The sequence below is a fragment of the Oscarella lobularis genome, chromosome 4 (genome assembly GCF_947507565.1).
Source record: "Oscarella lobularis chromosome 4, ooOscLobu1.1, whole genome shotgun sequence".
Taxonomy (NCBI): Eukaryota; Metazoa; Porifera; class Homoscleromorpha; order Homosclerophorida; family Oscarellidae; genus Oscarella; species Oscarella lobularis.
Genome location: NC_089178.1, coordinates 515,493 through 1,493,697, shown reverse-complemented (window position 1 = coordinate 1,493,697; position 978,205 = coordinate 515,493). Strand labels below are relative to the sequence as shown.

Here is a 978,205-nt window from a genome sequence, read left to right as displayed (position 1 = left end):
TGCTACTGCGCAAGCACCTTACATCATTGGGCGTTGCTGTTCTAATATAGTCCCGTTCTAATATAGTGACTTCACACCGTCGACGCGACGACTTATCTGTGGAGAGGCGCTTCGGGTCAGCTTAAATGGAATGATCCTGCCAACTGGACAGGCGGAAAGTAAGTTTCCAAGAGTATCTCGTGGGTGGGTGGTGGGTGGTCCGGTTCGCGACCTCGATTCGCGTGCAAGCTATACGTATATAACACAGCCGATGTTAAGACCACCTATGAGACATACATTTAGATGACGAACAAATTGGGTAGCAGTTCATGTTTAAATTGCGCCTAGAGATGATGGCACTATACTAGTCTACCCTAATTTACGTACGAACGGTGTCAATACAGCAATGTCAGGGTGATCTAAAATGTTCGTGATCTAAAATGTAAGCTTCGTAGGCAGCTAATGAACGACGTTGGCGTCGTCCGAGCGATGTATATGCGTAAAAGGACGCGACACAGTTTCTGCCTTTCAAAATTCGCTTAAAAGAAGGTGATCTAAAATGTTTTCGATGCCCGGGGTTGCTGTAGTGAATGACGTCATACCGGACGTCGTGATGTCAAAATGACGTCACTGGCCTAATTTGTTCATGATCTAAAATGTATGCTCACACCATCTCATGTTAGGTCTAATATTCAGTCCCCAGTAGCCATAGAATCGTGCACTAAATGTAATTGTTTATAAAAGTTCATTGTTTGCGCTTTTTTCTCAGAATCCCAACATCAACGGATGAGGCTCAAATAGCGACGTCAGGAACGTATGACGTCAAGATTGATCAAGACACAGCAATTGCTTCCTTGACGATTGGCTCCGGCGCGGATTCGATTGGGCTTATCGTCGCCGCCGGCGTGACTTTCACCGTCACGTCGAACCTTGAAGCGCTCTGCCCCACAATCACAATTCTTGGAACTCTAAATGCAAGCAAGCTTTTTTGGTCCGGAAAATATCTCGACGGCAGTCTTAATTCAAACTTTGTTGCCAATTCGGCTAAAGGTCAAGTGATCGTCAACAAGCTTGCACTCGTCAAACGCGGTATCTACGATCAGAAACACATACGGAACGTGATTTGGACGAATCGTCAAAATTTCACCGTTGACCCGTCCATGGACAGTTCCGGTCGTTATATTTTCTGTCTCGCATGTCGAATTGTCAACGAGGCGTCGTCGACTATGACGTTTAATCAGGCTCAACTGGGGTTGAATGGCAATCAACCGGCGGCGGATGTAAACGGTTTTTCGGCTGGCATTGTCAATCGTGGTCTTCTTGTCTTCGAACTTCTTTCTTATATGTACGTCTACTGGGACGTCGGAAATTACGGGGGACAAATTAAAATTGTCGCAAAGTCGTTTCAGAGTTCATACTCCATTTACTGTTATGGTCAATGGGCGAATGACGGATCAATTCAACTATACGGCATCTCACCAATATTCCATTACTCCAATTCGGCGGAAAGATTGAATTCACAATGGCACCTGGGAAGTCTATTCCTATCCTTATCGTCCGTCTGCTTCGTCGAGTCCGCGTGGACAAAGTACGCTTGGCACTTGGAAGGAATACATTGCTGACCTCTATCAGAATGTCAGCTTAGGCTATTGGAACAGTGACTAATCTACTAATTTTCAAATAGAAAATCTAAATGACGCGACACTGACGTTTCACAACTTTACAACGTTCGGGCGGGTTGTAATGCAAGTGAGCAGTAGCCGCGGAGCAACGCTTCGCTTCAGCGGCGACATGAACCTGGGCGAGCACGGCGAACTGAGACTCAATCAGTACTCGAATGCCAACGATGGAAACGTTCTTTCAGTTGGCGGCGCAGCTCATTTTCGTGCCGACGTCGTTTCCGTGGGATCCGGCTGGACGCTCGATTTGGCGAATCACGGCAAAGTGGCAATCGCTCGGCGAATTACCGTCAAAGAAGGCGGATTCGTGAAAATCGGATCCGATATCGCCGCCGTCGCCACCGTTTGGCTCAACGGTTTTCTCGCCATAACGGCTACGGCCCGTTTCGAAGTGTTGAACCGAAACGTGACTATAGACGGAACGTTTATCGAGAACGGAATCGTCAACTTGACCCAAGCGACGCTGACGACGACGAAAGAGTGGCTATTTAGTCAGGGCTCGTTAATCGGCAGCAAATCGCAGCTCAACGTGCTCGCTGTCGGCAACGTGACGGGCAATTTCACGAAGACAATCGACGGCGTCGAATTGAACGTCGAAGCGGCAGCACCTCCCCAATTGTATCACGGAGTCATAGCTGAATACTTTCAATATCGAGTGGACACCGATTTGACGTCACGTATCAGTAGTCTCTATTATTTTACGGGCGAAGGAAGCTCGCAGTATTCGCTTCCACTGGAATTTGATAGTGGGTCATATACACCGAATGCTGTTCAATTTCTATCGTCGTTCGATCGCTTGTCGAAGTACTATGGCTCGTCGCCACTCGCTCTGCGATCAGATCTTGAGAATTTCGACACGAGCAGTCCCGACTCGTTTACGCACGGGTACGCCGCTCGTCTTTGGTCGTTTCTCGACGTCAACGAGACGGGGTCATACAAATTTTACTTTTCAACGGGCTACGGACTTCACGTTCAACTTTGGATCAACGGTAAGAAAGTCTTCACGTCTCGTCGCCATCGCTACTTTTTGAACGCCGATGAAACTGCCGGACCATTCAACATTCAAAAAGGCGTCTGTCGCCTACGAATCGACTTTATTCAGGAAAGTTCATCGTGGAGTTACGACAATGCACTACTCGTCAACTACTCCGGCCCGTCGTTCGCGTCAAAACCTCTCCCGCTCGACAAGCTCTTCAGAAGATACACGTTCTCAAATGGGACCACGGAATACGCCAATTCGAATTTCAATACTACTTTATTTGTACCGACTACAAGCGTTCTCTATATCGGCGGCGCAGGGCTGATATTTGCCAAGAACGGCGCCGATTTGAGCGTCGGCAAGACGGGCGTCGTGGACGTTCACGACGACATCACCTGGTTCTCGCACTCCGCTTTTGGTTTGACGTCGAAAGTGATCAATCGCGGTCGAGTCGTCAAGACGGGCGACGACGGCGTGGCGACGTTTTTTGCCCAGTACCTGTCTCGCGGCGGATCGCTAGTTTCGCTTCGCGGTCTCTTCGAATTCAAGGACGCGTCGAAAGACGGCGGCTTGGCCGTGTGGAACAATCCAGGTGGCGGCGCTTGGGACGATGCGAACAATTGGGTGCCAAAACGCGTGCCGCGGACGAACGACATCGTTCACGTGACGGCGGAAGGCACATACCAGGTCGTTATTCGCGGTCACAGCAACATCAGCATGCTGTTGTTGACTCTCGGCTCGACGACAAGTCAACCGGAGCTCATTGTTGGACATTTCGTCGAAGTGAATATTGCCAATAGGCTCGACATCAATTCGCCTAAGACGACCATATACGGTCAAGTGACGGCGAAGTACGTTACGTTTCGCGGCGAGACGATTGGTGGTAGTTCGATTGGTGGCGAGATTCGCGTTTTGAGTCAATTTGCTCTCGTCAAAGGCCTGTACAAATCAAAGTATCTTCGTCAAATTAACGTGACCGTTAGAGAGAGTTTTGACATTGACTCGAGTCTGGACAACAGAGATTCCCGTCTCTACTGCGATCGTTGCTACATTGTCAATGAAATGGGGTCTACGTTTTATAGCAATAGTATTCATCTATCTGTCACTGGCTATCCGCCGGCGATGTCGGATGGCTTTAGACAGGGTCTTATCAACTACGGCCTCTTTGTGCTGGAGCTGCATACGTGCTGTGCATACAGCTATTGGGACGTGAGAAACTACGGCCGGTTTGTTGTCGTCTCAATGAATCTCTACAGCAGCCAATCGATGTATTACTACGGATCATTTGCCAATTACAACACGACGCAGTTCTACCTCGCAAACGTCTATTTAGATTATCAATCTCAATCGCTCCTCTTTGCTGCACGTCGCAGCGTAGGGCAAGTATACGGTTATTTTGCGCGATATAATAACGCCCCGCGTCCTGCGGGAGAAGGGAAGGTTGGACAGTGGCGTCGCTATCTTGACGACGTCTATCAGAATGCCACGAATCCGCGCGATTCTGCCGTTCTGTGGCACGTAGGACAACGGGTCAACTTTCACGTGCAAAACGTGTTCGGATCGTCGTTTGAATCTCGTGCAAAACGTTTCTTTGGACGGTTCGAATCGTACGGCTACGTGTGGTTTCTAGCAAGCAGCAGTCGCTATGCGGAACTTTATTTTCCCGATGGTTTCATTATGGATCAACACGGGATATTTTTTCTAGAACAGTATAACTCGCCGTCAGAAGGAAATAGGGTAATGATAGGAGGAAACTTGGTTGTCGGTAGAGCTTACATAAAACAGGGCTGGAACGTTACAATTGGAAACCGAGGACGAGCCACGTTTCGTCAATACGTAACGATTTACGAGGATGCAATCTTTGGCTCGAGAAACGGCAGCGAATCGACATTTGACTTCTGCAATCAGCTTGTCGTGCGACCGAATGGAGTTGTGAACGTGGTCGATGCGACGACTATTTGTCACAGCAATTTTTCGCTTTCGGGATCGTTGAATATCGGCGGCGGAACGATAAGTGTTCACGGTCGTTGGACGTGTACGAAGGCAGCGTTATTGGAAAGAGCGGCAGCACGATTTGGCCGTACGGCGGCTTGAACGTAACTGGCGACTCCGATAAATCGTTTTCCGGAGTATCTGTTCGCATCGCGCCGCCGCCTGAGTTTTCGTCAATGAAAAACGGCGTCGTTGCGGATTATTTTCAGTATCGAGTCAGCACAGATCGAACGAACAGAATTAGCAACCTCTACTATTTCCGGGAGGAGGATCGGCCATTTATTCCCTGCCGTCAGAATTCGATCAAGCCAGGACACTTCCTAACGTAGAACGCTTTGAAGTGGACGTTTCTCGTTTTCCTCAATACTACGGCAGTTCACCGTTGTACTTGGGACCTCTGATAGACAATGTAGATACGAATAGTCCTCTGTCTTACACGTACAACTACGCCGCCCGACTTTAGACATTTTTGCAAATTGACACGACAGGAAATTACACGTTCTACTTCGTCACCGGTTATAGCTTGACATATCGTCTTTGGATTGACGACGTTTTACTAGTCAGAGGCAGTCGACGATACCAGCAATTATTGATGGAAGAAAAATTTGGACCGTACGCGCTGTCAAAGGGCTTTCATCGCCTCCGAATTGACTTCCTACAGGGTTCAAGCTCTTGGTCGACGTCGGGCAATACACTGCTAGTCTCGTACTCAGGGCCTGGTCTAACAAAACGTCTTATACCGAAGGAAAAACTATTCTATCACAACGGGACGTCGTGCGCAAAACCAGGATTTATGGGCCTCTCGCAAACTGGCTACTGCTGGTTGGCTGGCGAGGGTCTGATATTGGGTCAACAGTCGGTAACAGTCGACATTTGTTCAAAATGCGAATTTCACGTGCTCGACGACGTTATCTGGTACTCAGACGCTAAACTCGGCGGCGTGACGTCGTTCGTCAACGCCGGTCTGCTCGTTCGACGCGACCTACCAGGCACGGCGGCAATCTACGGCAAATACATCGGCAAACCCGGAAGCAGTCAGCGAACGGAGACGGGTTTCTTAGAATTTCGGGACGCAAGCGTTTCGGGTGGATTGGCGATATGGGCGAATCCGAACGGCGGCAGTTGGAACGACGCAGCCAACTGGAATCCGTCGCGGATTCCACGCTTGGACGATGTCGTTCACATCACGCTTCCCTGGTCGTATCAGGTGACGATACCCAACTACGTTGTCGTCAATGTGACGTCACTATCTGCCGGATCATCCAGAAGCGACGTCGAGTTGATCGTCGAATCGTCGGCCAAGTTATTTGTATCGGATAGGTTCGGTGTTCACTCGGCTAAATTGACAGTGAGAGGTTTCGTTCAGACGAATAGGATGACGTGGGCCGGGCAGTATATCGACGGCGCTTTGGTGCCGGTAACGAATCGGGGTCGTCTTGTCGCTTTGACGTCGTTCGTCATATCGAAGGGAAGTTTTTCTACAAAATATTTTCGGTACGTTGTCGTCGAGAATCGAGGCAACTTGACCTACGATGACACCTACGGCTCTTCGTCTTATCTGAACTGCGTCAATTGTACCGTGTACAACTACGGACTTTACTCGGCTTTACCGGTACATCATTCACTTAGCCAGGCGCCATCGCCTAGTCCTTTAGACGGCTTTCGATGTGGTTTGATCAACTACGGGATCTTTGTTATGGATCTCGGCATATCGGGGTTATGTTGCTGTAAGCGTCTTCGGCTATTCGAGCGGCTCAAGCCTTTTGGAAGTTCTCGGTGACGTTGTATTTGATAGTCACGGTAGTTAAATGCAATCAGTTCCTCGTCAGCCTGGAAAATGCTGTTCAGATCGTCCTCAATGCCGACTGTTAACGATGTTGTCATCGAAAATGGCTGGACAGTAGAAAGTTCAGCGGCCGTGTGGGAATCGACTGGAAGACTCGTCGTACAAGAGAACGGAACGTTCGTATCCTCGGGCGGAAACACGATTCGCATTGACGGCCAATTGTTAACGAAGGGCTTGTTCTCTTCGGCTTCTGGTCGACTCTTTGTCAAAGGGAAAACGTTTATCAGCAGCGATTTCAATATTGGAAACGGTTCGGCGACACTGCAATCGGGCATGGAATGGACAGATGGAATTATAAGTGGACACAACGGAACCATTATTCTCGAGCAGCAGTCAAAGATATCAAGCGACTACCTCAAAGTAATAGACAGCATTCAACTTCGCCTGCTGCAGACGCCAAAAGCTCCAAACTACACTGGCGTCGTGGCAGAGTACTTTGAGTACAGAGTTGCCACGGCAACGACTCCAAGACTAAATAGCTTCAACGACTTTTATCGCGCTGGGAAAACTCCTGCAAACGGCTACGCTCGAAGGAATTTGACGATTTGGCTACGATTCCCAACGCGATTGAAGTGCGTTCCACGTTGAGTCGTTTCCCGCGACGAAAGGGGAACGGTCCACTTAGATTCCAATTGAACGGCGTCGACGTCGACCAGACGTCGCCATACTCGTTCACTTACAATTACGGCATTCGCTATCTCGCCTTTTGGGACGTGCCATCTACGGGACGCTACCAGTTTTTCTTTTCGACTGGCTACGGTCGATATCGATTGTGGATTGACGGCAAGCAGGTGCGGACGGGTAACTCGTACTTGAGCTTCTTGTACGAACAGACTTTCGCGCACGATCTTGTGGCGGGAATTCGACGGCTTCGAATTGACTTGTTTGTCGTATCAAGTTCGTGGAAGTCGTGGGGAAGTATGCTATTGATGAAAGTGCAAGGACCGGGCTTTCCGAAACAGTACCTTCAAAATCTGACGTATGCCGCTGTCGTCAACGGATCGTCTTTGTCGTTCTCTAGTCAGTTCGTCGACAAACAAACCAATTCGGTGTGCGTCATGGATCAGGAGGGTCCGATCGTGGCGAGAAACGGTGCGGGGATGAACGTAACGAGCTCTGGCGTTCTTCTCATTCTATCGGATATACTGTGGTACTCGCACACGTCGCTCAGTCAAACTCCGCCGAAAATCGTCAACGCTGGCCTGATCAACAAAACGCACAACGACGGAATTGCGACGTTCTACGCCGACTACGTTGATGCCGGCGGTCGATTGGTGAAACACGCCGGCGACGTCGAATTTCGGAAGACGAGCGCTTTCGGCAGCATCGTCCTGTGGAGCAATACAAACGGCGGCAGTTGGCTTGATCCCAATAACTGGACGCCGCCTCGCGTGCCGACGGCGGTCGATATTGTTTTTATAACGGCCCGCGGCTCCTACGCAGTGATCGTTACAAGTGTCGCTCCTATTTCTGTCAGGTCCCTAATTGTTGGAGGATTGAAAAGCAACCCGACTCTTTTTGTCGAACATTTGACGTCGATTTCCGTCCATCATCGATTGGACGTGCGTAGCGACGATCTCGAACTTCAGGGTAGTATTACAGCTGATTATTTTACGTGGAGTGGTCGAAGAATAGTTGGCAGCGCCGCTTCGTTCTCCAAGGCACTAATCACGGCGCGACGATCTCTTTTCATATCGAGCGGTTCCCAATCGACAAAAGAGCTCACAAAAGTTGAGATCGAAAACATTGGAAATATGACGTTAGATGAAACGATGACGTCAAAAAGCATAATTTGCCACGGCTGTCGGCTGATTAATCGCCTCGGCGGCACAATGCGTATCTATGATGGTTTGTCTTGGTCAGGAAGTTCTAGTGACATCACGGTCGATGAGGACGGCTTCGCTTTCGGCTTGATCAACTTCGGCTTGTTCGTGCACGTGGTTCGTTCAAATGATGCGCATTTGCAATGGAATGTACGCAATGAAGGGACGATGATTTTCTTGAGTGGAAGCTATCCAAGCGTGAGGTCGGCACTTTTTCAAAGTTTTTCTCGAACAATGGAACTGTGGGTTTCTACGCTATTTCGCCATCATTCTCTTTTCCGACACTAGTCCGCGCTTCTGGCGCGTGGAAAGTGTACGGCGTTCCGGCACGCCAGAGCAATCTCCCTTCCGTGTCGTGGCAAGATGAGTACGCTTCAACATTTGACTACAAACGGTACATTTACGATTTGTATCAGAACAGCACTCGCGACGTGTACGACGGAAAGACTCTGTGGCGAGATAATTCTGTCTCCATCTCGTTTAGCGCAACATCAACAATGTCTCACAGAACATCTTCTCGCTACAAACGTATGGATACATCAGAATCAATTTACCAAGCAGCATTCAGAATGTTCGATTTTCAATCTCGAGCGAAATGGTTCTGTCAGATTCTACTTTATTCATTCTCCAGCCATCATTTTACTTTTGAGAAAGGTGCAAAGGTGAAGCTTGGTCGACTGACCTACGTCAGTCAAGGTTGGAGTATGCGATTTGAAGAAGCGACGAAAGTTGCCACTGTCGGCGACGTCATCGTCGAAGCGGGCGGTGGTATCGATTTAGCACGAGGTTCCGCTGCCGATGACGTAGTATCGATTGATGGACAACTGGTCGTTCGTCAATCGGCATCTTTACACGCAACGCGTTGTCGCGTCGTCGTCCGCGGCTCGCTCACTCTGGAAGGCCGACTAGCCATGGACGAAGCAACTGTGATAGTCGAAAGGAAGTTGTACTGGTCGCGCGGTACTATTCTCGAAGGTCGAATTTGGGCTCGCGGTGGCCTAGACGTTTCGAGTCAGTACTCGAAGACTTTGAACGGCGCGTCGTTTTATCTCGGCGCCGCTTCGCCTTCTTTAACGTCCGGCGTCATTGCTGAATACTTCCAGTATCGAGTAAAAACCGATCAAACTCCTCAAAGAATTAGTCTCGCTTATTTCTATCGAGGATGTTCAAGTTGCAGCAGCGATGCGCCGAAAGAATTTGACGATGTGGCAGTGCGATCGAGCTTGGCTCGAATCGAAAGCAGCTTGAGCAGGGAACCAATCTATTACGGCAGCGCTCCTTTGGCCTATTCAAGCAGTGTCGGATACGACGTGGACTCTTCATCGCCGGCATCTTTCACGTACAATTACGCCGTTCGATTTTCCGCCTTCTTATTCATCCCCATCAGCGACACGTACACGTTTTACCTTCTCGGAGGATACGGACAGAGTCGACTTTGGATTGATGACGTGAAGCGACAACAGGTGCATACACATCGTTTTTGTACGAGCGGACCGTAAAGATTCATCTATCAGAAGGATATCATCGGCTGCGCGTCGACAATATCCAAGGGTCATCTGGCTGGTCGTTTCAACGCAACCTGTTGATCGTCTCGATATCCGGACGTTGCTTGCCTAAGCAACCACTGTCGAATCAGTATTTGACGTATAAGCGAATCATTAACGGCAGTGACGTTTATGCGGCTCCGGCCTTTCGCTCGGGCAACGGCGACGTTTGCTCCGGCGGAGAATCGTTTAGCCAACTTAGAGATTACGATGTCGGGGTTAGTTACGGCGCCGTTCGAAGTCGCGGCTTATTTGAAACTGTCAACAATTCTTTGATATCGATTGAAAAGACTGGCGTTTTGGACGTTCAGTCCGGTGTCAGTTGGCCCCAAGATTCCACACTATATAGGCAACAGAACTCGCTTAAGGATATTAGGATTGGCGGGCAAGTCTCAAGGATCGGGGTCTGTCGACCTCAACACTCTCTACGACAGCCGACAAGGGTGTACACGAGCCGATTCTGGATCAATTGACTTTGGAGTGGCCGGAGGTAAGACTAAGTTACTTAAAGTAAACGTAATAATTAGAATTATTTGTGACTACAGATTTGCCTACGGTTGCTTCTCCTACTGTTTCATCTGTTCCAACGCCTGAAGTGCCGAGTCCGACGGATCTGGTGTGTGCTACGACGGCGTCGCCAAATACGACAGCGTCCCCGATTACTACTGCGCCTCCGACCACGACGAGACCCCAGACGACTACTGACTCTCCGATGACGACTGAGTCTCCGACAAGTTCGAGGCCTTCATTGACGCCGTTTGTTGTAACGTCCGCAGCGGCAGTGACTTCACAGACGCCAAGTTTCATTTCTACGAAGTCGCCACCTGAAACGTCTTCAATTCAACCTAATACGAAGCTGGTGCCGTCTACAGAAGCGTTCCATCAGACGGTTTCAACAGCGCATTCGTCTGTGAAGGCATCTTTCTCAGCAAAACCTACGACGGCTGCAGGACCTAGCAGTGGTTCAACAAGTGAAGCAGGGGAGTCATCTACTAATATTAACCTCTGGGACTGCAAAAATTCCCACGAAAGCTGTCTCGATGCAACAGTCTCCTTCAGTGACGACAAGCAAGAGAGTAGAAACAGTTGCATCTTACCCATCAACGGAGGCAACCGTTAGGATGACGTCGTCGTCGTCAGTAACAGCGACTGAACGAGTTATCGTGCCACTTGGGATTCCAAAAGGTTTTGCATTACCATTCAGTGTAATAGCACCCGCAATTTTTTTTCAGATTCAACAGATTGGTCGTCACAAGATGTCGTCGCATTTTTGGAGAGTAACGACGAGTTTTCGAATCTTGTTTTCATTTTGTCAGATATTCCAGGGAGTAAACTCGTGCAGTTTACAGAGGAGGAGCTCATTGCTTTATCACCTGAAAACGAGGCTGCTTTGGATAAACTCTTCGCGACCATTGGCTATCTAAAAAAGGACGCAGATGAAAATTCAGACGCAAAATCCGGTAGACCCAGTCTTGGCGTCATCGTTGGTGCCTCGGTCGGTGTCGCCGTGCTCTTTTTCGTCGCTGTTGCAATTTGTGTTTTGGTCTGCCGCCACTCCAGGAGCAGGGACGCCATGTAAGCTTTGTTCCACGCGGTGTTGCAGCTTGTACATGTATTAATATGGTATGCGTCTTTTTTTATATACTTTAGATCTAAACAAGAAGATGCATCGCAGCAACAGATTTCTAATCCGTCATATGGCTTAAAACCAGTAACGGAATCTTCACCCGTCTCTCCTGACGAAGATGCGATCAGCGAAGATGTCAGCAGCAACACTCATCTCTATGCAACTCTCGGAGAACACAGAAGAGGGGCAGCGACGGCGGCTGGTTTCACGTACGAAAGCCCGCGTCGAGCTAGCGACACTACCCAACCTCTCGTATGATGATGACCGAAAGAAAATGTTTTGTATTTCTGTTTTGCGCTGAATTTCTGATTGTTCTAGCTAGCCTTTTAATGAAATGGCGGGTACGTTTAGTCTGGGAACGCGCCGTCGGCCTCGCGACGAATGTAGCGAAACAAACTCGCGCTGGGTCAAATGTGCATAGCAAGATAATTAACAGTTTGAAGCGTTCGAAAACAAAAATCGACAATGAGAAGTATCGCAATTTTTGAGAGGAAGTTGGGTTATTAGCGCGCGCGAGTGCACCCCCCTGGCCCGACTCCCTTCCCGCAGATCGAGAGAGCTGTCACACGGAAAAGAGCGTCCGGGTGAAAAAGTGTCCGGGTCTGAAAAAAACGTCCGTTCTACATAGTACAAATGAGCGATCGATTTCAAGGGTGATTTGCCTTTTCCTAAGCCATTGTAGTGTTCGCTATGTGTGTAGGATTAGATGGGGTCACGTGGATAGGAGAAGTGAAGTCTAACGAACACCGTTAGACGCGGTTGATATTCGTAACGGGCGGGAATTGTGGCGCGCGATCCGGGTAGAGAGGGCATTGGGTCGCTAGCCTGCTTGCGAGATAGGTGCTTCTTTACTTTATGCTTCCGTCGATGAGAACTCGCAGTCAGTCGCGCGACGACCTCCCTCGGGCTCTCGGGATTATTCGCCAACCGGCGCTCGGCGCCGAGCCTTCCATCGCGATCGGCGGTGCCGCTGAGTGCACCGTCGGCCACTGGATCGTCGGTCGCTCCCTCAGTTTCGTCGCCGGCGCCGATCGCCCAAACAGCCCCGGCAAACCCGTCGTCTCAGGCGTCAGGGTCAGCGCTTCCACGGACATCGGATATTTGGATTCAGACGGCGGACGAACAGCGATTCCCGCTGCGCTCATTCGTTCAGTCGGCGGTCTCGGAAGTCGTACCGGATCGTGCAGGTAGGCATTTCTCTATCCCTTTTCGGGTAAAGGCGCTCCCAATCGCGGGGGAGGGCGTTCCGTGGCGATCGGACCTTGGTGTTGGCGGTCGGCCAAGGCGGGCTCATTTGGCGCGCAACACCTGCAGCGGGTATTGGCGAGAGGCGGGGCTTAGCCTGTTTTTCTTTGCAGCGGGTGGCGGCAGAGGGGCGCTGGGCAGTGTGGCGGCAGAGGCGCGCTGGGCAGTGTGCCGTCATCCAGCGTTCCTTCTGGTCTTGGGCGCGCGCAGGGAGCGGCGAGCGCGCGGTCGGCTCCCTTCCCGTCATTCTCCCTCGGAGGTTCGAACAGTGGCGCCCACACGAACGGTGAATGACGTGCAGGCGCCAAGAGTGGCAAGCGCTACGGCCAATCCGGCGACGGCGGGTCAACCTCCTCCGCCGGGAGTTTCGGGGCTGCCCGGCCTGAGTGCGGCGGCGCCCTTAGCGCAGCCGGCGTGGGTTGCGTCAGCGCCAGCGGCACTTCCGGAGTGGCTTCCGTCGTTTTTGGTCGGACGGACCGCCTCCAGCGAAGAAGGCTCGCGCCGCCCCGTTCTCATTGGGCGAGGCTTTAACGCCAGTGCCGGGAGAGGCTGGTCGATAAAATTCTCGATGGAAAGTTTGTCGACTTCTCCGAACTGCTCCCGGATGACGTCGAGCTGCGACGACGCGAGGCCGAGCGGGGTATCGCAGCGGGCTGATTCACTCCCCGCACACCGATGCGACGTTTGACGTTGTTGCTTTCCTGGGTTATGCCTTCGCCGAGTTCGCGGCGGTGACCTTGTCTTCCCAGCCGCAGCGCTCGACGGAGCTTATGGCGTACCTACGCCTGCTCGTTGACGAAGCTCAACGTCGCGGGGGTTCGGGCTGGCTATAATACGACCGGCTGTTCCGTGCACAAGCGGCAGCAAACTTGGTGAAGACGTGGTCGGCGTTGGACCTTGCCCTATTCCCCAATTCCTTCATGGCTGAGATACTTAGTACAGCTGTGCCGGCGAGGGCTTCGCCTTCGTGCGAATATTGCCTCAAGGCAGACCACGCTTCGGAGGACTGCGCGCTCGCGCCGGCGTCTGAAGTGGTTTACCGCAAGTTTAAGGAAAAAGGGGCAAAGCAGCGCAAGCAGCAGTATTGCAAGCTGTTCAATTTTGGGAAGGACGGCTGCCCGTACGGGGCCAGTTGCGTCTTCATGCATGTTTGCAGCAAGTGCGGCATGGAGGGGCACAAGGCAAGCGCGTGCAAGCCGTCGACGCCAACACAGGCGCCGTGGGCGGGCCCGCCCAACTGGTGCTTTTTTCTTTTGTTGCGTTCTCGCCCCCTTTGGGGCGTGGGGGGAACAAGCGGTTTGCGGGATTTTGTTTTCTTTGGTCGCTTGGGCGCATGGCGATTGCTTTGTTTTGCTTCGTTTGAGGGTGGCACACGCGCAAGGGCGTGGTTGTTATTTTAGTAAATTTAGGCTAATTACTGGATGTTCTGGCGTAGATGCTTGCAGCTTAGCCGGCGGGGCTCACGTTCTCCTGCCTCGCTTGCGGGAGCTCGAGATGGCTGGCGCAGCGCGAATGACGCGCTCGACGAAGTGGGCAGCTCCAGCGTCATCTCCGATCAGAGTGGAGGCGTGGCAAGCGGCGTTGGCGGTCTATCCGGATGGAGACTTTGCCAATCTGCTGGTGGAGGGCCTGGCAAACGGCTTCCGCATTGGCTATGACGATGGCTGCACCTCGCGTGCAAGGTCGAGGCGTAACATGCGCTCGGCAGCGGAACACCCGGATGTGGTTTGGCGCTATATCGCGGCCGAGGTGGCGGCGGGTACACTGCTCTGGTCCGTTCGAAATTAGGCGGGGGTCCATGTCAGTCCGTTCGGCGTCATTCCGAAGTCGGGCCCGCCGGGACGGTGGCAACTTATTGTGGACTTGTTGTCGCTGGTGGGTCTCCTGCATCACGCGGCAAAGGCCATCCCAGCGGGGCGGTCGTTCGTGCGGCGGCTCATCGATCTGTCGATGCGGCGCCCCGAGATGCACCACGTTCTGCGTCTTAGCGCAGAGGCAAGAGCGGACCTGTTGTGGCGGAGCCTGTTCCTCGAGCATTGGAACGGCAGAGGATTCTTTTCGTCCATCGCGGCCCAGCCGACGTTTCGGGTACAATCCGATGCTTTGGGGTCGTGGGGGTGCGCGGCGGTGTCCGGTTCGCGGTGGTTTAACGCGCCTTGGTCTACGGTGTGGCGCCCCGAGCGAATAGCCCTCAAGGAGCTGGTACCGGTGGTGGTGGCGGCGGCGGTCTGGGGAAGGGAGTGGTCGGCTCTGCCGTGCTATTGGAATCAGATAATTCCACGGTCGTGGCGGCAGTCAACTTGGGAACATCCCGTGATGCCACCCTGATGCCGCTGTTGCGCTCCCTGCAGTTTATAAAGGCAACGTTCTCTTTCACTCTGCGAGCTCGGCACTTGCCCGGAAAGCTAAATCACGTCGCGGACGCGCTGTCCCGGGGGCACGCGGTAACGGACATTAAGAGATTCTGTCAGCAGATAGCCGAGGAGAGCTTCCCTGTGCCTCAGCGCTATGGGAGCTGTTGGAACCGCGGCGGATCAACTGGCTACAGCAGGACTGGCGATCGCAGTTTGGGAATTTGCTGCGCTTGGCGTTGCAGACTCCACTCGCCGGGCGTACCAAACCGGGAGCATCACTATGCCCGTTTCTGCTGCCAGCGGGGACTGACGCCGTTGCCTGCGTCTGAATCTTTTCTTGCGGGTTTTGCGCGGCTTTAGCGCTAGAAGGCAAGGCATATAGCACAATTATATCTTACCTGGCTGGCGTGAGGCATTGGATGGTGACGTCTGGCATGGGTGATCCGTTTGCGGCCGCGCACCCTCAGCTGGATTTGGTGCTGCGGGGAATTAAGCGTCATCAGGGTCGACCGGCGCCCGATCGGCGCCTTCCGATTACTCCGGCAATCCTACGGCTGCTACGGAACGCTTAGGCCGCATCGGCAGACAGTTCGGTGGCAAAGATGCTCTGGGCAGCGTGCTGTTGTGGGGTTTTCGGCTTCTTGCGCCCGGGCGAATTTGTAGTGGACGGGCCGTTCAACCCGATGCGCCATTTGTCGGCGTTAACCGTCGTGGTGGATTCCTGGACGTCGCCATCCGTGGTGGGCTTACGCCTAAAGCAGTCGAAGACGGATCCTTTTCGTCAGGGCGTCGCGATCTATATGGGTCGCACGGATACGGATCTGTTTCCGGTGGGGGCGCTTCTGTCTCACTTGGCGTGCCGTGGCTAGAGGCTGGGGGCGCTCTTCTGTTCTGAGGATGGTCGCCCGCTTTCGCGGGCACGGCTTGTGGAGAGCGTTCTTCGGGCGCTGGAATCGCAAGGCGTGCAAGCGGCCAATTTTTGGGGCCACAGTTTTTGCTGCCACGCCTTTGGGCCTACGCCCCGAAACAACACAAGTGGCGCAGCAGCGGAAATGGCACAGAGGAGGGAACAACGTCCCCTAACCCGACAGACACGAGAGAAAAAAGGGGAGGGGGCACTGAACCCACAAAAAACCAATCATGCAACCATGCAACGCACGTCCGGTTGGGAGGATGATGCTACTCCCCGTTCTGGGCGCGCGCCGATCGAGAGCGCTTCGCCTCGGAGTTTTCCACGCAGTCGCGACTGCGGTGTTGAACTTTGTAGCGCAAACGTGGGCGGAAGGAGCAATCACGGAACGTGCAGCGTCCGGCGTCGTACAAACAGCAGATTGGCTTGTCGGCAGGCGCACGCTCACGCTGGCTGCGCGCCGTCGTTAGAACATTTGGTTTAGTAACGGGTGCCAGCGGGGCGAGCGCGCAGTCGGCGGCGACATGATCGCCGTCGAGCCAGTGCAAGGCGGCCCAGCGCAAAAAACGTCTGAGCGTAGAGTCCTGGCGAGACAACGCCCTAGTTTGCCGTGGCGTCGGCCGCGGAAGCTGCCGGAAGCGTGTGTCGTGGAGGCGCCAGCCATCGCCGCCGTTGCGAGCTGCTTCTTGTAGGATTAGGCGCAGGTACACCCAAAAATTGTGCCCGGCGGACCGGGCGCCAGAGCAGCAAACGGCGGCGTAAGCGCAGAAACAGCGAGCCCAGCTCATGATCGACGGGATCTGGCGCAGCACGCGCGAGGCGCTCCCGGCGGCTCGCGCTCAGCGAACATCGCCGCCTCGCGCCGGAGGAGTTCCTGGTTTGTCTGGGAGAAGCTCTGTCATGTCGACAAACTCTCAGGCGCGAATGTGGGCCACAAGGCGGTGAGGGATAGTAAATCCATCGCCGAGAGAGAAAGGGGAGTTCCATTGCAGCAACGCCAGCTGAGGGCGCGTTTGGGGCAACCGCTATGCCAGCAATCGCTGCTGCGGGCGGTAGAGCACCTAAGGCTACCGACGAGAAAGAAAGACGTTGGCTCAGCGCGGGGCGGCGGGTAACATCGTTTCGCCGCGGCGGATTCGGGGTTTGCACGGAAAAGAGCGGAGTTTTCGCGTCTCACCTGGAGCGGGTCCATCTGGCGGCGGCGGCGGAAGACCTTGTCCGATGAGAGCGGGAGGCACGGCGGGCTTCGGCGGAACAGCTGGCGCTGGCGCGATGTTAGACGGTGCTGGCGGAGCCGTTCCTTCGTTGCGCGCCTCGCGGGCGGTAAAACTCCCCTCGACTACCCGCGCGATCGATTTGCTCCAGGACGCCGAGCGCCACTGCCTGGGAAGGTTGAGCAAGCTTGAGCTTGAGCGCCTGCCTGCGCTTCGGGACCGTCTGTTGCGTTGTCCGTGGCGTCCATAGCGGAGTGAAATTGTCGGAGTGCAAAGAAAAAGGAAGAACCACGATAGGCGTAGGCGCCACCTTCTCACTGGCGCAGTAGTAGACGGACTGATTAGCCCAATGTCCACCCCTAGCCTTATCGATAATTGGCGCGTCGGTCCAATAGATATCAACACCATTTAACTGCGTTAAATTTCTATAATTGGTAGTCACATGTCGCTTTGCCATAGCGTGTCGCACGCGATGTGGTAGCAACGTTAGTGTTACGGTCGGATCAGAATCTCGTCACGTCGTTGGCAATTGCTTCCATCGGTAAGTAGAGTGTTGCGTGGCACTGTAGGCTCAAATTAGGACGAGATGCCGACTCGCGCAGACGAGGAACTCAGATAGAAATCGTCGCGCGACACGAAAGGGGTCCCCCAGTCGCTTTCGGCGAATACTGATTCCACCGTAACACTAACGTTGCTGCCACATCGCCTGCGACACGCTATGGCAACGCGACATGTGACTACTAATTATCCCTCCCGATAATTGGGACAGCGGAACACAGCGACATCAAAGGGATGTCACCAGACCGAGGTCCCGGCGTGGATATCAACACAAAACTCGCTTCGGAGAAAATTGCAAACTTTGTAGAGCCGGACGGATATGACGTTACAGAAATTCGATCGGGTGCGATTAGCTGGGATGGCGTCATGTACTTCGTACATACCTTTTGGGTATTTAAATTTCAGGGTCGTTCCGATGTGCGTTTACCGTTCTGATTTTTTCCGGAGCCTGGGAAAAGTGTAAGTGCACTACATAAGAGATATGTAAGGGCTTGCATCCATTTAGGTACTTCGGTTTGTTCGATCGTCCTTATCAATTCTATACGGGATGATGGCGTTGTGTCCGTTGCCGCAGCACTTGAAGCGACGCCAAGAAGCACAGCCGGATGATTCGTGACTTGCTGTGTGAATGAGGCGTGCAGTTTTTTTCTAGTAGACGGTAGGGAGGCGTGACTGTATCAATTTAGAGATCTACATTTACGACCGCCTTTTCTCGTGTGAGCTTGGCGAGTTTAGGCTGAGGCCCACAGCCGCCGCCTAAACACTCACCGAAGCGCCTCTTTACCGTAGTCAAAATACCGCACTTGTCATTCACCGAGTCAAGAAGTCGCGCATGCTGTACTGCTTAGTGTAGCCTCAACTGCTGCAGAAATGAATACGCCCGCCATCGCCCAGATAGAATTTTCGAGCAACGTGAAGTACCTAATCAAGCCCTTGACAGACACGCATATCTCTTTCTGCCTGATATCACGTGACATTTCCTTGACGCCAGGTTTGAAGCCGGAGAATCCCGGATACATGCACGCTCGTTTTGATCGCACGTGACAAACGAATTTTGCTCCCTCTCACTCGCACGTCAATGAGCCTAGAAGCCTTTCGATAGGTGAATAAGAGGCGCTTTGCATAGCTGCAGCGCCTTCGCTTATTCCTACTGTATGACCAGGGAAGCTGCTCTTACGTTACGAGGGGAAAAGTCACATTACGGTTATGGGCGTGTTTAGCACGTAGCTCAATGAACGTATAATAGTCTCGTATTCGCTGGCACTCGCAGGACCGGAGAGAAGAAGATTGCGTCGACAGTCACTGTACGACATTCGCATGGCACTCCCAAAGGTTTGCTCCCTCTGACGGATTTTTGATGCGGCTCCTGCAAGAACAGCACCCCTCCAATGATAGTATCATCTCAGACGTAGTGCGTGAGGCTATTATGAAGATATAGGCTTGCCTTAGAGAGAGAATAGAGCTCATTTTTGTCACGGTCTCACGTGACTACTCCTTCTTTGCAGGTACAGTATATGCCTTGCGCCGTTTATTCCACCATCAAAAACTTCTATTCGCATTTACATAGGGGTGGGAGAAGGCAAAAGTTCGCCTAACCTGTGGCGATCGAAAACGAGCTAGTAAATTTTACAGTTCCGTTGAGGTTTCACATTACACAAGGAACGTTTTCCCACCACAGGCAGCAAAAAGTTCAAAAATATTAATTGTCGATTTTCTTATGGCCACTAGCAATGCACGTATCCGACTTCAAACCTGGCGTTAGAGAAATGTCACGTGATAGCGCGAGTTGCCGGGAGGTTTAATAATTAGGTTAAACGCGGTAGATATTTACCGCAACAACAGAGTAAAATAGGCGCGTGCGGCGGGCTCCCGTCAGTCGCCGTCATTGCGCGCAACATGCGAAGAAGCCTTCAGTTTTTGCGCGAGTCAGTTTCTTTTCGTTTCTTCGTACGTCATGGCAGATCAAGGTCAACAGGACCAAGCTGAAGGAGAACAGCAACTCGATCAACGTCCACAGCCTCAGCCGCCCTCAACATCTTCCCGATCAGAAACAGCAAGCTCGTCCTCCGCCGCCGGACGGCCAAGCGCTTCAGCAGGCAATTCCGCAGGGGCCGCTGAACGCGGTTCCCTTCGACATGAGCGAACTCGCGGCCGCCGTCGTCCACCAAACTATCGACACAATGCGGCAGGTAGACTGGGCGGCGAGCGCGGTGGGGAACGATCGAGGTACGTCGGCGTGACCCAGCTTCGCTGTTTTCTCTGCTCCACGCGGCTGGCGATCAGGTCGTTTCGCTAACTTTGAAAGTTAACACCCCACGATAGTGTTAGGTCCCATAAGCGCACAGACAGTTTCAAGTGGCGGTGCGGCGTGCGTACCGTTGAGCGTTTGAGCGTTGCCACGCCAAAACAAATGCGCTAGTAGCATGGTCCTCTCCAGGCACTTTCCTCGATTCTCTGCCGGGTCCACCGCCGAGCCAACCTGGTCAGCAGTGGCAGCAGCAGCAGCAATAACAACGGCAGCGGCAGCAGCAGCCGCAGCAGCAGCGGCCGAATTAGCCGCAGCAACCGCAGCAACAGCAACTGCGGCAACAGGCGCAGCAGAATCCTCAACAGCAACGTCAGGGTCTGCTGCAGCAACCCCCGCAGCAGCAACTACAGCAGCAGCAGCGCCAGGACGGGACGCTGCCACCACCGCAGTAGCGGCTGGGGGAGTACCACCGCCGGGTCTCCTCCAAGGTCTTCGCATCGAGCAAGCGGCACCTCCGACGCAGCCGATAGAGCAGCCGGAGCCACTTGGGAGGAAACCTTGTGGCTTGAAGCGTTTATGCCGCTGGCTAAGAAGCCTCGCCGCGCAGCGCCACCGTTCTCGCTCGGGTTGTTACTGGAAGTGGTTCCGGGACGCGTGGTGGCAAAAATTGCAGCTCGCGAGTACGTAGACCTAGCGGAATTGCTGCCGGATAATGCGGAGCTGCTGCGGCTTGAGGGCAAGCGGGAGAGGTGGCTCGCCCCCGGCTCTGGGTTGAGGGCGCCTCTGCGGCGCATCGCCTCGGTGTTGCAATGGATCCAGGCGTTCGCGGCATTTCCATGGTCGACGTAGCCCAGCGCGCGAGCCGAGCGAGCGACATGTTGGGATACATCAGGCTGATCGTTCGCATGGCTGAAACGTCAAGGCCGGGCGGTTGGCTTAGCTATGATAAGTTCTTCCGCCAGAAGGCTGAGGCGGAACCGCATCTGTCGTGGACGAAGAAAGACACCAAAATTTTCACGTCCTTTGTCATCGCCCCGGAGGGGCTGGCATGCAGGAATTGCGGAGCAAGCGACCATAAAGTGGCGGACACACGGTTGTGGTGGGTGCGTTCGGGTTCGAGCAAAGACGCGTCAATCATTTCGCTCCTACGCACACTTCAGTTTTTGCGGGGCACTTCGGATTTGTCTGGAGAGCGCGGCATCTCGGGAAAGCTAAATTCCCTCGCCGACGGGCTGTCGTGAAATGTGCCGCTGACTGTACTAAAAAAGCCTCGTTTCCGCAGCTCAATCCCGAACCAACCCGGGGAGCTGTTAGAACTGCTGCAACCCCTGGGGTTGTGCTGAAGCGTGCCGCAGTGGAAGGAGCTCTTTCGCGCTACACTTCGCAAGGTGACGCCGATTCCACCCGACGGGCGTACGCCTCCGGTCGGCGTCGTTTCGGACGATTGTGGGAGCAGGTAGGATTGCAAGGCCTTCCGGCGTCAGAACGCGCGCTGTGCATGTACATATTGTGCAGCCCTAGCAAGAGAGGAATAACGCTATGCAACAATAGAATCCTACCTGGCAGCGGTGTGCAGCGCGCAGATCGCGACCGGCTCAGGCGATCCATTAGCGGCGTCTCTTCCAAAGCATAAACGGAATTAAACAAGAGCAAGGACGACCGGCGGCGGATCGCCGACTACACCGGTAATCCTGCGTCAGCTGCGTTTGATATGGGGCTAACCCCGCACCGTTGGGATTCGGCGATGCTAGCATTACCTATTCAAAATTGTTGGCAATGAGGAGCTTTGCCAAGTGTTTGAAATGACGCCGTTCCAAATCAACAATCACCAAACCAAACCAGGGGGATAAGTCGCGAACGCGCGCTACCACTCGCCAGACATCGCCGAAATACGCATTCCTAGGGGTTTTTTCCACTCATTTTGTACGCAGCATGTTTTTATTGTCAATAGAACGACCATGGAGTGATTTTCACATTTCTTAGACGTTGTTTCGACGATATTTGACTTCCGCTATTCGATCGACTCTCACTCCTCAAAATTCAGTCGAACCTATCAGTCTTTTTGCGGTAACTCACTCGTAACAGACGAAAGTGAGGCGGAAGTGCCTCACTCTTTGCGTCGCTTATTTATTCAGATATGACATCGACTCCTCCAAACGCACACGCGACCGCTGCACGGGTACTTCACCGACTCAGCCTTCCAAACTGAAATGCTCAAGCGGCAAAGACGTCGAGCCTTGATCTAGGAAGACACTGTTTGCAAGCGGTGGCAGTCATTGGTCGGAGGCGGAAGACATTCATCTCGTTTCCGTCATTTCGGTAATGAGCCCCTCCGTGTGGCTTCCTGTCTGGAAAGCTGTCGCAGAAGAGTACGGCAAGTTTTGTCCGGGAGAAAGTCGTTCAGGTGAAGAGAGCAATTACAACACTACATTACGTTGAATGCTGAAAATTCAAGGAGCCGTACAGGGACCACCTCATTTGCAATCATCTTGTCCCCTGGCCTTTTGAAGGGAACGTTGGTAAGACTCCTCTTTCGTTGTACCAAGGCATTTGAAAAGACATGATGATTCAGTCTGTTCAGCTTGAGGTGACACTGCTCTACTGGAATCATTGGACGAAGACTCAAGAGGATGGCTGAGATCGGTCGGACAGGGTTGAGCAATGCTTGAGGTACGTTGAAGGAGACCTTGGTCAGCAATCGACCATGACCACAGAATGGGAACAGAGTCATCATTGAACATAGGCGAATCAAATCGATAAGGATCACTTTCAGTAAACCATGAACATGCAAAATATACTAAATGATGGAAAGTAATGGTATGAAAATCGTATGTGCAGCGCGCCGACAAGTGACAAGTCAGGATACCGGAGAAGCGATGCGTCAGAAGAACGTAACCACGCAAGGCCTACTTGGTACTAACAGAGAAACTTACCGCCATAGCTGTTCCCAAATTTATCCTTATAAAGATGAAGAAAACGCGATTCTAAGATTTGGGTGTGGCACTAACGCGCGTTCGCGACTTACCCTGAAACCATAGATATAAAAATAGAGGGATTGGCAACTCCCTCCTTATCACGTGATTTACGTGGTCCTAGGGTAGTTACGTTCCCATTCACCATCATGTCCGCTCTTGTACGCGCTCTTGAAGCTACGCTGCAGTCCAACGTCACTTCTGCCGTATCCCATCGATACGAAAAGCTGAAGAAAGACGCCGGAACGCTTCTCCAAGACGAATTTCGTCATCGTCTTCTAAAATTTGGCGAAGAGCTCACCAAAAACGTCCAGGACTGCTTTCCTGTTCTCTCTTCCCGTCCTTGGAGACCTTCCGATCGCGAAAAGTGCCTTGAAGCTTTCATGGCACTTCGAATCGACGTGCTTCCTCAACTCTGGAAGTCGTTCCGCCTGTTGCACGCTCCACCGTACCATTTCCTCTTCAAAATCGAGCGTTGTGTCTAAATGCGCGCAAATAATTCAGATACGAAGAACGCACGTCTCTTCGAAAAGGTACCACTTTCAGTCGACTGATTTCCAGACGATTCGATAGTTGCAGCCTGAGCTGACGAACGAGGGCGATGTCTGCTGTATTTTTTCCGAGTGAAGCGATTTTTCTTCCTCAAAGGCATTCTAGGGACAAAATAAAAAGTAATTACGCCAAAAAACATTTAAGCAAAAGAAGTTTAGCGCCATAAGTCACGTGCCAGTTAGAGGTCACTAGAAAGGGTCAGCCTGAGAGTAAAGACAGGCAGAGAGAACAACTGCTTATGCCAGTTCCACGCAGAAATGACTCTTCTTTATGATAATCGACAGTGAAGAGAAGCCAAACGCACGGGCAATGAGCCAACCTATCCGCAGTTGAGTCACTACAAATGACGAAAAACGGCCGCTGTGTCTAAAGGAAAGGTTTAGCGGCCTCTACAGAACGCCTATTCCACGCCAGGACAACTGGCAAGCCTAATTATGAGCGTACGAGCATAGCGCGAACGAGCGTTACTTCCCCAACCTGTCCGCAGTTGGGCGAGGTGCAATTTGTCCATATCGGCGCCATACATAGCCGTACGAATTCCCGCAGTGTACTATGGAGCTTCTGACCTTTCGAATTATCACTTCGAATCGTAGGGAGAACTCCGGGAGACTCTTAGCTTGTGTTTCGGTAAGCAAGATTCGAGCGCATCCGGGAAAAAACGTAACTACCCTAGGGCCAGCTATTGATCACGCGTAAAGGGGGAGTTGCCAATCCCTCTATTTTTATATCTATGCTGAAACCAAACGTATTGTTGAGTAGCGCACGCTAGTTTGAATACTAAATCCTGCTTTTATAGTAACAAAAAACATTACAATCATTTTCGACCGTTTAAACTAGGCATTAAATAGCATTTATAAGCGATTTTTAAGCCCGTTTGTAGAAAAAAAGGTGTTGGAGGCCGGGTAGGATCCATCGGGCAGAAATGTGCATGACGGTTAGTCTCAAACGAAGGCACAGTGCGGAGTGAAACTACGGAGGACAGTAGAGCAAACTAATTTAGGGACTTTTTGTCTGTAAACTAAGTATAGATTCACTTAGAAGAATATATACGTTGCGTTCTTGCTAGGAGAGTTGGACACAAAATGGCGTCCATGTCCGGGGTTGTCACTGCTCTCTCTATATACGGCTCTGGACACATATATGCAGTGACGTCACTGCATATATATGAAAGTGAACCCACGTTGATATATATATGCAGTGACGTCACTGCATATATATGAGTGACCCACGTTGACACATATATACAGTGACGTCACAGCATATATAGTAAACCCACGTTGACATATATGCAGTGACGTCACTGCATTTATATAAAATGCACGCAATATATATACACTATATATATATATATACATGTATATTGCACGTTATGTAGAAAGGTACCGATCATTTATTTAATTATAGAAAGTCATAACTAAATCTTTCGTTCTCTGAAACAAAGCTATTCCGAGCATAAAATCGTCAGACAAGGGGTCTATTCTCTGCGTAAGTGTATCACTGTGTTGTTGACTTAAAATTATTTCAGAGGGTGGAATTTCGATTACACCATCATTTACAGCAACAGGAGCAACCAGTTCTTCGTCTTCCATTTCAGCTCCGAAATCAATTGCTGCATCATGTTCAATCATGTATTGCAGGCATGTAAGAAACAGCATTCTCGGAGTACGATGTCTTTCTGTTCTTATGGGGTGATTATTCCATTGATTTGCAAACGTAGTAAGTGCGCGATTAATACGAGGCAGGAAGACGTACTGTAAGCAAAACAAATCCAACTCGCTGTATCTGTCGATCATTCCTTCGGTCTCCATCATCAGAAAGATGTCTTTAAACATGTTAACAACGGTAACATTCACATCTCTCCATAGCCTCTCAATTCTCTGAATGTGGACAGAACGTCCTGTTAGCATACTTCCTCTTCCCGTTCCGCGAACAGCCAGCATGTAACGAGCAACGTCAATGTTTTCTAGTCAAGTTCTTGGTCACTCATTGGAGAATACGCTTCGTCTCCTGTCGGCATATCAAAAGCAATTCGCCGGTTAAAAATTGTTCGAACGGAAACTCCGATTAATCGAGCAATATCTGTCCATCAAAATCCAATCTCTCGTAGGAGCAGCTGATCTTCTTGAATAGCATAGCGCGGACGTCCCGGCATGTCGTCGTGTTCTTGCTCGACGGTAAACAACGAACCGCCAGTCTCATTTCTGCGAGCATCCAATGTGGACCGATTGGTTTCTATTTTTGGTGACACGCCCGAAAACCGAGAACATGCAAGGCGGTCTTTGGAAGCCTGCGACAACAACGTGAACGACGCCGCCAATCTTTTCATTGGCACTTCGGCATCAAAGGAGTCATCGCCCAACAGTGACGATGAAGACGTCATACTTCAATATCAATCGTCCAGTGCTGAAGGCAGTTCATCGTGTTCAAGGGCTTCTAGTGGAAATGCATTTACGAACTAATTCACCGGCGATATTTTTCCAGTCGACGGACACAAGTTCCTGAGTTTTGGAAGGATCGCTCGAAGCGACGAAACACATTTGCAAATCACAGAACTTCCCGTGAGAACCTGGACGCAGAAGTATAAGGAGAAAGTGCTAGAAAACATGCTGGACAGCAAAATCTCCGACCCGCGTATTACGTGAGCAAGAGCGCAACTGGAATTTTTACTCTATATGCTTTCTTATAGTGATTATACTGAGTATCATACCGATACATCTGTTCGTTTTGTCGTGAATCGCGATGACCAAGGCGGACATGGATGCTTGTGAGGAGGGGCTCCGCAAGAAGTTCAAACTGGAGTCATTAATGGCGACGAGCAATCTCGTAAGAATTTAATGTGATTAAGTAATTCAATTAATTTTTTTAGGTTTTGCTTAATAGCAATGGCTGTTTGAAGAAGTACGCCAGTGAGATTGAAATCCTGAAGGAGTACTTTGCCTTGCGTCTGAACCAATATGAAATGAGAAAAAAGTGGCTTGAAGGCCACCTGAAGGCGGAGGCCGAAAAACTGAGCAATCAAGTTCGATTCATCGTCGAGATTTGCGAAAAGACAATCACCGTTGGTACGGAAGATATAGCAGAAGTACCCGAGTATCAATGAAATTTTTTCTTAGAAAATAAGGAAAAGGAGACCATTGCTTTGCTGTGCACGAGGCTACGCCGGCGTCTGATCCAAAGCGTGGAAAGAGAAGCCGGCCTTGTCGTTCGACTCTGATATCGAGACGGAAGACAGAACCAATCACAGATTTGCATCCATGGAAAGGAGTTATAAAACTAGATAATGACTACTGTTTTGAAGTCGTCATGTGGTCCCCGAACACCTCGTACGTACCTTTCCGCCTGTCCCTGCTCGCTATCCGTACAGTAGAGATAGTTCTAGAAAAGACAGACCCCGTATTAGAGGGAATTTCCCTTACTACGTCACAATGAAAAGGTTACATTTCATTCACTCATGGAAAGGCGCGAACCTTCGTAAGTGTTATTTCTCTAAATTTTATTTGTGAAATTAACTTATTTTAGGAGAACACGACGCGGAAGTATGGGAAGACGCCGCCGAGGGGGAGGACCACCCCTCATGCACACGTGTGTCCTACCACGGATACTAGATCTAGGAGAGGGATAGGAAACGCAATACATTGTGACGCAATATGCGTGTCACGGCCACGCCTCCTCATCTATTTGTGACTTCGCTCAATTAACGTCCGATTTCTCCAAAACCGAAAGCTATTCAGCCGTTAAGGCAGCTTGAGAAGGTTGGGAAATGCCTAAGTAATGCTACCGATAGTGGTTTTAAGCAAGCGATGCTTTCCTAAAGAAGATTTCAGCCCGTTTCTTTTCAGCACGTAATCAACGTCACTTTGTGCATTTTTCACGACCGTTTTACAGGCTTTTAGAAACCCAACGTACATTCAAATCGTAGACTATAAACGTCGAAGTGCAACTGTCTTACCCAAGATCATCTGTGATTTCCAATAGCCAAAAAGGAGACGATTTTATGACCTGCTAAGAGTGGAGCGTGCTACAAAACCGTCTCGCTTTTGATGATAGGGAATCGCAGATAATCTTGGGTGAGACAGTTGCACTTTGACGTCTATAGTCTACAATTTGAATGTACTTTGGGGTTCTGAAAATCTGTAGAATGGTCATGACAAAAGCACAAAGTCACGTTGATCGCGTTCTGGAAAGAAACGGGCTGAAATCACCTTAAGGCAAGCATTGACTGCAAAAAACGACAATCGGAGGCATTACTACGGCATTTCGTAACCTTGCCAAGTTAATTCGAAGGCTAGAGAGCTTTCGGATTTGGAGAAATCGGGTATTATTTGAGCGAGGTCACAAACGGGTGCGGGGGCGTGCCCGTGACACGCATGTTGCGTCACAATGTACAGTACCTTGCGTGCGTTTCCTATCCCTCTCCTCCAGTATCCGTGGTCCTACGGTGGGATGACGGTATCCATCCCACCACCGTGGAAGGCACGCAGGACGGGGTGATGAACACGGTCGAAAGAGTTTTCGACCAAACTTTCTGGGCGAATCACCCGGTCCTGAGTGCCCAACATACCACCCCTACTACTACTACCATCAATACTACCAACAGGGCACACATTTCCGCCCGATAGTGGCGGAAACCCCTCCTCCTCCTCGTCCTCCTCTTCCTACTTCTCCTCCTACGCCTCCTCCGCGGAGACCTCCACCTTCGGCGGCGACGACGCCTGTGGCGACGACGGCGACGACGGCATTGACGTCTGCCTTTAGCGCATTTCGTTTGCGTGCATCGCCCGCATCGGAAGACGAAGAAAAAACTTCTAAATAATTAATTTGTCTGTTTGTTTGTTTTTTGTTTAATTGTTGAAATATATGATATATATACATATATATATATATGTAAAGTTTACATATGTGCGTTCATGTTAGCGTCACCCAGGCTGCACCACGAGGAGGTCTGAACGCTTTGCAGCCCAAAAAAATTTTTAGGGGCATCACATTATGCATGAGCCCCAAGGCCGTAGCCTAGATGCTGTTCAAAAAAAAGAAGCATCCCAAATTCTTACCACTACTCTTCAGACGTGCTTGCGAGAGACCTGGTGCAGTCAATTTTGTACTTGGATTGAGTGGCACGATCAGCTCGAAATGATTGTAGTAGTGAAGTATTTCAATCCTTTGAAAAGGCATTTTTTCTCTTTCTACAACATTTAGATGAAATCGTGGCTTGTATAATTGCATAATCCCAATTTCTACCAAACCATGTATAAACGCAGACATCAATTTGATACCGAGTTGCGGTAGCATATATTTCTGCCTGCGTCGACCAAGCACCTGGATTTCTAATTGCGCTTACGTGATCTTCGTACGTTTTACCGTCTGGAGAAAAGATCTCAAACGCATGTTTGAACTGCGACATGATGTCAGCAATTTGAGTCCGAAACTGCAGATGCAAGTCTTGTTTGCCAACTGCTGCTTTCGATAGACAGCGAAAATAACAGTTTCCGTCTCCAATTATTTTCTTCCTTCTTCGACCAAGTTTGCGAAGAAAGGGCATCGGAGACGTGGGATCCTGTACTGCGTTTCCATCTTTTCTCTGCACTTTTCGACCAGGTTTTCGAAGAGGAGGCAGAGGAGGAGACGCAGTGCGCTGTGCCGTAGTTGATGGCTTTAAACTACCGTTCGAAGAATTACTTTATTTATCACTACGTTTGTTCCCTTTGAATGTAATAGGGCTAATGTTTTCCTCCAAGTCAGAGGGGTCGGAGTTATCATCACTATCCAACAGCTCTGGCAGCTTCTGCTGCTCTTCTTCTAACTTGGTGAAAAAATCGTAAACTAAATCGGATTTAGTGTCGTTTAAAGAAAAGATAGACTCCGTGCGCTTGGCTAGTTTCGCCAAACGTCGATCTTCGATCAAACGACGTTTATAGATTTTTGACTTGTTCAAATGAGCTATACGTTGAAAGTCAAAGCTTTGAATTAGGCAGTTATCTAAATTTCGCACTCGAGACAACGCAACGTACGTAATTCCCGGTGCAAAATCTCGCTGCCCTAAATCGATTACGGCCTTGTCAAGAGTAAGCCCTTGTGACTTGTGAACGGTTATAGCCCACGCCAAGTGAAGCGGGAGCTGCCGCCGTTTGCAAGTAGTTGCGTTACTCTTTACATTTGAGCTTGGCCATGTTCGTTCAATGGGACTAATAGGAACGCATCGCTCTCCACCCCAAGTTGGGCCGTCGTATTTGTCCATTCAAATAACGACGGCCTCTGGCAGTGAGGGCGGCTTGCAGCCCGTCTTATACAGAATGGCCATTGACTAAACCTTTTTCGGTCCAGAGATTTTACGTCAGCATTACACGCGCGCCTTCGCAAAGATGAAGGCGCGAATGTAGACCGCCAGCAATTTCTTCGTTTGCCGTTGAAGCTTCGTGGCAATTATGATCTGCATTTATAACCGCCACACACAATTTGGCGAATGCTTTAGACAACTTACATTAAATTCTGCCACATCTTCTCGGCGTGAAAATAGCCGAACAGCGTCAGCAAACTGCTTTGCGACGCTGTTCGTTTGCTGGCCTTTTGCGTAACTGCGGGACATGACGTACTTGGCAAGTCCATAAGCACTTACGCAAACTTGCATATCAACGTTTGCTCTCCAATCTTGAAGTTGTAAAGGATTGTGAGTGTTGATTCGTGGGTCGTTTCGTTTTGTATCGACCGACGGCTCTATTAGGTTATACGGACATACTTCGAACTTTGTCTCCTTCTGCAGAGCTTTTGGAAAGTGAAAGCGGCATACTTTAGTGCCATCACCCAGATCTTTCAAGCAGGCTTTGCACTCTGTATGCCTTTGAACAGTGGCAATGAGCCTCTCGTAATCCGCTTCGTGATCATCCACATCGCGCCACCTCTGGTGGCATGGATGATCACTCGGATGCACCTTGGGCATTTGACCATCACCTGCATCGTCGAAAGAAGGATTAACTGTTGACATCAGCCAATCTGTAAATTTGACTATGTCTTCTCCTTCTGTCGCACAAATGCGTTCAACCGCTTTCCAGTTGGCTTTCTCGTTAAACTGCAAATTCATTTCAGGATACTCTTTTATACGTTTCATTGTCGTTTGGAAGTCGGGAGCATCTCGTGTCCAACCAAGACCGTGAAAATGAGCACTTCCTCGGTGTTGATACTCAATGCGAGCCCAGTAGTCCTCGAAACCAAGAACTGGTACCAAAAATGATTTCAAAAATTCAAACGCTCGTCGAGTGAAAAACCAATCTGCTAACATTGGATTTGCATTCAACGTTTCGTTTCGTTTTCGATAGCTACGATACAACTCCTCGGACGTGCTATCTTTATTGCAGTGCTGTGCAAGATCAAAGAGCTCGGGCCAGTGCGAATCAGCTGCACTAAGAGTAAAGAAGCAGCTGGGCTGACCGAGTTTTTCTTGCATAGCAAATAAATTTCGTCTTTGCATTAACCAATACTGCTTTGAGCCGTGCAAACTTTTTCCAAAGTGAAATACTTTGGATGCAAAATCGGGAGTTGCAGAAGTCTTCGACATCTCTTGCAACTCTTCGACAGTTAATTTTGCCTCTTCTGGATTTTGTTTAATAAACACACGCGAAGTTTCCAACGCTCGCCAACGCATCAAAGTGTTCAGTGCAAAGTATCTAAAGCGTGGATGCTAAGCAAATCGCCCGTCTTTGTAGCGCATCAAATGCTTTAGATAATCTGCAAGAGTCACCGATCGAACTCGTGGACTCCTGAAGTCACCTGCTCCAGTTGGAAAAAGCGTTGGAAATGCTTGCGTCCAGTAGCCTTCGGTGGTAAACTCACTTATAGGAGTACTACCACAGGTAGGCCATTTCATGAAAGCTGAGCTTTCATCTACTGTTTCATCGTCGGACGGTGACGATTTTTGTTCAGACGATTGTTTCTTAGCGCTATACCAAGGTTTATCACCTATTTTGTTAATGACTTTGCGTATTTTCTCCGTTTCTGTCAGTCCCAATGACGTCGACGGCAAAACAGAGTGGGAAAATTCGATATTATCATCGTTTTCTTCACCTGTTTTGCACGCGTCCGCTTCAGGTGCATTGGCACCAAAAGGAGAAATGTCATTAACTACATCAATTTCAATCGTTTGAAGTTCTTTAAGCTCTCCGTCTTCAGAAAGAGCATCTAGCGCTACGGAATCTATTTTAATGTTACTGTAGTACTTGTTGTTTCGCTTTAGAAGCACAAGTGCTGCATAAACTCGATCTCGTCGAACGCGAAATTCCATCACATTCCCGGAACTTCGCTTTCGACGTACAACTACTGTACCCAAGTTGCTCGCAGTTCGAGGCAGGCTGTTTACAACGGATTGCACGTCCTGTGGCAAATTTAGAACGTCACCGCTGTAGCCATACTGCCTTCCAGACGGCAACCTGAATACGTTCATCATAGGCGCTATTTGCGCTATGAGCATTTCCTCTACAGTAGATAAATCCTTCAGAAGCGGTGGAACGCTGCCAGGATATTATTGTCTGACGTAAGAAGGCCCGCTTGATCACTTCCGTGATCAATAGAGCACTGCCAGAACATCTCGGTGTTAGCCTTCATTCGCAATGTAGGCCAAGACTCATCGCAAGATGTGCATGTTTTAAATTCTAATTTTGACATTACCTTATGGAAAGAGTCGAGGCATTTTTGTCCAAACTCTTCAAATTCAGAAGGATCTTTTTGCTTCCAAAAAGGCACGTAATTTTCTGACGATTCGCTTTCGCTGGCAAACTTTCGCTTTTTCGTCGCGTTTCCTTTTGCTTCAACTTCAGAGACGCGCTTCTTTTGGCGATAATTTTTCATACGCGCTGCGTTTTTTTCAGTGCGAATCTGCCTTTCGTCTGCAGTCTCGTGTTGTCTCGCATCAGAATGACGTAAAGTGTCGGTAAGGAGACGATTCTGCTTTTCTTCTACGCTTTCACATTGCCTCACTTCGGAGTGACGCAACGCTTCATTATTCAGACGGCTTTCCCGTTCTACAACGCTTTCATTTTGCCTCACTTCCGAGTGACGCAACGTGTCATTACGTAGACGTCTTTCCCGTTCTACAACGCTTTCATTTTGCCTCACTTCCGAGTGACGCAACGTGTCATTACGTAGACGTCTTTTCCGTTCTACAACGCTTTCATTTTGCCTCACTTCCGAGTGACGCATCGTGTCATTATGTAGACGTCTTTCCCGCTCTACAACGCTTTCATTTTGCCTCACTTCCGAGTGACGCATCGTGTCATTACGTAGACGTCTCTGACGTTCATCAGCTGATTCATCTACTCTCGTGTTCGAATGACGAATGACGTCCTTGGCTAAGCGCTCCCAACGCACTTCTTCTGTTTCTGCCTCTCGACTAAAGGCCTTTTTCATTGCATCACTTCTGCGCCTCTTACTTCGCTCGAACGCACTTTCCATAGCTCTCTTTTCGTCATGCCACTGTGGATCATGCTTCTTGGCATTTTCGGCTTCCTTCTTAGAGCGCTTAGCACGACATCGGCGAACCCTTTCACGTTGGAGTCGCTTTTTCCTTGACGACGGCGATTCCACCAAAGAGGGACCTTTGTTACTTTTTATGGGGTCAACATAACCGCAAAATGTCTCCGAATCGAGACGGCTATCTTTCACTTCGCTACTGTTTAGATCGGAAGTCATAGGTGCATCAACCGAGTGAATCAGGCGCACCGGCGATGCTTCAACCGTTGTCCCGTCGCTGACAAACGGGCGCATCAGCTCTTTTTTAGTAAAAAAAGAACTTACGTGAGAATCGCTTGAAGAGAAGTCGCTCATTGTTTTCGCAATCGCAAATCCAAATGAATGGACGTCCTATTGTTACGTCATTTATCTTACGTCATTTCTGTTACGTCATCTTGTACAGGACGACGCTGTGTACTACACTGTACATGTACTTTGATCGGCCTAGCGATCTTCGGCTCACCGATCGATCTTTGATCGATCGGCCTAGCGATCGATCTTCGATCGATCGGCCTAGCGATCGATCTCACCCGATCGATCCTTCGATCGATCGGCTCACCGATCGAGCTTCGATCGATCGGCCTAGCGATCGATCTTCGATCCATCCGCGGCTTTCGATAAATGCGTTTCTTTCTTTACAATTCTGCTATACGGGGGTTCGCGATTTCGATACTGTGACGTCACCTTTTTCGGTAGCATTTCTTTTTTATACGGGAGGGTATGACATCACAATGAATGTGATGTCATAAAGGCACCTTTGAGTGTGATTGGCCTAAGAGCGATTGTGACGTGAGCGTTACCGACAGACAGACAGACAGACAGACAGACAGACAGACAGAGACAGACAGACAGACACACACTTTGAGATTTTAGCCGATCACGTTTGAGAGCCCCTCCCACCAGGGCGCGCGCGGGTGTTCGGGGAATTATAGCCACACCCTCGAGATCTGCCGTAAAAGACAAAACTGAGCCACAATACTGAGATGCCACATACAGAGCAACGCCACCACCATGACAAGACCTGTCAGATCGAAAAAGATCATAACCATTCACTGATAAACACGAGTCATTAATAGAATCATCAATTTTTGTTTCACATAAAGCAAGGGCATCCATTGAGCACGTGTGAAGTAAGAGACGCACCCAGTCAATTTTTGAAGATAAACCGTTTATATTCAGGCCTGCCAACAGGGAGTTCCGATTAGATTTTTTCAAATGAGAGAAACGATCGAAAAGACCACTGGTAATGCCAGATTGCGCATCAAATCCTGACAAAGAAGAGACAGAAACATTTAAAGATGGCATATCAGAAACATTAAAGAGTGAGTCGTCAAATTGAGGAAGAGCACATCGGGTACATAACCAGCAACACGATTCATTAACAGTCAGATAACTATAAATATTGCAGGAAATAGATTCACACTTTGCGTGAAACCAGCAATCACATAGATCACATTGAACTCCTTTCTGATTGGAACGAACCGAACAACCACAGATACCACAAGGATATTGTATAGGACCTTGATTAACTTCCACATCACCATATAAAAGTAGTAGCATCATAATGAATTGACGACACCGAACGCGATGAATGCATTTGAAAAACATCACTTGACGTTGAATTGAAAACGAGAATGAAATTTCCCAACCCGAAGAATTGACCACATTCGTAATCGGAAAAACGTTCCTGATGAAACACAACTGTAATTTGACGCATAAAATTGAGATAAAAAGGTGAGGTGGCGTGACAAAAATGCGATCGAAAATATAAACGAAAAATTGATTCAAAGGGAGAAGAAAAAGACTTATATACACTATTTACACCATTTACAGTCACAAATAACAGCGGCGAGATAGAAAGAAGCCTCAAGGAGAGGAGGAGAAATTCAAACTTCGTCAACTGCATCCGGGACAGAGGTGACCCGAAAAAGGCACGAATAAAGCGTTTTTCTTTCAAAAAATGCTTAGTAACCCTTGTTTCAAATTGATCTTCCGTTTTATAAATGCACTGAGCAACCGAAACGAGAGTTTTGATTGTCACGCTCTGACGTCACAATCAAAAGTATCTACTCATGTACGGTTTGTACGTAGGTATTGTATGTAGGCGTGTACGGGTAACAGGAATATGACCCCCGTACTGTACACGTGCATGTCTTCAAACACAGAGCAAATTATGAAATACAATACGTCAGAAAATTGCCTAATTAGAAGAACATGGCAATTATGTAGGTATGTACAGTATCTACGTAGAACTGAGCTGTAGGGGCTATAGGCAGTGATGACTACGTGAATATGTGGCAACATAAAAATTTATGACGTCACACTATGCATTAGCACTCGGGTACGGTAAGCGGTGGGAGGCTCTGCTTGATGGCAACACCGGGCCATCATTCTCTAGTTAATTCTTTCAGTTTGCGGAGAATAGACCCTTTTCGCAATGACTGCGCATGCGCCAGAAAGTGGGGATCAGTTGCCAAAAGCAGATTAGAAATGGCGTCTAATTCCACTTTAGAGATTCTACAAGAGCTTTTAGAACTTCCGCGGATAGTTATCCTCAAGCTTGACAAGTTTAGGTAAAGGTTTAGTATTGTAGCTGCTTCAATAGCGAACCGAAAGTGACCTCTCACAAGCGCAGCAAAAGATTTTTTGGCTTGCTATGGATCTTTTCGTGCGTACAAATAAGTACTCTAACCTTTCGAAGTGATTTCTCGCACGTACTTCTTCCGATTTTTTGTGCTCAAGCGGAAGAAATACGTGCAAGGAATCACTTTGAAAGGTTAGAGTATTTATTTCTATACACCCAAAGATCTATAGCTAGCCAAAAAATCCTTTGCTACGCCTGTGACAGCTCACTTCCGGTTCTGCTATTTCCTCGTCTAATTAGTCTATCGTGGAAGCTAAAATCCTAAAACTTGACTAAACTGGACAAGCTTGACAGTAGCTATCAGCAGAAGTGCTCAAAGCGCTTCTTGGAATTGCTAATGTGGAATTAGACGCCTCTTCAGATCGGCCTTTGGCACTGATCCCCACTTCATTCATCCCTCAAAAAACTCTGAATTTTGTCGGTTTTCTGCGCACGATGGATGTCAATCACCAAATGCATGGGGACCTCACACGCATTCTTCCAGCACTGTCTAGTCCAAATTTTCATTACCTCCTCGTCGCATGCATGTTTTTCAACGTACACCCGGTTGTCATAACTAAGTCTTTCTTCCAACAAAATCCGTTTCCCTGCGAGACAATCAATTAATTTGAAGCTAAAATCACGAATTATTCATACCAAGACCACAAAAAATTAGAAGAGGGCTGACTCTTGTCACTCAGCAAATACTGTCAACTGAATGGTGGCTTGACGTTTGTCCCAACCGGACGCCCTCCCCCTGACCCACATGAACGTTCGATCTCCTTTGTCTGCATAGGTCTCACCGTCAGCGAATGTAAACGGTAATGGTGTTTGGTCCATGTTGGCAATCTGATGTTCTGACCACTTTCCCAGCGGGCCAACCTGAGTACATTTGGAGGCTGCACTGCGAATTCTTTGATGAAAGAGCTGAACAGACAATCGCTTGTCATTAGGTTCCTTTGGCAGGTGTTCGTTGCTCGTCTGAGACTGATTCGAAATCTCCTTTTGAATGCTTGAAACCAGCAATCAGAAAAGGCAAATGATGAACCGGGGTGCAATTCCTCTAGGATCTGTTTAGATCTGTTTTTAACCACCTTTCACCTTGTAAAAAATATAAACAAGGAAAATGAACGAATGCTGATCACCTTCATCCCCTTCTTTCGCAAATCTTTAATTCCCGGTACAGTCTGCTTTCGATATCCGGGAATTTTGATCGCTTAGAGAACTTCACCCTCTTGCTCCCTTTACGGCTCTCGAGGAGGCTCTCCTTCATCGCGATCCATCGTTTCACCGTTACACCGTTTGTTCAGGGAAAAGCGTTTGCAGATTTGATACAGGTTTCTGCCATTAGAGCCTTCGAAGAACTGGACAACTTTCAACTTCGCTTCCCTCGTGTAGCTCTTTCTGCGAACCACACCAACTCGAAGTCTGTCCACCTTCCACCTCAGACATTTCATGTACCGTTACGAAACAATATGAGACTGCGCGTTAGACGACGGTCCAACATCTGACCTCCCGATAACGCCAAACGTACAGTCGACAGTGCATGAAAAGATTGGCAGCGCTTAACAAACATTGGAAAAAAACATCAGATGAGTGGGCGCTTATCAAATAATAGGTGCTTAGCAGAAAAGGGCGCTTAACAACCAGCGCCTACGGTAGCACTACACTAACTGGATGACGTCTCTTCAGAGCGAAATCCTTCCAGAGAAGCAGTCGTAAGTGACGTAGAGACTCCATCCACTGTCGATCTACAAGGATAGCCTAGTGTAGTCGATGGCCTGGATAGCCTAGTGTAGTCAAGCCTCGAAGGGCTTCGCTAACAGCGAGAGAAGCGCTGTAGGACAAGCGAACATTTGAAAGAAAATATACTATCTAGATAATGATGGCCTGGATAGCCATCATGAGGAGCCTCCCACCGCTGTTACCGTTTGAAAGAAAATATACTATCTAGATAATGATGGCCTGGATAGCCATCATGAGGAGCCTCCCACCGCTGTTACCGTTTTAAATAAATAAATAAAACACGTGCTTACACTTTTCATTATTACGTCACACAGATATCTATTTTCAGACAGCGCGAAACAATGTCGGCAGCTGAAAAAGGAACGGACGGCGCCGGCCGTAGCCGCGGTAGCGGCAAAGACGACAACGTCGACCGCGGTCGCGGCCCTGGCCGTGGCCAAGGTCGACGTGGTCGCAATCGCCGCGGAAGCGGTCGCGGTCGGCGTCGTCGCCCCGAGAAGTAAGACTTCGCGATCACTCGCGAAAGAATTAATTTAATATTTTATTTCTTCTTTAGTGACTTCGTTATGCGATCCAGCGGTTATGGTGGATCACTCGAAGTAGTGATCGCACAATGGCGGTTCCTCCGCCCGAGCGGCGGTGAAGAAATGCTGGCCGCCGCTCTCAACGTCATTTGGGGCGGTGGCCGGCGCAAGCAAATGGAGCCACCGAAGAAGGAAAATAAAGAGGAGGAGGAGGAAAAAAGAAGGAGGAGGAAGAGAAGAAGGAAGAGGAAAAGAAAGAGGAAGAGAAGAAGGGGAAGGAAGAGAAGAACGAAGAGAAGGAAGAGCAGGAGAAAAAGAATGATGAGGGGGAAAAGATGGAGTTGGAGGAGAAGAAAGAGGACAAGGAGGAAGAGAAGACGGAGGAAGAGGAGATGGACGAAGGGAAACTTTTAGATAGGGAGGACTAATTATCTATGTGTTTAGCAATTATATATTTACTGTTTTTGTGTTTTAATTTTATGTCCGTGCTAATCAATAAATATGATTTAAACGGCTCACTTGGTTAAGACTTCTTCTTTTCCCATAGATGGTAGCTTGTTATTCTTCCCCAGCATGATGTGTTACATTGATTAATTGATTGATTTTTTGACTGATTGATATATTGATTTTTTGATTGATTTTTGATTGATTTATTTACTGTAAAGAATATGTCTCATATTACTACGTATTTTATATATTTTCCTAACCTTGATTTGCAGTTTTAAAAAAGCTTTAGTCATTGACTTTGACAATTCTTTTTGCATTTCATTGGTCGCAAGGATTTGAATTTTTTGAGGCATAAAAAATGTTCCAAAATTATGTGTTATTATAGAAGACATTCCATTGGAATGCCTCCAAGAAGGCATTTCATTGGAATGCCTTCTCTTACGTGCCGACATAGCTATTGTTCTTTGGCTATCAGCAGGCTAGCTTCATTAGCTGCTAAGGAAGAGCACAACAGCTTTGGCTTGTCGCACGCTTTTGCACTTTTGCGTGGAGAAACCAAAGCCAACTCACTTTGATCGATGGGTACAATCAGATCAAAGTGGTTTCTATAATGTTGTATCTCTATTCTGTTCAAGGGCAGCGTAATTAGCGCCGGAACAGTTAGTTCAAACCTGGGTTTGTATGTATAATACCACGACCACTCTTTACCCATCCATGTAAAGACACTAATGTCAATTTGAAAAAGTGTTGCAGACTTTGCGTGAATTTCAGCTTGAGATGCCCAAGCTCCTTCTTGTCGTACTTTTGAAATGTAAGCTTCATAGTCCTCGTTGCAGCAGAAAATTTCGAAGACAGACTTGTATTCTGCCATAAAATTAACAATCTGTAACCGAAGTGCCAAATGGCGATCTTCGGTTCCAAATGCTGCTTTCGACACTGTTCGAAAGTAGCAGTTTCTGTCTCCTACTATCGATTCTCGCTTGCGCCCCATTTGAAGCAGAAACGGATTGGAAGACGGTGGAGTAGTGGTCCGGCGTTTCTTTGCAGCCGGTGGCAACGGCACACTTGTGCGGGCACGACTCGCACGTCGTTTTTTAGCAGGGGCCTTTTTAGCCGCTGTCTTAGTCACTTGGACGGTATCATTATCATCAATTATGTCTGTGGCATTGTCATTGTCAACGATCATTTTTTTGCTGTATGTATGATCGCTATGCTCCTCTTTGTCAATTACTAATTCTGATTCATTTTCCAGATGTTTAAAAAACTCTTTAATATCATCTGGAACAGTATCATCGTTGGTACTTGCGGCCAACGACTGAAATGTTTTTTCAGTGCGCCTAGCTAGACCGTCGAGGCGCTTGTCTTCGCTCAATCGCTGTTTATAGCTTTTTGATTTGCTCAAATTAGCAATTCGAGCGTAATCAAAGCTTTGAATTAGGCAATGATTAATATGCCGCACTCTGGAAAATCCCACGTACGTTATTCCAGGTGCAAATTCGCGCGTTCCTATGTCAATAACCGCACGATCTAGTGTGAGACCTTGCGATTTGTGCACGGTGACAGCCCATGCCAATTGAATGGGTAGCTGTCGCCGCTTGCATGAACTCTTTCTATTTCCCGTTGAACTGGGCCATGTGCGCTCGATGGGGCATATGGGAACGCAGCGTTCTCCGCCCCATGTTGGGCCATCGTATTTGTCCATTTGAACAACGACAGCTGTTGGAAGTGCTGGCGGTTTTGCACCGGGTTGGTACAAAATTGCCACTACGTATCCCATCGATCCGTTGACCAAGCCCATCTCGGTCCAGAGATTCGATGAGAGCATAACACGCGCGCCTTCGCAAAGACGAACGCGTGCGTAAAGTCCGCCAGCGTCTTCTTCATTGGCATTTTTGGCCTCGGTGCAATTGTGATCGGCGGTAATCACAGCCACCGGTTTGTTTGAATTCTTCAAGCAATTGAAGTTGAACTCAGCTACATTCTCTCTGCACGCAAATAGCCGAACAGCATCGCGGAAAGACGTCTTTACGTCTCCCAGCTGATCATGCCGTGCAAAGTTACGTGACATATACAGTTAGTGCCAGTCCTCGTACGACGGGCAACCGTCACGAAGCCTTTGCAGGGCGTCGCGAAACTTTATCTGTAGCTCGTCGTTATCGGACTGGCGAATGATTTTCGTCAGCTGAACGACAACGTGAAACGTCATATACAGCTGACGGCCTTGATTTGTCGCGGATCCTTCGGTTGCCGCGCTCCGGTACAAAGGAGAGTCACCAACCGGTGGCAACTGTCCCATGTCTCCGAAGAGATATTCCACCGAACGACTCGCAAGCTCCCTGCGGTGGCGCTTGACAGAGGCGCCGGTGGATGAGTGACAGCTGATGCCGTCCCACCATCGACATTTCGTCGATGATCAAATATCGTACGTCTTTGAACCTCTCTTGCAGGTCTCTAAGGGAAGGTCCTTGAACGTCGGAAAATGACGTCTTCTGCAAAGGAATGCGTAGAAGCGAGTGGAGCGTTTGTCCACCAATATTAAATGCTGCAACCCCAGTAGTCTCGCGCAGCCAGACCCTCCCCCCTCGTGTTGATATCCACGCCGGGAGAGGGTCTGGTGACATCCCTTTGATGTCGCTGTGTTCCGCTGCCCCAATTATCGAGGGGGATAATTGGTAGTCACATGTCGCGTTGCCATAGCGTGTCGCACGCGACGAGTAGCAACGTTAGTCTTACGGTAGAATCAGAATCTCGTCGGAATTGCTATCTCGCGATAGATATCTTCGCGCGACGCGAAAGGGGTCCCCAGTCGCTTTCGGCGCATATCGCCCGGCATCCGCGTCCTGTCCCCGCCTGGCTGCCGCGCGAATCTCGACCTACGTATATGCGGAACAAATTTTTTAACTTTTGGGGTCCCTTTTGTGTGTGTCATGTCTAATACCGTCATCATCCCCAAGTTGCATATGAAGTTTAAATAAATGAACAAATGAACAAATGAATGCGGAAATAATAGTGATTTCTGCAAAATTTGTGGATGAAGAAACATGTACGTTCGGGAGAACTATAGTACGCATGTGTAACACGCTGGCTTCACTAGGGCTTATTTATGTGACGTCATGTAGCTGCCATCTTCAGTTGTTCGGATGGCCACTCGATCCTCTCCTATCGCGATTGTGGCCTATTCGCGCTTCAAACATCATTTTTACCTGTTTACTAGAGAATGATGGCCCGGTGTTCACCGTGTTGCCATCATGCAGAGCCTCCCACCGCTTACCGTACGCGAGTGCATAACATAGTGTGACGTCATAGTTTTTATGCTGTCACATATTCACGTTGTCATTACAGCCGTTAGCTACTACACTAGTACAGCTCAGTCCTACCTACATACCGTAAATACAGTACTTGCATGATTGCTGTGTTTTCCTAATTAGGCGCTTTTCTGACGTACAGTACAGTGCGTGCCAGCATAAATGGCCACAAAACGCGCGCTAAGATCACTGTAGATCACTCGCTGCAAGACATACAGTGTCACTGTGTGTCAACGAAAATCACTCTAATGCCTATTTTAAACAGGGATGTCAGTTTGACTTTTGTGGGACGTACTCCCAAAGATTTAAATTTTTGCAAGTTTAGCGCGCGCTAATTTTGTAAAGGAAAGAACATTTTCAAATTCGCCGATAATTAATGACGGGTCGCTCGCTCTGCCGAATCCGGAAGAGTCTGCGGTGCGGGGGCGTGACCGCATCACGTGACGAGCCCGCCTGCGTCACGTAACGCCCCCTGCCTGGCGTTGCAGACAGCGCCGAGGCAGGGAGGTGGCCCGAAGGCAAAGCCACCGACCAGCCCTGAGATCACGCCATAGGCGGAACCTTCGAGGGAGGGGGGGGACGGGGAGAAAAGAAAAACGTGCCCGCCGCTGTAGCTTCGAACGGCGTCTGCAGCCGCGCATGCCTCGCTGCGCGACGTCATTAACGGCGGTTAACTAGCATTAACCTTCATTAATGACGGGTCGCTCGCTCTGCCGAATCCGGAAGAGTCTGCGATGCGGGGGCGTGACCGCATCACGTGACGAGCCCGCCTGCGTCACGTAACGCCCCCTGCCTGGCGTTGCAGACAGCGCCGAGGCAGGGAGGTGGCCCGAAGGCAAAGCCACCGACCCATCCATCCTGCCTGCCTAGGCGCGTCCCCTTCGCTATGTGTTCTGCCCACGACGCGCGTGCCTGCCTACGTGTCTTCGCGCATGCGCCTGTCGCCTTTATTAGCGAAATCTCGTCAATTAGCCGCTAGCGCCGCGTCGTTCCAGGTTCGCCTGCGCTCGCCAAGCGAATATACCGTTTGTACGAATTGCTTTTCCATCGTCCCAGTGCCCGGATCGCTTCTTCCCCCTTTCCACTTCTCGCCGCCGCCGTTGCCGCTCCGATGCGTAAGCTGTGGCCTGATACTCGATCGGCGGGCATCCCTCTCGCTGTCAGCGCGCTTCGTATCGCCTGCGCAAAATGACGAGGCGTCAGCGGGTCCCCCCTGGGGAACTGGAAGAGCGGGCCCTCGCCCGCACCCCGCCGCGCCATGTACTGTAACAGCGCCGCTACGGGACATCGCCCCGCATGTTCTCGCCCCAAGAACACGTACGCTCCCTCGCCGAATTGATCCGTTTTTGAGAATTTGATGTGTAGCCTCGCCCAGGTCGGATCCTGTCGATTGTCGACGGCCACGTCCGACGCGGTTAGATTCCGATGCGGGCGGAACTCGCCGGGTGTCGATACCAGAAACTCAGCCGTGCGCAAGCAGCCGAAGAAACCAACGCAAACCGCTGCCCAGAGCATCGCCGATTCATAGCTGCTACGGCTCTTCTTCCACTCCTCTCGCACGCACTCCAACATTTTTTCGTCGAACGGGAGGCGAGTATCACCTCCGCCGGCTCCCCGTTCCGCCTGCTCCCTTTGAATCCCACGCACGACAAGGGACAGCCGCGGCGGCCGTGGGGTGAGAGGGTCCCCCAGTCCCTCCTCCACGTGAAGGTTGCGTACCGCCGACAGGTAAGCTCGTATTGTCGCCGCAAGCAGACCCTCTTCAGCGAGAGCAGCTGCAAATAAGCATAGTGTATTTTCGTTAGTAGGCAATCCAGTGATCCCCGCGCGCTCGCAGAAGTCAAGATAACGGCGTTGTTCTGCGGAGTAAGCCTTCCTTGTGCCGCTCGCCAGCCCCTTGCTCAAATAGCGCCGACGAGCCTCCTCCAACTGTCCGACGTCCAGCGGGGGTCGGATTCCGCCAGCTCGTCGAGCGCCGACACGATTTCGCTGGGGAGCGCGATCTCGCTCCACTTGCCGACCTGTGAAGACAACCGGTGAGCTTCGCCCCGTGATAATGCGTCGGCGGCCCAATTCTTTTCCCCGGGTAGATGTACCGCATTGATCGCGCAGTTGCGATGCGCCAGGGCGAACTGCATGACCCTCACCTGCCGCATCAGCGCCGCGTCCCGCGACGTTCCTCTGTTACATGCAGCGACTACCGTGCTGTTGTCCGACTCGACTAACAGCGTGCCGCCCGCCCACCGATCGCCCCACAGGAGCAGCGCCGCGACGATCGGGAACATCTCCTTGGGCGCGATCGCCATCTCTCGCCACTTTGGTGACCAGCGTACGGCGAAGCCTCTCCAAGTGCCCTCCGTCACGTCTAGGGCTCCACAGCCCCATGATCCCGACGCGTCCGTTTGCAGCCTCGCGCGAGGAGAGCCAAAACCGAGAGACGCGATCAAACCGCGCCCATTCCACCGATCAGCATAGGCTGACCAAATCTTCTCTCGCCTCCCGGCTAAAACGGACCCGGTGGTGCAGCCGTTTGGGGATCCGCGACAGGTTGATGAGCCGGCGCACAAAGGCCCGTCCCGGCGTTATGACGGTCGCTGCATGATGTAGCACTCCAATCAGCGACAGCAGCTCGCGCTTTGTCCATGCCCTCGACCATCGTACTGAATCGATCGCCTCCGCCAGCTTGGCACGCAGTCTCCCGAGCTTAGCGGGTGGCAGGCGCAGCTCACCGCGGGCCGAATCGATCTCGATGCCCAAGAAGTCCAGGACTGTAGCGGGGCCTCCCACCTTGTGCATTGCCACCGGCATCCCCAGGTCGCGACATGCCTCTAGAGCAATCCGCAGGCTGTCGCCGCACTCGCTGGTATCCGCTCTCCCAACGAACAGAAAATCGTCCAGGTAGTGGATTCCCATTGCAACTCCCCGCTCCCGCATGATCCATTGCAGCGCGTCAGCGACCGCGGAGAAAATCTTTGGAGCCGAGCGTAGACCGAACGGGAGAGCCGCGTCAAGCCATACCTCCTCCCGCCATCGCACGGCCAGCAGCGGCCGATCGGCGGGGTGCACCGGCACCATACGATATGCCGACTTGAGATCCAGCTTCGCGAGGCGCGCGTTTCTCCCCGCCGCTAGCACCAACCGGGCTGCATCGTCCACTCTTGCATAATGCACGGACGAGAGCTCCGGGCTAATGCCGTCGTTCACGCTCAGGCCATCAGGCGCGGACAGATTGACAATCAGGCGCCATTTTCCGGGCTGATGCGGTTTTGGGATTACGCCGAATGGGCTCACGTGGCACCGCAGCCCCGCCGGCGGCGGCCCCACTAAGCGTCGAGCGTGCACCTCGCCCTCCAGGTATTCTTGAACAACCGCCGCGTTGGCTCGCGCCGAGCCCATATTCCTTTGCGCACTGCGTAAACCGGAGCCTCCCGCAAAGCCAATGCGGAATCCGCCTTCGAGGCCTGTACAAATGTATTCCGCAAACGATCGGTCGGGATGTGACGCGAGGCCGCGACGCCACTGCTCAACGCGGATTGGTGACGACGTCGCCCGTAGCTCGTGCGAAAGCTCAGTCTCCGCCGCATCGCTCCTAACGCACGCGTCAAGCGCCTTCAAGTCCGCCCGATAGCGGTAGCGACCGCGGAAGACGTTGCATTCAGGCGCTGTGATCCCTTCTGTCTCGCCTGTGAGGACAGAGCGCACGTCAACACAAACCCTTCACGGCAATCTTATCCCTTCCACAACTCACACGTACCCACATAACTACCCAACACATTTGTTCATGCAACTGTTGCCGCCGCGTCTACTCCTTGCCTTTTACGCTGCGCCGCACCGGTGAGCGCTCGCGCTGAGGAAGACGCTCACCCGCATCCGCGCGCGTGCACACCGACGCTTTGTGATCATCGCCGCATTGCAGGCAAACGTGGCGAAAACGACATGCCGCGCCGAACCGGCACCTGGCGCGGTTGTTCCAGTCGAGACAGACGCCGCTTATAGGCGCTCGTGCTCCTCTATCCGGCGTCCGCGCGCGGGCTGCTGCCAGTGGGCGGTTCAACCACGCCGATGCGTCGATACCGTCGGATCTTGCAGGCGAAGCGCGGTTGTAGTAAACCTCCCCGAGGATGTTTCCGTCCGCGCGCGACCATTGACTGCTTGGGTTCGCCGCCGCCAGCCGACGAAAACGCTCGTCGTAGCTGCGCCAACCTAAACCGCCGCGCGTCTCCGCGAGGCGCACCACGATGCGTTGATATGCCAGCAGCGGGAGCGCGTCCTCCGGAAATTTCGCGCATCGCACAATAGCGTACGCGGCGAAGCACCGTACCCACGCTGTAATGTTGGGTACTTCCTTCCGTGCGCGCCGCGAGCCTAGCACCAGGTCGCGGAACGGGGCAAACTCATCCTCCTGCCGGCATTCGATGTTCTCCGGGAGTAGCTCCCCCAGGTCGAAAAATTCTTTTGTCTGGATGCGCGCGACGAGCTTGCCCGGGATCGCCACTCCTTCGTCTAGGAGGTACGCCGATGGCGTCGCCGCCGATTTCGCCGCCGCTCCTTTTAGCGCTTCCGCCAAAAACGAAATAGCTCCCGATTTCTCTGCTCCGCTACGCTCTCCGCGCGCGCCGACGCCAGGCGCGCTCGATGCGCTGCCGATTGTACCACCCGCCGCCGCGCTACCGCTTCCGCCCGCCGCGCTCTGCGGCGTACTCGCCTGCACGCCGCTGCTCGCACCACCATCTGCCGCCACGACGACATGGGCAATCTGATCCGCCAGCGGTAAACCGTCAGCACCTGCCGCACCTTAATTAGCACCGTGACCCGCCATCGCGTCCCCCAACCGCCAGCTGGGCGCGCCCGCCCTTCACCGTAACCCGCTGGAGCGCTCGAAAAGAGCGCCGCTGCCTTCGGCTTTGCGCGACCGGGCCCCCATCGCCCCCCCTGTTGCGTTGTTTCTTTGCCCGCCTTTACCTGTATTCTGTCCGACGTCCGTTTCCGCCCGCTGTGCAAGCGTTCCGTCGCCGGTTGGCGCAGCCGGTTGCGTCGGGCCGATCGCCGCTTGCTGTGCCAAGGCCTGCGCCGCGCCGGTGGCAGCAGCAAGCGTTAGGAGCTGCGAGAATTCGGCGTTGCCCATCGTCCATGATGGTTGGGTCCGCTCTCCCTCTTGGGCCAGGGGCGGGGGGATCGTCGCCGATTGTTCGTTAGTCGTCATCGAAAAGAAAGAAGAGCGAAAACACCGACGTGCGTTGTTGAGAGATAGAGAAAAGAAAAACGTGCCCGCCGCTGTAGCTTCGAACGGCGTCTGCAGCCGCGCATGCCTCGCTGCGCGACGTCATTAACGGCGGTTAACTAGCATTAACCTTCATAAATTTCTAAACAATGCACGTGAGAAGCCATTTATAGAGTGAGTTTCTTTCTAACTTGATCCCTAACGGAAAAAATGCATTTCTATTTACGTCACGTGACATCCGTTTCTTTCCACCGAATTACTGTATTGAAAATCAAAGACAATGAAGTTTTAGAAAATGGTATAAAGTGACAGATGAGTTTTTGAAAGCCGTCATATGTTGTTTGAAACTGCAAAAAAACAAACTTTTCTGTGTTCTTAGCAAAACGTATAGAAACGTTGTCTGCGGTGAAATCAAAACCGTTTTCTTACAAAATAGACGTAAATAGAAATGCTAGACTTCATTGGAAATCCTTGATGTGACGATCAAACGTCAAAACTACGCCAAATGTAAACTACGCTCTGAATTCCTCGCGCGCTACTAAAAGTCCCGTTTGGCCATTTATGCTGGCACGCACTGTACTGTATTTGATAATGTGCTCTGTATTTGAGGAGTACCTATGCATGTGTACGGGTGTTACCCGTACACGCGTACATACCCACCCATATACTGTACATGTTACTGGATACTTTGATTGTGACATCAGAGCGTGACAATCAAAACTGTCGTTTCGGTTTCTCAGCGCATTTATAACACGGAAAATAGCACAGATCAATTGGAAATAAGGGTTTCTACGCATTTTTTCCGATTATGAAAGAAAAAACGCTTTATTCGCGCCGTTAATCGCCTTTTTCGGGTCACCGTTTTCGGCCCTATGTCACGCATGCGCTTTACAAAGTGAGGGTTTTCTTATGTGACGTCACAATACGGAGCGAACAGACACACAGACAGACATACAGACACTTCCGGTCCTAAGATGACGTTTGAGAGAGCCTCCCTCCGCCGTTATACGGGCTCCACCCGTACAACTCTGGTGGTCGGCTCCATTAACGGGAAAAAAACACGGCAAAACGAAAAGCAAAGGACCCAAAGCAAAAACGACTCGAACAAAGCCCTAAGGCACGCACTATACTACAAACGCTGTTCGGCGCTTTCGAAAACGACCGATTTCGCCTCTTCGAAACCGGCCATGCGTCGCGCATCCTGCAACGACTCTTGCTGCTGTTTCAGCCGTCTTCGTGCTTCCTCGAAGCCTCGAACGACGAGCTCTTGATATTCCCGCTCCTTTTCCAGTAGGATTGTCAGGTAAAGCTTCTGCCCAACCGCCGTGTCTGTGTCGCGCGGGATCGTCTCGCCTGAATCCACGTCCGTTACAGGAACGTGTACCGGACGCACTTCCGATAGCACGTCGCACCTAAACCGGCGTGAAAACGCCGCTTCTGCTTTCGCTCTGATTTCTGAAATGAACAGGCTTCCGAAATCTGTCTTCTCCTCCACCATTTCGAATGACCGTTCAGTGATTGAATGAGGGCTCGAAACAAAGACGCCCAATTTGTCGGCGTCCGTACCCGCCCATATGCAGGCGACCGTGGGAAGGTATCCACGCCAACCCACCACCCTAACACGAGCCAATCCATTTCCCCTTTTGACCTGCGTCTCGTCTGCGCGCGATCGTGAAGACACATTTGTCAACATTACGCGCCGCCATATATCCCACTACACACAGTAGATTCCCCAAATCAACGCCCACGCATACATTTAGAGCTTCCCACGCCGGCGTGTCGAACGGCGAACGTCTGGATTACTACGAACACGTATTCTGTCCCGTCTCTGACGCTAGAAAAATCAGCTGCATCGATACCTAATTGTCGGCCTGCTCACGACACCAAGCGATGTAAGACGAACGCGCCGCCTACCCCAGGGTACAACAATGGAATTCTCGACTTTTATTTTCTAAACACAACAGAAAACAGCAAGCGAACTAGGCTACTAAGGAAAAAACCCAATAACGCTTCTAACTGGTGCACGCGAAATTGACTGGTTCCGAGCTCGTCTTCCAGGCGACCAATCCGTTCGCGCAGACCAGCTACATTCAAGCGCAGCTGCTGCACCAGACGCGTATGTGCCAAGACGGCGTTGTCTTGGTACGAGCTGTCTACGACGACGTCCATTGTGATGTCGGTTCGGGGCGTGGTGTACTCCGCGACAATCTTCAACTCTGGTACTTGGACGCTGTCACGATCTGCTCAAAAAAGCCGTGCCCCGAGAATCACATCACATATTTTGTTAGCATACCGATTTGTTAGCGACAATTTGGGCACGAGATTGCACGTGTCTTCGACGCCTCTTTGAACTGCGCCCAGCAGCCGCGATGCATATCGTTTCGGCACTGAGCGCAAACGCGAACCCTGTTGCCGCCGTTGGTCGGAACATTTGCGAGGCAGATGCAGCACTGCGACATGACTTCGGGAAAATGGACAATACACAGTGACGTGTGTATACGCCCTCTAATTCACGTGCAAGACGACGGCCAATGAACAATGAACAAAAGAGCCCGTATAAACGTGTGGTCGTGTCTACAAATAGCGGACGAGGAAAGAGGTGCTCTGGGAGCCTCGGAGTGTCGATGGGTGAACAGACGACGACTCGGCTGTATTTGGTGAATAATGAAGACAAAGTGGTAGGAGCGAGGCCTCTCTAGCCGTCGTGTCGCTTGGGACAGTAGACTTCGAGCGCGTTGCGAGGAATCGAATCGCTGACGCGCTTGCATCTAGGTCATTTACAAGTGGCTGATCAGAATGTTGTCTGTTGGCGGCAATGAAGCAAAACGGCAATGCTACGTCCTTCTTTTTCAAATCAAGCTAATCCGTCCTCTAAGATCCGTGTTTAAAGGGAGCAGAAGGGAATTGTAGCAAGCGTTCCGGCAGAAATGCTAACGTCGACGCCCAAGACCCCAAAAAGGCACAAGGGGAAGCCGATGCAGCTGATAACAAGCCAAACCTCCTAGTGAGATGGGAAGGCTAATTTGGCTTTTCTGCTGAACTGTTGCGCTGATGCCAATAATTGACTGAAATGTATAAAATGTCACGGTCGTGTTGTGCTGCTGCTTCTGCCACGTTATGGGGCGCTGCCGACCGTAATAGATGTGTAATAGTCGGAACGCCACAATAACGAAGCAAAAGCATGACTGATTGTAAATTGCGCATGCATCGAAGCTTTTTCAAGAAAGGGAGCCGATTTTGAGTAAACTTGACACATTGTCGCTGCACAAACAAGTCCGAGCCGACGGGACAACCCAGTACTTGCATTCCGTCCGTAGTGAACGGAATAGGAAGTGACCAATCCGGAACGGGAATCATGCTGAGAGCCTCACATTTGTCCGGGCGAATGTGAAGTCCGATGGCTTTCATTTCTTGCTGTAAGCAATCATATGCCGCTAAAACATCCGTTTTGGGGCCAGCCACCATCGCATCATCTAGATAACTGACGACGAATCCATGTTCACATTTTTCCGCTGCTATCTTCAAACAGGGATGAAGGGCGAGGGAAAAAGGAAAGGTCCCAGTGGATCGCCTTGTTGGACTCCTTCTGAGGATTGAATACAATCCACACCATCAGGAGTTAAAAGACAGAGAAAAAATGAATTCAAATAGCAGCTTTCGACGAAGTGGTAGAGTGACGGAAAATGTTCAGCAACACCTTCCAAAAAAGCCTGACGGGAGATTGAGTTAAACGAATTTCTTGCGTCCGTCTTAAGAATAATCCAATCAGGATGCTGAGCAAGGGCAGCCTGGGTGACGCTAACATGAACGCACTCATGTAAACTTTAAATATATATATTTATATTGAGCCGACCACCGCAGTTGTACGGGTGAAGCCCGTATAAGCGCATGCGCGAAATGGGGCCCAAAACGGTGACCCGAAAAAGGCGATTTACACCGCGAATAAAGCGTTTTTTCTTTGATAAACAGAAAAAATGCTTAGAAACCCCTGTTTCAAATTGATCTGTGGTATTTTCCGTTTTATAAATGCGATGAGAAGGCAAAAACGACTGCTTTGATTGTCACGCTCTGACGTCACAATCAAAAACGTACATCCGCGTATATATATATGTACCTGTGACGAAAAGCGTTTAGAATATCAATGGACCGATCGCTCGAAGAGCGATAGTGATAGTGATAGTGATAGTGATATTAATTTATTTTACGACGGAACAACCCTCGACACGTATTGGTCGATCTACCGGGTGCCGTACATACTGTAGTTACCTTACATGATTACTGTATCTGTCTGCCATAAATGAAATCAGTAAAATTAAACACAAATAGATTTATTTCTCTTGGACAGCATAACAGTTAAATCGTAGACGAACTTTAAATGATTTGAGATCCAATGCAGACCACAAAAGGGGGCCGAGAGAATTCCAATAGGACTGAGCACGATAAAAAGATGTTGATCAAAGGGCATTTGTGGACGGACGAGTAAGATGAATACCAAATCGAGATAGACCGAGTATCATGACCGCCCGAAGATGTGCGACAAAAACGAGAAGAGATTTCAGATGAGGCTACAGCGATGAAATTCCACGAAACGCATGAACACCAAGGAAGAACTGATGGCGTAAATCATGCGGGTGTAGATGAAAGCGAGTAAATAGACTTGGCAAATCACCAGTCGGCTCGCGGAATCGGAGACGAGCAAGGAGTCGGAGGCATCGTTTGTCAATTTGCCGAAGTCGAGAGGAAATTGAATGTGAACCAGAATCCCAAACCACGGAACAGTAATCAACATCCGGCTGTATAATGAATGGAATGAACAAAAGCCGCACGAGCAGGCGCATTGAGATGAGAGCAAGCGCGATACATAGCACCCAGCTTCCGAGACACCCTCTTGACAATTGAATCTACTTGCGGACGCCAGTTCAAATTAGCATCAAAGATAACACCAAGATAGCGGGCCGAATTCGTCGGGCCCGCAACAGATCCATCCACAGAGATGGTAAAGGGAGAGAGATCAGTTGAGTCACGAAATTTCCGAAACAGCATCAATTGTGTCTTCTTTCCATTCAACTTCATCAAGCGATCGTGAGGATCGCTCGAATAGCGATCGTGACGATCGCTCTTTGAAAAGAGCGAGAAAAGAGTGGGATCGAATGAACCCCCAGCTCACTCGATCGCCTCCTTACTGTTACGTGTAGCTGCTTAGAAAGACTGCCAGCGGTATGCTTGTAACTACTGTATCACTGACAGCACCGCATTGTGACGTCACACAGCATCTCGCAAATGAATGAAAACGGCTTTTCTCCTCTCTCCTGTGAAGATACCAGCAAAACGATCGCTTCGCGAACTGCGAACGATCGCGTGGGCTTGATCCCGCTCCGCGTTTATGATGCGGTTGCGGTAGAATCCTCACAGGACGGTCGCGCCCACTTTGAGTGAGCACGATTTTTTCAGCTTACTATTCGTCAAATGATGAATGTCTGCCGCTTACGAATGAAAAGTGGCGCAACGACGAAGGCACCTCAGGAGAATACCCCTCTTCAAGACGAAGGCGAATTCGTCTCAATCAGTCTGACGCACAAAAAGAGAAAGAAAAACGCGATTCTCTCTTTAGAATGCGCCGAAAAAGGTCTCTCGAAAATTCGGAGAAGAACTTGGCTCGCAGAAGGAAGAACGTCGAAGGCCACCAGACAGACCCGTACTGAAAATGTCGTGAGTTCTCTATTCTCACGGTCAAAGCGGACGAACAAGACGCCACGTATATAGACGCCAGGGAGACGCCTCTATACCGTCTCCCGGAAAGAAATTGGTAAGATCGAGAAGCCAAAAAGTAAACAGAAAAGAGAAAAATGCATTCGGAATATATTTGTGCCGTTCAATCGATTTACCGCGAACATACGTAGCTAGTGTGCAGAGCTTGTGTAATTTATAAGTAATTGTACACGTTTACAGAGATTACTTATTAGTCACTTAGGCGTGTATATATAGGGCCCCCTTAGCGTAGCGCGATTGCGTCACGTGGTCTAGACACCATAAATGAATGCTTTTTCAACGTTTTCGTCGACGTTTCGACCGTTGCGGTGTAACACGCGGGGCTTCAGAAATGGCTTCGAGGATTATTTCGAAACCGTTTCAATCTGTTTCGGGACTTATCGAGCGGTAAGTTTAGCTCGAAACCGATTTTTTCGATAGCGGGTCGCGCGCGATATCGATGGAAATGACTTTTCTGATGCTTTACGAAGTGCGGGACCCGAGTTCAACGTTTATAGATTTTCCCACCGTCCGCAATGTTATCTGAGACGATTTCGAAGACTCGCGATCGCGATTACGCCATTCCGGAAAATTTTGGCGCGCGATCGTTTCTTAACGGGGCGAATCATGCTGAATTGTGACTTTTGTTTAGATCTGCCGCGGCGGAATCGGCTTCGTCGAGTCGACGCTATATATACGGCCAGCATATGGTAGCTAGGTGCTTCGAAGACATCAAGTTTGGAACAGGCGTTTATACCCTAAAACAGGCTGCCATGAAAACGGTTAAAAGCGGAAATGTAGCTCAATAACACCCAGATCTTCGCATAGTAGGAAGGATGGGTGTCACTAGTGGTGTTCGAAAGACAGCTAGATCACACGACCTCATCCTCTTTTAACGAACTGTGCTCACTCTTATAAAACGCAATTATTTAGCGAGCTTCAATTTTACACGAAGATTAGGGAGTTATTAGGCAACATTTCCGCAACTCTTCCGCAACATTTCCGCTTTTAACCGTTTTGATGCCGGTTTTTTATAGGATATAGGTAAACATCTATTTATATTTTAATGTGTTCGAAACTGGATACGGACTTCTATTCATGAGGTATTTTGGCGTTTTTCGTACATAAACCTCTGCGACACCTTCATATACGTTCACGTAAACGTGCGTTGACATAATGTGTTTTCTTTTTTGTAGTGGGGGAAGGAATTAAGAATAAAATCATTGGTGGAGGAACTACAGTTTAAAGTTTTTTATGGGAAAGAATTTTATCAGATACGTATTTCGAATTTTTAGCGTTTTGTATTCTTTTGGGGCTTTTAGTTTTAATTGAAGCAAAGGAGACGGAAGATGCAGGCAACTGTAATTCTGTATTGCATGGCTAAGGGCTCAACGTTGACGGAAGGAAGACTAGAACAGAACAGCAGGAAAAAGTGAATCATTGGAGGACGAACAATAAAGGACATGAACTACAAAGTTCATTTCATGGGAAGCAAAATTTATCAGATACGTACTTTCATTAAGTTTCTAGATATTTACATTCCTTTGGGCTTTTTAGTTTTATGAAGCAAGGGAGACGGAGGGAGCAGGACACTATTTGCTACAGGTGGAACCTTAACGGGAGGAAGACAGAAAGGGAAAAACGGAGGTATGATTGCAGTAAAATAACTCATGAGTGACAAGTGTCGTGTAGCCTCATGAGATAAATTAAATTGATATCTCATGAGAAGCCCAGCTCATGAGAAGAACTCATGAAATTCTCATGAAATTCTCATGAAGTTCTCATGAGTGTCTCATTTTTCACGTGACAGATTTTCATGAGAACACGTGAAAATCTCGCGAGAATCTCATGAGAACTCACGAAATTTTCCGTACGGGGAAAGAAGTGCAGAAACTCCAGAACACCGCCGAGAGCGTCTGTCGCGTAAAACTGCTCAAAATTCCGTCCAAAGAGATAGTGAAACACCTGAAGAACGCCAAGAGCGTCAGTCGCGTGACGCTATGGGCAAGTCTCTCCGAAGAAAAAACGAAACGCCAGAAGAACGCAAAGAGCGTCTGTCACGTGACGCTATGGGCAAGTCTCTCAGAAGAGATAATGAAATGCCAGAAGAACGCGAAGAGCGTCTGTCACTTGGCGCTGTGGTGAAGTCTCTCCGAAGAGATAGTGAAACGCCAGAACAAAAAAACGCCTTTTAGCTAATGCCAAGCGCAGCTCAGCTAAAAGGCGAGAAGAGACTGCTGATGAAAAGCAGTTTCGAAACGACATGTGTGCACAAAGAAACCGACGAAAGAGGCAGGAAGCTGCTCTCGGTGGCACATCAGGTGAAAGGGGCGAAGAAAGGGTCCCATTTTGGAGACAGTGGGCGACACAAGATGAATTTGCATCTGCACATTATCCTCGCCTAGACACATTTAACAAACGCATGGAAGGTCTATCCTTTCATACGTGCGTTTCGTGCGAGGAATCTTGGCCAACTTTTGACATAAGGTACAGCACACAAATGTGCAAGCAGTGCACAAGTGATCAAGATAACGGTTGGGTAGGCCTTCTTACATCCGACAACAACATGAATCCTGGGCGTGTTCCACCGCCTCTTAAGGATTTATCAGTTGTTGAAGAAATGCCCATAGCGCAAATTGCACCTATGATGCACATTTTCAGATTGCCGACCGGAAGGCAATTTGGATACCGCGGTTACGTGCTAAATTTGCCGCAAAATGTGCAATCGGTTTTGACCCGTCTGCCGAGAACAAAGAGTAATTTGGGAATGGTCGTTGTTCACCAGACGCGCACTTCCGGTAAGGTGAATGACCCGCGTAAGGCGACAACAAGTTCTCGAGGCACTCGTAAACTTGAAAAGAAACAACAAGTATTACGAGAACATAGAGATAGATTCCGAGGCATTAGAAGCTCTTCCTGAAGATGGAGAACTTGAAGATCTTCATGTGATTAGAAAGGGTAATGACGATGCCTCCTTCGAAGATATTTCTCCTGTTGGTGCTATTGCTGACGAGGCAAAAGAACAAAAAGAGACGAATGAAGTCCACTTTTCGCATTCTGTCGTGCTTTCCGCAGCATTAAACCTAACTGAAAGACAAAAGCTTGATAAATTTATCGACAGTCTTGGAAACAAGTCTGCCGATAAACAGGCTGAAGAAAAAGGAGATAGCTGCAAGGAAAATTGTGACCAGCAGGACCATATGAGCTGGCCCACTTACGGCAGCAATCCTATTAGTGAGTTTACGACAGAAGGCTACTTTACGCAAGCCTTTCCGGCGTTATTTCCAATGGGAGCAGGAGACTTCCGTAGTCCACGACTAAGGTCTGTTACGTTGGGCGAATACCTCAAACACATAATGCGGTACATAGACGGGCGTTTTGCTCGGCATCCGCGTTTCAGGTATTTTGCTCTGAATACCATGATGAGGTGGCGGGCGTTAGAAACAGCTCAGGGTTTTGTCAAACAAAATCCGAGCGATGCAGCCATCACCGTTGAAGAACTCCGAGAGATGACAAAAACGTCGAAAATTCCTCATTTTCCTAAAAAGTTGTCCACTTTGGCAAAAGTCTGCACGGTACAAAACAGTACTGGAACATGCAGAAGAAAAATCTTTTTGCAGTGATGGAAAAGCTCGTTTAGCCAAGCTGCTTTTTTATTTTGAGCGCAGCTGATTTGCATTGGCCCGAGTTTTTCAATTTGGCAGCGCATTATAGTCCGGATAAAACAGCAGAGGAATTGCATGCAGAGTATAGAGATCGAAACGAAACTAACAGCAATCCCATGCTAGCCGATTGGCTATTTACTAAACGAGCCACTGACTATTTGCAAAATATTATGGCAAACGTCTACTGCTTTACAGACTATTGGGCTCGCATAGAATACCAGCATCGTGGCAGTGCTCACATGCACGGCGTCGGTTGGATTCGGGATGCTCCTGATTGCGAAGAGATAACTCGTCGCATAAAGGATTACCCCGAGTTTCAACTTGGTAAAGACGATAAACCAAACGATGAGAGAATGAAAGAGATTCTAAGCGAAGAAGGTCAAGAAATTGTTGACTTTGCCGATTGTCTTGTGTCGACGATGAATCCTTCTTTCGACGAAGAAGGCAAAGGAGAAATGCCTCAAACAAAGACAGGCAATCATCCGTGCCATGAGAGCTGGGCAGACATTAGCGATCATGACGCGGATTACAAGCGTCTGATAGCCACTGTTGAGCGCCATACAGAGTGCAAGAAAACGACTTGCCTTAAAACAAATTTCATTGGAGAGTCTTTGTGTCGTTTTGGGTTTCCAAAACCGCTTAGAAAAGAAACGACACTGGAAATTTCCTTTCGGAAAGCCGGAACAACATACAGAGGCGGAGATAACACACAAGCGCAACGATCCTCGCGTAAACAGTCACAATCGCTTCCAGCTGGAAGGTTGGCGAGCGAATGTTGACATGCAAGTTATCGTCAGCCCATACGCTGTCGGTAAGTATATCGCAAAATACGCAACCAAAGAGGAGCCGCAATCAGCAACGCTGAAGGAAACGTTTAAGATGATTACAGAAACAGTGTCAACGGGGGATCCGGCTCGAAAGGCCGTTTCCAAGTTGCTAATGAAAACCGTTGGCGAGCGCGACTATTCAGCACAGAAAACTTGCCATATATATAATTATGGGCGAAAAGCTGGTGACATCTTCTCGCGAATTCAAAACGCTCTTTTTAGAGGATAAGCGTGAAGTCAATCCGGCTGCAGAGCCAGGGCGAACTGCAACGCTTCCAACAGTAATAGAAGAGTACATGAGACGTCCGGTAGAAGTGGAAGACGTTTGTCTTCTGGACTACGTCTCTGACTACTATATAAACGCAAATGGTAAAACAGTGCGCAGACACAAGTCTGTAGTCGTTTGTGTAGCACCGCGAATCCTTTGCAATAAGTCAAACAAGGAACAGTACGAAAAGTACTGTTACTATCAGTAGATGAAATTCAAACCTTTTCGTAAACTCGACGTTCTGACTATTTAAGAAGAGGAAGCAGAAAATGAGATTACCGATACAGACGGTGCAACCATTCCCCTGCCTTCCACAAAAGCTTTCAAAAAAGTTCATTCAAACGGCTAGCAAGAAGTTGGTCAATAGAATTGAACTGATGGTAGATATTGAATCAAGAGTCAATATTCAAATGCCTTTCGAAGAGACAGACGAAGATCAAAATAAGGCACAGAAAGACGAAGAGAAAGATCTTGGGAATAAAAAGATCCGAGATCAATATGACTGGATGAAATTGTGCCGTCCTCCCGATTCATCCGATGACTTTGACGAGGACGACACAAGAGATTCCGAGTTTAATCAGGGAGATCTCGCACACTACAACTGGTCGGAAAAACTTCAACAGTTTCCACCGTTGTCAGAGGCTCCAAAATTTGTAACGGAAGCGCGTAAAAAAAGCACTTCAACTAATAAGGACCTCGTTGCGGCTGCCGATTCGAGCCTTCCTCAAGGCAATCAGAAATTAGCGTACAACATTGGTCGCAGCCGCAACGAGTTGGCAAAAAGCGGCTTCGAATGCAAGCCGCTTCGAATGATCGTTTGCGGTTCCGCTGGAACCGGAAAGTCATATTTAATTAATTGCATAAAGGAAATGCTCGGAAGCGAATGCATACTTGCAGCACCTACTGGGGTTGCAGCATTTAATATTGGTGGACAAACGCTCCACTCGCTTCTACGCATTCCTTTGCAGAAGACGTCATTTTCGGACGTTGAAGGACCTTCCCTGAGAGAACTGCAAGAGAGGTTCGAAGACGTACTATATTTGATCATCGACGAAATGTCGATGGTGGGACGGCATCAGCTGTCACTCATCCACCGGCGCCTCTGTCAAGCGCCACCGCAGGGAGCTTGCGAGTCGTTCGGTGGAATATCTCTAATTTTCTTCGGAGACATGGGACAGTTGCCCCCGGTTGGTGACTCTCCTTTGTACCGGAGCGCGGCAACCGAAGGATCCGCGACAAATCAAGGCCGTCAGCTGTATATGACGTTTCACGTTGTCGTTCAGCTGACGAAAATCATTCGCCAGTGCGGTAACGACGAGCTACAGATAAAGTTTCGCAACTCCCTGCAAAGGCTTCGTGACGGTTGCCCGTCGTACGAGGACTGGAACCAACTGTATATGTCACGTAACTTTGCACGGCACGATCAGCTGGGAGACGTAAAGACGTCTTTCCGCGATGCTGTTCGGCTATTTGCGTGCAGAGAGAATGTAGCTGAGTTCAACTTCCATTTCTTGAAGAATTCAAACAAACCGATGGCTGTTATTAACGCCGATCACAACTGCACCGAGGCCAAAAATGCCAATGAAGAAGACGCTGGCGGACTTTACGCACGCGTTCGTCTTTGCGAAGGCGCGCGTGTTATGCTCTCATCGAATCTCTGGACCGAAATGGGCTTGGTCAACGGATTGAAGGGATACGTAGTGGCAATTTTGTACCAACCCGGTGCACAACAGCTGTCGTTGTTCAAATATTTGGACAAATACGACGGCCCAACATGGGGCGGAGAACGCTGCGTTCCCATATGCCCTATCGAGCGATGATACTGTTCCAGATGATATTAAAGAGTTTTTTAAACATCTGGAAAATGAAGAATCAGTAATTAAGAGGAGTATAGCGATCATACATACAGCAAAAATGATCGTTGACAATGACGATACCGTCAAAGTGACTAAGACAGCGGCTAAAAAAGCCCCTGCTAAAAAACGTAAAGGCAAACGTGCGAGTCGTGCCCGCACAAGTGTGCCGTTGCTAGCCTCGCAAGCCAGGTCCTTTGAGCAGTTCGCGAGAGTATTCGTTTGGCTTAGCGCGCGAGGTTTGGGGGCGCGGCGGCTCTCACTGCTCGAAGGGCCTGGGCTCACTCGTCTGCGTCATAGACAACGTGTCGACCCGAGTATCCACATGATCGCTTCGCTAATAGAAAAGATTACCGCCTTGGTAATTAGTTGACAAGGATTGGCTGCTGTCTTTCTCAGGATGTGACAATGTCAGTCTGTGCGTGCCTAACCCTAAGCCTCGCAGAGTTCAAATGAAAAGATTTACGTTATAGGTACCATATAGCTCTCTCAGGGCGTAAATCGCGGTCGAGGAGAACGGTAGGAGAAGTCATGGCGAACTTTGAGCTTAGCGAAGAGAGGGTGCGCCTACCGTTCTCCTCGTCCGCGATTTACGCCCTGAGAGAGCTAGCTATATGGTACCTATAAAATGTGCCACTACGTAAATCTTTTCATTTGGACTCTGTGAGGCTTAGGGTTAGGCACGCACAGACTGACATTGTCACATCCTGAGAAAGACAGCAGCCAATCCTTGTCAACTAATTACCAAGGCGGTAATCTTTTCTATTAGCGAAGCGATCACGTGGATACTCGGGTCGACACGTTGTCTATGAGGCAGACGAGTGAGCCCAGGCCCTTCGAGCAGTGAGAGCCGCCGCACCCCCAAACCTCGCGCGCTAAGTCCAACAAACACTCTCGCCAGATAGAGAAGGAGAGGGATGTGAAACTCCCCCTTATCACTTGACTTTTCCTGGTCAGAGGATTGAAGCCGTTTCGTATGGAGGATGTTCGCGCCGCTGTACAGGGCGTATTGAGCGAAAAAGTTCTTATCCGCAACTGCGTGAGATACGAAACAATGAAGCGATGCGCCGAATCATTTCTTTCCGCTTCTTTTACCGAAAACGCCGCCTCTCTAAGTAGCGAGATCGTGGCGGCGATCGAAAGCTGCTTTTCGCCTTCACTCGGCCGCCGTTCTATTTCGAATTGGGAAGAAAGCGCTCAGAAGGCCTTTTATCAGAAGCGAATTTTGATTCTCCCTGAATTATGGGCTTCCTTATTCCAGGTAACCTCCGTCGAGCCTACCGTTGATGATCGTCTTCTTATGGAATCTGCGAATCAGAGAATATTTGATTATACTGCGTTGAAGAGATTGTCAGGTTTTCTCGATGCTAGCAGTTCATCTCCACAACGGCAAATCAAGGCATCCTCTTTGAAAATGCCTTCAGATGCGCTGCCGGATACGTGACTCGCAAACCAATAAATAAATTTAGGCGTCAATCTTCTAAAGAAGCTGACACCTGGGTTTTTGCCTTGAATCGTTTGAAATCCCTGACGAAATCTCAGTTGGTGAAGATCATCAGTACACTTTTCACGAATATACTTCAGCGTGGCTGGAAAAAATTGACCGTGGAGGTCTATTTCATGTCTCAGATCAGGCATACAGATTTTTTGCTTGCCTCGAACTGGAGACGAGAAGTGCACGTTCCAGTCAGGTATTTGTAACCTCTTCGCCGAAAGAAAATCTTATCAGCAGCATTTGCGAGAACGATTTAGTGAAACGACACTGGGACATTATCTCGACTTTCATCGACGACGACGGAATATGCATCGCACTTTTGAAAGAAATCGTATCCCTCTGGCTCACGATAAGAGGTTTCTCTTTGTGTGCAGCTTTTCTTGAAGATTTCAAAAAAGCATCTGCTACAAAAGAAAGAAAACCAAGAGTTTGCGAAAATCAATTAGACAGGCGATGTCTGTTTAAAACAATAATAAATTGTGTCTTGATAATACCTATTAAACGTTCAGGAATATTCAGAAACATGCATTTTTATTGTGCAGTATTAACTTTCTACTTTCTTCTAGGACGCTTAGCAATAGGTGTGCAGTCAGGTACGTCAGGAAAAGCTCTCTACGCCTGCTGCTGTTTCCACGGAACGTTCGAGGAGCAATAGTGCTTTGCACTCTCACAGACCCAGACTGATCTAGCATTTCCTTAATGAAAGGGTTACTATTGCTGCCTCCTCTGGTTCTAATTGTTCCAAAGTAATTTTCGAGACTGTCTTGGCTAAATCTCTCGCTCAGAAGGAACTTGCCTTCACCTCCTTGCATACGAAAAAGGCCCCTTGCCATCTCATTGAATGACTTTACTAAGGAAAGAGCGTGTTACGGTAATAATGTTAAATATAGAAATGCTTACTGCTTATTCTCCAGCCGGTAAGTGTTTCACGGCTGAGACACATGGCTTCTTTTGCATTTTTGAAAGTGAAGATTGCGAGTCAATCCAATTCTCCCAACTCTGGAGATATCCTAAAAAATCCTTCTCCAGCCACTAGAAATTTGAACTCAACATGCAATAGAGTTTTACCAAAATACATGAAAGAAATTGCAGTTAGCGCGCGTATTTGTTCATTCATTCGCGACTATCGCCTTTTTCTTCATGGATTTGCAAACGTTCTTTGCTTTCTTCGCTTCGGAGCGCTTTCCAACAAGCAATCGACGAGACTCGGCAGGTGCGATGCGAATAGAGCGTCGAAGAAGACAGCGTCAAGCTTTCGTTCTATTCGCTGCATCACTAGCGAACATTCTTTCCCTCTTCTCGTCGCAATTAGGAAGGAGACGGGCATGGACGTTGCCGAGGTGCGTGTTTTTTTGGTCTAGCTCTCTTTCTGGCTAAATTTCAACCGCCCAGACCTTCTTTCTGGAACTACGTCTGCTGGGAGACATTCGACGAAGACGCGTGGAAACGGAATTTTAGGATGAGTCGGGAGACTTTTCTTTACGTCTGCAATCAGGTAAAATAAATTGATTTATACTAAACTGCATTGTATGCAGAAATTGAATTAGCTGAGGGGAGCAATTGGCCGGCAAAATACTCCGTTAGCGTCGAAAAAAGAGTTGGAGTGACGCTGTGGTTTTTAGCGACGACGGCCGAATACCGGACAATAGCTCAACTTTTTGGAATTGGTCGATCGACAGTATGCGTTATTGTCCAGGAAACATCGAAGGCGATTGTGTCGGTCCTTATGCGGCAGTACGTTACTTTTCCGAATGGAAGCAGACTGCGAGACGTTATGGAGGGGATTTTGGAACGATTCGGGGTCCCTCAGTGTGCGGGCGCAATCGACGGGAGTCACATTCCTGTGACACCCCCGGCACTGAATCACACGGACTACTACAATCGGAAGGGGTGGTACTCAATGATTCTACAGGCGGTGGTTGATCATAATTATCTTTTCCGGGATATTTGTACGGGCTGGCCTGGAAGTGCTCACGACGCAAGAGTTTTTGGAAATTCAAAGCTTTATCGATTGGCTGAAGCGGGAGTCATTCTGGGTAAATTAGACCCCCGTGATATTGAAGGCTGCAGAATCTCTCCATATTTAATTGGTGACTCCGCCTATCCACTGCTTTCGTGGTTAATGAAACCATTTGTGCACGGATCTGAAATGTCAGACTCTCAGAAAATATTTAGCTATCGGCTGTCAAGCGCACGAATCGTCGTTGAAAATGCCTTGGGAGGCTGAAGGCACGCTGGCGTCGACTTAGAAAAACTTATGGACGTCGCTATCTGCAACGCACCGTCAATCATCGCTGCCTGCTGCGTACTTCACAATATCTGTGAGATTCACGGCGAGGGACTGGACGAGGCATGGCAGAGCGAGCAGGACGAGTCAACGGCGTTTGTGCAGCCAGCAGGACAGCTCAACGGAGAGATAGGGCTGGAAGGTGCTGCTTCAATTCGCGCTGCCCTAGCAAGGTACTTTGTAAGTAATCATTAGGTTTAGATTATAATATAAATTATATGTATTTACTCACATACTGTATATACACATATGTATGTGTATATAACTAACATCTATACCACTAAACGCGCATCCGCCATCTTGCCAAATTGAACAGCGCCATCTTGGATGATGGTCGCAGCCATCTTGGTCTAATGGCACACCCCCTGCCCAGTTCTCCGAAACCCCGCGTCGTCGGTCTTCGTTTGAACGTCCCACGGCGATCTTTCGTCGCCGCGAAGCTGTCTAACCGTTCGCTTTCGCCCGAAAACTTTCGGAAGGCTCCGTTTTCGAGCTGTCGCCATTATCGATCAAGTTCGAAAGTCGTTCGAACGGCTTTCTCGACATCAGGGTCGCTTTATTGCGCGTACGTAAATACCCTTCCACTTTCGGCTGGCGTCGAGGCCCCCTTCAGGAACCCGCCATTCTACGTAAGCGCTCGCTTCGGCCATGTCTTATACGGGCTCCCGTAATCTGCGCACCTTCTTCTCCACTTTCTTCCCCAGTCGTTTATCCACGCACGTCGTTTCTCTTCATTCTACATGTCGTCTCCTACCAAATCTCCTCACAAGAAGCGTCCTCGGCCGAAGGACTTCGACAAGATTGCCGAAATCACCCGCGAGTGCAGCGGCTCACGAGCAAACGTTCACGGTGTCGTGTCTCAACTGTCTCCTGTGAAAACAGGGCCGCAGCGAAAGTACTTCTCGGGAAAGCTGAGCGACGGCAACTCCGCTATTCGTTTCATTTCCTTTGCACCGCGTACTCTCGACGTCGTTCCAGCTTACGAAGCGATTTCCGCCTTCAAAGGAAAATCAGTCGTCGTCGAAAATTGCGAAGTGAAGACCAATTCTTACGGCGGAGCGCCAGAGCTCATTCTCGGCAATTTTACATCGTTCGACGAGTCGTCGAAGGATTTCGGTGACATTTCCTTCGAAGATGAAGAAGAATCGTCTTCATCATCCGATCCTGCTAAAATTGTCACAGTGTCGCAACTGTCATCCGTTGAAGAGTACAGTCCCATCTCGATCAAGATCAGAGTACTCAGAGTCGACCCGTGCCGCACGACGTCAAGTGGCTCACTGGTGCAGACTGTGGCTGTGGCAGACGCCACCGGTACCACGACAGTCGATTTATGGGCGCAATTCATTGATCAACTCAAGCCGAACATTTGCTATATGCTAAAAGATTTTCGCGTGAAATCCTTTCAAGAGCAGTTCTGCCTCTTTTCGCCGAGGAAGCGCGCAACCATCGTCGCCGTTCCTGATGACATCGGGAACATCACGGAAGACGGCCATTCCGAATTGGAATGCAATGCCGACTCGACCATCGGTACCGTCAGCGAATTTCTGGCTGTGCGTAGGTGCCCTCAGTGCAAAAAGGGGAGCGTCAGCGTCTTGGCAGACCAACCCACAGTCGGCCAATGCAATTCTTGCAAGTCATTGAGCCGTATGGAACTGTGCTCCAGCGTCACGACCGCAACGTTCACGGTCCAGTCGTCTGGAAGTATGGTCGAGCTGTCTGGTCATGGCGACGTGTTGGCCGCCATTGCTCAATGTCCTCTGTCTGACGTCACGAAAGTTAAACTGGTGTTGGCAGAAAAGTTTGACGCCTACTCAAAGAATTCAATCATAAGAAGAATCGAAAGGAAGGGATCAACTTCCTCTGAAAAAGTGGAATAGCGCACGGAAAGCTGCGCTATCTGTCGTTCCAGCAGCTTGACTCCTCTGCCCGTTGGCAGTCTAATTACCACTTTATGCTATTTTGCATTTTTCTGTCCTCTTTTTCTGCCCTTTGGCATTTTTTGTTTGAATTTACGTGTTGGGCCTAATCTTTTCCTGCCAGTTGGCAGTCTAACTGAAATAAATGTCAGAACGACCGCGTAATGTAGCCTGTTTCGAAATAGCTGCGCTCACTCAAATCCGGGAACCTGTTATCCGGGACTGGTTTTCTCATGACATCTTTTCGAAATATGCGACGCAAGCGATCTCCCACTAAATCTCCGCATCACCAGCAAAAGAACTCGAAAGAAAGAACCTCACGTTCGACTCAGACGCGGCTATCCGACCAAACGGCGCAGAAAGCGCCGTTTCTCGGCGAAGCGTCTACAGCGTCGTCGGCTCTCTCTCTCCATCGAAGCAACAACTCAAAGCCTAAGACCATGCGTTTGCTTCATGAACCTGTGCAAATAAAGCCTTTTTTTAGAACCGAATCTGCTGATGAGCCGTTTGTTGCAACCGATCATGGCGGAGGTCATAACGCGACACCGCAATATCATCGCATCGATCATCTCTACGCCCGAAATGACAGCAATGAACAATCGAGAAGGTTCTTTGAACATTTTCGACTGTACGTCACCTACACTCATTCCAAAATTTTGAAGGGGTTTTTCCACAACAACCGAAGAAAATAAAATTTTGTTTGACGTCCAAACAGACGACGACGACAACGAGCAAGTCGTCTATTCTATTGCTGACGTTACGCACGACCACATTTACGTTGGAACGCTTCCCTTAGCTGACACGTCCCAGTACCTGCGAATTCTGAAACTTATGTTTTGTGTCCCTTATTTCCTTTGTTCTAGATCTGGACAAACTGTCGAAGCTGAGGAGCACCGTTCCTTTGTCATTGCATCACTGCAACAAAATTCCACATCAGAGCATGACCCGACAAATGACGTCAACGATGAATCTGTAAGGATTTTTCCAGTTCCTGACATGGTGGATGACGATGAACAAGCGCCGAATTGTTTTCCGCCCCAAGAAAATTCACCGCTCCACGACCATGCTGCGTACAGGTTAGGTTGGTTAGTGAAACAAATTTACACAATATTTTACATTTCATGATCTTCAGATATGAAACTGACCGTCCCCTGCCTAGCAACGTAGGATCAATGACAGTTCAGTGCGAATTCTGCAAAGCTCTCAAATGGCCGGGAGAAACAGAGGGACTTTGCTGCGAGAAAGGAAAAGTGAAGATTCCTCTCTTACCCAAACCACCCGAGCCTTTGGCGTCTCTACTCCTCGGACAGCATCAAGGTTCAGCGCATTTTCTCGGTAACATTCGGTGTTACAACTCGGCCTTTCAAATGACATCAATGGGATGTAAACAAGTATCGTTTCTTGGCCAGTGGAACCCCTGTTTCAGAATACAAGGCCAAGTGTATCACCTTATTGGATCTCTTGAACCTTCCCAAGACGGCCAAAACAAATTTGCTCAAATCTACTTTGTTGACGACCCATCTGACCAGGCCGGTCTGCGATGTGCGGCTATTCCAGGACTCACTCCGGCAACTGTTATCGATCTGCAAATGATGCTTCAGGCACAGAATTCCTACGTCCGAAGTTTTCACTTTGCTAGGGAGATGCTTTCCAGAAACAGCGAATCTTTGAAAGTCGTCATCGATGCAGATAAAAGACCAACCGGCGAACACGAACGACGATACAATGCTCCACAAACTAACGAAGTTGCTGTTTTGATGCTCGACGAAAAACACGGAAACCGAGACATCGTACTAAAGCACCGCGAAGGAGGACTTCAACGAATTGCAGAAACCCACAGAAGCTACGATCCACTTCAATATCCTCTCCTTTTTCCACGAGGAAAAGACGGCTGGAGTATTGAATTGCTCACAACTAAAGGAAAGAAATTGACGCCAATGAAATTCTATGCTTTTCTCATGATGTTTCGCCCAGATCCTGACTTTAACACGTTACTGCGCTGGGGAAAACTCATGCAGCAATTTATAGTCGACATGTACGTAAAAATTGAATCAGATCGCCTCAATTTTCTTCGGCACAATCAGAAGAAACTCCGCGCAGAGAATTACTCCGAGTTCTCAGACGCGCTCTCCCGACAAGATGCAGATCCCGCCAACATTGGCAAAAAAGTAATTTTGCCAAGCAGCTTTACTGGAGGACCACGGTACATGAATCAGAGAGTTCAAGACGCTATGGCTTACGTTCGAAAATTTGGCCGGCCTACGTACTTCATCACACAAACGTGCAATCCATCTTGGCCAGAGATCGTACAGCATCTTCTTCCTGGTCAAGCTGCGCACCAACGGCCCGACATCGTCGCTCGCGTCTTCCATTTGAAATTGACAGAAATGATGGACGACCTGACGAAAGAATGCATCTTCGGACCTGTTCGAGCCCACCTCCACTGCGTCGAATGGCAGAAACGGGGACTTCCTCACGCCCACATACTTCTTTGGCTTGAATCGAGTTGCCGAGTCTACGGTGACACCATTGACAAGGTCATTTCAGCTGAAATTCCGTCCAAGCAAGAAAATCCCGTCTTACACGATATTGTCATGAGGAACATGATCCACGGTCCTTGCGGGCGCCTCAACCCCCAGTGCGTATGCATGAAGGATAACTTTTGCTCGAAGAATTTTCCGAAAGACTTCATTTCCGAAACCATTTGCGCAGATGACGGATATCCACTGTATCGCAGACGTAAGCCGTGCGAAGGCGGACACACCGGAGTAAAAAAAGTTCGCGGCAAAAACGTTACCGTCGACAACCGGTTTGTTGTACCGTACTCTCCGTACCTGTGCGAAAAGTACGACTGCCACATTAATGTCGAAGTCTGCAACAGTATCAACGCAATCAAATACGTCATCAAGTACGTGAACAAAGGCAACGACATGGCAGCATTTGCTTTTCAAAGACACAACCCTTCAGACGAAATCGACATCTTTCAAGCGGCACGTTACGTCAGCTGCAGCGAAGCTTGCTGGAGGATTTTCGGATTTCACATTCATAAGCATTATCCGGCTGTCATCAATCTTCAGGTTCACCTTCCGAATGGTCAAAGGGTACTTTTCACACCAGAAAACGCTCAGGATAAAGCACAACATCCACCAAAAACTACTCTCACCGCTTTCTTCGCACTTTGTCAGCGATACCATTCTCCACAAACAAGGAACATCATTTCTGCAGACAGAAAATTCGTTAAAAATCTTCTCTACTCAAATGTTCCACAATACTTCACTTTCGTCGATAAAGGCAAAGTTTGGAAACCAAGGATAAGAGGAAGCGCGCCAGTTCTCAACGCCGACGGCGAAATGACCTCTTTCAAAAGCAGTTCTGCGATCGGCAGAGTCTACAATGTTCATCCAAGACAAGCGGAATGCTTTTTTCTCCGACTTCTACTTCATCACCAAACAGGTTGCTGTTCATTCGAAAACCTCCGCACAGTCGACGGCAATCTCTACCCCAGCTTTCGCGAAGCGTGTCGAGCTCTTGGACTGCTCGAAGATGACGCTCATTGGAGAACTGCAATGGAAGAAGCCTCCGCCCACGCCTCGCCTCATTCTCTGCGCGTCCTATTTTCCATTCTGCTCACTTCCTGTCAGTTGGCTGATCCACTTCATCTATGGGAAACGCACAAAAATTCAATGACCGAAGACCTTCTTCATCGCTATCGTCAAGCAACGCGCGAGTTTGACGCTCCTTTCACCCCGGCATTGTACAACGACGCTCTAATACGAATTGAAGACATTGTGCACGAAATATCCGGTGACAACCTTACTCATTTTGGCCTTCCTACTACAAACAGAACTCATTCTGATTCCGCCGCCTCCGATTACGCTAGAGAGACTGCTTACGACGTCGCAGTTCTTCAGCAATTTCTTGACGAAAATGAGGAAAACCTTACAGTTGATCAACGAATTATATACGACCGAATCATTCAACTGATTGACGAAAAACGCGGAGGATTCTTATTCATCGACGCACCAGGAGGAACAGGCAAAACCTACCTTGCGAAAATGGCTCTCAGTCGCATTCGAAGTCAACGACTTATAGCCCTCGCAACGGCCAGTAGTGGAATTGCTTCGCAACTACTCCCCAATGGACGAACATCACATTCCACATTTAAAATTCCTCTCGACCTTACCTCCTCCGACCAACCCATGTGCAACATCAAGAAAGGAACGCAAACGGCAAAATTAATCAAAGAATGCTCGGCAGTCTTCTGGGATGAATCAACAATGATGAACAGGGTTGCACTCGAAGCGGTCGATCGCACTTTCCGAGACATACGAGATTGTCAGAAAATTTTTGGCGGAGTTCTCTTTGTCCTTTCCGGAGACTTTCGCCAAACTCTTCCAGTCATCCGCGGAGGAACACGGGCAAACGAAATTCACTCTTACCTGAAATCGTCCCCACTATGGCATTACGTGGAAACCCATTCTTTGACAACGAACATGAGAGTTCACCTACACAACGATCTCAACGCAGCAGCTTTCTCCAATCTTCTCCTCACCGTTGGCGATGGAAGAATACCGTGTACAGTTGACACCCAAACAATCACTGTACCTGAAGAATTGTGTCATATCGTTTCTACAGACGACGAGCTCTTCGACAAAGTTTACGACAACCTGGAAGACAACCACGCCAACATTGACTGGCTGATGGAAAGAGCGATTCTGGCACCTCTCAACGAGACCGTCAACGCCATAAATAATATTCTACTCAATAGATTTCCAGGAAACGACGTCAAAACATATAATGCAATTGACAGCGTTCCAAACGAAGATGATGCTACTCAGTATCCTTTGGAATTCTTGAACTCTCTGCAGCCATCGGGAATGCCGCCCTATCAACTTCGTCTCAAAATCGGTTTGCCTGTCATGGTCCTTCGCAATCTTGCTCCAGGAATTGCAAACGGTACAAGACTCATCATAAGGAAGACTATGGAAAGATGTTTAGAAACCGTCATCTCCACCGGCTCACGAAAAGGGGAAATACTCTACCTTCCAATGATATCACTAACGCCATCGGACACCGGATTGCCTTTTACGTTTACTCGACGCCAGTTCCCAATCAAACCTGCAATGGCGATGACAATAAACAAGTCTCAAGGACAGACGTTAAAAGTCGCAGGTCTCGAGTTACAAGACCCATGCTTCAGCCACGGCCAGTTCTACGTTGCATGCAGCAGAGTATCAAGCAACAGCAATCTCTTTATACACGTAAACACACCGTCCACCAGAAACGTCGTCTACCACGAAGTTCTGTCCTAAACTGCCACCACCTATCTACATCACCCTTCTTAAAGTTTGTCTGTGTCTGTGTAGGTTTTGCCTCTCCCTGATTCGCATCTGTGTATCCTCTCTGCGATTCGCATCTGTGTGTTTGTCTGTGTTCGCATCTGTGTGTTTGTCTGTGTAGTTTCTGCCTGTCTGTATCCGCATCTGTGTGTTTGTTTGTATAGTTTCTGCACGTCTGTCTCCGCCTTCGTGTTCTGTCTGTGTACTTTCTCCCTTTCCGTCTTTGCATTTGTGTGTTTCTCTATGTAATGTCAGCCTGTCTGCCTTGCCATCTGTATGTAGTTTTTGCCTGTCTCTGATGCATCTGTGTGTTTGTCTCTGTACTGTACTGCTTGCCTCTCCACATATGTATATTTGTCTGTGTAGTCTCTGCCTGTCTGTGTCCGATGTATGTTTGTTAGCATAGTTTCTGCCTGTCTGTCTCCCCTTTCGTGTTTGTCTGCCTGTCTGTCCTTGCATTTGTCTGTCTGTCTGTCTGTCTGTCTGTCTGTCTAAAGTTTCTTCGCGTCTGTCTCCGCATATCTGTATTTGTCTGTGCAGTTTCTGCCTGTCTGTCTCCGCATCTGTATGTTTGTCTGTGTAGTTTCTGCCTGTCTGTATCCCAATTTGTCTGTTTGTTTGCGTACTTTCTGTCTGTGAGCCTACGCCTTCGTGATTTTTTGTGTAATTTCGGCCAGTCTGTCTTTGAATCTGTCTGTTTTGACCACTCAAAACGACCACCAGTTTGGGCAACGAAGCGTCTGGACCTCCACGTTGGTGTTGCCTGGGTAATGCTAACACAGACGCGAAAACATCACCTCAATACTCACGGGCTCCCGCCGAAGGCGGGTGACTTAGCTAGTGCTATATAATATTGTATAATATTATATTAATATAATATATAAATCTAATATCTCCCCTATCTATTTAGCTATCTATCTAGCTATCTATGAATATTTTACTGGTGGTGAGGAGAGTTTTGCGACTGCAGAAGCTGACTTTCCTTCTGCCTCTGCTGGCCTTCCATCATGATCTGCATCAATCTCAGTTGAAACTCTCTCTTCGCTCCTTCTCCTCTCTTCATACGCTCTCTCTTCGCGTGTCTTCTCTTTCTCGTACGCCCTTCTTTCTCTTTTTGCTCCTCCTCAGCTGTCATCATTCCCTCCCACATGTCCTTCATCGTCTCCCTGAATACTCCCGCCAGCCTATCTTCCCGATTCCTCTTCAGCCCCTTTCCCTTTTTTCTCCTACTGTTTTCCTTTTCCTTTCCTCTTGAACGATCTTCCTCCTCTTCTTCTTCTATTTCGATCTCTCGCAAACAAGCATCTTCCTCGACTTCTCTGATTTCCTCCTCGACCTCTTCCTCCTCTTCTTCCCCCGTACCCAAACTCTCTAATAGAATAGGTGGACAAGTCGCCGGCCGGTGCCCAAGAACCTTGTCCAGGTCTTCAAAAAACTTGCACGTCTTTTTCCCTCTTCCTGTTTCGCCGTTCTTATCCTTCACCTTTCGATAGTCCCCTTTTAGCTTCTTCATCTTTATCCTGCACTGGTCTGCCGTCTTCTCATACTCCCTTTCCCTCATCCTTCTCGCTATTCCTTCATGCACTTGCCGATTTCGCTTACAACCCTCTAACTGCCCCTGGACCTCCTCTTCTCCCCACACTCGAATTAAAAACTTGACTTCTTCGTCTACGAAAGACATTTCAATGACGATTAGTCCTAGCTTACCGGTGAAATGAGTGAGTTCCATCTTCATTGTGACGTAAGATGTTCCTTGAAATTAACAATGAACCAACCGTCGTGAACGTCGAGTTTCGAAGGACAGAAACGGTAGAATACTCTATTTTTTATAACCGTACCAACAACCGAACCGTATCTGGTACGGCAGCTCGAGGTGGTACGGTTTGGGTACGGTTTGGTTGAGTACAGTTCTCGTTCAGAAACAAAAATAACCGTACCGTATCGAAACGGTTCGGTACGGTACGGTTGTTTTGCCTCAGTGTGAACGCACTATAAGATGGTACTATTAATGGAGCGGTGCTGTTCTTGCAGGAGCCGCATAAAAATCCGTCAGAGGGAGCAAAACTTTGGGTGCTAAACACGCCCATAACTTGACTTTTTTCCTCGTAACATCGTAACAGCAGCTGCCCTGGTTGTGGGAATAAGCGAAGGCGCTGCAGCTATGCGAGTGTGGAAGTGCCGCTCTCTCTTTCGTGCCAAAGGCGTTCTCTTCTACGACAAGCACGCAAGTTATATTAGCAAAAGAGCTCTTTCAACCTTATCGCGACATCATCAAACAAAGGCTGTTTTCATACCATCCGGACTTATCCCAATTTTGCAACCTTGCAAGGAAATGATGCGCAGAAAGTGGGCAGAATGGCTTGCAGATGGCGAAGGTGAGTACACAAAAAGTGGCAATAGAAGATCAGCCTCTTACACCCAAGTTGCAGAATGAGTCAGTCAATGCTGGAAAGACCTTGACAAAGAGTTGATTAATGCGGTACCATTCCTTCAAGTGCAGGCAGCGGCGTTGAATTACACTCTCGTCTCCGAAAAATTCTTGGATTAGGCGGCACGTCTGACGCTGAAGAAAGTTCCGGTGATGAAGGGAGTGACACGACAACGGATGATGAAGGAACGGATGATGAAGAAAGAACGGATGACGAAGACAAAGAAACAGAGGAAGAGGATGACGAAGTTAGCAGTGCAGATGAAAGTGAAGAAAATTAACACTAGACTGGAAAAGACCGTCGACAAAAAATACTATATGATATGCAAAGCATTGTAAAAGCATACGATTTCTTCAAAAATAAAAAATTCACTTACAGGCACATGCGCATAAAAGTAGAGGAGAAAAACTGAAAGTCATTAAGGCCTTTTTCGCGTACAAGCGCATGTGCTTCTAAGCGAGGTAATACGGTATCTACACGTCCACGTATTAGACAATTACGTTAGATTTAAAAAATATGAACTTTTATGAAAGAGCTCTTGCACCGGAGCAAACAAAGAATTAGCCAGATTCTGCATTCCCTGCACCCACAGTTGAATTGGTGACTTGCCCACTCCACTGATTTTGTGATTAATCTAGCCCTTCCTCCATGTCCCCAGGTGACGATTACTTCGGGGACCATAAACAAAATGTAGAGAGGAGGTCTCGTTCGCTCATAGGGTTCAGGCAATGACAGCCTTCCATATGCTGAAATAATTCTTTGTAAAACTTAATAACGCCGGAGTACACATCTCTCCACAGCCGTTCGATTCTTTGGTTGTGAACACTACGACCGACAATCATTGTTCCAATTCCTCTTTGCGGATGACTCAGCATTGCCCAGGCAACGTCGTAATTTCCACCGCCCTGGTCACTACGGACACGAGCAGGCAGCCCAAACTCTCTGACGGCTTCATTAAATAGGCGCAGAACCGTCGCCGCCTTGTTATTCGTCGAGCAGTGCAGGTAAACCGGAACACTTGAGAAACCATCGATTCCTGCATGAACTATGAATCTCCACCTAAAGCAGCCGTATCCATTTTACTGTTGTGTGAACGCTTTCTAAGTTACATTACTTGATTAATTTATGATGCCCGTCTTTGTGCCACAATGCCTGTGGGCCGAGAACAGAATAAGCTCGACGAAGATGAGCAGCCCTAATCCACCGAAGGCACACGCCTTGCGGATCACAGCGTGCCATTGACTCGAGGATGTATCCTTTTGCGAAAAACAGACCTGACATCATCCTGTATCCTGCGTCAGGTTTCTCTCTTGTAATCGACGAAATTTTTTCGTTTAAATCGCTGTCCGACATAGTAGAGTATGAATCTCTAATGCTCAGGCGAAAGTGGCGTAAACGTCTTTCAATAGTGAAAACAGCACCCAAGCCGCATTAAAATCAAAATTAAAATCGCATTTAAAATCGAAATAAAATTGCACCAAAAAAATCAAAATCAAAATCGCACCAAAATTCAAAATAAAAACTGCGTAGAAAATCGAATAAAAACTCGAAATATATACAGAATAATGAAATTACATTTATCTATTTATGGCATGCAAAATTAAATATCACATGAAGAATTGAAAATGTATAGGACAAAACGCCAAATCGCATTTTTAGCGGAAATCACGCTACGACAGCGGAGCTGTCCTTTGTCCGCAAAAGCTTGATGATTTCGCTTCCACCTATTGAGTCAGCGTCGCCTGCGATCCGCTTCTCTCGCTCGTTGTAGCTGACAGGATCGGATGATGCTCACTTCTAATTGCTTGGGGACAGCTCTGTCTTTTCCAGATCCGTTCGGCCTTCTCTGCCAAGAGATCGCTTCGGCAAGGCTTGACCGCGTGTCCATCTCTATCTCCACTTGGAACTCAGGCCGGAGTCCCGAGGTATACCACAGTACGATCGCGGCGATAGAGTGTCCCTGCGGATCCACTTCTTGCGGTCGGAGAAGGCATTCCGGTACCTCAAACTGTGGGCGATGACGTCTTCGTGTCTCCCTTGCCCGATCCCGATCAGCGCTCGTGTGAAATGCTACATCGGGTTCTTTGGTCCGAACGTATTACGAACAAATCGAATGCGTCCCACTCCAAGTTTTCGTTGCCTAGCATAAGTGCTCGGTATTCCGCCTGCGCTCGGCCTCTTAGGTGCGCGATCGCTTGCTTGAGCTTTGCGCGATCACCCCAACGTTCCAACTTCGCGATGGCATTTATCTGCATTCACGCGCTCGGTGTTTTTTTCCGCAGCGCGCGCAGATGTGTTTGTAGGCGCACGGTGCTCGTTGCGCACGGCGGAGGACCGTCGAGCATCGTGGCGCGCCATAGAATGCTGGCGGCAACGGAATGACTAAGACTGCGATGTGAGGTGGTCGCCGTCTGAGTTGACGCAACACGCGCATATCTTGAGGTTTGCGCCGTAAAGGAACGTCGAACTGTGAATACCGGGATTGAGGACCACACTATGCTCGGGTCTGGGTGTCGTATTGGCGCCATCTCTCACTGCCGCAGCGCATAGTTTCGCGAACGATAAGAGGTAGATAGGCCATCAGCTCTACAGAACGTTCTGATCTGGTCTAAGGTGCAGCTCGACGGCTGCGAAGGATGCGACGGCTTGAACCCAGGCGACGATCGTGGGAACTTGTCGAAGTTGACCTCTCGCTCTCGCGGCGCAAGAGTTCCGCATTGTCGGCGTAACTTCGCGAAGTCAACAAACTGGCGCGCTTTGACTTTTGCGACGATTTGACCCACCACAGGTGGCAAGAAGGTGCCCATCTTGGCTGGTTTTGTGGGGTTTTCCCCATTACGGCCAGTGAGCCTGCTTGCGATTCTCGAACTGCCGGATGGACGTTTGTAGGCCTTGGTCGACGTTCCCCTTTTCGCCGGAGAAAGTCGACAGTCGCGGACGGCCGCTTGTGTTAAGTACATTGATGTATATTTGATCCGGAGTAGAAGGGTGTGTTCCGATCTATATCACAATTTCCTGTATTTACTTATACCATTAAGTTTACACGTGCAATTCTTGCTCTACCTAAAACAATGTATCAAATCTCAACTCCGAATTGCTGTAAGTGAGTCGGGAAAAGTGACATTGATCGTTATGATGTCGCTCTCATCATCTTTCTGATTGCGAAGAGAGAAGGGCAGAGCAGAGCTACTTCAAGCTTGCAGCACAACGCTATAGACGTGACTTGTACGCTGTAAACATACAGTTTGTACACTTAAATAGCAAGCAAAACGCACTGCTTTATCTTCTTCTTTTTCTCGCTTTTCCATGTCCTAGTATGCATTCTTGGCGGTTTAATTTACCAATTAGTTTATTTGCGTTTGTCTTCTTTTAGCAAAGCATCATACTCCGTATTCTGCTGCTCCCTAGCTAGTCTCACCACATTTGCATCAGCAAGTCACCTAGAAAGTCATCAGCTTCCTACTGCTCACTGCTCGATTACAGCAGAGACCAAGAGAGAGAGGGATGGGCAACTACGCGTCACGTGACCAATTCCGCTGAAGCAACGACTGTTGTACTTACAGATGGACGTCTTTCGCGCTGCATTAGACTCTTTGCTCAATGAAACTGTAACCACGGTGCAGTCCGAAAGATACACCAGGATGCGCGAAGCTGCGGCAGCCCTACAAATCACCGATAGGGCCGAAAACATTGTTTCGGCTATACGCGGGTGTTTTCCCTCAATCCTACCTACGAAAACTATTGGCTCATGGCGGGAAAAAGCGCAATCGGAGTTTCATCAGCTCCGTATAAGCCTCCTGCCGTCGCTTTGGCGGCAGTTTCTCGAGGAGCAGAACCCGGACGTCTGCGAAGTCACAGATCAGCTCCTATCGCAGAGCTTATGTCAGAAGATTTTTGACCACGAGATGATGAATAGATTGAGGCAGGTACAAGAACGAGCGGCTAAGAAGGATAGCGAGCGCCCCTCAATACGTTTGACATCAGAAGAGGAGAATGCTCTCAGATATACTGCTGGCTCTGTCCCTTTTTGCCTTTTGAAGAAATATGAAACTCGTGTATCTGAAGACGCTGTCTACAAATTTGTCCGCTGCCTACAGAGCATGGGAGTGCAAGATGAAGAGGCAGATGGTGATCACTCCTACACCTTCTCTGACTACACGTCTGTTTGGCTTCAAAGAAATGACCGTGGTCATTTATTTAAAATCTCCGATGAAACATATCGACTTTTCTGCTCATTTGAGCTTATAATACGGAGAGTACTGCCGCAGCAACTGAAATCGTCTACATCGACAAAGGAGAAAATTATATCATCTATCTCAGATGATCCAGAAGTCCAGGAACAGTGGTCGTCATTAGCTGAAGAGATTGGCTCTCAAGAGCAGATGTCGCTCTTGCTGCAGGACGTCGTTACTCTCTGGGTTACCATGAGAGGATTTTCGATGTGTTCGTCTTGGCTTGAGGAGTATAAAGCAGCCAAAGACAGAAAAACTGCAAAGTCGACGCGACTTCGGAAAAGCTTGAAATTAGGGAAGGCAGTGTAACACTTTTTTTATTTCATTAACTTCTTTCATCGTGTGTAGGCATTGTCTTGGAGCCTCAGTTAGTTTGACTAAATTACATATACAGTACGTAATGTCACGAGCTCAAACCGACTTTTGACTTGAGAGACGTGCACGCTTCGGAACTGGCGAGTTTGAAACTTCTTTAGGCTGCTTCCTTTTTTTTTGGCGATTGCAGTTTCCGCGAACAGGAACTTGAGTTTGCGAACCTTGCACTCTGACGGAAGCAGAGGTGTACAGTATCTCTTGTGCTGAAGGATTGGAATTGCGACCCCCTTTCATCCTAATCGTGCCAAAGTAATTTTCCAAAGTATCTTGGCTGAACCGTTCACTAAGAATGTAAATTTGTTCTTCTTTTGCAGTCGAAAATAAGAAACCGACGACTTCCACAAACGAAAGCACTATCAAATACAAATGACATTGCGTAAACTAAATGTATTCAGAATATGAATTTACCAGTTATCTTCCAGCCGATAAGCGTTTCCTGGCTAAGACAAAGTCTGGTTCTCTCAGCAGTGGTGAGCCCATGTTTTGAGTCTATCCACTTCTCCCATTCACTGAGGTATTCCAGGAAGCCGGTTTTAAGCCATTGAATTAAGGATACAATTACAACACTGCCGCAAAGACTTGTCATGCATATACCTGTAAACGTTGATCACTTGCATCTCTGTACCCTCTAAGGTCCGGCTTGACTGCACAAAGGGATCTTACGTTAAGGCAGTCAAATGCACGGTCAAACATTCGTATGAATCGCACTGTTTCTTCGGCACTCGCAATGTGAAATTCTTCAATACCATTGGCCACCGTTGTGCTCAGCACCTACGTGAAATATCTGCTGAACAAACACGATTTCTATGTAATGAGTATACCTGTGCCGCGAGGTCTACTCTCATACGTGAATACGAATCAAGATCAATGTGCTCTTTTTTTAGTTTCTTTGTCAGGTAAAGCCCAGCAGGTGTACGTACTTTTTTCTGCATTTCAAACGCCTCTTTGAGGTGTTTCCAGGAAATAAATTTATCATTAATCTATTATGAATAAAGAAAAAGTAAAATGCTTTTAGGAGTGAAATTGAGGTAGACCTACCGACATAGCTCGTCATTAGCTTTCCGGAAATGAGTGGCTCCAACAGTTCCTGGTGGTCTTCAGAAGATGTGGCACGTCGCAAATGAAGAAGAGTGGCCGTTTGTCTTCGCTGTATATATTTGGTGTCTTGTACGGTATCTCGGCGGATTTGGGCAAGTGCATACGAAAAAACTTCCGGTTTACAGCGGCGCCGTCGCACGTAACGGATAGGATCTTTAGACCAATTGACTCAATATGCCGTACAACTTCCCAGAATATACTGAACAGGTAAGGCGCGGTGATATCTTTGGTGAGAAAATGCGCGTACGAAAACGCAAGGACGGAGTGATTCCTCGAATCATGAATACCAATACGTGCGTTGCGACTGCTGCAGTAGATTGCAAGTTTTCAATGTCGTCTGCAAGCATTTTCAGTTGATTATCAACCTGGCCTAGATTGACGAATCCGACGACGTTGCATGTATTCTTGTTGTACACCAGGTCTTCTCTTACCCGCATCGAAAGGCAGAGCCACGAATTTCTGGACATCTGTTAGCTTATCGACCTGTGCCTCAGCAGCCAATGCGTCTTGCAAGTCTTTATGGCATCCCGCTGAGCAATTGTAGAAATGAATGTAGTCATTGAGAGTTCGCTCACTGGGCAGCACAAGAAAACCGGATGTGCGAAGTGAGCGATATGCCGATGAAGATTGCATCTTCAGGCTCATTTTTAATCGAATGATTATTGGGTGCCACCGCCTACCTGTTGGGCCTTTTGGCTCTTGTCACTGATCCCAGAACAGTCTCTGAAACGAACCTTCTGGAAAAGTTTCTTTCACTGCGTCAGCATGTTTCTCTAGCGTCTCTGCAACATCTTCGGCAAGGTCGTCTTGAATTTCTACGCTTGTGGTGTTCACCCAATTCTCTATCTTAGCTTTGAGCCGTCGGATTGTCTGCAACTGCATTTTCTGTTTTCGGGCCAATAGAGAAAATTTTAGGCTACGTTGTGGAGTCGAGAGAACTTTATTCTTTGTGAACTTGTGTGACATCCCAGAAGAGCGACGAATCCAACGAGAGTGATATATCCCAAGACTCTTTCTGAATTTAACACATTCCGAGCATCTCATATTTTCAGCCGACGTAATGAGATGGCAGTGTGACGATCGGAGTGTAGCTAAGTAGAAGCAATTCTTGTAAATTACTGGAATTGAGGCGTCGAGTTTGCTTTGGAAATAGCTATTCTTCCATCTCCTTGCCATACAAACAAATTTGTCGTCAGGGTTTCCTGGACATGTTGCGCTTTTATCAAGAAACTGGAGAAATGCCGGAAAGTTCAAAAAGGTCACTTTGGACGGATGAATTGGCGATTTCTGCAGAGCACTGCAATAATCTGTCGTAACAGGCCTTCCTTGAACGTAAAACTTGGCAAGGCCAGTCTTGTCAAGGAGAAGGGAATGTGACGCCCATGTGGCTGGTCCGGAGATGGAAGCGTCGCGTGTGACAGAATCTTTTGTTAGGAACAATTTTTCACCAACCACATTTTCATGCCAAGAAGAAAGTGATCTGAAAAAACACTCATATGCAAAATGAAAAAATTTTGTCAAAAAGGCCTAACAGTGCAGCTCTGTTGGAAATGCAAACTCTCTGTTTGTCTTGGCGTTTTCTTTCAAATTTACTCGATTTCAAACGAAACTTCCGAGGCATAGCTAGGCTTCACCCTATATCAGACTTTATCAGTGGTTTTCTTTGGCATACGCCAAAGCAATCAAAAGGGCCCTAGGTCTAAGGAACGTCGGAATTCTTATACTTTCCTAAAACCGTGAGTTCTACCCGCTCGGGCGCGGTTGTGGAGCAGGAGAGGGAGCATGGTGTGGGCGTGTTTGGGAAGCCTTATAAGCCATTAAACAGCAGATAGCAGCGGATCGGAGGAACGATGCTCCAAAAAGAAGCACAAAGCACTAAAATATGGAAGAGGGCACCCAGGGAGCTCGCTGGATCGCTGACCGACACTATCAGAAAAACACAGGAGGGAGCATAGGAGCACGTGAGATAAAATCGAAGGTACACCCATGTCAACGACATCCCTTACGAATACATCAGTGCGCCACTGACAGGCCAGTCTTTTCAGCTACGTTTGACAGGTACTTACTTTCAGCTGCTTGCCGTTAAGCGCGTTTATCTCCAACACATCCGGGAATGCAGTACAACAGTCCTTGCTTCAACTTACAGGGTTACGTGACGCGTAGTTGCCCATCCCTCTCTCTCTTGGTCTCTGATTACAGTGCGCGCACGCATATGTAGGCCCGCGCGTTAGTCAATCGTATTGCCTAGCAGCCTAGAGAAAAAGACACTTATTTGAGCCTACCCCAACGCCGCCGTATCTGGGCCTCCAGTGCGTTGCAGAAGGCCCCGTTTCCTTAGGAGCCTAGCAAGCAGCGGCTGATCCTTTATTGCGTTGGGACTCGCTTAATGCCGACCTATACAACATCACCGTCGCCGATCAGTCGCACTGTCACCTGTGTCTCGGCACTGATCACCGCACTAGCGACTGTGCTTTGGCGCAGTCGCGCGACGTCAAGACGCAGCTTGCGCTGCAAACCGTTGAGGCGAGACCGAAGCCGTCGTCTCGTGAGAAGGATCTTACTATTTGTCGCTCATTCAACACCTTCCGCACCCGGGGTGTCGGGTGCAGAACTGCCGTTTTCGGCACGTGTGTTCAGCTTGTCAGCATAAAGCGCTTGATTGCCCCAGCCGTAAGCCACAGGAAGGGCCGCCTCAGTCGCCGCGCCCCTCTTGAGTTGCAGCGTTCGTCGTTTGCTGCGGGACTGCTGTTATGTCTGTGTTGCATGGTGGTAGTGGTTCTTGCATTTAGCTTGTGTCGTGGCATGGTTTAGCGGGGCGCGCATTTGATGCTGCCGATATTAATAGATCTGCTGCTTGGTTCATTTTTTTTATTTTTTTTATTTTTTGTGGCTATAGCGCCCTCGTTCGATTTGGCCGTAGCGTGCAATCTTTCGGCCGCGGGGCATGCGCATTTACACTGCAGATCTCCTCGCGCTTGACGCCTACCGCGACGCCGCCTTCTTTCGTAGTGCCACGGCCTTCTCCGGTGTGCGTCGTCGAGTTGGCTCGGGCGCTTCAGCGATTTCCAGATCGGTTTTTCGACTACATCTTGTCTGGTTTTCGCGTTCGTTTTCGCGTCGGTTTTGACTACTCTTCGGCGAGATTATCGCAGGCGCGGCGCAATCTCTCTTCGGCGCGCGAGCACGCAGCGGTGGTGGACTCCTATATCGCTCTCGAGTCGTTACACCATCGTCGGTTGTGCGGGCCGATCCGTGGTCGGCCTTCTGCCTGGGAGTCCACGTCAGCCCGTTTGGCGTGATCCCAAAATCGGGCCCTCCTGGTCGTTGGCGACTGATTGTGGATTTGTCGTCCTCCCACGATGCCAGTAACAATACTTTGACTCATGATGCATATTTATAGGCAAAGCTAAGCGTGCCAAAAGTGTCATCCTTGCAAGAGTAGCAGAAGACGATCTCTTTCCCAAAGACTTGCCGAGAAAAAGAGAAAGGAAAAGCCGTTTTTAAAGTCTGCAATGACTTAAAAGACGAGCTAAACTGCTCAAACTTTACTGTTGCGTTCGTTATGTGCTTAACTCCTTCATTTTGCGTTCGAAGAAATATATGGAGTGGCCTCTAATGCGCGCTTTGCCACGTTGAACAGGTTGAACAGAGTAGGTTGAAGAGGTAGACGAAGTTGACCAGTTGACCAGGTTGACTAGGTTGACCCCGTTGACCACGTTGTTCACGTTGACCACGTTGACAAGGTTGAGGGGGTTGAGGGGGTTGACGGGTTGATGGGTTGATGGGTTGAGGGGGTTGAGAGGTTGAGAGGTTGAGAGGTTGAGAGGTTGAGGAGGTTGAGGGGTTGAGGGGTTGAGCGGTTGAGGGGTTGAGGGGGTGAGAGGTTGAGAGGTTGAGGAGGTTGAGGGGTTGAGGGGTTGAACGGTTGAGGGGTTGAGGGGGTGAGAGGTTGAGAGGTTGAGGAGGTTGAGGGGGTTGAGGGGTTGAACGGTTGAGGGGTTGAGGGGTTGAGGGGGTTGAGGGGTTGAGGGGTTGAGGGGGTTGAGAAAGTTGAACAGTTGAGGGGGTTGAGGGGGTTGAACGGTTGAGGGGTTGAATGGTTGAGGGGTTGAACGGTTGAGGGGTTGAGGGGGTTGAGAAGGCTGAACAGTTGAGGGGGTTGAGGGGGTTGAACGGTTGAGGGGTTGAATGGTTGAGGGGTTGAACGGTTGAGGGGATTGAGGGGGTTGAGGGGGTTGAACGGTTGAGGGGTTGACGGGTTGATGGGTTGAAGGGTTGAGGGGGTTGAGAAGGTTGAACAGTTGAGGGGGTTGAGGGGGTTGAACGGTTGAGGGGTTGAATGGTTGAGAGGTTGAGAGGTTGAGGGGATTGAGGGGGTTGAGGGGGTTGAACGGTTGAGGGGTTGAATGGTTGAGAGGTTGAGAGGTTGAGGGGATTGAGGGGGTTGAGGGGTTGAACGGTTGAGGGGTTGAGGGGTTGAGGGGGTTGAGAAGGTTGAACAGTTGAGGGGGTTGAGGGGGTTGAACGGTTGCACGGTTGAAAGGTTGGTGCATTTGTCAACCAAGTTCAACGGTTGACGGCAACTGACTATAGTTTAAGTTGACTAATATGATTTCGGTATAAGTCGCGCGTCTATCCCCGCTCATTATTTGTCACTTTAACGCTGTAGAACTGAACGCTACTATCTTGTGGAAGGTTTTCGGTAACTTCGCAGTTTATCGCTGCGACCTTATTTGTTAGCGAGCGCGTAGCCTATAAAGGCCGCTTACATCTTTAATTGCATTAAAGCGGCACGTCCTCTTCAACAGCGTTAGAACTTGCTTCTTTTAATGAGAGCTGAAACGGTAGTTAAATTAGTAATGTAGATGCCGTTAGAAGATATTCGGCTTAGTTTCGGGCTGTTTGGTGCATTTGTCAACAAAGTTCAACGGTTGACGGCAACTATCAACTTATGAACCTGTTAACCGTTCAACCGTTCAACCGTTCAACCTCTCAACCGTTCAACCCCCTCAACCCCCTCAGCCCCGTCAACCCCCTCAACCGTTCTAACCTCTAAACATCAACCCCCTCAACCCCCTCAACTCCCTCAACCCCCTCAACCGTTCAACCGTTCAACCGTTCAACCTCTCAACCGTTCAACCCCCTCAACCCCCAACCCCCTCAACCATTCAACCCCCCTCAACCGTTCAACTCATCAACCCCTCAACTGTTCAACCGTTCAACTCCTCAACCCCCCAACCCCGTGGTCAACGGAGTCAACGTGGTCAACGGGGTCAACCTGGTCAACCTCGTCAACGTGGTCAACGTGGTCAACGGGGTCAACGGGGTCAACGGGGTCAACCTGGTCAACGGGGTAAACCTTGTCAACAGGGTCAACGTGGTCAACGGGGTCAATCTGGTCAACGGGGTCAACGGGGTCAACGGGGTCAACGGGGTTAACGAGGTCAACCTTGTCCACGTGGTCAACGTGGTCAACGGGATCAATCTGGTCAACGGGGTCAATCTGGTCAACGGGGTCAACGGGGTCAACGGGGTCAACGGGGTCAACGGGGTCAACGGGGTCAACCTTGTCCACGTGGTCAACGTGGTCAACGGGGTCAATCTGGTCAACGGGGTCAACGGGGTCAACGGGGTCAACCTGGTCAACGGGGTCAACGTGAACAATGTGGTCAACGGGGTCAACGTGGTCAACGGGGTCAATCTGGTCAACGGGGTCAACGGGGTCAACGGGGTCAACCTGGTCAACGTGGTCAACGGGGTCAATCTGGTCAACGGGGTCAACGTGGTCAACCTGGTCAACGGGGTCAACGGGGTCAACGTGGTCAACGGGGTCAATGGGGTCAACGGGGTCAACCTGGTCAACGGGGTAAACCTGGTCAACGGGATCAACCTTGTCCACGTGGTATACGTGGTCAACGGGGTCAATCTGGTCAACGGGGTCAACGGGGTCAACGGGATCAACCTGGTCAACGTGGTCAACGGGGTCAACGTGGTCAACGGGGTCAACGGGGTCAACCTTGTCCACATGGTCAACGTGGTCAACGGAGTCAATCTGGTCAACGGGGTCAACGGGGTCAACGGGGTCAACCTGGTCAACGTGGTCAACGGGGTCAATCTGGTCAACGGGGTCAACGTGGTCAACCTGGTCAACGGGGTCAACGGGGTCAACGTGGTCAACGGGGTCAATGGGGTCAACGGGGTCAACCTGGTCAACGGGGTGAACCTGGTCAACGGGATCAACCTTGTCCACGTGGTCAACGTGGTCAACGGGGTCAATCTGGTCGACGGGGTCAACGGGGTCAACGGAGTCAATCTGGTCAACGGGGTCAACGTGGTCAACCTGGTCAACCTGGTCAACGGGGTCAACGTGGTCAACGGGGTCAACGGGGTCAACGGGGTCAACGGGGTCAACGGGGTCAACGGGGTCAACCTTGTCCACGTGGTCAACGTGGTCAACGGATTCAATCTTGTCAACGGGGTCAACGGGGTCAACGGGGTCAACCTGGTCAACGTGGTCAACGGGGTCAATCTGGTCAACGGGGTCAACGGGGTCAATCTCGTCAACGGAATCAACGGGGGCAACGGGTCAACGGGGGCAACGGGTCAACGGGGTCAACGGGGTCAACGTGGTCAACGGGGGTAACGGGGTCAACGGGGTCAACCTGGTCAACGGGGTAAACCTGGTCAACCTGGTCAACGGGGTCAACCGGGTCAACGTGGTCAACGGGGTCAACGGAGTCAACCTTGTCCACGTGGTCAACGTGGTCAACGGGGTCAATCTGGTCAACGGGGTCAACGGGGTCAACGGGGTCAACCTGGTCAACGTGGTCAACGGGGTCAATCTGGTCAACGGGGTCAACGTGGTCAACCTGGTCAACGGGGTCAACGGGGTCAACGTGGTCAACGAGGTCAATGGGGTCAACGGGGTCAACCTGGTCAACGGGGTAAACCTGGTCAACGGGATCAACCTTGTCCACGTGGTATACGTGGTCAACGGGGTCAATCTGGTCAACGGGGTCAACGGGGTCAACGGGATCAACCTGGTCAACGTGGTCAACGGGGTCAACGGGGTCAACGTGGTCAACGGGGTCAATGGGGTCAACGGGGTCAACCTGGTCAACGGGGTAAACCTGGTCAACGGGATCAACCTTGTCCACGTGGTCAACGTGGTCAACGGGGTCAATCTGGTCGACGGGGTCAACGGGGTCAACGGAGTCAATCTGGTCAACGGGGTCAACGTGGTCAACCTGGTCAACGTGGTCAACGGGGTCAACGTGGTTAACGGGGTCAACGGGGTCAACGGGGTCAACGGGGTCAACGGGGTCAACGGGGTCAACCTTGTCCACGTGGTCAACGTGGTCAACGGGGTCAATCTTGTCAACGGGGTCAACGGGGTCAACGGGGTCAACCTGGTCAACGGGGTCAACGGGGTCAACGGGGTCAACCTGGTCAACGGGGTAAACCTGGTCAACCTGGTCAACGGGGTCAACGGGGTCAACGTGGTCAACGGGGTCAACGGGGTCAACCTTGTCCACGTGGTCAACGTGGTCAACGGGGTCAATCTGGTCAACGGGGTCAACGGGGTCAACGGGGTCAACCTGGTCAACGTGGTCAACGGGGTCAATCTGGTCAACGGGGTCAACGTGGTCAACCTGGTCAACGGGGTCAACGGGGTCAACGTGGTCAACGGGGTCAATGGGGTCAACGGGGTCAACCTGGTCAACGGGGTAAACCTGGTCAACGGGATCAACCTTGTCCACGTGGTATACGTGGTCAACGGGGTCAATCTGGTCAACGGGGTCAACGGGGTCAACGGGATCAACGTGGTCAACGGGGTCAACGTGGTCAACGGGGTCAACGGGGTCAACCTTGTCCACATGGTCAACGGGGTCAATCTGGTCAACGGGGTCAACGTGGTCAACCTGGTCAACGGGGTCAACGGGGTCAACGTGGTCAACGGGGTCAATGGGGTCAACGGGGTCAACCTGGTCAACGGGGTAAACCTGGTCAACGGGATCAACCTTGTCCACGTGGTCAACGTGGTCAACGGGGTCAATCTGGTCGACGGGGTCAACGGGGTCAACGGAGTCAATCTGGTCAACGGGGTCAACCTGGTCAACCTGGTCAACCTGGTCAACGGGGTCAACGTGGTCAACGGGGTCAACGGTGTCAACGGGGTCAACGGGGTCAAAGGGGTCAACGGGGTCAACCTTGTCCACGTGGTCAACGTGGTCAACGGGGTCAATCTTGTCAACGGGGTCAACGGGGTCAACGGGGTCAACCTGGTCAACGTGGTCAACGGGGTCAATCTGGTCAACGGGGTCAACGGGGTCAATCTCGTCAACGGAATCAACGGGGGCAACGGGTCAACGGGGGCAACGGGTCAACGGGGTCAACGGGGTCAACGTGGTCAACGGGGGTAACGGGGTCAACGGGGTCAACCTGGTCAACGGGGTAAACCTGGTCAACCTGGTCAACGGGGTCAACCGGGTCAACGTGGTCAACGGGGTCAACGGGGTCAACCTTGTCCACGTGGTCAACGTGGTCAACGGGGTCAATCTGGTCAACGGGGTCAACGGGGTCAACGGGGTCAACCTGGTCAACGTGGTCAACGGGGTCAATCTGGTCAACGGGGTCAACGGGGTCAATCTCGTCAACGGAATCAACGGGGGCAACGGGTCAACGGGGGCAACGGGTCAACGGGGTCAACGGGGTCAACGTGGTCAACGGGGGTAACGGGGTCAACGGGGTCAACCTGGTCAACGGGGTAAACCTGGTCAACCTGGTCAACGGGGTCAACCGGGTCAACGTGGTCAACGGGGTCAACGGGGTCAACCTTGTCCACGTGGTCAACGTGGTCAACGGGGTCAATCTGGTCAACGGGGTCAACGGGGTCAACGGGGTCAACCTGGTCAACGTGGTCAACGGGGTCAATCTGGTCAACGGGGTCAACGTGGTCAACCTGGTCAACGGGGTCAACGGGGTCAACGTGGTCAACGAGGTCAATGGGGTCAACGGGGTCAACCTGGTCAACGGGGTAAACCTGGTCAACGGGATCAACCTTGTCCACGTGGTATACGTGGTCAACGGGGTCAATCTGGTCAACGGGGTCAACGGGGTCAACGGGATCAACCTGGTCAACGTGGTCAACGGGGTCAATGGGGTCAACGGGGTCAACCTGGTCAACGGGGTAAACCTGGTCAACGGGATCAACCTTGTCCACGTGGTCAACGTGGTCAACGGGGTCAATCTGGTCGACGGGGTCAACGGGGTCAACGGAGTCAATCTGGTCAACGGGGTCAACGTGGTCAACCTGGTCAACGTGGTCAACGGGGTCAACGTGGTTAACGGGGTCAACGGGGTCAACGGGGTCAACCTTGTCCACGTGGTCAACGTGGTCAACGGGGTCAATCTTGTCAACGGGGTCAACGGGGTCAACGGGGTCAACCTGGTCAACGTGGTCAACGGGGTCAATCTGGTCAACGGGGTCAACGGGGTCAATCTCGTCAACGGAATCAACGGGGGCAACGGGTCAACGGGGGCAACGGGTCAACGGGGTCAACGGGGTCAACGTGGTCAACGGGGGTAACGGGGTCAACGGGGTCAACCTGGTCAACGGGGTAAACCTGGTCAACCTGGTCAACGGGGTCAACCGGGTCAACGTGGTCAACGGGGTCAACGGGGTCAACCTTGTCCACGTGGTCAACGTGGTCAACGGGGTCAATCTGGTCAACGGGGTCAACGGGGTCAACGGGGTCAACCTGGTCAACGTGGTCAACGGGGTCAATCTGGTCAACGGGGTCAACGGGGTCAATCTCGTCAACGGAATCAACGGGGGCAACGGGTCAACGGGGGCAACGGGTCAACGGGGTCAACGGGGTCAACGTGGTCAACGGGGGTAACGGGGTCAACGGGGTCAACCTGGTCAACGGGGTAAACCTGGTCAACCTGGTCAACGGGGTCAACCGGGTCAACGTGGTCAACGGGGTCAACGGGGTCAACCTTGTCCACGTGGTCAACGTGGTCAACGGGGTCAATCTGGTCAACGGGGTCAACGGGGTCAACGGGGTCAACCTGGTCAACGTGGTCAACGGGGTCAATCTGGTCAACGGGGTCAACGTGGTCAACCTGGTCAACGGGGTCAACGGGGTCAACGTGGTCAACGAGGTCAATGGGGTCAACGGGGTCAACCTGGTCAACGGGGTAAACCTGGTCAACGGGATCAACCTTGTCCACGTGGTATACGTGGTCAACGGGGTCAATCTGGTCAACGGGGTCAACGGGGTCAACGGGATCAACCTGGTCAACGTGGTCAACGGGGTCAATGGGGTCAACGGGGTCAACCTGGTCAACGGGGTAAACCTGGTCAACGGGATCAACCTTGTCCACGTGGTCAACGTGGTCAACGGGGTCAATCTGGTCGACGGGGTCAACGGGGTCAACGGAGTCAATCTGGTCAACGGGGTCAACGTGGTCAACCTGGTCAACGTGGTCAACGGGGTCAACGTGGTTAACGGGGTCAACGGGGTCAACGGGGTCAACGGGGTCAACGGGGTCAACGGTGTCAACCTTGTCCACGTGGTCAACGTGGTCAACGGGGTCAATCTTGTCAACGGGGTCAACGGGGTCAACGGGGTCAACCTGGTCAACGGGGTCAACGGGGTCAACGGGGTCAACCTGGTCAACGGGGTAAACCTGGTCAACCTGGTCAACGGGGTCAACGGGGTCAACGTGGTCAACGGGGTCAACGGGGTCAACCTTGTCCACGTGGTCAACGTGGTCAACGGGGTCAATCTGGTCAACGGGGTCAACGGGGTCAACGGGGTCAACCTGGTCAACGTGGTCAACGGGGTCAATCTGGTCAACGGGGTCAACGTGGTCAACCTGGTCAACGGGGTCAACGGGGTCAACGTGGTCAACGGGGTCAATGGGGTCAACGGGGTCAACCTGGTCAACGGGGTAAACCTGGTCAACGGGATCAACCTTGTCCACGTGGTATACGTGGTCAACGGGGTCAATCTGGTCAACGGGGTCAACGAGGTCAACGGGATCAACCTGGTCAACGTGGTCAACGGGGTCAACGTGGTCAACGGGGTCAACGGGGTCAACCTTGTCCACATGGTCAACGTGGTCAACGGAGTCAATCTGGTCAACGGGGTCAACGGGGTCAACGGGGTCAACCTGGTCAACGTGGTCAACGGGGTCAATCTGGTCAACGGGGTCAACGTGGTCAACCTGGTCAACGGGGTCAACGGGGTCAACGTGGTCAACGGGGTCAATGGGGTCAACGGGGTCAACCTGGTCAACGGGGTAAACCTGGTCAACGGGATCAACCTTGTCCACGTGGTCAACGTGGTCAACGGGGTCAATCTGGTCGACGGGGTCAACGGGGTCAACGGAGTCAATCTGGTCAACGGGGTCAACGTGGTCAACCTGGTCAACCTGGTCAACGGGGTCAACGTGGTCAACGGGGTCAACGGTGTCAACGGGGTCAACCGGGTCAAAGGGGTCAACGGGGTCAACCTTGTCCACGTGGTCAACGTGGTCAACGGGGTCAATCTTGTCAACGGGGTCAACGGGGTCAACGGGGTCAACCTGGTCAACGTGGTCAACGGGGTCAATCTGGTCAACGGGGTCAACGGGGTCAATCTCGTCAACGGAATCAACGGGGGCAACGGGTCAACGGGGGCAACGGGTCAACGGGGTCAACGGGGTCAACGTGGTCAACGGGGGTAACGGGGTCAACGGGGTCAACCTGGTCAACGGGGTAAACCTGGTCAACCTGGTCAACGGGGTCAACCGGGTCAACGTGGTCAACGGGGTCAACGGGGTCAACCTTGTCCACGTGGTCAACGTGGTCAACGGGGTCAATCTGGTCAACGGGGTCAACGGGGTCAACGGGGTCAACCTGGTCAACGTGGTCAACGGGGTCAATCTGGTCAACGGGGTCAACGTGGTCAATCTGGTCAACGGGGTCAACGGGGTCAACGGGGTCAACGGGGTCAACGGGGTCAATCTGGTCAACGGGGTTAACGGGGTCAACGTGGTCAACGGGGTCAACCTGGTCAACCTGGTCAACGTGGTCAACGGGGTCAATCTGGTCAACGAGGTCAACGGGGTAAATCTGGTCAACGGGGTCAACGGGGTCAACGGGGTCAACGTGGTCAACCTTGTCCACGTGGTCAACGTGGTCAACGGGGTCAATCTGGTCAACGTGGTCAACGGGGTAAACCTTGTCAACGGGGTCAACGGGTGTCAACCTGGTCAACGGGGTCCACCTTGTTAACGGGGTCAACCTGGTCAACGGGGTCAACGGGGTCAACGGGGTCAACGGGGTCAACGTGGTCAACCTTGTCCACGTGGTCAACGTGGTCAACGGGGTCAATCTGGTGAACGTGGTCAACGGGGTCAACGGGGTCAACGTGGTCAACCTTGTCCACGTGGTCAACGTGGTCAACGGGGTCAATCTGGTCAACGTGGTCAACGGGGTAAACCTTGTCAACGGGGTCAACGGGTGTCAACCTGGTCAACGGGGTCCACCTGGTCAACGGGGTCAACGGGGTCAACGGGGTCAACCTGGTCAACGGAGTCAACGGGGTCAACGGGGTCAACCTGGTCAACGTGGTCAACGGGGTCATCGTGTTAACCTTGTCAACCCGATGCATTTAATGCCAACCCGGGGCACAAGGCTGCATTTAATCGCCCTTGTACTTTGCGATAAGTCGTATAAATGCTTTCTCGCCATGTGCAAGAGCCATCTTCTAGCGCGCGTTAGATGCTCTTCTCTGCAAATAAGCTTGCTCCCCTTTTGTTGGGAGCCCGTATGTCCGGGTAGGGTAAACCGCTTTTGAAGAAGAATACGAGAAAAACCGTTTACCCTACACGGCCCAAAGGGCCACGAAAGATTAAGAATACTCTCTAAAAAATCAATGATGTGTTGATACGTATACGCGAAAGAACACTAGACAAGTAAAATCTGTAAAATATTTCTCAACAAGTAACGCCAGCAAAGCACACATAAGATTTCCGTCTTATCCGTAGACTCCGCCCAATTCCTAAACAAATTGCCGAACCAATATAATTTCTTAGATTTCTGGCCAACCACCCTCTCTCTTGGTTTTCCCGTCTACTAAAAATTAGGCATCTTTAATTTAAAAAAAGGATTTTATTTGATTATAATAAATCAGAAGCACATACAGTAAAAAAGACCATGTAAAAGTCCCTCGTCGCACCGCTGAGTCTTCATCCAGCCACAACAAAAGAAACAAAGCCAATAACATCCAAAGAATAACCTAGGCACTTACCTAATCCTTTAGAGGTAACGTCCTTCAAGGTCCGTGTACTGAACGGCCATTTCTAAAGTTGCTTAGATCTACTTTCTTTCTCAAGCCCTACTGATCGTAACATCAATGTTTCATTCTTTAGTTTTTTACTAGCACTTCCGCTTTCGATGTCACGTGCGTTAGCAGAATCTTCTAATCGGCTTTCTCTCACGACAATGATATGATTGGCTGAGACCTTTTGTATCTAATTGGCCCGCGGCCTTTGTGACGTCGTCTCTTTCACGCTCGCTGCTTGCGTCAGTCTCTGGTTTTCACTGCGTTGTTTTCTCGTTCTTTCTTCGTGGTTTCGCAATGGATTCGGCGTCGGATCATTCGGCTTCGCTGCAAAACTCTGTCGAGACGCTTCGTGAAGACGTTTCGGCCGTCCAAAATATCGTGACTGAATTGTTGACTCGTTTTTCGTCGTCGACGGCTCCTCCGTGTAGCGGTGGCGCGGATCCACTCGGCGCGATGCCGTCGCTCGCGAATCTGGGGACGCTCGCCGAGTCGCTCGCATCCAATTCGCTCGCTCCTGCGACGCGGGAGCGCTGCAGCCGCCTGCGAAGAAGCGTGTGGCCGATCACTTTTTTCACGGCGTCGGCATTTCGCCCTTCCGGGGCGTCTCGTCCAGCGCATCGTAGACGGCGCATTCGTTGACATGGGGGAGCTATTGCCCAACAATTTGGAGCTCCTGCGTCGCGAATCGATCAACCCGTTTCCATCGAAGGATTCGAAAGTCAAGCTGCGTCAGATTTCATCGATATCGTCGTGGGTGCAGTGTTTCGCGACATACGTCGCAATTGTTTCGCAGTCGGCGCCCGAAAGGGTGTCGGGCATGCTAGCATACATGCGCCTTCTCGTGCGCGAGGCGTCTCGTCACGGCGGGATGGGCTGGCTCGCCTATGATTCGTTTTTTTGCCTAATCCTTCTATCGACGATGCAGGTGATGGTCAAATGCCCAAGGTGCATCCGAGTGATCATCCATGCCATCAGAGGTGGCGCGATGTGGATGATCGATCACAAAACGGATTACGAGGGGCTCATTGCCACCGTTCAAAGGCATACAGAGAGCAAAGCTTGCTTGAAAGATCTGGGCGATGGCACTAAAGTATGCTGCTTTCACTTTCCAAAAGCTTTGCAGAATGAGACGAAGTTGAAAGTATGTCTCTATAGTCTCTTAGAGCCTTCGGCTGATACAAAACGAAACGACCCACGAATCATTTACAACTTCATGGTTGGAGAGCTAACGTTGATATGCAAGTTTGCGTAAGTGCTTATGGACTTGCCAAAGTACGTCGTAAGGTACGCAACAAAGAGTGAGCCACAATGAAAAACGCTTGCACAAACATTCCAAATGATTGTGGACTGTCTTGACAAGCGCGATCCTTCTCGAAAAGCTGTGTCCAAGTTGCTAATGAAATCAATTGGTGAACTGGATTATTCGGAGCAGTAAATGTGTCATCTAATTATGGGTGACAAACTGGTCGACCACTGCTTCCCGCGAATTTAAGATGTTGCACTTGGAATACAAGCGAGAAATTGACCTAGGCGCGCGTTCGTCAAAAGAAAGTGCGACCGTTCCAACAGCTGTCGAAGAATACATGAAGCGAAGCGCAGAGGCACAAAATTTGTGCCTCATTGATTACGTTTCGGATTACAGTTAAAATTCAAAGGGACAGCTGAGGAAAAGGGGCAAATCGTCAGTCGTTCGCGTTGTCCTACGAATACCTCGCGATCCGAAGAATGCCGAAAAATACGAGCAATACTGCTACAACCAGCTGATGAAGTACAAGCCATTTCGTCAGCTAAGCGATGTGACAACGGCAGCCGACGGAGAGGTTCTGTCTGCTACCGACTCGTATAAGCGATTTCTGCTTACTGTCGGTAAAAGTTTGCTGAACAAAATTGAAATTCGAACGACATCGACGCAGTACTTACAATGCCTTTTGATGAAGCGTCGGAGGAAAGTGACGACAAGGGCACAAAAGAGCAAGAAAAAAGACGTTGATCAGGATGATTGGATTAAATTGTTTTCTCCTTCTTCTGCCATCAACGAAGATCTAAGCATGGAAGAGTTGAAGTTGAACGCTAATAGAAAAGACTATGCGGATTACAATTGGTCTGCAAGTTCTTCTCTGTTCCCGCCACTTTCAAAAGCACCAAAGTTCGTCTCTGACAGCCGAAAAGAAGACTCACTGGCTGAAAATACCCAGGATTCTGAAAAGGGCCTGCCGCCGCAAGAGCCGGCGCCGGGGAGCAACGACTTTCAACGGCTTAAAGGTGAGCAGAAGTTAGCGTACGACATCGTTCGTACTCACCACCGCTTTTCTCCTCGAAAAGCGGACGACTCATGCAGACCACTGAGAATGACAGTTTGCGGTTCAGCAGGAACCGGAAAGTCATTCCTTATTAAGTGTCTGTGTTATCTACTTGGCTCTCGATGTTTGCTTTCTGCTCCGTAGTAGCAGCCTTTAACATTGGGGGGCAAACGCTTTAATCTCTTTTGCGATTGCCATTGCAAAAGAGCAATTTTGATGATCTTAGCGGACCGTCTCTGCAGCAATTGCAGGAAAAATTCAATGGGGTTCGCTATCTCATCATTGACGAAATGTCAATTGTTGGACGGCAACAACTTTCACTTATTCACCGACGACTATGCCAGGCGTTTCACGCCCGAGCTCACATGTCGTTCGGTGGAGTCTCCGTAATACTATTTGGGGACATGGGTCAATTACCTCCGATTGGCGAATCGCATCTCTACAGCAGCACAGCTTGTAAAGGGGTCAATACCAATCGAGGCCGACAGTTGTATTTGACATTTGACGTCGTCATACAACTTCGACAGATCATGCGCCAGTCCGGAAACAGCGCTTCGCAAGTGAAGTTTCGCGAAGCGTTGCTTCAACTTTGGGAGGTAAACCATTAAACCCAATAAGAATGCTAGACACTAATACAACAAGGCCTAAACTGAGGGGTAAATATGATTTTCAAAGTAGAGCCATTAATTGATCATATCGAATTCTAGGGAAAGATGCCCTAACTCAGATGAATAAGAATATTATTAAGGCTGCTTTAATTGCAAATCATACTACACTTCCTTTAAAAATTGACTCCATCATTAGAGCTTTCCATCCCCCTAAAAATAAAATAGTAGTGAAACCGAAAAGGAAAAATCAAATCGTAGATCTGAAAAGCCGAATTGATGCTCTAAATCCGGTTCTCAATTGCAAATCGCTTCTCATCGGAGGCGATTTCAATATCGGGGCCCCCAAACTCAGCATCAACAAAACGCGAGAAGACATGCATTTCACAATCAGAACACTGTAAGAAACCCATTCGCGAAAGAGGAGGATATCTTTAAAGTGATTTTGAACGTAGCTCTAATATGCGATTCCACGACACAGGCGGCACGACGCAAAGCCTATAGTTGTAGAAGCAGTTTCTTTAGATAAGTATATACATTGAGTAGAGTCTCAAGCTAATGAGCTTACAGACTAGTTATACGTTGGGCCCCCCTAATGGGACCTGTGCAAGAAATTAGGTGTTTAACTCAGTGGTAGAGTGTTGTGTATACACCACAATGGTCGGAAGTTCGATCCTTTCAACACCTATAAAAGTTAGTATTAACGAGTAACGAATGGATGACTAGGTTGTTCCAAATGGACGTAAAAAACGAAATGTCGACTATAAGAAATTGTGAATGTCGAATATCCATACTTTTTCCAGTTGTTTTGCTTTGCAAATCTACGGTTTTGTAATTCCTGGTGCGGTCTCTTGAATATGATTGCTCAAATCGAAAGTCTGCCTGTCCGTATATCCCGACGTCAGAATCAAACTTTACTAATCACACTTCAGAAGCGCCTTCATAACATCACATTCATTTTGATGTCACGAATGTGATTTCATACGCTCTTGTATATAAAAGGTCTCTTTTTTGGAGAATATAAAATGTCTATTGTTTTTTAGTGCACTAACCCTAATTGTAGTTTCGAGCCGCTCGCAATGACGCACCCTGTTCCGGCGAATGGGCTTGCGTCATGAATAGGATAGGGAAGAATATAGGATAGGGAAAGGCAGTGGTGCACTTAGGCTGCTAAAAGAGATATAGATGATAGGAAGCATCCACCAAGCTTTAGGGGTCCTACACTTGAGGTAAACACGTGCCGCACTCTCGCTAACCGCCCCTATGTCATCAATGTCATTATCATTATCATCATCATCATCATCATCATCATCATCATCATCATCATCATCATCATCATCATCATCATCATCATTTCATGTCTTCTTCATAATTAATACATTATTATAAAATAGGGATGAGGGGGCCCCGCGTTGGGAAGCCCTTGGGATAAAGGGACCTAGCGTATACATCATTCCTGTGTACGGTCAAAAATTATCCTGGAACAATTTTTAAAACTGTCCTGGGACAAAAATTGTCCTGGGACAATTTTTAAAATTGTTTAGGGCCAAAAATTGTCCTATGACACTCCTTTGTGGTTCCAGAATCATCATTCCTCCCAGCCTCCGACAAAAGACGCTGGAGAGCCTTCACTCGGGTCACTTAGGGATCGTCAAATGCAGATCTCGTGCCCAAGAATCAGTCTGGTGGCCAGGCTTGTCCGACAAAATCAGCCGCATGGTTAATGATTTCGAAGTGTGGCTGAAGGAAAAGCCGAATCCGGTCGAGCCCATGATACCGTAGCAAAAAAAATCAAGCAAAAAAACAATTATTCGAATCTTGAAACACAATTTCAAACACAAACACAACGTAGTCTCAATTAAAAAATGTATTTAATTTTTGAAAAATTTTTTAATCTCCGAAATTGTTTTTTTGGGAGTGGCCTTTCATTGTATCTCAAAGTACTCTCATTGTAGAATTATAATAGCAAAAGGAGCCTCATAATACTCCATTGCTTGTAAACTTGTAAATAATATATCTAATAATACAGTTAATGTTAACCCTATTATTGCTTCTTTTCTTTTACCACTAATAGTACCCTGATGAGCTCAAGTTACAGTTGCCCCTGAACTTAATAAAACAGCTGTATTTAATGTCCTTGAAAAGTAGACTCTCTAATTACATCTCGCCATCATACGATCATTGTAAACCCTAATGTAGTTAACCCTAAAAGTACTACTCAAGCTTGATTATAATGAAAATACATTACAGCCCCAATAGTAGTAAATAAAGCTCCACAACCACCTATATAGGGCCATGGGTTTGGATCTACTAAGTGATAAGGATGATATTGATGTGACATTTATCGACTGTGAGATTTGAACTCACTTAACCAAAAAATAAAAAATTTTTAGTCGATTTTATTAAAACATCCAGCAGGAATTGAACCTACAACCATTTACTTAGAAGGTAAATGCTCTACCAATTGACCTATGGGTGTTTGGGGCGCCGATTTAATCCGTAGCCTATATGGTGTGTAATAAATTAATGTAATGCTACTGTATCCTAAATAAATTGTCGTTAACAAACAAAACACATAGGCCTGTATTACAGCTACAGCCATCTCTAAAAGTGTAATAAATATCATTATCAGCATAGGAAATACACTTAAAAGAGCAAGTCCATTAGTTAACATATCAAAAGTAAAGCACGATAATATTGCAAATAAAAGGTGTCCTGCTGATAAATTTGCTGCTAGTCGAACCCCTAATGAAATAGTTCGAGATAAATAACTAATTGTCTCAATTAGCACTAAAAAGGGAGCTAAAACTAATGGCGCACCTCCTGGCACAAATAAACTCATAAAGTTTGCTCTAAACTTAAATAACCCAATTATTGTAACTCCTATTAGTATTGACAATGATAAACCAAAAGTTACTATTATGTGTACTGTTGGTGTAAAGACATAAGGGAATAACCCAAAAGCATTCAATAATACAATAAAAATAAAGAGACATAGTACAAATGGGAAATATTTAGCCCCCTCTTTGCCTAAGTTATCTCTTACCATTGTACGGATAGCTGAGTGCAGTAATTCCATAATTAATTGTCATCTTGTTGGTATAATTTTTCCGCCTCCCTTCGGTCGCGCCCCTTTTCCCAAGGCAATTCAAAAAAATCAAATCGAAACGGTTTAGCGGGTAAATAAAAAATTCGATGTAGGAGGCTTACATAGCCGACTTGGATGCAAAGAGCGGCGCATCGCTAAAACTGACCGTTCTAAACGAATCGGGTCGAATTTGGACGATGGTGGCCGGTGGCGGAGCATCCGTTGTATACAGGTACAGTCAAACCTCTAAATAGTGGACACTCTCGGGCCAGGCGCCAGTGTCCATTATAGGGAGGTTGTCCACTCCAAGAGGTTTGCCTTTATTTTGATAAATCTCTAGCTACACAATAAATTCGTCTACGGTTGTCTGCTTCTGGAAACGTCTGCGGCAGGCAGCGACGCTATCAATGACAAAACCGACGTCTTGGGCTACTTCTAAACAATGTTTGGACTCCAAGTATAGCTTTACGTCCTCGAGCGTTTTCACGACTTCGGGAAAGCTGCTTATTCAGAGTGGGGCCTCAATTTCCGCTGTCACCTCAACGTCATGGTCTTCGTCATCCTCGCCTGGTTCGGTAGGTTCTTCTGTGGCAGACTCTGAAGCTAATCTGCTCATAAATTGGTCATCCCACTTCTCATCGTCGTATTCATGGCAGATTGGCAAACTGTCTTCGCTCTGCACGTACTCTTCCATGTAACAGGCACTTTCTAAATTTGTTTCCAGAATTAGCTCTTGCAACACCTGCGCCTGATCGATATCTTCGTACAAGTCGTCGTTATCTGGAATTTGCGAAACTTCCATATCGTTATCGAGAATTCCAGCATTGCGAAAACATTTTTGAATTGTTTCGGATTTGACTTCCTTCCACGCTTGTGCAACCCAACGGATAGCTGTTAGAACATTCACAGACTTGACAACTTCTGACGCAGATTCACTTTCTTCAATTCGTGCAAGAACGTACTGAAGTAGTCGCCGTTTGTAATGGATTTTGAAATTTTGAATGATGCCAAGATCCAGAGGCTGCAATTGGGCAGTTGTATTTGGAGGCAAAAAGGGAAGTTTAATGTTCGAGTATTCACCATCTTTTGGGTGGCATCCAGCATTATCCAGAACAAGTAGAATTGACCTCTTTTGAGAGACGAGACGTCTGTTCAGGGACGATAAAACGACATCAAAAATTTTTCTAGTCATCTAAGACTTGCTCTGATGAAAAGACTTCACAGGAAGGCTACTCTTCTCTACACGACTAAAACATCTTGGGTTTTCGTATTTCCATATAACAACTGGTTTCTCTTTCTCGCCTTCAGCGTTTGCAAAAAAGGCTATGGTCATTCGCTGCTTACTTTTCTTTCCACCGCTGCACTTTTCTCCTTTCCTGCCAAATCCTTTCTCTGGCAGAGCCTTCCAGAAGCAACCAGTCTCATCCATGTTCCATATGTTGCTCTTCTCGTACTCCTGAAGCAGTTCGGGTAGGCGCTCTTTCCAACTCTGAACGGTTTCGCTTCGGACATCCCCTGATTCGCCAGATATAGCAACCTGCTTTATATTGAATCGTTTTTTCCATTTTTCAAGCCATCTATTTGAACCTCTAAAATCATGCTGACCTAGACACATAGCTATTTGTTTTGCTTTTTCTGTCAGCATAGGGCCAGTTGGATAAATGTTCTTCGAACACGCCATAGTATACCACTCGTAGAGGTTATCATTTATGTCTCCGTATTTTGAGACACGCGCTTTCTTTTTTAGATGAAGTGCTGTGATTGGCAAGTTTTCTTCAAACTGGGCAATAATTTTTGCTTTATTTTTGAGAAGAACGCCAATCTGACTTTTGCCGCATTCGAACCTCTCTGCAAGCTGCCTCAAAGAAGCTGTACCGCCCTCCGATGCCTTGACTACAGCGTATTTCTTCTCAAGAGTCAAGAAAATTCTCTTCTTTCCTTTTTCAGTCGCCATGACAAGAATTCAAGTACGCATGCGCCTAACTCGACCGTAAACACGCGGAAGACGCCCTGCATCGATTAGGGTCAGCTAGCCGGGTCTAAAACACATACAAAGCGTTGAATGCGTTTTTAGAAGCTCCTAGAATGGTCAGTCAACCGGTTGCGCACCAAGAGTTGGATAGCATAGACATTTCTTCTTTCATCCGCGGATATCATGCTTACAAAGGCATATGGACACCAACAGTAGGAGAAACGTTACAGCTTCGGCAAGAGCCTCAAAATGAAAAGGACAGAAAAGCCGTGGCAATTATGAAAGAAGCAGTAGTTGGTGCCATACAACCTCGCTCCGACAATAAGTAGATTTCTACAACGAGAAGTAAACAAGGGAACAGCAAGAGTTACTGGAAACTACGTAAATCGAGGCGGTGGCTACGGCTTGGAAATTCCGTGCATCTATTGCCTGCATGGCCCAAAGCCGGTCATCAGTAAGATCAGGAATATTGTTCAGACTCTACGAGATCGAGGTCTTGCGTAGCATAGTTGAGCTATAGATGGCATTAGACAAGAATAAACATCGGCTTCAGAAAGATTAGTGTCCGCCGTGCAGAGGCTGAGTGTCCACTATCAGAGGTCGCAATGTACTGAAAAAGTATTAAAAGTCAACCGGGACTTTGGTCAGTGTCCACTGTTTAGAGGTGTCCACTATTTAGAATGTCCGCTATCAGAGGTTTGACTGTACCACTAGAAAATGATATTGTTACATGATATTATCTATTGAGCTTTATGTGTTCTTTCGTTTTTCTAGTGACACTATCTGCGATTTGGGCTTCAGTTCCGAATTGGCCAACTATGGCGAGTACTCCGGCGCGCCGAGCGAATCGCAGACGTTCGAATACGCGAAAACGATTCTGAGTCTGATGACGCGCGAGTCGCATCCCGACGGCAAGGTTCTCATCATCGGCGGCGGCATTCAATTTTACTAACGTCGCAGCGACGTTCAAGGCAACGACAACGACGTCACCTCGCTCGAATTTTCGAATTGATTTTTTTATTTTTGTTCGTCGCACATCACCAACCGACCCCAAGAAGTCATGAGCACGTAATGTCAAACTAAAGATTTTTAAAAAAATTGATAATTTATTACTGAGCTCTAGTCTTTTCGGTGCCATGCTAAAGCCCATACTTGACTCCATGTATTTTTGATTGTTTTATCCAGTGTTGTGTCGATTTTTGCTTTTATTTGCCTAATTTTCCTTTATTTTTAAGAGGGGTCCCTTCTGGGGGTTCTTTTTCCTTATTGGATGTAAGGATAAGGGTTTGCCTTGGGTTAGGCAGTGTGTTTGCGGATGATTTATTCATATAGGCGTTTATTTGCCTTATATTTTGGTATTATTTGATTGGGGGCCCCTTTTGGGGGATCCAGGTGTTTTTCTCTTACTGATTGTAAGGGTTAGAGTTTGTTTTGGGTTAGGTACAGGTAGGGAGAGTTTGTGCTCCTTTTTTGTACCGTTTGTTGTCTTTTTGGCTTGAGCTTTTAGCGGGGGCCCCTTTTGGGAACCTTTTTGTTTTTCAAAGTTTTCTTTGAGAGGTTCTGCTTGCGTTTGAGCGTTGTTCCTGGCCTTTTAGGGCCTGTTAAGGCAAAAAACAGGGGTTCAATTCTCCTTGGGAGTACAGTGGAAGGGTTATTTTATATACTTGCATTAGGTGTTATAATATCTGGGATAATGGTAATCTCAGCACTTAATCCAATGTACATTCAGTGTTTTGGTTAATAGTAGTATTTTTGGGCGCTTCAGCCCTATTTATTTTATTAGGTATTGACTTTATAGCATTAATATTTTTAATCGTTTATGTGGGAGCAAATTTCGATATTATTTTTGTTTGTAATTATGATGCTAAATCTTACTGACCTTGAGGGGGCGGGGATATGTCAAATTATATTCCAATTGGCTCTGGAATAGGAGTTCTTTTATTATTTGAAGTTTTAATTATGGGAAGAGAAGCCACTGCATATAATTATTGAGACATAGATCACGAATGCTTAAAAGGAGGAGTTGACGCATGAAATGCCTCTATAGAAATAATAAAATCCTCAAATATAGAAGTCTTAGGGCGAATTTATACACAGATTATTATTATTTATTTATCATAGCAAGCTTTATATTATTAGTAGCAATGATAGGAGCCATAGTTTTAACTCATGAGTTAGGAGCAGAGTTAAAAAGACAAGATCTTTTCACACAAACAAGTCGATCATTATGGCAATAATCGCACTAAACGCTATAGTGGTTTATAGCCACAATACCCTCTGATTAAGAAAACCAAATAAGCGCGGAATTTTATGGTATTTTCATAGCGTTGTGCCTTAGCATAGTCATATCTGTTGCTATCTCCGGCGCCTCTTATATTTAAACAACCGGATATTGAAAAAGTATCTATTTATGAATGCCTTTGACCCATTCGAATCATCTCGAATCCCATTTTCTGTAAGATTTTTCTTAATTGGTATTTTATTTTTAATTTTTGACCTCGATATATCATTCCTTTTTCCCTGAAGTGTTGTTTATAACCAAATTTCTTTATTTGGTTATTGAACTATGATAATATTTTTATTCATATTAACTTTAGGCTTAATATACGAGTGGATGAAGGGTAGGCTAGAATGAGAATAACCACTAAGGGTCTAATTAGCGGGCCCGCTAATAGTGTTCGTAGTTTAATTTTTGGGATGCAAATAGGGCCCTTCAGAGGAAGAATTGCCGGCGTTATTTGTTGCAGCGGAATATCCATTGATTGACTTCGACGAAGAATAAGCTTTGTTTCACTCAAAGGGTCAACAATTTGACGACTATCATCGTCGATAAAGAGCTTGGAAACAGATATAATTTATCGTTGACAGACGTGAAGATGTATTTTCCAATACCCTCTCATCTACGATGAACACATTCTTATCTGCGTCAACTTTGGACTTGTGTTTACCGATTGCCTTTGTGGCATAGAAGATCGGATATTCAGGCTTGGAGAGGAGGGCGTTGACCTTGACTGGAATAAAACTGTTCAATTGGGTGTCGGACAGGGACGATAACGTGCCTGCAACTCAATGAATGAATACTAGTATAATCTAAGGTAAACTATCACCTCCGTTTCCCAATTCGAAATTCAGATGGTCTAAAAAGTCGTTGTGTCTCCTTTACTGCATTCCCTTGATAAAGCTATTTGTTACGTGCCCGTTATGTTTATTTATCCTTGGTGGCCACCATAGATATAACAGTACTGTTATATCTATGCTGCAAAATATTGAACACTAGTTTTGGTGCCCGTGCTTCGCACGGGAAAATAGATACCGCAGTGTAGTGTGAGTTTTTTGTGGCCTCATATTATCTATAGTGGCGGCGCCCGCGATGAGCTCTATTGTGTGCTTTGTTCATTTTCCCGGGATTACTCGCATGTGTATGTGAGTAAAGATAAGCAGACGCAAGCTGTTCGCATTTAAGACCATAAGAATCAAAGATTGGGACCCCATCTTTCATTCGTATTGTTCTAAATATTAGAGATTTATTCTCAAGGTTCTTAATATTAGAGATTAAGACATCTACGACCCCAAGAATTAATCTCTAACATTTATGTAGGACCCTGACGACTGGCCATCACCTTTTCTCGGTCGCCGTCGGGTGCTCCCGGGATTATAGGGTACACAATCCCTGGTGCGTTTTTCTTTTTTACGACATCATACGTGGAGGTTTTGCCAGGCGCTCTGAATTGTGTGTCTTGAAAAGGAGGCCAGTTGACACACGCAACGGCCTCCTTTGCACCACAATAACGTGCAAAAGATCGGGTACCCATCTTTGATTATTAGGGTCCTAAATAACAGAGATCAGCTAGGTCCTCATCTTTGATTCTTAAAGTCCTAGTTTTGGTGCCCGTGCTTTGCACGGGAAAATGTATATACCGCATGCAGTGTAGTGTGAGTGTTGATGATCTCATACTATCTATGGTAGCGGCGCCCGCGATGAGCTCTATTGTGTGCTTAGTGCACTTTCCCGGACTTACTCGCATGTTCATGTAAGTAAAGATAAGCAGACGTATGCTGATTGTTTTTAGGGCCATAAGAATCGAAGATGATATAATGGGCCGAAACGGAGTGCTTGACTCCATATGCGAGGTTTTGGGGCCCACTTACAGAGTACGTCATACGCCGTGAGGTTTCTGGAGAATGGCCCATTCGTTACCCGATCTTTTTGCACGTTATTGCGGTGCAAATAAGGCGTAGCGTGTGTCAGAGCGCGTGGTGAGTATGACGTCATAATGAAGACAAACGCACCAGGGATTGTGTATAAGGGAGCACCCTACGGCGACAGAGAAAAAAGTGATGGCCAGTCGTCACCGCTCCGATTTTTAGAGATGTTTGCACCCCAAGAGAGTGTGGTAGAGAATGAGCCTTTTCGACCAAACCGAAAAGTTCTGACGTTATCCAAGATGGCCGCCGCTCTTAGTCATGGTGCCCGTGCTTCGCACTGGAAAATAAATACCGTAATGTAGTGTGAGTGTTGATTGTCTCATATTATCTATGCTGGCGGCGCCCGCGAGTAGCTCTATTGTGTGCTTAGTACACTTTCCCGGGCTTACTCGCATGTGTATGTGACTAAAGATTTGCAGTGATTCTTATCCCCAATATTTAGAACTCTAAGAATCAAAGATGGGGTCCTCGATCTCTAATTTTTAGGACCCTAAGAATCACAGATTGATGTATATTTATCTTGCGAACAAGTGTATGCATCACAGCGGTTTGTCGCACGTTGATCAAGGGCACCGATAGCGGACGTATTCCGAACGGTGCCAATCCGCAATAGACCATATTCTACAGACCCGCAATGCTGGGTCATACGTTCCGCATGGCCGCAAAGTTACACCGTTCAAGTAGATTAGAGGAGCGACTGACATCTAAGCATAAACGGTACTTTTACTGGTCCGAAACGGAGTGCTCGACTCCATATGCGAGGTTTATGGGCCCACTTATAGAGTACGTCACACGCCGTGAGTTTTCTGGAGAATGGCCCATTTGTTACCCGCTCTTGCGGTGCAAAATAAGGCGTAGTGTAACCTCCTTTTAGGGCACACAATTCAGAGTGCCGGTGCCGTATGACGTCATAATAAAGACAACCAAACGCACCAGGGATTGTGCACCCCATAAGGGAGCGCCTAACGTCGTCCGAGAAAAAAGAGATGGCCAGTCGTCACCGCGCGGATCGTTGGAGATGTTTGCACCGCAAGAGAGTGTGGTAGAAAGCATAGCGGATGAGCCTTTGCGATTATAACGAAAGGTTCTGACGTCATCCAAGATGGCCGCCGCTCTTAGTAGTATAGACTAGAAGAAGCGATGCGATTTCGTCGCGAAATCGGTCGTTTTCCCAGCGGAATACCTTCGAGAAGGCGAGAAATGATGCGATCGATGTTGAGAGAACCTTCGGCCATCGTTCTTCGGTGAATAAATGCGCGTAGAAGTCGACACGATAAGCCGTTGCTCCGATCCTGACGTCACCGCGGGGTGCGGGGAGCAGGGGCGACTTTCACTGCGCATGTGCGTTAATATTTAGGCGGGATCCAATGACAGAGATTAATCTCTGCCAATGATTACGCTGCTTTCGCGACTATGTCGACATGTTGAGAGAAACTCCCTGTGATAAGCTACAACCTTATCTGATAAGGTCGCGATCGCCTCTCAACGCTGCCCAGATAACATATCTTTTGATTGGAAAGGGGCTATTTTTTTTCTAAGGGGGTGCTATTTTCACAAAACGCGTCGAAAGAGTTCGCGATAATCTGAAAAGAGGCGAACGGGACCGCAAATTCGCTGCCGCGTACTCCTGACACAAACAATGTGTCTTAGTAGCGTTTCGCGGCGTGAGATAGCCGCGAAACGCAATTTCAGAAGGCGCGTAGAATGAAACACCTGCCTCTTCTCTGCTAACAATGACTAATGGGCCAATAGCGCTACTGTGTGTTGTGTATTCTATTAAGACCCGCCCACAGAAAATGGCTTCGGATAAGGTCAATTCGAACCGGATAAGCTTAAAATTTTGCAAATCAAAGCCTTACTAAATATTCTTTTATATGAGATCGACGCGTTTTTTTTCGAGAGGACGTCAATTGAGTACTACGCCTCTGAAGTTGAACAACGCGCTCATTTAAGGATAGCCGCTACATATGTTACTGCGTGTACTCATATGTACCACCGTCACAACGTGGCTTAGGATAGGGTCCTCCGTCAGGTTTTCACAAATCGAAGCTTTGAAAATACGCTTTGATTTGAGTTTTACCGTATTAGGGGATTTTTAGAGGGCGAGATTGCGTACGTTTCACCTGACATTTCAAGCCCACATTCATGTCATTACCGATTTGCACCTTATCTCAGAGCTAGGTTCTAGGGTGTACGTCAAAAATTACCGCATAGCAAGAATAGAAGGGATCTATTTTTACGTTTATGGGGTCTGGTATTTCAGCTGAGACCCGGAGCGCGCGCAATTTTTCGCCCTTCTTAGAGTCCTTTTTTTCCAAGACTGTATTATAGGCTGAAAGATTTCTGTGTTTCCTGTTAGTTTAATTTTGAAAAATTCTCGTTATGCAAACTGCTATCGCATTAGACAGGACTTCCTCCCTGGGTACCCTCAAACGTAGTCCGTCAGCAGAGGGGCAGAGAAAAGAGTACTAAAACATTTTTCTTTACAAAAATAGTGAAATGAAACGGCTAAGAGGGCAATTGCGCTCCTACGTGGAACGCGAGATAGCGGGATGTCACCCTAACTACGACGCATGCGTATTTGAAAGTCCGCCCTGCCGAGCAGGGCGGACAAACACTGCGCATGCGCAAGTTGCTAGGGACGATTGTATGGGTTTCTTCGTCGTTTTCCCGCTGATCGTCGAAGTTTCAGCGATTCAGACTGGAAAGTATGATGCGCTGAAGAATGACGCATTTTTTGAAGCAGCTTTGGCTTTGCTACAACAGCTCCCAGGCGTTGCCGGTTCTCCACTCAAAATTTGCCACCAAATAGTGAAACAAGTAAGCTTCTTTGTTTTTTAGTTATTGTCTAACGCATTGTAATCCTACCCGCAGAACTGAGTCCAGCGTTTGAAGGCAGTGATCGACTGTACGCCGAAGGAGAAGACGGAGAGAAGGAGGACTGGACACGTGACTGATTAGATAAGAGCGATATACAATTTTTTTATGTTAGCTTTTTGTAATGTTTCTAGACTCAATCCCAACGTTCAGTTGTCTAAATAATATGATCACAGGTAGGTAATAATCTGAAGACTAATTTCCTGGTCTGTTTTCCTTCTATTAATAGGCGTGATCATGGGTAAAAGTCTGGCCTCGATGCTTAGCGGAATGGAACCTTGGCTTAGCTCCTGCCATAGATATACCGTCGAGTTCAATCATCAAGTGATCGACGAATTCGTGAGACGAGTAATAATCGTCGTCGTCGAAGCCACTCTCGAAAGTATCTTCGTCTTCGTTTTCATTTGTGCCTGAAGGCTCTTCTCTTTCTTCTTCCATTTCTGAAGTAAGAAGTGTCGCGTTGAATTTTTGACTCAGATCTTTGATTGTTTTTAAGAGAAAAGGCTGGCAGTAAATGCAGGAATTGGAGTTTATGCTTAGATGGAAAGAATGTCCGCATGTTAGGACGATAGTTTCTCCTCCGACTTTATCACATCCTTGAAAATCGCAGATAAGATCCTCATCAGGCATCTTCTGGACTGAAAAGCCAAGTGGAAGCGCTCTCTGATCGAGAGTGCAGTTGAAAGTCGGCATATCAATTACCCGTCGTTTCGCTTTTCCGACACTCACCTTTGTCTGTCCTCTTGATTTTTCGGAAATACTTTTAAGTCGTTTAGTGAAATATTCGGCCGTCCGCGCTGCTAAGTAGCTTAAATTCTGACGGCTCTTTCCTTTGACGGTAGGTATTACAAAATTAGATGCAAAGGCGGAGTCAAATTTTTTTGCACTGATTACTTCGGCAAATTGTGTTACCTGCTCAGGCCATGACCATGAGGGGCATTGGGCCCTCAACAGGGAGTGAAAAACTTCCACCTTTTTTCGGTGAACACATTGAGATACGAAGAAAAGGTAGATTTCCATTCAGGTATTACAGTTTCGTAGTGAAGGCAGTCGCTTATGGTAGCAAGAATAGCTTTATTATAGTTGTGGCGCTGCTGTATTATGAACATTATGGCGAGACGAATCATTGCTGGTTGCCACAGATCGAACAAGCTGCCTCGGTGGATTGCCGAGTAAAAGAAGAAAATGAGAGGTGCTAGGTCGTCCAGAAAGAACCGGAGAGCTAAATATTCGTAATCTTTGCACAGATCAAACTTCGCCAAAACTCTCTCTCGAATGAGCTGCCAGCCTCCAATTACGGCTGAAAGCAAAGTGGACATTCTCTCATGGTGTGGTTTTTTGGGCAAAACTTTTTTTTCCCGAAAAGGTCTTTGAAAAGTTCTGTTGGAAAGAGCAGTAAATGTCAGTGTTGGTTGTAGCTCTAATTTATTTATAATCGTACTTTCAAAAATAGGATGGTACAGTGCAAAGATGTTTTCAAGAGCGTTGAGATATATATGAAAAGGCCCAAGAAGCGGAAGCAAGGAGTCAAGGACAGGATCTTCTACATACTGAAAGACACTCAGTTAGCTTCAGGTGCAATAAAAGAAGTAATTCAAAAAGTCTAGAATTATTACCTTTGCAATGATTTTCTTTTGAAAGTGAAACGTTGGATAATCCCCTAGTGAGGCGACGACATTTTCATTTAGGTATCTGCCGGCTGAAACTTATAATTTGGTAAATAAGCTATTTAATGTTTTACTGTTTTAGAGCTGGTTGAATACGGAGAGCGTTGTCCAAAACGGTTTTGTAATCTCGAAGAGATTTTAGGCTTTGATGCGTCTCACTTATCAGCCGAGAGCTTTTTAGCATGTCGAGGTCTCTCTGAGTCGGAGACGTGTAGCACCTTGCGGTATATAGGAGCACCATCACGTTAGTTTTACACTCACTTTTTTTGCGCACCTTAGATTAATGAGGGATGTTTGAATGTGATCGATGTTAAGACAACGAAAATCGGAAGGAAGGAAGTTCAGCCACGTTTGGTGACAGTAATGTTGTAAAAACTGGGAGAAATGATCCAAGACTCTTCCGATGTTGATAATTCCCTTGCTCTGCAGATCTGAAGGCCAGTAATGAGGCGAACTCGGCTTTGGAAGGCACGGTATAGTTTCATGGACATCGATGAGACAGGTTGCCATGTGGATAGCTTTCGACGTTTCAGCGGATGTCGGTCGCTGAATCGTGTGCACCACGTGGAAATCGTCCGCAATTAGCAAGACCAAATTATGTTGGCTTCTGGCCTTCTGGATGTACGAATTGACGTGCTTAGCGTTGTCTCCTGCGAGCTCCTCTCTTAACCGGCGAATAGTCTTTGGGTGGCCGCATATTCCCATGACACGCCCACACTCCAAGGCAGCCTCCGAGCATCCCGAGAGAGACAAATGCAGCCCGACGTCGCTTACAAAAGCAGTTATTTTCTATTTGGGTATTATGTATAACGCTAAGTTACTGTACAAATAAAATTTTGGAAGTCATACCTGGTTTCGTAGGTACGCTAGGCGATACAATTCTGAAACAATTCTGGAGTTCCGCAACGGATTCCTTTCGTCGTGCTCGAGAGAACTTGAGTAATTGCTCGTTAGACATTTTTCCATGATTTCATAGAGGCCAGGTGCGTGTTCTTCGCAAAACGCTCTCATGGCGGCGGGATCATATAGTTTATCTTTGTCAAGAACAACGTGATGAGTGTAAAGAGCGTCTTGAAATTTTCTCAGAAGCGCTGGAAATTCTGAACAGAATTGAAGTCTACGTCATAGCTAATTAGATAATTGCAAATCGGTCACCAGAATAAGATCGATGCTCGAGCTCTGCTATCCGACGTGACGCTGCCTGTAGTTGTTCGCGGGCGATTTTTAGTTCTTCTTTAACTGAGTCAAGCTCCGTATCTACGAGACTTGCGGTAGCAGCCGCTCTCGCCTAAACGGGATTAGTAGCAGTCAATCCTATATTATTAGTATAATATAGCTAATAGACTACCTGCAAAGTCGGTCGAATTTCAGCAACAACAGGGCGCTTAGGCGGTGGACGGTACAGCGGATGCTCGACAACTTCATTCCACTCGTCCATAATCGATCGATGATATCGGCACACGTGGGCGGCGACGCTATTCGATAGGTCATCGAGCACGCTAAATAGCCGGTCAGGACAAGGTCGAAGAGACTTTGCGCAGCTTTCTGAATCAAATATAAAAGCACAGCGTTGAAATTCGGCGCATCTCAATCGAGAGTGAGCAACGCAAAGCCGCACGCTATCGCGAAATCCTCTTTCTCTCGCGTCTCGACCCGTAAAAAGCGATGCATCTCCAAAGCAGCTAGGTTCGGCAGCTAGGCGAGTTTCCTTCTCGTGCGCGACGCTCAAATAGCACGGTAAGAGGTCGCTCATCGCCTCGGCTCGGTCAAATCGCGCAGGAAAAGGTAGATATAGCCACGAGAGACGATCGATCGCCACGAGACGATCGAATCAGCCGGATCGGACAGCGTGAACGCGAAAAACGCGCGAAAGTGTCTCTAAAACCGCGCGAAAGTGTCTCTAAATCGTTGCAATTTCTCTCAGTCGGTGTATAGGGGGGGCGGGAGGTCCAAAAGCTACATGTGAAATCAGCTGGGAATCTCGCCCATCTTCAAGTCCGATTTTCTCAAAACCCGTAGGGATATTTTTTTTTCCCGTCGAGATCAAAATTGATCAAAAATGCCTTCTCTTTGAAATGGTGCTAGTCCCTCGCTTGGCCCAGGCTTTTTTTTCTTGGCCCGCCCTTTTTAATGTAGCTAGGTCTAATTTGCATACAAAGTATATAGGAATTTTCGCACATGCACAGTGTTTGTCCGCTCTGCTGCCCTGCCGGGCCCAGGTGGGCACTAACAGAATGGCAGAATGGCACAGCAGGCCAGCAGGACAAACTTTCACTGAGCATGCTCGGCGCTAGTGAGGTAATAGTAGGCATTAGGCAATGACGTGAAGCGAACGAAGCTTTCGATGCGCATGCTCGCCGTCACAATCGGAATTAGCCAATCAGAATTAAAAGGCGTGTTCTTCGATATGTTTTCGGCTAAGGTAAGGTCCAGAGGCCTTGGTAGGATGTCGTTATCGCCTAATCGTGAAGAAAAAGCAACAACTTTCATTTGAGTACCCACGAATTTTTGATTCATGTTGTGGATTAGCAGATAATCGGCAAGAACGACGGAGAGCCGACCGAAGTAAGAAAGCAAGGCCTTCTAATTCTGCGAATAATAGCCGAAATCGTACGTAAGTTTCAGACGATGTTTACTATCCTCCACCCATCTGATTTGGCGCGATAATTGAGGAAAACAGGCCCTAAATTCCATTTTCGCGCGTTCGCGTTCTCCGCGCCTGACGCCACCAGTTCGCCGCCTTTGGCCGCGACTCTCGCGCATTTATGCTCAGCATCGAAGGACACTATACAGTACACGGATAACGGAAGAGCTCGCATGTACAGTAAGACCTAAATAGCTTGAAATACCATTATTGCGTTTTCTATTTCTGTGCCCAACTCTGACCGTGCGAGCTCTTCCGTTATTCGTGTACTGTAGTGTCTGTAAGGTAGCGAAGAAGAATGTTTCCCACCAGGTGTCTCGCGCGTCGCGGTGCCGCGAAACGACGAGCGCACGACGTGAAGCTCATCGACTGTCTGCTTTTGAGGCGAAACACGGCGCATCGTCCGCGCTTGGCTTGTGGTCTTCGCGTCGGCACGGCAGAGTGCGACACACTTCTCGAGCGTGAGATCTTTCTTTGATAGCAGCCGCTTTCGCACGGGTTCGCACACAATGCCGTGAACGATGCGATCGCGAAGTAGCGCATCTGCCATAATCGCAGCGGCGCACAATGGCCTTTAGATCCGTAAGATACTCCTCAAAATCTTCCGAAGCTCCCTGGCGACGATCCAAAAAGAGATATCGTTCATACGTATATAACGTTGGTTTCGCCAACGCATTTTGCCGCGAAGAGGGCCAGCACACGATCGATCGATTGCTTGGCGGCGTCCGACTCGAATGGTAAACCGTTGAACATTCGTACGCCGAACGGACCGATGACGCTCAGGAGCATGGCGACCCGATACTCGGACGATTGCTCCGACAGGCGCATAATAATCGAGTACGCGTCCCACGCTTGACGCCATATCTGCCAGGCGTCTGCGAGAGTATCGGGGCCACGCACTTTGAACGGAGCCGGCGGAGGGACGTTCGTTGGCTGAACAAAGACGTGCGGCGAAGTCACGGCGAGACCAAGAGACGGCGAGGCAGACGATGTCGACGACGGCAGGTGAGAGTCGTTGCTTGAGCGCAACGGTGTAGAAAGTAGAGATGAGCGAGACAGAGACGACGCGGGCGGTCGCGGAGTGAAAGCGAGCGGACGGGAGTCGCGCGAGTGATCCATCCTGTCACCATGTAAGGTAGCGAAGAAGAATGTTTATTGGCGCTACTATCAACTACCTAGTACTCCCCTGTGCGGTACGCCCGGCGAGTGGAGTCTGCCACGCCAAGCGCAGCAAATTCCCGAACTGCGATCGCCAGTCCTGCCGTATCCAGTTGATCCGCCGCGGCTCCAACAGCTCCCATAGCGTTGGCGGCACAGGGAAGCTCTCCTCGGCTATCTGCGGACAGAATCTCTTAATCTCCGATACCGAGTGCCCCGAGACAGCGCGTCCGCGACGCGATTGAGCTTTCCGGGCAAGTGCCGAGCGCGCAGAGAGAAAGAGAGCGCCGCCTTTATAAACTGCAGTGAGCGCAACAGCGGCATCAGGGTGGCGTCGCGGGATGTCCCCGAGTTGACTGCCGCCACGACCGTGGAATTATCTGATTCCAAAAGTACGACCGAGCCCGACCACTCACGTCCCCAGACCGCCGCCGCCGCCACCACCGGAAGACCAAGGCGCGTTAAACCACCGCGAGCCGGTCACCGCCGCACCCCCACGACCCCGAAGCATCGGATTGCACCCAAAACGTTGGCTCGGCCGCGATAGACGCAAAGAATTCGCTGCAGTTCATTGCAATGCTCGAGAAACAGGCTCCACCACAACAGGTCCGCTCTTGCTTCCGCGCTCAGACGCAGAACGTGGTGCATCTCGGGGCGCCGCATCGACAGATCGATGAGCCGCCGCACAAATGACCGCCCCGCTGGGATGGCTTTCGCCGCGTGATGCAGGAGACCCACCAGCGACAACAACTCTCTCTTAGTCGCCTTTTTGCGCGCTCGCCACTGCCGCACAAGCCCCTGCACCCGAAGGAGCTTGTCCCGCGGCAGGCGAAGCTCCTGCGCTCGCATGTCCAGCTCCAGGCCCGGGAAAGAGACACACGTCGCCGGGCCCTCCAGTTTGTACAGGGCCACGGGCACTCCCAACTCCTCGCACGTGCGGAGCGCAATCTCTCTGTTGGACCGACCCACCGCAGTGTTGGGGGTTCCAAAGAACAAAAAATCATTCAAATAGTGCACGCCCTCCTGCACGCCACGCTGGAGTAGTATCCACAGCAGTGCGTCGGCGACCGCCGAGAAAATGATCAGTGCTGACCGGAGCCCAAACGGAAGCGCCGTGTCCACAAACACGTTCCCCTGCCAAGCCACGCCTAGAAGGTGCCGGTCGGCCGGGTGTACCGGAACGATCCGATACGCGCTTTGAATATCGAGCTTAACAAGGGACACCTCCTTTCCCATCCGCCAACAGATGCGCACGCTTCATCCACGCTCACGTACGACACCAAGCACGCCTCGGGGAGATCCCGTCGTTGACGCTACCGCCTCGCGGAGACGATAAGTCTACAATAAGCCGCCGCCGTCCCGGCGGGCCCGAGTTCGGAATGACGCCGAACGGACTGACATGGACCCCCGCCTGATTTTGAAGGGGTCCTCTCAGAGTGCCCGTCGCCACTTCGTCTGCGATATAGCGCCGAACCACATCCGGGTGTTCCGCTGCCGAGCGCATATTACGCCTCGACCTCGAACGCGTGGTGCAGCCGTCGTCATAGCCAATGCGGAAGCCGTTTGCCAGGCCCTCCACCAGCAGATTGGCAAAGTCTCTATCCGGATAGACCGACAACGCTGCCTGCCACGCCTCCACTCTTATCGCTGGAGCTGCCCACTCCGTTGGGAGCGTCATCCGCGCCGCGCCAGCCGCCTCCAGTTCCCGCAAGCGAGGCAGGAGAACGTGAGCACCACCGGCTAGGCCGCACGCATCTACGCCAGAACATCCAGTAATTAGCCTTTAATTAGCAACCATGCCCCCGCGCGTATGCAACCCTCAAACGAAAGCAAAACAAAGCAATCGCCACGCGCCCCATGCCACCAGAAGAAAACAAACCACACCCACCCACAAACCGCTTGTTCACACCACGCCCCAAAGGAGACGAGAACGCACCGAACGAAAGAAAAAAAAAGAAACGCCACTTGGTCGGGCCCGCCTACTGCGCTCGTGCTGGCGCCGCGGACTTGCACGCGCTTGCCTTGTGCCCCTCCATGCCGCATTTGCTGCAACAATGCATGAAGACGCAACCGGCCCCGTAGGAGCAACCGTCTTTCCCAAAATTGAACAGCTTGCAATACTGTTGCTTGCGCTGCTTAGTCCCTTTCTCTTTTGACTTGCGGTAGACCACCTCAGACGTCGGCGCGAGCGCGCAGTCCTCCGTGGCGTGGTCTGCCTCGAGGCAATATTCGCACGAAGGCGGAGCCCTCGCCGGCCTGTACTTTTCAGCCAAGAAGGAATTGGAGAATAGGGAAAGGTCCAACTTCGACCACGCCTTCGCCGGGTTCGCTGCCGCTTGAGCACGGAACTGCCGGTCGTATTCTAACCAGCCCAAACCCCCCGTCGTTGAGCTTCGCCAACGAGCAGGCGCAGTAGCCTCGTACCCAGGCCCCTCCCACCAGAGAGAGGGCCTGGTATACACTGCTTGCGCATGCGCCAGTTTTTCACGCAAACGCGTGAAAACGAAACGAAAGGCGCTTGAGTCTATTTAGCAATTGCATTACACATTTCTAACGTTTTTGTTTCTATCGCGCTTTCTCCGATCTCGAAATTCGTCGTATTCGCGAAAATAGCTTCGATCTCTTGCCGGCGCTTTTTCTAGCTCAATACGAAACGAATTACCTAACTCTCGCTGCCAAACAATAGTGACACACATCCTAAACAAACCGCTCTTTCGAACGACAACAAATGTTTGCGTTTTCGACATAAACGATGCCGTTTCTCCAGGCAAGGCAACGCGCGTAGCGCGCTTTTGTTCTTGCGTTCACAAGGCGGAAAGCTTCTTCCGCTGTCCTGGAAAACTTTTTCTTGAGCGTTCATCAAATAGGACCGTGGAGGAAGCTTTCTGGGTAGAATATCCTTTCCTAGCCGCAGGCGACACAAAAGCGCGCTACGCGTGTTGCCTTGCCTGGAGAAAACGGCATCGTTTATGTCGAAAACGCAAACATTTGTTGTCGTTCGAAAGAGCGGTTTGTTTAGGATGTGTGTCACTATTGTTTGGCAGCGAGAGTTAGGTAATTCGTTTTGTGTTGAGCTAGAAAAAGCGCCGGCAAGAGATCGAAGCTATTTTCGAGAATACGACGAATTTCGAGATCGGAGAAAGCGCGATAGAAACAAGAACGTTAGAAATGTGTAATGCAATCGCTAAATAGACTCAAGCGCCTTTCGTTTCGTTTTCACGCGTTTGCGTGAAAAACTGGCGCATGCGCAAGCAGTGTATACCAAGCCCTCTCTCTGGTGGGAGGGGCCTGGGTACGAGGCTAGCAGGCGCAGGTACGCCATAAGCTCCGTCGAGCGCTGCGGCTGGGAAGACAAAGTCACCGCCGCGAACGCGGCGAATGCCTGCACCCAGGAAAGCAACGACGTCAAACGCCGCATCGGCGTGCGGGGAGTGAACCAGCCCGCTACGATACCCCGCTCGGCCTCGCGTCGTCGTAGCTCGACGTTATCTGGCAGCAGTTCGGAGAAGTCGACAAACTCTCCCTCGAGAATCTTGTCGACCAGCCTCCCCGGCACTGGCGTTAAAGCCTCGCCCAATGGGAACGGGGCGGCGCGAGCTTTCTTTGCTGGAGGCGGTCCGTCCGACCAAAACGACGGAAGCCACTCCAGAAACGCCACTGGCGCTGACGCAACCAACGCCGGCTGCGCTAATGGCGCCGCCACACTCGCGCCGGGCGGCCATGCCACTCCCGGGGGAGGAGGTTGACCCGCCGTCGCAGGACTGGCCGTAGCGCTGGCCACTCTTGGCGCCTGCACTTCATTCACCGTTCGAGTGGGCGCCACTGAACCGCCGAGGGAGAACGACGGAAGAGGCGCCGACCGCGCGCTCGCCGCTCCCTGCGCGCGCCCAAGACCAGAGAGAACGCTGGCTGGCGGCAGACTGCCCAGCGCGCCTCTGCCGCCGCCCGCTACAAAGAAAAACAGGCTAAGTCCCGCCTCCCGCCAATATCAGCTTTAGGAATTGCGCGCCAAATATTCCCGCCTTGGCCGAACGCCAACGCCAAAGTCCGCTCGCCACGGAACGCCCTCCTCCGCGATTGGGAGCGCCTTTACCCGGAAAGGGATTGAAGAGAGCCTACCTGCGCGATCCGGAACGACTTCCGATACGACTGACTGGACAAATGATCGTAGCGCGAGACGCTGTCCGTCCGCCGTCTGAATCTAAACGTCCGATGTCCGTGGAAGCGCCGACCCTGACGCCTGCGGCGACGGGTTTGCTGGGGCTGTTTGAGCGATCGGCGCCGCCAAAGAAGCGGAGGGGGCGGCCGACGATCCGGTGGCGGAAGGTGTACTCGGCGGCACCGCCGATCGCGATGGGAGGCTTGGCTCCGAGCGCCGGCTGGCGAATAGTCCCAGGGGCGACGAAAGGGGGTCGTCGCGCGACTGACTTCGAGTTCTCATAGACGGAAGCATAAAGTGAACGCCAAAGAAAAAGCACCTATCTCGCGTGCCAGCTAGTGCCCCAATGCCCTCTCTACCCGGATCGCGCGCCACCTTTCCCGCCCGTCACGAAGATCAACCGCGTCTAACGGTGTGCGTTAGACTTCACATGGCCGGCGTCACAGGCAGTTGAGAGTCCGGTGCCGGCCGACCTTGGACACGCTTGATGCCTAGCATGGCCTTGCCCAACGTTGGTAGAGATCCGGCAAAGGGGTCCCTTCCCCCGTTCGCTATCGCGAAATGTCTCACCGCTGCCACCTAGGTACGTTTTAATCGTTGAGTACTGCAAACCAGACTTGGCCACGTCGGCCACGAACAAGCAAAACAACTGTTCCGACACATGCGACGGCGTCACACCCGCCCTGGAGCAGAACCGTTCAAAGCGTCGCTGTCCACTCCGATAGACCCGAAGGGTGCTGGGTGCGACGCCGTTGGAAAGATAGAACGAAAGAGCCGCCTCCACTCCGGGTCAATCTAACTGAGGTGCGGTGACTCCAGCAGTTTCAAAGGGGTTGCGGGAGCGGATCCGGCGCCGGTTGCAGCTGCAAAGAAACGGATTCCATTAGTTCGCTGGGGCGATCTCGCGATATAGCGTCGGCAATTCCATTCTCGACCCCCGGAACGTGGCGCGCTCGCAGAGCGACGCTAAAATGAGCCAGAAGAAAATGCAGTGTGCGAAGCAGCGGCATTATTGATTCATCCCGGCTTGAGCCCAACTGCACCGCCGCCACCACCACCTGATTATCCGAGCGCAGCAAAACCCTTGCGCCCGACCACTTCTCTCCCTACAACGCTACCGCTGGCACCACCGGTAGGAGCTCTTTTTCCGCGATTGGGCGCGGCTGCCAGGCGGTCGACCAGTGGAGCGGACACCACCGGCGTTCCCATACCGCACCACATCCCCACAAATCCGACGCGTCTGTCCAGAACGTCTCCGTACACGCGTCTCCCAACGAGGCGAAGAAGCCGCGTCCGTTCCACGCTGGCAAAAACGTCGCCCACCACGCCAAATCCGCCCTCGCCGCTTGGTTGAGGCGGACCGTCGATCGAGTTGTGATTCCGCCGCGAGGCCACCAGGGCAATAAGCCGTCGTAAGAAAGCGCGTCCAGCCGGAACAACCGTCGCCGCGTGTTTCAAAAGCCCTATAAGCGACTCCAGCTCCCGGAACCACACACGACGACCGAGACAGCCACCGCGCTATCTCCCGCTGCGTCTTCCGAAGTTTGGTTGCCGGTAGTCGCAGCTCTTGCCTCTCGGTGTCAAGCTCAATGCCCAAAAAGGTCAGCTGATACCGGCACGGGTCCCTCGAGCTTCTCCGCCGCTACCGGAACACCCAGCTCCGCGAATACTTGCAGCGCTACCTCCTTGTTACGCAGCCCGTCGCTCGTTCCCGGTCGGCCGAAAAACAAGAAGTCGTCTAGGTAGTGGACGCCCGACGTGATGCCTCGTCGGTACGGTGTGTCCGCCAACGCGGAGAAAATCACCGGAGCCGACCGCAGTCCAAACGGTAGCACCGTGTCCACGTAAAATTCTCCGCGCCACTTCAGCCCCAGAAAAGCGCGGTCAGCGGGGTGCACTCCGACGATGCGGTACGCGCTCTTGATATCCAGCTTAACGAGCGAAGCGCCTCGTCCCAGCAGCGCGCAACGCCGAACCGCCTCTGCCGCCGACGTGTATTGCGTGGAGCATAGCTCTTTTGCAATTGCATCATTGACGCTTCGGCCTTCCGGAGATGACAAATCGACGATCAACCACCATTTCCCCGGTTGCGATTTAGGAATCACCCCAAAACGGCTAATCCATAACACGGGCGCGACCTCCTGAGGCAGAGGGTCGATCACCCGGCCAGCCGCCACCTCCTCCTGCAAGTACTCGTCTACAACTGAGGCGTGCAGCGCCGCCGATTGCAGGCTCTTCTTAAATCGCCGGCGGCTGCACACCCAATAGAGAACCTCGACCGCATTCCATCTAACAGATATTCCTCCAACTCGCCGTCCGGGTAAGTGCAAAGGGCTACTGTCCACGCCTCAATATTGAGCGGGGACACCGCCGAGCCTCCCCACACCTCGTGTAGCACCCTCGCCTCCTTTCTCGCTCGCCGCAGCGACTTGAGCTGACTGCGCCGCACATACTGACCCCGACCGATACCACAGTCGCCTGCAAGAGAGGGGGTACGCTTATGCTTTTTTTTAAATTCCCACCAAGTGGTGAGGATCGACCCAAAGGAAACGGACGAGAAACAACGAAAACGGGGAGGGGTGACCCTGCGTGCTCGAGCCCCGTAACGCCAGTTGCAACGTCTCTGCACTGCTCTGGTTTATTTCGTAAACCGTCGGCTACCCGACGCTCCAGCGCTGACAACTGTCCACGAAAAACGCTCCGGGCTTCGACCAACACGCCTTACCTACCAACCGCACAAAACCAACCATGCTTTTTTCATCGCAATCAAGCGTTCAACGGGACGTAGAGGTTCAACGCTATCGGCCCGCCACTCACTGGGTGCTCACCGCTCCGACGGGGGTTGCTATTGTTCCCGCCGCCGCCTTGCACTCTGTAGCTTTGTGAGCCTTTCCGCATTTGGCGCAAGTGTGGGTGTACCTACAACGCTGAAAGTGGCATCCGTTCTGCGAAAAATTGAACATGCGACAGATCCATTTTCCTGCGCCCACGTTCTCATCTGCAAACTCGATACACGTTGCGACGGTCCTCCGGAGTGCGCAGCTCGCACTGCGCCGTCGTGTAATCTCGAGACCTCGGCGTTAGCACACCGAATGCATCTGCGGGGCCACGTGGCGCCAGCTAAGACTGTCGCCGCGTGCAGGCCGGCACGCAGCTCTCCCCAGAAGAACGACGGGTCAGCTGCCGCTTGCTGGCGAAATTGCTGATTGTAAAGCTTCTATCCGTCACCCCCCGCACGCGAGGCCTCTCGCTCAATCAATTTCAAATACGCCACCAATTCCGTTGCGCGGTGAGGACGCGCATCCAGCCGCAAAGACCGCAAAGGCTTGCACCCTAGGCCGCCACTGATGAAATCTGCCGCAACTGGGCGCGCGATGCCGTCGACAAGCTAGCCACTTCGCGGTCGGCCTCGCGGCGAAGAAGCTCCGTGTTGCCCCCAGCAGCTCTGCAAAGTCAATGTACTCGCGGGAACCGATCTTTCCCACCGCTCTGTCCGGCACCGGAGGCAGTGCTGCCCCCATCATAAACAGATCGTGTGACTTCTTCGCTCGTTTAGCTGCCGGCGCGTTCCCCAGACCAATGGGCCGCCCCCCGAGACACCTACGTCGCACCTGGACCGCCGCCGCCATCGCCTGATTGGCCACCGCCTGTCAGCCCGCCCCGGAAGCCGCACTTCAAGCTCTCCCTGCGAGCACTGCCACGCCCGCCAGTGCTCCCGGCGGCGGCATAGCTCCCAATCCGCCTCCGCTTCCATTACTCATCACAGAACGCAAGGGTGCACGCTGCGTCCCTCCGCCGCCGCCTACGTATAGGGGAATTCCTACTATCCCATTACCGCCACACAGTGGGAACGGGCATACCACGGGCCCCGCTATCGGTGGGAACGGAAGTCGCGAAGGACCGCCTTGGAACTATAACTACGCCACGGGTGACCGTTATCGGTGAGAGCGGAATGCCGCTCTCGCCTTTCGACTCGAGAAGACAAGACCCGCGCCCAACCCCGCGTTGCAAGGCCCCAACAAACGAAGCGCGCCTCAATCCCGAGCCCCCTTCAGCGCTCACCATTTGAAAAAGCCGCCAGTTGTTCGCGAACCACGTCGGCGATGACGTCGCGTAGCGGGGCTTGCACCCTCACACTCGGCGCCGTTGTCCGTGCGCTGATCGTCGCCTGCTATGCGGCCGGGAGAGCCATGGCCGGTGTCCCCGACGTTGGCACGGTTGCCGTCGCCGTCGTTAAAGCAGGCAGCGGCGGCGGCGGCGGCGGCGGCGGCGGCGGTGCCGTGGCGGCGGCGGTGGCGGCGGCGGCGGTGGTGCCGCGGCGGCGGCCGCTTGGACGATTGGAAGCCTCCCAGTTGAGCTCACTCCGCGTCTCGCGACGAGTCAGCGTCGTCGTAGGAATTGTCGATGAAGCCGATTGCTGCGACATTCTCAAGCGCTCGCTGGGCTGCGAATGCGGTGTCGCCGCACACCCGCCACTGCTCCTTATTGGCTGGCCAGCTAACCCCGCCCCCCTAGCGCACATCATCACATACGTTTAATCGTGCGATTAAACTCCACTTAACGAATCGAAACGCGTCCTTGCGAGGTTGAAAGGTTTACGTGTACGCGTGTGTAGAGTCTCAGGTACGCGCCTACGTTGCGCGTACGTACGATCGATCAACCCGATACCTCCTGGTTTCGATCGAGATCGCTAGCCTCGCGTGGCCAGGCCCTTTTCCCTGTTGCGGCTTTCCCTCATAAGACTCTTTCTCACTTACGAGTACGCGTGATTCCAAACGAGAATTTCTGCACGGGTTAATTGCTCCCGGCTCCGGTTCTAGGGCGCCTCTGCGCATCTCTTCAGTGTCGCAAAGGGTCCAGGCGTTCGCGACATTTGCCATGTTCGAAGTGGCCTGTCATGGCAAAAAGCGTCCGGGTAAAATAGTGTCCGGCCGGACCATATTTCACAGAAAATAGTGTCCGGCCGGACACTATTTTACGTGAAATATGGTCCGAGTCCGTGTCCGAGCTGCCGGACATCTTTTCACGGACCAGGACCATATTTCACGTGAAATAGTGTCCGGCCGGACCATATTTCACGGGAAATATGGTCCGGCCGGACACTATTTTACCCGGACCATATTTTACGCGACAGGCCCAGCGCCCGAGCCGAGCAAGCGAGATGTTAGGATACATCAGGCTGATTGTACGCACGACCGAAAAATCACGGCCTGGCACCGGGTGTCCTAGCTACGATAAGTTCTTCCGCCAGAAGGCGGCAGCGGAACCTCACCTGGCATGGACGAGCAAAGACACCAACATTTTCACGTCGTTTGTCATCGCCCCGGAGCATCGCCCCGGAGGGGCTAGCGTGCACGAATTGCGGGGCAAGCGACCATTCATAAGGCGGCGGATTGCGCCTTACGCGCCAACGAGTCGAGCACGTCGGCGAAGACGGCGGGCAAGCGCAATCGCAAAGTTTGCCGACTCTTCCAGTTACACAGTGAGGCTGTCCCGCTTTGGAGAAAATTGCCTCTTCCGTCATGTGTGCGATAAGTGCGGAAAGGGGCATCGCGTGGCAGCCTGCAAGTCGCCCGGAACGCAGCAGTCAACCCCGCAGGGGCAGCGGACGCCGTCGCCTCGGCCAGTTGTAGGCGCACAGGACAGGAAAAGCGCGTCGCTCACATTGTTGGGTTGGCTGGGGTTGCCGCATGTCGCGAGTAGAGGCGCGGGTTGTCGTGGTATCAGTGCATTAAAAGTCGTTACGGCAGTGGATCTGTGCGGTCTCACGGCGGGATTGCATCGCTCGTGGCCGGCGTTGGAAGCAGCAAACACAGCAGCGACTCCGTGCTCGAGTCGGATGTCTGGGCGGCGTCGTCGTACGCGGGAGAGCAAGAAAAAAATTATGCGCCCTACTGATTACCGTTCTCTGTAATTAACTATCATTTAACGTATCGTGGTTCGCGCGGGCGCTTCGGCATTGAACGCCATTGCCCTTCGCGTGCCCTAGCAGTAGCATAAAACGTGATCCAAACCTTTTCAAATCAAAAGACACCCTCGAAAAAGCAACAACAAAGTAAGCGACGTATATGTAGCTACAGTTAGAGTTGGAGCCGTTGCACGCAATTTAGACTTACGCTCAATTCGTAGGCGAAGCCTTCCGACTTCAGTTGGGGGGGGGGGGGGGGGGGGGGGGGGTCAAGTGCATACTACAAAAGAGTTCGCCTACGTAGAGGACATGCGTCACGCACAGTTTGCTTCCAGGTATCACCTAATGGTCGTACTGAGAGGACTATCACCGTACACATTAGCATAGGAGGCTTTGAGAAATTTGACGTAGCTCTCCATATTTCGATTCGTATTCTGAGACTGCTCCAGTCTATCTTGGAGGTCGTATATCCTTGATTTTGACCTACGCTCCGTCTAAAAATATTTTCCGTGACAGAAAGAGAAAACAGTTCAACAGAAATAACCTCGTCCTTATCCCTTCTCAGTTGGCTATTTGACTGCGAAACTCGGCTCAATTGAGTTTCTAAATCCGTGATTCTAGCCTGAGAAGTTCGCTCCTGATTCACAAAACAATAGCTATTAGACGATATGCGGTACTACAGGCTTGTGCACCTTCGCTGCGTATCTCTCTTTCACTTCGTCCATTTGTCGTCGTGAGTCGCTCAACGAATTGTCCAACTGTCTTTTCAAACTCCCTATTTCATGGCTCAACTCCTCAATACGAGTCTAGAATCTTTCCTAACGATAAAATCGCCGAAGCAGCTCTTAAACTCGCCTGAGATTTCTGAAGAGATTCTTCTTTCCTCGACGCTAATGAAACGAGTTCTCTATTGTGCTGCTCAACATCGATCAGCTTCCTATATATAACCTACTGTATCGAAAGAAAAAGAAAGAGATTTGACGACCTTTCCGCTCCTTCGCCCTGTGAAGAGAGAGTCCTGTTCTCTTCCAATAGCGAATGCCATTTGTCCCTCCAGCTGTCCAATTGCTGGCTCTGGCTTTCAACCTGAAGAAGAGAAAAGCCTTCCCCCGCTTTTTTCCTATTCGGCCAACTCTGCTACCTTCGCTGTAAGTTCTCCAATTAGTTGCGTGTGATCAGCCATCTTTTTCTCGTAGGATGACAGCCTATCCTGCGCATCTTGCAGTCTCAATTCTGAGGCCTAACATACATACTTTCATCATAACAGCAAGCCGATAAACGTAAAAAATGACCTTCAGAAGCTCAGGTAACGGTTCCAGTTCACTAGCCCTTTGCTGCAACTGGAGCCGAACCTAAACAGTGTAATTGCACCAAGAAATTCTCCAGTTCTTTCCTTTTTCCTTACCCTCTCCTTATCCAACTCTCCTTGCTGTCTCACTCTCTGCACTTCCTGCACTTGGTCTTCCAACTCTCTCTTGCACCTCGCCAACTAGACACGGAAACGACGATCTCACATCTTTCTTAATCCTACCAGTGTTTTGTTTTACCTTATTCGCAGAGTCTTGTTGCAGCTCTGACAGCTGTTCTTCAAGAGACCGAACGAGTGCCTAAAAAATAAGCACGTCTATTATGTCTACGACACAAAGAACTCAATCTCAAATACTTTTTGACGTTGCGTTTCTTCAGATTGTGTAGCCAAAGAAGCCTGACAAGCAACATGCAACGTGCTACAAAAACGAATACTCTAAACTTACTTTTGAACTACTTTTAGTTGATTCAATCACATGTTCAAGTTCTTCAATCCGACTAACAAAGCACATCTAGATTTCTATAGACATCCTTTTGACGTGTTCTACGCGTACCTAGACAATCCAGCTATTTCTCCTTCTCCACGAGCTTTGGCCCGAGTCAATTTAATGTTCTGATCTCGAGCCTGATCCAGCAAGGCTCTCACTTCGGCCAGCTCGGCGTCCTGCCAACAGAGTTGTAACTTCTGACGAAACGCTGTAGTACTTGTACTTACTCTATGAGCTAATTGCGAAGACATCGACTCTATGGTCTCCGCTCCGCGAGTTGCCCTCTCCTTCTGATGCCTAGAGAAGAACAGCTGATAAAGAAGACGACGTTTGAAAATGATGTACAGTACTTTGTGGCTCGTTTCAGTGCTTCCTTATCTCTCTTCACATCATCGAGCATTTGTTCCAAGCCCGCATTTTCCGCCTTTTCCTGAGACAGCTGCTGCTCGAGGCTCTGAGAGTATATCCCTTATTGAATTTTCCTTGGGCGATTCCAATCAAATTAATGCACCTCAAGTCGCATCCGTAACGTTCGATTCTCTCCCTCACGAATACTGAGCTGTTCTTGAAGGCGGATTCGGGCGGATTCCAACGTCTGCGAAGTGTCCTTCATATCAGAACGTAAAAAGGATTCCCCCTCCCTCTCTCTTCTTCTTCATACTTTATCAGCTTCCAACTGAAATGCCATTTCGGAAATCTTTCTATCCTTGTCTCGTACTACGTCTTTCAGCCTCTGATGATAACAAGCCGTCAGGAATACCTATATAGTATTATATTCCAACTGTAATAATAAATTACCTGTGAAAGTTCATCTGCTTCTCCTATTCGACTCAACAAAGCCAATTTCTGCTCATTCAAACTTGCAGAAGAAATCTAAAAACAAGTGAAGACCCCCGTCTCGTTATAAACTCCTCCTCTCACCTCATGCTTATGATACTGCCTCAGCATTTTTCTCAGCGTTTTATTGGTCGTTTCAAAGTCTCGTATGCGCTCCCCTAACAAATCCTTCTGCCTTCGTATTTCCGAAGCGGTTGACGCCGGAATGAGTCGACTTCGCTCAAGTTTCTTAACGGAATCTCGAAGGGCTTGGGCTTGCTTTGCCGCTGCCTCTCCATCCACTTCCGCTTCAACCAATTTCTTAAGAAGAACTTCGCGTTGGCCGCTCATCCATCTCGGATTTGTCCTAAGCAGAAAAAAATGATCTAGGAGAAAGGTTCTATCAATTTTTGATTACCTCGTATTTTCGACGTCTTCTCTGAGTTTATCTATTGAATGTCTCAATTTTGAAGCTTCCATTTCCGTTGCATTCAATTCAGCTCTGTACTCCTATTCGTTATAATTAATTCATTACTATGTGAAATATTGCCAACTTGTCATGACTCTCACGTCTATTTCGTCTTCTTTCTCTGTCAATCTACGTTGGGATTCCCGTAGCTCATTCGTCTTCTTTTCCACTTCGTGAATCGATCTTTGTAGATCAACCTTTTATTGAAAAAAATTCAATAGAGGTAGCGTTAACGAGTGAAACAATCAATTTCACCTCGTTCTTCAGCTCTCCAACTTCGGTCATCAAAGTATCAATTTTCTTCTCGTAACCCTATAGAAACAAATGCACTTCATTCATTCAAAAATACAAAGGCTCACCCTAATGACGTCAGAACCGGTTTCCGACGACAAATCGCTCATTCTCAGCTCTGTTCCATCAGCAGCGGCAGCACTCTTATTGATTTCCAAACGATGAGATGGACCCTTTAAAAAAAATTCATAATGGAAATAATGGGTTTTTTTTTTTCTTTGCCAACCTGCCACATCATGGACCCGGACGCTTTCGCTCCTCTCGTTGATTTTCCTGGCGGAGGCACCCAGGGTCCGTCAACAGGACGACTCGAACGAGCCGAACGACCGAAACTGCTTCGCATGGAGCGACGGCTCGCGGTCCCGCTCCGATACGACTGCCGTAAAAATGTCTTTTTCGCATTCTTCTCGGCGTAAGGTCTTACGTCTGAAGGCTTCTTTTTCTTGAGATGAACGTGGACTGGCGTCCCTTGGCCAACGTGAACGTGTAGAGGCGATCGCGATCGTTCGTCACCCATGCGAGTTGTGATGTCTCTCCTCTGTAAACAAAGACCGAGAAATGCATACAAGCGACTCTTTTCTTGTCGGTAGTCGCTCCGACGTGCGTAAGGAAAAACGATGAAGAATCGATAACGAAGAATTCGCCATTTTTGGCAGGTTTAGGCTGATTTCGAAGGACGTTTCTCCACAAGAGGCCCCACTTGCGCAAAAAAATTCGATCGTTTACCTATTCAATGTCGAATCTTTCGTTCTGACTGCTGTCTCCCGCGCTGTGGCAACAACAGTCGCGTAGAAGAGCGTCGTCAAGTCAAACTCAGAGAATTGACTGCGATGACGCTGATTGGTCGACTTGTGCGACATCGACAATGCGCACGCTCGACAAGTCGCGATGGTAACGTCCTTTACAAGCGATTTATGATAACGCCACGATGCTTTATAGGGCGCAGGAGAATCGTCGGTCAGCGAAGAAGAGATCAGAGAACTCGGAAAGGACACTGTGTGTAAGTGAAAAGAGCAACCGAGTGAAATGTCGCCTATTTTTCGCTGTGTAGTTACACCAAAGGAAATCAGGAGCCTCGTTCGAAGATATCTGACGATAGATCCGTCGGGTAAACGTGGCATTCTCCTACAAGATGCGTTCGACATGTCCGAGTTCTGCCTACCCCGTCTTCTCCATGGATTCGTATCCCTTTATGCGTCCAAACCGCCAGAGAACGAAGAAACGTCGATCGAAGACCGTCGTCTGCACATAGACCAATATATCAGGCTCATGTCACTTCTGAGTCCGAGAACTCTTGAATCAGACAAACTTCAGAGTAAGATACATAGTAATAAGCAGATTTTAACTTACGTGTTGCCTATTTTTTATGCAGAGTTCTTTCTCGTGTGTGACGTAGACGGTGACGGAAAATTGTCTGAAAATGATCTCTATTCTACGTTTCGGATGATTTATGGTGAACAGAGTCGAGCAGTCACCGGCGAACAATTGAACGAAATTATACATGGACTACTGACAACAAAGGAGGGAACCAAACGAGATCACCTTCCAATCGAAGAATTCATTCAAGTACAGATAAGAGGTAGTACCTTAGTAGTGCTTATTACCAATCGGGAATTTAGCTCATCCCGGCGTCAGAAATAGCGGAAAAATTTACGGTGAACGTGTCTCTACAGTAGATCTAGAAGATAGACGCTATACACTAACAGCTACAGGATCATTGCTCTTTATTGATGAACTTCCCTCCTAAACTAAGTTTGAATTTAGTCTATGAGACAGGCGCCGATTCTTTGGCGGCTTCTCTCTTGGACTTCACCTTTTCAATAGACTAAAAGAAAAAAATCATCTACTGTAGTAGTCCCCTTCGATAAGCCAAAGCGTACACAGTACATACCTTTTTCATTAGGGGAACGAGTTCCTTTTTCTGTGCAAGGATCTTTAGCAGTTCCATAATCAGTGGAACGTAATTGTGCTTACGTCTGATATTTTCAATCTACAAAGACAAAGGAGTAGCGCGATGACGTGTAGTGACACGCAGATTTTCACCTGATATCTTTGTACTTTTTCCGCCTCCGCTTCCAGCTTCAGCTTGGCTCCTGAAATCTGCTCCTCGATGCGCTCAAGGCTCTTCCTCAATTCGGCACAACGAGGATCTTCTCCCTTGGCCATGACTTCTAACTGGAAAAAAATAAAATTTCCCTCATTAAATGATGACTTTATTTAATTATTTAAGTGATCACATCTTGAAGTATCTTTGCCTTATCTTCCTCCAGTTTTTGAGCTAGTTTTGCGTACAGCATGCGTTGATCAGACACAATAGCCATCAAATTGAAATGAATCTCATTCGCTTTGAAACTAATCCAACAGAAACAATCAATTCTTTCAATCGGTCAGCTAAGAAAACTTTTACCTTTCAATGCGTTTTTGGAGGACTTCCCTGCAAAGACTAAACCAACTGCGTTCACCAATGCTTCCGTGGTCGATAGGCCCTTCTTTCAGTCCATCTAATTCATAGAGACGGCCGTCAATGGGAAGATAGCTGACAAAATGAAAAGCGTCATCCTTGTCTTTAACTGATGGATCAAACTCAAACGTCTGCTGCCTGTATTATTAAAAAAAAAGACAACTCTAAGAGCACGTGGACCCATTCAAAATTGAGTCGCATTGCCTGGCAAAGCTGTTGTGCACTTCTCGAATTTCGGAAGAATTTGTTAGAGACAGGCCCTTCAGCTAGAGAAAAAAACGCCATATGGATGTAGACGGTAACTCCTATTATTATTAGTTTACAGATGGATCCATTGATGAAGTAAATTCTTTAAATCTCGTCAGATTCTGACCCAAATCGACGTCAGGATGATTGCAGTTGAGAAGAACGCTTAGAATCGCTTGGGTAGCACACGCATTCATAATAACCTACGCAATTAATATATAAAATCCGTTGATCGATTTTATGCAGCATGCCTGTTTTGCGAAGAAAAAGTCCGTTTTTCTTGAATCAGAGACGAGCGTTCCGGACACTTTTTCATCGGGTCTCCATTTGAATAGGAAGACGAGTCCGTGAACCGGTCTGCAAGCGAAATCTACAACTATTGCACAGTTGGAGTTGGTTCTACGTACTCCAATTTCTCGAATTCTCCTTCCTCCAGCGACCACATTTCCTCGACTTGCACTCCACTCACTCCTATCGAGCGATGTGCCAATTTTTCATTGCCTAGCGTAAGCTTTACTCACCGAATCCCCTGATGAGTTCCGAGAAAACGCCAGGATCGCTCTCGATCAAGCACCAATTGCCCGAAGACATCGCGAAGAAAATGTTATACGGGAAGTAGAAAAGTTCCCGGGGCAAAAGCACAAAACTGCGTTTTTCATCCCGTCCTCGTCTCGAAATGGAGTCTATGGACGTCGCAGGCAACGCAGGCAAACATCCGCTATCGGAGGCGCCACTATCAAACACTCGTCAGCAAAATCTCGACGATTCTCAATCGAACGACGCACATGATGAAGAAGCAAAAGAAAGAGAACTAACAGGAACAAAAGAGAGAGATGAATCGAGCATACAGATTCTTTCTTCACCTCAGTCAATGAACGATCAAGCGCCAGTGCCACCGAAACCAGCACCAGAACCTCCATCAGCTGATGCAACATCTCGATCCCTAAGCAACACCGCTACAGTATCAGCAATAGCACCAGCACCAGCACCAGCACCAGCACCAGCACCAGCACCAGCACCAGCACCAGCACCAGCACCAGCAGAAAAAAGACGCGCACCAACGCGAAAAAAAGGTGAAGGAGCCGGAAAGCGACGTGGCGGCTCACTCGAGGGAGGAACAGCCGGCGGCGGCGGCGGCAGCCAATCGTCGTCCTCGAAGCGAACTAGAGGCGACGTGTCGACGGTGTCGGCGCAAAAATTGCCGGCACACGGCTTTCCCCTCGAGCATCCGTTCAATAAGGACGGCTATCGATACGCGCTCGCCGAATTGGATCCCCACGTGGAAGACGATCTTGAGACGTACGTCGGCAAGGCGGTGCCGGCTCGACTCTATCGACGCGTCGTGCCGGAATCCGTGATGCTGTCGATGAACGATCGAGCGTCGCAGTTGAAGTTGTCCGATGATCGAATGAGCGTGAACGGCGAGAAGGGCTATTGCATGGCGAGAGCGACGCACGGCGTGCGACGAGGCGCTTGGTATTTCGAAGTCGTCATCAAGGAGATGGGTCCCGATGCCGCCTGTCGATTGGGATGGTCGCAGGCGTACGGAAATCTTCAGGCGCCGCTTGGCTACGATAAGTTTGGGTATTCGTGGCGGAGTAAGAGGGGAACGCGATTTCATCAGAGTTGCGGTCGGCATTATAGCGTGGGTTACGAGACGGGCGACGTACTCGGCTTCTTTATCTATCTTCCAAAACGGTCGGCGGACGAGCGTCCAATCTTGCCGCTCACTCACAAGGACGACGCACTGATCAAGTTCAAAAATTTTCTCTATTTCGAACGAAAGGATTGGGTCGAGAAGGCGGTGAAAGCGCTCAAACCGTTACCCGGTAGTCGCATCGAATGTTTCAAGAACGGCGTATCGCAGGGCGTTGCTTGGGAGGACATTTTCGACGGGACTTATTACCCGGCCGTTTCGCTCTACAAGAATGTCGCCGTGTCCGTCAATTTCGGCCCGTCGCTCATCTGTCCGCCAAGAGGCCTAAACGACTATCAGCTGATGAGCGACGTCGTTCTGAAAGCGTGCATTGAACAGACTATGGCCGATATGATGTACAATATGGAGTTCGAAGAGGAGGCAAGTCAGGGAGGGCCTCTGTATCAGCCGCCCGTGTCGCGTTCGAGAAAGCACGCGGCGAGGCAGCAAGTCGTTCCTGATACTTAATAATAGGATGATAATATTTGTTTGATTTTCTCTCGTCGTAGTTTAGTGCGGTTCCGTGCGAGGTTTCATAAAGTCCCATAGTCTGTCAAACGTAAAATAAATTTATGCTTCTAAATACATGTGCTCTCTGTTTACTTTGGTGTCTTGACGACTCTTGACTCGCCCTCGGCGTTGCAGTAATGACGAAGCTGGACGTCGGGAATTTGAACAGTTCCGTCCACGGCCACTAAAAAGGAAAATAACCGAGAAATGGATACGTGAGAGAAAAAACGAACCGTGCTTGTAGAAGCAACTCGTTCCGAAAGGGCAACTTCCATTTCCGAAGTTATAGTATCTGCACGGTTTAGCACTGCGAGGGGAGAAATTCATCTCTTTTGACGCAGAATGTGTAACCGAACCTAAGCGCTTGCTTATATTCGTCTATTAGTCGTTTCTTTTCCTCGTCTTCTACAATCCAAGTGATGCTCTGAGTAAATAAAACAGCTTCCCCTCAATTTCATCAGCAGCAGCAAAACTTACAGGAGTGACGAACCAGGAAGGAACACGACATATGGGGCAAGCTCTAAAAAATAGTCATATTTAATTAAATAATGATGTACCACCATCGCTATACCACTGACCTTATTATCTTATTATCGGCGTGAGACAAATTTCTCCATTTTCTTATGCAAGGAAGACAGAAAGGATGTTTGCAGTCCGCTAAATGCAAATGAATAAGTCTGTCAAACGTTATGCGCAGTACGTACATAAAATTCCGAAACGCCGGTCTACCGGATTTCGTTTATCCATTACTACGTCCAAACAAATGCTGCACTGTATTCCTTGGCTTCTAAATAAATCAATAAAGCCTGTTCAGATTGAAGCCGGTGCACAACATTGTATTTATTAGCTTGCCTTTTGTACGCAAACGTGTATTCAATGTCTTTTTCTATTTCCACTTGGCATTCTCTCTTATGTTCTGAAGAAGAAAATGACGACAATGAAGAAATCAATGGGATACCGTACAATACCTTCCTGCTGCTGCGGGTTGTAGGGGTGGAGACACTGTTTGCCACAAATATCACACACAAGACCGTGAAGATAAGGACAGCTAGAAAAATTCATACAAAGACTGACGTAGCACACGTTTCTCTCTGTTACGTTTCAAAAGGACACGAGCCCATTTCTGCAAACGGACAAAGCTTTCAAAGAAAGACAGAGCGCGTTTACGTTTTCTCCCCTGTTCGTAATCATAGGCTTTTACCAAAGAAGCGGCTTCTTCAGCACTTAATTCATCAATGACTTCGATTCCCGCTCTCGCTGCATCTGAATACGAAGGTGCTTCAGTGCCATAGTAATAGTCATCTATGTCAGCTTCAGTTGCATCCGCAGCCTTTTCTGTTGAATTAGATGAAGATTGAAGCCAAGACTACCACCACAAAAAAATAGGACTGCTATTCCTCTGGCGATGCTACGTAGGGTACCGGTACAAATTCAGGTGCATCTGCCCAATTTTCTGGAACTTTAAAAGAGCCGACAGGTTGCTGATTCGAAGGCTTAGACAGGCTAACCATTTGCGATAAATTAACCTAAAGCTCTCACTGCTAATCCACATTATATTAGCCCTCTATACAGTGATTTTAGCCGGTGCAAGTTTGACTGGTTCAGGCAAGACTCTCCTAAAGCAACCGATATCAGAAGATAAATAAAAGAAAATAATGAATGGAGAGTAGTACGCGTACTCGCTTTCAGTTTGACGCGTTCGTCCAGCCGACGGTCCCTTGACGTGATCGTAGCGACACTGCGAGCCGTAGACGCACGATCCTTGCAAATAGTATCTGCAGACCATTTCGGGCTTTTTCGACCAGTCGTGCGAAAATGGACAGGCGGCGCCTTCGCGGCATACTCCTGACATGAAGTACCTTGTTGCAGCGAGTAAAATCAAGAAAGTCGTTTGGCGTCTCTGTTCCACCTACTTGCATAGAACATTTCTTGGACGCTCTTGATGATGTGCAGCCATCTTGAAGACACTACATTCCCGGATAAGCTTAAGTCAAATGCGAACAGAGCTAGAGGCAGGTGATGTGACGAGTCTACTAATGCAAATCTATGTATAGATAGATAGATAGATAGATAGATAGGTGATATACTCATTCGGGATAGCGTCCTTTGTACACTCTAATTATGTTCTCTTTTTCCAAACGTTCCCTTAGCTGAGTTTCCACATTCGTATCGTGAGACGTGTGCGGATTTCCCGCACTTTTATTATAATAGTGACCAAATTCTCCGTGCGAGCCAAAGCCAAATCCATACACGGAAACCTGCAGAAAAGAAAAACGTACAGTACAAGTCACAGACCAAAGATGTTCAACTTTACTTCGTCGCAAAGATGCAAAGACGCAAACAAAATCATCACTCCGGTTGACGGATAAGACCGTGTACGACCATGAGTACCAATTTTCGTTTCATACATAAGATCAGGGTGTAGAATAACAACCTAGTTTCAATAAAAAAATTAGACTATTGTACTGTTAGCTAAAACTAAGAAGAAAGGATCTATTCTACATTTAGCTAAGCAAGCCTTCGCGTCTAAAAACATGCATGTTTTACCTGTGATGCATTGGCATCAACAGAAGCGGGCGGACGTCTCCGGTAAGTGCTATAGATGAACCAAAATTTATTCAGAAAATTAAGGCCAACTATTGAACTCACTCGTACGGAATCTTGTAGGTGACATTGCTGGTGAATGCACTCGTAAGCCACTGGAGATCAGGCACTTTGAAGGGAACTAGAAAGAGCCGACCTCCAGGTTGATACGCATGTGCACTCGCCGGATAAACGACATGAAAAGTCGTCTTCGATCCGACATCTTTTTCGTAGCCTTCGGTTGGACAACGATTCATGCGAAAAACGACGTCATTTGCATCGATCGAAGACCCATAGCCCGAACCGAGCATATTCTTGGAATTTCCAACGACAGCACAGCGCAAACATCCTCTCTTTCTCCATTCAGCAAAAACGTCTCGACCGGGTACAACACGAAAAAGGTCATCCAAAGCTTGTTCAAGGCTACCTCGATTACGACGAATAAGATTCTGCAAATATTCACAGATACAGTGGAGCTTTGGAGAGACCGCCTGCTAACTCTAGTATTGTTATGACTCTGTTGCATCTATTTAATCTCTGGTTGCATGCGCAACCAGGCGTGCACCCCACCCACCCCCTCGGGAGCTTTCCCTCAACTGGCTCACCATCCAGTAGTCTCTCACGATAGGACCCAGTTTTCTAGTGTCTTTGTTCCACAGGATCCTAGTCGTCTTGATGAAGAGTTCAGAAAGCGACGACGAGGCAGCAATTTTGGGCCCGACTGGATCGCACTTTGGTAGCGATGGTTGGATGAATTTTGACGTCGGGTGCGTTCGTGGGGGAGCAGGCCCTTTCGACAAGACAGTGGGGAACTTCAACGAAACGCCTACGCCGAGACAATCACCGTGAACTCAACGCGCTTCCCTAAACACTGACCATTATACAATGAATGATAAAAACAGACGAAGCAGAGTATGCCTGTGCTCACTGCTGCTACTTTGAGCAGAGAGCAGGCCTTTGCCATGGTGTTGTACAAGTGGCACAGGAAAGTCGCGCATGCGCTCGGACAGTACATGCCGATGGTTCTCTGACTCATATGCTCTGACTTGCCTCTTAATTAACTAGGTTCTTTGCAGCAAGAGCACAGGTGTGTTTTGCGCAAATAGTTATTTACTCCGCCTCCTGTTTGTGCTCTTTTATCTTTCCAGACAATCCTGTACTTACCGTAGGGTAAGGTAGTGTCCCTTGTAAACTCTAATAATGTTCTCCTTTTCCAGGCGTTCTCTTAGCTGAGTTTCCACATTCGCATCATGAGACGTGAGTGAAATGCCTGCACTTTCGTCATAATAGTGACCAAATTCCCCGCGTGGGCCAAAGCCAAATCCATACACGGAGACCTGCAGAAGGAAAAAACGTATAAGTCACAGACCAAAGATGTCCACTATTACTTCGTCGCAAAGGTGCAAAGACGCAAACAAAATCATCGCTCCAGTTGAAGGATAAGACTTTGTACGACCACGAAAACCAACTTTCGCTTCATACATAAGATCAGGGTGCAGAATAACAACCTAAATGTAAACAAAGAAAAGCTAAAACAAAATACTTTATTCTACATTAGATCCAGCCTTTCGCGTTTACTACTAAAAAACATGATGCACGTTTTACCTGTGATGCATTGGCATCAAGAGAAGCGGGCGGACGACTTCGATAACCGCTGTCACATGAGATAAAGCAAAAATTCATTTAGAAAAATTAAGACCCAACTAGTGAACTCACTCGTCCGAAATATTGTACGCGACATTAAATACACTTGTAAGCCACTGGAGGTCAGGCACTTTGAAGGGAACTAGAAAGAGCCGACCTCCAGGTTGATACGCATGTGCACTCTCCGGATAAACGACATGAAAAGTCGTCTTCGATCCGACGTCTTTTTCGTAGCCTCCAGTTGGACAACGATTCATGCGAAAAACGACGTCATTTGCATCGATCGAAGACCCATAGCCCGAACCGAGCATATTCTTAGAATTTCCAATGACAGCACAGCGCAAACATCCTCTCTTTCTCCATTCAGCAAAAACGTCTCGACCGGGTACAGCACGAAAAAGGTCATCCAAAGCCTGTTCAAGGCTACCTCGATTACGATGAAGAAGATTCTACGAATATTTACACATAAGTAAAAATTTGGATAACGACAGTAGCCGTTTACAGCAGCCACTTTAAAAGTTTTTGACGGCTTTACAAACCCTTCCTAATAAACTACTTACACGATTATGCCCCTCCCATCACACCCGAACGAAGCCGTAACTCGTGCATTTCCTGCCCTCAGGCGCTTACCATCCAGTAGTCTCTCACGTTAGGACTCAAGTTTCTAGTGCCTTCGTTCCACAGGACCTTGGTCGCCTTGTTGAAGAGTTCGGACAGAGACGGCGATGCAGCAATTTTGGGCCCGACTCGATCGCACTTCAGTGACGACGGTTCGATAAATTTAGACGTCGGATGCGGTCTTGAAGGAGCAGACTCTTTCCACGAGGTAGTAAGAAATCTCGACGAAACGCCTACGCGGAGACAACTGGAATCACCGCGAATTAGAGCACTTTCTCGAACTCTGACCATTATTAAATGAATGATAAAAAACCAGAAAGCCGATGATGCCTGCGCTCACTGCTGCTACTAGTGCCTTGAGCAGAGAACGAGCTTTCAGCATGTTTACTGAACAAGGAAATCACGCATGCTCAGATAAATGCACTCCTTAATAACTAAAATAATTTTCAAAAGCTGCGAACGAGCAAATAATAAATCGATTGCAGTCGCTAATAATTTTGGAGGTCGGGAGCGTGTCACAAACTCACAGTAGTCACCACAGACGCATTAGTACCCAAGACGCGTACACCTCCTGTTTGCACTCTGGATGACAGCTAGGTAGGATAGTGTCCCTTATAAACTCTAATAATGTTCTCCTTTTCCAGACGTTCTCTTAGCTGAGTTTCCACATCCCCGTCGTGAGCCGTTTGCGAATCCCCCGCACTCTTATCATAATAGTGGCCGAATTCTCCGTGTGGACCGAGACCATATCCATACACGTAAACCTGGGAGGAAAAAAGTCAAAATTCTCAATTAATTCAATAATTCCCACCTTTTACCTCGTCACAAAGATGTAAGGACGCAAACAGAATCATCACTCCCGTTGACGGATAAGACTTTGTACGACCGTGAACACCCATTTTCGTTTCATACAAAAGATCAGGATGCAGGATAACAACCTAGAGAGAAATAACAACAGAAGAAAGCTACAGGCTTAACCTGTTTTTACTTGCGATGCATTGGCATCGATAGACACCGGCGGACGTCTCCAATACCCGCTGTTACTGTAGTAGATAAAACCTAAACTATTCAGAAAACTAATGCAACTATTGAACTTACTTATCCGGAATTGTGTTATTTTTGCTAAGAGCCCTCGTAAGCCAGTGGAGGTCAGGCACTTTGAAAGGAAGTAGCATGAGCCGACCTCCAGGTCGATATCCAATCGCACTTTCCGGATAAATAATATGAAAAGTAGTCTTTGATCCAACGTCTTTTTCGTAGCCCTTCGTCGGGCAACGATTCATACGAAAAACGACGTCTTTCTCATCGATAGAAGATCCGTAGCCCGAACCAAGCATATTTTTGGAATTTCCGACGATAGCACAGCGCAAACATCCTCTCTTTTTCCATTCAGCAAAAACATCTTGACCGGCTACAACACGAAAAAGGTCGTCTAAGGCTCCGTCGAGATTCCCTTGATTATGACTGTTAAGTTTCTGAGAATAGACAAAGTCAAAGTCAAAAGGTTGTGCCGAAGTCAATATAAGAAAAGGTCTGCGCAAGTTGTCAATGACCCTCCCCCCCCCCCCCCCCCCCCCCCCCCGAGCTTACCATCCAGAAGCTTCTCACGCTAGGACTTAGGTTTCTTGTGTTTTCGTTCCACAGAACTCTTGTCGTCTTTTTTAAGAGCTCGGAAAGGGACGGCGATGCGGCAATTTTAGTGCCAACCGAATCACAGTTGATTTTTGATGACGACTGTCGGTGAGGTGAGCCATCGCTTTTCTCGTCGGGGACTGCTTTTTCGTCGGGCGACTGTTCTAAATCGTTGTCTAATCGTCTCGTTTCTGGCACTTTCACGACTGAGCTTTGGTCGATTATTTCAACTGCGCTGATTACTTGAGGCGTCGGGCGCGGTCTTGGAAGAGGAGGTCCTCTCGAAAAGAGAGTAGGAAATTTGGGGGAAAGAGAAACCCCTACACAGACATAATCGCGACGCGTTCTTAAACGCTGACAGGATCTTGCACCTGCAGTTAGATAGAAACCGACGATTCCCGCGATCACGCCTGCTACTTTGAGCAGAACGCGAACTTTCGTCGAACAAAAGCCGCGCATGCTCAGATGGTAGATGCTTCACTAATCGAACAACAGGGCGCGCCCAAGACCATAGATAATATCATAGATTAATCTATGAATAATATAGGCCCAACTGCGAGCTGATGTAATGTGCCTCATGACGCAATCACTCGAAGGGACAGAGGTTTAGTTCTAAATTTGTACGAAAAAGTCAAGTGCTTCAGGGTCTCCACCGTATCCGAGCCCTAAACAAAGGGCCGTCGCTCGGTTGGACCTCAGTCAAAGCCGCATATACTTAAGGCGCGTAATTTCCGCCAAAAAATTGGTATTTGGTTATTTAGTTCGGTTATTCGGTTCGGTTATTCGGTTCGGTTATTCGGTTCGGTTATTCGGTTCGGTTTTATAGTATCTATTCGGTTCGGATGCGGTTTGGTATTTGGTATTCGGTTTGGTATTTGGTATTTGGTATTTGGTTTGTTATTTGGTACTTGGTTTGGTATTTGGTTGGGTATTTGGTTTGGTTTTGGTATTTGGTATTTGGTTTGGTACTTGCCTCATACAGTACGTGTAGTACATGTAGTAATGTTTACTCCACAGTGACATCCATAGAGGGAACCCAGTAAATGAGCACATTAGGTTCGTCGGGCTACGAGCGAAGCAAGCAGCCCGCAAACCCAACTGTGAGCTGATAAATTGCCTCATGACACGATTATGAGGGGGCAGAGGTTAGAGAGGGGTAGCTTTGTGTCACCCTTACCAAGGATCTTAGAAGAGACATTCAAATAGTACGTTTTTATTAAGCACATACTGTAGGCTATAAAATTGGATATAAGGGTGTTCAGAGGTCACATGATGGCTTACAGCCATCATTATTTAGTCAATTAATTAAGTAGGATAGCGTCCCTTGTAAACTTTAATAATTTTCTCTTTCTCCAGGCGTTCTCGTAACTGAGTTTCCACATTCCCATCGTGAGAGGTGTGTGAAATACCTGCACTCTTTTCAAAATAGTGGCCAAATTCCCCATGTGGACCCAGACCAAAACCGTACATGTAAACCTAAGAAAAAAAACCCCGTGAAATTATAGATTAATTAAACGCGTACACTTTCACCTCGTCACAAAGATGCAAGGACGCAAACAAGATCATTGCTCCAGTTGATGGATAAGACCTGCCATGACCTTTAACACCAACCTTTGTTTCATAAATAAGATCAGGGTGCAGGACAACAGCCTATAATGAGAATAGAAAAGGTCCTTATAGAAACCTTGAAACGTGCGTTTGTATGATGCTTCTTACCTCTGACGCATTGGCATTGAGAGACGCTGGCGGTTGTCTCCAAAACCCACTTTACATAAGTAAACCAACTATATTAATTAAAACTTGACTTTAATTATTGAGCTTACCCATTTGGAACCACGTGGCCGGTAAGAGCACTCCTAAGCCACAGCAGGTCGCCCACTTTGAAAGGAACTAGCAAGAGCCGAGCTCCAGGTCGATATCCACTTGCACTCTCCGGATAAACGGCATGAAAAGTAGTCTTCGATCCAACGTCTTTCTCGTAGCCCTTTGTTGGACAAACATTCATGCGAAAAACGACGTCCTTTTCATCGATAGAAGACCCATAGCCTGAGCCGAGCATATTTTTGGAATTTCCAACAACAGCACAGCGCAAACATCCTTTCTTTCTCCATTTAGCAAAAACATCCCAACCGGGTGCAACGCGAAAAAGGTCATCCAAAGCTTGATCAATGTTACGTTGTTTACGAGGCTGAATACTCTAAGCATATACCCACAAAACTTATATATATACCCGGTATATACCGTATATATGCATGCCCTTTCACTTACCATCCAAAAGCCTTTGACACCAGGACTAAGGGTTCTTGTATCTTCATTCCACAAGACTCTAGTCGTCTTCTTGAAGAGCTCGGAAAGTGACGATGACGCCGCAATTTTGGGACCAACTGGATCGCACTTGGTAGATGACGGTTTTGGTATCGGTGAAGATGTCGATTTTGATTCAGGAGAATCATCAATTTTCTCGTCGTCGGAGGCTCCCTTTTCGTTCAATGCCGCTGGCTCGGGGACGACTGGTCGGTCATTGTCTTTTGGTTGCCGCTTTTCTGGCGATCGTTCTTTTTCTTTTCCCACCGGCTTTCGGTCAACTGTTTCGACTGATTCTTTTATCATTTGACGCGTTGGATTCGCTCTTCGGAGAGCAGGCCTTCTCGGCGAGATTGGAGGGGACTTCGGGGAAGGAGAGACGCCTAAGCAGAGAGACAACGTAACGCTTCCTTGAACATCGACAAAATAAGCACCTGCAGTTAGATAGAAACAAAGGAAAGTGATGATGCCTGCGCTCGCAAATGCTACCTTGAACAAAAAACGAACATTGTTCATGGCGAACTACCCGGATAAACACCAGGCGCGAGCCCTCCGCGAGCCCACTCGCGAGCCCAGACTCGCTCCCTGCTGCCCTGGTGTGAGGAAAGGTGTGAGGGGCTCTCAAACGTGATTGGCCAGAACTTAAGTTGTTTGTCGTGCTAAGAGCAAAGCTCCCATGCGAGCTGATAATGGGCCTCGTGGCACAATCAGTAGCTACCCTAACCTCCGCCCCTTTGGGTGATCGACGATCATAGCGTAGCTCCGTGTTATGCAGCGTGCATGACATGAGACGTAAAATTGAAGGGGAAAATAAATCATGCCAACTCACTTGGTTAGGCACTGTACATTATGCACATAGGTCTTACTAAAATGAGGGTAATAAGAATGAGATACTGTGCTGAGGGTGTTCGGGGATCACATAATGATATGATGGCTAATCACAAAAGGCTGTAATTTTTAGTCGTAGGTAGCTGCAAGAAAGCGACTACGAGAAGTATGGCGCTATATCAGGGTCAAAAATAGTGCACATGTATTCATGAATGATGAAAAGGTTTATTCATATTCGAATCCCGATCGAATCAAGAACGGAAGAATGCGAGCTAAATGCAACCATAACCGACGGTTACTTACTTTAGCTCCTGAAACGACGGACGCATATCTTCGACAGAAGGTCGTCGCGCAGGGAAAATTGATGAATGACGGCTATACGCGCGTACAGTCAGTGAGCGAGGTCCCACCGGGGAAGGTGAACTGATTTTTCTTTTCTCTTTCCGCGTAGTGTAGCCGTCCAAGTAGAATTCGCATGTCGTCGTCCCGAGTTCCTGGGCAAGACCCCGAAAAGCGGCCTGTAAAAAGTTTTATTGAATAAACCCGGAAGTACGAAAAAGACAAACAAACGTCCCTCAGATGGGGGAACCCTTCACCCAGGCCCCCATTCGGGGAGACAGCGACCCTCTGTCCCGGGGGGGGGGGGGGGCTCGATATACCAAGGCACAGGTGGACCGCTATTGTAACCCAACGTGTCTTGCCCAAGTGGGGTGGCAGTGCCACTGGAGTAGGGGATTGAATCGCTTGCGCCGCGTTTAACCTCTCTGGCTCGAGTTGGGCCGGTTTTATTTATTTAGTCACCTCGGGGCCCGGAGGTGAATGGCGACATCGAAAAGCTCTTGTCCATAGACCTAGGAAAGCAGAATTGAGGCCGACGGAGCACCTTTGTGACGACTGCCCATCATCCTTTGGAAACACTTCGGAAAAAAACTACGCGTCAAAGCAAAACCAGTGCTGCTATATATAGCCTTGAGATAGCTAGGTGTAGGGCAAAGGAAATTTGTTTTACCTGCCATGACAGTTCTTTACATCCTCATATCCTCTGCTAGCTGACGTTATCATTTAACAGAAGCCGAAGTGGTTATTGAATACGCAGCATATCGGTGTTCGTCAAACTAATAAGACAACATAAACGATGACGAATTAGCAGAGTCTCGTTCTACCTTTCAAGCGGCCCGCTAGATCTATACATAATAATCGAATTGAGGCCACGAGACGGTGAAATTGACAAAGAGACAAACTGAATTGCCTGCTGAGTCAGTCCATGTGCACAAAAGAAATGGAGTCAAAGGACAGAGGTACGCAAGGAAAGATCTTACTTATTTCTTGCTCCGAATTCAATCGCTAAGATGAAATTGTCTACATTGCTGGAGACTTGTGAGTACATTTGACATTTGACAACAGCAACTGCCAGTGGCACTGAGCCGGCGGCGGCGGCGGTAGCGGCACGAGGTCCCTGCCTAAGATCATTTTGCCACTAAAGATAAAATCTATATAAAGGCCTATTCTCTGCCTCCGACTTCCAGTTAAGACGTAATACAAACTATTCCGGACCCGACTAAACGACGTCAGGTGTGGTAGAATTCACAGAAGAGATGCGTTCATACATGCGGCGGTGAATAGTGCATAAATGACAGAGAGTGGTCTAGCTTATCCGCCGCGGGCCTAACCTTATCAGCACTTTGAATCCGTGCCTGCCGAAAGGTTCTCCTCCGCAATTAATCGATTGCCTCCCCGCAACGGCAATGATTGTCACGGTGGTCATCAAAACGTCCGCAAAACGCATCTAAAACGAAATGGAAGAAACAACTTAACGATGCTACGTGGTGGTCACTTTGTGTATTCTACTCTAATGCGGAGAGCCGTTTAGTGGCAAGGAAAATGAACCGCCGTGTAGATAACAAGATAAGAGGATAGAGGCAAAGTTTTCGTTATGTTTCACTTTCTACAAAGATGATCATTCAAATCTAATAACTGAAATCTCATTAGTAGTAGTAGTATAGTAGTACAGCGATCCTTGCAAAAGGAGCTGTCCATAAAACCGTACAAATCTGAAGGCGCGCGTCGCGCGTCACGTACCCTTCCCCAAACTATATCTCAATCTACAACCCCCTAGCGAGATCGACATACTTTTCTGCAAAATAAACTTTGTCTTTCTATGACACTGGCCGTCGGGAAAGTCATCTCCTCTCAAGAGTAAAGCCGCCTGGTCATCGTAAACGGCACGCCCGTGCACTGCGTCCAAAAGACACGACGACCACACGTTTCTATTTTACAGCCAGCCGACGCTCGTCGACAGGTGAACCATGATTTGACGCTACGTTGCGAGCGCAAGCCAACAATGTCCTGATCGTGAATGTTCGTGCCAACGCTCTTATTCTCGGCCATGATGACGAACTTACGATGATCGACGTGCACTTGTTGGAGTTGAGCGAGAATTTCCGTGTCCTCATTTCCTGATGACGTCATCAACGACGACGAATTTCCCTTTTCGAGACGACAACGTTTCGATTTCACGTTACTGCTATTGCAACCGATATATTCGCTTTCGTCGCTGAGAGATTCTAAGGCGATTGTGTCGCCGACGCGAATCGTATCGCCGTCGCGTTTGCCGTAAGCGCGAATGCGAAACGTTTCCGTGTTGCATCGTATCCAATCGTCGGCGTCGAATGCGTAGCCGGCGCACGTCGATCTCGATCGTCCGCACGTTTTTTCGCCGCACTTTTGGGGACAAGTGAGCCACGTGTGACCGAGACCACGCGGCGGCGACTGATCGAAGCGAAGAGCAATCGCGTCGCCGCTTTTCACAAACGATCCGCTCCATTTCCGTTTCGTGCGCTCTAGAAAACGCAACGATAATACGGGACAATCGAAAGCCGCTCCCCTGTACTGTACCCTGACACTGGTATAGCAGATTGGCTTGCTTGATGTCGCCCTCGCTCAGACCCAATCGCTGACCCATTCGCTTTTCTATCTTTTCTCGTTCGTGATGTAGCAACGATCCAGGGGCCGTCATCGTTTTTCCACCGTTCTTCGTCAACGTATGGGCGCCGTAGTGCATGATACTATCGTAGTCGTAGCTGACGTTCAACGAATTAATTTCCGATGCTTTTCTCTCGTAGAAATTGCCTTTCTTTCCCTCCCTAATGTTGTCCCAAATGATCTTCACGTATTCGTCGCGATCGGGACGCGTGTGCTCGTGCCAAAAGCCGATCGCGTGTCCAATTTCGTGCATAGCCGAACAGAAGAGATTCGTCTCGTTGTCGAAGTCGAGTTGGATGACTTGTTCGCCGCCCTTTCGACCCACCCACGATTGGCATCTGGAGGAAAAAAACGATTGGAATGAATCGCAACTCGATCGGACAACAATTGGGCATTCTTTTCCTTGCTATAGTTAGTCTAAATGCGGGTGGTCGCACCTCCACCTGAGTAGAGTAACTGTGCCAAGTACAGCCGTAGTGGGCTGCATGTCATCAAACCGCGCGCGGTCTCTCTCTCGTGCACGTGTAATGTTATTACTTACTGACCTCTAAGTCAATAAACGAATTAGTGGAGAATTTTCGAAAGTGGGAGACGTGCCGATACGTGCGCGCGGCAATTAAACAAACGAAGCCCGCCGAAACTTGAACTTACTCTTTGGTGTTTCGCGTCGCTGTGAAGAGAACGTAGTCGTCGCCGCGATACGTGGCGCAACGAACGACGTGAGGAACGAAGCGCAGACACGTGTTCTCCTCCCAGTGACGAATCGCCTCGTGCACTTTGCTCTTCATCGTTTCGTCTACACATACCATATATACCATTAGGAGGTTTCTCAATCGATCAATCGATCAAGAAAAGGATTCGCGAAGGGCTGGTCTCGCGTTTAGCGGCGACGGGAAATTGGATGGTAATACTATTAAACGTTAGGATCAATTCTTTTGTTCGCCTTATGTAGCTTCTATGCATCTCGCTCGCCTCGGTCATTCTTCGTGTACGTGTAAACATTCATGCGACCACCGCGCGAACAGATTGCCTTTGTTGACAGTGATCGCACGGCTAAACAGATACCTCTACCCTCTCTGAATTCCTACTACATCGCGAGTAGATAGAATCAACGCCGCCGGCGCTGGAAACAGCTGCGAGCCTCGTTTATATACGTACGGATATACTAGAAAGAGAGATCTCACCGTAGGAGCTGTCGAATTTGTAGGGGACGATCGCTTCGTCCCAAAGCCGATGGTATTCGTTCATGACGGCTCGTCGAGTTCGCGACGCCGCCGGCTTCGAATCGAATTCTTTTTCGAACTCTTCTTCCGGCAACAGCATGTCGTCGACGACGATTAGACGACGGTGATCGGCATGACGACGTACGAAGCGGCTGTTTTCGCGCGAACGTCGTTGGGCGAGAGACGATAGCGACGGTTTTTTGAGTGCAGTCGTCGAAGACAACAAGGAAGCTATGGAAACAGGGGTATTGTTACACGGATCAGAAGAAGAAGAAGAAACTGGTTTACTTGGCAGGTTTAGGGGCGCTCCGTGTGTCCAATGAAACGTCGTCGTGACGACGACGGAGAGGAGAAGAAGTGAAAGCATCATGATTGTCCGTTTGAGAAGCAAGTGTTGAAGTTGCGACGACGCCGGTGGCGATGAAGAGACTGTATGAAGTGGGCTGCTGCGATCCTCTTAAATAATAGACAAATGTAAATCAAATAAGCGGATTCCCCTGAACGGGATTCGAGGGCGTGACTAGCAATTGATTTCCCTAATGGGTTCGTTTGTGGTTAAATCCGTGAGAGTCTGTTTTGCAATTAATGGCCTGACGGCAAATAACCCCCCAAATTCGTCCTTCTCTACCTGTCGTCGGCGAAACGTTGACGAGAACGTCGCGAAGGATCGCTTTTCGCGTGATTTGCATTTCCGGAAGCTGCGTGACGGAAAAGGGGAACAGAAACATTGAGAGAAACAATTCGTTTACTGAGGAGGACGCGTTTCGGGCGTGCATCCACGCGTGCGTGGGAGTAAAATACGACAGATATGCATAGATAGCACTAAATGCTCGCTCGCTCAATCGATACGTTGCGAGGGCCCCCACCAATTGTTAGTACATCGAAAGCCCCAGCAAAGGCCCGCATGAATGTTGCATGCAGGCAAAGTTTGAAGAAGAATCGTAACCTAAACAATTGACCGATCAGCCGCGCGCCAACGGACGCCGACCGGACACACGCACGCACGCAAATGCACCGCGGATACGAAGATGTTTACCTCGAATGCGTAGACGAGTCGCGACCGAATTCGTATCCCGCTTTCTCACGTCGTAAGAATGAATGATGAATGAATGACGTTCAAAATAGGGTCCCCGTCTCAGCATGTGGCAGCTAATTTTGTTCTGGCGTATGGATTTCCTCGCGAATTAGCGAGTGCAGGTGGAACTAACGGGATAAACGCGTTGCACAACTTCCAAATTTTTTCCTCGGCCGCAAAGGCAAGCCGCGACGCGATTTCGTTGACTACACGACCGCAGTCAGTGACCGAAACATCAACAGTGGCTTCGGTGGCATGCACGGGGCGGCGGCGGCGGCGCCGGCACCGCTCGAGCGTTAACAAAAGAAGCAGCAGGTTACAACGAGTCCCGCCCCACCCACTCGCGGTCCCGCCCACCCGTCCCGCCCACCCGCCCCTTAGCTAAAGTGGTCATATCCAGATGCACGCATCTCTAACGACTTAATCTTTCTCTCTAAGAAAAGTCGTCATATCTGGCCCAGCAAGGTGACCTCTGACGTCGTACTCGGCAAGACGAATCCCCTTACGCATCCGGATCTCATTCGTGGTGGGGCGGCATGCTTATTATTCTGCAACCCTCCAAAAGCCCCCGCCCGCGGTCAGTTCGGAAACGAAACCCCCCCTCAATAAATAAGATATAGATCTGGAGTGATAGGAATTGCGCGAAGGGGGAAACAAACGGCTCCAAGGCAAATTTAGTAAGATCCCTGTTCTGATTGCGGCATTGACGTAGGTGGCGGCGGCGGCGGCGGCGGCGGCGGCGAGTGTAAAGAGGACAAAGGGGCTGGTGGAAGTTGCTGAGGATCGGGCAATTGCGGCATGACTAACGAGGAAGGGAAAACGCGTTGGTTAATGACGTCAAAGGGTACAGTAACATGTACACTCCTATCCTCTGTCCTACCTGGTTTGTATTGGGACGCTGTCATTCGCGTCATCGCGATGCCGACGCCTTCGATGAGCGCGAGAAGAATTGCACCTAGAAGAAGTCATTGAAAGCGTCTCCCTCCTCCCCTCCCCAACAATTTTCATTTCTTAAGTAAACGGTCAAAGAAGCCGGCTGCGGATGAAGACCCCCCGCGAAAGGAGAAGAACCCATTGGGATGGAGAGAAGAGAGACGAATCCGTACGGGTAACTGGGACCCTTCCCATTGCATTCTCGCATGATTCTCTTAGTCTTACCTACGGCGGCTGCCTGCAGAGAAGCCGTCAAGCCAGCTATAAAAGATAAGGGCATTCAATTATAGAAGTGAAACGAACAATACCGGACGAATATTTGTCAGAGAAAAGGGAAAGAGAGGCGAGCTACTAAACTCGTTTGACAACAAGAAGGAAATGAATCAATTGAATAGCGTAGAGCAAATACTTGAACCAATCTCTTCTACCTTTCTCCTCTCTCATTTATTAGATAAAGCGAAGCAGTAGACAGCTGTATTAGACCCCCTCTTTCCCTCTCTCGGCCTCCCTCCCCTCCCCCTTCAAACTGACCTCTTGCCGCGAGAACACCCCCTGTGATGGCGCCGCTTCCAATTGAATTCCACGGATCTTCTTTCTTTCGAATGCCAATCAGAACGCAGTCAAACGTCGAATAGAGCCCACCCCAGACGGCAAAATTGCCTTCGGAGAGAAAGAGAGAAGCACAACAGTGGTACACTGTATATAGGATTCATTCCAGTAAAGCCCTTCAAACCCCCTTCTCTTGGTACGAAAAACATGCAGCCAGCGCAGGCAGGGGCTTCGGAGAAATTGCGAAGGAGAAAGTCAAAACAGAAGCTGATGCATCTCACGCCTGGCCCCTGTCTGTTTGAGAAGTTAGACCCCACGTACCTCCAAGAACTGGTGCTCTCGTTTTCATCGCCGATAAAGCGCCCGCAAATTTGGCACCCTGTGCACACACGTGTAATCAAATATTGAGCTCTGCTTCTTCACGTGCGTACCGGCGGCGAGTTTCTGTAGCCTTTTGCTATGGAGAAAACGGCGCCGCCTATGCAGCCCATCGAGAATGCCGCACCGCAGTCGTCTAGTATTCGGTAGGGACTAGAAAAGGATTAGTGTAGACGGAGGAAGGCTAATGTCGTATCTATGGTCGTGCGCGTACCACGGTTCGCGTTGGTAAGTTTCGTCCATTTTGAATGACGTAATACTAATGTAGCGTGCGTGTCTCGACTCAAGGTCGCAACTTCGCAACACAGGTCGCAACTTTTCACTGGCTTTAGACGAATGGCTAATGACCCGAGTCTCTAAATAAAAATCTGGCCGAATTAAAATCATGTCTCTCGTCGAGGTCGGAGGGCCACGTGATTCTATTCCCCGTATATCTATCAAACCCCCAGGCTAATATTGTCGCAATTGAAAAAATGAACCGTTTCTCTAGACCGTCTGGGAAGCTAACGTCCCCCGATGAATGGGAAGAACCCGAGCTGAGGGTAAAAGAGCTCTTACCTGTGTCCATAGGCGTGTCTCAACTCGTCTCCCCAGGATCTCGATTATTCTCTACGTTGCAGCATCTGCTTCGAGTATTTTCACACTGCAATGATGCTCTCGTGCTCGCACAACTGTAAAACACGAGTCTAAGAAGCTGCGAGATCTGTAATTTCGCTTCCATTTGCAGTTTGCTCCGTCTGCATACGAAGACACATCGAATATAAAGGAAACAAGTCGCTCTGTCCACTCTGTGGCGAAGTAAGAAGCGATAGTCAAAGGGTATACATTTACGGCAAGATCTGCTTTTAGCCGGCTGAAACCGAAAAACTTTCCAATAACCGACTCCTAGATCAAATAGTCCGCCAATTTACAACTGCAAGGTTTCATAATAATAATAATTAGATACATAATGAATGAAGAGAGATACTGTATTTACCTTCTTTGGTTTCTAATGTCAGGCGGGTCTTGAAAGGGTTCAAGAGGAGTGATCCTAATGAGACAACAGAATTATTAAAAAATGATGACGTAGAAGAGAAGAAAGCGGAAGCGTTGCCTTCCAAGTCTTCAACTCAGTCTGATACAGGTAACTAGTTAGTTGCCACGTGATCCGTTTTCCTTGGCATCTATTTTCTTTGTCATTGAGTTTCTTGTCCGGCTTGTGGCGCTGCCGTGATTGGACGTAGCATTAACGCTCATTTGGATCGGTGTCTTGAGGAGAAAGTGGTCAAAGAGAGGACAAAGCATCAGTCAAAGAGGTTCTACTCACGCGCTGAGAGTCCACTATATCATTTATTCTTGAAGAAAAGCCAATTTTGCAATCAAACGCCTTCCCAAACTCGTCTATACGCCGGCGCTTCTATCTGATAGAGATCTCAATAAGAAATTAACTGAACTTGGACTTCCTACCGCGGGAAATCGACAAGTAAGTGTTCCTGTAAGAGAAAAGACGAGGTAATGAACCCCCCCCCCCCCCCCCCCCCCCCCTGTTTTACTACAGGCCAAGGTGAAAAGACATAGAGACTTCACGCTTATGTATAACGCGGAGCTAGATTGTGAAAATCCAAGATCAAGTCAAACCCGATTTCTTTTAATTAATGTAACACCCTTAATTAATTATTTTGTCAGTGCGCGAAGTGGCAAAAGAATACCTTAGAATAGAAAACGCCAAGTCAACGGCGTCTGAAGAAAAAGTTGATAGATGCGAAGAAGGGAGAGAGGAGTACCGTGAGAAGAATTCATTGGAAAACAAAGGAGGGGGAGTTTTAGTGGGCATCATTTTTCTTAGTGCAGAAACACCGGAAATCGTTTGACGGATTAGTGAAAGACGTGAAGAAACGAGGACGAAGACGACGAAAGGCGAGAAAAATTGACAGTGATACGGAAACTGAAGAAAACACAACTAATAATTCAAAAGAAGGCGAATCATCACCGTCTATCCTTAAGCCAGCATCACCAAAAATAAGTCAGGAAAACTCGTTCGATGGAACGGATCTTCTCAAGAGTATTCCACCCAGTTTAACGCAAATTATGTACGTATTTTAACACGTGACATCACCTTCTGACACTTTTTTCTTATAGGGAAGCTACAGAAATAGAAATCTTTGAAGACGATCACCTTACGAAGATTGACAGTGAAATTGAAATTGACGTCATTCCAGAAAGGTAATAAAAAAGAATATTACAGCATCCTTATTATTGATAAATACCTTGTTTAGTCCACAACCCAATGAGTCAGGGTCCTCAGAACTTCTGCTGCTGCAAGACAATGATGACGATTTTGATTCGCCACAGCCCAAGAAAATGAAGAGGAACCTGCTGAGAAAACGAAAGAGCCAACGAAAACCAACTCGATACTCTTAGATTTTAGATATACCCAAGGAATTCGCTTTTACGTTTAATTAATAAAGTCAACTTGTTACGTATAGATTATTTGGATTTATGCAAGTTCTCGCATAGCAACTGAGCGTCTTCCTCCAATTTTGTCACATACTCAGAGAAGAGATCTTCCAATGATAACTGCAGCAATCTCAGTAAGTGTTCCTTGTACTTGGGACAGACTCTTCAAAATAATTTCCATATAAAACCCTAGCCCTTTAGTAGGACTTACTTTGACATTAGTTCAGCTGAAAGCCCAAGAATTTCAGCGTCATGATACAGAGACTAGAGAAAAGGAGAAGAAATTTGTATCAGTTTCATGTGAAAGCGTCAAGCAGATGACCTCTTCAATTATATCTCTTCTTTTGGATAGACAATCTATTGCCTTCTGACAAGACATATCAAATTCAACTTTTTGATCTAGAGTGATGGTGGACTGCGGGTGAACGGGGTTAATAACTAAAGTGATAGAATCCCTGAAAAGTAATCAAGAAAAAGAAAAATTACGTGACGGCTCAACAGAAATTCCAGAAAGAATTCTTTTTGGAGCAGGAGGAGGAGAAAGAGGAGGAAGGTGACCAATTTTTTTTTCTTCGGATGACTCCTGCCAATTTTCTCCCAAGTCACGAGGTTCACTTTTTATTTTTATTTGCAAAGGAGCGCTGCTCTCAGCCAATTCCATTGGCACTGCGGCGGGAAGCTTGCCAAAATCATCATCGTCGTCGTCATCATCGCAGTCATCCGGGAGGTTGACGCGCTTTGCTCTCTTGCTACTTCTCGATGGAACGATCTTTGATTCATCAGCCTTGGGCCAATTGTGATACCGAGGCCGATAAGTCGATTTTTCTTTGTTCGATAACGATATGTCTAATAGATTGCTGCCCATGACTGACCTGTTTTGAAATCTGGAGGAGAAGAAAAATGAAAATTTTGAATGTATCCGGGGTATTTCATGTCACCTTTTCTTGCAGAAAATGGCGTCTTCTTTGTGTTTGAACTTTAAAGCGATTCGATTCGGTTCGTTTGTCACGTAAATGTCACACGGGCCTACTTCGACTTGAAAATAATCGCTTTTATGAGAAGAAAAAGCAACACAATAGAAGGACACCTCCCCAGAAAAGAAACGACGCTTTACCGAACGTCCCCGACGCAAATATCGTCGGGAAATCCAACAAAGGAAGCAACTCGAAGCTCGTTCATGTAAGAGTATCGCGAGAAAAAAAATCTATGTACCGGTAAGTGCCTGATCCCAATGCGCAATTGCGCATGTCTTGAGTGGGCGTAACTCGCGTGGTTTTCCTTTTTTCCCTTGCGTTCGTCGTACTCACTTCCCCAGGGAATCGTTATTGGAGCCGGAATCGCGACGAAAGCGGCTACTAGACACCGCCGTACGTTCGAATAGAAGTCGTCGAACTCGGGGAGGCGTCGGCGAAAAATCGAATCGCGTTTCGTCACGCGGCTTCTTCACGCAAAGGTTTCCCCATCGCCTAAGAAGGCGAAACTGCACACAGGAAGCGTCGCGCACTTGTCGATCGCTTCGTAGAAGAAACGGCGTCCCCGGAGTCCCCTATCAGGATTTGTTGTTTCTAGGAAAGAAAAAGATCTCATCAGAGCATCACCTCCAACAATGAGCACTCATCAATTGCCAGGCCTTCATCCTTATCTCCCCAAAATCGAAGTGATCGAGATATTCGCGAGAACTCGTTCTTTCGACGCGACGGATCGTTTTTTTCTCTCTTAGACGAACAATGTTATGAGTCGATATCTGAAGTCAGACGGTTGGTATCTCCTTCGACCGAGTTTTTCCAACGAGGGGCTCTTTTCTATTTGCGTGACGTAAGCTGCGAACCCGGAGATTGGACTGAGAGTTTTTCCCGCCCTTTCTCCCAGATACGGTGGCGCCGTGAAACACTTTCGAATACTTCAAGATGCCAACAATCAGCAATACTATGTATCAGCGAAGCGATTTCCCACAATTCGCGATCTGCTCATCTATTACGGTCAATCGCCATTGAAATCAAAGAACTGTCAGGTCTATCTTACTCACGCTATACCCGTTGATCGGGATTTGGAAAGGGAACACATGAGAGCGCAGGGTATCGCCGAACCCGTGCCACCTAAACAGTCCCGTACGAGAGAAAAAAATCAATATTAATTATTTCATTATTGATTTTTGTACTTTTTTTAAGATGTGGTGCACTCGAGGCCGCTTCCCGCCGTTCCGCCTCAGTCGCCATCGTCCGCCGTGACGAGTCGACCGCTTCCCCAAGTGCCAGAAAACGTAGAAAATCAATTATTGCGAAGGCAAACGTGGAGTCCGAGTAACCCTCGAAGGGGAGTAAAGGGAACGGGGACGGCGACGACGATTCCTAGAAAGAGCACGAAAGGAGGAAAGGGGCCAAAGGGGCCTCTTGCACCCGGTTGGTCCGAACACTTCAGCGACAAATACAAACGCCCGTATTACTACAATACGGACACAGGAGAAACAGTATGGAAAAGGCCCACAATTCCCGAAGGAAAAAATCCTCAAGAAGGCGACAGTAATTACGTCACGATGGTGGAGAATACAGCAAGAGCACCAGATGTACCAGCAAAAACTCCACAGCAAGGGAGAGGGGTTCCATTACCTCAGCCTTCTTTTCAACAGCAAGCATTGCCGCCCTTACCAGGACGCCCAACTGCGTCTACGCCAAGACAGCGACGTGCTCCGCCCATGCCGCCGCCACAGGAAACGACGTTGAATGAGAGAGCACCTCCGCCTCTACCGCCATCTAAGAGTTCGCCTCCACTGTCTCGAGGACCGCCACCTGTCCCTGGAAGAGGCAAAGATGACGCCCCGCCACCAATTCCCGGAAGGATATCGAGAAAAGATGTTCCGCCCCCGTTGCCGCCAACGCCAACACGAAGTGCAGCGACGGTCCCACCGCCGTCAATACCAGACCGGCGAGGACCGCCTCCGCCTCCGGTGCCAGGAAGAGGAGTTCGAGCTGCAGATGCTCCTCCACCCCCTATTCCCAGAAATACAGATTCCTCAGCTGCACCGCCGCCGGTGCCGGGACGCGGCGGCGGCGGCGGCGGCGATGAACCGCCGCCACCGCCCATTCCACGCGAGACAACAGCCCCACCACCGCCCTTACCTCCATCGTCAAAACCAAGCAGCAAACCTCCTCCTTTGCCTCCAATGAATTCCGTCGATGAATCGCCGCCGCCGCTTCCTGCTGCTGCACCAGCGCCGCCGCCGCCTCTTCCTATTCCATCTTCCGCTGCTGTTCCGCCTCCGCCGCCGCCACCACCTTCGCTCCCACCACCCGAACCATCAGATGTTCTCCTCTCATCGTCACCGTCATCAAGTCGTCGTAGCAGTGGCGGATCAACGACGCCCGTGTCGCCGGCGTCGTCTGTGTCAAGTTTGCTCAATGAAATCAAATCGTTTGGTGGAACGGGAGGAAAATTGAGAGCAATGTCCCTTCGAGAAGTGCCGTCGCAGACGTCCACTGCTGAACAAGCGCAAGAGGGCGACATCATTGCAGCGCTGAAGAACAAACTGATGAAAATAACGAACGCTGTACAGAATGAGTCTGATGAAGAATTCGAAGAAATGGAAGATGAAGACGATTGGGATTAGAGAGAAATGACGTCGATGGCCGCTCGGCTCGTTTGCTTGAATTAGCCTTTTGCTTTTTTCATAGTGAACTATTATAGAGTAAATAGTATTTGCAGCCGTTACTACTTACCTTTTTGCACAGCCTTTCTTACGTGTTTCCTTCCTTCACTTTTTAGACTTGAAATCATTTAAAAGCTGTCTCTCTCACTATTCACCTTAGCTGCTACAGTAGACTTTGGATTGATTCTATTACGTTTGGGTTGGAGACTTATAGAATCCAAAGTCTACAATATGTAACTATCTATTCTCATGGGTCTATGGCTCCAAGTTAATAGCAACGAAGTACATACAAACAGGCACTACAATGCAATTTCGTTACTTTTTGACCGTTTAGAGAACTTTATTAACTGCTAGCGTAATTCCATTGTGCTGTTTGATCAAAACGTTGCTAAAGAGAGACACGTGGAAAACTAATGATGACGTCATCATCATTATTAGGATATTATACCATCCTGGCGATTCGAGAACGACGACGGGTTCTACTCCGTATGGAGCGAGTTCTCGAGCTTTGTTCGCCAATGTGGCCACGTGACCGGCTCCTTCGGGTGTCGAGTTGCCTCGAACTGCGTTTTTCCACAATTACGGCCGTTCGCGTGCTTTAGCACATACATAAAAGCTTACCTCCCAAGCAGAGACCCTTCTGATCGACGCACATCACGCCAACGACTCCTGTTTGAGCCATTCTAGAGAAAACGAAAAGTGATTACTCCCTCATGGAGGCCCCACCTCTACGAACACTTACGATTCGTCCAACTGCTTGTCCAATGCACTCTCCATTCGTCAAATAACGGCAACAAGAAAACGCCACAAAAAGCACGAACAGAACGCAATCCGGGGGCTTGACTAGACGTAGCGCGCTCTAGAACAATCAATGGAGGAAGAACGTACGCGACTTTTTCAACTCGATCTCGAGCCTTCGGTGTACGTGGGCTTGGCCCTATTCACCGACGTCAAAAATGCGGCCGATCTCCGAAAGAAAGTCGCCGACGGAAATCTAACAGGCGCCCTTCTCGAACCGAAAATGATCGTCGAAACATTTCAAGTTCTCGTCGCGGCAAACAAAACCGTTCAAGCGCTCAATCGCAAGTGCATGAAAACGCGCGGCATCCACACGGAAATCATCTACAATCTCTCTCCAACGCGCAGCATAACGGACTCGTTGAAAAAGTTCGCTATAGGGGACGAAAGCACGAGCGTTCTGCTCGCCGTCGTCGACGAAGCGAGCGGAACGATGCTACGCGACGCCTGTCGGCACGTCGACGGCCATCTCGCACATCTCGACGATCTCGTCGATTTGGCCGATAGCGCGCGCATTCGAAGTGTCTACAAAATCGGCGACAATGAATTGCGAATCGGATCGCTTCTCGACGCCGTCGTCATGAGAATGGCCACGAAGGACAATCGTTGATATCAATCGAATCGGTTGCCATAGTTTTTTTGGGTCTCCCCTTGAGTTAGTAGACAGGCTTGTATTATTTTTTTGAGTTATATTCTCATGACGCATAGATTAGAATTTGAAGTGCTCCTCAAAACTGTACGCTTCGCTCTTTTTCGCACTCAATGACAGGGCTTCTGTGCTCTCTCCCAGCTTGTCAACCACTACACGTGTGGCGGTGAAACCCCCCTTACATGCATGCACGTGCTTGCTTACCTTTCTCAAACTTCCTTTTCGATCTTTTCTTCTCCTTTACTGACTACGAAAATAATTTTTTGCGTTTGCGTGTTTCCGTTGTGAGTCTCGATCTCTTACTTTCTTTATTATTTTGTTTGTTTGAGGGTTTAGTTTGCTGAGAGCGTCATCGCGTCTCCGGTCTCTCTTTGATAACGTCTGTTGTTTTGCCTTCGATTTCCTCGTCTCGCGTAATTGCGCTTTGACCGTCATCGCCTAAAGACGCATGGGGTTCGATTGCGTCATACAAAGTGCAGCGGAGGTCACAAAACCTCTTCCTCATCCATCAACTCGGGAACAATAGAATCTTCGTTCTCGAGATCATCGACCTTGTGAAAAATGCGACAAAAAGGCGACAGTCAGACTATAGTAGTCTATCTAATAAGAAACAAAGCGACCCCAAGTCTCCTGCCATGGCCTACTCTACGTCACACGGGTACAAGAGTACAAATACGAGCTCAAACCGCAAAGCAAATCGGAACAGGACTGCGCTGAGCTTTATTAGATCAGGACCCTCGTTATCGCGCGCTATCTTCAGTCAGATCAACGCTCCGCCTTTTTCCTCTAAGTCTCTGCAGGGAGCCCCCCCTCGCGGTTTGAAAACTTAGAAGTTTAGGCACTACCACACTCCTGCAACGCGTACAGTTTTAGTTTTTAACCTGTTTCAACAGGCGCCGACAAGATCAAAAAAGCGGACGAAGCCGGTGCATAAGTCCCTTCGGAAAAAAATTCCTAAGGAACCCCTCAAACGCAAATCCCGGCAGGAAGCAATCAAATTGTACCCCCCAGGAAAAAACAGAAGTGCTGTGTGAGAAGATCATCTCTTACCGTGGGCGTACTGTCCGCTTTTTCGGTACTCATTGCGTCAACTGGTTGACTCGCTTCCAAAACCATGCCCTCGCTAGTTCCGTCGACTTCGCCTAGAACGTTCTCCTTTTCTTCCGCTTCGAGAGATTTCTGAGCAATTGGGAGTGAATGCACGCGCGAGCGCCTACGCTCTCTCCTTACCCAATCAAACTCCTTGCTCCATTGCGTCACGACTTCAGCGGACAAATGAGTGGGCAACGAGCGTGCCTCAGGCGGATGCGTGTAGAATTTAATCTGGCCCCTATACGACACAAAACAGAGCAATAAATGAATCGTCGACGAGAGGGCATTCTCTATTGCCCCACGTGTTCCAATCCTTGAGCACGGCACGCGCCGCCGCGTCGACGTCAGGCACGCCACCTGATGATAAAAAGTCAAAGAGAGAAGAAACAACGAGAAATATCGTTTTATACGCGCCTTTCTTGAGTTTTCCCATTCGCCGCGCGAGATGACTCACAAAATCGTGCACGTCGACGAAAGTAGGAATTCCATACCGAGTCATCATCTACGTATGCAAGCGGAATCGGCATTACCGGTCGGTCGCCGGCTTCGCGTCTACCCCACTACCTGATCCTTAGGACATCGTCTAAGAATGGCTTCGACGGGTGCAATCGGATCCGGAACCGTCTCGATTTTGATGCAGTTGCGTAGAACGGCGGTCGCTTGGTCGAAACGCGATGCTAGAACGATTCCCGGACTATCGATTAGACGAACGTGTTTGTCCAGCTGGATCTCCTGCATGGTCCTTTTTTAAAAAAAGAGATCGCGCGGGGGGAAGAAGTCAAAATATCGCGCCGAGTGCGTACTTAGTCACTCCTGGTGTCGCTCCCACGCCGCATACCTTCGTTCTCTTCAAACTGTTTATGAGACTATTAGAAGAGCGCGAGTGCAGATAACCACCTGATGTTAGGCTATTCGAAATACCTACCTGCTCTTGCCCACATTGGGAAAACCTAGATCAAAATCACGCTCAATAAATAAACGATCGACGTTCCAATTAGACTTTTCATACCTACGACGCCAACTCGGATTGACGTCCGAATTCCCGCGCTTCGGCAATAATTAGCCAACAGTTTCATGAGGGTGTCCGCTCCGAGGCATTGTTTGCTGCTTAGAAGCGACGTGGGGGCCAATGATGTAGCTACTTTGCTTTGGGACTAGAAATAAAAAATGAGAAGACGATAGGACTTGTGGGTGCCACCGGTGGGGGTTGGCGCGTCTCCTATCTTTCTCTGACCAGGTGCTGTTTCTGCGTTTGCGTCGATGCTTTGAATGCCACGGTTGGAAATTCATTCCTCAGGTGCTTGAGCCACAGTTCCACATTCTTCGTGGGCACGAGATCTGCATCGAAAAACGTTGACAAATAAGTGCGAAACGATTGCCCATTGACGCAAATCGCCACGGGGCGAGGCGAGGAAGCGAGAGACGAACGAATAATCATTATCAAAAACGCACCTATTTTATTCAAAACCAAGACCAACCGCTTTTGGTTTCCGCAAGCAACAACGGCTTCTTCCACCTTCGAGGAAAAGACACAAAGAGTCATCATCATTATTTCGTCATCGTCGGCGACGGCCCGGGGCGGGCGGGCGGCGAAAAAAATAACGTTTGTCTGTTAGCTCTTACCTGGGGGCATCGACAGCCCATGGGATCTCGCGCATCCAGGACTTCCAAGACAACGTCGGCCGCATTGACCACCTGGAACGCAAACAAACGGACTTGCTTCCCCTTCAGCTATTCAAATATGCTAATGAAAGCGCTTGCATAGGGATGAAGTTGAGGGGGAGGACACCGGCTTGGCTAGCAACGCCCCGCGATACAAGTAAACAGAACGGGGACGCCCATCGTCTTGTGGGGACTGCATATTCGGGTGGGATTTTGTTATGTGCAACTGCGGGTTTATAAATAGAGTGACTGTTTGATAGAAACGTGCTACCTCCCTTCCCTCCCTCCCTCCCTCCCTCCCTCCCTCCCTCCCCCCGTACACCTTTCTCTTTATGTCTGACCTTTCTGAATTCTTTGTAATATGCCTTTTTCGAGGCGTCTTGAATACGCAATAGAGCAGAGGTCAAACGATGCTAATCGTCTCTGATTTTTTCATTCTAACCTGAATATGAGCCACCACCGGATGACACGCCTTCGTCTGCTTTCTACGTATACACGTATACATACACAGCTGTGTTGGATTTCCGGAAGCGGAGCGGAAGTAAAATTACCATTTTCTCAAACGTTTCATTGCGTCGACTCGCATCTTCTTGCACCCTTGCCAATGATTTGATTCCGATTCGCTTTTGTTTTCGTTTTGCGTTCGCCTCTTCAATCTGAAATAACGTATACTCACGTCAGAGTTACTACGCGTTAGTTTCGTGAGTCACATTTGAACGCCACGCCCGCAGGCCACCCCTACTGCAGTTTTTTAAATCAGCTACGCTGACTCACTCACTTTGCGTCGTTTTCGCTCTTCCGCCTCTTTAAGCAATTCCTCTTTGAAAGGAAATTGATTTGGGATACCAGGATCCTTTGTACGTCCTGGATAGGGTCCCCCCTTTTAGGTGAACTATTGCTAAAATAGGATGTGGGGAGCTGTACTTGGATGGGATCTCTTTTTTGCGGCCTTTTTCTCTTTCCGATGATGCTCTCGAATCTAGAGCGACGCTCGAATTTGCTCCGTGCACGCTAGAACTCACTTTTTTCTCGATTTTGTATTTCTTTCGACAAGGAATACGATGACTCTTCTTTTCTATGCAAGAAAAGTTGGGTTTCCGTACGCTCTAGGCTCGAAATCGACGTACTCGGACGAACCATGCTTGATCTTCGCGAGGTGCCCGTATAAGCCTATGACGTCAATGCAGATCACGTTCACCGACTAATTTGAACCAGAACGCCCTGGTTGTCCTTGGTCGGATGCGTGGGCCTTAGCAAAACAAAACTCTAACCTCCAATCTCGAAATATCTAGTGTGAGACGAAATTTTCTCGCGTTGAGGGCTGATGCAAGTTCGTGCGTCATTCCGCGTCAAAAGGGGCAGATCACTCCGTCTGCTGCTTGAATTTCCGGTAGAAAAGGGGCGGAACAAATGAAAGCATTCTGTGTCTGACCTCACGGATCGCAGAGTGCTTATCAAATCACTAGTAGAGGTCCGCACCCCCTGCTCTAATTAGACACAAACATGCGACCTAGGCGATGATTTCATTAGAGGGCGGAACCGCTGGCGTGGCTTCTTTCGCGGACTATAAAGCGGCAGCTCCACCGTTTGTTAGGTCATATCCCCATTCGCTCGAGTCTTGCGAGAGTGTTGATCGATTATGTCTTCGACATTCGACACTGCACCGAAATCCCGACAGCAACACATGGGAGCGTATCGTGTCATCAAAACGCTCGGATCAGGAACGTATGGAAAAGTGAAACTCGCCGAGAATACGACAACTGGACAACTGGTACGCGAGCCGTTTTTAGAACGCCTCTAGTGTAATACTAAGTAACGATGCTGCATGGTTTCCTCGATCGCGCGACGGCGCGGTCACCCGTAACCAGAGTACACGATGATGTTAGGCACGGAAACGTCATCGCTTGCGTACGTGTAGGAGGATATGCCCTTCGCGCGACCGGAATTAGTAGGACTAAGTGAGCAGCTTAGTCATATTTCTCCGTACTAGGTTGCGCTGAAAATTATCGAGAAGTCGAGCATCAAGAACGCTCGCGAGATGGTTCGCGTTCGTCGCGAAGTGACGATCCAGTACGCCCTCAAACACCCCCACATCACGCAGATTTATGACGGTAAGTGCAACAAATCGCGGAATAGAGGAACAACCCGTTTTTTTTGTCGATCGATTCCCCCCCTCATTCATCGCCCTATCTCTTCGTTCTCAAATTTTTGGAAGGCCCCATGGCCGCGGCGCGCGCGATAGAACCAAAGGGGGGGCTTCGATAGCCCCGCCCCTGGCGTGTGATCGCGCCGAGTTCCAACGCATAAAACAACACGAACCCGTTGTCTTCTCACGACGATTCAAAGAAAACCTAGTAACCCTAGTTCGAATGCCCATTTGTGTAAAGCAGCGCGCTTGTGAAGTGGGCCGTGCCGCTTCAGTATAAACAAATACGAACCGCACCGTCTAAGCAACATCATTAGCAAGTCTCATCGCTGTACTGTGGTCCCTTTATCCTAATCGCGACCCGATGCTGACAGTCGCGACGAGATCGTTTAATCGAACCGCCTCTTATTTCTAAATAGTGATGGAGGACAGCCAGAGAATCGTTCTCGTAATGGAATATGTCAGCGGGGGCGAGCTCTTCGATTACATAGCGACGAAGAAAGTTTTGACTGAGGCGGAAGCGCGTCACGTGTTCCGACAAGTCGTCTCAGCGGTGCACTACTGCCACAAGGTGGGGCCCCCTTTCACTTACGCGTTTGTTGACAATACGCCGTCCTTTTACCTCCTGCCGATCGCGCGTGGGCGCGCGCGTCCGCGTTTGATAGAAACCGTAGAAGCCCCGCGATCGACCCCCCCTTCCACTATTGACTGGCATCTCATTTTACTGTCTTATTACAGAATGGTGTCACGCATCGTGATTTGAAGTTGGAAAACATTCTGCTGGACGAAAATAGGAACGTCAAGGTAATTGACGTCTCGTTTGTCGCGCGCGCCCCTTCGCTTTCCATCGAAATAGCTCTACTAAGAACCCCGCGGCGCGACGACGCACGACAATCGAAATCTAAATCCCCTTTTCTCTTTTAGCTAATCGACTTCGGTCTGTCGAATATGTTCACTCCCGACGGTTGTCTGTCGACCTTCTGTGGCAGTCCGCTCTACGCTGCACCCGAAATGATTCGCGGCGTCAAATACGTCGGCCCCGAAGTCGATTGCTGGAGTCTCGGCGTTCTCCTCTACACGCTCGTCTGCGGCAGCATGCCGTTCGACGATCGCGATCCGAAGAACCTCGTTCGCTGCGTTTCGACGGGAACCTTCCACATTCCTCGCCGGATGCCAAGCGGTAAGCGATCTTGTTTGCGTTCAAGTCGCGTTGGCTTATCGAATTTCTGCGCGCGCAGATGTACGCCGATTGGTCAAGCAGATGCTTTGCCCGTCGCCCGCACATCGGGCCGACATCGATGCCGTCAACGAGCATCCGTGGGTCAATGACGGATATCGTCTTACCCCGAGCGACGAATCGAAAGAGAAGTTGGTCGCACTTACGCGCGCCAAGCAGACTCGCAGCTGCAGCCAATCACACGCCAAGGATTTCTCGCTCGAACTGCAGACGGAAGCGCCGCAGCAGTCGCACCGACGCGCAACCCATCACGTTCATCCCGCTCTTCGCAACGTCGCCGCGCGACGCGTCGGACGAGTCGAACTGCCTCCCGTCACCGTCACAGTAACGGCGGCGAGTCCCGTTCACAATCGCGTCGCCGAATTGCAGCAGCGCGAGAAAAGCGTCTCGACGAGCAGCAGCACGAGCAGCACGGGATCGTCGAGCTGCGCCTCGTGGAGCAACAGCAGCCTCTTTCAACGCGATCATCGCAAGTTGCAGGGAACGCTTAGTAACGATAGCGGATACATGGATCGCGTTTCGTTGAGCAGCGCTGACGATTGCCCAAGTCCGTCGCGTCGACCGCGCGGAACTGTTTCAGTCAAAACGCCGGCTCCCGTTGTCGAAGAGCCTGCCGTTGTCGCGACCACTGATTCGTCGTCCAAGTTGCGTAAAATGAGAAGAAAGTTGACTGATCGAGTCGTTTTGTCGACGAGGAAGCTTCTCGGACAGATAAATAAGGGAATTCGAGGAGGACACTCTAGTTCCGATTGTAGTGAGAAATAGATGTAAGTTTTCTCTGAGAAAAACAGATTATAGATTTCAGATTTATTTCGGTTGAGTTCATACCGGTATTTTTTGATTTGTAAGTACGTTATTGAATAAAAAAAGACGAAAACCACACAACCGGCATATTCTCAGATCTTTTTGCTTTCAAATTTTAGCCGTTCACCTCGTAACTTACGCAGTAAAGGTCGCGCGATATCTTCAAAAATTGGCTCAACGACGCCTTTTTGCATGACGTCACCTAAAATAACCAATAAGTGAAAGTCTCCTACTTTTTTGATATTTTTAATGCCTTCTAGAATCATTTCAGCGGCCATTGCGGTTGGCAAACCAACTAACTTGGCCATGGCGGTAAACTTGTCATTACCGTACTCAATGAGACTGATTCTTCTCTTTTCCTGCATCAGAAAAGCCGATAAGAAGCGAAAAAAGGCACGTTAGAGACGTTTATTCTCACCGTAGAACCATCCTTCCACTTGATCCCGACTAAAAGCAGGAGGAGACAAAGATCTCTTTCTCCCTTGACTACACGAAAATTAGAATAATCGTCGCGAGGCGAGGCGAGCCTAATTCTTACCAGAATCATATTTACTTGTCAGGAGACTGCAGAGAGCGTCTAAAGGCGACCCATTCAAGTGAACGGGTTCGTTGCTGAGTAGACCCAGCCTTAAAAAAGAAAAAAAGTCGCACGCGAAGAATACGAGTTCCAAACGTACTGTTCAAGTATTTCCAACTTCTCGTGATTCCTTTCAAACCTGTCAAATAGACGCGACTTCAATTCAGACGCAGAAACGTCAGTTTCAGCAACAAGAGCACGCATCAACTGCAACTAAAAAGGCACTTCAACGTATGAGCGACTCTATGCAATGTCTTCCTCAATACCCATGTCAATGATTTAGCGTCTGGCTGCAGAAGAGGATGCTTCTCCCCGCTAAGGAGCCCCGATTGAAAAAGGGTATCCAAAGCGGATCCAAAACCCTATTAGATAATCGAAAATTTGTCTTTTAATTAATAAGCAGCTGTTGCCTTGTATCGAAGCGTTCCTCGGAGAATCGTATGAGCTGTTTCTAAACCGTATTTCTCCACATAGATCGTCGAATCTCGATTCGGATAGCCTTCGAGGCTAAATCCGGGTACGATGTCCATGGGCTGAACACAACGCAAGAGCCAGCCGCCGGGTTGAACGTCAACAACCTAAAAGGGGAAAATAAAAGACGCGTGGCGGCCGTGGGGTTTTCCATGGATCTACTTGTCCATTGCGAATGTATTTGGCTGCATTTTTCATATTATGTAATACGGTTCGAGGGCTCCACGTGAATTTGTATCGGAGAGGATTGTCGCAGTATTCGGGCGCGGGAAGACCGCCACACCAAGACTCAAAGGACACAATCTGAGAAACCCTGATAGACTCGCCAAAAATAACGCGATTTTTTTAGAATACCTCTCCTCCATTTCGCTTCGCTTCGGAAACGCACTCAATTGCGAGAAGGTGATCGATTCCGGGATCTAATCCGACTTCATTTAGTATCGTAATTCCAGCGGATTTCGCCTCTTCGTTCAGTTTTTTCATCATTTCAGACGAATAGCTAGCTGTCACCATGTTCGTTTTATGTCTAATGCACATTTGAGCTACGTGAGGATGCAGGACATTAGGCAACAAACTAGACATAAAAATGACTCGACTTATTTTTTGTGTGTGAGAATTTACCTGATTACAACGTCATGCTGCTCAATTAATTTCTCCAGCTGCTCGTTGGCTTCTCTTCCGCTATCCACAGCGAGATAAATCGGACGAGCATTGGAATACTTAGAGGCGAGATCGGACGCTTCAGACAAAACAGCGGAGGCTAGAACAAGACCCTGATAAGCGAAAATTCTCCTTATAATTTAGAATCAAGCGAACGACAAAAGAGCGCGCATTCCACACTCAGGCCTCGACGAGGAGTACAATGGGCCCCAGACACACCCACAATTTAGCGACCCCACGACTGATACATATATGGACAATCAATAGTACTATGGTTTTCACCGTCCTTATACGAGGGAAGAGCGACTGCTCAGGGATCGATATAGTGAGAGTGGTCTGCTGACACCCCAAATACGACACGTATTACCCGAGCGTCTGACTTTTCAGGCGTCTCAATTTTTGGACCCCACCATTGTGGGGAAACTTAATAATTAAAAAAAGAGAGAAATCGGCTTTTCTTTACCTATTGTCAAATGGCGGTCTGGATCTCGTGCCAAATATTCAACAACTGGACCGCTAACGTGTCCAGAACCGAGAATCAAAACTTTTTGCTTAGGAGCCCCACCCGCCATTATTTCACTCTCGTTTCTATATGTATAAATAGTTAGACATCTTTAGCCCGGGCCACACACCCCTAAATTACGCTGTTTCGTTTTCTCGACGCAGATCAGCAATATACTCGTAGTTGGGGGCCAAGAAGCCATTATAGGCAATAACAGCCTAAAAGCAGCGGGACACTAGAACAACAAATCGCACAGCGGGAGGATAACCCACATCCTTGACAACACAAGACACAGGTGCATTTCGGAACTCACGCGACCCGCCCAATCTCAGCTGAAAAAAATAAAAAGCGGGATACTCAACTAATGAGAAACGTACGCCACCCACGTACGATTTCCTCGATGTAGGGAGAAAGCTGACTACCGAAGAAATCGGTCGCTTCGCGTGGTAGCTGCGCTGGCATATTGTCGATGGACGAAACGAGAACACCGTCAGCTGACATGCTGAGAGAATTCATGAGAGGGGGCCCCCACAAAACGAGAGACAAATACGTACTCTCCGCGGATGTTCTTATTTGTCGTCGCGTTGTAGACCACAAAGGGATCGTCAATTGTCGTGCATTCAGTCATGAATTCAATAGACCCCTGAGAACTAAATTAAAAAAAAGGAAATTGAGCCTTTCGTGGCGTATACCCCAATATCAGCTGATATGTCGCAGATAGCCAAGAGTCGATGAGGAAGCGTCGGCTCTCCGGGAGAGAATTTTCTATTGGGATCGGAGACCAATAAGCGTCGGGCATCGGCGTTCATGAGAAGACGCGGAGCGCGCACGTCCCAATACATCCCATTGATAAGAACGCTTGTGAACGGGGCAATCTTCGAAGAGAAAAAGGTTAGTCGGAGTCGAACGTCTGATCTCATCTCACTTTTCTCGCAAAATTCGACTCGTACATGTCGGGGTTTCTTTTCAAGTCTTCCTTGTCGTATTCGGCGCCGTCTTTGCGCACGAGATAGTCTCGTCGTCTCACAATGGCACCGTAGACTCTCCTCGTATCTATAATGCAATGACATGGAAAGGAGAATCGCGATATAGTGGTCTTTAGATCGACCTCCCGTCTTGACAACGTTCTCCAGTTCCGCTGGATCGACCATTTCAACAGGCAAGTGCTTAAACACTTCTTGAGCTCCCTAGAAGAAGAATCAATAGACGTAGACCAGACAGTGAAAAAAAATCTTGCCTGAGACACGTTGCCTCTTCCAGTGAACACAAACGTCATGGGACCGAGAATTTCAGGCAGTAAACCATACTCAATTTCCCTTGCCACGCTAGCTATAGCCGCTTTAGCAGCACTGCTATTGGGATAGTTATGAGCCGTGCCTATATGCTATGGAAAGAAAGCTCTGAGCCAGTACTAGGTGAGATACAAATACAAAAGGTACCATAAATGGTGTGTGATGGCCAAATGCAAGTAATCGAAGACCAATACCGTGTAGAATATTAATCATTCCTGTGTCGTCACCGTGAATTTATTATTAGAAAACAATTTTGTTCTCATACCAGTGGTGCCTGCATACTTTCCAAAAGCAACGACTCTTCGACCTTCAAGATTGACCATCTTTTCGTAGTCAACAAGCCGTATTCGCTATAGAAGAGAAGCACCCCCATGAAGCAGCCAGAGACGTAGAAAAAATATCAATACTTTTTGTAAAATTGCATCGAGGAGAGGCATGTTAGCCGGCTGGGCTTTGATAGTGTGCGAAAAGAAGGTGTACGTCTTGTCGGCGATGAGATGATCGATGGGAATCGATTTGATGCCAACGATAGCCGACGCTTCGCTTATATCGTCTTGAATGATCGCTCCCGCTTGCTTGTACTCTTGCGTTGTGTATGCACGACGCGTTGACGGCTGGACAATTACTCGAATGCCGCTGCGAACCATTTGCTGGACTTGAAGTGGAGAAAAGGGCGCCCGACGCTCCCACACCGAGCTTTCTTCGCGCGCTATTGCCAAAACGAAGTCGTACGAGTTGTACAAAGCGCTAGCCATGGTCCGATTCGAGACAAAAGGCCACTTTCTCAACATAACGCGTGCGGCGTGATTTTTGTGCAGTGACGTCACTTTATTCCGGGATCTAGCCTACATAGCTTGTCCCTGTTGTTCTCGCTTCTGCTAAGGTTAGTTCCGTAGAACGTAGTGTTAGCGTGTGAGTACATGTACTTATAGGTTCCTTTTTGAGAATGGCACGAAAATTACCACCGTGTGGTACGAAATTCGGCTTTCTCGTCGACGAATCGGTCTCATTTGCTCGCGATCCAATGCAGTACATTCAAAAGAAACAAACGGCTTCGGGCAGCACTCTCTTTCGCACGCGAATTCTCGGCAAATCGACCGTCTTCGTCACATCGAACGACGACGTTCGTCGTCTTCTTCAAGAACAGGCGTCGAACTACCATCGCTCGGCGCTCTCTCACATCGAAGACTTATTCGGCGTGCGTAGCATCATTTTCGCCGACAACGACGATTTCGCTCGCCTCCGTTCGATAATACAGTCGGTCGTCGAACCGAAGCGAATTAGCGCTCATAATGCGCTCATCGATTCGGTGATAGACGATCATTTGCGCGAGCTCAGTGTCGACGGGGGCGTGGCTCTCTATAAGACTTTCAAAGCGCTTGCGACCGATCTCTCGCTAGCGCTCTTTCTCGGCATGGATGGCGATGAATTGCGTCGTACGTCCGGTCAATTTACCGAACTCACGACCGAGCACTGGCGCGGAGTCGTCTCGCTTCCGGTTCAATTCAAATTGCCGTTTTACGGAAAATCGCGCTTTCGCGCCGCGATGGAAGCGCGCTCTAAACTCATGACTGAAATCTACGATCGAATGCGACGCGCCGACGAAACGACGTTGCTTCGCGCACTCGCCGACGGAGGCTTCGCCGACAAAGAAGAAGCGGCTATACACGTTCTCCTTTTCGTATCCGCGCTCGCTCCCAAAGCACTCGCCTCACTCCTGACGTCATTTTGCTTGGAATTAGCAAAAAACGACTCGTGCCGAGAACGCGCGCTAAACGACGACGGTTACCTAGACGACGTTCTTCTCGAAATCGAACGCCTGTGGCCGCCCTTTTTGGGCGGTCGAAAAATAGCAACGCGCGATTTTCGTCTCGGAGACTACGTCATTCCACAGGGGCATTCCATCATTTATACAACATTCACGGCGAATAGAGACACTTCCTTGTTTCCTGACCCGGAAAAATTCAATCCCGCTCGCTGGTCGACTTCGAACGCGGACCATCGCGAGATGGTGTGGACGTTTGGTGGTGGACAGCGTGGCTGCGTGGGCAAGGCACTGTCTAAGGCACTCGTCAAACGATGCTGTCTTTATTTAGTGAAAAATTACACGTGGTCGTTTTCCGATGGTCTGGACTTGAAAATAAAGTGGCTTCCTGTTACGAGACCGCGAGAGCATGTGATAGCGCGTTTTTCAAAAAGAAAATGAAACTTGGTTATAAGTCATAATTATTATTAGAGGGATTTGTGGAATGGAATGAGTTTGATTTCTCTTGAATTAGACGGGTTGAACAGGGCGATGCCACATTGGACTAAGATTGTTACATACCCTGGCCAATAGCCGGCGTCAGTCGCGTCGCGATAGGGATAATGGGGTCTGGTCACGTGAAGAAGAGACAACTCCTAGACACGGAAAAAAATTGTCACTATGTGTCCGTGCTTGGCGTCTTGCGTCATCATCACCTCGATTATCTTTGTAAGAGACTTAGTACAGCTTGGACTTTGTCCATAGAACGATTCTAAGGTGGCTGTTCCTTGACCCTTGGTCAAAAGACGAGTATACATTATATAGATAGATTATAAGAGGAGTCTTCACTTTTCTTTTCTTCTGCGTTTGAGGTGACGAAAAGTATTCCGTAGCCACTTCGTCCTAGAGCCAGATCACCATAATTCCCTGCCCACTTGACTATGCACTATGACCATTTGTTTAGAAAGACGCTCAAGCTGTTTCTTCAATTTTCTCTTGTCTGCGTTACCCCTTCCCAAACCAATTCATCTAAAACCTATTTTGCATTCCATTGTGACACCATTTACCGAGTCGAGACGGCAGACGACGGAGTGGCGCCAACAACACGAGCCTCGTCCAATTTTGCGTCGATCTGTCCTTTGATTTCCAAGAACTGACTCCGCCTCTCGTTCAATCTGACGTCCCGTTTTTAGAAAGATGAAACCGCTATTAGAGTCTCTTACTGAGCCAATCGGCGCTCGGCTCGACTCCTGCATTCTTCGAGAGCCTTTGAAGATGCCGCTAAATCGTCGTTAGTTCGTTTTAGGCCAGCCAACACATTGGGTTCAATCGTTTCCGGGGTGGTGAAAAAAACCAATGCTGTAACCAATGCTCTTTACGTGCCCCTTACGTCTAGCCGAGCCACTCTACCTTCGTGTGTCTGCTCCTTTAGGACTTCCGCTTCGGCTTTGGCGAGACTTTCGTGCCACACGCCCACTTTCCATGGCTAATGTACCCCGCGTAAAGGTTTAGGGGGTTCGAGACAACTCTCTTTGTACCGATAGAGTCGATTCGTCGATCGGATCGACTGTTTCGTAGGCTGCGCATTCGGTTTTGAGCTAGAAGTGCTCTTATTTGTTCGTGCAGCTTATGTAGTCGATCTTACGGCTTCTATCTCAGCCTTCAAGCTTTGCAGAGCATTCGTATCGACCATTGAGGAGAGAAATCAAAAAAGTTCCTCTTTGTGATCAAGACGCACGCGCATTACGACTTTCCTAAACATAATCCCTATTGTTAAGTACGGGCACTTTGGAACGCTAGCGTTTCCATGTAACAGCCAATCAGCGATGAGCAGTTAAGATAAAATATTGCGACACGCGCATTGAACGTTGAGGAACGGTTTGAATATGGCGGCCTCGCCGGTAAGTGGCCGCGATTGGAGCAGGAAAAATGAACTCGCCTGCATCCCGCACGTGGCAAACGACTCATTTCGGTTTCCGCTTTCTCGCCAGGTTCTAGAAATTCTGTCGAAAGATCGCAGCGCAAGTCCTTGCTTCCCGTCGTCCCATTCAAACTCGACGGTCTTCGGCAAGCGACGAAAATCGACGTCGCCACTGCTCAACATCACCGATCTCAATTGCCACGAGGCGATAGCCTACGAAAGCCTAACAGGTAACTTGTGTAGCACCTTCGCAGTGCAACCCAAATTTCGCGCGGCTCGCGACGACGAAATGCGCACTGATTCGCGATTCCCCGATCGTTCGCTCGCTCGCGCGTCTTTGGCCCGACAGCGCGTTCTCGCGCGAGTCGCCGATTGACGACGAAACGAAAAGTCAAAATGGCGATCGATTCATTGTCGTTTGAAGCTCGCGCCGCGCTGCATCGTCGAACAATCCTCCCTCCCCCACGTGATAAGCTAAATCCCTTCGAAAATACACTGCGCGTCTTCGTTCGCGCACGCGAATCGATCGTTCGCTGACAAAAACGAATCGAACGAAGGAACGCGGCGTCGAGCGTCACACGCGCGCGCGCGACAAAAATCTTTCCCCCCACGGCGGCCCCGAACGCAAAACGGGACGTCGATTGCATAACGAATCTATGAACCTTTGTTAGACGATTCGATCGAGCTTCGCGCGCCGCTCGTGAAGCGTCCACGAACGATCGCCTGTCCAACGCCCTCTCCCGCCGCCCGAACCGTCGATCCGGCAAGCGCGCACGTCATTCCTCCGACTTCGCCAGCGAAATCGAAACCAGCGCAGGCCGAATCACAGCGAAACGAAGATCCGCGAACCGATTGGCTCACCGAATTAGCCATAATCGCAACGGGCCCCCAAAGTCCTCTTCTTCGCGACGTCGATGACGAATTTACCGCCGCCGCCGCCGCGACCGTTGGCATCATTCATCCAGCGCTCGCTTGGAATTGCTTTCTTCCCGGCTCGAAACTTCGATCGAACGACGACGGGACGTTTCTCAACATCGAAGAAATTCGAACGCAGAAACGCGCGCAGGAGCGCGTCGGCATACGCGACGACGATCAGCTACAATTGACCGCCTATCGAGCGTCACACGACAACGCTAAAGTCCTCCTAGCTACATTTCATTCGGGAGACGAAGGAAACGAAATCGACGGCGATTGCATTACGGCGGCAATCGCTTGCGATCATCCGTTCATTGTCAAGGGAAAGGGATGGTGTTCTCTTGACCCTGAGACGACGGAACGACGTTATAAGCAAGCGTGTCGCATGCTTGAAGTCAATGACGTTTGTTTGCCTTGTACATTCGATAATATCTTCTTAGCTGAATCTGGGTAAGAACCATGGAAAAAAAGATACATGTATTTATTTATTTATTTATTTCCTCTTTAGTCTTTGTCTGTCCGAGTTAGATTCAGATGCCGTTTTGGTTTTGAGTAATATGGCTAGAGTGAGTTCAATATATATTATTCATTAATTATTATTATTTCTTCTCTTTTAGCAACGTAGTGTCAATGAAGCGAGTCCCTTGAGTTCTCCGGCGATGTCGGACAGCGCTTCAGGTCCTCCCAAGTCGACTGTTCCCCAAGGCAAGAAGAGACTGACGAAGAAGAATCCCGATCGTGTGAAACGTCCCATGAATGCGTTTATGCTCTTTGCTAAGCGTTATCGGACGGAAATAACGCAAGACAATCCCGGAAAAGATAATCGGTAGGAAATTTATTTACAAAAAGAAAATATCTTATTGTTTTTTTCTTAGGACTATTAGTGTTATTTTGGGGGATAAGTGGAAGGAAATGTCTTGGGAAGAAAGAGAGAAATTCGTTATAGAAGCCAAATATTTAGCCAAGGAACACAAGAGATTGAATCCGGATTGCTGGAAACGAAGAAAGGTAACAAGATTAATTAAAAAAATTTTAAATCTTCTATTGTTCTTTTCCTAAAGGATTCCAGTTCAAAGAATAAGAGCTCTTTAATGATTAAGTAAAGATGGAGAAGTTTTTACATTTTCTACCTTTCCTGGATAGAATTGTGGTGTTTGATTGAAGAAGACTTGAAGGGTACTGCGTAGACTGACTACTATAGTACTAGTGATAATCTCTCATATTTTCCCCTGTCTCTTTTCTGAACTTTGATGCATGTAATAGATATTCATTTTCCCCTCTTTGTCTACTTGTGTAGATACAATGTGATGATTATACTGCTGCAGATTTAGATTTGATTATTGATTAGGTTTCATTTCATTTGTCAATAAAAAGCATGTTGCTAATGACCCGGAGGTGTCTTGGTAATTACAATTCCGGTGAATGAATTCACACCAGACCTCCGTTTGGGAATCCACTCCTCGATGATATGCAGCAAAAGTTCTTGTGACTAGGGCGTTGCATGGATGTCGAAAACGTCTGTTCAGTGAGTATCTCTACATATTAGCTATTTGTTTTTGCGTTTAGTGATCGTTTCTGAGAGCATGTGTTGCGTCTGTGTGTGAATTGCCGCGTCAGTTCCAATACTAAACTTGGGATGAAGAGCGGGAATGAGCTAGGAGACGTTGCATATGTCAATTGATCCTTGATCAATGGTCACATTTGCAAGGAAAAGCCGATTAGCTTGCAATTGGATACATACTTCTGAACTAATTTGGGATTGCTTGAGAGGCTCGGGTAACGCGTGTGATGAACCATACGGATGTTGCATAGAAAACGGCTTTTCTTTCTCGCGCAGAACTTTGACTTCCCTGTCAGTAAGAGATAAAACAACTTTAAGGTGACTTCACTGGCTGTAGCAAAGGACGAGCAATAACCATGGAATAAGATTCTCCTCGCTTTTATAATGCCGTGGACTCTCTCCACGTCGGTTTCAGTTGCTGACGGAGAAGAGACCTTCCTGTGTATGCTGCTATAGCAGCGTCATTGGCCATAGGATCGTCTTCTCTTTTATATGCTAGTCTAAAGCAATGCAAGGAGGAGCGGGGAAATCAAATGGAAATGGATGGACTATCATGGCCATGTCAAAATGATCAAAGGCACCAGCCCGGATAAGTTTCTGCGCTGCAAGAAAGAATCGGTAATAAGTACTTTATTGAATTATAAATTACCAGCTCCGGCTATTAGATCATGGGTAAAGCGTAGAGAATGCCTATGCCTATGTTTTTTTAGATCCGTGACCATCCGTCTCCGCTTTTCCGCCAAACACAGCGTCGAGTTTGTAGCCGGATTCTCCGTCGAATTCGTGATTATTCAGGAACTCTGCTAGGAGTCCATGCGCAGAGTGTTCTTCGTACAAAAGCGCTGCTTACGTTGCAGAGATCGCGCCGTTTCGTCAATCGCTGCACATGCAGGCCCCAAGCTAAATGATCCGGGTGCGCACTAGCTGCGCGCTTTATCCACGCCTGACTGGAAATGACGCTTGTCCTTGGCTCTCTGTCTACTAATTTAATTTGGAATTCGAGATCTTTACGCAGGGCAATTTACGTGTAGAAGCCGATTAATTTGCCGACTCATCGCGCGCTACAGATAGGCGACATTATGAGTGACCTTTCGAACTACAATCTACTCAACTTGAAATTGCTTTTCGTGACCCTTGCCGTTCTCGCTCGCGGCAACCCGATGACATCGTCGCATCGTGACTCTGACGTTCACTTTGGTGAGCATTCTTTGCCGCTGCATCAAAAACTATATTACTAGTAGTTCCTTTTTGCTGGCAGTGGTGCTTCAGGATGAGCGGGAGCCATTTGTCGCTAAGGAGCAGTTGGCCCTTCTGCTGGGCGGGGCCGAAAGAGTCGTGTACACGTCGGCACTGAATAGTGTGTTTTACGCCGTCAATATTTCCGCGATTCCTAACCGTTTTACGTATAGATTGCGACATTGTGTGCAACGTTCCTGTAGTCCACTTGACTCACATTTGTTTGTCTACTTCGGATTTCCGCATTCCTACGGTAACAGTTCCCATGAACTCTACGACGAAGAACGCCGCCGGTCGCTGTGCGAGAGAAATTGGCCTTGGGCATTCGGCTGAAGGACAGATGAAAGTTGTAGCTCTCGCCGCAAGTCGCTTTCAGTGGAGTCGCATTCTTTTGCATACAGATGAAGAGCGAAGTACGTTCGTTTCGATCATTTACCGTAATACACTGTACGTATACCACTATTGATCGTTTTCTACTTTAGGTTTCGACTTGCTTCGCCTACTTGGACAAAGAACGGGATTTACTGTTTTCAGCTCTGCTTTGCTCAGTGACGAAGAAGCCATGGAGATTTTTGTTGATCTAGTCATGGTTCACTGTAATACGCGCACATGTTATCTTCGCTTCATTGCGGTGCAGAGTGAAATTTTCAACGGCATGCAATAACTACTGATTGCATTCTAGATGCTTAAATTGTGGCAGGAAAAAGAGCCTACGAAAAATATTGCGTGGCTGGTAACAGAAGACATTGCGTGGGAGGTAAATTAGCTATAGACTGCTGCAGTTAAATTGCCACTAGTAACTTTTGCATAGATTGAATCCAAGCCATCGTTTTGGAAAGACATAGCGGTAGTGTCTAATGCTGTCGACGTAGAATTGTTGGGGGTAGAAAGGGTTATACCGGAAAGAATGCGAATTCAATCACTTGAGAAGGCTATGAAATGCGAACTATTTGCTCACTGTCCATCAGCAAATAAACGAGCACAGGTCTCTTATCGCATCATCTGATCATCATCATCCTCATCATTTATTACTACAGGCAAACTTGATGTCTGTTTATGATGCTATTTTGCTTATAAAGTCTACTGCTGATAAACATTTTGAAGCGTTTGCTGATCGAAAGGTAAGCAAACATTAATATGTACCACTCAATAAAGACATTTAAGCGTTTCGTAAAGCTTGATTCGATTTTTGGAGCATCTGAGACAATTGTTTTTGAATCATCAGGAAAGGCTAGAGTTTATTCTTCTTATAACATATTGCGTCTTAGTGGATCAGGGAAGGTGCGTATTTTAGTATGCCGGCGCCACGAAAAAGGCTGCACACTTGTATGTAGATCGCTTACGTGAGCGGCAATGATCTGATGGTCTCGGAGCCTTTGTTTGAAGAGGATCTTAGTCGTTCACCTCAGAACAGACGACGAAGGGACGTAGTGTCATTTCCTACGAAGTGCCCTAGCATTGACCATCCATATCACTTCAATGTGACTTCAGTAGAAGTACAATCTATTGCGTGATTATGTTGCAACCTTAGTAGATTAATTAAGATATATTTTATATAGGAGCGTCCTTTTCTTTTCGTCAATGATACGGGCTCGTATGACGGACTGGTTGTTGATCTGATGAACGAGTTGCAGAAGCGCATGCATTTCACTTATACAATTATTCCAGCTCGTGAAAACAAGTATGGAAACATAATCGACAAAAATGGAAGTGTCACTGCTACAGGAATGATGGCACAGCTTCTTGAATGTGTAAGACTGACATATAGGAATTGTTGCATAACCTCTTTGTGACTCTTTCTAAAAGGAAGCTGATCTTGCCGTTGCAACTCTTTTTGTAACCAGTGAACGGGAAAAGTATATTTCATTTGCTGACACTTGCTGGATGGATGCTAGTTTGACTTTGTATGGCTATAAGAAAACAGTGGAAGAGAAGAACATTTTAGCATTTCTTCGTCCCTTTTCCTGGGAACTTTGGTTAACTCTCTTAGGAATGCTCTTTACGTATCCATTTGTTCTGTCGCTATTTCGTATAACAAATGTGGAACTGACTGATGGTGAGTAACAAACGTTGATACTTTTGTGTCTAGAGCTGTTTCTTTCAGGATTGTTCATAGCGTTTTGCAATCTGTATCTTGAAAGCGTGTGGCAGCTCTTTAGCACGATGACTCAACAAGGTATGGAAACGGATACTGACAGCAATGAAACTGTTGAAGTGCCTACCACTGGCAATAAGCACAAGATGAGAAACACGTTTTCATCACGTCTTCTTTTTGGCGGCTGGTTCTTTTTTACTATTATTGTTGTTGCTACGTACACGGCCAATTTAGCGACTTTTTTTGTAGCCGACACTATTCCAACAGGAATTCAAAGTGTTGACGAGCTTGCTGATCAAACAAATGTTCAATATGGCACAGTGATTGACTCCGCCGCTGAACGTTTTTTTCACACTTCAAGTATAGATAAATACCGCAAAATGGGTAACTTTATGAAAAAGACAAAAGACGTCATGGTTGCAAACGCTCATGAGGGATATGAACGAGTTCGCAACAATAGCGGTCGCTATGTTTTCATTTGGGACGACCTGTCACTTGGGTACGCTGTAAGCACAAGTCCACATTGCAACACTAGGCTTATTGGACGAGATTTTGACAAAAGAGGTTACGGAATTGGAATGCGCCAGGGACAGCCGTATAGAAGAAACTTCACGACGGCACTGCTCCAATTGAAAGATGACGGATCTGTTGAAAAGTTGCGCGATCAATGGATAACTAAAGCAGGAGCGTGTCAGCCTAATGAACAAGAAGGAGACAACGTGGGAAGACCGCAACCCTTAAAGCTGAAGGCTTTTGGGGGTGCGTTTGTCATTTTAGCCGCAGCAGTTGGCTTGGCTGTAATTTCGTGGGGTTGTTTTTGGTTATATCGTCGTTTGATGGATCGTAGACAGTAGTACCGATTTTCTTTCTCGTCACATGATATCATATCTGTGTGAGCCGGGTGTTTTGAACTTTCTGTCGTCACGGTGTATCTTCAATTGAAGGAGGTCATGCTAAGGATCACGACTTCTGTCAACTAGAAATGAGGTCTGACGCGAAGACGAGGCGTCTTTTGAAGCAGTGCACCTTCGCGTCTTTATTTTCTTGCCTGTCTCGAGGCGGCCTTCCTTTTTGAGTAAACTAATCGCCTATTCCCCCGCTCCTTTCTCGTCCAAGGTTCAATCTAGTCTACTGGGCCATGTCTGCGCAGGGAATCGGTACTCTATTGCCTAGCAACATGTTTATTACGGCGCATTCCGTGAGCTGGCGGCGTTCTCTCACTGACGAACTTTTCTCGCAGTACTTTGCTCACAAATTTTCAGAGGTCCCTTAGGAGTCCATGCGCCGAGTGTTCCTCGACTTCAAGCGCGAAATATCCATGATTCCTGCCTGACCCAGCCTGATCCCTGCCTGATCCGCCTGATCCAGCCAGCCTGATCCTGGACTGCAAGGAGTGCGCACTTTACCCCTGTCACGTGCGCAGTCCTGTAAAAATGGGACTACTAGCGCGTGAATCTGATCGAGGACGATAAAGTCACTGGCCAGCAAAAGAGACTCCAAAATGTAGAACAACCTCTAAAATTTATCTCGCTGGAATATTCTTTTCGAAGTGTGGGTCTACACCACGTACTGCAGCCGGATGACAACAAGAAAATTGCGATTAACCTTTGTTAGGAAGAGCCCACGCGGTCACTGACGCAGTTTGTTTGAAGTTGGTTGCTACAGACACCCTGTGTCGCTTGTATGCGTCACAAGTGCATGTGCTTGCAGCATGTGCTTGCAGCATGTGCTTGCAGCTCTTTTAGCGCGCCTTCTTCCGGATGTCTGGGTGAGAGAAAGTCTCTCTCACCCGAACATCCTGGCTTGCAAGGCTAAGCTTGCGAAGCTGGATTGAGGCGACATTCATGATGAGCCGCAACTTGAACTTCTTTCTATTCACATTGCTTTGTTTCTTTGTTGCCCCAGCAGTTTTCGTCCTTGAGAATTCAATAGTGCCGCAGCAGAGTGATTCTCATGTTGACTTTGGTGAGTTTTTTGCGTTCTCTGTGTGTACATCAAACCTTATGCATGACTGGCAGTGGTACTCCAAGACGAATTGAAGCCGTTCATTGCTAAGGACCAGCTCTCTCATCTACTGGGTGGGGCCGAAAAAGTCCTATACACATCAGCACTAAATAGTGCGTTTTGCATCATAAACGAAAACAGACGATTGCTAACCGCACTTGTACGTCACGATAGATTGCGACATTTTGTGCGACGTTCCTATCGTCCATTTGACTCCCTCTTGTTTGTCGACTCTTGATTTCCGCATTCCCACGGTAACACTTCCCCTCAACTCAACAAAGAACGGTCATTGTGCGAAAGAAATTGGACTCGGGCATTCATCAGAGGGGCAGATGAAGGTTGTGGCTCTCGTCGCAAGTCGTTTTCAATGGCATCGCATTCTTGTGCATACGGATGACGAGCGAGGTACATGTCGCCACGCCACCGTGCTTTATTTGCATACAATGGGGCCGGGCCGGGCCGGGCCAGTCCTTGTTGTAAACAGCCAATGTTGATTTCTGCTTTAGGTTTTAGGACGCTGGACCTACTTGGACAAAGAACGGGTTTTACTGTTCTCAGCTCTGCTTTGCTTACTGACGAAGAAGCTATTGACATTCCCGTTGATTCAGTTGTGGTTCACTGCTACACACGCACCTGTTACTTTCGCTTCATTGCGGTGCAGTTAGCAATTTGACTTGGCTAAACCCGTGCAATAGATATTGGTTGCGTTTTAGATGCTTAAATTGTGGCAGGAAAAAGGAACGCGAAATATGGGGTGGCTCGTGACTGAAGACATTGCGTGGGAGGTAAGGTATAGGTAGCTTGTCCACTACATGTTACTAATTATGTATAGATTGAATCAAAGCCAACGTTTTGGAAAGACATTTCAGTAGCTTTCAGTGCCGTTAATGTAGAGTTGTTTGGGATAGAAAGAGTTTTGCCCACAAGAGTGGGAATCAAACCACTTGAGAGGGCTATGGGAGTAGACGAAGGATGTGAACTATTTGCTCACTGTCCCTCAGCTAATAAACGAGCTCAGGTTGGTCTCTACTACTACCACCATCCTAACGAAACTTATTATTTATTAGGCAAACTTGATATCCGTTTATGACGCCATTCTGCTTCTCGAGTCCACCGTCAATAAACAGACGTTTGTTGATCAAAATGTAAGTAAAAATACCACTACTTTGTTAAGACTTATGAGCGCTTTTCTAAAGCTTGATTGGGGGCGCTTTGGAGCATCTGGATCAACTATTTTTGATTCTTCAGGAAAAGCTAGGATGTATTCTACCTACAATATATTGCGTCTTAGTGAAACAGGGAATGTGCGTAAGCATTATTATTATGTAAGAAACAGCTCATTTGTTGGCGATTTGTTTAACGTAGGTGGCTTACGTGAACGGAAATGAACTCCTGGTATCGAGGCATTTGTTTGAAGAGGATCTAAATCTTTCACCGCAGAGCAGGCGCCGAAGAGACATTATTCCATTGCCTGTAAAGTGTCCTGGCAACAACGCTGTCCCTCCCTATCACTTTAATGTGACTTCAGTAAAAGTAAAGAGTATGATGTTAGCAACTTGATATATAGAACTCTAGCTGTTTGATACAGGAGAAACCCTACTTTTTTGTCAATGATAGGGGCTCAGATGTCGGATTGGTTGTTGATCTGATGAACGAGTTGCAGAAATACATGCAATTCACATACACGCTTGTTCCAGCGCGTGATAACAAGTATGGAAACATAATTGAGAACAAAAACGGAACCGTTACTGCCACAGGAATGATGGCCCAACTTCTTGAATGCGTAAGATTGTCTTAGACAGTTACCACTCAAGTTCTTTGATCTTTGTTATAAAAGGAAGCCGATCTTGCCGTTGGACCTGTTACTGTAACCATCGAACGAGACAAGTATATTTCATTTGCTGGTACTTGTTGGATGGATTCCAGTGTGACTTTGTATGGCTATAAAAAAGCGCAGAGCTATGACGCATCCGCGCCGTTTCGTCCGTTTTCCTCGGAACTGTGGGGACTACTAACAGGGATTATCGTTTTATATCCTGCGGTTCTGGCGGCATGTCGTCTTCTCAATTGTGAGTAAAAATGAATATATTATTAATTAATTAATTAATCGCTTGATACAGATTCGACGTGCGTCAACTACGTTGTCCTATATTTTGAAAGCATCTGGCAACTCTATAGCACGCTGACTCAGCAAGGTATTGATACAACGGAGGATGAAACTATTGAACCGACTACCAACAATTCGAATAAGCGTCAGCCGCCGCACGCATGCTTTGGTAGGGTAAGAAGCACATGGTCCTCACGTATTCTTTTTGGCGGCTGGTTCTTCTTTTCTACTATTATTATAAGCGTGTATACGGCAAATTTGGCGACTTATTTTGTAGCCAAAATTGTTACTCCAGGAATTCAAAGTGTTGACGACCTCATTGATCAAACAGATGTTAAGTACGGAACAGTGGCAGACTCTTCAGTCGAGCGTTTTTTTCTCAATTCAGACATTGACCCGTACAAAAAAGTGGGCAATTATTTGCGCGGCAAAAAAAAATTCATAAATATGGTGGCAAGCGCCGAAGAGGGATATGAACTCGTTCGCAACAGTAGCGGTGACTATGTCTTTATTTGGGACGAGCTGTCACTTGAGTACGCCGTAAGCACAGATCCAGACTGCAAGACCAAGATTATTGGACGAGATTTTGATGAAGGTGGTTACGGAATTGGAATGCGTCAGGGGCAGCCATATAGAAGAAATTTGACCTTGGCATTGCTCAAATTAAAAGAGGAGAATATTATCGCCAACTTGATTGATCAATGGATACATCCAAACGTATGCTCGGATGACCTGGACGTGGGAGAATCGCCACGTGTAACGGTGGAGGCAGTCAGGACTGTATTTGGAATTCTAGGAGTAGCAGTTTTCTTAGCCATTCTAGTGGCGGCTGTTTTTGCGTGTTGTTGCAAGAACAATCCGGAGACAACATCACTGAACTGAATCATGTGCAGGAGTAAACCTAACAGTGAGCTAAAAATTTTCTGTTTGCTTTTCGAACAGTGTTGGTTTCATGTGATGTTTAGTTTGTAGTATGCGCACGTATATGACGCACCTGTATGGAATATGAAGCTGCGCGCACCAGGGAGCGCATTGTTTGATTAGTCTCACAAACAGTCATCCCCTATCCCTTGATGACAGCAATAGGACGCAATTTGACAGTCTTTTTGCTAATTCCAGCCTCATGACCTTAAAAAAACGCCCCACTACACATCCAATTTTACGTGACCAGACCGACTTACATGTATTGACGACATCAGTTACATTCTTGTACGACTGTGGAGCCTAAAAAGTGCGCACATGGCATAGAGAGAAAAGAACAACGTCCCCATCCCCATATGCATACCTCTTCCATAACCAACTTCGGCGAAGCGACTCTAATCGATATCCCCTTCTCTTTTAGTTTCGCGAGAACATCCTCATAACCCAAAGAGCGCCTTCAAAAAAGATCCTTTACGTATTAGCGGTGGCAACATGAGTGTCTCACCTCGATTTTGCCCTAGACAAGGCTCGTCCCTGAGAGGAGAGAGAATGATGCCTCAAGCTCTATTTCCTTTCCTCAGCCACTCACCGCTCCATGGCACGTCGTTCCAAACGTTTCATCCATGCCTTTATCCGTTCCTGTGAGCACGTAGCTGCACGTGCCCATCGTTCCACCAATCAGCACTGGCTGCCCAGTCAACTAAAAAAGAATTGATGGTGAACCACTTCGCCTTTGTTTTGTACCTGATAGTCGACTGGAATCAGAGGATGGTGCGGTGGAAAAGCTCTCGTGGATCCCTTTCGATGTACCAGCAAGGTTTTCTGCTTGCCTTCAAACATCTAGAGTTTCCTTATCTCTCACAGCAATACGGAGAAGTTTGCGCTCTCAAGAAACATACGTGCTGCTCGACTTTTGCTATATTGTGAGAAACGTCATAGATGACGTGCATGTCTAAATCGTCAGGAGTCGACTTGAATGCTTTGGCAAACGCCTTCAAAGAAAGGAAACGAATAATAGGGGTGTATCCTCTTAGTAAGCGAGTGTACTTGTCTCGTCAAAAACGTCATACTGGAACGATTCACCCAAGCATAATTGGCTGCGGCGGCCATTCCTTTTAGATAGTCTTGCCCCTCTTGGGATGAAATGCGAGCGCAAGCCAACTGAGGACAGTGAGGAGGAGGAGGAAAAAAATTAATTCTTTTAGGCCAATTATTAGAATTATTGGAATTCACCTGACGATCGTTAACGTGAATTTTGTCCCTCTTCATAGCCTTTTCCATTTGCACGAGAGCATCTGGAAGAATAAACGTAGATCATTCATTCATTCATTCATTCTTTCCTTCTTTTGTTTATCTAGAACCTGTTGCTACTTGATGGCCAAGGCCTCTCGATCCGCTATGAATCATAACACAAATCTGCGACACGAAAATAAACAAGATGATCTGACTCAAATAGAGTAAGTACCTGGCCTTTATGATCAATACCCATTTTGCTAGCCGAATGCTTATCATAGATCTCATCAACAACTTGAATCTCGGCATAGTGATTTCCAGCACCAAGAGTACCAAGCTAAGATATAGATTCAATAATAAATTAAGAGACACTGCATCTTATTAGTCGACCTGAGGAAGTCCGCGTTTCTTTGCTCTTGAGCTCACTTTGGACGGATCAGCCTGCAACATGCGTCCGTATTCTTCGCAGTGCTCTTTGTCTTCGGCCCACGCGTAGCCTTCTCGTAGAGACCAGTCCATTCCCATCTCCAACGCTTCTTCTAAATCTCTACACGTACAAGGATTCAAATGGAATTGTGGGCGTGTCGTCGTCGTCATGGTACTTTGCAACCATGGGAATGACGCCCTTGGATCCGACGCCAACGGGAATATGATCAAAGAGCGATTGGGTGAGTTGTTCTTTGACCGGTTCAACGTCCTTTTCGTCCAAATTCGTTCGCAGAAGTCTTACACCGCAATTGATATCAAAGCCGACGCCGCCAGGAGATACAACCGCATCGGGATCGTCCATATCAAAGGCAGCCATGTTGCCAATTGCAAAACCGTAACCCGCATGAATGTCAGGCAAACCAACAGATTTCTAAAAAATAAATAAATAAATAATAATTGAAAAATAATAATTAATTTTTATTAGATTATACGGAAACGATTCCCGGAAGTGCGGCGACGTTGGCAATTTGCTTGACGGCGGGCAAAAATCCTCCCACCCCTGCGGGAAAAGGAAGCGAACTTTATTTATTTAGGAAAGGCTCTTCCCAATTATACCGCGACAGGACGCGTGGTGTTTTAGTTCTTCGAGCATGAGTGCTTCCAAAGAATCGTTGACGAAAAATCGGCCTTCGACCTAAGGAAAAGGTCACGCGTGTGTGTGGAATATGACGTCACGTTGGCTTACTCTCATATTGGGCACGAATCCCTGTTTGATTCGAAAGCAGCAGGGCGCCACGCGTTCGATGTATTCGAGCTCCTCCTTGTAGCTGCGACTCATCACGACGAAAGGAAGAAAATTAGGTAATGGAGGATGTGTTGGTTCGTTCGGCGCATGCGTGTTGCTCCGACGACTCCGATTCTTCTTCCCTTTCGTCCGCGCACGGCATAATGCCGCTCTTTTCGAAGAAGAAATACGACGATAAGGTGACAAAGAAGTACGAATTGAAGGAAGTCCTCGGAAAGTGAGTCGCTAAAACGAGGGGAGAAAAGAACTCGTCTCGACGCCCCCAGCCTTTCGTTTTCGCATCGAGAGCGCGCTCGCACATATACCGATAGACAATCTCAGCAATCGATAGGCTGCACAAGAGCTCCCTCATCCCATTATCGATAAAACGGGACCCCTTTTCTCATTCGTCGTTGCGCGACGCTTTTCAACGTTCTTTTCCCTTTCGTCCCTATACCAATTGACGTTAGCGTTGGCGTTGACAACATCGACGGTCGTCGCGCACAGAAAAACGCGTCCGGGGTGTAGTTCCGGATGAATAAATGATGATGGGAGCCGTTTTCTTTCTTTTTTAGGGGTGCCTTTTCGGAAGTCGTCTTGGCGCGCGAAAAGGGCACCGATAATTATTTCGCCGTCAAGTGCATCGACAAGAAAGCGCTCAAAGGAAACGAAGGATCGCTTCAAAATGAAATAACCGTTTTGAAAAAGTAGAGAGAGAGTACAGAGGAGGGACCACGCCCCCTTTTCATAGAGACCATATAGAGCCAAGCATAAGAACATTGTTGAGCTCTACGAACTCTTCGACAACAAGAGTCACCTTTACTTAGTTATGGAACTGTGAGTCATTGCTGCGTGGGTGTGGTCACAAATATATATGTTTCTTTAGCGTCACCGGTGGCGAATTATTCGATCGTATCGTGAAAAAGGGAAGTTATACGGAAAAGGATGCGAGTTCGTTGATGAAACAAGTTCTTGAGGCCGTTCTCTATTTACACGATCTCGGTGTCGTCCATCGAGATCTCAAGGTGTTTCTCGATTCTCCCTCTCTTTCTTTCTCTCTACTTGGTCTCTCTGTTCTATAGCCTGAGAACCTTCTCTATTACAGGTTATTAATTTATTATTATGAAATAGCAAATGCATGTATGCCTCATTTCTTTTTTTAGTCCCGATGAAGATTCGAAAATTATGATCAGCGATTTTGGACTGTCGAAAGAAGCGGAAAAGGATACCATGGCAACAGCATGTGGCACACCAGGATACGTAGGTAAGAAAACAATAATAATAATAAATAATATGTGTTATATCCTGTGTTTTCACAGCTCCAGAGGTCTTGCGACAGCAACCATACGGAAAAGCGGTCGATTGCTGGTCTATTGGAGTCATCACATACATTCTGTACTATTAATTAGTTAATATATTATAGAGTCTTATTGTTATTGATTCTAGATTGTGTGGCTATCCGCCGTTCTATCACGAAAACGATGCCGATCTGTTTGCGCAGATTCTCAAAGGAGACTACGAGTTTGATACGCCTTACTGGTTGCTACTTTCACCCCTTCCCCGCCTATGGGGGGGAAGTCAACCTTTCACCCTCACCTCTATCTATTTTTAGGGATAACATATCCGAGTCGGCGAAAGATTTCATCACTCATTTGATGGAAATGGACGCGCGCAAACGATTCACCTGCAACGAAGCGTTGGCACATCCCTGGTACAGTGGTACTCTTGTACAACATTAATGTGGCGGGGGAGGACAGGAAATTAGATTGGAATTGATTTGCTTAGGATATCCGGGAATACTGCCAAGACGGAGGACATCCACGCTCAAGTGAGCGAACAGATGCAAAAGAATTTTATTCGATCCAGATGGAAGGTGCATATATAGCACATATATCACGTGACCCTAATTATCATTCTCCCCCTCCAGAGGGTTCATGATGCCGTTCGAGCGACGCTTCGAATTCAAAAGCTCGGTCTAACAAAATCAACTGAAAATCTTTCCGAACGCGAAAAGGAGGCGCCTCAGCCGCCCGTCGACGACCCGGATGCGCCAATCACAGTCTAAAAAAATCCTCGTCTCCTCCAATGTAGTAAGAAATTGTAGGAAAGAAGACGCTTCGAAAATCAATTAAAAAAATTCGTTTGTAGACTGTAGAGAGATGTATTGTTTTTTTGTGTTTATTGTACGTACGTATGATTGGATGGTAGAGAGCATCATAGGAAGATTCTCTCACAAAAAAAACGTTGACTAAGGGGTAAACTCTACTAGAGTTCTACGTGCTTGTGCTTTAGTTCTTCGATTCGCTGCACAAAGTCTTGCTTTTCGACGCAGCCTTTGCACATTTCGTCCCAATCGCTGAGAATCTTTTTCAAATCTTTCACACGCAACTTTTTCAAATCGACCGTTTTCAAGTCAATTTGTTTATCTATAATAAAAAGGTATCATTTTTTTTCTCCTCTCTGTTTTCTTTATTGTTATCGACCGTATCGAAGTTCGCAAATTTGCGAATCGAGTTTTTTCAATTTTTCGCAAACTCTCTCCGGTGGAATGCTCGACGAAAGCGGTTTCGTCACTTCGTTGACGATTCCCGTCGCCGCGTCTTCCGTAGCTCCGATATAGTAACACTAAACGATCACTATTTCCTTTGTTTGTCAACGCGAGTCGAGTTGACTACTCACGAAGCGATTTTCCTTTCGTTTTGCTTCCTCGCACGTCAGTCTGAGTTTTTTCTCCATATTAGGCAACTCTTTTTCTTCTGATGTTAGCCCGTCGACGAATTTCGTGAGGAATTTGATGCAGACTGCAATTGTAGCGAGTAAAGGACCGTTTGTTCCACGTGGAATACTTTCGCTCACCTTCACAGTCTCCTTCCTTCAGTTTCGCGTCGACTTGCGACGAGATCGTGCCGAGAAGGACGACGAGAACCAACAAGGGACAACGATACGCTCCAACCATAGTGAATGCAGTCTAAGTACACGTGTAAGTTAGACAAGGAACCGTGCGCTATGCTTATTGGCTGATCGTCTTATACGGGGGAGAGCGAGCCCAAAAATCCGGGTTCAAGTCCCAACAAACGCTTTTGAAGAGGATGGCGTCGGGATTTATAACGAGAAGCGAGTCGACGTCGCACGAGAACCGAATGGAAGTCGTCTCGCGAGGAAGGTAAACGGAGGGAGTCCCCACGATGGAAAAAATGAGCTCCAATGGTCGTTTTCTCAGCGTCGACTCGTTTCTCTCGACTGCTCACACGGCGAGCCGATCGTCATCGAAGGTTCCAGCATCGGTAAGTACGAGGAAAGACTTTCTAGCTCGCGTGACCGCGTCTTTGCAGCGTCAAAGCCAAACGTCATTGGAATATCTTCCTCCTGACGGTGCCCCGCCCCCCTCGACTCTCCTCAACTCGAGACCAGGAACAGGCCGGCAAACCAGCCCAGCCGACTCGGAATGGGATCGCATACTAAATTCTTTTGAATATCATCGTCAAAAGGTAATGATGGATACATAGTCTATAAATGTATATTATTATTGATTTTTCTTCTTCTTAGGAAGTTGGAGATGACGAAGAAGGACGCGTTTCTTCGTTTCGTCACAAACGCTACGGTGCTGACGCCTTTTGGGTCATGCAGGCTGAACGAGACGAGAGTAGCAATGACGACGACGACGACGATTCCGGTGAATATGTCGATGACTTGGAATCGGAAGAGGGATCTCACTCGTCGCCGGCACCGTCACAGCCATCACGTGACTGCCATCAGCAAGAAGCAATTTTGAAAAAAGCACTCGCTAGAATTCAGAGACTTGATCAATTATTGGCCGACAGAAGCAAGGTGAGAAAAATCAATCCTTCAGACATAGACATCATTATCCAATGTCTTGTGCTTAGAAAGAGAAGATTTTGAAGGAGCAGAGATTGGAACTAGAGAAGCAAATCAAACTATTGGATGAGCAACAGGCAAGTGAGCGAACCGAGAGACAAAAACGATACGGTAGATCCAAGAGAAAAGGCGCCAATAAGTCCACCAAAGTGACAGCTGAACCGAAGAGCGTCAACGAATCAGACGAAAAAGCTTTAGAAGTAGTCGAAACGAGTGGGATCCCTTCGAGGAGTATAAGCCCTCTTTTTGCTACGCAACCAAGTGACATGCGACGTTCAGAAGAACGTCAATCACGCGTTGAAACTTGTGACGACGATGAAGATGCGGCGGCGACAGCGAAAAGAAGGAATTTTATTAGACGAAATATTGAGCTTGCTAGCGACGCAGGCAACGTCATAGCGATGACGAGCGAGGAGAAAAAACGGTTGGAAGAACTGCTAGTTGACGTTGACGAGAAAACGGATGAAGAGGAAGACTCCGCTATGACGGCTTTACAGACTATAATCAGCGATGGATTCACTCCGTCTGTTGACGAAAGAAAGGCGTTGGATGATCTGAATGAGAGGCTGAACGCTCTCGTGCCTGAAGGGCATTGGAAGGAACGAACTGTGTCAATGATTAGTAGCAGACCTTCTAAAGAAGATGGAGACGACGGGATTGAAGAGTTCCTTTTACCAAAGCAACAGTCAGGTGCGTTTTTAATTAATTAATCAATTAAAGAAAGTCAAAAGAATGGTTGTTATAGAAACGGAAAGGCTGAAAGAAATAGACAAGACTCTCGAAGAGTTGAATTCCTGCTCAGAAACGGAAGTGAGTTTAAATGTCATAATAATAATAATAAAATCCGCTTATTGAATATTTTGTCTTAGATTCCTTCACTGGACTCAGATCAGTTGCAATCTCTCTTAGAAAAGTGCATCGAAGAACAGAAGACATTGGGTATTTATAAAGCACGTGACGCCGAGGAATTGGACGAGCAATGAGAAGAATTCCCCTCGCCCCTTCCACCCCATTGGTATACAAAAATATTATTTCATACGTATACTTACTAACGACAGCACAAACACACACAAAAAAGAATCTGCTACAGGGCATTCCAGGGTAAGGAGGGGAAAAGTCATAATTAATATCACTCAGTTGATCATACTAATAGCAGAATGACAAGAATGTGAGAACGAACGCGACGACGCCACGCAACGAGATGGAAGAAACGATCCACTCAGCAGGAGCAGCCGCCCTTGTCTGGCTTATTATCGCTGTTGAGTTGAATCTGATCGGGGAACTCGTTATATAGTTCCACTTCCGTCTCCTGCATCAGGGCGCTCTTCGCTACTTTTTGGAACGCCTGTTCGACGTTGATCGCTTCCTTGGCGCTGGTTTCAAAAAATGGCAAGTCGTTCTTTGTCTTGCACCATTGCTCGGCGCGACGTTGGGACACCTTTATACGGGGATGTTAGTCACGTGATCTTCTTCTCGCGATTTCTTACCGCTCTGTTTTCTAAGTCGACTTTGTTGCCGAGGAGAACGAAGGGGAAGTTTTCCGGATCTCTCGGACTGGCTTGGATGAGAAATTCGTCTCTCCAGCTGTCGAGATTCTTGAACGAGCTCACATTCGTCACGTCGAACACCAAAACGCAGCAATCGGCGCCGCGATAAAAAGCGACGCCCAAACTCTGAAAACGCTCCTGACCGGCCGTATCCCATATCTAGAATACAAAGACAGGAAGTGACTCGACGTATAATTCATTCTCATGACGATTTGCGACACTGTTTTACCTGCATTGTAACGAGTCGATCGTCGACCATTACTTCTTTTGTGAGAAAATCGGCTCCAATCGTTGCTTTGTATTGATTACTGAACTTTTTGTTCACGTATTGATTCATCAGCGACGTCTTGCCGACGCTAGAAAGAGAAAACGTTCCACTTTGAGTCCGATTGGGGGGCCCCTTTTTTCGGTGCGACCACGTGCGTGTGACGATTAGGTTTGAGCGCGATGCGACGGCGAAATTGTGATACAGTGCAACTCTGCTTACCCGCTATCGCCGAGGATGATGACTTTGAGTAGGACCTTCTTCCTGGACGCCATTGCTTGCGGAATTCTAGGCAAAACCACTTCGTTACTCGCATATATCGTTATAATTAGTCGTATTCGTTAGGCAACGAAAGCGATCGACCGTGCGTGGTCTCGAAAGAACTAGGAGCGTGGGCAAAACGTGCCGAAACGCCTTTTGCGACCGTATTTCGGGCCGTTGAGTGCATATGACCGCGCAATTTTGCCCCATTGTTGTCTTTAAAGACATTTTCTTACCTCGGGATAGGAGTGCGCTTCAAAGACTGTCGCTTCTCGTCAGTTTCGCTTGGGACGCCAAGCACGTGATTGTTGCGTAATGGCGGTAGGAGGAAGGGCGTGGAAGAGTCAAAGATAGAGCGCGCTAAAAGAACGTCATCTTCTTCACATCCGGGACGCCGTTCTCTTTTTTTATGGATTACAGTTTCCTTGCCCTCATTTTCAGCTGTTTCGTTTAACAACGTCTCTTTTACAACGCAATCCTTTTGAAGACTTTTTCATTAGCATACTGTTTTCTGATATTATCGTCCCGCACGTGGCAAATGACGCAAGGAAAGTGGCAGCCTACGCTGTGCCAGTGCGCATCGCATTCTCAACGTTCGACCCCGCAGCTACGTTCCTGTTCTGTTGCAGCGCAATGTTCAGCATCGTTCTCAGTGTGGTCGTCACTGCTATCGTCACTGTTGTCGTCATATTTCTCTCCTTTCTTTATATCCGGCTGTACAGTCACGGTACGAAGAAGGAGGTGGAGCAAGGAGGGGATGAAGGCGTGGACTCGGTTTCGACACACGAAACCTGCAACCGACAGCAATTTGAGAATGTCCTTCGTTCCATGAATCCATCAAGGATCCTACCTCTTGCTCAACTCTTGAACTTCTCGACAGAAACCGTTTTTGAAATTGAAAAAGCACGAAGGGAGCCCTCCGCATGCCTAGCATATTGCCTGGAGCAAGGACATGTTCCAGCTCTTGAGGTGGCAAAAGCAGCCTATTTACTTGATGAAAAACTGGCTGCCTTTGAAATGCTGCTTTTCTGTGGAAAAGTTCGCCGAAAGGATAGTAAGCCATTATCAGTCAACAGAGAAATACTTTTTGAATTAATGAAACCTTTTTATTGCAGGCGCCAATAATCTAAATCAAATCATGTTTTCTAGAATTTGGACTAATCTTCCATCCAATTTGGCCAACGTCAGTTATGGCATCTTGCAGAAAGTTGTTCAGCTTCCTTGTCCTTGTCACACTGGCTGGTCTTCTATATTACAAAAGCTGGGCAATATTAGCGATGATGCTGAAACAGCTGAAGAAATTTGTCAACGTCTATATTGCTGGAGCTGTTCTGATGGCAGCTTTCAGGAATTGCTAAAGGTTTTATGCGAAGTTGGTCATGCTACTGCTGCTCAAGAGCTTCTTAGTCACTGTAAGTCTAGCATGGCAATCTCAACAAAACTAAAAATGTAACAGCATTTTCATTTTTGGCAGTTTCACTTCAAGATGAGACACGATGCGTGGATCTGACACAAGATGGGGATCTGACACAAGATGAGCCTTTGACTTCGAAGACTTCTCCAACGTCACTGGCAAGGGGCTTGGCAAGGCAGTCTAGCCAATCAGGACCAGCAAACAGAACAACGCTTTTTGATGTTCCCGAGAACAAGGAAGTAGAACTTGTAGGAAGGAAAAAGGATTTAGAAGACGTTCTTGCAATACTTAAAAGAAGCGGAGTTGTTGCTATTGGTGGTATGGCGGGCATCGGAAAAACCTCACTGGCACTTAAGCTAGTTCATGAAATTAAGAACCAATATGACGTCGTCTGGTACATTACCTGTTCAAATGAAAACAATTTTCAACAATCTATTTGCAAGATCAGTCAAATTCGTCCATGGCTTGACCCGCTTGAGTCAGCTACTGGCCGGCCTGGCGAATATCACTTCATTGAGTCATTTGAGTGCGCTAGAAGTTGGGTCTACTCTTTTAGAAGGAAAAAGGAACGCATTCTTCTCGTCTTTGATGGACTCAATAAATCCAATGAGTCCAGCACTAAGAAATATACGGTTTATCGGTTTTTAGAAGACGCTCTTCCACCGGAAGTTCATTGCATATTTACAACACAGGCAACACTGAAAAAGGTGGGCTGCCTAGACGTCGATCTTCATTATCACAAACTATTTCCTCTGTCGGAAAAGAGTGTTGAAACTGCGCTTATCGATAGACATGTTTCCAATATAAACGATGAGGATGGCGAAGCAGCTAGAAACATAGCAAAGGCTATTGGGGGAATACCTTTGCTCCTTGACCTGGTGTCTGCGTTTGTGAATGAGAATAGCGTTACTTTGCATGACTACTACAAATGGAGTCAACCAAAAAAGGACCTTCTTTTGTTGGAGAAAGGAAAATTTGAAAGGCAGTGGGTATATGGGGAATGTATTAGGCGGGCTATTTCAGGAAAAGAAGAAAAGGAATTATTGATTGTCCTGGCTCATTCCGACGCACCAAATCCGGTCCCAATTCATCTTTTCACTCTTGGAATTGATGGGCTGGATGATAGTAGCGCTCTTGGAAGACGGCTGAAGCCAGCAGTGTCTCAAGCACGATGTTCTAGTAGAGGAAATCCTGAAAGTTACGACTTCGTTCCCATGGAGCTTCACGTACTTCTACGCAATCTAAAGAAATGTCACCTCATTGACTTTGACAATGCAGATCCTGCAACGGAGCGGAACAGTCGAATTGTGATGCATGCGGAAATTGCAAGACAAGTGAAGAACTTTTATTCAAGCTTAAAGTCAAATGAAAAGCAGATGCTATCAAAGTTGCTGCAGGCAGCTTTTAAAAAATTTAGAACCAACATGATGCCCGTCTACGAAGCGTTACTTCCTCACGCTGCTAAACTGATTGGGCCAAATCCGAAACAGAACAGATTCCTTGATCCACACTTTCTCATGCACGTTGGGCGAATGAACTCGATTTTGGGACATTTTATCGACGGGAAAAAGATCCTGCTGGCAGCTCTTGAACGTGCTAGAGAAGACGGCGAACTGCTCAGTTCAGCATTTCACGCCTCTACGCTGCAGTATTTGGGAGAAGTCGAAAGGAGACGCGGCGATCTCAATGAAGCCAAAAAACTTATTTCGAAGTCGGTGCGCCTTTGGGAATTGCGAGTTGAATATTCTGATGGTGAAGAAAAGCAAAAGGAAAATTTAGCTTTGGCACAGATTGCCTACGCAGAAGTATTTTTAGATGCTGGAGACTGCCAAAAGACGCTTAAATATCTTGAGGACAGCGAAGCACTGGAACGCTTTGAACTACGTGCTAATGATTCAACAGCCAGCTATGTACATGATAAGGGAAGCATATATGGCGCAGTTGGTCGAGCTCACCACAGTCTTCGCGAATACGGCAAAGCGATTGCATGCTTTGACAAGGGTGTCAGGGCTCTTGAAGAACATGAATACAGATACGAGCTTTTGCAGGCTCACGTACGCGTGAGCACAGCACGCAGTTCTTTGGGTAACGATAAGAAGGAGTTTGATAGAAATTTTGATTCCTGTTTGGAAGCGCTAAGAAAGGTTGAAAATAGGTATGGATCACAACATCGATTTACCGCTTGGATGAAGCGAGAAATGGCAAAACTTTATCTTGATAAAGCCTCTTTTAAGAGTCAGACAGACGCCGAAAAAATGCACTTTCTTCGTTGTGCTATTCAAGAGGCTCGCGCTTCCTTGGGTGTCCAGAAAACACTCTTGACCGCCAATCACCAGAAGATTGCTAAAGTTTGCAATGTAATTGCTGACATTTGTCTAAAATTAGCCGACATTGACGAGGCTTCAATTGGACAAGCGCGCGCGTGTGCAAAAATTGCCTTGAAACGGGCAATTGAAATTACAGAATGTTTGCAATCAGAATTCACCGTATCTCAGTTTTTGAATTCTCTGAAAGCCAAGGAAAATGACTTATTATCAGTTGACTTGTCGAAAGTCTCATTTGAAGCGGAGACGGCCCGGGAGTCACAGTCCTGGGCTACTCTTGGCAATGATCAGTTGAAGTCCGATTCAAAAGAGGTTAGCCTTCTGAAAAAACTAAAGGAGGAGCTAGAAACAGTAAATAAGTAATGAACTTTTTGTTTGCACACATTAATAGCTTTTTTGTTTGTACAGCTTTTTGTAGCGTCATCATAGATAGCTGTGCTTAGCTTTTATCTATACTCAAAAGAACTTAAGGCCCTAAGCGCGCGCTAAGAATCCGAATTGGACACGCCTACTCGCCGATCTTCGGCCGCCTTATTTGCCGCCGTTTCGCTTCCGATCGTCGCGCCGCCTCCGCGAACCTCTTCGTCGAACGTTCGAGCGTGTTTAGGTTTGGTTAGTGTCTCCGAGGGGCCCTCGCCGGGTTCGCCTGTGAGCGTGTGGTTCGCTTCGATGTCCCGTATATTCTTTTCTTACTCGCTATACTGGCCTTCGCCCAAAGTACATAAATATGTAGTCAGTCAGTCGCATTATTACATAACACGTGCATAACTTTAATTAGTATTAAAACACGTGTATAAACGTATTCGACGGGTACACGTGTTCGACGGGTACACGTGTTCGACGGGTACGTATTCGACGGGTAGACGTATTCGACGGGTAGACGTATTCGACGGGTAGACGTATTCGACGGATACACGTATTCGACGGGTACACGCACGTATTCGACGGGTACACGTATTCGAAGGGTCAACTTATTCCACGGGTACACGTATTCCACGGGTACACGTATTCGACGGATACACATATTCGACGGGTACACGTATTCTACGGTGCACGTATTCGACCGATACACATATTCGACGGGCAAACGTATTCGACGGGTACACGTAGCGGTGCTATCTGGGCACATCTCGGGTACCCAGGCCACGCCAGAAAACAGGTTCTCTCTGCTGATGTGGTGTGGGAATATTACAAAACAATCACAGAAATTTAAATATTATAATAATACACCCGTCGAAGACGGGTACACGGCTAAACGTGTTCGACGGGTACACGTATTCGACGGGTACACGTATTCGACGGGTACACGTATTCGACGGGTACACGTATTCGACGGGTACACGTATTCGACGGATACACGTATTCGAGGGGTACACGTATTCTACGGTGCACGTATTCGACCGATACACATATTCGACGGGCAAAGATATTCGACGGGTACACGCAGCGGTGCTATCTGGGCACATCTCGGGTACGGGTACCCAGGCCACGCCAGCAAACAGGTTCTCTCTGCTGATGTGGTGTGGGAATATTACTAAACAATCGCAGAAATTTAATGGAGCCGACCACCACAGTTGTACGGGTGGAGCCCGTATAACGACGGAGGGAGGCTCTTTCAAACGTGATCTTAGGGCCGGAAGTGTCTGTATGTATGTCTGTCTGTCTGTCTGTCTGTCTGTCTGTTCGTCACGCTCGGCATTGTGACGTCACATAAGAAAAACCCTCACTTTGTAAAGCGCATGCGTGACATAGGGCCGAAAACGGTGACCCGAAAAAGGCGATTTACGGCGCGAATAAAGCGTTTTTTCTTTCAGAAACGAAAAAAATGCTTAGAAACCCTTATTTCCAATTGATCTGTGCTATTTTCCGTGTTATAAATGCGCTGAGAAACCGAAACGACAGTTTTGATTGTCACGCTCTGACGTCACAATCAAAAGTATCCAGTCACATGTACAGTATATGGGTGGGTATGTACGCGTGTACGGGTAACAGGAAATATGACCCGTACACATGCATAGGTCCTCCTCAAATACAGAGCACATTATCAAATACAGTACAGTGCGTGCCAGCATAAATGGCCAAACGGGACTTTTAGTAGCGCGCGAGGAATTCAGAGCGTAGTTTACATTTGGCGTAGTTTTGACGTTTGATCGTCACATCAAGGATTTCCAATGAAGTCTAGCATTTCTATTTACGTCTATTTTGTAAGAAAACGGTTTTGATTTCACCGCAGACAACGTTTCTATACGTTTTGCTAAGAACACAGAAAAGTTCGTTTTTTTTCCAGTTTCAAACAACATATGACGGCTTTCATAAACTCATCTGTCACTTTATTCCATTTTCTAAAACTTTATTATCTTTGATTTTCAATACAGTAATTCGGTGGAAAGAAACGGATGTCACGTGACGTAAATAGAAATGCATTTTTTTCCGTTAGGGATCAAGTTAGAAAGAAACTCACTCTATAAATGGCTTCTCACGTGCATTGTTTAGAAATTTATTATCGGCGAATTTGAAAATGTTCTTTCCTTTACAAAATTAGCGCGCGCTAAACTTGCAAAAAATTTAAATCTTTGGGAGTACGTCCCACAAAAGTCAAACTGACATCCCTGTTTAAAATAGGCATTAGAGCGATTTTCGTTGACACACAGTGACACTGTATGTCTTGCAGCGAGTGATCTACAGTGATCTTAGCGCGCGTTTTGTGGCCATTTATGCTGGCACGCACTGTACTGTACGTCAGAAAAGCGCCTAATTAGGAAAACACAGCAATCATGCAAGTACTGTATTTACAGTATGTAGGTAGGACTGAGCTGTAGTAGCTAACGGCTGTAATGACAACGTGAATATGTGACAGCATAAAAACTATGACGTCACACTATGTTATGCACTCGCGTACGGTAAGCGGTGGGAGGCTCTGCATGATGGCAACACGGTGAACACCGGGCCATCATTCTCTAGTTATTATGTAATCACATTAATATTCCCGTCGAAGACGGGTACACGGCTAGTACTGTATGATTTCTCCTCAATGGCGCCATTCACGTGACGTAGTACGTGCGTTAAAAGCACATGACTCTTAGCCATGACGAGTTCGGACGCCAAATCGAGACGAAAAGCAGCCGATTGGGAGTTCGATCCTTTCGATGACGGTTCAAAAAGTGCATAGAATTAGTTTGGAAGGAACTCTGCAAAGGCATAGGGACATATCTCTCTAGGAATCGTCGTCAAAGTGCAGAAGCGCAATTACGGTCGATTTCTGCAAGGATACGCCTTGCAGCTGCGCGATTTCGAAGATGCTCTTGACGACACGTCGGCAAAGTCGTGGGATTGGGAAACGGACGCCGTTGATTTAGGCGTAAGTATCGAGAAAAAAAAACCGATTTTTTGTATATTCTCTCAGTATATTCCCCACGAGGACATCTCCCTTCTTGATTTGGTCAAAAGCGAAAATAAGGCAACTTCCTGCTTCCTGCTACAAAAAGTATTGTCAATTAATTAATTAATTAAAATTACAGATTTTGGATAAAGTATTGACGGTGTTCGCCGCTTTGTGCATTGAAATTGAAGATTTGAAAAAGGAGGTATTCTATTTATGACGTAATTAAATATATCCGGATCAATAACTCGTTTTCAGGCTGAAACAAAATTCTACACGCCTCTCCTATTATACGGAGAACGATGTAAAAATAATTAATTTAATTTTTAATTAATTAAATTTTTACAGCTGTCGACGCACCTTTGCAAGAGGGCGAAGCTCAACTTCAATTCGGACGAATTTTGCCTCTCCTTCAGGTCCAAAACAAAGATCACATTAATATGTCTTCTAAATAATTAATTGAATTTATAGGAATTGTCTAATTTCGTTGGGCGCGTGTGTTTGGTTGTAAAGAACGTCATTCACCAGTTAGCCGCTCTCTACTTGCCTCACCAAGAGCGCTACGGTCCTATTCAAGTCGTGATGGACTCAACAGGCGTTCACCTACAGGTTCAGCGACTCTAAAGAGCCCCTTACAAAGACTATCCTTTCAATTTAGACCGTTTTTGAGCACTTGGGAGACGCGCTGACTGTTCTTCTTACTTTGGATATGATCATTGGTCAGGCAAGGTTATTAAGAGAGCACTGGACGCAATACAAAAGGTATGACTTCGGATTTAGATGAGATAGACGCTTTATTTCGAATTTCTAGAATGCTGAAATCTGTTTTCGGCTCCGCGGAGAAATTTGGAACGACAGACGACAAGCTTCGTCCCTTTGAAAAGTTCCTAGCGAAATTGGAAGGCGAATTAATGGATGGAACGATACTTTTGGTACGAGATAATTTTCACATCATTTTTTCTTATACATGAGTGTTCTCTCTCTATTAAAGAATTGTTTGCGTCAGCCGTACGACGGCGATCAGGTAGTCGTTTCAGGCAGTCAGTTCCTCAACAATGAATTCACCGTCAATATTCGCTCATTCTTTGCTTATTTGGAACCGAGATTGGGTACAATAAATATCCAAATAATTATGTTGATAAATAATCTATTTTTAGCGGAAAACAATGACCTAGATCATCGGCACAGATTTGTGGGACTGTGCTGTTTGGCTGTGCTTCACTTTCAAATATTCCGCGTCCTCGATAAAAAGTTTCTCAAGGGACTATGGGACATTCACAAGAAAGTAGAGAGCGGCCTATAGATAATCAATAATCAATTATTGATATCGTGCCTAGTTGCCTGCCGTTCATCTCGTCGGAAACGTCGTCTGGTTTCCGAACCAATTTCTCTCCAACTACTTTCCCGACATGCTTAAAGTCTTAGACAAGAAACAGATGAAAGTGGACCAGAGCACAGTGAAACAGTGGCTCACAGCCCAAGGTCAAGCTCTCCCAAGGCAAGTAGCACCTAGCACGCGTATTCTTCCATATAAAAACGATCAATAGAGAAGCTCAAAATTACTATTTCATCGTTTCTTCGTGGATGATTCAAATGGATTCTCTTGGACCGGTGGATAACGTTCAAGACTTGTCCAAACGTACCATGCTTTTCATAACGGTAAGGATTGTGGAGAAATCACCCGTCGTTTTTTCTCACGCACCTCTACAGGGTCTTAAATACGCTCATTCCATTTGCCACTTGGTGAGAACCGTGCTCAATCTCCACACGGCACTAAACGCGCCTCTGACGAAAACCAAAGTCCTATCCATATGTCGTCTCGTGGAAATACTCAAAGTGAGTTCTCCAGACATCATCCTCGTCCTCTCATGTCTCTACAGATCATCGAAGCGACGTTTCATCGTTGTGCGATGCTTATTGCACAAACGATGACGCAAATAATTCAGCATCAAGCGTTAAAATGTCTAACGGCTGTCACCAACGCGAGAGTAAATTATTCGTCGATTTCCACGATAGTTTTTGACGTCATTTTCTAATCCAGAAACGCCTGGTAGCCGAGAAACGTTTACCAAACAAAAAACTGGTAAGTAGACAGTTATAGAGAGCGTAGAGACGTTACGCTAGCGTCTTCTTAGGACGTTTTAGCCGGTCTGAATCTTCTACAGTCGTGTCTCAACGGGCCAGGTACAAAATCTCGTCTTCTCGTCGCCGATCTCGCTCTCGGCGTAGCCCAAGGCGTGGTACGCAACCCTCACGGCGCTTTAGTTCCTTTTTCGAGACCCTAGTTTGATTTTGCAGGCGCGCATTTTTCGCGAAGACGAATCAGCGGCCTTGTTTGATGCCATGAAAAAGATAGAGGCGGTAGCGCAGCTTAGAGGCAGACTTCGTTGGGCGTGCGACTGCAGCTTTCTCTATTGGCATCGAGTAAATAACTCCTTAGACTCTTAACTCTCCTACTAGCGTATATTCTCTAGTATCTCATTGGGCCCTACTTTACTGAATTGTTCGAGAATCCGACCGAAGCGAATAGGATTCGCGTACGCTATTAGCGAAGGCATTGGGACGCTTTTTTTTTCATGTCTTTCTCGCAGTACATGTTTTCTGCGTTGAGGGACGCAGCAGCGCCGCCTTACGCCGCCGTTCACGAAGAATCGTCGGACGCCCTAGCTGAAGCGTTCGAAAACGAAGTCAAGGGAAAGCTTCAGGACGTAAGACAGCCCCCCTCCCCTTGAAAGAGAACATCAAGGAAGCACCTTTGGTTTTTCAGCACATTCTTTCGCCCTTGTGTAAGAACATTGAGGAGGATCTTCGCTTATCAACGCACGCTCATCTCAAACTCGACGACAGAAATCCTTTTCGAGTCATTCTCCTTCCCTTTTCTTATGAAAAAAATTAATTATTTTATATAGGTGGGATTGCGTGACCTGTCTCCCTTCCTCAGAGTCAAACCGATACGTTTTTTTCGCGGGCACATCGACATGAGAGGCAATTTAAAAAAAATTAAATATGCGTTGTTCCTGTGAAAAAACTTTTTTTAGCCGAAGTGACTCACTATCTCGATCGGACTTTCTATAATCTGACAACTGTTGCACTTCACGGATGGAAAACGTACGGAGAAATGCGCGATCTCGCCGCGCAGAAGTACGGACTTTCGATGCTTGAAGTTCATCTTCCAAGTCAAACACTCGAACAGGCAAGAAATGGATTATTCTTTTAATTAAAACGAGATTTTTACTTGTCGGCTTCCTAAAGGGATTAGACGTGCTTGAGATCATGAGGAATATTCACGTATTTGTCACTCGTTTTCTCTACAATTTGAATAATCAAGTAAAAGGGGCGCTTTTTGTTGATTTTTTTCTGTCTATTTGCTTTAGGTGTTTGTTGAAAGATCGTCGAATAATAAGCATTTGAATACGATCAATATACGTCATGTTGCCAATTCAATTCGAACTCACGGCACTGGAATAATGAATACAACCGTATGCGTTGTCTCCTTTTTGTTCTCATGAACTCACGTGGTCATTTTAGGTCAACTTTACGTATCAGTATCTCAAGAAGAGATTCTTTATCTTTTCGCAATTTCTCTTTGACGAGCACATCAAAGCCAAACTTATAAAGGCGCGCAACTCTTCCACGAGGAACGATCTCATTTATTTTTATATGTCTTCCTACAGGAAATTCGCTTCTTCAAAGATTCAAAAGATGAAATTGATCAGAAAGTAAGCTGAGTCCACTCAAAATAGACTATATAAATATATTGGAATGGCACCAGTATCCGTACGAAAGAGCAGAACGATTTAACAAAGGCATTCGAAAGCTTGGCGTCACACCAGAAGGCCTCAGCTATTTGGACCAATTCAGAATGCTGATCAGCGAAATAGGTTCAATATCATATGCATTAGAGACGGTCAAAACTTAGAGAGGAATTTCAGGAAATGCAATGGGCTACGTGCGCATGATTCGATCAGGAGGTCTTCATTGTTGTGCAGATGCAATCAGGTATTGGGTACATCTAAGCTGTAGTATTATTATTATTATTATTTTATTTCTTTTTTTTCTAAAAGATTTGTGCCTGATCTCGAGGATATTATTTCGTTCGAAGAGCTCGTCTCTCTCGAGGGAATGAGCGGCGAAGCGAAAGAGTCGGCCGGCCTCGTCGACGCAGCCGTTTCGAATTTAGCGAAGAATTTCACCGAAGGAACGGAATATTTCAAGGTAAACGTAACGCACGAAATAGATACCGGTATTTGAGATACGTCGGCTCTCGCTAGCTCCTCGTTGACGTTTTCTCTCCCGTGTTTCGCACCGACAAGCAGAAACACTTGAGATATTTCTACGTTATCGTTCCACCGCTGGTAATAGTCGCAGGGATTCTCACCTCACTCTTCCTCATAGTCGTACTAGACGGTAAATTTTGTCGAGTATCTAATGAATGCTAAGGAAAAGATGAGCAAGAAGAACAAGACGGGAGCTGCCTTTACAGACGATGGCTTTGCCATGGGTTCGTTTCGCCTATTATGTTCTGTTTGGAAATGATTTCTTTGCAGGGATAGCATACATTTTGAAACTTCTGGATCAGTATAGAGCTTTTGATTCTCTCCATTGGTTTCAATCCGTTACGGAGAAATACACACGGGAAGCGGTGCGTCGTTTCAAATATGGAAATAATATACACAGAATAATTTTTTGTTTAGGCGAAGACTAGTGAGTCGATGCGCAGGGGACGGCAGGATGAGAAACTGCAGCAAACCATCACTCTGACCGTCAAACGCTTGGAGCAACTTCGCAAGGTACGTGTACGGAAATTATTTTGACTTTTATTACAGCGATCTCTTCTGGTAGGAATTCGATCTTCTTTCCTACTCCCTTAGCAGTGCGAGAATATTCTTTCGGGCGGATAAGACTGCTGCTGAGGAAACGGAGGAAAAGGAGGCGAAGGGAGATAGTGGCGGCGGCGCCAGTGGAGGAGACGCCTCAGCTGAGGGATCGGCTGATGCTAGCTCTGGCCCTCCGCCTCCTCCACCGCCGCCTGCGGGAGGACCGCCGCCGCCACCACCGCCTCCGCCTCCTCCTCCGCCGCCGCCGCCGCCACCGCCACCCGGTTTCTAACTAGTCTAATGTTAGTTTTGTGTTGTACTGTCGCATACGGTACCCTTTTTTCTTTCCGTGTGTGAACATTTCTTTAAAAACGGGATCTAAACTTTCGTAATTTCTCAGTCAGTTTGTTCATCAGAAATGTAAGAAATCGTCATCAGAAACTTCAACTAGAACTCAAAAAGAGTTAGATCAAGGAGTCCTGTGTTTACTATTTATCTTAGCAAAGTGCGAATTCGAAGCAGTTGTGCTCGATGTGTAGATATTCTTTCTCGATTACAATAAGATGCTCATATCTTCATCGATAAATCGTCCGGGCCTGTTGGTCTAGGGGTATGATACTCGCTTAGGGTGCGAGTGGTCCCGGGTTCGAATCCCGGACAGGCCCTCTTTTTTTTCTTTGTTTTGTGATCGAAAAGGGCTAACTATTTCAGTTCTTTTATATAAGGCTTACAACAATGCATTTCTTTAATTCTTGAGTGTCAAAAATTCGATCTTTTTTTTCTTTGTTTTGTGATCGAAAAGGGGCTAGTCCAGTTCTTTTTTAACTCATAAGGCGTACAACAGCGCATTTCTTTAATTTTTGAGTGTCAAAAATTCAATCTGCCGCACACCCCGTATTAGACCACCCGTATCATTGCCAATGTGGGCTGCTAAAAGTACCCCTGCAGGATCCGCTGGATCAGCTGAACTGATCAATCTAGCAGCACTCAAGCGCTACGACGAGAAAGTGGAGGCGATCACAGCCACTGCCAGCCACGTTGCCTTGTACTTGTACGACTCGTCGTCTTCGTGGGCAAGCAGACGTCCAATTGCCTCTCTTTTTCTACGAATTCTCTTCTTTACAGAAATCCACAAACACCGAGGGTGCATTGTTCGTGTTCCGAAGGTAAACGAGCCCTCTAAGGGGGCCCTCCTCGTGGAACTCACTTTCGCGCAGGTCTGAGCCGCCTCGATGGGGATTTTTCATCTTGAATCGACAAAGCACGCAGAACGTGTCGGAATTGATAACGCCAGAACTGGATTTCCAAGCTCAAGAGCCCTTCGTCCTCTACAAGAAACCAAACAGTGAAAAAAATCGAAAGTGACGAAACGAGACCGCATTCCAATCATTTTTCTTTTTAGAATCGATCTACGGCATTTGGTTCTACAAGAAAAACGAGTTTCAAGACGTCGGTCGAAACTGCATTCTAAGGCAAATCAAATCGCAACATAAAAAAAATTCTGCAAATATCATTTTTTTAAACAGTCTGAGCAAGTCGTCGTCTTCAGCTCCGAAATCGGCTTCCCTCTCACAGAAGCCCCCACCATCGAAACCCAGAACTGATTCAGCATCTGTTGGCACTGGCAGTGCTCATTCTCTCACTGCCATCGATCCCGCAATAGCGTCAGTCTCCGTAGGGAAACCATCCCAAGAAAAACGTACGACTCCTTCATCGTCTACTGTGACGATGCAGCAAGCGGAGGAGACGCAGAAACGAGCAGAGTCAACAGACTTGCTGAAACAATTACTTGCGTCACCTAAATCGGAGCCGTCGCCGCCAGGAGCAGCGGCGACGGGATACACGTCTCTGCTGCAGGTGAAGGAAAACAAAGAACCGCTGCTCAGTCCTGATCGTCTGAGTCAATTGGCAGAGGAGGCATCGCAGCCGCAAGTAATGCTAAGACCCGAGGACTTTGAATGCGCTGTAGAGCAGCAGGAGCAACGCGAGGAAAGTGAACGTTTGGTTGAAGGCAAAGTGAGGAGATTAAAGCGAGAAGTTCATCCGCTAACAAGGCAACAAATGCAAGAGGCGTTGCTTCACCTGATAAAGGTAAGGGAGAGGTACGTATATGGAATAGATGTGCATGGCAAGTCTGTTCTCTTTTCAGAATGATGAAAATTTTGTTGATGTTTTACATGACGCGTATATAAAGAGCGTCAGTAAAAGTTAATTATTAGTCTGCTGCTGAGTCTTCTGTAAAGTGATTGGCTTGTTTTCTGTGTTTTACGTTTTAGTTCGTTTTTCATGTACGAAAGTCTTTGCCTTACCTCTTCTCTTTTTCTTGACTCTTTTCCTATCTCTTTCTCTTTTCCTTCGGCGCTCAATGCGCCACTAAATTGGTCAAGGAAAGTCGAATGATAGGCAAAGCCTATTCATTGAGAATGAGCTGTAGGTTACATAGCTCGCTCATTACTAGACTACATGGGACGCATGCTGGCGATGTTGGATGCAGACAAAGTATTGATTTTTTGACTTAGGTTTATTTTTGGGGACTGATTTGATAGCGCGCGTTTACTGTACCATGTCGAAAGCTGCGGATTTTATCACGAAATCGCTTCTGATTTGCGACAGGGCATTCGTCGGCGGAGCATGGGTTAGCTCGAGAAGCGGCGCAGTCTTTCCGGTGCGCAATCCGGCGACGGGAGCCACTCTCGCTTCGGTGCCAGACATGGACGAGCACGACGCACTTTCTGCAATTCAGCACGCCTACAGAGCAAGAACGTCTTGGTCAGAAACGCCGGCCAAAGTAGGACGTACTGTACGCAGAAAACGCGACTATGTGCGTAAAAGTCTTGTAGGCGAGGAGTGACCTGCTTCGAAAGTGGCACAATCTCGTCAAGTCGAATGGAGAGGATTTGGCTCGCATCATGACTGCAGAACAGGTAATTCTATACTACATTGACCCTCAAAAAGAAGACAGTTTCCGAACAGGGCAAGCCACTTACGGAGAGTCGCGGCGAAGTGGCGTACGGCGCCTCCTACATTGAATGGTTCGCAGAGGAAGCGAAGCGAACATACGGAGACGTCATTCCGACGATTTCGCCAAAGAAACGTCTGCTAGTCATCAAACAACCAGTCGGCGTATCCGCTCTTATAACACCTGTAGATATCTAGAATATAGACTACGTGTGTGTGTGGGTGACCTTTTTTGTTAGTGGAATTTTCCTATGGCTATGATAACTCGAAAAGCGGCGGCTGCTCTTGCAGCCGGTTGCACGACCGTAGTGAAACCCGCTGAAGATACGCCTCTGACCGCATTGGCGTTGGCAAAAGTGAGAGTGTCACTGATGTACACCTAGATTCCGTGCACCTTCAATTTTTTCTAGTTGGCTGAAGAAGCGGGTTTTCCGCCTGGGGTTTATAACACTGTCACCTGCTCGCGCAATCAGGTTTCGTCCGTTGGTCACATGCTGGCGATGCATGAGCACGTTGCCAAGGTTTCGTTTACGGGTTCGACTGCTGTGGGAAAGGCGAGACAAATGAATCAATAAATTAATAATAGAGTACTGTATTACTATAGCAGTCTCGTTTTTTCTAGACTCTCATGAAGTGGTCAGGAGATTCGATTAAGAAGCTCTCTCTTGAACTTGGTGGCCTTGCTCCGTTTATTGTTTTTGATAGCGCCGATATTGACGCAGCAGTCGACGGAGCAATGGCGTCAAAGTTCCGAAATTCTGGTCAGGTAAGAAGTAATTAAATATTGAATTTTTCGCTCTACTGACTCTTTCCAGACTTGCGTGTGTGCCAATCGTTTTTTTGTTCAAGAGAACGTCTACGACGCATTCTGCGCTAAATTTAAAAAGGCCGTTCTTGGACTAAAAGTTGGAAACGGCTTCGAAGAAGGAGTTCAACAAGGCCCACTCATAAATCAGCGAGCTGTAGAAAAAGTACGTCATAATTCTATCTCAAACAATCCCAAACATCTTTTTTGAATAACTTAGGTTAAGCAGCACATTGAGGACGCTCTATCCAAAGGCGCCAAACTCGAGTGTGGGGGCTCGTTGCACGACTTGGGTGGCACCTTTTTTCAGCCGACTTTGCTCACTGATTGCTCAAAGGAAACGCTGGCTGCACACGAGGAAACGTTTGGTCCTGTAGCGCCAATAATCAAGTAGTCACTGACAGGAAATTCAAGCTTAGAGAATTTAGTATATTTTTTAAGATTTAAGTCGGAAGCCGAGGTTGTAGCATTGGCTAATGATACTCCCTTTGGTCTTGCTGGTACGAGATGCCATCACTTTGATATATCTATATATTTTAAAAAAACACTTTATATTAGGTTATTTCTACTCGCGTGATGTAAGTCAAATTTGGAGGGTAGCTGAAACTCTCGAATGCGGTATGGTGGGAGTGAATGAGGGTCTCATCTCGACAGAGGTTGCACCATTTGGCGGAGTCAAACAGTCGGGTCTGGGACGAGAAGGATCGAAGTACGGCATTGACGAGTATCTTCAAACAAAGTACATTTGCATTGGAAATATTTGACATCTTTTTTACTTTTGTACATCCGAGCGGAAACAGGGGATGAAAGGGGCGGGTCTTTAGCGTACACTACTGCAAAACGAAAGGGAAATGACTTTCGTTGTACCGTCTGCGACACAGGTTTTCAATTCGTACTTATGGGACTATCTCATCGTCGATCTGAGATCGACGTCTGCATACGAGAAGGCTCATCTCGATCGCGCCGAACCTGCAGCCGCCGGCGAATGGGAGAAGCATGAGCAGCAAGACCTCGTCATAGCATACGATGAAGACGGTACCGTCTGTGTAAAACCTTCGGATGATAATAAAAAAATCTTAGAAAGGTCGATAAAGCAGTGAGTCGGGGAGGCATTCGTTAATTAAAATTATTGATTAGATTTCGAGAGCGGCCGAAGATTCGGTCGATTTGGCTTCTTGAAGGCGGTTACGATCGATTTTGCAAAGAATTTCCTTTTCTGTGCACTGATCATCCTGACTGTGACCCTCGGCTCTGTTATCCTCAAAAGATCACGGACCACATATTTCTGGGCTCGAAAATTTGTGCAGATGAAGAAAAGGTTCGTAGGTGCCTTTGGTATTTTATAATCATTGCCTTACGTAGATCATTCAAAATTTAAAACTAAGTCACATTTTGAATTGTACTACGGAATGCAGAGATCACTTTGAAGGTCATCGATGATGCAATGCCTAAAGATCAGACTAATGATTGATTTCCTTAGATTCTTCTGCTTTTTCTCTTCAATATAGCAGAATCTCTGTGGAGGACTCACTTCAAGAGGACTTGTCTGCACACTTTGAAACAGCTATAGATTTCCTAGAAAACGTCAAACGAGCGAATGGCCGAGTTCTTGTGCACTGCTCTAGAGTAAGTACAGTGTAGCCACCCCGGCGTATTTTATGGTGCTCTGTATAGGGTGTGAGTAGATCAGCAGCTTTTGTTATTGCGTATCTAATCAAAAGTGAGCAGTAAGTATCAGAAGTACAGATGTGGAAAAAATTCTAGCAAAATGTGTAGAATGAGTGCAAGTGAGGCCTTGAAATTTATCAAAGAAAGACGATCTATAGTGTCTCCCAACCAAGCGTTTATGCTTCAACTCGACCAATTTGCATCCTGTCAATAAGAAATTAGAGACATGTGACGCATGAAGCCCGTATTCGTTGCTAAGTCCTCCACGTAAATGGAAGCTCTTTCAAGCCAGTCTAGTGAGGTAGGGCAATCGTTTACGAGTACAGACGTTGGATTGACGGTCGCGTTAGTCGAAAGGGGCGTCGTCATTTCAGCTGACTCGTAAAACGCCCGAGTTTCGCGTCGACGACGTTCAGCGCGAAATGGCCAAGGAACGAGGACGCAAAAGCATTCTTCTCGTAAGAAAACTTATACGTTCGCGCCAAAAAGCGAACGATCACGACGTTTAGAGCTTGGAAAAGCGACGCACAGAGCGACTCGATAGACATAGGAGAATCGCAAGGAATTACGGTCACCCAGGTAACCCAACATACCATATAAGGTATGAAAATTAATTAATTAGAGCCTTTAGTTGGCTTAGAAGGTGTGAGTGAGGAAGAAGAGGTAAATAGCACAAACTACGTTGATCTTGTCGCAGTAGAAATTTTCCGTATCCACTAAGGCGTTGAAGCCAATGAGAGAGGCGTTTTTTGCTAAGCAAGTCATGTACGAGATGTCTCATCGTCATCAACGTCAAGCCAAGAAGCTCGTTCAAACCAAGAAACTATATAATCCCGAACAAGCAGGAGGAACATACAGAAAATACGAAGTTAGTAGTATACACCTAAAAAGTACATATACAGTATATATGCTCTATTGCTGTTTTCGTCTAGAAACCGGTCGTGAAAAAAGTAGAAAGCGCTAATAGTCTTGTACACTTGCCCCCAGAGAAAGCCGATTTTGCAACTCCTCCTCCAGATAACCCCGTAGTTATTCGAGTTGAAAGCGCTGACACCCCTTGGACTCTGCCCCCAGTTACGACGTCTTCGAAGCCGAGGGCCAGAGGATGGGAGCCACTTACTTTGACAGCTCTAACAGACTATGCCAGTCAAAGACAGGTATCAGGATCTGGGCCCATTTTAGCCCAAAAGCAAACAATGTGGAAGGTTCCTTAGGGAGCTCATCGATTTTATTTATTTATTTACTGCACGTGTCTAGCTAGAATTTAAAATTTTCAAGAGAAAGTTGACGTCGACTTTCGTAAAGCGTTTTTTCTAAAAAAAGCAAAGATCCAGGCAACGTTTGAAGTTGAACTTCATGTTGATACTCACGCTTCACGCAAAAACGCATTTTTTGAGATTTTGTCTAGATCGTGACCCAGTGGATGCTCGTTGAAATCACTCACTCCCAAAGCCTTGAAAGCTGACGAAATTCAATGAATTGGAATTCTTCAACGACTCGAGGTAGAAACTCACCTTGCGTATATTGACTTTTCGTAATGAAACCTTGACCGGTGACGTCCATGAGACCGAAGAGAGCGACGAGATTGTGCTCGTCGAAAAAAGCGCTCTCGCCGTACGTCTCCTCGTCTTCTCGTAGCTTTTTCAATTTTTCGAGAAAGTTCACAATGAATGCTTTGGGATCGTCTAATAATAAAAGGGATCGCGATGGCCATATGGTGCCGGTGAGAGAAACGGTTTTGCTTAGCAACGCCTTCTTTTTTATTTTTACCCGGTCTCTTATAAACGAGAGCAGTCGTGATGTTCGAAATCAGTTCGGCTATCTTGTTTTCGCTCAAGTAGCGCTCTATTTTCTCTTGTCTGCTTGTAGACATGTCGCGTTGCTAACGGACGACGATTAGAGTGCGCTAAGTCGGTTCAGACGGGGGAATGAGCGTTAGTTGCGACTGTGACGGCGTTTGTGGCGTTGGATGTTTATGCATTCTATCCAACGGTGCAGTGTGCGACGATCGAGGTTGCCTCGAAAGCTTCGATAGAGCCGTTTTATACGAATGCAATAGCCAGTGCACGTGCAGCAGAACGTGTCCCAACAGAACCGTCCAGAATGGATCAAATGCACCTTTACAGGTCTATCGGGCCGGAGCAAAAGGACTCGCTCTGAGAACATTGAGTAAATAAAATGGACACTGTAGGCCTACCTCGATCGTTTGCTCACACTTTTTCTCTTAGGTCATCTTCCTGCTGGAAAATTTATCTGCGAGTATTTCGGACAAGTGGTGAGAAAGAAAGAGGCTCTGATTCGAGAAGGCTTGCAAAACACGAATTGGATCTTCGTTCTTCGAGAACATATTTCGGCTCGCAACGAAGTCCTTTGCACTTACATTGACGCGTCGCAGAGTTTCACTCTCGCCAAGTACATGAATCATTCGTGCGACGCCAATTGCGCCGTTTTTCCAGTGCGAGTAGAAACGATAGTACCAAGACTGGCAATATTCGCTCTAAGAGACATCGACGCCGAGGAGGAGCTGACACTGGACTACAGCGGAGGAGGGGGAGGAGGAGGAGGCGGAGAAATTCAATCAGCAACATATCATCAAAGTCGAATCACGTGTTTATGTAAATCAGACAAATGCAAAGGGTATTTACCACATGATCCAAAGCTATTCTAATTCTACAGTCAGTACAAGTACTCGTGTCTCCTCTCCTCTTAGGCATTAATGTCAACATCCACTTCAACCGCTTCATTGGACTCTTGCTGAGCGATGACGTTTCCTTGAGCAACGCTCGTCACTTCCACTTGCTGATTCGCCGTCGGTATGACAACTTGCCCGCCATCCGACGTCAAAATATACATATCCTGAATATTGATAGAAGACGGATCAAGAGAGTGATGTTGAAGAAGAATCGTTCCATCAGCGGGAATCTGTTGCAAGGCAGACTGCTGAATAATGAGCTGTTGTTCCAAAGCCGGCGAACTAACAGCACCAATGCTACTAACAACAACTCCTTTAGAAGCGTCGGCCACCGCTTCCTCCGGACTCTTCTCCGAAAGCAAATCAAGCCGATCGTGATACTGATAACAGGAATGAATGACGGAACGAAGAGCATCGGTCCACGTCTGCTGTTCCTTCTGCTGTACGTCGCGTCCGTCGCTACGCACGTTCTGCCACGGAACGGTGTGCGGCCACCATTCCGGACGCAATTCTTCCTTTCCCCATCCGGGTTTCCCGCGCTGAAGCGACGCTTTGAGCATTCCCGGTATAAAAGCTCGTAATTGGGCTTGGGTCATTTTATCGAGCGGCACGTGCACGCCGTCGACGACGAGACGCGGAAGATCGAATTTGTCGACGGGGGGAGCCGGTTGAGTCGAAGCGTAAAGAGCAGCCGCTTGAAGTTCTTTTAAGATTTCGTCCTTTTCGCGTCGAATCACCGAATCGAGGGGCGAAGCGCCGAACACTTTGATTCCCATTGGGGTCTCGTTCGATCCTGTGCTGCTTTTGCCGCTCGTTAGAACGACGACCGCTTGCTGTCCGACGCGCGTTGCGAATTCGTTGATCGTCGCTTTGAGTTTGGCGAGAAGACGATTCGCTTGGCGTTTTCGAACGGTCGGATTCGCTTCGAATGACATCGATCGGCGTCGTTTGTAGGCGAGATAGTCGGCTGCTGATTGGGATGATGGAGTGGGAGGGGGCATGGCGACGAGACGCAACGACGAAGATGGCGTTGTTGTCGATACGGTTGTTCCCGATGGGGGGCCCCCACCTGCTAGGCTTCGTCCGCTTATGTCTGCGAGCGATGCCGGTGGCTGAGATGCTGATTGCTGCTGTTGCGGCTGCTGCGCTGGTTGATTAAAGGAATCGAGACCGCTTTCCGCCATCTTCGAAAAGGCAGTGGCTATTGTTACGACAGTCGTAACTGGACCTCTGAGGCTATTGTTACGACAGTCTAGCGCACTATAGAGTAGAGAGCTTATAAAGCGTTTTTTTCATGTACCTAACCCAACCCTAACCCTAAACCTTACTGGTATCTGTGGCGGCCCCGCTCCGGGCTTAACCGCCCCAATGAGCATAGGTCGCAGAGGGGGGCTTCGCCCCCCTGGAACCACCATGCTACGGGCGGTTAAGCCACAGTCGCGGGTGATCGTATATCGCCGGTTAGGTACAGAAAGAAAAAGAAAAAAAAGAAAAAAAAAAGAGAACGCTTCGTGATTCGAACCCCGACCCGTCACGTGCCCCGTGGTTTCTGCATTCGGTCCCCTCCCAGCACCCCCCCCCTGCCCGTTGAGCTATCGCGTCATCCCTGGAAACGCAGCGTTATCGCAGGACTTTATAATGCTAGACTGCAGCTATAGTGCGCTAGACTGGCGCTCAGAAACTGTCGTAACAATAGCCACTGCGCTTCGAAAAATCGTGCGCGCGCGCTAGACGCGTCGACAAGACAACCGTCGAAACGCCCGGAATGTTAACTAATTTGTATTTATTATTGTTTTCTGTTGTTTAGGATTGCATTGCCCTGTGTGCCATAGGCGATGCTCTCTCGGGTCTAGCAGCAGTCCAAAACGGATTCGCTTCAGCCGATTCTTCAGGCATCACAACTTGAGCCCACCTCTTTCGTTTACTCGACAAACGAATAGCATCAAGTACAGACTGTATGTACAAACCATCTTCAAACGTGGCGACAGATTGAACGAGAGACTAGAAGAGAAATCATCATCATCGTCATTATCTCGAAAGGCACATCATTCAAAGCATACCTGTTCCATACAATCAATCGTCAATCTGTCACTCGTACGATGAGAGAACGCGTCCTTCAACGCCTTCATACTCAATATCCATCCCTTAAGATACGGCAAAGCAATATCGCGACTAATTTCCGGATCATCGACATTGATTCCGCCGCAATCCCGTTCATCCTTGACAATGAGCCTCTCACGTCGTTCCTCATTCAATTGCCCGTACAACTCCGTATTTCGCACAACAAGTCGTCCCTTCGTTCCAACGACAAGCAATTCCATACAAAACCGACTATGCATGTGAGTATTGATTGTCACAGTGGCACACCCACCACCCGAACATCTCATTTGAAATGTGCAAAAATCGTCGCTGGTTATGGATCGATATCCGCCAATACTCGACGTCTCCTTCACAAACGTCTCCAAGAAACCGTTCACTTCCACGGCGCGCTGTCGCGTCACAAACGTCACGATATCGATCATCTGACAACCGCTCAAGCTCAGCGCCCCGCCCCCCATAGCTTCGTCACAAAGCCAATTGTATCCTTTCGAAGAAACGATGGGCGGATGATGGAGACGCACTTCGGTGACGAGAACGTCGCCGCAGTATCCTGTGCTGATCAAATCGCGCATTCGAAGGAAGGCGGGTAAAAAGCGCAAATTGCTGTCTAATGCCGATAGAAGCATGGGATAATAGCGCGCTGTTGTCACCATCTTTTCCACGTCAGATAGAGAGAGACTCGGCGGTTTTTCCACGATGACGTGCTTGCCTAGAACGTCGAACGATCGTTCGAAGAAGAATATTAGGTAAAATCGATTTCGCGTACCCGCTGAAAGTGCTTTGACTGATATTTCTGCGTGTAGGTAGGGTGGAGTGAGAATCATCACCAATTCGACGTCTGAGCGAATGAGAATGTCGCCCAGGGTAGACGTGTGAAATGGAACGTCGAATTCGTTTGCTAGAGTTCGCGCTTTCTCCAGCGTTATGCCCCACACGGCCGTCACTTCGAAGCCGATTTTTCGGCACAGGGGAATGCACTTGTGGCTTGCGAATCCCGTTCCAAACACTCCCAAACGCGGTAGACTCCTGCAAGAAACAGATCGAAGACGCTGAATGTCAGCAAACTCGTCGAACCTCGACATAGTTGGGCAAAGACGAGAAACAGCTACAAAATTATCCGGGACGCTTGCTCTTCTCCAGACCGTTGGCACATTGCGCATGCGTCTCTTCAAAAGTCTGCAAAGAACCGCAAAGAGCAAGTATGCAGCAAGATAGGCCGATATCGCTGCGCCTAGTCGATGCCCGACAATCGAAACCCTTGGTAGACTGGGTAAGACTTCCTTTGTGCTCGGAATCGGCTCACGAAATAGTGTTTTTAGGTCAATTCGTTCGGCGGCGAAGCGAAAACGCTTCGACAGCTCGCGTCGGGGCGCGAACTGATCCGAATCATCCAGTCGATGTAAGAAAGCATTAAAAAAAGGAGTCTATTTATCATAAGTGCTCAAGTGATTCCAGTCTGTCGACGACTTTTCCGCCAGAATCCGAAAACGTCGATTTCGTCTTCAAGTCACTTCAAAGTAAGGCGATCGACAATAGACGCGCGACGAACCGAGACGAATCGATCACTTTAGCACATCACGAAGGCGTCGACTTATCTTCCTTCCTGAATCTCGACGAAATCAAAAATCGAAACGACGAAGAAATCGCGAAAGTATAATAAAATATCACTTGATTTTAATTAATTAATTAATTAATTAATTATTCTTTAGCTGGTTCTTCTGCTGTTACTGTGGGCAACGGATAGCGAAAAAAACAAAGTTTTCGTGGATGATATGTTGAAAATGGACGAAGAGATCCAACACGGGCTCATGCAGCTGATTGTCGGCGGGAAAAGACAAATTCAAGATGGGTGTTTGGAAAGAGGAATTTTTCATCTACCCGACGTCAAAGTATATCAAGATGACATTGAACCAGGTACACTTACATTATAATCCTCATCTAATAAATTTTTATTTGCGGTATTGAAATTAGTTCAATTATTTACTGAATGTGTGACTCCTACTCCTGTTCGGAGAACTTTTGCTGCTACTCCTATGATGTCTCCTGCTCTGCACGGTTGGCTGGCGTCTCCTGCTTGCACTGGGGCATATCTTCGAGATGAAGTGAGTTTGAGTTGGTTTCAATAGCGAAAATTATTTTTTTTTCTTTTTGTTTTAGTCTCGCGTTAAGAAGCTCGAACGCGATGTAAAGCGTTTGAAACACGAAGTCGAAGTGAGGAACGAAGACATTGACGAGTTTAATAAACGATTAATGGAGAAAGAAGAAGAGTGCAGAGAAAAAAGTCAGTCATTCAAAAATGGCAAATACCTTTTTTCACTCTCTTTGTGAAGATCGCTTGTGCCGAGAACTCCAGAAGAAAGTCGACGAAATAAAACATCTCGAAGATCGATTGGAAGAACTAGAGCCATTAGAGCAGTCAACTAAATACATGGAAAAACATATTGAAAGGCAATTTCGTATTTAATTAATCTCGGCTAGAGCGAATATTAATTTTCATTCCACTAGGCTTCAGCTCGAGATTAGAAACATGGAAAAGTATAAGAATGAAGTGACTGAATACCGGGCGGAAGTTTCGGCACTGCAACGCGAAATAGCAAATAAAAAAGAAGAGGCATGAAAATGGATCAATATCCAAAAATAAAAATATTCATGATGTTTTTCTAGTATGATAACTACTGGCAAGGACAACTAGACGCTGTCAATCGCGAATTGTTGGACGCTCGATTGAAAAAGCAGAGAATGCAGGGTGAACTTAAGTCAACCAAAGAGCTGTTGGAACAGAAGATGAACGAGGCTGGGCAAGAGAAGGAAGCGTGGATTGCAGAAAGGCGACGACTCGTCGAAGACGTTCAGGCGAAAGAGGTTGAGCTGCATGGACTTCATCTTCAACTAGAAGCAAAACCTCAAGGTAATAAATACCGTAAGAAAAAATACACGTTCGTTTTAATTTTAAAATTCAGCGGGTGAGAGTTTGTCTCTCGTGATGTCGGACGTGTCAAAAATGATGAGATTGGAGGCAGAGAATGAGCAAATGCAGAAGGAATTGGAGGATCTGAAGGACGTCAAACAGCACTTTAGAAATGCTGACATCATAGCGTCAACACTCAAAGTGCGTACTTTCGGGTTTCAACCCGTTCCTCTTCAATGTTTCTTTAGGAGAAAGAGTCTGAGTATATTCGAGAAATTGGAGAATTGAATTACTCCTTGAAGACGGCCTCCCAAACCGTTGCGTCACTCGAACACGAAGTGGAACTGCTCAAGACGCAACGCCACGAAGCTCAAATTGCTTTGAAAAACGAAGAATACAACCATCGAATTACACTGGAGGCGGAGCAACTCAAAGGAAAAGAGGAGGCAGAAGCATTGCGAGAAAATCTTTCAAAGCTGGAAGAGAAGTGCGCAGAGTTGCGAGCTGAGTTGGCGTGCAACGAAGAAAGGTGGACGGCGGAACGAAGCGCTTTAGAAGTGACGAAGAGGTCGTTGGAAGAGAGCGTATCAACGCTAATGGTGAAGGAAGTTGAGATGAGGAGTGCAATTCAGCAGCAAGTTTGGGCGCTTGAGAGAGAAGAGGAGAACAGGAAGAGAATAGAGGAAGATTATTCGGCGAGAATAGAGAGAATTGAAGAGGAGAAGAAAGAATTGAAGAGCGAGATTGCCAGGTTAGTGGAAAGAGAGAATGAACTTTGATTTTTTTAATCCTCTTTGTTTAGTTTGAAAGGAAAGTACGACGAATGTTTGTCTCAGTTGAAGGCAGTTACGTCAGACAAGGAAGAAGCTTCTGCTCTCAATACTTCATTGGCAAATGAACGGGACGATCTTCAAGCGGCATTGGCACAAAAGGAAGAGAGTCTTGACGCTCTCGCCGAACAAACCGCTCTCTATAAACAGAATCTCGCCCAAAAGGAGTCGCTACTGGAATCAACGCAAGGCAACGTGCAGGAATTGACCGATGAACTGAACCACTTGATGAAAAAGATGAAGGAAGCAGACGAACAGATTCAGGAATTAAGAACGACGCTTGAAGAGGCAGGTCAGAGAGAGGCGGAAACTGAGAAGCAGACGAATCAGCTTTGCCACGAATTGGACAATATTGGCGCAGAATGTCGGGAGAAAGAAAGAACGCTGAAATTGGTTGCAAATACGCTTGGATGCGACGATATTGAGGCGAAATCGCTGCTGGGGAAGTTGTACGAGGATAAGGATCGATTGGACGACGTGCTGAAGTGCAGAAAGGCGGCTGACGAGAAGGTGCGAGAGTTGAGCGTCGAGGTCACTGGGTTCCAAGAACAGATAGAAGTGCTAGAGAAAGAATACGACGAATTGAAAGAGGAGAAGGAGAAACTGGCGAGCCAGTTTGAGGAAAAGGTCTCTAGTTTGGAAGCTGCTGTTTTGATGCGAGAAAATGAATTGGAGGCGGCGAAAACAGCTCGTGAAGCCCTGGAATCTCAATGGAACGACGAGAAATCTACGTGGAAAGCCGAAATGGACGAGCTGAGGTTGAATTTGGACGCTAAGAATGAAGAGATTGAGTCTCTCTTGGCCAATCAGAAAGAGAAAGAGACGATGATCAATCACTTGCACGAGAAACTCGACTCTTTGCAAATTGATCTTGCATTAAAGAAGGATGAGCTGAAAGCAAGCCAAGACGCTCACCAGGTCCATCTCTCAGATTGGACTGACGAGAAATCGTCACTGATTGACGAATGGGAGGCTAGAATTGAATCCCTCAAGTCAAGTCTTGATGCAAAAGAAGAAGAAGCTGAGTCTTTATCGCGCGACCTCAAGGCAAGCCAGGATGAATTGGAGGCGGCAAAAGCAGCTCATGAAGCCACAGCGTTGCAATGGAACGACGAGAAAGAAGAGCTGAAGTTGAATTTGGACGCTAAGAATGAAGAGATTGAGTCTCTCTTGGCCAGTCAGAAAGAGAAGGAGACGATGATCCACGAGAAACTCGACGCTTTGGAAATTGATCTTGCATCAAAGAAGGATGAACTGAAAGCAAGCCAAGACGCTCACCAGGTCTTTTTGTCAGAGTGGACTGACGAGAAATCATCGCTGATTGACGAATGGGAGGCTAGAATCGAATCACTCAAGTTGAATCTTGACGCAAAGAAAGAAGAAGCCGAGTCTCTATCTCGCGATCTCAAGACAAGCCAGGATGAATTGGAGACGGCCAAAGCAACTCACGAAGCCACAACATTGCAATGGAATGACGAGAAAGAAGAGCTGAAGTTGAACTTGGACGCTAAGAATGAAGAGATTGAGTCTCTCTTGGCCAGTCAGAAAGAGAAGGAGACGATGATTCACGAGAAATCATCGCTGATTGACGAATGGGAGGCTAGAATCGAATCACTCAAGTCGAATCTTGAGGCAAAGGAAGAAGAAGCCGAGTCTCTATCTCGCGATCTCAAGGCAAGCCAGGATGAATTAGAGACGGCCAAAGCAGCTCACGAAGCCGCAGCATTGCAATGGAACGACGAGAAAGAAGAGCTGAAGTTGAATTTGGACGCAAAGGATCGTGATCAGAAAGAGATGGAGACGCTGGTCAGCCAATTGGAATTAAAAGTCAGCGATTTGGAATCTAACCTTACGTCAAAAGACGATGAATTGAAAGCAAGTCAGACCGCGCGCGAGTCTCTCCTGTCAGAGTGGACCGACGAAAAATCGGCACTAGTCGGCGAATGGGAAACGAGAATTGAATCGCTCAAATCAAATCTTAATGAAAAAGAAGACGACTTCGAGGAAAAACTTCGACAATCAAAGGATGAAATTGCCGAGCTGAAGGCGAAATTGGAAGAGAATGACACGGAGAATTTGAAGGCAAGAAACGCTGAGCTTGCAAGTCGGTCAGAGAAACTGGCGGAAGTGGAAGAACTCGTCAAAAAGCAGGCCGATCACATTGCATCGTTCTCTGCTCGAAAAGCGTCGTATTGCGAGACGATCGATGCGCTGAAAAAGGCCGACGACGGGCACCAGGAGCGTTGCGAAAAGGCGGAAAAAGACGTCCAATCGATGCAGAAGGACTTGCAGAGTCTCAACAGACATCTAGAGAAGAGTTTGGAGTTGAATTCGCTACTCGAGGGTCGCGTCGCTGACGAAACGGAGAAGACGGTATTGCTGGAAAGAGAATTAGTCGAGTGTCGCGCCGCGGCGAACGAACGGCTCGAAGCCGCCGTGAGAAAGGAGCAGGAGCAGCACAGCAGAATTTCGATCGCTCTCGACGCCGAGAAATTCAAAGTGAAGAATCTCGAGGTCGAGTGCCGATCGCTTCAAGTTCAGCTCGACACCGCGTCGAGACAGCTGAGGCAATATAACAGGGACGGCGGCGTCGCGGAGACGACCGAAGCGTCGTTCGGAAGATTTTCACTCGCTCCGTCTTCTGATGAATTCAGAAGAGAAACGTTTACGTCTGGAAGAGCATCGTTGGCGGCGACGGTGACGGCAACGGCGGCGACGGGAGCTACTACTGACGACGACGTCGACAAAAATCTCGATAGGCGAATCCTGGAATTGCAGCGGAGAAACGCTCGTGCATTGCCGCATCTCCAGTCGTCGTATCCCATCGAGACGCAGACGTGCACTCAGCAAAACGTGTCTCAATTGACCGACGCTCAACAGCGGCCAAGTCGGACGGCAGGACTGAGGCAGCACACCGATCTCAATGCAACGAATCCACGCAGATCTACGTTTACGGTGGAGGACATGGCTCAACACGGTCCCGCCTCCTCGCAGGCTTCCGCCGCCGCCGGATCGACGTCGTTCAGCGTGCCGGTGAGCGACAAACGGATGGGCAAAATGCCGAAGCGACTGCAGGAAAGAATGGCGGCGAGTAAGGACAGGAAAAGGGAGGAGAGTGCCGCGAAAAGAAAGCCTCTTTCTTCTCTCGGAAATCCTACGAAATAGATTAGGCGATTTTTCCCCCTCTCTAAACGTTCGTTTGTTTATTGTCATTTCGTTGTTGGTAGATGGTTAGACAGTAGAAATTGACACAGTCGAACATTTTTTTGCACGCACTTAGTCGATAGTTTCTCTTTAGAAATATTTGTTTGCATATTTGGCGGGCTTTCTTCCGGGACTACGCAACGCATTCTTACTCCCGGACTCCCTTTGAAACTTCGCTGGTTGGGGCATCATTGCGAACTCCGCGAGCGCCATGGCACTTTCCATGAGCGAAGAGAACCTTTCCGAAGCGGCAGCGAAGCAAGTTGCTCGGAATTTCGGGGTCCGTTCGCAGCTCTACCCCTTCGTCGAATTTCACGACGTTCTTTTGCAATAGAAAGTAGAAGAACTGGAAAAAGTGGATCAATATCGACGTACAATCATAAGAAGAAACGTAGGAGACGACTTAGAATAGGAACACTCGATAAACCGCTTCTCATTCGACGAAAAAGGGCGGAATAGAAGCCCAGCTAAAGACATCAGTTCAAAGCCAGTTAGAAGACGTTAGAACAGGACTCGTAAAACTTGCCGGGTACAATCAACGAGACAAATAAATTTAAAAATTTTTCAGTGTGCGTTTTAATTAGTGCGACTCAAGAAATCCAGGAAGTTCGAGACAGGTGCAGACCACTCTTAATCTTCTTCCAAGGAAGTTTCTCTTTATTTCTCTGCCTGCGTAGCATGGCTGAAATTCATAGCCATAGCACTGTGGTCGACGATCTGAAGAACGACATCGGTATCATTCAGGACGTCAGTCGTCATCACAATCAATTGGAAGCGGCCTGCGACAATTTGAAACACATTGTTCGTGTCCCGGAAACCGTCGTCGAAACGGATGCTATGATAGATAACGGTCAAGTATTGGAGGCCCACAAGAGGTGAGAAAAAAGTGTAGAGACTATTAATTAATTAATCAATTAATTAATTAATTAATTTTAGGTTAATGGAACTCGAGACGACGAGAGATGATTTGCTTCTGCAACTTCATCGGACGACGTCGGAAAGAATCGACTCAAAACACGTGAGAATTATTTCTCTTTTTTATTTTTGTCTTGAATTATTGTTTCACGGAATAGCCAGTGAATCATTACTTTATTAATGTGATGGAGATATCCGTAAGAAAGAAGAGCCTATGTCTGTTTTTTTTTCTACGTGATTCTTTTAGGACAAGCTTGCTAATCACTTATGGTTTATATTGCAACGGGCTCTAAATGTCGTACAAAGCGATCCAACTCAGCTCGTGACAGCGCTGCGCGTTATCGAACGAGAGGAAAAGTAAAGCACGCAAAGAAAACGAAAAAGCTTCTTTTTCAATTGTTAAAAGGTCAGACAAAAAGGCTTTAGATAGAGAAAAACAGACGGGATTCCTGCCACCCGGACGACCGAAGCGATGGCGCAAAAAGTGTTTAGATACGCTGGAAAAAGCAACAGTCGAACGGTGATTAATATATACAGATAGATATATATGTACGATATGGCTTTTCTCTAGGTTTGAGAGTCAGCAACCGCAAACTGACGACACCATCTGGCTAGCTGTGTATTTAGAAAGAGTGAAACGAATTATTGTGGATGATTTGACCACTGTCAAGGTTTATATATATAATCTATATTATTTCTATTTAATCTTTTTCTTTTTAGAGGCTCTTCATTCCTTGTTTTCCACCGTCCTATGACATTTTTGATTTGTACGTCGATATGTACCACAGATGCCTTCAAAATTTGGTAAGCGGCAACTTCATTACTAAAAAAATCCTGAATTTTTTATTTGCTATATAAGCTTGAAGATGTTTCAAGTCAGCATAGAGAAGCGAACGAGATCATTCAGCTTCTTTCGTGGCTATCAACATACCCGTATCTGCTAATCAAATAAATTTATTTTTTACGATTTGTTTTCTCAGAGATTTCATGGCCAGTCAAGGCATCGACGTTGATGTAAAAGCCGAAACAGACCGATTCAAACCTCTCCTATCAAGTCACGTGATACAAGCACTCGAAAAAGAGTTGAGTCGCTTTTTTTCTCATTCCCTTTCCTCCCCCTTCACCGTCTTTCTCTCAGCTATACGGAAATGACTCGCAAGACGATGGCGGAGTACTCGGAGCGCATGATCGACGTGGAGCTTCAAGACTGGCAGCGAGACGTCAAACCGGATACAGACGTCGATCAGCATTATCACACGACCGTCGCCGTGCTTTTATTCCAAATGCTAGATCAGAACGTAAGAGGCACGCACGCACTGAGGGATTAATAATTTTTGCATTATTAATTAAAGTTGAGTGTTGCTGAGAGCGTTGGAGCGGAAGTGAAAAGAAAGGTGGGATAGGGTGCCTCCCCAAGCTAAGTCTCTTTTCCCTCTCATTGTGTGTGCACGCGTTCAGATAGTCGCTGTCTGTTTTGAAGTACTAGAATCATTTCAGACGACGTATAGGGGTGAGATAGGAGCAAATGGGAAGGGGAAGACGATTGTTTTCTATTCACACAATAGAGGAAGTTCTCTCTGTGAAAGCGTCCTATCTTCAAAGCGAGAGAAGAAAGCCGGAATTTTACTTCGAGTACATGGTACATATATATAAATAACTCTCGCTTTTTTTTCAATGTCCTTCTACGCGCTTCTGTGCGTAGATTGCTGTTGCGAATAACTGCTACTCGAGTACTCGATTTACCGAACAAATGAAGGCGCGCTTGCACCAAACGTTCCACGCTTTAATTCTCACTACTTTTGCCTTCGTTTAGTATCGCGTCGTCACTTCTGACTGCAGTGGGGACGAAGAAGCGAAGCTCGAGCGGCGTTTCAAAGACATCTCAGACGGCTTCACATCCATCGCTGAACTCACGTAAGAAGAACTCTTTTCCTCCCAATTGTCGCTGCGACTACCGGCTCATTTAGCTGTTCCGTTCTATTGGACGTCGTCTATATCGATCTAGAGAGTCATCTGTCTGAGCTATTCGGGAAAAAATGGTGAGCGGAAAGCCAGCAGACAGAGACGACGCTTCTATGCAGTGTTTTTTTTTTTCTTAGGCTTACTTCGAGCACTGTACTGGGCACCGTTGACGTAACAATGCAAGATTATGCTCAAGACTTCAAGCATCTCAAAACGGAGTATGTTAAGCCTGGGGTCTACCTTTGAGGAGTAGTTCTTGGTTTGTAGACTTTATCAGTTGATGATAAGCAAGGCTCAAAAGCGGCTGTTGGTTGAGTACATAAGAGCGATGTTGCAAAGGTGCGTTATAAGTCTCTCTCTCTCTCTCTTCGCCTTTGCTCTATATAGAAGTTCTTTCAGAAAAATGCGATTCAAATCGAAGGAAGAACGTAAACAGGCTGGAATTAAAATTAAGAAAGAAGCCCAACAAATCGCATCTATATTTCACCATCTTGATCCAAACTCTTCTCTTTCAGTCAGTCGGGCCTAAAACGACTTATTATTCGACTCGTAACACTATCTAAATCTAGGCTTGCTCTGTTCTTGAAATTTTGGCTGAAGTCATAGAAATTAAAGATACGAGTCTTCTGCCTTTGGAGTTGGAGGTACAAACATCACGCAAAGGCTTTTTCTACAGTATGTGCGTTGCCCTAGGGTCTGGCAAACAAGCATCCTGATATGCGACAAGAGCATGCCTTCTCTCTTTTGAGCCTTCGCGGTGATGTCAATAAATCTTCGGCGAAAGACGTCAGTAAAAAGTTTCAAAAAAATTATTTTGTTTAGGTTAGATTTTTTTGATGCAGATTATCGGTCAGACGAAATTGGCTAGCATCGAATCAGATGACGAAAAAGAATCATCCGCAAGCTTACACTTGGGCTATTTCAGTCAGGTTACAGTGCCATCAGGCTCGCTCTTTGGTTAAAAATAGTTGTGAATGTGTATTGACTCTGTACCTTAGAAAAATAGATAAAGCTGATGAGAACGAGGACAATTCACGATTGATTATTGATAATTCATTCGTAGGGAGCGCGCATGCCTCGTGTTGTGCACGTGCACTAACCAGTTAGCGTCTGTTCAGTCCAGTCCGCGTTCATTCCATTGTTCTCATCGACATGGCTGCCGTTTTTGCACTGATACTGACCGTCGCATCTGCTCACGTCTTCGTAGCGATGGCGGCGACGCCGTGCGACAGCCCGGCACAGTGGGAAGGCCACGCGTCGCGATACGACTACGACGCGAGCGAGCATATCATGCTTAACATGAGCTACGACGCGACGAACAAGCGTATGCACGTTCGCGAAGAGATCAACGCCGTACGTCCCGGCCGAGAGTAAATAATTACGCGATGACGTATTGATGATGACGCTTTCGATTACGTGTGAGCGCAGGTTCCACGAGATATGGGCAATCTACAGCAAGAACGTTGTTTATACATTGAATTTGGCCAGCATGACGTGCACGGTGATATTGGGACGCGAAGTTTGAATATACGAAGTCACGAGACGTTTTTCAGAAAACCACGCCCACGGCTCCTTTCCGGCTCATCGGAATACCCTCGAATGCGACGTTCGAAGGCGACTTTTTTATAGGGGCCGGTAGCAACAAACTCGAAGTGCAGGAATGGTCGGACAGAATTCTAGTTCCAACCCAACGTGAGCAAAAAAATTTCATGCACACACAAATTGTATTTATTTGTAGCCGAGACGTGGATTGGAACTTTCACCGTTCCGGACTGCATTCCCGTTAAGGAAGTCCTTCGAGGAAACGACGTCGATCATGCTGTTGTGACGTCATTCTATGACATCACTGCCGGTATCAGAAATGCAAGCATTTTTGACCCACCCCCACAATGCACAGGGGCTTAGGCAGTCGTTTACTGTTGTGCTGCGCTCTGCGCGACGTCATCGTTGTTTTTGTTGTTGCTTGTGAAGAGTTTTGTCTAAGAAAGAATGTTCTGCGCCAGCAGAAACTGTCACATGTGCTATTTTTAGCCCGTGCGCCGGCCACAGAAGCCGAGTCTGCGCATTAGGTGCGATTTTCGAAGGTGCCCCACCCAGCGTCGTTTTCGCTCAAATAGCCGACGAAGTAAGCCCGTACGCGTCATACGCAATCGATTCGCTGCGCGACACAGCGTCGAGAAAGCCGTCTAAGCCGTCGCCGAACTTTCGGGGACCCCTCTCGCGGAATTTGCGGAATTGGGCGTGCGATCGTCACTCTTTTCTCTCTCCAGACCGACGATGCGCGAATATAAACTTGTCGTTCTTGGATCGGGCGGCGTGGGAAAGTCAGCACTGGTAAGAAAACGCCGTTTTTCGTCGTCGCGAGTCTCGCGCACGTCTCGCCCTTTCGATTCCTTCTCCATATTCACGACCCTCTTTTTTTTTTTCTTTTCTAGACCGTCCAATTCGTTCAGGGAATTTTCGTCGAAAAATACGATCCGACAATCGAGGATTCCTATCGGAAGGTAACGCAGCCGCATCCGGGTTCGCGGTCGCCACATTGGATAATGCAATTAATTTATTCTTACAGCAAGTGGAAGTGGACGGCAATCAGTGCATGCTCGAAATCCTCGACACAGCTGGAACTGTACGTTGAATGAACACACACATATATATGTCACGTGATCGTTTTTTCTATAGGAACAATTTACTGCTATGCGGGATTTGTATATGAAGAATGGGCAGGGGTTTTTGCTTGTCTATTCGATCACATCCCAAGCGACGTTCAACGATTTGCAAGATCTTCATGAGCAGATATTGAGAGTGAAGGACAGTCCTGACGTAATAAAATCATATTTTTTTATTTTGGCAATAATGATAATGACGCGTTGGTGGGTGTGGTTCAGGTTCCCATGCTTTTGGTGGGAAATAAATGCGATTTGGAAGACGAACGCGTGGTCGGCAAAGACCAGGCACAGAATCTCGCCAGAACGTGGTCTTGCGGTTTCCTCGAAACGTCTGCAAAACAGAAAATTAACGTGAACGAGGTGAGTACCCAATACGCAATTATCCATTATTTATTTTGAATTTTTCTATTCAGATATTCTATGATCTTGTCCGACTCATCAATCGTAAGAGTCCAGAGAAGCCCAAGAAAAAGAAAAAGGGCGGAGGTTGTGCTATTTTGTGAGATCTCGTGCTGTCTGTCGTCCCTTTGGTGTCACGTCATTTTTGAGTTTTTCCGTGTTTTGCATATCTTTTTGGTGTGAGAAAACCTTGTTGACTGTCTCTACTTTAATACTTGAAGACCGGTAGCGTACTGGTGCAGACACAAAATTATGCAATGAGTATTATAATACAATCATCTAAAAAAAACGCGGTTCCCTTCATTTGCATGCTCTTTCTAGTACATCCAGTGTCTGCTTGATGTCTTGACTAATAGGATAAGATTATTATTATTATTATTATTATTATTAATATTAATACATTTGCTGCGCCAGTTTTTCAATAGGTTCCATTTTTGAAGCAATTCCTTCGCACTTTGCAATCAACGCATACATTGCCTAAACAATAAAGAGTAACAAAGTGATAGGGAGGGTGTACCTCTTCACTTTCATGCCGTGATCGACTGCCTGTCCCACTTCGTTTACTGATTGCTGATAGGCATCGATGCATTGGACGGCGACCGCAGACATCTGTTCAGGGAAAATGATCAATATAAATAGATAAGTTATTAAATTAATTCTCTTTTTAGATTACGTAATGAAGTGAATTTGTGAGATTTCCCAACATCAAATCCAAGCCGTCTGCAACTCTCTTCGCTTGCTGTTCCAAATCGGATAAAGCATTTCGATCCAATAGCGGAATTCCTGTCGCACGTGACCATGGTAAAAATGCGACTTGCCGCGGTTGAAGTGACCTTGCGAAGGAGGCGAAGCCTCTCCGATTTCGTCGTCTTCATTTTCGGCTGGAGGATTCTCGTCCAGATCGTCGTCGACGCGCTCGACGACGAGATCGTCGCTCATTGTCCGGGCGTTTCAAAGCCCCGTACCTTGCAACGCCAAGCCTGTAAACATTCGCACAGCCCTTTCTACATTTCAAATGCGAATTCAAGCGACGTGGTTTGTAAATGTGACCGATCGCGAGGAGCAAAAGACGCCGTAAGTTTGGAAGGGAGGCGAACCGCCCCATCGTCCGAGCGCCACGACTCTTTCCAGGATCTACAGCGTCGTATTCAACTGCGAAGGCACTCAAGTATACGTAGCAGCAGGCAATCGAGTCGTAGTAAGTAAAGTAGCCCAAGAAAGAGTGCAGCGTACGTTTACGGCACTTTCTCTTAGGTTTACGACGCAGGCGACGGTTCGCTCATTCAGACACTCAAAGGCCACAAGGACACCGTCTACTGTCTCGCCTGCTCGAAAGACGGTCGGTATACGTGCAAAAGACTCGAAAATCAATCGAATATCGCTTCTTCGTGCAGGAGAACGCTTCGCTTCGGGTGGAGCCGACAAATCAGTCATCATATGGACGAGTCAATTGGATGGCATATTGAAATATAGGTTAGAGTCGAATACGCATTGATAATTGATTACGAGTCGATTTTTTAGTCACAATGACTCCGTTCAGTCTCTCGCTTACAATCCCACGTCACAACTATTGGCTAGTTGCACGAATAATGATTTTGGTGTGTGACAGATAATGCGCGCTACATTGGCGTCATGCTTTTATCCTTAGGACTTTGGTCTCCGGAGCAAAAATCGGTTGTGAAACACAAAGTCTCTTCTCGAATCACGTGTTGTAGGTCCGTTGTCTCTTGTTTCAATTTTTTGGGGGCAAATTCTAGTTTTTTCATTTTTAGCTGGACAAACGATGGCCAATATTTGGCTTTAGGAATGTACAGCGGAACAATTAGCATTCGAAACAAAGTTGCCAGCCTAGTTGTGGACACCTTGTTTCTAATCTAAATTCACGGTTTCTCAGAACGGTGACGAAAAAGTTAAAATAGAACGACCCGCTGGCTGTCCCGTATGGTCCTTGAGCTGGTCTCCTCAAAAGTTCGAAAACAACAAGAGAAGAAAAAAAGCGCCTTTGTTCCAATTTCACTATTTAGAGAGGATTCGACGGAAATCTTAGCTGTCGCCGATTGGGGCCAAAAACTCTCCTTCTATCAACTCAACGGACGACAGGTAAAAAAGAGAAAAAGAAGGAATTTTCGATATAATCCTTCTTTTAGATAGGAAAAGACAAGAATCTCGGCTTTGATCCCTGTTGCTTATCCTACTTTCCGGGCGGAGACTATTTTCTCTTATCCGGTTCAGACAACCAGGTATAAGAGACACCCTTATTTTATTGAATCAATAAAGGTTATGTTATCTTAGATATCATTGTATAGCAAAGAAGGGGTTCGTCTCTGTTTGGTTGCCGAGTTGGATTCGTGGATTTGGACTTGTCATTCGTGGACGCCCAAACTCCATGGCAACGTCTTCCAATACTTCGTCGTGCGTCACACGACCCTAAACGACATTTATAGAAAAGTAATTTTTTTGAGGTTGCTGGTTGCCAAGACGGGAAACTCATGTGTTATCAATTAGCCGCAAACACGGTACACGGACTCTATAAGGATAGGTTAGCTTTCTTCCTATGATTTAGTGAGGGATTCAAGTATTAGGGGGAACCCTTAGATATGCCTATCGTGACAATATGACGGACGTTGTCGTTCAGCATCTCATCTCTTCAGATAAAAGCAATAGTTTTTTTTTAAAATCTATTTTGGTTATAATTCCACGGTTTTTTTTTCTATAGCGAAAATTCGGTGTCGGGAAATGATAAAGAAAATTGCCGTTTGCAAAGACCGATTGGCCGTATGTATATATGTATTTTTTTAATTTTTAATTGTTATTTACTAAGGTTCAACTTCCGGACAAGATAGTCATCTACGAGCTCATTGATCCAGACAGCGAAGAAAATATTCAATATCGCGTAAAGGCAAGTCTTTAATAAACAAATAAATAAATAAATAAAATAAATAATTATAGGATAAGATTCATCAAAAAATCGACTGCAATCTCCTCGTCGTCTGCAACAATCACATAGTCCTATGTCAGGTGACCTGATCTAATTAAAAATAGAAAAAACGTCGTTCTTCGTCTTAGAAGACTTTCTCTTTGTACACAGGAAAAACAGCTGCAGTGCTTATCATTCACAGGCGTCAAAGAAAGAGAATGGGATCTCGACTCCGTCATTCGCTACATCAAAGTCATTGGGGGTCCCCCGGGACGCGAAGGCTTACTTGTTGGCCTGCGAGACGGCCAGGTTCATTTATTCGTACTTCGCCTTCAAAAAATCCATATTCATAAAATCGCGTTCGCGCCCTAGATCCTTAATCTCTTCATAGACAATCCGTTTCCTATTGTTCTTCTGAAGCAACAGTCGTCGATTCGCTGTCTCGATCTCAGTGCGAGTCGTACGAAGCTTGCCGTCGTCGACGAGCACAATTCGTGCGTTGTTTTTGACGTCAACACGAAGGAAATTCTATTCCAAGAGCCCAATGCCAATAGCGTGGCGTGGAACACGCTCAATGAAGTAAAGCGGCTTTATTTATTTATTTATTTATTTTTGTTTATTTTCTTTTTTATTAATTAAAGAATATGCTTTGTTTTTCTGGAGAAGGATGCTTGAATATTAAAGCGAGCGATTTTCCCGTTCATCGACAGAAAATGCAGGTATAGCAATTCGTTATTTTAATTATCAATTTTGAAATTTTTTTTCATCAGGGTTTCGTAGTCGGTTTCAGTGGCTCGAAAATTTTTTGCCTTCAAAGCGTTTCGATGACGTCAGTTGACGTTCCTCAGGTCAGTTCATGACATCATCGCTACGAATAGAATCCGTCTAAATTTTAATAGTCCGCATCTATGTATCGATATTTGGAGAAAAGGATGTTTCTGTAAGAGTCGCGTTTTCCTACGAGCTCCTGGTCTTATTCTCCTCCCAAGGGACGCTTTTGACGTAGCGTGCTTGGGCGTGACGGAAGGGGATTGGAGGGCGCTTGCTATGGAAGCGCTTGAGGTAGCCGCTTTCAAATTATACTGCGTTTTCAAACTCGTCCTTTTTCTCTAGCATTTGGATCTTAAAACGGCTAGAAAGGTTTCGCGCGAATTTCTTTGTTTTTTTTTGTATTATCGCGACACTTCGTTTTCTAGGCGTTTATTCGCATTCGAGACATTCGCTATTTGGAGCTGATTCAGAGCATAGAAGTGCGTAGAATCCGTGCCTAGTTGATCACCCTAGCAGAGCCGTCCGCGTTTTTTAATTGATTAATTTAGGAGAGAAAAAAGCGAGGAGAAGGAAACGACGATTTGTATCTCGCTGACGTCTATGCCTATGAGGTAATTATCCAAAACAGGGCTCGCAAGACTGGGTCATAGATCGCTTCGTAGGGAAAACATCAGGACGCAGCTAGACTCTACAAAAAGGCCGGTTTTGCGGCAAAGGTAATCGGCATTTGGCGACGCGACTTTGTTCACATTTTTTTGACTAGGCTATGGATTTGTTTTCCGATTTGCGACAATTTGAATATGCTAAGGTATCTGTGTGGGGGCCTTTATTCTGTCACGTCATCATCTCTTCCCCCGGAAGGAATTTATGACGGGTTCCGATCAAACGGAAGTGAAGCAACTCATCAAGAAACAAGCGGAATGGTGCAACACAACAAACGATCCAAAAGCGGCAAGGTAGAGAGAAAAGAAATCGTCTTTTTTTTCTGAAATTTTCACATTCTCGTTCCAGTGACATGTTTATGACGGCGGGAGATTACAAGAGTGCCATCGAGATTATAGGAGGAAACGGCTGGATGGAAAAGCGAGTCTCTTGTATCCACGCGAAAACACTCAATTAATTAATAGTTTATCTTAATTAAAAGATTGATGGAAGTGGCTCGAAGTCTCAGTAGGGCCCAGTCGGAAGAATTGAATCTTTGTGCGCATTATTTCAAGCAAAACGGCCACGTAAGTGTACCTTTTTTAGTCAATATACTGCGTATAAATGCAAATGTATATATAGCATTCGTATGCTGCGGATATCTACACGAGACTCAACGATAACAAGGCTTTGGTTGAGTTGCACGTCGATTCGCATCATTGGGACGAGGCGTTTGGATTGGCTGAAGATCACCCGGAATTCACGGTCAGCCAGTCGTCGTTGTTTTAGTATTTATTGCTCTATTTTTTTTTCTTAGGATTCCGTTTATATGCCTTATGCCACTTGGCTCGCTGAAAACGATCGATTTGACGAAGCGCAAAAAGGTATGTCTAGACGTTAGCGTTATCGTTTTGTTTTGAATGCACTTGTCGTCTTCCGTGCAGCGTTTCATCGTGCCGGAAGAAGCGACGAAGCGGGAAAAGTTCTCGAGCAATTGCTGGAGAACGCGCTCAACGAAAACAGGTACTTTATACCACGCTAGTTCGTATTCTTTTTGAGCCAATAGCGACGTTTGTAGATTCACCGATGCTAGTTACTACTATTGGCTTCTCGCTAAGCAGAGTCTAGACGACACTAGTAAAGAGAAACATCGAAAAACGACGGCACAGATTAATTTTTTTAAATTAAGTCTCCGACGAAAAAACGTCTGAAGAAAGCAGAATTGCGAAATTCGACGAGTACTACGTCAAAGCCGAGATGTACTACATGTACCAAGCGATTCAAAAATACACGGTTAGTAAGAGTCTCGTTGTCAATCGCGGCGTCTCTGCCACTTTTGAATAGGACGAACCGTTCACTTCGCACATGCCCGAAGTGTTGTTTCACACTGCTCGCTATCTACTCAATTTGCTCTCCAAATCGTGCCCGCCTGGCATATCTAGAGTGTAAGGGAAAGGGAAGCGCGATTAGAAGAGTCTAGATCAAGTATTCTAGAAAAACGCTGTACACGCTGGCGAAACAGAGCCAGCATCTGGGTGCTTACAAACTGGCTAGACACGCGTATGATCGACTCCAAGTAAAGGCTATTCTACGCAGGAAATATCGTAGTGACGTAGGGCGCATATTTAGAGCTTGCAGGTTCCTTTCGCTTTTCAAGAAACCGTTGATCTCGGCTCCATAACGATTCGATCAAAACCTTTTCACGACAAAGAGGTAAGAAGTATAAAAATTTCTCCGTCGCTCGTCCGCCAAATCCTAATAATATATATATAAGGAATTGCTGCCAGTCTGTTATCGTTGTTCCACAACGAATCCTCTCTTGAACAGTTTAGGAAATAGATGCATCAATTGCCAGCAGCCCTTTGTTTATTCCTTTTATTCTTTCGGTACGCTTAGCGTGTTTATTTTTTTCTAATTCTCGCGCTACTTTTTTTCTATTTCAGAAGTGCTTCCGTTAGTCCACTTTGTCCTCGAAGACGGAATAAGGTGTGTATGCGAGGGGGAAAACGACTCAATAAATTAGCGCTGTTTTCTTTCTTTAGCGACGCAGAAGCGGTCGAATTCATCTGCAAAGAGACAGACGCGTCGACGACAGAGCGAGACCAGTGGAAAGAATCGGCATCTGGCAGTACGCACGCACGCAATTCGGCACGCTTCTAAAAAAAAGCCATTTTCTCTTTCCCCAGACGTCCAGTCCCTTCGTCTAACAGACGAACCGGAACGAGAAAATCTCTTCACAGCTCAACTATTGAATTTCGAAGTAAGAGCCAGACCAAAACACGAGAATTGAATTATTATTTGTTTTTCGTGTGCAGCACGGGAGCACGGAATATAGACCGGTTGTCGCAAATCGCGCCATGCTTCTATCGATGCACGAAAACGAGGTCGTCGTCCAAAAATGGCCTCCGCCCAAATGCTGGACGTTCTATAAGAACATCATGTCGGACGTGACAGTCGCGTTGGACACGAATTCGCAAAAAGTGCGTAAAATCAACATTTTTTTATTCGAACACTATTTTTTTCTTTCTATAGTTATTTCTAGCCGAAGATTACGATCTGCTCGTCCTTCAAAGCAAATTGCCCTTTACACATAGCAGTACACAATTAGGTTGAGATTGAGAAACGAACGCTGCAACATTATTTAGCCACGTGACGTCAGTGCGTGCCGTTTTCTTGAATTTCGTACTGACTTTTCCACTGATCAACGTCACCTCCATATTCCTATTAATACATGAGGATTATTTTAATTGTCCCCCCCCGTTACCTGAGCAACGAAATTAAGTATTGTGTCCGGTTTGAATTCTAAATCAGCCCTGGCTCCCCATGTGAAGAAAAGTGAAACGTCGCCGCTATCAGGATGTTTTTCCTTGTAACAGTTCAAGTAGCTATAAATAAAATTATTAAAAATTTTTAAGTTTGAAATGAACGTACAGCTGTTTGACGAAAGTAGATTCGATTAGTTTCTCTGGTTTGGCGCCAAACACTGGGTGACGTTGTCTTGACAACCAAGAAATTCGGTATTGGATTTGAATTCGCGAAGTTAACTCACGATTTTTCGACTCCCAGTCGTCGAAGAACGTACCACAATTGATCTTAGAAGATATGACAAAAAAGAAATAATTATCTATAAGTAAATTTTATCTGTATCTACCTTCTGTGATTTTTTTATTTTTCGTATAGATGAGAGTGAGTACGACGAAGAGGAGAGCTCGATGACAACTGTCTTCTAGAGGACTACACAGAGAAAAATGGTTCAATTATAATAATTAATTAAATTTAATAAATTAATGTATGGGGAACCAATTTTACGTTGGAATTATCTCCTTTCTTTGATCGGGATCCAAATTGTTGATGAGGACAAAAAACTTGCTACTTCGAGTTGACAATTCCTCGACACGAATTCCAAACATCTGATGAAATTTTAATTATTAAAGTATTGAATTTATTTTTTTGGGGGAGGGGGGAAACCTTTTTTAATTTTCGCTTAGCTGGCTTCAAAATGTCTCCCAATTGAACTCGAGAATCGCCGAGAGTTGCCGTGATCAAATCTACGCGGCGAAACAATCTAGGTAATTAAATTCATTAATTAATTAATCTAACCCGTTCTTCTAATTGGCATTTTGCGGTCGCCGATCATTAGAAAGTATCGAATCATTTCTGAAATCTGTGCACCCGCCGTGAAATGAAAGAGCAATTTTTTAATTCGCATTGTTTTTTTGCCTTTCGACTTCTTTCGAGGTCATCGTCGCCTGGCTGACGCTTTTTCGCTCGGCCCGAGTGTGTAACATCGTCCTCCAAATGTCTATTACAAAGAAACTGTTTACGCAGTCACCGTACTCTCAATATCGTTGCCTTCTTCGCGAAGACATCGGCGAAGCGAGCGCTTTCTTGTCCGGGAGCTTCGAATTATGCGCTTGCGTGTTCGGTTCTCGCGCCATGGCGAAGCGCTTGTTGCAAGGCGTGCTGCCAAGACCATCAAAAAAGCATCGAGCGGCAGCGGCGGCGGCGCTGGAAGCCGATTTCGTGAAAGGATCGATCGTCCGACTCAAACTGAAGGCGTTCGTGTAAGCGATCGCTTCATTCGACGTCTATTTCTCGACGTTCTACGTTCTATAGCACTTACGACGACTGCGAGTTTCGTCCCGGTCCGAAGCTGAACGTCGTGATCGGTCCTAATGGTAAAAAACGCGGAAAATAGAAAAAATTGATAATGCGCATGCGTAATTGAAGGAACGGGAAAGTCGTCGTTCGTGTGCGCAGCTTGCCTCGCATTGGGCGGTGCGACGAATTTACTGGGAAGAGCGAAGCAAGTAAAAACTTCCTAATTTAATTAATTTTCCTCGTTTCAAATTATAACGTCAGGTGGGGGATTACGTCAAACACGGCTACAGGGAAGGGCTCATCGAAATCGAATTGTAAAGATATAAAATTATGATATGATTCAAAAAGTTGATATTTATTTTGCAAAGGTTTCATTGCGATAGAAACGTAGTGATACAAAGAAAACTGACACGAGACAGCAATTCGTCACGTTGGACGATCAACGGACGAGAAGCAACAGCAAAAGAAGTACATAGACTAAATAATTAATAAATCAATAAGGATTAAATATACACCTCAGGTTAGCAACCAAGTCAGTTCTATGAATATTCAGCTATCGAATCTGTGTCAATTTTTACCTCAAGTATAGAAGGAAGATTTTATTGGAATTTTTCATCTTTTTTTTTTGATTTATTAGGACAAAGTCGTTGAATTTGCTAAAATGAATCCCTTTGAACTTTTTCGCGCGACCGTGAAAGCGGTTCGTTTTTCGTATCCGTGACGACCAAAAATTATTTACTTATTCTTTTAGTTGAATTTTGAGATTGGACACGAGGAATTGATTCAACGTCAGAAACAACTTCACAATATGGAAGAGGGAGGCAAAGAAATGAAAGCGAAACAAGAACAATTGACACAACAGCAGGAATTACATCGAGGCGACGTGGAAAGATTCAAGGAGAGAAGACGACAAATCATCAATCTCGAAAAACTCAAAATGAAACGCGCCTACGTGGTAATTAATTAATAGAATAAAATATAATAAATAAATAATATATTCTGTGTCACGTGGTCTAGTATTACAATAGTCTTCGTGATGTGCACACGGCTGCAAAGGAACGTCTCTCCGTTGCTATGAGGCAATTGAAACAAGCCAAAGATAGATCCGGGCCAATTCAACGAAAAATCACTGAAGCAAATGAGAATATTGATGCACACAAAATGTCTACTAGAGATTTGGTAATCATCTGTGTAGCTATATGAGGATATGTATCATGTAGCAATCCTTGTATAGTCTCACAAAGTCACAAAGGGTAGACAGGACGTATCCGGGAAATTGAGCACTTTAGAATCTCTAGAACATGAAGTAATAAAATTAAGTAATAAATTTAATTTAATAATGTTGAATTCAGCTCGAAGAGCCCAAACAAACTTATGAGGATGCTCGTATCAAAGAGAAGAAGCGTATGGGAGAGTGAGTTCATATCATATAACGTCTTTATTATCTATTTATTTTTATGTGTCAGTATCCGACACCTTGAGAGGGAAATACGGGCTCTCAAAGACAAACTAGAAGCTCTTCCGCCTTCCGAAGACGTCAGCGTAAGAAAAAAAACTAAAATCCCGGATATTGTATTACAATAATTTTTTAGTCACAAGCTGATGAACTTGCGCGTAAAATTTCAAAGTGCAGCCGGGATATTAACAGAGTGTCAACCGATAGGACCCGTATACGTCAGGAAAGCGATGATCTGAAAGCTCAATTAAGAGGTAAGAAACCTGCATGACGTCATCATTTATATTAATTCCTATTTGTTTATTTATAAGGGTATTCTGAGGAATTGAGACGGCTTGAAGACTTGAAACAGCGTCGCGATCAAATCCTTCAAAGAATGTCCCCGGATGCTTACAAAGCTGTTCAATGGCTTCGTGCCAATCAGGGAATGTTTAGAGAGCCCGTATTAGAGCCAATTGTCTTGCTGGTATAAATAGAATATTATTTATTTATTTATTATTAATTATTTTTTAGATTGATATGAAAGACAAGTCGATGGCCAAATATTTGGAGGCGATGGTGGGCCGTAACGATTTTGCCGCTTTTGTCTGTCAAAACAGCGATGATCTTCGAACATTAATGCAAGAGGTATCGCATTAATTAATTAATTATGACGTCAAATGATGACGTCACTGTATTCTAGACGAAAGTGAAACGGAATTTAAGAGTCAACATTGTGCAGCCGCCAAATAAGGAATTGTCCTCTTTCAAGCCACGCTATTCCATTGACGATCTCAAGTGAGTTATAAATAAATATTTATTTATTTATTTATTTATTTATCCCTCTCTCTCTCTCTCTCTCTAGACGGGGATTTGGATTTCAGCGATTTGTGAAGGACACGTTTGATGCCCCGGATCCAATTCTGCGTTTTCTCTGCGAGAATAATCGAATTCATGACGTTCCAATTGGAGACGAGACGACGCAGAGAAACTTATCCCAGGCCATCAATAATTCCGGCGTTTCTCTCTTTTTCACGCCGACGTCGCGAGTTCAAGTCAAAACGTCGCGATACGGCGGCGGAAATTCGTCGAGCGTCAGCGGAATCACGTGAGTAGAAGAGTGGAAAAAGAGTTTTCTTTTATATCCGAACTCTGAAGCGATAAACACATTCTTAATACTCACATTGACGCGCAGAAGCAATCCGAATTGCAGAGAAATATGAGAGTACACCTCTATATAGAAATAGTTATTCATTATTATTATTATTATTATTTATCTCGTTTCCAAGACGATCCAAGACAGGTTGAGGGATTTAGTCGAAAGAGACGGAAGGTTTCAGGAACAGGAGAGGGAGTTGCGTAGAGAGGAAAATAAACTGAAAGAAGAACGGGTTATTTTTAATTAATAAATAATTTATAAAAATTAAATAAATAAGTTTATCTAGAGACTCTTGCTTGAGAGAAGAAACGCCGCCAGTAAAATCGAAAAAGATATCAACTCGAGAAAATTAAAGTCGGAGAAAAATTTTTAAAAAACATTTTTTTCTGAATGCCTGTATAGTGTAGAGAGATACGAGGCAAAGAAAATCGATCTTGCGCAGGAAGAGGAAAAAATGGAGAGAAATATAAAAAAAGTGAGTATTTTTTCATCAAAAAATCAATAATCAATGAATGATTTCAGGTGCACCGAAGTCGCGTTTCGGCTTTGAGACATCTTCACGCGTTGACGCAGGGTTTACAAACGGCGGTGGAGAGCAAAATCGCCGAAGGCTTACATCAAATCGAAGCAGTCGCGGCTCTAGAAAAACTCAAAGAAGAATACCAGGACACCGGCCAACTATTGGAATCCTTGCAGGTAATTAATTAATTAGGAATACAATACTGTTTTTCTTCCCGGCTTCTCAGGAAGAGGCCACTGAAGCGAAATTGAACGTGGAACGAACGAAATCGGAAGCAAAAGCAGCTCTCGCCGCTGCGAGGAAATTGTGCGGTAGCCAGGACATAAGCGATGATTTACAACAGGTATACATACATGGATATGTACATACATATCCACGCATGACGTCACACTCCTCTTGATACAGTCGTTTCAACTTCTTCCTGACTCGCTTCCCGAAATTGATTCGATGATCGCCCAGGCGTCGGCCTCTGTTGATTGTATGCAACAGTGTAGCGGTATGGATCAAGGGGTAGGGGCGAAGAGCGTTTTAGAGAGGAAGGGGGGTCAGAGCGCTCTCTGGTCTACGTAGATAGTCGCTGAGTTCGAAAAACGCGAGGAAGAGATTGAATTGCTAGAAATTCGGGTAAATAAATAAATAAATATATTTATTTATTTGTTTTTAGGAATCCTTGTTTAGGTTTTGCAGCTGAACGAGACGTTGGTTGAGGAAAAACGGAACATTGAAGTTCAGAAGGCAAGGTAAGCGATTGTTTGTTTTTTTTGGGGAAGTCTGTTTACTCGCGTGGCGTCTTTTATTATTAATTAGTTGGCTTGGGCCCCTCAAAGAGAAAACCGCCCAAATTGGACAGCGATTTAGTCAGTTTTTCGAGAAAATGGGCTGCGCTGGGGAAGTCCTATTGGAAGAAAACGAAGTAGAGTCTCTTTCCTTCTTTCTAAAATCAAACACACGTCGTTTTGGTGTTAGGATTTCGCAAAATATAGCATGCAGTTGAAGGTGAAGTTCAGAAAGACGGAAGAACTTCAACTTCTCACAGCCCAGCATCAAAGCGGAGGAGAACGCAGCGTTTCGACGATGCTCTATCTCATGGCACTCCAAGGAGACTCCGTTTGCCCTTTTCGCGTCGTTGACGAAATCAATCAAGTATAATCATTATTTATTAATTAATTAATTAATTAATTAATATGGCCTATAGGGCATGGATCCCACGAACGAACGTCGCGTTTTTGACTTAGTTGTTGACACTGTCAGTTCGGCGGGAACGTCTCAGTATTTCTTGATTACTCCCAAGGTAATTAATTAATTAATTAATTAATTAATTTAATTAATAGAAATATTTAGCTTTTACCTGATCTTCGTTTTACCGATGATACGACGGTTTTGTGCGTTTATAATGGCCCGTTTATGCTGCCACATACGAAGTGGAATGCTGATGCCGTTGTTGAGCAGGCAAAAAAAATGGTTTCGGAATAGAAACGATACTAAGCTTTTAGTCTAATCATAGATGTCTAATAAGGACCCCCAGAGATCTGTAGTTCTGAGCACGTGTTCTGAGTGTAGTTCTGTTTGTCTTGCGTTCACTAAAGTGCGTTATAACTTATTAGGGATCACGTGCTTTTACAGACGAGTGGGATCGACGTTGCGACGCCTGGGCGAACAACGGCTTAGAGCGTCGCCTTTGAGCCCGAGAATGGACGAAGAAGTAACCGTCGAACCGATTTCCGTCTGCAGTTCATTTTTCGATAGCAGGGCCAAGACGGGGGCCCCCTCGAAGCTGTGCCTAGGCGCACGCATTCTATTTGCGCAGTATTCGTGCGAGGCAAGGGGGCAAGCTCGAAAGCAACGACGACTCTGCAGGCGATCGCTACAGGTAGGAAAATTCGTGCGATCTTCTTCGATTACAACACCCACCATCTCTCCACAGCGCACAGCGTTCTATTACCTCAGCTCTGATCATAGATGCAGGTGCAGTCATTTCTGTTTCTTGTCGCCTTTTTGTTTGAAAGGGAAGCCTGCTTCAAGATGACGGGGAAAGGCTGTAGGAGTTTTTTTTATAGCTTTAGCTTTATTTTATAGTTGAGTAGGCGCATTATTAATACAGTACACTCGCGCGCGGGGCTTTGTAACGCACGGAAAGGTGCGTTCAAAGTCCCAAATGCTCCGCAGACACAACGCGCATCGACGTAGTAGGGTGGCCAGGTTAGGTTAGGGTAGGGTAGGTTAGGATAGCTAGGGCAGAAAATAAGACGGTAAAAACCTTTTATTTTCAATAAAAATCTGAAAAAAATTGCACATAGTCTCCCCTCGCGTTCGGGCAGTTTTTGTGCGCTGGGGGTCTTGCCCAGGACCCCGGAGGAGCAGTTTTTTGTGACGGGGTCATGCTCAGGACCCCGGAGCAGTTTATACCGTCATGCCCAGGACGCTTTTCCTAAAAAAAACAAAATGAAAACTGAAAAAGAGAAGAAATCTAGAATACCTTTGTCCACTTGCCGTTTCTCCTTCACATGTATATATATGCCTACTACACTACCATGCATAAAAATCAATAGCAATGGGCAGTTTACCAGCTAAGCCTTACGAGAGTTTCCTGCCTGATGTCCGGCCCAGGGCGCGTATCCCTACCAACAGGACTCTCGAGCCTAACAAGACAGTTTAGACGTTATTGCCTCATATCCAGGAGGCATACAAGCAGTTTAGGAGATTGCGCGTCTTATCACTAAGCACGGGTTTCCAAAACTCTTTCATCCCCCTCAATTTCATTCATCACCTCAAAACCAACGTCCTTACTGTTCACGTGATGCATCTAGCCTACGGCCGATGCAATAACTTGACTGACAATTGCATTGCTACTTCTCACAGCCAATCTCATTTTCACACCCTCGTCGGCATCGACAACCAACGACGCCCGGACGAGAACGTCATGACCGCCACGATAGACCCCAGCCAATAGAAGCGTGTGAGATAACTTGTTCTCAGGCACTCGATCGGATCTCTCACAAGGCTGCATACCCATAAACTGACTAATCTGCTTCACAGCATCTAAAAAAAACCCCAAACCCCTCGCCTATATATATTATTAATCATTTTATTGATTTTTCGTACCGGAGAGAGTTTTCATCGACGGTAGAGCGAACGTGTCATTCAATTCGTGCTCGTCGCCCAATTCGCCCCACGACGACGAAAAATTGGATTTCACGACGCGTTGCACGTGATCTGCGACCACGATATCAGCATCCTCCAGCTAGAAGAGAGAAGAAAATCCATAGATAAATAAATAATTAATTAATTAATTTTACTTACCACGTACTCGTCGTCGTATCCTTCATCCGCATCCGGTTCCCCAGTATTCGGATCGCAGTCCTTCACTTTGAACTTCAACGTACAAGTGAAAGTTCCAGCCACTAGAAGAAAAAAATATATAGATAATCTTTATTATTCTTTGTTCGCTTCTACCTTGAGTTGGATCGTCTTCCTGCAATTTAACGCACGTGTACGTTGTCCCCGGTTGATTGTACTTCAAGACGGAACAGCGGACTATTGATTCAATATCAAAACCATCCGACGTTTCCATCTGAACCCACACGTCTTCAAGCAGCTGATCATTCAACGTATTAGTGCAATCAAACTAAGAAAAAAAAGACTAATTAATAATTCGATAGTATAAATTCGTGAGATCCAAACCTGAAATACCACGTGATCAGCAAACGTGTGCTTGACACACTGCACAACGTATTCGGTCTCCGATTCAGTCAACTCAACGGGCTTCGGCGACGATTTAAACAGAGGACCCAAGTGCCCAAACTCAACAACGGACCCCAGTTGCTCTATAGAACAGCAGCGGCGGCGGCGGCGACCCCTCTATAAGACTTCCCTCATAAATAATTAATTTCTTACCCGCATAAACGTCTTGTCTCGAAGCAGCCACAGGTGTCGGTTTTCCGGCTGACCCACCGGCACCGGCGCCGGCTCCCGCTTCCATTCCACCCCGCGCCGAATCCCCGGGTAGAAGAGTCGTCGCCAGGGGAACCGTTTTCAAATCAAACGGAACATCCGACGCCGGTTCTTGGACGTATTGGTGAAGAGCTCTTTCCAATCCGACGACAGATACATTCAGTGCTAATTAAATTAGAAATATTAATTAATTGATCGATCAATTAAAATTTGCATTCGTACAATTTAATATGAATTGCGACGTCAGAGCCTTTTCTTTCTGCTCCAAAACGGTTTTATAAAAAGTCGCTCTGTCTCTCACTTCGTCGTCTTCATCGACGAGACACCTATTATAGGAAAAACAATTAATAATTAATTAATTATTTTAATTTTTTCTGTGGTGCCTTGATAGCAGAACGATAATGCTAGATGTCAGCTTTTCAGAAGCGGCACCAAATCGCGCGAGAGCACTCACAGCAGCTAAAAAATACAATGTTCCAAAATCGCGTCACTTTTAGCCAATATTATAACGTCACGTGTTTACCGGCTCGCACAGGCGGCTTCTCTAGAATAACTCTGTTGTAAATGAACCGGATGTATTTGGAGGGTTGAGGTGTTCTTGGGCCTTCTCTTGCAAGCAAATGAAGAATTTTCTTAGCCAAGACCGTGTGCTCGCAGTCCTCAATAAATTCGCACAGATGAGCCAAACCTGATAGCAAAAAATAAAACATTATTAATTAATTTAATTAATTAGTTACCTGCTTCTTTGGCGTCAGCGTGTTCCTCAATTATTGTAATCAGCGTGTCAGCAATTGCTTTTTTATAGTCATATCCTCCCTGAGAATAATAATAATAATAAATCATTATAATTAATTATTAGTGTTTCTCACTTCATCTCGCAACATTGTCGCCAAGTAGCTCATCATGACGTTGTGTTTCCTTGGATACTTCAAGCACAAAGACCTGCGCGAGAGAATACAGATTAAATATTTTGATTTAATTATTTTTCTTCTACTTTATTGCTTCCACCACGACAATTTTGAATTCGTCCGATATTTCGGACATAAACGACGAGATCTGCTTCATCAGACGATCAACGCTTCCTTCACTCCCAGTCTATAAAGAAAATCAAATAATAAATAAATAAATAAATAGATAGATAATAATAAGTTGCCTTGAGGAGAGTTGTGATTGCCAATGTAGCAATGCTTCGATTCACGTCACTTATCAGACCTTCCAAATCCAAATTGCACGTGGTGACAGACAAGGGATGGGTCATGGCAACCTAAGAAGAAATGAAGGTGATAGAGTTAACTATCCTGTCTCTTCTCCTCATCACTTTATTCAATGTTCGAACAGCTGCAAATCGCAAAGTCGGCTTGGGAGAGCTCAAGAACAACTGCAACACTGATACAACACAGTAAATCAATTTCTTATTCTGATTATTATTATTAAAAACAATACCTGATATTGCAGGAGCGAGATCTCTGGCACTGATGTTTTTCAAATTGACCAATGCGCGTGCTGCTTCATAAATAACCATCTAAAATTAGATTCTTTGTTTTATTTTTTCTCTTACAGATGCACTGTTTTTTTTACCTCACTCTTGTGTCGCAAGCAATTCTCCAAAAAATCGTAAAGATTGCTATCAGTACTAAAATAAATAAATAAATAAATAAATAAATAAATAAATAAATAATGTATGGCCATAATCTTTTACCCCTGCTCCTCTTCTTCCAACACTTTGGCGGCAATCCTGATCTAAATTATTTGAATATCTATAGTGAGTCTATTATAGACACGTGATCCATCCCATACTTACAAGCATGCAATAGGCGTAAGGTGATCTCATAGCTGATCTGGAATATTTATCCACCAATTTGGATATGGCGAGACGATCTCTCTTTTTGATGTGATACAATAGTCCCAATGCGTGGTACTGAACCATGACGTTGTCACTCGACAACGCTTGTTGGGCTTCGTTCACCCAACGCTTCACAACGTCAAAACCGGTTTTGGTCAGATGCTAGTACAACATATATATATTTAATTAATTAATTTTAATTTTAATTAATTACCAATGCGGAAGTCAAAGCAGCGCTTGCCACACTGGAATTCTTATCCACAATTGCCTGCTTGAAATATCTCTCCAAACTCTGAAGCATAGAACTCTAATTAAAAATTAAACAACAGTTATTTATTTATTTATTTATTTAATCTCTCTGTTACATCCGTGATTGTGCACAGAGCCCTGATAGCACTTCCTCTATAGAGATCTTCCTTTCCTGTCATGTCCTTTGTAAGACTGCTCGTCACGATGATGACGTCATCGGCCAGCGTTGCCATTTCCTTGATTGTCAAATAGCACATTCGTCTCAGTGTTACATCGTGGGATTGAAACAATTTCGTCATGGCAAAGAACGCCTGCGTCGCTTCAGCTGCGCTAATATTCTCGCCCTGAGCGAGAAAAAGAAATAATGACGTCAAAAATCGTGAATTCGATATATCTGTATTTAAATACCTGATTGATTACGTAGAGAATTTTTGTCAATGTGAGACAGCATTTTCGAGCGTTTATTGGCGTTTCGTTGAACGTACGAGCCTTTCGAGTCGCCCATAGCGATTTCTTACGTTCGCGCGCGCTTCTTTTCTTACCTCTTGAAGAGCCGTCGTTTTATCGAGACGACGAAAGGGATTTTGGGACCCTAGTCACTTGCATTTCGCGACTCGACGAAAGGAATACATTCGCTCGGTCTTACCGTCGCCCTCGTCTTTTTTGTCGCGTCGAGAACCGAGCATTTTCGGTCGAGAGACGAGATGCCACGTCGGAATGTCTAGTGCGCATGCGGGATGTAAAAACAGGATTATTGACGAGTTTTTGGTACTTGGAGTTGACTTCTGAATACGTCGGGGTTTTTATAGACTATTCCCCAATGCCCAACTGCTAAACGTTTCGCTTTCCTTGACTTTCGCTCGTCTGATGCGTGCGCTAACACTTCCAAACATGACGAAGCTCGTGCAGTGGCTACTCGCTGGAGGTCTCCTCTTAGGCCTTTGGGTGATCGTGATTGCAGACTGCACTCCGCTACAAGTTGGTCCTCGACTAAAGGAGGCTTTTCTACCCGTAAGGGAGAGGGGGAGGGGCTTCCTCATAAAACAAACGTCCCATTTCTTTCTGGCTTAGTTTCCACTCTATGTCCTCGTCACGTTTGGAGTAAGCACTTGGATTAGCATACCAACGTGCCTAAAGTGAAGTTTTTCTCAGTGCTTTTCATTGTCCTATATTGGATTCAAACTGATTACCTTCAACGATTGCACAGAAGCGTCAGAATCCCTAAAACAAGTAGACAATCAGACAAATTGACAAGTTAGTACCTTAAACAATTTTTTCTTAGGAAATCAAAGAGGCCAGAAAGGACCTCGCCAAGAAAGGAATCAAATTTTGAACATTTCTTGAAAATAATTATCACGTGCTCTTGCCTTCCTAATCGCTTTCGTACAACGCATAATAAAAAAATGGTATTTTACGTTTCACTTGCAAGGCGAGTTTTCCAAGCGGAACCATCTATGACGTCATCATAGTAATCTATTATGGTCAGCTGTGGCATGAGGCTTGCAATCTGATACAGAATGGGATCTTGAACCTGAAGTCAATTTTTATGAACGAGAGAGAAAACGTGTCACTTTTTCCCCTCTTACACTGTGGCATTGTCTGCAGTCAAGCAGTTTTAACTTTGGAAGTTGATTAGGAATATTGGAGAAGGGTATTCCAATGATCCTGTTTAGCCCGCACGCATTAAATTGCTCTAAATGTCTAAGACGATAAAAATAGCACACACACATTTCTAATGCAATTCTTAGTACCTTAGATTTTGAACAATAGAAGCGACTCCAGCGTCAGTAATTTCCCAACACCAAGCCAAATCAAGAAGCCTCAAATTCAAAAAACTAGACACAACCAATGTATCAATAAATACATAAATAAATAAATAAATAAATAAAACCCGTTTACCATGTAGCCATTATTGCCACAACTTGATCGTCGACTGCAGTACATTCAGTCAAATGAAGACACGTCATTTGCATTCCAGGACCATTTTCCCATGGCCAAAACAAAGAAGTAAACCCATACGAACTAAATCCGAATCCCTTCTTCAATCTCAGTGATTTCAAACACCGCAAACTGCTCAGACTCAACAGTCCCGCGTCGCTCATCTCCTCGCAAAACGAAATACTTAAATTCTCGAGTTTTCGGCAGTGCGACACGCACTCCAAACAGTCGTCTTCCATCTCGGCTCCGTCAAGATGCAGAAATACCAAAGGACGTTCTTTCAAGACGGAACAGAGTTGAACTGAAGTCCAAGGAATGCCGTCAACGTTCAAATAAGTCAGTTTAGGTTGATTCTTAATCAGATCGATGAGATCGTCTTCACCGATTTCGGTGCAATGAGATAAATTAAGCGATTTCAATACAAGCGATTTTAATAGGAGAAGCGTTCTATTTGTCACGTGAGCACATCCTTCCAAGTTCACGTGTTCTAAGTGGGGACAATTTTTCGTTATGATTTGCACGCAGCGGGGCGTGAGATCGTCCACGAAGCCGGCTTGAAGTCGATTTAGTGACGTCAGAAATGGAAAAATTGGCTCCAAGTCCTTTGCCGATAATTTGCTCGGTGACGTCAAATCGAGATGTCGAACGTTTTGGAGTTTGTGCGATATGGAGAGCAATTTTCGCGGACGAAAAATCGCGTTTTCTGGAACGACGAAACGCCGCCAAAGCCAACCGTCCTGCGCGAGCTCGTTCCACGTTCTGCAGACGAACGAGACGCGTAAACTGAGATCGACGACGGAGATATAGTCGAGAATGTGAAGAGAAAGTTCTACTGGCAATTCGGAGAGAAGATCGAAGCGCTGCCGTGGCGATTCCGTATCCCAAGCCTTGAGAACTTCATTTGGCGCAAGACGATCAGCTTCGCGAGTTTCAATGAGCCACGAGAGCGTCTCAATTGACTCCGCTGCTTCGTGCATCGATGACGTCGTACCCACGTGACAGCCTTGTTAGAATACGTACAGTGTGTACACCTACACACGACAAGGTAAGGTTAGAACGCACAGAGAAGGTGAGCAACATCGAGCGCGTTAATCAGATGTACATGCACGTCAATACAATGACCATTTTCGCATAGAATCGGGACCATTCTGCAGCCAATCATCCTGCCACACGCACATCTCGTCAAAAGTGGAAAGTGCAGCAGCGACGGCTGCGCCAGCAAATGCAGAGTGCTGACGATCAGGATGAGCGTGCACCTTACAAAGAACTCAAAAATCTAGCAGCCTATGCATATATTTCTGTACCTGCACAAGAACGGACGGCGGTACAAGAGCGCTGATTTCTCTTTCAAGACGCTCAGCAAAGCCTATGATCTCAATACCTCAAAACAAAGCCAAATTACACACAAACTAGCGCCAAACCCGGTATAGTCGTAGTTCCGCCACTCAAAAAGATATTCCTAAAAAAAAGAGGAGACGTGTGAGGAGAGAAAAAACGTTTGGTGGCAGTTTCGAACCTGTAGAGATCTTTTCTCGTATCAATGCTGCACGCTTGCACCGCTTTGTGTACAAGCTCGTGAACGCCGGGATTATCTTTGTGCAGCATAGTACGAGGATTAAAAAGGCCTTCGGCGCAGTCAAAACGCTCTGTAATCAGGGGAATCACTCTATCGCAGAATAGATTATAAAAAAAAGCCCTGGATTATTGCCGTGTACTTGGCATCGTCGGGAAGAGAGAACTTCTTTACGTCAACCGTTTCAGTGTATCGTTGTGGATGCGCTTTGACGGCGCTGACTGTGTGATCGTAATTCAACGCGACAAATGCAGCCTATCCGTACGTGCAAACTATTTAGGAACGCAAAAAAGGAGTAGGCTGTCTCGTATAACCTTTTCCTTGAGATATCGAGCAATGTACAATTCGATTTCGGAGAAGTATCTACAGGGCTCGCGTGTTCGCGTAATAAAAAAAAGACAAATTAAGAAACGATCTCACCGGTGTCCCGTCTCTGTGAGAAGACGCATCAGAGATTCGGTCAAAGCACTCCCTCCGTAGGGAAGACGAGAGACGCCAGCTTCCACGACGAAACCTATAACAGAATAGAAAATAAAACCGTACGTCGGCGAAAGTCAAAAAATCGCGAGCCTTGGTCCACTGGAACGATGTCGATGCGCTCTCCTACGTCAACGACAACCCCCGTCGTTTCGTGATAGGAGTACATGGATAAAATGGGCTGTTCCTGTAAGTAGACGGCCTGAGCGCCGAGCTGTTCCAACAGAACGTTCATCACGACTTCCTAGAAGCCAAGTTGTGACGACGGCGATTGGGCGACGAACTACTTACGCTACCTTGTCTTTCTGAGTCATGAACTGAGAAACGGCCACGATGACCTGCGCAAGATCAACTCAAGGACCCGTGCGAGAACGCTGACGCGAGAACGTACCTTAAATTGGCGCGGATCCGCCTGCAAGTACTCAAAAACGTGATTGAAAATAAAAATCAAGTCTTGAGCGTCCGCACTGGCTGCCTATATATATAAAAGAGATCAAGCAAAGTGTTCACGTCTTTCTATGTATCTTAGTCGACCTTATTGACGCCGGCAGAAGGCTTGAAAGGATAATAGACTTTGCACAAGTCCCGAACGTCGGGACGCAACGCTTCGATTCCCAGTTTTCGCGTCGCACTTCGCGACATAAATTTAATTCGAAATCTCACTAAGAAATCGAGCTCACCTCTGTCGTTTATCAACTGCAATGACGCTGGGGAAAAACATTTGGGGATAGGCTAAACAAAAGGCGTCATTTTGGCAGTGATGAGGTGACGATAACTTGCCATTTTCGTACGCAATTCCTGCTCGAATGGACGAAGATCCTAGATCTATGATCACGGCTCTTAACTGCACAAAATAAAAAAAATCAAATAATAAATCAATGGGTATCTTTAGTCATCATTACGTTGAGAAAATGACGTTCGTCTGACGTCATTATGATACTTTCTTGTTCAAGAGCCGCAGCCCAGTCCAAAGCCTCTCCTTTCGACTGAGTTCGAAGCATCATGAACTTTCCCCTCTAAAGCAAGCAATTAATGATTACGTCACATTGCGGACAACGCGTCGCCCCACCTTGTCCAAAACTTGTATCTGCCTGTCGCCCGTTCTCTGTATCTAATTGAAGCCGTTTCGTCATAACAATAGAAAGGAAATTTGAGAAATTCTAACTCGGCTGCCAGCTAATTTAATAAATCCCAAAGCCCTTTCACTCTTCTTGTCCTAAAAAAGGAAATCAAATCTCGATTATTTGCTATTTTAAAAATTACGTCAAAATAAAACAAATTTCCGTCCGTGGCTTTAAAATATCTCTTCTTCCATCCATGCAGAAAAGACGGCTAGACACACAAAAATAAATAAGAAATCCAAAACCAGAGGCTGTTTGCCCTATCGCACCTTTTTCTGATTCAAAGGAAGTTTATCCAGGTAAGCCTCAATGCGAACGCCCATATTCGTCTTATTCATAGAAACGTACTTCAACGGCTAATAAAAAAAATTGTAACGGAGAATAGAGGCGGAAGAACTAAGTATCCATCACCTTGGTGACAGCCTCCGGAGCAATACGAATGTCATCATATAAATCAATCAAAAGCGGAGTCTAAAGAAAGAAAATAATAAATAATATTCTGACGTCAAATCCTAAATCTCATATACATATACATACTGGATCCCACGCTTTGACAGACACATAGTCAGATCGTTTTTCGTCCAGTTTCCCAAGCTCTCGACGATCATCTCCGCTCGGCCGAACGCGCGGCAAAGTCCCAAAAATAGCCAAACTGCCGCGATCGCGCACGTGCAAGCCACTGACGCCGTAATCCGAGTCGATTCCCTTATGCTCGGTCGTTAAACGCAACCAGTGATGCGTGACGCCGTCGCCTTGACCGGCGGCGGCACGCGCGTTGACCATGGACGCGGACGCGGAACGAATCACCGTCCGATCGTCGCGTGGAATGGAAAGATCAGGAGATCCGGGACCGTCGATGGCAGTTCCCAGCGATGACGTTGACGCTGACGGAATAGGCGACTTTGTTGGCGGCGAAGACAAGGGCTCGATGATAGTCGCTGCTTCTGGGCTCTTTGGCGACGTAAGCGTTGCCATGTCGAGTTCAGCTTGAAGTTGATCCGCTTGCGCTGTGTTCAAAAGAAGCGACATGTCGCCGCCGCCGCCGCCGTTGCTTATTTCACCCTAAAGCCAGATAAGTTGAACTGGCGTTTCTTCAAATGCACGTGCACTAACTAACTAACCTCTTGAGTATTGATGTCTTCAGGATTGAGTTGATACTTCCAAAGATTGGCATTCGATATCAGAATCTTCCTAAAAGAAGAGCCACGTAGTAGAGAAAGGGAAACAACAGCGGGACGACATCTTGCCTGTGCTCTGCATTGATGATACCCAGCTGTATCAAGTCATCGTCATCGAGATGAGCACACACCCAAATTTCATCATACCCATACTCAATGAATCTCGGAATGTACCTAAAGAGATCATACGACTCTAGTTACTCAAACCCACATCCGTTTCCCTTACTGTGGCATTTCCAAAGCAGTGAGCCACGCTTCGACGGAAGTCGGAGGCGCAGCCGCCTTTTCTTCCAGAAACGTCGTTCTCGTACTGAGTTGTTCCCCAGGAGACGGCTCTTGGCCGCCTTTCTTCGGAAGCAAGCCAAAGGCGAGTCGATTATCCGGACCCAATCCGGCGACGCCGCCCTCAAATCGATCTTCGCGTTCCGACAAGGGACGAAGATTGTCCAACATGGTCAGTTCTAATTCGATGTCTCCGTGCGCGGTCCATTGATAGGGATCGTTCTCTCTTGCGGAAACGTCGACTTCATTTTCATCGGAGAGATCCTAGAAGAAAGAAAGAAAGTCGATCCTCGCGTCGTTTTCGTTCCGAGATTCCTGAGCCGCACTCACCTCGTCCTCAATCTTCTCCGGATCATCCACGAGCATTTCGTCTAAGGACGACATTGATTGTGCGGGCGACTTTGAGACTTGGGGGATTCGTTTTCTTACCGATTTCCGACGAATTAATAAAAATTGCGTCCGGAATGGGAAACTCGGACGTCAAGAACAAATGCAATGCGTCTTCGTATTGATGCATGGGATCCGAACAAATCCTATTAGAAAAAAGAAGTCAGAGAGAAGACGGGCTTTCTATTTGACGTACAAGCGTAGGCAGTGCTGCAAAGCGTCCTGCAGTTCATCCAACTTATCCAAAGATCCAAGTATTGGAGGAACGTAGACGCCAGGCGATTTGAGCTTCTTTCGCAGCCACACAAATTCCTGAAGACGACGCCGAACCACGGATTCGCCCCACGGAAAACAAGGCAAACAAGACTGAGAAAAAAATGAAAAAACGATTAAAAAATTCCTATTGCACGCCTACTTTAAAATCGATTTTGTAATCGATGTAATCAGGATGGACTTGAGGATCGGAAACGATAATTCTCAGCAGAGTAATAGAGACGGGAACTAGATAAAATTTCAAAAACCTATCCTCGTTTTTATCTTTTTTATTCACCCACCTGGCTTTGCCGGCTTGTTGCTTATAATAACCAACTGTGACCAATCAACTTCCGGCGCGTCAACGTCATCCGTCTCGTCGTCGATTTTCGGAAACGTCGGTTCAACGGTTTTGTCGTCGACAGCCGGCACTTTGAGCTCTACGTCGATTTCGCTGATCACGGAAAGCGGCGCGCTTTCCTCCGGCAAATTGATCTCGATCACTTCCGGCTGAACGATGTCCAACAGCTCCAAGGGCTCGGGACTCGGCGATCGAACGTCCGGCCACGCCTCCGACGGCGACACGGGGCGCACGAAAACCGGTTCCTCAACGCGATCATGTTCAGGGTACTCCGGTTCGATGGGTCGGGGCGGCGGCTCCTCTTCCTCCTCCTCCTCTTTTACGAAATCATCTCCCCAATCAGGGGCACTATGAGTGACGAGAACCAATTCCGGTTGCGGTTCGATTGCAATTTCAAGCTCCTTTCCTTTGTTTTCGTCGTCGTCGTCATTCTCTTCGTCGATGTCCCAGTCTGCGCAGGTGTTCTGAATGCGCACGGGCGGACGAACTGGCTCGTGTATCATCTGAGGAATGTCCCTCGCAATGCGTATTCTCACCGCGTAATCGTCTCGCGGACGATCCGGCATCGGCGGCGGAACCTCTTCGTCGGAATCGACGAACGCCGGACTCGGCGGACGATCCGGTTCCGCCTCCGTCGTCTCTTCTTCCTGCTCGACATCTCTCGTTTCGACTAACGGAATTCCGTCGGCGTCCGCCTGTCGCTCGCCTTCGATTAATATCTTCGCTTTTTGTCTCTCGTTGGCGGCGGCGGCGGCGGCGGCGCTGCTGGGTCCAGTGCTTGCGCTTCTCGGTCGCCCGCCGCTGACTCGAACTCGAACTTCGCCAAAGGACGCGTCGAAGACGAGAGGCGACGTCGCAGTGCGAGGACGCGTTTTCTCCTCATCGTCGCCACTGGGATCGACATAGCAATGCGGCTGTATAGTGACAGACGTCACAACGTCGCCGCTCTCGTCCTCCGAACTTTCATTTACTGTCGTCGGCGTCGGCGTCACCGGTGGCGGTTCGGGACGAGCGACGTTCGTCGCGGGCGCCGGAATGTGAACGATTGATTCTTGAATGGGAAGCGGCGTCAGCGTCGTGCCGCCGGGATTGGCGGCGCGATTACGACTCGGTAAAGTCGACGCTCGTTTTCTCACCGGCCCCAAACGAGATCCCGGAGCGGCGGCGGCGCTTGGACTCGAACCTCTTTGTACATTCGCTTTGAGTGGATGCAAAAAAAGCGGCACTTCGGCGACGGAAACGTGCGACGGCGGCGGCGGCATCGCCGTCGTGGGAGCGTCTCGCGACGAAGGCAAGCGATGCGACGGCAGTGGAGCGGCGGCGGCGGTGACCGCCGGTGTGGCGTGCGATTCCGTTTGAATATAAGTGAACGTCTGTGGAATCGATCTCGCATAAACAGGCTGACTTCGACGAGGTTTGATAAAGACGGTCAAGTCGACGCTTCCGAGCGACATCCCGTGCGCTATCACCGTGCGTCGAACGGGCGGCGTCGGCGGCGCTGTCCGCCCCGAGGCGACCGGCTCTTTCTTCCGCATCAGTTCCGTCGTTGAAGGACGCGGTATTTGAACGGCTTGGACGATGGGTTTGCGTTGCATTGCGGGAGACACGGCCGGCGCTTTGGGACGTTTTGGACGCGGCGCGACCGGCGGGGGCTTTTCTTTGCGCACGCCCGGACGATAGCCTTGATAGTAGCGATCGAGACCCTAGGGGAGGAGGAGGAAAGCGTGGGTGTTCCTAAAAACAGATGTTTCCCACTGCATACCAATTTCTGGCCGGCAGACGCCGCTTCTCCTTGACTCCCATTTTCGTCATCCTGAGCCAAGTATTAGCCGAGTTCAATACAGAAAAAAAATAATTTCTTACTTGACCAATGTCGTCTCCTTCAATATCGATTCTCTAAAGATATGATATATACAATAAGGATTTCTTTCTTTCTTTCTTTCTTTCTTTTTCTTTCTTTCCTAATTAAAATCTCGAACCTTTTTAGCGCAGCGAAGACGACGACTCTTCAACGTAGCCAATCGTCCCTGACTGGAAACCAGCTGTTTTGTGCTCGCCATAAATTTATTCACAGACGTATCCCTAAAAGAAAAAAAATTCAAAAACCAAAAAACTACTACAAAAAAAATTGCCGACTTTTTCGCCAACGCAGGTTGAGACCTTCAAAGAGAAAAAATTTATACTGACGTCATCATCCCGGCATCCATTTACTTGTAAAGCTTGATGAGACTCTGTAAGCCGGCTTGGATGCGTTGTTCGACGTCGATTTGCTTCTCGAAAACGTCGACGGCCGCTTGAAGTTCCTGTGGTGCGATCGCGGCCCCGGGGGAGTCGAGGCGCCCCGAGGACAAAAAACGCGGTAGTCAATACAAAAAACGCTCCCTTTTCTTTCCCCGTACGTACCGGCAGGTTGAATCGAAGCAGCGCGTCTTCGAATTCGGCGTCGGTGCATTGCGTTATGGAGAATTCTTCGACGCTCATCTTTTCCGTTTTTTCCTTTCTTCGAAAACGTGCGCTAGGCCTATTGAGTAGAGAGAAGCGTTTGTTGCGAAGCCCCGTTCGGCGGAGAATCGCAACGATCGCTGGGTTCCTAATTCCGCGACGACGTTTGCTTTGACGCGCTAATTGGACGTAGGCACGTCCTCGAGCGGATCCGGGGCCCCCCTCGTCGCAAGCGGTCTGCACTGCTTACTTTCTATTCTTTTTCTTCGTGCCGATCGACGGACAGAAACGCTTTGCTCTAAGCGGATACGTTATGCGCAAGCGCGGACTAAAGAATTCCAATTGTACGGGAACCTTAGAAGCCGAATAAACCGCAAAATCGCGTCTTTCGCTTTCGTTTCTTCTACGGAAATTAAAAAATTATTTATTTGCGAAAAACATTTTTTGCGACCGCGTACACATCTCTGCAATACAGTACCGACTTTACGCTGCACATGCGCGTACTTTGACCACGCCCACAAAAAATGGCTGGCCTACCGAGGCGAATAATCAAGGTCGGAATTGACTCGAGAAACAAATTCAACGCAATTGGACGTTTTAATAGGAAACCCAGCGACTGTTCGCCGAACCCGTTCCGGGCATCAGCGCCGTCCCAGACGAGAAAAACGCTCGATATTTTCATGTGGTCGTCGACGGGCCGCGCGAGGTAAGAATCGAACTCGCCTAGCGCGAGAAACGAAACGAAGAAAACGCTCTCTCGACGTCTAGTCGCCTTTCGAAGGAGGCACGTTCAAACTCGAGCTATTCTTGCCCGAAGAATATCCCATGTCGGCGCCCAAAGTCCGCTTCATGACAAAAATCTATCATCCCAATATCGATAAGCTAGGAAGAATATGTCTAGATATTCTAAAGGGTAAAGAGTGCCTGAGAGGGGGGGCGGGGCACTCTGTACCTCATATTCTCTTTTATATAGATAAGTGGAGTCCGGCTTTGCAAATTCGAACCGTTCTTCTCTCCATTCAAGCTCTTCTCAGTGCGCCAAATCCCGACGATCCTCTAGCGAATGACGTCGCTGAGCAGTGGAAAACGAACGAAGCGAAAGCCATTGAAACGGGTATGACGTCATCTAAAGACATTTCCTTAATTATTGTCGTATTTTTTAGCTCGAACCTGGACTCGTCTCTATGCAAGAAAATAGCGGTCATTTCTCTCTCTTTTTCCCCTTTCTGTGATTGTGCGTGCATGTGAACGACGAGAGTGGCAACCTTCTCTTACTGTGTGCTCTGTAATCATAAGTAGATACACTATCAATTAGGTGTAATCAAAAAATTTATTTCCTTGTCATGATACAATGTTTTGGCTGATCTCCACAATATTATGCGTCTTACTTTGACATGTTTCGCGTGCACATTCTCTTAAATTCCGTCCAAGCATTATATAATCGAGAGTTGGACGAATTTTTGTCCTCTGGGATCCTTTCATTTTCAGTTGGCTTACTCAAAGAAAAATATTGCGACAGTCCGAAAGAGTCGGTAGCAGTCGTCTCGATCCTGCCACTTAATTCGTCCTCCATTCTCTGAGTCAATACGTGTACTTCTTCACTTTGCTGCTTCCTATAATTGAGCATGAGAGATATTTCCCCAATATGCTGCACCCACATGACCTCTTCTGCAGTCGCGCCTCTTTTAACATTCGCGACTTCTCTCGACGCGCCTCTCTGTCTTTTTCAGACAAAAGCAGATGATCCAATCCCTGCAAAAGCAGAGCAAATGGAAAGCTAGAAAAATGCTGCCCATAAACTTTTAGTACAAAATCAATAATCAACGTCTCAAACCTAACAAGACTTCCCAACGCAATTCCACCGAGAAACGGTTTCAATCCAAAACGAATACGAAACAGACCCCCACTGATTGCTATATATATATATATAAATAGAGGTAGATAGAGGTCAGCTACACTACAAATATACCTCCAGCTGCTGTCATATTCAAAGCGTCGTCCCTGTCTCTATACACAGCAAACGCAATGTTCATAGCACTAAATCCCAAATTACGCCCTCATTTTATTCGATTCAATACGACCTATACCTATAAAGACCTGCAAAGGCACCCAGTCGCCATCCCCATCGAGCTCCGACTCTCGCAAAGCCCATCATAGCGGCCGAGTGGAGTTCTCTCTGTTCTTCCGCTTCGAAACGATTCTCCTTCTCGTTTTGACGCTCAACGCTTACCTGCGCTTGCATTTGATTTGGATATAGAGTCGATTTGTTTAGTTGGACGTGCTTGTCCGCCGCGTATCGTGCTCCCATGAGTCCTCCGAATAAAAATCCGACGCACGAGCCGCTAAATGTGACGACGGGCCAAAATTGCAGTTCCGCTGCTGCTTCTTCGCCTCGCCTGAGTGTGGGAAATACGGCGACAGCTCGAGAAAAGCGCCGGTGTACCTACCGTCGGTCAAATAGGTCTCGTAGCCTATCCCATCCCGACTCCATGTTTATATTCTTACGACAGGCCGTAAATGGCCAAAACACACAAAAAATCAATAAAAAAAAGGCGTCACCACTCCGCAACAGCCTTTTTGCGGAAGAACTCTCCGGTTGGGCTACCAGGCGGCAGCAGAGCGCAATAAACCGGAGTCTCTGCACCTAGAAAACAATGCAAAAGAGTGTACAGTAAGATAGAAAACCAGTGCACCCTCATCTGGTGAAAGAGGACCAGAATGACTGGACATGTCAGTTTTCACCCAACCAGGGCAGCACTGTCAAATAAATAAATAAATAAATAAATAAATAATTTTTTAATGAACCTCTAGCAAACTCACAGAATTGACTAGAATGTCCTCTTTTCCGCAAGTGGCCATTTGCCTTGCATGCACTTTAGTCAAAGCAGTAATGGAAAGTTTGGACATACCATAACCTGAATTAATTAGACACGCCTTTTAATTAAAGGGTTTTATTGCCTTTTTTCTCTCTTGCCTTTAAATGGCACAGGCCACCCTTCTTCCCCATATCTATTATCCTTGACGTCTCTAAAAATTAATTTAAAAATGATCGACTTAGGCTTGGAATCATTTTACTGGACAAATTTGTTCATGAGCCCAGTGAGCTCATCTTCTGTCAAGCTATCAGATGCAAACTTTTTCTGAAGATGTGGCTGAAGAATGCTCAGCTTCCCAACAAAAGATCCAAGATTGACAACTCTGCAAAACCAAATCCCGCATGCAGAGTGCTATAGCATGGACAAAAACTACTAACCTTCCGTGAGGATTTATGATAGGAAGAAGAGCCTTGCAAACGTTCAAAGTTCCAAAGTAATTTACTCTGATCGTCACTTCCGCCTGCTCGCTCTCAGGTGCCGTTGATTTGCTCTAGACCATAGATACCTCGATGTCCCCATTCTAAAAACGCGATGATTTACCTTGTATGCTATTCCCGCGTTATTGACCAAAACGTCCAGTCCACCGTACGTCTTCTCCAAGAACAATTTGAGCTGACTAACGCTTGCAACGTCATCGAGATCGAGTTGATGAAAACGAGGACGAAGGCCTTCGCTCTCTAGCTCCTTGCAGGCTGCCTTTCCCCTGTCAGCATCTCGAGCTATAGAAGAGATCGTCTCTAACGAGAGTAGGCAAGTGGAAGAGCGAAGACCTGTTAGGATGACGTCACCATCGAAGTCCTTGCAAAGTCGTCTGACTATAGCGAAACCAATTCCTTTATTGGCACCGGTCACCTGCAAATGTAAAAAGCTCGCTAAGTTGAGAAACGTCGACGTATAGGCCTACCACAGCTACGCGAGCCATCTCGAAAAAATGTTTTTCTTCGTCTTACGTTAGCGCGCTAGCTCCGACATCAAACAACAAAAAATTCGCGCATGCTTTTCACATTTCTAATTTCCTTGATTAATCGTTTTTTGCTAATCCCCAATGCAAGCACCGTGCTTTTCGCAAAACTCGATAAAATCTTCCCAATAGGAATCCTAAATTAAAAGTATCAGAATATAGTGCTTTGCTCAATCTGCGATGTACGCTCATACGTACCTTGGACAACAATTGACGATTACCAATGACAATTAGAAGAGCTTCAGCTCGTGTTATAGCAACGTTGAATTTTTTCGGATTGCCAGCAAATCCCAGGCAAGAATGCTCATTGGGCGACAAAAAGGAAGACGTTGAACAAACCTGAAAATTGCTGTACATTCATAGCTCTGACAAAAAGAATCAGCATACAGTCGACAAGATTATTGCTTTACGTTCCTGTCCTTGAAATTCTTCGACAGGGCCAACCTAGAAAATCGAATTACACATGCCACAGTCTGAGCGTTTCCGCCACTTTTATATCCGAAATTCCAAACGGCTCCAAAAGAGATTCAATTTTTTCAATCTAGCACAACAGAAATCAGAATTAGGCTGTTAATTAAAATACTAGTCACTTAGGGTTTACCTGTTTACGATAGGGCGTAATAATTCCGATGTCTTTGCTTCGGAGGTTTAGCTGAGGGCCGTCCGAGCCATTACCAGTCAACTGCAAAGCATAATTGAGTGCCTGAATAGAACTCACAATAAGCTGCCGGATGAAGTTCAAGTATCTGCGGTTCTCTCACTTGACCCGCCTCTGCGGGATTAAACCAAGATGGGTCAGCCCCTTCGCGAAGATCCTCTCCCTGAAAGAATACATGCACTAATAGGCAATCGTGCCTTTAGTAGCTCACTTTGATTCCATGGAAAATGATCGGAAAGTTTGGTTGACACGGAAGAGCCTGCCAATTACAGAGAGATCCAATTCTGCCAATAGCACAGAAAAATTGTATAATAACTCTCTTTTCTTCGAGGACTCGAAACTAACTTTGAGATAGGAGCACAAGGTCGAAGCTCTGCGTCATAAAACAGTTTCGATGGCACTTCCAGAATACTTTGATGAGAACGATAATTGTCAATCAACTTTGTCACCTAGCAAAACCCATTCGTCAATCTTCTGTTGCACGTACACTACTGCGTATACCAGGCAAGGATTATATCCTCCAACAGAAGAAAATTCCTCGTTGCGAAGATACGCCGGATGTTTTGTCAGACGTTCCAACAAGGAGAGTTGAAGTCCGTGCTCATTGGCTATTTTCGACATTAAAACAGGTCCGAGTTGATATGGATCACCAGCCAAAACAAACTAGAAAAGAAGAAGGTGGCTACGTCTCTATCTCGTAAAAAAAACAGAAATATACTTGACCGCCATGACCAGCCCAACACAGAGCAGGTATCAAACATTCAGGCTCAGTTGCCTGGCTAGCCTATTATTCCAGAGATATTTAGTTTCTTAATTAAATACTTGTATCTTTCCGAGCTTGGTTGCACCTCATCTACAAAGACGTGAGTAAAGTGATCCTGCTTTAGACCAAAAGAGTAAAAGAGTCCCGAGGCGACGCACGTTGTGACGACGATTCGACAATAGGCAATTGTTTCCACGTCATCAGCAGAGTAACAGAAAGGCAACGAGGATTCAGAAGACTGAAAAATACAATAATTTCTTTGGTTAATTAATTAATTAATTAATTAATTAACCAAAAAGGCAACAAAAACTACCTCAGATAACCTTGCTACATCGCCTGGAAAAAAACACCGAGTGGCGCGTAAACGAAGGGCCTACGTATAGGAAAGCGCCATTCGTACTCATCAAGCGGCAGGAATTAAGCAGTTACCAACAAATCTGCAGCACTGTTTGAAGGAGCTGTTACGAGTATACGGCTAAACGGAATCCGGTAAAAAATCTGAAATTATAAGTCGCAGAAACTAAACTACACAGGAAACATAACACAGTACCTGAAGTATTGCTTCGACAAGCGTAACGGTTTTTCCTGTTCCCGGTGGCCCAAGTACAACGTAGGGAGCCGGTCGACCTCGAGCGGTCACTATTCTCTGAACAGCGTCTTTTTGTCTCGTGTTGAGAAAGTTATTGAGAAAATCTGGTGGACGAAGTCCAGCACTTAGATCGACAAAAAGACTCACGGGAGCAATCGGCGGCTTAGGATCAACAGCAGTGGGAAACAGAACTACAACAGCCAGCAAGAATTCGATGACGGAGAAAAGATTTTTGCAATTAAGGTCCTACATTGTGTTCCGAGTTGTCTCATTTTTTCAACAGCTTGATGACATCTGCGAAGTATCATCCTATTTTTTCGTTTAAGACTCGAGTTAAAATCGGTGGGTGCTAAATGATTGATTGCTTGCCTGCTAAAGCAAAATTCCATGTAATACTTCTCGTTGAGAAATTGTTCGTGAAACAGGTTGGAGAATTTCAGTAAAACGCTCTCGCCTTGTATCTAGAAAAAGCGTCCAAAGTGAAACTGTAAAACTTTGCAGACAAACCTTGTAAATAAATCCTTTATAATGAAGTGCTGTCTTATCGGCTCCTTGAAGAGGAAGAGACGTGGTATAAGATACAAAAAGGAACAAAACGTATACCGGAAGGAGAAGCACGAACTTTGTCGCCAACAAGAAGCGAGGGACGTCGTTTAGTTAAGCCGGGAACAACCAATTTAAGGTATTCATTTACTTGTTGCATTTCTGCCTGTAGTCTTGAATTGATTGGATTCTGCTATAACTAGTCTATGTCTTACGTCAGGTATTGCGTATTGTTTTATTGCCCTTTCCATTTCCAGTTCTTCAGCATAAAGTAACGCGGAAAATCGTTGAGAGTAACTGTTAAGCGATAGGGGCTAAAAGAAAACTTCAGTTAAAAGTTGAGCAAATTGCATCATACAGTACCTCAGCCAAAACAGGTGTTATAGCGAAGATATCCTTTCTTTTTGTGAGACAATCTCTCACGCTATCAGGCACATCGTACTGCATTAGGCTTTGCACTTCACCGCTAAAAGGCAAAAAACAAAAAGAATCACTGGCAGCTATAATTCCGTTCTGATGTCAGTGTACAATTGTGGTCTTTTCTCTGGTACAGCAAGCGTTTCGTCTTTGTTTGTACTGCCGCGGCCGCGACCCAATCCTAGGCGTTTTAGTGGCGGATACGCTTTTGGTGCAACAAGCGTTCCGTGTTCGTTTGTAGTACGGTAACCGCGTCCGCGGCCCAATCCTAGGCGTTTCAGTGGCCAATACGGTTCTGGTGCAACAAGCGTTCCGCCTTCGTTCGTACTGCGGCGACCGCGACCCAATCCTAGGCGTTTTAGTGGCGGATACGCTTTTGGTGCAACAAGCGTTCCGTGTTCGTTTATACTGCGGTAACCGCGTCCGCGGCCCAATCCTAGGCGTTTCAGTGGCCAATACGGTTCTGGTGCAACAAGCGTTCCGCCTTCGTTCGTACTGCGGCGACCGCGTCCGCGACCCAATCCCAGGCGTTTCAGTGGCCGATATGGTTCAATAGGAGAAGCGGCTGCTTGATGATCAACCACGTGAATTTCCAAAAACAAGTCAATTTTACCAATATCAAAATGCAGCGAAACTCTATGGCAAAAGGACCCTAGATGGCTACGAGAAATAAATTAACGATCGTCAAGATAGGAGAAAGCCATTACCAGCCAAAGAGAGAACACCGAAGAACAAATGCAGATTGTGAAGGTAATTTACAGGGAAGGTCAACAGGAGACGAAAGATCAGCTGAATCCCCGTCTGAACTAGCACAGGTGTGCAGAGTCACGAGAAGTTCTGGTGGCTCGGTGCAATTAATCAAGTTCACCGCCTCGTTATTCCTACAACAGAGAAGCTGAATCGCAACGCTGCTTTCTCCACGTACAGCTCTTACCATAGCAGAACGAGAGCGAGTTTAGGTTTCCCGGCGAAAATCTCGCCGACATAATTTACCTGATTACCATGAATATTATTGGCAAAGAGGGGTTTACGCTCACCACTGAACGACAACGTAAATAGCTCTCTCTCTCTCTCTCAAAACAAACTTTCCAACTTACTTCTTCTCCACTGCAACATTCCACTTGAACTCGTGTCTTGAACTTTTTTCCGGCATCGATGACTTCACGGTCGCCGTCATGGCGTGAGTGGCGTCAATTTGTATAGCAGTATCCCCCGCAGTAGGAGCAGTTGAACCTCCAGTCTCTATTCTCCCTCGCACGTGAACTGGGTTTCTAGATGATCCAGACAACATCATTGCTTTTGGTGTGGCAGAGGCTGCCACATCTCTTTTTTTTTCGCCGGCCTCCACTTCTGAAGAGGCGATCTGAGTGGCCTTGGTAAAATCCTTCAAACGCGTCCCCAAACTGTGAACATTAGTATTCCCAGAAGTAGCAGAAGCAGCTGAATCTTCGGTCTCCAGCCCCTCTCGTACGTTGAATGGCTGTTTGGATGAGCCAGAAAGCATACCCGTTTTTGGTGTAAATGCCGCTTCCGCCGTCTCTCCTTTTTTTTCGTCGCCGTTTTCTCCTGAAGAGACAATTTTAGTGACTTTAGGCATTGTCTCGAAACGTGTCGTCATATCGTTAGCAGCAGTTTGTACAGTAGTATTCCCAGCAGTGACGGGAGCAGTTAAAGTTCCCAGCCCCCCTCGCACGTTGAATGGCTCTCTGGACGATCCAGACAACACGCCCGTTTTAGATACAGCTGTCACCACCGCGGTGACATCTTTTTTTTCGTCGCCGTCCGCTCTTGAAAAGACAATTCCTGAAAGCCCGATTTGAGTAGTTTTAGGCGGCAACGTCATGGTCTCGTCCTTAAAACGTGTTACAAGACCATAAGCATGGATATCAGTTTGTCCAGCAGTGGCGAACGAAGTTGAACTTCCAGTCTCCAGCTTCCCTCGCGCGTCGACAGACGTCCTCCATGAGAACGCACCAGCTTTTTGTGTAGCAGTGGCATCGCCTTCTTTCTTGCCGCCGCCCGCTCCTGAAGAGGCAATTTGAGCGGCTTTGGGCGGTGTCACGGTCACGCTGTCCAAACATGACGCCAAGCCGTAAACATCGGCATTAGTTCTTACAGTCTCAGCAGTGGGGAAAGCAGCTGAACCTCCAGTCTCTATTCCCTCGCGTACGCTCGCTGGCATCTTTAGTGATCCAAGCAACGCGCCCGTTTCTAGTGTAGCAGCAGCTGCCGCGCCTCTTTTTTCTTCGCCACTGCCAGCTCCTGAAAAGACGACTCGGGTGGTCACGTCCTCCACACGCGTCGCTAAATAAACAGTGGCATCCGTTTGCAGAGCAGTATCCCCAGTGGTGGCGGAAGAAGGTGAACCTCCTCCAGTCTCCATTTGCTGCCACCCGCTCCCAAAGAAGCTACTCGAGTGGCTTTGGGCGACGTCCTCCAAACGTGACGCCAAACCGTGAACATCGGCATTGGCATCAGTTCCCACAGCAGTATTCCCAGCAGTGGAGGAAGCAGTTAAGACTCCTGTCCCAAGTTTCCGTCGTACGTTAACTGGTATCCTTAATGATCCAGGCAACGCGCTCGCTTTTGGAGTGGCCTTCGCCGCATCCCCTTTTTCTTTGCCGCCATCCGCTACCGAAGAGGCGACTTGAGTGACTTTGAGCGACGTCACGTTCTCCAAACGTGACGTCAAACCGTGAACATCGGCATCAGCTCCCAGAGCAGCATTTCCAGTAGTGAAAGCACCTGTCTTCAGCTGTCTTCGCACGTCGGTTGGCTTCATGAATGATCTAGACAACACTCCCGCTTTAGGTGCAGGTGTCGGCGCCGCAGCTTTTACGCCGCCGCAGTCGCCGCCATTGCCGTCGCTGCCGCCATTGCTGCCGCCGTCGCCGCCATTGCCGCCGCCGCCGCCGCTTGCTGCGACTTGGGTAGACGCCGGTCTTCCTCGCGCGTCTGACTTTCCTGCGTGAATTGGCCTCCTTGATCCAAAAGCAGCTTTCGGTTTATGAAAACGAGCATCAGTTTTATTCTTAGCAGTAGGGGAAGCAGCTGTCTCCAGCTGTCTTCGCAGGTCGGTTGGCTTCATGAATGATTCAGACAACACCCCCGCTTTCAGTCCCGGCGTCGGCGCCGCAGCGTCTCTTTCTTTCACGCCGCCGATCACTCCTCGAGCAGCATTGGACGCCGATCTTCCTCGCACGTCCGGCTTTCCCGCGTGAATTGGCGTTCTTGATCCCAAACCAGCTTTTGGTTTATGTGACGCTAAGCCGTGAACATCGGCATCAGTTTCCATAGCAGTATTCTTAGCAGTAGGGGAAGCAGCTGCACCTCCTGTCTCAAGCCCCCTTTGCACATCTGCTGACTTCCAAGATAATCTAGACGCTTTTGGTATAGCAGCCGCCACGTCGTTCTTTTCTTTTGCGTCCGCTGCTAAAGCGGTTTGACGGGCTTTCTCTTTTAACAGCGTCCAATCGAACGTATAGTCGTACGTGTGATTGAGAGTGCGAAATAAAATGCGGAACAGTTGGCGAAGGTACATATAATCGGGAGCCTCCTCAAATCGGAGGGCTCTGCAATAGTTTATGTACATGGCAAACTCGGCAGGAAGTCCCTGCGTATAAGAGGATCTTCATATGCAACATGCTAAACTGCCGGTCATTGGTGTACGGCTAACCTTGCATAGGACTTCGACTGGAGTCGACATCTTCTTCTCGCTGATCTTTGCGTACTTTTGACGCTTTGTTACTGCCTGGATGACAAGAGCCGGAGTGAAGAGGAAATATGTGAAGTATCTGTTGTCTTGCCTGGAGTCCCTGCCACGGTAGATTAGAGCAAATGAAATACACAAGGTTATAGCCCAAACTTTCCATATCATCGCGGCGCCTTAAAATAAAAACCGACATTATTTAATTTTCCTGATTTCTTCTTACGATATCTCAATTCCAAGGTGAGTGTTAATGCTGGCATATCGAGCTGTGCCAGTGAGGTTCTTGTCTTCTCTGTAGGGTATATGCACACGCGTTCGACTATCGCGATATTTTTTGGCAAGACCAAAGTCAATAACGTACACCTAACATAACAACAATCAAGAAAAGTTCTATAGAACATATTCAAGTACTTTATTGCTGTTTCTGCCTATTCCCATTAGGAAATTGTCCGGCTTAACATCTCTGAGTACAAAATTTTTCCCGTGAATATATTCAACTCGGAGGATCATCTAAAAATTTCTTCAGATAGTAAATGATCCACAGTAGCTCCCCTGCTACCGAGAGGTCCAGGCTATTCACCGAGAAACTCCTATAATTACCAATCTAAGGCCACGCCCGATCCCCTCATTTTGTTTAAAAGCTAATGCATTGCTCCCTCTCAAAACATCGTCGATCACCCATAAAAAGCCTCCTGCATCTTTATGCCTGAATCTCTACACTACTAAACAACCTCTTAGTTCTTGGAAGACCCCCGGCCGGTCGCGGGCCCCAACGCAATGACGTAACCGCGTACCTGATCGGCAAGCATGAGCACGGTCTTCATGGTAAAACGACGCGAACAAAACTTAAAAAGATCCTCGAGAGAGGGTCCGAGCAGGTTCATGACGAGAATATTGAAATCTTTATCTTGTCCGTACCACCTGCATAAAAAATAAACACGACGACAAAATCTCGATCGGTCAACAAGTTAGCATGCTCTTCGACCTCATCGACGCTATTCCCGGCCCGCCCTGAAGAATCTTGTATATTTTCGACTCGAAGAGAAGCTGCGGGTGACGCGCGCGCTTCGATTCCATTTTAACGGCGAGTTCCTGTTCGAATGACATTACAGACCATTCGAGCGTTATTTAATTCGATCACTTCTCCGCTGCTTGTGTTGACGGCGAGATAGATGTCGCCGAAGCTGCCAGCTCCTATTTTGCGAACAAGTCGGTATTTTCCCCCCACTTGGTATTCGGCCTTTCCCGAAGCCATCGATCGGTTCGTTTCGTCACAAATGGAAGCCTTTCCGGAGGGCACGTGGGCTCGCGTGGTGTCAGTAGCTCATGTGAGACTTACTAAACCAAATCTAAGAAATGGCACTTCAGTTTTCATTGAATCTTCCGCACGATGCATGTAGTTCTTTGAACGCTGTTTCCAGTTGATTGTAAGGCCTCCTTTTTCTTTCTTTTTTCGTCCATCGTCATTATCCGTGTCACGTATTGCCTCTCAGAGACTAGGCGTCTTTAGCAAACTTAGGTAATTTAGTGCTGCCTATCGGTATTACTTTGTAAAAATTCTCCTCATCTTCTTCTTTTCTGATGCTGCAAACAGCATTGTTAACATACTGAGCCTACAACATTGATCGAGCCTTCGGATCATAGTGCATGAGGCCCCTTTGAATTGTACAAGAATTAGAAACTTACTCCAAAAGATGACTGAGTGCGCTCATACATTAAATTTTGTTTCTGATCTGATCTTTTCTGCTTTTAGGTCGGTTAGTGGCGATGGTCTGTTCTAACTAAAAAGACGAAAGCGTAAGCGAGTACCTGATGCTCTCAACAAGCTGTCTCTATTTGTTGATGAATACCAGGACGTCGATGTTGAAATGCCGGAAATAAAAACAGACTTTCACTTTTTTCCTGGCTATTGCTGCCATCCAAAAGCATGATCCCAGCAGGACAAAAAAGGAAAAAAGGAGACTATGAAAAACCTTATTTTTAACGCACCTGCAACTGGGAGCACTGAATTACGCATTGCTTGGCTTCCGCTTAAACCGAGGAGCGGAAAAGAAGATCAATTCCTCCAAAGCGTAGAAGAGCTTCACTATGTGTAGTTAAAAACTTACGTGTATTCGTTAGTTAGACATCTTATTTGTTTGTCTATGAAGCACTGTGTTTTCTGCGGGCTACCATCATGATGAGAACAAACAATGTCTTATCAACAAAAAGCTGCTTTAATTATAACAACGCTAAGCATAGGCAGATCAGCCATTAAAACGTCCAAGCGATATTACCTTAAACGAATGACATGTTGATTGCTAATGCCCAATGCAAGCACCGTGCTTTTCGCAAAACTCAATAAAACCTTCCCAATAGGAATCCTAAATTATTCGTATTAGAGAGCTTTAATGCCATAAACTCATTCTTCCAGTCAAACCTTGGACAACAATTGACGATTACCAATGACAATTAGAAGAGCTTCAGCTCGTGTGATAGCAACGTTGAATCTTTTCGGATTGCCAACAAATCCCAGGCAAAAATGCTCATTGGACGACAAAAAGGAAGACGTTGAACGAACCTGAATTTACAGTACAACATATCATAAATAGCTGCTCCAACATAAAGAAAAGGCATACAGTCGACAGAATTATTGCTCTTCGTTCCTGTCCTTGAAATTCCTCTACAGAGCCAACCTAGAAAATTGAATTACACATGCCACAGCCTAAGTGTTTAAATGACTTTTATATCCGAAATTCCAAACCGCTCCAAAAGAGACCTAATTTTTTCAACCTATAGCACACCAACAGAACTCAAAAAAAGCTGATATTGTTGCAAGTCAGTGTGACAAAACCTGTTTACGATATGGCGTAATAATTCCAATGTCTTGACACTGGAGACTCAGCTGAGGACCGTCCGAGCCATTACCGGTCAACTGCAAAGCGTATTTGAGTGCCTAAATAGAACGCACATATACAGTGGGGTCAGAAAGTTTTCGGCACCATCCAAATTTACTCAGATCATGCATGTGCGATCTGATGAGTTTCTTTACTCGGAAAGTATATGTAAATATACGTATAGTTCGTATCAGCAAAACCCCCAGGACCACGTATCTGATATAATAGGGACAACTTTGTTTATACTAGTAGTTAGTAAAATCGCTTTTAAAACACCTGACTGCAGTTAGTGTAAAAAAGCCTGTCCTTTTTACTAGTTGAAACAAAGGCGTACCGGGCACCAAGGGTTTCTAAACGTGTTTTTCGGCACTAAACAGTGTTTGGGGGCTAGTAGTGTACAGATTGTATCGTCAAGGTATAAACTATGTTAATCTTAAATGTGCCGAAAACTTTCTGACCCCACTGTATGAACTGATAAAGTCCGAGTGCCTGATCCTCTCGATACCTGAACCGCTTCAGCAGGATTGAACCAAGACGGGTTGGTCCCCTCACGAAGATCCTCTCCCTAAAGAATAGATTTTTACCATATAGGCAATCTTTAGTAGCTTACCTTGATTCCGTGAAAAATGATCGGAAAGTTGGGCTGACACGGAAGAGCCGGCCAATTACAGAGAGATCCAATTCTGCCAACAACAACACAAGTAAAATATATATAACTCTCCTAATTAAGGAACTAACCTTGAGATAGGAGCACAGGGTCGGAGCTCTGCGTCATAAAACAGTCTCGACGGCACTTCTAGAATACTACGATGAGAACGATAATTGTCAATTAACTTTGTCACCTAGCAAAACCATCAGTCAATCTGTCTGCTGTACATACACAACTGCGAATACCAAGCAAGGATTAAATCCCCCTACTGAAGCAAACTCGTCGTTGCGACGATACGCCGGGCGTTTGGTCAGACGTTCCAACAAGGAAAGTTGAAGTCCGTGCACGTCAGCTATTTTCGACATTAGAACAGGGCCAAGTTGATATGGATCGCCAGCCAAGACACACTAGAAGAAAAGAAGAAGGTGACTGGATCTATTCTAAAAAGTGACGTACAGTACCTGACCGTGTTGACCAGCACAATACAGAGCAGGTATCAAACATTCCGGTTCAGTTGACTGACCAGCCTATATTCTTACAGAAATACTTAAAAATCTTTTTCTCTTGTGGCTTTGCACCTCATCTACAAAAACGTGAGTAAAGTGATCCTGCTGCAGACCGAAAGAGTAAAAGATTCCCGACGAGACGCACGTTGTGACGACAATTCGATAATAGGCAAATGTTTCAAGTTCGTCAGCAGTATGACAAAAAGGCAGCAGAGCTTCAGGAGACTGTGAGAAATAATAATTCTACAATTAACAGAGAGAGAGAGAGAGAGAGAGGAGAGAGACAGAGCTCTACCTCGGATAACCTCTGATAGGCGTTCAATCTTGCTAAATCGCCCTGAGAAAAACATTGGGTGGCACATAAACGAAGTGCCTATACGTATACATGTAGTAATTATGCATGGGTACACAGGCATCAAGCGCAGTACCAACAAATCCGCCGCGCTATTCGAAGGAGCTGTTACGAGTATACGGCTAAACGGGATCCGATAAAAAACCTGAAATCCTTTACGTTATAGAAACTAAACTACGTATGTAGTACAGAGTACCTGAAGTATTGCTTCGACAAGCGTAACGGTTTTTCCGGTTCCCGGCGGCCCAAATACGACGTAGGGAGCCGGTCGACCTCGAGCGGCCACTATTCTCTGAACCGCTTCCTTTTGTCGCGTATTGAGACAATTATTGAGAAAATCTGGCGGACGAAGTCCGGCGCTTAGATCAACGAAAAGACGCACGGAAGCAACGGGCGGCTTCGGATCAACAGCGGTGGGAAAAAGAACTATAGTACAGTAGCCGAAAAAACTGCCTATTCGTAGCTAAACTATTACATTCGCTTCCGAGTTGCCTGATGAATTCGACGGCTTGATGGCATCTGCGAAGTGGCGTCCTTTTATCGTTTCGTTAATTAATTAATTAAAAATTGTTGGGGCGTCATGGTGTGCTTGCCTGCCAAAGCAAAAGTCTACGTGATAGTTGTCGTTGCGAAATCGCTTGTGAAACGAGTTGGAGAATTTCAGTAAAACGCTCTCTCCTTGAATCTAGAGAGAGAGAGAGAGAAAAAGTGTATAAAGCGCGAATAGGGCTCCACAGAAAAACCTCGTGAATAAATCCCTCATAGTGAGGCACTGTCTCGTCGGCTCCTTGTGAAGAGGGGAAAGAGAGTTATAGGATGCAAAAAGAGAAACGAAATGTATACCTGGGAGAGAAGCGTAAACTTTGTCGCCAACAAGAAGCGAGGGACGTCTTTCAGTCAAGCCGGGAACAACCAATTTGAGGTAATCGCCTACTTGTCGCATTTCCGCCTGTAGTCGCATATATTCGATGCTTTTTTCAAGTAGTCTATGTGTCTTACGTCAGGTATTGCATATTGTTTTATTGTCCTTTCCATTTCCAGTTCTTCAGCGTAGAGCAATGCGGAAAATCGTTGAGAATAACTTCTAAGCGATAGGGGCTAAAAGAGAAGTCTCATTTATAGGAAAAAAATTGACCGCCAATCTAATAAGTACCTGAGCCAAAACGGGTAAAATAGTAAAGATATCCTTCCTACTAGCAAAGCCCTCTCTTACGCTATCAGGCACGTCGTACAGCATAAGCTTCCGCGGCAAACGAACTTCAACGCTAAAAATACAATACAGAGTCATTTGTCATCCGTTCTATTGGCTGCGTACAATTGTGGTCTTTGCCCTGGTACAACGAGCGTTCGTTCTTCGTTCACTCTCCCACCGCGAACGCCGCGACCCAATCCTAAGCGTTTCTGTGGCCGATACGGCTCGACGGGGGCGACGACCGCTTCCAGTGGATCGACCACTTGGACGTTAATAAACAAGTCAATGTCAAAGCCATCGAAACGCAGCGAAACTTTACTCCAAAAACAACCGAGACCGCTATGCGAGAAAGACAAAAAAAGTGAAATGGATTCTTAGAAAAGATTGTTACCATCCGAAGACAGAACATTGAAGAATGCACGAAGATCCTGGAGACAATTCGTAGGGAAGATCGACGGGAGGCAAAACATTCTCTGCGTGCACAGTCACGAGAACTTTTCCGTCAAGCACACTGCAATCAATTAGGTTAACTGGCTCGCTATTGCCGTTCCTACAAGAGCGCGAGGTCCGGGCCCGTTTTTTCCACCTCCCACGTGGTGGATAGAGAGATCTTACTTGAGCGGAATGGACGTAACTTTGACTTGCCCAGCAAAAATCTCTCCTACATCATTTACCTGATTGACATCGATACCATGATTAAAAGATGATTGAACCGCCTCGCCACTGTAAGAAATACTAAATTAATTAATGTCCAAATGAACGACTTCATTTATTACTCCTCCGTTGCAACACTACTCGTAGCTACAAGTGGTTCCACTCTCAAGGCACGCCACTTTGATTTCTTGTGCCCGGACTCCACGGCTCTCACCCTGACCGATTCCCCGTTCGCCGGCACAAACCCGTCGACGCACGCACTCTTATGAAAATAGACGTCGCGCCCAACATATCCGCGCTCCTTGGCGCCGCGCGGCGCGCCAAAATACCGAACCCGCCCACACAAACTGCGCACGCGCAACGGTTCAACCCGATAGGCGAACCACGTGATCTCACTAGCGGGATTCGCCTTGACGTCGACTTTGACCCAATCGGCGACAGCCGGGACGTAGCCGGCGACGAGCGCGTCGAATTCAAATAAAATTCGATCGCCGTTTACGTAACCGTAAACGTCGGTGATAGAGGAGATTTTTCCGATGAGCGATTGAGGAGCGTCGTCGATTTCCGGCTCCGCTTCCGGGTCGGGCCATTGACGTTGAACGAGACGCACGCGAACGGCGCGCCAGCCGTCGAAACGGCGTCGTCGCGTCGCCACGACGTCGACGAGGTCGCCGACGTCTGGAAATTCGTCGCCGACGAGCGATTCGACGAAGAATGCGATCGTGTGGTCGATCATTCCGTGATTTTCTGCAATGCTCGTGATTGTGCCGCGATGTTCTCGTCGTTCGACTGCGCTCGAGTTTTCTACGACGTCGACGGACGATTCTTGAGGCGGTTGGGGCGATCCTCGAAGATAATTGAGAATGCGGTCGAAAACGGCCAACATGGCTGCCGGTATCCGGGATTTGGAACACGCGTGTGTGTTTTCCTTTAGATATATTCATAAAAAACTAGAATGTAAAAACTTGCTCAAGCGACGCAAGCAAACTGTGCCTAGCTAGTAGCGCTTCGTCCTGCCCGCTTTCCATTGGACTCAAAAACGCAACGTTTCCAAGCAGTTTCACTAGTTTTCCGTGCAGATTTTTCAGTAGTTCGTAGCATGATCCGACAGTCGCTTCTTCTGCAGAATCAGCCGATTCGAATATATGTAGAAAATAGCGAAATATGTCACAAGCTTCTACATTGTGTCTTGAAAAATAAAAATAAAAATCACTTGTTGTCAGTTGAAACAATAAATCCTCATTACCCGAGTTGCGGCTCAACAACAAATTTTCCCAGAACCTCAAAAATGCAATGCAGTGATTGAGTATCCCACATTGATTCTCTTCAGGACAAGACAATATTTGTTTTAGCTCATTATATATCCCGTTCGTTCACTTACTTGACACACGACAGTGCCGTTAGCAGATTGAGTGCAGCAGCCACTTCCAGATCCTTCACATCGTCACGCAGAATTTCCCTAAGCGTCGCGCTATTCAGTCCTCCCATGCACTTGTAAAGAATCGAGTCCAACGCCTACACAAAAGGATCCTCTTTGTCTAAACGATTCGATGTGACGAAACTAACGTTCTTTCTTTTCTCTAAAGCAGCTTTGAAGGCAGGCGTTTCTGCTCGTATTTCATCAGCTAGGTTTCTCTAAAACGAAGTGTTGTGCAAACGTGCTGTCGAATTCATGTACAAACTGGCTCTTACGTCGGAAAGCATACAAGGAACAAAGTCTTTGCTAGCCACCCAGCTCTTTCTCGTCTAAAAGCAAAAGACTATAATGATAAAGAAAATCAAAAGAAGTATTACCTTTTTCCTGGCCCAATTTTCTTCATCATCTTTTGCTACCGTATCCTCGGTTTCTTTCCGGGCGACATCGAGAGGAGAGCTCGGAGACTCCTTAGTGACAACAGAGGGTGTCTTCTGCTCCTCTGCGACTACAAGGACGTCCACATTCTGGCCTTCTCCTGGGATCTCTTTCGAGCTCTCTTCTGGTTCACCCTGAGATACTTCGGAGGAAGGAATCTTTACTGACTGATCTGCTTCTTTTTCCGTTGGGATATCGTTAGTTTTCTCGCTTCCTTCTTGCTCTCCAGCTTTGCTCTGAAACACTACTCCTGGTGGCTTATTTTCACTCTCCCCCTTCATTTCATTCTCTTCATTAGAATTTCTACAAGTGGAAGTCTTTTCTGATTCACAGTGCGACTCCGACTCCGACTTATTTTCAGCAGGAAGTTCATCTGTAGGAGCAGATACCGTATCTTCGGTCTCCTTCGTCTGTACGCTTTCCTCCTGCAAAGCTACTGCAGTCACTTTATCGCGTGTTTCTGATTCTACTACAGTCGAAAGTTCTGTCATTGGAATCGCACTGTTTCCCTTAATATCGCTATTTCTAGCAGCATTCAAATTCTTTCTTCGTCTCCCTGAAGACCTCATCTTCTCCCGGCTACCAGTGGTTGTCCTCGTTGAACCCAAGACACTAGACAGACACAACGCGCGATACATCAATCATAATTCGTCTACGTAAAAAAATTCTTCTTACGTCAAAGATCTCAGTTTACTTAGCTTCGCCAACGACTTCCTGACTTCTTCGCTTTCGCACTCGTTCACGACTCTCTCAACAGCATGCAATGCCCTATGACTCAAACAATTCTCCAGCGACAAAGACCCGACGTTGCGAGGCCACAAATTGAGCGACAACGCCTCAGCAATCGCTGCCAGAGTCTGACAGGCGGCCGTCGCGAAATGCACGCTATCGCTTCCCTCCAAACTACGCAGTATAATCTCAACATAGCTAAGATGCAGCGGAGGCTAAAAAAAAAGAAAAAAACATCGTTTCTAAAGAAACCGCAAATGTTTGACGCATACTTTCGCGTGATCGGGAAGAATCGTGTTAGACATGAGCGACAAAATGCGACAAACTTTCGTTTTCACGTCCGCGTCATCCGCCGTCAATAGCAGACCGGAAGCATAACCGTGAAATTTTTCAGAGAGGAGCACATATCGAACATGCAACGAGCCGACGGCCAAAGACTCGATGAGCTCGAGCCAAAGGACAAGCTAAAAACACAGAGAATCTCCATAACTAACCCCTTGCTTTTAATTAATTAGAATACCGACGAAAAATCTTGATCAAGACCGACGAATTTGCATAGCATACGAACGACGGGTTCGTCTTCGGGCGAGGGATTTATCTCCGTCGGCGCAACGGTCGCTCGATCATGATATTCTTCATAGAGTTCGATAAATTTTTCTAGTATTGCGTCGACTTCGTCTCGGTGAATTAACTATATTGCAATGAGGAGGAAAGATCGAGTCTAAATTCTTTGCGCGTTTACGTTGATGGCGTCGAATAAATATCTTCTCAGTGTCGCCGTGTTTTCGCTCGATACGTGAAATCGCGTCTGTTTCACCATGTACTCGATGGCTTGTTCTACGTTTTTGTTTGGAGAATCGTCGACGCATATCACCCACTGTGACGTCATGCTTTCTTCTCGTTTCCATGATGTTTTTTCGAGAGAAGGAAGTAGCATGGCTATATCACCTCAAAAAGAGAGAGAGAGAGAGAGAGAGAGAAAGAACTACAACGTCAAAAGATGAAATCAAATCAAAATTCTTACTTTTGCTAATTGAAACCGGAAGTGGCTTATCATTCACTAATATCTAGAAAAGGCTTATATTTGTAAAAGAAGCCCAGACTTCGTTGTGACTTTACTTTTGAACTGAGGACTTCCGTTATCAATGGAATTTGGGGCAATTGCCTCTTTCTAAATAACACCCAAGCATTCTTATGACTAAGCTATGAGTAGTGAGCACGTGCATTCTCACCGAAGGCGTTCAACATGAAAAACAACGGGCCCCACATGAAAACTATCTCCTACGTACAATGGAAGAGTCCCATTGACGTCACTAAGTCCGTCTTATATGACGTCAGTCACCTTCGCGTAAAGAAAGACTTCCTCCTTTCACTGTGACTCCTTTGGTTTCCACTGTCACTACTTCGTCTTTCATTGGGATTAGAACGACTTTTCCTTCGTCCGAAGCGTAGAATTCACAGATTTGCACTCGGAAGTGCTCGGCGTTCATGGAAACCTCGATTTTGCTCGAATTTTCCGTTGCGCTTCGCATTCCTTTGCAAGATGCGAGCTTTTTCTCAACGTCAAAACTCGTGACTGCCACTCACCAATAGTCCATCGACCGCACGCTCGGAATACTTCATTCGTATCGCTTCGACGAAGACCGATCTGCTGTTGCATACTCAAAAGCGCGTGCGCTAGCAAAGTCGAAAGAAGATGGATCCTCTTAGGGAGCCGGAGGAGGAACCAGCCTCGAAGAATACGACGGAAGTCGAAATGAATCAAATCGTGACGTCGGAATACGTTGGCGAAACGGGCGCACGATTCTACGGCGTCTTGCTCAAATGGATGGATATTTGCTCGTGCGTGTCAGGTTCGTCTCCGCGCGGGCGCGCGCCGTTTGATGACGTTGTGCGTTCTATGGTTCCACAGCTGAACGACACGCGAAAATGGCCTGCGTCACCGTTGCCATGGACAACATGAAATTCGAATCAAATCGAGTGAAGTAAGCCTCTTGTGTTTTTTTTTCCAACCGCATCTCATTCAGTTGTGTAGAGAGGGTAATGTCGTCCAGCTTAGAGCAAAAGTCAACCGAGCCTTTGGTACTAGTATGGAGCTGGGAATTCAAGTTTCTGTTGAAAACATGAAGACAGGAAGTGTCGCACCCTTGTGCAAAGTATACCTTAGCTGAACAAACTGCTCCTGTGAATCGATTCTTCTTCTTTTGGCTACCAGGCTTATTTCACTTTCGTCGCCAGACCTATTGACGGTGGAAAGGTACAATTGGACCCTATTCCCGTCAACACGGAAGAAGAGAGAATCGAACACTTACTAGCAAACGAACGGCGACGAATTCGGTAAGGAACGCTTTTCTCGCGCACCGCTAAAAGTCTATGACGGTTTTTTTTCAGACGAGCTTTGTCTCATGAAATAAAGGAGGTGTCGGTTGGCATCAGCAAGCGAATGTCAGCGAAACATTTCAGTCTCGCCGCACAAAAGTCTAAAAAAGACGGCATACCTGTCGCAAGAACGAAAGCAGAGAGCGTAGAACTGGTTCTACCTCAGCACGCAAATCACCATAAAACGGCATTTGGAGGCCAAGTAGATGAGATATCATAAGGAGAAATCGCAATGAATCCCTCTTCGTAGATCATGGAGTGGATGGTAACACTGGCCATGATATCAGCTAGGTATATCCTTCAATAGAGGCGTCTATTCTTGACGTTTCTTTCTAGTCGCGTTTGCCAACGGACTCCCGTTCCTACGGCCGTTGATTCGGTCGTTTTTCGTGCGCCCGCCTACGTGGGCGATCGCGTCTTTTTGAAATCGTCCGTGAATGCCGTTTTTACGACCAGGTTTGGCTACGACGACGATTCTTCGTTTTCGAATAATTTTTCGGCGTTTCAGTTTTGAGGTTGGCGTTCGAGTCGATGCCAGAAGCATTTCAGGCGACTATCGTCACATCAACAGCGCCTTTTTCACCTTCGAAGCAATTGACGATAACGGGGAAGCGATACCGCCGGAGAAACTTTGGCCGCAGTCTAAGGCATAGAAAAGAAGAATTAGTAGTGGTTTTCTAAGCTTTTTTAGGAGGAAAAACTAAGGAATGATAACGCACAAGCCCGGTATTGGTCTCGCCTTGCCAGGTACTACTGTACAAGCTCCTAACTCTTATCTATGTGATATCTGACAAATTTAAGAAAATCGATTAATTCAAAGGGCGAATTGCTGACGTGGTCAAACGATCAAGCTGTACTAAAACTAATCAATTAATTAATTAAATCCGCACACGCGTCTTATTTAGCTTGACTTGACTTTGGAAAACATTAAACGTTTGACTGGTCTCATCACAATACCAGACGACTCGTGGAAGACAGTATCTGATGACGGGAACGTAAGTGAAACGTATACTAAATTATATTATAAACTACGACGTCACAAGGTTCAATGCAAGAGATGTGAACAATCGTCTGACGTTGTGGTATGCGTATCACTTAGCGTCAAATTGCCCGTGGACGCGGTCTTTGACTGCATCACCAATTTCAAAGAAAGACCCAAATGGGACATTCTTTGCCGGTAATCGTGTGATCTGTTGACGAGCTTACCTTGTTGCCTTAGAAAAGTCGAAGTCGTTCACGTGGAATCGGCTGACGACTGTATTATTCGATTGGTGTTACAGCCGTCCGAAGAGGGAGGCCAGCCAAAGGAATTCCTCATGCTTGCAACAAAGAGAAAGGCAACTAGTAGCAGGTACATACAGTGCACGCGGAGACTCGCTTATTAATTAATTATATGATATCTAGCGACTATCATGCCCTTGCCTTTACCTCAATCAACTTCAAAGACTTTCCTCCGTCGAAAGAGTGCATAAGAGCGGAAGTAGGTCCTTCGTGGTTCCGCCGCCGCCGCCGCCGCCACCGCGAATTTTCGTGTTTTAGAGTATCTCATCTGGCTATACCGTTTACCCTGACAAAAAATTGGGCGACGGAGTGTGCTCCATCCGGTATTTTCACAAGCTCAGCAGCTCGTCTCTTCCGTACATCAGCGGCGATTTGATCGGACTGACGACACTGCTTCAATTAAATGCAGCCAAGCTCAAAAAATACATAATCAGTCAAGCACAATAAACAATACCTTTCAATTAAATTTTTCACCTTGGGCACACGATTTTGGCTTTTTTTGCACCTAAATTTCACAAGTTTTTTGTTTTATTGACGATAATGCGACAATAAAAATTCATTTCGATGCAAGCAATCACCCAATGTGTTTAATCATTGCGGCAAGGGCAAAAGAAAAGCCGCTACCTGCAACGAGACCCAAGCCCAAGAAAAGCGCCATCATTGTACCGGCTGTCTCCTTTTCGTGGTCAGAAACGAAGCTAAAAGACCCGCTGAGAAAGTGCGTAGGCCTGTGATTGGGACAACGTACCTAGGGCCATACATCATGGCTAGAGTGCTGAGATAGCCGTTCGATATGGCCATCAATAACATAAAAACAATAGGGAATACGTCACTGTTGAAGACGACTGGAGAGTCTCGCGGCTGGACATTGCAGAAGACGTACAGAGGAAGAAATGCGAGACGAAGAAATGAAGGAAGCCATAGCCACTTGGATGAAATCTAAAGCAGAGGAAGGGAAGGACGAGATAAAATAAAAATAAAGATAGAGTTGATTTGCTTACAAATGGAATCCACGCAGCTATTGTTCTTCCAGTGAAATCGCACGCGTTGAAGAGAAGGAAACAGGTCACAGGAGTGAAATAGGCGTCTGAGAAAGACGACTGAGAAAAAAACCGAAAATAGTCAGTCATTCCTCTAACCTGTCCATGGACTAGCGTCAGGATGAGCAGCAACTGACTTTATATTCGAAGTGATCGCTGGAAATATAGACAACGTCACGAAGAAGATGATAAACACGTTCAAAGCAGGTTTCCATATCTGTTTCATCACAATATTACTATGTATTAAATATACATGATATTTACCCTTTTGAATATGAACCAGAAGTTGGGTCTGATCACTTTTCTGTCTTCTTCTTCTTCGTCGTCTGCGCGCTGGACAACTGCATCCATAGAAGCTAGTTTGGTTATTAAGGGGATGAGTGTATGCCCGTCCCCTACCACTCTTGCCTTTTTGTCGATGAAGAAAGAATTGAGAGAACTTCTGCATAGTAGAATTCACCTCTTAGACTATTTCTTCCCGGGGAAGAAGCAATTAATTCCTTACAATATAATGCAGAAGAAAAAACGTTGCAATAGCGGCAAGAAGGACAAAAATGCCACAGCTGAAATACGCAATGCCACTCTCCTCAGGACCACTTCCACCTAAACACCAATATATAAATAAAAAAACGGAATTCCCCTCAGAAACAAAGTTACCCAAAATAGAAAATATACTTGCCAACGAGGCAAATATCCCAGCCAGACCCTAGTAGAGTGATTTCATCTCTCTTTCTCAATTAGAATAAGAAATTCCATACCTGTCCTGCCATGACAGCACTGGTATATTTATGATCCTGAAACATCCCAGCAAGACCAAAGACGCCGCTTTGATACACAGCTCCGCCAACTAATATTTTCAATAATCGAGAGAGAGAGAGAAAAACAATAATATACCTGCCGTGAAGAGAACTATAACCATGGTAACTCCAAAGAAGCCGTTTTGCCCTACAATATAAAAAAGACTTTTATAAGGAAATGAAGAAAAGTTTCTTTCGTACATGAAAAAGAGTCTAGAGGAACGAGTGCCACCGTGACGACAAATCCACTAAGTACTATCAGAATCGAAGTGGTGAATCGTTGTCTCAAAGAAAAACTGTGACAAAAGATTATTATTAATCTAAGCCTTCGACAAACGAGCGTTGCTTCTTTTACTGGTGCTTCAAGAAGACGTTCAAAGCGAGAAACGACAGATTGGGAATCATGAATCCCACTGAGAAATAATTTTCGAAAGAATATTGAAATTGTCCCGAAGCGTTCGTTCCGGTCTCGTTCTTCAATTTGTAATCGAAGTACTGTGGCGAGAAAAAGTTCGTCAAAAAAATTTTTCATTTTATATCAACTGTGCATGAACAACGTGTTCACCGTATGCGCCGTGATAAACATGTTCCACGGCAATAGAGTGCCGATTCCCTGTACGTACATGATCCAGTAGACTAGATTGAACCTGCGATGAGAAGAAAGGCGAAGAGAATAGGAATTTTTTAGGGAGGAGCAAGTCCTTGTCGACTCGCCTGTCTCGAGGCGGCTTTCCGTTTCCGAGGAGTGAACTAATAGCTTCGTCTTCGTCGTCCGATTCCATTTCCAACGGTTCCAGAGTTGTATAAAAGAGCTACACTACACTATCACAAGACAAGACTCGTGATTGACGGTGATTCGCCGCATAGCGCACTTCATAATGACGTAGGCTGGCCTTCAAATAAATCGAGGATGGAATAGCTTACAGACGGTCACTAACCTATTTCAGAAACATGAACGCGGATTTTGGGGCACATCTGGCGGAGACGACTCTCCTGTCGCCTCAAAATGACTCGGACAATCTTCTCCTTCTCCACGCCGAACTCGATCGCCTTCGAAACGAACTCGAAGAGGCAACCGACGAGCGAATGAAAGCGGCCCAGTGTGGTCTCGCCTTACTACAAGACAAAGAGCGACTCGAAGAAGAGCACGAGCGCCTCGAGAGTCTCTACGAAACGGCGAGAGAAGATCTACACACAAAACAAGAGGTAGAGCATATATACATATAGACACGTAGTCAGTAGGATACGCGGAGCGAAATCTTCTCGTATGTAGACTCTCGCTGAAATGCAACGGGAATTGGATCGGCGCGTACGCGACACAGACGAAATCCGTACGCGTCTTCTGAAGGAGAGCGAGAGTCGCGAGACGGCGTTGAACGGTCGCATCGGCGAATTGCAGAGCCAATTGAAAGCAGTCAAAAAAGCGGATCGAATCGACGCGGATCGTTTCGCCGATGCCGAAACCATGGCAACCGAATTAGAACGAGTCAAATCGAACGAACGTCGTCTCGCCACCGAATTGCGACAAGTGCGCGGCAACGAGACTCGTCTCGCGCAACTCAATCGCGAACTCGATGCCGACGCCAATGTCCTGAGCGAAAAACTATCGCGATTTCGCGCACTCGAAGCCGAATGCGAGAGCCTGCGCGACTTGAACGCCTCCCTCCAGACGGAAGCGGAAACGCTGGAAGAGCAAGTTCAATCGACGGCCATCGAACGGCAATTGGTCGAGCAACGTGCCGCCCAGATGTTCGACACTCTAACGGAAGAGCGTAAAGCGAGACGAGAAATCGAAGAGCAATTGGTCGCCGCCGTCACAGCAAGGGAATCGTTACCAGTCGCCTCCTCCGTTCACGACGACGACAATCCTCAATTGGGACGAGATGAAACGGATGCTGCAATAAGTGCGAGTTGCCTATCGGATGAATTGCTTCATTCCGTCGACGTCGATCCGTCGCGTGTGATGCGATTGGAGGACGAAGTGCAGTCGCTTCGAGAGGAACGAAGTCGGCTCGTCGACGAGCTAGAATCGACGCGACGACGTCGATGCGTCGACGCGACGCCGGAGATCGTTTCGAAGCAGCTCAAGACGGAGAGAGAATTAGCCGAAGTGCGACACGCTCTCGCAAAACTCGAGGCGAGTTCAACAGAAGAGATCGAACACCTAAAAACGAAAGTAGGAGCCTACGAAGGGAAGGACGAGCAGCATCGAACCACGATTTCGAATCTCGAAGCGCAGCTCGCGTCGCTCGGCGTACGACTAAAAGGACTTGACGGCGGCGTTCACGACGTCGAACGCGTCGCCGCCAATCGAATGGCGTCGCTCGAACGCGATCTGAACGAAGCTCGCGCGCTCGTCGGCGAACAGGCGACTCGCTTGGACGAACTGGCGACCGAATGCAAGCGCGAGACGACGGCGCGGAACGACGTCGAGGCGAATCTCGAGCGGGCGAGACACGACGTCGACGTCGTTTGCGGCGAACTGAAGAAACTTTATCGATACGTTTGTCTTATGAACGGCGATGTCGCCGACGACGACGATGACGACGACGACGATGAAACGACGACGGAATTGGAGTCGTCGTCTCTGAGCGTCGGTACGATGTGTCTGCAAACGATTGCTCGCGTCAAACAGCGAGGCGTTGCGCTCAAGCGTGCCGTCGAACGGACCGTCGAATTGTCGCTCGAACGATCGCGTCGTTCGTTGAAACGTTCGTCGTCGTCGTTTTCTACGTCTGCCGCCGCTTCTGCTGTCGCCGAGGCGGCTCACAAGGAGGATCTCGTTGAGGACGATGATAAAGTGGAGGCGCTGCAAGAGAAAGTGGGTCGTCTTCAGCGTCAGCTCTGCGTCAAAGAGGAGGAAGTCGTGACGATGAAAGTTCTGATGAAGGCGTTGAGGACGTCCGCTGAAACGGCCGTGGAGAATGCTCGAAGTCGATTTGAAAGCGATAGAAAAATTCTTGAGGAGATTATCGAGCAGCTTCGCTTGGAATTGAAGGACGCTCGGAAACGCGAAAGCGAATACGGTCACATGAGATCGGTTTTTGCGAATCGCTGCGACGAATATGTGTCTCAGTTGACCGAATTGCAGCTGCGACTCGAAGAATCGGAGAATGAGCGGCGCACACTCGAAAGCATGCTCTCGGCGACGATCAAGCAGAAGATTTCTCTTCGTCAGCGCCTGGAAGATTTTGAAATCGAAAAAGAACGCATGTACAATATACCGAGACAATTACCTTCGTCTACGATATAGATAGATATAGATTCATTTTTTCTATTATTTTCGGCGCAGACTCTCTGGCGCTCTATTGTGAGATAATAATAAAGACATAAGAATTCGATTAGCAAGTGGAGGAGGAACAGGAGGAGGAGTTTCAAAAGGTCTCGTGCTTGCAGCTAATCGCACTTCGGGGTGTCGAGTCGAGGCGTCGAAATGTCGCGTGAAGGTTACTCCGTTTTGCGGGCTTCCCGGGCGGGACCGTGCGGCCGAAACGAACCGGCGCCCAAAGCGGCGACGAGCGTTCGCGCCGGCGGTTACACGGACACGGGACGAAAGCTCGAAAACCAAGACACGTTCAAGATTCAGCAGATGAAGTCGACAGGCGATCTCTACGTGAGCGTTCTCGACGGACACGGCGCCAACGGAAAGGCAGTCGCCCACCAAGCTCGCGATCTTCTCTACGAAAAGATCGAACGCGCGAAAGACTTTGCTAGCGATCGAAAAACGTCGATGAAACAAGCGTGCACACGCACGCACGCCGCGATTGTCAACGGATCGATCGACGCGTCGCTGAGCGGAACGACTGCGACGTACGCGGTCATCAATCGAGCGGTCGGCGAGCTCGTCATCGGTTGCGTCGGCGATACGCGAGCGATTATCGGACGCAAGGACGCTAGCGGAAAGATGGGCGTCGCTGCGCTGACGCGCGATCACAACTGCGATGATCCGCGCGAAGCGCAGCGCGTTCGTCGTGCAGGCGGCAAAGTCGAGCCCTATCGCAGTGGGTACGTACACCTCTCTTCCTCTCTTCCTGTGGGGGGCGCGGCGCCGACGGGGCGTCGCCTATCGCCAGTATCGATCGATCGGCGGCCACGCATTGGTGGTCCGCGCGTGTCGTCGGGCCACCGAGGGAAAAAAGTATCAGTATCGTAGAGTAATCGATTCTCTTTCTTACGTGCACAGGGAACAGTTGATTGGACCGAATAGAATATGGAATCCTGGACCAGTGCAAGTAAGAATTACGTCACCTTGTTCTTATCCCATGCTCATCTCCTTTTGACGTAGCGCTTGCCGGGACTCTGCGTTTCGCGATCGATTGGCGACACGTTCGCTCACTCGCTCGGATGCAGTGCCGAGCCCGAAATTCAAGACATCGTTCTAACGAGCAGAGACAAGGTAAGAGGGAGGGGTCCAAAACGAATGCAAATCGTGTTTACAGTGGTGGGCGTTGCCAATTTTCTCTCTTCTACCCCTTTCCAGTTTCTCATCCTCGCGTCAGACGGTGTGTGGGATGGAATAACGAATAGGGAAGCGGTCGATATCGTCGAGCAGCAACGCGATCCGACGCGCGCAGCGAAAGCGCTCGTCAAAGCGGGTCTGGCCGGAATGGATCGCAATCACTTGGAAGATAACGCTACGGCAGTCGTCGTCTATTTCAACTAACGAAAACGCATATTTTTTTCTTTCTTCTTTTGTACAAATTTTACTCCTGCCAAATGGGTAGAAGACGTGGCCTGTGTGCATTTGCATTCTATTTTTTTATAGACATATTCTACCTTTTTTACTCTTTTCGTTTATTCGTTGTCTGCGGAATGTTCGTGAAGGAGAACGTATTCGCGAGAACTGAAGCCAAATTTTAACATATCCTAAAAGAGAGAAAAAGTGATTTTACCGCGCAGGGTATCATCAGGGAAATAGACATTTGCCTTTTCAAATAGTTCAACAAAACGAGACGGATCAATTCGATTGTTATTCACATACGTTCCATTGGTTGACTCCAAATCGATGACATAAGGTCTAGATGCGTGTCATCAAACAAGACGACTGGCGAGGATCACTTACTTGACTTTTTTGACCATCGAACCGTCGGGTTTCTCGTGGTCAACAAGCCGATATTGAAGTACGGCATGCTGCTTCGAAATCGACGGATGATGCATGGGAATATCACAGATCTAGAATCAATAAGACTTCATCATTCCTGTTCTGGATGACACACTAGTGTCTTACATCTTTGTCGCGACCGATGAGGTAAGCACTTTGCCTGTGAATGTACAGTGTACCTAAGGCAGATAGATATCCTACTAGGGTAGGCAACGAACGTTATGATGTGATCCACTTACTCAGCGATTCGTCCCCTTTGAAGGGATAAAATCGCCATCGCTTCTTCGGAACTTTCGCTTCAGGCGGCTCGCTATACTTTATTACGACACCCTTATAATAAAGAAAAAATCAATAAATAATTTTGATTTTAATTTTAGTACTTACCCGATACGTATTCGTGTCTTGAGCTAGCTTACCGGAGAGACCAAAATCGGGTTTGTCTTTGTTTTCTTCGGCGTCGTCGACCTTTTCTTCTTCTACGTCTTTACCAAACCTTTCACTGGCGATAAATGTCGTTACTGTAAATGTGATCGATCGAACTATGAGACCTACTTTTCGCTTCGTTCGAGTCCGTCGCGGTCCCGACGACGACGACGCTCGTTCCTGTCTCGCTCGCGCGATCTCGACCTACGACGTCGCGTTGGAGATCGACTTCGGCTTCTTCGTCTTTCGTCTCGATGCCGTCGTCCGTCGTCGTGATCGTCAGAACGCCGCACTGCCGCGTCTCTTTCGTAGCCTTTGCGAAGACTCGGAGACGAGCTTCGACGCGATCGTCGTTCGCGACTAGCCATGTGCGCGCGCACTCTGCGGGCTGCGGCTGCGCAGAATGCCGCAGAACGTACATACCGTAGCACATATATGCAGATAGACTCAGATCAAGGACTCAGATGGAGAGCCCCAAGAAACGCGTCAAGGAGAACCCGAAGATCGTAGGGCTGATCTTGGCGCGAGGAGGATCGAAAGGCATCCCTCTGAAGAACATCAAACTCCTGAACGGTCGTCCTCTTCTCTATTGGACTCTCCACTCGCTTCGAGATTCGGAAGGTAAGGAGAGAAAGCGATTCGACGAGCTCGCTCGCTCGCTCGCTCGATCGATCGCGTCTTTTCTTCAGTCGCCGACGAGATTTGGGTATCGACGGACCACGACGAAATCGAACGTATCGCAAAAGAGGGTGGGGCACGCGTTCATCGTCGCAGTCCCGAAGTCTCGACGGACACGACGACGTCGATTGCCGCCGTGCAAGAATTCGTTCAAATTCAAAAACCCAAATGCGACGTCGTTCTACTCGCGCAGGCAACGTCGCCCTGCATCACGCCCGATCACTATCGAAAACTCGTCGAAAAATACGTCGAGTGCGAATTCGATAGCATTTTCACGGTGACGCGACGTCACGACTTTCGATGGAAAGAAGTCGACGAGACGTCGTCGTCCGAAGCGTTGAATTTCAATCCGAAAAATCGTCCGAGACGACAGGATTGGCGGGGCGAATTATGCGAAGACGGCGCCATCTACGCGACGACGCCGGATCTGCTCATGACGGGCATCTTCCAAGGCGGAAAACGCGTCGGATATTACGAAATGCCGTCGAACATGTTCGTTGATATCGACGTGCCCGATGATTGGTCGATTGCCGAGAGCAAAGTGCGCAAGTACGGCTACGATCCGACGCGCGGCGATTTGCGGCAGGGAACGCGTCCCGTCATCCGACTTCTCGTCGTCAACGCTGACGGCACGCTGACCAACGGTCAGACGTATGTCAGCGACGACGGCAAGGAAATGCGATCGTATCACAGTCGAGATGCGGCTGGGATTCAGAAAATCGAACGGATGGGCGTCGTCGTGAAAATCGTTTCGACGACGTTGTGCGACGCTCACAAGCATCGAGCCGATGCCATGAACGCGTCTATTGCAATGGGCTGCATAGACAAACTTTCCCAAGTCGACAGCTGGCGACAGGAAATGAAATTAGAATGGAATCAGGTACACGAATACCCGCGACACACACGATTATGATTTTTTTTCTTTAGGTGGCTTTCATCGGTGATGATTTGCTCGATAAGGAATGCATTTTGAAGGTGGGCATCGGAGGCGCTCCTCATGATGCCGAACTCGACGTGCGTCTCGCTTCGAGATACGTTGCTCCGATGGGCGGCGGTCAGGGCGCCGTTGGAAGTTTCTGCAGCTATCTCATGCAAAATTGTCGAATGCCGGGAGGCGGGCACTAGAGGGAAACAACTTCCTTCAGTACCGTGGTAAATACATTTTTTATATTTGAAAAGATTGCCCGGCTGTTCCGCTCTGTTCGTTGTGCTTTGTCGTTTCGGGAATGAAAAAGAACGCGATAGGACTGATCCTCGCTCGTGGCGGTTCGAAAGGAATTCCTCTGAAGAACATCAAGCTTTTGCACGGTCGTCCTCTTCTTCACTGGACGCTGCGAGCCATGATCGATTCCAAAGGTAAGCATTAGAGAAACGACGAGAAAAACTTATCGACGAAAGGTACTAGTCGCTAAAGAGGTCTGGGTGTCGACTGATCACGAGGAAATCGCTCGCATCGCTCGTCAGGGGGGTGCTAAGGTGCACTGGAGAGCTGCTGACGTCTCGCGCGATAGCACGCCTTCGATTGCCAGCGTTCTCGAATTTGTCGACGTTCAAAAGCCAGATTGTGACGTTCTTGTTCGCGCTCAGGCCACAGCTCCTTGCATTCGACCCGAACATTACCGCGAAATGATGGTCAAGTACGTCCGCGGTTCGTACGATAGCATGTTCACAGTGACGCGTCGTCGACATTGCGCGCGTTGGAAAGAAGTCGACTATCCCTCGGCGACGGCGCCACTAGAAGTAGAGGGCGCAGATCTTTACGAAACAGGCGCCGTCTATGTAACGTCGATGCGCGCGTTGTTCGAGACGAAAACGTCGCAGGGCGGCGACAAAGTCGGCTATTATGAAATGCCGGAACATCTTTCGGTCGATATCGATGATCCGGACGACTGGTTGATCGCCGAGGAAAAAGTTCGACAATACGGATACGATCCGTCGCGACGACAAACTGGCATCAAATTGCTCGTTTGCAGCGTCGAAGGAACGCTGACCGACGGAAAGGTTCTGGTTGCTAACGACGGAACGACGAAGTGTACCTACGACGAAGACAGCATACGACGCGTCGAAGGAATGGAAGTCGACGTCCGCTTCATCGCCTCGAACGACGACAACGCGAACGTCATCAAATCAGAAATTGCACTCGACAAATTGGCTCGGCTCGACGAGTGGAGAAGGGCGTCGGATTTCGCGTGGGAGCAGGTAGATATAAACATATAAACTCCTCCATAAAGACAACTTGAATGGTAGGTTGCTTACATCGGAAGCGATTTGCTGGATCTTGAATGTATTGAACGAGCCGGAATTGGAGCGGCACCAAACGATGCCGAACTCGCCGTGAAACTCGCCGCCGACTACGTCGCGCCGACTGGTGGAGGTCACGGCGCCGTCTCCGCTTTCTGCAATTATTTGATAGAAACGCATCGCTTGTCCACGGGAGAAGGGAAAGAAAAGCGATGATACTATTCTACATTGTACAGGACCTTTAGCACGAGTAAATTAATTAATTAACTATAGGACTTTGATTTGATCTCCATCTGCTTCCTTAGCCTCTTCACGTATGCCATGGTATCCGACTTCATCTTCGCCAGAGCAGTCTCATATAACGCCTTGACGTTTGCGACGAAAGCGTCGTCTTTCGACGACTCTGTCTGGCAATGAACGGACGCCGAACGATGGAACGTCCTCGTCTTCGATTCCTTCTCATATTTTCGCTTCACCGCTTCCAAGGCCGCTTCGTGAGCGAGTTCCACGCTTCGTCGTCTCGCCAATTCGTCCGATTTGCGTTCGTCGTGGCGCCGACGCAAATCGGAGAGCGCCTTCTGTAATTCGTCGACTCGCGCTTCCCATTGCTCGCTCGTCCGATACGCTTCCTCCTCTTTGGCTAATTTCGTTCGCTTCAATTCGTCTTCGAGTCGTCGAACGTGCGATTGAAGAAACGCGACGTCCTTTTGACGACGCGCCTCCAGTTCGCTTCTCTGTTCATTCTCAATCGTTCGTAGTGCTACTCTCGACTGGTTTACCTTCGCTTCGTCGCTTCGTCGTTCGCGCTCCGCGTCGCACTTCCACTGGGATCGCGCAATTTGCACGGCGTTCTTCACCGCCTCCTTAATTTCCTTGTCCTTTTCCCGCAGCCAATCCGCCTTCAGCAGAGCCAATTGCATCTTATGCTCCTCACTCAAAACGCGACGTTGCTCCTCCACAGACCTTTCCTTCTCATCTTCAAGCTGCATGCCAGGAAAATCAAATGAACGCGCGCTCTATAGACAACTGTTCTCCCCTACCTCATCCATTTCTCTTCGAAGTTGAGCTTCTCTACTTTCTGCATTCACTTCTCGACTCCTCAACTCAGATCTAGAAACATGAGCGTAGTTGACTCTATGTATATTTTAATAACTGTACCTCAAATCGTTCATCTGTTTCGAGTGTTCCTGCTTTAGAGTCTCTTTAAGACGCTCGTAGGAAGCCGTGTGAAGCTGAAGGCATCCTTGACGACATCTAAATAATCATAATTAGATTCTTTTGAAATTATAGCTATAAACGTCTACTTTTCCAAGCTCTCTTTTTTCTCTTCTTCGTGCCGAGCAGTTTGCTAGAAAAGCGAGAAAATAAAATTAATTTTATTTTTGAACGTATCTTTCTTCCCGGCACCTTCCGTAATTCAATTTCAAGTTCTTCTACGCGCTTTTCTAGTTCTTTTCGTACTTCTATCGAGTTATTTGCTTCGAGAGTCGCGATTTCGGCGCGATTGGCGCGCGTTTCGCCTTCGCATCGGCGCCGCCGTTCGTCTTCTATGACCCGTTTCAGCTGCTCCACGTGATTGGTTAAACTCGAGACTTCTTGCTCTTTCGCTTCAAGCTGCCCAACAACGTTTTCAAAACTAAAATTCAACTGAACAAAATCAGTCTCCGTTCTGCGCGAGAAAGAAAGAAAGAAAGAAAGAAAGAAAGAGACATAAAAAAGAAAATGAAAAATATATAGACAACGTACGTGGAACAAGTCTTATATCCATTCGTCCCTCTAAGCTGAGCAATGGTGCTATTTAAACGTTCTTCGCTCTCTTGCCTCTCCGTTTGAATCCTCTTGTCCATTTCAGAAATTTGAAGCTGGTTCCCAAAATAAAGACATCAACTTTTATTATAATTTATTTATTTTATTTACGCGTAGAGAGTCGTTCTCGGATTGTTTCTCTTGACAAGCCGTTCCCAGTCGTTGCAATTGAACTTTCAATTCAGCCACCTGATGAGACCCTCCTAAGTTCAAATCCGGGGGGGGGGGGGGGGGGGGGGGGTTATGTTGATTAGAACGATCTGTCTCTCCAACTCACCGGACTCCAGAAGCTGCTGATTCCGCGATTGACTCTCTTCCAAATTACGAGTCAATTTATTGACCAATTCGGCTCGATCCAATTTCGCCATTTCGCCTTCGCGTAGAGCCTTGGCCAATTGCTCACGCACATGATCCAATTCAGTATCCTATCAAAATCAAATACCCTTAATTAATTTATTAATTAATTAATTCTGACCTTTGCAGTCAAGCCTTGATTAGCAACGTCCAATTCCTGACGAATTGCCAATAGTTCTTCATGATGTCTTTGCGTCAAAGCAGCCAATGAACGCTCATGGTCTTGCCTTGCTCTCGTCAGCGTTTCGGACCGATTGACCTGATGAAGCTGTTGCTTCACGCTATCCAAAGCCGTACGAGAGGCGACCAAGTCGGACATGGCTTTATCTCTCGCATCGATAAGACTTTGAATTTCGACGTTAAGATTCTCAATTTGCGCTTCAAAGTGACGATTCCGATTTTTCTCGTTTTCCAAAAGACGAATAATTTGATCGAATCTTAAAATTCAAAATTTTGAGACTTGCGAGAGAAAAAAAAGCGATTTTCTTCTCACTCTTTCGTTTTGCGTTCGATTTCCATTCGAGCGGCGGCGAGATGATGATTCAAAATTCGCTTCGCTTTTTCGCCGTCCGCTTTTTCGCGTTCGAGTTCGTCGCCGAGCTGCCGTATCTGTCGATTCTGCGCCGCGTAGAGTATTTCGAGTTGATCGTACTGAAGACGACGACTCTCGTCTTCCGATACGAGTCCTCGTCGATTCTCGTCGTTTTCCTCGTCGTTTTCTTCGCTTTCCTCGTCGACGAAGTCGTCGGGCGCTTCGGGAAGAGCCTTCGAGACGAGATCGTCGATCTATTTCGACGTTTAGAAAGGGAATGAGGCTGTCAATGAGACGGGACTTGCTTCTTGAATGCGCTCTCGCTCTTCTTCTTCCAGTTCGACGTCCGCGTCGTCGAGATAGTCCTAAATGACAAGTTGGAGAGGAGAGCGGCTCGTTCGCACGAGACGTACGTCGTCGAAGTAAGAGTTCTCCATGTTTGGCGCGGCGCAAGAAACTTTTGAGCGGCCTTCGCGCATGCTCAAGGACAGCGCGGGCCCGGTGCACGTGATCTTGTTCTATATTTTACCCGAACAACAAATTTATATGGGGTCACGCGTCATTACCAAAGTTGAATGTCACGAATTTCGCTGACTACCTCCGACGCTTTTTGTAGAGCCTGTGTAATGCCTCTTGTATAGTCTGTCTCTCTATATACTAGGCACATGCATACCTTCACCATATCAGCTGCCTCTTGACGTTTTATTGCAATCTGTTGGGATTCTTCGAGGAGATCTTCAAATTCCGACTCCTATATGTACATAATTAATGACCCCAACCGGATACTAAATGCAGACCTTGTATAGTGCACTGACAAGTGCACTTTGTAGCCTTTCCTTGACGTTATTCACAAGAAAGTGCATTACGGTCTTGGGAATGCTAAAAAGATCTAGTAAAGTGCAAAATAGTCTTTTATCCCGCCCACCGTACCTATCTAGAATATTCTTCCGGACTATGTTAAAATAGCTTTTAATCAATTTCTCTAAAGTCTCAGTTAGAAACTACAGAATTAATTAAAAATCAAACCTGTTACCGATCAATTCCACTTCCATCTTCTGCTTCGTAGACAAGTCCGAGAGATTCTCAGCCGGCTACAAAGTAAAAATTCAATTGAAAAAAACATAAGCAAAGCAAGCATTCACACCGAGTCAGAGTGAAATTTCCAGCCACTAGTATCAACAGAAGTACTGTGAGACGATTCGACAAGAGGTGCTAAAGTATCTTCCGTTTCGTGCTCAGTGCTGGCCTCCGCTGATGCTGCTGCCGCCTGCTCTTTCTCTTTATTAGCGCTGCGGCCGCCAAGCAGCCAAACACCGAAGGACTCTCCCTTCGAAGTAGTCTGACAAATCGCGTTCCAATCAAAAGGAAAAAAAAGAAAGGTGAATCGTTGGTTAACCTTTTTGTCTTCTTGAGCTGGTGCTGCATTCTAACAAAAACAACGATGACGAGCGACAAGTGCATGGTGTGGAAACATGACAGAACTTCTTACCGCTAACTGCTGCTTTCGTTTCTTTTGACGACTCTATAAAAACGAAAATATCCTCCCTTTTTTTTCTCCACGCGTCAACGAACTGACTGACCTGCTCTCTCAATACCCAGTCGGATACGATTGCAGCGCCGCCAACGAAATCGGGATGGTTCGTGTTCGTGTATGCCAATTCAATAGAAATCAAATTTTCAACCTATATCATTTGTATCGCGTACGAGATCTAAGGAAAGAGGCTTCATTGATTGGAAACCATTTGATTGGTCGGCGAAACGCGTTGGCGAAGAAGACCCATCAAGACTTCGACTATCCTTTCCTGCAAATGGGGAAACCTCTGGAGGTCTTGAATCTGGATAGAGAGAGAGAATCATTGCTCTCAAAGGCAACTACTACGTCAGAGTGCGCCTTACACTTCGGATACAATACTGAATAATTCGCTGCAGTTCTTCATAAACCAATTCGACGCATCTCAAACTGGGATCTTCGAGTCGTTTAACCTGCCGTCTCACTAACAACTCAAACGCAATCTCGGGCACGAAAAGAACGGGTCTGGGACCCTGACAAAAAAAAGGCAAGACAAATAAAAAAAAACCAAGACAGAGGAAACGAGTCTTCTCTTACCGTTGCATTTCTTATCGCCGTTAGAATGTCAGATCGAGTCAGACCGGCGAGGGGATCAACCGACCTCAAAGCGCGTCCAAAAATGTCATAAAAAATGTATCCAATTCGAGCTCCACCCGACCTAAGAGAACTCGCTCACTCACGTCATCACTATACTATTTGTTAATTAATCGCATTACAGTTCAGTCGTTTGTATATCGCGAGCCGTTCCCTCGATGATGCTGCAATAGATCGTGGCGAACTTCGTGATGATCTGAAGGAGAAGTGGACCGCGTTCGCGCACGGGTTCACCGTAGTTCGTCAGCGTCGCTTGGTGCTGGTTCAGCGTGACGTTGATGCGACTTTTCAACTCGGGCAAACATTCGCGAATGTGATGCATCAAGAGCTTCGCGCGCGAAAAAGAAAAACGCGATCAATCTTTTTTTTGAGACACATTTCTTATACCTTGTTCAATGTTCGAGCGAGGTAGATTGTGCCTGATTTCGACGCCAATCCCGGGTAGTTTTGCTTGAAGAATTTCTCCTCTTCGAGAAGAGCTTCTCGAATAGGCTAAATCGACTCTTTTAATTAATACAACAACCAGACAATTTCTCATTGAATCAATACAACCTTATTGACGTTGATGTCATATTGACTCCGATTGACCATGCCAATAATCCCAAGCTTTACAGGAATAACTAGAACCATATCTACATAGATCTCCAATGATATTATAGGTTCTCTCAACATACTTCTTCCTGTTAGAACGTCAAGAGCGTCAGTTCCCTTGTCCATGAGATCCAACTTGGTCAACACGGCGAGCGTTCGATTTCCCTCCGGATCGACGTATTTGGCGATCTTCAGCGCTTCGCTCGTCGCTAGATCGGCGTTCGCCGGCGTCACCGAGAGTATTAGACAATTCGGATTCTTGATGTAGGACACGACGAGATCGCGAACTTGTTTTTCGATGTCGGCGGGCTGATCGCCGACGGGAACCTCAATAGCAACGTAATTTAATTAAACGACGTCATTCTTTTCTTTTTCTGGTCTCTCGTACTTTAGTTATTCCGGGCGTGTCGACGAGCGTCAGGTTGAGTACGTGAGGAGAATAGATTGTGAGGCGAATTGGATCGGACGATATTGCCTTTTATCAAATAAATAAATAAATAAATAAATAAATAAATAAAAATTAGGAATTGTACTTTATTTGTTCCGGACACTCTATCCGTTTCTCTCTGTATCTCTTCCTTGATTTCGCTAAAATCGTCGAATTTCTAAACAAAAAATTTTTCAAATCGTTTCAATTTTTTGACGCGAGAGAACTTACTTCGTCGTTCAAATGAAGAAACCTCCCGTATTCTAATAATTAGATACACGAATACTTTTTTAAAATTAAAACCTCGGATTACCTTCGGTTTCTTCGGTGTGAACCAGTTGAAGAATCAAAGGTCGTCGAGTAACAATTCCCGCACCTTTTTTTAGCGAAACGACGCTACGTCATCGCAGCACACTGGCTACTTCGCGGACCTACCGCGAGGAAGGAAGTCTTTTCCAACGATGTTTTCGAGTACCGAGCTCTTTCCGCTACTCTGCGTGCGATGGAGATCGGTTCTACGGGACGACGATTCGCTTTCTCGCTTGCCTGAGTCCCCATTACGACAATTTGCGGCAGTTGGATGTACTCGCGACCGACTGTCGCAAAGACGTCTTGGAGCTTGTTGATGACCGGTATTAGACGGTCCATTCTTTCGTTCTTTACTTTGTAGCCAAACTAGATGACGTCAACACCTGATTTCCCGGATGCGGTGCTTTATTAATTTAATTCAAATAAATGGTTTGCACTGTCTGAGTTCTATATGATTCGTGCCTTTCCTCCTTGTTTCTACACAGACGAATTATCTTCTTGTTGAAGCTGAAGCATGAGACTCTCCTCTTCCAATTTTCTATCCGACCACTCGTTTCTAGAATCGACTCGATGACTGCAACACTTCATTGCAACTAAACTGACACTAAAGAATAAAACTAAACTGCCCACCAAAATCCCAAATATATGCCAGCAAAAAACCATAACAACGAATCTAGAATTGTCACTCGTTTCCTCCCACGGCGACGAACCATAAAGAACGTGTGCTATCTGAAAGAACCAGCTGCCCTGGAGAACGGTGCAAAACGATCGAGCAGTAACGCAGAGCAAACTCGTCGGAAAGACAATCTCTAAGAGCGTTGCAACGACGCATCCAATAATAGCATAGATGAGCAGCACGTGAACTCGCACTTCCAATCCACTCTTCCCGTCCAAATGATAAAAGAACAAAAGACCTTCGACGGCATATGCCAATGCAAATGATACTCTATCTATACCAAGGGGAAATTGCAATTGGAACGATACCATGGAGTCTATAACAGTTACGAGGCCGACGAGAAAAAAGAAAGCGTACATCGTCGCGTGCTCAAATTTATTCATATGTATGTATTCGACGTACGGGTGATGAGTCGCGCTCTCGCGAACGACGTAGAGTTGCCAGTTGCCTGTCGCCAGTTCGCCGACAAATCCGATAAGAGCGCAGGCGATGACGATAAGTCCTTCGTAGGACAATCGAACGAGGCCGCTTTCTGTTTCAGAGCGGCGACGGCGACGACAGCAGCGAAAAGGAAGCCAGAGGCGAATTGAACCGCTTCGATCCACCCCTGCTCGTCGATAAAAGCAGATGAACGAGCAACGAACGAGGAACCAAAGGCCGTAGAGGAAGAAGAAGCATCCTGGCAGAACGTGCCCGATAAAAGTGCCCATTACCAGTGTGGATACCGGAACAGAAGCGCTAAATGCTAATTGGTCTCCTCACGTCATGCACGTGCTCAGTAAATATATTTCCACTGTCATATAGATGTGATAAAGAATTTCTAAATGATATGTCAGGTGAGCTCCAGACAAAACATTTCTACACCGTTGAACTTTCTTCCTGTTGATCTTGAAGCTGAAGCATAGGACTCTCCTCCTCTTTGCATTCTTTTTTCGTCCACCCATTTCTAGAAGCAGCTCGATGGTCGCAACACTTCGATACGACACAACTGACACATAAGAATAGAACTAGGCTGCCCATTGAAATCCCCAGTATGTGCCAGCAAAAAGCCAAAACAACAAATCCAGAATTTTCATCCGTTTCTTCCCATGGCGACGAACCATAAAGAACGTGCGCTATCTGAAAGAACCAGCTGCCCTGAAGAAGACTGCAAAACGATCGAGCAATAATGCAGAGCAAACTCGTCGGAAAGGCAATCTCTAAAAGTACGGCACCGACGCATCCAAGTATGGCATAGATGAGCAATTCATGAAGTCGCACGTCCATTCCGGGTCTCCCGTCCAAATGATAAAAGAATAAGAGACCTTCGACGGCATATGCCAATGCTAATGCCAGTTTATCTATACCGACTGGAAACTGCAATGAAGACGATACCATTGATTCTATAACCGTTATTAAGCCGACGATGAAAAACAAAGAAAACATTGTCGCGTGCTCAAAATTATTCAAATGGACGAAGTGGGCGTGGTGACCGTGACCGTCTCGAGCGACGAGTTGCCAATCTCCCCACGTCAGCTCGCCGACGATTCCGACAAGCGTGCAGACAATGATAATAAGTCCCTCGTAAGAAAATCGAACGAGGGCGCGTTCGGAACGACGACAGCAACGTAACGGCAGCCAGAGGCGAATCGAGCCACTACGACTCACTCCTGCTCCTCGATAGTAGATAAACGAGCAGCGAATGATCCACCATAGGCCGAAGATGAAGAAGAAGCATCCTGGCAGGACGTGCCCGATGAAGTTGCCCATAGAGCACTTGCGATTGACGTCACAGAGCCCACCGTTTCTCGCGTACCCGTATTTCCGGTAGGCAAGGCGTAGGCAGGCGTAGGCGGGTTCGATCATGTTGCGCGTTTGGATGTAGAGCACGAGACTTGAAACGCAAGTGCTCTATGACGTGGACCTTATCGTGTAGCGCACGCTGTGTTGAAAAAATTTCTGGGTCGGCCGGCTTCATCACACGGACATGAACGTGAGCCCTTGGATAGGAGTTCTTGGCACCGCTATTGGCACCATCGTCGGAGTGGGAACGCTCGGTTTGGAAGTTTACAAACTTCGACACGAGCAAAAACAAACGAAAACCCTAATGCAAATGCAGAATACAGCAAAACTCCAGAGGTCGTACACTTCCATTTCAATGTGCCTTGAAGAGATATCTCGCTTTTACAACGATAAAAAATCGGATGCCGCCGACTCGGACGATTTGGTGCCGATATCGAAACTGCGAGAGGAAGTTGCAGCGGAATGGGCGAAGCGCAAGGGATTATCGGCTAAGATGCAGCCACGTGATAGACAAGTGAGCAAATGCCGCCAGAAATGCAAAAAGTTCTTCGAAATGGCCTACGACTTTCTGGACAAGAATGCCATAGATGAAAAAATTTTTCGTGAATATCTTTACGCCAATTCGGGAAATTTTCTCGATCTCGTCGAGCCGTTAGATGAGGCGAATTTTTCCGTGAATTACAGCCATGTAGGAAAATACTTTGAAGGAGAAAACAGGCCAGCGATTTATAAAAAAATTGAAGAAGCCAGAAAACATCCGGACACCAAGAACTGCTTTTAATTTGTTGTTTAATTAATAGGACAGCCTTTTCCAGACACGTATCTGCCTTTAGAACACTTTTGAAATACAGTCACGTGATGAACGCATTATGGGACGCTGTTACTGCGATTTTGTAACCATAGATAATGAGCCGACCAAAATCCCTACGCTCTCGTAAATTTTAGAAGCTATTTATAGAGAAAACGTGCGGTTCCTAATGCGTTCGGCGGTCCTAAAACTTTCAAACCGCTTTTTCTCGATTGACGTCCCCCTCAACTAAAAAGACGTCAGGGCTAAAATCAAAGCTTATTTATTGAAGCTTCGATTTGCGAAGTCTCAAGCTTAGACAATTCGAACTCGTCTTAGACGAGCGTTTTTCTTTCACGAGGTCTCGATAGAACGATAAATGTTTACTTCATTGGCTGATTTAAGGCGCGTGCGCGACAAGGGCCACGTCATTGGCTCTCCACCCATTGTTACAAACTCTGTCCTGCCGGCCTAGACTATGAATGTGAACCCTAAGACGTTAGCAGCCATCGCAAGCTTGACTACCACCGTAGGCACCATCGTAGGAGCCCTCGGAACGCTCGCTTTAGACTTTTACAAACTTAGGCACGAGAGTACAGCAGAACTCCAAAGGTCCTACACTTCCATTTCGATGTGCCTCGAAGAAATATCTCGCTTTTACAACGATGAAAAAGTTAAACGTTTCGATCCCGACTGCGAGCAAACTCCGAAACTGCGAAAGGAAGCCGGAATGGATTGGGTGAAGCGCAGGAGGTTTTCAGCTACGGTACAGCCAGGTGACAAAAGAGTGAGCAAATGCCGCCAGAAATGCAGAAAGTACTTCGAAATGGCCTACGACCTTCTGGACAAGAAGGCCATAGATAAAAAAATATTTCATGAACAGTTGTATGCCAGTTCTGGCAATTTTCTTGATGTCGTTGAGCCGTTAGATGAGGCTAATTTTATCGTGAATTTTGAAAACTGCGAAAGAAAGTACCGTGAAGGAAACAATAGGCCAGCTATTTACAAAAAAATTGAAGAAGCTAGAAATCATCCTGACACCAGGAAGTACTTCTGATTTTGTCGTTCAGCTTTTTGCTTTTTCTTTTGTCGTTTATTGGAACAGTCTTTTCGCATCATACTGGCGTCATCTGCGTCATCATACACGTGACAGTAGACGCACGAGCTGAGCGAGATGTCTGACGAACGCCCAGAAATTAAGTACACAAAGGTGAGCTCAGAAAGCTCGGGTAGAAGGTACTAGAGGCAGACTAGAGTACTCAAACGACTTGAAGCATCAACGGAGCCACGCCCACCGACTGCTGGAAAACACTACAGTACTGTCGATTATCTACGGTATAGTTGCTGTAACTTTCTATGATCCCTTTAGAAATCGGTTGATAAGGCTCGTGCAACTAATTTGAGAATTCTAAACTAGTCAAAGGACCAGTTTTAGACAGATTCTAACTTAGATTTTTATTGACAACGAATGGAGAGATTCGTTGAGCAAGAAAACGTTTCCCACAATCAACCCAAGCACGGGAGAAAAGATTTGTGACGTTGCAGAAGGTGACAAGGTAATTCATTAATAATTATAATGCTAATTAAGCGTCACGTGCACTGTTGTCAAATTTCAGGCAGACGTGGACGAGGCGGTCAAGGCGGCGCAAAGAGCGTTTGAACTGGGAAGCGAATGGCGAAAAATGGATGCCTCACAGCGTGGACGACTTCTCAGCAAATTGGCTGATCTTATTGAGAGAGACAGGGACTATTTGGCTGTACGTCAATTGAGAATAAATAATTACACTAATTGATTTGGCCGGGCCGTAGAAATTGGAATCTTTGGATAGCGGAAAACCGTACAATGATACGTTGAACGGCGATTTGCCTTTCGCTATCAAGTGCTACAGGTAGGAATGGCAGTGATTACATGCAGTAGAGGCGACAGAATCTTTCTTTAGATATTATGCTGGATTCGCCGACAAAATCCACGGGAAGACTATTCCAATAGGTAACTGCATTTGTCACTACAGGGGTTACTACCAATTCAGTTTGAACTTCAATTACAGATGGCGACTACTTCTGCTACACTCGTCACGAACCGGTCGGAGTCGTTGGAGCCATTATACCTGTGCGCAATCTGAGAGGCATAATATCATTCGGTATTGATTATTGATTAATTGCAGTGGAATTTTCCCTTGGTGCTGCAGTCGTGGAAGCTTGCACCGGCTCTCTGCTGCGGCAACGTTGTTGTCATGAAACCTGCCGAGCAGACGCCGCTCACGGCCCTCTACTTTGCATCTCTGATCAAAGAAGTAAGAAACGAATCACAATACGCTCATTCTATATCCATCTAATTAATAGGCTGGGTTTCCACCGGGAGTCGTTAACATTGTTCCCGGTTACGGCCCCACAGCGGGAGCAGCAATATCTGAGCACATGAACGTGGACAAGGTCGCCTTCACGGGATCGACGGAAGTAGGCAAACTCATTATGCAAGCTGCAGGAAAATCGAATTTGAAAAACGTCACTCTGGAACTGGGAGGAAAGAGCCCCATCATCGTATTCGCCGACGCTGATTGTTAGTCGACCTAATACATGTACTCTCAGAATTATTTGATTTTTTCTGTCATAGTGGACGAAGCTGTGGAAGTGTGCCATTGGGCTCTCTTCTTCAACATGGGAGAATGCTGTACGGCGGGATCTCGTACATTCGTCGAAGAGTCCATCTACGACGAATTTGTCAAGAGAAGCGTTGCTCGAGCACGACAGCGAAACGTCGGAGACCCGTTCAATCTCAAAGTGAATCAAGGCCCGCAAATCGACGGCGAGCAACTGACGAAAATTATGGATCTGATTCGGTCCGGCAAAGAAGAGGGTGCTAAACTAGAATGCGGCGGAAACCGGATCGGTGACAAAGGCTTCTTTGTCGAGCCGACCGTTTTTTCAAACGTTCAAGACGGAATGCGCATTGCAAAAGAAGAGGTAGACCACTAAAATCTGTCTCTTTACTAAATTAAATAAATAATTAATTAACCTTCGCTTAGATCTTTGGTCCTGTTCAGCAAATAATAAAGTTCAAAACGTTGGAGGAGGTGGTTCAACGGGCGAACGAGACGCCGTACGGGCTTGCTGCTGGCGTTGTCACGCGAGACGTCAACACAGCTCTCACTATTTCTCACAGTCTTCGCGCGGGAACAATTTGGTGAGTTAGCTGGGGTTTCTATTGGGTAACATGATTTGATTTGCTTTTAGGGTCAACTGCTTTCACGCTACGCAGTCTCAAGCGTCATTTGGAGGATTCAAGCAGTCTGGTGTCGGACGAGAACTGTGAGTCTTCTCTGTAAAGCCTTTCAATTGATTAAAAAAAATTCCTTAGGGGAGAGTACGGCCTCCAACAGTACTCTGAAGTGAAAACGGTACATTTTCGCTATTGGCTGCTGAGTACAATATACTAGTACGTCTTCTGTATAGGTCACTATCAAGATTAGTGAGAAGAACTCTTGAATGTGAATTCGAACTACGCTTGATTTTCGTTGCTTCTTGTCTGAATTCATGTTTGAACGTTGAGGTCATACTTGGTTGTATGGAACGGCGAGTAACAAGACACCAGGGTAGGAATCGTGGGCTTGGGATAGGTGGGCGAAGCGGTTTAGACGGAGCCGGGTTTCTTGCAGAAATCTTCATGATTTTGACACTTTTTCTTGATTTCGCCAGACGAGGCCAATTTCACCGTGAGTTCCTTCAGCCACAACCTGTAGACACACACAACGTATGTATAGATTGCATTTTATTGCGTCTTTGAATGTCAACATTATGAAAATGTTGGCATTCAGACATCCAAAGGAAGGACTGTATAACAACACTGAGCCCGCGAAGGCCCTGCTGTGGAAACTGCGAAAAATGGTTACTTTTCATCCCAACGCCACGAGTGAATATAGAAAGGGGGCATGCAATAAGAAACGATTGCTCACCATTAATTAATGACGTCATTCATGTATGATGATTGGGCAGGTGCCTTGGGCGCCTAGAAATACTTGAATCAGGCAAACCAGAGTAAATTGCTTTCGTATTTTATCGTAGAATTGGAGAGTCAGTCCGTGCTAGAATCGAAGTTTCTTCCATGGTTTCTTCACGTCAAGCGCAAAAGTGTCACATCCGCCCCCCATGCATCCACATGCAAGAACTAGTGCAAGAGTCTTACCTGAGCTAGGTCTGCCTGTGGAAGACTGGAAGGAACCCTCTAACGCCTTCATTATCGATTTTAGACTCCTCTTCTCGATCGTCTGTTCCCTTTCACAAAGGAGGCCCCTTTGCGCTTTCTTTTCACGTGCTCTGCTCTTGTCTCTTCTTTTCTCTGCTTCTGCTCTTCGATATTTCGCTCGATGCCTCAGATGTGCGAAAGGGGGCCCCTCCTCGTGCTTTTTTCCTTCATTCTGCTACGTTGCATTGCTCCGAATCTAAGATAGAAAAGCAGTGGTAAGCGATTGCAGTGGATTGAACGGGTGGGAAGCGAGCGCGGAACGAGGTCGGTGTCACGCGGTCAGTCGCCACTGCGAAAAAGCGTTTCCTCACGAGGAATCGGTCGGGGAAAGAAGTTTATCATCACAGCATGAAGCATTAAGACCAGCGAAAGAGCAAAAGTCATGCATTCGACGCCCCAAAAGCTCTTACCGAAAACGGCCTTGCTTGAACGAGACATGTGACCTGGCGCAGTGCGCACGCCAAAGAGATAAATTCATTAGTTTAATTACCGATATCTAGTCTACCTAGTACCTACCACTACTAGACTACCTACTGACATACTACATTACCCCGTGTACATACTTCATAGCGTACAGAGTGATAACGAAAACGAAAAAGAAAAGAAAACACTAACAAGTCATGGACATAGAAGAAATCACGACTGCCAATTTCCGCCGCCACCATACTTTCCTCCAGCGGACTTGGCTCCACCGGACTGCCCGCCTCGGCCACCAACATGGGCAGCAGCTCCGTAACTGCTAGCACCCCCTGACATCACAAAGGAACTGGAGAGCAGAGGTGCGGAGCCGCTGCCGCCGCCTTGAACGCCAGAGCCCATTCCAGCGCCGGGATTTCCAGAATAGCCGCCGCCGCCGCCGCCGCCGCCGCCGCCTTTCTGTCCATCGTACGCCGGCGTCGTTGTCTTGTAGGCTTCAACTGAACTCAAGGCACCTCCTTATAAAGATATCGATCTATCTATTTGATGATCTGCGCGCCTATGAACTACTACTTACGGTGGCCACCCTGGTTGGCTTTGTTCGCCCCTGAGACATATGTCCCCTTCGTGAATTCTTGCTCACCTTCAAATACTTGTAAAAAACAAACAACCTATCCTCCCCTATCCAAAGTCGTTCTTTCTAAAAGACGCATACCTGGAAAATTTTGGCTTCCCGGCGTCTGACCAAACGATGCGCCGCCGTGATAACCGGAAGGTCCCCCCTTAGTCGGCGGCATCTTACACAGCAAAAAAATGAGAGCCCTATACTATTTACCCTCTTTCTATCAACCTACCTGATAGGGAAATCCCACGTAAGGCGGCATGCCAAAAACGGGCGGCATGTAGAGGCCAGGAGCATTTGGATAATACATTGGATTCAGCATGGGTTGTTGGCTGATGGGATTTCCTGACGTCACGTCGCGAGGATAGCCCTTATCAAAGGAGCCGGCACCAGACGAAATCGACCCGTCCCTCGAACTTATCGCATTCTAAAAAACGATTTAGAAACGGCGAAGACGACAAAACTGACTCACCTGCATGCGAAGGAGCTCATAGTCCATGCTCGGCATTCCCTGATAACTCATCATATAGGGAAACGTGGCGGCACTGGGAAGGAGAAGTTGGTTCGCAGCCGGCGACGGATGATACATGCCGGGTGGAGCATGTTTACCTGTTCCACTCCCTAAACATAGACAGAAAATTATATTAGAGTAACGTCAGACTATTTTCTTACCGGATCGCGGCGGCAACGCTCCGGGTCCGCTATGTGTTGTTGCCGTTGGCAACGTAGACACGCTCGTCGTCGACGTTGTGTTACTCGACAACGCCAGTTGATTCGTCATGGAAACCGTTTCGGCGTCGTCGGGCATAGGTAGAGGTGCCGGCGGCATTCCCGTCGTCGGCCCAAGCGCGAGAGACGCCGCGGCGGAGTCTTGCAGCGGCGGAGATAGAACCCGACTTGCGCTATCCTTCGCATCTCTGAGAACGGGCGACAGTGAACTGACTTTCGACGCGACAAAAGGCTGCAATAAAATAGCAATACTATGCTTAGTTAATTCGTGCTGCAATGCCACGTACTTCAGGTTCTTGAAGATTTTCGGAGAGCAACGGACTTTGACTGTGATGAGCAACAGACGAGAGCATATCGGAAGGTGGCGGCGGCGGTTGAGTTATCTCTTGAGGAATGGGATTTATTAAGGAAGACGCTTCGGGTGGCAAGGGTGGCGCAGTAGAAAGATCAGGTAAATGACTATAGGAGATATTATGAGGAGAAGTCCTTTGGACAAGGCGAAGAATTTACCCTTCTGAGAGAGATGGAGACGACGACACTTCAACCAACGGACTAGAGACCTCTTCAACCTAGAAATAAAGATAAAGAAACAAATTTCATCGCGTCGTACTCTACTTACGTCTTCTGGCTCGGGCGTAAGTCGACTGCCACAATCAAACGTCAGATCCGAAAACTGTGAAAAAAACAAAGTTGATTCAATTCGAAATAACTTATGATGAAGAAATTGCCTCTTCATCCAATCGAGGATCAAACGTCACGTCGGGCATCTCAACAGGAACAGTGGGAATCTACGCGAATAAACACGGACTCCGCGCAACGTTCATATGAGCATACATACAACAAACCTGTGACGGGCCTCTCTTGATGACTCGTTGCCGTCTGGGACGCTCCAGATTCAACGTTGCCGTCGTGGTCATCGAAGGCGTTGCTGACATTTGAATGGAAATAATAGCGGGATCTTCAAGAGCCCGTTCATTGACAATACCTCTAAGAATAAGAATAAGAAGATGACGAGTATTAGAATAGGTGAATACCTCTGCTGTCCCTCGTCTCTGTTATTAGACACGGCGGGACTCTTTACGTCCGGTTCTGCCACAGTCCACGGACGGGATTCCTCACTGATACCATTCCATTCCGAGGTCTCCTTTCGATTGGTCCACGTTCCTTTCCCCGTTGCTCTACCCTTGGAATCTTCTCGCCTCACATCTTCGGAATCCCACGCTAAAAATAAATATTAGCATCGCGTTCAAAGAGGAGAAAGAAGACAAACCAGCCTCCGGAGATTCCAGCTTTCCGCCCGTCGCATGCCCATCTCCTTTTCCCCTCGAATATTTATACTTTCCTCGACCGGGACGGCCATGACTAGAAACCGATCGACTCAAACACAGTCCAATGGGATAATAATAATAGAGAAAAAAAACTGACTTGCCAAAGCGCGGATTATCGCCGCCGCCGCGATGACCCAGTTTTCCTCCACGAAAAGTCCCGTCTCGCTGAACAAAAGTTCCCCCAGAGCCGCCGCCGCTTCTACCGCCTCTGTCTCTCGATCCAGACGACCAAAAAGAACTGCGTCCACCACCTAAGAATAGGAAGAGTGAGAAAAATCTATAAACTCTATCATGAGACTATGTTTTATAAAACCAGTACCTCGTCCACTTCCGCCGCCGCCGCCGCCGCCGAAGCCAGCCTCTTTTCCACTCTCCTTCTCCGTCACAACTACGCTACCTCCATACCCTTCCCGAACACTCTTAGAAGCTAAAAACCAATCCTATAAGAGTCCTTTCTTTAGCCCAAAAAAACGACAACAAACCCGCTTTAAAAGTCCCGCCGCCGCCGCCGCCGCCGCCTTTCTTCTCTTCCGTCGTCGTTCCCTCGTATCCCGGCGCAGTAATCACATCAATATTGCCTCGATCCCCCCCAATCCGCTGCTGCTGCTGTTTCTTCTTTTTCCCGCCGCCCGACGTGTGCCACTCCTCGTCGACGGGCGCTCCTTCGACCAATCGCTGAACGGCCTGCGATTCGTCCATGTCGCAGTCGACGAGCGCCAAGAAAACGCGCTCCGCGTCCTTTCCCGTGATATCCGAAACGTTGCGCACCTTTTTCTCGACGTCCACGTTGCTCGCTTGACCGTACGCCTCCTTCGATTCCATCGCAATCAGCGCGTGGAGTCTCACTTGATCGGCAGTCGGCTGAAAGAGGAAAAAGTCCCCTCTGTAACTATAACTCCCCCCTTTTCTTTCGTTTCGATACCTTTCGCGGCTCGGAACGATGCGTTGGCTTCGGTTGGGCCTCCTTAGGGGTCTTCACCGGCGCCCCCGGCTGTTGGATCGACGTCAAATCGCGCGATTTTTTCATCGAGACTCCGACGGTGCTCATCGATCGGCCCCACGGCGTATTTACAGTGTGTGCGTGGTATGTACAGAACTAATGTACAACCGACGTTCGGAAACTGCAACGAGAGCGTACGCGCGGTTACGAAAACGACTTGCGTCACGGGGGCGCGAATCGCTAAAAAGGGGCCCCCGGTTTCTGGGCTCCACGTTCATTCGAGCAGCAATTGGGATTTTGTTGCGCACGTCGATTTGTTTGGATTCGATGCGAAAGGACGTCGAAGCGACGCACATGGTCGTGCGTCGCTTTCGATTCGGGCCTTATTGGCCAGAATAACGCAACAGATGACGCCAGAAAAATGGAGAAGTCCAACTCGCGTCTACCTACAGGGGAAAGGGAAAAGGTGCACGCTCTACCTTGTTCTTGAACGACGGTCAAGCTTCGATCACGTGATTGCTGCCAAAGGCGCTACGCTCGCCGAAGGTCCCGGAGAAGACAGTGACGTCACGTCGGCCAATCAATGCCGCTTTACAAAACTTCCTATGCACAAAGAAATTCACTAATAATAAATACATCCATGCAATGCGCTAGCTACACTGAGGCGCTAACAAGTCATGATACTGTTTCAATGCATCTCTCAAGGCTGGTTTGACGTCCGACGCCGTACACGTAACGCAATCAACTAAGAGCGGATAGAGAGAAGTCACTTGACTCCAAATGTTTCCACTTGCTGCAAGAAAAAAAAATTGTTTAATTATGACGAGGATATAATTACGCACGCGTACCAGGCGACTTTTTCAGAAACGAAACGACGCTTTCCGTAGCTTTGAACACAAAACTGACCTCTCCCATTTGACTTCGCGGCAACGGTCGCTTCCCAGCGTGCCGATCGTCCTGAACGAACTTCTTCGTCACTTCGTGACACCGTCGAAGAAGAGTGCTGATTGCCAATTCCGACAGTCCGCCTTCAGAACTCTCGTCGCCGCTCGCCATAAACGAAATGCAAAGGAGCGTTTCGAAGCACGTCTTTGCAAACTGTTCGCGAACTAGAACAGTATTCAGTTTACTGACTATTTAGAAAAAGAAAATTTAAATTGGGCTTCGTTTTTTTTTTTCGTGTACTCGCCGTTGAATTCTTCATCGGCTGTGTGGACGGAGCCGCGATTTAGAAGTTCCATGACTTTCGTTTTGAAATCGGGCGGCAGGTCTTGCGAATGAGGCAAAATCGTCTTTCCCAACATTTCCACTACCTAGGTCAAAAAAATCGCATCTTCTCTCCTTTTGCCCCTCATTCTTTTCGTACTTGAATATCCAATAATTCGTGAGCTGTTCTCTGATCCACTGGCAACGCTGTCTTGGGCAAACTAAACGGGGGGGATTCTCAACGCAGAAACGCGCTATCGCGCATCAGATCTACCGATTGCAGAACAAGAACTCCTCTAACAGTAACCCCAATTCTTTCCACATTCCTTCAAAATACCCTAATGAACGCCGAACGATCTCGCAATGCCCGAGAAAAGAACCCCCACCCCTCTTACTCTTATTCTCCGCCAATCGAGCCGTCTCTAATCCATCCCCCAACAATCGAAGCAGCACATCGACCGCCAACGTCCACGTACTCTCAGAAGGGCAGTCGTACTTCAAACCCAAAGGAACGCGCAATGCCTAAAAAAAGCTTCTATATAAAAACTACCATTTATCCTTCCTAAAAACCTTTAGAAGTTTCTCCAAAACGGCTTCCTTGACGACGACCTCGTCCCGCTTTTCATTCGCGTACACGTCGCCGGCCAAGCGCAGCGCCCGTTCGCCAAAAGCGACGCAGCAATTCAACTCGTCCGCCGCCAATTGAGCCACTTTTCCCGACAGCGGCAGCTGCAGAGGCGGTCGCGACGCAAAAAGAGCAAAACTCAACAAAACGCTAACGATCTTCGCCGCCAGACGACCACTATCGCCGCGAACGCGCACAGTCTCATAAACAGACGCGACGGCGTTCAAGCACGCCTGCTGTAGCGGACTCGGCGAGCCAGCACCGCCGGATCCCGACACGAGAAAGAGGCTAGAGTCCTTATCGATGGGATGAGCCAAGACGCGATTTAATACGGAGGCGAGGGAATCGAAATCGTCGGCGGAAATCTCCGACATGTGTTTGTATAGGAAGTGAAACGACTTCACGATGTCGGTCAGATAGCCTTGATTGGGCGACGACGCCGTCTCGCCGTCGTCGCCGTCGTCGTAACGCGTGCCGATCGTTTGCCACGTCGTCAACGCGTCGCGCCACAGCGTCGTTTCGTCGTTCGAATCGACGTCGACGTCGAAAAGGACGAGAAGACTTTTCAGGGCGGCGGAGGAGATTTCGGTCGACGCGTGAAGTGCCGACGTTCGAACGACGTCCAACATGAAATTCCACGCTTTGGCGAAGTCGTCGACGCGCTTGAGCGTGGACCAGCGCGACTGGAAGACGCGAGCGACGCCGGACAATGTGAGACGCTGCGTTTCGGCCCACTGTTTCTGCTCGGTGTCGCGCGAGTGATGAATCAGAATGCCCGGTTTGACGTCGACGGGAGTGACGGCGGCGCCTTCGTACCGATCCTGAACGTCTTTTAACATTGGAAAGAGAACCTACGAGAAGAGAAGAAAAAAATCGAAGAGCATAGGGAACGTCTCTCGATTTTTCTTACTTTTCGTAAAACTCCGCTCCACCCTTTGCTTGTTACCAGCTGCCCGTGCTGGCTGATCGTCGAGAAGAGAGTCTGCCCGGCACTCTTCCTTACCGGCGGACGATCGTCGACGCACAGATAGGCCAATTGGCTAAACACGCACAGCCAAAGTTGATCGGAATCAGACAGTCTATTGACGTCCGTTTCTTTGGCATCGCCGTCGCCGTCGCCGCCACTACTCTGCTCCAGATAATCGGAGATATTCCACTGCGTAAAGAACACAAGACAATCATCTTTAGTTAAACGTCTAAGACTTTCTCTCGTCGTACCAAAAGACCTATTGCTGTTAGACTTATATTAACTTCAACGCGCTGTGAGCCGAATTTTCCCGCCGTTTGGATGCAGTGCGAGACGCACGTCGTCGGCAGGAGAGCGACGAAATCGGTGACGATTAATTGGAGCGCTTGAAAGGCGACGTGAATGACGGACTGCCCTTTCAGATGAGCCGCTTGCATGAGAATGTCGAGAATGATCGACCAACCGTCGACTAAACTCTGTCCACTCGAATGAAGAACCTAGAGTCGTTTGTGCGAGCGTCCCTTTCAAGTCGAATCGTTTTCTTTGACTACCTGAAGGACGCATTCGAGTTGCTGCTGACGAACATCTAGATGCTCTATCCGAGAAAGTTTCTGGAGAGTTCTTAGAAGAGTCCGTTCATCGGGTTTCTGAAAACGAGGCATTAGCGCTATTAGAGAGCGCATATAGATTGTGTCTACTTTCGTACCGTGTCTCCACTTTGTGAATACGTAATTCCACTGCGGACAAGACAAGCGAGGGATTCCGAAGCAAATTCGCGCAACGTCGAGTGCGAATGCCCACACACCTGCACAAAGGAGGCGAATAAAACTTCAGAGGCTTATTTTATTGCAAAATTACCTTGAGTAGATGAGTCTCCGTTATATCCCAAACCGTCTCTATTCGACACAAATTCGCCAGGCCAGTTTCGAGTAATTTAGCGATAGCAAAACGAGACGGTTCCTAGCGTAAAAATAAGACTTTTTTCTTCATTCGATTCATTGCCAGTGTAATCTGTACCTTGCTCTGCCCACTAATAGATGCGCTTTCCATTACCTCATTTGACAAGCGCGTCAACGCGTCCAAAAGACTCAAAAGTGAATTCGCACTCAATTGCCGAGAACTTTCAAAGAGTCTCGAAAGCATCGACGCCAAGACGGAAAAATCCGTCAAAGTCGATGACGTAGGCTAAACGAAGAAGAAACAATATAAAAAAAAAAACGAAGAGTTCTACGAGTCTTCTAACCAGAGCACTCGTCGAGTCTTTCTTCGCTTTTTTACCCACTTTAAAACTTCCGCCCGTCGACGGCGTGAGATTGAGCAACTCCGTCAAATGCTGAAGCGTGCTCAAGACGAGATACCACGCCGTACCCAGAACGCCGCCGTGACAATGAGCGACGCTGAGCAACGACTTCATGCACTGCAAATTCTTACCATTCAACTAAAAGGGGTTTGAAAAAAAATGCATCGAATTCTCAACAAAACAGCTCCCCCCAACCTGAGGCGGAGCTGGAAGAACAGTTGTCGTTCCACTCGCGCCGACGCTGTTACTGCTAGTTCCGCCTCCGCCGCCTCCGTCGCCGGTCGTGTAGAGCGTGAGAGCGTAGCGAGGCGGGAGACACGCTTTGCAGAGGGCCGTCAGAAAGGCGTCGCGGGGCGTCGTCAGGTTGAGCGAGCCGCTGACGTTCGTGAAGACCTGAAGAGATTTCAGTATCGATTCGATGACGGTCTCGTCCAAGCTGAAGGAAGAGAAAAAAGACGCGCGATCGTTTTTATTGCTCCAATTTTTTATCTCTCTACGTACCACGCGTCAAGAAGCAAAGACAGCGCGGCAAGAAGACCGCACCACGACGAATTGATCATCTCTTGCAAAACATCGCGATTGAGCGATAATCCTAAATCGTATACATTTTCTTTATAAGGAGAAAAAGGAACAAAGAGGGTTTTTGACCTGGCGTTTTCGCTTTCTTTTCGCCGCCGCCGCCGCCGCCGCCGCCGCTTGACGTAAAGTCGTCAACAAGCGACGCTATGCTCTTCACCGTGTCGACGAGACTCGCAAACGCGGTAATAAGCGCATAGCTATCTTGAACCGCCGGCGCTTCGACCCTATCCAACATCTGAAGACTACAAGAAAAAAAATCAAAAAAATATTAATTAATTAATGCCAGAACGTCTATTTACACAAAGGGTTTCGCCGCACGAGCCGGCGGCATGGGATGAAGAGCTATCGACACGTTTCCACTCGTAAAACCGCTCGCCGCCGTCTGACCGAAAGCGGCGTTGCCAAGCGACGCGGAAGAACCGGCTCCCACTGCTAGCGACGACGAAGATGCCGACGGACTTCCGAGGGCTGCCGACGACGACGACGATGACGACGACGATGCGGTGGAGGTCGCCGTCGCCGTCGCCGAAGTCGACGGACTCGCGAAAAGAGATTGCACGAAGGAGCCGAGACCGTTGATGATGTCTCGAAAGATTTTCGTCGAGTGTTCTTGCATGTCGTAGTATTGGCAAAAGGATCTGTGTATAAGGGATTGCGGAACTGGAATTGTGAGGAGGAGCGACGCCTTTTTACCCGAGTAGGTTCGGTTGAACGCAGAGAGAGTGAATGACTTCGATTGCCATTACTCTTTGCCACTGGGGTTTATCTGCGTCGAGAAACTTGACTAGGAGCGAGAGAAAAATCTCGCACTCGGTCACCTGAGAGAGAGAGAGAGAGAAAAGAATGTCTCTAATTAATATTATATTAATAATCGTCGAATTTTTACCAATAACGTGTAGAAATTCTTGATTAGAACGGAGACGATTCTCAGAAGGCGAAGCGACGTTCCAAACGACGGCCTTTCGACCATTAGAGTCGACGCCGCATTGCCGGAGCCGCGATGCTTGATGCTCGGCGAGAAGAGTTTGATGACCAACGGGCACACTCTCTCCTTCAATAAAAAACTGAACTCCGGATGCTAGAAAGAGGAACGAATCTCAAAAAGGTGGTTGCGATTCCGCGACAAGATCTCGCCTTGATGAAGACGTCGACGTACGTAGAAAGAACCGTCTCTAATAGTTCGAGTCCAAGCGATCGATCTCCTTCTTCGTTCGACAGACCAATTAACCAATACGGACTGTCGCCATTCGTAACTTGACAAATGTCCTAAAAATATATATATAACCTCGCCAGAAATTCTTTTCGATTGTACAGTAGGACGCTGACCTGGAATAAAAGATAGGCGTCAGTCGTCGGCTGATCTAAATTCCTCGGCGAATTCCGATGGTACATTCTCGTTGGAGACGCCTGCTGCTCAGCATCTAAAAAGAGAGAATCTAAGTCAAATAGGCATGCTGTGCCCACGGAGACAAATGAACGTTACCCGGCGATTTGACGACGGTTTCTTTTAGCGACGCTTCATCCTGCACCGATACGCGATCAAAGACGGCACACACAAGCTGCCGAATTGACGCCGACGCCGTATTCATGGTAACGACGTCGTGACCAAAGTGAAGACGAAAACACATGACAAAAGCCTTGCATACGAAAAAATATATAAATTATTGACTATTATTTTAAATATATATATATATTATATATATATATACCTTAGCCAGCTGATCGCCGTGGACGGTCGAACTACTTGTCACCATCACCAAAACCGTCTGAAGAATTTTCAAATCCTCGATACGATTTTCCATCAGCCCCCACAGAGCATTCAAAATATTTCCCACGGCAAACTAGACAGATGTCTCAATAAAAAAATTAAAAATTTGTCGAGGGGTGCCGCCCACTTCGGGTATGGCCTTGTGCGTCAATAGTCGTTGTATGGCCGTTAGGGAGACGTGAACGAGCTTCGCGTGACGGCTCTCGCAGCCGAAAAGGAATGCGTGCAAGACGCCGTCCGATTTCGCCAACGCTGCGCGTATGCACGCCTAAAAATGCGTCGCGGAGACGATTCGCTTCGTTTCTGACCTTCGTCGAGCCGATCTTTTCCCGTTGTCAGCGTTCGAAGATTCATCATGCCTCGTTCGGCCGCCTCCAAAGCGAAAACGAGCATCGGATTCCATATTCGTTCCTTTGCCTACCCCCCAAAAGGAGACCTCACCTCTTTTACGGCCGGGAATTTCTTCTTCGCTTCCGTCGATAGGAGGCGGAGGTCGCCGTGAAGCGAGTCAAGAAGCTGCTTCTGTGCTCTATACGAGTTCGTCATTTTTTTATCTCGATCCGCAGTCTGGAGCACGCTAGCGTTGCTAAAAACTCTCAATTTATTGATAAAGTATCATTGTTTTTGGTTTCGACCGAAAAGTTTTTGTTTCAGGTACATGATCTGCTCTTCTGCTGTCTGCAAGCGAGCCCACACGAAGTAAGGTATCTGCAGAAAAAAGGAATACAGATGTCTATTCATTAGCTATACCCCCTTACATTGACTACTTCCCATCCCAGAGCTTTCAGCTGTCTCTGCTTGAGCACGGTTGCGCCGACACGCTTTTCGGTGTCTCTCAAAAAATGCCATGGCCCGTCCATTTCGATAGCGAGCCGTCGAATGTCGCTTCGGCTCGTGTTGTCGGAACGCAGTCGATTTATCAATAATCCTAATTCGTCGCTCACAGAAACGGGAACGTCGCCGTTCAACAAAACCTGAGCGTCGATGGAATAACCGTAATCCAGCGTCACCTCCCTCTTCAAAAATTCCGTTCCACCAAGAATATCATTCAAAACGGCAACAACTCGATTCTGAAAATCCGACGGATTAACGTTCGATCTCATGTTCTCCTTCGCGTCACCCAATATTCGTTGGAGGTGCGAGGATGACACAGAGGCCAAGCCTAGCTCAGGTCGCTCGTAACGCGCTCCAACGTAAAGCTGACAGAACTGATGAACCATTTCCACGGTCAAACTCGTTTTCGCTAAGAAACGATCGGCGAAAACGTGCTCATACAATCGCTTCGGATACACGTCAAAGACAAGACACGACCAGAGAAAATTCAACAGGACAAACGGTCGTATATCATCGAGCTGAGCCTCCACCCTTTCGACGAGCCGACAAAGCAAATCGACGACGCAGCGCGACGACGACGACGACGACGACGAGCAATTCAACGCGGCCATACCCCACGCTAAATTCCCAACGTCGTGTAGCGCGTAGACGCGGAGATTATCGCGCGCGTGCCGCACAGCCGACTCCATCAAATCGTCATCGTATAAACGCAACGTAGCCAATGACCAGACGAAATTCGTGACGGCATAGGGAGTCATGAATTCGATTTGATTTATCACTTTCTGAATCAACGCGTTCATTAGGGTCGGATCGTAGAAGTCGAGTTTGGCGTAGGCACTCGCAAATGTTGCCAATGACGATCCGTCCATGTTTTCGAGTCGATTCATTCCCACTTTGGCTATAGATGAGAGCAAGGTTGGCGAACGGTTTTTCGACGTTGCCATGGCGTGGAGCAAGAGTTCCAAACTGCGCGTCGGAAATTGATCAATGAGCTCAAGAGAACGCACTTCGATCGCGCGAAACGCATCCGACGTCAGCAAGCCGCGTTTTGCAAACGAATGAGCAATCGTGCTAATCGTTTGAACGTCGTCGAGACGAGGCAGTCGTTCAACGAAAACCCTCCGAATCTCCGTCAGCCAATCGATCCGGGACGTCGTCGATCGAGCCAAACCCCAACCGAGAAGTCCCAGCGTTTGGGGACGAAGTCGTTCGAGCGTCGGCATGGCAACCGATATGACATCATCGGCGACGTCATCGCACAAGCGTCCCGTCTTGGCGAGCGACCAGATGACGGAGCCGAGCGTGTGCTCGCTCATGCGCGGAAGGGCGGCGCGCACGGCGTCGACGAGCCGCTCGAAATCGCGCGTGCGCGCGATCGGCGTCGACGCGGACGCGCGTTCGAGTTTGCAGACGCGATGAAGACACGTGCCCAAGTTGACCGGGTCCATGAGATCGCGATGGGAGACGAAGAGGTCCAGCGCTTCGGCACCCGATTGGGCGCCGATCAGACGTTTATTCAATTCGACGGCCGGCGAAAGTTTCGTCGAAGTCGTCGTCGCGTCATTTCCTTTCGATTGCGACGTCGTGTGCAAACGGCAAGCGCTGCAGAGGCTCCGCGCGAGATATCTGCTGCCGATACGTCGCGAGACAATTGCAAAGTTCATTGCATTGGGACAAGCGACCTCCCCGGATAATTGACGAACTTCCCGCATGTACAGTACGAAAGGTTCCCAATCAGCAAAAAAATATAAAAAAAGTCGACGACTCGGTGACGTCACATGATTATCTGCGGGTCCGGAACGGAAACGGTGATGTCTTTGTGCGGTAGAATGCGAGCACCGTTGATGTAGAGCTCATCGTGAATTGAAACGTTTTCACCGAGAACAGACACGTTTTCTAATCGCACCTTGAGAAACAAAGCGAATATACAGAATGACCAGAGACGTTTAATTAAAATCGATTATTTATTTATTTATTTATTTACCCATCTTCCGACACAAGATTTCCATCCAATAATCGAACTATGCAACCACGAATGGGACTTGACTTGAACGCCGCGTAAAAGCGTGCAGCGAGATATGCAGGCGCCTAAAGAAAATGCCGGTATTCGCAGGCTATTTCATAAAGAAACGCACCCAGTCTCACCGTCTTCGATTTTTACGTCAGGTCCTATGACAACATTTGGCCCAATTCTGCATCCCTGTCCAATGGTTGCACTGGGATCCTAAACGTCAAAAATAGTCGAATTTGTGAATAATAAATATTGACGTACAACTAAAACATTGCCAACGATCCCGTTTCCTTTATAAAGTTTCTCTGGATCTTTGTCTTGAAGTGACTTGAGATACATGCACATTCCCGTGAGAAAGTCCTTTGGCTGACCAATGTCCATCCAGAATCCTGTCAGAAAAATAGCGTTGAACAAGAGCGGGACTCGATATGGCACACGTAATTGCGCACCAGCTAAATCCATTGCGTAGAGCTCATTGGCTTGAGCCATAGCTGGAAAAATTTCCTTCTCGATGGAAGTTGGTCTTAGCTGAATCAAAGCATAGATGAAAAGGAAATATACGATGGTTATGACTCACTGATATTCTGTCTAGAATGGCCAGATTGAAAATGTAAAGTCCGGCGTTAATTTTGTTTGATACAAACACCTTTGGCTTTTCAGCAAACTTCTCAATCTGCCCATCAGATTTGTAGACGACTACGCCGTACTTGGACGGCTCGTCCACTTTGGTCACCTGAACAGCAACAAATCAGTTAGCCCAACATATTAAGAAATATGACGTCATAAACTATACGCAGACAATTTTTTTGTTATCTATTATTACCATGATTGTTCCCTCCTTTCCATGACTCTTATGAAACTTGACCATATCTTCGAACGGATAATCGCAAATGACATCGCTGTTGAGTACGAAGAACGGCTCCGAATCGACGCTCAGTTCGTCCTTGGCCAGAGCGAGCGGACCAGCTACGAGAGAAAGAGGGGGAAGGGCACGTATTGCGATCGCGATGCGAAAACCGAGTGCCTGCCGTACCCGTTCCAAGAGGTTCCTTCTCGTGAGAAAGCGTGATTTTTATGCCGAGCTAAGAAACCGCGCGATGAGCGAAGAAAGGCGAAGGAAAGGAGCGCACCCGTTTCTCGTGAACAAGCAATTCTTCTTCGAGCAATTCGGCGCGATAGCTGACGGCGAGAATGACGTGCTTGACGCCCGCCTACGAAGAGCGAAAAACCCCTCGTTCAACTCGACTTCGAGACGAGCAACGCGTTTCCCACCTTGACGAGAGCTTCGACCTGGTGCATCAGTATAGGCTTGTTCGCAAATTCGACGAGAGGCTTTGGTGACGAGAGCGTGAGCGGTCGTAAACGCGTTCCATAGCCTCCGACGAGTATCAAGGCCTTCATTGTTCGATGGAGGGAGGCGCCCGGATATCCACGCTCTCTACTGTACGTCAAAGGTCACAAAATTGCGCGGGAGGGGACACACTCGATTGTACTAAAAAAACGTCTTTAGAGTTAGTCTTCCATTGGTTCCGCTCCGGCAGTCATCGCATCGGCGTTTTGCTCTTTAAAGTTTATCACCTCCTTATAAACAAGTTCTGCGGGGGAAACAGCTAAAATGCTGACTCTGACTTATATAGAATGCTTTACCCTTCCATTCTGGAATTGAACAGTCTATCTTCTCTAACGAATCGTCAAATTTTGCACAGACTGGCTACATTTTTTCAACAGCTCAAATTGAGTATCTAAAGCCAAATTAATATCTCTTACTTCGTCCGACGGATCGGCGTATTTGGCAAAGTAAGGGTGAGCAAGGGCTTCTACAGCCGTAATTCTTTTCTCGTTATCAAGAACAAGCATCTTTTCCAAAAGATCAATACCTGAAAAACGAAGAGATTATCAAGGAGAAACGAGTCCATGTTAACTCACCCAAGGGATTCGCTCCCACAAAAACTGTTGCAAAATTCTGTTTATCCATTTTGGGAAGTTGATGCAGATAAGTGCGCGCCTAGACACGACAGACGCTCAAAACGCAGAAAGGTCACACAACCTGACGTTTACATGTTCGCTGGAAATTTTTAGAATGAAGTCTTCTCCCGGAGTGCCAACAAGCTGAAGAATCTTAGTCAGCTGGTCAATATCTAGAACAATAGCTAAGAAAATCTCTCCCCGAAAAAGGCTCTCTTCACGCACGATCTCTGCCCGGAAAAAGAGATCTGCCTGTGAGCAATTCAGCCATAATACAACCAACAGACCAAATATCGACTAAGATAAATAAATAAATAAATAAATAGAATTTTTTATTGAGATCTCTTCCTCTCACCGTTCTGCTTGTAATGCATCCAGTTGAGCATGATCTCGGGTGCACGATACCATCGCGTTGCCACGTAGCCTGTCATCTCTTCGTCTGTCGTTCGAGCAAGCCCAAAATCAAGAATCTAAACACCAAGACATATAGTTGAGATTTTGACTTCAAAGGGATCTGTGACTTTCCTTCAGCTCGCAATCTTCATTCACGGCGATATTGCTCGGCTTAAGATCCTAAAGACTCACGTGACATATCTCCTCAACGGAACAAACGCTAGAAACTCACCCTATGAATAATCCCAGCAGAATGAATGTACTAAAGAAACACAAATAAATATTTAATTAATCGACTAAACTAAACTATCATATATCGCTTGCCTTTAGTCCTCTCAACACCTGATAGACGAGAAACTGAACGTGATCGTCGCTGAGCGTCTGAAACTTGATGATATTGTTCAAATCGGCTCCCATGAGGGGCGTGACCAGGTAGAGATCATTGAAAGTGTCGGCGCCCGCGTTCGGCGTGAAGACGTCGAGAAGATTGATCACCTGCAACGAGAGCTTCCAATCGACACTTTTTCCGGCTCTCGACGCTCACGTTTTCGTGGTGCATGTGTTTGAGAAGACGCAGCTCGCGAAACGTTCGTTTCGCGTGTATTGCTGTCTGAAAGGGTCGCGATAGTTTCTTCACAGCAACGTTGTTGCCTGTTTTCGTGTCGAGCGCCGATCTGCGAGACGAGAGGGAAAAGTTTGACGTCCGGGCAATTGCGAGAGAACGTTTCGTACACGACTTGGCCGTAGGCGCCGATGCCGACGGGGCTCAACTGCTGGTAGTGCACCGGGACTTCCCATGTCGTTCGATTCAGTTCGATTCGGTAGAAATCGGGCGGAATTTCGTCCATTTTTTCTTCCACGAAGAGCGCGCAGGCGCACTGCGAAGGGCGTGTGTTTATTTGAGACCCCGTAAGAGGCGGTTTTTGATTAGGCCATGATTAGACCATGTGATGATTCGGCGCTTCCTGTATATATGCTTCCGTGCACTGAAGTCAGCAAAGAGAGGACAGCTTAGCAGCAAAAAAATCACGTCATGTCACACTTATCATCCAATTGTGATGACGATTGCCTGACCAGCAGAAAGCGTCACCGGAGCTGAAAACGCAAGAGTCAGTAATCCTCCACTCTAAACGCACAATTAACAACTAGATTTAGGTATATGATCCGGTACTTGAGAAGCCTTTGCTGCGACTGGTTTGCTAGCAACGGTAGCAGTAGCAGTAGCAGCAGTTGATTGAAGCTGAAGTTGGTTCAACACAAGTTGTCCATCAGTTAGTATAATCTAGAGAACATTGCAGTTGAATATAAATAGCAAAGCAAAAACGAAAGTCTTGCCTGAGCGCTTCCCTTGGCCAGGTTTGCATCTCCAGTTTGCAGGTACTGGCCATAGCAAGTGGCCAAAATGAAAAATCCTTGGTACTTGGTAAATGCCAAGCGAGGTGCAAACGACAAATTGACTGCAATGGCTTTCGAGTTGGGAACAGGTACAAAGCTCCACGTCTACAAAAAATAATTAATTAATTGTGCGTAATTCTATTTATTCGATGCATGGCTACATACCATTCCTGAAGCAGCTTCAAAGAACAGAAAAGCAGCCATGGGTCTTGAATAGTGATCACCACATTCAATTTCGTTCCAAGGGCTGCGTCTGGTTCCGTCATACTTAGCTCGAGCCTCGGTGAGAACTGTAAGTAAAATTATAGAGACAGTCTAAAAATCGATTTGATAATGTACTGACCTTGAAGAAAAATATCGTTCAGACCAGCATACAAACACTGAGCAGCAAACGGATATTCCAGACCAGTCCATGCCCCCTAGCATTGCACGTACAAACGTCTATACTTTTAATTAATTAAGCTCATTAGCTAAGTACCTCTGATGAATAGAGAACAGCATTCGTAGGCACTTTTCCGTCGGGCCATCGTTCAATGAACAGGCCAGCGTCGCGTTGGTCAAAAAATTTGCGAGGATGTTGCAAGTCTGCGAGATGAAGAAGCTGAATGCGATACACGTGCTTAATCGCAGTGGAACACTTACTCGGATCAAAAGCTGTGACGTGATTTTGAGTAAACGTTGCCTGCAAGGACGACTTCACGTGGTCAATTGGCAAAATGTCTCCCAAGTTCAACGCGCGAGCCCACCACCAGCCCATCAAAGCGTCAGCATGAGTGCCTTTTAAGGGTAGGGTCAATTTCCGTTAGGATTCACTCACTGTCTAATAAAAGTTGTACCATCTCCCATGATGTCGACGTTGTGAGCTGGGTCAATGACTTGAGTATAGTACTTTCCGTTCGTAAAGCACAGCTTATCAAGCGTCGCGGCCCCCGTTGCAAATCGCGCGTGGTAAGCAGAAGCCGACGCCTTAGAAACAAAATTTCTTGTCAGTGTAATGCACAACAAAAATAGCGAAGATACTGTGTCTCCCTGAAGTTTGGCCATTTCCTCTGCAGCCCTATATTCAAATATTATTTTGATACCTACGTTGTGCAGTCAATTAGCATTTACCTCAATGCGCACAGATACTGCGTTCCCAAAAAGGTATTCACTCCGTACAATGTACAGTCGTACGTGTTGGGCTGAGGCCCTCGAATCACACCTTAATTTGCTTTGTTTCTAATTATGTACCAACGCGGTTCTATTTCTACAAACCAGTTCCGTCGTCCAGCTCAGTCATCCAACGCTGCATCACCTTTTTCACTTGATGCCACTGCTGATCAAACCAGGCCTTTGGCGCGCCTTGCAAAACCTAAAAAAACAAGATTTCATGTGAGGATAAAAGCAATACAAGGTTATTAATTAAGACATACTTCTCGGTAGGTTTTGTAGACAGTTCCGATTTCTCCATCTACGCATATTGCCGTAGATGCCTGGTTGACGGTCGTATAATCAGGCCAAAATGACCATTGCCGCCGTAGTTCCAAAGGAACGGTAGTTCGACTGGGAGAGTCAAAGTATATCATCTAGCCATAGTAACTGGCCCGTACAACAGCACACCTCGGAATGATGGCATTGGGAGAGAGTTGCTCTTGCAAGTCCACTGATCTCATTGATCTTTCCAGATCAGGCCACAGTCTAGGAAACGTTTCCGCTAGTAAATGCCGACTTTGCTTAGCAAAGACTCTACCTTGACAAAGCGAATTCGTAGTTCCACACATGGGTGCAATTGAGAGGACAACAACCTTTACAGATCGCAACAAAAATCGCTAAAGTGCGCTGACCTTTCTGTCAGACTTACCGGTACCATTACCAGAACCTTCAAAAGCGTAGAAATTTCCGTCACCGTGCCACATAGACGTGGGAGATTTGAGAACAGACACGCGTCCGGCGGCACTATCAATCAGTTGCCACGGCAGCGTGGAATTGAACATTGCGTCTCGAAAGGCTCTCGTTTTCTGCGTCAACATAGCCATATTGGCTACAGTGTAATCAAGAACCTTTTGGAAAAAATGGTTAAATTCTGATGGTGCACTTCTTCACTCTACGTTTTGAATAGCTGGCCAAAAAGTCGCGTACTGGTTTCCCAAGTAGAATTGAGTTGTTGTGTCCTTAATTCCAAAACCCGCCTGAGACCAATTGACATATCTAAACACAGAAATATATGTACTATACAGTAAGTACCTGATGGTGTTTTATACTGACCTGTGCGGATAATGCCAAGCCAAGAGAAACGTGAAAGTCTATTGAGGGCAGAGCACGAGCTATTCTCTGATTGTGCATGCTAAAAATTGAGATACACTTACCTGAGCTTGCTTGGGCCCTATTGCTCTTGTCAGCGAAAGGGCGCCATTCCAAGTCTTTCCAGCCTAAGGAAATTCTAGTAGAAATTGTGTTCATGTTTTTAGTTTGCAGAGTACTGGTGAGGGTCCAGTTGATCCAGGACCAAGCTTTCCCGTCTGAGCGAACGGAGTCCACATGTCTTTGACAGCGTCGTACTGAGGAGTCACGCCAACCACATCACCGGTGGCCGTTAGAACTTGAAACAAAATTAACATCTGGCATGTCAGTGCAGACGGAAACATATCTACCTGCTAAGGAAACGTGACCGTTCATTTCGGCCGTCGCGGGCAACGCTGGATTCATCATATCCAACGCTGTATAGCCAGTACTAAACAAGCAACAATGAACTTTGAACGTACAAAAGTCCCTTCATACGTTTTTGGTAAAACGGTGTTGGTATTGCCACCGTAGGCTCCGTTTGCAACTATTTAGATCATAAGTAAAGCTTGCGGCAGAAATTTGGAAATTATAAATCAATACCTTCAGTAGTAATTGGCGAATGTCCGTCCCACCCTGCTATATTCTGCAGTGAACCAAGCAGAGACACCTGACGCAAATACGAAGTGTTTTACAGAAAGGCTTGTCTCTCTACAACACCGGTATACTTCAACTGTAGACGTCGATGGATTGGTGACCGTGTAATTGAAGATGATCACCGGCAACGCACTATTCTTCGAATCCAAAGGAGTGCAGGGACTGAACGCTTCCGTGTGAATCTGAACAGGCAAGCCCGGGGACGTGTAGTCAACTGCTCGTTAAAACAATATAAACACGTACAGCTCATTGAGTCTTCTACTAACTTTCGACGATGGGAAATTTGGCGGTTATATCAATTGTTTGAATTCCAGGCAGAGCAGTGAGTAGATCTTTTGAGGCTTGAGGAATAACTAGACACCGACGTTTAGACGACAATAAATAATGCTAAACTCAAACACTTATATACCGTGATCGGTCACAATATTCGCTGGCTGAAAACCCGATTTGTTGTATAAAGCTGGAGACATGAGGACAGCCGAAGTAGCCGACGTTCCACTTCCGACTCTATTGTACTTCATAATTCTTTTGGTCCCCCTATATGCGTCCTAACTGACTTTACCGGATGGCAAAAAATGAATCCGGCACGTGCGCATCGTGAGAGACTCGATTGCAGACTTGCCATTGACGAAGTCCTCCGTCACCAGCAATAGCGATAGATCCTCCTCCTATATAAATATTAGTGCAAAGGATGAAAAAAGTTTAATTTTTTACCCAAAGCGCCGAGTGGCAGCGTCACGGCCATTAGAGCGTCGCCCGAATACTTGTATTGATCGGCCGTTGGATTGACACTTCAATGGACATTATGAAGCACATGACCAATTGACTTGACCTCTTACATTTCACGAGGAGCGACTTTATCGTAGAGAACAGTGTCCTCTTGCAACGGCCTCTGAAAATCCGAGGAACAGCAACTTGACATAGACCGAGAGCTTGAACAGCAAGAGGACCTAAGACGACCCTCTTTAATTTTTCTGCTGCAGCACATGAGACTTCTTCGCTTGCCTGCCGGTCAATTCCGTAGCTCCCTGAGAAAAAAATGTACCCACGATAAAACAGGTATCATCATAGTATGTCATTATGATATTTGCACCTTGCAGCGAGCTTCCAAGTGCATAACGAGAGAGCCCATCTGCTCTTCGCCGTTCACTCGCAACGCTTCTCTCCATTCCAAATCGCTGTTGATCTATTGGGCGTCACGCCTACCGTTCTATAATTGAGCTCTCTGGGATTTCTTACCGTCACTGTGTCGCCTTCGTCATCGACGTATTGGAATGCAAGAAAATCGTCTTTCTGCAGACGTAGGTTCTGAATGAGCTGGCGCTTGATTGATGCAACGAGCAGGGTCCAGTCGATGGATGCGTCTTGAAATTGTAGGCTGAAATCAGTTTTCTTGCACGCGGCACTTCGGCCGTGCACAAACAACTGCAGGCGCATCGGAAACTCAAAGGGAGACTCGACGAGCACCGGAAGATCTCTTCGTGAGTACACAAGAGCGCGTGACCCAGAATCCCGGAGATCCTCCTACTCGTACGTGGTCGACTAACTTTTTCAGAAAAGTTACATTTTCATGGGTATTCCGATGGATATCACATGCTTTTTTTCTCTCCAGCTAATCACAGAATTTGCTGCGATGGCAAAGTTAGAAGCTGCGCATGACGCCATCGCAAAACACAATTACAAGATTTGCACATGACAGAAGACCGACATACTTTCGCGGCGCCGTTCGCACGTGAAGCTCTCAGTTGGTGGCAACGCGGCATGGCATTGGAGGTGCGCCACTCTCCGCTTTCGTCCAAGCGTCTTCATCGTGGACCGTACCGAAAAGCGAGTCCGCTTGCCGCGAGAAGAGGCAGCGTCGTTCAGAATCTGGCAAACTATTGCATCTATCGCCGCTTGTTGGAACACTTTCCATCCGGCGAGGAGAGACGGTTGTACATTCCCACTGGCCTGTCGTCGGCGCAGCCGAGCGAAGTGGCCCATCATCTCGCAGCTATTGCCGACGACGTGGAAAATCGCTACCGCGAGAAGTTCGACGATATGTGCGCGCGAATTCGCTGCGGCGTCAGCAACGACGCGGCCTACGCGGCCTTTTCCGGCGTCGCTTCGGAGTTGTTTGGGACGGGAACGAATTGGGGACGAATTGCGGCGCTGTTTGCATTCGCTCGCGCTTTTGCTGTCAGTCTCGCCGAGAAAGGAATGCGGGAGGCGGTGGCGCGCGTGAGTCGATGGCTCGCGCGCTTCGTAGAAACGAATTTGGAAGAGTGGATCGCTCATTCGGGAGGATGGGTAAGTCATAATACATTTGTGTTAGTTTCCCTAACATTTTTACGTAGAGGATTAATTTGCTCGTGGGAGTCCCCGACCCCGTGCCCCCATTAGTCATCTGTTTATAATTAGGCATTTCGCGCTGGATCACGCCCGTCATCTTGCTTTGGTTTCATTGTAGGAAACTTTCGTCACCTACGCCAAGCGAAAGAGAAAGGATTTGAAAGAGAGCAGCAGCGAGAAAAGAGTCTCTTTTGGGATCAGTGATGTCTTTTTGTTGGGAACCGTTGGACTGGGGTTATGCGCCAGTTTACTGGCACCAAGATAGTTAACTGTAATATATAATTCAAGTATAGATAAAATTGGAAGGAAGTGGCAACGTCAAGGGGTAGACTGTGTACTAATACAGATAATGCTTCTCTTCAGGTGTCCAGTCAGCTTTCGGGATCACAGAGACCAAAATATATCCCTCAACCCGAGGACGAATTCTATAACCGTCTGAACGGAAAAGGACGACGTTTCAGTTTCTTTGACCTCATTGAAGGTCTTCTTGTCCATGGTATCACCGATAGCCTGCAACTGTGAAGCGAGCAGCCGGTGGGCTGAAACGTCGTCTAGATGCGGCCCGTCCGCTGGAACTGGCCAAGGCATCAAGACAGATTCAATGCTTCGTACGACTTGGAGACGCTTTGCTTTGCTGAGTACTGTGCTGTGACTGTCCTTAGCTAGGGTCACCGATATCTGTGATAAAGCCAAAAACCACCTCGACCATTCAGAAGAAAAATAGAAACTAAAGCAATGAGTAAGCTGTGCCTGGTTCTAAGCGCTGGCATCACGCGAGAATGAGGTAAGAGGGACGAGACTAAGTCCCTGCTTCTAAATCCTATTTGCTGAAGGACGAAAGTCACAGCATGGTCACAGCAGCCGTAGCTGAATCTGAGAAATATGTCACTCAATCGTCCATATACGGCTCTGCCGGCGCTGCCTTCAGTGCGTCAAGAGACTTGGGAACGACAAACATCCGGATGATAACTCGGACGCGCATGCGGATCGACTTGATCGAGGCCCCGTGGTTTTCTTTGGCTCCACCGCATAAGCTGTAAGCAGGACGCGAAGCGCCCCCGATTCCGCTGAGGCTCTAAGTTCTCATCTGAAGTAAGAACCGGGCGCGGAGAAAGGTCGAGTGAAAGCGAGACAACGAAGGGCAGTCCCCTAAAATTGGCAAGGGCGTCAATCGAATCCTCCCCCCTTTCCTCTCCCTAACCCGAATAAATTTCCCCTTGAAAACAAACGAAATATAATGTAGCGTCGTACCTTCCAATGGCTCTAATTCCTTCTCCCCGCTCCCTCCTCTCCAGACAACAATGATGGAATCAGCGAATCGGTCACGTCGGCGTCATCGCACCCAAGTTGCCAAACGCGCGCTCACTCTCACTAGGGATTACGCACTATATCGTTGCGTGCAGGAATGCGAAACGAACGAGACATTCGTCGCCGGCCTAAACGGTTATCGGCAAGACGTTCTAGACGCAGCGCACCGTCTGGCCGCGCCCGCTGATGTCGGTACGCTCGAGGCAATGATACGACGAACAGCGCGAGAAATTGAACGACGGTACAACGCCGAATTCGCGAGCATGTGCGATCGACTTCCCTGTCGACCGGACACCATCCGATCGACATTCAGCGACGTGACGCGAGAGATTTTTCGCGACGGTATCAATTACGGTCGGATAGCGTCTCTATTCGCGTTTAGCGGCGCGTTCGCCGTACACGGCATTAAGCACGGAATACACGATATGATCGCCGTCGTACCGATATTGACGGCCGATTTCGTCGACGAGTATCTCGCCGAGTGGATCGACGCCCACGGCGGATGGGTGAGGAGGCTCCTTTCATTTAACCTCGGTCACGTGACGATTTTTTGTTATCAGGACGGTTTTGTAGCTCACTTTCGGAATCATCCTAGAATAGACCGATCGACAGCTTGGGAGAAAATGATCGCCGTTGGTGGAATGGTGGCTGCTGGAGCCGCCGGACTTGCTTTGGCAGCACTCAGATTTACATGACTAGACTTATGCATTCAAAGTGCTTGTTTGGTTGCACGCTGTAGATGCTTTACGTGGAAGCTGCTGTTTGCTACCCTTTCCATTAAAGATCGATGTAATGCTGCCTAATACATGCCTGCTCCCCATTAACTTTATAAAATAGCCCCTTTTCCGAGAGACTTTGTGCCGTTACCTGGTGACGTCGTGCCTGATTAATTAATTAGCAAAATAATTCCGGCCACTAAACGAAGTAATTTCGCTTTAATTCGGCGAGGTATCTCGAACTCGACAATCGCCCGTCACCGCCGAGATCTCCCACGGTGAGCGGAGCGCTGGGAAACGATGTGGATGTATCTTATATCAAAAAGGATTACATCAAAACGTTCGATTTTTTTGGCTCTCTTACCTGCGTCCAAATGCTTCCTCACGCTCCTGTCTAGTTCGGCTCGAACGCTCGCCAGGATATCGTCCGATCTCTGTGCCGTCTTCAGTGGGAACGGACGCGTACTAGACAGTGAGTAGGGAGCGGAAATCCGTCTTACCGAAAGAACTGAGGGGATGCCTTTTGTCGTATCCGTTTTATCAGCTGTGGAGAACCTGAACGACGACGAGTCCGCTAGCTGCTTCATTCGACGTCTTTCCGAACTGAAGCAATAAAAGAGTCGACATGTGAACGAGGGAGGCTTTAGACGAACTTACTGGAGTTTGGCTTTAGTGTGACTCTTTTCTCGCTTAGCATAATGTAGTTCGCTGCCTAGGCTTTCTTTTTCGTGCATCTCTCTCTCGTAGAGAGTCTTAGACAGACGAGATTGAAAAAAAATATTTTTTTCACTCACTCCATTGTGTACCTTGTATCGTTTCGCTTCGACTTCGGCGGATTCCTTTTGGACTTCGCCATCGTGGAGACTAGTCCGTAATCTCTGCAACTCGGCCTAGAAACAAAGCAGCATCACTGCACTGAAAAAACTCCAAGAGAATGCGCGCACTCTAAGGCTAGCGGTCGTTCTATCAAACTCGTTCTTCAATTTTACTTCCTGCTCTTCCCGCATTCTTTCAACATTTTCTCGCGCAGTGGACTACGATAACAGAGCACAAAGACTTTCCGAGTTCCGTCAAAACACAATAAACGTTTCAGTTTTTACCTGTTCAGCCAAGTGGGTGTTCAATTCTTCCAATCGACGATTCAATTCCATGCGAGCCTGATCCGGACGGGTCTGACAAAGGCACAATCGCTCCGTTATTCTCACCTCAGCCTCGATATCTTTTTTGAATTCATCAGCGTCTGTCTTCGGAACATAGTCAGAGGCCACGATATTTTTGATCCGTCTCAATTCGTCCTCCAGTTCGCTATTCGTTTTTTGAAGCTCGCGACGAAGCTTATAAGGACAAATGAGGGCGAGGTAGAACGTTTTTCCTCTTATACTAACCAGAGCCTGTTCCCTTTCCTTGGCATCTCTCGTCATGGCCTCGTTTCTCAACGCCTTTATCTCTTCCACGAGTCTTCCGTGCGCCGAATCGCCTATTGTCCGTCGCTCCGCTTCTTCGTTCAACTGACGACGAGTCTCGTCCAACTAGAAAGCAGAAACGCTCGGCTAGAAGTCGGAAGTCCCGCGTGCTGCACTTAAACGTTCACCTGGGTCTTCAGAGCGTTGACATTACTCTCGAGGACCATTTTTTCACTCTGGAATTCCGCTTTCAGTGCAGGCAATCTCGATTCCTCCGATTCCAAGTTCTAGTGAATTGATGCTGGCGAAAGAAAGCGCTATGTTATACCATGCGGTACCCTTAGTCGCTTCTTGGCCGCCTTCAACTGTCCTTTTGCTAAACCAAGTTCTTTCTGAAGCTGGGCGTTTCTAATCAAGCGTTATCGTGAAGAAGAACGACACGTCCATACGAGAACAAACCTCTCCTGAAGAGCGTCGACTTTGTAGTCGGCAGCGCGTTTCAAATCCAGCGCCTTTTGCGTCCGTTTCTTCTCCTAAATTCGCGATTTAGACTACTGCACTTTTATCGTGAATTCTACTGCTCGTCCTACGTACCCCATCAACAGTAGTCTTAATTTCCGTCTGATTCTTTTCTAACTTGAGAAGCTGCAAAAGGATAAAAGGAGGCTAGGCATTGTCTTGATCAGATGTCTACTACTACTACTTCTTCTTACTCTCAATCCCAGTTTAGAGCGAGACTTGACTTCCGTTTCCCACAGTCCTTTCGCTTCTTCCGCTTCGTTGAGAGCCAACGTGTGCGCGGACCTCGCTTCCTATAGCACGCAAAATCAATTGTCGCCGATGTGTCGATCCGATCCGAACAAGCTCACTTTCAATTGCTCGTCCAATTCGTTCGTTTCGTATCGCAAATCGGAGCACTTTGATTCCAAGCGAATACGAAACTAAAAGCTCAAGATCAAATCGCCGGCCAAGGTCACGTCTCAGCCACGAATAACCTGTTCTGCCTTTAGCAGCTCCTCTCTCAGCGCAGACACCTTTTCCTTCTCCGATTGAAGAGTCAATTCTACACGCTGTCTTTCTCCGTCGACAGCGTTCACTTGGCGTTCCGCGTCAGCCTATAGAGAGATGTTTTGACGAAAATTTAATGCTAACTCCGTGTCATTTTCACCTTCGCCTGGCCCATGAGCATCAACTCTTCGTTCGACGACTGTAGTTTCTGAAGGAGTTCCCTTGCGGATAATTCCGACGTCGCTAGTCGCTCGGACAAGTCCGATACTTTTCGTTGCGACAGTTGGAGATCAGAGAGCGCCTTTTCCAACTGAAACAGAGAAGCATGAGAAAACGCTAAAACTGTACGTGCACGCACTTGACTTTCCAGTTCGATAAGTCGTTGTTCCAAATGCGACTTCACGTCTTCGAGGCTCGATTTGAGTTCGACTGCTCTTTCTAAACTTCCCACGGACATGTCGTGCTTCCGATGCCCGTCTCTGAGCTCGTTCTGAAGTCGTTCAACGTCTCGTTCAAGCCCCCTCTTCTCCGCTTCGGTTCGCGCCAAGTTCTCCTTCAATTGAACGACTTTTTGCTGGAGGTCGTCCTGTTTCGCCTCTCCCGTCGTTTTGATCTACGACAGCCGGGTTAAATAACGAGCGGATATCTGTGCACACACCTTCTCCGCGTCACTCCGAAGAGAATTGATCAGAGTCGTGAATTTGTCCTGCAAGGCAACGCGTTCTTTTTGCGAGAGAGAATTAAATAGGCGACTGTGTCACCTGTCCTTCCTGCGCCGCTCTGTCGCGTTCAGCTATTTTGCTGTTTGCAAGATCCAACTGCTGTCTCAGAAAGCTGCTTTCACTTTGACTCGTCGTTAGTCTGTACGAGATGGGTTATCATTTAATTAACACTGGGCTCGTTTCATTCGTTTACCTTTCCGTTGTTATTTCCAGTTTCGTGGTCAATTGACTACACGTTGCCTACGTAGTTTCGCGATTAGCATGTCCTATTCTTTATTTGTTCACATACTCTGTCTTGTTTCGCTTTTTCTTCCAGTATCATTAACTGTTTGTCCCTCGATTCGGAATCCTTTCCGTGGACGGCAAGTTGTCCCACTCGTTCAGCCAATTGTAGCTGCACGGCTTGGAGCTACAGTACAAAAACCGTACGGTTAGAATAGCAACAGGGATCGACGGGCGAATCACATCTTTTTCAGCTGATTCTAGCTTCGCCTCCAGCGACGCAGTTTGCAAAGCGGAACCCTAAAAATAAAAAAATTAAAGATAGCCAAAGACAAGTCAGCAAGAACGGTACTTGAGCTGCTTCTCTAGCCTGAAACACTTCCTTCTCCAAAGCTGACTTCTGCTGACTCCATTCCTCCTGTTCACGATGAAAAGTCCTACAAAAGATCAATTTTAGTGACGAAATCAATACTTGGCTCGACTTTTACTTTTCCATATTGCGATTGACTACAAGCGTTTGCTCTAAATCCTGACCGGCGGATTCCAGTCGACTTTTTAGCGATCTCGCCTTATCACAATTCAAATCACTCACTGCTAAACGCTTCTCTTTCTAAACTTACCTCCACTTCAATTGCTTCTTTGAGACCTCTTTGCTTGTCCAGTTCAGCGTCAAGGAGAACAATTTTTGATCTAAGATCACTTAGATTTCCATCAAATTGGCTCCGCTTCTCGATGAACGCCTTATCGAGGTTGAGCTGAGACCAAGAGTCAATAAAACGCTTTCGCTTCAAATCTTATCTGTACCGTTTGTTCCGTTTTGTCCTGCAGTTTTTCCTTTAGCGTTTCGACTTCGTTTTCGGTCAAAGTTATCCGCTCTTTATAGAGTCGTTCGTTCGATTCAATCGCCTGCTTCGCTACTTGAAGTTCGGCCTGTACAGCATGTAGCTGTTTCTGCAACTCGAGACAGCGTTCATTCGAAGATTGCAAGTCACTCTGTGCAAAGGACTGAAAAGAGAGAACGCTGGCAAGGAATAGGAAAGTAAAAACGGGATGCTGACTTTTTGATTGACAGCCTTTTTCGCTTCTTCTTGCATTTGCTGATACAATTTCATTCGTTCGACGTGCGACACTTCAGCCTGAGCTCTCGCTTCGCGCTCTTTGACTAACTGAAGTTTTAACTCCGCCATCTGGCTTTCCAACTAAAAATTCAGCAAGAAAAATCGCTCCTTTAATTAATTAAACATTTAGCGAATCACCTGCTGAGCGGTAGCTTGAACGTTTCTCTGCTCAATCTCCGCGTTTCTCCTCCCCAACTCGGCTTCCCTCCTAGCCTGACTTTCCCTGAATTAAAAACAAACGCTGTCAAAAAGGCGAGACAGTCACTGCCACTAACTGGCTAAGTCGAGATTCGGCCCTAGCAAGCTGTTCTTTCATTTGACTGAGAAGCATCGCTGTGCTTTGCTGTGAGGCCTGCTCCTGCTCGTATTTGTATCTAGGACATTTCAGCGTAGGAAAAAAAAACGATGAGGAAAATTCCTGGTTATACCTAAGGCTTCTGGCCTCTAATTCTAGATCCAAACGAGTCTGATCCAAAGTCGATTTCACCCTGGCAATTTCCTCGTATTTCCTTCAAACGATGTTGTTTTTTCAAGTGACGAGACTGCTTTACGCGCGCCCCTACCGTCGCAAGTCCAACAACTCCGTCTTCATTTCTTGCTTCGAAATTTCCGCCGCTGATTTGGCGTCGTTCGCCTTGCCGAGCATTTTTTTCGTCTCCCGCAGCGATTCATTCAACCTCGACGCGGCGCCAGCATCAGTTACTAGAAGAGCAACAGTTACCTTCACCCTCGGAAAATCAACGCCTAGGTCGTTCTGCATACACAAAAGCGGCGAAGACGCCAAAAAACTTTGCCTCGAAGAAGAACGAAGCCCTTGACCGAAAGCCTTCTGAGAGGCGTCAAGCGGCAAAACGGTGCTCCGCAAACTGTGACTGCTCTCGCTCTCCCCGACGCCGTTTTCACCGTCACTTCCACCGACAAGTTCGCGCTCGTAATCTGACTTGAGCGAAACGTCGCCGGAATACGCCTCTTTGGCGTCGCTTGGCGTCAAATCGTCTTCTCTATCGCCGTTTCTCGCGGGAACGCCGCTAAGTCCACTCGGAAGGCCGCGACCGCTACTCACCAATCCAAGGGCATCATCAAGCTCATCGTCCCGACTAAAGAAAAAAAAAACGCTCACGGTAAAAGCGTACGATAGGTGGTCTCATACTTCGTTGTAACAAACGACGTTTTCTCTATCTCAGCGACAGCGGCGTAGTTCGCTTGTTTCAGCGCTTCTTCCCGATCGCGTTCGCGAGCCAATCGTTCCGCCGTCTCCTTCGCCCGTTTCTCCTGCTCGTCGCGCCAGAACTTCATCTCCTCGTCGTGCCGTTCTCGCTCGGCTTCAACTCTCTTCGCGTCGGCGACGCGTCGCCGCTCGCGTTCCTCGACAAGTAATCGTTCTTGTTCCTCGACGCGTCGCTGTCGCCGCGTCTCTTCGTCGCGTCGTCGTTTCTCCTGCTCGGCGGCGTACCGCTCATCCTCCGCCTGTCGCCGCTTCGCCGCTTCTTCGGCGAGTCGTAGCTCCTCTTTTCGTCTCGCCTCGCGCTCGTCGCGCCACCGCGCTTCGTCAGCCTCGCGTCGTCGTCGCGCTTCGTCCTCCATTGCACGCAACTCGTCCTGACGCTGTCGCACGCGCTCCTCCATCTCGCGCACACGCGCCTCTTCTTCCAACCGACGTCGCTTCGCCTCTTCGGCGACGCGCTCCTCTTCTTCGACGCGTCGTTTTCGCTCGCGTTCCTCGCGCTCGCGCTTCTCCGCAAGTTCTTTTTCCCGTTTCGCGTTCTCGGTCTCTCTCTGCCGCTTCACCTCCGCCAATCTCGCCTCCTCCTTGGCAATTTCCTCATCTTTTCGTCGCCGTTCCTCGTCAAGTCGACGTCTCTCCTTTTCAGCATCGGCTAATCGCCGCAGTTCTTTCTCTCGTTCGATTTTCCATTGCTCCTCTTGGGCCGCCAGTGCGGTCTCCTCTTCCTCCTCGACGGTCGCTTGGCGCTCTCGTACGTCGGCTAGCGCTTGTTCAAGACTCGCACTGCCGAAACTCGAATTGGAAGTGACACGCAATTGCACGCTCACTTCGTGCACGGGCGCTCGTTCGTCGCTCAACAAACTCGATTCACTTCGCACAAAGTTTGGACTCTCGCCTCCGCCGCCGCCATCTCCAAGCAAATCATCCAAAATCGAATTTCCTTCTTCGTCCCACGAATTTTCCTCCGCTTCAAGACGCTTGAGTTCTTCCGCTTCCTTTAGGCGTTCTAATTCCGCTTCAGCGTTCTCTTTCTGCCACTCCTTCGTTCTCTGGACGACCGTCGCCGTTTCTTCGCTTAGCAACGACGCCGCCGAGCCAGGGCCGCCTCTCTTCGCCGCTTTTTGCTCGTCGATTTGTCGTCGTCTTTTCTCTTCTTCTTCCCATTCGCTCGCAGGCTCCTCGGTGAACGTGTCGTCGCTTTCCGTTGGACTTTTGTTCTCGAGCACCCGATCTTTTTTCTCAATTCTTTCTTCGGGCTCCCTCTCAAGCTTTTCAATGATTTTCTTTTCAATTTCGTCGTCGTCGTCGTTGTCACTGCCAAAATCGTCATCGTCTTCGTCGTCATCTTCCGGACCGATCATGCTGCCAAAGTTGCGTGCAATCGGTTGAGACTTCTTGGCGGTGACGTCTTGCTTCGGTGGTGCGCCGTTGACGTCTTTTTTCTCGTCCGCTTTCGCAACTCTTTGCGGCTGCACGTCCTTCGCGGGAGCGGCCATCATTTCAATCTCGTCGTCGTCGTCGTCGTCGTCATCATCATCAACATCATCATCAACGTTTTTGTCTTTCTGAAAGAAAGGCGTTCGAAAAGCCGCGCTTAGAGAACCGCCTCCCAATCCAGCTAGAGCATTGGAAGCGCCATCTAGAGTAAGTGTAATAAAAATATATCGTCGCACTAGACTAGAGAGCCTCCTCACCGTCATCGTCGTCCACGTCATCGTCCTAGAATAAAGCACGTCAAAAAAATACATTTTGCGTCAGATTTTTCTTACCGAGTCCCAGTCGTCATCCGAATTGTTATCTCCCTTCTCTTCGGTTTCCTGTTCTTTCTTGTGACCGTTTACCGTACTATTTTCAGCTTGTCGCGCCGTCTGTTCCTTTCCTCTGTTTTTTATCAGATCACTGGCAGCTTCGTCGTCGTCACCGTCACTAATCTGCACGCTCGACTCAAGCAAATCGTCATCAGCGTCTCCATAGTTAATTCCCAATCCCTGTCCACCTCCAGCGGACGTTCGTTGCACATTAGAAGCAGTCGCAGCTTGAGGAAATTTCTTTTCCGAAACGTTCGCTGAAATGTACACATAGTTAACTGGCCAATCACAAAAATCGACTTTGACTCTACCGCTTTCACGTTTGATGCTATGTGTCTTAGTACCGGACAAAGCTGCATTGACTTGAGCATCAATATCGTCGTCGTCGTCATCATCGCTTTCAAAGTCATCATCAAAAGACTGCCAGTAGAACGATTATAAACCTTCGTCGCACAATCAAACGTTTCTCACCCGATCGACGGAAATTTTAGGAGGTGAAGTGAATACAGTTACAGTTGCTTTGCTAGTCGTCCACTTTTCGCCATTTTCCTCCTTGGAAAAAAATTCCTATAGTCGAAATGACTCTAATGCTCCTTTGACTCACTTCTGATGATCCACCAATGTTGACCGACTCCCAAGGCTTTGGTTTCGCAGTACTCTCCCTAGGGGGTAATGCTTGCAAACTCTTTTTAGGTTGCAAGTCTAGAAAAATAGTAGTAATAACGATAAAACTTCAAAGGCATTATTTCGGCCACCTTCCGTCTCAATTTTGGCCTGTCCATTCCCAAACAAATGGCTTGCAACATTGGGCTTTTTCTGCACCGCCGCGTTCTTTATAAAAACAAAAAAAAATAACAATCTTTCGCATCACAGAATACACTGTACATCTTGAGCGAAGCTTTCATCATCTGAAGACATCCACGACTTTAGCGAAGCTCTACAACGACCCATGAAATGATACAATAAGAAATCCTTGGCAGTTTTACCGGCTTCCATCCCTGGACTCATCTCCGGTCATAGCACTAGGCTCTGGGGCAAACACAAAGCGATTATTCCGAAAGGTCTTAGCCACTCACAATTCAATTTATTTATTTACCTTCTCCACGGTCGAGAGCTGGAGCCCCAAGTGTAAGTAGCCCTGCCCCGCCGCCACCGCCGCCGCTACCGACGTTTGACCTCAGTGATCCAGCTAAAGAAGCTGACGGTCTGCGACTGCCAGGAGCTGATAGCGTCTGACTCTCAAAGCCACGGAGAGTCTCTGACACGCTGCATGGGAGAGAGAGAGCGTTGACCTCAGTTCGACCAGTCCCTGTACCACTCACTGTGTGTGGCCTTTCATCAAGGCATAATCAGCCGCTCGATATCCCTGCGAGTCTTTCACTCTTCCATCAGCTCTAGAAAAAAAATGAAATCCGCCAGGGTACATATAAAAAATGACTACTTACTTGTAATTGACTAAAAGTCGTACGAGTGCAATGAATCCGTTGCTGGCAGCAATGATGAGCGCCGTTCGCCCGTTTCCGTCAACAGCGTCAACGGGCGCACCTTCGTCAAGCAGGAGACGAGCAAAATCGTGATTCTGCGCTTCGGTGACGACGTGAAGCGGCGTTCGACCATTCTAAGAAACCCCAGTACTATATTTGCCCGTCGTCTTTCCCCTTCTTCGTCTCTCTCTCACCTTATCCTTGGCGTCGAGACGCGCGTCGCGTTCGACGAGGGCCGTGCCGACGTCGACGCGACCGGTGTCGGCGCAGACGTGAAGCGCAGATCGTCCGTGAACGTCGATGACATTCGGATCGGCGCCGTACTCGAGTAAGACATTGATGCACTCCTTCTCGCCGCACTCGATCGCCTAGAGAAAAAAAATCTCCCCCTTCGTCATGCGCGCGCATTCCGATATGGCTCTCTTCACTTTAACGAGGGGCGTTTTTCCTTCGTTGTCGCACAGATTTGTCTTCGCCTTGCTTTCGAGCAGGTGAGAGACGATTCTCGCGTTGCCGCGCGCGCACGCCAAGTGTAGCGCTGTCCTAAATGAAGTTTCCGTTGCCACGGGAAACGTTTGTCGTACACACAGCGCAGAGAGTCTTGCCTGTTCTGCTTGTCCATTTGATTGATGTCTTCAGCTTTTTTGCCTGATTTTGACGTGATCGTCTTCAGCTTTGCCAAGTCGCCGACCCACGCCGCTTTGAGTAGCTTTGGCAGTTCCTTTTCCTTTACTTTTATGTATCCCGCAGTAGCGATCGAGCCGCTCGACACGTTATCGATCGATCGAGACTTCTTCTTGATGCCGAGAAGCTTTTTTAGCTGAGACATCGTTTGCGTATTCAAAAACTGAAACACGATATGGTGCCGCGCGCTAACCTACCCCCCGGAAATTAGGAAAAAAGCCCCCAAAAATATTACTATAGGTTGCTACAGTACAGTAGCAGCAGTAGCAGCAGCAACCGCACGTTTTTTTCGTGAAGCTCGCTTTGCGAAGCACTTTTTGCTTTTGTTTTGTACGGGCATTTTTAGTCACGTCCCGAATAAGAGAGAGACGCTTTTGTGAGCCAATTTTCAAGGAAGAAATTGGGGAGTTACTGCTCTGCTTCTCATGCCTACCGTATTACCTTTTCTCATCATCGCTGCAGGCATCCAATGTGTCGTTTCACAAACGACGTCAGCTCCGTCTACAAGCACCGTAGACTTGAATTCAACAACAACTGCTTCACCGTCATCATCGCAACTGCCGACGGCACCTCGAACACCAGGAACTCCAAGACCGACAGGGGTTCCGCCCACCGGACCACCTACTCAGAGACCCTCTCGACCAACGACGAGTCCGAGCGGTGGCGGAAAGAACGAACAGCCAAGCCGCGACTCGTTCTCGGGCGATTACGCAACAACGCGTCGAACGCCGGCAAGCACGACGAAGAAGACGAATGCTACGACCACGCCCCTTTCCGGAAGTTGTCGCGTGTACCACTGCGGATCTCGTAATTCGAACCAGACGTGCCAGTGCGACGAGTCGTGTGAAGACATGGATGATTGCTGCTCGGACGCGTATGACGTGTGTGCCGGTGGAGCTGACACCGATCTGCCGACTGGTGTTACGCCTGGTCCGCCTACGTCAGCCGTCGTCAAATGCACGGAGATCGGTTGCGGCAATACGGGATCGGCGTGTAGTTGCATGCAGGGCTGCTTGCAAAGTTGCTGTTCGGACTTTCATCAGAATTGCCGAGTGCCCACTACCGTGCCGCCGACTACCGTTGCTGTGACGACGGCTACCTCTCGACCGTCGTGTGCTGCTTTGTATCAGCAACGAGGAGCGTGTCAGATTGTTAGCGGAGCGAGTTGTCAGTGCGACTTGCAGTGCAACACGACTGGCGATTGTTGCCATGACTTCTTTCAGTCTCCTTGTGCGCCGACGCCGGCTCCGACTACAAGTGCTCCTCCAACAACGCAAGGACCAACGACGGTCTTTGTTACGTTGCCGCCGTCCACTGCACAGCCACTCTTGTGCAAAAACGAAGGATGCAATGCTTTTCAAGAGGGAGCAGTGTGCCAGTGTGACGTAACTTGTTTGGATCCGCAGCATAATGACTGCTGTTCGGACTACGTCGCAATATGCACAAATTCGACCGTTGCGCCTACATTACAAAATGCAACTCAACCTATTTCAACACGCGGACCCTCGTCTCCTACTTTGGTGCCGGTTACAACGCTTCCGACGTCTCAGCAATCCGCGACATCCGGTCCAGCTACAACGGCCAGTCCAGCTGCGCCGAGTTCAATTACATTCAGTGCAACAGCATCTAGCACAGCGGCAACAACGCCAGCTACGTCCACTCCAGCTAGTTCAGCAGCTACGTCGAGCTCGGCGACAGCTACGACCGGGGCAGCTGCATCTACTTCAGCAGTGACGTCTAGCAGTACAGCTACGACGTCAAGTTCAGCTGCGACAGAGGTAGCTACGACTGAAGTAGCTACTTCAGCTGCGTCTACTGCAGCAACTATATCCAGTACGGCAGCATCTAGCTCGGCTACGTCCGCTCCAGCTGTGTCGACTCCAGTTACATCTAGTGCAGCGGCAACTAGCGCAGCTACATCCGCCTCATCTGTGTTTACTTCAGCAGAGACGTCTAGCAGTGCAGCTACGTCCTCTCCAGTTACATCTGGGGTACCTACGACTGGGGTAGCTATATCGAGTGCAGCCACAACTAGCGCAGCTACGTTCGCCTCAGCTACGTCTACTTCAGCTAATGTGGCAACATCTAGCGCAGCTACGACTGGGTCCAGCGCAGCCACGACTGGGGCAGTTACATCGACTCCATCCAGTGCAGCGACAACTAGCGCAGCTACCACTGGACCTACTTCAGCTACATCCACTCGTAGCGCAGCAGCCACGACCGGGGCAGCTACGTCTATTCCATCCACTCCAGCTGTATCCAGTGCGGCTACATCTGGTGCGCCCACGTCCACTCCAGTTACAACCTCGCCAATTACTTCCACTCAAAGGTCTACATCTAGTGCAGCTACGACCGCGCCAACTGCTTCCACTCGAGCTACGTCCAAGGCAGCAACATCCAGTGCAGCTACAACGGCGCCAGTTACATCCAGCGCGGCAATATCCAGTGTAGCTACAACCGCTTCAGCCACATCCCCTCCAGCTACATCTAGCTCTAGTGCGACGACGACGACATCCAGCGCAGCTACAAACAGCGCAACTGCATCCACGACAACTTCATCTAGTGCAACTACTTCAGCTGGACCGACTACTTCAGCTGGACCGACTGGCGCAGCCACTACTCCAGCCAGTTCCACTGGATCTACAGCTGGAACTGCAGCGCAAACTTCTGCACCGACTGCTACAGCTGAAGGTCCAACAAGTGGAGGTCCATCAAATACTACAATGTCTGCAGAAACGGTAGCTGCAGGAACAAACGCTAGTGCCACACTTGCTGCAAATCGCACGGCCACTTCCAATATTGTAACATCAAGACCTGCTTCAACCATCATTTCTACGTCATCCTCTTCAACGGCGGTGCCTCCGACAACAGGCAGTCTGACAACAAAACCCCAGCCAACGACTGATAATGCTTTTTCAACAGTGCCGACAGAGCAGCAAACGCCTTCAAATGTAAGTTTAGAAGTAGATGAGTTCTATATTTCCTCAATTTAACTAAAGGTTTCACCGCAATTTGTACCCTCTGGCGACTTGACTGAAGAGGAGAGCGATAACAGTGTGACTCTCACTTTGAACAACGTCGAGGTGATTTCTATTAGAGCACCATCACATCTTGAAACATTTCCGACTCTTTCAGAGAGAAAAGTTTCTTCAGCAATACGACGTATCTTTTCGAAAGGCTATCATTGACGCTGTAGTCCGGCAGCAGCAACGAACCAAACGAGCGGCAAATTCTGTCAGCATAAACGCAGTTATTTACGTGTCTCCTACTCCAAGAAAAATAGGTTCAAATCTTGAAATCGCTTTCTTCGTTCGGATGGTTAGCAGCACCAAAAACGTCGTTGACGGCTCCACATTATATAACGCAGTCGCGAATGGTCAAGAGCAAATTGAGCAAACAGTAAGACAACTCTTTTCCTTGCAGATCACAGTAGCATTGATTGTAATACAGGTTGAATTGACTGTTCAAAACGTCTCCAAAGGTTTGCCAGAAGATATCATCCCAGGCGATTCAAGCTCAACCACGCTAATCATCATTATTGTCTGTTCTGTCGTTGGAGTGCTTCTTCTAGTGGTCATCATTGGCGGTGTTGTATGGTACGTCAAAACCCGTCAGTCAACGTATGCTGTGAGTGGCAGAAGCAGAGAATTCACGATTCCAACCGACGTGCTCGACGACGCAATGAATGGAAAAACGTTCGTTGTTGATATTGGTCCAGACAAAGACGCCCAGGATAAGATGCCCGACGTTGTTCCATTGAATACCTTTGGTGAAGGAGACGATAAAAGCACGTACCTCTAGCGTTTACTATTTCGCGTTGGCTTCTAATGGTGCATGGTTTTTCTTTGTTATTCACCTAGGTATCACTTAAGAAAATATCAATCATGTATACCTTAATATCCAGACCAGAGAGCACACTAACGTTCTTCGTTCTAAATTGAACTATGCCACAACATGCAATTCGTTTCAACTGCCTCTGATCAAAGGACTCCATTATTTTTATTTCATTTTGTCAAAGTACCAGTAATTTGGGAACGAATACTGACCATTGTCAAGTTGACGTGCGAGTTTTTTCGGTAAGAAGTTTTCTCTTTTGTTCCAGTTTTCGCACCTATTCCAAGCTTTCGTTGAGAAGACTTAATTAAGCATTAATCCCGCACTGTACCTCTGACTGTTTTCTTTTCTTCGACGTCGTTATACGTTTATACAATTTCTTCTTCTTTCTAGACATCATCATTATGGCTAGATCCTTACTCTCGTCGACGGCTTTTTTCTCTGCGTCTGTAGGCTAGAAACACAACCCCGCAAAAGAGTGAGAATAGAATTGACAAAAAAGGCTTTCTGTAGAAACCTGCGAAGGAACGTCTTTCTCGGCTTCAGCTACACATAGACGAAATTGCAGTCAGCCTATTAGAATCATTTTGGCAACTACGGCACCTTCTGCAGATTGAATCGATTCAAAAAAAGTTTCATCAAAAGGTGAAAGATGCGGCGGAAGAAGACCTCCTAAAAAAGACAGCCGCTGCTTCAATCACCATACTATAGTACAGAGAAAACTTGCCAGGAGCATAATCATCAATGAGAACATGTCTGCCCTGATTCACACTATCAAAAATCCACTGAGGTTGAACGTAGCACCTAACGCAGAGTCAACATCATCGTAGAAGCGCGAAGAAGAGACAAACCTCGAAAGATACGTGTGCGATTGAACGGGACGGTCAACGACCTGATGGGTTATTGTCTCGTCGCCTTCTGCGTAACTAGCCCCCACACCGTCCTCGCTGAACCACGAGACTTCGCCTCCAAACGCCCTAAAGATATGTACGTACTCACGCGTCTCAGTACGTACGTAGCTGATTCGTGGAAAAACGCTCGCCTTATAGTGAAAACTAGAACGTCGCGCGGAACTTCTCTTCCCAAAAAAAATTTGCACTTTTCAAACAGCTTCTTTTTCGCTTCCTCCTTTGCTGCTTCTTCTTGACCAGAAGACACCCCCTGGAGAAGAATCACATTAAACTGAAAAATACAGAAATGCTCAATACCTCAGTATCAATTATTTCATCAGGCTCTTCTACAGAATCATTATACAAAATAGGCGCCGGCAACGTAATAGTCTTACCAACGCTTGACTGATGAGTCTGCACTAAGGAATGAGCCAAGGACGCGACTCTCTATGATATAACAGACATAAACGGCTTAGTGATATGCAATTCAAAGAAAGCTTGCCTCCGTTGTCCAGTCCTTTTTAGAGAAGAAGTGATCACTTTCGCCTGTAGAAGTGACTTCCGTTTGTCTCCGCAGCTAGGTAATTAAACATCAAATTTATACGATTAGTTTCAGTACTTCTTCTTACTTGTGGAGGATATCGAATCCCAACGCTGTGATACAGTTTAAAATTGACAAAGCCCAGAAGCGTTCGATAAAACTCCAAAAACGTAAGCATAATGCGCAAATCGACTGTAGACGGGATCTGAAGCGGAGACAGTGATAAACAATGCATAAACAACAAACAGATTCTATATACTATTGGACAGAATTGGTGAGGAACAATCCACGTAATGGGTTGGCTTTGAATCTCAGCTTGAAAATATACGCCTCTGATTGACACAAAGACCTTCTCAAAGAGCGCATGATCAATATGTAAGCACAGCTTTAATTAAGCTCTCTTTCTCACTTTCTTCAGCGTCCTCATTATAATAACATAATGCATAAACTCCACTATATAGTACCACTGACTTCAATTTTCAAAGCCAACGCGTATAACTAACCTGAAAGCGATCTGCACTCTTCAGGAATGCCAGCCTAATAAACGAAACACAATATAGAGAGATGCCTTAACCATAGCATACTACAAATTTAGCATACCACTAAAGGTACAAGACAACCTACGTTTCTATACCAAAGATTAGGCCCAAACCAATACATGCAAAAATTGGTGTGGAATTTGACGACTTTGGAGGAGTCCAGCCAGACAAAGGAGCTCACACTTACCTTTATAAGATCATTATGCGGCAAAACGGCGAAAAGGAAAATCATGCTCAACGCATCGTCCAAATCTCTCAAAGCGTCGACAAACGTCGGATACCTGGCCCGGCAAAATGAATGGAAATCGGCGAAATGACTGAAATCTCTTCCTTCAGTACCGTTCCTTAACAATGTGATCGAGAGTGTAGAAAGGTTGTCGTCGAACGGCGTCGAGTCGTCGCGTCGTGTCGTCGTCGTCGCGATGAACGGCCCGTCGAAATTTCTTCATGAACGCTTTGAAGTCCCGAAATTTGAATAGTATCGGTTCGTGGGCGAGGAATTGGATGTCCTTGACATAGTAGAACGTCTTGTTCGCCGAATTTCCCCGATTGACGACTTTCTTTTTGTGGGGCACGTGCGGATAGATGCCCTTCAGAATGCATAGTCGCCTACGCGACGCATCGCAATAGATCGCGTGTGAGATACGGAGAAATGGGGGTTAGGATTCATACCGAAAATCGGCTAGACTGAGCTGAAGCTTTCTCTGCGCCTGAGTTCTCGACAAAAAGCTTGTCGCTTCGCCACTTTGACCCTTAGGTGCACAGTTATTTGAGAGAGCGTTAGATAATGTCTTCGTCCTTGCCTTCTTCTTCTGCTTGCCCATGCTTTACGTAATACGGGCCTTTCGTTCGGGGCTTCTCAAAGAAAATGGCTAGGCGAGTCACTGTAAAGGCCGATGTTACAGAACTGCCGTCACCTACGTCACCGACGGCGGCGCAGAAGCCTCGCGCGGTTAGTTTGCATTGATTTGGCTCTTGTTCTCATTGCGGTCAAGCTCGTCGTCGCGCGTCTAGATGCCGATGAACTTCAAGGACGCCAATCCGCGCGTGTCGTCGCTTATGTTCTGGAGCAGTCGCGGTCGTACGACGTCGGTCGGCAGCGAATACGATCGATCGGTCGAAAGCTACAGTTCGGGTAGACTAGAGAAGCAGTCGAGTTCGGTAAACGCCTCGAAACGTTTTGTTTTCCTCATCTAAAGGCAGTTACTCGGGATCGAGCCTCTCCGAGGACGAAGCATCCCCAAAAGAATGCGAATCTCAGGTGACGATACGTTGTTTCACACGTACCGTACCAATAATAATTTGCTAATTAATTCCATCACTTACTTTGATTGTAGTCGAATTCTCGTGGTTTCTCGGACTTCTGCGTGCGAAATATTCGACAAAGCACGCGCGGTCGACGATTGATTGACAGCGCTGAACGAGGTGCGTACGCATTAAATTGTGTGCCAAGCAGAACAGAAGAAAAATTAAATACCTCTCTGTAAAGAAATGCCGGGAATGATGCTGCTGCGTAAAAACCTTGCAGACGAAAAACCCCTTGAAGGCGCTAGAATTGTGTGCTGTGGTCACGTCAACGCGCAATCCGCAGTATGAGCTGAGTCTCATAGGATGTTTTGTCCTGTATTGGCCCCTCTTGTATAGGTTCTTCTTGAGACTTTGATTACGGCTGGTGCACAGCTACGGGTCTGCTCATGCAACATCAATACTACGAATGTTAGTTATTTAGAGAGATGGGTATATACTTGCCTTTGGATTCTGTAGAATCGAGTTGCTGCTGCGTTGGCCGAGTCCGGTGTATCTATTTTTGCTTGGAGACAGCAATCGGAGGAAGATTTCTGGTGGTGCATTGAGAAGTGTATTTTTGCACCGAATTGGCAACCGTCCATGGTGAGAACCTGAGCAATTCTTCTCTCTCTCTTCCTTCAAAGTCTTTCTCCAGATTCTCGATGACGGTGGAGATGCGACCGATGTCATGTTCACGCGTTTCAACGGGACTTTTAACTTGATAAAGGGCATTGTAGAAGAGAGCATCACCGGTGTACATCGGTGGGTGAAATGCTTTTTTCTCACGTTGAGAATCATCTCGATTTCTTCCTTCTCAGACTCTATCAATTGGCACAAAAGCACAAGCTCAGCGTCCCAGCAATGAATGTACACGATTCCGTTACCAAGGTTCATCCGCTACCAGTTTTTCTAGCATTTAACTCATCGCGTCAATTTTAGACTAAATTTGACAACTATTACTACTGCAGGGAGTCCGTTATTGATAGGTAAGTAACGCTACGCGGCTTACCCTCTAATCCTGAAACGAAAATTCTTCCTCGAAGCATCAAGAAAACAACCGGAATGATGTTCGGAGGAAAGCAAGTTCTAGTTTGTGGCTATGGCGAGGTTTATAAATCACACACTCGTGCCTTCTAAATGGATGTGATTTAGCCCTTTTCTTCCATAGGTTGGAAAGGGTTGCTGTGATGCTCTCAAGGGACTTGGTTGTGTTATATACGTCACTGAAGTTGATCCAATCTGTGCTCTTCAAGCTTGGTTTGTCCAATGAAAAGCGCTTCGTTGCTTATTTTCTTCCTCTGTCAGCATGAACGGGTTTAAAGTCGTTGCTATTGGAGACGTCATTGCAACGGTTGATATCGTCATAACGGCAACAGGTGAACTTTTTCAGATGGATAAAGTAAAAGTATGCATTGTCCAATTTTTCCCCAGGAGGTAAAGACGTTGTGACCCGCTGGCATCTTGATAAAATGAAAACCGGCGCAGTTCTGTGCAATATGGGACAGTCTTTCAATGAAATTGACATGGTAATGCTATTTCCCCCCACTGTGCCATTTTATGATCCATCGTTCTCCTCCCTAGGATTACCTCAAACAATTACCCGTAGAAAGAGTCCGACCTGAAGTGGCAAACATAATATTTCCAGACGGAAAGAAGATCACCTTCTTAGCTGGAGTAAGACAGTCACGTCATTAACAACGAAACCCACGCACGCTTCATTTAGGGTAGAACGCTCAACTGGAGCGTCTCTGGCCTCCCGCCACTCGTTGTCAGCATCACGAGTGCCACTGAAGTAACCGAAAGAACACTTAGAAATTTTGCATATACCTGTGTCTAAGGTCTTAGCACTGATTGAACTTTGGAAGGCCGCCCCTGGCAGGTACAAGGGCGACGTCTATTTATTGCCAAAGCGGCTTGGTAGGTACAGAAACGCGCCGCATAAATTCTCTCTATTTATTTCCATAGACGAATACGTCGCTCGGCTTCATTTGAATGGATTCGGTGCCAAGCTAACCGAACTGTCCGACGAGCAAGCGAGGCACATCGGCGTTCCCAAAACGGGCCCCTACAAACCTAATTATTACAGATACTGAACTTTTAGTGAGCCCAGATGTCTTCTCCTTTTAAGAGCGATTATCCTCACGATTTCTTTGCGCAAAACGTTCGCGGTAGCACGGCGACGCCGACGCCACCCTGGTGATATACCATGGGCGCCTCTAAACGCCACTCATGGCACTCTTTATCGTACACTTCGACGCTGTTCAGATTCGACAGCCCATTGTAGCCGCCGACTGCGTAGATCCTGTTGCCGAGAACGGCGACGCCGACTCGACTTCGTCGCGTCGTCATCGGCGATAGAGGCATCCATACTCGACTCTTACTGTCGTACACTTCAACGGTATTCAGAAATGACGAGCCATCGTATCTAGAAGAAGAGTTGCAACAGAGGTTCAATCAGGGGAAAAAAAAACGTTTCACCTACCCTCCAACGGCGAAAAGTCGTTTATTGAGAACGGCGACGCCAAGACGGCACCGTTTCGTTTGCATCGACGGCGCCGGTTTCCACTGGTTGTGCTTTGCGTCATATTGTTCGACTGAATTGAATATTGACAGACCGTCGTGACCGCCGAGAACGTGCAGTTGGCCTAGAAAAACACCGGCGCCGGCGGCGCTTCGCGACGTGCTCATTCCCGCAACAAACTTCCACCGATCCGTCTTCACGTCATAGCTGGAAGGAGAGGGGTTCATAATATGTTGTTCTTGCGGTTCCACTCACACTTCAACGCTGCTTAGCGAGGCTGTGCCGTCGTAGCCACCGACGACGAAAATGCGATCGTTCATAGCCGCAGCTGCAACTGCACTTCGTCGCGTGTGCATCGATGCCATTGTCTTCCATTTTCCCGTAGCTGGGTCAAAGCACTCCATACTGTTCAATCTTTGACCACCGTCATAGCCACCTAGTCAAACGAAAATATGCTGTATGATAAGACTAAATCTCTTCCTACTCTACCAATAGCATAAAGCTTTCCATTCAACACAGCCACTCCGACACGACTCCTCATAGAATGCATTGACGCAACCAACGTCCATTCAGCGTCCAGTGGATCCAACCTAAACACAAAAGAAACCGTGCACTTTTCCAAATAGAAGAACTCGTGCCTTTATCAACCGTTCAACGCAATTCATCGATTCCCCAGACGGACTAAGACCGCCGACGGCATAAATGAGCCCGTTCTCCTTGCTGCATCGTCGCGGCACGGTGCGCGGCGTCTGCATTCGCGCGCGACGCTCGGGCACGAGATGATAGTCCTTCGCCTCGTCGAGCAAATCGCGACAGCGCAAGTCGCCGCGTATGAGCGGATCGGGCGCGACGTGATCGAGTAGGTATTGAGGCGAGAGAAGCGGAAGACGCACTTTGGAAAGGACGTCGGGAAGCCACTGTTCGCGTTCATCCAAATCAGCTCGCACCCATCGCATTGCCGCCTCGAAGACCTGCTCCTCAGATCGCACGCGCAATTCCTCGCGTTGAAGTAGGCTAAGTAGGCGATCGGTTGAGAGACGCAGATATTCGTCCGTTGAGGCGACTTCGCCGAAATGCTGATAGATGTATTCGTCGGCCAAGTGAAGTAGATCGGAGCACGTGTACGTGTCGGCGAGCGCTTGTATGCCGAGGCACGTCGACGGGCGCAAAGACGAGTTGAGAAAGTCGACGCACGCCTGCCGAACATTTGTCATTTGAATGAGACTCGCTCCGGCGAGAAGACTGCACACGTTATTCGTCGTCACGCGAATGCTTCCCGTGTAGGCAAACTAGGAATAGAGAGAAACGCAATTAATTAATTAATTAATTAATTAATTAATTAAATAAAAGTAACGTTAAAATAAAATTGTCTTGTGACAATTTTTAGAATTGCCTTGACGTCAGAATAATGACGTCACAATTTTAGCTTATTCTCACGTCGATTAGAGCCGCTAGCGTGTCGGCTTCGACGCCGTGAATCTTCACGACAGACGAACGACTTTCCAGCATGTCGGCGGTAAACATTGCCTTGAAGTAGGGACTGGAAGCGGCGAGTACGGCTCGATGGGCAAAAATTCGCCTTCCGACGCTCGCCGAGTCTTCCGATTCGGCGGCGATTGAGACGTCGCAAAGACTGCCTCTCTCGTTGCGTAAGTCGTTCAGTCGACTTAGAGTCGAATTGGCGTGCTGTTCTTCGACGTAGAGATACTGTCGCGCCGTCGTCTCTTTGCCTTCGGTCATCTCAGATTCAAGAGAAAAACGGCTTCCGGTATGTAGCCCCTTCTGAAGCCTCAGCTCCAACGCATTCCGCCTATATATATAGAAAAACACTAGAAGACGCGTCGGCGGCTCTGCGATAGACGAAAAACACCAGGAAAAGCGATTGCCTTCGCGTGTAAAGCGAGTTGGAAGCTCCCGGATGAAAGTATTTATTTATTTTAATACACACCAAAACTGACATACTGTAGGGGCCCATTGAAAAAAATTCAAACTGATAAACAGTGAAGACTCTGTTGACTCGAGGGAATCCACCTCATCACTTCGCTCGTCTTTTCGGCAGCCGTCTGCAGACGCAGCTGAGTGAGTTCAGTTTCCAGGAGTTGAATATCTGCAACAGCAAACAAAAGTCAATTTCGTTTTTTTCCTTGTCTGCAGCTCACGATGATTCTGTTCACTAAATTGTTCGTCGAACTTCATACTGAGATTTGCAAGTTGGTTCTTCTGCTCTTGAACGCGGCTCTCGTTCAGGGCAAGCTTCTCTTCGAAATCGCGTATCTGTGCTAAATGCGATGCCGTGGTCATATCCTTCTCGTGAATCTCGCTGAACGCTTGCTTCAAGTCGGCTCTAGAGAACGAGAAGATGTTATTAGAGAAGACACAATGTTCAAGGGATCTACTTCATTCTTTCCATCTCGTTCTGCAGATGCTCGACGTACAGTCTCTTGTCTTTAAAGGAGGAAAAAGCGTCGTGATAATCCTTCAATTTCCGACCCAAATAATCTCGCGACTGAAAAACGATTCTTCAGATGCACGCACATAAGAAAACAGGCTTTTTCTCGCACCGTTTTCTCTTCAAGATTTTTCACTTTCGCTCGAAGAACCAAGACGTCGTTGTGCCTCTGTCCGAGCAATTTTTGAAGGCGCCTGATTCGCGTTCTGTCCGCTTCGCTTGAGCCCACGCTCGATTGAAGAAGAGCACCGAGTTGACTCTATGAAAATTGCTAACTCTTGTTCATAATGAGTAAGAAAATGTTACATACTTTCATTTTCTTTAGGTGCTCTCTCGCCACCGAATACGCTTTCTCAGCCACTTCATATTTAACCTTGTAGCTGATCAATTCCTTTTCCGTCTGAAGACGACGATCTTCAACCTGCATAATGCAATAATATCTTCTTTCTTACACGACTATAATATTTACCTCGCTGAATAATGAATTTCCTGACGTCTGTTTGCCAGCCGCCATCTGATTGGCTTTCAGCACTTGAAGCTCGCCCATCAGTTCAACACGCTCCCCCTTCGCGTTGTCCAACTCCTCGCGCCAAGCGATCGCCTGCTGTTCAATCTCAATCCGCTCCTCTTCCAAGCTGCTCATCCTCCGCTTTGCCTGTTCCAACTTTCCAACCAAATCGTCAACTCGTCTCACCGCGGCATTTGCCTCGGCCTCAGCCGCTCGCTTTGCCTCTCTAGCACGTTGCAACGACTCACGCATGGCCCACACCAAAAATAAAAAGAAATCAATAGGAAATAGTATTAATTAAATAATTAATTATTAACTAAAGGCTTTAATTAATTAATCCACGTATCTAGTCCTTACTTCGTTCTCGAGTCCATCGATTCGGCTCATTTGCGCCACTTCGGCTTTCAACTCGTCGATAATCGACTCGCATTTGACAATTCGTTCGCGTAGCTGCCCGTTGACGAGTCGCTCGCGATCGGCGTCGGATCGAATGTCGTCGCGTTCGAGTCGCAGCGCGCGCACGCGCTCCTCCCACTCCCTTTCCGCGCGTCGCGCCGCTTCGGCGTCGGCGCGCTTTCGCGCTGGAGTCGCGTTCGCTTTTTCGTCGAGCAAACGCTCTTTGATGCTCAATTGACGTTTTAAATCGTAGTTCTCTTGCTCTAAACGCTGTGCGAGAGCAATGTGGTGCTCGTCGAAGGGAGAAAGATGCTTGGGACTTACGTCGATTTCGATTGCGAATTCGTTTTGAACTGATGCGAGCTTTTCTTCGAGCTCTTTGTTCTGTTCGAGCACTTGGAGGCCGGCCGTCGCTGCCATGGCAACTTCGGCTTGCTTCTCGTCGAGCTGGCGACGCAGCTCGTCAAGCGCTTCGTCGCCCTCCATGTATTTTCAATTTTAACCACCCCGGATAACTACAAATCCCGGATGCATGTACAATACTTTTATTTGTCTAGTTTTTCCCTACAAAGTCAGCAACTCTTTTAGCAACTTCGCGACTTTTTGTTAAGCAAAAATCGTGGTCTATCTCTTTGGAAGCTCTTTCCACGTGGCAACTTGGAAAACGCTCTGCCATTTTCTCAGGACAATCATTGGGTACCCAACCATCAGATACAGCGTAAAAGAAAACAATTCGATCAGCAAGTCGAGAAATCGTCTGAATCATTTCAGACGACAACTTGACTATGACATTCATTTCACAATGAGCCAAAGTCAAAATTCGTTCAGTCATCTCAGTCCCATGTCCCATCACCATGACTCCATCAACCATATGCTCCAAATCGTCATTTGGAACCCATTTACACCAGCTCATATAGAACTGACAGAGCTGTCGTCGAACAAAATTGGGCAAAAGTGACATGAATTTTGCAAATCCAATAGGCAGCCAGGCGTGTTTTTTAAAGAAAACGTGCTGGCGTTGGCCATTGGGACTCTCGAGCATTCGTTCGACGGTGGGAAAAAGAAGAATGACGTTTGTGACTCGGTCAATGTCGATATGACGAAGTGTTTGGAGAACGAGATAGGCTCCGACTGAATGACCAATCAGAATCAATTTCGATTTGGAATCGAGCTGGGTTTCGATGAATGTGACTTTGAGAAGTGTTTCTTTTTCCAGTGGATTCAATTCGTCATAGGTCGAACCGCCGAATCGACGTCGAATGGACGCCGGATCGACGCTGGCGTGAGTGACGATTTCTGCCGTCTGATGAAGGTGACCGATTGCGTAGACGTTCGCCTTCTGGTTGAATTCGTCGAAAAAGAGAGCGTTGACGAATGGACGATAAAAGTCGAGAATTCCTGGATTCCCAGGCACGATGACAACATTTACTGCAGACGCATCGCTGCATTTCTGAGCGATGAAACCGAGAGGCAGCCGAATGTCCATAATTAGGCGCACGTGATAACCAAGACACGTGATAAAGCTAACGCATGCGTTGATAGAGTCATCGCAGGTCTTTGATTCGCAACACCGAATATGGCGAATATCGCCGTGGCTCGAGTCAAACGAGAATTCAAGGACGTAGTCAAAAGCGAAGAGGTGCCCGTCGCGCGACTCGTCTCCCGCCCAGCGTCTCATACACTCTCATTTCAGGCCATAACGAATCAATTCAAACTCGAACTCATCGACGACTCATTCGTACGCCTCCGAGGCGAAATAGCAGGTAGAAAAACGACGCGTAAAATCCTCCTTCACTACGAATCGCACGCAGGCCCACCGGAGACCCCGTACGAAGGCGGCCGCTTCGAACTCGGCATAACCATACCGGAAACATATCCATTCAATCCCCCGCGCGTGCACTTCGTAACGAAAATCTGGCATCCGAACATCAGTTCAGTAACGGGTGCAATATGCTTGGACATATTAAGAGAACAATGGGCCGCGGCGATGACATTGCGCACCGTTCTCCTCTCGCTCCAGGCGCTCCTTCAGGCGGCCGAGCCGAATGATCCGCAGGACGCCGTCGTTGCGCGACAATACAAGGAGAATCCGGAAGCGTTTCGGCGCACGGCGCGTCACTGGGCGACTGTTTATGCGGGCGCCCCTGGCAACGATCCTGATTGCGATCGCATGATCAAGACGATTATGGATATGGGGTTTAGTCGCGAACAGGCGCGAATTGCGCTTTCGTCTTGCTCGTGGAACGTCCAACGGTCTATTGAGAGTCTTTTTGGATAATTCGGGGCATTGATTTAGTACATGTATGCATACCGGTTAGGGGATTTTTGTGTGGTTAATTGTAGAACGTGTGTAATATTATTCTCTACTTTTCTCTTTTGCCTGTGAATTCGATTGACTTCCCAGCAGTATACATATCATATGGGGTTAACGTCAACTGTAAATATCCGGGCGCTGAATGCACGATGTCTTCTCTTTTTCTATTCGGATTTCTCGTTCTCCTCTCGCTCTCTTCTGCTAACATCTTAAGTAATTCATCATTCGAAGAAGGATTCGGTCATTGGAAGTGCAAAGAAAGGCCGAACCTGTGGAATATCGTCGATCCATCTCCCGAACTCCTATCTATTAGCGTCGAGCGCTCTTCTACGGGTACTAAGTCGTTCCAGATTATAGGAGCGACATCGGGCTCGTCAGAACGAGCAGTATTTGCGTCTCAATTCGTATCGAACGAAAATCTCCGCTCGAAATCGTCTACTAATTCCGCATTGGTCATTGAATGGGCGAGTTTGCGTTTTGGACGAAAAGGGCAGGGCGTTCTGCGCGCCTCTTGAAGGTACACGCCGACGCACACCATCGTTTCCCCAGAGGCTCTGATTGACGTCGATAACCTGATCACGAGAACATGCCTCTTCCCAACCTTCTTCACTACCTTCGCACATGTTCAAGACGAAAACTGATTGGTCAACAGAGAAAACCGACGTCAATCGGCGCGTGCCATGCATCTCCCTTCTACATGAAAGCACGGATATCCGTGACGTGAAGGCGTAGCACCGTCATTTGGCGTTGGGCACTTCCAGTAGAAGGTTGGTTGTGTTGCGCCGAAATAGTCATCGTTAGCATCGTTTGATTATTGATTTGCAGGATGAAGGCTGCCATTTTTGCCATCGAACTCTTTGCTTTGCTGCTTTGCGCACAAGCTTTTTCGGTAACTTGACTCTATCGAGAAAACAATTCTCAGTGTCCTATAGTTTTTTCTCTGCAGCCGTCAAACTTGTACAAACTAGAACTTCCTGAGCGACGTAATTCTGTATAGTGGATAAAGTCTGCGTCATCTAGCGTTGCATGTAGATCCCTGTGATGGACACATTTGCGAGGAAGAATCTGGATATTGTGCAGAAGGAAATTGCATTTGCGTTCTTGATGAAAAAGGAGCTCCCATCTTCGTCCCTACGGAAGGTACGCTCACGTGACATTGTTTCCCCGGCAGATTGTGCGTGATAAGACAGTTTAATGTAATTATCTCTCATTTTAGAGGCTGACCTATATTACACCCGGATTTGCAGGGAACTGTATGTACGCGGCCAGAGGCAGTACGACTGTCGCTGTCGCGAATGCAATGTTGATAAGCATAGGCCCGTGTGTGGCTCCGATGGGCGCAACTACCCTAATTCTTGTCTTCTCCACCGATTCGCCTGTCTGAATGGAAAAAACGTCAAAGTGGCCCACAAGGGACCGTGTCCGACGTCGACGCTGACAACGCCATCACCGAAGTGCCGCGGTCAACTGCCACCCCATCCAAACATTACCGTGTATCTGAACGCTTCGAGGATACTTCAACTGGCAGACACAGTTTCAGAGCTGGTAGAATGTAATCTGCAGCAGATAAAAGACTACTTCATGTTGTTCAGCGGAGGAAGGCGTGTGAAACCAGACAGGTATTACGCTCAAGCCTTCCACGCAATGGAAGTGCTGTCTGCTTTGGAACTTGCTCAATTTACTGAACAACCTGCTGACAAGCTATTTGTTGCACGATATCGTTTATATGATTTGGAAAATTTGCCAAATCAGCCGGCACTGATGCAGTCATACGCTATTGCCAATGCTTTGTCAGCTCTTGAGAGCGTGATAAAGTTTCAGGATTGCTATCAGCATTCGTATTCACAGCTTACCGTCATCAAAAGAGCGTTTGGTGTTCCTGTCTTTTTGCCTTGTGGCGGGAAAGACGTTGAACGAACGCTCTATTTCAACGGTGCTGAGTTGAGGGAAGATCGTTCGCATATTCAATTTTTGGAAAGCAGTCTTCAAATTTTCAATGTTCGCCCCATTGACGAAGGAATGTACACCTGCGTCGTCAGAGATTCCTGTGGCATTAGGAATAGCTCATCTTACCTCAGAGTTATATGTAGGTATACACATACACAAATCGTGCGCAGCCTTCTGAATTTTCTCTTTTAGATCAATTCAATTTTGACAACCACTCAATCGCTTCTGGAGAATATCCTTCCCTTGCCCTCAACAATCTCAACGCTCGCAATCTAACGTTCGCGAATTTCTCCTCGCCCTATCTGGAGCTCGTGAACTCGTCAATAACGAACTTGACGCTGTTGAACGCCACAATTGGCAACATCACGTTTATCAACACGACTATTATAAATGCTTCTCACATAGACACTCGCCTTTTCAATTACAACCTCGTCAATTCAACGCTCATCAACGCGACCCTCCTCAACTTCACGTCGCTGAGCGCACTGAGCATCAACTCCTCGCTGTTCAATTACACGTCAATCAATTCAACGTTCATGAACTCGACGTTCTTGAACGTGTCCGTGGTGAACGCCACCTACATCAACGTGACGGAATTCAACACGACCGCAATCAACATGACCTATCAGAACTCCACCTACTCGAACTTTTCGGTGGTCTTGGCCTCGTTTGTCAACGTCACCGAGATCAACGTGACGTCCGTCAACGTTTCGATGCTGAACGCTTCCTACGCGAACTACACTCAACTGAACTACAGCGTCTTGAATTCGAACTTGACGAACGTGTTGAAGACGAACTTCTCTTCGTTGAATTCGACCTTCTGGAACATCTCGCTGGTGAACGCGACTTTTATTAACTCCACCGAAGTCAACGTGACGTCGTTGAATGTCAACGTTGCAAACTGTTCGTACATCAACCACACGAGGCTCAATTACACAGTCCTTCACTCTCAGCTGGCGAACGTTTCCTTTTTCAATCTCACCTCGATCAACGCGTCGTACATCAACACGACGTACACGAACTGCTCGTGTCTGAACGGAAGCTTCGTCAATGCCACCGAGCTGAACATCACGTCGATTAATGTCACAATGACAAACTGCTCGTTCGTAAACTACAACAGGCTGAACTACACTGTTGTTGGCTCGTTTTTCCTCAACGCGAGCTATGCCAACTACTCGTCCATCAACGGATCCTACTTCAACAGCACGTGGCTGAACGGGTCTTCATTCAACACGACCAACATCAACCAAACGAGGGTCAACATAACGGTTCTGTACCACAATCTGACCTTGTATCAGGACTTGAACGTCACTTCGAAGAACGAGAGCTTTCTTCATTCTCTTTTCGTGAACAGCACCTTCGTCAACGTGACGAGGGCGAATGCGACGTTCCTAAACGTGACCGAGCTGAGCGGAATCTACCTCAATTCGACTTTCATCAATATAACGCACCTCAATCTGACGATGAACAACGTGACGTTGATCAACTGCACCTTCTACAATCACACGTTGATGAACGTCAGCCTTCTGAATATGACTTACGTTAACTCGACGTCGTACAACTGGACGTCGATCAACGTCACGTCGATCAACGAGACGAACGTGAACTTGATCGTGTACAATTACACGGCAATCAACGTTTTGGAGCTGAACCTGACCGCTGTCAACGTTGCGCTGAAGAATAGCACCTACTTGAACAACACCCGACTGAACGCTTCCTTCTCGCACTGTCTGGTTCTCAACTCAACCTACGTCAATTTCATGTCTATCAACGGATCGTACTTGAACTGCACGTGGATGAACACTGCTTCGTTCAACGTGACGAGCATCAATGCGACGAGAGTCAAGGTTACAGATCTGTATCACAACGCCACGTTCTATCAAGACCTCAACGTCTCAGCGGTGAATGAGAGCTATTTGCATAGCTTCTTCCTGAATGCTTCGTTCATTAACGTCACCAGTCGCAATCTGACGATGCAGAACGTTTCGCTGATCAATTCGAGCTTGGCGAACTTTACTGAAATCAACGTCACTCGATTGAACGTGAGTTTGGTCAACGTGACGACGTCCAACTGGTCGTCTATTGATTTGCTCTCGATCAATGCTTCCTCTATTAACGTGACGAACTACAACAACACCGTTATCAACGTGACTTTGTACAATGCGACGTTCTCTAACGTGTCAATGATCAATTGCAGTGCTGTGAACGTTACGTTGGTCAATGTCACTCGCTTCAACATGAGCTTCGTCAACATGACGGTGCAGAATTGGACCTCGATCGATCTGACGTCAATCAATGAAACGAACATCAATGTGTCTCTGTTGAACTACACGGCTATCAATGTTACGCACTACAATCTGACGATGCAGAACGTTTCGCTGATCAATTCGAGCTTGGCGAACTTTACTGAAATCAACGTCACTCGATGGAACGTGAGCCTCGTCAACGTTACGACGTACAACTGGACGTCAATGCACGTCTTGTCTATCAACGGCTCTAGTTTTAACGTGAGCAACTTCAACTACACGTTGATCAACGTGACGATCTTCAATTCAACGTACGGCAACGTATCGATGATCAACTGCAGCGCTGTGAACGTGACGCTGATTAATGCTACGCACTTCAACGCTAGCTACATCAACATGACGGTGCAGAATTGGACCTCGATCAACCTGACGTCGATCAACGAAACGAACATTAACATGTCTCTGTTGAACTACACGGCCATCAATGTTACTCACTACAACCTGACGATGAGGAACGTGTCGTTCATCAACTCAAGCATGCTCAACTTCACCGAGGTCAATACCACTCGATGGAACGTAAGCCTGGTGAACGTTACGACGTACAACTGGACGTCGATTGAAGTTCTCTCAATCAATGGCTCGAGCTTCAACGTGAGCAACTTCAACTACACTCTGATCAACGTGACGATCTTCAATTCAACGTACTCGAACGTATCGATGATCAACTGCAGCGCTGTGAACGTGACGTTGATTAATGCCACTCACTTCAACGCTAGCTACATCAACATGACCGTGCAGAATTGGACGTCCATTAATCTTACGTCGATCAATGAAACGAATATTAACATGTCTCTGTTGAACTACACGGCTATCAATATCACTCACTACAATCTGACGATGAAGAACGTATCGTTCATCAATTCAAGCATACTCAACTTCACTGAGGTTAACACTACTCGTTGGAACGTGAGCCTGGTGAACGTGACGACGTACAACTGGACATCGATTGAAGTTCTCTCAATCAACGGATCGAGTTTCAACGTGAGCAACTTCAACTACACGTTGATCAACGTGACGATCTTCAATTCGACCTACGGAAACGTATCGATGATCAACTGCAGCGCTGTAAACGTGACGTTGATTAATGCCACTCACTTCAACGCTAGCTACATAAACATGACCGTGCAGAATTGGACGTCCATCAATCTGACGTCGATCAATGAAACGAATATTAACATGTCTCTGTTGAACTACACGGCAATCAATATCACTCACTACAATCTGACAATGAAGAACGTATCGTTCATCAATTCAAGCATACTCAACTTCACTGAGGTTAACACCACTCGTTGGAACGTGAGCCTGATGAACGTTACGACGTACAACTGGACGTCGATGCACGTCTTGTCTATCAACGGTTCGAGCTTCAATGTGAGCAACTTCAACTACACGTTGATCAACGTGACGATCTTCAATTCAACGTACTCGAACGTGTCACTGATCAACTGCAGCGCTGTGAATGTGACGTTGATTAATGCTACGCACTTCAACGCTAGCTACATCAACATGACCGTGCAGAATTGGACCTCGATCAATCTGACGTCGATCAATGAAACGAACATTAACATGTCTCTGTTGAACTACACCGCCATCAATGTTACTCACTACAACCTTACGATGAGGAACGTGTCGTTCATCAACTCAAGCATGCTCAACTTCACCGAAGTCAACACCACTCGATGGAACGTAAGCCTCGTCAACGTTACGACGTACAACTGGACGTCGATTGAAGTTCTCTCGATCAACGGCTCCAGTTTCAATGTGAGCAACTTCAACTACACTCTGATCAACGTGACGATCTTCAATTCAACGTACGGCAACGTGTCGATGATCAATTGCAGTGCTGTGAACGTTACGTTGGTCAATGTCACTCGCTTCAACATGAGCTTCGTCAACATGACGGTGCAGAATTGGACTTCGATCAATCTGACGTCGATCAATGAAACGAACATCAATGTGTCTCTGTTGAACTACACGGCTATCAGTGTTACTCACTACAATCTGACGATGAAGAACGTATCGTTCATCAACTCAAGCATGCTCAACTTCACCGAAGTCAACACCACTCGATGGAATGTGAGCCTCGTTAACGTTACAACGTACAACTGGACGTCGATTCAAGTTCTCTCGATCAACGGCTCCAGTTTCAATGTGAGCAACTTCAACTACACTCTGATCAACGTTACCATCTTCAATTCAACGTACGGCAACGTATCGATGATCAACTGCAGCGCTGTGAATGTGACGTTGATTAATGCTACGCACTTCAACGCTAGCTACATCAACATGACCGTGCAGAATTGGACGTCCATCAATCTGACGTCGATCAATGAAACGAACATTAACATGTCTCTGTTGAACTACACGGCCATCAATGTTACTCACTACAATCTGACGATGAAGAACGTATCGTTCATCAACTCAAGCATACTCAACTTCACCGAGGTCAACGCCACTCGATTGAACGTGAGCCTCGTCAACGTTACGACGTACAACTGGACGTCAATGCACGTCTTGTCTATCAACGGCTCTAGTTTTAACGTGAGCAACTTCAACTACACGTTGATCAACGTGACGATCTTCAATTCGACTTACGGAAACGTATCGATGATCAACTGCAGCGCTGTGAACGTGACGTTGATTAATGCTACGCACTTCAACGCTAGCTACATCAACATGACCGTGCAGAATTGGACCTCGATCAACCTGACGTCGATCAACGAAACGAACATTAACATGTCTCTGTTGAACTACACGGCCATCAATGTTACTCACTACAACCTGACGATGAGGAACGTGTCGTTCATCAACTCAAGCATGCTCAACTTCACCGAGGTCAATACCACTCGATGGAACGTAAGCCTGGTGAACGTGACGACGTACAACTGGACGTCGATTGAAGTTCTCTCAATCAATGGCTCGAGCTTCAACGTGAGCAACTTCAACTACACTCTGATCAACGTTACCCTCTTCAATTCAACGTACGGCAACGTATCGATGATCAACTGCAGCGCTGTGAATGTGACGTTGATTAATGCTACGCACTTCAACGCTAGCTACATCAACATGACAGTGCAGAATTGGACCTCGATCAATCTGACGTCAATCAACGAAACGAATATTAACATGTCTCTGTTGAACTACACCGCTATCAATGTTACTCACTACAATCTGACGATGAGGAACGTGTCGTTTATAAACTCTAGCATGCTCAACTTCACTGAGGTTAACACCACTCGATGGAACGTGAGTCTCGTCAACGTTACAACGTACAACTGGACGTCGATTCAAGTTCTCTCGATCAACGGCTCCAGTTTCAATGTGAGCAACTTCAACTACACGTTGATCAACGTTACTATCTTCAATTCAACGTACTCGAACGTATCGATGATCAACTGCAGCGCCGTGAACGTGACGTTGATTAATGCTACGCATTTCAACGCTAGCTATATCAACACGACAGTGCAGAATTGGACCTCAATCAATCTGACGTCGATCAACGAAACGAACATTAACATGTCTCTGTTGAACTACACGGCCATCAATGTTACTCACTACAACCTTACGATGAGGAACGTGTCGTTCATCAACTCAAGCATGCTCAACTTCACCGAGGTCAATACCACTCGATGGAACGTGAGCCTGGTGAACGTTACGACGTACAACTGGACGTCGATTCAAGTTCTCTCGATCAACGGTTCGAGTTTCAACGTGAGCAACTTCAACTACACTCTGATCAACGTGACTATTTTCAATTCGACTTACGGAAACGTATCGATGATCAACTGCAGCGCTGTGAACGTGACGTTGGTGAATGTCACTCGATTCAACGCAAGCTTCATCAACATGACCATGGAGAATTTCACCGCAATCAATCTGACGTCGATCAACGAAACGAGCATCAACGTATCGATGTTGAACTTCACGGCTATCAATATTACTCACTACAATCTGACGATGAAGAATGTGTCGTTCATCAACTCAAGCATACTCAACTTCACCGAGGTCAACACCACTCGATGGAACGTGAGCCTCGTCAACGTTACGACGTACAACTGGACGTCAATGCACGTCTTGTCTATCAACGGCTCTAGTTTTAACGTGAGTAACTTCAACTACACGTTGATCAACGTCACTATTGTCAATGCTACGTACTCGAACGTCTCGTTGATCAACAGCACTGCTCTGAACGTCACGCGAATCAACGTCACGTCGTTCAACATGAGCTACATCAACATGACGTCGTGGAATTGGACTTCAATCAATTTGATGTCCATCAATGCCACTCACGTGAACGTGACGTCGTACAACTACACGGCCATCAACGTGACGTGTCACAATTTGACGTTGATGAACGTTTCTTACATCAACTCGACCATGGTCAACTTTACCGAGATCAACGTCACTCGACTGAACCTGAGCCTAGCGAATGTGACGACGTACAACTGGACGTCAATTGGAGTTCTCTCTATCAACACGTCGAACATCAACGTAACGAACTATAACTACATCCTGATCAACGTCTTGTTTGTCAACGCAACGTACTCGAACGTTTCGATGATCAACAGTAGCGTCACAAACATGACTCGCATCAACGCTACGGCGTTTAACATGAGCTACATCAACGTGACCATGGTGAACTATACCTCAATCAATCTGACATCGATCAATGAAACGAACTTCAACCTCGCGATGGTCAACTACACTGGAATCAACATTACGCTTCACAATCTGACGATGACAAACGCATCGATCATCAATTCCACTATGACGAACTTCACCGAAGTGAACGTGACCCGCTTCAACGTGTGCTACGTCAGCACGACGACGCACAATTGGACGTCGACGAATGTCCTGTCGATCAACGGAACGAACGTCAACGTGACGCATCACAACCATACAGCCGTAAATGTCACTCTTCATCGCCTTTCTGCCGTCAACGTGGCGAACTTCTTCTCGACGAAGATCAACACGTTGATCGTTGAAAGCTATCTGAGCAACTTTAGTCTCATCAACGGCACGTCGTTTAATTTCTCCATCGTCAATTCGTCTGCACAGCATCTACGTTTGCACAAAGAGAGCTCGAATCTTTTCAGTCTCATCGGTTCGCGCTTTTTCAATCTGACCGTGTTCAACTCCACTTTCCGAAGGATGATTGTCGCGAATTCGAAGTTCATTCGCACTTCTGTGGAATCGTCGAATCTGCTGAGTCTATCGCTGAGCAACGTCAGTTGTCGTAGCGGCGGGTTCTTCAAGTCGACGATGTCTCTGTCATTTCTCAATAACGTGACCCATTGCATCTGCATATTTGAGGACAATGCGTTGTTCGTTTCAAGGAGCCATGGAACCACCAAGCTTGTCGAGAAGTCACCCCTAGCACAACTGTTTCTACGAGAAGTCGAAGAAAAGTGCACTCTTTTCCTCGAAGTGGTGTCGCTTTCGATCTGTGGGAATCGCGTGCGCTTCTTCCTTCCTCGGTCAAAGTGCTAGCTAAGAACTCATTTTATCGGCGCGCTGCATGGTTTACTTTACCGCCACTTCTTTGTTCTCTGTTAGCATCTTTTCATCCGTACCGTCTACCAGGCGCAGTGCACTTCGGTCTGTGTATACGTAACTGTACGCGCGGGGGAGAATCCGCTAGAGTCGAGAAACAATCGCGTCAGTCGGCTATAGTCCCTCAGCAACCTCCAGAAAGCCAACTGCAATGTCTAATAGCTTCTTGACCTGTTTCTACGTTTGATTGTATGATAATGCGAGCCGCCCCGGTTAATTTCCACCACCTATACCCCTCGCGGTCCTCCATGTACTGTGATACGGACGGTTCTGAATGAAATCGAATGACTCACCACATAAAATGCGCATATATCGCGCGGGAAGAGGCATCTGCTGTCGTCGTTTCCACATCAAGAAGCTCTGTTTCTGTCGTGCGAGTGCACTTTTAATTGAGGCCGGGTGCATACTACTGTAGGCCTAGCTGCCCTGAAGCTCTAGTTGTTGTACAATACTTCTTGGTCTGTTTTGCTGGGCGGAAGCTTTACACGTAAGATTCTATCCACTGATTGACGCCGGATCGAGAAAGTGCATACCAACTATAGCATAATTTTATTGCAGTTTGAAGACTTGCCGACAAATCAAGCCATTCCAGAAAGACGTAATCTTCTTGGCTAGAGTCATATCGAAACGACAAACGGTATTATACGTTTTTATATGTGCACAGTGTGACACGCCGACGAGCACCATCGTTTCCCCAGAGACTCCGTGACGTTGAGATAACCTAATTCGGTATTGAACCATGCAACCCCACAATATTATTCTCTACTTTTCTCTTTTGCCTGTGAATTAGATTGACTAGATATCATATGGGTTAACGTCTACTGTAAATATCCGGGTGCTGAATGCACGATGTCTTCTCTTTTTCTATTTCTCGTTCTCCTCTCGCTCTCTTCTGCTAACATCTTAAGTAATCCATCATTCGAAGAAGGATTCAGTCATTGGAAGTGCAAAGAAAGGCCGAACCTGTGGAATATCGTCGATCCATCTCCCGAACTCCTATCCATTAGCGTCGAGCGCTCTTCTACGGGTACTAAGTCGTTTCAGATTAGAGGAGCGACATCGATCTCGTCGGAACGAGCAGTATTTGCGTCTCAATTCGTATCGAACGAAAATCTCCGCTCGAAATCGTCTACTAATTCCGTATTGGTCATTGAATGGGCCTCGATGCTCAAAATTGCTAATCGGAGCTCTTCTTCGCACTCCACGCCCTACGTTCTTGTAGACATCGAGTAAGACGCAGGCTAGCACAGCAGAATATCAATCATACTCGAAGTCTTATAGGTATAGTGATGGAGAGTTGTTTTACATCAAGCAGGCTATTGCTACAAAGGAATCGTCCGATTTTGTCTTTAATTGCATACAAGTGCCATCCAGTCAATCAATTGGTTCTCTAATGCTATCCATTGTCGTCGAAGGAGATTTTTCTGGAGTGGAACTATTCGTCGACGACGTATCTGTCGATTTTGCGGCAGAGAATCGAGATTTTAATTCGTGTCCGCTGTACGAGAATAGCTATCCCATATGGAGACCAACGAAATCAACTTTCCTAAAGAGACAGATGAGGCAGAACCAGAAGCAAATCACTCTTGCCACTCAGCTCACACTGGACAGACTCTCAAGCCTCGAGCGACTGGTAACTCAGAAAAATCCGTGCAATACTACATTATAGATTTTTTCTTTTGACAGGCTAAAGTCTGGCTGGGTCCCATTTCGGCTTCTCTGCTCCTCTTTCGCAATGAAAACGGTCCCAAACGACTGTCCAATCAAGAGTCTTTGAAGGAGCTTATACGATTTCACCAGTCTAGCGTCCACGTGCGAAATCACGTCGACGTCCACGTCGTCTTCGAAGACGTTTTGAACGACGACGATTCGTCTCTTTATCCTGTTAATTATCTTCGAAATTTCGCCATCAAAAGCGCGACGACAGAGCACGTCTACTACGTCGACGTCGACATCCTTCCAAGTGCTTCAGAACAGCAATTGAGGGCTTATATAGATGAAGCTAGGGAGTCGATCGAAAGAGAATGTTCTCGTTGCGCTTTCATAACCCCAATTTTTACTGTGAGAAAGATGACGTGAGGGCTTTTGTGCTGTTGTGATCTTCTCTCTTAGAGCAAATCTGTTGTTGATCAATTGCCAACTAAGGAAGACTTCTTGGTGGAACTGCAAAAGCATGATTCGCAGTTTAAGGCCTTTGCTGTCGTTTCTCATGCCATTGTGAACTATCACAAATGGTATAATGAATTGCTGCCGTACGAAGTTGGTTATCGGTGAGAGTCGAAGCCCTCGAGTTAATTTAACATAAATGTCATTTAGAGAAAACGTGGAGCCGTACTTTGTGGTCAAGTCAGACGCTCCTCTAATGAATCCCATGTTTGCTGGGTACATTGAATACTTAGACGTCGTTTCTGCTTGTTTAGTGTCTGCGATAGATATGGCCGTGACAAATGCTCGTACAGCCGTGAACTAAATGCCGCTGGCTATCGATTCATTGTTCTTCCGCAAGTCTACGCTGTCAATTTGCCTGAAGAAAGGGTTTCTGTGCAGAGGAGCATTCTTAGTAGGTAAGGCGTCCTGACTGCCTATCGTACGGTGGAGAATTAATTTGCTTTTGCGCAAGAAATTCCGGCGGGCCTCTTGTACGTCTGCGAGTTTTTCTCAACACGATATTTCAAGAGTATAGCATGGCTCAGCGATACAGAACTGACGAGGAACAAAAAGACTCAGATTCAGATTCAGAGACGCCTAAACCGAAAAAAGACTTGGACGAGTCAGCTACACAACTTCCTGTCTACGGAATGAAATGCGATCTGATTTGGAAAGATGGAATGCAGATTCCTCTTCCCCCAGATGATGGCCATAGGTATAAGAGATCCTCTGTTGCACTTGGACCGAGATTTACTCATATTCTTAGACAGACACATCACAGAGTGGCGATCATTGACAGCCTGGTAAAGGAATTTGACCCGAAAGTTTTTGTACAGCTTGGGACTCATCGGGTACGGGGGGGACCGGGGAAAATAAAGAGAAGTTCATGGTTCTCTCGTTAGGATTTAAGTATGATGATTCTAATGCATTGGGACGCCGTCGTGGCAATTCGACCTGGTAGAAATCAATTCTAAATTTGGTCTGTGAATACGTTTTTTTCAAAAGGAGAGTACCTAAAAAGGGAAGAGGAAACGCGCGGTATCATAGCTTCATTTTCTGGCGGTGACGTTGAAGATCTCATTAGAAGAGTTTGTAGACGTCATAGATGACGGCAATATTTCGTATTGTTCTGTCTCAGGCAAAAGGTCAATTTCAAGAACCGATGCTGTTTTGGATAGAGTCGACGGACTCAGCTCCTGGGTTATAAGAGAATGGATGGATAAAATGCCATTTGCACTGAACGTACCTGAATTGTTTAGGTCAGATAACGTCTATGATCTCCTTGCGAGATTTTTGAGAAGCGCATCGAGCCACGATATATTGGCTGTCAATGGGCTAAGTGAAGTACGCTCTGACTCTTTCCTATTCTTGCTTGCTTGAGTTTCTTTTCTAAAGGACGAGCACAAATTGATGTGGACCACCGTGTGCGATGTGAGCCGTGACTGGACGCTTCATCAGCGAGGATCCGCCGTCATTGTGAGGACGGTTAAGGCCATATCAGCTCCTTTGCTCAACTTACCGCCGATTCCTCCTATTGCGCTTGACCCTGTGGAACCCAGCTGTAATCCCGAGTCGTAATATTCTGTCTCTTATTCTCTCCTATGAAAAAACAAAGCGTTGTTTTAGTCTTACTACCGACGTGGTGTTGTTTACGAGAGATCGCCCTGTTCAGACTTTGGCGTTTCTCGAGAGTTTAGTTTCCATGGGAGTGGGTTTGAACAAAGTGTGGATTCTTTATCGAGCCGATGGAAAGGTTTTTGAAAGGAGGCAAGCCGGCATCCCCAAACGCGAGACCGTATCGAATCTTTCTTTGCAGTTACAGAAAAGCTGTTGATTGCGTTTCCGATTATGGAATTGACATTGAACTTGTTGAAGACCGAGCGGGAGAGTTTGGCCGGAATTTAGCGTCAGTCCTAAAGGAAAAATGCACGTCAAAGTTAGTTTACGTTATCCAGATATTTCTGGCTCATTCTTTCATTTCAGGTATATTGTACTGGCTGTCGATGAGATGATATGGCTCCAACCCTTTAACGTGACGAAGGCTACCTGTCTAATGACCGTACGCGAGCAAAAGTTGATACTCTCTTACTGTATAGTGCACCTAGAAATCCAACGGTGACATCTCGACGACTCAGCTACGTCTGGGAAAAAACTTGGCCGTAGCAGAGTGCGAATATTAGGATATGAGTGGAGTAGAGATAGATTCGTTTTTGTAGGAAGTTGTTCACTGGAGTGAATCGTCAGCGAATGGCAGTGGCTTCAACATCAGAGGTACTGCGTTGCTACTGATTTCTTCTCAGCTGAGTGTGGTCCTCTAGTATGAACTATTCTATCCGTATCGATTGCCTTACGACTTTGGCTACGTGACGAATGTAGATGGCGTATTGATACAAAGGTAAACAAAAGATACTCCCTGCTTGCTGCATAACGCCGTCTCCTACTATTAGAGAGCAGTTTGTCAAGGAAATGGGTGATCGCTTATCTGTGGTTACCAATCCGTCCGGTGTGGAAGGAGGTTGGATTTGGGGGGCAATGGCTACTCAAGCCCGTCAATGGCATTTGATTCCCAATCAGTCAAAACTTTTGAATAACGTCTTGAAAGATGGAAGAATACTTGATAAAGTAATTGAATCTGTGCAAATAAATGAAGTATAGTATAATGCGTTTTTCAGGAGAGCCCCGGGGAAGAAAGCTTCTTACTTGCTGAACGCTTTTTGAATGATGATCTCATAATTGACGTTGCGCAATTTCTTCGGGACTATTCGGACAAGCAAAGGCACACGCACGAATCGTTCAACGTAAAATTTACGAAGGCACCTTGTTCCTTTGGAGGCGTGGTATGAATTTACCTAGCGTGCGTACAGTACGTAATAAATTGCGATCGCGTAATGTCTCAAAGCGAATGACAACAGCAAACGACAACAGCAAACGAGGTTGACTCTTCCTCTTCCTGACAGTGGGCGGTATGGCATTTAAACGACAAAACGCGCGCTTGGAGAGCTTCCTCAAACGGGCCTTGCCTCTGGACAAATACGAACGATTGCGATGCTACGAAACGGCCGTAATCGTGTCTATCGACGAGAAACGCGCCCTAAAACACATCATCCTCGGCCATCGAACGCTTTACTCGACCGAGAGTCCGCCGAAACTTCTCAAGACCCTTCTCGATCTCGCTGAAATCGACGACGTCGCTTTGGTAACGACTTAGCACCGTTGCTACGCTACGACGATCCTGTATAACGGCTTTTCTCAGGTGCCCGATTACCCCAACTTCCTGTCGGGAACCGAGAGAGAGAACACGCATCACATACGCATTCGATATCGCCGGCAATCGAGTGGATCGTCGACACCCAAGAGCATTTCTTCGACGCCGCGCGGAGGATCGACTTCGGCTCCGACTAGTCCCTACAATCGAAAAATATCATTAGAAAAAGCTCCTCGTAGTCCTGCCCTACAGCCTTCGACGCTCAAGTCTCCCAGCTACGGAGACAGCGTATTCTCCGCCTCGTCGCCCGCCGCTTCGCCCGCCGCTTCACCGCGAGTGGGACCTCTTATACACGAGGGGCTGCTCTCATTGAAAGGGCCCGGAGAGCTCGACATTTACGTCCTAGTGAAACAGTCGCCTTTGTTCATGGAACTCCAGACGGCAATACTAAACTATCAGATAGTGAGTGGAGAGATTCTCACCCGGAAAGAAAAATCTCCTCACGTTTCGTTTCATCAGGAGGCGACGGTTCATTTTGCGCAGGGCTATTGCACGTTTAGGTCGCCTTCAAAGACAGAGAGGTAACCAGCCGCTCCACAGACGCGTCTTTGATTTTTTTCTGAATTACTCTCTCCAGCGACGAGACGGCGTTGTTTCAGCAGATGAAACAGCAAATATTCGCCGCCAAATCGCTCGAGCGTCTCTATCCACTGATACAGGAACTCAAGACGGCCTGCGAGAGATTTCTCTCCATACGTAAACAATTCTGGAGAGTACGAAGACTTATTTTTTAGAGTTGCGTTGAATGCACGTGGTCTCCTAGACGCCCGATCTCCTCAAGTTCTTACTGGAGCAACTTGAGAAGGCATTGAAGTCTTCGTCGACTTCCCACGTTGCGTACAATCAGGAAGATCAGCTGGAGTTTTCCGTGCTCGTTCTAGAAACGCTTGCACTTACGTTTCGAGAAACGGAAATAGCGGAAAATCGCGCTGAACTATTAGCAAACAGCCGGTGACTACGAGACTTCTAGAATGCCTATTTCGTGTGACTCTCTTCTTCCTCAGAGATCTTCTCTTCATCTATTTGACAGGGCTCCTATTAGAAACGGATTTTTCTTTGGTGAAACAGGAGGCAGCTACGAAGCAGAGCAAAGAAGTGAGTGACAATTTTGGATCAAATGTTTCCTAGAAAAAAAATCATTCTTACAGACACTAGAGATATTAGATGACCTGACCGACGCTGCAACGGCTGTTCTCTTTGAACTGAGCCTCGCTTCTCATCACGTAAGGCTGACAGAACGTCTGATGCAATGGCAACGAATTATTTTGACAGATGGCGTGGCAATCGACGTCTCAAGGATCGTCGTTCATCAACATATGTTGGCTGTTTAATCAAATTGATTCGATTTCACAAACGGTAACTGTCCCCCGGAAATGACAGGCACAGCCAATCCAATGTTTTGTTTGTGCCCAAAGAAAAACTTTGTTAAAGGACTGATGAGAAGAGTGATGCAAGTGCTTGCGACTGTCACTCGAACAACGCTGACACCAACGCCGTCGTTTCCTGCCACCCGTCTCATCCTACTTTACCAGCAGGTCTACCTTCTCAAAATGTTTCTTCAATACAGTTCCAAGACGACACTACACATAAAGGAAACTTACGCCGAGGAATTCAGGCAAGGGAAAAATAATAAGATTGCAATCATAATAACCATTGTAAAAGGATTATCTTTTGAATCTTTCTCTTCTCTTAGGTACTACTTCAAGAACCCTATTATCAGTCAAAAGTTGCCTCCTGAGTATCCACTGACGGCACCAACACTTCGACTAATAGACGATGTTGTTAAACGAATATCAACTGATTCGATATCCAAATAGCGTCAAAAGAGCTATAAACGACTGCCAAGCAGTCAAACTATAAGACATTTAATTAAACATTGCCACAGTCACGTTGTTTCGTTTCTGTCCGTCTCTTCGTTGTCTCCCCGCTCGCCTTCCGGATTGGGATCCGGCAGCGTTCGACGCACGACTTGCAGAAGTTCCTCGACGCGTTCTTCGCTCAGTCGCCTATCGCTCTCCTCGACGATTAGGCTGATTTCGACTGGAGTCGTTGGACGAAGATTCAATATTTGCAGTTTTTCCGCTTTTGTCAATTCAAACGGCGCGACGGCGGCCAGAAAGGTTTCGATTACGGTTGGGCTTTGCACGCGGCATGCCGTGCCTGCGAGATACTTGGTCGTTTCGTAGGCGATCGTTGCGAGGTTTTCGAGACCCCGAGTGGGGCCCTTGACTTTTGAAAGCGTCTCTTGCGATTCGCACAGCATGCTGTACACTTCGTAGTTGCTCAGAAATCCTCCGTGCTCTCGTAGCACTTCCATTTGTGAAGGAGGATTTTTTTTCCCGTTACGGTCTTACGGGACTTTGGAGCGAACCCGCGGGCGCGTTCGATCCTCTTCTTCGCGAATGGCTGACGGTGACTTTCTGTGCGCGATTCGAATGCCATTGTGATCTTTTCTCAATGTAGATCTTGATCTGCTCTGCTCGCTCGGCGAAAACTGGGACGAGGAAGAAGAGGAGACGCGTAGTAGTCAAAACGAAGTCGTGATGACATTAGAACCGACGGAAGAAGGCCAGGAGACGGCAAAATCAGCTGATGCAATCGCTGGTAAGAAGGGGACCCTTTTAGGGGAACCGGACCTTACGTCTTTTTCTTATTTTCTAAAGCTCACGTAGCGGCAATGCAAAAAGAACTAGCTGCTTTGCGAAAAGAGATGAAGGAGCAAAAGGAAGAAAGTGCCCAGATAGCATTGCAGGAAGAGCTAGCTGCCATGCGAAAGGAGCTCAAAGAGCAGAAGGAGAAAACAACGAAATGTAAAGAAGACATACTAAATGCACATAAAATCAATACTTTATTGAAATTTATTATTAGTGCTTTTCCAATCTGCTACTCGTGGAAATACGAAAGTAGCCTCTGAATCTTGTAGCAGAAAGATGATAGATAGAGCGAGGCAGTCGAAAAAGGAGACAGCTGCTTCCAAGCCAGATGGTCCTCCTGTTGTGACTGAACGATTTTCTGGAATTCGATTGATGTGAGAGGAGCGCACTTGGACTAGATAACCTTATAGTACCTGTGTGCGTTGTTGTAGAAATCCGCGCGTTTCTGTGGAAACTATGGCGCAAAAAATGGAAGGAAGGAAAATGGTGAGACTGTCAAAACTTGCCACTGGAACCACGGGCTTGTCAAAGGAAGACAACTGGGTCACAATGGGGGTCATCATACAGAAAAGTCCCCCAAAGGAATCGCCAAAGGTAAAAACATCTGATTTGGAATAAATGACGACCTATCATAATAATATTATTGTATTATGTCGTACTCATAGAGTGGAAAATTTTGTTCTTGGAAACTGACCGACCTCTCGTCTCTGTCCGCTGTTGTCACCCTCTTCCTATTCAAGGATGTTTATAAGGAGCATTGGAAGACGAGCGAGGGCGTTGTCGTTGCTCTTCTTAATCCAGACTTTATGCCACCGAAAGACGTAATAAGCACTGTCAAGAAAACCTCGTATGACGCTGTTCTCATTTAGCAAAGCGCTGTTCGAGACGAAGTGGCCATCACTATCGGTCATCCAAACAAACTCATGTATCTCGGCCAATCCAAAGACTTTGGTATCTGCAAAGGCAAGAACAGAACGACACAGAAGGATTGCAGAAATTTTATCAACAAGTAGCACATAGCCAAGCCAGTAAATGCACTAGTAAGGCTATGGGATTCCTTTCAGGTTCCAGGGTGAATATTGCGAGTACCACGTCAAAGCAGCGTACAACAGAGCCAGATCAGGTCGTATGGAATGCCAGTCAGGGTGAGTTGAGTGAGAAGATCTCGCACCCCTAAAGTCATTTGATCCCTCGCCTGTCTCGTTTCTTTCATCAGTTATGGGCCCCAGTCAAAAAAGCTCAAACGCAACGATGGCAATGTCTACGTGTACAACGGCGAGATGTTCGCTTCACGTAGCGGCGCCGGTGAAAGGAAATCGGACAACAGGTCGCCGTCGACGACGACTCGCCTCACAACTGCACACGTTGACGGTGCTGCTCATCTCATGAAGGCCGAGGGATGCGGGAGTCACTCCGGAGGGCCCGTTCAATCAACGGGCACTATTTTGACAACGAAAGCTTCGGAAACATTGTATACGTTTGGTTGCGATTTTCATTACTCTTCGTGAATTTTCTCTTTCTTTAGTCAAAAATTGCTTCAGCAGCAACAGTCGGCCGGTGCTAGACATTTTTTGCAATTTCAAAAAGCGTCAAGTGAAGCAAGTGAGAAAAATGCCACTGTCGTTGAAAGTTGCTCACATTTGCTGATTCAGATAAACCGAAAACGGCCTTCTCCGCTTCTCAGGTTCTGAACCGTCAAGGCGGCGGCGGCGGCAAAAGAGAAGTCAAAGAAAACTCTACCTGGTTGCAAAAACAATCCCGCACCGTGTCCAGAAAATCCGACTTGGCAAAGGAAAAGGCCGAGCACGAGAGCGCCATGCCATTCTATTCCAACGACGACGACGAGCGTCCCGCTCAAGGAGGAAGGCTTGAGCCCCAGCTGGGCCGCGGGCTGACGAAGGGATGCGTAGCGTTTGATCTCGAGAAAACGGTGCCCCAGGTGGCAATGAAGCAACGCAAAGCCGAGGCAGAAAAACAGCAAGCCGTGGAAATAATGAGGAGAAGACGCGCCGCCGCATCTGATTCAACGAAGCGGAAAATCTCGCCAGACGAAGCGAAGAGACGTGCCGCTGCGAATTGTCAAAAGAAAACGAAGCAATCGACTTCAGTTGAAAACAGGAATAACACTGATAGCAAAAGCGTCCCTCGTTTGAAATTTTCTGACTTCGATATTGACGCGTCTTCTGAGGAAGGTCGTCGGTTGCTAGCAGCTAAATCAAAACACGGAGGGCTCGCTAAAATGGTAATACATTAATTAAAACTATTTATTAGCTAAACTACGTTTTTCTAGGCTCACGAAGAGATGCTGGAGCGTTACTTTGGCCGTCTCGGCGAACGCGAGAAAATGGAAGACAAAATGAAGTCAATCATGTCACTACGAGTTTCCGTTGTCACGTGCCGAACAGTAAGCTCCCAGCACCCAAACCCTTACATCATTATACCCTCGTTCTAGTGCAATTATACCGCCGAGTCGGCCGCTCGGCGCTGCATTGATGAGAAGCATGACACGGTGAAACACAAGGCCTGCAAACGCTTTTTTCAGTGCAATAATTGCAGCCAACGAGCGCATACTTACGATGAGGTGTATCCTGGGAAGTCGTGCCGTCATTGTGGCAGCCAAAATTTTACAAAGACAGCAATGTATCAGGTATCCAAACAAAATTAATAGTAAATATCAGGGGAAGTTCTCTGCCATTTCTCTTTGTAGGAGAGGAAAGTTGAAGTCAATGAGAAGCTACTTATTCGCGGAGAAGAACAACCGAAATTTTTAAACAGTTTGGAATGAGAAAAATGCACCCACGCACCAAAGCATGCATTTTGGACGAATTCTGTTAGGCTCTATTTCAATACTGACAGGACATTAAACAAAAAAAGGGGAAGATTTAGCAACACTCAAATCCACAAATTCAGCATCATCTCCCTACTAGTCTCTTTCACCGTCATCATCCTCATCCTCACTGCCTCTCACATATAGCACGTTATTGCATCTACCAAAGAATCGTTCATTAGGACCTCGACTCTAGGTAAACCAGCCTCTAGTACCTACGCGCTTACACTAAAGGCCCGAGTCCCTAAGCATTACAACGCTACATTACGAGTCGTACCGAATTAGAACTTCTCCCAGATTTCCTGTGCAAACGCCGTCTATGTGCTCCTCAGTATTCGCAAGCTAGCGAAAGAGGTGCTACTAAAACTGAATTTCCTAGACGGATCTTTCTCTTCTACCTGAAGGTTCATGTATCCGTCGAAGGACACTAGGTAACCTTTGTACTCCATTCCCCATTTTAGCTTCACCACGACGGCTTTGCCCGTCAAATTCGTCAAGAAGGGCTTGGGATTAATAGGAACAACACCCTAAAAGCGCTCAATAAGTGAGAAATGGCTCGGCAAGTTCACGTACGGCCATGCGCCTCTTTCGTCGCTGCCTTTAGCGTGCGTTAAAAATGCAGCGACGAGCTCCAACGCGAATTCAGCTCGTGTCGGCCGACCTACGCGAATACGAAGAAAAGGAGCAGTTATGGGAAGCGGCTTCGTCGACGTTGGCAATGGATGAGACTCCACAGGGCGAGAAATCGAAGGCAAACGCCATTCGCCATCGAATAGGCTTGGATCCGACGCCTGTGAAAGAGGACGGCAATCCACACATACCCATTCACTGAAGAGAGACTCTGTAGCGAATAATTTTCCTAATAACGCGTAAATAATTTTTCTAATCCACGTCGCCTTGCAGGCGGCTAAAAGATTGCATTAGTTCCCCTGCACCTCATTTTTTCTTTTGCTTTTCATTTATTGGCAGGCCATCTAATGTTTGCGCGCGCGCAGTTGGCGTTCTCACGCGTCCCCGCTTTGACAAATGCAGCGACTAGCACTTGTCAAATCGCATCGCTATGGGGAGCCTGTGTGCCGCTCTGTGGCTCCTCCTCGTCGCCAGAGTCCGAGTCGCAATCGCGTGCGATTCGGTCTCTTGCAGCGACTTCAACGTTCACGCGGGGGCACGCGGGGGCGCCATCGCGTCGATCGAGTGCGACGGCGCGCAATCGAAGAGCATTCGCCCGCTATTTCCCGGCTGTTCGACGAGCGTCTTCCTCTCATACTATCCGGTGTTATTATGCTCGAATCGGATCGAAATTAGCGTCGCGATCACCAGCAGCGGAGATCGTCGATTTACCGTCAGTTCCGTCGCGATCGACAGTGCCCTTACGTCAATTAGTCTCCGTGCGGCCTTGACGACGTTAGTAGCGACGCCAGACGCGACGATCTTCGTCGCTTTCGACGATTACACGGAAACGTGCGAAGCGGGACCGCGCCTCGTTCTCAACATCACTCTGGAATCCGACGACGTCAGCGGTAGTGACGGAGACGAGGTTCGTTTCCGGTCGACTTCTGCTGCTGTGGAGACGTCAGATTTGAATGTCATCGAGCTTGACGGTTATGCGGACGTGAATTTCACTGTAAGTGAAGCGGTTCTGCTTGGTGACGTGGCTACGATCGGGGGGAGCCAATCAATCATTTCTTGCAATGATTTTTTTTATTATGAATCCAAAGCGGAATGTCGCCTTCTGCCAAAGGATTCAACCGGTTTGAATCAAGCTTATCTAAAGACTACGAGTCCTGTAGCTTATCCAGCTAATGAAGATTTCAGCATTACAGTGATGGGTGATGAAACTGTTCTGCTGGCCAACTTTTCAAGAGATGACTACTACGGTTATTTGCTGACGTTCTGGGTACCGGTTGGGATAGAGAACGTCATTATTGACGTTGCGTACTTGGGAGAAACATTTGGAGAACGGGTGAGCAAGGCAATGTATCAAAACTGTATCCATCAGTCTGAATTGGGACAAGATTTGGCGTCACGTTCGACTTTGGTGAATTGTTCAGAAAATGCCGGCGTTCTTCCGGGTTCTGTGTGGTTAGGATGCAATGTGACGGCAACGCTAGTATATCACACCGCCGGAAGATGTTTTAATCGCGTTTCCGGAACTGTTGAAGTCTTAGATGGCGAATCAGATTTCACTCTCGGAGACTTTCATTTGGGAAGTGGATCAACGAGTGGCATTGATCTTCTCGATTCAACTAAATTAGAATTTCAAAATTTTAATTTTTCTTTATCCGCCTCTCCTGTCATTGTCATTCAATTTCAAATGTTGCCATCACCGCTATTATCATCGTCTCGTTTATCGCTTCGCCTTCGGGCAAACGTCACAGAAGTTGGACTGTTGGGAACTTGGACCTCAACTCTGTTATGGGAATTGAATTTGGTTCATCCGCGGATGGAGAGTCCTCGCGTTGCCGTTGCTTCGTCCTCGGCTGTGTCGTGTTCCCGTCATGACGCCCAAGGCGGATCTCTCTTTGTCGGAAATCTCGTTTTGCAGGATCATCAAGGCAACGCAGCTCGCTATCAATCCGTGACACCGGACGTTTTTATTTCCGCCGACGAGATCCGAATAGTTTTTACGGATTTTGAAGGCATCCGGCACAACGCGACGTCGCTCAGTCCGTACAGAAACACGTGGACATTTGCACTCACTCTCCCCAACGTAATCGGTCTCGGTCGCATCGCAGCCCTACTCAATCTCAACGGCAACTGGACAGCCATCGGAGCGGGCGAAAACGCGACGTGTACAATCAACGTCGTAGCCGATTGCACGCTCAAGTCGCGTACGCTGCAACCACGACGACTCGGCGTCGAAATCGAAACGATGACATGCAATTCGGACGCCTACGTCTGGACGGGACGACCGTCGGTTGGATGTTCGTTCAATGTAACCGTCGCCTACGATATGGAATACGCTTGTGCTGACAGCCTAACAATTGATTTTACTTCTCCTATGCACGTTCTTGCTTACTCTCGAACGGTGATAGTGAATGCTTCGTCGGGTCTTGCCGAGCGATACGTTGAAACGAGCGTCGTATCGAACGTGATATCTGTTCGATTTTCTCAGTTCAATATGTCTTCGTCGTATTCGCCTTACGTTGTCGTGTCAGTTGAGCTGTACGCGCTAGCAGCCAGTGAAACCCCGTTTCAATTTACCGTGGAAGTGCGAGAGATGGGGCCCGGTGGATCGGCGAGCAATACTAGCAGCATTGACCTAATCGTCCTTCCGTTCGATTCGGGAAAAATTTCGGCTGCCAATTCCGTGTTGCGATGCGACAGTGCACTTATTCGAACCGGATCTCCTATATGTTGCAATGTGACTTTTTTTGACGAGCACGGATCCACGGCGACATTCAAGACTGTCTATCCTTTCAGCAACGCCTCAAGCGAAGATTTTGATATTTTTATTGAAAGCGGCGAGCAACGCGACGTCGACGAATACGGGGTCGTCATTGCGAGAGATCGAATGTCTTTTTGTTACGTCGTCAGCGTTGCCGGATACTCGTCGGTGCGAGTGTCGTATAATGGAAGCGACGTCGGCGACGATTCCGGTATTGTGTGGAAAATGGTTTATGCAAATTGCTCGGAACCCGTTCGAAGCCTGTCGCCCGGTTCGACTCGTAACGAAACGTGGAAACGTTGCGGACAGAGCGAGGCGATACGAAGCAATCAAGTCTTTCCAGGATGCGAAATTCAAATCATTCTGGAACACTTCACCGTGAATCAATGCTTCGACGAACTCAACGTCACCGTGTCCTTTCCAACGGGTCTCCTAGATGTCGGCTCTTCTATTCTAAATCCCAACGAGACGACGACGAGCTTGTACAACGCGTTGGCGCATCAGGAGACGATCGACACTGGTAGCACGACTCACGTCGCGCTGCGTTTCTCGAGGATGATCTTTGCCACGTCGAATCAACCGTCTCTTCGGTTTACTCTACCGTTCCACGTCAAAGAAACGGACAGCGTCGAGGATTTATCCGTCGACGTTCTCGTATCGGAGATGTCGTCGTCTCGCAGTTCTCCGACGGTCGGCGAAATATCGCTTCGAGTCGTTCAACCGCCGGTGGCGTTTTACTTCAGCGCCGTCAACTTTTCGTCGTCTCAAGTCGCGGCGGCACTTCTTTGTTCAACAGCCGACACGATCGCGTTTTCGAGACCCGGCGGTTACGGCTCGCTGTGGACGTCGCCGTCTCACGTCACCTCTGACGATATTGAACGAAGTCAATTCGGATGTGGAATCGGTGGCGTCGCTTCGAACGATCTCGTTCGCTTCGTCGCTATAATAGAATCTACTGCCAGTCATCCCTTATATGATATTGAAGTGGATATTGGCTGTGACGGCGATCTCGCGTCGTCCGACTCGTTTAACGTGACTTTCGGAAATGGGAACCCCGTGCCGCCGCCTGTCGTCGTCTCGAGATCTCCGACGGGCCGTTTGAGGTTGTCGGAGATGACGCTGAACGGTCGGCAAGCGAACGACGGCGAGAACGTTCTCGTTGTCGCCTACACGATCGTCGTCGACGAGGGCGTGTACACTGCGGCGCGGAACGCCTGTGTCGCCGAGCTCGTTCACTTTTCCTCCGTTCGGGGCGCCGAGTTCAACGAGGCGTTACTGATGGACGCAGACGACGTGCAACGAAGCGTTTCTGTCGGTTTAGCCGATTTGAAAGTGGACGTGGCTCTCGGATCCGCGCGCGTGAGCGCATCGAGGCTGGGCGGACAGGAGAGTAACGATTTTGGAGGATCTGTTAAAGTGGCGCCGGAAAGTTGCGTCGAATTGAACGTGACTGTGACGTTTCCCGCGTCGTCTCACGGCAGCGTCGTCGTCACCGTTCCGCACGTTCATGACGAAACTTCTAGCGTGGGTGGAGTGAATAGCAGAGTGAATATGTCCGCAGTTGACGGTTATGTGACCGGAGAAGGAATTACCGGTACGGGAAGTTTGCTTTCCGGTTCAATAGCAGCGTCAAGAAAATTAGCTTTTGGGCAATTGGCTACTGCTAGAGGGTCAAGCCGACTGGACCTGGTGCTGAGCGTTGTTGCTCCGCTACAGGTGATCGGCAACGTTCACGGCGATGCAGCTGATTTGGAGATAATAGTTCAATACGGCAGTGATGCGGAGCGTCTTGGCGTGGCTGTGGCTATACCCGTGCAGATCAGTGAGCCCAGTCTCGCTGTTTCGATAGAGTCGCTTGGACTTCCTTTGCTTCAAGGCGGGGACGTCGTGCAGTCAACTGTACGAATATCTCACGACGCTGGTCACTTGGCAACGGCGTACAATGTTAGACTGAAGGTGAAGTCGCACAAAAATATGGAAATAATTGGATCGGAATGTTTGCAATGTAACGGCTTATCCTACGACGCCGAACCGAGTACATTGACGGCGGAATTGCAGTCGAATCGCGGCTCGGCGACCCTTTTGAGTGGAGACGATTTTGTGAACACTGGAAGCGACTTGGAACTCCGATTCAGTCATCGTTTATTGAACACTATTCCAGCTGGAATGGAGTTGAAGTTCGAGGCTACTGTGCGCTATTCTTCAGCAGGTCAATCGTGCGGTTCTTACACGGGCAGGAAGTACGTGGCAAAGGATTCGTCAGCTAGCTTCTGGACGCGGACACCGAACGTTGCCAATGCTAGAATCAGCAACTCGACGAACAATCAAACGTCGTCGTTCTACTTAGCACCGGAAGAGCAATTTACCTACGACGTAACGGTGAAAGTTTTTCGAGTCGCTTTCGACTTCAACGTCACTGTCGTTTTTCCATTTCTCGGATACCATCGATTTAGTCTGATGGAATTGTGGATCGCAAACGCGACAATTACGTCAATAGGTCGAAGCGTTCGATGCCAGGAAATCGCTTGGGGACCGTGCTACGGGAGCGGCGGCGGCGTGACCGCTTACCCAGGCGTCGCGTCGCTTCCCGACGACTGGTGTCCGTACGTCGGCGAGGGAATCGTTCACGGCTGCTACCACGGCTTCGGCGCCGCGTGGAACATTACAAACGGCTTCGGCTTCGTTCTGCATAACGTCTCGTTCGACGGAAACGACGGCGACGAAATCGTGTTCGGTTTTCGCGGCTCGGCCGACGGCGATTTCTCCGATCACGACCTAAACGGGCGAAGGGGTCGAGTCGAGGTGAATTCGTCGTGCTCGTCGGCGCGACTCGACGGCGGCGACTACGTGCCGTACGACATCGAATTAGAGCCGAGAACGTTTCCGCTCGTCGCCGCCGAGCCGGAGCTTGATCCGTCGTTGGATTTCGAAATCGTACGATCGGAACGAGACGACGAGATAGTCGACGCCGGCGACTACGTGTGCTTTTCGCTCGAGCTTTTTCACTCGTCTGAATCTCTGATCAGCGCTTATCGCGTTGAGATGGAATTGACTTTGACGGAGCACGTCGTCTGGGGGAACGTCACTAACGTGACGGCGACGTTTCGGAATGAGTCTTCTCGACCTGAGTACGTCGTTGATAACGTCACATCAATTGCCGTTATGAAGTTCAACTATTCCGATTTTCTTCTCGACGACGTCATGTCGTTGCATTTTTGCGGTGTCGTCATTCAAGAGACGCCGCCGGGAATCACGCTGCGACACGACTTGGTAGTCAGTTACGACTCGGATTACACGATTTACAGCAAACGTTACGAGGACGAGACGAGTTCCGCCTACCTTCGCATAATGCCGGTCGTGCTGACGTACGACATCGTTTATTCTTCGGTCAACGATACCGATACGGCCGTTGAAAAGGAGGCAAGCTTTTAGTAGTCTTCTCTTTTTTTGACGTGATAGTAAAGCTTTTTTCTAGATTACTCTTCAAGAAGAATTTCGTTGTGTTTATTCAATGGTCGTGCCCGAATCAGCTACCAAGTACCAGGTGAAGGTGACTCTGCCGACGCGGTCTTCAGTCGTTGTTGTGGAAATACTCAATGCATCCGTTCTTTACGTTGGTAATGCCATACTGAACTCGAGCCTTCACGCTGGAGATAGTAAGGACGAGGTCTTTGTTTGCGCGCTTAGTGGCTAAAGATTTTTCTTGCTAGGTTACTGGAATAGTTCGCTGGTCTACGCCCTTGAAAATTTGCTGTATTTTGACTTTGGCAGTATAACGAATGTGGCTGTAAATAACCAAACGATCGACGATGATATCGTCGTCGACGTACTCGCAAGAGTTCGACTTCACGATGACGTCAGAGCGACATCGGGAAAGAGTTCTCTTCCTTTTACAGCCAAAGTTCTAACAGACGAATATCAAGTCGTCCAGACATCATACACGCTCAAGGTACTGCCCACTAGAGAGAATATTTGACTATGTATGTATGTATGTATCTTCTACAGGTGGTCGAGCCTGAATGGATCATCACGTCGTCAGCGACTCCTGACATGGATATTGATGCCGGAGACGAGGTGGCATACAACTTTACGCTTTATCCACATAGTGCATCGTCGCCAGCCTACAGGCTGATCTGGCAGACAGTAGTTCCCGCCGTTTACTTGGACCTTCACAACTGGACAATTGCGGTGGTATCATCATCATCATCATCTATAGACAACACGTCAAATCCAAATTTATCATGGCGATTGGTGTCTAATTCGACGACCGAGTACGGCCCGGAGTACGGCCCGGAGTACGCAGTCATCGTCGTCGAGTCGGCCCGAATTAGTTTGACGGAAAGTATCATTCTAACTTTTGTCGCCAACGCAACGCAAAGGGTGGTCGCCAGCGCGATCATAGGCGTTCTATCGTCTGCAAACTACAGCTCTTTGCCGTCGCATCTAGATGCGCTACCGGGTCGCTCGTACGCAACAAATCGTACTCAGAGTGTACGTCGTTTAATACTAACTCAATACGCGCTCTAGTCGGTGTTTTCAGGTTGCTCTGAGAAGTTCCGCACTTTCCTTAGCTGTGACGGAGACGTGGAATCCCGAGACTGGCCGTTCGTTTATCGCCTTTGGAGAAGCAGCTACGTACAGAGCTACAATCACTCTGCCCGAGGTGAGAGCGCATTTGTAGCCTTGCAAGCCCCGCGCGCGTATCCGAGACCACGCAAGCTAGCCTCAGAAATGGTTCTGTTTTTTAGGCATATAACAATCTAACCGTTGTTTTGCGTATGCCAGAATTTGGTGGCCAATCGGTAATGGGAATCTTGTCAGCGAGCGTAACTCGCATCGGCGACAATATTCGCGAGTCTATACTTGTAGCAGGCGACACAGACCGAACGAGCGACGGAATTACTCTCAAACTTAGCGAAGCAGCCGCTTTCAATGGCTCAAAGGACACTGCAATCTTTGCCTTTGGAACGGTCTTCAACGAATTTGATGATGCGGTAAACTCGTTAGAAGATCAAGTGGAAATTACAATAGTAGCACAAGTTTTGATCACTGACGTCATATCAGCAGGGCAAGTGTTAAATGTGAGAACTTTTTATTAATTGATTACGGAGTCTGATGCGCAATTTAAGGTTACTGCATATTTGCTAAACGAGGAGGACATCCGTGACATAGCAGACTTGTTGCTCGTAGAGCCTTCTATCAAGGTGGAAATTTCAAAAGTTCACGTCGCTATATATACATGGTTCTTTTAGGCCGACGTGTCGTTTACTTCTGACGATTCGTTCTCTGCTGGAAGCGTTGTTTTCTACGCCGTTCGCGCTTTAGCCAGTTCAGGACTGTACGCCGGACCGTTGTACAATCTCAGCCTAGCAGCCGTTATTGGATACCAGTCGATCAATTTGTCATCCGTTACCACGAGTCTGAAAGGATGTACGACAAGCGTCGATACAATACTCGAGGATGCGGTTATCCTTTTTTGGGTTGAAAGATTGCTACCTGGTTGCGTATTTGTGGCTAACTTTACTGCAGAGGTAAACGAAAGTCTTTTTACCGTACTTGCACCTTGATTGCATTCGTTTTTAGCTCACTTATCTCGTGCAGCCACTCATGACAATCAATACGGTAATAGAAGTCCGGAAATTTTTCAGCAGCGCCCTTGCTAACGCAGCGAGAGAGTATTCAGGACAGGTTACGTATATCCGCGAGATTCCTTATTGTTTGATATAACGTAATGTTTTTTTCTGCTTAGACGTCTCCCAGAGTATCCTTCCGTATAGACTCTTTCATCCTAGACGGCGGTGGCTCGAGCGCTGTGGCTCGAGCCGGTGTTGGGTGGAGAATATCTTTCAGAGTGCGTATTCGATGCATCGAAGGAACAACTAAAGGGGTCCAAGTGACTACAGAATTACCGGCGTCCGAAGACATGCCTTTTCTTCTGTTTGACGAAGCTTTTGTTGTTGATGCCGGATCGAACGTGCGCCTTAGTGGAGAATTTTCGTCGCACACAAACGGCTCAACGTGAGACGAGAGAAAAGAAAGCCGCGAAAATAAACCGCATTGTCTTTTTCCCTAGTGTCGTACTCAATTTGACGGACATTACGAACTTTCCGGACGACAACGACGATAATGACTACGTCGATATTGACATCGTCGTCGTCGTTCCGAATCTCAGCTCTGGAACTACTGTTCCCGGTCTCGCTACGTTCGTTCTATTCGAAACCGTCTACGGAAACACGTCTCGAATAGCTGGCCCAGAGATGGGGCACTTTTCCGTCACAAATCCTCACTTGGGTATTCAAGTGGAACGAAGTCCTTCGTAAGTGTCTCGAACTATTCCCTTTCCTATAAATAAAAAAATTCGTTTGTAGGATTTTGAACGTTGACGGTTTGGCGTTCTATTCCGTTTCTTTTATCCACCTCTCTTCCCCAGACGAAGCCGTTTCTGCCTTTGACGTCTATCTCAATCTCACCGTCAATCCGAACCTGGCTTTTAGACTTGATTTATTGCGAACCAACTTGACAGTCTCCAACTGGACTGTAGATTCTTCGACCGTTACTCTTTTCTTCCGTGAAATCGCCGTCGATCAAAGCGGGGAGTCGGTTGTCGTTCCAGCTCAACTAGGAAGAAGTGCTCGACAAGGCACGCTACTGAACGCGTCAGTTGTCGGTAGCTATGCGTCTGCGTCGTTACCGGATGGCGCGGTCTATGACGTACTGAAGTTCAACGTTTCTGCCGTCGATTTTGAGTCCGTCTGTGTGAGCAGTCTCGAAGCCGACGTGATTCTGAAGGATAGTCAATCAGAGAAAATCAACGACGGTCCGGCTGGCGGGGATGTTGAAATTGAGGTCGTACTGAACGTAAAAGATTTGGGTGAGCATCCGTTGAGAATTCGCGTTCAATCGTGGGAGACTAGTGGATCGCTACTCCTGACCTTCTCTAATGCACAAAGACTAGTTCCTTTCGTTTCCCCAGTCGACGCGTTTAGCGCTTCCACTGATTTACTCGACGTGACTGCTTCTGCGGTTGATTCGTCAGCGTTAGAGCTCTCTGTGCCGGCAGTCCGCATAGAAGCGGCACTGAACGACGACGAGAAGTGTTCTAACGATTACAAAGGCTACCTGAACGTCACGACAGACTACAATACGAAGACAGCCGTCGTAAGAGCAGCTATATGACCCCACACAGAGTCAGTATAGTGAAATTTTCTTTCTGCAGGTTATTCATCAATTCAACGTAACTCGTCCCGTTCTAAAGACGGCGTTTGTCGTTTTGCCGACGTCGCCTTTTGATGGGGGTGATCGTATGAACTTCAGCATTGTCGTCCGACACGAATGGAACTCGTCTCGAGCTGCACATCAATTAAGACTTCGAGCCGATTTGAGTAGTCTCGATCCGTCCACTGTGCTGGAAACGCTGACCTGTTCGCACGTTCGTACTGCAGCGGCCGTCTTTCAAAATTCGTATCTTGTCGTTATTTTCAAATCTTTTGCCACGGACGACGGCGTTCTTACGTGTTTCTATTCTGCACCGATTTCTGAGTCGATTCGCTGGGAGACGATCGTCGAGTGGGAAGTCGTCTTGACGTACTACAGCGCTGCTACTCGCGGCTGTGAATACAACGACTTGTCTCGCACGCTCTCGACGGAATCGCTTGGATATCAGACGTCCGAAGTTGTTCTGGTCGCGGAAACGTTTGAGGGAGCGAGCCTACCTATTACAGCAGATCAGAGCGCCGCATTATATGGGATGTCTGGATTGGCAGTCGTTCCGTGGGAAGTCGTCTACTTTGCTGTAAGAGTGACTTTTCCCGAGGCGGTCACGAACATGAGCGTCCACGTTGAGCTCCTTGACGACGATACGTCACTGGGAATTCGCGTCAACGCCGAATTTACAGGCAATGCACGGCCCTTGGGTCAAACAGAGCTGCTTCAACTAAGCAACCACACGTGGAAATATGACTTGAACGCTGTTGGAAACGAACCAGATAACGTGGTCGATTCCAACGACGTTCTTTCGCTTTCACTGGCAGCAAACATTGGAAATGCCAGCGTCGGCTCGCTGCACAGACTCAGATGGACGCTCAACTATTTCACAGGGAGAAGAGGAGAAGAGAATGTTTCGTCGTTGTTCAACGTCACCGTCGTTCAGCCGAGACTCCAACTCAGCGCCGTAGCGAATAATTCCATTCTTGATGCCGGCGATGTCATTTATTTGACGTTGACTGCGTCGCACACCGACGCGTCAACGGCTCCTGCGTATAACGTCACAGTGAAGATTTTGTCGGATCAGAACTATCTCCGTGTTTCGAGGAACGATCCCGTTACTTACGTCGTATCGACTTCGCCGCTTGACTTGCAGCTCTATAATGGGTATGAGCTTGGGGAGAATTTGTCCCTGAGTTTTCTGCCGTCTGGGAATGTGACGTTTACCGTGGCTCTGGTGCTGACAGACGATGCTCGCCCTGGATCGAACGTCGTCATTACATCTGATGTTTTTTATGAGGATGCTGGTGAGAAAATTGTCCGTTGAATTTCGGTGCCTCCCAATTCGTGTTTTTTTAGGAATTCAAAGTTATCGAGCGAAATCGTGGTCCTATTCGTTCAATTCTACTTCGGCTGCGCTTTTGGTCGCTGCACTTGCAAATACGTCGTATCAGCTGACGGCAGGGAGCGAAGTAATCGTAGGGGAAGTCGTTACCTTCATTGCCAACTTCGCAGTTCCTGAGGGAACAACTAATATGACTATTCGTCTATGTGAGTTTTTTTCCCGAGTCAATGGCGTGAAAAAACACGATTTTTTGTGTTTGCAGATATTGATGATTCGAAAATGGCTTCTTCATTAAACGTCAGTTTTCGTTCTGCTCAGATTCTCTCTCGAGGTTTAGGGACTTCTCTCACTTCTTCAACTCCCCTTTCAGCCAATCCGGTACTATTTCACCTCGTGGACGTAGTGAACAAAGGCGACAACATCTTGTCGGCAAATGACACCTTATCAATCGAGGTAGGACATCACTTACGGTACATACGTGTAAAAGTATCCTTCACTTAGGTGTCATACGAAATACTAGGAATCTACAAAGAGGGTTCCTTGAATACCTTCGCGTTCAAGACTACTGGTCTTTTGGATGGCCAGTACGAACAAATTTCAAACGATGTGACCATCGTCGTTATTGATTTTCCGACCTATGCCTTTTCGTTTGCCAGTTCAAGTCTCCATGCGTCAGCAACAATCGGCCAAAAAGTGCCTGTATATTATGATGTCGACTTCCCTGCTAATGACAGCAATAGCGTACAATTGGTCTCCATTTTTGAACCAGGAAATCGTCTTGTGCCTTACAACGTGTCATACGTGTATCGAGGACATAATCTAGTACTGGAGAATTCTCTAGGAATTCAGTTCACAAATACGGAATATACCGTGACGATTGGAAATGTGACCAATGCTCCTGACTTTCAGGATGACGTCAACGATACTGCCGTACTTGAGATGAGCATCTGCATTCAAAATCAAAGCGATACCCTAAGGGGGAAGGTGCTGCCAATCAGCGGCCAAGTGAAGTTGACGTCTTCCGCTGGAGTTGAACTGACACTTCCAATTGAACCTGACTTAAAAATCGTCGTCGTCGAGCCGAGTGTAACTGTTCTACTCGCGAACGCCTTTCCGAGGGTCATTGGGTCGGGAGAATTCATCCACTTCGTTATTGTTTTGAATGCGTCCCGTGAGTCAAGTTCCGCGTACAATCTGTCCGTCAGCTTCGTCATAGACACTTTGCTTAATCCTTTGCCCGAGTTTCTGCAGCCGGCGTTGCCGTACGCAAACACGTCGTCGTCGAAATCCACTCAGACGTTGACTGTCAGCATCGACGAGTACGGAAAAGAAGACGATCTCCTCGTTTTGATTTTGCCGGCTATCGTTAACCCGGGGTTGCCTGAGAGAATCGTTCCCTCTTGTGCAATGCACGGTGTCTACTATTCCTTGCCGTCGCAGGACGTCGTCGATGCGTGCAGTAGACGAGAGTATCGTTTGGAATTACGTGATTTTCCGCGCGTATGCTCGCACTATCTGCTTGTCAGCTCGAAATTGACGGACGGCAAGTCGACTTCGGCGCGCCTTCGAGGTCTTTCTCTGGGAGAGACGTTTCAGTTGAAAAGCACCGTTACCTTGCAGGAGCAAGACTCTCACAATTTGACGATCTTCATTGGTGCCGCTTTGCGCGACGGCGGCGGCTCTATTTCCGCTAACGATGTCCTCAAAGTTTTGTTTGTCGGCGTGCCGACCCACGGCAGTGTCGCCGTTGTAGAAGACGTCATAGACGACGAGATCGTCGTCACGTTGGTGGACGTACCCACCGATTCGGCAAAAACGTGCGACTTTGACAATCCGGATGAAGTGGAGGTCGAAATCGAACTGGTTCTTCTAAATTCACCGCGTCTCATTAATGGAGACAGTGTCGATATAACGACGTCAGTCACTTTCAATCGAAGCTCAAACCAGGTACTTTTTGACATTCGCTGCTATGTATTTTCTTATTTATTTATAAGCAAGTATTTCTTAGGATGCCGTTGTTTTGAATGTCAGTGAGCCGTCGTTGAACATTACGGTCGACTGTTTCTATGACTCATTCGACGCTGGGGACATCGTTCTGCTCCAACTCGCCGTGTATCATACAAACAAGTCGTTCGGCGACTCGTTTGACGTCAAAACGACAGTTGCTTTTGAAAAAGTGAAGACGTCGGTTTTGATTCACTCGTGCAACGTCGTGCCTGATCTGGTAACAATACTCGATAGTGAAGTGAGTTTTCTCGTCGACGAGCTACCTCTCAACGACGTCTTTCTTTGCAATATCTCTGTCCCAATCGACGATTCTATTCGCCTTGAAGAAACTATATCAGTTGTGTTTAATGTAACGTTTGTCAGCTCAGAAACATTTCACCTTGGCCGAAAATACCACCTCGACGACGAGTCGTGTCGAAGAAAAAGCAAAGGCATTTCTGCAATCGATTTCAAAGTGGAGAACAGAGATGCTGACGGCATCGAACTTCTGACGAATCCTGTACACGTGAAGGAGATGTTTGAACTAAATGGGCTCGGCTTTTCGAACAACGAAACCGCTTATGTATCGGTGAATTTCACCGCTGCCGAAGGCACAATCAATGCTAGTATCGCCGTGACGGTGATTGGTAACGTTACTTTGATTCCTCGTCCTGAGCGCAGCAAAGGTCTTTTGGGAAGGCGAAACGTGGCCATGTCTCTAGCGCAGCGCAACGCCACTACGTTCTATATCAACGTCGAGGAGTTCGTCAATACGGGCGACAACGTCGTAAATGCGTCGGACGAGTGTTTTATCTTGATGGCGTTCGCTGTGTTGGGGTCACCTGAAACGGATTTCCAATTGACTGAACTAGTAGAATTTGACTCGAGCGGTGACGCTGTGACTTCAGAACGGCTCTTTCTTCAGAACGCAACCATCGTCAAAGCAGATTTTACGTGGAACTGCACAGCCAACGCGACAGAGAATTTGCAGTCGATCGACGTCATTTTGTACATATTAAGAATTTGGCCGAGCGAATCGTCTTCTAGTCCTGGAGTACGAAATTTCGTTCGTCTGGCATTTGATGCTCCGTATTTTGAAGCGTTTCAGTCGCCGACGTACTACTTCTCGTCTCACCCAAACGATGTCGTACGTGTCAGCGGGTTTTCGATAGACGATTCGATTTTTATTGATCTCATTCCAAACGCTCTTCTCACGATCAAGTTTTCTCTTCGTCTCAACGATTCACTGCGGTTTGACAGAAACGTGACATCGACGGCCACCTTTACATTCAGTGATTCTGGTACGAGGGCACAAAATTTGTTAGTCGACGTGTATAAGGATTGATGTCTATTTAGGTCGTGCCGTTTATTCTCCTTTGATAGCCAATCATTTTTTCGTGACAGCTTCGCCTGGCTCGCCTCGCATTGCACTGACGGAAACATCTTCAGCATTGACAGATCAAAATAGGATTCGGCCAGGAGAAACGGCAGCGGTTCAGATTACAGCACCCATGGTGAGAGGCTCCGTCAATTTGGAGTTAGTTTTGGGTAAGGAGAAGCAGGACTCCAAAGCTCCGAACTGATAAATTCTTGTTTTGTAGTCATTGATGCCGCTGAAGTTGAGAGCAGTCTTTCCCTCGGCGTGATCAGGTCGTCGGTTATTTCAATGGGCGGAGCTATCACGTCTATCGTGCCGGGGGTAGTCTTGTCGTCAGGAAGGCGAAACGCATTGAACTTAACGTGGAGCTTCGGTGAAATCGTCTCACGAGGCGATATTGTAGTCGAAGTAAGATGGGCGCTACAGTAAGCCAGTATCTAAAGCAAACTTCTCTTACGTAAGGCTGTTTTAAATTTGACTGGGTCAGTCAAAGAATGCCGCGACAACGATACGGTTCGATTGACTTCTCTTCTCGTGTACGATGACGTCGTCGTCACGGCGGTGGAGTCGACGTTTGACCTTGAAATCGTCAGCACTCCAGCGTCCAGTTTCGAGTTGATGTCGTCTAGCTTTCCTTCAACTGTTGGGAACACGGTGAAAATGAATGAAATCGTCGTTTTTCAGTGGAATTCTACGTTTCTCAGTGATCGCACGGATAACCTCACCGTCGAAATAGAGACAAACGCTGGGGCGATTGTAGAGATTCTAAATTTTACTATGACGGTGGGAGATCATCTTCGAATTGTCGGCTATCAGTGGGAAAAACAGAACGATAGGTACACTGGCGCGTTACAGAACGTATATAAACCGTTCAGTGACTTTCTTTTGTAAGGCTAATTTCTCTATTTCCAATCGTTTTCAACTATTTGGACTGTCTTGAAAATGACGAAGACCGACTGACGGCAACGATTGAAGCAATCGTCTATGATGCGCCGGGAGGCGCAGTCGTCTTCTCTCCGTCGTTGTCTGTTCAGCACCCGAAAAGCGAAGGCAGAGAAACTTTGCCAAATGTCACTTTGACGATCGTTGAACCAGAATTGGAAATCGACACTACGCTGACTCCAAGGTAGTTGAGGCAGAAACGCATTGAAAAGTTGTCGTTAAATGTTTGTTTCGAAGGCTATTAGGCATCGGAGACCGCGCCGAGTTCACTGTCACTATCCGTCATTCTGCTACATCGGCGAACACTGCCTACGATGTGCAGCTAAACGTTACTCTTCCCTCAGGAGTTGACGTCTTGTCTGCTGACAATGGGTTCAAGAGAGTCGACTCTGTCATTGTACTCAACCTGCTTTTGAATATTTCTCTGAATCAATCCTCTGACGTCGCTGTTGTTTTAAACGTCACTGACTCAATATTGAGGGGAACGACATTGACAGGAACGGCTTCTCTTGTCTATTTTGCTCCTCATCCCAGCGCTCAGCTCGTGTCGGCGACGAGAAAAAGCTATTCACTTATCAAAGAATCAAAACCGGCGTACGTCGTCGAAACGACAGCGCAAATTCAAAGCAGCTTTTTGGCCAATCAAATCGCTCCGTACGACGTTCTTAACTCGCCCGTGTCCATCATGGAACCCGCTGCTTTTAACATCACTGTTCACGTATCGCCGCTGGTAAATCAGAGCTTTCGCATAGTTCTGAGTGCGAGTGAAAGCTTGGGCACGATCACTCAATTGATGGATGTAGGAGAAACGAACGCAACCGTAAATAATCTCAGGTAAGATTCGTTTTGTTCTTATGAATATGCCGAGGTATACCATTGCTTTTAGGCTTCCAGTTCAGACGTTTCTAGAAGGCAACGTTGAAATAGACGTGACCGACGCTGTGCAAAGTTTGAACGAAACGACAACTCCGGCGGCAATCATTCTTCTATTGCCGTTCGCCGTTAGAAACACTCCCCAGTTAGCAAACGGCAGCCAAGTGGCAATTAACGTCAGTGCTCAACTAGGAAACTACAGCACACCTCAGGCAGGCAAAGAGTCTCCGAGACGTTGCGTACGGTTGACGGTGGTTTTGTTTTTTTAGGGAAAACTCGGTGTCGTTTTGAGGCGACCAAAGTTGGTCGTTTCCCTTCATCTGACGCCTGCGACGTTCGACGCCGGCGATCAAGTAAACCTTTCCTTTGTTGCTCGGCACGATAGGAGCTCTTTTGTTCTTACTACCGATGTTGAAATGACGCTGTTCCTTCCAGCAGAACTCAATTGGGCTGGCTTGCCAGAGATCAGGGTGAAACGGAGCTGGTTGGGTGTGGATCAAACGTGGTCGTCAAGTTTTACGTTGGACGTCGTGGAGAGTGTTTTTCCAGGCGAAGTTTTGAGCGTTTCTGCTCTCTTAGTCTACCAAAGTGCCCCCAATGGAAGAGTATACAACGTCACGGCTGAAGCGACCGGAAAAATTCTTGATCCGATTTTCAGTACTTCTGTTTTTGGAAAAACTCAGTGGGATATGAAAAACTGTGAATACTCCTATTCTGCAACGCCGTTGGTGTTGGGGGAGCGATTCACTGTATCTTCCAATATCACGCTTCCTGAGTCCACGTTACCCACGGCGAAATACTCAGCAACGCTGCTTTCTTGTACGCACCCAATGGACGCTGTATCTCCTGATGATGCGGTAAATTGTTCGTACGGCTGCTATCGCGCGGCAGAAGCGAACGCTTCATTTCACGTTCAGGCTAAGTATGGGTCCAGCATTGCCAACGGTTCTGTCACTCCGCTAGAGTCCAATGCTTCCTACTACGTAGCCGATTTGCGAGATAGTGCAAAGGAACTCGTCAATTTACCGGACAACGTTGCAAACGCAAACGATGTCGTCGACTTGTCCTTGTTTGTGGTTCTAAACGGAGCAGACCATACGTCAAACGAGAACGCTCAACTTAGATTAGTTCTTTCGTTCTCCGCAGAGAACAGTCGCAACAAGTTCCTGCTGCAGAATTGCATCGATTTGAAAATCGTTCGTCCCAAGTTATATTTAAATCTCAGTCGACAAGGAAACGGTGTCATTCGAGGAGGAGACGTACTCGTCTACAATCTGACGGTCGGCTACGAGGAACCTATTGAGGCTGTTCCGTTGAATTTGTCTCTGGTTTTCGCGTCGAATCGTTCGTCATTTCTGTCGTCATTTGTTCGTGTTGGTTACGACTACTGGAACGCCGTCAATACGAGGAACTTCGTTGACGTTTTTCACGACATACGTACGCCTCTTCAGCTACCGAAATTTCGAAACGGAGAAATCAACGTCGTAATTCGCGTTCCCGTGAACTCCGGCATTCGCTATGGAACAGCGTTCGATTTTAAAATTACTGGACGCTATGAAGACGCCTGTGGAATTAACTTTGATTTGAGCTATTGCCTTTCCTTGGAACGAGGGGTTTATTTTCTGTCGATTCACTCAGCAGTTACGGCAGCTCCGGCGTTGCCGGTCAACTTGACTCTGTTCTCGCCACTTTCTCAGCCAAACGAGCTGGGTTTTGGGCAGTCTCGTTTTCTTCTTCTGTTTCAGCAATCTCCCGGAACTTCAAACTTTTCTGTATTTATCGGTACATATGAGAAAAATAAGCTGTGTGTGTATTATTTTCGGCCTTTTTTTCCCGTGTAGCTATTTCGGCAGACGAAGCCATTTCTGTGCGCTTCCTAAATGCCTCGTTGCTGTCGAACGGCAACAGAACATTCGGTTCAGAACTCGTGACGAATCCCGTGTACAATGCCACTGGCAGCAGAATCGTTGTTCAGGAAATTCAGCTTCATCTCGGAGAAATACGGACCCCGACAACAAAACATGCAATGACTATTTATGAGGTTCTTACCCAATCTTCTACGGTACCCTCCTCCTTTTTTTTTTGATACCTTGTTTCAGATCTTTGTCGACGTTCGCCCTCTTTCTCTTACGGAACGAAAGGAGTTTTCCCTCGCCTTACAGCCGGACCTTTACGCTGATGGCGTCCTCTTCTCGGGTTCGCTCTTGCGCACGATCGTCGTTCCGGAGCCGGCACTGCGTCTCCTTCTGAACTGGACCGATGTTTGGTGGACTGCAGGACACTTCGTCGCCGTTCGCGAAGCCGTTCGCTTTTTTGCCGTTGTAGACTGGTTTGCTGGGACGGCGTTGAACGCTTCCGTGCAAGTCAATCTTCCGGCCAACGCCACTGCTATAGCAAGCGCTCAAATTGGACGCGTGGGAACAAATTTGATTGGAGACTTCGCCGCCGTAAATATATCGAACATATTGAACAATAGGTGAGATTTGCAACTGTGGCCGCTTTGACCGATACCTTGATCCGTTTTCCTAGAGTTACGTTTTTCCTTGGAGACTTCTCCAACGCCGGAACAAACGGCGAAACAAGCGAAGATCAGCTTGTTGTCGAGGTGGATGCCTACGTGAGCAACGTGACGGCAAATCGTAACGGTTCCAGACTGGATATTAGGACCACTTTTGCCTTCAATCATCCCAATGTCGAAGGGAGGCGCGAATTGGACGACAGCCTCCAACTAACCGTCACCGAAGCAGAGCCTCGCTTAGAAATGAACCTAAATCCTCCGTAGGTTCTCATTATCTTCTGTCTCGATATCTAATCCGTTTTTCTCTGCAGAATCGTTGGACGAGGAAGTACGGCGTCTATGACCGTCGCACTCAGCGGCATAGACGTTTCGTCGCCTGCAATGTATAGCACCGTACTTAAAACGAACTTTTCCAGTATGTTTTCGGTGGACGACCCCACGGCCGAGGTACTCGACAGCGAAACTGTTGTCGTGACAACTCGAAACGACGTGATTCGAGAAAGCACGGTTTTGTACACGATCGTGGGGACGGTGATAGAAAATGTCACCGTAGGTCAACTTCTGACGGCAACGGCGAGATTTTATTTCGACTTGACGACCAATAGCAGCGACGGATCGGAGAATCGTCAGTACGTGCTGGAGACGACGAGCGAACCTCCGTCGACTGTCGCCTTCATCGAATCTCAATCCACGGTCGCGAATTCGCTTCCTCTGAAGCCGGAGAGAAAGGAAGCAGCTGTGGGTGAAGATTTACGTCTCGTTGTTAATGTCACCGTGTGGGACCGTTTGAGGGCAAATCTGTCCTTGGATCTAAGTGCAGTACTTCAATCCGATTTTAACTATACTGTGAATGACCTCGTCGATATTCACAGAGTTTCGGTATCCGGTCCCTATTTTCTCACCGACGATCGGAAAATCACTAATGGAGACGGCGTTGTCTCTGTGCAACTTGGCTTTTGGAATATCACGGAAGTCGATAAAGCTGATCAGTACGTCGTCGTCGTGACCGTCAACTTAAATGTTTTAAATAAGCCGTACTGCAAAAACGATGCGACGGTTGCAATGAACGCTACATCTCGGCTTGGTGACGCATCGTCTCAGGTAAAAGAGTTTAAGGGGAATTACACGTTCGCTTTTATTTTTCTCTTTAGAATGAAGTCGTTTTGAATATCGTCGAGCCGTCACTTGAGGTCGGGTTTACTGCCTTGGAGTCTCAAGTGAATGGCGGCGAATTAGTTGAATTTTTCGCATTATCTCGATTGATTTCGGCGCCTAATTCTTATCCTGCTTCTAATCCTAAACTTCAAATCGACATTGGTGGTATGAACATTTCCGATGTCTACCGTACTTTACGCTGCTCCGCACCGATGAAAAAGACGGTTCTTAACGCCACTGTTTTGCGACTCGAACTTTCCTCAAATATTCTTCTCCACCCTGATTATGATACAAGTCGAGCCGACGAGTTTTTGCCTTCTCCCATTGGAGACATCAATTGCACGTTCAATGCAACGGTATTGGAAACTGTCGTTCCGTCGCAGTCCTTGCATTTGCTTGTTTCGTTGACATGGGACAGCGCCAATCGATCAAATTATCTTCCCTCTTCGGTACGTAGCTACGAAGAACTGGCGGAAGTATCAATAAACGTACCGAGAATCACTTTGAAAGCCGAGGCCTCTTCCCAACACCGGTTGGACTGCTCAAAGGCAGGACACACAGCAGGCCAACGTCCTTCCGTCAGTGTGAACTCGACAATAGTGACTCCAACCCAGACAACAGTAGCAATAACAGCGCCGACTGTTATTGTTTCCACAGCGGCTCCGTCGTTCGGCAGTAGCGCTCTTCCCTACCTTGTCGTCGACAACGTCAATGCGACGTTCGAATTCACTCTCGTTATGCGTTTTCCGAGATCTCGGTTTAATTTGTCGGTTCGAGTGACCGAGCTCGTGTGCGAATCGGACGACTTTTCGTCGTGCGACTACGCTATCAGCGGTGTTGATGCGCCTGCAATAGCTCTGGCATCGAGAAACGACTCGTTGTCGATTCGTCGAGGATTGAACGTCGCTTTGGCCACGATGCCAAAAACGTACGAAATTCGACCGAGTTCAATCGAGACTGCCGTCGGCGCAGTGACGGCATATGGAGATAAAGCGACGTCAAACGAAATCGCTATGAATTTCAAAATCGTTCTACTGAACGTCTTCAAAGGCCAGAATCTTCAGCTAGTCTCAGCAGCTTTATATGAATCGGTCGACGGCATGGGCGACGTTTCAGAATCGACGGTTGTCACAACGAATATTACCGTCGTCGGAGCTGATCTATTACTAATGATTTCTAAAGAAGAAAACAAAGTCTACGAAGCGGGAGACGTCGTTACATTCGTCGTCGAAATTTCGCATCGCGCGCGATCGTGTCTAAAGGCGAACAACATGCGTTTGAATTTGACGACGGAATCAAACGTCTTGTTGCCGATCAAAAACGGGTCCGCGTACCGACTTCCGTCGGCGGACGACGTCGCTCTAACGGACTACGACGTCGTTGAGAAACCTATATTGTTTCGTCAGGAAGACGACGAAGACGTTTTTGAACTGGGCACTGAGGAGAATTTGACAGTGACGCTGAAATATGGGATTCACGAGAAGGTTCGTCCCAGTGCGGTGTATTATCTGAACGCTACGCTGGAATACGGAAACAGCGAACGCGGTAATAATAAGGCGAGCGACGTCGTTCCTAAGTTTCTTGAGCACTCTTTTTATAGATGCCGTGCCATACAGTCTCGCCGCTGTGGAGGAGTTAGTGATTGCCGCTCCCTCTGTTCCCAATCTTCAGCTGATTCAAACGTCCATCAGTTGCACAGACGAAAATAGTCTGAATTTTGGAGAGTTTGGCCGGCTCACCGTCGATTTGACTCTTCCGTCCGGAACGTCATATATCCAAATGTTTTTAGGTGCGTCGTCTCAGTTGGTTTCCTTGAAGAATCGCACTTGTTTTTCTAGCCTTTGAGCCGAGTGTCGTTGGCCGCAACGACCTTATTCGCATCGTGTCGGCAGGCTTGGACAGCCGCGGGGGGATGACGCTTACGAGTGGCGTGCCCACGGCAATCAGCTCGCCCAATAGCACGTCTCCTGCTGAAGTTGCGTGGCATTTTGGTGAAATTGTCAATCCCAGTGGCAATGCGAATGACACGCTTAAAGCCGGGGTATGTTTGTGCATTTTGATCTAGTCATTGTGACTAAATCTCTTTCCAGTTACTCGTTTTGGGATCTGCGACGGACATCCTCGCGCTGACGGAAATGAAAGGGGAACCTCCTCGCGTGAATGTTACGGCGTACGCCCTCGTGGACAACACCACTCTACTGGTAGGAAATTCCGTCAATATGAGCCTTGTCGCCCCAGAAATAAAAACGAACGTCACTTATGACGTAAGTAAATCGCCTATATAAAAAAGCGATGTCGACTAGCCTTTTCAGCATGAAATTCAAAACGGTGCGTTTGTTTTCAACGCGACCATTCTCGTCTACCATACGAGTCGTTCAACCGGATGTGCGAAGGAGGTCAACGTCACTGTGCGCTTTCCAAGCGGGACAAACATCACGGAAGGCACGATGACAGCGTCGCTATCGCCGCCTCCTTTGATGGATGTCTTGTACGGGACGAACGAGACAATTGTTGATATACGACTAGTGGAGGATTTTCCCGGTATGACGAGTTCTGTTTTATTGTCGTTTATAAGACGTTGTTGCCTTCAGCAGACTCACGGTTTATTGTGACGTTTGACGGGTTCATCCCAACAGCTATTCTCGTAAGATCGTCGTAGTTTGACAGCAGGGCACTTCTTTAGTCTTTGTCTCTAGGATGTTTTCGTTGTTAGCACGGGCATCAAAATCCGATCGTTCAATACTGAGGACTTTCTCGATTTTCCGGATTTGTTTCTCGTAGGCCAAAATTCTCTTTTTGCTATAGATACATTTCGTCTTTTCAGACGTATGTCGTGACAGAAGATAGCGGCACTGAAACGACGTGCGTCCGCGTGATTGACGTCGTCGTGACGGAGGTGAGTAAAATAGAATCGTTACCACCGCCAGGAAATGCGAATATTGCTTGACGTACAGACGACGTGGACATACAAAATTCTCATCATTGGAGCTGTCGTCGGTTTCGTACTTCTTTTTCTCCTGACGTTGGTCATTGTGAGCGTGGCGTGTCGTCGACGTCGCGTTTGGAAGTATCATCTTCTAAGCGGCGAAAGATGGCGCTTTTTACGATTTTTCTGCGGCTGCGTCTCCTGTCGAAAGAAGGGCTCAATCACGCTCGAAAGTGGAGATTCGGCGAAGAGAAAACAAAGCACAAAGGAGGTCACAGACCTTCGAAAACGACTCAAAACTACTGACAGTCGCATATCGCTCGCGAGTCGCAGTGCTACTCCGACGAGCGAATTTTCTCTCCAAGTGACGTCGGGACGATCGAGCGCTCAGGATCTTTACGAGAACGAAGGACCGAGACTTGTGCCAACAAAGCGTCTAGGCACGATATACAGCATATCGTCGAGCGACGAAGGCAGCCGAGAGAACCTCGTCAAAGAGGACAAGAAGAGTCGCCCAACGAGCAAGGTCGAGGTGCTCGGAAGTCGGTCGAGTTCAGAAGAGAGCGTGAAGAAAAACGGTGCAAAGAACGAAAAGGGATCGTCGTCGAGTAGCGGAATCGTTCTGCCACCTCTCGTGGAAGACAGACAGCAATTAGTTCGACCGAGTATGACTGACGAAACTTTGATGTTGGTACGGCATCGACTGGACAGTATTCCTGCTGTGAGACGAAAATTACCGAGTTTGACTGGCGTCGAGAAACGAAATTCGCGATCGGGATCGACATTTGGTTCGTTGAAACCGTCGACGTCAAAGCACATCGTTCTCGTCCAATCGGCTGAAGATGACAGCAACGACGACTGCGCTTTTGACGAAAGACTTGAAAGCGACGAAAAGCCGGAGTCGGAAAAACCGAGCGACAACGAAGCGTCGCCGTCGAACAGCGGGAACGACGAAAACAACGAGGGACCTAAATTGCAGCTGAAGGGAAAGCGAAAAGGGCGAGGTTTTCATGCGACGGTTGAGACGGAAGACGTGCCGACTTCTTCGCAGCTCGTTGCAAGTGGACGGAGAGCGAATTCTCGGCTCACCGTGTCGGCGTCGGTCATGTCAGGCCCGATAGACGGAGAGCATCTTCGAAGTCCGCCGCCGACGGAAGACGACGACGACGACGAGCACTCCGAAGGCGATGAACCGAAGAAATTCGCTCTTAAACTAAAGCGAAAGAAAAAGAGTCCTCTTTCGGGAAGTGTAACAACGACAGAAAGTCATTTCGTCGGGCGCACTGCTGAGATTAGAACGTCGCCAGAGAATGAAGGAGGAGAAGAGCAGCCCGATGAGAGACCAGGATTAAAGACGAAGAGACGAAAAAAGAACTTGGTTGCTGCCGGTGCCGTACAGACGACCGAAAACGTTGACATTCGCCGTACGCCGTTTAGCAAACAAGAAACGAGCAGCCGAGCAGCTTCTGCATTCCCCGAAGAGAATCCCTCGTCGGAAGGCGAAGACGAGCCTGAAACTGACTCAAAGCGACGTGTCGGGCTCAAATTGAAGGGCCGTCGAAAGGCGAAAGAACCGCTAATGGGAACGGTTCAGACGACCGTTGGAGTTGAGCTCAACCGAACGCCGATTCAATTAGAAAGCGAATCGAGTTCTCCGCCAGCGGCGAATACGCCTGACCCGCGTTCTACTCGTCCAGATTCAGCCCCATCGACTCGTCCTGACTCGTCTCGATCGACGTTACCGAGTCGCGGCGGCGTCGGTCTTCGAGTGCGTCGACGGAATCGCATGCCGCTGAGTTCAATTGGCCTTCAGCACGCCAACGCGGGAGTGTTACTCGAACGGACGATCGAAGAAAGAAGAAAGTCGTCTGAGCCATCGTCTCCTACGCCGTCAGTGGACGTATCTCGACCGGATTCTCGTCCTGGGTCGAGTCTTTCGTTTTCGTTGCGTTTCGTTCCGCAATCGATTCCCGACCGTCAAGAGACGCCGTCACAGTCGCTTCCTCCAGCAAAGCCCGACGACGACGACGACGACGAGCCCAAGCGATTGTCGCGATTCGCTTCGATCACTCGTCGTGTTACGAGTCTATTTTCGAAGCAAGGTTCGTTAGCCAGTGATGCGCCGTCGCGCTCGTCGTCCAGAGCATCGACCTCCCAGCGACGAAAACCGAAACGATTGTGGGGCATGTTGGGACAAATTGGCGAACCGCGTTCAGACGACGAAGGTAACGACGACGGACCGCCGTCACCAACCTTGCCGGTCCCATCAGCTGCATTATTCGAAAAGTAAGTGTGACCTCATACCTTTGATTTTGGATAAACCTTTTGCCGTGTAGTGATGTGCTTCCGGAAGAAGAACTCATCGTTGCTCTGATGCAGTCGGAACCGGAACAGCTTCAAGCGGAGTTGGACGGGTAGGTGGTATCGGTTGGTATAGGGTCGTTGGACCTTTCTTTGTATAGAATGGATTATTTGGCTTCTGTTCGACTGGACGCCGAACTTGATCAGATGAAGCTCGATTTGAATATGGAGCTGTCTGTGTGGCTTATTCAAACACTGCGATTTCATGGCTGTTTGACGCCTCAGAAGGAAGCAATAGTATGTATAGCTGTAACACAATTTAACAGAACTCACCGACTTTCTTATCCAGCTTCTCGGTCGCCTAAGGTGCATGGTCATCGACTTGGAAAAGACTATAGGACGTGAACGAGAAAAACGCGCAAAGGAAGTGGCCCAAACTCTTGCAAGGCGACACGACGTAAGTAGCGCTCGGAAATTTTTTTCCCAGGCATCGCTTATCCCACTCAGAAACGAAGAAAAGATCTTGAATTGAAGCACTACCGCGAACGCTTTCAGCGCGGTATGAAGGTCGAAAAGTCGGAGGAAGGGGTGAGGAAGCGCGGTCACTTGCTCTTTCTCTTAATGAGTCACCTCTTCCTTTTTATTCTCAGGTTTATTCACCTTGCGACGGAACTGCCTACTTGATCGGCAAGTTCAAAATCAAAATCGTTCAAGCCAAGCCGAATCCGGACCTAAACGATGGAAAGGCCGTCGTCGTGACGGAATTGTTGCCGTGGAAAAAGATCGATTGTCGCGGCATCAAAGTGAAGAAAGACCAGTGGATCGGCTCAGCCATATCGGAGGAACAGGGCATGATCTATCGAAAGAAGACGACGCTGAAGCGACGCGTCACGCACACGCAGCAGTTCGACCAGTGGCACAACAGCTCGTCCAAGTACCAAGTGGGAAACGCGTCTCGCGTCTCGTCCGATTTCTATGGCGGCAAGCGGAGTGTTGCCGCTCCGCCAACATCCAAGCGAAGCGTCGGCGCTATGCCGTCGGTTCTTTCCTTGCCGGACGTGAGTTGATTTGCGATGATTACGAATTCTCTGTACTGTATTACTCGTTTTTCAGGATCCGAAGAGTCTTCAGGATGTCGAGGCGTCGCCCCTGCTGAAGAAACAGCAGCGGGAAGAAAACGACGAATTGGAGGACGAGCTTCGACACGAGCAAGACGAAGAAGACGAGAAATTAAGAAAGGTGCGCCGCCAAATTGTTCCAAGATTATACGTGCAAATAAATTTTAGATTTTTGCTGCGAAAATGCTAATCGGTTTAAAAGACTTGCAAAGGACTTTGCTGAAAGAGGTGTCGGCGTCGAAATCGTGCCCCGACGAAGGACGCTGTTCTCATCTCGCCGTCCTCGTTCCGCAATATCACGAAGCACTCGCCTTGGTTGAGCGCGAGATGGACGAGGAAATCGCTCGCGTGCGCGTCGTGCTGATGGATCGATTGGCCAAGAGAGAGGCAATAGGAGAATCGTTGGTAAGACGACAAATTTTCATTCGTCGAATTTGGCTATACATGTATCGCTCTCATTTTTAGGAAGAGGAGAAGGAGCATGCCGATGATTTAGATGAACTCTTGACTGCGCAACGAGAAACCGTTGTCAATTCAGTTTCCAGGTGCTTAGTGATTATTATAGGACTTTTTTACGCGTATTTCTAACCTTGCGAAGTTCGAATCCTTCCCTTCTGAAATCGTTGGCGACACTCGACGGACAAGTAACGGACAAGATGACGGAAAAGCGAGAGGAACTGCAGGCGGCTCTTGTTGATCTCGAGTCCAAATTGCCAGAAAGCAATCAAGCAAAACGAATTTCTCAGGCACGCAAAAAATGAGTGAAATTTTATTTTTGAGGCGTCGACGTCTCGTATCGTACAGGCAAAAGGACAAACAGAAGCAATGAATTCTTTTATAAAGAATCAAGAAAAGGCTATGTTTGCCAAAGGAGGATCTCGACACTTCGGTAACTTAGCAATTAACTCGTCCGACACATACCATGTCTTTTATTCTTCTGTAGTTGACCTGGTAAAGGCAAGACTGACGTTTCTGAAGCATCAGAGACAGGAGCGTGAAGGCCTGGAGACGATATTGGACAAAGAGGCAAACAGTCCGTTTTTGCCAGCGTTTTTGACGAAGTAGTTTTTGTCTAGGCGGGCGAGGCAGTTAGTTCTCTATACGAGCAACTGCACACGTTCACGGAACAGCTGATCATGAATCAAACGCAGAAGCTGATGTCTCTCTTGTCGCAGAAGTCCGCAAATCAAAGCGACATGAACTTTGTTAATCTGTCGGAGCTGAGAGATCTGAACAAAGAAAGGCAAGAACGCGTCCGAGTGCAAGAGATAGAAGTCGAGGTGAGTGCGCGCCTTTGCCGATGCGTCAAAGCGTAAATTGTACTCCGTGAAGAAACGGTTGGAGAATTTGCATAAGAAATGGGAGGCGGGCATGATACAGGAACTGAAGGATAGAGACTTTACGAGGATGAGAGTTCAGTCCATTGTCAAGTACGGAAAGACGCCCTTTGTATTTGTAATTACCCACAAGGCGATTTTTTTCAGAAACGTTCTTGACTCCCAAGTGGCGTTATCAAAGGAAGAAAGAAAACGATTTGTCGATGATCAAGCTGCCCAATTGACCAGTCAGGAAAATCGCCTTGCGCTAAATAAACTTCGACAAAGAAAACTCATGCGGAAAAATTTATTGGAGAAGCAGAGGGATCTGCGTCGATGGCTGGAACTGAAGAAACGACGAGACTTGCTGGTTTGAAATTATGCGTCGATTATTTTTTTAATGCTGAGAGTGTTTTTGCCTTGAAGCTTGGACTCGTCAGTGGATCAATGCAAAAGACTCGGCAGACGGATCGTAAACTGTGGTTAAAACACAAAACGGACATCGGAAATTTGCTGAAAATGAGAAGAGTCAGTTTGGCATCCGAAATCGCTAAAGTACAATTACCTTATTGGCTGAATTATTATTATTCTGGTTTTCGCCGAGTAGATTCAATGCGACGTTCGCAAGGAATCAGAGAAGGACGTTCAAAAGGACGAAGACGGTATCGGTGCTGGTTTTTTCGCTCAACAGCTAACGAGAGCTCGCGAAGTGAGAAGCCAATTGTATCTAAAAAGTCCAAAAGCATGTTTTTTGTCTTTACTGCAGCTGACAAAGAAGCGAGAAGACGTCATAGCAATTCATCAATTGCAGAAGGGGCTAATTCAGGAGACGGCCAAGGCAGAGGACCGGAGCCTCAACGAGCAACAGGAACAAGTCATCAGGGAACACAAAGAAGTACGAACGAATAAGTATAAGCGTCTTGGGCTATAGTTCAATTGTCTCTAGGAAATGGAACGTCTGGGCTCCGCTTTGGCGAAGGAGCGTCGGCAGCAGGAGGACGCGCTGAAGCAGCGTCTTCAAGCGAAAATTGAACGTCGAATTTCTCGTCAGTCGTCGTCTGTTGGCCGTCGAAAAGTGAGTGCTACTCTTGGAGCTGCGGCGACGGAGGAAGCGAGGCGTCAGTTGGAATTGGAGACAAATCAGGCACTGGAGAGCCAGCGGCAAAAGTCGGAAATGGAACGCTTGGCGGCGGTGGAGAAACAAGGAATGGAATTGGTTGCGAGACTCGTACAAACGGGACGATTTGGGGAGGACGAATTGGGCGGAGCTCTGCGAGTTCTTTTTCCTTGTAAACCGACGTCGGAACTTGACGCCATGCTCGATCAGATCTATCAGAATGCCGCCCTAAGAAAGTAAGGTTGTAGTAGCTCATGGACATTATAGAGACGGCTTTGTGTTGCGTGTAGACGAGGTTCACGTTTCTCTCGTCGTTCTACTTCAGCCGGTCTTCAGAAGACGATTGAAGAAGACATGCAAAAGCTGTTTGAGTTGGCCAAGCAGTCGGGGTATGAAGATGATTTTTCAGCCGAAAGAAATGAAAATTTTGTGCTTTTTTTCAGAGCCTACATGGAAGGTATTGACGAAGAAGAGGAGGTCTAAAAAACTAAAAACTAAATTTTATGCTAAACGATTGTCTGAGCTGTCTGTAAGTGAACAAATAACTTTAAATTTCTAATTTATCTAAATGACAGAAAAAGCGTCTCAGCACAGCAACGTATTTCAAATCGATAAGTCGTTAGGCGAACAGCCAATAATATTCAAGCATTTGATTATCATTTGTAGGCATAACGACGTCACCTGCAATTCACGTGAGAGGGCGTAATCATGGGATTATCGCGTTGCGTCGTCGGCATCCTTTTCCTTTCTGCCGTCGAGTTTACTTGTCTACTAGCGATACGCTGTAGGTTTGTTGTTCCTTTCTGCTGATCTATCCTGAATCGCGTTTATTTTCCTTGCAGCGCTCGACCATTTCGTGTCGGACTACGAACGAGCTAGCGTGCAGCTGTCCAGCGACGGCGCAACGTCGTCGCTGTACCGCCGAGACACGGAGCAAGTTCGCATCACGATTCGAACGCCGCATAGGTGCCTTCCCTCTTTCTATTTCAATTTGCCGATCTCTCTACGTTGTTATTAGAAAGTTTTTGGTTCGTTTGCTACCGAACGAGCGATTGCTAGGACGAAATGTGAAGGCCATTGCAATCAGCCGAGAAGGAAGCGAAGAAATCGCTTTTGATAGACGTCAATTCAAGATCGGACACGTCGAAGGTCAGCGAGATATTGTATAGAGAAATGTTTTCGCCGTCAGTTTTGACTGTTTTGATCGAAAGGATTTGCCGATAGTCGAGTTCACGGTCGATGGGATTCTCAGGAAGAGATATTCGACGGAGTTATTCATTTGTCCAAGTAAACCGTTTTATAGCATCCCGAGTTGTTTACTTTGCGAATTCGTTCTCTCCAGTGAGAGTTTTCACGTCGAACCGGCTGCCCGATATTTTGAAGGAAGTCGGTCTTCACAATCAATCGTTTACAAAGGTAGCCGGCTGCTTTATGCATGTCTTGTAAATTGCACAAATCTCCTTTTCTAGAAAGTGACGTCATTTACAATAGAACAAATACGTTTTGTCCTGAAAAATTGAAGTCTATGCAGGTTTCATCTTATACTGTGTGGCAAGAACGTTGAGTGATTTAGCGTAAACTCCTCAGGAATCAATTATGCTCAAAAATGAAAAGGCAAGATCGAAACGAAGGTTTATTCAATTTGGTGAGAATGAGCATTACACAATACAGTCTAATGATTAGTTGACCTTTTAACTTTAGACCCGGAGTACAATACTTGTCCTGTGTTTGTCGTTGCTGATCATTTGTTCTACTCTGGGCCAGGAGAGTCAAATGAGCCACGGGTATGTAGGGTGAATGAAAGCGTTGCCTTTCTTTCTATGAACTGATTTTAGACTATAACGGAAATGACCTATCATATTGAGCAAGCCAATCAGATGTTTAGAGAAACGGAATTCAGTAGCGAAATACAGAATATTGGATTTAGAATTGACAAAATTCTTGTACGTATGACACTTGAGATGTGCAAAGAAAATTCTTATTAACATCGAAATTTAGATTTACAAGGACAATCAAAATCCAGATTATCCCTTTCTAGGATCATTTGGGGTCGAGGAGCTCTTAGACACATTTTCTGAAATGGCAAGCCTGATTGATGTTCACTTGTTTACGCACAAACGTTGCAATTGGTGCGCAGGATTTTAGTGAATATTGTTTGGGCCACTTATTCACTTACAGAGATTTTGATAGCGGTTAGTGTCTATATCTGCTCGCCGGAGGAATTGTCGTTGAATTTGCTTATAGGTGTTATCGGTCTTGCTTGGGTCGGAGGCACAGGCAATGTTTTCTAAGTTTTCTCTCTGCTGAGATTTTAAATTTTTTTGGATTATTTAGCTTCTGGTACGGGAGGAGTCTGTGAACAGAACCGCGTTAGAACCAATCAGGGAGAAAGAAGGTTTTTAGACTATTTATTTTCTATATACAACAGCTTGCCTACAAAAGTGTTTATAGTCTCAATACTGGGCTGACTACTCTTCTAAATTACGGTCGACTGGTAAGGAATGACGCGAAATTGATAGACTGGGTGCTGATGTTTTTATTGAAGGTCCCTCGCTCTGTGTCTGCTATAACTACGACTCATGAGCTGGGACACAACTTTGGCTCTCCGGTAAATTACAGCTTAGTAAGGCCCCCTAGCATCAGCGCATGCTGCGATTTTTTTCCGACAGCATGATGAACCAGGAGGCGAATGCACGCCCGGCGGATCTGCGGGAAACTTTATCATGTTTGCATCGGCCACAGACGGAAGTCTTCCTAATAATCGAAAAGTGATTTGGCCGGCCGGATTCTTGCTGGGAAATTTTGATTCACCCTGTTTCTCTTAGTTTTCTCCATGCAGTGCAGAAACGATGGCTTCTGTCATATCAGCGAAATGGTCTCTGACATGCTTCAGTCAAGGCAAGGAATTGTTTTTTATTTCTTATTGCGATTGACGTAGTTGTTCAGAAAACCGAGGTCCTCAATGCGGCAACGGGGTGATTGAAGAGGGAGAGGAGTGCGACTGCGGTTCGTCTTCTCCTGAAGAATGCAATGCCATTGATCCTTGCTGCACTCCGGGAAATTGTACTCTTCGAGACGGAGCTCTGTGCAGGTATTTGGAGCGCGCATCGTGAACAAAATTCATATAATCTCATCTAAATTCAGTCCTTTGGTAAAACCGTGTTGTAATGACTCGTGCATCTTCAGTATGGGCATCTGTCGTCTTGAAGAGGAGTGCCTAACGGCGTCTTATTGCAAGTAAGAGGATAGGGGCGCGTTTAGACAAAATCTCTTGCACGTCTTTATGGTCAATGTACAAAACATTCAATGCGTGTCTGTTATTAGCGGATCGTCGGGAGATTGCCCTCCTCCCCAACCAAAGCCAAACAATGAGACGTGCAACGAAGGAGCCAATTTTTGTCAGAATGGAGAGTGTACAGGATCGGCGTGCTCCCAATGGAACGCTGAATCATGTGTATGCGCCGACAGCTTACAAGTAATGCTCGTCAGTGTACAATATCTCGAAGTTTTATTTCTCTGATAGGTTTGTCACGTCTGCTGTGTTTGGGACAATCTCTGCCGTTCCACAGAAGACCAGCCAGGAGTCAATCTGACGTTTCTTCGAGCCGGAACAACGTGCATGGATCTGACAGGCTACTGCACTCAAGATGGGTAAGAGAGTACCGGTATTCTGCATAAACAGAATGTCTTCTCTAGAGCGTGCAAAGTTGTTGATAATCAGACGCCTTTGGATGACTTGAAGGTATTTTTGAAATGACTTTTCTTCATCATCTTGGTACGCATTCTATTTAGAATATTCTGAACAAAATCAACTTGGGAGACATAGCGGATTGGCTAAAAAAGAATTGGTACATTGCTGTAGCTGGATTTGCAGGGCTTAGTAAGCAAGAAGCTCTTTTTTTGAAAGCATACAATTGATTAATTAATATGTTTATTAGTTGTCTTTCTGGTGATCGTTCATTTCACGTATCGACGAAAGTATCCGGAGAAGTTTGTAAAAGGCAAAGAAAGAGATCCTCTCTTGCCTGAAGAATATTAGATTGAATCATTTTAATTTTTCCTTTGCTACACTACCGTAGCACGCTAAAGCACGTTCCTGTACTGCATTCTTTAGCCAATGGGAGTTTCGTGGTGAGCTACGGCTGATGAGACCAACGCTTCACATCTCAAACGACTTGGCTTTTGCAGCGTAACATACTGGAACCCTCCAAGCGGAAAAAACCCCTCGCAAGGCGTCGATATTCTCCAACAGCGACTCGAGCTGCTGGGAGCGCAAAAATCGGGAGGCTGGACAATCGAATGCGACGCTTACCAATCGCAAAATCTGCACGGATCGCGTACGAATAGCATCGCGGCGATGTACATGTACAGAAAATCGAGAGAGCGCGCATTTTCTTTCTAGCAATGTACATCGTCCGTGTGTCCGAATATCCGCACTCAACTTTCGTCATTCTCGACGCGGGACCTTGCATCGTGGCCGACTCGTCCATCGTGCGGATTATCGATCGTCTAGCGAGTTTCTATCAGCCGAAAGCGAGCAATGCGTCTCAGGTTCAGAACTCAATGTGGTGTAGACTACATCTCAATGTAGCCACTCTATCTCTCTCAGGTAAAGGGGTACAAGTATCGACTTGGAGACTATGCAATACGAATAGGCATTGCCACTATTGGCCAATCAGTCAAAGGAGTTCTCATTGAAGTGCGTACTGTATGCATTTCACCGTCACCTCCGTAGGACCAAACATAGATTAGTTTAGGCTAATCGGGGTGGGAAGGATGGTCCACCAAAGTCCTTCAGGTTCAATAGACTCCGTACTGTACTTCCATAAAACCGTAGAGAGTTAATTAATTAAATTTTAATTGCATTAATTATTTTAATTATTCATTTGGCAAGGTTTTAGCGTTTTGTCTGTATCTTTTATCAGATTGAAGCTCTTCCTTTTGTCGATCCCTCTATCTGCTGGAAGAGTTTGACTGAATTCATCGGCCGACTTGTCGACGGATCTCTGGTCCTTCCTGCCGTGGCGCCCGTGCCTCGATCATCAGACAAGCAGTATAGCCCCCTTGACACAGCAATGCAGTACGTAAGTGTATTTGACGAAATGAGATCAGCCAAAACGGTTTAGTATGTGAACATGTACTCCGGGAGCAAATATAGGACAATTCAATAGTGTAATAAATAAATTATTAATATGAATCGCACTGCCTCGAAATTCTTCACATCCGGGACGCTCTGAAATTCGAAACCCAAAATGGCGACCACTCGAGGCAAAGAGCGTCTACGAGAAGGCCTTTTATCATTAGAGCAATTTCGATCCGTTTACGATGATATAAACGTCAAAATGGAGTCGCTTATACACGCCGATGTCACCGGGAAACACGATAGGATTATGAACGACTATTCTCGACTGATTGGGCAGCTGGAGGAAGTGAAAAATCATTTCCTTCGGCGTCTTAGCGAAGAAGCGGACAATCGAAAGCGAAGCCTTGCTGTCCTACGCCAGGAAACGGAAGAAGTCCGGCAGGAAATTGAAAAGGTAAACTCAATATTGCAATCTTTTACTTTTGTTCAAGATTCGGTCTCATCTGTTTCGCGTAGGTGTCTAACGAAGCTTCTCAGCTTCTTACAGTGACAGACAACGAAGCGTTCTTTTCTCGCTATCGTTCGACGAACAATCGACTTCAATTGCTCGTCGACAGTCTCATCGTCGGAGAAGCGAATTGGCAGGAGTCGTCGAACGCAATCGCGACGTGGTTATGCGAATCCGCTTGGAAAGACGCCACAGAAAATCTGTCTCATCACATTGCGATGATGATCAGAGCACCAACTCAAGGTAATGAGACTTAGAGAATAGATTCTAAGTGACGTGTCTTTTAGAAAAGCGTGACATTGCTACTGAAACGACAACAGCAATGAATCTCAGCGTTGGATTGAGTGATCAATCGACGCCGTTGCCTTCCCTTGCAGACTGTACCGACTCGTGTTCGTCGTCGATTTCTGCTGTGGATGAATTCGACGCTATAGTCACTGCTGTTGAAGCTGGTCCTTCTAGTTTTTGGATTCAGCGATCGTGCAATAAACTCGATCGGCTGTTGGCGTCGCTACAGTACGCGCTCTCGTCGAATTTGCCCGTCTGTTTCTATTTTTTTTATAGGAAAATTCCTTCTCTTCCTCCTGTTTTGTCAAAGGGCGAGATGTGTGCGGCCACGTGTTCTTTGAACGGCACCTGGCATCGCGCGATTGTGCAAGACGTTATTGAAGGTGAGTAACTGCATAGCAGCGCAAAGAAGTGACAATCTCTTTTTTTTGTTTTTTAGTTCCTGCAGCTTCTTCAGTTGAACAGAGTCCTCTTATGATTGACGTTTTCTTTCTTGACATTGGCGTTCGAGAATTGCTGACTCTTGCTAAGGTTCGTCGTCTCAAGCCGAAATACCAGTCAATTCCGCCTTTTGCCCAACGCTGTTGTCTCGCCTCGTCGCCGTGGAACGACGCCAGCGACTTGTTTTCTCGCGCTTTTCTCAACGAAAACGTTTCTTGCCAAGTGCTGGCTGCCAGGCAACCGAGCGAACCGACACTCGTCAATCTTCAACTCAAGTCGGGAAGCGAGTTAAAGGGCTGGCGCGATGTGCTCGGAGAAATGGCCTTTTCTCTACTGCAGCGGCATTCAACTCGCCTTCAAAACTTTCCTCGGTCGCCTCTTTTGAAAGAGCCAGCAATCGTTCCCGAAGTGGGCGAACGCAAATTTCCCCTAATCGTTGCATCCCCCGGCTCTCCGGACGAATTCCACATTCACCTCCTCAACGACGACACGCATCTATTCGACGATCTCTTAGCGGCAATGACGGAGCATTACGAACGGGCGGCGACGACGACGACGAAAGACCGCGCGCTCATCGATGTTCAAACCGGTTCTGCTTATGCAGTGTGGTCCACGTTGGAGAAGCAGTGGTGTCGAGGAATCGTTCTCGATAAGAGCGACGACGACGTTCGAATGCGTCTTGTTGACTGTGGTCTTGTCGAAGTCGTTCCTCTAGAGAGCGTCTATCCTTTGGATGTCGAGTTCGCGAAGCTCGGCAAGCAGGCGATTTTGTGCTCGTTGGCTGACGTTCGTCCTGCTGGGCATGAATCTTCTCTGCCTTCGTGGAGCGACGAGGCTATTGAGCTGTTTCGAAAGTGGACGTCCGAATGCGAGGTTCTCTATGGATCTGTCGTAAAGAGTGAGTCCGTTTTCCTTTGGTGTGATTTGTGCATTTTTTTTCTTATAGGCTATTGTCTCGCTGGAAATGAACGTCGGCTTTCTCTTCACGTATATGTTCAAACTGAAGGCGACGACGAGACGATTTGTCTCAATCAGCTGTTGGTAGACGCCGGCGTTGCTACGTCGACGCGCGTTTTCGTCAACGACGATGAAACGAAAGGTACATGCATATATATATAGGGCCTGTACACACAGAACATGCATTTGCAGAGATTTCCTCTCCTTCGGCGAGCAGCGCTATTTCAGATAATAGCAATGAGACTCTATCGACATGGAATCCAATCGAAAACGACGCCGTCTCGCAGCAAAATTTTTACGGCGTTTCAAGCGATTTAGGCGTCGCTCTGCACGGATGCGGTACGTAGGAGATGATTCGTTGCGTGCACACGCGCTGATTCAAAGTATTTCCTCAGCTTCGCTTCCAACTCAAAAGCCAATCTGTCGCTATTATCTACGCGGGGGCTGTGCTCGAGGCAGTTCCTGCCGTTACGTTCATTCTATGGCCGGTGCGCGACTATAGTTTCTCTCTAAGACATGGTGCACATGCGTCCTTTACTCTAGATCGATTCGTTACTGGAACTCACTTTAACTGTCGGTCTCTTGGCCTACCTCCGGTGGAGTCGTACGTTTCGATTGTTATCACTGCGTTCGCCAGTCCGGAGTACTTCTATGGCCAGCTGCTTCTTATATTGAAGACACCAGAAAATCGTAGTATACGTGGTAAGTTTCAATTAAATGCCGGATAATTTATGTTTTCTTTTTGTGAAGAAAACGATGGCGAAGCTTGTTGGCTTAGTTCCAACGCTAAAGATTTTCTCGGACTGTTGAAGTTAGTTGGTTGATAAAATGGACTTTGTGTGTCTTTTCTAACTTTCTTGTTTTGAAGGGAACATAGAATCAACGGCAGTCCTTATCTAAATGCGGACGTTGGCGGAGCAGTTGCTGCGCGGTCAAAAGTTGACAACCGGTGGTATCGGGGACTGATTTTGTCTCGCAGAGGACCCGTGCTTAAGGCAAGTGTAGCGTTTGATAAATTTTCGTTGCTTTAGATTTTTTTGAAAGGTGTTTTATGTTGACTATGGCAACACGGAGCTTTTGGAAGAAGAACGCATTTCAGCTCTCAATCCAGTCTTCAATCATTGTCCTATGTTGGCCGTTAGATTCAAACTTCACGGTGTTACTCCTTCTAAGGGACACGACTGGTCTATAGCATCAATGTACAGTACTTTGCGTAAAAGGAAAAAAATGTGGAGTTGAAATCTTGGATTGTTTAGGAACTACTTTCTCGAACACACCAAGGATAAGGGGCTAGTTGCTTTTATTCACTCAAAGTACAATCATCGCTTGTTTGCTATACGAGAATCATTATTTGTTTGAAATGTCTAGAAATAATGAAGAAAACGTTCTTACCGTTGACCTTTATGACACAACTGGGGCCAGAGACGTCTCTGTAAAAGAGATGTTGATTAAGAAAGGATTCGCTTCCAGAAGTCCGTAATTGTTGTTGCGTTTTAGCTGTTGCGATTACTCATAGTGGTATCTTTCTTTCTTTCTTTGAGTTGGGTTAATTAATTAATAAGAAAGTGCCAAATGCAGTCATAGTAATCAAAATCTTTTGCCAATCGGTCCTCAATTCATAGTAGGAGACGCGTAGCTTTCGTTTTACAAGTCCCAAGATTTCTTGAAGTTGCCGCCAACGCAACACACGTGATTACCAAATGACGTCTATTTCACGTGATCAACCAAGCAAGCGCAATCGCTCTCCGCCATATTGGTTCGGGCCGCGCAAGCTCGGCGATCGTCACGAAAAGGAGACCTGCGCCGAAGCGATGGCTTCTACGCATGCATCAACCGACGTCGATCAATTGGGGGCGGTCGAGACCGCCGGCGGTGCCCTCGTCGACTCGGCAGCAATCGAAGCGATCGTCTCAACGGTCGCAGTAACGACAAACGAAATCCCAACGGCTACGACCGCTCCAACGACCGATGACGTCCTCCGACTCACAACCGACGCGGCAGCCATCGCCGAAACGAGACTCGACCAACCGACGACGTCGACAACGACAACGACGCCTACGATCGTTCGAATTCTTGCCGCCGGTCCTTATACGTCGACTCCGTCCCAGCCGCGACTCGTCGCCGCTTCGAAAACGCCAGCGAATTCGAATTTGTACACGATAGCCGGCGGCACCGCGACGACGACGACGACGACAATGACGACGACGCCTGGCGACATCGATGATTTTTCTGATTTTTCGTCCGACGATGACGACGACGGCGGCGGCGGCGGAATGAGCGCGAATGCGTCGTCGTTGGATCAGTCCGACTTGCTCGTCGATTCTAATGACGTCACCGTTCAATTAGCCGCTGCCGGTCCCGTGGGGGTTGCCGCCGCTGCTGCCGTCGCCACCACCCGGAAGCGTCGTCATAACGACGAGACGTACACGTTCGAGACGAATCCGTCCGTGCGTCGGCGACAACAGACGCGTCTTCTGCGCAAGTTGCGCGCGACGGTCGACGAGTTTTGCGCGCGCATCGGTCAGCAGGCCGTCGTCGTGACGTTCGTGCCGTCGAAGATGAACACGCCGAATCAGAGCGGTCAGATCAAGGTGTTCGGTTCGCCTCAACTCGAAATGGCCGTCATGAAACGAAAGAACGTCTTGGTGAGTCGGCTCGACAACACGTTGCAACGACAAGCGCCGCCGCCCGTCGTGCAAGACGCGAGTCTCCACGAATTGCCGCCACTCGTCTGCGACGGCATACCGACACCGTTAGATAAGATGACGCAAGCCCAGCTACGCACTTTCATACCGATCATGCTCAAATATTCCGTCGAGCGTCCCAAACCCGGTTGGGGTAAAGACGACTTGCGTCCCAGCTGGTGGCCCGCCGGCGTTCCCTGGCAGAACGTGCGCAGCGACGTGCGTCCCGAAGAGGAGAAGTCGCGCGTTCCGTGGACGGAGGTCCTGCGACAGATCATACGCAATTGTTACGCGCATCACGGCCGATTGGATCTCCTCCCGGAGATGAGTGACGGATCGGATGAGCCGAGTGCGAAAAGACGCGCGACGGGCGCCGGCCTGAATCGCGGCGTCGGCGGCGACGTCGGCGAAGCGGCCGTCATCATTCACGATAACCCGTCTGTCGTTCCCGGGCTGACAGCGCAGCAGCTCCAGCAGCTTCCGCCCAATACGCAGCTCATCCAGCAAATCAACACAGACGGGACGATCTCCTATTTAGCCGTTGATTTGTCCGATCCCAACACGGCGGCGATTGTCGCCCAGGCTCAAGCGCAAGCTGTTCTCGTCGGTGGCAACAGCAACGGCTCATCGACCATCAATGAGGCTGTCAATCAAGTCGACGGACCGGCTGCCGCGCCCGTGACTGATTCCGGCGGGAGTACGCATATCACGACGGAAGTTCTCGCTTCGTCTGGCGATCCGGCGATTGTCGTTTCGTCGGCTACGGGCACCGCCGACGCAACGCAAGTCATTGATCCGTCTGATATCGTTGACCTGCCAGCGGGAACGGCTGTGCTGATTGGAGGAACGACGAGTTTGAGCCAGTCCGGCTCGGCGACGATTTCCATTGACGCTCTCGCGCACGCGTATGGTCAGGCTGCAACGACGCAATCGTCAGAATCAGCAGGCGCTGCCGACGTTTTGGTAGGAGTTGTACAGGCAAGGCAGAGGAGGAGGCGGAGGATACAAAGCAGTCGTAAAACTGTTGTTTTTTTAGGATGATTCTACTGCACTGGGTACCACTGCCGCCTTTCCCGGCGAGACCGTCGTCGTTCCGCAGTCCGGCGAATCAATAGAAGTTGTTACACTGGAATCCTCGTGATGAGGATAACTTATTAGCCGTTTTTTGATGAGGGAGAGCGAATTGTCTCCGTGTCATTGTTGTGCTAGTGCTACAGTAAGTGATGATAACGTGTCCCTTCCTCTGTTGTCCGTTTGCAAAATTTCCTATCCGTAGTTACTATTAGAGTAAAAAAACGCAACTAGCCTGCAATTGCATGAAGTTTCTATATATAGTCTGTTTCTAATTCGTCATATCGTCATTATTATTATTATTATTATTATTACTACTACATACACTCGGTGTACCTAAGCTCTCCAAGTCTTACAGAAATCAAGCCACGCCTTATAGAAAAAACAAAAAATCAAATCGCACATGTCTACTTTTTCTTCTTCTTTTTTCCTTTCTTTTTCGTTTTAGGCTTCTCAGGCCAACTAAACCCTCGCTTCTCTAGAAAGTCTACGGCCGTGTGGCATATGTAGTAAGCATTTTTGACCGCTGCAGGACTGAATGGATCAGGGGGCTTGACTGGGTCCTTTTTCGTCGTTGCCTTCTTCGACTTCTTTTTCTTTCCACCCGATCCCTTCTTTTTTTTCTTTCCCTTTCCACTGGTACCGGCCTTTTTCGTACTTTTTCCGGCTGACTTTTTCTTCACAGGCTACGTACAACGAAAAACGGAGAAAATCGAAGAGGTACAGACGAAAAAGCTTTCGAAGTAAGTTCACAAAACGCCCCATAGTTCAATCAAGCGTTCTACTCGTCTTCTTTCAGAGACACGGGGAGTTTCGACTCATCAGCGCCGTACTCCCTTTCGCTTATGCGGGCCCACGACTTACCATTACGCGTAAATTGTCATCTGCTTATTAGCGACGGCGGGATCTCGACGCGGTTCCAGGTGAAGAACGGCCAACCTCGAAGCAGTCTCTAGGCAACCGTAATCAATATTCGTGTAGCTAGATATCAAACAAAGATCCCGGAAGACTCGAGCGGAAGTACAACAGGCATTCATCGCGCATAAGTCGACCATGGCACTGATTGTCGACTCGTCAAGCAACGGAGCGAATCTATCCGCCACAGCCGGCGGAAAGGCGACGAACATGTGGCGCTTGAGCCAGTTCGCTTTCTGCAACGTCCCGCCGTGGTTTTGCGTCACGACACACGCGTTCGACGCGTTCGTCGAAGTAATAACAAAGAGTCCGAACTTCCTATCGCCCTAAAACGCAGCCCGGTCTCGCAGAAAAGCGATCTCCAATCGCTTCTACGCGTCGACGACGATCTCGAACGCGCGGCGACGGCCGTCGAGGCGGCGTTCGAATCGTCGCCGCTTCCCGACGCGCTCGAAAGCGAAATCGCGTCGCGTCTCGATCGCAGTCCCTTCGTCGATCATTTCGTCGCCGTTCGATCGAGCGGAACCGATGAAGACAGCGCCGCGCACTCGTTCGCCGGTCAATTCGAGACGTATCTCTTTCAGCGCGGCGCCGAACAAGTGCGCGGCGCCGTGCGACGTTGCTGGGCTTCGTGCTTCTCGGCGCGCGTCATGCAGCATCGAAAGGATTGCGGATTGCCGTTGGCTGGCGTCAAAATGGCCGTCGTCGTTCAGGTGAGGGGAAAAAAATGAAGTGAAAATGCCGATGACTGGTTTTTTGCAGGTCATGGTCAATTCGGAATACAGCGGCGTCGCCTTCTCGAGACATCCGCTGAAGCCCATGTCGTCGAATAGTTCGTATGTTGAAGCCGTTTACGGACTGGGGGAGGGTCTCGTCGGCGGCGAACTGTCATCAGACAGCTACGAGGTGAATAGGAGGCTGGATTTTAGAAATTTATGCATGTCGTCTTCGTTATTTTTAGGTCAATCGCGATACTCTTAAAGTCACAAAGACGCTTATTGAGAAAGATTATCAATTCTTGCAGGCTCAAGGCGGAGGAGTTGAAAAGGTATGCGCGAATTGAGAGAGAGAGAGAGCCTTTTCGGAAAAAGAGAACTTGGCTCATATTAGGCTCCTGTTGCCGCGGATAAAAAAGAGAAATCCGTATTGACTGACGAACAAGCAGTTGAAATCTGTCAACTCATCACAGCTCTCGAACGGGAACTGGGTCGTCCTCAGGACTTTGAGTACGGATTCGAGAAAGGTAACATAGGCATTCATCTGCAGAATCATTATAGTGCATATACATACATACTTCTGTAACTGTAAGATCTGTTTTGGACACCCAGTGTTTTCTAGGCGTTCTCTATTGTCTGCAAACGAGGCCCATTGTGACCCTTCCACCTTCGTGCTTCTTCAATCTGTCTGCAGTCGGATCTTTGCCCACTCTGTGGGACAATTCCAACATTGTGGAGTCGTACAGCGGGGTCACAACGCCTCTGACGTTCTCCTTTGCTTCCTACGTATACGGCAGGGCAGTTGCTTTAATTAGTTCAATTTTATGACGTATTTAATTAGTACAATTTTATTTAGGTTTATACTTTGTCTCTCTTGGTTGCTGGCGTTCCCGAGACGGTAGTTAAACGGCACAAGCCGTTTTTGCGAAACATGCTCGGCTACGTTCGCGGGAACATCTACTACAATCTCATGAATTGGTATCGCTGTCTTGCCTGCATTCCCATTGGCAATACGGGTAAGTTCATGGAAACGATGATGGGAGTTAAGCAGGTAAAAGATAATATACACCTCTTTAATTTTATGTCTGCATTTTTTGCTAGAGTCTCGAGGGTGACTTGGAGCAGGAGTTGGGTCGAATTAGCGACACCGCTCCAAAGTATGGCATATGGACAAAGATGAAAGTATGGGCTGGCGTAGCACATAAGAGTACGTTGGTCTTCCCTTTGCCTATCCTCTAATGCTTTATGTGCTAACCTGATGTAGTCTACCGCATTGATGCTCTTGTTGAGGGTTTCTTTGAAAATTTCAATCAGCAATACACGGCAGCCTTAGCAACTGACTTTGAAAAATTGTCGCTGACTGAGCAGATAGAATATTTCAAAAAGTTGTTGACGGTGAGTCTCGCCACTCGCGTTCATTTGTTTATGTTTAGTGGTAATTCGTCTTTTTTAGAACGTTATTGACAGATGGGAGGTACCCGTCATCAATGACACGTACGTCATGCTCTTTTTCGGCATACTGAAGAAGCTCGTCAGCTCTCTTCTCTGCAAGGGCGATGGTGATAAAGTGAGAAAAACAGAAACGAAGCAGTTATCGATGCGACTATGTTGTGCGCTCTGCTTTACGTAGGCTCAGTCACTACAAAATGATCTTCTTTGCGGGCAAGGAGACGTCGAAAGTACAAAGCCGACAAAAATGCTTATGAGCATAGCGCAGTACATTGACACGTCAGGTTAGATGGGGAACTAAGCCCTCAGAATTTCATTTACAATACGACCACTGGGCGGCTCTCTAGGTCCTTCTCTGCGAGAATGGTTCTTGACTGAGAGAGAAGAGCTCACGTATCTCGTCAATCATCAGCTCGGTATTGAGACGGTCAGTGAACCGAGTGGCGGCGACTCGGACGTCTCTCAAGGAAAAGTGCGCGCTCGACGATCGTCAGTTGCCTCGTCGAATCGTCGCACCAACAGCGAGAATGGCGCCGACATTGAAGGACAAAAGGTAGAAGAGATAAAAAGGAGGGAAAAAGAAGTGAAAGACTTTTGCATCGTCAGGTGGAAGTTGCTCATCGCATCAAAACCTTTCTGACCTTATACGGATTTCGATGTGTTGATGAACTGAAATTGGAGTCGAGCACTTTGCTCGATGATCCGAGTGAGTCGAGTTTGAGACTTCTACTCATTCACAAAAGTATGAACGTTGCGCGTTTAGGTTTCATCTTAGATACGTTGTGTGGATACGTTCGTTCTGGTTCCTATTCGGTTGACGCGATGGAAAAGCGCGAGCACGAAATCAAAACAAACGCGGAAGAAGTCGTATCGAAGTCGTTGCCGTTTTACTACAGGATATTCTTCAATTGGATTCTCTCGCACACCAGAAGAGGTCAGATATAATCAGAGTCATTTAGAGTTTTCAATGAGTGTTCTAGCCGTGAAGCACCGTGAAAATTTGCGCTTCTCCCGCACGAAACTGTGGGGTATCATCCGTTCGCTATTCCGTGCGATTGGATTGAATTTGAAAAAACTGGGACTAACGGATGACAAGGGGGTACGCATCAAGAAATTGAGTGATAGATAGATAGATAGATAGATGAAGTTTATTTAGGATATCTTCTATTTGACTCTCGATGAACTGTATGCGTTCAACGATGGTCGATCTGTAACCAACAACCTTCGTCGTCTTGTCGCTATTCGTCGAGAGGAAATTGACGAATACAGAAAGGTACATTCAATGCACGCGCAAGCATTGCAGGGCTGAGCGCTGTTTTTAGTCCCTTCCTCCTCCTGAGCGATTTCTGACACGCGGAGCAGCTGGCTGCTACATGGGTTTTCCGGCCATACTTGAAGATCTTGATCTTCTCAAAGAACACGAGGTTGCTAGCATTTTTGACTTGCTTTTTTTAGACTACGCTTTCTCCTATTTACTCCCAAGGCTCAAGCTTCGTCTGATCCAAACGTTCTGATGGGAACCGCTTGCTGTCCGGGCGTGATTCAAGGCAAAGTTCGCGTTGTGAAGAGCATTGACGAAGCGCGTGGAATGAACGGCGAGATTCTGGTGACGGCGAGGACTGATCCCGGCTGGGTTCCTCTCTATCCCGTTTGCTCAGGATTGCTGATTGAAAGGGGAAGGTATGAGTTATAGACTCATAGCACCACTAGTAGGACTTTGTTTTGTTCTCGTTAGCCTCCTTTCGCATTCTGCTGTTGTAGCGAGGGAGCTGGGTTTGCCGACAGTGGTCGGCGTGTCTGGTGGTTTGATGAAACGATTGAAAGTAGAAATAATTAGTTAATAATGATGTATGGCTCTACTACATAAACTATTGTGTTTAGACGGGAATGACAGTGCACGTGGACGCTGGAAAAGTAAGAGCGTATAAAGCCCCCTTTTAATTAAAATGAAAGTTTGATTTTGTAGGGCAAAATCACAATCTTGGAAAAGGAAAAGGAGAATGGCGATGACGACGACGAGGAGAAGAAAGAAGAAGTGGACGAGTAAAAAGGAAAATGTATTCCCAGTGAACGTGTTATCGCAAAAAGAATACTCAAATCGACCTTAGTGCAACGCCGTTAGTTAATCGCCGTGCTTTTTGTATTTTCGCAGCAGGAGAAGTGACGGGAATCCGAACAGAAGCGTCTGAGCGGCCCATTTGCACGCCGCGCCAACACTCAGTCCCTTTCCCCTGCAGAGACACTACTTATAGAAAACAACGAAGACGACTTTGAACAGGCAGTTCGTCTACCGAGCAATAAAGTATGCCGCCAATGCTTCGAATAGGTGAACAACAACTGCGCCATAAAATCTGAATTATTATTATTATTATTAATAATCATAAATGAGAGTGTAGAACGTCGCTACCCGTAGCGGAAGAGAGTCGGATAATGTTGAAGCATATATTTAGCTACAAATCCGAGTCCTGGAATGGAGTATGGAAAGTAGCCGGGTGCAAGAGCGGCAATCTGTGAGATGAAGGCAGTTGGTGGAGATGTAGGCTACGTGTATGAACAACGTACCCCGTACAAGAACATGCCCAGTGCAAGCACCCACCAGACGAAGCCTACGAACTCGAAGTAAGCGTCATTCGACATTACGTACGGGAGCGCTGACACGTGATCGCAACAATGGCTGAAGGTTCGTCGACGACGTTCCGTCTGATGACGTTCAATATTCACGGTTGGGAGGACGAGAAATATCGCTGCAACTTCGACCGAGTCGTCGATTGCGTTCGAACGTGGAAACCCGACGTTTTGGGACTCAACGAGGTTGAAACCGACGCTCTCCACCGATTCCATTGTCCATTGCTCGTATGTACAGGTCACTCGATGCAGAACGCAACATCCTGGACACCCAAATTGCGTCATCGAGGCGTTTGCCGAAAAACTGACATTTTTCAAGGATTGGACACACGGAGATTCCGGTGATGGATATTTAGGAAATGCATTGCTCTCATCGTAAGACAAGCGTTTTTGTTTGCAAATTACCTTCCAACTCGCTTAGCTCCAAGTTTTCCTCGAAAGAAACTCTTCCTCTGCAGGAACTCCGTTGTGCTATTTTTGGCGAATTGGCTGACATTGTCGTCGTTGTGGTGAGCTGGACACTTGGATTTGGTTTTATAGATCACGCTGAAGATCTCTTTTTGTGCTAAGACACATCTTGATCACATGTCGGAAGAGTTGCGTCTTCTTCAGGCAGGCAAGTTGCTGGAGCGGTGTAAACAGCTCAAAAAACCGCATATACTAATGGGAGATTTCAACTCGCTCACCAGATCCGACTATGATGAGTAAATAGGCATTGAGAGTCTGTCTAGTCTTTGTTTTGCTTCAATTTTCTCTTTTTGCTTAGTGACGAATGGGAAGACCTGATAGAAGAGAGGAAGAGTCGTCGCTGGGAACTACCTGAGCACAAGGTGACAAAGGTTAGCGTTGAAGGATAAGATTATATACGTTAAAGAATTGGTTTTAGCTTTTGACTAAATCAGGGTATCGGGATGCTTGGACCGTAGCAGGACGACCAGAGAAACGATTCACGGCACATGTTAGAAGTCCAAAGTACGACACTCGTTCACTTCCTACGACTCAAATCAATTGCCTGATGTTTAGGTATGGCATTGACTATTTTTGGCTATCAAGCAAGTGGAAAGGCAAAGTGAAAAACTGTCAAATCGTTCAGAACAACGCATCGGATCACTTTCCACTCATCTTGGACATAGAAATGTAACGTAAGGTAGAAACATAAATAGATTTTATACGGGGCAGCTGGTTTAAATTGCACTATACAGTATATCCCTCAATAAAATGTTTTAGCTTTAGTTAATGACCGCAACGTATTAATTAATTCAATCACACTAATGAGCATGCGCAAAATACCAAACGAACAACAGCGAAGGATGGCCGAGACAAACGACGTCTACTGCATTTGCCGTCAGCCGTACAATCCGTCTCGATTCATGATCGAGTGCGGCGTTTGTCGCGACTGGTTTCACGGCAGGTGAGCAAGCGGATTTTCCGATTCGCCCAAACGACTCGACTCTCGACTCTCTCTCTCCCTCCCCAGCTGCGTCAACGTTCTCGAACACGAAGCGGACGACATCGACGACTATCACTGCCCCACGTGCGCGCGTTTGCACGGACCGACCACGAGTAAAAGAACGACAAAAGCCGGCCGCCGGCAGTCGTCGATAACAGGCGTTTTCTCCCCTTTTTTTCCCTAGTGAAACGGCACGTGAATTGGCACCGACACAATTCCTACGATTCGTCTCAATCGTCGAAGGTAAGAAAGAAAAAAAGACGACACTGACTCGGAAAATATCGTGCATCCCAAGGCCGTGCAAAGTGGCACGAGCGTATTCGTGCGTCAATTATTGACGAAGAAGTTCTCCAAGTAAGATCTCGACATTTTCCTCCTGCATCGTATCATATAATAACGCTAAAGAGCCGATCCTATTTTACTTCGTCTTCCCGGCTCGTCGGTCACCGCATCTCACTTCGATCGTCACGGCTTCTCCCAACCTATTCTTGTCGACAATCTGCATGGATTGGGACTCGTCGTGCCACCGGCCACGTGGTCTGTAGCTGATATAGAAAAACTCGTTGGTACGGAAAGACGTCGAGTGTCGGCCCATTGAAGCATTGTCTTTATGTTAGGGTCCGATATGATATTGGACGTAATTGATGTTAGCAAACAGGTTAATTAATTAATTAATTAATTAATTAATTAATTCTTAATTAGGAGCTTCCTTTTTATTAATTTGATTACGTTTGCGTTATAATAGCAAGATTTTAAGATGACCATGCGTCAGTGGACGGAGTACTATACCAGTCCGAGTCCAAAGAAGACCTTCAATGTGATCAGCTTGGAATTCAGTCAAACATCGTATGAAGATGCGATAAGAAAAAGAGAAGAGATGTTGAGACTTTTTTCTTAGTTTGTCGCATTACGTAATAGCTCCTGAGTGCGTGCGAGAGCTCGATTGGCTTGATCTCTATTGGCCGCAAAATCCCGAAGACTCGTAAGTTCTCTGAATAAATTAAAAGTGAGGGAAACTCTATTTTCTGTAGTCTGCACATTCGGCCAGCTGTCCAAAAGTACTGTCTCATGAGCGTCGCCGGCTCGTATACGGATTTCCACTTGGATTTTGGCGGGACAAGCGTTTGGTATCATATAGTTAAAGTTAGACCGTTTTAGCCGCGTTTTTCTTTCACTTGCAAAGCGCATCATTTTAGGGCGAAAAGGTTTTCTATTTGATACAGCCTACTCCAAGAAATTTGGCCGCTTTTGAAAAATGGGCCAAACTGCCATCATCCAGTGAAATCTTTTTTGGCGAGATGGCGGATTGGTGCTACAAGTGTCACTTGAAGGCCGGCCAAACGCTCTTTATACCAACAGGCAAAGACAATAATGATCTTGAGCTCGTTCTCTGCTATTTCTTATGTTGTCTTTTAGGCTGGATTCATGCTGTTCTCACTCCCGTTGATTCGCTTGTCTTTGGTGGCAACTTCCTACACCGATACAATATTGGCTTACAGTTAAAGTATGAAAGGCAGATAGATAGAGGCGTGGGGGCAGCATTCACTTTTTTTATTGTTGTTGTTAAATCTGGGCCACTTTCTCTCTTCTAGAATCTATGAGATGGAGCAGAGGTTACAGATGCCAAATCGATTTCGTCATCCAAGCTACGAGACCCTTCACTGGTACGCGGCGCAACATCTACTAGAGGACATAAAAGGTCTGAAGGAATAATAGCCCGTTCGCACTCGAGACTTCAAGTCCCCAATGCGAACGGGCTATAAGTTGGAAACGGCTGACATATTCATAGGGTTTCACGAGAGCGAGGAACCGATTCCGTCGTACCTAAGCACTGGTATGAAAGTCTTGGCGGAGACTTTGCAGCTCTGGCTCAAGACCGACGGTCCGGTTAGTCGATTTGGAGCTATGTGCTCTGGGGTTTGCGAGAGCTTTTTTGGGTTCTAGAACGCTCATGAGCATCGGAGTCAAGTTCCCGACTCCGTTGTTCCTAATCTACTGGTTAGGGACATTCAACGTGTGTTGAAAGCTAAAGCGAGTCAAGTAGGTTGACTGTATACTCGTTTTGCGTTTAAAATCGACGTTGTATTTGGCTAGACGTCTCCTAATAAATCAAATAAGCGTAGTCCGCTTAAATTGACCATTCCAAAGTCTCTCACTCAAGGCCTGGCAACGAGCTTGGACTCAGATCTAATGCCAAAGAAACAGAAGGCGAATTCTTCTTCGTCTTCGTCGTCTATGAAACCGAAAATGACAAATGGAAAAATTGCCAGGTATGACATCATTAGCAGATGTCACACAGTCACAGGGAGCTTGACGGATTCTCTCAAGAAAACACGCCAAAGCGGAGCCAGCACCTACATCTGTAGAGCACAAGCCTCTGACTCTAAAGCTTTCTGGTATTCTATACACTTACAGCGCAGGCTTCACATAGACTAAACGAAATTCGCTCTTTTTTTAGTGAGCGGTTCATCAGCTAGCATCGTCCATTCATCGAGTGCTCCCGGCAAAAAGAAGAAGAGGGCTTCGACAATATTAGAGAGCAATCAGGACTACAGTTAGTAGAAAACGTCTTTTGTTATCCAGTTGGAGACGCGTGTTTTCTCCCCCAGTTTACTCAGGTGACGATGAGGAGGGGAACTCGCAGCCGGACGCTCTTCTGAGCGATCATGTGTGGGAACCCAAAGAGGAAACTGGTCAGAGTTATCCACGTACGGTACAACGCGCGGAATTGATGAAATGATCTTTTTTCTCAGTGAAACAGCCAAACGCAACGCCAAGCAAATCAACCGCAAAAAAACGTCCGGCCAAACCACGGGGCGACTCTTATATTCCATCCACCAAGCAGCCATCATCATCATCATCAGGTGTGTATGGGTTTGAGTTAGTGGGGATAGTCGGTCTAACGTTTATGGTACTCAGCTGACCAACGAAAGAGGCCAAAGAAAGGACATGCGACATCCAGACAGCGTCTGGGTAAGATCCTTAAAATTGATAAATCAGGTTGGAGGTTTTAATGAGAGAACGATGTTGATACTGTCAGTAGGCCAGAGCCTCCTATGTGCATGCAATTGATCCCCTCCTCCCCTCCTTTCTATTCTAACAATAAGTGCCCTAGCTCTATTTTTTGTGTAGAATAATTCTAGACTTGATACTTCCCAGGCTGTGTTTGCAAGTGCTTTAATTGAAAATCAAAATTTAAATCGCAGCACCCCGTTGCAATCCACAAAAAAAACAACCAACAATCCATTCTATTCAGACATGCGTCCCTTCATGCTGTTAGCGTACCACCAGATCAGAAGGAACGTCACCAAGGCAATAAACTCCGTCTGAACAATAAATCCAGGTCGGGCGGCACCCTAGAAACAAACGAAATTAAAAAATTCGTATAACGGGAAAGGGCCTGACCTTGTGATTGATATCCACTCTGAACACAGGTTTGACTGAGTCAGCGGACTGTCCGCTACGAATGGCCTAGAAAAATTCACTTACAAGATAAAAACAGGAGTTTTGCTTTTTTTTCACTTTTCTTAGAGCCGCGTAACCCTCCTCGTCGTAAATCCTGACCGGATAAATGCCGGCTTTGGCTTCGGTATGCGGCGCTGACCAGCTAACCTAAACGAAGCCTCGTCGCCGTCGCCCCACCGAAATTTCGCGGCCTTCTCACTTGGAATTTCGTTTCCGATGCTCGTACGACGGGAATGTGATCGCCGCTTACGTCGGCGTGCAAGAAGAGCGCCTACACGAAAGAAAGGTTTGTGTGTGTGTGTGGTGTTCTCGGGTCCTCTACCTTGGGGTCCCCTCCCGTCCCGCACGCGACTTCGAAGTCGGCGACGAATACTGTGTCGCTCGACATGATAAGTTCGGTCGTTGAATAGGTGGAAAATTGCGCCTTGGCGTTGGGACACTGTTGGGCGCTTTGACCTGATGCGAAACGCCGCACGTTACGTCGGTGAGAGTGTGTTAAAAAGATGGAGAACGTTACCGTTTGATAGAGCGGTTAGTAGCAGTGCTAGGAGACAGGACGAAAGAAGGACCATGTTTTGCCTATACGGGGAAACGAGTGACGTTAGAAGTGGGAGAACACGTGACGTAAATTCTGTACTTCCGCCATATTGTGTCCTCAGAATGACTCACGCGGCGCTTTCCGAAGACGAATTCGGGCGTCTTCAGGTTAGACATCTTTCGAACGTATTTCTACATCAAGCTGGTGCTGCAGAATCAGCTAATCGAGCTAAAAACGGCAAATTACGGGCACGAAGAACAAGCGAGAAGAACGTCAGCCGGTAAAACGCAATCCAGACGCACGATAAAAAGCGCCTACAGTTTCTTTATCTCATTCAGAACTCGCCAGTTTACGTCAGAAAGTCGGCCATTTGGAGAAAGACTTGGAAAAGGCGAACAAGGCAAGTAGAACGTAAACGACTTTAGATCTTCGCCTTCAAATCAAATCACCACTTTCTCGAATCGCAAGAACTCCATTCGCACTGCGCTCGCAAATTTGGTCAAAAAAAAATTCAGTCATTTTCACGCTCACACTCACTCAGACTTAGAGTTCCTAAACATGCATTATTCATTGGTGACTTGATTGGAAATCGAAGCTAAGGTCGCTTGCATTGTTATCGGGTCTTGTGAACGATGTTTAGATCATTGGCAAGAGCAAGAAGGCCAAGGTAAGGAAAATAGGAGGTTTCAACTTTGAGCTACAAATCAATGACATGTGGGCGTGACAGGATGTTGCAGCTATTGTGGAGGAAAGCGAAGGACTGCAGAGAAAACTTCACGTGAGATCCTTTTTGGGAAGACTACTCTGCTTGGCGTAGTCACGCCGTTGGATTGTAGCATCTTGAGGAGGAGTACCAATTGCAGAACAAGACTCTGATGGAAGAGCTGTCAAGAGTATGAAATTTCAATAGGATTTCTACTAAAAAGCCTTATCTTGGCGCTTCTCAGCTTTCTCAAGAAAACGAATCTCTCCGAGGAAAGTGTAGCAAAGAGACTACGGAAAGCAAGGGAGACGATGACAAGGAGAAAGACAGCTCTGCGTCTGCCGGGCTGGAAGGAGAAGTCCAATGGCTCAAAGCTGTTAACAAAACGCTCGAGAAAACACTGCAAAGTACAGGGCAGACTATTAGTGATAGCCGAAACATAAGGCTCGCTTCGTAGGCACTAAGGAGAAGTACGAGAGTCAGATAGCAGATCTCAAAAAGTCATTCGGGTATGACACAAACGATGACAGTAGACAACGAGAAGACATTGAAATGTTTAGCCTTCGCGGACGTCCATCACCTCTTATTGCAAGACATGCCGCCAAAACGTTAGTGAACGAGAGACGAGACGAGAAATAATTTCAGTATCAATGTCTCTTGTAGTAGTGCAGAGGCAGACGGCGTTGCGATGAGCGGCTTGGTTGCTTCTCCTTCCGACGAAGAAGTAAAGGACGTCGCTGATGAAGGAAAGACCGAAGAGGAGGAGGCGACAACGGCTACGTATCAAGAGGAAATCGATTTGGTGAATAGTCCGTGAACGTTTTGTTTGAGTTTTGTCAATTGTTGTGCTTGTAGTTGACTCAGGAGAACGAATCGTTGAAGAAGCAAGTGGAGGAGAAAGACGGTCGGTTCTTTCGCTCGTGTGTCAAACGATGGCGAGACTTTGTTCTGCAGACCTCCAGTTGAAATTGGATACGTTGGAAGAGGAGAGGCGGCTATCTCAAGCGAATCACGTCAGTTACTTCTAAAGAACTGACGTATCGTTTACTCGATTAATTATAGGAGAAAAATGACAAGCAAATCAATTCTCTTCAAGCTGAAATAACGAAGGTGAGTTTCGCCGGATCTTTACGAGTGCTTACCTTGGTAAATGCATTTTCTGCAGCTCAACGAGAAGCTTCGAAAGAAGCAAGAAATGTACGCACGTGAAAGATCAAACGTACTTCATAAAATCCACGTTCTTTGTTTCAAGACTCTTACAAGTGCAAGACGAAAAAGAGAAGCTCTACAGTGAGAGCAAGTAGGTCCTAATGAAGACATTATTATCGAAGAGATTGCTTCAATCTCAATCGAACGTAGAACATCTCTCTCTGATGCCGTTGCAGCTAAAGAAAGAGAGATTCAGGTAAAGGAGGCTGACTCATAGAATCCTCTACCTCACTGGTTTCATAGGTTCTTATAGAACAGGCAGCAAAAGTTCAAGGAGAGCTAGACAAAACAAATCAAGTCCGTACCCAATCACTACACTGAATTACCGTACATAGCCAGTATTTACATGTAGAGTTACCAAGACATGCATCAGCGTAGTCAGAGCGCTATAAGAGAACTTCAATCCTCTCTAGCGGCTGCTCAGAGTCAGGTATGTTTTGGGCTTTTAATTAATAAATAAATAGCGATCTTTTTTTCTTCTTGCAGGCACGTGGCAATACGGAGGAATCGGCTAAGCTCATCACGGAGCTCAGGTATTTTCTTCTGTATGTAGCGAAGTAAACGAAAGTCATTGGTTGACCCGCGCGCAGACAGAAAAACGACGGTCTGTCTCTTGAAGTCGCTTCTGCAAAGGAGGAACTTCAGAAAGCGAAATCGTCTGGGAACGACGCGCATGTGTGCACCGAGTAAACGTCGCGCTATCGCTTCTCTCATCGTTCTGTTTTAGACGAAATCGTCTCAACTGCGGAAGAATATTGAAGATCAGGAGAGAAAAAATGCGTTGTTGCTTCAAGAAAATCACAAGTTGCAAGCTCAGTTGCAGGTTGGAATTGAAAATCATTCCGTAGACACTTCCGCACGTATCTTCTCCAGGAATTAGAGAGGATTCGAAAACAACTAGCGGACGAGCGAGATAATGTAAAAGAAGAAAGGCAGCAGGCTCTGGATCAATTGAGTGACGCCCTTGTGGTACGCTCTTTAGCGCTTTCACGTCCCCCTGCGCGTTCATTGCGTTCTAGTTGGCGGAAAAGCGGAAAGTCATAGCCGATGAAGCGTCTCGTCAACGAGATACGATTGTGGCGGAAAATCAGCAAAAGTTGGACAATATGAAGCGAGAGCACGAGGCACGGAGGCGTAAAAGAACAAAAAACATCAACCAATGCATGTTTTAGGAGGCACTCAGAGAATTGAGAAATAACGTGGAGAAGGAGCGATCGAAATCAGAAGGTCTCGCGTCGCGCGTTAAAAAAATGGAGGCAAGTGAGAAGGAAGCGGCCGAAGTCCGCGCCCGAATCGGTGAAATGGAGCTGGAAATCGAAAAGCTGCAGGTGAGTATCTTGGACGACTCGGAATTAATTCTAATTTAACGCGTTAGAACGACGTGGATCAAGCGAGAAAGGATGGCGAAGACGGCGTTGAAAAAGCGAGGCAGGAAGCGGAAGACGTTCGCCACGAACTGGAATCAATACGCCAAGAAAAAGAAGAAGCGGAAGAGAAATTTTCAGCACAGGAACAGGTAGTGTTACAAAAAAACAATGTGCAATTTGACGTCGTCCTTTCGTTAGGCTCTTGCAGATAAAGACGTCGAGCGTAAATTGGCCGAGAAAAAGTCGGCGGCTTTGGTACGTTACTTTGGCAGTTCATTGGCGCTCGCGAAATCGTTCTCTAGATAAAAGACTTGAAGCGTCAGCTGCAGCTGGAACGAAAACGTTCTGAGAAGATGAAAGAGCAGGTCTCGGAAACGAAAGGAAAGCAGAGTAAGACTCCTCTACAAAACGTACCTCGCCATACATATAAGATTTCGTTTCTTTCCCCAAAAAGGTCTGGATGAACTCTTTGTTCCGCCGAGCTCGACCAGCGACTCTCATAGACCTCCGAGTCGAGAAAGCAGCGCCTCGTCGGCAACGGGTGGTCTGACCCATCCGTCGGTAAGTTCAAATGGCATTATTTATTTATTTATCGAGAGCGCTCACTTTTTCTTGTTTCTAAAAAGAGCGGGTCGTTACCTGACGAGACTACGGATCTCCTCTCGAGGCTGGCGGAAATGCGCGAGGAAAATTGGCGACTCGAAGAAAAGGTTTCACTTCATATGAATAATTAACCAATCTGGCCAGGATGGTCACCTGTTCGTTTTTTATAGGTTGCTCATCTCGAAACGAATGCATCGTCGTTGGCAGAAGACGTGCTACAAAAATCGGCGATAATTCAACAGCACTACATGGATTCCAAGTCAAGAGGTGACTGCAGTACCAAAGTAGTAAGTCGACTATTGCTAAAGGAAGTGTGCCGTGTTTTAGTTAGCGATTGGGCTCATTCTCCGAAGCAGCAGCGATCTGCTTCCCAACGTATGCTTTCGAGTCTCATGTCGCCGTTCAAGGCTGCAAAAGGAGGTGGACTCCACGATCAGCAGAACTTGAAAGAAGCCGTTTTCAAGCTGCAGCGAGTCGTCGAGGAAACGCTGATGAAGAATATTCACTTGCATCAGGTACGAGTATGACTGGCAGGGGATAAATTCATCATATTCGTTGGGTTTTTGTCTTTTATAGAATATTGACATGCTAGTTGGAGAAGTAGCCAAGCTGCAAGAGGAAAACAACAAATTGTTGGCCGGATTAGGAAGCAGCGATAGTAAAAACTGATTGCCAGACGTACTACATGACATTGATAGCAGGGTTCCGCTTTTACCTGTTCTTTTTCTAATAACGTTGTCCACTGAACTCTGCGCGGCGTACGGTTGATTTTGTGAACAGGCAGTACTAAGAATGTTTTACTTAGAAGGAATTCGTCTTCACAACTTAATTTCAATTTCTGGTCCCGGCCTGCGGTGGAACAAAATGAACTGCCGGCGCCGAAACGTCGGTCGTCGACGATCTCGACAAAGAAGTCAAGGGGGTCTCGTCTCAAATGATCTTTTCGTGGAGCTAGATAAAACGTCCGCTTACCGCGACGCGAATGAGACCTTCTGCCGTCTTGAATCGCTGCAGTGACAAGCGGCAAGGAAGCTAAGTCGACAAGCAACGACGTTTCGGCGACGATCGGATCGAAATTGCAAGGAAAGGTCACGGTCACGTGGACGAGATAAATGCGCGAGGTAAGATGACAAAGATCGATTCGAGAAACGTTTATTCGAGCAAAAAACGCACATACGAAGACACATGCAACTTATATTAACGAGAAAACGTGAAATTTATCTTGAATATGTCCCGTTCTTCGCGCTCTATCTTCGTTTTCATTCTCTACGAGTTTTCGCCTAGAAAAAAAAAGAGTTTAGCTACTGTAAATCAATCCGTATACGTACCTTTTTGTTGCGTCCGTATTCGCGTTACCCAGGCTACACCGCGGGGAGGTTCGGACGCTTTGTAGCCCAAGGCGGTCCTTCGCCGAAGCGATGGCCACCCTTCCAAAAAGTTTCGGGCAGTTTTGGCTTCATTGGCTCCCTCACTCAGTATCCGCCTGGACGAGCAGTCGGCCCCTAATGCCGAGTCCCCCGGCGCGTCGATACCTGACCACATTGGTAAGCCGAAGCTAAGAACCAGGGCTTTTGAGTTGGAGAGCGGCTGACCACCGTTTGTAGGAGTCAACAATGAAGACAGTGCAATGGAGGAATCGAAGGCTCCTGGGCCGGATCATCCTCGGTCTAATCGCGTCGATCGGGTGAGATAAGTGCCGGCAACCAGGCCATAGATGAACACCCCCCTCCAAGTCGTGCCCGCTCAAGCCTAGCGCGGGCCGTACTTGTTGACGACAATAAGACCTTGGCGATCGTTCTGCCCAGTGCGTAAACCGAGGCCGAAGCCCCCCATCGCCCTGCCTACAGGCTCCGGCACGGAATTTAACCGTGGGCCACGCTGAGTTCCAACTATCCTCTCTTGCCTTCTGTCGAATCTCCCGAGCCAGTCCATCTCAAGGATGAGACGCAGATTGCTCCACGCCGCACCCACCCTCAGCCGCAACTGAAGAAATCGGTGCGCTCGCCGCTTTTTTGAACAGCGCGCCCCACTCATTGACCCAGCGCGCTCATTGGTCCGCTGTGTCACGTGGTCTGACGTACAGCGCTTTCATTGGTTTGACCAAATAGGTGCGAATTCTAAACCGGTTTCAATACCGGTTTGACTATTGATTGCATCATGAAATGACGCAAGTCGCACGTGCGTGACGCTCATGTTCAAAGATGGCGGAGAAGACGGAGAATGCCTCGTGGAAGCCTTTTCCTCTTCTTCACGGTTTTGTCTCTCCTGTAGATTATCGATCGGAGTACGTGCCAGGCAGACTAGCACGTTAGCTGAAAAAATGGCGGATCTGTTGGCTGAATGCGACGTGCGTCCGCTTCCGCGCCTCGTCTACGTCGTTCTCGAGCGTAGCGGGACAGTTGCATGGTTCGAGTGGCCTTTTTAGAGCCTAATGTGCACGATTGATACGTTTTCCGAGTAGGTACGAAGGATCATCGGCGAAAACTAAAGCATCATGTCTCCCCTCCAACTAGTCAACTACAAGACCAACGGACGGCAAACGAGATCAAAGGAGGCTCTGGTTTATGAAGAGCACAATACTCGATGCGGCGGCGGCGTCTCGCCGCTGCATGCTCCGTCGCGGATTTCCCACGAATCGCGATTACGTCTCGAAAGCGTTTGAGTTTTTGCTAGGAGGGTACGTTCACAGTAGCTCAATCCCTTCCCTTAACTATCTCTCCTTTGCATTATAGCCTGTGGATTATGGATCACAGCGTTCAGGACAATTTTTAAAATCGTCCAAGACAATTTTTAAATTGTCCGGGACAATTTTTAAATTCGTCCAAGACAATTTTAATAATCGTCTCTCTTGAGACTGACTGAGCATCTTTGCTTGCACTTTGCAGCCATCGGTTCAAGGTATTGGACGGTCATCACATAGAAAGTGTACCTAAGAAGAGACTGCGTTTGTTGCCGTTCAGTATCATTACCCCACTGACCACCTTCACTACAGACGACCAAGGTGGAACAAGGTGAGGTTGCAGCAAGAGCAGCAGCAGAATCGTGCGGCTTTTCTCTATCTTTTATTAGATGTCTTGACTCTTAACAGCGTTCGCAAGCAGAAAAGTTGTCAGACGACTTTCTTCTCTTTTCGAAGGGACGTCGTCGACTAAAGACCAACTGAACTTCGTTTACAACTTTTTTTGCTTAGCGTAGAGTAGCCGTCCACGTAGAATTTGCGTGTGCACGTCGCGTTGTCCCGGGGTCCTGGGCAAGACCCCGTAATCAAAAAGCGGCCCGTAAAAGACAACAGCGAGGAGGCTGCGATATTTTTATTAAATAAACACGGAAGTAAACCGGAAGTTGCAAAAACAAAAAATGAGCATCCTCCCGGCATCTTCAGGTGAAGGGCCCTTCACCCAGGCCCTCTTTCGGGGAGACAGTAACCCATCTGTCCCGGGGGTGCCTTTATATACCAAGGCACAGGTGGACCGCTATTGTAACCCACCGCGTCTTGCCCAAGTGGGGTGGCAGTTTATCACTCGTGCCACTGGAGTAGGGGATTGAATCCCCTGCGTTTGCGCCGCGTTTAACCTCTCTGGCTCGAGTTGGGCCGGTTTTATTTGGTCACCTCGGGGCCCGGAGGTGAATGGCGACATCGGAAAGCTCTTCATCTGCCTCGTCGGTATGTCCGTGCCTAAGCAAGCAAGCAAGCAAGCAAGCAAGCAAGCAAGCCGATTAATTAAGCAGGATTGCTTGCCCAAGGGGACGGCAGTTTATCACTCATACAGTACTGTACGCAAGAGTAGGGCCGCTCATGGGCCGCTCTTGACGCTCTATCCCTCGGCAGAGGTGCGGCCGCTTGGCTGCGTCTGCCTCAACTACGTAGTGTACACGAAAAAACTATTGACGGGCGGAAAGCAAAATGAATTACCTTGCTATTTCCGGATCGCCGTTCTTCGCGTTAGTTTATAGCAAAGGTTTGAGAAGGGTGCTTTAGGAGGCGGAGAGAAAGCCGTTCCAACTCTTATAGGAATGCGAAGAGTAGATGAGACGAGGATTCGCGTGAGGAAAGCTTCGTAGTCGAGGAATAGGCCAAAGCACCGCTTTACCCGATCTCGTTGAAGTCGAAAGGCATCGGGAACGCTTTAAAATAACATAACGCTACACAGCTGAATTGTTTCACTTCTTTTCGAGGCGATTTCGCCGTAGTTTCCTCGCCTTGTCTCGACGGCTGGTCACGTGATCAAAAAAAGTTCGTTAGTCAAAAACTCAAAATTTCCGTGAAGACATTTATTTGCACCAATAGTCAGCTATAAAACTATAACCTCCGTGCTAAGGGTCTATTAGGCGACCGCAGCCCACTCCAGGCCGGCCGCTTTACCTGCGTTGAGTATGCCCTCGTAGCCTTCATCGCGTTTCATAATTGCACCAAAAAGATAAGGCTAAGCAGAACGCATTCAAAGGTGCAAACAGTGAGGAAACAAATCGCTCCTACCTTGGATCTACTTAGCACAGAGATCTCCAAAGCAAATCCTTTACCAGGCATTATAGAAATGGGCTTTGCCTAAGCAAAGATTGACTACAGTTCTGATCGTACCCCGCCTCGCAGCAGACGTACCTTTTTCACTGAAGTAATATCACAGAGGGGGATCAGCACGTAATCATCCTTTTCCAACGTTGGCTTATTTTTCGCAAATGCGCGTAGAAAGCAAAGAAAACTAGAAAAAAAAAAGTTTCCATCAACTCCATTTCAGCCTGACTAAAAAAAGCGGTACCTGTGAGTCAGATGAAGTTTACCCGGCGTCGGCATCTGAAGAAACGACTTTCCCTTCTCCAGAAGAGAACACCCCAATCCTTTCTGATTAAACGCTGCACGCGCAGAGAGAAAGAGAGAGAAATAAAATTAAGAACACGAGATCAATTCCTCCTACGAGGTAGCCTCGGTTCCGGAGGATTGATGACCAACTTGCGACAAAATTCCACGTCAGCCGCACACAAATCCGCACGTGCCACTGCCTGCGATGACGTCAAACTATCAATATCTTCCACCGCAGTCGTCGTCATTGATGTCGTAGATTGAGCAGGGGGCGATCTCTTAACAACTCGTCGACGAGCCGCCTACATGGGAATTAATAATTAATTATCTCCCTTATTTGACGACATACCTTTTCTTCTTCTGAGAGGCGATTGAACGCTTTTAGCTGAGCGTCTGTCGGCAAGGCTCGATACAGCTGCGCCATAGAACCATAACGACGCTCAACCTACACAGGAGTCATCTCACGTTTTTTCTTATGACGTTTTAGCTACCTTGGGAAACGCTTTAAAAATTGGACCAATGATGAACACTTTTATACCCAAACCAAGGCCTAGAGTAAGAATAAAATCGCTTGATCACTCTTACAATGTTTTTTTTCTGACCAGCTACTCTAAACAGCATTGGAGGTGACAAAAGGAGAACGAGCAAAAAAGCCCACGTCAACATGGAAAGGAGTTTCTTTCCCGCTTCGCGATGCCGCCACGTCAAAAGGCTAGAAAAGAGTAAAATAAAGAGATTTTCTTCTTCGGAGTTTGCCCTACTTTTTGATCTTTTCACTTCCATCGGCAGCCAAAGCCAATTTATTCTGCCAATAATATGTTTTAGAAGTCTCCGATATAGCTAACTAAGCCTAAGAGTACCTGAACTTGACGAGCCACATTCAGAACAAGTTGCATCTTACTTTTCTCCGTAGTCTCCTAACGAAAGAGAAAAGTCTAGCCTCGCCCAAATCCAGTACACTGCGCACTTACTTCACTGTCATCACTTGCACTTTCTTCCCCTTTGCCAAACCCAAGCTGCCTACCCAGACCGCTAGAAAACCAAAACGTTAGAGAGAAAATTTTTGAAACACGTATCTTACTGACTCGGCAATAAGCCAGTTAATTGCAATCTGCCCGATGCACAAGAGGAGCAGGATATGTAGCAAGTAGCCAGTCCACACACTGTACATGTAAATCTAAAGGAGGATTCGGTGAACTACGCTACAAAAGGACTGTTGTACGTACGAAGAAAACAAACAGTGTCAGGAGTGGGCTTTTCCATGTGAGCGCTTCCTGAAATTTTCCAATTGTTCCGGCGATTAGTTTGAAATTTTCGGCTACAGAATGCGAGAGATGAGAAAACGCATGAAAAGTGGAAAGCTCGCTCACTGAATCGTTTAAGATTAGACTTGAGCCTGGCAGAAAAACGTCAACATTTTTTTCAAAACGAAAGACCTCAACTGACCTTTTATAAGTCAGAGGATAGTCATAAACAAAATCCTCGGCCAATTTTTCAGGCTGATCGTCATCAGTAAAATCCGACAGGCGATCGGCAACCTGAAAGCAAAAAAAAAACAATATATCAAATAATTAATAAATATTTAATAGTCTCACTGTCATCCTAATTTTTGTGAATAAAGAAGGCGTGGTCGACGACGCCTCGCCTCCCTCGGAATCGTCTTTTTCTTCGCTGATGACGTCAGATTTCACATGAAATCCTTTCCTTCTTCTCAAGCCGCCGTCATCCGCGTCCTTATCGTTATCCTCGATCGATTCCCACCCTTCGAAACCGGATACTGGTTTCGACGTAAAACGTCGTTGATCGTCCGCTTCCAATTTCTCGATTCGCTCGAGCAATCGACGAACGCGCTCCTTTTCCGCGGCGAGTTCGACGGCGAGATCGCGTTTGCGCAGTTCGTCGAGCTCCGCTTCGAGCTCCTGCTTCTGTATGAGCGATTCGGACAGCTGCGTGCCGAGTTGATCGAGCTGGAGCTCGAATGCGTGACGATCTTCGCTGCTCCACGCCTCCGCCGCGTCGTCGTCCCCTCCGCTGCCCTGCGCGTCGCGTTCCAAATAGGCACTCACGTCGTCTGACGGTGGTTGTACGTTCGCTCTGCTCATTGCCGACTCAATGTGCCGAAAAGTTCTGCTAAGAGGATCCCGGATGCGTCTACTACAGTATCTGTGATCAGACGCTGGCGGACGCTGACTGGCTTCGGGAAATTAATTAAAAATGCGTCATCTCTGACTCTGCACCTCTCTGCACCGCAAAAATGTACCACAAAAATTTGCTTAGTTTATTGTTGTTACGAACTCCCGTAACGATAGGCCTACTGTACTGTAACCACTGTAACCTGCTAGAGATTTGTACACAAATGGCTTCTGACGGCGAAGCGGCGGCTGTTGCCGTCGCAGAAGACGGAGATCGCATCGAAGCGCACAACGACAGCACTACCGCCGACGTCGTCGACGCCAAAGAGGACAAAAACGAGAAGAACGAGGAGACGACGAAAGAGAATGGGGACGAAGAGCCCGACGAAACGGATATTCCGTCGAGGACGCGACCGCTCGCCGGCGAGCTCGACATGGTGGTGGCGCAAGACGACGGTTCGTGGCAAGCCGTCTTCGTAATTGACGGCAAGCGACACAAAGTAAACGTAAACGACACGCGAATCGTCTACTGGCCCGATCGAGCCAAAACGGACAAGCGAACCGGATCAGGTGAGAGAAAATGGAAGACGAGTCGCTGACTCGAACCTTCTTCGACTGTAGTTCGCGCCGTCGAATCGCACGAAAAGATTCTCATGACGACGATTCTTGGCGCGAAGCCGAAACTGAGAAAGATCCCCAAGTCACGTGAAGTCGAACCGGTCGGCTTCACCGTCTTCAGCATCAACACGAAGAAGCGAAAATGGCGCGAGCGTCGCATTCACTTCGACTGCGCCAACATTCAGGCGAATCGGCGCTGGTCGAGTCGAATCGAAGTGACGGCGAAATGTGAGCGTTTCGATCGAATCGCGATCGTTTTTTTTTCCTTGACCCTTTCTTTTCGACCGTGGCAGCGTCGACGCCGCGGCCTCGGCGACTGAAGATTTTCATCAATCCGGCTGCCGGAAAGAAGCGCGGCATACGAATTTTTCACGAGGAGGTTTTGCGCGTCTTTAGCATCGCGGAAATTCGGATGGAACGCGATGACGTAACAGGTGCGTGTCAGCCAATAGGGTTTCGCCACGCCCCCGCAGTGATATTCTGTAGTGACTGAACGGCCCGGTCACATAGCAACAGTGCTGAAAGAGATAGATTTGGATTGCTATGACGGGTAACATACCTACGGTATATTTATAAGACCTTAGTCAATAATATTGATATGTAGGGTTGTTGTTGTTGGGGGTGACGGATCTGTCAACGAACTGATTGACGGATTGCTAAGAGTGACTTGCCTTGGCGTCACGCCTGATTTCGTGAATCGCTGTGATTTCCGAATAGGAATCGTTCCAACTGGTAAGACAGAGCTGTTATGCTGTTATGATGTGAGCCGCTCATTTCGAATAACTACACTGTAATGACTCAGGAACTCACAACACCATTGCAAGTAGCGTCTACGGGACAGTCGATCCTCTCACCTCGGCGCTGCAGATTCTCCTGGGTACGTTTGCCGTTTCGACCCCGTCTCCGTCGCTCTTCACTTCCGCTTAGGAAAATCCCACAATATTGACGTCATGTCCATATCTAAAACAAACAAAATTCTTCGTTTTGGAATTGATCTTGGCTACGGATTCCCAGCTGAAATAATCTTCCAAGCAAAGAAGCACACTTGGTTTGGCAAGGTGGGACTCTCTGCACTTCCAGCCGTCCGTCACCACAAGTAAAAGTGGCCAAGTACACGCACACCTTGCACATTTTATCCTTTTTGTCTCCTTCTCCAGACGATACCCATGTGAAGTTCACTATCTCGCCGTTGAAGAAGAAAAGGAGTCTGTATCCAGCGAGGGGGGCACTGAAGCAACAAGAACAGGTAACAAACGACCCCAGAAATATAGTGCACCCCTTATTACGTGAAATTTCCGCGTCTTTACCCCTTAGTTGCGAATTGGCGAGCAGTCAAGGGCACCGTTGCCGGTGTCAACGTCGCCTCTCTCTGCATGGCATCCGACGCTCATCCCGACGGTCTTTGGTCCGGCGTGAAGGACAGCGACGGCTTGGGAAAGTTGGTCATCATCGAAGAATGCCAGCGCACTCAACTGATCAACTATAACATGCGGTTCACGCGATCAGGAAAGAAACCGGTGAGACGAGAAACAGAGGGGGGCATAGTGGCTCTCAACTCGACTCACTCACTCCCTATATCAGGACGAATTCGACTTCGTCAGTTCGCATCGCGTGAGAGCCGTTCGCTTACGACCCTACATGGAGAAGAAATCCAAAGAAACAGAAGACGACGACAACGCCGGCAGTTCGCCGCCACCCGCTGCAGCCTCGCCGCCGACGATTGTCATCGAAAACGAAGAATCCTCGGCAGCCGCCGCCGCCGCCGCTGACGACGACGGTGACGAAAAACCAGAACAGGAACGAGAATCTTCTCCAGCTGCTGTAAACTTCGAAGTTGAAGAGGCGGCAGAAGATCCAAGCACCTTGGCCCCCGCCGCATCCATCCGAGGAACGTCGCCGTCCAGCGTGGCGTCCGACGATGCTCTTCTCTCGCATCAACAGCGGCAACCGCGTCGCGGTCTCGGCGTCAGCCTTCGACAGCGTCTTGCCACGTTTTCCGTGCGCGGCTTTCGTCCGCGCAGGCACACCATCAAGGAAATTCGAACGACGGCGGCCGGTGATACGTTGGTGCGCAAGCAGGCGGCGCGAGCGTCGATGCCGCTTCCTCCCGGCGGGCCGATGACTCATTTCGACGAGAGCGGCGTCAACGAGGAGGATAAGTCGATATGGGCCGTCGATGGGGAGCCAGTGAGAGAAGCTTTCGTCGATATTAGGTCAGTCAGTCAGTCGGTTCTTCTACTAAGTGTGGGGAGGTCTGCTTATCTAAACTTAGTTTAGCTGAAGGGCGGTCCACTTTTAATTTATTTTTCTCTTGATTATCCAAACGTCCGTGAATCGGAAGCGAGGAGTTTGGATAATCAATAGAACTTCGGCGTTTTGTTTTATTGAAGTATCGCATTTAGAATTCACAGCGATTTGATACGAGTGTTTGGAAGGGGGACGATCAATCAACATAACGAAGAGAAAACTGCCTAGAAATTCTTTGCAAAAGTTGCGCATGTTGTTAGACTAGTAAATCGTTCGTTTGTCTTCACTGCGCTCGCTATTCTTTTGGTCTACACTCGCTCTAATATCAAATGTTCAGTGCTGGTCTAAGACGTTTTTTGGTGGTGTGGGGCTTACTCGCTACAATTTCATATCAGACGGGACGAATAATTCATACCAGTTGGTGATCTTCGTCGTCAATTCAAGGCCGTCCAACGAGATAAAAGTGTGACCGATGCACCGCCTCTTCGAAAAGACGGCAGGACCCGATCGTCGCCATATCATAACCTGCGAAGAAAGAAGCGAAAACGATGGATTCGAATTCATCTACGTCTACCTGCAGATATTTCTTTTCAAGATCGACATCCTTGAAGTGCATTCGGTCATAAAAGGCCGGATCGACGGCGCGCGTCGCCAGTTTCGTCTTCTGCTTTGCCAGTCGCTCGTTACCGGACGAGAACAGGTACACTTTGGCATAAGGAACTAGAGAGCAGACGATTCTCTTAATAAAATGCCACAAAAATGCATGCCATCTTCTTACTTTGAACTCCTGATTGTCGTTGACCGATTAGATTTCTAGCCTCAATCATTTCAACGGTCAACGTATGATTCATGTACACGAGGGATAGATAGACTTTCCCAGCGGATGAAGGAGTTTCGCCTGTAAAAGTATTCGATTAAATCCCTCTAGCAAGCCGACGTACCATTTTCCGTCAGATTTAGGATTTGCCCCTTTCCCAAATGCCACTCCAAATTCGAATCACCGTGCGCCTTCTCCTCCAGCGTCTCTGAACAACAAACTAAATCCTCGTTCAATGACAAGGACCTATTCCATCCAAAAAAAACATCTCATCACTGATGTAACAGCGGGGCTCCGTACCGTACTTACTCAGACAACGATGACAACTCCTGGTCATCACCAAACTTCCCCAGTTCCCTCATTGACCCGACTAGATTTCTCGGTAGCGACGTCGCTTTGTTTATGACGCACGCACGGGTCGCATTCAGACCTTCGGCGCTTCCAGTTGAACGCAAGCTCGTCGTCCTATTCGCTTCTCTTCCAAACGGCTGAGAGTATCGCTGAAAGAACAGCTTCATTTTTCCCTGTCTCGACGCTTTTTTCTTCGCCGCGCTGTCCGGCCGAGAGACGCCGTCCAAGGGAGACGATGTGGCTAGCGGAGAGAAGAGTTCCGCTTCGAGACCGGAGTCTCGATAGAAAACGCTTTCGCTCTTCTTTCTTCCGCCTTCGTCCTCATCATCATCATCATCCTCGTGATCTACTTCTTCTTCGTTGAGAGTTCCGAGTTGAGATCCGGAATCTGGTTTGGGACTATCGCGTACGGCTTCTGCCAATGAGAATTCAGGACTGCTTTCGCGCTGTTTCTCCTTGAGTTTCTCCTTGAAGGCTGATCCTAGGAGAGAGGACAGCGTTGTCAGAGAATTGAAATGGATTTCGAAATTGTTTTTTTTGTCAAGAGTCATCTATCAAACTTTCTTTCTAATTGACTGCTTCAAAGACTTCAAGTTTGGAAAAAGTCAAAAGCGTCGAACTGGACGAATTCGCGTGCGTACCCTTTTTCGTTTTTCGTTTGATTTTCAGTTTGACCGAGTCGCGTTGCGCCAATAATTCTCGCACGCGATCGGCATCGTTTGCAGAATACGTCTCGTCGTCGATGCCAACCAACTCGTCCCCGACGTCAATCCGAGAACACTCGTCGGCGGGACGATCGACGTGCTGAACAAACAACTAAAAAAATAAAGCCAACCACCCCTAAAAAATTCAACTATCAACGCTGTAGCGCTAACGCTACCTTGACTCCGTTGGATGCGAAACCGAGCCCAAAGGGATGATCCCCGCTTCTTACAGTTGACTGACGGAGACACACTTCTACGATTTCCTCATCTAATAAAAGTCGCCCCCTTCCAACGACTTCCATTCCTCCACGTGGGGTCCAGCTTACTTGACTTCACAATGACCGGCGGCTTGGGAGACTCTCTCATGTGAACGCTAATACTAGCAATCGAACTCGAATACGACGTCACCGACGACGGCGAGAGCGATCGCAAGACGGAAGATCCGCTTTAGTACATAATTCAACGTTTTATTACTTAACACGCGTGCACAACATTTCCATTAATTTCTAACCGAGATCCCTCAGCCGTAATCTCCCCCTCCTCCGCCTCCTCCTCCTCCTTTTCGTCGTTATCGTCTTCTTTTCTCTCCTCCTCGCTGCTTTCCTTCGCCAGCGACAGCGACTCTGGCTTTGCCTACGCGCAAACCAAAAAACCCCGACGTATTTACTTCTATTGCATCTATTCATTGTGTTCGCACTTTTGGTGGAAGAGATGCCGGCGTCGGCGACGACATGTTCTCGAACAGCGCCATTCGAGCTTTGACTATACCCTTTGGACTTTGAATGCTTTCGAGTCGAACGCGAGTCGTATTGGGTGCTTGGTGCGGCAGTCGCGTTGGTTTCTTCGTCATCTGAGCTGATTTTGATGGCGATGTGGTCTCTAAAGTACCAGTGAAGAATTTCACTTTTAAATTATCCCAATTGCCTGTGCAGAGTTTTTCTGCGTCGATCGGTTTGATCTCCTTCTTGGTCTTCTTGGTCTTCTTACTTTTATCCACCTACATTCGTCATATATGAATATATATTATTGATTTTTTCATCTACTTTGGCGTAAAGGCTAGATGGATCTTGATGCTCCTTTTCCTTCTCTTCGTTTTCAGTTGTCGACGTCTTTGTCTTCTTCTTCTTCTTCTCCTTTTTCACTTGAGCGTAAAGAGCCATCGCTGACGCCGCGTCTTTGTCTCGATCCTTCCTAGACTTCTTCTTCTTATCAACCTGAGCGTACAATTGGTCGACGCGAGTCGGAGAAGATTTCTCCGCAACAGAAGCGTAAGAAGGATCGGAACCTAGGAAAGCAAACCCCTCAAAAAAAATCCCCCTCGTCTTCCCACAAACAAAAGACATACTTCTACCCGTCCCTTCAAGTCTCGAATAGCCAACAGCATCTTTCTCCCTACGAACGCGCACTTTCTCGTAACCAGGATCGGGCACGTCGTCGTCATTGCCGTTATCTTCGACGTGAATTCGGAATCCAATTCGCGCGTACGGGTGACCGGGCTCATCGACGCTCGTATGACTATCCCGCCGCTGCGACTCCTGCAACCGGGGCGCGACGGGCGACGAAGGAGGAGGCGCCGGCACGCCGGCTATGGCATAAAGAGCGTCGCTCTCCTGTATCAATTGCGATAGGCGCGCTTCCGTCATCAAATCCCCGTTCGGAAGCGTCGCCATTTTTTCTCGATACTTGGCCGCCGCCGCCGGAGATGCCCACGGTTTCGCCGCCACGTCGGCCGGCAAATCCGGCAAACGTCGTCGACGCGTTTTTATTTCGCCGGCGCTGCTATCGCCGTCGCTCGAGATCTCGGCGGCGCGTTTCTCGCGTCGCATCATCGATTCCGTTTTGCGTCGCCCGCCCCCGCTCCCGTTCCCGTTCGCGTGCGATACGGGCACTTCGACGTCGTAGGGGGGCGTGAATCCGCCCACTTCCGAACTGCCGCTGCTATTACTGGCACTTCGGTGGGAAGGATGACGATCGCCCAGGAGCACGTGACCGTCGTCGAAATCGGGCGACGTGAGAGTGATTGTCGGATGCAGTGTCGTTTGATAGGGCGCCGGACGCGGCGGCGGCGACTTAAAAAAAAATGATCGCATTTGGTGGCTTAGATTTAAAACGGTTTTTTTTCCTCTTACCTGTCCTGTGAGAGTAGCGTTTGACTGGCGGCGATGCCAGAGTCCCGATTTCATGATGAATTCGCGTTTCTTCGCGCATATCTTACACAGCCACTGGGTCTTTCGAACGGGGAAGGAAAGAGAGGGATAAGGAAAAAAACGAAAGTGCATTCTTCGCGCGCGATTTTCTCGCCTATTCACCTCCGCTTTCGTTGCCGTCGCCGCTCCGCATCGGGAACAGCAGACGTTCGAACATTCGTGGCACGTTTCGCCCGATTCGGACACGCATTCGACGTCGTCGTCGTCGTCTTCGCCGCGCGGCGATCGAACGAGAGCGTTACCGCAAACCGAACACGAAAGAATTCCCTTGCGAGCGCGTCGCCGCTCGGCGACCGATCGCTCGAGAGAGGCGAGCTCTTTCTTCAGCGCCCTGGGCGTCGAAAACAAGCGATAGAGACGGCGGAAGTAAACGGACAGTTGACGTTCTTCGCGATCGACGTAGGGGGGCCCCCACTTTTTCACTTTTTTTCCCCCTACACGTAAACTTATCCAGCAGACCTTATGCGATCTTCTTCCTCCATTTCTATCGCGTACTGGCGTCCCAGTACCGTCTCGATCTGCTTGCGTTCGGCCGCGGTGAGATCGGACAGGTCCAAAGTGGATGGAGTCGGACTGGCAGTGGCGGTGCGCGCGTCGCGTGAATTGGCGCCCTGCGCTAGTCCCTGCGCGTTGCCCATCTCGTCTCGCGGTCACGGAGATGACACAGAGAACGCGTCTCGCCCTTCCCCCTCTGTCGAGCAAATGAAAACGAGCCCGGAAACAGCCGAAAGCTTCCGGTTCTCACTCGGAGAGCGAAAAAAAAACACATGCGCACTTCCAAAGAAAATCTACGACTCTAGTTATATTTCGCGTTTCTCATCGGTTCCCCGGCTGTTGAATTTGGGGTTTATTCGGGTTATTGAGAAGCAGCCAATCGCTGAGCCACATCTATTAGGCATGTTAATGTTTGCGGAAATGAATGCGCGAAGACTGACACGTACAATTGGATCTCCGGGCTTTGCCTTGCATAATTCTGTCAATCCTTTCTGAAGTGTAGGCATGAGCGTTCGAGTGAGATAATCACTTGCCAGTTGACTCTTGACTATGGGTTCGATGATGGCTACAGCGTGAATTTTTCTTGTTGGAATCGGATTTGCGTTCATTAGCGTTTACCGTCGGGAAAGAAAAAGTGGATTTCCCTTTCCGCTGAGCCGGTAGAGTCGCTTCCGTGAAGAGCGTTGCACTGATCATTCGTTCCAAATCGAGCTCTGAGACTAGAGAAAAGGAAGTACACTACATCCCGTATTTTTTCTAAAGGCCCCCTATATATAGATTGTACTGCTTCCTAACACTTCAGGACGTGCCAGCAAAGCCTTAGGAAAGAGAAGTTTGAAAGCCAAAAAATTCACATCTCTACTCTACAGCACACACACACACACACACACACACACACACACACACACCAACGTGATGTGGATTACTAGAAGACCGCTTTGAAAGCAAAACCGCTCTTCTGTGCGCCTGGGACTATTCTAGGAGCCCGCTCTACCTGTTCGGAGCCACTTCTTTTGCCTTATACGTGTTAGTTGGACCGAGAAGAGCTCTCCACTGAAGAATTGCGTCTTCTCTCGCCAATACCAAGGCTAGTACGGAACCACTAACGGTAGAGCCAACGGTTTTCTGCTAAGATTATATATTTCCTGGTCTAACCTGCAAATATAATTGATTAGACTCGGAAAAAACATTTTTCCGAAGTGCTCTGCGTAGAATTCGCTCGCTTGTTCTGGTTTGAGTTGCACTCGTCGTTTCTGTAAGTATGGCATACGCTTGAGCCGTATATAAGCCACGGAATCAACCTGCAAAATAGTGAATCCGTTTTCTTCGATGATCTCGAGAATTTCGTCCGCTTTATCGATGGCGTCCGGCTTTATCATAGCAAACGTCTTCTCGACGGTTATTATCCGCTTCGAAAATCCATTCTCAGCCATGATTTCGGACTGAAGAGATAGCGTAGCAACGGACTTAGCAACGACACCGATCCCCGTATACACACCACCACTTCCCGTATACATACATACATTCATCGGGGGGTTAACATGCAATAATAGATACTGCAGCAGACCAGTACTAAAAAGGGCTATTTTCACGTTCCCATCCCTTTGCCTAATTTTCCTTTGCCGACTGTGGCCTAGGCGAAGAGCGTCGACGATTCGACGGCCCAGGAGGTCTAGCAAAGAGCTGCTTCTGCAAATGCTGCTTGGGATGAACCTCATCCATCAAAAAGGCCTCCGAAAGTTCGGATCCACTTTCAATCTCAACCTAAACTAGCTAGATGCCACTCGAATAGAAAATGCATGCAGGCCACTTACGGCTTTAACGACATCAATATCAAGCTGCTTTGCAAGATCCACTACGGTCGCTTTGCAGGAGGAATAGAGCATGCGTTCTCTAACAGAGCACTTGTACCCAGGAGACGAATAAACAAAAACTGTAGTTAATTAAGCAAACCCAAATAAAGAGAGACCATTTTTTATCTGCAGAGGTTGCACTTACCCACTGAGTCCAGGTCATCTCCTTCGTACTGATGCTTGTAGCGAAAGAAGTGATAGCGTGAATGATCGTCCGGCACATGAGAACCGAGCGTCGCCGACGTTGTCGTCGCGTCGGACTTCACAAAGCAGATCTTCTCATTCCCAAGATCAATTGACTAAAAAAAGAAAAGGAGTAACAAACGTATTATTCAAAAAAAACTTTCCTTACCAGTTGAACATAAATTAATTTTTTATCTCTCAGTTTCTCCAAATGATGAACGGTCTCATCATCGGTCGGGAAACTGACTCCGTGCAAATGAGACTGGCGCGTCGACGCGCTTATCTCGATGCGAGCCATCTTGTCCGCCTCAGAAAGTATCTGCATTTGCTCCTCTTGCTCGGTAAGTGGCGGCGGCGCTTCAGCCGCTTCCAAGTGCTTTTGATACCCATCCAAGCTCACGTCATCCTAAAAAGACACGCAATCAAAAACAAAATCGACGACAGTAAGAAACAGGGTCACACTAATTCGAAAAAAAGGATCACGTGATAATCAACTGTACATGTAACACTCGCCTATATGGGTCTATCTAAACGAAGTTCTCTGTCTAAGTGAGGGAATGCACAGGACACATTTTTACTTTCGTATTCCCATAAATCTCGTCTACGATATTTCCGCCGCCGAATTCCATTTTCAGCGTCGATCGAGTAGCGGCGTACAGCATCTTTTGCCGAACCTTTTAAAAAAAGAGAGAAAAATAACAGACAAAATTGGAATGAGAATCGACGAGAGAATTTTTCTATTTCCGCACCTCGCTCGTATCCGGCACGTAGGCGAGCAAAATCCACTGATGCGATCCCTCATCCGATGTTCTATCGAGTCGATAGAGAATGTAACAGGGCGTCGATTCCAGGCGAGGCAAGACGAAGGCGTCGTAATCTGTAAGAGAGAAAAGGGGGGAGGCCTCGAGTTCTTATCGTTGTCTGGGGCGTTTTTCGGCTTGCCGTCTTCCCAGCTTCCTTTCGCGTTTTCGCTGTCTTTCAGTTGAAGCTTTTCTGCGATTCGATTTGCGTTTGTTGCTAATTAGAGTTCGTTCTTTTTTTTACCGTCGGCGATTTCGACCTTGAGGAGTCGCTTCTCGCCGCGTTTCGCGTCGGAGAAGGCCTCCTTGAGTTCGTCCGACGCTAGTGTAAGTATCGCGTTAGCGGAGAATACGCGCGTGAGCCTGAAAACGTACATTTTATGCCGGTTTGATGAGACATGGTTCTTTCCACGTGACTTCGTCGCTCGAATGAGACGAACGCATGCGTGTCGTGCAAGGAAAGAACCTGCGGAGATACTATTGGTTGATCTTCGCGACATGTCATTGGCTGGTTTTCGTGGCACGCGACTGTTCAGTCCGCGCGCGCTGAACTTAGTGCGTCGCCTAAGCGACGTCCAAGTAGGAGCTATAGAAAGAAATAAGCACTTTTATATGCTCTTCTGCAGTCCAAGCTAAAGCAGACGCCTCTGCACAACTTGCATCTCGAGTTAGGTGGAAAAATGGTGCCTTTTGCCGGCTGGTCCATGCCCGTGAAATATCAGCTCGGAATTGTCACGGAGCACGTTCACACGCGCAATTCGGCGTCCTTATTCGACGTGTCGCACATGCTACAGATGAATGTTCGCGGTAGAGATCGCGTGGCCTTTCTTGAAAAGCTCGTTGTCGCTGACCTGACTGCTTTACCACCAAGCCACGGGACGCTCACTGTCCTGACGAATGCGTCTGGGGGTATTATTGACGATGCTGTTATTACGAATGCGGATGATTATTGCTATATTGTTCTCAATGCTGGCTGCGCCGATAAGGATTTGGCTCATATTCGGGTAAGAGTGATGGTGATGGTGTACTTGATTATATATAACTCTTTGGGGAAGACTCACTTGGAAAGATATCGTGCGGAGAACAAAGGTGCTGACGTTGATTTGGAGATTTTGAGCGATAAAGGATTGCTGGCCTTGCAAGGTAGCGAGAAAATGTCGTTAGTAAAAGCGGCGGTGTAACGACGATTCCTAAGGGCCAAAAATGGCAGAGATTTTATCACAAGGCGTATCTAGTGATCTGAGCAAATTGACCTTTATGACGAGTGCCGTGATGACCGTATTTGGCATTTCTGACTGTCGCGTTACGCGATGTGGATATACTGGAGAAGACGGAGTTGAAGTGAGACCAGTAGACCCCCTAAAAAAGAACTCATTAGTCAGTATGCTCTCTACTTTACAGATATCTGTACCAGAGAATAGACTGGTTGACTTGGCTCGCAAATTCCTATCCATAGATCCTGTTCAACCAGCAGGTCTTGGGGCTCGCGACAGCCTAAGATTAGAAGCAGGGCTTTGTCTCTATGGAAATGACATCGATGAAACAACCACGCCAGTGGAAGCTGGCTTATCATGGTGTATTGGTATACCCGCCTCAAATACCACTTTCTCTCGCAAGATAATTCAATAATTATGTGTAGGCAAACGCAGGCGTGAAGTGGGCGGATTTGTAGGCTCAGAAACAATATTGAAACAGCTACAGAAAGGCAGTAGACCCAGAAGACGCCGAATAGGTCTTATAACAGAATCAGGGCCCCCACCAAGAGGTACAGTATAAGAAGAGTTTTCTCGTCTTAATTAATATTTGAAATAGAGGGAGTGACTATTCTCAGTCAATCGGGTGAAGAAATAGGAACGGTGACAAGTGGCTGTCCTTCGCCAACAAAAAAGAAAAACATTGCCATGGGATACGTAAAAAGTGGACAGGCAAAAATTGGAACAGAAGTTCAAGTGCGCGTACGAAACAAAGCCTATCCGGGAAGAATCACCAAAATGCCATTTGTGGAACCCAAGTACTACTATCCAGCGTAACTCTGAGAACACACATACACACGTGACTTGAACATATTAGATAAGATAGAAATCCTATAGTTTAAGGCACGTACGAAACAACCAAAGAACCAAAGCGCACGCGACCTGCGGCCGAACAAATAACAGTACACACCACAAATAGAGAGGGAAAGAAAAGAGACCATCCACTACCAACAACAAGGGGTTGCCCTAGCTAGATCCACCTAACATATAACGAATAGAGCGACGCGAAAAGACGAGAGAAAGAGAGAAACGCAAAACCCCGCCCCCCCAAAAAAAGACGAAAACCGTTTTGTCGTCACAATCACGTGACCTCCTAAAGAATTAGGCACTTTTTGCCCTTTCTTTTCTTGACTTGAAGCGCGGCTCGCGTGGCCGTTTCGAATACTTCCCGTACGCCCTCCTTATTCTTCGCCGAGCATTCGAGATAGCCGTAAGCGTTGATGCGCTGCGCCATGCGTTCGCCGTCGTCGAACTTGACCGGCTCCTGTTTCATGCGCGCGAGCTCGCGTTTCGTCGCTTCGTCGTTGCGCAAGTCCTTCTTATTGCCGACGAGAATGATGGGAACGTTGGGACAGAAGTGCTTCACTTCGGGCGTCCACTTCTCCGGGATGTTCTCCAAGCTGTCCGGGCTGTCGATGGAGAAGCACATCAGTATGACGTCCGTGTCGGGATAGGAGAGCGGTCGAAGACGATCGTAGTCTTCCTGGCCGGCCGTGTCCCATAGGGCGAGTTCGACGCATTTGCCGTCGACTTCGATGTCGGCGACGTAGTTTTCGAAGACGGTCGGGACGTAGACTTCGGGGAATTGGTCTTTTGAGAAGACGATTAGGAGGCACGTCTTGCCGCACGCGCCGTCGCCAACGATGACGAGTTTTTTTCGTATGGCCGTCGCCATTTGTTTCTCGTCGATTCGGGTTCTATGCGAGGCGGTCGGGAGGTCGACGACGCGCCGATCTCGGATGCGAGTGGGGTCCTGTTCGCTCGGTGAGTGGCGGAGACTGGCGGAGAGGCACAACTCTCTCAATCCAATATGGCCGTTCTCTTCACTCGAGGCCGCACCCTCTACAACGCATGCGTGACGATGAGCGGAAATAGGTGTAGCAAGTGGGGGTGGAATTCCGAGCGGTGATTGGTCGAATCGCGATGACGTCTCGCGTGAGGGGCGGAGCCCGATTTAGCCACTATAAAACACAGATACCACGACTATTTTTACACCAAACGAGTCATGCAGCGTTTGTCGTTTTACACCCTCGTCCAATACATGTTGGCACGCAGTCGCGTGTAGTCCGCAAGCTGCTCAACAGGACCTAAGACTCACAAATGTCAACCCATGAGGCAGACAATATGCCTAGAAACATACCCAATCCAACGACAGCAGGACACTGATCATAAATATAACGGGTAGCAACGTCCTTCACTACTTTTGCATCAATTTGCTTCAAGAACGCGCCAATTAAAAAACGCTCACCATTTAATTAAACCTCGAGCCTTACCTCTATCCTCATGTCAAGTTCAGGTAGGGGAATTCTACGGCTGTACGTCAACAATTGCCTACAAGAAAGAACATGGCGTGAGCGCGGCTTGTCAATCTAAAATAACTACGCGTGCCCGGCACTAAGTTCTAAATCTATAGTCAGCTTTCGAAAGGTCAGATGGTCACAAGGAGGAGAACATACCTTCCTATGTCTTCACATATTGCCGTTGAGCCTTAGCGCAATACAACTGAAGAAAAGAACTTGATAATTCCAAAGTAAACCTACCATCAAGTTGGAGAAGAAACTGCGTTTTGAGCTGCCTCTTAGCACGTTCCACTTCAGCTTCGGTCACACTGTTGCAGATTCTAAGCCTTGGGTAGCACAAATTCTATGACTATCAGTCTATATAAGGAAAAATACCAAGCATACCATTCGCGTTGAGCGCAAAAGATCATGTCATCAATCGTTGTCCTATCAGTAACCATGTAAATTCCCCTTGAAGAAAAGTATGCCAAAAAAATAGTAACGCGTCTGAGCATCAATCTACCAGAGGCCAGTGTCTGTGTAGCACGTGTTAAACGAGAGATAACTATGGCAAAGATTCCCCTTAGCCGCATCCTAGACAGAAATATAATTAATAAAAACCGATAAGGTATCTAATACCTGAGCCAGCTTGGATCCCAGATTTCCCCCGGCGCCAAAGGAACGATCCCATTGGCCCACAAGCTAAAGAAAGATTCGAATGATAATGATACTCCTACTAAAGTAGTATGAGGTACCGTATTGGCAACCATTAGAGGCAAATAATCCGGATGAGTCCAACCAACTCCCTATGAGAAAGCAATCAATAATGTTGGGTGTAGGACTAATGAAATTTCACCTCCACAGCCATCGCAATGTGAGCCAGAGGCATTTCGTCATCTCGAATGCGAATCTATACAGAAAAAAATGTGTCTAATCGAGTCTCAGAAACTGCAGCCCTCCCTACTTCGCTCCCAGTAAAACGACATGGCTCCAACTTTGGCACGTCAGCATGTGACCCAGGCATCCCACCGAATTCCTTCTCAGCCAATTTCATCAAGACGTCATGATCAACACCTGAAATTAGTCTCATAAACCCACGGTCAAAAACCAGGGAGCAAGGGTGGGTTATAATTAATTATACCCATTTTATACACTACAGAAGTTTCCCATATACTGTATAGGGGATTCTCTAAGCTTTATACTACCTCCAGCTGCTGCTAAAACCATTCTTGGGGCGTGATAGTGTGTCTTCACGTAATCCGAAAGATTTTCGCGCGTTATTGAATTGATGTTCTCAGTTGGTCCAAGTATTGTCCAGCTAAGCGGCGTCCCTTGAAAAGCGGTTGCGTGGAGATGATCGAACACAACTTCCTCCATCTGAGTATCGACTTCCTAAAAACACTCATCGAAAAAATCCAAAATAACGTTAAAAAATAATCGTTGCCTGCATCTCTCTCAGTATGACTCGTCGCTCAATTTCAATTTCGTTCTTCCCAAGAACGGGATTCTGAAGGATATCGGCCAAAATGTTCACCACTGCAAATTCAAGGCTCGAAAAAAAAAATAATTCTCCACGCGCGAGAATCATCCGACTGACCTTCCGGCAAATCCTTGGTAAAACACTTGGCAAAGTAGACGGTCTGCTCACGCGACGTATACGCATTCAAGTGAGCCCCCATGTTTTCCACCTACAGCGCAAAAGTTGAGTCTCAATACCAAAACCACGCCCCCGCTTCAACCTGCAACTCCAGCTGTGTCTGACTTCGTTTCGTCGTTCCCTTGAAAGCCATGTGCTCCATGAAATGAGCGACCCCGTTCGTCGATTCCGTCTCGTATCGAGTTCCGGCGTCGATCCATAGACCGACCTGAAGTCCCGCTCGGCATCTTGTCCCTTTTTTAGGCTGCCGGGCGACGATTTCTTACCGTGCACGTTGGAATTCCCGAGTTTTCCGACGCGACGCGAAGCCCGTTGTCCAGCGCCGAGACTTTCGTTTCCGGGACGTTGAGTAGAGACTAAAGTCTTAGTTCGAGAATGTTCGCGCGCGGTTTTTTTGTTTGGACGCCTGCCTGTTGAAACGAGTAGGCCGTCGACGCGGCGAACCTCAAAGGGGGCGCCCTCAAATTCTAGTCGAATAAACAGACGTAGAAATGTCTATAAAGCGTTTTCTGAAGCGGAAATTTTCTCACAGTTGGCCGAAACGCCGCTAATTTTCGTCCGAGTACACTGAGCCTCGACGCCATCTTGAATCCAAAAGACGCGCACGCATGCGCTTGAGTTGCAGGGAGAAAGAGCAGCGAAAAAAAGAGTCATCATGTTTATGGGCAGATCAGAATACGACAGGTGTGCTCGATTTCGACGATTGATTCCGATTGCTCGATAACTCGTCGACTGCACAGAGGCGTAAATGTCTATTCCCCCGAAGGTCGAATCTATCAGGTCGAATATGCCATCGAAGCCATCAAGGTTCGTCGTCGTTTGCAGCGATGCAATGGCGGGGGGATAAATTCAAAGGCAAATTTAGCTCGGATCGACAGCTATTGGAATACAAACGAAGGAAGGCGTCGTTCTCGCCGTTGAAAAAAGAACGACGTCCACTCTGATGGAATCAATAGGATTAGAGAAGATTGTCGAAATTGATAGTCACATAGGCTGCGCCCTGAGCGGACTTATAGCCGACTCAAGGACAATGATAGATAGAGCCAGAGTCGAAGCGCAGGCAAGTCAATATAAATTCTCTTTTTTCTTCTTCTTTCATATCTCGCTTTCTCTTAGAATCACTGGTTTACTTACAATGAACCGATGCCTGTTGAAAGTGTGGCTCAAGCCATAGGCAACTTGGCCATGCGGTTTGGCGACCAAGACGTCAAAGGAGCAATGAGCCGTCCCTTTGGCGTTGCTCTGCTTTTTGGGGGAATAGATGAGAAGGGGCCTCAATTGTAAATAAGGATAAGAAAATATTTTTAAATCTTACCCGCTAACTCTTTCTAGATTTCATGTTGATCCGTCGGGGACGTTTACTCAGTATTCAGCCAAAGCAATAGGCATGATGACCTTTTACCTGTTGCCTTCATCTCAAATAAACCTTTGTTTCTCTATGAAGGGTCTGGCTCTGAAGGAGCCCAATCCACTCTGGAAGAAATCTACGATCAGGTTAGCATGTAGAAAGGGTTCTTTTTCTCTTCACCTATATATTAATAAATATAGAATGCCAGCTTAGAAGACGCAAGTAAAGCTGCGCTCAAAATTCTAAAACAAGTCATGGAAGAAAAACTCACTTCTGGCAATGTCGAGGTAGGGTAGCATAGAATCGTGCCCTTTTACCACTCACACTTCTAGATGGCCACATTGAAACCTGAGCAAAAATATCACTTTTGGACAAAGGACGAGCTTGAAGACCTAATCAAAAAACTCTAAGCTAGTTGACCAAAAGAAAACGTTTCATTTTAGATTCGTAGCTAAGGACGTGCCATGCTTCCTATGATAAATAAAGTCATCTAACCGTGCCCCCCCCCCCCCCCCCCCCCCCCCCGACTGCCTATATAACTGTTCTATTTCATAAAGTTTAGTTTGCTACGTAGTAAGACAACACTTGAATGTGCTTCCGGGCTTCTTTTCATCTTCATTCCGAATTTCCAAATTCGCTGGTTCGACCGCCATCGACGATTCCAAATCCGTCTCATTTTTCAGAACGGAATGAACCAGACGCCTAAGCAAAGAAGACGGCGAACTCCGCGATTGGGGACACACTCAGAGCAGCGAAACGCGCGACTCACATCATGGACTCGGTCACATTCAAGTTCTCCTTCACCGACACCTCCGCCCAACATAGGAAGTGATTCTCGCGGGCAAACTGGTTGATCTCGGGGCGAGACAGAGCCCGATGACTAAGGTCGCACTGAGATAGAAGAAGAAACTTCGCTCGCTCGTTCGTTCGCGTTTCCTTTCCCTGGTCTTACCTTGTTCGCTAGCAGAATGCACGGCAGTGGATCTCCGTTCGTTAGCGTCGCTTTGCTGTCGAGATCGCGTTTCCACTTGAGACTGTTTTGAAACGATTGTCGATTCGTGACATCGAACATAAGAACGCACGCGGCTGCGTTTTTGTAGTATACTCGCGTCATGGCCGTAAATCGTTCTTGGCCTGTAGAAGAAAAAAACGGGGGTCCCCCCCCCCTCTCTCTCTCTCTCTCTCTTACGACACGCTCCCCCAGACCTCACCAGCAATATCCCACATCTGTAAGCGAATCGTATTGCCGTCCTTCCATTGAAAGACTTTGAGCGCAAACGCAACTGCACGAACGTCGAACGAAACTCGCTACATTCGGATCGTCCCCAAACGCTTACCGCCGACAGTTTGCTTGTTGACGGCCTTATACTGACCGTTAACGTATTGGTGCACGAACGCTGTCTTGCCGGCGCCCGTGTCGCCGATAACTAAGATTTTGAACATGCGGTCCACCGACGCCATCCTTTTCCACAAATGATCCTCGTGACTAGTTACATCATCATCATGTATTAATTAATTAATTAATTAATTAATTATAATAATTATAATCATGCTGAACATAGTGGCATCTGTACCTCTTCTAGTAGCAGCGAAATATTCAGGAGTCTTAGTCGCCCAACTGAGACAAACTCCAATTCCTTAGAACTTCTCGCGTTCTAATCACAGCTTTTTTATATTAGCCGAGATTTATAGACTAGTTTTTAAGATTGCTTGTTGAATTGACAGTTCCCAAAGTGTCCATTATTAGAAGGATTTTTTAATAACACACATATCATAAGGAACAGTCATTTTTAAATCACAACACGTAGTCCATTTCTATTTCGGTAAAAAATAGCTACAATCTGATTAGAAAAGCGGGCGTAAGAGACTACCAGTTTTGCTCAGACGGTACTGGTGAACGGAAGCAACAGCTTCCCACTTTTGAACTGTCACTGAAACTTTTGCGTTTGTTACTACTAGTAATTTCTAACACTTGACCTTGACTTGATTCCTCTTCCTCTTCATATCCAGTATCCATAGCCATCACGTGATCAACGAGTTGACTAGAAAGACCCAAAAGATTCATATATAAAGTTCAAATAAACGCGTTATCAATTACCTAACAGCTTCAGCAACGTTCCTGTTGTCCTTTACAGACGTACTAATCCACCCAATAAAATCCAACTCCTTACAGCATTCCTCCAATTCAGCCTTAGTGACACAACGATGCACAACATCAGACTAAAGAATATTCGCCTATCAAACTCTTTTATCCCCATTTCTTCCCATATCACCTTATTTCCCACTAGCAAAGTAGGAAGTTTCTTGTCCTTCCACCGCACTTTGGAATCGAGATCCTCTTTCCATTTCTTTACACTGACAAAGGACTGTCGTTGCGTCAAGTCGAACATGACCAGACAGCCGGCAGCGCCTCGGTAGTAGACGCGCGTCATCGTACGTGCTTCTTCTTGCCCCATAATATCCCACAACTGAAATTTACATTCGTTGATTGATTGACATAATTTTAATTCTCCACGTTCTCCTACTTGTAATTTGAGTACTCCTTCGTCGCCGCGTTGCAATTTCTTCTGGCTAAAGTCCACTGCGAACGGCACGGCAATCAATCGAATGTCTGCGTTTCGTCGTTTTTTGTTTTTTTGCTCTACCTCCCAACGTCGCTTTGTACGTCGCAATGAAACGGTTGTTTACGTAGCGTTCTACGAACGACGTCTTTCCGACGAGGCCGTCACCGATTACGAGGATCTTGTAGACGCGTTCAGTCGAGGCCGGCAGCGCCTTCTTTGCCATGCTTATCCTTTTGTCTCCGCGCGTCACGAGACTTTGACCTTTTACGCAGGATGCGTAGATTTCTGCGCGTAGTTTCGATGGCCGCAGTAGTTGCGCGTCTCTTTCGCCAATCGCCCGAGCAACGACTTTTCGAGCCTCTCGAGAACGACTTTGTTCTTGTAGCAGAATTTTCCGAGCAGGAAGGCCCCAAGCCTTTGGTATAGTACAAACTAAGTGCATCCTGAACTGAAATACTTCCCGTCAGAAAACAATACCAGAAGATGGCGGATCGGGATTCGACAAGAACATGTTCTCCGTTCGCATCATGGCAGTCGATTATCAGGCCCAATCCAAGTAGACCAAAAAAAATTCACTTTTCGTTTCTTCGAATTCGACTCAGGGGAGAGGCATTTCGATTTGCGATCGATACGCAGGTCGTTCAAACCGAAGAGGACGATCACATTCAAGCTCACGCATATGTAAAATGCAGAATCAGATTTTTGGGATATATAACTCTCTCTCTCTCTCTCTCTCTCTCTCTCTCTCTCTCTCTCTAAAGGTGCACCATTTCACTCTATATGACATACACGCTCGAGGCTACGTGCGACCTTTTTGTATGACCTACGTCACTGGTGACCACAGGTGAATGCTGCCGGAATCTCTGAAGAAAGATCGTAGAGAGGCCTTTCCTATTTTTCAGTAAGATTATGTTGAATTTTGACGAGATGACAAAGCAATTTCAACGAGTGTCCGAATCCTTTCGATTCAGCAACATGAGAATATTCCATCGGGACTTGCTGTCGCACAGGACCCGATTGAGAAAGACAGGAGGTTTTCTTCCTCAATTCAAAAGACAATTTCACATAATAAATCCGCTGCAATAGAATCTCTTATAGCGAAGTTGCGTAACATCAGTGCCCTCCAAAAGAAGGTGAAGTAGAACCGCGAGCAAAAGTCTCTTAGATTGACATGTAGTTTTTTTTCTAGTCTAAAGAAGAAGAGAAAGAGAATGATGATATTGATGGCGGAGTTTCATCCAAGTCGTCTTGGGACGATGGCTTCAGCGTATTGGCCTCTTCTTTCTTATTTTTTCCTCCCCCGTTGATTTTTTCTTTCCAGTATCGAAGAAGCGAATTGTCTGAGGCGAAGATGGCACTCGAACAAAACGAATATTCGATTAAGGAAGTGGAAACCATCTTGCAGTATGTTGGTTCACAATTGGTTAGTCTGCCTGAAAAGACGACGAATTTTCCGAGAATTCACTTATTCCATTACACCGCAGGAAAAGGAGACCGTCAGAAAAACTTTGCGAGACTTGGACGACAAAAGCAGAGCGACGGAGAGCAACGCAGCTGACCAAGACGCAGGTAACGTTTACAGCCAACACTTGTCTAACCTTGTCAACGTTTGACTCGTAGACGTAGCTGCTAGTTGCAGTCCTCCCAAGGTTAGCAAAACCACAAATATATATATTTGACCACTTTGTATGGGGTTTCAGGGAGCTTTCACGCAGGCTAGACGATTTGAAAAGCCGCTCAGGTGAGAAGCGAAAGACAGAGCGAAAGGTGTTTTTGCTCCTCCTTACTTCGATTTCAAGGACACTCGGTGAACTGTGCGAATACGGTGAAGCTGATGGTCTCCGACAGCTAGAATATATCTACAAAGTACAAATTGAATTTTCTCCACTAATGTGTTAACGTTCCGGTTGTCGTATCTGTAGCATTTCAGCCGAACGACAGCGACTTTGCTTATCGAGAAACAAGACGTCCAGATGATGGGTATGTGCACTGGACGTAAGGACGGGGGAAAAAACGTCCCTTATCTATCCTTCAGCTCCCCACAACGCTTTCCTGACAATTGGCCGTAGCCTTGTTCTTAATTTTAAGCCCAGAGAAGGGTACGTATCGCAGAGAAGTGATATTACCTTATTTGACTTATTCCATCCCGTCCTGTTCACTTCGTAAGACTGTGCAGCATGTGCTACGCAGCGCGAAACGCCGACCGACCCGTCTATCATCTGAAAAAAGACTTGGGAGCATCGGTAGAACCGCGCAGAAAACTCGACGAGAGTACACCGCAATCCTCTTTTTTTCTCTCCCAGACTCATTCTCTCGACTCGTTTGTCTCCTGCAGCGACGACGGTTTTTCTCTCGACGCCGACTATCTTCGAAGCGACTCGCCTTGGTACGACGTCGTCGTCGAATGCGTTTCCCTCGCATATTAATGCCGCTCATTTCAGGTCCGTCTATCTCGACGCGAAGGAAAACGTCGCGAACGAGCACGAGGACGCGGAGCAGCCGAGCGACACGAGCAGCGAAGAAATCGAGTGGAAAGAACCCAAATCGGACTTTGATTTTCAACGGGAAAACGGCGGAGGAAGCAGCGAGAGCACAGTCGAAGAGTACGACGACGACAAAACGACGTTGATGGCGGCGGAGAAAACGGACGGAGAAACGGTCGAACCGCTAATGGGACTTAGTCCTGGAGTTGGAATGGGGTGCGAAATCCCCTCAGGCGAAAAAAAGTGCCGTGCCTTGATTTTGTTTCTCCGTAGACGTCGCAGTCTTCCGTTTCACTGCTACGCTGATCACGTCGAAAGCAAGTTGGACAAAAAACCGGGTGCCCGCTTTCTTTCCCTTTCCTTTTGTCTTTCTAATCTCTTTTGATTCTTTTAAGGTAGCGGAATTCTTCACTTTCGATCTCGATGCGCTTTCGCCGTTCATCTGTTCGCCGCTCTTCTTAGCGGACGCACCGTCGTCATTATCGGCTCCTCGGAAGAGTAAGAAGATATTCGTCGTTTCGCGCCGTCTCTCTTTAGCGTTCTTCTTTCACGGTAGAAACGTTAGAAAAGTTATTCTCATGCTCTGGCTTTTCGTTCCCGGTCACTCGAGGTATGCTCCCGCGACTTTTTGATTAGCTCTCGTCACACTAGATCATTTTTTCTCGAGTCGGCAACAAGTGATTGCTTGGCAGACGACTCAACTCAGTCTAATCGATCTAACACGCGTCAAATTAGTCGGAATCAGCAAGAAATGCTCGAATCCCGTCCCCAAATCCATTCGTGTAAGCAGAGTCATTCGCGCAAAATCGCCAATATTTTTCTTCCTCTAGCCGTATGTAACATTATACGATTGCGACAGAGAAATGCTCGTCACTCCACCGTATAAGGTAAACAAGCCGCGCAGTTTCGCCCGGGCCTTGCATCTCTGTCCAGGGACATTTCGTTGATTCCATAGTTAACCGAAACAAGCAGTGGAAAGTAAGTGTCCGGCGAGACGACCAATGAATTTTTTGCGCGTCATTTTTTGCTGGGATCTAGAGCGAAGCCGCGTATGTTGCTCACATTCACAGCGTATTCTTGGAGATGGCCCAGAAGACGTATCTGTTTTATCACGCCTTCATTCTCAATCCGTCGCCTGGAATATCAAAAGCTCCCAGCAGGTAAAAGACTAAACGGTTTTTCTTTTTCTCCCTCAACAGTTTTCTCGTCTAAAGCGCCGCACATCAAGCGCGCGAAAGGCCATCTCAAATGGTGCAGATTGAAGGGAAATTTGTGTACCGTTACCAAATTGCTGATTGTAGACCCCCGAGAGTTTTCTTTCCAAGCTGAACGTAACAGACGATGATCAACGGATAATTAAGGTCTTCATCGAACATGACTTCTGCAACGCGTATTTTAGACATTTTCTTTCCTCGTAGCATTTTGCCAACACTGTAAGTCTCCAGCAGCTAGGAGACGTTTCCGGTGAGAGACTGTTCTGCGCGTCTTTGTTTCACCTAATCACGTCCTGTGTTTCAGATCGAGCTCCAACGGTTCACCTTGACCACAGAAAATGTCGCTCATTTGACAATGGGAAGCAACAGGGACGGTGGAACCGATAGATTGAGAGTCTGTCTATTTTTTTCAACAGCAGCTCTTTATTCAATCCTGTTCGTGTGTTTGTTTCGTGACGTCAATTTCTTATAAAGATGATTTTTAATAATGAATTTTTGGTACCAGGTCAGCACGTGAGCAAACTTATAGAAAGCGAGTTGTCTCAATTGGGAATTGCTTGTGTGACGGTGAAGAGGTGGTTCACCTAAAAAACAAATCTATAGTTATAGTTAAAACGTATTGCAGGGAACACTGCTATAAATCGCAAAGACGATATGATAGCCATGTATATTATATACATATATATACAAACCTTCTGTGGAAAACGCATCTGCAGGAATTTAGCTTTTTTTAAAAAAAATGAAAATTAGGACGTTGCACCGTCGTCATCATGCAACGTCCTCATTGTCGTCAAGCTGCCTTTGCATGCCGCGCAGCCATGCCAGCTCTTTGGCGCCCCACGCCAACCAAACGTCCAAGCTAACGTCTTTGTCTAGGTCGCTCCAGCTAGACTCGACGCAGTAATAATCGTCAAAAATCCTCGACGGCAAACTGTCGCGGCTGTATCGCTCCTCGTCCCGCGCCTCGCGACAAGCGACAACTAAACCCGTCGACAAAACGGTGAGCGACTGAACGGGACAGCCGTAAAGAAGACTCGTCCGTTCGGGTACGAGACAGGTCAACACTCTCGGCACGTCAACGTTGCCGTCGAGTATCAAAATATCGCCGCCTCGCCGCCCGATCCAAATGGTATCGCGAACGACGACAATCGATTGAATATTCGGATCGGACACGGCAGCGTCGTCTAACCGACGACGTCGTCTCTCGACCTCATCGTTCAATATGGAATCGTTCAAGCTTATGACGTCGGCGCCGGACGCGACGGCGTGTAGGGCGTCGAGCGCGGACGATCCCTGTTCGCGTCGCGGCGTTGTCGCCTTTGCCGTCGATTCTGTCGTCAGCGCCGCTTCCCTCTGCGTAAAACGCGGAAGCGTCGACGCGCGTTGTCCCGACTCTTCGCCGTCGCCGCCTCTGCCGTGTGACGACGTTTCTTCCACTTGGATTATACACGGAGCGGCGGCGGGAAAAACGTCGTCGGCCGCCATGCGAGAACAATCGACGACGCACTTGAGCTCGTGCGTCGAGACGTTGTAGGCCCACAGAAGCGGCTGCTGCTTGTCGACGGCCCACACGTGCTCGGACAGGCAGACGAGTTGGCCAATGAATCCGCGCGCTGGAATGCGAGCGACGCACGCCAATTTCGAAATCTGGTCGACATCGGTGGCGAGAACGCACATCGTCCAGCCGGCGCCGCACCAAATGTCGCCGTTCGCTGTCGTCGTCATGCAAGTGACGGAGTCTTCTTCAGATCGAACGACGCGCAAGTTGACGCGTTCCCAGCTGAAATGCTTGTCTTCGATCAGCGGCAAATTCTTCGCTTCTCTCGCTTCGCGTCGACGGGCTTTGACCCACGATTCCGTCAGTCCTTGACGCACGCGTTTTCGTTGGGTCATCGAGTCGCTACGATCTGCGTGCGCGAAATCGAAGTCGCGCGTCGCGGAGGCGGCGACGGAACTCTTCCTGCTCTTCGTGTCGGAGCCGTAAAACACGGCCAACGTGCCATCGCCACAAGCGACGAGAACGCGTTCTTGCCACGAAGACTATAAGGAAAGAAAAAAAATAAGAAAACGATGTTCCACACACACACAAAAAACGTACATCGCTAGATGACGCGCCGGTTTGCTCCCAGGTCTGACTGAGGATCGTTTTGACGGAGCTGTCGAGGCGATTTTTCCAGAGAAACTCCCACGTCGCGTAGAGAGATCCGACCATGCTGGAACTGTACACCCAAAGCTCAGCCTCGGCGAATCCAATCCACACTTGACAACCTCCCACGGCCGTCAAGGCGACGACTTCTTTTCCGACGAAAGACGAATCTTTCGCGTAGAATTTCCCCGTATTGGCGTCGACGACGCTGAGTCGCCGATTGTCGTCTTTTCCGGTGATCACCCACAGGACGGAGTCGACGCGATTTTCGCCGTAACCGTTCAAGACGCCCTCATCGCCGTTTTTCGTCCCGCCGCCGCCGTCGTTCGTCGAACGTTTGTCGAGAAAACGCTCGTTCTCCTTCGGATCGAAAGCGTCTTCGATAGTCGACGGCGGAACGGCGACGACGGCGCATACGGCGACGTTTCCGTCCAGTCGCGGAACGGCGAGTCGACGATGTTGCATAACGAAGGCGGGATCTTTCATCTTGGCGACGATTTTCGCCGCCGCCGGTCGTCGACGTCCTTCCTGCTCCCACGCCAATTTGACGAGACTCACGAGTTGATTGAACGAATCGTCGTCGGGCAACGGAGGCCGTTCGCCGCGCGCAATCTTTTCCGGCAGCTCGAGAGCGGAGTAGTGCGTGTTCGCCCACGGACGACGACCGACGAGAAGCTCGGAGACGAACATCGCGTAGGAGAAAACGTCGACCTAAGAAAAGAAAAGAAAAATCGCAGAGATGAAATTTCGCTTTTGGATAGACGATAACCTTTTGATCGAATACGGTGCTGCTTTTCGTTTGTATAATGATTTCGGGCGCTTGGAATCCCGGCGTTCCGACCGTTCCCTTGATGCCGCCCGGCACCATGAGCTGAGCGATGCCGTAATCGGTGATTTTCACGTTGACGAGCGCGTCGACGTCGAACGTATAGAGAAGAACGTTGGCCGCCTTCAGATCGAGATAAACGACGCGATGACGGTGAAGATGCTGCAAGGCGTGCGCCACTTGATAGGCGATCTTGTACGTGAGAACGCGTCCGAGAACGCCTTCGCTCGTGACGACGGGCACGCCGCTCGGCGGCGAAAATCGACGAAGAACGACGCTGAGCGAGCCGAGCGGAGCCCATTCGAGAAGAAGACATAGGGGACGAACGCAGAGACCAATGAGGGGAACGACGCACGGATGACGAAGTTGACGAAGAACGGTCACCTCGCGACGAAGTTGCCAGAAGGCGTCGGCGACCGCCGATCCGCGCATTGCGCGCTTCAACGTGCCGTCCATTTTATCGATCGGCGGCGGTTGAATGGAGAGACGACTTCGTCGCGCCGCGAGCTCGTTCGCCGACTCGTGAAGACGCGAGAACTGCGCGACGGCGGCGGCGGCGTCGTCGTCGACGTCGACGTCGGCACTCGACATCTGAAAAAGATTCACGCGCGCCGTCGTCGCGTCGCCGCTTCGGAGAAAGAAATCCGAAGATCCGCTCATGACGACTCTCGTCGAAAACGGCGACGTCGTCTTTTGGCCGCCGCCGCCGCCGCCACTTACCGTACGGTAAACTTTTACAGCGATCGTTTGGCCTCGAAACGCATTGCGAAAAACGTCGCCTTCGCCGCCGTATCCAATGCACGTCTCCGCCGTCGGTTCGAAGTCGAGTTCGGCGCCAGAGACGACGAATCGGCCGGGAACGTCCATGAGAAGTACGTCCGGTATGAGAGTCTTTAGAGCGAGATGTTTTCCCGTTTTCGGACAAGCGATCGAGTCATCGTTGAGCCAAGCGAGACAGCACTGTTCGACGGTGAAGAAACTCGATTTCAGTAGGGGATCGGCGTCGGAGAAATTCGTCGAGGAGACGCGACGTTGAGCCCGTTTGGAGTTGACAACGGAAATCGGTGTCAAGTCGTTGGAACAGAGCGGATTGACGACGAGACGTTTGAGGGAAGCCGAATTGCCGATTTCGCAGGCAGCACTAAATTCTAAAATACAAAAAAAAGTCGCATATTCGATTATCAATTTTTGGGAGGTTCTTACGTGGAAACCAGTCGCGTATCAGCGTCTCGATCTGATCGATGACGTAGCAGAGCGCGGAAAAATCCTGAAACACGGTGATGTGAACGGCGTCGAGATCGACGTGTCTCCCGTAGCCGTGAAAGCCGATTACGCGTTCGACGCGAAAATAGCCGGCGTCGTGAAAGGCGGCGAGCCCGTGCTTCCAACACTTCATGTCGTCGTCGTCGTCGCCGCCGCCGCCGCCGTCGTCGTAATCATACTCGTTCTGCTCCTGCAAGAAGAGACGATCGTGAAAGGCGCCGAGATACGATCGCGCGCGCGTGCTTCGACGACGATCGCGCCGAATCGTCGACGCGTCGTCGTTCTCCAAATGCGACAGCTTCCATCGACGATAACTCGACTTGATTCGAGCGACGAGATGACTAAAAAAATCCGACGGCATCGACGGCAGAACGTAGACGCGCTCGACGGTAGAAAATCGTTGCAAGTGAGCAGGCTGGGCTTCGACGGAATCGGTTCGCCATCGCGGCAACGACGACGTCGTCGACGTCGGCTCGTTGACGTTCCGATAATAGGCGTCCGGTCCTATTCGCGGTTTGACGTCGGGAAGTATGCTCGGGAGGAGATACGATTTGAAGCCCGTCGGATAGACGATTCCCATTTTCTCGAGAAAACGAAGAAATGTCAAAATGCCTTCGCTGTCGAGATGATCGTCGCAGAGGCGCTCGGAGACGCTGTCGAAGCGAAGAATGCCCGCGTTCCGATGATCGACGTCGGCGACGACGGACGTCAACAAGTCGCCGATTTTGCTGCACAGACGTTCGACGTCGACCAAGCAGTAGGCGTTGAGATCGTCGAGGGAATCGTTGAAATGCACGAGGACGACGCACGATTGCAGATATTCGATCGCTAGAAGGAAGAAGAAAAGTATGAAATAGGGTCAGTAGACATTGGTCGCGTACGAAACGAAAATTTAGTCTTGTGATATCTCCCTACCTCTCGGAATCTCCCTAACCCACTTGAGTTCTGAAGCGGGGAGGCTCTCGATCACGCCGCAAACGGCCGACGTTCGAATCATAAACGGACGTTCTTTCCTCACGGCCAATGTAGCGCATCTAACCTTGAAAGTGCGTCGCAGCTGAATGTACGCTCTAGGAACCTAGAATCGAGGTTTTACGACGGGTTTTACGAGGACCACTTTCGCGTCGAACTTGCGGCAGTTGCGAGCATCGTCTTCGTCCAATTTCGTAGATGAGACTGCGCAGTTTTTCCGCCGTTCGCCACATCTGTCGCGACAGGCACGACATAAAGACGACGTTCTCGCTGCAGATTTGTCGCCGATAAAGCGGCACGATGCCGTGATCGATGCCTTGGCGGAGACGAAGCCGCTGTTCTCTTGTCAGCGCGTCGTCGTGCGTTCCGACGATGTAGACGGGCGAAAGCGGTTCGGAATGTTGGCGAGGAATCTGCGTCGGAGGACGATCAGTCAAGGAACGAAAAAAAGAAACTTTTTCTTTTTTTTAGTACTGGAATTTCTTGAATCCAGTCTTGGATCGATCCGAAACCTTGGTCGCCCGTTCGCATGTCCCAGACGATGACGTGAACGGTGCGCGACGAGAAAAACGTCGACTTGACGGCATTGTAAACGTTCCTGTCTACGCAAAACAGTGAGCATTTTTTTTGTTTAGCGTAGATCCTCATAGTATTTATTACCTGTAACGTCGCATACGAGACATTCGAGCTTTTCGTCGGTATCCTAAAGGGAGAGAGGAGATCGTAAGAGAAACGATGACTATATCTTTCGCGTCCTTACCTTTTGAGAGCGAATTTCGCCTCGTCGGTAAATGGTTAAGCTGTGAAACTTTGCTCCTGGCTGAGACGGCGCCACGGGCTGCGCCACACTTGCTCGTGGACTGCAAAAGGCGTCGACGACAGACGTTTTTCCGCATCCCTATAAAAGAGACGCATCGCTCACACAAAAGTAGTTCACAATGTCTTTAGGTTACGTCGTACTGTACTCGATGTCAAATATATTCTTACCTTGTTGCCGACAACGACGACTTTGACGAAGTAGTCCGTCTGTTCGTGACGTAATTCCTTGCTCAAATACTTCAACGTCTTCTTGGCAGCCAATCGAACGTCGCGACCGTCTGAAAAAGACGCGGGGTTCATTTTTATTCGTTTCAGCGTTCGGACGACTTACGGCTTGTCTCGATAAGTTCTGGCGGAAAATTGACGTTCAAATCGTTCACGAGCACCCACCACAAATTCGAATTCCACGACAGTTCGAGTGGCAATCGCCGTATAGCCGAATTCCTAAGACGAAGAAAAAATTCCCAAACTCCGCAAAAGATCTCATTCCCCCCCTACCCCGACAAGTCGAGTTGCTCCAGAACAGGCAAATGACAGACGCACAAGGGAAAGTCGGCGAAACGATTATACGAAATATCGAGCGTCTTCAATCCGCTCAGAGTCGACGGCAAATAAAAACTCTTCTCCTTCTCGCCGATATCCAAATCGAGTTCGGCTCGAAAAAACGGCTTCGCTTTCTCGCCTTTCTCCGCCTTCTTCTTCTTCTCCTCCTCTTTCTTCCTCCTCAACGTCGACGACGGCGACGTCGACGTCGCAACGAATTCGTGAAGCGATTGTATTTTGATTCGAGCTCGCGCCGCGGCGACGCCCGACGACGATTCGCTGCTCGCGCGACGACGTCCAAATCTCGGCGAACGCTCGCGTTCGAACGACGTCTGACGGCGTTGAGACGGCATCATCGAATGGCCGAGCGACATTCCCTTCGGAAAATCGAGACTGCGAGTGAAGTCGTCGTCATCGTCGTCATCGTCGTCGTCGTCTTCGTCGTCGTTTTCGTCGCTTTCGCCGCTTACGTCGCCGTTCTCGTCTTCTTTTCCCAATATCGGCGTAGGCGAGCCGAAGAAGTTGTGAGCGAGACGAAGGCACGACATGTACGGCGCCGTCCATTTAATCGTGTTCGGCAACGACGTCAAGTAGTTGCCGGAAAGATCGAGCAATTCTAGCGCTTCGAGAAGGCAAAGTTCCGACGGAAAGTCGGTCAGCTTGTTATTCGATAAATCGACTGATTTGACTGTGTGCCGCCACGACGGGCAGATGCCGATTAAAAAGTCGGGCGTCGTTTGAAGAAAATTCACGGACGCCTTAAATTCAATCTAACGAATTAATTAACAAAACCCCAATATAGCGATAAAGATACACCACGTATTTACCAGTTTTCGACAAGTCCTCCACACGGGAGGTATTGATCGAAGGTGATTGTGATTCACGCGGAATTTTCGCAGCGCTCGCAACTGGCAGACATCGTTCGGCAATGCCGTTAAAAAATTATGCGACACGTCGATTTTTTGAAGCCGAAGACACAGCCACCGATACGGCAACGACGCCGACGTCGGAACGCTTGTCGAATCTGCCGGATTCGCCGAATCGACTTCTCTCTTCGCCGCCGCCGCCGCCGCCGTTCGTTCTTCCTCCGGCGATGGCAGTTCGGCGGGGCCGTGAACGTCTGCGTTGACTACTATACTCGGTGACGGCGGCTGGGGCGTCTGTTCGAGAGACGACGGATCGCTTTCTAAGAACGATTTGTCGCTGCTGTCGATGGAGAGAATGCTGAGCACTTCGTTTCTCGTCGACGGCGCTGCGGGTTCGAGCGTCGCGAGACGATTGCGCGATAGATTGAGATTGACGAGTTCGGGAAAATGGAACAGATAGCCGGGAACGTTGATTAGATTGTTGAAGGAAACGTCGAGATCGGTGAGTCTAAAAAAATTAAATAATAATAATCGATTAGAATAAAAAATATCCATTTTATGGTTACCTCATTGCGAGTAGAGGCGGCTCTTGGGAGTAGGAGCTATCGGACTCGGCGTCGACCTCTCCGCACAACGACGGCGACGGCTCATTCGGCGTCATACTGATGCATCGTTTCTGCTTGGGAAACTCCTTCAATCGATTGTGCGACAAATTCAATCGCTGAAGCATGGGCAAACCGCCGCTCAACAGCTCGCCCGGTATGCTGTCAAGTCGATTGTCGGACAAATCGATTTCAACGAAATAGGCGCTCGGAACGGACGGATGAAAGAACCAATTGAAATTGATCCAGCCGAGATGAAGTCGTCGCCAAACGGCGACGAGACAATCGCCGGACAATTTGACCGTTTCGAGTAGCGCGTCGGCGATGACGCCGCTAAACGAGTTCGTCTCGGACGAGAGAAAATGGCGCGTGACACGCGCGCCCTTCGACATGAGATAGAGAGCGACTTTGGGCCGATTGTATAGACAGGCGGCGGTGAGCGGATCGTGTCCCGTCGCCTTTCCAACGGGCGACACGCCGAGACGCGAAATAATGAATCGAACCATGGCGAGATCGTCGTGACTCGCCGCCGTACACAGAACGGCCTCCTCTTCGCCGGCGACGAGTCGCGCGCCGCGACCGGCGAGATATTGCGCTACGTCGACGTGGCCGTTACTGATTGCCGCCTGAAGCGCGTCGCCGCTCGGTTCAGCGCCGTGGGAAACGAGCGCTTCGACGCACTCCTTGTGCCCGTTGCGACACGCCTCGTTCAGCGCGCTTGGCCCGAATTCGGCGTCGTGATGCGCGCCGCCTTCGAGGAGAAAGCGCAGGACGCCGTGGTGACCGTTGCGCGCGGCGATCGTTAGGAAGCGAGTCGCATTTTGGAGCGTTATAACGCTGACGCGCGGCGCTGGATCGGTGCCGCTGCCGACGGCGAACAGATTGGCGAGATTGCCGTTCAGCCAGGCGACGTGGAGCTCCTCTTCGCGCTCTATGTAAAAGGACGTCATGTGGGAATATAAAAGTGAAAGTGCTTTCGGCTTCGTCGATGCCTTACCTATACCTTCGTAAATTCGGTCGTTCATGTTTTCGACCACGCCTCTTCAGTTATCTCTCACGTGAGCAAAACATCGTGCGCTAAGGGTTCTCTTTCGCCATGGAAGGGCTTCGTCGTTTCGTCGAGCACGTTCGCAAACTCAAGGCCAAGTCAGACGATGAAGTGGACGGTTTCGAAGAGGAGTTCAAGGTTCGCTCGCGCGCGAGAGGACCCATTTAGGGGGCGTCGACTGTCGAACCCCTCTCGCCTCGTAGAAAATGAAGGCAGCAACGGATAAATACAAGCAGAGTAGCGCCTACGCCATGGACGCCGGACGAAATCCAGTAAACAAGAAGAAGAACCGCTACAAAGACGTTTTACCTTGTAAGAAACGGATGAGATCCGCTCCAATTACATAAATTAATAAATTGTCCCAGATGATCATTCGAGAGTAGAATTGCCGCCGACAGAAGGAGTGGACGGTTCTGATTACATAAACGCTAGCTATATGACGGTGAGTGAAGTCTCATTTTCTGTTCCTAAAACAGTGAAAAATTTTGCATTTTTGATAGGGTTCCGACGGTGAAATTGCCTATGTTGCGTCGCAGGGTCCACTGCCGGCGACGGTCGCCGACTTTTGGAGGATGATCTGGTGTCTGAGAATCGAGGCAAGGAAATTTCTCATCTCAATTAATAATGACTTCATACCGGATCCCTTACAGATTGTCGTGATGGTTTGTCGGGAAGTCGAACTCGGAAAGGTGGACTTTTTTTTATGAAAGTTACTATAGAACTTTATCTTCTTTCTATAGCACAAATGTAAGAGGTATTGGGCTGAACCTGGAGAAGCGCTTGAGTACGGAGGAATGACAATAACGGAAGTGGGTCGCGCAGTTTTTGGCGTGCCTTTATCTTGAAGCTCAATTTCTCCTCCCTAAGGGCGCACCAAGTGAATCGATCTCCAAAGATTTCGTTATTAGGACACTGAAAGCGGACTATGACGGGGTAGATACAATTCAATCTTTCTCCGTTGTGATTTCGAATGGGCATATTCTCAGGATGTGCTTCTCGTCAAACAGTTTCACTATAACGCGTGGCCTGATCACGGGGTCCCTGACACAGTTGAACCCGTATTGAAAATGATTGAAATGATTCGAAACGTTCAGCCAGGCAACGAGCCCCCACTGGTCGTCCATTGCAGGTGAACAGAAAGAAACGTCCCTGAGAACAATATCGAGTAAAGCTTATTTTTCAGCGCCGGGTGTGGACGAACTGGAACCGTCTGTGCTATCGATTATGCGTGGAATTTGATCAAATCAGGGGTGAGAATATAGCAATAGTAGTAGAACGTCTTTTGTATGTATATTCAAACTTATGCTTTTTTCTTTTAGACTGTTCCGAAAGATTTCAATCTATACAAAATGATCACGGAAATGAGGCAGCAGAGAATGGCAATTGTTCAAACGAAGGCAGGACGCGCTACTTTCTCAGTGTCTTCAAATTCATCTTGTTTTTCTGATATTAGGATCAATACGTCATGGTCTACAAGGCGGTCTTACAGCTGGTCAAACAGGCTCTAAGTAAGTCAAAGAAACCAAAAATACAATCTGTTCCCGGCTCGTCGTCGTCATACGTCAACGTAATACTTCCACAAGTACGTCTATTTGGACACAAAGGCCCCACGACTATCTATATAATAAGTCTCCTGTAGAAACCAACTGCTTACGAAAGCACCCCGCCAGAACGGGCAGCGGCGGCGGCGGCGGCGACTCTTGCAAGCGCTGAATCCAAACCAGAACCAGCGCCTCGAAAGCCTCGTCCTCCCATTAAACCGAAACCAATTGTACAATCAACGCCGCAGCCGCAGCCGCCGCCTGTTGCTGCCGCCGCCGCCGCCGCCCTCACCGTTGGAGACGGCTCGGTCCCGGACGGTGATCAGGGCGACGATCAGTTGTTCGTTACGGATATCGACTCCGTGGTCATTGACAATTCGACTATGGAACGGAGCGTAAACGCGCCGCCTGACGAGGAATCCGAGGACAATGGCGACGACGAGTCGCCGCCGCCGCCCGTTCCTATTCGTACGGAGGATTCGCGCGTTCTCGTGACGCCAAACCGGCCCGGTTCGCTCGATCCGCGCGACTACGAGAACGTCGTCTTGCCGCAGCAGAAGGAAGCGTACAATCGCATCGATCGTTCCAAGCCGCCTGTTGGCGCCGATCAGCAATTGATGCAGGGCTACGACGTCTTGTTGGGGTCTTCTCGCGCGCCGCCGCCGCCCGCGGCGGCGGCAACGGCGCCATCGACGTCTTATAATACGCTAAGTCGACCAGAGACTGTTCCGCCTGCTCCGGTGGAATGCGCCTATGCTGTCGCTTGGGTTCCGAGCGGCAATGACCCGGTGCAGGTAAAAGGGAGCGGCACTAGTTACAATCAGCTCGAGAGAAAGTCGGGGACGGATGAGCCGAAAACGGTGGTGGAAAAGAAACCAGAAAATCAAGGCGGCGCTTATGAAACGATCAATTTTCGAGTAAGTCTTGCTTGCCTCTATATAATGAGCCAAATCGTTTTTTTTCTTTCTAATCTAACTGATGATTTTTGCCTACAGCGCGACATTGCCAGCCGGCCGCGCTCCGAATCACCGGGCTGTAAGAGATGCATGTACATGTGTTACGTTATAAGCGTTTCTCTTCTTGTTTAGCGGTCAAACGTTCTGTTCCCGAGGTGTCTGCTCCCACCCCAGCGACGACGTTGCCACGCAATGTATCTGGCACGAGCGGCGGTAGCGGCGGCGGCGTAGGATCTAACATGGCTGGAAAGCTCAAAAGCATTTTCAAGATAGTGAGAAAAAGTCCAGACACTTGGACACAGGCTTACGAATCGTCTCTTAATTATTCTAGGGCCCCAAAAGCAAAGGAAAACCTAAAGCGGACGCTGCTCCTCCCTGTAAGTGCTCTCTACTACGTATATAGCCTTTCTGTACAGTAGTGTCTTGTAGCACCTGCACCAATTCTGTCACCACCACCAGTGGACCGTGACTATGAAAATGCCTCACATCCGCTGAAGGCCCTGTCTGTTCACAAATCGCCTATTTATGATTTGCGCGCTACCGTGGGAGATGATCCAATGGGTTGGCTGTCTCTGATCTATTAGGGTCTTCGTTTGAGCATTGTTTCTTCTGCAGGTTTTCCAAATCGCATCAGGAAACCCGGAGGACCAAGAGATCCTCCAGCCAACTGGAAGATGCACGCATGAGAAAGGAATTGGAATGTTTCGTATCATATACTGATATATCTTCTATTCTCGTCTGTCTCATTTACTTGCACTGGCTTTTCAGATTTTTGTATAAGAGGTAACAAAGAGCGGTCTCAACCACTGCAAGAAACTGTGCGGAATTATTTCAATTCAGCGCGTTCCACCGGCAACAGTTGCACAAAAACGTTGCCGGACAACACACACAACAAACATGCAGATATGAAAGATATTGTAATATAGTGAATCAAGCCCGTCTAGTTCAGTCACGTTTGTGACTGGGGATATTCTTCAATCATTATACGAGAAACAGAATTTCGTCCAGATCTACGATCACATGATCCGAAGCCTGGACAGTTTCCGACACGAACAGCTACCGTTACTAATCCAGACGGAATGTTCTCGCAAAAACCTTCTATTTGACGATGCCGATGAGGACTATCGCCAACGTTGTACAAATAGACGACTCCATCAATTGCCATTGGCCCTGAGCATTCCTTTCCATTAAATGTGATGTACCAACGTCCACAGCATGTTTTTCCAGGACACCAGACTCTAAAACTTGCAGCGTACGCTACTTTGAGAGCGGTAGAAGAGTGACTTTTTTTGAAAACGCATTCCTATAAAGTGAGCCATATTTGCTCTAGAGCACATAAATTGTCTTTGGTGGTAAGTTACAGTACCTGTATGACAGCTGTATGTGGGGTATAATCTTCTCTTTTCCAGGCACACTGCTTCCAGTTAGTAGAAGGAACAGTACTGCCTGTCTCTCCTCTATCTCCTTTGCTACCCTTCAATCCTTGTGATCCGTGTCTACCTGGAATTCCCGGAGTTCCAGGAATTCCCGGGACCCCCGAAACACAACGTCCCTTAGTAAAGACACCTATTACATTTAGTGGGTGGACTGGGGTTTTAGATATAAGCACCTGATCTGATTTGGGAGAATTGCTCACTGCATATCCCTTGACGGATAGAATGAGAACGGTGAACAAACATTGAAATGCCTTTGAATTCAAAATCATTATGGTGCTTGTCGTTTCATCCAACCCTACCCGTTTATATGTAGCGAAAAGAAAACGGGTATGATGTCATTCCTACATTGATTCCGCATTCTAACACCACGACCGGTTTCTAGCATTATCGTACTGTATGACTATAAAAGGAGGCGTTGAGTCAAAGCGTGGGACGTTGGTTAACGGTTGGTTGTGCTTGTTTACATCATTCACCCCACGTGATACGTCATTCCGGTGTTCTGTTCTTCTTGGGTCTGTTTGGGCGGTCAAAAATTAAAATTGCGCGTACACGTGATTTTCGTCTAGGAGACTACGGTTTTCCACAGGATCAATTTATTCTGGCATGGATGTAGGAGATGATCCAATGAAATCCGGGGGGTCATGCAAGTATCTCCGAGTCGTCAATTAGCCCGGTACAACCACTATATTATTTGAGAACGGTCTTTCAAACGTTTGCTCTTTTTTGGTCTGTCCATCGAGCGTTTCTCAAATCAAATCATGACGTAGTACCACACCCTGTGCTGCATGACCGCTAATACGAGCGCTGATTGGCTAACGCATCTCGAGCCTCTATAACACTCGGAAAAAAATGACCGATTCGACTCTGAACGAGAAAGACACGTACCTCTGCATCGTTCTCGGTGCTTCGGTGAGCTACACTTCTCAAAGACCGCGCCGGCCGCACGGCAACTCTTCTTCTTTAGGGAGATCTCGCCAAGAAAAAAATCTACCCGACCCTATGGTAAGATCCGCGATCGAATTTGCAGTCGAATCACTTTCTCCTCGCTCCAGGCATCTAGTCCGTCACAACCTAACGCCAAAAAGCACTCTGTTCGTCGGCTACGCTCGATCCGACTTGACGTTGGCGAATCTGCGCGAAAAAGTCGAACCCTATCTAAAGGCAAGTCGCGAGAGCCTCGCCAGTGTCGCACACCAACCGCGCCCTTGTCTCCTTAGGCTACCGAGTCGGAAAAAGAGCTACTGGAGGAGTTTTTCGGGCGCTGCTTCTACGTCAAGGGCTCGTACACGGACGCGCACGCGTTCAGCAATCTCGACGCCGAACTCCGTAGCATTGCGGCGAAGCATCGCGCCCCGGACGCGCGCGTTCATCGGCTCTTCTATCTCGCTCTGCCGCCGTCGGTCTTCGCGCCGGTGACGAGTCACATTCGAGCGACCTGTTTCTCTGATCAGTACGATACAATGCAACTGTTTTTTTGGGGGGGATTTTTCGCGGGGATTTTTCAGGGGATGGAATCGTGTTATTGTTGAAAAGCCATTTGGCAAGGATTCGGCCAGTTCGGCTGAATTGTCCACGCACTTGGCCGGACTTTTCAAGGAGGATGAAATTTATCGCATCGATCATTATCTGGGAAAGGAAATGGTCCAGAATCTCCTGGTTCTTCGGTGAGACTTGATAGCGATACAGATATGTGTAAACTTACACGTAGGTCCTAGGTTCGCTAATGCAATCTTTGGTCCTGTTTGGAATCGAAATTATGTATCCGCTGTCATTATTTCCTTCAAGGAGCCATTTGGCACTCAGGGCAGAGGTGGCTACTTTGACGAATTTGGCATTATTCGGTATCAGCTGAACTATCCCTCATTCAATTGATGAACTGAATAGTTATTACCTGATTTCAGTGATGTCATGCAGAATCACTTGCTTCAGATTCTCTGTCTCATTGCCATGGAAAAGCCATGCACGGCTCGTTCAGAAGATTTACGCGATGAAAAAGTGAAATAAAATATATTTTCTCTCTGCACCTGCTATCTCTTTCCGAAGGTAAAAGTTCTAAAAAGCATGGATCCCTTGAAACTCGAGAACACAGTCCTCGGCCAATACGTTGGAAACCCGAACGGCGAAGGAGATGCTAAGCAGGGATACCTGGATGATCCTACTGTTCCGAAGGGATCGAATACCCCGACGTTTGCTGCTGCTCTCACTTACATCAAAACGGAACGTTGGGACGGTAAATTGGGCGGAGGGGGGGATTTTACCACGAAACGCACTATTTATGGATTTATTAGGCGTTCCTTTCATTCTTCGATGTGGCAAGGGTATAGATGCGCGTTTCTTGCTTTATTTCTTGCACTTGTTTTTTTCTTTAGCTCTTAACGAGCGTAAAGCTGAAATCAGAATTCAATTTCGCGACGTCCCTGGCGACATATTTGGCGGTCTTGCGCAAAGAAACGAACTCGTCATTCGCGTTCAACCCAACGAGGCAACACGGGGAAATGTCGTCCATTGCTGTTTGTTGTTGAGACTTTATTCTAGGCTGTCTACATGAAAATGATGCTGAAGAAGCCTGGCATGTCGTTTGCTCCAGAAGAAAGCGAATTGGATTTGACTTATCGCGCTAGATATAAGGTAATGAAATATCAGAAGTGCACTGGGGAGAGATGTTCTTCTCTGTATAAACACGTGTCCGTGTAGGACACTCGGCTGCCTGATGCATATGAAAGACTCCTTCTTGACGTGTTTTATGGGTCCCAGTCTCACTTTGTTCGCACGTACGTACAGCAGTCTACTCTAATATGATGATAGACTCTTCAAGTGTGCGCTAGGGACGAATTGGCTGAGGCTTGGCGCATTTTCACTCCACTTCTACACCAGATTGAAAAAGACAAGGTTGAACCAATCAAGTATTTGTACGGAAGGTGTCTAATTTTTAGATCATCTGACTTACGCATTATTTATGCATTTCTTCTTGCAGCCGCGGTCCCAAAGAGTCAGATGAATTGTGCTCTCGAGTTGGATATCTGTACTCTGGCACATACAAATGGGAACAGCCAGGAAAGTTATAGAATGCTTGTGGCCTTACGAACAGCTGGACTTCTTTGATTTGTTTTCTGTTGTCGCACCTTAGTCATTAGGTGCAGAATGTACGCAGTATCAACTCAACAAATCTTGAATGCCTGTGTTCGCGAGACTGTCCGCGACTGTACGTCATACGTCACCACATTTGATTTCAACGTACTACTACATCTATGATCGCATTGAAGCCGTCTTCTGACGCTGCCATGCCTACTTGTACTTTTAGCAAGGTCCACATAACACCCCCCATACCCCACCTTGATCAAGGTCAAGAATCCCAAAACAATCCAATTAGCAGACGGATAAAGGACAGCAACGTCTCGACGCCTTCCCACTTCACGAGAGATGCAAATGCTGCTCGCTCTTCTCCTGTATGTCGTATCAGCGTCCATTGCCGACGCTAGCGCGCCTATCGGCGACCCGATCGCCTACAACGCGGCGAATAACATCTTCGGACGACATCTCGACGACATCTCGAACAACAGCGCTATCCAACTCTACGACATCTACAAGGGAATCTACGGCCAAGTGAAGCCGAATCGAACGATGCGCATTCTCGAGCTCGTCGACGTGCTCATGCCCGCCTTCGCCGACACGCTCAAGGACTCCGATTACAATTTCATCGAAGATGAGCAAAACAATCCGTTCAACTTCAAAATGTCGAACTTCACCATCGATATCGACAGTCTCGAATTAGCTGTGGGCACCGCCCCCGTGTCCGACGTCCAACTCGTGCCGGGCTATCTCAGCGTGAGCGACGTCACGACGGAAGTGCGAATCTACGTCGAGCGAGACGAGGTGACGGGCGCAAATCGATTCGGTCTCAACGGCTTCGGACTCGCCGCCACGTGGTGGATCGGCGGCACGGGACTCGATTTCAAACTGACGAAAGTCGGCGGCACATTCTACTTCTACGGCGCTCCCCGAACGGGCACGGTTCCAATCGGGAGCTTCTTCTCGACGCTCGGCGAAGCGATACTGCCCGACGGTCCAGTCAAGTCGACGCTCGAGAAGAGCGGACTCGACGAATTTTCATTGGAAAATACGCGCTTTCGCGCTCGCTATAGCAAACTGGAAGGATTCGCTTTGGCTCTTTCCGGTCGACCGACGATCGCCGATTGGAGCGCTTTTGACATGACCGTGCTCTTTCATCGCTATCGTAGCGTTCCGTGGCGCGAGGGATTAGCAATGAACGTCGTTACCATGGCAACAATATTGGATTCGTTTCGACTGTCGACTGTCGTTAAAACGCTCGTCGGTTTGGACGTGAGCGAGATACCGGTTCTCGGCTCGTTGGTCGTGCCGCGCCTCGGAGTCGTCGTATCGACGGACGACGTGGCGCCGAATCTTCTTCCCGAAGTCGTCGACGATCCGCTCTTGTGGGACGCGCAGCCGTTCAGCAAGGGCGTCACATTGGTAACGCGATTTGCGCTCAAATCCGATCTTGATCCCATTCGCTTTCTAATTCGAGTCGGTCCCAATGATCTGTCGTTTAACATCGTCGACTACGCGGCGACGTTGACCGTGCGAAATCTCGTTGAAGCGATGCTACCCGATTTCGATTTGGACTCGCTGCTTCTGCCGCCCGGCGTTTCGAACGTCTTCGATCTGGCAATCAACGAATTCGGCTATGATCATCGACTCAAAGTGCTCACGACGCGACTCACGTTGGACAAGTCGGTCGTCGTCGTACCAAATCTCGTCACAATCGACAAACCGTATCTTCGCATCAACGTCACGCTGTCGAAGCTGCGACGAAAGGCGGTCGAAAGCGGCGGACAGTGGCTCCTGGGATCGTCCAAAGTGCCGGTCAGCGTCGATCCGGTCGACCCCATTGCTCCGTTGCCGTCAAACGGAGAAGCCGACGGTCCACCGCGACCCGTCAAGGGTTTCATGATTAAGGCCGAGGACTCGGCGTGGAACGTCGGCGAAGTGATGCGCCAATTCGGTGCTAGTTTTCTCCCAGACGAATTCGACTCGATTCTCGCGTCGTTCGCCGATTTTCGCATTCTCGAGCCGAAAGCGCAAATACCCGTCGGTTTGTTGGGCGGCCAATTTCTCATGTTTCTCGCCGGTCGACCGGAAATCGCCGGCTGGAATGACATGACTCTCAACGCATTAATCGCGAAAAAAGGCGGAAAGACGTCGATGGCAGTCGGATTCGAATTCGCCAACGTCGACTTTTCTTGGCTCGTTAAAAAACTGACTGGCTTCGACGTCGATTTTCTCAAGATGCTCGCTCGGTCGCTTCGTTGCGGCTTCGTCTTGGCGAAGGAGAGCGCGCCGGACGTCGCTTTGATAGGCGATCTATTACAAAACGTTCCCATTCAACGCGGTATCAGCATCGTCGCTCTTTTCTCCTTTCCAGGCGACTGCGACGGCGACGCATTCTGCGAGTACGCAAAACGAGCGCTCGGTGCCAACGCTCACCTCCGTCTATCGGCGACCGTTACGAGTCTTAGGGAATTTCGACTGTACGCCGTCGCCGGAAACATCAATCTCGGCCCCAAACTGACGCTCACCGACGCCGGACTCGAATTCGTTGTCGGACCCGAACCGACGTTCGGCATCACGGCGACTCTCAAGCTCGTCGATCCGCCGCTCTCGTTTCGCGGTGCCATTCGCGTCGGTCCCGTTCAAGGACTCGAACTTGCGATGACGATGATCGGCATATGGAAGAGGCCCTTCTCGATTTCGTTTCTCGCTTTCGGCAACGCTCATCTGTCCGTCGCTCTGCGTCCAGGCGTCGGCGTTACGGCGCTGCAAATCGGCGGCGAATTGCACATCGGAAACATCGGCAACGGTAAAGAAATCATTGCCGTCGTTCACGTCGGCGTCGACGCCGTCTCGCCAAGACGGAATTATTTCTGCGGGAAAATCAATAAGGCGACGATTCCTGCTCTGATGAACGCCTTCGATTTTGACGTCAAAATACCCAAAGTTCTGTCACAAATCGGTTTTCCGGACGGCTTGGAGACGTCGTTTGCGTTCGACACGATTGAACTCCCGACCGGTCTCGTCATACCGGCGGGCTTCAAGTTGTACGGGACGCTCGTCATATTGGGCTACGAATTGACGTGCGACATCGCGCTGACGCCGCCGTCGGCGATGCGCGTTCGCGTCGAAATGGATCCGCTCAATTTAGCTGGCGGGCAAATTCGCTTGCAGCGATCGCGTAGCGACTCGAAACGCGGTCCTATTCTCGACGCCTCCGTCACGCTTTTACCCGCTCCCAAAGTCCTCGTTCGAGCGGCCGGCTACGTGAAACTGTTCGGATTATTGAATCGGGGCGCTTCGCTCGAAATCGACGACAAGAGTTTTACGATCGAAGTCGTTGGGAGGTTGTTCTTGTTTTATTTCAAGGTACGCGTCTCTGCGTCGTATGGGTCGCTCAAGTCGGCCGCTTTTCGCGTCTACGCCGAAATGTCGAGCGGCGGGATGTCGACGATTGCGAAGCGAGTGCGCTATATTATCGACAAAGGCGCCAAGGATGCGACGAAGAAGATCGGCGATGCTCAAGCGAAAGTCGAATCGGCGAACAAAGCGTACGACGACGCTATTCGGTCGATGGAAAAAAGCAGAAAGGACGTCGATGGACTTCAGGTTAAATACGATGAGGCTATTCGAGGTATGGAGAGGAAGAAAGGCGATGTCGATGGCATTCAGAAGAAGTACGATGCCGCTATTCGAGATTTGGAATCAAAGAAAAGGGCTCTCAAAGGCGCCCAGAAAAAATACGCTGATGCCATCAAGTCGCTTGAGTCGAAGAAAAAGGACGTCAATTCTCTTCAGAAGAAGTACGATGCTGCAATTAGGAATTTGGAGGGAAAGAAGCGATCCGTCGATTCGGCTCAGAAGAAGTACGACGCGGCCATACGCGTTTTGGAATCAAAGAAGAAGTCAGTGGACTCGGCTCAGCGAAAGTACGACGACGCCGTCAATAATCTTCGCAGAAAACAAAAGGACGTCGACAAACTTTGCAGCATTAAACGTTGCGGCACTACAAAAAGTATGCACAGAAATCCATTTGACTCGATTCATTGTTTTTTTTAGTTCCCTATCCTTGCGGCGTGAAAATGTGCGGAGGGTGGGTTCGATATCCGTGCGGCGTGAAAATGTGCTCCAAAAAAGTGACAGATCCAGTGTGCATCACTTTTAACGCGGGATGCAAAGGACTGCGCGCCACCGCCTACGCCGCTCTGGAATTAGCGAAACAGGTCGTCGACAAAAATCGTTGGCCGCTGAACGTGGCAAAGGGCGCTCTTACGGCAGCTCAGAAAATCGTCGACAAAAATCGCTGGCCTCTCGACGTTGCAAAGGGCGCCCTTACGGCAGCTCAGAAAATCGTCGACAACAATCGTTGGCCGCTCGACGTTGCAAAACGCGCCTTGTCTGTAGCTCAGAAAATCGTCAACAACAACCGCTGGCCTCTCGACGTGGCTAAGGGTGCGCTGACCCTCGCTCAGAAAGTCGTCAATAAGAATCGTTGGCCTCTCGACGTTGCAAAAGGTGCTCTAACGGTAGCTCAGCAAGTCGTTGATAAGAATCGTTGGCCGCTCGACGCGGCCAAGGGAGCGCTGAAGACAGCCCAAGTAGTCGTCGACAAAAATCGTTGGCCTCTCGACGCAGCGAAGGGCGTGCTCGAGGGAGTCAAATATACCGTTAAGGCGGGAGCGGCAGCGGCGAAGTTTATTGTTTCGGCGGGACTGGGCGGTCTTATTGACATCAAAAAATTGACGTTTGACGTCAAAATTGGACTCGTGTCGTCGGGTCACGTGGCGGGATCGGCAACGGTCTCGTTTTTGAAAAAGAAGCCGAAGAAGTTTAGCTTTAATATTCGCATGAACAGCATCGAGTCGATGGCGAAAGATTTCGCCGAAATGGCTTTCAAAGGGATTACAGGTCGTCGTCGTCGACGCGACACGTCCGGTTTCAGCGAACGGCACTATTTCCCTGAACGATTTGTCTATCGACCTGGATTGTTTGAACGCTATCCGGATCGTATGATCGTCGACGACGAACTGCCAGTACTTCCCTCAATCAGTCGCGGATCCGATGAGGATTATGTCGATTTGAAGTCGAGGCTGATTGATGAGCGGCCAGGTGAGTCTTGGTGAAGTAATATATACACAATTATGTATTTTTTTGCAGACACTGTCGAGGCCAAGTGCGAGCACTATCGAAGTCTCGTTGGCGTTCTGCGCGTTTTGCTCGAGACGTTTGGCGCCGTCTCGAGCGGCGTTCAGCAGACGGTCAAGGACTATTTGACCACGAACGTCGATCTGGCAGAAGCGATAGTCGAAGATGACAACGGAACGAATGGCACTCTCGTCGACGTCGACGATGTTTGCACTAAGGCGGCGACGTCTTTTTTGAGCCGTAACGAGGGTACTCAAACTATTCTTTAGTCTAATTTACCGGTTATATGTCTCTTTAGTGCCTGTAACCGTGGGATTCAATTCGTCGTCGCTCCGGCAGATGATGAGTTTGAATTATGACGGAATGAATGTGTTGGAGGATTTGCTGAAGAACACTACATTGACGAAGACGGGGCTGACTCCTCGCCAGTATTTGACCAAGTTGGTTCAATCCTTGCTCTTCCCGTACCAAGAAGTGGCTCGCTCAAGTCCGAAGGCGAGAAGAGTGGCCAGAATTTTGCAAAGGATTTCGGTGGTAATACCTTTGATATGTAGTAGGGGCTTGGTAGAGAGAGCTCTTTCCTTAGGATGTGGAGTCACTCTTCGAAGAGACTCTCTACGAGGCGCGGCTAACCTCTCAGCGTCTCCTAAAGGATTTGGACGACATCGAAAAAATTCCTGTCTTCTGTGTTCACTCGGCGGACGAAGAGCCTCGCACACTTTGGGATATGGAACATCCGACTTGATCAATTGCTACCTCAGTGAGTGACTAGTCGAACGACGTGGCCGTTTGTTATTAGTGTTAGTTAGCTCTCGCTGTTGCTGCTCGCATAATTGTCTGCTTGCTTCTGGATGCTTTCATGTCTTAGCGCTTCCATCCGGCCTTGCTTTGTTTGTGTTCACACGCTGTTCACGCGCTTTACAGAAAGCCCAAACTGATAATAGGGAAATTGGTTGATGACGCTGTAGGCGTGGCTCAGCCAGTTCATAAGCGCGACTCCGACAGTTTCCCAGTATTGCTCCTCCTCTCTTCCACAATGGCCGAAGCTGCGTCGTCTCTGTAAGAACGCGTGCCTGTTATGTATTCCGCCTCCGCATCCTTTTCGTCGTGCGCAGACGCGACGTTCGCCTTACCACCATACCTTGATTCATTTCCGCTATGCTTCGTCCTCGCTCATCAGTTTCTCTCTTTCCTAGCGTCATCTTTCTACTTCTATCGCGTCTCGTCAACCAAATCGATGCCGGTAAGCCACGACGAACGCCGCCCTCTCGTCGTTTTCTCCCAAAGACGCGTTCCTCGCCACGTCCCGCTACGAAACACCGACCCGTTAGTCTATTTATCGTTGAGAAAAGAAGGGTCCCTCTAAAGAAAACGTTCCCACGCTGTTAGCGGCTCTTGAAAGCCGTTGGCTCGAAAGGGAGGAGCGGAGGCACCCCTCCGCTTCCGGAAGTGGGATCACCGAAACACGATAAATATACACGTTAGCGTAAATAAGAAAGCCCTTCTTTCCTCCCCGTTCGCGCCGCAGTGGTCGACCCCCCTGTCATCGTATCGATGCCCGATGACCTCATCGGCGCGAAAGGGAAGACGTACACGTTCGCGTGCGCCGCAACCGGAACGGGACCCCTCGTCGTGACGTGGTACAAAGACGATCAACTCATCGCCGACAGTCGCCTAACGAAAACGGCGTCGGGCGGACTCCAAATCACCAACTTTCAGTCGAAAGACGAAGGTCTCTATCACTGCATCGTTTCGAACGTCGCGGGACGCTTGAAAAGTCGCGTGGCACGCGCAACCGTCGCGAGTACGTACGATCGACGATTTTTAAAAAAATTTTTACTAATGCGCGGGTTTTTTATTTTTAGATCTCGGGTCGTTTTCCGGTGCGCAACGAGTGAAAGATGTTTCTTTTTCCGGTTACGTCGAATTGGCGTGTGATCCGCCGTCCAGCGTCCCGGATGCTAGTATCTATTGGAAACACCAATCGTCGGTCGTCGATCTGTCCCAGGGCACGTTCATGATGAAATCGAACGGGGATTTGATCGTGAATCGAGCGTCTCAGTCGAGCGGCGGCCACTACACGTGCCACGCTCGAAATTCCGTTCTCAATCGAGAGGTCAAGTCAATGCCGGTTTTTGTCTCGCTTACCGGTACTGTACTGATTTCTCAGTCTTTCTTTGCCTTTGATGTTGAAATTGTTTTAGGACTTGCTAGTGTGAATATGTTTGCCTTTTTGGAGGAACCAAGCAATAGTGAGGTCATTGTAGGCAACGTGGCTACCTTCAAATGCGTAGTAGCAGATGATCAGAGGTTAGCTGGGCCTAATGCATCGTTTCGTCTTTTTTTCTATTTCTTTCAATTGAAGAATTCCTGCCGTGACGTGGTATAAGGGCAGTACCAAGCTGACGAGCGGGGGTCGCATTCAACTTTTGGAGTTCAACCGTGCCCTACAGATTAACAACGTTCGGACAACAGATGCGGGTATCTATAAGTGTCAAAGTAATTCGATCACTAGAACGGCTACTCTGACAGTACTGGGTAAACGGCCTCTCAAATAGAAGCGTCACAGGTGCATATTTAATGTTTATATCTCTTAGTGCCTTCCGTCATTGTAAACGGTCCGGTTACAACGCAGTCTCTCATCGGTGTCGCGGTGACTCTTCGCTGCAATGTGACCGGTTCTCCAACTCCAGCTATCGTTTGGTACAAAGACGGGTCATCGTATCCGACAGCAGCTGAAATCGATGGCTCACTAATAATTGGACAAGTCCGCGAAGCCGATAGCGGCGTCTATCAGTGCAGAGCGAGCAACAAGGCAGGCGAGGCCTTTGCAAGCGCTCATCTCAACGTATCAGGCAAGTATCTTGATAGGAGGATTATCACAACTAAGTTGACTTCTACTATTTCAGGCTCTAAACCGGTATTTAATAAATTCTTACCGCCTGTAACACACGCCATTGCAACGCGTCGTCTCGAATTGCCCTGCTCCGCCGTCGGATCTCCCGCGCCGACGTACGCGTGGCTGTATCAGGGCTTGGCCGTGCGAGAGACGAACGTCGTGAGACCGTTGCTGTCGGGAAACTTGTCAATCACAAACGTCAAGCTGCAGCACGGAGGAAAGTACACGTGCACGGCGACCAATCCCAAGGGATCGATCAATCAGTCGACAATTCTCAAGATATACAGTCAGTTCTAGAAGCCCATAGAATGGAAAAAAATTATCGCAATGTTTCTTTAGATCCCACGCAGTTCATATCATCGTCTTCGAACGTTTATCTCAAGCGAGGTCTCGATGCCGTGTTGTCGTGCCGTGTGACGTCAGATGCCGCTCTCTCCCTTTCGTTCGAATGGAAACGAGCCAATGGAGTCATTGTGACGTCGTCTGCGAAGCACGTCTTCTCCTCGACCGGCGACGAGCTGACAATACAATCAATAGACGACGCGGACAATGGTCAGTACCAGTGCGTCATCGCGACGTCAAAAGACGGCACCAAACTTCAGACGATTAGTAAAACGATCGATCTACACGTTCAAGGTATGTCCTTGCCTCACTTACTAGAATCTATAAATGCTTCATTTTTTGTCTCGTCCTCAGACTTGCCTGGGCGTCCCAGCCGCGTTGTGGCGTCAAAGGCCTCCGCTACTGGTTGCTCATTGCAATGGCGAACTCAGACTTTTACTGGCAACTCGATTGGTACGCTGACGTTTCACATCGAGTACAATTCGTCGGCGAGTCCAAACGAGTTTGTGTCCGTTGGAGCCGTCGTCGGTCGTCACTACGACGTTCTCGTTTCGGGACTCGACGCGTATGTCGAGTATCAGTTTCGCGTGACGGCTGAGAACGAGATCGGTGTCGGCAAACCGAGTGCCTTATCTCAAGTTCTACGAACTTTGGAAGCAGGTAGGCACGCCTAAGGAGGAGACAAGCCCATGCTGATTTGTTGGTCTTCTTGTAGCTCCCACTGCGTTTCCGTTAGGGCTTCGCGCTCAACAGTTGCCGTCGAGCGCGACTGACGCTCTTCTCTTTTCGTGGGATGTAAGTACAAAAATTCTGTTTAATTAATTAATTGTTTTCCCATTTTTCTTTTTCTAGCTCACTCCTTCGCCCGGAGTGAACGGGCCTGTGAAGCGTTATCACTTTCGGTATCGTGCCCTGCCTCGAAATGACAGCAAGGTGGAAGAGGATTGGACTGTCAAGTTGCTTGATCCTGACGCATTGACGTACACGTTGACGCAACTGCGCGTTCACGCTGTCTACGCGGCGAGCATTCGCGTGGAAAACAGCGTCGATTTGGGCCCGTGGAGTCCGACGTATTACGCGCAAACAGGAGAGTCACGTAAGACACATTGGGGAGAGGAGGAGCCATGCAGCTCCATGCATTGTGTATAGCTCCATCTGGGATTCCGAATATTCAAGAAATCACGAATGTGACGTCTCACTCCGTGAATATTCGTTTCGAGAAGATACCATCTCAGCTGCGCAACGGGATTCTGAGGGGATATAAGGTGCTCAGTCACCTCGGGGCAGAGTATAATTAGGGGAATGATTTTTTCAAGGTCTCGTATCGTGTACTATCAGATGGGTCGCCAGCCAAAGTCTGGGACGTTTCGTCGACAGATGTAGCTGTTGCAATCGTTCTTGACCTCATTCCCAACACGGACTACGCGTTTAGCGTCAGCGCATACAACAACGCAGGCAGTGGACCAAGTAGTCCAGAAAAGAAGGCAACCACTCTAGAAGCGGGTACAGCATCTAATAAACAAAGACGTTTCTTTTAACTGTGAGATTTCTTTCTAGTTCCTGGGCCTGTTGTTGACGTCGCTCTTCGTGAAGACGTAGGGAACGGCTTGGTGCAAGTCGCGTGGAAGCCACCAGTTCAGGCCAACGGTCAAATCACTGGCTATTCTATAGCGTACTTTCGCGTCGGCGACGGAACCGAGAATGGCCGGAGATTTCTTCCCAGTGACAGTTTGAAAGCGACGTTGACCGACTTTGAATCAAATTCAACGTATGAGATGACGGTCCGGGCAGAAACAAGCGTTGGGCCGGGTAGCGAAGTCCGTCGCCGGTTCACGTTTGGTCCAGGTAAGAAACAGAAACCTCCGTGTCCGTTCAGAAATGTGTCTGCGATTACTAAGAGACTGTTTTCTGCAGGATTTCCCGGGCCACCGGTTGACGTAAGCGCCGAATGGAAAGGCAACGAAATTAGTCTAAAGTGGAACAAACCCGTGCATATTGTGTCATCGGATGTTATAGCCTATAAAATTGAATACAGCCGCAAGAGCGAAAGTTAGTATATTTTTGACAAAAATTTTCCTCATTTCAGAAAGAGTGTCTTTAGGTGACTGGACGGTATATGATATCATTCGAGGCTCGTTAGAGGTCATCCTTCCGGACACCGTCAATGAAATATCCATTGACAACCTAGACTTTCGCGTGGCTGCTTCGAACGAACTCGGATACGGAAGCCCCGCAAATTTTCACATTCAGATTCTTGGTCAGTAATTTCATCTACGCTGATGTGTTCACCATCAAACTTTGTCTTCGGTTTAGGGAGTCCCACTGAAGCGAAACCATTTTATGAAGAAATTTGGTTTTGGGGTCTTGCTGCCGGTGTAGGCGCCGTTATTCTTCTTCTGCTGCTTCTTGTGATAATACTATGCGTAAAGCGGGCTCAAACCCGTCGCCGTTATGAAGGTAAACTGCCTGACTCCACTTCACTAAAAGTCCCTGCGAGTAAATGGAGCTCTTTAGTCGAAAAGGAAGCCGAGCGTCACAAAATTGAAGCAAAAGAAAAGGAATTTGAATTAGCTGAACTAGATGACCGGTACGTAGAATAGAGTCTGATATAATAATCCTCTTCTCCAATTTTGATTCTATGCCTTCAGGTTTCCTTCGGCGCAAGAGTTGAACCAAGAAAGCGCTATAAACGTCAATCACTACTCTTCCACGCCCAGACTCGGATCGTCCGCGTCACTAACACCTGAAAGCATGGGCCGGCACAACACGGAAGCGGGAGAGGACGACGGTTCCTACTACGACGCCCAGGCGGCGGCGGCAGCGGCGATCGTTCTTGCAGAAACGTACGGCTCTTCTCATCGACTCAAGCATTTTAGCCCGGCGGCGATGACGACTACGACGGCGAGAACGGTGACGCCGACGACTGGACTGCGTCCGTCTTATATTGGCGGTCGCTTTGCCAACGGTCCCAACGGCGCCGTTGTTAGAGGAATACGGCGACTTCCCACGCCGTCGTCGGTAGGATTCGAATCAACGATTAGTTCTGATGTTGATCGGCCAGAATTGACGGAGAGTGAATTTAGCTACGAACCAAAAGCGGCTATTACTAGTAGTGGTAGTAGAGGCGGAGGTGGCTCAGCAACGTTAGTATGAACTACTGTGCTTCCTTTTAGACATTCATATGTATGTAGTCAAAGATTTTAGAGTAAATACAGCGCGAGGGAATCAACATATGATATGCCAGTTGCTCATCTTACGAGTACGTGTACTTACTACCACTCTTTAGCGCGCGAAGTGATGGCTGGGTGTCGTACGAACGATCTCACGCTCCAGCTCGTTTTGCAGTTTCTACGCGAAAGCGAATACGGTACAAGTTTTGATGCGCTGCAAAACGAAAGGTTCGACTTCGTTTTGACGCCGCATGTGCCGTCTAAGCGACGCGTTACAGCGGAGTCGCTTTCGACGACAAGAAAGTCGTAAAAACCGGACAGCTTCAAGCGATTGTTGACGAACACAACGAAAGGAATCGTGAGAGATGCGAAATCGGGGCCTCTCTTGACGAACTGGTACAGAAATCGCAGTAGGTAGACAAGTGCAGTAGTTTAGCCTACCACGCCCACTTCTTTTTGCAGTTCGAACGAGGAGATGGCTCCTATGTCAAGAACGTAATACTCGCGATTAACACGTGTTTCCTCTGAAGCACGCACTCTTTTTTTTGTAGATTCTATGGTCTCTCGACTCTCTCGATCCTGGATCCAGTATGTTGGCTGTGAGGCTAACAAAGCAAGGAGGTGAGCTTTTGGCACCGAATTTAAAAATAAACTTGGGGAAATTATTACTATAGTTCTGACCGTTGGGACGAATCGAGGAGATGTTCTTCTCGGTGAAATCCCGCTTCCTTTACCCCAAGAGAAACCCTACATTATTCCATTTCACGTTTCGAATCACAGAGGCGGAGTTCTTGGCCTAGATTTCCATCCAACAAAGAAGCACGCGGACGATAGCGCAAAACAGAAAAAAATGACGTCAATAAATCCGCGCTTCTTTTTAGAAATCTCTTGCTCACGTGCGGAATGGACAGATCGGTGTGCCTCGTTGATGCGAGTCCGGACGGAACAGAGGAGCTGCTTCAAAAATTTACTGACCATCAAAAGTGAAGGAAAAAATCTTATATATAATTAGACTGCACCTTTTATCTCATCCTACAAGATATGTTGTTCGAGTCTGTTGGGCACCGTCAGGGAAATATTTTGTATCAGCTTCTTATGATAAAACGGTGTTGATATATAGGTAATGGATTCCTAATGACGAACCTGTCTCTGACATTTATTTGTAGAGGAGACGAGACTTGCTCAAGTTTTACTCAAATTGATCAGCAATTTTTCAAGGGAGCAATAGAAGGGTTAACATTTTTTAAAGTACGTGCCCGCATAGAATAGAAACAAAATAATCAACTCTTCATTAGACTAAGGATATATTTATTGTGAGCGTTCGCGACGATTGCCACTTGCACCTATACGAATTAACAGAGGGAGGCAGCGGCACAACCAAGGTGAAATTACGTCCTAGCTATGTAGCATCCAGTTCCAAATTTTATTTGATCGTAGCTGGATAGTTTGAATATGAACGCGCTTGGAGACGATTTTGTCAGTTTTACGGCACTCGACGTTAGCACGAATCCTACCGACAAATACATTCTTGTTTCCACCGGTAAACTCGCAGAGTCTGAACGCTCTGTTATATATTTTGGTGTAGATAGAAATCGACTTGTTTTATTCGACGTTGAATCAAAGCGTCAACTAGCCAACTTTTACGGAACGAAAAACGACGAATTTAGCCAGCCTCGTCATTGTTGGCATAGAAATTCTCAATACATCTACGCGGTGAGCTTCTTTTTCTTTTAACTAATATCTATTGACGTCACGGTGTCGACGGTGTCGACTTGAGCCAGACCTCTCAGGACAAGATCGTGTGCGTTTGGGAAGTGTCGACGCAGAGGATTGTCGCCCGACTCGAAGGCCATCAGGCGAGGGTACGTGACTTGCACTATTGCGCCGATTTGAACGCTCTCGTATCATGTTCGTTCGATGGAACGGTGAGAGTCTGGTCAACTCAGGCTGGAACGAGCCCAGAATAATCACGGACTTTAGTCGGGTACTTTAGAGCTTGAGATGCACGCACACGGCATCACGCACACGGCATAAGAATGCACGTTCAGTGGAAGTTACACGTTTGCACTGACGAAACAAAGCCGGGCGTTCTCACACATCTATTTCAGCAACGCGTGCAAACTGACGAAGACATCGACAAACAGCGAGCCTCACGCAAAGACAAGGAAACAAACAGACGACAATATTGAGCTAATGCACGCTGTCTCGCCGAGAGAAAGAGTGTCACAGGACGGTTTCATGGTAGGCCTTGAGAGCTTGAGCAAACTTTTGCAAACCGGTTTTTTTCGGAGTTTCAGGATTCATCTATCAGCAGAAATTTAAACTATGGCGTGCCACGCATGCGGTGAAGTATCGTACCCCAGCCGAAATCTTTGACAGTATTTCTTCAAGATCCTTTTTCAGGTCATCGTATTTGTATTCCTGGTCCTCGTCGACGTTGTCCAACAGCTGACGCTCTTTGCCAAGCTCACTGAGCTTTTTCATGACTTGATTTCGAATTTCCAAAGGCTAAATCATTTGTGAAGACCACAGCCCCCTTCGTTGGCGCTCAACACGTTTCTCTACAGGGCGCGCAAATGGTACAACTAGCATGCCAACTTCTAATACGTCTTGTATGCATGCACGTACGGTAACTAAATGCTTGCCTTTTCCAGCCCCCTCGTACTTACGTCACTGAATTGTCTGAGTTCTGCGGTAGGATCCACTGACCAGGCCCGTAGCCAGGGGGGGCTCGAGGGGGTTCGACCGAACCCCCCTTTTTTTCAGTCGGCAAAATGACTTTGATCTTTGCGCGACATTAGACGTGCAATAGTACTGAAGGTGCAAACATTTGACCCTTCTATAGTTGTCTGTGACGTAGCCACGGGACCTAATTTCTGTTTGTAAACATATACAAGGTACGTGAAAACGTTTCTGTCATAACACCGGCCGTTAGAGCTAAGAGACAATTCGAAGTCCAACCAAAAGACGCAGATTTAGGCAAAGTTTAGTAAAATTCTTGGAAGGCATCCAAGAAAATTAGGAAAATAGTTTATACTATTCGACTAGACGCTCCAAATTTAAAAGTTTTGACCACGCCCCCACTAAAAAATTTTCGGCGCGCCAAAATTTCGAACCCCCCATTTTATGGAGCTGGCTACGGCCCTGACTGACTCTGGGGGTATTGGAGAACGACGACGTCTCCAGTAAGCCTGAGCTGTCTCATCAAAAAGAAAGACGAGTGCAAATGCCAGAAAGAAAATGGAGACACGGTGCGACATAACCATGGCACTCAAACGAAGCAGAGTTGGGAAGTTACTCGGAGTCGCGAAATCCTCGCTATCACCCCCAAAAGTTTCACAAGTAGAGAGCCAATCATGGCCCAATGACATCATAAGTTGACATCAACCAACACGGTAAACATTAAATACGGGGTTTTAGCAAACACGTGACATGGACAGAAGTCTTTTCGTGCGACATGCTAAACAAATCGTACAAGTGTGCGCTCGTTCTGAACGGCAGCTTCGCGGTAAAGCAATGAACGAGCTCGCCGTTCTTACGGCGAGCAGCGACGACGCGCAGGGAGTTTCGTTGGTCGTCGCCGAAGATGGATCGATATCCGACATCGGACGAGACGTCGAATTAATTGCAAAATACGGCGATCATCGATTTGGTCGAGAAATCGACGCAACGGACTGCTGCGTTCTTCCCGGTAACCTCGGCACGCCTCCGTGCCGACTTCCCCAACACCCGTGCGCTAGGATTTGTCGACGCTCACACGCACCCCGTATGGGACGGCGACCGCGTGCACGAGTTCGCGCTCAAAGTAAAAGAAAGAAAGCAGTGCGCTCGAGAGGAAACTAATTTGTTTGCAGCTAGCGGGCGCCACGTACATGGACATACACGAAGCTGGAGGCGGCATCGCGTACACGGTGAAGGCGACGCGTCGCGCGAGCGAAGAGCGACTCTACGATCTCCTGCGCGATCGTCTCGCGCAGATGACGCGCGCCGGGACGACGCTCGTCGAATGCAAGAGCGGATACGGGCTCGATAAGGAGAGCGAAATGAAAATGCTGCGCGCGATCGAGAGAGCGCGACGCGACGCGCGCGTCGGAATATCGGCGACGTATTGCGGCGCGCACAGCATTCCTAAGTCGGTCATAATGCCGGTTCTTTGTTGTCTCCGATGAATTTTTTCCTTTCCGAAGGGGAATGACTGAAGAAGCCGCTACTGATGACGTCATACACGTTCAGTTGCCGGAAATGCGTCGGATGATGGCACGTGGGGAGCTGCACGTCGACAACGTTGACGTGTTTTGCGAAAAGGGCGTCTTTGGAGTGGAGTCGACGAGACGAATTCTCAGTGCAGGTAAAGAAATAGGGTTGCAAATCAATTTCCATGGCGACGAGCTTCATCCAATGGGAGCAGCCGAAGTATAGTAGCTATTCACAAACTGTTGTAGTAGGATTCCATGATATCGCACTCGTAGTTAGGTGTTGAGCTCGGCGCCCATGCCATAAGCCACTTGGAAGAGATCAGTGCAGATGGAATACGTGCCATGGCTGAGTCAGATAGCGTGGCTGTTCTCTTGCCAACAACTGCCTACATTTTGAGACTCAAGCAACCTCCTGCCAGAGAAATGATAGAAAAAGGTCTACCGTACCATAGCAAACTTAAATTCCTTCACCTTCCAATCTGTTCAAAGGCGTTATTGTTGCACTTGGTAGCGATTTCAATCCCAACGCATATTGTTTATCAATGGTAAGAAAGCCGTGACGCGCGACAGATACGGGGGGGGGGGGTATTTCTTCACCGCTCAGCCTTTGGTCATGCACTTGGCTTGCGTCAATATGCGGCTTACGTTAGCGGAGGCACTGGCAGCGGCGACAATCAACGCCGCCGCTGCGCTTGGTCAGTCGGACAAACGCGGCTCAATTGAAGTAGGAAAAATGGCCGATCTCGTCATTATCAAGGCACCACGGTCATAATTTTCTGCAATTGTTTTTAACTCAATTTCTATTGCTGTCTATTTTACTGTAGCTGGGAGCACATCGTGTATCAGTTCGGCTGTCACAGCGGCGTAATTAAGCACGTTATCAAAGACGGCTGCGTGATCGTTGAGTGAGGTCGTCTCAAAGTTCTCACTCGGGCTCACACGTTGCCCTGTACTTTTCAATGAACGGCTCGACCGCTTTCCATGCCTTTGAAATTAAAATACATGACAAAAGGTGTTCTGTGTTTTGCAGGATTCTCGTTTACTTTTCCTTCTTGGAGGAACTGGGTTGCAACTTCGATTTCAGCTGCCACGTAATGATCACTGTCCCATGGTCTAGAAAAAAGCCCCCAAGTCCCGTTCTCACAGCAAACAGTGTCTTCTTTCTTACTTGGCTATTTGCCTAACTGCGGCATGCAAGGCTTCAAGTGGTTCAGTTGTCTTTTTAGGTCTGCTAAATTCCAACGCTTGACAGGCAGCAAGCAGTTCAATAGCCAAAACTAGAAACACGAAGAAAACGGTATAAGAGTTTTTTGTCTAATGACACCTGGTTACCTTGTTCCACGTGTTCTACTACTTGAATTGCTTTTCTTGCCGACCATCCTCCCATTGACACGTGATCTTCAGTAGCAGCAGAAGTCGATATTGAGTCAATGGATGAAGGATGACATAGAACTTTATTCTCCGAAACTAAAAGCATGGAAATACTGTATATTTCTCAGAAAAAAAGACGCCTATTTTCGTTTTACCAAGTGCAGCAGCCGTGCAGTGAGCCATCATAAAGCCAGAATTCAAGCCTCCTTCCTTGATCAAGAAAGCGGGCAGACGACAGTTCAGACCTGATTTTTCAAAAATCTTCAGAAACTGGTGGTGTAAGTATATAAACGTTCTGACCGGGGTTGTTTAGTCTCTCAATTCGACGCTCGCTGATACTGCTTAGTTCATGAACACCGATTGCTAAATAATCAAGAGCCTACGTACATTGATTGGCTTATTAATTGACACTCGGTGTGATAAAGTTCAGCTCACTTTAGCAGGATACTCGCCGTGAAAATTTCCAGCCGCTATCACTTCGCCTCGACTTGCAAAGACAAGCTAGTTTAGTAATTAGAAATTACAGTATTTGTTGAAGATTGAAAGGCGAGAACCGGATTATCCGTGGCACTGTTTATTTCTGTGCTCAGGATGCGGTGCACGAAGTCTATGGTATCCCACACAATTCCGTGCACCTGAAATAGAAACGGACTCAACTTGGAACACAGAGGCCCTTTGTGTCACTAACCTGAGGACAACAGCGCAGGGAATATGCATCCTGTACGTGGTGATATTGACTCGGATCTGTGAGGGTTTTAATGACGCAGAAGAAGAGCGTTCCTTTGAATGCTTACGGGCAACTTCTGATGGATAAAGGTCGTTGTGAATGAGCGCACGAAAACGAGCAGCAACAGCCATCTGACCCGCGTGAGGTCTCACTCTGTGAACGTCTAAAGAGCGGTAATAGTCTACGTATCTTCTCAAGAGTTTGGGGGTAACTAATTTGGGGGTAACTAATTATTGAAATTATGCTTTTCATCACTACCCCGGTCGAAAGCTCGATTTGTTCCACCCAGACATTCCAGGGTTAATGCCGCTATAACGTCAGCCTGCAGGGCAATCAATCTAGCCCTTTCAAGAGCTATAATACGTGCGAAATAAATATAAATATCGTAATGAGATCATCTTGCTGCCTTCGGCTCCAAGAGCTGTGATGAGCTGCGTTCCGTTTATAAGCGCAATTCCCTAAGAGGGAGAGAAAGAAGCTCTTTCACTTGCACACCACTAAATGATTTGTAGAACTTCTTTGGGTCCAAGCTCAATTGGGGTTAGATTGTGATGACGCAAAACCTATCAAAAACGTCGTGCACCGAGAATTAAATCGTCTTTCTATTCTACCTCTTTTGCTTCTTTCCAGCCCGTCTCCGGGCTCCACATTCTTCCCTCGCCCATCAATCCAAACGCAATGTGACTCAGTGGAGCAAGATCACCGCTCGCTCCAACTGTTCCCTTCTCAGGAACGTAAGGCAAACACGAAGCTAAAGCAAATGAATGTCATTTCTATTTCAAATTTCATTATTACACAATACCATTAAAGGCTGCGATGTACTGCTCCAAAACTTTCAATGATATTCCACTAAGACAATGACGTGATACGCGTTTCAATAAAGTAGAAATTTCAAATCATGCCTGTATCCTTTGGCCAAGACGTTAATGCGAAGTGCAAGAAGACGTTTTGTCCTTTCTGGCGACAGTGCATTGCCCACGCCAGCAGCGTGAGAACGAATCAAATTGCACTGCAATTCACTATCACCAAAAAACATCACAGAGCTGCTTATAGAATAAAGGCTGTAAATGCACCTTAGCTTGTCATGAGATATGACCTTTCTTGCAAAGTTTCCAAATCCTGTCGTTATTCCGTAAACCACTAAAGGAATGCAATAATTGTAGCGACAAGGGCTAGAGAAACGTCAATGCCGCCGACCTTTGTTCTCTTTCACAATATCTTCGACTTGCTTCCTTGCATCGACGACTTTTTTTATACTCTCGGAGCTCAACTGGACGCGCAGAAAAGTAATGAGTGCAGCTCGATAATCGAAAGATGGTCGGGTGGAGGTGGAGGCGTGACTGGGGTGTGTTCTTTTTTTGTCGACGTGGCACAGTCGAACCTTTATTGTCGCCTTTTCGCGTCCCAGTGTGACCAAAGTCTTCGTAGTCAGGCTGTTTCCGTCTAGAACAACGCAATCGACGTCTCTGCGAAATACGTTGTCTTATTCGAAGGAAGATTGGGCTTTTTCTCTGCCTCTGCTAGCTAGCGTTCACCAGTACCGTTTGTCAGCCATAAGATCAGAAGGAAGACGAGCGTCCTTTGGCAGATAACGCAGATAACGCGGTGAGCGACTAGAGCTAGCGTGCTTGGCATTGCGGTCACGGGAGTCCCTCAGGAGTCCCTGCCACACACACACACACTGACACAGGCACAGGCACACACTTGGCTGCAAATTTATTTTTTGTTTAAATTTGCTTTTACTAAGGGAATGCGCGTGCGACGTCTCTTTCCCACTCTGCCTGGCACGCTTGATATATTTTCAGAGCTGTTCTTGCATCTTCAATCTAAGCAACACTAATGTAGTACATAGATCTACTTGCACGATCTGTTTTCTCTTGCACTCACTGGGCAGTGGGTGCCACTTTGAATTTTTATTCCAAGTAGCCCACTGGCTATTCGTCGAAGAGCCGGGTACTGACCCTTAGGCAAAAACACCCACGTCTTTGACAAATTTCACTGGCCTTTTTTGCTAAGTTACGCCTTTGATGCAGTACTTGGAAAACTTTGAGTATTCCGCAGTGTCTCTTCTCAGTTCTTCAGGGTGATCAATTTGAAGAACCTGTGTAAGAGCCTGACTTACCTAAGCACTGTGCAAACTCGTTTTTACTTTTAGGTCTAATTTTAGACTATGTCCAACTAGAATTTTGTCCTTGAGTATAGCCAAAACGTCCGTCTGAACTGAAGCCAAACTTGGAGCTGAGTGACGGTATTTATGGGCATACACGGCACTGATGAAGTTATGACAACACCTCTGTCCAAGTCTCCAGGCCTCACTCCACTTATGTGAGTTCTGTAGTCAATAATTAGCTCTTGTGGAGCAACAAGAGAGTCGTAAAGAACGCGTCCGCTGTCATTCACTATGACCACTCTTGCCACCATGTTTGATTGCTTTTTGGGTTTTCGTCCAGGTACGTAGCGTGGTGCCACGCCGACCATTTCGCAGTCTAAAGCAATGCATTGCATTTTTCCGCATTCCTCTGTTCACGTGATCTTATTTAGATTTCCAATTACTTGTGGTAGGTTAGCGCGCGTAACTTGAAGTCATATATACGCATGCAGCAAATGTATTGAGAACTTGAAAGACAAACGCAGAAACCGAAAACGGATGAAGCAGGAATAAGGCCACGTTGATAAAGTTGTCCCATGCAAAACGTTTCTGGACTCAACGTCTAGAAAGACGTCGTTCCCATTCCACTTTGTTAAGCTGGTAGATTTCCATGACCGCTCGAGCGTCTTCGATCTTACATGCATTGAAATTAAGCAACAACTTCTAAGACATGGCTGATTAGTACCGACGAATGTTCGTTTCTTTGAATGCTTCGTCCCAAAAAGACTTGAGCCAGCTTTCTCAGTGAAGGAGAACGTCCCTGAAAAACCAAATCAACTTGAACTTTGTGCCAAGAAGTGTCATAGTTTTCTTACTCTGTTATATTTGAAGAACGGGGGATACTCGGCCGTGTCTCTTATCAAGTCCAACGGGTGATCTAGGTCTAAAACCTAATTGCCGCCGAAATAACATGACGCAGCAACGTGTCACCAGCCGCTTACTTCTAGGTCGTGGTCTATACTCTGACCAACAAGAATTTTGTCCTTGATCAATTTTCTCACCGTTTCCTGAACGGTTACAAAGTCGGGGGCTACATGGGCAGGATTATAAAAAAGAAAAACATCTCGCTTCAGTTGGAGCTAGCTCTCGGCCCTTCAAGTTGCCGTCCCGGGCCGGTGACGTACCTCCTATTAGATCTTGGCGTCTTACGCCGCTAACGGGCGTTCGATAGTTGACGACTTTTTCTTGTGGAGCCACAAATGTGTCGTACAAAACACCACCCCTTTCGTCGACTACGGAAACTCGAGCCAGCATATCTCCGTTTCCATAAAAGCCGATTCCAACCATTTCGCAATCAACGGCAACGCAGTCACGACGTTCTCCCATTGTCTTACGATGCTTTTCCGTCTTTGTGAAAGTCACGCGGAAAGTTAATAAATTCGATGACGTCACTGAAACCGCCCCTAAAATTTGCCACCTGGAAGCGAAGTAGGCATCGACGCTGTTTATATATTCTGCCGGAAAATGTGCCTTTTACAAGACTGCCAATATATACTGTATATGCGGCTCTGGTGCTGATATTATATCAGATTCTATGACGTAGAACGTCAGTTTACGTCACCAAAACGTCACGGCAGTGAGTTCCCGGCATTTTGGATGGCCGACGACGATTCCTATGACTATCTGTTCAAAATCATTCTGGTAGGAGACATGGGCGTTGGCAAGACGTGCATCTTGCAGTGCTTCAAGTCAAACACGTTCATCGATCGCCAGAAACCGACGATCGGGATCGATTTCACAATGAAAACGTTAGAAATAGCTGGAAAGAAAGTCAAGGTACGTCTAAAGAACAAGCTAGCTACACGTCTTCGACCACGCTTTCATATTTCAGCTTCAAATTTGGGACACGGCCGGAGAAGAACGATTTCGAACGATAACCCAGAGCTATTATCGTTCAGCTCAGGGCGTCGTCATCGCCTACGACATCACTCGCGAGGAATCCTTTACTCACGTGACCACTTGGATTGCTGACGTCAGAAAATTCGCAAATCCAAACTCTCTGATTCTCCTCGTCGGAAATAAATCGGATTTGGACGAGCAGAGGAAAGTGCAAGCGGAAGCTGCAGTGAAATTAGCAGCTCACTACGACGTAGTGATTGACGTATTGGAAACGTCAGCTAAGAGTTCTAGAAACGTCGACGAAGCCTTTCGACGACTTGCATCTGAATTGGTGTCCAATGCCGGTGGTCTAGCAAGTTTATATGACGACAAGTCAATTCAGCTGGACAAGAAGTCTATGTCATCCGAGTCAGAGGACTGGTGCTCTTGCTAGCGTATAATATAGATGTATCGGTAGTTATCTGCACTCTTCTTACATTATTGAATTTAATTAATCTTTGCACCAAGTTGCTTGCGCATGTTCTCACCTTCATCGCGTGACATCATCGTCATCGTCATCGTCATCGTCATGGACAGTTCAGGTCGGAGCTTTTCTCCTTCGAGCGGCGACAGTGTGGACGAGAACGCGGATGCGGAACCCGACTATCTGTTCAAGGTCGTTCTCGTCGGAGACGTGGGCGTGGGCAAGACGTGCATCGTGCAGCGATTCAAGTGCGATACGTTCATCGAACGCCACTGCGGAACGATCGGCGTCGATTTTACAATGAAATCACTTCAGCTAGGTGATAAGAAAGTGAAGGTATACCGTACGGCACGATCTTCGAGACTTGTTTCGATCTGGTGGGCGTGGACGACTTTCTTCATAGGTTCAAATATGGGATACTGCAGGGCAAGAGCGATTTAGAACGATTACTCAAAGCTACTATCGTTCTGCACACGGCGTCATTATTGCTTACGATATAACAAAACTAGAATCGTTTATGCACGTGACTCAGTGGCTTAGTGACGTCAGAAAATATTCGACGCCTGGGGTGCTCGTTTTACTTGCAGGGAATAAGAAGGATTTGGAAGAAGCGAGGCAGGTAAAGCTAAGTGAGGCAAGAAAATTGGCCGATCATCACGGGATGATTGGAGTGCTAGAGACGTCAGCTAAGACTTCGACAAATGTAAATGACGCTTTTATTCAACTTGCCATGGCAATGAAGAATGCCGTAAGCGAGGGAAATAGCGAGATGCTGGAAAGTGAACGGTCAATTCATTTGAGTGAGTCTGAAGCTGTAGACAAAAGTAGTCTGTGCTATTGCTAAAAATGAGGATAAGTGTTTCGTACAGAATCAATAATTCGGCAGGCTTTTATTAGAATCACGTGTGTGTGTACGTACGGGGTTTGTTACGGGGTTCACACTGAACGTTTTTTCGACGTTTTCTCGCCGATTCGCGTGATTCCAAAGTTCCAAGATGGTAGGATAGATGCGCAAAGTTGCTATATTGTTGCGATCTAAGTCAATGTATTCTCTCAGGCTCGCAATTCGGAAAAAGCGATGTAAATCGCTTTCGAACACTTCCTCGTTTCGCGTTTGGCACGCTTTCTTAGGGCGATGCTGAATCGCTGGGTGGCGATGAAGCAGAACGAAGGAAAGGTGATGAAACGGCCTGGATTGGCGTCCAAATGCACGAGATTGGGAGACGCGGAAAGATACCGAAGAGACGTAAGGAAAAGAAAAGCATCGCAACCAACCGACCAATCACGTCAACGACAACGTTTTTCTTTATAGTTAGTGAAGGAGATTTCGCAGAAAATCTCGGCAGTTCAAAATCGTAAGGCGGATAGGTGTATGTAGACGCGAAATTTCAATTTTAGCATTTTTCTTAGCTGGTCTTGGAGAATATAAACTGCGTGATTTGAATGATACGATTAATCGTCTCTTACGACTCAAACGCGTTTGGGAGTATAGAATAGTTGAGCTGGGAGGCCCAGACTACAAGGTAATGGGCTAAATATAAAAAGAACATTTTAATAACTCTTATTGATATGTAGCAATCTGGTGCTAAAATGTATGATTATGAGGGAAGAGAGGTACCTGGGAGCAGCGGATACAAGTGGGTAGAGAAAGAGATGAATTTCTAAAAAGCTTATTCTTCTTGTTTTCGAGGTATTTTGGAGCAGCAAGAGATTTGCCTGGGGTGCGGGAATTGTTTGAGACGGAACGTGAGGAAATTTATTTTAGGGGAACAGTAGTTTTAAATTTTGTGTAGCTCCTCCGCCTCCAAGGAAAACAAGGGCGGAATTGTTTCGTCACGTGGACGCTGACTACTTTGGATACCGGGATGAAGACGATGGAGTAATTGTGCAGCAAGAGGAAGAAGAAGAAGAGAAAGGTTCATTTCTTTTTAGATTTTATCGTTAGGGGGAGGGGGGGGTATACATCATGTATATCAATTTTTTAGCAATTGCACGAGCTGTCAAAGAGTGGGAAGTAAAGAAAGCCCAAGGGGAAATAAGAGAGAGCAGCGACGAGGGAGAAGAAGAGGAAGACATTTATGCCAAAGCAGCAGCTGAGGTAATTATTGATATTGTTGTCAATCTCTACATTGTGGCTTTTTCAGTCGGACGAAGAAGGCGCTAACAAGGAAACGGAAGAGGAGGAAGAAATATCAGGCATGAAGGTCCCATCACAAGAAGAAGTACGTCAAACTAATAATATTGAAACTGATTTAATCTTATAAAGTTTTGTATGAAAGGTGGAAGAAATTTTGGTACGAAAACGAAAGCAAGAACTACTCAACAAATACGCAAGCGAACAATTAATATCTCAAGGTAACGAAGCCAAAACCCTGCTTGGACTAGAATGACGATTTTAACTGCAACAACCGTCATATTTCCTTATCCCTGGCGTCTTACTACCGAGATCCACGCTATCTTGCAATAGTACGTTAGAGTAGATTGCATCTATGAGCAATTCAATGGCCTCTTCGATTCCCTGATTGTTTTTTACAGACGTTTCCATGATGCCCGTCATGTCGTAGTGCTTCACTAGAGCGCTTGCTTCGCTTATGTGAATCTGACGCTTCGTCGACGCCATATCGAATTTGTTTCCTATTAGCATTGCCTGCGCTTCAGGTCGGGCCGAATTGCGAAATTCTTCGATTTGCTTTGCTGCGCTGTAGAGGGAATCCTTGTCTGTGATGTCGTACATTGCTATGCAGCCGTGAGCGCCTCTCGCTATCAGTCCTGATGGGCCTGTATTGCCTGGATCTGGAATCAAACTCTTGTGGCTGCTGTCCCACATTTGAATCTAGTCAGGTGAGATTACAATTTTACTTTCTCACGTGACAGGGTGACGTGAGCAGGATTACGAATTTTAATTACGTAAGTGTACTTGTTGAAGTAGGCGTGGTCTCGCACGTCTGCGACGTGACACGCGATTACTCACTGCGAATCGTTTTCCTCGCAGCTTGATCGTATTTCTCACGACGTCGCCGACGTGTTTCGAATTGCCGAACGTTCCGAAGCAAAAGCGTTCGACGAAGCTCGTCTTTCCCGATTTCGGCGAGCCGAGAACGACGACTTTTAGTGCAATTTCGGCCATTGCACAATGCTTTGCGAACCCATATACGGTAACTGCTGAAAAGACAGAAAATTCTGTACAACAGTGCGCTAATGCAGTTAGCGCACGCGACATTAGGTAAAGTCAGAAAGAAATTGTTTCATTTTCGTCACTTCCGGGATGACGTCTTCGGCTCGGTTAAGCCCTGAAAAAAAAATTGAAAAAGAGACGGAAAACACGAGACCAGGTACACCCACCTAGGAGTAGAATAAGCTTAGCAACAATTGTTTCAAAAGCCGGGCAAACGTCGTCATAATACCGCACCTGATGAAATCGACTAAAAAACCACGCATGTATAAATTTAACAAATTTTAGAATATTGTCTTACTCAACGTCATTTTCATGTCCTACCAAAACGATCAAAACGTCGATTTTTCTCATAATTGCGACGCAACTTGCCTCCGGGCCTACATAAATATTCATACTCTATATAATATTAGGGAGAAAAGGTACCGAGGTTGAGTTTCTCTCCCAATGCTTTCACGAAATTGTTGAGTTCAGTGACGCGACTGTAAACTTCGTTCAACTTTGGCAGAACGCCGGCTGAGGATTTGACGTCAAAGAGGTTCTTAAAGTGTTCTATGGCATTTCGGCACGCCACAGGACCGGGAATATCATCACTTTTCTAATAGAATAAATAAATAATACGACGGGGGGTCTCTGATTCTTCATAATTTCTGTCCCTTACGCTTGTCTCTAATAAACCGAGCCAATATTCAAGAGTAGGAATAACGTGATCCCAGGCAAGATCACACCAGGCTTCATGACGAACGCCATCAGGACAATGGGGCTGTGGTCCGTGATCAATAACCTCAATTACAGTGGCAACAAACTATAGATGAAATAAATACACGTACAGTTTTCTATATAATTTTCTCACGTGTCTCATGTTTTCCATAGATGACGTCATTCCACGGAGAGCTGGCATTAAATGGGGCAATGATCCAACGTTGAGCTGCCTGCAAACAAGCTAAAACCAAAAGTCAAGTCAACGAGATCATAATCAAAGATCATCTCGTGCTATGTACTTGGAGATATTTTCTGCAGGTATCAATAGAAGCGCTACACACGTGAGTTTCATTGCACGACGGCATCGCTCTGCTGTCGTCGTCCTTTTCCAAACTCTTGATTCTCATTTCGATTTCTCTCAGTTCCTCTTCTTTGGGTCTCGTCTCCAGTTCGGCTCTCAGTTCGTGATTGACCGCTTCTTGATGGTCGAGCTGACGTTTCAAGTCGACGGCGCGTAGTTCCGCTCTTTTGAGTTTCGAATGGACAGATAGGTAAGACGAGCTTTGGTAAGACGAGCTTCGGTCATCGAGTGAGACCATGTAAGATGAATTTGACAACGACGAGTGCCCATTTCGAATGGAAACCTCTTTTCTATTTGAAAACCCAAACTAAATTAGTACCAATTTAAAAGTATTTAGGCTCGCCTGAGAAAGTCTAGTTCTTCTTCCAAACCGCTGATCTTTCGCTTATAAGCGTCGTTCAGTAGTCTAAAACAAAATCCAGTTTTTCCAATTAAAATAATTATCGGTTGCACTTTGTTGACGTTCTTGGCGAATCTACGTCAAACGATCCCCAACGACGACTTTGAGTCTGCGATTCACTCTACACGCAAAATGAAATACTTTTTAATTAAAAAATATTATTTTTTGCGTGCCTTCTCGAAGAGTTTTTGATGCTTTTGATGGAGTTGACCAATTGATTTTTCTTGTCGTCTGCATTTGACTTCTAACTGTTTGTAACGGCCCTCTAGTCCTAGATGGTTCTGCCGAAGTCTCTGCATTTCTTCGCCGTGTCTTTTCAATTCTTCGAACCTCGCCTTTTCAATTTCCTTATAAACATAAATAAGGTAGTTGCGCTATAAGTAAGTAGGCCTCTCAAGTGTTCTTTCACCTCGACTTTTTTAGCTTCAACGCTCAACTGTTTTCCTACGCGACTCAGTTCCGTGGCAAGTCTTTTATTTCTCTCCTGCTCTTCCCTCAAATTGATTCTAATAAATAAAGAAGGTAAACAAATCTATTGTGATGAATCAATTAAAACGGAAAAAAATGACTTATTACTTGTCCGTGTGAGCGGTTTCAATCCACAGATCAATTTGCCTCTGTTTCGAGTCACAATCCGCCATGAGAGACAGCAAAGTCGATTGAAGCATTTGACCGGCCATTCCATCAAGAAGAAAGATATCTCAAATGAGACAAGGTATACGTAGAACAGATACCAATGATTTCAATGTCAAAAGTTACCGTTTTCTTGACGCAGGTTGATTGGGTTCAATCCTCGAAGTCTCAAATTTCGATTCACCTCTTCCCATTGCGACTGTCGTAACAATCGAAAATGGACGTGGTCACAATGGAATCAGACCGATTTCCATTGTTTCTACTCGTTCATTCGTTCTTACTTTTCTAGCGGCATCTTGAGGGTGAACAAATTTGTTATCGAATTCTCGCTGAGCCCCCGAGTGCGTTGATTCCCTTCCAGACTGAAGAAGAAGAAGTGTTCTTATTTTTATTCGTCAAGATCGTAAAGAACCTATCTATCTTTAACCTTGTACAACTCGAGAAGCACCTCCAGCTTCTTTGTCGTCGCTTTTAGATCCGATTTGGGAGACGATTCGGTGCTGCTTGATGACATTTGAATAGAATTTCTCCCGGATAACAATAGGCAACGTTCCCGGATAACAAAAATGAAAGCACTCGCTTTCGTCGTCATTTTCGCTCTCTTCCACCTCATTTCCAGCGACTCAGAAGGCGAGAAACATTTTTCAATTAAATTTATAATGTTTCTTTGTGCAGATGTTCGTCGACTAGTGGAGGAAAGAGATTTGCTCCGCGAGCAGGTCAAATCTTTGCGCGACGAAATCAAACTGCACAGCTCGTCGCGAGACGAATCGTGCGACTATCTTCAAAATCGAATCGACGATCTCCAACGCACGGTCAAAGCGAAACGAGACGAAAAAGATACTTTGAAAATTGGCATCGAAACAGCGAAAAAGGAAATGACGTCACTGGCAAAATGCAAAGCGGACAAAGACTCGACTGGAAAATATCACAAAAGTCAGATTCGATTTCAAGGAAAGTATCATTTTCCAGTGAAGCCAATAAAACGAGCTAAAATGGAAGATCCAGAAACTTTGAAAAGTCTTCAAGAAGGGGTAATTGAATAAAGAAATAAAGATATAAATTAAATAATGACGAGATTTCAGCTGCCTATAGTTATCACTGGTAGTAATTTGACGTCATCTGCTCTGAGATGGAATATAGAATTCTTGGGCAAGGAGCTCAAGAATCAATTTGTGCGAATTTTCGTCTCTTCGAATCGTCAATTTCGTTATCACAATATGAAATTTGAGACGACGGCTGCCTACTACGAGTGGCAACCGCCGTTTCGAATTCACGAGGGACTCTTTCAGGAGTTCATCGAAATGACAAACGATTTCAAAAAAGCGGATAACGGAAGCCGCGCCTACTTTCAATATTTGATAAACGAGTTGAATTTGACCGAGTCAATGGATGACGATTTCAACGAATTCAATTGGAATTGGATACACGATACCGTTCTTCCTGCAACGAAATGGGGGCAACTGAAACACAATTTACTCCTCGTTGGAATGAATGACGTATCAACGCCCGTTCACTTCGACGGCATGGAGAATCTTTTCTCAATGGCAAGAGACGTAGATGGACAGAAGCACGTAAATGAATTATTTACGTTTTTAGATATATGGGCACAAGAGATGTATTCTATTCGATCCGAGTCAATACAAGGGGCTCTATCCTTTTCCAATTCACCATCCACACGATCGACAATCACAGGTTTGTGTTATTGTAGCGGGGATCTCGGTTGCCTTGGGCTTTGGTGGCACGGGACCACCTGGTCAACGAAGCCCTAGGTGCTTCTTCCCCAGCTGGCTAATTTCCTTAGCAATGGTCTCTGTGTCTTGGAGCCTTGTTCGATTACTTAACTGCGGTGTTCTTATTATAGGTCGATTTTGATAACCCTAATTTTGAGATGTTTCCTCGCTTTCGCGAAGTCCATGGCTACGACACGATTCTCGGACCCGGGGAAGTCCTCTATATTCCGTCTCATTGGTGGCATTATATCGAATCAGAGAGAGACTCGTAAGGGAGATTAGGTGGGTAAGAAAAGAAGGGAGGGAACGCGTGCTTCCGCTTGCAGGATGACTGTGTCGTTGAATTTCTGGTTTTATCCCGCGTGGCACGAAAAAGACGATCAGGAAAATTGGAAGGACCTTGTACCCGATGCGGTCGACCAGCTTCTGGTGAAACAAGAGGTAGAGACGTTGATTGCAGAGAGTTTTCATCCCACCAAGGTAAGTCAATGGGAAAAGGGGAATAGGCTCCGTTTTCCCTCTCTTTGTGGCCTAAACTTTGGTCGCTTTTTTATCTATGACCCCCCAGGTTAAGGATGTGCTGAAGGAAATTTTAGACAAGCGCTTTGATTTTATTGAAGCTAAGCGTCCTGAAAAAGATACTGTAGACGGAGAATAGAATATTTTTTTTACACGGGCGGTGGACTACAGTTGGTTTAGGTGCAACTGCAAGTCTAAGAGTTGTTGCTTGAGTTCAGACAGTTCTCCTATTATAACTTTATGCGTTTCTTCGCTCATTATGTACTCGTTGTCGACGAGAACGAGCGATGCCGTCTCTTCGCAGACAGCGTGCGCATCGTCTAAATTCATTTCGACCTCGAGCTCCGTATCGGTGCATCGAATCGACTGACGCCGGCTCGTCTGCCTTAGCAGCAGTTTTTCTTTCATTTCCGATATGAGCAATAGGCTGTGTCTCAACGCGTGGGAACCCGGATGCGATGCGCCGTGTTCTCTCAACTGGACCACAGGCGTTTCTTCGCCGCCGACAGCGTCTTCATCGGATCGCTCTTCGCTCGCTCGTCCGTCGCTGCCTCCGTCGCGAACCGAAGAAGCCGCCCCGCTACGTTTTCCTACTATTTTCGCCACCAACTTTCCCGGTAAGGCTAATCCCACTCTCAACCGCTTTTGCATCCACGTCCGCTTCCTTGGTTTCGACCCTTCGACCGATAAACATGACCCTTCCGTTCTCGTCGACGAAGATTCGTCGACGGGGTCCCTTTCGGTTCCTTCTGAACCATTCTCCCCGCTATTTCCGCGTTGCTTGAAATGAGCGAGCAGCGCCTTGAGCGGATGACTCCGCACCTTCAATCGATCGCGTTTCGATTCGACGAGCGCGACGGGATCGGGATCGGGATCGGGCGAAGCGGGACGCAATTTGTTGCCCATATTCGGCAGCGAAGTAAGACACGTATAGGACGAATCGTCGACTGCCCACGATCGACGATTAGCGCCCTTTTGTCGGCAATTCATTGCGCCGTCGACCTGGAAACGGATAGACAACGCTTAGTTACGGTGTCGCGCGAGAAAAATCGTATTAGGGCCGCCCCGCGATGTCTCACGGGGTGTGGGGGCGTGGCGAGTTTTTACCTCGCGCGGAACTCGAAGAAACGTCGTCGTCATGAGAGCTCGAGCTTCGGTGTGCGTTTTCGCACGATGGGATCCCGGTATTTGAGGTGTTCTTGAATAAATACGTGAGTCAGTTGGCCGAACGTCAGTGGAAATGCGTTGTCGTTTGTCTTCTTCCGGTGCATTGCTGCATTCACGTGAGGGAAGTGATGCTCTCAAAGGGGCTTTTATAGCCGCTAAGTGAACTAGATGAGAAATCGCGTGCATTTTGCTCATCTCATCGTCGTTCGATCGCTGAACTGCTTTCGATTGTGTCATATAGATCGTGTCAAAAACGACATTTTTAACGTGCGTTCTTCCTGTGACAATGGGCGTGTTCGTTGTTCTTCTCCTGTCCATATTCATTGGATACGGTCGCGGCGAGCTCGCCGACTGGCTAATACATGCAATTGACGCACCCGTTCAAGTCGAATCCTCCACAACGACGCTCATTGGACCGAACGGGGCGGAAATCAATGCGACTACATTGACCTTGACGAATTCCATTGTATCGCGCACATTCCTCATCGAACCCGATATAGCAACGCTCGATTTCGTCAGCCATTGGAAGGAACAGTCGATAGTGAGAGCAGTGACGCAGGAAGTGATCGTCGGCCTCGACGACGTTGAGTACAATGTGGGCGGAATAATACAAGGCCAATCGTATGCGTACCTCAATCGATCGGCCTTGAGAGTGACAGTCAACGAATCGTCTTTTCATTACAAATCCTACTCAACCGCTCAACCACAGGTACAGTACTACTGCGCATTACGTCATTATATCGCGATCTCCCATTAGAATGCGAAAAGGGGGCTTCCTTGTTTGTACATCTAAAATAAGTCGGGTTCTTTTTTTTACGTGTTATACTATTCGCCCTCTATTTCGACACTTTTTTTTTTATATAACGGTGATAATTCCCTGGGGCTTATTTGATCGATCGTCAGGCATGTACAATTAATTGAGTCGTGCTCTGATAATAGGCTCCTTTTCCTTGGACGCCTGGAACGCGGCATGCGCCCGCGACGAATGTATCGTGGCCGCCGAAAGGTTTGCAACTCGTCTTCGGGCTAGTGCCGCCCGCGTCCGCACCTGCCCAACACCGAGGCATTCAAATTAACGTTCATTACGAGATGTACGTCGGAATTCCACTCATTGCCAAGTGGATTTCGGTCAATTTTACGAGCGCTGCGACTGGAAACGCGACGGTCACGTCGGTTCTAGTGGAAAATCTCGCGACAAATCCGCCGTATCGTCCGCGCAGTTTCGGTCCCGTGGCTCACCCGTGGGAGCGCGGACCGGGACCGACCGGATCGTGGCTCTACGCCGAAACGAACCAAGCGCACGGCACGCAGGTGGCTTGGGTCGACGGGAGCCATTTGGCGGCGAGTCCCGGCTCAGGGGAACCCGTTCTTCGGTCTTCGTATACCCTCGGTCCGTACGCGACGATTAACGCTCGAAATCCCATTTTCGAATCGTTTCGACTTTTTGAACTCGTTACGGATTCGGTCGATCCGGAACGGGTCGCTCTGAGTCGACATCGAATGACGCGTCTGTTGGCACCGCAGACGCAGGAAAATCCGATTTTTCTCCATTGCACCAAGTCAGATTCGGCGGGAGTTCGATTTGCTATCGATCAAATGGTCGACGTCGGTTTCGAGATGTTTATCTACAGCTTCGGCAGCGGATTTCGTCTCGAAACGTCTGATCCGAAATATTTAGCTCAAATTAAATCAGATATCGATTACGCAAAATCGAAGGGAATGGAAGTAGGCGGCTACGACTTGATTTGCCTGGAACGGGGCCACGGCGGCTACGGCGGCAACGTCGGCGATCAATGGGACGCGATTGATCCGACGAGCGGAAAGCCGACGCAGAACGCCTGCTTTTCATCCGGTTGGCTCGACAAACTGAACGCATACGTATTCGGCTTTATCAACGAGACGGGATTAATTAGTATCGAGACGGACGGGCCGTACGGCGGATCGGAATGCGCGTCGAAAACGCACGATCACCACGTCGAGTTGCGCGATTCCGTGTACGAACAGACGAAAGCTCAGGGCGAGTTCTATTCGAAATTGCGAGCGCTAAATGTCTATATACACCAACCGGATAATTTTTTCTATCAGGGCGGCTCGAAAACGGGCATGGGCTATAACGAGAATCAGTACAGTTTGCCGCGTTGGCAAGACCTGTCCGTCAGTCGTCAATCGATGTACGACGACACGTACCACTTTATTCCGACGCAAGGTTGGATGTTTGTGCCGCTCGTTCAATATCACGGAGGCGGCGCCGCGGCGACGTTTGAACCTCTCAGCGAGAATCTCGTCGAGTACGAATGGGCGCTCGCTCAATATTTCGGCTACGGGGTGATGCCGTGCTGGCGCGGCTATCGGCTCTATGACACCAATCAAACGATGGGCGTCGTCAAGAAGTGGGTCGATTTTTATAAGACTTATCGCGATATTTTGACGAGCGACATCGTCCACGTACGTCGACCGGATATGCAGGGAATTGATGCGATTATACACGTGAATCCTCGACTGAAATACCGCGGTCTCGCCGTCGTGTTCAATCCGACGTTGAAGCAAATCACTGAGAACGTCACCATGCCACTCTATTATACAGGCATCGAGAAAACGGCATCCGTATCCGAAATGGGAGCTCCGCCTCTCGCCTATGCTCTCGATCGCGACTACACCGTCAGCGTTTCCGTCGACTTGCAGCCACAATCCGTCACCTGGCTCCTGTTTCAGGATATGCCCTAACGAGTTCTTTCTGTCTACGTTCTACGTTTGTAAGCGGAAGTGTCTGGATCGGTGCACCATTTAATTTTGAGCTCGAGGGCGCATGGCTTTGTTGTGGATTTCTATGCTAATTCATCAATGTTGCTGGTGGAAAAACGTCATTAGGTTGTTAGACACTAGGCAGCACCGCATGGCGCCAGTCAATCCTCCAATACTTTATCATTAACATGTCGTCTTTTTTTAGAGTCTAATATGGTGAAGATTCGAGAGGAAGGAGAAGATTTGGCGATCGAAGCTAGCGGCTTCTTTAGCTAGTCGATGACGGTGTTTTTTTGTGTCAGCGCCCGGCTGGCGTCTGGAGCCCTTTCAAGTGTGTAAGCCCCATCTGTGATGAGCTCGTTCGGTATGCTTGGTTGTCTGCGCACTAAATCCTGTCGAGCGCAGTCGCAGAGCTTCCTTCCCGTCTCGATGCGGTCGTATTGAAATGTGCCAGGAAGTGTTGTTGTGGAGGGGATTTAGGGAGGGAGGAGGGGATTTAATTAGGCCCCTACTTGAGCTTGGAGTCAGTCGGCTCGCAAGGGCTCGGCTTCCTGGTTGGATGGGGCTGCTTGATTGATCAAAACAAGCAGCAATTGGGTAATAAACTTAGGCTCTGTTAATTGCGGTCCTTTGACTGGTTTGCTTCGAATGAAATTGGCACGGGGGCCCTTACCTCGTCCAGTCTTCCTCTGTCTCTCCTAATCCTATTATTTATCTAATGGGTCAACGTCTTGGGGGACGGTATAAGACTAAGCAAACCCCGACGCCTTCCTTCATTCTCGCGTCAGTTCGTCTATCGGCAACATCGCACATCAGACCCAATCTCATATCTCTCGACATTGACGTGATGGAGTCATCCGGAGACGAAGGCGGACGCATGTCGTCAACTCCCTCTTCTTCTTCGTCTGATTCGATAACCTGTGCTGTCCCGTCGCCTGCCGGCAGCACTCACCAGCAACCGCCAAGTGGATTCGCTTTTTCTATCCGGAACTTGCTCCAGCTGGACGCCACCGAGGAAGTGAACGAGACTCTCGCCGTGCCGCCGCCCGTGGGCGGCTCTGCTGTGACCGCCTGCCCGTCATCATCTGATGACCACAGTACTATCAACACATGCGCCTCGCACACGCAGAGATAAGTCATCGTTTTTCTTTCAGTTACCCTAAACACAAACACTCCGTGCACGAGTCCTGGTCTCCTTGGCGGCAAAAAGAAGACAAAACGAACGCGAACGACTTTTACCGCCTATCAGCTCGAGGAACTCGAGCGCGCCTTTCAAAAAACTCACTATCCTGATATATTCATGAGAGAAAAATTGGCTCAACGAGTTCACCTATCGGAGCCGAGAGTGCAGGTACAGTATACAAAAAAGGGTCGATGCATGCTTGGGTCGCGTAAATTTCTTTCGCGTAAACCGCCTGACGCAAATATCAGCGAATTAGCTTGTCTGAGCCCTAAAGGGTGTCTTGGATCAATGGGAGATTATGGCCATTAGAGCGTAGGCCGCTGGTGAATAGGATTCTTCTTTCCTTCTCGCGATGTAATTATTAGCGAGGTATATGGGGCCCGTGTGAAGCCAAATAGCTAAAGTAGATTGTCTATTCCTTTGCTTTGATTGTGTCAGTAACATAAGAGATCTCCTTGGATCGAGACCATCTGGTCTGGAATGCGGCAGTAGCATCTGTCACTTATTAATCTACTCGTCTCCCTCATTAGGTGTGGTTCCAAAATAGAAGAGCCAAATGGCGAAAAAGCGATCGCAGCCGACAGGAAACGGCTGCGGTTTTTTGCCCCAATCCAACAGCGGCGGTCGCCTTCCAAGGACCGCCGACGATGATCAATTCACCCGAATTCCATCATCATCATCATCATCATCCCTACCACCGGGCCATTCCGCCGCTACCCGGTCACCTCCTGCCCGCCGCAATTCATTCCCATCCTCAGAGAATCGACTATCCTTTCTATACGCGGCATCCTTTCTTGACCCAGAGATCACCGTCATATCTATCGCCGGCGGTCAGAGCTGTCGCCGCTGCCGCAGCCGCCGTTGATTGCTACGGTTCTCCTTACTATTTTGACTCGTCGCCGCCTCCCAGTCAGAGTGGATGCAGTATGGCTAGTCAGGAATTGAAAGCGAGAGAACATGCGACGGCAATGAGCCTGATTCACGTTCGAAAATCGTTCTAAAACCCGTGGCGTTACTAAAGAAACTATTTATAGTATGCACAGATTTTTATATGATGACACGGCTGATGCTATTGCTTCTGGCAGCATTGCGTCACGCGACCGTTGATAGACTGGCGCTCTTCTAGTCAGTCTTCGTTGTCACTTAAGCTAGTTAAGCTTTATAAAAGGATAGGCTGTCACTGCGTGTCATGCTTCATCCATCATGTTTTTTGAGGCTGCTGTTTTCAGCAACCGAACTGTAGTGCACGACAATAAATGCGTTTATTTGGCTATACGTCTATTTCTGCACTGGCGGACTAGTTAATTTCCGTCAGCCGTTGAGAGACCGCCGACGAGCGTTCAACTTTTATCAGTCGCCTTTCATGCGTTATCAAATTTAGCAATTGCAAGGACAAGATGGTGGTCTAGAATGCAGTCAACATTGCACGCCGAATACGGCTTCAGTGCTAATAGAGGCAGGAGACGGCTTTAAAAATAGAGCAGTAGGCATCCGGGAGCCGTACGCGCGACAAGGAAAGAGCAAAGTTACCCGGATAGATATGTTTCCTGCTCTCGTGGTCTCCCGTGGTCATCCGTGGTCCCCCTCCTGTGTAGCAGGTCTCAGCTGACGGATCGAGCCATGTTGCGGTAGTATATTGCATTCGTTTTATTTAGGATTGAACGGCGAAACGGCCTTCGAAAGAGCGCGAGTGGTCATGGTTGTTCAATCTGTTTTCGAAATTCTTCCGAAACTCATCGAAGCAACTTACTACGAAAAGGATGAAGCGAAAAAGGTCACATACCGTAACCCGGCCTAACCCCCAACTTTCATGTACACTGTTGGTCGACAGGCGGAACTCTGCAAAGCGCTTTTCGAAGACACAATACCTAAATATTTTTCTCGTATGGAAAAGATTCTAATTGAAGGCAACAGTGATTTTTTTGTCGGTCCCAAGGAAAGCCTGAAAACCCTAACAATCCAATTAGATTATTTATTACGTATAGATGACTCTTGCTGACATCACGTTCTTCCTGACATCACGTTCTTCCATCTTTTTGATTCTCTGCGCCACGGTAAGATTAGCAAGGGAAAGGAATTGTTTTACAAAAATGGAGTACGTACGCCTAAGCTGGAAGAATTGGTCTCTAAAGTGGAAAAGCAACCAAACATTTGGGCTTGGCTCAAAAAAAGGCCTGAGACCTATCACTAAATTCTCGGACTTGTTTGTTGTTTGGCGTGCATCTTGTTCGAACAGTAGATAATATAAGGAAATTGAACAAGCGTAGTAAAGCTTAGTACGCATGCGGACCACGTTTTTTTCCTCGTCGATCAATGGCACAGTGACAAAGCAACGATGGAAAACATTCTCGGCGCCCAAACGACTGGCTCGCGTCGCCCTTTCCCCTACACAATGCCCGCAAACGTCAACCGGGCGTCCGTTTCACCTCAAAAAATATCGAAACCGACCGACGACGACGACGAACTGAACGACGACGACTTCATCCTCGCCTACGATCGTGCAATGACGCAGGCGACGGCGCCAAACGTCGAAGAGGCGACGGTAAGCGAACTGATGAACGAAAACGACGCAACAGATCGTCGAGGAGAGGAAAACCAACTCAACGCGCTCAAGGGAAAAGTATTCGAATACGAGAAAGATATGGAAATGCTGCGCCAAGACATGTCGCAACGGGAGAAAACGGCGCGCGCGCGCGAAGCGGCGACACAGGCGAAATATCGCGAAGAAGTCGATCAGCTGTGTCGCGGAATGGCCGAGCGAGATCGCAACATCGAAAAATTGAAAGCGATGCTTCAGTTCGAGACGCGAGAAAAGGAGATCGCCGTTCAAAAGACGAAGCAGATGGAAAAAGAAAGGAGAATCTCGACGAATCAGAATCCGAGTCAAAATGGAAGGCGAAAAATCGTCGTGGGAACTCGAAATGGGGACGCGAGAAAAGCGAGTTCTTTTTCCAGTCAAGGCGTTCAATGCGAGTTGAGTGATACGAAAAGAGGAATATCGTCTCCCTTGCGTCATCGTTTCGACGACGAGAGTTTAGCCACTAAGCTCGTGATGTCGCCTCCCAGTGAAGTTTTCTCCCTGCTAAGGCCTCCCTATAAGGCGAAATGCGCCGGAACTGTGTTCTCGTTGAAATTTCCCGCGCCGGTCGAAACGAAGCGAGTTCTTTCTTTTTCGACGGCGGCGGCGAATTCGCTCGACGAGACGAGTGTCGATTTCGAGACGCAATCGTTTCGGGCGCACGTGATTTTGAATCAGATTCGCGACGAGTCCGTCGAGTCGTTCGTCGGGACGGGAACCGAATTGAGACTTCTGCCCTTCATCGAGAAATGCGTTGCCGGATATTTGTCCAGTGCGACGACGCAGAGTTCGTCGGAGTCGACGGCTGCCGCGTCGAAATCGACGTTGACTTCGTCCGACGAAGGGGAATTTGTCGACGAATCGCTCGTGTGCCTTCTGAACTCTTTGCTCGTTTTGAAAACTCTTGTTTTGTATAGCGAAGCGACGAGGAAAGTCCTCGTGGGATCCGCCGCGGCTTCCGATGGAACGCCAAGCGCTGAGTTCTTTGGCAGGAAAGGAAGGGAAAAGAATTTGTTTGCGCCGAAGAATTGTAGCACGCCACAGCAAACGGCCGTAAGTTTGTTTGCGTAGAATTCGTACACGTAATAGAAATGGGTTGTTAGATGGAGTTTGTTGTGAATGGTCAGGAACTGGAGCCTCATCCTCTCCTTGGTGGAACTCGATTTCTTTGTGCCAAACCAAAGGTAGGGTTAGCTAACACTCCTAAAAGACATTCTCATGTCTCATATCAGTCGTTCGAACGCTCTAGTCTTAGAGTACTTATTCAAATAATTGAACTAGGGTAGCTGTCAAGTTTTACTTCCCGATGTGCTAACTCCAACTGGGAGCGTGAATTTGGGTGGGAATGGACATTCGCGAGAGCGCCTAGGTTAGTGAGTGCATGAGTTGATTTTGTAGACGGTTTATGGGCGTGTTTCTTTCTAAGGGTCCTGCCTTTCTTCTCTTTGCACTGATAAAGGGAGGAGGTCTTATCACGAGAGCTCTGAAATTGAGACGGCTTCGGCTGCTCTAATGAGCCACCTCATTGATTTAGCCAATTCCAAACAGGTGCAGTTAATTAAGTCGTCTACGTGCCTTCGAGCGAGATTGTTGCATTAGGACGAAATTTTGGAAGTCCAGTTGGCAGTTCCTTTGCTTTGCCTGGAAATTCTTGACCAATTAACGTGCATCAAGAAGGACCTTGAACGGTACAGGCTCTAGAAAGAATACGCAGTGTCAGATCAATGTGATCTTTTTATTAGTTTTGTGCCTCTTATACGGGAGGGAATTTTTGTCTCGTGCCTTTGCACTGGACACAGTCTCTTGCAAAGTGCCGTCCTTTTAATGCTTTATCATTTGGTGGAATCAAGCGCCGTTGTTGCCAGTCTTTGCTCAGAGCCAGGCAAGCGTAAAATGTTTGTATGTACACTCTTAATTAATTAAAAATTTGAAATTTAGACTCGCCTACTCTGCTAAAAGTTCTTCAGCTAATGGAACTGAGGGAAGAAGAAAACGTATTGCCACTTCTAGAATTAAAGATTAAAGTGAGATAGCTCCTTTTTAATTAATTAAACGGGGAGTCACTTGCTCGTTATCTAATAGGTTATACACGTTTTGACTGGGCTGTGGACTCTTGCCTCATCTCTTACAGTACCAGTACAGCTGAGTTCATCTTCAGCTTCTAAGGTTAGTGGAACGAGTTTCTCTCCACCAGCACATTGACCACCACTTCTAGATGGTTCGAAGTCTCGTCCTCGCTTTACACCGAGAGCTAATGGCTTTGATGCCTTGTTGGCATCCGTCTTTCTCGTGTCAAAGTGATTTGGACAAGACGAGGCTTCTGTTTCTCCAAGAAGGAAGTTCGTTGCTTTGTCTCATTTGGTGCAGAGACAGTTCCTTTGGGAAGTATCACGCGGGCATGGCACAGTACGTTCACGTTGTATGCGACCTGCACAAACTCTTTCAAGCGATGCTGAAAGAGGGAATGACAACGAAACTGCACGGTAGGCAGAAGAAATCATTAATTAATAAGGCGAGGCTCTATTTCCGTAGTTGCAAACATGCAAGAATTGCTGGAGCTGGGCGAGTTCTCACAGAAAGAATAAGAGCAATTTAATTTGCCGTGTTTATAAAATAAGTGTTGGGTTGCGTTTTTTTTGAAGACAAAACAATACAGTAATGGAGTTAATTAATTTTGAGAAGTCCCGTATCGGCCTACGCGTCGCGATGTCTTCAAATCTCCGAAAAACGGTTTCGCTTGGTAGGGATACGCGCGCACGCGCTAGACCGGACAACATACTGGGCCCTCGAGCCTACTAAATCTTTCAGGTTGATACGGGAGTCGTCTAAACACGTCAGCTGCAAAGAAGTCTGCGTCCAGGACCTCTAGCTGCTCAGAACTCGGCGCAGGCGAAAGCAAAGACGCCTCTTCGCCTGTCGAATGCATCAGAGACGCCTCGAAGCGCGCCGCTCTCTGTAGCGCGGCAGATTCATCACCATTCTCTTTTTCCCTAGATCTACGTCTACACCTCTTTGTTTCGCTAAAATCGTCCTCGCTGATGTCCCTACAGAGTTCTGCTGTATTTTCCGAAACCTGCTCTAGCCTCTAGGTCTGAAAACGAAATGGCGAGCGTCGAATCGCGGGAAAACGCTTGCCTCTGCCTTCCACGTTGATCAATTCGGTCAGAAAACCATCCGAGAATCAAATCTGGGCGAATGCGCGACGGCCACGTACACGATCAAGTTGCGCACATTCGATTTTATTTCGTACAGTACATGCACTCATGCAGAAACCTATCGTGTCCACTGTATTTTTCGATCCTTTTTCGTCGTCGTTCGTTCTTTCGTTCTTCCGCGGGCCTTCTCTTTTCGTCGATCGTTTTTCTTCGTCTTCGTCGATCGTTCTCTCTTCGATCTTCGTTTCCCTTCAGCGCTCGCGATCTAAAAATCAAATCCCAATTAGTCACTGTCAAAATATCGTTCTACGTACCTTTTCTGAATGCGTCCGTATTAGCATTACCCGAGCTACACCACGGGGAGGTTCGGACGCTTCGTAGCTCAAGGCAGCCACCGCAAAGCAATGGCCACCCGTTCCAAAAAGTTTCGGGCGAGTTTTGACCTCATAGGCCACCTCAACCAGTATCCGCCTGGACGAGTAGTCGACCCCTAATACCGAGTCCCCCGGCGCGACGATACCTGACCACATTGGTAAGCACGAAGCTAAGAACCAGGGCTTCTGAGGTGGAGAGCGGCTGACTACCGTTTGTAGGAGTCGACAGGAAAGGACGTGCAATGCCCAGATCGAATTCTCCTGAGCCAGATCATCCGCAATCTAATCGTGCCAGTTGGTGAGAAAAGTGCCGGCAACCAGACCGCTTGCGACACCCCCTCCGAGCCGTACCCACTCTGCCTAACGCAGGCCGTGCTCGTTTGGCAACAATAAGACATGTAGGCGATCTTTCTGCTCAGTGCGTGAACCGAGGCCGAAGCCCCCCATCGCCCTGCTTAGAGGCTCCGGCACGGGATTAATCCGTGGGCCACGCTGATCCAACGATCCAGACTTCCTTTTGCCGATACTCCCGAGCCAGTCCGTCAAGGATGAGACGCAGATTGCTCCACGCCGCACCCACCCTAGGCCGCAACTGAAGGAGAATCGGTGTGCACTTCCCTTTTGAACCGTGTAGCTCCGCCCAGCGCGCTCATTGGTCCGTTGAGGTCACGTTGGGTTCATCTAGCGCTCTGGTTGGTTCCTCGAATAGGTGCGAATATTCAATACCGTTTGACTATCGATTGCATCATGATCATGGTCAGCAATTCTATTCTTGGCAACGAATGATGCAAGATTTCTCGCCTCAAGGTCAAGATGGCGTACGATGCCTCGTGGACCTCGCGTTTCTTCTTCTTCGCAGTTTCGTCTTACGTTTCGCTGTGCATTATCGTCGATTGGCTTTTTCGCGGGCTTGCCGGACGGCCCGGACATCGGGGAAACGAACACGCGAAGCAGAACGTGGCGTACGTAGATCGTAGACAAAGAAAACGGCCGATTTCACGACGCGGGAGCCAACAACGATGCAAATTACGGAGTCGGTGAGCGTATGGGCGATCGGGTGCCCGTTTTTCGCAATGAAAAAGGCGATCTAGCTGTCCATGCACCCGGACCTACCGTCGCCGCGATATCACTTTCGCTTCGTTTTTTGCAGTGATCTACGACTACGAAGCGCTTCGCAATCGATAAATCACGCTCAAATTTGAAGAAGCCGTGCGAATATTGGAACAGGCACGCTTTGGGACCCCCCGAATCAATTAGCGCATTTTCTTTGCAAATTTTGACTCGCACGAACCGTTTGATCGCGCGAGGTTGTTATATTAGCATATTAGAGTAGATCTAGCGCGTTTCGTTGGAGATCCGCGAGGGCGCGAGGTCAAGATTTTTAGCATCCCTGAACTATAGCACACGGTTTTAATAATTATTGCAGATGACTCGGCCTTTCCCTTGCATTAATTATTGCAATAATTATTGCAAGGTAAAAGAAGGAATGACAACGAAACTGCACGGTAGGCATAAGAAATCATTGAATATAATAAGGCGAGGCTCTATTTCCGTAGTTGCAAACATGCAAGAATTGCTGGAGCTGAGCGAGTTCTCACAGAAAGAATAAGAGCAAATTAGTTTGCCGTGTTTATAAAATAAGTGTTGGGTTTGCGTTTTTTTGAAGACAAAACAATACAGTAATGGAGTTAATTAATTTCTCAAGACGCGAGAAGTCCCGTATCTGCCCACGCGTCGCGACAAATGACATAATGTCTTCAAATCTCCGAAAAAAAGGTTTCGCTTGACAGCGACGACATCAAAAACCGAATCACAACTGTTTAGCGGCAGCGAAGCACTCGAAAAAGAGGCGCAGCAAGGCGAAAGGGCGACGCGACAGAGGGATCGAGGAATCGACACCGCACGAAAGCTTCTCTCGAAGGTGCGCGCGCATCCCAACGCAAAGAAACACGAAGAAAAAAGCGTCGACAGGTCGTCAGAGGAAGAATTCGAATCGACTGAGGACGAACAGGAGGACCCTGAAGATTATTGTCGGGGTAAGCCCTGGTTATTATATAAGAGAAAAGAGGCGTGCTATTAATTCTTTCTCTTTCAAGGGGGATACCATCCTGTCAACATTGGAGATTTGTATAATGAGCGATATAGCGTCATTCGAAAATTGGGCTGGGGTCATTTCTCGACCGTTTGGCTGAGTTGGGATATAAGGTAGCAACGGAATCGTTTTCGTTTTTGAATGTTGTTGGGAATGTCTCTCAGGGATAAGAGATATGGGGCTCTAAAAGTTGTGAAGAGCGCGTCTCACTACGCAGAATCGGCCCAAGATGAAATCAAAATATTAAAACAAGTGATTCTAGTGGTCGTTTAATTAACGCGTTAATTGATAACGATATTTCCTTTTTAGGTTAGAGACACGGATCCGGATTCGATTGGTCATCGCTATGTTATTCAGTTGCATGATCAATTTCGGGTGCACGGGATACATGGGACACGTAATTCTGATACGTGTATCTTCTTCGTCCATTGATTGCTCTCTCTCCCTCTCTCTCTTTCCACGTAGATCATGCTATGGTATTCGAAGTTCTTGGCCACAACCTGCTGAAAATGATAGCCAAATCGGACTATATGGGAATAAGCTTGGCTGCTGTGAAAAGAATAACGAAACAGGTACAACGATTAATAAATACTGCTGAATACTTTTATTTGTTTAGGTTTTGTATGGTCTTGACTACTTGCATACGAAATGTCACATCATTCACACTGATATCAAACCCGAAAACGTTTTGGTATGCCTGTCTGAGGATGCGATTAAAAGGTTGGCTTCATCTGAAGTGACAAGCAAATCAGCAGGTACAATAAAAACCAAGAATGGAGTTAAATATTTAGTTATTTTTAGTGAGCAATATTCCGTCTCAGCTCAAAGGTCGTCTTAAAGGTAGGAGTGCCAGTGGAAGTTCGGCGTCGTCGAAAAGAATGAGCAAGAACAAAAAGAAGAAGATAAAGAAGAAAGCGAAGCTGAAGCAATTGCATGAGGACAAAGAAAACGACAGCACAGAACAGCCAATTACGGTTGAGTCAGTTGCAGTCGAAGACAATCCAGAGGAAGCGGAAGAACCTCATATTACAGAAAGTACATACTAGTACTAATACTTAAACGGGATTTTTTAATTTTTGTTTTGAGGTGGTGGCGAGGGTGTTGAGGACATGCAGACTTCTACTGACGAGCCTTCAACACTTGCTGAGCACGTTGTTGATTCTGCAGCCGCGGATTGCCTATCACCTGATTGGGACCCCTTGCAATATCCAATTGACATCAAAATTGCTGATTTGGGAAACGCCTGTTGGGTGGTAAGGAAGTAATCAAAAACGATTTTTTTGAGTTAAGGCTTTTCCCCTAAGGATCATCACTTCACCGAACACATACAAACCCGTCAGTATCGTGCGCCGGAAGTGATACTAGGAAGTGGCTATGGGCCGCCAGCTGATATATGGAGCCTTGCCTGCATGGTTCGATTGCAAATAATAAATTGATATTGCTTATAATAATTTTATAGGCGTTTGAATTGGCCACTGGCGAATATCTGTTTGAGCCTCACTCTGGGGATCGCTATTCGCGAGACGATGGTAGTGAAGGGTAGATTGGTTTTAAGTTTAATTTATTATTTGATGCAGATCATTTGGCTCACATCATTGAGCTTCTTGGTCACATGCCAAGATCTTTTGCTGTCTCAGGAAAATATAGTAGAGAATTTTTTACTAGAAAAGGTATAGATTATTACTGCATTTTTAATTTCATGCGACGACGATCTTAATTGATTTAGGAGATTTGAAAAATATACACGACTTAAAATTTTGGTAGCTACTTATTCACGAAAATCTTGTCGTTTAATTTTCGGGTTTTGTTTAGGGATTTGAAAAGTGTTCTAGTCGATAAGTACGAATGGAGTTCAGAAAATGCAAAGTCCTTTGCAAAATTTTTGTCACCAATGCTTGAGAGTGTTCCGATGAAGCGAATTCAAGCTGGGGAGGCTGCCCTGTCTCCCTATCTAATAGACACCGTTTTATAAAGCACGGCATGAGAAATTCTCAACCGATGAAAAGAATGAAAATGTGTTCCCATGACGTGTATTGGTGTGGACATGATTCGAACACGTGGAATTCACGTGACCTAGAAAATGTCCTCTTTGCCGGACTCGCTCAACTTTCCCAAGGAGGAAAAGAAAATTCTCGCCCTCTGGAAGGAGTTGGACGCCTTCAGGAACTGTCTTAAGCAATCGAAAGGGAAACCGAGGTGCGTGGGGTCCCTTCGAGGGAACGTGATCGATCTGATCATCTCACGGCCGTAGATACACATTTTACGACGGTCCACCGTTTGCAACAGGACTTCCGCACTACGGGCACATCCTTGCGGGCACAATCAAGGCAAGAAAAGCACGAATTGTCTATTTGTATAGCGGTAATTCTGCTCGCGAAGGATATTGTGACTCGATACGCTCATCAGACGGGGCATCACGTCGAAAGACGATTCGGCTGGGATTGTCACGGTCTGCCCGTCGAATATGAAATCGATAAGACTCTGGGAATCACGGTAGATCCACGCCTTACTGTTACATTTTTGGTCAAAAAATAAATCAATCAATTTAGGGTCCAGACGACGTGAAGAAAATGGGAATCGAAAAATACAATTCTGAATGCAGGAAAATCGTCATGAGATATTCCAAAGAGTGGGAGGTGAAAAAATCTCAATTAATTTTCAAAGCATACTAACTGTAACAATGTCTCTAGTTCATTGTCTCGAGACTGGGCAGGTGGATCGACTTCGAAAATGACTACAAAACCCTTTACCCGTGGTTCATGGAGACTGTCTGGTAAATATCAAATAGAAGGAGCTTGGACTGGGTGTACTAATTTCAATGTTATCAGGTGGGTTTTCAAGCAGCTATTTGACAAGGGCTTAGTCTACAGGGGATTCAAAGTAACACCAGAAAAAAATAAATTCAGAATCAAATTATTGATTATCGGTGTCAAGGTGATGCCGTATTCGACGGCTTGTTCCACTCCTCTCTCCAATTTTGAATCGAATCAAAACTACAAGGACGTGACGGATCCGGCTGTCATTGTCAGTTTTCCATTGGACGAATCTCCCGATGTGAGCATCATTGCCTGGACGACGACTCCGTGGACGTTGCCTAGCAATCTGGCCGTGTGCGTTCATCCAACGCTGACGTACGTCAAAGTCAAAGGCAAGGGAGAGAGAGAAAAAACGAAAAATACCCCCCATAATAAGAGATCCTTTCTGTTGAATTTTTTTCTAGATAAATCTACGGGAAGGATTTATATCATGATGGAGAAACGTCTCGAGGCTCTATTCAAGCACGAAGACGAGTACGAGGTGCTGAAACGGTTTCAAGGAAAAGAACTGGAAGGAAAATCGTACGAGCCTCTCTTTCCATACTTTGCAAAGGTGAAATCAAAGTCAATAATAAAATGCTCTCTAAATAACGAAAACACGTGATTGACCAATTAAGTTTAAAGAGGAAGGCGCTTTCGTTGTTCTAACTGACACATATGTAACGGAAGAAAGTGGGACGGGCATCGTTCATCAAGCACCGGCCTTCGGAGAGGTAACCACGTGGCCGTCACGATGTGTATCAATTTTTTCCCCTCTCTAGGATGACTACAGAATTGCTATTGCCAAAGGCGTGATCAAGAAAGGACAGAAATTGCCCTGCCCTGTCGACGATACGGGAAAATTTACCAGCGAAGTCACTCACTTTGCCGGAAATCACGTCAAAGTAAGATTCAGCGCAACTTTATTTATTAAAAACGAGGACGTCGCGCGTTAGGATGCCGATAAATTTATTGTCAAGCATTTGAAAGAGAACGGACGTTTGGTTCATAGTGGAACGTACAAGCACAGCTATCCATTCTGCTGGAGGTATGTTACTACACAGATGAGCGCTGGCTTATTAGTAAAGGAATTCTATTTGAATTAATAAGATCGGAGACCCCTCTTATCTACAAGGCGGTGCCGAGCTGGTTTATACAAGTGGAAAAGATTGTTGATCAGCTATTGGCTAATAACAAAAAATGCTATTGGTCAGGTTCATGGATTTTGTTGTTTTTAGTAGAAACCGAGGCTTTTTTTTCATGTGGGTAGGGTGCCTGAATTTGTGAGAGAAAAACGTTTTCACAATTGGCTGGAGTCGGCTCATGACTGGGCGGTTTCGAGGAATCGCTACTGGGGAACGCCCATTCCCATTTGGATTAGCGACGATTTTGAAGAAGTGGGAAAAGAAAAGAAAAGAAAAAGTGAAATTATTTAATAATTGTACGAATTTAGGTTGTCTGCGTCGGCTCAATCGATGAACTGGAAAAACTCTCTGGCGTCAGAATCAAAGATCTTCATCGGGAAACGTAAATCAGCATCAAGACAAATGACATTTTTAAAAAAATGCGATTATAGCGTCGATTCGATCACGATTCCTTCCACAACTGGCCGCGGCGAGTTGAAACGAATTAGCGAAGTGTTCGATTGCTGGTTTGAATCCGGAAGGTAAAACGGTAGCGCGTTCTACATCGATTATTGATTATTGACTACCTGGTTGTCGTGGACGCTAGCATGCCGTACGCTCAGACGCATTATCCCTTCGAACACAAACGGGAATTCGAGTCGGCATTTCCAGCCGATTTCATAGCGGAAGGAGTCGACCAGACACGTGGCTGGTAAACACGCAAAAAAACAAATGCCTTTGTTGTACCCTATTTACCCAATAAAGGTTCTACACGCTCCTCGTCATTTCGACCGCTCTCTTTGCAAAACCTCCTTACAAGAATTTGATTGTAAACGGACTTGTCTTAGCCAGGTGGGAGAACAAGCAGATGAGGATACATATATGACTTAGCGTACACGCATCTAGTGACGGTCGAAAAATGAGCAAAAGACTGAAAAATTATCCGGATCCGCAGCAGGTGGTAGACAAATATGGAGCCGATGCTCTAAGGTTATATATTTTCCTGAGGTCCCCAGGGAGTGAAGAGATGTTGTTTTTTTTGTTAGGCTGTACCTAATCAATTCGCCGGTTGTTCGCGCCGAGACGTTGCGTTTCAAGGAGGCGGGAGTGAAGGACGTCGTGAAGGACGTTTTTCTTCCTTGGTACAACGCCTTTCGATTTCTCTTGCAAAACGTCGAGAGATTTGAGAGGGTGGGTAAACTGAAAATTCGATGGCGCCGTCTTTGAACTTCGGGGGGTTAGGAGAACGGATCAAAGTTCAAATACAACGAATCTGAGACGTTGACTTCGGAAAATTATATGGACAAGTGGATCGTCTCCTTCGCTCAGAGTCTTGTCAAGTTTATGAAAGAGGAAATGGCCGGTACGCTGGAGAATGACGCCGATTGAGAATTTTTTATTTTCTGTGCTTAGCTTATCGGCTTTACACTGTTGTGCCTCGTCTTGTGAAGTTTATTGACATGCTGACGAACTGGTATGTCCGTTCAAACAGGAAAAGGATTAAGGTGAGTTTTTTGAGGATGAAATCGCTTGGCTCTAGGATGAAAGCGTTGATTGTTCTTGATAAAAATGTATGAGGGATTATAACAAAAAACTGATTTAATGAGACTGAGAGCCATTTATGCTTATAGTTTAGTAGATACGGCAGTTTGGAGGGGGTATCCTATACACTGATTTTTTTAGGGAGAAACAACGAATGAAGATTGCCTATCTTCGCTTCAAACCCTCTTTGACGTATTATACACAATGATACGAATTATGGTATTTCTTTTTTTTCGATGTCCACCCCCTCGATGTTGGAAATAATTGGTTAGGCTCCCTTCACGCCTTTTCTAACCGAGCTGCTCTACCAAAATCTGAAGCATCTGATCAATTTCAATCCAAGAAAATGTCCCCACACTCAAAGCGTTCACTATCTCATGTTCCCCGAACCAAAGTAAAGGAATAGATAGATACATGTAGACACTGTTCTCATCCTCCCTTCTACAGTGAGAGCCTCATTGATCGCGACATTGAGAACGCAGTGCAGAGAATGCAGGCAGTCATAGAACTGGGCCGAGTGATTCGAGACAGAAAAACGCTTCCTACGAAAGTACTTCTAGAATCATAATATTTTTTCTAATTGATTTTTGATCCCGTGTTGCGTCAAAAGTATCCCTTACCCGAAGTCGTTGTCATACACAAAGACGAAAAGTTCTTGACTGACGTCCAGCACCTTGAAGGATATATCAAAGAGGTGGATAATTAATAAAGTGCGTGTAATTCGTGTTGGAGGTTTTTCTATTTAGGAATTGAATGTCCGCTGCGTTACAACGGCTTCAGACAGAGAAAAGTACGGCGTCAAATTGAGAGCCGTTCCCGACAGTCAAGAACTGGGGCGGCGACTGAAAAACGATTTCAAAAAAGTTGCAGATGAAATAAAGAGTAAACCGACGATACCTCGTGCTACTCTTCGGAATTTTTTTTCTAGAATTGACTGACGAGCAACTGAAAAAGTTTGAGGAAGACGGGAAGATCGAAGTGGCTGGAATTACGCTTGGATTAGGAGATATCAAGGCAAATGAGAAGTCAATTTAAGATCTTCTGTGAATTCTCGTTTGGATTGTAGGTTGGGTACGTGTTCTCTGGATCTTCTGCTTCGCAGTATGAAGCGCATTCAGACGGAAACGTAAGAGAAAGATCTTTTTTTCCATAAAATCCAAGCATTCAAACTTTTAGGTTCTTGTACTTCTTGACGTCACTCCAGATCAATCTCTATTGGACGAAGGTGTTGCAAGAGAAGTCGTCAACAAAATTCAAAAACTGAGAAAAAGCGTATGCAATGAGAGCAAAATAGAAGGCAGGACGATCTCTAATCTTTTTCTTCTTCTTCAGGCCAAGTTGCAGCCTTCTGATGACGTCGTAATTGTATACGAAGTCAGTGGATCGGCTCGTCTTAACGACATTGTGTCAACGCATCGGGAATACATCGAAGCCGCTACAAAGCAGCCACTCAAAAGGAAAGGAGATCCACTTTCAGGCCAGCTAGTCATTGAAGAGAAAGCCCCAGTACTAATAGCTATTATATCGAATGTCCTGCATTTGTAGTTGCTGTTTTAGATCAAAGGCATTTCGGGGTCTTTGCTTCATCTGTGGATTTACAAACCCATGGATGGTCCGTCGTCTGACGAGCCTCCCAATTGCCTCTATTGCAACGTGGCTCTCCTTTGCGACGGCACAGCCACCTATGGTACCATCCTACTGGAGAACCCAGTAGGGAAAAATTCCATTGGCACTCGAAATGACTTAGCCAAGCAGGTTAAACATATGGAATAAACTTTTTAGAAAGAATACGTCTAGTGTTGTTTCTGTACTAGATTGGACTCCTGTTCAATTTGAGGGATCGCAAATTTCACCTTAGTTGCGCCGACGCCAGCCTTGGTACATCAGTTTGATATCCTACAGCGCTATTAGTTGAATCCTTGTTATTTAGACAGTACGTTTAGCCCCACGTCTCTGCACAAGCGTCTTGTGGTGGTTCGAGTTGAGGTTAGTTCACTGTAAGAGTGTCCTTGGCATCCTAGAAATTATTGAGCAAACGATATCCCGTCATTACGTTTGTACGTTCGTTCCCTGTAGATTGGAACTCTTCGTTTTGCATTCGAATTTTTTACTCTGCCTTTCTATAGAACGACAGGACGTCGGAAGAGATACTGCGACGTGACATTTCTGGTCCCGTCGTTCCTTTTTTGAACGTGAGCGGTGATGGAGACAAGGTCAAGGGATGCGTCATTCTCAAGAATCCTACCAATGGAGTTAGGATTAGTATCTCTTCTCTAAAAAAGCTTGTAAGAGGCATAACCGGATTTAAAACAACGTCATTGTCAGGAAAAGTAGTGCTTGCAGGTACGTCCAAACGCAAAGCGCAATTCACGTATTTATTGATTGATTAGGCGCTCCTTTTGATGATCCAACGCAAGTGGCGGAAGTTTATGCAGCTTTTCTGAATCTCTAGTAAATCCTTTGCCTACTGCTTGCAATTATGTCTTTTGGAAATTGAAACTCGATTTCTATATGCACTTGACGTCATAGGATCGAGACTTGCATGAAAATTCGCTATTTGCCAACGCGATCAATCAATATTGGCAGCGAACGCGCGTTTTTCTGTCGGATGCACGGTGCCACGTAAGTGCATTTTATTTACTGCGTACAGAAATGCCACGAGACACTGAAAAGCGACATTCATTCCATTTGAATTTCAGTTCTCGTTGACGTCACAGTACGCACACTCCTACCCTCCCGGATTTGAGTCATCACAATGGCTGCTCGATCCCTTTCTCGGCTCCTCGGCTTCAATTGGCCTAAGCTGGTGCGTCAAATAATGTTAAAAATCTCTATAAATGCCTTCTGTGAAACTAGATGAATCGTTCAGCTCGTCTCGCCTCGTCAGCAGCCCAACAAGAAACGAATGCGCAGGTTAGCAAGCCACTCGCACTCGACCAAGTCGCATCACGTTGCGCAGATGACGGTGAGAGACGCACTGAATTCTGCAATGGACGAAGAAATCGCGAGAGACGATCGCGTCTTCCTCATTGGCGAAGAAGTAGCAAAATACGACGGAGCGTACAAAGTAGAGGAAAAGCGAGACAAAATAGAGCGAAAGAGACTATCGGTCCATTTAGGTCAGTCGCGGCTTGTGGAAAAAATGGGAAGACAAGCGAATTATCGACACGCCAATCACGGAAGTGAGTAAATAAAAAATTCAATGGAATAAATTTATTCATTAATTTTATCAGATGGGTTTTGCCGGCATCGCTGTCGGTGCAGCAATGGTACGAAAAGAGCTGCGTCTTGCCTATAAACGAGATTCACGTCTGTTAGGCTGGACTGAAGCCAATTTGCGAATTTATGACGTTCAATTTTTCAATGCAAGCTATTGATCAGGTATGAGAACAGATAAAGGAGACACGGCGGCGGCGAGACTGTGCTTACGTAGGTGATCAATTCTGCAGCTAAAACGTTCTACATGTCTGCGGGTGACGTAAGTGGTAAATTTTTATATATACGATTTTAATTTTCACTTGTTACTTAAAGGTTTCTGTTCCGATTGTTTTTCGCGGTCCCAACGGCGCATCGGCCGGCGTCGCAGCTCAACATTCTCAATGCTTTGCCGCGTGGTATAGTCACTGCCCTGGACTCAAGGTCGTTTCCCCGTACAGTTCAGAAGATGCGAGGGGACTCTTGAAAGCAGCTATACGAGATCCTAATCCAGGTTTGAAAAAGGGGGCACACCGTATATTATGGGTATATGGTATTTGGTTTTTAGTTGTTGTTCTTGAGAGCGAGTTGATGTATGGGGTTTCTTTTCCCGTGTCCGAAGAAGCGATGAGCGTCGACTACGTTATTCCCTTTGGAAAAGCAAAGATCGAGCGACAAGGTTGACGTCAACGAAATTATCCGTTTTCAATATACGAATTTTATAGGAAAACACGTGACTCTGGTCGCTCATTCAAAAATGGTCGGTCTCAGTTTGGATGCAGCGAAGACTTTGGCTGAGGAGGGAATTGAATGTGAAGTGAGTTTGGCGTTTCTCTTATTTCTTTTTGGGTCATGTTCGCACAAAAGGTCATTAACCTTTTGTCATTGCGACCGATGGATACACAGTGCATCATCAATTCGATAAAGAAAACGAATCGTTTGGTTACTGTGGAAGGAGGCTGGCCTCAGTGTGGAATCGGCTCGGAAATATGCGCCAGGATCATGGAAAGTAAAATAGACGTGAAATAGATGAATGTATGTATGTATAATATGGCTATACTCGAGGTGAGGCATTTGATTACTTGGATGCTCCCGTCACTCGCGTGACAGGTGCCGACGTACCAATGCCCTATGCAGCACTTCTGGAAGAAAACGCTTTGCCTCAGCTTCAAAACGTTGTTGTTGCTGTAAAGAAGACTCTTAACGTTCAGTAGAGCGAAGGAGGATTTATATACTGTATCATTTTTTGATGTTGGTGTATGGTGCCCTTGACGTCATCGCACGCACGTTAGAAGAATGGATCACGAGATGTCTCGCTTATCGTCGGGAAAAGCGGCTCTCGACGAAAATGCGATCGAAGACTTGCTTCGTCACTTTTCCAAGTCTTCCTACAAGGCGAAAAAAGAAGACGCACACGTGAGAACCGAACGAAAGAGCCAAAAAACGAAAAGCATCGCGCTTTCGCAGTCCGAAGTTCTACTCAAACGATGCCTTCATCTTTTCGGTCGAGATTTTTCTGTATCGGTACGCATCAATCAATTCGGGAGCCGAATAGAAATATTTTTCGTAGCTAATTTCCAACAAATCGGGAGAAATGTGCGGTCATTATCCGCACGATCTCATTCTACTGGAAAACGACTTGCATCAGCCCCACTTGCCGGGTAGAATCAGGTCAATTAATTAATTTAATTAATTAATCGAATTAAAAATTTCAAAGTGATTGTGTAGAGAGTGTGTGAATGATGCAGGCAAATTGACGAATATGATGCAAAAAGCGAAACGAGCGCGATGTCGGTCTCGATTCGTTGTACCTGTTATTTTGTATCAGAACAAAGTAGGCACAGGCACAACAACGTGCACATACAATAGTATTAGAGTCGATGTATAGAACATATGTCGGTCGGCTACACTTGCTACGGGGGTGGAAATGTATGGGAGATCAGGTCTAGATTGGATCTCGTCAATAAGTACGCGGAAGCACGTGTATATAAAAATCAATAATAAAATATTTGTTTTTTTGTAGGAGAAAAGGTGTCGGCTGAGTTGTCTGGGAAAAGTGAAGTGAGGTGAGTCGACATCGACTGGTTTCCTTTCTTTTGTCTACTTTTTTTTGGCAGCAAAGGGCAGAGCTCCGGTTCCTGGGATCTTCACGGACAGCTGAAGAACAGCGATATTAGTCTTTTGAAGACGCTTAACGTTTTGCACATATGCGATCTTATGCTGGAGCAGAAGAAAACGAAATACGGAATGATGTATGAATTATAGAAAGTGCGCAGAATTCGCGCGATGAGTTGCGTTGTGCCAGTGTGAGCTCGTCCGAAAAGGCCGACAAAGATCAATCCTATTCTGGTTTTTCTCTATTGACTATGCCCTATCCAGGTGCGTTATTGGGCTATACTTTGATCACGCGTTTTTTAGAGGGTTTGATTTTTGAAGGTTGCGAGCTTTTTGTTGAATATGAATCACAGTCGCGCGACGACATTCGAGGAAAAGTGAAATTCGATTGGACCCAGGTAACAAAGCACATAAATAAAGAAAAAAAACGAGACTTTAGATTATCTTTTGTAGGCCTTTATTGATGCCGAGCTATCTTTGCCACCGGAAACAAGGGATTGCTTTAGTCACATTGACTGGAAAACGTACAAGGTGCGTCTCGCGCGAGAAAAAGTACATTGTTTCTTATATTTGACTAATTCAGAAATGGGATATTATTGAATTGACGCAAAACTATTTGAAATTGCTGCTCCGTTTACTCCACAACGGTCAAAGAGAAGAATCTCAGTGAAATTCTTGCAATTAGATTGAATTATTCAGGCGATGGGGGCCTATTGGTTCATTGCATATCTGGATGGGATCGAACTCCTCTCTTCATTTCCTTACTCCGGCTCTCACTATGGGCTGTAATGAAGTACTTACGTTCGATAGTGTAAGTCGTTGACCCTCTCCCTCGCGTAGGACAACGTCATTCATCAGTCTCTTGAAGCCTTGGATATTCTGTATTTGACTCTTACGTATGACTGGTATCTTTTCGGGTAAGACAGAGTAGTCTCCGAGATATTAGCTATAGTGTGTTGTTTATGTGCTCGCAGTCATCAGCTCTCTGATCGTTTGGAGAGAAAGGAGGAGGTTTGTATTGGTTTTTTTTTTCTTCTAATGTTGGTTCACGTGTACACTAGATTCTCTACTTCTGCTTTTTCTTTCTGAGTGAAATCGTATCAGACGACTTTTCCGTCTCAACGCAGAAAAGGTTGGAATATTTTTTTTATTCTTGCACGCATTAGATCGCCAGGTTAGGAATCACATTACGAACGAACACTGTAACGAAAGTCAAGGACAAGGAGGAATTGCTGCTGCTGCAACTGCTCCTTGTCTTTCATCTTCCGGCTCTTTGCATGAGAGCACGTCTAGTCTACGTAGTAGTAATTCAGGAAGCCCGTCCGGGTCGCGCGCTCCTCCTCCTCCTCCTCCTCCTAAGTATGTCGATGCTAGAGATTGTGGAAATCAACTAGCGTTGTTTACTTTAGCTGTCAGAAAAATCTATTTCTAAACGATAGGGATGAAGCGATACAGCGTTCTCCTGCCACTGAGTCTCTTACATCTAGCCCTGTTTCTGTTCCAAAATCGGCGACAGGAAAACGTCTCTCACGATCGGAGGTACAGTGAAAAAATAGTGTCTTAACTATTTATCATTCCTTTGTGCAGGGATCACCTTCAGGTTCTCCTTTGTCAGGAAGGTAAGAGAGCTAGCTCTATTCTGTGGGTGTTATTGAACTCCGCGCAATTTTTCCAGTTGGCTTGTCATTTCAGCGGAAAGTCCTAAAATGCCTAGACCAAAAACATCGGGAGTTCAACGAAGATCTAGTCTGTGAGTTTAGAGGAGAATATTTCTGTAAATTTTACTAGTAAGTATATATGTAGCAGTGATTACGATTCCGTTGCCGATCGTTCCGGTTCGTTGGCGACGACGACGACACGTCGGAGACAACGACTAGAAAAATTGCGCGAGATTTTTATGCGAGTCTATAGCAGTGCAGTGAACGGCGGAAGACCACTGCAGCCTGACGGCAATCATCAGGCGGCGGCGAAGGCGGCCGAATCGGTAATAACTTTTGCGACGAAACGTCCGACCGAATTTGATCAGAAGTCGAATGAATAAGACTCGAATTCGAGATAGGAATTGATTTTCTATATGGATTAATTAGTAGACTACTCACGTGCTATGACGGGGTTTATTTAGGAAGAGAATGGCATTCTTCGACAATCCCCGCGCTCTTATTTCTCAAATAAGGCACGCTTGCGTTACTAACGACGAAACAGGTACGGCTCTGTCAGCGAAATTCTGTCTGAAGTCGTTTCCAAGGATTTTGCGAGCTTATTATCGTCGAAGGACCGGACGAGAGCGATGAATCGATGCTGGGAGGGAGACGAGCGACGAAAGAAGTTCTACTCGACACGTAGACGTCTTAACGCAACTTCTAAGCCCTCGTCGACCCAAATCTCTTTTTTAGAATTCGAAATAGCGGACAAAATCAGTCCTTCGAAATTCCCGTGTCGACTTCGTCGAAAAAATCGAACGCGAAGTGAGAGAACGTGAAAAATTGATATTTGACGCCGTCCCAAGAAGCAATTCGCAGAAAAAGAGAACAGACAAAAACGATACGACTTCAGGATCAAGGAGCAAAACCCAATCCATCGCGAGGTAAAGAAAAATAAATTTAATAATAAAATTATTTTTTGATTTTTGTACAGCTGACATTGACGATCTATTTCAACCCGTTCTCGTGACGTCGAAAAAGTCGTCGGTGTTCTCTTCTTTGGCTTTTCAATTGGAAGAGGACGACAGTCGTTTGGAAAATCCGTTTGCCGACTATTCGAGACACGACGGAGAAGTAAAAAGAATTACACGTCTTTATCTTCGTCATAAATAGTTCGTATAGAAACACGAAGGTGCTCAGCCAGTGAAATGGGTGGCAGTTTTTCTCACGATGCTCGATGTGAGGCTCCCAGTCAAAATCATTTTTCCCCCACCTATGTGACGTGTTATTCGCAGGATGCTAAGTCTTCTATCAAAGTATGCGTACTCGAAAGCGCATCAGTTCAGGATTTTATCGGCTTGATTCTCTATAAATACAATCAAGGAAGACGTCAACGTTTGTTAGAGGTATGAAATTATTTATCGGCGGACCGCAGATAAACATTTTTGACTATCTCTCTCAGGATGACTTGTCTTCGTACGCCTTACACATAGCAGAAGAGGATGGCGAAATTGATCCCGATTTTCCGGGTCAGAGCGTAGTGATTTAATTAATTAATTAATTAATTAATCAAATGTTGTCTTTTTTTCTTAGCGTTGGATGTAAATGAAAGTATTTCCAAGTTTGGATTTCCTTGTCTGGGATTAGTTCAGAAAAATATTTCGCAAGTTCCAAAAAAGACGTTTATCGTTTCCGTGTACGCTACCTTGCTTGTGATGCTCTCTTCAAAAAGAACAGTTTCATCGTTTTCGTTTTTCTTTTGTAGCAACGTGCCAAAAAGTGGTTCATCGAAAATTTCATTTGACGACGGTATGATAACGATGAGAGAAGTTCTGGCTCGAGTAATCAAAAGACGAAGACTGATGAGAACGGGTCATAGGCTCTTTTCTCATAATAAATTACTTAATCAATTAATTAAAATACAGGTAATGAATATACACTGGAAACGGTCACACATCGACGTGCCGTCAACTTGGACTCAATGCTCCGAGATCAGGACATATTGGAATTTCAATTAGTCAAGAGCGATGGTAATGAGAATAATAATCATGAAAAATGAATTAGTACGTGTAGTCTCCGATCTATGTCAAGGACTCGGCTCTGCAGCCGATAAAGGATACGCGGAGCATTCTGTTCAAGCCACTCTCACCAGTCATCAGTATAAATCATATAAAGTCAGCATGCTTCAAAAGCTCAAAAACACGGAAGTTCAACTGGGAATATCCGGCGAGCAAATAGAAGTCGATCCACTACAGACGCCGAGACCGTTCTGGTCAACGAAACCCAAAGCGGTAAGAAAAAAGAAAAAAGAAAAAGAGGGACGCTGGGGAGAATTTGAGCCACGTTAGGTCTCTTATGATTTCGGAAGTATTGTCTGGTGTGAAATTGTCGAGGAAAAGCACGCGACGGGAAGAAGCGTCTTTCAATTCGTCCACGACACTGGATCCGACTTCAAGAGTCATTCCTTCGAAGCATTGTCAGCTGAAGCTCGTATAATGGAACTTATCTATGGGGAGAGCGATGAATTGAGCATATTCTTATTATTAGGAGAAATCGTGATTCAGGTGAATTCGATATTGGAAACGACGGCGAATACGCAGCAGAGGGAGAAGTACCAGAAGACGTTGGATGAAAAGAAACGGGAGAAGAGAACGGTCAAGGGAAAATCGGCGTTGCTTTGATTGATTAGAAAGCGAGAGAACAACGCTTAGTTTTTCACTAATTCGGTTTTTAGAATTTCGCGAATCAGCTGAGTCGCCATGTGGAAACACCGCAATGTATGAAAGCAACCTAGATTAAAATCTAATAAATAATAAAAAAAGGTCTAGAGAGGTATTGATACCTTTATATGGGCCCCCTTTTAACGGATTTTCGTCGCGAGATCCGTTTCTAGCGAGATAACCGAACCACTCTCCAACCTCCCCGTCGTCGCGAAACTAAATTAAGAAAAAAATTAGACAATTCGCTAGTAGAGATCATATATTTTTATTTAATTAATTGTCACATATTTCATGCTGTAGTCGTAGACTTTCTTGAAATGCTGAAGCAGGACGTCGTCGCGTCGCGTTCGATAGGCCATCAGGAAAGCGATGATGGCCTCGCAGTGGGGCCACCACAGCTTCATATTCGATTCGAGCGGAATCGACGGACGTCCGTCGATGTCGAGAAAATAAATCAATCCGCCGTCGTATTTCGCCGAGTCCCAGCCGTTTGCGAAAGAGCGAACGATGAAATGATCGACGGCCGTCTTTCTCAATTCGTCGTCGTCGAGGAGATTCGCCTGACGCAGGAGAAACCAACCCGCTTCGATGGCGTGGCCTGGATTCATGAATCGACCTCTGGAACCTTCGAGCTCAATTCCTTCCGGCGAAACCGTTTCGAGGACGAAACGTTTGTCTCTCTAGGCAAATACGTATACCAATTATTTGAATTACGACGTCGACGATATTTGTTTATTGCCTGTAGATGAGATAGGATATGTTGAGTGCACCATTTCATGTCGTCCTTGTGCTTTTTGAGAAGGTTCTCATCTTCGAGGCACATCTCCTGCAGAACGCAGAGAAACATCATAGGTATGGCCAATTCGTTGGCTCTCGGATTTCCAGCCAAGTGAGGACGGCCCAGTTCGCTGTCGTCTTCTCGTGCCCAATACCGAATTTTACCAAAAACGGCATCTGCGAGTTCCTAAATTCGACAGAAATCGTTTCTTTAAAAAATACTTCTACTATCTCTATTCTTGCCTGGTATTTTTTCTCTCCCGTGACTCGGAACAATTCGGTCATGGCAAGGAGAAAGAAACTCTCGGTGAACAGTTTCCTTTGCATGTAGATGGGAAGACCGTTGCGTTGGACGGTGAAATAGCAGCGATGATCTTCACAACGGTAAAAATGCTTTATGAGAAACTCCCCACCTGAAACCATAGCAACGCCGCTGCAACATCAAAATGAAAAAAGTGTCGTTTTTCAACCTGCAATTGCTGCTCGAAGCAAATCGTCTCGACGAAAGTCCTCCCTTTCTCGGTAGAGTTTACAGTACATCCACACCTACAAATCAATAATTAAATTAAAATTTATAATTTTCAGTGATTCGTTATTGTGACCTGTCTGCCTTGCAGCCAGCCGTATTTGGTGTCGTCAAAAACGATCCCTTCTCTCGTCAGACAATTGAAAAATCCCCTTTGTGAGGAGATCGGGTAAGATAGAACGATCGATCGCTTTTATTTCACCGACCCGTGCTCCTCGTCGTGGCTGTGCGTCAACCAGAAGTCGACTCCACGTTTCAGCTCGCTTTCGAGCCGATCGAGGCAGTCGCCGAGAAAAGAAACGGCGTCCATGAGAGGTGTGGACATCCGGTTTGGAGCACGTGATTCCGTGATTCCTTATTTGCAAGTGCGTTCAAATGGCATCGGCCCCTAGTGGCCGCGGCGGCGGCGGCGTTGCGTCGCTTTCTCGCTCGTTTGTCGACGATACCGTACCGCTGCATTGCACGATCGAAGCGGCCGAAGTCGACGCGCACGTCGTAGGCGCAAGAACGCCGCCGTTTTCGTCTCTAAGCTTCGCCTTTGCGTAGACGTACATTATTCGCGTGTGGCGCGGAACGAGCAAGTTGGCCTTTTGGTCGATCAAGAGACGATACAGCGATTTCGACGCTTTGAACGCTGCTCTGCGGGTGGGTGGGGCACCCCAGAATGGAGCACGAATTCTCATCCCCACGCTTCTTTTCCTTCTCCAGCCGTCGGGACTCGAACTTCCGCTTCCTCCGAAGAAAGTTTTCAAAAATAAGGATCGCTTGTTCATCGCTGAGAGGCAGAAGGCTCTCGACGTAATCAAATTATCGAATAAGATTTTTTCTATTTATTAGTTCTTTCTGTAGCGTTATCTTCAATTGATACTCGAGAATCCGGTCTTGTCTTGCCAATTAGCGGTCAAGAGATTTTTTGATGAGGAAAATTATTCGTTTCGATTCCAAGGTCACCAAGGAAACCAATCAACTGTTTTTTTCTTTTTCATAATTTTTTTAGAGGAGGCTCTTCATCACGTGTCTATGTTCTTTCGGTCAGAAGCAACTTGGGATGTTGTAGAATCTTTGCCATCAATTGGTACATAATATGTGCTCTCTCTCACTCTCATCTTTCAAATCTCTTTATTCCAGGTTGGCGTCTGCGAAAGGAATATTTTATGATTAAACCAAAAGATGCAGCCAAAGGTGTGCGAAAGCACGTTCTTACCTACGTAACCAATAGATAAGTATAAATAAAAATTATTTATTACCGGTATTGCAGTGCGAACCTGGATCCAATTGCTACCTCTCCGAGAAAGATTTGACGTCAGCGGTCCGCGCCCTATCAATGATTCAGGCGAGATTTTTTCAAGAGAAAACTCAGGAAAAATTGACTTCTCCTTCTAGCATCCCTACATTCTTCCAACAGTCTATTCTTCATTCGATGGAACAGGGACTCTTATTGTTCGTCCTTTTTGCTCCGAAGGATCCCTTCGGGATCTTATATATAAGGTAAAGGCAGAGAGGCCCATGGAGGTCTTGACCTTTTGTTTCTCTAGACGAAGCCGCAAATTCAATTAATTAAAAAATATGGTACTCCAAAAGGAACGGGACTTTCCGTGTCCGATACGCGAAAATATGGAAGACAGATTGTGGAGGTTTGTGTCTCCTTTTTCTTTGTCGCAATTGTGCGATTTTTGTTTGGGTCTCTAGGCGTTGAAATTTTTGTCAGATCGCGGATTTTTGTACGGTCACGTGCACGCAGGAAATGTTCTAGTCGTTGGCGGAAATTGCAAGTTGACTGATACGGAAAATGCTCTCCTTGGCTTGCCCCATTTCTATCAATCCTTCTTGGCAAACTACAAAAAATTCAGAGTAATGACCCAATTAATTAATTAAGTATTCCCAATACATAATGTTTCTATGTAGACTAGAGAAAGTATTGTCGTCTTTGGTTTTGGACGTCTTTTGTATGAAATGGCTGTTGGTTCGATTTTGTATTCAGCCGTGATGACTGACCTGCCTTCTACATGTGCTTCTTCACACGAATTTCGTAGGAACACTTCCATACGTGTCTCTCTAGCTCATGCATATGTATGTCTATAGGACCCATATTAAATACAATGCTTGTTGATTCTGCTCTGAAAGCGGGGATGCCAACACTAGAGCAGCTCTGCTCTCATTCGTACGACGATTATCGGACTTGTTACGTTTATTTCTATATTTTTTGTTTGCAGTTTCTTTGCGGATTTGCCACCTGCTGCTGCTGGGCAGGTGCAGCTCAAGGTACAAAGTGACTGTAATAGATTCTCGTTATTTTACATTTGTTTACTTTTGAGATGGGAAGCAAATTGAAAGAGGCTTTGAGTCGAGCTAAGGCGGAGGAAGAAGCACAACTGCTGGAGTTGAGCCGAAAAGTATGCACGAATCGATTTATCCGTGCCAAACGACTTTGACGACGGTTCTTGCAGATTGGTCACACGCAGAAAATCGATCAGGAAAGAAGCAAAAAGATGTCCGTAGAAGAGAAAGAAAAACGGCTAAAGAACAGACGAGTAAGAACCAAAAACAATAGACAGACTTAAACATAATGTCGACCATAGAAATCAGCCAAGGAAAAAGCGTCGGCAGCTCCAACTCCAGCCACGAGTTCTACGCCAGCTCCAGCTCCAGCCCCAGCCTCAGCCCCAGCCCCTGCCGCGCCGCCGCCTCCCTCTGCTCCTGCCGCTCCCCCTCCTCCTCCGCCTGCAGCAGCAGCGGCACCGCCTCCCTCTAGTTCAAATAGCAAAAGAGGAGCCCTACTTGGATCTATCACGGGTTTCAGCAAGAACAATTTGAAGAAGGCGAAGACGAATGATAGGAGCGCTCCCAAGGTGTAGGTACAAGTAAGACTGCATATCACGCGATTGAAAAAAAAACGTCTTTGGCAACACACTTTATTCTTTGGTGATCTCGTACTAACTAATCTATTGCTAATTTGCAATTTTGTTGAGCTGTTTTTAATTGATTAAGTTGAGTCTGGTGATGTGCTACTGTCTCGCGAAAACTTTGAATCAACTCCTGTCTCTTTCCTAGCTCCTTTTCCAAATCCTCCACCTCCTGAAAACGAAAAAAAAACGAAAAATCGAAAAATTGGCCTTCAGTGTCAACGCCCACTCGCCTGTTTCAAAGCCAAGTCCTCTTTTTGAGCCAATTCGATTTCTCTTCTGTTAAAATAGTTAATCAGGCGACCAGCGTTCGTTTCCAAATCGTCGACGCATCGTTCGATTTCGCTTTCGGTTCGATCGGCTTGATTCGTGCTCGTCACGATTCCGATGCACTTCTGCAAGTACGAAAACAAGACTGACTATCGTCTCGCGGCACGAGGAAGTTCGTACGAGAACGGATTGGGCGAATTTCTCGACATTTTCCATCGAGTTTCTGCGCACGCTCGCAACGAGAGAAAAATGGACGAGGTTCTTCGCGTCAAAGTCGTCGATTCGACTAAGGACGGCCTCTCTTTTAACTACAAGATACATACCGTGGTCGGTGGAAATGCTCGTTATAGGGTGGGGTCCCTTTTTGAGGATCGCTTTCTAGACAAACATGGACAAGTGTTTTTCCGAGCCCGAAATGACGACCGTTCGGGTTTACGAGGATCTTCAGTGGCTTCACTATTGCATAGAACAAGACGAAAAATCGGAAGGATCGATCGTAATTGCGAAAATTGAAACCAAAAAGGAAATAAATAGGATAATATCTTTTTAATTAATTAAGATTCCGCCACTGCCTAATCGACCCGACCCGACGACGAAGGGAGCCTTGGCTAGGTCAAAAGAATTGCTTGGCGGTATATTGTTTTGAGTGTAAATTTAAATTTTTTTTAAAAAATTTGGGCGTGCTTTATCTAGGCGAGAGTCGCGTAATTAGCGAAGATGTAGTTCAACGATACTGCAAAGCAATGGAAAGGCAATAATATAATAATAATAATAATAATAATAATAATAATAGATCTGTTGTTATTTCGTATCCGCGTTCAGGTATCTTCAAATTTTGGCCAGACATCACGCGTTTCGCTACAATGAAAACTTCCACAGATTTCTCGATACAAAGGAGGTAGAATCGATTTTTCTTTGTTTCGTCGCAGAGCACACATTAGCTCGAAATTCTTCCTAGCTACCTGCAGCAGTAAAAACGAAAAAAGCGTGGATGAAAACTCTCACTCACGCCGTACAAGAAGTCAAGCTTCACGGCCACAAGGCAATAAATTACCAAATAAATAATCAATTAAATAAATAGTGTATTCCTAGGATGCGGACGAGTTCTTTAGCGAGCAGCGTAGTTTTATTATACAGAGTTGTATGCGTTTGAGGGAGAGTAGTTTAGCTTATTCTAAAATGGTCACTGGTGAATACAGTGAGTCGTCATCGTTCATTCTTTAGATATTATTCGAAATTAGTTTTTTGTCTTCGATTAGGGCTATCATCAACCTTTTCTAATCTCGTGAAGCATTCTTCGCTTGCGGGAAGCAGCCAGGCAAAAAACGATAAACCCCTTCACGGGGTCCTGGTTAAATTTAGCGAAGGACTGGATCACTGCAGAGTCAGAATACTAACTATTAGTCTATTAATTTTCTATATATGAGAATACGTTTTAGTCTGCTGCCGAAGAGAGAGCCCGGAGTGATGATTTTACATTGGGATTTGTAATTAATCTCTATGAGAAATATTCGCTGAAGGCAAAAGTAGGTACCGCTAGTGTAGTTGAATATAAGAGAGCGGAAAATTCTCTCCAGGCGGTGCTGCACCATAGAATGGTATTGCTACATAAAAAGGAGTCCACTGAAAAGGCGCTAGAGAAGAGTACAAAAAACAGAGACGACGTAATTAACAACATTGAAAGTATCGTTAACAGTAGCGATTATTAATTTTTCTTATTAGCTGGAGGAAAAGCGGGACCAGGCTGAAGCTAAATTCGTTGCCATTTCCAAAACGACGCGGCACGAGGTAATATTTTTAATTAAACTCGAAATTGTCTATTTTTAGGAATTTTTTTGTGTAGTTAACCCAGTATCACGAGCAGAGAGTGAAAGCGTTTCAGGAATTTATTCTTCAACACGCCGAACGTCACATAGCGATTGCGCGTCAATTGTACGCGCAGTTGAACAAGACTATTGCGGATTTAGACAAAATAGATATCGAATGAGTTATCGTTTGGATTTTCTTTGTACAAAAAATCGATTTTTTGTTTGTAGACTTCGTGTCTATTGCGCATGCGTGTAGAAGGAAAAATGTCCGGAGAGAGTTTGGAGGAGCAAGGACTGCCGAAAGTTCCCGATTTGGAGCTCGCTCGGCTCTACTTTCAGGCCACTTGCTTGGCATTTAGCGCCGAAGAGCGCGATCAAGCGAGAAAGATCGTAATGGAAACCGTTCGCGAAAAAAGTGAAGGAAACCGTCGTTTTTTCACCTCTTTCCTAACTACGTGCTCTAGATTATGCACCCTTTTACGAATTAATCTGCTCGGAATGGAAGATAGACGCGGACGAGACGCTTCTTTCGGCGATGAAAGCCGAAAACAAAAGCCAGTTGGAAAAACTCGACGAAGCCATCCGGGACGCCGAGGAAAATTTAGGAGAGACCGAAGTGAGAGACGCGCTCATCGCCAAAGCCGAATACTTCTGTAACATCGGAGCAAAGGTAAAATAAAAATTTGATTAATTAATTAATTAATTAATTAATTATGTTTAGGACGATGCTATTTCGGCTTTGCGGGTTGTTTATGAGAAAACGGCGTCTGTTGGAAGCCGACTCGATCTCGTGTTTTATCAATTGAGACTTGGACTCTTTTTCATGGACGACGATCTTATAACGCGGAACATCGACAAAGCGAAAGGGTAATAAATACTATTAATGATTAGCTATCTTTTTATTAGTCGAAATTTATTAGTCTTGTTGAAGAGGGCGGGGATTGGGATCGAAGAAATCGTCTGAAAGTGTACGAAGCAATTCACGCGATGTCAGTGAGAAATTTCAAACAGGCGGCTTCCAATTTTCTGGATGCCGTCTCCACGTTCACGTCCTATGAACTGATGGATTACAAGACAATGATTCTGTACACGGTCTTGTGCTGCATGATATCGCTGGAACGAGTTGAACTCAAAACCAAGGAAAGACAAATCCAATACTTATTCTTCATTTATTTATTTATTTATTTTATCAGGTGGTTCAAGGATCCGAAGTGCAGGAAATTCTTCATCAACTTCCAGTAGCGAAATCCTTTCTATCTTCCTTATACGAATGCAAATATGGGGTCTTCTTTCGCGCTCTCGGTAAACCGTCCCATGTAGCGCATGTTCTTCCCTTGTACAAACGTTTTCTAGGCGAGGTGGAGGGTATACTGAAACGGGATCGTTACCTGTGTGCACACAGTGCTTACTATGTCCGAGAAATGCGCGTCCTTGCCTATACACAGCTGCTTGAGTCCTATCGCAGTCTGACGCTTCAATACATGGCCAATGCGTTCGACGTTAGCATAGAATTTATTGACAGGTAAGGAGAATAGATAAATAAATAAATAAATGAATGAGTGATTATATTGTATTGGGATGATTATGAAGAGAGCTGTCTCGTTTTATTGCGGCAAGAAGACTCAATTGTAAGATCGATAAAGTCAACGGGGTCGTTGAAACCAATAGGCCAGATCAGAAAAATTGGCAATATCAGGTAAACGCTTAAAAAACATTTATTTATTCTATTCATTATTTGTTTTTTTTTCTTTTTAGGCTGTTATCAAGCATGGTGATGCGTTGCTCAATCGTCTTCAGAAACTGAGTCGCGTTATAAATATTTGACGTTGAAAGTGCCGGATGATTCGATCAATGAAGAATAAACACGTTGATTTCAAAGTGGTCATTAGTTTTCAAAAGTCAAATTTTGACGGCTGCATGCAAACAGAAAATCGCAATAACCGTACTACTTCTTTCCACTTTTCTTTATTCCTCCACTCACTAGCGAAATCAATCAAGAAATAGCAAGGTAAGTTATTTTCTTTTTTTTACCTAGTGGTCCCTTTTGCGCCGCTTTTGCTTTCATTTCGGCCAACTTTTTCTGTTCTTCTTTCTGCTTTTGTTTGAATTCTCTGTCTGTCTGTGTAGGAAAAGGCATTTGCTAACGGTTTTCTCCACGAAACTCGTCGCAGACCTCGTCTTCTTCGCCCTGCTTCTTCTTCGGCTGCTTCAAAGGCTTCTTCTTTCCTCCTATTACAAAAACTATGATGGTTAGAGCGAAATTTCGCAAAATAGCTCGCCTTGTCTTCCCGACATTCTTCAAGGTAAAGCACGCGCTTGCGCAGTTGGGACACGAGTGTAGCAGCAACATGGCGGCCACGTCGGTGTTTTTACGACGAAATTCGGCTCTACGAATGCCGTGGTGGGTTAAAAATACTACATTAGGCTCCAAATATTGTATTTCGCTTCTATAGGGTGCCATCGCGATCGATGGTAACGCTAAAAGAAAGTGAGCCCCCCTTCCTCTCTTTTTTCTCCGTTCACGATCGCCTCTAGTCTCGATGCGCCTGCGAAGCGTCAAGAACATTCAAAAAATCACGAAATCGATGAAAATGGTCTCGGCGGCGAAATTCAATCGAGCCGAACGCGAATTGCGAGACGCGAGGACGTACGGGAACGCAGCCCAAGGTAAAAAGAACCCAAGAAAAAAGGCGCACAACCCTCAAACACACTCTCTCACACCCCACCCACCAAAGCCTTTTACGATAAATCAGAAATCGAAGCTCCCGACGAAACGGCTCCAAATCAGCTCATTATAGCAGTGACGTCAGATCGCGGCTTATGCGGGGGAATTCATTCGGGAATAGGGAAGGATTTGAGAGCGTATTTGAGTCAGCAATCGAAGGAGACGTCCACGAAGCTGGTCGTCTGCGGAGACAAATTGCGTTCTCTCTTCCAACGCTCTCATCCCAATCAGATCATGTTGGCTTTTTCGGATATCGGAAAGCGTCCGCCGAGGTTTTGCGAGGCGTCTTTCGTCGCTCAGCAGATCCTCAATAGTGGATATGAGTTCGAGAAGGGAGAAGTTGTATTCAATAAGTTCAGGTCAGGATTACGTGTTATTAATTATTATTTGTATTGACGGTGTTTTTTATTTATTTAGGTCTGTTATTTCTTATAAGGTCACTCATCAGCCTTTTTTCTCCACTGAAACGATATCTAGCTCAGGTAGGAAAAACGTTGGATTTGATAATATGTAAGTGAATTTTTTTCTTTTAGACAAGATGACTCAGTATGACGACGTGGATGCTGACATCTTGAAGAATTATCAGGAATTCTCTCTGGCCAGTCTAATCTATTTTGGAATGAAGGAAGGTGCAGCAAGTGAACAGAGCGCTCGGATGACTGCCATGGACAATGCAACAAAGAACGCTGGTATGATACAACGAGATGCACATATCATCATCATTATTTTGACGTAGGCGAAATGATTGACCAATTGACGCTGAGGTTCAATCGAACGCGCCAAGCCGTCATCACTAGGGAACTCATCGAAATCATCTCAGGCGCTGCAGCTATTGAATGACCGTCACGTGAGATATTTCCCTCCTTTTTTTGTTGACCGTTGCTCGTGTGTCTGTGTGGGTTGGCTCCGGGGTCCAATGTATCAAAATAATATTTGGTTGTACATATTTACTAGCACAAGATACACTTTACAGTACTAGTTGATAAAGACATGCAGCATGCTGATTATTAATAGTTCTGGGGCTAGAGATGATAGCTTTGGCAGGTAAGCCTAATTTAAAAAGAGAACTTCTTGACACCATGTCAATACATCTAAGTATATAGATAAATTTTTCATTGATTTATCATTCTATTTCTCATACTTGTTGGGTATACTGGGACATGTACAAAGCACTGGCCGCAGGCACGTGATTTCCAGCAGCAGACTCCGTCGTCTGCATCAGACTTATATAAGGAGGATTGGCACCACTTCCACCTTCGGTCACATGATCTGGCGACGAGGCATTTATCTCCTCGTGATCAGGTAAGAGTCTCTCGGGCGGAGGAGCAGTTCCGGGTAGTCTGTCGCTTTTTGTAGACTAAAGAAAAGAGTAGCAGGAGTTTGTAGGAGGCAAAGCCATTATTCTCACATACACATACGTCTCTGTATCTTTGGAGAAAGACTTTGAGTGGTTCGATGTAATTGTCAAATCCTAAACTCTGCATGGCGAATAGGATGTCTTCTCCATTGATTGTCTTTCTCTTCTCTTGCTGACATCTCTCGCTGGCCCTGCCCATACATATTTATAATCCGTTTCTTTTATTTATTGCGTATGTGATACTGACTCGCTGGTGATGAAACTTATGAATTCCGACACGCACTCTTGTACGCACTCCTTAGCCCCTTTTGAAACCTTTGAACAGTATAATTGAGTCCACATACATAAAGAAGAGAGAAAGAGATGCTTACTTTTCCTGATACAGGAATCGTTTTCTTCATAATTCTTGCTACATTGGCAATAGGAAGAAAACGATCCTAAAAAAACCCCGATTACTATTAGCAGTGAACAACTCACAGTAAGTTATACTTGCTCTCGTAGCTCAATATCTGGTTTTGTCTCACTATAGTCATCATGATGATGATGATGGTGATGATCAAGCGACGAAGGACTATCATCCACCACCCCAGCTATACAACGACACAAGCAATTGATTGCGCCGATAAAATATTCAATTAAAAATATTACCGGTATGATATCCCATAGCGGCCGTTCCCCCGACGAGCGTCTGCAAATGGCCCTGAAGCGGCGTCGACGCGGCAGCGGCGGCGGCAGCGGCAGCCAAATCGTGCTCATCGTCGCCTCCGTCGTCGTTCTCGGCGGGATTGGCAACGATGAACGACTGAAGGGCGACTTGAACCGACGTTCCCGCCACGGAGGCGGCCGTTCCGTCGCTCGTCGCTCCGTCGCTACCGAGATCTAATCCGCCCGGTGGAGCTGAATGCGGTGCTGCTGCGACGGCGGCGGCGGCGGCGGCGGCAGCGGCGGCGGCAGCGGCGCGATCGTCGTATATGTCCGTCGTCGAGTTGGGATCGCTTGCCGATAGGACTTCTGTTGTTGTTTGCGTCGTTGTTTGTGCTTGGTAGGGTGGCAGGGCTTGCTCTTGCGTCGGCGGCGGCGGTGGCGATAGAGAGGCGACGGCCGACGAAGCGTTCGGGTTTTCTCCGCTATTGTTGTCCATTTTTAGGAGAGGGGGCGCGGTTCGCTCGATTCGATTTTGAACGAAGGCGAAGTCGTGCGAATGGAAACGCTAGGATACATTAGGATTGCGCGTGCACTGTAAGGCGAGTGTGAGATTGAGGTTCGAAGGGGGGCCCTCGGAGTCCCGCGAACTCGACGCGATACGATAGGAGCTTTAGAGACGACATGCATGTGTTGAATGGCCGAGAGTGACGTGATATTTGAATGAATGCGGGCGTGAACGAGAGGCTGTCTACCTTGATACTGGTTGGTTGGCCGTGATCTTGTGGGAGCCAACGGGAGGCGAGCGCAAGCTAACGACGTGAAGTATGGAGGACCAATGGCCAACGACCTTGACGTCACGTTACGTGGCCCAATGGACGTTTGAGTTTGGAGTCAGATGACTTACGTACGGGATTCAGGATTACATATTTGATCGAAAATGAGACTTCTTGTAAAGCATCTACAAGGAAAAGGCGTCGAAATCGATGTACGCTTGTTTTGGATGTCTACGAGGCAGATTTTGATTGTTGAGGCCTCTCTTGAGGGTACGCGTGGCTCGGTTCTCTTTAGATCGACGACGACGCCTCGCTGAACGCTCTAAAGAGCCGAGTAGAAGAAGAAATAGGCGTTCCATCACTCAGCCAAAAATTGGTCTACAAAGGAAAAGTTCTTCAAAGTAAAAAACGCGCGATTTCGATTCAATTCGATTTATTAGTTTTCATTATCTTTTCGTCTTATAGACGATCGTTCCTTATCGAAACAAGGTCTCACGGATCAATCTAAAGTTTTCCTATCGGGAAAAGTAGCCATGTCGACACGGAAGCCAGTAAAGAGACCAGAAACGAAGTGAAATGATTTTGCAAAATCACTTTATAGAGTGAGGAAGTGGACGCACCGGAAACTTCTCATTTGGAGCCGTTGAGAGAATTTCTACGTCGATATTACAGTGAAACCGACGCAGCAAAAATTACTCAACGATTTCAAGAGGTTAATTAGTTAATTAAAATAACTGGTAATGTAAATTAATTCTTTTATTTGACTTTTAGGCTATCAAGTCGACAGTAGATTTGATGAGTTTAGACGATATCGAACGATTTGCTCAGGCGACATAGAAAGTAGTAGTTTTCTCATAACACCTATGAACACAGTTATAGTTTTTTTGCTGCGCAATGTGCATCATGTGAACGGATGTTCGCACAGTCCCGGAAGTGAAATCCCGTACTCCCTAATACTTGGAAAGTTCACGGAAGGAGCTGCGCTCGAAGATTGACCGTTTAGCGATCGAATAATGAGTGCTTCATCGAATGCCAAGAAAGACCTGGCCGATCTCGAATCGCAAACGACCCGTAAGCGACGCGATCCCCGATTCCCACCCGTTTCCCTTGGAAATCAGGCGACAATCGTCGTCTCACCGTCCGCTTTCTCGCATCTGCAGGCATTCGAAAGCAATTCGCCGAACAGATCACCTTTCTCGACGCGCGAACGACCGGAAAAGTCGAACTTCTCGCCGACGTGCAAGAATATTTCCGACGTCGAGCCGAAATCGAGGTCGCCTACGCGTCGAACTTGGACAAATTGAGCGAACGAATGATCAATAAACGACCGCAAACGGGCCGGTACGACGAGTGAACGCCCGGGGAGAGATACGTGTAGGGGGGGCCGGGGGAAACGACGATTTTCGATTTCTAGGCGAGAGCCGACTTCGACGTACAGTCTCTATCAGTCTTTTTTGGCCGAAACGAAGCGAGAGGCGAGGGAGAGACATCAACTGCACGAATTGTTTGCCGGCGAATTTTGTCAAAAATTGGACGGGATGATACGGGACGTACAGCAGATTTCCAAAAAGGTCACGAGGAGGAGGAGGAGGAGTGCCTGTCACGACATTTTTATTTATCTAGGTAAAGGAGGTGGTTATTGCTTCTCAAGACGACTTGAAGAAGAGCTGCGCAAAATTGTCCGAAGTGAGCGAGAAGAAAATCAAAAAGGAGATTTTAATTATATATTTTCTCCTCTCTAGGATTTCAAGTCGTACGTAGTCATGTGCGTTCAGATGGCGGATGCCGAAGACAAGCTGAGAAAAACGAAAGATAAGACGTTGACGTTGGTCACGCAGGACTCTCGTGTTGGCGTGAGAGCGAGCGTGAGGAGGAAGTACGAGGGAAAGGCGTCTAAGGTCATACATAGGGCATGTTTGATTGGGGAGGGTGTTGACTGACGAGAGAATCTTGGGGGGGACGACCCACAGGCCGGCGAAATGTTTCAAGTGGCGAGAAAGAGACGATGCATGTCTCGGAATAAGTATTTGCTCAGCTTGGCCTCGTCCAATTACGCGATGGAGAAGTTTTTCAATGTGGAACTTGTTGATTTTTTGGAGGTGAACAATAGGCGCGGGGAAACCCGTTCTATCCTTCACGCTATTCTTTCAGGTTCTTGACTACGATTACCACGACGGATTGGAGAGACTGTACGATGCGTATATCACAGCAGAAGGGGCCGTTGTGGAGGAACTGAAGAAAAGCATTCATGTGGTGATTGAAAGCAAAAAACAGCTGAATTTCGACGCCGACAAGAACAGACTGATAGAAGAATACTGTTCCGCTTTTTCGCCTCCTGGACACTTTCCTCAACTTCGTTACCCAGATGATAGCGTAGGGGGGAGAAATGGGCTAACAATTTCAATTGTTTAAAATACAGTACAACTTCTCTCAGGTGGAGCATTTGTCGCTCGAGGATGGAGCGTCAGAGGAGAAAGGAAAGTTCAAAATCTTGAAAGAGCGAATGGAAAAAATTGCCGCCGATCTTGAAGGGGTTCGATTGGGATTTAATAATATTTTTTTATTTAAAAAATGTGGCACGTGTTTGCAGGAAGAGAAGGCGTGTCAATTTGTGAAGGAGACATTGGGCCACAAAAAACTTGGCTACGAAGATGCCGTACCAACGTCTTCGTTTGATGAAGATCCGTCGAGTCCGCCGTTTCCAGATAAAGGAAAGACGGGTATGTAAACTAAGAAATCTCATTGCGTATATTTTGAATTTTGCCCGGGGGTTGCTGTTTTTAGCTTCTTTAGATCGTGGTGGGCGTTTTCCGTTTGGAGGAAGGCACGAGAGATCGAGCAGTGGGAATTATCTGCCCGAATCTTCAGCGAAGAGTTTGAATCTGTTTTTGGAGGTCATGGTCACGTGTTTCAAAGGGAGGGGTTCCAATTAATTAATACAATGTGTACTTGTGCAGAAATTTCAAAAATTGAAACAGTATCAGTTTGAGATGTATCACTTGGAAGGGCAAAAGGCATTGTGGGACAAAGTGATAGACGGACAAGACATGGACGACCTGTAGGGAAATAAAAAATAGACAGCATTAATATTTTTGATCTCACTCCTTCCCCCTAGTCAGGCACCTGCTCCCCTCAAGTTATTTGAAACTGATTTGGAGCAATACATTGAGGTAATAGAATACACTGACAAAATTCATCGTCGACGTTTTGTTTGTTTCTTTTTTAGGCTTCTTCTGAACCAATACCATTGATTATTAGAAGCTGTACAAGTCATCTTGAGACATTTGGTGAAAATAATAATAATACAGTAATGATAATAATAGTAGTGTGTTTAATTAACCAGGAGTGAGTGTGGAAGGAATTTTTCGCGTTCCTGGGCCTCAAGCTCTCATCGAGGAACTCAAGGAAGAATTTGAGAAAGGTGAGAGTGTGGCATTGATTTACCCATTAAAAAGAAGTAACATTTTCGTCAGGAGAGGACCCTCTTTCGTCTGAACCGCAGAGCCGCGACATTCACGCCGTCGCAAGCGTCCTGAAAGAGTTCTTCCGAAAATTGCTAAACAGTCTCTTTCCCGTTGAATTGTACGAAACGGTTGTGCAACACGGAAGTGGGTCAACAATTCCCTAGATGAATTTTATTGACTAAGGTTTAATTCTTTCTAAGGAATCGATAGTTTGATGAGCAGAATCGACGCAATTCGTCAAACCGTCTATAAGGAATTGTCTCCGTCGATTATTCAAGTGATGAGATTTCTCTTTCATTTTTTGAATAGGTTAAAAAATTAATACTGCGGGTAGTAAATCGTACCTCTATTACTTGTTTCAGATTGTCCAAGTTTAACGAACAGACGCGAATGAATTCGAGCAATTTGGCTATGGTATTCGGTCCCACTCTCACTCGTCCGCCACTCGGTCGCGATCCTCTCACCCAAGCCCAAGAAGTCGTTTCCATCAATACGATCATGCAAACGTGCATTGATTACTGGGAGGAAATATTTGGCGTCGTGAAAGAGGACGAGCAGGCGCCGGAGGGCGAACAGGGCGAGCAGGAAGAGGAGAGAGCGCGCGAGAGTCAAAGCGAAGACGAAATTCTCGACACCAGCGACATCGACTCGGAAGACTTGTTATCAGGTGAAAAAAAATCAACGAATAATAAAAACGCGCGAGTTCCCCCGTTTTTTTTTTTTGCAGAATTGGAGACAATCGAACTTCGCGCCGTTCACAATTACGTCGCCAAATCGGACAGCGAGATTTCGTTCAATAAGGGAGATCTTCTTCACGCGATTCAGCTGACCGACGACGGGAGTTGGTACGACGGACTGAGCGGTAAGAAGCGCGGTTACATTCCAGCCAAGTACGTCGAAGAAATTCCCCTCGATCTGCCGTCGCCGGAAACGCTTCCCCAACCTCCGCCTTCCGTCGTCGTCGTCGTCAACGACAACAACAACGACGAACCCGTTGTCGCCGCCGAATCGACTCCTCCATCTGAGGAGAAAGAAAAGAACGACGACGGCGACGTCGCGACGACGGTAAACGAACCGGAAACGGCGGCAGCGACGACCGATCCCCCCGCCGTGGATACGACGTCGTTGGAAGCGGCCGAAGCGGAATTAGCCGAAATCACTCAAAATCTCGAAGGTCTCATCGAAACGCATCGCAAATCGTTGTCTTCTCCGCCGCCGGAAGAAGAAGTGACGCCGCCGTTGCCTCGGGTGCCGGAAAATCGAGAGGGAACGACGGGCGACGACGATTCGTCGTTTCCGCCGCCGCCCGAGCCGGTTCACGACAAGAAGGAACTTCCGCCGCTTCCCGACGTCAAAGAGACGGCGAAGCGGCGTCCTGCCGTTCCGGTTCCGTATTCTTCTGTTTCTCCCGTCGCGACGAAGCGTTCGTCTCTGTCTCCTACGGGTCCCGCGCCTTCTTTGTTCGAAGGGGGAGGAAGTCGTCCGCAAACGCGTCCCAAACCGCCCAAGATTCCGGAAAAGTCTCCGGCCGGATCGAGAAAATTAAAGGGAATAGGAGGAGGATCGGGAGGAGGATCGGGAGGAGGATCGCTTCCGTCTACGCCAACTGCAGGCAATATATTTGATCACATTACTGGCGCTAAAGATTTAGCTACAAAACCCGCAGAAGGTCTAAGACATGGCGTCATTTTTTTTCTTCTATCTATAAATGATTACTGAATTATAGGGTTTTTGAGGGGAGATAGGCCCGTCATAAAGGCCAAACCTATGATGTATACGAAGTCTCCTCGACCTATGGCTGCAGGTTCCGCTCCTGCGCCGCCAACGAAGCCACTACCGTACAGGAAGCCGGCGAGCGGTCAATCGGCGGCAGCTGCACTTGCTCAACAGGCTGCGCTGGCCGCTGAAGCGCACAAGTCAAGATTAAGGAAACAGAACGCGGAAATGGACTCGAGAGACGTGGACAATGAAGAAGGGGTGACTCATTTGTAGATCAAAAACTGACGAATTTTGTTTTAGAACCACTATTAGGGGGTTGTTACTGGGGGGGATATCTTATCTTATTTGGGGAGACAAGGTACAGAAAACCCTTTAGAACGTTTTTTTTGTTGTTGAGCCTGGGGAGCTTTCCTATTTTGCAGTCTGGTCTAAGAACTGACGTGCCAGTCCAATGTAGTTCTAATCAGATTTTTAGTGATGTCCGGGGTCTTTGAGTCGTATCCGGGTAACTTCTCTCCGCGCTTTTCGCTTTTTTTCTCCCTTTTTGCTCGATTATTTTCATGTCAGCAACTACCGTCGACTACAGTGTGTTTAGTTTGGTGTGCTCTCTGTGCCAGACGACGCGAACAACGTACGAAAGGCGACTTCGATGCCGGGGAGAAAAACGAGCCGAATCGGCGTCGCTCGTTCGTCGTCTTAAGCGAATCGCTTTTGAAAATGTCTTGAAACGGCGACAGAAACGACGAGGAATGTCGAGCTACGACGAACTCGCGGGAAAACTCTACGAAATGCGAATAACGAGAAACTTCGACGCAGCCAATCAAATCGAAGAAAACCTGCTCCAATTTCACTCTTCAGGCGAGAAAATTTAAAACCTAACCTATGGGAGCAATTTTTCCAAAAAAAGACGTCTGCTAATAGATTCGTTCACCGAAAAAGAATCTATTTTGCGTTTTCTTCTTTGCCTAACAAATATCGACACAAATCAAAAACCCAGGAAATTATACGAATTTCCGACGCACAAGGTACAGGCACTTTTTTTTACTCTCTTCCACGCCGTCATCGTCGTCATTCATATTTCTTATAGCCTAGTGTTTGCGTTCTGCCTTCGAATGCCTTATTCTTTTCCGACTCGTCTCTTTCTTCCGTTGAGCCGAATCCGGGCGGTCGTCCTTATCTTCATTACTCCAGCGACCTGTTTGAAGCCGAGATTCCAAGCCGAGAAACGGACAGCTTCAACGAGGTCAGTTGCTGAAGGAATAATTAATATTATTTTTAATTGCGAATTTTCTAGTTGTTTCAACGAGATCCTGGCTCCGGTCTCACTCATATTCAGAGACTTCCTGTAAAATCGAGGCAACGTAATCTCGATGACGATGACGAGGGAATTGATTTGACGTCATCAGAGGAAATTTTCAATTTTCGTTCTAATACAACGAGTCGCTGTTGTGAATCTTATTTTACCGAGGCGAAATGCGGCGATTTTGACGCGGCGTATCAACTACATCAGAGCAATGTAGCCGCTCTATCAAAAGAAGCTCCGCCTTCTCTTAAAATTCTACATGAGAACGATCTCGTTGACGCTTCGTATCAAGTTATTCTTGGAATTTCTTCTCGGGTGTTCTTATTCGACGAGGTAGTCTCGCTCTCATTACGAATCTCTCGTAATCATCTATTTGATTGCTTAGAATTGTCTCGATTTTGCCGTTTCTTCTGACGTCACAAAAACGGGTTGCAGTCCCGTCAGCACGAAGGCGCTGCTCGAGGAATTTTGCGTCATTGGTCGCGATTATATTCGTCTTGATCATTTGGCCGCGAAATGTGGCGGAAGTTGTCCGGAAAATAGCGGCGGACTCATTTCCCACGCGTTTGGTCTCGCTCTGGAAAAGTACCTTCATCAATACAGAGCCTGTGTTGTAGCAATCGAGAAGAAAGGTATTCGAACGAGAAAGGGACTTCTTTTGTGCCGTCACGCGTGCTTGTCTTAGATTTGTCTTTGCTTGGCTTGTTAGATTGCGTGCGCAATCTAGGAGACCAGCTTGGGTGAGTAAAAAAAGAAGTTCTCTTTGTGTCTACATTAGTTTTTGTGACGTCAATTAGTTTTCTTGGGGATCTTTGTGGCACTCGTCAGAATCCGCGTTCTCCCGCTATGCCCAAGGTCGTACTTTTAGTGAAAACCATTTATCATTGTTTTTTTTTCTTCAACCGTTGACGCCAGGGAATTGAGCTGTTGTCTTATTTGTATGATACTACTGTGAAGTGTGCGAGTTCACCTCATTACACGCTGCTTCTCTTCTTTCTGGAGAAATCCTTACATCCTTATTTATGGCAAGAGCGAAGGATTGACTAGCGAATTTTTTTTTATTAGTGACAAAAATGCTTCTACAGGTTTTTGCATGGCTGGATATTCTACGGGATTCTTTCTGATCCCTGCGGTGAATTGATGATACGAATGAATGAGCAGTATCTATCGTTTCGAGGTCAGGCACTCTCTCGGTCTTTCCCCGCGAACTGTTTAGGGAGATCTCTAGGTGTATACTTCTGGACTCACGGCTACACGATTGCGACGTCTGAAAATTCGATTCCCACTTTTCTCTCCAAGTGGAAACGCGAAATTTTAGTTTGTGGCAAGTCTGTTAATCTTCTCCGAGTCTGCTGTCCGAAAGTAAAGATTGCAGCATCGCGCTTCTAAAATGCTTTCATTTTTTTTTCTCTTATAGAACGTTTTGCTGGAACGCAATCTTTCGCCTCCTCCACTAAAACTATGCTGGACTATGGACAGTCTTCACGAATTAGAGGAAAAGTGCCAAGTAAGTGTTCGAAATAAAAAGCATGCTGTAATTGATTAGATATTCTTCTCTCTTTTCCCGAAGTTGTATAGGAGCGACGTTGAGAGTAAAATAGAGAACGCTGATAGGATAAAAAGGCAGCTGGTGAGTATTTCGGTGAAATTGTTCGTGTCTTTATCTCCGGTTTAGGAGTTTGATAGAAAGAAGGAGACGTTTGACGAGGCCGTAGCAAAAAGGCATAAAGCAATCGAGGCGATTCAACGAGACGAAGATCTGAGGATGCAGCAGCGGGAAAAGGAAGACGAAAAGAAGAGACAATTACTAGAATCACTTAAGAAGCAGCTAGAGGAAAGCATCGAGGCACGACGACCATCCAGAAACATCCACACTTCTTTATTTAATTACGCTTTGTCTGTAGAGAAAAGAGTCGGCTGCCAAGCAAGAACGAGAAGAAGATCTAAAACGGATGCAAGTTCTGGCGGACAAAGAGGCTTTGGAAGCGCAACTGGATCAAGAACTTAAAGAGAGAGTGAAGTGAGTCAACTAATAATTAAATACTTTATTCGGAGGGGTTCCCATAAACAGTTCATTAGTGAGATTTCCTCCGAGGTGCCGTCACTGTTTTCCTCGCGCTTGTTATGTAAAACTGAAGGGTGTTGGTATATTATATGCCTTTGGGTTCGAAAATTTTAGCTGTTGAAAATTGAAAGTCGAATGGATTCCCGTAGGAATGGTGTTGCGATTTCTTGATTTCTTCTTAGAGAAGAATTGGTTGCGCACTACGAGGAACTCTCGCGAGAGGCAGCGAAGCGAGAAGAGAGAGCTTCGTGGAGAATAAAAAGAGCCGAGCTTGACGAGGAAAGAAGAAAGTTTTTGAGGGAAGACGACTCTTATTGGATTGAAGCTCCAGCGAAAAACGCCGAGGATGACGAGGAAGAGTTAAAACCGCTAGAAATTCTTCCTGAGCCTCAATCGGACGAAAAGTCTTCCTTGGTGATAGTCGAAGAGGCTATGAGACACATTGAAGGCGTAGGAGATACGGAAGAGGAGAACGGGGATGATGGTAATGTAGATTCACTTGCTAAAACAACGGCAGAAGAAGAAGAAGAAGAAGAAGAAGCAGAGAAAGGCGATGATTTAACTGCAGTATATAGCGAAAATAAGGAAGAAGAAGTCGTCAAGGAAACGGCGACAGACGATGAAATAGCAGAAAAAATTCTCGTAGACGACAAGGAAGCAGATGGCGTACGTTCAAGTCGCGGTCAAGCTCCTCCGTCTGTCGTCCAAGATCTTCTATATCCTCGAGAAGAGGACTCCGATTTTCCGGTGTACCATTCAACGAGAGGAGCGGCTCCCCCGTCGACAATTCAAAACTTGATGTACCCTCTAAAATTTCGTGAAAACGACGTTCGAGACGAGACAGCGCCGCAAGGTAAGCCGCGTCCGCCGGCGTTAAGTTGTCATGCTTCTAAAATTAAAATTACCAGGCGAGGAATTTAATGTTTGGGCTGATCCCGTTTTGGCTATGTTTCGAGCTGGAATTGAGCGCTACAAGGACGACTTCGGTTGTCTCGGTGAGAATTAATAATAAAAAGGTTTTTTTGCTGATGTCATTGGCTTGCTTATTAGGGGATCGACCCGATGGCGATTTAATTGGAAAAGTTGTAGATGCTTCGTCACAGGACGACGAGTTGTTGAGTTTGGATGCTGGCTCGGTTTTGCCCAATTTGATTGCTCGCTCAATTCTCGCTCCCCTCGAATCTCAGTACGAATAGCTCTTTCGTATATTGATGCATTAGCGAAAGGGTTGGGTGCTTTATAGGGTGGAACTAGTGAATAGCATCATTCTCAAGTACTTCATGCAAGACTTGAAGATAGGAGAACACTTCGAAGCGATTCGCTTATTTCTTTTACTTGAAGACGGCGAATTCGGGCACGCTTTGACTGACAGTCTCTTTCATAAGGTAAACGCGACGAAGGGAGGAAAATTGCTTTCTTTTTATCGTCTCTGTAGATTGCGTCTGGTGTTAGTGTGATCGAACTTTGTTCGTATCCTTTTCTCAACGGGCTTCTCGCCCAGTCATTGCAGGCGTCACTTCATCGCGATTCAGATTGCACTTTCAACTTGGGCTTTGCTCTCAAGCATATTCCCGCCGTGCTCAATCCATTCGGTACGGTACAGCCAAAGAGTAATAGTACTCTCGCAGTTTTATTCTATTTTCTTTTCAGATGTTGGCTCTTTGGATTTTCTTCAGCTACGATACGAGGCGAGGCTCCTTGTTTCATGTTTTTTTTGTAGTAACAGTCTCGCTTCTGCAGATTGAATGGCCTCTGAATATTGTCATAACGGAAAGCTCTATTGCTAAGTATAACAAGGTAAGATCTGAATTGGTTCTGGGTTCTTTTCTTCACGTGAGTATTAGCTATTTTGCTTTATGCTCCAATTAAAAAGAGCGTCGTGGGTACTAAAGGAGATAGGAATACGATTGAAAAGAAGCGGTACGCAGCGTAGGGCTACAATTAATTAATTTATTTATTTGTAATTAATTTTCACAGGTCTGCAGATGCAACGAAAGGGCGAGCAGTATCACAAATTGCACCTATTTCGACACGAGATGCAACATTTTGTCAATGTGATGAGTGGCTACGTCGTCAATCAGATATTGAACGTCAGCTGGAAAGAATTTCAGGAGAAATTGTCGAAACTCGTACACAGTTATGAGTACGCGAATCTCCTTATCAATTCATGTGTTTTAGACGGGTGGCCTGGATGAATTGCAAAGCTGTCACAATAGCTATCTGAATACGATGCTGTATCGGTCTCTTCTGACGAAAAGAGCGTCTTCCGTGATGAATATCATTCGTGACGTGCTGAGTTCCGTACTCCGATTTCGGGTTCAGTTGATGTCGGATCATTGGAGAATTCGTTTCGCCCAACATCCGGCTTTTGACAACATGGTCGAAACTCATAAAAAATTCAAAGAATATTCTTTCTTTTTGTTCAGTGGTAAGACCTATATTGTAGAATTGAGCGTGCTCGTTTTAATTAATTAATTAATTAATTGTCTTTTTAGTTGTATCCAGGCTGGTCGAAAGAGGCTATCAACCGCATCTGGAAGACTTGCTCTTGCGTTTAAATTTTAATGGGTTCTGTGGAAAAAGACCGACCTGATTTTTTGGTTTAGAGATCACATGCATCGAAAACAAGACCCGTATTCGATGTTTATGGCCGCCGCCTCGTTGTTCTCGAAATTGCGGCCCGCCAGGCTTTTACCGAGACAATGGGCAATCCCATTTAGCACTCATCTAAGCGATCAAGCTAGAGAAATTCGATTAGACGTCTTAGACGGCGAGAAAAAAGGTGGGCGTACGTAACCCAGACTCGCTTCTTTGCAACAACAACGACAAAGTTCCGCATTCCGCGTAGGAATCGGCGTCATAGCGATCAACAGACCTCAGACTCGAAACGCAATCGGACGCCAATTAGTATCTCAAGTACGTTTAGAACAAAAAAGAAAGAAAAAAAGAAGAACGCCTCCGTTGAACGCGCGCGCGCGCCCATCTACAGCTCGGCGAAGTTCTCGACTTCATTCGATTTTCGAACGAAATTCGAGTCGTCGTCATCAAAAGCGACGTCGACGGCATATTTTGCGCGGGCGCCGACTTGAAAGAGCGCGCGACGATGCGAGCCGAAGACGTCGGACCGGCCGTTTCGCGAATGAGATCGATATTGGGAAATCTAGCGAACGTGCCCCAACCGTTGATCGGCGCGATCGACGGAATAGCCGTCGGTGGAGGACTCGAAATAGCGCTGACGTGCGACTTGAGAACCGCCGGTAAAAAATCAATTTGGCTGATTGTTGTCCCCCCCTTATCGTATTTTCTTTCGAAGCGGAATCGACGAAAATGGGATTGGTGGAGACTAAACTCGCCATTATACCTGGAGGGGGTAATGGGACGTGAAGGGTTGGGGGTCCTCTTGTTAATTAGAACGGTTCCGAATCGAAGGTGGCACGCAGAGATTGCCTCGTCTCGTTGGATTGTCTCGAGGCAAGGAGTTGATTTTTACCGGACGACTGGTAAGTGGTAAAGAGGCTCATTCAATTGGATTAGTCGATCGACTGGCGGATCCATCGCAATCGGCGTACGACGCCGCGTTGGCTTTGGCTAGCGAAATTCTGCCTCAGGTAGTGGGGGAGACTCGGAAAATTGCGGCGCGTTTCTGTGCCGCGTCGGTTCATTGATTGGATTTGTAGGGGCCTATTGCCTTGAAGATGGCCAAGACGGCTATTAATAGTGGCATGCAAGTCAGATAAGAGAGATTAGATGTATAGACAGCGTCGCTGTAACAACAATTAGGTGGACCTTGCTACTGGACTTCAGTTTGAAGAAGCTTGTTACGCTCAGGTGTGCGAGGGGAGAGGGGAAGGGAGGGAGGGAAGATGCACTGTCTGGTTTTTTTTTTTAGGTCATTCCTACGAAGGATCGAATCGAGGGATTGAAGGCGTTTAAGGAGAAGAGAAAACCGGTTTACAAAGGTGAGTAAATGGAACGAACCGGACCCTACAGCAATCCAATGAACTTTTTGTTTATTAATAATAAACACTCGGAACCTGCTGTGTCATGCATGCAAAGAGAAGAGCGATAAAAAAAAGTGGAGGTCTTTCAACGTCATCTAACTGTTAGTACAGTCGTCTTTGGTATCTAAAGCTCGGTCTCCGCCCCTCTTTACTCGTTAGTTAGTTCCATTCCGTATAGATTGGTTAGTGACACTGTGACGCGTCGGTAGAGATGTCGTAGGGAGCGTTGTTGCCGTGGATTCGGTAGTAGCAAGTGTTGGTGTCGTTTGATTACGAGTTGTTGGTGTTGGAGGAGGCGCAGTAGTTGTTGGTAGAGGCGCAGTAGTTGTTGGTAGAGGCGCAGTAGTTGTTGGTAGAGGCGCAGTAGTTGTTGGTAGAGGCGCAGTAGTTGTTGGTAGAGGCGCCGTAGTTGTTGGCGGAGGCGAAGTCGTGGTTGGAAGCGGCGGCGGCGGGCAATATTTGTGACATTTCATCCTTCGGCAAGTACTCTCTTTGCTCTGGTAGTAGTAAACGTTGTCGAGGGGACAACAACCGAGCCATCTGCAGATTTGTGCCACCTTGGGCGACGTCAGTCGAACGGCAGCGTTAAAATGATTGTAGCCGGCGATCGTTGCTCGCCAACGATTTCCCGAAAAAACCGCGACGACTCTACGATTTCGACCCTTGAGTTTTACGTGGACTCCCGCCCCCGAACTTCCCGGCGCAGCGTCGCAACGAAAGTAGAGAACGTCGTCGTCTTGCTCGACGACCCGGCAATATCGACAGCACGCCGATTCGCAGTCCTCGTCGTAGCCGCAGAAGTAGATCTGCGCGTGAAAGCCGTGTCGGGATCCCTCGCTCACCGTCGTCGGCATCCAAACGTAATTACTATTACTCTTCAGTTCGAGAAGCGCGTAGTCGTATCGCGGCGCGATCGTCGCACTGCCGCGCGTCCATCCGAGAGGAAGGAACGTCGATTGGACGCGGCTCCAATCGAAGGCGGTGTCCGTGCGAAGGTGACCCACTTTGAGCGTGCGATATCCTCGCACGTACGCCGTTCGATTGTGTATGCAGTGGGCGGACGTGAGGACGTGACGCGAGCTGATCTGCGTGCCCGTGCAACCCGTCGAGATTTTGACGATTGCCGAGAACGGATATTTGTTCGCTTTCGATCTCGGATCGGCCTGTGTTCGCTCGTCGACGCCGTAGATGCGACGCTTTCGTCTACTTCCGGCTTTGCGACGTTGGACTCTCGGCCCGGGATCGGCGGACGCGGCGGTCAATTCGCTAATGTGATTCAGTTCGACGATCTGATTTCGGATTTTCTCTTGTCCGCGCGGAATCCACGACTGTTCGTAAGATAAGGCAATGCGGAGTTCTTCCATACAGTCGGTCGCATTAGCGGTCGATGTCGTCATCGATGCGGTTGGAACTTTGTAGTCGAGTTGAAAGCTGGCGTCATTGAGGTGTAGTAGATTCGCACAGGACTGGGGAGCACTGTCGCCGAAGCAACTCAGAAAGGTCACGGTGAGGAAAAGACGGAGCATCGTCGTCACGATCGCGGTGCCGGTGATAGCGAGTTGATGAGTACGAATGGTGGAGAAACGACGAGGCCAAGTGCTTTTATGGGTAGGTGGCCCCGGCCCCGGCCCCCCTATTGATCACTTCCCTAATTCGACAAATTAAAGTGCTCCACGGATGTTTCGAGCGTTCAGTGCCTGTTTATTTTCGATCCTGATTGACTTTAAAAGGAGCCGCGGATCTGTCTTGTCTCGCGCGTTTCTCACTTCAAGGCTGGACGGATACAACCACCACCAAGAATGGGAACAGGAGGCTGAGGGAAGCCAACTCGCTGTTGACTGCATATTTTATTTCTTTGCCACACATGGACTAAACGTCGTCTAAACGAACCCAGGAGGCATTTGTGAACTTTTTGGACAGGTATTACGCGGTACAGAATGTCACTATCAATCCCTCTTGCAGTGCCGATTAGTTGGACCCTGCTGTGGGATCACACTCCGCACGGCCTGATGATGGCCTGTTTACTGTATTAGTTCGTCGAAATGGGTCGGAAGTAAATGCAAATGCCACCGCATGGTGTGCTAATGAATAGACAGACACGCGTTGGACGATTTAGTTGACAACTGAGTTGACATGGAGAACTAGACTAACAAACTGCCTATTTTTCTCAAAGGCTTTCCAGCTATCACAGATGTACGAACAGAATGGAAGCACACCTGCAGTAAGGACACTACATCTCCGGTATGTAATAATGTAGTAAACGCACTGCCTAATGGTCCGTAATTAGGAGGTGTGGCATGCATGATACGAGGCACTAAATTACTTTTATTTTTTGCTTTATCTAGTACTGTGTTTGGGTCATTTTTTTGCAAAGTACCTCCTTTCCGCTGGGTTTTTTGTATGTCTGTGCCTGACGTCAGCAAACCGCGTCATTAATCTGATAATAAGTGCAGCGTGCGCTAATCCTCCACAGTACGAAAAGATGGCTCACTACAAAGGAGCTTCTTCCGAAGCAAATCGAGCCGCTGCGTTGCTGAAACAGCGAGAAAAAGATCGCGAAGAGTTGGAACGACTAAAGAAAAAGATCACAGAAGTTTGTTTTGTGTCGAAAAATCCATTTTTGTTACGGAGAGCGCATTGTAGGACAACGAAAAGCGCTCAGGAGTGGAGAAAAAGTTTTCTTCTCATTTTGATTTTGTAGAAGAACAGCTCAAATCGCAGACCATAGGTATTCCGAGAAAGGCAGCGAAATTTTCGATGCAGTTCGATTTTTTTTCTGTAGGATTGGTGACTCTTCAGCAAATGAAAGAAAAACGAAAATTGGTCATCAAAGACCACGAGAAAAAATTAGCGGCTCAGCTTCCAAATGAAAACAAAGCAGGGTTAGCAGAAATGTTGAAGGGGGGCGAACTTTGTGAATTTTTTGCTTGGCTTAGACTCGATCAAAAGGGCAATAAAATTAAGAAAAATTCAAAAACGGCGACCTTGTCTTTTGACTTGAATGACGACGAAGAAGAAGAGGAAGAGGAAACAGAGGAAGAAGATTATGAACGTAGAGTCAATGGTCTTTTTGGTAAATTTCGAATAGAATTTTTTCTTTAGTTCCCACGAAGAAGAAAAAAGTGGGAAAAGATCCCAGCGTCGATACGTCGTTTTTACCTGATAGGGACAGAGACGTATAGCAACCAAGTCAAAAGCTTCCTTTAGAGAATTACTATATGTACTTCCTTAGGAGTTAGAGAGGCTGGAAAGAGAAAGACTTCGACAGGAATGGGAGACAGAGCAGGAGAAGTTGAAAAGTGAATTAAATACCTGTCTTTGTTGGAAAGATGGTGTGACGTATATTTTGTAGATGAGGACATTGAAATAACTTTTAGCTATTGGGATGGATCGGGTCACAGGAGAACGCTAAGGGTAAGAAAGCAAATTCTTTCTTTTTATATTAATTAAAACGAAAGTTTGGCTATCTAGATGAAGAAGGGAAATTCCGTTGGGCAGTTTTTGTCCAAAGCACTCAAAGAACTCAGAAAGGATTTTCCGGAACTGAGGTTAGTTTTCGAATTATGATTTGTTACATTTCTTCAATTTTCATTTTCTAGAGGAGCGTCAACTGATGAGATGATGTACATTAAAGAAGATCTCATCATTCCTCACGTGTGTGCTAAATTTAAATAATTTTTAGTTATTCATTTATTCATTTAGCATTTCACTTTTTACGATTTTATTGTGTCACACGCCAGAGGAAAAAGCGGTGAGTAAACGTGCCTCTAGACTACCCGATAAAACGATTTTTTTTCTATAGGTCCTCTGTTCAATTTTGATGTTCACGAGGATATTCGTCTCCTGAGTGACGCTTCAATTGAGAAAGATGAAGTAAGAAAGTACTGTAGTGTGACAGATGACAATCTTCTCTTTGCAGTCCCACGCTGGCAAAGTGGTGCTGCGAGGATGGTATGAGCGAAATAAACATATCTTCCCAGCAAGTCGATGGGAACCTTATGACCCAGAGAAGAAATGGGAAAAATACACGGTAAATAAATGTCAATTGCGCAAACTGCATTGGAATCCAGCGCGGTGTGGTTAGATCAGAGACACTGTCAACCAGTGAGAAATGTGACATCACGTCGGGTTTATGTCATTTGGACAGTGATGTAGTGTCAGTAAAAATTAAATTAAATTAAATATGTACAAGCGCACAGTCAGGCGCCCAGGCGCACCATAGATAGGCGCACGTGACTTGATTGGTAGCGCGCTTCGCTTATCTGCAGCAAAACTGCTCAAAAATCAGAGCTTAGAATGTTGCTAACGTTACCGCTCCTGCTGCTTGCTTCCTCGTGCATTGGCGTCTCTTCTGATCAGCTTGCTGGAGACTCTCCCCTCGTCTTCATCGAAGGAGACAGCAGCCCAGCTCTCCAATTGGCTATGAGAGACGTCGAACAAGGTGAGAAACTTATCATCTCCTTCTCTTCCCAACAGCAACAACACGTCCTTGCAGATTGGTACAAAGTCCTCGGCTATCCTCCGGTTGTATTGACCAGCAGTCCAACAAACACAACGTTTGCTGGCGTTCCCTCGCAACTCGTATCCGTTTTTATTGGCTCGACATCGGCCTCGTGGCTCTCCGCTTTCAAGATACCAAGGCAGGAAAATTTGCATTTTTTAAAATTGAATTATCGACGCGAGTTTCCTTCCGGTGGACAGTGGCTGCAATTTGGATGGAAATGAAAGTCACTGCGTCTTTTCCGCTACCGATCCTTTTCGAAAAAATGCGACAAGCATTGTAGCAATTGGAATGGGTCTCAGAGGCGTCATCTACGCGGGATACACGTTCTCGGAGAAAATTTTGGGAGTCGGTGAGAGTCCGCGACTCGTAACGTCGTCAAATTTTGAAAATTGTTTTTATTACAGATCCTTGGTACATTTGGGTTGATCACGATCCAATGTTCAAGCCTAATGGAGTTGAAGTGACCGGCGACGTTCTCTTCTCCTACAGCATGCCGATCTTCAAGTACAGATGCATTTTTACTAACGACGAAGATTTGCTCGGAGGATCCAAGGCGAGTTCGCGAGCACCGAACGAATGCAATGATTTATGACGTCAAATTTTCAAAGGCTGATCCGCTCGGAGAAGCCGTGTTCGACAGAACGACGTGGGACAATTTGTTTGAGACGCTTCTTCGACTGAAGGGAAACATGTTTCTCGTCGGTAAAAGGAAAAAAATAATTGAGTTAATAATTAGCTGCGTTCACTCTTCGTTTTTGTTTTGAAGGAACGATTCCGTTTCCTGACGAGTTCAGCTTGAAACTTGCCAGTCGAAGGGGTCTCGTATTGACCCAACATCACTTCAATTTATTGGCGCTGGATACGTCGCGTTGGCTGTATGGAAGTGATTACTGGTCTTGGACCAAGTATCCTAATTTGATGGCGTACTCGTGGAAATCAGGAATTGCTGAACTTCAAGTAAGCAGTTTATTTTATTCATTCATTCGTTTAGAGATGCGTTCTTTTCTCTTTTTTTCTAGGATCGCGAAGTTGTTTGGAGTGTGGGGCTGAGAGGGCTCAATGACTATTCATATCCTTGTCCTGGTTGTTCTGATGAAGAAAAAGCGGAATTGATCAGCACAGCCATCGGAAATCAAGTAAGAGGGCTGAAGTTTAACTACGAACCTAAATCTCATGTTTTTGCAGACTGCGTGGATTCGAGCTGTTCAGCCTGATGCTGACCTAATAACCTATCTATGGGACGAAGGGGCCAATTACTTTAGAAAGGCATGCATAATTCATTAATTATAATAATAATTTTTGTGTGAGCGTTTCGCCTCAAGGGCCTACTGCACATTCCTGAGGGAGTTCACATTATATTCACGGACGAAGGTGCTGGCTTCGTTCAAGATATTGATGTAATAATAATATTTTGTCATTACCAAAATGTAGTAGCAGTGTCTTCTGTAGCTCTTGCAGCCTGGCAGTGGCCTTTACTTTCATACAGCGATGTTGAACGGGCATGCGAATCAATTGACAGAAATGGTGCCACCAGCCAGATTCTACGAAGAGGTAAAAAATACATGTGTGGAAAGAAGAAACGGTACACAAAAACGCTCATCTTCAATTTAGGGCCAACAGTTCGTAAAGAAGAATGCCACGTTTGCTGTCATTATAAATACGAGCGATTTGCGTCCCGTAAGCGCATATATTAGACCTGAAGAGAGCATTTTTTTACTCGAAGTTTAGGTTCCTTTGAGCACCGATGCCGTGCTTAAATTCGTGTGGAATCCTAATGACTATCTCAAAGAGGATCCCAACTCAACTCAGGTAGGCGAGTGTCACTTGTAGTGGGGAGGCAATGACTTGTCGTCGCAGGCGAAATTCATATCTGATTGGTGCCAACAGAGATACGAATTAGATGCAGATTCGGCTACCAAAATAGCGAACGCCTACACGTCTTATTTCAATACTCCTTACATAGCTGAAGGACGCGGGTATAAATGAAACTGAAGTTTTGTGACGTCTCTCGTGACACTGTGTCGTTAGAGACCATTATCTCGCCAATCAGCTTAAAAGCTTAGCTTCAGAATATACGACTGATTTGACGAAGAATGGAAAAGCATCCGACGATCTTGCCAAGAAAGCAGACATCGCTAAGGTAATCATACATAGATCAGATCTCTTCTCGTAATAGATTTGGTCAATATAGCCCGTTTCTCTTCCGCACGTGGCTGAACTCAACAATACCGTTGCCTCCTTAGAATCTCTGTATGCTCTGCACTTCGCATTATAACTCGTAGTGATATGTGACGTAGGATTCCAGCGCATCGTCTAAGATTTTTCAAATCTCATTTGGTTATGCAAGTTGGTCTTCATCTGTCCGCCCTGCAAGCTATCGACACTCTCGCGCGTTCCATTATCGAATCGTCGAAGGGAAATTCCAGCGGGGCAATTAGTTTGGGAAGCATGGCTTCCGAGCAACTTTCTATGCTATTTGCCTATGAAAGAATGGCAGAATTTGGCAGGTACGAAAAACTTCGTATTTTTCTTATTTTTTCTATATCATCAATTGATCAAGGTGGCATGGTCTGTACATGCATGACTGGCTTGTTAACTACCATCGCACTCGACGAATCCTCATGGGTGTATGTCTGTTTTTTGCTTGAACTCTAAGGTCTACTTTGTTCTTCTTCTAGACTGTCGCTCAGCTCAACAAGTTGCCGCCGCCCCTCGTGCAACCGGGAACCGGATACAACGACTTCTACGCTTACCAGCTAGTCCACAACAACTTTCCTTATTTCTACTACAACGACACGTGGAATGGACGCAATTTCGTCATCATTTCGTGCCGACAATGTGTCAATACGTCGGACGGCGGCACGTTCGCCGGCCCATCAGCGACCATTTCCATGGAAATTCTTCAAACTGGGTCCACCATTCATTACACGACGGACGGCAGTGATCCCACGGCGAGTTCGCCGTCCTACTCCGAGCCAATCACCGTCACTCAAACGACTACAATCAAAGCGTGCGGATACGTCCGAACCACGTCGCTTCTCGTCGTCAGCAACGTGACGTATAGAAAAATCTCTCCCTAGCTGGTTACCCTCGCTGTGACGCGCGTTTTTTCATTGCAATTATTTTTCTAAACATTTTTTTGTATTAGCTGACGCAAAGCAAGGAAAAACAACAAAGAGGACAAAAAAAAACGTTGAACGTTCCAGTTGAATTCGGACACTTTTTCTCTACGTCTTCAACGAAAAGACGAGCGAGAGAAACTGCTCGTAATTGATCTGAATCCATCCGTTCCGGCTTGTGTCGTGCTGACGAAACGAAGCGGTCAACGTCTATAGAAACATCACGATCCCGCCCATTTTCTAAAATCTACGTCGAATGATTTCTTACTTGAAGAGAGACACAGCATTGGATGAAATCGTCAAAACTGATCACACCGCGGCCAGATCGATCAAATTTCTTCACCAGCACCGTATAAAATCGATCCGACAACTGATAGCCTGAAAAACAATGAACAACGAACGCAAGAGAACGTATCTCGCTTTACGTACCGAAGCTGGTCAAAGCTAAAAGGTAGGGTACATAAATAATTATTTTTTTTCTATTTTATTTTGAGGCTTGCCTATCTTTAGTTCGTTTCTGTCGATCGATCCCGAGTTGTCGCGGTCGTAAGTTTTGAAAGTCGTCTGCCAATCGGTCACGTATTTCCAAAGGGATCCGAATTCTTGAAAATTGATCGTTCCGTTGCCATCGCGATCGAACATTCCTACATGACATCAAGTCAGATTCTGGACGTCATGCCCGTAATCGTGTGATTTCGCCTCTGACCGATCATCAGACGAACTGTTTCCGGATTGAAAGGCATCCACGTGCCTAGGTAAGTTTCAATTTTCGATTACTGACGGAATTCGCGTCATCGTACCGTTTTTTAAGGCCTCCTGCAGTTCGTTCGCCGAGATTGCGCCGCTTCTATCTCTATCGACTCTACATTGTCCGCAGTGAGGCGTCTGTCTGCTTCTCAAAGTCATCTTGCGACACAAACCTCTGAAAAACGCCCCAGAGAAACTGTTGATCGGGCGGTCCTGGAGCTGGTGGACGCGCTGGAGGCTGCTGATAGCCGCCCGGTTGCTGATAGCCACCGGGGGGCTGCTGGTATCCTGTCGGGGCCTGTTGATAGCCGCCCTGTTGATAGCCACCTCCCTGTTGATACGCCATGACGCGACTAACGCACTTTCAACCACGTGACCATCTCGTCTGCGACCACGAGAACGGTGAAAAACAGCGAAACAATTCAGGTATGTAGCTCTTTGTTAGTTTGAGAACGTTTCTGGTGCTTTTCCGCCCTTACGAGATCGTCTAAACTCTTTTGGAGAGCTGAAATGCGTTGAGAGAGCATTTGCTTGTGATCACAGTTTGTAAACGGAGGCTTCTCGGTCGAAAAAGCCCTCAGAAAGAGTGTAGAACCTCGAACGCCCGCTCTAGCTTATTACACTTTCTCTTGTTCTATAGACTGGATTGTGGGTATGAACTTCGAAGAGAGGATTCAGGAATGACGAAGAGGTAGACCGCTGTCCCAACGTCCTCGGCATGACGGGTTGGTCCAACTGCGGGACCACGAAGACTTGCAATCTTCCTTATAGTTGCAGTCTTCTAAACTGCCTGTATGCCTCCTTTTGGTATGAGGCCATAACGTCTAAAAGGCCAACGTCTCCTGGGCAGGCCTACATCAACTGCTGAAGCGGTTGTGCGGCCCCGAGAAGGAAAACTGCCCACTCACGGCGTGCATCTCCCATTCTAAGAGCTACTATTCTTATTGGTGGTTTCTCCGGGAGAACGACGTCTACAGCAAAATATGTGTCTGCAAGCGTCTTCTTGATTTCAGCTGCAGGCACTCACAGCCCAAAAAGGAAAGATAAAAAACGAGGAAATAAAGATGACAGGTTTGCATAGAACGTATTGTCTATTTTGCACTAATTTTCGTTGGTAGGGGCTTTGGGGTCCTGAGCATGACCCCATCATTAAAAACTGCTCCGGGGTCCTGGGCAAGACCCCGTCAACAAAAACTGCCCGCGAAGAAGAGGAAGAGGCCTGTTTGTTTTTTCGTTTTTATTGAAATAAAATTTCTGTACCCTACTCTTTTCTCCATGACGGCGGCAGCGCACGCGGGGTGCACCACCCCGCCGGCGCCCTAACTAACTAACCTACACTACACTAAGCCTATCTACCAACCTAGCGCGTCAGGGGAGCAAAGTGTGCAAATCATGTTATGCACCTAACTACGCATGCCACATGCACAAGCACGAGTCCGCTCTAGCACTCGACGATAAGCTTCTCTTCTCTTCAGCAGAAGACCGGAAGTAGCACGTATCTATCCTTCCTGCAGGAAAACGGCTGAAATCTGTGAAAAGACTGAATGAATATCTTTGAATTCCTTACCTGTAATGCAATGCGCGCGTATTGACCACGACATATGGCTTTCGTCAGGTCAGACATCGGCCTACGAGGAGGCAAAAAATCGACGATGTGGGATCTCGCCGAACAACCACGCTCTGGGGACCCGAGAAAATGTTACACAAAGAAGACTTGGGTTGGGAAGCCGACTGCGTTCGTCTTACCGGCTCCACGTCACGCTGCTTCGTACGCCAAAACTCGCCGACGACCGAAACGAGCCTCTGGAGGCGTCTAAGGACCGCGAAAGCTCGGAGTTTCAGAGTCTTCATGGAGACGTTTCATGGAGTCGCTCGTGCTCGCCATTTTGGTAGCGCGCGTCTGCCGTCAGGAGGCACGTGCGCCTACGTGGAGCACCTACAGTACGTGCGGAGTGTGCAAGCCCAGTGTCACTGTGTGCAACCGTACAAATTATTAATGGGTGAAGCGTCTTAGAGTGTAAAAACAGTAAATCAAACAAATGAATCACATACCTGTGTAGAATGGTGCCAGCCTTTCCTTGCAATAACGGCAGGAAACAAGCCGATCCTCTTGAGCAGTTACTCCATTCTCCTGCCATTACAACACTTAGAGAGATATTAAGCAAAAACATCATCTTCTCACCAAGACGACTTTTCGCTCTTGAATAGTGATGCTACTGCTACTAGCTAGTTCTGTTGGCTTGTCTCCATCTGACTTGCATGCGGAACAAATGGTGCTGCCATCCTAGAATCAATACATTATCCACTCATAACATTTCTCTTAAATTTCAAAAGCAACCGTCTCGTCTCCAACTTCCACGGGAACAACAAATTTCTCCTACCACCAACAAAATTTCAAAAATCACGACAAAAAATCTTCGCCTCTTACTCCCGCTCTTTTCAAAATGTTAAAAAGAGTCCTTGACATACGCAGACGTTTTTTGGCTCTCGTCGCAGCGACGTAAAGCAAATTGTACTCGTCTTCAGGCAAATTGCCAACGCCAAACGTTGGCGGATGTGGTCCGTGAGCAGGCGCGCCAGACGCACCGAGAAAATCGTCTAGTACACGAACTGTGCTGAATTCGAGTCCCTTCGCCTTGTGCGTGGTAGAAAATACAATGTCTGAAAAACAACTAATCAAAGTAGACCTCAAAATCTCATTTCTAGTTACCGGCAAATTTTTCCGGACGTGAACGATCTTTTAGCAATTTCACGTATGCGGGAATATTACTGTGATGCGTCTCAACCGTCTAGAATGAGGTGAGATCTAATCTGCTAAAGAATTAAACTCTTTTCCTACTGACTCACTTTCAACTTGCCCACCAGTTCGTTGTCGGGAGCATTCAACGCGTATTTTTGCAATGCGCCAAAATTAGAAAACTTTTCTATCAGCGGATCTTTGATTGAGCCTAACGAAATTACTGGTATATTGCCAACTCACTCGCCAATTATCTCTACTCACGCAAACTGCCAGAAAACAACCAATAAATATCCAAAATTCGGTCCAAGCTATAACTGCGAATGCCCTGCCAACAAAACCTTGACGACTCTTTAGGTGTCTATACTAAAAACGAACCCCCACAAAGCCGATTGACACGTTTGGCTGCTCTTGGCACACGCGAACCGCTTCGTTGAACAAAGTGTAATTCAGTCGGGCTATGACAGCAATTTGCCCCACGGTATCACCCAGAACGCCACCTAGAAGCCGTTCCAAGAGCCCGTCCCCCATTTTTGCAATATTCCCGTTCGCCTACTGTCGTTCATCGTTCCCACAATCAGTCGATTTCTCACGCCCTTTAGATCGTCGAGAAGGCAAGCGGCCACGTACGCAATTTCGGATCCAAATCGAAAAGACTGCCAAAAGACGCGCTCAACGACTGCATCTACGACGACAAGGTTTTTCCTACCTGCGTCAAATAATAGGTGTGCGTTGCTTTCATCTTCGTCAAAACGTTCTCGGCTCCCTTGAAGCCATAAATCTGCTGATGAGGATCTCCGACCATTATCTGAGGCGTCTCCTGAGAAGAGAGTACGGAGGCAACAGCTAAAGATGATCCCTTGACACATACACACTTGATTAATCAATTAATCGATACCTGGAGTGATGTCTTGAGCTTCGTCAATGAGTAAGCAGTCAAAGCCTTTGATTTGAGGTCGGCTGAGTTGCCACAGTTTAAGATATCCTGAAATACATTGATGGAAGAGGAAAATCTATCGTTGACATAAAAACCGTCGTGACTCAGGTTGACGCTCCTGTTGGCGACGTCCTTTGAGCACTCCCACAATCGTCTGGCATCTTCTACGTACATTCCCCACTATATGAGAAAATCATTGAACTTTTTAGATAAACCTACTATGTTGCCCAACGCTTACCTTATTCGGTTCCTTTTTTCGAATGTCTGCGGGCACGTGCTCTGGCTTGATCTCGTCGTCATCTGTTGCTATGTAACAATTGAGAGTGTCAATCGTCCGTTTGCTGTGGATGAGGTGAATTCCGAGAGCTGAAGCTACCGAGTACGCTTTGATTTCGTTTAGCTTTCCTTTATAACTAAAGAAACCCGTTTATAAATTTTTTCTCGGCTTCTTCTCGTACTGTCTGCCGACGGCCGCGTAAGCCAGAGAATGAAGTGTTCGGCATTCCACGTTTTTTGGAAATTGGGTTTGCGCATGACGTCGCACGCTCCTGAAAAAGTGGTACGTAGAAAAAAACACACCCAGAACTCTTAATACACGAGCTCTACTTATTGTAGCAGGCTACGAGAAACTTCATGTCAGGCCGAAGCTTCGTGTATTCCACAAGCGTTGTCGTTTTTCCCGCTCCTGTAGAACTCAAGTCCAATTCATCAATAGGATCAATGATCATTATTTACCGGCTAAGGCAACAATTTTGAGAAGATGCCCTGGCTTCATTTTGTGATTTATAATGGCCACTTGTTCCCGGGTCAACCTCGTCGAATTGTCCGACTTGCTACACATGATGCCATAATTACGTACAAAACGTGCGTGCTTCCTCAGTACAAGTATCTTTGTATGGACTGCTGACCGCCATGAGAAGTGAGCACCGGCTGCAAATGTCCTATATCCTGCCTGCCGGCCTTTTCCCCCTGATACAGCGCATAGTAAAGACGATAGTGAATTCTAAAGTAGTTTTAATTCAAAAAACGACAACGACGTATCAAACAATTACCCTGGTGTTAATTGACACGGTTCTCTCAGTGCCTTCAGGTACGTGGCAACGTAGTAAAGAAAGTCGAGTCCTTGAGTTGTCGACACAAACGCTTTCGATTTGTATTGATGAAGATGAGGAAAGGTGATCTGTTGAATGACGTCACAGCAGTCTTGCACTGTATGGGAAAATGCCACTAGGAGAAAAATCAGACTCCAAGTGAACAAACCCTAAAAAAACAACCACTAAGAAGCCAGACACGAATAACGAATAAAACTGAGAACCTCAACTGGTGAATCGCCGTTCAATTTATTCAATACTTTTTGAGCTATTTTGAAAAGCCGGCATCTTTGCAGTCCCACGTTTGTTCCTGGGTAACATGACGACGACCGAAAGTTCTTCACGAGACTAAAAACGTTAAAAATTCCAATCTAAAATATTAAAAATCCGCGTCCAAGTAACCTAGCAAACTTCAAAACAGAATCCGGTGCTCCGACGACGGCAGCATACAAGGGCGAAGACGATACACGAGTTTGAGTTGGACCGTCTTTCTCAAACTTCTTATACGTCTTCTTGTGTAACATGAACTAAACTCACGTGCGCACAAACGACGACTTTCGCTCGTCTCTGGGTTTACCTCCTCGTTGGCGATGACGGAATGCCATTGTTTGCACGTCAATTGAGCGCCCAGAAGAAGATCAGACAGTGGCAAGTGACAAAAGATGTTCTCCAACAACTCAGGAGGAAGCGGAGAGGCCAACGCTTGGTCAATTCTTCGTCGTTTCGCCGCTGACATGACGTTGACAGAGCGCAAATTGAAGAAATAGCGGGGAAGAAAGACGACAGAGCGTAGAAGCGGAAAATCGGGGGAGGAACTAAAATTGGCGTTACCCCCGGTCGATCTCGCGTTCTGTCGCAATTTAATTAGGGACGACGGAACTGTTCTTAAACAAATTAAGAATGGGTGAAGCGCCTTAGAGAAGCAGAACCAGTTTCATCATAAATCAGTAAACGGCAAATCAAATCAAACAAATGAATCACACACCTGTGAAGAATGGTGCAAGCCTTTCCTTGCAATAACGGCAGGAAACAAGCCGATCTTCTTGAGCAGTTGCTCCACTCTCCTGCCATTACAACACATAGGAAGACCTTGAAGCTAAAGCATAATCTTTCTTACCAAGACGACTTTCCGCTGTTGAATAGTGATGCTACTGCTACTAGCAAGCTTTGCCGGCTTGTCTCCATCTGACTTGCACGCGGAACAAACGGTGCTGCCATCCTAGCACATTATCAACTCAAAATAACAGTTCTCTCAAATTTCAAAAACCAACCGTCTCGTCTTCAACTTCCACGGGAACAACAAACTTCTCCTACATCACCAACGTTCAAAAATCATAATATGACAAAAAATCTTGGCCCCTTACTCCCGCTCTTTTCAAAATGTTAAAAAGAGTCCTTGGCATACGCAGACGATTTTTGGCTCTTGTCGCGGCGACATACAGCAAATTGTACTCGTCTTCAGGCAAATTCCCAACGCCACCAAACGTCGGCAGATGAGCAGACGCGCCGAGAAAATCGTCTAGAACACGAACGGTGCTAAATTCAAGTCCCTTCGCCTTGTGCGTGGTAGAAAACAAAATGTCTGAAAGACATCTAATCAAAGTAGTCCCAAAATCTCGTGTGTCTAGTTACCGGCAAAGTCTTCCTCACGCGAACGATCTTTGAGCAATTGCACGTATGCGGGAATATTACTGTGATGCGTCTCGACCGTCTAGAGTGAGGTGACTACGATCTACCGCGAAGAAATTCTCCTACTAACTCACTCTCAACTTGCCCATCAGTTCGTTGTCAGGAGCGTCCAAAGCGTATTTTTTCAAGGCGGAAAATGAAGAAAACTTTTTTATCAGCGGATCTCTGATTAGGTCTAAAAATAATTACTGGTATCGCGCGAACTGGCCAATTGTCTCGACTCACGCGTATTGCCAGAAAACAACCTATAAATATCCAAAATTCGGTCCAACCTATAGCCATCAATGCCCTGGAACAAAACCTTGACGACTCTTTAGGTGTCTATACTAAAAACGAACCCCCACAAAGCCAATTGACGCGTTTGGCTGCTCTTGGCACACGCGAACCGCTTCGTTGAATAAAGTGTAATTCAGTCGGGCTATGACAGCAATTTGCCCCACGGTATCACCCAGAACGCCACCTAGAAGCTGTTCCATGAGCCCGTCTCCCATTTTTGCAATATCCCCGTTTGCCTACTGTCGTTCATCGTTCCCACAATCAGTCGATTTCTCACGCCCTTTAGATCGTCGAGAAGGCAAGCGGCCACGTACGCAATTTCGGGTCCAAATCGAAAAGACTATCAAAAGATGAGCTCAACGACTGCACCACGGACAAGGTTTTTTCTACTTGCGTCAAATAATAGGTGTGCGTTGCTTTCATTTTCGTCAAAACATTCTCGGCTCCCTTGAAGCCGTAAATCTGCTGATGAGGATCTCCGACCATTATCTGAGGCGTCTCTTGAGAAGAGAGTACAGAGGCAACAGCTGAAGAAGATCACAGTCGCTTGATGCACGCTTGATTAATCGATCCCTTATACCTGGAGTGATGTCTTGAGCTTCGTCGATGAGTAAGCAGTCAAAGCCTTTGATTTGAGGTCGGCTAAGTTGCCACAGCTTAAGATATCCTGAGATACATCGATAGAAAAAGGAAAAATCTATAATTAACATGAAAAACCGTCGTGACTCAAGTTGACACTCCTGTTGGTGACGTCCTTCGAGCACTCCCACAATTGTCTGGCATCTTCTACGTACATTCCCCACTATATCAGAAAATCATTAATGGAACATTTTAGATAAACCTACGTTTGCGCAACGCTTACCTTATTCGGTTCCATTATTCGAATGTTTGCGGGCACGTGCTCTGGCTTGATCTCGTCGTCATCCGTTGCTATGTAACAGTTGAGAGTGTCAATCGTCCGTTTGCTGTGGATGAGGTGAACGAAGCCTCGATTGAGAGCCGCAGATACCGAGTACGCTTTGATTTCGTTTAGCTTTCCTCTATAACTAAAGAAACCCGTTTACAAAAAATTTTTTCTTGCCTACTTCTCGTACTGTTTGCCAACGGCCGCGTAAGCCAGCGAATGAAATGTTCGGCATTCCACGTTGCTTGGAAATTGGGTTTGCGCATAAAGTTGCACGCTCCTGAAACAGTGTCACGTAGAAAAAAACACCCCGGAACTCTAAATAGACGAGCTTTACTTATTGTAGCAGGCTACGAGAAACTTCATGTCAGGCCGAAGCTTCGTGTATTCCACAAGCGTTGTCGTTTTTCCCGTTCCTGTGGAAATCAAGTCCAATACATCAATAGGATCAATGATCATTATTTACCGGCTAAGGCAACAATTTTGAGAAGATGCCCTGGCTTCATTTCGTGATTTATAATGGCCACTTGTTCTCGGGTCAACCTCGTCAAATTGTCCAAGTTGCTACACATTAGGACAATTACGTAGAAAAAAACGCACACGCCTCTTTAGTACCAGTACCTTTGTATGGACTGCTGACCGCCATGAGAAGTGAGCACCTGCTGCAAATGTCCTATATCCTGCCTGCCAGCCTTTTCCCCTTGATACAGTGCATAGTAAAGACGATAGTGAATTCTAAAGTACTTTTAATTCAAAAACCGACAACAACGTATCAAACAATTACCCTGGTGTTAATTGACACGGTTCTCTCAATGCCTTCAGGTACGTGGCAACGTAGTAAAGAAAGTCGAGTCCGTGAGCTGTCGACACAAACGCTTTCGATTTGTATTGATGAAGATGAGGAAAGGTGATCTGTTGAATGACGTCGCAGCAGTCTTGTACTGTATGGGAAAATGCGACTAGGAGAAAAATCAGGCTCCATGTGTCCAAATCCTAAAAAAACAACCACTAAGAAGCCAGACACGCAAAAAACGAATGAAACTGAGAACCTCGACGGATGCATCGCCATTCAATTTATTCAATACTTTTCGGGCCATTTTGAAAAGCCGGCATCTTTGCAGTGCCGCGTTCGTTCCCGGATAACACGACGACGGCCGAAAGTTCTTCACGTGACTAAAAACGTCAAAATTCCAATCTAAAGAAATATTGAAAATTCGCGTCCAAGCAACCTAGCGAACTTCAAAACGGAATCCGGTGCTCCGACAACGGCGGCATACAAGGGCGAAGACAATATATCAATTTGAGTTGGACCGTCTTTCTCAAACTTCTTATACGTCTTCTTGTGCAACATGAACTAAAAGGACCAACGCCCGTGAGAATGACGATTTTCGCAGCTCCGATTTCACCTCGTCGTTGGCGACGATGGAATGCCATTGTTTGCACGCCAATTGAGCGCCCAGGAGAAGATCCGACAGCGGCAAGTGACAAAAGATGTTCTCCAACAACTCAGGAGGAAACGGAGAGGAGGACGACTCTTCGTCGATTCTTCGTCGTTTCGCCGCTGACATGACGTCGACGGAGTGCACATTAGAGAAATCTGGCGAATCGGTGTCCATTTGCGAGAGGAAGGAAGACGTCAGAACGAAGAAGCCACGGAAAAAACAAGGGGGAGGGAGATTAACGTTATCCGGGACGACCTCGACGCGTGCTGCGAATTTAATTAGGAGCTGCGCAACTTGTCAACTATTAATTCCGTAACGCTAATTATGGCTCGAGCTCCCGCGGCCTCTTTATGGCGCTCAAGATAATTTTGGCCGTACTCGCAGCACTTGCTCAGCTCCTTGTAATGGAATGAGAGACGATTACATGAAATTTTATATTTCTTACCGGATCAAGTGGCACCCTTCCTAAATAAGTTATTCCATGCTTTGATGCCAACTTTTCAACGTCAGCTCGGCAATATATATCCCATTTTGCCTACGTTATTAATTAATTAATAAAGCTATTTCTCCATCAACCCATTTGATTCCTCTTTACCTGACAACATGGGCAAATGAACCCACTCATGTTTTCAACTATGCCTATTATAGGCAGACTCATTTTCCTACAGAAATCAATCTCTTTCCTAATCGTGTCCAATGCGACTTCTTGCGGCGTCGTCACAATGACGGCTCCGTCGGGTTCGACGCCTTTTAGCACTTTAACAACGGTCAAATGTTCGTCTGACGTCCCGGGTGGAGTATCTAAAGAGACGTCACGTGAAATCGAGCGCTAATACTGAATGCACGTACCAAACATTAGAAAATCCAACCGACCCCAATACACGTCTTTCAAAAATCTTTTTATTAGAGCAGTCTTTCTAGGACCCCTCCATATGACCCTTGAAAAGAAAATATCTGATTGCATTGGTTATCGTTTTTGTTTTCTTACGCTCTACTGTCTTCATTCAAAATAGCTCCTGTAGACATAACCTTAATATCGTAAAAAGGTGATCTGTGGAATGCAGGAAATCAGTGTTACTCCCATTATTAGTTCTTATAAAATCTCACTTGAGAGGCTGCCATCCCCAGGTTGAATTCACAACAACTTGATCTTCGACGGAAAGCAGTTTCGGCACACTAGGCCCACATATGTCGAGATCCACCAAGCCAACCTTTTTAAAAAAGCAATGCAATTATTTTGAATATCAAAAAAAGACTCATTTTGCCTTGTGAGACATTTGAGCGAGAGCCATGCTTAAACTTGCCGCTATGCTCGATTTTCCAACTCCTGCATCAAAAAAACTTGCGCGAAGTCCACATGTCTTGTCTCTAAGTTCCGCCTACCTCCTTTTCCAGATACTATCAGTATTTTGTGCTTTATTGCTTTCATTCTGCAGTCGATCTGTTCTTGATCGGGATCAAGTGTGCCTAAGACAGAGATCTCTAGCAGGAGAGCGTGCATAGACCGAACGAAGAGCCTACTGACTCTGCGACAGGCACAGCTCGCGTCCGGGGCATCCTTCGCAAGCGCGAGCTCTTCCAGCTAGATCCTGCACGGAACTATGCACTAGGAACGAGTTACAGAACGTAGAAAGTATCTACCGCTTCGGAAGGACACCTAGACAATGGATCCATGCGCGAGAGACGGAGCAAAGCGCGCGCGCTAAAATTCGGTTTTGATGAAAAAAATCATGGGGTCGCCTCTGATTGCAAAAATTCAAATCTTCGGTGAAGTATATCAGTTAATACGCGTCCAACCTAGAAACCATATGAAATTAATTAGAATCAATATTGCGCTGCCTGCTTGCACCTTTGAAGGATGAGTCAATTTTCCAATTAACGTTTCCACTTCTCTCTGAGCGTGAACATACTGAACAGATTCTGGCATCTGCCTCTTGGCATTTTTACCAGTCCAAGCAGGTAAAAACCAAAAATTCAAAGATACCGTTGTACTAGAAAACAAATGCTTCTAAAAAGAAACGTGCAAAACCTTTTCCTACCCCTTTCTCGCCGATTCAACGTAGTGCCACCAGTATGCAGGAATGTACAGAACGTCACCTGGACTGAGAACAGCTTCCAATGCACGCACCTCGCGAAATCTTGGAAACTGATCAAAATTTGGATGATCAAAATCCACCTAGAACAACGTCATTTAAATCTCCCTTCCACACTAAAGTACGGTACCTGAGATTGCCGATCGTGTGGATGATGCACGGGATATGGATAGAGGCCGGCAAACTGACTGGGATCAAAGAGAAAGCATCGTTTATAACCACTCACCTAGAATAGAAAAGAAAATATTTTATTCCTCATTTAAAATACAAAGCAACAATACGCACCATCGTAAATAAATTCTCCATCGAATCATAATGAGCCGGCGTTGTGACGTCTCTCATTCCAACTAGAAGCAAATTGTCCTTCCACTCGCCCCATCCACTCGACAACCTCAAATCATCAATAAAATTCCAATTGAAATTTCCTCTGTCGTTTTCCAAGCCAGCAGACAATACCAATTCTCGAAGCAAGTGCTGAAAATAAACTCGAGTCCCGTTATCGGCCGCATCAAGAGTCTCCATTAAATCAATAAAAGTTTGAAACGTTCCCTGATTGATTTTATACGTGGGATTCCACTCGTAGCGACCTCGATTTTCTTGACTGAAGTACATGAACTTGTGATTCTCCGAAATGGACATGCGTATAATCTGATCGCCCAATTGATCAGCCAAATATTTCAAAGTCCATTTCCCAACTAAACTCCTAGTCATATTAGTCCCACCAATTACAATTGGAATCTAAAAAACCGCATTATTAATTAATTAATTAATTAAAAGTTACAGCGATTTTTACTCCTTTTTTGACGCTTTCAGCGACTTTCGGATCCGATGCGTCATATTTTCTCACCGACTCAACCGGAAACGTAAATCTTCCTCGAAATTCGATTTCCGACTCTTTTTCGTTTTCCTCGTCGCACTGGGCGGTCCGTTCGAGCTGATTTCGCGTTTCGACGACGTTTTCGAGTTCCTTTCGAAGCCGACTGAGCTCGTCGTGACTCGCTTCGACGTCGTTCTGAAGTTCTTTTACGCGATCGGACAAGCGCGCGCATTTCGCGTCCGAAACGCCGCGATTTGCTCGCTCCTTTGTCGCGTCGAGAGTCTTTAGCTTCTGCTTGAGCGTTTCTTTCTCTTCGACCAGCTGGAATATGTCTGAGATGAAGAGAATTTTGAGATTGCGTATGGGGTGCAAGCGCGCTCTTTTGCACCGTCATAGATTTCGTCTTCTGAGGGCGATGGCTCTAGATTGGACGTCACCAGTGCAGCAAAGGCTCCAAGAAGACAAAGAATTCGAATTCTCATGATGCTTTCAATCACGTGACTAATGACTCAATTATTAGTGCGTTTGTACTTCAGCGCAATATTGACAGCCAAAAAAGTTTTACACGTACACGATCCAAAGGAAAGACGCCAAAGAGTAAAAAAATGTCAAATGGTTATTATATCTATTGCACGTTGTACTGAAAAAAAACATGAATAGAATACAAAGTGCACTGGTAATTTCATTTTCTTACGTTAGCGGGATCTGTCGCCGCCGCTGCCGCTCTCGCTTGCTCAAACTGCCTCCACGCTTGATGCTGCTCATCAATAGTGTCTCTACCAAAGGGGCCTACTTCTTCTTCCTTGGCCCTATTTGTCTATAATAAAAATAAATTATCATCCCTAACAGCAACGCATCTACTTTTAAACTATTGCGCTCACAGTAAGGGTAAGTATTCTTTGCTCCAGTCGTGACGCCCTGTCTCTTTGCTCTCTCATCTTCCGCACATAGTCATCCTTGTCTCGTCTCTCCCGAAGAAAGTCGTCCTCATACTGTTGAATCTACAGGAAAGTCTCAAAATTCCGCAAAAAAAGTCAGAAGAATTTCTACCTGTTCCTTCAAAACGCCATTAGCCGTCTCCAAGCTGTGCAACTGCCTCCTCAACTCAGCGCCATCGCTCCCACCAAGAGAAGTACGAGAAGCACTGCTGCTGGTACGAGATCGCTGACTAAGAAGACCACGCAATTCGTGCTCAAGCTCAGCACCGTGCTCTTGTTCCTAAAACAAATAATTAAACAAATCTTTTAAAAATATTTATACGCGCTTACCTTGTCAAGCAACATCTTGCAGTGCTCCCATTTGGCTGTCACACCTTCTAGCTCCCTTGCTTTTCTCTCAAGCATACCTTGCAGCTCTCTCTTCTCCTCATTCGTCTCAGCCAAATCTCTTTCTTTGAATGTCAATTGTTGGCGCAGTTGTCCAACTTCGTTCTGCTTCACGTCTGTCTGCTGATCCAAGGCTTTATTCAGCTGATCGTTCAAATCGTGCACAACGGTTTTCAAATCTCGAGTGGATTGCTCTGAATCGGCCTTTAAACGCGCGTAGTGATGCTCCCACTCCTGATTCGCACTGCGTAATTCTTTCACCTACACAAAATTAAGAAAACGCACTAATGGATGGCGCCCGTGTACACGTACTTCTAGTTCTTTCTCCTGACGTTCTTTTTCCCAGTTCCTCTTCATCGTGTCCAACTCGTGACGACCTCTTCTCTTTGATTCTTCCAACTCTCTCTCCGCGTCTCTCAGCCTCGTTTCCAAGCCTGCTATCACTCTCTGATGCTCTCGGTCTCCGCCTTTATTCGACACCTCCAGCTGATCTTTTAACTTATCAATTTCTTCCATCAACTCCTGAATTCGCACGGTCGTTTGATTTTTCATGCGCTGATATTGAGAATCCCACTGTTGATTAACTTTTAACAGCTACAGAAAAACATGTATCTTTTTTATTAGAAAAAATCAATATGTTGACGTACCTCTGCTTTTGATTCCTTCAATTTTGCAACTTCATTATTAAGCTAAAACGAATGACTTAATTAATTAATAACCCGATTCCTTTCTTTCGTGCCTCTTCCACTCTTTGCACCAGTGTCGGATCTACCCTCTCCTTTTCCCCAGAAAACGATTTCAATGATGGTTGAGAAGCCGGGCTGCTTTTCTCCTTCTCATATAAATCTTCGAGTCTTATCAGTTTCTCTTTGGTTTTTTCCAGGTCCTTTCGAAGAGCCTCCTTTTCCGGATCCAACTGTCCGTGCCCACTGCCGCCGCCGCCGCCGCCGCCCTTAGCACTTTCACTCTTCATTAGACGCTGTTCATAAAGTAAAAATATTATGCAATATTCTTTCCTGTTCTTTTACCTCATTCGCCTTCAACGCCTCCTTGAGTTGCTTCCTAAAATCGTTCCTTTCCTTTCTCAAACGTGACAAATTCTGACCATGCTGAACGACTTGCGACGCCATGAGGCTGTCAGTTCCTGATCGAAGCAGCTCGTTATCTCTTCTCAGCTGCTCCAATTCTTCCTAAAATGTCATTTTTTAAACTTCGCCCTTAAAAGTCCCTTTTCTTACGTAAGGGAATTCCCCCGAATCCTGTCTTCGACGCGAATGAATGCTGCCGCCGCCGCCGCTGCCTCCGATTTGAAAGTCCTTCAATTTGCTTATATCCTCAGCAGTCATTTTTTCTTTCTTGTAGCTTGGTGGCAGAGTGACGTGATAAGGGTCGGGTTCGGCGTGGTTCCTCTGTCCCCCGTGGGTCCCGTTGCGCATACGCCACTCCGACATATGTTTCGCGGATCGTCGAGAAGAAGAATGACTAAAGGGACGAGTCACGACACGAATTACACAGCAAATTTATACGGGCTTTCGATTCAAGTCCCGTGCTACTCTTCTTTCCCAAAATTGCATCGTTTCGGTGCCTCGTTTCAAGCTGGTGATCCGGGGAAAGGCAGGGATTACCATTGACACCACTTTCGATTTTCGATGACCAGCGCGGAGCCCAGTTTCGAGTCGACGCTCGATGACGTCAGACCAGCTCCAATCCCACAAGCCCCGCCCACTCGTCCGGAGTTGCGATCCGCCGCCGACGATGCACTGTCGCTGACCCCCGATCGGCTTCAGGGGCTTCCGACAACGAAAAAGAGCAGGACAAGGCCTCCCAAAGCGAAACGATGCCTCGTTGCCGACGAAATCGCTTCGCTGCAAAATCCGGTGACAAATTCAACTCGAATTCTGGAACACAAATTAGCGATGGTACAAAAGAGCGAATTCGACGCGAATAGAGCATTAGAAAGTCACCTGCACGACGAGACGACAAGAGAAGCGCTGATGCGAAAAAGTTCAAAAGCAAGTTCAATAGAAATCAATTCCACTGCCAAAATAATGATATTTTCAGGCCGTCAATGTACCTAAAGAGACGGTTAGATACACAAATCTTCCCTCCCTAGAAGTAGATGAATCGTCATTGTCACCATCTCCACCAATGAGAACAAGAGAAATCCCTTCTAGCAGCAAAATTCCCCAACTGAATATAATGGACTTGTAAGTAAACTAATACGACCACTTCTATATAAAAATTAGTAATTGATTAATTAATTAATTGATTAATTAACAATTATCTAGTTTCGTTAATTAATAATAATATTGAAGTGGCCGCTACTACAGGGTTTCTAATTAAAGTTACTCTTCTTTCTGCAGCTATACCCCTGATCTTGAAACCGAACTAGTTGACTGGTCCGTCGAGGTCCCCCTCCCTTCCGCTGAGCCCCAACCGTTACCTGCTTCGACGCCCTATGATTTCTATCGGCACGCGGAACTGTGGCGAACTCCCCCGCCGTAGGAAGATGCAAAGAGACGCACGACACGCCCAACGATAAGACGGCGCTTCTCAGAAACTAAAGCATGCACATAAGCAGCACGTACCTTTTTTTGCATGAGAAAAATTTGACTGGCAATTTAAACGGCGCGAGAACACGTAGCTGAAACAACGACTCGCGCGCGGCCGGGGCAGCATCGACTCGCGAAGACCCTTGTTTTTGTCGTCGATCGATCGACGCCGTCGCTCACGTGCGAGCGCGGCCCCCCTGTCCACGCCGCGCCGCTCGATCGCCACGCATATATTCTCCCCCCACCCGAATACGCGACCTCACCCAAAGAGAAAATGCGCCTCCTTTGTCTCGCCGTCGCGATCGCCGCCGTCGCCGTCGCCGCCAGCAAAAGTCGCGTCTCCGTCTACGAGAACGGCTACGGCAACGTCGTCGTCGCGATCGCCGACGACGTCGACGAAGTCGATGAAACGAGTCTTATCGACGCCATTCAAACGACGTTCTACGACGCTTCGACGTATCTTTACGCGGCGACCGGACGTCGAATCTTCTTTCGCAACGTCACCATTCTAGTGCCGAGTACGTGGACGGCGTCGAGCTACGATGCCGCTGTTCACGAGACGTACGCGAGGGCTGACGTGCGAATTGCCGCCGCCGCCGCCGCCGCCGCCGCCGCGAGCAATCAAATCTTCGCCGTTCGCTATTCGTCCGAATGCGGACGAGAAGGCGAATACATTTTCGCCTATTCAAAGCGATTTTCCTCTGTAAGACCACGCCCTGCTAGTAGTATTTTTCCAAATAATCTATTTGGTACCTGTTGCTAGGAGACGACGGGCGGACGAGCGTTGGTGCACGAATGGGCTCGATATAGATGGGGAGTGTACGACGAGCATCCGACGCGTCTCGCGCAGCTTTACACGTATTTGCCGCGCGGTCGATTCGAGCCGACGAAATGCAGCGACGCGCTGAGCGGCGACGTCGTGCATCGCGACAACGGCGGCGTCTGTCATCCGACTTCGGCTCACGAGGAGGGTGGAGGTCTGTGCGTGTTTCGGTCGACGACTGGCGGCGATAGCGAAGGAAAGGCAGCCGGTGCTGCGTCGATTATGTTTTATCAGGATATCAGTCAGGTAGACTGCGGTCGTGCATGGGGTCTTCGCGCGCTCTCTCTTATGATTTCTCCTTTTAGGTGACTCGTTTTTGCGGGATCGACGAGTCGGCTCCCAATGCCCATAACGTCTACGCCAACAACGATCAGAACACGTTCTGCGGCTACCAGAGCACGTGGGACGTCATTCGACAGCACGCCGACTTGCAGAACGTCGCGCCGACCGATTTGACGGCAAATCAAATCAAACCGATATTCAACGTCGTTCAGGGAAGATCGTACGACCAAATCGTCTTAGTCATTGACGTTTCGACGAGTATGACACAGCAGCGACGACTGGAAAAGGTTCGACAGGTCGCCTATCTGTTTATCGGCGCGCTTCCCGTCGGAACTCAAGTCGGCATCGTCGCTTTTAGTGACACAGCCGAAATCCGACTAAATCTGACGACAATTACAGAGAATCCCAAATCGAGACAAAGCATCTATGACGCTTTACCGGACACGACTGTCGGAGCCACTAGCATCGGATCGGGAATTCTGGCCGCACTTCAGGTCATTCGACAAGCCAATGGAGGAAAATTTCAAGCGAGAAGTAGCATGATTGTGCTGAACGATAACGACGAAACGGCGAGACCGTACCTCGATTCCGTAGTCGAGGAATTGTTCGCCAGCGGAGTCGCGTTCTTCTCCGTAACGATCGACCACGAATCGTCTCGTCCGACGAGTCTTCTCACGTACAGAAAATTGAGAAATGTGGTGGAGAATACGGGCGGATATCAGTACGTCGTGCCGGTGAACGGAAATCAGCAGCTCGCCGCCCTCCAGAGCATCTTTTCGTCGATCGCCGAACGCGTCCTCTCGCGGGGTCCCGTCAATTTGGTTCAAGAGTCTAAGGAGGTAAACGCTAACCGGAAGAATGCGACGCAGTCGTTTGTCGTCGATTCGACGGCGTCGCGAAGACTGCACGTTCAAATTGCACTCGACGTTTCCGAATCGAATCCGCTCGCCTTCAGCGCCGTCGCGATATCTCCCGACGGCACGAGGTACGACGGCGACAGTTCCGCATTTCGCGCCATACAAATTCCCATTGAAAATCCCCAAGAGGGCAAATGGGATGTCGTCGTCAATGTCAGCTCGCCTCTATCGACGACGACAACCGTCGTCATAGGAGCGTCAGCGTATTCGTCACCCGGACAGGGAATTGGCCCGATGACTATCGTACCAAAGATTAGCGAGTGGGATACGATGGGAAGTATTCCGTCCTTGTTCTCGGTCGCCGTGAAACGGGGAGAAAAGCGTCTAATCGACGGCGACGTATGGGCTACCATTATCAGTCCCTCCGGCGATATATCAGATTGGAAACTTGCAGACAACGGAGCAGGTAAAAACGTAATAGGTCGAATCAATAGAAAACTGATCTATATATGTAGATCCTGATTATCGCGCTGACGACGGCATATACTCGTCGTATTTCACCGGCTACGTGGGCTTGGGTAAAAGGGGCCAATACAACGTCCAATTCAAGGCGAAATCGACAGAAAAGTCGACGCTCGTCGATCCAGCTCCCTACAGGGATACGTCCGCACTCTACATGAGCGGCGACGAAGGGACGACAAGTCGCGACGACGACGACGACGACGACGACGAGACCGTCGACATCGTTCCATCGTTTCAGCGAACCACATCGGGTGGCATGATGACGTATAACGATTTCATCGAACCCAACGCGGACATCTATCCGCCGAGTCGAATCGTGGACTTTCGCGTAACAGACGCGAATTACACGCAATCTCGCGTGACACTGACGTGGACGGCACCGGGCGACGACTTCGATCAGGGCACGGTGCAAAGTTACGTCATTCGATGGGCTCGCGACGACAACGCCGCCGATCTTTTGCGTCGTAACCCGCAAAACGCGACTCGTTTGTCGCCGAGCGAATTTCGAGTCGAAGGAACGGCGTTGATTGCTCCCAAACCGGCGGGAGAGACGGAAAATATGACGATGACGCTTCCGAGAAATGCCAACAATACGTATTATTTTATCATTCAAGCGACGGACGACGACGAAAAGAAGGGCGATTTTTCTCCCATTCTCGCCGTAGCTCTTCTTCCGTACGTCCCATTGCCGCTTGATGATAATGACGGATTGTCGAGTGGTGCTATCGCTGGAATTGTCGTCGGTTGCGTCGTCGCAATAGCCGTCGCGATCATTATCATAGTCGTCTGCGTGAAACGCTCCAGAGACAAAGACCCCGCAAGTGTCGATACAGAAAGAGCGAGACTCGAAGAGTCGCCAATGAGTCAGAGAAGTTTGAGTTCGCCCGCCTCCGGTAGCGATTTACGCGGTCGACAGAAACGGAGACAGAAGAAGAGTTTGACGGCGAATGAAGAGGTGATTTCGCTCGACAACGCCGGAAGCGTCGTGAGCGTCGAAACGGAGATGACGTTCGTGTCGCAAGCGGCGGCAATCGAACGCCATTTGCAATTGACGCCGGAACAAAAGAGTCGTATGGAGATCATCCAGGGAGCGAGTCCTGTTTCGTCGGGAAGAGGAGGCGACGAGGAAGAGGAAGAGGAAGAAAAAGAGTCGGAGAAGGAGAAGGAATTGGGCGACGAAAAGAAATCTTCAAGTTCGGATATTAGTCAGGTGACGAAAGATGAAGAAAAAGGGGCAAATGACGAGAATCGGGAGAAAGAGGGGTCGGGGAAAGAGGAGGACGATCCGGAAGAGGATCGGCAAATGTTGTACTAGCCACTACTCGTATGCATCACACTTACCTTAGGAGCCTCGTTTCTTTTTTTCCCTACTGTATCAATTTTTTCCGACGTTTACTTCAAATTTGATGCCTGGCTATTTAATAATGATGTCATTATTCGGCAGTAGGAAGGTTTCTACTTACCGCTGTTTACCTGATGTCCATCAACTGGCCTTTTATCGAGAACGACCCGTTGCCCGTAAAACTCACCAGTAAATTCCGTTCATACACAACAAAAAACGACTAAAACAGTCGGCAAGAACACCTGATGCAAAACTTGAACGAGTTAGTGGAAACTGGCACTTGGATTGTTGATTGGCCTGTGGATGCACTTGTCCGAAGCTTTGTATGCCTTGATAGCAGGCAACTCTTCAAAACGAGCCAGATATTCCTAAAATTGTACAAACTAATACATCTAACTTTCAGTGTAACTGTTTCGACCTTGAGGTTCGGATAAGCATCGAGGCAAGTTGGAGAAAATATCACATGCTGGGAAAGCATTTCAGCCAAATGAAAATCAGGAAACGTAATCTAATAAGACCCACGTTATGATCGCGCACAATAAAGAATTTTTCTTTTACGTTTTCTCCAGCAACCCACTTGCTACTTCCAAGCTGATCCGAAATCTTTTTGAGCGTAGCAGGAAGACTCTCCTCCAAGTACGTCTTCTTGCCTGCCTCCTGCAAGTAAAAGAAAATAAAAATAATATTGCGTCTCTAACAAATTACGCATCCAATTCTTACAAAAGAGCTCGAAGGTCCGTAACAGAGACGAACAAAAGCATTTCTCATGTCCATCACCTAAAGATATCAGATCAGATGAAGGACTACAATAGCTATGCCTATAAGGGCTTACTTGGTTTTCAAAAATGTCCACGAGAACTTTCTCTTGCTCAGTAGAACCATCTACAAAGAAGTAACAAAGCTTTTTCGAGTAGAACTACGTACCCACCTAGGTTATGTTTCCTGCCAATGTATCTCAGGATCTAAGAAGGGCGATGGCGTAAAACAACTCTTATCATTATAGATGCTTTTCTTCTTACGGCATTGCTCTGAACGATTTTGATGTCCCCGTCAATTAGATAAGGCAGCTGAAACGGAAATCTAATAGTAGTTCCACGAGACCCTGGATGAGACTCGTACGTTCGGAAGAGGGAGCCCCAAAGAGAATTTCTCGTCTGTCCACGTTTGGCGATCTATGGGAAGCGGCGCGAGTAATCACCGAGTAATTCCGGCGTATTGTCTTCTTACTGGCACCGTCGTAGCGTTTCTCTTCGAATTCATCGCCGCAGTAGGTGAGAAGAAGTCGTATGGGTTGGGCAAGCTGCAAATCGAGAATAAGCGGTCGAGTTTGCACGTGTTTTAGCCCTCGTACGCACTCCGCGGATCGCCCAGTAGCCAAGTTTTACAGGCATGGTCGTTCGGTGTTTCTAGAAGCAACGATTGATTTCAATTCATGTTTTGTTTTAGTCACGCGACACAAAATTTTCCATAAACACGAACTCAGATCACAATACAGCATTTGTTTTCTTGAACTAGTTAAATGTAGCCATATGGTGATGCAGTGGCCGATCGATGTATCTGTCTGAAGCGCGATAAGCTTTGATTTGAGGAAGCTCGTCAAATTGATTCTTGTATGCCTACAACATACACATATGATCACGTGGTAAAACATGATAAAATGTTGTACCTTAAGAGTAGGAAACTCATCCAAACAGGTCGACGAAAGGATTGTCAGCTCATCAAGCATTTCAGCAAAGTGAAAATCGGGAAACGTTATCTAAATTACCAATTAGTTGACAAAAAACATCCCATTGGGATACAACCTTGTCTCCTGCCAGCCACTTGTGACTGTCAAGGTGATTAGAAAATCCTTGTAGAGCAGACGGAAGACTATTTTTTAGGTAGTCTTCTTTCTTTGCCTCCTTTTTTTAAGCCAAAACATGAGAGATTACATAGAAAAATAGAAAATATCCCACTTACAAATTCGTCCGGCTTAGTAAATGCCAGACGAAAAAAGCCATTGTGCAAGTCCGTGACCTTGCAAAAAGCCCATAAACAGTCAACGTCTCTTTCAAAAAACAGATAAAGATTGCCTGATTTGTAAAAATGTCCACCCAGACTTTCTCAACTTCGGTATCACCATCTATAAGGAATCAACGTTCAAAGTCATTTATTAATATAGCATTCTCGATTTCACTTACCCATTTTGTGCTTTCGGCCAATGTATCGCAGAACCTTCAAAAAACATCGAATACCACAAGCAATCGTCTGCCCTGACGACTTACGGCATTGCTTTGCACAATCTTTATATCGCCGTCAATCAAATAGGGCAACTAGAGGAGAAACGTCAGTTTTGAAGGCCACATGATGTTGCTGTTCCTACGTTTGGCATTGGAAGCCCCATTTTAAACTTGACGTCGAACCAATCGCCGGCTGAGAATCGATAAATGAATTAATTAGTGCAACAATGACTCATCGTCGCCGAGATTCCAGCCGATCGAGCTCTCTTAGCTTTCAAATCTTACTTCTCGTATTGTACCGGTCATCCTGGTACGGTTCGCCGCAGTATTCGAGAAGAAGTCGAATCGATTGGCCGAGCTGTCGACGAAAATCAGCCGTTTACGTACAAGCACATTTCGGGCAGAGCGAGAAGCATTTACGGCGCGAATGTTCCAGTATCCCATGCGAAGAGCCATCTCTAGACGCGTTCCTAGGACGAAGCGACGAGCGAACCGCTGCAAGACTGTCCCGTAATGTCACGTGCTACTACTCTTCAGCTTCTGCAGAAGGGTTTTGACTTCGAAAAAAAATTTGAATTTGTCACTTGCCCTTGGAAATGACGCTGCTCTAGCAGACGTTGATGGCATCACGTAAAAAACCTGGCATTAATTAATAAATCAAAATGATATTTATTCTACTTTTAGGTGGCATTACTGTATCAGTGTCTTCCAATTTGTAGGGTTGCTCCCCAAACGCGCATTTTCCCCCAATAAATAATTCGTACATTCCTTAGAAAGCAATTACAGCAGTGCAGCGAGGGCTCGGACACTTCACACCTTTTCCATTGAAACAAACAATCTTTGGCTGAAATTGCTTCAGCTTCAATTTCAATTCCAGAGAGCCTTCCATCATTTCTGACCTAACAACACAGTGCACTTAATAGAGATAAAAGAAAAGCACGTGGTGTATACTTTGTAAGGTCTGCTGCTCCTCTTGTTGTCTTACTCACTATACACGTGAAACCAATTCCCTGAGAGAAGCAGTATTCATCGTCCAAGTGCGTCAGCCGTCTGTCAGTAGAAACTAATTGTGTCTCGTTCATGCAGGCCCCTAGTAAAAAAGTTTGATTAGAATTCATTTAGGAGGTATTACTTACAAAAATGATTTGAATTTCCAGCATAATAATGACCAACGTAAGCGGCGTCGAGACTGGGATTGATACCCACCTACAAATCAAAATTAATTCGATTAATTGAAATAGCTGTCCTTACAAATAGAATGTCTAGATCTTTTTTGACGAGGTCTGGAAGGCCCATCTGAAGAACTTCGTCTTCTGTTCGTTCGCCAAATTTTCTAGCGACTTTCTTCGGAGATCCCTTCTTCGGAGATCCTTTCTTCGGAGATCCTTTTTTCGGAGACTCCTTCTTTTTCGGACTCTCGATTTCTGTTCCTTCATTTCTTCTCTTACTATAGAAACACCTCACAAACACTCACAGACTATGACGAGCGAGATACCGAGTTTCTTCGCTCATCCGGAAGTTCTGGGCAGTGCGCACGCTACGCTAAGTGCTTCGGACGAATTTTTTCGCCATGCGTCTTCTAATCCACAATATGTTGACGTCTGTCGTCAAAGGAGTCAAGAAAGGTTATCCTCTAATAATTAAGGTAAGGCACACGACGCCGTTCAGTCGCTAGAAATGAAAATCGAACATTCCAAAGGCGACTAAAGTCGAAACGAAAGATGTAGCTTTCAATGGAGAATTTATCGCGAGAATGATTCCACGAATGGAGTGGTCTGTAGTAAAAAAAGCAGCAGAAAGTGTCAGTTCAGTCGTCACATGATCAGTCTCCTTGATTGGCAATTTTTAGGTTGGAATTTCTGATCTTCCTGACGAAATAGTACCGGATTATGAATCAAATGAAGTATTTCTAAAGATCGCTCATCATGCGCTGCTTGAAGTGAAAAATTTATACAATTATTGATTTCTCATTCTTACTTTTTTTATTTGGCTCAGGTTGAAGTGATTGAAGGTTCATTGCAGTGTCCTGAAAGTGGCCGTGAATATCCTATAAATAACGGAATTCCAAACATGTTACTAAACGAAGACGAAGTATAGACCACTTTTTTTCTGTGCTGTGTTATACAATACCTTAGGAGCACGTGTAATACCACGTGCTTGTCTATGTTGGAAAAATTTGGTCTTTATCGCTACTTGCCTTTGTTCTTCTTGACCGGAGCAGCTATCGAGCTGTTTATGATTAAAGTTCGAATCGGAAGAGAGACATTCTGTGAGGACGGTGCCAATCGAGGCCCCTTTTGAGGAATCCCGCCTTTAGACGACACGGTCGTGCGCAAGGAAGCCCAAAGACGCGCAGAACGAAATCAGACCGACTGAAAATCGAAGTCGAAGCATGCCATTTGGATTGGCGTGGCCGCGTTACGTCGCTTTCGTGCTCGCGAGCCTGGCATCGATGTTCGCCGGCGCTTCACTCGTGCACAACTACTACAAACCGAATCTGGTAAGCAAAAGGCAAGCATCAATCAGCCTTACGTCACGAACTGCATAGAAAATCCCCACACTGCCTGTGCCATCGTCCTCAGAAAGCGAAAAATCAAAAATCGATTAATTAAATATCAATAAAAATATTTGAAGACCTTTCTTCTCTTCCGCTGACAGCGATTCCCAATGATTGCAGATACCGTAAATTAAGCAGGACCTGTTTCTCCCATACGAACCACAAAAAATAAGGTACAGTATGCAATTACACGCATCTTAGTTTTCGTACAACTACAATGGATAGCGTGCAGCAAGAACACCCATAACCCCTCCCCTTCTCCTAACAGTCTCAGCGACTAGATTTCTTTGCGTGTTGAATGAGCCACTGAAGAGTAATGTCTACACAGAAAAATAAATGCGTCCAAAGAGAGACTTTGTTTCTATGGATACGTACCTAAATTGTCCTTCTCCTTGCACGAGATCGAATAGCAGCAAATTTCCCTATCTTTGACAGCCGACAAGTCCCTGGGCGGGGAACAAAAAATTAAAAACTGACGCACGCTAATTAATTAATTAATTGAAAACAATTCACATTCTCTCGATGAGATCCTTCTCGTTCAACGAATTGGGCAGATCCTTTTTATTGCCGAGAACGAGAACGGGAATGCCGGCGAGTTGGGGTTTCTCGAGCAAACTCTGTAGCTCGCTCTTCGACGCGTCCATTTTATCGTGATCGGCGGCATCGACCATGTAGCTAAAGCGACAAGAGGGGCGTAAAAGAAAGGAAAATGAGCTCTTATCTTTCGATATTCTTACACAATACAACTGACGCCCCTGCAGTATCGTTCCCACATGCTTCTGAATCGCGGCTGGCCGCCGATATCCCACAGCTGCGCAACGAGTCCCTCTTTAGAAACTTTTTTTTTTCCGCGAGGCTGACTTCTTCTTACTTTGATCGTTACGTTTCCTTTCGTTACTTTGCGCATATTGAAACCGACCGTAGGGATCATGTCTTCGTTGAAGTGGCCCGACTGGACGAGGGGAAAGGCGTTGAAAGCGTCTGGGAGGGGGGGGCGTGCAAAGCGAAATGCGCTCACCGCGATAACGTTGACGAATGTTGTTTTTCCCGAGTTCTGAAGACCAACTAACGTGAGCTCCATCTCCTCCTTCCAGAAGAGACTCTTTATCCATTCCCAGATGCCGCGAAAGAACTTGAGCATGGCGTCAAAGCGATGGGCAGAAGTCGTGGTCACGAGATTTTTTGCTTACCCGGACGTGACGTCACGCTGCTATAACTGTACATGCAGTAAAAAGTACAGTAAAAAAGTCAAACGCTAATACGAATTCTCTGATTGTGGGCAACGTATGTGAGCCTAGATAGAAAATGAGATGACATAGTTTTTGTGAGGTAAAATAAATATTTGCCTCTTCCTTGATCTGGCTTGCAATGTGAGGATAATCTCTCATGACGTTCTGCATTGTCGATTTAGAAATCACCAGTACATCGCACGATGTCACCGCTAAATAGAAAATTAATTAATCTATACCACCCAATGTGTGATTTTATTTAATTAACCTTTGACGCTAGCTGTTCGATTGACGTCATAAAGCATAGCCACTTCACCAAAAAATGACCCACTCTATTAGAGTCGTTTATTGGCTATACAGTATATTATAGTCATTACATTCATTTCTTGCATTTTATTTCCAGACAACGAAATCACCTAAACACTACTTCAAAACAGACAAAAACTCACATTTACTTCCCCTTACCTTGACTTTTCCCCGCACAAGAAAAAACATTTCCTTTCCCGTCGTTCCCTCTACAATAATATCCTCTCCAGGCTACACAGTACAAAAGCTCGTTTTAGACCAAGTGCCAGAACCTACATTACCTGGTACAATTTCGGTCTTACTCCCAACGCCAACTGATACAAAAAATTGCTGTCACAGCCCTCAAAGAGTCGCATCTAAAAGCCTCGTAAATTCCTGCATATCTCTGCTATCCTTCTCTTTACAGAAGACAGCATATTCGTCACAATTGGCAGAACGAATTCGTCGCCAAAACTTCCAAGCAAACCAGAATCAATTTTAGTCGTTATGTTTCCCAGACGTTCTCTAGCCTGCTCCATAACTCTAAAGAAGAATTCATATGAAAGCACCAAGACCACTTCAATGAACAGAACAGTACCTCTCTTTAAACACTTTCTCCTCTTCGAGCAACTCCTGAAAAGACTCCTTCTTAATTGTCAGCAGCATACAACTAGAAACAACGTAGTACAGAAAAAAAACTATTGTTCTCATTCGCGACAAACTTCGTCGCTGCTCGGACAGAACACGTCCGGGGCGTATCAAAGAGAATGCCTGAGAGAACGGAGGATGACACACAGATAAAAGATCACGTGCAGCACTCGCACATACCAATTTCACCCAGCAGGGCACCGTCGACAAGCTGAGAGAAGACGACTTCGCCATCTTCACTAACAACTAGACAACATGTATCATTAATTGATTGATCGATTAGCGTAACAGCTAAATACACGCACCATCTGCCACTCCTCTGGCAATAAAGAAAACGGCCTTTCCAATTTCTCCTTTTCTGCACACGACTGGTAAATAAACCCGGCATCCTTCTACACATCGCAGCCAATTTTCTCGCCTTATAATCATTTCTCCTTGACGAGTGATTCGAAATTGAATGCTGGAGACCAATCGCTTACGAAACGACTCCTAAAAACAGGACTGTTATTCTAATCAATTAGAGACTACTGTGCTAACAGAGGCATCGCTAAGCCACGGAATGGCGTCGATGAACTCGTACACATTCCCAGGTAAAACGCCGGAAGAGCTAAAGGCGCGAGAAACGAATGATCTCTCGAGACCACCACCTTGAGTTGAGCTAAGGTCTGACTGAAAGCTGCTGTGACGTCGATTTCTCGGACTCGGCTTCTCGGCGACGACGAGACGCTGCGGAGACGAAGACGCTCGAAAATGCTGAAGCGATAGCTTAGGACCCCTATAGAAGCAATTCCGAGTTATTTTTCTCAGGCAAGAAAGAAACATATCGGATTGCCGCGTGAGAACGAAGCCTTCTATGCGCCGCGCACCTTCTTCCGCCTTCTTTTGTTCGCAACGAAGCGACGGATGCGATTGGAAGCATTGCGGCGAGATCTTGCGTGATGAAGTTGCTCTTGCGGCGTTGGGGCGGCGTCGCGCTGCTTCTCGACGCGAGAGCGATCGTCGAGTCGTTTTTCTGTTCCTGTTTCGTCGAGCCGAACGACGAGCCGTGGCTCACTCCGACGCGACGAGCCGTCGGCGACGTTCCCGACGCCATGTGACGGGATGTGGAGTCGGAGCAGGACGCTGGAGGTGCCTGCGTGCGAAGATTTCACGTACGGGTATTAGGAAAGGAGAAAAAAGAAAACTGTGGGAGTCCATTGATTCCATTCAATACGGGTGTTTCTCGATAACCGTTCCCGTATGTCCATGGAAAGTGGTCGAAAAAGAAAGAAGGGTTATCGTGGAAATGATAAGAAGAAGTCGCGCCCGCGCCAAGAACTGACGGTCGGCGCCCGAGGATTCCTGGTTACGACCAACGATCATCAGAAAGAAGCGATTGGCGAGATTTACGATCTTCTCAACGAGTACGTCGACGTTTTGCACGAAACCGAAGACGCTAGTAGCGATGAAACGCTGGAAAAGGAGATAGAGAGCTTGAAAAACAAAGGCAAACGCCGATTTCGTGCCGTCTTCAGCGGAGCTCGTAACGTGACATTTTTCTACTGCAACGATGACGTCGATCCTACGGAAATAGCTCATCGGATATTGACCGACGCGAAAACGACCGGCCAATCAAAATCACGCTACTGCCTACGCCTACTTCCTGTACAATTAGTATGTCATCCGGAATTGGACGATTTAAAGAGGAAAGTGCCCAATTTATTGGAGCCCCAGTTTCACGCTGCTGACCAATCAGCATCGCGCAAATTTGCCGTCGTTTACAAAGCGCGAAACAACGATGAGGTGAAACGAGACGACATTATCAAAACTGTTGCTCACCTGGTAACGCAGCCCACCTCCGAATCAACTACATATCAGCACGTGGTCGATTTGAAAAATCCCGATTTGGTCATCGTTGTTGAGATTGTAAAGAATCTCTGCCTGATGAGCGTTGTGAAGGACTATTACACATTGAAGAAGTATAATCTTCACGAGGCTGCAGCTGCAGGACGAGAAGAGAGTAAAGCGTCTAAAGTAGACTAACTCTAAGGCGTTTGACGTTGTTTTTCTACGCGTCGTTTTTTTCAAACGCCTGCTTCATTTCTGTAGCAAAAAGTAATTAGAAGTACAGTATAATAATGTGGGAGAATGGGGTACGTACTTGCCACAGACGAGCCGTTACTGAACCGAACCTCGAGACTATTTGGCTCCGTTGCGCCAAACATCGCGACCAACTGCTTTTGGCTCGGTCTTCGTTCATCCCCGTAACCAAAAGCCCTACCAGTCAACTTCTTTCTTCTCCAGACGAACACGAGTGCCACGGCAATGGCGATGAGGAGAGCGGCACACACTGCTACTACAATCCAAACCCTGCGCAGTCCAACCCGTAATGATTTGAAGCGGGGAGACTTCCAGGAAAGGGCTTACCAGGTAGGAGTGCCATCACTGCACGTCGAATCCTCACCGCAAGAAACTATACAAGATCATATTAAATTGATTAATGATGCGTCGCTGCAATACGGGGAGCTTTCGCTTTCGGCGTCGGCTGGCTACGTGGTTCAGACGACGACGACGAAGAAAATTCTATTGTAGTTGCCTTCTCCGTGGTAAAATGAGAGCGATGAGTTGTCGTGGATTCAGCAGCAGTGGTTGCCGCCCTCGGATGAGTCGTCTCGACACGAACTGTCAGTGTCGCTTTATCCGTTCGTTTCCGCGTGGGTATTTGGGCAGTGACTACAGGGCCCCACACCACGGCGGTTGTGGCCGGGGGCGTTGGAGTCGGCGGAGGTGTTCCAGTGCATTTCTTGATTGTCTGCGATTGAATATTCTTCCAGTAGACCTTCGTACTTTTCACGATGACAGCACTGGAAATTACGCGCGTAAGAAATAGGCTCACAAGTAGTCAATTCAATGATTTACGTAAAAGTGATTTCGCCGCTGTCTTGAGCCGGAGCCTTCCACCTTAGCGTCTTTGTCGTGAACGTTTTACGTAACGAATTACTGTGACTGGCAGCACTCTAAAAACGGTCAACCAAAGATTGAATAGAGGAAACGCTTTGATTTACAGAAGGTGTATTGAAACAACGAATGGCCTTCGTTTCGGGCTCAAACGGTCCAACAAATGTTCCCTTTAAAACAACGGACGACGACGCCGTCCGTCTTCCTTGAAGCAGAAAGCCCTTAAAGGTTTCTCCGTTCTTTGCGCTAATTGTAACTAAAAAGAATATAAAGAGTCGATGTTGGGCAATGCCGGCCCGTCGCGCGTGTATCAAACCTTCAAGTTCTCGTCCAAGGTAGTAGCAGTCTTGATTAGGTTTGATTTCGTATGGGGCTTGAGTCGTCTGGGCTGTAGAACCGTGAGCCGGCTGGAGGTTGTCGCAGACGCCCGGCTGACTGGCTGGGGGTCCAGCCGGATAAGCGACAACCGACGAAAAATTGACAGCAACGAAGAGGAAAACGTATGCCTAGAGCCAACACAAAACAGAATTTAGCGAAAAAGATGTCAAAAAACAGTTACCGATTACTTTTATATGCATTGATCCTAAAGCGAGAACGGTTTGCGGCCTAGTGAGAAGTAGACAACGACTGACGGGAGGTGTCGTCGCGAGTGACAGGATGTCTTCTGAGGAACTTCAGTGGGGGAACTCGTAATGGGATTAGGACCGCGCAACGTTGCGGTCAACGTGCGTCGCAAGGATTCGCCGTCTTCGTAAAGTTTCACTACTGACTTAATTTACGATATCTTCTCTTGGGCTCACGCATGCAAAAAATCCCCTCTCGGCTGTGACGAATAAAAAATAGAAAAGGGAGTGACTGTCGACTTTAGTTTAAGTTACGACACATTATGTTCCAAAAAATACGTCGATTCCAGCCATAGACGATGGAATTGAGAAATCCTTGCAACGGAGAGAGAGCAGCCTAGACTCAAATAATAGAGAAAAGAACAGATATTTGAACATGCACGCGTGTACCTGAGCTACAAAAAAGGCAAATTCCCACACTGCAATGTTCGGCGGCTCACTATTCTCTATCATATCCACAGTTGTCACTACACTCAACACCAGACCTGAAAAGAGTATACTTTCTTAGTTCAAGGATGTTAAAGAATTGATTATTGATTTGTACATGGAAGCCAGCAGACAATGAAGACTATTTGGTATCGAAACGCTTTCCATTTTGCATCACGAAGGGTTTCCCGTTGTCTCTCGCCTTCTATCCCTGATTCAAATGTTACTCACCGTGAAAACAATTATTTTTATTTCTTTTCGTACGTACCGTATCCTTCATTGCGAAGTCTACAGTTTCTTAGAAACAAGTAATAAAATAACTGACGCAAAGCCAGTCAGTTGTCTGTTGAACAATCTATCACACTCTCTTACCATATCGAGAAGAATTACAATGAGCAAAGAGCCTTGAAAAACGCCTTTGTACGCATAGAACCACGTCTTTTCGTCAGTCTACAACATCCGTCAATACACGAATAGCACGCTCGAATAAAAACGTACCGTACGATTGTGACAGGTTTGAACATCGTTATTGAATAATTGCAGACACTCGTCGTGGCAGTAAGGCGAAGCCGTATTGATTGTATCGTTATTTGCGAGAGTTTTTGCATATACGATGCCCATGGTAATAGCAGTTGCAACGGGAAAAATCCTAATTCCAACTCGCCTTTATATCTGAAGCCTTAGAGCGGAATTGTCTTCTTTACCACGAAAATATGTACACAGACTTGACAGGCGTCGAGATTTTTTCCATTACCTTAATCAACTAAAAAACCACAAACGTGACATTAGTAAAAAAAGTGGACGTTACTGAGCAAACCAGCTGCTTCTCTGATCCTCGATTTCCGGCCAGCAAACGACGAGAGTTGATGTATAACGAAATAGGATAGCTAGCCGTCAGCAAAAATGTGACCCCATAGAAACACTAATAACGTTATAGGGACAGAGAAAGAAATAAAGCAAAGGCTGCTCACCAACACTACAGCGCCAATGGCACGGCAATCAGAATACCAATGTTTGTCAACCTCTGTAGCATTGTTCGTCTTGACTTTCAACGTATAGATTGTCGTCGATGCGATGAGAGACGCCGAAGCAAAAAAATCAGCGGCCGCGATATTAAAAACGGGAAAGACCTTGTATCAAATAATTAGCAGGAAAGACGCCACTAGAAGCAATCACCTTGAAGTTATTGGCACCTTTTTTAACAATAACAGCAATCAAGATAGACAACGAGCCAATAAAACTGGACGAAGACACGAATGACGCTGCAAGGAAAACGACTCTGGGAGGAGGAAGGAGTTTACCTTAGTGACGCACTCGTAAAATACAACGGTGGAAGAACGTCGCTGAATTGCTTGTGCTATAAATGGCGATTTGAGAAAACACGGGGCGTGGACTATCGTGATACGAACACATACAGTAACCATTGCAGGTAGACAGGATCCGAAAGAACGAAAGCAATGAAGCAAAGGCTGGCACCGTTAGACACGTCACATGACTTTCAACATGCCCCCCACAAAAGCGTGATCTCAAAACTCTAATCTAATCACTCTTGATTTGAACGCCAACTGGGAGTCTGCATCTATCTATCTATCTATCATGTGTAGGAAAGGAGGTTCAAGTCATAGGTTCCGTTTACCTGAATGAAAGAAGTCTTATCTTCTTTTTTTGTCACGTGCAATGGATAACTCACGTCAAATCGACCAATCACCAATTGGTCTGAAATTCTGATCTGATCCAACATGGATGACATTTCGGATAATTGAGTTTGGATTTCTTCTCTAGTTAGACTGCTCGACGAGGCACCAGCTTGAGCCTTTTCTGGTTCTTGAGACGGCGTATTGAATTCGATTTCATTTAGACCAAAATTGGCCCAGCAGTGCGAAGGCTGATGCATAATCAGTCTCACCTCTAGAACGTTTTTAGGACAAAACAACATCTAAAATAGAAAGAATAATTCCCCATCCTTATTTTTTTAAATTTGCAGTCAACTGACCTGACTAGGCGTTATTCTATAAAAATTTTGTCCCCCTTGCTCGCAATGCGGTTGGGGCATCAAGATGAAATTTTTCACCAGCGTTTTATAGGGAACTACAGTACGGAGGGGAAAAAACGTGTCAGTGCGTTATTGAGTGCAAAGGGCACGTAGGCTGTAGTAGGACTAATACGTGGTTGCTCAGGGATCAAGAGTCAGCATGCGCATCAGACGGCAATTCCTATCTTCGACATCATTGCAAGCCACGTGGCGCGACGCCTTCCCCTCCCCTTTTTCTCGCCTTACCTTCGTCTCGAGACTTTTCCTCCATCGTTCGCACTTTAACGGTTACCGAGGCGGTGTAGAAGTTTCGAAACGATATAGAATCGATCTGCTGGATTAGAATTCGTAGACTGACCCTTCGATTCGTGCCTTGAACTAACCTCAACCGGTTCTCCTCGCACGGAGACATCAATTGCAGCGCATCCAGACCCAGAATCGCCCAAACTTATCGCGTATGACGGCCTAACGACGAAGCGTTCCATCGCGAAAGCACGACTTAGCGTGCGTGACGACAGGTATGATTACGAGCAGGCGTAAACGCTACTACGGAATTACCGACGGCGCACGCGCATCGGTCGTTCTTCCTCGTGAGAGAGAGACAGAGACGCTAGATCATCATATTGCCTGTTAAAGACAATGTCGGGCTACGACGAGCCAATATCGGAAGCAGACAAGGTGCAATTGGCGACTGTCGTCGATTGAAAACCCTAAAAGGGGCCTCTAGGTTCGCATTGTATCGAGTTTCATCCAACACGCTCCGCCGGGCGAATTCAACGAAGTTTTTAACGGTAAGCGAACGACGTACCACTAGGCGCGCGCACAACAGAACGGCGCAAATTGCTCAGACGTTCGATTGCTACTCAACGACGATCGTCTCTTGAAAAACCAAGCAGCAGCGTAAGGGCCAAAAACGCGAGCTAAATAACTCACCAACGCGCGCTATTCGTCGCACAGATCGTTCGCGCAGTACAATAAAGAGCAATTCACTCCGGCAAAGCTCAGCGACGGCGACGAAAAGGTCTCCGCCCGTCGCGAACGAGATTTTTTCTTTGACGCGATCGCGCTAGGTTCTCGTCACGACTCACGGCGAAATCGACGGCGGCGCGCGTTTTCTCGATCCGCGCGGCAAGCAATCGTTTCGCTACGATCATCTGAGAAAAGCGAGTCACTTTACCGCGTGTTGTGAATGCCGGCGGTTATGATTTCTATCTTATATAGGAAGCGACCGACGTGCAACCGGCGAGTGTGAATGAATCCGCCGAATCGTATCGTCGCGCGTTAGATGACGCGTTTCGCAAATATACAGCGAATCATTACCCGGATGGTGTTTCCACGGTTACCATTTGATTCATTTCGTTTTTAGCGTAGACGTTTTGACGGGGTTTTATATCTTACGAAGGTATACGGAAAGGAATCGGGAGGGCAGATTACTCTTACCGCTTGTCTCGAAGACCATAAGTTCAGTCCTAGAAACTTTTGGTGAGAAGATTTCTCGTTCTTTGTCACGTACAGCAATTTCTATTCGATGATCGTTAGGAATGGGCGATGGAGATCTGAGTGGTCCGTGACGTTCTCTCCAGGAGCTGGAGGGAGCGCTCAGCTGGCCGGCCAACTGAAAATTCAAGTTCATTATTACGAGGACGGAAATGTTCAGCTTGTGTCTAGTAAAGAAGTAAAAGAAACAGTGACAATTGGGGTAAGAGAATCTAAACACGGTAACGGGAGATGTATGACGAGCTTCTTTAGTCTGAGGAGAAAACGGCGCAGAGTTTCGTCAAAGTTGTCGAAAGAGAAGAAAACGAATATCAGGTACAAAACCGTACATGTACACAAATATTTATTATCGTGACATGTTTCAGACGGCTTTGAATGAGAACTACGATACCATGTCAGGAACGACGTTCAAGGCCCTGAGACGAGCCCTGCCAGTCACCAGAACGAAATTGGACTGGAACAAGATTGCCAGCTATCGCGTCGGAAAAGAAATGAAGCAGAAGGACTGAAATTGCGTCACTTTAGTCCCACCCTATCGAGGGGAAAGGAGAAGGGGCGGGGTTTCCGGACATTTCTGGTTGCCATAATCGATGTTCTGTTGTCTTTTTTGTTATTTCTGCAATGCTTATTATATCTTGTCGTCTCTGTGGTCTGACTACCAAAAAAATATATAAACTTTTGTGTACTAATGAAGGGGGCGGGGCGGAAACGGCAACAACATTAATTAATTGATTAATTGACCGAGTTTCTAATTGCTACAAAGAGAGGATATTTGCTCGCCTTTCCCGATTGATTGAGATACTCTATAAACATCGATCTGGCTCGACTCAATACCTTACTTGCGTCGTTTTTCTTCGACGAGCGATCGTAATGCATTGCAAGCTCGTTTCCGTCGAGACGCTTCTCCGTCACGTGGCTCTTGTGAACGGAGAGCAGGGCGATGCAGACGAAGAGCGCAAACGGATTGCCGTCGCCGCACGTTTCCGGATTGGAGATTTCGGGATCGCCAAAATTAAACGAATTGAACGAAAACGACGTTGACGCGACGGATTTGCGCGGTTCGCTTCCGTGTTGCTTAGCATCGGTCAAATCCTCCATTTCCTCCTCGTCAAGCGGAAAAGCCGTCGACGGCCTGATCGAATTCAACTCGTTGACGATATCCTTCTTGCCTTCTTCACTCGAACGCGGATCCGTCGTCTCGGATTTCATTTCCGTGACGTCAGCATCGTCGGTGATGTCGGTCGGCAAAACGGGAAGAACGCTCCATATCGCCTCCATGACTCGTATCGCTTCGGTGAACGGAAACTCGCGCTTCAAATCAAGCAGGAGCCATCGATAGCAGAAGAGCATATCGCCGGCGTCGGCCGAGACCAAATAGTCCCAATAGTCCGGATCGACTTGCTCCAATATAGCGCGCAAGTGTCGAAATTTCAAAGCAACCGATTCGCTATCGAGATGAAAGACGAATCGCATGCGCTTCATCATCTGACTGAAGCCCATGTAGCTATCCGCTTCGTCTTCGTAAAGAACGACGAACGGCGAGGCCAAGTCGGACATGCCCTGAGCATAGGAAACGTCCGAGTGATGATAGGCGTACGTCATCAATACGTTATAGAGTTTCGTCACATGAGGATGATCGTCGTCTACGTTGAAGTAATTCTGACGTCGATCCGTGCGCAGGACGTCCTTGAGAACGGCGTCGCGAAGGTATTTGATTTTGTCGTGTTTGCCCTTTTGCCAGGCGCTTTTCAACTTGGCGTATTTCGCGTGGAAGTCGAGCACGGCTTGCATGCGTCTGCGCGCCGAAAGATGATGGGGAAATGCGCCGAGGAGATGACGCCAGATGATGCAGCGCATTTCCGGGTGAACGCCGCCGAAGAAGACTTTGATTCGCATCGCAGACTCGTCGACAAGGCAACCGTGGTCGTCGAGATATTTCTTCCAATCGGATTTGTTGAGAGGCTGGCGAAGCGACATTTCTTGCACTGTCTGCTTGATTTTGCTCACAACGCGCACGGGAAAAAATTGCGGTTTTTTGTTCTGGTCGAAGCATTTTGTCGGCGAGGGAAGATCGGCACTGCCAAGAACGAGCCAGTCATCGTCGAGAGGGGAAATCGAACCGAGAGAAGCCAGCTCCAGCTCCTTGTCTTCTTCCACTGCAATCATTGGCGATTTTGGCAGTGACGACGAATAGGACGTCAACGTATCAGACACTTTATATAAAATAAAATAATGATATTAGTGATGGCACGTGATGGTATTTATAATGTCGACACCTTCCGGCATTAGGGTCACGTCTAGGTGCAATGGAGGATTCTTTTGTTTTTCTTTTTGCCGTTTCACAATCATATCGAACGCGTCGTTCAGATCGCGTTCGGAGTTGAGACTCAACATTTCGGGAACGTCGGCGGCTGCGACTGAGTCCGTCGCCGTTTCCGGCGAGAGATAGCGAAGCCGAAAGCTTCTAACGCGCGCGACGGATATGCATGAGCCAAAGTTCCCAGGCGAAATTTCGATTTCTACTCACTTTCGTAGCTTAAACGCTTCTTTCACCATCGTGTGTACGTGATGGTAGCTCGCTATTTGCGAATCGACGTGAAATTGCCGACGAAAGGAACCGCACTAATGCAAAACGTGTCTTCCGCTTTTTCTCGGTTACGCGGGTTTACCTCGACTTTGATGCATATCGGATCGAACTCTTCAAAGTCCTCCTCATCGATTTTGCGCGTCGACATGGCGTTAGGACAATAGGAGCCGAATATGAGGCAATCCGATGACCGTATCGAAGCGCACGTGCACCCTAGTGCCAGTAGCAGCCGCCCACACAAAAGGGTTAGGCCCGTATAGCTTCATACATTATCGAATATTCGCTCTCTAATTCAAACATATCACGATCACTGTTGTATTATCGCTTGATCCGCGCGCGATTGCCGTTTCTGCAATACGAGTTGCGGCCATTTGCGCTGTCATGTGCTGTTTTCGAAGCATTTTTGTCGCCATTTTGACAGCCCGCGACTCGCTGACAGCGTCCCATAGCCCATCAGAAGCGAGCACAAGAAAATCATCAGACGGACCGATATCGTGAACAGTGACGTCAGGAGTAGAAAGAACGAGATCGGCGGTAAAAACGCAACTATGAAATACCGGTAAAGCGTCATATATAAAAAAGCCTACGCCGCCTGACCTTCGCCTACCGGCTGGCAGAAACCAGTCACAATCGCCGCTCGTCGCGTATGAATTTTTCTTACTCTTATACTCTATATCGCCAATGGAACGGCACATGGACAGACCCCCATTCACCCGATAGACGATCTTGCCGAATTCGTCGAACTCGCTCGTAATCCACCCGCCCGCCGCTTCGATTCGCCGTCGCTCCGAATTCGGGCAATGAGTCGTCGTCGCCAATCGCACGGCGCCCTGCGATCCCAAAACGGCGCGACTATCGCCGAGATTGCACAGAATCAATCTCCGACGATCGCCATTTCGCGCGATCGCCGCCACGATCGCCGTCGTGCCGCTGTAAAAGCCCTTTCGCTCCGCAACGCGACAAAAATGCGCGTCGACGTCACAAACGATAGCGGTGAACGCGTCGACGGGCTTCGACCAGAGCTTCGCCGCCGCGTTCGCTTCGCGAACGGCGCGCGGAAAGCGATCGCGAGCGTATTTCGCCGCCATCGCGCCGTCGTGACCGTCGAAGACGGCGAAGAGAGCGACGTCGTTGTCGAGCGTCGGCTCGGCGATGAAGAAGTCTTCCATCGATGCTCTCGCGCTTTGTAACGCGGCGCAGCCGTGATCTCGGGTTAGATCGAGTTTCACGCCTTCGGCCTTCGCACTCGTCGAAGGCGATTCTGTAGGTTAGCATCGCAATCGTCGGGCTTGAATGTGACTTAGCGAACCTTTTCCCTTCTCCGTTTTCTTCGACATCGTTTCTTTTCAGCGTCGCGAGGGATGTGCCAACGAGAGTCGACTTGTCACCTTTTCAATTTGTACGGGATCTTCTCGGTTTAGCATTTTCCCAGAGAATCGGAAAAGATTAGCATTTGTTTAACGTTTTTTCTCGAATGCATCGTCATGGATAATCGGTGTCCGTGTCAAGCCCCAATCGTTTGCGTGTGTCATTACCACATACGGGACTCACAGAACGACTGTAGAGAACCAATCAGAGAGGCGGGACATCGATTTGACTTGTTCGCCGTACTGTAGTTACTTGAGGCGTTTTCCATGGACGAAGGTTCCCCTATCGTTCTTCAGTGCGCTTTTTTGATTACCTTTACGCAGAAAACGACTATCTCTGGCAAAGAGGGAAAACGATTGCCCAACGGCAAGAAGCGATGGACAATCGACGGTCCGAAATGCTCGAAAATAGACCCGAGAACCCCGATATAGGTGAAAAAAAGCGAGCCGCGCTTTTACCTCGTCAAAAATCGGTCAATTTTTCAGCTTGGCAGCGCGAATGGTTGCACTTGCTACAGGAAAGAGATCGAACACTCCGCCAACTAATTGACCAGGTAAAAAAAGACCCTATTACCCGTTCCCGAACGAAATTCCAACGGCGAAATTCGCATTTTGTTCGTTTCTTTAGCAGCAGAAGTCCGTCAGAGACGAACTATTGGAAAACCTCCACCAATTGCTCGAAGACCTCCGAACGATGCCGTTTCAACCGCAAGAAAAATCCATTCAAACGGGACTCGCCTATCTTCACAAACACGTTTCGAGCTACGTCAAAATAAAGAGACAAAGATCGGCCTCGGCTCCCCCTGCCCCGCCCCCGCCTCCGCCTCCTCCACCGCCACCCGTCGTCCCTCCAGCGGCGGAAAAGAACCCGGAAACGTCGCGTCCCAAACCGAATCGCTCCTGTCATTCTCCCGGAGCCGGATGTCACACGGACGTCGTCAACATGATTCGTTCGCGAGACTGCCGGCGATCCTTGAAACCGACCAATTGCCGTCGATCTCCCGGATTGACTCCGGCGCCGACGAAGCGTCGCTATTCGTCGACCGACGCGGGAGATCTCATCACAATGGGCCTACAGAAAAAATTCAAGAAACTCTTCGATGCCAGCAGTCCGGCGCCGCAAAGCGATACGAGTTTTGGCAGTCCGCTGCCACTTATAAACGAAATGGGCGAAGATAACGAAAAGGCAGTTAGTAGCACACCGAAAGGGCCCTGTCCTTGTGACGTGCTCCCTCCTGGAAAAGAAAACGAAGGGTCAAAATTACAGAGTCTTCTTCTGCAGCAAACGTTTTAGAATAGGAGATATGGGACCTATGTTATGAAATGTTTTAGTGAAGCCCGAATTTTTTCGCCAGCGCGTTTATGTTTTCGTTAGTTGTCTGCGTCTTTTCGTCTGTTCGGATGTGATCGATAAGTCTTTGCAGGGCTGAAGACAAATATATGAATGAATAAGATAATATATTATGAATTTGTTTCGCCTACTCTTCTTTTCTGCTGACGAGAGAAACATGACGGCCATGTCAAATCGATTGATCTTAGTCAGAAAGAGCAGTTCTTCGTATATAGAATCGCCGTTCCTAAAGAAGGTGTCTTGACGCAGTCAGCCAGACGCACTAAGCTACATACGGAATATAGAACTCTTCAAGAGTCGAAAGGACTTTGTTCAAGACGGCTTCAACTGATTGTTGAAATAATCGAGGATAATCTTTCGGTTTAATTAGCTAATAATTAAGCAAATATTCCAACCAAAATGCTCATCCCTGATCTTCCACCAGTAGATCAACGATGAGACACCTTTGTTGAGAAGACTGATTCTTTCTTACCTTTAGATACTTATAGAAGAGCTGAGCGTTTCCCCTCACCTGTCTCCAATCCATTTCAAATTGATAAGCCGTCTTGGGAGGGACTAGTTCGATTTCTCGAGCCTGTGACTGCGGTTCGACTTTCTTTTTCGTTTCTATAATTTCCACTTTGTCTTCCTCCTTTTCTTTCCCTATTTCTTCTTGGACTGGCTCCGCTTCTTCCTCTTCCTCTTTCTCCTCCTGCTGTTCTTCTTCGCCTTCTTCTTCTTCTTCACTACCCGTTCCAACATCTTCAATCTCAATTCTACGCAGAGGTTTCTAGAGATAGAATGATATACCGTTAATAGTAAGCAATGATTATTGGCACTTTTGATCTTAGATGAGCCGGTCGCTTCACAGCTGCAATGGTTGCTTGCTCCTTCACTATCCCAAGCTCCTGCGCAGTAGGCATGGTCACAACAAGAAAAATATTTTTTAATTAATTAAACCTTCTCTATTTTCTTCAGTTCAGCCTTAGCAAGTTTATTGTCCGGATCCAACTTCAGAACTTCCCTGAAATCTTTTAAAAAAATCTTGGAAACAACAGCAAGAGTACTTTCCCTTGTGTACCTTGTTTAGCCCCGTCTTTGTTTCCAAGAGCCAATCGCGCAGACGCCCTCCGAGCAAACGGCTTCACGTACGTTGGATCAAGATCGATTGCCGTGCTGCAATCCACTTCAGCTTCAACATATCTGTATGCACATATAATTAATTAATTAATTATTTCAAACTCACTGAAGACCTTGCCTCTTTAATTTGATATAGGCCATGGCTCGATTTGCGTAGAGCAAAACGTTGCAATTATCGGCAGTTAACCCGGCCGTGTATCTCCGCGCAGCTTCCTCGTATTTGCCACGCTTGAATAATTCATTTCCCTAAAAGAAAATTTTATTCAAGGTGAAGACAGAATAATACCATTTTTTTCTTCTTCCTCCTCTCACCCTTTCCTTCTCGTAAAGCGCCATCTCAGCTTGAATCTCTTCTTCGTCTTCTTCCTTCTCTACTTCCTCCACCTTTTGGGCCTGTGTCTCTTCTTCATCGACGTCAGCTACGGCTTTATTCTGCAATACGACGTCATCAGAGTCGAGATTTCGTTGTGGCGACTTACGACGTCAAATTTATCCCAAGCTCTGTAGTCGTACGAACTGATTCTTGCTTTCTTCTCTGGTTCTTTGGATTTAGCTGCGCTCGTTTGCTTCGTAGACTTCTTTCCTGTTCCTCGTCCTCTCACCGGAGGAAGAATCGACTAAAGATCGATATCACTGCCTTTTTAGTTCGTCGAATCTGTCTGTGTGCCTTTCCGCTCGATTCTTTCTGTGTACGTAGCACCTGATCTTTCTCCTTTGCTTCCTTTTCCCAATTGCCCATGTCCTTGAGGAATTCCTGCAAGTCTTCGGCGTTTCGGCGCAGTTGAAGTTGCACTGAAGACGCCATAGTTAGCGCCTAACGCGCGCGCCGCGCGCGACAAGCTTACTCGTCTCGGCCCCCGCGTAATTTACGGCACGTAGTGTACGTGGGGGCCGCTATTTAACTACACAGACTGTCCACCATGCACGCTAGACCATTGTAAAGAAACTATTCATTGCAAAGAATGCCGCCCGTCTTTCTACTCACGTGAACACGTGCCTCGTGACTATGGACCTCTACTCGAAGACCGACTTCAACGAGCCCTCCAATCAAGTCTACTGCGTACTCCTCACCATATTCTCTTGCTTTTCAATCTACGTTTTGTGTTGGGTGCTGTCGTTGCCTCTTGCGACCTACCGGAACCTGTCGCCTCGAGAAAAGGTCTTCTGGTCGCTCTCGGTCGTTCGCGCAACTGTCGGTGGCTTCTTAGCGATAGAAGCCGCCTATTCCCTGTCAAACGAAGACGAACTTTGGAACGACGTAGCGCGCGGCACGGCGAAACTGAGCACGACACTCGTTTGCGTCGCCACCGGTTTTTTCGCTTTCGAACTCTTGGCCATCTTCTCGTCGGCGTTCGTCTTCGGAAAACTCGACAAATTTCTCGCTTTGCACCACGTCCTCGCTTTCTTCAGTTTCGCTTTGGTCATGCATCGACGCACACAGCACTTCTTTGCTGATCTCGCTCTGCTGCTCGAACTGTCGACGCCGTTTAGCTGCCTGTGTTGGGTCCTGCTCAAGGCGAAGGTTGCCAACACGTCGCTCTGGAAGATTAATCAGCTGATACTAATTCACGCTTTCCACTGCCGTTCGTTCATCGAAACCTTCGTTTTGTACAAGACGTGGAAACACTGGGATCTCCTTTGGTCATTCGCTTCGTTGGACCTCCTTGTCTTGCATCTCATAGGCTTAGTATCGAGTTTCTTCTTTTTGACTCCTTATTGGACGCACAAGAAGACGAAGCAGTACTATGATCCTGTTGACTGGAATCATCCTGAAGTCAAGAGAACGAAAAAAGATTAAATTAAACTGAGTTTCTCTAGTCTTACGCTCGACTCTTATTTGTTGATTGATACTATCACAAATAAAATACTGAACATGCAGGCAGGAACAAAGAGGAAAACCATGAGCACAGAAGAAGCGTCTCTCTCAGACTGACCAACTGCGCTTTCTGATTGCGGACGAGACACGAGACCTAGCTCCATACCCCACTGCATTCCAAGTCGGGGCGCTATTCGCGCGCACATGCAACTAACCGCATTACAATTTCACGTGAATTCGAACACGTGCGAAAGTCGGCTCGTGATTATGGACCTCTACTCGAAGACCGACTTCAATGAGCCCTCCAATCAAGTCTACTGCGTACTCCTCACCATATTCTCTTGCTGCGCAATCTACGTTTTGTGCTGGGTACTGTCGTTGCCTCTTGCGACCTACCAGAACCTGTCTCGTCGAGAAAAGGTCTTCTGGTCGCTCTCGGTCGTCCGCGCTACTCTCGGTGGCTTCCTGACGATCGAGGCTGCCTATTCTCTGTCAAACGGAGACGAGCTGTGGAACGATGTAGCACGCGGCACGACGAAACTGAGCACGACTCTCATTTGCGTTGCGACCGGTTTTTTCGCTTTCGAATTCTTGGCTCTCTTCTCGTCGGCGCTCGTCTTCGGAAAACTCGACAAATTTCTCGCTTTACACCACGTCCTCGCTTTCTGCAGCTTCGCCTTGGCGGTGCTTCGACACACGCAGCACTTCTTTGCTCATCTCGCTCTGCTGCTCGAACTGTCGACGCCGTTTAGCTGCCTGTGCTGGGTCCTGCTCAAGGCGAAGGTTGCCAACACGTCGCTCTGGAAGATTAATCAGCTGATATTAATTCACGCTTTCCACTGCCGTTCGTTCATTGAAACCTTTGTTTTGTACAAGACGTGGAAACACTGGGATCTCCTTTGGTCATTTGCTTCGTTGGAAACCCTTGTCTTGCATCTTATAGGCATAATATCGTGTTTCTTCTTTTTGACTCCTTATTGGACGCACAAGAAGACGAGGCAGTACTATGATCCTGTTGACTGGAATCATTCTGAAGACGAGAAAACGAAAAACGATTGAACTGACTTATCCTAGTCTTGCACTCAACTCTTATTTGTGATTGACACTTTGAAATAAAATACTGAACATGCAGACAGGAACAAAAAAAGAACAGAGGAAAAACGACGCACCACCAGCACTGCGCTATAACATGCCAGTCAAAAACTCAAATCCTGGGGTGTCATAAACAAGTCATGGAGAAAAAGAAAAAACTAAAAACACCCATGCCACAGACTAACAGCACTATAAGAGATATTCAAGTGCTAACACAATAATTACTAGCCTTTTCGCCTAACATTATCCACTAGGAGGAATTCATTAGAATCAATCAAGATGCATACTAGAAAAAAACATTTCGTACCGTAAGCCAATAACAAATAAATACACAAATATTACTTTCAACGCTCAAGGCCCGTTGTAACCTCCCGTATTGTAAAACCTCCAATTTTGCCTTCTGTCGGCCCCCGCCCCCGCTGGTACGTGCATATCGCGATCTCCCTGACGAGGCCTTCTCGTATCCATGTACTGATCAAAGTAGGAGTCGACCGCTTGCGAAACGGTCGGATTGGGATAATGACGAGGCGAAGCGTCTCTCCTCGACGGCAAATGACCGTCTACGCGAAGAGTGACCAACTACGCTTTAGCGCGCGAGAAACAAACGCTAAATACCTGCAGGATGAGCTGATTGCGGACGAGACACTTTCAAGTGAACCGAGTCGCCGCCTCGTTTGATCAACGAAATCGCCTCCGTGTGACGCATATCCATCGTTCCAACTCCATTGATTTCAAGAATTTCGTCGCCAACCTAAGTGCGTAAACGTAGCAAAAATAGATGCAATTCTTTCCTCGCCCTACCCTTAGTCGTCCGTCCTGTGCGGCAACTCCGTTCTCTGCGATCTTCAGTATGAATAGCGGCGTGTTCTGATACTCTCTTCCACCGCGAATGCTAAATCCGAAACTCTTCTGCTGCTGACGGTGCAGCGTGACGTCAATCTTCCTGCTGTCGTCCGGCTCGTCGAACTGCTGCGGAGGCGGCGGCGCTTGGAAATTGTCGCCGCTTCCGAAATGATGATCCATTTCTGGATCGGATGGCATCATTCTCGGCTCAAGATTATTGAATCCGCCGCCGGCCCGTTCCGTTGACGGCGACCGGTCGCCGCCGCCGCCGCCGCGTCCTCCGTGATGAGAACGATGGTAACTCTTCTCCACTTGATTATTGAGCTCGGGCGGCGGATAGTCGTCTCGGCGACGATGACGTCGCTCCTGACGATGACGCGGCGGAGAATATCTATCCCTGTCTCTATCTCTATCTCTATCCCTATCTCTGTGACGGCCAGAGGATCTCTCTCGCTCGTCGCGATGTCGCCCGCTGCCGCCGCGTCGGCTCTCGTCGCGACGATGCCCTCCTTTGTGCTCGCGATGGTCTCGCTCTTCGTCTTGGTATCCTCTATCTCTCTCGTCATTATAATAGCCTCTGCTTCTATCTCTTTCCGCCCTTTCTCTCTCTTCCTCGTGATAACCTCGGCTTCTTTCTCTCTCACCGCGATAGCCCCTCTCGTCGCGATAATCGTATCTTCCTCCTTGATCTATCTCGTCTTCGTATCGATAGTTACCGCGCTGCTGATGACGTGGACTTTCTCGCTGCGGCGGCGGATAATCGTGGTGGCGCCGTCTTGCACTCGGACTCTCGTGATTGTGTCGCCCCCTTTCCTCTCGCTCCCGATCGCGATCGCGATAGTCTGTTCTTCGTTCCTGACGCTTTTGTTCCGGCGGCGGCGAGAATTGGTCTTCCGCTGCTTCAGCAGGATACGCTGGATTGTATGAGTCAAGAACGTCCGGTGGAGGCGAGGGAAGCTGAGGCTCCTCGTAACCGCGACGCGGCTGCTGCTGATGAACCTGTGGCGGCTAAAAAACACATCAAAGACGTCGTCTCAATCTTATATACTGACCTCAGCGGCCTCCGGAGGCGACACTTCTTCTTCTTCTAATGAGGAGAGATTGAAATAAGCGACGTCATTCGTCCGTTTTTCCTTACCAGTTACTACTCGCAGCGCTACGCGCAGGCCTGAGCGTTTGATGATCCCTACCACGTCCGTGTGGTGCAGTTTCGTCACGTCTTTCCCGTTCACGGCCAACAGTTTGTCGCCAACGCTGAGTTTTTTGCACAGTTCAGCCGGCGAATCTGGCACTATACGGCCTAGAGACAAATACAAAAAACGAAGATTTTTTTCATAGAAATTCCACTATCCTAATTCCTACAAGTCTTACATATTGAGCATCCCGTATCGTGGATGCTAGACTGAAGAACAAACCCAAACCCGCCATCTGGGCGTCTCTCAAGCAAGACTTCGCGCGGCGCGGACTCGGAAATGACGGACGATCGCTGCATTTCGTCCACGACTTGAAACCCGTCCGCGCCGCCTCTGGAACGTTCGAATTCTGCGCAACAAAAAAAAGGGGAACATGACCTTTCGAAAGGAAAAAGTCGTTTTTTATACCGCTTCGGGGGACTTTTCGTCTGACGCCAATATTGACTTCTCCTGCTCGGCCAGCTTCACTGAGCAGAGTCACAATCTCTTGATGGGTCACCATCAAGCAGCCTCGTCCATTCACGGAAACAATTTCGTCTCCTTCCCTTAGCAATTTGCCCTTATCCGCGGCACCGCCCGGAACAATCGTTCCAATAAAAACCTAAGGAGTCATTATCGGTGAAAAACGGTCCTAATAGCGCCAACAAGCAATAAAAGTATTGGTGTGATCTACTTAGACACCAGACTTTGTTTCCTTTTTAAATTCGATTGGCTCTCCTAATCCAACACTCCTAATCCACCCACTTCACGTACCTGAGTCCCTTCTTCTCGGCCACCGACCAAGCGAAACCCGAATCCTTTCGCCGTTCGTTTCAACGGAATTTCCTTTTTCACATACACAACGTCTTCCTCTTCTTCTTCTTCTTCCTCCTCCTCCTCCTCCTCTTCAGACGCCCCCTCGTGTCGCCTGCCGTCTTCTTCGTCCCCTCGCTCCGCAGCACCATTCTCCGGCTGATAGTTGCCCTGCGGAGGATACTCCTCAAATCGCACCTAAACAAACGCACCTCCAAAATTCCCATAGTTTCTTTCCTTTAATTCATTCGTTATACCACGCGCTCCACAACGAAACGCACGTTGTCGCCTCGCTTGCATCCCTTCAATACGGACACGATTTCGCTGTGCGAGTAATTTCTCACGTTCTCTCCATTGACTTCGACGAGCAAGTCCTTCTCGCGCAGCTGCTCGCATCGTTTCTGATCCAATATCTGCTTCACTTTCTGCCCGCGCTGCGTTTCCGCGATCGTGAATCCGAAACCCTGCGGACCCTTTACCACATTCGCCTGGATAATCTCGCGACTTTGACTCGGCGACTCGTGATCGGTTCCCACCGAACCGGGACCCTTTTCGCCGCGCTGCGGAGGCGGAAGCGGCGATTGCGGCGAATAGTGTCGCGGCGACGAAACCGAGTCTCGTCTGACGGGCGGCGCCGGCGCTGCCTCTTTGGTCGCCGGCGGCGACGAAGGCGGAATCGGATTGAGTCGAAGTGGACGCACGGGAACGCTGGGATCGTCGGATATGGGAAGCGGATAGCCGCGACAGAGTTCAAGAACCAAGTCGGAATTGACGGTGATCTTTTGGAAGAGGGAGACGACTTCGTGGTGGGTGAACGTGAGAACGCAGACGCCGTTGACGCGAACGAGAACGTCGCCGACTTGGAGTCTGCCGCTCTTTGCCGCGATGCCGTTCTTGACGATGCTCTTCACTTGGAGCAATTCGCCGGGATTGTCGCCGCCGACGATTGTGAAGCCGAATCCTTGGGAAGAGCTCTTTCGAAGCGTCGCTTGGATGAACTAGGGAAATAGGATAGGATAGAAGGGGGTATTGAGGTTGTTTTACAGGTGAGAAGTACGCCCGCCCCTCTCTAAAGTTCCAGGCACTAGACTAGCTAGAAAGCATCTCTATTTATGATACAGTCACAGTGCCAATCAGCATGTTTTAGGCAACTATTTGCAGCCTAACTGCGTAGTCTACATGGAATCATCTTCTGGATGCATTATGGGTAGTCTAATTACAGGAAGGAGGTTGAATCCATACGGACTCAACCTTTCGTTCAAATGCAATAGAGTCAGTCACTCGACTTTGGTCAGTAGCTGCCTCAGGTACATTTTTGCTACTTCAAAAAATTCGGCAGACATATATATATATAAAATTTGACAATGTGCGCGTCTATGGCAAAATAAGCCAATAGGCTTAAACGCAGCCTATTGCTTGTAACTGACACAAAGGGGCCAATCAAAGGAGGAGCTCATTAGACGGCGGAAACCCTCTAAACGTCTATTTACCCATACATCATTCGGTAGGAGACACACGCATCAAGATCCCTTATCTATTGTATAAATATTCCCCTCCCCTTACCTCTCCTTGTAATTGGCTCTCCAACGCCGATGCATCCATAAAGGCCGCTCTATCCTCCGACGCTCGTCGCTCTCTCTCGCGCTCAGGCGTCAATCGATTTCTCACTCCGATCACCGGTCCAGAGGGCTTCAGCTCGACGCCCCGATTATCCTGCTGCATGGCGCGCGCCTCTTCCATCTCGTCGAAATCCGCGTCGGGATATCGAATTGCAAACTCCGCTTCGCGTCGTTTCGCCTCCGCCGCCGCCTGAGCGGCGGTAGGCGGCGGTGGAGCGCGACGACGCTTCTTTTCGGCGGCATCGAGTGACGGTCGATCGTACGACGTCTGTCCAGTGGCGCGACTGGAAGAAATAGAAACAATGAGAACAGAGTCTATAACCTGTTCAAACGGGCCTTACTCCACGTAATATTCTCCGTGATGACGGTCGTGAACTTTTTCCCAGCCGTATGGAAGATCTAGTCAAATAAAAGAAAAAAAAAACCCCAAAGATTCTTTGTTTGTTTGTTTTTGTTTTTGTTGTCTCAGTGCCTTCGCTAGACAGCTTCAGCCGACCATCATCCTGCATCTGTTCGATTCTCGGATCAAGCCAAGTCGTCTGCTGCGTCGTGTGACTGAAAAAAAAAAACCCCAAGCACTCGAAAGAAAAGTTTTAAAAACGAGGAAATTTATTCACTTGACAAAATATTTCTCGTTGTCTTCGGTGTAGGCTACTTCCCAATTGGGCGGCAGCGGCCCGAGTGGCGGCAATTCGGGAACTTTCGTAATTCCTTCGCTGGGACTCCTTGCCGCCACGACGGGACTCTTTGGCACGGGGCTTTTCTTGTCGCGACGTTTTTTTATGCTACCCGAGTGACTGCTGCCACCTCCATCCGTATGATCAACATACTAAAAAAAAACAGGAAGGAGTAGTGAAGGAATCGTGAATGAAATCGCGTCGTTTCGCGCGCGTTATAAATAAATGAATAAATTGACGCACCTGCTTGCGTTGGAACTCAGGCGAGTCGGGATCGGCGGGCGGCTTGGGCGTTCCGTAATAGTTGCCGCCGTAGAGACCGCTCTCGAGAAGACTGTTGTTTCGTTCGAGTGAGAGAAATTCGTCGACCGACATGAACGTGTAGTCGATGCCCGACGTTTCGCCCGGTCGCGGAGGACGCGTCGTGCCTTTCGAAGAGGGGGGCGTCAAATCGGGGGAGGGGGGGGGCCCTTTCGGGGAAACGCGCTACCGCTACCGTTAGTTCGGTCGGTGTCTTACATGGTATCGTTCGCGTGTAGAGGTTGTCGCGAATCGTCTGCTGAAGTTCGTGATCGATCGATCCTTTTTGAAAACGAGCGCCGAGAAACTCTCGCAAGTCTTTCGTCAACGAATTTCCTACGAAGGAAAAAAAAACGAAGAGCTAGAAAATGAAAAAAAAAGCGTGCACGCGCGCTAAATGCAGAAGGCGAACGCGACAGGACACTCTCTTGACAGCGTAGCCGTTAGGTCAACCACAAAGGAATGCGGCGCGTGCGTGGGTTCGGCAGCGTACGATTCCTGACTAGCTCGCCTATCGAATTTCGCTTCATCATCGGCGAAGGCGACGGCGTTCCGTCGCGCGCATTATTCTCCTCACCTGGCTTGGTGACGCGCAATCGAAGCAAATCGGAACCCGATCGTTTGATGATCGTGATCACATCCTTTCGTATGAGGCCCGAAATGCGCTTCCCGTTCACTTCGAGCACGATGTCCTCCATGTGAAGTCGCGCGCTCGACTTGTAGATGACGCGATCCTGTCGAAAGTCGCCGAGAAAGATGAACTGCGCGTTGTCGGCGCCGCCTTCGATCGTCATGTTGTAATGGCCGTCCCCATCGCGATAAATGGAGACGTCGCGCGCCCGATCCGACCAGTGCTTGCCCTTTTTCTTCGTTCCGAACTTCGACATGGTCGCGACGAGGTCGAAAGCGGCGCGCTATTCGCTAGCGAAGGAGAGCGTAACGTCTTTTTTTGATAAATACCAATGGAGGGAGAAACCGTTTGAGCGTGCGCAGCGCATTGTTTTGAGTACGGGGACGCGCTCGAAAGTCCCGTGTCTGTCTGATGCCAATCTAGTCGGATCCAATCTAGTCACACCTCGCGCGGTATGTGTACACTGTCCCACGTATCATGTGGAGAAGGACTCATGTGACTGCGAGAGATCAATCTTAGAGTAGTCAAGTCTGGGAAATGATTCTCTTCTATTCTTTCGCTCTTATTTTGTCTGTGCTCTCCTTCGCTCCTGCATCTCTTCTTCCTCGAGGATGGAAACGAGTCCACGACGCACATCCGGACGAAGTCATTGAGCTCATATTTGCAATGAAACAGACCAATCTGTCGTGGCTCGACGAACGATTTTGGTCGGTGTCGAGTCCCCAATCTCCGGACTACGGAAACTATTTGACATTTGACAAAATCGCCGAAATCGTAAAAGCAAACGAAAGCGCGGTAAACAGTCTAATGCAAATTCTTAGAAGGTAAGTGGGGGGACGAGGAGAGGGGCAGCTGGGGGAGGGACCAACCACGCACCAGATCAAACTGCATGACCTTTTAATTAATTCTCCCCTTAGAGCAAACGTACGATCAATTGACACCACCAAAGGCAACTGTTTTCTTACTGCCCGCATGCACGTTTCTTCGGCCAACGAAATATTTCGAACGACTTTTGGGACGTACGTGCACGCCGACCAAACGCAATTGACGGTCCATAAAGCAATTGACTACGTGATTCCGCGCCAAGTCGCTGACGAAATAGATTTCGTTTTCGGAATTGATAACTTTCCAAACCTCAAATTGAGTCTGAGTCCGAAGTGGCGGCAGCTCGCTCCCATGGCAAGCGGCAATAATCCGAAAACGATTGCGAGTCGCTATAACATTTCCGATTACGAGTCGACGAATTCGGGAAACTCCCAAGCGATTGCATCGTTTCTGAGCCAATATTTCAAGCCGGCGGATCTGGAAAAGTTTCAAGAGCGTTACAACGTCCCCAATAATCCTATCGTCAAAATAGTAGGCGAAAACAGCGCAAATAAACCGGGCATCGAGGCCACTTTAGACGTCGAGTACATAACGTCGATCGCAAAAAAAGTCGCAACCTGGTAAGAAAACACTGATCAAGAGATCGAGAGCCCTTTATCTCCTATCTAAAGGTTCGTCTATACTCCGGGTCTCGTTAATCACGGGCAAGAGGACTTTCTCAAGTGGATCATCGGTCAGACGAGTACCAATGACTCGCCGTGGGTCCACTCAGTCAGCTACGGCGACGTCGAAAGTTCCATACCGGACTCCTTCAAAACGAGCGTCAATAACGAATTCAAGAAATTCGGCGTGTCGGGTCGAACCGTTCTCTACGCTTCCGGCGATTCGGGCGTCGGCTGTCACAACGGAAAATTCAGTCCCAACTGGCCGGCAAGTTCTCCGTACATTACGACCGTCGGCGGCACGACAGGCGGCAAAAATGGCGAAACTGAGCATGCGTGGGAAGACGGCGGCGGCGGCTTTTCGAATTTCTTTCCCATGCCGGAATATCAAAAAGACGCCGTCGAGAAGTATCTCAATAGCGGAAAAGCGCCGTCTTCGCACTATTTTAATTCGTCCGGAAGAGCCTATCCCGACGTCAGCGCCTTAGCAACCGAATTCGAAATTCTTTACGACAACGTCAATATTGGCGTCGACGGAACGAGCTGCGCCGCGCCAACAATGGCCGCCATCTTATCGCTTCTCAACGACGTTCGTCTGAACGCGGGAAAATCCACGTTGGGATTTATCAATCCCTTGCTTTATCAGCTCGCAGGCAGAGGCTTTCACGACGTCGTCGACGGGGAAAACGGACACGGTTTGTGTCCGGGATTCAAGGCGACGACCGGATGGGATCCGGCTTCCGGTTGGGGATCGCCCAATTTCGGTCTCCTCAAGCATCTCATTTAGAGTTTTGTCCGTCTGCTTGTTGTGTGTCACTGTGCTACTTTTGCTGGCGCTATGTACATAGCCGTTTTTTCTTTCGTCTTTTTCGAAACGTATCATATGTACACGGGTACTGTCTCATTCGAAGTGGACTGTCTAGTTTTGAGAATCGGTGCCATACGGCGCTTCCACGTTCGCCGACGAAGCGATCGACGGCGGCTCTCCGATCGAGTACAACGCAAAAACGTTGGAACCACTTAAACCGGGAGTAGCCGGAAATCGAAACGAAGCCGAATTAGAAGACGTTGCCGTCGTCATAGAAACATCAACAGAAGCATCAGCACCGACATCCGCGTTTTCAACGTGAGACAACGGCGGCGCCATCGCTTCCGTTCCGCCGCCGCCGCCGCCGTTCACCAGATCCGGATGAGATTTTCGAATGTGCGTTTCCCACGTGCCGCGCGCCGAGAACGTGCGTTCGCACGCCGTGCATTGATAGAGCTGCACGACGCTGTGCATGCGCGTCATGTGAGTTTTGAGCGCGTCTGCTCGGGAGAACTCTTTCCGGCAAAGATTGCACGTCAGCGCCGCCGCCGCCGCCGCCGCCGCCGACACTTTGCCCTTCTGAGCAACCGAATGCGATTTCAGATGCCGCTTCAGTTTCGAAGGCCACGCGAAATTTTTTCCGCATCCAGTCACGTGACATTTAAAAAAAGTTTTATTGTCGCCGCCGCCGCTGCTTTTCGCTTCGTCGGGGGAAACGTCCGGGTTGTGTACGGAGCGTATGTGGGAGTTGAGCGACGAGGGCCAGGCGAACGTGCGATTGCACTGCGTGCACGCGTGAACTTTCGTCTCCGAATGCGTGCCCATGTGCGCTTTCAGGTGATCGGGACGCGTAAACGTTTTCGCGCACTTCGTGCACGCGTACGGACGTTCGCCGGTGTGAGTGCGCATGTGCACTTCGAGAAGAAGCGCTTTTTTGAACGTCTTACCGCACACGCTGCACGTACGAGCGCCGGGGTCTCTTTCCGAGACGACGGCGGCAACGATTTCGCTTGTCGTCGCGACGTCGCGGTGGACTTTCGCCTGATGAGACTGCAGGCCTGTCCGATAGGTAAACGATTCGCCGCAGAGAGTGCATTCGAACGGTTTTGCTGCTTGAGTCGTTGTCAAAGACGATCGCTTTGGTCTACTAGCTATGGGGCTACGGAAAAAAGCACGAAACCTTTTCTTAGCGCGAGCTTCGCACGTGACTACGTAGAGTTTCTTACCTTTCGACAAGCGTTACTAAACCTAAAACCGCAACAGTCAATTATCGACAAAAAAATGACGGGTAACGTTTAGAATAAAAAACCCAGCACCAACGACTGGGTTCTTCATTCTGTAAAAATGTCTTATATTGCACACCTGAAATTGATCTTTTGTTCAATCCCAATGCGTTTCGTACGGCGTCGACGGCGTCGAGCCGTTTGATGGCGGTTAGGAAATCGACGAGCGCGCCAACTGTTGCTGTCGGACCGGCGCGCTGTTTCCACGCTTTGAGCACGCATGCCGTCGGTCCGAGGGAACTGGTGGCGGCTTTTGCTTCGGCGCCCGCTTTTAGCTCGCATTTGGCGTAGAGCGCGCGCCAGTTCTCGCAGAAATCGTCCTCCTCGTCGAGAAGTTGGCTCAGTCGACGAAAGCACTCGTGATCGGGCGGCAACTCGGCCAAGAGCGATGCTTTCGTTACGACTAGACGCCGAAAGCGAAGTTCAGGCGGGGGAACGGTTTCGGGGAACTGGGTCCCCCCCAAATAGCTAAGGTCCCGTGACTCCTGCCTAGGCTGGGCTAAGCTCGTACAGTACACTGTGTACCTGTCGCCTCGGAGGCCGTCCTGTTCATCGTCCCTTTTCGTTCTGCAAGCGACACCGCAACGAATTCCCGGATTCGACTAGAGATGGCGACAACGAATAGCTTGTCTGTTTTATGCTTTGGAGATAGCCTCACCGAAGTAATTCAGCCGCCTGAAAACAGACTTCTAATTGAAATTAAAAACACAGGGATATCACCACATGGGATTCGCTTTTGATCCGTATTCCAAACGCTTGGAACAGCTGCTCAGACAAAACTACGCCGAATTGACAGTGAAACAAAACACCTCTTCTACAGCAATAAATTAATGATTTATGCAGATTGTTAACAAAGGGGTGTCTGGTGAACATGCTTCTGTCATGGGAACTCGCCTAGCTGCCTTGCTCGCTGAGAGACGCTACGACTGGGTTATAATATTGGGGGGGTACAAATGATCTTGCCTATGACGTTGATACGAAAAAGTTGGCTGAAACGCTTATCAAGCTCCACTCGATGTGTCACGAGGCAGGGGCTAGGACAGTAGCGCTCACAATACCGGAGTGCTCTTATGAAGCTGTAAGTGGTTCTGATCATGACTTGATACACGTAATAAACTTATATAGAGTGAGACGGGAAAGGAGCACGCTAAAGATAGAGAAAATGTTAACGATTTAATTAGGTGCGCGGATACTATATTAAACTTCTTTTACTTTCATCTTTGTTTTCAGAGAATTCAGCTCTAAGTCTGGTGCGAGAACTCTGCTGGCAGACCTGTCTAAGGAGATTCCCTACGTGTCTCTTAGCAAGGAAGATCAAAATAAGTGAGCACCTTTGTGCTTACATAAATAATTCCTAAGGTGGCGCTTGCTAAGGTTTTGGGATGATGGCCTGCATTTGACACCAGTGGGATATGATAAAATGGCAGACGTCATTTGGGAAGCAATGAGTAACTGTCTCTAAACGAACTGATTTTACTGGTCAATGTGCGTATGTCAATTGAAAAGCAAAATACTATATGGCTATGGCCTAAATAGTTAATTGTACCTTTCACTTTCCGGTGGCTTTTGTTTCAGAATCACAGTCGTTCTTAGTAAGATGACGACGTTCCGATGTGTTACTACTTTGTTTTCCGTCTTGCACGTTCTCCTCATACTATGTGGAAAACTGCAGAAATTTTCTAACAGCCTCATACACTCCAAAGTAGATGAAACCTCCTATGCTAATCCAAGTGACTCGGGGAACAATTCCACTAAAAAGCCTAGAGCCCCCAAATAGACGTCTTCTACTGCAGCCTCCTCGCGTCTGGCTTACTTTTTCACGCCTTCGCTTCTGCCAACTTTTAAAATTACTGCTACAATGCTAGAACGAGCCTCAAAAGAAGATTTCTATAGATATTATAAATTTGCGTACAATCACATAAAGCCAGTTCCTTACGTCAGCTAGCATAATTCTTGTTTTAGCAAAATCAAGAGGAGTTGTCACAGCAGCTGAAAACCCTCCTGCGCAGTCGATCAAAAGAGGCATTACAATAGAAATAGGATGCGTCACCTGCTATGGATCCACACACAGCTCCTTGCAATGGCTCGACGTCCTTGCCTTGGTGTTGACTCCACACTTTCTGCGCAGTCACACAAAGCTCTCGCGCCTAGTACTGATTAATCAATCGACTTGCTTTGAGAAACTCCCACACTGGGTACTGAATAAAAGAAAACGGAATCTATCATTCAGCAGAAAAACGTGATTAATTTCTCAAATATCCTTCCACCGAATCTGAAGACACCTCTCTAAATACTGTAGTCGTGTAGCCCCTATAGAGTCCTCCAAAGCCCTAGGCACAGGAGAAAATGACCTCAGACTCAAAAGATAAGTTATGATCCCACTTCTGACTTGAGGGTTCCCTTTAGAGCTTGATAGCTTGTGACATACTGTCCCGCCTGCGTTCTCTGCTTCACAATTTCGACGGGAACTCGAACCACACAAGAAACCTAGCCGATAAAACGGTTTTTATAATGCAAAATTATTTCAAATTTCCTCCTCACAATTTCTCCCACAGATGCCGCGAACATGTGCACAAGGAAATAACGTTTCGGATCGACGAGAGGATTCAATGCATTCTTCATCGACTCGTAAGTGCAGAAAAATGTCGCGGCTAAATAAAATTATTGAAAAATATTTATATCAGAATTCTTGCATTCCACCTCCTGGTGCCGAGCCCGCGGCGGCTGATGCGAGCCCCGCGTAGATTCCCCTAAATCCTCCCGCACCCCAAAACCCTCTCGACGATTGCAGACGAGTTTTTATCGTGTCGAGAGGAAATAAGGCGACATCTACGGCCGTTCCGGCTGCTCCTCCTGCCTTTATAAAGTTGTACGACTGTTACGTGCAAATCGCTGCTTCTGTAAGCTCTTACGATGAGCGGATTCCAAAACGGTGCCGGTTGCTGTTTACGCATTAGCGCGGACCTGCGTAATTCTGCGCAACAAACAAACGAAAATCAAAATCAAGGAAGATGGTAGGAAAAACAGACTTGCATGCTCCACTCGTGCAAAGAAATAATGGTCTTGAAATTTAGCATTTTTCTTTATTGTTCGTGAAGGTGTCCATCCACTGCTGAATTTGAGTTGGAGTGACATCCGTGAAGTTGCTGGTGGGTACGTCGGAATGACAATAAGTGTTGTCATGAACCGAGTTGTAAACAGGAACGCACGGATGATCGTCGAAAATGTGGACCAATTCGGGGAAGTGAGTCGACCAGGGAGGCTTCTGGTAATTCACGCTGTTCAACTGTTCACCAAACATACCAGTCTAAAAAGAGAACTTATGTTAGAAAGAGCACTTATGCTGGTGTTATTACTCGTTGGCAGTTTGCCTTCTGCCAACCCATTCCGCGGTTGTCCAAATAAACATCGAGTCCGCAGTTGTCATAAGTGTTATAGTAAACTTCGTTTCTTCGACCACCTCCGATAAATGTGCCACAGTGGCAGTCAACAAACGTATTGTTGAATATTTTATAACCACTCATCTTGTACATACCAAAACTCAGAAAAAGTCGCCCTCCTCTAAAAATCCCCTCACCTACCTGGTCATCAAGATAGATGGCTTGCACAGATGGAAAACCCAAGAAAACGTTCTCCGTTGTTTTTATACTTATAAAATAGTTGTATGCAACGATATTGCCTCGATCAATCCAACTGCGTCCGGAGTAGAAGGCGCCGGCGTCTGTCGTCTCGTAGCAAAGATCATTCAAAGTGTTGCCTTGAAAGGTGCACTCAGTTCCTAAAGCAGATAAGCCTATAATACCTATTCTTTCTACGATCGGTGTAGCCTTAGGCTACCTCCCCCTAAGATGCCAGAATGAGGTGCGTTGGATACGAAATTGCCCTCGAAAGTATTTCCCACTCCTGACCAAAAAATCCCGGGCATGTACGTTCGTTTCCAGCGAGAATACTCGTGAATTTCGCAACCAGAAACTGCATTGCCTCCTCGAGTAAGAGTTTTCTAACAAGGGACTTTTATACAAAAACGCAGACAGAAACGCATCAATACTTGATCTCCTCCGGTGACGTTAATCCCACCGCACCCATTGCCAAACATCTCGACTCCAAAAACGGAGCTATTAGCACCGCTTAGAAAGACCGAATAGTCTCCAGTATTGGAAATTTGACCCCCTTCGATTTCGAACCGATTCACTAAAACAAGCAAGCATTAATTAATTAATTAATTAATTGACGCGAGTCGTCAAAGCTGTACCGTTGGATAGCACAACCGCAGTTCCTCGACTGTAGTACATAGAAAACAACTCAAATCTGACATTCGTCGTGCCAGTTGCTGTAAGTATATTTCGTCCCACCGACACAAAAGCCTAAATAAGAATGTAATTTTTCTACTTGTCAAACAAAGGCGTCCCATTACCTCTCCTGCTAAATTAAGAGATTCAGGCGGATAGAAGTACAAAATGCCTTGCTTCCGATCGATAAAGTACTGCTCCCAAGTAAGCAAAATAGAAAAAATATTAATGTACCCTGCAGAGAAATACCTCTCCTGGTGCATCTAACATGCTCAAAGAATTGAGAGCATAAAAACGAGCATTTTTCAGTGGGTCTGACACAGAAAATAAAATAAAACATAACTGTGCATTCGATTTGTTTTACTGTAGACAAATGGCGTCGCTGAATCAATTTTTACGGTGCAGATGTCTTGATCCCTAGTCAAGCTCGCAACGCGAACGTAATTATCTGCCCAATCGAATTTCCAGTAGCCGTGAAGCCATAGGGTCGACGTGTCCTCCCAAACGGATCTGGAGTCAAAAGAGTCTGAACTAGCATGAAAAATAGCGTTCTTATTTACCCATTGCAGTTGAACTGAAAGGAGTTGCTGCTGTTAGCTGCAACACTTTTTATCTGCATCCACTTCCAGCTGCCATCCTGGATGTTCGGATGGCGAGCGAGGGTCATTGGCTATATGAAAATAATATCAATTCATTTATTCGCGGCGCGGACGTACTCACTTCGTCATTATAAAACAATTCCATCTTATTGTTGGCACAGGAGTGCAAGTCGCCCGACTCGAGGTCTCCGTAATCATTCAATCCCATCTCCTTCAGGTTGACCTGCTCAGGTGTCACTTCACAATCTATAGAGTGCCTAATCTTCACTCTAAGAAACCTTGACAACACCAGCAGGCGACGCTGGCTTGAATGCGTCATTAGGAATGCGCTTTCCCGCTAAGAGTCGAACAGGCGTCGTCGTTCCCATTGACAGCGCCCTCCAACTAGAAAATACCAAAACTCTATGACTCAATTCTCTCTCGCACTAAAATTTATCTACGTAATGGGATAAGCTTCAACGTGAGACGACTCGAACGGAATGCTTCCCGAATCCCTCTCATCCAATTCGAGTGGGCCGCCAGTCATGTCATAGTCACCGCCCGCGACAATCACTTGCACGCCGCCCTTCGGCACGGCCTTGCCGTTGCTCGTTGCCTTTCGCACGGCATCCTGCGCTCGAAGCAGCGTCTTGAACGGCTCTTCCAACGTGCCAGGATTGCTGTCTTCGCCCTTCTGACCTTTATGAACATATCAGCTAGGACGCAATCAGTATACAGTACCAGTCAATACCGTCAACATAGAACACTTTTGGGGTGATTTGACTGCGCGCGAGACCGAACGTCAACGCCAGTAGAAAGAGGAACGAAGTCGCTGTCGCTGCCATGAGACGATCCCACGAAGTCACAAGACGCAAAAAGGAGTGCGGGGGAGATATTGATTAGAGGCAAAGAACAAACACACGAAAATTCTGAAAACAAGCATGCACATAAACAGAAAAGGCATTCCTAAGAGAGAAAAAAATCCATCAATAAAGAGAAACGCATAGATCCCAACGATCTAACACTTCCCCTCTCTTAGCTAGCAGCGCTCGTTTCGCACGCCAAATCCCCTTTCATCGTCAAAATCTTATCGGCTTGAAGAAAAATTTCCGCCGTCGCTGCAGCACTCTCTGGACTACTATTCGACCCGCTTTGCCGCCCGTCGCCGAATCCGCTATCATTCAAAGCGGCGGCGGCCACTTCCGCGTCGTTGTCGTCATCGTCGTCGTCGTCTTTTCCGGCAAACTCGCGCGCGACGGCCTCTTCAAGGAGTCGACTGGCGGCGTTCTGATTCGCCGCCTTGCTTCGTCGCGTCATTATGGGACTAGAACGGGTGCTCGTGTGCCGACTCAATTTCTCTTCGATGTCGCGCGCCAGCGAGGCGACCGTTGCCACCGTTTGGAGTCCGCTAAACAAGTTCCGTTCCGCTTTGCTAAACATTCGAATTCGAATTATTAATGATATGGAAAGAATGTGGTTTGTGATTACTTTTCCGACGTCGTCGTAGGTGACGACGAAGACGACGATGATGACGATGGTTCGAATGCCGTCGATTGGGCGGACTTGAGGGTGCGCTTGCCGCGCAGGCGATGGGCGGCGGACGACGATCGCGTGGCGTGGGCCACGTGCTTTGGTTTTGGTGTAACAATGCTGGTAGCGTTCCTCGTAGCTAAGATGAAATGTGAGACGCGTATTGATGGAGGTAAATGGATTTACTGGATTTACTGAAAGTTGTCGGCGTTCCGCCAAAGGAGCACATGATTTGGGCTGCAGCTGTTTCCTCAGGACCTAAAAAATTAAGAGAGTTCTAGATTAGATAAAAAATGCGAAATATTTGGCTCTCACTTAATTCAGAACGAAATCTTTTGCTGCCATTGCCGTCAACTGATGACCCATCTGAACTTTCAGACGATCTACGAAAAAGTGGTAATAATAATAATAATAATAATAATCATAGCAACATGTATGGAGCAAAAGCTTATGATAGGTACATTAGAAGAAGGAAGCATCATATATGCATTGCATATGAGGCAACCTATACATATACTAGGCCTAGCATTCCCACCTGGATGATCGCTTTGTGCCTGTCGAACGTATATATTGCTCGAACGGTTGATGATGCGTCTTTCTCAGCGCCTGGACTAGCGCCGCTCTCGACTCGAGATCGACAGTCCAGAGAGATCCCTTTCCAACCTAGAGTCGCGCCCCCCCAGAAAAAAAGAAAAACGTGACGATTGTCGTCCGTCCGAAGAAGCGACGAATACGGAGACAGACAATAGCGAAACGGATCGAACGCGAGAGAGAATCCCAACCCAGAAACCGGACGCGCCCGGGGCGTGCGAGTGACGACGAGTTGCTAGGCAAAGCGCAGTCACAACAGCAAACGCGACGCGAAGAATAGAAACCCGTCGAAATCGCGACGAACGCGCCCGGAACGTCCTCCCCGAAAGCCCCCCCGCCCCCGCCCTTTCGTTATGACTGAAAAAATCTCACCTGCCCCCGCTGTTTGTCGGTTCGCTTGAAGCTCTTGTTCAACGAAAGGTTGTGTCGAACCGAGTTCTTCCAGCCGGCCGGCGCCGTTTTGAAATAAGCGAAATTGTCCTGTATCCACTGATAGATGTCTTTCACGGCGAGCCGCTTCGTCGGCGCGTCTTCGATGGCCATAAAAATGAGACAGGCGAACGAATAGGGCGGTTTGCCGGTCGTCGCGTTGGCGATCGCCGCCGCGGCGCCGCCCGATCGCACGGGGGAGGACGAGAAAGCGTTCGTCGGTGTGCTCATGGCAACCGATTGGATTGGAGACGAGCTTTTACCGGAAGAAGACGGCGGGGGGGCCGCCGTCGTAGTCGTCGTTACAACTCGACGCGAATCGATCGTCGTCGTCGTCGTCGATCCGTCGAATTTGTGCTTCGTTTTCGTTTGTAGATCGCTGAGTAGATTGGTTTCGTGTAGCCAGGCGAGATTCGTGAGTTCTTCGCACACGTTCGGTCCGCATTCGGCGAGCGTTTGCATCTTGAGATCGGCGAAACAGCTCGTTGTTAGGCGATCGTCGATCGTTTCTTCTTCGTCGTCGTTGTCGTCGTTGTGCGCGTCGCGTTTATCGTCCGTTGTCGTGGCAGCGACGCCAATGCGACGACATCGGCGTCGAAACGACGCCGAATCGTACGATTGGGAGAGCGGCGAGACGAAACGGCGTCGTTTGGACGTCGAAGCGAGCGCGTTCGTCGTCGTCGTCGTCGTTTCGGTTCGAACGATCGCTTTCATCGACGACGACGAATACGCGTGGTCGGCGGCCATGACGTAGAGAGACGAGGAATAGGCGAAGAAGACGAACGCACGTGGTTTTGCGCTGCGCGCACCTTCGAGTTGCGAAATACACAAGTGTAGCTAATGGCTACCGTCTTGTGTTTGTGAGACGTACGGGCGACGGCGTTGCGTTGGACGACGAGGGAGGGGATGGGGGGATGCGCTCGTCTCGTCTCTTCCTAGTAACGCGTCCGATTGAGACCGTTCTCTTTGAATCGGCGGCGTCCAACGAGCTCGCGGCGCGCGAATTCGATTAATTCCGCTCTCCGCGAATCCGTGCAGCGTCAGATGCAGAGATATCGTCCGCCCAAGGCGGAAGTGTGGCCGTTACTAGCTGTGACGTAGTCTTCCTTCGTTTCCCGGATAGGTATCCAGTTCTCACGAGCGCCTTCTCACGTGGGCTAACGACTCGCAGTCTTAGCAAAAGAGCAAAATCGAAGTAGAACAACATGTGACAGGGAAATGTGATCTTCAAGCAAGCAGCCTCTACGGCAAAGGATCGTAGGTCTCTTTCTTCCGCCCACATGTGAAGACAAACAGAATTCCATTCTTCACAGATAAAAATCCCGCTAATATTGAATTTTAGCATGTAATTAGGACTACCTTACCTTGACCATTCCGGGTAGACCAAGCCAAAAGCTGTGGTTTGGAATCATTTCTTTTCCCCTAGCACCTGACCTTAGCTTCATATACAGCACACCGGCCCCAAAGTATGTCACAAGGAGGCAAAAGAAGCTAAAAAAAGAAATTGCTAGCAAAGCAAGTGTGCTACATATTTATAAGGGCCCTTCGCTCACATGATAACCAGTATAGATCCTGCACTTATAGAGTTTGATGTTGAAACAAAACAGCAATTTTTGTCGTAAAGTTTAAAATTCTGCCCAAAAAACTTACGGAGAAAATTGTAACTGACAAGAACTCACGTAGTGATAGCTTGGGTTTTCTTCGACAAAATCAAACACAGTGCTGTTTTCTGAGCAATGTAACTCAATGTGAGATAGCCTAAACGTAGTCGGTAATTTTCATCATATAATTAATTCACTTGGATTACCGTACCTATCACCGTCGCCTCCCTTGTAAATAACCGAGACGATCCCTGTGCCAGGATCATATTGGAATGTCATATTTGTCTGAGTTCCGCAGCTGAGGCCCCCATCATCCAATTGACACACCTAGAAACCGGAAAGGTGTACTTTGTCTCGTAAACTCCCGTCACTTCAGCGACAGGTACAGTACGTACAGCCACTTCGTTTTCAGCTGTGCAGTCCCCTTGATTGAACGAAAAACATGGATTGTACGTATACCTATTATTGTCAGCATTAAACCTAAAGAACAGTAAGTGTTCAGAGCGAAGACTACTATCGCTAGTCACTAGCGATAGATCTCTCGATAAACCTCGGGTTGTTCTTATCTTTAGAAGCCAACGACGATAGATCAATGCGTCCCATGCCGTTGTTCATATCGCATGAACAAGACGATTTCTTTTCGCATTTAACGTCATTGCCCTGTACGCACGAGGCGAAGAGAGACGAAAGAAGAAGAGCAAACCGAAAGAGCATGGAGGAAATCACGTGAGTACTGAAAGAGAAACGTGATCTATTTGCTAATAGAAAACACAAATGATGGGATTATTCCAAAGGAGCGTAGGCTTTTTGGGTTCGCCCACACGTAAAGACAAACAAAATTCCGTCCTTCATAGACAAAAATGCATCATTTATCAGCGCGCGTGTACACTGGTTAGACTTACCTTGATCATTCCGGGGAGACCAAACCAAAAGCCGCGATTTGGTATCATATCTTTGCCCGTAGCACCTGACTTAAATTTCAGAAAAAGTAGACCGGCCACAAAGTAAGTCACCAGTGCACAGAAGAAGCTGAAAAGAAAAAGTTTGTAAAGAACATCTTATGCTGCTCTTGCTCACATTATGACTAGCACAGAGCCGGCACTTATAGCGGAATTCTTCCCCTTAGAAACAAAACAGCAACTTGCGTCATAAAGTTTAAATTGCTGCACAAAGAAAATAAAAAAAACAATTCTTGAAAGCTAAAACTTACGTAGGTGTACCGCGGAGCTTCAGTTATATATTCAAAATTTGTGGTGTTTGAGCAGTGCAGTTCAACGAGAGATAGCCTAAGAAATTTAAATATAACTACTTAATTACAGCCAATTCTCTCGCAGTACCTATTTTCGTCGCCTCCATAATAAACAATTGTGACAAGTTCACTGTCAGAATCATATTTGAACGTCATATTTGACTGTGTCCCGCAGCTGATCCCCCCAGCATCTGATTGACACACCTAAAATTATACATAGAACTGTCAGTCGGTAGATGACCAACACTTACAGCCACTGAGTTTGCAACTATGCAATTTCCAGCATTGAACAAACGACACGAATTGTACGTATATGTGCCATCATCAGTTTTAAATCTAGATTTTCATTACAAAGACCAGAAGAGCCTTTGATATAGACAAACCGTGGATGATCAGGATCTGGAGATGCCAACGAAGATATATCAATAGTTCCCATGCCGTTGTTCATCTCGCACGAACACTCGGATATCTTCTCACACTGCACTAGCGCGTCTTGGCCGCGTACGCAGTGTACTACAAACAGAGCTAGAGAAATGCGTATGAGCATAGCTGCGAATGAGTAAAGCGCACGTGACGAGGAAAAAACGTGATCCACCCTTTCCCCACCCTCTCGCGCGGAGCCGACTGTACATGCAGTCGTACGTGCGTAGTTTTTAAATTTAAAAATCTAAGGCAAGCCAGTATTTTGCCAAGATGGGTTTCTAAAATAAAATCGAATTGCTCTCGCCTACTTTCCCGCCTTGCGCAAGCTCATTAATATCACTGTCTACGAACGCCGAGAAAAAACATGGCGACGCAAACCGAAGAGATCGACCAAAAAGTGATCGTTCCGACCGAAGCGATAATCGAAAGCGAGACGACAACGCACCAAGAGGTAAAGCGAATACGTCCGACCGCGTCGGAGCGATTTCGGGAGATTGGGGCCGCGCGCGCCTTCGGGGACCACTCGGAGCTCGGTCGCTAGTACGCTAAATCGAAGCGATCGAGAGCTAACGTGCGACGCTATGGACGTTGGCGGTAGCATTCGATTCCCCCCGTCGTTCGGCGACGCTTCGAAACGTCTCGATCGCGTTCGAAGGCGTTATCGTGACAACGGGCGCTCGTTGCGCGTGACTGAACTCGTTTCGAATGCGAGCAGCGCTAATCGCGATCATTCGAAATCGCTTCGAAACGCAAAAACGAACGTGCACGACGCCGCGTACGCAATCGACGACAATCGGGGCCCCCTTTTGACTCCTCTTCTCCCCCCACGTACATAAAGGCGAGCGATCTCGCGGCGGCGGCGACGGAAATCGTTCCCACCGAATACGTCCACGAAATCTCGACGACGACGACAACGACGAACGATCAGACGATCGACGCGAGTCAACTCGTCGAAACGACGACCGTTCATCTCGTTCACGACGCGCAAAGCGTTCCGCAGCAAGTGATCGAAACGACGACGACGACGACCGCCGAATTGAACGCCGAACTCAACGCCGCCGCCGCCATGCTAAGCGTGGGAAATAATAACGCGACCGGGGGCGGGGTCGCCGGCGCAACGGGAGCCGGGGAATTGCAAGTGATCCAACAACTCGACGTCGCCGCTACGCCCGTACTGGCCGTCGGCGACAATAACGTCCAGGGAGCGTCCTACACCATAAGCAGTTCCGCCGACGGACGATTGATCGTCAGCACCGACGGCGGACAATCGACGGAGATCTTGATGTTGAATCAGGGCCAGGGAAATCAAGTTCAGGTTGTCACGGCAACGCCGACGGGAGCCGACGGGTCGACGCCGCCGGCGTTTACGTTGGCTTTGACGCAGGGTGCAGCGGCGACGACTCCCAGTACGAAAAGTGGGAATGCTTCTACGAGCGGTGCCGGCGGAGGCGGCAGCGGTTCGAAATCGTCGCCGAATATGGTGAAGTTGGAGCGGCAGAAGCAGCAGAAGCGTCTGTTGCGTAAATTGCAGGCGTGCGCGCAGGAATATTGTTTGCGACTCGGCGAAGAATGCGCCGTCGTTGCGAGCGTTCGTTCGTCGAGCCACAGCTCTAGTGACCATCTAGGGCAGAGAGAAGTGCAAGTGTTCGGGTCAAAGTCGTTCGAAGAGATACTTCGGCAGCATACCGACGCTATGAAAGTCGTGTTGGAGGAGAAGGAGAAGGCGAATCAGACGACGAGCTCGCTCGATGCCGTTCTTCCCGGCGCTTCCGGCGTTCCCGTCCTGCCGCTTCCGCCGCGCGATCTCGACGCGATGAACGGGAACGAGTTGAAGAGCTACGTGCCGCTGCTGCTTCGTCACTGCATGGGACGAAGTCGGCCCATGTGGGGAATGGACGAGCATCGACCCGTCTGGTGGCCGCCCGAGATTCCGTTTCAGAACGTGCGCATGGATACGCGAGAGGCCGGGCAGCAGCGCGAGAAGCAGACGTGGAGTTCGTGTCTTCGGCAGATGGTGCGCGCCTGCTTTCTCTATTTCGGATGCGACGCTCTTCTTCAAGGTAGAAGATCTAAAGCAGTCAATCAGCATGCGAGACTCTCTCTCTCTCTCTCTCTCTCTATTCTAGGTCTTCCCAAATCTCATTCTTCGTCTCAGTGCAACATGGTCGTCTTTTCGCAAGGAGGCGGCACTCCGACTACGGTGGCTGTCAGCGATCAGAGCGTGCTAGAACAAACGATTACGTCACCCGATGAAGGCGATCAACCCCAAGAGGCGACCACTGTCTCGATTCCGTCTCCGTCAGCCGGAGCTACGGTCGTCGACTCTGGGAACGAGATCAAGCCACTGGCGACGACGAATGTGACAGTTGAAGCTCCCGTTACGACGCCGACGACGAGAAAGCGCCGTCGTGCCAGCGCAAAAGCCGCCGAGACGATATCGTCGTCGTCTCCTCGCAAAAGGGGTGCCAATGCTGGTAAGAAAGCGCGAGCGCATTTTTATTCCTTATATTACTATTACCTGAACAGGAACCGTCAAAATCCACTACAAGACGGAGAACGATGACGAGGGGCTCTCCGAAATGGCTGTCAGTTCGAAATTGACCTGCGGCGACGTATTGTCGCATGTTGGGCGAGACGACAAGGAATATGAGTTGCGTACGGCTTACAACGACGGTACGGGTTTGGTGGGAAACGTGGCCAATTTGGTCAGCGGCAAGGAAGGAATTGACGTGTATGTGGTGAAAATCGCTTAGTGTGAAACAGTTGACAGTAGACTGTGTGTCAGATTTGTCTGTTGCTTGTCCGTTTGCACGTGTGTTTTCAGTATGATAATTCCTTTTTCTTGGAGTCGGTCGTCAGTGTGTGTATAATAGAAGCTTGTCCTAGTTGTCAGATGCACTGCCTCTTCGTTTGCCTAAACGATTTAGCAGTAGCTTGAACAGGAGAGCCAACGTTGGCGAAACGTCTTCCTTAGTTTGAGCGTCGTCTATAAACTTCCGCACCACTGGAACGCTCAGCTTGCTTAGATCCAGATGCGCAATCAGGCTGTTTAACACTTCGTTGCTCATTTGTTCAGTTGGGAAAATATCCTTGTACAACAGGATCGCTTCAAAGAGAGTGTCAACGTTGGCTTTCATGTCTGCACACAGCTGAACTATTTCCTCTACCAGATTCCGCGGAAATCTGTGCTTGACGTACTGGCCGCGTTTTTCCCTTTCTTTGTACTTGCTCATATTTTTCAAAAAATATTCAGCGGCAGCATTGCCAATGGCTTCGGGTCGACGCCTCTCTTGCTCAGCCAGATCGTTGTAACTCCTCAGTATGAGTTGAAGAAGATGAAGAGTGACAGAACCGCCTTCGCCAGGCGAAATCAGATGCCCAACGTTTATGACGTGAGCAACTCTCAGCAGCAAACGGATTAGTGTGCTTCGAATCTCTTCATCGTCGGCGTTAGACGTCTCAGCCCACATGAGACAGGAAACGACCCACTTGGGACCAGGCAAACCGGCGTATCGTTTGGACCACCACAAGCGGACATTAGGCACCAGTTTCACGAGACGGCAGATTCGTGTTCGAGACGACGTATGACGCACAGGAACGAGCCACTCTTCATTTTCCTCATCTTCGGCGCCGTCATTGTCGCCGTCATCAGAAGCACTTATGTGCGGAGTAAAACACGAGTGAGGAATGCGGACGTCTGCACATTGACGAATCTCCGTCATGTGCCAACTGTATTCAACGACAGCCTGGACGATCAATTCGGGATAGTTCTGTCGCACGGGATCCAAACGCCTGATTCGGATTAGAGCGCAGAACCAGCTGAAAGGGAGCTCTCTCGTCCGCTTCAGAACGGGGTCGCCGAAGAGCCTCCTTCCATCAGCGAGATCGCGAACTTCCAGCAGCGTATCGGTGACGAACTCTTTCACCAGTTCTTGCCAGAAACGAGCGACGGTTTCCAGGAGAAAAGTGACGCATTCGTTCAACGCTCGTCGGGGCTCCTTTCGAAGAGGATCGTTGCGCTCGAAAAACGGCAGTGCTCTTTTCATTCTGGCCAAATAATCGAACGTAGTGCGAAGACTTTCGGGCGCACTCGACTCGATGAACTGGACGCATTTGGCGAGCAAATTGCGCTGACCGACCATGCAGAAATGCGCCGCAGCACAAAGAATGTCGACGACGCTTTCCGGCGTCAGGACCACTTCGCCAAGGTAGCAGTACTTGGCCACGAGTTCAAATACGTCGCTGCCGCCAGGGCAAGAAACGGGAATGGTGGCACGATTCGCGTCAATGGCACCGAAGTATTGAGAGACCGAGCAAACGATGCATCGGTGCAAGTCGAATTTTTTCCCATCACAGTCGATTTCGAGGTCGGCGAATCGCTTCGTTTCCCACAAAGTCAGCAAGCGGTCCATTGTCGCACGATGCTTGAAGGAAAACAAGCTAATTGATCACGTTTTGGAAATTGTGAGTAGGCGAGCGTTCGAACGCACCGTTCAGCTGAAGAAAATGCGCACAAAGGTAAAATCAAAGTCCCTGCCATCCTAAGGAAGTGACAAGTGTGCAGGACGCCGTCTTTGGAGAAAATTCGCGACACTCTTCCGCCTTCTCCCCCAAATTAAATTCATGTTGAAAACGAATGCTAATAAGGCACTCGTGTGATTGTTTGGCAGTTAGTGTCCCCTAGTGAGCGATAGCTTTGGCAGTCAAGATTCTGAGTATTATTCTAGTATGTGCAGGAACTTCCCTCGAAGCGACTTCCACCACCTCGCTAATATCCACCTTATCGTAATCTAGTACGGAGAGGAGCTGCGTTTCCGCGCTGCGACTCTCGCCCACAAGCGTGCGACAGTAAGCGTGACTGATACGAAACAGCGACGTGTGATCGCGACACAGACAAGCGACCATCTCGACGTATTCCTTCATTTTAGGCACAGTGAGAAATTTCAAGTCTTCCGCGTCGCCGCGTTCGACGATCCGCGCGAGCCAACACGAAGCGGCTTCGCCGAGTCTGTCGTAGTTCGTTTGTCCGTGTTCCGGTTCGGCAGTTGCCTTCGTCAAAATCGTCTGCATGCAGCGAAGATCCATGAGCGTCGCTTCCTGGCACAAATGATCGCGCGTAATGCGACTGGCATTCAAAAGTAGCCAATCGATGATTTTATCCGCGCACCCGGCTCGGCTAAAGTGAGCCCACGTTAGACACGAGATAATCCAAGCCACGTCGAGATGAAAGAAACCGAGGCGATGACGACACGGCATCGCTGCAACCAACGTCTCGATTCTTTCCGAGGAATGATCTCCTATTCGAGGCCGAAGCGTGGGACCGCGTCTACGGGCCCCCGCTTCGCATCTCAGTTCTTCGGTAGTCCAACCAAAGTCCTTGATTGCTCTCACTATGATATCCGGTCGAGCCCTCTTTGCCTCCGTCATCCTTTCGTGGCAAACGAGTCTGAAGAAATAGTCGAAAGGTAAATCATTGAAATGATTCGTAATCTCGTTTCTTGCTGGAAAATGACTGAAAGTGTACAATCGCAACAGCTCCGGGTCAATGGGATGATCATGGATGAAGCCTCTCCACCAAATGGCAATCGTTTCTATCAAACCACCAACGCACTCCGCAATTGCTTCCGCGTAGGGGGCCCCCAATTGTCCGAGAAAAGGATTATCATTTTGAGCCTCTCTTTCTTTTCTCAAGAGTTCGATCGCATTCAATGGATCTTCGTTTCCTTTTTCGAGAACAAAGGCTCGGCACCTTTGTAAGAACAGTTTTCGCTCGTCGTTATAATCGAGTCGAAAATGAGCGGCTGCGTACGACAAGAGGAACGCCGTGTCCATGTTTATGCAATTTTCCAGCGTTTCTTCGCCTTCGTAGCAATAATCGAGGACGGCGTTGAAAATGGGAGGGCCTCCAGGACAAGAGACGTTCGTTTTCTGATTCGTTGCGAAGTATTCGGACGCGAGATTGAGAAATGGGCGATGCAGATGATATTCTTTGTCACTGCAAGTGACTTTTACGTCTGTGTATATGCCATTTCGCAGAGCCCTGAGGTCCACCATAACGAAAGGACTTTGAATTGCCGGGAACTTCTGTCGTCGAACGCGCGCGCGCATGCACAACATGAATCTTCACGCCGAAGTGAAAAATCATCATCGAAAAGATTCGTCGACCGTCAGCCGACCTCTCTATCGAGACAGCCGAAGAGAAAGAGCCGTCAAAGTGGCAAAAAACCCCTTAGAGATCTAGTTCCTCGAGCTAACGTTGCAGGTCTACACGATCAATCAGGAATCGAGGTATCTTCTCGTTCAAGGAGTACCTGAAGTCGGCGCAGCAGAAGAATTGGTGCAGCTCTTTGCTCTCTATGGAACAATTGAAGAGTAAAAATCCATCACCCCGTTTCAATCTAATTAAAATAATTAAATAGATACATGCCACTTCATGAGTATCCGTGCGAAAAATTCACCGAAGTTTACCTGATCAAATTCCAACAATTGTCTGCTGCCAAGTAATAGATAGTAGGGTTTGTACTGTTCCTTGCCCTTCGTACACAATTTGCTCAAGGACAGCCAAACGGAAGTTGGATGATACGTCTTTCATGGGAGGAATTCTTCACGTCTGCTACGCCCCAGAATTCGAATCAATTCAGGATACGAGAGCCAAACTGGATGAACGATTGGCTGTCTGTGAGCACGGTGGAAAACGATTCAAGCGCGATCCAGAAGTGGCTGCTTGTTCATCCAAAGAAGCCGTTTCAAATCCAGCTCCACAGTCCAACGTATCGAAAAGCGAAGCGAAATCTGAAGACGCATCGGCATCTTCGACTGGCAAAAGCACGCCTAGAAAGAAACGAGCAGATGACAAAAGGAAGCGAATTTGACTTATATAGATATATATATACTGTAAGCATCATTAAAGAACTGGCTATGAAAATAAAAAGGATTAGCAGACAGAAAAGTCGTATAGTTTTACTGTTTTGTCATAAGAACCCGAGACCATCATCCAGTCATTGAACTGCAAGCAGGTAACTCCGTCAGTGTGACAGCGCAGCGTCGATAACCTTTGCCCCGTTTCAATTGACCAAACCTTGAAAAGAGTTTTGACGTGGGGTACTGTACTACTACTGCCTATGGCGGCCCATACCTTCAGCGTTTTGTCATCTGCAGCGCTGACAATTCGCCACTTGTCCGCTTGGAGATGCCTGCAAGAAAAAAAAGAGCTTGTTACAGCAGTGATAACGGCAGAACGAGCTATGCATCTGTACCTTACAACACCTGTGTGTCCCTCAGACCGAATCCAGTCCAACGTACCAACGCACTTAATTTTCAGATGATATTGATCTGAACGGGAGTTGTTAGGTCGCGCTCACCTTGTTCGTCCTCAAGTCCCAGAATTTGATGTCGCTGTCCACTGAGCCGCTGATGATGCGCGTCTCGTCGAAATGAAGGCACGTTACTGCCTCGTGATGACCAGACAGCGTGTGAAGGCATCTGCCCCTCTCCAAATCCCAAATCTGCGCGCATCAAACGATTTCTACTAAGCGCGCATCCGTCTCTCGTATGTCTTACCTTGATTTTTTTATCCGCCGATCCGGAAACCATTTTGCTAGCATCGTATTGAAGACAAAGCACTGCTTCATCATGACCTCTAAATGATACAACACCCTACTAGAGCCGGCTGCTGAAGTGAAACTGTAGAGCTAACCTTAGAGTTAATTTGCATTGGCCATCTGTCATATTCCACACTTTTAGCGTCTTATCATACGAACCACTGACAATTTTTTGATCATCGACCTTTTTCAGTAAGAGGTAGATGTCGATCAGGCTTCTTGGGAAATATTTACTTACTTGCAAACATCGAACAGTGTGAAGATGCCCAACCATTGTCGCTCGACACGCAGCGCAGCTCCAATCCCTTCCCGTATTCGTCAAGTCCCAAACCTGAAGGACAGAATTAAATAATAAAATCAGAAAAAGAAAGTTTCTCCCTTACCTTGATCGTCTGATCGGCAGAGCCGCTCACCAAGCGCTTGTCCCCGTGTAATTGGAGGCATCTTACAGTTGCCGAGTGCCCAGCCAAAGTCAGAGCAGACCACGGCTTGTTTGTGTGAATATCCCAAACCTACATGCAACATCAACATAGATTGTGTAATGGCTCTCTCCTGTTTTGCCTTTATCGTCTTGTCTGAAGAGCCACTGACGATTTTGCTTTCACCGAACTGAACACATGATATTCCTATGAAACAACATTGGTATACCCAGTTACTATGATAGCAGGTACGACAAGATTTTACCCTGCGAATGGCCTTCAAACGTTCTGACGGTGTAACGGCCGGTCAACCAGTTTCTCCGCATTCTGTATCTCTCTGAAAACATGCTTTTCCACTAAAAATCAATTGAGCAACCAGTCTTTTGAGAAGACGATGATCACCTCCACTGTTCCTGTTCCGTCTGAGTATTCCTTGATCTGGCGTTTTTCTCCTTTTTCGGATAGTTGCCATTCTTTTTGTCTGGTAGAATGAAAGTAGGGTAATGATTTAAGCCACTCTTCTCCTTACCGACATAGCATCTCCCATAGATGATAATGTGATGCCATGACGTTCCACGACGTACTCACCTGACTTGAATGACATAAATCCCCTAAGTAAAGAAGTCAACGAATAAAAGAATAGTATGCTCCATTATTACGTGGAGACAAATAGGACAGAATTTGATGCGAGATAGCCGGAGGAAGCCACGACAAAATATCCTGACAATTGTGCGGACAGAATCGATGCAAGTTGCCCTCCATAGCAACAGAGAGAAAATGCAATTGAGCACACCGGCATCGTTCCTAGTATATTGAGTAACAGTCCAATTAAAATAAAACTAAATGAACTCACTATAATTTTCCGCAAGTAGACATTGCGCTGTTGATCGTCGAGCTCATCAAACCAGTCAAGCATTTTCTATACGCAGAGCTAATTTGGGGAGGAGTCATCCCCATTCCACTGTGACCTTACTTCCATTCGGTACTTGACATTGGATTCGGTCAGCGACCCCCTCTTGGCACCAACAATCAAACTAGTAGCGCTACTACTGCTAGCAGTCGAAGTCCGAGCTGTATCGGCACGCCCACGACGTCGCTCCGGATCGCTCTCGAGAGTTCGCCTCAGCGGACACGTCTTCCTTTTATTAGCACCGCTATCGCCGCCATTCGAGCCCTCCAAATTCGTCAAGGAACGGCAGGTGCAACACGCCGGACAGTGGCATTCGCTCTCCATTCCCGTACCCAATGATTCTCGCGATAGGGCCATCGGTAGCTGGGGCATGCTCATCGCTACTGCTTGCATTTCGTCTAATCGACGCCTCGGCGGAAGCGAGTGAACGCCTGATGTCGTTGTCGACGTTGTTGTTGTTGATGCCCTTGTTGCTCCGTCTCCGCTTCCGCCGCTTCCCAAGCGGCGCTTTCTCACGGGTAGTGATTCTCGTCGGCTTATTGTGATGGAGTCTGTGTCGTTGAATAGAAACGAATTGTCTCGAAAGAGGTTCTCGGTGAACGCCATTGCCGTAGCGTGCTCTAGTCTTGCCAGACCCTTAACAAGACTAACGAGATTTGTGTATACACGTGATCTAAATCGAATCTGAATAATTAGGCAGCCAAAAGTGACGTCCTATTGGCTTAGCTGCCAGAAGAACAGAAGCCACCGAAGAAAGAGCAGGTACACAATACATGTCTATGCCATCGTGGTGTCTTGCGCGCGGACAGCGCGAGACCGCGTGACTCGGCTCCAACTCAGAAGAGTTGTTCCTAACCATCTTCTCTTCATACTAGTGACTTAGGGTTTTCTTTGATATCTTGGGGACTGAAACTACGTCGGAAGTCCCTAAATTTTCCACGGGGATTTCCCTTATACACGAATAGCTCTTCCATAATTAATTATGCTTTATTTTGTTTACTCCTAGCCTAAAACGCGAATTCCACCGGCAGAGCACGGGGCGTCCAGGAGATCATGGCATCCAACATCTCCACACCGAACTACCATTCTGAAATGCTTGACATGGAGGCAGATCAAGCTCAAAGCATAGAAGAAGTCCGCAAAAATGTTGCTGAAATTCGACTAATGCTAGATAACCATTTGGCAAACGGATGTTGCAGCTGCTGCCGCGATATTCAATCCACGTCACGGTGGATAATATTCATTGCCACATTGACCTCCACTGTTCGAGCCGCCGTTCAAGCCGCCACAAAAAAAGCGGCGTCCTTGCTACAGAGGTTCAGGCTCATCCCAGTGGCAAGGGACAAGTAAGTTTACGCGCAAAAACTTTCGGTTGCAATATAATCTTCCTTAGTGTGATTCACTCAATTTGATGCCCTCCTGGATGCCCCCGGTGTGCCTGCTCTGCTGGCTATTAGCAAATATTGTTTGCATTCAATGCTTCCGAATATGTACGCACAATGGTCGCAAAATCCGGTGAGATCTGAGAGATCCCGGTTTACTGGGTATTCGTTGCGTGTTACCTGAAGTCCTGGTGATGTATTGACTGGCGACCAGCGCCTCATCGAGGCACGCGGCGGCGTCGGTTGACATCCCTCGCTTCCGCGGGCTGGCGGCAGGTCAGTATTCAGTGGTTTACACTGACGTTATGACGGCAGTCACGGTACATGTGCTAGTAAGTCATGGGAAATAGTTCCTCCGGTTGTAGGGTCGCTGGATGGTTTCCTGGGCAAAATTTTTTTTGAGTGCATCCTTGTGTACTGGCACTCAAAGAATCCCGCCGGTCTGCGGTACTAGCATTATATGTACACGGATCAAGAGTATAGGCTCTGGTGATCTTCTACGGAATTCATTGTATCCGGTGACTTGAGTCCCGATGGTGTATTTACGCTTTAGGCTAATGCACAAGACTAGGAACTTGTATCAGGGCAGGGAACGATAGCAGTACACGTGCAACTACTGTTCACGTATTGTACTTGCCCAGACTGTTTGATGACTACGTGCACACTGTGCTGCTAAAGAGCGGTGCAGTCGGAAGAGCATGTTAGGTTTGCTTGTATTTAGGCTCTTGTGAAGCAGCAAAGCCGCGGAGCTACGGAGACAAGGTTGTCACGCTGAACTTTGCGTCAAGAGACATGCCTAAAATTCAAGACTTTACCAGCATGAACTTTGAATTGCACGTGTACAAGTGGCTTTTAGCCAGTGGCAGCATGCTGCCGGGGGCCTCTAGGAGAGTCTGATCTGAATGTGAGGAAAATAAACGAAAATTAAAACACTTACTGTAGCTTCCTATCGTTTTTGCATTGATTGAATTGATGATACTAATGGCTCCGAATTTCTCCTGATGCTCTGAAGAGGATCTCTCGTTTTGAATTCAATTGAATTGATGCACTGAATGAAGCTGAATAAATGACGATGATGATGATTTTTCTCCTTACTCTAAAATTGGATGATGTCAGTTGTTGTCAGACGTTCAGGAGAACTCAGGCTCTCTCACAACCGCTAAACAATGTCCACGCAGAAAGCGCGTGCATGCATTGTGATCCGGACCGTAACGTGTTGACGTAGTGAGATTATAGTCACTTCCAGTTCGCACAAGACTCTCAGAGAGCAAGGTAGGCTTCACCGCCCCTCCGTCTCAGACAGATCCCATAGCCGTGATACTTCGCCCTCGCTAACAAAAACGAGCGCTCGTATGAACCGAAATCGTGATGCCAGCAAGCGCGGCAACAGTCTAACACAGCTAGCCCCTAAAGAAGCTTCCTAAAGAACCGTGATTAGTTGCGCGCTGTCAACGAACGACTTGGCTTCGTAGCCAACTCGGATTCGCAGTCGGCGCTGTGCTTTTGACAGAATACGTGCTGGTCGACCACCATTTCGGGGAATCTGATTGGCAGCGCCGAGCGCATTTTTTCCATCTCAGCGGTTGTCACATTCAAATCCGTGCTAAAGCAAATGTCTTTAGCATGGATCGGCGGTTTTGAGCCACCGTTAAGGTACAGCCACCTCTCAATTTACTAACCACTACATATTTATTTATTTATTTATTTATTTATTAGAATGACGACGAAATCTGATGCCTAGTGCCGTCCTGGATGCCTGGTGTGCCTGCTCCGCTATACCAAATTGGAAGACCGTAAGTGGTACCACTTGGTCGTTTTACAACACGCACTGTCACACTCGTTCCTACGTACGTTTTTAGAGATACATGCGTTTTGAGAAAAGATGCCGACTACTCAAGCGCAACTTACCCTGGATGCTGAACTCAGATACGCCGGCCCTGTATGTTCTGAACTTCAAGTCCAGTTTGTTGTAGCGGAAGCCAGGCCCACCGGGAGATCTAGGGCGTCGCGGGCTTCAAATAAGATCCTGAACAATTCGGTCGTCTTTGCGGCTCACGTTGTCTTCCTACTGTTTTGTTTTTTTCGGTCAGTCCTGTTCAATAAACGTTGCCATTGTTTCCCCAACACGACTCTTCCTCGTCCGGTTGTGGTGCAGCTTCGCTGCGCACAAGTGCTTCGGCAGTTTATAACGTTATGCGCGGAGCCCTCCAAATTCGTCAAGGAACGGCAAGTGCAACACGCCGGACAGTGAAATTCGCTCTCGCTTCCCCTTCCCAACAACTCTCGCGATAGGGCCATCGGTAGGTAGCCTAGCTGGGGCATATTTCGGTAATCGACGCCTCGGCGGAAGCGAGTGAACGCCTGATGTCGTTGTCGACGTTGTTGTTGTTGATGCCCTTGTCGCTCCCTCTCCGCTTCCGCCGCTTCCCAAGCGGCGCTTTCTCACGGGTAGTGATTCTCGTCGGCCCACTGTGATGGAGTCTGTGTCATTGAACAGAAACGAATTGTCTCGAATGTCGAACGCCATTGCCGTAGCGTGCTCTAGGCAGAAGCCGGAAGCCCGCGAGATCTGTCCGTGACCCTTTTAATAAATCGACGTGCTATTGGCCTACGTCTCCGACGCCAACACACCGCCGAAGAAGCAATAACAAGGTAAGTCAACGTAGATTTGCTGTAGACTTTTAACTTAATTAAATTGGAGAATCCGAGCCAAGGGTATCACTTACTACGCAAACAAGAAATTGATCAAATGTCCACGCAGAAAGCGCGTGTATGCACCGTGATCCGCACCGTCACGTGTTGACGTCGTGAGATTATGTTAAGTAAGACGCTGTCCATTGGTCACTTCCAGTTCGCAAAAGACTCTCAGAGCGCAAGGTAGGCTTCACCGCCCCTCCGTTTCACACAGATCCCATAGCCATGATACTTCGTCCTCGCTAACGAAAACAAGCTCATATGATATACCGGTACAATACAATGTCCTAAATCATGATGCCACTGGCCTCAAGAGCTGCAACAGCCTAGCATGGTGGCGCCTCTAACAAGCGTAACAAGCGTCTTAGTTAAAGAATAAGAATTAGTTGTGTGTTGTCAACGAACGACTCATCGGTTTCGTAGTCGGGAGCGTGCTTTTGGCCAAGCTAGCCATTTCGGGGACTCCTATACTTCACGGGGGACTTTTACTCACGTGCACACTCCCTAATACTCCTACTTACTTGTCTAATTGTTTTAGCAGTAAACGTTTTCGCAGCAAGTTCGAGCAGGCCACCAAACGCACCCAGGGCAAAACGGCATCCAAAAAAACCATGGCACAATACAATCTATCTGAAATTCTGACAATGATAATTGATCAAAACGAAGATCTGATGGAAGAAATGAGAGGAATCAGGCAGGCTTTGCAGCCTCCAAGACCTCCATACGTCCGCGAGCTGTTAAATTTGATTCACAGCACCGGACGTATTTTCTCCATCTCAACCGTTGTCACACTTAAATCCGTGCTGATGCAAATGTCTTTAGCATGGATTAGCGGTTTTCAATCACCGCCAAGGTACAATAGCACCTTTCAATTTTCTAAAAATTAACATGCTTTTATTAGAATGACGATGGAATCTGATGCCTAGTGCCGCCCTGGATGCCTGGTGTGCCTGCTCCGTTATACACCCAATGGACCCTACTAAGTAACACTAGTTGGTCCTTGTACGTATACAATTAAACTGCAATGTGTATGCATTTGTTTTGCAGTTCAAACAACAGGAAGTGCCTGCCGTGGACGTAGCTACCTACGTTCACTACGTCTAGACTCAAATGAATGTCTTAACTGACATGCCCTTGCTCAATGACCGGTTGAGATAATGCGTGGTGGATAGCATGTCTTAGATGACATGTTCATGCTGTAATGACTGGTTGAGGACAATGCGTCCCAAACTGAATGCCCTGAGTGCGTCGCGGGGATGTTCGATGAACACCCCTTTGTTCTAAGGTCTTTAATGACCGACCAAGTGAAGAAATTGCGGTTGAGGATAGTGCCCAGTGCGTCCTCAAGAATTTTGTGGTTCGTGGGGATCTATATCCCCCAATTGTGTGGGAATGTCCGAATGACATATCCCGACTCTATGGTCTGCAGACGAAACTATGTGTCGTCGTCCATTTTGTATAGCGGAAGCCAGGTTCACCAGGAGATCCAGGACGACCCATGTCACCCCGGGCTTCCAAGAACGATTCGGTCGTCTTTTGCGCGTTGTATCCTATTGTTGTTGTATGTTCAATAAATGTTGTCATCGTTTTCCTCCGTCTACTGTAAATGTTGTCATCGCACGGGGTTGTTCATGCCGTTGTCGCTCCGTCTCCGCTTCCCAAGCGGCGCTTTCTCATGGGTAGTAATTCTCGTCGGCCGAGTCTGTGTCGTTGAATAAAAACGAATTGTCTCGAAAGAAGTTGTCATATTGCCTAGCGCCTTAGCGTACTCTAGCCTTGCCAGACCATTAACGAGATTAACGAGATTTGTGTATACACGTGATCTAAATCGAATCTGAATAATTAGGCTGCAAAAAGTGACGTCCTATTGGCTTAGCCGTCAGACCAACAGAAGCCGCCGAAGAAGAGAACAAGTATGGCGTCGTATCTTGCGCGGACCTGAACAGACCGTGACTCGGAGCTGCTGTAACTCGAATAAATCAAATCGTAGTAGAGCAAAATTGATCAGCTTTTAACCACTCTACGTGCTTGCTACGATCTATGCTTAGCCGATCGGACGAGTTGCTCCTGGCTACTACATAGTAACCTTGAATTATCATCATGCAGTGACCTTGTCTTCATACTAGCGCAGTTTTCCGGTACTCACAGGGGACTGAAACTACGTCCGAAGTCCCTAAATTTTTCCCGGGATTTCCCTTTACCAGGAATAGCTCTTTCTTATTTAATCATGCATATTTTGTGTACTCTTAGCCGAAAACTGAATTCCACTGGCACGGGCAGGACACGAAGCGTCCAGGAGATCATGGCATTCAACATCTCTACACCGGAGTCCAACTGCCATTCTGAAATGCTTGACATGGAGGCAGATCGAGATCAAAACACGAAAGAAGTTTTCAAAAAGGTTGCTGAAATTCAACTAATGCTAGCTGACTATTTGGCGAACGAATGTTGCTGTCGACGTTGCTGCTGCAATACTCAATCCACTTGGATTGTAACATTGATTGCCACATTGACCTCCATTGTTCAAGCCGTCGCGAAAAAGGCGGCCTCCTTGCTACGGCGGCTTATGCCAGTAGCAAGGGATAATAAGTAAGTTTCTTATATATGTGTGCAGAAACCTTCAGGTAAAAATGACTAATTTTACTTAGCGTGACTCACTCCCGTGATGCCCTCCTGGATGCCTGGCTATTACGATTGCTCTTGTTTTAATTGATACTGATGCTCTGAATTTCTCCTGATGCTCTAAAGAGGATTTTCTCATTTTGAATTGATTGAATTGCTGTTACTGAAGAGGTTTTGCTGAGGAGAAATCTCCCATTTTGAGTTGATGACATTGTGACTGATACTCCGAATTTCTCCTCATGCTCTGAATCCTTGAATTGATACTTATACGCTGCGTCGTCGTCGTGTTGTATTGCTTGTCAAGTCATGCTAATAAATGTTGCCATCGCCTAACACTACTTCAGCGTGCTCTAGCCCGTCGTTTGGCGCCAATTTTGAGCGCCCTGGCCCGAGAAATCATTTGTGTGCAAGGAATTAAAAGACAGATTTTCGCGCGAAGGTCTGCCCTCCCTATATAACGAGATAAGGAATTGTTCAATGACACTCTGTTCTGAATGCCACGTGTTTAGGACGCATGTGACCAAGCGCGATCCCTTATATAATCGAGGTGCTATTTGGCTTCCCTCAGATCCAAAGACACCGCCGAAGAAGCAACAACAAAGTAAGTTGATGTGCCTGGGCAGGTCTGCAATAGTTTTGACTAAATTGAAATTGCACTCTCTTTACAACTTATGCAGCCTTTCTTACAGTGAAGTCGACAACGTTTTCCTGTTTTTCCCCACAATATAGGTGTAGTTGAGCAGCACCCTTCTCTAAAAATTAGACTCCTTTCCCGTAAAGGATCGTAGTAACAGTATTGGTATTACCATAGATTAAATTATTCAATCTATGGTATTACTCACTGCATTATAATTCCAGAACGTTCTACTGTACCTCTATTTCTCTCTCTGGTCACAAGATGAGTGGGTATTCCCCTCAAACTTTCCCAACAAACGCCTACGAGAAATAGACATTATAATGTAAATTAACAAGTTCCCTTCTTAGAGCCAAAAAGCAAAAATCAATCCAGAGAGCAGGCCACGGGGTGCACTTCAGGAGAATGGAATCATCATCACCATCATCATCATCACCATCTGCGGGCAATATTCCAAAAGCAGCGTCACTAAGCTACCCTGAACCATATATGCTCGTTGAAGTGCTTGACACGCAAACAAGTCAAGCTCGAACTATAGAAAGAATGAGCCAGCTTGTTACTGAAATTCACGCCAGGCTAATTAGTAACGATGGCGGTGACAGTCAATATTCATTGATTGTCATTCTGAGAAGGGTGGCTCCCATGCTTCAAATACTACAAAGATGCATCTTGGTCTTGGCATAGTAAGTCAAATATTTGCACACGCAATTAATTTCCACGTGTAAACTGTTTTTCTAGTGTGACGCGCCTGATTCCCTCCTGAATGCCCCCGGTGCGCCTGCTCCGCTGGCCTCGACTAGATATCCGCCGTTTCACAAAGTTGAAATTGCGTTTGTTGAAGTAAGAACTCGGTTTTCTACATGTGTGGCATTCTCACTTCATGCCTAGGAGGAGGAGAAGTTTACTGATGCGTAAATTAAGTCCGGCTGGATTTCTCCCTTTCATAGACGCACAAATGGTTCTCTGAAAATAAAGAGAATTTCTCTCATTTTATAACTTAATTGGTTTACACTGAACACAGTGCTGACCGTTGTGAGTTGATAAATGATCAAGAAAAGTTTTAATGACTTCTCTGTATTCATGGCCCTTATAGTGGATGTCAGTTGTTGTCGGCGGAAGCAAGGCTGCCGGGGCATTCAGGAAAGCACGGGCTTTCTTGCAACCGCTCACAATAAACGAGAAAAATAAAATAAGAAACTGATCAAAAGTCCACGAAAGCGCGTGTACACGCACCGTGATTCATGCCGTCACGTGTTTACGTAATGACATTAAATGAAGAAGCTTTCATTGGCCACTTCCAGTTCGCAAAAGACTCTCAGAGAGCAAGGTAGGCTTTACCGCCCCTCCGTCTCAGAAGACAGATCCCATAGCCCTCGTTAACAAAAACAAGCTCATATGATATGCAATGTCCCAATGAACCAAAATCATGATGCCAGCAAGCGCGGCAACAGTCTAACGCAGTTAGCCTTCTAAAGAAGCTTCCTGAAGAATCATGATTAGTTGCGCGTCGTCAATGAACAACTCGGCTTTGTAGCCAACTCAGATTCATAGCCGGCGCTGTGCGTTTGACAGAATACGTGCAAGCCGACCACCATTTCGGGGACTCTTACTATTTTTAGAAACTCCTATTACCATTCGCGGGGACTCTTATTCCGCGGGCCCTCCCCGCGGCGTCGACCCCGATGCCTCTATTTACTTGTCTCTTATTGTTTTAGCAGCAAAAAAGTTTTTGCAGCGACTCCGAGCAGGCCACCACGCGCACACCAGGGTAAAAACGGCACCAAAAAAATCAATCATGGCACAATACGATCAATTTGAAATTCTGACAATGATGGAAGATCTGATGGAAGAAATACGAGGAATCAGGCAGGCTTTGCAGCCTCCGATACCTCCGCACGTTCGCGCGCTGTCTAATCTGATTGGCAGCGCCGAGCGAATTTTTTCCGTCTCAGCGGTTGTCACATTCAAATCCGTGCTGAGGCAAATGTCTTTAGCATGGATCGGCGGTTTCGAGCCACCGCCAAGGTATAGCCATCTCCCAGTTTACCCCTAAAAAGTAACCACCACATATCTATTTATTAGAATGACGACGGAATATGATGCCTAGTGCCGTCCTGGATGCCTGGTGCGCCTGCTCCGTTATACCGAATTGGATAGCAAGACCGTAAGTGGTACCACTTGGTCGTTTTACAACACGCACTGTCGCATCGTTCCTGGCTACGTACTAGTGATACATGCGTTTTGTATATAGAAAGGATGCCGACTACTCAAGCGCAACTTACCCTGGATGCGAAACTCAAATAGACTCTCAACGACACGCCCTCTCTCTCATGCAAATTTTTCAGTGCCCGCTTGGGGGGAAATCTGGGTCGTCAAGTCCAGTTTGTTGTAGCGGAAGCCAGGCCACCAGGAGATCTAGGGCGTCGCGGGCTTCAAAAATAAGATCTTAAACAATTCGGTCGTCTTTGCGGCTCACAAAAAAATTTTGTAATGTTTTTTCAGTCATGTTCAATAAATGTTGCATTGATGTTGACGTTGTTGTTGACGCCTTTGTCCCACGCCGTTTTTTCTCACCGGTAGTAACTCTCGTCGGCGGAGTCTGTGTCGTTGAACCATAGAAAGGAGGGCAGAAAGGAGTTCGTCTCTCGTCGAACGCCATCGCTTTAGCGTGCTCTAGCCGGTTAGCGAGAACTAAAGAGGAAGTTGTGATTGACTGTTAGAATGTGTAAACACTAGCTGATTTACCCGTTCATCGAACGGGTTGTTTAGGCGTTTGTATTCAGACATGAGCGCATATGAAATTATGCTTATTCGGCCGTTTCTTGCAATATTCTAACGGCATTTTACAGCGTGTTGTCAACCCGCAGTGCCGCTCGCTGATAGGCCGGTTTTCTGCGACCGTTACGACTCTATTCTGCTATATATCTCTAACGCTATATCTCTAATGCACGAATCGGGTCTCTTAAGCGCCGCTGCAATTCGACCTACGTGGGCTAGCTACGGCTTTTTTACCCGCGTTAGCTTATTGGAATACAGCTGCAGTTTCTTGTCGAAGCTCATTTACAGCCGCAAAAGCTATTCAAGGAGAAATCTCAGGCTGTATACTCTGGTCATTTCCTACGCTGTAAACCAACTTGGTTTGTTTGGAGGCGCCCGATTAACATATCGTAACTATTTTGTCATCTATTTGGACATTCGGTAATCGGTCGGGTTCATGTACAGCAGCCGATCCTTGGTAATTTGCAGCTGCGCTGAATCCGGTCGTAAGTCATTCGTAACTGCTGTACATGATAGTCCTTGCCCACTAAAAAAGCTTCAGTAGCGGGCCTCGGCATATAAGTAAACCGCTCCTCTACCCAATCGCGCGGTCCCATCGCAGCAGAAGCAGACGGTCACGATCTATTCACAGCTGCTCCAACCGGGCTAATCGCTGCATGCAGCAGCAGAAGAAACAGCAGCAGCAGTAGTCGCGTCGGTCAATTCACTGCTCAGATCAATCTGCGCAGTAGTCGCGCGTTTAGCTGTTGCATATGGTCCAGCCTACTGAAGATGCGAAATAACCTCTCTCGTTTCCAGCGCTACTAATAGACCGGAGCCGCTTTGCAGCTGTGAATAGACCGGTCCTTGTCCAAGAGCCGCAACCGGGCAAATTAACCTAATTCTATTTCGCAGAAAAGATGAGTTTAACGATTTTGTCTTTTCAAAATCGGCACATCGTTTATCTTCCCATCATTTAAAGCTGCCACGCAAGTGAACTGCAATATGCTGTAAACTCAGGGGGAAAACACGAATCAGGGATACATACCCGGAAGCAGGGCATGGTACACTGCGAATTGCACTATGCAGCATTAAACTCAGGCGAAAAACATGCATCAGGAATACATACCCTGCAAGCAGGGAATGGTAGACTGTGAATTGCACTATGTACAGTATGCAGTAAACTGAGGGGGAAAACGTGCATCAGGGATAGATACCCTGCAAGCAGGGCATGGTACACTGCGAATTGCACTATGCGGTATTAAACTCAGGCGAAAAACATGCATCAGGGATACATACCCTGCAAGCAGGGAATGGTACACTGTGAATTGCACGATGTACAGTATGCAGTAAACTCAGGGGGAAAACGTGCATCAGGGATACATACCCTGCAAGCAGGAAGTGGTACACTGCGAATTGCACCATGCGGTAAACTCAGGAGGAAAACATGCATCAGGGATACATACCCTGCAAGCAGGGAATGGTACACTGTGAATTGCACTACGCACAGTATGCAGTAAACTCAGGGGTAAAACGTGCATCAGGGACACATACCCTTCAAGCAGGGCATGGTACCCTGCGAATTTCACCATGCGGTAAACTCAGGGGAAAAACGTGCATCAGGGATACATACCCTGCAAGCAGGGCATGGTACGCTGCGAATTGCACTATGCGGTATTAAACTCAGGCGAAAAACATGCATCAGGGATACATACCCTGCAAGCAGGGAATGGTACACTGTGAATTGCACTATGTACAGTATGCAGTAAACTCAGGGGGAAAACGTGCATCAGGGATACATACCCTGCAAGCAGGAAGTGGTGCAGTGTCAATTGCACAAAAACATGCATCAGCGATACGTACTCTGCAAGCAGGGAATGGTACACTGCGAATTCCACTATGCGGTAAACTTAACTCAGGGAGGAAACATGCATCAGGGATACACGTATTGCAAGGGCAGGGCACTCTACCAGGAGTCGCTGGAACCTCGCAGCGAGGTCGCTTTCGCGCGGAAGAAGCCATGGAAAAACGGAAAGACAAAGGAAGATGGCGGCGGAGAAAATATGCATAGCGCACTCTAAGGCGATTCGAATTGGGGCGAAACGCGACTTCACGGCGGCGATTGCTCGATTCGGACCGGTAGAGAACCCGCGCGAGACGTCGCGTTTGGAATTCCGGCGCGATCGGCGGCCCGGGAAAGCGGCGGCGGAGGAGGATCCGCGGCGGGGGTCCCGACGATCGCGCGTTCAATCGATCGCGCGGAAGGGCGTTCGAAGCGCGGCGGCGCGATCGAAGCGCGGTCGCGGCGGCGTCGGGCGGCGAAATTTGAAGGCGAAAACGCGAGGTCCCGCATCGGAAACGCAGGCCCCGTACGAAGCTCCGTAAATTATGGGAAGATTTACTCGTATCGCTTTTCGGCATTTTCCTTTGCTCTACCGTTGCAAAGGAGGTCTGGAGACAAGGCAAACGACATCAGGTGTCTATGAAGGACGATGGAACGTACGCAGTTTGGGTAAATGGCGAAATTTGGCTGGAGAACAAAGCCTATTTGACGTCACTCCACGTCTATGGAATGTGGTGCTACGGTAGCGATGGTCTTCTTCTGAACAATGTCACTAGTGTGACGGGCAAGGACCCCATTTTGGGAATCTTCAACGCGGTTATTGTCAGCTACCACTGTCCCCTAGACATCGATAGACTTGGCAGTGCTACCGATACTCCAATGCTGTGTGCGGTGAAGTACTACAGTGACTTCGATCTCTTCATTTTTGAGACGGTACGAATGAAAATGCCAGTGTCTCGAAATACAAACAGAAGCCCCTCTTTATTTTCATAGACGTTTCCGGAGGGTGGGGTTGGTATGGCGCAAGGCGAGCCCGGCGAGCCCGGCGCGCCGGTGAATGTAGGCGAATTTTGGAGCAGTACTAATATCTCCTTCAGTTTTCCGTCGTTTGAGTTTTTGCCTAATTCCAAGCTTGCATCGTTAGGATACGTTGAATGGCACGGTCGTTTCTCAGCCGATTCAAATTCATATGGAATCGGATTGAGCGAGTATAAAGGAGGAATCGAAGGAGGACCTCTCGTTCTGTTTGACACCAAATCATCTCGCTCTGACGCCCTAGTCATTGGTCCCTTCAAACATTTCAAGCATCTTTTCAGCACCAAGTACCAGATAACGTGGCCAGCGAAAGCGACGGCTCTTGGATTTGGTCTCAGCGGCTATGTGAACGACGTCGGCACTCCGGACACGTTTTCCGCTCAATTTGGACTAACAGGATCAATGTTCGGTGTAACGGATGCCGTTGAGACTTGGGGCAGCACTTTGCGTGTCGCCTACGGCACTCAGAGGATTCAGAAAGACAACGATCTGGTGAACACAAAACTCGGATATTGGACGGGTAAATTTGAGATACATTGCATGTGTTTCTTACGGCGATATTTTTGTTGCTTCTTTAGACAACGGCGCCTATTATTATCTTGGGTATTGGTTGAAGCATCCCGAACAGCGTCCTCAAGATGTGTTAATTAACGTGAAGAAAGCGTTGGACAAAGCAAACGTGCCCATAGCCTACATGCAACTTGATCCCTGGTGGTATCCCTTTCAGAATGGCTGCACCGAGTGGACAGCACGAAAAGACTATTTTCCTAACGGGCTTCCTTGGTTCAGGTGAGGTCGGCATTCCAGTTCTTCTTGACACTGTTGCTTGACGTCTTCTTGTATAGGGAACAACTTGGAATTCCTCTTCTACTCTATGCCGCTTACTTCAGCGCCCAGAATGTCTACGCAGCCAACAAGAGTTTTGAGTTTCTTACCAGCTTAAATTTTAGTGTCGGATGGCCGTCGTGGGCTCACAGTCCTATCGCTGCCGTCGTCCCTTCACAGTCGGCTCAATTCTACGACGCAATTATGTCCCAGCACGCGTCCAGCATGGGCGCCTTTGAGCTCGACTTCACCGACTTTCAATTTCTTCTATTCAAAGAGATGCAGCAATCCGTGAGCAATTCTGCCGAACTGTGGTTCAAAGGAATCGCCGACGCAGCGCTCAAACGTCACGTCAACATACAACTGTGCATGGAACTTCCCAAGTAATTCTTTTCCACGCAAGCGACAAATTTTTCATTGCCGTTTTATTCATTAGCGATCTGCTTCAGTCTGTCATGTTTCCGGCTGTCACCAATGCTAGGGCCAGCGAAGACGATTTTCCAACGGCTGATAATCGATGGAACATCGCTCAGACGTCTCTTCTCATGCGAGCACTCGACATTGGTCCTTTCTTTGATGACATATGGACGACTGCCGATCAGCCGGGCAATCCCTACAACACCTCGTCGAACAACATTCATCTTCGTACGGTAATTAGTACATTTAGTGCCGGTCCCGTCGGAATAAGCGACGGGCTTGATATGACAAACGCGTCGCTGATTCGTCGCTCCTGTCGCGATGACGGAGTCTTGCTGAAGCCGTCGAAGCCCGCCGTGCCCGTTGACGCGACGTATATTCCCAATCGCATTCAGTCGGGATACGTATGGAATACTCACTCGTTGATTGACTCCGTTGCGTATTACCACGTTATTGCTATTGACGTTGCCAAGTCTTACGAGCTCTCTCCGGATGACTTGTATCCAATGAAATTGCATCCTCAAGCTGGGAAATTTGTCGCCGGCATGTGGGGATTTCCAAATTGTAGCAGTGGAAGTCGAGCGTCGCTTTGTCTTCAATGGTTTGATGCTGCTCACACTCTCAAAATCGAGACGGGTTCTATGAGCGGAAAGGAGCATCGCTTCATTGTGTATTCGATTAATCCGGTTTTTAGTAATGGATGGGCACTTTTAGGTGAAAGAGAAAAGATTGTCGCCGTTTCGCCGCAGAGATTTGTATCGGTGCAGCTAAGCGGCGCGGAGCTGACGGTAGAAATGGAAGGCAGTGCGGGCGAAAAACTCACTCTTTGGTTCGTCAAATTCACTTCGGACACAACCGGAACTATTTACGCGGTCGACGTTGAAATCGGTGCAGACGGAAGAGCGACGGCAACCACTCCAACGCAAAAGTAGCTTAGCTCTGTCCTTCAACTCTCTTCTCCTAAAATTGCTGATTTTTTGCTCTTTTATGTTGCTCTGTGTTCTTTTTTCGCCCGCCCATGTATACGCAATAAGTGGCAGGCTCAGTCTGCAATTTGGTTTCAGTATTTTTGATTTCCGTATTACTCAATCCCTAAAGGATAAAGGTAAGCCCGTCTGTAGTCTAGCTTTGGAGTCACCTTGGCATCAAAAAGCGTTGTTGCGGTAGCAGTAATGTTGGAAAAGCCGAACATCAACAAAAGACTTCCGGGGAGGTCTTTAGAGAAAGATGGCGTGATGGTTTCATGTCCGGGTTTTGATCTCCCACTTTCGCGATGGCCTCCCCCTCACTGCATGACGTCGATGCATCTTGTGACTATCTTCTCACCATGGCTGTCTACGGTTCGATCCCTGTGAAGCTGGTCACCTATACCACCGTAGGAATCACTACAACGACAATCTTTCTGTGCTACGCTTTGGCAGTGGGTTTGGGCCACGTTCCGGCCTGGCTGCCCATGATTAGCGATTGCGCCGTCGAATCTCCTGAGAAGTATCCTTTCCGCCTTGGAATCATTTCGGGTGCAACGGCTCTCATTGCCAACGTCCTGCTCGTCTATTCGGCGTTTCCGTCGTTCTCTCTTCGCAAGACGTCGGCGGCGTTTGGCGTCGTAGCAAGTGTCGGCTTGGCAATCGTTGGTGCCGTAAACGAAGAGGAGGACAATACCGTGCATTCAGGTATGGCTCACCGCCCACTGATTGCACACGTACCCATGCATCCCTTGGTTTTCAGTTGCTGCCGTCTCCTTCTTTTTGTTCTACGACATCTACATGACAATTATCTGCTTCAACGCACCAAGAGATCAGCGCATATCTAAAATATCGCTCATAAATAAGAGAATATTTGCTCTCTTGGGAATCATTCTGCTAGTTACCGTCGGCATTCTAGCAGGTAAGAATCTAAAAGAATTGAAAAGATTTATTACGTAGGATCTGGCAGCTTTGGGCTGGGACAAGTACAAGACAATAATAGCCGTATGTGAATGGTGCGCAACTTATTAGACTATACTAAAGTAGTATTAATTCAAACGGCCTATTTTCAAAGGGGAGGCACTCTGGCCATTGAGATATTTAATCTCAGTTTCGCTTTTGATATGGCCGGCATTACTCTGGAGGAAGTATCTAATGGTAATGATGTTGTAATACAGTACACTGCCAGTTAGCCGTAGTATTGTTTCTAGATGCTCCGCCCCGTTATTCTGACGCAGTCAACGACAAAAAGCAGATTAGCGTTACTACGGTTAGCACACCTGAAAAGGCTTCTCTTGACTAATCTCTTGTGACCAAACTGACATTTTGAATTTTTCTTGAACCCTGAATCGCTTTTGCCCCAATGTGCTGTGATTGCATTTCAAGCTGGCTATCTAACTTTAGTTATCGTAATGCCGGACTAATTAGCTCACGCGCCAGTGAAGAGTCTCCTGGCATGTACACCCATTCAGAATGTTAGTTGTCATACGCACGCGTGGAACCCCAATACCTGGGATATTCCGGGTGCGTGGACCAACACTCGTATAGACTGCTGTACGGAGATTCTATCGGTTCCATGCTCGTCTACGGCTCAATATCGGTCAATACCATCACCTACGTCACCGTAGCAATTACCACTGGCACCGTCCTTCTTTGCTACGCCTTGGCGGTTGGCTTAGGCCACGTTCCGGCCTGGCTTCCCCTCATCAGCGACTGCGCCGTCGAAGCCCCCGAAAAATACCCTTTTCGTATCGGTGTCATCTTCGGCGCAGTGGCTCTATTCGCGAATGTCGTTCTCGTTTACTGGGCCTTTCCGTCGTTCTCGTATCGCAGGACGTCGACGGCATTCGGTCTCGCGGCGAGCGTCGCATTTGCAATCGTGGGCGCAATTAACGAAAAAGAGAACGACGTCGCCCATTCGAGTAGGGGCTCTCGCGCACGCGCTACAGTTTTTCCCTAAAAATTGATTACACTTTAATTAGCTTCGGCTGTCTGTTTCTTTGTGTTCTACGACATCTACATGACTATTATTGTGTTGAATTCGCCGAGGGACCAACGAATTACCAGGGCCTCACTAATAAATAAGAGGATTTTTGTTCTCATTGGAAATGTTCTTCTCATCACTGCTATACTTTTTGCAGGTAAGAAATAAACATAGGCTAACGTTTGATGAAAAAGGAATAATTTTTTAATTTCAGTTTTCGGCTGGGAAAGGCATCTTACCGAAATAGCCATGTGCGAGTGGTAGGTCGCATGCCAAGTGCAGCACATTTGTTAACATCTGTACTGAAGGTGTGGTTTTCTGGCAATTGAATCATTTAATCTGACCTTCGCTGCGGATTTGGCTGATTTAAAACTGGAAGAATTGTCCAATGATGGCATGTCCGCTTGCGTAGGCATGTTTACACATTCACTTACTCCACCTCGCTATATACGTTGTCAAACATTTGAATAATTATTTATGTCCAAAGAACTGATCCATAAAATGCCACTGCGGCCTAGCTGAGTAAAAAAATTCAGAAGGATCAATTGAATTTGGCTGGTGCCTCCCACAGGCCACAGACCTCCACCCACTGGGCTTTGATTGCACTGATTGCAGAAATGCTTCGGCTTGAAAAGAGGCTGTTTCCATTCCATCCCTCGTTGCTCCATTAGGTTAGACGTATCCTTCTAATGAAGAACAAAACGCATGCATATGGGCAGGTCCTAAAAAAATTCCGAAAGTAGTTGATTTTCTAATTTATCCGTGTATAACGAACGTCCTACTGGTAGAAGAAACGGTAGCACTACCTAATGGAGATCTGCATCTAAACCTGGTTTTTGCTGCATGACGTGGGGGAACAGCATGGCGGACGATCGATCGCGAACTCTACTAAGATCGTTCGTTCGCACCCATTTCGCGCGTCCTTTAATCGGATAGCTGTAGGACGCGCGAAATGGGTGCGAACGAACGATCTTAGTAGAGTTCGCGATCGATCGTCCGCCATGCTGTTCCCCCACGTCATAATAGGCGGGGTTAGGGGCGGGACCGTACCAGAACCTAACATCCGGGGGAGAGAGGGTCTGGAACCGAGGCTAGAACTAGATAATGATGGCCTGCTGTAAGCCATCATATGATACCCGAACACCCTCAGTAGTTCGATCTACGGTAGCAAACATCGTACCGTCAGAGTCAGCGCAAAAGCTATCTGCACTGTTCGATGTAAATTTACTCTCGAAACACCTGGTGGATATGCCTATACAGTACTCATAGACAGAGTTCAAGCGTTTCATTCAGATATCAAAACGTGCTAAGCTAGATTATCAGCTCGCAGTTGGGTTTGCGTGCTTCGCTCGCAGCACGCGACAAACCCAACATGCTCCTTTACTGGGTTTTCTCAATGAATCATGGTGTTATGGGCCCGTTCTGCACTCTTCAGTTTATTAGTCTATTTATTTCCGGTGTGAAGTGGGTGATGTAGCCTGTTTGTCGTCCTGTATGTGTGTGCCTGTTTGCTTGAAAGCTTTCCATTACGATCCGGGGTTGTTATCTACTGTGACGCCACCTTTTCGCTAGCAATTGTGTTCAAAATACGGGAGAGTATGACATCACAATGAATGTGATGTCATAAAGGCACCTGTGTGTGAGATTGGTTTAAGTGCGATTGTGACGTCAGGGTTACCGACGGACAGACAAACACTTCGAGATTTTGGCCGATCACGTTTGAGAGCCCCTCCCACCAGGGCGCGCGCGGGCTTCGCCCGCGCGCGCCCTGGTGTTCGGGGAAAAATACCTTCCTGTACTCAGGAGTCTATCCGGGACTCGCAACCGGAGAGGGGCCCACGCGATAGGTAATTCTCCACGTGTACGCGTGCTCGTGTTCTACGAAAAAGGTGTGCCGCGCAGTTGCGCAGTTTAATCTAACTAAGACAACGTCGATATGAAACTCGCTCTGTTGCTTCTTTACGCCGCCGCCTCGTTTCATGCTAAATTGGCTTTAGCTCATTATGAAGAAAACAACACGGTGACTAACGCGTTTTGCATGTACCGGTAGTCCTAGGTTTCATCGTGCTTTACTAGGTTCCCGTTCTGGGCTCGAAAGTGGCTCCTTTCTCACAAAGGAGCGATGGAAAGCACATGTTCTGGCTTCCAATCTGCGATCCCGATCTAAAGACAGAGGAGGGCTGGGCTAAGGTGAGAACCAGGAAAAACGTGCTAGCGGGCATGATTTTGTCAGTACTGGCCATCACTGACTGCTTCAAGTGTAGGCAGATTTGATATGTTTCATTGTGTAAAGCAGTAATCGCGGCCATGCTTGGTGTGCAGCCAGGGGTGTGCAACGTGTCCAGACCTCACACCGAGCAGCACACCATATGACAGAGGGGCGGGGACTTGTCTGCAATGACGTCGTTTTCGTCACGTTCAAGAAAACTTTGATGCTTGTAGAATTTGAGAATTCTGAATGACGAACAATCATCTGCATACAAGATCATGGCAGATGGAGGATATGCAACGTCCACTCGAATTAACAATACTTTTTACCTTCGTACGCTGGTCTTGCAACAACTATTTCTTTCTGTATGATTGTTCTAAGGTGACATTGTAAAAGAGAAGCTTTGCTTAATAAAAGAGTGGACTGATGCTGAAAAAGAGAAAATGCAGAACGCTGTCCAGGACAATTACTACTACGAATTTTATTCTGGTGACACATTCCAATTACGTTACTTGCTAAGTAAATCATGTTCTTTATTAGACGGGCATTATATGAGAGCTTTTGTTGGAAGAAGAGAGAACAACTGGTTTTCTTCTAAGAGTTTTGTATTTACTCACCTGGCATTTACTTTTCTGTACAATGAAAACAAGGTAAAATATTTTGTATCTAAAAGCCTTTGCTTTATGCGTGTGTACGCCTTATTCAGATTGTTGCAGCCTACGTTCAATCTGAAGAAGAGCATCAGGACTGTCTTGAGTGTGTACGCTTTCTTTCAGCAGTCAATTTCACATACAGCGTCGTATGGCTGAAAACGGAGTAGATTTTATCAAATGTGTAATCAAACACTTCAATGAATTGCATTTGTGTAGATTATCTTATGAGAGAGTTGTTGCTACGTTTCCACAAATCAATTTTTTCAACGACTTGGAGAAAAACGAAAAATTTGAGGTTACTAATTAATCGAAACGGCTTTGTTGCAGTGAAATACTGTAGCTGACGCTTAGATTTGGGGACTGTCATCGGGTGAATTGATCGCTGTTCTGATTGGCTTTGTCTCATTTTTGGTAGGGAGATTAGTCATTCATTTATTAATTAATTAAACTCTTTAATTTATTTTTTCTACAGGCAGTAGTTCGGTCTGGCGTTTATTCTTTGTGGCAAACTATTAAATTGCATCAGGCTCAGAGCGCAGCGAAGAAAAGTTGTGCCTGTAGTTAGCGAAAGAACTATCTTGTACAAAGTCTGTTCTTGCAGCTGCTAAAAGGCCTCTGGATGAGTATGACATGGTTGTAAAAATCAAATGGTTTAAACAGATACTAAAGACGAAGAACAATGCGATTTATGGGGATGGTTGGGAAGTTGGTTCCACTGCAGCTTTAGATGATACCACAGAAATAGAAACCTCAATGGTTGCTGTCTTGGGTATACTCTGTCATTGTAGGCGGGTAAATATTCACGTTTTTTTCCCAAGGTCTGTACAACAAGGGAAAGACATTTATTTTGAACCGCCTTGGCGGGACGAATCTTCCAGAAGGAATCACTGTCCAGACAAAGGGCATCAGCTTCAAGAGGGCTGCGGGAGTCATGAAACGCTTCACACTCGTTGACATAGCAGGATTTGACGCACCAGTTAAGGGTGATATTCTATCTAACGGGTATAGGTACAAATACGGCGTTAACATGCTTTATTTAGTTGGAGAGGATCGTAAGAGACTGGGCCATCGCAAGAGCGCGGATACGTTTATTCAAGACGTCGTTCTTCGTCTGGCTCAAGCTTATATTGTGGTCATAGGAGACATCACTCTGAAGGATCAAGAATACTTGAATAGCTTGAGTAGAAAAATTCAAGAATTTCAGAGATCAATTGCAACCGTGGGGCATTCTGGGTAAATAAAGTATATAAGAGTGCGTCTTACTGTTGTTCAATATAATTAGAGAGGTGAATCCTGTTCAAAGTGAAAAATTCAAAGAGCTTATAGTTGTTCACAATTTTGCCATGGAAAGAGAACTGGTGCGGTGCTCAGATGCGTTTAGAGATCAAGTTTCTAAACATTATGTGAGAGGAAGATGGATTGAAGACAGTGACACCGACAGGTGGCGTTTCAATGCTGGCAAAGCCCTAAATCTATATCTGCGCGTTTTGTAGCAAATACTACATGACAAAAGCAGTACTTGGAGAAAGAGCTGGCATGCGACATGTGTTTATAGGCCGATCGTCTGATCCTGGCGGCGAGTTGGTGCTTGTAAATTGCTGCTAAATTTATGTCACATTCGCTGTGTCTAGGAAAACACAGATGGACTTGCACAACGAGAAAATGTTTCAATTACTTCGCAACTGGATCAAGCACGTTGCTGCTGATGATCCAAATGTCAATATCATTCGTGAAACTTTGACCAGTTGCAACATCGTCTTGCCCAATTTCTTGAACAAGCAGCCACCGCCGCTTGTCGTAGTGCAGGAAAACAGCAAAACGTTTATAAGGTTTGCCAGAAGTGACCAGAAAGATCGACAACCTGTTGGCAGCGTTGCTACACCGGAGAAGTCTACAGTTGAAGAAGCTGACAGTAAAGATCCGATCTGTCTTGACGGAAAAGCTGAAAAAGAAAAGAGTGAAATCCCTCCTACTGATGGGACAGATGATGAAGAGTGAGTACGAAAATGAATGCATTAGTGCTGAAATATAATAAAAATGATTGAATTTCTTTCCTGTTTTGTCAGGCTTACGTTTGTTGTGGATCCTTCTTATGGAGAACTAACCGCCCGCCCTCGACAGCCGGTACATCGTCGTATCTACTATACGTATAAAACCTCTTTCAGTTTTGTTTAATAGGCCTATGATATCCTTTACACTGACGACGCTGCCTACATACATCTCGATTCGGCTGCTGTCAACGTACAGGCTGAATATGATCCTCAGACAACGTCTTGTCACGTGACAGGCTACATTCCCAAGTCAGACTTTTACGCAAAGGGCCAACTGTCCTACAGAAAGCGCTACATTGGCCATTTTGAATTTGACGCTCTTCTTCATTCTATTCCTGGGAAACCTTCATTTAATTCTCCTCCAGAGCTTCTGTCAAGCGATGTCAAGGCTGATCTTGATAAATCTGGCTATGTGGATGAGGGAACTGTCATCAAGCTGACAAAGCAAAAGAGGTCAAGCACTAGAAAAGCTTGAGTACAATTCGCGTCAATTAGTAAAGCTGAGTCACAATAACCGTTTGTTTTTGTTTGTAGTACTGATGTCCCTCCCTACGTACGTACCTGTAGTGAACCAATGTGCATGCCGTTTAGCGTTAACAAGATTATCTCCCAGTACAACTTAGTGGTACTGTAACACGAATTTGCTCTTGCAGCTCCTTGTACATGTGTATGGTGGCGGAGACCCCTAGTCGGCACTGATGATGATATGCGCCGGTTGGTCGCGGTTAACTTGAAAGAATCATACAGTGCAAGCTCGACAAATAAGAAAACATCGTTTTACAACTGGAAGAATTGTCCAATGATGGTACATGTCCGCGTCCGAAGAACTGATCCATAAAATCTCACTGCCTAGCCGAGTAAAAAAATTCAGAAGGCTCAATTGCATTTGGCTAGTGCCTCCCACAGGCCACAGACCCCCACCCCCTGGGCTTCGATGCCGCGGATTGCAGAAAAGCTTTTGCTTGAAAAGAGGCTGTTGCCATGGATTCCCTCCCTCCCTCGTTGCTCCATTCAAATCTAATAATAATCTAATAATAATAATAATAATAAGATCACCTCCACTTGCGTGAAAAGCGTTATGGATGGTCTCATCAGCTGACTGGGGTCTACTCGGATGAACTGCATGAGAAGCGATGATGGTCTAAGGACTCTGACTTCTTTGTGTTTGAAATTGTTTTAGAATTCGCACCGTCTCCGAGAATCTTTATTCTTCTTATTGTTTTCAAAAGGAGCACAGCACTGCAGCAAAAAATAGGACTTCGGGCGAAGACATAGATAGATAGATAGAGAGACATGTGGAGAAAGGAAGGGAGCACAATTGGGCAGAAGGTATCCAACTGTCAACTTATTGAAAGTTCCAAGATTGAACTCGTCTTTGAAGCTTGACGTCCTTTTCTAGCACTTCAAAAACGCAGATAGAGGCGGGAAATACGGGCTACTCTAGACACTTGCAATGTTGCTGATGATCGCTTTCGTCTTTCTCTCCGCCCTCAACTACGGCGTTGGAGTCCGACCGGACTGCACGTTCTCGGGAATTCCGTGTTGTCAAAGTGCGCCGCAGAACTGCGCAAATTATTCGCTGTGCGCGAGTTGCTGTAGCGGCAACGCGACCAAGTGCGCGCGCACGCTGCCGCCGTTTTGCGTGTGCTGCGCGGAAAGTGGAGCCCATTGCTGTAATGCTTCGTATGAGAAGTGCAGGGCGATTCCCCAGTTGCCGAACTGCGCCGACTGCTGCGTTACGAGCGACACGTTCAAGGTGTGCACGACTTACGAGCCGCCCATATGCCGATGTGGCTAGAGGAATCCGTGGCTAATCCTATGATGTGATGACGTTTCGTTTGCATGAAAAAGGTTACTTCTTGGGTCCTAATTCTTTGTAGCAATCGAGCGTTTGTCTTTTGTTTGAATGAGTCAATCTATACTACTAAGAGCAGCGGCCATCTTGGATCTATACTACTAAGAGCAGCGGCCATCTTGGATGACGTCAGAATCTTTCGTTATAATCGCTAAGGCTCATTCGCTACGCCTTCTACCGCACTCTCTTGCGGTGCAAACATCTCCGACGATCCGCGCGGAGATGACTGGCCATCTCTTTTTTCTCAGACGACATCAGGCGCTCCCTCATGGGGTGCACAATGTCTGGTTCTACGGCCTCTGTTGGAGGAGTAGCAGCACTTCTCGATCTATTTCGTCTCAATCCAATTCGCACAAGGCATGCTACTCAACTAGGAATGTTGAGTTACCGCTGCTTGTGCAACTCCGCCACAGCTTCTGTTCTCGCGGCGAAAATTGGGCGTATTCAGCGCACCGGTGCCGCCACTCGTCTCAGTGCTTCTGGGGTCAACGTCATCCGACCACGCACCGAGGCACTTCGTCGTTCTCCATTCTTTCGGGCTCAAACTCTATGGAATTCGCTTCCGGCAATCATAAGAGGGAGTAATGATCCCGCGATCTTTAAATTGGGCCTGAAGAACTATTTCAATCAAAACTCTGTGTACTGATTTAGAGGTTATATAGTTATAGTTGTAAATATTGTCATTTTTCTCTTTTCTCCTTTTGCTGTCATTCCCCTGTATACGGTTTCCTGGAAGATCGGCCCACGTGCTGAAGGATTTCCGTATTAAAATAAAACTGTGAACTGAACTGAACTGAACTGGTGCGTTTGTCTTCATTATGACGTCATACGGTACCACGCACTCTGAATTGCGTGTCTTTAAAGGAGGGGCCAGGAGACATACGCTACGCCTTATTTTGCACCGCAATAACGTGCAAGTATCGCGTAATAACGATTGAGCCATTCGCCAAAATCTCAGAGCGTATGATGTAATCTAAAAATGAGGTTTTTGGGAAGGCAAGCTTTGTAGGCTAAATAAGATCAGGGCCTCATCTTTGACTCTTAGGGTCTGTGATCACAGGATATCTGTGAACACAGGGGTATCTGTGATCACAGGGGTAGATGTACAGGATCGCATTTGGGGTACCTGTGTCGCGATCTGCTTACGTCTGCTTATCTTTTCTTTTACTCACACACACATGCGAGCAAGCCCGAAAAAGTACCGCCAGTGGACACAGGCTACGCCTTATTTGCACTGCAATAACGTGCAAATATCGCGATTGAGACATTCGCCAAAACCTCACGATATTAGAGATTGATTCTTGGGGCCTCAATAAGAATCAAAAATGGGGTCAAGATCTTTGATTTTTATGGCCACAAATACAATCAACTTGCGTCTGCTTATCTTTGCTGACATATGCACATGCGAGTAAGGGAAAGTGTACTAAGCACACAATAGAGCTGAGACCCCCAACACTTATCTATTTTCCCGTGCGAAGCACGGGCACCAAAACGATTCTTATGCCTTAAATACAAAATTGAAGCCCTAAACTTTGATTCTAAGGGCCTAAATAATAAATTGAGGGCCTAAACTTTGATTATAAGGGCCTCAATAGTAAATTCAGGACCTAAACTTTGATTCTCAAAGCCTAAAAAATAAATTGAGGGCCTAAACTTTGATTCTAAAAACATAAATAATAAATTGAGGGCCTAAACTTTGATTCTGAGATCCTAAATAATAAATTGAGGGCCTAAACTTTGATTCTAAGAGCCTAAATAATAAATCGAGGGCCTAAACTTTGATTCTGAGAGCCTAAATAATAAATTGAGGGCCTAAACTTTGATTCTAAAGGCCTAAATAATAAATTGAGGGCCTAAACTTTGACTCTAAGGACGTAAATAATAAATCCAGGGCCTAAACTTTGATTCTATGAGCCTAAATAATAAATTGAGGGCCTAAACTTTGATTCTGAGAGCCTAAATAATAAATTGAGGGCCTAAACTTTGATTCCGAGATCCTAAATAATAAATTGAGGGCCTAAACCTTGATACTAAGAGCCTAAATAATAAATTCAGGGCCTAAACTTTGATTCTAAGAACCTGAATAATAAATTGAGGGCCTAAACGTTGATTCTAAGAGCCTAAATAATAAATTGAGGGCCTAAACTTTGATTCTAAGAGCCTAAATAATAAATGCAGGGCCTAAACTTTGATTCTGAGAGCCTAAATAATAAATTGAGAGCCAAAACTTTGATTCTGAGAGCCTAAATAATAAATTGAGGACCTAAACTTTGATTCTAAGGACCTAAATAATAAATTGAGGGCCTAAACTTTGATTCTAAGAGCCTAAAAAATAAATTGAGGGCCTAAACTTTGATTCTAAGGACGTAAATAATAAATCCAGGGCCTAAACTTTGATTCTATGAACCTAAATAATAAATTGAGGGCCTAAACTTTGATTCTGAGAGCCTAAATAATAAATAGAGGGCCTAAACTTTGATTCTAAAAGCCTAAATAATAAATTGAGGGCCTAAATTTTGATTCTAAAGGCCTAAATAATAAATTGAGAGCCTAAACTTTGATTCTGAGAGCCTAAATAATAAATTGAAGGCCTAAACTTTGATTCTAAGAGGCTAAATAATAAAATCTAGGCCTAAACTTTGATTCTGAGAGCCTAAATAATAAATTGAGGGCCTAAACTTTGATTCTGAGAGCCTAAATAATAAATTGAGGGCCGAAACGTTGATTCTAAGAGCCTAAATAATAAAATGAGGGCCTAAACTTTGATTCTAAAAGCCTAAATAATAAATTGAGGGCCTAAACTTTGATTCTAAGGACCTAAATAATAAATACAGGACCTAAACTTTGATTCTATGAGCCTAAATAATAAATTGAGGGCCTAAATTTTGATTCTAAAGGCCTAAATAATAAATTGAGGGCCTAAATTTTGATTCTAAAGGCCTAAATAATAAATTGAGAGCCTAAACTTTGATTCTGAAAGCCTAAATAATAAATTGAGGGCCTAAACTTTGATTCCGAAAGCCTAAATAATAAATTGAGGGCCTAAACTTTGATTCCGAGAGCCTAAATAATAAATTGAGGGCCTAAACTTTGATTCTAAGAACCTGAATAATAAATTGAGGGCCTAAACGTTGATTCTAAGAGCCTAAATAATAAATTGAGGGCCTAAACTTTGATTCTAAGAACCTGAATAATAAATTGAGGGCCTAAACGTTGATTCTAAGAGCCTAAATAATAAATTGAGGGCCTAAACTTTGATTCTAAGAGCCTAAATAATAAATGCAGGGCCTAAACTTTGATTCTGAGAGCCTAAATAATAAATTGAGAGCCAAAACTTTGATTCTGAGAGCCTAAATAATAAATTGAGGACCTAAACTTTGATTCTAAGGACCTAAATAATAAATTGAGGGCCTAAACTTTGATTCTAAGAGCCTAAAAAATAAATTGAGGGCCTAAACTTTGATTCTAAGGACGTAAATAATAAATCCAGGGCCTAAACTTTGATTCTATGAACCTAAATAATAAATTGAGGGCCTAAACTTTGATTCTGAGAGCCTAAATAATAAATAGAGGGCCTAAACTTTGATTCTAAAAGCCTAAATAATAAATTGAGGGCCTAAATTTTGATTCTAAAGGCCTAAATAATAAATTGAGAGCCTAAACTTTGATTCTGAGAGCCTAAATAATAAATTGAAGGCCTAAACTTTGATTCTAAGAGGCTAAATAATAAAATCTAGGCCTAAACTTTGATTCTGAGAGCCTAAATAATAAATTGAGGGCCTAAACTTTGATTCTGAGAGCCTAAATAATAAATTGAGGGCCGAAACGTTGATTCTAAGAGCCTAAATAATAAAATGAGGGCCTAAACTTTGATTCTAAAAGCCTAAATAATAAATTGAGGGCCTAAACTTTGATTCTAAGGACCTAAATAATAAATACAGGACCTAAACTTTGATTCTATGAGCCTAAATAATAAATTGAGGGCCTAAATTTTGATTCTAAAGGCCTAAATAATAAATTGAGGGCCTAAATTTTGATTCTAAAGGCCTAAATAATAAATTGAGAGCCTAAACTTTGATTCTGAAAGCCTAAATAATAAATTGAGGGCCTAAACTTTGATTCCGAAAGCCTAAATAATAAATTGAGGGCCTAAACTTTGATTCCGAGAGCCTAAATAATAAATTGAGGGCCTAAACTTTGATTCTAAGAACCTGAATAATAAATTGAGGGCCTAAACGTTGATTCTAAGAGCCTAAATAATAAATTGAGGGCCTAAACTTTGATTCTAAGAGCCTAAATAATAAATGCAGGGCCTAAACTTTGATTCTGAGAGCCTAAATAATAAATTGAGGGCCAAAACTTTGATTCTGAGAGCCTAAATAATAAATTGAGGACCTAAACTTTGATTCTAAGGACCTAAATAATAAATTCAGGGCCTAAACTTTGATTCTAAGAGCCTAAATAATAAATTGAGGGCCTAAACTTTGATTCCGAGAGCCTAAATAATAAATTGAGGGCCTAAACCTTGATTCTTAGGGCCTAAATAATAAATTGAGGGCCTAAACTTTGATTCTAAGAACCTGAATAATAAATTCAGGGCCTAAACTTTGATTCTAAAGCTTAAAGCCTAAATAATAAATTCAAGGCCTAAACGTTGATTCTAAGAGCCTAAATAATAAATTGAGGGCCTAAACTTTGATTCTAAGAGCCTAAATAATAAATTGAGGACCTAAACTTTCATTCTAAGTACCTAAATAATAAATTGAGGGCCTAAACTTTGATTCTGAGAGCCTAAAGAATAAATTGAGGGCCTAAACATTAATTCTAAGGGCCTAAATAATAAATTCAGGGCCTAAACTTTGATTCTGAAAGCTTAAATAATAAATTGAGGGCCTAAACTTTGATTCTAAGAACCTGAATAATAAATTGAGGACCTAAACTTTGATTCTAAGGACCTAAATAATAAATTCAAGGCCTAAACGTTGATTCTAAGAGCCTAAATAATAAATTGAAGGCCTAAACTTTGATTCTAAGAGCCTAAATAATAAATTGAGGACCTAAACTTTCATTCTAAGTACCTAAATAATAAATTGAGGGCCTAAACTTTGATTCTGAGAGCCTAAAGAATAAATTGAGGGCCTAAACATTGATTCTAAGGGCCTAAATAATAAATTCAGGGCCTAAACTTTGATTCTAAAAGCCTAAATAATAAATTGAGGGCCTAAACTTTGATTCTGAAAGCCTAAATAATAAATTGAGGGCCTAAACTTTGATTCTAAGAACCTGAATAATAAATTGAGGACCTAAACTTTGATTCTAAGGACCTAAATAATAAATTCAAGGCCTAAACGTTGATTCTAAGAGCCTAAATAATAAATTGAGGGCCTAAACTTTGATTCTAAGAGCCTAAATAATAAATTGAGGACCTAAACTTTCATTCTAAGTACCTAAATAATAAATCGAGGGCCTAAACTTTGATTCTGAGAGCCTAAAGAATAAATTGAGGGCCTAAACATTGATTCTAAGGGCCTAAATAATAAATTCAGGGCCTAAACTTTGATTCTGAGAGCCTAATTAATAAATTAAGGGCCTAAACTTTGATTCTGAGAGCCTAAATAATAAATTGAGGGCCTAAACTTTGATTCTAAAAGCCTAAATAATAAATGCAGGGCCTAAACTTTGATTCTGAGAGCCTAAATAATAAATTGAGGGCCAAAACTTTGATTCTGAGAGCCTAAATAATAAATTGAGGACCTAAACTTTGATTCTAAGGACCTAAATAATAAATTCAGGGCCTAAACTTTGATTCTAAGAGCCTAAATAATAAATTGAGGGCCTAAACTTTGATTCCGAGAGCCTAAAGAATAAATTGAGGGCCTAAACTTTGATTCCGAGATCCTAAATAATAAATTGAGGGCCTAAACTTTGATTCTGAGAGCCTAATTAATAAATTGAGGGCCTAAACTTTGATTCTGAGAGCCTAAATAATAAATTGAGGGCCTAAACTTTGATTCTATGAGCCTAAATAATAAATTGAGGGCCTAAACTTTGATTCTAAAGGCCTAAATAAAAAATTGAGGGCCTAAACTTTGACTCTAAGGACGTAAATAATAAATCCAGGGCCTAAACTTTGATTCTATGAGCCTAAATAATAAATTGAGGGCCTAAACTTTGATTCTGAGAGCCTAAATAATAAATTGAGGGCCTAAACTTTGATTCCGAGATCCTAAATAATAAATTGAGGGCCTAAACCTTGATACTAAGAGCCTAAATAATAAATTCAGGGCCTAAACTTTGATTCTAAGAACCTGAATAATAAATTGAGGGCCTAAACGTTGATTCTAAGAGCCTAAATAATAAATTGAGGGCCTAAACTTTGATTCTAAGAGCCTAAATAATAAATGCAGGGCCTAAACTTTGATTCTGAGAGCCTAAATAATAAATTGAGAGCCAAAACTTTGATTCTGAGAGCCTAAATAATAAATTGAGGACCTAAACTTTGATTCTAAGGACCTAAATAATAAATTGAGGGCCTAAACTTTGATTCTAAGAGCCTAAAAAATAAATTGAGGGCCTAAACTTTGATTCTAAGGACGTAAATAATAAATCCAGGGCCTAAACTTTGATTCTATGAGCCTAAATAATAAATTAAGGACTTAACTTTCATTCTAAGTACCTAAATAATAAATTGAGGGCCTAAACGTTGATTCTAAGAGCCTAAATAATAAATTGAGGGCCTAAACTTTGATTCTAAGAGCCTAAATAATAAATGCAGGGCCTAAACTTTGATTCTGAGAGCCTAAATAATAAATTCAGGGCCAAAACTTTGATTCTGAGAGCCTAAATAATAAATTAAGGACCTAAACTTTGATTCTAAGGACCTAAATAATAAAATCAGAGCCTAAACTTTGATTCTAAGAGCCTGAATAATAAATTCAGGGCCTAAACTTTGATTCTAAATCCTAAAGCCTAAATAATAAATTGAGGGCCTAAATTTTGATTCTAAAGGCCTAAATAATAAATTGAGAGCCTAAACTTTGATTCTGAGAGCCTAAATAATAAATTGAAGGCCTAAACTTTGATTCTGAAAGCCTAAATAATAAATTGAGGGCCTAAACTTTGATTCCGAGAGCCTAAATAATAAATTGAAGGCCCAAACTTTGATTCTAAGAACCTGAATAATAAATTGAGGACCTAAACTTGGATTCTAAAGGCCTAAATAATAAATTCAGCGCTTGAACCTTGATTATAAGAGCCTAAATAATAAATTGAGGGCCTAAACTTTGATTCTTAGAACCTGAATAATAAATTGAGGACCTAAACTTTGATTCTAAGGACGTAAATAATAAATCCAGGGCCTAAACTTTGATTCTATGAGCCTAAATAATAAATTGAGGGCCTAAACTTTGATTCTGAGAGCCTAAATAATAAATTGAGGGCCTAAACTTTGATTCCGAGATCCTAAATAATAAATTGAGGGCCTAAACCTTGATTCTAAGGGCCTAAATAATAAATTCAGGGCCTAAACTTTGATTCAGAAGCCTAAATAATAAATTGAGGGCCTAAATTTTGATTCTAAAAGCCTAAATAATAAATTGAAAGCCTAAACTTTGATTCTGAGAGCCTAAATAATAAATTGAGGGCCTAAATTTTGATTCTGAGGACCTAAATAATAAATTCAAGGCCTAAACGTTGATTCTAAGAGCCTAAATAATAAATTGAGGACCTAAACTTTGATTCTAAGGACCTAAATACTAAATTCAGGGCCTAAACTTTGATTCTAAGAGCCTAACTAATAAATTGAGGGCCTAAAATTTGATTCCGAGAGCCTAAATAATAAATTGAGGGCCTAAACCTTTATTGTGAGAGCCTAAATAATAAATTCAGGGCCTAAACCTTGATTCTACAGGCCTAAATAATAAATTGAGGGCCTAAACTTTGATTCTAAGGGCCTAAATAATAAATTGAGGTCCTAAACCTTGAATCTTAGGGCCTAAATAATAACTTGAGGGCCTAAACTTTGATTCTAAGGACCTAAATAATAAATTCAGGGCCTAAACTTTGATTCTAAGGACCTAAATTATAAATTTAGGACTAAACGTTGATTCTAAGGGCCTAAATAATAAATTGAGGGCCTAAACTTTGATTCTGAGATCCTAAATAATAAATTTAGGACCTAAACTTTGATTCTAAGGACCTAAATAATAAATTGAGGGCCTAAACTTTGATTCTAAGGACCTAAATAATAAATTCAGGGCCTAAAATTTGTTAGGGCCTAAATAATAAATTGAGGGCCTAAACTTTGATTCTAAGGACCTAAATAATAAATTCAGGGCCTAAACTTTGATTCTAAGGACCTAAATTTATATAAATTCAGGGCCTAAACTTTGATTCTTAGGGCCTAAGTAATAATTTGAGGGCCTAAACTTTGATTCTAAAAGCCTAAATAATAAATTCAGGGCCTAAACGTTGATTCTAAGAGCCTAAATAATAAATTCAGGGCCTAAACTTTGATTCTGAGAGCCTAAATAATAAATTGAGGGCCTAAACTTTGATTCTGAGAGCCTAAATAATAAATTGAGAACCTAAACTTTGATTCTAAGGACCTAAATAATAAATTCAGGGCCTAAACTTTGATTCTAAGGGCCTAAATAATAAATTCAGGGCCTAAACTTTGATTCTATGAGCCTAAATAATAAATTGAGGACCTAAACTTTCATTCTAAGTACCTAAATAATAAATTGAGGGCCTAAACGTTTATTCTAAGAGCCTAAATAATAAATTGAGGGCCTAAACTTTGATTCTAAGAGCCTAAATAATAAATGCAGGGCCTAAACTTTGATTCTAAGGGCCTAAATAATAAATTCAGGGCCTAAACTTTGATTCTATGAGCCTAAATAATAAATTGAGGACCTAAACTTTCATTCTAAGTACCTAAATAATAAATTGAGGGCCTAAACGTTTATTCTAAGAGCCTAAATAATAAATTGAGGGCCTAAACTTTGATTCTAAGAGCCTAAATAATAAATGCAGGGCCTAAACTTTGATTCTAAGGGCCTAAATAATAAATTCAGGGCCTAAACTTTGATTCTATGAGCCTAAATAATAAATTGAGGACCTAAACTTTGATTCTAAGGACCTAAATAATAAATTGAAGGCCTAAACTTTGATTCTAAGGGCCTAAATAATAAATTCAGGGCCTAAACTTTGTTAGGGCCTAAATAATAAATTGAGGGCCTAAACTTCTATTCTAAGGACCTAAATAATAAATTGAGGGCCTAAACTTTGATTCTAAGGACCTAAATTTATATAAATTCAGGGCCTAAACCTTGATTCTTAGGGCCTAAATAATAATTTGATGGCCTAAACTTTGATTCTAAGGACCTAAATAATAAATTCAGGGCCTAAACTTTGATTCTAAGGACCTAAATTATAAATTTAGGACTAAACTTTGATTCTAAGGGCCTAAATAATAAACTGCATTTTTCCGTGCGAAGCACGGGCACCAAAACTAGTTTACCTAAAAGCTTCCTGAAGCACATCCGATTTGGAGTTCGGACGGTGTCGGGGTCGTTCCAGCGGCGAGCAAAAAGCGTGCTAGAACCATGCTAGAACGACGAATCGCTTCGAACTCGTGGCGATGAATTAATCCGGGCCTTTCATCTACGGGACTTCGGCAGGTTTCCCTCAGGGCGAACGCAGAGAATCATGGAGAATCATACAGTACAAGCTCGATAAATTAAGAAAAGAAGTATTTCTCACGAGTCATAAACTTAAAAAAAGAATATAAAAATGTCAATGAAATGTTTCTGACGGGAATCTGTTTCCGTAAACACGATTCTACTATTACTAATACTTATTTGTCCTGGCCATAAGCCGAAGGAGGCAGATTAAATCCAGAGCACTTCATAAAATTTCCAGTATACTTTTTGTAATTCTCCTTGAAAACGCATCGACTGGCAACCCGAACCGGAATCGTATAGTCCTTGCGAACCATCATCCCCAACGTCGAATCGCACTCGAACTCAGACACCTTCTGACCGATGTACAGATATTCACATCGACCGAGACCGCATCCGCATTCGTACTGAAGATTCTCAGCAAAGAGAATCGTTTCGGGCGTACGTCCCGGTTGAATGTTGCACAGATACGTTACAGGACACAGCGAGCTGTTGTAGCCTTTCTTTTGGGCGTCTGCGAGGGCTGCTTGCGTCGTCATTGACGTATAGTCGCACTTCTTCAGTCCGGCAGCGCTCACGTCTACCTTAGAATTTCCAACGCCTGGGTAGCGCGTCTCGATGACGTAGTTCGAGTTGGGAGACACGAGAGAGGCAATGATCGCCGCCGCTGACATGGGTTTTTTGGCTGTGCAGCGCTGATTTGTGACGGCACGTTTAACGGTTCCCACGCTGCGTGCGTCGATTTGGAGTAGTAGGAAAGTAAAAGCAATCTACAATCAAGGACATCATAGAATTAGGGAAACGAGTTCGCTTTGAGATTCTCACCAGACACAAAGTGAACTTCATTTTTCAAGCTTTGTTTTGACTCGATCTGTCGCGTCCAAATGATTTCCTTTAGAGGTTGTTGTTGTCTGACTTCAAGCTGAGATTGGGCTCCCCCTTTTATACCCATTTCACCCGGGGTGGACTTAGCTTAAGCGACGGGACGTGTACGTGAAAGGACGGCGATGCGGCATGAAGACGGAGATGCCGGGCTTCCGTCGCCCGTGTTCCAGCATCGCTCCGACACGCGACACATTCCGCCGGTTTGGAAAAACAAGTAAAAAAACGGGGACGACTTCTTTAACAACGGACAATGACCGTAATAGGGATGGCATGTGATTCGGTCGGGTGATATCGCGTGCATCTGTGCGTCGGCGTGGCGTCGCGCACTGCGGAAATTCACTTCACCCGAATTGTCTCTTTCTACGACGATCAACGTGACTACCGTACTATATATGAGTAAATTAACTAGCAGTGTGCTTCTCTTCGAGCGGTCGACATAGCCTTATTTTGACCTGACTATCGTCGGAGAGAAACACATTAAATAAGTGCTTGCAGTGCCAATCGAGCAGGACGTTCACGTCGGGAAATTTCTTCGACGACGACGACGACGCGTCGACGTCCATGTGAGCTTGGCCCGTTATTTTGACAAAGACTTTAAGATTGCAGATCTCTTTTTCCGTACTAGATTATTTTGTTGTTACGTTTCGCGTTCGCGGTTTGAGTCTACTATACTTACACGACCATGATTGTGTACGTGTGTGGGTTGCCCTCTTCGTCGCATTCAACTGGGGAATTCTTGCCGCGTTTTCGCACCAAAAACGTGCCCTCGGATTCTTTCATAAGCAATTTCGAGCCCTCCAGTCTGCAAAAGCGAAATAACGACGTCGATCAATTCGCGCAAAGTGTCTGATGCGCGACTGAACCTTGTCACTTGATGAAAATATTTCGGTTTCTCTATAAGCCTCGACGCTTCTGTAACCGCGTGCGATTCGTTGTCCTCATCAGCGTAGCCAACCTCGTTGTAAGGAGGCGAGAAAGCCGGTTTAATTAGTCGATAATTAAGACTTTGAGTCATGCCGACGACAAGTTCAAGATCGTCCTTAGAGCGTCGATCTCGTTGCTTTTCTGACAATGCTTTCCTTGTCGAATGCCAACGTAGATCAGGTGTTTTGGGGACATCTTGACTGAGCCGAGCCCTTCGCCCTCTAGCAAATTGACGCGTTTTGGTTGTATCCAATGCGTAAGATCTCGGTCTTGACGTGTAAATGAGGAAATCTAAAATCAGATCAAAATCGTTAATTAAATTATAGCCGTTTTTGAATTTTTCTTGCCTGCTGCTTCAAAATATTCAATTTTTCGTAGAATCCGGTAAAGTTTTTTCGATTTTTCCTCTTCGGATCCCTCGAAACTGCTTCTCCAAAATTTTATAGCCTCGAAAGCTTGCCTCACCGCGTCCAACGGATAATCTGCTTTGATGATTTCCTCTCGACGTGAATGATTGGTCTCTGCTAAAAATTTCCAAAAGCCGGGACCAATTATTTCTGCAATTTGAAGGCAGAGACGGTCGCTTAGGCAGATAAATTCTCGCTCTAACAAGGCCGGTTTAGGCACGCCCACTCAGTGTAGATCGTACGATACCGTCTGCACCCGCACCCTGCATCGTCGTCGAGCGCTAGCGCGTTGATCGAAAAGGATTCAGCTTGGTCGTAGACGGTGGTGCTGTCCAGTACTACAGTACGTGTTTTCGAAGAATGACGTTGCGAGTGCGCGCGCTACCGAGCTTAGGACAATGCCTTCGTTTCAGCATGGTTTCAGAACTCGATCTTTTACCCCGGCCAAGGAAAGAGTTTTTTAAAGGGCTAGGGCAGGTCAACGAAGAAAGAGGCAAAGGTGGATTATGAACTTCGCCGTCTAACGCGCGCTCTTAGCAACTATCGCCCAACAACAGTAACTAGCTTGGGTAGGAAGGTAAATGTCTTCCAAGGGCCAAGATTCGCGCGTTTTGTCTGTGGCTACCTCAAATCCGAAGTCAGGTAAGTTTGCACAACCCGGGCCTCTTTGAGGAACTCATCACCACTACTGTACTGTGCAGTTGACGAACATTCCCACCATTCTGGCAACGCTGCTTTTCCCATCTCTCTTCCTTCAGGCTCTCAATTGCTTGCACTGCCAAGCGGTGCAACCGGTAGGTCGAAATAAGCTTGAAGTTGCCCGAGAAACGACTGTTTTAACTGACAGCGCCGAATCGGCCTCTCAGGAGCGGAAATCCGTTCAAACTGCCTCCCGAAAACGACATTTTCACGCTTAGAGACCAGGAAAAGCAACGTCACAAGAAGGTTCGACCGTCGAGGAAGAAAAAACGACGACAGACGATTAGATAAATTGAACCGCGCTTTCTCAGGAGAGGGCGCGCCAGCGACAGCTCAAAGTGCACGAAAAATCAACGTACAGTCAGAAAGCAAATGCTCGAAGTGGTACCATTCGACGTCAGCTTCTCGAAGCGACGGATGACGACGAGGATACGACATCAGTGATCAACGAAGATCCTGCCTTTGTTATAGGAGCAACGAAAGGTGAGGCGCGCGGGCTCCTAAGAGTTCTGATTTCCACACTAACAAATCTTTTAGATCGTCATGTTGAAAAGGAAAGTTTGGCTAATTATATTGCAAAGAAGAGAGAAATGTTTTTAGTTGAGGTGAGGTGAATTTACCGAATATTTACCTGCATGCCTGACTGACTGCTTTAGTACGCTCTGGGAGTGAAGAGAGATGAGATGAGAAAGCTCGAACAAATTGCTCAAGAGGAGGAGAAAAAATTGGAACAGGCCGAGAAATATCTTGAGGAGGATGCTCTGATGTTTGACGAATTTCTGAAGGAAAACGATAAGAATTCAGTGGAAGCAATCAAAGCGTAAAAACGGTATAAAAAGAGATTTCTGCAACTCTAATTTGGTGTTGCCTATAGCGCCGAAGCTGAAACCAAACTGAAGTTAGAAAAAGTCAACGAGATCAAGGGAATCAACGCTAAAATAATGTCTTTAAAGAGGTGGATATCTTCGCTATAAGAAAAAGGAATACGCCGACTTTTACTTTGTGCGCAGTGAATTGTCTAAAAACGAGGAGCAGCTGCAAGAATTCAAAGTTTACAAGAAATTTCTTGAGAGGTTGGCACCGCAGGTAAGAGACTCGATCGTTATCTACTGTGTTTGCAACCTGAATAATATTCTTGAGTGTAGGAATGGAGGGACAAACTGGACCAAAAAAGAAAAAAGAAAATGGTAATAGCTGAGAAATGGCCTTTTTGTCGTACGGGCTCATTGTCTTCTAAGAAAGGGAAGCCACCCGAGATCACCTTGCAGAAAACGAACAGTACAAGTAAGCGTTGGAAATTTAGGGAGGCAATTGCTGGTACATATCTGAGACAATTTGTTCAGGTCGCTTGGTTCAAAGCTCCAGTCGAGTCAGTTTGACTGATCGGGGAAAAAAAGTAAGGCAGAACTGTACTTTGTACCTCTACATTGGCCTTTGCTTTTTTTAGTTGGCAAAGACTCCATCGGTTGTCAGCTTTAAGAAGAGCAGCAGAGGGTAATTTGCTCACATTCAACCGGATGAGGATGACAAATTATTTAGATATTCGCGAGAATTGTCAGGTCAAGAAACGGAGAGTCAAGTGTCTATAGTTTCTAGTACTATTAGCGAATCTTCTGACGACAGTGACGACGTGAGTCAAATCAGCGCAGTGCGGTAAATAAATAATTTCTCTCTGTCTCAGGAATGTGAGATTTTCTTCACGGATCCGCAACAACTTTTGGACATCTTTACCGAATTGGAAGAGCAGAATCTGAGCCTAATTCAAAATAGCCAAGAGACCGAAGAGGCTCTCGAGGAAATGAGACAAATGATAGCAGTCACGGAAGAACGAATGTAAGCGAGAAAGCAGAGAAGTACCAACCCTTATTTCTTCCAAAAGGAACAAAGAGACGCACAGTCTCAAGATTCAAATTGAAGTAATGGAAGCGGCTATTCAGCAGGAAAACGACAAGGCTGCGGAACTGGAGCACAAAGCCAAGTGATGAAGCGCAGCACGTTGTGATAGCATTAGAATTAAATCGTTATAGGATGTTTAATTTTGGAGAGTTCAAGGCCGAAGATCAGGAGCAGATGCTGACCGCTTTGAACAAGAAAGTGGGCGAAGTTTATAGGAATTGTATAGGAGAAAACGAAGCAAATATAACGTTAGCCAGTCCGTCAGACAGTCTCTGTAGTATGCTCGTTTTCTTCCAATATCAGAACTTTACACATGCTGACAAGCATTGAGAATCGACTTGAGGAACTGTTTGAGCAACTAGACATGTTGCCGGCGGAGAAAGTTGAAGCGGCAGAAAAGGTGAATTTCGGCGTGCCGCCGTTTCGTTTATGTCTTGCAATCTTCTTTGCAGGCGAAAGAAAAGGAGAGGCGACTTCATGCGTTGGAGAAGAAGAAAGAAGAGGAAAGGTTATTGAGCGAGGAGAGGGCGAGAAGAGCGCTTGAGAGAGCAAGAGCCGAGCCGAAGAAGCAGGTAAGGCTGGTGACTGTTAGTCAGTCTCAGACTGACTGTTTTGCGTCACTTGTTTGTTTTACAGACAGGAAAAAAACTGGTGTTCAGGTCGGAACCGCCACAAGCGAAGAAAAAGCAGAAGGAGTCGTCCGACGCTCTTGATAAAGAACAGGAGGAGCTGCAGTACTATTTTTCGTAGGATCAATCATCGCGATGACAGGTAGATGATACGAGGTAGCACCCATGTAAACGCAAACGTGTCCCAGATAGAACCGGTTTTCCATCGAATATTTTAAAGCCATACATAGTTTTAAAACGATGCTCACACAAGCAGCCTTTCAGTGCAGCAGGTTTGGATTTAGATTTGTGTATTTTAATTTTCAAGCATGCACTAACGTCATCTTACTAGCCCTATTGACAGTCAGTTTTCATATGGCTGTAATAGGCAATAACTAATGGCTATCAAACGTACACTTTTCTTGTAACTAGAATGGTGTACGTGCACTACGTAGTGACACCAAAGGAAAGCCGGTTTAGTGCTCTTTATTGCTACTTTACTGTTCTAAACATCCATAGTCTAATAGTCTGGTCATCACTAACGGAAGCAAAAAGATTTGGTTGAGCCGGACTGGTAGCAACGGCGTTACAAAACTCCGTATGGCCAACCAGTTGACCTGTTTGCACTCTCTGCTGCCTATCCCAGATAAAGATGTCACCCGATTCACTTCCGCTAGTGAGAGAGAGAGAGAGAGAGTATTGAAGCAACGAGGATGAAAAGGAGCTAAACCTTACCATGCAACAATCTCTTCTGTCACGGACAGAAAACAATAATAGAGACCTCGTGGTTGAGGAAGATTATGGGTTGGAAGCCTATGCAGCAGCTGAAGGGAATTTGCGGAGTGAACACTGATCTCAGGAGGACCCTCTTTTTCGGTACGCGCAAGACGAACGATCTCTTCATCACGAGGTGATAAAACCAATCCAAACGAAGAGCCCACAAGAGGCTGGGTTTGGTCAAACGAATCCTTTGGGGGCACTAATGAGATCGGCTCGCCATTTGCTTCAACTTGAACCTTTAGGGCGACAAAATGCCAAGAGGCTGACGTACGAGATTCGAAAAGAATCTTGTACCCGTCAGCTCCTTTAATTGGCAATCCAAATTGAATGAATTGGTATTGATCACAGAAGGTAGTAAGTAAAACGGTGATGCGTTGCAAATCAGTGACGCAAACTAAATCCACGTGAAAAACGTCCTGAATATTTTCATATGACGTCAGAAACCAAGATGAATTGATCCACGCACCAAAGACGGATCGAAAGACGTTTCTCAATCGTAGGACGACGTTGCCACTGTTCACTTGGCACACAATCTGCTCGCCACTTAGATTGCTTCTCCGCGTACTGACCAATAGCAGGGCGTCATCCGGACTGAATACAACTAGCTGTGCGTTTTGAATTGGACTCAACGGCAAAGACCATCGTATTGTCGCCGTCGCGCGACCGGAATCAACAAACCAGACGGTCACGCGACTGTCTTTCCCGGCAACGGCGAGAAAATTGCCGTCGTGCGAAAATGCTACGTTCCAAAGTTCGTCGACGTGCGGATTGGAGGTGACGAGTTTGCCGCGAACGATAGGAGAAGTTTGATAGGTAAGACGTTTGTATTCCTCGTACAGGGGTCGATCTGCAGTTGCTACGTTGAAGTCGCGCCTGAGTAGGCGCTTCCAGAGCGCGCGCGACTGCGACAGATCAAACCACGTCGAGCAGACGCGACTACACGTCGCTAGCTCTTTGGGATGGAGGTACGAGAAGACGCGAACGAGTAAAGGATGTGGAAGCGTTTCCCAATCTGCCATCTCCTAACGCGCGCCCGCGGAATCAGACAAGCTGCCTCCAGTTTCGATCAACAGCAGTGATTTATTTTTTTAATTTTTTTAACTTATTAATTAGCTACATTTCAAGTTTTCTATCGTTCTCATGGTGACGGCGGCGGAGGAGCGTTCAAATCTACTTCCGCTATTTCTCTAAGCACGACCACTCCGACGGCAAAGATGAACAAGTTTCGAACGAACGTTCTACGAGGGGGAAAAAACGCTCTGACTACTCGTAGTTGACCGCTAAGTCGCAACTTACCGTCGAAACTGGTCAGTATAAAGCGACTTGCAGAAATCCCACGCTTTCGTCGCTCTAGTGATCCGCTGATCGTCGGAAGTTGAAGAGATGGCTGGCGCTTTTTCGGCCATGCTGTTTCAAAGCCCCGGACAGAAGTCGTTGCAAGGCCCGGATAAGGAGAGTCAAAAGACTTCCGGGGTATGGCTTCTGCGGTTTCATCACAAGTCATTGTTCATTTTTTCGATGACGAAGAGAGTAAAAGTAAGTTGCAGGATATTGTTCGCCTTGTAGGGCCATTTCTAAATATCCGGGGTGTCGTCAAAAGCCCGTACACAAAGTTCCTTTCTTTCCTTCAGATGGCCACTAAATCCGAAGCATCGAATTCTCCGCCTCTAACGAGCGCAGAGACGCCAAAACAGCCCGAAGAGATTCCCCCCAAGAAAGGTTAGGAAGCGTAAGCGACGCGTCGACGTCATTGATAAATCGGACGCATAGCGACGGCATCTTCGCTCAAGTATCTCAGCCTCGGAACCTTGGTCATTCAAAACGCGTCGATGGTACTGACAGTGCGCTACACGCGCATCGTTCCCGGCGACCTATATCTCGCGACGACGGCAGTCGTGTGCGCCGAAGTCATCAAACTCGTCACCTGTCTTCTCATTTTGGCGCTCGAGCACAGAGGAAACGTGTTCGCCTTTCTGTGGAACGCGCTCGTTTGCCAGTACGTTGACACGCTCAAGCTCGCCGTGCCGTCGCTGCTCTACACCGTGCAGAATAATCTTCAGTACATTGCCATCGAAAATTTGGACGCGGCGACTTTTCAGGTACGAATTTCTTACAAATATGTTTTTATTGTCCCTCGTTTGAGTGACTGCCCTTTTGTCGGTCTCATAGAATAGTCAGGGAATGAATAGTAACCTTTTCATTGGCTAATTAAGTTAAAAGCATCCTTAATTAGTATTCTCTCATGCTGTAGTATATTTATCATTGTTTTTTGGCATTTTGACCACAGGCCAACGCTGTACGATAGTTAGAGTCAAATGCGTATTGTATTATTTACCATATCTTTATTAATTAATTAATTAATTGGTATGATTAGGTGACCTACCAGCTGAAAATTTTAACCACGGCTTTATTTTCGGTTTTGATGCTACGAAAAAGTATCAGTCGACTGCAATGGTTCTCGTTATTTCTTCTCTTTTGTGGAGTTGCTATGGTGCAAGTTCAACAGCAGCAGCAGCAGCAGCAGAAGCCCACTTCAAGTGCCGCTTTCCAATTGCGAGAACACAATTCCCTACTAGGCCTCATCGCCGTTGTGTCGTCGTGCCTCTCGTCAGGATTTGCCGGCGTCTATTTTGAAAAGGTTCTCAAGGGATCCAGCGCTTCAGTGTGGCTTCGAAACGTCCAGTTGGGCATGTTTGGAACTGTAATCGGGCTCGTTGGCATGGGAATGAAAGACGGAAAGCGGGTCATGGAACTCGGGTTCTTTCATGGCTACAACGCCCTCGTCGTTGCCGCTATTTCTCAACAAGCTCTAGGAGGTCTCCTCGTTGCCGTCGTAGTGAAGTATGCGGACAACATATTGAAGGGATTTGCAACGTCACTGGCGATTTTGGTATCATGCATTGCGTCTGTGTACCTTTTTGATTTTCACGTGACGGCCGTGTTCACGTTTGGCGCGGCGCAGGTCATGCTTGCCACGTATTTATACAGCATGCCAGGAACAAAGAGGTAGAATGGCATAGCTGGACTTCAGAGTAGTGCACTTAAGGGGATACAGTACTGTAAACCTTTATTTAGTTGGCGTCTTTGTTAGACATAAATTTTCTATAAATGTGCGAGTCTCTTCTGCAGTGCCTCAACCAAACATCTCTGGTACGTTGGCTGAGGTGACTGTTCTGTCACGAAAAAGATTGTCCAAGGGAATCTACTGAACTAAAACGCTCAATATGTAAAATGAAATATGTGGCGCCTTATCACGACTGAATCAAGTCCCTTATGCTCGGCTAAAGGATCCACATCAGAGATCAGGTGATCGGTACACATTTTTAAAGTTCGTATTCGCCTTTGCTCATCATTTGTGGATATTTTTGTCGCCTCTGGGCTCGAAGCTTTGGGGAGAAGGGAAAAGGAATATGGAAGAGGGGAGGGGAAGCTCCGAGCCACGTTTATTTGTTTAACACACGAATTCGATTTCGTTTGCACTTCGCGTTCGTCATAGGCGGCGAGAAGAAGAGAAAGAAGGCTCGTGGGTTCGCTCGATCAGATTGAAAACTACTGTGGAATCATAGGACGCATCCTCAACCACGAAAGCGTCCTCACGCAAGCTTCAGCCACGAAAGAAAAAGAAGAAAGAAGAAATGGCGCATGCGCCGTTTTGCACGTGACAAATGGAGAACTATCGCATTTTAGGCCGTATCGGCGAAGGAGCACACGGCATTGTCACTAAAGCAAAACAGATAGAGGTTGTTCGTTGTTCCCGGCCTTGAAAACATTTTTAACTCGGAGGTCTCCCTTTCTTCAGACCGGCGAGCTTGTCGCGCTGAAAAAGGTTCCTCTACGACGACTGGAGGAAGGAATACCGAATACGGCACTGCGAGAAATCAAAGCACTCCAGGAAATCGGCGAAAGCCAGCACGTGAGATATATTCCGCGGACAAATTCAACAATAAGGGGATCATGGTTTTAATCAATTAAGATCGTTCAACTTTTGGACGTATTTCCACACGGAACCGGTTTCGTACTCGTCTTTGAGTACATGCTGTCTGATCTCTCTGAAGTTATTCGAAATGTTGAACGTCCACTCACAGAAGTAAGAACGAAATCAAGCTTCTCTACACGCGCACTACTCGTTTCATAACTAGGCTCAAATAAAAAGCTACGCTATGATGCTCCTAAAGGGAGTCGCCTATTGCCATCAGAATTCTATTATGCATAGGGTACTGCGCATTGAATTTTCTGACGTCATTCTAGTGGCATTTTTTGAAGGATTTAAAGCCGGCGAATTTGTTAATTAGTTCTTCTGGGCATCTAAAACTGGCTGACTTTGGCTTGGCAAGGGTTTTCTCATCTGAAGGTGACAGGCTCTACAGTCATCAGGTTGCCACAAGGTGTGAAGGTGTCGGTTTTTTCCTTCAAAGAGCTTCTAACGCGCGTCTTATATCTAGATGGTATCGTGCTCCCGAATTGCTGTTCGGAGCACGGAAATATGATGCTGGTGTGGATCTGTGGTACTGGAAAATAAATCTTCTATTTGTAAATTAATTAAAGAGAAAATCTTTAGGGCGGTTGGTTGCATTTTGGGAGAGATGCTGAACAACTCCCCAATATTTCCTGTGCGTAGTGAGCAGTGTGTGCCAATTGATTGTCTCCGTCACGTCCTATTATAGGGCGAGCATGATATTGAACAACTTTGCTGCGTTCTCAGCGTTCTTGGCACTCCAACAGAAGAAACATGGCCGGTACTTATATGCATACTATATGAATTTATTATTACTATTGAATTTTTACCTGAAAGGGAGTGACTGACCTCCCCGACTTCAACAAGATAACGTTTCGCCCGATGCCAGCTGTTCCTCTGGAAAAAATTGTTCCTGACGCATCCCCAGATGTAGGCAATTTATGTATGGCAATGAATGATTTTGATCGAATTTAATTAATTAAGGCACTCGACCTGTTCAAGCGTTTTCTGCTCTACCCGTCAACTCAAAGAATATCTGCTGCTGATGTAAGTTTAAGCTTGCGCGACTAAAAATTCTATTTGCTGTACCTCTTCTGATAATTTTAGGCTTTGCAACATGCGTACTTCTTTTCTGAACCTCTTCCTGCCCACCACTCGGAATTGCCTATTCCAGCTAGAAAAGCTGAAGGGCTGTTGACCTATATGGGACAACATCGTCACGGGATAAATATTGATGAGCCACTGAGAAATCATCTTCTCAATCCTGCAGCGATACGTCTTTACACGAGAAAACAGTGACCAATCTTGTCAGAGCATTGCAGTATGTAAACGCCAAGGCGTTCCCTCTCCCTTACTTATTTACATGAAGCCTCCTCAATCGTCGCCGAATATTTTTGGATAAGGTTTGTTTATTTAGAAATTTTAATAGATTATATCGCGGTTTGAACACATGCATGACCAAGCTTGATTAGGCCGACCATCTCAACGTAAGATTAGGGACTTGCACCTACCGGTAATTGTTGGCTAATTAGGCTTCAACGCGGCCTTCTAAAACGTGCGCAGGCGCACCCGGACACTGTCCACTCTACGTCATGGAGTCGGATCGTCTTATCAGTTCCACAGAAGCGCCTGGTGCATCCGAGAAGCCACTACCACAGCCGAGCTCTTCGCGCCGACAACGCTCCGGACAGATTTGGAGCTCGTTGATCGTCGCAGGCCTTAGTTCTTTATCGATGGGATTCTATTACACGGGCAGCTACCTTATTCGGCTGACGCAGTTGTCTTGTCCAAAGTGGAATCGATCAACTGCCGTCTACGCCGAATCTCTTTTCTTAGGAGCCAGTTGCGTCTTCGGACCCTTGCGCGGCTACGTCATACGCAGATTTAGTTCCAAATTCGTCTTGCTCCTGGTGGTTTTCTTTCTCGCTCTCGGCTGGGGACTTTGCGGTGTAGCAGTTTGGTTCTGTAGCTACGGAATGGGAACGGACGTTTTGTATATTATCAGCTATGGCATCTGTCTTGTCGTTGCTAGTGAATTGATGTACATACAGACAATTTCATGCATCCTTTCAGGGTTTCCTGATCGCATTGGCTTTTCTGCGGCATTTCCAAACGTTTGTGTGACTGTCGGAGGACTTGCACTGGGACAGTGGTTTCTTCAGTTAGAAGGCTTTTACGTCAAAGACCTTCTCTCTTCTGAAGACGTTTTTTTACTTACTGGAGTCCTGTGTGTACTACTGAACGTTCCCTCGGCGTTCTGCCTAAAATGGAATTTTGCTCCTTATCGTAATGACAACATCAAGCGATGGAAGACACGTGACGTTCTAAGAGACAAGCGGTTTTGGCTGTTGTGGTGGACTCGGTTCTCATTACTTCTTCCCGGATGGGGACTCATAGGACATCAGAGGGATTTTTTGGAGACAATCTGGCGAAGACCTCATTCTCCAATAGAGGCTCTGTCCGCTTTGATACTGGGATCTCTTACCGTAGGTCGCATTGTTTGGTTACTTTCAGACAAAATAAAACAAGTGAATTTGTGGGTATTTGGAGGATCCCTGTACAGCGTGACTTTTGCCGTCATGCCTTTGTTTATGTACTACACCGGAAATTGGGGAGTTTATGCAGCTCTAGTTGCCTTTACATTAAACACAGTGGCCTTGTCTATTCCCAAGTCTCTCACTGTCGCAATGCTAGGAGTGATGTATGAAGATTATGAATTGGCAGCTCACGTGTCAGGGTTTATGACCCCAGCGACAGGATTAGCTGGTCTACTCGGTCCAATCATTGTAGATCGTCTCCATAGCGCATCAGGTAGCTACACCCTTTTTCTATTCATCAGCGCCGGACTGTCTGCAAGTGGGCTAATCACCCTGATGATAGCAAGTCGACTGACGACTTATATGCAGAAAGATTCAAGGTCAAAGAAGTGAAATTTCAGACGCAAGTTTCTACCTTTCTCGATGCTCTACACACGTACACACCACGCTGACTAAACAGACAATCTGATACAACCGGGGCCTGGTTATAAACGCGGTACGATAATCTCTGTTTGTCTACTCTATGCCAATCACCGACGGCGGGATCCCCACCACAGACGCGGATTAATTTAATTTCTGCCTTTTCCGTGGCACGTTGTGACGCTTGGTCAAGTTCAATCGATTCCCAGTGGGTATGGTGCTGAGCTCTATACCGCATCAGGGAGGTAATGCGTACTACAGAAAACAAACCACGGATACTAGTATCCGTCTAGTATCCGTGAACAAACAAACAAACAAACAAACACATAGTTATTATTGTAAACTAACTGCCAAGAAAGCGGGGGAAGGGCAGCCAAGAATTTCCCTGCAACAAGATTTTGCAGACTGATTCGACTCAGAAACGATATGCAGAAATTGTGATGTAGAAAGATGCTTGTTGAAATTATACTCAATAGTACGCAGGCGTGCTGACGTCTACGTCATCATGGAGTCGGATCGTCTTATCAGTTCTAGAGAAACGCCTGGTGGGTCCGACAAGTCGTCACAGCCAAGCGCATTCCGGCGACCACGTTCCGGGCGGATTTGGAGTTCCCTTATCGTCGCAGGCCTGAGCTCTTTCTCAATTGGATATTATCTCACGGGCAGCTACCTAATTTTACTAACGCAGTTGTCCTGTCCGAGTTGGAATCGATCAATTGCCGTCTACGCCGAAGCTCTATTGGTAGGGGTCGGTGGCATCTTCGGGCCTTTGCGCGGCTACGCCATACGCAGATTTAGTTCCAAGTTCGTCTCGCTCTTGATAGCCTTTTTTCTCGCGCTCGGCTGGGGTCTGTGCGGTCTATCAGTTCGGTTCTGTAGGCACGGAATCAGAACGGACGTTTTTTACGTTATCGGCTATGGCGTCTGTCTTGCCGTCGCTAATGAACTGGTTTATATACAGGCAATTTTATGCACCGTTTCAAGGTTTCCTAGTCGCATCGGTTTTTCCTCGGCATTTCCAAGCGCTTCTGTCGCTGTAGGAGGGCTTGCACTGGGACAGTGGGTTCTCCGGTTAGAGGGCTTTTACATCAAAGGCCTTCTCTCTTCTGAAGATATTTTTTTACTTACTGGACTCCTGTGTGTACTATTGAACGTTCCCACAGTGTTTTGTTTAAACTGGGATTCTGCTCCACGTCAGAAAGAAGACAACAGGAAGCGATGGAAGACACGTGACGTTCTAAGAGATAAGCGGTTTTGGCTGTTGTGGTGGACTCGGTTCTCATTACTTCTTCCCGGATGGGGACTCATGGGACATCAGAGGGATTTTTTGGAGACAATCTGGCGAAGACCTCATTCTCCAATAGAGGCTCTGTCTGCTTTGATACTGGGATCTTATACCGTAAGTCGCATTGTTTGGTTACTTTCAGACAAAATGAAACAAGTGAATTTGTGGCTATATGGAGGATCCCTGTACAGCGTGACTTTTGCCGTTATGCCTTTGTTTATGTACTACACCGGAAATTGGGGAGTTTATGCGGCTCTTGTTGCCTTTACATTGAACACAATGGCGTTTTCCATTCCCAAGTCTCTCACTGTCGCAATCCTAGGAGAGATATACAAAGATTGTGAATTGGCAGCTCACGTGTCAGGGTTTATGAGCCCAGCAACAGGATTAGCTGGTCTACTCGGTCCAATCATTGCAGATCGTCTCTATACTGCATCAGGTAGCTACACCCTTTTTCTATTCATCAGCTCCGGAGTGTCTACAAGTGGGCTAATCACCCTGACAATAGCAAGTCGACTGAAAACTTACGCGAAGAAAGATTCAAGGTCAAAGGAGAACGAAAGTGAAATTTCAGACGCAAGTGTCTAGTCTACCTTTCTCAATACGCTCCACACACGTACACACCACGCTGACTAAACAGATACAACTGGGGCGTGGTTATGAAGGGCGGTACGATAATCTCTTTGTCTACTGTAGGCCAATCACCGACGGCGTGATCTCTGCACAGACGCGGATTAATTTAATTGCTGCCTTTCCGTGGCACGTGCTCATCTATCAGGGAGGTATGACCAATCTTGATCTCTATTTAGAACCGTAGTGTATGTACGCAGGCGCACCGGCCGGCCGTTGCTGATGTCTACGTCATCATGGAGTCGGATCGTCTTATCAGTTCCAGAGAAACGCCTAGTGGGTCCGACATGTCGTCACAGCCAAGCGCATTCCGGCGACCACGTTCCGGGCGGATTTGGAGCTCCCTTATCGTCGCAGGCCTGAGCTCTTTCTCAACGGGGTTTTTTCTCACGGGCAGCTACCTAATTTTACTAACGCAGTTGTCCTGTCCGAGTTGGAATCGATCAACTGCCGTCTACGCCGAAGCTCTATTGGTAGGGATCGGTGGCATCTTCGGGCCTTTGCGCGGCTACGTCATGCGCAGATTTAGTTCCAAGTTCGTCTCGCTCTTGGTAGCTTTTTTTCTCGCGCTCGGCTGGGGTCTATGCGGTCTATCAGTTCGGTTCTGTAGACACGGAATCAGAACGGACGTTTTCTACGTCATCGGCTATAGCGTCTGTCTTGCTGCCGCTAATGAATTGGTTTACATGCAGGCAATTCTATGCACCGTTTCAACGTTTCCTAGTCGCATCGGTTTTTCCTCGGCATTTCCAAGCGCTTCTGTCGCTGTAGGGGGGATTGCAGTAGGACAATGGGTACTTCAATTAGAAGGCTTTTACATCAAAGGCCTTCTCTCTTCTGTAGATATTTTTTTACTTACTGGACTGCTGTGTGTACTATTGAACGTTCCCACAGTATTTTGCCTAAACTGGGATTCTGCTCCACGTCAGAAAGAAGACAACAGGAAGCGATGGAAGACACGTGACGTTCTAAGAGATAAGCGGTTTTGGCTGTTGTGGTGGACTCGGTTCTCATTACTTCTTCCCGGATGGGGACTCATGGGACATCAGAGGGATTTTTTGGAGACAATCTGGCGAAGACCTCATTCTCCAATAGAGGCTCTGTCTGCTTTGATACTGGGATCTTATACCGTAAGTCGCATTGTTTGGTTACTTTCAGACAAAATGAAACAAGTGAATTTGTGGCTATATGGAGGATCCCTGTACAGCGTGACTTTTGCCGTCATGCCTTTGTTTATGTACTACACCGGAAATTGGGGAGTTTATGCGGCTCTTGTTGCCTTTACATTGAACACAATGGCGTTTTCCATTCCCAAGTCTCTCACTGTCGCAATCCTAGGAGAGATATACAAAGATTGTGAATTGGCAGCTCACGTGTCAGGGTTTATGAGCCCAGCAGCAGGATTAGCTGGTCTACTCGGTCCAATCATTGCAGATCGTCTCTATAGCGCATCAGGTAGCTACACCCTTTTTCTATTCATCAGCTCCGGAGTGTCTGCAAGTGGGTTAATCACCCTGACAATAGCAAGTCGACTGAAAACTTACGCGAAGAAAGATGTAGGATCAAAAAAGAACGAAAATGAAATTTCAGACACGAGTGTCTAGTCTTCTTCTTTGCTATGCCTCCCTCACTCATAAACACATCTCTCAGGCCAAGCGATTGTGGTTATACATGCAGTGCACGAAGTGCAAGATTGCCTCCAGTTGTGTTGCCGGGGGTTGCCGGGTCAGTTGTCACGTCGTCACGCGTCCTGCACGCTTAGCGCGCGGGAGTAGCTAATTCCTACAGACTGTACGGCAGTATGGCCGAAAAACAGCCGTTGCTGACCGAAGATAGGCCACAAGGTCTTACGTCAGATCCCATATCTGACGCTCAACGGTTGTCGAATAAAACATGGCCGTGGATCGCGGTCATTGCTGGCGCATTGGGCGGCATATCGATGGGAATGATTATAACTGGAAGCTACCTGATCGAATTGGCGACGTCGTCTTGCCCGAAGTGGAGCGAATCCGCGACTGTCTACGCCGAAGCGCTTCTGATTGGCACAATCGGTTTGGGGGCCCCAATTCACAGTTTCCTCCTGCGCGCCTACGGCGCGAATTTTCTCGCCTGCCTCGGAGTATTTTTATTGGGATTCGCATGGGGTTCGACAGGCCTCGCCGCGCACCTCTGTTCTTATGGAAGCACGACGGAAATTCTGTATGTCGTTAGCTACGGCTTTTTTCTTGGCATGGGGCTCCAAGGAGTGTTTCTGGCAACTCTCACTCTTCTGATATCGTGGTTTCCGAATAGGATCGGATTTTGCTCGACATTTCCTATGATCTTTCTCTCGCTTGGCAGCATTGCGTTTGGACAGTGGTTTCTCGAAATGGAGCGACTGTACAATTGTGGCTCGTTGAAATTTGAAACGATTCTCCTGATGACGGGATTGGTAATAGTGCTGTTTAACGTTTTGCCGGTATTCGTAAAACAAGGTACTCCTACAAGGCGAGAAGAAGCGGAAGGAGAGAAATGGAAGACGCGCGACGTCATGAAAGATCCTCGATTTTGGCTCATATTCTGGGCCAAGACTGTTCTTCTTTTACCCGGCTGGGGAATCATCGGACGACAGAAGCAGTTCCTCGCAGAGATGTGGCGAAAGTCGAATCCGCCTCTACACGTTCTCTCGGCCGTGGCACTGGGATCCTACACCGTTTCCCGTCTTTTCTGGACGTTTGCGTCCGATCGGGTGAGGCAAATCGACTTGTGGATGGTGTCCGGTGCTTTGCAAACTCTCACCATAAGTTTACTTCCTATCTTTATTTATCACACCGCTTCCTGGGGTGTCTATGCAGCCATTATCGCCTACTGCGTTAACTTGATGACGTTCACTGTTCCCAAGTCTCTTGGACCCGCTCTGTTAGCTGAACTTTATGGCAGCGAAATGGCAGCATTTTTGACAGGACTCCAAGCGCCGTCGTTTGGAATTGCCGGCTTAGTTGGTCCCGTTTTCACCGAATCGCTTTTTCGGAGGACGGGCGACTACTCGTTGTTTTTGTTTATTAGCGGAGGACTTGCCATTAGCGGGCTCGTCACGCTATCGTTGGCGTATTTTATAGGTAAAAGGAGATTGGTCAATACTGCTTCCGAGCGAAGCTGAACAAAAAAAACTACGAAGCCTCTGTATTTTGATTTAGTCTGTTGACTAGTTTTAGCGGAATTCCCAGAGCGTGGAGTTTGCTGTTGCCGACGTCGAGAAGACGAGGATAGCTTTTCGTGAGCTTGAGCCAGCACATCTCCATGAGGGACGGAACCCGAAGCCACATCTTATACATTTTATCTGACCTGCGGAGTGCAAGGTGAGAAGATTCGTCACAACATGTGTATATATATACACTTACCGATTGGTTCCCGCCAGGGTTGTGCAGCCTCCGAATATATACAAGCATCCAGCCTAGACAGGAGACAGAGACAAAGATATATCTATCTATACGCGGGCGGAAGTCTGCTGTTTGCACCGGCGTCACTGCCATGCTGTGGAAGAAGAGAGCCACGGGAAGTTTGACTGCAAGTCGCGTCCATTGAAGGGTGACGAGGTGTAGTGACCAAACGTCGTCATACATAACGTCCAGCCATGAAGTTCCTCCCGACAGGTAAACCACTAAGGGGAGAGATGAGAACGTAACTCTTTCTCCTGTCTATAAACCGGTTGTTTATAGCACAGCAAAGTCATTCTAGTTCTAGAGTCCCACCGCAATAACCTGACTACACTAGTAGAAGAGACCGGAACATACAGTGTACTGCTAATGGAAGAAGCCTACTTCTTGCAAACCAATTAACGTAGGAGGAACCTTGGCTTAATTAACGCGGTAGCAGTTTCCCCTCGCTCACTGTGATTTAGCTTTGCACAGGCGTGAAAACGTCGCGAATTCGGAAAGCCTACACATTGCAACACGTAAATATGAGGCAGGATCAGTAGAGAGCCTGCTTTCACCGTCTCTTTGTGCCGGATGACAAGCGCATTCATTCCACAATTGTGACTCGAAATCAAACGCATGAATCTAACACGAGAATGACTAATTAGGGGCCTTTACATTCCAACCCGTACAAACCGTATCAAAACGGTACTCTTGATCAATCGTTGATCCCCCTATAACGTAGAACTTCTTTGAATCCCAAACCATTTCATGACGATATCTAGAAAGAACGAAACTATTAGTGGGCAGCCCAATTGAGCCCACAGTCTTCATATATTAAATTCGCTCCTCCGCTCTTCTCACGGAGGAGCATAAAAGGCAGAGTATGAATGACGTCTTGCTCGAGTAAACCTGCTTATCCGGTCACCTGAATAATATGCCTATTCAGTCCAAATGCTTTAGGTCCCGGTTAAACCTAATGTTATGTTATTATGCTGAATAATCTTTGTAAAACGGCACAAAATTTTGGCTCAGACGTGACCGGTTTACGCAGGTTTCACTGTAGTTAGTTATTGTTTAGAGACCTTGGCTCTGGTTTGTTCTTGCCAGCGCTCTCCAGTTTAGTGTAGACTTGCGTTTTCAAATCCAAACAATGGACGTCTGAATTGAAAAAGGAACCAGTTGTTCCGCCGTAGAGATAAAGTCGACCATCCTGACTTGGCGCCATGCTCTAGAAGCAATAACGCCACTTCAGTCAAGATGAAGAAACAGAAAAAGAAGCAAATCTTACAGCTCCATACTTCTTCTCAGGTATATCTCCCGTGCATGGTAACTCTTTGCTCTGACCCGTCCTGAGATTGATTAAGTGCAGTTGATTGCTGTTGGCATATCCAAAGGGAACTATAGGGTGCTAAAGTCACGGCCAAGCCCGGAGGAGAGAGGGGAGAGCGCGTACCACCGGATCCTCCAAAGACGAGAAGACTATTGCCACAAAGAAGAACTGCAAAGGGGTTACAAAGAATGAATGAAATATATCGAAGATACTGTGCATACAGACCAGAGCTTGACGCCACTGACGTTGGATAATTATCTGACGAGCCAATCAGTTTCCACTCTTCGCGAATGACGTCAAATCGCCACACCTACTCAGAGATGCATTCCATTTCTCAAAAAAGGGAAAACGAACGTCGGGAAAGAGCAGCTGGCCGTCTCCATGATAGCCACCAAAAACGTAAACTGCGGACGCGTCGGCGACGCTTCGATGCCCACTACGAGCGTGCGGACGATTTTGTTCTGGAAAAGAGACCAGCGCACCACTCTTTTAGAGAACGCTGAAAGAACAGCGCGCGCTGCCTTTCGGTATTGGTATCTCTTCTAGTCGACTTAGAGGTAGCAAACTCGAAGTTTTTGTGGCCGAGCCCATCGCAACGACTCATTTCTCTCAACGCATGCGTGACATTCTTCAATGGAGGCTCGAGCGCGTTCGCTACTGGACGCATTCGTTCAGGACTCCCCGAGGCATCGAGCGGCAACCAGGAGACCAAACGACAATAGCAGCAGTGCGAAACCGTGGGACAGCGACGACTATGCGAAGAGACTTGGAACTTTCAAGGTTCCGCGGAGAAAGTGCTGCGTTATCATAGCTCTACAGTAGTGTCTGTTTGCGTCTTCCACAGCCATCAACTTGGTTTCATAGACCGCGAGGTCTGATGGCAGATGTTTGCGCGCAGCATGGTTGGATCAATTCTTCATCGGACGAACTCAGATGTGTCACATGCATGGCCACGATATGCCTTCTTCTTCCATCTATAACTGACAGAGAAGAATGTATGTGCCTCAAAGTATTCCAAATCTTGAAGTAGCTTACGTAGTTTGTGGAGCGTTCAGTAACTGAACTCCTCAACTTTATTTTACAGATGAAAGAGCTGCAGAAGAATATGAAGCTAAGCTTAAGTCTGTGCACAGGGATTACTGCGTTTGGAAAGGAGCCAAGGCACCTGGTTAGAATTTGCATCAGTGATGATCTCAGTCCTAAGTGAAACATGCATATTAGACTCGTTTCTATTCTTTCCGGAATTGTCTTTTGATGAGTGCGTTCACGCGTTCAGATCAAGATTTTCCACAATCATGAAGCTTCGAAGTCACATGCCAATAATCAGTGATGATGCCATGAATCAGTTGGTAATGAGAAACGCCGCAATTCTGCGCCTTTACGTTAATTTATCTACACGCCAGAGCGAAATCAACGAGGAAAGTCTAAAGGGACTCATGGAGTTCCTTCCCCATGAAAAATCAGACGAAGACATTGTAGGATGTCTCATTGCCCTTTGCGGATGGGAAACACAATCGTTACAGTCAGAGGCAGCACATTCGAATCTTCTGGTGTGCACCACGTGCAATCAGAAGCTTGTTGCGTCTGATCTTCTCACAATCCACTCCAATGAAAAGGACTCTCGGAGAGGCGTCCCCGTACGGCGCCCGTGCTCAACGCGTCAACTGCAAAATAATTTTATTTTTAGACAGATAAGTGTCCCTTTGATGTCATCGGTGATCACCGCCCGTGGTGTTCCTGGATCGCCGTAAACGCGCTCAACGCGAAGCGACCCGGATGGAAAGTTGTCGTCGGCATTTTGACTGAATCGTTGGCGCCGACTCCGGTGCCGTCTAGTCAGGTTTGCGTCATACTTCATTCATTTATTCTTTCCAGGGCGTGACCACGGCTAACCGCCACGTTTTGATTTGTTACAGGTTGGAGTCGCCGCGCCGATTCGACGCGCGCTTGACGACGCAAAGCGGCTAGTGCAATCGTTTGTGCCGAATAAAGTACCATAACAATAGAGTTCTAATGAACAACCGCGAAACGAAAGATGGGTGTGGCTCTGCTTTATAAGGATATCCGGGGTCCTCTGGGTGACGTCACAAAAAGCTCTCGATCGTTTGCGTCGTCGTTTCGCGTGTCGAATAGTCGCTCATCGGTGTCGCACGGGTTTTGGAAGCGTCAAGGGGAGACGGAAAATGTGTTCGCCGTCGCCGAGCAGCGGCAGAATAGGCCGCGACGTGGCAAAATTGTTCGTATTGTCTTCGCGTCCCCCCACAGCGACCCCGCCCCCTCCCGTTGACGATTCGTCAGCTTTCTCATTCTCGCTCGCGGTCGTTATTAGAATCGAAAGCAACCACGACGTGACGATACTCGGCGGGCTGAACGAGTTCTACGTCAAGTTCGCCGGTCCGAGTGGAAGTGAGATCTCGAATCGAACGCCGAATGCGCGTAGAGAGTAGAAATTCGTCGCTCTTCTCTAGCACCGTACGAAGGCGGCGTGTGGAAAGTGCGCGTCGATTTGCCAGACAAGTATCCATTCAAATCGCCGTCGATAGGTGTGACGTCATCTTGTGACCTTAGTCATTTCTCTCGCACCCTCTCTCTCTTTCTCTCTCTCTCCTTTCCCTTCACAGGTTTCATGAACAGGATCTATCATCCGAACATTGATGAATCGTGAGGGGAGGGGGGAGGGACGCGCGTATGCTAATTGTCTATTTTCGTTCTTTCTTTCTCTTTCCAGCTCCGGGACGGTTTGCTTGGACGTTATAAATCAGGCTTGGACTGCACTTTATGGTGGGCGCATACTAAGTGACGACGACACTACTGTTTATTACTTGGAGGCCTCCCCACCCCTAGATCTTAGAAATATTTTCGAGTCATTTTTGCCTCAACTGTTGACGTATCCCAATCCGACGGATCCTCTCAACGGAGAAGCAGCTGCACTCTATTTACACAAACCAGAACAATATAAGCAAAAGATAGCAGGTAACGGTTCAATTTGTTTGGAGGGGGTATGGGGCGGGGGTGAAATGTACAATTTTGGTTCTCATTGCGAAATTGTGTTGCGAGCAATAGTGGGTAATCTTTTTTAACTTCAGTTAATTTAGCTATTGAAAAAAAGGGACTTGTCAAAATGAAATGAACCATTACTTGTCTCTTAGATTATGTAAAAAAGTACGCGTCAGCGGAAGCGATAAAAAACGACGAGGACCAGTCATCCACCAGCGAAAGCTCAATGAGCGATTTCTCAGAAAACGAAGCTGATGGAATGGACTTATAGCGAGCCTCAACGTTCTATATCTATCTATCTAACTGTATATCATAAATAGGTGCACACAGGCAGCTGTACTTTATTTCTTGCGTTCTTTTTTTTCTTCTGTCTGTGCTCACGTGCGGAAAAACGTTGTGAGTGAGAATTTGTTTAGGTTTTTTTTTTCTCTCTTGTGTACGTATTCTGCAGACTATAATATTACTATCAGCCGTTGTTTTTTTTCCCTTAATCTCCTAATAAGACTCAGGCGTCGCCCGAAGCGCCTAAAGCGTGGGAATAGCGAAAAAATTCTCGAATTTCAATCTCACCTGCTTTGCCGTCGCAGGCAACGATTTTGACCTTGTCCACGCGATGCGAGTCAGCGCCGTCTCGAAACTCGACGCCGTTCATGACGAACGTCCACACGTTGTCGCAGAAGCGATACGTATTCAATTGGCCCTGTGGAACGCGCGATTAGCGTCATCTTTGTCTTCGCGTCTTCTCGCCTTGAATGTGACTTTGTTTTTCGTTTTCTTTGCTAGCGTCTCGTTCATCGTCTTGTCGAACTGAAGTAGAACCTGTAGAGCGAGCTGCGCCGAGATTTGACCTGTCTAAAAGGCAGCCAGGCAACGATTGTGCGTGACCCTCCTTCGAAATTGGCGTCGATCGCACCTGAACAAGTTCATCCAAACTCTCCTCAAGAGAATTACCCAACGTCGTGTTCCTGTAAAGCTGGTAGCTCATGTTTCGAGTTCTTCCTCGATCGAGGCAATACGGGGAAGGAAAATTCGCTAGTCACGTGACAGAAAAACATGACCGGTCGGCGTGGCGCCTTGCCGTTGTCCGATCTCCTCAGTAAAGACCCGCCGCCGCCGCACGTCAGCCTATCGTTTGCGGCACCGGACAAAGCGGACGAAATTCGCTCGGCAGTGACAGGAGCGCTGAAACACGATCGATCGAGCGGCTTGTGGTGCTTCGAGCAGATCGTCGAGACGACCTTCGTTCTCCCGTGGGATCTGTCACCGCTCGTCGAACCGGAACGGCTCAGCGTGAAACTGCGCGACGGCATACGTAGCGAATTGACCGATCAGTCGATGGCCGTTCTCTTGGAAGGAAGGGGCGCCTTGAATTGCCATCTCAATGTCGTCTGGCAGTTCCGAGACGGGGGAACTGGCCAATGGACAGCTTACGATTCGCTCACGTGTCAGGAATTGGAGAAGGGCTACTCGTCGTCTGTCAATAGGACTGTCATTGAAACGGTAGCTGGCGAAGTTGAAATCGATTTTGTTGGTCAGACGGTTCGGTCTCTTGTCGATGGTACGGGAATGGCAATTCGTCGCCTTGGATGTGCTCCTTTGATGCCTATGAAAGTACTTATTGCATGGCATTCTGTCTCTTTTTTTTTTTTGCTTTTAATTTTCCATTTCAGACTGAACACGGGGATTTGTTCTCGCTTTTTCACGCCGCTTCTCTCGGCTTTTGGGGCGTCAACGATCGAACGAATCTACTGAGAGATGCAGTTTTCTATTCGCTGGACGACATGAGGGCCCAATTTCTTTTGTGCAAACAGTGGCAATTGGCAAAACAGAGAGACTTTCCCAGTGCAGGACAGCCAGTAAGAAAACGCGCAAGTATTCAATCTAAATTGAAATAATAAAGAACAATCTATAAGGATCTTAAAGAGTGGGAAGAGGCTAAGCAGAGCTGGGTCTCCTTCCCTCAGCTTCACATATTCACGTTGGCTAACGTCGTTCTCAGGCCAATAATTGTCTATGCACCGCCCGACTGTCCCGTAGGGTACGTCCTCTATTTTGTAAGTCGTTTTTCTTCTTACCTATTTTTGTAGCGGAATCTATTTGCCTCTCTTGTGGGAAGACGACATGGGTCGTTATCCATGCGACAAACACCCCCAGTTGAAGAATCCTCTTCCCCTTGCATATAACTGTAAGTCTGTAACGACGCCAGTTGTTTTAATCATTTTCTGTGTAGCTGATACAAGCAAATTCTCTGCTTTGACGACGTTCAGGGGTCCCAAGGTAAAGTTGCCCATAAATAATTTAGCAACTGCTTGAATAAATAAATAAATAAATAAATAAATGTTCAGGGTCCTTCTCCTATACTTCTGCCGCTGTGCTTCAGAGACGCGAGAGAATTTAAAATTCATTTTCTTTCAGATATTCAAGTAATTAGGCTATTTTATTTCTTCTACTTGACTTGGATGGATTGTGTTTCTTAGGCTTCCCAGTCTTTCAGGGTTCTTAGTCATCTGCTCAACGTGGAATGGTTGACAGCACTGGAAGCTGGCAGCCCGCAGGGATCACCAATAAAAAGTGCAGGATATGGCCACCGTAAAACAATTGCTATTTTTGTCCTCTAGGTTCGGCCAATTTGTTTGGAACAGGGCTATTTCCACTTTTTGGTAAGGCGGGTCATTATTGGGCTAGGTTACGGCGATCCGTTAGGCTAAAGTGGTTCTTAGAAAGTAGGATCCGTGACCTGCATGACTCTACGTGTAAAACGCGTTTTGTTTTCATGCCGTTGTTTTTTTCGAAGGCCGCCGAGCTAGTGGAGCGCCTGTAGACTACGAGCAACTGTCGACCGGATCTCCGACTCTCGTAGCCCTTCTCAATGCTCCCGAGCTTCCAGAAGTTATTGACTCTCTTATAAAGCGATACCAGAGCGTTTTTCTTTAACTTTTGTCCGGGGACTTTTTATCACGCGCGCTACATTTCATAGCAACAGATGAAGTGACAGAGAAACCGATGTCGCACAGGTTCTCCTGTGCTTCCTTTTGTAGTTTGGTTAATTCTGCAATCTTTTTTAGTGCTTATAACAAACAGTGGGATATCTGTCAAAGCGATCTTGGCGACTTGCTCGAGTTCGAACTTCCCCCGGTTCCACCCAAGCCCGAAAAGGTGCAATTGTGACTGGACAGCGCATTTTCCGCTATTGAGTGCGCATCTTTTGCAGGATCGCGTCGTCGTCTTTCAAAATTTGGTCGTCCTTTACGTTCGCTACATTCAAGTGTTTAGAAAATTGGAGGAATGCTACGATCAAGTGAGACAGGCGAAAAGCGAAACGGGAAAAGATGTTCAACTCGCCACTTAGGTCGTTCATCCACAAAAAAGACGAATCATAAGGCCTATTCTAGATGGCTGCATAGGAAGGTTCGATCAATTCATTATCTTCCTTGGAGTTTGTTTGTATGTCAGAGAGATTTTCTGGCATCTACCAACTCCTTTTCTCCAATTGAGTTGCATGAATTGGGCCTGATTTAGTAGCGCGTTAGAACTTGGGGTCTTCATTTCCTTGCTAATAGCCTGACACCAAGAAGAGAAACGCGTTTTGTTTCTAGAATACTTGAAATTAAGAATGAAATGGTACTGCTGGAGTTTTCCGAGTATCACTTTTTCGATGACGTCCTTGCCGATTTGAAAATGACCCCGGTACGGAACCAGCGCCCGTGGCAGAGTTTTTGACTTGGTTTTGCATTTTCGTTATAATAGAGCGACGTAGAAGTTCCCATTCCTAAATATTATTTGCGGGAAAATGAACGCGTAATACGGGAAAGAGAGAAAGTCTTGGGAACGATTTTGGCCAAATTAGGACCACAAGACGAAGGAGCAGATGTACGTGTTGGGAATCATTGACACTCAATTGCATATGCAATACGTAGAAAACGGATGAGCCAACTATGTCCATGGAATCGGCTGTGAAAATTATTCGCGTTCACGAGCGAGCAAGACAGGGTCGACTGAGGGCCAAACTAATGAGAAACATTAGGTGGGTGGCTGTGTTTTTGCGACACTTTGATTCCTTTTTACGTGTCTCTTTCTAGAGAACAAGAAGAGCGCGATCGTTTGGCTCAACAGCTGGGAAAGCCCGCTTTGGATCCCGGTTTAGCAGCAACGAAAATTCAAAAAGTAACTTTTCTTAACTCTCTGAAAATGAAACGTTTGTCAAAGCTCTTGCCTTAGACTTGGAAAGGATTTTCTCAGAGAAAGAAGACGGAGCGAATGAGAGCAGAAGAACTTATATTTGTTGGCATGGTGAGAATAAAAAACTCGTTGTCTACGCGTGTTCATTTTGTCTTTCTTTCAGGTTCCTCCACCTGGGCCAGTTTCACTAAAGCACACTCCCCACGCTCAGGCGCGAAAGACTTGCGTACGAAACATTGCTTTTGACGTTTACTACAATCCGAGTGTTCTCCTTTAGAGTGCTCGACATATGTTGCAAGAGGCTAACGAAAAGGAATACATTGCTGTAAGAGAATATGAGATTCTAGTACCTCATTTACGCTAAGAAGGAAAAGCCTTTGCTTTAATTAGAAAAGTCAGTTGTTGCTATTTTTATAATCCTAACACTAGCACTGTTGAAGTCCTCAGTGTGAACCGGGCTTTAGATTATGAGTGTAAAATGTTGGAACCAATTTCTAGGCTTTGAGCTCAGTAAAAGATCGTCTGAGGGACGTAGAGGGTCCTGACATCAGAGAGACAATGCAGGATGAAATAAGACAATGGTTCATTGAAGTCAGGTAGATTATAAGGAGAATCTTTTTACGTCTGTTCAGTCTATTTGCAGAGACGCTACTGGCAAATTTCCTGAGTATCCAGATGAAGAAACCGGTGGTTCGGCCGCTATATTCAAGAAAATAGAGCCAGGGGAAACGGTGAGAAACTAGGAATTGCGTTCCTGGGAGTTAAGACTTACGTGTACGTGTTTTTTGCTTCTTAGGAGCCCGTCAAAGAGGTTGGGTGTCTGAGTGATGAAATTCCCTATGTAGAAATGCATCTCGTTTGCAGGAAAAAGGAAAAAAGAAAGGAAAGAAGAAGGGAAAGAAGGGCAAAAAAGAGAAGAAAGGCAAGAAGAAGGGAAAGAAGGGCAAAAAAGGAAAAAAGGGGGACGAGGTGAAGCTCAAACGTATTTTGATGAACGTGAGTTGTTGCTATGAAGGGATTGCATTGCAGGAAGAAGACGAAGGATGGAAAATGCAACCGTCCAACTTTCTAGGAAACGTCAAAACTCAAGAAGATCACTATAAAAGTGAATAGTCAGTCTAAAAAATTCGACGTTTTCTAGACCTTTGTTTTTCTTAGATATTTGGAAGAAGAGAGACGAAACGAACAATTTCAAGCAAAAGCACGAAGTGGAAATAATCAAAGCAGACAAAAGGTATGTAGCCATTTAGTCTGTACGTGGCGCACAGTGCATCTGTGCGTGTGTGCCTCTTAGGCTTGAGCTGGAAGACGAGATTCGAGTCCAAGTGGATCAACTCATGAGAGAAGAGCTGAAAAATTTGAAATTGGTCTTGTTTTCCGAATCATAAAAATTAGAATCGGCATCTCTAAAGTCTTTTGTCGCTAGGCCGTAGACAGGGACAAAGGCGCCAAAGGAAAGAAAGGAAAAGGAAAGAAGAGCGGTAAAAAGAAAAAGAAAGGCAAAAAGGGTGGCAAAGGGAAGAAAGGAAAGAAAGGAAAGAAGGAAAAAGATTTAACAGCCGACAGAACGATGGACTCCCTCTACGAGGAACTCGTCCGCGAGGGAATAATAGTACGTTGTCCCAAAACGCATCTAGAAGAATACCTCGGAGAATACAAGTAAGAGAACGACGTCTTGTCAACGCGCACGTTCGCTCTAGCTGACCTAACACTCTAGTTATTTGGGTATGACACTTCGGAATCACAGCATCGAGCCGCAGCCGTCTTTGGCTGACGTCAGGCGCGTTGTCACGGAGAACTGCATATTGCCATTAGGTACAGCAATAGGGTGTTCCATACACACAAAGTACCTGAATGTTTGTACATATGTTCTTTATACTTTGCTCGCTTTTCTGGAGCAGTAGGGCTAAAGATAGTTTTTCTTCTAGGTTCCTCGTCCGTTCACGAAAAGGCACCTCACGTGAAGTCGGTCCTGATCTGCGGTCCTCGACAGACGGGCAAGAAAATGCTTGTTCACGCGATTTGCACGGAAACAGCGGCGAATTTGTTCGACTTGAGCCCGGCTAACATCGCCGGAAAGTACCCGGGAAAGAGCGGGCTTCAGATGCTCATGCACATGGTCTTCAAAGTCGCGCGAGCCCTTCAGCCCTCGGTCATTTACATCGGCGGTGCGGAAAGGTCGTGGATGAAGAAGGTTCCCAAAACCGATAAGGTGGGTGGGTGGGTGGAGTGAATTTTGGAAGTCAAGGCTTGTTGTGTTGTACACCTATTTTCTCCTTCAACTCGCAGTCAGATCCCAAGCGCGTAAAGAAAGATCTTCCTAAAGTTTTGAAGACGCTGAAGCCGGGAGAGCGGGTGATGATTATTGGCGTGTCAAAGCAACCATATGATATCCTTTTCCTTCGAATTAAGTCCTCAAAATTGATAAAAATCATTACTTGGTTTTTTTCTTAACGGCGGTCGCTTTGTACATGCTGAAGTGAAGGCGTTGTGCGGCGTGTATCAGAAGCTACTTCTCATTCCCCGACCCGACTACGCCTCTCGATTTACGATCTGGCGCAAGTCGATTCAGAAGGCCGGTGCACGGATCACGTCCTTGCTCGATCTCAGCTCCCTGGCCAAGATTTCGGACGGCTACACGGGCGGCCATATTGCAGTTGCGTGCAAAGAGATACTGACAGATAGAAGAGTCGCTCAGGTAAACTCAAAGCAGCGCAAAACCCTGCGCCTTCTCTGGAGCAAGTTTTGTTTGACAGTTGAATAGAAGGCCGTTGGTCGCTTCTGAGTTTGTGCCTTCTCTTGCTAAAATTGATCCGGTGTACCGAGAGGAAGAGGAAACCTATAAGGTATCGTTAAGTTGACTAATTATAAGATAAGAAAATGATGTCTTTTTCATAGACTTGGTACGGGAAGACGCCGCTCGGCAAAAAGCGACTCAAAGCCCTAAAAGGCGGCGACGACGATGACGGAGGAAAGAAAGGCAAGAAAAAAGGCAAGAAGGGAAAGGGGAAGAAAAAAAAGAAGTGAATGGTCTTCGCAACGTATATCGAATTTCAAATGTTGCCCAGACTCTCCTAGATATTAGCAATAAACTTTGACGTCAGGTATTATGACGTCTATAATCCCAGTAGGAAACGCACGGTGAAAATGCGTCATTGGCGTCGTTCTCCTAGGCGTGTCAAATAACACGTGAACTGGCATCGAACTCATCGCGCATGCGGGACGTGGAACACGACGTGTTGCGTTTTTGGACGGCCTTCGAACGGTCGCAACTGTGTGCCAGCATGTGCTTTCGAGCCAATTCGACGAGCGAAGGTTGGACATTTGGCCGCTGAGGCGATAGAGAGTGACGGAGGCAAGTTGGAGTTTCTTTTAGGGACGAGCTCGGCTTTAGCGATCGCGCACGCCGCGTTGTGCGTTTGCAGGACCCTCGATTTTGCACATCACGTCTTGGAAAGCGCCTTTCGCGTTCTTGAACCATCGTGGCTCCTGTAGAAGACCAATTTGTGCAACGGACAGTCTACGAACGTGGGCTCCACCCAATGCTGAGAGGTAAGCCGCCTGGACCAGACCGTTGACCACAAAAGAATTTCGGCCGCCCTTTTATGTCTGCGCTTCTTCCGCCATTATAAACGAAAGTCTATAAACATCGTAAGTTTGTTTCATTTTTAGCTGTTCAAGTGAGAGGAAATGCTTTTGCATGGCAGTCTTGCCAAAGCTGCCAAGAGAATTCTCTGCTTCCACGGAAGTTCTACTTGGCACAGCTGAAGTGAACACAGAGCGACACTGTGGAACCGAACTGTGGAACCGAACTGCATGATTGGACTGCAGACTAGAATAGGCACGTAGTAGGCGCATAACATGATGACACGTCGCCTTGTTCAGACGCGCGATAGGTAGAGATAGAATAGGCGCGTAGGTAGATTAGGTGGTTAGGGCATCGGCGGGGCTGGTGCACCACGCGTGCGCTGTCGTCGCCATGGAGCAAAGGGGAGAGTACAGACATTTTATTTGAATAAAAAGAATAAAACAAACGGGGTTTCCCTTTTCGCGTGGGCAGTTTTTGTTGACAGGGTCTTGCCTAGGACCCCGGAGCAGTTTTCTTTTTCCGAGGTCATGCTCAGGACCTCGTTGGCTGCAGTTTTTGTTGTAGAGGTCATGCCCAGGACCACTTTTCTCATATCTAAAAGGAAAGGAAAATAACTACATCATTACGATTCCATAAAGCACCTGATGCCAATACGGGTTAATTTGTCTCATGATAGCATTCCTGAGGGGAGGCCCAGTGTTGCAACTTTTCCCAAAGAGTTATAGAGCGAATCAACGAGTTTTCATTATACCGCTTATTGTGGATCTGTTAGAGGAGTTGATTATTTGTTTGACTTATTTTCCAAGGAGCGCGACGATACCTGGTCAACTCGACTTCTTTCAATGTCCCATCCCACTAAAGGAAAGTATTCTGCCATTTCCACATAGTACGCCAAATGGCGAGAGCAACTGCTTTCTTTCGAAGAAGAGACACGTACACTCACGCGCTATCTCCGCTAAAGGAATTATACACAGTGGCACGGTACCTGGTAGATCGACATAGTGGTTGAAAATAAATCTGATACTGATACTGATACAGTTTGCCATTTGATCGGCTCCTTTGATACAATTTCGTGACTTTGGTTATGTTCCCGCTTCTGACAGCAGCAAGAAAGGCTAAAAACAGTCTAGAGAAGACACATTACGCCAGAAAAAACACAAAATACCAGCAGCTTCCGCATGCGCAGATAAACAAAGAAACCAGGACATCTCGCTTCTGTACCCCAAAAAATCAACCGCTGTACTATCATGAAAAGTCTGGGGATCACACCCTTCACAGGATGCGATTCCAAGAGAATGAGCACCTACTTGTATTCCAAAGCGTAATCTGTATGCTTTAGCGCACATTCACAAACATTCTTCCTACAGCGTACTTAATTAATAAAATTACCAAAGTTTAGGAACGTTCTACGTACAATAAAATCACTCGACAAGACAAAGGCTAGAATGCTACACGTGACGCTACTGCCAAGGCGCCATCACAAGACTCACTTGACTTTCGCCATGTAACTTACCTTTCACCATTCTCTTCGGATAACACTCGTCATATTCGGTCGACTTCTGGACTCGCTTCAATCGAACCAAACACTCGTCCGCGCCTGGTCTCGCGCTCGGATCTGCGCTAATCATTTCGTGACACATTCTCTTCACCACTCCATGACCGACGCTCGAAGCCTGCTCAAATCGATGACTAGGAACCGGCTGTTCGCCAGTCATCAATTCAACGACAGTCACTCCCAGACTACAAACGTCGGCCATCTTACTATTACGCTGATGAGTTGGATTCTCCGGGTTTCGCTCTGGAGCCAAATAGTCGGGACTCAACGGTCCGACGGAGAGCGACACTTCGGCGAATCGAGCCGCGCCCAAATCGCATATTTTCGCCTCCATCAATGACGTGACGACGACGTTGGTCGAGCGAATGTCGCCGTGCAAAACGCCGCCTGGACCGAGTTGATGGAGATAGGCGATTCCGGCTGTCATCCCGAACGCCAAGTCGATTTGCTCTCGTAACGAAAGAGCCCATTTTGAACGAAGAGCGGCGCTGATGACGTCAGAAAGTGAGCCTTCGAGGAGTTCGGTAATGATGCGAAGTGGAACGCCGTTTTCCGTCGTTACGCCGCATAGAGAGACGACGTTGGGATGACGAGCTCGAGTGCAGACGGCGATCTCTTGTTCGAAGAGACGAAAATAGCGCTCGGTGTTCAACAGTTCGAAGAACATCTTGACGGCCACGGGACATCCGCGCCAGTAGCCCACTTTCACTTCTAAATAAACACAACTCTATCTATAGTACTCTTGTTTTTTATTTTCACCTGCGAATGATCCACCTCCGAGCTTGATTTCTGTCATTCCAACGTCGGCGACAGGAATTTGAAGAAGATTTTCCTGCTCTTTTGCCTTTGCCAACTGCCGGTCGTTCTCCGCTTTCTCTGCAGCGACGATTCGTAATTCAGCTACCGTCTCCTCGTAACGCTCTCTCAGATTTTCTACAAAGAGACTAAAAAGCCTCTCAATGCATAGACACGCTAAGTCATACCGTGACCAAGTCTCAAAGCCTCAATCTGATCCCTTTCGCTCGCAGTTTGATCATCTTTCTCTCTCAATTGCGCTTTGAATTTAAAAAAGCAGACACAACGTTTTTTGAAAGACTTGAAAATTTCAAACGAAGCTTCTGTATACCGTGATCAAGTCGAAGAGCATCGATTTCTTTTCTCGCGTTCTCGATCTGAACGTCTTTCTCTTGAGCAGCGGCTCTCAATTGTGCTTCAATCGGACAACACAGTGTAGTAGGGCGCGACCCACACGTAGAGAACTGCCTACCAAGTTCGCGATCTTTAGCATCAAGTGCCCTCAAGGCCCTCTTCTTCTCTTCTGCCTCGCTTCGCAGTTTTGCTAATCAATTAACCAGTAGCCCTTCTAATACAGGACGACTCACTTACTAACCATAAAGTGCCTCGTAGTCGGCTTCTTTTTCTTCAGCTAAGCGTGCAAACTCTTCTTCTTTTCTAGACGACGCTTCAATTGATTCTTCTAAACGTTGAGAGACCCAGTTCAATGGATCTTCCGAAATTTGAAGAAGATTAATCTGATAACTAAGATATTAATCAAATTAATTCACATTCATGAACTCAATCGACCTCTTTTAGACATTGAACAGCTTCTTCACTTCCACTCGCCACCGCTTTTTGCAAGAATCGGCGACTTTCCTACATTAAGTAATGTCAGATAAACTTGATTTTCACTTGGATTTACAGGCGACAGTTGCGTGGCTTTCATGCCAGCTTTTACAAAACGATGAAATAGATCGAGTCGTCCTCCCATGATCGACACATCCAGAACGCATTCTCCTTTCTTCGTTTGTGCATACATATTGCAGCTTTCATTCACTAGCAAATCAATGACGTTGTCACTTCCAAACTCAACGGCAGTCAAAAGAGGAGTGCAGCCCCACTACAAAAAAACATTCAATAATAATAATAATAATAAAGCAACAACAGACGCCATACCTCATCTTGAGCTTCAATATGGGCGCCGTTGGAAATTAGTAAACCAACTATTCTGTCAGCATCAGTTTGGGCTGCCAAGTGAAGAACCGAATTTAAATCCTAATGCAAATGTCAATTGGACAATTCACGTAATATTAAGATGAACAACTTGAAGAACCTGGTCACTGAACTTTGAAAGTAGCCATTCTGCTGTATTACGATGTTTTGCAATACAAGCCAATGCCAAGGCGCCGTGGCCTTCCTATTGAGAAATAGAAGTGTTACAATATTAATTAACAAGTGAAAATGTCATACTCTTACATGATCAATTGAGCAAACATTGCAACCCTTGTTCAGAAGGAACTTAGCAAATTCATTGTGCCCATAACAAACAGCGTTATGAAAGGGCGTTCTCCCCCACTATAAAGTTCAATCATAGCACTGCCAAACTTTATATATGAAACTGACCTTGTCTTGAGCCTCAACATTGGCTCCTCTTTCAATTAAAACTTCAGCAACTTCCTTTCTATCATACATTGCCGCCCAATGAAGTGACGTACGTCGAAACTAAATCAAAACTATTGATACTGCTGCACCCAAGAAAACATCTACTCAATACGTAGTCCGTTTCAGATAGCAAGAATTCCATTTCAAGAAGTTTCTTCGTCATTTCAACTTGGCCATAAACACTAGCTGATCCCAACATGCCTCGACCCCACTGTAAAAATCCCAGTAAAGAACGAAGCTCTCGCGCTAAAAATAACTTCCTTATTCTTTGCTTGAACGTCACATCCTTTTGATATGAACATATACAGCAAATTGATATTGTCGCTCGCCGCAGAACATAAAATTGGCGTCCGTCCGTCCTACAACGTCAGAAGAAAACTTGATGATGCAAAGACAGTAGAAAAGACTACTAAAAAACTTTGACAGAATGAATTAAAACACAGAAGATACCTCGCTCTGAACTTCAACATTGGCGCCATTTCTAATAAGAAATTCCGCTAATTCAAGATGCCCGTGTTGAGCTGCCCAGTGCAAGGAAGTGTAGCCAAACTGAATAATCAATCAATCAAGCACTACAGACACTGATAATTTCTTTGACCACCTACCGCTTGAGTTTCGTTGACATCCAATCCAAGTCGAATTAATTTCCCAGCAAGTTCGACGTTTCCAATCCAACTTGCCATTGCCAAGGCTCCATCACCTCGCTACACACATATACAAATGTTTACAATCAAACACAAATCAAATCACTTACTTTTCTCTTGGCATAAATATTGCATCTTTTAGATATCAATAGATCAACCACGCCCACGCGTTGATAATTGCAAGCCACAAGAAAAGGCGTATCTCCAAGCTGTACAGAAACGTAAGCAATTTTAATAAATGAATGGACATAAGAACCACGACTACCTCACTCTTAACTTCAAGCTTGGCACCGTTTCTAATAAGAAATTCTGCTAGTTTAAGATGCCCTTTGTTGCACGCCCAGTGCAGGGAAGTGTAGCCATCCTACATTAAATAATTCATCTAGTGCTACAGACACTCATTCAGTGATTGCCTACGCTTTGAGATTCATTGACATCCAATCCAAGTTGAATTAATTTCTCAGCGAGTTCGACGTCTCCATTCCAACTTGCCATTGCGAAGGCTCCATCACCTTGCTACAAACATGCCCAAATGCTGACAATGAAACACAAATCAAACCACTTACTTTGCTCTTGGCATAAATATTGCATTCTTTGGATGTCAATAGATCAACCATGCCCACGCGTTTACAGTCACAAGCCACAAGAAAAGGCGTGTATCCAAGCTAAACAATGACAACATAAGTATTTAGATGCTCCAACTAATTAAACCTAGAGTAAAGAACTTTAGTTTCAGCTTCAATATTAGCGCCATTCTCAATTAGATATGCTGCAATTGCAACATGACCCCGAGAAGATGCGGAATGCAGTGCTATATAGTCATTCTAAATCACAACAATAAATTATTAGTAAAAACGATAACATTCTAGAATTCTACTTGATGAGTTTCATTCACAGACAATCCCATTTTAATCAGTTTCTTCGCCAGTGTAACATGACCTCCCAAACACGCCAATGCCAGAGCTCCATTGCCTTTCTGCCAACAGTAAGTGAGTCAAACTAACAAGTGTGGAAGTGCAGCAACACTCACGTCGTTCTTTGCTTCAATGTTGCAACCTCTCTCAACAAATAAATTGACTCCTTTTACAAATCCAAAATAAACAGCATAAAGGAAACCCGTTGATCCACTCTATCACAAAACTCAAAAACTCTTCTGAATATTTTCAAGGAGTGCTACTGTACCTTGTCAACTCGACTTTCAATGCCCCATCCCATTGAAAGAAAATATTCTATAACCCCCAAATATCTTTTCCAAATAGCGACAGCAATTGCATAGAGGCCATTCTATAACAAACAGAATCGTCGATGAACTGCAGAAAAGGACATCGATCGAAAGCTCCGCAATGCGCTTCTTTCGCTTAAAAAAGTACATGAATCACTTCCGCGATGCAATCACGATGTTGTCGCCGCCAATGGCAAACACATACCTCGTCTACCACACTTTTCCATTCTTTCGGCTTCTTCGAGACGAATTCGCGAATCTTTCTCATGTTTCCGCCTTTAACAGCGACCATAAATCCTAGAAACAATCTAGAGAAGAAGAATTCCACCAGAAGAAGCCACGATACCAGAAGAATCCATTTACTCAAATGCGCACGCGCAGGGTTGACTACAGTATTATTACACATACCGGTACTGATATAACAAATGTAACAAGCATCAACATTCAAAAATACAAATATGATAATAAAAAACATCGAGCGATTGATTCAGAGCTTCTAAAAGTATATAAAAGCAACGGGATTAACTAAAACCAATAGCATACAAAAATACCACCCCGTCACAATAAAAGCGATAGCAAAACAAAATAAAATTATAAGACAAACGTTAAAGTCCTTCCTACATGTGACGCTGCTGCCAAGGCATCACCACGAGACTCACCTGCCCCTCTCCATGAAACTTACCCTTCACCATTCTCTTTGGCCAACACTCATTATATTCGTCCGAGTGTTGGATGTGTTCCAATTGAGCCAAACACTCGACTGCACGTGGCCTCTTACTCGGATCGAGGCTAATCATTTGACGACACATTTTTTTCACGACCAGATGACCGACGTTGGAAGCCTGTTCGAACCGATCACTGGCCACAGGCTGCTCACCGGTCATCAATTCAACGACAGTCACTCCAAGACTACACACGTCGGCCATCTTCGTATTACGCTGACGATTCTCCGAGCTTCGTTCGGGAGCCACATACTCGGGACTGCACGGTCCGGCGGAGAGGGACACTTCGGCGAATCGAAAGGCGCCCAAATCGCAGATTTTAGCTTCCATTAGTGAAGTGACGACGACGTTGGAAGAGCGAATTATCGCCGTGCAAAACACCGTCTGGACCGAGTCCGTGGAGATACGCAATTCCAGCGGTGACTCCCGATGCCAGATCAATGCGCTCTCGTAGCGAAAGAAGGCATTGGGAACGAAGAGCTGCCTTGATGACGTCAGAAAGCGAGCCTTCGAGAAGCTCGCTAATGATTCGAAGTGGAACGCCGTTCTTCGTCGTTACGCCGTATAGGGAAACGACGTTGGGATGACGAGCCCGACTGCAGACGGAGATCTCTTGACGAAAAAGACGAAGATAGTAGTCGCTGTTGAGGCACTCGCGAAAAATCTTGACAGCCACGGGACTTCCACCCCAGAAGCCAACTCTCACTTCTAAATAACGCATACTCGATTATTTTCTGATCCAGTTTATTATCACCTCCGTAAGCTCCTCCTCCGAGCCTAATGTCTGTCATTCTGATGTCTGCGACGGATATTTGGAGAAGATCTTCGTGCTCTTTTGCCTTTTTCAGCTGCTTGTCTTTCTCTGCTTTCTCTTCGGTAACGGCTCTTAGCTCGGCTACGGTCTCCTCGTAACGATCAGATAAATTTGCTACAAAATAGGATCACGCGTAAATAAACCTCATCATTAAAAAACGTGCTTGCATAGGCTACCGTGAGCGAGTCCGACAGAATTTATCTCTTTTCTCGCCTCCTCAATCTGAACGTCTTTCTCTTGAGCAGTGGCTCTCAATTGTGCTTCGCAAGATTCAAACGTAGGACCCACAAGTACGCAATTAACTGCCTACCAAGTTCGCCATCTTTAGCATCAAGCTCCATCTGCTGCTTCTCTGCCTCGCTTTGCAGTTTTGCTATTATCAAGAATCAGCCGTCCCTAAACGCGATGACTATAATGCATTCACTAACCGTAAAGTGTCTCGTGGTCAGCTTCTTTTTCTTTAACCGTATTCTCCAAGCGCTCCAATTCTACTTCTTTTCCAGACAACGCCTGAAATGTTTCTTCCAAAAGTTGGCGCAATTCATTTTTCTACAAACTGTTTAACAAAAACAGTTCTTTTCAACTTAGAGAAGATTTATACTTGAGAAAGAACTCTAGAGCGATCCTCCGATTCGGAGCTTGCAGGAGAAGAAGCGCCCCGTTTAAGCTGATCGATTTCCTTTTGCATCTCCTCTCTTTCCTATAAAAAACTTTATTCAAACAAAAACGGGTTTGTTTCATGATAGCATTCCTGAGGAGAGACCCAGTTCAATGGATCTTCACAAACTTGAAGAATAGTAATCTGATAAAAATTATAAATCTTATTAAATCGCAATCATAAACTCAATCGACCTCTTTTAGACATTGAACAGCTTCTTCGCTTCCACTGGCCGCCGCTTGTTGCAAAAATCGACGACTTTCCTAAATGACATCTAAGTAATCTCACATAAACTTGATCTTCACACGTTGATTTACAGACGACAGTTGCGTGGCTTTCATGCCAGCTTTTACAAAACGATGAAATAGATCCAGTCGTCCCCCAATGATCGCCACATCCAAAACGCTTTCTCCTCTCTTCGTTTTTGCATGCATATTGCAGCCTTCAGTCACTAGCAAATCAATGACGTTGTCACTGCCAAACTCAATGGCAGTCAGAAGAGGGGTGCAGCCCCACTAAAAGAAATCACTTAAAAATAAAAATAAAGTAGCAGCCGACGCGGCTCGCCATACCTCGTCTTCAGCTTCGCGATTCGCGCCTTTAGAAATTAATAAACCGACTATTCTGCCAGCATCACTTTGCGCTGCCAAGTGAAGAACCGAATTTAGATCCTAATGAAAATTGTCAAATGGACAATCCACGCATGATATAAAGACAAAGACGAACAACATAAAGAACCTGGTCACTGAACTTTGAAAGTAGCCATTCTGCCGTATCGTGATGTTTTGCAGTACAAGCCAATGCCAGTGCGCCGTGGCCTTCCTATTGCAAAATACAATGGACAAATGAAAATGTCATATTCTTACACGATCAATGGCGTGAACATTGCAACCCTTGCTTAAAAGAAAATTAGCAAATTCATCCTGCCCATGACGAATAGCTTGAAGAAAGGGCGTTCTTCCCCACTACGAATTTCATACTGTAACACTGCCTAAAGTTTATATAAACCAACCTTGTCCTGAGCCTCAACATTGGCGCCTCTTTCAATTAAAACTTCAGCAACTTCCTTCCTATCATATATCGCCGCCCAATGAAGTGATGAACGTCCAAACTAAATCAAGGATACTGATACTGCGGCACACAAGAAAACAAATACTCAATACGCAGTCCGTTTCAGATAGCAAAAATCCCATTTCAAGAAGTTTCTTTGCCATTTTCACTTGGCCATTTAAAATAGAAATTGCCAAAAGGCCTAGACCCCACTGCAAAAAAATTCCCAGTAAAGAGCGAAGCCTTTACGTTAGAAATAACTTCCTTATTCTTAGCTTGAACGTCACATCCCTTTGATATTAACATATCTAGCAAATCGACATTGCCACTCATTGCGGAACATACTGGTGTTTTTCCATTCTACAAAGTCATAAAGAAAACTGGATAATGAAGCAACAATAAAAAAACAGCTATCACTAGAGTGAAGGTCTAATAAGAAAGACAAATTAAAACAGAGAAGCTACCTCGCTCTCAGCTTCAAGCTTAGCGCCATTTCTAATAAGAAATTCCGCTACTTCAAGATGCCCTTTGTCACACGCCCAGTGCAAAGAAGTGTAGCCATCCTAAATTAATCAATCAAGTGCTAAGGACACTGATTCAGTTATCACCTACGCGTTCGGCTTCATCAACATTCAATCCAAGTTGAATTAATTTCTCAGCAAGCTGGACGTTTCCTCTCCAACTTGCCATAGCCAAGGCTCCATCGCCTCGCTACACACATACACAAATGTTGATCCTGAAACACAAATCAAAACACTTAACTCTGCTCTTGGCATAAACATTGCATCCTTTGGATATCAATAGATCAATCACGCCCATGCGTTGGCAATTACAAGCCACAAGAAAAGGCGTATATCCAAACTAGACAATGAAAACACACGTAGGTAGACGCTCCATCTAAGTCAAGTTAGATTCAAGAACTTTATTTTCAGCTTCAATGTTAGCTCCAATCTCAATTAGATATGCCGCAATTGAAACATGGCCACGATCGCATGCGCAATGCAATGATATACAGCCATTCTAAATCACGCAAATAAAATTACTAGTAGAAAAACAAAGACGAGAATTCTACCTGATGAGTCTCGTTGACAGAGAATCCCATTTCAATCAGTTTCTTTACCACTGCAAGGTGACCCCCAAAACACGCCATAGCCAGAACTCCACTGCCAAGCTGCCAACAGCAAGCCGATCTCACTAACAATTATAAAAATGCAACAATACTCACGTCGTTTTTTGCGTGAATGTTGCAACCTCTTTCTACAAATAAATCGACTCCTTTACCAAATCCAAAAAAAGCAGCGCAAAGAAAACCCGTGTGCCCGTTCTATCATAAAACTAAACAACTCTTTGACTATTTAGAAAAAACGCTACGATACCTTGTCAACTCGACTTTCAATGTCCCATTCCTTTGAAAGAAAATATTCTACTATCTCCAAGTACTTTTTCCAAATAGCAAGAAATATTGCATAGAGGCCATTCTAAAACAAATAGAATCTTTGATTATATTGCAGAAAAGGAGATCGATGGAAAACTCCGCAATTCGTCTCAATCTGAATCGCGATGTTGCTGCCAATGGCAAACATACCTTGTCTACCACACTTTTCCATTTTATCGGCTCTTTCGACACGAATTTGCAAATTTTTTCCATGTTTCCGTCTTCAACAGCAGTAAGAAATGCTAGAAACAGTTCAGAGATGATAATTTCCCCAGAAAAAGTCAATATACCAGCAGAATCCATCGTCAAAGCAGAGATCAAAGAGATGCCGTTCTTGCGCAGGCGCTGATCTGTCACGGAAAGCAGCCCACAAAAAAACAGAAAAAAGCTACAGCGCTGCGTTGGAGGAGAGGAGAGTCGCGCCACAATCACAGCAAATTTACCGGGCTCACGAGACACACGTGGAAGTGCCGCCCAGTGCCCAGCTCAGAGTGCTGCTTGCTGCCCGGGGTGGTTGGCGCGCGCTAGACATCGACACAAGCGAAGACCATATAGCCGTGGGGCTAGCCGTGGACGGGCTGCTTGCATATTTACATCACAGCACACTGACTTTAGTATTTACACAGCTACCTTTATACGAACAACACCGGGTAAACCCTACTGATTATGAGCACTAGAACCAGATCCAGAACCAGGACCAGACTGAGTACTGGATGGCAAAAGGTACGTTCGAACGACAGCACCGGCAGGCACCGACGACTTCTTCCACCCATCAGAAACGGTAACAGATGAATTAGGAACCACCGAAACAGACGACAAGTTCTGATGTTGATGCAACCCAAATGATGACAATCCCGACTCAGCGATGGCCGTTGCTGACCAATGAAGGACCCGTTGCATTTGGTCTGAATCGTCAGCCGTCGCCGCAAGCTCGTGACGATTGCCGCCGCCGTCTTCCCATTGAGCTCCGTCCGTTTCTCGAGGAGAGACACTTTCCGGTCCCGATGCTCGACTTCCTTCGCCGTCTGGTGTCACCGGCTCAATTAGAGGCGCTTGCTCCTCTCGTCCGCTTTCTTCCAAATGATTTTTCGTCTCCGTCTTGACAACAGGCGCAGCGGTAGAGAAAGTCAACGGGATCGTTGTGGCAAATTTTGGCTCCTCGTACGTCAATCCAAACGCCGAATAGACGGCGCCGGAATGCTCCGCTTTTGTAGGCGAAGATTGTGCAGACGACTCTTTCTTACGACTCCGATACTCCAGTAACGAAACCTTTTTCTTTCCGCCTTTTCCAGCGGGAGTCTCCTTTTCGAAGCTCTCGGGAGGGGGAGGCGGCGGCGGCGGCGGAGGCGGCGGAGGAAGCGGTGGTGGTGGCGGCGACGCCGGTGGCGGTGGTGGCGACGGTGGCGACGTCGGTGGCGGTGGTGGCGTCGTCGTCGTCGGCGGCGTTGTCGGTGGTGCCGCCGTCGGTAGCGGCGGCTGAGGAGGAAGAGAAGAGGGTGGAGGCAAAGGCGGCGACGAAGCTTGTGACGCTCCGTCGGCGCAATTCGAATCTGACATTTGCGCCATTCGAAGCCATCGTTTCTTACCGCACAGAAGCCTCACCGGGGTTTGAGGCGAGTGAGAGGGCGGTGGGAACGACTGCAACGGAAGAGATGACGCTACTTCTTTTCGCGGCGTTTCCTCAAGCGGTAGCTGATCCGAAATTTCTTTCTTGACTGAGAAGATGCCTTCAAACGTCGTCCGGAGCGCGGCTTGTGTTTGCTGTTGCCGTTGGTGTTGCTGTTGTAGTTGTTGCGGCTGCACCATGCGCTCTTGACTTTCTCGCCACTCATTTAGAATGTACTTCTTCCGTGGCAGTCGCGACGAGGAAGACATCAGAAGCGTCGTCGCAGCAGGAGGTATCATTGGCGAGACAACGTCAATTTGCGGCGTCAGAGGTGGAGTCGCCGTCAGATTGCTATTGCTGTCCGGAGAAAGGCAATCAGACGTAGCTCCGGCTCCAGATGACCCCCTAAACTTTCTTCTTCCCGGCTTTCTTTTGCCCACGATAGACGCTCTCCTATAAAAAGAAGAATTCCACTTACTTGAGTAGGTAAAGTGACACTCCTCTATGACGCTGTTGAGGGGAATTCTTAAGTTATAAGGAGGCAAGTCTAAACTCTACGAGGCGTCGAAGAGAGGTCAAAGAAGAATAGGAAGAGGACTTCGATGACGCGCGCAGAAAAAAAGTTGCAAGTCTTACCTTCCTCGATACGATCTGTCGCCTTTCCGGTCATCCGTCTAAAGAAACCAATAGCCATTAGTTTTGATGCATGCAGTGTACGCTTCCAGCATCAAATCCTTACATCAGGCGGTGATGTACATCCGCTCTTCCTGTCAGCAAAAAAGTTACACAAAAAATAACAAGTCCGATAATCGATGTTTACATTGGTTGAGATTCTGGTCTTTTTCTTTTCTGACTCCTCTCCATTCGCTCAAACGCCTTGAATAAGATTCGTGACCAACAACCCTAATTTTACCTCGTTCATCTCGCACCTTCATAATCGCTTCAATCTTGCGCTCTTCTCTGCTCAGAATCTGAGAGAAGTTAAATATAATACCCTCGGCCAAACTCCTCCCCTAACTCCATTCCACCTTTTTCTTCTCTGGCTCGCTCCCGTCCATCTGATTCATCTCCTTATCGTCTGAATCTCCGTCACCCTGCACACCAATTCGAAAAACAGAACCAATAAAAAAGAAGTCATACCTCTTTCTTCGACGGCAACGCAGTCCCCTCATTCGTCGGCTTGCGTCGTTTCCTACGCTGTCCAGGCCGTATGCAATGGCTCCAGCTCGCGTTGAGTTTCCGTGCCACACTAAGAACATCCCAACTCCCAAACTAGAGATATCCAGCAACCGGAGACTGAACCTTGAAACAGGCGTTTGCTGCAGCTGTTGCTGTTCAGATGCACCCTTGTTGACTGTGGATCCTTCTTGCCGCGTTGTTGATTCTTCTTCTCGAGGGAAACGTAAGCGTCTTATCATTTGCAACGGATCTGCCGCGAGTTTCGCCTTGGTCTCCTGGTTTGCTTTTGCGACGGGACAGCCTGACGACTGGCAGGAACATTCGACGGGAAAAGGGCTAAAACGAAGCATGATAGACAACTCATAGGAACTACAAAACGCGTGGTACAGCAACGTACCAATTTTCATATTGAAAGTCGAAAGGAATTGTAACTTCGGTGTCCTTTTCAATTGGAAGCGACGCGTAGATTCCCACGTGAAGTTCAGAGTCGACAAAAAAAGGAGCAATCTGTCAGTCAATCAAGTTTTAGGTAAGAAAGTCAACGCATAAACAGTCCTGAGTCACTACTCTCTATAAATGTATCCGCTTCCCTATTACAACTGTAGTCTGACTATATGTTGATGCATGTACCGTCATACACATTATGTGCACGCCTTCTATAGGTTTCAACTTAAAACAGCAGGTGTTTGTTTTAATAAATTTCTTCATTTACCTTGGAATTAGGCTCGCAGCTGCGTCTGACAAACCGAGCAATGTTCCCTCTTTCCCTACATAGAAAAAGTAGACCTCTCGAACGGACAGTTATTTTCGCCTTTACCTGGCATCGACACAAATTGACTTCTTGCCAAATAAGAGCAACAATCCGTAAGGAAACGGACTAAGAAAAATCATACAATAATGCGTTAGCCTATTAGAAATTGCATACGTCTTTTCCCATGGCTTTGCGTCCAGTTCACAGGTAAGAACAAACCGTCCCTTGGACAAAACAACTTCTTACCAAGGAACATCTGAGCAAATTACTCTGAGCACGTACAATATATTCAATAAGAAAATCATTTGGTGTGACTGCCTGATTGAGAAATAGACCCTACAGTAGAATTACATCAAAAAGCCAATAAACAAGAGTTCCTCAGAAAAATCTGCCTTTCTCTGTGGAGAAACTTTTCGTGCGCAGCACAGATCCGGCACAGCTCTTGGCTGAGGTGGCCTCTGCTGATCAACATTCTACCAAGCACACCGAGATGAAGAGAAACTATACGAAAGGCTAAAAACTACCTGGAGACATTGCTCGACAAACTGGGCAACAGTGCTAGAATAATTGCTCACTGAGATCGTCTCGTAGGAATCGCTAAACACGCAAGCTAATGAAATCGATAACTAAACCTTGCCTGCAACAAACCTGGCATCAACTTCTGCTGGAACAAGTCGAACTATATCCAACAGTAAAGAAAAAACCCTGGGGGATGAGTGGAGCAGAAAGCCATACCTTGCATACTCTGCATGATGCGTGGCATATCAATCGACATTGCCCTGAGAGCCACATGTTGAACCTTTACAGGATCATGTTGGACCTTTACAGGATCGAGTGCAGGAGACTGCTTCGCCTCCGAGGGTTCATTCTGAGAAACGGAACTCGACTAAAAAACCCCAACAAAAACGTCAGTTTCTTCCTTTACACATTTTTCGTCCCCACAAATGCTTACCCGAAGTATTCTCACTTTTCGAGCTCGTTTTCTCACTTGACTGCCAGGTCCGTTAAAGCTAGCACTGAGAAGCGTACTCGACAGATGATCGTGTATGACTCCCTCGCACAAAGCATTGCTGAAGTCGGGCGGACTGCTTCCTGCCGTATCACCCTCAGAATCCGAATCACTCAGCACTACAAAAAGAGAACTCTTTTCATACATCGATTTCGTTTTTCTCATGTTCTAGACGTGCCCATGCTTTCCAGTTTGCGCTGTTGCAATTGCATCGCTCGGTCATTATCGAGACGTCTCGGCTCGCAGAAGTCGCAGAGGTAATTATCCGGGACTCGTGACGGCGAAATTCCGACGCATTCGATGTGTTGCCATACGCTTCGCGCGGAGAAGAGATTACAAAGAGCCCACACGCCCCCGCATGTGACCCTCCCTTACGCGCATCGATCGCAGCATATCATGTAGCCGTCGTCGTGAACAAAGCCGCTGTTAACAAAAAAAACCCCGACGATCCGACTCGGTCTTTTGACTGGAAAAAAGCGAAGCATACCACACGCAGCGCGTGACGTTCCCATCCGGGTCCGTTCCCACAACGGCAGTGACGTCGAGCGTGTGAGATCCTCCGTTCAATTCCAAGCGACGGTGTACCTGAAAGTCGTTTTTTTCCCTCGCTAGTTCTCTATATCGCGCCAAGATTCGCGTTTCACCTTCTCGACTTTCATTCGCTTGTTGTTGCGACTGATCGGGATGGGACCGGGAGGCCCCCGATCGCGATCGTCGCGAAGCGAGGCTCGTTTCGTTCCGATCATGCTATTCATAGTCCGCAGTCCCTTCTTCGGGCGAAATGGGGTAGCATTCTTACGTCAACAAACAAAAAGAGGTGACGTGACGACTTATTCTCGCTTATATTTCCCGGCGCGAGGAACGTGCACTACAACGAAACGCGGCGCGAGGGTATTCGACGGCTCGCTATGCGGACTGGGCTACGGGTTAGTGCGATCGGGAAAGCGAAAGCGAGTCCGCCATGTTGAACTCCTCCCTCCTCTTCCTGTCGATATTTGGCGCTTGGGGGGCGTTAGAATAGAGCCTATAACTACGCCGTTGTCTTCTGGGGAGCGATTTAGGATCGTAAACGAGGTTTTTGCTCGATTATCAACGACTCCAGTCACGATACGTAGTTAATTCGGGCTAATTCTGCTCTTTACGTCTCAAATAATCGCTTACCCAGTATCGAGTCGCTTCGGCGAGGAGAGTCACTGCAGAAATGGCGCATTCTTGCCAGCTATACGCTGTGAACACGCTCGATACGCCATCTTAACGCTAAGCGCATGCGTGTTCGTGCTTTATCGCACGCTATTACCAGGCCCGGATTAGTCAGCAACACAACGCGCCAAAACTCAAAATATCCGAAATCTAAGTACGGCGAATTCTCTCTTAAGATTCAGCATCTTTTTCTTTTTTCATCTGAACGTCTTGTACGACGTAGCTGCTGCGTTGCAGCTGGAGACTGCCACAAGCAGCCAAAAATTCTCGACACCTCAAAATATATTCATTTTCCACTCCTACCGACGATCATTGCGCAACATACCTCTCCGCGTCTTTTTCTTCTACATTGACAGCATTTTCGAGAGCCTGCATCGTCTGGCTGAAATCCTTAATCTAAATATCAAAACTTCCGGTTAATCTGCCAGCAAGTGTTGCCAAGATGGCACAGCATCACCTTTGATTGCCGCCGTCTTAGCAAAGCCGACAGATCTCCCAGAAGATTCTCAGACTCTCCTAATGCATTTAGAAGGTCGTCTAAACAAGAGAACGTACGCCGAAAGCAGCAATTGGAACCAACTACCCTTACCCTGATTCTCAGGTAGATGAAGATCGTGAACTGGAAGCTGATGCCTAGTCGTATCTAATGCTAGAGCTAATCTTGGGTACTCTGATTTGACAGCGGTAAGTTGGGAAACGACAGGATCTAACGCTGCCAGCTATATAGCAGCAGTTGGCAATGACAACTTAGCTACAAGGGGACCCGGGTTCCTTTTCACCTGCTCGTCGACAGCTTTGTCCAGCTCTTCTTCATATCGATACTGAAGTATTTTCGACTCTAGCTCGTGTATCTGCTGTCGTATGCGTTCGTTCTCGGACCAAACAGAATACAGCTGCGTCTGTAGAGATGCATACACACTGATTTCCTGCTCCACGCCACACCCTCCTTACGTGGGCTTCTTTCTCTTGATCCTGAGCGGCTTTCCTGGCCTAAAGGACTTTGATCGTCGAGACACTTGGAAACGTACATTTATCCGACTCACCAATGTCTCTAAGTAGACCCACTGGCTAACTCTCGCTTCTAATAAGTCCAGCTGTCCCTGCGTGAGCGCTTGCGACGGAGCCGCGTGTCGCGACAATTTCTATGATAAAAACAAAGCTGGACCGCATCGTAGCAATGACTGAGTACTTCCTAGTCAGACTCCCCCCTCCCGGCCTCCCCCATTCTCCGTTACGCATATTACAAGCAACAGAGTCTCCCGTTTGATACGATGCAAAAAAACGTCGCCCATTACTTCCCCTTTCGACTATACAAACGAAAAATGCGCTGCTTACACTGCTCGTCGTCTTCGTCTTTGACTTCGAAGACCCATGCTGTCCTAGAGAAACAAAATTCTATTGTATTCGACCGTTCTCACGCGCAGGCCACGCTTCGCGGCGGACACCTCCCCCAACCCCCCTCGGGCTACATAAGAGGCCGCCTTTACCCCACCGGATAGCTTTGACGATTCGGCTATCTGCTTTCCCACAGCCTTGGTTGACTCCCATCGCGACGCCAATTCGGAGTCGTCCAAATTGAGACGGGTGACTTCGCGGGGGGCGTGAATGGCCGATAAGTCGGGCCGCTGGTGACGGACGAAACCGTGACGATCGTACGGCGTCGATTGGAAGACGGAGCGCTGCGTCGAGGAATCGAGCAACGTTCGCGAGAGCGATTTCTTCGCTTTAGCTGCTGCGACATCGGCACTTTTAGATGAGATCTAAAAGAGAGCGCGTCTTAGATCGATCAGCTGATAGACGACGTTCTATTTGTTTCATATGTACTGATGAAGTAGACGTGATTGCCTGCTTCTTTGTCTGCATATATCTCGAAGGAACGATGTGCCCTTCACAAAACAAAAAAGAGAAAGCATACCGTCAGTAATGGTAAGTCAAAAAAAGATTCCGGTTTCAGGGATAAAAAAGTTGTCAAAAAATTCCCGTTTGTAGCTCACCATGGTGAGCAGCGAGAAACCCGTTACAACATTGTGGTTTACACAGGATTTACCCAAATAGCAACAGCCCTAAACCGTTTATAGGCCTAATAGGGTCACCTATGGCTATGGGTCCGACTTCTTCGACAATTGTGTATTAAAGTTCCCATGAGGCAAATACGTAGATGACTGTAACTGCGTGGTTCGCTTATTTATAGCTCGTTGCAATGTAATCATAAACGGTGGCTTAGAGACACCTATGGGTACGACTTCATTGATGCTTGTGAATCAGAACTCCCTCTAGGCAAATACATAGATGTATGCACTGTAACTGCATGACTCGCTTATTTTTAGCAGGTTCAAATGCAAACGGACCGTTTCCAAACAGGTTTCCCGGTACCGACTCCTGACTATAGCCCAGTCTAACCCAGACTTACCTTTGACTTTTCTCCTCTTTTTGGCAAAAGAAGCGTCATCCGCGTCATCCTTCACCTCTTCTTCCAAAGGAGCGATTTCCAAATCTTTCATAGCCGTAACAAGCCCAGCATTACTTTCATCGTCATCATCCTGTAACAAGAAAACCAAGAAAACATTTGTACCCCCTCAGAGAGAGAGAGAGAGAGAGGTTCCAAGGTCAATTAATCAAGGCCTCACGTCAATGTCTTCATTCCCTATTTCTGCATCGGCCAGATCTACCAATATCTCATCCTTCCCGCAATCAACGTTGCGTGCTGAACTCGTTCGCGGAGGACCATGCCGCACAACGCTGACAGGCGAAGCGATGATGCTCGTCTTCACGTCGACTTCCCCCGATTGGTGCGGATCTCGTACGTCCGTAGCGTCAACAAGTAAGACAGCGGCTTGATCTCGACGACGGACGGCATTTCCGCTTATCAAGTGTCTTGGTACATCGTGATCTGCTCGTCTCGCTCGAACCAAATTCACAGGCGCGCCGTCGCCGCCGCCGTCTTGACTACTATCATCAGATAGAGCAAGCAAGTCGTCGGCAACAGCAACGGATTTCTGGCACTCTTGCGGTGGCGGATCTCTAGAGTGAACATCATGTCAAAAACGCACAGGTTTACACAGCAATTTGCTTTAGTCTCGTCGCCCAAGGGAATTCACCATACCCCCCACACTTTAGCAACCTTTGCCTTGTAACCCAATCACTCTGCCAAGGTCGTTGCCTAATCAACTAAAATGCATTGGAACTACCTTGCCTATACTCTATGAAGTCTAGAGGGAGTTCCACTGTCACTAGCCCACCCGCATCTGCGCTTACACGCATAAACGGCACCCAAAATAAAACAAATCTAACTAGCCAGCTAAGGAATCTTGCATGCAATGCTACGTTCAATTTACATTGCTAAATGAGTTACCAGGAAAAAAAACCACCATTTCTCCAGCGATTGCAGCAGCAGTAAGTACGAATCTCTTTCTTTCGTTAGTACAGTACCTTCTCGGACTCGACGTAGGGTCCGGACCCTGAGTCGGATGCCGGATGACGTCGCGCCGCTCGACGACTTCCGCCCGAGTGGATTTTGACCGTTCCAATTCTGATATACGATCGATGACGTCTGCGAGAGCAGATGGCGTGCATAATCGATGCGTCCGAACGCTAAAAGCGAAGCCACTCACGTTGGGGAAGCTCGTAATCGGCGAAACTATCCCTATCGGGTCGTCGAATCGTCGAGCCGTCTGGAATGAGCTGCTGGGATGAGATTCGGCCTTGTGGGAGTGCCTTTCTGCGAGACAAACGCTAGGGTTCCTCGAAAGGAGCCTCGTCGGTACGCGTGACAACAGTTCTTGCCTTCGACTGCGGGAAATAGAAGAAGAAACTTCCAGAGAAGCTGGGCGATAGCTACCGTTACTGCTCATGGGCGAAACAAGAACATCCAAAGAATTGCGCGCGGGCTGCTAGCGCACGTTAGATTGAGAAATTTTACTTTGTTTAATTAGCCCAACAAATATCTATCTTCCTAATCGACGTGCCTCCGAAGTTATCAGAGCCCTCTTAAATCTATAAGCGTTTGAGGTGTTCATGCACTCGTACCTTGACACGAGACGCTGCCCCGCCAGTAAATTGATACACAATAAATAGTACTATAGTAGTGTTATGTACTCTTCTTCTGGTCAAGAGTGGAGACTTTAGTTGCTTTCTTAGTTGCTCTTCTTTGACTTGCGATCATTCTTTCTGCGAGAAGACCTGGGCTTTTGCTTCTTGTTTCTTGCATCTCTGGTCTCTTTCGTTTTCCTCTCACGCGGCGGCTTCTCCGGCACTTGCAAAGTGCACGTTCCAACGACGTCTGCACGTTGCTTCGTCGCCGACGAAACGCACTGAACATGCTTGCCTTCGCAAGAACACGAGTATCGCGCGAAACGGCTCGATTCGACGATGCACATGTTGCCAGTCTGAGGTCGAGGCAAGCACGACTTCTTCGTCGGCGAACTCGACATGCGAGTGCAACAGCTATTCGGCGAACAATCTCGATTTGTCTTGCACGAAGCATAAGTAGGATGCACCGGTGCCGGCGGCGTCGGACAAGCTGTACAGAAAAGTCCCAAACCGAACGGGGAGCAGCATTCTCCGCCAGCGCAATCGCTATCGCGATCGCATCGGACCAGTTTTCCGCTTTCCTTGCCGCACTTTCGACAGACGTACTTTTCGGTATTCTCTCGCTTCGCGCAACAAGCGTGCGGCGGGCAGTCTCTGCCGACGATGCAGCCGTCGCCCGATTTCGCCGCGGGCACGTCAACATCGCGTCCGCTCTCTTCGCAGTCGCCAATAGTCGTGCACGAGCGACCTATAGGCGGCGTTTCCGCACTTGCGCACGGTACGCATACCTCGATACTTTCATGGGGCGAAGTTTTAATTTTCCGACGACATTCGCCCTTCTGGCAGTTCTGGGGTGCTGCGCATCCCGAGCATTTCTTGTCGGCGGAACAAGACGGAAACAGGCATTTCCGTTCGCCCTTGTGCATTTGGCAAATCAATTTCGTTCCCGTCGAAAGGACGCACTTTTCATCGTACGAGTTGATTTCATCGCACGTGTTCCTCATTTGAGTGACGAGCGTGATGAGATCAGAACTGTTGAATACTCGTAGGCACTCCATCTTGCTGCATTTTCGGCACTTATTCTTCGGCGAGCAACAATAACCCGAACCGCAATCCGTGTCGACTTTGCACTCAAAGCAATGCATTTTCGATTTCTGCTTGCACGGCACGCACTCGCCTTTACAACAGCAGTGGTTCTTGTCGCAGTCGCCGTCTGATTTGCAAACCTGCGGCGGATGCACGGGCTGCAGCGGCGGAACCACGGACTGTCGCGGCGGAACCACGGGCGGATACGACGGCTTTGCCGAGTTGGTACAGCCGCCGTGTATTGTGTTATTTTCACATTTTTCCGAACGTTGACGCTTGCAGACTTCATACGCCATGCAAACGGCTACAGAATCAGGTTCCTGGAGAATTAATTATTAATGCGTGGACGAGGCCTCTCCTCGCTCTTTACCTTCTCAGGCGTCGTACAGCACTCCGAAAGGCAATTAATATCTTTTTCGCACTTGGTACAATTCTTGTCCCCCTCTCGGCACGAAATTCCAATGCACATGTCGTTCATCTTTTTCGAGCCGGGGCAACAGCATCCGGCTTCCTTGCACGCTCTTCCGGCCGGATTGCACAATATACAAATTCCTCCGTTAGACTCGCTCAAATACTGACGGCTACCACATGACCCCGATTGTTTCGGCAAAGAAGGCTTTAGAAGAAAAAAAGTTAAAATTTGACGAACTAGAAACGTTTCATTGAAAAGCGAGACAACAACAATAACGGGAGGAGCCGCTAAAGGAAAGTCCCTGCTCGGCCCGGGGACATGCAGTCGCCCTCTCGCTGGGGGGGCGACCCATCCTACGCCTCGCCTCACGCGTAAACAGCAAAGCGGCGCGGATCGTGCGGTCGGCGGCACGAGTGATTGAGCGCCGCGAAGGCGCCGAGAGCGGAAAAGCGTAAACGTCACGAGAGGCGGGACCATCCGCGAGCGCCGCCTACGGGGCGGGAATTAAAAAACGCGCGAGCGAACGATGGTCGACGCGTACGGGCGGCGATAACGTTCTAAGCCAAAACTCACCGTCACTGTCACTGAGCCCGGACGGGTTGTTAAACGCGGTTTCGGGCGCAACGGGTGCAACGGTTTGCCGGACGGTATGGCTTTCTTGTGACCGTCACCGTTACTACCATTGATGGCGATTTGCGAAATGTCGATTGCTCCGTCCGTTTTTCGAAGCGGAGCTCCGACGCTCTTTTTGCTTACGCTTTCGTAGGCCCCCGCGACCATCGACGGTTTCATTGGGACTGGATCCGATGCGACGGGGTGAAGGGATAAGAAAGCGATCGCAACGACGACAGCGACGACGACCCTCATGTTTCGTGTCAATCTGGCGTATGCAAATCAATTAAGCGATCGTTTACGAAGGAGCTCTCGTCGCGCAGACGGCGAACGAATGGTTTGGATCGCAAAAAGGAGGGCGTACAATCGATTATATAGGGAGCGAATCGCGACAAGGGAGAGGACGCTTTGGCAAATTGGAGGGATTCGCGAATGGGGTTCTAATTACGTCACCGCGAAGCCGATCGAGGCTAAAAAAGGTCTTCATTACCGGTAACGGTATTCGGAGACGAGGCTTCTGTGCGCTTCTTAGTCTTTATGCGTTCGGTCTCCAACAAAACGACACGAGTCGCGTAGAACGAATGAGCATCGAAGCGTGCTGTCGCTCGATTTTAACAGCGGGGGAGGCGTTGATTGGACACCTCTCCCACTAGCACAATTGATTAATTGAATTAGACGGGGACCTCATTCGTGCATGCTTCGGCGTTGGCGGGAAATCTTACGTCCGCTGTTTATATGCGAAAATATGCGTCTAGAAAAGAAACCACTAATATTTTACACGAAGCGAGAATCCAGTCTAAAGAGCGTTCCTCTAATAGGGGGGGTTCTTAGCAATGGTCCGCACTCACGCCAAACCCGGAAGATGTTGAACGATTGTCTTGTGCAAACCGGCACCGTTTACGGCCGTTAGGGAAACGTAATAGTCGGCGCTGGAGTCTGGAACGCCGAACGCATAGTCGCTCGCCGACGTTTCGACGAACTGCAAAACGTCCGTACTCGCCGATTTCGTGCCGACCGATAGTTCGTAGCGAAGCGGCGTCGTTGTTCGGGCGACGAACTTCCCATTCCAATCGAGGCGGAGCAACGAGCGGGATCGCGTCACATTTAGATCAAGCCCTTCATTGGAAGAAAATGAGCCAATTCAATAAGGATAACAGCTGGTCGCGAAGACCTGCCGCCGTATGCGCCCCAACCAACGCGTTCGGAAGCATGAAATATTTATAGATGGAGACCCGGTCGAACATGTTGAATATTACGTATGCGGGAAACGATGGATAAACCATGCGGAGGGGCGGAGAGGGTCCTACGCAATGTGCAAACAGGGTGGCCCGCTGTTTTCGACTCTTAAGCGAAGCCCTCGAGGTCTAAACAGGTTCCAGGTGCTTCAAAACCCCAGGGTATTTATGACTTCCTAGGATACGACCCGAACAACAACGGCGACAGGCTGCCAGGCATTTCATCCCCCTAACTAAGTGAATGCACGTAAACAGCGCATGAGGAGCATTAGGCTGTATAAACGAAAGCGGTCCCACCCTTTTCACCGCGCCCGCTAACCTGTGTCGATGGGCGGAATGACGTCGACCGTAAAACGCTTTTCGACGAAGACGCTCGTTTCGCCGGCGACTCCAACGGCGCGTACGCGAGCGACGTAAGCCTTCGTGTCCTGCAGCGCGAGACCGACGAGAAGCGCGCCGCTCACGCGTCCGACGTTCGTCCACGTGATGGGCGCCGGTGGCGCCAGGCGCGTGCCGGAAAGCATGATTTCGTAGTGAGAAAGCCGCGTCGGCTGATCAAAGCCGAACCACGCCAAGCGAACCGACGACCGGTCGGAAGTGTGTCCGTCGAGATATTCGTACGACGACGATTCGGCTGGAAACGCGTTCAGCGTCGCCGACGAACTGTCCGGCGCGATCGTGACTATCGTCACGCCGTCGGACGTCGCCGCGCTTCGCAGTCCGGCACCGTTGACGCACTCGACGCGAACGTAGACGCGCTCTCCGTCGCGAAGACCGAGTCCGGCGTTGGACGCGTTGAAGAGCGGCGGACGAACGACGACGTAGTCCTGTAGATCGTTTGCGCCCGGCGACGTACCAATCGCCCACTGACACGATTCGATTCCGCTTTCGTCGTCCACGAAAGAACTCCAATCGGCCGAAATGATCGTCGAACGTTGATAATCGACGTCGACGTCGTTTCTGCCGCCGTCTAAAACGACCCCGCCCACGGGCGGCGTGACGTCAAGAGCGAAAGGCCGCGATCGAACGACGCGTTCCAATCCGGCACGATTTCGAGCGACGACGGTCACGAAAAGGCTCGCGCCCGACGCGACAGCGACGCGCTTGCTTTCGGCGTTTTCTCGCTGTCCGACCGACGTGTACGGTTGAAGTTGTTGTCCACCGGCCACCGTGCCGATCGCCCACGCGTACTCGTCGATCCCACTCTCGGCGTCTCTGATGTCCCAGTTGACATAAATAGTCGTCGGCGTTGACCCGATGAAATTACGCCGCCGACTTCCAATTGTTATTGACGGCGAATCGTGGAGAACAGTCGCGTTGTCATCGTCCTTCGAGTTTCGCATTTCGCAAAAATCGACGACGACGTTGTCCACAGACGTTCCGACGCGCTCGTCGATCGTGCGAATCGTTAGGAGACTTGTCATCGATTGAGCGGTGAAGTAGAGAACGGCGTTTTCTTCCGACGAGACAGCGTCATTCGACCCGTGCTGTCTTTCGCGTGCCGAGAACGTGCGACTCATCCCCCCCGGCGAAATGTCCACACGCCCACCCAAATCCAAATCCATCGCCACTCGATATTTCACGCCGGGAGTCGTCGCAATCGATTGAGAGACGGCACCGACGAAAAAGAGCGTCGTACAGTCGTCGTGCGCTCCCGTTCGTCCCTCGACCGCTTGCCGACGAGTCGTCGTCTCGTTCACAGTCCAACCGGCGACGATGTCGTCGACCGTTCCGCACGGCGGCGACGATTCAAACGACGGATTGACGACGAGATTCGCGCTTCGACGCACGCACTCGTACGCTCGCGGTCGCGTACGATCGACGACGCAACCGTCCGACCAGACGACGTCGGATCGCAAACCGGTCGCGTCGACGGCGACGACGCCGGCGTAATACGTTCGCCCGTGAGCGAGATCGAGTCCCGCGGCTCCGCCTCTCAACGCGAGTCCGACGTCGGTGAAATTCGTTACGTCCGGCGGCGAAGAATCGATTCGATGGGTCGCGACGCACCATTCGTAGCGACTCACGTATGAATCGAGATCGACGAATCCCGACCATCGCGCGTCGAATCGGTCGACGCGCGTCTGCGCGCTGGCGTCGTGCGGTCCGCGCCCGTCGATGACGAGACCCGATCGCGGCCGTTCGACGTCGATCGTAATGCCGTCCGACGTCGAAATCGAATACAAACCGATACCGTTGACGGCACGAACGGTCGTGAAGTATTTCCGTCCCGAATCGAGGGAAAGTCCAGATAGAAGAATCGTCGTTGCGACGCCGACGGACGAGAAAGAGTAGATGTCGCTTGCTAAGAATAAAAGAATACGGATTTATATAAAAGGAAACGTCCTCGTCGTACTTCCTCGATTTGTTCCAATTCCAATTTCGTATCTCGTAATGCCGGAAAACGAGTCGTCTTCGAATACATTTTTCCAATCAGCGACAATCTGCGACGTTGAGTTGGTGAAGTCGACGTCGTGACGAGTGGCAGTGAGCGAGCGAATTTCCTTCACGCGTCGTCCCGTAGTCACGATGGGAGAATAGGGCCGATCGACGACGACGGCGTCAGATCGAAAGACGGCGTACTCGTCGGCGGAATACCACGTGCGCACGTGAAAAACGTACGAAACACCCGGCGACAGTTTGCGTTCGTTTTCGACGAGAAAAACGGCGCTCTTCTCCGAGCCCACGTCGAACCACGTCGATTCGACAATCAATTTTCCGACGACGCCGACAGACCACTCGAATCCGACGATGTCGTCGCCGGAGCCGACGAGGCTCCACGACGCACCCAAGCAACATTGCGACGACGTAAAATTCGTCTCGGTCGTCGCAACGACTATCGATCGATCGCGACTCGCGTCGGTCGCGTTGAGCGGCCGACACGTCGTCGTCGGCGCGCAGCGGCGACCGAGTGGCGCGCACGTGCAATGACCGGCACATCGATGTACGGAACAGGCGACCGATCGCTCGAGCTCAAGATCGCCCGATCCCGACGCGCTTCCGCGGCGAACGACGAACGTTCGTTTGAGATATTCGCTTCGCACGCCGACCCCGTTCACGGCCCATATCGTCGCGATGATTTTCTCGTTGGGAAAGAGTCGTCTCGACGTGAGCACGATCGTTCGCTGCGTCGCCGTCGTCGCGCCGGCGTGAGCGACACGCGCTCCTTTCGCTAGGTCGGCGCTCGCGTAGCCGGTGCCAACGTCGACGTAATAGTGATCGATGCCCGAGTGCGGATCGTCAAATCCGAGCCACGCTAAATCCAAACGCGCTTTCGTATCCACGTCGTCGTTGATCCACGTCATGGAACCGACGTCGCGATTCAATTCGGCTACCGACTCTGTTTCGACGGCAAACGCGCCCGCCGACGGCCGACTCGAATCGACGAGTGCGTAATCGGACGAGCCGACGACGCATAGTCCGGCTGCATTGCACGCCGTCACCGTCGCTGCGTAACGATGACCGTCCTCGAGCGTTAGCCCCGTCGCAACGTATTCATCAGCATCGTCGTTGTTCGCCGAGGCGGGCAGCTGAGTCGCGCCGTCGTGCGATGCCGACACAAAAACGTGCCGACTCGCGATTGAACTTTCGGCGTCGTCGAATTTCCAGTCAACTCGCAAGCGAGTGCGATCGTACTGGGTGCCGACTTTAAGCGATCCCGCCCACGCGACGTCGATTGCCGGTCGACGTCGTATGAGCGGCGGAGTGACGTCGACGCGAAAACCGTTAGACGTTGATATCGTTTCTAAGCCGGCTCGATTAACGGCTCTCACGGACGAGTAGAGATTCGTGTTGAGAGGTAGAGGAGTTGAGAGCGATGCCGTCGCCGTTTGAGACAAGTGAACGACGCGCCAGGGGAGAATATCGTCCAAAACGCCGCCGGTGCCGACGGCCCAATCGAAGCGATAGATCGACGATTGGGGATCGTGAAATCCATACCATTGAGCGGACAAAAAATTTCTAAAAAAGAACGACAGAAAAATGTTAACATTATTTTTTGACGTCATAATTACCGATTTGATTGAAAGGCGATGTCGTTGCCGGTGCGCGTGCCGTCGAAAACGACGCCCGACACAGGCGGCGAAACGTCGACGACGAAACCGTCGGACGACGTCGGCTCGCTGCACAAACCGACGCCATCGCACGCGACAACCGATGCAAAGTATTTCCGTCCGTTGACAAGATGCAGCGACGATAGAAACGCCTCTGCAAACAGAAAAAAGAAAAGGAACGGCTAACGGAAACGACAAAGAAAACCGAAGCCCGGAACAGAAACCCGCTAAGAAAAATAGAGGCGTACAACTATTTATAACCCCCTGCCGGTCGCTGCAACAACTGCGGTAACGCGAATCGATTTGCTTATTAACGAGGAAACGTTGAAAGGGCGACGCAATGTGCTGCACGAAGTAGGGGGTCTTTGCACATGGCCGCGCACAAGCTAATACATAAAACAGATACGCGCGACCGTACCTGTTTGCAGTCCTGAGCTTGTCAGTGGAACCACATCCGCGCACTTCAAACACGAACCGAGCGACCACAGGTACTCGCTTATGAACGTCTCTCCGTCGTCAAACGCCGTCCAATGCGCGGAAACTCTTTCCGCCGACTGCACGTAATCGACGTCTGAATCGACGGCCACCCTGTCGCCATCTAAAACGCGTCCAGGTGAGGGCGATTGGCGGTCGGCGACGCAGCCGTTCGACGTTGAAAGTCGGGATAACCCGGCACGATTGACGGCCTGAATTAGAATACAAATCGAATATTCGCCGCGATAAGAGGGGCAGAGCTGGGTCGTACCACTATCGATGCGAAAACGAGTTGACTCTGTCGGACATCGTTCAGCTTGTCTGCCTTTGCCGAAAAGGTGCCGCCGACTGCCACCGCCGAGAACCCCGCTATGTCGGCGTCACCGGGACGCGACCCGATTGTCCATTCCAGTGCCGCCAGTCCACTTTCCTCGTCGTTTATGCCGCTCCAATGCGCCGTCAAGCCGTCGGACAGCGACGGCAGGTGAGTAGTGGAAGCGAACGGATTGTCGGCGATTGTAATCAAGCCGAGCGATGGCGGACTCGAATCGACGACGACGCCGTTCGAAATTGCGCGAATCGAATTTCCGGCAAAATCATATGCTGCGTGGAAGTCAAAGAAATGGAAAAAGAGAGCCTTGGAAATTTACCTCTGACAGTTGCATAATACATCTGTCCGTCGCGAAGTGAGAGTCCATTGAGAGTCACGCTCATCTGCGAGCCGACAGACGTATAATTTGCAACATCTCCCAATCCGACGGAGGAGCCTGTCCAAAAGTCAGATCTATTAAACGCTTTTCGTTTCTCTAACGCTTACCGATGGCGTACTCGTAGTAATTTATACCCGTTTCGTTATCCGCAAACCCCGACCAGAAAACGCTGAAATGAGAACTCGACGCTTGGTAGACCGTTCGGCCGTCGTCGCAGTCGCCGATCTCTTCCCCGCCAAGTCGCACGCATCCCAACTCGGGCTCCTTCCAATCGACGACAACGCCATTCGAACACGCTTCGAAACTCTCCAACGTCTCGACAAAGTTCTCGCGCGCAACGTCCGCCGCTTCCGCTCGAACGCAAACGTAGTAGCGACGGCCCAACTCGAGACGAAGATCGTCGACGACGACGTCGCTCGCCGTCGTCGCGCCGCACGCAACAACGCCGTCCGAGTCGCACGACGCGAACGACGATTTCGTCGACACGGACCAACGATAGGACGCGTGACGACGATAGCGGGGCCACGCGGCGGCCAACCGAGTCGTCCGACGCACGTACTCCAAATCGTCGTAGGCGACATCGACAAATTCGCGCTGTTCCCACGGAAGCGTCGGGTCGGACGCGACGATGCGATCGGGATCGACGTCGTAGACGTTCAGGGTATAATTAGCGACGTTCGAGCGGACGAGAGAACGATCGCCGTTCTTCCAGCTCACCTCGACGAAAGCGCGATCGGACAGACCGGCGGCGTTGACACCGATCACGGTAACGAAGTAACGGTAGTGCGCAAATAGAGTAACATTTGCCTGCAGTAAAAACGATTTCCAACAAGAACCAGCATTATTTTTATTTCGTACCTGATGACCTAACGAGATTGTACAATCGCTGATGGATAACGTATTGGACCATCCACTCTCCGTTCCGACGTGATATCGATAGCAGACGACGTCTTCGCCGTCGAACGGCGCCCACGCGACGACGAGACGACGCGTCAAAACGTCGTACGTCGCCGTCGCTCGTCGTGCGACGGGACGATCGAGCACTCGCACGCCGTCCGAACCGACGGCACCGAAGCAGCCGCCCGGTCGACACGGACGCACCTCGACGAAATATTCGGAGCCCATCGTCAACGATAGGCCGGCGAGCGTCGCCGACTTGCGCGTGCCGACGTTCTCGCACGCACGTATCGTTTCCGTGCTGTTTCCGGTTCGCTTCAGCGCGGATATCGCGAAGTGAGTCGCGACGCCGTCGAGTGACGCCGGAAACGTCCACGCCGCTTCAAGAGTCGTCAGCGAAGCTTGATAGTCGCGGTCAACACTTCGAAGTCCGTCTACAATTTGACTTCCCGCCATCCAACCGTCCACGTTCGTGAAAACACGCACGCCGTCCGATGACGCAACGACAGCGTTACCCGCTCTAGAAGCCCGTATAATGACGTAGTACATTCGATTGTGTTCCAATGCGAGGCCTAGTTCGGTGTGACGAGTCGCGTTGCCGATGCTCTTGAATGCCACGACGTCGTCGCTATACCGTTTCGAACCGACACCGAATTCGTATGTGACGTTGTCGCCGCCGCCGCCGCCGCCGCCGCCGAACCATCGAGCCGAAATGCGATCGCCTATTGTCTGAAAATCGGCGTCTTCGTCGAGGAGAAATATTCGCTCGCTCGGATTAGAGCAGTCGTCGCGCGGCGGAGAAGGATCCAGATCGACGACGACGATTTTACCGATAGGCGAGCCGTCGTCGTGCGCGTACGCATTCGACGCGACGAACGACGACAGTCCCGCGCGATTCGTCGCGCGAAGGTGAACGACGTAGACGTGCGCGTCGTGCAGCAGAAAGGCGAGCTCGTCGACGCAAACCGTCGCGCACGACGACGACGTGCGACACGGCGACGACGCCGGCGCGACGACATCCACCGTTCGAAAGTCGAGATTGTAGACCGTTTCGTCATTCGCCTTGACGGCGATTTCGAGTCGAAGTCGATCGTCTTCCGGATCGACGAAGCCTCCGTCGTCGGGCCACGTCGCGACGAGACAGCGGCTATCGTTATCGAATTTCACCTGCAAGTCGCCGACAAATGTCGGAGGCGTCGTGTCGATTTGAATCGAGCCGACGACAACGGTCAAAGAAAGTGCCGCGTTGTTTTTCGCTCGGATGACGACGTAGATTCGTTCGCCTTGTCGAATGTTGGCGTGTTGGACGACGAAGGCGGGTCGGGCTCCGGTCGACGCGAAAGGATAGATGTCGGGATAGGCGGTTTGGTTTGAAGTGCTGCTGAGACCGAATTCGTAGTCGAGAAGATCGCTTTCCGGGTCGGAAGCCGACCAGTTCGCCGCGATTGCGCCGTCTCGATTCAAAAAGAATTCCTCGATTAGAGGCGGGTAGCGCGTGCAGGCGTCGCTTTCCGCCGTCGGAGACTGAGAGTCGAGCGGGTAAAGGGGAAGATTGTGAACGAGCGGGACATTCGCTAGGCAAGCTAACGACGGCGATTCGACGCGCTTTCTCAGTCGATTCTTATTGACTAGCCATACCTGAAAAGACGTTATGGCGCGAGATCGCGATCGTTCGTTTGATTTACCTCGTTTTGCGAGTTTCTGCCCAATCCCGGTTCGACGCGTATGTCGTCGATGTAAACTTGTTCGACGATCGGTGCCGTTTCGTCAATGACGACGCCGTCAGAACAGACAGTTTGCGACATAGTCAACGCTCGATTATAAGCGACCACTGTGACACGGTAAAAACCACCGCTCGGAGTCGCCAAAGAAGCCCAAGTCTCACGGGTTTGATTAACCTAGGATATTATAAACACATACCGTATGCACAATAAAAAATAACGGAGCTTACTTTTCCAACAGGCGGAATGCTAAAAGTCTCTGCCTTCGCACATTCCAAATCGACGATGTACTGATAAAACGCGATGCCAGTCTCGTGATCAAAAAATCCCGACCAGGCAAAGGAATAAATTCGACTCGGTTGAAAATCGACGTCATCGGAGCCTTGGACACCGTCGACGACGTAGCCCGCTCGAGGCGGCGTCGTATCAACGGTAAATCGTCTATCAATCGTGAGAGCCAATCCCGCCCGATTGATCGCCGTCACGGCGACGTGATACTCGGAATCGTGGCGAAGAGAAAGTGCTTTGAGCTGAAGCGAATTCGGTCGAACGCGAAACGTGACGTTATAGCAAAGTCCGATGGAAATGCAATAGCACGAGTCGTCGTCGTCGTCGTTGCAAACGCTGGACGAACGAATTTGAACTCGTCCGCTGGCGACGTCACTTCCTTCGGAATAACTCCCAATGGTCCACGTCAACTTTTCAATTCCACTCTCCTCGTCTTTCGCGTTGAAATCGAAAACCATTTTCAATACGTCGGAAGAGTCGTACAAGTGCAACGGCTCGTCGGCGACGTCGCCTTTTCCCGCAAACGTGAAATTGCCCACAACGGGCGGCGACGAGTCGAAATGAAGAACGATCGAGTCGATCGCCTCAACGCCAAAAACGTCCGTCGCTCTGAACCAGAATCGCGCCGTTTCGCCGTCGCGTCGTGCAACGAACGCGGTAAAGTTCTCCAACGCCACGTCGTCAATCGCCGTCCAGACGGTCGGCACGGCAACCGACGCGGCCGATTCGCCCGCCTCGTCGTCAACACGTATCGCGTATTCCATTACGACGACGCCGTCGGCGTTGATAGTGCCGTTCCTCGGCAAATCGCCGCCGGTCGCCGGCTGATCATACGCGGCGTCGACGCCGCCGCCGTCACGATAAAAATCACAGACGGGGCCGAGCCACGGTTCGACGCGCAGACGCGTGTTATAGAAATGCCCAACACCGCGTATAGAAATAGGATCGCGCAAATTCGTCTGCCACGCTTCGCGAGTCAAATTCTCCGCCGTCGTGACGCGAATCGGCGACGCGACGTCAATTCGCAGCGTCGAATCGGCGTCGTAAAGAACAAAACGACGCGCGAGTCGCCGATTTCCGGCGCCGTCGATCGTCGTCAAGACGACGGAATAGACGCCGGGCGCGTCGAGATCAAATTCGTGCGCATGCGTCAAAATCGACGTCGAGTGCTCGACCGAATGCGTGTCGATCGGCGAGTCGACGATCTCGCACATGCGCGCGCCGCGCAACTCGAGCCGATAGGCGTCGACTCGATACGAGGCGACGTCGGCGAGATCGTCGCCGTAGCCGCCCCAGCGAAGGCGCACCGACGGCCGGCGCGTGATCGGTGCGAGAATTTTCAACGAATCGCCTTCGCCGGATTTGCACGACGGCGGCGAATCGGTCGAACAGTGAGTCGGCGCGACGAAATCGAGTACGAAGAGCGCGCGACCGACGAACGACGCGCCGTCGTAGAATTTCGTTTCGTTCGTCGCCGCCGCCGCGTCGTGATTGCGAATCGTCACGCGTCCGCCCGTTCGCGACGCGACCGTCATTTCGTAGCGATCGCCGTGAAGGAACGTTTTGAGAAGCGGCTGCTCGTTGACGCATTTCGCCGGACCGGCGACGGGCGACGCGTCGGAAAACGAGTTAGTGATGCAATTGAAGATTTCGGCGTCGACGATCACGGAAAGAGCTGAAAGAAAGAAATTCAAATTTTGAATTTTGAAAATGTTTCATTTTTAATTAATTACCTGATGCTCGTCTTATTGTCGCGTTCGTGTACGATTCGGCGACGCCGACGGCGTAGTCAATGACGTAGGACGGACGCGGCGGCGGCGGATTCGGTCCGTGATACATGACGTCCCATTCGAGACGAATGTCCGTCGGAAGAACGTTGGTGTAGACGGGAAGTGGCGACGACGAAGAATTGCACGCCGCGTCGGCCGTTTGAACTCCGTTTGAGTTTTCGAGACGAACTCGACAGTCCAATAGCGTCGGCTCAGCGTTCACTATAATAAAAAATGTTTGCTAGATATCCGCTGCGTGCATAGCTGTGAATTACATTGCAAGCAACTTGGACCAGCGAAGTCTGGCGAGCATTGGCATGTGTCAATCGTTCCCGTACAGTTTCCCGGGTAGCAATAGTGACTTTTCCACGAGCAAAGAGCTAGAACAAAAAAAGGTCCCAATAAGGATTTGATTCGCGTCATAGCAAACAAAAATATGCAATAATAGGTCTCTTTGAAGTTTTCGCTTACCGTCGCAAGTCGTGCGTCTGTTCACGAAAGCTCTGTCGCCCTTTCGAAAGCCGTGATTCGACTCGCAAAGAACGCAATACTGATCCGTTTCATTCGTGCACCAAACGTCGGCGCAATGTCCAATGTGAGTGCAAGCTAGTAAGGGCAAACAAAAAAAAACACGTCACTTTTTCACTAATCCCCAAAACTTCGTCGTCCAAACCGACCCGAACAAGTCGGCTCCTGTCCGTCGTAGTCGCCCGAATTCAAACAGGTTCGCGACGCCGATCCGTTCGACATGAAAAACGAACGATTGCACGCGTAATCGACAGTCGAATTGAACAGATAACTATCGGCGACGTAGAACCCGTTGTCGGGAATCTCGGGTGCGAGACACGTAACTAGAGTGAACACGAATGAGAATAAAACCATCGAAACGTCTCTTCCCCATCGTACCCTTGAGTTCGCAATGACGAAAACGCCACGTGCGATCCGTCTTCGAATCGTCGTAGTACCCCTCGAAGCCGACGAAAACACGTCGACGAGGATTCGTCGCGTCGACGGGAATGGGCAAATCGAACGCGCTCTCGAGTCGCGTCCCGGGCGCTATCGGCATCGAATCGCAGTCGACCAAACTCGCGCGACGTCGCGAGCAGCAATACGCGCGCCAAACGCGATCCTTCGTCGTCGAGTCGAACTCGGCGACGACGCCGCCCAAGTAAGCCGAACTGGGACACGAGAAGTCGACGTCGTCGCCCGGCGTCGACGACGCCGTCTGGAGCGTGCACGAAACGTCGCCCGCGCCGGCCAACGTTTCGACGTCGGAGCAATAGAATTTCCACCGTCGATCGCCGTGCGAAGTGCTGATGATAAAATAGGGGTAAGTTGTCTCACTTTGATAGTTTTATAGTCGTCGTACCTGAACTCGCTTGATACGCCGGCCACGGCTTCGTTATTGGGACAGGAATAGTTGAGCGCGCCTTCGTAGGCATTCGTCCAGTCGCTCCACGAGGCGGCCGCGGCGTTCGTCGCAATCCAAAGAATGCAGAGACACACCAACATTCGAGATTAAAAAAGAAACGCTTCAAATTATCGTCGTCTTCGTCGTCGTCGTCGTCGTCGTCGCGATGGACAAGTCGTCAAATAAATGCACGTGAGGTCATCACGTGCTACCATCCCAACAAGGAAACAAAGCTACGCCCCGTCACGCGATGGCCGCCGTTCCGTTCGCTCTTCTCCTTTTCCCGCTCTCCGTCGTCGCTCTCCTGCCCGACGCCGATTGCGAGCCGTCGAATTGCGCGCCGCTGCCGTCGTGCGACGATCGATCCGACGTGCCGTCGGGCGAGTCGTTTCCACTTCGAACGAGCGCCGTCGACGCGTGCGGACGGCTCGAACAGCGACTCGTACGATCCAACACTTCATCGTCATTTGAAAGTCTTGTCCAATACAGGTGAGAGTTCACTAAAAATACTACTCTATATTATTGATTCCTGTATCTATCCAACAGAGGTGAAGACGTCGTGTTTGTGAATGAAGAGAATACAAACACGTGGTGCGGTGACAAGAGTCGTTCGTGCGTCGACTGCCGAAACGGCCAGCCGGCAGCGACGGACACGCGACGGAATAGCGATCAGTGCGCCGATCGTCTCATGAGCGGACGACTTTACTCGCGTCTCAAATTGCTGCAAAGACTCGTCGCCAAAGAATGGCCAAAGCGTAAGGAAAAAAAATCAAAAAAATTAAGTTTCTTTTTTTTGATTTTTTTTCTACTAGGACGAATCCGAGTCAGTGAAGCGTGGGATGAATCGACGTCGACCGACGTGGTCGGAATTCATCCGCCGTCGTCTCTTCATTACGAAGGCAGATCTGCTCGGTTGGACGTATCGATTGAGATTACAACACCCGACAGTACGTTATGTGTAGTTTTTTCCTCGCGTTAGGGTTACGGCAGACGGAATTGTAGGCCAACCTGCGTTTTTCTTCGTTTTTCGTAGGCGTTCCTGATCGTGACGACGACGTGGCGCTCTTGTCTCGTCTAGGAGCGCTGACCGTCTGCGCCGGCTTCGATCACGTTTATCACGACGTAAGAGGTTTCTTGACGGTGTCGGTGAAACGACAGAAAGGCCGACACGGAACCGTCGTCATATATCCATCGGGAGCGACATTTCTAGAGGTCACCGTGCCGGAATCGTCGGAGTACGACTACGAAGCAGAGGCGTAAGAGTGTACAGGGTCCCGTATAATACGAGAGAAACGACATTATCCGGGAACGCAATAAAAATTGAATTAATTAATTAACTATTTTAGAGAGGCGGAACTTTTGGCGGATAGCGATGGTCGACAAGATGAGCGACTGTCGACTCACTTTACAGTGAGAGATGTTCTCTCTTTCCACAACGGCACAGGCCAGGCGTACAGATACTTTCGATTCGATCCCGATCTTCTCTATTGCCTCGAATTGGTGTATAAAAAACTAAAAGACGGTCGACTAGACATCGTTTCCGCCTACCGAACAAGGAGCGACGAAGACGTGCGAGTCGATTCCGACAAGGAGAATCGGCGGCACAGGTTGGGCAGCGGTGTTGAGACGAGACTCGTCAATTCGAAGACGAGCCCTATGAGTTTGGCTACAACATTTGCTGAAGAGTGCGGACTTGATTTAGCGGAGAAGGGAAAATCATTCGGAGTCATTCTTCTTCGCGAAGGAGTCTACTTTGACATCAGATGGAGTCTGTTCGTTTCCACGGGTGCCGGCGTCAATACGTCAAAGGACGATTTTCAACGGTCAATTCAGTACAGCCTAGTTAACGGTATAAAGCATTACATCAAAATTTAGAACGCTTGAAAGTTTGTTTCTTACGTAGCGGAGCGTCGAATCGACATTCCGCAGTACCTCTCCGACGTAGTCTGCGACTATCAGGAACTTGTGCCGTCAGTGCAATCCCACGAATATGAATACGTGCCTCCTAAACAGTAAGTAAAGGGGCCCCCTATCTCTATCTCTATAGTTAGTTAGAAGGACAGACTTTTCCCACGATTAAAAATACCAATTAAATTGATTGTGGCGTTTGTCGTAGATCTCCCATAACGTCTTGTCCAGAAGACGGAACGGAGACGGATTTCTGCGCCCGTAGTAAAGCCGTACGTCAGAGTACTCTACTGTGCCAAATTTGCCGTCTAAACAATACTTTAGAATCGCGTATTGGAGGTGAACAAACTGTGGAAAGTTATCGAGCTGAAACATTTCTGGAGGGAACGAAGTGACGTTCGTCGAGCCCTTGACGGCTGCCTCGTATCCTGCTCTCCGTGCATACAAGGTCTATCTCACGTAGACGCGCGAGGAGTACATAAGAACGTTTCCGTTAGGAACCACGTGGAATGAGAAAGTCAAGGCGTGCAACGAATTTGCTCACTGGGTTTCCCTCGGTTTATCAGACCGAGAAAACGAAGGAAACACTAACGCCCATTTCTACGCACTAACCAATCAAGAAACTAAAGTCAAGGCGTGTCGTAGTGGCTCTTGTTTTCACCGTACCGAGTGTCTACTGAGCATCGGTGAGCCAATCAATTAGAACATTGGTAGCCAATTGATTACGCGACCACGTGCTTAGGACCGCTACTACTAGAGGGAAGTTTCTACCCCAACGAGCAGTCTCTGAAAAGCCAGAAGCTCTATGGCATAGAAAACAACCCAAGCCCACTCCTGGAGATACTACACCAAACCTACGCGATGCACGCAGTAGAAAAAGCGACACTTTGGATAACGTCTATCATGGAACTAGCAAGCCTAAACGGAGTAACAAAGGTGCGCAAAACGTCACTACTTCCATCCAAGACTAATCGTTTTGTCTCTAGGCTCTGATGTTATACAACAAAAGGGTTACCGAAATCGAGATCCGATACAAAAAGGGAATGGTATCCGAGGACGACGCGCTTGCATTCATGCGAAACTCGGTGGCCCAATGGACTACGACAAGCTGCTCTCAAGTGACTAAGAGCAGTCTGTCGCCTTATCAAGTGACGTCTTACTCCTAGCTAAACGAACGTAGACCGTGTACAGAGATACTAGGGTTCAGATAATCAGACAAGCAAAAAACCATATTATACCAATACAAACGCATGGACGCGCGGCAACACACAAAAGGAAGAAAAAAGCGAGGTTCGATGCGATTCTAACCGTCATTGTTGCACTGTATCCAAGTCTTTCTGCACTTTCGAAAAATCGAATTTCTCGCCGGTGATTCGCTCGTACACTTCCTCGATGTCAGTGCACGTCGACTGAAAGTGAGTTGTTGCGTCAAAGGACTTGGAAATAAAAACCTAAGAACAAATCAATGCTGCTTCATAGGAAAGATCAAATGACGTAACAGCGCGCGAAGCCCTTCGTAAAGTCAACTACAATTTGTGTTTAGCTCACGCGCTTCTAAGCATCCTCCCTACGTATTGAGATCACCTTGCTTTTGGACCCATCATCAGTTGGTTCATACAAATCATCCACACTCACAAACCTGTGACAATTCATTCAACAACTATAATAAGACGACAATATCGAACCATTTACTTTTCCAAAACGCTGCCCAAAAGATCGAGTCCCGGCTTCAATTCCGCTTCGGGATTGTCTGTTTCTACTTGCGTGCCCACCATGGCAATGTAGAATCCCTTTGAGGCCACGTTGTGAGCAAACGAAACCATGCAGACGTAAATGTCTGAAAAGAAAAAAAAATGACACAAATCGATTCGGAAACCATTCGTTGAGCAAGTGGTACCGTGGGTTCTGCGAACTTGGTTCTGCGGTATGATCAGCTGCGTCGAAACAGCATCCTTCGTGTTGGGAATGGGATGATCCATTATGCAGATGCAGCGAACCACGCGGCCAACTTTCTTCGATTTGTCCGGAAAGTAGCTCGGATCGGCTACAACGCATTTCGTACGCGCAGTCTGGTAGAAACAAAGAAATGCGCAATTCAATATCAAACACTTATAATCGCGACTATTAATTACCTCGCCCTCAGAGGTGACTCCGCAAACGCTTCCGTCTTCTGCGTACTCTATTTTCTCAATAGGCTTATCCAGCATGTACGTGCCACCATAGATTGCGCTCAGCCTGTAGAAAAATCAAAGACCACGCTGACGATATGGTCGTCTAGAGAGCGACGCCTTTTCTCACCGGGCAAAACCCTGGGGAAGCTCGCCCAATCCATAGAGAGGATAAATGTAGGGGCTCTTGCCATAGCGAGCCAGCGATTCGCTGAAAGAAAGATTGGAGAACGTCGCTCCGGTTACCGTCGCTCTTACACGTATAGTTTCACTTGAAGCAGAGTGTCTTTACACGGTTGTTTCAAGTATCTAAAGACGCCGTTTCTCAAAGCCGTCAATTAGAATAGCACGGGAATATTTTCCCAACTTTTCGTCTGGTTGCAATGCGAGAGCGTGACCGATGAAATCGCCGGTGTTGGCGTCCAGGCCAAATTTTGTGAAGACCTCTTGCATTGTGGTCTTTTCCGGATGCATGTCTGTTTGGGGAATAGAGATCGATTGCTAGCATCTTCTAACAACTCACCCTTCCAAGTTTTCTGATTGTCGGGATCGAATTCTGACGTAAACACGAGAAAATTTTTAAATCGCCTTTTCTCAAACAATCCCATTAGGCCTTTTTCACAAGAAAAGAAAAAGGTGCGAGTGCAAAAGTCCTCGAAGACCCATTGACAATTTTACCTGATGCCAGAGCCTCTCTTTCCGTAGCCGGACATTTGTGAATCTTGCCACCCTTGAAAACGTAGCTCCCTTCAACTGACTTGAACTCAAGGTAGCGCGTCACTCCGCTCGATATGAGCATTTTGACAAGATTGCCTGGGGGAGGAGGGAGGGAGGGAGGGAGGGAGGAGGAGATAATTGCGTAAGTTACCAACGAGATATTCCTATCCCTAAAAGAGGTTCAGACAAACTTATTCCTAAAAGCCTTCACTTAGAACTGCAGATAGCTAAGCAGTTCACTAGTAAACAATCAGCAAGAAGTTTCTATATCACTGCTTTTCATTTTATTCGATTTGGAGATGCATTGTCGCAAAGAGGTAGAGTACCGGCCAAAATACAAGCGTTCTTCTTACCGTTTGCCATGATGAGCTTGGGCACGAGATCGACGTTCCAGTCTCGGCCGCGACCGAATTTTGAAACGTCCGATGACGTTTTTTGGAATTTTTCGAATAGCTATTATGAAGGGGTTTGGTGCGAGAAATTGGGGACCCAATCGTTTCTACCGATTCCAGCGGGGTTATAGAAGCGCTTTCGCCGCCGTAGTACTTGTTTCGGTCCATGTGCAGCACTTTTCGGCCGTTGACCGATAGGAGCCCGCTCAGGATGCACTCCTAGAAGTGACATCGCCCATCTCGCTCCCTTGGGGACCCCCATCCCAATAACGTCTCGATCGTACCTTTAGACCCGTTCCCAACACGATGACGTCGTACTCTTCGTCCATATGGGGTTTCGACGCCGCAAAGAGAGGCGGAAAGTATGAAGGGCGGAACGCTTGTACTCAACTCGTTGATATCGAGTGAATAAATCATGGGCACGTGCCCGACCAATGATGTCATCAGATGTCATCAGACAGGGCAGTATATACGGCTCTGTCGTCAGACATAGCGCAAAACGCAAACCTCTCCCACATGGAATCGAATAAGAGTGGTGCAATACTAGTGCTGGTTTTTCTTGGTGGCTTTCTTATCGGTTTAGAGTATGACAGTGAAATCGAATCTCGTCATCAAGTTGAACAAAGAAAAAGGCGGAGCACTAGTAGCAGTGACTGCACAACAACGGAATGCATTGACTACGAAATTTGCTTTTGGGTGAGGTCACAGCTCAGAGCGGCGATGGAATCCTACGCTAAAGATCATTGCAATAAGACATCCGACTATTGTTCGGCAAACTTTGCTGGAGATCCCGGGGAGAAAGGAGAGTGCGGAAAGCAAGGCGATAACGGGGAGATAGGAGAGAAGGGAACAAAGGGTAAAGAGGGAATTAACGGCGCACTGGGAAAGCCAGGACCAGCGGGTCCTCAAGGGAAAACGAGCTCAAAAGGAGACAAAGGAGAAAAGGGAGAAAAATGGGGTAGCGAGTGTGTTTGATTGCATGAGTTTACTGCCTGATCGAGACGAGCGTCATTGTTTTGAGTAGGCCTTTGAAATTGAATCTAGACGTTGATATCGGTGTGTCAGAGCCAATTTACTAGTCGTTGTCTAATAAATGGAGGCGAACGTTACGTCGGCGTTCCTTCTGCTCGCGTGTTTCCTTGCGGGTCTTTACGCCGGACGAAAACTTCACCACGACCAAGTACCGAAATTGTACGGTGACGAGAAGGACGAAGAAAGAGTGCGTCGCAGTATCAAGACCGGGTGCAATTGCAAAGCGAACGTCGTAGTGCTCGATCAAACACTCCAGGAGAAAATCAAACGAATGATCGACCAAGAGAGAGATTCGATCATCAGCCCAAAAGTAGCCGAATTGTGCGAAGAGAGCAAGAATTTGACATGCGTCAAAGGGGAAGAGGGCAAGCAGGGCGAGAAGGGTAGCAGCGGGCCAAAAGGGGAGAAGGGATCCAAAGGGCATTCGGGTCAAAACGGCAAGAACGGTTCAAACGGAAGTGACGGAGCCCAAGGAGCGCAAGGAATACCGGGATCGAAGGGGCAAACCGGAGATAAAGGAGATAAGGGCGAGGACAAAAACTGCCATCACGATACGTAGAAGAACTCACTAGAACTTTTGGCCTTAGTCTTGTTGAGTCTTATCGATGTCGCTAATGCAGTTCCAATGACCTTCAAGCGATTCTTTCCACAAGGTCACCTATAAAAATAATAAACAATGAAATTCGATAGTGACGTGGGCGCTTTCGTCGCGACCTTGTTATCTCCACCGGACACGGCGAGTATGTTTCCGGTTAGCGACCAGCTGACGTGCCAAATTACGTCGGGGAACTCGTTCTCTTTTAAAAGCTAGTGAGTGCGAGCGCACGCAAGGTACTCGTTACTACGTCGACGATTATTTATTAGACGAAGACGCTTTACCTTTTGACTCCATCGTTCGCCTCCTTTCGTTTCGTCCTTCGACCAGATCATGACAGTGCAGTCCTAACAAACAAAGTAGTGTTGGAGCACTTCAGTCGTCCGGTAGAGACGATTCTGCAGGGGTACAGGGTAGACTATACGCGAGGCTCCGGTTTCGAGATAAGTGTCTGCTACTATTCTCTCAGACACAAAAAAAAACACCACGCCTAAAGACTACCTCTCTGCAGAACTACCACCTCAATTCTATGACCATTCTGCTTAGAGTACAGATGAGGCGTACTCAGCTAAGCGATTATGTCTACAGAACCCCTTCAAGGGTAGAAAGCAACTGTACTACCGGAACCCCCTCTTTCCAACAATAGCAGTTTTTATTTATTTATATTTATATTTTTCTTTACCTGAGAGCAGCTGGCTATGACTGAGTGAGCGCGACCGATGCTTGGAGCCCAAGCCACGTCTCTCACCCAATCCTTGTGTCCCTCTAGCTTCTCCTCTTCGATCCACTGGCCCTCCGTTTCACTTATACGTCCAAAGTCAAGAAAAAGATACGCCCCACTGATTTTTTATGCTCACCACCAAATTTTCACTAAGTTATCACAGCCGCCGGAAACAAAGCGTTTCTTATCCGAAGAGACCTGTTGCGATCCCGGAGCCTTGAAAAATAGAGGCAGGTTGCATATCTCGGTTGGTCATACTATTGCTAGTGTCTTGCCTGTACAAGAGCAGCTGGTTGAATGGCAGGAGCCCAACTGACAGCATTGCACCCTATCTATACAAACACCCCATTCAAATCAGACTATATACGTATGTTCAAATTGTTGTGCTCACCGCATGAGCATTGAGAACTTTTTGTCGATTCCACTGGCCGTTGCCTTAGGAAAAAAACAACGTGACGAACTAAGCGAGTCCATCTAAACGATCGAAAAAAAAAACCTATACCTTCTGATGACAGAATAGAAATGCTTCCATCGGACGAAGCACATGCTAACATGAGACCCCATTCGTGGGGAGCCCAGCTCACAGAGTTAACTAAAAAAGAAAGCAAAATTATTGAACAGAAAAAGACAAAAAAAAGCATTCATTCGATTCTGCACCAGAAGAATCGTGGCTGGAATACTCATAAAGCTTCGACCAGTCTTGATCCGTCTCCTTCCAGATAATCACTTTGCGATCGTAGGAGCACGAAGCCAAAACGTTGCCGAACTTGGGATGCGCCCAAGAAACTTGCCATACAGGACCTTCGTGACTACAACACCAAGGTTAAGAGTAAAAAGCAATTTTTAGAATTATTTCTATCTACCCTCGCAAATCGGCGACGAGCGTTTGGCTGCCGTCCGTGACGTCGAATATTTTCACTGAGCGATCTGATGAACATGTTGCCAGGCGACGGCCGTAGTAGTCCAGCTGGGCGTCGTGCTGTGTGCGAAGGATGAGTGGCGTTTCCTCTAAGGGAGCCTTACTAGACTTACTATCATGTCTTCGTGTGACGTATCGACAGAATTTATTACAGTCGCCTAAAGAGGCATCGATGTAGAAAGAAAGCAGAAAGAAAAGTTGCCACGTAGCCTCACCATTTTCTGTAAATTTGCGCATGCGTCGAGACAGAAAACGTCACAGACTCCACGTCATGGACGGCGCGTACACATCATGGCGCGATCTAAAGGGTAAAGTTTTGCAGGGAACGTGTGGCTGGACGGATCCTAGCATTCTCCAATGCGGCAAATTCTATCCGCCCTGGGTCAAGACGAGCGAGGATCGGCTCGCTCATTACAGCACCGTCTTTCCTTGCGTCGAATGCGACACGAGTAGCTGGGCCATTCCCAGTCCAGTCAAAGTGAAAAATTGGACGAAAAAAGTTCCGAACAAGTTCATCTTTCATTTCAAGGCTTATACATTCTTCACTTGGAAGGTGAGAAGATAGATAGATAGATATCTTTATGTATATTATTCCAGTTTGCTGCTACCAACACGATACCTCGGGTTATACGCGCTGAATTGTCTGAACAATTGCTAAAGAAAGAGAATATCAGTTGGGATGACCTTCCTCCTGCATCTCTTCAAAAACTCTGGGAAATCTACAATGCCTGCGTGAGGCCGGCTTACGATGCGGGCAAACTCGGAGTTATCATTTTTCAAGTATGACTTTTTGTAGAGGAAAAAGTTTGGGCACAGATTAATTAATTAATACACTACCTATTTTAATTAGTTTCACCTACATTTTAATCCAACGGAGGAGAATCGACGTCACGTTTTGGTGTGTCGACGTTTTCTCGATTCCAAATATCGAATGGCCGTCGAATTTCGATGCAGAAAGTGGCTCGGAGAAGGCGAATTGGAGAGAACTGTCTCGTGGCTGAGACATAATGACATTGGTCTAGTATGTGTCGATGAATTGGAACACGAAGTAAGAAAACCAACCTAAATAAGGATTTCTTCTAATTCTTTTCTCCCTAGCTGTTTTCCTTACCTACTCCAGAAAAGGTATGTGTCAGTGTGTATTTTCAGTTGGATCGATTTTCATCAGCGCTATAGGCTTCAAATGTTTCTGTAATGCCAATTGTCCATGCTCTCGGTTCAACGAAATTCTGCTATGTTCGTGTCCACAGAAGGGCTGGAAAACAGAGGCTTCTGACCTCTGAAAATATCATCAGGTACACGTGAAAATGCGGCAGTGTTTGACTCTACATAAATACCTTTTTATCAGCTGGGCTGATCGTCTTACGTCTGAGCAGTTTCAGTCTTGTGTTGAGGGTCCCGTGTTTTTTATGTGGGGAACAGCGCATGAAGACCAGGTAAGGATAACAATTAGCATTACGAGTCTAAATCATTTTGGTCGTTCACATAGCCCGTCATAAATTCAAAAAATCTCGCTACTCAACTTGGCAGTTATTCGTATGATTGGAAAAGAATTGCATCAAAAGCAGGAGCCATAATGAAATTCTGCGTTTCCCAGGCAACAACAGAAAGCAAAGACACCAAAGAAATTGAGATTTTATCTGGGCCAACAGTGCATTCAAAGCAAACTCCCCCAAAAGTTCCTAAACTAGAGGCAAGATCAGACGTCTGTCAGAAAACATCTGGCAAAACCCCACCAAAGTCTAAGAAGAAAACTTTACATGACTTCTTTTCCAAGTCAAGTTAACTAATTAGACTTCATTTCTCAGACAGCAGAATAAGTTTTAGTGTTAAAGATGAGTAGATATTATGTTTTTTTAGTAGTAAAGACGATTATTTCTCAGTGGTTATAAGGACTGTTATCAGTATTATGCTTTCTCTATAGCAAATAAAGAACAAATTTATTTTTTGTTTTCACGTGAATGCGTACAGATGCGTACATAGCTTGCGTACATGATGGTGCCCGCAGAGATGTCTCCGTCTGGCATCTGATTATCTTGCATCAGTAGAAATGATGAACACTGCATATTGCATATTGCAGTTGACGAACCCAGACCTGCAGTGCCGCTGGAGTTAGTTATTTGTATAGAAGGCCACAGGTTGGCGTACGATGAGGCATACCAATGAAAGACGATTATTTCTCAGTAGCTATACACGTGTAAGCAAATGCGCGTTGGTTCGGGGGAGCTCCCGGACGTATCGATGATTGAGAGTCGATTGGCCTTCTCCTTCGACGAAAGTTGGGGCTGTTTGGCTGGTTATGATCAGGATTGCATGATCATCGCCTCATTCGGAGATCTCACGCATCCATCTGTAGTAAGACGACGACGAGAGTGCAGTAGCAATTGCCCTTCGGAATCGTCTCCACCTTCGCCAGTCCCCCCACACGGCGGACTGAAAGACGTCGAGATCGTAGAAACAAAGCTAAGGAGCGACCGATTTCGTAAACTCGGCCCTGTCCTCGTTGATCTTCCTGGAAAGGAAAGAGATAAGAACGTGTATCTTGAAGCTATTGAACATTTTCTGACTCGATGCAAAGCTACCGGAGGTAAAGTGCCTGTGGACCTATGTACCTTCAATCCTAATCTTTTGCTTATTTGTTAGCTACGTTGTGGTACGTTGGACACGGCGAAAAGACGACGGGTAATTGGTGCTTTCGAGGAAACGGCTTTGTGTCGTTTGAAGAGATCTTTGACTTGTACAAGAGGCATTTTTTCGGAAAACCTCTCTTGTTGGTACTCGACTGTCCTTATGCTGGAAACTGGGGACTGACCAGCATTGAAATGATGGACAGTCTCGGCATTCCAGCGTGTGCACACAAGGCTATAGAAAAGGGTTTTCTACTCAAAGTCTACACTTCCTGTGGTGCAAATCAAATACCTGTAGAGCAGTGGTTCTCCACTCACTGCGTGACGTGCGAAGACAACGAGGGAGGCATTCTCTTCTACATAAAAGACGGAGATGATCAACGTCCCTCTTACTATAATTTTACTCAGTTCACTTGTCTAAGAAAAGCGAAGGACAAGTGCACGGCGCAAAGTAGCTGGCGATGGAAGGACAAGTTCGACAGGACCCTTTCGAGTCAACGCGTGTTCTTGGTGAGAGGTAAGGACGGCGGCCGACCGGCGTGGCATTACGTCTTGCTTCACGAAGGAAAAGACAATCGCGTCGAATTCTTAAGGCGAATCGATAAAGGTCAAATTGACGTTGCTCAATTTGGATTTGTTTTACTAAGCGGCTGGGGAGAAGATCCGCCGGACGATATTAAACGTAGAGCTCAGCATATTTTCTAGCAAGAAAAAACGATTCGTGTTCTCCTTAGTATTTATTCCTTTGTTTTACCACAGTGTACCAACAGGTAAATTCATTCAGAGGTTATCGATACTCACGTAGACAGCACTCCTCGCAGTCGATCGAATGCTAGCCATTGTCATCGTGTTAGACTTATATAAAAAGGTGGCATAACAGTAGTAACTTGCCTTCTTTGAGGTATTCTTTGTGCGTTGCGAAAACGAGGCGAAACCATCCTGGCTCTTTGCACCAAAATCCGCCGCCAGGATTTAGTGCCACTCCGGCTTTCATCATCCGACGATTTAGCTCAGATTCCGCCTCAAACGTTGGCTCGTCAAGAACCTTGAATCATTCGCTAGAGCGAGAGTAGCAACGTGATGAGGTGCCTCATTACCTTTCTAAAATCACACCAAACGTAAAGTCCAGTAGCAGTGGGAATGTAAGAAACGCTTTCAATTGTGTCAAGGAATTGAGCTGTGTACTCGTACAATTCAAGCAAGCGACGTCGATTCGTTGGAAAGAACACTTCTTCCAACCATTCTTAATTAATTAAAAATAAATTAAATAGGTCTATTCTTTACGTTGAGATTCAACTTACTTTCGTCGAGCAGAAGTTTGGAAAAAACGTAGCAAGCCAGGCCGGACGTTTGGTTAAAGGTTAGCAAAGAATTCATGGATTTGACAACGCTATCGCTCCAGGAAACGAGGCCGCCAATCCGAACTCCATTAGCAGCAAAGTCCTGATGGAAACGAATTGCTTTTCTAAATAGAGAGTCAAAAGAATACAGAAAGCGAACCTTGCTTATTCCATAGAGTACGTGAAAATGATCGTCGTCAAGGGGATTTCTATTTAGAATAGGAAAAATTTACAAATGCTTATTTGTCGAGAAAATTTTCTACTCTTCGATAGAAAGAGCGCTGACGGCTTGTTTGCCCGCTCCAAAAATTGTAGTCAGATAGATTTCGTCAGAAACAAAATGAAGACCATGCCTGCAATGAATGATAGTGATATTAGAATCCTTACTCTTCTAACGGTGATACTAACCGTTTGCAAAATTCCATAAACGAAAGAAGCTCCTTTTTCGTGTAAATGCAACCCAAAGGATTATGGGGAGTCGTGATAAAAAGACCCCTTACTTTCACGCCCTTGTGCACGGACGACGAGTTACAAAGAGCGCGCATGCTGTAGCACCGTTGTCCTGGCTCACCTTTTCCTGTGCTTCTGAAAGGCCTTTTTCTAACAGAGCAACAGTCAACTGAAAGGCAGTCCCGTCTGTTCCTTTCTATAAAATAGACAATATGATTTTTTTAAGCGACAGCGGGAAATTTCCTAGCGTTTACCTCACTGCTGAGATGGACTGGACATATCGAAACATTCGCCTGAACGTTAAGGTCACTAATGAACCCGGCATAAAGAGGAGTTGGAATTAGAATCCCTTCTAAACACGTCTGTCAATTTCATCAGCAAAGGGAATTTGTCGTCTTTCACCTCCTTCATCACAGATCACTTGAGCAAGACAATGAACGATCGTCGTCAATCCATTCATTACAACAACCTTTACGCTTGTATTAGTCACAACCCCGTACGTTATTGCATATTAGAGTTTCTACATTTTCTCTTTTAATTGGTTTGACTGATCCCGCATATTTCATGAGAAACGCGGCCATAGCATGAGAAGTGCTAAGTGAAGTACGAAATATTATGTTTGCTTAGAAGAATTTTTGTCAGGCGTGTACTCGTACTCGTCCATTCCACCGAAGTAATTGAAATGGTCAATGGTGCACGAATCAAAAAACCCCGTCTCCGTTATCTAAACCAAAAACATTAAAGGTTCTAAAAGAATCGTTTTCTAACGACCTTGTCCTTGAGGACGTCAAACATGACGCCATTTGCGCTTACGCCCAAATTGATAATACCCTTGACGAAGATGTGAAATCTAAATTTTGTTACACTTTCCTGGTTTGACGTACGGTCGGATTTTTCTTCGGATCGTAGCCGTTTTTCGAACATTCGTCGAATGCCTGCTCTATGACATTCTTGGGTTTGATGAACGAACGACCTCGTTGTGACAGCGTTGCTCCTTCGTTTCCTGCTTGCTGATGCTCCATGCCTGCGGAGTACTATAGATCCGTGTGTAAAGAAGGTTTGCAGAACTAACGCGCTTTAATTAACTCAAACGCTCCACGAAAAGATACATGCGCACGTGATGCGTTACATTTATCGCACGTGCTAATGGGTTATGATTCATTTCCGTTTACTGAGTCTCTCTTTGGCTCCCATTGTCGGTTTTCCCTCTTCGTCGGCCAAGCCCCCAAACACCTAAACCGTCAAAAGTCAGCAGAAAGGAAACCCTATTTCTAAGGCAGCGTACTTCGGTGGGAATAATCTTCTTCTCCAGCTCCACTTCAACTGGGGCTTTCACAACTTCCTCGCTACCTTCGTCGTCTTCGTCATCATCACCAATATTGATTTCTTCCGGATTATAGGCCGCTTCTTTGGCAGCCTCTTCCATTTCCTTTGTAGAAGCCTCGCCTCTAACAAAAAAACTTTTCTGTGTTGAAGATAATTAAGCTGGGTAACGGGTACCTAACGAACAGGACATCCTTTTTCATCCTGGGCTGGTCCTTTTCCGCTTCCTGAGCCATCTGCCTTGCTTTTCTCTCCAGCTCTCTCATCTCATCCGTATCGTCCACCATGTCTCCTACTTCTAAACACACATAAATGCCTCTCTATTGCAAAAGTAAAAGCACCAGAAAGTTAGATCCCTAACCTCCCCCTATTGATGCCATTTGTCCGCTGGCCATCATCTGAGCCGACATAAAATTGACCTACACGAGAACAAAGCAAGTATTAATCAAACGGCCAAAAAATGTTGTCATTTCTACCTGAGTATTGAATTGAGCCTGAACGCTTCGTTTGATTCTCAACATTTCCCTAAATGTATCCTCATTGCCGTGCTTCACCTCGAAATCGTGCCACACATCCCAAAACGATGATTTGGTCTATCTCAGCATCAATAACAGACGAAACTAGACCCGTTCTCCTAACAACTCACCCGAGGATCACACATCTGAGAGCAGTACGAATACAAAGCACGAGCCCGGTCAATCTCGCCCAATTTTCTCTCCAATTCAGCAAAGCGTCGACACATTTCGCTAGAGAAGAGACTCGTTATACGGTACAAAAAAAAGTCTTAACTACTGACATCGCATGATCGTCAGGTAGAGATTCGATCGCCTTTTCGTAAATTTGTCGCGTGTAAACGACGCCAAACGCGTCAGATGCACATTTGATATAGATGTTATACATCTGAAGAGAGGAAAAACGTAGACATACAAGCGCGCATAGTGGGGAAAAAACGGAGGTACTTCAAATTGTTCTTGCGGCAAAACGGCTTTCGTTGCTCTCTCGTAAACAGCCATGGCGTGCCGAGCCAACCCGTGCTCCTCTTCGACGCTTGCGTACAAGAGATACAGAGCTATGTCGAAGAAGACTTAGAAATTCGTTTTATTTCTCTATTCAATACCTTTTGCAAATTTGGGTGGACAATTGCTGAGGCACTGTTCAAACAGATCGCGTATTCTCTCAAGTTTTTGCCCACCCTAGAACAAAAGATTTGAAAATAGCGATAAATGCCTTATTCGGTCAAATAAGAAAGGTGTTTTAAAACGCCTAGTGCACTTTTTTTTCCAAAGGAAGGCTACGGGTACATAAGATATGAACTAACGTATCTCTTGATGAATTTGGTCAAGTACGTATTCCAGATGTCGTACACGTGAGGCCATCGGAAAAGAGAAACACCTCGTTCGTAAACCTAAAAACGTTTTCTTATCTATGAAAAGCCTGCGAGCGTTTATAGATTATTCACTTTGAATGCGTCTTCAAAGTAGTTGTTTTCTTCGAGAAAAACGCCGTAGTTCATGATGAGTTGAGGCGTCGCGATTTTCAGATCCAAAATGCGTTGATAGACGGCTTTGGTCGACTGAAAAGTTCCCAGACTTTCCTCCAGGTCGGCGTACATAGACCACACCTTCAACGACTTGTACACTCGATTCTGCACCGTCTCCGTCTACGCAAAAACCGATGCAATAAAAAGAGAACAGTTGACATAGTGAAAAATGCAAATGCAAATTACGTCGTCAAAATACGACGCTTTTTTTCCGGGCATGGCAGTCGCTCTCTGCATCAACTTTAGGCTCCTCTCAAAATTCCTTATAAAACATAAAGAGTGTCGTGACGTGTATACTATAACGTGTTTCGTCTCACTCGTGTCTCAATTCCATTTCAGCGTACTCACACCAAACCGAGGCCAAATCGTCTACGACTTTGAAAGGCACTTTGACTGCTTTCTCAAATATCACTCTAGCCTTTAATCATTAAATTGATGGAGAGAATAAGTGCGTCGCTCTCGAAGAATGAATATCTTCATCACCTCCGCAATCTGATCGTGATTCTCATAGAACTTGGCAAAGCCAATCCAAAGAGTATGCGGTTTTCCCGTCGCTATTCGAACGTCTATGGTTTGCACAGCTTCCGTGTACGTATTGATGATCTGAGAACGCATATACTGTACATGGTACGGCATTGCTTTCTTATTTTGTGCCGTACCTCCTTGGGCTTATCCTTTCCTTCGTAGAGTTCAACTCTTTTCTGCCATTCATAGACGTTGTGAGGATTTTGACGAAGCAAAACGCTACGAAAAATTTGTGATTAGCTCAATTGAGCAAAAAAAGGCCGAAATTTCACCTGTTCAATAGCAAAGGCCTTCTATCCATCAGATATTCAAATCTAGTCATTCTCAACTCCAAATCAATATCCTCTATTTATAATCACCACGTTGAATTCGATTCATGCACGTACGTAGGTTCGACCGACCTTCCTCCGTTGGCCCCGTTTCAGCCGTTGATTCCATTTTAGCGCTGATCATGCTCTCTTCAAATTGAGCATAAGCGTCGAAAATCTGCCCAAAGTCTCGCACAGTCAGAACAGTCTGAATAGCTTCCTCATAGATGTCTCGAGCCTAGAAAAAAAGAAATACTAAAAACAACAGCGCTTTGCCTCAAGGTTTGACCAACTTTTTCAAAGTGCCCGCTTCGGATAAAGTAGTCGGCGAGTGCGCACCAAAGCTGACCCAGTTGATCAGTGAATCGTTTCAAGCCACCACGAATAATTGCCTCAACGTTGAAGCCTTTGATGCTGTCGGGATTCTTAGATATCAGATCGCACAGCTCGTGCCAAAGCTACGCGTAAGGAAAAAATCGATCCATCAATACACTCTTATTCGCTATACCGTTACTTACTTGATGATTCGACTTTCCGTGTTTTGAAACGAAGTTTTCCTGCCAATACAGCCATGACACGCTTCAATAACATCGCATTTCCTTTACAAACCCGATTGACCATGTAAGCCAATTTCTTCGCCGCCTCATCCAATCTGCCGATTTCCTTTAGAAAGTCGACGTAGTCCTCCATATTTTCTGGCATAAGCTAAAGCAAATGTTCGCCCGTTTTACGTATCAACGACTGTCCGTGTCTCACTTTTATGTATCTTCGATAGACTCTCAGCGCCGTTTCGGGTATGGGATGCATTCGAATGAACTTCAAATAGAGCGGCCAAATGCGCGAATGCTGAGTGATGGGCAGCGCTCTCAGCGCCCTATCAAACGTTCGCCGCGTTTGCGTGATTCTTTTCTGGTCCATCAGAAACTGACAATAGTCCAACCAAATGCGAGGCATCTGAGAAAAAAATTTTTTGAAAAAAAAAACCCGTTTGTTTTGCTGCTAGAACGCTTTACTTTATTCAGAAAGACGAGGCATCTTTCAAAGCAGTCATTGACTTCATCGTAAACCGGATCCGTAACACATCTGCATTTCCATCAATTTTCAAAAACACACACACACAGAAAGAAGATAAATCTCACTTGGCTCTGACTTGTTTTCTTCTCAGTTTCAGATAATTGTACCACAATTTGTAGCTTTAATTAAAATAATACGTCAACAGCCCGTGCCGCCTTTTTTTCGCGCGCGCTTTCACCTTCCGGGGAGTTCTTTTAGAGCTCGCTCGTAGACCATGTTGAGTGCGGCCTTAGACGATTTGCTGTGGAGCTTGTGATCGATAAGACGATTCCATCCTTTCACCGAATACGGATTTCTCAGTATTTCCTCTTCGAACGGCAGGTCGGACTCGGCCTAAAAAAAGGGAGCACGTGAAAAGGCTTGGCACGCCCTCTCGCCTAGCGAGAGCGCTGAAGCCCCTAGTGAAGCTTCACATCAACTCGATTGATCATTTAGCTAACGCTCTACTCGTCTAGACGATGAAACGCGAGGCCTTCACGTGGCCGATGCTAATTTAGAACATAAAAGTGGGAGCAGACGGACAAGGGAGCTTGCTGTTGTCAGCAAACCCCACTTTACGCGTACCACGACGAAGGTAGATCCCTCCTTTCTCGCCACGGGCATCTTCTTTCTCCTAAAACGTATCCGGGAGAGTGCTCTTGTTGCGATCACGTGATAGGATACCGAAGGAAAATGTCTGACCCATCGCTGCCGGCGGGGTGGATCGAAAAGACGTCGCGTAGTACGGGCGAGAAATACTATCTGAACACGTTAACGAACGCGAGCCAGTGGACGAAGCCGACCGACGCGGCGAAAGACGAAATCCAAGCGTCGCATCTTCTCGTCAAACATCGCGAATCGCGTCGACCGGCGTCGTGGAAATCGGACAAAATCACGCGCACGAAAGAGGAGGCGTTGAGCATGATCATAGGCAAGACGAACGCGAGAACGCGAGAATCGTTCTTCGGTGACATCACGTGACGAACTCCAGATTTCCGCAATAAGATTGCCAGCGGCGAAGTCGAATTCGCCGAATTGGCGCGAAAGGAGAGCGACTGCAGTTCGGCGCGCAACGGAGGCGATTTGGGAAAATTCGGTCGCAATCAAATGCAAAGTGAGAACTAACCCACGCCTTTTACATATTTCCTAAAATACATATTTATTGATTAGAGCCATTCGAAGAGGCGGCGTAAGTCATAAACATAAGGAGAAGGGGGGCTTGCTAATATATAGGGGGTTGTCATACATAGATTATATTGGTCTTTTAATTAATTAATTGATTGGTATTTACCTCTTATGGAGCATTTCCTTTAGCTACAACCTTCGAATTGGCGAGCTGAGTCAGCCCGTTCATTCTGACTCGGGCATTCACATCATACTGAGAACAGCTTGAAATGATCTGCATTCCTCTGACTAGACTTATTATTATTAGCCGTCTAAGAAATCTCTCTATGCTCTCGTTTTTCGTAAACTTTATAGAGTGCTTTATTTGGTGTCATTCATTACATTGTCTAGTGCACAAGTCTATGTCTCCCCCTCAATCTCTTTTCTTCTTTGATGGTTTTCTTGCACTCATTTGTGACTGCTCTTGTGTGAGCGACTTTGGTGGGTCGAGCGAAAGCGTTCAGACGCTCGAAACTGAATTTGATAAGCCATCGGATGGATCTTAAATCCATAGAGCCTAATAAGCAATTAGGCTAATGAAAGGAGTGACGGTGAATAAATATCAATCGTGCCTTGGTACGTATTCTGTTTGGGGCTTGGGTGGCCTGAGCTCGGGATGCACTAGGAAGACCATGTGGGGAAAACTGGTTCCAAAGTAAGCACCGTCAACATGTGAGAACAAGGTCAAGAAATATAAATCAATAGTATTATACATTGCCCCCGCCGCATCTCGCGGTTGAAAGGATATGTTGATGTCTTGACGACTTTGGATTGTATATATCCTGACATTTGGGACAGTACAACTTCACCATCGCCTCGCCGGGCAGATCCGACAGCCCTTAGCAAAGCAAACGATTACCCAAGCATAACATTAGTCAAGAAAGTTGGACTGACCCACAGGAAGAAGAGCCTGATTATCGCAGTAGTAGCGACTACAATGACCAAACTCGCCATTGTGATACTTCTCCAACTAAAAGAGAAGCAGCGAAGTGAAAAACTGGCCTACAGCCCCCCCCCCCCCCCCCTCCATTACTCACCATCAACGATATTCCCCTATTCGTCAATATGTAACGAGCGTGTATCAAACCGAAAAGCATTTCCGACGCTTGCTCGATCAAATCGCCCCGATTCGGTTCGTCGCTATCTTCTAGAAAAAAAAAAAAGAAGAAAAAGACAAGGGAATGCAGCGTAACTGGAGTCGTGAACGCGCGCGACCCTTTTCGTCGCTCTCACCTTCGGGTGGCTCCAAATCGAGTATCATGTCGATAGCGTCGCGATAGTGGGGCACCTGTTCGCTCAGTCCCGTCAAATTGAACTTATCTTGTATGTAGTCTTCGTCCACCTAAAGAGCGAAGCGTACGACGTCAGATTGCGCGGCCCCCGTCGATCTCCGCCCATTTGGGCGCTTCTAGTCGATACGATCCCCTACCCGTTCTCTTCTATACCCTCACGCTCGCTACCCTTCGCGTTTTTTCCTAAACGTCGCCTCGTTTCACACCTCGCAATAGAATTCGTTTCCTTTCAGACCGCAGAACCAGGTTATCCACGAGATCTCCTCGTCGCTGCTCATCGTTCTCGTCGCCACCGCCGCTGTCCGTCTGACGTGTACCCGAATCGAATCGGCGCGCTTTCGCCCCCGACGTCGTCCTCGGTTCGCCCCAACGGAAAGTCCACGCTAAGGCACGCTGAGATGATATCAATGCGAGGTCGTCGGTCATGCACGTGCACGAGACGTGCAGTATCGCGCGCACTCGCGTACTTTCGCGTACACTGCACTAGTGCTTTTGTGTATACTTCTTCAACACATTATAAGTTTATGATTTATCTCCATCCTTTTCTTGCTCCTTTTCAGTCTGAAGAATTGGTTCTGGCTCTTTAGCCGCTGCTTGTTCAGCAGCATTACTACTGTGGCAAGAATCTCCTCCTGCTCCTCCTTCTGGCGCCACATGGCTACCTGCAGTATCGTCAGTAGTAGCAGATGATTGCTGAGTGGCTGCAACTGCTGCAGCAGCAGCAGCAGCAACTTTCTTCTTCCTCTCTGACTTATCCTTTTGCTCCTTTTTGAATGCTGAAATCACAATAGTTTATTACACAGTCACAAATTATTTGTCTACATATATATGCATAGAGCCAATTTTTCTGCACAACGGTCACCACTATCTAAACTAAAGGCCAAATCTGATATTGTTATTTCTTTTTTTGCAATGACCATCTCTGTGTGACCGTTTCAGAACTGTTGGCTCTATTACACTGACCTTCAAGAGCCTCCTGTAGGGCAGGAACAAAATTACTAAATTCCATATCAGTCATCGCTGCCAATACATCGCTCCCAGTCAACGTCTTTCTTTTGCATTTGACAGCGTGAATATTCGCACTGTATAATTCGCTTTGTCAGACTCGGAGAAACACAAAAAAGGAGCGCAGAAATGCCATACCACGACGTTGCGTATAGAATAAAAACGCTCGCAGCTTTTCCGATTGCCGCCCTCGCTTCTTTCGATACGTTTACCTGGGTTCCGTCGGGAATCTTTCCAACGGTAGCCGCTCTCAATTGGTTTATCAAGCATAGCATGCACACTCACCGCCTCTTTGATTAGGCGCCCAATAACGGCGGCAGGCAAGCTCAGATCCTCGACTTTGTCGCCCATCGTTCAGAGAAGCCGGGATTTTCAAACACGTGACGTAGAAACGCGCTCTACCTCCATTTCTCCACCCACCGCACCCATCTTCTCCCCACGGCCACGGATCCACCATCAAAAGATTCCCGTCGACCTTTCTAGCGGAGCGTACTGGCGAGGTCGCTTACCCGGGTTCCACCGCAACACCCCTGAAGACTTCCCCCAAAAAACGATGAGTTCAACGTCCGAAGAGCCGTGGATAAAATGGTTTTGCTCCCTTCGCGGCAACGAGTTCTTCACGGTGGTACGTACATGAAAAAAATGCGGAAAGCGAAAGCGATCGTCCCGATCAATGGGGCGGTTTCGCGGTGCTAAATTCCATCTCGCAGGTCGACGAAGATTACGTTCAAGACAAATTTAATCTGACGGGACTTAGCGAGCAAGTTCCCCACTATCACCATGCCTTGGACATGATGCTAGACATCGAGCCAGGTAACCGAAATAGAAACGCCGAAGAATAATTTTCTAACTGGGTCGTTTCCAAGACGACGATTTCGCCCACGATCCTCAGCGATCTGACTCCATCGAACAGGCGGCAGAAATGTTATACGGACTTGTACACGCCAGATTTGTATTGACCAATCGGGGCATTGCGCAGATAGTACAGCAATTACCTGTTTTAAAATATATGTATGTATGACCGACTCTTTTGATTATCGCCAGGTGGAAAAGTACAAGTCTGGATCATTTGGACATTGTCATAGGTACTACTGCGAAAAGCAACCCGTCCTTCCCGTGGGATTGTCGGACGTTCCTGGCGAATGCATGGTGAAGTTGTACTGTCCGAAGTGTCAGGACGTCTACAATCCGCGTTCTCAACGTCATCAGCACGTCGATGGAGCCTATTTTGGTACGAGGTAGGTCCGGTGCGTCGGCTGCTCGTGCTATTACTGTACTGGGCTTTTCAAAGCTTGCCGCACATGCTTATGATGGTGCATCCAGAGTTGAGACCGATAAGAACCCAAGCTAAATACACGCCGAGGTGAGAGATTTGGTGGCAAGCAGTAGGATTGTGGGATGACTCTTTTTAGATTGTATGGATTCAAATTGCATCCACTCGCTTTGCAACTGCAGCACCAGGCGGCTGGTCACAGTCGCACCGCTGATCACAGTCGCGCCGTTCAAATGATCAAGATGGGGCAGCAGCGGGACAAGATGTCTGTTCACAAATAAACTAGCCAATGAACTAATGTTTCACGAGCCGTGTTCTTGCAATCTTTACTTCCAATCTTTACTCTATCTGAAAGTATCTCTGTATGCGTGCTTGCTCTTCATGAACTTTGAGATGTAGTTGTTTACGGTAGTAATCAGAACGAAACTGTAGAAAAAGAAAAAAAAGAGAAAAGAAAAAATGCGTCCCTACCTGGGTTTGAACCAGGAACCTCTCGGTTAACAGCCGAGCGCGCTAACCGATTGCGCCATAGAGACTTGACTAGGCAGCTGCCGTGCCAGCCACGCACAGGGAGAAAACATTTGCGTTCTTATACGTTCCTGAATCTGCGTCAATGTCGAGAAGACTTCTTCTTTTGTCTAATTCAACAAATCACGGAGCTAAGTATCTTGAGCATGTAAAGTCTACATTGCCAAACTTTCTTGGAAGGTTAGCTGGGGAAATTGCCTCCCCAAATACTTCGCGATTTCCGCGTTTAGCTCCGTAAAAACGATTACATTTGTTCCATACGCCATAAAAGACTGGGATGCTTATACAGACCACGTTAGAAAAGCATTGAACGAGCTGGGTGAGCCTAATTCATGCTGAGCGGCCGATCGAGTCGCGTGCACACGCACGAAATCTAGAAATTCAGGTCAAGGGAGTTCACGAAGGAAATCCGTTAGAAAACATTAAGCAAGCTCAGGCCATTTTCATCGGTTGTGAAAGAAAAGCCTAGCCTGCACGTGAACCTTCAGTGATATCTTTCCCTGCAGGAGGAGGAAACACGTTTCGCCTTCTCAAGAAACTTTACGAAGAGAACCTGGTGACAGAAATAAGACAGCGAGTAAAGGTCAGTGGGAAAAATAAGTGTAGGCTGGTTCCAGTAAATTTTTTCTTACTATAGGACGGCGTGCCATACATGGGCAGCTCGGCTGGATCGAACGTGGCCACAATCGCAATCAACACCACCAATGATATGCCAATAGTTTATCCTCCAACGTTTGACGCCATTGGCTTGGTTCCATTCAACATCAATCCTCACTACGTTGACCCAGTTGCTGGAAGCACTCACATGGGGGTGGGTGTTTCGAACAGCGCACATGTAAAAATGACTATCATCCATTGTGTGTTAGGAGACGAGAGAGGTTCGAATCAATGAATTTCATGAGGAGTGTTCCATCCCAGTGTTGGTAAAGCTTCATATTGATTCTATATCGATTGAGTGTCACATTCATTTTCTTCTAAGGGCATACGAGAGGGAGCCTTCGTGCGCGTTGAAGGCAAAAAAATGACCCTGCTTGGAAATTCCGCAAAACTGTTCGAGCAAGGAAAGAAGCCAACGGAATACGCTGACGGTGACGATCTCAGTTTCCTGCTCCAATAAGCAGAAGTACAAGTGACGAGAACTTTTTTCGCTGATTCTTTGTTTCTGGTTTCCATTGTGTCTGCGCTGTCGTACGTATTTGAATAAAATTACGTCGTGCTTCTTTGTGACTCCAATCACTTCCACTTCCAAACAAGACCTTTGAGGTGGGATGAAAATAAACTGCGGGAAGACAACAGAATCTGAATATCCGTGCTAAAATTGTACGTGGCTACTATTTTCACCCACCACAAAGCAACATAAAGAGAAACAATAGGACATTTTCCTCACTTCTATTATACCGTAGTCGTCTTCTTCCTTCGCTCTCACATAAAGCGATGCCGTCGATTGATCTAGAAGAGAAAGTCGAAGGCCTCTTTGCGGACGCCATCCAAAACAGGGGGCAAATGAGCTCGAGCCAAGAACTATTAAATGGAAGCACGAGTGATGCACTGGCAAAGTTACTGCACGCAACGCTTCGAATGGCTCGTACAAAGCCATCAGTGACAAGCGCGATCTTTACTCACGGTACAATATTGACTTCGTGTCCACGTCCCTTTTTTTAATCCGTTGCAGTTGTCGATTTCTTGGTGAAAGCTGGTGCCGATTTGAACTGGAGAGACGGCGGCGGTCGAACAGCGCTTCACGTCGCAGCAAAATACAACAGTCCGCCGTTGGTGCTAAAACGGTTGGCATCCGAAATCCAGAATGTGAACGAAAAAGATCGAATGTCGCGAACGCCACTTCATTGCCTAGTAAAAAAGCATATAGGTACCTGAATACGCATATCAATCGACTCCTCTCCCCAGATGATGGCACCGGACGACGTTAACCCGGACAGCGTCCGTGTTCTCATTCGAGCGGGAGGCGACATCGAGGCGGCCTCGACTGGCGCTTATACGCCTCTTCACTGTCTCGCTCAACGTCGCGCTTGCGACGGGATGGAGTCGATTTTGCTTGCACTCCACAACGAAGTGCCGAGAACGTTGGAGAAGAACTTGCCGATGCTGATTCGTCACGCAGCGGCGCTCGGCACAGTCCACGTTCTCAAGGTAAACGACTTCTCGTGCGTTCCATTTCACAACTGAACGCATATATATATAGGCTCTTCTAAAATACGTCACGTCAACGCACGTCGTCGACGGCGGCACCCAGTGGGAACCAACCGTTCTTCTGGCGGCCAGATCGGCGGTCGACGCCGAAGAAAAGGTCGTTGCTCTCGTAACGGCCGGTTTCGAAGCTCGCCTTCGTCGAGAATCGTCCTTCGACGTAACCGCCGTCACGTCGTCCCTCTCGTTGGCCCACTACGCCGCGTCGATGCCTTCCGTCGTCGTACTTAAAATCGCCAAAGAACGCGGCGTCGACTTGAACGGTCGCGACGTCGACGGCAACACGCCGCTACACTACGCGACCACCGTCGTAGCCGGATCGGCGGCGACGTCGTCAGTCGACAATAGCGCGTGCATTCGCTTTCTCGCCGACAACGGCGCCGACTTGAACGCGGAGAATCGCGACGGCATCGTGCCGCTCGTCGCCGCGCTGACGTCGCATCAGACGGCGAACGTGAAGACGTTGATTCAGTGCGGCGCTCGCTTGCCCAAGCCGATTGCCGCCAATTACATGTCGTCGGACGCGTTTGCAATGCTCGCCGATCCGGAAGTGATCGCCTCGTCGCCGTCACCCGTTTTCATGACAATGCGATTGAGCGGCTTTTTTCGTCGATGCGGCACCGTCGACTTGTCAAACAGCGCCGACTATTTGGAGCTGGGCGACGATTTGGAGAGCATTGCCATCGAAATGGTGAACAGCAATCCGGCACTAATGGGCGACGACGTGACGAGCTTCGACGAGATGCTTCTCTCCGAAGCAATCGACAACGAGCAAAAGCGGGTATATCTAGAAATAATGTATATTGCTGTACCTTTTTTCTTTCCCCTTCTAGCTCATCGGACAGCCTCGGGTGCAAAAGTGCATGAACAAGCTTTGGTACGATCGTCGAAGCGGATTCTCCATCGCTCACTACATCAGCATGATTCTCCTGTACACCGTCAAAACGTTCGCCTGCCCGCTCCTCCTTCTCGTCTTTCTCCCGTCCTATCGAAGCGACTTTCGTCGATTTCGAGTCGACTTCATCGGCACGTCGGCGCCGCCGTGCATTCGTCAGGGCGCCGTCGCTCTGTCGTACATCAGCCTCGTCTTCTGGATCGTCGTCGACGCCTATTGGATCACCGCCGATCACGACTCGACGTCGCCGTCCTCTTTCACGAAGCGCATGATTCTCGTCTACGTCGTCGCCCTGGTCGTCCAAGAAATCGGCCAGCTCTACAAACAAGGCTTCCGATTCTACTTCTCCACGGTGAACAATCAACTCGACGTCATACTTCTCACTCTCTTCGTCGTCGCCTATACACTCGATCTCGCCGGTCTCTACGTCGACGACGAAAAGACGAGATCGCTCGCCTTTCGCGTATCGCAGCACGTTCACGCCGCCGCCGGACTCATGGTCTGCATTCGTCTTCTCGGCTTCTTGGAGGCCTATCGAAGCCTCGGTCCCATACAGATATCGTTTCGCGCTATCGGAACGAAGGCGCTCGCTTTTCTGCTGATATTGAGCATCTTTCTGCTCGGATTTTCCGTCAGTCTCGTCTACACGTACTCGGCCGGAACGTTCGTCGTCGGCTACGAGAATCGCACGACTACTCCGAATCAAATAAAAAGGTTAATTAAGGTTAATTAAGGTTAATTAAGTGACGGCACAATTGGATTATAAACCTCGATTTTTTTCCCCTTTTTGTTTCTTAGTCTTCCTCTCATCATCGTTCATCTGTGGTGGGCGACGTTCGGCTTGGTCGATACGGAAGACTTCGAAGTCGCCACGACGCCGGAGACGGTCATGGCTCAGCTCACGTTGACGATGTGGCTCACGCTCTCCGTCATCGTTCTTGTCAACATGCTCATTGCCGTGATAACGAGTGCATTCGAGTCCGTTCAGGTCCGTGAGGAGGAGAAACTACTAGTCCACCAGACCTTCTCCCTTGATCCCGTATAACGGGATCAAGGGAGAAGGTGACAGACAGGACAGGCTACGTCGTCGCGGCTACCTTGTTCATTTATATATATTCATTTTCTAGAATAATTCCGATTTGGAATGGATGTTTGCTCGCGCGGCAACGGTGCGCGAGATCAAGAAATCGCCTACTATACCGGCTCCAGCAAATTTGCTCTACGTCATAGCGTTCTCGATCGCCTACGTGTGCACGGCTTCGTGGCGCACGCAAAAATTGGTAAAAACAGAAATAAATTGGTACAGTAGTTCTGAATTTTGATCGGTTGTAGAGCTCCATCGCCTCAAATACAGTCAACAGGCAGACGTCGCTGGAATGGAGTGAAGAAGTCGATTCGACGGCAATTGAGCGTCTCAAGAGAATAGAAGAAGTCAAAAGTCTTCAAAAGCCGGCGACGGTCGAAAATTTGAATGAAATGAAGGAGAATTTGTTGCGGGTTTGTCACTGCGGGGACCGATATCATATAACTTCCGTAGTATAGTCCTCCCCTATGTGCATATATTGAATTCTTTTAGGAAATTCATGAAATTGCTGAGATAGTGAAAAGGCGTGCCAGCGAAAGTCGTCGCAGTTCGATTGCGGCAAAGGCCGTGGCGTCGTCGAGTCAACCGTCGTCTCCGGCGGGTTCGGACAGTTACTCTTGGTTTCGAGCCAAATTCAACAGCAGCCTGTGGAAACGCACTAGATTGGAGTCTTACAGCTCGACGGCCGGCCTATTGGACGATGGGGAAAGCGTTTCCAGTCCCGGCGGTCCACGGAGGGGCGGTTCGATCTATGGGAAGCGGACGCTTCAAAAAGTGCCGTCAGCTCTGCCGGAATTGATAGACGAAAGCGAGTTCGAGTCGAACGTCTTCGAAGCAGACGAGGAAATGGACTAGAGACGCTGTCAGTCTGTCGATAGTTAGAGTAATAAAAGAGTCCTTGTCCCGGAGGGAGACCTCACCTCAATAGTCGTACTGTACGCTAGACGACGGTTGTAACGCGGCACTACGGCTGGTGACGTCACTAACGTAATCAAGTATTTATCTGTAGCGCTCCAGGCCACCGTAGCATTACATCACGATACCAGGAACTGATTCCGTTTCTCAGAAGACCCAATACCGCACAAACAATATGAACAGTACGAGAAGAATGACAATAGCAACCTTTTTTGCCAGAGAAGCTCTCAAGTTTAGATACCTGGCTTCACTCCTGTACTTCTTTGACATACTCGACAAATGACTCGCCTTTGTATCAAGTGCTATGAAAAGAGTCACAACTACTGTTTCCTCTCGGTCTCCTCCCCCAACTTACTTGATATGTTTTCGCCCCTCTGCAACACGTCTTCAATATTCTGCACCATGATCTTTTGCACGTCCTGGAGTTCGTCATTCAGCTTCGTTAGATGTCTTCTTGCTCTCGAATCCTGATACGACTTTCTCGCCTTGTTGATGTACGTTTCTATGACGACAAATAGTTTTCCGTACAGCACGTCCCATCTCATTAGTACCGAATTCCATAAATGCATACGGTCGTCGAACGTCAGCCACGCTAGGAAGATATTCTTGAGCAAATTCCTTTGCAATGTCTTCCAAGTAGCTGAATGCCAGTCGTCGAGAAAACGTTCGCTCGCAAAGAGCCAAATAACATATGTCCTGTTCCACCAAATAGCTAAATTTTTAAGAGATCTTCTTTCCCGGATAAAGAAAGTGGCTTATTTCTTACTGGAAGACCATTGGTCCACTTTCAACCGATCCCATGTGCGACGCTTGATCTTTCAGTCTCTTTAGCAGCGACTTTCCCTGGTTTTGATAATCGGCGAGGTTTCTATCGGCCTGCAATTGCGAATGACACCGAAACTAATCGCCTAGATCAATTTCTCGACATTCTACTACCTGCTCGTCGTCCTGCGTTGAAGCAGAAAGCGGCAATCCGTCTCTCGAACGGCCGATCAACGTCAGCAAAACCATCGCAGCTACGATATCAATTCAATTGAGGAAGCAAGCGCGCTAATACCCCGCGAAAAGTCATTTGCTGTGCGCCGAAGCAATGACGCTGAAACAGTGCAAAAAACAATGAATCTGTCACGACCGTACACTTTTTACTTCGCTACCAGTTGCACTCGTTTTAAATCATTAATCTACTGTCAAACTCAACACCAAACGTAGGGTCTTAATTAGAGACTAAAAAGCAACCCCACTACTCTTAATAAAGCAATCGCAATAAAAGTTTTAAGAATCAGGCTTCAACGCGCCACTACACTTATGTAAACTGTCAACTCAACTCAAAGTCATCTAGTTGCAACTCAACTGCCCGGGGTAATGTTTGAGGGGCTGCGTGTTAAAAAGGGGGGCTTTGCCTTTACCTTGGTAAAGAGCTTGGGGAGGACTGTTGGTCCAGCCATTTTCCGGCGATCGCACAGAAGATGTGTTTCCCGTCGAGTCGTTCGAAGGAGACGGCGTCTGAAAATTCAGCTCTCCGTTCGTCGAAGGACCAGATGGTGGAGACGGATCATACGAAGCATACGGAGGTGTCAAAATAGCCTGAGGTGCCTGAGCTTGCATGAAGTTCCGCAATTGAGGCTGCTGCTGCTGCTGCTGCTGTTGATGCATATCCGGTTGCGGAAGATAAGACTCTGGCTCAAGCATTTGCTGATTGTACGCCGGAAGGGAAGATTCAAGAACGAGATCAAGAGGATCCGTCTCAAAGTGACCTCTTCCAGCTGCGTAACCAGTAAACGGTGGCACTGCCGTTGGCTGATGATGAACTGTTGCCGGAACATGAACTGTTGTCTCTTGAGAGGGTTGAGGCGGGACAGATGGGAGCTGAGAGGAGAGCGAAGCTTTGTAGGAACGAAGAGGAGAAGGCACGGCTGCGGGAACTTGAGATTGGTACAGACAGGTCCTCTTTGCCGGATTATACTCCACATCATCGACCATCAGCGATGCTTCACTGGCAAAAGGATGACCGTTCGGGCCAGCCGCGCGACGTCTTCGTTCGCTCTGCTCTTCTGGAAGGGGAAAATGACTGAGAGTCGGCGGAGAAGGTGGACGATTTCGCTGCGGTTGCTGTGGCTGAGACGGTTGGTAGTACAGCTGCGACTGCGGATGTTGAAGCGGCGCATGTTGGGCCATGTACGGCTGCTCCTGATAAGGCGGTAGCTGTTGCTGTTGCTGTTGCTGCGGCGGTGGCAGTGGCGGCTGCTGGTGCTGGTGCTGCTGGTGCTGCTGCTGATGCAGTGCATGGTGGTGAGCTGCTGCCGCCGCTTGGCCACCTAAGTCGTGAAGAAGCGGAGAAGGAGCAAATGGTGGAGGATGCTGGCCATTGTAGAGCATTTTCGGCTGCACTCTCGCATGCTGTGGATGACGCTGAGCGCTGCTTGGCGATCGCGTCTCCGAAGATTTCGAACTTCCTTTCGGCGACTGGACGGAAGGTGACGACGACGACGACATGGGGTTGGCCCCGAGCATAGGCGGAGTTGGATTCATTGTCCAATCGTCAAGTATTGCCACGATGTCATGATAGCCTCTTTCTCTGGCGACATCAATTGGTGAACGATCCATGCCGTCTTGGATGTTGCGACTGGCGTAGTTTTCTATCAAGATTCTCACCGAATTTGCTGAACCGTGGTCTGCAGCTACGAAGAGCGCCGTTTGACCCTAAGCAGCAAGCATGAGAAATAATTTTTTTTTAAAAAAGATATCACCTACCAAATGGTCCTGAGCGTCTTTTTGGGCGCCATGCCTGAGAAGCTTCTCAACTGCACGAAAATTATCAACGGATGCTCCGTAGTGAAGCGCAGACTTTCCTACAGATCAAAATTTACTTAGCTTTTTTACGCGATTTCAAAAAAGACAGTTACTTACCTTCTTTGTCAACAAGGCCAAGTTTCGCGTTCTTGTCGCTGGCAAGCAGCGAATCCAAGATTTCATCCATTTCATAGCTCACAGCCACCATCATCGACGAGCGACCGCTGTCGTCCTGCGCATCTATCTCTGTTCCGGATTTATCCAGAAGAAACTGCAACAAAACATAAGAGAACATCCAAGAAAAAAGCGAATTTTCCTACGTCAACAATGTGAAAGTTTCCAGCAGCAACGGCCGTTATTAGAGGAGTTCTCCCAGTGGCATCTCGAGCGTTCAAGTCCGCTCCTCTTTTCATGAGCCACAAAGACGCCTTCCCGTGCCCGAACCTAAAAACAAAATCGTCAAAATATAACGATTTCACATACCATTTCCAACTCACTTCGCCGCAAGATGAAGCGGGGTTTCCAACGTGCCACCCCTCGTCAAAGATAAATCCGCGCCCATATCTATCAATTCCTTAACAAAATTTGGCTTCTCCTTGCGCTCGTCGTATCCTAGCGGCCTCTTCACAAGACCCGCTTGCACGTCATCTCGATAGCCGCCCAACATGGATCCGACCATGAGCGGGGTTAATCCATCGTACTCGGCTCTCTTGTTGATGTCTTCTCGCTTCACGGAGGGCGGAGGGTCCCCTCTTGGGAGCATGGCATAGAGGTGGAGGGGAGTCATTTCCGGTGGTTCATCGCCTTCGTATTCGAATCTGTGCTCCTCTACGTCGCCATTTGGACGGTAGAAGTATTCGTCATTTGGTTGTGCTGCGGCTGTAGCATCAGGCTTCGGTCCCTGCGCCGCCGAGCCAGATAAATCTTTCATTTCTATTTCATTGCCTCGTCTAGAAAAGTGAGAACAGTAAGTGCGCTAAGCAGAAGAATCAAATTGATAAATCTTACTTATTGACTGCTGATACCAAAACCACTGAAGAGGCTCCGGTGGCGTCTTCCCCTTGCTCTTCTCCGACTGGTGCCTCGCGGTCTGAGTACGTGGGTACATTCCACGTTGCCTTGGCAATTCTTCTTCTCTTCCTGACGATGGCGAAAACCGCAATTGCGGCCAGTGCTAAAAGCACGAGAATAGCGATGACAATAAAATACCACGTTGAGCTGCCTCCTTCGTCTGGAAGTGAAATACATTACTGAGTTTGAGTTTTACTGCACAAATTTGCTTCTTACCTTTGGAATAGACGTCCTCAACTCGAGCTCCCACTGCCAACCTCCCGTTGGAGTTGAGAAACTTTATGAAATCCACAACCTAATAATAGAAAGGAGTCTAAAAATCGTTGCAGGCACCTCAGATTTAAAAGCTTGCCTCTTCGGCGCTTTTGAAGCAACTGCCCAAAACAATAAAAGTGACTGTAATTCTAAAATAAAAATAATTATTAATATTATTCGTTTCACGGCATGCACGCACCTCGAACCATCCGTGGCATCAGCTTCAACGCGAATACTTCCTTTCAGGTAAGCATTGATGCGGTCAATAAACATGGTAAGATTAAAATGACTGGATGTCAAAACCATGACTACTTCTCCGCTTGTCTAAAGGTAATTTCATATCGCATAAGCCCAAAAGACTGCCTGGGTCTAAATTACCGTCACATCGCAAGAATGGCCATCTGAACGCCGACAGTCAATCAAATCCGCAGAGCAGATGTCTGAGTAACATCTCCCAATGCAAGTTCCCTCCGTCACGACTTGTTCACAGTCCGCCGGACAGCTTGACTCTTTTTCGCTGCTTTCTTTAAGCTGGCAATCGCCTCCATCATATCCACAACTGTCAACGTCACATTCACTCTGCAACAGAGAACGAAAACGTAGACACACAAAACACAAAAAAACAAGACTTACATCACATTTGCCGTCGTTCTCACACGGACAGTAGTCGGTACAGGTCCGGCCGCTGTATCCCTTTGGACACTCACACATGAAGCCATCAATATCATCCACGCACGTTCCTCCATTTAGACACGGATACGTGGCACAGTCATCGATGTTCACCTGGCAGGTCGAGCCAGTAAATCCCGCAAGACAGATGCACGTAAAACTGCCCGGTGCGTCTTCGCACGTGCCACCGTTATCGCACGGATTCCCTAGGCACTCGTTGATGTTCTCGCTGCAGTTGGCACCGGTGTATCCAGTCAAGCATTTACAAGTGAACGCATCAATACCATCCTCGCACGCTCCTCCATTTTGACACGGAAATGTGGCGCACTCATCGACGTTCGTCTCGCACTGAACGCCGAAAAAGCCGGGCACACACGCGCACGAGTACGCGTTCACGTGGTCACGACACGTTGCTCCGTTTTGACACGGCGACGAGGCACAATCGTCAACGTCCGTCTCGCAGTCCAACCCCGTGTATCCTGCGCGGCAATGGCAGCTGTAGCCCATAAGCGATTTCACGCAAACAGCCCCATTCTGGCATGGCTTCAACGAGCAATAGTCAACGAGAATATCGCAGTGTCTTCCAGTAAAGCCGATGTTGCACTGACATTCATAGGATCTGGGTGTATTGATGCACGTCCCATTCGCGCCACACGGCTGATGTAGGCATTCGTTGATGCTGGCGACGCATCGAGCATCGCTAGGCGTATGCGTGTAGCCAGTGGGACATTGGCACGAAAACGAGTTCACTCCATCCACGCACGTTCCTCCGTTAAAGCAATCAATCCCAATGCAGTCATCGATATCGGTCTCACAAATGGTTCCGGTGAATCCACTTTGACATTTGCACGTGTAGCCCTGCAACTGGTCGATACAAAGTCCGTTGTTGTGGCACGGTGCTGAGAGGCATTCGTCTGCATCGCTTTCGCATTGTACTCCAGTATATCCCGGTAGGCAAGAGCAGGAAAATGAACCCACTCGGTCAACGCAAGTTCCTCCGTTCCGGCACGGCAACGGAAAACACTCGTCGATATCAGTTTCACAGTACAAGCCCGTGTAGCCGTTCGCACAATCGCAGCTGTAGGCATTGATGCGATCGCGACAGGTTGCCCCGTTCTGGCATCGATTCGCTGTGCAGTCGTCCACGTCTACGTCGCACAAGACGCCCGTGAATCCGAGTTCGCACGAGCACTCGGCGAAGCCCGGACGATCGATGCAGGTCGCGTTATTGCGGCAAGGATTGGCATCGCACTCGTTCACGTCTATCTCGCAATTGCGTCCACTGAAACCGCGCGTACAATCGCACTGATAATCACCGCGACCATCAGTGCAAATTCCGTTGTGCTGGCATGGCTGTGACGCACACTCGTCGACGTTGACGTCGCAGTATATACCTGTGTATCCCGCACTGCAATGACATGAATACGAGTCCAATTCGTCAATGCAAGTCGAATTGTTTGAGCAAAACGACGACAGGCAGTCGTCCCTATCGACATCACATAGGTTACCTGGAGAGCGAGATACGTTTGACCCAACAATAGCATCAAGCCAATTCTTTACCTTCATATCCATCGACGCACACGCACACAAAGTCAACAGATGATCCATTGCTCTTCGTGTTGACGCAAGTAGCCCCGTTCTTGCACGGCGACGTCTGACAGGGATTCGCGTCCAATTCGCACTGGTAGCCAACGTGAGATTTCGGACAGCTGCACGCGAACCCATTAGCGCCATCCACGCACGAGCCGCCATTCAAACAAGGGCTAGATGAAAAACATTAGCGCTGCCCCAATCTCCTTTACAGACAGACGAACTTACTTGCTGGCACATTCGTCGACGTTTGTTTCACAAATGTTTCCTGAGAAGCCAGGCGGACACGTGCATCTGTAGCCATTCAACAGGTCATCACAACGCCCCCGATTCTGGCACGGATTTGATGAGCACTCGTCTACGTCGACGCTACAGTCGGCGCCCGTGTACCCCAAAGGACAGGTACAAATGCATCGATTGATTCCGTCCACTCCAGTTCCTCCGTTCTGGCACGGCGCCAGTTGGCATTCGTCGATGTCTGTCTCGCACAATTTTCCCGTGTATCCCGTCGCGCAGGTGCAATAGAACGCTCCGTTTGTGTTGCTGCACGTACCGCCATTCAGACAAGGCCTGTCTTTGCATTCATCCACGTCAGCTTCACACTCATCTCCTTTGAAGCCCTTCGGGCACACGCAGTACGTTGAATATGCAACAGGCGAAGAGGCATTCAAAGCGCAGCTGCCTCCGTTCCGGCACGTTGCCGTTTGACACGGATCGTAAGGAGTTTCGCACATTCCGCCAGTGTAATTGTACGGACAACTACAGCTAAACGAACCGACCACCGTCTCCACGCACGTGCCTCCGTTGCGACACGGAAACGACGCGCATTCGTCAATATCTTGATCACATAGTTTTCCTAAAAGGCCGTCATTAAAAAACAACACCGGAAACGTTTAGGAGAGAGAGAGCAATTAAAATATTCAACGAGGAACCTTAGTCCTCATGACTTGCAAAAGCATTTTTTGAATTAATGTAACGGACCATTTAGACGCGCACTTGAAAGGGCTGCTTACCTGAATAACCACGACTGCATTGGCACTCGAACCCTGACACGACGTCCGCGCACGTCGCTCCATTCAAGCACGGCTCGCTCGCGCATTCGTCGACGTCGATGCTACAATCGTGGCCGGTGTAGCCGGGCGGGCAAATGCAGAGCACGCCCGCTACTTGATCTTGACACGTTGCGTTGTTCTTGCAAGGATGCACCAGGCAGTCGTCGACGTCGATCTGACAGTGATCTCCGATGAAACCGTTTGCGCAATAGCAGGTGTAGCCGTCCGTTCTGTCCAAGCAGGTGCCGTTGAACATGCAGGGATTTGAAGCGCATTCGTCGATATCCACGTTGCACGTCGAACCCGTGAATCCTCTTGGGCAATTGCAGCGAAATGAATTGACTAGGTCGTGGCACGTTCCCCCGTTCTTGCACGGATTCAGAAGACATTCGTTGATTTCTGCACAGTTAGGTGCCGCATAGCCAGGATGGCACTGACACTTGTAGGCATTCGTCAAGTCAATACACGTTTGATTATTACAAGGATTTGGCGTGCACTCATCGATGTTCACATCGCACAGAGTACCATTGAAGCCAGGCTCGCAGTCACAGGTGAAAGAGTTGATACCGTCGACACAATTGCCTCTATCGCACGGCCTCGCAACGCAATCATCAATGTTCGTCTCACAATAGAGTCCTAGACACAAGAATACGCAGTGTTATGAGTACTGAATCAATTTCTACGTTCCTGCTCACCGGTAAACCCAAGAGAACAGGTGCACTCAAAGCCTGCTATGTTGTCCTTGCAAGAGCCGCCGTTCATGCAGGGCATTGACGCACATTCGTCAATCTCCACGTCACACAATGACCCTAAGAATTCTCAAAATCAAAGCACAAGAGTAAAACAGGATACTACTTACCCGTGTATCCGGGTTGACAGTCGCAAGTGAAAGTCCCAATACCGTCTCGACAAACCCCGTTGTGTAAACACGGCAATAGGCTGCAATCGTCGATGTTTGTCTCGCACTGATCGCCCGAAAATCCGTTCAAACAATGACAGGTATAGTTCATATGTCCGTCGATGCAAGACCCTCCGTTGAGACACGGATTCGAGCGACAGTCATCGATCGGCACGTCGCAGTCGATTCCCGTAAATCCAGGCACGCACTGGCATCGATACGAACCGAACGTATTGACGCACGTACCCCCATTGGCGCACGACTTTCCGTAGGCACACTCGTCCACGTCTTCACTGCAGTTTCGTCCCTGAAACTGTCGAGGGCAGTGGCATTGCAATTCCTGATTGATAATGTCCATTCGACAAGTGCCACCGTTGAGACAGAGAGATTCGTTAGCGTAGTCGCACAGATTTATGACATCGCAAAAGGCCCCCGTAAAGCCAAAGGGGCAGAGGCACTTGAACGACAATATTTCGTCGATGCACGTACCGTTGTTCTTGCACGCATTGACCTGACAGTCGTCGTAATCCTCTTCGCACCGTTCGCCCACAAAACCCGTTCCCTCGCACCGACATTGGAACCCGTTAAATACGTCGCGACATCTGCCGCCGTTGAGACACGGATTATTGTCGCCGGAACACTCGTCCACGTTCAAGTCGCACAGGCGACCGGTCAGCGTCGGCGGGCACGTGCACGTGAACCTATCCACCGAAGGCGCGCAGACGCCACCGTTAGCGCAGGGCTCGCTCGCGCAATAGTCGATCATCGTTTCGCAAAAATCACCAGTAAAACCTAAAAATAGAAAATATAGACGATGAATCCTTCGAACTGCCCTCGCGGTCAACTTTCTTCTCACCTGACGGACACAGGCACTCGGCGTCGTCGTTGACGACCGAACACGTGCCGCCGTTCTGACAGGGCGACGATTGGCACGGACGCTTGTGTTTGTCGCACAATCGACCGCGATAATCGTCAGTGCAATTGCACAAAAATCCGCCGATCGTATTCGTGCACGTCGCGCCGTTCATGCAACGCGGCGGCACGAGCGAACACTCGTCGATCTCCGTTTGACATCGCGTGCCGTTGTAGCCTTCGAGACAGACGCATCCGAACGTCGAATCGTTGCCGTGCGATCGGCACACGCCGCCGTGATGGCACGGCGAACTGGCGCAATGATCGATTTCGCTCGACGCCACGGCGCACTGGTGACCCTTGAAGCCCTTCGGACAAGCGCACAAACCGGTCGCGACGTCGCACGCGCCGCCGTTCTCGCATCGACTATTCGGCGCCGTGCACGGTTGCCGGTTGAAGTCGCACTCGACGTCGACGGCGTACGGTTCGCATAAACAGTAGTAGCTTCGATGATCGACTGAGAGACAGGTCGCGTTGGCGCTTCGACACGGATTCGAAGCGCACGGATCGGCGACGGGCACGTCGCACGTTGCGCCCGTAAACGAGGGCGAGCATCTAGAAAGAATTTGAAACCCTAATTGGCGTTTGTCGCGTGTGCGTGAGAGAGTCTGTGTCAATAGAGAGCGGATTCCGGTTCGTCTGGGAAAAGATCGATCGGATGGGAATCCTCTAGTCGTGATCGCGCGAGAGAAGCCTTGCGATGGACGCGATTGCGGTGAAAGGCCGATTCTTTTCTCCGCAAAGGTCGATTACGCGTATGTTTTGTTTTGTCACTCACCTGCAACGCTCGCTCGCGCCGACGACTTCGCACGTTCCGCCGTTGAGGCATTTCGTCCGCGTGCAATTGGCTACAAGGAAAGATTTATGTACAGTCTGTTTCGTATCATGCTCGAAGAGCGAGCGAACGACGAGCGAGATAGGGAAACGCGTGGGGAGAGCCGAGACGGCTTGAAGTGGGTGGCCTCGGCTTTTTTTGACACCATACGTGCGAACGAGCCGAACAACATCGAAAAAAATCGAGCGATAAACGTGCGGGATAAGCGCTATTACTTCGCCGCTGTCTCCTAATCGCTTAGAGACAGTGGGACTATTAGAAAATTAAACGCAGGCCTTTTTGCGAACGTACTAAAGAGGCCTAAGGGAGAGACGCTATGCGGCGAGCCATGCGCGTCGCGTTTTCTTTTTGGAAGCGACGACCAGATGTGAGAACGGGCCACACACGCGTTCGGGGTAGGCGCTATGTTTGGGTTAGTTCGTACCTGAATAAGACACCGTCGTCCTCGCGAGGACGTAAACGAGGAGAAAGAGAAGGCCTCGACTGCGAGGCATGTTCTTCGTAGCGTAGATTTCCGCTGAACACCAGATCTATCACAGCGCGCACAGTACTGAGACGAGGTCGCGGATAGACTCAAGCGACGCCTACACACCTTGTAATTGATGTGCGTGCGTTCGATTGCGACGTGAAATGAAGAAGTCGCGCCTCTATTGGTTCGAACTAACTCGATTATGGATTTTCTCACGGTGATGATGGGCGCAGGGATGGCGAAAGCGCACTATACCGTGCGCTACGTATTTACCTTAACCACGTGACCAGATGAAAGAGAAATCGACGCGGCGATGACAACTACAAGCACCAACGAGCAAACCCTTTGCTTCATCGGGGTCTCCGCAAAGGGATTTCTCTCCAAGAAATCCGTCAAGGCAGAAGCAGAACGCCTCGGCATCCAAACGATCGTTCTTTCCGAAAACGACATCGCAAACGACGCCTTCAACCCCGCTTCCGTGTTCGTAACGACGCGCGTCAAGTCGGCGGCGGTAGCGAAGCTGCGCGAGCGCCAATGTCGCGTCGTGGGACCCCAAGTGATCGACTGGTGCATCGCGAACGAGAAACCGCTACCCGAGACGACGTCACAAGGACTCGTTCTCAATCAGGCAATGCGCGGCGTCGTCGTTTCGTGCACGAGCCTCTCGCTCGACAAACGCGAGCGAATCTACGACGTCGTTCTTATGATGGGAGGCGAAATATCGCACGCCGTCAGCGCCGACGTGACCCATCTCGTCGCCGGCAGCGTTCTCTCGGAGAAGTATCGTGTCGCCGTCGACGCCTTGCATGTCCCGATCATGACGTCAGACTGGGTGCTAGCGTGCTGGAGAGAGAGTCAGAAGCGAAGCGTGACGTCGACGGATGAGGCGATGATGACGGGACGACGATGTCCGTGTTTTCTCGGCTGTAAGATGAGCGTGACGGGATTGGGCGATCGGATTGCCGTGAAGCGGCTCATCGAGGAAAACGGCGGCATCTACTCCGGCGAATTAGAACGAGACGAATGCAGCCATCTCGTAGCAGCGCGACCGTCAGGCGATAAATACAAATATGCCCAACAGTGGGGATTGATGTGCGTGTCGCCGCAGTGGTTGTGGGATTCCGCAAAGGCTGGCGTTCGACTGAAGGAGACCGAGTATCCCGTTAAGGAAGACGAGGACGAGGCGAAGAGAAGAGCAGCTCTCGAGAAACAGAAACCAAATTTTTTAGCCGGATGTAGGATAGCGTTGATAGGGGACGTGGATCGGTCTCTGAGAGGGATGGTGAATGACGCCAGTGGAACCTTCATCGATACTATCGACGATACAGTGACGCACGTGGTGGGTAACGAAGCGGACAAGACTCAATTTTCTCCCTCGGTTTTCTTCATTACGCCGCAGTGGATCGTCGACTGTTGCAAGGCAGGAAGACGATTGCTCGAAGGAGGTTATGAAGTCGACGTCGTTGACGCAAGTGAGCCCTTCGAGTCGGACGGCGGAGGCGGCGGCGAGGGCAAACCCCGTCAGCCGGACGACGATGAAGATAACGACGATATTTTGAAACAGTACACTGTCGTCGAAGAAAAAGACAACCCAGAGGAAAACGGCGTCTTGGAGCCGACTTCGTCTGGAGTTTTGTCCGGAAAATTATTTCACGTTTTCGACGTCACTGAGACGACTCGGCTCCAGGACGAAATTCGTTCCAACGGAGGTTCGGTTTCGTTGTCAATGGACGCCGCGGACGTTCTATTGGTCAGCATCGATTCTGGAATCACGTCGCGTTCTTCGGATCAGCTCGTTCTGACGCCGTTCTGGCTGCAAATGTCGATAAAGCACAAACGGTGGATCGATCCCAACGACCATCCGCTCTATCGTCCCGTCGCCATCGCCGAGAATTTCCAACCGTTTCGTCATCTCGTCTTCTGCGTGAGTCAATTCGACGAGGAGGAACGCGACGCGTTGACGACGTTCGTCGAACTGCTCGGCGGTACGATGCAGCTTTGCATGGTCAGACAGGACACGGACGACGGCCGAATGAAACGCACGACGCATCTTCTCCTCAAGACTGCCACCGGTGAGAAGTACAACACGACGAGACGCTGGGGCGTCGTTCCTGTCACCATTCACTGGCCAGTTGAATGCGCTCGTCATAAAGAGCGTCTTCCCGAAGACGACTTTATCGTTGGCGACGGTTGTCTTGCCGATTTTCTTCGGCAGGCGACGCCGTCCGAGAGCGAAGGAATTCTCGCGTCAGCTCGAAATTCGCCTCCTGCTATGACCTCCTCAACTCATGCCGTCCCAGACGTAAGCTTGGCTTCTTATATCAGTCAGGGTACAGTTGTTAGCCGCCACCCTGGTACAGTGAATTTGGGGTTATAACGACACTTGTACTTGAAGTCGTTACGAAACGAAATTCACTGTACCTAATGACGGGCAACTTTTCCATGTACTCACGATTTTATTTTCCCACCAGGTGGGCAACGTCCTTTCCGGCGTTGTGCTCTTCGTCTCGAAGAAGTTGAGTAAGCAACAGGTCGAGCTTCACAATCTAGCGTCGTCGCTGGGCGCCGACTATCGCTACGCGTACGAGACGACGTGCACGCACGTCGTTCATCAGGGTCGACTACAAGACGGCGGTCGCGAGATTCGCGCGGCGCGTAACAGCGGCGTCGTCGTCGTTTCGCCCCATTGGCTCTACGCCTGTCGCGACTCGGAAGCGCGCGTCGACGAGACTCACTTTCCGCACACGTACAATCCGCGAAAGGCGTTAGGCAGCGTTTTGACGACAAGAAAACGTGCCGACGAAGACGACGAGAAAGCTAAAACCGATTCGGACGCAGATGCGATATCGCAGGCGACCGTTTCCAAAGAAAAATCCTCGGAGAACGACGTCTTCAGTCTGACGCCCGACAGCGAGTTTCGTCGTCATGTCGATCAACTGATGTCCGCTACCAAGGGTCGAAGACCCTCGTTTCGCCCGCCCACGGCGACCAGCGACGATCGAGTCGTTCCGTCGAACGTCGCCGCTGCCGGAAGCGGCAACGGCAACGGAAGCGACGACAACCTAGACAAAGTGGCCGGACTAATGAAAGCGTCCGTCTCGTACGAGAATCCCTCCGGACGAGAAGAACGCGAGCGCTTTCTAGCTCACATACAGAAAAGAAGAACGAGCGGCAACGACGATAGAAAGAGCGAAGCGACGACGAAGCAACGTAACGTAGTGGTGATCAACGACGAGGATGACGTCGATACTGCGAATGACGACAAGAGCGAAGGCTCGCCGGAGATCGTGAGAAAACAAAGCAGACTCCGTAAAAAGGATCGCACGCAATTGCAGACGACGACGACGACAACGACGACGTCGCCACCCAATCCCGATCCGGTCGTCGTCGTGCGACGTCCGGCGAAAGTCGTTCCTCCCATTCGCGTGAGCCCTCGAAAGTCGCGTCGCGCCGTGCCGCACTTTCTCATGAGCGGCATTCAGCGACGCGAAAAGGACGACTACGCGGCCGTCATAGAGTCGCTGGGCGGAAAATTTCACGACACGGATTGTTTCGTGCCGTCGGCGACTCACCTAATAGCCGGTCGGCCGACGCAAAGCGAAAAATTTCTCGCCATGATGGCGTCCGGTCAATGGATTCTTCACAAATCGTTTATCGAAGCAAGCCGCCAAGCCGGACGCTACGTTCAAGAGGAAGACCACGAGTGGGGCAGCGTTGTCGTGAGCGGCGAACCGGAAAATCAGCTCGCTTTGGCAGCACCCAAATGGAGAATCAAGCTGGTAAACGCTCTCTGTCACTTATCATATCATCGTGCCGTATGGTGCGTTCTTAGGCGGACGGACGCGGCGGGGCGTTTCACGACTGGAAAGTGCTGCTTGCCGTTGGCGCGAATCGACAGGCGGGCATGAAGCGGCTTTTGGAAGCGGGCGGCGGTAAGGTTGTTGGTAGTCGGACGCCGTTCAGTCCCGGCACTATGGGCCAGGCAACTATTGCGTTTGTCGATCAAAAAGTCGCGTTGTCCATACCTGACGACGTGCAGAGCATTCAAATAGCCGGGATACCGTGCCTGACTCAGGATTACATTTCGCACTACCTAATTCAGGGAGAGAAAGCGGAAAAGAAGGAATTTCTTCTGGGAAACATATCGAACCGATCTGGTATTCGAAAGCGAACGGAAGGAATGCAGTCGTCTTCGTTGTTGAGCCTATCAAAACGAAGCAAAAAATCTGAACATCAGTAGCAGCAGCTGCTAATAATACAAGTATTGTACGTACATATATAACTATAGTATATAGTAGACCGTATTATGATCAAAATATCATATCATATAAATCTGTTTGTTCACTCTGTAAGTGAGGCAATCATTGCCTAAAGCAACGGCCCTCAAAAGTCCAACTGTCTCACCGCCTAGTCAACTTATGCCTGAGGCCAATTGGCCGCTAAAGAGCACATATACGTTAAAAGTAGGATCTGCCATCTTCAGAGGAGAAAAGGAATCATTGTTTTGTATTCACGGAGAAGGCTGCAGCATTCTTCGTACGTGAAGAAGATCAGCCCAGCGGATAGAGCAGCCTGAAAAGTCATCCATTGACATCAGCAAGTAGAATAACGAAGCCTACTTTAATTAGACTTGGAACAAAACCCTTGAATAACGCCGAGGTTCCTTCGTTTGCAACAACTGATTGAAAGCAATGACGAAGGCTGCTGTATTTTTCTACAGCTCCAAACGAGCGTCTTGCCTCTTCGAAACCTTGCACCTGTTTTTTTCAAAGCAAATGAAATTGTTTTCCCGCAAGCGTTCGTTAGTCACCTGCAGTCGCTTCTTGGCCATGTCCAAAGGAAGAACCAAGGATTTGCTGCAAATTCCTGAAAGAGCTCCACAGACAAAATTTCGCGTTGACGACTGAAAAGCGTCATTACAGCTGAATAGCCACAGGTACAAAAAACCTCTTCACCTTAGATTCCAAACCAAACGCATAATCCCACAGCGTTTTGAAAAAAGAGTAGAACCCAAACTGGAATCCACTGTACGGAAAGATTTGAAGCAACGTGGGCACAAGGCCTGCCAGATGAGAGTAAAATTTACGACCAAAGCACTGAACCTTTTACCTCTATAGAAAGAATAAAATCCTTCCGTTCTATACATAGAAGTGCTCGCATGCCAAATGTGTCTATAGACCTGCTTGGCTCAAACGGTGCACCAGTGTGTCTGATTTAGGCTATGCACCTTTTCTCTGCCCTGAGATACCATTCTAGTTCTCAAGACGTCAACGGGTTGAGACGCAATAGTAGCCAAGCATCCAGCCACCCCACCACACACGAAATGCAACACTAGAGAAAATAAATACCAATTCAAGAAAGCACGCGCAACGGCTTTGAACGCGTAAGTGTCATGTCATGCATGGGGCCCCCTACACTCAGGTGCGTATTGGAATAGTGACTGTCGCCTACACACTTAGCCACATGTATCTGTTCTTATCTCATAGAAAAAAAAGTGCGCGCTCCCAAGATATAGAACCTGGTTTCCAACGCTCCTTCAATACGAAGACGCGGGACAGGCCAGCAGTCATATACTCGAACGAAACAAACTAGAACGAGAGATAAACTAGTTAACGGGAAACGAAGAATGGTCAATTCACTTGGCAGGATCCGTAGATAATTGATAGCATCTGGCCAGGAACGTGTCCTTTCCACAAAGCGAGAACGCCTTCCTCTTTCGTGATCACCTTCAGACCGTGCCACAGTCCTCGGTACTTCGACTGCGCTTCGAGAGAAAGATAAAGTGAGAGCAGAGAGGGAATACGATAGACTGACATCTTTCGCTCGCGATATCGGCTCGATTTGCAGTTGAAAACGGATCTTCAGGACGTCCAAAGGCGACACAAAGGCTCTAGTGACAATGCCGGAGACGGCACCGGCTATGGCGTAATCTGTCGACGACAGCGGACTCATGTTTTCGGCAGAGATCGGCTCGACAGTTGCAGCATGAAGGAGACGCGCGTTAATGTTTCCGTGACGTCACATATCAATTCCAATTGCCATCAGAATATAGAGATGTACAGACGGAGGAAACTAGAATTTGAGCCTCACTAGGTTTTAACTTGTGCTGACCTTTTTGCGAAAAAATTGTTAATCAATTTTCGGCCTGCTCAATCCTAAATTTTTCATGCTCCTTTTTATGACGGTTATGAGCAGAAACCCGTATGTGATTAGGCGTGTTTATTTGTATAGCCTACGAAAGATTACACTAAAGGACATACTATCCCACTTCCGGACAAATTGATTTAGTACGTAAATCAATCCAATTACAATGGCAAATCTACCTACGGCAATTAATTACATTCGCGCCCACAGTGAATGAGAAGCGCAGCTTGCCAATGACGGTGCATGCAAGTACGGAGGAACCAGTTGACGGGCGTTGCCGCAGATGTCGACAGAGGTTGCAGCGGCGACGGCAGCCATTCTTCGTCTCAGGGTGTCGTCCCACATCGCCTCGGTGTTTTGGCGCTTCCACTTCGTCCTTCTGTTCTGAAACCATGTTTTAATTTGCCTATCTGTCAATCCCAACGTGACGGCCAAATGACGTCGTTCGTCTTTGACGAGGTAGCGTTGGTATTGGAACCGTTTCTCCAATTCGAAAAGCTGGTAACTCGTGAAAGCGGTGCGACTTTTCTTCTCCGGTTTTCCGCCTTCCGAGTCGTCCGACGCGTCGCTTACTGTCCACTCAGGACTGTCTGCTGGAGTCGCTGTAGGCATCGCCGTGGCGGCCGCATCTGTGTAGAAGAAGAGTACGTATGAGCTAATGAATAGCATGCCAATGAGTTGCGCGTCAGGTGCAATTGCACGGGAGTGGGGGTCTCGCAATTGCGACCAAAAATAAGTCAATTGCAAACGAGGCAAATCGTGTACGTAACACAGTTGAGTGCTAACGGCAAATTGCCTCTCTTCCCCTCCCTTACACACACACGGCATTTCCAAACATGCACCGTACCTCCACTTCGACCTCTCTTCGTCTTTCGCTGAGGCCGGGGATTCATCCACGGATACCACGTCGACATCGACACGTTGCCGCAGACAGAGAAGCTGCCGTTGCCGTCGACGATAACCTCCCGACGGTGCAGAACTCGAGGAGATCGCGCATGACTGTCATCAAGATCAAGCAAGGCAGCAATCGAAAACGGATGGTGCGAGCTCATAGCGGAACGAGAACGGTAGACGTCTGGGGTGCAACTGCGCTTCCTGTGATGAACTCGTGGTCTTTACGCGCTGCGATGCGACCGCACTTGGCCGTGGGGGCGGCATTTATTAAGGTCGTTTCTGCGGATTGATGACCTATTAGGCTCTCGACAGACACGCTGATTGACGATTCAGTGTGGTCTGCCTGGAAGTAGCCATAGGTGCACATTTGCCCTACTAGCTATGGCTATTAGATAGTGTACGCTCTCTGCCCCCCAAAAACGAAAGCGAATCGTTTCTTCACTTCAAATCGCAACAACAGGAAGGGTGGGACTTATAACTGATTGGCCCAATCTTGCTCTATCATCTTACGTTCCAATGACCGTCTAGAACTAACCCGATTGTCCACGCCCCGCAAACGTCAGTCATTACGGCGAACGCAGATCGTCGAAACAGGCAGGAGGTAAACGAGCAACGCATCCCACAAGAATGCACTATTTAAATAAACGCGTTTTGGGGCCCCCCACTATCCCACAAGTCCTAATCAAATAACAATCAAGTAACGCGTATGCCTACATCATGTCCAACGACATTTCTTATTCTACCCTGGCATTTTTTTCCTACTTGGTAACGGCGACGACGACGACGGCGTCATTCGTTGCTTGGCGAATCTATAACCTGATTGCTTTCCTCTGACTGAAAAGGCGGCGAACTCGCCGCCGCCACCACCGTCGTTGCCGTTTGCGTATCCGTCGTCGTCGGCGGGAGCGCGTCGTTTGATTGATTAGCTATTGACGGTGTCGTCGTTGTTGTCGTTGCCGAAGCCGCCGTCGCCGCCGTCGCGTCCCCATCGTCGCTCATCGAAGGCCAGCTGGCCTGCGGTTCCGCTTTGCTTAATCGCTCGTCGAGCGCTTTCAACGCCTTTTGCCTGTCAAATAAAAACCGAATAGAGAATCTAATGACGGCGCCGGAATTTCTATCGTAGGAGGAAGTAGCGATGTTATAGGCCCCTTTTAAGCTAATCGCGAATGCCCTCTCAGAAAAAAACTAGAACGTTTCCCGCGAGTCCGCCATGCACGTTATCTCTTGACCTACCGGCGTCTGTCTGCGTCTGCTTTATCCATTCCGGGCAGGCTGATCGTCACCGACGATAAGGAGTCGACGTTGACGGTGCGAACTCTCTTGGGACACAGCTTCAACGCGATCAAAGCATTGTAGACGGGATTGGCGATCACTTGCACGCAAGGCCTGCGCACGGTCCAATTACAATCAAGCAATCAGAAGACGCAAATACGTATAGACAGACACCCCTTTTTCCCCCCCTCCGTACTGCATTTGCTCCGGAAAGAACGTGGCGAAGGCAAACGGATCGCTTAGATCGCCTTTCACGCCCTTGTGCGGCTGATAGAAACGTAGATAGATCCACGAAACCCAAACGCCCGAACCAATCAAACTCGGACTCGCCAATGACGTCAGTCCGCACATGGCAAATGCGACGAAGACCAGAAAGAACAGCAAGGGCAATAACTGCAATAAACCACTTCGCGTGGCCCTCGCTTTTTTGCACTCTCTCCTTTCTCTCACCTGAATCTTAATCTTAATCAAGGACGCCGTGCCTAGCAAATAGTCCGGCATGGCTTGCTTGCAGGCGACGAGAAAACCGGCAACGACGCCGAGGTATCCGTGAAACGAGCTGAACCTGCGCGCATAAACAGAAAATAGAGGAGAGGGAAAAAAAAGTCGAAAGAGTAGTGAAACGTACAATAGACGGTCGCTGCGCGTGACGATGTAGAGAACGACGAAAAAGAGCGCGGTGAGAACAGACGCACCGGCGTTCGCGATCATAATGAATTTCTGGCGACGGGAGAGTGGAGACGGCAATAACGTCGAATCATCAAACCTCCAACTCGCCACGTACTAGGAATTCTCTCGACGTCCACAGAGGCTCGAGCATTTGGGCAGCCATAATGGTGACAATGATGTCAACGAGTACCTGCCAAGTTTACCGGCATCCATGACGACGGCACGATCGATCGATCAATTAGGGGGCTCGTTCGAAATATGACTCATCGTGGAGAACAACTTCGATTTGATTTATGGGTAGCCCGGACCTCCCGCGTCGCTTTTTTGCGGAGAGTTCCTCTTTTTTGGGGGGCCCCCCCTACTTCTAATGGCTTACGTTCCACCAGTGCGTCTCGAGGAAACCCGCCGCGGTGAAGCTCCATATTCGAAAGTGGGGAGGGTACGATCTGCGAGGATTGTCCTTTATCTCGCGATCGACGGATCGTTGTTCTTACGTGCCGGGATTGACCGACATTGCGTTTGCGAAACCCGGAATAAAGGAGAGCGCGTAGAAGACGAGGAGAGCGACGGAAATGCCGCGCACCGCTAAGGAGGCCCGCCCTATCGCTTGAAGCGCCGTCGACTGAGAAACGATGCGATTAATTGACTGGGTGTCGTCTGTTTCGCTACCTGTATCAACGAAACGAAGTTCGCTGCCTTTTGACTCATTTCCGGTCAGCAGACTGATTGGTATCAATATACCTGTTGCTATGGCGTCGCTTGTCGATTTCGTCGCTCGAGGAGACTTGGACGGCATGCGAGAGTGCCTCGATCGGGGAGACGATCCGTTATCGTGCGACGAGGAGCACAAGAACGCGCTCGACGTCGCAGCAGTCCTCGGACGATTCGAATGCCTCCACGAAATCTTCGATCGAGGTGTAGACGTCAACTGGAGCAGTGCATCGGGTTCGAAACGTTTGGATAAACGATCCAAGAGATAATGCGAACCTATCCGCTGTTCTAGGATACACCAGTTTGCATCGGGCGGCGATTTGGGGTCATCTTCATTGCGTGACGTCACTTGTACAATCCGGAGCCGACATGTCGATTCGAAATCGTCGAGGCGAGACGGCGAAAGACGTGGCGGCTCGCTACGACCAACAGGATATCGTTGACTTTTTGGATCAGACTGGTGTGGAGATTTTCCTTAGCAATGACGTAAATAGGGGTAGGGAGGGAAAGTAGGGGCTTGTGCCAACTACTAGTAGGTGCTTTGACTTGTAGCAAAGCCATAGCCGGGTCACTGTTTGTGACGTCATTTTTTCTTCAGAGGCAAGAGACTCCTTGAAGGACGCTATTCAGGGTATTCGTGGCATTTTGTCAAATGCTGACAGAATAGCAGGAAAATGGAATAAGGAAGATAAGGTAGGTATTTTTATTAACCCTCAAAGCTCTATTCTTCTCACTCTGTTTTCTCTATCAGTCCAAAACAGCAGCGCTGTGCAACGAAAAATCGTCCTGGATGGAAGCCCATCTCGATGCAACTCCTCACGAGATCTACCGTCAAAAGAAACACCTCGAAGAAGCAATGCAACCCAGTTTAACTAAATTGGAACCTCCAGTAGCGTAGAACAGTTATTTGCCATGTACATACACATTTGAACCTGTTCACCTCGCTCAGTTTTATGCAAATAATAAATTTCCTTTTTCTCAATAAGAGAACCGCTTACGGATTCAGTACAGTCCAGTAATGCCAGCAACGGCTTTGCTCCACGTATCAGACCACGACTGTTTCAATTCGAGCGATCGCGCCTTCCAATTCTCGGCTTCAGCGAACAAAGCTTTCAACTCAGACAGGTAGTCCTGTAACAAACAGAAACCGTTCACTTCTCTTTTTCTCTTCTGCGGTTTCTCCGCTCTAAATTTAGCTTACATCATAAACGCTGTCTCGCTCTTTAATAACCGACTCGTGAAAAGGTGTCGATTTGCGAGTCTTAATGAACTTTGGCGTCGCTACAAACAAAGACATAGAAACGTAATCATGCAGCGTCTCTCATTCGTCATACTTTTCTTCGCTGACGACGTTTTGCGGTCGCCTGGAAAACCTTCCACGGGTAATTCAGGCCAGCTGCCTGGTTTAGACAAATATTGAATTCCAGCTGAGTCTACGCAACGAGACGCGTAGGCGACAAACAGTTTGGCGCGTCCGGCCTACCGTCTCCGTCTTGATCCTCTTGGGTGGCTTGAGTCTCTCTTATCAACTCTTTAGTCGATCGCTTCTTAACGCTCGTCGCTAAAACGGAAGAGCGTCCTAATAACACACACTGCCAATCAATAAGGACGACATACTGACGACTTGTACGTCGCGACTAGCGACTGAAACGTCGAAAAGAAACAGAGACGACTTTGCGAGATCGGATAGGTCGGCGAGAAAGTCGCGACCTAATTCCTCCAGCCGAATCTGCAGTATTTTATATTTTATAGAGCACGCGTTATTGAGTTTTTCTTTGGTTTCTCTCGCCTGGATTTCGGTGTGACGAAACTCGATCAATCTTCTCGCTTTTTCTAGACGTTCTGTTTCTTTTGCCTGCAGACTCACCAACTGGCCGGCATTGTTCGGATGACCCAGCGTTGGTCGCAATTCGCGTTCGTGTTCCTGTCGTTCTTCCTCCAATTCTCGCAGCTCCTCGGTCGCTTTCTCCACTAAACCCGTCCACGACTCCTGCATGGAACTGAGTTTCGAGAGAAGGAATTCTCTGAACAGAGCGGGAACAATGCGCAAAAGTAAGCCGGACAAGACGTCAAGTTGATCGCGAAACTCTGCAAAGAGATGCGTTTGACTACCTCTTCTATATGTGTATGTATGTATGTATGTATGTATGTATCTGTATACACCTTCGATGCAAGACTTTCGATAGTCTTCGGCCTGCTGTCTATACGACTGCAGCCGCGCGCTCAACGCTTCGGTACACTGCTCCACTGTATCGTGAATGAGTTCGGGTCTAGTCAAAGCACGATACCCTTTCTGTTTGTAATAGATCTAAACGCCCTTCCGTGAGTGCGAGACGCAAAAGGTTCATTCGCACGCGCTCGCCGCGTACCTCGCATTTGGAAAACAGTCGAACTCGCACGTCGATAAGTATAGAACGAATTTGAGGCAGAAAATTCCTACGTCGCGAGGAAATAAATGCATCCAGATCGCGAAGGTAACTCAGTAGTTTTTCTTTGCCTACTCGAGATCGTCTCCGTCGGTGCCGCCAAAATTCTCGATTTTCTTCTCGGCTTTTTTCACCGAAAGCGGTCCTCCTTTCGATGTGCGGCTGCGACTAAAGAGATGAACGCGCAACGCAAGAAGACTTAAGTGATTGTTATTGTTCGTAGTTGTATACCTGGAATTGCTTCTGTTGCTCTTTGACTTTTCCATCTCCCCAGGCAAACTTCTTGAGACCATCTGCAAAAAAGAGAAATAAGCCAAAAAATAATTAATTGCACTGACATCTGTCGCGCCAGACAACCTTGGCACTAAGATCGTTGGGTGGCGGAGGACGGGGCATAACTAGAGACGAACGAACAGACTAAAGTGCAAACGCTAAAAGAACGATCAACAAGCAATACCTGTCAATGAATTGGTCTCGTTACCGCTTTGAAGCTGCGATTCCTTCAGTTGAGAAGATTGCCTTTGATTATTAAGAGATACATATAAGAAGTCGGTAATCTCCGTATCACGATACTTTAGTATGTTTCTCGTCAGATCAATAGCCGAAAGTGGATCTTGGGGAAGAGTAGAAGTCGACGCTCGGCTCGCCGCCCGACTCGCCCGCCTGGGAGTCGTGGGTTCAGCTGCGCCACCGGTCGAAGGCGTATCGTCGAAAGTGACGAGAATGTTGACGGTAACCGAGCGCTTTGCGGCGACGTGCTTGCACTCCAAGTACTTCATTCTATCTCGGCACATAGCGAAGACAGTCGGAACAGAATCGAGCAGTTCCTTGGCGCTTATTTGCTATATAACAAAGATTCAAAATAAAAACGCAAAGTGCTTGCTCGTAACCTCTTTATCTGGGTTAGGATGCTCTACCGCATCGCAGCGTCTCTCGATCACCGCTATTTCTTCGTCAAGGCCCTTTGCCTGCGAATTACTGGCAGCAACCTATATTGCCCAACACACTACCGCGAGGCCGTGCATCAGCACTTCTTTCTTCGTACCGCTGTCTTTATCTTCACTTGCGTAGTCGTGAGCGACCGTTGGACTTTTTCGACGAAACCCAAATCAAAAAGATGATGACGATATCTAATATTTCGTTCGTGAGCGCAGTCTTCTGCAAAATCGTTTTGCGCCTTACTTTTCTTCCCATTTGCGAAATGAGTCGGCGTACTTATCGCATGCCTTTCTCTCAACGGACTCGAGGTCGACGAGGAGCGATCGTTCGACGCTGTCAACTCGCCGACTTAATTTATCTAGTTTCTGCTCGAATTCTTCGGCTTCGTCCGGACAAAAATTGCCTCCACTCGAGAACAATCTGCATGGGAAGAGATAGGTAACGACTAACATGAACCAATCCAAAACTAACTTGAGAGATTTCCGAAAACTGTCATTCGAAATACGCAAGCCATTCAACACGACCTTCAGTTGACTTCGAAATTCATTTGACGTCGACAGAACAGAAGATACCCTCTACACACACACACAAAGACGTTTAATAAAACGTTACGTAAGAGTGGAGAAGGCCACTTCGTACCGACTTCAAGGTATCGTTCGCTTGCTTGAAAAATGCCACAAGCCTATATACACAAAAATTGCCCTCACAAAAGACTAATCGGAGACCAACGCACTCTGTAGTTTTTTCTGCAGCCTGGATATTTTCGAGCATACGCTCAAGATTTTCTCGAAATTCTTGAATCTGGTAGACCGCACAAAGTAAACTTCTTTTTGATTTTGACAAATCGGTGCAATTAATTCACCCTCGATTCTTCTGTGCTAGCAAGACTAGAGCAGGCGCTCTTCTTTTCGTTTAGCGTCGCTACGATTCCTTGCACGTGCTGCCGCAATCTAGACCGATGAGATACCAGCTCGCCTGCCGAAGATTAGAGTGTCAATATTTCGACCATCAAAGTTCTTTTAGAGCGCATCGCTTCTCACCAGCTCTTACGTTACGGACGTCCATTTCCGCTCTTCCAGCTCGAGGTTGATGCAGGTGAAGTCGCAAGTCCATTTCTCCTTTTAACTCTTCCTTCTGCATCATGCAGAAAAGTACAGTTAGGCCAGCTCGAATAGCTTTTTCTAACCTTCACGGAAACAAACGATCTTGCTTCTTCCATAGCTGTCTCTTTCCACTCTTCGAGATGCTCCAAGAATCGGTTTCGCATTCTGCAAAATAAGCGCGTTACAATGCGCAGTCCAATGAGAGCGTCTCTATTTCACCCTTTTCTGACGTCAGAAAAGAGACTTTCGGAAATGAAAATTCCGTCCGTCCACACGTATCTCGTCGCCGATCCGGCATCTGCATAGAAAATCACGAGAGCTAGAGTCGTGAAAACTATACTGACTACCTTCTTCATTTTCAGTCATAAAGAAACTATTTGAAGACGCAACTCCGTGCTCAGCGGGCTCGGTGAGAACGTAGAACGTCGTCCCATTAGGAAGAGACACAATTTCCTGCGGAGGAAGAGCCGTTTCCTAAAAAGAAACAAACCATGACAATACGTGTAAGCCGGCGCAATAGGTTTCTCCTCCGACCCGTCCTGAGTGAGACAGATGCGTTGTTAAACTCGTCTGTCGGCCATCTATAAATAATTAACTTGATAGCACGAAAGCTAAGCGAATGAAAAACTTCCTGCACACCTTTTAGTCTTGTCTTTCCCTTTCGTTTCACCTTAGCCTAAAAACACCACACAATTCGTCTGTAGACAGCTTCGTGATACCTGAAACTTACCGGTTTCCGATCAACGGAAAAATACTTGAGAACGCCGTCATCATAGCCAACCAAAGCCGCTTGAATCATTGAAGGATAGCCTTGAGCTTTGGCTACCATTTCATTGTGAAATTGTCCATAGCTACAAAATTAAGCCCTGTCAATGAAAAGAATGCAAACGGATAACAAACTCAGTTACCTGTCCTTAATTGTGTCTAACATAGATAAAGCCTGCCTCAAGCTTTCGTCTAATGCCTGGAACCGAGAAAGTTTAGATTAACTCAGAATTTCAGTTTCTCATTCTCACTTCTTCGGTACCGTCTTGCCGCATTTTGTCCATTACCACGTCCAATTGCACTTCCATGTGCTGACATTTTGAGTCGTGCACTTCGCGACAGCGCGTCATCTCCGCCTGAACGGCTTTCGCTTGTTCGCGAATCGTCGTCTGATGCTCGTCCCACAGATGAGCAGCACCCTGTCCGAACTGGAAAAGCAATTGCACTTGGCCTGCCTGAACGGCTATCAAGGAATTCAGAGATTTCTACGCACAAGACGTCAGGATCAAGCAAATGACTAAATAACCCCTTCCAACTTTGATATCTTCCATCATAATTTCTGACTGCCTCTGCCGTTCCTCCACCATAGGCAAGAATCCTTGATTGATCACTTCGTATACGGTATGTTCGTTGCACACGCCAGTTTCAATCAAAGCAGTCTACAGGAGATTCATTACATCTATGTACGTAGAATATAAATACGAGATTTCTTACCTTGCATCGTTCCATTTCTTCTACGCATTGATTATTGATTACTGCTTGATGGTCCTCCAACAAGCCAAGGTATCGTTTATGCATCACGTCTATAAAAGAAAAATAACTGCTGACAGACAGAGCAAGTCGTTTTTCTGGTAGCAGAAACCAAGTTCTTCTAGAAGAGTTTTCATTGTCGAATTCCATTCGTAAATAGCAGTTTTGGTGCCACGAGGCGGCTGAAGTGCGCTACATACGACGGTCACTTAACTTCTCTCAAACAAAAAACTATACGTACCCAAACTGATTCAATAAGTCGAGACGACGTTGATTTACTGCCTGCTGTTCAGCTGTCATGAAACTGATCAGTTTATTGATCTCAGGTGGACTCAGAATTGCCGAACTGTTCATGAAATCCCTAAAAAAGACGAAATCAATTATTGAAAAAAGTATTGTGTCCCCATAGCCGCACCCAAAGGCTCGTTGCGCCGCTTCGCAATTCAATACTTTCCAATCGGTCAATCGATTCAGCCACCAATCATGATGACGTCGCTCGCGTTCAACGTTAGCTATCAAGAAAAGTTAATTATATATATAACAAGCGACTTTGTCTTTCTTGCCGGCCAGAAGAGCCCCAATCATATTGGCGTATGTTCGTCGGTTTGATAATATAGAAGAATTAATCAACTGTGCTCAGTAGAGTAAATAGAGAGAGCGTCTGCATATGTCCACTCGTACCTGAGCTTCGCTTGCTACAAACCGAATCACGTCTGAAGGATCCAAATGCGCTATAGACTCAAAATGTGCACTGTAATATTTGAAAACGTCGCTAATCTAAAGAAGAAAAGGATTTTTTGATAGTAAATTTCTCCTTCAATTATTTCTCCTTCAATTTACCATTTCTGTTCGATCTTGTTCGAGCAGTTCTAAAGCGTCGTCAAAGTCCAAAATCGCAGCCTGACATCTGCCGTATTGAGTGCTCACTTCGTCCCACAATCTACTTAGCTCATCAAGTGAATACGCAACCAAAGCCTGCACGTCAAAACTCAAAAAAAGTGCGATGACACATTCCTTCTTTTAAAAACCTCGTCTGACTCGATTCTACTAAAAATTTCGTCAACGTCTAAAAGAAGCGATACGTGATGGATACGTTCTCAAAATCTCTATGCGCGTCATACAGTACCAGTGTCAAACGCACTAAGCTGGTCCTTTAGTCGAGTTGCTATTTCACTAATTCTGGACTCAAACTCCTAAGTAAATAAATAAAGTGACGTGACGCATTGCAAACAGGCATGTCTTGATTTCACGTGCGTCGTACCAAACTCAAACTGCTTAGTTCCGAGTGCAAATCGTTGACAGAGCTGTCGTGTCTGCAATGCACAGGTACTTGAAATATTGCGCGCTGGCACGCACATTTTCTGGAATACCTTTCTTTTCGACTTCTTTCGATCCTCGAAACGATGTCTGTTCCCTTCGACGAAGGCCTCACAATATCAGGTAATCCCCTCACTTCTTCCTCGACGTCAACCCTCTCTTCGTAATCTAAGGTCTTTTCTTTTCTATAAAAAAAATTGTCTGGTTCTGGTTGGTTTGATTGGTGTTTCGGTCACAGCGGAAGGCTGATATACTACGGTCACCTCTGGCCAAACCCCAGTTCCCCTCAGCTAATAAAAAGGAAATTTCGTTGGCTCACTTTGTTGTAGGGTTGCCCGTTCTCCCGTCGTTCGGCAATGCCCGCGTCCATTCTCTCTGTTTCGACGTCAACATTCCGTGCTTCGCGGCCGTCTCCTCCGCCAGCGGTCGAATCAGCGGAAGAGCTTTCTTAGATATGCGCATCGGAGGAGGACGTCTCTCTTTCGCTAGCGATTTCACCAGACTGACCTAAAAAGCGCTAGCGATTGGCGTCGTTCAAAAATGAACGATTTATTCGACTCGACCTCCGCCTCAAAAAGTTTTCTGTACACGCTCGTCGGCTTCTGGATGCGAAACGGCTTGATTTCGACGGCCGCCATATCGCGTCAACGCACGCTCGCGTGTTTTGTCGCTTCTTAGCAACGAGCGTGCGCAGATCGTGTTGAAGCAACAGGTATCGTGGGCGTCCATCGATCGGTCGCGAAGAGCGACGAGAAACAGAGCATTTGCCGATAGCGATCGCGTCACGCTCTCAATCGACTGTTATCGGCGATGAGCGACATCGAACAATCATTTCCCGGAAGCGCGACGGAAGACGAGAAGGAAGAACCCTCAAAACGAGAAGACAATTCGTCTCGAACGACAAGCAGATCATCGGCTCAATCGGCGCTAAGTTCCGTCGACGTCGAGCTCGACGAAACGGAATGGGGCACGGACGAGGAAACCGAGAAGGAGGAGCCAGTCGAGAGTTCGGTTTGCGACACAGGAACCCAAACAGAGTGGAGCTGGATCGCGGACTTTCTGGCACTCACCAAACTGCGAGGTATCGACGTGGACGACGAAGGCGTCGCGGCACCGTCAAAGCCGGAGACTGCCAGTGCTCTGACAGTGACGACATCGAGCCAGGCGACCGCACAAAGTAGCGCTGCCGACGAGTCGGCGAGGCCGCCCTCTAGCATTGCGTCCACTAAAGCATCCGCCGCCGCCGCCGTTGCCGCCACTTCGTCTATCGCGTCACGTCGTCAAATCGCCGACTTACCCGAAATTCTTCGTTACATTCGCGAATCGGAGTTGCCGCCGCTGGCGTCGAATGACACGCTTCGGCGACCGAGCACCGTGCCTCCGTCCGTTTCCCTTCCGGCGTGCATTAGTGTCGTGTGCCGACTGTGTGACGTCAATTTGGCCGACCAATCCCAAAGCGAGTTGAACATCTATTGTCCAATGTGCGTGAACCTTTTGCAAGATCACGCTCGCACATTGAACGATGACGACGACGAGGACGAAAAAATTAGTCTCATCGACATTTCGACGACGAAGAGCAGAAAGCGTTCGAGCAAGGACAAAGACGGTGGGGATCGAGCGTCGTCGGAGGTATCGGGTCGCGCTGCAAGCAGCATCGGTTTTCACAGGCAACTGAGTCCCAAGGAAAAACGAAAGGCGGGTCGAGAGCGAGCGATGGCCAAGCTGCGCGAACGGGAACTCGAGGCGAAAATGAGAGAGCACGAAATCGCTCGCCAACGAGCCTTAGGAGATCCGTACTCGTCCATGTATGACCGGAATATGAAGACGATCACGTACGCGCTCTCGTCGCAGCGTTGCTTGGACAAAGGCTGGACGATCAGGCCGCGCAAGCCGCGACCGAAACCGCGCGAGTCGGATAAGCCGGACGTCGTCGAGATGAAAGATCACATGAGAATGGCGAAAGATTGCGTGCTGGAACGATACTACGCGGACGACACGCCGTTTCTGCTATTCATGCCGGACGGCAGTGGACAGTGCTACTATCCGTCAGGAAACGTCGCCGTGTCCGTCGCCAGCTATGAGTCCGGCTTCAATTACGTTATCAAGGCGGATGGACCAAAGCCGCATAATGACGACAATGATGACAATGAAAAACTCTGCCTGAGCAGTGATGACTTTGACGAATTTATGTCCGCTAATGAAGACGAGAAGAAGACCAATGACGACAGCAGCCGTAGGAAGGAAGGTCAAATATTAGCCTATTTCAGTCCGTCCGGTCACGGCTGCTGCTACCACGAAAACGGCGTAGCGCGATTGGTTCTTGAGCCATTCGGCGGCGCCGTGTACGACTCCGACGGTGCGCAAAAGAAACGATGGCATTGGCGCGATTCGCCTCAACGTCATCAGCACGTGCCACCCTGTCAGCCAATCTGGTTTGCTCTCAATCGAAACGTTTCCATTCGCTGTTCGGATCAGGACAACGTCACCGTGACGTTTTCCTGTCGTCAGCGCACGGTTCGCTTCAGCGTGGGCTGGAATTTGAAGTGGAAGGCCGGAGCGCGACCGTCGCGAACGATCTCTGGCGGAGAATTGTGGAGAGCGAGTCTGCGCGCGACTCGGCGTCGCCTCAACGGACTTCTTGTCGGCTTGAACGAGGCGTTGCGATATCCAAAGACGTGCGAACGCCGAATCGTCGCTTTGAGACCGACGGGCGAGAGCGCGTCTAAAATACGAATCGCATAGAATGGGACGATTTGTGTAGGGGTCCCGGAAACCGACAGAAAGTTCCTTGCTTACTTGCTTGCATTTTCGAGATCTCTCTAGCGCGCGCTTCCAGACCTCTTCTTCGGATTTTTCTCGGATGCTCTTCGAATGCTTTTGGGATGGCGAAATTGACGTCTGAAGAAATCGAAATGCTTCAAAAAAGGACTCTGACTAATTTGCGAATGAAATTGGCCAACGATCTGGAGCCGAATCGTTACTTCGCCTATTTACGTCAAGAGCGAATTATCGACGAAGACGACGAAGACCTCCTGCGCCACATAGCCGTACGAACGACGCGCGGACAAACGCTAATCGACATGATCTCGCGTCGCGGCGCGAAAGCGTTCGAGGAATTCTGTCGCGCTCTTCACAACGGCAAAACGCAGAGCTTTTTAGCCGAACGCCTCGTCGCCGAGTACGATCGCCTCAAAGCGGACTACACTCAAGAGCGAGGTAAACGATTATCTAAATGTCTTCTGTGTCTATTTTTGTCGTTTCGCAGAGGCCAAAAAAGCGGTCGAAGCAGCCAATCGTCTTCGAGAACACTAGAGAAACGCACTTGCGCACATTATTATCATAAATGTAGGGATATAGTGAAGGCTCCACCCCGCACTCCGGCTTTTTAATTAACATAATAAACTTTTTCGTTTTTCTTTTCTACGCGGCTACTTCTTAAGTACATTTGATTTGGGAGTTTTAGTCATTGCGTCTTGTAGCATTTCGACGACGTCGAGTCGTGGTATGCGTCTTAGGATGTCGACGAGTGTGTGCACGTTTGCTCGGCTTGCCTGTCGTCCGTGCCACAGGCGAAGAGTCGTGCCTGTTGGACTCGTCGATTCCTTTACCTTGGGGAGTCGATCGAGAGGAAGACCGACTTCCGTGTAGACCCTGCAACAATAGAAAGCGGATGAAAAACGGGGTCTTCTTGGAAGAACGTCCCTCAACTAATAAAAATAGTCTATTTTCTAGAATCAACGATGGCACTTTAAACATGTAGCAGTAGTAACTACACAGTATCTCTGTTTAGCGAACAGAATAACCTACTGATGTGACTTTTGCGTATTTCAAAGGTTCCACTGCACAAATAGAACAAGAACATACCACCAGGGATACCACTAAGAACTCCTATTCTCCTCCACTGTGTCACGTAACAATGTGCCGTCAACCAGTGGTCATCGTGCATCTCTCAGACTCTACCTTTCCCAGTTGTCTCCCAGCACGTTCTCGGCATCTAGCAGAGCGTGCAGTCTCGATTCGACGTCCGAGGGAAGCATCGTCACCAAATCGGTCGGATTAACTCTTCCAGCGCCTTCACGCGACGCCTCGTCGTCTGCAAATAACCGATTTCCGTCGAGATTGCTTCTCAGATCGACGCTGCCTTACTCGATTCCGATAGTCCGGCAGCGGCGAGAAACGGCTCGGCGAGATGACTCTGCACGTCGCGAAGTGCCTTGACGAACTCGCCGAACGCTTTGGGACCTTTTCGCGGAAGAATCGTCAGTAACTCCTCTGCCTGAGCTTTCGCCGTCGTTCTCGAAACGATTGCTTCGCAATCGGCTTCGTTCAACAGTCCGCCGCGCATTTTGGACACAACCCGATCGGGAAACATGTCTTTGACTAGACGAACCCTATTCGCACGCAGGAGGAGGCGATGATACGAGTCCATACAGTCTCTTACGAGAATCTCTACGAGTTGCAAACAAGCGCGCGCGCACTGTGTAAATAATTATCGCACAAAATCATTCTTACGTAACTAATAATAACTAATAATAACTAATAAATTGCAATCAGGAAGTTTCGTTTTGCAAAAACTTCTGCTTGGCGCCGAACGAGAAGAACGGCTGCAATTTTCAAGCTTAGCCCTTCAATCACTATTTAATTAATTAATTAATCTTGTTGTACCAGTAGTGAGCTTGTTGGTCCAGAGCTTGTTGGACCAGAGCTTGTTGGACCAGAGCTTGTTGGACCATGAAACATCCCGGAATCCTTCCCCTTCTTTTCTAAAAGAAAACTCAAGTCAGATTGATTTAGATGATAGAAAACGAACCCGTGACGTCTGGAGTACCACTTTTCTTTCTTAGCTTCTCTCTGTTCTTTTCCAGATGTTCTTCCTCAAAAGTAGGGTCCTTCTTGCCTTCCTCGGGCGTGGCAGCTAGATTCCATAGAGATGAAAATTAGTGATGAAACGAACTTGCCATACCCTGTTCTTTCATTGACCCTAAATGCTTCAGTCAGACTTCTCGTTTCACATAATACATGCAATTTTACCTCCTCCTCTTGGAACTACCAAAGCCAAAGAAGAATACCCTATACCAACAAGCAGTGAAGCACAAATAAAAATTCAAGAACCAGCTAACCAGTAACGTCTGAGAACGTTGTAGGAGTTTGACTGCCAGAATGCAGTGATGAGTTGTCAGTAGTCAAAGAAGTTTCTCCTCCTACGCCTTCCCTAGCCGTAGATGTGCCCGTTCCTGCTGACATAGCATTAGCAGCTGTTGGAGGCAGAGGACCTGACGAGTCAAACTGTTCAGTCCCATCTACACAAGCTGAAAAAAAAAGTACAAAACATGAGGAATAATGCCATGTGCCTCACGCATATAACTTTGTCGAGTTTCGTCCTCAGATGACTGGCTCGGTAAATCAACTTTCACAAAAAAACATGCAGTCTCAAAGAAATGACGTGCAATGCCTCGCCTACTTCGAGCTTGGTCATCAACAGGCTGACAAAGTCGACGAGGAGGATGTTGAGCCGAAGACGGCTGTCGCTTGGTATTGTGCTGATTTGGCGGCGGTGGTTTACGTGATGACGACGCCGGTGGTGGAGATGGAAGAGGTCCAACGTCATCCGCTTGTGCCTCACCAAGAGCCTTCTTCTCTCCTTCCTCCTCCTTCTCCTCCTCCTCACATTTACCTTTGACACAGAAAGAGATACAGACGTTTTTTAGGTGCACAGTCAAACTATAAACCCCGCACGTAGTACGTAGTACGGTTACCAGTTCCAAATATTCTGCAGGCAATTAGTTATCAAAGACATGAGATTATCTAGATTTTCCAATTAAACTACTGTTTCCCATTCTCCTACCCTGTTTTTTCAAGTAATCCTTTCTCGCGTCAGCAAAAATGTCAATCATTCGATCTCTCAATCCGGGGACAGTGTAATCTTGGCTGACCGCTTCAATAAGCCTCTTCACTGTTTCGAGATTGTAATTGGACTTTTCTTCGAGCACGGCAAGAAATTTGAATGTTTTCTTTCTGCGGGTTCGTTCTGCTTCAATTTCCTCGCAGTCGTCGGCGTCCAAAATCGATCTCGAGCGCAGGTAAGGAAAATACTTCGTGCAGTCCATTGTTTTCGCCAAAAGATCGTTCATTTTCACGATCGCCTTCTTATTTATTTCTTTCAGGTCATCGTCGCTCACTTTTGCAGTCATTTTGCTTTCTATGCGTAGGGACTCGCCCATACGGGAACTTTCGCCAGCCAACGAACGCAGGAACGAATTTATTATTTTTTTAGAAACGAACTGACTTTTCCGCGTCACAATCAAAGTTCTCACACCGTTCTCGCTACTCAATATAGCACATGATTACCATCATAAGCACACCAAAAAGAAGAGCTCCTATCTCTTTCATTGACTGCTTGAAACCAGAGTCCTCCTCCAGCAGATCAGGAATGACAGATACAGTCGCAATGTAGATAAAACCCCCAGCAGTAAAAGGCAAAATCCAGCTCGACGCAGCAACGCCGATGTTCTCAGCAAGAAGACCGCAGAGCGTGCCAGCTAGAGCACCTGTTGCCGTTAGCAACTGGAGGTACATTGCCTTTCGTTTAGAGCAACCTTCACACAAAGACCATATCAGGTCTTTTGGTCATAAATAATCTCTCTCTTACCTGATTGAATGAGAATGGCAAAGTCGCCAATTTCGTGAGGAACTTCATGGAATAGAATGGTAAATGTGGTGATGATGCCAAGATTCTGGCTGACCAAGAACGAGGCCCCGATGGCCAAGCCGTCGGTGAAGTTGTGCGCGCAATCGGCCGCTAAATTCAAATAGCCAGACACTTTGATGTCACTCGCGGCAGCTAAAGTAAAAGATCACACTCACTGCTTGACTCTCATAGAGAACGCTGAATCTGACCTTGATCTTCATCCTCCTTTTTATCTCCGTTTCCCTTCTCTTTCTTTTTCTTCGTCTCTTCGGTGGAGGTGTGAGAGTGACCGTGGCTATGGCTGTGGCCTCCTTTCACATGTCGAACGAACTTCTCCACGGCAAGAAAAGCAACGATCCCGGCAAGAATCCAAAGTCCTATGCTGAGACCATGTCCATGGTCATGACCATGATCGTGACCATGGTCATGATGATGGTGATCATGTTCACCGTGACTGTGCGGTGAAACAGCGTGCGGAATCAGATGAAGAAAGGCGTCACCGAGTAGGCCGCCGGATGCAAAGCTCAGCAGCAACTTGAGCAAGGACTTGTGTTCACTCGTGTTGGCTTCAATGGGAATAAAGTAGAGAATAAAATACGGAGCAGCGCTAATGAGAATCGTCGCAGCCAAAGCTTGCCACCACGTTGCCCACGTAGCGCGCTCGAGTTCACGTTCTCGCTTGGACTTAATGGTGCGAATGTTATCGTGATGGTGATGACCATGATGATGATGGTCATGATCGTGTTTATGGTCATGCTTATGACCATGACTGTGTTCTGGCGTTTCAACGTGACGGTGATGAGATCCTTCTTGCTCATCGTGATCGTGGGTAGTGCCTTGCGGGTGCTCTTCTGCCACCGCTTCTTCCGTTGTCTCAGGTGGCTTATACCACTTTTCTTTTCCTTGCTGGTAAGCTTCTTCACTATGCTCATCATGGTGATGGTGATCATGACCATGATGATGATGATGGCCATGATCATGATGTGCATGATCGTGATGATGATGATCGTGACCATGGTCGTGATGATGATCATGACCATGGTCGTGATGATCGTGACCGTGATTAGCATGATCGTGATGAGAGTGGTCGTGATGTACTATGTCTTCAGCCGGGGGTTTGTACCATTTTTCCTTTCCGCGTTGATACGCCTCTTCACTGTGCTCGTGAGACAAGTCCTCGGCAACTTTTTCCGGCGATTCTTTTCCTTCTTGGTCTAAATCTTTTGGAATCTCGACCGGATCCTCGCGAGTCACGTCATTCTCGTTCCGAACGCCGTCTCCTACTTCATCGCCCTCATTGTGGCCATCAGTCGACTTTACAAAGTATCCAGCAAGCAGTAAAACAACGATGAAAACCGTTCTCGGCTTCATTTCGGTCGTAAAAGTTTCTACGATGTCCCGTAGGATCCCGGACAACGAAGCACGTGTCCGCTGCGCGCTAGACGATGTTTACAACAAACAACCGGCTAAAATGAGCCGTACGATCAGGAATTCCGACGCCTCGTCTCGGTTTCGTCACTTGGAAATGCCTTTCCGCTCACTTGGAGAATCTAGCGGTCAAACGACGAGAAATAAGAAGTCTTCGCTCCCGACGATACGCCATCCACTATCAACGAAGGGAAACGTAGGCGGATTGGAGGTAACTCAGCCGGTAACGGCTCTCCATCCCTTCGTCCCGTCCGTACCGAGAACAGACCCGCCGAGAACAAGTCGTAGCCACGCCCCGTTGCGAGAGACGCGAACAATGATCGATCGTAAAAAGCTGCCGGCGGAAAGGCGGACTCAAAAACTAGCCTCGCTCAAGGAAGAAAACAGTGTTGAAGAATCGGTCGGCAGCCTTTTGCCACCGATCGATCGCCACGAAGCGAAGAAGGACAGCGAATCGGAAGAATCCGAAGAGGAAGAAGAGGAAGAGGTCGAGGAAGAGGTAAATGTCAAGCTCGCGAGGTGTGCTATCAGACCCAAAAATCACAATTCTATTAGTGCAAAAGCTCCGCCTTTTCCTGCCCCTCCCACGCACCTAACGTAATCAAACTTTCTTCCCTTTTCAGCCGCTCGTCGTGCCCTCTCGCTCGGACCTCGTCGCATTTCCGCCCATCGGAAATCCGCACGCGCCGTTTCCGGCGACCATCTTCCAATGGCACGCCTTTCTCGATCACGAGACGGCACTCGAAGACGTCGACGCGCGCGGTCGTTCCACGCGCGCCGACAATCTCGTCCGTCTCTTTTCCGTTCACGGTCCGCTTGACGCCGGTTTCGTTAAGCGCGCCTTGCATCGGGTCGCCCTTCTTCATCCCCTTCTCAAAGCACGATTTCTTCGAGCCAAAGATCATCTATTCGTCCAAATACCTTCCGGTACAGTAGTCCATAAGTGCGAGCTATGATTTATTACCTAATGACTGAAGGACGAATGGGCGTCGACTTCGAGGCACGTTCAGTCAGCCGGCATTCTCCCGAAGACGTTCTACGTCACGAACAGCATAGACTCTTCTCCATTCCCACGGAGACAATTTCCGACGACGTAGCCGATCTAATAAAGCGCGGCGAGGGAGAGGAGGAAGCGCGGCAAGCGAAAGTAACGTCCAAAACTTATCTATTTCGCGTGCGACTTTTTACGCGCGGACCTTTCGATCACGTGCTCGCATTCAGTTTTCCGCGCGTCGTCGCCGACTTCTGGTCGGCGTCGCTATTCGTCCGTCAAGTAGTGACGGCGTACGGACGCGAAGAACGATCCGCCGTCGCAACGCGAAGTCGCAACGCTCTCGCGCAGAAGTGGTCGCGAAATTTTCTCGTCGCGCCAACTCGATTTGAGTCCCCGGATGAGAACGACATCTCGACAGACGTCTCGACGTCGTGCCGACTGACGTTTCGACAGGTGGGCTTGAGAGAAGCCGACGTGGGTGCGGAGTACTCGAAGGAGCGACTGTGGAGCCTTTGGCAGGCGGCGGCGACGAAGACGGTTCGAAATCACAAGGGCGAGCTTCGACAGAAGCCCGTACCGCACGTCAAATTACCGAAACATTTGAAAGACGCTGCAACGGCGTCGACCAGTTCGACGTGGAAGCCCAAAAAGGGGCTCGAATGTCAGGACAAAATATTCAAATTTTTGAAAGTATGTCGAACCACCGGCAAAAATATTTTTTAATTAATTATTATTTTTTAGATTGACGAGTTGGTTGGCGAGTGTTTTCTTCAGACGTTGTCGTCGTCGTCGTCTCTGTGTCCGGACGTCGATCGTGCCGATCTTCTCTACTTCATGTGTCTCGGTTGCTACGCCGTTCTATTGGGACGCTGCTGTCGCGGCTGGAACGGCAATCAACCGCCGCACGTCGCCTATCACGATTCGGTTTTCGACGCGACGAGCGGAACGACTCATCGTCGATCGTCGGCCGTCGGAGGACGACAGAAGTCGGCGCGAAATCGACGAACGAGTTTGATGTCGGCCCGTACGCGCGAAATGAAGCTGATGACGCTGTCGCCGCCCGGTTCGGGACATTTTCTCGTCGGCGCCGAGCTCTCCGTTCGACGCTTTGCGAACGGAGACGCCGACGAACTATTTGGCCCGTTGACAAACGGTAAGCAGACTATACGTGGGAGGGAATCTCGTCTCATACACGAATAAATATTTTCAGACGCTTTTATTCGAGTCAATCTATCCGTCTGTCGCACTTTCGTCGACCTTGTTAACTTGTTGGCGAAGACGGTGAAGGGATTGCATCAGCAGGTTCATTTTCCGTTTGCTAGCGTCGCGTCTGACGTAAGCGACCGAACCCGAACTGTCTTCTTTCGCTTTCTGCTATTATCTATTGTTTCTTTGTTTTAGGTCGATGTTCCGCAATCTCTTCCGGTTCGGTTCGTCTATCTGAGTCGTCGTGACGTCGACCAAGTTGCCAATCCAGATGGGTTCTATTTTGCTGAAACGGCCGTCGGCGTTTCCGGTCAAGGACTCGCTAGAATGGGCTCGAGTTGCTATTTGAGTCCCCTGAATGGACGACTGGATAAAAGTGAACTTGAGGTGAGCAAAGTGCACAAGCGGGCGATCGAGCGGGTGACTGTGATGCCGGTTTCAGCTTGTTCTGTGGGAGAATACGGAAAATGATGGCCTCGGCGGCGGATTTCGCTTTCAGTCGCGAGCGTTGCCGGCCAAGTCGGTTGACTCTCTGATCAGGACGTACGGTGAATTGGTCGAGGCTGTCGCCGATCATCCTACTATTCTCCTAAACGATTTGGTCTCCGTCGTGAGGCCACCTTTCCTGCCGAATCGTAGGCAGCGACTAAAGAGCGCTTTTCATAAAAATCCCAATTTGTCGGCCAGCATATGATAAGTGGATAAGTGTATTTTATAAAAGATACAAATATGTAGAAACAAACTTGAGAGGTAAAAAAGGCTAAAAACAAGCAGCATTTCACTGTTGTGCTGCTGCTACGGACTGTGTCACGTAGAAGGGGAATAGCAAAGCGAACTAAACTACAGCAAGCTGAAGGGTAATACTCTACAAAAAAGGCGTTGTTTATTCAGTTAAACTTGATTCTTTTCACTCGACTTTCAAAGTTTTTAGACGGGCTCTGGATTCTTTTCGTCGGACTTTCCAGTTCTCCCTTCCACATCTTCCTCAAACGCGTCATCTTGTTTGGGCACACTGTAAGAGAAACTGGTTTTAGCTCGTGCACAGTTTGGGTCGTGAAAGAGGTTTTACCGGCTTGCACTGGCCTCGTGGTCTGCGTGACTTTCTTGTAGCTTCCACCTGCAGTTGGTATCTGCACTTCAAACTGAATCTTGAAGCTGTTTAGCTCGTTGTGCTGATATTTCCCAGTGTCCACGTTGTCAGATTTTTGACGGGCAATAGCCAAGAACGACATCCTTGCGAGACAAATTATAAATAAAAGGGTCTTTTAACTATTCAGGTAAATATTTACCTTTTGAAGTAATTCTCCTTCTTTTCCAAAGTCGTTGTAACCGATTTCTCTTCTTTATTTGCTTTCCAGTCTTTTGGCATCGTTTTTCCAAAGCAGAAGGGCGTCATCGTCGGGTGAGGCTGTCCTCGATTCGTTACTACGGTCATTTTTACTGAAAGATCGCCGCAATATTCAGGAACGCTCTCCATCTGGTAACACAAGAGAAAAAGCATTTAGCTTTGCGTCACCTAGAGGTAAACCAATCAAGCCTACCCCAATAGAAACTGGCTCCTTTTCTTGATCTCTCAGCTGTCCTTTATTGGTTTCAGCTGTTTCTGTCCGGTATCTTGCTCTGTACACCTTTTAAAAGAAAGGAGATCAAAATTGGAAATCCGTCTTTTGCATGTTTTACTGTGGGAGGCTGTCTTGATATTGTAATAGAAGTATCGCCAGTTGAAGGAGGCATGAAATTCAGGTGAGATTCATAGCTTCTTTGCAGCTGGGGCGGCGGAGAGAGCAGCTCAGGCTTCACTTTCACAAGAGAGTCCACGGGAAACATGGCACCGATAAATAATTCGTCGAAAAGAAGCGGGTCAGCGTTGTCAGGAACAGTTGGTGGAGAAGCTCCAGCAAGAGTCACTGCAGTTGAATCACAGCTCTGGGTTGCTGGGGCGGCGACTTGACTGGCAGCAAATGCAAACGCTTCCGAGGAGCAAAACTCTTCCAAAGGACTGAAAGTCTCCTCCAAGGAAGAAGACGTCACCGTTGATATGTCGTCCGGTATCACTGAGGTAAAGGAGTCGGTTCGCTGCCTCCACGAACGATTTTCATTGGGGACTTGATGTGTGGGCGTCAGAGAGTAGGCAGGAGGGCAACTTTGGGCGAGACTGCTTGCAATTGACGCAATGATTGATTCCATTGGTGGCAATGGTGCAGATTGTGCATACAGAACTGCTGCCGGTTGCGGTTGGGGTGCAGGAATTGGGATACTCTGAGACCATCCCAAATCGCACTTTTCAGAGGAGTGCGCACCATCTTCCACGGCCAGGATCTCATCAATCAATTGCGTGGAAGTGATGGGCTCGCTGGCAGCAGCAGGACCGTGCACTTCAGCAACGTTGATCATTCCTGGACTGCTGTCAACTTGAAAATTTTCGGTTCCTGTTGGGTAAAACATTGAGATTGAGTTAGGCCCGCCAAATGGTGCCAAGAGAGAAAGGCTCATTGTTTCGGGAGTATGGTGGCATGGGAGACAGCGAAAAAATTTTTACAGCTCTGCTGCAGCTAACTGCTTAAATACAGATCTAGGGGACCGTTCGGGGACCGTCCCGCGCTCAGATCCACGTCCAGTCCCTCAGCATCACGTCGGTGTGTTAACGACGGGCGCGCGCTGGTCCGGGGGACCGTACCCGAACAGTTATGCAAACGTCAATACGCCTTATCAGATTAATTAGTTTACGGGGACAACGACGGTCCCCGAACCTGAAAAAGGGTGCCAAGGGACTACCTACGCCACAACTACGGGTATCTAATGCGGCTCAAATCACCTCCGTTCTCGTCGTTTTTGTCCGACGCAATAGTCGGCACTTTTGCTTCCGGCTTCTCAGGGTGAAGCATCACTTCGTCCGCCATCGAAAAACGCGCCGAGTCAAAATCCACCAATGCGACTTCGAAACAAAATCTGTCGTTGATGCAGTTATTCTAAAGGAACTTTTCATGCCACTTGGTGAGCGAATGCAGCTCGGCGGCCCCGACGGGAGCTTTGTTTTGTGTTCGGGGGGAAGTCCCCGCGGTAATTCAAGCCCGTGATTGGCCCATTAGTTTTCCTTGGCGTCCGGCCAGCTGACTACACACGAAGCAGAAACCGCAAAAGCTTATGCAATCTGGCACTGATTTTAGATTTGGTCCTGAGATTTGGCTATGCATACATATTTTTGTGAAGAGGTGCAATGCTACGCGCTACCGTAGGCCTGCAGCTCCCAGGAAATTTAGCAAATTTATTTTTTTAGAATGAAAGATAAGGAGCGTGTTCGTGCACTTCTCCAGAAAATCAGTCCACCACACACACGGATACTAGATCGCCTACACTGCCATCTACGCACTTCTACCAGATTCTACTGACGGGAGCTTCAGTCCGGGACAATTTTGACCAAAGCGTAGCGTCCAGCGTGTTTGAACGTTTCCTATGAAGTTCAATCGTCGCCTACAGGCCCACTTGACGCCCGAATGGCGAAAGCAATACATCGCATACGGAGTAAATCCGCTGGACGCAGTGAGAAAGGCGAAAATGTGGAATTGTCTCTCCTAGCGACTGAGAGAGCTGATATACGCTGCACAGGACAGCTCGCCGTCTCAAGGCGACGTCCAGGGTAAGTAGAAAAACGAGAGACTCGCTACTTGTCTTCAACGCGGGAGCTTGGGTGGTGTTTGTGACACGATCCACCCTCACTATTTTTACTGTTGGGTGCAGCTTACGAGGAGTATTTTGAGGAAGTAGAAAAGGACTATATGAACGAAATAAAACTAGAGTTGGACAAGGTGGAAAAATTTTTTAAAGGTGAAAGCGAGATTTTAGGCAGAATTTATTTAATTATTTGTTTATTTATTTATTTAGCTCGCGAGTTAATGTCAAAATCGAAATTTGCTACTCTCAAATCAGAAGCGGAAAAATTGAAGAGATTGTCCCTTTCCGGACACCAAGAAGTGAGGATCACCCATGAGGAAGCCATGGACTTGTGGTCAAATGCAGTGAAAGTCGGAAAAGGGGGAGAAAAGACGAAAAGCGTCAAGCGGGCTCATCCAAAGCACAATAGAACGCGAATTACCAAGAGCCACGTCACGAGTCGACTGAAAGCACTCAAACTGGCCTTTAGCGAATTTTACCTTGATCTCATCCTTCTCCAGCAATACCAGGTTAATTAACCATCTAATTAAGAAACAGATTCCAATGAGCATATGATTATCTATTAGTATTATTATTATTATTATTTATTATCTAGGTGTTGAATCGTGAAGGCTTTAGAAAGATTCTGAAGAAACATGACAAGGCAAAGAAAGATATAGACGATTCTCGTTCATTACTCCAACATAGATACTTTATCCTACAGGAATGGAGAACATCTACTGGCCTAACGTTTCATCTCTCGGTAATCATGAACAGCTATTTTGTGACATCGGTAGAAATCGACAACCTAATTCTTCAAGTCGAAGTAAAGAGTTGCCTTTTCGACGCGTTGCGTTTGTTACTCTCCGAACATTTAGACGGTGTCTATTGAAACTTTAGAAGGCGGCAATCGACGACGTGCAATGAATCGCCTTCGAGTTCCGGCGCTTGAGAGCGATAGAGTTCGTTTTCCAATGCATGCTTATTTGTCTATAAATCGATCTCAGGTGTCGCACTCTTCAACGTTTTTTCTGGGGCTCAACGTGGGCATGTCAACGGTGCTGATTGTTGTAGCGGTTTTAGTTGGTAAGAAACGTTGTCGCCAGCCTTACGTAGAATTATGAGAATTGCCCTAGGCGTTTTTCTTGCAAATTTTCAGTCTCCAGTTAGCTGCAAAACTGACTATTCGATACGCAACTACACGCTGTACGCATCTAACGGAAGCTTTGGGAATCAAAGCTTTGGAAACGAAAGCTACGGAAATGAAAACTGCATATCAGGTAATTAACGTTTTGGAAATTTTTATTTTCTTCTATGTCCCTTTAGGTGATTGGGTTCGGGTTTCGGCAGTGAAGATGTTTCGAGGATCGCTTTACGTCGCCTTGATTATCACTCTCATCGGGGTGAATACTCTGGGCTGGCGCATGAGAGGCGTGAATCACGTGCTAATATTCGAAGTCAATCCTCGCGATCACCTCACAGCTTATCAACTGATGGGCGTAAGGATATTGATTAATTGCGAGAGGGCTGTCTTGGCCTACGCTTTGTTACTCTGTCTAGATCGGAACCTTTATGTTTGTTACGTGGTTGACGTGCCTAATTGGTTTCTTTGTGACGTGCCAATGCTGGAGTGGAAAATTCGCGTTCTTGTGGCCAATTGCGGTTTGGGTTATTTACCTACTGTACGCGCTGAATCCTATCAAAATACTGCAGTATTCTTCTCGAAAGTGGTTTCTTAAAATCTTTGTAAGAAAGTCAGTGTTATGCGGGTTTACGTGCATGGGACCAATACTACGCAGTAGCTTACCGTTTAGAAGTAAGGCTTGACAGACCCGACTTCTACTATTGACTGTATTGCTCGTATCTAGAGTATTTTCGTATTAAACGCCTTTTTATATTTATGTCACTTGTCTCTTCTCTAGCGACGAATTGTCTGCGCTCCGTTCTATTCGGTCAACTTCCCCGATTTCTGGCTCGCTGATCAATGGACCAGCATGGGTGGCGTTCTTCTCGACTTCTACTTCACCGTCTGCTTCTTCATTCATATGTGGGATAAGGATCCAGGTACGTATTAATTTATTCAATTTCACTGGCGATATGCACATTCAGGAGATCAAAACTGCACAATTTGCACTAGCGTTGGTAACGGCATTCGACCGCTTTTGGCCGGTTTGCCGTCTTGGTTTCGTTTTGCTCAGTGCGTACGTCGTTACAATGACACGAGGAAATTCTTTCCGCACGCCGTCAACGCCGGAAAATATTTAACTGGAGTTGTGGAAGTAATCTTTTCCGCACTCTATCACCATTACAAAGGTAAAGAAAGGATCGTTCAGATATGTTTTAGCTAGGACTAAATAAAAACTTTCCGAGAAGAAACCGGTGGGGCTCCTCAAACTGGCCCCTTCTTCTACGCGTGGATCGTTTCGTTTGTCATTGTGTTTGTTTATAAATTGTACTGGGACTTGGTCATGGATTGGGGTCTGATGAAAGCAAAATACGGCTTTCTGCGTGAAGAACTCATTTACCGTCTTAAGGTGTCTAATTAAGTCTTCGCTATTTGCTGAAAATTTTTATTGGTGTACTAGGCTCTTTATTACGTTGCTATTGTAGAAGATGCTATTTTGCGTCTGCTCTGGATACTCAAAGTTACCGTTTTTCAAACGGATGCTGACCGATTTAGAACCGAATTGCTTGGCGGGCTCGTCAGCGTATTAGAACTAATCAGGTACAAAAAGAAAAAAATCAATTCAATTTGTCTTTGTGTATTCGCCTTCGTATAGGCGATTCGTTTGGAACTTCTTTCGACTGGAGAACGAGCACTTGAATAACTGTGGCGAATTCCGAGCGACGAGAGACATCAGCATCAAGCCTCTTTCCAGATCCGATAAGAAAGAAGCAAGGGACGATGCGAATGTGGAAGCAGAACGGTCGCGGCCTGTCGCATTCGCCGTTTCATCAGTATAGAAGCTCAACAGCTGGGATTTTGGTACCACATATAGGCATGTGTATATGTTTATCTTTAACATGATGCTACTTTTGACGTTCTACAAAATTTCTTTAATAGGATTGGTGAAATAGCTGTTTATTGGGTTTGTACGTAGAAAAAATCTTCATTGTATTATTTTCTAGATTTCTCACGTGGCTTTTTCTTCTGTTTTTTCGACTTCGATTTGGCGGTGACCGCGTCGTCTTTTGTCTTTATCTTTTTTCTTCACGATGCAACAGATGCTCATAATGAAATAACGTTTAGGCGAATTTGTAGGAAATGTACCTTTGTTGTCGGCTTTTTTGTCGACGTCGAGATCTAAGCGAGTACCAAGTTGCAGCGGTGATAAGTAGACAAGCGATCACTGCTCCGATAACGGAACCAGCGACGATTGCGCCGGTAGACCCGCCTACATTTACGAGTTACTTTTTTGCAGTTTTGTATTGTTTGTAGGCTTACCTTTCTTTGATTTTGCTGTTGTCTTACGGTCGACTTGCGATTTTGCTGTTCTCTTCCGGTCGACTTGCTGCGACTTTTCAGCCGTCTGATTAGAATGCTCGTGGTGCTGTTCCTTCTTTTTGTAACTCCGAATCATATTGATCAACTTTTGCCTTTCCCTTTTCTGACTGGCTTCTTCTCTTTTCTCAGCCTCTTTTCTCTCTGCAGCGGCACTTTTCTTGTTCAACTCTATGATAAGAAAAATCAGTTACTGATGAGGTGCGTTCAAAAGGCTATCTATCACATGCATGCAATTTATACTTTGACACGTTTTGGTTGTTTTTTGGAACTTGTATCCATCAACGCATGTGCAACGATACCCACCAAAGGTATTGGTACACCGACCGTGCTTTGGACACTTGGCCGAACCAATTTTGCACTCGTCAATGTCTTGAGAAAAAAGCAGGTGCGCACCACACATTATTGACAATTACCTTCGCATTGCTTCTTTCCGTCGCCCCTAAAACCTGGACGGCATCGGCACGCGAATCCGTAGCGTTTGTCGACGCAGTGCGCATTAACGTGGCACCTCTTTTCCCATTTCTTGAACCATTTGCACCCGTTGTCGTCCGCAATAGTTATAAAAAGCGGTGGCGATTTTATCAGGTCAATTGACTCGCAATAATAGAGGCCGGTTAGTTTTGATGATAAGGAAATGAATTCGAGGTTCGATTCCGCCCCGGACTCGTCCTTGACTATAACGCCCCTTGGCAACGATTCTGTTTTGTACGCTATATCGAGTCGGCTCAGGAGTCGCGCCTTCCTGTGGTATATCCATTTGATTGGATATAGTTCTTTGTTTTTCTGTAAACAAGTGCGTTTGCATCGAAGCGAATAGTCTCTCACTTTGCTGCCTGGAATAGTAAACTTAGCGTAAGACTTTTTCCAATGGCGACTTGTAGATAGAGATCTCGAGGCAACGGGTTTTTCCCTTCCCTTTGTTCTTGTCACTACTTGAGTATACCACTTGCAACGAGCGCTTGCCTCCATGAATCGAAGTCCTGCAACACATACAAAGCAATAAAATGAATCATATGTATGTAGTCATTTAGTTTTAACTTGGGAAATATTGATCATTAGAGGCTTACGTCGTATAAGTTTCAGGGTGTACGTTTTTTTGCGTGGCGGTTGAACTCTCACAATTTTTCCGCGTCTCACTGTTCTCTTGATTAAGATTATCATTTTGCAGTTGAAAAAAAGCAGGGGGCGGCGCCGCGAATAAGTAAACTCGCACGTCCTCTTAACCATTGTCGTTGGGCTGACTTTTCTTGGTTTTCCTCTAGGCTTATAAACAATGAGCCTCGAACAGCGACCCCCATTGACCATTGAGAAAATTGCATGGTAAAGGCGTCCGTAGTAAGGGTTGGCTTTTCCTTTGCAAGTGTTGAAGTATGATTTTGAGGATTTCACGTGTTTCGCTTTTAATGATGTCCTAAGTTCTAGGCTAAAACCTTGCAGAAACAAATTAGAACATGACTCGCACAATGGCTAATGAAACCTTTGGGAAGCTTGTGATGCCTGAAGACGTGTTGTTTACCACTGGCGGCAGCGAAGAATAAGATGAAGAAAAAGCCAAAAAGGTAAGTGTGACCCATGGCACACTATTTTTTATTTATTGTGACGACATAGTGTAAAGTCGTACATAGACTACATACATAGACCTGCATAGACTACTGTACGCCACAGGCCGTAAAGTTCAATTTGTGGTGATAGGTTTATCATAACAGCTTATAGCCTCGGCCGCTATCGCAATCAGAAGGCCACCAGCGTCCAGCGAGAAGTTCGCGCGCGCAAATCTGACCACGGATTGTAGCGACATCCGTGATCTGACACATGCGCAAATCTGCCTAACTAGCTACACGTCTCGCGAGCGTTCTCGCAGTCTTCTCGAGCCCTCCTGAAGCCGAATACAGTTATACGACACAAGACGACAGTCCCGAACAGCGATCGACGCGTGAGTCGTTGCGCGTCTGCTCCTCACCGTCCTGCCAACTCTCGTAGAGCTTCTGACGCCGAGCTTACATTTTACTCGCACCTGGTCCCAGTGCCAGTGCACCCTTACATTTTACTCGCACCTGGTCCCAGTGCCAGTGCACCCTGCGGATTCGAGTCGAATGATGACTCGGATTCTTGTTAGCTAGGCCAAGTGACCCCGTTTACCGTGGATGTTTGTAACTAGGCGTTTTGTACGGTAGCCGCGGTATAGAAGTCCTACAACAGGCTTTCTCTGCTTCCAAAATTTTTGCTCGACCCTGTCTGTCGGGTGCCATAAACTTTTTACTGGTTATTCTTTTACAAAAGACTGAACTAGGATCAACTGTTTATATTGAGGGTTGTTTTGACTTGGAAATTTTTGACTTGGAAATTTTCTTTCTACCGGTACTATTTTTTAGATTTTTTTTCGGTGAGGCAATGACCGCGTCGTCCTTGGTCTTATTCGTCTTGTTACTTCACACAATGTAACGAATCAGAAATTTATCTGTAAGCGAATTTGTAGCATACCTTCTTCGTCTCCCGCGACGTCGCTCTTTAGGTCGAAATCGAGATCTACGCCAGTACCAAATTGCAGCGGTGATAAGCAGACCAGCTGTCACCGCTCCGATGACCGCACCGGCTATGATTCCGCCTTTGGGTATGCCTGCGTTTAACAGTTATTATTCGGCGCTCTTTGCATTTTATTGCACTCAAGCCTACTTTTTTTTGATTTTGTAACGCTCTTCGACTAGGTCATAATATCACACAATTTTTTTGCCATTAGTACCCCCCGTACCTTTGAGTTGTCTTTTGTCTTCTGGTGTAGCTGATCTATAGTTGTCTTTTGATTACCTGTTGCTTGTTCGTGTTTTGTTGATGTTTTTGTTTGGTTCGTTGTCTTCGTTTGTTTAGGAGTCTTTTTGGAGTGCTTTCGCTTTTTGTTGTGATTTTTGCGCTGTTTTTTTTCTTTCTTTCTTTTGTGTTCGCGCAGGTTTGCACCTTTCTTCCTAGGATTCGCAATCTTTTGTCTTCCTTTTTTCTGACTGGCTTTTTGTCTTTTCTTAGACTTTCTTCTCTTAGCAATCGTCTTTTTCTTTGCCTTTCCTCTTCTAGCAATCTTCCTTCTCTCGGTCTTTCTTCTCCTTCCAACCTTCTTTTTCAACCCTTCGACGAATGAACATTATAAGGTGCGTTTCAGAAGACAAAACACCATTTACCTCTACGTTGACACCGTTTCCTTTTTCTATTGTATACATATCCCCGAACGCAGTTGCAACTATAACTACCAAAATTGTTCTCGCACCGACTGTGCTTCGGACACTTGGCCAACCGGACTTTGCATTCGTCAATATCTGAATATACCAAGGTACCCTGCATACAGACTGCATACACTCGTGCTAACATGAGAATACCTTTGCACTGTTTCTTTCCGTCGCCCTGTAAGCCTGGATTGCATCGGCACGCAAATCCAGGTCGTTTGTCAATGCAGCGCGAATTAGCGCGGCATTTTTTTTTATTCCATTTGCACCCGCTGTCGTCCTCAATTCTAATGTGAAACGGTGGCGTTCTGAGAAGGTCAATCGACTCGCAGTAGTAAATTCCCATCGGTAACTGGTTAACGAATTCGAGAGTCGAGTCCAAAACGGACTCTTTCTTGACCCGAACGCCGTTGGGCAAGGGCCATACTTTGTATAGCGGATCGTATCGGTTAACGCCGTAGTTCAATTTTGACCTTTTCTGGTATATCCACTTCATGGGATGAACGAGGCCGCGGTCTGATGGTAGGCAGGCGCGTCTGCATCGAAGCGAATAGTCCCTCAGTTTGCTTTTTGGAAGGGTAAAGCGAGCTCCTGATTTTAGCCAATCGCGATCCAATAACAAAGATTTTGAGGCAATCTTTCGTTTCTTTTTGAATAGCAGAGTAAACCATTTGCAGCTTTTTTTTGGCTCAATTAGTCCTGGTCCTGTGAGACGTATACAAATAATGAATTAAACGCTTTAATTTTTGCCTCTTTATCTTTGTAACGCTACCCCCTCCCCCGTCTATCTAGTTTTGCAAATTCAATATATAGACACTTACATATGTTAGATCAGATATTGGCTGATTAGGCTTACTTCGTTTTATGGTTAATCTGTATGTTTCTTCGCGTGGGGGGTTCACTCGCACTGTTTTTCCGCGTTTCTTTTCTCTTTTGACTAGGATTACTATTTTGCAGTAAAACCAAAGTAGGGGATGGCTTCGGGTCCATCTAAACGTGCACTTTCTCTCGGCTTTTTTCATTAGCCCGGCTTTTTTATTTGTCCATTTGATCCACCGATTTCTGCAATGTCCGCAATTGAAAGACGAGAATACGGCCTTTTTGATGAGCCCATAGTCAGTGTCGGCCTTTGCTTTACATCTGTTGTAGTATTTCTTATTCGTGTTTATGGAGCCTTTTTTTGCCGTTGTACGAAGTCTGAGACTAAAACCTGGCCGAAAATGTAAATCAATCAGAACAGTGACATTTTGTCAATTAATTATTATAGACCTTTAGGCAATTCCTTATGCTCGAGGTATTTGTATTTGCTTCTTCTTCTTCTGCTCCAACTAACTGGAACATTCGCCTCGAAATTCATCCTAATTCTACATCTGGAATTACATACCACTAGGTGGAGCAAAAAATAGTAAAAGGAAGGCGAGACCGAAGAGGTACGTGCAATAACGCATGGCAAACTAGATTGTGACGACATAGTGTAGACGATATCAATACACCCCGCATACAAGTATCCCCTAATTGAGCGAGGGTTGACAGATAAATTTATTTTTTTTTATTTTTCTTTCAATACACTGCCTAACCACGCTACTTGGCTTATTTTTTCCGCAAAAAACCTGACGTGACCTGACCTCTCATGTAACACAAAGCTACCAACCAAAGCCCCATCTAATCTTCTTGCCCTTGGGGTTCCTTCTCCTTTTTTTAGAATATCTGCGCCTTTTCTTTTTTGTTGGGCCTTTTTTTCTTTTCCTTCCCGTTTTCTTGCGCTTCCATTTTATTTTTTTAGAATGTTTGCGCGGTTTGCGCGGTTTCCTTTTCTTTCCCGTTTTCAACTCTAACGAAAACAACAGTACACCGCATGCATGCGCAGACCCCTCGTATACTGAAAAGTACTTTTGCACAGTCGTCCGTTGCCCCTGAAACCTGGACGACAGTGGCACCAAAATCCGCGGTGACGGCGTTTGTTGATGCAGCGTGCAAAACGGTGGCACTTTTTCCAATTCCATTTGCACCCGCTGTCGTTAACAATTTTTATGTAAAACGGCGGCGTTTTTATCAGGTTAAGTGACTCGCAGTAATATATGCCATTCAATTTCGGTGACCGGTTAACGAAATCGAGTTTTGATTTCACGTTATGCGAGTACCTCACCCTAACTCCTTTAGGCAAGGGCCATACTCTGTACGCTGATTTGCATCGGTCAAAGCTGCCGAACTTCGACCTTTTCTGGTATATCCACATCATCGCGCGAAGGCCACGGTTTGAAGGTAAGCAAGCGCGTTCGCATTGAAGCACATAGTTCGTCGCTTGGCTTTGTGGAATACTAAACGTAGCTCCCGATTTCTCCCAACTGATCTTCGATAGATTATAGTGAGATTTTACAACAATTTCTTCTTCTAGTCCTCCTTTCATTTTCTTCAATACTATTGTATACCACATGCAATATTTTTCCCCCTCCATTTGTCCGAGTGCTACGAAACAACCATAAATTATATTTTAATTTTTCGTGTAGGATTACATATGTATATGATCAAATGTATCGCGTGTTTGAGGCTTACGTTTTTGTATGGTTAATCTGTATGTTTCTTCGCGTGGCGGGTTCACTCGCACTGTTTTTCCGCGTTTCTTTTCTCTTTGGACTAAGATTACTATTTTGCAGTAAAACCAAAGTAGGGGGTGGCTTCGGGTCCATTTAAACGTGCACTTTCTCTCGGCTTTTTTAATTAGCCTTTTATTTTTCCGTTTGATCCGTGGAGATTTGCAACGTCCACCATTGAAAGACGAGAATACGGCTTTTTTAATGTATCCATAGTCAGTGTCGGCCTTTGCTTTACATCTGTTGTAGTACTTGTCCTTGGTGTTTATGAAATCTCTCTTTGCCGTTGTACGAAGTTCGAGACTAAAACCTGGCCGAGACATGCGCGTAATTAAGGGATCAATTAAAAACGTCTAACCTTTAGGCAGGTCGCGATGCTCGAGGTAATTGTATTTTCTTCTTCTTCTTCTGCTCCAACCATTAACTGGAACATTCGCCTCGAAATTCATCCTAATTCTACATCTGGAATTACGTACCACTAGGTGGAGCAACGACGAGTAAAAGGAAGAGGCCGAAGAGGTACGTGCAATAACGCATGGCAAACTACACAATTGTGACGACATAGTGTAGACGTTTTATGTCGCGAGCAATTAGGTGACGATTCGCTTATTAAATTACTGTGGATAAAATGAAACGTCGCGTGTCGCAATCGTACTTATAGGTTTTTAGACTTTGGGCTATCATGCGCTAGCAGAGTCAGAATCATCTAGGTTCGTCCTTTTCTTCAGTTTTACTGTTGGGTCCTGTTCGACGGTCAGTTGATTTTTCGTTGTTGAGCGGAGATTTTCCTCGTCTTCGTTTTAGTAGTTTCTTTGCTGCTTTGTCTCCCCTCTTCTTGTACCTCCTACACCCGTATACGCGCATTTAGTGCCCTTAATTCTTTTCTTTCAATCGCGTCTAGACCTTCTCTTTCCTGACTTGCAACAAAGTACAAGGACAACCAGTGCCCCAACGGCAATTGCTCCGCTGACAGAGCCGGCAACAATCGCAACGGGAAAACCTGCAAGCACAGATGAGAAAATTGATTTTTTTCCTAATGCTGTTAGCTATAACGTTTAGATTTCTTGTCCGAAGTTTTCTTTCCTTTCTTCACACCGACTTGAGCTGGTGCCTTCTTAGTAGACGCACCTACTTTGGTAGCTGACACGTCGACTAGAGGTGCTTTGCTTTTTCCCACTGTAGAGAAAGACTACCGTACAGATGTAAGATTACGTGTATGTGATAGTCTACTTTCACAGTGCTTGTTTCCAGTAGGACAGCAGCGATGCCCGCTTGGCGTGTTAGTGCACCGGCTCGATTTGGGACACTTCGCTGCGCCGATTTTACACTCGTCAATATCTGCACCACATCGTCTTGGCTACGTACAGTGGATTTTGTGTGAACTTCTTACTTTTTTTTATTGACAATTTGTAGGTCTTTATAAGCGGTGGCTTCAAGAGTTTTCCGTTTTTGCGGTGCCTGCGAATTTCTACTTTCATCGAGCAGCGAAACCGCATCGTGGGATTTTGCAGAGAAGGCTTGAACACGCAGGTCCTCCTCCTTATTTGAATGCCCTTTATAGAACCTAGAGCTTCTTTCACGCATTTACTAATACGAGGTTCTTTGTTTTCAGCGAAATAGGCTTTCGTTTCAAGTATTCTCCCAAAGGGAATGTGAGCGGTTGCTTTGCACGCGCTGACATACTTTTTTGATAGGTGTAAGTAGCGTCCTTTTGTTGTAGTCACGACTAGTCCAAAGCCTGGAACAAAATTTTCTGAAAACGTTAGGATTCAATTTTTTGATAAAACCTTTAGGGATTTTCTGTAATCTGTGAGTGTCCATAGCTTTAAGTGGACGGGAGGAATCTGTTTTAGTCGGGCGAGAAGCGCCTCCTTTAGCCTGATGAGAGGGGCCTTTCTTAGCCGGACGAAGGGAACCCTTCTTAGCCGAACGAGAGCGGCCTCCTTTAGCCTGATGAGAGGGGCCTTTCTTAGCCGGACGAAGGGAACCCTTCTTAGCCGAACGAGAGGGACCTCCTTTAGCCTGGCGAGAGCGGCCTCTTTTCGCATGACGAGAGCGGCCTCTTTTACGAGAGTGATCCCTTTTTCGAGAGTGACCCCTCTTACGAGAGTGGCCCCTTTTACGAGAGTGGCCTCTTTTAGCCGGGCGAGAGCGGCCTTTTTTAACCTGACGAGATTTTTTAGCCTCTGCAATAAAAAAATCCTTATAAGCTAACGTTGTGCTTTTTTTTGTACGACTAAAGGTTGCGTTTTGAACACTGTAGTAGATGCATGCACGGTCATACTCTCTACCAATGCTCACCTCTTTTTATGGACATATGGTAGCTTTTTATGAGCGCTGGTCGCAGTAGTTTTCCCTTTCTGTGACGTCTGCGAATTTCTACTTTTATCTGGCAGCGAAACAACATCGTGGGATTTTTCCGAGAGTATTTGAACACGCAGGTCTTCGCCATTGTTTGGACACCTTTCCTAGTACGTAGTTTCCTTTTCAAGCATTTACTCTTATGCGGTTCTCTGTTGTGGAGGAAGTACACTTCTGATCCGAGTATTGCCCCAAAGTGACCGAGGGCGGTAGCTTTGCATGTACAGGCATACTTCTTTGATGGGTCTAAGTATCTTCCTTTCGTTGTAGTCACAAGTAAACTAAAGCCTATCGTAGGAATTAATCGTGTACCTGTAGAAAATCAATTTCTTTAAAAACGTCTAACCTTTAGGCAGGTGGCGATGCCCGTGGTATTCGTATTTGCCCCAACCATTAACTGGCAACATTCGCCTCGAAATTCATCCTAATTCTACATCTGGAATTACATACCACTAGGTGGAGCAACGACGAGTAAAAGGAAGAGGCCGAAGAGGTACGTGCAATAACGCATGGCAAACTACACAATTGTGACGACATAGTGTAAACGTTTTATGTCGCAAGCAATTAGGTGACGATTCGCTTATTAAATTACTGTGGATAAAATGAAACGTCGCGTGTCGCAATCGTACTTATAGGTTTTTAGACTTTGGGCTATCATGCGCTAGCAGAGTCAGAATCATCTAGGTTCGTCCTTTTCTTCAGTCTTACTGTTGGGTCCTGTTCGACGGTCAGTTGATTTTTCGTTGTTGAGCGGAGATTTTCCTCGTCTTCGTTTTAGTAGTTTCTTTGCTGCTTTGTCTCCCTCTTCTTGTACACCCGTATACGCGCATTTAGTGCCCTTAATTCGTCATTGTTTGGACACCTTTCCTAGTACGTAGTTTCCTTTTCAAGCATTTACTCTTATGCGGTTCTCTGTTGTGGAGGAAGTACACTTCGGATCCGAGTATTGCCCCAAAGTGACCGAGGACGGTAGCTTTGCATGTGCAGGCATACTTTGATGGGTCAAGTATCTTCCTTTCGTTGAAGTCACAACTAAACTAAAGCCTATTGTAGGAATTAATCGTGTACCTGTAGAAAATCAATTTCTTCAAAAAACCTTTAGCAATTTTTTTCAATTTGTGGGTCTCAACAGCTTTTTTAGCGACCCTCGCAGTCAATGCAATGAACGCAAGAAATCCAATCAGTAGCATGACGACTCGGAATTGTGACGAAATGTGCAACGTCAATACAGGATGTAGTAATTAGACATGCGCAGTTCGTATCAAATCGTGGAACTACGGAATCCGGTCTGCTCAAGTTCTTACGTGGCTATGTTGTCTCGCAGAGCGCGCTCGATCTGGATTTTTCCACCTGCCGTCCCAATCGATTGCTCCTTTGGAGAGATCCGGCCACTAGAGACTAGTCTAAAAGTGAAGTCGTACAGTAAGAGCAAGCCCGACTTTCGAGCGTCGTTTGTAGTTGTTTCGAATCAGACGGAGCACGTATGGGACAGCGGCTATGAGCCACACAACAGCTCTTATTTTGCGACATATCACAGGGACTAGTCTACTACGACAATACGAGTTCAAAACTATGTAGACTACGTCAAGTTCCCTCCTTCAAAAACAGTAAATCACGAGACAGAAGAGCTGGAGGATAGCGGTGACAGCCGTGAACGCGCGCGTTGCCGTGACGACACATCCAGAGCTGCTAGCTGAAGTGGCTGAATCCATTCGAAAACACGTTGCGGACGTGCTCGTTTCGTAGCGAAACGACTGGCCCCACATGATCTCGCAAAGCCCCTTTCCGTTCGTGTACGTTTGCTCGAACGTGCGACAAGCAGCTTGCGTCCGATTGACGCAGTGATAACGGGTGCCGTTCTTCTCTTGAACGAAATCTTCGAGCCAGTTGGCTGCGCACAATTTGATGCTTCGGCACGCTTCGAACCACGCGTCGCAGTAGTCTGCGCATATAGGCACATGACGAATCTTACCTCCGCCTGCCGAGTACGGACCCAGATCCGGACTGCACTCGTAGAAGCAGCTCTCCGCTTTGAGGTAATACTCACACGCCGGGGAGATTGTGTCGCAGTCGTCCCAGTGGAAGTCGTAGAGATCGCGATCGCCGCGCGCGTCGATCAGCTGAGCCGTTTGCGTTGTGCAGCACGAATGGGATTTCCACGTGGCGCATGCTCCTGTGAAATTGGCGCTTGTCTCGTTAGACGGTTCGGGCTTGTGATAGTAGCCGCTGGGTATGCACGTCTTCGGGACGATGACGTTGGCGAACGAGATGGCGACGGCAAGAGCGAAGACGAGCGAAAAGAGGCGATGCATTGTATACAGACTGGATCACACAATGGTCACTAACTGAATCTATACACGTCCGTTCTGTAGATATCAAAGTGAGGTTTTGCGCGGACGTCGCAACCCGCACGCAGAAACGAAGAGACCGAGCCTCGCACTGCAGTAGTTCGTGACACGGCATGCGTGTTATAACACATTTAATGCTAAATATTTACAGTACATTACCATGCTAACCCTCCTCCTCTATTTCTGGTTACACGGGATGTTTCTTATTGTCACGTGATCATGGGACGAAGTGTACTTTTGGAAGACCAAGCGCAGAAGCGAATCCACTCACTGATCGAAAAGGGCACGTGGGAATTTGGGCTTCTCATTGGACACGTAAAAGCTTGCTTGAGATTGAGAACTCGCCACAGCGTCCTTTCCGTAGCTAACCGCTCGAAGAGACTACGTAGCCTGCTTGATCCCGACTCCTCAGGACGAGAACGAGTCCGATGGTGCAGCTAGACGCTTGGAAGCATTGAAAAAGTCGTCAAAGTAAAATTTTTCAGGTGGAAAGATTGCAGTCGACGACAAGTGGGCCATCGAACATGCGAAGCAGGTGAGTCAGTCACTCTGTCAAGGTTATGGATTCGTATCTGAAAAAATAAAATAATTATTATTTATATTCCTTCTCCATCAGGTTATGCGTATGTTACCCGGTGGACTGACTGTCGTCGGCGTTTACGTCGTCGCCGCGCCAGACGCCGCGCGCGCCTTTCAGGCTCAGTTACGTCAGCTTGTCTTCAACACGTGCCGGGCGTGCGATCGCGCCTATGAACTCAAAGTTGGATGTGAAATGACGGAGGAGAAGATTAGCGATCGAATTGTATTGCAGATTTGCTCGTCTACGAGAAAGTAGGCGTGAATTTTGACGAGACGGCGCTCGCTAATGAGACGATATGATATTTTAGGAATACTTGTAGAACGTTGGACATATCAGATCAGAAGGTAGAAATTATTTATTTATTTATTTATGTATTGTTGAATTGGTTATGCAACTGTGGGTTTTAGTCCACTGCCAGGCCAGCGGAATTGAAAATTCAGTCGTTCTTGTCCAAGTGGCATCGATTGTTCTGCTCCTTTTACGTTGACAATCAAAGCATCGCTCTTGAGAAGGACGTTCTCAAGGGAAACGTGGGAGCTCTTTATGGCAATTTGAGACAAAGACTTGAGTCCCTGTCCAACTCGCTGTTCCTCTTCGATGGCGAGAGGAAATCCAGTGATGATCTTATAGAAAAATCAGGTCATCACGTGAGTGAGAAAATATGAACTTCAACGTCATAGTAGTTGTAATGATCTTTTAGAAAGGAAAAGGAACGGAAAAGAAAGAACACGAAGTGAATTTTTTTCTGCCGCAAGTACGCACTCTTATCTGTATAGATTGAATGAATTTATTTAGCTATTTCTAGACTTTCACTGAAACGTCGTTTAAATCCGTCGAGGCGTCGTTTCTAGTTCATTTACAAGGATCGATTCATGGCTGTGCGTACGTTCATAATAAGGCGACTATAGGCGAGGCTGTACAAGTAAAAAGGACAGATGCACTCCTCTCATCTTTAGTTAATTCCTTTTCTCTCGTTATATCAGGCTCTTAGAGAAGACCTAACCCGAAGCCTTCTTGCGAGATGCCAACTGCTCGTCGAAGACGTTAGAGACGGAGGTGACGCTTACATCTGCTGCCTCTCGCTTTCTTGTGAACTGTTGTTGTAAGGCACTCGGCTGGCAGGCGGAAGACACGGCTTTCCCAGACGAATATTTGCTCCGCTTTGTCAGGGGTTTCTTTCTGCCTGCGATTACGCGTTTAGGGATGAGTCTGATAAGGCGAGGAGCAGTCAATGAGGATTCTTTTTAGACAAGACCGGTGTAATTCTAGTTTTAGGATGTGGTGGAACGTTTCAAAGAGATGCTTGACGTAGAAGTTGAAGCTGATCGCCTTTGGTCGGAAGAGCACTTCCCTGGTAGTAAATTCGATAATTTATTGCCAATATAATTTATTTATTGTTGTCAGATTCTTTGAAAGAGGAAACTCGAGAAGAGCCGCAAACGAAGGATACCGCTTCCGAGCCCCAACAGCAAACTAAGCAACAAAGGACGTCAGATTCAGCGAAAAGTAAATTATTTCCAATGGTGTCCAAGAAATCTTCCAAGCCATTTCTTCAGCTTCAGCTGGGTTCTATGCTATCGCTTCTGCAGTCGTGGCACTGCTCGGAGTATTGGCGTATGTGCTGATGACCTGATTCTCAAAGAAGGTAAATTCTTTCGTCGAAAAATAAATAAATAAGGTTTCTGGTATGCGCACACACATGCGATCGCCCGTCATTCCCACCGCTTCTGTTTTCGTTTCGCCGCCCATTGTTGGCACGTTGCGTGTATATATATACATCCTTCGAGAGAGAAACGATATTGCAACGACCTGGTAGCCGATCTCGTCGCGTTGTAGAGACTTTGCTTCGATCTGAAGCCTTTCGTAGGCGAACGGATCTCGTCAACTCGCTCGCGATCTCTTCGAGAGCACTCGCGACGTGGCCGAAAAAGCGCTCAACACAAAGTTCATCTTGGGAATCAGAAACGGCTCTCTTGACCCGAGGGAGTACGGCGGATACACCGTACAGGATGCCGTCTATTGTTATCGAAGTTAGACCGCCTCTACGCACAGTAGAGTCTACACTGTACGCAGCCACTAAACAATTCGTAATCTACTGTAGGCATGAAAACGTTAGAGCTTCTTAGCGAGAAAGCTGGCGTCGAACTTCCTGATTTGGAGGCGTTCGCCGAAGAAAAGGCTACGGTAAGACGAAACGCTTTTGATTCCCATCTCGTAACTCCCGATTTAGATGTTTAGATTGCACGTAGACGCAATGTTCGAGCAGTGGCACATCGACCGACCGGGCGCAGTCGCTCTAGGGCAACCTGCGGCAGACTATTGCGCGCTCGCTCCTAACGTCTTGGCCGGCTTTCCGTCCTACTACGTAATCATCGCTATGATGCCGTGTAATATGCTGTGGAGGTGGCTGAAAGAACAGCTGGAGGGTTTCGCCGTTAACGGCAATCTGTATTCGTTTTGGATAAGGGGCTACGACGATGATAGTAGCTGGGAGAAATTTGTGGAAGCTCACGGTGATAGGTGAGAAACTGAGTAATGGTCGTAGTGAGACGGGCGAACTGCTTCAGATACGACGTGGACATTGCTACTCAGATCTACAGGATCGGCATGATTCACGAGGTCAATTTCTTTAGATCGGCCTGCAAAGAAGATTTTGATCCTGTTCCGAATTTGCCTTCATTTCACGCTGAAAACGAAGGTCATCAGTCTGTCTAGGCACGTCGTGCCTCTTCTCCGCCACGTCTGAAAGACACGTGAGAAATTCAGCAGGACACTGTTCAAAACAGAAAAAGCTCGGAGCAACTTGCCTCCACTTGAGCCTACAATATGAGGTAATAGGATAAACACACAGGGATCTGTCAGACTAGGAACCTTAGAGGCTCTGCAGCTTAGAGGCTCTGCAGTGCCGCCAGCCCCACTAGTTCTTCTACTAAAATTCTTATTTTTAATTTGATGCCTCCACGTCTTTTAGACTATTTACAACTATTTCATTTGTTCTAATATTTGCACAGCTTTATTGACGCTTTGCTGCAGCACAGCGCGAGACGTTATAGCCGCTCTTATATCATCAGGTTGCATTTCCAATAGCATTCCCGTAATCTTTTCTGCCCGACTTGGCTCCATTTTAGACACCAATTCAAACAGCTGATCTCCAACATCGACCGAGCCGCCTATCAAATTTTTAACTTCTCTTATCTTCTCCTTTAGAGGCTCGGCGCCGACGAGTAGTTTGATAACGTTTTCACTTTTCATTTCCAAGAGAACTCCGGTGATCTTACTGATTGTGGCATCATCGACTCTTCCCTCGTCTCCTTCGTCTTCTTTCTCGCCTTCCAAATACCGGATCAGGTAAAACAACTTGTCTCCGAGAAAAGCTTTCTGATCTGCCGTTTCCTTATGTGTCAGCATACCATCCCTTAGATACTGCTCCAGTGGAAAGGTGAGATCTTCATTCAATCTAGACAAAAAAAAAGACGAGTTTTCTCAGTTGACGTCTTATTTAATTAGGTCATACCCATCGTGTCGGCTTCGCAGCAAAGTCTGGACGGCGCGTTCCACTGTTAGACACCTTGTTTCGGGATTTCGAATTGTTTCTCGGATCTCCTCTTCTGATAACTCCAGCATCATGCCGGTCAGTTTGGGTGCCAGCAGAGGATGATCGTCGAAAAGAACGGCGTAGAGTCGTTCTCCGAGTTCGTCCATTCTAACGCGCTAGGTGTTTGGTTTCCGTACAGCACGTGAGTAAAATGGCCGAGGAGGGGTCGCCAGCGCCTAATGTCTCCGTCGAGGCCTCTTTCGAGCAGGAATCCGGCGGAAAAGTTGGAGATCTCAACTTGATTCGAATCAAAGTGACGAACAGGACGGATTCTCCCATCGACGAACAGGAAATCGTTTTGGAAGCGAACGACTACTACGACGAAGCGAAAGGAACCCTATCGACGATCGAAGTCAACGGCGTAGGCGAAGCGGTTCTAAGCGCGCAACCGAAGGCAAATGCGAGAGCGAGAAACCTTCGTGATGAGATCGTTATACGACTCGGGGGCGTGGCAGAGGAGACCTTTCCAATAAAGACGAACTTCGGTAAGACGAACTTCAACGCCAGTTATAAAAATTGAAATTAAATTAATAAAATTAATAATTAAGCTGAGGATGAGCTGAAAAAGTGAGATTTCCTTTCTTAGGTCACTACAATGGTGGTATGGCTGAGTGTAAGCCCCCCGACGAGACTGTTGAGGCGTACAACGTCCTCTTCTTCGGTCCACCCAAATCCGGCAAGTCATCGATCGTTGCCACTACATTGACCGCTTTCCAATCGGCAAAAGATTCGAGAGTCACTCACCTGGACGGGGAGAGTGAGTCGTCCGCAAAGGATCGCTTTACTCGTTATTCTGTGACGCCCCACTTCAACCTGTGGGACAGTCACGGTTTCACCGGCAACGTCTACACAAGAGAACTGGCCGATTGGTTCATTGACGGCAAAGACGAGTGCCCTGCTCCCATGCATGCTGTGGTATTTGTCATGCCTCAATTGGATCTAATCGATTTGGAAGAGGAGAACGTTGCCGATATGATTGACGTGTTCGAATACATGATGTCGCGCAATTGCGTGCCGCTGATCATTCTGAGTAAGGTTGACGAGACGACGTCAGTGCAGTTGAGTCAGCCACTCGAAAATCACGAAAATGTCGTCAAGTTGAAACGAGAAGTCGCCGAAGTGTTTGATTTCGAAGACGATCGCGTGCTCGTCGCAATGAACTATTTCAAAATGGCAGATGCTGACATGGCAGAGCGACGATGTGAGATTGATGCGCTGGCCTATGACAATCTCGAAGTCGTTTTGAATCGTTGTGAGGGGATAGTGCGCAAGCGATTCCAGAAACTATAAAACCGAATATTTGCAGTCATGTTCTTATTTTTTTGTGGGGGTGGACGTCACCGAGTCCTTGAGAGATGACGTAACTGGTCACGTGGGATTAGAGTTGACATCGAAAGGGATGGGTTGCTTCTCGGACGGTTTCGCGGTCAGAACGTTTCACTGCGTTTTAACGCTGCTCATCTTTGGCAGTCTTCTGGTGCAGGATACCGGTAAGTCCGACGCGAGTCCCCCGTTCGAGGAACATTTTCCGTATTTCCTCAGAACTGAATAGAGCGCTTCAGGAGAAGCGCTACCGGGCTCCGGCGGCGATGCTTCTTCTAGTTCTTCTTTCGATCGCGTTCTACTTCATTTCGAGCAACATGAACCCGGGTTTCGTGACTCGCGACGACGCGAAAGTAATTATCGGAAATCGTTTTCCCCCTAAACCCGACTACCCTTCCCTTCTCCCTTAGATCGAAGGGTATCGCGCGCTGGTCCAATCGAATCGCGAAAAATCGTCGCCGTCGTCGCAATCGTTCGCTTACAGTCCTCAACTGTGCGACATCTGTCTCGTCGTGCAGCCGGTGCGCGCGAAGCACTGTCTCGACTGCAATCGATGCGTTCGACGCTACGATCACCACTGTCCGTGGATAGCGAATTGCGTCGGCGAGCGCAATCATCGCTACTACGTCATCTTTCTGATCGTCGAGTCCGTTCTCGTCTGCTGGGCGCTCAAAATAACGTGGTAAGAGAAATTCTCTTTTCGGCGATCACGCCATTGTGGGACCGAGGGGCGCACCCACACACCATATGGCATAAGATTAATCGGTGACGTCAGATGAATGTATTATTCACAATACTATTTTGTCATATTGTAATTGTGAAGATACCTATATGATGAACGTTTTATTTTTTAGCTCAGCTGTGGTTCAGAGAGACACCTGGTCGCAGTGGGTCTATACTAATTTCATATACACGTTGGATATACTCGTTCTTCTGTGTGGTGCTCTCAGCGTTCTCCTACTGGTCATTTGTCACGTGTACCTCATTGCCACGGGACTGACAACGTGGGAATTTGTCAAGCACACGCGAATATCATATCTCAAGGCATACAGTGAATGCGAGAGTCCGTTCGATGAGGGAGTCATTTCGAATTTTGTAACGTTCTTTTGCTATTGCAAGCTGAAGGACTGGGCACCGTATCTCAAAGGGAAGCGAGTTAGACGAAATTCCGCTAGCTCTCTCGTTTAATTAAATCTATTACAATCTACTGTACCTAATGTACTTAGTCTATTAGCAGTTTATTTTTATAATACGTATATAGTGAACTCCTTTTTATAGCAAAGAGATTGGTAGTGGAATGGGACTGGTAGACTGACTTGATATCCATTCCTATAGAAGACAAACTAAATATGTAGGGGAACCATCGTTCTAACTATTCACTGACCAGAAATTTTTCCAGTGCAACATGTGGCGGATGCTGTAGCTGTAGCCTGAGGACTTCAGCGGTGCCGTCATCTGTCATCTGATTGGCAGGCAAATAGAAGAATAGGAGTGTGTTTTATTGCAATCAAGCCTGAGGTATTCTACGGTTCCCAAACTACTGAAACGTTGGTTTCCAGAAAATAGGCTTGCCGAATAACTCAGGCTTGAGTAGTTTTACTTGCCTGTTTGAAGGTCTCGTACTTGGACGTTTTCCACAATGCCGTCTTGACGTTTGCGCATTCTTGGAGACTGAGAATTGTTACCTTTTCTATCTGGAGACCATGCAAGGCAGCAAATAGAGCAAACGCCTTCCTAGCGACAATCTAAGAAGGAGAATGATCAAATAGTCAAACCACCCGATGAGACGTTTCTCACGTGGAGAACAGTCAAATGTTCTGGTGTTGATACTTGTTCAATTTTCAGTTGAGGATAGTCTTGCTGCAAGCGAGCAAGCCAATGCTCCAGCTTTGAATCATTATCGTCGTCATCATCAGTGTCATCCCTTCGAAATTTAGCCAGACTTTCTGTCAACAGCGTCTTCTCTTTTCTCTTTCTAATCGCACCAGCTAAAACGTCGGCATTCATTTTCACCTTCTCACAACTCATTTACAGAAAAAAACGAGGTTATCTTCTTAAATTATTTACCCTCTTATGCCATTCCTGGCCTCTTATAAGATTACTGTAGAGAGCCAATTGGCTGTGATCAGCGTCCATGCTCAGAAGGCCGCTATTTCCCAAAGCCAAGGGCGTGCACTCCATCTTATCAAGCGACGTCACCGTTTTTTCCAGGTCACTACGTAGCACAAAGTTGACAATGTATTGAATACATCTCTACAGCTCACGTCAAAGACTTCTGCACGTGAGTCAAATTTCGACGCAGCGTCCTCAACAGATTGTTTTTGTCAAGTACGTCTCTGGATTGTTGCTGAGGTATTTAATTAATTAGAAACATAAGATGGAAAAAATTCTGCCATAAGTGTACCGTAGACGGTTGCGGCGGCGGCGGCGGCGGCGGCTGCGGCTGCTGTTGCTGCTGCTGCTGAGATGACTGTTGAGACGGCTGCTGCTGCTGTTGAGTCGACGGTTCTTCCTGTTGCTGTGACGACTGCTTCTGTTTCTGCTGCTGTTGCTGCTGCTGCTGCTGTGACTGCTGTGGAGGCTGCTGCGGCTGTTGTTGCTGTTGTTGTTGCTGCTGCTGCTGTTGTTGGACTACCGGTGGCTGAGACGATTGCTGCTGCTCTTCCTGGATTTGCAGGTTCTGCCGCTGATGCCTCCGTTGGGTTGGCTGGGGCTCTAGTGGCGTCGACTCCGCAAAGGACACATAGCGCGAGACGAGTCCCTCGAAAGTGCGATGAACGGACGAGCGGAGCTGCTTGGCTAAGAGCAGGGCGTCGGCCAATTTGTCTCGCTGGTCCATGACTCGCACCAATGCGCCGTAGCCTGCGCACCTACGCGCAGCGCACGCTTCTTCTCGACGCATGGCGGCGCAGTCCGAAACCGGCCTTTTTTTCGCTTGCCAGGACTATTTTGTGCAAGAGCAAGACGTTCGAGAGGTATAAATGTGCACTTGACAGTTGTCCGAGTGTCTAGTCTTGAATCCACTGCAGGAAATTCGAAAATCAGTTCGGGAATTGGACCAAACGGGAAGGGAAATTCTCAACGGCCTTCAGAGCATTCACAAGACGTCGTCCGTGGACAGTAGGAGCATCGACGATAGCGCAGGCGAATAGATTGAAATACTGTGTAGTTCCGTCTTTGTGCGCAAAATCGCGGGAAAAATTCGCAGCCGTTAGAGAGCAGTACGCTGATCTGAAACACAAAGTACCCCAGAACGAATATTACAGGTACTGTAGGAATTGGGGGCGATTTTTGTTAATTAAATAATTACTTTTTTGCAGATTTCATGATCATTGGAGGAATGTGACTCAGAGACTAACCTTTCTAGCGGCACTTCTTATTTACTTGGAAAAGGAGACGCTGGCCACTCGCGAAGATCTTGGTGCCTTGTTGGGAGGTAAAGTGTACTCGCGTCTCTATGGCATACTATTGAGTTGTGTTTTTCAGTTGAAGTCTCGCCGTCGAATGGGTTTCACGTCGATTTGGAGGACTTTCTGATGGGTTTACTTACTCTTGCGTCGGAGTTGGTAAGTATAGCTGTAGTAAGGGAGTCAGCACCTTGGCACAGAGAGCCTGTTTTAGTTAAAATTTTGACCAACAGTTCGGCCCACAATACTATGTATTTATTTAGTTTGCATTATACTGATACCCAAGGGATGTAGACCTGTCTGATTAATCGGCTTGCAATCAAAGTACATGAGACCTTATTCTCTCTCTTACTTAGACTCGACTTGCTGTGAATAGCGTGACGGCTGGAGATTACGGTCGTCCCGTTAAGATTTCCGCGTTTCTCGCTGAACTGAACGACGGATTTCGACTTCTCAATTTGAAGAACGACGCGCTGAGAAAGCGTTTCGACGGTCTCAAGTACGACATCAAAAAAGTGGAAGAAGTTATTTATGATATCACTATCCGCGGTCTCAAATCGTAGAGGTAAGAGAGGGTTCATTGCGTTTTCTCGTCTTCGTCCCGGGACAAAAAATAAAATCAAACTAAAATCCGTCGTTTCTAAGTACATTATTCTCTCCTCGTTTCGAAATGCAATTTCTAATCGTATCGACGACCTTTTTGAGGCGACGGTTGATAGCGTCATAATGCCGGTCATCGAGCACCGGTGCAACAAAGTCAGAAGACATCGCCTCGCGCAACCGATCCCCTAACGACTTCGGGTTTCTTGCCCACAAAACCAATCGTCTCCAGGTCTGCTGACGAATTCTACGCGTCTCGTTGCAAAAGAGAATGAATAAATGTTACTTAGATTTGACTTACAGGCAACATTGGTATATTGGAGCCAGTATGGAACGCTCGTCGTGATTCGGATTGCCAAAGCTGAGCGACAAATATTGTCAAGGTAAACGGCAGTTTAGTTTTGTCATTCCATTCCCTGACCTCTTAGCGTTGTCCAAGTGCAAGAGCATTCCATCATTACCGTCCCTCTCAAACGTTTCGTAGTGATGCCGATCTGCGTTCCCTGCATAAAAGACAGGATAAACGACGTTCGGCTATGATACCGCTCACCACCCACCTATTAGATAGTCGAACACAGCCGTGTCCATTACATCGAGCAGACGCCGTCCCTTATTATAGGGCACCCCAGTAACGACGGCCTTACAGTAGTTCTCATTTATCTCCCACCTAACAAAGTATCACCTAGTCTCGCAATCGTTCCCTTTCTCCTATTCCTACCTCGCTTTCCTTCCCTCTACGTACGTTCGTCTCCACGGATGAGGCCACGTTTTGAGTTTCCTTTCGGCGGGAAGCCACAACGTGACAGATCCCTCCATCGTGTGTCCTTTAGCGCAGGCGGGATCTGACCTCTTACAATAATAGCAGACCCCGTAGAAACAAACGTTGCCCGTGTTTTCGTCTCGAAAAAATGTATCGGAGAGCTTTTTCTCCGCAACCGGTAGGACATCCTGGGTCAAGTCGACAATTCTACCGGTGACAGGAGGAGCTCTCCTAAATCCTAATAATCTAAAAACACGTCCTCGCCTAAAACGCTTTCTCAAAAATTGCCACCGTACCCATCTAGATAAAATGCTGCTATCTCGGCATTGTGTCTGTCGTATCCACTATATGGATTGCCAGTGATGACAGTATCTCTGCTGTATCGCATTGGCTTGAAGACGACTTTCTGTTCGCCTCTTAGTATAAAGGTGGCTTTGAGTTGAGTGCCCCTGTAGCCGACAAGAGCTTTTACGATAGGCTTAGTTGACATTGAGTTGAGCAGACGTCTCATTGTGCCGTCGGCGAGACTTTCTTTTGTATAGAGCTGAGTCGACTCGACCCACGTTTTGTACTCTTCCCAAGGGGATGGCGTTGATTGGGGTAAGGTAATTATTGTTATACGGGGTTTTTCAGTTTTGACGTCATGCGTCGCTTCTAATCCGGAGGAGGGGGATGCATCAGTGTGTTTTGGTCAAAGATATGGACTAACTCGGTTTGGGAGACTCTCGGTTGCCGAAATGCATTCCAACGACTCTTCGCAAGGTCCACAGGTAGCTGTTCGACGCATTCGCTGACTCCACCTCGTAATGCAAACGCTTCAAAAGAAGCACGAGGCTCACCACAAAGCCGCAAACGCAAAAGAAGAGCACCCTCTGCAGGCACTTCATACGCCAATAGATTAAACACGTTAACCCGATTCGACTCGCAATACGCATGCACGAATTCATGCATGTTTACGTTGATTACGTGTAGGATGTCCATATTCCTCCTTTCAACGGCCCGTTAGCAGGCGGCTCGAAAGTCGTCGCAAAGGAATCGAGCAAACTACTCGAATTCTCCAGTAGTTTTGAGTCGATCGCGATGACGCACAGCGCGACGATAGCGACGACGTTCGGCTTCGGACTCGTCGCTCTCCTCTACGCTCGTCTCGTCGTCGCTCGAGGTAACAATAGTTTTACCCTCGGGGCCAGTAGGCGGCTCCAAACCAAGCCTATTCGCGTGCACGAAACGAATTCCCTTGGCCGCGCGGCTTGCTCGCTCGCTCGCTCGCTCGCGTGCGCGTTCCATCGCCCCCTCCGCGACGGCCTCGTCGAAAAGAGATTAGACTTTGTTTTTGCGACTTGACGGGCTTGCGTAAATGCCTATTGTCGCGGTGAGCGCCGTTTTCGTTAGCAGAGCGATTAGAAGATCGAGAGCAAGACTAAAAACATCGCCCGCGACTTTACGGAGACGTCTGTTCGTACGTCGTTCCCCCCGTTCCCCCCCGCGGACGCGCATCGGTCTCTTTGGCTTGGCCTGGTGCCCGTCAAATTAGCTTCATAAAGCGTCCGCGTCACTCGATCGCTTATTGGTTTTATATCGTTCGAGGTCCTTGCGAAGTCGTAGTCTTCTAAAAAAACTGTAGTAGGACGCGAGAGCCGTATTCGCGCCTCGAGAACGTGTGTGGCTTTCGCACGTTGTTTTTCGTCTTTCGTCTAATTGACACCGCGCCCGCCTACTTTACCGCCACGAGAGCTGTCACACGTACTCCTCGTTTTATCTCGCTCGCTCACTCTCTCTCGCTGTCCAGACGTCTCCTGCGGTTTCGAACGGTCCAATTTGTGCGGCTGGTCGTCGTCGCCTCCCGACGCCTGGACCGTCGCGCGCGTCGCGAGTCTCGACACGAACGCGACGCGTGCCGTCGACAGCGATGGAAATTCGTCCGGTATACGCCGAATTGAAAAACGATACCTTCGGCTTAATGTTTATATTCGGAATCCATCCAGGACGAGTGGTTTACTTACGCGGCGAAAGCGGTCTCCTATCCAGCCCTGCGCTCTACGCGGCGCCGCTCTGCCGTCTCGCCTTCCGCTATCGACTCCCCGACGACTTTTCCGGCGCGCTTCGCGCGTCGATCGGCAACGAATCGGTGTGGAGAATCGACCGGAAGTGGAACGGAACGTCGTCGAACGACACGTGCGCGCCCGCGTGGTCGTGGCGTCCCGTCGCGCAACTGCGAACGAATCGAATTCAAATCGCGCCCGTTTCGATACGATTCGAAATATTGAACGATTCGTCGTCATTGTGCGGGCCCGTCGCATTGGACGACGTCGAATCGACTGACTGCAATGCGGGTATGAAACGATCGACCTTCAAACGTTCGTCTCTCGATTTTTCTCTCTTTCGAAGCGACTCCGACAATTTCGGCCGATCAGCTCGCTTTTGAGGTCGAACGCGGCAAGCCTTTGCGTCTCGTCGTTGCGACGACCGGCTTCCCGCCTTCGTCGGTGTCGTGGGTCAAAGGGGACGGAAACCCCATTGGCGGTTCGTTTGCTTTGCAAAATCAAGGAACTGTTCTGTATCTCGCCAGTGCGGCCGAAGAGAACTCTGGTCGTTATCAAGCCAATGCGTCCAATATCGCAGGATGGGCATCCCTACAAATTAACGTCATCGTATATGGTAATAGTCTGCCTGCCGAAAAATTTTTTTCTTAATTAATAATTTGTTCTATAGAAAAGCCGGCGGCGCTCCGTCCTTCAATCGATTTAACGTTTACAGAAAATGACTCGTTTTCGTTAAACTGTACAGTCACTGGATTTCCCGATCTCGTCTTTGAATGGTTCCATAATGTCACGCAATCATTGGCGACAATCAATCAGACGAACGTGTTCATTTCTGATCGATTGGTGCACTTTCGTTCCATACGCGACGGCCAACAGGGTCTCTTCTATTGCATGGGATCAAATTCTTATGGATCAGCGAGAGAAACATTCAATATTATTGTTCAAGGTAAGCGGAGTTGCGATCTTGTTTTGTCTCCTCTCGTATCGCTTTTCTTCTCGGTACTAGTTCCTCCGAGAATCCTTCCGCGTCGGCGTCAGATCGTCACTCGAAATCCGGTTTACGTTACATGTCAAGCTTCGGGTCGACCGGATCCTGTTATTCGGTGGATAGTGAATGCCTCCTGGGCTTCCGGCTCGTCGCCATCTCCGGCCGACGGTTTCACGGTTTTTAGCAATGGTTCCATTCGAATTGAACCGCGCGGGGACGCTACCGTCTCCTGCACCGCCGAGAATGGAATAGGCAAACCGGCCACTGAAACGATACAAATTTTACTACAAGGTGAGTTGAGTAAACGGGAATCCTTAGTATATGTTTTAATAACTGCACAAGTCAGTTTCAGTTCTACTCGTTCGTCTCCGATCGCGGGCGCTACTTATCATTAGTAACACGCCTTTCTCGTTATGCTTTAGTTCCCATTTCGGACACAGTGTAGATTACTGAGGGCTTTTAGGGAGATAGAGACATTCTGGAACTGATTGGTCTGTGCTTTTTTTCTATGTAAAGTGGACGGTAGTTGGTCCCAGTGGTCGTCGTGGCCACTGTGCTCGGTCACCTGCGGTCATCAAACTCAAACGCGAAACAGATCGTGCTCGCTGCCGCGTCACGGAGGCAGCAATTGTACGGGAATGGGAACGGAGACGCGAGAATGCAGCTCCAACACGCCTTGTCCAAGTAAGAATTGAGAAGAGTCCCTCTCTTTCTGCGCAAGAAACTCTGTTCTTTCTTCAGTTAACGGCGGTTGGTCGGACTGGAGTTCTTGGAGCCCGTGCTCGAGGTCGTGCGGTACAAACGCCGTGCGAACTCAAACGCGAACGTGCACGTTTCCCGTTCCGGCGAACGGAGGAAAACCTTGCAGCGAATCGAGCCGTCACGAAGAAAATTGTCCCGACGTCCAAGCCTGTCCTGGTTTGTCGTCCCCCATCGCGTAACTTGAATTCTAAGCGATCTTTCTCTCACTCAGCTGAATGGGGCCTGTGGGGAGAATGGTTGGCCTGTCCGGAGACGTGCGGCCTGGCCCTGAGAGCGCGACGACGCAGCTGCGTCAATCCCGAGACGAACGCAACCGTTTCCCGAGCGCTGTGCCTAGCACTGGACGGCACGTACGTGGACAGCGGCCAATGCAATCTAGCGGCTTGTCCAAGTAAGGCAGTAATCCTACTCCTTTAAGATTTAGCCACGAGACGTTGCTTTGTAGATGCTACCATACCTCTTCTCGAGCCGAAAGACGTCAGCGTTTCGAGCGGCGAAACGGCCGTGTTTGAATGTCGCGTCTTGCCGTCGACGTCCAAGGTTACGTGGTTTCGCGACGTTGATTCTGAAAGTCTCGAAAGTCTCGCCGTTTTGGCCGCCGATTCTGAACGATTCAATATCAATCCTAATGGGACGTTGATGATCAAAGACGTGTCGTCCGCTGACGAAGGAACGTACACCTGTCGCGCGAACGAGTATCGTGGAACAGCTGAGCTAAAGATTGAGGGTAAAGACGGTTCCTTTTCGAAAAGCGGCCGTATTATTGATCTTTCCTTTCTTTTTTAGATGAAAGTTTTCCGACGTACCTGTACGTCATTATTGCCATTATTGTCGTCGTTGCTATTGCTGTCATTGTTATGATTGTCTGGTCATTGGCTTGGATTCGGAGAAATCGGTATCCCAAGCTGAATATCAAGTAAGACGAGACTACGCGCGACGTAGTTGTAGACAGTAGGCATTCGACCCATGATTTCTCTACTCAATTTAGCGCAGCTGCTTGTGCTAATGTAGAACCTAGATAGTAGTTTGCTGCTCTATTAGCCTACTACTTGCAACAGCTTTCTAATTATTTTCTTTGTCTGTGAAGCAAAAAACGGGTGCAAGTGGAGTCGCATCTAACTCGAGCCAGATCGATGATGAACGGGTCAGAATCATCTGATCCGACGTTGGTCAGCTATACGTCGTTAGGCAATAATTCAAAATCGGGTTCGGTGGCCGACGACGAGACGGTTTCCAATCGAACTCAACTGGAATCAGTAGCGGATTCCGTCGGAGAAAACGAGCCGGTGGCGTCAACGCCGACCGTTGGTTCAAAGTCACCGAAATTAGACCGAAATGGCTCGACGTCTAATTCCGGTCGACGTCGACCGCGCCCGCTCACGCTCAACCTCGAAGACCATCGCAATTCGCCTCAAATGAAGAAAATTACGTCGTCGCCGCGCACGCCCAATCGATCGTCGTCGTCCCGTTCGTACGATCGTCAGGCGTCGGCGCCGCCGGGCGCCGCGCGCGGAATTCTCACGCCGGACGCCACGCGCGTCATCGGCGGCGGCGGCGGCGGTTCGAGTCGGGGAAATGCCGGGACGACAGCGGCTATAACGTCTCCGGCGGCGGCGGGAACGATTTCGCCGCCAACGTTCAAAGTTGGCAGTCTTCCGCGACTGCGACAACATCGCGAAGGCGGAGAAGGCGAATCGGATCAGACGCTGACGCCGACCCTACCGCGAGCGAAATCGCACGATCGCGGTCTCGGCAGTCCCAATCCGCGCAATCCGTGGAGCGGCTCGGAGCCGGGAATCGGGAGTGGTGTAAACAACGACGGCGGCATACCCATGATCGACATGACGCCGAATCGTCGACGACAGCCGTACGATTCGCCGGCGGCAAGCGATTTTGGCGTAGGCCAGCTGGAGCGGTATCGACCATCTGGGAGCAGTATGGCCTCTTCGAGGGGACCCGTGCCGACGACTAGAGAGCCGCCCAAGAGAACGTTGAGCTACGATCCGAAACTAATGGCGAAAACCGTTCCGGCTGATTTCCGTCATGATCGTGGATTGGCTACGGCGGCGGCGGCGGCGGCGGCGACAACGCCTTTGGCGGAGGCTAAGTCGGAGAGTCTGGATGATGTTTTTGAAGATGAACCGGAGTTTGATAAAGGGTATCAATTGAATCACGTTGTGCGGCGGCCGGTTGGCGCGTCGCGTGCGCAGCGACTGCCTTCTGCGCCGGACGGTCGAAAGCGGCCACCTGTAGACAGGCGGAGGTCAGAAACGGAATTGTAATTAGACTTTTTTTGGTTTCTAGGCTATTCGGTACAGTATCACGTCTTTTTAGCGAAGAGTAGAAATGAAGATATTGTCGGGTACAGTACCGCCACACCATCGCACCACTATCTATGATCTATACTCAGGATAACACATTTCTCTCGATCGTCGAAGATACGTGATCGTACGACGCGAGAGATGCGCCCGTCGTGCACCCATAACACATATCTCTCGATCGTCGAAGATTCGTGATCGTACGACGCGAGAGATCAGCCCGTCGTGCGAGACATTCGCACCCATAACACATTTCTCTCCATCGTCGAAGATACGTGATCGTACGACGCGAGAGATGGGCCCGGCGTGCGAGACATTCGCACCCATAACACATTTCTCTCGATCGTCGAAGATACGTGATCGTACGACGCGAGAGATGCGCCCGTCGTGCGAGACATTCGCACCCATAACACATTTCTCTCGATCGTCGAAGATACGTGATCGTACGACGCGAGAGATGCGCCCGTCGTGCGAGACATTCGCACCCATAACTCATTTCTCTCGATCGTCGAAGATACGTGATCGTACGTCGAAGATACGTGATCGTACGACGCGAGAATCAGACACTTTCTTCCGCCTTTGCTCTGACTATCCTGCATCGAGACGTCGGCGACGAGACCTGCGTCTTCGATGCGAGATGACCCACTCCACTCGCGTGAGCACAGTGTGCGACGGACGATCCGGAGATGCGCCCGTCGTGCGAGAATTCGCACCCATAACACATTTCTCTCGATCGTCGAAGATACGTGATCGTACGACGCGAGAGATGGGCCCGGCGTGCGAGACATTCGCACCCATAACACATTTCTCTTGATCGCCGAAGATTCGTGATCGTACGACGCGAGAGATGCGCCCGTCGTGCGAGACATTCGCACCCATAACACATTTCTCTCGATCGTCGAAGATTCGTGATCGTACGACGCGAGAGATGCGCCCGTCGTGCGAGACATTCGCACCCATAACACATTTCTCTCGATCTCGACGTCGAAGATACGTGATCGTACGACGCGAGAATCAGACACTTTCTTCCGCCTTTGCTCTGACTATCCTGCATCGAGACGTCGGCGACGAGGCCTGCGTCTTCGATGCGAGATGACCCACTCCACTCGCGTGAGCACAGTGTGCGACGGACGATCCGGAGATGCGCCCGTCGTGCGAGACATTCGCACCCATAACACATTTCTCTCGATCGTCGAAGATACGTGATCGTACGACGCGAGAGATGCGCCCGTCGTGCACCCATAACACATATCTCTCGATCGTCGAAGATTCGTGATCGTACGACGCGAGAGATGCGCCCGTCGTGCAAGACATTCGCACCCATAACTCATTTCTCTCGATCGTCGAAGATACGTGATCGTACGACGCGAGAGATGGACCCGGCGTGCGAGACATTCGCACCCATAACACATTTCTCTCCATCGTCGAAGATACGTGATCGTACGACGCGAGAGATGCGCCCGTCGTGCGAGACATTCGCACCCATAACACATTTCTCTCGATCGACAGACTCTCTTGCTGCGCGCGAGAATCGTAGCGATTGCACGCGGACAGCCAGAGACGCCTGCACTCCTTCCACTGTCTATCGGTACGGATTCGGAGCAGCGTCAGTATTACCACTGATCAAGACTGCTCGCGATCGGTACTGATACTCGGGTCAAATCGGATATCATTAATCGGTATTTCCATTTCCAGAGAGTAGTATATGCCAAAAAAACGGGGTTTTGTCCTTAATGACTTCGACGCTACGGCGTGTAGGTCACTCGCTCGATAATACAATTGCCATCTTCAAAATCGCGTTTTCTGCATAGCAACAGTACATGGAAAAATTTTCACCGCCTACCGGAAACGATTAATTTAATTACACCGCCGTTTTCGTCGAATAAACAAACCTCGATAGTCCCTTTTCAAAAAATTTTGGGAACGCCTACTGTTGAGGAGCAAGTGTCTCCATACCCGGTCCGTTGCTAGGCTCGCCTACGCATTCTCCTCCCTTTTGATGACGTTCTCGTGACGTCACTGACAACTAACAACTTAAACGCGATCACGTGTTATTGAGCGATATCGATAATTACATACCGCTACTTCCCCGTATACATCCTTTGATCCTCTCATGTATCGGCTTCGCTGTCAGCTCGTCGGGCATCAGGGCGACGTCAGGACGGCTTGCTCGGGCGCAGAATTTGTAGCGACGGGGTCGCGAGATCGCACGGCGCGCTTGTGGACAGAGGAGACCCCAGGAAGTCGATCGTATACCGAAACGCGCTCGCTCGCCGGTCACACGCACTACGTGACAGCAATCTGCTACGTTTACCCGACCGAAAAGCATCCGAGAGGCAAGACGCACGAGAAAGATCCTCTGTAAATCCTCCGCAGATCAAGGAAATAGAGCCGAAAGCGGTTTTCGATTTCTGTGACCAATCGAACGGAAGTCAATTCTCTTTTCTTGATCTCGGAGTCTAAAGAACTAATTCGTCAAAAAAGGACTTTTTTCACGACAGTTATTTTCTCCTGCAGGATTAATAGCGACGGGATGTCAAGATAAACTGATTCGAATTTTTGATCCTACTTCTTCGGGTAAAGAGTGCCTTTGAACCGATCCTCTCTTTGTAATTTCCCTGTATAGAACCCGTTGACGTCTTGTCGGGTCACGCCGATAACGTGTGTACACTGTCGTCAGGGAAATTCGGGAGTCTCCTGTCGGGCTCCTGGGACAAGTTAGTGAGATCGAGAGACAGGAGAAGGTCAATAGAATGATTCGTTTTTTTCCGAGAACGGCGCGTGTTTGGTTGGACGGAAAATCGGTAATGACTCTCGCGGGGCACACGCACGCCGTCTGGGCTGTTGCCGTCATGCCGAAAGACGGGCTAAAACTGACGGGTAAGTTCACTGTCAAGAGAATCCGTCTAGACACAGTACCTCCTCAAAAAAATTAGAATTTTATGACTAAATACACATTTGGAGAAATGGGGTGTAGAACCGTCTGTTACGTTTAAACCCGTGCGAGACGACGAATCCTTTACTATGTGTGGGTTTTTTTTTGGGGGGCAGGTTCAGCTGACAAGACGATTAGGCTGTGGAAGGCGGGACACTGCGAACGAATTTTCACAGGGCACGACGACTGCGTTCGCGGTCTAGCCGTCGTGTCCGCCACCGAGTTTCTATCGTGTTCAAATGACAGGTCAGATACTCACGAATAAAAAATGTTTGCCAACAGATTTTTCTACACGCAGTTCTATACGGCGTTGGCTAACTAGCGGCGAATGCATTCAAGTGTACTACGGACACACCGCGTTTGTTTACAGGTATTTCGTGTTCCCCCAGTATATGCACCTATATATATCATTATGAGCGTTTGTAGCGTTGTCGCTGTGCCAGACGGAGCGTCCACTGTCGCCGATTTCGTGTCGTCGAGCGAAGACAGAACGTTGCGCGTGTGGAAAGGTTCAACTCTGCGCGCTTTTTTTCCTCGGTTGGCAGTTGACGTTTTGCGTAGGAAACGAGTGCGTTCAGACGTTGACTCATCCCGCTCAGTCGGTTTGGTGCTGCGGCGTATTGTCAAACGGCGACATTGTCACGGGATCGAGGCATGCATTTCTTTTACTAACTAAAACGTTGTGGTGGTGATACGTTCTATGCTCAGTGACGGCGTTGCTCGAATTTTCACAACTGATTCCTCGAGGACAGCCGATCGAGAAGAAATAGATGTGAATTCGAGAAAGAGCTCTTTCTATAGCGCGTGTGCTATCCTACTGTTTTAGGCGTTTCAGCACCAAGTTGCATCCCAGTCCTTACCTAGGCAAGTCTAGGTCTCGGTCTCCTTGCGTTATTTATTTATTTCCAATTCTACTGTAGCAGTCAAGTTGGAGACTTGAAGCTGTCTGACATGGCTGGAATTGAGGCACTGCAAGCCCCGGGTAAATGGCAATCAAAGAGTAGCCCTGAGCTCAATATTTGAATTTTTATGCAGGAATCAAAGACGGTCAGACGAAAGTGGTCAAAGTTGCAGGAAAGCCTCACGCGTATCAGGTAGAAACGATTCGTATTTACGTCGAATGTTTTTTTTGCTCATTGTCGGAATTTTTTAGTGGAGTGCGTCAGCGCACGATTGGATAAAGGTCAGAAATTCTTTTGTGCACTTGCTGGCACGAGTTGAGATTCCTCGGAACAGGTTGGCGAAGTTGTGGATGCAGTTGGGTCAGATAGGAAACAAATGCTGGATGGCAAAGTGCCAAGACTCGTGCCTACGTTAGCGAAATATTTACCTGCTTATTAGGAATACGATTACGTGTTCAACGTCGAGCTCGACTTAGACACGGGCCCACAGGCAGGACGCTCTTACCGGCTGGGATACAATATTACAGGCAAACTAGCCGCACTTAATAATCTTCTCGAAATCGATGTGTTGTTGTCTCGTAGAGGACCCCTGGTTTGCCGCCCAGCAGTTTCTTCAGAAAAACGAGCTGAATCTCATGCATTTGGACCAAGTACGAATTAGAATCAAGCAATCAGAATAATAGCATTCTTTGCACAGGTGGCTCAGTTTATCATACAGAATACGAAGGGAGTGACCGTTGCATCGGCGTCAGAGGGTCCTTCCGATCCTTTCACTGGTACTTTGTGCGTTTTGATGCGCCGCGGGAGTGACGCATTGTCTCGCGCCTGTAGGGGGAGCTCGTTATGTTCCAGCGGGTCCTAGTTTTACGGGTGGTGGCGCGGGGGCGACGCGTCCGCTTCCGAGCGGGCCATCAGATCCATTTACCGGTAAACAAAGGGATTCAATTGTCTTGGGAATTGTTTATTCTTCATTTCGATAGGCGGAGCGAGATACACTCCTGCCAACGTCTCCGCCTCGAGCGAGCAGCAGGTACACTGTAGACGTTTTCATATTTTGATGCGTATACGCTCTGTTTTCGTTTAGCTGTCTTCTAATCCGTATTTTCCAAAGGTATTTATCAGAGCGCTGTCTCTTGCGTCCTTGCTTTTACGACCTTGCTTTTAGACGACTCCAATCACGTTTGGTACCATCAATCCAGCGGCCGTCTTTCGCAAACTCGTCGAGTTCAACGAAACGTTGACAGGGCCCTGTCGACTGTCTGAAACGGAGCTCCAAACTGTTGACGGTAATGAATTCAAGACCCTCGTTCTGGTTTACCATTTATTTTTGTGTAATGCAGCCATTCTTGAGGCCAGTTCTGATGTAGAAAAATTGACGCCTCTTGTGAACGACCAGAGTATCTCTGTGTTGTGGAAAATTTTATGTTGGCCGGACAACGTAGTCTTTCCAGGTAGGAAATCGATTAAGATTAAAAACCTATATTATGTACGCTCTTCAGGCTTAGATGTCCTTCGCATGGTAGTTCGCTGCTTACCTGGCAATCAGCTTATGTGCGCTAGAGGAGCCGAATTTCTTGAGCGACTCATACAGCTGCTGACCGTCGACAACTCGGCGGCGAATATGCTTTCGTTGCGCGTTTTGGCCAATCTCTTTGCTCATTCTGTAGGCACTACGCTGCTCTGTTCCAATGTAGATCAGGTAAAGAGGCGCTCGCTCTTTGGACAGTTACCGTTAGAACTTTATTTCTCGGCTCAGATTTTGGTCCACTTTGAATTAGCCGTAGAAAACTCCAACAAAGGGGCTCAAGTAGCGTTATCAACTGTTTTGCTAAAGTGAGTATTCCGTTTTGCGTATAGTCTATATGATTTACTAATTATTGGCAGTTACGCTGTTGCGTTTTGTGACGGTGATAAGCAAGTTGATATCATAGGAACTTTACTATCCATCCTGACTAAAGTAAAAAGCTTGTTTGCCCTTTGTCTGCTTAGTAAAGTGTGGTCTCTTTCTTTGCAGATGCTTCGTAATCAAATTGATAAAGAGGCTGCATTTAGAGTTCTAGTAGCCGTAGGAACCCTGGTATGGTCAGTATAACGCCATGGCATAGAATGTGACTTTCTTTTTGTCTTTGTATCGTTTAGCTTTCATCAAGTCATCGTGAAAATGCAGGTGCTTTGGCGCTGTCTTTGGAAACTCAAAAGGCGGTGTCGTTGTGGTCAGAAACTGTTGAACCAAAAAAGGTAAGACGAATAACGGGAGCAAACAGATGGATAAAATTTCTGTAGGTTGGCGAGTGCGCTAAACTGGTGGAAAACATTCTTGCGTAAATTTTTTGTTCTTGTTTATTTACGATCAGTTCGTTCCCCGGGCAACTTTCCCTGGGGGTTGCGTAACGCACGTCTGATAGACTACGTGTACTACTTAGAAGCGAAAGGGCGACGACGTCATGTCCTCGTAACTCAATGCTATGAATCGTAGCGTGTCGATAGACATCGGATCCCAAGGACCAGTGCAGCGACGACGATTCGCTATAAATAGGGTACGCGTCGAGTCCCCGGGGAACGGGGTCCCCATTGACATCGGGCCACTCAAAAAACGTATACATTGTACTCACAGATGTGGAACCAGCTCACTCGACTCCAAAAGAGCGCAATGAGCGTATGTCTCGTACTAGCGATGCTTCTGGTCATCGGCTTAGCCCGCAACGATCCCCGTCACGGCAACGGCAAGATAACAATCGCCTCGGACCGGACGTCCTCTCCGCTCGACGCCCTTCTCGAACACCGCAACTACAAAAAACGAATCGACGCCCTTCTCGAACACCGCAACTACGAAAAACGAATCGACGCCGTCCAAATCGAAAACGATCTACTGAAGAAACGGTTTCGCAATGGAACGGCGACGCGATTTCTGCCGTCGTCGCTCGCGCGTCAACGTCCGCCGAAAAGCGACGCGCCGTCCACGACGCGTTTGCGTCAGCGCGCCGTCGTCGACGCTTTTCGGCACGCCTGGTCGGCGTACAGGCGTCACGCGTGGGGACACGACGAGTTGAAGCCCGTCTCGAAATCGTACAGCGAATGGTTTTATCTCGGCTTGACGATCATAGATTCGCTCGACACAATGTGGATTATGGGTAAGGGGGAAGTTCGCTTGTAACTTGTACTTCCTTGTTAGTCAAAAATCCGGCCGGTATCTTTGAATCCGGTCAAGAGATACCGGCTAAAAAGGAGATGATCCAATATGTTATTTGTTTTATATTACAGGTCTTCGTGACGAGTTTGGCGTTGCGAGAGAGTGGGTCGCAAAGGAACTGAATTTTGATCACGACGCTGACGTGAATCTATTCGAAGTGACGATTCGAGTGCTCGGCGGCTTGATCAGCGCCTACCATCTGTCCGGGGACGACATGTTCAAGGAGAAGGCCACCGATCTCGGCGAGCGACTTCTTGGGAGCTTTTCGAGTCCGTCCGGGATTCCTTATTCTGACGTAAATCTCAAGACGCGAGTCGGTCGCGCGCCGCGTTGGGGCCCTGATAGCAGTGTGTCGGAAGTGACGACAATACAAATGGAGTTCCGGGAGTTGAGCCGGATGACCGGTGACCCCAAATATCAAGTGAGAGACATTGCACATCATAAACTACTAGGTCACATATTGTTTTAATTCTTGCTTGCTCTGTAGAAAGCCGCTGATAGCGTTCTTGACTTGATTCAAGCGCTGCCTCGTCCGCACGATCTAGTCCCGATATTCGTGAATGCAAACTCGGGACAATTTCGATCGGGCGCTACGATCACTGTTGGTGCGCGCGGGGACAGTTACTACGAGTATCTTCTCAAACAGTGGCTCCAATCAGGCAAAAAGGAGACCAAGTGAGAAAACACATATTTATTTTGTCGATTTTATCTTTCTGTGTTACATTAGATTCAAAGATTGGTTTGTTGCTTCCGTTGAAGGAATGAAGAAGGAGCTGATTCGCACGTCGAAGCCGGACGACTTGTTGTACATAGGAGAACTGCTACGAGGAAAAAATTTCAGCCCCAAAATGGTAAGGAAAAACGAGTGGGAGTGGGAATAATACTATCCTCTCTCTCGTGCAGGATCATCTCACCTGCTTTATGGCCGGTACCCTCGCTCTTGCTTCTCACCATGGACTCGATGCCGAGTACATGGAGTTAGGTGAAAAGCTTGCATACACTTGCTACCAGATGTACGAGAGAATGCCGACCGGGCTGAGCCCGGAGATAGCATATTTTCAGCAGACTGACACCGGTCGTCCTCACAGCGACATAATAGTCAAAGTACGCTGAATGAACCAGCGCTGGTAGAAAATGAATTTGATTTTGCTTTGTTTCTAGCCCGCCGATGCACACAATTTGCTGAGACCGGAGACTCTCGAGTCGCTGTTCATTCTCTATCGATTGACGCGCGATTCGAAATATCAGGAGTGGGGCTGGAAGATTTTTCAGGCTTTCGAAAAGCACACAAAGGTCGAGAACGGCTACACGTCTATACATAACGTGATGAGCACCGATACTCGAGCGCGCGACAAAATGGAGAGTTTCTTTCTCGGTGAAACGCTCAAGTATTTATTTTTACTGTTTGAAGAAGATTTTGACGTGATTTCGTTGGACAAGTACGTTTTGAACACAGAAGCGCACCCCTTTCCTATTTGGAAAGGGACTTAATCAACGTAAAATGATTTTGTAAGATCACTTTGGAAAGACATAAATTATTTCTTCGTTTACGGTACTGTATCTAAAAAATCGATCACCAATGTAAATGCACATCCGGGCTGCTTGAGTATCGCGCGCTGTAGTGCGGTTTCCAACGGCAACAAGGCATGTCGGACTTTCGATCGCTGGAAGATCGAATGCAAGAGAATGTCTTTGCGAAAATAACCAACTCGAAGTTGAGAGAACAACTGCAAAACACGTTCAGAGCCGGATACGGCGTATTCGCGGACGCTCTACCTTTTTGCGCCGAAATCGCCTTGAAAGTAGCGTCACGAAGCTCGCGTCTGCATTTTTGACGCTCTCTTGACTAGAACAACGACTTGAGAAGCGCCCAAGCGACACTAGACGTCTATTTCTCGAGCGACCCGGCGAAAAATCAGTGCTTAGCTCGCGCCTACTTTTGCCAAGCGCGACTCCTAGAGCCGAAAAATTGCGACGATCAGGTGAGATCCCGCTTCGGCAGCCGCATCACTTTCACCGACTCGCGTAGATCAATCTGAAGAAGTGCGCGGAATGGATTCGCAAGGCGATCGACTTCGGAAAAAACGCCGAAAGGTTCAAATAAAGACTACCCGCACAAACATTATCAAAAAAAGCATTTATTTAGACACTATTTCTTGGTGTACAACGCGTCCGTGCTCTCCTGGCAGCTCTGTCGGGCATTTTTGCGCAAGGGATATCGACGCCATTTGTGTTCCCACTTGGCCGTCGTCGTCGGCGCCCTCGACGACATCGACGACAATGACTACGCTTGGCGAGCTGAGTTGATGATGTCAGGCTCTTGGGCCACGTTTCATTTAGTTAAAAAAGTTTGATGATTTCTGAATTGCCTTAGTGAGCTGGTGAAGTGCTACGTTGACGATGGCGAGATGAAAGATGCCGCCGTCAAGTGCGCGGCGCTTTGTTTTAAGTTTTGCGAGAAATGCGTGCCGGAGAAACTTGAGGATATCATTGCTATTCAGGTAGGTGAAGAACTGATGAGAAGAGTGGGGCATCTAAATTTCTTTAGGTTCAAGAGGGTCTAGTCGAATTGAAAGCGTTGCTGAGAGATTTGAAATCGCTCTATTTGTACTGCTTCGCCAAATTTGTCAATCTTCAGGGGTCAGGCGAATTCTCCTACTTTGAGAAATGTTGGATTGCGCTTTTAATTGACTACGTAGACAAAGAGACGAGGATTTCGCGACAGAAATGGAAAAGCTTTTCAATCTCATTTGGGGACAAAAGAAGCCTTCGAAAAAGTCTACAATTCAAAGAACACCGATGACAGAGGAACAAATGTGAGAGAAAAGAATAAGAAGAAATACACATAGACACACACGTGGTTCCTTAGGGCATCGATTTTAGTCAAATTAGCTCACTTGTGCTTGGAAAGAGGACTTGTGGAACGAGCCGACGAAATTCTACGACGAATGCCACCGGGTTTCAAGGTCAAGAAAACTCGTTTACGGGTGACCTGTTTTCTCGATATGCCTTCCTCTAGAATCCCATGACCGTTCTAAGCAACGAACATCTGCAGTGCGTGATGATGGTCAAAAAGATGGGAGTCGGTCCAGAAGAGCAGACGAGTGCCGTCGTAAAAGTCTCTGACCCCAGAATACAATACAGTACACTCGTTCTTATAATCTCTCTATACTACACAGAAGAGACGAGCGGCGTTGGGGAGATCTTGCGAAGCTTTGCGATCTGCTATAAGAATGGAAAGTCCGGCCATGATTCAGGTGAATTAGAGAAATGGGGGGTGGGCGACGAGTTGTTTTTACGTTTGACTGTTTGCTAAGGCTGGCTGCGGTCTCGTGTGGAATATGTCTCTGCCACTTTTGCAGCCGAATTTGCGACACTTCGTTACGAAGCCTCTGCAGCTTGTCGCCGAAGCTCTGGAGAAAATCAACAGGTGTAGCGTCGTACGACCTTATGCGCGGTGGGTGAGAGTTGTTGACCTCGCGACGTCGTTTTCCTTAGCATGCTCTATGATCTTCGCTGTAAAGTTCACATTGAGTTGGCCAAGTGCAAGGAAGATGAGGACAAAATCGACGAGGCGTTGGCCAGCGCGTATGCGGTGAGCCCTCTATACTCTATTTTTTTATCCGGCGAGAATGGCTTCTCTGCGCAGGCGAAAAAATTCGACTCTAGCAGGACGTTTTCTCAGGAACTATCACTCGCAATCGATCGACTGCATTTGAGAAGTGCGACGACAACGACGACGACGACGACGACTGATCAGTCGAGTGAGAGTCTGGCTCATCCGAGAAGAATTGTCGAACAGGTTCTTTTCACGCGTAGAAGAGACGCATTTTTCGAATTCATTTTCCTAGATTTCAGCCGTGCCGGGAATATGTCGAGACGACACTTACGACGAAGTACACGACATTTTGGTCGTCGCCGGAAAAGCCATTGCACCGCGAGAGTTCACTTGGACTCTCGACGATGATTTGGACGAGCGAAGGAGTGCCGGAGGCGGCAAGGGAAATGCGAAGAGCAAAAAGAACGAACCTCTTATTCCGTTGGCTCAAAAATTGCAGGAGGACGTAAAACGCTACGAACTGGCAACGAGAAAGACGCGCGAACACGTTCAGTCGGTTTCCACGGAGGAGGACGTGAAGAGGTAGGCCAATCAATATCCTATATAATAGAGCGAAACACTTCTTTTCTCGTACTCGTACAGAGTTCTCCTCTGGGCTGATTTAGCCAAATTGGCGCGGAGGCAGAAAATATGGGACGTCGCTCGATCCGCCGCCCGATTTTGCGTTTCGTACGACGACAATCGATGGCAACTTTCGTCCGCCGGCGACGCGAAGGCGGACGGCAGCAAAACGAGTCTAAAAGGATCGTCGTCGTCAATCGGTCTTCAGTCGTCGACTCGATCTCTGGGCGGTTCGCGATCGCGTCTACAGATGACGGGATCGTCGTCGTCGTCGATGGCCAAGAAAAGACGCGGTCACACGCGTTCTGTGAATAGGGTTGAGAAGGTGGTCGCGACGTTGGCGAAGGCCACGAGTTCGGCTCAAGAAGGCGGACTGGGAAGGAACGTCGTTCAAACGATTGTGAGGTCGCTTGCCGAAGCCCATCTTCTTTATGCCGAGGTACTGTGTGTGTGGATTCCGAATGGGGTTTCTTTTATTATTGAGGTTGTTATGATTAGAACTTGGTTGTTCTGCTGAATTCGAAGGGGTTGAAGTTTTTGTCCGAACCGCGTCTAGACAGTACGCAACAGGACGTCGACGCCGTGAAAGATGTCGATCAAGTTTGGCTTGACTACTGGTCAGTGTGTTACCATATATGTACAGTATGTACATTTGACGTTTATTCCTTTTTCTCCTCCAGTAAGTGGATTGGCGAGCTTTGTAAAGAAGTGATCGAGAATTGTCATCGAGCGGCGAAACTCGGATCGGATCTCCAAGAGCCGTGGCTCATCTATCGCACCATGGTCTTTCTATTCAACGCGACGTCGCACATGGCGAAGACGCGACAAGCCGACCTAGCTCCGCTTTTTGCTCCACTCATAATGGCATACAAATCAGCCGGCGGATTCAAAGAAAACAAGTAAGGGAGAGACGAGAAGAAGGAAAGAATCTTGTGGAGTAGCAAGGTTTCTAGGGATTATTCGTTGCTTTGCGAAATGACGACGACATTCGCAGAAGGCGTCAGTGCAACGAAACAGCAGCAGCAGCAGCAAGCGACGTCAGGAAGTACGCAGTATACAGTGCAGTAGACTTGTCGTGCTGTGCAACCGCACGTTTAGACGCTTCTCGAAAATCTGAGGGTATGGCTAATGTTGTACTGGCTCACCTAGCGATCAAGAAGTGGTCGGATAAGACGTCGAAGAAGCAGGAGTCTCGCGAGTCGTCGACAGAGCGAGCCGATGAGACGACGACCGACTCGAAGGAACGTGGAAATGACAAGAAAACCGCTTATGAAGTAAGTACCGCTCGCGCGTTTTGTGTCACTGCGAGAGAGAGAGAGAGAGAGACGTCATCTCATTAGATCGTCGAGTACGTGCAAGGAGTCTGCGCCGGCAAAGGAGTTCCTCTGCGAGTCAGGAGTACGTTGGCTGCTGCTTGGGTTCAACTGAAAGTATCCATGCAGCAGATCGTATCCCAATCGACGAGCAATTTTGGACTACAAGAGGTGCGCGAGGAAAGGAATTTTGGATTTTGGCTCATTTCTCGTTTTAGACCGATCCCCAGTTTCATCAGCTTTGCGCTGCGATCGCCGTAGAGAGAATAGCGTGCAAGACGAATGACTCCAACGAGACGATGACAATACCGGACGTACGGCCTTTTTCTGTTGTTTCAATTATTTATTTTTTGACACAAGGCCTTTGGTGCAATCGAAGCCTGCGATTGGGAAGATCCTCTCGTCGCCTTGCAACTCTACACGCGTCTAGCTGGCTACTGCCTTCGAGACGAGAACTACGCTGTCGTAAGTCTAAGATAAACGCTCTTCGTTCAAGTTCCAATATAGTGTGACCACGGTGTGACAACTGCAGGGCGACGAGTGTTGCACGAAAGCGCTATTGTTTTCCGCAGCGAAAATCAAGTTGCAGACTGACGATCAGCAATTGAAACAGTGCGTCGCAGTCCTCTGCACACAGTCGTTTAATTTTTTTATATCTTTCTCTCCTAGAAATCAATTATTGATCAAACACGAACTCCTGTGCCAAGCGGCTCAAATTCAAGGCCAGCTGGCGGTTCATCTGGAAAGCGACGGCGTGAAGCAGAGGCGAATGGCATTGGACTCATTTCTAGTCAGTGCAAGGTCAACGAAAACGTTATCGTATGTCGTCGATTTGCGCGACGGACTCTCTCTTAGGCATGCACGCGAAGCAAGGAGTTACGATTTACTAATGACGACGGCTAGACACGTGTGGAACACGTGTCAGCCTGTCGTCGGAGAGCCGCTTGAAAGGGAACTGATGAGGAAACAGGTGTCGGAACTGCTGCGCATGATAGCTGACGTTACGGGAAGAAAAAAGGAAGACGTGAGAAAAGAGAGCGAGTTTGACTAGATTTCTCTCATTTTATTTGTTCTTTAGTTTGGGACTCACGAAGATATGGAAATTCGAATTTGGCTGTATAGCATCGTCTTCATGTCTTACGCTGATAAGGCGCGATAGAGAGACGAAACATTTCTTTCTCGCTAAAATCTTTTCTGTAAATAGAGCGAATGGGCCGAAGGTCTAAAAGCTGTTGATGATGCCATTTGGATTATGCCCAAGTCTTCGTTTTGGTAACGATTTGGCGAATGTCTGTTTTCTTTTTGGTAATGAGCGTTTTGGTCTTGTTGCAGGATTTTGGCCAAGTATCGGCTTCTTTTTAAGAACAAACTTGGAAAATCTGTTATTGGCGATCTCCAGCGCTTTCTCGTGAGTATTTGAGAAAATACTATTCCTTTATTACCTTCTTATCTCTAATACGGTACTACATACTAGGATGAAGACGAAGAAGATCAAGCGACTTTGTGGCACGATGTGGCGGTCAACAACGTGAGCCTGGCCGAACAATTCAATGCCCACCGAAACGCTATAGGACTCACAAAAAACAAGTGGTTGAAAGTTGATTGGCTGATCGATTTTGGATGCTGGTTATACAACAATGGATTGTCTCGAAGGGACGCCTCCGCACAGGTAAGAGCATCTTTGTTCAAAGATAGCCGTTCTTCTACAGTGGGCATATAGTTGGAAAAAGCTGCGATGATTCTTTCTGAAGAATCTGCCGTAGAGCCTTCTGACAAAAGATGCGAGTGCAAGAGATTATTGTTGCTGGCTAAAGTTGACGTTATGTTGGCTCGAATGACGGAGAGTAGGACGGGGCAGTACTTAGGCTACCTAGTAGAAGCAACCAAATGCTATCGTCAAATCTGGAAGGTTTCCTCAAAACCTTGTGCGAGACGATACACAAATATATTTTCGTTTAGCTCCAAGAAGAAGTCCTGAGTTCAGCAGGAATTGCCGAGAATGGTTCACGAGAGGAAGCGGAAGACAAAAAAGGGCGAAAGGTTATTATTATACAGCTGTCGTTGGCCTTTCGTATAAATTCATTTCATCTTCTTGCAGAGTAAAGCCGTAAAACGAAAAAGCACCGTCGCGGCTGGCGATATTAGCAAATCGTCGTTTCATCTGCCTTCTACTGTTACTCAGTGGGCTTCTTTCCAAGTGCCGTCGGAAGTGCGAGAGAGACTACGAAAAGAGCTGCGTCCCGCGGCATTTAATAAAAACAGCGTTACTCAAGCGGTAGCCGTTCTCAAGCACCTGCAACGTCTCTAGTTTCAACGTTTTTGTTTAGGTTTTAGAGGCGTTCTATATGACAACGTTGGTGTCTGAATTGATGGACCAATCTCTTCATTTCCTAGCTCTTCCCGTCTTGTGTCTTTATCGTCTCTTAGCGCAGGACATTTTGGAATCGCCAGCTGTCGTCGATTTAGCCGAATTGAGGTAAATTGTAGAAAATAGATTCTTCTCTCATAGCATGCTCTTCATTAGACTGATTGAGTGTTGCCGCTGTTTGGGGCTAACTGATGCCATGCGTCAGCACGAGCAGGCCTTTCGGGGAGCTGTCAGTCTCGAAGAACGGCTCGAGTAAGCCGCTGTCTCTGTCTCGTTTTCTACGGCCGAGAATAAATTTGTAGCGCTTTGGGAAGCGTCGAAATTATGCACGACAAAAAGCGTCTTGCTGCAATCGAAGAGCGACGGCGGAGAGGCGACGAGCAAGAGAAAGAGGAGGAAAATTTGAGCAAACGCTCCGAAGAAGATGGTGACGAGCTTTTGGTCGTTCCCGTACTGGGCCAGCTGGAGTTACGAATGATCTGGGCTGACCAAGCGGACATACTCTTGCAACAGGCAAATCAATAATAGGATTAACTGATTCTAAAAGTAAACTTTGTTTTTCTATAAAGGGTCGTTATCAGCTGGCGAGAGGCAGATACGTTCTTTGTGAGAAACTAGCAAGGGTAGAGTCATTTCAGAGTTAAGAGAGAAGATCGCCGAGTTTCCGTTCTCCGTTAGGCGTACAAAGACTCCCCTACTTTGACTCAGTGCCTGTGTGGTCTGTCTCGTCTGGCTTTGCTCGAGGGACAAACGACAGTTGCTGTAGCTCTCGCCACAGAGGCTCAGGTAACGCTCCAGAGACCTGAGCTGCGCGCAATCAAATTCTTTTCTTATTGATGTCTCAGAAATGCCGTGCCGATCCCTACGTGCACGTGAAAGTTCTTCTCACATTCGTCGACGTTATGCAAGCCGATCCGACTCGTCGCGGTCAAGCTCGACTCGTTCTGATTGACGCCATCAAGGTGTTTCGCGAGCTGGCGCGAGACAAGCCGGCAATGGGCGCCGAGTGTTCATTCGTCTGGGCAACGTTGCAGGCGAGGTAGGTCGTCTGAGTTGACGACGCGTGAATTATATTATATTAATGTTTCTTTCTTTTACAAGGCTTGCTGAAATTCAGTTTCAATCGCTTCTCGCCGACTTGGGACAGTTGCGACGACGACCGAGAAAGAAACGCGATCTTGAAGTAGCACTAATGGTATCTCAACTGCGGACGAAGAAGAGATGGGTTACGTTACTTGGGTCCTTCTCGCCGCTTTAGTACTACAAAGAGAGCTGGGAGGAATTGCTCAAGTTGGAGCGGACGATCGATGCCGTCAAAGTAATGAAGAAACATTGTTTGGCACTGAGGTCATTAGCGACATATGCGTGATGTGAACAAAATGATTTGACTTCCCTATTAGAGTTGTGGCGGAAGAAACGAGCGACGTCAATCAACGACGTCAGCGCCTAGCAGAAGTAAAGAGAATGCTGATCTAATGAGAAAACCTTAGAAATTTTACTTTCAGGCTCACTCTGTGATGGAGGAAGCGAGGAGATCTGCAGAAGAATGGGCTCAAACGGTTGGATCAATGGTGGACCGCACCGAGGTTGGCTACATTAATTGCTTCTTTCGCCATGCACGTGTGTTTCGTTCGTGTAGCTGAAGGGCATTACCTTGCCGGCGGATTTGACGCTCGTTGAAACCATAATCGACGTTGGAGATGGCCTGTGGTTGATTATGGATGAGGACGGTCGGAGACGACGGGAGAAGTGGCTAATAGACAAGCAGACGAGTTCTATGCAAAAGGTACGAACTCTCTTCGTTGTCGATCGAATAAATGAGTAATTAACAATTCAGCTTGTCGACGAATACACCGTAGCAACTCCTCAGTTGACTGAATCAGAAGAAACGTGGGAACGATTAGCCCAGTAGGTTGCTATGAGCGTATAACCGAGCGATTTTGAATTCGTGTCTGTAGGTTTTCTGGCAGTCATGCCGTGGCATTACTTTCTGCCGCTCTTAGCGGTTGCGGGCGATGGCCCCGTCTTCAAGCGAAGGCGAGACACAGCAGCACAAGAAGCGATACTTGGTTGTTTATGAATTGATTTTGACTCAGATTGGTATAAGGCTCGGGCAGTGTCTCTGTCTAATGGGCGACCTGTCCAACATAACCAGCAGCTCTCCTTGGACGATCGTAGAAGAAAGAGAAGAAGAAATTGAAGAAGTGGAGACGGAGGCGAACAAAACGTCAGACGAAAATGAGACGGTTGGCGACAGTGAAGAAGAGGACGACGAAGGGACAGGGTGCAGTAATGAAGGCGAAAAAACAGAGACGATAGATGTAAGTAAAAGGAAATTCATTGCCGTACACGCGTGCACTTACTGTGCATTTATTTTAAGGCGGAATCATCTGCTTTGAGATATCTCAGCCAAGGCATCGAGATTCTCACTCAGAGCATCTATCAAGCAATTCAAACCGGCGATCTGGTGCGTAAGACTCTTAGATGATTAAACAGGCAGTTTCAATTAAACTCCACTAAAAGAGATCTTGCAGTGAGCCTTGTCTTTTTCGTAGGAAACTGCTGGGGATGGCTCTCTCTACCTCGTTCAATGCTACGGAAGAAGGGATCCACTTCAGACGGCTCTTTTTCTTTCGCTATTTCAGGTGATCATTTAGCGTGGGGGTTGAAATTTGTAATGTTAATATCCTACGCAGAGCTGCCGTGCTTCCCTGTGGATGAAGTCCCTGCTGATGACAGCACTCAGCAATCCACTCTATTCCCAACTTGCTGGCCTGATGCACCAGCGTCGTTACATCGCAACGGATAATCCGTCGTCCTTGTTCGAAGCGAACACGCATGCTTTAGAACCGAAAGAGGCAAACGAGAGATAGAACAGCAACGTTAGCACGGCTTCTGACAATCTTTCTACCAGGCTTACCGGCGACTTCAACTTCAGCGGAATTACCACCAGCTAATGGCAGGCCTTTCAACAGGAATCTGTTTTGTAACACTCCAACATTCTCCCGACAGGTAAGCTAGTAAAAGGATTCATTCGTCTGGCTTGGACTAACTATCATATGGTCTAGAAAATATATTTACGGTTCAATCACTCGTCCATCTGACTCGAGTATCTAATACTCACGTCACAGTTTTATTTTGCTACATTTTTTTCTGTGGCAGAGCCTTCTGTTGCCTGCGTCGAGACCGATTCGTCGTTATTAATGGGTCTCGTGGACGACATCGCCGAGAATCGTGACGATTGGGCTCAGTATCTCCTTCGCTTGAATTTTCTCTATCGTCAAGCGCGCCTGCAGCATCAAACCGAGTCCGATTTTCGCGCGAGCCCATCGCTTGGAGACCAAGGCCAGTCGGCAGTGACAAGTCGAATTGAGCTTGTTGAGGAAGAGGAGGAACGAATAGAAGTGAGAAGACCGTTGGTATTGTGAAGTCTTTGGGAAAACAGATTCTTTAGGAGCGCTTTGGTGCTTGCATAAAGGCAATGAACGATTATTTGGGACCATTGACGAGTCAACTTCCCATTCAAGATTGGTATTTATTGGACATAATATCTTTATTATACCAGTAGCAGTTGGTCTGCTGTAGTTTGGAAGAAGCAACCGCTGTCGTTCTTTTGGTTGACGAATGGCTTTTGAAGCTTCCGCTCGAGTCGTTGGATTGGCTAAAATGCTGTCGAGAAAAGGGACTCGCCAGGGATGTGTCATTACAAATGTTTCATCACAGGTTCTGTGCGGCGACCGACGGTACGAATCGATCAGAGAGCAAGATTGCGTGTGAATACGTCTGTTTTTATATAGGGGACTCGTCTGGTACCTCGCCTGGAAAGAAAGCTGGCAAAAAAGTAGCAGCGACGCCAAAGACGCCGGCAAATATAGGAAAGGATAAAGGAAAGGAGCAAAAGGTGACTTTTATATCTGCGGCTTTGCTGCAATGATATCTATTGTTGTCATCGCTTATATATAGGGCAATGTAAAGCCAGATGTTCCAGACACCGTTCCTGTTGATCTTGCTCGTGTCAAATGTGAGTTTTTGCCAATTCGGCTCTCTTGCGTGTCAGAAAATTCGTTTTTTAGACGTTCTCGATCCGTGCTCTGCATTCAACGAAAAAGGCCAGCAACTCTTCTCCTTACCCATCGTCCTTTTTTCATAGTAATCCTCTTCAGCTAAGGAAGACGAGGATTGGGCTGGTCTAATTCAAAGCGCTGTCAAAAACAGCGGTTCTCTTACGTCCAAGTGGTCTGGATGGACTGGACAAGACGGAGTCCTCAGGTAAGAAAGCGTTCTTTCGTCGATATCGGTCGGTAATCGTTTGGTCTGATTAGCGATGGTCAGTGGACTGACATGCTGAAAGCGTCTTCCTCATTTTTCTTCTTTGGATCGGAGCGTTTTCTTGCTCATCTTCTGCCTTGCAATGTACCTTCGTTAGACTTGACAGGTAGACATTTTCTCTGCTATTTATTCTGTTGATATGAGCAATCCTTCTTAGCATGTCGTGCAATAGTATTGGCTGATAGGGCGCAGACGAACCAAACGTATCTCAAGCAGTCCAAACTGGATGCTAATAAGAGGTCCAAGGGGACAGCAGCAATTTGTTAATGTTCTATCTTCTTCTTTCTTTCTAGTCCCATGTTTCGGGCTCTAGAAAATTCCACGGAAACAGCCCTGTTGCTCTCATTGGCAGGAGTGAAGTCTGTCGTTGTGAATCAATGGGCAACGACTGCTGAAACGAACTCCAAACTGATTAGGGAGTTGCTCAAAGGTACCCCAAGCGAAAATTTCGCAACTGACAAGCAAACTGTCTCTGTGCTTAGCATTGGTGTCTGAAAATGACACCATAGGCCAGGCCATTCAACACTTCAAGTACGGAAAACCAGAGCCAAAGCCAAACAGCACCGAAGAAGAGCCTAACCAGAATCCCCCCGAGGAAACGACGCAAATCACCAGTAAGACAATGAACCCAATAATCTATGGCCTACCCAACGTCATATTCAACCCACCAAAATGAGAAATAACTCTCTAATCATCATATATTTCTGACAACAAAACAGAGTCAAAAAAAACTCTAGACTGTCCCGCCCTTGACGACGCCGACCTGAGCGGCCCGTACGGGACGTCCGTGCAACAGATATCCGGGCTTCATGACGACGGCAATCGTACCGGGCGTCTTCCCGGCGAATTCCTGATAGAAGACCGCCTCGTGCAAATTCGGATCGAATTTTTCGCCTTCGGGCGTCGTTCGAACGAGTCCGTGACGCGAAAACGTCGTCTGGAGAAGATCGGCCGTCATTTCGACGCCGTGAAAGAGCGAGCGAAGTCGCTCGTTCTGCGCCACTTCTTCGTTCGATTCGATCGTTTTCGACGCCTTCTCGAGCGTGTCGGCGACGTCGAGAAGGTCCTTGGCGAAATTTTGAATGCCGTACGATTTCGCGTCGGCGATTTGGTCGCGAAAGCGCTTGCGCATGTTTTCCGCGTCGGCGAGCGAACGCAGGTACTTGTTCTCGACTTCTTTGAGCTGTTCGGTTAATTTCGACAGCTTCGCGTCGTCTTTCGACTCGGTGTTCGCTTTCGTTGCATCAGCTTCGTCCGCCGATCCCCCCGGTGGGCCCTTGTTCGTCGCGGTCGATAAACTTTGTTCGACCGAGCTGCTAAATCTCACTAGGCAACCGTTGCCGTGGCGAAATTGTCGAAGCAGATCCCCGCCGATTCTCCGCATCGTCGCCACCTCCGAAGTGTAGACACTATTTATTATTTGCCTTTACGGGGACTTATCGACACCCGTAGCAATCACATGATTCTATCGTAAGATGGCGTCACACTCCACGCAAGTTCAACAGCTCCTTGCAGCCGAAAAGAAGGCGGCAGAGATCGTTTCAGAAGCTAGGCGAAGTAAGTAGATACCAAACGAAGACGCGATCGACTTTCGACTCATTCGCCGTCGCAGAGAAGACGAAGCGACTCAAACAAGCGAAAGAAGAGGCGGCACGAGAAATCGAAGCGTATAGAAAGGAAAGAGAGGATGCGTATCAGAAGCAGAAGCAACAGGTAAAGCTCCCAGTATTAAAAATTCAAAGATACATATAATTATATATATAATTTTATTAAATTTTCTTATTTTGTAGCACATGGGGTCAAAGGACACGTTTGACGCTAAAGTTCGCGCGGATACGGAACAAAAACTGCGCGAAGCTCAAGCGGACGTAGAGGCAAACAAAGAGCAAGTGATTACTCGCGTTCTCGGTCTTGTTCAAGATGTCAAGCCAGAAATCCACAAGAACCTTCGTGTATAAAAAAACTGCGACTTGCAAAGTCGCGCCGTGTTCACACTTTTTTCTTGTTTGAATTGAATATGATCCATGAATGACGTCACATGCAGTGACATGCTTTTAGCGTCGCGCTAACATTCATCGACTTGTTGCGGACTTGTAGACGCGCAATGGACATGAAGGAGCTCGTTCTCCAAGGCGAACGTCACTGCCGCGCCGGCGAATGGCGTCAGGCCGTCGCCTGTCTCGAACGAGCTCTTGTCGACGCGAGCGCGAGCAGCGACGACTGCGACGCCGCCGCACGAACGTTCGGTCCCATTTTCGGCCAGCTCGGCGTCGCCTACTTCTTCCTCGGCGACCTGCCGCGCGCCATCGCCGCTCACGGCGAAGAGGCGACGTTGAACGCGCGCGCGGACAACGCGGAAGCGGAAGCGAAAGCCCGAGAAGGCCTCGGCAACGCGTACAAGCACGCGGCGCGTCACGACGAAGCGATCGCCGCCTTCGAACGCCAACTCGATCTCGCAACGACACTCGAAAACAAAGTCGGACCCCTATTCTTACGGACTCCTCGTAACGACATGTTTTGTCTCTTTTTCGCAGGCGCTCGAAGGTCGCGCGTACTACAATTTAGGCAATGCGTACCACGCGAAAGGAAAACACGCGGCGGCGATGCGCGCCGACGGCGGCTCGTCGTTCGACCCCGGCCAATATCCCGCGTCCGTCACCGAAGCGCTATCGAAGGCGGCCGACTATTACGAGTGAGAGGGGGAGTCGCGCGGGCGTCCCTTTCGCGCCCAAGCGAGAAAAATAATAAGAAAGGGAACTATGTCGTGTTAGCGCTAATTTGACACTCGTCACGGCGCTCGGCGACGCAGCGGCTCAGGGACGCGCCTGCGGAAATTTGGGCAATACTCACTATTTGCTCGGGAATTTTTCCGAAGCGATTCGATATCACGGAATGGTAGGGCATCCTCTTTCGGAAATATTTCCTTGACTCCGACTAAATTTTTTTTCTTTTTCTTTCTTTCTTTAGAGACGCGACTTGGCGCGCGGTTTCAACGATAAGTCGGCTGAACGACGTGCGTGCACGAACTTGGCAAATGCGCACATCTTCATTGGCGAATTTGATGCGGCGGCGAAGTACTATAAGTGAGAAACGACGAAGGGGGGGTATGTGAAGATGACACGCGATCACCCATTGTTGTGTTTCACCTCTGAAGGGATACACTCGATATCGCCTTGGAGACCAATGAGAAGGCCGTCGAGGCGCAGGTGGGCGTACCAGAGCGATGTGTGATGGAACGGGGCGCTCAACGAGCCGCTTTGCGTTCCCTTTAGGCCTGTTACAGTCTCGGAAACACGTACACCTTGCTGAAAGAATATCGCAAGGCTATTGATTATCATATGATGCATTTGGAGATAGCGACGGTGCTGAAAGACCGGTGAGGGGAATGTGGGATCTTTGGTTTTCGCCTCTAGGCTTGCTTTTGATGTAGGGTCGGCGAGGCTCGTGCCTGTTGGAGTTTAGGTAACGCCTATACTGCAGTTGGAGAGTATGATGTCGCCGTTTATTATGCACGCCAGCATCATAAGTTGGCACATGAAGTACTTCCCTTCATGTTTCTTTGAAAAGCGCTGTTATCAGGGTTCTCTTTTTTTAGGTGGGCGACTGGAAGGGAGTGGCTGTAGCGAAGCAGAATTTACTAGATCTGGCGTCGGCTAGTAAAAAAGTATCGCGTTCTTCAAAGTAAGTAGACAGTGGTGATAGTAAAAACGAGACGTCTAACAAAGAAACCTTTCTAAAGCCGTTATGATGTTCTCTTTAGACATGATGAGAATGATGGATCTCGAACCGTTCCCACAAAGAAAAAACCAAGTACGTGCACGAAGAACAAGCAATTCGTCTTGCATTCTGAATGCTAACTTATAAAGGTCTCGTCTCGACTGGAAGAGTCAGGTCTCTTTCTGACACAAAAGAAAATAGAGAAATGGCCGAGGTATAAATAACAGAGAGATTGCGCAGAGTCTGAATGCCCACTACTTTTAGATAAACGCATCAAAGAGATTAGTGGAGTGTCCTGCCAGGCGAGCTCACCTCGGTGAAGTTGCCGTGCCTCAGAGAGCTGTCAGTTCATCGCCGCGATTTTTCGTAAAAGATCAGCGTTCGTCTACTAAGGAGAGCGACCATAGCAGATCATCGTCTTCGTCGCCGATGGAAAGCCTTCGTCGATTTTTGAATCGTCCACCGCCGCCCCCAGTGGCAACAGCAGAGCCAGCAAAAGCGAAGCAAGACGGAGAAATCACGGAAAGTTTTTTGGACTTAGTTTCCCGGTGCCAGGGAAACCGACTCAATCAGCAAAGATGCGATTGGCCTCTGGTGGCGTCGCCTCCTCCTGTTCTCGCTAGCGCGGGAAATGGGGTTCTTGGCGTTGCTCCACTTGTCGTTGCTCCACTGGGCGACGGTCTAAATGATGATTTTCTAGATGCGATTCTGAGACTTCAGGTATGAAGCATCCCCTGAGATTTTAAGTCTGAGGAATTTTTTTTCTAGGACAGTAGATTTGAAGATCAAAGATGCGTGCTACCCGACGCGCCAACAATTGGAGAAGACTTTTTCAATCTGATTGTGCAACTTCAGTCTTCAAGATTGGATGAACAGAGAAGCCTAATGCCGTCAACGTAAGTCAATGAAAATAAAGAAGAAATATTTATTAAGAGAGAGCAACTTATACACTTTCTTGAGCGTTCGTCACAGTTATAATTAATAACATATGGATAGCTATACCGGCACTTTATTTTTTCGCGACTGTTACCGTCATCACGTGATTTACTTCCCGTACTTAGGTGGCAAGAAGAGGTCTCTCTGAGTCTCTAGCGCTCCCTCGTCGATACTGGGGAGACTCCTCGGCTCCTAGGCTTAGGAGTGCGTTTCGAAACACCGTTGCGTCACCGGAAGCTCTTTAGGTCCGCGCTCGAGCAAGCACGTTCGCTGCAGGGGGTACGATGGCACCCTTCTATAAGCGCCGCTACCTGGGAGAACCTCGGGCAGATTACGTCGTCGTCGACTCCTCCTCCTTCGATTGTGCATATGAGGCTACCAATTTTCGAAGGCGAAAATGGCGGGAAAGAAGAGAACGTATTTGCATGTTTGTTTTCCATGTGTTTTTTCACGAAAGTAGAGTTGCATGCGCTTTTGATCTCCAGAGTATGGAGACAAAAGCAGACCTCGGAATTTGCACGCGCGCGTGAAGTGTCCCACCGCCAATGACCAGGTAGCCATATTACACAGCAGTGTTTTTGTTATTAACAGTCGTTTTCTTAGGAGTCGGGGTCCTGAGCATGACCCCGTGATAAAAAAACTGCTCTCGTCCGGGGTCCTGAGCATGACCCTGTCCATTAAAAACTGCTCGTAGAGTAGGGGAGGGACAGTTAATTTATTTAATAAATTGGAAAAAAAATGCATAGAATGTCCCCTCGCGTTTCATGCACAGGCAGTTTTGACGGGGTCATGCCCAGGACCCCTGCAAGGCAGTTTTTGATGACGGGGTCTTGCCCAGGACCCCAGTGGAGCAGTTTTTAATGACGGGGTCATGCTCAGGACCTCAATTCTGAAAAGAAACAGTTAGCCAGATAGGAGGCAATGAATCTGCTTACCAGATAAATCCTTGTATTGAGACTGCAGTCTTCACAGTTGATGTGTGCCTGCACTGTCATCTGAAACGAGTACAGGCACGTCTTTGTGATTTAAGGCGCCGTTCTCCTAGGGAGACTACAATGAGGATGTAGTCTCCGTGGAGATACACGCCGTGAGATTGGGCAGTTTTTCTGCTCGGGGCCGCACAATCGCTTCAGCAATTGATGTAGGCCTGCCCAGGAGACGTTGGCCGTTTAGACGTTATTGCCTCATACCAAAAGGAGGCATACAGGCAGTTTATGTGATTGCAGCTATAGTCGAGCAACAAATCACCGCAGTCCGGTAGTTGGACCGACCCGTCCTGCCGAGGACGTTGGGACCGCGGTCTACCTCTTCGTCTACCTCTTCTTCACATTAGAGAGGAAAAATGAATCACCTTAGGTTCATCTACAACAAAAATGGCCAAAATTAATTGTTTGGGACTTATCTGTGTCAAACAAGCAAGAATATATACGCTTTGTACTAAACAACTAGGTCCACGTTACTTAGAAGTCCAACTCAGCCCGAGACCAACACAATCGGCGGAGAAAAAGGTTACTCCCGTTCGGGGAGCCCACCACGAGGCTTCACTCATAGCTAACCCCCGGACTGCAACTTACTTAATTCATAAAGACGGCGGTGTTGTCGCTGTACATAAATGCCAATGAACGCGGCTTTTCGAAGCGTGGCTCTGGTGTGGCGTCATTAGTCACGTGATGAGGGCACGTCTCAAAGAAGTCCGCCCGCAAGCTCGCGAAATCTAAACAAAAACATATGTGCAACCGAGTAATTTATGACAAAGTGCCGTTGTGGGGGCAATTACCGTACAGTATACTTACGCCGTAATAATTAAAAAAAGCATACTCTGTCGCGTCTCCCTTAGTCGCTTGAAAACAAGCGGCGCAGCTCTACAGCTTTTTCTAAAATGCTATGAATCTCAGTCGGAGGATAATTCTGCAAGTAAAAGATGACGTCACATTAGCCAAGTAAATTGAAAGAAAAAGCACGTGCCTGAAGCAGTTTGACACACGTGGCAAAATCGCCCTTTAGCAGATCGTCTCTAATGCAGCTAAAGAACATCATTACTGCAATCTAAATCTCTGTGATGACCACATACATTAGCATGGCACAGCAGAAGAATATCAGAAATTCAAATCGTTTAGAGTCGGAAAAGAGAGTGTCCCAAAGACGAATGACATCTGCAGAGCGTGGATCGAACAACACGTTCACGCTTCACTTTAATAATAATTTACCTGGAAGATCAAATTCCTGTGATAAAAGTAGGGTCAGCCAGCGAAAGCTGAAAAATTGGGGCTTCAACTGCTTGGCATCCTTTCAACGACACAAATCATTTTTCGTTGAGTGGATCATTCTCGTTTGTGTACCATTGCCGCTGACAAACTCGCATCGGCACGTTTGAGATACGCCATAAGCGTGATCATCATAGCACCTATATAAGGCATGCCAAATGAGAAGCCTCGATTTCCTTTATCAATAACCTATTCCGCATGCAGCATCGTCATCCAAAGTCTTGATAAAGTTGTCTCGAATTTCCGACATGAGATTCGTGAAACAGAAGAACGTATCGGCCTCAGCGTGCTCTAAGCCCCCAAATGAAAAATGAGAATCAATAGCCCCTTCACACTAGAGACTTTATACGACATGTATGTTCATCATTGATTAAAAGTCTCCAATGTGAACCTAAGACACTCATACTCTACCTTGCCACTTGAGATCAGAGTCGGACGCAAATACGTAATAAAGAGGCCCAACGATTTCGTTCATCCCCTATAGGACGTGATTTCTTGTCTTGCGCACTTGGAAGTTGGTAATCTGAATACCTGAACGTAACTGACTCCGGGATTCAATTTCGCGTAAATAAAAAGAATTCGTTCTACGACCTAAACCCCCGCGGCTAATATCTCCCTGTCCAAGAGAGAGCATGGGAAAAATTCCTACTTCCCAATGAGCCTCTTGCCCCTCGGGCAACACGTGATACTCATCCGAACTCGATGAACGTTGCACGAGAGAAATCTGAAACGAGTATGCACGTAATTCTTTCGGTGCGAAAATCGCTCGCAAACGTTTTTCGTTCCACTTCGATTCGTTGCCACTTGCTTCGCTTCTAGAACGCTTTTCTCGACCCGAGTACGCAAAGACGAACCAGCTAGAATAAAAAAAACGTCATTTCATTTCACAAATTCTTGTTCTCTACTGAACTGACTGACCCATCTTGACGGGATAACGCGACGCTTGCTGCATGAAAGATATATCAGGCAACAATCTCCGACAATCCTTGTCAATCTGAAGTAGAATGGAATTGTCTTCGAAGAACTTTCCCCATTGGCTGTCTGGATCGAGACTGAGCGGCTAAAAAGTTCTCAACGATACAACAGATATCCGAGCACGCAATCGCTACCTACGTGATCGGCTGAGTTCTCTTGCGCTTGGGGATTGATGATGATTTCGTCGACGAATTGGCGATAAGTAGCTCTAAATACGCGCGTGCCGGAATGGAATCGGCGTCGGAGTACGCCTAATCTACCTCTGCCTTGCCAGCATGGCGCCCCAGTCACTTCGCTTCGACGGAAGGTAGAACAACAATAGCTGAAGAAAGTATTTATGTATGTGACGTTGAGATTGAGCAGCGGTGGGTGCGGTTCCTACTTTCCAAAGGATCGATCGTCGGCTTCCTTCGTCTGGTATTCCTGCAACGAATGCGAAGGATTAGGGAGACGATGCATTGTCGTCGCCTTCGGACTTCACCTTCGAAGGCGAAGCGACGAGCTTCGGCCAGCGACAGCTCGTCGCGCTTGAGAAATTCGTCGCATTCGAGTACCCTGTTCAAATAATTGCAATGCGGCTAGGACGAGGGAGAACGTGGTGTGCCTTGCTCGGTAAGAAGACATGTTCGTTGCAGAGCTAAAAACCCGGATAGAATGAGTCCCGTACCAATTGAAATTGCGCGAATTACATTTTCAGACCTAACGGATCCGCGAAGGCCCAATAACTACTTTAGGGTCACCAAACAGGGGTTTGGACCGCAAGGACGACATTCTTAGGAAGACTTGAGTAAATGTTAGCACGCGCTAGCAACGAGACAGACCAACCTTGGCGCCAAGCTCAGCAAACAAACAGCAAAAAACAGCAGTACAATTGAGAGTCAGTCATTCAACAATCCGGAGGAGAAGACGTAGGATAGAATGGCTCTATTCGACGTGCAAAGGATTCCGGCATCATTGCCTGCAGCCTGATCTCTTCCAAATCGATATCAGTGCAATTTATTGTAGCCCCGGCCATGAAGTAATTGTACAAGATAGCCATCTCGGTTGGCATTGGAGTCTTCGCTTTCCTTCCCTCTCGAACAAGCACCCTAGGTTCCTCTGCAGCGGGTTCCTCTATAACGGGTTCCTCTGTAGAATGCTCTTTGAAGCATTTCGTTGTGTCTATTCTGGCAAGTAGCGGCATGCGCATAGTCTTCTTTCGAATATGCCTCAAAGGTTCAAGTGAGACGCTGTTCATAGTCTCCTCATCGGCGCTTGAGTTGCATCCGACAAGTCTGTAAGCGCAGTTAAGAACGGCTGACGACCGGTTAATTTTGCTATTAATGACAGTAATGTTTTCTGCTATTCCGCCCTGGATATCCGACAAGTCAACAAAAGAGTCCACCATGATGCTATTTATGGCCAGGGAGTCTATTAGCGTGCAATTGACCACGCTAAAATTGAACATGTGTGATGCGCTCACACTGTACAACGTCGTAATCTCGTTCTCCAGACGGAAATGATTCGCAATCGAATCCTCAACCGTGAGATTGTACAGCATACCATTCGAAAAGCTCACGTTAAACATGAAGTTGTTTATTATGGTCATGTTTATTCTCGTGGAAAGATCAAACGTCGTATTAACGAACAAAGTGCCGTTGAGAGTGACGTTGATGAACGTGTGATTGTAACCGGTTGCGTTGATGAACGACTCGTTGATCGACAGAACGTTGATGGTCGACGAGTGGTTCGCTGTACAGTTCACGGCGCTCACGTTTATTTTCGTCATGTTGGACTCCATCGAGTTAGCCATGCTGGAATTGATGAAAGTGACGTTTATCAACGTCGCATTTTCAAGCATGACGTTGACGAACGAGCCGTTGTAAAATGTGCTGTACATGTCGGTAAAGTTCTTGGCGTAGACGTTCAAGTCGCGATACATGGTAGCATTGTGACGAACGACCTTCACGTTCAGCCTCGTCTGGTCGATGCTCGTCATGTTCCACGACGACACGTTGAACCAGGCCACGTTAAAGTACGTCGAATTCAGAGACGTGCAGTTCGTGTAGGTCGCGTTCTTCAGCGTGACGTTGACGGCGGTCATATTCATTTCCGTCACGTTGATCGCCGTGTAATTCCACGCCGTCAAATTGACGTTCTTTTCGTTCACCGACGTGACGTTGATCGACGTCCAATTGTACGACGTCGAGTTGACGTAGGTGGCGTTCAATTGGCTCACGTTCAACAGAGTCTGATTCGTGAACGTGGCGTTCACGATCGTCACATTAATCCACGTCTGATTGACGTTCGTCGCGTTCACAATCGTCACATTCACCCACATGCTGTGCTCGTACGAGCCATTGGCAGCGAGCAAGTTCATATAGGTGACGTTCCAGAACATGGCACCCCAAATTGAGCAGTTCACTTTGGTGTAGTTCAAGTACGAACTGTTCATCACGGTTATGTTGAGAGACGTCACGTTCCATTCGGTCACATTCACGAAGCTGCTGTTTCCCACCGAAACGTTCTTATACGTCGTGTTCCAGTATGACGAGTTGAATGATGTGTAGTTGAAGAGGATAACGTTGGTCAGATTGGAGTTCAGCATTGTGAGATTCACCCTTGTGTAGTTCACAAGAGTACTGTTCAACAGGGTGAGGTTGTACGTCGTCACGTTGAACTCGGTCACGTTGATGAAGCTGCCATTTAGAATTGAGAAATTCGAGTAGGTCGTGTTGAGGTAGGTGCAGTTCGTGCACGTGTGGTTCACCAGCGATACGTTCTCCATGCGAGAGTGCCACACCGTGTAATTGACCCTCGTGTAATTGATAAATGAACAGTTTACGATGCTCACATTCCAAGACGTCAGATTGAATTCGGTGGCATTAATGAAGCTCGCATTTACAATCGAGACATTCAAGTACGTCGTGTTGATGTACGAGGCGTTGATCGATGTAAAGTTCAGCATAGAAACGTTCTCGAGCTTGGAATGATAGACGGTGTAATTCACTCTCGTGTAGTTAACGAAAGAACTGTTTACAATGCTGACATTCCATGACGTCAGATTGAATTCGGTTCCGTTAATGAAGCTTGCGTTTAGCATTGAGAAATTGGAGTATGTCGTATTCAAATACGTACCGTTGATTCCGGTGAAATCTGCGATCGAAACGTTTTCTAGTTGAGAGTTGGATATCGTGTAATTGATTCTTGTGTAGTTCACAAGAGTACTGTTCAACAGGGTGATGTTGTACGTCGTCACGTTGAACTCGGTCACGTTGATAAAGCTGCCATTTAGAATTGAGAAATTCGAGTAGGTCGTGTTGAGATAAATGCAGTTCGTGCATGTGTGGTTCACCAGCGATACGTTCTCCATGCGAGAGTGCCACACCGCGTAATTGACCCTCGTGTAATTGACGAATGAACAGTTGACAATGTTCACATTCCAAGACGTCAGATTGAATTCGGTGACGTTAATGAAGCTCGCATTTACAATCGAAGAATTCGAGCAGGTCGTGTTGATGTACGAGGCGTTGATCGATGTAAAGTTCAGCATCGAAACGTTCTCGAACTTGGAATGATAGACAGTGTAGTTGACTCGTGTGTAATTCGTGAACGAGCAGTTTGCGATACTGACATTCCACGACGTAAGGTTGAATTCGGTTCCGTTAATGAAACTTGCGTTCACAATTGAGCAATTTGAGTACGTCGTGTTGATGTACGAGGCGTTGATCGATGTAAAGTTCAGCATAGAAACGTTCTCGAGCTTGGAATGATAGACGGTGTAGTTCACTCTCGTGTAGTTGACGAAAGAACTGTTTACAATGCTGACATTCCATGACGTCAGATTGAATTCGGTTCCGTTGATGAAGCTTGCGTTTAGCATTGAGAAATTGGAGTATGTCGTATTCAAATACGTACCGTTAATTCCGGTGAAATTCGCGATCGAAACGTTTTCTAGTTGAGAGTTGGATATCGTGTAATTGATTCTTGTGTAGTTGACAAGAGTACTGTTCAACATGGTGAGGTTGTACGTCGTCACGTTGAACTCGGTCACGTTGATGAAGCTGCCATTTAGAATTGAGAAATTCGAGTAGGTCGTGTTGAGGTAGGTGCAGTTCGTGCACGTGTGATTCACCAGCGATACGTTCTCCATGCGAGAGTGCCACACCGTGTAATTGACCCTCGTGTAATTGATAAATGAACAGTTTACGATGCTCACATTCCAAGACGTCAGATTGAATTCGGTGACGTTAATGAAGCTCGCATTTAAAATAGAAGAATTCGAGTAGGTGGTGTTGATGTACGAGGCGTTGATCGATGTAAAATTCAGCATCGAAACGTTCTCGAGCTTGGAATGATAGACGGTGTAGTTGACTCGTGTGTAATTCGTGAACGAGCAGTTTGACATACTGACATTCCACGACGTAAGATTGAATTCGGTTCCGTTGATAAAAGTCGCATTCACGATTGAGAAATTCGAATAGGTCGTGTTGAGGTAGGTGCAGTTGATGCACGTGTGGTTCACCAGCGATACGTTCTCCATTTGAGAGTGGCACATCGTGTAATTGACCCTCGTGTAATTGATGAATGAACAGTTTACAATGCTCACATTGCAAGACGTCAGATTGAATTCGGTGGCATTAATGAAGCTCGCATTTACAATCGAGACATTCAAGTACGTCGTGTTGATGTACGAGGCGTTGATCGATGTAAAGTTCAGCATAGAAACGTTCTCGAGCTTGGAATGATAGACGGTGTAATTCACTCTCGTGTAGTTAACGAAAGAACTGTTTACAATGCTGACATTCCATGACGTCAGATTGAATTCGGTTCCGTTAATGAAGCTTGCGTTTAGCATTGAGAAATTGGAGTATGTCGTATTCAAATACGTACCGTTGATTCCGGTGAAATCTGCGATCGAAACGTTTTCTAGTTGAGAGTTGGATATCGTGTAATTGATTCTTGTGTAGTTCACAAGAGTACTGTTCAACAGGGTGATGTTGTACGTCGTCACGTTGAACTCGGTCACGTTGATAAAGCTGCCATTTAGAATTGAGAAATTCGAGTAGGTCGTGTTGAGATAAATGCAGTTCGTGCATGTGTGGTTCACCAGCGATACGTTCTCCATGCGAGAGTGCCACACCGCGTAATTGACCCTCGTGTAATTGACGAATGAACAGTTGACAATGCTCACATTCCAAGACGTCAGATTGAATTCGGTGACGTTAATGAAGCTCGCATTTACAATCGAAGAATTCGAGCAGGTCGTGTTGATGTACGAGGCGTTGATCGATGTAAAGTTCAGCATCGAAACGTTCTCGAACTTGGAATGATAGACAGTGTAGTTGACTCGTGTGTAATTCGTGAACGAGCAGTTTGCGATACTGACATTCCACGACGTAAGGTTGAATTCGGTTCCGTTGATAAAGCTCGCATTCACGATTGAGAAATTTGAGTACGTCGTGTTGATGTACGAGGCATTGATCGACGTAAAGTTCAGCATAGAGACGTTCTCGAGCTTGGAATGATGGACGGTGTAGTTCACTCTCGTGTAGTTGACGAAAGAACTATTTACGATACTGACATTCCACGACGTAAGGTTGAATTCGGTTCCGTTGATGAAACTCGCGTTCACGATTGAGAAATTCGAATAAGTCATGTTGATATAGGTAGAATTGATGGACGTGAAATTCACCATCGAGATGTTTTTCAGCTGAGAAAGAGCAATGCTGTAGTTGAGCCTTGTGTAGTTGATAAACGAACTGTTTGTAATAGTCGTATTCCACACAGTCACGTTCAGTTCGGTCACATTGATAAAGCTTCCATTCAGTACAGAGAAATTACCGTACGTCGTATTCAGATACGTGGTGTTTATCGACGTGAAATTCACTAGTCCTCCTTCAATGAACGTTGAATTCGATAGCGTGTAGTTGACTCTCGTGTAGTTGACGAACCACGTGCCACTCACAGTGATGTTCTCAGCCGTCACGTTCGTCTCGGTAACGTTGACTAGCGAACAGTTTTTCCACACACTGTCGCGATGTGTACCGTTCACAAACGTCATGTTGATCTCGTTAGAATTTATTGTCGTTGCGTTCCGAAGTGTTACGTTGCTCAACGTACGATTGATGTACGTGGTCATGAACGATGTTGAATTGAACCACATGCTGTCGTTCGCTGAACCGTTGATCGACATGTAGTCGACAAAATTCGAATTGAAGAACGTTGTATTGACGATGGAGTGATTGAATGAAAACACGCCGATGTGAGACACGTTCTTCAAAGTCATGTTGGCGAGCGTCCAATTGAGCATGGTCATGTTCATGAAATAGCTGTCTTGTAGTACAGATACCTCGTTCCAGTAAGTCGGGTTCCAGTAAGTCGGGTTGCAGTCGCGATAATTCGGTCTATTCTTGCTCGCAAACGTCACGTTCATCATCGTCTGATTGATGAATGCCATTCTGGTTGCTTTCAATGTGATCCAAGTCGTGTTGTGAATAGAACCGTTGACAAACGCAAAGTCAGTGTAAGTGGCATTCATGATCGTTGAATTGATGATTGTGTGGTTGAAAATAAGACCATTGGTGTGGGTAACGTTCTTCAGCGTTACATTTACGAAGGCGATATGTTTTGCGGTGATGTCTGACAAAACCAGCGTGTCAATAGTGCAATTGACGAACGTCAGATTTGAAAGAGAGACGTTAGTCAGTTCCAGGTAGGGTGTCGTGTAATTGACGAATGTCACATTCAAAGCATTGACTTTCCTGAAACGAAGTGCTGGATATTGACCGCACCACACTGTGTGATTCAACAGGTAGGGACTTGGTTGCGAAATGTATGGAGGCAATGACAACGACGACGAATAGTTAGCTACAAAGAAATAGAAGTAGTGTTCATAATTCTATTTGCAGTCACATAATCTGTACCTTTCACGTATGTTGTTGCTATGGCCTTTTCGCCAAACGATCCAGATGCCTCGCACGTGTATTCACGCGCGTCGATAGCGCGAACGTTTTGAATGAGGAGACCGGTGGTAAGAATTCTGTACTTGACGCCGTCATGTAGTTCCGTTCCGTTGTGGAACCAACGGACTTTTTGAGTGTTCTTGGCTTCGCACTGCAGAAAGACTTGTTCATTGAAGATCCTCTTTCTAGATCTGGCAAATTCTTGAAAAGTTAGGAAGTTATACTCGGAAAGAGTAAGCAACGCATCGGCGATGGCAGAAAACCGATCGGAAGATAGGCAGTTCATTGGTAGCAACGAGTAGTTACACCTCTCTCTGGCATAATCAGCGTAAAGAGGTTCTCTAGAAAAGTCAATGACGTCGAAAGCGTCAAGCACTTTCAGAGAACAAAACAGTGAAGAATAAGCTTCGTCTGGCGCAATTTTACGAATTTCGAACGCATCAATAGTCCTGTTTACCTGTGCCCACTCAATCCAGTCGGAAACATACGGTGTGACTTTGATAACCCATGAAACGATTTCAGACGCGTCCAAAGACACAAACACGTTTGAAGGAGAAGGAGTATCGATTTGAGCGTAAAATGGACAATCGTCAGGAGACTTTTCAATGTTGCACGTTTTCGTTCTCTTGATGTGGATGCGCTTCCCAATCTCGCACGCATGCTGATGCAAATGACACGCCGTAGGGTAAGAGCATTGGTTGGTGCCGCAGACAATTTCGCTCTTCTTTCCGCGGTCACAGCACTTTGCCCGACATCGGCAGTCCTTCACAGTTTGGCCGCGAATAGTCAACCGCCTGCAAATTCGATCATAGTGGTGCTCCTTCGGACCTGGTGAGAAAAGACACAAATTGAATTAAAACTTCGCCCCCGTTTCTGCATATCTAAGAATCTCGAAGAGAACAATGGTGCGTCGGCGTGTACCTTCAAACTGCGAGCAGAAGGCAAGTCCAGTTTCATTCAGAAAGCAAAATTCGTCTTCGGTACATTTCTCCGGAAATGGAGGCACGTCGCAAGGATCTACAAACACAATGAAATTTCTTGCGCAAGCCCACGTAAAAAGAGTTTACGTTCATCCGGAAAGGCCAAGTCTGAGTGCTGATTCGTGAGCAAGTCACCACTCTGCAATGAAGAGAGCTAGCAAATCGTAAATTCGAGCGAAACGTCCAAACATACGAATGAGTCTGACTCTGCCCAACAAAACAGACCAAGAAAAACCACGAGGAAAGTCTTCATTCTCTCTCAGCCCGGTTGCGATGAGCTAGAAGGCTACACAACAGCAGCATCGGAAAAGGACGGCCTCAACGAACGAAATTTTAAGCGTCTTACCTGCTGGGAGAAGAACGAAAGACAAAGGTCTTCTCACGAGCGACGCACGCATATATGCGGTAGGTAATCTCGACATCAGATAGAGTCGTCCAATCACAGGCTCTGTGTGCCGGCTACGCGAAGGAGCGACGGAAAAGCACGTGCAAGGGCACGGACAAATCGCCCCAACGGTCTCAGTTCCTTTCATGCAATGGGTCCTTGAAAAGACCGTTGGACCCCGCGAGGGGCGCGATTGACCAGAGCTGCAAAAAAACTTTGGATAAATGAGCACAATATGGAAGGTCATGCGCCACCCAGGCCTTACCTCCACTCCTACAAGCTGTGCAGGAGGCATTTATGCGTGCGTGGAACCGAAACAGGTTGCGACGCTTCCTATGACCGATTTCCTTGAAGCAAACAAACACGCTGATCCTTAGGTTCTTCAATGCAGCTCTCTGACAGTCTCTCTGTTGTTTCGCTGCCGAAAGCGACAACGATGCCCGCCCGGATGTCGGGGACAAAGGTCCCGGGCATGGATTGTGGCGCGCGAATCTTCACGAAATGTGTCCCCGTGTTATATAACAAAGCTGAAAATAAATGTCATGCAAAGGTTTAGAGTCGATGATGCGTCAACGTATTGCCTAGAAAGGAGAAGAACGTCTTTCTTTCTTTCTTCAAGGACAAGGAAGAAGTCTTCTTTGACCTAACAAACAGTTCACAAGACGACTAATACTCCATAATCTCAGGTTACACTCGGTTGCATTGACAGACTTGGCGTTCAGCATCGAAAAATTAGTGTACGTCATATTCCCATTGAAGTTCATCAGCGAACTGCTTTTCAGTCGAGAGTTTGATACGGTGTAATTGACTTTTTAAAAAACAGCTGTTTACGATGTCGCTGTTCCGGAGCGTCGAATTGAATTCAATTCCATTGACGAAGCATGTATTTAGGTACGAGGAATCGATAATCGTGACGTTTGTCATCGTTTGATTAGTAAAAGTTGTTAGATTTGACTGCAAATTGACCCAAACTGTGTTATTGACAGATCCATTGACAGAAGTAAAGTTCGTGTACGAAGCATTAGTGAGCGTTGAATTAATGATGGTCTGATTGAAAATGAGACCATTAGCGTGAGTAGCGTTCCTCAGTGTTACGTTGATGTAACTGACGTTACTGCACTTATGGTCAGGGTGAAGTTCGTTAACTCCAGGTAAGGTGAAGAAAAAATAACGAAAGTCATATTCAAAGCGTTATACCCGCTGAAGCAAAGGCACGAGTATTGGCCAGACCAAACCGTATGATTCAAAGTACAGGGCGCCGGCGGTGAAATGTAGGAAGGCAGCGGCGACGATAAATATTCAGCTAAAAATAAAACAAAAAAAGTTCTTACAATTAGTGGTACGTTGCTCGGTAAGAAGACATGTTCGTTGCAGAGCTAAAAACCCGGATAGAATGAGTCCCGTACCAATTGAAATTGCGCGAACTACATTTTCAGACCTAACGGATCCGCGAAGGCCCAATAACTACTTTAGGGTCACAAAACAGGGTTTGGACAGCGAGGACGACATTCTTAGGAAGACTTGAGTAAATGTTAGCACGCGCTAGCAACGACAGACCAACCTTGGCGCCAAGCTCAGCAAGCAAACATCAAAAACACAGCAGTACAATTAAGAGTCAGTCATTCAACAATCCGGAGGAGAAGACGTAGGATAGAATGGCTCTATTCGACGTGCAAAGGATTCCGGCATCATTGCCTGCAGCCTGATCTCTTCCAAATCGATACCAGTGCAGTTAGGTGTAGCCCCTTCTATGAAGTAATTGTACAAGATAGCCATTTCGGTTGACATTGACATCGCTTTCCTTTCCTCTCGAACAATCACCCTAGGTTCCTCTATAACGGGTTTCTCTGTAGGATGCTTTTTTTTGTAGCATTTCGTTGTGTCTATTCTGGCAAGTAGCGGCATGCGCATAGTCTTCTTTCGAATATGCCTCAAAGGTTCAAGTGAGACGCTGTTCATAGTCTCGTTATCCGCGCTTGAGTTGCATGCGACAAGTCCGTAAGCGCAGTTAATAACGACTGACGTTCGGTTAATTTCGCTATTAACGACAGTAACGTTTTCTGCTATTCCACCCTGGACATCCGACAAGTCAACAAAAGAGTCCACCATGATGCTATTTATGGCCAGGGAGTCTATTAGCGTGCAATTGACCACGCTAAAATTGAACATGTGTGATGCGCTCACACTGTACAACGTCGTAATCTCGTTCTCCAGACGGAAATCATTCGCAATCGAATCCTCAACCGTGAGATTGTACAGCATACCGTTCGAAAAGCTCACGTTAGACATGAAGTTGTTTATTATAGTCATGTTTATTCTCGTGGAAAGATCAAACGTCGTATTAACGAACAAAGTGCCGTTGAGAGTGACGTTGATGAACGTGTGATTGTAACCGGTTGCGTTGATGAACGACTCGTTGATCGACAGAACGTTGATGGTCGACGAGTGGTTCGCTGTACAGTTCACGGCGCTCACGTTTATTTTCGTCATGTTGGACTCCATCGAGTTAGCCATGCTGGAATTGATGAAAGTGACGTTTATCAACGTCGCATTTTCAAGCATGAGGTTGACGAACGAGCCGTTGTAAAATGTGCTGTACATGTCGGTAAAGTTCTTGGCGTAGACGTTCAAGTCGCGATACATGGTAGCATTGTGACGAACGACCTTCACGTTCAGCCTCGTCTGGTCGATGCTCGTCATGTTCCACGACGACACGTTGAACCAGGCCACGTTAAAGTACGTCGAATTCAGAGACGTGCAGTTCGTGTAGGTCGCGTTCTTCAGCGTGACGTTGACGGCGGTCATATTCATTTCCGTCACGTTGATCGCCGTGTAATTCCACGCCGTCAAATTGACGTTCTTTTCGTTCACCGACGTGACGTTGATCGACGTCCAATTGTACGACGTCGAGTTGACGTAGGTGGCGTTCAATTGGCTCACGTTCAACAGAGTCTGATTCGTGAACGTGGCGTTCACGATCGTCACATTAATCCACGTCTGATTGACGTTCGTCGCGTTCACGATCGTCACATTCACCCACATGCTGTGCTCGTACGAGCCATTGGCAGCGAGCAAGTTCATATAGGTGACGTTCCAGAACATGGCACCCCAAATTGAGCAGTTCACTTTGGTGTAGTTCAAGTACGAACTGTTCATCACGGTTATGTTGAGAGACGTCACGTTCCATTCGGTCACATTCACGAAGCTGCTGTTTCCCACCGAAACGTTCTTATACGTCGTGTTCCAGTATGACGAGTTGAATGACGTGTAGTTGAAGAGGATAACGTTGGTCAGATTGGAGTTCAGCATTGTGAGATTCACTCTTGTGTAGTTCACAAGAGTACTGTTCAACAGGGTGAGGTTGTACGTCGTCACGTTGAACTCGGTCACGTTGATGAAGCTGCCATTTAGAATTGAGAAATTCGAGTAGGTCGTGTTGAGATAGGTGCAGTTCGTGCACCTATGGTTCACCAGCGATACGTTCTCCATGCGAGAGTGCCACACCGTGTAATTGGCCCTCGTGTAACTGACGAATGAACAGTTGACGATGCTCACATTCCAAGACGTCAGATTGAATTCGGTGACGTCAATGAAGCTCGCATTTACAATCGAAGAATTCGAGTAGGTCGTGTTGATGTATGAGGCGTTGATCGATGTAAAGTTGAGCATAGAAACGTTCTCGAGCTTGGAATGATAGACGGTGTAATTCACTCTCGTGTAGTTAACGAAAGAACTGTTTACAATGCTGACATTCCATGACGTCAGATTGAATTCGGTTCCGTTGATGAAGCTTGCGTTTAGCATTGAGAAATTGGAGTATGTCGTATTCAAATACGTACCGTTAATTCCGGTGAAATTCGCGATCGAAACGTTTTCTAGTTGAGAGTTGGATATCGTGTAATTGATTCTTGTGTAGTTGACAAGAGTACTGTTCAACATGGTGAGGTTGTACGTCGTCACGTTGAACTCGGTCACGTTGATGAAGCTGCCATTTAGAATTGAGAAATTCGAGTAGGTCGTGTTGAGATAGGTGCAGTTCATGCACGTGTGGTTCACCAGCGATACGTTCTCCATGCGAGAGTGGCACAGCGTGTAATTGACCCTTGTGTAATTGATGAATGAACAGTTTACAATGCTCACATTGCAAGACGTCAGATTGAATTCGGTGACATTAACGTAGCTCGCATTTACAATCGATACATTCAAGTACGTCGTGTTGATGTACGAGGCGTTGATCGATGTAAAGTTCAGCATAGAAACGTTCTCGAGCTTGGAATGATAAACGGTATAGTTGACTCGTGTGTAATTCGTGAACGAGCAGTTTGAGATACTGACATTCCACGACGTAAGGTTGAATTCGGTTCCGTTGATAAAGCTCGCATTCACGATTGAGAAATTTGAGTACGTCGTGTTGATGTACGAGGCGTTGATCGACGTAAAGTTCAGCATAGAAATGTTCTCGAGCTTGGAATGATAGACGGTGTAGTTGACTCTCGTGTAGTTGACGAAAGAACTATTTACGATACTGACATTCCACGACGTAAGGTTGAATTCGGTTCCGTTGATGAAACTCGCGTTCACGATTGAGAAATTCGAATAAGTCATGTTGATATAGGTAGAATTGATGGACGTGAAATTCACCATCGAGATGTTTTTCAGCTGAGAAAGAACAATGCTGTAGTTGAGCCTTGTGTAGTTGATAAACGAACTGTTTGTAATAGTCGTATTCCACACAGTCACGTTCAGTTCGGTCACATTGACAAAGCTTCCATTCAGTACAGAGAAATTGCCGTACGTCGTATTCAGATACGTGGTGTTTATCGACGTGAAATTCACTAGTCCTCCTTCAATGAACGTTGAATTCGATAGCGTGTAGTTGACTCTCGTGTAGTTGACGAACCACGTGCCACTCACAGTGATGTTCTCCGCCGTCACGTTCGTCTCGGTAACGTTGACTAGCGAACAGTTTTTCCACACACTGTCGCGATGTGTACCGTTCACAAACGTCATGTTGATCTCGTTAGAATTTATTGTCGTTGCGTTCCGAAGTGTTACGTTGCTCAACGTACGATTGATGTACGTGGTCATGAACGATGTTGAATTGAACCACATGCTGTCGTTCGCTGAACCGTTGATCGACATGTAGTCGACAAAATTCGAATTGAAGAACGTTGTATTGACGATGGAGTGATTGAATGAAAACACGCCGATGTGAGACACGTTCTTCAAAGTCATGTTGGCGAGCGTCCAATTGAGCATGGTCATGTTCATGAAATAGCTGTCTTGTAGTACAGATACCTCGTTCCAGTAAGTCGGGTTCCAGTAAGTCGGGTTGCAGTCGCGATAATTCGGTCTATTCTTGCTCGCAAACGTCACGTTCATCATCATCTGATTGATGAATGCCATTCTGGTTGCTTTCAATGTGATCCAAGTCGTGTTGTGAATAGAACCGTTGACAAACGCAAAGTCAGTGTAAGTGGCATTCATGATCGTTGAATTGATGATTGTGTGGTTGAAAATACGACCATTGGTGTGGGTAACGTTCTTCAGCGTTACATTTACGTAGGCGATATGTTTTGCGGTGATGCCTGACAAAACCAGAGTGTCAATAGTGCAATTGACGAACGTCAGATTTGAAAGAGAGACGTTAGTCAGTTCCAGGTATGGTGTCGTGTAATTGACGAATGTTACATTAAAAGCCGTTGAATTTCCTGAAACGAAGTGCTGGATGTTGACCAAGCCACACTGTGTGATTCAACAGGAAGGGACTTGGTTGCGAAATGTATGGAGGCAACGACAACGACGAATAGTTAGCTAAACAGAAATACACGTGTTGAGATGATATCTATGACAGTCCCATTATCTGTACCTTTCACGTCAACGTATATTGTTGCTATGGCCTTTGAGCCAAACGGACCCAATGCCTCACACGCATATTCACCCCCGTCAATAGAACGAAAGTTTTGAATAAGGAGACCGCTGGTAAGAATTTTGTACTTGACGCCGTCTATTAGTTCCGTTCCATTGCGAAACCAATTGACTTTCAGCGTGTTCTTCACTTGGCACGGCAGAAAGACTTGTTCATTGAAAACCGCGTCTTTAAGGATGGACACTTCTTTCTTAGGTAAAGTTAAGAAATCATACGGGGAAAGAGTAAAAAATGCATCGGCGATGGCTGAAGACTTATTCAAAGGCGACCCCATTGCTAGAGACTCCAATGAATAGACACGCTCCTTTCTCACATAGTCAAGGTAAAGAGGTTCTCTAGGAAAGTCAATGACACCGAGAGTGTCAAGCACTTCCAGAGAACGAAACAGTGAAGAATAAGCTTCGTCTGGCGCAATTTTACGAGTTTCGAACGCATCAATAGTCCTGTTTACCTGTGCCCATTCAATCCAGTCGGAAATATTTGGGGTGACTTTGATAACCCATGAAACGATTTCAGACGCGTCCAAAGACACAAATACGTTTGAAGGAGAAGGAGTATCGATTTGAGCGTAAAATGGACAATCGTCAGGAGACTTTTCGATGTTGCACGTTTTCGTTTTCTTGATGTGGATGCGCTTCCCAATCTCGCACGCATGCTGATGCAAATGACACGCCGTAGGGTAAGAGCATTGGTTGGTCCCGCAGACAATTTCGCTCTTCTTTCGGCGGTCACAGCACTTTGCCCGACATCGGCAGTCCTTCACAGTTTGGCCGCGAATAGTCAACCGCCTGCAAATTCGATCATAGTGGTGCTCCTTCGGACCTGGTGAGAAAAGACACAAATTGAATTAAAACTTCGCCCCCGTTTCTGCATATCTAAGAATCTCGAGGAGAACAATGGTGCGTCGGCGTGTACCTTCAAACTGCGAGCAGAAGGCAAGTCCAGTTTCATTCAGAAAGCAAAATTCGTCTTCGGTACATTTCTCCGGAAATGGAGGCACGTCGCAAGGATCTACAAACACAATGAAATTTCTTGCGCAAGCCCACGTAAAAAGAGTTTACGTTCATCCGGAAAGGCCAAGTCTGAGTGCTGATTCGTGAGCAAGTCACCACTCTGCAATGAAGAGAGCTAGCAAATCGTAAATTCGAGCGAAACGTCCAAACATACGAATGAGTCTGACTCTGCCCAACAAAACAGACCAAGAAAAACCACGAGGAAAGTCTTCATTCTCTCTCAGCCCGGTTGCGATGAGCTAGAAGGCTACACAGAAGCAGCATCGAAAAAGGTCGGCCTCAACGGACGAAATTTTAAGCGTCTTACCTGCTGGGAGAAGAACGAAAGACAAAGGTCTTCTCACGAGCGACGCACGCATATATGCGGTAGGTAATCTCGACATCAGATATAGCCGTCCAATCACAGGCTCTGCGTGCCGGCCACGCGAAGGAGCGACGGGAAAGCACGTGCAAGGGCACGGACAAATCGCTCCAACGGTCTCAGTTCATTTCATGCAATGGGTCCTTGAAAAGACCGTTGGACCCCGCGAGGGGCGCGATTGACCAGAGCTGCAAGAAACTTGAGATAAATGAGCACAATATGGAAGGTCACGCGCCACCCAGGCCTTACCTCCACTCCTACAAGCTGTGCAGGAGGCATTTATGCGTGGAACCGAAACAGGTCGCGACGCTTCCTATGACCGATTTCCTTGAAGCAAACAAACACGCTGATCCTTAGGTTCTTCAATGCAGCTCTCTGACAGTCTCTCTGTTGTTTCGCTGCCGAAAGCGACAACGATGCCCGCCCGGATGTCGGGGACAAAGGTCCCGGGCATGGATTGCGGCGCGCGAATCTTCACGAAATGTGTCCCCGTGTATAACAACAGAATGCAAAGCTACTAGAGATGGCCATCATAAATAGCCTCCCACCGCTTACAGTACGCGAGCGCCTTAGATAATGTGACGTCATAAAATTTCAGGGTATTATATTCACGCTCTGTACATGTATCACAGACCTGCAGCTCAGTCCTGCACACATAATCTGTGATAATGATTTTGAAGTTTATTGTCTGCGTAGGTATGTAAGAAGACATGTTCGTCGCAGAGCTAAAAACCCGGATAGAATGAGTCCCGTACCAATTGAAATTGCGCGAATTACATTTTCAGACCTAACGGATCCGCGAAGGCTCAATAACTACTTTAGGGTCACAAAACAGGGTTTGGACAGCGAGGACGACATTCTTAGGAAGACATGAGTAAATGTTAGCACGCGCTAGCAACGACAGACCAACCTTGGCGCCAAGCTCAGCAAACAAACATCAAAAACACAGCAGTACAATTGAGAGTCAGTCATTCAACAATCCAGAGGTGAAGACGTAGGATAGAATGGCTCTATTCGACGTGCAAAGGATTCCGGCATCATTGCCTGCAGCCTGATCTCTTCCAAATCGATATCAGTGCAATTTATTGTAGCCCCGGCCATGAAGTAATTGTACAAGATAGCCATCTCGGTTGGCATTGGAGTCTTCGCTTTCCTTCCCTCTCGAACAAGCACCTTAGGTTCCTCTGCAGCAGGTTCCTCTATAACGGGTTTCTCTGTAGGATGCTTTTTTTTGTAGCATTTCGTTGTGTCTATTCTGGCAAGTAGCGGCATGCGCATAGTCTTCTTTCGAATATGCCTCAAAGGTTCAAGTGAGACGCTGTTCATAGTCTCGTTATCCGCGCTTGAGTTGCATGCGACAAGTCCGTAAGCGCAGTTAATAACGACTGACGTTCGGTTAATTTCGCTATTAACGACAGTAACGTTTTCTGCTATTCCACCCTGGATATCCGACAAGTCAACAAAAGAGTCCACCATGATGCTATTTATGGCCAGGGAGTCTATTAGCGTGCAATTGACCACGCTAAAATTGAACATGTGTGATGCGCTCACACTGTACAACGTCGTAATCTCGTTCTCCAGACGGAAATCATTCGCAATCGAATCCTCAACCGTGAGATTGTACAGCATACCGTTCGAAAAGCTCACGTTAGACATGAAGTTGTTTATTATAGTCATGTTTATTCTCGTGGAAAGATCAAACGTCGTATTAACGAACAAAGTGCCGTTGAGAGTGACGTTGATGAACGTGTGATTGTAACCGGTTGCGTTGATGAACGACTCGTTGATCGACAGAACGTTGATGGTCGACGAGTGGTTCGCTGTACAGTTCACGGCGCTCACGTTTATTTTCGTCATGTTGGACTCCATCGAGTTAGCCATGCTGGAATTGATGAAAGTGACGTTTATCAACGTCGCATTTTCAAGCATGAGGTTGACGAACGAGCCGTTGTAAAATGTGCTGTACATGTCGGTAAAGTTCTTGGCGTAGACGTTCAAGTCGCGATACATGGTAGCATTGTGACGAACGACCTTCACGTTCAGCCTCGTCTGGTCGATGCTCGTCATGTTCCACGACGACACGTTGAACCAGGCCACGTTAAAGTACGTCGAATTCAGAGACGTGCAGTTCGTGTAGGTCGCGTTCTTCAGCGTGACGTTGACGGCGGTCATATTCATTTCCGTCACGTTGATCGCCGTGTAATTCCACGCCGTCAAATTGACGTTCTTTTCGTTCACCGACGTGACGTTGATCGACGTCCAATTGTACGACGTCGAGTTGACGTAGGTGGCGTTCAATTGGCTCACGTTCAACAGAGTCTGATTCGTGAACGTGGCGTTCACGATCGTCACATTAATCCACGTCTGATTGACGTTCGTCGCGTTCACGATCGTCACATTCACCCACATGCTGTGCTCGTACGAGCCATTGGCAGCGAGCAAGTTCATATAGGTGACGTTCCAGAACATGGCACCCCAAATTGAGCAGTTCACTTTGGTGTAGTTCAAGTACGAACTGTTCATCACGGTTATGTTGAGAGACGTCACGTTCCATTCGGTCACATTCACGAAGCTGCTGTTTCCCACCGAAACGTTCTTATACGTCGTGTTCCAGTATGACGAGTTGAATGATGTGTAGTTGAAGAGGATAACGTTGGTCAGATTGGAGTTCAGCATTGTGAGATTCACCCTTGTGTAGTTCACAAGAGTACTGTTCAACAGGGTGATGTTGTACGTCGTCACGTTGAACTCGGTCACGTTGATGAAGCTGCCATTTAGAATTGAGAAATTCGAGTAGGTCGTGTTGAGGTAGGTGCAGTTCGTGCACGTATGGTTCACCAGCGATACGTTCTCCATGCGAGAGTGCCACACCGTGTAATTGGCCCTCGTGTAATTGACGAATGAACAGTTGACGATGCTCACATTCCAAGACGTCAGATTGAATTCGGTGACGTTAATGAAGCTCGCATTTACAATCGAAGAATTCGAGTAGGTCGTGTTGATGTACGAGGCGTTGATCGATGTAAAGTTCAGCATCGAAACATTCTCGAACTTGGAATGATAGACGGTGTAGTTGACTCGTGTGTAATTCGTGAACGAGCAGTTTGACATACTGACATTCCACGACGTAAGGTAGAATTCGGTTCCGTTGATAAAAGTCGCATTCACGATTGAGAAATTCGAATAAGTCATGTTGATATAGGTAGAATTGATGGACGTGAAATTCACCATAGAGATGTTTTCCAGCTGAGAAAGAGCAATGCTGTAGTTGAGCCTTGTGTAGTTGATAAACGAACTGTTTGTAATAATCGTATTCCACACAGTCACGTTCAGTTCAGTCACATTGACAAAGCTTCCATTCAGTACAGAGAAATTGCCGTACGTCGTATTCAGATACGTGGTATTTATCGACGTAAAATTCACTAGTCCTCCTTCAATAAACGTTGAATTCGATAGCGTGTAGTTGACTCTCGTGTAGTTGACGAACCACGTGCCACTCACAGTGATGTTCTCAGCCGTCACGTTCGTCTCGGTAACGTTGACTAGCGAACAGCTTTTCCACACACTGTCGCGATGTGTACCGTTCACGTACGTCATGTTGATCTCGTTAGAATTTATTGTCATTGCGTTCAGAAGTGTCACGTTGCTCAACGTACGATTGATGTACTTGGTCATGAACGATATTGAATTGCACCACACGCTGTCGTTCGCTGAACCGTTGATCGATATGTAGTCAACAAAATTCGAATTGAAGAACGTCGTATTGACGATGGAGTGATTGAATGAAAACACGCCGATGTGAGACACGTTCTTCAAAGTCATGTTGACAAACGTCCAATTGAGCATGGTCATGTCCATGAAATAGCTGTCTTGTAGTATAGGCGTATCGTTCCAGCAAGTCGAGTTGCAGTCGTGACAATTCATTCTATTCTTGCTCGCAAACGTCACGTTCATCATCGTCTGATTGATGAATGCCATTCTGGTTGCATTCAATGTAATCCAAGTTGTGTTGTGAATAGAACCGTTGACAAACGCAAAGTCAGTGTAAGTGGCATTCATGATCGTTGAATTGATGATTGTGTGGTTGAAAATAAGACCATTGGTGTGGGTAACGTTCTTCAGCGTTACATTTACGTAGGTGATATGTTCTGCGTCGATGCCTGACAAAACCAGAGTGTCAATAGTGCAATTGACGAACGTCAGATTTGAAAGAGAGGCGTTAGTCAGTTCCAGGTAGGGTGTCGTGTAATTGACAAATGTCAAATTCAAAGCATTGAATTTCTTGAAACGAAGAGACGGATATTGACCGAGCCATACTGTATGATTTAACGTAGAGGGACACGGTTGTGATATGTATGACGGCAACGGCCCCGACGAATAGTTAGCTATACAGATATAGAAATACTAATATTAAATTCTGCTAACAATCACATAATAGTCTGTACCTTTCACTTCAAGGTACGCTGTTGCTGTGGCTATTGACTCAAAAGGGCCAAATGCCTTGCACGTGTATTCATCCGCGTCGATAGGACGAACGTTTTCAATGAGGAGACCGTTGGTAAGAATTTTGTACTTGACGCCGTCTACTAGTTCCGTTCCATTGCGAAACCAAATGACTTTTAGCGTGTTCTTGACTTCGCACGGCAGAAAGGCGGCTGCATTGAAGATCTTCTCTTTCAAGCAGCTGCACTCTTTTTTCGTTCCAAGTTCATACTTGGAAAGAAACGAAAACGCATCGGCGATGGCTGAAAACTGATGGAAAGTTGACTCCATTAGGAGAGACTCCAACGAGTAGACACGCCTCTCTCTGACGTAATCCTCGTAGAGACTCAGAGGTTTTCTGGAAAATTCAATGATGCCGAAAGCGTCAAACACTTCCAGAGAATTAAACAGCTGAGCATATATCTGTAGCTCCAAGTCTGAGGCAGACGCTTCATACCCCTTGATAACTCTATTTACTTTATTCCAGTCAATCCAGGCTTCCAAGCATGGTCTGACTTTAATGGCCCATGACATGATCTCGGAAGCGTTCAAATACACTGTCACATTTGAAGGTGAGGGTGCGATTTGAGCGTATGATGGACAATCGTCGGGAGACTTATTGATATTGCACGTTCCCCTTTTCTTGATGAGGATGCGCTTCCCAGTCTCACATGCATGCTGATGCAAATGACACGCCGTAGGGTAAGAGCAGTGGTTGGAGCCGCACACATATTCATTCTCCTTTCCGCGGTCACAGCACTTTGAGCGACATCGGCAGTCCTTCACAGTTTGGCCGCGAATAGTCAACCGCCTGCAAATTCGACCATAGTGGTGCTCCTTGATCAACTCTGGCGAGAAAAGACACAAATTGAATTAAATTTCGCCCCCGTTTTTGCATATCTAAGAATCTCTAGGAGAACAATGGTGCGTCGGTGTGTACCTTCAAACGGTGAGCAGTATGCTTGTCCAGTTTCGCTCAGAAGGCAAAATTCGTCTTCACTACACTTCTCCGGAAATGGAGATACATCGCAGGGATCTAGACGCGTAGAATGAAATTGTCTGTACAATGCCACGTAAAAGAATTTTACGTTCATCTGGAAAGGCCAAGCCTGGGTGCTTATTTGTGAGCAAGTCTTCACTCTGCAAATGAAGAGAGCTAGCAAATCGTAAATTCGAGCAAAACGTCCAAACATACGAATGAGTCTGACTCTGCCCAACAAAACAGACCAAGAAAAACCAAAAGGAAAGTCTTCATTCTCTCTCAGCCCGGTTGCGATGAGCTAGAAGGCTACACAACAGCAGCATCGAAAAAGGTCGGCCTCAACGGACGAAATTTTAAGCGTCTTACCTGCTGGGAGAAGAACGAAAGACAAAGGTCTTCTCACGAGCGACGCACGCATATATGCGGTAGGTAATCTCGACATCAGATAGAGTCGTCCAATCACAGGCTCTGCGTGCCGGAGGAGCGACGGGAAAGCACGTGCAAGGGCAGGAACAAATCACCCCAACGGTCTCAGTTCCTTTCATGCAATGGGTCCTTGAAAAGACCGTTGGACCCCGCGAGGGGCGCGATTGACCAGACCTGCAAAAAAACTTTGGATAAATGAGCACAATATGGAAGGTCATGCGCCACCCAGGCCTTACCTCCACTCCCACAAGCTGTGCAGGAGGCATTTATGCGTGCGTGGAACCGAAACAGGTCGCGACGCTTCCTATGACCGATTTTCTTGAAGCAAACAAACACGCCGATCCTTAGGTTCTTCAATGCAGCTCTCTGTCAGTCTCTCTGACGCTTTCTGGTGTTGTTTCGCTGCCGAAAGCGACAACGATGCCCGCCCGGATGTCGGGGACAAAGGTCCCGGGCATGGATTGTGGCGCGCGAATCTTCACGAAATGTGTCCCCGTGTATAACAACAGAATGCAAAGCTACTAGTACTGAAAATAAACGTCATGCAAAGGTTTAGAGTCGATGGTGTGTCAACGTATTGCCTAGAAAGGAGAAGAACGTCTTTCTTTCTTCAAGGACAAGGAAGAAGTCTTCTTTGACCTAACAAACAGTTCACAAGACGACTAATACTCCATAATCTCAGGTTACACTCGGTTGCATTGACAGACTTGGCGTTCAGCATCGAAAAATTAGTGTACGTCATATTGAGATACGTGCCCTTGATCCCATTGAAGTTCATCAGCGAACTGCTTTTCAGTCGAGAGTTTGATACGGTGTAATTGACTTTTGTGTAATTAAAGAAACAGCTGTTTACGATGTCGCTGTTCTTGAGCGTCGAATTGAATTCAATTCCATTGACAAAGCATGTACTTAGGTACGAGGAATCGATAATCGTGACGTTTGTCATCGTTTGATTAGTAAAAGTTGTTAGATTTGACTGCAAATTGACCCAAACTGTGTTATTGACAGATCCATTGACAGAAGTAAAGTTCGTGTACGAAGCATTAGTGAGCGTTGAATTAATGATGGCCTGATTGAAAATGAGACCATTAGCGTGAGTAGCGTTCCTCAGCGTTACGTTGATGTAACTGACGTTTACTGCACTTATGTTGGACAACACGAGCGTGTCGATAGTAGTATTAACAAACGTCAGATTGGTCAGGGTGAAGTTCGTTAACTCCAGGTAAGGTGAAGAAAAATTAACGAAAGTCATATTCAAAGCGTTATACCCGCTGAAGCGAAGGCACGAGTATTGGCCAGACCAAACCGTATGATTCAAAGTACAGGGCGCCGGCGGTGAAATGTAGGAAGGCAGCGGCGACGATAAATATTCAGCTAAAATAAAACAAAAAAATGTTCTTACAATTAGTGAAATCGTACACTAGTGTGGTACCTTTCACTTCGAGAGAAGTCGTTGCTTTGGCAGTTGAGGAATGAGGACCTTTGGCCTCGCACGTGTACTTGCCTTCGTCGATGGGACGAACGCGTCGAAGGAGAAGACAGTCGGGAAGAATTTGATGATTGCCGTCGTCTCTTATTTCAGTTCCTTCGTGGTACCAAATGATTTTATCGGCGTTTTGAACTGCACATTGGAGACTGATGGGTGCGTTGAAAATTTGATCTCTAAAACTGGCAAGCCCTTTCTGCGATAAAGTCAACATGTCGTAATCGAAGAGACAAAATAGGGCGTCAGCAATAGCAAACGACTTATGGAAAGGCGAATCTGCTGGAAGGGATTTCAAAGAATAGACGCGAGTTTTCGCAACGTAGTCCGCATAGGGGAACTTTTTCTCGAAGTGAATAACGCAGAGAGCGTCGAGGACTTCTAGAGAATGAATGATACGAGCATAACCGTCATCTGGCTTTGCTCTAGAATTCTTATACGCTGCAATGAACCTGTTCACAATATTCCAGTTGATCCAACTGGGAAAGTCGGGCGTAAATTGAATGGCCCATAGAATGACATCAGAGGCGTTCAAAGACACCGTCACTTTTGGAGGTGGAGGAACAGCGATACGAGCGTACGACGGACACTCGCTGCGAGACTCTTCCGATTCGTTGCACCGTCCCCTTCGCACGAGAAAAACGCGTTTCCCGATCGCACACGAACGTTGATGCAAATGACACGCCGTGGGGTAAGAGCAATTGTCCGAACCGCAAACGTACTCGTTCTCGTTTCCACGATCGCAGCACCTCGAGCGACATCGGCACTCTCTCGCACTTCCGCCGTGGACGTGTCGATGCTTGCATATGCGACCGAAGTGAGGTCTCTCGATCGCACCTGGTCCGATACCGAATTAGGTTATCGACGTCAAGGAGCCTCTGGGGAAACGATGGCGCGCGTCGGCGTGTACCTTCAAGAGGCGCGCAGAATGCCCTGCCCTCTTCGTCTAAAACGCAGACTTCTCCTGCGTCGCACATCTCCGGACTTTCGTCGCAGGGATCTGCACACAAAAACATAATACCGGTATATCGTTTCGATGTGACCCTAAGCAAGAAGATTACGTACGTCTTTCCGGAATGGTTCGATTTATCAGCAAGTCTTCAAACTGCAATAAAATCGTACATGCACTTTCTCCGGGTTCGATCAGTGGGTCGTACGTATGAAGCTTCTGCCCAGCATAGCAGACCAAGAAGCCCAACAACTAGAGCTTTCATTTTTTGCAGTCTCTAATAAGTCGAAATGAGTTCCAGACTGCACAGACGCAGGTCCATGCACGAGACTCACCTTATAGGTGCACTCGCACGATCAGAACAGAGCTTCTTGATGTGAAAACGACGGCAGAAGACGCCTCTTCCCGCGCGATATATGCGCGTTTATGTGGTGAGTCATTCGATTTCATGCAGAACCGTCCAATCACAGACCAACGTATTTATATATGTGGCGGACCGCGAGGGGTGTGTACGTGGTGGAAGCCGGGGGCGGTTCCTCCTCGCATTATCATACAATCGAACGTAGAAATAGGTCAAGAAAGCTATTCTACATTGCCGCCGGCTTTTTTTGAGTGCTGAGAGGACGTCGAGTTCAAAAATAGCCCGTTCTGCTTCGATGACTGCAACGAATGAGGCCACACGATGTTTCTCGGATTCTCCCCCGCGTGTGTGACACCGACACGGAGTAAACAGACTTTCCAAAGGGAGCCCCTCCCCGACGAATGAATTAAGGGAAGGTTGACGGCTCCCGGCTTGCTCTAACGAGCAAACTTTGAGGTGAACGACCCAGGTGAGGAAGCGTTCAAGTTTTTAGGAGATAGGATGGACCCCGGATGCAAACAATCAATGCTGTCATAAATCTATTAGAGATACTAAAAGAAACAACAAAGACGACAAAGAAGTGGCGATAACTAAACCAGCGCCAATAAAGTGAGTTGTCAACTAGTTAAATGATGCAGCTGAATCAGTTTCGCCCAGGAAGAATGAAGAGCACGGGGCGATTCAAGTGGAACACCGGACGCAACTCCATTTCGAGGAAAGGAGTGCAGTCTTCTTCAACTTCTTGTAGAAGCTGTTTCGTTATGTTTGGCTTCTCAAACAAATCGACAACCTTGGTGGTTCCATTGCTCCTTGTCTTCACATACAACAACTCAATTATGTCCTCAAATAAGCAGCCGCAATGGGTGAAATTATTGATAGATCTCAGAGTCATCGACGAGTTGAGGAAGCTGCCGTTACGACAACTGACGTTGTTCACCGTGACATCCGGCAGAGACGAAGAATTGACAGAAGAGAGAATGAACGTCGAATGCGAGACATTCACCCCTCTGAGAGTGGAGTTGAACACGGTCAGATTGAAAAAGCGCGAACCGGTGAAATTGAAAATATTCAAACTCACGTTGTGCAGACGCAGATGCTGTGCAGACGAATTGACGATGGAGAAATTGAACGACGTGCCGTTGATGAGACTGAAGTTGCTCAGATGGCTTTCAATGATCGTCGTGTGGTTCTTCGTCGACAAGAAATTCGTCACGTTGACGGCCGAAAGGCGAAGAAGAGTGAGATTTACGGCCGTGTAGTTGTAATTCGTCACGTTGACGTTCGTTCCGTTGATCGACAGGACATTCGTCGACGTCCAATTGTGCGTCGTCGTGTTGACGTAGCTCACGTTGAAGCGGGTAACGTTCACTTCCGTGTAGTTCGCCACGGTCGAATTGATGATCGACGCGTTCGTCATCGTCAGATTGTGAAGCGTAATGTTGATTCCAGTGTAGTTGACCATCGTGAGGTTGAAGTTCGTTTCGTTGATCGACGTCAGATTGATTGACGTGTAGTTCACCATGGTCACGTTGATGTAGCTCATGTTAAACGCCGTAGCGTTGATGCGAGTCATATTCGTGACGCTGCTGTTGATCATCGAAACGTTCGAGTACGTTGCGTTGACAAACAGGACGTTGATCAGGGTGTAGTTATAGTTCGTCACGTTGATGCTCGACGTGTTGATAGAGAGAACTCCAATCGACGTCCAGTTGTAAGTCGTCACGTTCGCTAGGCTCAGGTTCAGTCGTGTGACGTTGATCTCGGTGAAGTTGGTCATGGTCGAGTTGATGTAAGAAACGTTCTTCATCGTCAGATTGTGGCACGTCACGTTGATGGCCGTGTAGTTGTACGACGTCACGTTCACGTGAGTGGCATTGATGGACGTCAGATTGATTGAAGTCCAATTCCACGACGTCATGTTGATGTAGCTCATGTTGAACGACGTGACGTTGATTCGCGTGACGTTCAGAGCAGTGCTGTTGATCAACGAGACGTTCGAGTACGTAGCATTGACAATAGTGACGTTGATCAGAGTGTAGTTGAAGTTGCTCACGTTGAAACAGGAGCCGTTGATAGACAAGACGTGCATCGACGTCCAGTTGTACGTCGTAACGTTGGCGAGGCTCACGTTCAATCGAGTGGTGTTGACCTCGGCGAAGTTGAGTATGCTTGAGTTGATGAACGACACGTTCTTCATCGTCAGGTTGTAGTGAGTAACATTGATGGCCGTGTAGTTCAACAGAGACATGTTAATGTTCGTTTCATTGATCGACGTCAGATTGATCGACGTCCAATTCTGCACGGTCATGTTGATGTAGCTAGCGTTGAAGTGCGTAGCATTAATCAACGTCACGTTCACAGCGCTGCAGTTGATCATCGATACGTTGCCGTACGTTGAATTGAAGATCGTCACGTTGATCAACGTGTAGTTGAAGTTGCTCACATTGAAACTGGATCCGTTGATTGAGAGAACTTGAATCGACGTCCAGTTGTACGTCGTAACGTTGACGAGGCTCACGTTCAATCGAGTGGTGTTGACTTCGGTGAAGTTGAGCATGCTTGAATTGATGAACGATACGTTCTTCATCGTCAGATTGTAGTGAGTAACATTGATAGCGGTGTAGTTCAACAGAGATACATTGATGTTCGTTTCATTGATCGACGTCAAGTTGATCGAGGTCCAATTCTGCACGGTCATGTTGATGTAGCTAGCGTTGAAGTGCGTAGCATTAATCAACGTCACATTCACAGCGCTGCAGTTGATCATTGACACGTTCGAGTACGTTGAATTGAAGATCGTCACGTTGATCAGAGTGTAGTTGAAGTTGCTCACATTGAAACTGGAGCCGTTGATCGAGAGAACTTCAATTGACGTCCAGTTGTACGTCGTCACATTCACCAGGCTCACGTTCAATCGAGTGGTGTTGACCTCGGTGAAGTTGAGTATGCTTGAGTTGATGAACGATACGTTCTTCATCGTCAGATTGTAGTGAGTAACATTGATGGCAGTGTAGTTCAACAGAGACATGTTAATGTTCGTTTCATTGATCGACGTCAGGTTGATCGAGGTCCAATTCTGCACGGTCATGTTGATGTAGCTAGCGTTGAAGTGCGTAGCATTAATCAACGTCACATTCACAGCGCTGCAGTTGATCATCGATACGTTGCCGTACGTTGAATTGAAGATCGTCACGTTGATCAACGTGTAGTTGAAGTTGCTCACATTGAAACTGGAGCCGTTGATCGAGAGAACTTCAATTGAAGTCCAGTTGTACGTCGTAACGTTGACGAGGCTCACGTTCAATCGAGTGGTGTTGACCTCGGTGAAGTTGAGCATGCTTGAGTTGATGAACGATACGTTCTTCATCGTAAGATTGTAGTGAGTAACATTGATGGCAGTGTAGTTCAACAGAGACATGTTAATGTTCGTTTCGTTGATCGACGTCAGATTGATCGACGTCCAATTCTGCACGGTCATGTTGATGTAGCTAGCGTTGAAGTGCGTAGCATTAATCAACGTCACATTCACAGCGCTGCAGTTGATCATTGACACGTTCGAGTACGTTGAATTGAAGATCGTCACGTTGATCAGAGTGTAGTTGAAGTTGCTCACATTGAAACAGGAGCCGTTGATCGAGAGAACTTGAATCGACGTCCAGTTATACGTCGTAACGTTGACGAGGCTCACGTTCAATCGAGTGGTGTTGACCTCGGTGAAGTTGAGCATGCTTGAGTTGATGAACGATACGTTCTTCATCGTAAGATTGTAGTGAGTAACATTGATGGCCGTGTAGTTCAACAGAGACATGTTAATGTTCGTTTCATTGATCGACGTCAGATTAATTGACGTCCAATTCTGAACGGTCATGTTGATGTAGCTAGCGTTGAAGTGAGTGGCATTAATCAACGTCACGTTCACAGCGCTGCAGTTGATCATCGATACGTTGCCGTACGTTGAATTGAAGATCGTCACGTTGATCAACGTGTAGTTGAAGTTGCTCACGTTGAAGCTCGAGCCGTTGATCGAGAGAACTTCAATTGACGTCCAGTTGTACGTCGTCACGTTCACCAGGCTCACGTTCAATCGAGTGGTATTGACCTCGGTGAAGTTGAGCATGCTTGAGTTGATGAACGACACGTTCTTCATCGTCAGGTTGTAGTGAGTAACATTGATGGCAGTGTAGTTCAACAGAGACATGTTAATGTTCGTTTCATTGATCGACGTCAGATTGATCGAGGTCCAATTCTGCACGGTCATGTTGATGTAGCTAGCGTTGAAATGCGTAGCATTAATCAACGTCACGTTCACAGCGCTGCAGTTGATCATCGATACGTTGCCGTACGTTGAATTGAAGATCGTCACGTTGATCAGAGTGTAGTTGAAGTTGCTCACGTTGAAGCTCGAGCCGTTGATCGAGAGAACTTCAATTGACGTCCAGTTGTACGTCGTCACGTTCACCAGGCTCACGTTCAATCGAGTGGTATTGACCTCGGTGAAGTTGAGCATGCTTGAGTTGATGAACGACACGTTCTTCATCGTCAGGTTGTAGTGAGTAACATTGATGGCCGTGTAGTTCAACAGAGACATGTTAATGTTCGTTTCGTTGATCGACGTCAGATTGATCGACGTCCAATTCTGCACGGTCATGTTGATGTAGCTAGCGTTGAAGTGCGTAGCATTAATCAACGTCACATTCACAGCGCTGCAGTTGATCATTGACACGTTCGAGTACGTTGAATTGAAGATCGTCACGTTGATCAACGTGTAGTTGAAGTTGCTCACGTTGAAGCTCGAGCCGTTGATCGAGAGAACTTCAATTGACGTCCAGTTGTACGTCGTCACGTTCACCAGGCTCACGTTCAATCGAGTGGTATTGACCTCGGTGAAGTTGAGCATGCTTGAGTTGATGAACGATACGTTCTTCATCGTCAGATTGTAGTGAGTTACATTGATGGCCGTGTAGTTCAACAGAGACACATTGATGTTCGTTTCATTGATCGACGTCAGATTGATCGAGGTCCAATTCTGCACCGTCATGTTGACGAAGCTCATGTTGAAGCGAGTGACATTGACCAGCGTAACGTTCACAGCACTGCAATTGATCATTGACACGTTAGAGAACGTCGCATTGTACAAAGTCACGTTGATAACGGTGTTGTTGTAGTTCGTCACGTTAATAGAGGAAGCATTGATCGAGAGCAAATCAATAGACGACCAGTTGGACGTCGTCACGTTGACCAAGCTCACGTTCAATCGAGTGACGTTGATTTCAGTAAAGTTCGCCAAGCTCGAATTGATCAGCGAAACGTTCTGCATCGTCAGATTGCGACTGGTGACGTTAATGAACGAAGCATTCAGGAAGAAGCTATGCAAATAGCTCTCATTCACCGCTGAGACGTTGAGGTCTTGATAGAACGTGGCGTTGTGATACAGATCTGTAACGTTGACTCTCGTCGAATTGATGCTCGTCACGTTGAACGAAGTGGTGTTCATCCACGTGCAGTTCAAGTACGATCCGTTGATAGACGTGAAATTGACGTAGGTCGAGTTGAGAACCAGACAGTGCGAGAAGGAAGCGTTCAGTCGGGTGTTGTTCAAGTAGGTGGTATTGTTCAGCGTAACGTTGACAGCGGTCAGGTTCAGCTCCAAAACGTTGATTGCCGTGTAATTGTACACGGTCAAGTTCACGTTCGTCTCGTTGATCGACGTGACGTTGATCGACGTCCAGTTGTACGACGTCGAGTTAACGTAAGTCATATTCAGAAGGCTGACGTTCATCAACGTGTGATTGTAGAAGGTGCAGTTAATCACCGTCAAGTTGTTCATCGTCAGATTGAGGTGCGTTATATTGATGAAGGTCGAATTGAGGTAGATTCCGCTCAGCTCGGTCACGTTCAGGAACGTCGCATTCGCCCTCGTCACGTTGACGAAGGTGCTGTTCACGAAAAGAGAATGAAGAAAGCTCTCGTTCTTCGAAGTGACGTTCAAGTCCTGATACAAGGTCAGATTGTGGTACAGAACCGTTATGTTGACCCTCGTTTGATTGATGTTGGTCGTGTTGAATGAAGACCCGTTCAGCCACGTGCTGTTGAAGTAGGATCCGTTGATGGACGAGTAGTTGGCATAGCTCGCGTTGAGGAAAAGCGAGCCAACAACAGTGTAGTTCAGCCTGCTGTAGTTCACGAACGAGCAGTTTGTCATTGTGACATTGATCGACGTGATGTTCAGCTCGGTGGCATTGACGAAGCTTCCGTTCAGACACGAGCAGTTCGTGTACGTCGTGTTGATGTACGACGCGTTGATCGAGGTGAGATTGACAAAAGAAACGTTCTTCAGTAGAGAATGGCTAAGACTGTAGTTTAGCCTGCTGTAGTTCACGAACGAACAGTTCGTCACTGTGACATTGATCGACGTCATGTTCAACTCGGTGACGTTGATGAACGAGCAATTCGAGATAAAAGAATGAGAAAAGCTCTCGTTCGTCGAAGTGGCGTTCAAGTCCTGATACAACGTAAGATTGTGGTACAGAACCGTCACGTTGACCCTCGTCTGGTTGATGTTAGTCGTGTTGTACGAAGAGCCGTTCAGCCACGTGCTGTTGAAGTAGGATCCGTTAATGGACGAGTAGTTGGCATAGCTCGCGTTCAGGAAAAGCGAGCCGACAACGGTATAGTTCAGCCTGCTGTAGTTCACAAACGAGCAGTTCGTCACGGTCATGTTGATCGACGTCACGTTGAATTCCGTGACGTTGACGAAGCTTCCGTTCAGACACGAGCAGTTCGTGTACGTCGTGTTGATGTACGACGCGTTGATCGAGGTGAGATTGAAAAAGGAAACGTTCGCCAGCTGAGAGTGAAGGACTGTGTAATTGAGCCTCGTGTGGTTGATGTACGAACAGTTTGCAACGCTGATATTCAACGACGTCACGTTGAATTCGGTGGAGTTAATAAAAGTCGCATTCACCAGCGAGATGTTCCAAAACGTAGTGTTCCAGAAGGTCGAATTCAACGAAGAGAAGTTCGCCTTCAACACGTTCGTCAAGTTCGAATTCAAGACGCTGTAGTTCAGTTGAGTGTAGTTCGCGTAGGAAGCGTTCAGCATCGAAACGTTGACGGACGTCACGTTGATCTCGGTGACGTTGACAAACGAGGCCAAGACCACCGAAAAGTTCGAGTAGGAAGCGTTCTGATAGGTCATGTTGATTGCGGTCGTGTTGAATTCCGTCACGTTGATGTAGGTGGCGTTCACCACGGACACGTTCAAGAACGTCGAGTTCATGAACGTTGAATTGATTGACGTGTAATTGAACAGCGACGAGTTGATGCTCAGTGCGTTCAGCGACGTGAAGTTGAGGAGGGTCGCGTTGATGAGCGTTGAATTGACGAGGTTGAAATTGAAAAGGCGAGTGTCTATGTGAGAAGCATTTATAATAGTCGTGTTGATAAACGTGATGTTGCCAATTGTGGCGTTCAACAGCGTCAAGTTCGTTACTGACGAGTTCACGAACTCCAGATAGGGCGAGGAGAAATTCGCGAACGTTAGATTGCGAGCGTTCAGGTTGTTGAGGGCAAGAGAAGGATATTCTCCGGAAAGAACTGTGTGGTTTTCAGGATTAAGTTGAACTAAAAAAGAAAACTTAAAAGAACACTTCGCACAACTAGTGTATGCACTTACATAGAACCCTGATGTAAGTTGCTGTGCTCGCAGGGCCACAGGAATTATCGACGACGCACGTGTAAAGTCCTTCGTCAATTGGGCGAGTATTGGAAATTAAAAGACCGTTTTCCAAAAACTTAATATGCGGACGATTCTCCTTCAGCTCATAACCGTTGAAAAGAAACGTTCGCTGGATGCCTTCTGCGCCACAAGGCAGAAAGACAGGCAAACCCAGCACTTTCTCAATGCTGGGAAGCGGTGACGGAATTTGACAAAGCAATCCTATATTGTCTAACACAGATAAAGCGTGAACAATAGCGGCTGCTTGCTGAAGTAACGGCTGATTTTCCAAATTTTCCAAATTAAAGATACGATTTTGCGCGACTAAGATCTTGTTGGCAGGTTCTTGATTGAAGGGAGTAATTTCCAAAGCAGACAGCACTTCCATTGCGTGAAAAATGCGAGCGTAATGAATGTCTGGCCTTCGGAGGTACCTTGAAATCGTCGACAAACTACATTCAACCAGCTTCGGAGCGGCGGCTGCCAGTTGAATCATCTCTGACGCATTTAGATACACTGTAACATTCGGATGTTGTGGCAGTTGAGCAGTAGGAGTATCAAAGCAAGGGCATTGGGGCGATGGTGTCACTTCGCACAGTCCCCTGGAAGCCACTCTGACGTCTAGGCCATTCTGGCAGGCGTGTTGGTGCAGGATACAAGGACTGGGGTACTGGCATCCATCAGTGCCACACACCGGCTTATGCTTACAGGTGCATTCGCGGCAGCGACAATCGAATTGCCTCTGGCCGCGTACGCGCAGGTCCCTGCAAATCCGGGTGTAGTAAAGGTCCGCCTCTAAATGAGAGATAATTAATTAGATTAAATTATCTGTCCCGCCTATCATGCATAATCTGCCGGGGAAACAATGCCGCGTGGGCGTACCTTCCGCAGGAACGAGCAGGGGAGCTCCTTCTTTATCGAGAACGCACATGCTTTCTTCTTCGCAAACGTAATCATCGCAGGGATCTATATGCAAGGCTAGATGATGCAAACTTTATTTACTGTGCAAAATTACGTCGTTCGGGAAGTTCTCGCTTGTACAAGTTTGATGGCTGCGGAGAAAATAGATTGAGTAACGACTGAAATAATACTGTTTAAACAGAGTCGAGGTACCGAAAAGGCTTGCGCGCAAAGCAGCGAAGAAAAGAGTGCGATGGCAAACATTGCAACCTTCATCCTGCAAAACAATAATGAAACGGTGCTAACGATGACTCGGCGCAACACGACCAACCTTCCGCTTCAAGTGCCCAACGCCAAATGATGGTGTTGCACCTTCACACGCTTTTCATGTAGAGGAGAGATGGCACGCGCCGATTGACGTCAGTTCCTCTGTCGACCAATCACTTTTCGTCTTGAACATGTGCAAAGGTAGTGAAGAAGGTTGGGCAGAGGCGTGTTCTCGTGTCCAGAGGCGTGACAATCCCGTGCTGATTTCCATACAATGGCAAATTGCATCGTCTAGAACTTTCGTCCCAAACTAGGAGAATGCCTGCAAGAAAGAAACTGGCGACAAATTAGCCCTAACGTAGAGATTTCGAAGTAGGAAAACCGCAACGAACGATAGGAAAAGCCGCACAACGAGGTAGCCTCGAGGACGAAGTTCCGTGCACGTGAACACTGTTGGGGTCATCCCGGACCAGTTATTAGGGGGTTGCCACACATGATGAAACTCTGGGGATGCGTTGGGATAGGGATGCGTAAGAGAGCATGATCGTATCACGACCCTCTTGCGAAACTCAGAACACGCTCTCGTACATTTGCAATTGTATTAGTTAAACACCACCATCAAATTGTATGCATGCTCGTATACGACCTGATTCAGGCCGGAAAGAAAAAAAATGAACAGTGAATACCGTCCGTGTGTACCAACCAAAATCTTCAATCCGCAATTACAAAAATACTCTCGGGCATTCACACAAAATTATTAGTCACGGAGTTCTGCAATCTGGCTACTTGACCATTCGTTTATGTACAGTTTCTCTTTAGCCTATGTCGCCTTACGTTATAGCATAGAGACTACTCTAAACACTCTCGTATGCTTTGTCCGTCAATCGCGCTGTCTCGCAGCACCAGCGCGACACCGTCAATGTGCAACGATCGGATGCAGCCAACCATGCCCAAGCCTGCAGAGGCTCGGCGTGCTGCGCCATCGTGCGGTAGGCCGCCTGGAAAACCGCAATGAGTACACGAGCTCGAGGCGGGCGAGCGGGGGACGGTAGGGGGATGGGCAGGTGAAAGGTCGCTGATAAGGCGAACAATGATATGACGCGCTTTCTGACCGCGAGTAACGCGAGCTGCACTAGCGAATTTACGAGGCCGTGCATCTCGATCAAACCGAGCAGAGCGGGGGGCGAGGGTCGTCGAGAACGAGAGATCGAACTTACCTAAAAAGATTTCCTGGTTCGTAGACATGGTCGTCGTTCTGCCTGGCGAAATTCCATTGAATTTTTGCTCGTCGACGGCCATAACCAACACGTTGTCGTTTCTGATATGGAAATTTGATGTCTCTCAATCATTTCGAATTATTAGATAAGAATTTACCTTGTGACGTCTAGCGTGTGCCACGACCTCAAGCTAATCGGCGAATCGCTCGCAATCTCGCCCTCGCTGCCGCCGCCGAGGCGAACGCGGAGTAGAGGAAAAGAATTGACCATTGTGACGTACAAGTAATCCTCGGTAGCGTTTCCGACCTTAAAAATTGAATATTTATGCAAATGACGATGATTGGAGAAGGACACAAACACACCTGGTCAACGTAGATGATAGTCCCATTCGCTGTTGTCGGCTTGAACTCCAGCGTCCACCGATTGTACCGAGACGACTGAGAAAGGTGAGCGTACTGAAGATAGCTGGCCCCGCTGAAGCTAGGCGTTTCGAAATCCAAATCTAAGCGCGCAAACAAACTTCAATGCATGAAAATCAAAAATCGACTCTAGCGCTTACTTCGTACGCACAATCGGCTCTCCTGTTGCCCCGCGGAGCAAGCCGGACGCGACGAACCGCCGCAATCGCCGACGTCAACGGCGCGGGCGTCAGGATTATCCGACGACAGATCGACGGGGTCGTAATTGACGCTCAACGACCACAGACACCCAACCAAACCGGATCGGCTCGCCACGGCGTCGGGAATGGAGCGAGACGGCGGCACACCGCCAACGTAGATGACTCTGCGGAGACTAATGGTCTCAAAAGGACCCTAGGAATAAGGAATTAGACAATCAAATCGATTTATTCTTTCTCTAACTGTACCTTTGCGTCTCCCGTCGCGACGAGAACGTTGTCGACTTCTAGATAGCCTCGTTGTCTCTCTTTCTTCACGGCGATGAGGTAGTCTTGTCCCATTGCCAACGGTTCCTTGCTTCGCAACCACGTCGCACCCGATCCCGAATCGAATCCGTACACTAGATAGCCGTCGCTGAGATAGACGACAACGAAGTCACCGGCGCCGCTCTCAAACTCCGACATGTGTAGAACGAGTCCGTCGGGTCCAGACGGTCTCAGGGCGAAGAAAAGCGCGACGGACTTTCCCGACGCTTTCGGCGTCGGCACAAGCAGATAGGAAGTAATCGAAAACCGCGGCTTAGCGAAAAGCGAGCCTAGAAAAACAATTTAGAAAAAGAAATCAACGAAAGGGGGGGGAACCCTTCCTTACTTCGATCGCACGTCGGACCCGCAAAGCCGTGCGGACAAGCGCAGACATTGCCGTCGCTCGTTGTCGTGTGAACGCAAGTGCCGCCGTTGCGACAGGCGTCGTTCGCGTCGCACTCGTCGTTGCAGTCGCACTTCTTGACGCCGATCGACTGCAGCACGAGCGTCGCATTGAACGGTACGGCGAGGGAGTTGATCGTCAAGTCGGACAGACACCCGGAGAAACTGCGACCGTATCCCCGAACGGCGAACTCTTTTTCGTTCTTATATCCGACGAAGATTCTTCGCGAAAGTTTGAGATTTCTTGGCTGCGCGTCCTGCTGTCGGCGCACGGGCGTCTGACTGTCGACCGAGAGTTCTTGAAAGTCGTTTCCGCATCGAACGTTGACCGTGTGCCATCGGTCCAAGGTCACTTTGTCCTCGCTCACGAGCACTTGTTCTCCCGAGCCGAAATCGAACCGAAATTCGACGTTTCCGTTTGCCAACGCCAATGCCAAATAATTGCCCGAGCCCGATCGTTTCTCCGACGTCAGGATGAGAACGCCGTCTTTCTCGCGCGGATTGAAACTGAACGAAAGCGAAAACGACGATCGAACGCCGTGGAGTTGGGGCTTCAAGCTGAGAAACGACTTCGCGTCGAAACTCGGCGTCGCAATCTCGTCCGCGCACGTCTCGCCGGCGTACGGATAAGCGCACGAGCACTTGAACGATCCACTCGCCGCTCGACGACACGTTCCGCCGTTTCGACACGGTTTTCCGTCGCACGGATTCGCTCTCTTGTCGCACCGACTACCGCGATAGCCGAACGCGCAAACGCACGCATAACCCCTCGCCGAATCGTCCTCGAGACATGCGCCACCGTTTCGACACGGATTCGGTCGGCAAGCGCCTCGCAGCATCTCGCATCGTTTCCCTTCGAACTGGTCCGTGCATCGGCATTCGTATCCAATCGCATAGTCGTCGTTTCGCAGGCAACGTCCGCCGTTCAGACACGGTTCGGCGGCGCACGGATCGGTGACGATTTCGCAGCGAGCGCCCGAGTATCCACTCGGACATCGGCACTTGGCTCGGCCGTTAAGCCGTTCGATGCACATGCCGCCGTTGTCGCACGACATATCGACGCAGTCGGGACTCAATTTGAACTGACATCGCTTTCCCGCGTAGCCATGCGGACAGTCGCACGTCGACGATTTGCCGCGCGTTGTCGGCAGACACGTCCCGTTGTTGCGACAAGGCGACATGGAGCAGGGATCGTAGGCTTCGGTGCAGAACGGCCCGACGTAACGACGCGGACAGACGCACGAGTAGCCGTTGACGCCGTCGACGCAAAGAGCCCCGTTCTGACACAAATTACTCGAGCAGTCGTCGATGTTGACGGCGCAGTCGGCGCCCGTGTAACCGGCGCAGCAAACGCATTCGTAGCCGTCGATCTTGTCGACGCAAGTTCCGTTATTGAGACACGGACTCGACGTACATTCGTCGACGAGCGCAAAGTCGCAGCGGGGTCCGGCGAAGCCGACCGGGCACGAGCATTCCCACGTCCCGTTTGAAGTTACAGCGCAGGTTCCGCCGTTTGCACACGAGCTCGCGCGACAGTCGCCCGGCGGCCACTCGCACCGCGTCCCGCTATAGCCGTCGCGACACTGGCACTCGAATCCGTTCGCTTGATCCAAACACAATCCATTATTCAAACACGGCGAAGACGCGCATTCGTTCGCGTCCCGCTCGCACTGGAACCCGACGTATCCGCTCGCGCAAACGCAAGTGAATCCGTTGGCTCCGTCGATGCACGTTCCGCCGTTCGCACACGGTTCCGAGTCGCATTCGTTGACGTCGATCGCACATCGGACTCCAGCAAATCCGGGTAGACAATGACAGTCGAAGCCGTTCGGCGTGTCGACGCATCGGCCGCCGTTGTGACACGGCCGAGCGACGCACTCGTCGCAGCTATACCCGAATCGGTGATCAATACACTGGCTGCCGGAGGGACACGGACTGCTGGCGCAGGAGTCGATTTCAGACTCGCACAGCAAGCCACTGAAGTCCGATGAGCAAAAGCATAAAAAATGACCGGCCGAAGTGGAAACGCATGTGCCGCCGTTCCCGCACGGCTCCGTCTCGCAAGCGTCGACTTTGAGTTCGCATTTCAATCCCGTGTAGCCGGTCGTGCACGCGCACGTATACGAATTGACGCCGTCGACGCACGTCGCGCCGTTTAGACATCCGTGCGCGACGCCGACGCAGTCGTCGACGTCAATTTGACATTGCAAACCGATGTATCCCGTCGAACAGTTACACGTGTATCCGTCGAGAAGATCGACGCATCGACCGCCGTTCAGACACGGACTCGACGCGCACTCATCGACGTTTTTCTCGCAATGAACGCCACCGTGACCGGAGGCGCACTGGCATCGATACCCGGCGACTCCGTCGACGCACGTAGCTCCATTTTGACAAGGATTTGAAGTGCATTCGTTGAGTTCCGTTTCGCATCGCCGACCCGTGTAGCCGACGGCGCAGGCGCACGTGAATTCGTTGTTGCCGTCCTTGCACGTGCCGCCGTTGTAGCACTTGATTGGATCGCCGACGTTCGACGCGCATTCGTCGATGTTCGTCTCGCACGTCGCTCCCTCGAAACCGTCCTGACACTCGCACAAGTATCCGGCGACGAGATCGTAACATATGCCGTGATTGCGACAGGGATTCGGATCGCAGTCGTCGACGTTGATGCCGCAGTACGTTCCCGAGAAACCCGTACGACAATTGCAGACGAAATTCGCCACCAGATCCGTGCACGTAGCGTTGTTCAGACACGGAGACGAGAGGCACTCGTCGATCTCGTGATCGCATCGATCGCCTTCGTAACCGTTCGGACACTTGCACTCGAACCCGGACGAAGTGTCCTTGCACGTGGCGCCGTTTTGACACGGGTTCGTCGCGCAGCGAACGATTGGCGTATCGCAGTTCACTCCCTTGAAGTCGTTTGTGCACGCACACGCATAGCCCGTCTTCGTCATCGTGCAAGTGCCGCTATTCTGGCACGGCTGCGGACTGCAATAGTCGACGCGACTTTGACATATGACGCCGGCGTAGCCGATGGCACAATCGCACAAGTTCGAACCGTCGTTGCGACACTTGCCTCCGTTCAAACAGATCGCGCACTGCACCGCCTTGACATTGCAGTGAAGTCCGAAATAGCCCGGCGAGCAAATGCATGAATAGCCGCCAATTCCGTCGATGCACTGACCGCCGTTCTGACACGGATTCGACGCGCACTCCTTGACGTCGCGTTCGCATCGCGTGCCGTTGTATCCCGTCCGACAGGCACACGAAAAGCGACCGATGTGATCCGTGCACGTGCCCCCGTTCTGACAGGGACTCGACGCGCACTCGTCGGCGTTGTGCTCGCAATGGGAACCCGAGGTGCCTTTCAAGCAGTTGCATGTGTAGCCGTCGCCGGACGTCTTCGGCTTGCATTGACCGTTGTTCTGACACGGTTGCGACGCGCAGTCCTGAAGCGTGTCGAAATTGCTCGAGCTGAAAAGATAAAAGAATATTGAACTTTATATCTAAATTGATTTTTTTGGCGTACCTGCAGTCATTGCCATAGTAACCTGGATCGCAGACGCACGTTTGAGATGACGTGCATCGTCCGTGGTGAGAGCAATCTTTCGGGCAGCCGTATCCCTAGCAACAGGTATTAGACAGAAGACAGGGGCCCGTGTATGGAAGGCAATTAACCTCGCACACTTCGCTGAACGCGGGACATACAATCGATCCGCTATAGGCTGCACCATCCACCGTCATATCAATATAAATCTATAAACAAAAGAATAGTCAAGTATGTACATTAGAAGTGACAGGACAAACCTGCTGTCCTTTGCTGCTACAAGTGTACCATTTTCCACCAACAGAAACTCTCAGTTGCTGCAATAAGCACGATATCTAAATCAGGAAGACAGTGAACAAAGGGCCCCTTAGCCATTTGCCTAACCCTATTTTACCTTATAACAACCGGCCCAATTTCGTTCCGGTCTATCCGTTCGCGATCCTTCTTTTCTGAACCACTTGCGTCCGTGATTCAAACATCTCGAACCGGGTCCGTACGTTTCGAGCGCAACGTTCTTGTCTGCGTAATAGAATTGACTCGTCCATAATCAAGTTGTCGCGACTTCAACAAACCGGGCGCATTGCTCTTGATATAGCAGTTCGAATCGCGTTGATCGTCCACTTTGAAGGCCTATCGAACGAAGGTTCTCAGTAAAAGGACCCGAAAAAGTTTTAATTCGCGAAGGAGACGCCGATTAAAGGAGCGTAGAAGCGGAGCAAATGCAGACAGCGGTTAGCCAAGTGGATGCAACCTTTCCTAGCTTCTAATCAATCGTGTTAGACAGACCCTGTCCAGATTCTACGCACGCAAACGCTGGACCAATATCATTAGATCTCAGGATTGGGTTGACACCGGATCTCAGCGTTTCTCCCCCTTATAACCCATTTTTCTCTCTCCGCGCATTTCTACTTACTTCGTAGTAAGGACAATAATCCGCTTGATCGTCGCCGCCTCCTGTCCGATTCGTGAAGTCCTTGGTGCCGGAGAAATACTGCAATAATAAACAATAATAACGGGTCGTAATGCGTCTCGGAGACGACGAGAGCCCAAAAATAGCCGCGGTTTCGTCGTCCGCACCTGGAACTCGGCCGGTAATGCGTTCTTATAGTCTTTGATGTTGCATTGGGCGACGGCCGTTCGATCGACGTTGCACGTCACAACGGACGGCGACGGTCGAGATCGACAGAAAGGATTCTCCGATTGCCTCCTGATGCATATACACAATGTTCGATAGACATAACATTCAATATTTTTCTCCGCTTACACTTGCGCCTGGCTATTCATGTAGCCGAGGCAACTACTCGTCGCGAAACGACAACCGAGTCCTTTTCCCCACGAGAGCTTTTGGGCGTAGTCGTAATCGACTGAGTACCAGCTAATTGGACAATATAGGTGGCGGATAACATAGAGACATTCCATCCCCCGCCTTCTTACCCCGAGTCTTCGAGAACGGCGAGGGATATTTTCGAAATGACCAACTTTCGACCAGACTGTCCCGTCATGATGTCACTCTGAATGAGATTTATTTTAGTTTCTTTTTTCTCGCGCGAAAAAAAAGGAGGCGAAACTCACCTGAAACATTCGATTCTCCCAGTGAAAGTAGCTGTGTTTCTGCGTCTCCAGTTCGGCTCCCGCGAGCGTGTAGCAATTGAAATGTTCCTGAACGGCAGCCTAAGAGCGCGAAACGCAGTCAAAAAAAAAACAGAAAAAAGTCCTTCTATCGAACTCGCCTTCACTTTGGGAGTGACCAAAAAATTCGCGCTACGAACGATCTTTCCCGACGCCACTTCCCAGTTCTTGTACGAATCGCTCACGCTGGCGATGACGCCGGAGCCCCACGCGAAATCACCCTGCGGATTCTGCACGGGAAGACCCGTGTGGGCATTGCGCGGCGTCAACGGCACGCCGTTCGGATCGCGAAAGAAGCTGAATAGACGGGGAGCAAACGCCTTGGGAAGAAAGAAGGAGTTATCGTTGATCGATTCGAGGGGGAGGTTCCCCCTAATCTTACGAGAATGTGCATGATGTCGTGGATCAGATATTGGATCTGCCAGTAATAGTCCTTTTCGAGATAGGAGACGCGATTGGGACATATGTTCAGATTGCCCACGTTGGGTCTGCGGAGACCGCAACACGAATTTGTTGGCGACACTACAACAAGGTGTTCTTTTCTCCCCTCCCCTCTCACCGATCGGTTCCTTTCTCCTGCTGACAATCAAAGGAATGAGAAATGATGGACTCTGCGGAGAGAGAAACAAGACGGTTAGGATAACAGTTTAGACATCGCCATCTCCGTTTCCCTGTACGCGATTAGTAATTAGAACAAGAGCAGTTCCAAAGAGGGGCGCCTGTCAATGGACCAGATGAGCGGAGGGCAATTACGCTACCGAATAGCAAAGGCCGTTCGCGGAACCCCCCACTAGGGCCTAAGATAAGTACTTCCTCCCAACGAAGACCACTAGAGGAAGCGTCTGCAACGTATCGAATCACACGCGGAAGCGCTGTCAATTGCAAGCCTACGCACTCAATCAGCGCTCATCAGCGCAACCGGTCTTTTGACTACTGCGCGCACAACGAGAGCTCTTCGCCCCAAGGCGCAGAATCACTCTCTTCGCGAGAAAAATCGTCGCTAGCGACAGAAAAATGCGCTTGTCCACTTAGGGACCTATTTAGTCTTGGCTCCGTACGGTCTAGCCTCTATAAAAACGCTAAACGGTCCTCGCATCGCGGTTTTTCAATGACACCCATTATATCCCTATCGTACACAAATGCGAAATGCATGCAAAATCTGCACGCGCCATTAGCGCTCCACATGAATGCAGGCGGCTTACCCGTTTGACACGGAGTCGTCTCGATAGCGGTCACGTAGAGAATGAGGTCGCGATCCATCACTCCCGGCGTCGTCGTCGGCTCTTCTTGACAGCGCGAAAGGCTTACATCGCACGAGCGACATCCCTACCGCGAAACGAAAAATTGCGGGTGCCGAAGAAACCGCGATACGACGACGTCTTACTGCGAGATGAGCGGTCGGCACAGTGGCGACGCCACAGCTAGTCGTCTTCACGCATTTATCTAAGCCTTTGCAGAAGGATTCTTTATTCACGACATAGTATCCGCTTTCACACGCTCTGTAAACAGATACCGGAGTCAAAGAAAGCAAGATAGGATAACGGGGGGGGTTTCGGAGTACTGTTTGCTGTACCGTTTGACGTGAAGCGTCGTGTTGGTCGACCCAGGAATGCGAACAGCCTTTTCGAGCCAGTCTATCGCGGCTGGTAGGAGAACCCGCTAAGTATGCGTGGGAGAGAACAAGAGCACGTCAAAAGGGGGGAGGCGTAAAAACGCCGCGAGGCATCGTACCCGAACGAGTTTCTGTGTCGAGTTGGGTGTCCTAAAAGAGAGACGAGACGTTTGAGCCGACGGGAGCAGGGAAAAATTAGACAACCGCGCGTAAATGTAGAATCGTTTCGTCTCGAAAGGGGCGTCTAACTATGTTTTCTCCCCGTCGAAACGAGGAAACGACGCCACTATTAGCTGTTTGTCGCGGCGCGAGAAGACTTCCTGTTTGCCGCTAGGGCTTTATGCGCGGCGCGAGAGGAATAATGCGCTGAGTGTAAATCGGGTTTAGAGGGGGGCGCCCACTTTGTCGTCGCCGCGTCGACGACGGCGCGGCGCACGTAGACGTCTCAATGAGCCGCCGAGCCGTCGCGAGGGAAACGGCGAGTAATTACTGTACGACGCGAAATGGGTTCCAAAGAGCCGTTTTTCGCTATTGACTAGCCCGTAAAATAGGTCTTGGATTTCTGACGCGTCTGAAAGGGCTTGGTGTCGCGTCAAATTAGGCGCTTTCGACGACGCGCGACTGAAGCGTTTGACAGTTTAGTGCTCGAAGCGACGCGACACGGGGCGTCGCGTCGCCCGCATCGCGGGAAGTAAAAAATGCGTAGCTGGTTCGCTTTCCTACGCGCGCGGGCGGACGAGAAGGGATGACTACATACCCACTTTCTACCAACCCAAGGAGGCGTGAAGGGAAAAAGCGAAGTGGATACGTGCGCGAAGCACGAGGGCTTACCCTTGGGTGTCGAGATTCGAGCCGTAGTGAGCGTGTATTCGCATCGGATGCGTCGTGGACGGCGCGACAGTCGACGATTCGGTCTAGGAGAAGAAACGAAAGCCTTACTGGAACGACCGCGAAACGAAGCTCCGCATCGCCGTTTACCCAAGGTGGCATAAACCACGCGAGTAGGAGCAAGAACGGTCCGCGAGGCGGATTTTTCCACTTCATGACGGCCCGCTCGCGCGCTCGTCGAAAGCGAGTGGACAGGTTGTAGGTGTTCGACAGATGAGCTGATCGTGACCAACTCCGAACGCGAAGTACTTACGCACGCAAATGAGACGAGCGTAGGCAGGACTCCAGAATTATGTATTGCAAAACAGACCGCGCCTACTTGCGTGACGTCGTCGTTTCTCATTCGCTAACGCTAATCGAATTGGTCGCGTCGTTTCAACGAAACAACATACACATGTCTGTTCAACGATTGGAATGCACACACTGCCCCTCCCTATTCCGCTTCCGAAAACCGCCTACTTCCTCGCCGAAAGCTAATGCTGGGCGAGCGGTCTTCTGTTTCGTTTCGGCACGATTTTACAGTTTCCAAAAAACAGATCCGGCCACTGGGCCGCTGTGCACACTATAGGCCCACCCACCGACCAGACTACTGGGATTCTGTGGACACCTTTTCCCATGCGATAATGGCTACTTCCACGAGTCAGCCCCCGCTTAAGTTTCAGAAATTTGCATAAGTTCGTCTCCAAAGGAGGAAGTAACAGTTGATAGGGAGGGAAAGTCTCGGCTAACTGTTGTGACGCAATCCATTAGATGTCTAGTGAAGGTAAGGAGCCTGAAAAAGGTTCAAAACCAATAAACTATGCACAAAGGTTCTCATTGTACTGTACAGGTGGAAAGGGGGAGAGGAAACTTCCTAAGACCGTAGGATGACCTGTTCCCAGAAGGAAATTTGCGTAAATGTACCGCGGTCCAAGTACCCTAAACTACACGTATCCCCACCGGTGAGAAAGAGGCACTCAGTCTATAAACAGCTTCGTTTAACCTCTCTAAGCAAGGCTACTGGGCCGTGCTTCTCTTTTACACCACACTACATCTGTTCGTGCAGCTGTGTGAACGGCTAGGGCAAGCTGCACTGCTTTACATAAGGCAAACGTGAGCCGCTCTGGAGAGGAGAACTAGAACTTGCCTGACAATACCATCGCTTCGTTCTATCCAAGCGATACTATCAATCAACAATACTGTACCCAAGCCCAAGAATAACTCTCGGCACGCGAATGTCGTTCTCCCAAAGCACCACAGAAAATAATAAATAAAGTCGGCATAGAAAGACGCTGCTATCAATAGACAACACACTATGACCGAGTGTCTAGCTTGCCTTCCCTAAGATGCTTTTTAGCCCAGAACATGGGCTTAGGCTTAGTCCTGCCACCGGGCAAACTGACGCTATCCCACGACGGAACCCAACTATCGTCTCGTTTAATAATCTTTGTTCTAAGTCCAAATTTGAATGCGGCTCTACTAAGCGCCTGTTGAGCGAGCGCTTCCGGGATGTCGTCCACTTCGAAGAGGAGCTGTCCCGGTTCGACGTAGGATACCCAGTGCGATACGGGACCTTTGCCCTTTCCCATTCGAACGCCGACCGATTTTTTCGTTACCGGTAGGCTCGGGAAAATGCGAATCAATACTTTGCCTTTGCGCGAGAGCGAGCGGAGAATCGATAGGCGCGCTGCTTTGATTTGGCACGCTTTGACGACGCCCGGCTCTCGCGTTGCGAGCGCGTGACTTCCGCGCATTCGGGCGCTTGGAATTGTTTTCTTTTCCGGTTTCTTCGCTTCCAGTCGAGGATCCCGTGCGGAAGAAATTGGCGAACGAAACTAAAACGACGATCGATGCCTAAAATGACGACAGACTAAGCATTGTTGGTATTTACCAGCAGAAGAGAAGGCTTTAGTGGACTGCGAAGGCCTCTGGCAAGGAGGGAAAGCTCCGAAAACGACGAAAAAAACATCGTGATTTGTGTCGATGTCCCGGACTCTGTTGAAAGCAATGAACGGTTGGAGAACTTGGTTCTCCGTCGTTCGGAGATACTTCAGCGCTTCTTCTGCTCACAGACAGGTACTTGCAGTCGAAATGCATCGATTTACAATTGCTTACAAGCTCTTTAGTTCTCCAGTGCTTTGACAGAAAAAGCTACTTTACCAGGATGTCCTCTGTGCAGAAATGGACTGGAAAAATTTGGCTACAAGGCATGAAATTAGTGTTCCAGTAGTTTACCTATTAACATACCTTGTTTAGGACGTCTTGTTACTAAGACAATTCTTGTCGCCTCAGGGATTGATTTTAGGGCGAAGACAGACAGGTACCGGTTTTGCTCTCTTTCTTTGACGTCGATTTTTTTGTGCTGTCAATAGGCGTCTGTGAGAAAATGCATAGAAAAATAGTCAAGACGATAAGAGTGTCAAGAAAGAGAGGTTAGTAAGAGAGTGCTTCTCTGCATTACTTTATAGCATATCTTTTCTTCAGGACTGCTTCCGAATTTCCGGCCAAGTGTTGTCGCAAACCAAATAGAAAAAACTAGAAAGACAAAAACATAGAAATTTTCTCGCTTTTTTTAAGCCACAAACGTAGAAAGCGTTCAGCACAGCAAAAAATCAGCGCAGCAGCTTGAGAGTGTGAAGCGCAGTGCGAGTCATTAGACGAGCTTTTTAGCAGCGTCCATCAGATTTTCCCACGTTATTTCTTCGGGGAATGTCTGCTTCTTTGCCCATTTGATAGCCTTGTTTGCCATCAGCTCCCATTCGTCTTTAGAGCCTGCACACTTGGCTTCAAGCCAAGCCAGAACTACGGCTGTTGCCCACATACTCTTGCAAACGGTGGACGAATCCTTTCCGAACGGCGAGAGGGCGTCCAGATCTTTAGTAGCGGATTTCTTAAGGAGACGAGCGACGACTGAATCAAGTGGCCACGCACCTGACGCTTCTTGCAATGACACAATTTTTAGGAACATGTCATCGGCATCAGGCATCTTCTGCCGTGATGCGCCCTCAAAAACACGCTCATCTGCTGCGTCAGCCTCAGCATCAAAATTCGAAAAAGATCTTGAACTAGGACTTGAAGCACATGCTTTTTTAAGGCGAGCACCACCACGAGCACTACCCATAGGTAGACCACGCATCATAGGAGCACCTTTTTTCTTAAACTTTTTCAGAGGACCCATTGACATACATAAAGTCGCACTCTGCTCTGCCATGACCATCGGAATCTGTCTCAACTCCATGCTGCCCGTCACTGGCTCTTCATTTTCTTTGTTAACCGCTACAAACGATGTGTGGCTGCAAATCACGCTAGCGCTGGTGCTCAGCTTTACGATGGCCTTCTTGTCCGACTTGACTGCGCTGCCAAGTTGCTTCTTTACAAAATTTTTGTCAATCAAATCGCTTTCGATGTCTTTGATCAGTGATTTGATTGCGAGCTGGTGAACAGCTTTTCCTCCACTACTTCCACTCGGTTTCACTTCAAAATCAATAGACAGCTCAAGATTCTCCGTTCCTATGTACCCTTTGAGTGACGCGGAGCCTTTTAGGTCACCTACTCGTGGAAGGTCAATGAGAAAGCCATAAATGATGAGACGATCTCCGCTAAACACCGGAGGAACTTTTGACGGAGTTTGAACGAGTTTGCTTTCCCCGGGTAAGGACCAGTTGATGTGAACGTCGGAAACTGACGGAGCCAAAGCACGCTTTAGCATTCTCATAACCTATACAAAAAAGACATGAAGTCATCTCATCCCCTTGTTTATAATGACAATTCACACCTTGGGCTGCATTCGTTCTCCTGATTGAATGAATTCACTTGAGCCTTTACCAGCTATGGCTATTCCTTTCACAAGTTCAGTTGAAGCGCCTGATCCAATTCCAACAGAGAAACACCTATAGCACCGAATTTGTCATCTAACATCATCACTCCAAAGTCATTACAGCTTACCTGGCTTTGTGAGCATTCTTCTTTACTTCTTCTATCACACTGTATGTATTGGATACGGCCCCATCTGTGAGTACAAAGATCTGCTTTGGAAGACCTTTCACAGATGGCATCTTGAAGATCTCTTGGAGGGGTGGTAGCAATACTGTTCCGCCGAGATTAGCGTGAAGACTTTTCGTGTGCTGCATCGCCTTGTCTAGATTGCCCTGATTATAGGCAACGCTCTCTTTAAACAGCTTCTCGTGGCTCGATCCGAATCCCACGATATTGAAATAGCAATCGTCGGGTATGCTCTTCAGAAACAACATCATCGTTTCTTTGGCAGCCTCAATGTAGCCGCCACTCATGCTACCACTTCGATCTATAACGAAGATCAGTTCGCTCACTGCATCCGTTGTACTGAAATCAGGAAAGTAGTTCAGCGTCACTGCTGGATCAGACAGAAGAGCGACGCCGCCCTCCGCTCCCATCTCAACAACAGCATGCGGTTGGTGAGCGTTCTTTGGCTTGATGGTCACAACCACGTCTTTGTTGAATCTGTGTTCTTCAGCCAATCGAACTAGCGTTACGCTATACCCAGCGTCGTCTACAGCATGTTCAGTCGTCAGTTGATGAGTCGGCGACGTGACGCCGTCGACATCGGCTTCAATTCTCATTTCAAAGGAGAATGTGTAAGGAATCGCTGAAGCCGGCAGATACGTCACGCCCGTCGTCGGATTCGTCGATTCGGCTGGCTTCGATGACGCTGCGTGATAACGCGGTGTTAGAACGGATGGAAGATTGAAACGAACCGAACTGAACAAACAAATTTAATTAATTAAATCATCGACTTTATAAATATCTTTTCTACCCGTCGTGTTCTGTCGGCAATTCCATTATGAACGTTATCTCGACCGTCGCTTTCTTCTTCGGTGGAAGATTTCCGACGCTCACCGTGAAAATGTCGTGACGGACCGATTCCATAAGAAAAGCCGATTGACCGCTTGCGATTGCCATCGTCATACGCTTGCTTCGCTTCTTCTTTCTCTTTGATTATCCCGACGATCTTTCTGTCGTCGATTAGAGCCGTGAAATCGACGACAGTCGACGATTCGTCGAGAGGAAACGTAAAAACGGCTTCAACTGGGTTCCCTTCCTCGTTTTCGTACTCCAATCGAGAGACGACTCGAGCCGTGTATCCAATTACAGTGCTCTCGACTCTAACCGATCGCAGAGGAATCGGAGAGCCGCCGCTCTTCTTGCATAGACCGCACATCATGAGAGGTTCAGAGGCTTGCGCAGTGCAACATCCTGTCACGTCAGATACGGCCTACACACACAGAATGAGATCTAAGCAAAACAAAGAATTAGCTTGCAATTTGCAGCGCAGTGCCTGTCATGAGCAGTTTGTCATTAGAAGAGCTTTTGAGCTGCTTTCATCAAATCTTCCCACGTTGTTTGCTTCGGGAGCTTCTGCTTCTTAGCCCACTTTGTAGCCTTGTTTGCCATTAGCTCCCATTCGTCTTTGAAGCTTGCGCACGTGACCTCCAGCCAAGTCAGAACGATGGCCGTTACCCAGATGCTCTTGCACACAGTAGACGAGCCCTTTCCAAACGGCGAGAGAGCATCCAAATCTTTCACAGATTTGCTGACAAGACGAGCCACGGCAAAGTCAAGTGGCCACGCACCTGACGCCTGTTGCAATGACACAATTGTCAAGAAAGCATTGCCGGGACGCGAGTCACCGCTTCCAATTTCCGTTTGATTACTGAACCCAACTGCTTTACGCGTTGCTGGAGGCAACGCTGTCGCAGCTCCACGAAGTTTGGAGAGGCCTCTTAATACTAGAGGAGGAGGAGTCCCGTCAAATGAGAGGCTTTCTTCTGCTGGAGAAGGAGGACCACCACCCAATGTGCTTCCCATTGTTGGGGAAGGAGGTGGTGGACCGCTTAACGAGAGGCCTACCCCTCCTGGAGGAGGAGGACCACCGACCAAGTCTGTCCTGATGTAGTATCCCCCTCCTGGGGGAGGGGGTCCTGGAGGAGGTCCTGGAGGAGGAGAAAAAGGAGCAGAAGCGGCAAAATTAAAAGCCATGCGGTCGCCAATGCCAAAGAATCGTGCTGTAGCTATTGGAATGTGACGTAGCTCCATGCTGCCTGTCACTGGCTCTTCGCTTTCTTCGTCGATTGCCACAAACGACGTGTGGCTGCAGATCACGTTAGCGCTTGTGCTCAGCTTTACAATCAAATCCTTGTCTGACTTGACTGTGCCGCCAAGTCTCTTCTTTACAATATCTTTGTCAGCCAACTCGCTGTCGACGTCTGTGATCAGTGATTTGATTGCGAGCTGGTGAACAGCTTTTCCTCTACCGCTTTCGCTTGCTTTAACGTCAAAATCAATGGATAGCCCAAACGTTTCTGTTCCTATGTATCCGTTGAGCGACGCGGAGCCTTTCACTTCCTTTGCATGCGGAAGAAAGCCATAAATGATCAGACAATCTCCGCTGAACACTGGAGGAACTTTTGACGGCGTTTGGATGACTCCAGGTAACGACCAGCTAACGCGAACGTCGGAGATAGAAGGACTCAATGCGCGTTTCAACATTTTCATTACCTACACAAAATTAAAACGAATGTTTTAATCATCCTCTCATACAGTAGTGATGATGCGCACCTTGGACTGCATTCGTTCTCCGGATTGAATGAATTCACTCGAGCCTTTGCCAGCTTTGGCTATTCCTTTCACGAGTTCAGTTGAAGCGCCTGATCCGATCCCAACCGAAAAACACCTACAAACCAAAATATTATATCAATAAAACCTTAGAACGAAAGTACCTAGCTTTGTGGGCATTCTTCTTCACTTCTTCAATAACACTGTATGTATTGGATACGGCGCCATCTGTGAGTACAAAGATCTGTTTTGGAAGACCTTTCACAGATGGCATCTTGAAGATCTCTTGGAGGGGTGGCAGCAACTCTGTTCCGTTGAGATCAGCCCGAAGACGTTTTGTGTGCTTCGTGGCCTTGTTGAGATTTTTCTGATTATAAGCAACGCTCTTCTTGAAAAGGCTCTCGTGGATCGATCCAAATCCCACGATATTGAAATAGCAGCCATCGGGTATGCTCTTCAGAAACAACATCATCGTTTCCTTTGCGGCCTCAATGGGTTCGCCACTCATGCTTCCACTTCGATCGATCACGAAGATCAGCTCACTAACTGCATCCGCTGTACTGAAATCGGGAAAGAAGTTTAGCGTCACTGCTGAATTGGATAGAAAAGCAACGCCGCCCTCCGTTCCCATCTCAACAACAGCATGCGGTTGGTGAGCGTTCTTTGGCTTGATGTTCACAACGACGTCTTTGTCAAACTTGTGTTCTTCCGTCAATCGAACTAACGTTACGCTATACCCAGCGTCATCTACAGCATGTTCAGTCGTCAGTTGATGAGTCGGTGACGTGACGTCGTCGACGTCCGTTTCAATTCGCATTTCAAAGGAGAATGTGTAAGGGATGGCTGAAGCCGGTAAATACGTCACGTCTGCTGTCGGATTCGTCGATTCGGCTGGATTCGATGACGCTGCGTGATAGCGCGGTGTTAGAACAGATGGAAGGTTGAAACAAACCGATCTGAAAAAATTCATTCAAAAACTCTTATTCAGATTCCTATGCCTGTTTTTACCCGTCGTGTTCTGTCGGCAATTCCATGATGAATGTTATTTCGACCGTCGCTTTCTTCCTCGGCGGAAGATTACCGACGCTCACCGTGAAAATGTCGCGACGGACCGATTCCATAAGAAAAGCTGATTGGCCGCTTGCGATTGCATCGTCGTACGCTTGCTTCGCTTCCTCTTTCTCTTTGACTATCCCGACGATCTTTCTGCCGCCGATTAGAGCCGTAAAATCGACGACAGTCGACGATTCGTCGAGAGGAAACGTGAAAACTGCTTCGACTGGGTTCCCTTCCTCGTTTTCGTACTCCAATCGAGACACGACTCGGGCCGTGTATCCAATTACAGTGCTCTCGACTCTAACCGATCGTAGAGGAATCGGAGAGCCGCCGCTCTTCTTGCATAGACCGCACGGCATGAGAGATTCAGAGACTTGCCAGGGGACTTGCGCACTACCGGACGTTCTTTGCGTTCCTTCACGAAGCAACTTCAGATAAGATAAAGAGTATTTCTAAATATTTTTCGGGCGCCAGTTATTTTTTAACACTTTTTTACCCCGGTCCACCTTATCCGTCCAGATGCACGTAGGAGTGCTACAACAACTACTGTACAGTGTACAGTAGTCTAGTTGTTGTAGCACTCCTACGTAACAGTAGTCTACTGCCTACACAATGCTGCCTACGATAGAGATTTGAAAATGCGAATCAGCTAAAATAATCAATCAGTTTGTAGCACAGTGCCTGTCATTAGAAGAGCTTTTGGGCTGCTTTCATCAAATCTTCCCACGTTGTACGTTTAGGGAGCTTCTGCTTCTTTGCCCACTTGGTAGCCTTGTTTGCCATAAGCTCCCATTCGTCTTTGGAGCTTGCACACGTGGCCTCCAGCCAAGCCAGAACGATGGCCGTTGCCCAGATGCTCTTGCACACAGCAGACGATCCCTTTCCAAACGGCGAGAGAGCATCCAAATCTTTAACAGATTTGCTGACGAGACGAGCGACGGCAACATCAAGCGGCCACGCACCTGACGCCTGCTGCAATGACACAATTGTTATAAATGCATCATCGGGTGTTTTCTCCAGTGACGCTTTCGCCTTCTTAGGCAATTGAAACGCTTTATGCTCCTTCTTCTTCTCCCCCTTCTCCTCTATCTCTATCTCTTCATCGTCATCAGACCACTCTGAATCATTATCATCTTCATCATCATCATCACCCAAAACAGCAGCAGCCCTTCGAAGCCTCAAACTGTTCAACGCGGATCCTCCAGCCAGGTAATTCCTGGCATCTATACCGTAACATAGATAATCCTCCTCCTCCTCCTCCTCCTCAGCCACCGGAATACGCCTTAGATTCATGCTTCCTGCCACCGGCTCATCGTTTCCTTCATCGACAGCTACAAACGATGTGTGGCTGCAAATCACGCTAGCGCTGGTGCTCAGCTTTACAATTGCATCCTTGTCCGACTTGACTGCGCTGCCAAGTTGCTTCTTTACAATATCTTTGTCAGTCAAATCACTTTCGACGTCCCTGATCAGTGATTTGATTGCAAGCTGGTGGACAGCTTTTCCTCCACTACTTCCACTCGGTTTCACTTCAAAATCGATAGACAGCTTGAGATTCTCCGTTCCTATGTATCCTTTGAGTGACGCGGAGCCTTTTAGGTCACCTACTTGTGGAAGATCAACGAGAAAGCCATAAATGATTAGACGATCGCCGCTGAACACCGGAGGAACTTTTGATGGAGTTTGAATGACTTTGCTTTCCCCAGGTAAGGACCAGCTGATGTGAACATCTGAGAGTGATGGAGCCAATGCGCGCTTCAGCATTCTCATTACCTACAGGAAACCAAATATGAAGTGTCACCCTAATTAATACCGTAGTGAGAATTTATACCTTAGGCTGCATTCGTTCGCCAGCTTGAATAAATTCACTTGAGCCTTTACCAGCTTTGGCTATTCCTTTCACGAGTTCAGTTGAAGCGCCGGATCCAATTCCAACAGAGAAACACCTGCAAAAACAAGGCAATTATTTCAAAATGAACATTCACTGGAAAGACAGTACCTAGCTTTGTGAGCATTCTTCTTCACTTCTTCAATGACACTGTATGTATTGGATACGTCCCCGTCTGTGAGTACAAAGATCTGCTTTGGAAGACCTTTCACAGATGGCATCTTGAAGATCTCTTCGAGAGGTGGCAGCAATTCTGTTCCGCCGAGATCGGCTCGTATGCTTTTTGTGTGCTGAACGGCCTTATCTAGATTTCCCTGATTATAAACAACGCTCTCTTTGAACAGCTTCTTGTGGCTCGATCCGAATCCCACGATATTGAAATAGCAATCGTCGGGAATGCTCTTCAGAAACAGCATCATCGTTTCCTTTGCAGCCGTAATATATTTGCCACTCATGCTTCCACTTCGATCGATCACGAAGATCAGCTCACTCACAGCATCTGTTGTACTGAAATCAGGAAAGTAATTGAGCGTCACTGCTGGATTGGCTAGAAGAGCGTCACCGCCCTTCACTCCCATCTCAACGACGGCGTGCGGTTGGTGAGTGTTCTTTGGCTTGATGTTCACGACGACGTCTTTGTCGAATTTGTGTTCTTCAGCCAATCGAACTAAAGTCACGCTATACCCGTCGTCGTCTACAGCATGTTCGGTCGTCAGTTGATGAGTCGGCGACGTGACGCCGTCGACGTCCGCTTCGATTCTCATTTCAAAGGAGAATGTGTAAGGAATGGCCGAAGCCGGTAGATACGTTACGTCTGCCGTCGGATTCGTCGATTCGGATGGCTTCGATGACGCTGCGTGATAACGCGGTTTTAGAACGGATGGAAGATTGAAACGAACTGAACTGAAAAAAATTAATTCAAATGAATGACTTTTGTGTTCCTAAATCTACTCTTTACCCATCGTGTTCTGTCGGCAATTCCATGATGAATGTTATTTCGACCGTTGCTTTTTTCCTCGGCGGAAGATTACCGACACTCACTGTGAAAATGTCGCGACGGACCGATTCCATAAGAAATGCCGATTGACCGCTTGCGATTGCATCGTCGTACGCTTGTTTCGCTTTCTCTTTCTCTTTGACTATCCCGACGATCTTTCTTCCGTCGATTAGAGCCGTAAAATCGACGACAGTCGACGATTCGTCGAGAGGAAACGTGAAAACGGCTTCGACTGGGTTCGTTTCCTCGTTTTCGTACTCCAATCGAGACAGGACTCGAGCCGTGTATCCAATTACAGTGCTCTCGACTCTAACCGATCGCAGAGGAATCGGTGAGCCGCCGCTCTTCTTGCATAGACCGCTGGGCATTTTCGTGAGTAGACCCTACATCATGTGACATCCTGTGTCGTCACACAATTATGGATATTTTAAGAATGCGAATAATTTAGCTAATGGCAAAAATAATCAATTAATCAATCAGCATGCGCAGTTTTTTAGCAAATTTCCTGTCACTGGAAGAGCTTTTGAGCTGCTTTCATCAAATGTCCCCACGTTGTACGTTCAGGGAGCGTCTGCTTCTTCGCCCACTTGGTAGCTTTATTTGCTATTAGCTCCCATTCGTCTTTGGAGCCTGCACATGCAGCCTCCAGGCACGCCAAGACAACGGCTGTTGCCCATATACTTTTGCACACAGCAGATGCTTCCTTTCCAAACGGCGAGAGAGCATCCAAATCGTCAACAGATTTGCTGACGAGACGAGCTACAGCAAAGTCAAGCAGCCACGCCCCAGACGCCTGTTGTAATAACACAATCGTTCGGAATATATCATCTGATGTCTTCTTTTCATCGTTTATTTCTTCCTCCTCGCACTCTGAATCATCACCATCACCATCTTCCCAATTACAACGAGTAATTTGACGTCGATGCCTTACGTATCCATCAGAATCATTACCATCCTCCCAATTATGAAAATTCATAACCCTTCGATGCCTCATGTATCTACTACAATCATTGTATCCATCATCCTTAGCCATTGGAATGTGCCTCAAATTCATGCTTCCTTTCACCGGCTCGCCGTTTCCTTCATCAACAGCTACAAATGATGTGTGGCTGCAAATCACGTCAGCGCTGGTGCTCAGCTTTACAATTGCATCCTTGTCTGATTTGACTGTGCTTCCGAGTTGCTTCTTTATAATATCTTTGTCAGTGTAATTGCTTTTGACGTCTTTGATCAATGATTTGATTGCAAGCTGGTGAACAGCTTTTCCTCCGCTACCTCCACTCGGTTTCACTTCAAAATTGATAGACAGCTCAAACTTCTCCGTTCCTATGTATCCTTTGAGTGACGCAGAGCCTTTCAGATCACCGAGCTGTAGAACATTGACTAGAAAACCGTAAATGATGAGACGATCGCCGCTGAATACAGGAGGAACTTTTGACGGAGTTTGAATGACTTCGCTTACCCAAGGTATGGACCAGCTGATGTGAACATCGGAGAGTGACGGAGCCAATGCACGTTTCAACATTCTCATTGCCTACAGGAAAAGCGGCGAAAATCAAATCTCACCCGCTAATTAATAATGAGAATGCACACCTTGGGCTGCATTCGTTCTCCGGCTTGAATAAATTCACTCGAGCCTTTGCCAGCTTCGGCTATTCCTCTCACGAGTTCAGTTGAAGCGCCTGATCCGATTCCAACAGCAAAACATCTACAAATAAACAAGATAATTATTTCGATAAAACTTTGAATGAAAAGACGAGTACCTAGCGTTGTGAGCATTCTTCTTCACTTCTTCAATGACACTGTATGTATTGGATACGGCCCCATCTGTGAGTACAAAGATCTGCTTTGGACGACCTTTCACAGATGGCATCTTGAAGATCTCTCGAAGAGGCGGCAGCAACTCTGTTCCGCCAAGATTAGCCTGAAGACTCTTTGTGTATGGCATGGCAATGTCTAGATTTTCCTGATTATAAGCAACGCTCTCTTTGAACAGCTTCTCGTGGCTCGATCCGAATCCTACAATATTGAAATAGCAATCGTCGGGAATGCTCTTTAGAAACAACATAATCGTTTCTTTTGCCGCCCCAATGTATTTGCCACTCATGCTTCCACTTCGATCAATCACAAATATCAGCTCACTGACTGCATCCGTTGTACTGAAATTGGGAAAGTAGTTGAGTGCCACTGCTGGATTAGCCAAAAAAGCAACACTGCTCTCCGCTCCCATCTCAACGACGGCGTGCGGTTGGTGGGTGTTCTTCAGCGTGATGATCACAACAACGTCTTTGTCAAACTTGTGCTTTTCAGCCAATTGAACAAACGTCACGCTATACCGGTCGTCGTCTACAGCACGTTCGGTCATCAGTTGATGAGTTAGTGAAGTGACGCCGTCGACGTCCGCTTTGATTCGCATTTCGAAGGAGAGTGTATAAGGAATGGCTGAAGCCGGTAAATACGTCACGTCTGCCGTCGGATTCGTCGATTCGGCTGGATTCGATGACGCTGCGTGATAGCGCGGTGTTAGAACAGACGGAAGATTGAAACGAAGCGATCTGGAAAAATAAATTCAAACGCGCGGCTTTATCCGTGTCCGTTCTTCCTAATTAATTTATTAAATTTACCCGTCGTGTTCCGTCGGCAATTCCATGATGAACGTTATTTCGATCGTTGCTTTCTTCTTCGGTGGAAGATTTCCAACGCTCACCGTGAAAATGTCGCGACGGACGGAGTCCATAAGAAAAGCGGATTGACCCTTTGCGATTGCATCGTCGTACGCTTGCTTCGCTTCCTCTTTCTCTTTGACTATCCCGACAATCTTTCTGCCGTAGATGAGAGCCGTAAAATCGACGACAGTCGACGATTCGTCGAGAGGAAACGTAAAAACGGCTTCGACTGGGTTCCCTTCCTCGTTTTCGTACTCCAATCGAGACACGACTTGAGCCGTGTATCCAACTACAGTGCTTTCGACCCTAACTGATCGCAGGGGAACGGGTGAACCGTCGACCTTCTGCAGTCCGTGCATGACTCTCTCCACGTGTCGCGCAGCACGCCTGAACATGTGTGTCGATCAACTTCCCGGACACCACACCTTGTCTTGTTAGAAAACATTCATGCAGCAGCTTAATTAAGCCAGACAATCATGCAGCAGCTTAAGCCAGACAATCATTCAGCAGCTTAAGCCAGACAATCTTGCAGAAAGAGTATAACGCAGGTAGCTTTCAGAAGATTTACCCAGGTCATTCCTCTAGGAAATGTCTGCTTCTGTGCCCACTTTGTAGCTTTCTTTGCCATCAAATCCCATTCGTCTTTGGAACCAGCGCACATGGTTTCCAGCCAAGTGAGAACGACAGCCGTTGCCCAAATGCTCTTTAGTGGAGCAGATGAGTCTTTTCCAAACGGTGAAAGAGCAGCCAATTCGTCAACAGATATGTTGAGAAGACGGGCGACAGCAGAATCAAGTGGCCACGCACCTGACGCCTGTTGCAATGACACAATTGTTAAGAAAGCATCGTCGGGACGCAAGTCACCGCTTCCAATTTCAGCTCGATTCCCAAATTCATTACGCGGTGCTGGAGGAGGGCCAGAAGCAGCACGCAACGCTGTTCCTCCAGCTACAGCACCAAATAAGCTACTTGATGCTTGAGGAGCAGGAGGAGGAGCACAGCCAAATGCTTGAGGAGGAGGAGGAGGGCCGCCACCCAATGCGCTTCTCATTGTTGAGAGAAGAAACGGTGGTGGAGCACCACCAAACGAGAGGCCTCCCCCTCCTGGACGAGGAGGAGGACCACCGCCAAATGAAAAGGTTCCTCCTGGTGCTGCTGCTGCTGGAGGAGGAGGAGCCGCAAAATTAGAAGCCATGCCGCCAAAGCAGTCTTCTGCTTCAGCCATTGGAATGTGTCGACGCTCCATGCTGCCTGTCACTGGCTCTTCGCTTTCTTCGTCGATCGCCACAAACGATGTGTGGCTGCAGATCACGTTAGCGCTTGTGCTCAGCTTTACAATCGCATCCTTGTCTGACTTGACTGTGCCGCCAAGTCGCTTCTTCACAAGATCTTTGTCATTCAAATTGCTTTCAACGTCTCTGATCAGTGATTTGATTGCGAGCTGGTGAACAGCTTTTCCTCTACCGCTTTCGCTTGCTTTAACGTCAAAATCGATGGACAGCCCAAACTTTTCTGTTCCTATGTATCCGTTGAGCGACGCGGAGCCTTTAACATCCTTTGCATGCGGAAGAAAGCCATAAATGATCAGACGATCTCCGCTGAACACTGGAGGAACTTTGGATGGAGTTTGAATGACTCCAGGTAATGACCAGCTAACGTGAACGTCGGAGATAGACGGAGTCAAGGCGCGCTTCAGCATTCTCATTACCTACAGGAAAATGTTAAATTAACCTCTCACTCATAGTTAGTGATAATCACCTTGGGCTGCATTCGCTCTCCGGCTTGAATAAATTCACTCGAGCCTTTGCCAGCTTCGGCTATTCCTCTCACGAGTTCAGTTGAAGCGCCTGATCCGATTCCAACAGCAAAACATCTACAAATAAACCAGACAATTATTTTAATTAAACCTTGAATGAAAAGATACTACCTAGCGTTGTGAGCATTCTTCTTCACTTCTTCAATGACACTGTATGTATTGGATACGGCCCCATCTGTGAGTACAAAGATCTGCTTTGGAAGACCTTTCACAGATGGCATCTTGAAGATCTCTCGAAGAGGCGGCAGCAACTCTGTTCCGCCAAGATTAGCCTGAAGACTCTTTGTGTATGGCATGGCAATGTCTAGATTTTCCTGATTATAAGCAACGCTCTCTTTGAACAGCTTCTCGTGGCTCGATCCGAATCCTACAATATTGAAATAGCAATCGTCGGGAATGCTCTTTAGAAACAACATAATCGTTTCTTTTGCCGCCCCAATGTAGCCCCCACCCATGCTTCCACTTCGATCAATCACGAAGATCAGCTCACTTATTGCATCCGCTGTACTGAAATCTGGAAAGTAGTTCAGCGTCACGGCTGGATCAGACAGAAGAGCGACGCCGTCCTCCGCTCCCATCTCAATGACGGCATGCGGTTGATGAGTGTTCTTTGGCTTGATGGTCACAACGACGTCTTTGTCAAATTTGTGTTCTTCCGCCAATTGAACTAACGTCACGCTATACCCGGCGTCATCTACAGCATGTTCGGTCGTCAGTTGATGAGTCGGTGACGTGACGTCGTCGACGTCCGCTTCGATTCGCATTTCGAAGGAGAATGTATAAGGAATGGCTGAAGCCGGTAAATACGTCACGTCTGCCGTCGGATTCGTCGATTCGGCTGGATTCGATGACGCTGCGTGATAACGCGGTGTCAGAACAGACGGAAGATTGAAACGAACCGAACTGAAAAATTTATTCAAAAAACTCTTTTTCAGATTCCTATGCCTGTTTTTACCCGTCGTGTTCGGTCGGCAATTCCATGACGAATGTTACTTCGACTGTCGCTTTCTTCCTCGGCGGAAGATTACCGACGCTCACCGTGAAAATTTCGCGACGGTCCGATTCCATAAGAAAAGCTGATTGGCCGCTTGCGATTGCAAGGTCGTACGCTTCCTGCGCTTCCCCTTTCTCTTTGACTATCCCGACGATCTTTCTGCCGTCGATTAGAGCCGCTAAATCGACGACAGTCGCCGATTCGTCGAGAGGAAAGGTGAAAACGGCTTCGATAGGGTTCCCTTCCTCGTTTTCGTAGTCCAATCGGGACACCACTCGAGCAGTATAACCAAGAACGGTGCTCTCGACTCTGACCGATCGCAGAGGAACGGGCGAATTGTTATTTCTTTTCAGGAGACCGAACGGCATGTCTAACACGAGTCAAGTCACGAGTTTTTGATTACGTCATATCTAGCCTCGGTTCCAGACCCTCTCTCCCCCGGATGTTACCGATCCTCTCTCCGAGGATCGATCCGGGGGAGAGAGGGTCTGGAACCGAGGCCACGTCATATCTATGCTTTTTTAAAACACAGGAAAGGGAACGGCAAGCGTGTTTTCTTCAACTTTAAATGAAGGATATAGCCCTCTTTCCTTTGTTCTCTGATTCTTACCAAACCAATAAACTGGTCCCATCTTTTCAACAGTGACAAGGTCACCAACTTCTAGTCTAATTTGACTGCGATCATTTTCTGGTGGTACATGATTTTCAACCGCCCTCCAATATAGGTTCTCCTGCCCCCCAAAATAATAAACATCATCGAGGCTGAGGACCTTGTCCGAAGCGTCAGTATGCTTGGTTTGCATCAGTTCATATGCAAGACGACACACCTGAATACATGTACCTCTAAATGAACGCCCAAAGACAAACTAGAGAACCGTACCTGAGAAGAAAAGGTGCATATCAAATAGTCTGTATCGGACAACAAAACAATGTCAGATACAGCACCCTCAAGAGATTCAAGAGAAAAACGATCCTTCTTAGCTGATCGAGAAGCGCTTTCGTCGTGCAAAAACACATAATCTTTATACCTAAAATCTCTGTATAGAGTACAAGACCGCAAGAGTTCGTGTATCTTACGTTTCCTTAGCTTTTTCCCATACGTCAGTATCGTCCGTTGCCAAAAACACCAGTTTCTTCTCAACAGGTTTACTCCATTCCAACATCTCATAGTATTCGCTAACACCCTCCATATATTCATGGAGCTGATGTAAATCGGCCTCCCAACCAATTTTGTCTGTTCGTCTAACGTGAACTCTAGGAAAAAATTCTCCTAAAAACTTGTTGATCATGGGGAGAGATTCCTACCCAACTATGGGATGGCCAAAGCCGAGCCTCTCCTTCAACGCCTCAATGCGATTTCTCACTCTCTCATTCGGTCGAAACAAATACCCAATCATCTGCCCAATCCACCAAACAGACGGCCGCCTATGAAACGTCCGAATAGCGTCAACCAAATCGACGGGAACGGCCAAGGGAATGAAAGGCGGACGCGGTCGACGCGAATCGAGACTCTCGAAAATGGGCGCCTTGACGACGCGAGTCTCGCGCGCGTCGACGTCATCGTACCAGACGGTTCGACGTCGAGAAACAGCGCCGACGCACGTATTACTGACGGGCTCAAACACGCGATCCCACGGCCCGACGTAGTTCCACGGGCGCGAATCGACGACGAGTCGTCGACGCGTGCCGTACGCGAGTGCGAAGCAATAGGCGACGTGATGGAGCTGGCAGCCGAGACCGCAGTCCTTGTTCACGTCGCAGACGAGCTCTCTCGCGTCGGCGCATGTGTCCGATCGGGGATTTTGGAGCGTTTCGAAGCGGTTTCGAACGAGGCGACGGAGTTTTGCCGCTGCGACGTCGTTTTTCGGCGACGTTTCTTCGTTCGTATCGGTCGTTAGGGCGGCGAAGAGCGGCTTGAGGCGGTTTGCTAGGTCGTGCGACTTCGTCTCGGCGCGTACGAGTCGCCAGATGTTTTCCGCGTGTTGTCGCGTCGTTTTCGAGTTTTTCGTTGATCGGTTTGTCCCACCGGTGCATTTCGGCGCGCTGTAGCTTCTGTAGCACAAGATCGTCAAGAAAATCAAGCAAAGAACGAGAAGAAACAATTTTGTTGTTGATTTTCGGCGAAGCATGCTGCGCCTGCGCACAGTAGCTTGCGGAGCTTGTGGCGGGGAACGTAGCATGTTCTCCCAAAGCTCTACAGTCACATTCTAAAATCCCCGGCAAAAATACCCGAAGGAATGAATAATTAAAATATCTTGGGTATAAAGCAATTAGGCACGAGAAAGTAGCCTTCTTGCTAACTGCCAAATTAATTAATTAAAATTCTCAAAAAAAGTCTTTAACATCAGCAATTTCCTCTACCTTGTACACAGGAAATTGCCCCTTTTTACCTGTTTGTTCATTTTTTCCGACGTAGTAGCCACCCAGAATGGCGTCAACGCCGAGAACGTCCCCAACTTCAATCTCCAGTTCACCAGTTGCTCCCTCGCGCGGTGCATGCGGGTAAATAGCGCGCCACCGGCGACGCCTTGACCCGCCGAAATAGTAGACATCGTCGAGGCTGTGATAACGATCAGAGGCGTCAACGTGCTTCGTCTGCATCAATTCATAGGCAAGACGACAAACCTAAAAAAATCAATAAATCATTATTATCACGAGTTTCCTTACGGTCATTACCTGAGAGGAAAACGTGCAAACGAGGTAATCCGTCTCTGACAAAAGTATTATGTCGGAAATAATGCCCTTCAACGAGTCTAGCGTATAGCGCTGCTGCCTTGCTTTTGTAGCAGCGACTTCGTTAAAGACCAAGGCGTAATCTTGATACCTAGTATATACACGCATCTCTAAAAACGATCAACTGACAGTTGTGCTAATAATAACCTACTTTCCCTTTGTCTCGTGAATCACGCGGACGTCATCGGTTGCGACAAATACTCGTTTCTGAGCGATAGGTCGCGTTTCCAAAACTTGATAATAGTCATCAACAGAACGCATATACTCTTCAATTGAATGCCTCTGCGCTTCCACCATTAGCTTATCTGTTCGACGAACGTGAACCCTGCACACATATACGTGCTCTACGTAGACAAATAATTTTCTTCTTTTCTAACCCAACAATTGGCTTCTTGAATCCAATAGACGTTTTCAGGTCGTCAATGAATTTTTGCATATCGCCATTGAGTCTCAATAAATAGGAAACGATTTGCCCGAGAAACCAGAGACCGGGTATACGATGAAAATGCTGAACGACATTCGCCAAATCAGTGGGAATAACAAACGGCAAATACGGAGGATTATTTTTAACGTAATTATCGATGAAGTGCGCCCGAACGACAGGCGCATCGGGATCGTACGTCTTCGGATTATACGCGGGTAAGCTCCGATAGTCAGCAAATTTCATTTCACACGACAACGAGACCGGCTCAAACACGTCGATCCAACCGCGCCCGCCTCGATTATACGACCACATGTCGGAGGCGAGCACGAACACGCGACCCAAGCCGTGAGCGAGCAGAAAGCAATAGGCGACGTGATGCACCTGACAGCCGAAGCCGCACATCTTATTCACCGAGCACACCAATCGTTTCACGTCTTTCCCACACGAAGGCGGATTCTGACGCAGTCGAAAACGCTCCTGAACCGCGCTCGTCGCCGTCTCGACTTCCTTTCGCTGTTCCAATCGACTCGCGTTTCTCAAGCGAGCGACGTCGATTAGGACGTGGTGGAGATGATCGGCCGATATGTCGACGAATTTTTTCGTTTTCGTCGTCTTCTCGTCCGCTTGGCTCGTCTCGTACTGAATCGTTTTCCACCAGTTCACGACCGTCGTTTCTAAATGTCGTAGCGCGATGACGTCAAATTTTTTCGAAATGTCCGATTTTGCGTCGGCGAGTCGAGTCGTCGATGGGATGTCGCGCTTCGCGACCGAGTCTTGCGCTTCGTCTCTCCTTCGGTCCGAGTTCTCGTTCGCTTCGAGTTTTCGACTCAAAGTCGATGTTGGTTTGAGTTTTGGCGTTCGCTGAGGCGTACACGATGCCTGTTCGTTTTTCAGACGGTCGACTTCCTCTCGAAGAGTTCTCACTCGTCTTTCCAAATAGGCGAGTCGGATTGTTCCGCATCCGGCGGCGTCTTCTTGCTCGGTCAATCGGCTGACAAAAACGCTACCGCGATAGACGGAAAGCAACCAGATGGTTAAAATGACGAGCCCGATGAGGAGAGTACGTCGAGCCGCCATGGTTGAGGAGACTTCCTTGTCACTTCCAAAGTCGTCGGGGGGGCGTGTTCGTCCGAGTCCCGGACTAAGATCGATCCATTTTAGCTGAAGCCATAAAAAATAGACAAAGTAAAGGCCTTCCGTACGTCTAAAACACAAACGAACGTAAATTGAACATTATATATGTATACGAAATCACGTGCAAGCGACGTCATCACCTGCGCAGACACGTGCGAGGAGATTGGGAGAGATGCCGCGTTATCTGAACGTCCTCGCCGTTTGCCTTTGCGGCGCAATTTCACTTGCTGCCGGTGACGTCCGATGCAAAGACGAATCCGGACAACCGACCAACTGGTAAAAAAATAAATCAAACCGAAACCGAAAGCTCCCCTATACCCTGTTGTAGGTTCATCGTCTACAAGCTCCCCACTCTTCCAAACTCGGACAGCGGCTTTAAATACGCGTACATGGACACTCAAACGCCGAGTTTCAGCCTCTCTTCGCACACCATCAACGACTCGTCGGGCGGCGCGATCGCGTCGACGCTCGCGCCACTCTACGACAACCCAAGCCAAAACGACATCGCGTACGCGCTCTACAACGACGAACATCCCGACGGGAGAAAGAGCGAATATCGCGGCCACACGAAAGGCGTCGTCGCTTTCGACGAAATGTCCGGCTTCTGGCTGATTCACAGCACGCCCAAATTTCCCTCGCTTTCGACGAAGTACGACTATCCCGAAGGCGAGGCGAGAAACGGGCAGACGTTTCTGTGCGTCACGTTTCGAACGGAGGAGTTCGAAGCGATTTCGCGACAGCTCGCCTTCGACTATCCGTGGATTTACGCGAACAATTCCGTTTCGCGTTACAACGTTCCGACGTTCGTCGACGTTTTGAACGGACGTCACGTGACGTCGCCGCCGTTTCACAGCGTGACGTCGTTGACGTCGGCGACGGGCGGCAAGTTCATCAGCTTTGCGAAGTACAGCTCGGACGCGGTGCCGCTCTATGACGTCATCGTTGCGCCGTATTTTCGCGACGGGTTGAGAACGGAAACGTGGCAGAATGGGATTGGGAAGATGTCGTCGAATTGCACCAGTGGCTATCAGGTGGAGAACGTGAAGACGGTGAATTTGCTTGGATTTCAGTTCGATTCAACGAAGGATCATTCCAAGTGGGCAATTACGACCACATCCAAGTGGGTTTGTATTGGGGATCTAAACAGGCAGGTGAGCATGGGAATAACGTACATGTACTGATAAGCATACTCATCTTTTGTCATTTACTTTGTTATGAATACTTGTGGTTTTTTCCTCCTTTCTTTAGACTTCTCAGAGCGAAAGGGCTGGAGGAACATTGTGTTTCGAATCAAATGACGTTTGGGAATCTTTTAATAAGATTGCAGTTGAAATTGAAACCTGTTGACTTTTTGGTTTCTCGTTTCGTATTCCTAATTTCTTATTTAGTCTTACTTCTATTCCTGTTTGTGTATTTCTTAGATATTTTTTTGTATGGCAATTTTTCCCGCCCATCATCTGAACGGGACTTTCTACCAACGTAGCGTGCGTTCCGCGACATGGCCGAAATGGAGGGACCAAACGAATCAGAACTCCTTTCTCCACCCGCCGACGGCATAACGTCGGTCGCATTCAGTCCAACAAGCAATTTTCTTCTCGTCTCTTCGTGGGACAAGGTGAGGCTCCTTCAGAGGCTCTAAGAAGAAGAAAAAACATCGCTTTTAGAGCGTTCGACTATACGACCCCGTCACGAACACGCTACGCGTGCAACATCACCACGCCGGAGCAGTATTGGACTGCTGCTTCTCGGACACCCTGCACTCATTCAGCGGCGGACTAGACAAAACGCTAAAAACGTATATCAGAAATCGACACGATTTTTTTTCTCCGTCGAACTAAAATTACCTAGTTTTAACTACGCCGATAACGTCGAGGACGTACTGGGAACGCACGACGATGCTATACGATGCGTCGAGTACTGCCCTTCCAGTGGTAATAAGTATATGTGCAGTTGAGGTCGATGGGCGATTGATTTTCGTTGGTCGTTTTTTTTTTTTCCGGTGAAGGTCTCATTGCCACGGGCAGCTGGGATAAGACGGTGAAACTGTGGGATACAAGAAGCAAGACTTGCGTGACCACGATGAATCAGTTGGAAAAGGTTGTGGGCCTATGATGTAGATAAGGGAACGGGAATCAGGACTTGATTATTAACTAATCGTTTTCTGGATGAACTAGGTTTATACTATGGCTGTAAACGGGGATAAATTGATTGTAGGAACGGTGAGAGCATCATCATCATCATCATCGCGTTGTTTTTATCGTTTATCTATTGATCGTTAGAAAGGAAGACGAGTCATGATATGGGATCTTAGGGATCCTGTAAGAGGAGGGCACGAGTGAGAAATCCTTGTACATGTATGGTTTTTTAGAGTAAAGTAGAAGCACGTCGCGAATCGACTCTCAAGTACGAGACTCGATGCATCAGATGCTTTCCAAACGGACAAGGCAATAAAGCGTGCCGTCGCCGTTTGTTTATTGATTGACCGTCGTATATATATATATATATAGGCTACGTTCTCAGTTCCATCGAAGGCCGAGTGGCCGTCGAATTCTTTGCGCCCGAAGCGCAAAAGAGCAAGTACGCGTTCAAGTGTCACAGGACGAAAGAGAGCGGCGTCGAAGTCATCTACCCCGTCACCGCTATCTCGTTTCATCCCGTGTAAGTGAACGATTTTGAGTTTACATAGTGAACGTTTGCTTCGATCGCGTTTTAATTGACTGCCCAGATACGTACAGTGTCTAGTTGCTCGATGTTTATATCCTGCGTGTGTTTTCACAGACACAGCACCTTTGCTACTGGTGGCTGCGATAATCTCGTCAATATTTGGGATGCCTTCAATAGGAAACGTCTAGCTCAGGTAAGACGTGACGTGCAAGCTAATACTAATGTGTCGTGTTATCTTACTTTTTTCTTTCTTCAGTTTCATCGTTATCCTAGCAGTATTTCGTCTCTGTGTTTTAATTGTGACGGGTCAATGCTTGCTATTGCGTCGTCGTATATGATGGAGGACGGGGAAAAAGAGTAAGCCAGTAGTGTGCACCTCACTATTTCAGTAGTTGTCACCGTTTTCTTTCTAGAAATACCCCAAGGAATTCTGTGTTTATTCGCTACGTTTCTGACCTCGAAACGAAACCAAAATAGGCGGAATTCTTTTGAAACGCTACCTTTGTTCTGTGTTGTGCTTGTATTGGTTTTAGCTTTTAATTCACTAAAAGTTTACTCGAGCCAGTCAATTCCAACCGTCAGAAAAGCGATACTGTCCGCAAAAGTGTTTTTCCCGTGTTCATACAATATCGCAACTTGGATAGGGGGGAGGTAGAGAGGGAGGATTTTTCTAAGGGACTATTTGCTTTCTAAATGTGATGCATGCATACCTGTCGTAGAATTGAGTTTCTGCACGTCTGAATATCCAGCAAAGTCAGGGTCTACAGTCTTGGCTTCCTGTGTGAGAAGAGCGACTGATACTAAGTGCATACAGCTAAAGATCCACACTTGCCTTCCACGTGAAGCCTTCATCATAGCTTATTCTGACTCCCATGACGGCTCTTTTGTTAGCGTTGAGCGGACTTGAATAGATTATTCTTGACTGATTACCCTGTGGAAGAAAGTGAGACAGACGAACGCGAGAGATGTCACAATTGTCTGACGTCGTCAAAACGACACATTGACGTCACTAGTCCGGTCCAGTTGGCATTCACCGGCTCTACCAATGAATTGTCAACACCAAAACTAAGAAGCAACTTAGACTGAGCACGTGCACATATTATTCCCTTTCTCTCACTCTTCAAGAGTTTCTCCGGCATTAAAGCTGCGGGAGATAAAACGATGTCCAGGAGTTGGGCTCATGTTGCGTTCATTTAGATACAAACTGGCGCTGTTATTTACAGTTTGCACCAGTGTAACTTCTCGGCTGTACCGCTAAAGAAGGCATCCTTCGTATTGTCGTCACATTATCACAGTAGTAGCAGTACTTGTGCATGTCCTCCTAGTTGCCAGTGAACGCCGCTATCGTCACTGAAGACAACACAAGAATAGAAGGCACTAGACCTATAATAATAATAATAATATGTACATGTTGATGACTCTGGGAACTTTTACCCGTTCGTTTTGCCTTGACAAACGGATGGAACCATTAACCGTCCTACATTGTGTTTCAATAAACGAGTGACTGCGTTAGAATGATTCTTTAGCTACCGTGTGGGCAGTTGCCTAGTTTCGAAGATTTGCACAGACTTGAATTGATTTGAATTCCGTGTCCAACAGCCGGTTTTACGAAATCAAAAGTCGATTGTATGACAAGTGGCTCTGGTTTTGACCAACTCGATCCTCTGTCTTTGCTGTTTGAAATCAAGACAGCTAGCATTCCAAGTTATATACATATAACTTCACGAGCACCCAAACACTTACTTTCCGATTCCTGAATCATCAGCCAGTAGACATCTTTTATTGCGTCGTGCACGCATACGTAGTAGTCAGGGTTGCCTTGCCAAAGAAGCTGCACTGACTGCCACGTCTCGCCAAAATTGCTCGATCGTTTCAGCAGAATGTACTTGGGATAGCCGTCCCGGTGACCCTGTACAGAAGTGGGAGGGGCCATTTGTAGGGCTGAGGCTTCTTACGGAGCATGAAGTGTTGTTTCGCCCTTCTGTAAACGCTAATACGGTGCCATCACTGTGCGCCAGCAAAACTGGCTCACGATAGCACGGATAAGCTTCTCCAGCGATAAATAGGTCGCGCATTTTCGGTCCTTGTCCGAAAACGAGTGCAATGACGAAGAGAAAAGCGAAACACTTGCAAAGCATGATGGTAGAAAGCGTGTCAAACTGCTCACGCTACACCACTTTGCATTATACGGGGATCCAGACTGCTTCGGCTGACGTCAATGTACCGTGTTGAGGAGGTTACAGGGAGGTTACAGACCTTTGTCGTCATCACTACTACTTACGGAGAGTGTTACTGCAACTGAAACATATAACCAGAGATATAAGATATATACGATATAACGTACTATAAGTGCAACTATACAGCTCACAAAGAAAACACGTCTGATTAGGGAAACAAACAGATGATCAATCGTGACTAGACCGCTCCAGGAATACGAGTTGTGGTCCTTGTGGACGACGAGGATCAGGATCAGGATCAGAATCCTTGTAGTCATTCCTACTTCAAAAGCCCTTGTATTTCTTTCTCACAGTCAAAAAAACTCGTACCATTCTTCTGACTCAATGTGACGGGGATGCTTGTTATCGCGCTCTTCTTTCCCGTTATCAGTTTCAGTGTTCTTTTCAACGTCCTTCGTGGCGGTCGCAGCTGCTCCGGCAAATTTGGGCATACATGTGTAACGGAACAGAATATACATATATACATACCTGACTCGGAGGCTTTTGGCAAAAACGAATTTTGCTTTTGTCGAAAATGCAGACAAACGCAGACAATAAGGATAATGAGTAGAAGTGTTCCAACAGCGCTTCCTACACCTACACCAATAGTCGAAGTTACTTTAGTTGAAGTTGGAGTGCCAGAATCTGAAAAGGAAATTAAAGTTGGAGTGCCAGAATCTAAAATGTTATCAACATTAGACCGATGAAGATGCGAATAAAACGGTACCATTGAGAAACGCTGCTGTTGGGGAATCAGAAGCCGGGGTAGTCAGATAAGGATTTGATTGCGCAACTGGAACGCAACGATCCGTTGTCGGATTGAGAAAATAGTCCTCCTCACATTGACAGTGTGTGTTTTGAGATGCGGTTGCTGACACGATTTTGGCGTGACTCTGGCAAATGATGACGGCAGGATCTGTCGCCGGTTGGCATGCCACATGAGCGTTGTTGCTGAGACTTGAGTAGGTGCTCCCGAGAACACAGGGAGCGCATTTTCCACCGCAGCTCAAATTGACTCCGTAGCCGGGTCCACACGGCAAAGGCACGCAGTCAGACAAGTTCGCCTGGGAAACCGGCTAAAAGGAGGCGACAATAAATCAAAGTATAGGAAATTAACTAGTATCTTCCAGCCACTTTTGTCTCAGTCAACGCTCTTACCGCCCAGAAAGCAAGAACAGCGATCCATGCCGGGTTTGCCAGCGTAAAACTTGGCATCAAGCACGCTGCTATTTTCATCCATTTCCATTGCTTCAGGGAAGTGCAAAGTTCACCAGCCATCACATCTTGGATCCGACTAAGGCTATCCCGGACTAAACCCGAACCAATTTGCCCGAACCAGTGAAACTGCATGGGGATTCCCAGCTAACTCCCACAAAACGAAGCAACAATACAGTGACGTCAACAAAAAAAGAACTGTTTCTGTCAGGACAAAGAATTGCGCAAACCTTACAGCGCCTCATCACTCTTTCGCGTGGACCCAAAACCACGTTCAGGTTTGTCCTGCGATTCGGGCTACCAAAAATACTGATGTCTCGTGATAGTTCAAAGAGGATGAAACGCTTACCGGGACACCGCCAAGAGACGGTTTCGCGAAAGAGCAGCATTTCAACTTGCATTTCAAACTGCGTTTAGGTGCCAACTTTTTCCACACCACAGTTCCAGCAACAGCAGCAACAAAAACGCTGCTACACACAGCAATAGGACTTAGAAATTTGGCCTGAGAATTCTCCGACGGTTTCTCAGAAAAGACAGCTAGAAGCCCAACTTTGTCAAAACGCACAATCAACTAATGATTAGCGTGCCATACACACCTGTTCTCGCTGCTCCTTTCGAAGTTCCCACGGTCGGGGACTCGGGATCGAGACGGCACAGACCCGTGCTGCGATCTCGTTTGAAGCCGTCGATGCACACGCATTGAACGTCATGCGTCGTATCAGCGGGAATCCGTTGTTCGTTCTTATTGGAACCGACGTTGCAAAGGACGGACGACGTCGCGCTCACCGGTTGACAGGGACTGTCGCCGAGGAAGCTGGAAAACGTGCGTCCAAGCACGCACGGCTCGCACTTCGTTGAACGCGTTTTCGTGCACGGGGTCATCACCCCGAAGCCAACTGGACAGTCTTTGCAGTGGGGAACAGTTGAAACGGGATTCAGAATCGCCAACAACGACGCCTAAATTGAACGACGCTCGAGTTAAAAGCAACGTGTATATTGCACAGGTGTACCAGGAAGTGCAAGTGCGCCATCCAATGGCAACACAACAGAAGTCTTCGTTTATCTGGAGACAACGGTCATAATTCAAGCAGAGGGTATCCTACTTCACTATACTTGTAATTGACATTGAACAAAGGAAGTAGTCATGAACAGGTGGCCAACCAGTAGGAAAATGATTACTCATTCAAGGCTACACTATTACATATTATTACCAGGGGTACTGGGGATTAGGCCTAATTGAAGGGTACTACTACTTGAGTAGGGTACTGAGGGGACTCACTTGCTTTGGCCCCCAACAATGACGCAATAGGCTACGAAAAACATTTTACGGTAAAAGACTTCTTGCACCTACAAAGAAAAATGCTCCTAAGATCCTCGTCACTCTACCAAAGTAATCTACTTTCACCTGGTTGAGAAATGCCCAATTACTAACAAGTTAAAACGCATAATAAATCACGCCATAGGAAACAGAGCAGAGCCTAAAACGGTGCAAGCAGACCGCGCAGTCTCCTATTCATACTGCAGCAAAATAGCTTTCATCATACTTAATGCAGAATAAATGCGGAATTTATTCTGAATTAATGCAGAACTTATTCTGAATAAAAGCAGAATTTATTCTGAATTAATTCAGAATTTATACTGAATTAATGTAGAATTAATGAAGAATTAATGAAGAATTTATTCTGCATTAATTCAGAATAAAATTCAGCATTAATTCAGAATAAAATCTGCAATAATTCAGAATAAATTCTGCAATAATTCAGAATAAATTCTGCACTAATTCAGAATAAATTCTGCATTAATTCAGAATTAATTCTGAATTAATGCAGATTTTATTCTAAATTATTGCAGAATTAATTCTGATAAAATGCAAAATAAATTCTAAATTAATGCAGAATAAATGCGGAATTCTGAATAAATGCAAAATTTATTCTGAATTAATGCAGAATTTATTCTCAATTATTGCAAAATAAATGCGGAATTTATTCTCAATTAATTCAGAATTTATTCTGAATTAATGCAGAAATTATTCGAGAATAATGCAGAATTTATTCTGAAATAATGCAGAATTTATTTTATATTATTGCAGAATTAATTCTGAATAAATGCAGAATTAATTCCTAATTAATGCAGAATAAATGCGGAATTTATTCTGCATTAATGCAGAATTTATTCTGAATTAATGCAGAATTAATTCAGAATTTATTCTGAATTAATTCAGAATTTATTCTGAATTAATTCAGAATTTCTACTGAATTAATGTAGAATTAATGAAGAATTAATGAAGAATTTATTCTGAATTAATGCAGAATTTATTCTGAATTAATGCAGTATTTATTCTGAATAAATACAGAAGTTATTCTGAATTAAAGCAGAATTTATTCTGAATTAATTCTGCATTTATTCTGAATAAATGCAGAATTTATTCTGAATTAATGCAGAACTTATTCTGAATTAATTCAGAATTAATTCTGAATTAATGCAGAATTTATTCTGAATTAATTCAGAATTAATTCTGAATTAATGCAGAATTTATTCTGAATTAATGCAGAATTAATTCTGAATAAATACAGAATTAATTCTGAATTAATGCAGAATAAAAGATCGTGAACTTACGTAGACAAGGTGCTTCAGCTTTCTTTTCAACATTCTATATTCTTTACGAGAGCTATGCTGCCATGAAGCATCCATGATCGTATGTAAGATGAAGAAAACGACAGGCGCTCCGTCGTGAGTCGACGATACGTCGGCGATCGTTCTAAAAGATCGCTCGTACACCCCGAAACGCCATGACGACGAAAAACTTAGCAATAACCGTTCAGAAAGTGACGGAACACGACAAGAAGTCGATCAAGAACCTCAAACTCGCTCGCTAAGCGATGCACAGGAGACGAACGACGAGCAGGGCTTTTCGAGTGTAACGCGCGCTAAAACATCGCGAAAAAATCTCACATTCTCTGAATAAACACAGAATTTATTCTGACTTAATGCAGGATTTATTCTGAATTAATTTAGAATTTATTCTGAATTAATTCAGAATTTATACTGAATTAATGTAGAATTAATGAAGAATTAATGAAGAATTTATTCTGCATTAATTCAGAATAAAATTCAGCATTAATTCAGAATAAAATCTGCATTAATTCAGAATAAATTCTGCATTAATTCAGAATAAATTCTGCATTAATTCAGAATAAATTCTGCATTAATTCAGAATTAATTCTGAATTAATTCAGATTTTATTCTGAATTATTGCAGAAATAATTCTGATAAAATGCAAAATAAATTCTAAATTAATGCAGAATAAATGCGGAATTTATTCTGAATAAATGCGGAATTTATTCTGAATTAATGCAGAATTTATTCTGAATTAATGCAGAACTTATTCTGAATTAATGCAGAATTTATACTGAATTAATGCAGAAATTATTCTAGATTAATGCAGAATTTATTCTGAAATAATGCAGAATTTATTTTCAATTATTGCAGAATTAATTCTGAATAAATGCAGAATTAATTCTTAATTAATGCAGAATAAATCGGGAATTTATTCTGCATTAATGCAGAATTTATTCTGAATTAACTTAGAATTTCAAGGAAGAATTGTAGAAGGAAAAATTGCCCCAGGACAAATTGTCCTGGGAACAAATTGTCCCCAGGAAAAATTGTCCTGGGGACAAATTGTCCCAGGACAAATTGTCCGAGGACAAATTGTCCCAGGACAAATTGTCCCCAGGACAAATTGTCCCAGGACAAATTGTCCCAGGACAAATTGTCCCAGGACAAATTGTCCCAGGACAAATTGTCCCAGGACAAATTGTCCCCAGGACAAATTGTCCCAAGGACAAATTGTCCCCAGGACAAATTGTCCCAGGACAAATTGTCCCAGGAAAAATTGTCCCCAGGACAAATTGTCCCAGGACAAATTGTCCCAGGACAAATTGTCCGAGGACAAATTGTCCCAAGACAAATTGTCCCAGGAAAATTTGTCCTGGGGAAAATTATACCCAAGACAAATTCTGAATAAATGCAAAATTAATTCTGAATAAATGCAGAATTAATTCTGAATTAATGCAGAATAAATGCGGAATTTATTCTAAATTAATGAAGAATTTATTCCGAATAAATGTAAAACTTATTCTGAATTAATGCAGAATTTATTCTGAATTAATGGAGAATTTTTTCCGAATTAATGCAGAATTTATTCTGCATTAATCTAGAATAATTTCTGCATTAATGCAGAATTAATTCAGAATTTATTCAGAATTTATTCTGAATTAATGCAGAATTTATTCTGAATTAATTTAGAATTTATTCTGAATTAATGTAGAATTTATTCTGAATTAATTCAGAATTAATTCAGAATTTATTCTGAATTAATGCAGAATTTATTCTGAACTAATGCAGAATTTATTCTGAATTAATACAAAATTAATTCTGAATAAATGCAGAATCAATTCTGAATTAATGCAGAATTAATTCAGAATTTATTCTGAATTAATGCAGAATTTATTCTGAATTAATGCAGAACTTATTCTGAATAAAAGCAGAATTTATTCTGAATTAATGCAGAATTTATTCGGAACTAATGCCGAATTTATTCTGAATAAATGCAGAATTTATTCTGAATTAATGCAGAACTTATTCTGAATTAATGCAGAATTTATTCTGAATAAATGTAGCATTTATTCTGAATTAATTCAGAATTAATTCTGAATTAATGCATAATTTATTCTGAATTAATGCAGAATTTATTTTGAATGAATTCTGGCAGGCAGTGTACGTACTCCGCAGGCAGGCGGTGTATATATTCCGGCAGGCGGTGTAAATATTCTCGCAGGCGGTGTACGTACTCCTCCAGCAGGCGGTGTATATATTCCGGCAGGCGGTGTAAGTACTCAGCCAACAGGCGGTGTATATATTCCGGGCAAGCGGTGTAACTACTCAGCCAGCAGGCGGTGTATATATTCCGTCAAGCGGTGCACGTACTCCGCCAGCAGGCGGTGTAGATATTCTGGCAGGCGGTGTAAGTACTCTGCCAGCAGGAGGTGTATATATTCCGGCAGGCGGTGTAGATATTCTTGCAGGCGGTGTACGTACTAAGCCAGCATGCGGTGTATATATTCCGGCAGGCGGTGTATATATTCTGGCAGGCGGTGTAAGTACTCCGCCAGCAGGCGGTGTAGATATTCTGGCAGGCGGTGTAAGTACTCCGCCGGCAGGCGGCGTATATATTCCGGCTGGCGGTGTATATATTCTCGCAGGCGGTGTAAGTACTCCTCCAGCAGGCGGTGTAGATATTCTGGCAGGCGGTGTACGTACTCCGCCAGCAGGCGGTGTATATATTCCGGCAGGCGGTGTATATATTCCGGAAAGCGGTGTACGTACCCCGCCGGCAGCCGGTGTATATATTCCGGCAGGCGGTGTATATATTCCGGCAGGCGGTGTATATATTCTGGCAGGCGGTGTAAGTACTCAGCCAGCAGGTGGTGTATATTTTCCGGCAAGCGGTGTACGTACTACGCCAGCAGGCGGTGTATATATTCCGGCAGGCGGTGTATATATTCTGGGAGGCGGTGTACGTACTCCTCCAGCAGGCGGTGCATATATTCCGTCAAGTGGTGCACGTACTCCGCCGGCAGGCGGTGTATATATTCCGGCAGGCGGTGTATATATTCCGGCAGGCGGTGTATATATACCGGCAGGCGTGTACGTACTCCGCCGGCAAGCGGTGTATACATTCCGGCAGGCGTGTACGTACTCCGCCGGCAAGCGGTTTATATATTCCGGCAGGCGTGTACGTACTCCGCCGGCAAGCGGTGTAGATATTCCGGCAGGCGGTGAACGTACTCAACCAGCAGGCGGTGTATATATTCCGGCAAGCGGTGTAGATATTTTGGCAGGCGGTGTATATATTCTGGCAGGCGGTGTACGTACTCCGCCGGCAGGCGGTGTATATATTCCGGAAAGCGGTGTATATATTCCGGAAGGCAGTGTACGTACTCCGTCGGCAGGCGGTGTATATACTCCGGAGAGCGGTGTATATATTCCGGAAGGCAGTGTACGTACTCCGCCGGCAGGCTTTGTATATATTCCGGCAAGCGGTGTATATATTACGGCAAGCGGTGTACGTACTTCGCCGGCAGGCGGTGTACATATTACGGCAAGCGGTGTACATACTCCGGAGGCAGGCGGTGTATATATTACGGCAAGCGGTGTACATACTCCGCGGGCAGGCGGTGTATATATTCCGGCAGGCGTGTACGTACTCCGACGGAGGCGGTGTATATATTCCGGCAAGCGTTGTATATATTCCTGCAGGCGTGTACGTACTCTGCCAGCAGGCGGTGTATATATTACGGCAAGCGGTGTACGTACTCTGCCGGCAGGCGGTGTATATATACAGGCAGGAGGTGTATATATATTCCGGCAAGCGGTGTACGTACTCCGCCGGCAGGCTGTGTATATATTCCGGCAGGCGGTGTATATATTCCGGCAGGCGGTGTATATATTCCGGCAAGAGGTGTACGTACTCTGCCGGCAGGCGGTGTATATATTCCGGCAAGCGGTGTACGTACTCCGCCGGCAGGCGGTGTATATATTCCGGCAGGCGGTGTATATATTCCGGCAGGCGTGTACGTAGTCCGCCGGCAAGCGGTGTATATATTCCGGCAAGCCGTGTATATATTCCGGCAGGCGTGTACGTACTCCGCCGGCAGGCGGTGTATATATTCCGGCAGGCGGTGTACGTACACCGCCGGCAGGCGGTGTATATATACCGGCAGGCGTGTACGTACTCCGCCGGCAAGCGGTGTATATATTCCGGCAGGCGTGTACGTACTCCGGCGGCAAGCGGTGTATATATTGCGGCAGGCGTGCACGTACTCCGGCGGCAAGCGGTGTATATATTCCGGCAGGCGGTGTATATATTCCGGCAGGCGGTGTACGTACACAGCCGGCAGGCGGTGTATATATACCGGCAGGCGTGTACGTACTCCGCCGGCAAGCGGTGTATATATTCCGGCAGGCGTGTACGTACTCCGGCGGCAAGCGGTGTATATATTGCGGCAGGCGTGTACGTACTCCGGCGGCAAGCGGTGTATATATTCCGGCAGGCGGTGTATATATTCCGGCAGGCGGTGTACGTACACCGCCGGCAGGCGGTGTATATATTCCGGAAAGCGGTGTATATATTCCAGAAGGCAGTGTACGTACTCCGCCGGAAGGCGGTGTATATATACCGGCAGGCGTGTACGTACTCCGCCGGCAAGCGGTGTATATATTCCGACAGGCGGTGTATGTATTCCGGCAAGCGGTGTACGTACTCCGCCGGCAGGCGGTGTATATATTCCGGCAGGCGGTGTATATATTCCGGCAAGCGGTGTATATATTCCGGCAAGAAACTACAACGGCTACAACTACAACAACTACCACAACGGCTACAAAGGCTACAAAGGCTACAACCACTACAACGGCTACAACGACTACAACGACTACAACGGCTACAAAGGTACAACTACTACAACGACTACAACGGCTACAATGACTACAATGACTGCAACGGCTACAACGACTACAACGGCTACAAAGGTACAACGGCTACAACGACTACAACGGCTACAACGACTACAACGACTACAACGGCTACAACGGTGTATATATTCCGGAAGGCAGTGTACGTACTTTGCCGAAAGGCAGTGTATATATTACGGAGGCGGTGTACATACTCCGCGGGCAGGCGGTGTATATATACCGGCAGGCGTGTACGTACTCCGCCGGCAAGCGGTGTATATATTCCGGCAGGCGTGTACGTACTCCGCCGGCAAGCGGTTTATATATTCCGGCAGGCGTGAACGTACTCCGCCGGCAAGCAGTGTAGATATTCCGGCAGGCGTGAACGTACTCCGCCGGCAAGCGGTGTATATATTCCGGCAGGCGTGTACGTACTCCGCCAGCAAGCGGTGTAGATATTCCGGCAAGCGTGTACGTACTCCGCCGGAAGGCGGTGTATATATTCCGGCAGGCGGTGTATATATTCCGGCAGGCGGTGTATATATTCCGGCAGGCGTGTACGTACTCCGCCGGTAAGCGGTGTAGATATTCCGGCAAGCGTGTACGTACTCCGCCGGCAGGCGGTGTATATATTCCGGCAGGCGGTGTATATATTCCGGCAGGCGGTGTATATATTCCGGCAGGCGGTGTACGTACTCCGCAGGCAGGCGGTGTATATATTCCGGAAAGCGGTGTATATATTCCGGAAGGCAGTGTACGTACTCCGCCGGAAAACGGTGTATATATACCGGCAGGCGTGTACGTACTCCGCCGGCAAGCGGTGTATATATTCCGGCAGGCGGTGTATGTATTCCGGCAAGCGGTGTACGTACTCCGCCGGCAGGCGGTGTATATAATCCGGCAGGCGGTGTATATATTCCGGCAGGCGTGTACGTACTCCGCCGGCAAGCGGTGTATACATTCCGGCAGGCGGTGTATATATTCCTGCAAGCGGTGTATATATTCCGGCAAGAAACTACAACGGCTACAACTACAACAACTACCACAACGGCTACAAAAGACCTGAAGATAAAGTTGAGGGCATAGACTTTGATTCTAAGGACCTGAAGATAAAGTTGAGGGCCTAAACTTTTATTCTAAGGGCCTGAAGATAAAGTTGAGGGCCTAAATTTTTATTCTAAGGGCCTGAAGATAAAGTTGAGGGCCTAAACTCTGATTCTAAGGGACTGAAGATAAACTTGAGGGCCTAGACTTTGATTCTAAGGCCCTGAAGATAAAGTTGAAGGCCAAAACTTTGATTCTAAGGCCCTGAAGAGAAATTTGAAGGCCCAAACTTTGATTCTAAGGGTCTGAAGTTAAAGTTCAGAGCCAAAACTCTGATTCTAAAGACCTGAAGATAAAGTTGAGGGCCTAGACTTTGATTCTAAAGACCTGAAGATAAAGTTGATGGCCTAAACTTTGATTCTAAGAGCCTGAAGATAAAGTTGAGGGCCTAAACTTCTTTGTAAGGGCCTGAAGATAAAGATGAGGGCCTAGACTTTGATTCTAAGGGCCTGAAGATAAAGTCGAGGGCCTAAACTCTGATTCTAAGGCCCTGAAGATAAAGTTGAGGGCCTAGACTTTGATTCTAAGGCCCTGAAGATAAAGTTGAAGGCTTAAACTTTGATTCTAAGGCATTAAAGATAAAGTTGAGGGCCCAACGGGTCTCTCCTGTAATAAATTACAGCGAAATTACAGGGGTTAGCCAAAGGGTCTCTCCTGTAATAAATTACAGCGAAATTACAGGGGCTAGCCAAAGGGTCTCTCCTGTAATAAATTACAGCGAAATTACAGGGGCTAGCCAAAGGGTCTCTCCTGTAATAAACTACAGCGAAATTACAGGGGGTTAGCCAACGGGTCTCTCCTGTAATAAACTACAGCGAAAGTACAGAGGCTAGCCAAAGGGTCTCTCCTGTAATAAATTACAGCGAAATTACAGGGGCTAGCCAAAGGGTCTCTCCTGTAATAAACTACAGCGAAATTACAGGAGGCTAGCCAACGGGTCTCTCCTGTAATAAATTACAGCGAATTAACAGGGGGTTAGCCAACGGGTCTCTCCTGTAATAAATTACAGCCAAATTAAAGAGGCTAGCCAACGGGTCTCTCCTGTAATAAATTACAGCGAAATTACTGGGGCTAGCCAAAGGGTATCTCCTGCAATAAATTACAGCGAATTTACAGGGGCTAGCCAACGGGTCTCTTCTGTAATAAATTACAGCGAAATTACAGGGGGTTAGCCAACGGGTCTCTCGTGTAATAAATTATGGCGAAATTACAGGGGGTTAGCAAACGGGTATCTCCTGTAATAAATTATGGCGAATTTACAGGGGGCTAGCCAACGGGTCTCTCCTGTAATAAACTACAGCGAAATTACAGGGGGTTAGCCAACGGGTCTCTCCTGTAATAGATTACAGCGAAATTACAGAGGCTAGCTAACGGGTATCTCCTGTAATAAATTACAGCGAATTTATAGGGGCTAGCCAATGGGTCTCTCCTGTAAAAAGTTACAGCCAAATTACAGGGGGCTAGCCAACGGGTCTCTCCTGGAATAAATTACAGCGAAATTAGAGGGGCTAGACAACGGGTCTATCCTAATAATAAATTACAGCGAAATTACACGGGGTTAGCCAACGGGTCTCTCCTGTAATAAATTACAGCGAACTTACACGGGCTAGCTAAGGCCCTGAAGATAAAGTTGAGAGCCTAAACTTTCATTCTAAGGACCTGAAGATAAAGTTGAGGGCCTAAACTTTGATTCTAAGGACCTGAAGATAAAGTTGAGGGTCTAAACTTTCATTCTAAGGACCTGAAGATAAAGTTGAGGACCTAAACTTTGATTCTAAGGGCCTGAAGATAAAGTTGAGGTCCTAAACTTTGATTCTAAGGACCTGAAGATAAAGTTGAGAGACTAAACTTTGATTCTAAGGCCCTGAAGAGAAATTTGAAGACCCAAACTTTGATTCTAAGGGTCTGAAGTTAAAGTTCAGAGCCAAAACTTTGATTCTAAGAGCCTGAAGATAAAGTTGAGGGCCTAAACTCCGATTCTAAGGACCTGAAGATAAAGTTGAGAGACTAAACTTTGATTCTAAGGACCTGAAGATAAAGTAGAGGGCCTAAACTCTGATTCTAAGGACGTGAAGATAAAGTTGAGGGCCCAACGGGTCTCTCCTGTAATAAATTACAGCGAAATTACAGGGGTTAGCCAAAGGGTCTCTCCTGTAATAAATTACAGCGAAATTACAGGGGCTAGCCAAAAAGTCTCTCCTGTAATAAACTACAGCGAAATTACAGGGGGTTAGCCAACGGGTCTCTCCTGTAATAGATTACAGCGAAATTACAGAGGCTAGCTAACGGGTATCTCCTGTAATAAATTACAGCGAATTTATAGGGGCTAGCCAATGGGTCTCTCCTGTAAAAAGTTACAGCCAAATTACAGGGGGCTAGCCAACGGGTCTCTCCTGGAATAAATTACAGCGAAATTAGAGGGGCTAGACAACGGGTCTATCCTAATAATAAATTACAGCGAAATTACACGGGGTTAGCCAACGGGTCTCTCCTGTAATAAATTACAGCGAACTTACACGGGCTAGCTAAGGCCCTGAAGATAAAGTTGAGAGCCTAAACTTTCATTCTAAGGACCTGAAGATAAAGTTGAGGGCCTAAACTTTGATTCTAAGGACCTGAAGATAAAGTTGAGGGCCTAAACTTTCATTCTAAGGACCTGAAGATAAAGTTGAGGACCTAAACTTTGATTCTAAGGGCCTGAAGATAAAGTTGAGGTCCTAAACTTTGATTCTAAGGACCTGAAGATAAAGTTGAGAGACTAAACTTTGATTCTAAGGCCCTGAAGATAAACTTGAGGGCCTAGACTTTGATTCTAAGGCCCTGCAGATAAAGTTGAAGGCCAAAACTTTGATTCTAAGGCCCTGAAGAGAAATTTGAAGGCCCAAACTTTGATTCTAAGGGTCTGAAGTTAAAGTTCAGAGCCAAAATTCTGATTCTAAGGACCTGAAGATAACGTTGAGGGCCTAGACTTTGATTCTAAGGACCTGAAGATAAAGTTGATGGCCTAAACTTTGATTCTAAGAGCCTGAAGATAAAGTTGAGGGCCTAAACTTCTTTGTAAGGGCCTGAAGATAAAGATGAGGGCCTAGACTTTGATTCTAAGGACCTGAAGATAAAGTTGATGGCCTAAACTTTGATTCTAAGGACCTGAAGATAAAGTTGAGGGCCTAAACTTTCATTCTAAGGACCTGAAGATAAAGTTGAGGACCTAAACTTTGATTCTAAGGGCCTGAAGATAAAGTTGAGGTCCTAAACTTTGATTCTAAGGACCTGAAGATAAAGTTGAGAGACTAAACTTTGATTCTAAGGCCCTGAAGATAAACTTGAGGGCCTAGACTTTGATTCTAAGGCCCTGCAGATAAAGTTGAAGGCCAAAACTTTGATTCTAAGGCCCTGAAGAGAAATTTGAAGGCCCAAACTTTGATTCTAAGGGTCTGAAGTTAAAGTTCAGAGCCAAAATTCTGATTCTAAGGACCTGAAGATAACGTTGAGGGCCTAGACTTTGATTCTAAGGACCTGAAGATAAAGTTGATGGCCTAAACTTTGATTCTAAGAGCCTGAAGATAAAGTTGAGGGCCTAAACTTCTTTGTAAGGGCCTGAAGATAAAGATGAGGGCCTAGACTTTGATTCTAAGGGCCTGAAGATAAAGTCGAGGGCCTAAACTCTGATTCTAAGGCCCTGAAGATAAAGTTGAGGGCCTAGACTTTGATTCTAAGGCCCTGAAGATAAAGTTGAAGGCTTAAACTTTGATTCTAAGGCATTGAAGATAAAGTTGAGGGCCAAACGGGTCTCTCCTGTAATAAATTACAGCGAAATTACAGGGGTTAGCCAAAGGGTCTCTCCTGTAATAAATTACAGCGAAATTACAGGGGCTAGCCAAAGGGTCTCTCCTGTAATAAACTACAGCGAAATTACAGGGGGTTAGGCAACGGGTCTCTCCTGTAATAAACTACAGCGAATTTACAGGGGGTTAGTAAACGGGTATCTCCTGTAATAAATTACAGCGAATTTACAGGGGGTTAGCAAACGGGTCTCTCCTGTAATAAATTACAGCGAAATTACTGGGGCTAGCCAAAGGGTATCTCCTGTAATAAATTACAGCGAAGTTACAGGGGGCTAGCCAACGGGTCTCTCCTGCAATAAATTACAGCGAATTTACAGGGGCTAGCCAACGGGTCTCTTCTGTAATAAATTACAGCGAAATTACAGGGGGTTAGCCAACGGGTCTCTCGTGTAATAAATTATGGCGAAATTACAGGGGGTTAGCAAACGGGTATCTCCTGTAATAAATTATGGCGAATTTACAGGGGGCTAGCCAACGGGTCTCTCCTGTAATAAACTACAGCGAAATTACAGGGGGTTAGCCAACGGGTCTCTCCTGTAATAGATTACAGCGAAATTACAGAGGCTAGCTAACGGGTATCTCCTGTAATAAATTAAAGCGAATTTATAGGGGCTAGCCAATGGGTCTCTCCTGTAAAAAGTTACAGCCAAATTACAGGGGGCTAGCCAACGGGTCTCTCCTGGAATAAATTACAGCGAAATTAGAGGGGCTAGACAACGGGTCTATCCTAATAATAAATTACAGCGAAATTACACGGGGTTAGCCAACGGGTCTCTCCTGTAATAAATTACAGCGAACTTACACGGGCTAGCTAAGGCCCTGAAGATAAAGTTGAGAGCCTAAACTTTCATTCTAAGGACCTGAAGATAAAGTTGAGGGCCTAAACTTTGATTCTAAGGACCTGAAGATAAAGTTGAGGGCCTAAACTTTCATTCTAAGGACCTGAAGATAAAGTTGAGGACCTAAACTTTGATTCTAAGGGCCTGAAGATAAAGTTGAGGTCCTAAACTTAGATTCTAAGGCCCTGAAGATAAAGTTGAAGGCCAAAACTTTGATTCTAAGGCCCTGAAGAGAAATTTGAAGGCCCAAACTTTGATTCTAAGGGTCTGAAGTTAAAGTTCAGAGCCAAAATTCTGATTCTAAGGACCTGAAGATAACGTTGAGGGCCTAGACTTTGATTCTAAGGACCTGAAGATAAAGTTGATGGCCTAAACTTTGATTCTAAGAGCCTGAAGATAAAGTTGAGGGCCTAAACTTCTTTGTAAGGGCCTGAAGATAAAGATGAGGGCCTAGACTTTGATTCTAAGGCCGTGAAGATAAAGTTGATGGCCTAAACTTCTTTCTAAGGGCCTGAAGATAAAGTTGAGGGCCTAAACTTCTTTGTAAGGGCCTGAAGATAAAGATGAGGGCCTAGACTTTGATTCTAAGGGCCTGAAGATAAAGTCGAGGGCCTAAACTCTGATTCTAAGGCCCTGAAGATAAAGTTGAGGGTCTAGACTTTGATTCTAAGGCCCTGAAGATAAAGTTGAAGGCTTAAACTTTGATTCTAAGGCATTGAAGATAAAGTTGAGGGCCCAACGGGTCTCTCCTGTAATAAATTACAGTGAAATTACAGGGGCTAGCCAAAGGGTCTCTCCTGTAATAAAGTACAGCGAAATTACAGGGGCTACCCAAAGGGTCTCTCCTGTAATAAACTACAGCGAAAGTACAGAGGCTAGCCAAAGGGTCTCTCCTGTAATAAATTACAGCGAAATTACAGGGGCTAGCCAAAGGGTCTCTCCTGTAATAAACTACAGCGAAATTACAGGAGGCTAGCCAACGGGTCTCTCCTGTAATAAATTACAGCGAATTAACAGGGGGTTAGCCAACGGGTCTCTCCTGTAATAAATTACAGCCAAATGAAAGAGGCTAGCCAACGGGTCTCTCCTGTAATAAATTACAGCGAAATTACTGGGGCTAGCCAAAGGGTATCTCCTGTAATAAATTACAGCGAAGTTACAGGGGGCTAGCCAACGGGTCTCTCCTGCAATAAATTACAGCGAATTTACAGGGGCTAGCCAACGGGTCTCTTCTGTAATAAATTACAACGAAATTACAGGGGGTTAGCCAACGGGTCTCTCGTGTAATAAATTATGGCGAAATTACAGGGGGTTAGCAAACGGGTATCTCCTGTAATAAATTATGGCGAATTTACAGGGGGCTAGCCAACGGGTCTCTCCTGTAATAAACTACAGCGAAATTACAGGGGGTTAGCCAACGGGTCTCTCGTGTAATAAATTATGGCGAAATTACAGGGGGTTAGCAAACGGGTATCTCCTGTAATAAATTATGGCGAATTTACAGGGGGCTAGCCAACGGGTCTCTCCTGTAATAAACTACAGCGAAATTACAGGGGGTTAGCCAACGGGTCTCTCCTGTAATAGATTACAGCGAAATTACAGAGGCTAGCTAACGGGTATCTCCTGTAATAAATTACAGCGAATTTATAGGGGCTAGCCAATGGGTCTCTCCTGTAAAAAGTTACAGCCAAATTACAGGGGGCTAGCCAACGGGTCTCTCCTGGAATAAATTACAGCGAAATTAGAGGGGCTAGACAACGGGTCTATCCTAATAATAAATTACAGCGAAATTACACGGGGTTAGCCAACGGGTCTCTCCTGTAATAAATTACAGCGAACTTACACGGGCTAGCTAAGGCCCTGAAGATAAAGTTGAGAGCCTAAACTTTCATTCTAAGGACCTGAAGATAAAGTTGAGGGCCTAAACTTTGATTCTAAGGACCTGAAGATAAAGTTGAGGGCCTAAACTTTCATTCTAAGGACCTGAAGATAAAGTTGAGGACCTAAACTTTGATTCTAAGGGCCTGAAGATAAAGTTGAGGTCCTAAACTTTGATTCTAAGGACCTGAAGATAAAGTTGAGAGACTAAACTTTGATTCTAAGGCCCTGAAGAGAAATTTGAAGGCCCAAACTTTGATTCTAAGGGTCTGAAGTTAAAGTTCAGAGCCAAAACTTTGATTCTAAGAGCCTGAAGATAAAGTTGAGGGCCTAAACTCCGATTCTAAGGACCTGAAGATAAAGTTGAGAGACTAAACTTTGATTCTAAGGACCTGAAGATAAAGTAGAGGGCCTAAACTCTGATTCTAAGGACGTGAAGATAAAGTTGAGGGCCCAACGGGTCTCTCCTGTAATAAATTACAGCGAAATTACAGGGGTTAGCCAAAGGGTCTCTCCTGTAATAAATTACAGCGAAATTACAGGGGCTAGCCAAAGGGTCTCTCCTGTAATAAACTACAGCGAAATTACAGGGGGTTAGCCAACGGGTCTCTCCTGTAATAAACTACAGCGAAAGTACAGGGGCTAGCCAAAGGGTCTCTCCTGTAATAAATTACAGCGAAATTACAGGGGCTAGCCAAAGGGTCTCTTCTGTAATAAACTACAGCGAAATTACAGGAGGCTAGCCAACGGGTCTCTCCTGTAATAAATTACAGCGAAATTACAGAAGGTTAGCCAACGGGTCTCTCCTGTAATAAATTACAGCGAATTAACAGGGGGTTAGCCAACGGGTCTCTCCTGTAATAAATTACAGCCAAATTAAAGAGGCTAGCCAACGGGTCTCTGCTGTAATAAACTACAGCGAAATTACAGGGGCTAGCCAACGGGTCTCTCCTGTAATAAATTACAGCGAATTTACAGGGGGTTAGTAAACGGGTCTCTCCTGTAATAAATTACAGCGAAATTACAAGGGGTTAGCAAACGGGTCTCTCCTGTAATAAATTACAGCGAAATTACTGGGGCTAGCCAAAGGGTCTCTCCTGTAAAAGATTACAGCGAATTTACAGGGGGTTAGTAAACGGGTATCTCCTGTAATAAATTACAGCGAATTTACAGGGGGTTAGCAAACGGGTCTCTCCTCTAATAAATTACAGCGAAATTACTGGGGCTAGCCAAAGGGTCTCTCCTGTAAAAGATTACAGCGAATTTACAGGGGGTTAGTAAACGGGTATCTCATGTAATAAATTACAGCGAATTTACAGGGGGTTAGCCAACGGGTATCTCCTGTAATAAATTACAGCGAATTTACAGGGGGTTAGCCAAAGGGTCTCTCCTGTAATAAATTACAGCGAATTTACAGGGGGTTAGTAAACGGGTATCTCCTGTAATAAATTACAGCGAATTTACAGGGGGTTAGCAAACGGGTCTCTCCTGTAATAAATTACAGCGAAATTACTGGGGCTAGCCAAAGGGTATCTCCTGTAATAAATTACAGCGAAGTTACAGGGGGCTAGCCAACGGGTCTCTCCTGCAATAAATTACAGCGAATTTACAGGGGCTAGCCAACGGGTCTCTTCTGTAATAAATTACAGCGAAATTACAGGGGGTTAGCCAACGGGTCTCTCGTGTAATAAATTATGGCGAAATTACAGGGGGTTAGCAAACGGGTATCTCCTGTAATAAATTATGGCGAATTTACAGGGGGCTAGCCAACGGGTCTCTCCTGTAATAAACTACAGCGAAATTACAGGGGGTTAGCCAACGGGTCTCTCCTGTAATAGATTACAGCGAAATTACAGAGGCTAGCTAACGGGTATCTCCTGTAATAAATTACAGCGAATTTATAGGGGCTAGCCAATGGGTCTCTCCTGTAAAAAGTTACAGCCAAATTACAGGGGGCTAGCCAACGGGTCTCTCCTGGAATAAATTACAGCGAAATTAGAGGGGCTAGACAACGGGTCTATCCTAATAATAAATTACAGCGAAATTACACGGGGTTAGCCAACGGGTCTCTCCTGTAATAAATTACAGCGAACTTACACGGGCTAGCTAAGGCCCTGAAGATAAAGTTGAGAGCCTAAACTTTCATTCTAAGGACCTGAAGATAAAGTTGAGGGCCTAAACTTTGATTCTAAGGACCTGAAGATAAAGTTGAGGGCCTAAACTTTCATTCTAAGGACCTGAAGATAAAGTTGAGGACCTAAACTTTGATTCTAAGGGCCTGAAGATAAAGTTGAGGTCCTAAACTTTGATTCTAAGGACCTGAAGATAAAGTTGAGAGACTAAACTTTGATTCTAAGGCCCTGAAGATAAACTTGAGGGCCTAGACTTTGATTCTAAGGCCCTGAAGATAAAGTTGAAGGCCAAAACTTTGATTCTAAGGCCCTGAAGAGAAATTTGAAGGCCCAAACTTTGATTCTAAGGGTCTGAAGTTAAAGTTCAGAGCCAAAATTCTGATTCTAAGGACCTGAAGATAACGTTGAGGGCCTAGACTTTGATTCTAAGGACCTGAAGATAAAGTTGATGGCCTAAACTCTGATTCTAAGGCCCTGAAGATAAAGTTGAGGGCCTAAATTTTGATTCTAAGAGCCTGAAGATAAAGTTGAGGGCCTAAACTCCGATTCTAAGGACCTGAAGATAAAGTTGAGAGACTAAACTTTGATTCTAAGGATCTGAAGATAAAGTTGAGAGCCTAAACTTTGATTCTAAAGAGCTAAAGATAAAGTTGAGGGCCTAAACTCTAATTCTAAGACCCTGAAGATAAAGTTGAGGGACTAAACTTTGATTCTAAGGGCCTGAAGATAAAGTTGAGGGCCTAATCTCCGATTCTAAGGACCTGAAGATAAAGTTGCGAGACTAAACTTTGATTCTAAGGACCTGAAGATAAAGTTGAGGGCCTAAATTTTGATTCTAAGGACCTGAAGATAAAGTTGAGGGCCTAGACTTTGATTCTAAAGCCCTGAAGATAAAGTTGAAGGCCTAAACTTTGATTCTAAGGCCCTGAAGAGAAATTTGAAGGCCCAAACTTTGATTCTAAGGGTCTGAAGTTAAAGTTCAGGGCCAAAACTCTGATTCTAAGGACGTGAAGATAAAGTTGAGGGCCTAGACTTTGATTCTAAGGACCTGAAGATAAAGTTGATGGCCTAAACTTTGATTCTAAGAGCCTGAAGATAAAGTTGAGGGCCTAAACTTTTATTCTAAGGGCCTGAAGATAAAGTTGAGGGCCTAAACTCTGATTCTAAGGCCCTGAAGATAAACTTGAGGGCCTAGACTTTGATTCTAAGACCCTGAAGATAAAGTTGAAGACCAAAACTTTGATTCTAAGGCCCTGAAGAGAAATTTGAAGGCCCAAACTTTGATTCCAAGGGTCTGAAGTTAAAGTTCAGAGCCAAAACTTTGATTCTAAGAGCCTGAAGATAAAGTTGAGGGCCTAAACTCCGATTCTAAGGACATGAAGATAAAGTTGAGAGACTAAACTTTGATTCTAAGGACCTGAAGATAAAGTTGAGAGCCTAAACTTTGATTCTAAGGAGCTAAAGATAAAGTTGAGGGCCTAAACTCTAATTCTAAGACCATGAAGATAAAGTTGAGGGACTAAACTTTGATTCTAAGGGCCTGAAGATAAAGTTGAGGGCCTAATCTCCGATTCTAAGGACCTGAAGATAAAGTTGCGAGACTAAACTTTGATTCTAAGGACCTGAAGATAAAGTTGAGGGCCTAAATTTTGATTCTAAGGACCTGAAGATAAAGTTGAGGGCCTAGACTTTGATTCTAAGGCCCTGAAGATAAAGTTTAAGGCCTAAACTTTGATTCTAAGGAGCTAAAGATAAAGTTGAGGGCCTAAACTCTAATTCTAAGGACCTGAAGATAAAGTTGCGAGACTAAACTTTGATTCTAAGGACCTGAAGATAAAGTTGAGGGCCTAAATTTTGATTCTAAGGACCTGAAGATAAAGTTGATGGCCTAAACTTTGATTCTAAGAGCCTGAAGATAAGTTGAGGGCCTAAACTTTTATTCTAAGGACCTGAAGATAAAGTTGAGTGCCTAAACTTTGATTCTAGGGCCCTGATGATAAAGTTGAACGCCTAAACTTTGATTCTAAGGGCCTGAAGATAAAGTTGAGGGACTAAACTTTGATTCTAAGGACCTGAAGATAAAGTTGAGGGCCTGAACTTTGATTCTAAGGGCCTGAAGATAAAGTTGAAGGCCTAAACTTTCATTCTAAGGCCCTGAAGAGAAATTTGAAGGCCTAAACTTTGATTCTAAGGCCCTGAAGAGAAATTTGAAGGCCCAAACTTTGATTCTAAAAGTCTGAAGTTAAAGTTCAGGGCCAAAACTCTGATTCCAAGGACCTGAAGATAAAGTTGAGGGCCTAGACTTTGATTCTAAGGACCAGAAGATAAAGTTGATGGCCTAAACTTTGATTCTAAGAGCCTGAAGATAAAGTTGAGGGCCTAAACTTTTATTCTAAGGGCCTGAAGATAAACTTGAGGGCCTAGACTTTGATTCTAAGGCCCTGAAGATAAAGTTGAAGGCCAAAACTTTGATTCTAAGGCCCTGAAGAGAAATTTGAAGGCCCAAACTTTGATTCTAAGAATCTGAAGTTAAAGCTAAGAGCCAAAACTCTGATTCTAAGGACCTGAAGATAAAGTTGAGAGACTAAACTTTGATTCTAAGGACCTGAAGATAAAGTTGAGTGCCTAAACTTTGATTCTAGGGCCCTGATGATAAAGTTGAACGCCTAAACTTTGATTCTAAGGGCCTGAAGATAAAGTTGAGGGCCTAAAATTTGATTCTAAGGACCTGAAGATAAAGTTGAGGGCCTAAACTCCGATTCTAAGGACCTGAAGATAAAGTTGAGAGACTAAACTTTGATTCTAAGGCCGTGAAGATAAAGTTGATGGCCTAAACTTCTTTCTAAGGGCCTGAAGATAAAGTTGAGGGCCTAGACTTTGATTCTAAGGGCCTGAAGATAAAGTTGAAGGCCTAAACTTTGATTCTAAGGCATTGAAGATAAAGTTGAGGGCCCAACGGGTCTCTCCTGTAATAAATTACAGCGAAATTACAGGGGTTAGCCAAAGGGTCTCTCCTGTAATAAATTAGAGCGAAACTACAGAGGCTAGCCAAAGGGTCTCTCCTGTAATAAATTACAGCGAAATTACAGAGGGTTAGCCAACGGGTCTCTCCTGTAAAAAAACTACAGCGAAAGTACAGGGGCTAACCAAAGGGTCTCTCCTGTAATAAATTACAGCAAAATTACAGGGGCTAGCCAAAGGGTCTCTCCTGTAATAAACTACAGCGAAATTACAGGGGGTTAGCAAACTGGTCTCTCCTGTAATAAACTACAGCGAAATTACAGGAGGCTAGCAAACGGGTCTCTCCTGTAATAAATTACAGCGAATTAACAGGGGGTTAGCCAACGGGTCTCTCCTGGAATAAATTACAGCGAATTAACAGGGGGTTAGCCAACGGGTCTCTCCTGTAATAAATTACAGCCAAATTACAGGGGCTAGCCAACGGGTCTCTCCTGTAATAAATTACAGCGAAATTACAGGGGGTTAGCAAACGGGTCTCTCCTGTAATAAACTACAGCGAAATTACAGGAGGCTAGCAAACGGGTCTCTCCTGTAATAAATTACAGCGAATTAACAGGGGGTTAGCCAACGGGTCTCTCCTGTAATAAATTACAGCGAATTTACAGGGGGTTAGTAAACGGGTATCTCCTGTAATAAATTACAGCGAATTTACAGGGTGTTAGCCAACGGGTATCTCCTGTAATAAATTACAGCGAATTTACAGGGGGTTAGCCAACGGGTCTCTCCTGTAATAAATTACAGCAAAATTACAGGAGGTTAGCCAACGGGTCTCTCCTGTAATAAATTACAGCGAAATTACAGGGGGTTAGCAAACAAGTCTCTCCTGTAATAAATTACAGCGAAATTACAGGGGGCAAGCCAACGGGTCTCTCCTGTAATAAATTACAGCGAAATTACAGAGGCTAGCTAACGGGTATCTCCTGTAATAAATTACAGCGAATTTATAGGGGCTAGCCAATGGGTCTCTCTTGTAATAAACTACAGCGAAATTACAGGGGGTTAGTCAACGGGTCTCTCCTCGAATAAATTACAGCCAACTTACAGGGGGCTAGCCAACGGGTCTCTCCTGTAAAAAGTTACAGCCAAATTACAGGGGGCTAGCCAACGGGTCTCTCCTGGAATAAATTACAGCGAAATTACACGGGCTAGCTAAGGCCCTGAAGATAAAGTTGAGAGCCTAAACTTTCATTCTAAGGACCTGGAGATAAAGTTGAGGGCCTAAACTTTGATTCTAAGAGCCTGAAGATAAAGTTGAGGACCTAAACTTTGATTCTAAGGACCTGAAGATAAAGTTGAGGGCCTAAACTTTGATTCTAAGGCCCTGAAGATAAAGTTGAAGGCCAAAACTTTGATTCTAAGGCCCTGAAGAGAAATTTGAAGGCCCAAACTATGATTCTAAGGGTCTGAAGTTAAAGTTCAGAGCCAAAACTCTGATTCTAAGGACCTGAAGATAAAGTTGAGGGCCTAGACTTTGATTCTAAGGACCTGAAGATAAAGTTGAGGGCCTAAACTTCTATTCTAAGGGCCTGAAGATAAAGTTGAGGGCCTAGACTTTGATTCTAAGGACCTGAAGATAAAGTTGAGGGCCTAAACTCTGATTCTAAGGCACTGAAGATAAAGTTGAGGGCCTACACTTTGATTCTAAGGCCCTGAAGATAAAGTTGAAGGCCTAAACTTTGATTCTAAGGCCCTGAAGAGAAATTTGAAGGCCCAAACTTTGATTCTAAGGGTCTGAAGTTAAAGTTCAGGGCCAAAACTCTGATTGTAAGAACCTGAAGATAAAGTTGAGGGCCTAAACTCTGATTCTAAGGACCTGAAGATAAAGTTGAGGGCGTAAACTTTGATTCTAAGGATTTGAAGATAAGTTGAGGGCCTAAAAATTGATTCTAAGGCCCTGAAGATAAAGTTGAGGGCATAAACTTTGATTCTAAGGCCCTGAAGATAAAGTTGAGGGCATAAACTTCGATTTTAAGGTTCTGAAGATAAAGATGGGGGCCTAAACTTTGATTCTAAGGTCCTAAAGATAAAGTTAAGGGCTTAAACTTTGATTCTAAGGAGCAAAAGATAAAGTTGAGGGCCTAAACTCTGTTTCTAAGGCCCTGAAGATAAAGTTGAGGGTCTAAACTTCGATTCTAAGGCATTGAAGATAAAGTTGAGGGCCCAACGGGTCTCTCCTGTAATAAGTTACAGCGAAATTACAGGGGTTAGCCAAAGGGTCCCTCCTGTAATAAATTACAGCGAATTTACAGGGGGCTAGGTAACGGGTCTCTCCTGTAATAAACTACAGCGAAATTACAGGGGCTAGCCAGCGGGTCTCTCCTGGAATAAATTACAGCGAAATTACAGGGGGTTAGCCAAAGGGTCTCTCTTGTAATAAAATACAGCGAAATTACAGGGGGTTAGCCAACGGGTCTCTCCTGTAATAAATTACAGCGAAATTACAGGGGGCTAGCCAACGGGTCTCTCCTGTAAGGACAAATTTTCCCAGGAAAAATTGTCCCAGGACAAATTGTCCCAGGACAAATTGTCCCTGGACAAATTGTCCCAGGACCAAATGTCCCAGGACAATTGTCCCCAAGACAACTCTACCTACATCACATACCTTTGCCCCCTCGATAGTCATCCTCCCTTCTGATTGCCTTCCCTTCCAATCCTCCTCTTCCCACTCGCATCCGTTGCTCGTATCATTCTTCCGTACGCTCTTACACATCTATAAAACGAATTAGAGACCCCTCAATAACTAAAACTCTACCTACATCACATACCATCGATCCCTTGATATTCCTTCTCCTCCCTGCCTGCTTGTTCCTCTTCTCCCTCGCGTCCCATCTCCTTGTCATTGTTCCTCCCATCCCTATGCCCCTAAGAAAACTAATTAGAAATATGTAACACAATTAGGAACCATTATATACCTATCAGTATTGACTCTGCCCTAACATTGCCCCTATACACATTAACAAAGCCGCACAACTCATAAACAATTGCACGGCACTTATCTGACATCCTCCAGGAACACCCTGTTTACAAAAAGGGAGAAGGCAAAAGGCACAGGAGAAGGCAAAAGGCAAAGGGAGAAGGCAAAAGGCAAAGGGAGAAGGCAAAAGGCAAAGAAAAAGGCAAAAGGCAAAGGGAGAAGGCAAAAGGCAAAGGGAGAAGGCAAAAGGCAAAGGGAGAAGGCAAAAGGCAATGGGAGAAGGCAAAAGGCAAAGGGAGAAGGCAAAAGGCAAAGGGAGAAGGCAAAAGGCAAAGGGAGAAGGCAAAAGGCAAAAGGGAGAAGGCAAAAGGCAAAGGGAGAAGGCAAAACGCAAAGGGAGAAGGCAAAAGGCAAAGGGAGAAGGCAAAAGGCAAAGGGAGAAAGCAAAAGGCAAAGGGAGAAGGCAAAAGGAAAAGGGAGAAGGCAAAAGGCAAAGGAAAAGGGAGAAGGCAAAAGGCAAAGGGAGAAGGAAAAAGGCAAAGGGAGAAGGCAAAAGGCAAAGGGAGAAGGCAAAAAGAAAAGGGAGAAGGCAAAACGCAAAGGGAGAAGGCAAAACGCAAAGGGAGAAGGCAAAAGGCAAAGGGAGAAAGCAAAAGGCAAAGGGAGAAGGCAAAAGGCATAGGAGAAGGACAAATTGTCCCCAGGACAAATTGTCCTAGGACAAATTGTCCCAGGAAAAATTGTCCCAGGACAAAATGTCCCCAGGACAAATTCTCCCCAAGACAAATTGTCCCAGGACAAATTGTCCCAGGACAATTTGTCCCAAGACAATTTGTCCTGGGGACAAATTGTCCCCAGGACAAATTCTGAATAAATGCAGATTTAATTCTGAATAAATGCAGAATTAATTCTGAATTAATGCAGAAAAAATGCGGAATTTATTTTGAATTAATGCAAAATTTATTCTGAATTAATGCAGTATTTATTCTGAATAAATGCAGAAGTTATTCTGAATTAATGCAGAATTTATTCTGAATTAATGCAGAATTTATTCTGAATTAATGCAAAATTAATTATGAATAAATGCAGAATTAATTCTGAATTAATGCAGAATTAATTCAGAATTTATTCTGAATTAATTCAGAATTTATTCTGAATTAATTCAGAATTTATACTGAATAAATGTAGAATTAATGAAGAATTAATGAAGAATTTATTCTGAATTAATTCAGAATAAATTCAGCATTCATTCAGAAAAAAACCTGCATTAATTCAGAATAAATTCTGCATTAATTCAGAATAAATTCTGCATTAATTCAGAATAAATTCTGCATTAATTCAGAATTAATTCTGAATTAATGCAGAATAAATGCGAAATTTATTCTGAATTAATGCAGAATTTATTTTGAATGAATTCGTAATTTATTCAGAATTTATTCTGAATTAATGCAGAATTTATTCTGAATTATTGCAGAACTTATTCTGAATTAATGCAGAATTTATTCTGAATAAATGTAGCATTTATCCTGAATTAATTCAGAATAAATTCTGAATTAATGCAGAATTTATTCTGAATTAATGCAGAATTAATTCAGAATTTATTCTGAATTAATTCAGAATTTATTCTGAATTAATTCAGAATTTCTACTGAATTAATGTAGAATTAATGAAGAATTAATGAAGAATTTATTCTGAATTAATGCAGAATTTATTCTGAATTAATGCAGTATTTATTCTGAATAAATACAGAAGTTATTCTGAATTAAAGCAGAATTTATTCTGAATTAATTCTGCATTTATTCTGAATAAATGCAGAATTTATTCTGAATTAATGCAGAACTTATTCTGAATTAATTCAGAATTAATTCTGAATTAATGCAGAATTTATTCTGAATTAATTCAGAATTAATTCTGAATTAATGCAGAATTTATTCTGAATTAATGCAGAATTAATTCTGAATAAATACAGAATTAATTCTGAATTAATGCAGAATAAAAGATCGTGAACTTACGTAGACAAGGTGCTTCAGCTTTCTTTTCAACATTCTATATTCTTTACGAGAGCTATGCTGCCATGAAGCATCCATGATCGTATGTAAGATGAAGAAAACGACAGGCGCTCCGTCGTGAGTCGACGATACGTCGGCGATCGTTCTAAAAGATCGCTCGTACACCCCGAAACGCCATGACGACGAAAAACTTAGCAATAACCGTTCAGAAAGTGACGGAACACGACAAGAAGTCGATCAAGAACCTCAAACTCGCTCGCTAAGCGATGCACAGGAGACGAACGACGAGCAGGGCTTTTCGAGTGTAACGCGCGCTAAAACATCGCGAAAAAATCTCACATTCTCTGAATAAACACAGAATTTATTCTGACTTAATGCAGGATTTATTCTGAATTGATTTAGAATTTATTCTGAATTAATTCAGAATTTATACTGAATTAATGTAGAATTAATGAAGAATTAATGAAGAATTTATTCTGCATTAATTCAGAATAAAATTCAGCATTAATTCAGAATAAAATCTGCATTAATTCAGAATAAATTCTGCATTAATTCAGAATAAATTCTGCATTAATTCAGAATAAATTCTGCATTAATTCAGAATTAATTCTGAATTAATTCAGATTTTATTCTGAATTATTGCAGAAATAATTCTGATAAAATGCAAAATAAATTCTAAATTAATGCAGAATAAATGCGGAATTTATTCTGAATAAATGCGGAATTTATTCTGAATTAATGCAGAATTTATTCTGAATTAATGCAGAACTTATTCTGAATTAATGCAGAATTTATACAGAATTAATGCAGAAATTATTCTAGATTAATGCAGAATTTATTCTGAAATAATGCAGAATTTATTTTCAATTATTGCAGAATTAATTCTGAATAAATGCAGAATTAATTCTTAATTAATGCAGAATAAATCGGGAATTTATTCTGCATTAATGCAGAATTTATTCTGAATTAACTTAGAATTTCAAGGAAGAATTGTAGAAGGAAAAATTGCCCCAGGACAAATTGTCCTGGGAACAAATTGTCCCCAGGAAAAATTGTCCTGGGGACAAATTGTCCCAGGACAAATTGTCCGAGGACAAATTGTCCCAGGACAAATTGTCCCAGGACAAATTGTCCCAGGACAAATTGTCCCAGGACAAATTGTCCCAGGACAAATTGTCCCAGGACAAATTGTCCCCAGGACAAATTGTCCCAAGGACAAATTGTCCCCAGGACAAATTGTCCCAGGACAAATTGTCCCAGGAAAAATTGTCCCCAGGACAAATTGTCCCAGGACAAATTGTCCCAGGACAAATTGTCCGAGGACAAATTGTCCCAAGACAAATTGTCCCAGGAAAATTTGTCCTGGGGAAAATTATACCTAAGACAAATTCTGAATAAATGCAAAATTAATTCTGAATAAATGCAGAATTAATTCTAAATTAATGCAGAATAAATGCGGAATTTATTCTAAATTAATGAAGAATTTATTCCGAATAAATGTAAAACTTATTCTGAATTAATGCAGAATTTATTCTGAATTAATGGAGAATTTTTTCCGAATTAATGCAGAATTTATTCTGCATTAATCTAGAATAATTTCTGCATTAATGCAGAATTAATTCAGAATTTATTCAGAATTTATTCTGAATTAATGCAGAATTTATTCTGAATTAATTTAGAATTTATTCTGAATTAATGTAGAATTTATTCTGAATTAATGCAGAATTTATTCTGAACTAATGCAGAATTTATTCTGAATTAATACAAAATTAATTCTGAATAAATGCAGAATCAATTCTGAATTAATGCAGAATTAATTCAGAATTTATTCTGAATTAATGCAGAATTTATTCTGAATTAATGCAGAACTTATTCTGAATAAAAGCAGAATTTATTCTGAATTAATGCAGAATTTATTCGGAACTAATGCCGAATTTATTCTGAATAAATGCAGAATTTATTCTGAATTAATGCAGAACTTATTCTGAATTAATGCAGAATTTATTCTGAATAAATGTAGCATTTATTCTGAATTAATTCAGAATTAATTCTGAATTAATGCATAATTTATTCTGAATTAATGCAGAATTTATTTTGAATGAATTCTGGCAGGCAGTGTACGTACTCCGCAGGCAGGCGGTGTATATATTCCGGCAGGCGGTGTAAATATTCTCGCAGGCGGTGTACGTACTCCTCCAGCAGGCGGTGTATATATTCCGGCAGGCGGTGTAAGTACTCAGCCAACAGGCGGTGTATATATTCCGGGCAAGCGGTGTAACTACTCAGCCAGCAGGCGGTGTATATATTCCGTCAAGCGGTGCACGTACTCCGCCAGCAGGCGGTGTAGATATTCTGGCAGGCGGTGTAAGTACTCTGCCAGCAGGAGGTGTATATATTCCGGCAGGCGGTGTAGATATTCTTGCAGGCGGTGTACGTACTAAGCCAGCATGCGGTGTATATATTCCGGCAGGCGGTGTATATATTCTGGCAGGCGGTGTAAGTACTCAGCCAGCAGGCGGTGTATATATTCCGGCAGGCGGTGTAAGTACTCAGCCAGCAGGCGGTGTATATATTCCGGCAAGCGGTGTAACTACTCAGCCAGCAGGCGGTGTATATATTCCGGCAGGCGGTGTACGTACTCCTCCAGCAGGCGGTGTATATATTCTGGCAAGCGGTGTAACTACTCAGCCAGCAGGCGGTGTATATATTCCGGCAGGCGGTGTACGTACTCCTCCAGCAGGCGGTGTATATATTCTGGCAGGTGGTGTACGTACTCCGCCAGCAGGCGGTGTATATATTCCGGCAGGCGGTGTATATATTCCGGAAAGCGGAGTACGTACCCCGCCGGCAGGCGGTGTATATATTCCGGCAAGCGGTGTATATATTCCGCCAGGCGGTGTATATATTAAGGCAGGCGGTGTATATATTCTGGCAGGCGGTGTAAGTACTCAGCCAGAAGGCGGTGTATTTTTTCCGGCAAGCGGTGTACGTACTCCGCCAGCAGGCGGTGTAGATATTCTGGCAGGCGGTGTACGTACTCCGCCGGCAGGCGGTGTATACATTCTGGCAGGTGGGGTACGTACTCCGCCGGCAGGCGGTGTATATATTCCGGCAAGCGGTGTATATATTCCGGCAGGCGGTGTATATATTCCGGCAGGCGGTGTACGTACTCCGCCGGCAAGCAGTGTATATAGTCCGGCAGGCGTGTACGTACTCCGCCAGCAAGCGGTGTAGATATTCCGGCAGGCGTGTACGTACTCCGCCGGCAAGCGGTGTATATATTCCGGCAGGCGTGTACGTACTCCGCCAGCAAGCGGTGTAGATATTCCGGCAAGCGTGTACGTACTCCGCCGGCAGGCGGTGTATATATTCCGGCAGGCGGTGTATATATTCCGGCAGGCGGTGTATATATTCCGGCAGGCGGTGTACGTACTCCGCAGGCAGGCGGTGTATATATTCCGGAAAGCGGTGTATATATTCCGGAAGGCAGTGTACGTACTCCGCCGGAAGGCGGTGTATATATACCGGCAGGCGTGTACGTACTCCGCCGGCAAGCGGTGTATATATTCCGGCAGGCGGTGTATGTATTCCGGCAAGCGGTGTACGTACTCCGCCGGCAGGCGGTGTATATAATCCGGCAGGCGGTGTATATATTCCGCAGGCGTGTACGTACTCCGCCGGCAAGCGGTGTATACATTCCGGCAGGCGCTGTATATATTCCTGCAAGCGGTGTATATATTCCGGCAAGAAACTACAACGGCTACAACTACAACAACTACCACAACGGCTACAAAGGACCTGAAGATAAAGTTGAGGGCCTAGACTTTGATTCTAAGGACCTGAAGATAAAGTTGATGGCCTAAACTTTGATTCTAAGAGCCTGAAGATAAAGTTGAGGGCCTAAACTTTTATTCTAAGGGCCTGAAGATAAAGTTGAGGGCCTAAACTTTTATTCTAAGGGCCTGAAGATAAAGTTGAGGGCCTAGACTTTGATTCTAAGGGCCTGAAGATAAAGTTGAGGGCCTAAACTCTTATTCTAAGGGACTGAAGATAAACTTGAGGGCCTAAACTTTTATTCTAAGGGCCTGAAGATAAAGTTGAGAGACTAAACTCTGATTCTAAGGACCTGAAGATAAAGTTGAGGGCCTAAACTTTGATTCTAAGGCCCTGAAGAGAAATTTGAAGGCCCAAACTTTGATTCTAAAGGTCTGAAGTTAAAGTTCAGAGCCAAAACTCTGATTCTAAGAACCTGAAGATAAAGTTGATGGCCTAAACTTTGATTCTAAGGGCCTGAAGATAAAGTTGAGAGACTAAACTTTGATTCTAGGGACCTGAAGATGAAGTTGAGGGCCTAAATTTTGATTCTAAGGCCCTGAAGATAAAGTTGAAGGCCTAAACTTTGATTCTAAGGACCTGAAGATAAAGTTGAGAGCCAAAACTTTGATTCTAAGGAGCTAAAGATAAAGTTGAGGGCCTAAACTTTGATTCTAAGGACCTGAAGATAAAGTTGATGGCCTAAACTTTGATTCTAAGAGCCTGAAGATAAAGTTGAGGGCCTAAACTTTTATTCTAAGGGCCTGAAGATAAAGTTGAGAGACTAAACTCTGATTCTAAAGACCTGAAGATAAAGTTGAGGGCCTAAACTTTGATTCTAAGGCCCTGAAGATAAAGTTGAAGGCCTAAACTTTGATTCTAAGGCCCTGAAGAGAAGTTTGAAGGCCCAAACTTTGATTCTAAAGGTCTGAAGTTAAAGTTCAGAGCCAAAATTCTGATTCTAAGGACCTGAAGATAACGTTGAGGGCCTAGACTTTGATTCTAAGAACCTGAAGATAAAGTTGAGGGCCTAAACTTTGATTCTAAGGACCTGAAGATAAAGTTGAGGGCCTAAACTCTGATTCTAAGGCCCTGAAGATAAAGTTGAGGGCCTAAACTCTAATTCTAAGGCCCTGAAGATAAAGTTGAGGGCCTAGACTTTGATTCTAAGGCCCTGAAGATAAAGTTGAACGCCTAAACTTTGAGTCTAAGGGCCTGAAGATAAAGTTGAGGGCCTAAACTTTGATTCTAAGGACCTGAAGATAAAGTTGAGGGCCTAGACTTTGATTCTAAGGACCTGAAGATAAAGTTGATGGCCTAAACTTTGATTCTGAGAGCCTGAAGATAAAGTTGAGGGCCTAAACTTTTATTCTAAGAGCCTGAAGATAAACTTGAGGGCCTAGACTTTGATTCTAAGGCCCTGAAGATAAAGTTGAAGGCCAAAACTTTGATTCTAAGGCCCTGAAGAGAAATTTGAAGGCCCAAACTTTGATTCTAAGGGTCTGAAGTTAAAGCTCAGAGCCAAAACTCTGATTCTAAGAGCCTGAAGATAAAGTTGAGGGCCTAAACTTTGATTCTAAGGACCTGAAGATAAAGTTGAAGGCCTAAACTTTGATTCTAAGGGCCTGAAGATAAAGTTGAGAGACTAAACTTTGATTCTAGGGACCTGAAGATGAAGCTGAGGGCCTAAACTTTGATTCTAGGGACCTGAAGATGAAGTTGAGGGCCAAAATTTTGATTCTAAGGACCTGAAGAAAAAGTTGAGAGCCTAAACTTTGATTCTAAGAGCCTGAAGATAAAGTTGAGAGACTAAACTTTGATTCTAAGGACCTGAAGATAAAGTTGAGGGCCTAAACTTTGATTCTAAGGGCCTGAAGATAAAGTTGAAGGCCTAAACTTTCATTCTAAGGCCCTGAAGAGAAAGTTGAGGGCCTAAACTCTGATTCTAAGGCCCTGAAGATAAAGTTGAAGGCCTAAACTTTGATTCTAAGGCCCTGAAGAGAAAGTTGAGAGACTAAACTTTGATTCTAGGGACCTGAAGATAAAGTTGAAAGCCTAAACTTTGATTCTAAGGCCCTGAAGATAAAGTTGAGAGCCTAGACTTTGATTCTAAGGACCTGAAGATAAAGTTGAGGGCCTAAACTCTGATTCTAAGGCCCTGAAGATAAAGTTGAGGGCCTAAACTCTAATTCTAAGACCCTGCAGATAAAGTTGAAGGCCCAAACATTGATTCTAAGGCCCTGAAGATAAAGTTGAAGGCCTAAACTTTGATTCTAAGGCCCTGAAGAGAAATTTGAAGGCCCAAACTTTGATTCTAAGGGTCTGAAGTTAAAGTTCAGGGCCAAAACTCTGATCCTAAGGACGTGAAGATAAAGTTGAGGGCCTAGACTTTGATTCTAAAGACCTGAAGATAAAGTTGATGGCCTAAACTTTGATTCTAAGAGCCTGAAGATAAAGTTGAGGGCCTAAACTTTTATTCTAAGGGCCTGAAGATAAAGTTGAGGGCCTAAACTCTGATTCTAAGGCCCTGAAGATAAACTTGAGGGCCTAGACTTTGATTCTAAGGCCCTGAAGATAAAGTTGAAGGCCAAAACTTTGATTCTAAGGCCCTGAAGAGAAATTTGAAGGCCCAAACTTTGATTCTAAGGGTGTGAAGTTAAAGTTCAGAGCCAAAACTTTATTCTAAGAGCCTGAAGATAAAGTTGAGGGCCTAAACTCTGATTCTAAGGACCTGAAGATAAAGTTGAGGGCATAAACTTTGATTCTAAGGGCCTGAAGATAAAGTTGAGGGCCTAAACTCCGATTCTAAGGACCTGAAGATAAAGTTGAGAGACTAAACTTTGATTCTAAGGACCTGAAGATAAAGTAGAGGGCCTAAACTCTGATTCTAAGGCCCTGAAGATAAAGTTGAGGGCCAAGACTTTGATTCTAAGGAGCTGAAGATAAAGTTGAACGCCAAAACTCTGATTCTAAGGACGTGAAGATAAAGTTGAGGGCCTAGACTTTGATTCTGAGGACCTGAAGATAAAGTTGAGGGCCTAAACTCTGATTCTAAGGCCCTGAAGATAAAGTTGAGGGCCTAGACTTTGATTCTAAGGCCCTGAAGATAAAGTTGAAGGCCTAAACTTTGATTCTAAGGCCCTGAAGAGAAATTTGAAGGCCCAAACTTTGATTCTAAAAGTCTGAAGTTAAAGTTAAGGGCCAAAACTCTGATTCCAAGGACCTGAAGATAAAGTTGAGGTTCTAGACTTTGATTCTAAGGACCTGAAGATAAAGTTGATGGCCTAAACTTTGATTCTAAAAGCCTGAAGATAAAGTTGAGGGCCTAAACTTTGATTCTAAGAGCCTGAAGATAAAGTTGAGAGACTAAACTTTGATTCTAAGGACCTGAAGATAAAGTTGAGGGCCTAAACTTTGATTCTAAGGGCCTGAAGATAAAGTTGAGAGACTATACTTTGATTCTAAGGACCTGAAGATAAAGTTGAGGGCCTAAACTTTGATTCTAGGGACCTGAAGATAAATTGAGGGCCTAAACTCTGATTCTAAGGCCCTGAAGATAAAGTTGAGGGCCTAGACTTTGATTCTAAGAACCTGAAGATAAAGTTGAGGGCCTAAACTCTGATTCTAAGGCCCTGAAGATAAAGTTGAGGGCCTAAACTCTAATTCTAAGGCCCTGAAGAGAAATTTGAAGGCCCAAACTTTGATTCTAAGGGTCTGAAGTTAAAGTTCAGGGCCAAAACTCTGATTCTAAGGACCTGAAGATAAAGTTGAGAGACTAAACTTTGATTCTAAGGACCTGAAGATAAAGTTGAGTGCCTAAACTTTGATTCTAGGGCCCTGATGATAAAGTTGAACGCCTAAACTTTGATTCTAAGGGCCTGAAGATAAAGTTGAGGGCCTAAACTTTGATTCTAAGGACCTGAAGATAAAGTTGAGGGCCTAAACTCCGATTCTAAGGACCTGAAGATAAAGTTGAGAGACTAAACTTTGATTCTAAGGCCGTGAAGATAAAGTTGATGGCCTAAACTTCTTTCTAAGGGCCTGAAGATAAAGTTGAGGGCCTAGACTTTGATTCTAAGGGCCTGAAGATAAAGTTGAAGGCCTAAACTTTGATTCTAAGGCATTGAAGATAAAGTTGAGGGCCCAACGGGTCTCTCCTGTAATAAATTACAGCAAAATTACACGAGGTTAGCCAACGGGTCTCTCCTGTAATAAATTACAGCGAAATTACAGGGGGTTAGCAAACAAGTCTCTCCTGTAATAAATTACAGCGAAATTACAGGGGGCTAACCAACGGGTCTTTCCTGTAATAAATTACAGCAAAATTACAGGGGCTAGCCAACGGGTCTCTCCTGTAATAAATTACAGCGAAATTACAGGGGCTAGCAAAAGGGTCTCTCCTGTAATAAATTACAGCGAACTTACAGGGGCTAGCCAACGGGTCTCTCCTGTAAAAAGTAAAAGCCAAATTACAGGGGGCTAGCCAACGGCTCTCTCCTGGAATAAATTACAGCGAAATTAGAAGGGCTAGAAAACGTCTCTATCCTAATAATAAATTACAGCGAAATTACACGGGGTTAGCCAACGTGTCTCTCCTGTAATAAATTACAGCAAACTTACACGGGCTAGCTAAGGCCCTGAAGATAAAGTTGAGAGCCTAAACTTTCATTCTAAGGACCTGAAGATAAAGTTGAGGGCCTAAACTTTGATTCTAAGGACCTGAAGATAAAGTTGAGGGCCTAAACTTTCATTCTAAGGACCTGAAGATAAAGTTGAGGACCTAAACTTTGATTCTAAGGGCCTGAAGATAAAGTTGAGGTCCTAAACTTTGATTCTAAGGACCTGAAGATAAAGTTGAGAGCCTAAACTTTGATTCTAAGGAGCTAAAGATAAAGTTGAGGGCCTAAACTCTAATTCTAAGACCCTGAAGATAAAGTTGAGGGACTAAACTTTGATTCTAAGGGCCTGAAGATAAAGTTGAGGGCCTAATCTCCGATTCTAAGGACCTGAAGATAAAGTTGCGAGACTAAACTTTGATTCTAAGGACCTGAAGATAAAGTTGAGGGCCTAAATTTTGATTCTAAGGACCTGAAGATAAAGTTGAGGGCCTAGACTTTGATTCTAAGGCCCTGAAGATAAAGTTGAAGGCCTAAACTTTGATTCTAAGGCCCTGAAGAGAAATTTGAAGGCCCAAACTTTGATTCTAAGGGTCTGAAGTTAAAGTTCAGGGCCAAAACTCTGATTCTAAGGACGTGAAGATAAAGTTGAGGGCCTACACTTTGATTCTAAGGACATGAAGATAAAGTTGATGGCTTAAACTTTGATTCTAAGAGCCTGAAGATAAAGTTGAGGGCCTAAACTTTTATTCTAAGGGCCTGAAGATAAAGTTGAGGGCCTAAACTCTGATTCTAAGGCCCTGAAGATAAACTTGAGGGCCTAGACTTTGATTCTAAGGCCCTGAAGATAAAGTTGAAGGCCAAAACTTTGATTCTAAGGCCCTGAAGAGAAATTTGAAGGCCCAAACTTTGATTCTAAGGGTCTGAAGTTAAAGTTCAGAGCCAAAACTTTGATTCTAAGAGCCTGAAGATAAAGTTGAGGGCCTAAACTCCGATTCTAAGGACCTGAAGATAAAGTTGAGAGACTAAACTTTCATTCTAAGGACCTGAAGATAAAATTGAGAGCCTAAACTTTGATTCTAAGGAGCTAAAGATAAAGTTGAGGGCCTAAACTCTAATTCTAAGACCTTGAAGATAAAGTTGAGGGACTAAACTTTGATTCTAAGGGCCTGAAGATAAAGTTGAGGGCCTAATCTCCGATTCTAAGGACCTGAAGATAAAGTTGCGAGACTAAACTTTGATTCTAAGGACCTGAAGATAAAGTTGAGGGCCTAAATTTTGATTCTAAGGACCTGAAGATAAAGTTGATGGCCTAAACTTTGATTCTAAGAGCCTGAAGATAAAGTTGAGGGCCTAAACTTTTATTCTAAGGGCCTGAAGATAAAGTTGAGAGATTAAACTCTGATTCTAAGGACCTGAAGATAAAGTTGAGGGCCTAAACTTTGATTCTAAGGCCCTGAAGATAAAGTTGAGGGCCTAAACTTTGATTCTAAGGCCCTGAAGAGAAATTTGAAGGCCCAAACTTTGATTCTAAAGGTCTGAAGTTAAAGTTCAGAGCCAAAATACTGATTCTAAGGACCTGAAGATAACGTTGAGGGCCTAGACTTTGATTCTAAGGACCTGAAGATAAAGTTGAGGGCCTAAACTTTGATTCTAAGGACCTGAAGATAAAGTTGAGGGCCTAAACTCTGATTCCAAGGCCCTGAAGATAAAGTTGTGGGCCTAAACTCTAATTCTAAGGCCCTGAAGATAAAGTTGAGGGCCTAGACTTTGATTCTAAGGCCCTGAAGATAAAGTTGAACGCCTAGACTTTGATTCTAAGGACCTGAAGATAAAGTTGAGGGCCTAAACTCTGATTCTAAGGCCCTGAAGATAAAGTTGAGGGCCTAAACTCTAATTCTAAGACCCTGAAGATAAAGTTGAGGGCCTAGACTTTGATTCTAAGGCCCTGAAGATAAAGTTGAACGCCTAAACTTTGAGTCTAAGGGCCTGAAGATAAAGTTGAGGGCCTAAACTTTGATTCTAAGGACCTGAAGATAAAGTGTAGGGCCTAAACTTTGATTCTAAGGACATGAAGATAAAGTTGAGGGCCTAAACTCTGATTCTAAGGCCCTGAAGATAAAGTTGAGGGCCTAGACTTTGATTCTAAGGCCCTGAAGATAAAGTTGAAGGCCTAAACTTTGATTCTAAGGCCCTGAAGAGAAATTTGAAGGCCCAAACTTTGATTCTAAAAGTCTGAAGTTAAAGTTCAGGGCCAAAACTCTGATTCCAAGGACCTGAAGATAAAGTTGAGGGCCTAGACTTTGATTCTAAGGACCTGAAGATAAAGTTGATGGCCTAAACTTTGATTCTAAGAGCCTGAAGATAAAGTTGAGGGCCTAAACTTTTATTCTAAGAGCCTGAAGATAAACTTGAGGGCCTAGACTTTGATTCTAAGGCCCTGAAGATAAAGTTGAAGGCCAAAACTTTGATTCTAAGGCCCTGAAGAGAAATTTGAAGGCCCAAACTTTGATTCTAAGGGTCTGAAGTTAAAGCTCAGAGCCAAAACTCTGATTCTAAGAGCCTGAAGATAAAGTTGAGGGCCTAAACTTTGATTCTAAGGACCTGAAGATAAAGTTGAAGGCCTAAACTTTGATTCTAAGGGCCTGAAGATAAAGTTGAGAGACTAAACTTTGATTCTAGGGACCTGAAGATGAAGTTGAGGGCCTAAATTTTGATTCTAAGGACCTGAAGAAAAAGTTGAGGGCCTAAACTTTGATTCTAAGAGCCTGAAGATAAAGTTGAGAGACTAAACTTTGATTCTAAGGACCTGAAGATAAAGTTGAGGGCCTAAACTTTGATTCTAAGGGCCTGAAGATAAAGTTGAAGGCCTAAACTTTCATTCTAAGGCCCTGAAGAGAAAGTTGAGGGCCTAAACTCTGATTCTAAAGCCCTGAAGATAAAGTTGAAGGCCTAAACTTTGATTCTAAGGCTCTGAAGAGAAAGGTGAGAGACTAAACTTTGATTCTAGGGACCTGAAGATAAAGTTGAGGGCCTAAACTCTGATTCTAAGGCCCTGAAGATAAAGTTGAGGGCCTAGACTTTGATTCTAAGGCCCTGAAGATAAAGTTGAAAGCCCAAACTTTCATTCTAAGGCCCTGAAGAGAAATTTGAAGGCCCAAACTTTAATTCTAAGGGTCTGAAGTTAAAGTTCAGAGCCACAACTCTGATTCTAAGGACCTGAAGATAAAGTTGAGGGCCTAGACTTTGATTCTAAGGACCTGAAGATAAAGTTGAGGGCCTAAACTTTGATTCTAAGAGCCTGAAGATAAAGTTGAGGGCCTAAACTTTGATTCTAAGAGCCTGAAGATAAAGTTGAGGGCCTAGACTTTGATTCTAAGGACCTGAAGATAAAGTTGAGGGCCTAAACTCTAATTCTAAGACCCTGAAGATAAAGTTGAAGGCCCAAACATTGATTCTAAGGGCCTGAAGATAAAGGTCATGGCCAAAACTCTGATTCTAAGGCCCTGAAGAGAAATTTGAAGGCCCAAACTTTGATTCTAAGGGTCTGAAGTTAAAGTTCAGGGCCAAAACTCTGATTCTAAGGACCTGAAGATAAATTTGATGGCCTAAACTTCTTTCTAAGGACCTGAAGATAAAGTTGAGGGCCTAGACTTTGATTCTAAGGGCCTGAAGATAAAGTTGAAGGCCCAAACTCTGATTCCAAGGACCTGAAGATAAAGTTGAGGGCCTAGACTTTGATTCTAAGGACCTGAAGATAAAGTTGAGGGCCTAAACTCTGATTCTAAGGCCCTGAAGATAAAGTTGAGGGCCTAAACTCTAATTCTAAGGCCCTGAAGAGAAAGTTGAGGGCCTAAATTCTGATTCTAAGGCCCTGAAGATAAAGTTGAAGGCCTAAACTTTGATTCTAAGGCCCTGAAGAGAAAGTTGAGAGACTAAACTTTGATTCTAGGGACCTGAAGATAAAGTTGAGGGCCTAAACTTTGATTCTAAGGCCCTGAAGATAAAGTTGAGAGCCTAGACTTTGATTCTAAGGACCTGAAGATAAAGTTGAGGGCCTAAACTCTGATTCTAAGGCCCTGAAGATAAAGTTGAGGGCCTAAACTCTAATTCTAAGACCCTGCAGATAAAGTTGAAGGCCCAAACATTGATTCTAAGGCCCTGAAGATAAAGATGAAGGCCTAAACTTTGATTCTAAGGCCCTGAAGAGAAATTTGAAGGCCCAAACTTTGATTCTAAGGGTCTGAAGTTAAAGTTCAGGGCCAAAACTCTGATTCTAAGGACGTGAAGATAAAGTTGAGGGCCTAGACTTTGATTCTAAGGACCTGAAGATAAAGTTGATGGCCTAAACTTTGATTCTAAGAGCCTGAAGATAAAGTTGAGGGCCTAAACTTTTATTCTAAGGGCCTGAAGATAAAGTTGAGGGCCTAAACTCTGATTCTAAGGCCCTGAAGATAAACTTGAGGGCCTAGACTTTGATTCTAAGGCCCTGAAGATAAAGTTGAAGGCCAAAACTTTGATTCTAAGGCCCTGAAGAGAAATTTGAAGGCCCAAACTTTCATTCTAAGGGTCTGAAGTTAAAGCTCAGAGCCAAAACTCTGATTCTAAGAACCTGAAGATAAAGTTGATGGCCTAAACTTTGATTCTAAGAGCCTGAAGATAAAGTTGAGGGCCTAAACTCCGATTCTAAGGACCTGAAGATAAAGTTGAGAGACTAAACTTTGATTCTAAGGCCGTGAAGATAAAGTTGATGGCCTAAACTTCTTTCTAAGGGCCTGAAGATAAAGTTGAGGGCCTAGACTTTGATTCTAAGGGCCTGAAGATAAAGTTGAAGGCCTAAACTTTGATTCTAAGGCATTGAAGATAAAGTTGAGGGCCCAACGGGTCTCTCCTGTAATAAATTACAGCGAAATTACAGGGGTTAGCCAAAGGGTCTCTCCTGTAATAAATTAGAGCGAAACTACAGGGGCTAGCCAAAGGGTCTCTCCTGTAATAAATTACAGCGAAATTACAGGGGGTTAGCCAACGGGTCTCTCCTGGAAAAAAACTACAGCGAAAGTACAGGGGCTAGCCAAAGGGTCTCTCCTGTAATAAATTACAGCGAAATTACAGGGGCTAGCCAAAGGGTCTCTCCTGTAATAAACTACAGCGAAATTACAGGGGGTTAGCAAACTGGTCTCTCCTGTAATAAACTACAGCGAAATTACAGGAGGCTAGCAAACGGGTCTCTCCTGTAATAAATTACAGCGAATTAACAGGGGGTTAGCCAACGGGTCTCTCCTGTAATAAATTACAGCGAATTAACAGGGGGTTAGCCAACGGGTCTCTCCTGTAATAAATTACAGCCAAATTACAGGGGCTAGCCAACGGGTCTCTCCTGTAATAAATTACAGCGAAATTACAGGGGGTTAGCAAACGGGTCTCTCATGTAATAAATTACAGCGAATTTACAGAGGCTAGCCAACGGGTCTCTTCTGTAATAAATTACAGCGAAATTACAGGGGGTTAGCCAACGGGTCTCTCATGTAATAAATTACAGCGAAATTACAGGGGGCTAGCAAACGGGTCTCTCCTGTAATAAATTACAGCAAAATTACAGGAGGTTAGCCAACGAGTCTCTCCTGTAATAAATTACAGCGAAATAACAGGGGGTTAGCAAACAAGTCTCTCCTGTAATAAATTACAGCGAAATAACAGGGGGTTAGCAAACAAGTCTCTCCTGTAATAAATTACAGCGAAATTACAGGGGCTAGCCAACGGGTCTCTCCTGTAATAAATTACAGCGAAATTACAGGGGCTAGCAAAAGGGTCTCTCTTGTAATAAATTACAGCGAAATTGCAGGGGGTTAGCAAACAAGTCTCTCCTGTAATAAATTACAGCGAAATTACAGGGGGCTAACCAACGGGTGTTTCCTGTAATAAATTACAGCAAAATTACAGGGGCTAGCCAACGGGTCTCTCCTGTAATAAATTACAGCGAAATTACAGGGGCTAGCAAAAGGGTCTCTCCTGTAATAAATTACAGCGAACTTACAGGGGCTAGCCAACGGGTCTATCCTGCAATAAATTACAGCGAAGTTACAGGGGGCTAGCCAACGGGTCTCTCCTGCAATAAATTACAGCGAATTTACAGGGGCTAGCCAACGGGTCTCTTCTGTAATAAATTACAGCGAAATTACAGGGGGTTAGCCAACGGGTCTCTCCTGCAATAAATTACAGCGAATTTACAGGGGCTAGCCAACGGGTCTCTCCTGTAATAAATTACAGCGAACTTACACGGGCTAGCTAAGGCCCTGAAGATAAAGTTGAGAGCCTAAACTTTCATTCTAAGGACCTGAAGATAAAGTTGAGGGCCTAAACTTTGATTCTAAGGACCTGAAGATAAAGTTGAGGGCCTAAACTTTCATTCTAAGGACCTGAAGATAAAGTTGAGGACCTAAACTTTGATTCTAAGGGCCTGAAGATAAAGTTGAAGGCCTAAACTTTCATTCTAAGGCCCTGAAGAGAAAGTTGAGGGCCTAAACTCTGATTCTAAGGCCCTGAAGATAAAGTTGAAGGCCTAAACTTTGATTCTAAGGCCCTGAAGAGAAAGTTGAGAGACTAAACTTTGATTCTAGGGACCTGAAGATAAAGTTGAGGGCCTAAACTCTGATTCTAAGGCCCTCAAGATAAAGTTGAGGGCCTAGACTTTGATTCTAAGGACCTGAAGATAAAGTTGAGGGCCTAAACTCTGATTCTAAGGCCCTGAAGATAAAGTTGAGGGCCTAAACTCTAATTCTAAGACCCTGAAGATAAAGTTGAAGGCCCAAACATTGATTCTAAGGGCCTGAAGATAAAGGTCATGGCCAAAACTCTGATTCTAAGGCCCTGAAGAGAAATTTGAAGGCCAAAACTTTGATTCTAAGGGTCTGAAGTTAAAGTTCAGGGCCAAAACTCTGATTCTAAGGACCTGAAGATAAAGTTGAGAGACTAAACTTTGATTCTAAGGACCTGAAGATAAAGTTGAGTGCCTAAACTTTGATTCTAGGGCCCTGATGATAAAGTTGAACGCCTAAACTTTGATTCTAAGGGCCTGAAGATAAAGTTGAGGGCCTAAACTTTGATTCTAAGCACATGAAGATAAAGTTGAGGGCCTAAACTCCGATTCTAAGGACCTGAAGATAAAGTTGAGAGACTAAACTTTGATTCTAAGGCCGTGAAGATAAAGTTGATGGCCTAAACTTCTTTCTAAGGGCCTGAAGATAAAGTTGAGGGCCTAGACTTTGATTCTAAGGGCCTGAAGATAAAGTTGAAGGCCTAAACTTTGATTCTAAGGCATTGAAGATAAAGTTGAGGGCCCAACGGGTCTCTCCTGTAATAAATTACAGCGAAATTACAGGGGTTAGCCAAAGGGTCTCTCCTGTAATAAATTAGAGCGAAACTACAGGGGCTAGCCAAAGGGTCTCTCCTGTAATAAATTACAGCGAAATTACAGGGGGTTAGCCAACGGGTCTCTCCTGGAAAAAAACTACAGCGAAAGTACAGGGGCTAGCCAAAGGGTCTCTCCTGTAATAAATTACAGCGAAATTACAGGGGCTAGCCAAAGGGTCTCTCCTGTAATAAACTACAGCGAAATTACAGGGGGTTAGCAAACTGGTCTCTCCTGTAATAAACTACAGCGAAATTACAGGAGGCTAGCAAACGGGTCTCTCCTGTAATAAATTACAGCGAATTAACAGGGGGTTAGCCAACGGGTCTCTCCTGTAATAAATTACAGCGAATTAACAGGGGGTTAGCCAACGGGTCTCTCCTGTAATAAATTACAGCCAAATTACAGGGGCTAGCCAACGGGTCTCTCCTGTAATAAATTACAGCCAAATTACAGGGGGTTAGCAAACGGGTCTCTCCTGTAATAAACTACAGCGAAATTACAGGAGGCTAGCAAACGGGTCTCTCCTGTAATAAATTACAGCGAATTAACAGGGGGTTAGCCAACGGGTCTCTCTGTAATAAATTACAGCGAATTTACAGGGGGTTAGTAAACGGGTATCTCCTGTAATAAATTACAGCGAATTTACAGGGTGTTAGCCAACGGGTATCTCCTGTAATAAATTACAGCGAATTTACAGGGGGTTAGCCAACGGGTCTCTCCTGTAATAAATTACAGCAAAATTACAGGAGGTTAGCCAACGGGTCTCTCCTGTAATAAATTACAGCGAAATTACAGGGGGTTAGCAAACAAGTCTCTCCTGTAATAAATTACAGCGAAATTACAGGGGGTTAGCAAACAAGTCTCTCCTGTAATAAATTACAGCGAAATTACAGGGGGCTAGCCAACGGGTCTCTCCTGTAATAAATTACAGCGAAATTACAGGGGCTAGCCAACGGGTCTCTCCTGTAATAAATTACAGCGAAGTTACAGGGGCTAGCAAAAGGGTCTCTCCTGTAATAAATTACAGCGAACTTACAGGGGCTAGCCAAAGGGTCTCTGCTGCAATAAATTACAGCGAAGTTACAGGGGGCTAGCCAACGGGTCTCTCATGTAATAAATTACAGCGAATTTACAGGGGCTAGCCAACGGGTCTCTTCTGTAATAAATTACAGCGAAATTACAGGGGGTTAGCCAACGGGTCTCTCCTGTAATAAATTACAGCGAAATTACAGGGGGTTAGCAAACGGGTCTCTCCTGTAATAAATAAAAGCAAAATTACAGGAGGTTAGCCAACGGGTCTCTCCTGTAATAAATTACAGCGAAATAACAGGGGGTTAGCAAACAAGTCTCTCCTGTAATAAATTACAGCGAAATTACAGGGGCTAGCCAACGGGTCTTTCCTGTAATAAATTAATGCGAAATTACAGGGGCTAGCCAACGGGTCTCTCCTGTAATAAATTACAGCGAAATTACAAGGGCTAGCAAAAGGGTCTCTCCTGTAATAAATTACAGCGAACTTACAGGGGCTAGCCAACGGGTCTCTCCTGTAAAAAAACTACAGCGAAAGTACAGGGGCTAGCCAAAGGGTCTCTCCTGTAATAAATTACAGCGAAATTACAGGGGCTAGCCAAAGGGTCTCTCCTGTAATAAACTACAGCGAAATTACAGGGGGTTAGCAAACGGGTCTCTCCTGTAATAAACTACAGCGAAATTACAGGAGGCTAGCAAACGGGTCTCTCCTGTAATAAATTACAGCGAATTTATAGGGGCTAGCCAATGGGTCTCTCCTGTAATAAATTACAGTGAAATTATAGGGGCTAGCTAACGGGTCTCTACTGTAATAAATTACAGCGAAATTACAGGGGGTTAGCCAACGGGTCTCTCCTGTAATAAATTACAGAGAAATTACAGGGGGTTAGCCAACGGGTCTCTCCTGTAATGAATTACAGCGAATTTACAGGGGGCTAGCCAACGGGTCTCTCCTGTAATAAACTACAGCGAAATTACAGGGGGTTAGCCAACGGGTCTCTCCTGTAATAAATTACAGCGAAATTACAGAGGCTAGCTAACGGGTATCTCCTGTAATAAATTACAGCGAATTTATAGGGGCTAGCCAATAGGTCTCTCTTGTAATAAACTACAGCGAAATTACAGGGGGTTAGTCAACGGGTCTCTCCTCGAATAAATTACAGCCAACTTACAGGGGGCTAGCCAACGGGTCTCTCCTGTAAAAAGTTACAGCCAAATTACAGGGGGCTAGCCAACGGGTCTCTCCTGGAATAAATTACAGCGAAATTACACGGGCTAGCTAAGGCCCTGAAGATAAAGTTGAGAGCCTAAACTTTCATTCTAAGGACCTGAAGATAAAGTTGAGGGCCTAAACTTTGATTCTAAGGGCCTGAAGATAAAGTTGAGGACCTAAACTTTGATTCTAAGGACCTGAAGATAAAGTTGAGGGCCTAAACTTTGATTCTAAGGCCCTGAAGATAAACTTGAGGGCCTAGACTTTGATTCTAAGGCCCTGAAGATAAAGTTGAAGGCCAAAACTTTGATTCTAAGGCCCTGAAGAGAAATTTGAAGGCCCAAACTATGATTCTAAGGGTCTGAAGTTAAAGTTCAGAGCCAAAACTCTGATTCTAAGGACCTGAAGATAAAGTTGAGGGCCTAGACTTTGATTCTAAGGACCTGAAGATAAAGTTGAGGGCCTAAACTTTTATTCTAAGGGCCTGAAGATAAAGTTCAGGGCCTAGACTTTGATTCTAAGGACCTGAAGATAAAGTTGAGGGCCTAAACTCTGATTCTAAGGCACTGAAGATAAAGTTGAGGGCCTACACTTTGATTCTAAGGCCCTGAAGATAAAGTTGAAGGCCTAAACTTTGATTCTAAGGCCCTGAAGAGAAATTTGAAGGCCCAAACTTTGATTCTAAGGGTCTGAAGTTAAAGTTCAGGGCCAAAACTCTGATTCTAAGAACCTGAAGATAAAGTTGAGGGCCTAAACTCTGATTCTAAGGACCTGAAGATAAAGTTGAGGGCGTAAACTTTGATTCTAAGGATTTGAAGATAAGTTGAGGGCATAAACTTCGATTCTAAGGCCCTGAAGATAAAGATGAGGGCCTAAACTTTGATTCTAAGGCCCTGAAGATAAAGTTGAGGGCATAAACTTCGATTTTAAGGTTCTGAAGATAAAGATGGGGGCCTAAACTTTGATTCTAAGGTCCTAAAGATAAAGTTAAGGGCTTAAACTTTGATTCTAAGGAGCTAAAGATAAAGTTGAGGGCCTAAACTCTGTTTCTAAGGCCCTGAAGATAAAGTTGAGGGTCTAAACTTCGATTCTAAGGCATTGAAGATAAAGTTGAGGGCCCAACGGGTCTCTCCTGTAATAAATTACAGCGAAATTACAGGGGTTAGCCAAAGGGTCTCTCCTGTAATAAATTAGAGCGAAACTACAGGGGCTAGCCAACGGGTCTCTCCTGTAATAAACTACAGCGAAAGTACAGGGGCTAGCCAAAGGGTCTCTCCTGTAATAAATTACAGCGAAATTACAGGGGCTAGCCAAAGGGTCTCTCCTGTAATAAACTACAACGAAATTACAGGGGGTTAGCAAACGGGTCTCTCCTGTAATAAACTACAGCGAAATTACAGGGGGTTAGTCAAAGGGTCTCTCCTGTAATAAATTACAGCGAATTTACAGGGGGTTAGTAAACGGGTCTCTCCTGTAATAAATTACAGCAAAATTACAGAGGGTTAGCCAACGGGTCTCTCTTGTAATAAAATACAGCGAAATTACAGGGTGTTAGCCAACGGGTCTCTCCTGTAATAAATTACAGCGAAATTACAGGGGGCTAGCCAACGGGTCTCTCCTGTAAGGACAAATTTTCCCAGGAAAAATTGTCCCAGGACAAATTGTCCCAGGACAAATTGTCCCTGGACAAATTGTCCCAGGACCAAATGTCCCAGGACAATTGTCCTCAAGACAACTCTACCTACATCACATACCTTTGCCCCCTCGATAGTCATCCTCCCTTCTGATTGCCTTCCCTTCCAATCCTCCTCTTCCCACTCGCATCCGTTGCTCGTATCATTCTTCCGTACGCTCTTACACATCTATAAAACGAATTAGAGACCCCTCAATAACTAAAACTCTACCTACATCACATACCATCGATCCCTTGATATTCCTTCTCCTCCCTGCCTGCTTGTTCCTCTTCTCCCTCGCGTCCCATCTCTGGGAGGCGGTGTACGTACTCCTCCAGCAGGCGGTGCATATATTCCGTCAAGTGGTGCACGTACTCCGCCGGCAGGCGGTGTATATATTCCGGCAGGCGGTGTATATATTCCGGCAGGCGGTGTATATATACCGGCAGGCGTGTACGTACTCCGCCGGCAAGCGGTGTATACATTCCGGCAGGCGTGTACGTACTCCGCCGGCAAGCGGTTTATATATTCCGGCAGGCGTGTACGTACTCCGCCGGCAAGCGGTGTAGATATTCCGGCAGGCGGTGAACGTACTCAACCAGCAGGCGGTGTATATATTCCGGCAAGCGGTGTAGATATTTTGGCAGGCGGTGTATATATTCTGGCAGGCGGTGTACGTACTCCGCCGGCAGGCGGTGTATATACTCCGGAGAGCGGTGTATATATTCCGGAAGGCAGTGTACGTACTCCGCCGGCAGGCTTTGTATATATTCCGGCAAGCGGTGTATATATTACGGCAAGCGGTGTACGTACTTCGCCGGCAGGCGGTGTACATATTACGGCAAGCGGTGTACATACTCCGGAGGCAGGCGGTGTATATATTCCGGCAAGCGTTGTATATATTCCGGAAGGCAGTGTACGTACTTTGCCGACAGGCGGTGTATATATTCCGGCAGGCGTGTACGTACTCCGCCGGCAGGCGGTGTATATATTCCTGCAGGCGTGTACGTACTCTGCCAGCAGGCGGTGTATATATTACGGCAAGCGGTGTACGTACTCTGCCGGCAGGCGGTGTATATATACAGGCAGGCGGTGTATATATATTCCGGCAAGCGGTGTACGTACTCCGCCGGCAGGCGGTGTATATATTCCGGCAGGCGGTGTATATATTCCGGCAGGCGGTGTATATATTCCGGCAAGAGGTGTACGTACTCTGCCGGCAAGCGGTGTATATATACCGGCAGGCGTGTACGTACTCCGCCGGCAAGCGGTGTATATATTCCGACAGGCGGTGTATGTATTCCGGCAAGCGGTGTACGTACTCCGCCGGCAGGCGGTGTATATATTCCGGCAGGCGGTGTATATATTCCTGCAGGCGTGTACGTACTCCGCCGGCAAGCGGTGTATACATTCCGGCAGGCGGTGTATATATTCCGGCAAGCGGTGTACGTACTCCGCCGGTAGGCGGTGTATATATTCCGGCAAGCGGTGTATATATTCCGGCAGGCGGTGTATATATTCCGGCAAGCGGTGTATATATTCCGGCAAGAAACTACAACGGCTACAACTACAACAACTACCACAACGGCTAAAAAGGCTACAAAGGCTACAACCACTACAACGGCTACAACGGCTACAACGACTACAACGGCTACAAAGGTACAACTACTACAACGACTACAACGGCTACAATGACTACAATGACTGCAACGGCTACAATGACTACAACGACTACAATCACTACAATGACTACAACGACTACAACGGCTACAACGGCTACAATGACTACAATGACTGCAACGGCTACAACGACTACAACGGCTACAAAGGTACAACGGCTACAACGACTACAACGGCTACAACGACTACAACGACTACAACGGCTACAACGGTGTATATATTCCGGAAGGCAGTGTACGTACTTTGCCGACAGGCAGTGTATATATTACGGAGGCGGTGTACATACTCCGCGGGCAGGCGGTGTATATATACCGGCAGGCGTGTACGTACTCCGCCGGCAAGCGGTGTATATATTCCGGCAGGCGTGTACGTACTCCGCCGGCAAGCGGTTTATATATTCCGGCAGGCGTGTACGTACTCCGCCGGCAAGCAGTGTAGATATTCCGGCAGGCGTGTACGTACTCCGCCGGCAAGCGGTGTATATATTCCGGCAGGCGTGTACGTACTCCGCCGGCAAGCGGTGTAGATATTCCGGCAAGCGTGTACGTACTCCGCCGGCAGGCGGTGTATATATTCCGGCAGGCGGTGTATATATTCCGGCAGGCGGTGTATATATTCCGGCAGGCGGTGTACGTACTCCGCCGGCAGGCGGTGTATATAATCCGGCAGGCGGTGTATATATTCCGGCAGGCGTGTACGTACTCCGCCGGCAAGCGGTGTATACATTCCGGCAGGCGGTGTATATATTCCTGCAAGCGGTGTATATATTCCGGCAAGAAACTACAACGGCTACAACTACAACAACTACCACAACGGCTACAAAGGACCTGAAGATAAAGTTGAGGGCCTAGACTTTGATTCTAAGGACCTGAAGATAAAGTTGATGGCCTAAACTTTGATTCTAAGAGCCTGAAGATAAAGTTGAGGGCCTAAACTTTTATTCTAAGGGCCTGAAGATAAAGTTGAGGGCCTAAATTTTTATTCTAAGGGCCTGAAGATAAAGTTGAGGGCCTAAACTCTGATTCTAAGGGACTGAAGATAAACTTGAGGGCCTAGACTTTGATTCTAAGGCCCTGAAGATAAAGTTGAAGGCCAAAACTTTGATTCTAAGGCCCTGAAGAGAAATTTGAAGGCCCAAACTTTGATTCTAAGGGTCTGAAGTTAAAGTTCAGAGCCAAAACTCTGATTCTAAGGACCTGAAGATAAAGTTGAGGGCCTAGACTTTGATTCTAAGGACCTGAAGATAAAGTTGATGGCCTAAACTTTGATTCTAAGAGCCTGAAGATAAAGTTGAGGGCCTAAACTTCTTTGTAAGGGCCTGAAGATAAAGATGAGGGCCTAGACTTTGATTCTAAGGGCCTGAAGATAAAGTTCAGGGCCTAAACTCTGATTCTAAGACCCTGAAGATAAAGTTGAGGGCCTAGACTTTGATTCTAAGGCCCTGAAGATAAAGTTGAAGGCCTAAACTTTGATTCTAAGGCATTGAAGATAAAGTTGAGGGCCCAACGGGTCTCTCCTGTAATAAATTAGAGCGAAATTACAGGGGTTAGCCAAAGGGTCTCTCCTATAATAAATTACAGCGAAATTACAGGGGCTAGCCAAAGGGTCTCTCCTGTAATAAATTACAGCGAAATTACAGGGGCTAGCCAAAGGGTCTCTCCTGTAATAAACTACAGCGAAATTACAGGAGGCTAGCCAAAGGGTCTCTCCTGTAATAAACTACAGCGAAAGTACAGAGGCTAGCCAAAGGGTCTCTCCTGTAATAAATTACAGCGAAATTACAGGGGCTAGCCAAAGGGTCTCTCCTGTAATAAACTACAGCGAAATTACAGGAGGCTAGCCAACGGGTCTCTCCTGTAATAAATTACAGCGAAATTACAGAAGGTTAGCCAACGGGTCTCTCCTGTAATAAATTACAGCGAATTAACAGGGGGTTAGCCAACGGGTCTCTCCTGTAATAAATTACAGCCAAATTAAAGAGGCTAGCCAACGGGTCTCTTCTGTAATAAATTACAGCGAAATTACAGGGGGTTAGCCAACGGGTCTCTCGTGTAATAAATTACAGCGAATTTACAGGGGGTTAGCCAACGGGTATCTCCTGTAATAAATTACAGCGAATTTACAGGGGGTTAGCCAAAGGGTCTCTCCTGTAATAAATTACAGCGAATTTACAGGGGGTTAGTAAACGGGTCTCTCGTGTAATAAATTATAGCGAAATTACAGGGGGTTAACAAACGGGTATCTCCTGTAATAAATTATGGCGAATTTACAGGGGGCTAGCCAATGGGTCTCTCCTGTAAAAAGTTACAGCCAAATTACAGGGGGCTAGCCAACGGGTCTCTCCTGGAATAAATTACAGCGAAATTAGAGGGGCTAGACAACGGGTCTATCCTAATAATAAATTACAGCGAAATTACACTGGGTTAGCCAACGGGT

The 978,205-nt window shown here is 47.2% G+C and overlaps 268 protein-coding genes, 21 long non-coding RNA genes, 2 other non-coding genes and 4 pseudogenes across 385 annotated transcripts in view; 141 read left to right on the top strand and 154 right to left on the bottom strand.

Moving 5' to 3' along the window:
* The window catches only part of LOC136186732 (uncharacterized), a 4,763-nt gene extending 29 nt beyond the window's left edge, over positions 1–4,734 (top strand). Inside the window, exons 1-2 of the mRNA XM_065974192.1 lie at positions 1–158; positions 749–4,734. The exon at positions 1–158 is cut by the window's left edge and continues 29 nt beyond it. Coding sequence (XP_065830264.1) covers positions 1,723–4,731 — 3,009 coding nt within the window. The 5' untranslated portion in view covers positions 1–158; positions 749–1,722 and the 3' untranslated portion in view covers positions 4,732–4,734. The remainder of the gene's footprint in view (positions 159–748) is intronic.
* A 6,343-nt stretch (positions 4,735–11,077) lies between these two features.
* Positions 11,078–14,099, top strand: LOC136186733 (uncharacterized). The gene is made up of 3 exons (XR_010669753.1): positions 11,078–11,417; positions 11,493–12,656; positions 12,828–14,099. It is a non-coding gene; the product is annotated as an uncharacterized lncRNA (long non-coding RNA).
* Positions 14,100–24,936: 10,837 nt separating this feature from the next.
* LOC136185858 (uncharacterized) lies at positions 24,937–74,063 on the bottom strand. The gene is made up of 5 exons (XM_065973059.1): positions 73,825–74,063; positions 73,444–73,769; positions 58,292–58,294; positions 25,079–25,317; positions 24,937–24,963 (listed from the first exon to the last, which is right to left on the bottom strand). Exons 1-5 carry the CDS (start codon positions 74,061–74,063, stop codon positions 24,937–24,939), a joined length of 834 nt encoding a protein of 277 aa, XP_065829131.1.
* LOC136185764 (uncharacterized) lies at positions 33,958–34,537 on the top strand. Of its 2 annotated transcripts, XR_010669611.1 has the most exons (4): positions 33,958–34,040; positions 34,094–34,147; positions 34,197–34,371; positions 34,426–34,537. It is a non-coding gene; the product is annotated as an uncharacterized lncRNA (long non-coding RNA). The 2 variants fall into 2 exon arrangements; XR_010669610.1 differs by having other exon boundaries at positions 33,958–34,147.
* Positions 34,546–35,021, top strand: LOC136185766 (uncharacterized). Its single transcript, XR_010669612.1, has 2 exons — positions 34,546–34,751; positions 34,808–35,021. It is a non-coding gene; the product is annotated as an uncharacterized lncRNA (long non-coding RNA).
* A 22,543-nt stretch (positions 74,064–96,606) lies between the features above and the next one.
* On the bottom strand, positions 96,607–97,001 carry LOC136185776 (cytochrome c oxidase subunit 3-like). Its single transcript, XM_065972950.1, has 2 exons — positions 96,909–97,001; positions 96,607–96,738 (listed from the first exon to the last, which is right to left on the bottom strand). Exons 1-2 carry the CDS (start codon positions 96,999–97,001, stop codon positions 96,607–96,609), a joined length of 225 nt encoding a protein of 74 aa, XP_065829022.1.
* A 182-nt stretch (positions 97,002–97,183) lies between these two features.
* Positions 97,184–99,260, bottom strand: LOC136185775 (ATP synthase subunit a-like; annotated as a pseudogene).
* A 573-nt stretch (positions 99,261–99,833) lies between these two features.
* On the top strand, positions 99,834–101,964 carry LOC136185774 (uncharacterized; annotated as a pseudogene).
* A 235-nt stretch (positions 101,965–102,199) lies between these two features.
* Positions 102,200–105,173, bottom strand: LOC136185601 (uncharacterized). Its single transcript, XR_010669578.1, has 4 exons — positions 105,110–105,173; positions 102,828–105,054; positions 102,669–102,779; positions 102,200–102,620 (listed from the first exon to the last, which is right to left on the bottom strand). It is a non-coding gene; the product is annotated as an uncharacterized lncRNA (long non-coding RNA).
* Positions 105,174–122,606: 17,433 nt separating this feature from the next.
* On the bottom strand, positions 122,607–126,554 carry LOC136186623 (outer dense fiber protein 2-like). 2 transcript variants are annotated; one of them, XM_065974035.1, is made up of 25 exons: positions 126,438–126,554; positions 126,136–126,249; positions 125,938–126,087; positions 125,780–125,884; positions 125,676–125,732; positions 125,522–125,617; positions 125,370–125,461; positions 125,057–125,318; positions 124,934–125,008; positions 124,797–124,868; positions 124,647–124,742; positions 124,486–124,589; positions 124,363–124,432; positions 124,202–124,311; positions 124,094–124,145; positions 124,003–124,044; positions 123,887–123,946; positions 123,745–123,828; positions 123,632–123,691; positions 123,481–123,579; positions 123,325–123,425; positions 123,195–123,276; positions 123,032–123,145; positions 122,884–122,976; positions 122,607–122,833 (listed from the first exon to the last, which is right to left on the bottom strand). In XM_065974035.1, the coding sequence occupies exons 2-25, from the start codon at positions 126,226–126,228 to the stop codon at positions 122,678–122,680; spliced, it is 2,325 nt and encodes a 774-aa protein (XP_065830107.1). In that variant the 5' UTR covers positions 126,229–126,249; positions 126,438–126,554; the 3' UTR covers positions 122,607–122,677. The 2 variants fall into 2 exon arrangements, with proteins under 2 accessions (XP_065830107.1, XP_065830108.1); XM_065974036.1 differs by having other exon boundaries at positions 124,647–124,730.
* Positions 126,555–126,583: 29 nt separating this feature from the next.
* Positions 126,584–127,564, top strand: LOC136186629 (calcineurin subunit B-like). The gene is made up of 5 exons (XM_065974049.1): positions 126,584–126,602; positions 126,651–126,711; positions 126,763–127,026; positions 127,084–127,277; positions 127,331–127,564. The coding sequence occupies exons 1-5, from the start codon at positions 126,600–126,602 to the stop codon at positions 127,385–127,387; spliced, it is 579 nt and encodes a 192-aa protein (XP_065830121.1). The 5' UTR covers positions 126,584–126,599; the 3' UTR covers positions 127,388–127,564.
* LOC136186628 (ubiquitin carboxyl-terminal hydrolase isozyme L5-like) lies at positions 127,419–129,219 on the bottom strand. Its single transcript, XM_065974047.1, has 10 exons — positions 128,940–129,219; positions 128,826–128,889; positions 128,670–128,775; positions 128,496–128,621; positions 128,377–128,438; positions 128,119–128,310; positions 127,949–128,063; positions 127,755–127,886; positions 127,603–127,701; positions 127,419–127,536 (listed from the first exon to the last, which is right to left on the bottom strand). The coding sequence occupies exons 1-10, from the start codon at positions 129,007–129,009 to the stop codon at positions 127,477–127,479; spliced, it is 1,026 nt and encodes a 341-aa protein (XP_065830119.1). The 5' UTR covers positions 129,010–129,219; the 3' UTR covers positions 127,419–127,476.
* LOC136186624 (set1/Ash2 histone methyltransferase complex subunit ASH2-like) lies at positions 129,045–130,716 on the top strand. The gene has a single exon (XM_065974037.1). It carries the CDS (start codon positions 129,095–129,097, stop codon positions 130,580–130,582), a length of 1,488 nt encoding a protein of 495 aa, XP_065830109.1. The 5' UTR covers positions 129,045–129,094; the 3' UTR covers positions 130,583–130,716.
* Positions 130,467–132,596, bottom strand: LOC136186626 (uncharacterized). The gene is made up of 15 exons (XM_065974044.1): positions 132,538–132,596; positions 132,304–132,483; positions 132,195–132,240; positions 132,046–132,150; positions 131,826–131,990; positions 131,723–131,763; positions 131,593–131,672; positions 131,477–131,540; positions 131,329–131,411; positions 131,203–131,281; positions 131,102–131,144; positions 130,981–131,048; positions 130,858–130,931; positions 130,718–130,808; positions 130,467–130,664 (listed from the first exon to the last, which is right to left on the bottom strand). Exons 1-15 carry the CDS (start codon positions 132,579–132,581, stop codon positions 130,625–130,627), a joined length of 1,203 nt encoding a protein of 400 aa, XP_065830116.1. The 5' UTR covers positions 132,582–132,596; the 3' UTR covers positions 130,467–130,624.
* An 82-nt stretch (positions 132,597–132,678) lies between these two features.
* Positions 132,679–135,861, bottom strand: LOC136186627 (CMP-N-acetylneuraminate-beta-galactosamide-alpha-2,3-sialyltransferase 1-like). 3 transcript variants are annotated; one of them, XR_010669747.1, is made up of 7 exons: positions 135,758–135,861; positions 135,482–135,702; positions 134,924–135,300; positions 134,813–134,861; positions 134,596–134,715; positions 134,084–134,544; positions 133,531–134,033 (listed from the first exon to the last, which is right to left on the bottom strand). XR_010669747.1 is itself a non-coding variant. In XM_065974046.1 (7 exons), exons 1-7 carry the CDS (start codon positions 135,849–135,851, stop codon positions 134,059–134,061), a joined length of 1,047 nt encoding a protein of 348 aa, XP_065830118.1. In that variant the 5' UTR covers positions 135,852–135,861; the 3' UTR covers positions 133,531–134,058. The 3 variants fall into 3 exon arrangements, 2 of the variants coding, with proteins under 2 accessions (XP_065830117.1, XP_065830118.1); XM_065974046.1 differs by having other exon boundaries at positions 133,531–134,071; positions 134,372–134,544; XM_065974045.1 differs by lacking the exons at positions 134,596–134,715; positions 134,813–134,861; positions 134,924–135,300; positions 135,482–135,702; positions 135,758–135,861 and adding exons at positions 132,679–132,882; positions 132,939–133,058; positions 133,172–133,220 and having other exon boundaries at positions 133,274–133,656; positions 133,813–134,033; positions 134,084–134,366.
* On the bottom strand, positions 135,768–137,560 carry LOC136185773 (CMP-N-acetylneuraminate-beta-galactosamide-alpha-2,3-sialyltransferase 2-like). The gene is made up of 6 exons (XM_065972949.1): positions 137,473–137,560; positions 137,060–137,421; positions 136,568–136,944; positions 136,458–136,512; positions 136,288–136,407; positions 135,768–136,233 (listed from the first exon to the last, which is right to left on the bottom strand). Exons 1-6 carry the CDS (start codon positions 137,558–137,560, stop codon positions 136,063–136,065), a joined length of 1,173 nt encoding a protein of 390 aa, XP_065829021.1. The 3' UTR covers positions 135,768–136,062.
* Positions 137,561–138,312: 752 nt separating this feature from the next.
* Positions 138,313–142,032, bottom strand: LOC136186625 (CMP-N-acetylneuraminate-beta-galactosamide-alpha-2,3-sialyltransferase 2-like). Of its 5 annotated transcripts, none has more exons than XM_065974039.1 (12): positions 141,904–142,032; positions 141,553–141,710; positions 141,397–141,485; positions 141,243–141,348; positions 140,893–141,190; positions 140,537–140,751; positions 139,840–139,894; positions 139,370–139,788; positions 138,925–139,298; positions 138,818–138,866; positions 138,632–138,751; positions 138,313–138,577 (listed from the first exon to the last, which is right to left on the bottom strand). In XM_065974039.1, the coding sequence occupies exons 8-12, from the start codon at positions 139,709–139,711 to the stop codon at positions 138,407–138,409; spliced, it is 1,056 nt and encodes a 351-aa protein (XP_065830111.1). In that variant the 5' UTR covers positions 139,712–139,788; positions 139,840–139,894; positions 140,537–140,751; positions 140,893–141,190; positions 141,243–141,348; positions 141,397–141,485; positions 141,553–141,710; positions 141,904–142,032; the 3' UTR covers positions 138,313–138,406. The 5 variants fall into 5 exon arrangements, with proteins under 5 accessions (XP_065830111.1, XP_065830112.1, XP_065830114.1 ...); XM_065974040.1 differs by having other exon boundaries at positions 141,035–141,190; XM_065974042.1 differs by having other exon boundaries at positions 140,893–141,163.
* Positions 142,033–142,193: 161 nt separating this feature from the next.
* On the bottom strand, positions 142,194–145,803 carry LOC136186290 (protein SpAN-like). 2 transcript variants are annotated; one of them, XM_065973568.1, is made up of 7 exons: positions 145,475–145,803; positions 145,067–145,136; positions 144,727–144,894; positions 144,400–144,669; positions 143,867–144,011; positions 143,129–143,553; positions 142,194–143,073 (listed from the first exon to the last, which is right to left on the bottom strand). In XM_065973568.1, exons 2-7 carry the CDS (start codon positions 145,125–145,127, stop codon positions 142,424–142,426), a joined length of 1,719 nt encoding a protein of 572 aa, XP_065829640.1. In that variant the 5' UTR covers positions 145,128–145,136; positions 145,475–145,803; the 3' UTR covers positions 142,194–142,423. The 2 variants fall into 2 exon arrangements, with proteins under 2 accessions (XP_065829640.1, XP_065829639.1); XM_065973567.1 differs by having other exon boundaries at positions 145,067–145,803.
* Positions 145,804–146,123: 320 nt separating this feature from the next.
* On the bottom strand, positions 146,124–147,938 carry LOC136186294 (mitochondrial import inner membrane translocase subunit Tim17-B-like). Its single transcript, XM_065973573.1, has 7 exons — positions 147,588–147,938; positions 147,427–147,526; positions 147,317–147,374; positions 146,978–147,106; positions 146,672–146,707; positions 146,394–146,468; positions 146,124–146,315 (listed from the first exon to the last, which is right to left on the bottom strand). Exons 1-7 carry the CDS (start codon positions 147,758–147,760, stop codon positions 146,188–146,190), a joined length of 699 nt encoding a protein of 232 aa, XP_065829645.1. The 5' UTR covers positions 147,761–147,938; the 3' UTR covers positions 146,124–146,187.
* On the top strand, positions 147,782–149,840 carry LOC136186292 (uncharacterized). The gene is made up of 12 exons (XM_065973570.1): positions 147,782–147,915; positions 147,968–148,046; positions 148,101–148,171; positions 148,223–148,293; positions 148,372–148,496; positions 148,557–148,668; positions 148,715–148,835; positions 148,911–148,983; positions 149,039–149,137; positions 149,199–149,442; positions 149,492–149,575; positions 149,629–149,840. Exons 1-12 carry the CDS (start codon positions 147,847–147,849, stop codon positions 149,771–149,773), a joined length of 1,293 nt encoding a protein of 430 aa, XP_065829642.1. The 5' UTR covers positions 147,782–147,846; the 3' UTR covers positions 149,774–149,840.
* LOC136186293 (uncharacterized) lies at positions 149,754–151,619 on the bottom strand. 2 transcript variants are annotated; one of them, XM_065973571.1, is made up of 6 exons: positions 150,924–151,619; positions 150,748–150,858; positions 150,296–150,693; positions 150,132–150,247; positions 150,021–150,073; positions 149,754–149,972 (listed from the first exon to the last, which is right to left on the bottom strand). In XM_065973571.1, the coding sequence occupies exons 1-6, from the start codon at positions 150,986–150,988 to the stop codon at positions 149,840–149,842; spliced, it is 876 nt and encodes a 291-aa protein (XP_065829643.1). In that variant the 5' UTR covers positions 150,989–151,619; the 3' UTR covers positions 149,754–149,839. The 2 variants fall into 2 exon arrangements, with proteins under 2 accessions (XP_065829643.1, XP_065829644.1); XM_065973572.1 differs by having other exon boundaries at positions 151,022–151,619.
* Positions 151,060–153,533, top strand: LOC136186289 (uncharacterized). Of its 2 annotated transcripts, XM_065973564.1 has the most exons (5): positions 151,060–151,262; positions 151,379–151,466; positions 151,530–151,624; positions 151,679–151,917; positions 151,978–153,533. In XM_065973564.1, the coding sequence occupies exons 2-5, from the start codon at positions 151,416–151,418 to the stop codon at positions 153,411–153,413; spliced, it is 1,821 nt and encodes a 606-aa protein (XP_065829636.1). In that variant the 5' UTR covers positions 151,060–151,262; positions 151,379–151,415; the 3' UTR covers positions 153,414–153,533. The 2 variants fall into 2 exon arrangements, with proteins under 2 accessions (XP_065829636.1, XP_065829637.1); XM_065973565.1 differs by having other exon boundaries at positions 151,060–151,466.
* Positions 153,534–153,677: 144 nt separating this feature from the next.
* LOC136186297 (ragulator complex protein LAMTOR5 homolog) lies at positions 153,678–154,748 on the bottom strand. Its single transcript, XM_065973575.1, has 4 exons — positions 154,195–154,748; positions 154,074–154,135; positions 153,901–154,015; positions 153,678–153,840 (listed from the first exon to the last, which is right to left on the bottom strand). The coding sequence occupies exons 1-4, from the start codon at positions 154,227–154,229 to the stop codon at positions 153,783–153,785; spliced, it is 270 nt and encodes an 89-aa protein (XP_065829647.1). The 5' UTR covers positions 154,230–154,748; the 3' UTR covers positions 153,678–153,782.
* LOC136186295 (EKC/KEOPS complex subunit Tprkb-like) lies at positions 154,304–155,333 on the top strand. The gene has a single exon (XM_065973574.1). The coding sequence runs from the start codon at positions 154,324–154,326 to the stop codon at positions 154,858–154,860; it is 537 nt and encodes a 178-aa protein (XP_065829646.1). The 5' UTR covers positions 154,304–154,323; the 3' UTR covers positions 154,861–155,333.
* On the bottom strand, positions 154,902–159,028 carry LOC136186288 (guanine nucleotide-binding protein-like 3 homolog). 2 transcript variants are annotated; one of them, XM_065973562.1, is made up of 23 exons: positions 158,925–159,028; positions 158,791–158,854; positions 158,676–158,728; positions 158,578–158,632; positions 158,432–158,517; positions 158,205–158,309; positions 158,096–158,138; positions 157,995–158,032; positions 157,615–157,686; positions 157,444–157,507; positions 157,226–157,329; positions 157,001–157,145; positions 156,917–156,941; positions 156,795–156,857; positions 156,556–156,733; positions 156,406–156,493; positions 156,294–156,348; positions 156,130–156,229; positions 155,950–156,078; positions 155,394–155,450; positions 155,203–155,337; positions 155,104–155,146; positions 154,902–155,051 (listed from the first exon to the last, which is right to left on the bottom strand). In XM_065973562.1, the coding sequence occupies exons 1-23, from the start codon at positions 158,994–158,996 to the stop codon at positions 154,960–154,962; spliced, it is 1,866 nt and encodes a 621-aa protein (XP_065829634.1). In that variant the 5' UTR covers positions 158,997–159,028; the 3' UTR covers positions 154,902–154,959. The 2 variants fall into 2 exon arrangements, with proteins under 2 accessions (XP_065829634.1, XP_065829635.1); XM_065973563.1 differs by having other exon boundaries at positions 158,781–158,823; positions 158,925–159,022.
* A 216-nt stretch (positions 159,029–159,244) lies between these two features.
* Positions 159,245–161,921, top strand: LOC136186291 (NUAK family SNF1-like kinase 1). The gene is made up of 6 exons (XM_065973569.1): positions 159,245–159,424; positions 159,644–159,764; positions 160,219–160,370; positions 160,538–160,603; positions 160,724–160,979; positions 161,038–161,921. Exons 1-6 carry the CDS (start codon positions 159,293–159,295, stop codon positions 161,799–161,801), a joined length of 1,491 nt encoding a protein of 496 aa, XP_065829641.1. The 5' UTR covers positions 159,245–159,292; the 3' UTR covers positions 161,802–161,921.
* Positions 161,919–166,158, bottom strand: LOC136186286 (alpha-aminoadipic semialdehyde synthase, mitochondrial-like). The gene is made up of 22 exons (XM_065973561.1): positions 165,750–166,158; positions 165,608–165,692; positions 165,490–165,557; positions 165,288–165,434; positions 165,159–165,237; positions 164,976–165,103; positions 164,743–164,925; positions 164,605–164,693; positions 164,441–164,552; positions 164,323–164,382; positions 164,192–164,268; positions 164,012–164,136; positions 163,510–163,648; positions 163,243–163,462; positions 163,051–163,191; positions 162,828–162,995; positions 162,684–162,779; positions 162,518–162,630; positions 162,379–162,467; positions 162,259–162,326; positions 162,094–162,199; positions 161,919–162,042 (listed from the first exon to the last, which is right to left on the bottom strand). The coding sequence occupies exons 1-22, from the start codon at positions 166,131–166,133 to the stop codon at positions 161,933–161,935; spliced, it is 2,787 nt and encodes a 928-aa protein (XP_065829633.1). The 5' UTR covers positions 166,134–166,158; the 3' UTR covers positions 161,919–161,932.
* Positions 166,159–166,180: 22 nt separating this feature from the next.
* Positions 166,181–167,636, top strand: LOC136186284 (putative cytochrome P450 120). The gene is made up of 2 exons (XM_065973559.1): positions 166,181–166,225; positions 166,275–167,636. The coding sequence occupies exon 2, from the start codon at positions 166,289–166,291 to the stop codon at positions 167,546–167,548; it is 1,260 nt and encodes a 419-aa protein (XP_065829631.1). The 5' UTR covers positions 166,181–166,225; positions 166,275–166,288; the 3' UTR covers positions 167,549–167,636.
* On the bottom strand, positions 167,552–169,969 carry LOC136186285 (centromere protein K-like). Its single transcript, XM_065973560.1, has 9 exons — positions 168,732–169,969; positions 168,625–168,684; positions 168,497–168,572; positions 168,310–168,445; positions 168,154–168,261; positions 168,040–168,097; positions 167,936–167,989; positions 167,803–167,880; positions 167,552–167,742 (listed from the first exon to the last, which is right to left on the bottom strand). Exons 1-9 carry the CDS (start codon positions 168,777–168,779, stop codon positions 167,575–167,577), a joined length of 786 nt encoding a protein of 261 aa, XP_065829632.1. The 5' UTR covers positions 168,780–169,969; the 3' UTR covers positions 167,552–167,574.
* On the top strand, positions 168,573–171,310 carry LOC136186283 (HMG box-containing protein 1-like). 2 transcript variants are annotated; one of them, XM_065973558.1, is made up of 7 exons: positions 168,576–168,987; positions 169,078–169,237; positions 169,679–170,372; positions 170,431–170,488; positions 170,540–170,748; positions 170,798–170,930; positions 170,984–171,310. In XM_065973558.1, exons 1-7 carry the CDS (start codon positions 168,973–168,975, stop codon positions 171,023–171,025), a joined length of 1,311 nt encoding a protein of 436 aa, XP_065829630.1. In that variant the 5' UTR covers positions 168,576–168,972; the 3' UTR covers positions 171,026–171,310. The 2 variants fall into 2 exon arrangements, with proteins under 2 accessions (XP_065829629.1, XP_065829630.1); XM_065973557.1 differs by having other exon boundaries at positions 168,573–169,237.
* A 1,126-nt stretch (positions 171,311–172,436) lies between these two features.
* On the top strand, positions 172,437–175,710 carry LOC136186052 (glutamate receptor 2-like). The gene is made up of 12 exons (XM_065973290.1): positions 172,437–172,680; positions 172,742–172,840; positions 172,893–173,132; positions 173,202–173,350; positions 173,402–173,476; positions 173,531–173,704; positions 173,757–173,840; positions 173,896–174,000; positions 174,054–174,215; positions 174,279–174,470; positions 174,526–174,775; positions 174,824–175,710. The coding sequence occupies exons 1-12, from the start codon at positions 172,563–172,565 to the stop codon at positions 175,666–175,668; spliced, it is 2,493 nt and encodes an 830-aa protein (XP_065829362.1). The 5' UTR covers positions 172,437–172,562; the 3' UTR covers positions 175,669–175,710.
* A 535-nt stretch (positions 175,711–176,245) lies between these two features.
* On the top strand, positions 176,246–179,951 carry LOC136186583 (glutamate receptor ionotropic, kainate 1-like). 2 transcript variants are annotated; one of them, XM_065973974.1, is made up of 13 exons: positions 176,246–176,317; positions 176,365–176,779; positions 176,833–176,931; positions 176,993–177,223; positions 177,325–177,473; positions 177,532–177,603; positions 177,651–177,836; positions 177,886–177,963; positions 178,015–178,122; positions 178,184–178,351; positions 178,407–178,601; positions 178,656–178,887; positions 178,939–179,951. In XM_065973974.1, the coding sequence occupies exons 2-13, from the start codon at positions 176,659–176,661 to the stop codon at positions 179,805–179,807; spliced, it is 2,508 nt and encodes an 835-aa protein (XP_065830046.1). In that variant the 5' UTR covers positions 176,246–176,317; positions 176,365–176,658; the 3' UTR covers positions 179,808–179,951. The 2 variants fall into 2 exon arrangements, with proteins under 2 accessions (XP_065830046.1, XP_065830047.1); XM_065973975.1 differs by having other exon boundaries at positions 176,283–176,779.
* Positions 179,839–182,413, bottom strand: LOC136186585 (RNA-splicing ligase RtcB homolog). Its single transcript, XM_065973978.1, has 16 exons — positions 182,254–182,413; positions 182,124–182,202; positions 182,000–182,067; positions 181,682–181,938; positions 181,470–181,626; positions 181,312–181,416; positions 181,208–181,262; positions 181,080–181,141; positions 180,894–181,007; positions 180,746–180,838; positions 180,591–180,686; positions 180,436–180,546; positions 180,352–180,380; positions 180,211–180,301; positions 180,107–180,149; positions 179,839–180,053 (listed from the first exon to the last, which is right to left on the bottom strand). Exons 1-16 carry the CDS (start codon positions 182,344–182,346, stop codon positions 179,989–179,991), a joined length of 1,518 nt encoding a protein of 505 aa, XP_065830050.1. The 5' UTR covers positions 182,347–182,413; the 3' UTR covers positions 179,839–179,988.
* On the top strand, positions 182,405–184,557 carry LOC136186586 (calcium/calmodulin-dependent protein kinase type 1-like). Its single transcript, XM_065973979.1, has 11 exons — positions 182,405–182,530; positions 182,868–182,999; positions 183,055–183,129; positions 183,179–183,317; positions 183,375–183,397; positions 183,456–183,556; positions 183,612–183,687; positions 183,739–183,831; positions 183,905–184,003; positions 184,078–184,165; positions 184,220–184,557. Exons 1-11 carry the CDS (start codon positions 182,457–182,459, stop codon positions 184,355–184,357), a joined length of 1,038 nt encoding a protein of 345 aa, XP_065830051.1. The 5' UTR covers positions 182,405–182,456; the 3' UTR covers positions 184,358–184,557.
* LOC136186588 (mesencephalic astrocyte-derived neurotrophic factor homolog) lies at positions 184,455–185,305 on the bottom strand. The gene is made up of 4 exons (XM_065973981.1): positions 185,149–185,305; positions 184,972–185,093; positions 184,776–184,917; positions 184,455–184,718 (listed from the first exon to the last, which is right to left on the bottom strand). Exons 1-4 carry the CDS (start codon positions 185,246–185,248, stop codon positions 184,558–184,560), a joined length of 525 nt encoding a protein of 174 aa, XP_065830053.1. The 5' UTR covers positions 185,249–185,305; the 3' UTR covers positions 184,455–184,557.
* On the top strand, positions 185,223–188,028 carry LOC136186584 (fibrous sheath-interacting protein 1-like). Its single transcript, XM_065973977.1, has 7 exons — positions 185,223–185,455; positions 185,513–185,576; positions 185,625–185,780; positions 185,839–186,120; positions 186,177–186,858; positions 186,914–186,978; positions 187,038–188,028. Exons 1-7 carry the CDS (start codon positions 185,382–185,384, stop codon positions 187,149–187,151), a joined length of 1,437 nt encoding a protein of 478 aa, XP_065830049.1. The 5' UTR covers positions 185,223–185,381; the 3' UTR covers positions 187,152–188,028.
* Positions 187,181–188,577, bottom strand: LOC136186587 (ras-related protein Rab-7a-like). Its single transcript, XM_065973980.1, has 5 exons — positions 188,478–188,577; positions 188,203–188,268; positions 187,945–188,071; positions 187,656–187,874; positions 187,181–187,606 (listed from the first exon to the last, which is right to left on the bottom strand). Exons 2-5 carry the CDS (start codon positions 188,253–188,255, stop codon positions 187,388–187,390), a joined length of 618 nt encoding a protein of 205 aa, XP_065830052.1. The 5' UTR covers positions 188,256–188,268; positions 188,478–188,577; the 3' UTR covers positions 187,181–187,387.
* A 64-nt stretch (positions 188,578–188,641) lies between these two features.
* Positions 188,642–192,448, top strand: LOC136186582 (uncharacterized). The gene is made up of 3 exons (XM_065973973.1): positions 188,642–189,295; positions 189,357–189,653; positions 189,716–192,448. The coding sequence occupies exons 1-3, from the start codon at positions 188,875–188,877 to the stop codon at positions 192,340–192,342; spliced, it is 3,345 nt and encodes a 1,114-aa protein (XP_065830045.1). The 5' UTR covers positions 188,642–188,874; the 3' UTR covers positions 192,343–192,448.
* Positions 192,449–195,042: 2,594 nt separating this feature from the next.
* On the top strand, positions 195,043–200,567 carry LOC136185641 (WASH complex subunit 4-like). The gene is made up of 35 exons (XM_065972810.1): positions 195,043–195,140; positions 195,198–195,337; positions 195,383–195,436; positions 195,498–195,563; positions 195,617–195,662; positions 195,707–195,774; positions 195,830–195,967; positions 196,017–196,120; positions 196,170–196,290; positions 196,350–196,467; positions 196,516–196,643; positions 196,696–196,856; positions 196,906–197,017; positions 197,069–197,194; positions 197,239–197,346; positions 197,400–197,441; positions 197,494–197,598; positions 197,657–197,782; positions 197,833–197,895; positions 197,950–198,066; positions 198,126–198,218; positions 198,268–198,343; positions 198,397–198,551; positions 198,611–198,685; positions 198,733–198,837; positions 198,887–198,976; positions 199,033–199,077; positions 199,131–199,239; positions 199,291–199,357; positions 199,423–199,573; positions 199,630–199,713; positions 199,763–199,859; positions 199,906–200,000; positions 200,053–200,148; positions 200,201–200,567. Exons 1-35 carry the CDS (start codon positions 195,065–195,067, stop codon positions 200,465–200,467), a joined length of 3,624 nt encoding a protein of 1,207 aa, XP_065828882.1. The 5' UTR covers positions 195,043–195,064; the 3' UTR covers positions 200,468–200,567.
* Positions 200,568–200,768: 201 nt separating this feature from the next.
* Trnap-agg (transfer RNA proline (anticodon AGG)) lies at positions 200,769–200,840 on the top strand. Its single transcript has one exon. It is a non-coding gene; the product is annotated as a tRNA-Pro (tRNA).
* Positions 200,841–201,095: 255 nt separating this feature from the next.
* LOC136185666 (mRNA-decapping enzyme 1B-like) lies at positions 201,096–202,721 on the top strand. Its single transcript, XM_065972834.1, has 6 exons — positions 201,096–201,248; positions 201,301–201,341; positions 201,393–201,520; positions 201,578–201,647; positions 201,702–202,266; positions 202,325–202,721. Exons 1-6 carry the CDS (start codon positions 201,096–201,098, stop codon positions 202,385–202,387), a joined length of 1,020 nt encoding a protein of 339 aa, XP_065828906.1. The 3' UTR covers positions 202,388–202,721.
* Positions 202,722–202,728: 7 nt separating this feature from the next.
* On the top strand, positions 202,729–204,781 carry LOC136185663 (glutarate-semialdehyde dehydrogenase-like). Its single transcript, XM_065972830.1, has 10 exons — positions 202,729–202,963; positions 203,016–203,099; positions 203,149–203,319; positions 203,373–203,489; positions 203,544–203,687; positions 203,756–203,899; positions 203,949–204,104; positions 204,159–204,328; positions 204,380–204,438; positions 204,497–204,781. The coding sequence occupies exons 1-10, from the start codon at positions 202,739–202,741 to the stop codon at positions 204,700–204,702; spliced, it is 1,476 nt and encodes a 491-aa protein (XP_065828902.1). The 5' UTR covers positions 202,729–202,738; the 3' UTR covers positions 204,703–204,781.
* Positions 204,775–205,854, top strand: LOC136185664 (dual specificity protein phosphatase 1-A-like). The gene is made up of 6 exons (XM_065972832.1): positions 204,775–205,022; positions 205,076–205,256; positions 205,301–205,367; positions 205,419–205,564; positions 205,613–205,665; positions 205,715–205,854. Exons 1-6 carry the CDS (start codon positions 204,790–204,792, stop codon positions 205,818–205,820), a joined length of 786 nt encoding a protein of 261 aa, XP_065828904.1. The 5' UTR covers positions 204,775–204,789; the 3' UTR covers positions 205,821–205,854.
* Positions 205,833–206,894, top strand: LOC136185665 (uncharacterized). Its single transcript, XM_065972833.1, has 6 exons — positions 205,833–205,907; positions 205,957–206,064; positions 206,116–206,185; positions 206,238–206,269; positions 206,328–206,474; positions 206,539–206,894. The coding sequence occupies exons 1-6, from the start codon at positions 205,878–205,880 to the stop codon at positions 206,818–206,820; spliced, it is 669 nt and encodes a 222-aa protein (XP_065828905.1). The 5' UTR covers positions 205,833–205,877; the 3' UTR covers positions 206,821–206,894.
* On the bottom strand, positions 206,799–207,498 carry LOC136185667 (EF-hand calcium-binding domain-containing protein 10-like). The gene is made up of 4 exons (XM_065972835.1): positions 207,377–207,498; positions 207,121–207,291; positions 206,977–207,067; positions 206,799–206,919 (listed from the first exon to the last, which is right to left on the bottom strand). Exons 1-4 carry the CDS (start codon positions 207,477–207,479, stop codon positions 206,880–206,882), a joined length of 405 nt encoding a protein of 134 aa, XP_065828907.1. The 5' UTR covers positions 207,480–207,498; the 3' UTR covers positions 206,799–206,879.
* Positions 207,499–207,534: 36 nt separating this feature from the next.
* LOC136186047 (histone-lysine N-methyltransferase SETMAR-like) lies at positions 207,535–208,349 on the top strand. Its single transcript, XM_065973288.1, has 2 exons — positions 207,535–207,775; positions 207,835–208,349. Exons 1-2 carry the CDS (start codon positions 207,535–207,537, stop codon positions 208,272–208,274), a joined length of 681 nt encoding a protein of 226 aa, XP_065829360.1. The 3' UTR covers positions 208,275–208,349.
* Positions 208,196–209,495, bottom strand: LOC136186046 (nuclear respiratory factor 1-like). Its single transcript, XM_065973287.1, has one exon. The coding sequence runs from the start codon at positions 209,480–209,482 to the stop codon at positions 208,313–208,315; it is 1,170 nt and encodes a 389-aa protein (XP_065829359.1). The 5' UTR covers positions 209,483–209,495; the 3' UTR covers positions 208,196–208,312.
* A 571-nt stretch (positions 209,496–210,066) lies between these two features.
* LOC136185597 (glucose-fructose oxidoreductase domain-containing protein 2-like) lies at positions 210,067–211,521 on the bottom strand. The gene is made up of 4 exons (XM_065972768.1): positions 211,473–211,521; positions 211,165–211,424; positions 210,359–211,107; positions 210,067–210,299 (listed from the first exon to the last, which is right to left on the bottom strand). Exons 1-4 carry the CDS (start codon positions 211,478–211,480, stop codon positions 210,102–210,104), a joined length of 1,215 nt encoding a protein of 404 aa, XP_065828840.1. The 5' UTR covers positions 211,481–211,521; the 3' UTR covers positions 210,067–210,101.
* LOC136185595 (myosin heavy chain, cardiac muscle isoform-like) lies at positions 211,218–217,442 on the top strand. 2 transcript variants are annotated; one of them, XM_065972767.1, is made up of 13 exons: positions 211,218–211,668; positions 211,718–211,797; positions 211,854–211,915; positions 211,970–212,049; positions 212,108–212,312; positions 212,370–212,500; positions 212,556–212,679; positions 212,729–212,846; positions 212,904–213,009; positions 213,063–213,306; positions 213,359–213,507; positions 213,555–214,057; positions 214,109–217,442. In XM_065972767.1, the coding sequence occupies exons 1-13, from the start codon at positions 211,600–211,602 to the stop codon at positions 217,299–217,301; spliced, it is 5,064 nt and encodes a 1,687-aa protein (XP_065828839.1). In that variant the 5' UTR covers positions 211,218–211,599; the 3' UTR covers positions 217,302–217,442. The 2 variants fall into 2 exon arrangements, with proteins under 2 accessions (XP_065828839.1, XP_065828838.1); XM_065972766.1 differs by having other exon boundaries at positions 211,845–211,915.
* Positions 217,443–217,478: 36 nt separating this feature from the next.
* Positions 217,479–221,288, top strand: LOC136186087 (exocyst complex component 3-like). The gene is made up of 26 exons (XM_065973321.1): positions 217,479–217,620; positions 217,675–217,731; positions 217,790–217,869; positions 217,925–217,957; positions 218,018–218,215; positions 218,277–218,358; positions 218,414–218,452; positions 218,503–218,612; positions 218,662–218,775; positions 218,827–218,926; positions 218,976–219,059; positions 219,115–219,188; positions 219,236–219,337; positions 219,394–219,553; positions 219,608–219,649; positions 219,714–219,765; positions 219,821–219,894; positions 219,958–220,011; positions 220,069–220,169; positions 220,223–220,294; positions 220,355–220,435; positions 220,485–220,556; positions 220,617–220,731; positions 220,787–220,861; positions 220,911–221,003; positions 221,060–221,288. The coding sequence occupies exons 1-26, from the start codon at positions 217,552–217,554 to the stop codon at positions 221,177–221,179; spliced, it is 2,253 nt and encodes a 750-aa protein (XP_065829393.1). The 5' UTR covers positions 217,479–217,551; the 3' UTR covers positions 221,180–221,288.
* A 10-nt stretch (positions 221,289–221,298) lies between these two features.
* LOC136186090 (mammalian ependymin-related protein 1-like) lies at positions 221,299–222,232 on the top strand. Its single transcript, XM_065973323.1, has 4 exons — positions 221,299–221,587; positions 221,646–221,718; positions 221,771–221,909; positions 221,956–222,232. The coding sequence occupies exons 1-4, from the start codon at positions 221,370–221,372 to the stop codon at positions 222,120–222,122; spliced, it is 597 nt and encodes a 198-aa protein (XP_065829395.1). The 5' UTR covers positions 221,299–221,369; the 3' UTR covers positions 222,123–222,232.
* Positions 222,233–222,266: 34 nt separating this feature from the next.
* LOC136186091 (ras-related protein Rap-1b-like) lies at positions 222,267–223,535 on the top strand. Of its 2 annotated transcripts, XM_065973325.1 has the most exons (7): positions 222,267–222,342; positions 222,488–222,551; positions 222,653–222,721; positions 222,787–222,843; positions 222,897–223,037; positions 223,103–223,243; positions 223,297–223,535. In XM_065973325.1, the coding sequence occupies exons 2-7, from the start codon at positions 222,495–222,497 to the stop codon at positions 223,384–223,386; spliced, it is 555 nt and encodes a 184-aa protein (XP_065829397.1). In that variant the 5' UTR covers positions 222,267–222,342; positions 222,488–222,494; the 3' UTR covers positions 223,387–223,535. The 2 variants fall into 2 exon arrangements, with proteins under 2 accessions (XP_065829397.1, XP_065829396.1); XM_065973324.1 differs by lacking the exon at positions 222,267–222,342 and having other exon boundaries at positions 222,380–222,551.
* On the bottom strand, positions 223,528–224,229 carry LOC136186092 (BLOC-1-related complex subunit 6-like). Its single transcript, XM_065973326.1, has 5 exons — positions 224,116–224,229; positions 223,956–224,065; positions 223,808–223,891; positions 223,683–223,759; positions 223,528–223,631 (listed from the first exon to the last, which is right to left on the bottom strand). Exons 1-5 carry the CDS (start codon positions 224,219–224,221, stop codon positions 223,583–223,585), a joined length of 426 nt encoding a protein of 141 aa, XP_065829398.1. The 5' UTR covers positions 224,222–224,229; the 3' UTR covers positions 223,528–223,582.
* Positions 224,219–230,359, top strand: LOC136186085 (intraflagellar transport protein 122 homolog). Its single transcript, XM_065973319.1, has 44 exons — positions 224,219–224,356; positions 224,414–224,480; positions 224,537–224,621; positions 224,677–224,755; positions 224,804–224,880; positions 224,931–224,997; positions 225,055–225,121; positions 225,177–225,250; positions 225,307–225,382; positions 225,430–225,522; positions 225,575–225,694; positions 225,745–225,821; positions 225,878–225,939; positions 225,999–226,057; positions 226,104–226,181; positions 226,232–226,300; positions 226,371–226,508; positions 226,572–226,778; positions 226,841–226,918; positions 226,970–227,047; positions 227,099–227,139; positions 227,189–227,261; positions 227,313–227,339; positions 227,396–227,449; positions 227,519–227,581; positions 227,633–227,686; positions 227,734–227,778; positions 227,832–227,926; positions 227,982–228,053; positions 228,115–228,199; positions 228,255–228,377; positions 228,430–228,496; positions 228,557–228,635; positions 228,691–228,749; positions 228,802–228,905; positions 228,957–229,057; positions 229,107–229,188; positions 229,242–229,325; positions 229,387–229,498; positions 229,556–229,598; positions 229,655–229,740; positions 229,799–229,872; positions 229,928–230,092; positions 230,145–230,359. Exons 1-44 carry the CDS (start codon positions 224,298–224,300, stop codon positions 230,223–230,225), a joined length of 3,579 nt encoding a protein of 1,192 aa, XP_065829391.1. The 5' UTR covers positions 224,219–224,297; the 3' UTR covers positions 230,226–230,359.
* On the bottom strand, positions 230,098–231,565 carry LOC136186088 (non-structural maintenance of chromosomes element 3 homolog). Its single transcript, XM_065973322.1, has 10 exons — positions 231,465–231,565; positions 231,333–231,414; positions 231,213–231,276; positions 231,081–231,160; positions 230,922–231,022; positions 230,764–230,846; positions 230,662–230,704; positions 230,544–230,609; positions 230,377–230,497; positions 230,098–230,333 (listed from the first exon to the last, which is right to left on the bottom strand). Exons 1-10 carry the CDS (start codon positions 231,548–231,550, stop codon positions 230,268–230,270), a joined length of 792 nt encoding a protein of 263 aa, XP_065829394.1. The 5' UTR covers positions 231,551–231,565; the 3' UTR covers positions 230,098–230,267.
* LOC136186086 (structural maintenance of chromosomes protein 5-like) lies at positions 231,518–236,427 on the top strand. The gene is made up of 30 exons (XM_065973320.1): positions 231,518–231,676; positions 231,729–231,790; positions 231,843–231,922; positions 231,975–232,027; positions 232,082–232,181; positions 232,234–232,296; positions 232,351–232,413; positions 232,465–232,668; positions 232,731–232,892; positions 232,948–233,019; positions 233,066–233,127; positions 233,180–233,255; positions 233,306–233,423; positions 233,481–233,635; positions 233,683–233,796; positions 233,852–233,946; positions 234,014–234,256; positions 234,307–234,373; positions 234,438–234,539; positions 234,594–234,661; positions 234,710–234,782; positions 234,830–235,003; positions 235,054–235,170; positions 235,233–235,337; positions 235,398–235,451; positions 235,506–235,567; positions 235,635–235,740; positions 235,794–235,970; positions 236,023–236,118; positions 236,169–236,427. Exons 1-30 carry the CDS (start codon positions 231,549–231,551, stop codon positions 236,298–236,300), a joined length of 3,183 nt encoding a protein of 1,060 aa, XP_065829392.1. The 5' UTR covers positions 231,518–231,548; the 3' UTR covers positions 236,301–236,427.
* A 16-nt stretch (positions 236,428–236,443) lies between these two features.
* Positions 236,444–236,992, top strand: LOC136186084 (uncharacterized). The gene is made up of 2 exons (XR_010669652.1): positions 236,444–236,697; positions 236,752–236,992. It is a non-coding gene; the product is annotated as an uncharacterized lncRNA (long non-coding RNA).
* Positions 236,993–237,548: 556 nt separating this feature from the next.
* On the bottom strand, positions 237,549–241,661 carry LOC136186079 (coatomer subunit gamma-2-like). Its single transcript, XM_065973313.1, has 24 exons — positions 241,643–241,661; positions 241,517–241,591; positions 241,413–241,462; positions 241,279–241,359; positions 240,987–241,214; positions 240,836–240,928; positions 240,580–240,783; positions 240,478–240,518; positions 240,357–240,411; positions 240,222–240,300; positions 240,097–240,164; positions 239,932–240,042; positions 239,773–239,873; positions 239,648–239,720; positions 239,516–239,594; positions 239,302–239,466; positions 239,162–239,237; positions 239,001–239,104; positions 238,722–238,943; positions 238,509–238,651; positions 238,281–238,452; positions 238,128–238,228; positions 237,930–238,068; positions 237,549–237,866 (listed from the first exon to the last, which is right to left on the bottom strand). The coding sequence occupies exons 2-24, from the start codon at positions 241,554–241,556 to the stop codon at positions 237,631–237,633; spliced, it is 2,661 nt and encodes an 886-aa protein (XP_065829385.1). The 5' UTR covers positions 241,557–241,591; positions 241,643–241,661; the 3' UTR covers positions 237,549–237,630.
* Positions 241,662–242,176: 515 nt separating this feature from the next.
* LOC136186080 (F-box/LRR-repeat protein 14-like) lies at positions 242,177–243,794 on the bottom strand. The gene is made up of 4 exons (XM_065973314.1): positions 242,770–243,794; positions 242,622–242,705; positions 242,457–242,571; positions 242,177–242,401 (listed from the first exon to the last, which is right to left on the bottom strand). The coding sequence occupies exons 1-4, from the start codon at positions 243,783–243,785 to the stop codon at positions 242,282–242,284; spliced, it is 1,335 nt and encodes a 444-aa protein (XP_065829386.1). The 5' UTR covers positions 243,786–243,794; the 3' UTR covers positions 242,177–242,281.
* On the bottom strand, positions 243,794–251,197 carry LOC136186077 (uncharacterized). The gene is made up of 35 exons (XM_065973312.1): positions 251,132–251,197; positions 250,843–250,960; positions 250,651–250,742; positions 250,576–250,599; positions 250,419–250,521; positions 250,303–250,335; positions 250,202–250,252; positions 248,381–250,142; positions 248,242–248,327; positions 248,023–248,192; positions 247,869–247,972; positions 247,770–247,810; positions 247,384–247,703; positions 247,227–247,331; positions 247,101–247,170; positions 246,517–247,041; positions 246,391–246,450; positions 246,249–246,335; positions 246,122–246,190; positions 246,024–246,074; positions 245,928–245,969; positions 245,761–245,874; positions 245,639–245,702; positions 245,539–245,590; positions 245,393–245,489; positions 245,250–245,333; positions 245,155–245,196; positions 244,952–245,102; positions 244,802–244,895; positions 244,696–244,744; positions 244,524–244,636; positions 244,325–244,474; positions 244,230–244,267; positions 244,113–244,174; positions 243,794–244,064 (listed from the first exon to the last, which is right to left on the bottom strand). The coding sequence occupies exons 2-35, from the start codon at positions 250,918–250,920 to the stop codon at positions 243,918–243,920; spliced, it is 5,130 nt and encodes a 1,709-aa protein (XP_065829384.1). The 5' UTR covers positions 250,921–250,960; positions 251,132–251,197; the 3' UTR covers positions 243,794–243,917.
* A 179-nt stretch (positions 251,198–251,376) lies between these two features.
* Positions 251,377–252,274, top strand: LOC136186083 (ubiquitin-conjugating enzyme E2 N). Its single transcript, XM_065973318.1, has 5 exons — positions 251,377–251,435; positions 251,486–251,587; positions 251,650–251,794; positions 251,855–251,995; positions 252,045–252,274. Exons 1-5 carry the CDS (start codon positions 251,406–251,408, stop codon positions 252,077–252,079), a joined length of 453 nt encoding a protein of 150 aa, XP_065829390.1. The 5' UTR covers positions 251,377–251,405; the 3' UTR covers positions 252,080–252,274.
* Positions 252,057–253,434, bottom strand: LOC136186082 (complex I assembly factor TIMMDC1, mitochondrial-like). The gene is made up of 7 exons (XM_065973317.1): positions 253,329–253,434; positions 253,112–253,277; positions 252,969–253,057; positions 252,851–252,918; positions 252,716–252,794; positions 252,545–252,658; positions 252,057–252,494 (listed from the first exon to the last, which is right to left on the bottom strand). The coding sequence occupies exons 1-7, from the start codon at positions 253,370–253,372 to the stop codon at positions 252,266–252,268; spliced, it is 789 nt and encodes a 262-aa protein (XP_065829389.1). The 5' UTR covers positions 253,373–253,434; the 3' UTR covers positions 252,057–252,265.
* Positions 253,361–254,734, bottom strand: LOC136186081 (carbonyl reductase [NADPH] 1-like). Its single transcript, XM_065973315.1, has 9 exons — positions 254,662–254,734; positions 254,528–254,609; positions 254,298–254,476; positions 254,135–254,247; positions 253,957–254,079; positions 253,856–253,908; positions 253,702–253,796; positions 253,575–253,638; positions 253,361–253,525 (listed from the first exon to the last, which is right to left on the bottom strand). The coding sequence occupies exons 1-9, from the start codon at positions 254,677–254,679 to the stop codon at positions 253,437–253,439; spliced, it is 816 nt and encodes a 271-aa protein (XP_065829387.1). The 5' UTR covers positions 254,680–254,734; the 3' UTR covers positions 253,361–253,436.
* Positions 254,723–262,759, bottom strand: LOC136186076 (uncharacterized). 3 transcript variants are annotated; one of them, XM_065973309.1, is made up of 32 exons: positions 262,737–262,759; positions 262,539–262,682; positions 262,383–262,489; positions 262,192–262,318; positions 261,809–261,907; positions 261,621–261,760; positions 261,495–261,573; positions 261,365–261,439; positions 258,786–261,301; positions 258,623–258,727; positions 258,396–258,569; positions 257,800–258,348; positions 257,635–257,737; positions 257,487–257,585; positions 257,332–257,437; positions 257,236–257,279; positions 257,098–257,189; positions 256,979–257,037; positions 256,690–256,919; positions 256,569–256,637; positions 256,453–256,512; positions 256,225–256,377; positions 256,095–256,160; positions 255,878–256,039; positions 255,722–255,825; positions 255,588–255,660; positions 255,480–255,539; positions 255,320–255,421; positions 255,209–255,259; positions 255,106–255,162; positions 254,917–255,057; positions 254,723–254,855 (listed from the first exon to the last, which is right to left on the bottom strand). In XM_065973309.1, exons 2-32 carry the CDS (start codon positions 262,650–262,652, stop codon positions 254,793–254,795), a joined length of 5,979 nt encoding a protein of 1,992 aa, XP_065829381.1. In that variant the 5' UTR covers positions 262,653–262,682; positions 262,737–262,759; the 3' UTR covers positions 254,723–254,792. The 3 variants fall into 3 exon arrangements, with proteins under 3 accessions (XP_065829381.1, XP_065829382.1, XP_065829383.1); XM_065973310.1 differs by lacking the exons at positions 262,383–262,489; positions 262,539–262,682; positions 262,737–262,759 and having other exon boundaries at positions 262,129–262,243; XM_065973311.1 differs by lacking the exons at positions 261,621–261,760; positions 261,809–261,907; positions 262,192–262,318; ... (1 more) ...; positions 262,539–262,682; positions 262,737–262,759 and having other exon boundaries at positions 258,786–261,317; positions 261,495–261,531.
* An 854-nt stretch (positions 262,760–263,613) lies between these two features.
* On the bottom strand, positions 263,614–268,515 carry LOC136186313 (RNA helicase Mov10l1-like). Its single transcript, XM_065973598.1, has 24 exons — positions 267,749–268,515; positions 267,588–267,695; positions 267,364–267,522; positions 267,096–267,311; positions 266,934–267,045; positions 266,780–266,878; positions 266,624–266,729; positions 266,524–266,567; positions 266,374–266,465; positions 266,256–266,314; positions 265,977–266,206; positions 265,857–265,925; positions 265,724–265,801; positions 265,501–265,653; positions 265,384–265,449; positions 265,168–265,329; positions 265,012–265,115; positions 264,884–264,956; positions 264,779–264,838; positions 264,231–264,332; positions 264,119–264,169; positions 264,016–264,072; positions 263,817–263,957; positions 263,614–263,760 (listed from the first exon to the last, which is right to left on the bottom strand). Exons 1-24 carry the CDS (start codon positions 268,510–268,512, stop codon positions 263,698–263,700), a joined length of 3,168 nt encoding a protein of 1,055 aa, XP_065829670.1. The 5' UTR covers positions 268,513–268,515; the 3' UTR covers positions 263,614–263,697.
* Positions 268,516–268,547: 32 nt separating this feature from the next.
* Positions 268,548–271,979, bottom strand: LOC136186317 (uncharacterized). Of its 2 annotated transcripts, XM_065973607.1 has the most exons (15): positions 271,795–271,979; positions 271,550–271,741; positions 271,440–271,488; positions 271,327–271,378; positions 271,232–271,274; positions 270,950–271,155; positions 270,728–270,898; positions 270,480–270,671; positions 270,154–270,422; positions 269,421–270,090; positions 269,319–269,372; positions 269,193–269,261; positions 269,008–269,141; positions 268,873–268,950; positions 268,548–268,814 (listed from the first exon to the last, which is right to left on the bottom strand). In XM_065973607.1, the coding sequence occupies exons 1-15, from the start codon at positions 271,865–271,867 to the stop codon at positions 268,577–268,579; spliced, it is 2,490 nt and encodes an 829-aa protein (XP_065829679.1). In that variant the 5' UTR covers positions 271,868–271,979; the 3' UTR covers positions 268,548–268,576. The 2 variants fall into 2 exon arrangements, with proteins under 2 accessions (XP_065829679.1, XP_065829677.1); XM_065973605.1 differs by lacking the exons at positions 271,440–271,488; positions 271,795–271,979 and having other exon boundaries at positions 271,550–271,683.
* Positions 271,657–274,441, top strand: LOC136186319 (acetyl-coenzyme A thioesterase-like). Its single transcript, XM_065973608.1, has 15 exons — positions 271,657–272,060; positions 272,120–272,192; positions 272,243–272,363; positions 272,423–272,544; positions 272,599–272,788; positions 272,837–272,877; positions 272,923–273,042; positions 273,095–273,233; positions 273,278–273,333; positions 273,388–273,439; positions 273,492–273,581; positions 273,630–273,763; positions 273,806–273,937; positions 273,991–274,066; positions 274,126–274,441. Exons 1-15 carry the CDS (start codon positions 271,904–271,906, stop codon positions 274,312–274,314), a joined length of 1,692 nt encoding a protein of 563 aa, XP_065829680.1. The 5' UTR covers positions 271,657–271,903; the 3' UTR covers positions 274,315–274,441.
* On the bottom strand, positions 274,378–278,870 carry LOC136186320 (equilibrative nucleoside transporter 3-like). Of its 3 annotated transcripts, none has more exons than XM_065973610.1 (17): positions 277,919–278,870; positions 276,952–277,868; positions 276,643–276,892; positions 276,419–276,597; positions 276,270–276,351; positions 276,060–276,199; positions 275,906–276,000; positions 275,802–275,852; positions 275,666–275,754; positions 275,565–275,613; positions 275,413–275,510; positions 275,307–275,349; positions 275,172–275,248; positions 275,007–275,124; positions 274,869–274,954; positions 274,616–274,806; positions 274,378–274,565 (listed from the first exon to the last, which is right to left on the bottom strand). In XM_065973610.1, the coding sequence occupies exons 4-17, from the start codon at positions 276,484–276,486 to the stop codon at positions 274,442–274,444; spliced, it is 1,311 nt and encodes a 436-aa protein (XP_065829682.1). In that variant the 5' UTR covers positions 276,487–276,597; positions 276,643–276,892; positions 276,952–277,868; positions 277,919–278,870; the 3' UTR covers positions 274,378–274,441. The 3 variants fall into 3 exon arrangements, with proteins under 3 accessions (XP_065829682.1, XP_065829683.1, XP_065829681.1); XM_065973611.1 differs by having other exon boundaries at positions 275,316–275,349; positions 277,919–278,869; XM_065973609.1 differs by having other exon boundaries at positions 275,172–275,263; positions 275,316–275,349; positions 277,919–278,867.
* LOC136186315 (protein bicaudal D-like) lies at positions 276,594–279,029 on the top strand. The gene is made up of 2 exons (XM_065973602.1): positions 276,594–276,910; positions 276,978–279,029. Exons 1-2 carry the CDS (start codon positions 276,656–276,658, stop codon positions 278,955–278,957), a joined length of 2,235 nt encoding a protein of 744 aa, XP_065829674.1. The 5' UTR covers positions 276,594–276,655; the 3' UTR covers positions 278,958–279,029.
* LOC136186324 (uncharacterized) lies at positions 279,027–280,552 on the top strand. Its single transcript, XM_065973614.1, has 4 exons — positions 279,027–279,709; positions 279,888–279,936; positions 279,990–280,100; positions 280,185–280,552. The coding sequence occupies exons 1-4, from the start codon at positions 279,138–279,140 to the stop codon at positions 280,365–280,367; spliced, it is 915 nt and encodes a 304-aa protein (XP_065829686.1). The 5' UTR covers positions 279,027–279,137; the 3' UTR covers positions 280,368–280,552.
* LOC136186325 (smad nuclear interacting protein 1-like) lies at positions 279,262–281,611 on the bottom strand. Of its 3 annotated transcripts, none has more exons than XM_065973618.1 (9): positions 281,358–281,611; positions 281,190–281,304; positions 281,045–281,135; positions 280,932–280,984; positions 280,767–280,876; positions 280,631–280,721; positions 280,481–280,570; positions 280,142–280,438; positions 279,262–280,082 (listed from the first exon to the last, which is right to left on the bottom strand). In XM_065973618.1, the coding sequence occupies exons 1-7, from the start codon at positions 281,594–281,596 to the stop codon at positions 280,499–280,501; spliced, it is 771 nt and encodes a 256-aa protein (XP_065829690.1). In that variant the 5' UTR covers positions 281,597–281,611; the 3' UTR covers positions 279,262–280,082; positions 280,142–280,438; positions 280,481–280,498. The 3 variants fall into 3 exon arrangements, with proteins under 3 accessions (XP_065829690.1, XP_065829689.1, XP_065829688.1); XM_065973617.1 differs by having other exon boundaries at positions 280,142–280,413; XM_065973616.1 differs by having other exon boundaries at positions 280,142–280,570.
* A 31-nt stretch (positions 281,612–281,642) lies between these two features.
* LOC136186322 (N-acylneuraminate cytidylyltransferase-like) lies at positions 281,643–283,153 on the top strand. The gene is made up of 3 exons (XM_065973612.1): positions 281,643–281,849; positions 281,918–282,786; positions 282,834–283,153. Exons 1-3 carry the CDS (start codon positions 281,693–281,695, stop codon positions 283,029–283,031), a joined length of 1,224 nt encoding a protein of 407 aa, XP_065829684.1. The 5' UTR covers positions 281,643–281,692; the 3' UTR covers positions 283,032–283,153.
* Positions 283,127–285,482, top strand: LOC136186323 (N-acylneuraminate cytidylyltransferase-like). The gene is made up of 3 exons (XM_065973613.1): positions 283,127–283,262; positions 283,312–284,105; positions 284,154–285,482. The coding sequence occupies exons 1-3, from the start codon at positions 283,133–283,135 to the stop codon at positions 284,361–284,363; spliced, it is 1,134 nt and encodes a 377-aa protein (XP_065829685.1). The 5' UTR covers positions 283,127–283,132; the 3' UTR covers positions 284,364–285,482.
* LOC136186314 (centrosomal protein of 152 kDa-like) lies at positions 284,049–287,364 on the bottom strand. 2 transcript variants are annotated; one of them, XM_065973600.1, is made up of 13 exons: positions 287,253–287,364; positions 287,145–287,204; positions 286,801–287,093; positions 286,429–286,744; positions 286,231–286,378; positions 286,065–286,156; positions 285,894–286,009; positions 285,555–285,816; positions 285,452–285,495; positions 285,306–285,401; positions 285,188–285,257; positions 284,927–285,130; positions 284,049–284,881 (listed from the first exon to the last, which is right to left on the bottom strand). In XM_065973600.1, the coding sequence occupies exons 1-13, from the start codon at positions 287,316–287,318 to the stop codon at positions 284,411–284,413; spliced, it is 2,238 nt and encodes a 745-aa protein (XP_065829672.1). In that variant the 5' UTR covers positions 287,319–287,364; the 3' UTR covers positions 284,049–284,410. The 2 variants fall into 2 exon arrangements, with proteins under 2 accessions (XP_065829672.1, XP_065829671.1); XM_065973599.1 differs by having other exon boundaries at positions 284,049–285,130.
* LOC136186316 (dynamin-1-like protein) lies at positions 287,344–290,707 on the bottom strand. Of its 2 annotated transcripts, XM_065973603.1 has the most exons (22): positions 290,568–290,707; positions 290,457–290,514; positions 290,335–290,397; positions 290,253–290,284; positions 290,128–290,199; positions 289,983–290,069; positions 289,678–289,921; positions 289,556–289,623; positions 289,391–289,495; positions 289,126–289,331; positions 288,947–289,067; positions 288,736–288,882; positions 288,579–288,674; positions 288,420–288,521; positions 288,329–288,361; positions 288,236–288,265; positions 287,984–288,178; positions 287,873–287,930; positions 287,770–287,821; positions 287,637–287,718; positions 287,513–287,590; positions 287,344–287,458 (listed from the first exon to the last, which is right to left on the bottom strand). In XM_065973603.1, exons 1-22 carry the CDS (start codon positions 290,667–290,669, stop codon positions 287,402–287,404), a joined length of 2,088 nt encoding a protein of 695 aa, XP_065829675.1. In that variant the 5' UTR covers positions 290,670–290,707; the 3' UTR covers positions 287,344–287,401. The 2 variants fall into 2 exon arrangements, with proteins under 2 accessions (XP_065829675.1, XP_065829676.1); XM_065973604.1 differs by lacking the exons at positions 287,344–287,458; positions 287,513–287,590 and having other exon boundaries at positions 287,637–287,728.
* Positions 290,708–290,726: 19 nt separating this feature from the next.
* LOC136186311 (transmembrane protein 45B-like) lies at positions 290,727–291,716 on the bottom strand. The gene has a single exon (XM_065973596.1). It carries the CDS (start codon positions 291,714–291,716, stop codon positions 290,808–290,810), a length of 909 nt encoding a protein of 302 aa, XP_065829668.1. The 3' UTR covers positions 290,727–290,807.
* Positions 291,717–291,774: 58 nt separating this feature from the next.
* On the bottom strand, positions 291,775–292,797 carry LOC136186312 (transmembrane protein 45B-like). Its single transcript, XM_065973597.1, has one exon. It carries the CDS (start codon positions 292,753–292,755, stop codon positions 291,865–291,867), a length of 891 nt encoding a protein of 296 aa, XP_065829669.1. The 5' UTR covers positions 292,756–292,797; the 3' UTR covers positions 291,775–291,864.
* Positions 292,798–294,695: 1,898 nt separating this feature from the next.
* LOC136185633 (retinal dehydrogenase 2-like) lies at positions 294,696–297,131 on the top strand. Of its 2 annotated transcripts, none has more exons than XM_065972801.1 (13): positions 294,696–294,785; positions 295,027–295,131; positions 295,192–295,332; positions 295,385–295,464; positions 295,516–295,565; positions 295,624–295,685; positions 295,741–295,869; positions 295,919–296,135; positions 296,190–296,539; positions 296,602–296,759; positions 296,810–296,884; positions 296,934–296,973; positions 297,029–297,131. In XM_065972801.1, the coding sequence occupies exons 1-13, from the start codon at positions 294,750–294,752 to the stop codon at positions 297,059–297,061; spliced, it is 1,476 nt and encodes a 491-aa protein (XP_065828873.1). In that variant the 5' UTR covers positions 294,696–294,749; the 3' UTR covers positions 297,062–297,131. The 2 variants fall into 2 exon arrangements, with proteins under 2 accessions (XP_065828873.1, XP_065828874.1); XM_065972802.1 differs by having other exon boundaries at positions 294,752–294,891; positions 294,945–295,131.
* A 1,156-nt stretch (positions 297,132–298,287) lies between these two features.
* LOC136185628 (keratin, type I cytoskeletal 9-like) lies at positions 298,288–302,396 on the bottom strand. 2 transcript variants are annotated; one of them, XM_065972793.1, is made up of 18 exons: positions 302,334–302,396; positions 301,837–302,035; positions 301,397–301,775; positions 301,234–301,341; positions 301,012–301,165; positions 300,857–300,948; positions 300,621–300,807; positions 300,432–300,573; positions 300,315–300,374; positions 300,206–300,259; positions 300,097–300,155; positions 299,874–300,045; positions 299,530–299,818; positions 299,330–299,478; positions 299,090–299,284; positions 298,951–299,032; positions 298,813–298,887; positions 298,288–298,753 (listed from the first exon to the last, which is right to left on the bottom strand). In XM_065972793.1, the coding sequence occupies exons 2-18, from the start codon at positions 301,960–301,962 to the stop codon at positions 298,455–298,457; spliced, it is 2,622 nt and encodes an 873-aa protein (XP_065828865.1). In that variant the 5' UTR covers positions 301,963–302,035; positions 302,334–302,396; the 3' UTR covers positions 298,288–298,454. The 2 variants fall into 2 exon arrangements, with proteins under 2 accessions (XP_065828865.1, XP_065828866.1); XM_065972794.1 differs by having other exon boundaries at positions 298,813–298,878.
* Positions 302,397–302,504: 108 nt separating this feature from the next.
* Positions 302,505–302,910, bottom strand: LOC136185772 (protein MON2 homolog). The gene is made up of 2 exons (XM_065972948.1): positions 302,703–302,910; positions 302,505–302,647 (listed from the first exon to the last, which is right to left on the bottom strand). Exons 1-2 carry the CDS (start codon positions 302,908–302,910, stop codon positions 302,505–302,507), a joined length of 351 nt encoding a protein of 116 aa, XP_065829020.1.
* A 52-nt stretch (positions 302,911–302,962) lies between these two features.
* On the bottom strand, positions 302,963–308,859 carry LOC136185625 (protein MON2 homolog). Its single transcript, XM_065972789.1, has 25 exons — positions 308,741–308,859; positions 308,608–308,671; positions 308,427–308,551; positions 308,241–308,372; positions 308,015–308,168; positions 307,858–307,952; positions 307,666–307,797; positions 307,418–307,609; positions 307,225–307,349; positions 306,831–307,169; positions 306,601–306,773; positions 306,454–306,544; positions 306,148–306,388; positions 305,896–306,090; positions 305,670–305,837; positions 305,511–305,612; positions 305,359–305,457; positions 305,204–305,299; positions 304,904–305,149; positions 304,596–304,841; positions 303,631–304,536; positions 303,456–303,582; positions 303,335–303,398; positions 303,221–303,281; positions 302,963–303,167 (listed from the first exon to the last, which is right to left on the bottom strand). Exons 1-25 carry the CDS (start codon positions 308,843–308,845, stop codon positions 302,988–302,990), a joined length of 4,458 nt encoding a protein of 1,485 aa, XP_065828861.1. The 5' UTR covers positions 308,846–308,859; the 3' UTR covers positions 302,963–302,987.
* Positions 308,858–310,845, bottom strand: LOC136185629 (FAST kinase domain-containing protein 4-like). Its single transcript, XM_065972796.1, has 2 exons — positions 309,058–310,845; positions 308,858–309,007 (listed from the first exon to the last, which is right to left on the bottom strand). The coding sequence occupies exons 1-2, from the start codon at positions 310,843–310,845 to the stop codon at positions 308,915–308,917; spliced, it is 1,881 nt and encodes a 626-aa protein (XP_065828868.1). The 3' UTR covers positions 308,858–308,914.
* On the bottom strand, positions 310,828–312,578 carry LOC136185636 (mannose-1-phosphate guanyltransferase beta-A-like). The gene is made up of 10 exons (XM_065972806.1): positions 312,417–312,578; positions 312,275–312,355; positions 312,178–312,226; positions 311,968–312,110; positions 311,722–311,877; positions 311,594–311,672; positions 311,406–311,533; positions 311,279–311,357; positions 311,118–311,221; positions 310,828–311,039 (listed from the first exon to the last, which is right to left on the bottom strand). The coding sequence occupies exons 1-10, from the start codon at positions 312,543–312,545 to the stop codon at positions 310,908–310,910; spliced, it is 1,080 nt and encodes a 359-aa protein (XP_065828878.1). The 5' UTR covers positions 312,546–312,578; the 3' UTR covers positions 310,828–310,907.
* Positions 312,579–312,583: 5 nt separating this feature from the next.
* On the bottom strand, positions 312,584–314,396 carry LOC136185635 (mitogen-activated protein kinase 14-like). Its single transcript, XM_065972805.1, has 12 exons — positions 314,235–314,396; positions 314,047–314,176; positions 313,827–313,997; positions 313,735–313,764; positions 313,637–313,682; positions 313,465–313,581; positions 313,335–313,406; positions 313,203–313,282; positions 313,071–313,149; positions 312,912–313,021; positions 312,792–312,855; positions 312,584–312,739 (listed from the first exon to the last, which is right to left on the bottom strand). The coding sequence occupies exons 1-12, from the start codon at positions 314,348–314,350 to the stop codon at positions 312,657–312,659; spliced, it is 1,098 nt and encodes a 365-aa protein (XP_065828877.1). The 5' UTR covers positions 314,351–314,396; the 3' UTR covers positions 312,584–312,656.
* Positions 314,397–314,474: 78 nt separating this feature from the next.
* LOC136185627 (non-lysosomal glucosylceramidase-like) lies at positions 314,475–320,076 on the bottom strand. 2 transcript variants are annotated; one of them, XM_065972792.1, is made up of 32 exons: positions 319,526–320,076; positions 319,053–319,462; positions 318,907–318,999; positions 318,819–318,841; positions 318,653–318,763; positions 318,528–318,604; positions 318,376–318,481; positions 318,223–318,320; positions 318,080–318,166; positions 317,885–318,027; positions 317,760–317,826; positions 317,655–317,703; positions 317,528–317,607; positions 317,357–317,475; positions 317,243–317,305; positions 317,142–317,179; positions 316,985–317,084; positions 316,738–316,936; positions 316,627–316,681; positions 316,497–316,574; positions 316,310–316,439; positions 316,152–316,248; positions 316,008–316,098; positions 315,918–315,954; positions 315,734–315,863; positions 315,540–315,674; positions 315,376–315,482; positions 315,241–315,316; positions 315,063–315,187; positions 314,838–315,002; positions 314,674–314,784; positions 314,475–314,628 (listed from the first exon to the last, which is right to left on the bottom strand). In XM_065972792.1, the coding sequence occupies exons 2-32, from the start codon at positions 319,248–319,250 to the stop codon at positions 314,548–314,550; spliced, it is 3,069 nt and encodes a 1,022-aa protein (XP_065828864.1). In that variant the 5' UTR covers positions 319,251–319,462; positions 319,526–320,076; the 3' UTR covers positions 314,475–314,547. The 2 variants fall into 2 exon arrangements, with proteins under 2 accessions (XP_065828864.1, XP_065828863.1); XM_065972791.1 differs by having other exon boundaries at positions 319,053–320,076.
* LOC136185638 (apoptosis regulator R11-like) lies at positions 319,551–320,466 on the top strand. The gene is made up of 2 exons (XM_065972808.1): positions 319,551–320,102; positions 320,263–320,466. Exons 1-2 carry the CDS (start codon positions 319,575–319,577, stop codon positions 320,407–320,409), a joined length of 675 nt encoding a protein of 224 aa, XP_065828880.1. The 5' UTR covers positions 319,551–319,574; the 3' UTR covers positions 320,410–320,466.
* Positions 320,467–321,445: 979 nt separating this feature from the next.
* LOC136185771 (apoptosis regulator Bcl-2-like) lies at positions 321,446–322,147 on the top strand. The gene is made up of 2 exons (XM_065972947.1): positions 321,446–321,958; positions 322,013–322,147. The coding sequence occupies exons 1-2, from the start codon at positions 321,446–321,448 to the stop codon at positions 322,145–322,147; spliced, it is 648 nt and encodes a 215-aa protein (XP_065829019.1).
* Positions 322,148–322,223: 76 nt separating this feature from the next.
* Positions 322,224–332,009, bottom strand: LOC136185624 (trichohyalin-like). Its single transcript, XM_065972788.1, has 48 exons — positions 331,764–332,009; positions 331,587–331,701; positions 331,353–331,526; positions 331,120–331,292; positions 330,997–331,068; positions 330,771–330,940; positions 330,661–330,703; positions 330,560–330,611; positions 330,430–330,505; positions 330,279–330,376; positions 330,146–330,226; positions 329,986–330,094; positions 329,636–329,931; positions 329,561–329,585; positions 327,792–329,505; positions 327,404–327,738; positions 327,205–327,343; positions 327,070–327,150; positions 326,917–327,015; positions 326,780–326,864; positions 326,582–326,722; positions 326,328–326,528; positions 326,144–326,278; positions 326,012–326,091; positions 325,876–325,960; positions 325,767–325,823; positions 325,591–325,710; positions 325,495–325,541; positions 325,341–325,440; positions 325,238–325,285; positions 324,938–325,192; positions 324,740–324,889; positions 324,567–324,686; positions 324,441–324,512; positions 324,285–324,383; positions 324,166–324,216; positions 324,031–324,104; positions 323,910–323,979; positions 323,760–323,858; positions 323,554–323,697; positions 323,374–323,502; positions 323,269–323,325; positions 323,113–323,202; positions 322,975–323,058; positions 322,826–322,920; positions 322,669–322,771; positions 322,533–322,611; positions 322,224–322,480 (listed from the first exon to the last, which is right to left on the bottom strand). Exons 1-48 carry the CDS (start codon positions 331,985–331,987, stop codon positions 322,368–322,370), a joined length of 7,059 nt encoding a protein of 2,352 aa, XP_065828860.1. The 5' UTR covers positions 331,988–332,009; the 3' UTR covers positions 322,224–322,367.
* A 168-nt stretch (positions 332,010–332,177) lies between these two features.
* Positions 332,178–335,739, top strand: LOC136185626 (uncharacterized). Its single transcript, XM_065972790.1, has 4 exons — positions 332,178–334,793; positions 334,842–334,925; positions 334,978–335,241; positions 335,293–335,739. Exons 1-4 carry the CDS (start codon positions 332,268–332,270, stop codon positions 335,641–335,643), a joined length of 3,225 nt encoding a protein of 1,074 aa, XP_065828862.1. The 5' UTR covers positions 332,178–332,267; the 3' UTR covers positions 335,644–335,739.
* Positions 335,740–335,822: 83 nt separating this feature from the next.
* LOC136185632 (pescadillo homolog) lies at positions 335,823–338,532 on the bottom strand. Its single transcript, XM_065972800.1, has 18 exons — positions 338,450–338,532; positions 338,319–338,398; positions 337,986–338,255; positions 337,834–337,927; positions 337,611–337,644; positions 337,517–337,560; positions 337,367–337,456; positions 337,196–337,312; positions 337,069–337,143; positions 336,962–337,013; positions 336,885–336,913; positions 336,719–336,837; positions 336,528–336,653; positions 336,404–336,480; positions 336,280–336,348; positions 336,194–336,222; positions 336,008–336,130; positions 335,823–335,953 (listed from the first exon to the last, which is right to left on the bottom strand). Exons 1-18 carry the CDS (start codon positions 338,468–338,470, stop codon positions 335,894–335,896), a joined length of 1,509 nt encoding a protein of 502 aa, XP_065828872.1. The 5' UTR covers positions 338,471–338,532; the 3' UTR covers positions 335,823–335,893.
* LOC136185631 (S-adenosylhomocysteine hydrolase-like protein 1) lies at positions 338,490–341,078 on the top strand. Its single transcript, XM_065972798.1, has 18 exons — positions 338,490–338,598; positions 338,661–338,781; positions 338,846–338,907; positions 338,984–339,071; positions 339,136–339,236; positions 339,291–339,362; positions 339,411–339,536; positions 339,589–339,695; positions 339,752–339,821; positions 339,873–339,919; positions 339,977–340,040; positions 340,102–340,190; positions 340,239–340,309; positions 340,365–340,459; positions 340,515–340,607; positions 340,657–340,725; positions 340,772–340,850; positions 340,899–341,078. The coding sequence occupies exons 1-18, from the start codon at positions 338,515–338,517 to the stop codon at positions 341,024–341,026; spliced, it is 1,566 nt and encodes a 521-aa protein (XP_065828870.1). The 5' UTR covers positions 338,490–338,514; the 3' UTR covers positions 341,027–341,078.
* Positions 340,873–343,364, bottom strand: LOC136185630 (kelch-like protein 18). The gene is made up of 6 exons (XM_065972797.1): positions 342,892–343,364; positions 342,103–342,743; positions 341,944–342,044; positions 341,710–341,890; positions 341,416–341,661; positions 340,873–341,358 (listed from the first exon to the last, which is right to left on the bottom strand). The coding sequence occupies exons 1-6, from the start codon at positions 343,192–343,194 to the stop codon at positions 341,073–341,075; spliced, it is 1,758 nt and encodes a 585-aa protein (XP_065828869.1). The 5' UTR covers positions 343,195–343,364; the 3' UTR covers positions 340,873–341,072.
* Positions 343,365–343,373: 9 nt separating this feature from the next.
* Positions 343,374–345,302, bottom strand: LOC136185634 (protein Spindly-like). Its single transcript, XM_065972803.1, has 8 exons — positions 345,132–345,302; positions 344,769–345,077; positions 344,373–344,672; positions 344,214–344,324; positions 344,016–344,162; positions 343,851–343,960; positions 343,614–343,798; positions 343,374–343,561 (listed from the first exon to the last, which is right to left on the bottom strand). The coding sequence occupies exons 1-8, from the start codon at positions 345,291–345,293 to the stop codon at positions 343,440–343,442; spliced, it is 1,446 nt and encodes a 481-aa protein (XP_065828875.1). The 5' UTR covers positions 345,294–345,302; the 3' UTR covers positions 343,374–343,439.
* Positions 345,303–345,343: 41 nt separating this feature from the next.
* Positions 345,344–346,351, bottom strand: LOC136185637 (lipid droplet-associated hydrolase-like). Its single transcript, XM_065972807.1, has one exon. The coding sequence runs from the start codon at positions 346,291–346,293 to the stop codon at positions 345,361–345,363; it is 933 nt and encodes a 310-aa protein (XP_065828879.1). The 5' UTR covers positions 346,294–346,351; the 3' UTR covers positions 345,344–345,360.
* On the top strand, positions 346,325–347,249 carry LOC136185639 (ubiquitin-conjugating enzyme E2 K-like). The gene is made up of 3 exons (XM_065972809.1): positions 346,325–346,446; positions 346,501–346,570; positions 346,619–347,249. The coding sequence occupies exons 1-3, from the start codon at positions 346,384–346,386 to the stop codon at positions 347,083–347,085; spliced, it is 600 nt and encodes a 199-aa protein (XP_065828881.1). The 5' UTR covers positions 346,325–346,383; the 3' UTR covers positions 347,086–347,249.
* A 606-nt stretch (positions 347,250–347,855) lies between these two features.
* On the top strand, positions 347,856–356,958 carry LOC136185623 (protein PF3D7_1417600-like). The gene is made up of 6 exons (XM_065972786.1): positions 347,856–347,888; positions 347,947–348,010; positions 348,068–348,104; positions 348,154–348,261; positions 348,338–349,207; positions 349,261–356,958. Exons 2-6 carry the CDS (start codon positions 347,948–347,950, stop codon positions 356,862–356,864), a joined length of 8,682 nt encoding a protein of 2,893 aa, XP_065828858.1. The 5' UTR covers positions 347,856–347,888; position 347,947; the 3' UTR covers positions 356,865–356,958.
* Positions 356,959–357,776: 818 nt separating this feature from the next.
* LOC136186044 (uncharacterized) lies at positions 357,777–361,964 on the top strand. The gene is made up of 21 exons (XM_065973284.1): positions 357,777–358,156; positions 358,209–358,560; positions 358,614–358,988; positions 359,040–359,197; positions 359,244–359,309; positions 359,360–359,491; positions 359,548–359,790; positions 359,842–359,926; positions 359,978–360,032; positions 360,081–360,163; positions 360,214–360,275; positions 360,335–360,419; positions 360,471–360,649; positions 360,702–360,842; positions 360,892–361,011; positions 361,059–361,134; positions 361,181–361,242; positions 361,292–361,346; positions 361,394–361,470; positions 361,523–361,697; positions 361,748–361,964. Exons 1-21 carry the CDS (start codon positions 357,777–357,779, stop codon positions 361,916–361,918), a joined length of 3,132 nt encoding a protein of 1,043 aa, XP_065829356.1. The 3' UTR covers positions 361,919–361,964.
* LOC136186045 (uncharacterized protein C12orf56 homolog) lies at positions 361,945–364,228 on the top strand. Its single transcript, XM_065973286.1, has 10 exons — positions 361,945–362,271; positions 362,329–362,742; positions 362,800–362,861; positions 362,918–363,053; positions 363,104–363,291; positions 363,345–363,435; positions 363,489–363,563; positions 363,613–363,696; positions 363,756–363,955; positions 364,034–364,228. Exons 1-10 carry the CDS (start codon positions 362,041–362,043, stop codon positions 364,155–364,157), a joined length of 1,605 nt encoding a protein of 534 aa, XP_065829358.1. The 5' UTR covers positions 361,945–362,040; the 3' UTR covers positions 364,158–364,228.
* LOC136185770 (DNA-directed RNA polymerase III subunit RPC9-like) lies at positions 364,226–364,657 on the bottom strand. The gene has a single exon (XM_065972946.1). It carries the CDS (start codon positions 364,655–364,657, stop codon positions 364,226–364,228), a length of 432 nt encoding a protein of 143 aa, XP_065829018.1.
* Positions 364,658–364,701: 44 nt separating this feature from the next.
* LOC136186039 (protein MCM10 homolog) lies at positions 364,702–367,945 on the top strand. The gene is made up of 14 exons (XM_065973278.1): positions 364,702–364,752; positions 364,804–364,944; positions 365,004–365,150; positions 365,209–365,368; positions 365,426–365,588; positions 365,660–365,815; positions 365,864–366,003; positions 366,059–366,139; positions 366,211–366,465; positions 366,520–366,596; positions 366,647–367,236; positions 367,285–367,398; positions 367,447–367,641; positions 367,702–367,945. Exons 1-14 carry the CDS (start codon positions 364,743–364,745, stop codon positions 367,777–367,779), a joined length of 2,307 nt encoding a protein of 768 aa, XP_065829350.1. The 5' UTR covers positions 364,702–364,742; the 3' UTR covers positions 367,780–367,945.
* LOC136186042 (small nuclear ribonucleoprotein F-like) lies at positions 367,756–368,475 on the bottom strand. Its single transcript, XM_065973282.1, has 4 exons — positions 368,395–368,475; positions 368,220–368,348; positions 368,099–368,163; positions 367,756–367,981 (listed from the first exon to the last, which is right to left on the bottom strand). Exons 1-4 carry the CDS (start codon positions 368,398–368,400, stop codon positions 367,918–367,920), a joined length of 264 nt encoding a protein of 87 aa, XP_065829354.1. The 5' UTR covers positions 368,401–368,475; the 3' UTR covers positions 367,756–367,917.
* On the top strand, positions 368,440–397,911 carry LOC136186036 (uncharacterized). The gene is made up of 57 exons (XM_065973276.1): positions 368,440–374,629; positions 374,685–374,865; positions 374,920–375,158; positions 375,215–375,700; positions 375,750–375,872; positions 375,958–376,290; positions 376,339–376,413; positions 376,462–376,740; positions 376,793–376,897; positions 376,959–377,227; positions 377,283–377,525; positions 377,578–378,367; positions 378,426–379,719; positions 379,772–379,963; positions 380,020–380,210; positions 380,259–381,704; positions 381,766–383,044; positions 383,100–383,291; positions 383,345–383,529; positions 383,584–383,957; positions 384,014–384,247; positions 384,301–384,897; positions 384,950–385,148; positions 385,206–386,718; positions 386,778–386,977; positions 387,036–387,412; positions 387,466–387,714; positions 387,766–388,555; positions 388,606–390,154; positions 390,210–390,398; positions 390,448–390,650; positions 390,700–390,873; positions 390,922–391,150; positions 391,201–391,253; positions 391,306–391,386; positions 391,434–391,505; positions 391,564–393,821; positions 393,872–393,949; positions 393,998–394,133; positions 394,186–394,293; positions 394,344–394,424; positions 394,487–394,894; positions 394,950–395,075; positions 395,123–395,359; positions 395,420–395,499; positions 395,553–395,700; positions 395,759–395,843; positions 395,898–395,980; positions 396,031–396,234; positions 396,287–396,384; positions 396,439–396,640; positions 396,697–396,825; positions 396,878–396,979; positions 397,037–397,165; positions 397,217–397,623; positions 397,678–397,776; positions 397,831–397,911. Exons 1-57 carry the CDS (start codon positions 368,882–368,884, stop codon positions 397,868–397,870), a joined length of 25,971 nt encoding a protein of 8,656 aa, XP_065829348.1. The 5' UTR covers positions 368,440–368,881; the 3' UTR covers positions 397,871–397,911.
* LOC136186040 (disintegrin and metalloproteinase domain-containing protein 10-like) lies at positions 397,869–401,715 on the top strand. Its single transcript, XM_065973279.1, has 26 exons — positions 397,869–398,002; positions 398,054–398,171; positions 398,230–398,353; positions 398,406–398,536; positions 398,599–398,674; positions 398,730–398,803; positions 398,857–398,918; positions 398,975–399,032; positions 399,089–399,171; positions 399,223–399,330; positions 399,386–399,469; positions 399,525–399,579; positions 399,632–399,664; positions 399,722–399,782; positions 399,839–399,881; positions 399,933–399,995; positions 400,057–400,155; positions 400,213–400,285; positions 400,334–400,478; positions 400,532–400,624; positions 400,712–400,862; positions 400,911–401,038; positions 401,084–401,129; positions 401,180–401,267; positions 401,326–401,518; positions 401,576–401,715. The coding sequence occupies exons 2-25, from the start codon at positions 398,096–398,098 to the stop codon at positions 401,424–401,426; spliced, it is 2,055 nt and encodes a 684-aa protein (XP_065829351.1). The 5' UTR covers positions 397,869–398,002; positions 398,054–398,095; the 3' UTR covers positions 401,427–401,518; positions 401,576–401,715.
* Positions 401,591–402,555, top strand: LOC136186043 (mediator of RNA polymerase II transcription subunit 20-like). Its single transcript, XM_065973283.1, has 4 exons — positions 401,591–401,724; positions 401,790–401,938; positions 401,997–402,086; positions 402,313–402,555. The coding sequence occupies exons 2-4, from the start codon at positions 401,792–401,794 to the stop codon at positions 402,511–402,513; spliced, it is 438 nt and encodes a 145-aa protein (XP_065829355.1). The 5' UTR covers positions 401,591–401,724; positions 401,790–401,791; the 3' UTR covers positions 402,514–402,555.
* Positions 402,556–402,641: 86 nt separating this feature from the next.
* Positions 402,642–406,257, top strand: LOC136186038 (tudor domain-containing protein 1-like). The gene is made up of 13 exons (XM_065973277.1): positions 402,642–402,924; positions 402,987–403,221; positions 403,266–403,494; positions 403,543–403,649; positions 403,706–404,605; positions 404,654–404,806; positions 404,857–405,003; positions 405,060–405,152; positions 405,208–405,366; positions 405,415–405,475; positions 405,533–405,863; positions 405,921–405,977; positions 406,033–406,257. The coding sequence occupies exons 1-11, from the start codon at positions 402,730–402,732 to the stop codon at positions 405,693–405,695; spliced, it is 2,442 nt and encodes an 813-aa protein (XP_065829349.1). The 5' UTR covers positions 402,642–402,729; the 3' UTR covers positions 405,696–405,863; positions 405,921–405,977; positions 406,033–406,257.
* Positions 406,258–406,415: 158 nt separating this feature from the next.
* Positions 406,416–408,745, top strand: LOC136186041 (DNA-binding protein P3A2-like). Its single transcript, XM_065973281.1, has 2 exons — positions 406,416–408,326; positions 408,385–408,745. Exons 1-2 carry the CDS (start codon positions 406,476–406,478, stop codon positions 408,487–408,489), a joined length of 1,956 nt encoding a protein of 651 aa, XP_065829353.1. The 5' UTR covers positions 406,416–406,475; the 3' UTR covers positions 408,490–408,745.
* Positions 408,746–409,427: 682 nt separating this feature from the next.
* On the top strand, positions 409,428–413,822 carry LOC136186030 (uncharacterized phosphotransferase YvkC-like). Its single transcript, XM_065973270.1, has 21 exons — positions 409,428–409,628; positions 409,685–410,047; positions 410,097–410,240; positions 410,296–410,382; positions 410,445–410,577; positions 410,673–410,848; positions 410,907–411,101; positions 411,152–411,257; positions 411,315–411,445; positions 411,504–411,617; positions 411,681–411,783; positions 411,847–412,052; positions 412,106–412,205; positions 412,263–412,433; positions 412,480–412,598; positions 412,656–412,772; positions 412,822–412,923; positions 412,983–413,179; positions 413,235–413,322; positions 413,381–413,413; positions 413,466–413,822. Exons 1-21 carry the CDS (start codon positions 409,473–409,475, stop codon positions 413,544–413,546), a joined length of 2,922 nt encoding a protein of 973 aa, XP_065829342.1. The 5' UTR covers positions 409,428–409,472; the 3' UTR covers positions 413,547–413,822.
* On the bottom strand, positions 413,538–414,324 carry LOC136186034 (transmembrane protein 254-like). Its single transcript, XM_065973274.1, has 4 exons — positions 414,062–414,324; positions 413,907–414,007; positions 413,791–413,850; positions 413,538–413,730 (listed from the first exon to the last, which is right to left on the bottom strand). Exons 1-4 carry the CDS (start codon positions 414,134–414,136, stop codon positions 413,622–413,624), a joined length of 345 nt encoding a protein of 114 aa, XP_065829346.1. The 5' UTR covers positions 414,137–414,324; the 3' UTR covers positions 413,538–413,621.
* Positions 414,145–415,328, top strand: LOC136186033 (uncharacterized). The gene is made up of 7 exons (XM_065973273.1): positions 414,145–414,310; positions 414,363–414,499; positions 414,546–414,633; positions 414,695–414,828; positions 414,891–414,963; positions 415,011–415,096; positions 415,148–415,328. The coding sequence occupies exons 1-7, from the start codon at positions 414,170–414,172 to the stop codon at positions 415,263–415,265; spliced, it is 777 nt and encodes a 258-aa protein (XP_065829345.1). The 5' UTR covers positions 414,145–414,169; the 3' UTR covers positions 415,266–415,328.
* A 55-nt stretch (positions 415,329–415,383) lies between these two features.
* Positions 415,384–418,779, top strand: LOC136186032 (lysine-specific demethylase 7B-like). The gene is made up of 20 exons (XM_065973272.1): positions 415,384–415,535; positions 415,602–415,687; positions 415,759–415,817; positions 415,870–415,928; positions 415,980–416,140; positions 416,192–416,232; positions 416,320–416,420; positions 416,473–416,556; positions 416,606–416,717; positions 416,771–416,933; positions 416,991–417,078; positions 417,167–417,273; positions 417,364–417,461; positions 417,519–417,614; positions 417,669–417,844; positions 417,903–417,970; positions 418,033–418,128; positions 418,184–418,267; positions 418,328–418,438; positions 418,494–418,779. Exons 1-20 carry the CDS (start codon positions 415,396–415,398, stop codon positions 418,586–418,588), a joined length of 2,025 nt encoding a protein of 674 aa, XP_065829344.1. The 5' UTR covers positions 415,384–415,395; the 3' UTR covers positions 418,589–418,779.
* Positions 418,735–419,629, bottom strand: LOC136186035 (translocon-associated protein subunit delta-like). The gene is made up of 6 exons (XM_065973275.1): positions 419,557–419,629; positions 419,362–419,495; positions 419,239–419,310; positions 419,097–419,186; positions 418,980–419,045; positions 418,735–418,930 (listed from the first exon to the last, which is right to left on the bottom strand). Exons 1-6 carry the CDS (start codon positions 419,609–419,611, stop codon positions 418,823–418,825), a joined length of 525 nt encoding a protein of 174 aa, XP_065829347.1. The 5' UTR covers positions 419,612–419,629; the 3' UTR covers positions 418,735–418,822.
* Positions 419,630–419,632: 3 nt separating this feature from the next.
* LOC136186031 (GRIP1-associated protein 1-like) lies at positions 419,633–424,270 on the top strand. Its single transcript, XM_065973271.1, has 32 exons — positions 419,633–419,744; positions 419,791–419,857; positions 419,916–419,977; positions 420,218–420,244; positions 420,305–420,355; positions 420,414–420,470; positions 420,525–420,687; positions 420,738–420,789; positions 420,841–420,888; positions 420,944–421,082; positions 421,136–421,184; positions 421,235–421,293; positions 421,343–421,390; positions 421,446–421,477; positions 421,533–421,580; positions 421,640–421,685; positions 421,733–421,786; positions 421,842–421,919; positions 421,976–422,022; positions 422,080–422,164; positions 422,217–422,312; positions 422,363–422,458; positions 422,509–422,613; positions 422,662–422,817; positions 422,865–423,005; positions 423,055–423,111; positions 423,159–423,246; positions 423,311–423,417; positions 423,483–423,566; positions 423,630–423,726; positions 423,787–423,974; positions 424,036–424,270. Exons 1-32 carry the CDS (start codon positions 419,700–419,702, stop codon positions 424,126–424,128), a joined length of 2,565 nt encoding a protein of 854 aa, XP_065829343.1. The 5' UTR covers positions 419,633–419,699; the 3' UTR covers positions 424,129–424,270.
* Positions 424,271–425,681: 1,411 nt separating this feature from the next.
* LOC136185620 (uncharacterized) lies at positions 425,682–426,784 on the top strand. The gene is made up of 3 exons (XR_010669586.1): positions 425,682–425,865; positions 425,921–426,136; positions 426,192–426,784. It is a non-coding gene; the product is annotated as an uncharacterized lncRNA (long non-coding RNA).
* Positions 426,785–427,725: 941 nt separating this feature from the next.
* On the bottom strand, positions 427,726–430,436 carry LOC136185706 (GRAM domain-containing protein 4-like). Its single transcript, XM_065972886.1, has 16 exons — positions 429,853–430,436; positions 429,704–429,795; positions 429,628–429,653; positions 429,484–429,575; positions 429,343–429,434; positions 429,229–429,289; positions 429,118–429,174; positions 429,019–429,062; positions 428,860–428,969; positions 428,749–428,807; positions 428,607–428,702; positions 428,373–428,559; positions 428,217–428,310; positions 428,060–428,159; positions 427,937–428,005; positions 427,726–427,883 (listed from the first exon to the last, which is right to left on the bottom strand). Exons 1-16 carry the CDS (start codon positions 430,357–430,359, stop codon positions 427,785–427,787), a joined length of 1,785 nt encoding a protein of 594 aa, XP_065828958.1. The 5' UTR covers positions 430,360–430,436; the 3' UTR covers positions 427,726–427,784.
* LOC136185705 (ceramide kinase-like protein) lies at positions 430,437–433,602 on the top strand. Its single transcript, XM_065972885.1, has 12 exons — positions 430,437–430,513; positions 430,600–430,959; positions 431,011–431,235; positions 431,301–431,441; positions 431,494–431,557; positions 431,612–431,739; positions 431,810–431,884; positions 431,935–432,103; positions 432,165–432,253; positions 432,322–432,524; positions 432,589–433,220; positions 433,410–433,602. Exons 2-12 carry the CDS (start codon positions 430,614–430,616, stop codon positions 433,480–433,482), a joined length of 2,145 nt encoding a protein of 714 aa, XP_065828957.1. The 5' UTR covers positions 430,437–430,513; positions 430,600–430,613; the 3' UTR covers positions 433,483–433,602.
* LOC136185702 (titin homolog) lies at positions 433,466–437,983 on the bottom strand. 2 transcript variants are annotated; one of them, XM_065972881.1, is made up of 17 exons: positions 437,793–437,983; positions 437,436–437,664; positions 437,256–437,354; positions 436,472–437,195; positions 436,170–436,411; positions 436,051–436,123; positions 435,824–436,005; positions 435,638–435,759; positions 435,453–435,571; positions 435,303–435,394; positions 435,064–435,238; positions 434,381–434,903; positions 434,196–434,317; positions 434,033–434,152; positions 433,829–433,974; positions 433,630–433,779; positions 433,466–433,573 (listed from the first exon to the last, which is right to left on the bottom strand). In XM_065972881.1, exons 1-16 carry the CDS (start codon positions 437,969–437,971, stop codon positions 433,633–433,635), a joined length of 3,294 nt encoding a protein of 1,097 aa, XP_065828953.1. In that variant the 5' UTR covers positions 437,972–437,983; the 3' UTR covers positions 433,466–433,573; positions 433,630–433,632. The 2 variants fall into 2 exon arrangements, with proteins under 2 accessions (XP_065828953.1, XP_065828952.1); XM_065972880.1 differs by having other exon boundaries at positions 433,466–433,779.
* Positions 437,984–438,036: 53 nt separating this feature from the next.
* LOC136185714 (nucleoside diphosphate kinase homolog 5-like) lies at positions 438,037–439,357 on the bottom strand. Its single transcript, XM_065972894.1, has 6 exons — positions 439,130–439,357; positions 438,984–439,081; positions 438,823–438,930; positions 438,447–438,547; positions 438,275–438,393; positions 438,037–438,221 (listed from the first exon to the last, which is right to left on the bottom strand). The coding sequence occupies exons 1-6, from the start codon at positions 439,355–439,357 to the stop codon at positions 438,150–438,152; spliced, it is 726 nt and encodes a 241-aa protein (XP_065828966.1). The 3' UTR covers positions 438,037–438,149.
* On the bottom strand, positions 439,333–441,093 carry LOC136185713 (twinfilin-1-like). Its single transcript, XM_065972892.1, has 9 exons — positions 441,040–441,093; positions 440,909–440,986; positions 440,807–440,857; positions 440,614–440,741; positions 440,443–440,538; positions 440,034–440,270; positions 439,827–439,980; positions 439,643–439,761; positions 439,333–439,592 (listed from the first exon to the last, which is right to left on the bottom strand). The coding sequence occupies exons 1-9, from the start codon at positions 441,062–441,064 to the stop codon at positions 439,437–439,439; spliced, it is 1,044 nt and encodes a 347-aa protein (XP_065828964.1). The 5' UTR covers positions 441,065–441,093; the 3' UTR covers positions 439,333–439,436.
* A 27-nt stretch (positions 441,094–441,120) lies between these two features.
* Positions 441,121–443,741, top strand: LOC136185712 (aminomethyltransferase, mitochondrial-like). Its single transcript, XM_065972891.1, has 7 exons — positions 441,121–441,243; positions 441,291–441,668; positions 441,720–441,807; positions 441,860–442,005; positions 442,066–442,246; positions 442,304–442,429; positions 442,477–443,741. Exons 1-7 carry the CDS (start codon positions 441,163–441,165, stop codon positions 442,692–442,694), a joined length of 1,218 nt encoding a protein of 405 aa, XP_065828963.1. The 5' UTR covers positions 441,121–441,162; the 3' UTR covers positions 442,695–443,741.
* On the bottom strand, positions 442,718–443,766 carry LOC136185718 (ras-like GTP-binding protein RHO). Its single transcript, XM_065972898.1, has one exon. It carries the CDS (start codon positions 443,590–443,592, stop codon positions 443,011–443,013), a length of 582 nt encoding a protein of 193 aa, XP_065828970.1. The 5' UTR covers positions 443,593–443,766; the 3' UTR covers positions 442,718–443,010.
* An 82-nt stretch (positions 443,767–443,848) lies between these two features.
* On the bottom strand, positions 443,849–446,459 carry LOC136185709 (mitochondrial-processing peptidase subunit beta-like). Its single transcript, XM_065972889.1, has 18 exons — positions 446,384–446,459; positions 446,264–446,320; positions 446,120–446,209; positions 445,936–446,061; positions 445,794–445,884; positions 445,641–445,732; positions 445,402–445,588; positions 445,161–445,270; positions 445,053–445,106; positions 444,952–445,002; positions 444,836–444,898; positions 444,720–444,790; positions 444,602–444,667; positions 444,458–444,543; positions 444,374–444,404; positions 444,191–444,248; positions 444,058–444,133; positions 443,849–444,004 (listed from the first exon to the last, which is right to left on the bottom strand). The coding sequence occupies exons 1-18, from the start codon at positions 446,435–446,437 to the stop codon at positions 443,940–443,942; spliced, it is 1,428 nt and encodes a 475-aa protein (XP_065828961.1). The 5' UTR covers positions 446,438–446,459; the 3' UTR covers positions 443,849–443,939.
* Positions 446,459–447,700, top strand: LOC136185715 (proteasome subunit alpha type-5-like). The gene is made up of 8 exons (XM_065972895.1): positions 446,459–446,537; positions 446,594–446,660; positions 446,719–446,913; positions 446,970–447,133; positions 447,186–447,238; positions 447,298–447,347; positions 447,402–447,488; positions 447,534–447,700. Exons 1-8 carry the CDS (start codon positions 446,509–446,511, stop codon positions 447,609–447,611), a joined length of 723 nt encoding a protein of 240 aa, XP_065828967.1. The 5' UTR covers positions 446,459–446,508; the 3' UTR covers positions 447,612–447,700.
* Positions 447,630–448,675, bottom strand: LOC136185717 (ras-related protein Rab-7L1-like). The gene is made up of 5 exons (XM_065972897.1): positions 448,539–448,675; positions 448,413–448,484; positions 448,154–448,335; positions 447,971–448,092; positions 447,630–447,903 (listed from the first exon to the last, which is right to left on the bottom strand). The coding sequence occupies exons 1-5, from the start codon at positions 448,660–448,662 to the stop codon at positions 447,768–447,770; spliced, it is 636 nt and encodes a 211-aa protein (XP_065828969.1). The 5' UTR covers positions 448,663–448,675; the 3' UTR covers positions 447,630–447,767.
* Positions 448,676–448,937: 262 nt separating this feature from the next.
* On the bottom strand, positions 448,938–450,038 carry LOC136185716 (ras-related protein Rab-7L1-like). Its single transcript, XM_065972896.1, has 5 exons — positions 449,847–450,038; positions 449,727–449,782; positions 449,475–449,669; positions 449,300–449,421; positions 448,938–449,243 (listed from the first exon to the last, which is right to left on the bottom strand). Exons 1-5 carry the CDS (start codon positions 449,986–449,988, stop codon positions 449,069–449,071), a joined length of 690 nt encoding a protein of 229 aa, XP_065828968.1. The 5' UTR covers positions 449,989–450,038; the 3' UTR covers positions 448,938–449,068.
* A 15-nt stretch (positions 450,039–450,053) lies between these two features.
* Positions 450,054–453,954, top strand: LOC136185703 (guanine nucleotide exchange protein smcr8a-like). The gene is made up of 28 exons (XM_065972883.1): positions 450,054–450,185; positions 450,233–450,321; positions 450,368–450,446; positions 450,527–450,609; positions 450,668–450,798; positions 450,852–450,898; positions 450,955–451,032; positions 451,087–451,188; positions 451,250–451,334; positions 451,386–451,414; positions 451,466–451,506; positions 451,565–451,631; positions 451,688–451,745; positions 451,801–451,864; positions 451,933–452,008; positions 452,069–452,151; positions 452,207–452,464; positions 452,522–452,586; positions 452,644–452,746; positions 452,805–452,858; positions 452,916–453,030; positions 453,079–453,135; positions 453,182–453,226; positions 453,287–453,408; positions 453,463–453,499; positions 453,550–453,609; positions 453,667–453,712; positions 453,767–453,954. Exons 1-28 carry the CDS (start codon positions 450,066–450,068, stop codon positions 453,847–453,849), a joined length of 2,277 nt encoding a protein of 758 aa, XP_065828955.1. The 5' UTR covers positions 450,054–450,065; the 3' UTR covers positions 453,850–453,954.
* LOC136185699 (leucine-rich repeat serine/threonine-protein kinase 1-like) lies at positions 451,171–462,652 on the bottom strand. 3 transcript variants are annotated; one of them, XR_010669596.1, is made up of 16 exons: positions 462,497–462,652; positions 461,464–462,430; positions 460,859–461,405; positions 459,987–460,801; positions 459,820–459,932; positions 459,657–459,766; positions 459,430–459,567; positions 459,330–459,372; positions 459,144–459,271; positions 458,828–459,082; positions 458,613–458,775; positions 457,638–458,525; positions 456,378–457,582; positions 455,561–456,319; positions 454,155–455,502; positions 451,171–454,046 (listed from the first exon to the last, which is right to left on the bottom strand). XR_010669596.1 is itself a non-coding variant. In XM_065972871.1 (15 exons), exons 1-15 carry the CDS (start codon positions 462,522–462,524, stop codon positions 454,231–454,233), a joined length of 7,431 nt encoding a protein of 2,476 aa, XP_065828943.1. In that variant the 5' UTR covers positions 462,525–462,652; the 3' UTR covers positions 454,117–454,230. The 3 variants fall into 3 exon arrangements, 2 of the variants coding, with proteins under 2 accessions (XP_065828943.1, XP_065828946.1); XM_065972871.1 differs by lacking the exon at positions 451,171–454,046 and having other exon boundaries at positions 454,117–455,502; XM_065972874.1 differs by lacking the exon at positions 451,171–454,046 and having other exon boundaries at positions 454,117–455,502; positions 462,503–462,567.
* LOC136185704 (tyrosine-protein phosphatase non-receptor type 12-like) lies at positions 462,564–465,870 on the top strand. Its single transcript, XM_065972884.1, has 17 exons — positions 462,564–462,685; positions 462,751–462,859; positions 462,913–462,989; positions 463,048–463,143; positions 463,198–463,236; positions 463,288–463,356; positions 463,415–463,480; positions 463,534–463,676; positions 463,731–463,797; positions 463,867–463,944; positions 464,001–464,129; positions 464,187–465,005; positions 465,084–465,123; positions 465,177–465,316; positions 465,376–465,421; positions 465,474–465,605; positions 465,660–465,870. Exons 1-17 carry the CDS (start codon positions 462,596–462,598, stop codon positions 465,728–465,730), a joined length of 2,211 nt encoding a protein of 736 aa, XP_065828956.1. The 5' UTR covers positions 462,564–462,595; the 3' UTR covers positions 465,731–465,870.
* A 1,371-nt stretch (positions 465,871–467,241) lies between these two features.
* LOC136185708 (glucose-6-phosphate 1-dehydrogenase X-like) lies at positions 467,242–469,661 on the top strand. The gene is made up of 14 exons (XM_065972888.1): positions 467,242–467,389; positions 467,445–467,482; positions 467,533–467,641; positions 467,698–467,930; positions 467,986–468,144; positions 468,196–468,321; positions 468,382–468,475; positions 468,524–468,710; positions 468,769–468,798; positions 468,850–468,962; positions 469,016–469,108; positions 469,175–469,251; positions 469,306–469,398; positions 469,455–469,661. Exons 1-14 carry the CDS (start codon positions 467,330–467,332, stop codon positions 469,543–469,545), a joined length of 1,503 nt encoding a protein of 500 aa, XP_065828960.1. The 5' UTR covers positions 467,242–467,329; the 3' UTR covers positions 469,546–469,661.
* Positions 469,661–475,546, top strand: LOC136185700 (uncharacterized). 3 transcript variants are annotated; one of them, XM_065972876.1, is made up of 5 exons: positions 469,661–469,714; positions 469,782–473,564; positions 473,609–474,658; positions 474,707–474,943; positions 474,993–475,546. In XM_065972876.1, exons 2-5 carry the CDS (start codon positions 469,901–469,903, stop codon positions 475,460–475,462), a joined length of 5,421 nt encoding a protein of 1,806 aa, XP_065828948.1. In that variant the 5' UTR covers positions 469,661–469,714; positions 469,782–469,900; the 3' UTR covers positions 475,463–475,546. The 3 variants fall into 3 exon arrangements, with proteins under 3 accessions (XP_065828948.1, XP_065828949.1, XP_065828947.1); XM_065972877.1 differs by having other exon boundaries at positions 469,712–473,564; positions 474,993–475,228; positions 475,281–475,546; XM_065972875.1 differs by having other exon boundaries at positions 469,712–473,564.
* A 153-nt stretch (positions 475,547–475,699) lies between these two features.
* LOC136185701 (contactin-3-like) lies at positions 475,700–481,168 on the top strand. Of its 2 annotated transcripts, XM_065972879.1 has the most exons (20): positions 475,700–475,753; positions 475,891–475,937; positions 476,223–476,498; positions 476,560–476,844; positions 476,899–477,004; positions 477,060–477,232; positions 477,292–477,549; positions 477,604–477,879; positions 477,933–478,229; positions 478,290–478,595; positions 478,651–478,730; positions 478,788–479,031; positions 479,085–479,200; positions 479,252–479,438; positions 479,493–479,780; positions 479,850–479,984; positions 480,037–480,192; positions 480,249–480,392; positions 480,450–480,522; positions 480,584–481,168. In XM_065972879.1, the coding sequence occupies exons 1-20, from the start codon at positions 475,731–475,733 to the stop codon at positions 481,086–481,088; spliced, it is 3,975 nt and encodes a 1,324-aa protein (XP_065828951.1). In that variant the 5' UTR covers positions 475,700–475,730; the 3' UTR covers positions 481,089–481,168. The 2 variants fall into 2 exon arrangements, with proteins under 2 accessions (XP_065828951.1, XP_065828950.1); XM_065972878.1 differs by lacking the exon at positions 475,700–475,753 and having other exon boundaries at positions 475,796–475,937.
* A 59-nt stretch (positions 481,169–481,227) lies between these two features.
* Positions 481,228–483,572, top strand: LOC136185570 (uncharacterized). The gene is made up of 13 exons (XM_065972731.1): positions 481,228–481,333; positions 481,384–481,501; positions 481,568–481,600; positions 481,657–481,726; positions 481,780–481,924; positions 481,987–482,088; positions 482,145–482,225; positions 482,272–482,353; positions 482,401–482,487; positions 482,543–482,645; positions 482,691–482,818; positions 482,887–483,346; positions 483,403–483,572. Exons 1-12 carry the CDS (start codon positions 481,233–481,235, stop codon positions 483,070–483,072), a joined length of 1,236 nt encoding a protein of 411 aa, XP_065828803.1. The 5' UTR covers positions 481,228–481,232; the 3' UTR covers positions 483,073–483,346; positions 483,403–483,572.
* A 956-nt stretch (positions 483,573–484,528) lies between these two features.
* On the top strand, positions 484,529–486,343 carry LOC136185711 (probable imidazolonepropionase). Its single transcript, XM_065972890.1, has 8 exons — positions 484,529–484,796; positions 484,846–484,910; positions 484,960–485,237; positions 485,293–485,518; positions 485,575–485,737; positions 485,791–485,846; positions 485,906–486,066; positions 486,126–486,343. The coding sequence occupies exons 1-8, from the start codon at positions 484,538–484,540 to the stop codon at positions 486,208–486,210; spliced, it is 1,293 nt and encodes a 430-aa protein (XP_065828962.1). The 5' UTR covers positions 484,529–484,537; the 3' UTR covers positions 486,211–486,343.
* Positions 486,071–489,027, bottom strand: LOC136185707 (histidine ammonia-lyase-like). Its single transcript, XM_065972887.1, has 20 exons — positions 488,941–489,027; positions 488,781–488,865; positions 488,597–488,669; positions 488,473–488,539; positions 488,302–488,418; positions 488,202–488,248; positions 488,011–488,150; positions 487,915–487,962; positions 487,806–487,857; positions 487,658–487,753; positions 487,467–487,562; positions 487,361–487,416; positions 487,227–487,307; positions 487,108–487,173; positions 486,973–487,051; positions 486,828–486,917; positions 486,634–486,768; positions 486,470–486,578; positions 486,345–486,414; positions 486,071–486,286 (listed from the first exon to the last, which is right to left on the bottom strand). The coding sequence occupies exons 1-20, from the start codon at positions 488,952–488,954 to the stop codon at positions 486,227–486,229; spliced, it is 1,581 nt and encodes a 526-aa protein (XP_065828959.1). The 5' UTR covers positions 488,955–489,027; the 3' UTR covers positions 486,071–486,226.
* Positions 489,028–489,102: 75 nt separating this feature from the next.
* Positions 489,103–489,932, bottom strand: LOC136185719 (RNA exonuclease 4-like). Its single transcript, XM_065972899.1, has 5 exons — positions 489,691–489,932; positions 489,549–489,637; positions 489,420–489,500; positions 489,287–489,361; positions 489,103–489,225 (listed from the first exon to the last, which is right to left on the bottom strand). Exons 1-5 carry the CDS (start codon positions 489,902–489,904, stop codon positions 489,142–489,144), a joined length of 543 nt encoding a protein of 180 aa, XP_065828971.1. The 5' UTR covers positions 489,905–489,932; the 3' UTR covers positions 489,103–489,141.
* A 9-nt stretch (positions 489,933–489,941) lies between these two features.
* Positions 489,942–490,923, bottom strand: LOC136185720 (uncharacterized). The gene is made up of 5 exons (XM_065972900.1): positions 490,673–490,923; positions 490,490–490,578; positions 490,364–490,438; positions 490,234–490,308; positions 489,942–490,181 (listed from the first exon to the last, which is right to left on the bottom strand). The coding sequence occupies exons 1-5, from the start codon at positions 490,872–490,874 to the stop codon at positions 490,104–490,106; spliced, it is 519 nt and encodes a 172-aa protein (XP_065828972.1). The 5' UTR covers positions 490,875–490,923; the 3' UTR covers positions 489,942–490,103.
* A 216-nt stretch (positions 490,924–491,139) lies between these two features.
* LOC136186538 (ras-related protein Rab-43-like) lies at positions 491,140–491,897 on the top strand. Its single transcript, XM_065973917.1, has 2 exons — positions 491,140–491,324; positions 491,380–491,897. The coding sequence occupies exons 1-2, from the start codon at positions 491,145–491,147 to the stop codon at positions 491,818–491,820; spliced, it is 621 nt and encodes a 206-aa protein (XP_065829989.1). The 5' UTR covers positions 491,140–491,144; the 3' UTR covers positions 491,821–491,897.
* A 22-nt stretch (positions 491,898–491,919) lies between these two features.
* On the top strand, positions 491,920–492,807 carry LOC136186537 (ras-related protein Rab-43-like). The gene is made up of 2 exons (XM_065973916.1): positions 491,920–492,186; positions 492,254–492,807. The coding sequence occupies exons 1-2, from the start codon at positions 491,956–491,958 to the stop codon at positions 492,692–492,694; spliced, it is 672 nt and encodes a 223-aa protein (XP_065829988.1). The 5' UTR covers positions 491,920–491,955; the 3' UTR covers positions 492,695–492,807.
* LOC136186536 (pre-mRNA-splicing factor ISY1 homolog) lies at positions 492,731–494,372 on the top strand. Its single transcript, XM_065973915.1, has 11 exons — positions 492,731–492,848; positions 492,908–492,930; positions 492,982–493,096; positions 493,163–493,205; positions 493,261–493,373; positions 493,426–493,487; positions 493,541–493,596; positions 493,644–493,766; positions 493,836–493,948; positions 493,995–494,072; positions 494,130–494,372. Exons 1-11 carry the CDS (start codon positions 492,846–492,848, stop codon positions 494,238–494,240), a joined length of 840 nt encoding a protein of 279 aa, XP_065829987.1. The 5' UTR covers positions 492,731–492,845; the 3' UTR covers positions 494,241–494,372.
* Positions 494,087–497,666, bottom strand: LOC136186533 (centrosomal protein of 70 kDa-like). Its single transcript, XM_065973911.1, has 16 exons — positions 497,546–497,666; positions 497,400–497,480; positions 497,245–497,317; positions 497,062–497,185; positions 496,895–496,991; positions 496,659–496,832; positions 496,539–496,606; positions 496,429–496,491; positions 496,024–496,375; positions 495,876–495,965; positions 495,684–495,827; positions 495,449–495,620; positions 495,324–495,402; positions 495,193–495,272; positions 494,822–495,140; positions 494,087–494,683 (listed from the first exon to the last, which is right to left on the bottom strand). The coding sequence occupies exons 1-15, from the start codon at positions 497,630–497,632 to the stop codon at positions 495,070–495,072; spliced, it is 1,755 nt and encodes a 584-aa protein (XP_065829983.1). The 5' UTR covers positions 497,633–497,666; the 3' UTR covers positions 494,087–494,683; positions 494,822–495,069.
* On the bottom strand, positions 494,246–494,677 carry LOC136185768 (ras-related protein Rab-43-like). Its single transcript, XM_065972945.1, has one exon. It carries the CDS (start codon positions 494,675–494,677, stop codon positions 494,246–494,248), a length of 432 nt encoding a protein of 143 aa, XP_065829017.1.
* On the top strand, positions 497,643–499,628 carry LOC136186534 (hypoxia-inducible factor 1-alpha inhibitor-like). Its single transcript, XM_065973912.1, has 7 exons — positions 497,643–497,748; positions 497,794–498,152; positions 498,204–498,665; positions 498,718–498,813; positions 498,983–499,119; positions 499,178–499,331; positions 499,420–499,628. Exons 1-7 carry the CDS (start codon positions 497,685–497,687, stop codon positions 499,507–499,509), a joined length of 1,362 nt encoding a protein of 453 aa, XP_065829984.1. The 5' UTR covers positions 497,643–497,684; the 3' UTR covers positions 499,510–499,628.
* On the bottom strand, positions 499,442–502,992 carry LOC136186535 (uncharacterized). Of its 2 annotated transcripts, XM_065973914.1 has the most exons (3): positions 502,725–502,992; positions 500,478–502,645; positions 499,442–500,372 (listed from the first exon to the last, which is right to left on the bottom strand). In XM_065973914.1, exons 2-3 carry the CDS (start codon positions 500,859–500,861, stop codon positions 499,536–499,538), a joined length of 1,221 nt encoding a protein of 406 aa, XP_065829986.1. In that variant the 5' UTR covers positions 500,862–502,645; positions 502,725–502,992; the 3' UTR covers positions 499,442–499,535. The 2 variants fall into 2 exon arrangements, with proteins under 2 accessions (XP_065829986.1, XP_065829985.1); XM_065973913.1 differs by having other exon boundaries at positions 500,478–502,992.
* LOC136186532 (uncharacterized) lies at positions 499,833–503,646 on the top strand. 2 transcript variants are annotated; one of them, XR_010669740.1, is made up of 4 exons: positions 499,833–499,987; positions 500,779–501,246; positions 501,477–503,405; positions 503,485–503,646. XR_010669740.1 is itself a non-coding variant. In XM_065973910.1 (3 exons), exons 2-3 carry the CDS (start codon positions 500,824–500,826, stop codon positions 503,259–503,261), a joined length of 2,208 nt encoding a protein of 735 aa, XP_065829982.1. In that variant the 5' UTR covers positions 499,833–499,987; positions 500,779–500,823; the 3' UTR covers positions 503,262–503,466. The 2 variants fall into 2 exon arrangements, 1 of the variants encoding a protein (XP_065829982.1); XM_065973910.1 differs by lacking the exon at positions 503,485–503,646 and having other exon boundaries at positions 501,477–503,466.
* Positions 503,647–504,126: 480 nt separating this feature from the next.
* LOC136185767 (retinal homeobox protein Rx1-like) lies at positions 504,127–505,463 on the top strand. The gene is made up of 3 exons (XM_065972944.1): positions 504,127–504,376; positions 504,434–504,630; positions 504,993–505,463. The coding sequence occupies exons 1-3, from the start codon at positions 504,127–504,129 to the stop codon at positions 505,461–505,463; spliced, it is 918 nt and encodes a 305-aa protein (XP_065829016.1).
* A 510-nt stretch (positions 505,464–505,973) lies between these two features.
* On the top strand, positions 505,974–506,720 carry LOC136186540 (uncharacterized). The gene is made up of 3 exons (XR_010669742.1): positions 505,974–506,060; positions 506,118–506,236; positions 506,294–506,720. It is a non-coding gene; the product is annotated as an uncharacterized lncRNA (long non-coding RNA).
* A 41-nt stretch (positions 506,721–506,761) lies between these two features.
* LOC136186720 (uncharacterized) lies at positions 506,762–509,725 on the top strand. Its single transcript, XM_065974182.1, has 10 exons — positions 506,762–508,093; positions 508,144–508,224; positions 508,322–508,409; positions 508,467–508,588; positions 508,640–508,728; positions 508,783–508,922; positions 508,979–509,064; positions 509,123–509,206; positions 509,256–509,523; positions 509,573–509,725. The coding sequence occupies exons 1-10, from the start codon at positions 506,798–506,800 to the stop codon at positions 509,623–509,625; spliced, it is 2,307 nt and encodes a 768-aa protein (XP_065830254.1). The 5' UTR covers positions 506,762–506,797; the 3' UTR covers positions 509,626–509,725.
* A 533-nt stretch (positions 509,726–510,258) lies between these two features.
* LOC136185613 (uncharacterized) lies at positions 510,259–510,571 on the bottom strand. The gene is made up of 2 exons (XR_010669581.1): positions 510,510–510,571; positions 510,259–510,460 (listed from the first exon to the last, which is right to left on the bottom strand). It is a non-coding gene; the product is annotated as an uncharacterized lncRNA (long non-coding RNA).
* Positions 510,572–511,393: 822 nt separating this feature from the next.
* Positions 511,394–514,688, top strand: LOC136186790 (SRSF protein kinase 3-like). Its single transcript, XM_065974252.1, has 18 exons — positions 511,394–511,606; positions 511,720–511,796; positions 511,996–512,074; positions 512,126–512,345; positions 512,394–512,490; positions 512,541–512,605; positions 512,666–512,774; positions 512,826–512,913; positions 512,971–513,058; positions 513,127–513,233; positions 513,278–513,416; positions 513,463–513,696; positions 513,748–513,914; positions 513,966–514,073; positions 514,121–514,190; positions 514,239–514,331; positions 514,388–514,421; positions 514,474–514,688. The coding sequence occupies exons 4-18, from the start codon at positions 512,252–512,254 to the stop codon at positions 514,631–514,633; spliced, it is 1,653 nt and encodes a 550-aa protein (XP_065830324.1). The 5' UTR covers positions 511,394–511,606; positions 511,720–511,796; positions 511,996–512,074; positions 512,126–512,251; the 3' UTR covers positions 514,634–514,688.
* An 11-nt stretch (positions 514,689–514,699) lies between these two features.
* On the top strand, positions 514,700–520,731 carry LOC136186789 (isoleucine--tRNA ligase, cytoplasmic-like). The gene is made up of 35 exons (XM_065974251.1): positions 514,700–514,857; positions 514,913–514,988; positions 515,041–515,154; positions 515,211–515,297; positions 515,352–515,434; positions 515,490–515,541; positions 515,596–515,809; positions 515,882–516,030; positions 516,095–516,190; positions 516,239–516,361; positions 516,413–516,504; positions 516,567–516,665; positions 516,727–516,853; positions 516,910–516,983; positions 517,033–517,122; positions 517,188–517,292; positions 517,346–517,432; positions 517,487–517,570; positions 517,627–517,771; positions 517,823–517,943; positions 517,994–518,085; positions 518,264–518,341; positions 518,395–518,516; positions 518,570–518,672; positions 518,733–518,816; positions 518,869–519,004; positions 519,051–519,136; positions 519,189–519,248; positions 519,299–519,394; positions 519,455–519,628; positions 519,680–519,877; positions 519,937–520,000; positions 520,053–520,108; positions 520,249–520,465; positions 520,513–520,731. The coding sequence occupies exons 1-35, from the start codon at positions 514,742–514,744 to the stop codon at positions 520,572–520,574; spliced, it is 3,762 nt and encodes a 1,253-aa protein (XP_065830323.1). The 5' UTR covers positions 514,700–514,741; the 3' UTR covers positions 520,575–520,731.
* A 126-nt stretch (positions 520,732–520,857) lies between these two features.
* Positions 520,858–522,582, top strand: LOC136186359 (pyruvate dehydrogenase E1 component subunit beta, mitochondrial-like). Of its 2 annotated transcripts, XM_065973667.1 has the most exons (12): positions 520,858–520,928; positions 520,979–521,035; positions 521,082–521,189; positions 521,242–521,304; positions 521,356–521,391; positions 521,441–521,503; positions 521,556–521,600; positions 521,654–521,831; positions 521,886–521,996; positions 522,043–522,134; positions 522,185–522,326; positions 522,383–522,582. In XM_065973667.1, exons 1-12 carry the CDS (start codon positions 520,878–520,880, stop codon positions 522,529–522,531), a joined length of 1,095 nt encoding a protein of 364 aa, XP_065829739.1. In that variant the 5' UTR covers positions 520,858–520,877; the 3' UTR covers positions 522,532–522,582. The 2 variants fall into 2 exon arrangements, with proteins under 2 accessions (XP_065829739.1, XP_065829738.1); XM_065973666.1 differs by having other exon boundaries at positions 521,654–521,996.
* Positions 522,583–522,609: 27 nt separating this feature from the next.
* Positions 522,610–525,526, top strand: LOC136186356 (myotubularin-related protein 14-like). The gene is made up of 20 exons (XM_065973659.1): positions 522,610–522,733; positions 522,785–522,841; positions 522,888–522,988; positions 523,046–523,151; positions 523,206–523,284; positions 523,341–523,383; positions 523,435–523,569; positions 523,623–523,696; positions 523,754–523,830; positions 523,886–523,963; positions 524,016–524,079; positions 524,132–524,217; positions 524,273–524,349; positions 524,407–524,443; positions 524,494–524,564; positions 524,612–524,791; positions 524,842–524,971; positions 525,020–525,051; positions 525,108–525,182; positions 525,236–525,526. The coding sequence occupies exons 1-20, from the start codon at positions 522,614–522,616 to the stop codon at positions 525,471–525,473; spliced, it is 1,860 nt and encodes a 619-aa protein (XP_065829731.1). The 5' UTR covers positions 522,610–522,613; the 3' UTR covers positions 525,474–525,526.
* Positions 525,498–527,936, top strand: LOC136186357 (target of rapamycin complex 2 subunit MAPKAP1-like). Of its 3 annotated transcripts, XM_065973662.1 has the most exons (15): positions 525,499–525,634; positions 525,678–525,771; positions 525,826–525,897; positions 525,952–526,016; positions 526,067–526,206; positions 526,255–526,311; positions 526,368–526,478; positions 526,535–526,601; positions 526,666–526,768; positions 526,838–526,944; positions 526,998–527,102; positions 527,164–527,363; positions 527,421–527,562; positions 527,620–527,764; positions 527,807–527,936. In XM_065973662.1, the coding sequence occupies exons 1-14, from the start codon at positions 525,562–525,564 to the stop codon at positions 527,751–527,753; spliced, it is 1,470 nt and encodes a 489-aa protein (XP_065829734.1). In that variant the 5' UTR covers positions 525,499–525,561; the 3' UTR covers positions 527,754–527,764; positions 527,807–527,936. The 3 variants fall into 3 exon arrangements, with proteins under 3 accessions (XP_065829735.1, XP_065829734.1, XP_065829733.1); XM_065973663.1 differs by having other exon boundaries at positions 525,498–525,634; positions 525,705–525,771; positions 527,620–527,936; XM_065973661.1 differs by having other exon boundaries at positions 527,620–527,936.
* Positions 527,728–529,429, bottom strand: LOC136186358 (N-acylglucosamine 2-epimerase-like). Of its 2 annotated transcripts, none has more exons than XM_065973664.1 (8): positions 529,302–529,429; positions 529,172–529,247; positions 529,040–529,115; positions 528,813–528,982; positions 528,532–528,756; positions 528,077–528,472; positions 527,915–528,008; positions 527,728–527,874 (listed from the first exon to the last, which is right to left on the bottom strand). In XM_065973664.1, the coding sequence occupies exons 1-8, from the start codon at positions 529,418–529,420 to the stop codon at positions 527,780–527,782; spliced, it is 1,251 nt and encodes a 416-aa protein (XP_065829736.1). In that variant the 5' UTR covers positions 529,421–529,429; the 3' UTR covers positions 527,728–527,779. The 2 variants fall into 2 exon arrangements, with proteins under 2 accessions (XP_065829736.1, XP_065829737.1); XM_065973665.1 differs by having other exon boundaries at positions 527,728–527,862.
* Positions 529,430–529,451: 22 nt separating this feature from the next.
* LOC136186348 (PX domain-containing protein kinase-like protein) lies at positions 529,452–532,096 on the top strand. Its single transcript, XM_065973651.1, has 16 exons — positions 529,452–529,590; positions 529,642–529,740; positions 529,804–529,893; positions 529,945–530,041; positions 530,093–530,170; positions 530,224–530,303; positions 530,354–530,428; positions 530,479–530,583; positions 530,631–530,729; positions 530,785–530,946; positions 531,001–531,124; positions 531,178–531,256; positions 531,309–531,357; positions 531,411–531,488; positions 531,543–531,626; positions 531,675–532,096. Exons 1-16 carry the CDS (start codon positions 529,471–529,473, stop codon positions 531,948–531,950), a joined length of 1,695 nt encoding a protein of 564 aa, XP_065829723.1. The 5' UTR covers positions 529,452–529,470; the 3' UTR covers positions 531,951–532,096.
* LOC136186355 (uncharacterized) lies at positions 531,992–532,489 on the bottom strand. Its single transcript, XM_065973658.1, has 3 exons — positions 532,449–532,489; positions 532,232–532,393; positions 531,992–532,170 (listed from the first exon to the last, which is right to left on the bottom strand). Exons 1-3 carry the CDS (start codon positions 532,482–532,484, stop codon positions 532,033–532,035), a joined length of 336 nt encoding a protein of 111 aa, XP_065829730.1. The 5' UTR covers positions 532,485–532,489; the 3' UTR covers positions 531,992–532,032.
* Positions 532,490–532,493: 4 nt separating this feature from the next.
* On the top strand, positions 532,494–534,305 carry LOC136186350 (sorting nexin-6-like). The gene is made up of 12 exons (XM_065973653.1): positions 532,494–532,595; positions 532,651–532,764; positions 532,828–532,900; positions 532,962–533,019; positions 533,091–533,166; positions 533,227–533,310; positions 533,361–533,466; positions 533,528–533,652; positions 533,708–533,794; positions 533,846–533,932; positions 533,991–534,056; positions 534,112–534,305. The coding sequence occupies exons 1-12, from the start codon at positions 532,518–532,520 to the stop codon at positions 534,253–534,255; spliced, it is 1,098 nt and encodes a 365-aa protein (XP_065829725.1). The 5' UTR covers positions 532,494–532,517; the 3' UTR covers positions 534,256–534,305.
* Positions 534,306–534,311: 6 nt separating this feature from the next.
* Positions 534,312–535,959, top strand: LOC136186349 (26S proteasome non-ATPase regulatory subunit 6-like). Its single transcript, XM_065973652.1, has 8 exons — positions 534,312–534,491; positions 534,541–534,746; positions 534,798–534,943; positions 534,997–535,217; positions 535,271–535,378; positions 535,430–535,598; positions 535,667–535,772; positions 535,832–535,959. Exons 1-8 carry the CDS (start codon positions 534,323–534,325, stop codon positions 535,898–535,900), a joined length of 1,194 nt encoding a protein of 397 aa, XP_065829724.1. The 5' UTR covers positions 534,312–534,322; the 3' UTR covers positions 535,901–535,959.
* A 434-nt stretch (positions 535,960–536,393) lies between these two features.
* On the top strand, positions 536,394–537,747 carry LOC136186352 (ATP synthase subunit gamma, mitochondrial-like). The gene is made up of 7 exons (XM_065973656.1): positions 536,394–536,477; positions 536,530–536,564; positions 536,612–536,743; positions 536,812–537,160; positions 537,219–537,283; positions 537,335–537,490; positions 537,538–537,747. Exons 1-7 carry the CDS (start codon positions 536,425–536,427, stop codon positions 537,639–537,641), a joined length of 894 nt encoding a protein of 297 aa, XP_065829728.1. The 5' UTR covers positions 536,394–536,424; the 3' UTR covers positions 537,642–537,747.
* LOC136186351 (uncharacterized) lies at positions 537,714–539,643 on the bottom strand. 2 transcript variants are annotated; one of them, XM_065973654.1, is made up of 8 exons: positions 539,556–539,643; positions 538,807–539,368; positions 538,648–538,748; positions 538,530–538,595; positions 538,406–538,473; positions 538,214–538,349; positions 537,943–538,158; positions 537,714–537,892 (listed from the first exon to the last, which is right to left on the bottom strand). In XM_065973654.1, the coding sequence occupies exons 2-8, from the start codon at positions 539,297–539,299 to the stop codon at positions 537,884–537,886; spliced, it is 1,089 nt and encodes a 362-aa protein (XP_065829726.1). In that variant the 5' UTR covers positions 539,300–539,368; positions 539,556–539,643; the 3' UTR covers positions 537,714–537,883. The 2 variants fall into 2 exon arrangements, with proteins under 2 accessions (XP_065829726.1, XP_065829727.1); XM_065973655.1 differs by having other exon boundaries at positions 538,220–538,349.
* Positions 539,644–539,691: 48 nt separating this feature from the next.
* LOC136186354 (uncharacterized) lies at positions 539,692–540,452 on the top strand. The gene is made up of 5 exons (XM_065973657.1): positions 539,692–539,788; positions 539,872–539,977; positions 540,042–540,127; positions 540,178–540,288; positions 540,348–540,452. Exons 1-5 carry the CDS (start codon positions 539,741–539,743, stop codon positions 540,411–540,413), a joined length of 417 nt encoding a protein of 138 aa, XP_065829729.1. The 5' UTR covers positions 539,692–539,740; the 3' UTR covers positions 540,414–540,452.
* Positions 540,451–545,241, top strand: LOC136186347 (rho GTPase-activating protein 4-like). Its single transcript, XM_065973650.1, has 19 exons — positions 540,451–540,647; positions 540,737–540,917; positions 540,991–541,147; positions 541,200–541,262; positions 541,319–541,474; positions 541,547–541,675; positions 541,728–541,949; positions 542,011–542,109; positions 542,167–542,296; positions 542,361–542,470; positions 542,534–542,634; positions 542,692–542,746; positions 542,803–542,863; positions 542,920–542,997; positions 543,050–543,184; positions 543,241–543,349; positions 543,403–543,707; positions 543,768–544,709; positions 544,767–545,241. The coding sequence occupies exons 1-19, from the start codon at positions 540,590–540,592 to the stop codon at positions 545,030–545,032; spliced, it is 3,357 nt and encodes a 1,118-aa protein (XP_065829722.1). The 5' UTR covers positions 540,451–540,589; the 3' UTR covers positions 545,033–545,241.
* Positions 545,242–545,277: 36 nt separating this feature from the next.
* On the top strand, positions 545,278–550,763 carry LOC136186691 (gamma-tubulin complex component 6-like). The gene is made up of 25 exons (XM_065974139.1): positions 545,278–545,617; positions 545,681–545,784; positions 545,847–546,002; positions 546,054–546,395; positions 546,448–546,694; positions 546,748–546,802; positions 546,860–546,917; positions 546,978–547,087; positions 547,148–547,239; positions 547,291–547,424; positions 547,480–547,569; positions 547,633–547,692; positions 547,738–547,908; positions 547,967–548,082; positions 548,310–548,980; positions 549,036–549,122; positions 549,178–549,313; positions 549,371–549,512; positions 549,563–549,719; positions 549,778–549,815; positions 549,868–549,924; positions 549,972–550,047; positions 550,105–550,256; positions 550,306–550,555; positions 550,623–550,763. Exons 1-25 carry the CDS (start codon positions 545,320–545,322, stop codon positions 550,718–550,720), a joined length of 3,897 nt encoding a protein of 1,298 aa, XP_065830211.1. The 5' UTR covers positions 545,278–545,319; the 3' UTR covers positions 550,721–550,763.
* LOC136186694 (methylglutaconyl-CoA hydratase, mitochondrial-like) lies at positions 550,737–552,165 on the top strand. Its single transcript, XM_065974150.1, has 8 exons — positions 550,737–550,909; positions 550,976–551,043; positions 551,117–551,384; positions 551,441–551,497; positions 551,557–551,735; positions 551,805–551,855; positions 551,908–551,955; positions 552,017–552,165. The coding sequence occupies exons 1-8, from the start codon at positions 550,741–550,743 to the stop codon at positions 552,092–552,094; spliced, it is 918 nt and encodes a 305-aa protein (XP_065830222.1). The 5' UTR covers positions 550,737–550,740; the 3' UTR covers positions 552,095–552,165.
* On the bottom strand, positions 552,121–553,873 carry LOC136186692 (serine protease 23-like). Its single transcript, XM_065974140.1, has one exon. The coding sequence runs from the start codon at positions 553,652–553,654 to the stop codon at positions 552,284–552,286; it is 1,371 nt and encodes a 456-aa protein (XP_065830212.1). The 5' UTR covers positions 553,655–553,873; the 3' UTR covers positions 552,121–552,283.
* On the top strand, positions 552,284–556,335 carry LOC136186693 (protein FAM50A-like). Of its 8 annotated transcripts, none has more exons than XM_065974145.1 (16): positions 552,284–553,736; positions 553,796–554,048; positions 554,302–554,369; positions 554,474–554,526; positions 554,582–554,721; positions 554,772–554,856; positions 554,911–555,180; positions 555,231–555,304; positions 555,361–555,427; positions 555,481–555,542; positions 555,600–555,676; positions 555,728–555,782; positions 555,831–555,879; positions 555,931–556,001; positions 556,048–556,158; positions 556,213–556,335. In XM_065974145.1, exons 3-16 carry the CDS (start codon positions 554,320–554,322, stop codon positions 556,234–556,236), a joined length of 1,188 nt encoding a protein of 395 aa, XP_065830217.1. In that variant the 5' UTR covers positions 552,284–553,736; positions 553,796–554,048; positions 554,302–554,319; the 3' UTR covers positions 556,237–556,335. The 8 variants fall into 8 exon arrangements, with proteins under 8 accessions (XP_065830217.1, XP_065830216.1, XP_065830213.1 ...); XM_065974144.1 differs by having other exon boundaries at positions 552,285–553,736; positions 554,101–554,369; XM_065974147.1 differs by having other exon boundaries at positions 552,305–553,736; positions 553,796–554,369; positions 554,911–555,010; positions 555,065–555,180.
* Positions 556,336–556,409: 74 nt separating this feature from the next.
* Positions 556,410–559,946, top strand: LOC136186803 (uncharacterized). Its single transcript, XM_065974267.1, has 18 exons — positions 556,410–556,569; positions 556,624–556,768; positions 556,830–556,981; positions 557,037–557,185; positions 557,241–557,334; positions 557,399–557,589; positions 557,652–557,768; positions 557,818–557,898; positions 557,955–558,029; positions 558,082–558,183; positions 558,244–558,309; positions 558,361–558,441; positions 558,490–558,608; positions 558,661–558,772; positions 558,824–558,882; positions 558,930–559,139; positions 559,193–559,259; positions 559,311–559,946. Exons 1-18 carry the CDS (start codon positions 556,425–556,427, stop codon positions 559,710–559,712), a joined length of 2,367 nt encoding a protein of 788 aa, XP_065830339.1. The 5' UTR covers positions 556,410–556,424; the 3' UTR covers positions 559,713–559,946.
* LOC136186820 (programmed cell death protein 6-like) lies at positions 559,752–560,855 on the bottom strand. Its single transcript, XM_065974291.1, has 7 exons — positions 560,672–560,855; positions 560,552–560,613; positions 560,458–560,502; positions 560,252–560,395; positions 560,181–560,195; positions 560,020–560,129; positions 559,752–559,961 (listed from the first exon to the last, which is right to left on the bottom strand). Exons 1-7 carry the CDS (start codon positions 560,842–560,844, stop codon positions 559,860–559,862), a joined length of 651 nt encoding a protein of 216 aa, XP_065830363.1. The 5' UTR covers positions 560,845–560,855; the 3' UTR covers positions 559,752–559,859.
* A 1,611-nt stretch (positions 560,856–562,466) lies between these two features.
* LOC136186802 (F-box DNA helicase 1-like) lies at positions 562,467–569,853 on the bottom strand. Of its 3 annotated transcripts, XM_065974263.1 has the most exons (25): positions 566,628–566,727; positions 566,535–566,573; positions 566,381–566,482; positions 566,249–566,327; positions 565,841–566,176; positions 565,666–565,790; positions 565,488–565,611; positions 565,225–565,433; positions 565,056–565,175; positions 564,908–565,005; positions 564,779–564,857; positions 564,631–564,720; positions 564,411–564,585; positions 564,268–564,352; positions 564,134–564,220; positions 563,945–564,081; positions 563,792–563,891; positions 563,614–563,735; positions 563,500–563,563; positions 563,346–563,446; positions 563,209–563,287; positions 562,927–563,159; positions 562,837–562,875; positions 562,681–562,782; positions 562,467–562,629 (listed from the first exon to the last, which is right to left on the bottom strand). In XM_065974263.1, exons 3-25 carry the CDS (start codon positions 566,479–566,481, stop codon positions 562,543–562,545), a joined length of 2,772 nt encoding a protein of 923 aa, XP_065830335.1. In that variant the 5' UTR covers position 566,482; positions 566,535–566,573; positions 566,628–566,727; the 3' UTR covers positions 562,467–562,542. The 3 variants fall into 3 exon arrangements, with proteins under 3 accessions (XP_065830335.1, XP_065830336.1, XP_065830337.1); XM_065974264.1 differs by lacking the exons at positions 562,467–562,629; positions 562,681–562,782; positions 562,837–562,875; ... (15 more) ...; positions 565,488–565,611; positions 565,666–565,790 and adding exons at positions 566,896–566,974; positions 567,027–567,127; positions 567,178–567,241; ... (12 more) ...; positions 569,362–569,486; positions 569,539–569,853 and having other exon boundaries at positions 566,036–566,176; positions 566,628–566,845; XM_065974265.1 differs by lacking the exons at positions 562,467–562,629; positions 562,681–562,782; positions 562,837–562,875; ... (16 more) ...; positions 565,666–565,790; positions 565,841–566,176 and adding exons at positions 566,896–566,974; positions 567,027–567,127; positions 567,178–567,241; ... (12 more) ...; positions 569,362–569,486; positions 569,539–569,853 and having other exon boundaries at positions 566,178–566,327; positions 566,628–566,845.
* LOC136186814 (uncharacterized) lies at positions 569,834–571,270 on the bottom strand. The gene is made up of 10 exons (XM_065974284.1): positions 571,216–571,270; positions 571,100–571,163; positions 570,958–571,041; positions 570,840–570,901; positions 570,682–570,785; positions 570,563–570,625; positions 570,424–570,512; positions 570,170–570,375; positions 570,020–570,109; positions 569,834–569,972 (listed from the first exon to the last, which is right to left on the bottom strand). Exons 1-10 carry the CDS (start codon positions 571,246–571,248, stop codon positions 569,853–569,855), a joined length of 915 nt encoding a protein of 304 aa, XP_065830356.1. The 5' UTR covers positions 571,249–571,270; the 3' UTR covers positions 569,834–569,852.
* Positions 571,271–571,278: 8 nt separating this feature from the next.
* Positions 571,279–572,968, bottom strand: LOC136186809 (hypoxia-inducible factor 1-alpha inhibitor-like). Its single transcript, XM_065974276.1, has 7 exons — positions 572,873–572,968; positions 572,461–572,816; positions 571,953–572,405; positions 571,798–571,893; positions 571,614–571,750; positions 571,424–571,565; positions 571,279–571,371 (listed from the first exon to the last, which is right to left on the bottom strand). Exons 1-7 carry the CDS (start codon positions 572,964–572,966, stop codon positions 571,303–571,305), a joined length of 1,347 nt encoding a protein of 448 aa, XP_065830348.1. The 5' UTR covers positions 572,967–572,968; the 3' UTR covers positions 571,279–571,302.
* A 25-nt stretch (positions 572,969–572,993) lies between these two features.
* Positions 572,994–576,075, bottom strand: LOC136186805 (trichohyalin-like). The gene is made up of 11 exons (XM_065974269.1): positions 575,774–576,075; positions 575,048–575,707; positions 574,838–574,999; positions 574,549–574,788; positions 574,457–574,498; positions 574,122–574,403; positions 573,753–574,070; positions 573,535–573,702; positions 573,366–573,485; positions 573,179–573,301; positions 572,994–573,124 (listed from the first exon to the last, which is right to left on the bottom strand). Exons 2-11 carry the CDS (start codon positions 575,258–575,260, stop codon positions 573,110–573,112), a joined length of 1,683 nt encoding a protein of 560 aa, XP_065830341.1. The 5' UTR covers positions 575,261–575,707; positions 575,774–576,075; the 3' UTR covers positions 572,994–573,109.
* Positions 576,076–576,576: 501 nt separating this feature from the next.
* On the top strand, positions 576,577–580,279 carry LOC136186801 (calcium-activated chloride channel regulator 1-like). The gene is made up of 4 exons (XM_065974262.1): positions 576,577–577,064; positions 577,125–577,430; positions 577,490–578,789; positions 578,839–580,279. Exons 1-4 carry the CDS (start codon positions 576,636–576,638, stop codon positions 580,158–580,160), a joined length of 3,357 nt encoding a protein of 1,118 aa, XP_065830334.1. The 5' UTR covers positions 576,577–576,635; the 3' UTR covers positions 580,161–580,279.
* Positions 580,280–580,364: 85 nt separating this feature from the next.
* On the bottom strand, positions 580,365–583,970 carry LOC136186819 (glutathione S-transferase Mu 4-like). Of its 3 annotated transcripts, XM_065974289.1 has the most exons (18): positions 582,827–582,913; positions 582,692–582,764; positions 582,550–582,599; positions 582,452–582,499; positions 582,368–582,401; positions 582,147–582,309; positions 581,990–582,088; positions 581,854–581,943; positions 581,543–581,803; positions 581,415–581,487; positions 581,307–581,359; positions 581,207–581,254; positions 581,116–581,149; positions 581,020–581,069; positions 580,908–580,964; positions 580,746–580,844; positions 580,606–580,695; positions 580,365–580,555 (listed from the first exon to the last, which is right to left on the bottom strand). In XM_065974289.1, exons 9-18 carry the CDS (start codon positions 581,576–581,578, stop codon positions 580,451–580,453), a joined length of 645 nt encoding a protein of 214 aa, XP_065830361.1. In that variant the 5' UTR covers positions 581,579–581,803; positions 581,854–581,943; positions 581,990–582,088; positions 582,147–582,309; positions 582,368–582,401; positions 582,452–582,499; positions 582,550–582,599; positions 582,692–582,764; positions 582,827–582,913; the 3' UTR covers positions 580,365–580,450. The 3 variants fall into 3 exon arrangements, 1 of the variants encoding a protein (XP_065830361.1); XR_010669767.1 differs by lacking the exons at positions 580,365–580,555; positions 580,606–580,695; positions 580,746–580,844; ... (4 more) ...; positions 581,307–581,359; positions 581,415–581,487 and adding exons at positions 582,995–583,045; positions 583,101–583,174; positions 583,223–583,305; ... (2 more) ...; positions 583,658–583,853; positions 583,902–583,970 and having other exon boundaries at positions 581,607–581,803; positions 582,827–582,946; XR_010669766.1 differs by lacking the exons at positions 580,365–580,555; positions 580,606–580,695; positions 580,746–580,844; ... (4 more) ...; positions 581,307–581,359; positions 581,415–581,487 and adding exons at positions 583,101–583,174; positions 583,223–583,305; positions 583,358–583,496; ... (1 more) ...; positions 583,658–583,853; positions 583,902–583,970 and having other exon boundaries at positions 581,607–581,803; positions 582,827–583,045.
* LOC136185763 (glutathione S-transferase Mu 4-like) lies at positions 581,699–582,862 on the bottom strand. Its single transcript, XM_065972943.1, has 10 exons — positions 582,827–582,862; positions 582,692–582,764; positions 582,550–582,599; positions 582,452–582,499; positions 582,368–582,401; positions 582,260–582,309; positions 582,147–582,203; positions 581,990–582,088; positions 581,854–581,943; positions 581,699–581,803 (listed from the first exon to the last, which is right to left on the bottom strand). Exons 1-10 carry the CDS (start codon positions 582,860–582,862, stop codon positions 581,699–581,701), a joined length of 642 nt encoding a protein of 213 aa, XP_065829015.1.
* On the top strand, positions 583,937–584,598 carry LOC136186823 (multifunctional methyltransferase subunit TRM112-like protein). Its single transcript, XM_065974295.1, has 4 exons — positions 583,937–584,051; positions 584,106–584,207; positions 584,256–584,345; positions 584,402–584,598. Exons 1-4 carry the CDS (start codon positions 583,977–583,979, stop codon positions 584,501–584,503), a joined length of 369 nt encoding a protein of 122 aa, XP_065830367.1. The 5' UTR covers positions 583,937–583,976; the 3' UTR covers positions 584,504–584,598.
* A 539-nt stretch (positions 584,599–585,137) lies between these two features.
* On the bottom strand, positions 585,138–586,146 carry LOC136186822 (ADP-ribosylation factor-like protein 8A). The gene is made up of 6 exons (XM_065974294.1): positions 585,982–586,146; positions 585,835–585,915; positions 585,701–585,774; positions 585,477–585,638; positions 585,339–585,409; positions 585,138–585,283 (listed from the first exon to the last, which is right to left on the bottom strand). Exons 1-6 carry the CDS (start codon positions 586,102–586,104, stop codon positions 585,234–585,236), a joined length of 561 nt encoding a protein of 186 aa, XP_065830366.1. The 5' UTR covers positions 586,105–586,146; the 3' UTR covers positions 585,138–585,233.
* LOC136186810 (uncharacterized) lies at positions 586,128–588,711 on the bottom strand. Its single transcript, XM_065974277.1, has 15 exons — positions 587,992–588,711; positions 587,796–587,900; positions 587,663–587,732; positions 587,544–587,614; positions 587,431–587,483; positions 587,306–587,371; positions 587,200–587,248; positions 587,076–587,147; positions 586,903–587,020; positions 586,780–586,854; positions 586,658–586,729; positions 586,570–586,608; positions 586,461–586,524; positions 586,310–586,404; positions 586,128–586,257 (listed from the first exon to the last, which is right to left on the bottom strand). The coding sequence occupies exons 1-15, from the start codon at positions 588,216–588,218 to the stop codon at positions 586,219–586,221; spliced, it is 1,215 nt and encodes a 404-aa protein (XP_065830349.1). The 5' UTR covers positions 588,219–588,711; the 3' UTR covers positions 586,128–586,218.
* Positions 588,100–589,253, top strand: LOC136186818 (THUMP domain-containing protein 1-like). Its single transcript, XM_065974288.1, has one exon. The coding sequence runs from the start codon at positions 588,365–588,367 to the stop codon at positions 589,145–589,147; it is 783 nt and encodes a 260-aa protein (XP_065830360.1). The 5' UTR covers positions 588,100–588,364; the 3' UTR covers positions 589,148–589,253.
* On the bottom strand, positions 589,069–590,718 carry LOC136186811 (protein let-653-like). The gene is made up of 8 exons (XM_065974279.1): positions 590,629–590,718; positions 590,379–590,568; positions 590,170–590,318; positions 590,024–590,121; positions 589,625–589,968; positions 589,532–589,577; positions 589,266–589,474; positions 589,069–589,207 (listed from the first exon to the last, which is right to left on the bottom strand). The coding sequence occupies exons 1-8, from the start codon at positions 590,638–590,640 to the stop codon at positions 589,173–589,175; spliced, it is 1,083 nt and encodes a 360-aa protein (XP_065830351.1). The 5' UTR covers positions 590,641–590,718; the 3' UTR covers positions 589,069–589,172.
* Positions 590,719–590,814: 96 nt separating this feature from the next.
* On the bottom strand, positions 590,815–592,617 carry LOC136186812 (transmembrane protein 116-like). Its single transcript, XM_065974280.1, has 12 exons — positions 592,527–592,617; positions 592,413–592,468; positions 592,288–592,351; positions 592,083–592,241; positions 591,929–592,033; positions 591,816–591,874; positions 591,610–591,760; positions 591,484–591,561; positions 591,380–591,431; positions 591,230–591,322; positions 591,076–591,170; positions 590,815–591,022 (listed from the first exon to the last, which is right to left on the bottom strand). The coding sequence occupies exons 1-12, from the start codon at positions 592,533–592,535 to the stop codon at positions 590,927–590,929; spliced, it is 1,017 nt and encodes a 338-aa protein (XP_065830352.1). The 5' UTR covers positions 592,536–592,617; the 3' UTR covers positions 590,815–590,926.
* Positions 592,588–593,659, bottom strand: LOC136186821 (nicolin-1-like). Of its 2 annotated transcripts, none has more exons than XM_065974293.1 (5): positions 593,527–593,659; positions 593,390–593,477; positions 593,105–593,199; positions 592,802–593,047; positions 592,588–592,747 (listed from the first exon to the last, which is right to left on the bottom strand). In XM_065974293.1, exons 1-5 carry the CDS (start codon positions 593,626–593,628, stop codon positions 592,706–592,708), a joined length of 573 nt encoding a protein of 190 aa, XP_065830365.1. In that variant the 5' UTR covers positions 593,629–593,659; the 3' UTR covers positions 592,588–592,705. The 2 variants fall into 2 exon arrangements, with proteins under 2 accessions (XP_065830365.1, XP_065830364.1); XM_065974292.1 differs by having other exon boundaries at positions 593,390–593,474; positions 593,527–593,641.
* Positions 593,660–593,692: 33 nt separating this feature from the next.
* LOC136186815 (F-actin-capping protein subunit alpha-2-like) lies at positions 593,693–595,329 on the top strand. The gene is made up of 10 exons (XM_065974285.1): positions 593,693–593,821; positions 593,871–593,934; positions 593,992–594,043; positions 594,101–594,164; positions 594,214–594,306; positions 594,365–594,481; positions 594,546–594,625; positions 594,683–594,842; positions 594,893–594,955; positions 595,006–595,329. Exons 1-10 carry the CDS (start codon positions 593,783–593,785, stop codon positions 595,147–595,149), a joined length of 876 nt encoding a protein of 291 aa, XP_065830357.1. The 5' UTR covers positions 593,693–593,782; the 3' UTR covers positions 595,150–595,329.
* On the bottom strand, positions 594,870–597,429 carry LOC136186804 (TBC1 domain family member 25-like). Its single transcript, XM_065974268.1, has 4 exons — positions 597,310–597,429; positions 597,168–597,262; positions 596,917–597,104; positions 594,870–596,853 (listed from the first exon to the last, which is right to left on the bottom strand). Exons 1-4 carry the CDS (start codon positions 597,373–597,375, stop codon positions 595,373–595,375), a joined length of 1,830 nt encoding a protein of 609 aa, XP_065830340.1. The 5' UTR covers positions 597,376–597,429; the 3' UTR covers positions 594,870–595,372.
* Positions 597,430–597,444: 15 nt separating this feature from the next.
* On the bottom strand, positions 597,445–598,766 carry LOC136186813 (uncharacterized). 2 transcript variants are annotated; one of them, XM_065974282.1, is made up of 3 exons: positions 598,537–598,760; positions 597,825–598,488; positions 597,445–597,773 (listed from the first exon to the last, which is right to left on the bottom strand). In XM_065974282.1, exons 1-3 carry the CDS (start codon positions 598,562–598,564, stop codon positions 597,515–597,517), a joined length of 951 nt encoding a protein of 316 aa, XP_065830354.1. In that variant the 5' UTR covers positions 598,565–598,760; the 3' UTR covers positions 597,445–597,514. The 2 variants fall into 2 exon arrangements, with proteins under 2 accessions (XP_065830354.1, XP_065830353.1); XM_065974281.1 differs by having other exon boundaries at positions 597,445–598,488; positions 598,537–598,766.
* An 8-nt stretch (positions 598,767–598,774) lies between these two features.
* On the top strand, positions 598,775–600,062 carry LOC136186816 (uncharacterized). The gene is made up of 4 exons (XM_065974286.1): positions 598,775–598,871; positions 598,919–599,026; positions 599,081–599,148; positions 599,223–600,062. The coding sequence occupies exons 1-4, from the start codon at positions 598,862–598,864 to the stop codon at positions 599,886–599,888; spliced, it is 852 nt and encodes a 283-aa protein (XP_065830358.1). The 5' UTR covers positions 598,775–598,861; the 3' UTR covers positions 599,889–600,062.
* On the bottom strand, positions 599,428–602,280 carry LOC136186808 (RNA polymerase II-associated protein 3-like). 3 transcript variants are annotated; one of them, XM_065974275.1, is made up of 13 exons: positions 602,136–602,280; positions 601,910–602,078; positions 601,732–601,856; positions 601,544–601,681; positions 601,377–601,496; positions 601,183–601,310; positions 601,006–601,127; positions 600,885–600,955; positions 600,764–600,832; positions 600,418–600,714; positions 600,221–600,315; positions 600,077–600,171; positions 599,833–600,020 (listed from the first exon to the last, which is right to left on the bottom strand). In XM_065974275.1, coding segments are annotated over exons 2-13 (1,359 nt in total). In that variant the 5' UTR covers positions 601,911–602,078; positions 602,136–602,280; the 3' UTR covers positions 599,833–599,922. The 3 variants fall into 3 exon arrangements, with proteins under 3 accessions (XP_065830345.1, XP_065830347.1, XP_065830344.1); XM_065974273.1 differs by lacking the exons at positions 601,910–602,078; positions 602,136–602,280 and adding an exon at positions 599,428–599,829 and having other exon boundaries at positions 599,906–600,020; positions 601,732–601,878; XM_065974272.1 differs by lacking the exons at positions 601,910–602,078; positions 602,136–602,280 and having other exon boundaries at positions 601,732–601,878.
* On the top strand, positions 601,996–602,942 carry LOC136186817 (protein CLN8-like). Its single transcript, XM_065974287.1, has one exon. The coding sequence runs from the start codon at positions 602,071–602,073 to the stop codon at positions 602,860–602,862; it is 792 nt and encodes a 263-aa protein (XP_065830359.1). The 5' UTR covers positions 601,996–602,070; the 3' UTR covers positions 602,863–602,942.
* Positions 602,943–603,147: 205 nt separating this feature from the next.
* Positions 603,148–604,000, top strand: LOC136185762 (protein CLN8 pseudogene; annotated as a pseudogene).
* On the bottom strand, positions 603,970–610,369 carry LOC136186799 (membrane-associated guanylate kinase, WW and PDZ domain-containing protein 2-like). The gene is made up of 17 exons (XM_065974261.1): positions 609,974–610,369; positions 609,616–609,732; positions 609,340–609,524; positions 609,037–609,248; positions 608,892–608,974; positions 608,761–608,818; positions 608,364–608,703; positions 607,058–607,798; positions 606,762–606,998; positions 606,417–606,609; positions 606,187–606,357; positions 605,954–606,115; positions 605,868–605,902; positions 604,774–605,823; positions 604,588–604,723; positions 604,315–604,532; positions 603,970–604,258 (listed from the first exon to the last, which is right to left on the bottom strand). The coding sequence occupies exons 1-16, from the start codon at positions 610,281–610,283 to the stop codon at positions 604,324–604,326; spliced, it is 4,239 nt and encodes a 1,412-aa protein (XP_065830333.1). The 5' UTR covers positions 610,284–610,369; the 3' UTR covers positions 603,970–604,258; positions 604,315–604,323.
* An 83-nt stretch (positions 610,370–610,452) lies between these two features.
* On the top strand, positions 610,453–612,559 carry LOC136186806 (tripeptidyl-peptidase 1-like). Its single transcript, XM_065974270.1, has 3 exons — positions 610,453–610,851; positions 610,945–611,472; positions 611,524–612,559. The coding sequence occupies exons 1-3, from the start codon at positions 610,565–610,567 to the stop codon at positions 612,299–612,301; spliced, it is 1,593 nt and encodes a 530-aa protein (XP_065830342.1). The 5' UTR covers positions 610,453–610,564; the 3' UTR covers positions 612,302–612,559.
* On the bottom strand, positions 610,919–614,214 carry LOC136186807 (uncharacterized). Of its 2 annotated transcripts, XR_010669765.1 has the most exons (5): positions 614,131–614,214; positions 613,685–614,008; positions 613,549–613,570; positions 611,716–613,481; positions 610,919–611,661 (listed from the first exon to the last, which is right to left on the bottom strand). XR_010669765.1 is itself a non-coding variant. In XM_065974271.1 (4 exons), exons 1-4 carry the CDS (start codon positions 614,156–614,158, stop codon positions 612,434–612,436), a joined length of 1,422 nt encoding a protein of 473 aa, XP_065830343.1. In that variant the 5' UTR covers positions 614,159–614,214; the 3' UTR covers positions 610,919–612,433. The 2 variants fall into 2 exon arrangements, 1 of the variants encoding a protein (XP_065830343.1); XM_065974271.1 differs by having other exon boundaries at positions 610,919–613,481.
* An 825-nt stretch (positions 614,215–615,039) lies between these two features.
* LOC136185761 (mitochondrial S-adenosylmethionine carrier protein-like) lies at positions 615,040–616,559 on the bottom strand. The gene is made up of 10 exons (XM_065972942.1): positions 616,518–616,559; positions 616,306–616,462; positions 616,147–616,256; positions 615,988–616,092; positions 615,888–615,935; positions 615,776–615,824; positions 615,656–615,721; positions 615,542–615,606; positions 615,419–615,492; positions 615,040–615,365 (listed from the first exon to the last, which is right to left on the bottom strand). The coding sequence occupies exons 1-10, from the start codon at positions 616,557–616,559 to the stop codon at positions 615,260–615,262; spliced, it is 822 nt and encodes a 273-aa protein (XP_065829014.1). The 3' UTR covers positions 615,040–615,259.
* Positions 616,560–616,577: 18 nt separating this feature from the next.
* LOC136186795 (uncharacterized) lies at positions 616,578–619,333 on the bottom strand. The gene is made up of 14 exons (XM_065974257.1): positions 619,224–619,333; positions 618,934–619,171; positions 618,772–618,877; positions 618,615–618,716; positions 618,455–618,564; positions 618,259–618,404; positions 618,144–618,208; positions 618,020–618,088; positions 617,858–617,969; positions 617,654–617,796; positions 617,443–617,605; positions 617,187–617,383; positions 616,962–617,129; positions 616,578–616,912 (listed from the first exon to the last, which is right to left on the bottom strand). The coding sequence occupies exons 1-14, from the start codon at positions 619,315–619,317 to the stop codon at positions 616,676–616,678; spliced, it is 1,950 nt and encodes a 649-aa protein (XP_065830329.1). The 5' UTR covers positions 619,318–619,333; the 3' UTR covers positions 616,578–616,675.
* A 34-nt stretch (positions 619,334–619,367) lies between these two features.
* On the bottom strand, positions 619,368–622,094 carry LOC136186797 (forkhead box protein N3-like). Its single transcript, XM_065974259.1, has 6 exons — positions 620,966–622,094; positions 620,538–620,665; positions 620,318–620,385; positions 620,189–620,260; positions 619,961–620,141; positions 619,368–619,904 (listed from the first exon to the last, which is right to left on the bottom strand). Exons 1-6 carry the CDS (start codon positions 621,767–621,769, stop codon positions 619,508–619,510), a joined length of 1,650 nt encoding a protein of 549 aa, XP_065830331.1. The 5' UTR covers positions 621,770–622,094; the 3' UTR covers positions 619,368–619,507.
* A 93-nt stretch (positions 622,095–622,187) lies between these two features.
* LOC136186798 (cation-dependent mannose-6-phosphate receptor-like) lies at positions 622,188–630,354 on the bottom strand. 2 transcript variants are annotated; one of them, XR_010669764.1, is made up of 14 exons: positions 624,741–630,354; positions 624,256–624,397; positions 624,124–624,208; positions 623,961–624,076; positions 623,834–623,909; positions 623,701–623,786; positions 623,526–623,652; positions 623,174–623,469; positions 623,019–623,103; positions 622,835–622,950; positions 622,702–622,780; positions 622,576–622,655; positions 622,387–622,513; positions 622,188–622,327 (listed from the first exon to the last, which is right to left on the bottom strand). XR_010669764.1 is itself a non-coding variant. In XM_065974260.1 (14 exons), exons 8-14 carry the CDS (start codon positions 623,335–623,337, stop codon positions 622,265–622,267), a joined length of 714 nt encoding a protein of 237 aa, XP_065830332.1. In that variant the 5' UTR covers positions 623,338–623,469; positions 623,526–623,652; positions 623,701–623,786; positions 623,834–623,909; positions 623,961–624,076; positions 624,124–624,208; positions 624,256–624,397; positions 624,741–624,889; the 3' UTR covers positions 622,188–622,264. The 2 variants fall into 2 exon arrangements, 1 of the variants encoding a protein (XP_065830332.1); XM_065974260.1 differs by having other exon boundaries at positions 624,741–624,889.
* Positions 624,622–627,187, top strand: LOC136186796 (nuclear respiratory factor 1-like). The gene is made up of 4 exons (XM_065974258.1): positions 624,622–624,746; positions 625,134–626,355; positions 626,422–626,769; positions 626,822–627,187. Exons 1-4 carry the CDS (start codon positions 624,660–624,662, stop codon positions 627,046–627,048), a joined length of 1,884 nt encoding a protein of 627 aa, XP_065830330.1. The 5' UTR covers positions 624,622–624,659; the 3' UTR covers positions 627,049–627,187.
* Positions 630,355–630,394: 40 nt separating the features above from the next.
* Positions 630,395–631,238, top strand: LOC136186723 (RNA-binding protein 48-like). The gene is made up of 4 exons (XM_065974184.1): positions 630,395–630,509; positions 630,558–630,667; positions 630,715–630,795; positions 630,852–631,238. Exons 1-4 carry the CDS (start codon positions 630,402–630,404, stop codon positions 631,165–631,167), a joined length of 615 nt encoding a protein of 204 aa, XP_065830256.1. The 5' UTR covers positions 630,395–630,401; the 3' UTR covers positions 631,168–631,238.
* LOC136186722 (F-box/WD repeat-containing protein 7-like) lies at positions 631,157–633,828 on the bottom strand. The gene is made up of 15 exons (XM_065974183.1): positions 633,289–633,828; positions 633,169–633,234; positions 632,975–633,119; positions 632,845–632,926; positions 632,718–632,796; positions 632,581–632,671; positions 632,458–632,522; positions 632,280–632,408; positions 632,135–632,227; positions 631,992–632,080; positions 631,856–631,934; positions 631,657–631,800; positions 631,552–631,604; positions 631,431–631,488; positions 631,157–631,373 (listed from the first exon to the last, which is right to left on the bottom strand). Exons 1-15 carry the CDS (start codon positions 633,616–633,618, stop codon positions 631,230–631,232), a joined length of 1,647 nt encoding a protein of 548 aa, XP_065830255.1. The 5' UTR covers positions 633,619–633,828; the 3' UTR covers positions 631,157–631,229.
* Positions 633,829–633,935: 107 nt separating this feature from the next.
* Positions 633,936–635,549, top strand: LOC136185617 (uncharacterized). Its single transcript, XR_010669583.1, has 3 exons — positions 633,936–633,987; positions 634,232–634,571; positions 634,619–635,549. It is a non-coding gene; the product is annotated as an uncharacterized lncRNA (long non-coding RNA).
* Positions 635,550–635,842: 293 nt separating this feature from the next.
* On the top strand, positions 635,843–636,731 carry LOC136185618 (uncharacterized). 2 transcript variants are annotated; one of them, XR_010669585.1, is made up of 4 exons: positions 635,843–635,879; positions 636,118–636,260; positions 636,324–636,400; positions 636,467–636,731. It is a non-coding gene; the product is annotated as an uncharacterized lncRNA (long non-coding RNA). The 2 variants fall into 2 exon arrangements; XR_010669584.1 differs by having other exon boundaries at positions 635,844–636,260.
* A 730-nt stretch (positions 636,732–637,461) lies between these two features.
* On the top strand, positions 637,462–638,892 carry LOC136185605 (uncharacterized). Its single transcript, XR_010669579.1, has 4 exons — positions 637,462–637,484; positions 637,840–638,154; positions 638,203–638,284; positions 638,349–638,892. It is a non-coding gene; the product is annotated as an uncharacterized lncRNA (long non-coding RNA).
* Positions 638,893–641,850: 2,958 nt separating this feature from the next.
* Positions 641,851–643,090, top strand: LOC136185616 (uncharacterized). The gene is made up of 4 exons (XR_010669582.1): positions 641,851–641,884; positions 642,273–642,582; positions 642,640–642,721; positions 642,809–643,090. It is a non-coding gene; the product is annotated as an uncharacterized lncRNA (long non-coding RNA).
* Positions 643,091–645,700: 2,610 nt separating this feature from the next.
* LOC136185760 (uncharacterized) lies at positions 645,701–648,490 on the top strand (the record flags this gene model as incomplete). Its single annotated transcript, XM_065972940.1, has 5 exons — positions 645,701–646,090; positions 646,151–646,712; positions 646,771–646,981; positions 647,038–647,400; positions 647,454–648,490. Coding segments are annotated over 5 exons (2,439 nt in total), but the record flags the coding sequence as incomplete, so codon positions are not given.
* Positions 648,491–648,726: 236 nt separating this feature from the next.
* On the top strand, positions 648,727–649,812 carry LOC136185643 (DNA damage-regulated autophagy modulator protein 1-like). The gene is made up of 5 exons (XM_065972811.1): positions 648,727–649,107; positions 649,163–649,321; positions 649,370–649,415; positions 649,475–649,557; positions 649,611–649,812. The coding sequence occupies exons 1-5, from the start codon at positions 648,762–648,764 to the stop codon at positions 649,700–649,702; spliced, it is 726 nt and encodes a 241-aa protein (XP_065828883.1). The 5' UTR covers positions 648,727–648,761; the 3' UTR covers positions 649,703–649,812.
* Positions 649,813–649,839: 27 nt separating this feature from the next.
* LOC136185645 (uncharacterized) lies at positions 649,840–651,165 on the bottom strand. Its single transcript, XR_010669590.1, has 4 exons — positions 650,964–651,165; positions 650,728–650,901; positions 650,623–650,680; positions 649,840–650,355 (listed from the first exon to the last, which is right to left on the bottom strand). It is a non-coding gene; the product is annotated as an uncharacterized lncRNA (long non-coding RNA).
* LOC136185644 (DNA damage-regulated autophagy modulator protein 1-like) lies at positions 649,910–650,929 on the top strand. The gene is made up of 4 exons (XM_065972812.1): positions 649,910–650,321; positions 650,382–650,540; positions 650,598–650,643; positions 650,692–650,929. Exons 1-4 carry the CDS (start codon positions 649,976–649,978, stop codon positions 650,852–650,854), a joined length of 714 nt encoding a protein of 237 aa, XP_065828884.1. The 5' UTR covers positions 649,910–649,975; the 3' UTR covers positions 650,855–650,929.
* A 1,050-nt stretch (positions 651,166–652,215) lies between the features above and the next one.
* LOC136186760 (uncharacterized) lies at positions 652,216–655,936 on the top strand. 2 transcript variants are annotated; one of them, XM_065974224.1, is made up of 18 exons: positions 652,216–652,230; positions 652,286–652,403; positions 652,460–652,573; positions 652,826–652,925; positions 652,974–653,081; positions 653,133–653,242; positions 653,299–653,408; positions 653,462–653,540; positions 653,597–653,656; positions 653,718–653,793; positions 653,847–654,014; positions 654,064–654,228; positions 654,286–654,478; positions 654,528–654,686; positions 654,739–654,825; positions 654,877–655,239; positions 655,312–655,369; positions 655,424–655,936. In XM_065974224.1, exons 2-18 carry the CDS (start codon positions 652,320–652,322, stop codon positions 655,769–655,771), a joined length of 2,382 nt encoding a protein of 793 aa, XP_065830296.1. In that variant the 5' UTR covers positions 652,216–652,230; positions 652,286–652,319; the 3' UTR covers positions 655,772–655,936. The 2 variants fall into 2 exon arrangements, with proteins under 2 accessions (XP_065830296.1, XP_065830295.1); XM_065974223.1 differs by lacking the exon at positions 652,216–652,230 and having other exon boundaries at positions 652,267–652,403.
* A 10,937-nt stretch (positions 655,937–666,873) lies between these two features.
* On the bottom strand, positions 666,874–669,440 carry LOC136185585 (uncharacterized). Of its 2 annotated transcripts, XM_065972752.1 has the most exons (7): positions 669,295–669,440; positions 668,988–669,245; positions 668,580–668,931; positions 668,393–668,518; positions 668,235–668,337; positions 667,657–668,172; positions 666,874–667,601 (listed from the first exon to the last, which is right to left on the bottom strand). In XM_065972752.1, the coding sequence occupies exons 1-6, from the start codon at positions 669,314–669,316 to the stop codon at positions 668,122–668,124; spliced, it is 912 nt and encodes a 303-aa protein (XP_065828824.1). In that variant the 5' UTR covers positions 669,317–669,440; the 3' UTR covers positions 666,874–667,601; positions 667,657–668,121. The 2 variants fall into 2 exon arrangements, with proteins under 2 accessions (XP_065828824.1, XP_065828822.1); XM_065972750.1 differs by having other exon boundaries at positions 667,657–668,337.
* Positions 669,441–669,534: 94 nt separating this feature from the next.
* On the top strand, positions 669,535–672,512 carry LOC136185581 (cilia- and flagella-associated protein 100-like). 2 transcript variants are annotated; one of them, XM_065972747.1, is made up of 20 exons: positions 669,535–669,689; positions 669,749–669,841; positions 669,895–669,992; positions 670,058–670,229; positions 670,284–670,351; positions 670,403–670,566; positions 670,621–670,701; positions 670,757–670,832; positions 670,892–670,933; positions 670,985–671,030; positions 671,090–671,142; positions 671,194–671,240; positions 671,286–671,376; positions 671,428–671,579; positions 671,626–671,724; positions 671,774–671,890; positions 671,946–672,042; positions 672,095–672,214; positions 672,279–672,413; positions 672,460–672,512. In XM_065972747.1, exons 1-19 carry the CDS (start codon positions 669,629–669,631, stop codon positions 672,390–672,392), a joined length of 1,791 nt encoding a protein of 596 aa, XP_065828819.1. In that variant the 5' UTR covers positions 669,535–669,628; the 3' UTR covers positions 672,393–672,413; positions 672,460–672,512. The 2 variants fall into 2 exon arrangements, with proteins under 2 accessions (XP_065828819.1, XP_065828818.1); XM_065972746.1 differs by having other exon boundaries at positions 672,279–672,512.
* A 209-nt stretch (positions 672,513–672,721) lies between these two features.
* Positions 672,722–674,052, bottom strand: LOC136185583 (F-box/WD repeat-containing protein 5-like). Its single transcript, XM_065972748.1, has 2 exons — positions 672,986–674,052; positions 672,722–672,923 (listed from the first exon to the last, which is right to left on the bottom strand). Exons 1-2 carry the CDS (start codon positions 674,047–674,049, stop codon positions 672,743–672,745), a joined length of 1,245 nt encoding a protein of 414 aa, XP_065828820.1. The 5' UTR covers positions 674,050–674,052; the 3' UTR covers positions 672,722–672,742.
* Positions 674,053–674,090: 38 nt separating this feature from the next.
* Positions 674,091–674,614, bottom strand: LOC136185586 (uncharacterized). Its single transcript, XR_010669576.1, has 2 exons — positions 674,327–674,614; positions 674,091–674,268 (listed from the first exon to the last, which is right to left on the bottom strand). It is a non-coding gene; the product is annotated as an uncharacterized lncRNA (long non-coding RNA).
* Positions 674,174–676,143, top strand: LOC136185584 (UDP-galactose translocator-like). The gene is made up of 4 exons (XM_065972749.1): positions 674,174–674,566; positions 674,662–674,749; positions 674,801–675,129; positions 675,405–676,143. The coding sequence occupies exons 1-4, from the start codon at positions 674,414–674,416 to the stop codon at positions 676,038–676,040; spliced, it is 1,206 nt and encodes a 401-aa protein (XP_065828821.1). The 5' UTR covers positions 674,174–674,413; the 3' UTR covers positions 676,041–676,143.
* Positions 676,144–676,680: 537 nt separating this feature from the next.
* Positions 676,681–685,189, top strand: LOC136186522 (cyclin-dependent kinase 20-like). 3 transcript variants are annotated; one of them, XM_065973896.1, is made up of 12 exons: positions 676,681–676,770; positions 676,830–676,943; positions 677,004–677,117; positions 677,170–677,244; positions 677,294–677,415; positions 677,473–677,535; positions 677,589–677,640; positions 677,695–677,766; positions 677,823–677,915; positions 677,970–678,032; positions 678,093–682,009; positions 682,058–685,189. In XM_065973896.1, exons 1-11 carry the CDS (start codon positions 676,696–676,698, stop codon positions 678,282–678,284), a joined length of 1,035 nt encoding a protein of 344 aa, XP_065829968.1. In that variant the 5' UTR covers positions 676,681–676,695; the 3' UTR covers positions 678,285–682,009; positions 682,058–685,189. The 3 variants fall into 3 exon arrangements, with proteins under 3 accessions (XP_065829968.1, XP_065829967.1, XP_065829966.1); XM_065973895.1 differs by lacking the exons at positions 676,681–676,770; positions 676,830–676,943; positions 677,004–677,117; ... (5 more) ...; positions 677,823–677,915; positions 677,970–678,032 and having other exon boundaries at positions 678,280–678,472; positions 678,518–682,009; XM_065973894.1 differs by lacking the exons at positions 676,681–676,770; positions 676,830–676,943; positions 677,004–677,117; ... (5 more) ...; positions 677,823–677,915; positions 677,970–678,032 and having other exon boundaries at positions 678,280–682,009.
* On the bottom strand, positions 684,880–687,204 carry LOC136186523 (kelch domain-containing protein 10-like). Its single transcript, XM_065973897.1, has 12 exons — positions 687,107–687,204; positions 686,940–687,046; positions 686,811–686,895; positions 686,709–686,753; positions 686,544–686,653; positions 686,338–686,483; positions 685,949–686,033; positions 685,831–685,897; positions 685,728–685,775; positions 685,355–685,497; positions 685,238–685,290; positions 684,880–685,181 (listed from the first exon to the last, which is right to left on the bottom strand). The coding sequence occupies exons 1-12, from the start codon at positions 687,174–687,176 to the stop codon at positions 685,007–685,009; spliced, it is 1,134 nt and encodes a 377-aa protein (XP_065829969.1). The 5' UTR covers positions 687,177–687,204; the 3' UTR covers positions 684,880–685,006.
* Positions 687,187–688,592, top strand: LOC136186524 (zinc finger C3HC-type protein 1-like). The gene is made up of 7 exons (XM_065973898.1): positions 687,187–687,365; positions 687,430–687,580; positions 687,670–687,753; positions 687,807–687,934; positions 687,989–688,222; positions 688,273–688,425; positions 688,502–688,592. Exons 1-7 carry the CDS (start codon positions 687,219–687,221, stop codon positions 688,583–688,585), a joined length of 981 nt encoding a protein of 326 aa, XP_065829970.1. The 5' UTR covers positions 687,187–687,218; the 3' UTR covers positions 688,586–688,592.
* A 69-nt stretch (positions 688,593–688,661) lies between these two features.
* On the top strand, positions 688,662–690,073 carry LOC136186525 (ubiquitin-conjugating enzyme E2 H-like). 2 transcript variants are annotated; one of them, XM_065973901.1, is made up of 7 exons: positions 688,662–688,821; positions 688,915–688,991; positions 689,054–689,128; positions 689,207–689,246; positions 689,314–689,366; positions 689,430–689,558; positions 689,735–690,073. In XM_065973901.1, exons 1-7 carry the CDS (start codon positions 688,769–688,771, stop codon positions 689,851–689,853), a joined length of 546 nt encoding a protein of 181 aa, XP_065829973.1. In that variant the 5' UTR covers positions 688,662–688,768; the 3' UTR covers positions 689,854–690,073. The 2 variants fall into 2 exon arrangements, with proteins under 2 accessions (XP_065829973.1, XP_065829972.1); XM_065973900.1 differs by having other exon boundaries at positions 689,054–689,246.
* On the bottom strand, positions 689,891–690,597 carry LOC136186526 (transcription initiation factor IIA subunit 2-like). Its single transcript, XM_065973902.1, has 4 exons — positions 690,496–690,597; positions 690,330–690,434; positions 690,153–690,282; positions 689,891–690,107 (listed from the first exon to the last, which is right to left on the bottom strand). The coding sequence occupies exons 1-4, from the start codon at positions 690,565–690,567 to the stop codon at positions 690,088–690,090; spliced, it is 327 nt and encodes a 108-aa protein (XP_065829974.1). The 5' UTR covers positions 690,568–690,597; the 3' UTR covers positions 689,891–690,087.
* Positions 690,598–692,467: 1,870 nt separating this feature from the next.
* On the top strand, positions 692,468–697,795 carry LOC136186520 (dynein regulatory complex protein 11-like). Of its 2 annotated transcripts, XM_065973885.1 has the most exons (27): positions 692,468–692,596; positions 692,648–692,738; positions 692,794–692,880; positions 692,932–692,990; positions 693,179–693,269; positions 693,330–693,452; positions 693,500–693,606; positions 693,662–693,746; positions 693,801–693,872; positions 693,925–693,987; positions 694,039–694,086; positions 694,260–694,357; positions 694,405–694,492; positions 694,558–694,572; positions 694,626–694,730; positions 694,791–694,866; positions 694,920–694,995; positions 695,056–695,128; positions 695,188–695,420; positions 695,479–695,576; positions 695,690–695,973; positions 696,051–696,152; positions 696,235–696,459; positions 696,518–696,607; positions 696,660–697,076; positions 697,138–697,313; positions 697,434–697,795. In XM_065973885.1, the coding sequence occupies exons 1-25, from the start codon at positions 692,586–692,588 to the stop codon at positions 696,786–696,788; spliced, it is 2,529 nt and encodes an 842-aa protein (XP_065829957.1). In that variant the 5' UTR covers positions 692,468–692,585; the 3' UTR covers positions 696,789–697,076; positions 697,138–697,313; positions 697,434–697,795. The 2 variants fall into 2 exon arrangements, with proteins under 2 accessions (XP_065829957.1, XP_065829955.1); XM_065973883.1 differs by having other exon boundaries at positions 692,491–692,738.
* Positions 697,767–701,990, bottom strand: LOC136186521 (serine/threonine-protein kinase TNNI3K-like). 7 transcript variants are annotated; one of them, XM_065973893.1, is made up of 19 exons: positions 701,950–701,990; positions 701,795–701,893; positions 701,457–701,703; positions 701,306–701,404; positions 701,159–701,257; positions 701,007–701,099; positions 700,859–700,957; positions 700,605–700,802; positions 700,490–700,558; positions 700,296–700,437; positions 700,173–700,244; positions 700,032–700,115; positions 699,889–699,960; positions 699,665–699,838; positions 698,864–699,616; positions 698,658–698,711; positions 698,516–698,565; positions 698,171–698,465; positions 697,767–698,115 (listed from the first exon to the last, which is right to left on the bottom strand). In XM_065973893.1, exons 2-16 carry the CDS (start codon positions 701,821–701,823, stop codon positions 698,686–698,688), a joined length of 2,256 nt encoding a protein of 751 aa, XP_065829965.1. In that variant the 5' UTR covers positions 701,824–701,893; positions 701,950–701,990; the 3' UTR covers positions 697,767–698,115; positions 698,171–698,465; positions 698,516–698,565; positions 698,658–698,685. The 7 variants fall into 7 exon arrangements, with proteins under 7 accessions (XP_065829965.1, XP_065829959.1, XP_065829964.1 ...); XM_065973887.1 differs by having other exon boundaries at positions 698,516–699,616; XM_065973892.1 differs by having other exon boundaries at positions 698,171–698,711.
* Positions 701,917–704,136, bottom strand: LOC136185759 (ankyrin homolog). Its single transcript, XM_065972939.1, has 11 exons — positions 703,893–704,136; positions 703,416–703,507; positions 703,171–703,272; positions 703,019–703,117; positions 702,866–702,964; positions 702,714–702,812; positions 702,555–702,653; positions 702,406–702,504; positions 702,254–702,352; positions 702,099–702,197; positions 701,917–702,048 (listed from the first exon to the last, which is right to left on the bottom strand). The coding sequence occupies exons 1-11, from the start codon at positions 704,134–704,136 to the stop codon at positions 701,917–701,919; spliced, it is 1,263 nt and encodes a 420-aa protein (XP_065829011.1).
* LOC136185735 (ankyrin repeat and KH domain-containing protein 1-like) lies at positions 703,833–706,618 on the bottom strand. The gene is made up of 14 exons (XM_065972917.1): positions 706,568–706,618; positions 706,417–706,515; positions 706,271–706,369; positions 706,143–706,226; positions 705,977–706,075; positions 705,722–705,919; positions 705,599–705,667; positions 705,500–705,548; positions 705,348–705,448; positions 705,175–705,295; positions 705,057–705,119; positions 704,923–705,006; positions 704,687–704,860; positions 703,833–704,640 (listed from the first exon to the last, which is right to left on the bottom strand). The coding sequence occupies exons 1-14, from the start codon at positions 706,616–706,618 to the stop codon at positions 704,252–704,254; spliced, it is 1,680 nt and encodes a 559-aa protein (XP_065828989.1). The 3' UTR covers positions 703,833–704,251.
* Positions 706,619–706,718: 100 nt separating this feature from the next.
* Positions 706,719–707,187, bottom strand: LOC136186282 (uncharacterized). Its single transcript, XR_010669715.1, has 3 exons — positions 707,067–707,187; positions 706,919–707,017; positions 706,719–706,814 (listed from the first exon to the last, which is right to left on the bottom strand). It is a non-coding gene; the product is annotated as an uncharacterized lncRNA (long non-coding RNA).
* A 1,262-nt stretch (positions 707,188–708,449) lies between these two features.
* On the bottom strand, positions 708,450–713,725 carry LOC136186444 (inactive histone-lysine N-methyltransferase 2E-like). The gene is made up of 23 exons (XM_065973790.1): positions 713,596–713,725; positions 713,079–713,228; positions 712,922–713,019; positions 712,810–712,857; positions 712,613–712,749; positions 712,378–712,553; positions 712,161–712,311; positions 712,074–712,104; positions 711,950–712,022; positions 711,818–711,898; positions 711,708–711,761; positions 711,600–711,649; positions 711,492–711,551; positions 711,387–711,441; positions 711,072–711,181; positions 710,798–711,010; positions 710,636–710,744; positions 710,524–710,589; positions 710,425–710,466; positions 710,316–710,371; positions 710,235–710,262; positions 710,132–710,169; positions 708,450–709,948 (listed from the first exon to the last, which is right to left on the bottom strand). Exons 2-23 carry the CDS (start codon positions 713,187–713,189, stop codon positions 708,547–708,549), a joined length of 3,189 nt encoding a protein of 1,062 aa, XP_065829862.1. The 5' UTR covers positions 713,190–713,228; positions 713,596–713,725; the 3' UTR covers positions 708,450–708,546.
* LOC136186467 (HAUS augmin-like complex subunit 8) lies at positions 713,686–717,355 on the bottom strand. Its single transcript, XM_065973822.1, has 14 exons — positions 717,246–717,355; positions 717,064–717,184; positions 716,262–716,655; positions 716,045–716,174; positions 715,459–715,520; positions 715,127–715,394; positions 714,970–715,013; positions 714,678–714,776; positions 714,586–714,624; positions 714,414–714,533; positions 714,224–714,353; positions 714,092–714,171; positions 713,960–714,030; positions 713,686–713,908 (listed from the first exon to the last, which is right to left on the bottom strand). Exons 4-14 carry the CDS (start codon positions 716,133–716,135, stop codon positions 713,806–713,808), a joined length of 1,107 nt encoding a protein of 368 aa, XP_065829894.1. The 5' UTR covers positions 716,136–716,174; positions 716,262–716,655; positions 717,064–717,184; positions 717,246–717,355; the 3' UTR covers positions 713,686–713,805.
* Positions 717,356–717,534: 179 nt separating this feature from the next.
* On the bottom strand, positions 717,535–733,592 carry LOC136186432 (uncharacterized). Of its 2 annotated transcripts, none has more exons than XM_065973777.1 (22): positions 733,339–733,592; positions 732,289–732,839; positions 731,826–732,232; positions 731,597–731,770; positions 731,391–731,525; positions 731,195–731,299; positions 730,884–731,141; positions 729,093–730,825; positions 728,827–729,039; positions 727,103–728,779; positions 726,352–727,051; positions 726,185–726,301; positions 725,806–726,137; positions 725,479–725,746; positions 725,022–725,214; positions 723,365–724,968; positions 721,328–723,313; positions 720,622–720,889; positions 720,264–720,524; positions 719,735–720,041; positions 719,120–719,365; positions 717,535–719,069 (listed from the first exon to the last, which is right to left on the bottom strand). In XM_065973777.1, exons 2-19 carry the CDS (start codon positions 732,429–732,431, stop codon positions 720,458–720,460), a joined length of 10,380 nt encoding a protein of 3,459 aa, XP_065829849.1. In that variant the 5' UTR covers positions 732,432–732,839; positions 733,339–733,592; the 3' UTR covers positions 717,535–719,069; positions 719,120–719,365; positions 719,735–720,041; positions 720,264–720,457. The 2 variants fall into 2 exon arrangements, with proteins under 2 accessions (XP_065829849.1, XP_065829848.1); XM_065973776.1 differs by having other exon boundaries at positions 732,289–732,830.
* LOC136186453 (uncharacterized) lies at positions 732,548–735,485 on the top strand. Its single transcript, XM_065973799.1, has 11 exons — positions 732,548–732,819; positions 732,877–733,085; positions 733,143–733,277; positions 733,364–733,586; positions 733,677–734,179; positions 734,234–734,342; positions 734,447–734,510; positions 734,563–734,686; positions 734,736–734,924; positions 734,981–735,174; positions 735,225–735,485. Exons 1-11 carry the CDS (start codon positions 732,581–732,583, stop codon positions 735,402–735,404), a joined length of 2,169 nt encoding a protein of 722 aa, XP_065829871.1. The 5' UTR covers positions 732,548–732,580; the 3' UTR covers positions 735,405–735,485.
* LOC136186463 (rab GDP dissociation inhibitor alpha-like) lies at positions 735,425–737,934 on the bottom strand. Its single transcript, XM_065973814.1, has 13 exons — positions 737,800–737,934; positions 737,627–737,734; positions 737,477–737,576; positions 737,085–737,219; positions 736,930–737,019; positions 736,774–736,882; positions 736,665–736,715; positions 736,537–736,617; positions 736,371–736,473; positions 736,136–736,307; positions 735,931–736,075; positions 735,823–735,877; positions 735,425–735,689 (listed from the first exon to the last, which is right to left on the bottom strand). The coding sequence occupies exons 1-13, from the start codon at positions 737,842–737,844 to the stop codon at positions 735,549–735,551; spliced, it is 1,335 nt and encodes a 444-aa protein (XP_065829886.1). The 5' UTR covers positions 737,845–737,934; the 3' UTR covers positions 735,425–735,548.
* A 1,108-nt stretch (positions 737,935–739,042) lies between these two features.
* LOC136186475 (protein SEC13 homolog) lies at positions 739,043–741,045 on the bottom strand. Its single transcript, XM_065973832.1, has 12 exons — positions 740,998–741,045; positions 740,896–740,940; positions 740,727–740,842; positions 740,521–740,672; positions 740,366–740,455; positions 740,255–740,298; positions 740,139–740,195; positions 740,000–740,079; positions 739,825–739,945; positions 739,427–739,489; positions 739,262–739,354; positions 739,043–739,205 (listed from the first exon to the last, which is right to left on the bottom strand). The coding sequence occupies exons 1-12, from the start codon at positions 740,998–741,000 to the stop codon at positions 739,131–739,133; spliced, it is 939 nt and encodes a 312-aa protein (XP_065829904.1). The 5' UTR covers positions 741,001–741,045; the 3' UTR covers positions 739,043–739,130.
* Positions 741,046–741,047: 2 nt separating this feature from the next.
* LOC136186466 (uncharacterized) lies at positions 741,048–742,738 on the top strand. The gene is made up of 7 exons (XM_065973821.1): positions 741,048–741,335; positions 741,380–741,562; positions 741,633–741,830; positions 741,881–741,907; positions 741,959–742,077; positions 742,131–742,218; positions 742,272–742,738. Exons 1-7 carry the CDS (start codon positions 741,054–741,056, stop codon positions 742,566–742,568), a joined length of 1,194 nt encoding a protein of 397 aa, XP_065829893.1. The 5' UTR covers positions 741,048–741,053; the 3' UTR covers positions 742,569–742,738.
* Positions 742,600–746,258, bottom strand: LOC136186465 (1-aminocyclopropane-1-carboxylate synthase-like protein 1). 3 transcript variants are annotated; one of them, XM_065973820.1, is made up of 20 exons: positions 746,084–746,258; positions 745,971–746,030; positions 745,856–745,923; positions 745,724–745,793; positions 745,602–745,668; positions 745,454–745,551; positions 745,321–745,395; positions 745,158–745,258; positions 745,013–745,102; positions 744,910–744,958; positions 744,711–744,852; positions 744,507–744,652; positions 744,301–744,454; positions 744,164–744,241; positions 744,053–744,110; positions 743,823–743,996; positions 743,702–743,765; positions 743,395–743,644; positions 742,762–743,294; positions 742,600–742,700 (listed from the first exon to the last, which is right to left on the bottom strand). In XM_065973820.1, exons 1-14 carry the CDS (start codon positions 746,219–746,221, stop codon positions 744,207–744,209), a joined length of 1,293 nt encoding a protein of 430 aa, XP_065829892.1. In that variant the 5' UTR covers positions 746,222–746,258; the 3' UTR covers positions 742,600–742,700; positions 742,762–743,294; positions 743,395–743,644; positions 743,702–743,765; positions 743,823–743,996; positions 744,053–744,110; positions 744,164–744,206. The 3 variants fall into 3 exon arrangements, with proteins under 3 accessions (XP_065829892.1, XP_065829891.1, XP_065829890.1); XM_065973819.1 differs by having other exon boundaries at positions 744,053–744,241; XM_065973818.1 differs by having other exon boundaries at positions 743,823–744,241.
* Positions 743,013–744,227, top strand: LOC136186474 (uncharacterized). The gene is made up of 2 exons (XM_065973831.1): positions 743,013–743,369; positions 743,426–744,227. The coding sequence occupies exons 1-2, from the start codon at positions 743,024–743,026 to the stop codon at positions 744,112–744,114; spliced, it is 1,035 nt and encodes a 344-aa protein (XP_065829903.1). The 5' UTR covers positions 743,013–743,023; the 3' UTR covers positions 744,115–744,227.
* Positions 746,258–750,687, bottom strand: LOC136186446 (pre-mRNA-splicing factor SYF1-like). Its single transcript, XM_065973792.1, has 25 exons — positions 750,534–750,687; positions 750,148–750,302; positions 750,035–750,088; positions 749,909–749,978; positions 749,652–749,849; positions 749,505–749,600; positions 749,414–749,452; positions 749,189–749,353; positions 748,989–749,133; positions 748,860–748,932; positions 748,722–748,806; positions 748,546–748,665; positions 748,380–748,480; positions 748,249–748,324; positions 747,982–748,182; positions 747,841–747,927; positions 747,640–747,715; positions 747,482–747,591; positions 747,319–747,422; positions 747,169–747,268; positions 746,999–747,115; positions 746,884–746,941; positions 746,700–746,820; positions 746,485–746,647; positions 746,258–746,432 (listed from the first exon to the last, which is right to left on the bottom strand). The coding sequence occupies exons 1-25, from the start codon at positions 750,570–750,572 to the stop codon at positions 746,358–746,360; spliced, it is 2,628 nt and encodes an 875-aa protein (XP_065829864.1). The 5' UTR covers positions 750,573–750,687; the 3' UTR covers positions 746,258–746,357.
* On the top strand, positions 750,602–751,492 carry LOC136186487 (peptidyl-prolyl cis-trans isomerase NIMA-interacting 1-like). The gene is made up of 4 exons (XM_065973848.1): positions 750,602–750,879; positions 750,940–751,062; positions 751,119–751,137; positions 751,263–751,492. Exons 1-4 carry the CDS (start codon positions 750,642–750,644, stop codon positions 751,339–751,341), a joined length of 459 nt encoding a protein of 152 aa, XP_065829920.1. The 5' UTR covers positions 750,602–750,641; the 3' UTR covers positions 751,342–751,492.
* LOC136186480 (casein kinase II subunit beta-like) lies at positions 751,359–752,802 on the bottom strand. Of its 2 annotated transcripts, none has more exons than XM_065973840.1 (7): positions 752,611–752,802; positions 752,346–752,454; positions 752,150–752,256; positions 752,007–752,082; positions 751,863–751,950; positions 751,685–751,786; positions 751,359–751,629 (listed from the first exon to the last, which is right to left on the bottom strand). In XM_065973840.1, the coding sequence occupies exons 1-7, from the start codon at positions 752,680–752,682 to the stop codon at positions 751,521–751,523; spliced, it is 663 nt and encodes a 220-aa protein (XP_065829912.1). In that variant the 5' UTR covers positions 752,683–752,802; the 3' UTR covers positions 751,359–751,520. The 2 variants fall into 2 exon arrangements, with proteins under 2 accessions (XP_065829912.1, XP_065829911.1); XM_065973839.1 differs by having other exon boundaries at positions 752,150–752,259; positions 752,611–752,801.
* Positions 752,803–752,871: 69 nt separating this feature from the next.
* On the bottom strand, positions 752,872–753,784 carry LOC136186486 (DNA polymerase epsilon subunit 3-like). The gene is made up of 4 exons (XM_065973847.1): positions 753,695–753,784; positions 753,548–753,639; positions 753,368–753,486; positions 752,872–753,180 (listed from the first exon to the last, which is right to left on the bottom strand). Exons 1-4 carry the CDS (start codon positions 753,758–753,760, stop codon positions 752,927–752,929), a joined length of 531 nt encoding a protein of 176 aa, XP_065829919.1. The 5' UTR covers positions 753,761–753,784; the 3' UTR covers positions 752,872–752,926.
* Positions 753,785–753,810: 26 nt separating this feature from the next.
* On the top strand, positions 753,811–755,047 carry LOC136186479 (casein kinase II subunit beta-like). Its single transcript, XM_065973838.1, has 6 exons — positions 753,811–754,034; positions 754,120–754,222; positions 754,276–754,391; positions 754,454–754,647; positions 754,701–754,772; positions 754,822–755,047. Exons 1-6 carry the CDS (start codon positions 753,963–753,965, stop codon positions 754,961–754,963), a joined length of 699 nt encoding a protein of 232 aa, XP_065829910.1. The 5' UTR covers positions 753,811–753,962; the 3' UTR covers positions 754,964–755,047.
* Positions 754,997–759,345, bottom strand: LOC136186492 (uncharacterized). Of its 2 annotated transcripts, XR_010669731.1 has the most exons (5): positions 759,079–759,345; positions 758,688–759,002; positions 757,441–758,628; positions 756,556–757,390; positions 754,997–756,489 (listed from the first exon to the last, which is right to left on the bottom strand). It is a non-coding gene; the product is annotated as an uncharacterized lncRNA (long non-coding RNA). The 2 variants fall into 2 exon arrangements; XR_010669730.1 differs by having other exon boundaries at positions 754,997–757,390.
* Positions 755,145–755,218, bottom strand: Trnan-guu (transfer RNA asparagine (anticodon GUU)). The gene has a single exon. It is a non-coding gene; the product is annotated as a tRNA-Asn (tRNA).
* LOC136186478 (alpha-aspartyl dipeptidase-like) lies at positions 755,221–756,430 on the top strand. The gene is made up of 7 exons (XM_065973837.1): positions 755,221–755,390; positions 755,441–755,529; positions 755,588–755,659; positions 755,717–755,793; positions 755,848–756,021; positions 756,077–756,133; positions 756,190–756,430. Exons 1-7 carry the CDS (start codon positions 755,296–755,298, stop codon positions 756,325–756,327), a joined length of 702 nt encoding a protein of 233 aa, XP_065829909.1. The 5' UTR covers positions 755,221–755,295; the 3' UTR covers positions 756,328–756,430.
* On the top strand, positions 756,627–760,367 carry LOC136186445 (short transient receptor potential channel 1-like). Its single transcript, XM_065973791.1, has 9 exons — positions 756,627–756,834; positions 756,883–757,061; positions 757,116–757,358; positions 757,411–758,196; positions 758,249–759,024; positions 759,109–759,298; positions 759,438–759,590; positions 759,643–759,807; positions 759,887–760,367. Exons 1-9 carry the CDS (start codon positions 756,645–756,647, stop codon positions 760,247–760,249), a joined length of 3,045 nt encoding a protein of 1,014 aa, XP_065829863.1. The 5' UTR covers positions 756,627–756,644; the 3' UTR covers positions 760,250–760,367.
* Position 760,368: 1 nt separating this feature from the next.
* Positions 760,369–761,345, bottom strand: LOC136186484 (vesicle-trafficking protein SEC22b-like). The gene is made up of 5 exons (XM_065973845.1): positions 761,246–761,345; positions 761,076–761,185; positions 760,861–761,021; positions 760,665–760,811; positions 760,369–760,611 (listed from the first exon to the last, which is right to left on the bottom strand). The coding sequence occupies exons 1-5, from the start codon at positions 761,318–761,320 to the stop codon at positions 760,457–760,459; spliced, it is 648 nt and encodes a 215-aa protein (XP_065829917.1). The 5' UTR covers positions 761,321–761,345; the 3' UTR covers positions 760,369–760,456.
* An 81-nt stretch (positions 761,346–761,426) lies between these two features.
* Positions 761,427–770,992, bottom strand: LOC136186435 (neurogenic locus notch homolog protein 1-like). The gene is made up of 20 exons (XM_065973781.1): positions 770,974–770,992; positions 770,806–770,911; positions 770,325–770,394; positions 769,491–770,101; positions 768,596–769,426; positions 768,432–768,545; positions 767,698–768,372; positions 766,913–767,540; positions 766,655–766,857; positions 765,059–766,602; positions 764,804–765,004; positions 764,625–764,749; positions 764,523–764,574; positions 764,387–764,465; positions 764,108–764,330; positions 763,597–764,049; positions 763,420–763,543; positions 763,217–763,370; positions 763,061–763,158; positions 761,427–763,009 (listed from the first exon to the last, which is right to left on the bottom strand). Exons 2-20 carry the CDS (start codon positions 770,873–770,875, stop codon positions 761,645–761,647), a joined length of 7,620 nt encoding a protein of 2,539 aa, XP_065829853.1. The 5' UTR covers positions 770,876–770,911; positions 770,974–770,992; the 3' UTR covers positions 761,427–761,644.
* On the top strand, positions 770,637–775,195 carry LOC136186442 (DNA topoisomerase 2-binding protein 1-like). The gene is made up of 3 exons (XM_065973788.1): positions 770,637–773,152; positions 773,322–774,629; positions 774,683–775,195. Exons 1-3 carry the CDS (start codon positions 771,164–771,166, stop codon positions 775,088–775,090), a joined length of 3,705 nt encoding a protein of 1,234 aa, XP_065829860.1. The 5' UTR covers positions 770,637–771,163; the 3' UTR covers positions 775,091–775,195.
* On the bottom strand, positions 774,946–776,836 carry LOC136186476 (mitochondrial thiamine pyrophosphate carrier-like). The gene is made up of 9 exons (XM_065973834.1): positions 776,665–776,836; positions 776,490–776,609; positions 776,369–776,438; positions 776,078–776,181; positions 775,960–776,029; positions 775,806–775,912; positions 775,661–775,753; positions 775,470–775,607; positions 774,946–775,422 (listed from the first exon to the last, which is right to left on the bottom strand). Exons 1-9 carry the CDS (start codon positions 776,800–776,802, stop codon positions 775,330–775,332), a joined length of 933 nt encoding a protein of 310 aa, XP_065829906.1. The 5' UTR covers positions 776,803–776,836; the 3' UTR covers positions 774,946–775,329.
* A 350-nt stretch (positions 776,837–777,186) lies between these two features.
* On the bottom strand, positions 777,187–778,046 carry LOC136185734 (homeobox protein Hox-A2a-like). Its single transcript, XM_065972915.1, has 2 exons — positions 777,842–778,046; positions 777,187–777,623 (listed from the first exon to the last, which is right to left on the bottom strand). Exons 1-2 carry the CDS (start codon positions 778,044–778,046, stop codon positions 777,187–777,189), a joined length of 642 nt encoding a protein of 213 aa, XP_065828987.1.
* Positions 778,047–778,490: 444 nt separating this feature from the next.
* Positions 778,491–780,537, bottom strand: LOC136186470 (transmembrane protein 115-like). The gene is made up of 9 exons (XM_065973825.1): positions 780,499–780,537; positions 780,324–780,451; positions 780,206–780,275; positions 779,945–780,019; positions 779,789–779,880; positions 779,611–779,725; positions 779,357–779,553; positions 779,122–779,274; positions 778,491–778,954 (listed from the first exon to the last, which is right to left on the bottom strand). Exons 1-9 carry the CDS (start codon positions 780,535–780,537, stop codon positions 778,678–778,680), a joined length of 1,146 nt encoding a protein of 381 aa, XP_065829897.1. The 3' UTR covers positions 778,491–778,677.
* On the top strand, positions 780,115–781,534 carry LOC136186477 (ankyrin repeat domain-containing protein 45-like). Of its 2 annotated transcripts, none has more exons than XM_065973835.1 (4): positions 780,115–780,774; positions 780,833–781,026; positions 781,093–781,233; positions 781,292–781,534. In XM_065973835.1, the coding sequence occupies exons 1-4, from the start codon at positions 780,462–780,464 to the stop codon at positions 781,436–781,438; spliced, it is 795 nt and encodes a 264-aa protein (XP_065829907.1). In that variant the 5' UTR covers positions 780,115–780,461; the 3' UTR covers positions 781,439–781,534. The 2 variants fall into 2 exon arrangements, with proteins under 2 accessions (XP_065829907.1, XP_065829908.1); XM_065973836.1 differs by having other exon boundaries at positions 780,145–780,774; positions 780,833–781,000; positions 781,139–781,233; positions 781,292–781,533.
* Positions 781,466–790,590, bottom strand: LOC136186440 (coiled-coil domain-containing protein 180-like). The gene is made up of 43 exons (XM_065973785.1): positions 788,404–790,590; positions 788,160–788,347; positions 787,894–788,025; positions 787,785–787,836; positions 787,650–787,716; positions 787,552–787,589; positions 787,364–787,498; positions 787,205–787,300; positions 787,087–787,153; positions 786,939–787,035; positions 786,765–786,884; positions 786,636–786,715; positions 786,488–786,576; positions 786,310–786,432; positions 786,025–786,258; positions 785,917–785,972; positions 785,739–785,859; positions 785,648–785,684; positions 785,543–785,589; positions 785,356–785,482; positions 785,228–785,306; positions 785,092–785,173; positions 784,946–785,039; positions 784,768–784,880; positions 784,639–784,706; positions 784,545–784,587; positions 784,377–784,480; positions 784,149–784,325; positions 784,012–784,096; positions 783,857–783,955; positions 783,540–783,808; positions 783,424–783,485; positions 783,324–783,364; positions 783,198–783,259; positions 783,042–783,134; positions 782,910–782,976; positions 782,704–782,848; positions 782,330–782,628; positions 782,158–782,269; positions 782,024–782,101; positions 781,875–781,973; positions 781,742–781,821; positions 781,466–781,671 (listed from the first exon to the last, which is right to left on the bottom strand). The coding sequence occupies exons 1-43, from the start codon at positions 788,476–788,478 to the stop codon at positions 781,543–781,545; spliced, it is 4,461 nt and encodes a 1,486-aa protein (XP_065829857.1). The 5' UTR covers positions 788,479–790,590; the 3' UTR covers positions 781,466–781,542.
* Positions 782,129–782,709, top strand: LOC136186493 (uncharacterized). Its single transcript, XR_010669732.1, has 3 exons — positions 782,129–782,230; positions 782,293–782,339; positions 782,402–782,709. It is a non-coding gene; the product is annotated as an uncharacterized lncRNA (long non-coding RNA).
* On the top strand, positions 788,536–790,645 carry LOC136186455 (glutamate-rich protein 6-like). The gene has a single exon (XM_065973805.1). The coding sequence runs from the start codon at positions 788,651–788,653 to the stop codon at positions 790,580–790,582; it is 1,932 nt and encodes a 643-aa protein (XP_065829877.1). The 5' UTR covers positions 788,536–788,650; the 3' UTR covers positions 790,583–790,645.
* On the top strand, positions 790,604–791,302 carry LOC136186488 (caspase recruitment domain-containing protein 9-like). The gene is made up of 2 exons (XM_065973850.1): positions 790,604–791,056; positions 791,106–791,302. Exons 1-2 carry the CDS (start codon positions 790,723–790,725, stop codon positions 791,150–791,152), a joined length of 381 nt encoding a protein of 126 aa, XP_065829922.1. The 5' UTR covers positions 790,604–790,722; the 3' UTR covers positions 791,153–791,302.
* On the bottom strand, positions 791,153–792,281 carry LOC136186485 (uncharacterized). Its single transcript, XM_065973846.1, has 3 exons — positions 791,987–792,281; positions 791,801–791,933; positions 791,153–791,491 (listed from the first exon to the last, which is right to left on the bottom strand). The coding sequence occupies exons 1-3, from the start codon at positions 792,267–792,269 to the stop codon at positions 791,269–791,271; spliced, it is 639 nt and encodes a 212-aa protein (XP_065829918.1). The 5' UTR covers positions 792,270–792,281; the 3' UTR covers positions 791,153–791,268.
* A 48-nt stretch (positions 792,282–792,329) lies between these two features.
* Positions 792,330–794,090, bottom strand: LOC136186471 (uncharacterized). Its single transcript, XM_065973827.1, has 9 exons — positions 793,686–794,090; positions 793,302–793,514; positions 793,197–793,247; positions 792,961–793,149; positions 792,872–792,910; positions 792,804–792,821; positions 792,651–792,755; positions 792,506–792,603; positions 792,330–792,444 (listed from the first exon to the last, which is right to left on the bottom strand). Exons 1-9 carry the CDS (start codon positions 794,059–794,061, stop codon positions 792,391–792,393), a joined length of 1,143 nt encoding a protein of 380 aa, XP_065829899.1. The 5' UTR covers positions 794,062–794,090; the 3' UTR covers positions 792,330–792,390.
* On the bottom strand, positions 794,084–795,928 carry LOC136186460 (zinc transporter Slc39a7-like). The gene is made up of 3 exons (XM_065973811.1): positions 794,738–795,928; positions 794,490–794,681; positions 794,084–794,436 (listed from the first exon to the last, which is right to left on the bottom strand). Exons 1-3 carry the CDS (start codon positions 795,897–795,899, stop codon positions 794,165–794,167), a joined length of 1,626 nt encoding a protein of 541 aa, XP_065829883.1. The 5' UTR covers positions 795,900–795,928; the 3' UTR covers positions 794,084–794,164.
* On the top strand, positions 795,897–799,427 carry LOC136186447 (uncharacterized). The gene is made up of 7 exons (XM_065973793.1): positions 795,897–796,455; positions 796,580–796,883; positions 796,934–797,640; positions 797,692–798,103; positions 798,161–798,285; positions 798,352–798,543; positions 798,599–799,427. Exons 1-7 carry the CDS (start codon positions 795,922–795,924, stop codon positions 798,848–798,850), a joined length of 2,526 nt encoding a protein of 841 aa, XP_065829865.1. The 5' UTR covers positions 795,897–795,921; the 3' UTR covers positions 798,851–799,427.
* Positions 798,848–801,167, bottom strand: LOC136186461 (uncharacterized). The gene is made up of 6 exons (XM_065973812.1): positions 800,972–801,167; positions 799,837–800,585; positions 799,698–799,784; positions 799,446–799,633; positions 799,226–799,389; positions 798,848–799,168 (listed from the first exon to the last, which is right to left on the bottom strand). Exons 1-6 carry the CDS (start codon positions 801,054–801,056, stop codon positions 799,044–799,046), a joined length of 1,398 nt encoding a protein of 465 aa, XP_065829884.1. The 5' UTR covers positions 801,057–801,167; the 3' UTR covers positions 798,848–799,043.
* On the top strand, positions 800,960–804,937 carry LOC136186454 (solute carrier family 53 member 1-like). 4 transcript variants are annotated; one of them, XM_065973804.1, is made up of 19 exons: positions 800,960–801,150; positions 801,324–801,388; positions 801,434–801,678; positions 801,733–801,793; positions 801,895–801,981; positions 802,039–802,337; positions 802,424–802,471; positions 802,532–802,633; positions 802,686–802,769; positions 802,815–802,893; positions 802,944–803,087; positions 803,134–803,306; positions 803,368–803,553; positions 803,730–803,871; positions 803,917–804,120; positions 804,181–804,341; positions 804,393–804,532; positions 804,588–804,806; positions 804,872–804,937. In XM_065973804.1, exons 3-18 carry the CDS (start codon positions 801,610–801,612, stop codon positions 804,769–804,771), a joined length of 2,163 nt encoding a protein of 720 aa, XP_065829876.1. In that variant the 5' UTR covers positions 800,960–801,150; positions 801,324–801,388; positions 801,434–801,609; the 3' UTR covers positions 804,772–804,806; positions 804,872–804,937. The 4 variants fall into 4 exon arrangements, with proteins under 4 accessions (XP_065829876.1, XP_065829874.1, XP_065829872.1 ...); XM_065973802.1 differs by having other exon boundaries at positions 801,324–801,368; positions 804,588–804,937; XM_065973800.1 differs by having other exon boundaries at positions 804,588–804,937.
* Positions 804,938–805,208: 271 nt separating this feature from the next.
* LOC136185733 (uncharacterized) lies at positions 805,209–806,900 on the bottom strand. Its single transcript, XM_065972914.1, has 4 exons — positions 806,790–806,900; positions 805,726–806,742; positions 805,553–805,681; positions 805,209–805,480 (listed from the first exon to the last, which is right to left on the bottom strand). The coding sequence occupies exons 2-4, from the start codon at positions 806,279–806,281 to the stop codon at positions 805,209–805,211; spliced, it is 957 nt and encodes a 318-aa protein (XP_065828986.1). The 5' UTR covers positions 806,282–806,742; positions 806,790–806,900.
* A 623-nt stretch (positions 806,901–807,523) lies between these two features.
* On the bottom strand, positions 807,524–808,614 carry LOC136186495 (uncharacterized). The gene is made up of 5 exons (XR_010669734.1): positions 808,483–808,614; positions 808,062–808,429; positions 807,986–808,013; positions 807,794–807,929; positions 807,524–807,739 (listed from the first exon to the last, which is right to left on the bottom strand). It is a non-coding gene; the product is annotated as an uncharacterized lncRNA (long non-coding RNA).
* A 75-nt stretch (positions 808,615–808,689) lies between these two features.
* On the bottom strand, positions 808,690–809,971 carry LOC136186496 (uncharacterized). Its single transcript, XR_010669735.1, has 4 exons — positions 809,909–809,971; positions 809,794–809,856; positions 809,381–809,734; positions 808,690–809,229 (listed from the first exon to the last, which is right to left on the bottom strand). It is a non-coding gene; the product is annotated as an uncharacterized lncRNA (long non-coding RNA).
* A 93-nt stretch (positions 809,972–810,064) lies between these two features.
* On the bottom strand, positions 810,065–811,653 carry LOC136186472 (uncharacterized). 2 transcript variants are annotated; one of them, XR_010669727.1, is made up of 5 exons: positions 811,592–811,653; positions 811,474–811,539; positions 811,078–811,425; positions 810,415–810,990; positions 810,065–810,355 (listed from the first exon to the last, which is right to left on the bottom strand). XR_010669727.1 is itself a non-coding variant. In XM_065973828.1 (3 exons), exons 1-3 carry the CDS (start codon positions 811,436–811,438, stop codon positions 810,168–810,170), a joined length of 1,125 nt encoding a protein of 374 aa, XP_065829900.1. In that variant the 5' UTR covers positions 811,439–811,482; the 3' UTR covers positions 810,065–810,167. The 2 variants fall into 2 exon arrangements, 1 of the variants encoding a protein (XP_065829900.1); XM_065973828.1 differs by lacking the exon at positions 811,592–811,653 and having other exon boundaries at positions 811,078–811,482.
* Positions 811,654–811,739: 86 nt separating this feature from the next.
* Positions 811,740–813,988, bottom strand: LOC136186459 (serine/arginine repetitive matrix protein 2-like). The gene is made up of 9 exons (XM_065973810.1): positions 813,927–813,988; positions 813,823–813,873; positions 813,417–813,764; positions 812,903–813,301; positions 812,506–812,853; positions 812,346–812,453; positions 812,169–812,291; positions 812,019–812,115; positions 811,740–811,959 (listed from the first exon to the last, which is right to left on the bottom strand). Exons 1-9 carry the CDS (start codon positions 813,985–813,987, stop codon positions 811,818–811,820), a joined length of 1,677 nt encoding a protein of 558 aa, XP_065829882.1. The 5' UTR covers position 813,988; the 3' UTR covers positions 811,740–811,817.
* Positions 813,989–815,074: 1,086 nt separating this feature from the next.
* Positions 815,075–815,788, bottom strand: LOC136185732 (folate receptor gamma-like). Its single transcript, XM_065972913.1, has one exon. It carries the CDS (start codon positions 815,786–815,788, stop codon positions 815,075–815,077), a length of 714 nt encoding a protein of 237 aa, XP_065828985.1.
* A 141-nt stretch (positions 815,789–815,929) lies between these two features.
* On the top strand, positions 815,930–818,098 carry LOC136186464 (protein odr-4 homolog). Of its 2 annotated transcripts, XM_065973815.1 has the most exons (13): positions 815,931–816,139; positions 816,189–816,255; positions 816,310–816,359; positions 816,441–816,655; positions 816,712–816,748; positions 816,812–817,051; positions 817,105–817,158; positions 817,210–817,326; positions 817,388–817,460; positions 817,512–817,621; positions 817,680–817,758; positions 817,809–817,910; positions 817,961–818,098. In XM_065973815.1, the coding sequence occupies exons 1-13, from the start codon at positions 816,044–816,046 to the stop codon at positions 818,035–818,037; spliced, it is 1,317 nt and encodes a 438-aa protein (XP_065829887.1). In that variant the 5' UTR covers positions 815,931–816,043; the 3' UTR covers positions 818,038–818,098. The 2 variants fall into 2 exon arrangements, with proteins under 2 accessions (XP_065829888.1, XP_065829887.1); XM_065973816.1 differs by lacking the exons at positions 817,809–817,910; positions 817,961–818,098 and having other exon boundaries at positions 815,930–816,139; positions 817,674–817,758.
* Positions 818,099–819,334: 1,236 nt separating this feature from the next.
* Positions 819,335–820,106, bottom strand: LOC136186482 (uncharacterized). Its single transcript, XM_065973843.1, has 2 exons — positions 819,919–820,106; positions 819,335–819,861 (listed from the first exon to the last, which is right to left on the bottom strand). Exons 1-2 carry the CDS (start codon positions 820,104–820,106, stop codon positions 819,387–819,389), a joined length of 663 nt encoding a protein of 220 aa, XP_065829915.1. The 3' UTR covers positions 819,335–819,386.
* LOC136186473 (palmitoyltransferase ZDHHC12-B-like) lies at positions 819,651–822,698 on the top strand. Of its 2 annotated transcripts, XM_065973830.1 has the most exons (7): positions 819,651–819,752; positions 819,810–819,843; positions 819,912–820,484; positions 820,586–821,489; positions 821,542–821,675; positions 821,733–822,004; positions 822,177–822,698. In XM_065973830.1, exons 4-7 carry the CDS (start codon positions 821,399–821,401, stop codon positions 822,508–822,510), a joined length of 831 nt encoding a protein of 276 aa, XP_065829902.1. In that variant the 5' UTR covers positions 819,651–819,752; positions 819,810–819,843; positions 819,912–820,484; positions 820,586–821,398; the 3' UTR covers positions 822,511–822,698. The 2 variants fall into 2 exon arrangements, with proteins under 2 accessions (XP_065829902.1, XP_065829901.1); XM_065973829.1 differs by lacking the exons at positions 821,542–821,675; positions 821,733–822,004; positions 822,177–822,698 and having other exon boundaries at positions 819,657–819,752; positions 820,586–821,358.
* LOC136186468 (uncharacterized) lies at positions 822,424–824,182 on the bottom strand. Its single transcript, XM_065973823.1, has 7 exons — positions 823,727–824,182; positions 823,587–823,669; positions 823,390–823,537; positions 823,120–823,335; positions 822,927–823,067; positions 822,707–822,784; positions 822,424–822,651 (listed from the first exon to the last, which is right to left on the bottom strand). Exons 1-7 carry the CDS (start codon positions 824,159–824,161, stop codon positions 822,595–822,597), a joined length of 1,158 nt encoding a protein of 385 aa, XP_065829895.1. The 5' UTR covers positions 824,162–824,182; the 3' UTR covers positions 822,424–822,594.
* Positions 823,831–825,365, top strand: LOC136186481 (translin-like). Its single transcript, XM_065973841.1, has 6 exons — positions 823,831–824,297; positions 824,352–824,442; positions 824,492–824,588; positions 824,643–824,758; positions 824,809–824,888; positions 825,086–825,365. Exons 1-6 carry the CDS (start codon positions 824,223–824,225, stop codon positions 825,290–825,292), a joined length of 666 nt encoding a protein of 221 aa, XP_065829913.1. The 5' UTR covers positions 823,831–824,222; the 3' UTR covers positions 825,293–825,365.
* Positions 825,230–827,424, bottom strand: LOC136186462 (glycosaminoglycan xylosylkinase-like). Its single transcript, XM_065973813.1, has 7 exons — positions 826,799–827,424; positions 826,386–826,743; positions 826,048–826,335; positions 825,887–825,996; positions 825,751–825,832; positions 825,631–825,690; positions 825,230–825,576 (listed from the first exon to the last, which is right to left on the bottom strand). Exons 1-7 carry the CDS (start codon positions 827,034–827,036, stop codon positions 825,354–825,356), a joined length of 1,359 nt encoding a protein of 452 aa, XP_065829885.1. The 5' UTR covers positions 827,037–827,424; the 3' UTR covers positions 825,230–825,353.
* On the top strand, positions 826,812–832,246 carry LOC136186443 (uncharacterized). The gene is made up of 13 exons (XM_065973789.1): positions 826,812–826,859; positions 827,062–827,251; positions 827,879–828,013; positions 828,075–828,422; positions 828,478–828,747; positions 828,802–829,077; positions 829,138–829,410; positions 829,636–829,803; positions 829,861–830,037; positions 830,093–830,272; positions 830,327–830,608; positions 830,668–830,797; positions 830,969–832,246. The coding sequence occupies exons 1-13, from the start codon at positions 826,827–826,829 to the stop codon at positions 832,161–832,163; spliced, it is 3,657 nt and encodes a 1,218-aa protein (XP_065829861.1). The 5' UTR covers positions 826,812–826,826; the 3' UTR covers positions 832,164–832,246.
* A 2,055-nt stretch (positions 832,247–834,301) lies between these two features.
* On the top strand, positions 834,302–838,427 carry LOC136186452 (phospholipase A-2-activating protein-like). The gene is made up of 28 exons (XM_065973798.1): positions 834,302–834,535; positions 834,717–834,776; positions 834,826–834,916; positions 834,973–835,079; positions 835,251–835,380; positions 835,433–835,504; positions 835,561–835,643; positions 835,696–835,786; positions 835,843–835,906; positions 835,961–835,998; positions 836,055–836,116; positions 836,170–836,228; positions 836,288–836,317; positions 836,371–836,427; positions 836,476–836,563; positions 836,619–836,686; positions 836,734–836,812; positions 836,868–836,963; positions 837,017–837,066; positions 837,121–837,147; positions 837,202–837,322; positions 837,377–837,487; positions 837,536–837,735; positions 837,793–837,869; positions 837,921–837,993; positions 838,051–838,113; positions 838,176–838,274; positions 838,320–838,427. Exons 1-28 carry the CDS (start codon positions 834,313–834,315, stop codon positions 838,359–838,361), a joined length of 2,361 nt encoding a protein of 786 aa, XP_065829870.1. The 5' UTR covers positions 834,302–834,312; the 3' UTR covers positions 838,362–838,427.
* On the top strand, positions 838,428–840,816 carry LOC136186458 (endoplasmic reticulum mannosyl-oligosaccharide 1,2-alpha-mannosidase-like). The gene is made up of 7 exons (XM_065973808.1): positions 838,428–838,573; positions 838,651–839,167; positions 839,298–839,647; positions 839,714–839,901; positions 839,954–840,077; positions 840,130–840,330; positions 840,388–840,816. The coding sequence occupies exons 1-7, from the start codon at positions 838,502–838,504 to the stop codon at positions 840,715–840,717; spliced, it is 1,782 nt and encodes a 593-aa protein (XP_065829880.1). The 5' UTR covers positions 838,428–838,501; the 3' UTR covers positions 840,718–840,816.
* Positions 840,817–840,862: 46 nt separating this feature from the next.
* Positions 840,863–852,785, top strand: LOC136186434 (cilia- and flagella-associated protein 46-like). Of its 2 annotated transcripts, none has more exons than XM_065973780.1 (62): positions 840,863–841,028; positions 841,077–841,208; positions 841,256–841,320; positions 841,373–841,537; positions 841,601–841,727; positions 841,775–841,866; positions 841,926–842,042; positions 842,096–842,192; positions 842,246–842,344; positions 842,406–842,483; positions 842,544–842,656; positions 842,725–842,821; positions 842,876–843,028; positions 843,078–843,367; positions 843,428–843,845; positions 843,905–844,023; positions 844,087–844,305; positions 844,360–844,451; positions 844,556–844,680; positions 844,747–844,890; positions 844,938–845,033; positions 845,080–845,184; positions 845,252–845,331; positions 845,389–845,520; positions 845,575–845,743; positions 845,798–845,869; positions 845,924–845,991; positions 846,052–846,127; positions 846,194–846,388; positions 846,440–846,628; positions 846,679–846,759; positions 846,818–846,994; positions 847,047–847,195; positions 847,244–847,339; positions 847,390–847,600; positions 847,657–847,710; positions 847,766–847,873; positions 847,933–848,126; positions 848,189–848,282; positions 848,346–848,434; positions 848,488–848,542; positions 848,593–848,673; positions 848,727–848,873; positions 848,925–848,995; positions 849,046–849,124; positions 849,184–849,408; positions 849,468–849,554; positions 849,643–849,732; positions 849,784–849,945; positions 850,002–850,099; positions 850,156–850,196; positions 850,250–850,491; positions 850,542–850,618; positions 850,673–850,830; positions 850,885–850,988; positions 851,051–851,108; positions 851,161–851,196; positions 851,251–851,356; positions 851,410–851,522; positions 851,574–851,655; positions 851,710–851,846; positions 851,899–852,785. In XM_065973780.1, exons 1-62 carry the CDS (start codon positions 840,873–840,875, stop codon positions 852,090–852,092), a joined length of 7,776 nt encoding a protein of 2,591 aa, XP_065829852.1. In that variant the 5' UTR covers positions 840,863–840,872; the 3' UTR covers positions 852,093–852,785. The 2 variants fall into 2 exon arrangements, with proteins under 2 accessions (XP_065829852.1, XP_065829851.1); XM_065973779.1 differs by having other exon boundaries at positions 844,505–844,680.
* Positions 852,085–852,840, bottom strand: LOC136186483 (grpE protein homolog 1, mitochondrial-like). The gene has a single exon (XM_065973844.1). It carries the CDS (start codon positions 852,798–852,800, stop codon positions 852,150–852,152), a length of 651 nt encoding a protein of 216 aa, XP_065829916.1. The 5' UTR covers positions 852,801–852,840; the 3' UTR covers positions 852,085–852,149.
* A 4-nt stretch (positions 852,841–852,844) lies between these two features.
* LOC136186490 (V-type proton ATPase subunit G-like) lies at positions 852,845–853,453 on the top strand. Its single transcript, XM_065973851.1, has 3 exons — positions 852,845–852,973; positions 853,029–853,129; positions 853,207–853,453. Exons 1-3 carry the CDS (start codon positions 852,892–852,894, stop codon positions 853,372–853,374), a joined length of 351 nt encoding a protein of 116 aa, XP_065829923.1. The 5' UTR covers positions 852,845–852,891; the 3' UTR covers positions 853,375–853,453.
* Positions 853,454–853,504: 51 nt separating this feature from the next.
* On the top strand, positions 853,505–856,140 carry LOC136186457 (G-protein-signaling modulator 2-like). The gene is made up of 12 exons (XM_065973807.1): positions 853,505–853,892; positions 853,951–854,108; positions 854,188–854,311; positions 854,384–854,499; positions 854,571–854,622; positions 854,689–854,792; positions 854,847–854,955; positions 855,012–855,097; positions 855,177–855,226; positions 855,283–855,347; positions 855,398–855,853; positions 855,902–856,140. The coding sequence occupies exons 1-12, from the start codon at positions 853,521–853,523 to the stop codon at positions 856,031–856,033; spliced, it is 1,824 nt and encodes a 607-aa protein (XP_065829879.1). The 5' UTR covers positions 853,505–853,520; the 3' UTR covers positions 856,034–856,140.
* Positions 856,141–856,769: 629 nt separating this feature from the next.
* LOC136186494 (uncharacterized) lies at positions 856,770–857,732 on the bottom strand. The gene is made up of 2 exons (XR_010669733.1): positions 857,644–857,732; positions 856,770–857,431 (listed from the first exon to the last, which is right to left on the bottom strand). It is a non-coding gene; the product is annotated as an uncharacterized lncRNA (long non-coding RNA).
* A 76-nt stretch (positions 857,733–857,808) lies between these two features.
* LOC136186469 (TBC1 domain family member 13-like) lies at positions 857,809–859,958 on the bottom strand. Its single transcript, XM_065973824.1, has 16 exons — positions 859,913–859,958; positions 859,790–859,863; positions 859,691–859,731; positions 859,569–859,630; positions 859,447–859,516; positions 859,252–859,393; positions 859,108–859,190; positions 858,983–859,057; positions 858,865–858,924; positions 858,745–858,811; positions 858,523–858,624; positions 858,409–858,473; positions 858,277–858,355; positions 858,141–858,222; positions 858,035–858,092; positions 857,809–857,977 (listed from the first exon to the last, which is right to left on the bottom strand). Exons 1-16 carry the CDS (start codon positions 859,930–859,932, stop codon positions 857,903–857,905), a joined length of 1,155 nt encoding a protein of 384 aa, XP_065829896.1. The 5' UTR covers positions 859,933–859,958; the 3' UTR covers positions 857,809–857,902.
* Positions 859,959–860,051: 93 nt separating this feature from the next.
* LOC136186436 (protein PF3D7_1417600-like) lies at positions 860,052–867,780 on the bottom strand. Its single transcript, XM_065973782.1, has 6 exons — positions 867,579–867,780; positions 867,426–867,518; positions 867,320–867,371; positions 867,174–867,269; positions 866,214–867,080; positions 860,052–866,157 (listed from the first exon to the last, which is right to left on the bottom strand). Exons 2-6 carry the CDS (start codon positions 867,483–867,485, stop codon positions 860,195–860,197), a joined length of 7,038 nt encoding a protein of 2,345 aa, XP_065829854.1. The 5' UTR covers positions 867,486–867,518; positions 867,579–867,780; the 3' UTR covers positions 860,052–860,194.
* A 1,319-nt stretch (positions 867,781–869,099) lies between these two features.
* Positions 869,100–875,051, bottom strand: LOC136186441 (protein PF3D7_1417600-like). The gene is made up of 6 exons (XM_065973787.1): positions 874,867–875,051; positions 874,714–874,806; positions 874,608–874,659; positions 874,462–874,557; positions 873,487–874,368; positions 869,100–873,431 (listed from the first exon to the last, which is right to left on the bottom strand). Exon 6 carries the CDS (start codon positions 873,102–873,104, stop codon positions 869,241–869,243), a length of 3,864 nt encoding a protein of 1,287 aa, XP_065829859.1. The 5' UTR covers positions 873,105–873,431; positions 873,487–874,368; positions 874,462–874,557; positions 874,608–874,659; positions 874,714–874,806; positions 874,867–875,051; the 3' UTR covers positions 869,100–869,240.
* Positions 875,052–875,734: 683 nt separating this feature from the next.
* Positions 875,735–880,770, bottom strand: LOC136186439 (protein PF3D7_1417600-like). The gene is made up of 6 exons (XM_065973784.1): positions 880,751–880,770; positions 880,598–880,690; positions 880,491–880,542; positions 880,343–880,438; positions 879,366–880,250; positions 875,735–879,305 (listed from the first exon to the last, which is right to left on the bottom strand). The coding sequence occupies exons 2-6, from the start codon at positions 880,655–880,657 to the stop codon at positions 875,893–875,895; spliced, it is 4,506 nt and encodes a 1,501-aa protein (XP_065829856.1). The 5' UTR covers positions 880,658–880,690; positions 880,751–880,770; the 3' UTR covers positions 875,735–875,892.
* Positions 880,771–881,287: 517 nt separating this feature from the next.
* Positions 881,288–884,064, bottom strand: LOC136186456 (uncharacterized). The gene is made up of 6 exons (XM_065973806.1): positions 883,578–884,064; positions 883,451–883,519; positions 883,359–883,398; positions 883,204–883,293; positions 882,243–883,130; positions 881,288–882,184 (listed from the first exon to the last, which is right to left on the bottom strand). Exons 2-6 carry the CDS (start codon positions 883,505–883,507, stop codon positions 881,421–881,423), a joined length of 1,839 nt encoding a protein of 612 aa, XP_065829878.1. The 5' UTR covers positions 883,508–883,519; positions 883,578–884,064; the 3' UTR covers positions 881,288–881,420.
* Positions 884,065–884,129: 65 nt separating this feature from the next.
* Positions 884,130–892,599, bottom strand: LOC136186433 (mucin-3B-like). Its single transcript, XM_065973778.1, has 6 exons — positions 892,552–892,599; positions 892,434–892,497; positions 892,336–892,372; positions 892,203–892,286; positions 891,279–892,115; positions 884,130–891,226 (listed from the first exon to the last, which is right to left on the bottom strand). The coding sequence occupies exons 2-6, from the start codon at positions 892,494–892,496 to the stop codon at positions 884,247–884,249; spliced, it is 8,001 nt and encodes a 2,666-aa protein (XP_065829850.1). The 5' UTR covers position 892,497; positions 892,552–892,599; the 3' UTR covers positions 884,130–884,246.
* Positions 892,600–893,072: 473 nt separating this feature from the next.
* LOC136186438 (uncharacterized) lies at positions 893,073–902,982 on the bottom strand. The gene is made up of 26 exons (XM_065973783.1): positions 902,798–902,982; positions 902,651–902,733; positions 901,939–901,969; positions 901,781–901,866; positions 901,592–901,706; positions 901,410–901,533; positions 900,767–900,818; positions 900,590–900,695; positions 900,309–900,527; positions 900,151–900,249; positions 900,013–900,089; positions 899,843–899,953; positions 899,656–899,785; positions 899,492–899,569; positions 899,151–899,208; positions 898,973–899,097; positions 898,839–898,913; positions 898,710–898,787; positions 898,561–898,655; positions 894,973–898,505; positions 894,570–894,916; positions 894,264–894,516; positions 894,067–894,206; positions 893,862–894,010; positions 893,705–893,805; positions 893,073–893,485 (listed from the first exon to the last, which is right to left on the bottom strand). The coding sequence occupies exons 1-26, from the start codon at positions 902,861–902,863 to the stop codon at positions 893,337–893,339; spliced, it is 6,480 nt and encodes a 2,159-aa protein (XP_065829855.1). The 5' UTR covers positions 902,864–902,982; the 3' UTR covers positions 893,073–893,336.
* A 186-nt stretch (positions 902,983–903,168) lies between these two features.
* LOC136186491 (uncharacterized) lies at positions 903,169–905,113 on the top strand. Of its 2 annotated transcripts, XR_010669729.1 has the most exons (5): positions 903,173–903,470; positions 903,537–903,648; positions 903,703–904,762; positions 904,813–904,893; positions 904,943–905,113. It is a non-coding gene; the product is annotated as an uncharacterized lncRNA (long non-coding RNA). The 2 variants fall into 2 exon arrangements; XR_010669728.1 differs by having other exon boundaries at positions 903,169–903,470; positions 903,537–904,762.
* A 127-nt stretch (positions 905,114–905,240) lies between these two features.
* Positions 905,241–907,991, bottom strand: LOC136186450 (von Willebrand factor A domain-containing protein 5A-like; annotated as a pseudogene).
* Positions 907,927–910,835, bottom strand: LOC136186448 (von Willebrand factor A domain-containing protein 5A-like). Its single transcript, XM_065973795.1, has 5 exons — positions 910,286–910,835; positions 909,442–910,233; positions 909,281–909,395; positions 908,587–909,220; positions 907,927–908,547 (listed from the first exon to the last, which is right to left on the bottom strand). The coding sequence occupies exons 1-5, from the start codon at positions 910,690–910,692 to the stop codon at positions 908,021–908,023; spliced, it is 2,475 nt and encodes an 824-aa protein (XP_065829867.1). The 5' UTR covers positions 910,693–910,835; the 3' UTR covers positions 907,927–908,020.
* Positions 910,836–910,941: 106 nt separating this feature from the next.
* LOC136186449 (von Willebrand factor A domain-containing protein 5A-like) lies at positions 910,942–913,600 on the bottom strand. Its single transcript, XM_065973796.1, has 4 exons — positions 913,180–913,600; positions 912,333–913,124; positions 912,165–912,279; positions 910,942–912,106 (listed from the first exon to the last, which is right to left on the bottom strand). Exons 1-4 carry the CDS (start codon positions 913,584–913,586, stop codon positions 911,021–911,023), a joined length of 2,400 nt encoding a protein of 799 aa, XP_065829868.1. The 5' UTR covers positions 913,587–913,600; the 3' UTR covers positions 910,942–911,020.
* Positions 913,601–913,690: 90 nt separating this feature from the next.
* LOC136186451 (von Willebrand factor A domain-containing protein 5A-like) lies at positions 913,691–916,279 on the bottom strand. The gene is made up of 4 exons (XM_065973797.1): positions 915,843–916,279; positions 914,982–915,773; positions 914,812–914,926; positions 913,691–914,752 (listed from the first exon to the last, which is right to left on the bottom strand). The coding sequence occupies exons 1-4, from the start codon at positions 916,277–916,279 to the stop codon at positions 913,727–913,729; spliced, it is 2,370 nt and encodes a 789-aa protein (XP_065829869.1). The 3' UTR covers positions 913,691–913,726.
* Positions 916,280–916,293: 14 nt separating this feature from the next.
* Positions 916,294–920,823, bottom strand: LOC136185730 (von Willebrand factor A domain-containing protein 5A-like). Its single transcript, XM_065972912.1, has 8 exons — positions 920,000–920,823; positions 919,772–919,948; positions 919,575–919,722; positions 919,305–919,521; positions 918,656–919,064; positions 917,812–918,603; positions 917,643–917,757; positions 916,294–917,592 (listed from the first exon to the last, which is right to left on the bottom strand). The coding sequence occupies exons 1-8, from the start codon at positions 920,821–920,823 to the stop codon at positions 916,396–916,398; spliced, it is 3,879 nt and encodes a 1,292-aa protein (XP_065828984.1). The 3' UTR covers positions 916,294–916,395.
* A 106-nt stretch (positions 920,824–920,929) lies between these two features.
* On the bottom strand, positions 920,930–924,118 carry LOC136186427 (alpha-(1,6)-fucosyltransferase-like). Its single transcript, XM_065973763.1, has 5 exons — positions 923,126–924,118; positions 921,805–923,055; positions 921,579–921,752; positions 921,371–921,518; positions 920,930–921,319 (listed from the first exon to the last, which is right to left on the bottom strand). The coding sequence occupies exons 2-5, from the start codon at positions 922,926–922,928 to the stop codon at positions 921,020–921,022; spliced, it is 1,746 nt and encodes a 581-aa protein (XP_065829835.1). The 5' UTR covers positions 922,929–923,055; positions 923,126–924,118; the 3' UTR covers positions 920,930–921,019.
* Positions 923,112–924,441, top strand: LOC136186429 (plancitoxin-1-like). The gene is made up of 3 exons (XM_065973766.1): positions 923,112–923,261; positions 923,314–924,136; positions 924,234–924,441. Exons 1-3 carry the CDS (start codon positions 923,158–923,160, stop codon positions 924,330–924,332), a joined length of 1,026 nt encoding a protein of 341 aa, XP_065829838.1. The 5' UTR covers positions 923,112–923,157; the 3' UTR covers positions 924,333–924,441.
* LOC136186428 (sialidase-1-like) lies at positions 924,169–927,834 on the bottom strand. Its single transcript, XM_065973764.1, has 13 exons — positions 927,605–927,834; positions 927,393–927,558; positions 927,180–927,341; positions 927,084–927,126; positions 926,957–927,032; positions 926,767–926,903; positions 926,633–926,714; positions 926,478–926,580; positions 926,360–926,422; positions 925,890–926,284; positions 924,830–925,028; positions 924,380–924,772; positions 924,169–924,325 (listed from the first exon to the last, which is right to left on the bottom strand). Exons 1-10 carry the CDS (start codon positions 927,785–927,787, stop codon positions 926,202–926,204), a joined length of 1,098 nt encoding a protein of 365 aa, XP_065829836.1. The 5' UTR covers positions 927,788–927,834; the 3' UTR covers positions 924,169–924,325; positions 924,380–924,772; positions 924,830–925,028; positions 925,890–926,201.
* LOC136186430 (mitotic checkpoint protein BUB3-like) lies at positions 924,458–926,218 on the top strand. The gene is made up of 11 exons (XM_065973767.1): positions 924,458–924,600; positions 924,650–924,780; positions 924,834–924,916; positions 924,991–925,082; positions 925,160–925,204; positions 925,265–925,303; positions 925,354–925,429; positions 925,493–925,643; positions 925,764–925,842; positions 925,906–926,006; positions 926,063–926,218. Exons 1-11 carry the CDS (start codon positions 924,484–924,486, stop codon positions 926,124–926,126), a joined length of 978 nt encoding a protein of 325 aa, XP_065829839.1. The 5' UTR covers positions 924,458–924,483; the 3' UTR covers positions 926,127–926,218.
* Positions 927,835–927,957: 123 nt separating the features above from the next.
* On the bottom strand, positions 927,958–932,023 carry LOC136186431 (uncharacterized). Of its 9 annotated transcripts, XM_065973769.1 has the most exons (13): positions 931,896–932,023; positions 931,697–931,838; positions 930,486–930,598; positions 930,360–930,427; positions 930,194–930,274; positions 930,091–930,143; positions 929,677–930,037; positions 929,430–929,617; positions 929,000–929,377; positions 928,593–928,941; positions 928,355–928,543; positions 928,196–928,295; positions 927,958–928,148 (listed from the first exon to the last, which is right to left on the bottom strand). In XM_065973769.1, the coding sequence occupies exons 9-13, from the start codon at positions 929,213–929,215 to the stop codon at positions 928,055–928,057; spliced, it is 948 nt and encodes a 315-aa protein (XP_065829841.1). In that variant the 5' UTR covers positions 929,216–929,377; positions 929,430–929,617; positions 929,677–930,037; positions 930,091–930,143; positions 930,194–930,274; positions 930,360–930,427; positions 930,486–930,598; positions 931,697–931,838; positions 931,896–932,023; the 3' UTR covers positions 927,958–928,054. The 9 variants fall into 9 exon arrangements, 6 of the variants coding, with proteins under 6 accessions (XP_065829841.1, XP_065829843.1, XP_065829844.1 ...); XR_010669725.1 differs by having other exon boundaries at positions 927,958–928,145; positions 928,593–929,377; positions 931,896–932,016; XM_065973771.1 differs by having other exon boundaries at positions 930,194–930,269; positions 930,360–930,598.
* Positions 932,024–978,205: the final 46,182 nt, after the last annotated feature.

Bases quoted from the DNA above. Each gene is read 5' to 3' on its own strand.
- LOC136185858 (XM_065973059.1), bottom strand. From the start codon at position 74,063: ATGTCGGACAGCGATTTAAACGAAAAAATTTCGTCGATTACAAGAGAG. The intron at 73,770-73,824 runs GTAATGTAACTT...CGGCTGCTTTAG, and splicing joins GGGCATCATAAATTAATCAA to GTGGAGATTCATAGTTCATG. The intron at 24,964-25,078 runs GTAAATGATGGT...TGCTCGGAATAG, and splicing joins AACTGGTTGCTCCTGTTGCT to CTTTGTTTCAGAGAACGAAA.
- LOC136185776 (XM_065972950.1), bottom strand. From the start codon at position 97,001: ATGTCACATCAATATCATCCTTATCACTTAGTAGATCCAAACCCATGG. The intron at 96,739-96,908 runs GTAATGTATTTT...TGAGCTCATCAG, and splicing joins TATTTACTACTATTGGGGCT to GGTACTATTAGTGGTAAAAG.
- LOC136186623 (XM_065974035.1), bottom strand. From the start codon at position 126,228: ATGGGTGACGAACGATCGCGATCGCCTCTACACGTTCACGTTGGCCAA. The intron at 126,088-126,135 runs GTAAGACCTTAC...TTTTTACGGCAG, and splicing joins AGAAAAAGAAGCCTTCAGAC to TCGTATCGGAGCGGGACCGC. The intron at 123,947-124,002 runs GTATTTGAGATT...CTTATTTTTTAG, and splicing joins AAGAAACGCAACGTCAAAAA to GCACTCGTTCGGTCTCTTGA.
- LOC136186629 (XM_065974049.1), top strand. The intron at 126,712-126,762 runs GTAAGTGAAAAG...TTCGCTGTGTAG, and splicing joins ACTCGGAAAGGACACTGTGT to TTACACCAAAGGAAATCAGG. The intron at 127,027-127,083 runs GTAAGATACATA...TTTTTTATGCAG, and splicing joins TGAATCAGACAAACTTCAGA to AGTTCTTTCTCGTGTGTGAC.
- LOC136186628 (XM_065974047.1), bottom strand. From the start codon at position 129,009: ATGTCTTCGGGCAATTGGTGCTTGATCGAGAGCGATCCTGGCGTTTTC. The intron at 128,622-128,669 runs GCATGCTGCATA...TTAATTGCGTAG, and splicing joins ACTTTTTCTTCGCAAAACAG to GTTATTATGAATGCGTGTGC. The intron at 127,887-127,948 runs GTGATCACTTAA...ATTTTTTTCCAG, and splicing joins AGGCAAAGATACTTCAAGAT to TTAGAAGTCATGGCCAAGGG.
- LOC136186624 (XM_065974037.1), top strand. From the start codon at position 129,095: ATGGAGTCTATGGACGTCGCAGGCAACGCAGGCAAACATCCGCTATCG.
- LOC136186626 (XM_065974044.1), bottom strand. From the start codon at position 132,581: ATGGCTGCACATCATCAAGAGCGTCCAAGAAATGTTCTATGCAA. The intron at 131,991-132,045 runs GTACCCTACGTA...TTGTGGTGGTAG, and splicing joins ATGCACCTGAATTTGTACCG to TCTTGGCTTCAATCTTCATC. The intron at 131,412-131,476 runs GCAAGCTAATAA...TGATTTATTTAG, and splicing joins TACACGTTTGCGTACAAAAG to AAGCCAAGGAATACAGTGCA.
- LOC136186627 (XM_065974045.1), bottom strand. From the start codon at position 134,243: ATGAGTCAGAGAACCATCGGCATGTACTGTCCGAGCGCATGCGCGACT. The intron at 133,657-133,812 runs GTGAGCCAGTTG...GAATATTTGCAG, and splicing joins TCGTGAGAGACTACTGGATG to AATCTTATTCGTCGTAATCG. The intron at 132,883-132,938 runs GTAAAGTTGAAC...TCTTTTCTGCAG, and splicing joins CTTTGCATCTTTGCGACGAA to GTTTCCGTGTATGGATTTGG.
- LOC136185773 (XM_065972949.1), bottom strand. From the start codon at position 137,560: ATGCGCGGCTTTTGTTCGACGAAAGTTCGCGTTCTGCTCAAAGTAGCA. The intron at 136,945-137,059 runs GTAAGCTCGGGG...GTCTATTCTCAG, and splicing joins GCGTGAGAAGCTTCTGGATG to AAACTTAACAGTCATAATCA. The intron at 136,234-136,287 runs GTAAAAGGTGGG...TTTTCCTCCCAG, and splicing joins CCTTACATCTTTGTGACGAG to GTTTACGTGTATGGATATGG.
- LOC136186625 (XM_065974038.1), bottom strand. From the start codon at position 139,921: ATGAACAATGTTCGTTTTTTGTTCAAGGTAGCATTTGCGAGCGCAGGC. The intron at 138,867-138,924 runs GTAAGCTCAATA...ACTTATGTAAAG, and splicing joins GGCCACGTGGTTCCAAATGG to TGGGTTTTGGAGACAACCGC. The intron at 138,578-138,631 runs GTGAAAGTGTAC...TTTTTTTCTTAG, and splicing joins CCTTGCATCTTTGTGACGAG to GTTTACATGTACGGTTTTGG.
- LOC136186290 (XM_065973567.1), bottom strand. From the start codon at position 145,214: ATGCACGCCCGAAACGCGTCCTCCTCAGTAAACGAATTGTTTCTCTCA. The intron at 144,895-145,066 runs GTAGAGAAGGAC...CTATTATTTAAG, and splicing joins CAACGTTTCGCCGACGACAG to AGGATCGCAGCAGCCCACTT. The intron at 144,012-144,399 runs GTGAGATCTCTC...TGGTATGTGTAG, and splicing joins CAAATTCGACAGCTCCTACG to ACGAAACGATGAAGAGCAAA.
- LOC136186294 (XM_065973573.1), bottom strand. From the start codon at position 147,760: ATGATTTTAATTCGGCCAGATTTTTATTTAGAGACTCGGGTCATTAGC. The intron at 147,527-147,587 runs GTACGCGCACGA...ATCCTTTTCTAG, and splicing joins ACTTACCAACGCGAACCGTG to TCCCTACCGAATACTAGACG. The intron at 147,375-147,426 runs GTACGCACGTGA...GTGTGTGCACAG, and splicing joins GCTACAGAAACTCGCCGCCG to GGTGCCAAATTTGCGGGCGC.
- LOC136186292 (XM_065973570.1), top strand. From the start codon at position 147,847: ATGAACCGTTTCTCTAGACCGTCTGGGAAGCTAACGTCCCCCGATGAA. The intron at 149,138-149,198 runs GTGAGAAGAATT...CATTTTTCTTAG, and splicing joins AGAAGGGAGAGAGGAGTACC to TGCAGAAACACCGGAAATCG. The intron at 149,576-149,628 runs GTAATAAAAAAG...TACCTTGTTTAG, and splicing joins ATTGACGTCATTCCAGAAAG to TCCACAACCCAATGAGTCAG.
- LOC136186293 (XM_065973571.1), bottom strand. From the start codon at position 150,988: ATGAACGAGCTTCGAGTTGCTTCCTTTGTTGGATTTCCCGACGATATT. The intron at 150,694-150,747 runs GTGACATGAAAT...CTTCTCCTCCAG, and splicing joins GCCATTTTCTGCAAGAAAAG to ATTTCAAAACAGGTCAGTCA. The intron at 149,973-150,020 runs GTAAGTCCTACT...ATTATTTTGAAG, and splicing joins TCAGCTGAACTAATGTCAAA to AGTCTGTCCCAAGTACAAGG.
- LOC136186289 (XM_065973564.1), top strand. From the start codon at position 151,416: ATGAGCACTCATCAATTGCCAGGCCTTCATCCTTATCTCCCCAAAATC. The intron at 151,467-151,529 runs GTGATCGAGATA...TTTCTCTCTTAG, and splicing joins CTTATCTCCCCAAAATCGAA to ACGAACAATGTTATGAGTCG. The intron at 151,625-151,678 runs GTAAGCTGCGAA...CCTTTCTCCCAG, and splicing joins CTCTTTTCTATTTGCGTGAC to ATACGGTGGCGCCGTGAAAC.
- LOC136186297 (XM_065973575.1), bottom strand. From the start codon at position 154,229: ATGGAGAGTGCATTGGACAAGCAGTTGGACGAATC. The intron at 154,136-154,194 runs GTAAGTGTTCGT...CGTTTTCTCTAG, and splicing joins GACAAGCAGTTGGACGAATC to AATGGCTCAAACAGGAGTCG. The intron at 153,841-153,900 runs GTATAATATCCT...GTCTCTCTTTAG, and splicing joins GTTCTCGAATCGCCAGGATG to CAACGTTTTGATCAAACAGC.
- LOC136186295 (XM_065973574.1), top strand. From the start codon at position 154,324: ATGGAGGAAGAACGTACGCGACTTTTTCAACTCGATCTCGAGCCTTCG.
- LOC136186288 (XM_065973562.1), bottom strand. From the start codon at position 158,996: ATGACGCACGAACTTGCATCAGCCCTCAACGCGAGAAAATTTCGTCTC. The intron at 158,855-158,924 runs GTTAGAGTTTTG...GGTTCAAATTAG, and splicing joins TAGATATTTCGAGATTGGAG to TCGGTGAACGTGATCTGCAT. The intron at 156,494-156,555 runs GTAGTGGGGTAG...TTGCATACGTAG, and splicing joins GACGATGTCCTAAGGATCAG to ATGATGACTCGGTATGGAAT.
- LOC136186291 (XM_065973569.1), top strand. From the start codon at position 159,293: ATGTCTTCGACATTCGACACTGCACCGAAATCCCGACAGCAACACATG. The intron at 159,425-159,643 runs GTACGCGAGCCG...TCTCCGTACTAG, and splicing joins ATACGACAACTGGACAACTG to GTTGCGCTGAAAATTATCGA. The intron at 159,765-160,218 runs GTAAGTGCAACA...ATTTCTAAATAG, and splicing joins CATCACGCAGATTTATGACG to TGATGGAGGACAGCCAGAGA.
- LOC136186286 (XM_065973561.1), bottom strand. From the start codon at position 166,133: ATGTTGAGAAAGTGGCCTTTTGTCTCGAATCGGACCATGGCTAGCGCT. The intron at 164,137-164,191 runs GTAATTTAGGGG...TTATACATATAG, and splicing joins CGTCGAGAAAACGAAACAGC to AAACGAGAGTGAAATAATGG. The intron at 162,780-162,827 runs GCAACAGCTGCT...ATTATCTAATAG, and splicing joins GAGGAACGCTTCGATACAAG to GGTTTTGGATCCGCTTTGGA.
- LOC136186284 (XM_065973559.1), top strand. From the start codon at position 166,289: ATGGCACGAAAATTACCACCGTGTGGTACGAAATTCGGCTTTCTCGTC.
- LOC136186285 (XM_065973560.1), bottom strand. From the start codon at position 168,779: ATGGTCGATACGAATGCTCTGCAAAGCTTGAAGGCTGAGATAGAAGCC. The intron at 167,990-168,039 runs GTCATAGTGCAT...ATCTGGCTCTAG, and splicing joins AGCGTCTTTCTAAACAAATG to GACGAAGTGGCTACGGAATA. The intron at 167,743-167,802 runs GTGATGATGACG...TTCCGTGTCTAG, and splicing joins CTCTTACAAAGATAATCGAG to GAGTTGTCTCTTCTTCACGT.
- LOC136186283 (XM_065973557.1), top strand. From the start codon at position 168,973: ATGGCGGCCTCGCCGGTAAGTGGCCGCGATTGGAGCAGGAAAAATGAA. The intron at 170,749-170,797 runs GTAGGAAATTTA...TTTTTTTCTTAG, and splicing joins AATCCCGGAAAAGATAATCG to GACTATTAGTGTTATTTTGG. The intron at 170,931-170,983 runs GTAACAAGATTA...CTTTTCCTAAAG, and splicing joins ATTGCTGGAAACGAAGAAAG to GATTCCAGTTCAAAGAATAA.
- LOC136186052 (XM_065973290.1), top strand. From the start codon at position 172,563: ATGAGTGACCTTTCGAACTACAATCTACTCAACTTGAAATTGCTTTTC. The intron at 173,477-173,530 runs GTAAATTAGCTA...ACTTTTGCATAG, and splicing joins CAGAAGACATTGCGTGGGAG to ATTGAATCCAAGCCATCGTT. The intron at 174,001-174,053 runs GTGCGTATTTTA...ACTTGTATGTAG, and splicing joins GTCTTAGTGGATCAGGGAAG to ATCGCTTACGTGAGCGGCAA.
- LOC136186583 (XM_065973974.1), top strand. From the start codon at position 176,659: ATGATGAGCCGCAACTTGAACTTCTTTCTATTCACATTGCTTTGTTTC. The intron at 176,780-176,832 runs GTGAGTTTTTTG...CATGACTGGCAG, and splicing joins TGATTCTCATGTTGACTTTG to TGGTACTCCAAGACGAATTG. The intron at 177,604-177,650 runs GTAAGGTATAGG...AATTATGTATAG, and splicing joins CTGAAGACATTGCGTGGGAG to ATTGAATCAAAGCCAACGTT.
- LOC136186585 (XM_065973978.1), bottom strand. From the start codon at position 182,346: ATGAGTCGCAGCTACAAGGAGGAGCTCGAATACATCGAACGCGTGGCG. The intron at 181,142-181,207 runs GTTCTAGATAAA...TTATTCTTCCAG, and splicing joins TGGCCATCAAGTAGCAACAG to ATGCTCTCGTGCAAATGGAA. The intron at 180,687-180,745 runs GTATGTTTCTTG...AGGAAACTCTAG, and splicing joins TAGCAAAAGTCGAGCAGCAC to ATGTTTGAAGGCAAGCAGAA.
- LOC136186586 (XM_065973979.1), top strand. From the start codon at position 182,457: ATGCCGCTCTTTTCGAAGAAGAAATACGACGATAAGGTGACAAAGAAG. The intron at 183,130-183,178 runs GTGAGTCATTGC...ATGTTTCTTTAG, and splicing joins CTTTACTTAGTTATGGAACT to CGTCACCGGTGGCGAATTAT. The intron at 184,004-184,077 runs GTACAGTGGTAC...TGATTTGCTTAG, and splicing joins GAAGCGTTGGCACATCCCTG to GATATCCGGGAATACTGCCA.
- LOC136186588 (XM_065973981.1), bottom strand. From the start codon at position 185,248: ATGGTTGGAGCGTATCGTTGTCCCTTGTTGGTTCTCGTCGTCCTTCTC. The intron at 184,918-184,971 runs GTGAGTAGTCAA...GTGATCGTTTAG, and splicing joins AACGAAAGGAAAATCGCTTC to TGTTACTATATCGGAGCTAC. The intron at 184,719-184,775 runs GTCGATAACAAT...TTTTTATTATAG, and splicing joins AATTTGCGAACTTCGATACG to ATAAACAAATTGACTTGAAA.
- LOC136186584 (XM_065973977.1), top strand. From the start codon at position 185,382: ATGGCGTCGGGATTTATAACGAGAAGCGAGTCGACGTCGCACGAGAAC. The intron at 185,577-185,624 runs GTAAGTACGAGG...GCGTCTTTGCAG, and splicing joins CATCGAAGGTTCCAGCATCG to CGTCAAAGCCAAACGTCATT. The intron at 186,121-186,176 runs GTGAGAAAAATC...TCTTGTGCTTAG, and splicing joins TATTGGCCGACAGAAGCAAG to AAAGAGAAGATTTTGAAGGA.
- LOC136186587 (XM_065973980.1), bottom strand. From the start codon at position 188,255: ATGGCGTCCAGGAAGAAGGTCCTACTCAAAGTCATCATCCTCGGCGAT. The intron at 187,875-187,944 runs GTAAAACAGTGT...TTTGTATTCTAG, and splicing joins ATCGACTCGTTACAATGCAG to ATATGGGATACGGCCGGTCA. The intron at 187,607-187,655 runs GTAAGAAATCGC...CCCCGTATAAAG, and splicing joins TCGACTTAGAAAACAGAGCG to GTGTCCCAACGTCGCGCCGA.
- LOC136186582 (XM_065973973.1), top strand. From the start codon at position 188,875: ATGTTCAGCATCGTTCTCAGTGTGGTCGTCACTGCTATCGTCACTGTT. The intron at 189,296-189,356 runs GTAAGCCATTAT...TTTTTATTGCAG, and splicing joins AAAAGTTCGCCGAAAGGATA to GCGCCAATAATCTAAATCAA. The intron at 189,654-189,715 runs GTAAGTCTAGCA...CATTTTTGGCAG, and splicing joins TCAAGAGCTTCTTAGTCACT to TTTCACTTCAAGATGAGACA.
- LOC136185641 (XM_065972810.1), top strand. From the start codon at position 195,065: ATGACGAGTTCGGACGCCAAATCGAGACGAAAAGCAGCCGATTGGGAG. The intron at 195,338-195,382 runs GTAAGTATCGAG...ATATTCTCTCAG, and splicing joins CGGACGCCGTTGATTTAGGC to TATATTCCCCACGAGGACAT. The intron at 196,121-196,169 runs GTATGACTTCGG...TCGAATTTCTAG, and splicing joins CACTGGACGCAATACAAAAG to AATGCTGAAATCTGTTTTCG.
- LOC136185666 (XM_065972834.1), top strand. From the start codon at position 201,096: ATGTGGGCTGCTAAAAGTACCCCTGCAGGATCCGCTGGATCAGCTGAA. The intron at 201,249-201,300 runs GCAAGCAGACGT...TCTTCTTTACAG, and splicing joins ACGACTCGTCGTCTTCGTGG to AAATCCACAAACACCGAGGG. The intron at 202,267-202,324 runs GTAAGGGAGAGG...TTCTCTTTTCAG, and splicing joins CGTTGCTTCACCTGATAAAG to AATGATGAAAATTTTGTTGA.
- LOC136185663 (XM_065972830.1), top strand. From the start codon at position 202,739: ATGTCGAAAGCTGCGGATTTTATCACGAAATCGCTTCTGATTTGCGAC. The intron at 203,320-203,372 runs GTAGATATCTAG...CTTTTTTGTTAG, and splicing joins TATCCGCTCTTATAACACCT to TGGAATTTTCCTATGGCTAT. The intron at 203,688-203,755 runs GCGAGACAAATG...CGTTTTTTCTAG, and splicing joins GTTCGACTGCTGTGGGAAAG to ACTCTCATGAAGTGGTCAGG.
- LOC136185664 (XM_065972832.1), top strand. From the start codon at position 204,790: ATGACTTTCGTTGTACCGTCTGCGACACAGGTTTTCAATTCGTACTTA. The intron at 205,257-205,300 runs GTTCGTAGGTGC...TGCCTTACGTAG, and splicing joins TTTGTGCAGATGAAGAAAAG to ATCATTCAAAATTTAAAACT. The intron at 205,666-205,714 runs GTAAGTATCAGA...CAAAATGTGTAG, and splicing joins TATCTAATCAAAAGTGAGCA to AATGAGTGCAAGTGAGGCCT.
- LOC136185665 (XM_065972833.1), top strand. From the start codon at position 205,878: ATGGAAGCTCTTTCAAGCCAGTCTAGTGAG. The intron at 206,065-206,115 runs GTAAGAAAACTT...CACGACGTTTAG, and splicing joins GACGCAAAAGCATTCTTCTC to AGCTTGGAAAAGCGACGCAC. The intron at 206,186-206,237 runs GTAACCCAACAT...TAGAGCCTTTAG, and splicing joins AAGGAATTACGGTCACCCAG to TTGGCTTAGAAGGTGTGAGT.
- LOC136185667 (XM_065972835.1), bottom strand. From the start codon at position 207,479: ATGTCTACAAGCAGACAAGAGAAAATAGAGCGCTACTTGAGCGAAAAC. The intron at 207,068-207,120 runs GTGAGTTTCTAC...GAATTTCGTCAG, and splicing joins GAAAAGTCAATATACGCAAG to CTTTCAAGGCTTTGGGAGTG. The intron at 206,920-206,976 runs GTGAGTATCAAC...TGCTTTTTTTAG, and splicing joins AATGCGTTTTTGCGTGAAGC to AAAAAACGCTTTACGAAAGT.
- LOC136186047 (XM_065973288.1), top strand. From the start codon at position 207,535: ATGAGCGTTAGTTGCGACTGTGACGGCGTTTGTGGCGTTGGATGTTTA. The intron at 207,776-207,834 runs GTAAATAAAATG...TTTTTCTCTTAG, and splicing joins ACTCGCTCTGAGAACATTGA to GTCATCTTCCTGCTGGAAAA.
- LOC136186046 (XM_065973287.1), bottom strand. From the start codon at position 209,482: ATGGCGGAAAGCGGTCTCGATTCCTTTAATCAACCAGCGCAGCAGCCG.
- LOC136185597 (XM_065972768.1), bottom strand. The intron at 211,108-211,164 runs GTACGCGAAATC...TCGACGTTCTAG, and splicing joins AGTCAAAGCACTTTCAGCGG to GCAAGCACGTCATCGTGGAA. The intron at 210,300-210,358 runs GTATGCTTTGAA...TTTCTCTTCTAG, and splicing joins CGATTGATTGTATGGAACAG to TCTCTCGTTCAATCTGTCGC.
- LOC136185595 (XM_065972766.1), top strand. From the start codon at position 211,600: ATGCAGCAAGATAGGCCGATATCGCTGCGCCTAGTCGATGCCCGACAA. The intron at 211,916-211,969 runs GTAAGGCGATCG...CGATCACTTTAG, and splicing joins CGTCTTCAAGTCACTTCAAA to CACATCACGAAGGCGTCGAC. The intron at 213,307-213,358 runs GTAATAAATACC...TTTAAAATTCAG, and splicing joins ACTAGAAGCAAAACCTCAAG to CGGGTGAGAGTTTGTCTCTC.
- LOC136186087 (XM_065973321.1), top strand. From the start codon at position 217,552: ATGGCACTTTCCATGAGCGAAGAGAACCTTTCCGAAGCGGCAGCGAAG. The intron at 218,613-218,661 runs GTAAAGCACGCA...AATTGTTAAAAG, and splicing joins GTTATCGAACGAGAGGAAAA to GTCAGACAAAAAGGCTTTAG. The intron at 219,060-219,114 runs GTAAGCGGCAAC...TTGCTATATAAG, and splicing joins ACAGATGCCTTCAAAATTTG to CTTGAAGATGTTTCAAGTCA.
- LOC136186090 (XM_065973323.1), top strand. From the start codon at position 221,370: ATGGCTGCCGTTTTTGCACTGATACTGACCGTCGCATCTGCTCACGTC. The intron at 221,588-221,645 runs GTAAATAATTAC...GTGTGAGCGCAG, and splicing joins GCCGTACGTCCCGGCCGAGA to GTTCCACGAGATATGGGCAA. The intron at 221,719-221,770 runs GTGATATTGGGA...GACGTTTTTCAG, and splicing joins TGGCCAGCATGACGTGCACG to AAAACCACGCCCACGGCTCC.
- LOC136186091 (XM_065973325.1), top strand. From the start codon at position 222,495: ATGCGCGAATATAAACTTGTCGTTCTTGGATCGGGCGGCGTGGGAAAG. The intron at 222,844-222,896 runs GTACGTTGAATG...TTTTTTCTATAG, and splicing joins TCCTCGACACAGCTGGAACT to GAACAATTTACTGCTATGCG. The intron at 223,244-223,296 runs GTGAGTACCCAA...TTTTCTATTCAG, and splicing joins AGAAAATTAACGTGAACGAG to ATATTCTATGATCTTGTCCG.
- LOC136186092 (XM_065973326.1), bottom strand. From the start codon at position 224,221: ATGAGCGACGATCTCGTCGTCGAGCGCGTCGACGACGATCTGGACGAG. The intron at 223,760-223,807 runs GTGAAGAGGTAC...TTTATTGTTTAG, and splicing joins CAGTCGATCACGGCATGAAA to GCAATGTATGCGTTGATTGC. The intron at 223,632-223,682 runs GTATTAATATTA...TTATCCTATTAG, and splicing joins GAAAAACTGGCGCAGCAAAT to TCAAGACATCAAGCAGACAC.
- LOC136186085 (XM_065973319.1), top strand. From the start codon at position 224,298: ATGCGAATTCAAGCGACGTGGTTTGTAAATGTGACCGATCGCGAGGAG. The intron at 227,048-227,098 runs GTCAGTTCATGA...AAATTTTAATAG, and splicing joins CGTCAGTTGACGTTCCTCAG to TCCGCATCTATGTATCGATA. The intron at 229,599-229,654 runs GTGTGTATGCGA...TTCTTTCTTTAG, and splicing joins GTCCTCGAAGACGGAATAAG to CGACGCAGAAGCGGTCGAAT.
- LOC136186086 (XM_065973320.1), top strand. From the start codon at position 231,549: ATGGCGAAGCGCTTGTTGCAAGGCGTGCTGCCAAGACCATCAAAAAAG. The intron at 232,028-232,081 runs GTAAAGATATAA...TATTTTGCAAAG, and splicing joins GGGCTCATCGAAATCGAATT to GTTTCATTGCGATAGAAACG. The intron at 233,256-233,305 runs GTAAGAAAAAAA...ATAATTTTTTAG, and splicing joins CGCCTTCCGAAGACGTCAGC to TCACAAGCTGATGAACTTGC.
- LOC136186088 (XM_065973322.1), bottom strand. From the start codon at position 231,550: ATGGCGCGAGAACCGAACACGCAAGCGCATAATTCGAAGCTCCCGGAC. The intron at 231,277-231,332 runs GCAAAAAAACAA...GCGGGTGCACAG, and splicing joins ACCTCGAAAGAAGTCGAAAG to ATTTCAGAAATGATTCGATA. The intron at 230,847-230,921 runs GTAAAATTGGTT...TTCTCTGTGTAG, and splicing joins AGAAAGGAGATAATTCCAAC to TCCTCTAGAAGACAGTTGTC.
- LOC136186079 (XM_065973313.1), bottom strand. From the start codon at position 241,556: ATGCTCGGTTCTCGACGCGACAAAAAAGACGAGGGCGACG. The intron at 240,929-240,986 runs GTAACAGAGAGA...ATTTTTAATTAG, and splicing joins CTCTGTGCACAATCACGGAT to AGTTCTATGCTTCAGAGTTT. The intron at 239,238-239,301 runs GTAAACACGTGA...TGTATTTTTTAG, and splicing joins GAAGCCGCCTGTGCGAGCCG to CTGCTGTGAGTGCTCTCGCG.
- LOC136186080 (XM_065973314.1), bottom strand. From the start codon at position 243,785: ATGCACGAAGCAGCGGAGTCAATTGAGACGCTCTCGTGGCTCATTGAA. The intron at 242,706-242,769 runs GTAAACGGGTTT...GGTTGTGTCTAG, and splicing joins GTGGCAATAATGGCTACATG to TTTTTTGAATTTGAGGCTTC. The intron at 242,572-242,621 runs GTACTAAGAATT...TTATCGTCTTAG, and splicing joins TCTATTGTTCAAAATCTAAG to ACATTTAGAGCAATTTAATG.
- LOC136186077 (XM_065973312.1), bottom strand. From the start codon at position 250,920: ATGAGCGTCGAAGAATTCTCCATAACGCAATGCACCGACGCCGAATTC. The intron at 245,591-245,638 runs GCAAGTTATCGT...CCTTTTGTTTAG, and splicing joins AGGAATTGCGTACGAAAATG to CCTATCCCCAAATGTTTTTC. The intron at 244,175-244,229 runs GTTTGGCGCTAG...TTGAGATCATAG, and splicing joins CGGAACTACGACTATACCGG to GCTTTGCTGAGCGTCTTGAA.
- LOC136186083 (XM_065973318.1), top strand. From the start codon at position 251,406: ATGGCTGGCCTACCGAGGCGAATAATCAAG. The intron at 251,795-251,854 runs GTAAAGAGTGCC...TCTTTTATATAG, and splicing joins ATGTCTAGATATTCTAAAGG to ATAAGTGGAGTCCGGCTTTG. The intron at 251,996-252,044 runs GTATGACGTCAT...CGTATTTTTTAG, and splicing joins AGCGAAAGCCATTGAAACGG to CTCGAACCTGGACTCGTCTC.
- LOC136186082 (XM_065973317.1), bottom strand. From the start codon at position 253,372: ATGGAGTCGGGATGGGATAGGCTACGAGACCTATTTGACCGACG. The intron at 253,058-253,111 runs GTAAGCGTTGAG...GCGGAAGAACAG, and splicing joins CAAATCAAATGCAAGCGCAG to AGAGAACTCCACTCGGCCGC. The intron at 252,659-252,715 runs GTTTGAGACGTT...GCATTTTTCTAG, and splicing joins GCGTTGGGAAGTCTTGTTAG to CTTTCCATTTGCTCTGCTTT.
- LOC136186081 (XM_065973315.1), bottom strand. The intron at 254,248-254,297 runs GTAAATCATCGC...TCTATGGTCTAG, and splicing joins ACGCGGGAATAGCATACAAG to AGCAAATCAACGGCACCTGA. The intron at 253,639-253,701 runs GTGAGTTTGCTA...TTTATTTGACAG, and splicing joins AGGACATTCTAGTCAATTCT to TGCTGCCCTGGTTGGGTGAA.
- LOC136186076 (XM_065973309.1), bottom strand. From the start codon at position 262,652: ATGGCTTCGGGAAAGGCCGAATACCAAGTGGGGGGAAAATACCGACTT. The intron at 257,280-257,331 runs GTATACGTTTTG...TTCCTCTTCAAG, and splicing joins AGTTCGTGCTTCTCCTTCCG to GAGCCGATAAGACAGCACTT. The intron at 255,540-255,587 runs GTGAGCTACTAA...GTATTCTTTCAG, and splicing joins TCATTTTCCATGGAATCAAA to GGAGAGGATCTTCGCGAAGG.
- LOC136186313 (XM_065973598.1), bottom strand. From the start codon at position 268,512: ATGTTGGCCGTTTTCGACCGCATTCTCAATTATCTTCGAGGATCGCCC. The intron at 266,315-266,373 runs GCAAGCACACCA...AAACGATAAAAG, and splicing joins GTAGACTTTTGCTTTGGCAG to GACGCCACTTCGCAGATGCC. The intron at 264,839-264,883 runs GTAAGCTACTAA...TCTATTCTTTAG, and splicing joins TCATTTTTCACGGAATCAAG to GGAGAGGATCTTCGTGAGGG.
- LOC136186317 (XM_065973607.1), bottom strand. From the start codon at position 271,867: ATGCAACAGCAGATCGGTCTTCGTCGAAGCGATACGAATGAAGTATTC. The intron at 269,262-269,318 runs GTAAGAGCCAGT...ACTTCGTTTTAG, and splicing joins TTCCTTGTATGCTTTCCGAC to AGAAACCTAGCTGATGAAAT. The intron at 268,815-268,872 runs GTAATGAGGATT...TTATTTTTCAAG, and splicing joins GTTGTTGAGCCGCAACTCGG to ACACAATGTAGAAGCTTGTG.
- LOC136186319 (XM_065973608.1), top strand. From the start codon at position 271,904: ATGGATCCTCTTAGGGAGCCGGAGGAGGAACCAGCCTCGAAGAATACG. The intron at 273,440-273,491 runs GTACTAAAACTA...CGTCTTATTTAG, and splicing joins CGTGGTCAAACGATCAAGCT to CTTGACTTGACTTTGGAAAA. The intron at 273,938-273,990 runs GTACATACAGTG...TATGATATCTAG, and splicing joins AGAAAGGCAACTAGTAGCAG to CGACTATCATGCCCTTGCCT.
- LOC136186320 (XM_065973609.1), bottom strand. From the start codon at position 276,486: ATGGAATCGGACGACGAAGACGAAGCTATTAGTTCACTCCTCGGAAAC. The intron at 275,264-275,315 runs GCAAGAGTGGTA...TAACCAAACTAG, and splicing joins CTTTCTTCATCGACAAAAAG to CTTCTATGGATGCAGTTGTC. The intron at 274,566-274,615 runs GTACGTTGTCCC...CGGGTCTTTTAG, and splicing joins GCCATGATGTATGGCCCTAG to CTTCGTTTCTGACCACGAAA.
- LOC136186315 (XM_065973602.1), top strand. From the start codon at position 276,656: ATGAACGCGGATTTTGGGGCACATCTGGCGGAGACGACTCTCCTGTCG. The intron at 276,911-276,977 runs GTAGAGCATATA...TCTCGTATGTAG, and splicing joins ATCTACACACAAAACAAGAG to ACTCTCGCTGAAATGCAACG.
- LOC136186324 (XM_065973614.1), top strand. From the start codon at position 279,138: ATGTCGCGTGAAGGTTACTCCGTTTTGCGGGCTTCCCGGGCGGGACCG. The intron at 279,710-279,887 runs GTACGTACACCT...TTACGTGCACAG, and splicing joins GTCGAGCCCTATCGCAGTGG to GGAACAGTTGATTGGACCGA. The intron at 279,937-279,989 runs GTAAGAATTACG...CTTTTGACGTAG, and splicing joins GGAATCCTGGACCAGTGCAA to CGCTTGCCGGGACTCTGCGT.
- LOC136186325 (XM_065973616.1), bottom strand. From the start codon at position 281,596: ATGGCTAGTCGCGAACGACGATCGCGTCGAAGCTCGTCTCCGAGTCTT. The intron at 280,877-280,931 runs GTAAGACACTAG...TATTGATTCTAG, and splicing joins TCATCGGTCGCGACAAAGAT to ATCTGTGATATTCCCATGCA. The intron at 280,571-280,630 runs GCAAATGTCTAT...TCTCTCTTTTAG, and splicing joins TTGTTGAACTATTTGAAAAG to GATATGTTAAAATTTGGCTT.
- LOC136186322 (XM_065973612.1), top strand. From the start codon at position 281,693: ATGGAGAGCCCCAAGAAACGCGTCAAGGAGAACCCGAAGATCGTAGGG. The intron at 281,850-281,917 runs GTAAGGAGAGAA...TCTTTTCTTCAG, and splicing joins CTCGCTTCGAGATTCGGAAG to TCGCCGACGAGATTTGGGTA. The intron at 282,787-282,833 runs GTACACGAATAC...TTTTTTCTTTAG, and splicing joins TGAAATTAGAATGGAATCAG to GTGGCTTTCATCGGTGATGA.
- LOC136186323 (XM_065973613.1), top strand. From the start codon at position 283,133: ATGAAAAAGAACGCGATAGGACTGATCCTCGCTCGTGGCGGTTCGAAA. The intron at 283,263-283,311 runs GTAAGCATTAGA...GAAAGGTACTAG, and splicing joins AGCCATGATCGATTCCAAAG to TCGCTAAAGAGGTCTGGGTG. The intron at 284,106-284,153 runs GTAGATATAAAC...CTTGAATGGTAG, and splicing joins CGGATTTCGCGTGGGAGCAG to GTTGCTTACATCGGAAGCGA.
- LOC136186314 (XM_065973599.1), bottom strand. From the start codon at position 287,318: ATGCGCGAAGGCCGCTCAAAAGTTTCTTGCGCCGCGCCAAACATGGAG. The intron at 285,817-285,893 runs GTACGTTGTCTA...TTTCTCGCGCAG, and splicing joins GGATATAAGACTTGTTCCAC to AACGGAGACTGATTTTGTTC. The intron at 285,131-285,187 runs GTAGGGGAGAAC...CCTGGCATGCAG, and splicing joins TTCGAAGAGAAATGGATGAG to CTTGAAGATGAGAAGGAAAG.
- LOC136186316 (XM_065973603.1), bottom strand. From the start codon at position 290,669: ATGGACCGTCTAATACCGGTCATCAACAAGCTCCAAGACGTCTTTGCG. The intron at 289,624-289,677 runs GTATGTTGAGAG...ATATGGTTCTAG, and splicing joins TGACGTTCTAACAGGAAGAA to TTATTCCTGTAAAGCTTGGG. The intron at 289,496-289,555 runs GTTGTATTGATT...GAGTCGATTTAG, and splicing joins ATGACATCAACGTCAATAAG to CCTATTCGAGAAGCTCTTCT.
- LOC136186311 (XM_065973596.1), bottom strand. From the start codon at position 291,716: ATGGGCACTTTTATCGGGCACGTTCTGCCAGGATGCTTCTTCTTCCTC.
- LOC136186312 (XM_065973597.1), bottom strand. From the start codon at position 292,755: ATGGGCAACTTCATCGGGCACGTCCTGCCAGGATGCTTCTTCTTCATC.
- LOC136185633 (XM_065972801.1), top strand. From the start codon at position 294,750: ATGTCTGACGAACGCCCAGAAATTAAGTACACAAAG. The intron at 295,132-295,191 runs GTAATTCATTAA...GTCAAATTTCAG, and splicing joins ACGTTGCAGAAGGTGACAAG to GCAGACGTGGACGAGGCGGT. The intron at 295,465-295,515 runs GTAGGAATGGCA...ATCTTTCTTTAG, and splicing joins TTCGCTATCAAGTGCTACAG to ATATTATGCTGGATTCGCCG.
- LOC136185628 (XM_065972793.1), bottom strand. From the start codon at position 301,962: ATGAGCACCGTCGGAGTCTCGATGAAAAAATCGCGCGATTTGACGTCG. The intron at 300,949-301,011 runs GTCAGTTTTTTT...ATCGGTTTCTAG, and splicing joins GATAATCCGCGCTTTGGCAA to TCATGGCCGTCCCGGTCGAG. The intron at 299,285-299,329 runs GTGAGTCAGTTT...ATCGTTTTTTAG, and splicing joins ATGAGCTCCTTCGCATGCAG to AATGCGATAAGTTCGAGGGA.
- LOC136185772 (XM_065972948.1), bottom strand. From the start codon at position 302,910: ATGGCGAGCGGCGACGAGAGTTCTGAAGGCGGACTGTCGGAATTGGCA. The intron at 302,648-302,702 runs GTACGCGTGCGT...TTTTTCTTGCAG, and splicing joins GTTTCTGAAAAAGTCGCCTG to CAAGTGGAAACATTTGGAGT.
- LOC136185625 (XM_065972789.1), bottom strand. From the start codon at position 308,845: ATGACGAACTCGTATAGAGCACAGAAGCAGCTTCTTGACTCGCTTCAC. The intron at 307,350-307,417 runs GTAAAAATTCGA...TCTCTCTCTCAG, and splicing joins AGAATTTCTACACGTTATTG to GTGACCGAGTGCGAGATTTT. The intron at 305,300-305,358 runs GTACGAAAGTAG...CCTCGTTTTCAG, and splicing joins ATTCACAAAGTGGAGACACG to AAACCCGATGAACGGACTCT.
- LOC136185629 (XM_065972796.1), bottom strand. From the start codon at position 310,845: ATGCGGGAAGTTCGTCAATTATCCGGGGAGGTCGCTTGTCCCAATGCA. The intron at 309,008-309,057 runs GTAAGGGGGTAT...TTTTTTCTGCAG, and splicing joins TGGGATGGGAAGTAGTCAAT to ATACCTTACTTCGTGTGGGC.
- LOC136185636 (XM_065972806.1), bottom strand. From the start codon at position 312,545: ATGAAGGCCTTGATACTCGTCGGAGGCTATGGAACGCGTTTACGACCG. The intron at 312,356-312,416 runs GTGGGAAACGCG...CGCTCTTCGTAG, and splicing joins AGGTCGAAGCTCTCGTCAAG to GCGGGCGTCAAGCACGTCAT. The intron at 312,227-312,274 runs GTGCGCTCCTTT...GCGGTTTCTTAG, and splicing joins TGCTTGTTCACGAGAAACGG to CTCGGCATAAAAATCACGCT.
- LOC136185635 (XM_065972805.1), bottom strand. From the start codon at position 314,350: ATGGACGAAATTCCGCCCGATTTCTACCGAATCGAACTGAATCGAACG. The intron at 313,283-313,334 runs GTGCGTGAAGAG...CTATTGTTCTAG, and splicing joins TCTTTTTCCGGGCAGAGATC to ATATTGACCAGCTGACTAAG. The intron at 313,150-313,202 runs GTAAACGTCAGG...TGTCGTGTCTAG, and splicing joins TAAAAATTTCCAGCGAACAT to GCGCGCACTTATCTGCATCA.
- LOC136185627 (XM_065972791.1), bottom strand. From the start codon at position 319,250: ATGCGCCTGCAGTTGTTTGTGCACGGCCGAAGTGCCGCGTGCAAGAAA. The intron at 317,180-317,242 runs GTAAGTGTATCT...TGCCCTCAATAG, and splicing joins TAGGGCCCAAGCAAGCTCAG to ACTTTCACGTTTCTCTTGGC. The intron at 316,099-316,151 runs GTTTGTAGAAAT...AAGCAAATTAAG, and splicing joins TGAGCTGGACGACGGAACTG to GTGTGATTCGAGGGCCTCAG.
- LOC136185638 (XM_065972808.1), top strand. From the start codon at position 319,575: ATGGCATTGGAGGTGCGCCACTCTCCGCTTTCGTCCAAGCGTCTTCAT. The intron at 320,103-320,262 runs GTAAGTCATAAT...GTTTCATTGTAG, and splicing joins TCGCTCATTCGGGAGGATGG to GAAACTTTCGTCACCTACGC.
- LOC136185771 (XM_065972947.1), top strand. From the start codon at position 321,446: ATGATGGAATCAGCGAATCGGTCACGTCGGCGTCATCGCACCCAAGTT. The intron at 321,959-322,012 runs GTGAGGAGGCTC...TTTTGTTATCAG, and splicing joins TCGACGCCCACGGCGGATGG to GACGGTTTTGTAGCTCACTT.
- LOC136185624 (XM_065972788.1), bottom strand. From the start codon at position 331,987: ATGTCTCAGCTAAAAAAGCTTCTCGGCATCAAGAAGAAGTCTCGATCG. The intron at 326,865-326,916 runs GTTAGTGGCAGT...TTTTTAATTCAG, and splicing joins GCCGAATCTCGACTTAGCCA to GGAAAGTCAGGCTAGGAGGG. The intron at 323,503-323,553 runs GTTAGTATAAGA...TGTCCTTATAAG, and splicing joins AGGAAAGGGAACAGGCTCTG to CTTCGTCGCGAGCTTCAAAA.
- LOC136185626 (XM_065972790.1), top strand. From the start codon at position 332,268: ATGCCTACCGTATTACCTTTTCTCATCATCGCTGCAGGCATCCAATGT. The intron at 334,794-334,841 runs GTAAGTTTAGAA...ATTTAACTAAAG, and splicing joins AGCAGCAAACGCCTTCAAAT to GTTTCACCGCAATTTGTACC. The intron at 334,926-334,977 runs GTGATTTCTATT...CGACTCTTTCAG, and splicing joins TCACTTTGAACAACGTCGAG to AGAGAAAAGTTTCTTCAGCA.
- LOC136185632 (XM_065972800.1), bottom strand. From the start codon at position 338,470: ATGGGCAAGCAGAAGAAGAAG. The intron at 337,928-337,985 runs GTACTGAAGGAA...TTGCCGGGCCAG, and splicing joins GATCACATTGTTAAGGAACG to GTATCCGACGTTTGTCGACG. The intron at 336,131-336,193 runs GTTTCTACAGAA...TTGTGTTTCTAG, and splicing joins AGAAAGACGTTCCTTCGCAG to CCTACAGACGCAGAGAAAAA.
- LOC136185631 (XM_065972798.1), top strand. From the start codon at position 338,515: ATGGCTAGGCGAGTCACTGTAAAGGCCGATGTTACAGAACTGCCGTCA. The intron at 340,310-340,364 runs GTGAACTTTTTC...ATTTTTCCCCAG, and splicing joins TATCGTCATAACGGCAACAG to GAGGTAAAGACGTTGTGACC. The intron at 340,608-340,656 runs GTAAGACAGTCA...CGCTTCATTTAG, and splicing joins AGATCACCTTCTTAGCTGGA to GGTAGAACGCTCAACTGGAG.
- LOC136185630 (XM_065972797.1), bottom strand. From the start codon at position 343,194: ATGACCGAAGGCAAAGAGACGACGGCGCGACAGTATCTCTACGTCGAA. The intron at 341,662-341,709 runs GTGAGTGGAACC...CTCTCCTTCCAG, and splicing joins TCGCTAAGCAGCGTTGAAGT to CTATGACGTGAAGACGGATC. The intron at 341,359-341,415 runs GTAGGTGAAACG...CTCTTCTTCTAG, and splicing joins CGACTTTTCGCCGTTGGAGG to ATACGATGGCTCGTCATTTC.
- LOC136185634 (XM_065972803.1), bottom strand. From the start codon at position 345,293: ATGGAGGGCGACGAAGCGCTTGACGAGCTGCGTCGCCAGCTCGACGAG. The intron at 344,673-344,768 runs GTAAGGACTAGA...TTTTTATTTTTG, and splicing joins TCGATGGACTCGAGAACGAA to GTGTGGGCCATGCGTGAGTC. The intron at 344,325-344,372 runs GTAAATATTATA...TGCATTATGCAG, and splicing joins GAAATTCATTATTCAGCGAG to GTTGAAGATCGTCGTCTTCA.
- LOC136185637 (XM_065972807.1), bottom strand. From the start codon at position 346,293: ATGGACATTCGGCTGCCTCTCGGTTTCATCGCTCAGAAATGCAGCGAT.
- LOC136185639 (XM_065972809.1), top strand. From the start codon at position 346,384: ATGGCGAATATCGCCGTGGCTCGAGTCAAACGAGAATTCAAGGACGTA. The intron at 346,447-346,500 runs GTGCCCGTCGCG...CTCTCATTTCAG, and splicing joins ACGTAGTCAAAAGCGAAGAG to GCCATAACGAATCAATTCAA. The intron at 346,571-346,618 runs GTAGAAAAACGA...AATCGCACGCAG, and splicing joins CCTCCGAGGCGAAATAGCAG to GCCCACCGGAGACCCCGTAC.
- LOC136185623 (XM_065972786.1), top strand. From the start codon at position 347,948: ATGAAGGCTGCCATTTTTGCCATCGAACTCTTTGCTTTGCTGCTTTGC. The intron at 348,262-348,337 runs GTACGCTCACGT...CTCTCATTTTAG, and splicing joins CATCTTCGTCCCTACGGAAG to AGGCTGACCTATATTACACC. The intron at 349,208-349,260 runs GTAGGTATACAC...TTTCTCTTTTAG, and splicing joins ATCTTACCTCAGAGTTATAT to ATCAATTCAATTTTGACAAC.
- LOC136186044 (XM_065973284.1), top strand. From the start codon at position 357,777: ATGTCTTCTCTTTTTCTATTTCTCGTTCTCCTCTCGCTCTCTTCTGCT. The intron at 359,927-359,977 runs GTACGGGGGGGA...TTCTCTCGTTAG, and splicing joins TACAGCTTGGGACTCATCGG to GATTTAAGTATGATGATTCT. The intron at 361,135-361,180 runs GTACGCGAGCAA...TAGTGCACCTAG, and splicing joins AGGCTACCTGTCTAATGACC to AAATCCAACGGTGACATCTC.
- LOC136186045 (XM_065973286.1), top strand. From the start codon at position 362,041: ATGGCATTTAAACGACAAAACGCGCGCTTGGAGAGCTTCCTCAAACGG. The intron at 362,272-362,328 runs GTAACGACTTAG...GGCTTTTCTCAG, and splicing joins AAATCGACGACGTCGCTTTG to GTGCCCGATTACCCCAACTT. The intron at 363,697-363,755 runs GTAACTGTCCCC...TTGTGCCCAAAG, and splicing joins TTGATTCGATTTCACAAACG to AAAAACTTTGTTAAAGGACT.
- LOC136185770 (XM_065972946.1), bottom strand. From the start codon at position 364,657: ATGGAAGTGCTACGAGAGCACGGAGGATTTCTGAGCAACTACGAAGTG.
- LOC136186039 (XM_065973278.1), top strand. The intron at 366,597-366,646 runs GTGAGAAAAATG...TTGCTGATTCAG, and splicing joins AAAAGCGTCAAGTGAAGCAA to ATAAACCGAAAACGGCCTTC. The intron at 367,642-367,701 runs GTATCCAAACAA...TTCTCTTTGTAG, and splicing joins CAAAGACAGCAATGTATCAG to GAGAGGAAAGTTGAAGTCAA.
- LOC136186042 (XM_065973282.1), bottom strand. The intron at 368,164-368,219 runs GTAGAAGAGAAA...CTCTTTCGCTAG, and splicing joins ACGGATACATGAACCTTCAG to CTTGCGAATACTGAGGAGCA. The intron at 367,982-368,098 runs GTACGACTCGTA...ATTCTTTGGTAG, and splicing joins CTGGGAGAAGTTCTAATTCG to ATGCAATAACGTGCTATATG.
- LOC136186036 (XM_065973276.1), top strand. From the start codon at position 368,882: ATGGGGAGCCTGTGTGCCGCTCTGTGGCTCCTCCTCGTCGCCAGAGTC. The intron at 376,414-376,461 runs GTGGAAATTTCA...TGGTTCTTTTAG, and splicing joins TCGTAGAGCCTTCTATCAAG to GCCGACGTGTCGTTTACTTC. The intron at 397,166-397,216 runs GTACGAACGAAT...AATTGTCTCTAG, and splicing joins TCATCAGGGAACACAAAGAA to GAAATGGAACGTCTGGGCTC.
- LOC136186040 (XM_065973279.1), top strand. From the start codon at position 398,096: ATGGGATTATCGCGTTGCGTCGTCGGCATCCTTTTCCTTTCTGCCGTC. The intron at 399,882-399,932 runs GTAAGGAATGAC...TTTTTATTGAAG, and splicing joins TTCTAAATTACGGTCGACTG to GTCCCTCGCTCTGTGTCTGC. The intron at 401,039-401,083 runs GTAAGAGAGTAC...TGTCTTCTCTAG, and splicing joins GGCTACTGCACTCAAGATGG to AGCGTGCAAAGTTGTTGATA.
- LOC136186043 (XM_065973283.1), top strand. From the start codon at position 401,792: ATGTACATCGTCCGTGTGTCCGAATATCCGCACTCAACTTTCGTCATT. The intron at 401,939-401,996 runs GTTCAGAACTCA...TATCTCTCTCAG, and splicing joins AAGCGAGCAATGCGTCTCAG to GTAAAGGGGTACAAGTATCG. The intron at 402,087-402,312 runs GTGCGTACTGTA...ATCTTTTATCAG, and splicing joins TCAAAGGAGTTCTCATTGAA to ATTGAAGCTCTTCCTTTTGT.
- LOC136186038 (XM_065973277.1), top strand. From the start codon at position 402,730: ATGGAGTCGCTTATACACGCCGATGTCACCGGGAAACACGATAGGATT. The intron at 404,807-404,856 runs GTACATGCATAT...ATGCATTTGCAG, and splicing joins CAACGACGATGAAACGAAAG to AGATTTCCTCTCCTTCGGCG. The intron at 405,367-405,414 runs GTAAGTTTCAAT...CTTTTTGTGAAG, and splicing joins AGAAAATCGTAGTATACGTG to AAAACGATGGCGAAGCTTGT.
- LOC136186041 (XM_065973281.1), top strand. From the start codon at position 406,476: ATGGCTTCTACGCATGCATCAACCGACGTCGATCAATTGGGGGCGGTC. The intron at 408,327-408,384 runs GCAAGGCAGAGG...TTGTTTTTTTAG, and splicing joins TTTTGGTAGGAGTTGTACAG to GATGATTCTACTGCACTGGG.
- LOC136186030 (XM_065973270.1), top strand. From the start codon at position 409,473: ATGGCACTGATTGTCGACTCGTCAAGCAACGGAGCGAATCTATCCGCC. The intron at 411,102-411,151 runs GTAAAAGATAAT...ATTTTTTGCTAG, and splicing joins CGATGATGGGAGTTAAGCAG to AGTCTCGAGGGTGACTTGGA. The intron at 412,599-412,655 runs GTACGCATCAAG...AAGTTTATTTAG, and splicing joins GACTAACGGATGACAAGGGG to GATATCTTCTATTTGACTCT.
- LOC136186034 (XM_065973274.1), bottom strand. From the start codon at position 414,136: ATGTCGAATGACGCTTACTTCGAGTTCGTAGGCTTCGTCTGGTGGGTG. The intron at 414,008-414,061 runs GTACGTTGTTCA...TTCATCTCACAG, and splicing joins TGGGCATGTTCTTGTACGGG to ATTGCCGCTCTTGCACCCGG. The intron at 413,731-413,790 runs GTAGACGAACTG...GTGTCTCTGCAG, and splicing joins GCGGCATACTTTATTGCTCG to GGGAAAGGGACTGAGTGTTG.
- LOC136186033 (XM_065973273.1), top strand. From the start codon at position 414,170: ATGGCTGAAGGTTCGTCGACGACGTTCCGTCTGATGACGTTCAATATT. The intron at 414,311-414,362 runs GTTGAAACCGAC...TCGTATGTACAG, and splicing joins ACGTTTTGGGACTCAACGAG to GTCACTCGATGCAGAACGCA. The intron at 414,964-415,010 runs GTTAGCGTTGAA...AATTGGTTTTAG, and splicing joins CTGAGCACAAGGTGACAAAG to CTTTTGACTAAATCAGGGTA.
- LOC136186032 (XM_065973272.1), top strand. From the start codon at position 415,396: ATGAGCATGCGCAAAATACCAAACGAACAACAGCGAAGGATGGCCGAG. The intron at 417,274-417,363 runs GTCTGAAGGAAT...ACATATTCATAG, and splicing joins TCTACTAGAGGACATAAAAG to GGTTTCACGAGAGCGAGGAA. The intron at 418,129-418,183 runs GTTAGTAGAAAA...TTTCTCCCCCAG, and splicing joins AGAGAGCAATCAGGACTACA to TTTACTCAGGTGACGATGAG.
- LOC136186035 (XM_065973275.1), bottom strand. From the start codon at position 419,611: ATGGTCCTTCTTTCGTCCTGTCTCCTAGCACTGCTACTAACCGCTCTA. The intron at 419,311-419,361 runs GTAGAGGACCCG...TCTTTCGTGTAG, and splicing joins GGACGGGAGGGGACCCCAAG to GCGCTCTTCTTGCACGCCGA. The intron at 419,187-419,238 runs GTGAGAAGGCCG...GGCTTCGTTTAG, and splicing joins CATCGGAAACGAAATTCCAA to GTTAGCTGGTCAGCGCCGCA.
- LOC136186031 (XM_065973271.1), top strand. From the start codon at position 419,700: ATGACTCACGCGGCGCTTTCCGAAGACGAATTCGGGCGTCTTCAG. The intron at 420,688-420,737 runs GTACAGGGCAGA...CTCGCTTCGTAG, and splicing joins GCTCGAGAAAACACTGCAAA to GCACTAAGGAGAAGTACGAG. The intron at 421,686-421,732 runs GTAAAGGAGGCT...CTGGTTTCATAG, and splicing joins CTAAAGAAAGAGAGATTCAG to GTTCTTATAGAACAGGCAGC.
- LOC136185706 (XM_065972886.1), bottom strand. From the start codon at position 430,359: ATGAGCAGAGCGAACGTACAACCACCGTCAGACGACGTGAGTGCCTAT. The intron at 428,808-428,859 runs GTCAGAAAAAAA...TTCTTACTCTAG, and splicing joins AATGCTGTTTAGAGTAGCTG to GCCTTGGTTTGGGTATAAAA. The intron at 427,884-427,936 runs GTAGGAGCGATT...CGTTCTGCTTAG, and splicing joins CTGTGCTAAGTAGATCCAAG to CCTTATCTTTTTGGTGCAAT.
- LOC136185705 (XM_065972885.1), top strand. From the start codon at position 430,614: ATGGCTTCTGACGGCGAAGCGGCGGCTGTTGCCGTCGCAGAAGACGGA. The intron at 431,740-431,809 runs GTAAGACAGAGC...GTAATGACTCAG, and splicing joins AATAGGAATCGTTCCAACTG to GAACTCACAACACCATTGCA. The intron at 432,254-432,321 runs GTAACAAACGAC...TTTACCCCTTAG, and splicing joins CACTGAAGCAACAAGAACAG to TTGCGAATTGGCGAGCAGTC.
- LOC136185702 (XM_065972880.1), bottom strand. From the start codon at position 437,971: ATGGGCAACGCGCAGGGACTAGCGCAGGGCGCCAATTCACGCGACGCG. The intron at 437,196-437,255 runs GTAAGAGGAAAA...TTTTTTTTTAAG, and splicing joins ACGCTACTCTCACAGGACAG to TCGCCGCCGCCGCGTCCGGC. The intron at 436,412-436,471 runs GTATGTCTTTTG...TTGCTTTCCTAG, and splicing joins ACTTGAAGGGACGGGTAGAA to GTTCCGATCCTTCTTACGCT.
- LOC136185714 (XM_065972894.1), bottom strand. From the start codon at position 439,357: ATGAATGTATGTATGTATACGGGAAGTGGTGGTGTGTATACGGGGATC. The intron at 438,394-438,446 runs GTAAACGCTAAT...TTCACGCTGTAG, and splicing joins CCACTTTTTCTTTCCCGACG to CCATCATCGAACCCATAGTC. The intron at 438,222-438,274 runs GTACGTGTCAGT...CATGCCTAATAG, and splicing joins CAAAGCCCGGAGATCCAATT to ATGTGGCTCAGCGATTGGCT.
- LOC136185713 (XM_065972892.1), bottom strand. From the start codon at position 441,064: ATGTCTCATCAAACCGGCATAAAAT. The intron at 440,858-440,908 runs GTAAAAAAAAGA...ATCGAATCGCAG, and splicing joins CAAGGTCGAAATCGCCGACG to AAAAGCTTCAACTGAAAGAC. The intron at 440,742-440,806 runs GCAAGCCGAAAA...TCTCTCTTACAG, and splicing joins GAAAGGAAGCTGGGAAGACG to ATTACGACGCCTTCGTCTTG.
- LOC136185712 (XM_065972891.1), top strand. From the start codon at position 441,163: ATGTCATTGGCTGGTTTTCGTGGCACGCGACTGTTCAGTCCGCGCGCG. The intron at 442,247-442,303 runs GTATACCCGCCT...AATTATGTGTAG, and splicing joins TGGCTTATCATGGTGTATTG to GCAAACGCAGGCGTGAAGTG. The intron at 442,430-442,476 runs GTACAGTATAAG...TATTTGAAATAG, and splicing joins ATCAGGGCCCCCACCAAGAG to AGGGAGTGACTATTCTCAGT.
- LOC136185718 (XM_065972898.1), bottom strand. From the start codon at position 443,592: ATGGCGACGGCCATACGAAAAAAACTCGTCATCGTTGGCGACGGCGCG.
- LOC136185709 (XM_065972889.1), bottom strand. From the start codon at position 446,437: ATGGCGTCGAGGCTCAGTGTACTCGGACGAAAATTAGCGGCGTTTCGG. The intron at 445,107-445,160 runs GTAGGGAGGGCT...TTTTCTGTATAG, and splicing joins GTCGTTTTACTGGGAGCGAA to ATTCGCATTCGAGATGACGA. The intron at 444,668-444,719 runs GTAGATTGATGC...CTTTTCTTCAAG, and splicing joins TACACAGACACTGGCCTCTG to GGGAATTTACATGGTTACTG.
- LOC136185715 (XM_065972895.1), top strand. From the start codon at position 446,509: ATGTTTATGGGCAGATCAGAATACGACAG. The intron at 446,914-446,969 runs GCAAGTCAATAT...GCTTTCTCTTAG, and splicing joins GAGCCAGAGTCGAAGCGCAG to AATCACTGGTTTACTTACAA. The intron at 447,489-447,533 runs GTAGGGTAGCAT...TCACACTTCTAG, and splicing joins TCACTTCTGGCAATGTCGAG to ATGGCCACATTGAAACCTGA.
- LOC136185717 (XM_065972897.1), bottom strand. From the start codon at position 448,662: ATGGCGTCGGTGGACCGCATGTTCAAAATCTTAGTTATCGGCGACACG. The intron at 448,336-448,412 runs GTGAGGTCTGGG...TTTCTTCTACAG, and splicing joins ACAGATGTGGGATATTGCTG to GCCAAGAACGATTTACGGCC. The intron at 448,093-448,153 runs GTAAGACCAGGG...CTTCTATCTCAG, and splicing joins GCATTCTGCTAGCGAACAAG to TGCGACCTTAGTCATCGGGC.
- LOC136185716 (XM_065972896.1), bottom strand. From the start codon at position 449,988: ATGGCAAAGAAGGCGCTGCCGGCCTCGACTGAACGCGTCTACAAGATC. The intron at 449,670-449,726 runs GTAGGAGAACGT...TGTAAATTTCAG, and splicing joins AAGGAGTACTCAAATTACAA to TTGTGGGATATTATGGGGCA. The intron at 449,422-449,474 runs GTGATATGGGAA...AATATTCTTTAG, and splicing joins CTTTGCTAGTGGGAAATAAG to TCTGATGTTGTGCATCGTTG.
- LOC136185703 (XM_065972883.1), top strand. From the start codon at position 450,066: ATGGCCGCAGTAGTTGCGCGTCTCTTTCGCCAATCGCCCGAGCAACGA. The intron at 450,447-450,526 runs GTAAAATGCAGA...CTCTCTCTAAAG, and splicing joins ACATTCAAGCTCACGCATAT to GTGCACCATTTCACTCTATA. The intron at 451,865-451,932 runs GTACGTATCGCA...TCACTTCGTAAG, and splicing joins AATTTTAAGCCCAGAGAAGG to ACTGTGCAGCATGTGCTACG.
- LOC136185699 (XM_065972871.1), bottom strand. From the start codon at position 462,524: ATGAACGACCGAATTTACGAAGGTATAG. The intron at 460,802-460,858 runs GTAAATACGTGG...TTAATTCGTTAG, and splicing joins GGAGGACTTGTCGAAAACTG to ATTGAATTTAAGGCGTCCGT. The intron at 459,568-459,656 runs GTAAGAATATAT...TCTCTTTTATAG, and splicing joins TCGTCGTTGTCGGCAACAAG to GGATGCGGAAAAACGTCTGT.
- LOC136185704 (XM_065972884.1), top strand. From the start codon at position 462,596: ATGGAAGGGCTTCGTCGTTTCGTCGAGCACGTTCGCAAACTCAAGGCC. The intron at 465,006-465,083 runs GTAAGTCTTGCT...TTTTGCCTACAG, and splicing joins ATGAAACGATCAATTTTCGA to CGCGACATTGCCAGCCGGCC. The intron at 465,317-465,375 runs GTGAGAAAAAGT...TAATTATTCTAG, and splicing joins TCAAAAGCATTTTCAAGATA to GGCCCCAAAAGCAAAGGAAA.
- LOC136185708 (XM_065972888.1), top strand. From the start codon at position 467,330: ATGACCGATTCGACTCTGAACGAGAAAGACACGTACCTCTGCATCGTT. The intron at 467,483-467,532 runs GTAAGATCCGCG...TCCTCGCTCCAG, and splicing joins AAAATCTACCCGACCCTATG to GCATCTAGTCCGTCACAACC. The intron at 469,109-469,174 runs GTAATGAAATAT...GTGTCCGTGTAG, and splicing joins CTTATCGCGCTAGATATAAG to GACACTCGGCTGCCTGATGC.
- LOC136185700 (XM_065972876.1), top strand. From the start codon at position 469,901: ATGCAAATGCTGCTCGCTCTTCTCCTGTATGTCGTATCAGCGTCCATT. The intron at 473,565-473,608 runs GTATGCACAGAA...TGTTTTTTTTAG, and splicing joins ACGTTGCGGCACTACAAAAA to TTCCCTATCCTTGCGGCGTG. The intron at 474,659-474,706 runs GTGAGTCTTGGT...ATTTTTTTGCAG, and splicing joins GCTGATTGATGAGCGGCCAG to ACACTGTCGAGGCCAAGTGC.
- LOC136185701 (XM_065972878.1), top strand. From the start codon at position 475,853: ATGCTTCGTCCTCGCTCATCAGTTTCTCTCTTTCCTAGCGTCATCTTT. The intron at 478,731-478,787 runs GTAAGTACAAAA...TTCTTTTTCTAG, and splicing joins CTCTTCTCTTTTCGTGGGAT to CTCACTCCTTCGCCCGGAGT. The intron at 480,523-480,583 runs GTACGTAGAATA...CTATGCCTTCAG, and splicing joins TTAGCTGAACTAGATGACCG to GTTTCCTTCGGCGCAAGAGT.
- LOC136185570 (XM_065972731.1), top strand. From the start codon at position 481,233: ATGGCTGGGTGTCGTACGAACGATCTCACGCTCCAGCTCGTTTTGCAG. The intron at 481,925-481,986 runs GCACGCGGACGA...GCTTCTTTTTAG, and splicing joins GATTTCCATCCAACAAAGAA to AAATCTCTTGCTCACGTGCG. The intron at 482,646-482,690 runs GTAAACTCGCAG...ATTTTGGTGTAG, and splicing joins ATACATTCTTGTTTCCACCG to ATAGAAATCGACTTGTTTTA.
- LOC136185711 (XM_065972890.1), top strand. From the start codon at position 484,538: ATGGACAGAAGTCTTTTCGTGCGACATGCTAAACAAATCGTACAAGTG. The intron at 485,519-485,574 runs GTATAGTAGCTA...TCGCACTCGTAG, and splicing joins ATCCAATGGGAGCAGCCGAA to TTAGGTGTTGAGCTCGGCGC. The intron at 486,067-486,125 runs GTCATAATTTTC...ATTTTACTGTAG, and splicing joins GTCATTATCAAGGCACCACG to CTGGGAGCACATCGTGTATC.
- LOC136185707 (XM_065972887.1), bottom strand. The intron at 487,417-487,466 runs GTAAGCATTCAA...AAACCCTCACAG, and splicing joins TTATCCATCAGAAGTTGCCC to ATCCGAGTCAATATCACCAC. The intron at 487,308-487,360 runs GTTAGTGACACA...TTTCTATTTCAG, and splicing joins CCCTGCGCTGTTGTCCTCAG to GTGCACGGAATTGTGTGGGA.
- LOC136185719 (XM_065972899.1), bottom strand. From the start codon at position 489,904: ATGCAATGCATTGCTTTAGACTGCGAAATGGTCGGCGTGGCACCACGC. The intron at 489,501-489,548 runs GTAAAAACGAGT...GCTCTTACACAG, and splicing joins GTCTAAAATTAGACCTAAAA to GTTCTTCAAATTGATCACCC. The intron at 489,362-489,419 runs GTAACTTAGCAA...TTTTTGCCTAAG, and splicing joins CCAAGTACTGCATCAAAGGC to GGTCAGTACCCGGCTCTTCG.
- LOC136185720 (XM_065972900.1), bottom strand. From the start codon at position 490,874: ATGGGAGAACGTCGTGACTGCGTTGCCGTTGATTGCGAAATGGTTGGA. The intron at 490,439-490,489 runs GTAAGCGGCTGG...GGCGGCAATTAG, and splicing joins GTATAGACCACGACCTAGAA to GTTTTAGACCTAGATCACCC. The intron at 490,309-490,363 runs GTAAGAAAACTA...TTGGTTTTTCAG, and splicing joins CGTTCTTCAAATATAACAGA to GGACGTTCTCCTTCACTGAG.
- LOC136186538 (XM_065973917.1), top strand. From the start codon at position 491,145: ATGGCCGACGACGATTCCTATGACTATCTGTTCAAAATCATTCTGGTA. The intron at 491,325-491,379 runs GTACGTCTAAAG...TTCATATTTCAG, and splicing joins TAGCTGGAAAGAAAGTCAAG to CTTCAAATTTGGGACACGGC.
- LOC136186537 (XM_065973916.1), top strand. From the start codon at position 491,956: ATGGACAGTTCAGGTCGGAGCTTTTCTCCTTCGAGCGGCGACAGTGTG. The intron at 492,187-492,253 runs GTATACCGTACG...CTTTCTTCATAG, and splicing joins TAGGTGATAAGAAAGTGAAG to GTTCAAATATGGGATACTGC.
- LOC136186536 (XM_065973915.1), top strand. The intron at 493,488-493,540 runs GTGGGTAGAGAA...CTTGTTTTCGAG, and splicing joins CCTGGGAGCAGCGGATACAA to GTATTTTGGAGCAGCAAGAG. The intron at 493,597-493,643 runs GTGAGGAAATTT...AATTTTGTGTAG, and splicing joins GGAATTGTTTGAGACGGAAC to CTCCTCCGCCTCCAAGGAAA.
- LOC136185768 (XM_065972945.1), bottom strand. From the start codon at position 494,677: ATGTGGGACAGCAGCCACAAGAGTTTGATTCCAGATCCAGGCAATACA.
- LOC136186533 (XM_065973911.1), bottom strand. From the start codon at position 497,632: ATGTCATCAAGCAGCACCGAATCGTCTCCCAAATCGGATCTAAAAGCG. The intron at 496,992-497,061 runs GTAATAAGTCAT...TTTATTTATTAG, and splicing joins GAAACCGCTCACACGGACAA to AATCAATTTGAGGGAAGAGC. The intron at 495,273-495,323 runs GTAAGACAATAT...GTGGTTTTTTAG, and splicing joins GGACATGAAAATGACGTTGA to TCGATTTCATCAGGTGCGGT.
- LOC136186534 (XM_065973912.1), top strand. From the start codon at position 497,685: ATGAAAGCACTCGCTTTCGTCGTCATTTTCGCTCTCTTCCACCTCATT. The intron at 498,153-498,203 runs GTAATTGAATAA...ACGAGATTTCAG, and splicing joins TGAAAAGTCTTCAAGAAGGG to CTGCCTATAGTTATCACTGG. The intron at 499,120-499,177 runs GTAAGGGAGATT...TTCCGCTTGCAG, and splicing joins ATCGAATCAGAGAGAGACTC to GATGACTGTGTCGTTGAATT.
- LOC136186532 (XM_065973910.1), top strand. From the start codon at position 500,824: ATGGGCGTGTTCGTTGTTCTTCTCCTGTCCATATTCATTGGATACGGT. The intron at 501,247-501,476 runs GTACAGTACTAC...CTCTGATAATAG, and splicing joins ACTCAACCGCTCAACCACAG to GCTCCTTTTCCTTGGACGCC.
- LOC136186535 (XM_065973913.1), bottom strand. From the start codon at position 500,861: ATGAATATGGACAGGAGAAGAACAACGAACACGCCCATTGTCACAGGA. The intron at 500,373-500,477 runs GTAAAAACTCGC...ATCCGTTTCCAG, and splicing joins TTCTTCGAGTTCCGCGCGAG to GTCGACGGCGCAATGAATTG.
- LOC136185767 (XM_065972944.1), top strand. From the start codon at position 504,127: ATGGAGTCATCCGGAGACGAAGGCGGACGCATGTCGTCAACTCCCTCT. The intron at 504,377-504,433 runs GTACTATCAACA...TTTTTCTTTCAG, and splicing joins GTCATCATCTGATGACCACA to TTACCCTAAACACAAACACT. The intron at 504,631-504,992 runs GTACAGTATACA...CTCCCTCATTAG, and splicing joins TATCGGAGCCGAGAGTGCAG to GTGTGGTTCCAAAATAGAAG.
- LOC136186720 (XM_065974182.1), top strand. From the start codon at position 506,798: ATGGAAAACATTCTCGGCGCCCAAACGACTGGCTCGCGTCGCCCTTTC. The intron at 508,094-508,143 runs GTAAGTTTGTTT...ATGGGTTGTTAG, and splicing joins GCACGCCACAGCAAACGGCC to ATGGAGTTTGTTGTGAATGG. The intron at 508,729-508,782 runs GTACAGGCTCTA...TCTTTTTATTAG, and splicing joins ATCAAGAAGGACCTTGAACG to TTTTGTGCCTCTTATACGGG.
- LOC136186790 (XM_065974252.1), top strand. From the start codon at position 512,252: ATGGAGTTAATTAATTTCTCAAGACGCGAGAAGTCCCGTATCTGCCCA. The intron at 514,074-514,120 runs GTTCGATTGCAA...ATAATTTTATAG, and splicing joins TATGGAGCCTTGCCTGCATG to GCGTTTGAATTGGCCACTGG. The intron at 514,422-514,473 runs GTAGCTACTTAT...GGTTTTGTTTAG, and splicing joins ATACACGACTTAAAATTTTG to GGATTTGAAAAGTGTTCTAG.
- LOC136186789 (XM_065974251.1), top strand. From the start codon at position 514,742: ATGTCCTCTTTGCCGGACTCGCTCAACTTTCCCAAGGAGGAAAAGAAA. The intron at 516,031-516,094 runs GTGAAATCAAAG...TGACCAATTAAG, and splicing joins TCTTTCCATACTTTGCAAAG to TTTAAAGAGGAAGGCGCTTT. The intron at 516,666-516,726 runs GTCAGGTTCATG...TCATGTGGGTAG, and splicing joins AATAACAAAAAATGCTATTG to GGTGCCTGAATTTGTGAGAG.
- LOC136186359 (XM_065973666.1), top strand. From the start codon at position 520,878: ATGGCTGCTCGATCCCTTTCTCGGCTCCTCGGCTTCAATTGGCCTAAG. The intron at 521,305-521,355 runs GTGAGTAAATAA...TAATTTTATCAG, and splicing joins TCGACACGCCAATCACGGAA to ATGGGTTTTGCCGGCATCGC. The intron at 521,601-521,653 runs GTAAGTGGTAAA...TGTTACTTAAAG, and splicing joins TCTACATGTCTGCGGGTGAC to GTTTCTGTTCCGATTGTTTT.
- LOC136186356 (XM_065973659.1), top strand. From the start codon at position 522,614: ATGGATCACGAGATGTCTCGCTTATCGTCGGGAAAAGCGGCTCTCGAC. The intron at 522,989-523,045 runs GTCAATTAATTA...GTGATTGTGTAG, and splicing joins CACTTGCCGGGTAGAATCAG to AGAGTGTGTGAATGATGCAG. The intron at 523,964-524,015 runs GTGCGTCTCGCG...TGACTAATTCAG, and splicing joins TTGACTGGAAAACGTACAAG to AAATGGGATATTATTGAATT.
- LOC136186357 (XM_065973662.1), top strand. From the start codon at position 525,562: ATGGCATTCTTCGACAATCCCCGCGCTCTTATTTCTCAAATAAGGCAC. The intron at 525,772-525,825 runs GTAGACGTCTTA...TCTCTTTTTTAG, and splicing joins AAAGAAGTTCTACTCGACAC to AATTCGAAATAGCGGACAAA. The intron at 527,364-527,420 runs GTAAGAAAAAAG...GAGCCACGTTAG, and splicing joins GGTCAACGAAACCCAAAGCG to GTCTCTTATGATTTCGGAAG.
- LOC136186358 (XM_065973664.1), bottom strand. From the start codon at position 529,420: ATGTCCACACCTCTCATGGACGCCGTTTCTTTTCTCGGCGACTGCCTC. The intron at 529,248-529,301 runs GTCGGTGAAATA...CTCCTCACAAAG, and splicing joins AGCCACGACGAGGAGCACGG to GGGATTTTTCAATTGTCTGA. The intron at 528,757-528,812 runs GCAAGAATAGAG...TGTCGAATTTAG, and splicing joins CGGGAGAGAAAAAATACCAG to GAACTCGCAGATGCCGTTTT.
- LOC136186348 (XM_065973651.1), top strand. From the start codon at position 529,471: ATGGCATCGGCCCCTAGTGGCCGCGGCGGCGGCGGCGTTGCGTCGCTT. The intron at 530,042-530,092 runs GTCACCAAGGAA...TAATTTTTTTAG, and splicing joins TTATTCGTTTCGATTCCAAG to AGGAGGCTCTTCATCACGTG. The intron at 530,304-530,353 runs GTAACCAATAGA...CCGGTATTGCAG, and splicing joins GAAAGCACGTTCTTACCTAC to TGCGAACCTGGATCCAATTG.
- LOC136186355 (XM_065973658.1), bottom strand. From the start codon at position 532,484: ATGGAAAATGTCGAGAAATTCGCCCAATCCGTTCTC. The intron at 532,394-532,448 runs GTACGAACTTCC...TCGTACTTGCAG, and splicing joins AATTCGCCCAATCCGTTCTC to AAGTGCATCGGAATCGTGAC. The intron at 532,171-532,231 runs GCGAGTGGGCGT...TTTCGTTTTCAG, and splicing joins AGGACTTGGCTTTGAAACAG to GAGGTGGAGGATTTGGAAAA.
- LOC136186350 (XM_065973653.1), top strand. From the start codon at position 532,518: ATGGACGAGGTTCTTCGCGTCAAAGTCGTCGATTCGACTAAGGACGGC. The intron at 533,653-533,707 runs GTCAGAATACTA...AATACGTTTTAG, and splicing joins AAGGACTGGATCACTGCAGA to TCTGCTGCCGAAGAGAGAGC. The intron at 533,933-533,990 runs GTAATTAACAAC...TTTTCTTATTAG, and splicing joins GTACAAAAAACAGAGACGAC to CTGGAGGAAAAGCGGGACCA.
- LOC136186349 (XM_065973652.1), top strand. From the start codon at position 534,323: ATGCGTGTAGAAGGAAAAATGTCCGGAGAGAGTTTGGAGGAGCAAGGA. The intron at 534,944-534,996 runs GTAATAAATACT...GAAATTTATTAG, and splicing joins AACATCGACAAAGCGAAAGG to TCTTGTTGAAGAGGGCGGGG. The intron at 535,599-535,666 runs GTAAGGAGAATA...ATGATTATGAAG, and splicing joins AGCATAGAATTTATTGACAG to AGAGCTGTCTCGTTTTATTG.
- LOC136186352 (XM_065973656.1), top strand. From the start codon at position 536,425: ATGGCGGCCACGTCGGTGTTTTTACGACGAAATTCGGCTCTACGAATG. The intron at 536,478-536,529 runs GTGGGTTAAAAA...TCGCTTCTATAG, and splicing joins TCGGCTCTACGAATGCCGTG to GGTGCCATCGCGATCGATGG. The intron at 536,744-536,811 runs GTAAAAAGAACC...CACCCACCAAAG, and splicing joins GTACGGGAACGCAGCCCAAG to CCTTTTACGATAAATCAGAA.
- LOC136186351 (XM_065973654.1), bottom strand. From the start codon at position 539,299: ATGGACAACAATAGCGGAGAAAACCCGAACGCTTCGTCGGCCGTCGCC. The intron at 538,749-538,806 runs GTAATATTTTTA...GTCGTTGTATAG, and splicing joins CGCTATGGGATATCATACCG to CTGGGGTGGTGGATGATAGT. The intron at 538,596-538,647 runs GTATAACTTACT...GGGTTTTTTTAG, and splicing joins ATATTGAGCTACGAGAGCAA to GATCGTTTTCTTCCTATTGC.
- LOC136186354 (XM_065973657.1), top strand. From the start codon at position 539,741: ATGAGACTTCTTGTAAAGCATCTACAAGGAAAAGGCGTCGAAATCGAT. The intron at 540,128-540,177 runs GTAAAGAGACCA...ATCACTTTATAG, and splicing joins CCATGTCGACACGGAAGCCA to AGTGAGGAAGTGGACGCACC. The intron at 540,289-540,347 runs GTTAATTAGTTA...TTTGACTTTTAG, and splicing joins TTACTCAACGATTTCAAGAG to GCTATCAAGTCGACAGTAGA.
- LOC136186347 (XM_065973650.1), top strand. From the start codon at position 540,590: ATGAGTGCTTCATCGAATGCCAAGAAAGACCTGGCCGATCTCGAATCG. The intron at 542,297-542,360 runs GTATGTAAACTA...TGCTGTTTTTAG, and splicing joins TCCAGATAAAGGAAAGACGG to CTTCTTTAGATCGTGGTGGG. The intron at 542,864-542,919 runs GTGAAAATAATA...TTAATTAACCAG, and splicing joins AAGTCATCTTGAGACATTTG to GAGTGAGTGTGGAAGGAATT.
- LOC136186691 (XM_065974139.1), top strand. From the start codon at position 545,320: ATGTCAGCAACTACCGTCGACTACAGTGTGTTTAGTTTGGTGTGCTCT. The intron at 546,396-546,447 runs GTAGTCTCGCTC...TTGATTGCTTAG, and splicing joins GGGTGTTCTTATTCGACGAG to AATTGTCTCGATTTTGCCGT. The intron at 549,925-549,971 runs GTAAGATCTGAA...CGTGAGTATTAG, and splicing joins CTATTGCTAAGTATAACAAG to CTATTTTGCTTTATGCTCCA.
- LOC136186694 (XM_065974150.1), top strand. From the start codon at position 550,741: ATGCATCGAAAACAAGACCCGTATTCGATGTTTATGGCCGCCGCCTCG. The intron at 551,044-551,116 runs GTACGTTTAGAA...GCCCATCTACAG, and splicing joins GACGCCAATTAGTATCTCAA to CTCGGCGAAGTTCTCGACTT. The intron at 551,856-551,907 runs GTCAGATAAGAG...AACAACAATTAG, and splicing joins CTATTAATAGTGGCATGCAA to GTGGACCTTGCTACTGGACT.
- LOC136186692 (XM_065974140.1), bottom strand. From the start codon at position 553,654: ATGCTCCGTCTTTTCCTCACCGTGACCTTTCTGAGTTGCTTCGGCGAC.
- LOC136186693 (XM_065974145.1), top strand. From the start codon at position 554,320: ATGTACGAACAGAATGGAAGCACACCTGCAGTAAGGACACTACATCTC. The intron at 555,543-555,599 runs GTAAGAAAGCAA...TTGGCTATCTAG, and splicing joins GTCACAGGAGAACGCTAAGG to ATGAAGAAGGGAAATTCCGT. The intron at 555,783-555,830 runs GTGTGTGCTAAA...TTATTCATTTAG, and splicing joins AAGATCTCATCATTCCTCAC to CATTTCACTTTTTACGATTT.
- LOC136186803 (XM_065974267.1), top strand. From the start codon at position 556,425: ATGTTGCTAACGTTACCGCTCCTGCTGCTTGCTTCCTCGTGCATTGGC. The intron at 557,899-557,954 runs GCATGCATAATT...TTTCGCCTCAAG, and splicing joins GGGCCAATTACTTTAGAAAG to GGCCTACTGCACATTCCTGA. The intron at 558,030-558,081 runs GTAATAATAATA...TGTCTTCTGTAG, and splicing joins GCTTCGTTCAAGATATTGAT to CTCTTGCAGCCTGGCAGTGG.
- LOC136186820 (XM_065974291.1), bottom strand. From the start codon at position 560,844: ATGGCGTATCAACAGGGAGGTGGCTATCAACAGGGCGGCTATCAACAG. The intron at 560,614-560,671 runs GTTTGTGTCGCA...CGGACAATGTAG, and splicing joins CTCTGGGGCGTTTTTCAGAG to AGTCGATAGAGATAGAAGCG. The intron at 560,396-560,457 runs GTCAGAGGCGAA...GATGTCATGTAG, and splicing joins AACAGTTCGTCTGATGATCG to GAATGTTCGATCGCGATGGC.
- LOC136186802 (XM_065974263.1), bottom strand. From the start codon at position 566,481: ATGGCAGCACCGTTTGTTCCGCGTGCAAGTCAGATGGAGACAAGCCGG. The intron at 566,328-566,380 runs GTAAGAAAGATT...TTGTAATGGCAG, and splicing joins AACAGCGGAAAGTCGTCTTG to GAGAGTGGAGCAACTGCTCA. The intron at 565,176-565,224 runs GTAATTGTTTGA...AAACTACTTTAG, and splicing joins CCGTGTCAATTAACACCAGG to AATTCACTATCGTCTTTACT.
- LOC136186814 (XM_065974284.1), bottom strand. From the start codon at position 571,248: ATGGATCCATTGTCTAGGTGTCCTTCCGAAGCG. The intron at 571,042-571,099 runs GTCAGTAGGCTC...TCTCTGTCTTAG, and splicing joins CGAGCTGTGCCTGTCGCAGA to GCACACTTGATCCCGATCAA. The intron at 570,110-570,169 runs GTAAAGAGGAAT...TTAATAACGTAG, and splicing joins TCATTTGCCCATGTTGTCAG to GCAAAATGGGATATATATTG.
- LOC136186809 (XM_065974276.1), bottom strand. From the start codon at position 572,966: ATGAGAATTCGAATTCTTTGTCTTCTTGGAGCCTTTGCTGCACTGGTG. The intron at 571,751-571,797 runs GTACCGTACTTT...ACGTTGTTCTAG, and splicing joins CACACGATCGGCAATCTCAG to GTGGATTTTGATCATCCAAA. The intron at 571,566-571,613 runs GTAGGAAAAGGT...TTTGTTTTCTAG, and splicing joins GTTGAATCGGCGAGAAAGGG to TACAACGGTATCTTTGAATT.
- LOC136186805 (XM_065974269.1), bottom strand. From the start codon at position 575,260: ATGTCGGAGTGGCGTATGCGCAACGGGACCCACGGGGGACAGAGGAAC. The intron at 574,071-574,121 runs GTACGTGTACAC...AATTTTGTGTAG, and splicing joins GTCAGGAGAAAGAACTAGAA to GTGAAAGAATTACGCAGTGC. The intron at 573,486-573,534 runs GTAGAAATTCTT...ACTTTCCTGTAG, and splicing joins ATGGCGTTTTGAAGGAACAG to ATTCAACAGTATGAGGACGA.
- LOC136186801 (XM_065974262.1), top strand. From the start codon at position 576,636: ATGCGCCTCCTTTGTCTCGCCGTCGCGATCGCCGCCGTCGCCGTCGCC. The intron at 577,065-577,124 runs GTAAGACCACGC...ACCTGTTGCTAG, and splicing joins ATTCAAAGCGATTTTCCTCT to GAGACGACGGGCGGACGAGC. The intron at 578,790-578,838 runs GTAAAAACGTAA...CTATATATGTAG, and splicing joins ACTTGCAGACAACGGAGCAG to ATCCTGATTATCGCGCTGAC.
- LOC136186819 (XM_065974289.1), bottom strand. From the start codon at position 581,578: ATGCCTGTAAAACTTGGCTACTGGGCGATCCGCGGA. The intron at 580,965-581,019 runs GTAAGCCCTTAT...TGATATCTTTAG, and splicing joins TGGACATTTTTGAAAACCAA to GTGATGGACATGAGAAATGC. The intron at 580,845-580,907 runs GTAAGAATTGGA...TTTTACTTGCAG, and splicing joins ACGGACCTTCGAGCTCTTTT to GAGGCAGGCAAGAAGACGTA.
- LOC136185763 (XM_065972943.1), bottom strand. From the start codon at position 582,862: ATGGCTCTTCGCATGGGATACTGGAACATTCGCGCC. The intron at 582,765-582,826 runs GTAAATGCTTCT...TTTCGTCGACAG, and splicing joins GATACTGGAACATTCGCGCC to CTCGGCCAATCGATTCGACT. The intron at 581,804-581,853 runs GTACAACATTTT...TGTATGTTGTAG, and splicing joins ATGAGTTTCCTACTCTTAAG to GCATACAAGAATCAATTTGA.
- LOC136186823 (XM_065974295.1), top strand. From the start codon at position 583,977: ATGCGTCTTCTAATCCACAATATGTTGACGTCTGTCGTCAAAGGAGTC. The intron at 584,052-584,105 runs GTAAGGCACACG...AACATTCCAAAG, and splicing joins GTTATCCTCTAATAATTAAG to GCGACTAAAGTCGAAACGAA. The intron at 584,346-584,401 runs GTGAAAAATTTA...TATTTGGCTCAG, and splicing joins CTCATCATGCGCTGCTTGAA to GTTGAAGTGATTGAAGGTTC.
- LOC136186822 (XM_065974294.1), bottom strand. From the start codon at position 586,104: ATGCTCAAGTTCTTTCGCGGCATCTGGGAATGGATAAAGAGTCTCTTC. The intron at 585,775-585,834 runs GTAAGAAGAAGT...CTCGTTGCGCAG, and splicing joins AAGGAAACGTAACGATCAAA to CTGTGGGATATCGGCGGCCA. The intron at 585,284-585,338 runs GTACGTATCCAT...TTTTCTGTGTAG, and splicing joins CAAGGAGAAGGACAATTTAG to ACATTACTCTTCAGTGGCTC.
- LOC136186810 (XM_065974277.1), bottom strand. From the start codon at position 588,218: ATGGCGTCGGGAACGTCGCCGACGGCTCGTCGCGTCGGAGTGAGCCAC. The intron at 587,372-587,430 runs GTGCGTGTATTT...CATGTTGTCTAG, and splicing joins TGCCAGAGGAGTGGCAGATG to TTGTTAGTGAAGATGGCGAA. The intron at 586,609-586,657 runs GTAAGGGGAAGT...AGTAGTGTTTAG, and splicing joins TTGTGCGGGGAAAAGTCAAG to GTGATTTCGTTGTCTGGAAA.
- LOC136186818 (XM_065974288.1), top strand. From the start codon at position 588,365: ATGTCCATGGAAAGTGGTCGAAAAAGAAAGAAGGGTTATCGTGGAAAT.
- LOC136186811 (XM_065974279.1), bottom strand. The intron at 590,319-590,378 runs GTTTGATACACG...TATTCTTTTTAG, and splicing joins CCTTGGACGAGAACTTGAAG to TTACAATTAGCGCAAAGAAC. The intron at 590,122-590,169 runs GTAAATCAAAGC...GACCGTTTTTAG, and splicing joins GTTGTTTCAATACACCTTCT to AGTGCTGCCAGTCACAGTAA.
- LOC136186812 (XM_065974280.1), bottom strand. The intron at 592,034-592,082 runs GTGAGCAGCCTT...TAACGTTATTAG, and splicing joins CCATTGGCGCTGTAGTGTTG to TGTTTCTATGGGGTCACATT. The intron at 591,432-591,483 runs GTAAGAGAGTGT...GCTTTGCGTCAG, and splicing joins TTGTAATTCTTCTCGATATG to TTATTTTATTACTTGTTTCT.
- LOC136186821 (XM_065974293.1), bottom strand. From the start codon at position 593,628: ATGGAACGCTTCGTCGTTAGGCCGTCATACGCGATAAGTTTGGGCGAT. The intron at 593,200-593,389 runs GTAAGGCGAGAA...TCCGTACTGTAG, and splicing joins GGAAAAGTCTCGAGACGAAG to TTCCCTATAAAACGCTGGTG. The intron at 593,048-593,104 runs GTCAGTTGACTG...TTTCTATTTTAG, and splicing joins ATAGAATAACGCCTAGTCAG to ATGTTGTTTTGTCCTAAAAA.
- LOC136186815 (XM_065974285.1), top strand. From the start codon at position 593,783: ATGTCGGGCTACGACGAGCCAATATCGGAAGCAGACAAG. The intron at 594,626-594,682 runs GTGAGAAGATTT...GATGATCGTTAG, and splicing joins TTCAGTCCTAGAAACTTTTG to GAATGGGCGATGGAGATCTG. The intron at 594,843-594,892 runs GTAAGAGAATCT...GAGCTTCTTTAG, and splicing joins AAGAAACAGTGACAATTGGG to TCTGAGGAGAAAACGGCGCA.
- LOC136186804 (XM_065974268.1), bottom strand. From the start codon at position 597,375: ATGTCGACGCGCAAAATCGATGAGGAGGACTTTGAAGAGTTCGATCCG. The intron at 597,263-597,309 runs GTAAACCCGCGT...GTTTTGCATTAG, and splicing joins CGATATGCATCAAAGTCGAG to TGCGGTTCCTTTCGTCGGCA. The intron at 597,105-597,167 runs GTGAGTAGAAAT...CGCGCGCGTTAG, and splicing joins GAAGCGTTTAAGCTACGAAA to AAGCTTTCGGCTTCGCTATC.
- LOC136186813 (XM_065974281.1), bottom strand. From the start codon at position 598,564: ATGTCGAAGAAAACGGAGAAGGGAAAAG. The intron at 598,489-598,536 runs GTTCGCTAAGTC...GCTAACCTACAG, and splicing joins GAAAACGGAGAAGGGAAAAG to AATCGCCTTCGACGAGTGCG.
- LOC136186816 (XM_065974286.1), top strand. The intron at 599,027-599,080 runs GTGAAAAAAAGC...TCAATTTTTCAG, and splicing joins ACCCGAGAACCCCGATATAG to CTTGGCAGCGCGAATGGTTG. The intron at 599,149-599,222 runs GTAAAAAAAGAC...TCGTTTCTTTAG, and splicing joins TCCGCCAACTAATTGACCAG to CAGCAGAAGTCCGTCAGAGA.
- LOC136186808 (XM_065974273.1), bottom strand. From the start codon at position 601,869: ATGGCGTCTTCAGTGCAACTTCAACTGCGCCGAAACGCCGAAGACTTG. The intron at 601,497-601,543 runs GTAAGTCGCCAC...GTCGTATTGCAG, and splicing joins CTTGGGATAAATTTGACGTC to AATAAAGCCGTAGCTGACGT. The intron at 601,128-601,182 runs GCAAGGTCTTCA...ATGTGCATACAG, and splicing joins GCCTATATCAAATTAAAGAG to ATATGTTGAAGCTGAAGTGG.
- LOC136186817 (XM_065974287.1), top strand. From the start codon at position 602,071: ATGGACCTCTACTCGAAGACCGACTTCAACGAGCCCTCCAATCAAGTC.
- LOC136186799 (XM_065974261.1), bottom strand. From the start codon at position 610,283: ATGTCGAAGTTCGGAACGAAGAAAAAGGGCAAGCACTGGTCGGATCGG. The intron at 606,610-606,761 runs GTACGTGAAGTG...ATGACTCCTTAG, and splicing joins GCCGAGAAGAAGGGACTCAG to GTTTTTATTGGAACGATTGT. The intron at 604,724-604,773 runs GTAGGGCGAGGA...TTACGCACTTAG, and splicing joins CACAGGACGGACGACTAAGG to GTTGGCGACGAAATTCTTGA.
- LOC136186806 (XM_065974270.1), top strand. From the start codon at position 610,565: ATGATTCTCTTCTATTCTTTCGCTCTTATTTTGTCTGTGCTCTCCTTC. The intron at 610,852-610,944 runs GTAAGTGGGGGG...TTCTCCCCTTAG, and splicing joins CTAATGCAAATTCTTAGAAG to AGCAAACGTACGATCAATTG. The intron at 611,473-611,523 runs GTAAGAAAACAC...TCCTATCTAAAG, and splicing joins GCAAAAAAAGTCGCAACCTG to GTTCGTCTATACTCCGGGTC.
- LOC136186807 (XM_065974271.1), bottom strand. From the start codon at position 614,158: ATGAACAGGACGGCCTCCGAGGCGACAG. The intron at 614,009-614,130 runs GTACACAGTGTA...TTCGGCGTCTAG, and splicing joins GACGGCCTCCGAGGCGACAG to TCGTAACGAAAGCATCGCTC. The intron at 613,482-613,548 runs GTAAGAAACTCT...TTTTTTCCGTAG, and splicing joins TTAGTAACGCTTGTCGAAAG to CCCCATAGCTAGTAGACCAA.
- LOC136185761 (XM_065972942.1), bottom strand. From the start codon at position 616,559: ATGCGTAAACAGCAACCGGCACCGTTTTGGAATCCGCTCATC. The intron at 616,093-616,146 runs GTGAGGAGGAAA...TTTATCGGCTAG, and splicing joins CGGCATCTGTGGGAGAAATT to GTTTCTTGTGTGGTTCGAGT. The intron at 615,366-615,418 runs GTAAGCCAGACG...TGGGGGCTCTAG, and splicing joins AGAAGCGAAGGCGTGAAAAA to GCTTTTTAGTGGAATTGTTC.
- LOC136186795 (XM_065974257.1), bottom strand. From the start codon at position 619,317: ATGGCAGCGACAGCGACTTCGTTCCTCTTTCTACTGGCGTTGACGTTC. The intron at 618,717-618,771 runs GTTTCTTAGAGT...ACACCTGAGCAG, and splicing joins CGCCTGCTGGTGTTGTCAAG to GTCAACCTGAAGGAGATGGG. The intron at 617,970-618,019 runs GTAATGGGACGC...ATTCTTATTTAG, and splicing joins CTCTTAATTTAGCAGGAGAG to GCTTTTGTGTCGGTGGGACG.
- LOC136186797 (XM_065974259.1), bottom strand. From the start codon at position 621,769: ATGGCCGCCGACCACGCGTATTCGTCGTCGTCGATGAAAGCGATCGTT. The intron at 620,666-620,965 runs GTGAGATTTTTT...GCGCGACTCTAG, and splicing joins CCGACAAACAGCGGGGGCAG to GTTGGAAAGGGATCTCTCTG. The intron at 619,905-619,960 runs GTAATCACAAAC...TCGAATGTTTAG, and splicing joins CCTACGACGACGTCGGAAAA to CAAAGCGGAACGGAACTTGT.
- LOC136186798 (XM_065974260.1), bottom strand. From the start codon at position 623,337: ATGCTCTTTCGGTTTGCTCTTCTTCTTTCGTCTCTCTTCGCCTCGTGC. The intron at 623,104-623,173 runs GTTTATCGAGAG...ACTGTTCTTTAG, and splicing joins AAAGATAAGAACAACCCGAG to GTTTAATGCTGACAATAATA. The intron at 622,656-622,701 runs GTGAGTTCTTGT...TTTTTTGGGCAG, and splicing joins AAAACCCAAGCTATCACTAC to AATTTTAAACTTTACGACAA.
- LOC136186796 (XM_065974258.1), top strand. From the start codon at position 624,660: ATGGCGACGCAAACCGAAGAGATCGACCAAAAAGTGATCGTTCCGACC. The intron at 626,356-626,421 runs GTAGAAGATCTA...TCTCTATTCTAG, and splicing joins ATGCGACGCTCTTCTTCAAG to GTCTTCCCAAATCTCATTCT. The intron at 626,770-626,821 runs GTAAGAAAGCGC...TTACCTGAACAG, and splicing joins CAAAAGGGGTGCCAATGCTG to GAACCGTCAAAATCCACTAC.
- LOC136186723 (XM_065974184.1), top strand. From the start codon at position 630,402: ATGCACAACATGAATCTTCACGCCGAAGTGAAAAATCATCATCGAAAA. The intron at 630,510-630,557 runs GTGGCAAAAAAC...CTAACGTTGCAG, and splicing joins GAAGAGAAAGAGCCGTCAAA to GTCTACACGATCAATCAGGA. The intron at 630,668-630,714 runs GTAAAAATCCAT...ATAATTAAATAG, and splicing joins CTCTATGGAACAATTGAAGA to ATACATGCCACTTCATGAGT.
- LOC136186722 (XM_065974183.1), bottom strand. From the start codon at position 633,618: ATGCAAGCAGTAGCGATGAGCATGCCCCAGCTACCGATGGCCCTATCG. The intron at 633,120-633,168 runs GTGAGTTCATTT...TCAATATACTAG, and splicing joins TCTACTTGCGGAAAATTATA to GAACGATGCCGGTGTGCTCA. The intron at 632,672-632,717 runs GTGATCATCGTC...ATTGATTTTTAG, and splicing joins ACGGAACAGGAACAGTGGAG to TGGAAAAGCATGTTTTCAGA.
- LOC136185643 (XM_065972811.1), top strand. From the start codon at position 648,762: ATGGCTGTCTACGGTTCGATCCCTGTGAAGCTGGTCACCTATACCACC. The intron at 649,322-649,369 runs GTAAGAATCTAA...AGGATCTGGCAG, and splicing joins TACCGTCGGCATTCTAGCAG to CTTTGGGCTGGGACAAGTAC. The intron at 649,416-649,474 runs GTGCGCAACTTA...CTATTTTCAAAG, and splicing joins ATAATAGCCGTATGTGAATG to GGGAGGCACTCTGGCCATTG.
- LOC136185644 (XM_065972812.1), top strand. From the start codon at position 649,976: ATGCTCGTCTACGGCTCAATATCGGTCAATACCATCACCTACGTCACC. The intron at 650,322-650,381 runs GTAGGGGCTCTC...CACTTTAATTAG, and splicing joins GAACGACGTCGCCCATTCGA to CTTCGGCTGTCTGTTTCTTT. The intron at 650,644-650,691 runs GTAGGTCGCATG...TCTGTACTGAAG, and splicing joins GAAATAGCCATGTGCGAGTG to GTGTGGTTTTCTGGCAATTG.
- LOC136186760 (XM_065974224.1), top strand. From the start codon at position 652,320: ATGAAACTCGCTCTGTTGCTTCTTTACGCCGCCGCCTCGTTTCATGCT. The intron at 652,574-652,825 runs GTGAGAACCAGG...TGATGCTTGTAG, and splicing joins CAGAGGAGGGCTGGGCTAAG to AATTTGAGAATTCTGAATGA. The intron at 655,240-655,311 runs GTGAGTACGAAA...CTGTTTTGTCAG, and splicing joins GATGGGACAGATGATGAAGA to GCTTACGTTTGTTGTGGATC.
- LOC136185585 (XM_065972750.1), bottom strand. From the start codon at position 669,316: ATGCAGGGTGCGGGTGCAGACG. The intron at 669,246-669,294 runs GTATCGTACGAT...CGGCCTTGTTAG, and splicing joins GCAGGGTGCGGGTGCAGACG to AGCGAGAATTTATCTGCCTA. The intron at 668,338-668,392 runs GTAAGTATAGTA...AAAATAATCTAG, and splicing joins ACGTACACAATCATGGTCGT to TACGGAAAAAGAGATCTGCA.
- LOC136185581 (XM_065972747.1), top strand. From the start codon at position 669,629: ATGTCTTCCAAGGGCCAAGATTCGCGCGTTTTGTCTGTGGCTACCTCA. The intron at 670,352-670,402 runs GTGAGGTGAATT...TGACTGCTTTAG, and splicing joins GAGAAATGTTTTTAGTTGAG to TACGCTCTGGGAGTGAAGAG. The intron at 670,833-670,891 runs GTAAGAGACTCG...TCTTGAGTGTAG, and splicing joins TTGAGAGGTTGGCACCGCAG to GAATGGAGGGACAAACTGGA.
- LOC136185583 (XM_065972748.1), bottom strand. From the start codon at position 674,049: ATGGCAGATTGGGAAACGCTTCCACATCCTTTACTCGTTCGCGTCTTC. The intron at 672,924-672,985 runs GTAAGGTTTAGC...CTCTCTCACTAG, and splicing joins ACAGAAGAGATTGTTGCATG to CGGAAGTGAATCGGGTGACA.
- LOC136185584 (XM_065972749.1), top strand. From the start codon at position 674,414: ATGGCTGGCGCTTTTTCGGCCATGCTGTTTCAAAGCCCCGGACAGAAG. The intron at 674,750-674,800 runs GTTAGGAAGCGT...TCGGACGCATAG, and splicing joins AGAGATTCCCCCCAAGAAAG to CGACGGCATCTTCGCTCAAG. The intron at 675,130-675,404 runs GTACGAATTTCT...TGGTATGATTAG, and splicing joins TGGACGCGGCGACTTTTCAG to GTGACCTACCAGCTGAAAAT.
- LOC136186522 (XM_065973895.1), top strand. From the start codon at position 678,578: ATGGAGTCGGATCGTCTTATCAGTTCCACAGAAGCGCCTGGTGCATCC.
- LOC136186523 (XM_065973897.1), bottom strand. From the start codon at position 687,176: ATGGGCTCGGCCACAAAAACTTCGAGTTTGCTACCTCTAAGTCGACTA. The intron at 686,754-686,810 runs GTCTGTATGCAC...ACCCCTTTGCAG, and splicing joins GTCAGTGGCGTCAAGCTCTG to TTCTTCTTTGTGGCAATAGT. The intron at 685,776-685,830 runs GTGAAAGCAGGC...TGCAATGTGTAG, and splicing joins TCATCCGGCACAAAGAGACG to GCTTTCCGAATTCGCGACGT.
- LOC136186524 (XM_065973898.1), top strand. From the start codon at position 687,219: ATGGAGGCTCGAGCGCGTTCGCTACTGGACGCATTCGTTCAGGACTCC. The intron at 687,754-687,806 runs GTTAGAATTTGC...CATGCATATTAG, and splicing joins GAAAGGAGCCAAGGCACCTG to ACTCGTTTCTATTCTTTCCG. The intron at 687,935-687,988 runs GTAATGAGAAAC...TCTACACGCCAG, and splicing joins ATGATGCCATGAATCAGTTG to AGCGAAATCAACGAGGAAAG.
- LOC136186525 (XM_065973900.1), top strand. From the start codon at position 688,769: ATGTGTTCGCCGTCGCCGAGCAGCGGCAGAATAGGCCGCGACGTGGCA. The intron at 688,822-688,914 runs GTTCGTATTGTC...GGTCGTTATTAG, and splicing joins GGCCGCGACGTGGCAAAATT to AATCGAAAGCAACCACGACG. The intron at 689,559-689,734 runs GTAACGGTTCAA...CTTGTCTCTTAG, and splicing joins ATATAAGCAAAAGATAGCAG to ATTATGTAAAAAAGTACGCG.
- LOC136186526 (XM_065973902.1), bottom strand. From the start codon at position 690,567: ATGAGCTACCAGCTTTACAGGAACACGACGTTGGGTAATTCTCTTGAG. The intron at 690,435-690,495 runs GTGCGATCGACG...GCTGCCTTTTAG, and splicing joins GTTTGGATGAACTTGTTCAG to ACAGGTCAAATCTCGGCGCA. The intron at 690,283-690,329 runs GCGAGAAGACGC...CGCGTTCCACAG, and splicing joins AAAACAAAGTCACATTCAAG to GGCCAATTGAATACGTATCG.
- LOC136186520 (XM_065973883.1), top strand. From the start codon at position 692,586: ATGTCGCACAGGTTCTCCTGTGCTTCCTTTTGTAGTTTGGTTAATTCT. The intron at 694,731-694,790 runs GTGAAGCTCAAA...ATTGCATTGCAG, and splicing joins AAGGAAAAAAGGGGGACGAG to GAAGAAGACGAAGGATGGAA. The intron at 695,129-695,187 runs GTCTTGTTTTCC...TTTTGTCGCTAG, and splicing joins AGCTGAAAAATTTGAAATTG to GCCGTAGACAGGGACAAAGG.
- LOC136186521 (XM_065973888.1), bottom strand. From the start codon at position 701,823: ATGGCGCCAATGTTGAAGTTCAGAGCGAG. The intron at 701,405-701,456 runs GTATTGAGTAGA...GTTTTGATTTAG, and splicing joins TGCTATCTGAAACGGACTAC to TTTCGACGTACGTCACTTCA. The intron at 701,100-701,158 runs GTAAGAGTATGA...ATTTCTCAATAG, and splicing joins ATGTTTGCTCAATTGATCAT to GAAGGCCACGGCGCCTTGGC.
- LOC136185759 (XM_065972939.1), bottom strand. From the start codon at position 704,136: ATGGCCGACGTGTGTAGTCTTGGAGTGACTGTCGTTGAATTGATGACC. The intron at 703,273-703,415 runs GTATGTGTTTGC...TGTTTGTTATAG, and splicing joins GGAAAAGTGTGGTAGACGAG to AATGGCCTCTATGCAATTGC. The intron at 703,118-703,170 runs GTACAGTAGCAC...GTTTTGTGATAG, and splicing joins TTGAAAGTCGAGTTGACAAG to AGTGGATCAACGGGTTTCCT.
- LOC136185735 (XM_065972917.1), bottom strand. From the start codon at position 706,618: ATGGCAAAGAAACTTCTTGAAATGGGATTTTTGCTATCTGAAACGGAC. The intron at 705,549-705,598 runs GTCGATTGAGTT...AATTTTTATCAG, and splicing joins CTGTTCAATGTCTAAAAGAG to ATTACTATTCTTCAAGTTTG. The intron at 705,120-705,174 runs GTTAGTGAATGC...TCTTGATAATAG, and splicing joins TGACCACGAGACACTTTACG to CAAAACTGCAAAGCGAGGCA.
- LOC136186444 (XM_065973790.1), bottom strand. From the start codon at position 713,189: ATGAATAGCATGATCGGAACGAAACGAGCCTCGCTTCGCGACGATCGC. The intron at 711,011-711,071 runs GTACGTTGCTGT...GCTTCGTTTTAG, and splicing joins GACTTTCAATATGAAAATTG to CCCTTTTCCCGTCGAATGTT. The intron at 710,590-710,635 runs GTATGACTTCTT...ATTGGTGTGCAG, and splicing joins CGTTGCCGTCGAAGAAAGAG to GGTGACGGAGATTCAGACGA.
- LOC136186467 (XM_065973822.1), bottom strand. From the start codon at position 716,135: ATGAAAGATTTGGAAATCGCTCCTTTGGAAGAAGAGGTGAAGGATGAC. The intron at 714,354-714,413 runs GTGAAAAGGAAC...GCTGCTATATAG, and splicing joins ACAAAGCTGTCGACGAGCAG to CTGGCAGCGTTAGATCCTGT. The intron at 714,031-714,091 runs GTGATGCTGTGC...TTTGATATTTAG, and splicing joins TAAGACGGCGGCAATCAAAG to ATTAAGGATTTCAGCCAGAC.
- LOC136186432 (XM_065973777.1), bottom strand. From the start codon at position 732,431: ATGTTGGTGTGTCTCTGCATTCTTTGGATTGCGACGAACGCCGCGGCC. The intron at 731,771-731,825 runs GTACGATGGGGA...TGTTCACTCTAG, and splicing joins TCGTCATTGCGAACTCAAGG to TTACGTGTCTCGCACCCGAG. The intron at 724,969-725,021 runs GTAATTATGACG...GTTCTTTTTTAG, and splicing joins ATCGCCTTTCAATCAAATCG to AAATTTTTTGTCCGCTCAAT.
- LOC136186453 (XM_065973799.1), top strand. From the start codon at position 732,581: ATGGCCGCCGTTCCGTTCGCTCTTCTCCTTTTCCCGCTCTCCGTCGTC. The intron at 733,587-733,676 runs GTAAGAGTGTAC...TAACTATTTTAG, and splicing joins TACGACTACGAAGCAGAGGC to AGAGGCGGAACTTTTGGCGG. The intron at 734,925-734,980 runs GTGAGCCAATCA...CCACGTGCTTAG, and splicing joins CGAGTGTCTACTGAGCATCG to GACCGCTACTACTAGAGGGA.
- LOC136186463 (XM_065973814.1), bottom strand. From the start codon at position 737,844: ATGGACGAAGAGTACGACGTCATCGTGTTGGGAACGGGTCTAAAG. The intron at 737,020-737,084 runs GTAAAATTGTCA...CTTGTGAAAAAG, and splicing joins AAGAGAGGCTCTGGCATCAG to GCCTAATGGGATTGTTTGAG. The intron at 735,690-735,822 runs GTGATCTCAATA...ATTTGTTCTTAG, and splicing joins ATGATGGGTCCAAAAGCAAG to GTTTTTATTTCCAAGTCCTT.
- LOC136186475 (XM_065973832.1), bottom strand. The intron at 740,843-740,895 runs GTAAGTCTAGTA...CTTCGCACACAG, and splicing joins CGTCACACGAAGACATGATA to CACGACGCCCAGCTGGACTA. The intron at 739,355-739,426 runs GTAAAGCGTCTT...CGCACTCACTAG, and splicing joins GCGAACGATGGAGTCAAAAG to CTTTTAAAAGAGAACGAGTT.
- LOC136186466 (XM_065973821.1), top strand. From the start codon at position 741,054: ATGGACGGCGCGTACACATCATGGCGCGATCTAAAGGGTAAAGTTTTG. The intron at 741,563-741,632 runs GTATGACTTTTT...TATTTTAATTAG, and splicing joins TCGGAGTTATCATTTTTCAA to TTTCACCTACATTTTAATCC. The intron at 742,219-742,271 runs GTAAGGATAACA...TCGTTCACATAG, and splicing joins GAACAGCGCATGAAGACCAG to CCCGTCATAAATTCAAAAAA.
- LOC136186474 (XM_065973831.1), top strand. From the start codon at position 743,024: ATGATTGAGAGTCGATTGGCCTTCTCCTTCGACGAAAGTTGGGGCTGT. The intron at 743,370-743,425 runs GTAAAGTGCCTG...CTTATTTGTTAG, and splicing joins TCGATGCAAAGCTACCGGAG to CTACGTTGTGGTACGTTGGA.
- LOC136186465 (XM_065973818.1), bottom strand. From the start codon at position 746,221: ATGGAGCATCAGCAAGCAGGAAACGAAGGAGCAACGCTGTCACAACGA. The intron at 745,552-745,601 runs GTGAAAGACGAC...AGACGTGTTTAG, and splicing joins AGTGATCTGTGATGAAGGAG to AAGGGATTCTAATTCCAACT. The intron at 744,959-745,012 runs GTAGAAAATTTT...TATTCTAAATAG, and splicing joins AGCGCTCTTTCTATCGAAGA to AAATCCCCTTGACGACGATC.
- LOC136186446 (XM_065973792.1), bottom strand. From the start codon at position 750,572: ATGCCCGTGGCGAGAAAGGAGGGATCTACCTTCGTCGTG. The intron at 750,303-750,533 runs GTACGCGTAAAG...CCCTTTTTTTAG, and splicing joins AGGGATCTACCTTCGTCGTG to GCCGAGTCCGACCTGCCGTT. The intron at 749,979-750,034 runs GTGAGATTTATC...ATGGAAATGCAG, and splicing joins AGAAAACAAGTCAGAGCCAA to ATGTGTTACGGATCCGGTTT.
- LOC136186487 (XM_065973848.1), top strand. From the start codon at position 750,642: ATGTCTGACCCATCGCTGCCGGCGGGGTGGATCGAAAAGACGTCGCGT. The intron at 750,880-750,939 runs GCAAGACGAACG...GACGAACTCCAG, and splicing joins GGCGTTGAGCATGATCATAG to ATTTCCGCAATAAGATTGCC.
- LOC136186480 (XM_065973839.1), bottom strand. From the start codon at position 752,682: ATGAGCAGCGACGAGGAGATCTCGTGGATAACCTGGTTCTGCGGTCTG. The intron at 752,260-752,345 runs GTGAGAGCGACG...TTTTTTTTCTAG, and splicing joins CGATTTGGAGCCACCCGAAG to AAGATAGCGACGAACCGAAT. The intron at 751,787-751,862 runs ACATATCCTTTC...GACCTTGTTCTC, and splicing joins CCAAAGTCGTCAAGACATCA to ACATGTTGACGGTGCTTACT.
- LOC136186486 (XM_065973847.1), bottom strand. From the start codon at position 753,760: ATGGGCGACAAAGTCGAGGATCTGAGCTTGCCTGCCGCCGTTATTGGG. The intron at 753,640-753,694 runs GTGAGTGTGCAT...ACCGTTGGAAAG, and splicing joins GGCGCCTAATCAAAGAGGCG to ATTCCCGACGGAACCCAGGT. The intron at 753,487-753,547 runs GTATGGCATTTC...CGAATTATACAG, and splicing joins ATTCTATACGCAACGTCGTG to TGCGAATATTCACGCTGTCA.
- LOC136186479 (XM_065973838.1), top strand. From the start codon at position 753,963: ATGAGTTCAACGTCCGAAGAGCCGTGGATAAAATGGTTTTGCTCCCTT. The intron at 754,648-754,700 runs GTAGGTCCGGTG...GGCTTTTCAAAG, and splicing joins GGAGCCTATTTTGGTACGAG to CTTGCCGCACATGCTTATGA. The intron at 754,773-754,821 runs GTGAGAGATTTG...GACTCTTTTTAG, and splicing joins CAAGCTAAATACACGCCGAG to ATTGTATGGATTCAAATTGC.
- LOC136186478 (XM_065973837.1), top strand. From the start codon at position 755,296: ATGTCGAGAAGACTTCTTCTTTTGTCTAATTCAACAAATCACGGAGCT. The intron at 755,530-755,587 runs GTGAGCCTAATT...CACGAAATCTAG, and splicing joins AAAAGCATTGAACGAGCTGG to AAATTCAGGTCAAGGGAGTT. The intron at 755,660-755,716 runs GTTGTGAAAGAA...CTTTCCCTGCAG, and splicing joins AGCTCAGGCCATTTTCATCG to GAGGAGGAAACACGTTTCGC.
- LOC136186445 (XM_065973791.1), top strand. From the start codon at position 756,645: ATGCCGTCGATTGATCTAGAAGAGAAAGTCGAAGGCCTCTTTGCGGAC. The intron at 759,299-759,437 runs GTCCGTGAGGAG...TTCATTTTCTAG, and splicing joins GTGCATTCGAGTCCGTTCAG to AATAATTCCGATTTGGAATG. The intron at 759,591-759,642 runs GTAAAAACAGAA...GATCGGTTGTAG, and splicing joins CGTGGCGCACGCAAAAATTG to AGCTCCATCGCCTCAAATAC.
- LOC136186484 (XM_065973845.1), bottom strand. From the start codon at position 761,320: ATGGTTTTGCTGACGTTGATCGGCCGTTCGAGAGACGGATTGCCGCTT. The intron at 761,186-761,245 runs GTAGTAGAATGT...TCGCAATTGCAG, and splicing joins CAACGCAGGACGACGAGCAG to GCCGATAGAAACCTCGCCGA. The intron at 760,612-760,664 runs GTAAGTTGGGGG...CTCTTTTCATAG, and splicing joins GAGGGGCGAAAACATATCAA to CACTTGATACAAAGGCGAGT.
- LOC136186435 (XM_065973781.1), bottom strand. From the start codon at position 770,875: ATGCCTCGCAGTCGAGGCCTTCTCTTTCTCCTCGTTTACGTCCTCGCG. The intron at 769,427-769,490 runs GTGAGAAGAAAG...TTCTATTTTTAG, and splicing joins CGAGTGCCTGTGTCCGTCAG to GTTTTACTGGTGATTTTTGC. The intron at 764,050-764,107 runs GTAAGATTTATC...TCACTTTTCTAG, and splicing joins TTGGTATCAGCAGTCAATAA to ACGAGGCAATGAAATAGAAA.
- LOC136186442 (XM_065973788.1), top strand. From the start codon at position 771,164: ATGACAACTACAAGCACCAACGAGCAAACCCTTTGCTTCATCGGGGTC. The intron at 773,153-773,321 runs GTAAGCTTGGCT...TTTTCCCACCAG, and splicing joins CAACTCATGCCGTCCCAGAC to GTGGGCAACGTCCTTTCCGG. The intron at 774,630-774,682 runs GTAAACGCTCTC...GTGCGTTCTTAG, and splicing joins CCAAATGGAGAATCAAGCTG to GCGGACGGACGCGGCGGGGC.
- LOC136186476 (XM_065973834.1), bottom strand. From the start codon at position 776,802: ATGAGTCCGCTGTCGTCGACAGATTACGCCATAGCCGGTGCCGTCTCC. The intron at 776,182-776,368 runs GTTCTATATCTT...TATTTTCTCTAG, and splicing joins GAAGGAGCGTTGGAAACCAG to TGTTGCATTTCGTGTGTGGT. The intron at 776,030-776,077 runs GTGCATAGCCTA...TGAGCCAAGCAG, and splicing joins TATCTCAGGGCAGAGAAAAG to GTCTATAGACACATTTGGCA.
- LOC136185734 (XM_065972915.1), bottom strand. From the start codon at position 778,046: ATGAGCTCGCACCATCCGTTTTCGATTGCTGCCTTGCTTGATCTTGAT. The intron at 777,624-777,841 runs GTACGGTGCATG...TCTTCTACACAG, and splicing joins GAAGAGAGGTCGAAGTGGAG to ATGCGGCCGCCACGGCGATG.
- LOC136186477 (XM_065973835.1), top strand. From the start codon at position 780,462: ATGCGATTAATTGACTGGGTGTCGTCTGTTTCGCTACCTGTATCAACG. The intron at 781,027-781,092 runs GTAAATAGGGGT...TTTGACTTGTAG, and splicing joins AGATTTTCCTTAGCAATGAC to CAAAGCCATAGCCGGGTCAC. The intron at 781,234-781,291 runs GTAGGTATTTTT...TTTCTCTATCAG, and splicing joins AATGGAATAAGGAAGATAAG to TCCAAAACAGCAGCGCTGTG.
- LOC136186470 (XM_065973825.1), bottom strand. From the start codon at position 780,537: ATGAGTCAAAAGGCAGCGAACTTCGTTTCGTTGATACAG. The intron at 780,276-780,323 runs GTAAGAACAACG...CAATCCTCGCAG, and splicing joins ATGTCGGTCAATCCCGGCAC to ATCGTACCCTCCCCACTTTC. The intron at 778,955-779,121 runs GTAGGTCAAGAG...TTTATTTGACAG, and splicing joins GCAGACGCAGACAGACGCCG to GCAAAAGGCGTTGAAAGCGC.
- LOC136186440 (XM_065973785.1), bottom strand. From the start codon at position 788,478: ATGGCGGCCGTCGAAATCAAGCCGTTTCGCATCCAGAAGCCGACGAGC. The intron at 788,348-788,403 runs GTCGAGTCGAAT...AGCGCTTTTTAG, and splicing joins GAAAACTTTTTGAGGCGGAG to GTCAGTCTGGTGAAATCGCT. The intron at 784,881-784,945 runs GTGAGAAGCGAT...AATCTTCGGCAG, and splicing joins CGTCCGTAACGTAAGAGCTG to GCGAGCTGGTATCTCATCGG.
- LOC136186455 (XM_065973805.1), top strand. From the start codon at position 788,651: ATGAGCGACATCGAACAATCATTTCCCGGAAGCGCGACGGAAGACGAG.
- LOC136186488 (XM_065973850.1), top strand. From the start codon at position 790,723: ATGGCGAAATTGACGTCTGAAGAAATCGAAATGCTTCAAAAAAGGACT. The intron at 791,057-791,105 runs GTAAACGATTAT...GTCGTTTCGCAG, and splicing joins GGACTACACTCAAGAGCGAG to AGGCCAAAAAAGCGGTCGAA.
- LOC136186485 (XM_065973846.1), bottom strand. From the start codon at position 792,269: ATGGACTCGTATCATCGCCTCCTCCTGCGTGCGAATAGGGTTCGTCTA. The intron at 791,934-791,986 runs GTAAGGCAGCGT...GGTTATTTGCAG, and splicing joins TGCCGGACTATCGGAATCGA to ACGACGAGGCGTCGCGTGAA. The intron at 791,492-791,800 runs GTAGAGTCTGAG...CTATTGTTGCAG, and splicing joins CTGGGAGACAACTGGGAAAG to GGTCTACACGGAAGTCGGTC.
- LOC136186471 (XM_065973827.1), bottom strand. From the start codon at position 794,061: ATGGGCGAGTCCCTACGCATAGAAAGCAAAATGACTGCAAAAGTGAGC. The intron at 793,515-793,685 runs GTAGGAGAATGG...TCTGTGTCAAAG, and splicing joins GGATTACTTGAAAAAACAGG to GTAAATGTGAGGAGGAGGAG. The intron at 792,445-792,505 runs GTACAACAAGAT...TGAAAATTGCAG, and splicing joins GACCAACAAGCTCACTACTG to CCGTTCTTCTCGTTCGGCGC.
- LOC136186460 (XM_065973811.1), bottom strand. From the start codon at position 795,899: ATGAAGCCGAGAACGGTTTTCATCGTTGTTTTACTGCTTGCTGGATAC. The intron at 794,682-794,737 runs GTCAGATTCAGC...CTTTTACTTTAG, and splicing joins AAAGGAGGATGAAGATCAAG to CTGCCGCGAGTGACATCAAA. The intron at 794,437-794,489 runs GTAAGAGAGAGA...CTTTGTGTGAAG, and splicing joins TGCCATTCTCATTCAATCAG to GTTGCTCTAAACGAAAGGCA.
- LOC136186447 (XM_065973793.1), top strand. From the start codon at position 795,922: ATGTCCCGTAGGATCCCGGACAACGAAGCACGTGTCCGCTGCGCGCTA. The intron at 796,456-796,579 runs GTAAATGTCAAG...TTCCCTTTTCAG, and splicing joins AGGAAGAGGTCGAGGAAGAG to CCGCTCGTCGTGCCCTCTCG. The intron at 798,544-798,598 runs GTGAGCAAAGTG...TGCCGGTTTCAG, and splicing joins TGGATAAAAGTGAACTTGAG to CTTGTTCTGTGGGAGAATAC.
- LOC136186461 (XM_065973812.1), bottom strand. From the start codon at position 801,056: ATGGCGGACGAAGTGATGCTTCACCCTGAGAAGCCGGAAGCAAAAGTG. The intron at 799,785-799,836 runs GTAAAACATGCA...TTCTTTTAAAAG, and splicing joins TATCAAGACAGCCTCCCACA to GTGTACAGAGCAAGATACCG. The intron at 799,390-799,445 runs GTAAATATTTAC...TTGTCTCGCAAG, and splicing joins AAGGAGAATTACTTCAAAAG to GATGTCGTTCTTGGCTATTG.
- LOC136186454 (XM_065973803.1), top strand. From the start codon at position 801,610: ATGAAGTTCAATCGTCGCCTACAGGCCCACTTGACGCCCGAATGGCGA. The intron at 804,342-804,392 runs GTGTCTAATTAA...TTGGTGTACTAG, and splicing joins AACTCATTTACCGTCTTAAG to GCTCTTTATTACGTTGCTAT. The intron at 804,533-804,587 runs GTACAAAAAGAA...GCCTTCGTATAG, and splicing joins AGCGTATTAGAACTAATCAG to GCGATTCGTTTGGAACTTCT.
- LOC136185733 (XM_065972914.1), bottom strand. From the start codon at position 806,281: ATGGAGGCAAGCGCTCGTTGCAAGTGGTATACTCAAGTAGTGACAAGA. The intron at 805,682-805,725 runs GTAATTGTCAAT...TTTTTTCTCAAG, and splicing joins CGGAAAGAAGCAATGCGAAG to ACATTGACGAGTGCAAAATT. The intron at 805,481-805,552 runs GTATAAATTGCA...TTCTTATCATAG, and splicing joins AACAACCAAAACGTGTCAAA to AGTTGAACAAGAAAAGTGCC.
- LOC136186472 (XM_065973828.1), bottom strand. From the start codon at position 811,438: ATGTCTCGGCCAGGTTTTAGTCTCGAACTTCGTACAACGGCAAAGAGA. The intron at 810,991-811,077 runs GTAAGCCTCAAA...GTTGTTTCGTAG, and splicing joins CAGATTAACCATACAAAAAC to CACTCGGACAAATGGAGGGG. The intron at 810,356-810,414 runs GTACTTTTCAGT...TGTTTTCGTTAG, and splicing joins CAACGGACGACTGTGCAAAA to AGTTGAAAACGGGAAAGAAA.
- LOC136186459 (XM_065973810.1), bottom strand. From the start codon at position 813,987: ATGCGTTATTGCACGTACCTCTTCGGCCTCTTCCTTTTACTCGTCGTT. The intron at 813,765-813,822 runs GTTAGACGTTTT...TTCCTACGATAG, and splicing joins GCATCGCCACCTGCCTAAAG to GCTTTAGTTTACTTGTGACT. The intron at 812,454-812,505 runs GTAAGAAGTTCA...GATGTGGTGCAG, and splicing joins CAAATTGTCAATAAAAAAAA to ATATTGACGAGTGTAAAATC.
- LOC136185732 (XM_065972913.1), bottom strand. From the start codon at position 815,788: ATGCATCGCCTCTTTTCGCTCGTCTTCGCTCTTGCCGTCGCCATCTCG.
- LOC136186464 (XM_065973815.1), top strand. From the start codon at position 816,044: ATGGGACGAAGTGTACTTTTGGAAGACCAAGCGCAGAAGCGAATCCAC. The intron at 817,052-817,104 runs GTGAGTGAGAAA...ATGATCTTTTAG, and splicing joins TAGAAAAATCAGGTCATCAC to AAAGGAAAAGGAACGGAAAA. The intron at 817,327-817,387 runs GTAAAAAGGACA...TCGTTATATCAG, and splicing joins CTATAGGCGAGGCTGTACAA to GCTCTTAGAGAAGACCTAAC.
- LOC136186482 (XM_065973843.1), bottom strand. From the start codon at position 820,106: ATGGACGAACTCGGAGAACGACTCTACGCCGTTCTTTTCGACGATCAT. The intron at 819,862-819,918 runs GTATGACCTAAT...TTTTTTGTCTAG, and splicing joins CTGCGAAGCCGACACGATGG to ATTGAATGAAGATCTCACCT.
- LOC136186473 (XM_065973829.1), top strand. From the start codon at position 820,151: ATGGCCGAGGAGGGGTCGCCAGCGCCTAATGTCTCCGTCGAGGCCTCT. The intron at 820,485-820,585 runs GTAAGACGAACT...TTCCTTTCTTAG, and splicing joins TCCAATAAAGACGAACTTCG to GTCACTACAATGGTGGTATG.
- LOC136186468 (XM_065973823.1), bottom strand. From the start codon at position 824,161: ATGGACCAGCGAGACAAATTGGCCGACGCCCTGCTCTTAGCCAAGCAG. The intron at 823,336-823,389 runs GTAAATAATTTA...AGTTGTGAGAAG, and splicing joins GCCAGGAATGGCATAAGAGG to GTGAAAATGAATGCCGACGT. The intron at 822,652-822,706 runs GTCAGTGAATAG...TGTCTTCTATAG, and splicing joins TTGCACTGGAAAAATTTCTG to GAATGGATATCAAGTCAGTC.
- LOC136186481 (XM_065973841.1), top strand. From the start codon at position 824,223: ATGGCGGCGCAGTCCGAAACCGGCCTTTTTTTCGCTTGCCAGGACTAT. The intron at 824,298-824,351 runs GTATAAATGTGC...AATCCACTGCAG, and splicing joins AAGAGCAAGACGTTCGAGAG to GAAATTCGAAAATCAGTTCG. The intron at 824,589-824,642 runs GTACTGTAGGAA...ACTTTTTTGCAG, and splicing joins CCCCAGAACGAATATTACAG to ATTTCATGATCATTGGAGGA.
- LOC136186443 (XM_065973789.1), top strand. From the start codon at position 826,827: ATGCATTCCAACGACTCTTCGCAAGGTCCACAG. The intron at 829,078-829,137 runs GTAAGCGGAGTT...TCTCGGTACTAG, and splicing joins ATTCAATATTATTGTTCAAG to TTCCTCCGAGAATCCTTCCG. The intron at 830,609-830,667 runs GTAAAGACGGTT...TTTCTTTTTTAG, and splicing joins AGCTGAGCTAAAGATTGAGG to ATGAAAGTTTTCCGACGTAC.
- LOC136186462 (XM_065973813.1), bottom strand. From the start codon at position 827,036: ATGAATTCGTGCATGCGTATTGCGAGTCGAATCGGGTTAACGTGTTTA. The intron at 825,997-826,047 runs GTAGGAATAGGA...ATACTTTGTTAG, and splicing joins GTAGAGGGAAGGAAAGCGAG to GTGGGAGATAAATGAGAACT. The intron at 825,577-825,630 runs GTAAGTCAAATC...CGAGACGCGTAG, and splicing joins CCAATATACCAATGTTGCCT to AATTCGTCAGCAGACCTGGA.
- LOC136186452 (XM_065973798.1), top strand. From the start codon at position 834,313: ATGTATCGGCTTCGCTGTCAGCTCGTCGGGCATCAGGGCGACGTCAGG. The intron at 834,536-834,716 runs GCAAGACGCACG...TTTCTCCTGCAG, and splicing joins GACCGAAAAGCATCCGAGAG to GATTAATAGCGACGGGATGT. The intron at 836,117-836,169 runs GTAAATGGCAAT...ATTTTTATGCAG, and splicing joins TGAGGCACTGCAAGCCCCGG to GAATCAAAGACGGTCAGACG.
- LOC136186458 (XM_065973808.1), top strand. From the start codon at position 838,502: ATGAATCGTAGCGTGTCGATAGACATCGGATCCCAAGGACCAGTGCAG. The intron at 839,648-839,713 runs GTGAGAGACATT...CTTGCTCTGTAG, and splicing joins CCGGTGACCCCAAATATCAA to AAAGCCGCTGATAGCGTTCT. The intron at 840,078-840,129 runs GTAAGGAAAAAC...TCTCTCGTGCAG, and splicing joins AAAATTTCAGCCCCAAAATG to GATCATCTCACCTGCTTTAT.
- LOC136186434 (XM_065973779.1), top strand. From the start codon at position 840,873: ATGTCGGACTTTCGATCGCTGGAAGATCGAATGCAAGAGAATGTCTTT. The intron at 842,822-842,875 runs GTGAGCCCTCTA...TTCTCTGCGCAG, and splicing joins CGTTGGCCAGCGCGTATGCG to GCGAAAAAATTCGACTCTAG. The intron at 844,306-844,359 runs GTAAGGGAGAGA...CAAGGTTTCTAG, and splicing joins GGCGGATTCAAAGAAAACAA to GGATTATTCGTTGCTTTGCG.
- LOC136186483 (XM_065973844.1), bottom strand. From the start codon at position 852,800: ATGCGGAGAATCGGCGGGGATCTGCTTCGACAATTTCGCCACGGCAAC.
- LOC136186490 (XM_065973851.1), top strand. From the start codon at position 852,892: ATGGCGTCACACTCCACGCAAGTTCAACAGCTCCTTGCAGCCGAAAAG. The intron at 852,974-853,028 runs GTAAGTAGATAC...TCGCCGTCGCAG, and splicing joins CGTTTCAGAAGCTAGGCGAA to AGAAGACGAAGCGACTCAAA. The intron at 853,130-853,206 runs GTAAAGCTCCCA...CTTATTTTGTAG, and splicing joins ATCAGAAGCAGAAGCAACAG to CACATGGGGTCAAAGGACAC.
- LOC136186457 (XM_065973807.1), top strand. From the start codon at position 853,521: ATGGACATGAAGGAGCTCGTTCTCCAAGGCGAACGTCACTGCCGCGCC. The intron at 854,109-854,187 runs GTGAGAGGGGGA...ATGTCGTGTTAG, and splicing joins AAGGCGGCCGACTATTACGA to CGCTAATTTGACACTCGTCA. The intron at 854,312-854,383 runs GTAGGGCATCCT...TTCTTTCTTTAG, and splicing joins CGATTCGATATCACGGAATG to AGACGCGACTTGGCGCGCGG.
- LOC136186469 (XM_065973824.1), bottom strand. From the start codon at position 859,932: ATGTCTTCTTACCGAGCAAG. The intron at 859,058-859,107 runs GTTTGCGAGCGA...TACTCGTTTCAG, and splicing joins ATCGAAGTGGAACGAAAAAC to ATTTCTCTCGTGCAACGTTC. The intron at 858,474-858,522 runs GTTATTGATAAA...TGCCTTATATAG, and splicing joins CGATGCTGCATGCGGAATAG to GTGCTATGATGATCACGCTT.
- LOC136186436 (XM_065973782.1), bottom strand. From the start codon at position 867,485: ATGAAGACTTTCCTCGTGGTTTTTCTTGGTCTGTTTTGTTGGGCAGAG. The intron at 867,270-867,319 runs GTAAACTCTTTT...TTGTGTTTGTAG, and splicing joins CTTGGCCTTTCCGGATGAAC to ATCCTTGCGACGTGCCTCCA. The intron at 866,158-866,213 runs GTACAGATTATG...ATTTCTTTGTAG, and splicing joins AGCAACAACATACGTGAAAG to CTAACTATTCGTCGTCGTTG.
- LOC136186441 (XM_065973787.1), bottom strand. From the start codon at position 873,104: ATGAATGCCACTTACACTGACTTTGCGTTTGTCAACGGTTCTATTCAC.
- LOC136186439 (XM_065973784.1), bottom strand. From the start codon at position 880,657: ATGAAGACTTTCCTTTTGGTTTTTCTTGGTCTGTTTTGTTGGGCAGAG. The intron at 880,251-880,342 runs GTACACACCGAC...TTTTCTCGCCAG, and splicing joins ATACTGCTCACCGTTTGAAG to AGTTGATCAAGGAGCACCAC. The intron at 879,306-879,365 runs GTACAGACTATT...ATATCTGTATAG, and splicing joins AGCGTACCTTGAAGTGAAAG to CTAACTATTCGTCGGGGCCG.
- LOC136186456 (XM_065973806.1), bottom strand. From the start codon at position 883,507: ATGAAAGCTCTAGTTGTTGGGCTTCTTGGTCTGCTATGCTGGGCAGAA. The intron at 883,131-883,203 runs GTACACGCCGAC...GTATCGGACCAG, and splicing joins ATTCTGCGCGCCTCTTGAAG to GTGCGATCGAGAGACCTCAC. The intron at 882,185-882,242 runs GTACCACACTAG...GTTTTATTTTAG, and splicing joins GACTTCTCTCGAAGTGAAAG to CTGAATATTTATCGTCGCCG.
- LOC136186433 (XM_065973778.1), bottom strand. From the start codon at position 892,496: ATGAAGGTTGCAATGTTTGCCATCGCACTCTTTTCTTCGCTGCTTTGC. The intron at 892,287-892,335 runs GTAATTTTGCAC...CCTTGCATATAG, and splicing joins GCGAGAACTTCCCGAACGAC to ATCCCTGCGATGATTACGTT. The intron at 892,116-892,202 runs GTACGCCCACGC...TCTCTCATTTAG, and splicing joins CCTGCTCGTTCCTGCGGAAG to AGGCGGACCTTTACTACACC.
- LOC136186438 (XM_065973783.1), bottom strand. From the start codon at position 902,863: ATGAAGTGGAAAAATCCGCCTCGCGGACCGTTCTTGCTCCTACTCGCG. The intron at 900,528-900,589 runs GTAAGATTAGGG...TTTCTTCCCAAG, and splicing joins ACGACATCATGCACATTCTC to GCGTTTGCTCCCCGTCTATT. The intron at 899,209-899,491 runs GTAAGTAGAAAT...TTCGTTCGATAG, and splicing joins ATTATTGTCCTTACTACGAA to GCCTTCAAAGTGGACGATCA.
- LOC136186448 (XM_065973795.1), bottom strand. From the start codon at position 910,692: ATGCCGTGCGGTCTATGCAAGAAGAGCGGCGGCTCTCCGATTCCTCTA. The intron at 909,221-909,280 runs GTGCGCATCATC...AATTTTGTGTAG, and splicing joins GAGAACGAATGCAGTCCAAG to GTAATGAAAATGTTGAAACG. The intron at 908,548-908,586 runs CTCCTCCAGGAG...TAAGCGGTCCAC, and splicing joins AGACTTGGTCGGTGGTCCTC to CACCTCCTTCCCCAACAATG.
- LOC136186449 (XM_065973796.1), bottom strand. From the start codon at position 913,586: ATGCCCAGCGGTCTATGCAAGAAGAGCGGCGGCTCACCGATTCCTCTG. The intron at 913,125-913,179 runs GTAAAGAGTAGA...AATTTTTTTCAG, and splicing joins TTGCCGACAGAACACGATGG to TTCAGTTCGTTTCAATCTTC. The intron at 912,280-912,332 runs GTACTGTCTTTC...TTGTTTTTGCAG, and splicing joins AAGAATGCTCACAAAGCTAG to GTGTTTCTCTGTTGGAATTG.
- LOC136186451 (XM_065973797.1), bottom strand. From the start codon at position 916,279: ATGTTCAGGCGTGCTGCGCGACACGTGGAGAGAGTCATGCACGGACTG. The intron at 915,774-915,842 runs GTAAATTTAATA...TTATTTTTCCAG, and splicing joins TTGCCGACGGAACACGACGG to ATCGCTTCGTTTCAATCTTC. The intron at 914,927-914,981 runs GTACTCGTCTTT...GTTTATTTGTAG, and splicing joins AAGAATGCTCACAACGCTAG to ATGTTTTGCTGTTGGAATCG.
- LOC136185730 (XM_065972912.1), bottom strand. From the start codon at position 920,823: ATGCTTCGCCGAAAATCAACAACAAAATTGTTTCTTCTCGTTCTTTGC. The intron at 919,723-919,771 runs GTAAGATACACG...CAGAGATTTTAG, and splicing joins TGGGAAAAAGCTAAGGAAAC to GTATAAAGATTATGTGTTTT. The intron at 917,758-917,811 runs GTAGTATCTTTT...GTTTATTTGTAG, and splicing joins AAGAATGCTCACAACGCTAG to ATGTTTTGCTGTTGGAATCG.
- LOC136186427 (XM_065973763.1), bottom strand. From the start codon at position 922,928: ATGGCGGCTCGACGTACTCTCCTCATCGGGCTCGTCATTTTAACCATC. The intron at 921,753-921,804 runs GTTAGAAAAGAA...ATATGTGTGCAG, and splicing joins TTCAAGAAGCCAATTGTTGG to GGTTCACGTTCGTCGAACAG. The intron at 921,519-921,578 runs GTAGGTTATTAT...TGTATATACTAG, and splicing joins ATTCACGAGACAAAGGGAAA to GTATCAAGATTACGCCTTGG.
- LOC136186429 (XM_065973766.1), top strand. From the start codon at position 923,158: ATGCCGCGTTATCTGAACGTCCTCGCCGTTTGCCTTTGCGGCGCAATT. The intron at 923,262-923,313 runs GTAAAAAAATAA...ACCCTGTTGTAG, and splicing joins TCCGGACAACCGACCAACTG to GTTCATCGTCTACAAGCTCC. The intron at 924,137-924,233 runs GTGAGCATGGGA...TCCTTTCTTTAG, and splicing joins TTGGGGATCTAAACAGGCAG to ACTTCTCAGAGCGAAAGGGC.
- LOC136186430 (XM_065973767.1), top strand. From the start codon at position 924,484: ATGGCCGAAATGGAGGGACCAAACGAATCAGAACTCCTTTCTCCACCC. The intron at 924,781-924,833 runs GTATATCAGAAA...AAAATTACCTAG, and splicing joins CTAGACAAAACGCTAAAAAC to TTTTAACTACGCCGATAACG. The intron at 926,007-926,062 runs GTAAGCCAGTAG...TTTTCTTTCTAG, and splicing joins ATGGAGGACGGGGAAAAAGA to AAATACCCCAAGGAATTCTG.
- LOC136186428 (XM_065973764.1), bottom strand. From the start codon at position 927,787: ATGCTTTGCAAGTGTTTCGCTTTTCTCTTCGTCATTGCACTCGTTTTC. The intron at 926,904-926,956 runs GTACTGCTACTA...TGCCTTCTTTAG, and splicing joins AACTAGGAGGACATGCACAA to CGGTACAGCCGAGAAGTTAC. The intron at 926,423-926,477 runs GTGTGGATCTTT...TCACACAGGAAG, and splicing joins AGGCTTCACGTGGAAGGCAA to CCAAGACTGTAGACCCTGAC.
- LOC136186431 (XM_065973768.1), bottom strand. From the start codon at position 929,215: ATGCAGTTTCACTGGTTCGGGCAAATTGGTTCGGGTTTAGTCCGGGAT. The intron at 928,544-928,592 runs GTACCGTTTTAT...ATAACATTTTAG, and splicing joins AACAGCAGCGTTTCTCAATG to ATTCTGGCACTCCAACTTTA. The intron at 928,296-928,354 runs GTATGTATATAT...TTGCCGGAGCAG, and splicing joins GCCAAAAGCCTCCGAGTCAG to CTGCGACCGCCACGAAGGAC.